General features: G+C 37.9%; 3 protein-coding genes and 3 pseudogenes across 11 annotated transcripts; 3 read left to right on the top strand and 3 right to left on the bottom strand.

Annotated features, from left to right (window-relative positions):
* Positions 1-17387: 17387 nt before the first annotated feature.
* Positions 17388-19280, bottom strand: LOC137242290 (uncharacterized). Its single transcript, XM_067769631.1, has 5 exons — positions 18877-19280; positions 18559-18814; positions 18367-18490; positions 17741-18305; positions 17388-17670 (listed from the first exon to the last, which is right to left on the bottom strand). The coding sequence occupies exons 4-5, from the start codon at positions 17914-17916 to the stop codon at positions 17526-17528; spliced, it is 321 nt and encodes a 106-aa protein (XP_067625732.1). The 5' UTR covers positions 17917-18305; positions 18367-18490; positions 18559-18814; positions 18877-19280; the 3' UTR covers positions 17388-17525.
* Positions 19281-148721: 129441 nt separating this feature from the next.
* TM9SF4 (transmembrane 9 superfamily protein member 4) lies at positions 148722-1032756 on the top strand. 9 transcript variants are annotated; one of them, XR_010949598.1, is made up of 12 exons: positions 148722-148886; positions 185281-186559; positions 330643-331031; positions 331091-331249; positions 433541-433652; positions 433709-433874; positions 433939-434142; positions 607370-607559; positions 607629-607856; positions 620850-621033; positions 624919-625086; positions 625150-628017. XR_010949598.1 is itself a non-coding variant. In XM_067766005.1 (12 exons), exons 2-11 carry the CDS (start codon positions 185813-185815, stop codon positions 752103-752105), a joined length of 2442 nt encoding a protein of 813 aa, XP_067622106.1. In that variant the 5' UTR covers positions 148722-148886; positions 185281-185812; the 3' UTR covers positions 752106-752134; positions 752221-753307. The 9 variants fall into 9 exon arrangements, 8 of the variants coding, with proteins under 8 accessions (XP_067622106.1, XP_067622110.1, XP_067622107.1 ...); XM_067766005.1 differs by lacking the exons at positions 624919-625086; positions 625150-628017 and adding exons at positions 752043-752134; positions 752221-753307; XM_067766009.1 differs by lacking the exons at positions 624919-625086; positions 625150-628017 and adding an exon at positions 1032710-1032756.
* On the bottom strand, positions 470599-483243 carry LOC137239133 (DNA-directed RNA polymerase II subunit RPB1-like; annotated as a pseudogene).
* Positions 544859-566719, bottom strand: LOC137239110 (receptor-type tyrosine-protein phosphatase T-like; annotated as a pseudogene).
* Positions 636814-637622, top strand: LOC137242289 (small ribosomal subunit protein eS4-like). Its single transcript, XM_067769630.1, has one exon. It carries the CDS (start codon positions 636843-636845, stop codon positions 637572-637574), a length of 732 nt encoding a protein of 243 aa, XP_067625731.1. The 5' UTR covers positions 636814-636842; the 3' UTR covers positions 637575-637622.
* LOC137239109 (dihydrolipoyl dehydrogenase, mitochondrial pseudogene) lies at positions 637658-638982 on the top strand (annotated as a pseudogene).
* Positions 1032757-1084170: the final 51414 nt, after the last annotated feature.

Below are 1084170 nucleotides of genomic sequence, written 5' to 3'. Positions count from 1 at the left end.
TGCAGCGGTCAAGATCAAGCATAAAGCGGCATATGCCGTATTCCTGAGATGCATGTCGAACATGGCTGAAATTCAAACTAAATTGAAGGAGGAAGAAGATAGGGCAGTCAAACCTGAGGGAGAACGCACGCGCGAACATAGTATCCGCCTGCCAGCTTGTGATACTGAGGTGTTCAAGGGCGACTACCTATCTTGGCCAACGTTTCGTGACCTGTTCACGGCCATATACAAAAACAACAGTCGCCTAAGCCCGGTAGAAAAGTTGTTCCACCTCAATCAGAAAACTCAAGGTGAGGCAAAGGACATCGTCAAGAAATGTCCCTTGACAAATGAAGGCTTCGAAACAGCCTGGAAAAACCTATGTGAGAGATACGAGAATAAGCGGATTCTCGTAAACTCACAACTACAAATTTTGTTTAATCTAAAAAAGATAGATAGCGAGTGCGGCAGCTCTATCAAAACCTTACAGCGCGACATAAATAATTGCTAGGCAATTCTAAAAACACATCAGATCGATGTTTCAAATTGGGATGCGATTATTACCTATTTATGTTCGACAAAATTACCTGAAAATACGTTGGCTCTATGGGAGCAGAGCATTGACCACAAGACGGACATATCCAAGTGGGAGGATATGGACAAATTCTTGTCAAATCGTTTCCAGACACTTGAAACCGTGTCTGGTTTTACAGGGAATGCCACTTCTAAAGTGCAAAAATCAAACACGTCGCGCCACTCGACGGAAAACCCTACAAAAAGACTTGGTGCTTTTCAAACCAAAGTAACCAAGCAAACAACAAAATCAATGTGTAAAATGTGCAAATCTACGGAGCACAGATTACGCAACTGTTCACGTTTTTGCGATTTAAATCCGGCTCGAAGGACCAAATGTTCGGCCGGTGTGCGTCTAATCCTGGAGAGGTGGGCGCACCGGGTCGATCTCAGTGGGAATAGGTGTGTGGAATAGAAAATAAGCAAATAGACGAGATTTCTCGTTATAATATGTATGATTTATTGGGTAAATGTGAAAATAGCAATAGTTACAATATTACCTGAATAAACGCAAAAATACGGCAGAGATCGTTGGCGGCAGATGCGTGCTGTACGGCTGTTGAAATCCAAGAGGCCGGTTGTATAGAAAGCTGCAACCGTTGACCCGCAAAATCCTCCGTTTTGGAGGGGAAAGGCACCCACACATCAACCCCGACATGCATATGCATGAGTGCTGACAAAAAGCACACATACACGTGCATGTACATGCATGCACATGCATGTGGCGGTGATGGTGTGGGTGGTTATAAATTAAGTCGAGTATCGAGTATCGATTTGCAGAGTTGCATTGGGGGGGATCGCAATCAGATGCGGAAAAGTTAGGCATCCTGCCTAAACAATTATTGTAATAGAATTAAAAAGAATAATGATTATGCGACTTTAATCGAAAAATTAAAAGAAAGAGATCCTGATGCCACAAAGGATACAGTTATAAAAAAAATAAGTAGTTTGCGGGCGCAATACCGGCGTGAATCAAAAAAAAAAGAGAGGTAGTTTGAAGTCTGGTGCTGGTGCTGAGGATGAATATGTTCCTACTCTTTGGTGCTATGATTTGCTATGCTTTTTGAAAGTTCAAGAAGAACCTTTGGCAGGCGTTACCACAATGCAGGATGAAAATACAAACACATTTGAGGTAAGAAAAAAAGTTAAAATTTTATTGTTTCTTATTTTTTGTGAACACAAACATTCATTCTGTTTTTATTCCGTAAATGATTCACTTTCTTGAATTTAGTATATTGTTCTGCCAGGGAACTGCTCCCACTGTATTAAAATAATTACAATATTTTTCTCGAGTAGTTTTTGCTAAATTGGATGCATTGTTTGCACTTGAAGCTTGGAGAGCTGTAAGTCCATGGTCATTATGCCAATCGGCGTATTCTATCGCTCCGGGATCTGTTTCTTCAACATCGAATCCACCTTCAAAATACGTCTCCTCATTTTGCCTCCGTAAAAAGTTATGTAAGTAGCAACAGGTTAACACAATTTTCGTGACTTTTTCTGGTGATAAATTAATAGTTTGTAGGAGAATTCTAAATCTTGATGCTAAAATGCCAAAACAGTTTTCAACAATTCTTCTCGCCCGAGAAAGCCTGTAGTTAAAAATTATTTCTTCCTCCTTGAGTGTGCTGTGGCTAAATGGCTTCATGATATTTTCTAACAGGGGAAAAGCATCGTAAGCTACGAATACAAATGGTAGTTTTTCTTCGCAGTTTGGAAGCGGCTGAGGGTCAGGAATTTTGAAAATTTTTTGCAAAATTTTTTGTAAAAGTTGGTCAAATGTTGCCTTGCTCTTACGAATGTAAGTTTTAAAATCATTTTGTGACGTGAATTCCAGTTCTTTAATAAGCTCACTTTGTCCAAGAACTGCTCGTTTTTTAAACCATTCTTTGCACCAAATTCTTTTTTTGCGATCTTCTCTCTTTTTTTACGCTTAATTGCCACAGCGAGCAATATTGCTGCAGCGCAATTGTTGTCCGTATTCATCGCTGTCTGAAAGAGAACTAATATTCCATTGTGAATGATGACAAAGTGTGATCTCTTCTGCATAAACGTCAAAATTCCAAAGTGATTGGATCACCTGATTCGTATTTGACTATCGCTGTCTCATTCTGTATCTCTTTCTATCACCCGCTGAAGATAGGCGCCGCCTTATTGAAGAGCCTGTCAAAACGCTGAAAAGTAGCCATATTGAACAGCCTGTCAGGCAGTTGACAGATAAGATATCACACTTTGTCATGATTCACAATGTAATGTTCGGCCAAAAGTTCGTATGGTGTATGGCCAAAGCTGCGAACAAGATTGCGGAATGTTCGCGGAAATGTTCGTGTCTTGTATTTGGCGCTTTAGCTGTCAAGTAATCGGAATTTAGCTATTTCTTAAACGCGTGTTATCGTTTTTTTTTTAACCAATGTGAAATGGCATGTTTTAGCGTGAATATTTTAAGCTTTAAGAAAATTGAATTGAGTAATTGTGATGGATTCTGATATTTCAAGTAAATATTAGCATTATGGCGGCCACCGTGGTGTGATGGTAGCGTGCTCCGCCTATCACACCGTATGCCCTGGGTTTGCACCCCGGGCAAAGCAACATCAAAATTTTAGAAATAAGGTTTTTAATTAGAAGAAAATTTTTCTAAGCTGGGTCGCCCCTCGGCAGGGTTTGGCAAGCGCTCCGGGTGTATTTCTGCCATGAAAAGCTCTCAGTGAAAACCATCTGACTTGCAGATGCCGTTCGGAGTCGGCATATGACATGTAGGTCCCGTCCGGCCAATTTGTAGGGAAAAACAAGATAACGACGCAAATTGGAAGAGAAGCTCGGCCTTAGATCTCTTCGGAGGTTATCGCGCCTTACATTTATTTTATTTTTTATTAACATTATTAATGGTGTTTGTGATTTTTTAAAGTTATAAATGGACAAAGAACCAATTTTATTTAGGATGAAATGTTTATTTTTTTTATATTTTTGGTGTTCAAAACCAGTTTTGTTATTTTTCCAAGTCCGTCCAAGTGAAAATTAGTTTTGAACATTGTACTTGGTACAATTACTTTGCCAAGTCTATTAAATTTTGCTGCAGATATTGCAGATAAGGGGTTAGATAGAGGGTTTGATACACCCTTGTTTCTGTACAAAAAAAAAATTACCTCACTGCGCAGGAATTTTTTAGTGTTACACAGTGTAATATCTATTTTAATATAGACAATTAGTTACACAAATTATTATAATTTTTCATAAAACCAATTAAAAATTTACCCTTGATAAAGACAGAACAAAGTTATTACAATTCTTGCTGTACAACAACAAAAATAGCCTCACTGCGCACGTATATTTTACTGTTACACAGTGTAATATCTATTTCTCAATATAACCGATTAGCTACACAAATTATTATAATTTTTCTTTTGTTGAACAATTTTAAAAAGATATAGGCAATAACATTTTTTTGGCCGCCTAAAACTTGAAAATCTACCTATGTGCGCTGTGAATATGTAGTTAGTTCCTTGTCTGTTAGTCTTAGTTTTTGTTCGCAGAATTTATTAAGCGTCATTAAGTCGGGTTTTAGTGCAAAAATATCAGAATATTTCAAACATAAATACAGTAATTTCTTTTTAGCATAAGAAGGTATTTGTTTTGCTAAAATTGATTTTAGGTCTTCCTTGCGTTTTGAATCGATAGATGTATAATTTATGCGATAGTCATTGAAGTTTTTTATGTCTTCAGTTTGAATATTGAAATCTTTTACGTACTTGACCTCGTCGGTGGTGTTGATAACTTTTATAATTGGATTTTTTGTACCAATTGTACATTTTGCTCTGAAAACACCGTTGCAAATTTCATGCGAATCTACAAAAACCCAGTTGCCCATTCATGTTTCAAACGAACTTTTCTTTTAAATGAGTCTACAGAAACTGAGACTAAAAATTAATATTGATTTTTAAAATCAAGTTAATAGGGAAAATATGAGCAGCCAATGTTTGAAAAACACTATTGAGCAAAAGATTTAACTAATCGAACAGCGACTGAACGGGTGATCGAGGCTGTTTACTATTGTGAACGTTTTTATCAAACATTAGCACTTGTATGAATTCACAATGGTAATTGTGTTAGCATATTTGATTATGCATTTGTTCGTTTTTAGAAAGTCTTTCCCTATTATACCGTCCGAAGGAATATTGAAGTGTGAAGAATCAGAGGAAAAGTGTATTTGATGCTATTATACTTATACTAACTGTGCCTAGTGTTGTTACCGTGTCTGGTGTTACGCCTGTTATATTTATTACGTTACTATTGTCTACAATTACATCGCTTGCCAAAATATAAATTTTTATTAATGAAATGTCTGCCTGTGAGTCTACTAGAAAAGAACATATTTTATGAGAATTGCTACAAGCGACATCGACGAAGTCGGAAAAATTAAAATTTAGACAATATATGGACTGAGAAGTATTTAGTCGAATTGCTTCTGCTCCTCAGTGTTCGCGCCTGAGGGGCTTCGACACTTAAAGAACAAAATTGGCTGAATTTCTAGAATTTGAACCCTGGTTATTGGAGTTTCTGTTATTTATGGAACGATTCTTATTGTAATTGTTGGAACTGTTATTGCCTCTATTATAGTTGCGATTATTGTCTCTGTTAAAATTGTTATTTCGAAAATGTGTATTACTGTGTTGCCTGTTTGCGTTACCGTTAAATCGAAAATTACTATTGTTGCTATATCTGAAATTACTGTTGCCTCTAGAATTTCCACGGATATTACTATATCTTATCGGAGGTGACCGAAACGCTAACACTTGCCGCTCCTCAACTTCCTGTTCTCGCTCTATAACCATTTTCGCTACAACGTCCTTTGCATCTTTGAAGGTTGGTGATGCAAGGATTGATTTCACCATATCTAACCTACTATTTAAGGGCTAATTAAACTTCCTTAACCCATATCCATAACCATCTCCAATGTGATCGATTGATTGATTGATTGATTTTTATTACAGTTCCGTATACAGAAGTTACAAATGCTTTAATATAACCCGCGAAGCTAGAGTGCTTGTCTGCAGGTTTTGATTACATATATAATTACTAACATAGATACATAAGTGTCCACAAGTGACATTAGAAATTTGATTTTTGTTTTTGTTAAAATCAGTCCCCCTAAACTTTCAAAGTAATCAACATTAATTTTGGGTAATATAAGCATAAATATTATAAAAATATAATAAACTTTTAATATGATTTTTAATAAGATTTTCCTTTTAAATGTGTTTTGCAGATAAGTTAATTCTAATGGTAGTTCATTGAGAAATGTTGGAAGCAGTACTGACAGAATATTTTTGGTATAGTTGTTTGAAAACTTGGGTACTATGAGCCGAATTTCTAAACGTCTTCGAGTACCATGGCCGTGAGCAATTGTTACTTTAAATGTATTTTCATCATAAAACTCGTTTAGAACTGTTATTTTAAAAATTTACTTAGGTTAGGTTGAACGGGCCGGTCCATGAGGACCTCACATAAACTTATTGAGTTCGTAGTGTTACCAGAAGCTTGTTTTAACGACGAAACTGAAAAACCCCTATCAAAAACCAGGACCTATGTTATAAAATAACTCCGTTATCTTGGCAAATACTAGAAGCTTCCTAGGACTTAAGCCACTTGCTGCTTCTAGATATGACAGCTGTATCACTCCTAATAGCTGTAGTATTAGCCTGGCAAGTGCAGGGCACGCGCACAGAACGTGCTCGATCGTTTCCTCCTCCAACCCGCGCTTCCTACATCTGCTATCACTAACCCATCCTAATTTAAAGGCATGTGACGCCAGAAGGCAGGTCTTCCAGTAACGTGCCATGGTTGACTGTATCAAAAGCTTTTGATAGGTCTAGCGCAACGAGTTCTGTGCTATGGTGGGGTTTTTGATTTAAACCGCAATTTATCTGGGTGCTGATGGCATTTATCGCGGTGGTGGTGCTAAGGAGTTTTCTGAAGCCATGCTCATGACAGGCTAGCTGCAAATTTGCTTTGAAGTAGGGGAGCAAAATGGCTTCAAGCATCTTGGCTACTGGCGATAATAGAGATATCGGGTGATATGACTCTCCTATGTTAGCTGGTTTCCCAGGCTTTAGTAGCGGGACCACCCTGGCCATTTTCCATTTTTCGGGTAGTACAAAGGTGGAAAGAGGTTGAAGATATGTAGTATATATTTGAAACCCTCTTTCCCTAGGCTTTTAAGTTCGGCATGGCTATGCCGTCTGGGCCCACCGCTTTGGATGGTTTAGCATGACCGATGGCATCCTCAACCTCTTTGGCGGTGACGGCATTTGGTGACGCGCTGAATTTATGTTTATGGGCGTGTCTGTTGGCCCTCCATCCATCTTTGTCGACCGTAGATTGCATTATATATTGTCGGCAGAAAGCGCTCGCGCATTTTTTCGCATCCGACAGCACTTTGTCGCCAAAGGCGATAGAAACTTTGTCATTGTGCCTAGACGGATTCGATAGGGACTTTACGGTGGATCTACACCGGCAGAGAGATTACAACCGCTTAGGTGCTTCTCCCATTTCGCCCGCTTGTATTCATCCACAAGAAATCTGATGAGTTGGTTTATATCCCTTATTTGGGGGTCTCCTGGATCGAGCTGTCTTATAAGGTCACGTTCTCTCGCTAAACTTGCGGCCTCCGCCGGGAAGTGGGCCGAATTTCGTGAATTCTACGGGCGGGAATGAAACGAGCCGAGGCGGATTCAATGACCTTGCGGAAAGCACGCTCCCCTTGGCGGGCATCAGTCGGGATAGAGAAGGCAGCAAAGCCGTTGTCTGTAAAGGATTTGTATTCGCCCTATTTTCCTTTTTTTAAGTTAATGAAAGCGCGTTTTTCTGTGACGATGAAGTCTGCGGTACGCTCGATCGAAATAAGTATAGGCAGGTGGTCAGATGCCAATGTTACCATCGGCTGCCAGTTGACGCAGTTTACGAGTTCTGCGCTCACGATTGAAATATCCGGCGAACTGTGACAGCTTCCTACCATACGTACGGGGGCGTCTCCGTTTATTGTGCAGAACATCGTTTCTTCTATTTGATCCGCCAACATCTCACCCCTACTGTCCGCCTGCAAATTTGAATGCCATAGATCGTGATGGGCATTGAAATTGGCTAAGATAATGTGATTATTGCCAGCGAGTAAGGCATTGATATTAGGGTGGTATCCACTGGGGCAACAGATGGCAGGAGGGATGTAGATGTTGATGATTTCTAGGTTTGCATCGCCTGACCGGACAGATAAGCCTTGACGTTCTAAGACACTGTCCCTGCGGTCGATGTCGGGATCAAATATATGATATTGCACAGAGTGGTGTACGCGAGGCCGCCTCCATTTCCGCTCTCGCGATCTTTTCTGTGGACATTATACCCAGAACAGGTCTGCAGTGCAGATCTTGCTGTGAGTTTAGTTGAGTTTAGTCCGCTTCATGAAATCGACTATCTCCGTGATCTTCCCAGTTAATGCATTACAGTTTAACTGCAGAATTCTGAAGTGCATAGGGGGAGACGTCGTCACTCTGGGAGTAAGTGACGGGTGACTATGCCTGGGTTGTAGAAGGCTAGGACGCGACTGCTGTTGTGGCCCTGGGACTGGACGTTCTTGGGCAAGCATTGGGGTACCCGGTGTATTTGGGCATGCGGCCTGGCAACATGGCGCAATGAAACCCGTCAGGGGGTTGCCGTCGCGGATACCAGAACATCTAGGAAAGTGGCACCGTCCATGGCAGGAGCTGCATTGGGCGATGTCGCAAACATATATATTCTGTTCTGGCAAACGGTGCAAAGGGAGGTAGGGACGAAGAGTCTGTTTCCCTGACCTGCATAATTGCTGCCGGAAAAGAGGGGGGAGAAGACGGGGGAAGGGGCTGATGCTCGGCATTGCTCCCGACTCTACTACGGAGATTGTAGGTATGAGTGGGAGCAGCCGTGTGCGTTGGTGGCACCGTGGGGCGCGAGCGGCAGCGGGTACTTGTTGTGGCTTGCTGAGCAGCGGGGCTGCTGAAAGGTATCGGGGGCGCTAAGGCGGAGACTACGAGACGTCCTAGGGCGTGAACAGCAGGGAGCCACAAAAGATTTATAGAAGTTACGTGGACGTCTGGTTTTGGAATCTAGCCCAGAACAACCTGCCCGATGCAACCATCCCGTACACGAGACACACTGAACAGAGTATGACCGTCCTAAAAAGATTCTTTCCCGGCAGAAGCAGCAAAACCATTTCTCAGGACAGGGGTCAGGAGACGGACCCGGATTGGATTCGATGGCTTCCCGGAGTAAGAGAGTATGGAGCAGTCTTGCTGCAAGGAGCTGCTGCGAGGATGACAATTTGTGGAAGGACGCAACAAATTAATCGTCCGCTTTTACATTCCCATCTATTCCCATATGCCCTGGGACCCAATATAGATGTACGCTGCTCCCTGTCCCGATTCTCTCCAGAGACCGCTTACACTCTAACACGCATTTAGATGCTGTGCTATGCGAGATTATTGCCTTAATTGCTGCTTGACTGTCAGTATAAAAGTTAACACGGTTGCAGCTTAAGCTATTCTCTTCCAGGATTTCTACTGCTTTGGTTACGGCTAATATTTCCGCTTGGAAAACGCTACAGTAATCCGGCAGACTGTAGGATCTGCTTCTTTCCGGATCAGCACAGTATACCGCAGACCCTACTCCTTGCACTACTTTGGAACAATCTGTGTACACATTTATCGCCTCGTCCGCCATTTGCGCACCCTTGCGCCAACCGTCCACTTCTATTGTGGCCTTAAGATCTCCCTCAAAGCGCAGATAGGGAATCAGGTAGTCTGTTTGTCTTGTGATTGATGACGCTATACTACTATGGCCATATGATCGGCGCTCATGCTGCCCCACGGCACAGAGCCTTGTCGCAGTTGCTAATGCTATGTTCTTTGCTACAGGTGGAATGTGCGGAATGGCATACAGTGCAGACGCCTGGGTTGTTTTCAGGGCTCCCGTGATGCTAAGCATCGATAGTCTGCATACCCCTTCTAATTTTTTGAGGTATGTTGTTTTTGGTGTGGCTTTCCACCAAACAAGAACTCCATAGTATAGAATAGGGCTTACAATCGCCGTAAAAACCCAATGAGAAAGAGAGGGCGTTAAGCCTCACGTACACCCCAGCATTCTTTTACATGCATTGAATGCCGTTGAGGCCTTCTTCACCACCTCCTCCACGTTGAGCTTCCCTGACACCTTACTGTCTAGGATGATTGCTAGATACTTTGTGCAAGGTTTCTCCTGTAAGGTCACCCCACCTAACTTAAGCCTGGTCCAATTTGGGACCTTGTTCCTCTTTGTAAACAAGACCAAATCCGCCTTCTCCGCATTGACTTTCAACCCGACATTAGATGCCCAGGTATGAATATCCCGAAGCGCCCGATCCATCAAAGAATTAGTCGTTGGAAGGCACCTTCCACTTATGACAATTGCAACGTCATCTGCGTAAGCCGTAAGTTTTACGGGTCCCTCATCGAATCGTCTGAGCAGTTGGTTGATGACCAGCGTCCACAGCAGATGTGATAGCACCCCTCCCTGTGGCGTGCCCCTGTCCACTGATTTCGTGACCTCGTACAATCCCCATTGTGATGTAATCTTCCTGCAATTTAACATGCAGCCGATTACCTGATTACCACCTGATTAAGGCGGGATGTACTTTAATGTAATTAAGACCATCCATAATCGCCCATTTAGAAACATTATTGAAAGCACCGGCAATGTCCAAGAAGACTCCTAGAGCATACTACTTATATTCCAGGGATTTCTCTATGCTTATTACCACCCTAAGCAATGCGGTGTCTACCGACTTGCCTTTGATGTACGCATGCTGTGTTGTGGGGAGCAGCTTTTCATCCACGTTGGAGTTTATGTGCACATCTATCAGCCTCTCAAAGGTTTTGAGCAGAAATGATGTTAAGCAAATGGGTCTATAGTTTTTGGGATACACGTCACCGATCTTCCCCGCCTTCGGTAGGAAATCTACACGAGCAGTTATCCAAGAGTGCGGTACATGATTCAGCCTTATGCACCCATCGAATATTATTTTAAGTCATTCCACGACCGCCCTACTTGAAACTTGTAACATGGCCGGGAATATATCGTCTGGGCCCGGCGGTTTAACTTAGACAACGTTTTCACTGCCCATTCGATCTTGGTATCGGTCACCAATCCCGGCACTACCCGCTCCATGATCGAAGTGTGAGTGATGTCTGCTGGCTCTTCTATACCGTCTCCCGATGGGAAATAAGTGCCGAGAAGCACCTCAAGGGATTCCTCACTATTACGTGACCATTCCCCGTTCTCTTTCTTTATTAGTCCCTGGACTATGTTTCCCCTTGCTCGGACTTTTTTCAACCGTGCTGTTTCGTTGGAGCACTCTATGTCCGTACAGATATTTTCCATGATATTCTCTTCGCCCTGGAAGTTTCACGCTTGTAGATCCTCAGTAGATCCCTGTACTCGTCCTGACACGCTTCGCTTTCCGCGGTCTTTGCCAGAATAAACATTTCTTTTACCTGTCTTCTTAGAAGACTCAGCTCATTGCTCCACCATGGCAGCTTTGCTTTTCCTCTGAATCTTCTTATAGGGCAAGCTTTGTTATACGCATTCATAAATGTCCTTGTTAGGAATTCATTCGACTCCTCCAGTTCCTCCACATTGGGCTCCTCTTTGGGTTGACCCAGTTTTCTTTCCACCTGTTTCTGGAATTTAGTCCAGTTCATTGACCTAGGGTTTCTAAAGTGTGAAGGGATTAACACTACCTTCTTTAGGGGGATGCTGAAGCTGATATACCCATGGTCGGAGAAGCATGGTCTATCAAGAACCATCCAATCATACCTTGATTTATCACGCTCGGAACTCAATATAATATCCAGAACATTGGTGGATGTTGGACCAATGTATGTAGGGACATTTCCCCTGTTGGCTATCTGCAAATTGGTTTGCGGGATGTAACAAAATAGAGATTCGCCTCTCTCGTTCGTATAAGCTCCTCCCCACGTAATCTTGGTGCGCATTTGCATCTGCGCCTATGACCAACCGCCCTTTGCGCCCCTGCTCCTGTACTAGCTTTTTGCACTCCATCGGTGGAACCTCCGCAGCATGGGACATGTAGCAGGACGCCAGGATAAATGTCTGCTTATTCTTTTGTTCAACGGCCACCACTACGAGGTCCTCAGTAGTGTAATTAGGCACTACGGTTAACGCCCGTCTTTCCTTTTGCGCGTAGTAAACGCCAAACCCGCGCGCGCTAAGTCCAGAAACCTTTCCTCGCGATGAGAACCACGGCTCAGCACCACGTCAAACGAACCCTCCTTACCGTTATTAGGAGTTCGCTCGACGCCACTTTACTGTTTTGGAGGTTTATCTGTAAGACCCGCACCACCATTGGGCTGTTTGTCCCCTCCATCACCTTCGTCGTGACGTCGTCGTCCTGCCCTTGCCCTTTTGGTTTAGGGTAATCGAGGCCCCCTTCAGCTTCTAGTAACTGTTATGCCGGGTGTTCCTCTGTGCGAGTCACTATACTATTAGGCGGTTCGTCCTCTTCTAACGTCTTCGTGCCGACGTCGGGGACCTCCAACTGTCTTCTTTCCCTTAGGATTTTGAAGTCCTTTTCGACTTCGCCCACCTCTAGCGTGTTAGGATTTTTATCCTCGGGACTTCTTTTCCTGAGTCGCATGTAAATTTTGCCAGTGCCAAAGGACATTTTGCCAAGCTGCGTGTACAAAATATCCTCCGCTTGCTTGTTTATTTGGAAGATGTAGAACCGACCTTCCTCGGTAGGCCGAGATACAGTAAATACCTACCAATCCTTTGTCGGTATGTTCGTATTCTGATTCTGCAGAAGTCGCAGTGTATCCTCCGACTTCATCACGCATGGTATCCATACCTTAACTTTTGGTACCGTGGGGACTTGCGCTGTATCCACCACCCCAAACCGCGTGTTCGTGATTTGCCTTTGGAGGTTTGGAACCACTTCCTCTAGCGACCGCAAGCTCGCGATGTTGTCGCACGCTATCATCTTCACACCATTATACCATCCCCCCGAATCAAAGGTTGGAAGGTGCTTAGTTGGTTGTTCCCGCATCATCTTAAGCATTAAGCTCCTTTCCACAGTCTCCACCTTTCAGTAGTCATTTGTCCGAAAGGACTGCTACGATCAAACAGCCCTACAGTCAGTGACTGTTTTGCCACATCACACATCTTCTCGGGAAAAGCCGGAGTCTTAGCGTTAAATCCCTTTAGCACCTCCGAGAAAGTCGGAGTCTTAGCGTTATCTCCCTTTGGCTTATCTCCTACTTGCGTAGTTGGAACTTCCCTCTGACTCGCAGCTTTCGAGGTAGTTGCTACCTCGCTATTGGGGCCCATCTGTCTTACATTTGTGCCTACTTGTTTTGTTTATGCGACTGCCCTGCCTCGCGGCTCTAGGCCATTCGACGCTTCCTCCTCCGCGTACCGGTTGCAGAACCGAGGGTTTCTCGCAGCAAACCTTTTGAACTGCCTTCGAGCTACTCCTACCGCCTCATGGGCCCGTTCCAAGCGCTCGATCTCCACTTCTGTTGGGTCGACCACTGCTCCCAAGCGTTGTATTCTAAGTGCTGCACGGTACTGCGAGATAGTTCTTTTTCCTCCTCTGCCCGTACCAACTCCGTTTTCATTTGTGTGCTTCTCCAGCACGGAGATCATTGAATCAGCACTACTCTCGTTCCCCGAGTCCGACGCATCGCTTAATGCGTATTTGTCGTCCTTGGCTTACAACTCAGTCCTCTTATCATCGTCCTTATTACAATCAGGTAATTAGTCGTTCATCTTGACCGTACGACCACCTGCCCGACAAGGCGGGCTCAGCGGTCCAGTGTTATATACCGGAAAAGAACCGTCCGCCACAGCAGCGCCCCGTTACTGTGGTAAGGCCATCAATAGTTCCCGAGGTGGCTCGGTATCGAGAAGGCTCCGTTCGAATACAGCCGAATTTATCCCCTGGCTGCAAATCGTCCAATAGGCACGGTCCGCATAACACCCTGGATTAGGGGGTTGGCAGTTCTTGGTCACCGACATCCTGCTGCCCTCCTATGAGGCGAAAACGGCGTAGATGTCAGTCCTAAACAACTCAGCCTCATAGTCGGGCGCTATGGAGTTCGGCTAGGCCCTCACACCAACGACAAGGTGCCTATCCTAGTGAGAGAAAAAATTTACTTAACGTCTAGTAACTTTATTTGGAGTATATATATTCTTTTTCTTTGCAAGTATTTTTAAATTATAATTTTGACTTTGTTGAAGCTTCCTACAGTATATTAAGGAACCCCATGCAGTGATACCGTGTCTTAAATAGGACTCTGATATGGCTATATATGCTTGGAACAAAACGTTATAATTTGTACAGAAACTTAGGTGTGTTAAAAAGTAAGACGACGATCTAAGGGAGTCTGGATTAATGATGCCTTAACCTAAAAATCGTGAAAGTTTCATAAATATGAAGAAAACGCAAAAAATTACAAACATATTCCACAAAAAATAAGTCTCTTAGTCATAACTTATACAAAACAATGAATAAAATCTACAAAAAGTTATTAAATTCACCAACTCAAATATTTTTAGGTAATGGATATGGCGAGAAACCAAAAACCAATTGGTTGGCTGTGGTATGATTATGGCGTTTGCGTTATGGTATGACACCATTAATCGATTACATTGATTTCAATAAGGTAGGTTCGATAAACTGTTTTATCTGGTTATGGTTATAAGGTTATAAGTCACCATTAATTGGCCCTTTACAAACGCTAAGAGTACGATTTTGATCGCCCGATGCCGGTCGTAATTGTCCGATAAAAATAAAGATATATATTTCGATGAGCGTGTGTTCATTTCAACCGATCACCGAATTGTTGCCGGCCGTTCTCGTTTTTCACTGCCGATAAATTCGCCCGCGTTCAATTTTATCGTCCGAAGCTGTTTATCAACTTGCATGCATTTACTGGAAAAATTTTTTAATTGTGCGATGGGCTGTGAAAAATTAATTAATTGTGTGCAAAACAGACGCCTTTTATGGGACAAGCACACAAAAACATACAACAACCGTGATTTAATAAAACGTTTATGGTCAGAAGTGGCAGCAGAGCTGGATGTAGATCCTGAAGAAGCGAAGAAAAAATGGGGCAATTTGAGGGACCAATTTAGGAAAGAAATCTGTAGGGTCAAACAATCAGGAAGATCAGGTGACGGTGCCGACGCAATTTTTACTCCGAAGTGGATATATTATTGTTATATACTTTTTCTTGCTAACCAAATTTCTCCAAAGAAGTGTCATGGCAATTTGCCTGCAGTTGTCAACGACACATATTCTTATGAAGTAAGAATAAATTTATACCAGATTAAAATAATTTATAATCTTTGCATATATCTAAATTAATGATAAATTCCCCGGAGTCGCCATTGGAGTCACAGCCGCTACAAACGCTACTGATGGACAGTCCATATATCAAAGCCCCCAACCAACACCTGTTTCCAAATACCGCCAACTCGTTTCAAGGAAAAAAAGAAATGACATGGATCAAGAATATCTCGACATCGAAATAAAAAAATTTAAGCTGTTCGAGTCTAGATCTGAGGATGCAAGTCATAGCGACCCTGACAAAAATTGTTTGGTGAGCTTGATTCCATACATGAAGGCCATGCGCGGTGGCAGTAAAATTTTAGTACATTAATGAATACTCCCCTCCCTTCCATTGTTGGGCATGCTGTACGTAACGATTTGGCCGTGTTACACATCAAACTTCCATACAAAAATATACGCGATATTGCACGTTATAAACCATTGTGCCGTCTAGTCTCTAACGGACACACACCAAGCCTTAAACTACTTAGTCAAGCGATTTTGGGTATAGAAATACAAGTCGGTGAACACAATTCTATAGACGCACGCGCAGCCAGGAAAATTTATAATCGTTTAAGTAGCGATTGGGAAAAACATTAACAAAAGCATGAAGGGCTCCACAAATAGTTGCCGCTAATGGATAAACAAGCCAAACTCTAAAAAGTAGAAGAGTTTGGTCTCATTTATTAATACAAAAAAAATATTTTTTTTTTCTTACTTGTACACATTGTGCCGATTAAATGAATATAGGCTTAAGTTGCTCGTATGCGCATCTCACCTCACGTCATTGACGGAATCAACAATAAAAAATTACTTAACATACAACAAGAACAAATTTAAACGAAAAACTGTAATAAACAATGAAAAATTTAATACTAAACATTTAAGGCCAATAATAATTTTTTAAAAAATTAAACATTTAAAAAATCTCGCTTGGCTTAAAAGAAATTTAAATCGAAAAAATATAAATATCATTTGTTTTGGGATTCAAGCCTTTTGTACAATATTCGTTTTTGCACACCAACCGCAAACCTGCACACACTCAAGTCTATAGCAACAAAACATTTTCACATTTTACGAAAGCACAACGTCTTACGCTGATCTTAAAACTAGCACAATTAGGGCCAGTAGTTATTTTGTAGTACGTTTTATGTTATTAATTATAATTATTATTTGTAAATGTATAATTGCAAGCAAAAGAAGACGACTATTATCGATTGTTAAAGATAATAAACAATGAAATATGTTAAGAATTATTCAATATACAAAAATTCATATTAAAAAATATTTTGTTTTCAAACATGTGTTTTATTATAGACACCCGAGGAAGCTTCGTACATATATCCGTCTAAGAAATATTCCCCACAAGACGCGTATGAAGTCCCGAACACAGCACCGAAATGGATACGAAAACACACTGATATGATCGGAAGGTAGTTGCGAAATTATCTCCACCAGCGGGCTATGGGGCCTAGAATATATCCGCGGCAGGTATGCTTGTCGTAAAAGGCTACTAAAACACCAAATTGATTCAAGGGGTTGTGTAGCGCAACCCTTTCAGGGTTTACCAGCGCAATTTATAGCTTCTCCAATCCAATTCTCAACCTCACCCACACGTGGCGAATCCTGTGTCTTTAACAACCGAGGCTCTGGCGGGATGGCTTAGAAGGTTCATGTGGTATACTAAATCGTTCCGGAGATGGTCGGGCTAGTATCTTAATGGCGCCAGTTAACGGAACGTACCGCATCAACATCGAAAACACTCCCCAAAACCTTCGGTGAGTGTCCTTATCGCTACAACAACAATCTCGAGATGATCCGGAGATAGTCCTGATAGTATGAACTCCAAATAGTTACGAAATAGCACGATGATGCCGAAGTGATCCGAAAATATCCGCAAAACAATTACGAACACTCCGAGTGTACTTCTGCCATGAAGATCATTACAGACTAATTAATATCTGTTGTCTGTCAAATTGCATCCAAATCCGTTCACCGGTTTTGAAATGATTGAATTCAAACAGACAGTCAATGAATGAATCTACACCCTGGACTCAACAATTTGCAATCCGATTTTACAAATCGACAAATTTTCAATGCTTTCGATTAAGTATGTATATACAGATTTGCTTTATTTAAAACATACATATTTTACAGCGCTTTTCTTTATCAGAATAAAATTTAGTACTAACCACAATATTTGCATGTTTTAAATTCTTATTTTCAAATGTACCAAACGCAACAATTTATGCCTCGAATCAAATTTTAACTCATAAATCTAATTCATATTTTTAATGCAGTATATTTAAATGTTCGTCGTTTTAAAGCAAGCGCCTGGAAATTTGAATCATTTGAGCTAGTTTGTGTTAAATTATTTTATGAAAACTGAGCTCAATGATTATTTTTTCTAATTAAAAGTACAGTTTCATTACACTAAACTACTAATTTATCGATGTAGCTAGTACGTCATTGCTGAGTTTGGATAAAATCTCTAATTTTGTTTGGCAAACATTACCAACTACATGAACTATTGCATACATTTATCAAGATTCGCAGAATTTTTTCATTAAGGACTAGTTGCTTCATTATTTTCTGCTGGGACAGCACACTTCTCGGTTTCTTCATCATTATTGCCATCACTGCCTACGTTACCGCTGGACACCGCATCGTCTTCATCAATTTCTATCGCGAATGTATTTAAATTAATCTCGCTACGTTTTATCCATTAAAGCAAAAGTAAGAAGTTAATAAAGTATGTTAATAAGTTAATCAATTACTTACATTATGTCGCTGCCTATAACCGCCATCGCCACCACCACCACGCCTCTGCCATTCATTCCCACCGCTGCTACGTGGTGTGTATTGCTGCCACTGTCCTCCTGCAAAACCTCCAGTACTGTTGCGAATATTTTGTCAGTTGCCTGAAAATCGATTTTGTTGTTTTTGATGGCTCCCATGTCCCCGTTGCTATCTATTTTGATAATAACTGGTACCTCCTCCTGTGGTATTAAGGCTGTTGATGTAATGGGGCGCGCTGGCGTTGAACATTTGCCTGGGCCATTCTGTATGACTTTTTGATCCGTCAACTTGCATTTGTATTAAGCTAAAATCAATATCTATAACACGCGCATAAATCCATTTGCCATTTGATTCTGTGGTCATGCTTTGGCCTTTCTGTGTTTGTACCATTGAACGGTTTATAGAATATTGTGTCAAATATTTTTGAATAAATTCGCGTAATGCAGGATGTACGTCCTCCCAAACATGTTCGGAAACATTACTCACCAATCGTACGTCTTTATGGGAAACATATTGAGTATAACCATCATAGTAGAAAATTAGGTACCTATTGTATATACAAAATTAAATATGTACCTTATATAAGATACTGATGAATAGATAATTACCTGTATTTATTGTTAGGCTTCAATGGTTCAGCAATAATTCCAGGATAAAAAGCGCTTTGAGTTAACATTTTCTCTTTGCCACGCGACAATGAAGTGGCATCAAAGTAAGCAATTACACGTGAACCTTAAAGAACAATTTATAACATATAATTCAAGGGATATTGTTTTCACACAAGTATGGAGTAAATGTACCTATTGGAAATCGTACTTTTGGTGGATCATAATATGCTAAATGCTTTGCTTATACAGTTTTCACCATTTGATATTCAAGCTTTAAGAATTTAACATTATAATGTGGCACTTTTGGAAGTGTACCAGGAAAGCCAGGTTATACCGGTTCAACTACCTTACAAGGTACGTAGCGGGCAATTGCTTTATTCTTCACTGCATAATATATGTGATTGATTTCAATTGGTGGACGTGTTATTTCGCCTACAGTTGGACAAGTCTAAAAGATTGGAAATTTTGTAATTGTAGAAAACTGTTTTATTAAATGCATTTATATCCCACTTTTAGTTTTTAAAGATACTAAGTCAAACTGCGGAAGTGATCAAGCATGCCACATCGCTATGGCAGGTGGCACAGTATCAAAATATTTTAGCTTGATCTCAGACACTACATCATCATCAGTTTCAAGTGTGACCTTAAATATATCACCCTGCTTAGTTTGTACCAAAAAGAAATACATGCTCTTGGTGCAATGTGTCGCTGAGCATATAAAGATCATGCCACGATCAGGATCATCTAAATCATTACGCCGACGTGGTATAGGACAACGTATATCTTGCTGATCACCCAAATTTTTATGTTTTGAATAATTTTTTGACCGTCATTTCCCCCGGGTACAGAAATTAAAAAGTTTGCATGCGTACCACATGAGTGAGACCAAGATCCAATTCATAGAAAGTCAGTGTTTGCTGTGTACGTTGAGCAGCATCGCCTGAAAGGCAAAGTGTATTTAAGAATTTGCAGAAAATGTACTTAAAGCAAGTGCGATTTATATTTAAACACAAAATAAGCTAAATGTCAGCTACATATCAGTGAAGTATTTGCAAAAGATTTTCATAAAAATACCAATGGTTCAGGAGCTGTTTTTTATTGCACTTTGCCAGGCCAAATGACATGTATTTATTCCTCGCATCTGGCATGTCTAATAAAAGTGCATAAGTATTCTATATCAAAACATTAACGTTAAAGTTTTACTTATTACAACTACTGGCCACATATCAGTGAAGTATTTGCATAAGTCTGTCATATAAATACCAATGATGCAGAAGCCATTTATTTTGTTATAGCTCTTTGCTAATTCAAAAAGGATATATTTAATCCACACATCTGCCAAGTTTCTAAAGCGTTCAATAACTTAAATTAGTTTAAAAAAAAACAAAAACTTGCCTGCGTATTTTTGCAAAAAAGTAAAATGTGAGAAAAATAGCTGCCGGCCGATTTCAATTTTTCGGTTTATGAGTGGCTGTGTAAGCGTACCCTAATGGTTTGCTCAACCGCCATCAAATGGGCTATTGCCTGCGTCATACCTTCAATGATTAGAGAGCGCTCTAGCGAGTCAAAAAACTCTTCTACCAGCATGTAAAATTCTGAAAAATTCTTATTCGTTACTCGTAGGCTGCAATTTTACCCGCGACAACTTTCGAGTTGTCTGGCCTGATTTTATTATATAACGCTTCTTTAATTTGGTTGACTGACTCAATATTGCGTTGGTATGGCTTCGCGAGCTTTGCCTTCGAGCTTTGATTTTATAAATGCGATAAAAGTAGTGGTCAAAGTTGCATCGGATAGTTCTTCTATTAGGTAAATTTTATCGATAAATGAGGCTAGTGATAACGGGTCGCCGTTGAATTCTCTCGCATAATCGAGGCACAAGTACTAACAAATGATTTCTTTTGCTCAGCTGTCGCATTTTTTGATTGATAATATTCAAGTTGGAACTAGCCTTTAAATTAAAATTTGACTCAGAGTCTAAATTACAATGAGAATTTGGAATTTGCGATGAATTGGTTGGGGTGTCAAATCCTAAAAGTCTTCAAGCAAGGAACATCTTGCCTTAGGAGATTCTATTACGGCATCTGAAGAATTAGAAGAACTATTGGAATCTGACATGTACAGGCGAATAATTTTACTAACGCTGTATTTTAGGGCAAAATATGTGAAATCTAATTTGAATGAAAGGGTATTAGATTAAACCATTACCTGTTGAAAAAAAATTATTGTACTTGGCTGTATGTATTTCTGAAAGCTTTTAGATTTTATAATTATGCAATTGGTTAACGAATACTTTTTGAAAAAACTTTGGTTAGTGAATTTTATTTAAATGGCAAAGGTTAGTGATTAGTTAATGAAAAGAAATATTCAAAGTTATTTACTTTACGCTCTTGTTGTCCGCAAATCCAAACTCAACGATTGGAATGAGCTGAAAATGTTCCATGCAAAACCGGAAGTGGGAATTGAGATTCACATGCAATTTAAAGGATATTGAATATTGTTTATGAATATATTTATTGAAATGTAAGAAGTGAAGTGTTTAGGTTAGGTTGAACTGGCCGGACCACGAAGTTTGTTTTAACGACCAAACTGAAAAACCCTATCAAAAACCAGGACCTATGTTATAAAATAACTCCGTCCTCTTGGCAAATACTAGAAGCTTCCTAGGACTTAAGCCACTTCCTGCTTCTAGATATGACAGCTGTATCACTCCTAATAGCGGGAGTCTTAGCCTGGCAAGTGCAGGGCACGAGCACAGAACGTGCTCGATCGTTTCCTCCTCCAACCCGCACTTCCTACATCTGCTATCACTGACCAAGACTAATTTAAAGGCATGTGACGGCAGAATTGAGTGTCCAGTCAGAATAACGTCATGAGTCTACAGTCCTCTCTTTTTAATGATAGAAGCAAATTTGTTAGCCTGAGGTTGTAAGACTTGCACATAGTCTTCGACACTTTACAGCCCCGCGCTTGAACCCTCGCATTTCCTGCTTCGTCGATCATGTCCACCTCCCGCCTTCGCTTAATCTCGCCCAGTCTTATTGGGACGTCTACGGAGCAAGCTTCAAGGGATGCGCCCTTTTTAGCTAGTTCATCCGCTATTTCATTCCCATCTATTCCCAAATACTCTGGGACCCAATATAGATGTATGCTTTTCCCTGTCCCGATTCTCTCCAGGGACTGCTTACACTCTAACACGCATCTAGATGCTGAGGTATGCGAGATTATTGCCTTAATTGCTGCTTCACTGTCAATATAAAAGTTAACACGATTGCAGCTTGAGCTATTTTCTTCCAGGGTTTCCACTGCTTTGGTTACGGCTACTATTTCCGCTTGAAAAACGCTACAGTAATCCGGCAGCCTGTAGGATCTGTTTATTTCCGGATGAGCACAGTATACCGCAGACCCTATTCTTTCCACGACTTTGGAACCATCTGTGTACACATACATCGCCTCGTCCGCCATTTGATCACTCTTGCGCCAACCGTCCACCTCTATTGTGGCCTTAAGATCGCCCTCGAAGCGCAGATAGGGAATCAGGTATTATGTTCGTCTTGTGATTGATGACGCTACACTACTACGGCCGTATGGTCGGCGCTCAAGCTGCCCCGAGGCACCGAGCCTGGTTGCAGTTGTTAACGCTTTGCTACCAGGTCTACAGGTGTAATGTGCAGAATGACTTACGGTGCTGATGTCAGCGTTGTTTTCAGGGCTCCCGTAAGGCTAAGCAACAATAGTCTGCATACCTCCTATAATTTTTTGTGGTAGGTTGCTTTTTGTGTGGCTTTCCACCAAACAAGAAATCCATAGTATAGGATAGGGCTTACAATCGCTGTAAAAACCCAATGAGAAAGAGAGGGCGATAAGCCCTGCGTACATCTCAGCATTCTTTTACATGCATAAAGTGCCGTTGAATCCTTCTTCAGCCTCTCCTCCACGTTGAGCTTCCATGACAGCTTACTGTCTAGGATAATTCCTACATACTTTGTGCAAGGTTTCTCCTTTAAGGTCACCCTCCTAACTTAGGCCTGATCCAATTTGGGACCTTGCACCTTTTTGTAAACAACACCATATCCGTCTTATCCGCGTTGACTTTCAACCCGACATTTGATGCCCAGGTATGAATATCCCGAAGCGCCCGATCCATCAAACAGCTAATCGTTGGAAGGCACTTCCCACTTATGACAATTGCAACGTCATCCACGTAAGCCGTAAGTTTTACGGGTCCCCCACCAAATCGCCTGAGCAGTTGGTTGATGACAAGCGTCCACAGCTGAGGTGATAGCACCCCTCCCTGCGCCGTTCCCGTGTCCACTGATTTCGTGGCCTCGTACAATCCCCATTGTGATGTAATCTTCCTGCAATTTAACATGCACCCGATCTATCTGGTTAAGGCTGGATGTACTTTAATGTAATTAAGACCATCCATAATCGCCCATTTAGAGACATTATTGAAAGCCCCGGCAATGTCTAAGAAGACTCATAGAGTGTATCCCTTATATTCCAGGGCTTTCTCTACGCTTATTACCACCCTATGCATTGCGGTGTCTACCGACTTGCCTTTGGTGTACGCATGTTGTGTTGTAGAGAGCAGCTTTTCATCCACGTTGGACTTTATGTTCACATCTATTAGCCTCTCAAAGGATTTGAGCAGAAATGGTGTTAAGTTATGGGTCTATAATCTTTGGGATACACGTGACCGATCTTCCCCGCCTTTGGTAGGAAAGCTACACGAGCAGTTCTCCAAGAGTGTGGTACACGATTCAGTATTATGCACCCATCGAATATTATTTTAAGCCATTCCAAGATCGCCCTATTTGAAACTTGTAGCATGGCCGGGGGAATATACCATCTGGGCCCGGCAATTTAAACTTTGAAAACGTCTTCACCGCCCACTCGATCTTGGTATCGGTCACCAAGCCCGGCACTACCCGCTCCGTGATCGAAGTGTGAGTGCTGTATGCTGCCTCTTTTAAACCATCTCCTGATGAGAAATGTGTATCGAGAAGCACATCAAAGGATTCTCCACTATCACCTGACCATTCCCCGTTCTCTTTCTTTATTATTCCGTGGACTATATTTCCCCTTGATAGAACTTTTCTCAATCGTGCTGTTTCGCTGGAGCACTCTATGTCCGTACAGAAACTTTTCCCTGAGATTCTCTTCGCCCTGGAAATTTCACGCTTGTAGATCCTCAGTAGATCTCTGTACTCGTCCCGACACGCTTCGCTTTCCGCGGTCTTTGCTAGCTTAAACATTTCGCTTACCTGTCTTCTTAGAAGACTCAGCTCATTGCTCCACCATGGCGACTTTGCTTTTCCTCTGAATCTTCTTAGAGGGCAAGCTTTGTTATACGCAGTCATAAGCGTCCTTGTTAGGAATTCATTAGACTCCTCCAGTTCTTCCACATTGGCAACCTCTTTGGGTTGTCCCAGTTTCGTTTCTACCTGTTTCTGGAATTTAGTCCAGTTTGTTGACCTAGGGTTTCTAAAGGTTCCTTGTTCTCTATTATCTTTAGGGCGATGCTGAAGCTGATATACGCATGGTCGGAGAAGGATGGTCTATCAAGAACCATCCAATCATACCTTGATATATCACGTTCGGAGCTCAGTGTAATATCCAAAATATTGCTGGATGTTGGACCAATGTATGTAGGGACATTTCCCCTGTTGGCTATCTGCAAATTGGTTTACAGGATGTAACAAAATAGAGATTCACCTCTCTCGTTCGTATCTGCTCCTCCCCACGCATTGTGGTGCGCATTTGCATCCGCGCCTATGACCAACCGCCCTTTGTGCCCTTCGTCCTGTACTAACCTCTTGCACTCCAATGGCCACCACTACGAGCTCCTCAGTAGTGCAATTGGGCAGCATATATGAATGCAGCTGTTTCCTTACCATTACTACAGCTCGCACCCTTCCCTCCCTTTGCGCATAGTAAACGCCAAATCCGCGCGCGCTAAGTCCAGAAACCTTTCCTCCCGATGGGAGCCACGGCTCTGGGATCAGCGCCACGTCAACGACCCCTCCTAAAGGGTTAGGAGGAGTTCGCTCGACCCCACTATACTGTGTTGGAGGTTTATCTGTCGGACTCGCAGCACCATTGGGCTGTTCGTCCCCTCCAGCACTTTAGTCGTGACATAGTCGTCCTCCCCTTGCCCATTTGGTTTAGAGTATTCGAAGCCCCCTTCAGCCCCTTGTAACTATGTGCCGGTGTTCCTCTGTGCGACTCATAGCACCTTCTGGCTGTTGGTCCTCTTCTAACACCTTCGTGGTGACGTCGGCTACCTCTACCTGTCTTTGTTCCCTTAGGCTTTTGAGGTCCTTTTCGACTTCGGCCACTTCCAGCGTGTTAGGATTTTTATCCTCGAGACTTCTCTTCCTGAGTCGCATATAAATTTTTCCTGTACCAAAGGACATTTTTCCAAGCTGCGTGTAGAATATATCCTCCGCCTGCTTGTTTATTTGTAAGATGTATAACTGACCTTCCTCCGTAGACCGAGATACAGTAAGTACCTTCCAATCCTGTGTCGGTATGTTCGGATTCTGATTCTGCAGAAGTCGCAGTGTATCCAACGACTTCACCACGCATGGTCTCCATGCCTTAACTTTTGGTACCGTGGGGATTTGCGCTTTATCCACCACTTTAAACTGCGCGTTCGTGCCTTGTCTTTGGAGGTTTGGAACCACTTCCTCCAGTCACCGCAATCTCGCGATGTTGACGCACGCTATCATCTTCACACCATTCTACCATCCCCCCGCATCCAATTTGGAGGGGGATTTATTGGTTGTTCCCGCATCATCTTAAGCATAAAGCTAATAAGTTCCCTTTCTACAGATCTCCACATTTCAGTAGTCAGCTGTCCGAAAGGACTGCTACGATCAACCAGCGCCACAGTCAGTGACTGCTTTTCCACATCACTCATATTCTCGGGAAAAGCCGTAGTCTTGGTGTTAACTCCCTTTGGCACCTCCGAGAGAGCCGGAGTCTTTGCTTTAACTCCCTTTAGCACCTCCGAGAAAGCCGGAGTCTTAGCGTTATCTCCCTTTCGCTTATCTCCTACTTCCGTAGTTGGAACTTCCCTCTGACTCACAGCTTTCGAGGTAGTTGCTACCTCGCTATTGGGGCACATCTGTCTTACAGCTTTGGGCCTACTTGTCTTGTCTATGCGACTGCCCTGCCTCACAGCTCTGGGACTGGATCCTTTCTGCCTCTTGAAAGCAGGCTTGTCGCCTTCCGCCGAACGTTGCCTCTTCATTCTGCCATTCGACGCTTCTTCCTCCTGGTACCGGTTGCAGAACCGGGGGTTTCTATCAGCAAACCTTTTGAACTGCCTTCGTCCTACTTCTACCGCCTCATGGGCCCATTCCAAGCGCTCGATCTCCACTTATGTTGGGTCGACCACTGCTCCCAGGCGTTGGACAATTCTTAGTGCTGCACGGTACTGCGAGAGAGCTCTGTTACTTCCTCTGCTCCGTACCCTTCTCCACTCTTCTACTCCGTTTTCATTTGTGTGCTTTTCGAACACGGAGTTCATTGAATAAGCACTACTCTCGCTCCCCGAGTCCGGCGCATCGCTTAATGTGTATTTGTCGTCCTTGGCTTGCGGCTCAGTCCTCCTCTTATCATCCTCCTTATTACAATTTGGTAATGAGTCGTTCATCTTGGTCGTACGACCATCTGCCCGACAATGCGGGCTCAGCGGTCCAGTATTATATGCGGGGAAAGAACCGTCAGCCGCAGCAGCGCTCCTTACTGTAAGGCCATCAATACTTCCCGAGGTGGCCCGGTATCGGGAAGGCTCCGTTCGAATACAGCCGAATTTATCCCCTGGCAGCAAATCGTCCAATGGCACGGTCCGCATAACACCCTGGATTAGGGGATTGGCAGTTCTTGGTCACCGACATCCCGCCGCCCTCCTATGAGGCGAAACGGCATAAATGCTAGTCGTAAACAGCTCCGCCTCATAGTCGGGCGATATGGAGATCGGCTAAGCCCTCACACCAACGACAAGGTGCCTACCCTAGTGAGGGGTTGTACTTATGTATATTTTTTAAATTGTTAAGTTAGTCGACCAGGTGCATTCCATGGTGTAAGTGTGTGCTTTGGAAATATTATATGTTTATTGTTTTTAATATTATCAATATTTTCAGTCCTGAATATGACTTCAGAATGAAGTCGAATATCGACATAAATAAAAATTGACAAATATATGTTTGCACATAATAATTTTGTGGTTTAAATTCTATATATCTGATTTGGCCTAGAGCTTGACTATTGTTTAAATATTAATCCTGAATGCCGATAAAACAAGAACAACATTTCGAGTTTTAGCAAAAGTAGTACTAAAACATTTACTTATATTCAAACGCAGACGATTCTTTCTACACCAATCTATTGCTTTATTAAGATCCGCTTGGAGCATAGTGGACTCAGATTGAGTCGTGATTGATGCAAAAATCTTCAAATCATCAGCATACATTAAGAACTCAGCATACCTGAAACAATTACGTATGTCATTAATAAAGATAACAAATAATAGGGGTCCCAGCACATTCCCTTGGGCACACCAGAGGTGGTAGTAAACGACCGTGAACAGATACTATCCACCACAACAACCCAGCTACGATCTACCAAGTAAGACCTCACCCAAGATAGCATACTAGAATGGAAGCCCAATCCAGCAAGTTTGGATATTAGTAATGAATGGTTGCCTTCGAAAAATCGGTATAGATAGTATCTACTTCTGCTCTCCTATTAAATGCAGAAATGCAGAATTCAGAAAATGCAAGATTAGTTACAGTCGATCTGTCAGGCATAAAACCATGCTGATTAGGTAAAATCAAGGCCTTTACTGCGAAGAATATTTTATCCTTCACTAAAATTTCAAACAATTTCGAGACAGTGTAATGTTTGGAAATGGGACGGTATTCAGCCACATTGCTTTTATTACCACTCTTAAATATCGGGGTAAAAGAAGGTACTTTCCAAGCGTTTATGAATTCCCCATGCCTGAGAGACTTATTAAAAATTAACAAAATTGGATACACAACTGCTGCAATATTTTTAAATAAAAAAGAACAGAACCCACCTACATCCATTTGCCCCAATGAATTGATCAAATGCCACGAATGACGTCTTCAAGAGCCAGAGACAATTGACCAAAATTAATAGGGGTGTCGTTTTGCCTATCCAGTTCTTCGGTGAGAATCGCCTCAGTCTCAAAATTCCAACTAAAAAAATCAGCAAAGAGGTTGACAGCTTTGCTGAGGGAATGCGCAGAGTTTTCAATATAAGAAAATTGAGACGGGATGCTAGCACACGACTTTTTTATCCCTAACGTAACGCCAAAAAATTTTAAAAAAAAATAGATCTAAATCTTTAAACAGTTTATTTAAAATCCCATTAATTTGGCTAAGATTAACGCTTAATAAATTGTCATCTACATAAGTTACGGAAAAGTTTATTACATTGTTCGGGTACAAAGTTAAACCCTCGCCCACTTTCGCCCAGCTCACATATCTTATATTGATTGAAATCACCTAAATATATGTATACAAGGGTAAATTTGACAGCGGTGAATTTCACGCTGGAAAAATATGTAGCTCGGGGAATATTACCGAACTAAGTGGGTATATACATATTGTGGCGAATATTAGCATCACTATGCTCTTAGTAAATAATCACGACAACAAATACAGTAAGTAGCTCAACTTAAGTACATGCACACACATAACCAGCAGCTCGAAGGGAGGAGATATCTCACACACACACATGTAGTCATCAGCCGAAGTTGTTACTCACACATACACACGCATATAGCTCAATTACCAAGCATGAGATACAACAGTTCTAGAAGGCGAAACCTAGAACATAGTAAAAATATGCGGACGAGGCAACAGAGAGTATAAGAGCAGCGCAAGCTGAGGAATGACTATTCAGTTTGATTTAAACACGCTATTAGTTGTGAAGTGAAGTATAATTGTGAAGTACACCAAAGTAACCGAAATAAAGACCAGCTTGCAATACTAAATATTGGAGTTATTTATACGACAGCTTAGCGATTCGTAGTTTGCAATACTGAATATTGGAGTTATTTATTCGACAGTTTGGCGATTAGAATGTTAGGAACGTTAGTGGAAGGTGGAAAATAAACGGAATCCCGCAACATTCGTTACAATATATTACATATATACGTATATATTAAACGGTTTTATTTAGCTTGACTTGACAGGCTGGTTGGTTGGATGGCTGCTTGGCACCAATTTTGTAATTGAAATTTAAGTAACTTCCCGATAAGCTAGAAGGTTGACACTTGGAATATAGTTCAGAATCCGATGACATTGCAATAATAAAAAAAATCGCCGCTAGGTGGCGCAATGATCGAGATATTCAAAAAAAATCGTATGTGTGGTCTGATTTGGCTCATATTTGGAACACATAATACATACAAGAATCGAAAGCGACCTATGAAAAAAAAATCGTCGCTAGGTGGTGGCGCGTGAAATTTCTAAAAATGTGAGGCGTAGCATAACCTAATTAGGGTTCAGTTGGTCTTATTTATATAGGACGAACAATAGAAATTTGATGCGTCCAACGCTTTTATTTATTTGTCTGATCAACGCCCTAGATTGATGAGGAGTGTGATGACTAGTACCTAGGACCTACCTAATTATTTTCTAGCTTTTAGTATTATTATTATTTCATGTAAGTATAGTTTTCAATAAAACCTTTAACTTAAAAAATTTTTTTTATATTATTTTATTTTCAAGTTTTTAGTCTTTATTATTTGCCTATTATTTCTTATTTTATTTAGTTCATTTAGTGACTCATTATTACAAGGACTCTTTCCCGACAATTTGTTATAATATAAGTCCTCAATACATAATCCTTCCAAAGACTTTACCCGACTCTGCGCCACGTACACTTGTCCCTCCTCCAACTCCAAAATATTTTAATGTCACTTATACCGGACTGTGTGTAATATTTATTCCAAATATGAGCCAAATTGGACATCATGGGTCGCTTGCTATTCATGTATGTATTATGTGTTCCACATATGGACCAAATCGGACCACAAATACGATTTTTTTGATTATCTCGATCTTTGCGCCACCTAGCGGCGATTTTTTTCATAGGTCGCTTTCTATTCTTGGATGTATTAAATAAAAATAAATGTAAGGTGCGCCGTGCTCCTCTTGATTTTCCTTACAAATTGGCCGGACGGGACCTACATGTTTTATGCCGACTCCGAACGGCATCTGCGCGGCAGATGAGTTTTCACTGAGAGCTTTTCATGGTAGAAATACACCCGGAGCGCTTGCCAAACACTGCCGAGGGGCGACCCCTCTTAGAAAATTTTTCTTGTAATTGAAAAACCTTATTTCTAAAATTTTGATGTTGCTTTGCCCGGGGTGCGAACCCAGGGCATACGATGTGATAGGCGGAGCACGCTACCATCACACAACGGTGGCCGCGTGGATTTATTATGTGTTTCAAATATGAGCCAAATCGGACCACAAATACGATTTTTGTGAATATCTCGATCTTTGCGCCACCTAGCGGCGATTTTTTTTCATACGTCCCTCTCATTCTTGTATGTATTATGTGTTCCAAATATGGGCCAAATCAGACCATAAATACGATTTTTTTTAATATCTCGATCTTTGCACCACCTAGCGTCGGTTTTTTCATATGTCGCTTTCTATTCATGTATGTATTATGTATTCCACATATGAGCCAAATCGGACCACAAATACAAGTTTTGTGAATATCTCGATTGCGCCACCTAGCGGCGATTTTTTTCATAAGTCGCTTTCTATTCTTGTATGTATTATGTGTTCCAAATATGAGCCAAATCGGATCACTAATATGATTTTTGTGAATACCTAGATCCTTGCGCCACCTAGCGGCGATTTTTTTCATATGTCGCTTTCTATTCATCGAATGTTGCGGGATTCCCTTTATTTTCCACCCTCCACTAACGTTCCTAACATTCGAATCGCTAAACGGTCGAATAAATTACTCCAATATTCAGTATTGCAAACTACGAATCGCTAAACTGTCGAATAAATAACTCCAATATTCAGTATTGCAAACTGGTCTTTATTTCGGTTACTTTGGCGTACTTCACAATTATACTTCACTTCACAACTAATAGCGTGTTTAAATCAAACTGAATAGTCATTCCTCAGCTTGCGCTGCTCTTATACTCTTTGTTGCCTCGTCCGCATATTTTTACTAAGGTCTAGGTTTCGCCTTCCAGAACTGTTGTATCTCCTGCTTGGTAATTGAGCTATATGCGTGTGTATGTGTGAGTAACCACTTCGGCTGATGACTACATGTGTGTGTGTGAGATATCTCTTCCCTTCGAGCTGCTGGTTATGTGTGTGCATGTACATAGGTTTAGCTGCTTACTGTATTTGTTGTCGTGATTATTTACTAAGAGAATAGTGATGCTAATATTCGCCACAATATGTACATATATACCAACTTAGTTCGGCAATATTCCCCGATCTACATATTTTTCCAACGTGAAATTCACCGCTGCCCAATTAACCCTTGTATACATATATTTAGGTGATTTCAATATAGGAGATGTGAGCTGGGCGACAGTGGGCGAGAGTTTAACTTTGTACCCGAACAACGTAACTAGCTTTTTCGAAACTTATGTAGTTGACAGTTTATTAAGCGTTAATCTTAACCAAATTAATGGGGTTTTAAATAAACTGTTTAAAACTTTAGATCTATTTTTTTTAAGTGCAAATATGAGTTTTTCTCTGGAAGAATGTCTCGAACCTCTGTCATGCCCCGGATTGCATCATGTTCCTCTTGTCCTGCAACTGGAGTTTTACGAATTTAGAAATGTGGACTTAGATTTAAATAAAAATAAATGTAAGGCGCGATAACCTCCGAAGAGATCTAAGGCCGAGCTTCTCTTCCAATTTGCGTCGTGCTCCTCTTGATTTTTCCCTACAAATTGGCCGGACGGGACCTACATGTTTTATGCCGACTCCGAACGGCATCTGCAAGGCAGATGAGTTTTCACTGAGAGCTTTTCATGGCAGAAATACAATCGGAGCGCTTGCCAGACACTGCCGAGGGGCGACCCCGCTTAGAAAAATTTTCTTCTAATTGAAAAATCTTATTTCTAAAATTTTGATGTTGCTTTGCCCGGGAGTTGAACCCAGGGCATACGGTGTGATAGGCGGAGCACGCTACCATCACACCACGGTGGCCGCCTTTTGAATAAAGTCAAGCCAAAAAACAAAGAAAATTTGGTGCTTACACCAACACCCTGCAAACCTTTCGATGTCCTAGTTATAGATACAATAGGACCATTCCTGAGTCGAATAATGGGAATAGGTTCGCGGTTACCATTATGTGCGACTTAAGCAAATACCTAGTTACAATATCGATCCCTGATAAGACAGCAAAAACAATCCCAACAGCCATTTTTGAAGGCTTCATCCTCATTTATGGCACATAATGAAATCAATTAAAACCGATTTAGGGACCGAGTATAAAAATGAAATTTTCTCTGAATTAACTAAACTCCTAAAAATCGAACATAATTTTTCTACAGCTTACCATCATGAAACCCTAGGTACAATTGAAAGAAATCATCGGGTGTTTAATGAATATTTACGAGCTTTTCTAAATGATAACTTCCCCGAATAGGACGTTTATTTGAAATAATATTATTGAAGTAATACAACTCCTAGTACAGTTTTTGATAATGGATTTACTCCATACGAATTAGTATTCGGTAAAAATGTTACCTTACCAAATGAAGTTCAAAAGGAACAAATCGATCCAATTTACAATGTTGAAAATTGGGCAAAAGAAGTAAAATATAGACTACAAAAAACACATAAAATAGCAAAACATTTAATTAATAAACATAAAATTAAAAATAAGGATATATATGATAAGAGGGCGCGTCCGTTAGCAATTAATATAAACGATAAGGTAGTAGTACAAAAAGAACCTAGAAATAAACACGAAAGCATTTACCAAGGACCATATATAGTCACTAAAATTGATGGAGTTAATGTCACGGTTTTAGATGAAATGAATAAAAAGGAAAAAACCGTTCACAAAAACCGAGTCAATAAGGTAAACTAAACTTTTCTTCATACAAATTTACAAACTAGCTTGTACCTAATTTTAAATTTTCATTACTCTGTTATTGAAGCATGAAATCTCAAATTAAAATTTATATTAATATACGAAAACAAACATTTCAATTTGCATGTAAATAAAACCAAATATTAATATGCAAGTACTATTCGTAATAAATATATATAATACATTAATTTAGTGCAATAGAAATTAGAAAACAAATTACATGTAAGTAATTGAATTAATATTAAAAAAATTTCATATGTAAAAGGGAAACAATTGTTCTGATTGAACGAATCAGAAAAAAGGGGAGGAACACCCTAATATCATACATTCATTGAACCAAAACAATTTAAAAGTCATAGGAACAAGAAGAATATGACAAATCTGATCAACTTGTCAGATTCTTCTTTTTCTAAGGAAGGGTGGTATAAACGCACTGCGTTACCCGCCTTTACGCACTAAACACACCCCTGAGTGCAAGTGGCATCGCTGTCAGCTGTTGCTGAACAGCAATGCCAATTGCACTCAGCAGGGCCAAAAAATGATGGCCGCTGAGGTGGGTTGAGAAAAACGAATTAGATTAGAGTCGTGTGAATGAACAAGAGTGGCGGTCGTGCCAATGAAAATGAAAAGTAGCTAAGAAAAGAGAAATTACTTATGACCTAAATTTAAAAGAAGTAAATGTTTAAAATAAAAGAAACACTCTATTGTAAAACATAGAAAAACAAATTTTTTATTTATTTAAACAAAAAAACAGAACAAGTAAGTGTGTGTGCGCATTGGGCTGCATACACGAATTAACGTGAGTATTTAAGTACAAAGACAAATGGTTGGTGTTGAAAGGCCAACCTTAAAAAATAAACATACCAAAAAGCCTCGTGCAAACATATCTTCCAACACGTTCACGTAAGCATACTTCTTTTTCCTGCTATGCTTAAACTCGTCCTTTTGGGCACTATAGTACTGCAACAAAAGAAGCGTATCCTCCCTCGTCCAACGTTTCCTTGATTCTTTTCTGAAAAAATTTGGTAAATATGAATTATTTAGAATTTTTTATAATATTGTAACGAATTTACTTGCAAATCCTCTTATTTGCAATCCTCTGCTAAGTTCGAATCACTAAACTGTTGAATAAATAACTCCAATTTGTAGTAATGCAAAATGGCCTTTATTAAAGTACTTCACAATAACACTCCAACTGTACAACGAATAGCTTAATAACCAAACTGATAGCTTAAAGGAAACTGACTTTCAAAATAATAGTGCTATTGCTCGCTAGATATCGTCTTACTCGTACCTGCTTGACAATTCAAATCAAACTGAATTACTTCTTACTCGCCTGCATCGCTTTTATAGTTTACGCTGCATACTTCTAGGCTCTTCGATTTCCAGAAGTTACTAGTTGTTTCGGCTACAAAATCGCCAGCCACAACTACGTGCACAAATTATTGCTCTCTCTTGTGACAACTCAGATAAGGTATATGCATGTGTTTGTAGTTTACAGTCTCCCACACACACATAAGCGTATAAGTAAATTCATCGGTGTGTGACATCTCATCTCTCGCTGCCTTGTATGTAAATGTTGCTCGTCGGAATGTGTACATATGTGTAGACGCAATTATTGATTCGTTTATGTAGATACATAATGATTGAATTATTGATGTGCATTCACGTCACTGCTTAGATCGGCTTAGAGCTGGCAGCACTCCTTAGTTTTGCTAATATTCGTAACAATGCCCTCCACCTAAGTCTGATCGTCCCGATCAGACAAATCTCTCGATCTAAACGCTGCTAATCTCTCCAAATGAACCACTTTCATTTTGGTTCGTTGATCCGTTTTACAACTTTGTATGGGCCTTCCCAGTTACACTGCAATTTCGGGGACAAACCTTTTTTTCGTTGTGGGTTGTATAGCAGCACCAAATCTCCTTCCTGAAACCCTTCCGAATTAATTGCTTTATCGTACCTCGCTTTCGTCTTGTCACTCATAATCTTTGCTCGTTGCCTTACCAGATCGTGTATCTCTCTCAGCTCTTCTTCTAAGACATCAGTGGATTTCTTGACATTCCTCTCCGCATCGGCATCTATCCCATACTTCAAATCAGCTGGCAGTCGAAGGTCATTGCCAAAAATTACCTTTGCGGGAGTTTGGCCCGTTGTGTCATGTACTGCCGATCGGTAGGCCATCAAGAATAATGATATGTGTGTATCCCAGTCCTTATGGTACTTGTCGACTACTTTCCTTAAATGCTCCTCCAATGTTCTATTGAAACGTTCCACCATACCATCGGACTGAGGATGCAATGCAGTTGTCCGTGTTTTTCGAATGCCCAACTTCTTGCACAGTTCTTGGAACACAGCTGATTCAAAATTCCTGCCTTGGTCAGAATGTAACTCCATTGGTACACCATACCTTGCAACCCATTCGTTTTTAACCACTTCTGCTACTGTTTCTGCTTCTTGGTTTGGGATTGGGTATACCTCTGGCCATTTACTGAAATAATCCATAACCACCAGTACGTATTTGTTTCCGCGGTTGCTAGTAGGAAATGGACCTGCGACATCCATGGCGATCCTTTCAAATGGTGCACCTGAAATATACTGCTTCATCTGGCCACGACTTCGGGTTTTGGGCCCTTTCGCTCTGTTGCATACCTCGCAATTGGCAATCCACTCGGTGACCGACTGACGGCAACCAACCCAATAGAATCTCTGCTTAATTTTCTCGAGTGTCTTCGTGATTCCAAGATGGCCTCCACTTGGACCATTGTGCAACTCGCTGAGCACGTCAGGAATCCTCTTCCTGGGAACAACTATAAGTTTCTTCTTGCACTGACCATCCTCACTCTCCCATACTCGATGCAAGCAACCGGATATCAATTCCAAACTGTTCCACTGTGCCCAATATGACTTCGCAATGGGACTCTCTGCTGACATATCCTCTCTGCTTGGTCTTTCGTTTCGTTCGAGCCCTTGCATAACATGTGACAGATCTGTATCTTCTAGCTGACACTTTCTTAGTTGTTCCTTGCCCCATTCATCCGTACACGTTATAGTCATTAGCCGGACATCTATAATGTCTTCTTTAGCCTCGGCCTTTGAACAGTGCTTGCATTCCAAACTACATGGCCTTCGTGACATTGCATCGGCATTTCCATGGGTACTACCTTTTCGATGCTCAATGGAAAAGTCATAGCTTTGAAGTCGCTCGATCCACCGTGCCAATTGTCCTTCCGGATTACGGAACTGCAGTAGCCATTTTAAAGCTGCGTGATCTGTCCTGACACGGAATCGCTGGCCGTAGAGGTATTTGTGAAAATGTTTAACGCACTCTACCAATGCCAACAGCTCTCTCCGCGTAACGCAGTAGTTCCTCTCTGGTTTTCCAATCGAACGGCTGTAATATGCAACTACCTTCTCCTGTCCATCGACCAGTTGTGATAAAACGCCTCCTATAGCATATCCACTCGCATCTGTATCTAGAATAAATGTTGCTCCTGGAATCGGATATGCTAACATTGGGGCAGTGCACAAACGCTCCTTCAATGTTTGGAAAGCCACTTCTTGCTCCTTCTTCCATTCAAAAGCTTTATTTTTTCTTGTAAGCTCATGGAGGCTATGGGCTACGCTGGAAAAATTTGGTACAAATCGGCGGTAATATGTGCACAGCCCAAGAAAACTTCTCAATTCATGTAGGTTCTGTGGTCTTGGCCAATCCTTTACAGCCTCTATTTTTTCGTTCGCAGTGCAGATGCCCTCTGTCGTTACCTTGTGACCCAAATAATTGACTTCCTTTTTAAACAGCGCACACTTTTTGGGACTTAACTTCAGACCAGCGCCAGCTATTCTCTGGAAAACTTCCTCCAAATTCTTAAGATGTCCATCAAAGTTCTTGCCCAATACGATGATGTCGTCCAGGTACACCAAGCATGTTTTCCAATGTAGTCCTTTCAGTACCTGGTCCATGAGTCTCTCAAAAGTAGCTGGTGCATTACAAAGTCCAAAAGGCATCACTGTAAATTGCCAAAGACCATCACCGACACTGAAGGCTGTTTTCTCTTTATCTTCCTCCTTCACCTCCACTTGCCAGTAGCCGCTTTTCAAGTCCAGCGTGGAAAACCATTTCGTACCAGATAGCGAGTCCAGAGTGTCGTCAATTCTTGGCAATGGGTAGCTATCCTTTTTCGTTACGTCATTCAACTTCCGGTAGTCCACGCAAAACCTCATTTTTCCATCCTTCTTTTTTACAAGTACTACCGGTGAGCTCCATGGACTAGCTGATGGTTCGATGACGCCGCTGTCGCTCATTTCTTGAATAATTTGACTCACAACTTCCCCCTTCGCCAGTGGAACACTACGTGGAGCTTGACGGATCGGCCTCGCATCGCCAGTGTCAATTTGATGTTTCACAACGTTGGTGCGGCCTGGTTTAGAATCATCCTGGTCAAATATGTTCGCGTACTTTAGGAGCAGTTGTTTTGCCTTACTCTGATATGCTTTCTCTAGCCCCTGCATCCATGCCGTGATGTCATTTGAAAGATCAGTATTACTAGCTGAAACGTGTTCCTGGAGTTGTTCACAGTTAATAACTACTTCAGCCTCTTGGCATCTTCCCAAAATAGCTCCTTTAGTCAGTTTGAGTGGTGACTTTAACTCATTGAGTACTCTTACCGAAATACGTCCATCTTGTTTTGTCATAGCCAGGGTTTTTCCTACAAGTATGTTCAGTGTTGATTTGTCTGCTGTTTCGACAACCCACAATATATTTGTCCCACAATCTCCATTACCTTTGCCCGGATGACTGCTTCGTATTTTGGTGGTCAGCAAGACTCTCTTCCACCAGCACTCGTTTACTGCTGTAGCCTCTCTCGTAGCCGAAATTCAGTGGCCCATCTATGTTCTTATATCGCATCGTCTTGCTTTGCATATCGATCTTGATGCCTTGGTCGATTAAGAAGTCCACTCCAATTATGATTTCATCAACAATCTCTGCCACTATAAAATTGTGTAGCACCGTGACGTTCCCAATTGCTACTTCACATGCTACTTCTCCAATTACCTGGGTGTCCTCTCCCGTGGCTATACGTAATCTTGCTCCAAGCAATGGTCTTAACTTCTTGCTGACTTAATCTGATCGAATGATTGAATGGGATGCACCCGTATCTACAGTCAATAAACGTTCCTTTCCATCCACATGTCCTCCGACTATAAGATTGTTTTACCTTCTTCCAATTTGTGAAATGGAGATTATGGGCATTCAATTGAGGGAGCCAGCTGTCGCCCCTTGCGGCTGACTCGCTTTAGTTTAACGATGATTGGTCTTGGAGATCTGATCATCTCCTTCAGCTCTGCGTTTACGACCACCCACATTGTTGGAACTGTTAGGGTTGGTGATGCAATAACGCGCAATGTTCCCTGGCTTTCCACACTTAAAGCATTTGACTGCATCATTATTCTTCTGCTGTGTACCCTTCAATGCTTCCAAAATTGTGCCTACCCACTCTGGTCTTTCTACTTCCACACGATCAGCCTTATATGCTGGTTTACTCAATAGGGAGATAGTTTCCTGAGTCAATGCATGTGATACCGTTTCAGCAAATGTCAGCTTTGGGTTTGCGTATGTAGGTTGCTTTGTTTCCACGTCCCGTATGCCATTTATAAAAGTCTGGATTTTAACCCTATCGGTGTATTTCACGGGTGCGTCTGCATTTGCGAGATGAGCCAATCTTTCAACATCCGAGGCAAACTCCTGCAAAGTCTCATTCGCTCTTTGGTGACGATTTTGCAACTCAATTGGGTATATCTGTTTTCTGTGCTCGCTTCCATAACGTCTCTCGACGTCGGCCATCAATGCTTCATAGTTGTTCCGCTATCCTTCGGGAATCGTCTGTAGGATTTCGGCTGCTGGCCCTTTCAATGCCACGAACAGAGCTGCAACTTTATCTTCAGCATTTCAGTTTTTCACTGCTGCGGCCTTCTCAAACTGTAGCTTAAAGACCTGAAAAGGAACAGAACCGTCAAAGGATGTGTCTTTACCTTTGGATTGCTTGCTGAAACAGCTGGGCCATTTAGTTGTAATTGCTCCATACGACCTTTTAAATCATCGACTTCTGCCTGAAATTGTGCAATTTTTTTCATGCTGCGATTCAAGTTTTGATGGTACCCTTGCTTCCTGTGCCTCTAGCTGCGAGAATATGCGAGTTTCTTGTGCTTTCAACTGCTCAGCCATATATGTCTTCTGTTCTTCTAACTGTGTTTCCATCTTGGTTGTTATCTGTGTCGACATTTCTGAAATACGCGTTTCTTGTGTTTCAATCTTTAATGTTATGCGGTTCTCCTGCGATTCTAGTTGTTTTTCCATCTTGGATGTTATGCGTGTTTCTTGCGATGCCAGTTCCCAGCAAACACAGTTTCTAACTTTACAGAAATATTGTAGTTTTACATTAGAGTTCTTATGTACTTCTCCAATGCATTTCGAATCGAAAAATAGGTTAGAGAACTATGTTAGAATTCGACTGTGAAACGATTCGAATAACATTAGAAATACTATGTTATGATTATTGTCACGGTTATCGATAATTTGCACGACATAATCAGTCATCCTTAGTGTTATACAAACATAATAAAAATAGTGAAAAGTTGTGTGGAAATATTATAAGCTGTGAAAGAAGTTTATTTTATTTATAATAATAAATACTAGTAAATGAAATGGAAAAGTTAAAAAGGGAAAGTGAGTAGATTATTGAGGTGCTATTGAATGACAGGAAGAAAACGCTTCCTCATCCGTACCTCGAACCAATGGTGAGCTCAATCCTGGGGAAATAAGTGGAAGCGAAAATTTTAACACAATAACTAGTACAGAAAACTGTGAAACATACGATAGGATTTGAATTATTTTTATTTTATTATAACTTATAAGCTTATAACCATATAAAAGTATTTGAAACAATGAAAATTTCGCTGATTTTAAATAAGTGAACTTAAATGCGCATCACTTCAAAATTCTTATAAGAAACCCATTAGCAATTGACGTTAGAATTCGATTAGAATTCCAACTCTTTTCTCGATATCGAGAACGAAGTCCCCTTTTTGTCGAGAATGGTATAATTCGTGACAGTTTCGCAAATAATCCTCTAACCTTTTACCTTAGAGAAATACATTAGAATTCGATTCGCCTTCTAATCGTTTTCTAACCTAAATGTTTGTTTGGTTGAGATGACATTTGTGACGACATTTCTGAAATGCGTGCCTCATGTGCTTCCATCTTGGATGTTAAAGGTGTTGAGATGCCACTGTCGATGTTTGAGCAGTTATTGCAGCCAATATCGTATTCAAGTCTGTGCTCGTAACTGTCTGCGATGTTTCGTTTTTCTCTTCAATTTTTGTTGTTGTCTCGTCGACATCAAGATGCTTCCATTGCCTCTCGTAGTCGTGGCTGAAGTTCGAGTATAATGCCGGCCGCATTCAATCCACGGCTCTCCAACTCCTTCTTCAGTTGCTGGATCTTCAATTCACTGAACTTTGCCATGTCCTTGTTGTCCTCTGGAATTTATTCAACAATTCCTCTTCTGACACCAATTGTAACGAATTTACTGCAAATCCTCTTATTCGCAACCTTCTACTAACGTTCGTATCGCTAAACTATTGAATAAATAACTCCAATATTTAATAATGCAAAATGGCCTTTATTAAAGTACGTCACAATAACACTGATAGCTTGCTTAATTGAAACTGATTTTCAAAATAATACTGCTATTGCTCGCTAGATAGCGTCTTAAATCAAACTGATTCTCGCGCCTCTACTGTTGCTGCCTTTTTATAATGTTTAGTTTCCTCGTTGACATTTCTAGGCGGTTCTGTTCTAGAATCTACTAGTTGGTTATCTGCTATAAGTTTCTCAGCTATAACTACAGATGCACAATTTTTATACCTTCTCCCACATGCGCGTGTATTTGTGAGCGACACTTCCACAATTATAATTGCATTGCGTTGCTTCTCCGCTGCGTGTACGGACATATGTGAAGACATAATGATTGAATTATTGATGTGCATACAGTCACTGCTTAGCATCGGCTTATAGAGTACCCCTTAGTGTTGCTAATATTCGTAACAATAATATAATTGACCAAGTAACCAGTATGAAATACTTAGGTGTAATAATAGACAATGACCTCAAATTTAACAATTACGTGGACTATTTGTGTAAAAAAGCTGCAAAAAATGTATTAAAGCTGATATATTATAAGCTGTATGTACCACTGGCCCAGGCAGAGGACCGCTGAGGGGACGAAGAGCGGACTGCGAACGTGGAAAAATAGGCGAAGGCGAAAAAGAAAATAAATCTAATGCAGCATTTAAATTTTCAATTTTATTATTGTTGTTGTCGTCCGAAATTAATGCATATGAACTAACAGCTGTTTTGAGCACACTTATTTCGGCATCGAGTACACCAATATTATTATTGTTTTAAGTATTGCCTCTATCAGACTTTGCCTTTTCTTTAGCCTTGTTTTGTTACGACTGATCACTTTTCCATTACTCGTTGATAATTCGTTATTCGCAATTAGATTCTTCAAATTATACACCTGTATGCACAAATCCTTGAATTTAACTTCAAATGCGGCCATGGTGGCTTCTAGCACAAGTTTTAGCGAAGTAAGAACAGATTCAAATGCCTTATATATTTTATCAGGCACGTTCACACACTCAGGACACAAATATCTAATTTGGAAGTTAGCTTTAATTATTTTCACGTCGTATTCGGTGACTCGGTCGTCACAACAGGCGCGGTGAAAACGCCTCTTACAGAAGCGACTGCACGGTGCACCTTTTCGGCCAAAACCCTTAATGCATTTACCACAAAAGTCATCAACTTTAAAAGAGCAACAAAACTCGAAATAAAATAAAAATCAAAAGCGAAACAGAGCGAGCAGTCAAAACGCGTGCAAACACAACAGCAGTATGCTTATTGCTAAATGTTAGTATATATACAAATGCTGGAGATTAATTATACCAATCCACACGTTCCAATGAATAGTAATCACATTGTTGTTGCCTTTGCGTGTTAAATTTTTATCCGTATCTTGATCACGCTTCATTGGAACTCAGCATATAACAACTTCTATGTCTGCAGGGTTGCATTTATTTGAGTTTTCCGCGCTTACACGATGAAATGTGTGTGTGTTTATAAAAATTGTGTAAATGATTTTTCTTATAAAATTTGACAGTTCATTTCCTCGGTAAAAGTCTAGAACAGGGGTCGACTGCTAATACGAGTCAAAAATATCGAGAGGTGTCAAAAGACGCGTATTAACATCGACAACAATAATACGAAGGCGAAAAGAAAAATTGTATCTCTCTCCGGATATATTTCAGGTGAATTTGACAATTTTCATATGGTTGTTGTATGGATTCCACCCCGGTTTCGGAGGGACCCGGGTCATTTTTCGTTAATATCTTTTGAACAAGTTAGAATTTTTACATTCCGCTTTTAAATTGTTGTCGCGGTCAATACGCGTCTTTTGACACCTCTCTCAATTTTTTGGACACTTATTAGCAGTCGACCCCTGTTCTATCCTATTACCACTTCCGCACTATATATATTTAAGGAACGCACACATTACGATGCGCTACATGTAGCGGCAGCGGCGCTTCATATTGCGGCAAAAGTTCGTGTTTATTTTTGTTTGCAAAATGGACGACATAGTTTTTGAAGCTGTAATAATTTCATTTTTGTGCGAAGAAGAGAAAAGGAGAATAAAAGGTCGAGGCAGTGGCTCGATATAATGGCAATAGATGATGGCATTCCGCCCTGTAATTATACCTATCCACACACACATTTAGCAGCAGGGAAGTAAACACCCCAACTGAACTGGAAGAAAGCGGTGAGCGAAGATTGATCTTCCTTGGTTTTCTAAATTTGCGCCAGAAAACTCAACCCAAATTAATTTACTACAATTGTATGTAGTTAGTAAAATAGGATTGTTTAGGCCACAAGCCTAAATATGGCGGTGCACCCTCGTATTACTTAACTTTTTCTTTTCGTTCTTTTACCCCACATCTTTCATTTATACATATCGGTTTATACCGATAACCGTTTACCCCGCCGGATAATAGTTAAAGCCTAGGATTCGGCGGTGACCGCGAACAAAATGTTTTTTACCTCTTTCACTTCTTTTGCGAACGTTTAAGAAACCGCCAGCAGCCAAGCCACCGAAGGTAAGTCTTTCCTCAATACCAAAAATTATAAAGGTCATTTTTACACTTCCGTCATCGGAAATATTTGAATTGTGATTAAGTGAAGTAACTTTGAATTTGCATTTGCTTTTATTTTAATAAACATTATTGTGCATCCTTTATAACGTAATCGTTGTGTTTTTTTTTCCTTTCTTTTCTCCACACCATTATTGCGAGCGCGCTCTATCTGTGGTCTTGCCGCCGCAACATTTGGTCCATCTCCCCGAAATAAAACCGAAGCGACCTAATTACGGAAATTTGCCAAATTGAAGGAAGAAAATCGAAGCACAAGTTAATTTAATTTCTTGGAAATAAAACATTTAATTCCCGAAAAAATTACAAAGTGTTAGAAGCAATACAGCAAGTACATATCAAGTAACAACACCAACCCAGCGAGTAAAGAAAGAGACAAGCAGCCGTAGCAACCAACACATCATATCACAACATCAAACAGCCCACTCAACGACATCACATACAATCTCATCATCATCACAATAACATCACATCTACAGTCCACATAACATCACATCAACAGTCCATATAACATCATATCAGATCACACACGTTACCAAAACTTTGGTTTTCAGACTACAAAATTTGTGTAAGGTAAGTGGTTGATTTTGGTGCACACATTTTTTTTTATATACGGACTAACGTATCGAGTGAATTTGTGATATCCATTTGCGAGTCAAAGCAAATGGAAGTTCATTGTGTTACAACGCACACCTAGCGCCTTTTGATTATCGGCTAAGTCCCCCACCAGTGGGAAGACTTTTCCGACACAACTCAAGGCAGGCAGTCAGTGGATTTTTGTTTTTTCTCCTTTTGCAACAAAATGATCACTGCACTGTGCAACCACACTCTGTTTCTATAGACAGTCTCTTTGGTTGTGTTGATTTTCGGCAACAATCTACATACACTCTCACTTGGTTATGAACTTGCAAAGAAATACCAAAATATTCACGCAGTCATAATATTCTGCAACCACAGAAAAATTTTTTCAAAAACATTTCACCTTCGTTGGGTGGCTTGTAGTCATTTTTGCTTAATTGCGACAATCAATCACAGAATTGTTGCAAATCGCTCATTTGTGAATACACTTAATTCATATTAATTCGAAGGCATTTAATATAGAATATTTTTTCACCGAATTATACACATATAATCAATTGCGTTATCTTTGAACGGAAATCAGTTTGTTAATCAGTTGCGAACTGAAATAATACCATAAAGCCAAAAATTAGCACTGCGTTGGGTGGCTAGTGGCTCATCACAATTGGTCACAAACAATTTTATACTGATCGTTTAATATTACATAGCTGTATGTTTTCAGCGTTTTTTATAATAAATAATTAAAAGTGTAATTTTCAACATTAAGTTGGATAAACAAATTTATTGTCTTATTTATATTGGGAAAGATACCCTGGTTGGCTACTCGGCGATACTCATCAACGTTCACATAACACCTTTTGTATACACATTAAATCCTCGTCAGGATTTCTATCTGTGTTTCACTTTCACTAGTATACACATTAAATCCTCGTCGGGATTTCTATCTGTGGGTCAATTTTCACCCTTTAAACACATTAAATCCATATAAGGATTTCTATTTGTGTTTCAAATCTCGAGGATTTCACATCATATCCACATCGGGATTACATCTGCGTTTTTTAAACTTTTTTTAGACACACTAAGTTTTCAGAAAATATTTCTATCTGTGTCCAACACACCCTTTAGACACATTAATATTTGCAGAAGAATTCTCTTCTCTGCATTGCACATCACTGTAGACACATTAAATCCTCGTCAGGATTTCTATCTGTGTTTGATATCACTTTGTACACACTAGAACCTTTCAGGATTTCTATCTGTGCTGCATATCACTATATACACATTAAGTCCTCGTCAGGATTTCTATCTATAACACTGTATACACATTAAATCCTCGTTAGGATTTCTATCTGTGGCTTACATAATCCTCGTGAGGATCTCTATAAGTGGTTCATATCACTGGCCACACATTACACCACGTCAAGATTTACATCTGATTCAAATTTTTTCTTATCACTAAATTCACATAAGATTGCTTTCTGTGTTAACACATACAATCCGATCGGAGTTCAAATCCGTGTATTTTTTAGATTTTACTCACACAGCACAATCACAGCAGGATTGATAGCTGGGCTACCTACAAAAACAACAAAACACTCTTATAATTTTTGCTGCGGTTGAATATACACCAACGCCACTAAGTCTTTTGCCTTCAAGCTCGACACCTTCAAAGAAACAAAATATTCAAATTAATAAAATCAATGGAGACTTATATTAGATTGGCTGATTCCATAGTGGAGTTTGAGAAAGATTTCAACTCTGCCCCGGCCGAATCCCGGAACAAGCACACCCTTGCACTACTGCAAGAGGAGCTAAAGGCACTATGGAAGAAGACCAAGTCCACATATGAAAGTCTTCTCAGCAATTCTGAATTGTCCAAAGACGAGCTCAGCTCATTAAGAAAGAAGAATAAAAGTTGGTTTGCATGCTACCTGCAATGCATGTCTGCTGTGGCGGCTGAAGCCGAAGCTATCACCCCCACAGCCGGCCAAGAATGAAGCAAAAGATGAAGACTCTTCGCGCAGTGGACATAAAATGCGGCTGCCGCCTTGTGACACCGATGTATTTAAAGGCGACTACCTTTCCTGGCCAGCCTTTAGAGATATGTTCACGGCGATATACATCCACAATACTGATCTAAAAGATGTCGAGAAATTATATTATTTAAAACAAAAAACGCAAGGGGAGGCAAAAGAAATAGTGGGAAGGTGCTCATTAACAAACGAGGGTTTTTCAACCGCCTGGAAAAATCTAAGCGACAGGTACGAAAATAAACGTATCCTCGTCAACACACAACTAAAACTTTTATTTAATCTGACGGCAGTCGAGCAGGAGTGTGGAACATCAATTAAAAAATTGCAACGTGAGATCAACAATTGCATTTCTGCGCTACAATGTCATAATATTGACATCACAAATTGGGATGCAATTATAACCTACTTATGCTCCACAAAACTCCCTGAATCTACACTGGCTCTTTGGGAACAGACCGTAGAACGAAAAACAGATATTCCGAAATGGGAGGATATGGACAAATTCCTGTCCAATCGCTTCCAGACATTAGAGACGGTTTCCGATCTTAGGGGTAATAAAATAAAAAAACACCCAAAAGTCAGAGTTCGCATTCTAGGGAAAATTCTACGAAACTTGGGGTTTACCAAGCAAGCGTACCAAAATCGGCATGTAAGATGTGCAACAGTACGGAGCACAAATTACGAAATTGCCAAAAATTCCGTAGGTTGTCTACGTCAGGGAAAATCGAATTTGTAAAAAACAATAGTTACTGTCTGAATTGTCTGTCGGGTGGGCACACCGTGACACGATGCACTAGCCAATTTAATTGCAGCACGTGCCATGCAAGGCACAACACCTTGCTCCATCTTCCGACAGCACAACCAAAGACAACTCCTCAAAGGTGGACTCAAACCGCCACCGACAATACACCTTCAACCTCACAGCAGGCTAGGGCAAGGATGGAGTCTGAAAAAAGACAAGATAATGCTAATAACGTGTCTTCGTGTCATGCCAACACCACTAAAGGGGTGTTATTAGGAACAGCACGTGTTAATATACACTATAATGGAGTAAAATTTTCCGCCAGAGCGCTGATAGACTCTGGGTCCGAATGCTCTTTCATAACAGAAAGACTAAAAAAGCGAATAAACCTTCCATCCAAACGCCTGCATGTGCAAGTGTCAGGAATAAGTAATACACCATCTGCACAGGTAAAGGAATCGTGTGTGATCACGTTAGGGTCGCTGATAGACCCCTTAGTGAGCATCGATACTGTTGGATACAAATACAACCCTGCAAGTTATCATACTATCATATACACACATGAACACTGAACGTTTTTGACAGTTGAAAGAATGTTGGTCGAGAACGCGTTTTGCACATCTTTTATATCATAACCTTTATACTTTTCATTTTTTATAATTATTGTAATTAGTTAACTTAATAAAGTGTGAATTGAATTCTAAATGGTAGAAACACAACATCTGACGACGAGGTAAAGTTACGTAAGTAATATTCGTTTGCAAAGACAACTAATCAAGCTTTGCAATAATACGAGTACAAAAGCAATGGAGGAACAAATGAAAGCATTTTTCAAGCTAATGCAGTAGCAGCGCGAGCAAGAGAGCAGATCCATGCAAAACCTGATCAAGCAACTCCTTGGAGGTAACCAATCAGCGGGAAGCGTAAAGCCTCTAGAAAACTCTATAGAATTTCGTATCGAGGCAGTGTCCACAAGTATTTCTGAATTTTCTTTCAACCCCGAAGATAACCTCACATTCGACATGTGGTATGCACGATATGAAGATTTATTCGAAGTTGACGCAACAAATCTCGATGACGCAGCAAAAGTCCGCCTACTTTTGCGCAAACTTAGCACGTCAGAACATACCAAATACGTTAATTTTATTTTGCCGAAACACCCACGAAATCTAACCTTCAAAGAAACCGTGGGAACACTTACCAAATTGTTTAGTCTACAGAAATCTTTGTTCAACATTCGATACCAATGCTTACAGCTAACGAAAGACATGAACATAGATTTTACGACGTATGCAGGTAAAGTAAATAAAGAATGCGAGAAATTTCAGCTCAACAAATTAACATTGGATCAGTTTAAATGCTTAATTTTCATTATGGGTTTAAAGTCCCATGACGATTTCGAAATAAGAACCAAATTGTTGACACGCCTAGATAGTGACGATACTCTTACATTCGAAAAGTTATCAGCGGAATGCAAGCGGCTGTTGAACCTAAAAGCAGATACAGCATTAGTTGAAACAAAAGGAGAAGTAACGTCAGTCAACAAAGTGCAAGCGTCCAAGACAAACAACAAGAGGGTTCCAAAATCACCGTGTTGGTTTTGTGGGGGCATGCATTACCCATCTGAATGCTCATTCAGCAAACACAAATGCAAACAGTGCAATCACAAGGGGCACAAGGAAGGCTATTGTGAGTCGGCTAAACCGCTCAAACATCAAAAGCACAAATCGTCAAACTACAAGTACGAGGGAAAGCCTAAGAAAAAAGTCAAGGCGAAGAGAAAAAAATCACCAGCATATTCGCTACGAAGAAAATCAATGTGAACAATAGAAAATACATTCGCGTACACATAAACGAGTTCCCAATTGATCTGCAATTTGACACAGCGTCAGACATAACAATAATATCGGAAAATATTTTCAAACAGCTTCACGTGAGCAATACAACAAAGCCCAGTAACACAGCTCGTAGCGCAACTGGCAAATTACCATTATCAGCACAATTTACATGTTCAGCAAAATTCAAAAGGAAGAAAACAACTGCAACATGCTATGTCACGCCCGTAAAAAACTTAAACGTTCTAGGTCTAGACTGGATCGCAGCTTTGGAGCTCGACAAGGAGCCAATAAATTCACTTTGCAATAAAGTCATCGATGAAAGTGTTAAAACCGATAACAATATAAAACATCTCAAATTTATTTCCATATGTTTTCGACGAGAGTCTTGGGTTGTGTACGAAGGCAAAAGCACATCTGGCTATCAAGCCAAACCAGCAACCGATTTTTCGACCTAAACGACCAGTCGCTTACGCCATACAAGGACTAGTTGAAGCGGAACTCCAACGGCTTCAAGACATAAATGTCATCACACCAGTCAATAGTTCAGACTGGGCTGCGCCCATCGTGGTAACCAGGAAAGCAAATGGAAGCGTACGATTATGCGGCGATTTTTCAACAGGGCTTAACAACGCGTTAGAAATGCATCAGTATCCACTACCATTACCGGATGATCTATTCGCACGGTTAGCTAAAGCGAAGGTTTTCAGCCACATCGATCTTTCAGACGCATTTCTACAAGTTGAAGTCGACGATGATTCTAAACATCTACTCACTATAAATACGCATTTAGGACTTTTTCGATACAATCGAATGGTATTCGGTGTTAAATCGTTTCCGACAATATTCCAGCAAATTATGGACAAAATGTTAGCGGGACTGAATGGAGTAGCGGCATACATCGACGACATTTTCGTAGCAGGTGTAAGTCAAGACGATCACGATAGAAAATTACACAATGTATTGAAACGCATACAAGAGTTCGGATTCAAACTTAAGTTCGATAAATGCAAATTTTATGCAAATCAAATAAAATACCTTGGGTTTATTATAAATGAAGAGGGCATACAGCCAGATCCAGCACGCATATCAGCTATAACACAGATGCCCGAACCAAACAATTTATCGGAATTACGATCATTTTTAGGTGCAATCAATTTTTATGGTAAATTTATAAAGCACTTACGTACCTATCGAGGACCTTTAGATAGTCTCCTGAAGGCAAACGTTAAATGGGTATGGACACAAAAACACCGCGACTGTTTTAACCAGCTCAAAAGTATTTTATCTTCGAATCTTTTGTTGACACATTTTGACCCAAAACTGGACATAATTGTGGCGGCAGACGCATCAAACTACGGCCTCGGAGCATGTATCTTACACGAGTATCCCGATGGTTCAGTAAAGGCAATATGCCATGCGTCACGATCGCTAACTGAAGCAGAGAGAGCGTACAGCCAAATCGAAAAAGAGGGTCTCGCTATAGTTTTTGCGCTCACCAAATTCCATAAAATGATTTTTGGACGCAAATTCAAACTACAGACGGATCACAAACCTTTACTGGCTATCTTCGGTAACAAAAAAGGTATCGCTGTACATCAAGCGAACAGATTGCAGCGATGGGCAATAAAACTATTAGCTTATGACTTCGACATAAGCTACGTATCCACAAACAACTTTGGTCACGCAGACGTTTTATCCCGGCTAATGAATAAAAATATTACACCGTCAGAAGATTATGTCATAGCTTCAATCCGCCTGGAAAATGAAGTTCGCCAAATACTTTCATATTCTATGGCAAAGTTACCCATTACTCATAAAATGATTTCGTATGAGTCGCTCATAGACTCAACACTACAAACAGTCATGGATTTTGTAAACGACGGTTGGCCAAATACTATAGAAGGCACGGATGAATTAAAAAAATTTTTTTATCGTAAAGACAATCTCAGCGTGGTTGAAGGATGCCTCATGTTTGGAAACCGTATAGTCGTACCAGCAAAACTGCGAAGGAGAGTGTTGAAACAAATGCATAAAGACACCCAGGCATCGAACGCACAAAATCGGTAGCGAGAAGTTTCGTGTACTGGCCCAATATCGATGATGATATTGTCTCCCTGGTACGAAACTGCAGCAGGTGTGCATCAGCAGCAAAACGACCGACTAAGACACTTCTAAAGGCATGGCCTACTCCTTCAGAAGCTTGGGAACGACTACATGTTGACTACGCAGGTCCATTAGATAATAACTACTTTCTCATCATTGTAGACGCGTACTCAAAGTGGCCTGAGATAATTCAAACAACAAGCACTTCTAGCACCAAAACAATCGAAATGCTGAATGAAGTTTTCTGCAGACTGGGCATACCAAAATGCATCGTTTCGGACAACGGATCGCAATTTGTAAGCACGCAATTTGAAAGATTCCTGGAAAAAAATGGAATCGAACATCTTCGATCCAGCCCGTATTATCATATGTCCAACGGACAAGCGGAGCGATTCGTGGACACCTTTAAAAGAGCGTTAAAGAAATTAAAAGGAAAGGGAAATACAGTCCAAAATTTTCAATCATTTCTCCAGGTTTACCGATCGACCCCGAACAAAAACACACCAAACCAGACATCACCAGCTGAGGCTTTATTCGGTCGCAACATACGAATTCCGTTAAACCTGATATTGCCCAGCAATTCCAAACAAGCTGGACCGCAAACAAGCATACAAAAACAAAATATGCAAAAGCAATTTAATAAGAAACATGGTGCTAAACATTCTGATTTTGTACCACAGCAACCGGTTTACGTCACAATACATCATCATAACAAGTTTGAGTGGGAGCCCGCCCAAATCATAGAAAGAGTTGGTGCGGTCATGTACAACTTGAGATTGAGGAACGGAAGAGTTATCCGTGCACATGCAAACCAAATCCGCAAACGGGGAAATGAAGATATACCTTCAGAAGAGCCGACGAATAAGTGCTCACTAGCGGAAGCATTTGGGTTATACGAGGACGAACCACATAAAGATGGTGGTGCAACGGATTCTAACGAAAATGCAGTGAATGCAACAGAAAGGCAAAGGCAACCACTACCTACATCCTCTACTGAGGTCGATTCACTCTCAAGCGCAACACCTAGAAGGACCGGCCGTCTACGTAAACCTGTGCAGAGATACTCACCGAACTGAGAAGCCTCTTAGAAGGAAATCATCACTCAACAGGGGAGGTGTTGGATACAAATACAACCCTGCAAGTTATCATACTATCATATACACACATGAACACTGAACGTTTTTGACAGTTGAAAGAATGTTGGTCGAGAACGCGTTTTGCACATCTTTTATATCATAACCTTTATACTTTTCATTTTTTATAATTATTGTAATTAGTTAACTTAATAAAGTGTGAATTGAATTCTAAATGGTAGAAACACAACAGATACAGTGGTCCTAGTCCTGCCTCAATTAACAGGGAACCTTCCGACTTGCCAAGTTAGCGCAACGACTCGACAAGCGTTTCCTGATCTGATTCTGGCGGATAAGAGGTTCTTCATTAATGAACCAGTCGACCTCATACTTGGAGGCGACATTTATCCCCAGATAATACTGAACGGTATAAGGAAGAACGTTCTAAATACGCTTCTCGCCCAAGAAACAGTCTTTGGTTGGATTCTAACTGGTCGTGCAGAAGTACCTCACCCAACTAATACACGGGTATCCTTTTTTAATGAAATCAGCCTAGACAAGGAACTAACCGCTTTCTGGGAACTTGAAAACGTACCTAAGAAAAGGGCACTTAACGAAGATAATGCCTATTGCCAGGAACTTTTCAAAGCTACAACAGAAAGAAACTCCGATGGTAAATATGCTGTCGCCCTTCCTTTTAAACAGGATTTTCCTAACAACGGGTCCTTAGGTCTTCCCTAAACGGCGTATGCTCCCAATTCTACCGGAATGAGACGCGCCTAGCCAAGACGCCGGCTCTACAGACAGAGTACAATAGGGTACTAGCGGAATATGAGACATTGGGACATATGTCAAAAGTTCCAAAAATCATACCACCCCACGTGACCGATTGCTATTTCTTACCCCATCATGCGGTTATAAAAGAAGAAAGCCCCACGACAAAAGTTCGTGTGGTGTTCAACGCTTCGTGTCCCACAGCCAATGGCACAAGCCTAAACGACGTACTTTATACAGGCCCAGTGCTTCAGGCCGACTTAACGATTCTACTCCTTCGATGGAGATTCTTTAAATATGTTTTTAATAGCGACATCGAAAAGATGTACCGGCAGATATGGGTAAAGCCAAACCAAACACAATTCCAGAGAATAGTTTTTTGCAACAATCCTAGTGACCCTATCAGCGTCTACGAATTAAAGACAGTCACCTTTGGAGTCAATTGTGCTCCTTATCTGGCGATAAGGACACTGCACCAACTAGCAGACGACGTTGAAACTTCATCACCAATTGCCGCAGATATCTTACGGACAGGTATGTACGTCGATGACGTTCTAGCCGGGGGACATAGCGTGGAATCCACACTCAAAGCTCGCGATGAAATCACAGATGCTTTACAGTGCGCAGGTTTTTTCCTTCGCAAATGGACGTCAAATTGCTCAAGAATACTGAAAGGGATACCCAAACCTCATCTGCTCAACGAAGACTTTTTGGAATTCGAGGACACGAGTACGGTCAAGACCCTTGGCATTCGATGGAACGCGCATGCGGATTATTTTTACTTCACCGCAAAACCAATTGAAAATCGGGATATGTTAACGAAAAGGGCAATACTTTCTGCAATCGCTAAACTTTTTGATCATCTAGGTTGGCTCGCCCCAGTCGTCATTGTTGCCAAAATCATTATGCAAAGCATTTGGCTAGGAGGGACTGACTGGGACGAACCAGTGTCGGCAGGAACCCTAGACCGATGGCATAATTTTATGCAGGAATACCCCTCCATTAACGGAATGGGATACGAACGTTGGGTGTATTTTACGCCAACCAACGACGTTGAAATACACGGCTTTTGCGACGCCTCGGAAAAAGCTTACGCCGCGACAGTCTTTTTACGAGCAAAGATAAAGGATGAGGTCTACGTTAACTTATTATTAGCAAAAACAAGAGTAGCACCCGTTAAAACAATTTCCTTACCCCGATTGGAGCTATGCGGTGCAGTGTTGCTGGACGAAACCATCGAATCAGTGCGTGAAAATCTGCATTTAGAAAATTTCAATCTACATCTATGGACAGACTCCACGATTGTTTTGGCATGGATAAGAAAACCCCCTTGTTCTTGGACAACCTTTGTCGCTCATCGAGTAACGAAAATAGTAGAAAAGGTAGGAAACAAATCCTGGCACCACGTTGAATCCGCATCCAATCCTGCAGACCTGGCTAGCCGAGGACTATCAGCGAAGGAGTTAGTCAATAACTCTTTGTGGTGGCAGGGACCTTCTTGGTTACAAGAAGATAAGACAGAATGGCCAATACAAGAAAAGGACTATCGGACTAACATAGAGGAGAAACGGGTGCAGGTTCATACAACTTCAAAAATAAAAGAGAAAGACGACATCCTCGAACGGTTTTCCAATTTATCCAGGGCCTTGAGGGTCATACCGTATGTTCGAAGATTTATCCAAAGAACCAATCCTAAGACAAAATCTTCCTTTAAAGCGGCATCGCACTTCATTTCACCCGATGAAATCCAGGCCACGACAAGTCAGTTAATAGCTTTCTACCAACGGAGGCACTATTCGGAGGAACTTTCGAGTTTAAATGCCGGGAAGCTCATCGGCTCAAAGAGTGAAGTCCTCCCTCTTACCCCCCCTTGTCGATGAAAAGGGCATATTGAGGGTGGGCGGTCGTCTTTCAGGGGTCAAGGATCTTCCCTACAGTGAACGGCACCCGATCATTCTGCCGTATGACTGCCGGCTCACACGACTTCTTGTCCAGTTCATCCATAAAGACACCCTGCATGGGGAGAACCAACTTATGTTTCGTCGCCTACGCACACAATATTGGATCCCTAGGGTCAAAAATATGATCAGATCGGTCATACATAATTGCAAAACGTGCACAATATTCCGCAAACGGACCCAAACCCAACTTATGGGAGATCTACCCCCAGAACGAACCACCTTTTCCCGGGCTTTCACCAATGGGGGGTAGACTTTGCCGGACCATTTGACATCAAATCTTATAGCGGAAGAGGATGCCGCATGTCAAAGGGTTACTTCTGCCTCTTTGTTTGCTTTGCAACCAAAGCGATCCACTTGGAAGCCACTAGTGACCTCAGTACTGCCGCATTCCTGGCAGCTTTCGATAGGTTTGTCGCTCGGCGAGGATGTCCAAAGAACATCTACTCCGACAACGGAACCAACTTTGTCGGAGCTTCCAGAGCTCTCCGCTCAGAACTCAAAGCTTTCCTGGCGGACGCTCGCAACCAAACTTTATCCAAGTACAGTCACCAAAACCTGAAATGGCATTTCATACCACCAGGAGCTCCTCACATGGGCGGACTATGGGAGGCAGGGGTCAAAAGCTTCAAGAACCACTTCAAGAAAATCGCTTTGGGTCACAAATTTACCCTTGAAGAGTTCAGCACACTACTTTGTCGAATCGAGTCCTGTCTCAATTCTCGACCGTTAAGCCCCTCCTCCAACGAGCCGTCTAATTTGGAGCCCCTTACTCCAGGCCATTTCCTCGTTGGAGGGCACCTGTTAGCTCCACCGGAGATCGACGTCAGCGAGAATCGCGCATCACTCGTCAATCGATGGGAAAAACTTAAGGCCCTGCATCAAACCTTCTGCAAACGGTGGAAAACGGAGTATCTCACCGAATTGCAGAAGCGCGTTAAGTGGAAGCATCCACAATCAAACCTTAAACAGGGAGACCTAGTCGTCATTAAGGAGGATAATCTGCCTCCTAACGAATGGAGACTAGGTCGGATAGCCAATCTTCACTATGGCCCCGATAACCGAGTTCGAGTCGTCGAACTGGATACGGCAAGGGGACAAACCACCAGACCAATCACGAAATTGGTCCTGCTACCACCCTCCAGTGAGGGTGACTTGTAACTCCCAACCGTTATAACCCCGTAACCCAGCTCTCGTTCCCCCCGAACGAGGCCAACCAACCCCCTAGCCCAGCACTCGTTCACCCCGAACGAGGCCAACAACTCGCTCAACCCAGCTCTCGTTCACCCCGAACGAGGCCAACACAATCCTAACGCAGATCCATTATCTGCCACAGAATACCATTTAATCAATAAGCACGATTTTGTCTTAAAACATCTAATATTTTATTACCGTAAGGTAATATAGTTAACATCATACCTTTTAAATCTGTTTGCAACAATTACACCCAGAAAAAATATGAACCGGGGAAAACACTCAACTCACTTCATCTCGTATTGTATCCTTCCGCCCCTAAACTGAATGAATCAAAACCATCCGTCAGTCCAGGCGCCTATAACCACTCGGTTACATAAACGGACATGCATATATATCATATGTATATATGCAAGGGTATGCGTAGCACAAACCCCCTATTCCAATGACTCTTCTTCCTAGAGATCCGCGTGCTTAAAACGCGCCGCGGGATGTTGCCCTCCGGCCGAAATTGGCCACAGGTATTTTAATCAAACTCGGACCTCCCTGGCAAAAAAATGTATTCCCAAATGAACTGCCAGCGCGAGAACCAATTCACCCTGAAACAGAAGAAGATAGCATTGGGAAAAGTATTGCACGATTCAATAGGTAAGGGTACGCTTAGCTTACTTAGTTTGGATCACCTGTTCATAAAATATTTGCTCAGAAAATTTAAATATTGCATTTAAAGCTACGTTAGTAAATACTAGCGCACACTTCGCAACGACTAAATTGTGCAGGCCCACCTTATTCGGTCCAATATTTGGAAAAATTAAAAGCCTGCAGAACAGTCTGATAAGCCAAATCTCTTCCTGGCATGTTTCGGCGTATATACAAGGAAGAACAATCGATAAAAGGCTCTGTGTCAATACCAACATTTTCAAACATTTTGGCCAGTTATGAACGAAGTGCGCGCGACGGCATGCAATGCAAAAGAAAACTACTTTCGCGCTGCCCGCTGGAAGCCAATAAGAGGTGATAGGCATTTAACGCTGACCATTGAGAAGCGTACATACTATAAAGATACCTTCTAATTGGTGATAGAAACCTTCTTTCAAAAGCATCGGCCACCGATCTGAACCGGAAGGATCTTCCATTACCCGGTAAACCCAACCAAATTGGGTATTATTTAGCGAAGAATTGTCACGTAATCGGCCCGGCTTTATGTTTGATAAGATTTTCAATCATTTCCATTATCTATCGAGCGTCAGTCGATATAGCCATTTCCAGCTAGTTACGAATGAGTTCAAAACGTACGTTTACATAGTACCAGTCTGGCGCTGGTTATAATCCGATAAGCCGATTGTGCTACTACGTCAGACAGAACAAAGTAAAACCCTGAACTAGCGTGTATTTCAACATTATAGGTAGATATAGATATATACATACATAGATGTAACTTTTATTAATGGTTGGAAAGATTTCGGAATACCACATTTCCTTCGCAAAAACGCTGAACTAGCGTGTATTTCAACATTATAGGTAGATATACATATATACATACATAGATGTAACTTTTATTAATGGTTGGAAAGATTTCGGAATACCACATTTCCTTCGCAAAAACACAAAAAAATTGTAACGTGTCTATGGTCACCCTCTTTCCAGCAACACAAATGTACTAGAACAACGGTTTTAGGAAATCAAGCATTCAAGTTTACTGTTTCAAAAACCCCCTACATTTCGTCCCACCCATTTTTTTTATAATGTAAGAAGTGGAGTCTCCCTTTATGCTTGCTATTCGGGGTTTTAGTATAGCTTACATCATACAATTGTGGACGAAAAACCACATTCCTGCGAATATATGGAGGTACTCGAGCTGCAGTTATTGCAGCAGCGTTACTTTAAGACAGACTCACGTTCGTCGGCCACGTCTGAGTTTTGGAAAAGTTACCCACCCGTTTATCATAGTTGGCGAGTCAAACGAAACATAACTTGCAAACTATCAGCTTAAGTATCAGCAACATTCCACCCCCTGTCTACACTATATAAGCTTTTCGAGGCCCCACCTCAATGTATCATGCAAAATGTGGATTTTAGGTCACCGCAGCATTTTGACAATTGGGGAGTCGCGTGCAAAGAAAGTTGCACATTGAGAATCGATAAAACGTTTGAAGTACATAGATATTTTTTTTGAAAGCACAGAATTGCATGCCATCAAGAGGCTTACTTCACCAATTTTGAACTCTTTCTGCTGCTCCCCTTCAATTTGCGAACTATATGTGGAACTATTCAAACTCCGCAATTCCTTATGGTGTTCAAAGATTATCCTCTTTAACTACCCTAAAGGCGGAGGAATCAGCATTGCAGAAACAAGGGAAGGGACAACCCATTGGTTCTAATATAAATCTATTAAAACCAAAACCGGAACCAACCCAAAATAACAAGTAACAATTGCTGCACTTACCTCAGGATTGCTGGTGTGATAATTCTCACCTCCGGGCAAGATTCGGTGATTTGAATTTCATACTCAAATGAGGTAATGTGGTCCTGAAGTGTAACGGTTGGTACGAATGTACGGCGACAATCCACCTATTCACATATCAAATCATTCTTTGGGAGTTTGCCTATCGCCTTTAGGTCGCGCACTACATTTAGGCATACTGGGATTTTGTTCGCACTCACAGTATAGTATCGATGACAATACACATGATTTCCACAAGATCACTTGTTGTCAAAGAGCACTCACTTCATGGGCATTTATGCATTTGATTGTGCTTTAATTTAATAAGGTCTAGAAGCCATTTTAACCTTTTTAATTTTTCTTTACTGACTCCTGCGCTGTTTTCTCAACCTTTTTACGATATATTATAAAACATAGCAGCTGACTCCGGACCTTGATTATATGAAATTGTCAAATTGGGAGTTCAATCATTGTAGGTCCGTTCGTTAGCAATTCAGATAAAGTAAAGCGCTTATTGTGTCGTCACAGCGGTGGTGTGTCGCTCTTCTGGCTACTTTCAAAGATACGAGTGACGCTGCCTCTATACACCACACCACCTCTGGGAATGCACGCGTAAGGTAACAGTCGCCCTGGACATCCATCCAAATGAGATTGAGTTTACTGCTTTGAGCAGCGAAACCCAATCGTACTCGAGCTCATGTTCGTTGTCCACATAGCGTTGAAGAAAACCCTTCACGGCGCTACGGTCGAACCACAAGCTGCAGTCGGTAAACACAACCCGGGCAATAGTTTGGTGTACCCCAATTCGTAGACAATATGATAGCCGCCCTTTTTCCCTTTTGCATACCCATCAAGCAAAGTCTGTCGCCTCTCGCCACCTTTAACGGCTTGATGTGTAAACGATCTGGAAAGGCGGCAAGGGATTATTTAGCTGAAGGAATTAGTTCGTCGAAAGTTACCTGCTTAAGCTTGAACCTGCTTTTACGGAGCTGTCAAGATCGAAAGCAGGAAATTATTTATTGTTTCCGATTGGGTGATATTGTCGTGCAGCAGTGAATTACGACGACTAAGGTGTTGTGCAAGAGTTCGCACTTGGTAGAATGGTCGTGAAGCGCAAAGCAATATTGACGAAATCCCGTTCAATGAAGACAGAACTCCCAGCCACTATCGCAGGTGCCATAGCAACTTGCCGTTCAAAGTCTATTGGGTAGCACACCCACACCCCGGACTATACATAGCTAACGACGGTGGATCAGCTCAAGCAGATGCATGCGCAATTGCCGAAAAACTACCAGCTACGTATATCGTATGAACTGATGACTGAACTGGCAATTTGATCATTAAGGGTCTCATGGAAATAAAATGTATGATCCTGAGGAGCTAAATCATATTGAGCCATTCGTACAAATGATACTTTCAAAAAAATGCGAGCCACCGACATGACATTGTTTGCGTTGTTGGATCAAACGGTTAAAGATCAGCAAAGAGAACTTATCCATGTTACCTGCAGCGAAAACAAGGGAAAAAGGAAAGAAATTTTTCGAGCTGGAAAAAAGTACCTGACAGGTATACGTACCTTCACCACGTTTTTGTCCATTTATAAATTCATTCACTATATGTGTGTATCCATATTTCCATGAATGAATGTCAGTTTGAATGAATAGTGTAAGGTTGCCACTTTTATGACATTTCTCTTTTTGGTCTCTTAAGCGGTGAACACATTGTAGGCGATACCGCGGGACCACAAGTCGGATCCGTGTGATCCGAAAAGCACGATCAGTCATACGCGAGCTAGGTAGGTGCCCGACGCACCCTACCAACAGATATAGTTCGGAACACACACTTTCCATTATTATTTTCATTTGGAAAAGTTAAGTCTTCTTCTCAACTCCAACTTAGTTTAAACTGTTTCGTGAACTATAAAGAAATAACTTCGAATTATATAAGACCGCAAAATTTCCAAGCCTTTCAACGTTGTTTAGTAGCGTACACTTAACGGTGGAAGAGCTAATGGGAGATTTCAATACAATCTTTAAGATTGATAAAATAATTAAAGGAAGGGTCAGAATGGTTTTACGAAATAGTAATTCAACAAAATCAACGTTATGGGAAAACCCAAAACAAAAAAATGAAAATGTCCAGAAATAATTATCAGCGTTGATTTCGCGTCAGGACTCAGACGCGAGCTGTCCCTAAATGATTGCATGACATGACCATTATGTCTCATTACGTTGCCAAATTGGCAGCACCGCACAGCTGTCTCATTCCAACGATTGGAAGAGTGAGCAGCTGACAGCTCTACAAATGATGTGTTGAAATCAACAAACACACCACAATTTGTGATTCTCACACAACATGGCCCAAATCAACACAAAGAGTGTTCCCAGAGAGCGAATAAAGGCCACTTTACATCTGTCGCACACCCTACAAGAAACGCTGATAGTTTTACTAATACACTCACACTTGAAATTGACAATGCTGATCCTGCGATGACGTAAACATTGATACTCAAATTTATGTATGTTCCTTTGATCGCTCACGCATGTCTGCATGTTCCCAACGACAGCCTATAATCATGAAAAAGGACTCAAACTGGGAAAGCTTCGGACACCTGGTACAGAACAAAAGAACATACAGCAGATACCATTATGCATGTGAGACAGATACATAATTCTCAACGGAATTTTATGTATGCGAGAAAAGTTTATCCGATTTAATCATGTTGTCACTACTGACTGTCATATGACAATCAAATGATTATCACGGTTGTTTTGTTATTTTTTAAATTCCGCCATTAGCAACCGACGAAAACCATATAAAAAATAAGTTTAAAAAATGAAAAAAGAGAGCATTTCAAAGCTTCATGCTAAAAGAAAATAATATTAAAAAATACCACAAGCTGTCTGAATGTATGGGGCGCACTAAAAAAATTGATACGCGAAAAATAATAGTGGTTAGTGGTGATTCATTTTTAAATGTGTTTCCACATGAGGAAAGCGCTCTTCTGTTGTTTTGTTATTTTCTGAATTTAGATTGAACATTCTGAACTCGAATTCGTATAAAACTATTTATTTTACACAAATAAGAAACACGTATGCTTTTATCATGTACGAAATTAAAAACGTAATGAAATAAAGTAAATAAAAAGCAAAAAGCATTGTTTCATTTTTGGCGGAATATAACAAAGGTCATTTATGATAGTATAACAGTCAAACCTGATATCTACATTAAACTATCATTTATGACACTTTTTGATAGTTAGAGTGTCAGCACTGATCCAGGAAAAGGAATGAGAGTGAGCAGTACGGCTATATACTTAATCAGTAGGCGATGTTGGTGTATAAGAAGGAGACAAAAACTCACACGTACACAGTTGTTTACATCACATTTGCGCAAGTCCCCTTAAGTTTGTGATATAAAGTTTGTATGAGGCGCTGATCGTTAGGTTGACATTGCTGACAATCAGATGATAGTCATATGATGGTCAGTATTCTTGTAGGGCATTTATCTGCACGACGTCATTTGACTAGTCATTTTACAGTCATTCAAAGGTTATATTCATAGTCACATTTGCATGGGCGTGGGTAAGCTTTGTGACGAAATTTTTTAGGGCAATTACAAGGAGCCGTGAAAATACACGGGTAACTCGTGATACCATCTGCTACACAAATGTAGCGTATATTACCGCATATTGCTGTATTAGGCAAACACAAAAAATATAGTTTGTCCTAAGTCTATATTTAATAATTCTTAATTTCACTCCTTGATTGTTTCAACATCAGAACTTTCATTCTGATGAAAATATTTTCAACATTAAAGATACCTTTACGCGTATCTCAATGCAATTTTACCAAACCTAACAGTGGTTTCAATCAGTCATTATGTCGGCAGACTGGCTTAATCAGATTATTCATCCCGAGTACGCCAACCACAAGCTCAGCCTATTAAGCTCCTTGTCTCCGCTCATAAGCCACCCAACCCAAGGGCATCTACGAATGTTCTATTAATAATTTGATATTCCAGTATGACTGGATTGTCCCATAAACGCGCCAAGACGGAGGCACGCGGCAGTACATTCGGCGTCCCATGCCGGCTATGTGAAAAATGGCACAGCATAAGGCTCTGCCCAATTTACCGGGGCATGACGAACATGGATCGACTCAAGACGATTATAGATCTGAGATACTGCACCAATTGCTTATCGCCATTCCACCAACGGAAGACATGTCCCAGCGAAGATCGCTGTCATCGGTGCAACGAGCACGACACGTCAACACACCTCGACGACGTTCCACCACCGTCCCATGAGAGTGATGGCGAAGAGAGCTCCGACGGAGCCCTATCCATCCACGCCACTGAACAAACCCTGTGGTGGGAAGCGGACGTCGCCGACGAAGAGATCGAACGACGGGAAGATCCTACTGCGACACTAGCAACCACACCACCGGGCGGTTCAGGACCACAACGTTTCCGACCGCTATTACGTCATGAAAAGCCTTCAAATTTACAACGCGGGGATGGTGGGGAGACACGTCCTTTCCCCCGATCGCACCGCTCTGCCGGGGGCAGCCGTGGCGGGCTGCTGACTCAAGCCACCATATTCGGGTTGGTAGTGTCTGGAGCCCACCAGCAATAATCGGGTATCTGTCCATTCAATAAGTAAAGTGCACTAAAATCAACCCATGTCTATTTCGACTAACATCTCTTTATTCACAGGAATCCCACGGAGAAGCGTCTGGCGTCGGTCGAATTATGTATCCTGGTCACACTATTTTTCTTCCATACGCATTTACAGCGGGGCTAAATTTAAGTCGAGATTCGTTAATTTTAAGTTGAGATTTGTTCTCGCGAGCCCTTTGGGACTTGGTTGTTGGGGCGTTACGATCGTTTCGAAGTTGCTCGCCGCAAGGGGGCCGGCATGTTTAGGCCACAAGCCTAAATATGGCGGTGCACCCTCGTATTACTTAACTTTTTCTTTTCGTTGTCCTTTTACCCCACATCTTTCATTTATACATATCGGTTTATACCGATAACCGTTTACCCCGCCGGATAATAGTTAAGCCTGGGATTCGGCGGTGACCGCGAACAAAAGGTTTTTTACCTCTTTCACTTCTTTTGCGAACGTTTAAGAAACCGCCAGCAGCCAAGCCACCGAAGGTAAGTCTTTCCTCAATACCAAAAATTATAAATTTCATTTTTACACTTCCGTCATCGGAAATATTTGAATTGTGATTAAGTGAAGTAGCTTTGAATTTGCTTTTGCTTTTATTTTAATAAACATTATTGTGCATCCTTTATAACGTAATCGATGTGTTTTTTTTTTCCTTTCTTTTCTCCCCACCATTATTGCGAGCGCGCTCTATCTGTGGTCTTGCCGCCGCAACAAGGATATTCAAATTTTTTTAAATTTATATATGTACATATATTCATTGTATATTCTTTTACTTCAATATATGTGCATCTTGTATATATCGCTCTAAATCATAAGGCGCATAATCATAGTCAAAATAAAATAGATTTTAAATTTAGTTGCAGCTTTTTGACGATTTGATTTTTATTTATTTTTTATCTGTCAAAAAAGCTCTTAAATAAATTTAAAACCTATTTTATTTTGACAACGATTATGTGCCTAAGTCTTTCAATTTCATGTTTTATGGATTGAATTTCCTATGTTAATTTTGATACAACATTTTCGCACAAAAGTGGCGATTGTACTAGAATCGATGGGTTCTGTATCATCAGACATAACAACAATATCGAAGAGACCACGATTGAGCCTTTAGTGCCTTCATTAACTCCTTGCCCAATTGATTATAATTTAATACCTGTTGCAACAAATTGCTCGAAAATCTTTGGATTGGCACCAGCCGTGTCGTGATGGTAGCGTGCTCCGCCTACCACACCGACGATCCTGAGTTCACCCCCGTGCAAAGCAACATCAAAATATAGAAACAAGTTATTTCAATTAAAAAAACATGTTTCTAATCGGGTTCGTCCCTCGACAGAATCTGGCAAGCATTCTAAGTGTATTTGTGCCATGGAAAGCTCTCAGTGAAAACTCATCACAATAGATCCCGTCCGGCCAATTTTTAGGAAAATTAAAGGGAGCACGAAAACTGGAAGTGAAGCTCGACCTAAAATCTCTTCAGAGGTTATCGCGTCTTACATTTATTTTTTTATTTTTTAATTCGTTCCAAATATTTTTTCCCATAAGCTCAAATATATTTTGTCGTGCGGCTAATTCACACCTAGCGGCGTTTTTGCTTAGGTCGTCAAATTTGAAGCGCTGTGCCCATGCGCGCATTGCTGCTGACGCTAGATGTAAATTGATCCAAAAGCATACGTGCAAAGAATATTTTACAGTGAAGTGCAGCCTAATGTGGCCTTACCTTAACACGTTTACACCCCTTATAATCCCTGCAAAACCGCACTTAGGGATCACAATTGATAAATGAATTTCAGATGCAATTCATTAAACTTGTCGATAAAAAACTAGCATGGCCGTGAATGTTAGAGAGGGAACACTTCTAATTCTCCTTAATATACTAGTGGCTTTTCCTTCTAACATGTACAATATAAGTACATGCACGGCATGTGCATATAAATGTCAAAAAGTGAAAATTCATAGTAACAAGAAGACGCGAGGAAAGGTAAGCGCCAAAAAAACAAGGAAGAAAATATTAAAAAGGCAAGTAAAGATAATTTAAAATATGTATAATAAAAGTGTACGGAATGCCTTAAGTGCTGAAATGATGCGCTTTGTGAAACCTGTTGAGAAATGCAGAAATATGGATAGTTTTTCGCGCGATTCAAGATGACGGTGATGATGTTAATTGTAATAACTTTATAAATAACATTGATTTCGATGAAGTAGTTCAAGTGGACCCAATTAGTGATAAAGTGTGCGAAATTAAAGCATTGGCCATCCGTAATAATATGCCCATAACGATGGTTACTGATATGCTGTGCACTTTAAAGAGAATTGGTGTTCATGATGTGCCTCTTTCAGCTAAAAGTCTTCTTGGAACCCAGAAGGAAAAGGTTCAGTTTCAGTCCATTCCAAATGCAGAATTTTTATATTTGGAGTTCAAAATCATTTTTTAACAAAACCTTTGAGTTCCTAGAAGACAGCACCTAAGTCCAAATCGATCTTGGAATTAATACTATAATATACTATAATTGAACAAGTAACCAGTATGAAATACTTAGGTGTAATAATTGACAATGACCTCAAATTTAACAATCACATGGACTGTTTGTGTAAAAAAGCTGCAAAAACAATTTATTAAAGCCGATGTATTATAATCTGTATGTACCACTGGCCCAGGCAGAGGACCGTTGAGGGGACGAAGAGCAGACTGCGAACGTGGAAAAATAGGCGAAGGCGAAATAGAAAATAAATCTAATACAGCATTGAAATTGTCAATTTTATTATTGTTGTTGTCGTCCGAAATTAATGCATATTAACTAACAGCTGTTTTGAGCACACTTATTTCGGCATCGAGTACACCAATATTATTATTGTTTTAAGTATTGCCTCTATTAGGGTTTGCCTTTTCTTTACCCTTGTTTTTGTTACGACTAATCACTTTTCCATTACTCGTTGATAATTCGTTATTCGCAATTAGATTCTTCAAATCATACACCTGTATGCACAAATCCTCGCATTTAACTTCAAATGCGGTCATGGTGGCTTCTAGCCCAAGGTTTTGCGAAGTAAGAACATATTCAAATGCCTTAGATATTTTATGACACTCGGGACACAAATATCGAATTTGGTAGTTCGCTTTAATTATTTTCACGTCGTATTCGGTGCTTCGGTCGTCACAACAGGCGCGGTGAAAACGCCTCTTACAGAGGCGACTGCACCCGCCAAAACCCTTAACGCATTTAAATAAATAAAAATCAAAAACGAAAAGGAAACCGAACTGGCAGTCTAAACACGTGCAAATACAACATCAGTATGCTTATTGATAAATTTTAGCATGATGGAATTATAGAAGGTGGCACATTGTGCATGTAAACATTAGTTCAGCTGTTTTTACGTTATTTTCATTCATCTCTTGTCTTTTTCTCTCTTTCTTTCATTCGCTGAAGCAGTCACGAGTGACGTAGTTGCGCAGAACGAAGCAATTTTGAACTCGTGAATGCACAAACTTCTGTGTGTGATTTGTGAAATGTTAGAATATATACAAATGCTATATGATATAAGTGATGCCATTATTTCTATCCGTATCTCTATCACGCTTTATTGGAACCCAGCAAATGACAACTTCTATGTCTGCAAGGTTGCATTTATTTAAGTTTTCCGCGCTTACACGATGAAATGTGTGCGGTAAATTTATAAATCTTATATAAATGATTTTTCTTATAAAATTTGACAGTTCATTTCCTCGGTAAAAGTCTTGAACAGGGGTCCACTGCTAATACGCGTCCAAAAATATCGAGAGGTATCAAAAGATGCGTATTGACCTCGATAACAATAATACGGAGGCGAAAAGAAAAAGTGTATCTCTGTCCGGAGATATTTCAGGTTAATGAACAATTTTCATATGGTTGTTGTATGGATTCCACCCCGGTTTCGGAGGGGTCTGGGTCATTTTTCGTTAATATCTTTTGAACAAGTTAAAATTTTTACATTCCGCTTTCAAATTGTTGTCGAGGTCAATACGCGTCTTTTGACACCTCTCTCAATTTTTTTGGACACGTATTAGCAGTCGACCCCTGTTGTAGCCTCTTACCACTTCCGCACTATATATATTTAAGGAACGCACACATTACGTTGCGCGGCATGTGCCGGCAACAGCGCTTCACATTGCGGCAAAAGTTCGTGTTTATTTTTGTTTGCAAAATGGACGACATAGTTTTTGAAGCTTTAATAATTTCATTTTTGTGCGAAGAAGAGGAAAGGAGAATAAAAGGGTCGAGACTATGGCTCGATATAATGACAATAGATCATGACATTCCGCCGTGTAATTATACCTACCGACACACACATTTAGCAGCAGGGAGGTAAACACCCCCACTGAACTGGAAGAAAGCGGTGAGCGAAGATTGGTCTCCCTTGGTTCTCTCAGTTTGCGCCAGAAAGCTCAACCCAAACTAATTTATTACATTTGTATATAGTTAGTAAAATAGGATATTCAAATTTTTTTAAATTTATATGTACATATATTCATTGTACATTGTTTTATTTCAAAATATGTACATCTTGTATATATCGCTCTAAACTATACATTTTTCAATTTTACCTTTTATGGATTGAATTTACGATGTTAATTTTGATCCATCATTTTCGCACAAAAGTGGCGATTGTACTAGAATCGATGGGTTCTGTACCAGCAGACATAACAATAATATCGAAGAGACCACGATTGAGCCTTTGGTGTCTGCATTAACTCCTTGCCCAATTGATTATAATTTAACACCTGTTGCAACAAATTGCTCGAAATTCTTTGGATTGGCACGGGCCGTGGTGTGATAGTAGCGTGTTCCGCCTACCACACATACGATCCTGCGTTCACCCCCGGGCAAAGCAACATCAAAATCTTAAACACAAGTTATTTCAATTAAAAGAACATTTTTCTAATCGGGATCGCCCATGAACTTTCCTTCGAGACTCCCTACAAGGGATATTTATTGCTTTCATCATATCCTTGTCGCTTCAATGTACTGGTAGGGGATACACGTATTGAATTATAACTATTGTTACGGGGCTAAGTATTTTTCGATTAGATCTTTTTTCAGGATTTCATCAAATCCCCTTGCATCCTGACTCACGTGTCATTACGTCTTTCAGCACTGGTGCACCGAGGTGCATTTAGATGGAAAGTTTTATATATGAGTGTTTATTTAATTAATGAAATAAGTTAATTGTTACATTTTAAAGTTAATGCGTAAAAGTATATCAATTGAAAGATAAAAAAGTAATAAAGAAGAAGATAAAGAATGTTCTGGCAACACAGTTGCCAGGTGTATATATAAATAATTTATTGTCGTGGCGCTGCCATCTCTTTTCATACATAACATTTTCCCTTCTCTGCAAGGGCTAAGGTGAGTATCCGACAGGTGCCCTTCTCTGTCTGGTTGATCTCCGTGGAATTTGAGGTATCCTACTTGTTTCGGGTGTTGTATGCGGTGTCGATGTAGGATTTTGCCCTATTGTACTATTGGCGGAAGCAAAGCCTTCAAAATCTTCCGATCCCCACGATTCGTTTTGCGCCGTTTCAGTAACCACCGGTTGCGTTATTGCTTCAGTGCTATCTTCTTCAGCTGATGCCTCGGTTTCATTAGTGTTGTCTTCGGTTGACAGCTTCGCCTTGTAATAATCAACTTCCCGAGCTGTTTTATCAGGTCCAACCGGGGCTTTGCGTATTTGGTCCACATGTCGTTTTACACTTTGCCCATTGAAGAGTATTTTATAGTGCAGATCACCTAGACGTGCGTTTATGGTTCCCCTGAGCCACTTACAAATTCGTGGATTCCCAGACAAAAAGTAAACATTTTGATTTGGTTCAAACTCTCTAATAGTTTTCTTGGACTTTACTTATTGCTTCTCTTCTACCTTCTTTGAAATTTCCTCTGGTCGAATCAGATTCAACCTTCTGCGCAACTGTCGCCCCATAAATAGTAGTGCTGGTGATGACCCTGTGGTTGCATGCGGTGCGTTTTTGTATTGCCTCAAAAATTCATTCAAATTTGTCTTTAATGAACTACTCGTAGTACCCATCGCTTTCAATGCTTTCTTGACTATTTGTACGCTTCGCTCTGCTTGTCCGTTAGTTGCTGGGTGATACGGCGCTGAATATTTGTGATATTTAACACCAACTGCTGTCAGAAAGTTGTTGAATTCTGCAGAAGTGAAATTTGTTCCATTATCAGAAACGACAGTTAGCGACACGCCGTAAGCCGAAAACACTTCGTCCAACAACGCAATTGTCGCCGTTGCTGTTATAGATTTAGTAACTCTCACTTCTAACCACTTACTGTATGCGTCCGAGATTACCAGCAACATCGCTCCCTCGAAAGGTCCCGCATAGTCGATATGAATACGTTCCCATGGTCCCTTGGGGTATTCCCAATGATGATCCTCACTTTTTTCCGGTTTGTTTGCTTGTCTTGCACATGCATCACATTGGTTCGCAATATTCTCGATATCATTGTCTATGCCCGGCCAGTATATGAATGAGCGAGCAATCGCTTTCATCTTAACAATTTCTAAATGCCCCGTGTGTAAATGTAAATTGTCAAGCAGTTTGTTTCGATATTTTGGTGGAATAACAACACGATGTTCGAACGTCAAACATCCGGAGGACAACTTATAATTGAATTCTGGGGATTTTTACCATGCCTTTTCAAGCACTGGTTACTTTCCAGTAGTTTAATTATTTTACCCATTCGTTCATCTTTTCTGGAATCTCTTGCTATGTGTTCTGAACTTAGTGGTAATTGGTTGATTTGACGAATCATGAAGTGGTCGAACTCATCATATTCGTCTAGATTCGTCATGACTGTCTATTACAACTGCTTAATTTGTAATGATTTCGGTGGCTGAAAGTGGGCGCATGAAAGATAGTCGGCATTCGCGTTCGCCTTTGAGCTCTTGTACACTACCTCGAAATCAAATCTTCTTAAAGTCGCGTTTGTTGGTTTATTGATAGTTTTGGTGCTGCTGAATTTATAGTATTGATTCGGTTAGACGATGAAAATAGTTCAGTGAAGTTTATTTCTCGTGCGAATTGCGATATCCATTCTCCGTAAGCCAGTTCTCAAAGCACGCCGTGTGGAAGTAGAAAGGCCAGACTGGGTGAACACAATATTGGAGGCGCTGAAAGTATCGCAAAATCGGAGTAATAGAGTAATCAAATGCTTCAAATGCGGGAAGCCTGGTCACATTGCACGTCATTGCAGCTCCGGTCCTGGTAGTTTCAACTCGGCTGGTCGGAAACGCAAAGCTGGAGGAGATAAGCAAGAGCGAGTCAGATGTAAAGATCGAGAACTTGCTACAGCTATTGAATGTCCTGTGATATTTATCTCGCAAATTGTAAGAAAATCGAGCAGTCTTACCGTCAAAGGAAATGTGGATGACAAAGAACGTGTACTGACTGTAGATACGGGCGCATCTCATTCCTTAATCCGATCTGATATGGTCAACAGGAGAGTAAAGCCATTACCTGGAGCAAGGTTGCGTACAGTCGCTGGCGAGTATAACCGAGCCCAGGGAGAAGAGATATGTGAAGTCTTAATTGGAAAGGTCACGGTTCTACACAAATTCGTTGTGGCAGAGATTGTTGATGAAGTTATATTGGGAGTGGACTTCTTAGTTGACCATGACAGTAGGATCGATATGCAGAGAAGGAAGGAATATGCGCTATAAGAACGAGGATGTACCAGTTAACTTCAGTTTGGAAAAAGGGTTCAGCAGTAAGCGAGTCCTGGTGAAGGAGACTCAACAAAGGCCACAAAAGTCAAAGAAAATAGATCGGGCAAAGGTTGATGGAACGAATGGGCCAAACAAAGCAAAATCAAACATACCTGCGAGAGAAACACTGGCATCGACAAAACCAAATAGACGCACTAAAATGAAGGAAAGAATTTCCCAGAAAGAATGCAAGGGTAGTTTCAAGCCAGGGCGCACTACTCTTGTGAACTGTCAAGACGATACTGATGATGCAAAGTTAATCCGTCAAGATCAAGCTCTGCGAAGTAGTTCATATCTGGTGGATGAATGAGTGCGGATAATATTATACCACTCCCCAAATGGATTTGTAAACGTTAGATTATTGGGAGACTTTGCTATAGAATTTACCGTAACGTTGGTTGACTGAAGCCCCGTTGTTGTGCTAAGCTTGAAGATTGCATGCCATATACAAGTGTTGGGCGCGTTTCCGTTGCATTATTATCATCATAACATTCACCAGAGATAGCTTTTGTCTAACTAAGTTTTCACATTTTGTTGAATTATTATTACTGTTATTATTGTTGCTTTTGGTTTCTTTATTCCTATCATTTACCATTTGATATTATCTATATTTAATTTTTCCTTTTTATCTTTTGGTTTTTCCTCTTTTTTTCTTTGGTGTGATTTTGATCTGCGACATTTGCGTTTGTTATACCATTTGTTGTTGCCGATTATTTTTTTTTTCCGTTGCATTCGTGTTTTGTTTATTGATTTTTTCTGTTGCCAATATTGGTGGTGGTGCCACCTTTGCTTTGCGATTCCCCAATTCACGCAGTGTATTCTCTGACTGATTTTGTTCCTTTATCCAATTCTGGGAAAATTCATGGTGGTGGTTTGCTTTTGCCGGCGCTCCAACACCCAATGAAGGAAAATCTTGCGCTGTTAATTTTGGCGCATTTGCTTGATCTGCAGCTTTTCTATTTTTAGCTCCAAATTCTTCTTTTGTGCGTGTTTAGCAGCTATATTTGTCAAGGGAATATGTGCACCAGATGGCAGCATATCTTCATCTACTGGGGTACGTGGTGTTGCACCCTTTTTTGCTTTTCTCGTTGCTAGTAAAGCTGGGAAATCCATAGCATTGGATTTCTTTGCTACCGCTCCACTATTTTGATGTGCATTACGTGATGTCGGTCGATTAAATACCATACAGGATGAGGCAGCGTTGGGCTCTGTGCTATTCTCAGCATTGCGCGTTGTGCGAATGATAGCGCCTGTTGAAACAGCTGGCGCTTTACGCAACACCGCGGTGATAAGCGGTGCTGGCTGTTCGTTTTGTGTGCTATTATTACCAACTTCCAAATGAAAAGGAAAATAATTTACTTTGCAAGCTTTTGATTCAACAATTATTTACCTCCATCATTGCCGCCTAGTGCGGGAAAGTTTTCTTGTTTCCGTGTAAAAAGAAATTCTTTTGTATTAATTAGTAAAAGGTTTCAAAAAAACTGCGAAATATTAAATTTTCACAACAAATGAAAATAAGCAAAAAACGTAAACATAAAGAAATTTTGACAATCTATCACCAGCCTCGAATGAAAAAACATGTAAAATGCAACTCCGATGCTTTTACCTAGTAATTATACCATGATTAAATCTTATAATTGCCTTCCCAGCTAGAACAGTATGTCTTATATAAACCCTCATATTTGCCATATCAGTAAGAAAAGTATCCCTTATAAATTTGAAAACATTCCATTATACAGGCCAAATGGAGGAACTTGAGGGATAAAATGCGTGTGAGTTTTTGTCTCTCTTTTTCATATTAGCTTTTCGTATTTATGTATGATATAGCGCTCTCACTTTAGCGCTTAATACGTGAGGGATATATAAAGAATAGCCTATGCCATTAAATATGGATGGTATAAGTGATTATTAGAAGAATTGTGTGGGATATTTATATGGGAATATAAAGCAATTAAAAGGATTATGTATGCTATTAAATAAGGAACTATTAATAAAGTATTATTAAATGATTAAATAAGAATTATACATTACCCTGGAATACTTCCCATTCCTCGTCATCAAGAAAACAATGGGGTATTATATATAAAATTATAAAAGTCTATTAAGTTTATATTCCATATAAGGCTCACAAAATTATATGAAAGATTTTATTATTCATGAGGTTTATATGGATATGGGGCTTCTATAATTTTATACAAACACCCTAAACATTTTATAAACTTGATTTTTTAAGTATATTGATTAAATTTATTTTAATTTGACTATAACTACTAACTTTAAACGGCATAACATATAAAAATTAATGTTTTCAACTTTTTTTACATCTATCGCTTATGTAAAGTAACAAAAAACAAAAAGAACGGGGGTGTTTTATAAATGATATTATTGCATAACTTTTAATATTTCATTAAATATTTTTATCGTGGTTTTTACATTTTCTTTAAGTATAGTATATATGTACAGTTGAAAAGAAATTTATTACTTTGACAGGAATGTTCGCATCTTAATTATGAATCAAAATAATTATAGCTATAGTTTACAAAAATACACAACATTCTATTCACAAGTTGTTTGATCTGTTTGTTTCAATTCCACTTTTGCTGTAACGTAGTATTACACTTCATAATATATGCCTATAGAAGTAAGTACAAATGTATATACATACTATTAAAATATTATATAATAATATACATAGAAATATTAGTATATGTATGTGCTTTTGATATACCTCGAGGCACTTTATGGGTATTTTATAACAGTTGAAACAAGTTTTGAAGGGTGGAATTATTTTTGATTAATTTTAACGCAATACGATTCGCAACAAAATCAATGCAGCAACAAAACCAACAGTAGCAGCAACAAAATAAACAGCAGCAGTAATAATGTAATATTTTTAGGTATATACCAAAATTTTACTTTTTCGAAAGTAAAAACTCCTTTTGATGATACCTATTATGACTTAATTCGATGCTTTTTCTCAACACCTTTTCGAACTTATTTCGACCTTCAGTCGCGAAAACCTCTAAAAGGAGGAGAAACAAGTTAATAAAAGTGGTTACAATAAATAAAGCTAAACATCTATTACCGTATAAAACTTGGCTGAATAGTTTCAATTGCGTCAAAGCTCTCTTCTCATTCCTTCCAACCAAGTTAAACAAAAAAGGTAGGTCGTCGGTAATGTCCCTGCGGAAAACCCCATCAACTGTTCCGGTGCTGCTTTTAATTTGGACAAAGTAAACTTTCTGCAAAAATAAATTGATTCGAAGTATTCTTGCCTTTCAAGCTTTTCTTCAACGTCTATAGCTGCATCAATACTGACCAAAGGCAATGTTGCAGCGATCTCTATTTGCAGTTCGTCTTGAAGCATAGCACTTTGCCTATCAATACCTTACATTCGCAGATGGATTGGTTCTGTGCCATTAGCGTTGCCTGTTCGCAAGCTTTCTCGATATTTTGTAGGCGATCGTAAATTTTTTATGGTTAGCAATTAAAGTTTTTTGATTTTCCAAAATCTCAGCAAAAATCGCATGACAGTCTATTTAATAAGTAGAAAAATAATGATAGTTAAATAGAGTAGTATATATATGTATATAAAATAATAAAATAAATAAAATACCATATGAATTCAAGTACCTGGACTTCGTAAAACTGTTGGCGTGGGTGGGTTGGAGGTGAGTTGTGTAACCGCTACTTCGTTCGAATTTTTATCGGATTTGAATAACTTTTTTGCAACCTTTCGAGCTAATAGTTTGGTAGTGATTTGCGCGGAAGTTACCTCATTAAATATTGCATCGGTCGCAAACCGGTTTTTTATAACAATTTTAGCTTTGAAATACCAAAATGTATTATTATAAACATGCACATACATATGTATGCAAAATGTTTTCCCCTTATTCATTTGTGATGTGATGGGCGTATACGTATTACCTTGATTCATTTGTGATGTGGTGGGAGCATCGCTCAACAAAAATTCGAGGCTTTGCTCCATCTAATAAAATAAAAATAGTGTGACGAATATTACCATCTCTAAGGTTATTAAATAAAGGCACAACAACATTTAAGCAAGCTACATAAACACATTAATCATCATGTACACACATACATACAAGCAGCAGAGATTTCTCACAAACGCATGCCATCATCAGCTACTACTTCGCTCACATATCCACACGCATATGGTTACACACTACAAATGCACGCGCGTATGGCTGGTGACCAGGTAGAGTATTCCAGAAGAAGAAACGTCTAGACATTTGGGAGGAGAGTATAAAAGCAACAGAAGCTGAGTAGTCCATCATCAGTTTGATTTAAGCACGCTATCAGTTGCGAAGTGAAGTTTAACTGCGAAGTACTTTCGAAGTAGCCTAATAAAGACCATTTTGTAATGCAGAATATTGGAGTGTTTTGTTCAAGAGTTTAGCGATACGAACGTACGCAGAACGTTGCAAATAAGCGGAATTTCACTAAATTCGTTACAGTTCGTGTCAGAAGAGGAATTTTTGAATAAATTCTGAAGATTTCGAATACAACTTGGACGTGGCAAAGTTAAGTGAATTAATGATCCAGCATCTGAAAAAGGAGTTGGAGAACCGTGGATTGAACACAACTGGCAATAGGATGTCTCGTACACGTTGCTTTGGTTCCCGATGGTGTCCCTAGCTAGCTCAGTACATTTGGCGGGCCGTGGTTCTCAATCCGCCATCTTGGAACCGGACGCACACATATATTCACAAATCATGTAATATGAAAAAAAAAAATAAAACATGTATTAATAAAAAAAAATATTTATATATATAAAAAAAAACTATAAAATAGGATATCTGTATATGTGTATGTTCAATCCTATAGGTACTGAATCTTATAAAAAAATATATATATTGGTATAAAAATATTGATGTAAAACAAAATATCAAATAGCCACGTAGCCTCGAAATAATCTCAAAAGGCGAATATACGACAAAACAAAAGATATGTATGGTAAATGCTATAAACCTTGAGTGTCTACGAACACGCACCCACGTATAAGCGCTTCATACAGAATCAACCAAAAAAATATATATATTGATTAAAAAAAAAATGTGTTTATCGATGAAAATGTATGAATATATTATATCTGTATGTTAAAATCCTATGCTAAATGAATGTTGATAAACGTATAATGACATATTAACGTAAGACGTACACCAAAAAAATTAAACCTTTGTAAATACAAGCTCCACTAAACAATACCAAAATTAAGATAAAAACTCTCCAACATAAAAAAATTTATAAAAAAAATTAAATAATTAAGAATATTATGAGTTGGGTTATTGTATCAGATCTGGTGGGTTTGCTCCTAACTACTGGTGCAATTAAACTTTGTAAGAAATACACAAGCAAGTCACCTAACTAGCTTAGGTACCCGCTTGCACCATAACCTTTTTTCAAATGAACGTTTTTTTTGAAAGCTTAAATACATTTGTAAGTGCAAGATTAATTTAATAAAAAAAAAGATAATTTATCTATGTATTTCTACTAGATGTTACTGAAGAATATTTTATTTCCTGCGAGGGCACCAATTCAAGCTTCATTTCATGCGCTCTGTTGAATTATAAAAAACAAATTATTTCTCGTGCGCTATAAGAAATATAGCGACCCCGTCAAGTGTTTTAAATTGGGCGCCATTATAAATATATGTCACGTACACGTTGCTTTGGTTCCCGATGGTGTACCTAGCTAGCTCAGTACATTTGGCGGGCCGTGGTTCTCAACCCGCCATCTTGGAACCGGACGCACACATATATTCATTTCCTTACGTTCAACCTCTTCGGATGCACTTACCCACCGCACCACAGGAATCCCACCCAACCTTGGACCGGTCGCATCATGTAACCTACAAACTTTTTTATATATGTATATATCGAGTTTAACATGTAGGTGTTCATTCCTCACAAAAACTTACATTTACACAACCATATAAAAGAAAAAATAAACGTATTAAAAACAGTATTTATGAACATAAAACCAGCCCTATATATATATAAAAAACTCAAAAAAATCAAAATGTGCACATAAATAAAAAAATTTCATATAAAAACGATCTATGACCAAGATTCTTTTTGACTATATTCCTGGGTCTTTCTGTCGCCAAAATCACCAAACTCTTTATCTATTCAATTGGAGTTATATAAAAAAAAAGTTTTAAAACACACCCTAATGCCTGCCTAAAAGAGCTCTTTTATGTGCAGATTGGGGGACTTATTGGGCGCAGGGTGTATATCCTTTCTGCAAAAGAAAAGGTAAAGCAGAAAAAAAGACAGCCTAATTGTTTTGGTATATTTTGTGACTGATAGACGCTTTACAATTTTATAAAATTTTGATCTAATATGAACATTACATTTAAGTGTAAAACGGATAAAATTTATAGTGACTCGAATATACGTCTATGCACATCAATGCGAAATTCAATTTTGTACAAATTTTAAATTTGGTATAAAAAAAAAAAAACAATTTTTAAACTTCCCTGACTAGTTTGTTAATTATGCTTACCGTTTAGACGGTTAAGCGCCAATTAAGTAAGTAAGTAAGCTATAACGAGGTGGGCCACTCCAACGGTAGGGCAAATGGCTAGGTGAATAAAAAAAATTCAATTTTATACAGGTTTCCGAGATGCAATAAAAGGATTGAAAGGATGATGAAATTGCAATACCGAAAATGTGATGAGATGCAATAACAATTTGATTGGTGAAAATGATGTATGAATGTAATAATTGGAAGATTGAATGTGTAGAAACTGAGATTGAATTTGTAGAAAATGATATTCCCTGGCGCTTGAAAAAGGCTTCACTGGCCACCTTCGGTTCCCACTACGAGAACAAAATCTCAATTAGCGCCAATTACATTTTTTATTACGGCTCCCAACGCCGGTTTAGCGTTCCCGCCCCTTATGTCACACATACATTAATAATAATTTTTGTTGTTATATCGGCCTACTGATTTTAAGATCGCGGGTTCGAATCGAGCTCAAGGCCTAACAATAATTTTTTTATCATTATTATTGTTATGATAAATTTTTTCTTAATTGAAAAAATTTTTAAATTAGAATAGAAGAAAGAAAAAATTTTAGACAACTGCCAAAGCTCGTTGTATAGATCCATTTCGGGAACTGCTAAATTCCTTCATCGGCAACGTTTAGGCGCCGCTGCTATAACCATTCAGCCACCACAGCGGTTTTTTGTTTGTCTTCATTAATCCTACTTCTATTCTGGTTCGTGCCAATTGATATTCACAACACTGCGACATCTGTTGCAGAATAGCTGTGAAAATTGGACTTGTTTGTTGGCAATGCTGCCATAGTGTCATATTTTATTGACACTTTTTTCCCCGTGCTCTGGGATGTATTAACAATTTTTGTTGTTATATCGGCCTACTGATTTTAAGATCGCGGGTTCGAATCGAGCTCAAGGCCTAACAATAATTTTTTTATCATTATTATTGTTATGATAAATTTTTTCTTAATTGAAAAAATTTTTAAATTAGAATAGAAGAAAGAAAAAATTTTAGACAACTGCCAAAGCTCGTTGTATAGATCCATTTCGGGAACTGCAAAATTCCTTCATCGGCAACGTTTAGGCGCCGCTGCTATAACCATTCAGCCACCACAGCGGTTTTTTGTTTGTCTTCATTAATCCTACTTCTATTCTGGTTCGTGCCAATTGATATTCACAACACTGCGACATCTGTTGCAGAATAGCTGTGAAAATTGGACTTGTTTGTTGGCAATGCTGCCATAGTGTCATATTTTATTGACACTTTTTTCCCCGTGCTCTGGGATGTATTAACAATTTTTGTTGTTATATCGGCCTACTGATTTTAAGATCGCGGGTTCGAATCGAGCTCAAGGCCTAACAATAATTTTTTTATCATTATTATTGTTATGATAAATTTTTTCTTAATTGAAAAAATTTTTAAATTAGAATAGAAGAAAGAAAAAATTTTAGACAACTGCCAAAGCTCGTTGTATAGATCCATTTCGGGAACTGCTAAATTCCTTCATCGGCAACGTTTAGGCGCCGCTGCTATAACCATTCAGCCACCACAGCGGTTTTTTGTTTGTCTTCATTAATCCTACTTCTATTCTGGTTCGTGCCAATTGATATTCACAACACTGCGACATCTGTTGCAGAATAGCTGTGAAAATTGGACTTGTTTGTTGGCAATGCTGCCATAGTGTCATATTTTATTGACACTTTTTTCCCCGTGCTCTGGGATGTATTAACAATTTTTGTTGTTATATCGGCCTACTGATTTTAAGATCGCGGGTTCGAATCGAGCTCAAGGCCTAACAATAATTTTTTTATCATTATTATTGTTATGATAAATTTTTTCTTAATTGAAAAAATTTTTAAATTAGAATAGAAGAAAGAAAAAATTTTAGACAACTGCCAAAGCTCGTTGTATAGATCCATTTCGGGAACTGCTAAATTCCTTCATCGGCAACGTTTAGGCGCCGCTGCTATAACCATTCAGCCACCACAGCGGTTTTTTGTTTGTCTTCATTAATCCTACTTCTATTCTGGTTCGTGCCAATTGATATTCACAACACTGCGACATCTGTTGCAGAATAGCTGTGAAAATTGGACTGTTAGGCCTTGAGCTCGATTCGAACCCGCGATCTTAAAATCAGTAGGCCGATATAACAACAAAAATTGTTAATACATCCCAGAGCACGGGGAAAAAAGTGTCAATAAAATATGACACTATGGCAGCATTGCCAACAAACAAGTCCAATTTTCACAGCTATTCTGCAACAGATGTCGCAGTGTTGTGAATATCAATTGGCACGAACCAGAATAGAAGTAGGATTAATGAAGACAAACAAAAAACCGCTGTGGTGGCTGAATGGTTATAGCAGCGGCGCCTAAACGTTGCCGATGAAGGAATTTAGCAGTTCCCGAAATGGATCTATACAACGAGCTTTGGCAGTTGTCTAAAATTTTTTCTTTCTTCTATTCTAATTTAAAAATTTTTTCAATTAAGAAAAAATTTATCATAACAATAATAATGATAAAAAAATTATTGTTAGGCCTTGAGCTCGATTCGAACCCGCGATACATTAATAATATAAAATATAAAAATGAATGTATCCAAAAAAAAAATTTTTAAGTCAGAAAAAAATAATCAAAAAGGTAATAATTTAGAATTAATGCAAGAAAACCATAATCGAGTGGGAATCTTCGTCAGGAAAATCCGTTCCTGCGGATTTATCGAGGAGGTTGTTGACCGAAGTCGAAATTGAGGTCGCGTGAACCCCAAACGGCGCGAAAGTCTCTATGATTAAAAAAAAATCCTTTATCATTTAAAGACTCACCAGGTAAATAACTATTCCACATCTTTATGCAGCAAGGAAATCCTGTCCTGGTGGTTAATTTTTGGGTTGCTCTACTCTTTTTAAAATTTTCGATCGAAGCCGCACTTTTAATTGAAGGCAGTTAGCCTTATATCAAAAATTACAAAATTATTGATTTCGGCACTACACTGATCCTTTCTGGATCTTCGCGCAAAGGGAATTTTTTAAAAAACTTAATCACAAACAAAAATCAAATATATTTTCCTTTTTTTTTTGTAAAGCGAAGCGCGCACTTCAACCCGATTTGCTGCTGTATCTTACTTTATTTTTGTTCTCCTCCAGTTACCACTTTTATACTGTCTAAATTGCTGAAAAGAACCGTTTCCATATGCCGTTTCCCACGGTCTTTCTTTCATCTATCGCAATCATGACCACCCTATATCTATTTCCTGGTCCTTATTCTCACCATATCATGCACGCCCATCTGGCAATCTTCCAAATAAAGATTTTTTCGTCATTGTGAATCTATGTGAATTCACAATGGTGTTTTGGGCAAATTTTCATTTGACATATCTCGTGTTTACGTATTTGGTAAACCCGCTTCTACATTTTTTTTATTATGGTTTAAAGTCGAGTTGAGGGATCGACTGCTACAAAAAAAATGTCGAGAGAGGTGTGACAAGACGCATATTAATCTGGAGAATAATACTCCGAAGGCGAAAAATAGAAATTCTATCTCTGTCCGGAGATATTTTAAGTTGAAGTTGGTGATTTTCATGAGATTGTTGTTATGTTTTGTACCCAACAAAAAAAAAAAACAAGTGTGAACATAAGTGTTTTGCGTGGATATAGTTTTGGTCTCCAAACCGGTGTGGGCTCCACCCAGGGTCATTTTTTTATAAGCGCGGCAGAAGGCCGCCAACGTAGATAAGTGTTCTGCACAAACATACTATGGATACCACCCCCCCCCCCCCCCCGAACTTCAAGCACGGCTACGAGAGGTATTGGAGTTGGAAGGAATTAATGTGGACGAGTATGTATTTTATGCTGATGTGCAGGAGCCAGCGACTAAAATGGCGGAGAAGATAGAGACTCCGAATCCATTGGCAAGTTTTGCCACAAGCAGTGTTGAAGCAAATGTCGTTACAAATATCAAGCGAAATGTCATCTCAACTGGAATCGCAAGAGAACCGTATAACATCCAAGATGGAAAAACAAAAGATATATATGGCATCACAACTGGAATCCCAGGAGGACCGTATAACATCGAAGATTGAAGCACAGGAAACACAAATTTCATCACAGCTGGAAGAACAAACGACATATATGGCAACTCAACTGAAATAACAAGAGACACGCATAACAGTACAACTAGAAGCACAAGAGGCGCGTATATCATCAAAACTCGAAGTGCACATGGACGCAAAAGTAATGCAGTTTGAAGAAGAATTCGAGGCAGAAGTGGATATTTTGAGAGGTCGTATACAGGAATTGCAACTTAATCGCCCGGCTGCTTCAGCGAGTAATACGAAGGTAAACACTTCATCTTTTGACGGTTCTGTTCCTTTCCAGGTCTTTCAGCTACAGTTTGAGAAGACCGCAGCAGTGAACAACGGGAATGCGGAAGATAAAGTTGCTCCATTGTTCGTGGCATTGAAAGGGCCTGCACCTGAAATATTACAGACTATACCAGAGTACGAGCGGAAAAGTTATGAAGCATTGATGGCCGCTGTCGAGAGACGATACGGAAGCGAGCATAGGAAACAGATAAACCAAATTGAGTTGCAAAACCGTTACCAAAAGTCGAATGAGACTTTGTAGGAGTTTGCGTCGAAGGTTGAAAGATTGGCTCATCTCGCAAATGCAGACGCACTCGTGGAATACACTGCAAGGGTAAAGATTCAGAGTTTTATAAATGGCATACGGGACGTCGAAACGAAGCGAGCTACATACGCAAACACAAAGCAAATATTTGCTGAAACAGTATCCCATGCACTGACTCAGGAAACTGCCTCACTTTTGAGTATACCAGCATACAAAGCCCATCATGTGGAAGTGGGAAGACCAGAGTGGGTAGACGCAATTTTGGAAGCATTGAAGGGAAAATAGCAGAAAAATAATGATGCAGTCAAATGCTTTAAGTGTGGAAAGCCAGGATACATTGCACGTTATTGCAGCCCCAACCCTAATAGTTCCAACAATGTGGCTAGTCGTCAACGTAGAGCTGAAGGAGATGAGCCAGTCTCCAAGTCCACTCAATGGTTAAACTAAAGCGAGCCAAGCGCAAGGGGCGACAGCTGGCTCCCGCAATTGAATGCCCCATAATCTATATCTCGCAAATTGGAACAAGGTTGAGCAATATTACTATCAGAGGACATGTGTATGGAAAGGAACGTTTACTGACTGTAGATACGGGTGCATCTCATTCCATCATTCGATCGGATTTAATCGACAAGAAGATAATACCATTGCTTGGAGCAAGATTACGTACAGCCACGGGAGAGGACACTTAGGTAATTGGAGAAGTAGCATGTGAAGTAGCAGTTGGGAATGTCACGGTACTACACAATTTTATAGTGGCAGAGAATGTTGATGAAATCATAATTGGAGTGGACTTCTTAATCGACCAAGGCATCAAGATCGATATGCAAAGCAAGACGATGCGATATAAGAACATGGATGTGCCACTTAATTTCGGTTACGAGAGACGCTACAGCAGTTAACGAGTGCTGGTGGAAGATAGTGGGACTTGCGTGGACTACCGCAAGTTGAACGACGTTACGAAAAAGGATAGTTACTGGCAAGTGGAGGTGAAGGAGGAAGACAAAGAGAAAACAGCCTTTAGTGTCGGTGATGGTCTTTGGCAATTTACGGTGATGCTTTTTGGACTTTGCAATGCACCAGCTACTTTTGAAAGACTCATGGACTAGGTACTGAAAAACATGCTTGGTGTACCTGGACGACATCATCGTATTGGGCAAGATTTTTGATAAACATCTTAAAAACTTGGAGGAAGTTTTCCAGAGAATAGCCGGCGCTGGTCTGAAACTAAGTCCCAAAAAGTGTTCACTGTTTAAAGAGGAAGTAAAGTATTTGGGTCACAAGGTAACGACAGAGGGCATCTGCACTCCGAATGAAAAGATAGAAGCTATAAAGGATTGGCCAAGACCACAGAACTTGCATGAATTATGAAGTTTCCTTGGGCTGTGCACATATTACCGCCGGTGTGTACCAAACTTTGCCAGCGTAGCACATAGGCTCCACGAGCTTACAAGAAAAAATAAAGCTTTTGAATGGAAGAAGGAGCAAGAACTGGCTTTCCAAACATTGAAATAGCGTTTGTGCACTGCCCCAATGTTGGCATATCCGATTCCAGGGGCAACGTATACTCTAGATACAGATGCGATCGGATATGCTATAGGAGGCGTTTTATCACAACTGGTCGATGGGCAGGAGAAAGTAGTTGCCTATTACAGCCGATCAATTGCAAAACAAGCGATGAACTATTGCGTTATACGCAGAGAACTGTTGGCATTGGTAGAGTGCATTAGACATTTTCACAAGTACCTCTACGGGCAGCGATTCCGCGTCAGGACAGATCACACAGCGTTAAAATGGCTCTTGCAGTTCCGTAATCCAGCAGGACAATTGGCACGGTGGATCGAGCTACTACAAAGCTATGACTTTTCCATTGAGCATCGGAAAGGTAGTACCCATGGAAATGCTGATGCAATGTCACGAAGAGGCTAAAGAAGACATTATAGATGTCCGGCTAATGACTAACATGTACGGATGAATGGGACAAGGAACAACTAAGGAAGTGTCAGCTAGAAGATAGAGATCTGTGACATGTTATGCAAGGGTTCGAACGAAACGACAGACCAAATAGAGAGGAGATGTCAGCAGAGGGTCCCATTGCGAAGTCATATTGGGCACAGTGGAACAGTTTGGAGTTGATATCCGCTTGCCTGCATCGAGTATGGAAGAGTGAGGATGGTCAATGTAAGGCGAACCTGATAGTTGTTCCCAAGAAAAGGGTTCCTGACGTTCTCAAAGAGCTACATAATGATCCAAGTGGAGGTCATCTGGGAATCACGAAGACGCTCGAGAAGATTAAGCAGAGATTCTATTGGGTTGGTTGCCCGTCAGTCGGTCCCTGAGTGGATTGCGAACTGCGAGGTTTGCAGCAGAGCGAAAGGGACCCAAACCCGAAGTCATGGCCAGATGAAGCAATATAACTCAGGTGCGCCATTTGAAAGGATCGCTATGGATGTCGCAGGTCCATTTCCTACTAGCAACTGCGGAAACAAATATGTACTGTTGGTTATGGATTATTTCAGCAAATGGCCAGAGGTATACCCAATCCCAAATCAAGAAGTACAGTAGCAGAAGTGTTCATAAACAATTGGGTTGCAAGGTATTATGTACCAATGGAGTTACATTCTGACCAAGGGAGAAATTTTGAACCAGCTGTGTTCCAAGAAATGTTTAAAACATTGGGCTTTCGAAAAACACGGATAACTGCATTGCATCCTCAGTCCGATGGTATGTATGGTGGAACGATTCAATAGAACATTGTAGGAGCATTTAAGGAAAGTAGTGGACAAGCTCCATAAAGAGTGGGATATACGCATACCATTATTCTTGATGGCTTACCGATCGGCAGTGCATGAGACAACGGGCAAAACTCCCGCAAAAGCAATTTTTGGCAATGAACTTCGACTGCCGGCTGATTTGGAGTTTGGAACAAATGCCGATGCGGAGAGAAAAGCCAAGAAATCCACTAGTGTCTTGGAGCAAGAGCTGAGGGAAATACATGATATTGTAAGACAACGAACCAAGATTATGAGTGACAAGATAAAAGCCAGATATGATAAAGCAATTAATTCGAAAGGTTTTCGAGAAGGAGATTTGGTGCTGCTATACAACCCACAACGAAAAAAGGTTTGTCACCGAAATTTCAGTGTAATTGGGAAGGCCCACACAAAGTTATAAAACGAATTAACGATTTAGTTAACCGTATAAAAACCATTGGCAAACCACGCAACAAAATAAAAGTGGTTCATTTGGAAAGGCTGGCAGCATGTAGACCGGAAATTTGTCTGATCGGGACGATCAGGCTTAGGTGGAGGGCGGTGTGACGAATATTACCATATCTGAGGTTATTAAATAAAGGCACAACAACATTTAAGCAAGCTACATAAACACATTAATCATCATGTACACACACAAGCAGCAGAGAGATAATCACAAACGCATGTCATCATCAGCTACTACTTCGCTCGCATATACATACGTATATGGTTACACACTACAAATACACGCGCGTATGGCTGGTGACCAGGTAGAGGATTCTAGAAGAAGAAACGTCTAGACATTTGGGCAGAGAGTATGAAAGCAGCAGAAGCTGAGTAGTCCGTAATCAGTTGGATTTAAGGACGCTGTCAGTTGCGAAGTGAAGTTTAATTGCGAAGTACTTTCAAAGTAGTCTAATAAAGACCATTTTGTAATACAGAATATTAGAGTATTTTATTCAACAGTTTAGCGATACGAACGTAAGCAGAAGGTTGCAAATAAAGGGAATTTCACTAAATTCGTTACAATAGTTCAACATTGGTTGTGTTACTTTATATAAATAATAAATAAATGGAATAAATCAGCGGAAATGCTTTAATGTGAAAAGTCGTGGAAAACATTGTGAAGCAATGGAATTACAATAAATTTATTTTCGTATGGTATGCAAAAGTATTTAAATTTTATATCCTGACGATTTACTTCAATTGTTTGTTCATTTAACTGGCTAGGTATAAGAATACCCAAGCTAGAAAAAGATTGTAAAAGTTCCTTAAAATAGGTTTCAGTGTTTTTGAAAGTATATCCAATCACCGCCTGTTCAGATTGATTTTTAGTGGAAATTATTTTAAAGAGCCTACCATTGAACTGAAACAAAATGAATCTTTATCTTTTTTAATGTCAATATTAAAAGCACCAATTTTTGAAAAAGTACTGTTTACTAAATCTGAATCTAATCTTTCTTGAATGCGCAATGTAATTGTTGTAAAATTTTATTTGAAATTTTATTTGGTTTTTTTAATTTTTTTTAAATAAAAAAATAAATGTAAGGCGCGATAACCTCCAAAGAGATCTAAGGCCGAACTTCTCTTCCAATTTGCGTCGTGCTCTTGATTTTCCCTACAAATTTGCCGGATGGGACCTACATGATTTTATGCCGACTCCGAACGGCATCTGCAAGGCAGATGAGTTTTCACTGAGAGCTTTTCATGGTAGAAATACACCCGGAGCGCTTGCCAAACACTGTCGAGGGGCGACCCCGCTTAGAAAAATTTTCTTCTAATTGAAAATCCTTATTTCTAAAAATGTATAAGTAGAAAAGTTATCTAATGAATCCAATCGCCGTGAAATACTAGGCAAATAAAGACCATGTATATTAAAGCTAACTTTATGATCCCCGTAAATATCTGCAAAAAAATTTACAAATTCTTCTAAAAGTGCTTGAGCAGGAAAAGATAATATAAATTATCATCAATACAAGAGTATAACAAAAACTGTCTAAATTCTGTCGACTTCCAAGTTTTAATTGAATTAAAATTTCGACAGACGCGACCAAATTCAGATGAAACTAAGCTTGATAGATAATCTAGTTTCTTATTCATTTCAATTAAGTTTCCTTTTTTTGTTATCAAATTAAGTAACTTTTTAGTAACGCCCAAATCAACCAGGTGCATAGGGTCCAATGGGAATTGGGACACCATTCTAAATTTATGAACCTCTAAAATATTTTTTTGCCGTAGAAATATAACATTGTGATGAAGTGCATCAACTCTAGTTTTGAATGACACATCAGATCGTGGCTGTTGTACCCGTTTGGAAAAACACACACAGTTTTTCAACCATTTTCCAACTTGATTACACTTGGGACAACTTTTTTTCCCCGTATGTGAATTAACACTGGTCACAAACTCCCGAGCTGGTGTGTAACAAATAAACAACCGGACATCAAATTTTTTATTAAATTCAAAATTCTCTACTTTTAGTCCGATTTTTTTAGTTTTGAAACTTACTCACAAAATTCTTTCATAAAAAGATTAATGTTACACGGTTTTTGAGTTCTCGAAAAACAACCAATAACAAAAAGACTCTTTTGGTTGTTCCCAACAATAGCGCCTAATATTGGCCATAAAACTTTGTACGAGCTTTTAAAAACCTTTAGCCTATCAATTCCAACATCGATTTGGACTTCGGTGCTGCCTTCTAGGAACTCAAACGGTTTTGTTAAATAATGATTTTGAATTCCAAAATATAAAAATTCTCCATTTGGAATGGACTTTTCCTTTTGAGTTCCCAGAAGACTTTTAGCTGAAAGAGGCACACCATGAACACCAATTCTCTTTAAAGTGCGCAGCATATCAGTAACCATCGTTGTGGGCATATTATTACGGATGGCCAATGCTTTAATTTCGCACACTTTATCATTAATTGGGTCCCCTTGCGCTACTTCATCCAAATCAATGTTATTTATAAAGTTATTACAATTAACATCATCACCGTCATTTTGAATCGCTCACCTAACACTTCACTTTCATTGCGCGTAAAACTATCTATAATTCTGCATGTTTCAACAGATTTCCAACGCTGGCAATGCTGTTCGTGATAAGGCCGTAAAAATATATAGTCCGTAAAAATATTAAATTTGTTGTGTTTAATAACAAGAGGCAAACAAATAGCAATACATTTGGTCATTGTGCACAGTGTTAATTACTTGGTTTATTGTTTGACAGTGCCATTACTGTGCGAAAATATAAAGCAATTTGAAAACTTCACATACAAGCATACATACATACATTTTCAATACATTATTATTGCGCCAATCTCTTTTGAGTGAAAGACGGCCCAAGTAAGCGTCAAAACATTATTGAACAGGGTTGCCAGTCAACTAACAAATATTAAGGTGACCAGGCGTTCGCATCATTCCGAAATTTTTGTAATCCTTAATTTATCATCATCGTATGAAATTATGTCTACCACTGCTCCTCAAGCTCCAAAACGTCGCTTGAGCATGAAAGGCTCCCCCTCGGCGAAAACCGCTAAAGTTGATGAGACTGCAGTGGTCACTCTCACAGTGGTTTATCGGAAACTGGTACAGGTAGAGTCAAGTGTGAAAGACCAGACTGCGCAGTTGCGGCTTTTAATTGAAAGTGTCGCTCAGAAAGTTGTTGAGGTGGAGGAAAATCTAACGAAGAGGATCGAGGACGAGGTTGCGTCGCTCAAAGTTGCGTTAACTGACTCAGTTGAACGTGTTTCTTTACTGGAAGAAAATTTTAAGAAATCAGAGTGTGAGGTGAGTGATTGAGGACGGAATTAGTACAAGGGCTGCAACAGAGGTTATCTCCTGACATTGCTGCTGTCCCATATAAGGAAGGAGAAAATCTGAAAGATACTTTTCATCTCGTTCGTATGTCCATTGGCATGCAGTCTCCTCAAATTAGAGATATTTTTCGCACGACGCCATCTCGTGTAGGTGTCAACGGTGCGATTGTGGTCAGATTTCATTCTCCTTTTGATCGGAATAGAACTCTCCGAGCGTTTGGCGAGTATCGCAAGCGTACGAAAACCGTCATATCCCTGGAGGCACTGGGCATACATGGAAATTTTGAGTATGAGCCTGTCTAAGCAAAATCGGATGCTTCTCCAAGCAGCAACACAGATTAGATTAGATTAGATTAGATTATTATTTATTTCAGCTTCGGCGAGAGGGGAAGTTGCAGTTGGTCTTTACTCTTCGAGGCTGCGTCCATGTCAGGAAGGATAGTGATAACGCCAAGCAGCCAGCAAAGATCCTGCGAGATGAAGATTTTTTTTTATTTATTTTTATTTATTTATTTATTGTTATTATTACAGCTTTTATGCCTAGATTTACAACATATAAACTTATCACATGTAATATGAAATCTCTATCGTATCACAGTTGTGCGACAATATAAGTATAATTTATTTTTAAACATATTTAAGTCTTCACAGTTTCTAATTTCTACAGGAAGCTCATTAAATCTTTTTAGACCTTTATAAAACAAGTTAAGCTGTCCTCTTTCCGTTGTAAAGAGCGGAAGTCTGAAGCTATTTTTATTTCTCGTATTAATATTGTGAACGTCTCTTTGATATACAATATTGTTGCTCAAATACTCTGGCAGATTACCTTTTTTAATATTAAAAATAAAAATCATCACAAAGAAAAGGATCCGCTGTTTTACACTAAGCCATTGCAATTCGTTTAGCATTTCTCTTGTCGGAGTATCGTATTTTTTCTTTAGAATAAACCTCATCGATTTATTTTGCATTTTTTGTAAACTGTCTATCACACTATCTGCCACTAAAAACAATATGGTAGGGCAGTAATTAAAATGAGGTTCCACGATTGTTCTATATACAAGAATTTTATGCTTTTTTGAAACAAATTTACATGATCTGTATAAAAAGCCTATCTTTTTTGCAATCTTTTGCTTCAAGTCGTTTACATGATCCTCGAATTTCACTTTATTATCAATAACTATACCTAGGTATTTTATTTTATCTACTTCCATTATTTTGCAGTTCCCGATTTTTAGTTCATTTGTATTACTAAGAAGTGTTCTACTTAAGATCATATATTTGGTCTTATCAGCATTTATCTTTAATTTATTTTGGCACATCCAGAGATATACACTATCTAAATCTGATTGCATTTTTTCATATGCTACATTGAGATTTTTATCGCTTATCATAATAAGGGTATCATCTGCAAACAATTTGATATCACAATGGTTTACTGCTTTGACTATGTCATTTATATATATTTTAAAAAGTATTGGTGCAAGTATCGATCCTTGTGGAAGGCCGATATTAACAGCTTCTTCACTAGATATAGAAGTACCATTAATTAATGTTTGTTGACGTCGGTTGGAGAAATAACTTATAAACCAGTCCAGCGCTTTGTCTCTTATGCCGATACTATACAGTTTATCCATCATAATTTGGTGAGATACAGTTTCGAAAGCTCGTTTTAGGTCAAAAAATACCGCAATTACGTAGTTTCTTTCATTTAGTTGATTTTTCCACTCAAAAACAATTGAATTTAAAACCGTCTCACATGAGTGTTTTTTCGAAAACCTGATTGCTTCGAACTTATAATTTTATTTAATTCAATGTATTCTTGCAGCTGCTCTTTTACAATTAATTCGATGATTTTCTCATCTGCTGGCAATGTATTTATTGGTCGCATTTCATTCGATTTTATGGTATTTTTGACTTTATAAACTGGCGTTACCGTAGTAAGTTTCCAACAATCTGGCATGGTAGCAGTTCTAAAGCTCTCATTAATTATATCAGCATAAAAGTACCTTGTGTATTCAACTGAGTCTTTTACAACACCATCCGTCAAAAGTTTCTTGCCACCTATCTTGTGTTTAAACTGTTTAACAACTTTTGCTACAGTATCAGCTGTCACTTCCGTGAACTCGAAGTATGTGTGTACAGTATAATCATGGTTAAAGTTATTTCCCACTATTTCAATCTCATTATTAATATTTTGTATACTGTTCAGGAAAAATTGATTTAGTTTATTTGCTATGTCTCTTTCATCGCTGTATATTATGTTATTTATTTCCATTTTTGTTATCGGAGTTTTCTCTTTTTTTAAATTAACTGTGTCTTTTAAATATTTCCACATAAGCTTATTGTTTTTTCTATTAGCCAAGATTTTACTTTCCAGGTACCTGTTTTTCTTAATCTTAATTAGTTTTTTGTAGTGTCTGTTAAGGCTTTTGTACTGCCTCCAGTCACCACTCATTTGACTACTTTTATAGAGACTATTTTTGCGTCTGTTTAGATCAGTTAACTCGCGATCATACCATTTATTCATTAATTTCACTTCAATTTGTTTTTCAAACGTTAGAACTTTCACTGCTTGAACCATAACATAATTTAAAGCTTTGATTTTATCTTCAAGTGATAAGTTGTTTAATATACTAAAGTTATACTATCTAAAGATATGAAGAAGGTTTTCAGCATTGTAGCACTCCCATGAAGTTATAGTTTTTGTTACACGCATTTGGTACTCTTTCTCTGATTCTAAAATAAACCCAATTGTTTCATTGTCAGAGATTTTATTTTCTTCAAGCCTCATACAGTTAATTTTATCACTATTTGAGTAAAGTAAATCAATTCTTGTTTGAGAATTTTCTGTTATACGGGTATTGAAATCGATTACCTGAGTCATACATACATTTGCCATAATGTCATTTAACTGATTTCGGATGGAAGTGTTCCTGTTCATGTCTATATTGAAATCCCCCATAAGTAAGTTATTAGCGCTTGGTTCAATCTTATGTAGAACATTTTCACACAAGTAATTTATAAAATCACTGTCATTACTATTAGGTGAATGATATAAAAGCCCCATACACCATTTTGTACCATTTGTTTTAATTTTAATAATTATACACCACATATTTTGGTCAAAGCTACTGTTGTAAATCACTTTATACTCAATTGTTTCGTGAACATATATTAACACACCGCCTGTGTGACGGCTATGTGAATCACATCTTACGATCGTGTAGTTAATTAATTTCAATTCGGAATCTTCTATATCACTTGTTGTTCTTGATTCTGAGCACATCACAATAAATGGGGTTTTTTTATATATGAGAATTTCAACCTCATTTTTGTTAGCTATGATGCTACTTACATTTAGGTATAAACCAAGTAGTTGCTATTTACGGTTAGGACCTTTGTTCATAAGCAGGACATTTAGTACTAAATGCAAAATGATTTGCATCGACGTCTGCTACCTTTTTTTGCACAAGTTCGTAACAATTTACACATCTCACTATTTCGGACTTACAATCTTTTACTTCATGCGAGCCACCACACTTGGCACACGCGATTTTATTTATACATTCGCTGGCTTTGTGTTGAAAGCCTAAACATTTAAAACACCTTAAAATATTCATATATTCAAAAACTCTGCAACTGTCGTATTCAATTTTGATTCTTTTTTTACCAATAAGCATTTCGCATGTATTGGCATCACTATTAGCACATTATAGCTTTCAACTCTTTTGTTTTTATCTTCATAGACTTTTATTATTTTCATTTCCGTATTATTTTCCATTTGATTTTGCTTTACCAAACATTCCATAATTCGCTCTTCGCTCAGTTTATATGTCAAGCCCGTCAGCTTAACCATTCTCTTATTTGTTTTTTCTTTTACTTTCTCTATTTCATAATTGTTACCGATTTGTTCACTTATTTTCTTTTGCACCGTCTCTAGTACATCGCCGTCGGCGCACTCTACAATTATACCGCCACTGTTTATTGCTCTCACTTCACTTATTAAACCTTCTGTCGGCTCTATCACTGATTTAAGAGCATTTTTTGTTTCTCTATTATTTTTGTTTACATTCGCTTTTGGTTTAATCACTACTTTGTTCACATTTTTTTTTGCTGCTTGTGCATATGTTGGCTTTTTATTTGTATTATTAGCACTGTTATGGTCATGCGATACACTAATTTTTGCAATATTATTGCTTAGTTCTTTTGTTACTTCTTCAACTATTTGCTTTTTCATTTCCTCATACTTCGTTTGTAATTGTTGGTCTAAAAAAAACACTTAGTTCATCTACAATGTCTTTCTTAAATTTTTGATACTTCTTTGTAAAGATATCGTCCACAACCTCTCTAACCTCACTCTTCTTCAATTTATTCTGTTCTGCATTTTGAATTATGTGTTTAATTTCCAAAAACTTCATATTTGTACTTGATAAGGTACATTCATTACAAAACCAATTAATGTTTATATTTGCATTTATAACTTTCAAATCGGCTCTTCCAATTTTACTGCATTTAAGGCAGTAGCTTTTACCACATCCCCCCTTACACTCCACCGTCTCTTCTATAAGCGTCAATTTCGCTGTGCATTCGCAGCACTCAGAGGGCATTTTAAACCGCAATGCTGGTGACTTTTATTTTTTAACTTTATATATAAATTTCCACTGATTTTATAAGGTAACCACTTTAAATTCGAGTCACTGTCTCATTATACACTTTGTTTTTATCTTTATATATTTTTTTTTTATATTTTTATTCTATATTATAACCACTTTAATCAGGAGCAACTAAAACGCGACCATCTTGATAACAATTCAGTAGCCGATGGAGATTTGGAGGTGTTTCGCTACCCTTAAGCGTGTATGTGTGTTTGTTGTTTTTTTTTTTTTTTTTTTGTTTACGTAGTTATTTTCCCTACTGATCTTGTTAAGATGGTCTGCCTGATGTATTTTTGCTATATCTCCTGGTATGTGTGCTTTTGCTTGTTTGCCCTTGTTAACGTACTCTTTTTAAGTCAATTAAAGATAATGGTTTCAATGTTGGCGAGAACAGCTTAGCGTTGCTAAATCTATTGTTTCAGTATTGCTCATTTTAATGCGCGGAGTTTAAATATGTTGAAAATTGATGATGTCCGATACACATTTGATCCTAAGCTCTTGTTTCTAAGCGACTTAAGTGATTTTCACTCCGACATTCCTAATTATAACCTCATTCGAAATGATAGGGTCGGAAAAAAGGGAAGAGGGGTAGCCATCTATTACAGGAGTAATCTTAGTGCGAAATTAATATTTCAGTCAGACGGCCAAGGAACTGAATACCTTATGGTTGAAATGCGTAGTGGCTCCTCCAAAACCTTGTATCTCGTGTGTGTATAACCTCCACAAGCATATATGTCTGAAGCCTTTTTTGATGTACTGTCTTTGTATGTTGTGGAGTATACCAATATTGTAGTGTGTGGGGATTTCAATGTGAATCTCCTTTCTCGAGAATCGTTAAATTTCCTAGATTACGTTGCTTGTGCTGCCGTTTCTGTTGTTAACAAGTATGTACCGACAAGATATGACCTAATTTTTTGCGCACTTGATATTTTGGTTGACTCTACCCGCTTGGGTACAAGTACGTTTAGAGATTATAGAGCCCTTAACGTTGACTCGCTATTTGTACATCTCTCATGTATAAATTGGTCCGATTGTTGGTGTTTTTCGTCCGTTGATGACAAACTGAACTTTCTCAGCACCAACTTACTAAATGTGTTTAATTTTCATGTTCCTATTCGTGTGTGTAAACCCAAGTCTCCGTCCTGTCCGTGATTCAACAGAAGATTTCTGGTAGCACTTAAAACAATGAAAAAGTTGCGATCTCAATAGAAGAGGAATCCAACGCCGCAAACCTGGGAAATATTTCGATGCGCTAGAAATAATGCTACAGCAGTCATTAAAAGAGAGAAGTGCTCGTTCAAAGAGTAATGACCAGTACTGATATCTCTGGACTAGAAGTACTAACTTCTGGTGTTCCACAAGGCTCAATACTTGGTCCTCTTCTCTTTAGCCTGTTTATTAACGACGTATTTTCGTCTTGCAACTATGTAAGTCTTCATGCCTATGCTGATGATATTCAGCTGTATTTATCAGATTCCTTTGGTAATATTGATACCCTTGCTCAAAAGTTTAACACTGATCTGCTGTCGATTGCAAACTGGGCTGGAAGCAATAGTCTGCGCCTGAATACCAATAAGTCTTTTGTCCTGCCTATTGCGAAAAAGAGGTTGCAAGGTGTTACCTTGCCCCGGCTGTACTTGAACATGATGCCTTTGCAGGTTGTTAGTAAAATTACTAACCTTGGCTTCGTGATTAATTCTAACTTATCCTGTGCTGATCACACAAAATCAGTTGTATGTAAAGTGTATGCCTCCTTAAGAAGTCTTAGGCTGACTGGTGCTTTTACGCCTTTAGTCATTAGGCGGAGACTCGCTATTCAACAACTGCTACCTATAATTTCATACTCCGAATTAGTCTATAATAAGTTGGATTCACAATCTGCCCACAAAATTGATGTGTTATTCACTCATATTACTCGGTATGTTTATGTTGTTAAGAGATATGATCACATATCCAGCTGGAGAAATAAACTGCGAGGTTGTTCTTTGCCAACACTATAAGAAAGTGGAATTCCATACCTGCCTCCGTTAGGGGTAAGCTAAACAAAAGTAATTTCAAGCAAATCTTATTTTCTTATTTCGCAGATTCGGACTTAAATTCTGACCGATTAATGATGCCTAATAAGTATTATTAATTTTTTATTACTAATGTTACTTTCATTGTTATTATTATTACTATTAGTGTTAATATTATTTATACATTTTTATTAATATATTTACACCTCTGTCTATTGTTTACTTGATATAGTTCATTACAATTTTGTTTTTCCTTGTACTATAAAAGATGTTAAATCTCATTGTACTAATTTTTTATTTAAATAAATGAATGAATGAATGAATTTCACAAAGTGCAACCTTTCAGCACTTAAAGCATTCCGTACACTTTTATTATAAAAATTTTAAATTAATTTTACTTCCCTTTTTAATATTTTCTTCTTTGTTTTTTTACGCTTACCTTTCCTCGCGTCTTCTTGGTACAATGAATTTTCGCTTTTTGACATTTATATGCACATGCCGTGTATGTACTTATATTGTACATGTTAGAAGGAAACGCCACTAGGAAATTAAGGGGAATTAGAAGTTTTCCTTATCTAACATTCACGGCCATGCTAGTTTTCTATCGATAAATTTAGTAAATGCATCTGTAAATACATTTATCGATTGTGATCCCTAAGTGAGGTTTTGAAGGGATTATAAGGGGTGTAAACGTGTTAAGGTAAGGCCACATAAGGCAGCATTAGGCAGCACTGCACTTCACTGCAAAATATTCTTTGCATGTATGCTTATGGAGCAATTCACATCTAGCGTCAGCACCACTGCGCGCAGCGGCACAGCGCGTCAAATTTGACCAACTAAGCAAATGCGCCGCAGAGAGAAGTGGCGCGCAGTGCTGCTGTCGCTAGGTGTGAATTATTCGCGCGGCAAAATGTATTTGAGCGAATGGGAAAAATATTTGGGCCGAAATAAAAAATAAAGAAATAAATGTAAGGCGCGATAACCTCCGAAGAGATTTTAGGCCGAGCTTCTCTTCCAGTTTTCGTCATGCTCCTTTTAATTTTCTTGCAAATTGCCGACTCCGAACGGCGTCTGCAAGGCAGATGAGTTTTTACTGAGAGCTTTTCATGGCAGAAATACACTCAGAATGCTTGCCATATTCTGCTGAGGGGCGGCCCCGATTAGAAAAATTTTCTTTTAATTGAAAAAACTTGTTTCTAAGATTTTGATGTTGCTTTGCACGGGGTGTGAACTCATGATTGTCGGTGTGGTAGGCGAAGCATGCAGCCCTCACACCACGGCTGCTGCCAATCCAAAGAATTTCGAGCTATTTGTTGCAACAGGTGTTAAATTATAATCAATTTGGCAAGGAGTTAATGAAGACACCAAAGGCTCAATCGTAGTCTCTTCGATATTATTGTTATGTCTGCTGGCACAGAACCCATCGATTCTAGTACAATCGCCACTTTTATGCTAAAATGATGGATCAAAATTAACATCGTAAATTCAATCCATAAAACACGAAATTGAAAGATTTATAGTTAGAGCGATATATACAAGATGTAAATATTTTGAAATAAAACAATGTACAATGAATATATGTACATATAAATTTAAAAAAATTGTAATATCCTATTTTACTAACTACATACAAATGTAATAAATTAATTTGGGTTGAGCTTTCTGGCGCAAACTGAGAGAACCAAGGGAGATCAATCTTCGCTCACCGCTTTCTTCCAGTTCAGTGGGGGTGTTTACTTCCCTGCTGCTAAATGTGTGTGTCGGTAGGTATAATTACAGGGCGGAATGTCATCATCTATTGCCATTATATCGTGCCATAGCCTCGACACTTTTATTCTCCTTTCCTCTTTTTCGCACAAAAATGAAATTATTAAAGCTTCAAAAGCTATGTCGTCCATTTTGCAAACAAAAATAAACACGAACTTTTGCCGCAATGTGAAGCGCCGCTGCCGGCACATGTCGCGCAACGTATTGTGCGCGTTCCTTAAATATATATAGTGCGGAAGTGGTAATAGGCTACAACAGGGGTCGACTGATAATCCGTGTCCAAAAAAATTGAGAGAGGTGTCAAAAGACGCGTAGTAACCTCGACAACAATTTGAAAGCGGAATGTAAAAATTTTAACTTGTTCAAAAGATATTAACGAAAAATTACCCAGACCCCTCCGAAACCGGGGTGGAATCCATACAACAACCATATGAAAATTGTCCAATTAACCTGAAATATCTCCGGACAGAGATACAATTTTTCTTTTCCGCCTTCGTATTATTGTTGTCGAGGTCAATACGCATCTTTTGATACCTCTCGATATTTTTGAACGCGTATTAGCAGTGGACCCCTGTTCTAAACTTTTACCGAGGAAATGAACTCTCAAATTTTATAAGAAAAATCATTTATACAAGTTTTATAAATTTACCGCACACATTTCATCGTGTAAGCGCGGAAAACTCAAATAAATGCAACCTTGCAGACATAGAAGTTGTAATTTTCTGGGTTACAATGAAGCGTGATCGAGATACGGATAGAAATAATGGCATCACTAATCTCCAGCATTGGTATATATACTAACATTTCGCGAATCACACACAGAAGCTTGTGCATTTGAAAAGTTATAAAAACAAAAGATGTGTTGACTTTGGAGGTCAGATCAATATTCACTTTATTACAAAAATTCTTTCCCTTTTTATAGCTAATTACTTAACCTACACATTTACAAATCTCCTAATACTAACAACTAAAAATAAGTACATTTGTATTACAGAGTATATATGTGAATTTGTATTGTTATGCATATATGTATATTTGTATTAATATGCGTATATGTAGATTTGTATTATTGTGCATATGTGCATATTTGTACTACCATGCATATATGTATATTTGTATTAATATGCATATATGTAGATTTGTATTATTGTGCATATGTGCATATTTGTACTACCATGCATGCATGTAAATTTGTATGCAGAGTCAGCAGATCGATATTCATGTGCAATGGGAATATTTGGTTAATTCATATTCTTGGTTGTATTTAAGTACTAAGCAGAATTTATTAGCTGTGAACGGACAAAAGTTTCATATTCGGCATTCCATTGATGTTAGCTAACCGTCTGGGTTAGTTCAATAATTTATGTTGGAAAATATTGTAATATGATTGTTACTAAAATATATTTGGAGTTCATGATGCGTAATGCCGCAAGTGTGTTACAGTGGGTGTGACGTATAATGCTACAATGCAGTGGGTATGACGTATAATGCTACACCATTGTGAACAATTGTATAAGACTCTTTGTTTGCATTTAAGCGATTTTGGTATTTTACCTTAACTTGAAATTGTATTGAGAGAGGTTGTGTATTTAGTTCTAATTTGCTGACTTTGATGCTTTTATTATGTTTACATTTTATATATGTTTTGTTTTTTTTTTCAATATTTTGTACATATACATTTTAAATTTAACGATTATTTTACTTATTTTACTTGTTTATATATTTTATTTATTTTATTTTATAGGCGAATTTTAAATGTGTGCACCCACCTAAAATCCGCGTGTTCGAAGATATTCTTTAAAAATAATTTGTGTAAATATAGGACTGAGAAAAAAAAATTTTCGTTTTTTAATTTCTTAGGTATTTGATATGCGATAATTAAAGTGGAATGCTTATTTTAAGATTATTATCAAATGGTATTTCAGATGTGTTTAAGCCTATTCTTATGGATTATTAATTCCTTATTTTTATTGTTATTATTGCTAGTTTCTTCTCTATGTGGTATTAAAGTAAAATTGTTATTTTTGTCAATTTTCTTTATACCGTCCTTTATATCTATTATCTAGCTTATGGCTAGCCTCTTCTCTTACTAATACTAAATCTCCTAATTTTATTTCCTTACTGGTGCTACTTTTAGTATAATTAATTTTTTGTTTTTCCTTAGCTTCTTTTACTAATTTTCTAGCTCTTTGTTGTGCTATTTGAAGTCTGTATTTAACTTCTTAATCATATGCCTCGTGATTATACCATAATCAGAATGAAGTGCTCAAATACAGCTTTAGCAACTGTTATTGCGTGTTTGCTCGGGACTGGAATTGCTACCAAATATTTGGTGAAGTCGCATATGATGGTAACTGCGTATTCGTTTCAATTTACTGATCTCGGTAATGGTGCAACCGTATCGATCTGTACTATATCAAAAGCCTTCGGAGGTGTCTCCGTTATTGTCATTGGCTCTTTTATATGCTTGTTTATTTTATTTTTCTGACAGTGGATGCAGCTTTTTACGTATTTTCTTACGTCATTTTTCATGTTTTTCCAGCTATATTTCTGCTTGATTTTATTTGTCATGCGATTTATTCCTGGGTGGCCACCACTAATAGGATCGTCATGATATTTTTGCAAAATTTCCTTAATTTTCCCGGGATTAGTCACCTGTATAACCTCTGGGGTTAGTGCAATTGTTAGTTTTTTGAGAACCTTGTTTCCATTTTCAATAAATTTTCCTACTGCAGTATAATTTCTTTTAAACAATTTGTCCCCTAAGGACAACTGTATTCGTACAAGGCCTAAATTGCCGGCTTCTCTTTCGAGCCTGGTAAAGAATTGTCCTAAGTCAATCTTATCCTCAACAATTAGGTTGCTTGTATCAAAATTGCTACAAATTTTCTTTCCTTTTTTGAAATAGAATTTCGAAGAGTTGAAAACGAGCTCGACTAGTCTTTTTACTTCAAATTTATTTAGCGCTTCGTATATTTTGGGGTTCTCTGTATGACTTTCTTCAATTTTAATGTTATTTTTTATATTTTTAGCTGCTGATCTAGTTGAAACTTTCATTATTTTGGATGCTTCCACTGACATTTCTTTAAAATTTTTTATGTTAATGCGAGACAATGCGCCCGCGATGTGATTTTCTTTTCCAGCAATGTACTCCACTTCGAAATCATACTCTTCTAATCGAGTCTTGTTCGTGTTAACTTAGATGAAGGACTCTTCATCGAGAAAAGGTATGTTAAAGGGCGATGGTCGGTTTTGATTTTGAATTTTCTGCCATAAACGTATGGTCTGAAGAATGTTATGCCCCAATGGATAGCTGCTAGTTCTTTTTCTATTGTAGCTTTGTTTGTTTAGCCTTTTGTAAAGGATATAGATGCGTAAGCAATTGGTAACTGTTTGCCATCATGTTCTTGTCTAAGGACTGCTCCGCAAGCATACCCACTAGCGTCTGTTGGTATGCAGAATTCTTTACTGAAGTCGGGGTATTGCAAAAGTTTTGGGCTGATTAATGCTTCCTTTAAATAGACAAAAGCTTTTTGACATTCTTCTGTCCAGTCGAAGGAAACATTATTTTTGCAAAGCCTAATCAATTTTCTTGAGTATTCTGCGAAATTCGGTACGAATCTTCTGTAATAATTGCAGAACGCTACGAATCTTTTAACTTCATCTGCTGTTTTTGGTGTTGGGTAATTTTGAACTGTTTCAAATTTGCTTGGGTCGGGAAGTATTCCCTCGCTTGTGCATTTATGTCCTAAATAAGTTACCTCTTCGCTGAAGAATAGGCATTTATCTGGATGTAATTTTAAGTTGTATTTCCTACAAGTAGCAAAAACATCTCTTAAGTTTTTCAGCATATGTTTTTCTGAACATCCTAGTACATCCTAGGGATGGTTTGAGGCCTGCAAATGCCAGTGTCATCATTCTTTGGAATGAGTTTGGTGCTACTTTTAATCCATAGGGTAGTCTTTTAAATCTATATGTACCATTTTCTGCTGTGAATGAAGTTATATCTCTAGAATCTTGGTGTAATTCTATTTGGTGAAAACCTGACATAAGGTTAAGGCATGAAAAATATTTTGCTCTTCCAAGTTGGTCTAATTTATCATCAATTCTTGGAAGTGGGAATTTATCCGCAGCTAGTTTTTTGTTTACTTTTCTGTAGTCAACTACCAGTCTCCATATTTTTTCAGTATTACCTGGTAGTAATTTTTTAGGTACCAGTAAAATTGGGCTGTTGTATTCTGATATTGAGGGTTCTATAATGTCATCTTCGATCAATTTATTAACCTGTTTGCTTATTTCCCCTTTTTGAGTTTCGGGCAATCTATAATTTTTTATGTATACTGGGGTGTCATCTTTCATGTGTAATTTTTGCTTATAAAAATTATTAGAGGATATTGGTTCTGTTTCTAGTGCAAATATGTCTATGAATTCTGTGCATAATGAGGTTAGTTGTGAATTGACAAATTTTGGGAAAGTTTTTGTTAATCTTTTTAATTTTTCTGTGTCATTGCTCTGTTTATTGTGTGTGTTTGTTTTAATTAAATTGTAGTAATCAAAATTTTCAGTATGTATTTTGTAATTTTGAATAGTTGTGTTTTTATGTGTGGTGTTAATAATTTTGACAAAAGTTTGTTCTTTATTTGTGATTGTGTTCGCTATGAAAATTCCTTCAGATAATTGTTGATGGGGTATGAAGATGTTTTTATTATCAGAGTTTACTGTTACTTGTCTAATGACTTCAGATCTAGCAGGGATCGTAATTGTGTTAGCAGGCAGACAATTTGTTAGGTACATCGTGATTGTTTGGGGAAAATCATATGGTCTTAGGATTAGTTTATCCTATTTTTTGCCATAGTCTAGAATACAATTATATTTCTTTATAAAGTCCAAACCTATTATTCCGTCGCACGGTATTGGAAAGTTGTCTTCTACGACGTGAAATTTATGATAAATTAGAAGGTCATCGCCTTTTAAATCAACTTTAATTGTGCCTAATGTACTGGTTATACCCTGACCAATGCCCTTTAAGTCTGTTATTTGTGCTGTATTTATTTTTGTACGATTAAGTACTTGATTCTTTTTAATTATAGATATATCTGCTCCTGTGTCTACTAAAAAGTTTGAAATCGAGTTATTTAGTGATGTTTTTGTAGATATGTAGCTATTTAAGTGTAAGTTTAGTACACATATTTTTCTATCTACTGATTTTGAAGTGGAGTTTCTTGGTTTTCCTGCTGGGTACAATTTCGCACGTTGCGCGTCTGATTGTACTGTCTATTGTTATTTTGTATTTGTGATCTTCTTTGGGAATTATTATTATTGTTATTTCCTCTAAAGTTGTTATTAAATCTTGTCGGGTATCTAAATCTCCTACATCGGTAACCTCCATAGCTGTTACTTTGGTAACCTCCACGGAAATTACTCCGGTATTGGTTTTGTTGACGAATATTTAAAACTGTATTCGAGCTGCCTGTGATTTCTGTGCAGCTGTTTGTGAATTTTGATATTGCGTCGTTCATTGTTGTGAACGTTCCCGCTTGCATAATCATCTTCACTTTATCATTGGAGCAGTTCTTACACATGGCATTTACTGCTGCTTGTGTCGAATATCTCGTTGCTAAGTCTGGGTTAAGTCCATCCGAGATATATGGTGATTTTTTCTATTTCAGCAGTATACTGGTTTACAGTTTTGCTGCGTTGTTGGATATTCAGGAGTTTAGCTGTTAAAACTTCTACTGATTCTCCCTTTTTGCATTTTTTAGTTTTTGTTTTATTTGTGCAATTGTATTTTCGTCACTTATGAAGTTTCTTGCCGTGCCTTTTAGCTTTGTCTTTATCATGGTTATAGCTAAAGCTTCATGAGCATCCTTGATTTGGTTTAAAATATCAAGAGCATCTAAGAAACTGTGTAAATTTTCAGGCTTGCCATCAAACTCTGGCAGCACTGATGAGGCAGTTTTGATAAACTCTACTACTGTTTGTGCCATTGTGACGTTTATGGGTCGGTTAAGCAGTGGTTTGTGTTCTTCCACTGATGAGGTTAAACTAAATGATGGTGAAGGGGTACGGTTTCTTGAAGTTTCAGTTAGAACGGAGTTGAAATCAATTTGGAAACTTTCTTCTATAGTAGTTGGTATGGGGATTTTGATGTTATATCTTGCTAACGAAGATACTAATTTATCCCTTGCTGTTGAAAAAATTTGTTGAGCCTCTTTTTGGTGGTCGTTAGTAAGTATGTGGTTTACTTTACTAATCAATTCTTTTACAGCATTTAGGGCTTCTGAAATTATGTTCAGATGTTTTGCTATCGTTTCTGTTTTTATGGTAATACTTTTGTTTATGCACTTATATGATTTATCAGCTTTTAGTTTTTCCTCTGTTAATTTATTATAGATTTCTTCCCATGTACTCATTTCTTTTTGGAATTTCCTTTAAACTCTTTGTGCATTATTTAATTGTCTCAGTTTGTTTTTTATATAGTTTTTTATTAGAATTGTAATTGCGACAATCAAAAATGCAATTACACAAACAAAAATAGTTAGCCATTTATCGTAGATTTCTTCATTATTTTCTATAATTTCTTTTGGTTCGTACTTGACCAATTTATTTTCAACATTGTTTTCTGTATTTTCCTTACCAACTTCGTATCCTGCAATACCTATTAGTATACATTTAATATGGTTTTCCACCATGCCATTTTTAGCAATTAATGAAGAAAATTTGTATTAAGTTTTTATTTATTTATTTATTTATTTATTCGTTAGCAAATATACGACTTAGTATTAGATTTTAATTCTAAAATTTGTAATTACGTTTAAAAATTTATTTTTTATTTGGGAATACCATTCGTAACATCCTAACTGTTTCTTCTTCCCTTGTTGTAGGGTTTGTTACGTCTTCTATTGTCGGTTCCCTAGTCATACCTATTTTCTTCCAAAATGATTTTAACCATTGCAGTTTTCTTTCATTAGCTATTATTACACTATCTTCCCATGCAATGGGTTGCTCCCCGTAATTAGCTGGCATTCCAATTTACTAAAAAAAAAAATTTTTTTAAATATTTATTTTTTGTTTCTCAGTTCTTTAATTTTTCTTTTTAATTTTAACCTATCTTCAGTATTTGTGGTTAAGTTTAATTGTTTGAAGGTTTCAGCTATCTCTCTTTTTATTTTCTATAGTAATTGGTGTCGGACCCTGTTTGGTGGTGTTACTGCTTTTAATGACTTTCTCAGAAATTTTTATGAATTTCTTTATAGTGTCTTCGTACTTTTTAAAAATTTTATGAAATTCTTCTTCTGTTTCTATTTCTTGCATAATAATGGAGATAGCTGAATTGTTCAAAAAGTAGTTTTCTTCTTTTTTTGTTTTTTTTTTTACAATGTAGATTTCTACGTATTATTTTAAATTTTTCAAGCAAGAAAAAAATTCTTTAAAATTTAGTACATTGTTATTTTCTTGCAGAGGAAAAAAAAATTTTGCGAAAAGTAGTGTTTTACATTTTTTTTTTTAATTCCAATTTTTTTTTTTTTTTAATCCCTAAGCAAAAACTTTCGTTTTTGCTAATGGTTTAGCGTCCATAAAGGCCGCCCAATTCGTTTCTAAATTTTATACTTATACTTTATATTGCTGCCAGTTTTGCTGTCGCCTCAGATGTTGCGCCGCCAATTGATAAGATACCTTTTCAGACCCGTTTTGCCATTAAATTGTCCAATTTATTCCACTTCTTCTATGCGTTGTAGAGGATACCATGAAATACGTAGCCATATATGTATGAAGGATGTAAATATGTAAATATGTCAGCGTTGGTTGTTTGAAAATAGTTCCTTGGTTTGTGTTTGTGCTTGCTTTTGCGGTTTTTTCCTTTCAAAATATAAGTTTTTCCAATTTGGCAGGATTTTTTTTTTTATTTATATATTGTCCTGCTTTTCAAACTGGCAGAATTTCCTCCAATCAGATCGTCTTAGCAATATTTGCTTATTCAGCAAATTTTTATGCTTATTAAGGATCGGACTGGCAGGATCGCCATGAAAAGTTATAAAAACAAAAGATGTGTTGACTTTGGAGGTCAGATCAATATTCACTTTATTACAAAAATTCTTTCCCTTTTTATAGCTAATTACTTAACCTACACATTTACAAATATCCTAATACTAACAACTAAAAATAAGTACATTTGTATTACAGAGTATATATGTGAATTTGTATTGTTATGCATATATGTATATTTGTATTAATATGCATATATGTAGATTTGTATTATTGTGCATATGTGCATATTTGTACTACCATGCATGCATGTAGATTTGTATGCAGAGTCAGCAGATCGATATTCATGTGCAATGGGAATATTTGGTTAATTCATATTCTTGGTTGTATTTAAGTACTAAGCAGAATTTATTAGCTGTGAACGGACAAAAGTGTTAGTTCAATAATTTATGTAGGAAAATATTGTAATATGATTATTACTAAAATATATTTTGAGTTCATGATGCGTAATGCCGCAAGTGTGTTACGGTGGGTGTGACGTATAATGCTACAATACAGTGGGTATGACGTATAATGCTACACATTCACGAGTTCAAAATTGCTTCGTTCTGCGCAACTACGTCACTCTTGACTACTTTAGCGAATGAAAGAAAGAGAGAAAAAGACAAGAGCTGAATGGAAATAATGTAAAAATTGTCCATCAAAACAGCTGAACTAATGTTTACATGCGCAATGCGCCACCTTCTATAATTCCATCATGCTAACATTTATCAATAAGCATACTGATTTTGTGTTTGCACGTGTTTTGACTGCTCGTTCTGTTTCGTTTTCGTTTTTGATTTTTATTTCGAGTTTTGTTGCTCTTTTAAAATTGATGACATTTGTGGTAAATGCGTTAAGGATTTTGGCAGGTGCAGTCGCTTCTGTAAGAGGCGTTTTCACCGCGCCTGTTGTGACAACCGAAGCACCGAATACGACGTGAAAATAATTAAAGCGAACTACCAAATTCGATCTATGTGTCCTGAGTGTGATAAAATATCTAAGGCATTTCAATCTGTTCTTACTCCGCAAAACCTTGGACTAGAAGCCACCATGACCGCATTTGAAGCTAAATTCGAGGATTTGTGCATACAGGTGTATGATTTGAAGAATCTAATTGCGAACAACGAATTATCAACGAGTAATGGAAAAGTGATTAGTCGTAACAAAAACAAGGCTAAAGAAAAGGCAAACCCTAATAGAGGCAATACTTAAAGCAATAATAATATTGGTGTACTCGATGCCGAAATAAGTGTGCGCAAAAAAGCTGTTAGTTAATATGCATTAATTTCGGACAACAACAACAATAATAAAATTGGCAATTTCAATGCTGCATTAGATTTATTTTCTTTTTCGCCTATTTTTCCACGTTCGCAGTCCGCTCTTCGTCCCCTCAACGGTCCTCTGCCTGGGCCAGTGGTACATACAGCTTATAATAAATCGGCTTTAATTAATTATTTTTGCAGCTTTTTTACACAAATTGTCCATGTGATTGTTAAATTTGAGGTCATTGTCAATTATTACACCTAAGTATTTCATACTGGTTACTTGTTCAATTATAGTATAAAAAAAAAAAAAATAAATAAATAAATAAATATTATTATAGTATTAATTCCAAGATCGATTTGGACTTAGGTGCTGTCTTCTAGAAACTCAAAGGTTTTGTTAAAAAATGATTTTGAATTCCAAATATAAAAATTCTGCATTTGGAATGGACTGAAACTGAACCTTTTCCTTTTGGGTTCCAAGAAGACTTTTAGCTGAAAGAGGCACATCATGAACACCAATTCTCTTTATAGTGCGCAGCATATCAGTAACCATCGTTATGGGCATATTATTACGGATGGTCAATGCTTTAATTTCGCGCACTTTATCTATAATTGGGTCCACTTGCACCACTTCATCGAAACCAATGTTATTTAAAAAGTTATTACAATTAACATCATCACCGTCATCTTGAATCGCTTCACTCAACACTTCACTTTCATTGCGCGAAAAACTATCTATATTTCAGCATTTCTCAACAGATTTCGCAAAGCGCATCATTTCAGCACTTAAAGCATTCCGTACACTTTTATTATACATATTTTAAATTAATTTCACTTGCCTTTTTAATATTTTCTTCCTTGTTTTTTTGGCGCTTACCTTTCCTCGCTTCTTCTTGTTACGATGAATTTTCACTTTTTGACATTTATATGCACATGCCGTGCATGCACTTATATTGTACATGTTAGAAGGAAACGCCACTAGTATATTAAGGAGAATTAGAAGTGTTCCCTCTCTAACATTCACGGCCATGCTAGTTTTCTATCAACAAATTTAATGAATTGCATCTGAAATTAATTTATCAATTGTGATCCCTAAGTGCGGTTTTGCTGGGATTATAACGGGTGTAAACGTGTTAAGGTAAGGCCACATTAGGCTGCACTTCACTGTAAAATATTCTTTGCATGTATGCTTATGGAGCAATTCACATCTAGCGTCAGCAGCACTGCGCGCACGAGCACAGCGCTTCAAATTTGGCCACATAAGCAAATACGCTGCTAGGTGTGAATTAGCCGCGCGACAAAATATATTTGAGCTAATGGGAAAAAATATTTGTAACGAATTAAAAAATAAAATAATAAATGTAAGACGCGATAACCTCCGAAGGGATTTTAGGTCGAGCTTTTCTTCCAGTTTTCGTCGCGCTCCCTTTAATTTTCCTACAAATTGGCCGGACGGGATCTACTTGTTTTTTGCCGACACCCAACGGCATCTGCAAGGCAGACGATTTTTCACTGAGAGCTTTCCATGGCACAAATACACTTAGAATGCTTGCCAGATTCTGTCGAGGGACGACCCCGATTAGAAACATGTTCTTTTAATTGAAATAACTTGTTTCTAAGATTTTGATGTTGCTTTGCCCGGGGGTGAACTCAAGATCGTCGGTGTGTTAAGCCGAGCACGCTACCATCACACCACGGCTGGTGCCATTCCAAAGAATTTCGAGCAATTTGTTGCAACAGGTGTCAAATTATAATCAATTGGGCAAGGAGTTAAGGAAGACACTAAAGGCTCAATCGTGGTCTCTTCGATATTATTGTTATGTCTGCTGATACAGAACCCATCGATTCTAGTACAATCGCCACTTTTGTGCGAAAATGTTGGATCAAAATTAACATCGCCAATTCAATCCATAAAACATGAAATTGAAAGACTTAGGCGCATAATCATTGGCACATGCCGTGCATCTACTTATATTGTACATGTTAGAAGTAAACGCCACTAGTATATTAAGGAGAATTAGAAGTGATCCCTCTCTAACATTCACGACCATGCTAGTTTTCTATCGACAAATTTAGTGAATTGCATCTGCAAATTCATTTATCGGTTGTGAGCCCTAAGTGCGGTTTTGCAGGGATTATAAGGGATGTAAACGTACTAAAGTAAGGCCACATTAGGCTGCACTGCACTTCACTGTAAAATATTTTTTGCACGTATGCTTATGGAGCAATTCACATCTAGCGTCAGCACCACTGCGCGCAACGGCACAGCGCGTCAAATTTGAGCAACTAAGCAAAAACGCCGCTAGGTGTGAATTACCCGCGCGGCAAAATGTATTTGAGCGAATAGAAAAAAATATTTGGAACGAAATAGAAAAATGAATGTGAGACGCGATAACCTCGGAAGAGATTTTAGGCCGAGCTTCTCTTCCAGTTTTTGCCGAGGGGTGACCCCGATTAGAAAAATGTTCTTTTAATTAAAATAACTTGTTTCTAAGATGTTGATGTTGCTTTGCCCGCGGGGTCAACTCAAGATGGTCGGTGTGGTAGGTGAAGCACGCTACCATCACACCACGGCTGCTGCCAATCCAAAGAATTTCGAACAATTTGTTGCAACAGTTGTTAAATTATAATCAATTGGGCAAGGTGATAATGAAAACACCAAAGGCTCAATCGTGGTCTCTTCGATATTATTATTATGTCTGATGATACAGAACCCATCGATTGTAGTACAATCGCCACTTTTGTGCGAAAATGTTGGATCAAAATTAACATCGCAAATTTAATCCGTAAAACATGAAATTGAAAGACTTATAGTTTAGGGCGATATATACAAGATGTATATATGTTGAAGTAAAGCATTATACAATGAATATATGTACATATATAAATTTAAAAAAAATTTGAGTATCCTATTTTACTAACTACATACAAATGTAGTAAATTAATTTGGGTTGAGTTTTCTGACGCAAATTGAGAGAACCAAGGGAGATCAATCTTCGCTCACCGCTTTCTTCCAGTTCAGTGGGGGTGTTTACTTACGCGCTGCTAAATGTGTGTGTCGATAAGTATAATTACAGGGCGGACTGTCATCATCTATTGCCATTATATCGAGCCATCGCCTCGACCTTTTATTCTCCTTTCCTCTTCTTCGCACAAAAATGCAATTATTACAGCTTTAAAAACTATGTCGTCCATTTTGCAGACAAAAATAAACACGAACTTTTGCCACAATGTGAAGCGCCGCTGCCGCTACATACTGCGGATCGTAATGTGCGCGTTCCTTAAATATATATAGTGCGGAAGTGGTAATTGGCTAGAACAGGCGTCAACTGCTAATAAGTGGCCAAAAAATTGAGAGAGTTGTCAAAAGACGCGTATTGACCTCGACAACAATTTGAAAGCGGAATGTAAAAATTCTAACTTGTTCAAAAGATATTAACGAAAAATGACCCAGACCGCTCCGAAACCGGGGTGGAATCCATACAACAACCATATGAAAATTGTCCAATTCACTGAAATATCTCCGGACAGAGATACATTTTTTCTTTTCCGCTTATATTGTTGTCGAGGTCAATGCGCGTCTGTTAACACATCTCGATTTTTTGGACGCGTATTAGCAGCCGACCCCTGTTCTAGACTTTTACCGAGAAATGAACTGTCAAATTTTATAAGAAAAATAATTTACACAATTTTTATAAATTTACGGCACACATTTCATCGTGTAAGCGCGGAAAACTCAAATAAATGCAACCTTGCAGACATAGAAGTTGTCATTTGCTGCATTCAAATGAAGCGTGATCAAGATACGTATAAAAATTTAACACGCAAAGGCAACAACAATGTGATCACTATTCATTGGAACGTGTGGATTGGCATCATTAATCTCCAGCATTTGTATACATACTAACATTTAGCGTGAACTACTGCACGTGTTGTGACTGCTCGCTCTGTTTCGTTCTTGATTTTTGTTTTATTTCGAGTTTTGTTGCTCTTTTAAAATTGATGAATTTTGTGGTAAATGCGTTAAGGGTTTTGGCCGGAAAGGTGTACCGTGCAGTCGCTTCTGTAAGAGGCGTTTTCACCGCGCCTGTTGTGACGACCGAATCACCGAATACGACGTGAAAATAGTTAAAGCGAACTACCAAATTCGATATTTGTGTCCTGAGTGTGTGAACGTGCCTGATAAAATATCTAAGGCATTTGAATCTGTTCTTACTTCGCAAAAACTTGGGCTAGAAATCACCATGACGGCATTTGAAGTTAAATTCAAGGATTTGTGCATACAGGTGTATGATTTGAAGAATCTAATTGCGAATAACGAATTATCAACAAGTAATGGAAAAGTGATTAGTCGTAACAAAAACAAGGCTAAATAAAAGGCAAAGTCTAATAGAGGCAATACTTAAAACAATAATAATATTGGTGTACTCGATGTCGAAATAAGTGTGCTTAAAACAGCTGTTAGTTAAAATGCATTAATTTCGGACGACAACAACAATAATAAAATTGACAATTTCAATGCTGTATTAGATTTATTTTCTTTTTCGCCTTCGCCTATTTTTCCACGTTCGCAGCCCGCTCTTCGTCCCCCCAACGGTCCTCTGCCTGGGCCAGTGTTACATACAGCTTATAATGCATCGGCTTTAATTAATTGTTTTTGCAGCTTTTTTACACAAATAGTCCATGTGATTGTTAAATTTGAGGTCATTGTCAATTATTACACCTAAGTATTTCATACTGGTTACTTGTTCAATTATAGTATATTATAGTATTAATTCCAACATCGATTTGGACTTAGGTGCTGTCTTCTAGGGACTCAAAGGTTTTGTTAAGAAATGATTTTGAATTCCAAAATATAAAAATTCTGCATTTGGAATGGACTGAAACTGAACCTTTTCCTTTCGGGTTCCAAGAAGACTTTTAGTTGAAAGAGGCACACCATGAACACCAATTCTCTTTAAAATGTGCAGCATATCAGTAACCATCGTTATGGGCATATTATTACGGATGGTCAATGCTTAATTTCGCACACTTTAACATTTATTGGATCCACTTGACACTACTTCATCGAAATCAATGTTATTTATAAAGTTATTACAATTAACATCATCACCGTCATCTTGAATCGCTTAACCCAACACTTCACTTTCGTTGCGCGAAAAGCTATCTATATTTCTGTATTTCTCAACAGATTTCACAAAGCGCAACATTTCAGCATTTAAAGCATTCCGTACACTTTTATTATACATATTTTAAATCAATTTTACTTGCCTTTTTAATATTTTCTTCCTTGTTTTTTTGGCGCTTGCCTTTAATCGCGTCTTCTTGTTACGATGAATTTTCACTTTTTGACATTTATATGCACATGCCGTGCATGTACTTATATTGTACATGTTAGAAGGAAACACCACTAGTATATTGAGGAGAATTAGAAGTGTTCCCTCTCTAACATTCACTGCCATGCTAGTTTTCTATCGACAAATTTAATGAATTGCATCTGAAATTCATTTATCAATTGTGATCCTAAGTGCCGTTTTGTAGGGATTATATGGGGTGTAAACGTATTAAGTTAAGACCGCATTAGGCTGCACTGTAAAAATTCTTTGCACGATGCTTATGGAGCAATTCAGATCTAGCCTCAGCAGCACTACGCGCACGGGCACAGCGCTTCAAATTTGACCACCTAAGCAAATACGCCGCTAGGTGTGGATTACTCGCGCGGCAAAATGTATTTGAGCGAATGGGAAAAAATATCTGGAACGAATTAAAAAATGAAAAAATTTATGTAAGGCGCGATAAACTCCGAAGGGATTTTAGGCCGAGCTTTTCTTCAGTTTTTCGTCGTGCTCCTTTTAATTTTCCTACAAATTGGCCGGACGTGATCTATTTGTTTTTTGCCGACTCCGAACGGCATCTGCAAGGCAGACGAGTTTTCACTGAGAGCTTTTCATGGCAGAAATACACTCAGAATGCTTGCCAGATTCTGGCGAGGGTTTATATACCCTTGTTCTGCTCTGGAGATAGAAAGCTATATATAAACCAGAGGTTCCACCAAGGATTTTTGTTTTGTTTTAACGATATGGGTTTCAAACGAAAGATATGAACAAATGATGGTTTTTATTTCAATATCTTATTCTGCTCCGGAGGTATTGGCCTAAACTGGGGTCGAGATTAAAGGTAGACGTAGATGGTAAGGGCAACAGTAGAAACAGAGGCAAACGTAGAAAAGAAAAGGGTAAGAAGAAATTAGTGTGATGAAGGGAGACAGAAAATATTAACGTCAGGGTAGGATATTCCCTATTACGGATTCAAAAGCAGGCCTGGCGAATTTCCGATGTGGTCGCCATCTAGAAACAAAAGCTGTAATATTGAACAAACACATCTACCCTATCCACAATTGTCTTTAATTTCATTCGAAAATACCATTGCTAATGTAGTAATTTTTAGCTGATGGATCTTGGTATTAAGGCCCAAAGACGACCTATCGCAAAATATAATGGTTTCCCAATGGCCCCGGTAACATTGACACAACGCTGAATACTATAACAGAAATAAAATTAAACTTGTATACTTTATTAAATTAACTGTTTTGTATGCTGTCTTAAAACAGGTACTGTGTTACACGATTGACAAAAATTAAAATTAATTCATATAATTCATTTAAATTTGCTGACTTCATGTATATACATTTATTTATTAGTATATCGACTGCTGAGTGGAATACATCGGCTGCCAGTTCGAAACCGCCCTATTTCAGAAGCATGGCATCTTCCAAACAAATTCTGAAACAGGTCGTTTTCGAACTAGCAGTCGAGGTATTCTATATATAGTCTTGTTTTTTGTAACAAAAGTAAATTATCAAATTCAAAATATATTTGTCTAAGTACCACAAAATTAAATTCCTCAATTCAATTATTTTAAATTTACATCCATCTTTACACACATTCATCACATAATTCAGTTTATAAATTCCAAATAAATAGACTACCACTAAGTTTTTAAATTCATTGCTTATCACATTTTAAATTCATTGTGGTTTTTTTTTAACTTTTTTAATTTTAAAATTCTAAAATACTAACGATTATTTTTTTTTTTAAATACTTAATTTACCCTTAGCCCTGAATTTGGAAATAAATAGACTATCACTAAGTTTTTAAATTCATTGCTTATCACATTTTAAATTCATTGTTTTTTTTTTAATTTTAAAATTCATTTCCATCTTAATAAAAATTGATCAATTGCTTCAGCTTAAGACTTCCGACCTTCTACTTGAATTTTTTTTTAGGAAGTTTATGTGAAGTTTCAGAAATCTTACGAAGAAGCAATTATTTTTTCGATCGTTGTATTTACGCTTTTGTGTACTCAGTGCATCTGTTGTATAAACTTGGGAGAGCGTGAGCCTAACGTGTTCAGAAGCACCTGAAAAATGCTGAAATACATTGAATCAAATTTATTTGCTTAAATATATTAGTAAACAACTTGTACGTATGTCACACTTACACTTCAATACTTGTGATAAATATCACAGTCATACAACACCTGAAGGTGATTTTAGAAGTATTGAAGTGTAAGTGTAACATACGTACAAGTTGTTTAATAATACATTTAAGCAAATGAATTTGATTCAATGTATTTCAGCATTTTTCAGGTGCTTCACAACACGTTAGGCTCACGCTCTCCCAAGTTTATACAACAGATGCACCGAGTACACAAAAGCGTGAGAGCCTTGGCTTAATGAGCATTTAATTTCTCCGAAATCATACTTTTTATATCTTCGTAAAATTGTATTTTCAACTCCAACTTTTTTTCATAATAATTCTCCTTTGCACTCTTTCTTTTTCGGGGATTGCTTGTTCCAATAGTCAAAGGTACTCGGTTGGAGGCTACATAGCACAATGACTCTGGGCTGGAAAATGAGTTTCCACTGGATCATGGTACATCTTCTAAAGGATCGCGATTGTAATTCGACAAACCCCTTGACGTGGAAGCCATATTGCACAGAGACTCTGTGTTCGATGATGAGTTTTGACTTAACAACAGGGTATCAGGAAGTAAACATGACTCTATCAATAAATATAAACAAATATTGTATTTAAGAGAAACTAATAGGTGACCAATTAGTGAAATATTTACCAACAGCAGCCAACGAACACCTCTCAGATAATGGCCTTTGCAATCTTGAGCCTAAATTGAGGGTGTGAGAATTTGAGATTATTGGCTTACGGCCAAAAATCTCATCCATTTCTTCCATAAATGGAGCTTGGCAATATGTTGCACCGGTCTGCCTGTTGTTGTATAAGCGATCAAAAGCGTGCGCATCTTCGCCTCCAACGCCTTTATTGTTACAGTGGCATCCTGCAAAATCAATATAAAACATAATCAACCTTTTGAATACAAAATTTAGTAAAATTATAACTGCACTGCGTTACCCGCCTTTACGCACTAAACACACCCCTGAGTGCAAGTGGCATCGCTGTCAGCTGTTGCTGAACAGCAATGCCAATTGCATTCAGCAGGGCCAAAAATGATGGCCGCTGAGGTGGGTTGAGAAAAACGAATTGGATTAGAGTCGTGTGAATGAACAAGAGTGGCGGTCGTGCCAATGAAAAGGAAAAGTAGCTAAGAAAAGTGAAATTACTTATGACCTAAATTTAAAAGAAGTAAATGTTTAAAATAAAAGAAACACTCTATTGTAAAACATAGAAAAACAACATTTTTATTTATTTAAACAAAAAAAACAGAACAAGTAAGTGTATGTGCGCATTGGGCTGCATCAGGCATGCTTAACGAACGAAACGATATCATTTCGTTACGATAATCAACGTTAATAAACGAAACGAAGTCATTTCGTTTCGTTTATTAACGTTAAGAACGACAAATTAACGTTAATTTGACGATCTTAACGTTAATAAACGAAACGAAGTGACTTCGTTTCGTTTATTAGCGTTGATTATCGTAACGAAATGATATCGTTTCGTTCGTTAAGCATGCCTGGGCTGCATACACGAATTAACGTGAGTATTTAAGTACAAAGACAAATGGTTGGTGTTGAAAGACCAACCTTAAATGGCGACCGTGGGCCGAAGGCCTGCATTTATGGCGAGTGGCCAAAAGGAGGCAAACCTCCCAACAGACGTGGGTGTACCACCGATTAAGTGGAAAAAAAAACCACAAAAGGTTACACAAAATTGAAATGAAATACTAAAAAAATACACATATGCAAAAAGAAAAAAGTTACAAAAAAAAAGTTTAAAAGTAAAAAATCTACAAAAAAAACATAAAATCAAATAAAAATCCAAAAAATATATAAACATGTAAAAATTTTACAAAAAAATTTAAAAATTCAAAAAACTATACAAAAAAAATTTTCTTTAAAAAACTATAAAAATTACAAAAAAAAAAATACAAAATTTAGGCAAACCCTACAAAAAAAAAATTTAAAAACATTCAAAAACCCATACAAAAAAATTTTAAAAACATGAAAAACTTTACAAAAAAATATACGAATATTCAAAAATTTCACAAAACAAAATTGCGGAAAGGCAACTGAATTAAATAAAAATAATTTTTCTCTGCAAAAACTTTTAAATGGTTACATAGGGTGGTATTTGGAGTGCAAATAATAATATGTAAAACTAATTTATTCGGAGATAATAAAAACAAGCGAAATAACTACATAACTTTTTTGTAAAGAAAAACGCAGATGATCTACAAATACAACATAATCTAGAAAAGTAACAACAACAGAGGTAAACTACAAATTATTAAAAATGGAAAAATCGACAAATTTAATACATAACGGAGATAATTTATACATACATACGGTAATAATTTTCGAAATTGATAAATTCTAAAATAATATAAATCCTAAAACTACAAAAGGGGTACTGTACCTCAAATACCACATAACGGTCATAATGAGAATACGCCACAAATAATTACGGCTATATGTACAACTATACTTATACATAACGCCGAAAACTACAGCAAACATCAGCAGCAGCAGAACGCTAGCAGAGGAGATTATTATATAACAGAAGAGGGTATAATATGGCAGACTAGCAGCGGCAGAGATGATTATATTATTCGATCAACGCAACGAATAGCGGCTTCAGAAAAATTTGCAGTACGGGTATGGCGCACAATGTGCACAAAACAAAAGTAGACTATTAAAATTTTCTTTCAACTTGTTTCTTTAAAAAAGATTGTAGTTTTGAATTTTCATAATTTCCTATCATTTTACTATATTATAATTAATTGTTCCTATAAATACCAAACATCAACATCACCTCTGTAATCACTATTACTATTTTCAAACAAAATTTATTATTAGTAAAACATTACAAAAAATACAAAAAAAAAGAGAAATGCACAACACAAATACATTTATAAAAATTTTCTATGAACTTTTTTTAAATAATATGGGTCACAGTTGGACAAAACCAAACCTAAAATTTTCCAATTAATGCATCTAATCAAATAAGATTCTTTTTTCGACTATTTCACATTCAGTATATTTCAACTGTCTTAATCACAACTTCATAAATATGTAAAAATTTAATCTCGTTGATTATAATCCAATTTATGAATATTCTAATCATTGTAAACTTTCACAAAAACATAACTTTGTAACATTCTCTTTATAAAAACTTTTTTTGGTTTTTGCCCAACTACCCCATATACGTACTTACGTTTCAAGTGTAACAATTTATTTCACCAACCTTTCATGGCAACACAAATATGAGATTTTGATTTTTTTTTTGGAAATACGGTGCGTCCGTAAACAAACATACATAATTTTTTTGCGTAAACGGTGGTTCCGTACAAAACCAATGCATTTTTTTTTTAATCCCGGTGCGTCCGAGGATATTCGTATTACAAATTTGAAAAGATGCGGTGCGCCCGTATCTATAAAAACAAAACCATACAATTTTAATAAAAACAGTGCGTCCGTAATAGCACAAACACATTGAGATCTTTTTAATAAAGCGGTGCGTCCGTTATCAACAGCCAAGTCCTTATACCAAAATAAAATACTTTCCTTTGAAATCAAATTAAATTAAATTACTTCAATATACATTCAATTTATCATTAAATATTCAGTCTTTCATTAAATTGCAGGATAATTCTTTCAATTTCACATCAAAATTCAATTCAATTTCTATTTCTGTTAAATTTTCGTAAGCAATTTCTACAAATTCGACCTTAATCAGATTAAATATTTCTTCTTCGCTTCCTACTACATATGTTTCTTAGAAACCAAAAAGTAGTTCCCAGAATTTCAGAACAAGACTCAGATTCCGAAAATTCCAAAAATTCAGATTCCAATTCCGAAAGTTCCGATTCCGAAAATCTTGATTTTAAAAGCCCAGTTTCCGAAGGCTCAACCACATATTCGCCCAGTACAATCAAAAACCTTGTTGTTAGACTTTCTTTGTCCGGAGAATTTCACGGATTTGAGGAATTGCCCGAAACAAATATTTCAAATCCTCCTAATTCCGATACAAATATGGCGACTCCTGAAAAAAACGAGGACGTTTATCAGCATGTGTGCTGGTATTATGCGTGAAAATTATAACGGCGAGCCCCTAGGTCTTGAATCTTTTATTAATAAAATTGAGTTAATCGAAGAATTTGTCGACGAAAATTTAACTGGCATTTGTATTTTATATATTAAATGATTAAATGAATTAATGATATAAAAATAGCACAACGTAACCGTATAAAACCCGACAACTCCAAAGTTGTAGCCGGAAAGTTGCGGCTTTGCAAGTTAATAACAATAATTACACCGATTTTGCAAAACGCGTCGAGGAATTGTCTGATGCTTTAGAGCGTTCGCTCATTATCGAAGGGATTACTCAGGCCAAAGCCCATGAAATGGCCATCGAGCAAACAGTTAACGTTTGCCGATTGAACGCAAAAACCAGTTTAGTCAAATCAATCCTCGCTTCAACCAATTTTTCTGATTCCAAGGACGTAGTAGCTAAACTGATTGTAGAACGATCAAATGAAATAAAAGAACGCCAAGTTTTAGCATTTAGGGCGCGGAACAATAACAATTTTAGAAATTTTCAAAGTAATAACCGAGGTCGAAACTTCCAACATCAAAGTCGTAACTTTAACAATTATAGACAAAATAGACAATCTTTTAGTAACAGTAACTATGGCAGCAACTTCAATCGCGGCAATCAAAGGCAAAATTTCCGTTCCGGCGGCGGAAATCGGCATCAGTCTAACAATAATAATAATAGCAACAATAGTCGTACTAGCAATAATAACGGTTCTAACACTTCCTATAATAGAGGTAGAAATGCAAGCGTCCGGGCTTTAAACAGGGAAGCCCCTCAGGAGCGAACACTGAGGGAGGACGAGACAAATTACTAACTGATTCAGCTCACAGTTTTTCTTCTAAAAACGTTTATTGTCTTAACTTAAATTATTCCGATTTTATGCAAATATATTTAACGGGCTCTAACAAATTTTGTACATTTCTAGTCGATACACAAGCCGACATTTCGTTAATTAAAATTTATTCTCTTAATAAAAATTTGTCTATTAATAACAATGATACAATTAATATTACTGGAGTAACTACAGATACAGGCCCCTATTATGAGACAAATTCGATCTTCGACTGTGGTCGAAAGAGCTGATCGAACGAATTTTCATTCGGTATTACGACGCGCGTTCGATGAAGGCAAGCGTTATTGTGAATTTCGATAAATTCAAAAGTTCACAATAGCACATTTCCAATAATCTGTCAAATAAAATAAAATAAATAAACAAAAGCAGAACTAGTTATTAAATGCAAATATTAAAAATAAAAGTATGACTACAGTGGAATTGTGGTTTGATGATTCGTCAGATGAAGAGGAAAGCTTACTGGAGCTAGCCAGAAGTAGAAGACGGGTGAGATGCTTCAAACCCTTTGGAAATGAATTCCACCACTTAAGTGTAGCTTTCTAAATAAGTTGTTAAATTGTTGAATTATAAGTTTTGTTTATAGATTTATTCAAAATTTCAGACTGTCCAAAGAAGCGTTCATGGACTTGTTGTCCAGTACAGATGAACTGCTGCAGCAATGCACAAGAGCCGAGTCTATTCCTAATATTTTTTAATTTTGGCAACAGTTCTCCGATTTTGTGCTCAGGGATCCTACCAACTGAGCGTTGGAAACAAAAATGCACTCGGACTTGCCCAGCCGACTGTGTCTGTGGTACTATCAGACGTGTTGAATGTCTTGCAAAATTTTATTTGTGAAAGATGAATAAAATTGAATTACGAGGAGGCTGAGCTTCATCAAGCAAAGTTGCATTTCTAAAATGTGCAAGTACCTTTGCTATATTGGGATTTTGTTCCATAATTGAAACCAGTCTTTCAAGCTGTTGTTTTGTACTCACGACCTTGGACCTATATAAAATTAAACCAAATAGTTTAAAATTACTAGTAGGTAGTAAAAAAAGTAGAACATAAATACAAAAAACTTACATTTTAAACAATTCTTTTTCTATTCGATACAGCATCGACAACAAATTTCTATTCGCTTGAAAATTAGATACACAACGAAAATTTCGACAGAAATGAGTTGTCATAATATCAATTTCAAATTCGATTTTCGATGTTCGATAGCCAGCCACGCGATAAAGACGCTGTCCGAAGATTCATGGCATTTGCAAAATATTATAGGAGATTTATTCCGAATTTCGCTTCTTTAGCAGCTCCATTGAATCGTATGAGTAGAAAAAAGGTTGAATTTAATTGGGATACGGCATGTGAGTTAGCTTTCGAAAAACTAAGAAAAAGTCTGATTTCTCCAAAACTATTACAATATCCAGATTTCACCAAAGAATTTTTAGTTACGGTTGATGCTTCAAAGTTAGGTTGTGGTGCGATATTGAGTCAAAATCATAATGGTAACGATTTGCCAATTTGTTTTGCTTCAAAATCCTTTAGCAAATCGGAACAAAATAAAGAAATAATAGAATTAGAACTTTTGGCAATATATTTTGCAATAAAGCAATTTCGTGCATATATTTATGGCACTCACTTCAAAGTTAAATCAGATCATCGTCCACTAGTTTATCTATTTAATATGAAAGATCCGTCGTCGAAACTTTCCAGAATCCGTTTGGAATTGTCCGAATATAATTTTACCATAGAATATATTAAAGGAAAATCTAACGTAGGTGCAGACGCATTATCGCGAATTTCAATTCAAGAACTTAAAAATTCCAATAACCAAATTTTAGCAGTACTGACGAGGTCTATGACGAAACGTCACGAACAATTACAACAATCGGCTGAAGACATACACGAAGAACAGGTATTCGACAAATTTTCATATAATTTTTTCAAGAAAATCCATAGGATAAAAAGCCAAATTTGTCGTGACAACGATAATGATAAAATCAATTTAAAAATATATGCGCATTTAAAACATAAAGAACTCGAGTTACTTAATATTGTGTGTACTAACAAAATAATGCAATTAGATGAATTACTTTTGAAGCTTGAAAAAGAAGCTGGTAAACACAGTATTAAGCAAGCAGAATGGCAAGAAGATGATCAGTTATTTAAATATTTTTCTATTTCAAATTTTAAAAGTACAGGGAATTCAATTTTAAAAAATTTACAAATACTATTAATAGAACTTGTCGAAACAGTTACGGACAACGACAAAAAACTTAAATTAATGGAAATTTACCACAATGACCCGATATCAGGAGGTCACTGCGGAAATAAAACGCTTTATGCAAAAATACGTACAAAATATTATTGGAAAGGTATGACCCGTGATATTGCCACATACGTCAAAAATTGCAAAAAATGCCTTTTGAATAAAAAAAAAAAAAAAATAAATGTAAGGCGCGATAACCTCCGAAGAGATCTAAGGCCGAGCTTCTCTTCCAATTTGCGTCGTGCTCCTCTTGATTTTTCCCTACAAATTGGCCGGACGGGACCTACATGTTTTATGCCGACTCCGAACGGCATCTGCAAGGCAGATGAGTTTTCACTGAGAGCTTTTCATGGCAGAAATACAATCGGAGCGCTTGCCAGACACTGCCGAGGGGCGACCCCGCTTAGAAAAATTTTCTTCTAATTGAAAAATCTTATTTCTAAAATTTTGATGTTGCTTTGCCCGGGAGTTGAACCCAGGGCATACGGTGTGATAGGCGGAGCACGCTACCATCACACCACGGTGGCCGCCTTTTGAATAAAGTCAAGCCAAAAAACAAAGAAAATTTGGTGCTTACACCAACACCCTGCAAACCTTTCGATGTCCTAGTTATAGATACAATAGGACCATGCCTGAGTCGAATAATGGGAATAGGTTCGCGGTTACCATTATGTGCGACTTAAGCAAATACCTAGTTACAATATCGATCCCTGATAAGACAGCAAAAACAATCGCAACAGCCATTTTTGAAGGCTTCATCCTCATTTATGGCACATAATGAAATCAATTAAAACCGATTTAGGGACCGAGTATAAAAATGAAATTTTCTCTGAATTAACTAAACTCCTAAAAATCGAACATAATTTTTTTACAGCTTACCATCATGAAACCCTAGGTACAATTGAAAGAAATCATCGGGTGTTTAATGAATATTTACGAGCTTTTCTAAATGATAACTTCCCCGAATAGGACGTTTATTTGAAATAATATTATTGAAGTAATACAACTCCTAGTACAGTTTTTGATAATGGATTTACTCCATACGAATTAGTATTCGGTAGAAATGTTACCTTACCAAATGAAGTTCAAAAGGAACAAATCGATCCAATTTACAATGTTGAAAATTGGGCAAAAGAAGTAAAATATAGACTACAAAAAACACATAAAATAGCAAAACATTTAATTAATAAACATAAAATTAAAAATAAGGATATATATGATAAGAGGGCGCGTCCGTTAGCAATTAGTATAAACGATAAGGTAGTAGTACAAAAAGAACCTAGAAATAAACACGAAAGCATTTACCAAGGACCATATATAGTCACTAAAATTGATGGAGTTAATGTCACGGTTTTAGATTAAATGAATAAAAAGGAAAAAACCGTTCACAAAAACCGAGTCAATAAGGTAAACTAAACTTTTCTTCATACAAATTTACAAACTAGCTTGTACCTAATTTTAAATTTTCATTACTCTGTTATTGAAGCATGAAATCTCAAATTAAAATTTATATTAATATACGAAAACAAAAATTTCAATTTGCATGTAAATAAAACCAAATATTAATATGCAAGTACTATTCGTAATAAATATATATAATACATCAATTTAGTGCAATAGAAATTAGAAAACAAATTAATATTAAAAAAATTAATATTAAAAAAATTTCATATGTAAAAGGGAAACAATTGTTCTGATTGAACGAATCAGAAAAAAGGGGAGGAACACCCTAATATCATACATTCATTGAACCAAAACAATTTAAAAGTCATAGGAACAAGAAGAATATGACAAATCTGATCAACTTGTCAGATTCTTCTTTTTCTAAGGAAGGGTGGTATAAACGCACTGCGTTACCCGCCTTTACGCACTAAACACACCCCTGAGTGCAAGTGGCATCGCTGTCAGCTGTTGCTGAACAGCAATGCCAATTGCACTCAGCAGGGCCAAAAAATGATGGCCGCTGAGGTGGGTTGAGAAAAACGAATTAGATTAGAGTCGTGTGAATGAACAAGAGTGGCGGTCGTGCCAATGAAAATGAAAAGTAGCTAAGAAAAGAGAAATTACTTATGACCTAAATTTAAAAGAAGTAAATGTTTAAAATAAAAGAAACACTCTATTGTAAAACATAGAAAAACAAATTTTTTATTTATTTAAACAAAAAAACAGAACAAGTAAGTGTGTGTGCGCATTGGGCTGCATACACGAATTAACGTGAGTATTTAAGTACAAAGACAAATGGTTGGTGTTGAAAGGCCAACCTTAAAAAATAAACATACCAAAAAGCCTCGTGCAAACATATCTTCCAACACGTTCACGTAAGCATACTTCTTTTTCCTGCTATGCTTAAACTCGTCCTTTTGGGCACTATAGTACTGCAACAAAAGAAGCGTATCCTCCCTCGTCCAACGTTTCCTTGATTCTTTTCTGAAAAAATTTAGTAAATATGAATTATTTAGAATTTTTTATAATATTGTAACGAATTTACTTGCAAATCCTCTTATTTGCAATCCTCTGCTAAGTTCGAATCACTAAATTGTTGAATAAATAACTCCAATTTGTAGTAATGCAAAATGGCCTTTATTAAAGTACTTCACAATAACACTCCAACTGTACAACGAATAGCTTAATAACCAAACTGATAGCTTAAAGGAAACTGACTTTCAAAATAATAGTGCTATTGCTCGCTAGATATCGTCTTACTCGTACCTGCTTGACAATTCAAATCAAACTGAATTACTTCTTACTCGCCTGCATCGCTTTTATAGTTTACGCTGCATACTTCTAGGCTCTTCGATTTCCAGAAGTTACTAGTTGTTTCGGCTACAAAATCGCCAGCCACAACTACGTGCACAAATTATTGCTCTCTCTTGTGACAACTCAGATAAGGTATATGCATGTGTTTGTAGTTTACAGTCTCCCACACACACATAAGCGTATAAGTAAATTCATCGGTGTGTGACATCTCATCTCTCGCTGCCTTGTATGTAAATGTTGCTCGTCGGAATGTGTACATATGTGTAGACGCAATTATTGATTCGTTTATGTAGATACATAATGATTGAATTATTGATGTGCATTCACGTCACTGCTTAGATCGGCTTAGAGCTGGCAGCACTCCTTAGTTTTGCTAATATTCGTAACACTGCCCTCCACCTAAGTCTGATCGTCCCGATCAGACAAATCTCTCGATCTAAACGCTGCTAATCTCTCCAAATGAACCACTTTCATTTTGGTTCGTGGTTTGGTAGTGGTTTGTATGCGGTACACTACATCGTTGATCCGTTTTACAACTTTGTATGGGCCTTCCCAGTTACACTGCAATTTCGGGGACAAACCTTTTTTTCGTTGTGGGTTGTATAGCAGCACCAAATCTCCTTCCTGAAACCCTTCCGAATTAATTGCTTTATCGTACCTCGCTTTCATCTTGTCACTCATAATCTTTGCTCGTTGCCTTACCAGATCGTGTATCTCTCTCAGCTCTTCTTCTAAGACATCAGTGGATTTCTTGACATTCCTCTCCGCATCGGCATCTATCCCATACTTCAAATCAGCTGGCAGTCGAAGGTCATTGCCAAAAATTACCTTTGCGGGAGTTTGGCCCGTTGTGTCATGTACTGCCGATCGGTAGGCCATCAAGAATAATGATATGTGTGTATCCCAGTCCTTATGGTACTTGTCGACTACTTTCCTTAAATGCTCCTCCAATGTTCTATTGAAACGTTCCACCATACCATCGGACTGAGGATGCAATGCAGTTGTCCGTGTTTTTCGAATGCCCAACTTCTTGCACAGTTCTTGGAACATAGCTGATTCAAAATTCCTGCCTTGGTCAGAATGTAACTCCATTGGTACACCATACCTTGCAACCCATTCGTTTTTAACCACTTCTGCTACTGTTTCTGCTTCTTGGTTTGGGATTGGGTATACCTCTGGCCATTTACTGAAATAATCCATAACCACCAGTACGTATTTGTTTCCGCGGTTGCTAGTAGGAAATGGACCTGCGACTTCCATGGCGATCCTTTCAAATGGTGCACCTGAAATATACTGCTTCATCTGGCCACGACTTCGGGTTTTGGGCCCTTTCGCTCTGTTGCATACCTCGCAATTGGCAATCCACTCGGTGACCGACTGACGGCAACCAACCCAATAGAATCTCTGCTTAATTTTCTCGAGTGTCTTCGTGATTCCAAGATGGCCTCCACTTGGACCATTGTGCAACTCGCTGAGCACGTCAGGAATCCTCTTCCTGGGAACAACTATAAGTTTCTTCTTGCACTGACCATCCTCACTCTCCCATACTCGATGCAAGCAACCGGATATCAATTCCAAACTGTTCCACTGTGCCCAATATGACTTCGCAATGGGACTCTCTGCTGACATATCCTCTCTGCTTGGTCTTTCGTTTCGTTCGAGCCCTTGCATAACATGTGACAGATCTGTATCTTCTAGCTGACACTTTCTTAGTTGTTCCTTGTCCCATTCATCCGTACACGTTATAGTCATTAGCCGGACATCTATAATGTCTTCTTTAGCCTCGGCCTTTGAACAGTGCTTGCATTCCAAACTACATGGCCTTCGTGACATTGCATCGGCATTTCCATGGGTACTACCTTTTCGATGCTCAATGGAAAAGTCATAGCTTTGAAGTCGCTCGATCCACCGTGCCAATTGTCCTTCCGGATTACGGAACTGCAGTAGCCATTTTAAAGCTGCGTGATCTGTCCTGACACGGAATCGCTGGCCGTAGAGGTATTTGTGAAAATGTTTAACGCACTCTACCAATGCCAACAGCTCTCTCCGCGTAACGCAGTAGTTCCTCTCTGGTTTTCCAATCGAACGGCTGTAATATGCAACTACCTTCTCCTGTCCATCGACCAGTTGTGATAAAACGCCTCCTATAGCATATCCACTCGCATCTGTATCTAGAATAAATGTTGCTCCTGGAATCGGATATGCTAACATTGGGGCAGTGCACAAACGCTCCTTCAATGTTTGGAAAGCCACTTCTTGCTCCTTCTTCCATTCAAAAGCTTTATTTTTTCTTGTAAGCTCATGGAGGCTATGGGCTACGCTGGAAAAATTTGGTACAAATCGGCGGTAATATGTGCACAGCCCAAGAAAACTTCTCAATTCATGTAGGTTCTGTGGTCTTGGCCAATCCTTTACAGCCTCTATTTTTTCGTTCGCAGTGCAGATGCCCTCTGTCGTTACCTTGTGACCCAAATAATTGACTTCCTTTTTAAACAGCGCACACTTTTTGGGACTTAACTTCAGACCAGCGCCAGCTATTCTCTGGAAAACTTCCTCCAAATTCTTAAGATGTTCATCAAAGTTCTTGCCCAATACGATGATGTCGTCCAGGTACACCAAGCATGTTTTCCAATGTAGTCCTTTCAGTACCTGGTCCATGAGTCTCTCAAAAGTAGCTGGTGCATTACAAAGTCCAAAAGGCATCACTGTAAATTGCCAAAGACCATCACCGACACTGAAGGCTGTTTTCTCTTTATCTTCCTCCTTCACCTCCACTTGCCAGTAGCCGCTTTTCAAGTCCAGCGTGGAAAACCATTTCGTACCAGATAGCGAGTCCAGAGTGTCGTCAATTCTTGGCAATGGGTAGCTATCCTTTTTCGTTACGTCATTCAACTTCCGGTAGTCCACGCAAAACCTCATTTTTCCATCCTTCTTTTTTACAAGTACTACCGGTGAGCTCCATGGACTAGCTGATGGTTCGATGACGCCGCTGTCGCTCATTTCTTGAATGATTTGACTCACAACTTCCCGCTTCGCCAGTGGAACACTACGTGGAGCTTGACGGATCGGCCTCGCATCGCCAGTGTCAATTTGATGTTTCACAACGTTGGTGCGGCCTGGTTTAGAATCATCCTGGTCAAATATGTTCGCGTACTTTAGGAGCAGTTGTTTTGCCTTACTCTGATATGCTTTCTCTAGCCCCTGCATCCATGCCGTGATGTTATTTGAAAGATCAGTATTACTAGCTGAAACGTGTTCCTGGAGTTGTTCACAGTTAATAACTACTTCAGCCTCTTGGCATCTTCCCAAAATAGCTCCTTTAGTCAGTTTGAGTGGTGACTTGAACTCATTGAGTACTCTTACCGGAATACGACCATCTTGTTGTGTCATAGCCAGGGTTTTTCCTACAAGTATGTTTAGAGCTGATTTGTTTGCTGCTTCGACAACCCACAATTTGTTTGTCCCACAATCTCCATCAACCTTTGCCCAGATGACTGCTTCGGATTTTGGTGGTATTTGCTGACTCTCTTCCACCAGCACTCGTTTACTGCTGTAGCCTCTCTCGTAGACGAAATTAAGTGGTACATCCATGTTTTTATATCGCATCGTCTTGCTTTGCATGTCGATCTTGATGCCCTGGTCGATTAAGAAGTCGACTCCAATTATGATTTCATCAACAATTTCTGCCACTATAAAATTGTGTACTACCGTGACGTTCCCAATTGCGACTTCACATTCTACTTCTCCAATTACCTGGGTGTCCTCTCCCGTGGCTGTACGTAATCTTGCTCCAAGCAATGGTCTTATCTTTTTGTTGACTAAATCCGCTCGAATGATGGAATGAGATGCACCCGTATCTACAGTCAGTAACCGTTCCTTTCCGTCCACATGTCCTCCAACAGTAAGATTGCTCGATCTTCTTCCAATCTGCGAGATAGAGATTATGGGGCATTCAATTGCGGGAGCCAGCTGTCGCCCCTTGCGGCTGACTCGATTTAGTTTAACGATTGAGTGGTCTTGGATATTTGCTCATCACCTTCTGCTCTGCGTTTACGACCACCCACATTGTTGGAGCTATTGGGACCGCTGCTGCAATGTCGTGCCATATGACCTGGGTTGCCACACTTGAAACATTTAATACATCCGGCATTTTTCTGTTGTGATCCCTTCAGTGCTTCCAAAATAGTGTCTACCCAATCTGGTCTTTCCACTTCTACACGATGAGCTTTGTATGCTGGTTTACTCAATAGTGAGGCCGTTTCCTGAGTCAATGCATGTGATACCGTTTCAGCAAATGTCAGCTTTGGGTTTGCGTATGTAGCTCGCTTCGTTTCCACGTCCCGTATGCCATTTATGAGACTCTGGATTTTTACCCTTTCAGTGTATTCCACGGGTGCGTCCGCATTTGCAAGATGAGCCAATCTTTCAATATCTGAAGCAAACTCCTGCAATGTCTCATTTGCTTTTTGGTAGCGGTTTTGCAACTCAATTTGGAATATCTGTTTCCTATGCTCGCTTCCGTAACGTCTCTCTAAAGCGCTCATCAATGTTTCGTAATGGTTCCGCTCGTACTCTGGGATGGTCTGTAAGATTTCCGCGGCAGGCCCTTTCAGTGCCACGAACAGAGCTGCAACTTTATCTTCAGCATTCCATTGGTTCACTGCTGCGGTCTTCTCAAACTGTAGCTTAAAGACCTGAAAAGGAACAGAACCGTCAAAGGATGGTGTCTTTACCTTTGGATTACTCGCTGAAACAGCTGGGCGATTTAGTTGTAACTGCTCCATACGACCTTTTAAATCATCTACTTCTGCCTGAAATTGAGCCATTTTTGCATCCTGCGCTTCCAGTTTTGATGATACCTGTTCCAAAATTTCTGCCGAAATTTCAGACATACGTGCCTCTTGCGCTTCCAATTGAGATGCCATATATGTCTTTTGGTCTTCCAGTTGAGATGACACTTGCGACGTCATTTTGAAATACGTGCCTCCTGTGATTCCAGTTGGGATGCCATATATGTCTTCTGCTCTGCCAGTTGAGTTTCCATCTTGGATGTAATACGTGTCTCCTGTGACTCCAGTTGGGATGTTATATTTGTCTTTTGTTCTTCCAGTTGTGATGACATGTTGGTGGATATTTGTGATGACATTTCGGACATTTGTGCCGATATTGCAGCCAATATCATGTTCAAGTCTGTGTTTGTAACTGTCTGCGATGTTTCGTTTTTCTCTTCAATTTTTGTTGTTGTTTCGTCCCCATCAGGATAAAAGACAAACTCGTCCACATCAATTCCTTGCGACTCCATTACCTCTCGTAGCCGTGCTTGAAGTTCGATCTTATTTCCGGTTGTATTTAATCCACGGTTCTCCAACTCCTTTTTCAGTTGCTGGATCTTCAATTCACTGAACTTTGCCATGTCCAAGTCGTATTCCCAATCTTCGGAATTTATTCAACAATTCCTCTTCTGACACCAATTGTAACGAATTTACTTGCAAATCCTCTTATTTGCAATCCTCTGCTAAGTTCGAATCACTAAACTGTTGAATAAATAACTCCAATTTGTAGTAATGCAAAATGGCCTTTATTAAAGTACTTCACAATAACACTCCAACTGTACAACGAATAGCTTAATAACCAAACTGATAGCTTAAAGGAAACTGACTTTCAAAATAATAGTGCTATTGCTCGCTAGATATCGTCTTACTCGTACCTGCTTGACAATTCAAATCAAACTGAATTACTTCTTACTCGCCTGCATCGCTTTTAAAGTTTACGCTGCATACTTCTAGGCTCTTCGATTTCCAGAAGTTACTAGTTGTTTCGGCTACAAAATCGCCAGCCACAACTACGTGCACAAATTATTGCTCTCTCTTGTGACAACTCAGATAAGGTATATGCATGTGTTTGTAGTTTACAGTCTCCCACACACACATAAGCGTATAAGTAAATTCATCGGTGTGTGACATCTCATCTCTCGCTGCCTTGTATGTAAATGTTGCTCGTCGGAATGTGTACATATGTGTAGACGCAATTATTGATTCGTTTATGTAGATACATAATGATTGAATTATTGATGTGCATTCACGTCACTGCTTAGATCGGCTTAGAGCTGGCAGCACTCCTTAGTTTTGCTAATATTCGTAACAATATTTACACAAAAATACTTACATTTCTCCTGATGACATTTTGTTTTTTAATAAGGGATGGTAATACAGACTAAAAAAGTCGATAAAAACTACTTATTGAAACTTGGAAGTACTGATTTTATATTCTACTATTTCATAAGCGACAAAAAACCTTGTCTCTTAGCAGTCTTAAGCGTAAACGGATATACGCGTGTTAAAAAACACGGCTATTACTGTCTAAACATGATATCTTTATTAAAGAAATGTCTGCTTGAGTGTCTACTAGGAAAGAACAAAATTTTTGTGACTCGTTAAGTTGTAATTCTATGAAATCTGAATAATTTAAGTTTAAACAATAGATGGCTATTGGTGAGGGAAGTTCGCTTACTCGCTTAGTTCGTCCTCCCTCAGTGTTCGTTCCCGAGGGGCACTCGCGTTTAAAGCGCGTACGTTTGCATTTCTACCTCTATCGTTGGATGATCTTGAATTGTTACCTCTATTGTTACTATTGTTTGAATTAGGATTTGTATTTGAACGCGTATTATTATTGTTATTAATCTGGTATCTGTTTCCGTTATAATTCCTATATTTTTGATTATTGTTGCCGTTATAGTTATTATTGTATGAAAATGAACTATTATTATTTCTATAACCAGTATAGCCGCGGTTTTGGTAAAAACCTTGATAACTACCGCGTGACTTTCTGAATGTGTTGTTACCACGTGATCGACAAGCTAGAACCTGACGTTCATTTACTTCGTTGTTTTGTTCTACCATTAATTTTGCTACTACGTCTTTCGGATCAGTAAATGCCGTTGAGGCTAAAATGGTTTTTACTAAATTTGATTTTGCATTTAAACGACACACGTTAACAGTTTGTTCGACTGCCGTTTCATGAGCTTTCGCTTGAGTGATCCCTTCAATAATAAGAGACCGCTCAAGTGAGTCAGCTAAATCTTCAACTTTTTTGGCAAAATCTGTATAATTGTTATTGTTAACGTGCAACGCTGCAATTCTCCCTGCTACAACTTTCGAGTTGTCCGGTTTGATCCTACTACGTAGAGCTATTTTAATTTCATTAACTGAATTTACTTGTCTTGGTATTGCTTCACGGGCTTTACCCTCTAGTTTTGATTTTAAGAACGCTATAAAACTATCAGTTAAATCTGCCGTAGCGAATTGTTCAAGTAATGCCATTTTGTCTATAAAAGAATCAAGCAAGAAGATCACCACTTTAGTTTTCTCTAATAGAATTAGCACATGTGTTAATGAAAATTCTCTTTTCCTCAGGTGTTGCCATGATTTGATCGTTAAGATCTGGAGCTGAATTAGCAGAAGGTGAGGCCACGTTTGTACTATTTGGAACGTTAAGATCTGATTTTAAAGTAAAAGAAGTTAAAGGTAGTTTTGCACTATTTGAATCGTTAAGATTTGAATCTAAATTAGAAGTTGAATTTTTAATGGAAGAATTTTCGAAGTCTGGAAAATCTGTTGACAAAGAAAATCTATTTTCCTGGTTTGTGACCTCTTCGGTCGAGGATGAAGCTAAACTTTCGTAGCTTGAGGCTGAATTATCGGAATCGGATTCTGAGTCTGAATTTTTTTTGCACGTGCTTACCACTTCTAAGGCACATATGTAGTTATCAGAATAGCACAGATAATTCAGTTCAAACTATGAAATTAATGAAGTACTTGTTTGAATGTCTGAATTTATATTTAAGCTGAAATATTGAGGAAAAATAAAATATTTGTAAAAGTGAACTGATTTACAGGCGAATAGTCGCTAAAAAAATATTTAACAATTTATTTGAAGAATTAATGAAAACTGCATTATACTTGTATAGAAAAATCTTTAAGAAGTAATTGAATTTAAACATTGCACAAAAGTATATAGGTATTAATTGGTAAAAATTTCAAAATTGTTGTAACTTGTTCAAAAAAATCCAATTATATTCACAGACGCACCGTTTTGTAAAAAAAAATCGTATATTTTCACGGACGCACCGCTTTATATAAAAAAATCTCACTTGGCTTTTCACGGAACCACCGATTATATAAAAAATTTTAATTGGTTTTTAACGGAACCACCGCATATATCAAACAATTTTAATTGTTTTTTTTTTTCTTTTGTTTCAAACACTGTTTATATCAAAATTCCAAAATTTACACGTTACAAACTGCTTATCAAGTTCAACGGTCTTCGAAAATTTAAAATTACATATATTCCTGTTGTATTCTATACATAGATATATGTTATATAAAAAACCGTAGGCAAAAATTTGTTAAATACATATATATATTATACTTATGACTGCTACTGCTCCAACCGTAAATGCTGCCGCTGCCGTAAACGCTGCCGCTGTCGTCGCCAATGCTGCTGATGCCGGAGTTGTTTCTGGCGGTCTTCGTCGGCGCTGCCGCTGCTGGTCTCGATGTTAATGCTGGTGGTGGTGGTTGTTAAAAGAAAATGGCGATGATATGCCGTTGGCTAGTGGCGTGGGTTTATATCCCGTTATTAATGGCATATTATACGACAATTTTATTTTGCTATTTAAAGTTTTTTTTTTTTTTTGCATTATTTCTGTATAATTTAGTTGTAGTTTTTAGACAATTTTTATTTTTTAGCGCTTTTTTTACTTAGGTTTATTTATCCTCCATTTAACGTAGGATTAGTTCTGTTGCATTAAAATTTTTCTTTTATTTCAATTTAAAATTGTTTATTTTCACTGCCACTGCCACTTAGAAATGCCTTTGCAAAAAATTAACACCACCACCTACCTTCTTCAAAAAAATCCGGTTGCCTGCCGAGGCTCCAGCCTCACGGTCGCTATGTGAGGTTCCCTTTTGGAACCTCTGCCAAATTCATGTGCGTTTTGCACGTCGCAACGCACTCCACATAAAAACAAACACGTCTTTCTTGTCTTAGCTTTTAAGCTTTATTTATGTTGTTTTTAATTTGTAGCACTATAAATGTTTGTACGTTTTTATGTTTTTTTATTTATTAAATAGCTTAGTTTTGTCTGCGATTTAATTTAATATTTTACGCCACACTTGAAGCCGGTCCCAATTATAGTTATATGATAATGGCCGGTCTTTTTTCTGCCGAGCCGAATTGGTCTGTTTCCAACCCTACAAGACACGTACCCGTTACCTAATCGATTACTTAATCGTCACCAATAACTTGTTCACCAATTATCGTCTTACGCCCCGATTCTAGTGTGGTAACAACATTCTTCACCACGGTAACGAAATCATGTGGAAACTTTTATACCCTTTTGATATTCTATCCGCGAAAGTAGCCGGATATTTTTTTACCCACAAAAGTAGGTGGTTACATCGAAATAACCAAACAACAGCTGTTGTTTAGAAAAAGGCAAAACTGAAAAATAAAGAATTGTAAGCGCAAATAAGTAAAGATAATAGTAAAAAAGTGTTGCCTCTTGCTATATATTATATATTTGTTTACATTATGTACTTTCACAGAATAAATTACAATATAACTATGTAAAATCTTATACATGCATGTACATATATACACATCGTCTCGTTTATTTGTTAACCTCGTATCTACGAGTGACACATTTTCGGTAAAGCCATGGCGGAACCATACAAGGTGGCAGCATGGTGACATACCTACAAACATAAATAAAAATTCCATGTACTTTGTTTTTGTAAATTCGATGGACGAATGTCAAAATAGAACTGCGCCGGAAGTTGATGTATCAAATCAAATAAAAAAGTTTATATTCAGCTGTCGCATGCTGCCACTTTGTATCGTTCCGCCATGGATAAAGCGAAGACAACCAACTTTTAAATTTCACCACAGACACTGGTGAGTTTTTCGATGATGACAGCGTTTCCACTTTGGACAGAATCGCGAATAAAAGAACTGGTAACGATTTTCGGTTACATAATGTTCTGGGGACTATTTTACCGGTAACGCTCAGAATCGGCCCGTTAATGACTTTTACATTGCTGTCATGAAAAAGTAACGCATGCGCTCTCTCAAAATAGTGTACGTGTGACTCGCTTTCTCGCTCTTACCTATTGTGTTTTCGACATTCCTTCTCGCTCGATGTTATTTACATTTTTAAGTTACTTCATCAGTTATGTTTTCGTTATCGCTAACCAAAACATATGCAACAACAACAACACGGGTAACTGGCCTATCGGTTACCCGTATCGGTTACCTTCTGTTAAGTCGCTTTTTCCATGAATGAAACGCGTCCTTTATGTTCAGATAATATTTAATTATAAATAATTCATATATACAATGTTTTTTTACAATTTAAATTATTCCCTTATTACTCTAGTGAACTTTAGATATGTGTATATTGATATGTAAAGCTAATTAAGTACAATAACGTCTATTTATAGCTGTGCTCTTTCTGAAACTTTCGAAGCTCAGTGATGATGCCCAATTTTTCCTGCGCTGGTGGTGTTGTTCAACATCAGTTTGCAGAGCCATGTGAGTTTTGTAGGGATAATACCGGAAGCCCCAATTCGTGCTATCAAAGTCGATTTACAGGTGATATTGATCCTTTGGTCTTGACCCTTTCCCATGGTATGCTTGTTGGCGCTTTATCTGTGGTACTAAAAAGGCGGGGGGATAGTTGTCGCAGTTTTCTTATAATTTGAGCAAATTTATGTTCTTCCTTCAGCCACAGCTGGAATATTTGGAATATTGCTATGCGCACATCGTCAAAATCAAATTACCTAGAATGAGAAAGAAACTAATATCAGTAAGGATAGATTAAAGTTTTTAATATATTTAACCCGAAAAGTGTTCTATTAATAGGGCTCCACAATTAGCTCTTTTCTGAGAGGCCAAAGGCACAAGGGACTCAAGGAGATTTCAGATAACTAGAATCAGGGGTACCCGAAGATACTTCGCTGTTGCATCATAGAGAACACAACATTATAACAAGGGATAATTGATTGATGTTAGGAAGGAAATTAGACGTGCTACAAAAACAAACAAATGCAGATGACCCAGCGGGTTTGGGGATCAGAATATACCCGCGGTAGGTATGCCTGTCGTAAGAGGCGACTAAAATACCAGATTCAAGGGGCTGGATAGCGCAACCCTTCAGGTTGCCAGCGCAATATATAGCTTCTCCAAACTCAATTGTCAACCTCACCTATCCGCGGCGAATCCTGTTTCACTAACAGAAGAGGCTCTGGCGACCCCAAGCTCCTCATGGAACTTGGGGGTGGAGAGGGAGAGAGGTGGGTGGGGGTACCTACCGGGAGGCCATCAGTGCCACTAACGCCCCTCCCTTGAGCCCCACCAGCAAACCCTCCATCTAGCGACAAGCGTCTGGTGGGTCAACTGCTCGGGGTCTCAGGGAGGGGGGGTCGGCTATACGGCCAAGGGCCAATCTAGGCAGGAAAGGGCTGAGGGAAAATCCAGCCAGGGTATTCCAATGGCCGGTACCTCTCGGGGAGGGGCCACCGACTGGGAGGCCCTTGGGGCAGCTGCCGCCCATCTCGTAGCCACCAGCACGGCTGCCACTCAGCGTCAAGCGTCTGGCGGTTTGGCTGTTGGGGGCTCCAGGGGTGTGGGGGCCGGCTCTAGGGTCAAGGGAGTTGTTGTTGTTGTTGTTGTAGCAATGCTCGCCCCACCTAATAGCCGCGACCGATCACAAATTGTCATCAATATCCTCTAACGGGAGTCCAAGGAAACTTGCCGTTTCAACAGGGGTGGACCATAAGGAAAGGGGTGTTAGCGGCGTTGGTTCCACATTACAATTAAAGAGATGGTTGGTGTCATGTGGGGACACATTGCAAGCGGGGCATACGTTTTGTATGTCGGGGTTGATTCTGGATAGGTAAGAGTTTAACCTGTTACAGTATCCAGAACGAAATTGAGCAAGAGTGACACGCGTTTCCCTGGGGAGTATGCGTTCCTCTTCCGCGAGTTCTGGATATATTTCCTCAAGTACTGGATTCACCGGGCAATTCCCGACATAAAGGTCCGACGCCTGTCTATGGAGTTCACCAAGGACCTGCTTGTGTTTTTTCGCTTCATACGGCTGGGTTCTCAGGTGCCGTATTTCCTCAAAATGCTTACGGAGATGACTGAACAGAAACTGTTTGGTCAGCATCTCATTTCTCTCCCTGATGGGGAGTATTCTCGCCTCATTATGCAGATGGTGTTCTGGGGACATAAGAAGACAGCCCGTGGCGATTCTGAGAGCAGTATTTTGGCAGACCTGTAGTTCCTTCCAGTGGGTAGTTTTTAGGCTTGGCGACCATATGGGTGACGCGTAGCACGTAATCGGTTGGCTAATTGCTTTGTATGTGGTCATGAGCGTTTCTTTATCTTTTCCCCAGGTACTGCCAGCAAGGGATTTGAGGATTTTATTACGGCTCTGAATTCTCGGAACAATTGCGGTTGCGTGCGCACCAAAATGTAGATCCTGATCAAACGTCACACCCAAGATTTTGGGGTGTAGGACAGTCGGTAGCGTAGTGCCATCGACGTGGATGTTCAATATGGTCGACATTTGGGGCGTCCATGTTGTAAATAAGGTCGCGGAAGATTTAGTCGGTGACAATGCCAGGTTTCGCGAATCGAAAAAACTGGAGAGATCTTGGAGATAGCCGTTTATTTTATTGCATAGCTCATCGATCTCTGGGCCTGGGCCTGTGGCCATTATTGTGCAGTCATCGGCGTAGGAAACGATTGTGACTCCTTCTGGTGGTGAAGGTAGCTTAGATCTGTAGAAATTAAACAAAAGTGGGAATAGGACACCACCCTGTGGCACCCCTTGTTTAATTCTCCTTGGTTTTGATGTTTCGTTTCTGAATTGCACCGATGCCTGCCGACCACCCAGATAATTTGCGGTCCACCTTTTAAGACATGGTGGAAGGGTAGACCCTTCCAGGTCTTGCAGTAACAAGCCATGGTTGACCGTATCAAAGGCTTTTGTTAGGTCTAGCGCTACGAGTACTGTTCTATGGTGGGGGTATTGATTAAAACCGCAATTTATCTGGGTGCTAATGACATTTAGCGCGGAGGTAGTGCTATGGAGTTTTCTGAAGCCATGCTGATGAGGGGCTAGCTGCAAATGTGCTTGGAAATAAGGGAGCAAAATGGCTTCAAGCGTCTTTGCCACTGGCGATAGGAGAGATATCGGACGATATGACTCACCTATGTTAGCTGGTTTCCCAGGCTTTAGTAGCGGGACCACCTTGGCCATTTTCCATTTCTCGGGTATGACAAAGGTGGTAAGAGACAGGTTGAAGACATGCGCTAAATGTTTGAAACCCTTTTTCCCTAGGTTTTTAAGCATCGGCATGGCTATGCCGTATGGGCCCACTGCTTTGGATGGTTTAGCGCGACCAATGGCGTCCTCAACCTCTCTAGCGGCGATGGCGACTGGTGACGCGCTGAATTTGTGTTTATGTGCGTGTCTATTGGCTCTCCGTCTATCTTTGTCAACCGTAGGATGCATTATATATTGTCGCCAGAAAGCGCTCGCGCATTTTTTCGCATCCGACAGCACCTTATCGCCAAAGGCGATGGAAACTTTGTCTTTGTGCTTAGTCGGATTCGATAGCTACTTTACGGTGGACCAAAGTTTACCTACACCGGTAGAGAGGTTACAACCTATTAGGTGTTCGCCCGCTTGTGTTCGTCCACAAGCAATCTGATGCGTTGGTTTATATCCCTTATTTGGGGGTCGCCTGGATCAAGCTGTCTTATAAGGTCGCGTTTCCTCGCTAAGCTCGCGGCCTCCGCCGGGAAGTGGGGCCGGATTTCGGGAATTCTCCCGGCGGGAATGAAATGTGCCGAGGCGGATTCAATGACCTTACGGAAGGCACGCTCCCCTTGGCGGGCATCAGTCGGGATAGGGAGGGCAGCAAAGCTGCTGTCTGTTGCAGATTTATATTCTTCCCACTTTCCTTTTTTGAAGTTTATGAAAGTGCGTTTTTCGGTGACGATGAAGTCGGCGGTACGCTCGAACGAAATAAGTATGGGCAGGTGGTCGGATGCCAATGTTACCATCGGCTGCCAGTTGACGCAGTTTACGAGTTCTGCGCTCACGATTGAGATATCTGGCGAGCTATGACAGCTTCCTACCATACGTGTGGGGGCGTCTCCGTTTATTGTGCAGAACGTCTTTTCTTCTATTTGATCCGCCAACATCTCACCCCTACTGTCCGCCCGCAAGTTTGAATGCCATAGGTCGTGATGGGCATTGAAATCGCCTAAGATAATGCGATTGTTGCCAGTGAGTAAGGCCTCGATATTAGGGTGGTATCCACTGGGGCAACAGGTGACAGGAGGGATGTAGATGTTGATGATTTCTAGATTTGCATCGCCTGACCGAACATATAGGCCTTGACGTTCTAAGACATTGTCCCTGCGGTCGATGCCAGGATCAAATATATAATATTGCACAGAGTGGTGTATAATAAACGCGGGGGCCGTCTCCATTTCCGCTCTCGCGGTCTTTCCTGTGGACATTATATCCAGAGCAGGTCTGCAATGCAGATCTTGCTGTGAGTTTAGTCTCTTGAATCGCAGCAATGCGGATGTTGTGCCGCTTCATGAAATCGACTATCTCCGTAATCTTCCCAGTTAGTCCATTACAGTTTAATTGCAGAATTCTGAAGTGCATGAGGGGTGACGCCGCCACTCTAGGGGTAAGTGACGGGTGACTACGCCTAGGTTGTGGAAGGCCAGGACGAAATTGCTGTTGTGGCATTGGGACTGGGCGCCCTTGGGCAAGCATTGGGGTACCCGGATTATTTGGGTTTGCGACCTGGCAACATGGCGCGATGAAACCCATCGAGGGGTTGCCGTCGCGGAGACCAGAACATCTAGGAAAGTGGCACCACCCAAGGCAGGAGCTGCATTGAGCGGATGTCGCAAACCTATATATTCTGTGCTGGCAGACGGTGCAAACGGAGGTAGGGATTAAGAGTCTGTTTCCCTGAGCTGCATGATTGCTGCCAGAAAAGAGGGGGGAGAAGAAGACGGGGCAGGGGCTGATGCTCAGCATTGCTACCAGCTCTACTACGAAGGTAGTAGTTATGAGTGGTATCAGCTGTTTGAGTTGTTGGCGCCGTGGGGCGCGAGCAGCAGCGGGTACTTGTTGTGGCTTGCTGAACAGCGAGGCTGCTGGAAGGTAGTGGGGGGGGGGGGGGGGGGGGGGGGGGGGGGGCGCTTAGGCGTAGACTACGGGACGCCCTTGGGCGTGAGCAGCAAGGAGCCACAAAAGATTTATAAAAGTTACGTGGACGTCGGGTTTTGGGATCAATCCCAGAACAACCTGTCCGATGCAACCATCCCTTGCACGAGATACACTGAACAGAGTATGACCGTCCTAAAAAGATTCTTTTATAAGCTTTATAGTGCTCAGGAGAAGGGTAATACTTTTTTCACACAGAAACTTAATGATCTCATTTCACCTGCTAATGAAATCGTAAATTTTTTGCTTTCACACAGCAGTAACTGCTCGATTAGTATGAAGGATGAGACAGACAATCATGGCGGAACGATACAAGGTGGGAGCATGGTGACATACCAACAAACAAAAAAAATTCCATGTACTTGTAAATTCGATGGACAAATGTCAAAATCGTACTGCGCCGGTAGTTGATGTATCAAATCAAATAAAAAAGGTTATAATCAGCTGTTCGATGCGGCCACCTTGTATCGTTCCGCCATGCAGATAATGACATTTGCTTTGACAAATAACATTTTTAAGCACTGAACACACCAAAAACTAAGAAGCGGAACGCGGCCAACAGAGTTGCATTGTGCTTTTGACTTCATTAGGCATTCGATTTTGTAGGGAAGATTGAGCTCAATAAGCGTCTTAATATAGAAAACTGCCTTTATTATTCAATAAGCCGTCTGTGTGAAAACAGTATAAGCGTCGCACATGTATATTGGCTAGGTCTACTCTTAATGTTTTTCTTCTACCCAATTATAGCGATGGGGATTTGACAGCGGTGAGCGTCGAGGTGCTAGGAGGAGCTTTAAACTTGCCTCCTTCTACCTAGCGCACGATCACCAAGGCTCATTACCACCGGATAATTTCAAGGAGTTCGTGAGAGCGGCAAATCCACGAAACGATTTTATCCTACTCGGAGGCGACGCCAATGCTCATCACGCCCAGTGGAGCAGCAGAGATACAAATGACCGAGGTGAGTCTCTACTCAACTATCTGTTAGGCACTAATCTGAGTATATGTAATAGGGGAAATGATCCCACTTTCATTACGAGGAACCGCGAAGAGGTCCTTGACATAACACTGGTCACAGACTCTTTCAGTGACCTGATCGTTTCATGGAGGGTTCTCAAGGAGCACTCCTTTTCTGACCATAGATATATAAGTTTTTCTATATCGCAGGCGCACGTCCTAAGTATATACAAAATATTAGAAGAAATAACTGGGGCTACTATAAGAAGATTATAGGTAAAAAGCTATCTGAGGAGGTACGAGTCCCAGAAAGCGAGGAGGAGCTGGACGTGTTTGTAAATAATTTCAGTCAAAATTGCAGGAATGCTTTAGATAGGGCTTGCCAGGCTAAAAAGGTTTTGGAAACTTACAAACCACTATGGTGGTCGTCTGATCTTGATAAACTTAGGAAGTCATGTAGGGCGGCCTTCAATAAAGCAAAGCATGATGGACATGAATCCTCATGGGCTGCTTATAAAGCGAAGATAAATATATATAAAAAAGCAATTCGGAATGGAAAGCGATCCTCCTGGAGGGATTTCTGCGGCAGGATTGAATCCGCATCCGCGGTCTCCTGGTTAAGGAAGGTGCTACCGAAATCTCCAACTCAGCTAATTTACGTCCAAAAGCCGGATGGGCACTGGACGGACTCCAGCGCTGAAACCATAAACTTGCTAATGGATACGCACTTCCCAGCAAGTACGGGCGTGTCTTCAAGTATTGTCAGCGGAGGGTCACCTAATGATCAGCAGATAATCGAAATCACAGATGATAAAAGGATAGATTGGGCTTTACAGACCATCAAGCCCTATAAATCGCCGGGGCCGGATAGAATTTTTCCGGCTCAGCTCCAGTATACTGCCGAACTTATAAGGCCCTGGAATAAAGGGATGTTTATAGGTTGTCTTAGTTTCAATTACGTACCAGTATCGTGGAGGGAAGTCAGCGTGGTCTTTATCCCCAACGCAGAGAAACCCTCCCATTCTAAACCAAATGATTATAGGCCTATAAGCTTATCTTCTTTTCTGCTTAAAGCGCTCGAAAGACTTCTAGAGGACCACATCAGGAGGAGGATTGAGCCGTCGCTTCTTTAGCAAGCACAGCATGCCTATACTAAGGGCAGGTCAACTGACACGGCCTTGCACTCACTGGTATCCGCTATCGAAAGGTCACTAGACCTCAAGGAATACACAGCCTTCAACAACGTTCTCCCTGGGGTCATCACCTCGGCGCTGACCGATCTGGGGGTGGACGCGTGCCTGATGGAGTTTATATACAATCTGCTTACGCGTAGGCAGATTAAAACTGAGCTAGGTGGATGCGTGATCCGCAGACCGGTCGGCAGAGGCACTCCGCAGGGAGGTGTTCTCTCTCCGCTACTTTGGGTGGTTACCGTCAACCATCTACTCCGCATCATGGAATCAGAAGGTCACCAAGTGATCGCGTATGCAGATGACATCTGCGTCACCATGCGGGGGAAATTTCCGCAAACTCTTTGCAACCTAATGAAAGGGGCACTATCCAAAATTTCGCACTGGGCCACAGCCACAGGCTTGGAAGTCAACCCGGATAAAACCGAGCTTGTTCTCTTCACGAGGAGGTATAAGGTACCAAATCTAACACCACCAAGATTTGGGGGTACGTTTTTAGCATTTAGCGATCGAGTCAAGTATTTGGGAATAATTCTGGATAGGAAGCTATTATGGAGTGACCATATAGTGGAGCGATGCAAGAAGGCAGCAGCAGCGCTGTTCACCTGCAAGAGGGCAATTGGCACCTCCTGGGGATTCTCCCCCAAAGGTGACATACTGGATTTATACAGCCATTGTGCGCCCGATTCTTCTTTATGGTGCCTTGGTCTGGTGGCCTGCACTAGCTAAAACTACCTATCTTAAGACGCTTCAAAAAGTGCAACGGAGTTCGGAGCTCTGCATCACCTGGGCTCTCGGCTCCACTCCATTTGAAGCACTCAACACAATGCTATACCTTCCACCTCTTGACCTGGTGGCGAAGGAAATAGCGGTCATCGCCGCTCTACGCATAAGGGAAACAGTTCTCTGGTCAAATGGATCTAGTGGACACGCAAGAATCCTGGGCACGAGCGCCCCAGTCCCAATACCGGTGCGCACTGACTACTGCACGCCAAATAACGTCTTCGTTAAAAGCTATAGTATATATATACCATCGCGACAGGACTGTAATACCAGACAACATACGGTACCGGGTACCATCAACATATTCATGGATGGTTCTAAGCTTGACGGGAAGGTGGGAGCAGGCCTCTTTTCGCCGGATCTGGGTCTAGAGGTCTCTTTTCGCCTACCAGATTACTGTAGTGTTTACCAAGCGGAAATGCTGGCGATACACAGGGCTGTGAACCATCTAGGGTCTATGCCTAAGGATGGTAAATGGGTGTTTACTTTCTCAGACAGCCAGGCCGCCTTAAAGGCCCTGGACTCATTCGTCGACAACGCAAAGTCGGTCACTGAATGCCACAGATCTCTTAACGAGATGGCTCAGCACTTCAGTATCAGCCTTATATGGGTACCTGGGCACAGGGATATCGAAGGCAATTGCAGAGCAGACGAGCTGGCCAGGAGAGGCACCACCGACGATATCCTTCCGGGAAATGATTCGGTAGGCAATCCCATGGCCACTTTCAGGCTTCGTGTGAACACAAGCACTATAAGAATCGCAAATGGACTATGGTCAGCCATATCATCGTGTGAGACTTCGAGGCAAACCTGGCCCTCATATGACAAGGGGCGCACAGAAGCGCTTCTGATTTTAAACAAATCAGCTCTATCGTCCCTGATAAGGGTTCTAACAGGGCATTGCTTAATAGGCACGCACGGTGCTAGAATGGGGGTAACGACCTTCGACTATTGTCGCAGCTGCAGATGTACAGAAGAGGAAGAGAGCGTTGCTACAACAACAGAGCGTCCAACACCTTTTCCTTGGTAAACCTTTTCTACATGACCTCGCTGAGGTCTCTTGCTATGAAGTAAAGGCTCTGGCAAAATTTATAATTTCCCCGAGGTGGTTTGACCCGCTTTAGGCAGGGTAGGGGTCCTCCTTTGAGACCGTATAGGGTATTACAATGGGCCCTTTGGTGGCCTAAGTAGTGAGCTGTTACCATAGTGTTCAGCTCAGCCCTTGCAACCTAACCTATCTCCAAGTTGATCATATACAATTACAGAATATACTCGTTTGCTGCATCCGACCAGTACAGATTTTCTGGGCTCAGCAAGGGTATCCTCCTGAATGGTGCATTTGTTGCACGCTGCTGCCTGGCCGCTCACCCGACAAAACCAGACCCGAAGGAACTTTCCTTGGGACACCCAAGGTCACTAACGCTTCTCATGGCTCCAGCGGGTTAGGGGGCTTAGAGTATACCCGCGGTAGGCATGCCTGCGTAAGAGGCGATTAAAATACCAAATTGGTTCAGGGGGTTGTGTAGCGCAACCGGTTCAATGTGTTGCCAGCGCAATATATAGCTTCTCCAACCCAATTGTGAACCTCACCTACCCGTGGCGGATCCTGTTATATAGGTTAGGTTGAACTGGCGGGTTCATGACGACCTCACATAGACTGAATGAGTCCTTAGTGTTACCAGAAGTTTGTTTTAACGGCCAAGCTAAAAACCCTATCAACAACCAGGACATGTTTTAAAATAACTCCGTCCTCTTGACAAATACCTGAAGCTTCCTAGAACTTAAGCCACTTGCTGCTTCTAGATCTGACAGCTGTCAGCTGGAGTCTTAGCCTGGCAAGGGCAGGGCACGAGCACAGAACGTAATCGATCGTTTCCTCCTCCAACCCGCACTTCCCACATCTGCTATCACTGACCAAGCCTAATTTAAAGGCATGTGACGCCAGAAAGCAGTGTCCAGTAAGAATACCCGCCATGAGTCTACAGTCTACAGTTTAATGATAATGAAAATATAAGAATCAGTGTTTATTTTAATTAATCTCTTACAACAACGTGATCAGTGGCTACATCGCCATGTAGATAGTGTGGTGTTCCACCTTGTATAAACGTAGGTACTGTATTTTTAATCTTATTTTTTACATGATATATCTGATACTGGAGCGGGAAAAGGGAATGGTAATATTGGAAGCAGCAAAATACAATGCATCCGGCCCTAAGGAAAAGAAAATCGGTCGCCACCTGCAACTCCACACAGTTCCAACAACTAATTTCGCTGGAATTGGGTATTTCCAGCCGATATTTACTGTTGCTGATCGGAATCACTCGCATTCCGACAGCATTAATATAACAATAAAATTATATAATGTGTAACCAAAATAACGAAAATAAGGCCAAACAAAAGTTGGAGCGGGGGGATTGGAAACACGTCCTTTTCAACCTCCCATTATATGTTGAGCTGTGCTAATCGGAATCTTCATGCATTCCGACAGCGTCTTTACTAAACAAAGTTTAGGGTGATTGGATACACGTTATTTTCAATTTCCAACATCCAAAGACATGCTTAGCTGTGTTGATCGGAGACTAATACATTCCGACAGCTTAAAATACAAATATAATTGAAAAATATAAGTTCCATATTTTGTTGCCTTAAGCTGGGAGCACTGGAGGATTTGAAACGCGTCCATTCCAACCTTCCTTAAATGAGTGGCTCCCAGACTCGTCCCTTTGTCACGCTAGTAAATATGCTGATCGGAATCACATGGCATTCCAACAGCATATTCAATAGAAATAAGTGATTATAACAATGAATTGTACTTAGTAGTTTAAGTTTTAGGCCTAAACAGCCGTAATAATAAATAAATTAAATTAAAAAAATGAATACTCTTGTCAGTGTTTCACGTGCAAGGGATGGTTGCATCGGACAGGTTGCTCTGGGCTAGATTCCAAAATCCAGCGTCCTCGTAACTTTTATAAATCTTTTGTGGCTCTTGTTGTTCACGGCCTCATTACATTATGAGGAAATACGGCACCTGAGAACACAGCCGTATGAAGTTAAAAAAAACACAAGCATGTCTTCAGTGAAATCCACAAACAGGCGTCGGACCTCTATGCCGGTGACTCCTGTACTCAAAGAACAAAACTAGCAGAGGAGGAACGCACTCTCCCTAGGGAAACGAGAGTAGTCACTCTAGCTCAACTTCGAGCTGGAAAACTTAACAGGTTAAACTCTTACCTATCCAGAATCAACCCCGACATACAAAACATTGTCCTGCTTGTAATGTGTCCCCACATGACACCAACCATCTCTTTAATTGTAATGTGGAACCAACGCCTTTAACACCCCTTTCCCTATGGTCCACCCCTGTTGAAACAGCAAGTTTCCTTGGACCCCCGTTAGAGGATATTGATGACAGTTTGTGATCGGTCGCGTCTGTTAGGTGGGGCAAAGCACTGCTATAACAACAACAGCAGGCGGACAACCCGGAAAGAGAGGCAGCAACTGCATGACCCATCGATCCCGAGCCGTTCCTGGCAGTTGGCTCACTCAATAAATGCCCCTAATAGTAGAAGGGAGGGAAAAGAGAGAAGACTGGCGCAATATGCCAGGCCTGAGTCAATCTAAGTTACTGTTAGGGGGTTACAGCACAACTCGATATAGGGCATTAATAGGCCTCTCGAAAGATAACCTAAGAATCCTAACGGCTATTCTTACAGGACACTGTAGACTGAACAGTCACATGCAAAAGCTGGGTATAATATCGAACAACACATGCCGATTTTGTGATGGATCAGCAGACGGCGGACCATATCCTTCTAGAATGCGACGCAATTTCAAGACGTAGGGCTAAGTTTGTGGGCTCACCATGGCCAGAGCATTCCCACATTTAATCCCTCAAGCCAAGAACACTGCTAGGGTTCATCAAGGAAGTCGGCTAGGATGAGGTGCTGTGAAAGAGATGTGCAAGTCACTGTGCAATCCTCAACAAATTATCTATCTATCTACGTTCCGGTAACAAGCACCATTGAGGTACTAGCCCCACCATCTCGGGAACTATTGATATGACTACATTAAGCCTTCTAGGGATTGAATATTAATAATGACCGCAATGCGGAAGTCTGCTAAAATATATCATTCTCCATGGAATGCTCGATATATAACTTACCACGTTTTGAAACAGTGATGAAAAGAGCAAAATTTACTAAAATTGTAACTGACTGTGGGTAATAAGGTGTTGATGTCCTCTCCTAACGCAATGTAATGACACGCAGGGAAAATGACAAAAATCTACTGATAATAATTTATTAATTCCTCCCCTTCTATGCAGTTCTATGCATACATACATATGTATTTTGCTCTCCAAACGCTAATTAAAAAAACCAATTGGTATTTACATGAACTTCGAACTCTGTCATATTTGCATTCTTTAGTTGATTATCAACAAAAGCATGACAAATTATCACTAACAAATTCATACATGTTGTTTATATACTTAATATGGTAGACAATTTACTTACCCTTTCTGGTGCGATGATTCCTGGACAATCGGGCCTGACTAGACGCGATTTTTTGCCTTAAGAGAGCGTGCTTAACGCGAACCATATCATGTTATGACACACCTTTGGTGATGCAAACAATCAAAGAAATTTCTGCTTCTAATGCTTCTAGGATAGCAGCAGCAGCTCCCGTTGGCGCCACAGAAATAACAGTTGCATGCGGGTCAGTTGCCTGTTTTGTTACGGCTACCTATTCAATTTTAATTCACATTACATTATTTGCTACTGCAATTTTTGGTAATAGTCTAGTTGAGGGGTCGACTGCTAATACGCTACCAAAAATATCGAGAGAGGTGTCAAAAGACGCGTATTAATCTCGAGAACACTAATCCGATGGCGGAAAAAAAAAATTTTATCTCTGTCCGGAGATATTTGCAGTTGAAGTTGGCGATTTCCATGTGGTTGTTGTTGTGTTGGTACCCCCAAAAAAAATTGTGCATCACCGTGGCACACCCGGACTTGGCATGGCGTAGCCCAGGGTTATTTTTTATAAGCGCGGCCGAAGGCCGCCAACGCAGAAATGTGTTCTGCGGAAAAATACTATGGATCCGACCCCCGGTTTCGGAGGTACCCGCGGGTCTTTTTTCGGGTTTTCGTTAATATCTTTTGAACGCGTTAAAATTTTTATTTTCCGCCTTCGGATTATTAATACTGATGTCAAGGCGCGTCGTTTGACACCTCTCTCGATATTTTTGGTAGCGTATTAGCAGTCGACCCCTCAACTAGACTATTACCCAAAATTTTTAATTTCCGTCACATGTCACAACTAAAAGCACAAGATATTTTTCGTTGTAAACAAAGATATTTTTTGTGCGTTTCAATGTTTTCCGGAATAATTAATGAACTGTCATTTCGATGACAGCATGAAACGTCGATGTGTTAGTGGAGAGCGAAAAAAGCTTTGAATGTGTGGGTGAACTGGTTACTTCCGTCTTGTAGGGAAATTGTTCCAACACCTATTGTCCGTTCACAGTAGACAACGGGTGTTGCAGAAATTTGGAAACAGGGTGACATTTTTATTATTTATTAAGGCTCTGTTACAACTATAAGTGACAGTTCTCAAGTCAAGTCGGTAATTGTGCAGTTTAGGGGCCCCACCCTAAAATTGGGCCTTTTTTTTTAGTGAGGTATCACGTCGTATTCACGTCTAGATCAAAAATCCGAAAGCGGAAGTTAACTTTTTTTACCCGTTTAAAAGTTATGTACGAAAAACTGGTTCGACTTGTACATATTGTTCCCGCACATTTACTATCTTTTAAGAGCACAAATCACACCCTGTTTTGTTTTTCGATAGATTAATACAATTTTTTTATTTACGAATTAGAGAAAAAAATTTGTCTAATTAATGTACAATTAGGTAATAAAAATACAGAAAATACACTCTAATTACTTGATTCGTTGTTGAACAAAAACACCTGATTGTGAAGAGTGCTGCCAGATGAGCAATAATAGAAATTAACTGAACAAGAAATTTCTCTTGCTTTTCTCAAGTCATCTGCGTAGAACACCCTTATCTGATCCAACACCGGCTGCATCATGCACAGTAGGGGGACTCATGAAAGCATATAAACTTATAAGTTGTAAAATTATATCCATTTACACACGCTGTTATATGAACCCACCTAGTAACACTCTTGATAAACTTGATTGTTTATCAGATGTATTATTGCGAAACAAAAATTTTTAGATTGTTATACAAATTAAAAAATGCCAAGATTAAGTGAAAAATCAAAACTAAAACATCTTTATTAAGATATTCTTGTAAATGACTTGCTAATGTTGGAGATTTCTGATGAAAATGCCTGCTGTAATGTCTGCAAGGTTGCATTCCTTTGAGTTTACCGCGCTTAGACAATGAAATGTGCGCGTAAATTTATACAAATAGTGTAAATGATTTTTCATACAAAATTTGACAGTTAGTTTACGCACTAGATAAATTTATACGTTCACACACTTTATAAGGCATTTATACGGTTACATGAGTCCCCCTAGTAATTTTGCGTAGAATAACTTTCTGCATAGGCGGCCTTCGGCCGCGCTTATAAAAAGTAGCCCTGGGCTACGCCATTCCAAGTCCGGGTGTGTGTTATAACCGTGGCTACCGCCACAGTGATGTCCTTCTACGCAGAAGGGTGTACTACGCAAAATTACTGTGCATGTTTAGTTAAGCCTTTTGAAAAAAAAAAAAAATTAAATTAAAGTATTTTGTCAATAACACATTTATTCGACTTATTATTCGATTTATGATAAGTAATCAATCATTTTCCCATAAAAACATAATTTTATTATAGAAATTTCTTCTAAATATAAGTGTTTTATATATCCAACAAAATCTTCTTTTATAACCTGCTGAGCTGGCAACACTGTTCACTTTCATATGTTTTCATTTGGACAAATTTTTTGCATTATTTGTGTTGATATTTTATAAGTAAATTAAAGAAATTTAACATAACTTTTTCGTTAATTCGTGCAAGTTAGATTATGTTAATTTACCAAGTATAAAAATTAAAGTGATGTGAGCGCTTAAAAGATCGCACACATGCGGGAACAACCTGAAACCTGAGTTAACTTGCGGATTTTTAATCTAGACGTAAATGCGCGTCTTTTGATACCTCACTCGAAAATCTCGGCCCAACTTTAGAGTGGGCCCCTAAACTGCACTACTACCGTCAAGTCAAGTCTATCCTAAGTATCAGTAATGGGCCCTTAATTCTCTTTCCAAAATCACATTTGCTTAAGGCTGGAGACATTGGTGCTTTATCGGTAACGGTATCGGTAACCTTATAACAGCTGATTCGACCAACCTTATGAGAAACAATGCAATCGATTATTGGTGCCGCTAAGGTCGTAACCGTATCGTAGCCAAACAATTGGGTTTTGGTTTACCGTCGTAACGATAAACAGCTGATTACGTTAGGGATACGGATACAGCGATACGACATACGGCACCAATGACTCCGGCTTAAGGTGCCTACACGGCATGGATATATGCAAAACAAATGAAAATTTCCTCTAGGAAAACATTAGGCATCAAATTTACGTTCAGGCCTTAATGCTTTCAATTTCACTAATTTCTTTGTGTCGGACCGATTTATCGATACCTACTTGTGTTCACTAGAACCGTTTCATCCCATTTAGTATCCCATCACCTATACCTTTTAGCAAGAAAAGATATTTAATTCTCATTTTACCGAAATACAAAATTAATTCATATTTGTTTACATGTTGTTTCAACCGTTTGGAACCGAGTTAATAAGATTATACAAAAAATGAAGGTAATAATCAGTAAGTAAAATGAAGCCATGCATTCTAATCTATTAAATATATACCGGGCCCGGGCATAGAATAGAATAGATTTGCGACTTTGTATCGAGAGAGCGCTGTCAAAATGCACATTTTTGTCAATGATGCCCACACCAAACAGAAATGAATAGATCTGTTATGGTTTTTTTGACATACATTTCGGTTGTTTTATACTTTCAATCATTTAGTAAATTAGTTGAAAAATATTCATTTCTATAAACTTGTTTTGGTTATTGCTGTTGTTGTTGTTAGTGATGTTGTTGTTGTTGGTGTTGGTGTTGTAGCAGTGCTTCGCCCCACCTAACAGGGGTGGACCATAATGAAAGGGGTCTTAGAGGCGTTGGTGCCACATTACAATTAAAGAGATGGTTGGTGTCATGTTGGGACACATTGCATGCGGGGCATACATTGTGTATGTCGTGGTTGATTCTGGATAGGTAAGTGTTTAACCTGTTACAGTATCCAGAACGAAGTTGAGCAAGAGTGACACGCGCTTCCCTGGGGAGTATGAGTTCCTCTTCCACAAGTTTTGGGTACTGTTCGTTGAGTACTGGATTAACCGGGCAATTCCCGGCATAAAGGTCCGACACCTGTTTGTGGAGTTCACCAAGGACCTGCTTGTGTTTTTTTGCTTCATACGGCTGGGTTCTTAGGTGCCGTATTTCCTCAAAATTCTTACGGTGATAACTCCTTAAGCCCCTGGGTGATGTTGGCTCATCAATCAGATGTCGGTTGCCCAGGTTTCTGGGTATTGAACAGGAACTGTTTGGTTAGCATCGCATTTCTCTCCCTGATGGGGTGTATTCTGTTGTTGTTGTTGTAGCAGTGCTTCGCGCCACCTAACAGCCGTGACCGATCACAAATGGTCATCAATATCCTCTAACGGGAGTCCAAGGTAACTTGCTGTTTCAACATGGGTGGACCATAATGAAAGAAGTGTTAGAGGCGTTAGTTCCACATTACAATTAAAGAGATGGTTTGTCCACGTCGATGGCACTACGCTACCGACTGTCCTACACCCCAAAATCTTGGGTGTGACGTTTGATCAGGATCTACATTTTGGTGCGCACGCAACCGCAATTGTTCCAAGAATTCAGAGCCGTAATAAAATCCTCAAATCCCTTGCCGGCAGTACCTGGGGAAAAGATAAAGAAACGCTCTTGACCACATACAAAGCAATTAGCCAGCCGATTACGTGCTACGCGTCACCCATATGGTCGCCAAGCCTAAAAACCACCCACTGGAAGAAACTACAGGCCTGCCAAAATACTGCTCTCAGAATCGCCACGGGCTGTCTTCTTATGTCCCCAGAACACCATCTGCATAATGAGGCGAGAATACTCCCCATCAGGGAGAGAAATGAGATGCTGACCAAACAGTTTCTGTTGAATACCCAGAAACCTGGGCATCCCAACAGACATCTGATTGACGAACCAGCACCGCCTAGGGGCCTAAGGAGTCATCTCCGTAAGCATTTTGAGGAAATACGGCACCTGAGAACCCAGCCGTATGAAGCGGAAAAACACAAGCAGGTCCTTGGTGAACTCCATAGACAGGCGTCGGACCTTTATGTCGGGAATTGCCCGGTGAATCCAGTACTTGAAGAAAAATATCCAGAAATCGCAGAAGAGGAACGCATACTCCCCAGGGAAACGCGTGTCACTCTTGCTCAACTTCGTTCTGGATACTGTAACAGGTTAAACTCTTACCTATCCAGAATCAACCCCGACATACAAAATGTATGCCCTGCTTGCAATGTGTCCCCACATGACACCAACCATCTCTTTAATTGTAATGTGGAACCAACGCCTCTAACACCCCTTTCCTTATGGTCCACCCCTGTTGAAGCGGCAAGTTTCCTTGGACTCCCGTTAGAGGATATTGATGACAATTTGTGATCGGTCGCGGCTATTAGGTGGGGCGAGCATTGCTACAACAACAACAACAGATGGTTGGTGTCATGTGGGGACACATTGCAAGCGGGGCATACATTGTGTATGTCGTGGTTGATTCTGGATAGGTAAGAGTTCAACCTGTTACAGTATCCAGAATGAAATTGAGCAAGAGAGACACGCGTTTCCCTGGGGAGTATGCGTTCCTCCTGCACACAAGTTTTGGGTACTTTTCTTTGAGTACTGGATTCACCGGGCAATTCCTGACATAAATGTCCGACGCCTGTCTGTGGAGTTCACCAAGGACCTGCTTGTGTTTTTTTTGCTTCATTTGGCTGGGGAGTATTCTTGCCTCATTATGTAGATGGTGTTCTGGGGACATAAGAAGACAGCCCGTGCCGATTCTGAGAGCAGTATTTTGGCAGGCCTGTAGCTTCTTCCAGTGGGTAATTTTTAGGCTTGGCGACCATATGGGTGACGCGTAGCACGTATCGGCTGGCCAATTGCTTTGTATGTAGTAATGAGCGTTTCTTTATCTTTTCCCAGGTACTGCCAGCAAGGGATTTGGGGATTTTATTACGGCTCTGGATTTTCGGAACAATTGCGGATGCGTGCTCACCAAAATGTATATCCTGATCAAACGTCACACCCAATATTTTGGGGTGTAGGACAGTCGGTAGCGTAGTGCCATCGACGTGGATGTTCAAAATGGTCGACATTTGGGACGTACATACATGTTCTAAATAAGGTCGCGGAAGATTTAGTCGGTGATATGTAGAATTTAAATAAAAGTGGGGATAGGACACCATCCTGTGGCACCCCTTGTTTAATTCTTCTTGGTTTTGATGTTTCGTTTCTAAATTGCACCGATGCCTGCCGACCACTCAGATAATTTGCGGTCCACCTTTTAAGACATGGGGGAAGGGTAGACCCTTGTAGTAACGTGCCATGGTTGACCTTATCAAAAGCTTTTGATAGGTGTAGCGCTACGAGTACTGTTCTATGGGGGTTTTGATTTAAACCGCAATTTATCTGGGTGCTGATGGCATTTAGCGCGGTGGTGGTGCTATGGAGTTTTCTGAAGCCATGCTGATGACAGGCTAAATGCCAATTTGCTTGGAATTAGGGGAGCAAAATGGCTTCAAGCGTCTTTGCTACTGGCGATAGGAGAGATTTCGGACGATACGACCCTATGTTAGCTGGTTTCCCAGGCTCTAGTAGCGGGACCACCTTGGCCATTTTCCATTTTTCGGGCATGACAAAGGTGGAACGAGACAGGTTGAAGACATGTGCTAAGTATTTGAAACCCTCTTTCCCTAGGCTTTTAAGCATCGGCATGGCTATGTCGCCTAGGCACACTGCTTTGGATGGTTTAGCGTGATCAATGGCACCTTCAGCCTCTCTGGCGGTGATGGTAATTGGTGACGCTCTGAATTTATGTTTATGTGCGTGTCTGTTGGCCCTCCGTCTATCTTTGTCGACCGTAGAATGCATTACATATTGACGGTAGAAAGCGCTGGCGCATTTTTTCGAATCCAACAGCACTTTATCGCCGAAGGCGATGGAAACTTTGTCACTGTGCTTAGACGGATTCAATAGGGACTTTACGGTGGACCAAGAGGCTACACTGGATTGCAAAACGGTATGGTTGTGTTTATTTCTGCTCCTTGAATTTTACATTTTAAAATGGTAAAACTATATTCAAATACTTTTTAAGAATAAATAATGTGTGAGACAGAGACTCAAAAATCGGAATCAGAAGTTTGATTTTTTAAATTTAATATATTTGCGAGAAAGTGACTCTAAATAAAGAAAGCAAAACGCATACACTTACAAAGTTTGATACATACATATACATATATTCATTCTATATAAAAAATGGTGAGTAAATGGGACAAGTGCAAAAGTACAATACGTGGAGAAGTGTCAAAAATTCGTTGCGAAGGGGTGTGTGGGAAATATTATCATTTAGCACCAAAATGCTCTGGCATAGATCAATACAGTGTTAATAAATTAGACGAATGTGAAATGCTTAGATTTATGTGTACTGATTGTATGCAGTATGTGCATAACGTAGATGACATTCTAAAAGATATGCAGATGGTAGTGAGCAAAAATGGCAAACAACTATCTGAGTACAGGAATGAATTTGATAATGCTCTCAAGAAACATGAAAGAGAAATAAAGCAAGTTTTAAAAGCAGTGGAAGTTGCATTTAGCGACAGTATTAAGGCAATGCAAAAAGCGCAAGAATCATGCGAAAAGAGTGTTGTAGAAGTGAAAAAAATACGGGAAATTGCTGAAGGCTTCAAGCGAAGCAGCGAGCAGGTCTGTGATGAGTTGAAAACAAACAAGGATGACAATAAGAAAATGATTGAAGAAATAAGTAAAGAGAATAAAAAAATGTGCAATGAAATAAAGAAAAATGTTAATAGTGTTGAAGCCAAAGTGTCATACGCAAAAAATGATGGACAAAAAAAAGAAGGGTTGCCAGACATTAGAAAGAATCATCCCTTAATTGTCAAGCCGAATAACAGGCAAAATATAGAAATAACCAAGACTGACCTAAACTCGAAAGTTGATCCTAAAGGGCTGCAAATAACTAATATAGTAGCAAGGCAAAGCGGAGTTGTTATTATTGAAAGCGAAAATGACCATGAGCGTGACAAAATAAAAAATGCCATTGAGAACAATCTGGGAAATAACTATGAGGTTAAGATTCCCAAAAAAGTGAAACCAGCAGTCATGGTGACTGGTATAAATTTTAAATATAGCGACGAGGAACTGGTGCAGAGAATTAAACGACAAAACATTTGTTTAAGTGAAACGGACATCAAAATTGTTAAGCAATATGAAGTGAAAAAGAACGCGAAAAACTATTATAATGCTGTGATAGAAATGAATGTTGAAGCGTTCGCAAATGTACTAGCTGGAGAGAGGCTTAATGTAGGTTGGGAACGTTGCCGAGTATATGATGCAGTGCAGAGGGCCTACTCTGTATTGCGATGCGAAAGAAAAAATACGCGAAATCGCAAAATCGGTACTCTGTATCTTGACATTCGCATGTATATTTTGAGTTTCGCATTCACATTTTGCCCATTCGCAATTTTTCTCCCTTTTCGCATTACCGGCACTCTGTAAAGCGAAAGCGAATGTCAAACAGCATTCATTTTCGCATTTTTCTTGCTACAAGTAATAGGCATTCGCATTGTTCAAATATGTAAGTATTAATTGATGATTTTATAAATTGATATCTTTATATTCATTTAAAAATATAAAGGACAACTCAAAAAACAAAACAAACACAAAAGCAACAATTTGTAATCCTAGTGGACTTAAAATACATAAATAAATAACAATTAAATCGAAACCACTTTTTTATAAAGCATTTCTATTTGAAATCATGTCATTTTTTATTTGTTATCTGATACAACTAGCAATATTTCCCATTCTATGATTTTCCACGTTTTCTGTATTTATCACGTTCACTTCTTCCAGTTCAATTTCTGAACTGGGAGTATTTCTTCATTTAAATCAATCCTTTCTTCATTTAAATCGTTCCATAATGCTACAGTATCCTTTTTTTAATTTGTTCAACAAAAATTAATCGTTTGCCGAAATTGTAATCGCCTTGTTTCTTTTGTTCTCTTTCTTTGAGTTTGGTCAGTGATGCATACTCAAGCAAAAAATTAGCGATAAATAAAAAAGCGACAATGTTAGCGATGCGATAGCGCTACAGAGTTCCAATTACCTTTCGCATCGCAATTTATTTTCGCATAGCACTGCCTTTCGCATCGCAATACAGAGTAGGCCCCCAGGTATTGTGTTGTTTTAAATGCAAAGGCTTCAATCACAAAGCGGCTGACTGCAAGGAAAAGGAAGTATGCACAAAATGCTTGGGTGAGCATAAACATACACAATGCATAAAGGATGCAGTAAACAAGTGCATTAACTGCATACGAGCAAACAAGGAGCTGAATCTAGGACTTGACGAAAACCATGATACTCTGGATAGAACTTGTCCCGTATACCAACAAAAGCTAGATGCAAGGAAAAGGAAAGTTGTTTATTAGCAACCAAAGAAAATCCTTACTGCAGCGCAAAAGTCAAAATATTATTTAAATCGAGATAGCAATATATACAACTTGGAATGCATTTATCTTAATATTAGTAGTATCATAGCAAATAAAATCGAGCTGGAACGTCTTATTGAAATAAGAAGACCAAGTATTGTGTTATGTACGGAAACGTGCCCAACAGAACATATCTTGGATTCTGAACTTAGTATTCCGACATACAAATGCCGCTTCCCAAGGCAGTCGGTTCTATGTACCGGAGCGACTCGGGATTTTTCCCGACCAAGGACTGTCATTTCAGTGTGACTCCATCTAATTTGTTTCGTCCCTCCCACAAATTATCATCATCCTAGCAGCTCCCTGCAATCCGGGTCCGTCTCCTGACCCCGGTCCTGAGAAATGGTTTTGCTGCATCTGCCGGAAAAGAAGGGTCGGACGGTTAGGACGGTCATACTCTGTTCAGTGTGTCTCATGCAAGGGATGGTTGCATCGGACAGGTTGTTCTGGGCTTGATCCCAAAACCCGGCGTCCACGTAACTTTTATAAATCTTTTGTGGCTCCTTGCTGCTCACGCCCAAGGGCGTCCCGTAGTCTACGCCTAAGCGCCCCCCCCCCCCCCCCCACCTTATATATTTAATAAATAGTAAATAAATAAAATAAACGAATGATAGAGTACATTTGTTAGAAGAAATCAGTATTTTAATTGTCTAGGTTATTATAGAAACTTGTTAATTCTTTATTGAAGAGCTGAGCATTGCTTATAAGCCTAAGTCTAGAAGGGAGCGAGTTCCAAAGACGTATGGAAGCAATGAAGAACTGGCGATCAGATATTAGCATACGATGTCTGAAGTGGGTAAGGAGAACAGATCTAAACGACTGGAGAAAATTTAGCCTCCGATACAGATATTCAGGTTCCTTCATATATATTAATTTAAGTAGCGTAGTGAGCGTTTTAAGTTTAATAAGGTTATCGAAAGAAATGTTTAGCAACCTGTAAGCGGAGGCCGCGAGCTTAGCGAGGGAACGCGACCTTTTGAGGAAATACGGCACCTGAGAACCCAGCCGTATGAAGCGAAAAAACACAAGCAGGTCCTTGGTGAACTCCATAGACAGGCGTCGGACCTTTATGTCGGGAATTGCCCGGTGAATCCAGTACTTGAAGAAAAATATCCAGAACTCGTGGAAGAGGAACGCATACTCCCCAGGGAAACGCGTGTCACTCTTGCTCAACTTCGTTCTGGATACTGTAACAGGTTAAACTCTTACCTATCCAGAATCAACCCCGACATACAAAATGTATGCCCCGCTTGCAATGTGTCCCCACATGACACCAACCATCTCTTTAATTGTAATGTGGAACCAACGCCTCTAACACCCCTTTCCTTATGGTCCACCCCTGTTGAAACGGCAAGTGATCGGCAATTTGTGATCGGTCGCGGCTATTAGGTGGGCGAGCATTGCTAAAACAACAGCAACAACATGAGAGACGTGGTCAAGTCTTTTCAACCCATAGACGTATCTAGCAATGTTGTTATAAACAACATTAAGTTTCCTATTACATACATAGTCACAATTAGAGTAAACCTCACAACCATAAAGCAGCGTAGGTATTAAGTACGCGTTTGCTATTAGTAGACGAGTATGTAACGGAGTAAAATATTGTGTAAGCCAGAGTGTACGAAGCATCCCATACACTTTTCCCACTGTGCGGAAGATGTGATCTTTCCATGTCAAGGTTTTGTTAAAAACTACACCTAGATTTTTTGCCGTGTCAACGTATTCTATAATAGTGTTGTCTAAAAATAAATTTTCCATTACACTTTTATCTAGTGACCTTCTATGAATGACTATACATTTCGACTTCTTAGGGTTAAGACATAAGCCGTTCATAGAAGCCCACGTACCAATTTGACATAAATCGTAATTTAAGTTATTAATACACGAACTGGTACGATCACTAGGACAGCACATATACAATTGTACGTCGTCAGCATAAATGTGAATATTACAATACTTGAGAACACCAGGCAAATCGTTTATATACAAAACAAATAACAGGGGACCAAGGATTGAGCCTTGAGGGACGCCTCTTAAAACACTGACGAAGTCAGACTTTCTGCTACCAACACTTACTGCCTGAGTTCGGTCGGCCAAATACGATCTGATGAGGGCTGTTGCACAGTTGGAGAAATTAAATAGGTTGTCCAGCTTCTTGCAGAGAACGGTGTGGTCGACCGAGTCAAACGCTTTTGAATGGTCGAAAAGAGTTAGGAAAGCAGTAAAATTTTTGTCAACTTGTTCTCATATATCCTCTATCACCGATAGGAGCGCCGTTTTACAGCTACGATTTGACCTGAATCCAGATTGGGAATCTGTGAGAAGGTTATTATCCTGCACATAAGTATTTATCTGGCAGTGCAAAATTCGTTCGACGACCTTGGAAAGGAAAAGCAGAATAGCTATAGGTCTATGCTCCTTGTTTTGTTTTGGGATTGGGATTACCTTAGCAAGTTTCCAACATTTGGGAAATACACAGGACGTCAGCACAGAGTTAACCAAGTAGGTTAAGTGAGGAAGGATTTTAGGAAGAATTATTTTTAAAAATTTCGGACATATACCATCGAACCCAATAGCATTAGACTTTACTGAAAGAATGGCATGAACGACATCACAATCATCGACACTAGCAAACTCAAGAGGACCAAAATCAACATTAGCGCGAATACAATAATTGTCAGCACATATATTGTCAGTTGAGATTGGCAGATTTAAAAATATATATTTATCTCGTTAATGTCTACATCAGGGAGGACAGAAATATCGCATTTGGATTTTCCGATACCAATATGTTCAATCGACTTCCAGGTTTCCTTCGAACTCAAAGCAGCACTAAACTTGTTATTATAAAATTTCTGCTTAACTGACCTAATGGCTTTGTTTGCAGCGATCCTAGCTGCTTTGAAGCAGTTGTGTGACTCCAGGGTTTTGTATCTTTTCAATCTTGAGTAAGCAAGGTTACGCTGGTGAATTAAGGGTTTTAGATTGGCACTAAACCAAGGGGTATTATTGTGTATAGCAGCTTTGAGTTTCACTGCCACATGGTTGTCGAAAAGCCTAATAATATGGTTCTGTAGGAATGATGCCTGATCATCGACCGATGTCAGCGTACGAATCAAGCTCCATTTGACCGACTCCACCGCTGCATTAAGGGAACTGTAATCTATGCTTCTAAAATCACGATACGTAAAGGAACATTGGATGTGTGACGTTTGAAAGTTGTAACTAAGAAATATCAGATCGTGTTTTGAAAAGCAAGATGCAGACAATTGATCGTAGTGGAGCAATTTCAGGGGATCATTCACAAAAAATAAATCCAGCAAAGAAGAATTTGAGTCAGTAGAGTGTGTAGGTGAAGTTAAATTGGTGGGAAAAAGTCCAAGAGACTCCATACTTGGCTTTAGAGTTGAGTCGACGAGAAGGTTGGAGTTGAAATCCCCAGCGCTGATTATATTATCATAGCTTATAAGTAGAGGCTCGAGAAATTCAATAAAGCCAGAGAAGTCAACTCCACGATTAGGTCTGTATGCACAGCCGATAAGAAGTCTTTCATTATTTACAGAGAACACGTCTACGAACACATATTCGACAGAATAACTTGGACTAGCAATGCAGCAAAGTTTACAGGATAAACTACTTTTGACATATATAGCAACACCACCACCATGACCACGTCTATCAGCCCTGAAAAGTTGATATCCATTTAGTTGCACCAAATCATTTTTGTGACATGAAGAAAACCAAGTTTCGGAAATACATATAACATCTATATCAGAACCCTCAGATATGAATCTCAATTCATCCAGCTTTTTATATAGGCTTTGCGCATTGAGATGGATGACTTTGAGCCCTTTAGTACGTTTGCTGAATACGCGCAACAGTGTATGTAAGCAGTCTTTGGAACTAGACAACCTATAGTCTAGGACCATCACTATCTATGGGATATAAAGAATGCTCTGCGATGCGTAACAATAAAGACAACATAAACGATTGTTTACAAGTATTATAGGGAGAGATAAAGACGGAAACGAAGAGACTCAAGAACTTAAGTAATATACCAGAAAATCCAAGCTATGTATTGCTTCAGGGCTGGCGTTGGCTGTTCGTCTGATATGTACCAGACCCTTCTTAGAAAAAACCGCTACTACCTTCCTTTTCTTCTTTAGACGGATCGCTGCCTTGAAGATCGCATAGTTTTGCCTGGACAGCGAAGCATTTACATAAATCGGAGCATTTGAATTTATGCCCACATGAACTAATTGCAGACCCTTGATGTTTGGATTGTTTTGGCGCCTAAAGGTGCCTATACTTTTTAGCAATTTGTTTCTGTCTGTCGGCGACTGAAATTTGATTATTACGGCCGGATCTGTCACGCTGTTGTCTAGTTTCCGTAGCCGAAAAATGCTCATTATAGTAATTGGTTGCAATCTTAGAGTAGAACAGAGGTGATGAAAGACACTTGTTAAGTTTTCTCCTTCCCTAAAGGGAATTCCGTGTACACGGACTTCACTTGCGGCAATATGGCTCTCTTGCTTTGACGCATTGTCTTTGAGTGTTTTTACTTCCTCTTCGAGATAACCAACGCGCTCGAACACGCTCTCCAGCTGAGTAACTCTTGCATTAAGCTCACTGACCTCTTTCTTCAGCACCACAAATTTGTCTTCTAGTTTTTTGCATACGAATTCAATGAGCCTTTTTTCCGAGTCCAAAATTTGCTTAGCAATCAGATCGTTGAACTTAGCAAATCGCTGATCCATGCTTTGCATTAAACTAGGAGAGAAGCCGCTGATCCGTTGCACCTTTTTGGCGCTATCAACCTCGTTATTAAAGTCGTCACCACGACGCTTACCATTGACTTGATCCATGGTGTTCGAAAAAAACGGGCCAAAAATAATGCTCGAAGAAACTGGGTGGCAGCTCTAACGCAGCCACAAAATAAAGCTTGAAGCAAAAACAAACTTCAGTGACTATAAAACTTTTGGCGGGAAGATACACAGTTGATGATGGTGTCAAAAAATAACAAGTTGACTGACAACAACAAAGCAGGAGCACCAATCGCAATATACTGCCAAGTTAGTAAAGTTGAATTGGAGATCACCTGGACAGAGGATCTTATTTTACACAGATAACTGTCACGTTTGTTAATGTTTAGACACAGGTTGTTAGAATTAAGACTCACAATAAACAATGAATTTGAAAATTTAAAGAGGAGCACAAATTACTTTAGCTTTCACACACCAGGGTTGCCAACTTTTTATCAAATACTGCAAAATAAGATTATTCGCTGATGATGCACTTTTGACTATAAGCGGTAACACAATTGATGAGGCAGCCTCAAAAATACAATCGGACCTACAGGCAATATATAAGTGGTTGTCCCAAAATATGCTTAAAATAAACATAGAAAAGACAAAATGGATGATAATGGGGTCTAGAGTGACTCAAGATGATGTGTCGCTAAAAATAGCAAATACCCCTATAGAAAGAGTAACCCGAATAAAATACCTGGGAATAATTATAGATGACAAAATAAAATTTGATGAACATCTAAAATACATCGAAGGGAAAATTTCCAAAAAATAGGGTTCATGTTTCGATCATGCAGGCATATTAGTATACAATACAAAATACTGGTCTATAAATCCATTATCGACCGGCATTTTATTTACTGTCCTACAATCCTATTCGCATTAGCTGATTCGCAAAAATCCAGGCTACAAATTAAGCAAAACAAAATTATGCGTTTCATATTAAGGAAACGGTATGATACCCCAATTAAAGATTTACTAGACAGCTTAAACTGGCTTAGTGTAAAACAGAACATCACTTACTACACATTGAAGTTTATACACAACATAAAGTTGGGAAACCTGCCGAATTACCTAAGTAAACGTGTCAGACTAAACAGAGAGGTCCAAGCTATCAAACAAGACACAATAACAACTTTTACTTACCGGTAGTGAGATCCGAATTCGATAAAAAAAGTATATACTACGAAGGAATTAGAGAATATAATGATCTGCCAATTGATATTAAAAACTGTAATAATACCAAAAAATTCAGAAAGTTATACAGCTACTGTAAAGCGCTACCTGTAAAGTAGTTAAATTTTTTTAGTAAATAATTTTATAGATTATTATATAGTTGAAGTCAAAGAAATTCAATGAATTGAAACAAATATGTAAACATTAAAAATACTTTGTACCTTATTAAATTATATAGATCTTCAAGATCGTAAATAAATAAATAAATAAATAAATAAATAGATTAAACTGGCTTAGTATTAAACAGTCAGTTAGTTATTTCACATTGAAATTTATACACCAACTTAGGTTAGGAATGTTACCGAATTACCTGAGTAGTAAAATACATTATAATCATGAAATCCACAATTATGGAACTAGAAATTGCAATAATATAAGACTGCCTAGAATAAGAACTGAGTTCGCCAAACGGTCTCTTGAATATTTAGGGTATAAAATGTATAATGAGTTACCTTCTGATTTGAAAGACTGAGAAAATATTAGTAAGTTCAAAGAAAAATTGTTTTTATATTGTACGTCACTAAATGTGACATGAGTATTTATGTTTAATCTCTTATTTTAACTTAAACTAGGTCTTAAAGACCGTAATAATAAATAAATAAATAAAATAAAAAATAAAAAAAAAGTTTACCCACACCGGCAGAGAGGTTACAACCTCTTAGGTGCTCCGCCCATTTCGCCCGCTTGTGTTCATCCACAAGCAATCTGATGCGTTGCTTTATATCCCTTATTTGGGGGTCGCCTGGGTCGAACTGTCTTATAAGGTCACGTTCTTTCGCTAAATTTGCGGCCTCCGCCGTGAAGTGGGGCCGAATTTCGGGAATTCTCCCGGCGGGAATGAAACGTGCCGCGGCGGATTCAATGACCTTGCGGAAAGCACGCTCCCCTTGGCAGGCATCAATCGGGATAGGGAGGGCAGCAAAGAGGTTGTCTGTAAAAGAGTTGTATTCGTCCCAATTTCTTTTTTTAATATTATGAAAGTGCGTTTTTCTGCAACGATGAAGTCGGCGGTACGCTCGAACGAAATAAGTATAGGCAGGTGGTCGGATCCCAATGTTACCATCGGCTTCCAGTTGACGCAGTTTACGAGTTCTGCGCTCACAATTGAGATATCCGGCGAACTGTGACAGCTTCCTACCATACGTGTGGGGGCGATTCCGTTTATTGTGCAGAACGTCGTTTCTTCTATTTGATCCGCCAACATCTCACCCCTACTGTCTGACTCCAAGTTTGAATGCCATAGATCGTGATGGGCATTCAAATCGCCTAAGATAATGCGATTATTGCCAGTGAGTAAAGCGCTGATATTAGGGTGGTATCCACTGGGGCAGCAGGTGGTAGGAGGGATGTAGATGTTGATGAGTTCTAGGTTTACATCGCCTGACTGGAGAGATAAGCCTTGGCGTTCTAAGACACTGTCCCTGCGGCCGATGTCGGGATCAAATGTATGATATTGCACAGAGTGGTGTATGATAAACGCGAGGCCGCCTCCATTTCCGCTCTCCCGATCTTTTCTGTGGACATTATACCCAGAACAGGTCTGCAGTGCATGCTTCATGAAATCGACTATCTCCGTGATCTTCCCAGTTAATCCATTACAGTTTAACTGCAGAATTCTGAAGTGCATAGACTACGCCTGGGTTGAGGAAGGCCAGGACGCAACTGCTGTTGTGGCCCTGGGACTGGGCGTCCTTGGGCAAGCATTGGTAGATTGGGGTTTGCGACCTGGCAACATGGCGCAGTGAAACCCGTCGGGGGGTTGCCGTCGCGGAGACCAACCTGTCTGATGCAACCATCCCTTACACGAGACACACTGAACAGAGTATGACCGTCCTAAAAAGATTCTTTTCGGCCAGATGCAGCAAAACCATTTCTCAGGACCGGGGTCAGGAGACGGACCCGGATTGGATTCGATACCTTCCCGGAGCAAGAAAATATGGAGCAGTCCCGCTGCAAGGAGCTGCTGGGAGGATGACAATTTGTGGGAGGGACGCAACAAATTAAATGGGGTTACACTGAAATGACAGTCCTTGGTCGGGAAAAATCCCGAGTCGCTCCGGTACATAGAACCGACTGCCTTGGGAAGCGAACTTATTTTGGTAATTCTATACGACAGCATGACCTTGCTAATACGCGTCCAAAAATATCGAGAGAGGTGTCAAAACACGCGTATTAACATCAGTATTAATAATCCGAAACCGGAAAATAAAAAAAAGAAAGAAAGATATTAACGAAAAACCGAAAAATTACCCGCGGGTCCCTCCGAAACCTGGGGTGAAAGCCATTTATTTTTGCGCAAAACACCTTTCTGCATTAGCGGCCTTCGGCCGCGCTTATACAGAATTACCCTGAGTGGGTCCAACACCGGTTTGGTGACCAAAACACTTATGTTCACAGTTTTTTTTTTTGTGGGTACACCAACATTACAACAACCACATGAAAATCGCAACTACAGCTGCAAATATCTCCGGACATAGATTTGTATTTTTGTATTTATTAGGCAATTCATCCTAGCACAACAATTTGGCAAAAATTATTTTATAGTGCTGGTCGGTAAAAGGCATAAAATAGGAACAATTTAAACTTGAAAACTTAAAGCTAATGACTATGGCTAAGAAAAGGTTACATTAAAAAATATATTTAATAAATACTAAATAAATAAATAAACGAATGATAGAGTACATTTGCTTAGAAGAAATCAGTATTTTAATTGTCTAGGTTATTATAGAAACTTGTTAATTCTTTATTGAAGAGCAGAGCATTGCTTATAAGCCTAAGTCTAGAAGGGAGCGAGTTCCAAAGACGGATGGAAGTAATAAAGAACTGGCAATCAGATATTAGCATACGATGTCTGAAGTGGGTAAGGAGAACAGATCTAGACGAGCCTCCGATACAGATAGTCAGGTTCGTTCATATATATTAATTTATGTAGCGTAGTGAGCGTTTTCAGTTTAATAAGGTTATCGAAAGAAATGTTTAGCAACCTGTAAGCATGATGAGAGACGTGGTCAAGTCTTTTCAACCCATAGACGTATCTAGCAATGTTATAAACAACATTAAGTTTCCTATTACATACATAGTTACAATTAGAGTAAATCTCACAAATGTGATCTTTCCATGTCAAGGTTTTGTTAAAAACTACACCTAGATTTTTTGCCGTGTCAACGTATTCTATAATAGTAATGTCTAAAATTAAATGTTCCACTCCACTTTTATCTAGTGACCTTCTATGAATGACTATACATTTCGACTTCTTAGGGTTCAGACATAAGCCGTTCATAGAAGCCCACGTACCAATTTGACACAAATCGTAATTTAAGTTATTAGGGGGACTCATGTAACCGTATAAATGCCTTATAAAGTGTGTAAACGTATAAATTTATCTAGTGCGTAAATGAACTGTAAAATTTTGTATGAAAAATCCTTTACACAATTTGTATAAATTTACGCGCACATTTCATTGTGTAAACGCGGTAAACTCAAAGGAATGCAACCTTGCAGACATTACAGCAGGCATTTTCATCAGAAATCTCCAGCATCAGCAAGTCATTTACAAGAATATCTTAGTAAAGACGTTTTAGTTTTGATTTTTCACTCAATCTTTGCATTTTTTAATTTGTATAACAATCAAAAAATTTTTGTTTGGCAATAATACAGCTGATAAACAATCAAGTTTATCAAGAGTATTTCTAGGTGCGTTCATATAACAGCGTGTGTAAATGGATATAATTTTACACCTTATAAGTTTATATGCTTTCATGAGTCCCCCTATTAATACACGAACTGGTACGATCACTAGGACAGCACATATACAATTGTACGTCGTCAGCATAAATGTGAATATTACAATACTTGAGAACACCAGGCAAATCGTTTATATACAAAACAAATAACAGGGGACCAAGGATTGAGCCTTGAGGGACGCCTCTTAAAACACTGACGAAGTCAGACTTTCTGCTACCAACACTTACTGCCTGAGTTCGGTCGGCCAAATACGATCTGATGAGGGCTGTTGCACAGTTGGAGAAATTAAATAGGTTGTCCAGCTTCTTGCAGAGAACGGTGTGGTCGACCGAGTCAAACGCTTTTGAATGGTCGAAAAGAGTTAGGAAAGCAGTAAAATTTTTGTCAACTTGTTCTCATATATCCTCTATCACCGATAGGAGCGCCGTTTTACAGCTACGATTTGACCTGAATCCAGACTGGGAATCTGTGAGAAGGTTATTATCATGCACATAAGTATTTATCTGGCAGTGTAAAATTCGTTCGACGACCTTGGAAAGGAAAGCAGAATAGCTGTAGGTCTATGCTCCTTGTTTTGTTTTGGGATTGGGATTACCTTAGCAAGTTTCCAACATTTGGGAAATACACAGGACGTCAGCACAGAGTTAACCAAGTAGGTTAAGTGAGGAAGGATTTTAGGAAGAATTATTTTTAAAAATTTCGGACATATACCATCGAACCCCATAGCATTAGACTTTACTGAAAGAATGGCTTGAACGACATCACAATCATCGACACTAGCAAACTCAAGAGGACCAAAATCAACATTAGCGCGAATACAATAATTGTCAGCACATATATTGTCAGTTGAGATTGGCAGATTTAAAAATATATATTTATCTCGTTAATGTCTACATCAGGGAGGACAGAAATATCGCATTTGGATTTTCCGATACCAATATGTTCAATCGACTTCCAGGTTTCCTTCGAACTCAAAGCAGCACTAAACTTGTTATTATTAAATTTCTGCTTAGCTGACCTAATGGCTTTGTTTGCAGCGATCCTAGCTGCTTTGAAGCAGTTGTGTGACTCCAGGGTTTTGTATCTTTTCCATCTTGAGTAAGCAAGGTTACGCTGGAGCAATTTCAGGGGATCATTCACAAAAAATAAATCCAGCAAAGAAGAATTTGAGTCAGTAGAGTGTGTAGGTGAAGTTAAATTGGTGGGAAAAAGTCCAAGAGACTCCATACTTGGCTTTAGAGTTGAGTCGACGAGAAGGTTGGAGTTGAAATCCCCAGCGCTGATTATATTATCATAGCTTATAAGTAGAGGCTCGAGAAATTCAATAAAGCCAGAGAAGTCAACTCTACGATTAGGTCTGTATGCACAGCTGATAAGAAGCCTTTCATTATTTACAGAGAACACGTCTACGAACACATATTCGACAGAATAACTTGGACTAGCAATGCAGCAAAGTTTGCAGGATAAACTACTTTTAACATATATAGCAACACCACCACCATGACCACGTCTTATCAGCCGTGAAAAGTTGATATCCATTTAGTTGCACCAAATTATTTTTGTTTCATGAAGAAAACCAGGTTTCGGAAATACATATAACATCTATATCAGCACCTTTAGATATGAATCTCAATTCATCCAGCTTTTTATATAGGCTTTGCGCATTGAGATGGATGACTTTGAGCCCTTTAGTACGTTTGCTGAATACGCGCAACAGTGTATGTAAGCAGTCTTTGGAACTAGACAACCTATAGTCTAGGACCATCACTGTCTATGGTATATAAAGAATGCTCTGCGATGCGTAACAATAAAAACAACATAAATGGATGTCTACAAGTATGATAGGGAGAGATAAAGACGGAAACGAAGAGACGCAAGAACTTAAGTAATATACCATACATAGAAATTAATTTATTGAGCATTATTCGTTGGCGCATCATCATCTCGAAAGGAACTAGCGCTTTCTTCGCCGGTATTCTCAAGACGCTCTAGAAAATCCAAGCTATGTATTCCTTCAGGGCTGGCGTTGGCTGTTCGTCTGATATGTACCAGACCCTTCTTAGAAAAAACCGCTACTACCCTCCTTTTCTTCTTTAGATGCATCACTGCCTTGAAGATAAAATTTTTATTTTCCGGCTTCGGATTATTGTTGTCGAGATTAATACGCGTCTTTTGACACCTTTCGATATTTTTGGACGCGTGTTAGCAGTGTCATGCTGTCGTGTAGAATTACCCTTATTTTACAATAATACGACTAGTTAGAGTTAAATATGGTAATTCTTTACTTTAGCTCACAACTGCTAAAACTCGTCCAAAAATATCTGGAGAAGTGTCAAAAGACGCGTCTTGATCCGAGGACTACGAATCCTAAAGCGGAAATTAAAAATTTTGTTTCTGTGACGATATTTCCAAAAAATCAAAAAATGGCCCCGGAGCGCTCCGAAACCGGGGGTGCTATCCATAGTATTTTTGCGCAGAACACCTTTCTGCATTGGCGGCCTTCGGCTGCGCTTATAAAAGATTACTCTGGGTGGGTCCAACACCGCTTTGGAGACCAAAAATATATCCGCGCAAAACACTTACCCACAGTTTTTCTTGTGGGTACACCAAATTCATCAAAATTACAACAACCACATTGTTGTGAACAGAGCCTTAGCGATCATATGTACAATACTTCTTACTTAAACCAGCTGTCGAAATGTACGCCATCTTTCTTTTGGTTTTTACTTCTTTTGGGATAGAATAAAAACTTACTTCCGTTTACTTCTCTGAAGATCTTGCACGCGTTTTTATTTCAACAGGTTATGGGCCCAGACCCAACCTAGTTACATAATTTTGTTCAACCTTATTAAGTCACCTATAAAACTGACTGCGTTTGTCGTATTAATTGTATGAAATAATTTTCATAATGTGTAATTCAACGAAAGGTGACTTTCTGGTAGAAAAATTAAAGGGTGCCAACAATTTTCACAATTGGACGTTTGCAATGGAAAATTTCTTGGAGCTAAAGAAGTTAGGTGACTGCATCCTGCCACCAGAGGAAAATCCTATCGTGTGCAAGGAAAAGTCGGGTGACAAATTAAGTTCAGCAAAAACGTTGTTGGCTTTAAGTGTAGAGCCAGAATTATTTGTGCATATTAGAACATGCAAAACGGGATTGGAGATATGGACAAAGTTCCAAAACCTATACGTTAGGGTCCACTTGGGAGAGTCACCCTTGGAACGTACCAGTTGGCTGGTGATGGGGAAAAAGGTAGGATTCACCCTCACTCATGTCTGCCTGGGGTGGTTAAAGCAAATTTTTGTTAATTTCGCGCAGGTGACATCGCGAAAGAATCCAATGGTCTGGGAAAATTCCCAATAACGGCAACCACCATGGCGTAACTATGCAAAGTGACAGCTGACTTGTAGTTTTTATACGATTTGACACTTCATCTTTCAGCGCAGTACGATTTTGACATTAGTGCATCGGTCCACCAAAAACAAAGTATATGGAACTTTTAATGATGGCCGCAGGAATGTCACCGTGACTACCACCTTCTAACGGAGACGCCCCCACACGTATGGTAGGAAGCTGTCATAGCTCGCCAGATATCTCAATCGTGAGCGCAGAACTCGTAAACTGCGTCAACTGGCAGCCGATGGTAACATTGGAATCCGACCACCTGCCCATACTTATTTCGTTCGAGCGTACCGCCGACTTCATCGTCACCGAAAAACGCACTTTCATAAACTTCAAAAAAGGAAAGTGGGAAGAATATAAATCTGCAACAGACAGCAGCTTTGCTGCCCTCCCTATCCCGACTGATGCCCGCCAAGGGGAGCGTGCCTTCCGTAAGGTCATTGAATCCGCCTCGGCACATTTCATTCCCGCCGGGAGAATTCCCGAAATCCGGCCCCACTTCCCGGTGGAGGCCGCGAGCTTAGCGAGGGAACGCGACCTTATAAGACAGCTTGATCCAGGCGACCCCCAAATAAGGGATATAAACCAACGCATCAGATTGCTTGTGGACGAACACAAGCGGGCGAAATGGGAAGAGCACCTAAGAGGTTGTAACCTCTCTACCGGTGTAGGTAAACTTTGGTCCACCGTAAAGTCCCTATCGAATCCGACTAAGCACAAAGACAAAGTTTCCATCGCCTTTGGCGATAAGGTGCTGTCGGATGCGAAAAAATGCGCGAGCGCTTTCTGCCGACAATATATAATGCATCCTACGGTCGACAAAGATAGACGGAGAGCCAATAGACGTGCACATAAACACAAACTCAGCGCGTCACCAATTACCATCACGGCTAGAGAGGTTGAGGACGCCATTGGTCGCGCTAAACCATCCAAAGCAGTGGGCCCAGACGGCATAGCCATGCCGATGCTTAAAAACCTAGGGAAAGAGGGTTTCAAATATTTAGCGCATGTCTTCAACCTGTCTCTTTCCACCTTTGTCATACCCGAGAAATGGAAAATGGCCAAGGTGGTCCCGCTACTAAAGCCTGGGAAACCAGCTAACGTAGGTGAGTCATATCGTCCGATATCTCTCCTATCGCCAGTGGCAAAGACGCTTGAAGCCATTTTGCTCCCTCATTTCCAAGCACATTTGCAGCTAGCCCCTCATCAGCATGGCTTCAGAAAACTCCATAGCACTACCTCCGCGCTAAATGTCATTAGCACCCAGGTAAATTGCGGTTTGAATCAATATCCCCACCATAGAACAGTACTCGTAGCGTTAGACCTATCAAAAGCTTTTGATACGGTCAACCATGGCTCGTTACTGGAAGACCTGGAAGGGTCTACCCTTCCCCCATGTCTTAAAAGGTGGACCGCAAATTATCTGGGTGGTCGGCAGGCATCGGTGCAATTCAGAAACGAAACATCAAAACAAAGGAGAATTAAACAAGGGGTGCCACAGGGTGGTGTCCTATCCCCGCTTTTGTTTAATTTCTACATATCTAAGCTACCTTCACCACCGGAAGGAGTCACAATCGTTTCCTACGCCGATGACTGCACAATAATGGCCACAGGCCCAGGCCCAAAGATCGATGAGCTATGCAATAAAATAAACGGCTATCTCCCTGATCTCTCCAGTTTTTTCGCCTCGCGAAACCTGTCATTGTCACCGACTAAATCTTCCGCGACAACAACAACAACATGGCAACCACAGTTAAATCATACGATTTAACGGAGCCGTTCGACTGCGCAGTCGCAAGATTGGAAAGGAATTTTTTTTATGTTAACGCGATGGCAGCACGGGAGCCATCTTGCAAAAAAAGAAGAAACGGGTACTCTATTCATTGCAGTGTCCAGGTATTCGCGCGTGGACGTACCGCGGAAAATAAAATTTTGAAGAATATTATTTTAAACAAGTATATATTTTGAGAGAAGACATACTGACAAAAAAATAAAGTAAAAAACCAATTTTGTTCTCTGAAGAAGAAAGTTTTTCCGTTAGCGCGGACGTAAATAAGAAACGTGTGCAAACGCGCGTGTGTGAAAACTTGAAGCGGTTTAAGAAGTTTCGAAATTTTGTAAAGTTCAAAACTTAAGTAAAAAAGAAATTATTAGCTATTTTGAAAGAGCTGTGCAAAATAAATGCAATATTAACTTTGTGTTTTGTTAAAAAATAAAAAAAAAATTTGCACGGCAAAGAAATTGGTCTTTCTATGAACGCGCTAGCATAGCGGTACTCTGTGAATAAGTCGTGTTACTCGAAATAGCGGCGCGCACGGCAAATGGTGAAAATTCCAAAGCGTTGTGAACTGGTAGCTAAATAAGTACTTAACGAGGCTGCACGGAATACTAATGGTGGTACATGCATCCGCAGCGAATTCCACCACCTCGTTAGCCTCGACCACCTCAGCCACTATTAATAGACAACCGCCACCACCGATACCTAACCACCATCATCAGCGCCAACATTACACGCTAAATCCGCGCAAGGCCACTATTAACAGCGCCAACACCACGCGCTAACCACCAGACGCCACCACAACCACTTCGTCGCACCAACCACCAGCGCAACCACCACCAAATGCGCCAACCACCATCGTCAGTGGTCACTACAACCACTTCGACCGCGCAACCACAACCGCAACCCCATCGGCAGCGGCAACCAAACTCGCCGCATCCACTAGGCTGCAACAATACCAGCTACAACAACAACAGCAGGGCCGCCGAACATAGGCCTGCTGCAACAGCACCAGCTACAACAACGACAGCAGGGCCGCCGAATATAGGCCTGCTGCAACAGCACCAGCTACAACAACAACAGCAGGGCCGCCGAATATAGGCCTGCTGCAACAGTACCAGCTACAACAACAACAGCAGGGCCGCCGAACATAGGCCTGCTGCAACAGTACCAGCTACAACATCAACAGCAGGGCCGGTTCGGCCGGATGTAGTTTTCTTGTGAATTTTAAAGCGTTTTAAATAAGTTCTGCGCCTTTTGACGGTTTTTTTTTCAAAGGCATGATAGGAATTTTTCTGCGTATGGCGCAGGACAGTAAGGTTAGCAAGAACCCCGCCCAGCCGACATGAATAGCCACAGAGCACCACTAGATCATGCCGACTACCTTCCTTACTGCTCCATTAAAGATGCGAGTCCATAACATGTATGAGGATCGTGGACTAATAAAGAAAATCGGCTTGTTGCGCACTTTGATTTCAATTCGTTTGGAAGACAGTGAAAACATGCAGATTTATATTGATCAAATCATGACAACGGCGAGCAAATTAAATTGCATTCGTTTTGCCATTGACGATGAGTGGTTAGCTGCAATCATGCTTGCAGGGCTAACAGAAGAATATAAACCACTTATTTTGAGTTTTGAAGCATGTGCCAAAATAAATTCTGATGAAATTAAAATGAAGTTGTTAGACACGCAGTATTCCCGTGAAGGCAAGAACAACAGTGCGTTTCTTGGAAAATCTGCGGTTAAGCAAAACAACAAAAATCAAATATGCGGCGATCAGTAAACTGTTACTCTTGCGGTGGTAGGGGCCACATTAGCTCCGAATGTAAGAAGGAGCGAAAAGAACAAAACAAATTGAAGAAGAACCACACTGAAATGGCGAAGAGAGCATTTACAGCAAAATTTTTAACAAACAACGACACGTGTGATTGGTATTTAGATAGTGGGGCGTCGAGTCATATGACACAGAATAAAAATTTATTGTATTGTTACGAATATTAGCAACACTAAGGGGTACTGTCATCTCTAAGCCGATGCTAACCAGTGACTGTATGCACATCAATAATTCAATCATTATGTCTACACATATATACGTACACGCAGCGGAGAAGCAACGCACAAACACATGCAGATATCTGAGATATGCAATTATAATTGTGGAAGTATCGCTCACAAACACACGCGCATGAGCTGTGAGAGAAGCTATACAAATTGTGCATCTGTAGTTATAGCTGAGAAAGCAGATAACCAACTAGTAGATTCTAGAACAGAACCGCCTAGAAATGTCAACGAGGAAACCAAACACTAACAGGCAGCAACAGTAGAGGCGCGGCAATCAGTTGGATTTAAGACGCTATCTAGCGAGCAATAGCAGTACTGTTTTGAAAATCTGTTTCATTTAAGCAAGCTATTGGTTTTGAAGTATCAGTGTTATTGTGACGTACTTTAATAAAGGCCATTTTGCATTATTAAATATTGGAGTTATTTATTCAACAGTTTAGCGATACGAACGTTAGTAGAAGGTTGCGAATAAGAGGATTTGCAGTAAATTCGTTACAATTGGTGTCAGAAGAGGTATTGTTGAATAAAGAGGTATTGTTTCTAACTGATTTTGTGATAATAATAATATCGTCCACTACAATGTCAGTAAATTTCATCCCCATTTACAATTTCTTTGATGCTATCATTAATTTCAACAATACTTTGTATAAAAAAGTTATTTAGGGCATTAGCCATATCATATTCATCTTCCAGGCATTCACCGTTAATTACAATTTTAGTGATATGTTTTTTAACATCATTAAGCTCGACGAGGTCTTTTAGACACTTCCACATACGTTTCATATCGGCGTTGTTATTATTTACTCTATCTCCCATGTATTTCTTTTTTTTTAAATTATGGTTCTTTTATATATTTTCTTAATGACGTTATATTCGTCCCAAAATCTAGTATTTCGAGCAGTTTTATAAGATTCTATTTTTCTTTTATGCAGGTTTGTTAATTCTCGGTCGTACCACTTATTTCTTATCTGTATTTGGGTCCTCTTTATATAAGTCAGTGCTTGCATAGCTTCAGTTAAAACTTCGTTCAGGGCTTTAGTTTTAGTTTCTACTCCGGAAATTGACATAAAGCTGAAATCGCATGTTTGTAGCAAAGTTAAAAGATTGTCGGTACTATAGTATTCCCAACATGTAACAGTAGCATACCTTCTCATTTTACAAAGCTTTGTTGTTGGCACTTCGAAGTGGATTGTCTCATGGTCAGAAATGCGATGTTCATATATTCACTGGTTTAACTTTATCATTGTTACTGAATAGCAAATCAATTCTTGTAGACGAGTACTCTGTTATCCTCGTGTCGAACTTTATCCTTTGTATTAGTGCCATTTGTGCAAATAAACTTGTTCGCTGGTTTGAGTATGTTGACGATACATTTACATTGATATTAAAATCACCAATTATTAAATTATTATCCGCCTCCTTGACATGTTCAGTGATCATTTCATTTAGATAAGTAATAAAGGTGGAGTCACTGCTACTTGGTGAGTGATATAGTACACCGATTTTCCGTTTTAACGCGCATTTGTTTATTTTTACAATAATGCACCACATTCATGTTGATAGCTTTTTACAAACTATGCTAAATTGTATATTTTCATACACATACATCACAACACCGCCAGTATGCCTACTTTGAGAGTCACAACGAATGCATTTGTAGGTCGGAATACTAAGTTCAGAATCCAAGATATGTTCTGTTGTACACGTTTCCGTACATAACACAATACTTGGTCTTCTTATTTCAATAAGACGTTCCAGCTCGATTTTATTTGCTATAATACTACTAATATTAAGATAAATGCATTCCAAGTTGTATATATTGCTATCTCGATTTAAATAATATTTTGACTTTTGCGCTGCAGTAAGGATTTTCTTTGGTTGCTAATAAACAACTTTCCTTACCCTGCATCTAGCTTTTGTTGGTATACGGGACAAGTTCTATCCACAGTATCATGGCTTTCGTCAAGTCCTACATTCAGCTCCTTGTTTGCTCGTATGCAGTTAATGCACTTGTTTACTGCATCCTTTATGCATTGTGTATGTTTATGCTGTGTATGTTATGCAATCAGCCGATTTGTGATTGAAGCCTTTGCATTTAAAACAACACAATACCTGCACTGCATCATATACTCGGCAACGTTCCCAACCTACATTAAGCCTCTCTCCAGCTAGTACATTTGCGAACGCTTCAACATTCATTTCTATCACAGCATTATAGTAGTTTTTCGCGTTCTTTTTCACTTCATATTGCCTAACAATTTTGATGTCCGTTTCACTTAAACAAATGTTCTGTCGTTTAATTCTTTGCACCAGTTCCTCGTCGCTATATTTAAAATTTATACCAGTCACCATGCTGCTGGTTTCACTTTTTTGGGAATCTTAACCTCATAGTTATTTCCCAGATTGCTCTTAATGGCATTTTTTATTTTGTCACGCTCATGATCATTTTCGCTTTCAACAATAACAACTCCGATTTGCCTTGCTACTATATTAGTTATTTGCAGCCCTTTAGGATCAATTTTCGAGTTTAGGTCAGTTTTGGTTATTTCAATATTTTGCATTTTATTCGGCTTGACAATTAAGGGATAATTATTTCTAATGTCTGGCAACACTTCTTTTTTTGTTATCGCTGTGTATGACACTTTGGCTTCAACACTATTAACATTTTTCTTTATTTCATTGCACATTTTTTTATTCTCTTTACTTATGTCTTCAATCATTTTCTTATTGTCATCCTTGTTTGTTTTCAACTCATCACAGACCTGCTCGCTGCTTCGCTTGAAGCCCTCAGCAATTTCCCGTATTTTGTTCACTTCTACAACACTCTTTTCGAATGATTCTTGCGCTTTTTGCATTGCCTTAATTCTGTCGCTACATTAAGCCTCTCTCCAGCTAGTACATTTGCGCACGCTTCAACATTCATTTCTATCACAGCATTATAGTAGTTTTTCGCGTTCTTTTTCACTTCATATTGCTTAACAATTTTTATGTCCGTTTCACTTAAACAAATGTTCTGTCATTTAATTCTTTGCACCAGTTCCTCGTCGCTATATTTAAAATTTATACCAGTCACCATGACTGCTGGTTTCCCATTTTTGGGAATCTTAACCTCATAGTTATTTCCCAGATTGCTCTCAATGGCATTTTTTATTTTGTCACGCTCATGATCATTTTCGCTTTCAACAATAACAACTCCGCTTTGCCTTGCTACTATATTAGTTATTTGCAGCCCTTTAGGATCAATTTTCGAGTTTAGGTCAGTTTTGGTTATTTCAATATTTTGCCTTTTATTCGGCTTGACAACTAAGGGATACTTATTTCTAATGTCTGGCAACATTTCTTTTTTTTGTTATCGCTGTGTATGACACTTTAACATTTTTCTTTATTTCATTGCACATTTTTTTATTCTCTTTACTTATTTCTTCAATCATTTTCTTATTGTCATCCTTGTTTGTTTTCAACTCATCACAGACCTGCTCGCTGCTTCGCTTGAAGCCTTCAGCAATTTCCCGTATTTTGTTCACTTCTAAAACACTCTTTTCGCATGATTCTTGCGCTTTTTGCATTGCCTTAATTCTGTCGCTAAATGCAACTTCCAGGGCTTTTAAAACTTGCTTTACTTCTCTTTCATGTTTCTTGGGAGCATTATAAAATTCATTCCCGTACTCAGATAGTTGTTTGCCATTTTTGCTCACTACCACATGCATATCTTTTAGAATGTTACGTTATGCACATACTGCACACAATCAATACACATAAATCTAAGCAGTTTACACTCGTCTAATTTATTAACACTGTATTGGTCTATGCCAGAGCATTTTTGTGCTAAATGATAATATTTCCCACACACCCCTTCACAACGAATTTTTGACACTTCTCCACGTATTGTACTTTTGCACTTGTCGCAATTGCACAATAGCAGATAACATACCAGAAAAGATATGCCTAAGTTCTCTGGGAAAAAACTGAAGAGAGGTGAAACGGAGTTCAAATGCACATCAACTGAACTGTTGTGCGCATAATGGCAAGACACTAAAGAAGTATTGGTACTGAGCAATTGTCACGTAGCTACTGTAGCGACTGTGACAAGAACCCTGAAAACAGGCGAAAAAATTCAAGTACCATGTCCAACTCGTTTAAAAGTTATCTGCGAAAAACCGATTGGTACTATTGTTGCAATTAACGACACATACGATCTGGCAACCTTGGTGCGTGTAGGGAAAAGTTTCTGATCGATCTGCTATATTGTCAAATTTGTTCAGTTTGACGCTATATTAATATTTTCAAGCTAACAACGTTAAATATAGTGCAATACACCTGGGACACAAAAAACACCATCAGATCAAGTGAAGCGATTCTTGTATAGAAAGATTTTGTTCTCTAGCTGTAAGCTGGGTTTTTTTTTTGCTGCCGGCAATTTGCTTTTATTTAAAAGCCACAACAGGGTGTACTGCCCATACACACTGACTGTGGTTCGTTTATTTGCTAAACCCATACATATTCCCGTGCTGACAGCTGGTAATAAATTATTTGAATATGGATGATTTCTGCGGTAAGTGCGATAAAGGTTGTGGCCGTAATGACACGACTACTGTGCCTTGCAATGGCTTCTGTAAGAAGCGTTTTCACCGTGCCTGTTGTGAAGGTCAAATAACCGAGTACGATGTCAAAATTATAAAAGCTAATTACCACATTCGCTATCTGTGTCCTGAGTGTGTGAACGCACTTGACAGATTATCTAAGGCGTTCGATTCTGTCCTTGTCTGGCAAAAACTGGGGCTAGAAGCCATCATGACAGCTTTTGAAGTTAAATTTAAAGATTTGTCTATGCAGTTGAATGATCTGAATAGCACACGGGAAAGATAAATCCAACTATAATGAAGGCAAAGCTAATAGTGTTAACAACAATGATATTAATATTGGTGAACTAGCTGCTGAAATTAGTGCCTTAAAAACAGCTGTTAGTTCTCGCGCTACCATTTCGGACAACAATAATAAAGTGGATATTCCTCATGCGACAATAGATTTATTTACTTTTTCGCCTTTGCCTATTTATCACCGTTCGCAGTCTGCTGCTCCTCTGCTTACCACTCCTATGCCTGGATCAGTGTTACTGACATCTAATAATGCAACATCGAAAGCTCGTGCTGCGCCCATATCTCCTTCGTATGCGGATGTTGTTCTGTCCCCGTATGATACTACCATCGTGTATGCTCGTACACAATCTACTGCTACTAGTAATGCAGTTGCTGCTCACGGCAATGCTTTTGCTGACAATTCTGCTCTCGCCAACACCAATAACGCTGCCACTAACCCCACTAACGCAATGCATGTATCACAAACGAATGCTAATCATTCAAAAAAACATATAAATAACATAGCACGTAGCGTCGTTGTAGGCACAAATACAAGTTGTGAGCTCGATGGTGCTGTTCAACTCAAATGGTTTCATGTGAGCTCATTCAAGCCTTCTGTTCAAACAACAGACAAATCTACTTATATAGCCAAGCAAACTAATATTCAGTCAAAATATATTTCATGCCATAAATTAATCAAAAAGGACGTGGCGATAGAATCGATAAGTAGAGTCAACTTTAAAATCGAAGTTCCGGCGGCTGATGCGGACAAAATGTTGGACTCACAGCTTTGGCCGAGAAATGTAAAAATTAGTCTAATTTAAATTTAAATTATACGTCTAATTTAACTGACTCTTTTTATCACAAGGTTTAGGGGTTGAACACTCTTTTCAAGAGTAATTATACTTATTATGACGGTCTTGTATTACTGAGACATGGTTGAAGCCAGCTGTTTTTAACTCCGAAATATACGAATCGTTTCAGATTTTTAGAAAAGACCGACTGGACAGAATTGGTGGTGGCGTGCTGATTGCCGTTCACACCAGTTTTTCTGCAGAGTAAGTGCATTTTGCTGACTCGAGTTTCTTTGCGTGCGCGTAAAATTGTCCACAACGTTTAAATATTTTGTTGTCACCTATATACCATCCTAATCGGGTATTTCCATTTATTTGACACATTCCTCTTTAGTGAAATCAATTGTTTCTATGGCTAGTTCCTCTGAATCTATCATATTGCTTGACGAATTTAATCTACCTTGCGTGGCTTGGAGTCTAGTAGATGGGTTAATGGTCCCTGCTTCTGCCCGGGATATACTCGTTCAGTTCTTAGATGAACTTGCGGATTCAGGACTTTATCAATTAAACAATATTCGTAACAAATACGGGAAATGTCTAGATTTGATATTCAGACGATACCTTGAATTGCTCCGTTCCATTTGTATTGCCTGAAGATGGTTATCATCCAGCTCTTGCTCTTGCTTTTATTTTGAGTCTTATAGTCTTATTTGCCAAGGTCAGAAGGTCGTGGGAGAGACATCTCGCCGGTTTCTGTTCAAGAAAGCTAATTGGTCTGCGCTAATCAGTGAATTGTCAAAAATAACCTGGCCCGAATACACCGGTGATATTGATGAGAGTACATTTCACTTTAACAATGTACTCTACACCTTAACTCATAACTACATACCGCTAGCGAATAGCTCTACAGCTACTTCGTCAATTGCATGGATCACCAAAGAGCTCAAACGTTTCAAAAATCGCAAGACGCGCGCTTTTAAGCGATACAAACTTTCAGGATCCAGTACTGCCTATGCTACTTATGTTGTTTTACGTCATAAGTACAACTCGTTAAACGGCAATTGTTATAAAGTGTATATTGATAGGATTAAAAATCAAATTTTTTGCAAACCTAAGTCATTTTACAGCTTCGTTAACTCCAAAAGAAAAATTAAAAGATTTCCTTCTACAAGAAGTTTAACGATCTTCTAATCGAACTAATCTAATACATCTGATTCGGTGCCTTCGGATTACCCATTTAGACTGTGTTCGCTGAATTCAGTGCCAGTCCCTAGTATTCGCGCGGAGGATGTTTTTTATGCATCTAGAAAAACTAAAGGTTTCCTATTCTGCCGGACCTGACCAGATTCCATCAATTGTCCTTAAAACATGTGCTCCATACCTTTATCAACCTTTAGCTTTTCTGTTCAACGCTTCCCTGAAACAAGGGATGTTTCCCAGGCAGTGGAAAGGAGTCCTTTATAATTCCTCTTTATAAAAGTGGTAGCAGATCCTGTGTCACAAATTATAAGGGAATTGCCAATTTGAGTGTTGTTCCAAAGCTTTTCGAGTCCATAATCACTAAGCAACTAGCGCATAGTGTATTGTCGGTGATTGACTTATCACAACACGGCTTTTATAAGGGGAGATGTACTGTGTCTGTTGTTGTTGTTGTTGTTGTTGTAGCAATGCTCGCCCCACCTAATAGCCGCGACCGATCACAAATTGTCATCAATATCCTCTAACGGGAGTCCAAGGAAACTTGCCGTTTCAACAGGGGTGGACCATAAGGAAAGGGGTGTTAGAGGCGTTGGTTCCACATTACAATTAAAGAGATGGTTGGTGTCATGTGGGGACACATTGCAAGCAGGGCATACATTTTGTATGTCAGGGTTGATTCTGGATAGGTAAGAGTTTAACCTGTTACAGTATCCAGAACGAAGTTGAGCAAGAGTGACACGCGTTTCCCTGGGGAGTATGCGTTCCTCTTCTGCGAGTTCTGGATATTTTTCTTCAAGTACTGGATTCACCGGGCAATTCCCGACATAAAGGTCCGACGCCTGTCTATGGAGTTCACCAAGGACCTGCTTGTGTTTTTCCGCTTCATACGGCTGGGTTCTCAGGTGCCGTATTTCCTCAAAATGCTTACGGAGATGACTCCTTAGGCGCCTAGGCGGTGCTGGTTCGTCAATCAGATGTCTGTTGGGATGCCCAGGTTTCTGGGTATTCAACAGAAACTGTTTGGTCAGCATCTCATTTCTCTCCCTGATGGGGAGTATTCTCGCCTCATTATGTAGATGGTGTTCTGGGGACATAAGAAGACAGCCCGTGGCGATTCTGAGAGCAGTATTTTGGCAGGCCTGTAGTTTCTTCCAGTGGGTGGTTTTTAGGCTTGGCGACCATATGGGTGACGCGTAGCACGTAATCGGCTGGCTAATTGCTTTGTATGTGGTCAAGAGCGTTTCTTTATCTTTTCCCCAGGTACTGCCAGCATGGGATTTGAGGATTTTATTACGGCTCTAAATTCTTGGAACAATTGCGGTTGCGTGCGCACCAAAATGTAGATCCTGATCAAACGTCACACCCAAGATTTTGGGGTGTAGGACAGTCGGTAGCGTAGTGCCATCGACGTGGATGTTCAATATGGTCGACATTTGGGGCGTCCATGTTGTAAATAAGGTCGCGGAAGATTTAGTCGGTGACAATGCCAGCTTTCGCGAGGCGAAAAATCTGGAGAGATCAGGGAGATAGCCGTTTATTTTATTGCATAGCTCATCGATCTTAGGGCCTGGGCCTGTGGCCATTATTGTGCAGTCATCGGCGTAGGAAACGATTGTGACTCCTTCCGGTGGTGAAGGTAGCTTAGATATGTAGAAATTAAACAAAAGCGGGGATAGGACACCACCCTGTGGCACCCCTTGTTTAATTCTCCTTTGTTTTGATGTTTCGTTTCTGAATTGCACCGATGCCTGCCGACCACCCAGATAATTTGCGGTCCACCTTTTAAGACATGGGGGAAGGGTAGACCCTTCCAGGTCTTGCAGTAACGAGCCATGGTTGACCGTATCAAACGCTTTTGACAGGTCTAACGCTACGAGTACTGTTCTATGGTGGGGATATTGATTCAAACCGCAATTTATCTGGGTGCTAATGACATTTAGCGCGGAGGTAGTGCTATGGAGTTTTCTGAAGCCATGCTGATGAGGGGCTAGCTGCAAATGTGCTTGGAAATAAGGGAGCAAAATGGCTTCAAGCGTCTTTGCCACTGGCGATAGGAGAGATATCGGACGATATGACTCACCTACGTTAGCTGGTTTCCCAGGCTTTAGTAGCGGGACCACCTTGGCCATTTTCCACTTCTCGGGTATGACAAAGGTGGAAAGAGACAGGTTGAAGACATGCGCTAAATATTTGAAACCCTCTATCCCTAGGTTTTTAAGCATCGGCATGGCTATGCCGTCTGGGCCCACTGCTTTGGATGGTTTAGCGCGACCAATGGCGTCCTCAACCTCTCTAGCGGTGATGGTAATTGGTGACGCGCTGAGTTTGTGTTTATGTGCGTGTCTATTGGCTCTCCGTCTATCTTTGTCGACCGTAGGATGCATTATATATTGTCGGCAGAAAGCGCTCGCGCATTTTTTCGCATCCGACAGCACCTTATCGCCAAAGGCGATGGAAACTTTGTCTTTGTGCTTAGTCGGATTCGATAGGGACTTTACGGTGGACCAAAGTTTACCTACACCGGTAGAGAGGTTACAACCTCTTAGGTGCTCTTCCCATTTCGCCCGCTTGTGTTCGTCCACAAGCAATCTGATGCGTTGGTTTATATCCCTTATTTGGGGTCGCCTGGATCAAGCTGTCTTATAAGGTCGCGTTCCCTCGCTAAGCTCGCGGCCTCCGCCGGGAGGTGGGGCCGGATTTCCGGAATTCTCCCGGGGACGGGAATGAAATGTGCCGAGGCGGATTCAATGACCTTGCGGAAGGCACGCTCCCCTTGGCGGGCATCAGTCGGGATAGGGAGGGCAGCAAAGCTGCTGTCTGTTGCAGATTTATATTCTTCCCACTTTCCTTTTTTAAAGTTTATGAAAGTGCGTTTTTCGGTGACGATGAAGTCGGCGGTACGTTCGAACGAAATAAGTATGGGCAGGTGGACGGCGGCCACCGTGGTGTGATGGTAGCGTGCTCCGCCTATCACACCGTATGCCCTGGGTTCAACTCCCGGGCCAAGCAACATCAAAATTTTAGAAATAAAATTTTTCAATTAGAAGAAAATTTTTCTAAGCGGGGTCGCCCCTCGGCAGTGTCTGGCAAGCGCTCCGATTGTATTTCTGCCATGAAAAGCTCTCAGTGAAATCTCATCTGCCTCGCAGATGCCGTTCGGAGTCGGCATAAAACATGTAGGTCCCGTCCGGCCAATTTGTAGGGAAAAATCAAGAGGAGCACGACGCAAATTGGAAGAGAAGCTCGGCCTTAGATCTCTTCGGAGGTTATCGCGCCTTACATTTATTTATTTATTTAGGTGGGCGGATGCCAATGCTACCATCGGCTGCCAGTTGACGCAGTTTACGAGTTCTGCGCTCACGATTGAGATATCTGGCGAGCTATGACAGCTACCTACCATACGTGTGGGGGCGTCTTCGTTTACTGTGCAGAACGTCGTTTCGTCTATTTGATCCGCCAACATCTCACCCCTACTGTCCGCCCGCAAGTTTGAATGCCATAGGTCGTGATGGGCATTGAAATCGCCTAAGATAATGCGATTGTTGCCAGTGAGTAAGGCCTCGATATTCGGGCGGTATCCACTGGGGCAACAGGTGACAGGAGGGATGTAGATGTTGATGATTTCTAGATTTGCATCGTCTGACCGGACAGATCGGCCTTGACGTTCTAAGACATTGTCACTGCGGTCGATGCCAGGATCAAATATATGATATTGCACAGAGTGGTGTATAATAAACGCGAGGCCGCCTCCATTTCCGCTCTCGTGGTCTTTCCTGTGGACATTATAACCAGAGCAGGTCTGCAATGCAGATCTTGCTGTGAGTTTAGTCTCTTGAATCGCAGCAATGCGGATGTTGTGCCGCTTCATGAAATCGACTATCTCCGTAATCTTCCCAGTTAGTCCATTACATTTGAGCTGCAGAATTCTGAAGTGCATGAGGGGTGACGCCGCCACTCTAGGGGTAAGTGAGGGGTGACTACGCCTAGGTTGTGGAAGGCCAGGACGCAATTGCTGTTGTGGCCTTGGGACTGGGCGCCCTTGGGCAAGCATTGGGGTACCCGGTTGATTTGGGTTTGCGACCTGGCAACATGGCGCGATGAAACCCGTCGAGGGGTTGCCGTCGCGGAGACCAGAACATCTAGGAAAGTGGCACCACCCAAGGCAGGAGCTGCATTGAGCGGATGTCGCAAACCTATATATTCTGTGCTGGCAGACGGTGCAAACGGAGGCAGGGACTAAGAGTCTGTTTCCCTGACCTGCACGATTGCTGCCAGAAAAGAGGGGGGGGGGGGGGGGGGAGAAGAAGACGGGGGCAGGGGCTGATGCTCAGCATTGCTACCAGCTCTACTACGAAGGTAGTAGTTATGAGTGGTATCAGCTGTTTGGGTTGTTGGCGCCGTGGGGCGCGAGCAGCAGCGGGTACTTGTTGTGGCTTGCTGAGCAGCGAAGCTGCTGGAAGGTAGTGGGGATACGCTTAGGCGTAGACTACGGGACGCCCTTGGGCGTGAGCAGCAAGGAGCCACAAAAGATTTATAAAAGTTACGTGGACGTCGGGTTTTGGGATCAAGCCCAGAACAACCTGTCCGATGCAACCATCCCTTGCACGAGACACACTGAACAGAGTATGACCGTCCTAAAAAGATTCTTTTCTGGCAAATGCAGCAAAACCATTTCTCAGGACCGGGGTCAGGAGACGGACCCGGATTGGGTTCGATACCTTCCCGGAGTAAGAGAATATGTAGCAGTCCTGCTGCAAGGAGCTGCTGGGAGGATGACAATTTGTGGGAGGGACGAAACAAATTAAATGGGGTCACACTGAAATGACAGTACTTGGTCGGGAAAAATCCCGAGTCGCTCCGGTACATAGAACCGACTGCCTTGGGAAGCGATCTACTGTGTCTAATTTGCCCGAATTCACAACCCTTGTATCTCACAGCTTCAAGTTTAATTGTGAATCTGATGTTATTTACACTGATTTTAGCAAAGCTTTTGATAAAGTATCTCATTGCGTACTCTTGTACAAACTACTTTATCAACTGGGCTTTCCACCGTTGTTTCTTTCTTGGATCTCTTCTTATTTATATGGATGAAAGCAAACCGTTATATTTAAAAATAGTTGGTCTCATTTTTAAATGTCACTTCTGGTGTTCCGCAAGGTAGCCACCTTGTTCCATTGTTATTCCTACTTTTCATTAACGACCTACCAAGTCTTTTGAAGCACTGCAAGCCGTTGATGTACGCGGATGACGTCAAACTTATTATGCCTATCAGCTCACTAGATTGTAGAGCATTTCTTTAGTCGGATCTTAACAACCTAGTAGAATGGTGTAATGTGAACATCATGTCATTAAACATATCCAAGTGCAACTTCATGTGTTTTACACGTAAACCCTTTCATCCCCATGCTTACGTGCTTGGTGATTACATTATTAAGCAAGTCACTAGCTTCTCTGATCTAGGCGTATTAATGGACACCAGGCTTGGTTCAAAATCACACGTTGAATCTTGTGTAAATAGGGCTAAAGGTACCTTGGCGTTTGTTAAGCGATGGTCCAAGGAGTTTAACGATCCATATGTTACTAAAATTCTTTTTACATCATTGGTGAGGCCCATATTGGAGTATGCTTCGTTAATCTCGACCCCACGTTATCAGGTTCATTGTGATAAACTGGCATCGGTCCAAAAACAATTTTTGATTTTCGCTTTGAAACATTTACCTTGGGATACGTCACCGAATCTTCCGCCCTACAGCAGACGATTGAAACTTTTACAGTTGCCTACGTTACAGAGCCGTAGAGAGATGCTTGGTGTCGTGTTTATAGTAAAACTTTTAAGAGGGATGATATCTAGCCCATTCTTGCTCGGCGAAATTCAGTTCAATGTTCTAGTCAGACCATCTAGACATTTTCAACTACTGGACATAATTATTTGTAGATCAGACTTTGAAATGCATGAACCGCTTGTAGCCTATTATAGGATTTCAATAAACACTGTAAAAACTTAGACTCTTGCGACTCGATATTCGGAATTAAAAAATATCTGCTTACCACCTTAACCACGTAGGTCAAATCGAATGTGTTCCGACCCCCTCTAACTCTGTATTAAATTTCTTTTCAACTTCTGTATACTTCAGGAATTTGAGAAAGCTGCTACTAAATTTTAAACTTATTTTATTTTGACTGTGACTATGCGCCTATATCCTTTAGTTAAGTGTTTGCTTTTTGGTCAGTATAATTGTTCAATTGTTTAATTCATTGACCGATTAATATATAAATGTATGTATATAATGCGCTGCATCTGTTATATTGAATTCTATGTATTGTGATCTTGTAATTATATAATTTTATTGTAATTGCTTTGTTATCTTTGTTATTTTAAATTTTTACTGTTATTATTATTATCATCATTATTATTATTATGTCAATGGTTACCTATCTGTGAGGACTATGTCCTGTAGATAAAAAATAAATAAATAAACAAACGAAAACATACGAAAGTGGTGAATAGTGTTGCCAGCTCCGCAACAATAAAAGTTACTTGTGTTTTTCTGTGGGTAGAATATTATAAGGTGGTGACAGATCGACATAAATGCAAACAAACATACATTATTGTAAAATGGTAACTCTGAACAAATAGCGAATTGTATTAAATTAGGTGCTAGATTCAGAAATGTAAGATATTGAGGATTAAGGCGACTCTGTAAAAGGAGAATACTAAAGAAGAAGAATAATAAGATGGTCGACTTCCGGTTGTGAAATATAGATTGATTTTGGACGACTAAAAGTGTGTGTTTATTAACTCAATTGCATCTCCGCTGAAATAAGTAAATATATTGGTCTAGTTTAACATCTCAGGTGTATTAGAACCCAACGAATAAACCACTATTATTATCTTGCAATGGCCGATGCCATAGAAGATATAGTCAAAATTTTAATGGAAAAAATGCGGAGTTCCCTACTACTGCCATAACAGCACAAGTACGCCGCCTAATGATGAATATATTGAGCATGAAAGACGACAATAATTCGAATATAGGAGGTGCAGGCAATTCTATTGACAGTTTTTCTGCTCAATCCAACAAGGTAACCTCCACTGGTGCCACTGCCGTTCCTGTTGCTCGTGCTACCGCCGTCACTGCCATTCATGTTGCCTTTACTGCATTTCATGTTGCCTCTACTGCCGACGCGGCTACATTTGTTTACACCGCTGCCGATTATTTCACAGAATTAAATGTTTCGGTTGCCACTCATACAAGTTCCGCCGCCGTTTTTAATGCTGCTGCTTCGGCCGTAAATAAACGTAAACGGAAATGGGACAAACAGAGGGAATTCCTGCACTGCTATGTCCTTTCGATGCCGCCGATGGCCAGACAGCTATTGCGATTACAAAAGCAACAACAAGCAAACAATGTTAATGGTGAAAACGACAACGATGGTGATAGTGAGGAAGATAGTGATGACAGTGATGATGATAACGAAGATGACGACGAGGATGATGACGATGATGATAATGATAATGATGGTGATAATGATGACGATGATGATAGCGACGATGATGGCGATGATGATAATGATAATGATGGTGATAATGATGATGATGATAGCGACGATGATGGCGATGATGATAATGATAATGATGGTGATAATTATGACGATGATGATGAGAATAACGACGATGACAACAAAGATGACGATGATAACCACTCATGTAGCGATGCAATAAAGGCATTCAATTTAGTAAGTATCACCTTCAGGATAGATAATAAGTTTATGTCCGACAATTTTTTTTCTATGGCTGATACCGGTAGTCCGGTTAGTTTTATTCGGGAAACATATGTTCCAAAACAACTGCTGGAAAATCAAGTTGCAAGATATCCCAAAAAATTTAAAGGCATCGGAGGGAAAAACATTTGTTGTGAAAAATTTGATAAAGAAAGAAGTAAAATTGAATTGAATATCTGTTATGGTACCGCATTTTCTTTGGGAGCAGAAAGGAAGGCATTCGGCATGATCTAGTGGTGCACTGTGGCTAGTCATGTCGGGTGGGCGGGGTTCTTGCCAACCTTGCCGTCCTGCGCCATAAACAGAAAAAAGGTCATATCATGCCTTAAAAAAAAAAAACCGTCAGAAACGCAGATCCGACTCAAAACGCTTATACTTCAAAATAAAACGACATACGGTCGAACCGGATGCCACGGACAGACCGTTAAACATTCAAACTTGAGAAAAAAAAAAAATAAAAAAAAATTCAAAGGGCAAACGCAAAAGAAGTTTAACGAACCGGAAATGGCCGGTTACTTTTGCTGAAACAAAAACATTAAATAAAAAAAGGCTGAAAAGGGGAGAAAATAAAAGGGCCGAATATACATAGGGGGCGCCGCGGGTGTTGTTGCGACGCCCGGTGCATAACCCCACCCTCAAAATCCATGGCCACCGACGCACATAATTTTTCGGTGGCGCCTTACCTGTGTTACCTAGTGCCTTCTAAATAGAGACGTCAGCATTCCCATATATAATACAAAAATTTATTTATAGCTCATTTCAGAGAAAACTTAGACAAAATATTTATTTAATCAATACTAGGTAAACCTCTGGAGATTAGAACTAACTAATGGTCCATCTTACGAAACCAAGATAAAAAAAACTGGTTCATCATTTATCGCTAATTGTATGTCTTATTCGCAATACCTGTTAATAAAAAAAACTTAAGTCTGTTTTGAGATTGATTTTGTAAGACAGCGTTCTTTACAACTGTTCTGATCTAATACTTGATTGATTACCACTATACGTGTGTACATGACAATAAATACAATGCACTTAAAGTTATACTATGAACTGATGAAAGTTATGCAAAAAAAACCTTAAGGCAAAAGAAATCCTAATTGTATGGTTTAGGAAACGCGCTAGGATCTGACCGGATTACATCTTCAGTTTATCGTATTAATACAGCACCGAAAGTGGGTAGAGACAAAAAACCGACTGACATATTTAATCTATTTCTTTTTCTTTTCGAGTTGTAATATAATTTAAAAAAAAGGGGGGGGGGGGTATATTGAATTTACTTTATTTGTAATTGGTTTTAATTTCATTTTAGTTAAATTTATTTTATTTTAGTCTATTTTATTTTAATTTAGTTTATTTTATAGTCTATTTTGTAACGGCCTTATTCGTAAGTATGTTATTGTAATTATGTTAATTTATGTGTGTGAATAAATGAGGTTAGGTAAAGGGGATGGGGTATATATCGACGATAATAGAACGAGAAATAGATGTAAGTATAGAATTACCTCTTTAAAAAAAATGTAGATATATAAAGAAAGGAAGCTGAATATACAACCACACTTAACAATTTATGGTTATGGGCATATGTATGTAACTGTTACGCCTGATGTTATGTAAATCAATTAATAAATGTTCAGTAAGGCTGGTAAGTACATACTAGAAAATGGAGATATCAAAAAAAAAAAACTGTAACGATCTCAACAGGCTGATCTTATCCCTACTATGTGCTTATTTCGCTTACTTGTGTCGTAATGTTTAGCAAAAAGAACTAGGTATTTATATACCTATACATACATACATATATATATGCTACATCACCTATGTAAATACATCTGTTATTGCATGGAATTTGTGTATGTATGAACTAGTAATAGCTAATGGCATACACTCTACTTACTTCTAATTAACCCTTCCTTTTCTTATTATATGTGTAATTCATTCTCTTTCAATTCAAGATGTAATTCTTTTATAAATTTTCTCTCCTATTTCAAGTTGTCCTTATCTATCTTTTTTTTTGAGTTGTGTTAGAAAAGAGAAACTTGCTATTTACTAAAACTTGGAGAAGTACAATTGAACAAGGAATGAATGTAAAAACGTTTATGGACGTCTATTAATTAAAGTTAACTTATTCTAAAGTGTATACTTATTGCTTTTAAATTTCAGCTAATACAGTTTTAGTTGCTGGCTCTTATTAACGAACATTGTAGTTATAAATATATACGTACATAATATTAGAACTCTAACATTTTAATGTATGCAAACCTGCGTTTATACTAATAGTAGAGAAAAGGAACAAAAATGCAAAAGCAAGATTTTTATCTTTATTCTACAAGATAGGTATATAATTCAAATGAAAGACAATTGCAATGAATCAAAAAAAAAAAAAATAAATTATCCCCAAGACGGAGCTTGGGACTAGGTAAAAAAACATTTTCAAACGCTTTTAATCTCAAATTTTGGTTAAATTGGAACAGACTCACCCAAGTTTGTTGTTAATATTGGTGTCTGTTGTTCATGGTGTTGTCGCTGGTGTAAGAGCCGGTTTTGCGTTGCGGCCTGTTGCTCTTGTTGTGCCGGCAATTGTTGTTGCCCGGTGGGTTGTTGTTGCCGGTAGGTTGTTGTAGCCAGGTGGTTGTTGTAGCCAGTGCACGGACTTTACCACTTTATTGGTAGATCTACCAACTTTTTAGCCCATTACCACCAAAGCCCAAAAATCTACCAAGATTTGCCTTTTTAAGAAAATTAAGAAGAAGCGATTCAGTTTCGAAGACGAAAAATTACACCTTTTTTTTTATGCAAAAAATATTCAATCTAGTCAAATGACAACGATTGTTCCCTTACTTAAAGCTTTTCCATTTCACAAGACTTCCATGGAAATTCTTAACAACGAATGGCGATCATTAATGTTATATGATAAGGAAAAACTAGAAAAGATATTTTCCGACGATATTCTTAAAGGGTGGATAAAATTTGGAACTGAAAAGTGTCTTCTAGAAGACATTTTTTTTTGAAAATTTGAGTGAATAAATGTGCTCCTTAGCAATATTACCTCACAGTAGTACAGCCGCAGAAAAGTCGTTCTCTATAATTAACGACATAAAAACCGTCAAGCGTAACGGATTAAAAATTTCAAGCATTTCCAATCAAATATTAATAAAAGAGTATTGTATCGGACGGACTTTATTTCAGCCTCCAATTGAATTCATAAGATTTTATAAAAAATTTTAATTTGTAGAAGGTGATTTGTTTCTTGTATTTAATAACACCCATATGGCACTAGATTGTTCTTTTGTTTTTTCTGAACATTTTTTTTTTTTGTGTTTATACAATATGGATATCAAATGAAAGCTGTTGATGAGTGCTTTAGTACATGATCATTTTTCGTACCCCTGGGTGACTAGGGTCTCGAGATATAGGCCAAAACGTGAACCCAGATACCCCTAGAATGTGTTTATACAATATGGATATCAAATGAAAGCTGTTGATGAGTTATTTAGCAGAGGGTAATTTTCATACATCTGGGTGACTAGGGTCTCGAGATAATGCCCAAAACGTGGATCCGAATAACCTTAGGATGTGTTTTTACATTATGGGTATCAAATGGAAGCTGTTAATGAGTACTTCAATATGGGTATCAAAAGGAAGCTGTGCGGATGAGTGGTAATTTTTCTCGGGGTGGCGAGCGTCTCGAAATCATTTCATGTGTACAACATTTTTTGAATAAATATACGAATTTTTCGATTTGTGTCGTGCTGCTAAGTTGCACATTTTTTTCGAAGGAGAGTAAACATAGACACCGAGGTTTGTACACTGTTTATGAGCGATGCTTCAGCACACATACACAAACGTATGTCACATTTCGTTGCTGGCTGAACATTTCTACTGCTTTGCATTTGTTATACAAACGACGCTTATGTTCCGTTAATTTGTATGCAGTTCAACTGTGTTCGGACTTCTACCACTAAAGTGGTAGATCTACCACCTATTTTTAAGTTATCGATATTGAAGTCGTTATCGCTATCGATATCGAAATCTATATCAAAATCGTTGTCGATATTTTTACCCATACCCATCCATACCCTACAATTTACATCTTACATTTTATATCTTACATCGTACATCTTACATCTTACATCTTACATCTTACATCATACATCTTACATCCTACATCTTAAATCCCCCGTATCCATACCATCATCCTCCATATACATACCCATACACACCCATACCTTACATCGTACATCTTACATCTTACGTCTTACATCTTACATCTTACATCTCACATTCCAAATTCCCCCATACCGTGAGCAAAGATGTTTACACATCAACAAAAGAAACGAATAAAAAGGTTAGCGCTATGCATTATTATTCATATTGATTAATGATTCGTGAAGATGAAGAATCTCACATTCTGAAATGCAGAAGATTGTTCCACTACTTTGTCGTGGATATGTATGCAAAAATTGAGACCGAGCGCCTAAACTATATCAAATTCAACCAGACTAAGTTAAGGTCCGAGGAATACATTCACTTCGGGATGCAGTGAATAACGATGGAAATGTGAATGACATCGGTAGAATGATCATATTACCAGCAACATATACTGGTATGAATGTGCGCAGGATGCCATGGCGTATGTTCGCGCTTATGGATGGCCGGATCTGTTTATTACTTTTACATGCAATCCACAATGGAGTGAAATCAAAGACCATTTGTTTCAAATGATTGATCCAGATTTGTCCGAAGTCGTCACAAAAGATATGATACATGGACCTTTGCGGTGCATTGAATGTGCATGCTTTATGCATGATTGATGGAAAATGTTCGAAGCGATACCCCCGAGGATTAATTTCGGATACGGTCACAGGTGATGATGGATATCCGGCATATCGTCGTCGATCCACTGATAACAATGGTAAATCAACGATAATTAAGATGGGAAATCAAAATGCTGAAGTTGACAATCGTTGGATTGTTCCATATTGTCCATTGTTGTCCAAAACATTCAAAGCGTATATTAACGTGGACTACTGTAATTCCGTTAAATCAATTAAATACATTTGCAAATATGTAAATAAAGGAAGCGATATGGCTGTATTCGGTGCAGTCCAAAATGACAACGACGAGATTAAAAAATGTCAAAAGGGGCGTTATATAAGCAGTAACGAAGCGATATGGCGAATTTTTTCATTCCCAATACACGAAATACATCCAACAGTCGTTCATTTAGCGGTTTACCTTGAAAATGGCCAACTCGTTTATTTTACTACTGAAAATGCAGCGCTTAGAGCAGCAAGTGCACCGTCTACAACTTTGACTGTCTTTTTTCATTTATGTCAATCGAACGATTTTGCAAGAACATTGCTATATGCAGAAGTGCCACAATATTTCACATGGGATAAATCCAGGAAAACATTTCAAAGGCGAAAACAAGGAAAACCAGTTCAAGGTTATCCTAATGTGTTCTCAACAGATGCATTAGGACGCATTTATGCAGTTCATCCAAATAATGCAGAGTGTTTTTACTTGCGTTTGTTGTTAATTAATGTTCGTGGCCCAACATCATTCCAAGCTTTAAGAACAATTAATGGTGAATTGTGCGCTAACTATCGTGAAGCATGTCAACAATTAAATTTGTTGGAGGATGATAAGCATTGGGAAGATACGCTTGCCATTTCAGCTGTAATAGCCAGTCCACATCAAATACGAACATTATTTTAGATAATAATTGCAATGTGCTCCCCATCTAATCCATTGGAATTATGGAATAATTTCAAAGATTATATGGAAGATGATATTTTAAACCAAATGCGTCGAAATACTGAAAATTAGGAGTTGGAATTCACATTAAAAATTTACAATGAAGCATTGATAAGGATTGACGACATTTGTTTGTCGATGTCAAACAAATCGTTAGTAGAATTGAGCAAGCCAGCAGCAAATCGTCCAATGCATGATATGTTTGCAACAGAGCCCTAATAAATAATAAAATGTCACCCTGTGTTCAAGTTGCTGCAACACCCGCTGTCTACTCACGGGTGTGGAACAACTTGAACACAGAGCAATTCGCCTCTGGATGATTATTAAAATTTGGACAGAGACAGCGAGTGGACATCTTAAATTGAATATAAAACATTTTAAAAATTTTCAAGTTACTTTTACTTGTAGTGAACTTTAATAAATCTGTAAAAAACTTATAACAAATAATAAACATTTATATAAATGAAATGAACGAAGTGACGTTTGCAACATTAATTACAATTCGAGGTAGGAAATCTAATCGAATCGTTTCATCGGAGTGCACCATTACGTACATGCCCGTGGGCACGTTTTTGGATGCATTATATGGCGACCGTGAGGCTGGAGCCTCGCCCTTTTTCATTTTGGCATCGTGCTGGATCGGATGTTTTTGCTTGGTGTATGAGTGCGTGGTGTTCTACTTAAAATTTAATAAAATCAATAAAATAAATAAATTTAATAAATATTTCTAAATCTACGATTCCTACAACAAATTTAATAATTTTCTAAATAAAATTCAATAAAAGTATAATTTTCTAAATAAATTTCTACTAAACTACGATATAATTTCCTACATTAAAATTTAACAATAAAAGTACAATACATAATTTTCTAAATAAATTTCTACTAAACTACGATATAATTTCCTACATTAAAATTTAACAATAAAAGTACAATACATAATTTTCTAAATAAATTTCTACTAAACTACGATATAATTTCCTACATTAAAATTTAACAAACTTACAACACAACTTTCTAATTAATATTTAACAAATTACGACATTTTTCTTCCTAATTAAAATTTAACAAATTACGACATTTTCTTAAATAAAAACTCAACAAAATTACTCAAAATTTAACAAATCTGAAAAACCAACGGGCCTGTACATAACGGCACTCGCACCACGCCACGCATAACGGCACCCAAAAACATACATACACAATTCAACGTAATTTTCCACCACCACCAACTTTAACACGTAAAGCAACAACATCGGCGGCAGGAACAACTCCGGCAGCAGTAATATTGATGACATCAGCGGCAACCATCTTATAGCAGCAGCGACAATTAAAAATATATATATGTATGTATTTAAAATTCTTTTGCTTACAGTTTTTTTTCTTTAGACATATATGTACGTATATAAAACATTTAATTCCCATTAAATGCAATGCATTCGCTTTTCATATAATATACTTGTTGCATTAGCATATAATATAAATTTTGGATTTTGATATTACGGTGGTTTTCGAAAAAACCAATTAACTTTTTATTACATGCGGTGGTGCCCTGAAAAACCAATTCAATTTTTAATACATGCGGTGGTTCCGTGAAAAATCAAATTGAGATTTTTTTTTGAATAAAGCGGTGCGTCCGTGAATACATTTGAGAATTTTACCAATTAATACACATACTTTTGAGCCATTTTAAAATCAATCGCTTTTGATAGATTTTTTCATACAAGTTTACTGCAGTTTAAATTAATTCTTCCAATAAATAGTTAAATACTCCTTAGTGACTATTCACGTGCAAATCAGTTCTCTTATACAAAATTTCCTTTTTCTTTTTCTCAACATTTCAAGTGCAAAAAAATTTTCAGACATTCAAATAAGTACTTCATTAATTTCATAGTTTGAACTGAATTATTGGTGCTATTCTGACAACTACATATGTACCTTAGAAGTGGTAAGCAAGTGCAAAAAAATTCAGACTCAGAATCCGATTCCGATAATTCAGCATCAAGCTACGAAAGTTTAGCTTCATCCTCGACAGAAGCAGTCACAAACCAGGAAAATAGATTTTCTTTATCAACAGATTTTCCAGGATTCGAAAATTCTTCCATTAAAAATTCAACTTCTAATTTAGATTCAAATCTTAACGATTCAAATAGCGCAAAACTAATTTCAACTTCTTGTTGTTATATCGGCCTACTGATTTTAAGATCGCGAGGTAGGCCGATATAACAACAAAAATTGTTAATACATCCCAGAGCACGGGGAAAAAAGTGTCAATAAAATATGACACTATGGCAGCCAACAAACAAGTCCAATTTTCACAGCCATTCTGCAACAGATGTCGCAGTGTTGTGAATATCAATTGGCACGAACCAGAATAGAAGTAGGATTAATGAAGACAAACAAAAAACCGCTGTGGTGGCTGAATGGTTATAGCAGCGGAGCCTAAACGTTGCCGATGAAGGAATTTAGTAGTTCCCGAAATGGATCTATACAACGAGCTTTGGCAATTGTCTAAACATTTTTTCTTTCTTCTATTCTAATTTAAAAATTTTTTCAATTAAGAAAAAATTTATCATAACAATAATAATGATAAAAAATTATTGTTAGGCATTAAGCTCGATTTGAACTCGCGATCTTAATTTCAACTTCTTTTACTTCAAAATCAGATCTTAACGATCCAAATAGTACAAGCGTGGGCTCACCTTCTGCTAATTCAGCTCCAGATTTTAACGATCAAATCATGGCAACACTTGAGGAAAAGAAAATTTTCATTAACACATGTGCTAATTCTATTAAAAACTACAGTGGTGATCATCTAGCACTTGATTCTTTTATAGACAAAATTGCATTATTGGAAAATTCGCTACTGCGGATTTAAATGATACTTTTATAGCGTTCTTAAAATCAAAATTAGAGGGTAAAGCCCGTGAAGCAATACCAAGACAAATAAATTCAGTTAACGAAATTAAAACAGCTCTACGTAATAGGATCAAACCAGACAACTCGAAAGTTGTAGCAGGGAGAATCGCAGCGTTGCACGTTAACGGTAACAATTATACAGATTTTGCCAAAAAAGTTGAAGATTTAGCTGACTCACTTGATGAGCGGTCTCTTATTATTGAAGGGATCACTCAAGGAAAGCTTACGAAATGGCAGTCGAACAAACTTTTAACGTGTGTCGATTAAATGCAAAATCAAATTTAGTAAAAACCATTTTAGATTCAACAGCATTTACTGATCCGAAAGACGTAGTAGCCAAATTAATTGTAGAACAAAACAACGAAGTAACTGAACGTCAGGTTTTAGCTTTTCCATCACGTGGTAACAACACATTCAGAAATTCACGTGGTAGTTATCGAGGTTTTTACCCAAGCCGCAACTATACTGGTTATGGAAATAATAGTTCATTTTCATATAATAGTAACTATAACGGTAACAATAATCAGAGATATCGCTATGATAACAGAAATAGATACCAAAATAACAACAATAATAATATACGTCCAAATTCCAATTCAAATACAAACAGCGGTAACAATAGAGGTAACAATTCTAGATCATCCAACGGTAGAGGTAGAAACGCAAACGTTCGCGCTTTAAACGCCAGTGCCCCCCAGGAGCGAACACTGAGGGAGGACGAATTAAGCGAGTAAGCGAACTTCCCTCACCAATAGCCATCTATTGTTTAAATTTAAATTACTCAGATTTCATAGAATTACAACTTAACGAGACACAAAAATTTTGTTCTTTCCTAGTAGACACTCAAGCGGACATTTCTTTAATAAAGATATCTTGTTTAGACAGCAATATTTCATTAAATACAAACGACATTATTAACATTACCGCTGTCACTTCTAATTCAGTTTCGACTTTAGGTAAAATTACCGTAAATTTAAATTTTTCTAACTTTTCTATTAAACATACTTTACACGTAGTAAATGAAGACTAATATTCCATCCGATGGCATACTGGGTAAAGATTTTCTGAAAATTAACAAAAGCATTATTAATTATGAAAGAAATAGTATTTCCTTTTGGGTAGGTAATGAAAAAGTTGCGATACCAATCCTACACGGAACAGAAAGCGACAGTTTTATCATTCCACCAAGATGTGAAATATTCAGACTTTTTGATTTAGGAGATTCACCCGAACCACTTTTCGTGGACTCGCAGGAAATTGAAAAAGGTGTTTTCACAGCTAGGTGCATTGTTAATTCCAGTAACCCTATAATTAAAGTTATAAATACCACGGATGATATAAAGTATGTGAAGAGAAAAAGTATTAGGACAGAAAAACTTTCAAACTACAATGTTTATACAATTAACAAGACAGAAACAGAAAACGAACGAACGAAAAAACTAACTTCGATTTTAAAAAATCAAATACCTCAACATGCTCATAGTAAATTAATTGACCTTTGCATAGATTATGCCGACATTTTAGCTCTTGACACGGACAAAATGAGCAAAAACTAAGACTGACAGACAACGAACCGGTATATGTTAAAAACTATAGATTGCCATACTCTCAACGCCAAGAAATAAATCGCCAAGTAAATAAATTATTACACAATGATTTGATTGAACCCAGTTAGTCGAATTACAATAGTCCTTTGATTGTAGTCCCAAAGAAAGATACTAATGGTCAAAAAGCATATCGGATGTGCGTAGATTTTCGCGCAGTAAACAAAAAACTCATTGCTGATAAATTCCCACTAGCTAGAGTTGACGATATTTTAGACAATCTCGGTAGAGCAAAGTATTTTTCCACATTAGATCTTTTTTCAGGATTTCATCAAATCCCCTTGCATCCTGACTCTCGTGACATTACGTCTTTCAGCACTGACCGTGGCGCATTTAGATGGAAAGTGCTTCCATTCGGCTTAAATATAGCACCAAATTCATTCTCGCGAATGATGACCATAGCTTTTTCGGGTATACCACCCAATGTCGCATTTTTGTACGTCGACGATATTATCGTCATAGGGTGTAGCGAAGCACACCACATTAAAAATCTTTCAAAAGTCTTCGGTACTTGTAGATATTTTAATCTCAAACTTAGCCCAAATAAATGCAACTTTTTACGACCAGAAGTTACATTTTTAGGTCATAAATGTTCAGCCAAAGGTTATGTTGCCAGACGACTCTAAGATAAACGCAATTAAAAAGTATACAAAACCGACTGATAAAGACGCGGTACGACGATTTGTCGCGTTTGCAAACTATTACAGACGGTTTATACCTATTTTTGCGTCTCTGGCAGCGCCTCTAAACCGATTAAGCAGAAAAAGAGTTGAATTTGTATGGGATGTTGAGTGCGAAAAAGCATTTTTGTCTTTGAAAGCAGCGTTAATTTCACCAAAATTACTTCAATATCCGGATTTTACTAAACAATTCATTATTACAGTTGATGCTTCCACAACTGGATGTGGAGCTATTTTGAGTCAAGAACAACAAGGTAGTGATTTGCCAATTTGTTTCGCTTCTAAAGCATTTAATAAAGCCGAACAGAAAAAACCCATTATAGAATTAGAACTTTTAGCTATTTACTTTGCAATTTCGACCATACGCTTATGGCACCCATTTCATTGTAAAATCAGACTATAGACCTCTAGAATACTTATTCAACATGAAAGACCCATCTTCAAAACTTTCAAGAATAAGACCGGAACTATCTGAATATAACTTTACTATTGTATATATAAAAGGTAAATCAAACGTTTGTGCTGATGCACTATCGCGTATAACAATCGATGAGATTAAAGAAGCTAACAAACAAATTTTGGCAGTACCGACAAGAGCCATGACAAAAAAGGCAAACGATAAAAATTTACATAGGAAAACAGACAAAAACAACGAAAAACAAATTACTTTACATGTCTACGACAAATTTTCATTTAATTTTTCGAAAAAAGTTCCACGAATAAGATCCGCAATTACGTACGATAAAAATAATAAAACAACAAATTTAAGAATTTTTGCGCATATTAAACATAAGAAGCTCGAGTTACTTAGTTTTGAGCTTGTTAACGAAATAATGACTTTAGAGAAATTACTTTCGAGGCTTGAATCAGAAGCCGGCAAACACAAGATTAAGAAAATTGAATGGCCTAAAAACGATATTATGTTCGAACATTATACTATTACAAATTTCAAAAATATTGGAAATAAAATTTTAAAATCATTAGAAATTATACTAACAGATCCAGTGGAGACAGTAACAGACGAAGAAAGAAAATTAAAACTTATGAAAATTTACCATAATGATCCCATTTCTGGTGGACATTGCGGAATGAAAAGACTTTACGCAAAATTGCGAACAAAATTTTATTGGAAGAACATGACTCGTGATATATCGAAATATATCAAAAATTGTAAAGATTGTCTTTTAAACAAGGTTAAACCTAAATCAAAAGAAAAACTTGTTTTAACGCCAACTCCTTGTAAACCATTTGATATACTAGTAATTGACACAATAGGACCCCTACCTGAGTCCAAATATGGTAACAAGTTCGCACTTACCATGATTTGCGACATGACTAAATACCTGCTAACAGTCGCTGTACCAGAAAAATCGGAAAAAACAATCGCTTCAGCTATTTTTGAAGGGTTCATTTTAAGTTACGGCACAATGAATGCCATAAAATCAGATTTAGGTACTGAATTTAAAAATAAATTATTCGAAGAATTAACAAAGCTTTTAAATATTCAACATAATTTTTCAACTCATACCATCATGAAACTGTTGGCACGATTGAACGTAATCATAGAGTTTTTAATGAGTACTTACGTGCATATCTAAAAGACACTTTTTCTGATTGGGATGTTTATTTAAAATACTTTACTTTCCTACACAATACTACGAGTAGCACAGTTTTCGACAATCAATTTTCACCTTACGAGTTAGTCTTTGGGAAAAAGGCAACTTTGCCTAATGAATTAACAAAAGAAAAAATTGACCCAATTTATAACGTCGAAAACTATGCCAAAGAAGTTAAGTTTAGGATGCAGAAAACGCACAAAATGGCACAAAATCTAATTAATAACAAGTAAGGAAGGCTAAGTTCGGGTGTAACCGAACATTACATACTCAGTTGAGAGCTATGGAGACAAAATAAGGGAAAATCACCATGTAGGAAAATGAACCTAGGGTAACCCTGGAATGTGTTGTTTGTACGATATGGGTATCAAATGAAAGGTGTTAATGAATATTTTAAAAGGGCGTGGGCCTTAGTTCTCTAGGTGGACGCCTTTTCGAGATATCGCCATAAAGGTGGACCAGGGGTGACTCTAGAATTTGTTTGTACGATATGGGTATGAAAAGAAAGGTCTTAATGAGTTTTTAAATGGGCGTTGGCCTCAGTTCTATAGGTGGACGCCTTTTCGAGATATCGCCATAAAGGTGGACTAGGGGTGACTCTACAATTTGTTTGTACGATATGGGTATCAAATGAAAGGTGTTAATGAGTATTTTAAAAGGGAGTGGGCCTTAATTCTATAGGCGGACGGCTTTTCGAGATATCGCCATAAAGATAGACCAGGGGTGACTCTAGAATTTGTTTGTACGATATGGGCATCAAATGAAAGGTGCTAATGAGTATTTTAAAAGGGAGTGGGCCTTAGTTCTATAGGTGGACGCCTTTTAGAGATATCGCCATAAAGGTGGACCAGGGGTCACACTAGAATTTGTTTGTACGATATGGGTATCAAATGAAAGGTGTTAATGAGTATTTTAAAAGGGAGTGGGCCTTAGCTCTATAGGTGGACGCCTTTTCGGGATATCGTTATAAAGGTGGACCAGGGGTGACTATAGAATTTGTTTGTACGATATGGGTATCAAATGAAAGGTGCTAATGAGTATTTTAAAAGGGAGTGGGGGTTAGTTCTATAGGTGGACGCATTTTCGAGATATCATCATAAAGGTGCGCCAGGGGTGACTCTAGAATTTGTTTGTATGACATGGGTATCAAATGAATGGTGTTAATGAGTATTTTAAAGGGGAGTGGGCGTTAATTCTATAGGCGGACGGCTTTTCGAGATATCGCCATAAAGGTGGACCAGGGGTGACTCAAGAATTTGTTTGTACGATATGGGTATCAAATGAAAGGTATAATGAGTATTTTAAAAGGGGGTGGGCCTTAGTTCTATAGGTGGACGCCTTTTCGATATATCGCCATAAAGGTGGACCAGGGGTGACTCTAGAATTTGTTTGTACGATATGGGTATCAAATGAAAGGTGTTAATGAGTATTTTAAAAAGGAGTGGGCCTTAATTCTATAGTCGGACGGCTTTTCTAGATATCGCCATAAAGGTGGACCAGGGGTGACTCTAGAATTTGTTTGTACGATATGGGTATCAAATGAAAGGTGCTAATGAGTATTTTAAAAAGGAGTGGGCCTTAGTTCTATAGGTGGACGCATTTTCGAGATATCGCCATAAAGGTGGACCAGGGGTGACTCTAGAATTTGTTTGTACGACATGGGTATCAAAAAAGGTGTTAATGAGTATTTTAAAAAGGAGTGGGCCTTAGCTCTATAGGTGGACGCCTTTTCGGGATATCGTTATAAAGGTGGACCAGGGGTCACTGTAGAATGCGTTTGTACAATATGGGTGTCAAACGAAAGTTGTTAATGAGTGTTTTAAAAGGGAGTGGGCCTTAGTTCTATGGGTGGACGCCTTTTCGATATATTGCCATAAAGGTGGACCAGGGGTGATTCTAGAATTTGTTTTTACGATATGGGTATCAAATGAAAGGTGTTAATGAGTATTTTAAAAGGGAGTGGGCCTTAGTTCTATGGGTGGACGCCTTTTCGAGATATCGCGATAAAGGTGGACCAGGGGTGACTCCAGAATTTGTTTGTACGATATGGGTATCAAATAAAAGGTGTTAATGAGTATTTTAAAAGGGAGTGGGCTTTAGTTTTATATGTGGGCGCCTTTTCGAGATATCGCCATAAAGGTGGACCAGGGGTGACTTTAGAATTTGTTTACGATATGGGTATCAAATGAAAGGTGTTAATGAGTATTTTAAAAGGAATTGGGCCTTAGTTCTATAGGTGGACGCCTTTTCGGGATATCGTTAAAGGTGGACCAGGGTTGACTCTAGAATGTGTTTGTACATTATGAGTATCAAACGAAAGGTGATAATGAGTATTTTAAAAGGGAGTGGACCTTAGTTCTATATTTCGATATATCGACATAAAGGGGGACCAGGGGTGACTCTATAATGTGTTTGTACAATATGGGTATCAAATTAAAGGTATTAATAAGAATTTTAAAAGGGAGTTGTGATAGTTGTATATGTGAAGGCGTTTTCGAGATTTCGACCAAAATGTGGACCAGGGTGACCCAGAACATAATCTGTCGGGTACCGCTAATTTATTTATATATGTAATACCACGAACAGTATTCCTGCCATGATTCTAAGGGCTTTCGATTTCGCCCTGCAGAACTTTTTCATTTTCTTCTACTTAATATGGTAGGTGTCACCCATTTTACAATGTTTTTTTCTAAAGTTATATTTTGCGTCAATAAACCAATGCAATTACCATGTTTCATCCCTTTTTTCGTATTTGGTCTAGAATTATGGCATTTTTTTAATTTTTCGTATTTTTCGAAATCGAAAAAGTGGGCGTGGTCATAGTCGGATTTCGGCCATTTTTTATACGAATACAAAGTGTGTTCAGATAATTATGTGAACTGAGTTTAGTAAAGATATATCGATTTTTGCTCAAGTTATCGTGTTAACGGCCGAGCGGAAGGACAGACGATCTACTGTGTATAAAAACTGGGCGTGGCTTCAACCGATTTCGCCCTTTTTCACAGAAAACAGTTATCGTCCTAGATTCTAAGCGCCTACCAAATTTCACAAGGATTGGTAAATATTTGTTCGACTTATGGCATTAAATGTATCCTAGACAAATCAAATGAAAAAGGGCGGAGTCACGCCCATTTTGAAATTTTCTTTTGTTTTTGTATTTTGTTGCACGATATCATTACTGGAGTTGAATGTTGACATAATTTACTTATATACTGTAAAGATATTAAATTTTTTGTAAAAATTTCACTTTAAAAATTTTTTTTTAAAGTGGGCGCGGTCGTTCTCCGATTTTGCTAATTTTTATTAAGCATACATATAGTAATACAAGTAACGTTCCTGCCAAATTTCATCATGATATCTTCAACGACTGCCAAATTACAGCTTGCAAAACTTCTAAATTACCTTCTTTTAAAAGTGGGCGATGCCACGCCCATTGTCCAAAATTTTACTTATTTTATATTCTGCGTCATAAGTTCAACCCACATACCAAGTTGCATCGCTTTATCCGCCTTTGGTAATGAATTATCGCACTTTTTCGATTTTTCGAAATTTTCGATATCGAAAAAGTGGGCGTGGTTATAGTCCGATATCGTTCATTTTAAATAGCGATCTGAGATGAGTGCCCAGGAACCTACATACCAAATTTCGTCAAGATACCTCAAAATTTACTCATGTTATCGTGTCAACGGACGGACGGACATGGCTCAATCAAATTTTTTTTCGATACTGATGATTTTGGTATATGGAAGTCTATATCTATCTCGATTCCTTTATACCTGTACAACCAACCGTTATCCAATCAAAGTTAATATACTCTGTGAGCTCTGCTCAACTGAGTATAAAAATAAGTTACAAAGTAAAAATCTGTACGATAAAACGGCACGACCTTTAATTGTAAAAATCGGGGATAAAGTACTTTTACAAAAAGAACCACATCATAAGTACGAAAATATTTATCAAGGTCCTTTTATTATAACTAAAATTAACGAACCTAACGTAACTATTTTCGATGAAGTTAAAAACAAAGAAAACGTAGTACAAAAAAGAAGAAAAAGGTCAGAAATGCTGACATCCCATCATTAGAAGGCACTGGTATATAGGAAAAACTTTGTTACAAAAAAAAAAGTCACTCATACTTGTCCCTAGTGCTCCCAACCGCAGCGCATAAGGGGGTCTTAGGGACCCGCCTCTGGGACTGGTTGGGGCCACTAGGGACAGTTCCACACACACACAGTTTGGTCCCAGCACACCCAGCCGCAACGCAAGGGCGATCTCCAGATGGAGCGGTTTCAAAAGCCGCTCCCCAGACTGGTGGGACACGAAAGGGTGCCGCTTTGAAAAAAAATTTATCAAATTTAAAAAGGAAAAAAAAAATTATAACCCAATTAGCGGACTTAAATATTACCAAGCCGACTAACGGATGACATCCGTGAAAACTAAAACCCCAAATCTACAAAAAAAACTATGTGCGTGCAGCCTCACCGGATGAAATGCAAAATCCGGAGGACTTGACGTGCAGTCTCGTGGAACCCTCCGCTACTGCCCCCGATGACCACTCCGGACAACCAGATCCGTCCAACCATCCCACCGCAATGCAGGGGCGGAATGACCCTCTCGACCAGCGCTTCAGGTGCCACGTTGGACGCCATCTGTTATGGCGCCCTCAGCAACTGTCACCGATGATCACTCCGGACAACTTGATCCATCCAACCATCACATATGGAATGGTCAGACTTCACAAGCTGACCAGGAATGACCAGCGCGACAGCGCCTGGGACACCAAATCGTTGGGAGCCATCACTGTGGCTACTCATGTCGGCTGGGCTGGGTTCCTGCCAACCTTGCTGTCCTGCGCCATAAAGAGAAACATCCTATCATGCCTTTCAAAACTGACAGAAGCGCAGAGACGACTCAAAACGCTTAAAGTTCAAAAGAAAACGACATCCGGTCGAACCGGATGGCATGAACCATTCAAAATTTAAAATTCAAAAGGGAAATTCAAAAAAAAAAATCTAACGCAAAAAAATTAAGCGAACCGGAAACGACCGGTTACCAAACGCACAAAAGAAAACTAAAAACGGCTGAAAATGAAAACGAAAAAATATAAAGGCCGAATATATTTGGGGGCGCCGCGGGTGTTGTTGTGACGGCCGGTGCTTGATCCCACCCTCAAATCCATGGCCACCGACGCACCTGATTTTCAGTGGCCCCTTACCTGAAATACCTAAGTGCCTTCTAAATGAGGAGAAACATCAGCATTCCCATTTATAGTACAATATTTATTTAAAATTCATTATGCAAGTAACGTATAATTAAGCGCAATAGTTATATAGTATGCCCAACATATAAGCAAAAAAAAAAAAAATGTTTATTGACAAAAATAATTTGATAAAGTTTGAAGTTTTGTATAAATTTAGGCAATATACCGTTTAATGTTCTTATTTTCTAAGTGAAGTAAATTGTTTATGGAGAACTGCAGTTATTTTCAAATTTCCCAGCCTACAAAGTAACACTTCATAAAAAAAATTATGCGAGAAATTCATCTTTTGACAATTTCCTTTCATAAGCTCCCAAAATAACATAAGCTATAAGGGCGGTCTCAGTTAAAGTTTTACGCCGTACTTCCAACGCACTGATAACAAACGCAGTAGAAATTTTAATGATTGTTTTGTCATTTAAAATTGTGTCAAAGCAAAAGTAGGACGTAACGTTTTATCCACTTCCGGAATGAATTTTATAAGTTATTTGTTGTGTTTGTTGTAGCTACGCATTTTATTTCTATACCATCAAGAATTTAGTTTATTTGTTTATTTATTTCTTTTATTGGGTTTATTGGTCTTGTTCATTTATTCGTTAGAATTATTTATTTTAAGGTATTTTTATCTTAATTTACTTTTAATTTTATTCTAATTTAACTTTTATTTCATTTAGTTTATTTGTAATGTTATTTAGTTTAATAGTAATTTTAATTATCTATATCTTCCCTTTCCATTTTTCCTACCTCCAATTTAGGTAAATGTTTATTTCTCCCTTTTTCCTCTTTTTTTTTGAATAGGTTTTACAACATTACAATAATTAGACCTATAACCTATTCATTACGAATTAAAATATTACAAAATGTGAAATTCTTTTCTTATAAATCAAATTTTAAGTGGCACCTGCATTATTCTAAATTTAAGTTTATTTTAGTATGCTAATATTGTCGCGTTATAGGAACGCAACGGGCGTCTTGTACATAGGACATAGTTATACTTTATTATACTCATTATAATCATGTATTAGTTTGGATACGATCTCTCAACGCCAGTTTTCAGCCGCGAATTTTGATTTGTTGTGTAAATTATAAATCAGGTTACAAAATAGAGTTAATTTCGTTTTAAAGCAAGCAGTTTACTGCATAACATTAAAAAACAGCTAGGAATCCTTTGATGATTGTTATGAATAAGTTAAACAGACATATGTAACAGAGTATATGTATATATTTCGAGCATACCTTTTTTATAATAATTTAAACGACGTACCAAGATAAGTCATATTCTGTAGCCAAACTACTTATAAAGCTCGGGTGCTTAACATGAACATTCTGAGTTATTGAGCAGCATAATTACACAGTGAACCCGCATTGGTAAAAATATCCGAAGTTTGGAATCCGAACTAGTTTTAAAGTAGCTTTGCAGGAAATCGAAGATAATAGCAAAATAGGCTTATTACATATGTATGTCTTCAAACTGTAGGTGAAAATAAGCAATCATCACATCATCCACGGCCGAATCTAAAAAAAACGATTCTGCCTTTTCGCTCAATTCATTGCGAAAATGCACCCACAAAAGAGCACTCTAAACTGCTTCCAGAAAATTTAACCTTCCGATAAGATATAACTTAATCCTGGAAAAATTTTCGGGAAATAGCTATGCAGTAATCACCAGGTGAATACTTTTGAAATTAACTGAATGTCGAAAAGTCGATGATGAAAACTAATATATTCAAACGACAATTTTATATTGTATACATATATTATAGAAATATGATGAAAGTATTGCTCTGGTTCTTCGTATACTCTGGTAACTAATATCTGTGAAATCAAATGTTACTTAAATAAATTAAGATTTATTTATCTGAGTGAGCGGTAGATTTGTTATGAAAGGATTCCTGCGTTATTTAAATATAAACACATGGCAACCAATGAAAACTAAACTAAAATAATTCGAAGTGTGTTTTTTTCTTGAAAGGTTCTGAAATTAAATGGTCTGGTCTGCCATGTAAGATTCTAAAATGTTAAATGTATCCCACGCGTATACTGAAATCTGATTGTCTTCCCTTTTACATACAATAAAATGCTGAAGTCAGCCTAAAAAACTGGCACTGAATATCTAAAATTAAACGCTAGACACTATTCACTGCGCGGGCAAAGGTTTACAATTTAGATTATGCTATTTGTTATCTCGAACTTTATGTAGACACAGTTTTCAGAATTTCTAGGTTTAGGCTAATGTAGCTACAGGAGAGCTCAGAATTTATGTATCTATAAAAAAAAATTGCCTTTCCGTTTCACGGAACGAACTCAGCCCATTTTAAATGTAGTTATTGTCGTAGTTGGTGACTGTATCAGCAGGCCTATGTTCGCCGGCTTTGCTGTTGTTGTTGTATCTGGTAATTGTTCCTGTGGTGCCGCCTGTTGTTGCTGTTGGTGGTAGTAGCAGCAGGCCTATGTTCGACGGCCCTGCTGTTACTGTTGTAGCTGGTGGTGGTGGTAAGTCTGTTGGTTGTTGCGCGTTTGGTTGGCGCGGTCGAAGTGGTTGTTGTGGGCCCTGGCGATAGTGTTTGGCGCATTTGGTTGGCGCTGTCGGTGGTGATTGTGGTAAGTATGTGCGTTATCATCAATGATTGTATCGCATTTATTTTGATAGCTAACGGGAGGATTGGTTCCACGCCCCAGATCCCAATTGACTCCTACTGTTTTCAGGCGATGGTGTAGATTTAGAGCGTCTGGATTTCAGGCATGGCTTCCATGGACGAATTCTTTTTATAATCGGTTCGCATGTCCAGGTTGCCGATTAAAGTTATTTAAATGATCCTCGAAAATATCTTCTGCATACGGGTACCCTTGCCCAGGTTTTGCAAAATGCTTTTTTTACAACTTGTAGCCAAATAAGTGAATCACACAAGAATTGGAAAATTGTAGTGCATGCGTTGTTTCATCAGCTTGTAGCAAAATGAGTGAATCACATATGAAATTGAAAAATTGTAGTGCACGCGTTGTTTTATCAGCTTGTAGCAAAATGAGTGAATCACATATGAAATTGAAAAATTGTAGTGCACGTCGCTTGTTCGTGCAGATCACCGTAACCATGGAAGCGCACCATCCATGACTTGGTAAAAGCCACCACTTATTTGTGAAATTGTTTTAGCATTCTCAGCATAACCTTTCGATGTGTTTGATTGCTGTTTCAAATGCCAATTACACGCAAAAATGTAATAAGCTTGACCACTTAATTGCACGTTACTTGAAACTTTTGCATCAGCATCTGCAGTACCCGAAAAAAACCAACCACTCTCGTGTCCAATCCAGCAGAAAAAGAAAGAAAAAAAGGAACCCAACTTCCGTATATGCTTCCGCTATCTGGATCCCCCGATTAATCGATACACCGATGTTTTACCGCTATATCGTTTCGTTCAACCCCATGGTTGGCTCATATCCCTGCCACACAAAATATGTTCAGATTTCAAAGTCGTCGTGTTGGTGATAGGCGCATGGGATTTAGAGGAAGAAACTTTTGTGTCGTAAGAGAATTATGCGCTAAGGTAAATCGACTTGCCAATAGAACTAGCTTAAAGCGCTGTAAAAAAAATATTCTCCATCACGGCAGTAATTAATTACCAATGTGTTGATTATGTTTTGCTTTTGCCGTCTTTTTTGACAATCTCTATACCAGTGAAATGGAAGAAACAAAGCCTTGAAAATTAATGAAAACCGAATCGAATCTCTTTTAAAATAAAAAAATCCTGACTCCAAGGTGGGTCTACAGAAAATATTGGGAATGATAAATTATTTACGGGACTTTTTGCCAAACTTGGTAAACATAACTGAACCCCTTCGAGAGCTGCTACGGAAGAATGTGCACTTTAGTTGGTTGCAAAAACACACGGATTGCATGAACCAAATAAAAAAATCTGTTGGTAAATGCTACGTCCTTACAAATTTTTGATCAATTGAAAAGAGTTGTGATCCAAATTGATGCTAGCTCGTATGGTATAGGTGCTTGCCTATTGCAAGATAAAAAACCAATTTCGTGGGCGTCACGTGCACTAAGTGACACAGAAAAAAATTAGGGCCAAATTGAAAAAGAGCTTCTGGCAATTTTGTTTGCTTGTAAAAAATTCCATTACTATATATATGGGCGTGAAGTTTTGGTTGAAACAGACCATAAACCTTTAGTTTCCCTTTTTGAAAATAGTATTGATAAAAGTCCGTCAATGAGACTCCAACGTATGAGACTCAAGTTGGATAGGTATAGGCTCAGTCTTTGTTACGTACCTGGAAAGTATTAGCATCTTGCAGACATAATGTCACGTTACACTGATGAAGAGTTCAATAAAAAAGATGAAATAAATTTAGAGGGTTGCATTCATCACATAAGTATGTCGGATGAAAAGCGAAAACTATTTGAAAATGAGACTCAAAAGGATTCCGACCTAAAAGAAGTAATGAAATATTTTAAAATAGGTTGGCCTAAGACAAAAAATAGTTTACCATGTCTAAAATACTTAAGTAGACTTAAAAATGATATTATTTGTGAAGGAGGCTTAGTTTTATTGGGTGAAAAAATAGTGGTACCCAAAAGCCTGCAAAATGTTGTCCTGAATTGGTTACATGTGTTCCATTCAGGCAGTGAAAAAATAAAAAAAAGGGCTCGAATGCTTTTTTTACTGGGTGTGCATAAATAAGGACATCGACTCATACGTATCCCATTGCAAAATATGTCAGAAATACTCTTACGCGGCACAGAAAGAACCTCTGATAAGTCACGAAACTCCGTCTGTCCCATTTGAAAGGGTTTACGCAGATATAGCAATGTTTTTAGGGAAAACTTATCTCGTACCCGTTGATTCGTATTCGAAATGGATAGGAATTCAAAGTCATCTTCTGTTAACCAAATTATCCACAAAGCAGAGCTTTTGCAGAAAAGGGAGTACAAATAGCTAAAAAATTACTTAAAAAATGCTCGGATTCCAAGAGTGACTTAAATTTGGAGCTTTTAGAGTATATAAATAGCCCTGTGAAAGGCATGAATGCCTCGCCTGAACAACTTTTGATGTCGCGCATAACTCGAACCCCAATCCCAATTTCAGAGGAATATTTAAAGCCGAAAATATTTACAGAGGTGCCTAACATAATTGGAAAACAAAATGCACAAAATAAAAAGTATTTTGATATACAGACAAAACAAAAAGAAATGTTTAAGGAGGGGCAAAAGGTGTGGGTGTGGGCTAAAAATGAATGGGTAGAAGGTGTAATTATTGAAAAACTAAATACGCCGATATTTACTTGGTCAAGTTAAGCACAGGAGAAGTGTATCAGCGAAACACACGGCACATAAAAGGATCAAATATTTCATCATATGGTACAATGCCAGTTTTGCCAAACACACAAAACAAAACTAATGATAAAAAATAATAGTTTAAAAAAACTAAAAAAAACACGCTTTTATAGCTAACCGAATTAAAAAACAGAAAATAATTTTCAATTAAAAAGAGTTTATATAACAGTAGTAGAAGGTCAAACAATCATTTATAGTTAATCACCTTAAAATAAAATTATAATAAAATTAAAGTTATTAACGGAATAATTTAATTCAGATTAAAAAGCGTGGGGTGCATTTGACTACATTTCATATCTTTCCTCTCAGATAGTTGCCAAAAGAATGATTGTAACATTCAATATCAAGCACCCCACACTTTTTACTGTGAAAATTATTCTGTTAATAACTTAAATTTTATTATAATTTTATTTTGAGGTGACTAACTATAAATGATTGTTTGACCTTCTACTACTGTTATATAAACTCTTTTTAATTGAAAATTATTTTCTGTTTTTTCGTTCGGTTAGCTATAAAAGCGTGTTTTTTTAGTTTTTTTAAACTATTTATTTTAAATTTTTTAGTTCAAGTAATTTTAAAAGTTTTAGTCGAGAGTGATGAAACCTCGAAACGCCAGCGGTCCATGGATGAATCCAACCCCACGGAACCGAAAAGCGCCAAGACGCAGGGGGGATGGACGCGGTCTTTCGCCGAAATTACCAAGGGTCGGCAGATCATTGGCATTATAGACGAGAGCAGCGAAGATGGCAGGATCCCGAAACAACAGTGCGCTCGCTACGAGGCGGCGCTCGCTACGGTGGCCGTTAAGATTAAGAAGGACAACCCTGGTCCACCGCCATCTTACACCGATGCAGGGTGGTTCCAGGGCAACGCCAAGCTAATTGCCTGTGACGACGCCAGGTCGGTAAACCTCTATAGGGCCGCCGTCACGCTGATAGGGGTGGTATATCCCGGCGCGCGCCTCAAGGTAGTGGAGGCGCGTGATATCCCCTCACGACCAAGGGCTAGAGCCCGGGTTCCAGTGACGCCAACGGACCCAGCTGACATACTGGAGCTGCTCCAGGATTACAACCCGCCACAGGTTTGGAAGTCAACCCGGATAAAACCGAGCTTGTCCTCTTCACGAGGAGGCACAAAGTACCAAATCTTACACCGCCAAGAATTGGGGGTAAATTCTTAGCGTTTAGCGATCAAGTCAAGTATTTGGGAGTCATTCTGGATAGGAAGCTATTATGGAGTGACCAGAAGGCAGCAGCATAGCTGTTCACCTGCAGGAGGGCAATTGGCACCTCCAGGGACTCTCCTCTAAGGTGACCTACTGCATTTACACAGCCATTGTGCGCCCGATTCTTCTTTATGTTGCCTTGGTCTGGTGGCCTGCACCAGCTAAAAGTAACTATCTTAAAATGCTCCAAAAGGTGCAACGGAGTTCGGAGCTCTGCATTACCGGGGCTCTCGGCTCCACTCCAGATTCCGTTACATACATACATGGATACATAGATAGATACAGGCCAAGCTAATAAAAGCGTGTTAAAAAGGGCTCCAGTATGCTCATGTGCCATGCATCGACTTCTATCATTAATAAAGGAAAGCGTTTTTCGCATTATGTGCAAGGTTTCAAATCTGTGGCCATTTGGGGTGGTCATAAGTTCAATTGACCTTATGTCACCCCACCATCACATTATTGCATTATCATCGAGCCTTGATACGTGTGCAAAGTTTCAATCAAACGTATGGCCATTCAAAGTGGTAATAAGGCCAATTGACCTTATGGCCGTTGACCTTATGTCACCGCACCATCACATTAATGCATTGTCATCGAGCCTTGATACGTGTGCAAAGTTTTAGTCAAACTTATGGCCATTCAAAGTGCTAATAACGCCAATTGTCCTTATGGCCGTTGACCTTATGTCACCACACCATCACATTAATGCATTGTCATCGAGCCTTGATACTTGTGCATTATGGCCATTCAAAGTTGTAATAAAGCCAATTGACCTTATTACCGTTGACCTTATGTCACCGCACCATCACATTAATGCATTGTCATCGAGCCTTGATACGTGTGCAAAGTTTAAATCAAACTTATGGCCATTCAAAGTGGTAATAAGGCCAACTGACCTTATGGCCGTTGACCTTATGTCACCACACCACCACATTAATGCATTGTCATCGGCCCTTGATACGTATGCAAAGTTTCAAATTAATCAGACTTCTAGAAACCGCTGAAAATTAAGCTCAAAGATTCCGTTACATACATAGATACAAAGAGGCAACGACAGAACGTTCTTCTTATCTTTTACGGCCAAGATCACGGTTTCAGTCGACCACTTATTTTATTAAATTTTAACTAAGTTCATAAATTTCCTAAAGTAAAAATATTACTGTACGTTAATATATTCATTTATATTTCATATTCCATTTTCTTTAACCTACAGTGATGCCTGTGTATAAATTTAAAATTGAAATTAAAGCTAAAAATTTGAATTTGATAATATGATATTTAATTTGCACATATGAATTATTACTCTTAAAGTTTACATCACTTCTTGGGAGAAAGATATAAGACGTATAAGTATGAATTTAAGAATGTTATTTTATTTTATATATGTATATATAAAACACAGAATTGTACGTAATATCTTGGAGGGAAGATGTAAGAATATACATAGAGGTGGCAACCCGTAAATGCTCCTATACATATATATGTAAACATTACAGCATAAGCTTAACTGTAAAACTCAAATGAAGTCATTCAATAAAGTACAAGTAAAGATCTTACAGTCTGTACTATCAGGGAACGTTACTATGACCTTCAGAGGTTCCTTCGCAGAAGTGCTACTAACATTTGGGAACCCGTTATTCGCGAAGGCTCTATTAACTGGTTCAGCGCACGAGACGACTCGAGCACTGGCTGATATGGGGACTATTGCCCCGAACGAGTTACCCCCTCTGTCTTCTCGCTTGGATTGTGGTTTCCCTGCCGACGATGGTCCCTAGGACATTTCGGAGTGTGGACTCCCTTTAATCCACAGTTGAAACAATACGGGTTTTTAATAGGCTCTTCGCAATAGATGTACGATTTCCCCATGCTTTGGCAATTCCAACACTGGTTGCCTGAATAATCCGCTCTCCTCGTCCTTCTAAAATTCAATGCCTCAATCTGGGGGTCTACTTTGCCGTCTTCATATTCTGTTCTTACGTCTGGCGTTATTGCGCGAGCCTCGTTAACGTGACGACCATGATACCGCGTTGTAATGCTCCTGCTTTCCTTTAGCACTTGCTCACCTCTTCGTGCTACATCGCGGAGGTCATGTAAATTTCTGACGTCGGCATTAAAGAGCATACATTTCAGACTACTGTTGACGTTCCGCTTTATTATGTCAATCAGTAAGGGCTCTGCCATAGGCTCCCGCAGCCGCACATTTAGACCTATAATGTCGGTGTGGAAAACGTCATATGATTCATTCGTTTTGTGTTTGCGCATTGAGATCTCCATCGTGATCTCATCATCGCTTTTTAGGCTCCCAAATTCTCTTTTTAGTGAATAACACAAGAAGTCGCGTTTGGGTTTTGTTTTGGCCCGCCCAGAAAGGAATATCAAACGATATTTTCCACTCCTGGGGTTTTGCCACTATGCTGCTCGAAGCAGGGTTCGCCGGGTTTACGACCGCCTGGGTTGCATTACGTTCTGTTCGATTCGCGTTTCTGTTATAATTCACGTTTATTCTGTTATAAAACACTTATAAAAAACGTGCATGTATTTGCAAAACTACTTTTGTATTTGAATGCTAATGGGAATGCTGACATCCCATCATTAGAAGGCACTGGTATATAAAAAAAATATAAAAATTTGTTTAAACAAAAATCCACTTACACTCGTCCCTAGTGCTCCCAACTGCAATGCAGAGGGGGTCTTTAGAACCCACCTCTGAGACTGGTTGGGGTCACTAGGGTCGGTTCAAACACACACAGTTTATTCCCAGCACACCCAGCTGCAACGCAGGGGCGGTCTCCAGGGGCCCACCTCTGAGACTTTCTGGAGGTGCTGGGGCCACTCCGTCCACTCCAACTGGACACCCCTCCAGCCTGCGCCGCAATGAAAGGAGCGGTTTCAAGGTCCACTCCCCAGATGGCTTGGATCCCAGCTCAAACCATCTGCTCTTGCGGCTGCCATCTGGGACGTGGGATGAGCTGTGGTCCTGCACACATTCACACACACATTCCTACCAGACAAACACAATATTCGGCTAAAAAACAAAATGTAAAATTTAAATATAAAAAAAAATGTTTAAACCCACTTAGCGGACATACACGGACAACAAACCGGAAAACAAAAACCCCAATATGCAAAAAAAAACTAAATGCGTTCAGCACTGCCTCACCGCGTGAAATGCAAAGTCTGGAGGACACGACGTTCAGTCTCGTGGATCCCTCAGCTACCGCCGACGATGATCATTCCGGACACCCTGATCCGTCCAACTATCCTATCGCAACGCAGATGGCTGCTCCTACGGCTGCTCACTGGGATGGTCAACTTCACAAGCTGGCCAAGAACAACCATCGCGACAGCGCTTTAGGAACCACGTTGGGCGCCATCTGTTATGGCGCCCTCAGCTACTGTCAACGATGATCACTCCGGACAACTTGATCCATCCAACCATCCCATCGCAACGCAGGTGGCTGCTCCTGCGCCTGCCTACCTGGGACATATGGGATGGTCAAACTTTACAAGCTGACCAGGAATGACAAGCACGAAAGCGCCTCAAGCACCACAGCGTTGGGCGCCATCTGTTATGGTATCCCATTTTCTTTGGGAGCAGCAAGGAAGGCAGCCGGCATGATCTAGTGGTGCACTGTGGCTAGTCATGTCGGCTGGGCGGGGTTCTTGCCAACCTTGCCGTCCAGCGCCATAAACAGAAAAAAGTTCATATCATGCCTTAAAAAAACAAACCGTCAGAAACGCAGATCCGACTCAAAACGCTTATACTAAAAGAAAACGACACCCGGTCGAACCGGATGCCACGGACAGACCGTTAAACATTCAAAATTCAAAAAAAATCCAAATGGCAAACCCAAAAGAAGTTTAACGAAACGGAAATGACCGGTTACTTCGGCTGAAACAAACACATTAAATAAAAAAAGGCTGAAAAGGGGATAAAAGAAAAGGGCAGAATATACATAGGGGGCGCCGCGGGTGTTGTTGCGACGCCCGGTGCATAACCCCACCCTCAAAATCCATGGCCACCGACGCACCTAATTTTTCGGTGGCCCCTTACCTGTGTTACCTAGTACCTTCTAAATAGAGACGTCAGCATTCCCATATATAATACAAAAATTTTTATAGCTCATTTCAGTGAAAACTTAGACAAAATATTTATTTAATCAATACTAGATAAACCTCTGGAAATTAGAACTAACTAATGGTCCATCTTACGAAACCAAGATAAAAAAGAACTGATTCATCATTTATAGCTAATTGGGTTTATGTATGGCTTATTCGCAATTCCTGTTAATAAAAAAAACTTAAGTCTGTTTTGAGATTGATTTTGTAAGACCGCGTTCTTTACAAATGTTCTGATCTAATACTTGATTGATTACCACTATACGTGTGTACATGACAATAAATACAATGCAATTAAACTTATACTATGAGCTGATGAAAGTTATTCAAAAAAAAACCTTAAGGCAAAAGAAATCCTAATTGTATGTATTAGGAAACGCGCTAGGATCTGACCGGATTACATCTTCAGTTTATCGTCTTAATACAGCAACGAAAGTGGGTAGAAAAAAAAAACCGACTGACATATTTAATATATTTCTGTTTCTTTTCGGGTTGTAATATAATTAAAAAAAGGGGGATATATTTAGTTTACTTTATTGGTAATTGGTTTTAATTTCATTGTAATTTAATTTATTTTATTTTACTTTAGTTTATTTTATATTAGTCTATTTTGTAACGGCCTTATTGGTAAGTATGTTATTGTAATTATGTTAATTCATGTGTGTGAATAAATGGGGTTAGGTAAAGGGGATGGGGTATATATCGACGATAATAGAACGAGAAATAGATGTAAGTAAAGAATTACCTCTTTAAAAAAATGTAGATATATAAAGAAAGGAAGCTTAATATACAACCACACTTAACAATTTATGGTTATGGGCGTATGTATGTAACTGTCACGCCTGATATTATGTAAATCAATTAATAAATGTTCAGTAAGGCTGGTAAGTACATACTAGAAAATGGAGATTTCAAAAAAAAAAAAAAGCCGTAACGATCTCAACAGGCTGAGCTTATCCCTACTATGTGCTTATTTCACTTACTTGTGTCGTAATGTTTATCAAAAAGAACTAGATATTTATATACCTATACATAAAAAAAAAAAAATAAATAAATGTAAGGCACGATAACCTCCGAAGAGATCTAAGGCCGAGCTTCTCTTCCAATTTGCGTCGTGCTCCTCTTGATTTTTCCCTACAAATTGGCCGGACGGGACCTACATGTTTTATGCCGACTCCGAACGGCATCTGCAAGGCAGATGAGTTTTCATGGCAGAAATACAATCGGAGCGCTTGCCAGACACTGCCGAGGGGCGACCCCGCTTAGAAAAATTTTCTTCTAATTGAAAAATCTTATTTCTAAAATTTTGATGTTGCTTTGCCCAGGAGTTGAACCCAGGGCATACGGTGTGATAGGCGGAGCACGCTACCATCACACCACGGTGGCCGCAATACATACATATATATAGGCTACATCACCTACATATGTAAATACATCTGTTATTGCATGGAATTTGTGTATGTATGAACTAGTAATAACTAATGGCATACACTCTACTTACTTCTAATTAACCCTTCCTTTTCCTATAATGTGTGTAATTCATTCTCTTTCAATTGAAGATGTAATTCTTTTGTAAATTTTCTCTCCTATTTCAAGTTGTCCTTATCTATCTTTTTTTTGAGTTGTGTTAGAAAAGAAAAACTTGCTATTTACTAAAACTTGGAGAAGTACAATTGAACAAGGAATGAATGTATAAACGTTTATGGACGTCTATTAATTAAAGTTAACGTATTCTAAAGTGTATACTTATTGCTTTTAAATTTCAGCTAATACAGTTTTAGTTGCTGGTTCTTATTAACGAACATTGTAATTATAAATATATACGTACATAATATTAGAACTAATATTTTAATGTATGCAAACCTGCGTTTATACTAATAGTAGAGAAAGGGAACAAAAATGCAAACGCGAGATTTTTGTCTTTCTTCTACAAGATAGGTATGTATATAATTCAAATGAAAGACAATTGCAATGAGTCAAAAAAAAAAAAAAAAAACAAATTATCCTCAAGACGGAGTTTTGGACGAAGTAAAAAAAATTTCAAATCCTTTTAATCTCAAATTTTGGTTTAATTGGAACAGACTCACCCAAGTTTGTTGTTATTATTGGTGTCTGTTGTTCATGATGTTGTCGCTGGTGTAAGAGCCGGTTTTGCGTTGCGGCCTGTTGTTGTTGTTGTGCCGGGTGGGTTGTGTTGCCGGTAGGTGGTTGTTGTAGCCCGTGCACGGACTTTACCACTTATTGGTAGATCTACCAACCTTTTAGCCCATTTTCATTTTCTACCACTTCTACCACCAAAGCCCAAAAATCTACCAACATTTGCCTTTTTAAGGAAATTAAGAAACGATTCAATTTCGAAGACGAAAAATTACACCTTTTGTTTTGATGCAAAAAATATTCAATCTAGTCAAATGACAACAATTGTTCCCTTACTTAAAGCTTTTCCATTTCACAAGACTTCCATGGAAATTCTTAACATCAAATGGCGACCATTAATGTTATATGATAAGAGAAGAAAAATAGAAAAGATATTTTCCGACGATATTCTTAAAGGGTGGATAAAATTGGGAACTGAAAAGAGTCTTCTAGAAGAAATTTTTTTTGAAAATTTGAGTGAATAAATGTGCTCCTTAGCAATATTACCTCACAGTAGTGCAGCCGCAGAAAAGTCGTTCTCTATAATGAACGACATAAAAACCGTCAAGCGTAACGGATTAAAAATTTCAAGTATTTCCAATCAAATATTAATAAAAGAGTATTGTATCGGACGGACTTTATTTCAGCCTCCAATTGAATTCATAAGATTTTATAAAAAAATTTTAATTTGTAGAAGGTGATTTTGTTTCTTGTATTTAATAACACCCATATGGCACTAGATTGTTCTTTTGTTTTTTCTGACAATTTTCTTTATTGAAAATTTGGTTTTTATTTTGAAAAATGTATGCACAAATTCAATACAAGAAATAAATTTGTTTATGAAAGAAATATAGTAGTGTATGGCGCTATTTTCATCAGTTTTTCATGAATAATTTTGAACGAAAATAAAAAAGTTTTAAGTAAACGATAACATGTCATTGTGGCAGAAAAATACTGGTACATTGGAAAATTGTTGTTGTAATTAGACATATCGGTTAAGTTTCCTCAGTATTTCAAGCTCAAAATACAGAAAAAAGCAAGTATCATATAGGCATAAGCTATGTATGTATATACAAATTTACATGCATTTTTTTTGTTTTGTTTACATGTTTTTTTTCTTGTAAGTCTTATTTGTGTGAAATGTGCTTTACTTGTTTTACAATAAAATATGAATTGTTTTGTATAAATATAAAGTGTAGCTATTGTTTTCTTGAAAAAAAAAATCTACCAACTTCTACCACTATTTTAATTTTTCGTCTATCAACATTCTCTTTTTAAAGGTCCGTGCACTGGTTGCAGCCGATAGGATGTAGCCGGGTGGTTGTTGTTGCTGGGTGGTTATTGTAGGAGGGCCTATGTATACGGCCTGCCGTTTTTGTGCCGGCAATTGTTGGCGTTGGCCGGCGTTGTAGCAGATGTTGTAGGCGGGCATATGTATGCGACCTGCCGTTGTTGTGCCGGCAATTGTTGGCGTTGGCCGGCGTCGTAGCAGATTTTGTAGGCGGGCCTATGTACGGCGGCCTGTCGATGTTGGGCCGGCAATTGTTGGCGTTGGCCGACGTCGTAGCAGATTTGTAGGTGGGCCTATGTATGCGGCCTGCCGATGTTGTGCCGGCAATTGTTGGCGTTGCAGATGTTGTAGGCGGGCCTATGTATGCGACCTGCCGATGTTATGCGGGCAATTGTTGGCTTTGGCCGGCGTCGTAGCAGATGTTGTAGGCGAGCCTATGTATGCGGCCTGCCGATGTTGTGCCGGCAATTGCTGGCGTTGGCCGGCGTCGTAGCAGATGTTGTAGGCGGGCCTATGTATGCGGCCTGCCGATGTGCTGGCAATTGTTGGCGTTGGCCGGCGTCGTAGCAGAGGTTGTAGGCGGGCCTATGTATGCGGCCTGCCGTTGTTGTGCCGGCAATTGTTGGAGTTGGCGGGCGCCGTAGCAGATGTTGTAGGCGGGTTTATGTATGCGGCATGCTGATGTTGTGCTGGCAATTGTTGGCGTTGGCCGGCGTCGTAGCAGAAGTTGTAGGCGGGCCAATGTATGCGGCCTGCCGATGTTTTGCCGGCAATTATTGGCGTTGGCCGGCGTCGTAGCAGATGTTGTAGGCGGGCCTATATATGCGGGTTGACGTTGTTGTGCCGGCAATTATTGGTGTTGGCCGGCGTCGTAGCAGATGTTGGCGCGGTTGATGGTGGTAGTTGGGTGCTCGTTTTCCCTTCTCTGAAGTTGAGCGAACCACGGCAACGCGGTACGTAGTACACAATGCAGATCGATCCGCTCATGAAATGCGGCTAAAGTCCAATACGACGCACAAAAAAAAAAACGCTATAAAACATTGGCAAAGGCACTCACAGATTCTCGGTATACTAATATGCGCTTCGACCTGAAAAGGATTCGAGCAGGTGTTGTATAAATGATTAAGCACTTGACTTTGCTTGGTTTCACACTTGCTTAGTTAAAAAAACAGTACAAAGGTCCATTGGACATCACAAATAAATTCCGGCCACTCTTGGTGAAACTATATCAGCGTATTCGTTTTAGCTATGGTATGTCCGCGCACAACCGGATGCCTCCACGCACTTTGCTTTTTTGATTGTTGCCAATGGCGCACCACGCCGTCATGGCGTTATTAGAAAAATTTTCCATTCCATCATAGTGATGGAAAAACGCAGTTATCTAACTTTGGCGGGTATTATCGAATGGTTCCGCTTTATGGTTAGCTCATCTCTACAGCGTTACACATGCCGTGTTCCGACTGTCAGAACCTTTGTGCTGATGTTAGGCGAATGTAGAGGAAGCATACCATTTGCAACTCTTGTGTCGTGGGATCATTATGCGCTAAGTTAGATGGATTTTTTAATAGAAGTAATTTTAAATGCGATGGGGCAATTTTTCTACTAAAAGAAAATTTACCACCACGCCGTATTTAATCGTCAATGTGTTGGTTACATTTTGCGCTTGCCATCTCCGTTTGACAATCCTCGTGCCAGTGAAATGAAAGTAACCAAAATCAGCTGATGAGATGAGCCAGCCATACAATTGGCCATGTGTTATTGAAAAAAGCGTCAATGTCATTGGAATTTTTGGCGATGCCACTCGTACGAAGGGAAAAAAATCGTTTTAGCCACCCAAGGCAGACATGAGTGAGGTGAATCCTAACCTTTCCACCTATCACTAGCCAACTAAAAAAAAAAAAAAAAAAAGCCAACTAGTGCGTTCGAAATGTGAATCCTCACAAGTGGACCATAACATATCATACCAGATAATGATATGGTTGTTCCAGTTATTTTTGGACGTGATTTTTGTAGTACGTTTAATATTAAATTGACGAGGGTTAAGACAAAAATGTATGGAATTTCTGGATTTAAGACATACAAACTAATTAAATATTTCTAAAGTTCACCAAATTGTGGCTGATTCCAAAGCACACTCTATCATGGTGCACTCAAACACCTGACAGAGATGTGGAGGAACCAGAATAATATTTGTTAGAAATTAAGTTATACTGTATCGAGTTCGATTACAGTGTCAAATTGTAACTCTGAACACAAATACCGAATTGTATTAGATTAGGTATTAGATTAAGAAATGTACGATAGTGAAGATAGAAATTAAGTTATAATGTATCGAGGTCGATACAGTGCGAGCTGTAATTCTGAACACAATACACATAGCGAATTCTATTAGATTAGGTATTAGATTAAGAAATGTACGATATTGAAAATAGAAATTAAGTTATAATGTATCGAGGTCGGTTGGCCGAGCTCTAAGATGGTAACTCTGCACAAATAGCGAATTGTATTAAATTAGGTACTAGATTAAGAAATGTACGATATTGAATATTAAGGCAAATCTGTAAAAGGAGAATACTAAAGAAGAAGTATAATAAGATGGTCGACTTTCGGTTGTGAAATATATATTGATTTTGGACGACTAAAAGTGTGTGTTTATTAACTCAATTGCATCTCCGCTGAAATAAGTAAATATATTGGTCTAGTTTTACACTATCGATGTATTTTGTTTTTGTAATTCTCTGATTAGTTTGTGAACTATATATATTATTTGGGGTGTACACATTGCTCGGGTTTATAATCAGATTCAGTTGCATGCGTAAAATTGCTTGCAAATAATTGATTCACTCACTGTTTTGACCAATAAAATGTCACTAAGAATTAACTTTTCTTCTCTTATCTACTGTGTTGTCGTTTCTTCTCTTCTCTTGTCCTCCCTTCCCTTCTCTTCTCTTCTCTTCTCTTCTCTCCTCTTATTTTCTTTTCTCTTTATTTCACTTCGGCGCTTTTAATAAAAAATCGCCCTTTTGTCAAATAAATGAAAAATCATTATATATTTTTTTAATTTTCGTATCATAAAACATGAAAATTTTCAATAAAAAATCGCTGGATTTTTTGTTGTTTAATTTTCGCCTACGGCGCTTTTATTCAACAAATACATAAATTCTTTTTTTTTTATTTGCTATTGTAAAACATTATTTATATTCTTCGATTATATTTCGTATCATGTTTGCTTGCATTTTTGTCGACCTGCCACCACCTTACAATTTTCTACCCACAGAAAAACACCTATTGTTGCGGAGCTGGCAACACTAGTCACCACCTTCATCTGTGTTCGTTTGTTTAATTGCAACAACGAAAAAAGCGACAATAGTACCGACCGGTTTTTCGCGAATAACCTTTCACGAGCTAAAGAATATAATATCTGCTTTTGGATTCTTCATCTTGACGAAAATACGCGTCTTTGGGTACCACTTTCGACAAGTTCGAAGCGAATTTCAGGTGCAAACCTTAAGTTGTAATATTACCAAATTTCGGAATTTAAAAGCTTTTTTCTCATAAACTAAGAGCTTTCTAGAGTTCCGGATGATAATTTTGTGATTGTGATGCGGGAGTCCAAGGAAACTTGCAGTTTCATCAGGGGTGGATCATCGTGAGGGGGTTGTTAAGAGGCATTGCTTCCACATTACATTTGAAGAGATGGTTGGTGTCGGACATACATTTAGTATGTCTGGGTTGATTCTGGGTAGGTAAGAGTTTAACCTCTTACAGTACCCAGATCGAAGTTGAGCTAGAGTGACTCGCGTTTCCCTAGGGAGAGTGCGTTCCTTTTATGCGAGATCGGTATTTTTCTTTAAGAACTGGATTGACGGCGCAATTCCTGGCATAGAGGTCCGACGCCTGTTTGTGGATAGCACTGAGGACCTGTAAAATAATTTAATTTATTTATTTGGGTGGAGCCGCCATTAAGTTCCGAATACCCCTAAATGATTTAAACAAGATTATTTAAGGAGGTGGCGAATACCGAATCTTCTTTATTAATAAAAACTTCAGCATATTTATACATAATTCTTATGCGCTACTTAGTTACGACATAAACATATACACATTTACTCTAATTCTTACATTCTTACTAAGCCTAACAAAATAAGAAGTCATGTATCCAAGCGTATGCATACATATTCGTACACACATTCATAAGTTGCTTCAATGCACTTGCTGAAAGCGTGTGAAAATGTTGGTGTAGAGGAATACGCGGTGTCAGCAAATTCTTAGTTACAGACTAAACAACTTAGACACCGCGCGTGTTATGTGTGTAGATATGTTTGGATACATTACACCCCCCCCCCCCCCCCCTTTTTTTTTTCAAAAAGACCCGATGGCGATTCTATTTCATTTAGTGGCTTTTGGTAATTTTTATTTATTTCAGATTTTTACTTATTTATATATTTATTCATGCGGTACATTTTTCTTACTTTCTTGTTATTACTTTGTATGTTTGCTTGTTTTTTTTTTTTTGCTTAAGTATACGGTTATGTTTATGATAGTAAAAAATTAAATGATTTTATTTTTAATGATTTGTGCCTATAGAAATTTATGAGGGAATAAAGGGAACATTCAAGTTGAGATAAGATGTTTTTATTTAAGTAATTTAAGTCTATTTTTGTGTATTATAATTTTCTTATTTTCTTAAAGCGTAATTATTATTATTTCTATCTATGCTTTCTACCACCGTGGTGTGATGGTAGCGTGCTCCGCCTATCACACCGTATGCCCTGGGTTCAACTCCCGGGCAAAGCAACATCAAAATTTTAGAAATAAGATTTTTCAATCAGAAAAAAATTTTTCTAAGCGGGGTCGCCCCTCGGCAGTGTCTGGCAAGCGCTCCGATTGTATTTCTGCCATGAAAAGCTCTCAGTGAAAACTCATCTGCCTTGCACATGCCGTTCGGAGTCGGCATAAAACATGTAGGTCCCGTCCGGCCAATTTGTAGGGAAAAATCAAGAGGAGCACGACGCAAATTGGAAGAGAAGCTCGGCCTTAGATCTCTTCGGAGGTTATCGCGCCTTACATTTATTTTTATTTATTTATGCTTTCTACCTTATAGGGTATTAGAGTAAAATTATTATTTTTATCTATATTTTCTACCTTATAGGGCCCTTTATATCTACTACCTAACTTATGGCCTGTTTCATTTTTAACTAACACTGAATCTGCTATATTTATTTCCTTATAGTGAATATTTTTGTCATAAATAATCTTTTGTTTTTCTTTAGCTTCTTTTACTAATTTAAAGGCTCTATCCTGTGCTATTTGTAACCTATATTTAATTTTTTTATCGTAAGCCTCATAATTGTATAATTGGCTTACCGTATTTTCTTGTAAAAATTCGTAAGCCTGGAGTTTTTTTACCAAAAACTAGGTCGAACGTGCAATAACAATGAACTGTAGATGTGGTTTTATTGTAACAATATGCAAAATGTTTAAGATACTCATCTCTATCATCTTTGTTAATGGATATGTAAGAACGCACAAATACACTGAAAATTCTATGGCTACGTTCAACAATGCCTAAAGTTTGGTGGTGATACGGCGTAGATGTTTTGTGCTCAATATTGAGAAGCTTACATAGTTCCTCAAACAAGCTATTTTTATATTCAGATCCCATATCCGTTATTTTTGTTTTCATACTCCCATAAATTAAGATGAAATTTTCGAACATGGCTCTGGCTAATGTTTTTGCATGTTTGCTCTGTATAGGAATTGCAACTAAGTAGTTAGGTAGTCAAATCACATATCAGAGTAACAGCGTATTCATTTCCATTTAATGTTCTCGGTAATGGTCCAATTGTATCTATTTGTACTATTTCGAACACCTTCGGGGGTTTTTCTTTCAAAATCATTGGTTCTTTTAAATTTTTATTAAATTAATTTTTATTACAATGCACGCATTTCTTTATATATTTTCTTATATCATTCTTCATATTTTTCCAGTAATATTTTTGTCTAATTTTATTAGTTGAACGATTGATTCCTGGGTGGCCACCAGTAACAGGATCATAGTGATATTTTTGAAGAATCTTTTTAATTTTATCATTTTCCGTCACATGCACTACCTCCGGGGTTAATGCAATAGTTAAATTTCTGAGAACTTTGGTGCCAATCTCTTTAAATGTGTTTACTCGAGCTTAAACAATTTGTCTCCTCAGGACAACTGCATTTTATTTATTTTTAAATTGCCGGCTTCTTTCATAAGCCTGGCAAAGAACTGATCTAGGTCAATCTTCGCCTCAACAATTTGATTATCTATATTTATTTCACTACAAATTTTCTTTCCTTTTTTGAAATATAATATCGGAGGATCGAAAACGAGCTGGACTAGTCTTTTTGCTTCACATTTATTAAGCGCTTCATATACTATAGAGTTCTCTTTGTGACTTTTCTTCTCTTCATTTTTATTACTGTTATTACTGGAATTCTTTTAGTTTCCGATCTTGTCGTAACTTTCATTATTTTACATGCCTGTACTGACATTTCTTTCAAATCATTTATATCTATTCGTGACAGAGCGTCCACCCCAAAGTCATACTCTTCCAAATCTAACCTGATTCTAGTTAATTTTGATGAAGGGGTTTTCATTGAAAATAAATATGTTAAGGGCCGATTATCTGTTTTCACTGTGAATCTTTTGCCATAAACATATGGTTGTAACGACAGCCTTGCATCATAAGCACTGGTTCGAATGAATGGCACCATGTATCTGTGACTACGTGTGATGTGTCTAGGTTCGTGTGTTGGCCGCAATGTTGCAATGACTCTCGCAGCAGCATAAAGGCAACATTGTGTCTGCAGTAGATACGATGTTGCTGATGGCGTAGCAACATTGCAGCCAAGCCACGAACTAAACGTTTCTGTGTAGGTGTTAGTTTGTGTAAGCGTTTAAGTGTATGAATGTATGAGTGTGAGAATGCAGGGGCGGTCTCCAGGGGATCACCCCTGGGACTGATGGGATAGTCAACGTCACAAGTCGACCCGGAATGACCCTCTCGACCAGCGCTTCAGGTGCCACGTTGGGCGCCATCTGTTATGGCGCCCTCAGCAACTGTCACCGATGATCACTCCGGACAACTTGATCCATCCAACCATCACATATGGAATGGTCAGACTTCACAAGCTGACCAGGAATGACCAGCGCGACAGCGCCTGGGACACAAAATCGTTGGGAGCCATCACTGTGGCTACTCATGTCGGCTGGGCTGGGTTCTAGCCAACCTTGCTGTCCTGCGCCATAAAGAGAAACATCCTATCATGCCTTTTAAAACTGACAGAAGCGCAGAGACGACTCAAACCGCTTAAAGTTCAAAAGAAAACGACATCCGGTCGAACCGGATGGCATGAACCATTCAAAATTTAAAATTCAAAAGGGAAATTCAAAAAAAAAATCTAACGCAAAAAAATTAAGCGAACCGGAAACGACCGGTTACCAAACGCACAAAAGAAAACTAAAAACGGCTGAAAATGAAAATAAAAAATATAAAGGCCGAATATATTTGGGGGCGCCGCGGGTGTTGTTGTGACGGCCGGTGCTTGATCCCACCCTCAAATCCATGGCCACCGACGCACCTGATTTTCAGTGGCCCCTTACCTGAAATACCTAAGTGCCTTCTAAATGAGGAGAAACATCAGCATTCCCATTTATAGTACAATATTTATTTAAAATTCATTATGCAAGTAACTTATAATTAAGCGCAATAGTTATATAGTATGCCCAACATATAAGCAAAAAAAAAAAAATGTTTATTGACAAAAATAATTTGATAAAGTTTGAAGTTTTGTATAAATTTAGGCAATATACCTTTTAATGTTCTTATTTTCTAAGTGAAGTAAATTGTTTATGGAAAACTGCAGTTATTTTCAAATTTCCCAGCCTACAAAGTAACACTTCATAAAAAAAATTATGCGAGAAATTCATCTTTTGACAATTTCCTTTCATAAGCTCCCAAAATAACATAAGCTATAAGGGCGGTCTCAGTTAAAATTTTACGCCGTACTTCCAACGCACTGATAACAAACGCAGTAGAAATTTTAATGATTGTTTTGTCATTTAAAATTGTGTCAAAGCAAAAGTAGGACGTAACGTTTTATCCACTTCCGGAATGAATTTTATAAGTTATTTGTTGTGTTTGTTGTAGCTACGCATTTTATTTCTATACCATCAAGAATTTAGTTTATTTGTTTATTTATTTCTTTTATTGGGTTTATTGGTCTTGTTCATTTATTCGTTAGAATTATTTATTTTAAGGTATTTGTATCTTAATTTACTTTTAATTTTATTCTAATTTAACTTTTATTTCATTTAGTTTATTTGTAATGTTATTTAGTTTAATAGTAATTTTAATTATCTATATCTTCCCTTTCCATTTTTCCTACCTCCAATTTAGGTAAATGTTTATTTCTCCCTTTTTTCCTTTTTTTTTTTGAATAGGTTTTACAACATTACAATAATTAGACCTATAACTTATTCATTACGAATTAAAATATTACAAAATGTGAAATTCTTTTCTTATAAATCAAATTTTAAGTGGCACCTGCATTATTCTAAATTTAAGTTTATTTTAGTATGCTAATATTGTCGCGTTATAGGAACGCAACGAGCGTCTTGTACATAGGACATAGTTATACTTTATTATACTCATTATAATCATGTATTAGTTTGGATACGATCTCTCAACGCCAGTTTTCAGCCGCGAATTTTGATTTGTTGTGTAAATTATAAATCAGGTTACAAAATAGAGTTAATTTCGTTTTAAAGCAAGCAGTTTACTGCATAACATTAAAAAACAGCTAGGAATCCTTTGATGATTGTTATGAATAAGTTAAACAGACATATGTAACAGAGTATATGTATATATTTGGAGCATACCTTTTTTATAATAATTTAAACGACGTACCAAGATAAGTCATATTCTGTAACCAAACTACTTATAAAGCTCGGGTGCTTAACATGAACATTCTGAGTTATTGAGCAGCATAATTACACAGTGAACCCGCATTGGTAAAAAATCCGAAGTTTGGAATCCGAAGTAGTTTTAAAGTAGCTTTGCAGGAAATCGAAGATAATAGCAAAATAGGCTTATTACATATGTATGTCTTCAAACTGTAGGTGAAAATAAGCAATCATCACATCATCCACGGCCGAATCTAAAAAAAAACGATTCTGCCTTTTCGCTCAATTCATTGCGAAAATGCACCCACAAAAGAGAGCTCTAAACTGCTTCCAGAAAATTTAACCTTCCGATAAGATATAACTTAATCCTGGAAAAATTTTCGGGAAATAGCTATGCAGTAATCACCAGGTGAATACTTTTGAAATTAACTGAATGTCGAAAAGTCGATGATGAAAACTAATATATTCAAACGACAATTTTATATTGTATACATATATTATAGAAATATGATGAAAGTATTGCTCTGGTTGTTCGTATACTCTGGTAACTAATATCTGTGAAATCAAATGTTACTTAAATAAATTAAGATTTATTTATCTGAGTGAGCGGTAGATTTGTTATGAAAGGACTCCTGCGTTATTTAAATATAAACACATGGCAACCAATTAAAACTAAACTAAAATAATTCGAAGTGTGTTTTTTTCTTGAAAGGTTCTGAAATTAAATGGTCTGGTCTGCCATGTAAGATTCTAAAATGTTAAATGTATCCCACGCGTATACTGAAATCTGATTGTCTTCCCTTTTACATACAATAAAATGCTGAAGTCAGCCTAAAAAACTGGCACTGAATATCTAAAATTAAACGCTAGACACTTAGACACTATTCACTGCGCGCGCAAAGGTTTACAATTTAGATTATGCTATTTGTTATCTCGAACTTTATGTAGACACAGTTTTCAGAATTTCTAGGTTTAGGCTAATGTAGCTACAGGAGAGCTCAGAATTTATGTATCTATAAAAAAAAATTGCCTTTCCGTTTCACGGAACGAACTCACCCCATTTTAAATGTAGTTATTGTCGTAGTTGGTGACTGTATCAGCAGGCCTATGTTCGCCGGCTTTGCTGTTGTTGTTGTATCTGGTAATTGTTCCTGTGGTGCCGCCTGTTGTTGCTGTTGGTGGTAGTAGCAGCAGGCCTATGTTCGACGGCCCTGCTGTTACTGTTGTAGCTGGTGGTGGTGGTAAGTCTGTTGGTTGTTGCGCGTTTGGTTGGCGCGGTCGAAGTGGTTGTTGTGGGCCCTGGTGATAGTGTTTGGCGCATTTGGTTGGCGCTGTCGGTGGTGATTGTGGTAAGTATGTGCGTTATCATCAATGATTGTATCGCATTTATTTTGATAGCTAACGGGAGGATTGGTTCCACGCCCCAGATCCCAATTGACTCCTACTGTTTTCATGCGATGGTGTAGATTTAGAGCGTCTGGATTTCAGGCATGGCTTCCATGGACGAATTCTTTTTATAATCGGTTCGCATGTCCAGGTTGCCGATTAAAGTTATTTAAATGATCCTCGAAAATATCTTCTGCATACGGGTACCCTTGCCCAGGTTTTGCAAAATGCTTTTTTTACAACTTGTAGCCAAATAAGTGAATCACACAAGAATTGGAAAATTGTAGTGCATGCGTTGTTTCATCAGCTTGTAGCAAAATGAGTGAATCACATATGAAATTGAAAAATTGTAGTGCACGCGTTGTTTTATCAGCTTGTAGCAAAATGAGTGAATCACATATGAAATTGAAAAATTGTAGTGCACGTCGCTTGTTCGTGCAGATCACCGTAACCATGGAAGCGCACCATCCATGACTTGGTAAAAGCCACCACTTATTTGTGAAATTGTTTTAGCATTCTCAGCATAACCTTTCGATGTGTTTGATTGCTGTTTCAAATGCCAATTACACGCAAAAATGTAATAAGCTTGACCACTTAATTGCACGTTACTTGAAACTTTTGCATCAGCATCTGCAGTACCCGAAAAAAACCAACCACTCTCGTGTCCAATCCAGCAGAAAAAGAAAGAAAAAAAGGAACCCAACTTCCGTATATGCTTCCGCTATCTGGATCCCCCGATTAATCGATACACCGATGTTTTACCGCTATATCGTTTCGTTAAACCCCATGGTTGGCTCATATCCCTGCCACACAAAATATGTTCAGATTTCAAAGTCGTCGTGTTGGTGATAGGCGCATGGGATTTAGAGGAAGAAACTTTTGTGTCGTAAGAGAATTATGCGCTAAGGTAAATCGACTTGCCAATAGAACTAGCTTAAAGCGCTGTAAAAAAAATATTCTCCATCACGGCAGTAATTAATTACCAATGTGTTGATTATGTTTTGCTTTTGCCGTCTCTTTTTGACAATCTCTATACCAGTGAAATGGAAGAAACAAAGACTTGAAAATTAATGAAAACCGAATCGAATCTCTTTTAAAATAAAAAAAATCCTGACTCCAAGGTGGGTCTACAGAAAATATTGGGAATGATAAATTATTTACGGGACTTTTTGCCAAACTTGGCAAACATAACTGAACCCCTTCGAGAGCTGCTACGGAAGAATGTGCACTTTAGTTGGTTGCAAAAACACACGGATTGCATGAACCAAATAAAAAAATCTGTTGGTAAATGCTACGTCCTTACAAATTTTTGATCAATTGAAAAGAGTTGTGATCCAAATTGATGCTAGCTCGTATGGTATAGGTGCTTGCCTATTGCAAGATAAAAAACCAATTTCGTGGGCGTCACGTGCACTAAGTGACACAGAAAAAAATTAGGGCCAAATTGAAAAAGAGCTTCTGGCAATTTTGTTTGCTTGTAAAAAATTCCATTACTATATATATGGGCGTGAAGTTTTGGTTGAAACAGACCATAAACCTTTAGTTTCCCTTTTTGAAAATAGTATTGATAAAAGTCCGTCAATGAGACTCTATGAGACTCAAGTTGGATAGGTATAGGCTCAATCTTTGTTACGTACCTGGAAAGTATTTGCATCTTGCAGACATAATGTCACGTTACACTGATGAAGAGTTCAATAAAAAAGATGAAATAAATTTAGAGGGTTGCATTCATCACATAAGTATGTCGGATGAAAAGCGAAAACTATTTGAAAATGAGACTCAAAAGGATTCCGACCTAAAAGAAGTAATGAAATATTTTAAAATAGGTTGGCCTAAGACAAAAAATAGTTTATCGCCATGTCTAAAATACTTAAGTAGACTTAAAAATGATATTACTTGTGAAGGAGGCTTAGTTTTATTGGGTGAAAAAATAGTGGTACCCAAAAGCCTGCAAAATGGTGTCCTGAATTGGTTACATGTGTCCCATTCAGGCAGTGAAAAAATAAAAAAAAGGGCTCGAATGCTTTTTTTACTGGGTGTGCATAAATAAGGACATCGACTCATACGTATCCCATTGCAAAATATGTCAGAAATACTCTTACGCGGCACAGAAAGAACCTCTGATAAGTCACGAAATTCCGTCTGTCCCATTTGAAAGGGTTTACGCAGATATAGCAATGTTTTTAGGGAAAACTTATCTCGTACCCGTTGATTCGTATTCGAAATGGATAGGAATTCAAAGTCATCTTCTGTTAACCAAATTATCCACAAAGCAGAGCTTTTGCAGAAAAGGGAGTACAAATAGCTAAAAAATTACTTAAAAAATGCTCGGATTCCAAGAGTGACTTAAATTTGGAGCTTTTAGAGTATATAAATAGCCCTGTGAAAGGCATGAATGCCTCGCCTGAACAACTTTTGATGTCGCGCATAACTCGAACCCCAATCCCAATTTCAGAGGAATATTTAAAGCCGAAAATATTTACAGAGGTGCCTAACATAATTGGAAAACAAAATGCACAAAATAAAAAGTATTTTGATATACAGACAAAACAAAAAGAAATGTTTAAGGAGGGGCAAAAGGTGTGGGTGTGGGCTAAAAATGAATGGGTAGAAGGTGTAATTATTGAAAAACTAAATACGCCGATATTTACTTGGTCAAGTTAAGCACAGGAGAAGCGTATCAGCGAAACACACGGCACATAAAAGGATCAAATATTTCATCATATGGTACAATGCCAGTTTTGCCAAACACACAAAACAAAACTAATGATAAAAAATAATAGTTTAAAAAAACTAAAAAAAACACGCTTTTATAGCTAACCGAATTAAAAAACAGAAAATAATTTTCAATTAAAAAGAGTTTATATAACAGTAGTAGAAGGTCAAACAATCATTTATAGTTAATCACCTTAAAATAAAATTATAATAAAATTAAAGTTATTAACGGAAGTCAACCCGGATAAAACCGAGCTTGTCCTCTTCACGAGGAGGCACAAAGTACCAAATCTTACACCGCCAAGAATTGGGGGTAAATTCTTAGCGTTTAGCGATCAAGTCAAGTATTTGGGAGTCATTCTGGATAGGAAGCTATTATGGAGTGACCAGAAGGCAGCAGCATAGCTGTTCACCTGCAAGAGGGCAATTGGCACCTCCAGGGACTCTCCTCTAAGGTGACCTACTGGATTTACACAGCCATTGTGCGCCCGATTCTTCTTTATGTTGCCTTGGTCTGGTGGCCTGCACCAGCTAAAAGTAACTATCTTAAAATGCTCCAAAAGGTGCAACGGAGTTCGGAGCTCTGCATTACCGGGGCTCTCGGCTCCACTCCAGATTCCGTTACATACATACATGGATACATAGATAGATACAGGCCAAGCTAATAAAAAGGGCTCCAGTATGCTCATGTGCCATGCATCGACTTCTATCATTAATAAAGGAAAGCGTTTTTCGCATTATGTGCAAGGTTTCAAATCTATGGCCATTTGGGGTGGTCATAAGTTCAATTGACCTTATGTCACCCCACCATCACATTATTGCATTATCATCGAGCCTTGATACGTGTGCAAAGTTTCAATCAAACGTATGGCCATTCAAAGTGGTAATAAGGCCAATTGACCTTATGGCCGTTGACCTTATGTCACCGCACCATCACATTAATGCATTGTCATCGAGCCTTGATACGTGTGCAAAGTTTCAGTCAAACTTATGGCCATTCAAAGTGCTAATAACGCCAATTGTCCTTATGGCCGTTGACCTTATGTCACCACACCATCACATTAATGCATTGTCATCGAGCCTTGATACTTGTGCATTATGGCCATTCAAAGTGGTAATAAAGCCAATTGACCTTATTACCGTTGACCTTATGTCACCGCACCATCACATTAATGCATTGTCATCGAGCCTTGATACGTGTGCAAAGTTTAAATCAAATTTATGGCCATTCAAAGTGGTAATAAGGCCAACTGACCTTATGGCCGTTGACCTTATGTCACCACACCACCACATTAATGCATTGTCATCGGCCCTTGATACGTATGCAAAGTTTCAAATTAATCAGACTTCTAGAAACCGCTGAAAATTAAGCTCAAAGATTCCGTTACATACATAGATACAAAGAGGCAACGACAGAACGTTCTTCTTATCTTTTACGGCCAAGATCACGGTTTCAGTCGACCACTTATTTTATTAAATTTTAACTAAGTTCATAAATTTCCTAAAGTAAAAATATTACTGTACGTTAATATATTCATTTATATTTCATATTCCATTTTCTTTAACCTACAGTGATGCCTGTGTATAAATTTAAAATTGAAATTAAAGCTAAAAATTTGAATTTGATAATATGATATTTAATTTGCACATATGAATTATTACTCTTAAAGTTTACATCACTTCTTGGGAGAAAGATATAAGACGTATAAGTATGAATTTAAGAATGTTATTTTATTTTATATATGTATATATAAAACACAGAATTGTACGTAATATCTTGGAGGGAAGATGTAAGAATATACATAGAGGTGGCAACCCGTAAATGCTCTTATACATATATATGTAAACATTATAGCATAAGCTAAACTGTAAAACTCAAATGAAGTCATTCAATAAAGTACAAGTAAAGATCTTACAGTCTGTACTATCAGGGAACGTTACTATGACCTTCGGAGGTTCCTTCGCAGAAGTGCTACTAACATTTGGGAACCCGTCATTCGCGAAGGCTCTATTAACTGGTTCAGCGCACGAGACGACTCGAGCACTGGCTGATATGGGGACTATTGCCCCGAACGAGTTACCCCCTCTGTCTTCTCGCTTGGATTCTGGTTTCCCTGCCGACGATGGTCCCTAGGACATTTCGGAGTGTGGACTCCCTTTAATCCACAGTTGAAACAATACGGGTTTTTAATAGGCTCTTCGCAATAGATGTACGATTTCCCCATGCTTTGGCAATTCCAACACTGGTTGCCTGAATAATCCGCTCTCCTCGTCCTTCTAAAATTCAATGCCTCAATCTGGGGGTCTACTTTGCCGTCTTCATATTCTGTTCTTACGTCTGGCGTTATTGCGCGAGCCTCGTTAACGTGACGACCATGATACCGCGTTGTAATGCTCCTGCTTTCCTTTAGCACTTGCTCACCTCTTCGTGCTACATCGCGGAGGTCATGTAAATTTCTGACGTCGGCATTAAAGAGCATACATTTCAGACTACTGTTGACGTTCCGCTTTGTTATGTCAATCAGTAAGGGCTCTGCCATAGGCTCCCGCAGCCGCGCATTTAGACCTATAATGTCGGTGTGGAAAACGTCATATGATTCATTCGTTTTGTGTTTGCGCATTGAGATCTCCATCGTGATCTCATCATCGCTTTTCAGGCTCCCAAATTCTCTTTTTAGTGAATAACACAAGAAGTCGCGTTTGGGTTTTGTTTTGGCCCGCCCAGAAAGGAATATCAAACGATATTTTCCACTCCTGGGGTTTTGCCACTATGCTGCTCGAAGCAGGGTTCGCCGGGTTTACGACCGCCTGGGTTGCATTACGTTCTGTTCGATTCGCGTTTCTGTTATAATTCACGTTTATTCTGTTATAAAACACTTATAAAAAACGTGCATGTATTTGCAAAACTACTTTTGTATTTGAATGCTAATGGGAATGCTGACATCCCACCATTAGAAGGCACTGGTATATAAAAAAAATATAAAAATTTGTTTAAACAAAAATCCACTTACACTCGTCCCTAGTGCTCCCAACTGCAATGCAGAGGGGGTCTTTAGGACCCACCTCTGAGACTGGTTGGGGTCACTAGGGTCGGTTCAAACACACAGTTTATTCCCAGCACACCCAGCTGCAACGCAGGGGCGGTCTCCAGGGGCCCACCTCTGAGACTTTCTGGAGGTGCTGCGGCCACTCCGTCCACTCCAACTGGACACCCCTCCAGCCTGCGCCGCAATGAAAGGAGCGGTTTCAAGGTCCACTCCCCAGATGGCTTGGATCCCAGCTCAAACCATCTGCTCTTGCGGCTGCCACCTGGGACGTGGGATGAGCTGTGGTCCTGCACACATTCACACACACATTACTACCAGACAAACACAATATTCGGCTAAAAAACAAAATGTAAAATTTAAATATAAAAAAAATGTTTAAACCCACTTAGCGGACATACACGGACAACAAACCGGAAAACAAAAACCCCAATATGCAAAAAAAAACTAAATGCGTTCAGCACTGCCTCACCGCGTGAAATGCAAAGTCTGGAGGACACGACGTTCAGTCTCGTGGATCCCTCAGCTACCGCCGACGATGATCATTCCGGACACCCTGATCCGTCCAACTATCCTATCGCAACGCAGATGGCTGCTCCTACGGCTGCTCACTGGGATGGTCAACTTCACAAGCTGGCCAAGAACAACCATCGCGACAGCGCTTTAGGAACCACTTTGGGCGCCATCTGTTATGGCGCCCTCAGCTACTGTCAACGATGATCACTCCGGACAACTTGATCCATCCAACCATCCCATCGCAACGCAGGTGGCTGCTCCTGCGCCTGCCTACCTGGGACATATGGGATGGTCAAACTTTACAAGCTGACCAGGAATGACAAGCACGAAAGCGCCTCAAGCACCACAGCGTTGGGCGCCATCTGTTATGGTATCCCATTTTCTTTGGGAGCAGCAAGGAAGGCAGCCGGCATGATCTAGTGGTGCACTGTGGCTAGTCATGTCGGCTGGGCGGGGTTCTTGCCAACCTTCCCGTCCAGCGCCATAAACAGAAAAAAGGTCATATCATGCCTTAAAAAAAAAAACCGTCAGAAACGCAGATCCGACTCAAAACGCTTATACTAAAAGAAAACGACATCCGGTCGAACCGGATGCCACGGACAGACCGTTAAACATTCAAAATTCAAAAAAAATCCAAATGGCAAACCCAAAAGAAGTTTAACGAAACGGAAATGACCGGTTACTTCGGCTGAAACAAACACATTAAATAAAAAAAGGCTGAAAAGGGGATAAAAGAAAAGGGCAGAATATACATAGGGGGCGCCGCGGATGTTGTTGCGACGCCCGGTGCATAACCCCACCCTCAAAATCCATGGCCACCGACGCACCTAATTTTTCGGTGGCCCCTTACCTGTGTTACCTAGTACCTTCTAAATAGAGACGTCAGCATTCCCATATATAATACAAAAATTTTTATAGCTCATTTCAGTGAAAACTTAGACAAAATATTTATTTAATCAATACTAGATAAACCTCTGGAAATTAGAACTAACTAATGGTCCATCTTACGAAACCAAGATAAAAAAGAACTGATTCATCATTTATAGCTAATTGGGTTTATGTATGGCTTATTCGCAATTCCTGTTAATAAAAAAAACTTAAGTCTGTTTTGAGATTGATTTTGTAAGACCGCGTTCTCTACAAATGTTCTGATCTAATACTTGATTGATTACCACTATACGTGTGTACATGACAATAAATACAATGCAATTAAACTTATACTATGAGCTGATGAAAGTTATTCAAAAAAAAACCTTAAGGCAAAAGAAATCCTAATTGTATGTATTAGGAAACGCGCTAGGATCTGACCGGATTACATCTTCAGTTTATCGTCTTAATACAGCAACGAAAGTGGGTAGAAAAAAAAAACCGACTGACATATTTAATATATTTCTGTTTCTTTTCGGGTTGTAATATAATTAAAAAAAGGGGGATATATTTAGTTTACTTTATTGGTAATTGGTTTTAATTTCATTGTAATTTAATTTATTTTATTTTACTTTAGTTTATTTTATATTAGTCTATTTTGTAACGGCCTTATTGGTAAGTATGTTATTGTAATTATGTTAATTCATGTGTATGAATAAATGGGGTTAGGTAAAGGGGATGGGGTATATATCGACGATAATAGAACGAGAAATAGATGTAAGTAAAGAATTACCTCTTTAAAAAAATGTAGATATATAAAGAAAGGAAGCTTAATATACAACCACACTTAACAATTTATGGTTATGGGCGTATGTATGTAACTGTCACGCCTGATATTATGTAAATCAATTAATAAATGTTCAGTAAGGCTGGTAAGTACATACTAGAAAATGGAGATTTCAAAAAAAAAAAAAGCCGTAACGATCTCAACAGGCTGAGCTTATCCCTACTATGTGCTTATTTCACTTACTTGTGTCGTAATGTTTATCAAAAAGAACTAGATATTTATATACCTATACATAAAAAAAAAAAATAAATAAATGTAAGGCGCGATAACCTCCGAAGAGATCTAAGGCCGAGCTTCTCTTCCAATTTGCGTCGTGCTCCTCTTGATTTTTCCCTACAAATTGGCCGGACGGGACCTACATGTTTTATGCCGACTCCGCACGGCATCTGCAAGGCAGATGAGTTTTCATGGCAGAAATACAATCGGAGCGCTTGCCAGACACTGCCGAGGGGCGACCCCGCTTAGAAAAATTTTCTTCTAATTGAAAAATCTTATTTCTAAAATGTTGATGTTGCTTTGCCCAGGAGTTGAACCCAGGGCATACGGTGTGATAGGCGGAGCACGCTACCATCACACCACGGTGGCCGCAATACATACATATATATAGGCTACATCACCTACATATGTAAATACATCTGTTATTGCATGGAATTTGTGTATGTATGAACTAGTAATAACTAATGGCATACACTCTACTTACTTCTAATTAACCCTTCCTTTTCCTATAATGTGTGTAATTCATTCTCTTTCAATTGAAGATGTAATTCTTTTGTAAATTTTCTCTCCTATTTCAAGTTGTCCTTATCTATCTTTTTTTTGAGTTGTGTTAGAAAAGAAAAACTTGCTATTTACTAAAACTTGGAGAAGTACAATTGAACAAGGAATGAATGTATAAACGTTTATGGACGTCTATTAATTAAAGTTAACGTATTCTAAAGTGTATACTTATTGCTTTTAAATTTCAGCTAATACAGTTTTAGTTGCTGGTTCTTATTAACGAACATTGTAATTATAAATATATACGTACATAATATTAGAACTAATATTTTAATGTATGCAAACCTGCGTTTATCCTAATAGTAGAGAAAGGGAACAAAAATGCAAACGCGAGATTTTTATCTTTCTTCTACAAGATAGGTATGTATATAATTCAAATGAAAGACATTTGCAATGAGTCAAAAAAAAAAAAAACAAATTATCCTCAAGACGGAGTTTTGGACGAAGTAAAAAAAATTTCAAATCCTTTTAATCTCAAGTTTTGGTTTAATTGGAACAGACTCACCCAAGTTTGTTGTTATTATTGGTGTATGTTGTTCATGATGTTGTCGCTGGTGTAAGAGCCGGTTTTGCGTTGCGGCCTGTTGTTGTTGTTGTGCCGGGTGGGTTGTGTTGCCGGTAGGTGGTTGTTGTAGCCAGTGCACGGACTTTACCACTTATTGGTAGATCTACCAACCTTTTAGCCCATTTTCATTTTCTACCACTTCTACCACCAAAGCCCAAAAATCTACCAACATTTGCCTTTTTAAGGAAATTAAGAAACGATTCAATTTCGAAGACAAAAAATTACACCTTTTGTTTTGATGCAAAAAATATTCAATCTAGTCAAATGACAACAATTGTTCCCTTACTTAAAGCTTTTCCATTTCACAAGACTTCCATGGAAATTCTTAACATCAAATGGCGACCATTAATGTTATATGATAAGAGAAGAAAAATAGAAAAGATATTTTCCGACGATATTCTTAAAGGGTGGATAAAATTGGGAACTGAAAAGAGTCTTCTAGAAGAAATTTTTTTTGAAAATTTGAGTGAATAAATGTGCTCCTTAGCAATATTACCTCACAGTAGTGCAGCCGCAGAAAAGTCGTTCTCTATAATGAACGACATAAAAACCGTCAAGCGTAACGGATTAAAAATTTCAAGTATTTCCAATCAAATATTAATAAAAGAGTATTGTATCGGACGGACTTTATTTCAGCCTCCAATTGAATTCATAAGATTTTATAAAAAAATTTTAATTTGTAGAAGGTGATTTTGTTTCTTGTATTTAATAACACCCATATGGCACTAGATTGTTCTTTTGTTTTTTCTGACAATTTTCTTTATTGAAAATTTGGTTTTTATTTTGAAAAATGTATGCACAAATTCAATACAAGAAATAAATTTGTTTATGAAAGAAATATAGTGTATAGCGCTATTTTCATCAGTTTTTCATGAATAATTTTGAACGAAAATAAAAAAGTTTTAAGTAAACGATAACATGTCATTGTGGCAGAAAAATACTGGTACATTGGAAAATTGTTGTTGTAATTAGACATATCGGTAAAGTTTCCTCAGTATTTCAAGCTCAAAATACAGAAAAAAGCAAGTATCATATAGGCATAAGCTATGTATGTATATACAAATTTACATGCATTTTTTTTGTTTTGTTTACATGTTTTTTTTCTTGTAAGTCTTATTTGTGTGAAATGTGCTTTACTTGTTTTACAATAAAATATGAATTGTTTTGTATAAATATAAAGTGTAGCTATTGTTTTCTTGAAAAAAAAAATCTACCAACTTCTACCACTATTTTAATTTTTCGTCTATCAACATTCTCTTTTTAAAGGTCCGTGCACTGGTTGCAGCCGATAGGATGTAGCCGGGTGGTTGTTGTTGCTGGGTGGTTATTGTAGGGGGGCCTATGTATACGACCTGCCGTTTTTGTGCCGGCAATTGTTGGCGTTGGCCGGCGTTGTAGCAGATGTTGTAGGCGGGCATATGTATGCGACCTGCCGTTGTTGTGCCGGCAATTGTTGGCGTTGGCCGGCGTCGTAGCAGATTTTGTAGGCGGGCCTATGTACGGCGGCCTGTCGATGTTGGGCCGGCAATTGTTGGCGTTGGCCGACGTCGTAGCAGATGTTGTAGGTGGGCCTATGTATGCGGCCTGCCGATGTTGTGCCGGCAATTGTTGGCGTTGCAGATGTTGTAGGCGGGCCTATGTATGCAACCTGCCGATGTTATGCGGGCAATTGTTGGCTTTGGCCGGCGTCGTAGCAGATGTTGTAGGCGAGCCTATGTATGCGGCCTGCCGATGTTGTGCCGGCAATTGCTGGCGTTGGCCGGCGTCGTAGCAGATGTTGTAGGCGGGCCTATGTATGCGACCTGCCGATGTGCTGGCAATTGTTGGCGTTGGCCGGCGTCGTAGCAGAGGTTGTAGGCGGGCCTATGTATGCGGCCTGCCGTTGTTCTGCCGGCAATTGTTGGAGTTGGCGGGCGCCGTAGCAGATGTTGTAGGCGGGTTTATGTATGCGGCATGCTGATGTTGTGCTGGCAATTGTTGGCGTTGGCCGGCGTCGTAGCAGAAGTTGTAGGCGGGCCTATGTATGCGGCCTGCCGATGTTTTGCCGGCAATTATTGGCGTTGGCCGGCGTCGTAGCAGATGTTGTAGGCGGGCCTATATATGCGGGTTGACGTTGTTGTGCCGGCAATTATTGGCGTTGGCCGGCGTCGTAGCAGATGTTGGCGCGGTTGATGGTGGTAGTTGGGTGCTCGTTTTCCCTTCTCTGAAGTTGAGCCAACCACGGCAACGCGGTACGTAGTACACAATGCAGATCGATCCGCTCATGAAATGCGGCTAAAGTCCAATACAACGCACAAAAAAAAAACGCTATAAAACATTGGCAAAGGCACTCACAGATTCTCGGTATACTAATATGCGCTTCGACCTGAAAAGGATTCGAGCAGGTTGTTGCGGAGCTGGCAACACTATTCACCACCTTCATCTGTGTTCGTTTGTTTAATTGCAACAACGAAAAAAGCGACAATAGTACCGACCGGTTTTTCGCGAATAACCTTTCACGAGCTAAAGAATATAATATCTGCTTTTGGATTCTTCATCTTGACGAAAATACGCGTCTTTGGGTACCACTTTCGACAAGTTCGAAGCGAATTTCAGGTGCAAACCTTAAGTTGTAATATTACCAAATTTCGGAATTTAAAAGCTTTTTTCTCATAAACTAAGAGCTTTCTAGAGTTCCGGATGATAATTTTGTGATTGTGATGCGGGAGTCCAAGGAAACTTGCAGTTTCAACAGGGGTGGATCATCGTGAGGGGGTTGTTAAGAGGCATTGCTTCCACATTACATTTGAAGAGATGGTTGGTGTCGGACATACATTTAGTATGTCTGGGTTGATTCTGGGTAGGTAAGAGTTTAACCTCTTACAGTACCCAGATCGAAGTTGAGCTAGAGTGACTCGCGTTTCCCTAGGGAGAGTGCGTTCCTTTTATGCGAGATCGGTATTTTTCTTTAAGAACTGGATTGACGGGGCAATTCCTGGCATAGAGGTACGACGCCTGTTTGTAGATAGCACTGAGGACCTGTTAAATAATTTAATTTATTTATTTGGGTGGAGGCGCCATTAAGTTCCGAATACCCCTAAATGATTTAAACAAGATTATTTAAGGAGGTGGCGAATACCGAATCTTCTTTATTAATAAAAACTTCAGCATATTTATACATAATTCTTATGCGCTACTTAGTTACGACATAAACATATACACATTTACTCTAATTCTTACATTCTTACTAAGACTAACAAAATAAGAAGTCATGTATCCAAGCGTATGCATACAAATTCGTACACACATTCATAAGTTGCTTCAATGCACTTGCTGAAAGCGTGTGAAAATGTTGGTGTAGAGGAATACGCGGTGTCAGCAAATTCTTAGTTACAGACTAAACAACTTAGACACCGCGCGTGTTATGTGTGTAGATATGTTTGGATACATTACACCCCCCCCCCCCCCCTTTTTTTTTTCAAAAAGACCCGATGGCGATTCTATTTCATTTAGTGGCTTTTGGTAATTTTTATTTATTTCAGATTTTTACTTATTTATATATTTATTCATGCGGTGCATTTTTCTTACTTTCTTGTTATTACTTTGTATTTTTGCTTGTTTTTTTTTTTGAACATTTTGCTTAAGTATACGGTTATGTTTATGATAGTAAAAAATTAAATGATTTTATTTTTAATGATTTGTGCCTATAGAAATTTATGAGGGAGTAAAGGGAACATTCAAGTCGAGATAAGATGTTTTTATTTAAGTAATTTAAGTCTATTTTTGTGTATTATAATTTTCTTATTTTCTTAAAGCGTAATTATTATTATTTCTATCTACGCTTTCTACCACCGTGGTGTGATGGTAGCGTGCTCCGCCTATCACACCGTATGCCCTGTGTTCAACTCCCGGGCAAAGCAACATCAAAATTTTAGAAATAAGATTTTTCAATCAGAAAAAAATTTTTCTAAGCGGGGTCGCCCCTCGGCAGTGTCTGGCAAGCGCTCCGATTGTATTTCTGCCATGAAAAGCTCTCAGTGAAAACTCATCTGCCTTGCACATGCCGTTCGGAGTCGGCATAAAACATGTAGGTCCCGTCCGGCCAATTTGTAGGGAAAAATCAAGAGGAGCACGACGCAAATTGGAAGAGAAGCTCGGCCTTAGATCTCTTCGGAGGTTATCGCGCCTTACATTTATTTTTATTTATTTATGCTTTCTACCTTATAGGGTATTAGAGTAAAATTATTATTTTTATCTATATTTTCTACCTTATAGGGCCCTTTATATCTACTACCTAACTTATGGCCTGTTTCATTTTTAACTAACACTGAATCTGCTATATTTATTTCCTTATAGTGAATATTTTTGTCATAAATAATCTTTTGTTTTTCTTTAGCTTCTTTTACTAATTTAAAGGCTCTATCCTGTGCTATTTGTAACCTATATTTAATTTTTTTATCGTAAGCCTCATAATTGTATAATTGGCTTACCGTATTTTCTTGTAAAAATTCGTAAGTCTGGAGTTTTTTACCAAAAACTAGTTCGAACGTGCAATAACAATGAACTGTAGATGTGGTTTTATTGTAACAATATGCAAAATGTTTAAGATACTCATCTCTATCATCTTTGTTAATGGATATGTAAGAACGCACAAATACACTGAAAATTCTATGGCTACGTTCAACAATGCCTAAAGTTTGGTGGTGATACGGCGTAGATGTTTTGTGCTCAATATTGAGAAGCTTACATAGTTCCTCAAACAAGCTATTTTTATATTCAGATCCCATATCCGTTATTTTTGTTTTCATACTCCCATAAATTAAGATGAAATTTTCGAACATGGCTCTGGCTAATGTTTTTGCATGTTTGCTCTGTATAGGAATTGCAACTAAGTAGTTAGTCAAATCACATATCAGAGTAACAGCGTATTCATTTCCATTTAATGTTCTCGGTAATGGTCCAATTGTATCTATTTATACTATTTCGAACACCTTCGGGGGTTTTTCTTTCAAAATCATTGGTTCTTTTAAATTTTTATTAAATAAATTTTTATTACAATGTACGCATTTCTTTATATATTTTCTTATATCATTCTTCATATTTTTCCAGTAATATTTTTGTCTAATTTTATTAGTTGAACGATTGATTCCTGGGTGGCCACCATTAACAGGATCATAGTGATATTTTTGAAGAATCTTTTTAATTTTATCATTTTCCGTCACATGCACAACCTCCGGGGTTAATGCAATAGTTAAATTTCTGAGAACTTTGGTGCCAATCTCTTTAAATGTGTTTACTTGAGCTTAAACAATTTGTCTCCTCAGGACAACTGCATTTTATTTATTTTTAAATTGCCGGCTTCTTTCATAAGCCTGGTAAAGAACTGATCTAGGTCAATCTTCGCCTCAACAATTTGATTATCTATATTTATTTCACTACAAATTTTCTTTCCTTTTTTGAAATATAATATCGGAGGATCGAAAACGAGCTGGACTAGTCTTTTTGCTTCACATTTATTAAGCGCTTCATATACTATAGAGTTCTCTTTGTGACTTTTCTTCTCTTCATTTTTATTACTGTTATTAATGGAATTCTTTTAGTTTCCGATCTTGTCGTAACTTTCATTATTTTACATGCCTGTACTGACATTTCTTTCAAATCATTTATATCTATTCGTGACAGAGCGTCCACCCCAAAGTCATACTCTTCCAAATCTAATCTGATTCTAGTTAATTTTGATGAAGGGGTTTTCATTGAAAATAAATATGTTAAGGGCCGATTATCTGTTTTCACTGTGAATCTTTTGCCATAAACATATGGTTGTAACGACAGCCTTGCATCATAAGCACTGGTTCGAATGAATGGCACCATGTATCTGTGACTACGTGTGATGTGTCTAGGTTCGTGTGTTGGCCGCAATGTTGCAATGACTCTCGCAGCAGCATAAAGGCAACATTGTGTCTGCAGTAGATACGATGTTGCTGATGGCGTAGCAACATTGCAGCCAAGCCACGAACTAAACGTTTCTGTGTAGGTGTTAGTTTGTGTAAGCGTTTAAGTGTATGAATGTATGAGTGTGTGGATGCATAAATGAAAATACGGGAAAGCCGAAAGATAGCTTTGCACGTATAGGTAAACATTTTCCGTTCTAAGTAACGTTCTCTGCCACGGCGGTAGCTATAAAAGGGCACAACGCACAGTGTTTCGACTATAAGGCGGCAGGTGGAAAAAAGTCATAGTGACAGATAAAAGTGAAAATGTGATTATGTTAGAGGGCAATTACCAAAAGTCGTGTACGCAAAATTTCGGGTAATTAGCTGCCACCAATCTTCGATAAATGGTGCATTTGTGTGGAAATTTGTGAAATCCGGGTGATATTGATTAATCGGTTTAAGTGCGTTTATTGGTAATAAATTTAATATAAACCGTAATTTTTTAAACGATATCTATTCAGTACGAGCCATGGATAATCCAGGTAAAATATTTATCATTAATTTTGGACTTTGGTGTTTTTTTCTTTAAAAAACAACAAGGAATTGTACATTTTTTAGTAGCAAAAAAAAAAGTGAATACCCCTTAGTAACTCAATAAAAGTAGATTCATATTGTAGAGAATTTTATCTTGTTTCTGCTCATATAAGCCGATTGTAGCGCACGGATTTGCAAAAATGTGTAATTTTTGATTTTTTAAATTTTTCGATTTCATCTTATATAATTTCACGAAAAGAATTTTTCCAATTGTGGCAAAGCCACCCTAAAAATGAAAGACTTGAAAAAATATATAGTAACATACTTACGAAGATTAACCTTTTGATATCCGATAATCCGAAAGATCAACTAAAAAGAAACATAAAATTGCTGATGTTGAAAATTGATAAGAAGTGGAATTTCGCTGGTAAACGGATAGAGCGGTAACTTAGGCAGTGATAAATATAACAAAAATGCGCAGGTAAATGCTTCAAAATAAAGGTGTCTCTCTGGTGATGAAGCGCTAGGCCTCTACCTCGACGCTAAATTAACTACAAATAGCTATAAATTATTGAGAAATGCAGCTCTGGGTAGATCACGATGTATTTGCATCGTTCTATAGTTTAACGAAATCTAAGAAAATATGCATTCCACCTGATGAATGCAGTCATGTGGATGAGATTTCTGCTAGTTTAACATTGCAGTCTTTGCTAGACATAACCACAAAGCGCGTCTTAGATACTTTGCCTCTTTCTGGAGCTGACAAAGTCCAATCAGCAACATTTATTTTCAAATGGGGCTTAGATGGGTGTTCAGGGCATAGCGTGTGCAAGCGAAAGTTTGAAAATGCTGCTGCAACTGACGAGTACTTATTTTTAATTTGTTTCGTACCTTTAAAGCTTGTGTTAAATGATGACCACGATACTCCAATTTGGATAAATTCCAAACCCTCATCAACAGGATATTGTCGTCCAATCAAATTTATTTTTCAAAAAGGAAGAAGAAAATAGTTGAAAATTTTGATGAAATTTTTTTTAAGGTGGATTAAGTTTCTAGAACTTTAAAAGTTTTTATTATGTGGTTTCTATTTGCGATTCCACTATATTTCGAACAAAAATTCTTAAAAAAAAAAATAAAATAAAAAATTTTTTAAAAATTAAATTTTTTTGAACACAACTGTATGCGTTAAATATTAAAGGAGTTATCTGTGTAAAAAAGTCAGAGACGATTGCTAGTTTTGAAATATTTATTTACAGTAAATACGTAAGTGAATGATTACCTTATATAGAACTATGTTGTAGTTGTATTTTTATTAAATAAACGACTGTTGATCAAATCTGAGACAGAGTAGAAGTAAGGATTTAAAAGGATAAGAATTGGGAAATTTTTTTTTTTGAAGCACCCTAATGTATATGTTGACACACACACACTCAAATTTTTAGTATTAGAAGCATAGGGCTTCTGTATAATCCAAATTCAGTGGTTAAGTTAATATAGGAGCACAACTATAATGGCTTTGACTTTTTTCCACCTAACTCCATACAGTCGAAACACTGTGCAACGTTAGGCAACGGACAAATTATTATTTTATCAGTGCCCAGTGTGAGTGAGTGCAGTTTGCTTAAAAGTTTGTGCCCCCAAAATAATTTGAAGTCATAAGTTTGGAGTGCGCGGCTTAAAGCGAAAAAGAAGAAAAATAAAAAGAATTTTTGGGAAGAAAAAGACGCAGAAAGGAATAAAGACCAGGGATATCAAGCCAACCACCAAGCGGTTTCCGAGGCCAGGCAGCAGCAGAAGTTGCAGGGCACTCCTTGCTGGAAAGGACCACTGGGCACAGAAAATTGAAAATTTCGGTTAGCGGCCTAAAGGCCAAATTAGCGGCATCTCGCCCAACAACAAACATATCATCTTTTTGGGATTAGCGACATCCGGCGCCGTATTGGCGGCGCAACGCCAACAACTATCATTACACCACTTTAATACCGACGGCACACCACGTCTAAAACAACTATACACAGTTGCTTTCCGATGGCAGCGCAACACCAACAACAACAATAACATTTTTTTTATTTGCCGGCGCACTCCACAACAACGAACACCACTATTTGCTTCCCCCAACAACTGCACCAGTTTCAACAACAACTACATCACCTTTTTGTATTGGCGGCCCAACACCTACCACAACAACCACATATATTTTTTTATCAGCGGCGCAACGCCAGTTACAAGTACGATCCCTTTTTTTCTATTGGCAATTACAATTCCCACCTGCGGCCACACTTAATTGGTATTGCAGCAAATAAAAGGTATCAAACAAAGCGCCAACAACAACCACATATTTTTATACCGGCAATATATTGCCACCACAACAACAATTATAACAACACTATCTTCATCCACCAACCAACTCAACAAATTAATTTTCATCAGCATCACACAGATAAGAAGCTAACGTATAAAGAAGCATAAAAGCGGTATTGGCGGGGATCACTTCCAACAACAAAAACAAATCACCACGGCAGCAGCAGAAAAAAATCCTCGAAATTGAATTTAAAATTTTTATTTGTTTCCAACACGTCAAATTAACGTTAGTTTGATGTTCTTAACGTTAATAAACGAAACGAAATGACTTTGTTTCGTTTATTAACGTTGATTATCGTAACGAAATGATATCGGTTCGTTGGTTAAGCATGCCTGGTTTGATGTATTGGCAATTTATTAGTGGTGGAGGAAAAGAACTTCCGTGGGCCTTTTATCAATTTTAAAATGTCGAAGATAAATTGTTGCCGAGGTGTTATTTTCATGTAGTGGAATGTAAAAGTTCTCTCGAGCCCACTCATACCATTTGGGTGAAAATTTTGATTTGGTTTCTAAGCGAGCGGTAACTTATGGTCTTAAATGTAAGATATTAAAATCAATTTCCTAATACTACTGAATTATTTCAAAAACTATAATTTAAGCAATTATTTAGATTAAGTATTTAGTTTAAACTTAAATAACTACCTGTGAAATGCTCAGTAAAAAGTTCCAAAATTACGATGTAGTAGTTCAAACTGAATATTGACCTTCCATTAAATGCAAGTAGCGCATGCGAACTCCATGTTAAAGGTATAATAAATACTTCCTCAAAAGGTTGCTTATTTTAGATTGTCCTTATGGACCACCCTCCCCTTAATAAGAACTGTAGTTCCTAAGTCCTTTTCTACAATTTGTTCTTCGTAAAGGGGGGTTAATTTATTTCCTAGCCTTCTGTTTCTTTTTACCATGACCTTATCACCTGCATTAAATGTACGTTGTATCCGATTTTTGTTGTGACTTTTTAATTCGGATAGCTACGCTTGCCTTATACGTGCCGATACTTCATTATCTGTATTTTCTGTAGCAGGCCGAAATATGTCGATTGGCCTTTTATAGGTTACAGAATGTATTGTTTTATTGTACTCTATAGTCGAAAGCAATATCAAATCTTTTGTGTCATCAATGCCTTTCTCTAGCTTCATGCATCTAGCTATTTCTACCAATGTACTGTGAAATCTTTCTACTTGGCCATTAGAAGTGCTGTGGAGAGGTGGAGCATTTACGATTTCAATACCAAAACTGTTGGCAAGAAGATATCTGACGGTATTTGAGTTCAATTCTTTCTCATTATCGCAGGAAATGACTCTGGCCTTAGGAAATACATTCAAAAGTTGTAGGATTTTCGGCTTTACATCTACGATCGTCCTAGATCGTATTGTTTGAACAACAGCGAATTTGGAAAACTTATCCAAACATGTTAAAAGATAATTCGAGTCTGTAGAAAAAATATCAATATGCAGGGTTTCGCCTACATATGATGGGATTGGTGTTTCGGATATTCTATGTTTCTGGTGATGTCTACTATACTTCGCCCTTGAACAAATTTTGCAGTTACCAACTGCTTCTTTTGTCTTTTTCTCTAGTTTTGGAAAAAAAATAATCCTTTAAAATTTGTTTAACGTTTTCTTGTGCAGCGCGGTGCGCGCGATTATGTTCTGAAACTATAATCTATAGCTGGTTGTTTGTCAATAGCTTCGCTGTTTATATTTAGAAGTGGTAACTCATTGTTTTGAAAATTCCTTCTTGATATAACCATAAATTTTGGTTTGCTTATATTGAGTCTCAATCTATTCGAGCATAACCAATCATATACCCTATTTAAGTCCTCTTGTAATTTTATATATATTTCAGTGATATTATCTCCACTAAGCATCAAAAATTTATCGTCAGCAAAAAGCTTAATATCACAGTACTTTAGGGAATTGGTTATATCATTAATATAGATATTAAACAATATAGGTGCCAGGACAGACCCTTGCGGAAGTCCAACAGGCACCTCTCTTTTTTCTAACAGGGATGATCCAATTACAGTTCTTTGACTTCTCTTCATGATAAAGTCTTGGAACCATTTTAGCTCCGTTTCAGTAACACCTATGCTATAAAGTTTTTTAGCAATAAATTTTGATCAATAGTCTCAAAAGCACGTTTTAAGTCTAGGAATACAGCTATTATATGTTTATTTCTGCTCAGATCTTCTTTCCAGTTAGCTAAAACAAGGTTCAAGGCACTTTCACAAGAATATTTTTTCCGAAAGCCTGATTGCTGCGGTATAATAACTTTATTATCATCTAGGTACTTCACTAGCTGGTTTTTAACTACAGTTTCCAGTATCTTTTCATCACACGCTAACGTGTTAATTGGTCTCATCTCATTAGCTCTTATAGTATTCTTGACTTTCTCTATTTTTACCACAATTGAAGTTTGCCATAGGTTAGGAACTACCCCTTTGTCTATACTTTCATTTACAATTTGAGTATAAAAGTATCCCGTGTATGTTATAGAGTCCTTTATGACTCCTTCAGTTATAAGTTTTTTCCATCCTATTTTATTTTTGAATTTACTTACTATTTCTAGTATCTGCAATTTGAAAGTAAGAGTGCTACTTTCAACAGCCGAAAATGCTACGTTATTGTTATTAACTGGAATATTTCAGCTGATTTCGACTATACTGTCATTGAAATAGTTATTGAGGCACTGGTTCTTCTTATTTTTATTTAACTTTGTATTTTAGTTAGAAAACGCAATCGCAAACACAAAGCAAGGAATTATTTCCAAGCAACCAACAAAAATCAATATTGAAACTTAAAATATTGATAATACATTTAAAAATTACAAAGTTCAAAGTAACTAAAATACAAAGTTTAATAAAAATAAATTACAAATAGTTGTAGGTTATAATTAAAAGTTCTTTTTCTAAAACGTATTTTGAATTATATTTTATTTTGATCTTTTAATTTTTTTTATTTTACAAACTTCCAACAATGAAAATGTTTGATAACTGAAAACTCAATATTGAAACTTAAAATATTGATAATACATTTAAAAATTACAAAGTTCAAAGTAACTAAAATACAAAGTTAAATAAAAATAATATGAACCCTACATAACTCTCCCTTCAAGAAAATTTATCATTAAACAAATTGAATGTAACTCTCTTTTTATGTAAATTCTTAGTGTTGTTTGTGTCTGTTGTTTCAATTATTGCAGGTTTTAATCTATCAATAGGAATAGTTTTAATATTATTATCTATTTCAAGTTTAAAACATTTTTGGTCTTTTTCCACAATTTTGTAAGGTCCTTCATATGGTTGTTGTAATGAATGTTTATTAATGACTCGAACAAATGCAAATTTACAAGTTTGAATATCTTTTGGAACATAAATTCCAGTATCAGCATCTTCATGATGACTTAAATTTGATCTAACATTCACGTAAATTACTTAAAAGTTCAGTTGATGAGAAATTTTTAGCTGATGGCACAACAAGTTCCCCTGGCAAACGTAAATTCTGACCGAAAACCATTTCCGCTGGTGTAGCCGAAATATCTTCTTTGTAAATAGATCGCAAACCAAGTAATATGACAGGTAACTCGTCATACCAATTATTTGTGTCCTCTCTAGCTATTTTAGTAGTCTTTAATTGTCTATGAAACCTTTCAACCATACCATTTCCTTGAGGGTGATATGCGGATGTTGTAATTTGGTGACTACCAAGTAATTTAGTTAACTCTGAAAACAATTTCGATGTAAACTGGCTACCTTGATCAGTTGTTATCTTTAACGGAACTCCAAACCGAGAAATATATTCTCTAAAAAACTTATTTGCAATTGTAGTTGCTGAAATATCTTTTAATGCATATGCCTCAGGCCAACGGGTAAATCTTTCAATAATCGTTAAAATATAGCGATGTCCTTTTGAAATAGGTAATGGTCAAACTATATCTAAATGGATGTGTTCAAATCTATTCTTGGGAATTTGAATTTTGACAACAGGGGATTTTGTATGACGATAAACTTTACAATTAAGACACTCTTTTGACCAAATATTAATATTCTTATTCATATTAGGCCAATAATATTTTTTAACTATGAGCCGTCGTGTAGCTCTTGTACCCGGATGTGCTATTCCATGTAAAATATCAAATACTGTCTTTCGCAAATTACTAGGTACAAATTGCCTAGGAGTTTCTCCTGAAATTTCACACAAATATTAAAATTTAAAATGGGAATACTAATTAGTTTTAAATTTAGATATTGAGAATCAGATACAAGTTGATTTAAGTCATCATCTTTTTGTTGTTCAGTTTGTAAAATTTTAAAATTCAGTTCTGTATTATATTTTGCATTAACCTCAAAAGCTCTAGATAGTGTATCTGCTACAACATTGGATTCTCCTTTAATGTATTGTATGTCATTAGTAAATTGTGCTATAAATTCCAAGTGTCTCGTTTGTCTAGGACTTCGTTCTGTTTTTGAATTTAAAGCAGTAGTCAAAGGTTTATGGTCCGTATAAACTGTAAATTGTCGTCCTTCCAAAAGATATCTGAAATGTTTTATATTTAAGTAAATCGCCAATAACTCCCTATCAAAAGCACTATATTTAATTTCAGTTGGAGAAAGTTTTTTAGAAAAGAATGCAATGGGTTCAATTTTATTATTGTAATTTTGTTGTATAACGCCCCCAATTGCTGTGTTAGATGCATCTACTGTTAAAGATAATTTAGCATCTTTGTTAAAATGATTTAACAGTATCGTAGATGCAAATTTATCTTTAATGCATTCAAAAGCTTCATTCGAATTCTCGTCCCATACCAAAGTTTTGTCACGTTTCTTACTTACTTTGTTAATTAGATCATAAATTTTGTTTGTAAATTCTGCTAGTTTTGGAATGAATCTATCATAATAATTTACCATACCAATAAATTTCTGTGGCTGCTAAACTGATTTTGGACGTTCGAAATTGCGAATAGCTGATACCTTTTCATCAGAAGGTCGAAATGTTATGTCCTAAAAACTCAATACTTGGTACACCAAAAATACATTTACTTGGTTTAATGTTTGTGTGCTGGTTAATATGTTGAAAATGGATACGTAAATCTTTTACATGTTGTTCTTCGTCTTTACTTGCAATAAGTAAGTCGTCGATTTAAGCATATACAAATAATTTGGGCAATGGAATATCACAAAAGTAAGATACTGTATTAACTGAGAGATTGGTTAATGGATCTACTAAACGTTTATGTTTAATATTTATAAGAAGACCATATTTACAAAGAAAATCAGCACCAATTATTGGCTTGGCTATATCCGCAATCAAAAATGTAAAGGGAAATTCACGTCTTAAATCCAAATTTACGTTTAAAAGCCTTTTCCCGTAAGTGGCAATTGTTGAGCCATTAGCTGCAGTGAGAATAATGTCTGAACGTTTCGTATGAGAAAATTTAGACTCGGGTAAACCGAAATTTCTGCTCCACTATCAATTCAAAAATTTTGTTTGTTTTCTCTATCAAAAATAAATAAGCGACGCGTCGAAAATTCTAAATTTCCGTTGTTCGTCGCTGCAACAACGGAAGAATTTAGTTTGTTGAATCTTTGTTTTTGTTATAAGAACAAGGTTGTTCACAACTTCTAGCATTACTTCCAAATTTGTAGTGAAATCTACACAACCAATTTGGATTATTACGCGAGTTAGAGCGATGCCTAAAAGAATTTCTAAAATTGTTCCTAGAATTAGAACGCGACCTAGATTTATTCCGATACACTTCTGTTTTAATTTCTGCTAACTCCAAAGAAAGTTTCTGAAAACTTTCACACATTAAAGAAGTGGTTTTAACTAAATTTTCAAAAACCAAATTTTGAACTTTTGTATCTGAATTTGTATTTACTGAGAAAACTTCGTTTTTATTCATAACTTCAAAAATGTTATCTGCTAATTTTGTTAACTCATTAATATTGTCACAACTTGAGCTAGCCAAAATGGCATTTAAATTTTTGGGAAGTTTTCTCAACCAAATTCTCTTTAAAATATTTTCACTAAAATTTGAACCGGCTAATAAAATTAATGACCTATAAAACTCAGAGGGCTTTCGATCACCCATTTCTGAATCACTTAAAATTTTTTCTAGCTTTAAATTTTCACTAAGCGAATGTCTTCCTATCAAAACTTTTTTAAGTTCACTAAACTTGTTAGTAAGGGGAGGATTTTGGATAAAATCTAAAATTGTTACTATTACTTCTTGTGGAAGTGCTGTTATAATGTGTTCGTATTTGGTATTCTCTTGTGTTATATTTTTGGTACTAAATTGTGTTTCAGCATGTATAAACCACGCTTCTGGACCACTAGTCCAAAATTGTGGAAGTTTTACTGAAGTGGAAAAAATTTCGTTATTGTTAGGATTCGCATATGGATTTATTAGGTCATTTTGCGAAGAAGCCCCTTCTAAATCAATAAGCGAATCGTTAATCCGATGTGTTGGTGTAGACATGTTTCTATCGTTTGGTCGCGTGCGAAGCATAATTAAAACGGACTGTCAGAAAATTTTTTTTAAAATAACATTTAAAACTCAACGTTATTAAATGCCAAATATTATTTTAAATCTCCTGAGGAGAGAGTTTACAACTATTTAAAATGTATTAAATTTTAATTTAAGATAGATTTTTATTAATATAGCTATGTACATATATAGATTTAAAATATATGAAAATTTATATAAATAGTTTTGAATAATATGATACAGCTCACCATTTCTTTCTTATTTTGATTTGTTGTTGCATGTTATATCTGTCTTTGTTGTTATTGTTGTGACTTACGTTTCTTCTTGTTTTTGTTTATGTTTGTTATTTTTCTTGCTACTATTCGCTGTTAATTCTTCTTATACCTTTTAGTTATTGTTCTTTAATTTTCTCGAGTTGTCCTAGTTGATGTTACTTGTTGTTGTTATTCGTATCAATTGGTTTACTTTCCACACTGTTGCTGCAGACACAAATGTTACGTTGTCTTTAACTTTATAATTTTCGCATAAAAGAAATATGATTTTGATCTGTAGTTTTTTTTGTTTTTTTGTTGTAATTAACGTAGCTTAACGTTGTAGCTACAATTCGTTTAAGCCTTTACAAAAAAAAAAGGGCGGCGGTTGACGTTGTCAGTGTTATTAATGTTGGTTGGGCTCTTGTATATTAATCGCTGAATGTTGATTCATTTATGTTAAAGTAAATGCGATTAGTGCTGTTGCATATAAAGTTTGATATTTTGTCGATCTTTATATTTGAAACCGTTTGTTTAATTCACTCATACATATATGTATTAATGTTTATGATTATTTAGTTAAGTGCACTGGTTTAAAGTTTAATGTTTATTCAACACCGCACAATTTTGCTTTAATACATGAGTTGATATGCACTTAATTCAAAAGTTGATCTATCGACAATACTCATTTTGTTTATTCTTGATATTTAACACTTAGTGATGTTCTTTTATCATACAGGCGTTAGAAGTAGAAGCGACTCTTAATAAATACAAGAAATTGTGTACAGACAACGGGAACTTATAAATTGATGGCTTATTTGGTAATATTTCAAAAAGCGTCTACACTGTCGTTGTAAACACGCGTTGTTGTTGTTGGCTGGTAGGATCGCCAGTTGAGGTTATAATTAAAAGTTCTTTTTTTAAAACGTATTTTGAATTATATTTCATTTTGATCTTTAAATTTTTTTTATTTTACAAACTTCCAACAAGGAAAATTTTTGATAACTGAAAACTCAATATTGAAACTTAAAAAGTGATAATACATTTAAAAATTACAAAGTTCAAAGTAACTAAAAAATAAGAATATTAATATTTGGTCAAAAGAGTGTCTTAATTGTCAAAAGTCTAAATTGGTGGCTTAACTTTGTATTTTAGTTACTTTGAACTTTGTAATTTTTAAATGTATTATCAATATTTTAAGTTTCAATATTGAGTTTTCAGTTATCAAAAATTTTCATTGTTGGAAGTTTGTAAAATAAAAACCTGTTTCAATTACTACATTGGCGATCAGCCAGTCTGTGAAACATAAAAAGTAAAAAGTTCAAACGCATTCGCTGCAATTCAGTTTTCGCGATATTCAACGATATAAAGCAAATTTGTTTACAAAATAGCAAAATCTGATCGGAAGAAAATTAGCAAAACAGACGACAAAAAGCAGACAAAAGGTGGCAGCAACAATAAAGCAGCACCAGCCGTAAATCAAAAGCGGGCATAAAGCAAAAACCATTATACCAACGCGACCTTAGAAGTTCGACGGAGACAAGTGAAAAATATCAAAGTGTAGTAAACTGACAAAAGAAAAACTTGAACCAGTGCAGTGTGCTGTTGGAAAAACTCAATATTGAAACTTAAAATATTGATAATGCATTTAAAAATTACAAAATTCAAAGTAACTAAAATACAAAGTTAAATAAAAATAATAAGAACCCTACACTGAGTATATAGTTGGTCGTTTATCAATATTTTATTTGTTCGGCCTGAATGCGTCGTAAACAGGCAGTGGGTAGGCGCACAAGGGTCGGTCTCGGGTGGCAGTTCACTCCAATGAAAACACAAGAGGATTTTCCTCGTTATAATGGGTGAACTTTATTAGATAAAAAGTAAAATAACGTGTGTACAATATTACCTGTGTTTATTGTGATCAAAACGGCAGAGATCGCTGGCGGCAGATGTGTACGCGTTGGCTGTTAGAATCCAAGAGGCCGGTTGTATGGAAAGCTACAACCGTTGACCCGCAAAATCCTCCGTTTTGGAGGGGAAAGGCACCCACACATCAACCCCGCCATGCATATGAATGAGTGCTGACAAAAAACACACATACACGTGCATGTACATGCACGCACATGCATGTGGCGGTGATGGTGTGGGTGGTTAAAAGTTAAGTCGAGTATCGATTCGCAGAGTTGCATTGGGGGGATCGCAAACAGATGCGGAAAAGTTAGGCATCCTGCCTAAACATGCCGGCCCCCATTGCGATACGCAACATTGTTTTCCGCCAATGACCTCCGCTGAAACGAGAAAAAAATGAATATAAGACTTACACACTAAACTTAATCTAGATGAGGAGTTGCTCAGCATCCCACCTAAGCTAGGATGAAAAGTTAATGGTTATGAACAGATATAAGTGAATATTTCTTGCCATTCGATTATACATAATTCTTAAATATAGAAATTCATAACGTAATATATGTATAGTCGATGGCCAGTAAGGCTGGACGAAGAGGCCGAGGTCTCCGTGCTAGAATGGTACCATTTTTTTTCTGTTATCCTTTGTTTTTTTTGTTCCGGATGGCCGAGGTCTCCGTTCCAGATTTGAAGTTTTTTGGTTGGACGAAGAGGTAGAGGTCTCCGTTTCAGACTCGAGGGTTTTTAAGGTTTTTCTGGGCTGGACGAAGAGGCCGAGGTCTCCGTTCCAGCGTCTAACGTGTCGTATCGCTCTCAAGGCGTGGCCTTTTATGGATATACCGGGGAGAGCGGTCGTAAAGTTGGTTAGGTGAAGCGGAGGTGTTTTATTACAAAACGTATGTTAGAATAGATAAATTAAGTGCATATGCGAAGCATATTATTAAATACTATTTTTACCAAGCAGACATGCGTTATTTACGTTCACCTGACATAAATTTCTCCGCGACGCGTTCTATCTGCACGTACCATTATGCTAAATGTAACATGTCATGTAAATGTAACCCTGTCGTGTATTTATTGGTCAGCTGATGGCTGGTATGGTGAGTTTGTGGCGTGCGAATATATATACATATATGTATTTGCTAGCCCTTGAAAAAAAAATTAGGTCACTGGGGTAGTAGCACACTAAGCCAGTAGAAACAGTTGACTTTTTCCAATTTCGGGATTTTGTCGTGTCGGGATTCTTTAGTTTCGGGACTCGGATTGTTTTTGTACCGAGCCCTTATAATGACTGTTTGTGATGTTTGTTGTTGAAAACAACAAGTTCTACCACCCCCCCCCCCCCCCAGGAAAAAAAAAAAAAAAGCAGTACCGACGGCTAAAAAAATCAAGAAATCAAAAAAAAAATTTTTTTGTTTTTTTGAATGAGGGTATAATTAATTTTGAATGAGGTTTCTGCCTTTATTTTTGTGCGTAAGTATGTTTTCGGACTGCCCGAGGTGTCAGTATGGATCAAAAAGGCCGATACCGCTTTGTTTCTTTTGCGGGTTTTCGGTACCAGCATGCATCATTTGGCGCAGCACTAAAAAAAATAAGCAAATATATGTATCTACGTTGGTATAACCAAACGAACAGCCAGTGCACGGACTTTTCCACTTAATTGATAGATGGACCAAATTTTTGACCCGTTTTCATTTTTTACTACTTCTATCACCAAGGGCCAAAATCTACCAATATTTGAGTATTTTCGCATTGAAAAACAAAGACTGCGATCATTTGGTAAACGTATTTAATTGCTGAGCACAACCAACTAACATTAGGCGGTTACATTAACCAACCCAACGAAATTTGAACAAAGTTGTGCACAAATTCAAGAAAGAAATAAATTTGTTTATGAAATAAGTGTAGTAAATGAGCACGCAAATAATTTTTGGCGCTATTGTCATCTACTTTTGTTGTGCGAATAATTTTTCGAATAACATGCGGAAATCGGTTATTTTGTGGCAGTATTTTTGGTACATTGGTAAAATCTACCACTACCAACATTTTCATTATTTAACGTCCGCGCACTGGTATAAGCATACCAGCTGCAAAGCAAAAACGAAGAAAAAATGCTCGCGAACATTTATACATACTTATGTATATAATGTAAATTCCACAGAATTGAGGCAAACGGTAAATGGCTCTTTCGATTCACTGCGCTTTTGCTTTATTCCTTTCAATTTTACGCGTGGTTGGAGTAAGGTGGTGTTTTGCTTTGGTGATCATGAATGGTAAAAAATGGTAAGTAAGTGGAAATATTTTCAATTAATGTTATTACTATCAAATATCTGTCTTTTCTCTTCAGGTTCAAACAATTTCCATAGATATAACGACGGTGAGGAACGATGTGTAGTAAAATTTTCAGATTTTGGAGCCTATATGAATCCACTCCCAGAAACTGCGACAATTAAGCTTCAATAGGCAAGCTTACATATTCTACAAAAATGTTTATATGGTGCGTACGCAGCACGAGATGCACCTTTGTTGCCCGGAATCGAAATTAGTGCTGTGTGTAGTACCAGTCAATGATATTTGGTATACAAATTCAAATTGTTGAACCGGATAGTGAGGGATGGTGCAAGACCATGTGAGCACCATGTACAACAGATGTGACAACTATGCTATTATTAATGCCTGCGATGAGTTTGAGGCTGTAGATGAAGTATTATTTCGGTAGGTAGAGGACCAACAGTTTGAGGGCTTATCCTTGCCTTGTGAGGTTAGGATAACGTTTCCTTGGTGGGCATTGTCTGATCCTTGCCAAAGCAGCTTTAATTTCACTATCAGAACCTTTGCTGGCGCATGTGCATACCAATTGCCAGCATTGTTTGATTTGCGTATAACTACATTTGCTGCGGTTTTTACTTTAATATGATTTATACATGGGGATTTTCTACCATATAACTGACCAACAAGACTATTTGGAAAGAGGGGTCCATATGTAGTTTAGACGCGCTTTTCAGTTTCATCGATTTCTTCACTTACTAACTTGATTGATGCCTCTTTGTTACAATCTTCCTCAACCTTCACTGGTATATTTACTTTCATGGAAAGAGTTCTCAGGCGAGATGCCTGGGGGTACGGGGGGCCCTGCATGTTTTGCGCTTAGGAACTAATTCGGTTTGCAACAGACTGCTGTGTTGACGAAATTGTTGAAAGCAGAAATACAGAATCGTGTCTACCTATTGTCGCGGGCATAGTTTTGCTAAAGAAATTTCACCATAAACCTTTCCACACGGACGAGAGTTAATTAGCGTGGAGTGTGAGATGGGTATGGGTAGTCACCTCATATAGGTATTTGTTGAAGAGGATGACGATGTGGATGATATGTTTCGAGAGCAATGAGGTATGGCAGTGGGTACGCTTGGCCAAATGGAGCGTTTGGAACGATTTACTCCCTTGGAAAATACAACAGTGCAAATGCCTGTGATACGACATAATCCAGATTGGCGAACCTTTCGCCATACCATGTTGTACAAAGAAATTACGACCTTATGTGCATTCCCAGCAAATAGCAATCGCCCCAGTGCTCGTTGGTCCTTGACATGTGGTCTACTCAGAACGTGAGCATGGCGTCGCAGCACATACAGCTGACTCATTTACCAAATCAACAACGTCGCCAAGCAAATCTATTTGTACCTAACATTAAGGAAGAACGTCTTATGTCATTAAAAGCTAGATTTTTGCTTGGCAGTATGACTACAGCTTGCTTGCTGTAAATTTTTGATCCTGTTTCCAGGCCAGAAGTCCGACCCACCATAAAATTTAGGTAGCAGCTTTGGTTGAAACGGACCACGGTGGTCGCACCAACTCCATAACACCAAAAAAAAATTCCTGCCTCAAAACAGCTGGTGGCTGAAAATTAATTAAATTTTTTTTTTGCCGTAACGTGTATTATAATTTTGACCAAAAATACTCTTTCAGGTTTTGGTACGGAACTTTTAGGCCTTTGGCTCATCTTATTGTATCGGAACGCTGTGCACAAGATGTCGCAAACTTTTAATGCGCACCTGTACCGCCAAAATTGCTGTTCGGAATGGAAAATCTTCATAATTGATTTTATTTAATTGATGTCCGGGAAAGTTATTGTGGGTAGCTGGATTTAATGCAAATTTTTCTCCTACTCTACAATGCCGGCTCCTATGCTGGAAACTTATACGATGTGCGTCAAGCCCCCTCCATTGAATAAATTACATAGTTTTCGGGATGACGGCAAGGATCTTAAAGGACACATATAGAGTTATGCATGACAAAGGAGAAAAGCTCATTTTTTTTCAATTGCTTCAGTAGCGGCTACCAGCAGATTGATCCAGCCACTCAAAACAATAAGTTTTTGCGAAATAGGGTACTTAACCACAATAAATGCAAACTTACGCTATCTACAATGCTTCCTCGCCTGTTGCAGTTTGGCAGTGGCATACTCAGTGCGGGTAAATTTTTCTGTATCTACGGTCGCGCTGACAACTAAAACTGCAGCCCTTGCCTTGATGTAAGTACAATATTCATGTGGGATGCATAGCTCTGCATGAAGAAACATATTATAATAAGATTAAGTGCTGATTATTACAACCAAATTAGTATATACATACGTATGTTGTTGTTGGCACATATTGCTCAAATTAGCACTTAACCATACATTTTTTTGTCTTCGGTATTGCACCTCATATGCGTCATCGCATCAAGGTACGACTCGAGTTGAGTATTCTATCGAAAGTGGCGCTGTCAGATTCATAATTTTGTTATGTGAAGAAATATACCCAAAGAAAAGACCAATTCTTCCGAGGTTTACTAACGATTTATGTATTTAGGTACATCATGTTTATGTTTACCTATGAACTACTTGAATCGCGACTCTATAATCGCTGCTTGACAAAGCGAATTTTCTTTTGCACAAGTGGGCATTAGGGTGCTTTATCGAGGTCTCCGGAAAGGAGTAGAGCCTAGTATGCCACTATTGTCACTGTTGCATTTACTATGGCAATAGTAAAACGGGTGGATGACATAATTAAAAATTATTGCGAAAGCAAATACAAATTATAAATAGGGTAATACTGTCATCAAAACAATTGTTTATTGCATTGCACTTTGAGTTGCGCTATGTTTTAAAATAAAATTTGTTTGATCAAAAGCAAAACTTGAGTAGACAACGGCTGATCTTATACGGTCAACTTGAACATATCAAAATATTTCCGAGGTGGTCGGTCGGTTCCTTCTTAACTCTTTTGGGGTTTGTCCTTTTCGTTAAAACAACATCAGAGAGATAAAGAAATAACATGACCTCCTCTAAGCATGCATTGAACCTATCTGATAAAGCCTGGGAAAAATTTTTGTGAAAACTGGACAACCATCGTTTTACGTGATCCCGGTATTATTGAGGTTAGCAGGTTTCTACATCATTCTTGTGAAGAACATTTTTACGATAGAACGATTTTGAGCAGGCATGGGTTGATACTCTACTCAGCAGCTGTAATAAATTGACAAAAAAAAAATAAAGAAAAATGGCTTATTGTCTTCCAGCTTTATATTCCGTCCTTGAATTTGACAGAAGAGTCAAACTTTTGTGCGATCCTGCTAAACAGGGAGTATTCCCCTTTTTATTCAGAAATTTCGGAAAGCTCTTTTAAGTCTTCATGGAAGTGTTCCAGGTGAACCGTTAATTTCCAAATATAACCTATTCCCCAAATTCTTAAATGGAGACGAAGGTTCCGAACAATCATTTAACATGCTCAATGAGTGCATTTCGTTATGGTATCTCCACTAGTTACCAATGATATATATTTTTTTTGCTTTACGTGAATCATTTACTAGTCGAGTTTTTTGACGTTGAACGATGAATTTTGATTTGGCTTAGGTTTCGTATGTTCATAGGTTTACGAAAGTAAGCAAAGTTCTGTAAACTGAGGTTAATATGGTTAACCCATATTTAGAATATGGCTGTCCCTACTCATTAGGTAAAAAATTCTGTTGGCCTCGTGCTTTTGGCCGAGTGCATTTATGTTCTCTGGCAGACAATGGATCTGCGTTAGGGTTCTGGTGTCCTCGCTCGGGGCGATTGAATGTGGGTTGACTTTTGGAAATTTAAATTATACAAAGGGCCGAAAGCCCTTAGATTCTGTGGCAGATCGGTTCTCGTTTCTGCGGTAGGCTTTTCTGGTGGCCTCGTTATGGGATAACGAGTGAGTGGTTTGGATTGCCTTCTGTAAAAAATTAAAATTAAGTGTTTTGTGGCAAATGGGGGATCTGCATTAGGGTTGTTGGTTGGCCTCGTTTCGGGTGAACGAGAGCTGGGTTTGATTTTTTTTTGAAGGTAGGGATGTGGAGGAACGGACGGATTGTTAGGTGGAGCTATTAGCCTTCTCGCAATCCGTATCATACGTTGGAAGAAGGATCAGTTTGACCAAAGGTCGTCTAACTTGACCCTTCTCGGTTTTGAGGTCGACTACGCGTACTCGGTCATCTTCGCCGGAGTGTACGTTGACAACTCGACATACCCTCCATTCGTTGGGAGATAAGTTGTCCTCTTTGAGGACAGCGAAATCTCCCACTTTTATATTCTGTCTGGGATGCTTCCGCTTCACTCGTTTTTGAAGTTCGGATAGATATTCGGTTTTCCATTGCTTGCAGAAAGTGTGATGGAGGGCTTTGAGTTTCTGCCACCGATTGATCATCGAGGCAGGGCTCTTACTAGCATCCGGCTCTGGCGGAGCCAGTAGATGGCTGCCAGTGAGGAAATTGCCTGGGGTAAGTGGCTCTAGGTCCGTTGGGTCATTGGATGCCGGGCTGAGTGGCCGCGAGTTCAGGCATGCCTCGATGCGGCACAAGAGTGTATGGAATTCCTCGAAGGTGAATTTGTGTGGTGAGGCTATCTTTTTGAAGTGGCTTTTGAAGCTTTTCACTCCAACCTCCCACAGCCCTCCCATATGGGGAGCGCCCGCAGGGATGAAATGCCAAGTGAGTGATTGGTGGCTGTACTTCGAGACAGCATTGTCTGGGGTTTGTGTAATGAAAGTTTTGAATTCCGATCGAAGGGATCGTGAAGCTCCGACAAAGTTTGTCCCGTTGTCGGAGTAGACGTTTTTGGGACATCCGCGTCTAGATATAAAAGGGGCAAAAGCCGCAAGAAATGATGGGGTGCTGAGGTCAGTAGTGGCCTCCAGATGAATCGTTCGTGTGGAAAAACACACGAAAAGGCAGACGTAGCCTTTGGATAGTCGACACCCTCTACCGCGGTAACTTTTGTTGTCCAAGGGTCCGGCGAAGTCGACTCCAGTATTCGTGAATGCACGGCTGAATGTCGTGCGTTCGCGAGGGAGAATACCCATAAGTTGGGTATGAGCACGCTTTCGGTGTATAGTGCAAACTTTGCAATTATGAATGGTTGCCCTAATCATGGTTTTGATGTTAGGTGTCCAGTATTGGGTGCGTATCAAACGTAACATGAGTTAGTTTTCCCCATGCAGACTTTGTTGATGACACATTAGAACTGTCAGACGGGATAACCTGCAGTTGTATGGGAGGAGGATTGGGTGGCATTCATTAAAAGCTAAGTCTTTTGACGCCCCGAGTCGCCCTCCCACCCGAATGATGCCATCTTGGTATATGTAGGGATTAAGTGAGAGTATTGCACTTTTCCCTTCAATTGGTTTTCCGGCCTTCAGATCTTTATATTCTGAACTGTAGTGGTGTTTCTGATAGATTTTAATTAAAAGTCGTGTAGTGGCCTTAACTTCATCAGGGGAGATTAAGTACGACATGACATCGAATGAATTTTTTGTTTCGGGATGAGTTCTTCGGTAGAACCTCATAACGTATGATAGCACCCGTAAAGCCCTAGGTAGGTCAGAAAAGCGTTGGAGAACATCGGTAGAATGTACGGTTGTTGTTGCGCAGGGGCAACTCTTTTCCTCTACGGAGGTGATGTAGTCACTTTCTTGTGCTGGCCATTGGGAAGTGTCTTCTTGCAGCCAGGAAGGTCCCTGCAACCACAACGAATTGTTGACCAATTCAGACGCAGGTAATCCTCTGCTACCTAAATCTGCTGGGTTGGACTCTGAGTTCACGTGCAACCAGTCCTTATTTCCGACCATGTCGATGATCTTGGTGATCCGATGTGCGACGAAGGTGGACCAAGAACAGGGCGGTATCCTTATCCATGCAAGGACGATGGTTGAATCCGTCCAAAAGTGGACTTTCACTGGTCCCAATTTGAGATTTCTGAAAATTGATTCGGCGATTTCCGCTAACAACACGGCTCCGCAAAGTTCCAAACGTGGAAGAGAAAGAGTTTTCACTGGGGCTACTCGGGTTTGGCTAGAAGTAGGTTTGTGCAGACATTATCATCCGTTTTGACGCGCATGTAAACGGCTGCTGCATAAGCCTTCTCGGATGTGTCACAAAATCCATGGATCTCGATATCGGTTCCTGGTGAAAAGTTGACCCATCTAGGTATCCTCATTTTATCGATTTCATGGTATTGGTCGGTGAAGGTTTTCCATCGTTCTAGCGTACTGGTAGATACTGGTTCGTCCCAAGCGGTGCCTTCTAACCAGATACGCTGCATGAGTATTTTTGCCGCAATGACCATTGGTGCCAGCCATCCTAAGGGATCGAAAAGTTTGGCGATTGCTGATAGTATCGCTCTCTTCGTAATGTTTTCCGGGTTGTCCAGCGTCCCTGCTTTAAAATAAAATAAATCTGAGTGGGCATTCAGTTTTTCATTGAGCAGGTCTGCTTTGGGGATGTCCTTTGGAATGTCCTCTGAATTGAATGTCCATTTGCGAAGTGGAAAGCCCGCTGAATTTAGGACTTGACGAATTTCATCTCTGGCTTTAATGGTCGATGTGATCGTATGGCCACCCGCTAACACGTCATCTACATACATGTATTCTCGCTGTCGGGTGTGAATTTGATACATCGTCTGCTAGTTGTAGGAGCGTTCTTATCGCGAGATATGGAGCGCAGTTCACTCGGGAGGTAACCGTCTTTAATTCGTAGAGACTAATAGGGTCATTCGGGGAAGTGCGATATACAATGCGTTGAAATTTGGTGGGATTTTCGTTCACCCAAATTTGACGATACATCTTTTCGATGTCGCTATTGAAGACGAAAGATTAATATGGGTAAATCGGCTTGTAGAACTGTGCCTGGGAGGAGAATGTCGTTTAGGCTATTACCGTTGGCCGTAGGGCTCGAGGCATTAAATACTACCCGTACCTTTGTAGTGGTACTTTCTGCTTTAATAACGGCGTGGTGGGGCAGGAAGTAATGATCCGAATCGTCGGATGTGATATTCTTTTTTAATTTTCCATATGTCCGAGCGTTTCATATTCTGACAACACTCGAACATATTCTTTGCCTAAATCTGGGTTTTTTATTAGCCGCCCCTCATTCCGGAAGAATTGAGAGCATGCGCGTTTCAGGGACGGTCCTAAATTAATGTTATTAGGGTAATCCTGCCTGAATGGTAGTGATACGGTGTATCTTCCATCTTCATCACGTTTCGTTGTTTCTTTAAATAATTTTTCGCAGTACCTTTCCTCTTCATTTAATATTTTGTTTTTGGGTACATTTTCTACCTCCCAGAAAGCTTTCAGTTGGTTGTCTAACGCAACTTCGTTGTAGAAAGACATAATGCTCTTCGTTGGATTCGCTGATTCGATACGACCGGTTAGTATCCAACCAAACACTGTCTCTTGGGCTAAGAGTGTGTTTAGCACATTCTTTTTTATACCGCTCATTATAATTTGGGGATATATGTCTCCGCCAAGTATGAGGTCTACGTCTTCGTTGACGTAGAACCTCTTGCCTGCCAAAACTAGGTCTGGGAGTGCCTGTATAGCCATTGCATTGATATGGCAGGATGGCAGATTCCCAGTGAGTTTAGCTAGAACGAGAACGGGTGTAGTCAGGCTGAAGCAGGGATTCACTGGTGAACGTTATTCGATGTTGGATGCTTCTTTCACCTGCGCTGACACCGCATTTGTGATGCCTGAAACCTGGGCATGCATTTTTCTCGCTGGCAAATTGATTATGCGTTTCAGTATTTCAGTTATAAAGGAACATTCAGACCCAGAATCAATTAATGCCCGCGCGGAGAAGTCGGTACCATTATGGTGAATGTGTACGCGAGCAGTTCCTAATAGCACACCTGTGCTGGAATAGGCATGGCAGGATTTGACATTCTGGTTCGTAGAGGAAGGTGGTTGTCCCGACTCCTGTCTTTTCCGTGCCTGTGCCGAAGTTGATGGGGTATTATCCGCCTCTTTGAAAGGGCTGCGCGCCGTCGGTTGCTGAAGTGTGTCCGCATGCAGTAGCGTGTGGTGACGAGAGTGGCATTTGGAACAGTTGTACGAACTGGTGCACCTCGTCACTGTGTGTCCTGGGGATAAACAGTTCAGGCAGCCACTTGTGGATTTAACGAATTTAATTCTTTCGGCCGGGGCTAAATCGCAAAAACGTAAACAGTTTCGTAATCTGTGCTCCGTAAATTTGCACATTTTACACATTGATTTTGTTGGTTTCTTGGATACTTTTGTTTGAAAAGCACCAAGTCTTTTTGTAGAGGTTTCTGTCGATTGGCGCGACGCGTCTGACTTTTGCACTTTAGAAGTGGCATTCCCTGTAAAACCAGACACGGTTTCAAGTGTCTGAAAACGATTTGACAAGACTTTGTCCATATCCTCCCACTTGGATATGTCCGTTTTGTGGTCAATGCTCTGCTCCCATAGAGCCAACGTATTTTCGGGTAATTTTGTCGAGCATAAATATGTGATGATCGCATCACAATTTGAAACATCAATCTGATGGGTTTTTAAGGATGCCAAACAATTATTTATTTCACGCTGTAAGCTTTTGATTGAGCTGCCGCACTCGCTATCTATCTTTTTTAGATTAAATAAAATTTGTAGTTGTGAGTACACGAGAATCCGCTTATTCTCGTATCTCTCACATAGGGTTTTCCAGGCTGTTTCGAAGCCATCATTTGTCAAGGGACATTTCTTTACGATATCCTTTGCCTCAACTTGTGTTTTTTGGTTAAGGTGGAACAACTTTTCTACCGGGCTTAGGCGACTGTTGTTTTTATAGATGTCCGTGAACAGGTCACGAAACGTTGACCAAGACAGGTAGTCGCCCTTGAATACCTCAGTATCGCAAGCTGGCAGGCGGATACTATGTTCGCGCGCGCGTTCTCCCTCAGGTCGAACTGCCCTATCTTTTTCCTCCTTCAATTTAGTTTGAATTTCAGCCATGTTCGACATGCATTTCGGCAATACGGCATATGCCGCTTTGTGATTGATCTTGACCGCTGCAATTTCCAGTCAAATCAACAGGTTTCAGTCAGAATTAATAAAAAACATTAACAAAGATAAAATGGCCATCCAATTTCAAATGTTAGTAACCCAAGTCACCATTTTATTGAGCGAATGTGAGAATATTCAAAAGTCTATAATTGAATTATTGATAGACTTGAACCATGGACGAATTAATCCAACTCTTATCACTCCAACACAGTTGAACAAGGAATTGGTACTGATTAAAGAAAAACTTCCATCAAAACTTCAAATACCTGGACAGCAAGATAACAACCAACTACGCGATGTATACAATCTTATGAGAGCAAATGGACTCATAATCGACAACAAGTTGGTAATTAAAGCAGAAATACCACTTATGCACAGCGAATCGTCAGAAATATACAAACTGATAGCGATCCCATTTGAGTACAAAGGAAAAATCATAAAGATAAAACAAAAAAATAATTTCTTAGTATACAACTTCGGGCTGCACTTGTATTTTTTGATTTCTCAAGCAGAACTGAATAAGTGTACTAGAGGTTTAAATAGCCATCTCATATGCAAAGGAAAACCACCGTGGAAATCTGTCTTGGATCAAACCTGTGAACTGTCACCACTTTTAAAAGGCAGCCAAGCAGATTGCCAGTATGAGGAAACAAAGAAAACTCCATTATAGGCAGAACTATACCAAGACAATAAGTAGATTTACAAAGTATTTAAAAATTCCACGTTACATTTAGACTGCGGTAACAGCAAAACCGAAATAATGGAAATTCCAGCCCAAGGAATTCTTTCCATCAAATCCGGTTGCACTGCCAGGCACGAAGGTATAACCATATCAGGTTTACAAATATTTAAAATGCAGAGCACAATCCATACAGAACAGGATCCAATAGCCACAAAAGATAAAATCACTATAAATCTTTCACGTCCACAAACATAAAAATATAAAAACATGTACACACACAGTAAAATAGCAAAATACATACAGTCCACACACATCCATTTCAATAAAAACATACCTAGACCTAAACGATAATTTTCCCCTCGGCAATATGTTCAAATAAAAATTGAACATGCATATACACATGTGAACAAATATTAGTAATATAATCCGTAGATATATTTGAGAAGTAATATTGACATGTAAACTGATATTTCCAACAAACACATGTACATACATATATTTAGCAAAACGATCACTTCGTTCACAACACATAAAAGCTACAAATGTTTGCATACATATACAAATATACCTAAATCATTTTACTGTCTGACATTTATAGCCAAACACAAGATAGTTCCTTATCTTAGTTTTAAAATGTTTGCCTACTTGTAAATGCTACAAATGCCCACATCACGATTATAAAAATCAAGAGGCTAGCATTAATCAAATAATAAATGAATCTCTATCATCATACATATAAACAATCACACATACACATATAATTAGTTTTAGGAACATATTTTTAAGATTTTCTTTATAAGCTATTGTAAATAACTTTACAAGTCAGAATTAAAAAATATTCTCAAACGACAACATTGCTTTTATTTACCCCTCAACATTTGGTCCATACGAGCCGCCAAATTGAGCTCCAACGAATGTGGAAATAAGCTGTATAATATAAAAAATTATACGAAATTAAAGTGATTTGTAATCAATCCAAGGAATTCATCAGCTGTGAGTCGAGGCACAGCAAGGTCAACCGGGCGACCAAACCAATTTCCTCCAACGATTCCTTTGGAGAAAAACAAGTCAAAATAAAAAGTGAAGTGTTTTAAATAGTGCTCAGTGTTTATTTTTGAATAGTGAAAAAAAAAGCAATATGGGAATAAACAGAGGAAAATTCCTTGAATCCCAGATGGACATAAGTGAAAAAGTACTGCAGATGTACAATAATAAAAATAAAAAAAAAAATGTAAGGCGCGATAACCTCCGAAGAGATCTAAGGCCGAGCTTCTCTTCCAATTTGCGTCGTGCTCCTCTTGATTTTTCCCTACAAATTGGCCGGACGGGACCTACATGTTTTATGCCGACTCCGAACGGCATCTGCAAGGCAGATGAGTTTTCACTGAGAGCTTTTCATGGCAGAAATACAATCGGAGCGCTTGCCAGACACTGCCGAGGGGCGACCCCGCTTAGAAAAATTTTCTTCTAATTGAAAAATCTTATTTCTAAAATTTTGATGTTGCTTTGCCCGGGAGTTGAACCCAGGGCATACGGTGTGATAGGCGGAGCACGCTACCATCACACCACGGTGGCCGCCATGTACAATAATGTTGCAGGAAAAAAAGTAACTAGGTCGAAGGCCGAGGAGGTGATAAAAGCAATAGAAAAGCTCCAAAAAGAATTGGACGCCAACAACGAGAAACTTTTGGCGGATGGCGTTGGCAATGAGGATTATTTCACGAAAGATAAATACAGTGCCATAAGAATGCAAATTGACGAAGTAGTTCAAGGGTTCAAACAATCCATTAGTGATGAAGTGTCATTTCAACCAAGAAGATTGCATACTTCTTTAGCAGATAACCGCATGCCACAAACACCAACAACAGCAGCACAAACTACAAGCATGGGTAAAAATGACCCAAAAATTGAATTTTTGATGAAGAAAATTCAAACAATAACAAACAAAATGACTGATATGCCCTTCGAGAGCACGATCGGTAATAATCAAATAAAATATTTAGAAAGTTTATATATCGACATCAAAAATGCTACCACAAATGATTTTTCAAAATACTACAATGCTGAAAAAGAAGATGCCTATGCCAAGGTAGTTGCAGAATATTTTGAAAATCTGTGGCATTTGGAAAGATGTCTAGTGAAAGAAGAGCCAAAAATAAATTATCGCCCTAATTTGGAATTAGAAAAATTAAAAATTCCAATATTTTATGGCGAGATAAAAGAATGGGCCAATTTCTACAATGTGTTCCAAGATATGGTCCATAAAAATGAGCAATTATCAAGCTCAGAAAAAATGCTACGCCTTCGCCTTTGTTTGAAGGGTGAAGCTGCAAGGTTAATACAACACCTGCAAATATCAACCGAAAATTATGAAGCAGCGTGGAATCTGCTTAAACAAAGATACGATAATAAACGTATTTTATTTACAACACAGTGGGATAGGATAATGGATCAGCCGCCCATAAATAGTGACAATGCTGAAAGCGTAAGGCAATTGCTCGATACTACAAATGAGTGCCTTAACGCAATACAGTCACTAGGAATACAAATTGAAAACGCAGATCCATTTATTGCTCGAGTCATAGTTCGCAAATTGGACAAAGATGGACTCAAATTATATGAACAAACGGTTAAAAAGACAAGAGAGGTGCAGACATTATCTGATATTAGAGATTTTCTGGATCAACACTTCCAGACATTGAAACCTGTAGCTGAAAAGGAGCAAGGTTACAAAATCCGAAAGCAGCAAATAATTAAAGCAAATCACACGTCAACCAACGCGAGGAAACCATTTAGGCAGTGTACTTACTGCAAAATACCAAATCATATCATAACCGTATGCAGAAGTTTCAAGAGCATATCAACGGATGAAAGGCATAAATATGCCAAAGACAATAAAATCTGCTACAGATGTCTGCTTCACAAATTAGGAGAAACTTGTGCTAATAATATGAAGTGTAAAATATGCAACTTCAGCAGTCTTCATGAGCTCCTTCATTTCGATAACGTTCAAAAGAAGGCAGCAATGTCCACAAAAGCAGGTCTAACAACGGTAATTCTGGCCACAGCCCAAGTGAGAGCAAAAGCTGCGAATGGTGAGCACATATTATTAAGGGCTCTTATTGATCAAGGGCCACAAATAACATCAATTTCCGAAGAGGTGATTGATGACAAAGCTTCATGGTCTAGGAGATGTTGTGGTTGGTGAATCGAAGTTTAAAATTAAAGTGCAAGTTACACCACGTTTTCTGAGCCAGCACGTCGAAAAAGTAGATGCCATAGTTTTATCAACCCTTACAACTGCGCAACCTGATCAATCCTTCAGGTTCAACTTTAAAAAATGGGAAAACTACACTCTTGCTGACCCATTATTTAACAAAGCTGATAGAATTGACATGGTGATTGGTGGTGATATATTTGGCAGAATAATAGAAAAAGGCATAAAAAACACAATGGAGTTCTTGCACAAGCTACGAAGTTTGGCTGGATTTTGTCTGGAATAATTAAGCAAAAGAAACCAAGCAAAGTCACATCGGCAGTAACCAACCTTGAGAGATTTTGGGAGCTAGAGGAAGAACAGGATGAAGAAGCTAAAGTGGAAGACGAAATGTGTTTGAAAAAGTTTGAGGAAACCACTACACAAGATGCAGATGGGCGATTCATTGTGGAAATTCCATTTAAAGATGACATGGAGCTGGGTGACTCTCGTAAACAGGCAGTTGCTCAGTTGCTATCCATGGAAGCTAAATTCAAAAAGAGTGAAAATCTTTGCAATGATTACAAGGAGTTCATTCACGAATACCAAAACCTTGGGCACATGATAAAAGCAAACGAGAAGGTAAATGGGAAGTATTATTTGCCACACCATGCTGTTATACGCGAGGATAAATTAACTACAAAACTTCGTGTTGTTTTCGATGCGTCAGCCAAAACTTCAAATGGAAAATGCCTAAACGATATCATGTTAACAGGACCGAAACTTCAAAGGGATGTGTTTGATATCATCCTCAAGTGGAGACTATGGAAAGTGGTAATCACAGCAGATGTTGAAAAAATGTTCCGGCAAATAAAAATTTCGGAGAAAGATCAAGTGTATCATCGAATTTTGCGGCGGGAACATCCTTCAAATAATATAGAGGAACACGAGTTGACAACAGTGACATATGGTACCGCTTCAGCACCATATTTAGCAGTGCGTACATTATTTGAAATTGCCAACAAATGCTCAAGTGAAAACAATTGGCTACAAAAAATCATAAGGGAAGATTTTTATATGGATGATCTAATGACTGGTGGAGATACGGTTAATCGATGTATTATGATCCAGAAAGAAATCAGCAAGCATCTTCAGTCATTTGGTTTTCATTTGAGGAAATGGCTATCGAATTGCGACAGTATTACCAAAAATATCACCACTATGGGAGAAAATGAAATAAAAAAAAAAAAAAAATAAATGTAAGGCGCGATAACCTCCGAAGAGATCTAAGGCCGAGCTTCTCTTCCAATTTGTGTCGTGCTCCTCTTGATTTTTCCCTACAAATTGGCCGGACGGGACCTACATGTTTTATGCCGACTCCGAACGGCATCTGCAAGGCAGATGAGTTTTCACTGAGAGCTTTTCATGGCAGAAATACAATCGGAGCGCTTGCCAGACACTGCCGGCGGCCACCGTGGTGTGATGGTAACGTGCTCCGCCTATCACACCGTATGCCCTGGGTTCAACTCCCGGGCAAAGCAACATCAAAATTTTAGAAATAAGATTTTTCAATTAGAAGAAAATTTTTCTAAGCGGGGTCGCCCCTCGGCAGAGAAAATGAAATAATTCAAATAAAAGAAAATGAAGCAGTGAAAACACTTGGGCTATACTGGGATCCAAAGAAAGATGAGTTCCAGTTTAAAATTAATTTGGGAATGCCGAAGAAAATAACAAAAAGAAGTATTTTATCACAAATCGCCCAAATATTTGATCCGTTGGGCTGGTTATCGCCAATCACTGTGGTTGCAAAACTATATATGCAAAAACTTTGGATTGAAAATGCTGGATGGGACGAACAGCTTTCTGATGACCTACAAAACGAATGGAAGCTTTTCATTGACACTGTTAGCATATTGGAAGAAGTGCGAATTCCACGCTGGATTGAAACTAGCATGGAATGTGAAGTAGAAATTCACGGATTCGGCGATGCTTCCGAAAAGGCGTACGCTGCAGTAATTTATGCAAAAGTTGGCGATTCCGTAAAGCTTTTAACTGCCAAAACGAAAGTTAATCCACTTAAAAATCGGAAAACTTTACCAAAACTGGAACTCTGTGCTGCTCATTTATTGGCAAAATTGTTGAATAAAGTGTGCGCGATCATTGCAAGGGATCATAAAGCTTATGCATGGAGTGATTCAACAATAACCCTGGGCTGGATTGCAAATCCGAAGAACAAAGATAAATTTATCAGAAATCGGGTAGAAAACATTCAAAAACTTATACCCCAAGTAACCTGGGGACACGTGAACACGAAAGACAATCCAGCAGATGTGGCGTCAAGAGGTATTCCATCTCCAAAATTATTAAATATGGATATTTGGTGGAATGGACCCAAGTGGCTATCGTCAACAGAAGATCAAGAGCCAACAACGATAAATGCATGCAACAAAGTAACGGTTTTATTGACGTCCAGAGACCAAGATTCTTTTATGGACAATTTAATAAACAAATATTCAAGTTGGCTAAAATTACAAAGAGTGGTAACATACATTTTACGCTTTCGTAAAAAGAAAGAAACGCGCAAATTTTCACATTTATCGGCAGAGGAGCTTCAGACAGCTACATTAACGGTCATCCGACAAACACAGAAGAACTTTTATAAAGAAGAATTAAGTAAACTTCTTGATGGAAAAGCAGTCAAGAGTTCAAGCAAATTAGCAAGCCTCAACCCCTTCTTGGATAAAAATGGCATAATAAGGGTTGGAGGCAGGCTTACAAATTCAGAGCTACCTTATAATGAAAAGCACCCAATAGTCGTACCAAAATCAAACTTGGCCGGATTAATTATTAAAGATGCTCATCATGCAACAATACATGGTGGAAATCGGTTAACAGAAGCAGTCGTCAGGCGACAATACTGGATAATCGGATTAAAAAATGCAGTGAAACATTGCATACGTATCTGTTGTAAATGCATACGATTCAAGCAAGCTGCTGCAACGCAGCTCATGGGTGATCTTCCATTAGCCAGAGTGTCGATATCTAGTCCCTTTACATATACTGGAGTAGACTATGCCGGACCTTTTCAAATGAGGTGTTCTAAAGGGCGAGGACAAAAATCGTTCAAAGGATATGTCGCAGTATTTGTCTGCCTTTCAACCAAAGCTATACATTTGGAAGCCGTCAGTGACTTGTCAACAGAAGCATTTTTGGTAGCACTAAGAAGAATTTTTGGCAGACGAAGAAAATCTCTACACATTTACTCCGACAATGGAACTAATTTCGTGGGTGCAAGCAGATGGCTCGACAAAGACTTTAAAAAAGCAGTAAAACAAAATTGTGAAGTTGCACCAATCTTAGCCAATGAGCAAATTACTTGGCATCTTATTCCCCCGGCAGGACCACATTTTGGTGGAATATGGGAGGCTGGTGTAAAAGGAATGAAATATCATTTGAAACGAGCAATCGGCGACACAAAACTAACATTTGAGGAGATGTCTACTGTTCTAGCACAGATCGAGGCATCATTAAACTCACGCCCACTATATGCCATTAATGATGAAAACAGAATGGATGCTTTGACCCCAGGCCATTTTCTAATCGGGAGACCATTGGTATCGATACCATCTTCAGAAGATGACAACAATATATCATCTTTGAATAAATGGAAGCTGATACAAAAAATTCAGCGAGATTTTTTGAAACGTTGGAAGGATGAATATCTACACACCCTTCAACAGAGAAATAAGTGGAAAACACCAGCAGAAGATATGAAAATAGGTGACATAGTCATAGTAAAGGATGAGAATACCCAACCAGCTAAATGGCCTCTTGGTAGAATAATAGAGTGCCATCCAGGACTTGATGGTAGAGTTCGAGTCGCCACATTGAAGCTACAGAATAGTACGCTGAAGCGACCGATTCAGAAGTTATATCCGCTAGTTATATCACCAGACAGTAATCAAGAAGAGCGAGCGGATGAATCACTAGCACAGGTACTAACTACATTTAAATCAAGTAAACTGGCAAAGCACAGACCAAGTACAAACATATGTGCACTTCTACTTATGGTTCTGTTTTGTATTACACCAATAAATGGATTCAAAGCAGTCAGCAGTCAAACAGGAAGCAATGGAGTAGTTGCTCAACTTCCAGATAACACAGCTATCTATTTGGATTCACTGGGAAAGATGGACGTCATAACTTCAAATTGGAATTTGGTAATCTATTATGATCTCCATTCATATTTTGAACAAATGAATATGATGCCAGGCTGTCTGCATCGAATAAAAAATCACTGCAATCTGTTGTCAGATTTCGAGGAAGCATGCACGGTTATATCGCTGTCACTAGGAAGGCGGTATGAAGCGATAAAAAGTAGTCACGATTTAATCGTGCCCAATAAAAGACAACGAAGGGCTCCCTTTGAATGGATTGGCTCTATTTATAATATGCTATTTGGTCTAATGGATGCTGACAGCGAAGAGCAAATAGAATCCAACTTCAGATTACTACTGAATAACCAGCATAACATCAAAGAGAGACTAAAGGCTCAATTTTCAATAATAAATTCCACGGCTAACATTATAAGTAAAAATGTAAATGATCAATATGCAATTTACAAACATAGCCATTAAAATCAACAGGTTTCAGTCAGAATTTATAAAAAACATTAACAAAGATAAAATGGCCATCCAATTTCAAATGTTAGTAACCCAAGTCACCATTTTATTGAGCGAATGTGAGACTATTCAAAAGTCTATAATTGAATTATTGATAGACTTGAACCATGGACGAATTAATCCAACTCTTATCACTCCAACACAGTTGAACAAGGAATTGGTACTGATTAAAGAAAAACTTCCATCAAAACTTCAAATACCTGGACAGCAAGATAACAACCAACTGCGCGATGTATACAATCTTATGAGAGCAAATGGACTCATAATCGATAACAAGCTGGTAATTAAAGCAGAAATACCACTTATGCACAGCGAATCGTCAGAAATATACAAACTGTTAGCGATCCCATTTGAGTACAAAGGAAAAATCATAAAGATAAAACAAAAAAATAATTTCTTAGTATACAACTTCGGGCTGCACTTGTATTTTTTGATTTCTCCAGCAGAACTGAATAAGTGTACTAGAGGTTTAAATAGCCATCTCATATGCAAAGGAAAAACACCGTGGAAATCTGCCTTGGATCAAACCTGTGAACTGTCACCACTTTTAAAAGGCAGCCAAGCAGATTGGCAGTATGAGGAAACAAAGAAAACTCCATTATGGGCAGAACTATACCAAGACAATAAGTGCATTTACAAAGTATTTAAAAATTCCACGTTACATATAGACTGCGGTAACAGCAAAACCGAAATAATGGAAATTCCAGCCCAAGGAATTCTTTCCAACAAATCCGGTTGCACTGCCAGGCACGAAGGTATAACCATATCAGGTTTACAAATATTTAAAATGCAGAGCACAATCAATACAGAACAGGATCCAATAGCCACAGCCATACACAACATTTCTGAGGACAACATAACTCCACTGCAAATCAACAATATAAGCAGTAACAAGGAGTTAGACAAACTCAAAAGGGATATTGAAAAATTGGCCAAAAATGAACTAAAGATAAGCAACCTAAACTTAAAAAATCATAGCGGACATTTGTCTCTAATACTAATAATTTTACTTATCATTTGCCTTTTAATATTTTATGTCATATACAAATGCAAGTCAAAAGATAAAATCACTATAAATCTTTCACGTCCACAAACATAAAAATATAAAAACATGTACACACACAGTAAAATAGCAAAATACATACAGTCCACACACACATCCATTTCAATAAAAACATACCTAGACCTAAACGATAATTTTCCCCTCAGCAATATGTTCAAATAAAAATTGAACATGCATATACACATGTGAACAAATATTAGTAATATAATCCGTAGATATTTTTGAGAAGTAATATTGACACGAAAACTGATATTTCCAACAAACACATGTACATACATATATTTAGCAAAACGATCACTTCGTTCACAACACATAAAAATTACAAATGTTTAAATACATATACAAATATACCTAAATCATTTTACTGTCTGACATTTATAGCCAAACACAAGATTCGTTTCTTATCTTAGTTTTAAAATGTTTGCCTACTTGTAAATGCTACAAATGCCCACATCACGATTATAAAAATCAAGAGGCTAGCATTAATCAAATAATAAATGAATCTCTATCATCATACATATAAACAATCACACATACACATATAATTAGTTTTAGGAACATATTTTTAAGATTTTCTTTATAAGCTATTGTAAATAACTACAAGGCAGAATTAAAAAATATTCTCAAACGACAACATTGCTTTTATTTACCCCTCAACAATAGTCATGCGCTTAACTGCTTCGTTTGCGAACGGCACACACGCGGCAGCACGGGAGGGGGCCTCGGCCGAGGCCGACATACAAACAACCGTACCGCCAACCCCAACTAACATCCTGGCAAGGGTACGGGTAGTCCAGGCCACCGCGATTGGTAAGGCCAATATCAACCAGCCACATAGCCCAATAAATCAACCCGATACAATCATCAGACGATGAGTGAGTGACGCAGGAGACGGAAGGGCCGGAGATAATTTTCCCACCGGGACCACGCAGTATCGAACTCTACGCGACCGATCTTCGTTCCCTCGAGGGAAGCCGCTAGTTCACCGACACGGTCATCGACGCGTGGGCGAAGGACCTAGAAATCGAGCACGGGCAACAAGGCACCACATTAAGCCCATTTGTAATCAGGCAGCTCACCCAAAAGGGAAATGAGAGGAAAACATCGGCGCCTACACCGATGGCTTAGAAATACGGACCTGTTTGGTACGTGCATAATACTGGCACCCCACAACGTAGCGAAATGCTGGTATTTACTGGCGTTGGGGAATCGGGAAGTGACCCACCACGTGGCCGACGTGGAGTGCTGGCAAGAGCGCTAAATATGGGTAGCAGATTCCAAGGTCGGGGGCAAAGTCCCATACGCGACTGAGGTGTGGCTGAAGCTCCTGAGGTGGGAGTATCAACAGAGATACGGAAGTTCAGACTTCATGGCCCAGGAAAAGCAACTAGCAGTGCCCTAGCAAAGTAACGACAATGAGTGTGGCATATACGTGCTAGAAAGCATAGACAGAGTCCTACGCTTGACGGGACGGCGAGGAGGGCAGGGCTCATATAACAACCAGTTACGGAGGAGATGGCAACCCGGAAGCGCGCAGATATTCTAGCCACGACTCGCCGCAGTAATATCACGAACAGAAAACGGCCACATACCACCACCACCGTCGACCAGCCATACTCAACACCACAACCACTCGCTAAAACAGTACGCACCCAGCTCAGCAGTAAGTCGCTGTAAGCAGAACCTGAGTCGGATCCAGCAAAGGGATGCAGAGGGCCCAGCGCTAGACCAGTACCCAGAGAGAGCAACCAAAGTATGGAAAGTGTTTATCGCCATGGCCGAAGGGAAGCGCAACCCCCGGGTAAATTTCCGGACGGACAGGTACAAGGCCACGATGACCAGCAGGAAAGCAACAATAGAAGTAGCAGATACGGAGGGTTAAATCGACGAAGTGCGGGGGGGGGGGGGGGGGGAGTGTGAGGAAAACCAAAAGCAAAACCAACGCCACACAGCACAGGATCAGTATCAGTAACGCAGACAACGCAACACAAATAAAAACTCTACATAAGAATACGATCAGCAACATAGCCAACACAACACGAAACACAAACAAGTCTCTGAAACATGCTAGCGCAACAAGTTGCCGCAACACTCCATAACAACACCGTAACCATGGCACCGCAACGAACTATGCGAGCAACATCAAGATCATTGGCTATGAAAAGGGCAACACAACAAGGCAGCAGTCAGTCAGCACGCGTTTGTGGTTGCGACCTGAGCTACTACTGAAGCGTTCTGGAAGTCATATCGGTTTTAACCATTGTAAGCCAGTGCATTTCGTAGAAGAAAGTCGTGGGCTGAGAATTGTGGGTAAGTCGGTTTTAACGCTCTACAACACTTTAGACCACGCTCGCTCCCTCGTAAGCAAACGTCCTAACCATCGCCAGACAGTGCGTTTCAACGCAGAGGGCCGTGGGCTGAGGATTGTGGGTAAGCTGGTTTTAACCGCTCTACAACGCTACAGACCACGCTCGCTCCCTGCTAAGCGAAGGCCCACAGCGTCACGAATCCGCGCACCACCGCCGTAAGCCTTGGCAGAAATTGCCTACGCAAAAATACGTGTTGGCCACAGTCACGCAAGCATACGACGTTGGCCGTATAAATGAACATAAGCATTAGACAAAATTATAAGGTATTCTATGTGGTTGGGCCTTAAGTTGTATTTGACAGGCGCGTGCAGTTGGCAACGCGCATGTCAAATACAACTGCGGCCCACGTCACTGATACAAAAATGACATAATAAATTTGCAATTAAACCGGACGGATGTGTCCGAAGTTAAAAAAAGATTTTTAATCTTAATTGCTTCTATTGTTCATCCATAAGCTCATTATTGGAGAAATTGATTCCGCGGACCTCCTCAGCCGCTTGTTTTTTTTTGCGGTTCCCCCTAGAGTATCCAGACACTACGTTCCTTTCTATTTACCCCTTTCTATTTACCCCTTTGTCGACGAAACTTTGCTAAAAATAATCCTCTACTTATCTGGTGCGCGCACTACAATGACTTGTATAGCTGCATCAGTCTTGAATGTACTTTTGCCACTATACGTAATGCAATACTTGCCTATCTAATTTAAGAGATACAAGCTAATTTAATTTGCCGGCATTTTATTCCTTCGATAAAAAACAGGAACTATCTCGCTTAAGGATGGAGGAACATCTATCAACATGTATCATTAAGAAGGAACAAGACAGTACTGTGTTGATTGGAATCTGGTGCATTCCAACAACGTAAAAAACATGCTTTTTCATGAGTCACTGACCGGAATCGTATGCATTCCGGCAGTATAATCTTATGGGTCAGGCATCGAGCTGATTGGAATCCGGTGCATTCCAACAACACAGGTCATGTTACTTTTTTATGCCTTGTGATGGCGTATCCTCATTACACTACTCTTAGCACTGCCGGATTCCCATGACATGCTGATTGGAATCTTGTTGCATTCCAACAGGGAGATTGGAATCCACTGCATTCCGAAATCATGCTGAGCGGAATCTGATGCATTCCGCCAGTATAAGATTTCGGCATAAGATCTTATTTCTGCTCATATTTCTTATTATTATTATATTCTGAAATTAAATACTAATGTTCATTAATATTTCTTTGTTTGTAATATAACATTGTTGAAAGCTCGATATATCTTAAATTTTATCTTTTGAGTTGTATATTTATATATCTTTTATATTATGCAGTCGACCATAGTTTGTCATCGACTTTAAATAATAAATAAATAAATAAATAAATAATAAATTCTAAAGTGTGGCGAAACCAACCGCCACGACAATAAAAGTTGGCTCAGGCGGTTAAAACAGCGACGGTTTGGAGGCGGCGCCCTTCAAGACGGATATAGCGAGCAGGTAACACCGAAAAGGGCGAGTTTTCTGACTTGCGAGTGAAAAGGAACTACGTGCCAGCTGAGTAAGTGCAACATAACCTTATATGGTAAACTTACATGGCGACCATGACGGTCTTTGGTTGTGGTACAGGTGATTTGAGTGCGTGTGATCCGAACAAAGAAAAGATTAACGTAATAAAATTAACCTAACAAAATGCGGAAATAATAAAACTACAATATACAATTTTATAATATAATGCGGAAATAGCACAAATCTACAAATACTATTTGCTAATAAGAAGCGGAGATAATAGATTTTGCTAAAAGTTAATATAACAATACAACGAATTGTCTAAAAACTAAATGCTACAGAGATAATATAAATCATTTAATTAATTTACATAATAACGGCATGCAAAAACCCACGCTATTCAGATAACGGATCCAAAAACTGTACCACCGCCAGCAGCAGCGAACACCAGCAGCGGCGAACACCAGCAACAGCGAAGCCCAGCAGCAGCAAACACCGTCGGCAGCGAAAGCCAGCAGCAGCGGTGAAGCAGCATCATAAGTATACCTTATAGTTTCGAACCATTCTATAAATTTCAACATCTTCAGATCTTCATTTTTTTCTCAATTTTGAATTCAATTTACCTACATTTACAATTTATTCAAAATTTTAAAATTTCTAATTTAAAAATTTCTCAATTCATTTTACAAATTCGCATATTTTCAAGCTTCCCTTTTTCAAATTTTCAATTCGTTTCACAAATCTTCTATCTAAAATTTCACATTTTTAAAATTTTCATTTTACTTCAGTTACAATTTCTTAATACGTCCATTTTCCAACAAAATATTAATTTTCATTCTTATAGGGTGAACCAGATAAGCAGGTTGCATGTAACCTGTAAATTTTGAATTTTTTTGATAGAAAACGGTGGTCCCGTGAAAAATGAATTAAGATTTTTTTTGAATAAACCTTCCGTCCGTGATTACCACATACTTATATACTTTTGAACCAATTTTAAATTCAATTACTTCTTACAGATTTTGCATATCCATATTTCAGTTTCAATTAAATTTTCCAGTAAACTTTTAAATATTTCGTTAGCGGCAATTCACTGTAAATCAGTTCCATTTTCCAATTTTTTTCCCCTCAACATTTCAGCTTCAATTATAAATCCCACATTCAAATAAGTGCTTCATTAATTTCATAGTAGTTTAAACTAAATTCTTTTGCTCTACTACATATGTACAACTTTAGAACTAAGAGGGAAGTTCACAAAAGTTCAGATTCAGAACCAGATCCCAATAAATTAGCTTCAAGCTCCGAAAGTTTAACTTCATCTTCGACCGAAACAGTCAAACAACCAGGAAAAATTATCTTTGTCGACAGATTTCGCAGGCTTTGAAGATTCTTCTAGCAAAAATTTAACTTCTTCCAACCCAGATCGAAATCTTAACGATTCAAATAGTGCAAAATTAACTTCAACTTCTTCTAATTAAAAGTCAAATCGTAACTATTCAAATAGTGCAAACTTAGTTTCACCTTCTTCTAACTTAAACCCAGATCTTAACGGTCCAAATAGTGCAAACGTTGCCTCACCTTCTTCTAATTCAGCTTCAGATCTTAACGATCAAATCTTGGCAACACTTGAGCAAAAGAAATCTTTCATCACCATGCTACTACTATTAGAGAAAACTACAGCGGTGACCCTCTAGCACTTGAGACCTTTAGAGACAAAATTGAATTACTTGAACAGCTCGCCTATGAAAATTTAACTGGTATTTTTATAGCATTTTGGAATCAAAACTTGAGAGTAAAGCCCGTGAAGCAATACCAACGCAAGTAACTTCAGTCAATGAAATTAAAGTAGCTCTACTAGTAGGATCAAACCAGACAACTCGAAAGTTGTTGCAGGGAAAATAGCAGCGTTGCACCTTAACAATAACAATTATACAGATTTTGCCAAAAAGTTTAAGATGTAGCTGACTCACTTGAGCGGTCTCTTTATTATTGAAGGGATCACTCAAGCGACAGCTCATGAAATGGCAGTCGAACAAACGGTTAACATGTGTGGCTTAAACGCTAGATCCGATTTAGTTAAAACTATTTTAGACTCAACGGCATTCACTGATCCGAAAAACGTAGTAGCGAAATTAATTGTAGAACAAAATAACGAAGTAAAAGAGCGTCAGGTTTTAGCTCTTCGATCGCGTGGTAACAATACATTAAGAAATTCACGTGGTAGTTATCGTAGCTTTTACCCAAATCGCAGCTATACTGGTTATAGAAGTAATAGTTCATTTTCATACAATAGCAACCTTAACGCTAACAAGAGTCAGCGATATCGATATGATAACAGAAATAGATACCAAAATAGTAACAATAGCAGTACACGTTCAAATTGAAATTCAAATGCAAATTCAAATAATAGTAACAATAGAAGTAAAAATTCAAGATCGTCAAACGGTAGAGGCAGAAACGCAAACGTCCGCGCTTCAAACGCGACTGCCCCTCAGGAGCGAACACTGTGGGAGGACGTACTAAGCGAGTAAGCGATTTCCCTCACCAATAGGCATCTATTGTTTAAATTTAAATTACTCAGATTTCATAGAATTACAACTTAACGAGTCACAAAAATTTTGATCTTTCTTAGTAGACACTCAAGCAGAAATTTTCTTTGTAAAAATTGTGACGGACTTATTCCTGCTGAGGTATGCCCAGTCCGTCCAGGGTTCCTATATTTGGTGGGGAACCTATTCCGCTTGAAATAAATAAGCAAAGGGGTTTCGGAAACGTTATAATATTTATTCAAAGAGATCGATGTCCTTAATGTCTACTCCTACTCTCTGTCTCTGTCTAAATAAGAGTAGCGGAGGTATAACCCCTCTGCTAAGCTCTCCGTCAGTTGGAGTAGAAACCTCCTACTGAATATAAAATAATCACGAAATGAAGTAGAAACCTTCAGGTCGTGCTGATCAGTGGTAGAAGCCCACTTACTCGTATGCCTATCTCCTAGCTTCTGATCTTACAAGCTAATTTGCCGCCCGGCGGACGGTTATTTCCTAAAAACAATTCATTGGTAATAATTCCTCCGTTATAAAATTATGTGGGACTGCGCGCAGGCAGTCAGTAATTTTACAATAACAATTTTAACAATTATAAAAGGTGGGAATGCAAAAATCGAATTCTAGTTTAACGCTACTTTCGCTGTATTCTATTAGTGCATACAAGTTACTGCCGTGCGCCGTCGATATCAAAGTTAAACTTCAAGAGTTACACTTATCGACCGAACTGCTGAACAACTGAACCTGACTTTATTATTGGCAATTTCTTTTTATACAATTTTTCTTATGCTACTTACTTAGCTAAGTTGCTACATACTTATAAATTTACTTATGTAGTACAGGTGAATTCGCTTATAGCGCAATAATTTATTAACAATGTTGTTGTTGTTTCTCTTTACAAAAGTTGCTTGATAATCAAATGGATTTTAAATCGAATTGTTTTATTGCTTTTATTATATTCTTATAATTTTGCATATGCAAGTAAAAGTAACTTAATTGGGCAACCAACGGGTTCACATTACGTCTGCACGGCTTCCGCTTAAATTTAGTGCAACGGAATGTGAAGCAGTTATTGTTGTTGTTTTATTAAAATATTGTTTAATGAATTTGGGTTGCGGTAACTGCTGTGTAGGCAATATGTGACGATTGTGCTAACTGTGCTAACTCCCCCCTTCTTAAGTATCAGCGTCCCGCTGATGAAATATTATTGTTTTAGTTGGAAGTCTACTTTTGGTGGAATGAAAACAGATTTCCTATTTCTGGGTCGTAATGTGATATACAAAGCTATTGACAATATCATTGCTAGGATAATGGCTGCGAAGCTTGAGCTAATAGATATTACACTCTTTGAGGATATGTGTTCTAATTTCCTTACATTGGTTAAATGGAGTTGATGCAAATAGTTGAGGTCGAGTTTGATTTCATTTTTAGGTTGTTTTGAAGTACTGGAGGTAATATTTGGTATGAGCTAGTTTGCCAACTTGTATAACTAACATTATTTAATGTTATGGTTTCATTAAGGAAGTTTATGATAAATGTGCCATTCAATTTGAGTGACTTGTTATCGTAACTGAGCTTTCCAATAAAATTTGACACAAAAATTGTTCCTTCTGTGATTAATTCAACTATGGCTTTATATTCATATTAGTAATCGCACATTGCTTTGTCTCCCCCGAGGATTTGAGTTATACAGTGATTTTCTTCTAGTTTTTGGAGCTGATTTCTTCTGCAGATTGTAGTTTCGTCTATTGAAAATATTGGACGTCGACGTGAAAATATTGGAAAATTCCAGATAAACTCGTTTGCTGTTTTTTACGGTTGAACGAATAATGACATTGTTGAAAAGAGTGTCTTCTGTTTTTGGAAGGGAAATTACGTATAGAAGAAGTGAGTCTTTGACAACCATTGACGGTTTAGCATATTCAAGCGCCTGTATTTCATTTTTAAAAGGTAGTGTGCCAGTTTGGGATAAAATATTTTCGATATCCCCTTTATTTAAGAGTTATGAGTGAACAATTCCTTGTTTTGCTAACTGGGCTGCCATTAAGATTTTCGAAATTTCATCTTTTATTATTCCTAGCTTATTAAATAGTGTTTGTTCAAAAAGCTGCGTATTGTCTTCGTTTATTTCGTCCGCGATTCTGTTATGTCCATCTAAAATTGTATTACCGGTCCTTATAAGATATTCGTTTATTTCGTGCTGCGAGTTTGATTTCATTTTTAGGTTGTTTTGAAGTACTGGAGGTAATATTTGGTATGAGCTAGTTTGCCAACTTGTATAACTAACATTATTTAATGTTATGGTTTCATTAAGGAAGTTTATGATAAATGTGCCATTCAATTTGAGTGACTTGTTATCGTAACTGAGCTTTCCAATAAAATTTGACACAAAAAGTGTTCCTTCTGTGATTAATTCAACTATGGCTTTATATTCATATTAGTAATCGCACATTGCTTTGTCTCCCCCGAGGATTTGAGTTATACAGTGATTTTCTTCTAGTTTTTGGAGCTGATTTCTTCTGCAGATTGTAGTTTCGTCTATTTCCAGGCAGTTTCCGATGATGCCATATTTTTCCTCTTGTGACGTGAAAATATTGGAAAATTCCAGATAAACTCGTTTGGTGTTTTTTACGGTTGAACGAATAATGACATTGTTGAAAAGAGTGTCTTCTGTTTTTGGAAGGGAAATTACGTATAGAAGAAGTGAGTCTTTGACAACCATTGACGGTTTAGCATATTCAAGCGCCTGTATTTCATTTTTAAAAGGTAGTGTGCCAGTTTGGGATAAAATATTTTCGATATCCCCTTTATTTAAGAGTTGTGAGTGAACAATTCCTTGTTTTGCTAACTGGGCTGCCATTAAGATTTTCGAAATTTCACCTTTTATTATTCCTAGCTTATTAAATAGTGTTTGTTCAAAAAGCTGCGTATTGTCTTCGTTTATTTCGTCCGCGATTCTGTTATGTCCATCTAAAATTGTATTACCGGTCCTTATAAGATATTCGTTTATTTCGTGCTGCGAGTTTGATTACATTTTTAGGTTGTTTTGAAGTACTGGAGGTAATATTTGGTATGAGCTAGTTTGCCAACTTGTATAACTAACATTATTTAATGTTATGGTTTCATTAAGGAAGTTTATGATAAATGTGCCATTCAATTTGAGTGACTTGTTATCGTAACTGAGCTTTCCAATAAAATTTGACACAAAAAGTGTTCCTTCTGTGATTAATTCAACTATGGCTTTATATTCGTATTAGTAATCGCACATTGCTTTGTCTCCCCCGAGGATTTGAGTTATACAGTGATTTTCTTCTAGTTTTTGGAGCTGATTTCTTCTGCAGATTGTAGTTTCGTCTATTTCCAGGCAGTTTCCGATGATGCCATATTTTTCCTCTTGTGACGTGAAAATATTGGAAAATTCCAGATAAACTCGTTTGCTGTTTTTTACGGTTGAACGAATAATGACATTGTTGAAAAGAGTGTCTTCTGTTTTTGGAAGGGAAATTACGTATAGAAGAAGTGAGTCTTTGACAACCATTGACGGTTTAGCATATTCAAGCGCCTGTATTTCATTTTTAAAAGGTAGTGTGCCAGCTGTTTGTTGTTGTTTTCTGTCAGAGTGTGTGTTTGTGGCATGATTTGGTCCCAGTCAGTAGCGTCGGGATTTCCTGCTAACCACTTCCAAGCAGACCCTATCCAGTTAATTGATCGTTTTTGTTTAGTAGTGTTTTTGGTTCGTAACTGGTCCAGTATATTGTCTATCTCTGTAAGTTCATGTTCTAGTTGCGGAAATAAAATGCTTGTCTTACTAACTTCGTGTTGTACTATTGGTCTTATATTGTTAACTACTCTGTCGTATTCATCCAAATCTATAGTGTGTATAATTTTGTATGTTCCTTTGGTGATTTTTCCTAGTCCTTGTTTAATTGTCAGTACTGGGCTATCGTATTTGTATGTCTCTACTGTTGCGGTCGTCCAACAAGGTAAAAGTCTAAACTAGATAACGTTCGTTAGTTTTTCAGGTGTGACTTATATATTTTCCTATTATTAGTTGTAGTTATTGTTACGTTATTATACTTACCAACGGTTCATTCCTAAATATGGGTTTTGTTTTACCCTTGATTTGTTTATCCTTCTTTAGGACAACTTCACCAGGTTCGTAGCTTTTTGGCTTCGACCTTTTCCTGTTGTGGTTTTTTAGCATATTTTTTTGTTTCCTAGCGATTTCATTACGAAGGTCTACATTCACTATGTCCCTAAAACTCGTGAGATCTTGCTAATTAATTCTTTGGGTTCTTCCAAAAAATATATCGGCGGGTTTTTTCTTCGTAACTGAGTGTATGGTGTTATTATACCTATCAACGGCAATGTTGACAATTTCTTTTAGTGAGCTATCAGGATATTCAGATTGTAGACATCTAACAATTTCTATGATTGTAGAGTGCACACGTTCGATTGTGCCGTTAACTTCACTCTTTTGTGGTGGTGCTAAATAAATTTCAATACCCAAACTTTCCAAGTAATTGAGTGTTATTGGACTTATGAAGCTACCCTCGTTGTCCATTACTAAGGTCTTTGGCACAGTAAAATAATGTAAGAGTTTAATTAATTTGTCTCTAATATGTAACACAGATTTATTTTTGATTTTAAAGAATTTTACAAATTTAGAAAACTTGTCAACGCATGTAATAAATTTTTCGCCAGACATTTCGATTATGTCAATGTGCAATATTTCTGTTGGGTATGAAGGTATTGGCGTTGCCTGTAGTTCAGGCTTTTGAGGGTGGCGATCGTACTTGTTGCACCCACAAGTTTTGCATGATTTTGTGTATTTTTTTATAAGTTTACTCATCTGAGGAAAATAGTATTTTTCTAATATTTGTTCCTTATTTTCCCTATCGTTACGGTGGGCCCTCCTATGCTCCCGTTCGATTATTTTAAACTTTACTTCTTCATCAGGAATGTCAGTAACAAGTCTTTGCGTGATTCTGGCGCGGAACTTAGAAAAACTTTCCTGATAAACCTGTTGTAACAATGCAATATATTTTTCGGGAATTTTGATTCCATTAATTATATTCGGATTAAGATAATTTTTTAAGATTTTAATTAATTTTCCTTTATCGTAGATTTCACTTTTAATACGATGCCTGAGGTACCTTGGGTGAGGTTCTTCATGGATAATTTCATCTTTGCCTTCTTCAAATATAATTTGGTTTTTAAATACATTTAATGGTGCCTCGCAATGAGGAATAAGCTGTGAGCTATCCTCTGCTGCACTATGTTGAGAATTAGATGTTGACGATGTCAACGAGTTAATTTCCATGGGAAGCCTGGAGAGCGCATCTGCGACAACATTGGTCTTCCCTCTGGTTTATAGAGAAGTTTATAATTATACTCTTCTATGCGTGCCTTCCACCGTTTAAGCTTGGCATTATTATTGCTATTACTTAATGCGAATGTTAATGGTTGGTGGTTAGTTAGGATTTTAATATCTTTTGCTCCGTATAGGTAGGTTCTTAGTTTGTCAAGAGACCATACAATAGCTAGCATTTCTTTCTCAATAGTCGAGTAATTTTCCTCGGTTTTATTGAGTGACCTAGATATATAAGTTATGGGCTTATCCTTCCCGATTTCTCCTTGAGAAAGGACTGCCCCAATCGCAGTATTAGAAGCGTCTGTTGTTAGAATAAACGGTTTATTGAAATCTGGAAATGCCAAAATCTCAGAAGACATAAGTAATGTTTTTAGGTCATTAAATGATTTCAGTCTTTCATCGGTTAAAAAGACTTTTATTTTTTTGGATTGGTTCGCCTTTATTTGCGCATTTTCACCCCTAGTCAGATTCGTGAGTGGTTTGGCAATTTTTGCGAAGTCTTGTATAAATCGTCTGTAGTATGACGCTAAACCTAGACAACTTTTCAGTTCTTTAAGGTTTACGGGTACAGCAATTTTTTTAATCGCTGAAATTTTTTCAGGGTCAGGTAAAATACCGTTTCCTGTGACAATATGCCCTAGGAATTCCACTCGGGTTCTGAAAAACTTAGATTTTTTCAGATTTACTTTTAAATTTGCTTTATATAGAAGAGTGAATACATCTTCAATATTTTTAAGATGTTCTTCTTTGGTTCTTCCTATTATTATTATATCGTCGATATAGACGTAGCAGGATATTCCTATGAGGGGTTTAAGGACGTCATTTATCATCCTTTGAAATATAGAAGGCGCATTCTTAAGCCCAAATGGCAACCTAGTAAATTCGTATTTACCATTTGCGGTCGAAAACGCTGTTTTTTCTATATCCCTTTCCTTCATCCTGATTTGGTGAAAACCGGATGTAAGGTCAAGTGTAGTGAAATACTTACATTCCCCTAAGCTAGCTAAAGTGCTATTTATATCGGGTATTGGGTAAGCGTCAGGTATTGTAACTGAATTTAGTCTTTTAAAATCAACGGCAACCCTGTATTTCTTTTCCCCTGAAGGACCTGGCTTTTTTGGGACAATCCACAAAGGAGAATTGTAGGGGCTTTTTGACGGCCTAATTATACCGTTATTTATAAGTTCCGTTATCTGTTTTTCAACCTCGCCACGAAGGTTGGTTGGATAAGGGTAGGATTTTGTATAAATTGGTTCCTCTGTCGTTGTCCTTATTTCTGCTAACACGGTTGTGTCTATTGTTCCACTGTCGGATACTGGTCCGAAAATGTCCGCGTATTTATTAATAATTTCTTCAATTTCATGTTTATAGAGTGTTTCCTCAAGATTATTAACTTGTTTTGAAATTTTATGTTTTAATGGCAATACTACATCTCCTATGATTAGTGTGTCGTCCTTTCTATTAATAATCGCTCCTAGTTCCTTGAGAGTATCATCACCTATGATACCATCAAAGGATTTTAAATTTCGCAGAATAAAAAAATCAAAATAATTTTTTATGCCTATGCTTTTGAAGAATGGTCCCGAAAGTTTATGTGTTATTTCCACTTGGCCGGCAGCGGATTGAACCTTGAAAGGGTTCTTTAATTTCAATGAATTTTTGGCAATTTTTTCACAAGCGAAGTTTTTGTTGGCCCCTGTATCTATAAGAAATTTCAGGATATGGCCATGCAAGGTAAGTTCTAAATAGGGTAGGCTAGATAGGCGTCCGTCATAAAATTTACCTCTTCGCCTCCTTCGAATGTTTCGGGTTCCTGATCCTCTGTTTGAACATTAAACAATTTTTGGCTTTTTCTAGGAATATTTGATGAATTATTTGACTGCCTTACCACTGGCGTGCTTTCTATTCGGTTCATATAATTTACTCTCTTCGAATGAATCGAAGGATCTACCTCCATTGGAACCGGAGGCTTAGGTTGTGTTAGCCTTGGTGGTGGTTGAGTTTGAGTCTCTAAATTTCTGTTGTAAATCTGATTTTTTTCTGCAGGACCTAATTCCCTCGGTGCAAATGATTGCTTCTGCCTAATTTGGGTTTTAGGCGCTTGAATAGGCATGGTTGAATTCTTAGGATAAATCGAATAGTTTCTTAAAGTTAAGGTTCTGTATTTCGAGGCAAAATGAGTAAGCCTCTGGTAGACTCTTGGGTCGTTGGATGACTAGCATCCTGGACAGTTCGCCGCTTAATCCCCTAATAAAACATCAAGGGCTCTGTTTCTGTAGGTTTCCAGAAGCGCGTTGCTTGTTTCCATAGAGTAGTCTTGCCCTTTTATTTTGTTTACTATGAGAGATAATTGATGATTTATTCTTGCGTAGAATTGATCTACGCTAAGGTGCTTTTGTGACAATGACCCTAGCTCATGTTCAAGGGTCCTTAAGTCACGTTTGTCTGCATAGTCAAGTGATTTTTCCCCAATCCTCATCGAAAATATTATAGGAGATAAGATCAGTATCTGCTGGGCCTTTTATTTTTTGTCTTATTTGTCGTAGGATGGCCCGATATATCGGCTTCGTTTTGACTACCTCGTAGTCCTTTAGTGTTGACTCTACATTATGGACCCATGATATGAACTGAACGGGGTTACCCTCGAAGGTTGGTAGGGTTTTTATACTATCAGGCAGCCTATTTATTTCCTGCAGGTCTGCCTCAGTCAGGCTGATGGGGATATTAGAATTTACTGTTTCAGGGAGACTAATTCTAGCTTCTAACTAATTTATCCTAGCGCTCATGGTACGCATTTGCTCTATTTGCGCGTTAACCGCACCCGTTAGTTGCGTTATCGCTTCTTCAATTTGCTCCATTTTTTATTTTTTATTTTTTGTGATTTTCGATTAAGCAAATAATTCAACTAAACTTTTTTCAACTTAATGGCTTTTTTCAAATAAAAATTTAAGCAAATAATTAATCCAAAATTTTATCACTTAATGGCTTTTTTAATTTTCAAATAAAAATTTAAGCAAATAATTTAACTAAAATTTTATCATTTAATGGCTTTTAACTTAAGTTAATTCTGACAATCTTTTTTAAATTATTTTCTAGTTGACAAAATTCACTTACAATAAAATGAGGAACAGCATTGCAGTAATATTTGGTTGTCGTCCTGATGATGTTGGAGATTTATCCTCTTCACAGTTTTTGAGGGTTTATTCACTAGTTGTACAAGGATATTTGTATTCCTTATGTTATAACTTTTTGAGGGTATATTTTATAGTGTCGCCACAAGGATATTTGTATCCTTTTAAGTTATACAGTTTTCGAGATTTTATTTACATAGTGCACAAGGATATTTGTATCCTTTCCGTTATAACTTTTTTTTGAGGGTCTATTTTATAGTTTCACTCAATCGACAAGGATATTTGTATCCCTTTTAAGTTACACAGTTTTTACTAGTTTCACTCAGTGAACAAGGATAATTGTATCCACAGTTTTTATAGATTTATTTATAGTTTCACTTAATTTTACGAGGATACTTGTATCCCTTTTTTTAAGTTACTTTATTGCACTATTTTTTCGCCACAAGGATATTTGTATCCTTTTAAGTTATACAGTTTTCGAGATTTTATTTACACAGTGCACAAGGATATTTGTATCCTTTCCGTTATAACTTTTTTTTGAGGGTCTATTTTATAGTTTCACCCAATCGACAAGGATATTTGTATCCCTTTTAAGTTACACAGTTTTTACTAGTTTCACTCAGTGAACAAGGATAATTGTATCCACAGTTTTTATAGATTTATTTATAGTTTCACTTAATTTTACGAGGATACTTGTATCCCTTTTTTTAAGTTACTTTATTGCACTATTTTTTCGTTGGGCGCCAGTTACTGCCGTGCGCCGTCGATATTAAAGTTAAACTTCAAGAGTTACACTTATCGACCGAACTGCTGAACAACTGAACCTGACTTTATTATTGGCAATTTCTTTTCATACAATTTTTCTTATGCTACTTACTTAGCTAAGTTGCTACATACTTATTAATTTACTTATGTAGTGCAGGTGAATTCGCTTATAGCGCAATAATTTATTAACAATGTTGTTGTTGTTTCTCTTTACAAAAGTTGCTTGATAATCAAATGGATTCTAAATCGAATTGTTTTATTGCTTTTATTATATTCTTATAATTTTGCATATGCAAGTAAAAGTAATTTAATTGGGCAACCAACGGGTTCACATTACGTCTGCACGGCTTCCGCTTAAATTTAGTGCAACTGAATGTGAAGCAGTTATTGTTGTTGTTTTATTAAAATATTGTTTAATGAATTTGGGTTGCGGTAACTGCTGTGTAGGCAATATGTGACGATTGTGCTAACTGTGCTAACTTACATACGCTTACATGCTAACATGCGTTTTCCCTCTTTCCATTATCATACATATGGTTGTAACTCTGTATATATACATATATGCATATTTTCGATCATGTATGACAATCCGCTATCCCGGCATTTCATTTCCCAATTTTCGGGAGCCCTAATATACATAGCGAACAATGTACCAAATCTCATACGTACGCTTGTTGTATGTCTGCCGTGTTTTCCAGTCTTTGCTTTACCTATCGAATTCGATCATTTGTGTTTACTTGGTTTTGTGGTCACTTGGTTTTGATGGTGCGTTGGCCTCGTTTGATGCTTTCGGCTTCTGCTTAGGGCGTGCGTTGGTGTGTCATATGCTTGTACGTAAGTATGTAGAGAAAAGTCCCAACTAGTAGCGGCGCTTAGTTTGGCGACTTTTACTGTTGGTCTTCGTTTATCCAAATTATTATGTATGTTGTATTTGTAGCTGAGTGCATTGGATGCGCAAAGGGTTGGTTGACCGGCACAATTATATGTTTTGTGCATTTCCACTTTCCTTCCAAATGTTTGAGTGTATGTTAGGGTGACCTATATTTGAAATTTATGTGGGCGAAAAATGTAAATATTTTGCTTGCGTGCAAAAGTGCGCAAGTCTGGTTTGTCCTTCAATTTAGTAAATAATAATTCAATATACAACCGCATGTATTTGTTTTGACGTGTAATTCATAAAGATATAATTCATGTCATAAAAATATATAAATGTTAAATTCAGAGTTAGATTCAATTCTTGTATAACATGTATGTAAGAAAAATGGAAAAATAGGTATATGTTGTGAGGGTACAAAACCCTCGGTTTTGGGGTCCTCACAAAATATCACGTATAGACAGTAATATTTCCTTAAATACAAACGATATTATTAACATTACCGGTGTCACTTCCAATTCATTTTCCACTTTAGGTAAAATTACCGTAAATTTAAAATTTTCAAACTTTTCTCTTAAACATACTTTACATGTAGTAATTGAAGACTTTAATATTCCATCCGATGGCATATTGGGTAAAGATTTTCCGAAAATTAACAAATGCATTATTAATTATGAAAGAAATAGAATTTCCTTTTGGGTAGGTAATGAAAAAGTCGCGGTACCAAATCTACACGGAACAGAAAGCGACAGTTGTTTCATTCCTCCCAGATGTGAAATTTTTGATTTAGGAGATTCACCCGAGGCACTTTTCGTGGACTCGCAGGAAATTGAAAATGGTGTTTTCACAGCTAGGTGCATTGTTAATTTCTGTAAACCAATAATTAAAGTCATAAACCCCACGGATGATGTAAAGTATGTGAAAAGAAACAGTATTCGGACAGAAAGACTTTCAAATTACAATGTTTATACAATTAACAAGACAGAAACAGAAGAAAAACGTACGAAAAAACTTATTTCAATTTTAAAAAATCAAATACCTCAACATGCTCAAAGTAAATTAATTGACCTTTGCATAGATTATGCCGACATTTTCGCTCTTGACACGGACAAAATGACTTTAAACAACTTCTACGAGCAAAAATTAAATTGGCAGACAACGAGCCGGTATATCTTAAAAGCTATCGATTGCCATACTCTCAACGCGAAGAAATAAACCGCCAAGTAAATAAACTGTTAGACAACGATTTGATTGAACCTAGTTACTCTAATTACAATATTCCTTTGATTGTAGTGCCAAAGAAGGATACTAATGGTCAAAAAGTTTATCGTATGTGCGTAGATTTTCGCGCAGTAAACAGAAAACTCGTCGCTGATAAATTTCCACTAGCTAAAGTTGGCGATTTTTTAGATAATCTCGGTAGTGCAAAGTATTTTTCGACATTGGATCTTTTTTCGGGATTTCATCAAATCCCCTTGCATCCTGACTCACGTGACATTACTTCTTTCAGCACTAACCGAGGTACATTTAGATGGAAAGTACTTCCATTCGGCTTAAATATAGCACCAAATTCATTCTCGCGAATGAGGACAATCACTTTTTCGGGTATACCACCCAATGTCGCATTTTTATACGCCGACGATATTATCGTCGTAGGTTGTAGTGAAGCACACCATATTAAAAATCTTTCAAAAGCTTTCAATACTTGTAGGTCTTTCAATCTCAAACTTAACCCAAATAAATGTAACTTTTTACGACCAGAAGTTACATTTTTAGGTCACAAATGTTCATCCAAAGGTGTGTTGCCAGACGACTACAAAATAAACGCAATTAAAAAGTATACAAAACCGACTGATAAATACCTGGTACGTCTATTCGTCGCGTTTGCAAACTATTACAGAAGGTTTATACCAAATTTTGCGTTTCTGGCAGCGCCTTTGAATCGATTAAGCAGAAAAAGAGTGGAATTTGTTTGGATGTTGAGTGCGAAAGGGCATTTTTATCTTTGAAAGCAGCATTACTTTCACCGAGGTACTAAAATATCCAGACGTTACAAAACAATTCATTATTATCATCGATGCTATGTGGCGCTATTTTGAGTCAAGAACAGCAAGGCAGGGATTTACCAATTTGTTTCGCTTCTAAAGCATTTAATAAAGCAGAGCAGAAAAAACCAATTATAGAATTGGAACTCTTAGCTATTTACTTCGCAATAAAGCAATTTCGACCATATGTTTATGGCACACATTTTATTGTAAAGTCAGATCATAGACCTCTAGTATACCTTTTCAATATGAAAGACCCATCTTCAAAACTTTCAAGAATAAGGCTAGAACTAGCTGCATATAATTTCACTATCATATACATTAAGGTTAAATCAAACGTTGGTGCTGATGCATTACAGTCGATGAGATTAAGGAAACTAAAAAACAAATCTTGGCAGTAAAGACAAGGGCAATGACAAAACAGAAAAAGGAAAAAAATTTACTTAGGAAAAATGACATAAATACAGAAAAACAACATACTTTAAAGGTTTACGACAAATTTTCATTTAATTTTTTATTGCGCTTATAAAACATAAAAAACTCAAGTTACTTAGTTTTGAGTTTGTTAACGAAATAATGAATTTAGAGAAATTACTTTCGAGGTTGTTGTAGTTCTCACTTGTTCCACACAATGACAATCTTTATTTCAATTCATATTGCCAGATATAATAAATGTTATAGTTATGACAAATCATGTTTGCTTAAGGTAGCCAGATTATACTTATAAGTAATATAGTACTATTAGAAGTTCATTACTTAATATGTATACAACACATCCCCCTTTTAGATATTTTATTTACATATTTATTTCATCTCTCCCCCTTTTTGTGTTGTTGCTATTTTAATTATTTGTTGTTTTTTTTTTGTCTTAAATGCTACGTACTGGTTTAATAATTCATATACATAACAAAGTTATTATATTATATTCTTATGCAAATTAAGCTACGCTATTTTCTGATGTGTCGCCCTGATCTCAATTTCATGGGAGCGGTGAAGCTGTTCCTTTTTAATGCTCCGGTGTTCTAACTGCTTTCGGCGGTGTCGGGTCTAACGTGGATCTCGTTTCTCCTAAATCTTTTGCCATTACTATCACTGATCTCGGCTCTTTCAATACCTCAACAACTTGTCCCTTCTCCCATCTTTTATCGTTCGTAGATTTTTTAAAAAATATGGGCATGTTATTTTCAAACTCTTTGCGACTAGTGGCAGTTTTGTTATAATATGCTTTCATTTTCATTGTATAGTATTGTAACGAATTTACTTGCAATTTCCCTTATTTGCAATCTTCTACTAAGTTCGTATCGCTATACTGTTGAATAAATAACTCCAATATTGAATAATGGAAAAAATGGCCTTAATTAAAGTACTTCACAATAACACATATTCTTTGCAACTAGCTGGCTTAATAACCAAACTGACTGATAGCTTAAATGAAACTGATCTATTGCCCGACAGATAGCGTGCTTAACTGAAACTGCCCCTAGCGCCTCTACCGCTGATGCTTTTATACTCTGTGATTTCCTCGTGGCATCTTCTAGGCGCTTCCAGAATTTAACTTAGTTAGTTATAAATTTCTCAGCTACAACTACAGATGTATAATTTTTATAGCTTCTCTCATACCCCATGCGCTTGTATGTGTGAGCGACACTTCCGCAATCACAATTGCATACCTTTAGGAGCATTTCAGATAAGATGTCTGCATGTGCTTAGGCGTTGCTCTCAGCTGCGTGTACCTATATACATATGTGTATACATTATGATTGATTCGTTTATGTAGATACATAATGATTGATCTATGGATGTGCATGCAAGACGCTGCTTAGCATCGGCTTAGAGATGGCAGCACCCCTTAGTTTTGCTAATATTCGTAACAGTATTTATGGTGGTCACGATACGCATTCTTATCCACAACTTTAGGATAAAGCTTAAGTACTGAGCTTGGAATCCTTGTACGTAAGTTCCTTGACATTAAAAGTTGTGCAGGGGAATATTTTAAGAATGTTTTTGTCCTAAGGCTTAGCAGGCCTAAATATGGATCTGTTCCTGACTCATGACATTCAGTTAACATCTCTTTTATGGTGTTTATTGACCTTTCCGCTAATCCATTGGACTGAGGATAGTTCGGACTGCTTTTAATGTGTTCTATTTGCCACTGTGACATAAAAAGTAAAAAAAAGTTTGCTGAATTGAAAGGAGGTCCCCGTCTGATACTAAGGTTTTACGAATGCCATGTCGAGCCAAAATCTGTTTTAGCTGGGGGATTACATTATCTGCACTAGTAGATGAAATTTTGGAGATTTCGACAAATTTGGAACAATAATAATGAACGACAGATTCTTCCGCCATTCAAAAATGTCAGTTCCGAGTTTTTCGAAAGCGAGGTTTATGATCGCTTTAAACAACGACATCTTGACCATAAACGAATTTATGAAATTTGGACACTCCAATTATATTTCCATATAACTCTTCTTTTATCTGCGCGTAGTTTTGTAGGGTCTCAGTTAGTTTTTTATAAGCGAATACAGTTAGGGATAAAAATCGAAATAATTTACTAGTCCTAAAAGGCGTTGGACATCTTTCACGCATTTTGGTGTTGGCATATTCATAATTGCCTCTAATTTAGTTGGGTCAGGTTTTATACCTTCTGCACTAAAAATATACTTAACCTAAACCGATGTGACATTTATTTTCGTTTAATTTTATGTTTGCTAACTTACACCTCTCTAAAACCATTTGTAACTTTTTGTTATGCTCCTTCACTGTATTACCATACACAAGTATGTCGTCTATATATGTTATGACGTCACAGTCAGAAAAAATTTCTGACATTTCCCGGTGGAAAATTTCAGGTGCCACATTAACATCATACGGTATTCTTTTAAACCGATATCTTCCGAATGGCGTTTGAAATGTACACAGGTAAGAGCTTGATTCGTCTAGTTTTAACACCCAAAAGCCGTTACTGGCATCTAGGATAGAAAAGTACTTAGCACCCATTAGTTTGGATTTAATAAACTCCATATCAGGTAGTGGATAGTGCTCCGTTTTAATGCTTTATTGAGATTTCTTGGGTCAATACGTGCAATGATTTGTTTGGTTTTTCCACAATAACTATTGAATTTACCCAATCTGTTGGTTCTGTGACCTTCTCAATGACTTCAGCAGTCTCCATTTTTAATAACTCTTTTCTTAATCTGTCTTGTAACATATACGGAATTTTACGAGGTGCATCTATAACTGGCGTAATGTTTTCATTTATTTTATTTTTACGTCAGAATATATAGAAGCAGCAACAAATTATTACTTAACTGGTACTCAAAACCAACAACTTCTGGGCGCCTAATCAATTATCTTTCCTTGCAGCCATTTAAATATAAAGTAAATACGGCTAAGAATGTTATACACAAAGTATTAATTTAAGCCATCCAAAATTTCATGACACAAATATTGAAATGGTTAAAAGAACCCTAAAGAAAAATAATTACCCTGATCACTTAACTTAAAATATATTAAAACAAAGAATAACAGAAATAAATAGTATCCCGAACCAATCTCAACCCAAAATAGATGCAATGAAGCCAAGAAATATTTTAGTGTCACACACATTCCCAGGCTCTCAGAAAATTTCGCGCATGACATTATCAAAAATCCTAATATAAGCCTGTCATACAAATCTAATTGCACGCTAGCAACGTGCTTTACTAAAACAAAAAGTGCGATTGACCAACAACAACAAAGTAACGTCGTATATGAAATAGCATGCAAGGGTAATAACAAAGAAGAATGTAACAAAATATAATCGGAACTACCAAACGAGCTTTATACACTCGACTAGCAGAACACGAAGCTGATATAAGAAAACAAAGACAAGGTACAGCATTATCACAACATGCAATAACAAATAACCATGTAGCTGACTTTAAAAATGCGAAAATAATAGAGAGAAAGGAAAAAACCAGATACACGTTAGAAAGCCGACGTATTATGCAAAAAAGGGATAAAACAATCAACAAAAAAGAAGATACAGACGAAATAGCCGCGACATACCTTTTATGTTTATAGTTTTAATTGATGATGACAAGTGTACCACTAATGATGGTATCGACAGTGTTTGCTTTTAAGTAGTTTTTGGTTAAAATTGTTTTTTATTTATTAATGTAATAATCCACCATCTTCAGTGTAAGTGCATGTAAATATTTTCCTATTGTGGTGATTGATCATTAATGTTGTTTTTGTAATTTTGTCCTCAAATAAATTTCACAGTCCCGCCCCAGAAGATGCTAAGGAAATCTTAGCGAAACTTTGGGCTGCAAGGTGGAAAAAACTTTGTTTTATTCGCACCCCACATAAACTAGATCAGACCAGCTTCTTATGAATAAACGAAAAAATTTTCTGTTTCTGAACTATCAAACTCGTCTAAACTGTTCTTTGTTTTTCCTAGCGGAATGGAATTAATCTTTTTCTTTTTACACAACTTTGAGAAGTGATTTGAACCCTGACAATTAAAGCATGTTTTACCTAGTGCTGGGCATTTGGATCTATGCTGGTGACCACATCTTTGACATGTACTTTGGCTTTCACTTTTCCCGCTAGTTTTCTGGTTTGACGTTGCCGTTGTGGGCCTTGGTGTACGTCGACTTTCAGTTTGCTGCTTCGATTTTCCAGTATTTTTTCTTACCATATTCACTGCATCTTCATGGACTACTTCGTTTTGGCTGGACATCTCCTTGGCTTGACTTTGATTGAGAATGTACGACTTGGCAGTAATTTCTGCTTTCGCTAGAGTTGAATTTTCAATGTCCAAAAGCTTCATGCGTAATTTGTCATCACATAATCCGATTATGAAAGCATCACGGACCATCTCAGACTCGTCCGTATTGTATTCGCATGCTTTGACATTCTCCTTTAAGTTAGTTAGAAAGCAGTCAACTGTTTCAGCTGCTTTTTGGCGGGACCAAAGGAATTTTTAGCGTTGATAAATTAAATTCTTTTTTCGCTTGAAATGCAGGTTGAACTTTTCAAGCACTTGATCATAACTTAAATTTGACGTAAATGTGCTGAAAATTTTGATGGCCTCATCACCCAGTAGATGTAATAAAATTGCTATTTTTCGCGAATCTTCTTCCGCATCTAAACTACACGCAGTTATGTAATTCTTAAATTTTTGAGACCATGCTTTCCAGGCCTGACTTAGGTTAGGGACAGCAAATTTCATTTGCTCTGGTGGACGAAAAAAATTTTCCATGCCGCCGGTTTGTGGTTTTGTTATTGGTGGTGGTGAAATATTTTTAACTGCTTCTTGCGGACTAGTTTCGCTTGACTCGGGTTCACTTTTTTTCGACATTAATCTATTTTAAATTAATTACACCTGACACCACGTTGTAGTTCTCACTTGTTCCACAAAATGACAATTTTTATTGCAATTCATATTAAGGTTGCGAGATATAATAAATGTTATAGTTATGACAATTCATGTTTGCTTAAGGTAGCCAGATTATACTTATAAGTAATATAGTATTATTAGAAGTTCATTATTTAATATGTATACAACAGAGGCTAGAATTAGAAGCCAGCAAACACAAAATTAAACAAATTGAATGGCCTAAAAACGATACTTTATTCAAACATTATACTATTACAAATTTTAAAAATATCGGAAATAAAATTTTAAAATCATTAGAAATTATTGTAACAGATCCAGTGGAGACAGTAACAGACGAAAACTAAAACTAATGAAAATTTACCATAACGACCTCATTTCGGTGGACATTGCGGAATGAAAAAACTTGACGCAAAACTTCGAACAAGATTTTATTGGAAGAACATGACTCGTGATATAGCGAAATATATCAAAAGTTGAAATGATTATACTCGTTTTAACACCAACTCCTTGCAGACCATTTGATCTACTAGTTATAGATACAATAGGACCTCTTCCTGAGTCCAAACACGGTAACAAGTTCGCATTTACCATGATTTGCGACATGACCAAATATCTGGTAACAGTTGCTATACCAGACAAATTAGCAAAAACAAATGCTTCAGCAGAAGGTACAGAATTTAAAAATGAATTATTTGAAGAATTAACTAAAATTTTAAATATTAAACATAATTTTTCAACTGCATACCATCACGACACTCTTGGTACAATTGAACGTAATCATAGAGTTTTTAATCAATACTTACATACGTGCATATTTAAACAATACTTTTTATGATTGAGATATTTACTTAAAATACTTTACTTTCCTACACAATACAAAAACTAGCACAGTTTTCTACAATAAATTTTCTCCCTTCGAGTTAGTATTTGGTAAAAAGGCAACTTTTCCTCATGAATTACGAAAGGAAAAAAAAGACTGTACATAAAATAGAATAAACAAAATAATATGTTCAATAATATTATATTGGTATGTACATATAATTTTTTTACAAACAGCCAAGAAGACAGAACAAAAAAAAAAATACAAATCTAAATTTCGATATTAGCATCAATGTAAAATGCTAAAAAAATGTATACATTATCTAAAATATCTACACAAATATTTTCTAATATAAATTAATTAAAGGAAATTAATTTTCAAAATTGAACTACAATTCTGGCAAATATACCAAAGTCTCAGTACCACCTACGCAACTCATATGATTTTAAGACATTCATCACAGCACAGACACACCAACCAGGCCAGATACAGGTGTCGTTTTATGTAAAGAGCTTGTTCACCAATGCGTCGGTAGATTCTATTCTAAGAGTACTTATCGAACGCTGGAATGACATACAAACATGTACTAATATGTCGCAAAACGAGTTTATAGAAAGATATCCATTTGCACAAAGAACACCTACTTCCAATTCGACGGGAAATTCTATTCTCAAAAGCATGGTTGTCCTATGGGCTCACCCATAAGTTGTATCCTAGTAGAAATCGTAATGGATAACGTGTTACAACGGGCCATTAAAAAAGTAAATGAACAACTAGGTTTTAACATAACCATTATAAAAAAATGCGTAGACGATTTATACTTGGTAATACCAGAAGACATCCTCCCGTCGGTATTTGGAATTTTCAACGATATAGAAAATAGAATCGAGTTCACATATGAACAGGAACATAATAATATACTGCCGTTCCTGGATATGATCATCTATAGGAACACTGAAGACGGAAGATTTAATACTGATTGGTATCGCAAGCCAGTATCTTCAGGTCGCATATTAAATTATATGTCTATCCACCCACTGTCACAAAAAATCAGCACCGCCCAAGGGTTAATAAGCAGAATATATAACCTCAGTGATCCAAATTATCACTGCAACAACCGAAAGATAATTGTGGAAATTCTAAAAGCTAATGATTATCCAAAGAAATTGATATACAGGCTACTAAATAGATATCAAGCCCCAAACAACAACACTAATACGTCAAATATCCAAATCAATAACAACAATCAACAACAACAGACAGACAAAAAAACCTTTTCGATATCATATTACCCAAACATAACACAGAAGATAACGCGAAAATTCAAAGGGTACACAAACTACATAAGATTTGCCTACAAGAACAGGAACAATGTTGGGAAACTATACAAAACAATGAAAGATAACATCCCAATAAAAAAACAAAAGAACATTGTATACAAAATTGACTGCGTTGACTGCCAGCGCCAAAGATGCTATATAGGCTCAACAACTATATAACCGACTGGGTGAACATAGCAAAGATGTTGAGAATAAGCGCATAGAAAAAAGCGCTCTTGCTCACCATGCCATTACTTTTGGGCACAAATATGATTCTGATAATGCCAAAGTAATAGCAAGAGAAACAAACTGGCAAAGGAGAATGCTTCTGGAAGAAATACATATAAAAGCAGACAAACAATGTGTAAACAAAAGAAGCACAGAAGCAAGAAATATTAGCTACATCTACGCGTGTATACTCAAATGAGACTGCACTAATCCGTCAAGCATAAATTCGCCGATGATCAACAAATGTCAAATATGTATACATATGTACTTACATACAAAGTTTGAAATATAAATTGTTTGTTTTGATTTGTCTATTGAAAATAGTAATTTTAAATTATAAAACAATTTCCGTATTTTTATACTCAGTTGAGCAGAGCTCACAGAGTATATTAACTTTGATTGGATAACGGTTGGTTGTACAGGTATAAAGGAATCGAGATAGATATAGACTTCCATATATCAAAATCATCAGTATCGAAAAAAAATTTGATTAAGCCATGTCCGTCCGTCCGTCCGTCTGTCCGTTAACACGATAACTTGAGTAAATTTTGAGATATCTTGACGAAATTTGGTATGTAGATTCCGCTCATCTCAGATCGCTATTTAAAATGAACGATATCGGACTATAACCACGCCCACTTTTTCGATATCGAAAATTTCGAAAAATCGAAAAATTGAGATAATTCATTACCAAAGAGGGATAAAGCGATGGAACTTGGTAGGTGCGTTGAACTTATGACGCAGAATAGAAAATAAGTAAAATTTTGGACAATGGGCGTGGCACCGCCCACTTTTAAAAGAAGGTAATTTAGAAGTTTTGCAAGCTGTAATTTGGCAGTCGTTGAAGATATCATGATGAAATTTGGCAGGAACGTTACTCCTATTACTATGTGTATGCTTAATAAAAATTAGCAAAATCGGAGAACGACCACGCCCACTTTAAAAAAAAATTTTTTTTTTAAAGTGAAATTTTTACAAAAAATTTAATATCTTTACAGTATATAAGTAAATTATGTCAACATTCAACTCCAGTAATGATATGGTGCAACAAAATACAAAAATAAAACAAAATTTCAAAATGGGCGTGGCTCCGCCCTTTTTCATTTGATTTGTCTAGGATACATTTAATGCCATAAGTCGAACAAAAATTTACCAATCCTTGTGAAATTTGGTAGCGGCTTAGATTCTAGGACGATAACTGTTTTCTGTGAAAAAGGGCGAAATCGGTTGAAGCCACGCCCAGTTTTTATACACAGTCGACCGTCTGTCCTTCCGCTCGGCCATTAACACGATAACTTGAGCAAAAATCGATATATCTTTACTAAACTCAGTTCACATAATTATCCGAACTCACTTTCTATTGGTATAAAAAATGGCCGAAATCTGACTATGACCACGCCCACTTTTTCGATATCGAAAATTACGAAAAACGAAAAAAGTGCCATAATTCTATACCAAATACGAAAAAAGGGTTGAAACATGGTAATTGGATTGGTTTATTGACGCAAAATATAACTTTAGAAAAAAACTTTGTAAAATAGGTGTGACACCTACCATATTAAGTAAAAGAAAATGAAAAAGTTCTGCAGGGCGAAATCAAAAGCCCTTGGAATCATGGCAGGAATACTGTTCGTGGTATTACATATATAAATAAATTAGCGGTACCCGACAGATGATGTTCTGGGTCACCCTGTTCCACATTTTGGTCGATATCTCGAAAACGCCTTCACATATACAACTACCACCACTCCCTTTTAAAATTCTTATTAATACCTTTAATTTGACACCCATATTGTACCAAAACATTATAGAGTCACCCCTGGTCCACCTTTATGGCGATATATCGAAAAGGCGTCCACCTATAGAACTAAGGCCCACTCCCTTTTAAAATACTCATTATCACCTTTTGTTTGATACCCATAATGTACAAACGCATTCTAGAGTCAACCCTGGTCCACCTTTATAACGATAGCCCGAAAAGGCGTCCGCCTATAGAATTAAGGCCCACTCCCTTTTAAAATACTCGTTAACACCTTTCATTTGATACCCATATCGTAAAAAAATTCTAAAGTCACCCCTGGTCCACCTTTATGGCGATATCTCGAAAAGGCGTCCACCTATAGAACTAAGGCCCACTCACTTTTAAAATACTCATTAACACCTTTCATTTGATACTCATATCGTACAAATTAATTCTAGCGTCACCCCTGGTTCACCTTTATGGCGATATTTTGAAAAGGAGTCCACCTATAGAACTAAGGCCCACTCCCTTTTAAAATACTCATTAACACCTTTCGTTTGATACCCATATTGTACAAACGCATTCTAGAGTCATCCCTGGTCCACCTTTATGGCGATATCTCGGAAAGGCGTCCACCCATAGAACTAAGGCCCACTCACTTTTAAAATACTCATTAACACCTTTCATTGATACCCATATCGTCCAAATTAATTCTAGAGTCACCCCTGGTCCACCTTTATGGCAATATCTCGAAAAGGCGTCCACCCATAGAACTAAGGCCCACTCCCTTTTAAAATACTCATTAACACCATTTATTTGGTACCCATATCGTACAAACTAATTCTAGAGTCACCCCTGGTCCACCTTTATAACGATATCCCGAAAAGGCGTCCACCTATAGAACTAAGGCCCACTCACTTTTAAAATACTCATTAACACCTTTCATTTGATACCCATATCGTACAAACAAATTCTAGAGTCACCCCTGGTCCACCTTTATAACGATATCCCGAAAAGGCGTCCATCTATAGAACTAAGGCCCACTTCCTTTTAAAATACTCATTAACACCTTTCATTTGATACCCATATCGTACAAATAAATTCCAGAGTCACCCCTGGTCCACCTTTATGGCGATATCTCGAAAAGGCGCCACCTATAGAACTAAGCCCCACTCCGTTTTAAAATACTCATTACCACCTTTCATTTGACGCCCATATCGTACAAACAAATTCTAGAGTCAGCCCTGGTCCACCTTTATGGCGATATCTCGAAAAGGTGTGCACCTATATACCTATGGCCCACTCCCTCTTAAAATACTCTTTAATACCTGCCATTTGATACGCATGTCATACAAACACATTCCAGGGTTACCCGAGGTTCATTTTCCTACATGGTGATTTTCCCTTATTTTGTCTCCATAGCTCTCAACTGAGTATGTAATGTTCGGTTACACCCGAACTTAGCCTTCCTTACTTGTTAATTAAGTGATAGAGTGACTATGTTTTATTCAAAAACACGTATATACAAAGCAAAACTTGACGAAAAAGAACGCAGAGATTTATAAGTAAGAAATGTTGGTCAATTGGATGTCTATATATGTATATATATGTGTAATTTTAATAAGTCTTTATAGAACTGCGAAACTAAATTAAGTTATTTTAATTTCTTTATAAATTGTACTAGGCCCTGAAGAAGACCACAATAAACGGTCGAAACGTCGGCAATTAAATAATATAGACGTGTTTCTAATTATTTCGACTGAAAACCCGAATATAGAAATTTATAATTGAAACCAAACAGTCGGTAGTATCAACATGAATAAAATGTAAAATTGCTCCGGATGAATGAATTTCAAAAGTAATGTACCCCTAATATAGCATCTTCGTTCATCCGAACCAATTAATGCAAAAGAAGAATATGGCACACGTGTTCAATTTGCCAAACTCTTCTTTTCAAAGGAAGGGTGATATAAATGAACATAAGCATTAGACAAAGTTATTATAAGGTATTCTGTTTGGTTAGGACCTAAGAATTTTTTTGACAGGCGCGTGTAGTTGGCAACGCGCATGTCAAATACAACTGTGGCCCACGTCACTGATACAAAAAGCCGGACGGACGTATCCGAAGTTAAAAAAAGAGTTTTAATCTTAATTGCTTCTAATAAATTCTAAAGTGTGGCGAAACCAACCGCCACGACAATAAAAGTTGGCTCAGGCGGTTAAAACAGCGACGGTTTGGAGGCGGCGCCCTCCAAAACGGATATTGCGAGCAGGTAACACGGAAAAGGGAGAGTTTTCTGACTTGCGTGTGAAAAGGGACTACGTGCCACGTGAGGAAGTGCAACATAGCCTTATATGGTAAACTTGCAGCGGCAGCAGAGCTACGAAAACATAAGGCGTTGGCCACAGCAGTCACGCAAGCATACGACGTTGGCCGCAGGAGAATAACGCAAACATACGACGTTGACCGCAGCAGAGTTACGCAAACATACGACGTCAACGCAGTCGCCAACCGTAGTAGAAACACGCCTACCTAGGCAGGGGCCAATAAGGCGCCCTAACGGAACGCTCCTAACGGGACACGAGAGGGACCGTTAGCCCACCACTAATCCTATAACAAGCATCAAATTAAGTGAAGAATACGTATACATTTTTCCTACATTTTATATTATAGTTTAAGGAGTTAATAAAGTGAATTATTACATGAAAACGATTTGCAAGGTGCCCCGAAATACAAATTTATTGTAAACGAACCTTGGAAACGGCGGTTAACCCCAGCAATTATTGAAGAAGCACCGGGGCAAGGAAAAGCTTCGTTACAATACTATCTCATGTAATACCAAAAAATGACCCCGGGTCCCTCCGAAACAGGGGGCTCAATCCATAGTAATTCTGCGCGGAACACCGTGAATTTACTGTCAAATATTTCCTTTCATAACAATGAAGTGAGACAACTACTTTTTTAACAGAAATAACTTCTGTTTTAGTTTTGACCAGCTAGATTGATCAAATACCCCACCGTGCGTTCCTCATAACAATACTGTAGGAGAAACTAATTTTATTTTTTTTAAGAGATCTAAACACGAAACTAACTGAACTGTACTTGAAATCATTTAACTGTAATTACAATATCATCGCTTTTACTGAATATATTTAATTCGGGGGTTCTTTGCAAATATAGACCGCTTGAACAGAGTTGGAGGTGGAGTTTTGCTCGCGGTACATTCTTCTATCCCTTCCGCTAAGGTTAATTTACCTGCTTAAATCTACTTACCTATATGGCCATCTGCTATATGTCATCATCTTCTGATCCCTCGGTGTGTATGAATCATATTTCGTTACTGAAAGCTATCAATTCAATGTTGAAGCCTATTGATTCGATAATTGTCTTGGGTGACTTTAATCTTCCGCATGTATCATGGACCACATCTGACCATGATATTGTTTTCCAAATTGTCCAGCAACGACTTTTTAGCCGAAATAACTGAACTTTGCCTTAGACAGATAAATATATCGCTAAACATGTTCGGAAGGTTACTTGATTTGTTATTTGTTGATGATACATCAAAATCCATTTTTAGGAGGGGTGAACCTCTTACTCTACCTGAAGACCCTTACCATCATTCGGAGTCTCGGAGTTGCATTACCACAGAATACGACTCTAGTTTTAGATTTGAATTCGCGAAGGCTAATTTTAATAAACTTAACCAAATTTTATATACAGTAGTTTGGCCCAAATACGGTGCAGATATTGAAAAAAACATTTCTAACTTCAATGTCGTCATTCAAGCTATTCTGGAAAGACAGGTACCTAAGCGTAAACGTGTTTCTACTGAACTAGTACAAATATGGTACACCAAAGAACTGAAATCTTTAAAAACCAAAAAAATCGTGTTCCTTCAATCTGTACAAGAAGACGGGTTCATACTCCGACTACTTTTAGTACTCTACACTGCGTTATAATTATTTTTAATTGAATAAAAAGTGTTAAAATAGCTACATATCTCCGTACGATGAAAAAGAAAATAACTTGCAATCCCAAAGCTTTCTATGATTTCGTAAACTCTAAACGTAGGGTTCAAGGGTAGTATGTAAATGGGGATTCCAGCCCAAATGGTGCAAGGAAAAGTATATACACACCGACACACATATATATACAGCAAAACAATTCCGCTAGGTGACGCATACGTTTTTTCGGTTTGTGTTCTGGCTGGTCTTCCGGTTCCGGTTTGTTTTCTGACTAATCTTCCGCTAGGTGGCACATAAGAAAAAGCTTAGTGGTGTATAAGAAAAACCTTAAAGCTTTTTACCTTTAGCAGAGCTTTGCCGTTCAGGAGAGGATCGTTAAATGGGGGGCCCTACATTTTTAAAGGGCCGCAAATTTTTAAATGTCTCATATTTCTAATGAGTCCTAGACCACCCGAGTCGTTTTAAAGAGTCCCATAGATTTCTAATCGAGCGACTGCTCCCCAATCCCCCCCCCCCCCCTCTTTTTTCTCGTCTACAAAAAGTAGCAGTTGGACACCTGTAGTACCGCCCAACCCCAACCCCCTTTTTTCTCGATGGGCACTTGTAGTACCGCCCCCTTTTTTTCTCGTCTGCAAAACGGGCCTGTCGGGCACCCGATCAGGGGCAGATTAAACATTTTGTGTGTGTGTACATGCTGATGCTGGTCCTTATACATATATATATGCATGTGAGAATTTCATAATTAACTAAAGGTTATCTTAATATTGAACTTATGATTTTCCATTATTGAACATTTTATTTGTCTTTTTCTTAGGGTATACGTTTGTATGTACATACTTACACATATGTTTGTACATGAGAATTTCATCAAACGGTAAATAGATATGAAGGCTGAACATTTTCTTTGTCTTTTTATTAGATTATAAGTTTATATGTAAATAGTAAAATATATGTATGTACAAGAGAAAAAATCAAAACATGCTGATAAGAAACCTCAACTGTTCAACATTGAAACATATTTACATATATATATATATTATATATATATATAAGTAAATAAAACCACATGTCGTATTTCATTAGACTGTAAGTTTATATGCTTACATTTAGGCGCATACGTTCTGGCTGATCTATAAGAAAAAGCTTAGAGCTTTTTGTTTTGTATTCTGCCTGCAAGAAAAAAGAGCCTAGACGTTTATCAATATAGGAGAGTATCGGGCTCAGATTTTAAATGAGGGGCCCAAATTTTTAAAGGGTCCCAAATTTTTAAATGCCCCCATTAGTACTTTACTGTAAAACATTTAAGATCGCGGGTTGGAATCGAGCTCAAGGCCTAACAATAATTTTTTGTCATTATTATTGTTATGGTAAGTTTTTTCTTAATTGAAAAAACTTTTAAATTAGAATAGAAGAAAGAAAAAATTTAGACAACTGCCAAAGCTCGTTGTATAGATCCATTTCGGGAACTGCTAAACTCCTTCATCGGCAACGTTTAGGCGCCGCTGCTATAACCATTCAGCCATCACAGCGGTTTTTTGTTTGTCTTCATTAATCCCACTTCTATTCTGCCCTCGTCTGAGACCGACGTTGATGGCCTATCGGCGATTTTGCTAAAGAAATGCCCAGCTCTCCTCGAACGTCTTAAAATAATTTTTAATTTATCTCTTTCATCAGGTACTTTCATTAATGATTGGAAAGTATCACGCATAGTTCCGATTTTGAAATCTGGTAAAAAGAATGATGTTCGCAACCATAGACCCATCTCGAAGCTCTCTTCCGTTTCAAAACTTTTTGAGTGCATCGTAAAATACAAATTCTTCTTTACAACCAAGTCGCTTATTTGCCATAATCAACATGTCTTTGTACCAGGGCGGTCCACAGCCTCGAACTTAGCTGTGTTCACCGACTACGGCAATACTGCCTTTTTGGCTGGATTCCAGGTTGACTGTGGATATAGAGACTTTTCAAAAGCCTTTGATAAAGTTTCTCATATAGTACTACTTAAAAGCTAGCATTTATGGGCTTCCATTCCTGTGATTTGGAGTGGATAAAATCGTATCTTACTGATAGACGTTGTGTTGTTACCATTGATGGTGTGTTCTCACAACCTTTCATTGCCTCTTCTGGGGTACCGCAAGGGAGCGTCTTAGGCCATCTACTATTTGCTCTGTTCATCAATGACATTAGTAGCTGCTTTTCCTTCGCAAATTTTTTACTTTATGCCGATGACCCCAAAATATACGCCAAAGTCCAAGATGCCTCTGATGAAGCAAAGCTTCAATGCGATATCAACGCTCTTCATTCATGGTGTCTTCGTTCTCGCCTCCCTTTAAACATAAAGAAATGTTTTAAAATGACATTTGCTAAAATTTTGCATTTTCGAAGTACGTCCTACCACATTTCTAATGCTGTCCTTCGGAATGTTGTCGAAGTAAAGGACCTAGGAGTTTTTTTTGACCCGAAACTGTCTTTTAACAAACATGTTGATTTCATCATTGCGAAGGCCTACTATGTTCTAGGCTTTATTCGTCGGAACTGCTTCAAGTTCTCAGACCCTTATACTCTTAAAATGTTGTATGTAACTTTTGTTCGCTCACACCTTGAATATGCAGTTTTTGTCTGGAGGCCGTTTAACCAGGTATCAATAAAAAATAGAACGTATTCAAAAGGTGTTCATTAATTTCGCTTTACGGTCCCTCAAATTTGATATTCCCATTCCACCCTATGCATCCCATATTATGCTACTTGACCTACAATCTCTCGAAACCCGTAGGTCAATCTTATCTTTGACTTTCATGTTTAATGTTATTCATGGTGCCATAGATTGTCCTTATCATCGGCCTAATGATTTATTTATTATTGTTAGGCCTTGAGCTTGATTCGAACCCGCGATCTTACAAATCATTAGGCCGATATAACAACAAAAATTGTTAATACATCCCAGAGCACGGGGAAAAAGTGTCAATAAAATATGACACTATGGCAGCATTGCCATCAAACAAGTCCAATTTGCACATCCATTCTGCAACAGATGTCGCAGTGTTGTGAATATCAATTGGCACGAACCAGAATAGAAGTAGGATTAATGAAGACAAACAAAAAACCGCTGTGATGGATGAATGGTTATAGCAGCGGCGCTTAAACGTTGCCGATGAAGGAATTTAGCAGTATAGAAATGGATCTATACAACGAGCTTTGGCAGTTGTCTAAATTTTTTCTTTCTTCTATTATAATTTAAAAATTTTTTCACTTAAGAAAAAATTTATCATAACAATAATAATGATAAAAAATTATTGTTAGGTCTTGATCTCGATTCGAACCCGCGATCTTACAAATCATTAGGCCGATATAACAACAAAAATTGTAATACATTTAAGAAAAAGCAAAATTTATATTTTATATAATTTATTTTTATTAAATAAAAATTTTAAACATAATTGCACACATGTTACTGTGTTGTATTTTGTTTTTCTGATCATAATTATAATGTATTGGTGGCTTTAGATAATTAATCAGTTCAATCGGTGGCTGCAAATTTCCAAAACTATCAAAATATTCTTTATAATTTTTGTTTTTATAGTATGCTACCCAATGAGTGCCAGGACCATCAGCATCGTCTAAATTAAGAATTCCACATTATTGAGCATTCGGTTTATTCGGTAGGAAATTTCGCATACAAATTCCTCTGAAATGTTTAAGATGTTTGCAATATTTCATTAAATCTATGTCTGTTAACGGTCTTTTATTTATTTTATTTTATTTATTTATTTATTATTTAAAGTCGACGACAAACTATGGTCGACTGCATAATATAAAAGATATATAAATATACAACTCAAAAGATAAAATTTAAGATATATCGAGCTTTCAACAATGTTATATTACAAACAAAGAAATATTAATGAACATTACTATTTAATTTCAGAATATAATAATAATAAGAAATATGAGCAGAAATAAGATCTTATGCCGAAATCTTATACTGGCGGAATGCATCAGATTCCGCTCAGCATGACTTCGGAATGCAGTGGATTCCAATCTCCCTGTTGGAATGCAACAAGATTCCAATCAGCATGTCATGGGAATCCGGCAGTGCTAAGAGTAGTGTAATGAGGATACGCCATCACAAGGAATAAAAAAGTAACATGACCTGTGTTGTTGGAATGCACCGGATTCCAATCAGCTCGATGCCTGATCCATAAGATTATACTGCCGGAATGCATACGATTCCGGTCAGTGACTCTTGAAAAAGCATGTTTTTTACGTTGTTGGAATGCACCAGATTCCAAACAACACAGTACTGTCTTGTTCCTTCTTAATGAGACATGTTGATAAATGTTCCTCCATCCTTAAGCGAGATAGTTCCTGTTTTTTATCGAAGGAATAAAATGCCGGCAAATTAAATTAGCTTGTATCTCTTAAATTAGATAGGCAAGTATTGCATTACGTATAGTGGCAAAAGTACATTCAAGACTGATGCAGCTATACAAGTCATTGTAGTGCGCGCACCAGATAAGAAGAGGATTATTTTTAGCAAAGTTTCGTCGACAAAGGGGTAAATAGAAAGGAACGTAGTGTCTGGATACTCTAGGGGGAACCGCAAAAAACAAGCGGCTGAGGAGGTCCGCGGAATCAATTTCTCCAATAATGAGCTTATGGATGAACAATACCCCCAGTAATATTCTCCGATTTTCCAGAGTGGGTAAGTTAATAAGAAGAAGTCTACTTCTGTATGGAGGAAGGTGGAGACTTGAGTCCCAATTAAGGCCGCGCAATGCAATGGGTAGGCTTTTTATTCGTTTTTTGGATAGGGTCGTAAAAATAAACCATATCCCCTTCTATACGGTTTGAGGAATAGTCCCTTCCCCATAGCGATTGATTCCATATATCTATTATGACGGCTAGCCTCAGCCAATTGCTCCTTTCCATTCCGGATGTTATTCAAAACTTTTGCTATAGCTGATCCACCAGATGCTATACCACCAAGTGCACCCAACGCTGTTAAAATTGGAAGTAGAGGTAAAATTCCACCAATTTTTGGGACTGGAATTATTCTCGGTATATTAATTTCTTTATTTTTAATGCTAGACTCTATAGCATTCTTAGAAATGTTATAGGCCTCATTAACTGACTGCGGCTTCTTTTTGTTAAGTATGTTGATACCTTTTTTAACTGCCATCAAACATTTTTTATTAGATGATACTTTACGAGTTTTCATCTTTTTCCGTTTTTTACATTTAGATGTATTTCTTTTCTTATTTTTTAAACCCATTCCCAATTTGAGTTTTGCTTTCATTGCATTTATAACGAACCAAGCGTTTGCCCGTTCTTTGAAATCACTATCCTTAGATCTTACACGTTGCCAGGCTTTCTCAGATAAAACTTTATCAGCTTGGTGTCTGTTATTTATATCTTTCGATTGGGCATATGCAATATCATGTTCTCTACAGGCTTCATCTAAAGGATTTATACCCTTATCTCCTCTTTCTATCCGTTGTCGGAGTTTCGTTCCAGGGCCACAAAATTGATATCCAGGTAAATGAAGCTCAATACGTAAAGATTTAATCAAACTATTTACAAAACCCTGGCCAGCCTTTTTACGTATTCGTCCCATTAAGTGTTTGTTTTCTTTTTCTTCTTCTTAATAATAATGAGAGTGAGTGTGGGTGAGTTATAATTAAATGGTGATTTTATTATAAAAGCGATTGTTTATATTGCTATAAATCTAGTAAATGAAAGTTGTTAAACAACGTCTCCAACTTAAGGTTAATAATGCCCACAATTTTATTAATGTTAAAAATGTTACCAGACATAGTCCCCCTTTACCAAATTCCAGACGAGCGCTGATTGTGGGACCGTCAAATTGTGGAAAAACTAATGTTATGCTCAGTTTAATTGAAAGCCCAAACGGGCTTAATTTCCGAAATATATACATTTATTCAAAATCATTATATCAACAAAAATATATCTATCTAAAAAGGCTTATTGAGCCGATAAAAGGAATAAATCTTTATACATTTAGTGAAAATGTTGATGTTATCAAACCCGCTGAAGCTAAACCAGACTCAATTTTTATATTCGATGATGTAATATGTGGAAAACAAAGTACAATACGAGATTATTTTTGTATGGGTCGTCATAAGAACATTGATTCTTTCTATTTATGTCAAACTTATAAAAAAATTCCTAAACACTTATTTCGTGATAATGCAAACATAATTATTGTGTTCAAACAAGATGAAATGAATCTTAAGCATATCTATAATGATCATAGATATGTCATACAAAACGTTTTTAAAAATTTGTATAGAGTCGTGGAGAAATGAATACGGTTTTGTGGTTTTAAGTAAAGATGATCCTATAAATAAAAGTCGATATCGAAAGGGGTTCGATAATTTTATACAACTATAAAAGATCTATAAAAGACATATACCACATCAGATTCTTATCAGATGCACAACTGATAGGTAACAGATTTACCAGATTCTTATTAGATACACAGCTGATAGGTAACAGATTTAACAAAATCATGTCAAGTAATCATATGACTGTATTAGCAAATCTTGTTAAGATCAGGAAAGTATTAAAAGAAAAACTTAAAAGAATGAAATTGGGAGAATTGGATAGAATCAACTTGTTGGAGGATACATTTATGCCCATTTCGAAACCATTAAATGAATTAGTTGATAATTTGAAAAACTCTAGTAATAAAAACAATGTTACTAATTATAATGGTGATGATGATGATGAAATTTTGCAGGCGGACAGTGCAAAAGAAAGTAAAGACATGGAAGTTGATGCATTGTCAACCGTTGAAAATTATGTGAATGATAATGATCTTGATAGTAAAACAAACATTTATTCGAACGATGCAGATTTAGAATATTCTACAGATAGTTCTCGGAAAGAAAATGTTGAGAGGCAAGCGGTGAAGAAACCTACAAAAAAGAAGCGAAAGCGTATTGATATTATTAATGAGCAATATTTTAATAACAAATAAAAACCAGATAATTTTGTTAGCGTTAGACGAAAAGTAAATTTTATGAATGACTGTGAAAGACCAGCTTCGTATATTCCAAGTAAACCTCATGAAGATGAATTAATAAAAAGAGCTGTACAAAGCAATGTAATGAGAACTGAATCAGATATCGATAAAAAACCTAAAAAGCGAAAATCTGGTGATATCATTAATGAGCAATGCTTTAATAAAACCCAAAAATTAGATAGTGTTATCGGCGTTAAAGAAAAAATAAATTATATGAATAATTGTGAACGACCAGTCGCGCATATTCCCAGCAAACTAAATGATGAACAATTACTAAACAAGGCTGTAGAAAGTCAAAATCAAGCTGAAACTTTAAATGATAATACTACTCTAACTGAACATGACATTTTGAGAAGAATCGAAGAAGATCCTGATATGCGGGAAAGAGATAAATCTGTAAAACGTCAGAGCAAAAATCAACTAAATGATGATTATAAACGGGTTAAGCTTACTTACCCCCCTAATTTAATATTACACAATATAAAATTGCTTAAAGATATTAAAATTCTTGATGCATTGTATGGTCTGAATAGAGATTCAAATGGACAATGGCGATTTGGACTCAAACCATTAACATTTAGTTCTATATATGTAAATGGAAAATGACACCAGGTCTGTTCGAGTTAATATTTCATAGAAAACCACAACATTATAAAAAGGGTGATTTGCACACCTATCGACAGATTTTATTAGATACAAATGCTCACAAGCGTAACTATAACCCAGATAGTCAAATTAAGGAGACAAAATCGTATAAATATCTACATATTATCAGGAAATTATTCAATTATGATCCGCACTCGTTCATAAGGGGTAGAGGTTTATTGAAATCAATTGATTGCCGTGAAAATATTTATCAATATTGGGATAATCCTAATGAGTTGGTGGACATATTGAGGTTGCTTATATCTTCAACAAGTGCTGGTCATAACAACCATCAAAATGAGATTATATCAATTATTGAAGAGTTGCGAGAAGCAAAGATTATTAAGTAATATGCGCATAAATAAATTTGGGCATTCCTCATTTGGCAATAGTCGGTCGAAAACGAAAATGCTAGACCGAAATAAAAACCTTAATTTAAACAAGAAAAGAATAATTAACCTAGCTGCTCTTATAGAAGACGATGGTGCCATTTCGAAAGTATTCTTTTTCGAAGAGTTAAATAAGATAAAAACTAAATTAGAACATCAAATCAGAGAAATGAATACAATCCTGAATAATAGTATTGAAAATGATGTATCGATTCTTGAGGAATTAATAGATGGGCGAATAAAAAGTGAATGTGGGGAAGAATTAAGTAATATAAACAACTATTTATCTATTATTGAGAATTATTTGATGCGTTTCGTTGTGTTGAAACAACATCATACGGAAAAAGATGTAGAAGTGCTAAAAATAAAGTTCCCTACTATAAAAGCATTAACAAAATGAATAACAAAAGAGCTATTGTAGAAGAATTACATAAACAAGATAGAAAAAATTTTAAACCAAGACGTGTCATTATTAAAGGAATCGATGATTTATGGCAAGCTGACCTGGTGGTAATGACTCAGTATTCAAATAGTAATAATCATTATCAGTATCTATTAACTTTAATCGATACATTTTCCAAAAAAGCATGGGCTGAAGCAGTTAAAGATAAAACTAAAGAAAATGTCACAAATGCAATGGCTAAGATTTTAAATTCAAGTAACCGAATACCGAAAAACCTGCAAACAGATGATGGAAAGGAATTTTATAATACTAACTTTAAGAGATTATTACAAAAAAAAAAAAAAAAAATCATAATTCAACATTTTCATCATTAAAAGCATTTATAATAGAGCCATTCAATAGAACATTAAAAGGAATGATGTGGAAAGAATTTAGTTTTCGGGGAACTTATAAATGTATTGATATCTATAACAATTTAGTCAATGATTATAATAATACTATTCACAGAACCATCAAAATGACTCCAAATGAGGTAAATTCCTCGAATGAACAACATTTATTGGACACTGCATACAACAATTTAAAAGTTTTTCATAGACAAAAATTTTAAATTAATGACGAGGTTAGAATAAGGAAATATAAACATGTATTTGAAAAAGGGTATACACCAAATTGGACAACAGAAGCTTTTAAAATAAAGTAAATTAAAAAAACAAACCCTACAACATATATACTTGAAGACTATCAATTGAAAAAGTTTTGAGACGTCGAAACAATAGAGTTTATGTTAAATGGTTAGGATTCTCTTCTGAACACAATTCCTGGGTGGATGTCAATGATTTAAATTAATAAAGTAAATAAATAGAAAAGTGTTTTAATAATTATTTCAGTTAAGTATTTAATGATAGCCTATCAACATGTCGATTACATTAACAATAAGTGGTAATTCATCTATACTGATTGCAAATTATTTCCCTCCCATAGAACTCAAACAAGATTATGTCTGTGATTGATATTGTTTTTATTTTTATTTTCGGCCTTTCAAAAGTTATATCAAAAAGAAGAATTTCCGAGCTCTAGGCCACACATATATATTAATAATAAAAATGCTATTAATTATACCATATATGTTGTATTTATTTATATTGTCGATATTTCGATTTCAATTAGAAATCATCTTCAGGGCTGTAAAAAATAAATTTTTCTATTTATAAAAACCACAAATGCACAAACATAATCTAACACTTACACTTTTGAATGCACCTTGTCGACTAATTTAAAATTTCAGTGCAGAACACAGAATATCATAAACAGAAAACAAAGATGTATACAAATAATAAACAGTAATAATAAACAAAATATCTGCTAACAACAACGTATATATTAACTTGTTGGACACCCTCAGCATTATTGTTGCTAACTTCTCTTCATTACCAAATGTCTGTATGCGTGAGCGATGTTGTCGGTGTCGCTCTTAAAATTCATGCGTATGTCATTAGGTGTATTGATTATATGTAGCATTTCGAGAGTGTACCGCTTGGAATATTGTTTTTCTTCTTGCAATATTGTAACATTCTCTAAGTCCGGAGAGTGTCCCGTGGTCTTGCAATGTTGCGATAAAGCCGTTCTGTTGTCGTTAGAGTGGTCGCGATTTTGATGTTCGATTTGTGAGCGGAAATCCTTGTCTTTAGTTTTGATTTAGTAGTACCCACGTACCCACCGCGACCACTCTAACGACAACAGAACGGCTTTATCGCAACATTGCAAGACCACGGGACACTCTCCGGACTTAGAGAATGTTACAATATTGCAAGAAGAAAAACAATATTCCAAGCGGTACACTCTCGAAATGCTACATATAATCAATACAGCTAATGACATACGCATGAATTTTAAGAGCGACACCGACAACATCGCTCACGCATACAGACATTTGGTAATGAAGAGAAGTTAGCAACAATAATGCTGAGGGTGTCCAACAAGTTAATATATACGTTGTTGTTAGCAGATATTTTGTTTATTATTACTGTTTATTATTTGTATACATCTTTGTTTTCTGTTTATGATATTCTGTGTTCTGCACTGAAATTTTAAATTAGTCGACAAGGTGCATTCACAAGTGTAAGTGTTAGATTATGTTTGTGCATTTGTGGTTTTTATAAATAGAAAAATTTATTTTTTACAGCCCTGAAGATGATTTCTAATTGAAATCGAAATATCGACAATATAAATAAATACAACATATATTATAATTAAGTGCATTTTTATTATTAATATATATGTGTGACCTAGAGCTCGGAAATTCTTCTTTTTTTTTGATTATGTCTGTGGGTTAATCAGTTTTGACTCATATCATACAATTCCAAACGTGGACAAAGAAAACAATTTGTTTCACATTGGATCGAATGTTATTGAGATACCTGTTGGAACATATGAAATGGATGATATAGTTGAGACAATTACTAAAATATATGACCCTTCAAATCAAGGGTATATTGATATAAGCGCTAACCCTAATACATTTCTAACTGAATTTATGAACTTTAAGGAAGAAGTAAATTTTGATAAAGAATACTCAATTGGTCCATTACTAGATTTCAGTAGAAGAGTACTGAAGCCGGGGATTGTTCATTACTCCGACAAACCAGTGGATATAACAAAAATAAACACGATATCTGTTGAATGTAATATCATCAACGGATCATATATAATTGAAATATCTGTGCATACAATTCATCAGTATTCGCTTAGAGTTAGTCCAGGATATAAAATCTCAGAAACACCTGCTAATGTTATATATTTACCGGTTAATACATGTCGAATAAGCACTCTAGTTCTTAGAGTTGTTGATCAAACTGGTAGCTTGGTTAATTTTCGTGGAGAGAACATATCAATAAGACTGCATTTAAAACCTATCCAGAAAATGATAATTTTTAATAAAAAGCCACCACATACAGATTTTTTGAATAGTTTTCAATCAGCCTCAAAAGTATGGGCTACAAAAACAAAAAAATCTACACTCTAAAGAAGTAAAATCTCCTGTTCAACATAAAATTGATTTAACCCCCGCGAATAAGGAGTTCCTAATAGGTCTAGGATTTAGTTTAAAAAATGAGTGAGTGATATAATAAACGTTTTGTCCAAACCCATATTTGATAATAGTATAATAAAAAAGGATTACCATAGCTACATACCATATCTGAAATCGTTTCAAAACAATGATGAAATTCGGATGCCTATACAAAATCAAGACCTATATGTGTTACCTAGTGAGAGTATTTTATACATTGAGGGATTCATATCAAATAGTAATTCGCAAGTTTCAAAAACTGTGCAGCTGCTTAATAATTGTATGGCGTATTTATTCGAGGAGATTCAATATGAAATTAATGGAATAGAAATTGATCGCACTAGAAAGTTGGGTATTGCAACAGCAATGGAAAATTATGTATCACTTAACGAATTTGAGAGTAAAAATCTAAAAAATGCAGGGTGGCGTCCATTTGAAAATATTAGCCTAAAGACTGGACATTTTAATTTTTGTATACCGTTGAAAAAACTGCTTGGATTTGCTGAAGATTTTGATAAAATTATTGTTAATTGTAAACATGAATTAAGCTTTATACGAACCAAAGAAGATGATGCTGTTATGACGTCAACTGCACCATCAGAAAAGCTTTTATTAAAACTTTTAAATGTTGAACTTTCAGACTCGTATCGGTTAACTATGTTGAGAACAATTAATAGCAAACAACCACTAAACACTTCGTTTAGAAGTTGGGATGTTTATCATAACCCGTCTCTACAGGAAAGCACTAATATCTTAGTGGTTGGTGAAAATGCAAGACCTCGCTATATTATTTTAGGATTTCAAAATGAAAATAAATTGCACATTGTGACTTATTGGATGTTAAAGTTCACCTCAACTCCACTACATATCCATATGATGATCTTAATATTAAATTTGATCGAAATCGGTATGCTCTATTATATGACATGTATTTGAAATTTCAACAAAGTTACTATGGACGCACTCCCCAACCACTTTTATCACCTGATCAAATTGTTCAACATGCTCCAATAATTGTTTTAGATGTTACACATCAGAATGAATCTATAAAAAGCGGTCCCATCGATATTCGGATTGAGCCGTATCTGCCAACACCGCTGCTTATTGTATACTCATCCATGATGAAATGTATGAATATATTCCATTTACATATGTTGTCAAAATGATTATTTAGAAAAATAGTAGTACTTTTACGAAACTACACAAACACACGCACACACACAAGTATATTACGCCACGTATGGAGAAAAATATAAATAAAAAATTTTTAAATTTTAAATAAAAAATGTTTTTATTTATTTGAAAAAGGTTTATTTGACAAAAAAAGTAAGTATTTACATTGGAACAAGTTTCCCATGGATGGATGTGGCCATCGGCATGTATTTTGTAGTTTGTTGATATTCTCATGTACAGAAATATGTGTAAGTATGTAGATACAAACTTATACCCTAAGAAAAAGACAAATAAAATGTTCAATAATGGAAAATCATGAGTTCAATATTAAGATAACCTTTAGTTAATTATGAAATTCTCACATGCATATATATATATGGACCAGCATCAGCATGTACACACACACACACACACACAAACTTACAATCAAATAAAATGCTGAACAAAATGTTTAATCTGCCCCTTATCGGGTGCCCGACAGGCCCGTTTTGCTGACGAGAAAAAAAAGGGGGGGGGGGGTACCACAAGTGCCCATCGAGAAAAAAGGGGGTTGGGGGTTTGGGGGTTGGGGTTGGGCGGTACTACAGGTGTCCAACTGCTACTTTTTGTAGACGAGAAAAAAGGGGGTGGGGGGATTGGGGAGCAGTCGCTCGATTAGAAATCTATGGGACTATTTAAAACGACTCGGGTGAAGTCTAGGACTCATTAGAAATATGAGGAGACATTTAAAAATTTGCGGCCCTTTAAAAATGTAGGGCCCCCGATTCTCTCCTGAACGGCAAAGCTCTGCTAAAGGTAAAAAGCTCTAAGCTTTTCCTTATGCGCCACCTAGTGGAAGATTAGCCAGAACACAAACCGAAAAAACCTATGCGCCACCTAGCGGAATTGTTTTGCTGTATATATATGTGTGTGGGTGTGTATATACTTTTCCTTGCACCATTTGGGCTGGAATCCCCATGAATCTCCTGGAATCCCCATTTACATACTACTAAGGGTTTCCTTCTGGTATGAAATACCGTGATGATTTCTCTAGCGACGATGTTGTTTGTACAATTTTACAAATCTAACTATTCCGCAGAATTAATTTCACTGTCTAATGAATACCCGTTTGAACTTAACGCACTTAACGCAATTAATATTCGAGCAAAATCTCCACAGGAGGTTTTTACATATTTAACGTATTTGAAGGAATCTTACAAATACGGTCCTGACCTAATTCCTACATGTTTTCTTAAAAAATGCGCTGAACACATTTATCAGCCCCTAACTGATTTATTCAACATGTCCCTAAAACAGGGTGTTTTTCCTGCTGCTTGGAAGGAATCTTTTCCCATACCCCTTCCCAAAGCGGCAGTAGGTCATGTGTAGAAAATTATCGAGGAATTGCAAAATTGTCTGCCACCCCAAAGGTATTTGAAGCCATTGTTACCAATCAGCTAACATTTTCCATTTCTACGTTGATTGCAGATTCCTAACACGGATTCTGTAAAAGCAAATCTACCATTACCAACCTACTTGAATTCAAAACTCATGTTTCTAATGGATTTAGAGAAAATCCTCACACCGATGTTTTTTACACTGATTTCAGTAAAGCATTTGATAAAGTTTCCCGCTCCTTGCTTATCCATAAGCTGGATCGGCTTGGCTTCCAACCTGGTCTCGCCCAATAGATATCTTGGTGTCTCTGCGGTAGAACGCAACAAGTAATTTAAAAAATACTCTTTCAAATGTGATTAATGTTCGCTCTGGCGTCCCACAGGGCAGTCATCTCCGTCCAATGCTGTTCTTGCTATTTATTAATGATATCTGTACCACAATAAAATATTCCCAAATTTTAATGTATGCTGGTGATGTAAAACTATTTAGGACCTATGAGTCTATTGAAGAACATCCCTTGCTTCAAGCGGATTTAACCTGTTTAGTGCAACGCGAATTCAATGCCGCTGAATCTCAATAAATGTAAATTCATGTGCCTCTCTTGGAGATCTTTGCCAGCAGCCTCTTACATAGTTAATGATTTTTGTCTTTTATCAATAAATTATTTTGTTGACTTGGGAGTCACGATGGATGCTAAACTTAGTTTCAACCTTCACATTATGACTACTGCCAATAAGGCTAAAGGTGTTCTATCATTCGTTAAACGATGGCCTAAAGAATTTAGTGACCCTTATGTATCTAAAGCTCTTTTTACCACATTAGTTAGACCGATACTAGAATACGGATCAATAGTCTGGAATCCGCCATATCAAGCTTATGCAGATAGACTAGAGTTAATACAGAAGCAATTTTTACTTTTCTCTTTTAGGAATTTTCATTGGGTCTCCGCTTTAATTTTCCACCTTATATTAGACGGATAAAACTTATCAATCTTTCAACTCTCGCAAGTAGTAGATAAATGCTAGGCGTATTATTTGTTGTTAAACTACTGAATGAACTGGTTTCTAGCTCCTTTCTTTTGAACGAAGTAAATTCAATGTCCCATGACTAGCATCAAGACATTACAAACGTCTTCTTTTGAGGCGATGCAGATCTCATTTCGAACTAAAAGGACCTTTTCGGTGGTTGTGTCATAATTTTAACTCTCATTCTAATTCATTTGATATAACATATTCACTTTTTACTATAAAGAAAACTGTCCTATTCTATCTTAACTTACCATTAATATTCCTTTATTTGTTTTCCCTACAACATTTTCATGCAGCATAATTCTTAGCAAATGTTATGTCATCATCTTCATTAAATGGCGCTTAACCGCCTAAGCGATTTTCCTCGTTTCGGGATGAGGCACGCCAGCTATCCCTGTTTCGCGATAACTGACGCTAATTGGGAGCACCAAGGGATATCAAGTCTTCCTTCACCTGCCTCTCCCAACTCAATGGAGGTCTCCCTTCCTCTGCTTCCAAACTGCAGTGTCGACTGAAATACTTTTTTGGCCGGAGAGTCTTCGTCCAGCTCTCAGACGAAATCTTTCACAGTCTCGAATTAATATTCATCAACAGTGACGTGGATGACATCAAGTACTATTTCTTATCCTCGTTTACCGCAAGACTCAATTTTTGTGTTTCTTTATGTAATCCCGAGAAGGCAGAACCCACAGCGCATTTTTTCAGGCCAATAATATCAATTTTATCAGCATACGGCAGTAATTGTGCGCTCTTATAATATATTGATTATTTTCGTTAAACGCCTTTTATTGATTACTTGCCATTATTTTCTATTTTTAATGATTACTTTTCAATTGATCAAAAAAATAATCACAAAAATCATGATTTTTCACGATTATTGAAAAAATCAAAAGAAATCAAGAGTAATCAAAAATGAAGAAAAAATCAAAAATAATCAAAAGTAGTTGATTATTTTTGATGTTTTTTTTTTTGATTATTTTTGATTTATTTTCCGCTTTGTTGAAAGAAAAATTCCCGTTTGTTGCATGCACGGGATAATTTCTACATACAAGTACATTTTAGGATGCAATAGTAAATCGTAAGCGCTTATCGAGGCGAATATATACATGCAACGTATAGGGCGAATAGTATATGAACGTTGATTCAAACATTTTCTCAGGGGGAGTGGGCCATAGTTCTATAGGTGGACACCTTTTCGAGATATCGCCATAAAGGTGGACCAGGGCTGACTCTAGAATTTGTTTGTACGATATGGGTATCAAATGAAAGGTGGTAATGAGTATTTTAAAACGGAGTGGGGCTTAGTTCTATAGGTGGACGCGTTTTCGAGATATCGCCATAAAGGTGGACCAGGGGTGACTCTGGAATTAGTTTGTACGATATGGGTACCAAATAAATGGTGTTAATGAGTATTTTAAAAGGGAGTGGGCCTTAGTTCTATGGGTGGACGCCTTTTCGAGATATTGCCATAAAGGTGGACCAGGGGTGACTCTAGAATTAATTTGGACGATATGGGTATCAAATGAAAGGTGTTAATGAGTATTTTAAAAGTGGGTGGGCCTTAGTTCTATGGGTGGACGCCTTTTCGAGATATCGCCATAAAGGTGGACCAGGGATGACTCTAGAATGCGTTTGTACAATATGGGTATCAAACGAAAGGTGTTAATAAGTATTTTAAAAGGGAGTGGGCCTTAGTTCTATAGGTGGACGCCTTTTCGAAATATCGCCATAAAGGTGGACCAGGGGTGACTCTAGAATTAATTTGTACGATATGAGTATTAAATGAAAGGTGTTAAAGAGTATTTTAAAAGTGAGTGGGCCTTAGTTCTATGGGTGGACGCCTTTTCGAGATATCGCCATAAAGGTGGACCAGGGGTGACTTTAGAATTTTTGTACGGGTATCAAATGAAAGGTGTTAACGAGTATTTTAAAAGGGCCTTTTCCGGCTATAGTTATAAAGGTGGACCAGGGTTGACTCTAGAATGCGTTTGTACATTATGGGTATCAAACAAAAGGTGATAATGAGTATTTTAAAAGGGAGTGGGCATTAGTTCTATAGGTGGACGCCTTTTCGATATATCGCCATAAAGGTGGACCAGGGGTGACTCTATAATGTTTTGGTACAATATGGGTGTCAAATTAAAGGTATTAATAAGAATTTTAAAAGGGAGTGGTGGTAGTTGTATATGTGAAGGCGTTTTCGAGATATCGACCAAAATGTGGAACAGGGTGAGCCAGAACATCATCTGTCGGGTACCGCTAATTTATTTATATATGTAATACCACGAACAGTATTCCTGCCATGATTCCAAGGGCTTTTGATTTCGCCCTGCAGAACTGTTTCATTTTCTTTTACTTAATATGGTAGGTGTCACACCTATTTTACAGTTTTTTTCTAAAGTTATATTTTGCGTCAATAAACCAATCCAATTACCATGTTTCAACCCTTTTTTCGTATTTGGTATAGAATTATGACACTTTTTTCATTTTTCGTAATTTTCGATATCGAAAAAGTGGCCGTGGTCATAGTCAAATTTCGGCCATTTTTTATACCAATAGAAAGTGAGTTCGGATAATTATGTGAACTGAGTTTAGTAAAGATATATCGATTTTTGCTCAAGTTATCGTGTTAATGGCCGAGCGCAAGGACAGACGGTCGACTGTGTATAAAAACTGGGCGCGGCTTCAACCGATTTCGCCCTTTTTCACAGAAAACAGTTATCGTCCTAGAATCTAAGCCGCTACCAAATTTCACAAGGATTGGTAAATTTTTGTTCGACTTATGGCATTAAATGTATCCTAGACAAATCAAATGAAAAAGGGCGGAGCCACGCCCATTTTGAAATTTTGTTTTATTTTTGTATTTTGTTGCACCATATCATTACTGGAGTTGAATGTTGACATAATTTACTTATATACTGTAAAGATATTAAATTTTTTGTAAAAATTTCACTTTAAAAAAAAATTTTTTTAAAAGTGGGCGTGGTCGTTCTCCGATTTTGCTAATTTTTATTAAGCATACATATAGTAATAGGAGTAACGTTCCTGCCAAATTTCATCATGATATCTTCAACGACTGCCAAATTACAGCTTGCAAAACTTCTAAATTACCTTCTTTTAAAAGTGGGCGGTGCCACGCCCATTGTCCAAAATTTTACTTATTTTCTATTCTGCGTCATAAGTTCAACGCACCTACCAAGTTCCATCGCTTTATCCCTCTTTGGTAATGAATTATCTCAATTTTTCGATTTTTCGAAATTTTCGATATCGAAAAAGTGGGCGTGGTTATAGTCCGATATCGTTCATTTTAAATAGCGATCTGAGATGAGCGCCCAGGAATCTACATACCAAATTTCGTCAAGATATCTCAAAATTTACTCAAGTTATCGTGTTAACGGACAGACGGACGGACGGACATGGCTTAATCAAATTTTTTTTCGATACTGATGATTTTGATATATGGAAGTCTATATCTATCTCGATTCCTTTATTCCTGTACAACCAACCGTTATCCAATCAAAGTTAATATACTCTGTGAGCTCTGCTAAACTGAGTATAAACAAGTAAGGAAGGGTAAGTTCGGGTGTAACCGAACATTACATACTCAGTTGAGAGCTGTGGAGACAATGTAAGGGAAATCACCATGTTGTAAAAGGAACCTAGGGTAACTCTGGAATGTGTTTGTATGACATGTGTATCAAATGGAAGGTATTAAAGAGTATTTTAAGAGGATGGACGCCATTTAGGGATATCGCCATAAAGATGGACCAGGTCTGACTCGAGAATTTGTTTGTACGATATGGGTATCAAATGAAAGGTGTTAATGAGTATTTTAAAAGGGAGTGGGCCTAAGTTTTATAGGTGGACGCCTTTTCGAGATATCTCCATAAAGGTAGACCAGGGTGACTTTAGAATTTGTTTTTACGATATGGGTATCAAATGAAAGGTGTTAATGAGTATTTTAAAAAGGCGTGGGTCTTAGTTCTATAGGTGGACGCCTTTTCGAGATATCGACATGAAGGTGGAACAGGGGTGACTCTAGAATTTGTTTGTACGATATGGGTATCAAATGAAAGGTGTTAATGAGTATTTTAAAAAGGAGTGGGCCTTAGTTCTATATGTGGATGCCTTTTCGAGATATCGCCATAAACGTGGACCAGGGGTGACTCTAGAATGTGTTTGTACGATATGGGTATCAAATTAAAGGTATTAATGAGGGTTTTAAAAGGGAGTGGCCCTTAGTTGTATATGTGAAGGCGTTTTCGAGATATCTACCAAAATGTGGACCAGGGTGATCCAGAACATCATCTGTCGGGTACCGCTAATTTATTTATATATGTAATACCACGTACAGTATTCCTTCCAAGATTCCAAGGGCTTTTGATTTCGCCCTGCAAAACTTTTTCATTTTCTTCTACTTAATATGGTAGGTGTCACACCCATTTTACCAAGTTTTTTTCTAAAGTTATATTTTGCTTCAATAGACCAATAAAATTACCATGTTTCATTCCTTTTTTTGTATTTGGTATATAATTATGGCATTTTTTTCATTTTTCGTAATTTTCGATATCGAAAAAGTGTGCGTGGTCATAGTCGGATTTCGGCCATTTTTTACACCAATACAAAGTGAGTTCAGATAAGTACGTGAACTGAGTTTAGTAAAGATATATCGATTTTTGCTCAAGTTATTGTGTTAACGGCCGAGCGGAAGGACAGACGATCGACTGTGTATAAAAACTGGGCGTGGCTTCAACCGATTTCGCCCTTTTTCACAGGAAACAGTTATCGTCCTCGGAGCTAAGCCTCTACCAAATTTCACAAGGATTGGTTAATTTTTGTTCGACTTATGGAATTAAAAGCATCCTAGACAAATTAAATGAAAAAGGGCGCAGCCACGCCCATTTTAAAATTTTCTTTTATTTTTGTATTTTGTTGCACTGGAGTTGAATGTTGGCATAATTTACTTATATGCTGTAAAGATATTGTAACGAATTTCCTGCAAATCTTCTTATTTGCCCTTTTGCTAGGTTCGTATCGCTAAACTGTTGAATAACTCCAATATTGGATAATGGAAAAAGATGGCCTTTATTAAAATACTTCACAATAACACTCAAACTGTGCAACGAATAGCTTAATAACCAAACTGATAGCTTAAATGAAACTGACTTTCAAAATAATACTGCTATTGCTCGCTAGATATCGTCTTAGTCGTAACTGCTTGACAACTCAAATCAAACTGAATTCCATTTTACTCGCTTGTGCCGCTTTTATAGTTTACGCTGCATACATCTAGGCTCTTCTATTTCCAGAACTTACCAACTATTTCGAGTGTTTATAGTTCTCATATAGTTTCTACTTGTTTACAATTTTCTACTTTTCAGCGTCTCTCAGATGTATGTGAGTTTGTAGTTTACAGTCTCTCGCACACACATAGGCGTATAAGTAAATGCATCTGTGTGTGACATCTCTCGGCTGCCTTATATATGTGTATACATGATTTGATTATTGACGTGAACATCGCTTAGCATCGCCTTAGTGATGGTATAGCTTAGGGATGCTAATATCCGTGACAATATTAACTTTTCTTTTAAAATTTGAATTTAAAAAAAATTTTTTTTAAAAAGTGGGCGTGGTTGTTCTACGATTTTGCTAATTTTTATTAAGCAGACATAAAATAATAAGAGTAACGTTCCTGCCAAATTTCATCATGATATCTTCAACGACTGCCAAATTACAGCTTGCAAAACTTCTAAATTACCTTCATTTAAAAGTGGGCGGTGCCACGCCCATTGTCAAAAATTTTACTAGTTTTCTATTCTGCGTCATAAGCTCAACTCACCTACCAAGTTTCATCGCTTAATGCGTATTTGGTAATGAATTATCGCACTTTTTCGATTTTTCGAAATTTTCGATATCGAAAAAGTGGGCGTGGTTATAGTCCGATATCGTTCATTTTAAATAGCGATTTGAGATGAGTGCCCAGGAACCTACATAGCAAATTTCATCAAGATACCTCAAAATTTACTCAAGTTATCGTGTTAACGGACAGACGGACGGACGGACCTGTACAACCAACCGTTATGCAATCAAAGTTAATATACTCTGTGAGCTCTGCTCAACTGAGTATAAAAATATCTCACCATAGTGGCGCACGAATGTTGTAAAATCTTGCAAAATGAAGAAGCGATTGGCGCACCTTGATGGAGGCGCTAATTATGTAAGTATTAATTTAAGATCTTATTGTTTACCATAGCATAAAAGTGCAGTAAATTTTATTACGAGCATAATAAATATTTAACTTTTTATGTACCACCTATCGTTCCCGAGTTTTTTATTAAAATCTATAACAATGCAAAACTGCAAATATAATCCAATCAAATCAAAATTATGATTTAAGCTTTCCTTATCAGCCGCTTTCAGATTATCTGAAAAACTAAATCTCTGAATGTAAATAAAAAAATAAATGTAAGGCGCGATAACCTCCGAATAGATATAAGGCCGAGCGTCTTGCTCCTCTTGATTTTCCCTACAAATTGGCCGGATGGGACCTACAGGATTTTATGCCAACTCCGAACGGCATCCGCAAGGCAGATGAGTTTTCACTGAGAGCTTTTCATGGCAGAAATACACCCGGAGCGCTTGCCAAACACTGCCGAGGGGCGACCCCGCTTAGAAAAATTTTCTTCTAATTGAAAAACCTTATTTCTAAAAATTTTGATGTTGCTTTGCTTTGAATGTAAACGCAAATTTAAACTGCCTTTTTACTGGCCTGAATTGGGTAGTTTGTTACGAATGTAAATATTTATATATATATTTTGTCTGTTTCAGTTAATGGCGACGCGGATAATATTCATTCTTACACTTTCTTTTGTGGCAAAGTCCTTTTATGTTCCGGGAGTTGCACCGGTTGAATTTTTAGTGGGACAAAAAATTGATGTCAAAGCTGTAAAAATGACTAGCAGCCGTACGCAGTTGCCTTATCAATATTATTCACTTCAATTCTGTCTGCCGAAAAATGGCACATTAATTTATAAGTCTGAGAATTTGGGTGAAGTTCTGCGAGGAGATCGGATTGTAAATACACCCTATGAGGTGCGTATGGCTGAAAATATAAACTGCAAGTTGCTATGCAACAAGAAGGATCAGCCAATGAATTGGGACAAGTATCAGTCAGCCATTGTTTCTGAAAGAATTCAGCATGAATATTTCGTTCACCTGTAAGTTCATGTATAATTTTGATTATGTTTACAAATGTATATTGTGAAATAAATTTCAGACTCGTTGATAACTTGCCAGTAGCAACAAGAATCGTGAGTAGTGATAACCCCAATGAAATAACATACGAGCATGGCTACCGCTTGGGTTATGCTGACGGTGAAAATATTTACATTAATAATCACCTGCAATTTATACTTTCCTACCATATGCATGTAAAGTAAGTTTATCCTAGTTTTCATAAAACATATTTGCGGTCGTGAGTTCCGTGATGTAATAGGCAATCGTATCGGAAAGATTTACGTTACTGATCATATAATAGACAATGTTGATATTGCGATATACGTTCACTATCGTATCGTAATTTTTGACGAATTTTAATAGATTCGATGAGTTTTTACAGAAAAATTACAATTTATTTATATAAAAACATTAAAAATATTCAAAAGGCTTTGCTAAGCAATAACACGGCCGACATTGTAATATAGCCTTCGTAGGAACAATAACTTTGTGGTGGAGCAAGGATTTTGTAACTAAATTGAAGTCTTTGAGGGAAAGTTTCGATTTAAGATATACTAAAAAGACTGTTGGCCAAACAAGGTTGTCACTCATCTTACTATTTTAACACCTACAATTCTCCAGGGACTGGTGGCATAATTCTTGTGCAGGTGCAGAATCTCTGGGGATTACTTACAGCTGGCTTCCATAAACGTCACCTGCATGAAGTCAGACTATGTCCCCAAGGCTTATAATATGATACAAGTCACCTTCATTCCGAAAGTGGGGAAGAGGTCTTAAAGTTCCTCTAGATCGATTATAGAGGGGTCACTCGAGTGCACAGTTGGTGCTGGATGCCTTTCTTGACATCGATATCATCGATAACAATAATGTCCTGCCGACTGGTATCAAGAGAGCTTTAAAAGGTTTGGAAGTCAAATCGTCTGTGAACCTATTTGCAAGCAGGGACTATCTTGACAGGAGTATCAGTATCCTGCCATAGATGATTCCGAGGTGGATCCATATAATCACTTTATGGTTAACTATCCAGCTTTTGGCTACCAATCCGCGGAGAACATTTCGAGGAGCACAACGGACTGTGATTGTGTAAACCATAACGTAAGCTTACCATAAATCGTCTGTACCGTAAGACAGGCAGTGTTTTGTCATCGCGTTCTAGGGATGCCCATGGATATTACAATCTGCTTGGTTGTTTGTGTCCTGAAACAAAAAAATAAATTGACTTAGTACGCCAGTTACTGACATTGTTCACGTTTATTACTTTTTTGCTTATTATATACATATATTTTATATATTGTAGCGAATTTACTTGCAAATCCTCTTATTTGCCCTTTTGCTAAGTTCGTATCACTAAACTGTTCAATAAATAACTCCAATATTGAATAATGGAAAAATGGCCTTTATTAAAGTACTTCACAATAACACTTATACTTTGCAACTAGCTGGCTTAATAACCAAACTGGTAGCTTAAATGAAACTGACTTTCAAAATAATACTGCTATGGCTCGCTAGATAGCGTCTTAATCGAAACTGCTTGATAGATTAAATCAAACTGAGTTCCAGCGCCTCTACATTTGCTGCCTTTTATACTCTCTGATTTCAACGTTCGCATCTTCTAGGCGCTTCCAGAATCTACTAGTTGCCATCAGCTCTCAAACTTCTCAGCTGTAACTACAATTGCACGATTTTATAGCTTCTCTCATTGCATACTTTCAGGAGTATCTCTGATATATGCATGAGTTTGTGCATTGTTTCTCCGCTGCTCGTATACGTACGGTACATATGTGTAGACGCAATTATTGTTTCGTTTATGTAGATACATAATGATTGAATTATTGATGTGAATTCACGTCACTGCTTAGCATCGGCTTAGAGATAGCAGCACCCCATAGTTTTGCTAATATTCGTAACACTGCCCTCCACCTAAGTCTGATCGTCCCGATCAGACAAATCTTTCGATCTAAACGCTGCTAGCATCTCCAAATGTACCACTCTTCTAATCCGTGGTTTCCCAGTGGTTTGTATGCGATAGATGGTATCACTGATCTTTTTCACAACTATACGGGCCTTCCCAACTGCACCGAAATTTGGCTGGAACACCTTTCCGCCGGTGAGGGTTGTTTAACAGTACCAAATCTCCCTCCAAGAAACCTTCCGAATTTTTGTTCTCATTGTACCTGCGTTTCATCTTACTACTCATTATTCTTGTTCGTTCTCTCGCACTCTGTTGTTTGGCCAATGAACTTCTTCGCAGAGCTTGCACTTGACGGATTGACTTTGCATCATCATTATCGTCTGGACGTTTCACAACAGTAGTGCGCGCTGGCTTGAAACCACCCTTGCATTCTTTCTGAAAAATTCTTTCAGTCGTTTTAGTGCGTCCATTAGGGTTTGTCGATGCCGGTCTTTTTCTCGCAGGTACTTTTAATTTCGCTTTATTTGGCCCATTCGATCCATCAACCTTTTCTTTTGACTTTCGTGGCCTTTGTCGAGTCTTCTCCACCATTACTCGATTACTACTGAACCCTTTCTCCAACTTGAAGTTAAGTGGTATATCCTGGTTCTCATAACGCATCACCCTTCTCTGCATATCGATCTTGATGTCATGGTCAACCAAGAAGTCCACTCCCAATATGACTTCCTCAACGATCTTCGCCACAACGAATTTGTGTAGAACCGTGATCTTTCCAATCAAGACTTCACATATCACTTCTCCCTGGACTTGGTTATACTCGCCAGCGACCGTACGCAACCTTGCTCCAGGTAACGGTTTCACTCTCCTGTTGACCAAGTCAGATCGGATCAAGGAAAGAGATGCGCCCGTATCTACAGTCATTACACGTTCTTTGCCATCTGCATTCCCTCTGACGGTAAGACTGCTCGATTTTCTAGCAATTTGCGACACAGATATCACAGGACATTCAATAGCCGGGGCAAGTTTTCGTTCTTTACATCCGACACGCTCTTGCTCATTTCCGCCAGCTTTGCGTTTACGGCCACCCACATTGTTGGAACAATTAGGACCAAGAACGCAATGACGTGCAATGTGACCGGACTTCCCGCATTTGAAGCATTTGATAAATTTTTCACTCCGCTTTTGTGATCCTTTCAGCGCCTCCAATATTGGGTATACCCACTCTGGCCTTTCTACTTCCACACGGCGTGCTTTGAAAACTGGCTTACACAGAAGCGACGCTGTTTCCTGAATCAGAGCTTGTGACGCCGTTTCTGCGAATGTTGGCTTTGAGTTTGCGTATGTAGCTCGCTTTGTTTCGGCGTCCCGTATGCCATTTATAAAGCTCTGAATCTTTACCCTTTCAGTGTATTCCACGGGTGCGTCCGCATTCGCTAAATGTGCTAGCCTTTCAATATCCGACGCAAACTCTTGCAATGTTTCACCAGGCCTCTGGAAACGGTTCAGCAACTCCATTTGGTATATTTGTCTCCTATGCTCAGTTCCGTATCTTCTCCCTAGAGCGCCCATCAATGCTTCATAACGGTTCCGTTCGCCCTCTGGAATGGTTTGTAAAATCTCAGCTGCAGGCCCTTTCAACGCCATGAACAGTACAGGAACTTTATCTTCAGCATTCCAGTTGTTCACTGCTGCGGTCTTCTCAAACTGTAGGTTAAAGACCTGAAAAGGAACAGAACCGTCAAAGGATGGTGTTTTCACCTTTGGATTGCTTGCTGCAACAGCTGCGCAATTTAGTTGTAACTGCTCCATGCGACCTTTTAAATCATCTACTTCTGCCTGAAATTGAGCCATTTTTGCATCCTGTGCTTCCAGTTTTGATGATACCTGTTCCAAAATTTCTGCCGACATTTCAGATATACGTGCCTCTTGCGCTTCCAATTGAGATGCCATATATGTCTTTTGGTCTTCCAGTTGAGATGACACTTGCGACGTCATTTCTGAAATACGTGCCTCCTGTGATTCCAATTGGGACGCCATATATGTCTTCTACTCTTCCAGTTGGGATGCCATATATGTCTTCTGGTCTTCGAGCTGTATTTCCATCTTGGATGTTATCTGTGTCGACATTTCTGACATACGCGTTTCTTGTGCTTCAATCTTCGATGTTATTCGTGTCTCTTGGGATTCTATCTGTGATGTCATATACGTTTTCTGTTCTTCTAGTTGCCATCAGGATAAAAGACATACTCGTCCACATCAATTCCTTCTGCTTCCATTGCCTCTCGTAGCCGTGCCTGAAGTTCGAGTTTAACGCCGCTTGTATTCAATCCACGGTTCTCCAATTCCTTCTTTAATTGCTGGAAAGTTCACTGAACTTTGCCATGTCCTTGTTGTCCTCTGGAATTTATTCAACAATTCCTCTTCTGACACCAATTGTAACGAATTTACTTGCGAATCCTCTTATTTGCCCTTTTGCTAAGTTCGTATCACTAAACTGTTGAATAAATAACTCCAATATTGAATAATGGAAAAATGGCCTTTATTAAAGTACTTCACAATAACACTTATACTTTGCAACTAGCTGGCTTAATATCCTAACTGATAGCTTAAATGAAACTGACTTTCAAAATAATACTGCTATGGCTCGCTAGATAGCGTCTTAATCGAAACTGCTTGATAGCTCAAAACAAACTGAATTCCAGCGCCTCTACATTTGCTGCCTTTTATACTCTCTGATTTCAACGTTCGCATCTTCTAGGCGCTTCCAGAATCTACTAGTTGCCATCAGCTCTCAAACTTCTCGGCTGTAACTACAATTGCACGATTTTATAGCTTCTCTCATTGCATACTTTCAGGAGTATCTCTGATATATGCATGAGTTTGTGCATTGTTTCTCCGCTGATCGTATACGTACATGGTACATATGTTTACACGCAATTATTGTTTCGTTTATGTAGATACATAATGATTGAATTATTGATGTGAATTCACGTCACTGCTTAGCATCGGCTTAGAGATAGCAGCACCCCTTTGTTTTGCTAATATTCGTAACAATATACATTTAGAAAGAATTGATGCAATTAAATAAATTTGAATATTCGAAAGCCTATTTGCTTTCGAATGAAATTTTGTGACGTTTACAATTTATGGAGTACGTTTACTGAACGCGAAATACTAATGGCGTTTTCTTTTCAGAAATGAGAGGTTTCAAGATTGTGCACTTTAACTTCATTAGATATGTATGTATTTGAGTCATCCGGGGTTGATGTTATATGCGTTACAGAAACCTGGTTTCTTAAGAGTTTGGAGGATTCTCACTTTAACATTGCCAATTATAAGCTGCTCAGAAATGACAACAAAAAAAGGATGAGGAGTCGCTATCTATTCAAGAGAAAACATACACATTAGGCCTATTACCATGTCTGATAGCTTGGGTAGTAATGTGGAATACCTGTTGGCGGAGGTGTACGATAATTCCACAAAATGTCTTATTTCCTGTTTGTACAACCCTCATAAAAGTATAAGTCTTGATCCATTTTTTGATACTTTGTCCTCCTACCTGGTGAACCATGATAACCTCTTTGTTTGTGGTGATTTTAACGTGAATCTTCTTGTAAGGGATATGCGTGCTCCTACGAGATATGGTAAAAACAGGTCTCCGAGTTTACTTTACTATTTTATCACATCTGACCCCTCGGGTGTTTTGAAATTTGGCCAAATTTCCTTTATATCCGACCATGACTTATGGTTCTGTACCCTTGACCTGCCTTTTGGCCAATGTCATACAAGTAATTCATATACATTTAGAAATTACCGTTTCTTGGATCATTACGCATTATTTTATGATCTGTCTATTGTAAATTGGTGTCAATGTTGGAATCTTATTACAGCTAATGAAAAGCTTAGTTTCCTGAATAGCGAAACAGAAGAAGCTTTTAATAATCATGTTCCTGAACGTGTGGTAAAGTCCAAGTCAAAGTCCTCATCCTGTGCGTGGTATAACAGTGCAATTATTGTGGCAATAATGAAACGCAACAAGGCATACCGGGAATGGAAAAAACATCGGACTGAACCTTGTTGGAACTTATTTAAAGTTGCCAGAAATGCGGCGACAAAAATTATTCGAGCTCAAAAGCGTGAATATTTTAGGTCTAAGCTTGATCCATCACTTCCATGTAATACATTGTGGCGTAAGTGGAAGAATTTACGTGTATATGGTAAGGACAGTGTCGATTGCAAACTAAGTGCTGATGACCTTAATGATGCTTTCGTCAGAAGTCCACAAGTCAGTGTACCCATTGATAATTTTCCAGCTTGTTCTAAGGCGTATTACTCGCGCACGTCCTTTGAATTTTCAGCTGTGTCTGAAAATGATGTCGCGAAATGCGTTTTTAAAATAAAATCCAACGCAGTTGGCGGAGATGGGATTTCGCTAAAATTCGTGAAAATTATAATACCATATATATTGAGTTGCCTTACCCATGTTATTAATCATTGTATCACAACATCATGCTTCCCTGATCTGTGGAATGATGCCATAGTTAAGCCTGTGCCCAAAAATAGACTTGCAAGCTCACCAAAGGATTTTCGCCCTATTAGTATTTTACCTGCGTTGTCGAAAGTTTTTGAAAGACTTCTAGCGGAGCAAATTACCCTTCATATCCAAAATAATAAACTACTTTCACCCTTTAAATCGGGATTTAGAGCCAAACACAGCTGCTCAACTGCGTTGTTGAAAATATTGGACGATATAAGGGTCCTTTTTGATAAAAATTAGCTCACGTTGCTCTGTCTATTCGATTTTTCGAAAGCTTTTGACTCTGTCTGATTTCTATGAACAGTATAATATTATACACTCCTAACTGGATGCTTAGTTTTGATATAATTTTTAAATTTAAATTAAATTAATTTTGTTAACATAAATATTATTGAGTAAGAGTTATGTGATTAAAGTTGTACTAAAAAAGACTGCAGTCAGGTCTTATTGTACTAATATTTCCTAAATACAATAATATAATAATAATAATATCACCCTGCTGGCTGTTCTCTGCTCTCTCGTGAGTTCCTGTGTTCTTGCTTAGGATGGAAGAAGGGATATAAATTAGTAGTATAACACGAAGGTATAATTTTTTCATAAAAAGAAAACACCATAAATTACGATGCCAGTCATACGTACACGTATAACACGATACCATAAGCAATATTACTATACGAGTATATCGACCACGGAAGACACGATGCGAACCCAGGTAGATTCGTAAAGTTAGTTAAAACACAATTTTTCATTATCCCAGTAAAGCACGCAACACTTATAATATTGAGCCGTGTACTCTTTTTTAAGATTCTTTATAAAATGAATTAATTGTAACAATATAACTTAACTCTAACCTAACTACTTGCTGCTGAAATTAGCTGATGTTGTTGTTGTCGTTGCCACTGTAGTGATAGTTTGGTGCTTGGGAATTCCAATTGTTGCGAGTTTAAGTGAACGGAAGTGAGTTTCGGGTTGAGATAATATTGTTGTTGCTGAGGTTAAAGCTTATAGCAAGCTTTGCGGAGTATGTGGTCACACGCCCAATGGTAGACATATTGTCAGCAGTTTGGGCGACAGTTTAATGGGGTTGGGTTGTAAAGTCAGTTCTGTTGTTGTTGTTGTAGCAGTGCCTCGCCCTCCTCTAACGGGAGTCCGAGGAAACTTGCTGTTTCAACAGGGGTGGACCATAAAGAGAGAGGTGTTAGAGGCGTTGGTTCCACATTGATTGAAGAGATGGTTGGTGTCATGTGGGGACACGTTGCAAACAGGGCATACATTTTGTATGTCGGGGTTGATTCTGTATAGGTAAGAGTTTAACCTGTTACAGTATCCAGATCGAAGTTGGGACAGAGTGACACGCGTTTACCTAGGGAGTGTGCGTTCCTCTTCCGCAAGTTTAGGGTATTGTTCTTTGAGTCCTGGATTCACCGGGCAATTCCTGACATAGAGGTTCGACGCCTGTTGTTGTTGTTGTTGTTGTAGCGATACGGTTGCTCCCCGAAGGTTTAGGGAGTGATCGATGTGATGGTCCTTTGCCGTTTACAGATCCGGTACGCTCCGGTAACACAGCATCATTAAGGTGCTGGCCCGACCATCTCGGGAACGATTTATATGGCCACATTAAACCTTCAGGCCAATCCGGTATTTTAGTCGCCTCTTACGACAGGCATACCTACCGCGGGTATATTCTAACCCCTGACCCGCTGGGTTACCGTGGTTCGACGCCTGTTTATGGAGTTCACTGAGGACCTGCTTATGTTTTTTGGCTTCATACGGCTGTGTTCCCGGGTGCCATATTTCCTCATAGTGCTTACGGAGGTGACTCCTTAAGCCCCTGGGCGGTGTTGGCTCATCAATCAGATGTCTGTTGGGATGCCCAGGTTTATGGGTATTCAACAGAAACGGTTTGGTTAGCATTTCATTTCTTTCCCTTATTGGGAGTATTCTCGCCTTATTATGTAAATGGTGTTCTGAGGACATACGGAGACAACCCGTGGCGGTTCTGAGGGCAGTATTTTGGCAGGCCTGTAGCTTCATCCAGTGGGTAATCTTTAGGCTTGGCGACCATATCGGCGACGCGTGGCATGCAATCGGCTTGCCAATTGCTTTGAAAGTGGTAATGAGCGTTTCTTTGTCTGCCAGCAAGAGATTTGAAGATTTATTACGGCTCTGGATTTTCGGTACAATTGCGGCTCCACGCTCACCAAAATGTATATCCTGATCGAACGTCACACCCAAGATTTTGAGGTGCAAGACAGTCAGTAGCGTAGTGCCATTGACGTGGATGTTCAAAATGGTCGACATTTGGGACGTCCATGTTGTAAATAAGGTCACCGATGAATTAGGCGGTGATAATGTCAGGTTTCGCGAAGAAACTGGAGAGATCACGGAGGTAGCCGTTTATTTTGTTACATAGCTCATCAATCTGTGGGCCTGGGGCTGTGGCCATTATTGTGCAGTCATCGGCGTAGGAAACAATAGTAACTCCTTCTGGTGGCGAAGGTAGCTTTGATATGTAGAAGTTAAACAAAAGTGGGGATAGGACACTACCCTGTGGAAACGCTTGTTTAACTCTCCTTGGTTTAGATGTTTCGTTTCGAAATTGCACCGAAGCATGCCGTCCGCCCAGATAAATTGCGGTCCACCTTTTAAGAAAGGAAGGGTAGACCCTTCCAGGTCTTACAGTAACGCGCCATGGTTGACCCTATCAAAAGCGTTTGAAAGATCTAGCGCAACGAGTACTGTTCTATGGTGGGGTTTTGATTTAAATCGCAATTTATCTGGGTGCTAATGGCATTTAGCGCGGTGGTAGTGCTGTGTAGTTTTCTAAAGCCATGCTGATGAGAGGCTAGTGGCAAATTTGCCTTGAAATTAATTTATGTTTGTGCGCGTGTCTGTTGTCCCTCCGTCTAGCTTTGTCAGCCGTAGAATGCATTATATATTGTCGGCAAAAGGCGCTCGCGCATTTTTTTTCGCATTCGACAACACTTTATAGCCAAAGGCGATGGAAATTTTGCCGTTGTGCTTGGACGGATTCGATTGGAGCTTTACGGTGGAACAAAGCTTACCCACACCGGCAGAGAGGTTACAGCTTCTTAGATGCTACTCCCATTTCGCCCGATTGTGTTCATCCACAAGCAATCTGATGTGTTGGTTTATGTCCCTTAATTGGTGGTCGCCGGGATCGAGCTGTCTTATAAGGTCACGTTCTCTTGCTAAATTTGCGGCCTCCGCCGGAAAGTGAGGCCGAATTTCGGGATTCTTCCGGCGGGAATAAAGCGAGCCGCGGCGGATTCAATGACCATGCGTAAAGCACGTTCCCCTTGGCGAGCATCAGTCGGGATAGGGAGGGCGGCAAAGCGGCTGTCTGTAAGGGATTTACATTCTTCCCACTTTCATTTTTCAATGTTTATGAAAGTGCGTTTTTCAGAGACGATGAAGTCGGCGGTACGCTCGAGCGAGATGAGTATTGGCAGGTGGTCGGATGCCAATGTTACCATCGGCTGCCAGTTGACGCAGTTTACTAGTCCTGAGCTCACGATTGATATATCTGGCGAACTGTGACAGCTTCCTACTATACGAGTGGGGGCGTCTCCGTTTATTGTGCAGAACGTCGTTTCTTCTATTTGATCCGCCAATATTTCAGGCTGTCTCAGGTTGTCCGCCTGCAAGTTTGAATGGCATAGGTCGTGATGGGCATTGAAATCGCCTAAGATAATGCGATTGTCGCCAGTGAGTAACACACTAATATTAGGGCGGTATCCACTGGGCAGCAGGTGGCAGTAGGGATGTAGATGTGGATGATTTCTAGGTTTACATCGCTTGACCGGACAGATAAGCCATGACGTTCCAGGACATTGTCCCTGCGGCCGATGTCGGGATCAAATATATCATATTGCACTGAGTGGTGTATGATAAACGCGAGACCGCCTCCATTCCCGCTCTCGCGATCTTTTCTTTGGACATTGTACTCAGAACAGGTCTGCAGAGCAGATCTTGCTTTGAGTTAATGTCTTGAATCGCGGCAATGCGGATGTTGTGCCGCTTCAGGAAATCGACTATCCGTGATCTTACCAGTTAATCCATTACAGTTTAACTGCAGAATTCTGAAGTGCAACGGGGGAGACGTCGTCACTCTAGGAGTAAGTGACGGGTGACTATGCCTGGGTTGTGAGAGGCTAGGGCGCAATTGCTGTTGTGGCCCTGGAATTGGTCGTCCCTGGGTAAGCATTGGGGTGCCCGGTGTATTTTGTTTTGCGGCCAGTGCTGATATCCAGCGGTAGGAAATTTCGGATCACACGTCCAATTGTAGACGTATCATCGTCAATTTTAGGCGTGAGAAGAAAAGCGTTGTCAACTTCTCCCCCTCTTAAACTGAGACGCCCCTGTTTCGGTTGACTTCTTTTATAGCGTTAATTGTAGCTATTTCCATGTCCTCTACACTAATGGGCCGCCCTCCTCCGTAGGTTTCATTGTTAACAGTTATTTTAGGGTTTTGTTTTAGTTTAATCAGGAGAAATGTAATGAAACATATTGTAATAAATGTAAGCCATAGCCAGGTTACTGCATTTGTTTGCTCAGCTTCGACTGCGATATGATTGAGCCTTTTAGTGTTTATTATATGAATGTTGTTCAAATACTTAGTAGTTAGGTGCTTTTTATGGTCAGTGATGTTTATCGACATCGTTTTAGGAGGCTCAAGGATATGTGTTGGACTTTGTCTGGTTTCAAACTTTGAGTCATTCAGCAGTAAAGTGTTTTTAAAGTTAATCACGTAGGTTCCTTTCAATAGTGTCGTTGTAGTTTTACCATCTTCTCGCACACCAGCCGAGGCTTCGTTGTCATCATCAACATGCTGTGTTTTGGGTACTCCGACTGCTGTTTTTGTCTGACATGTTGCTGTGTTATTGTTCAGTAATGCGGTTACACATGGCGAGTCTGCGGATTCGATGCACACTAACATGTCTGCGGCTGATTGGCATGCGGTAAGCGCTTTCACAGTTTCAATACATCTACCCCCATAATATTAGTTTCTATATATAAAATTGAACCACTATGAATAACGGGATATATCCTAACTACGTTACAAGATTCACTTTGCTTAGGAAATTTCTCAAAGTATTTGATTTCGTGTTCAGATTCATAAATTTTAACTTTTTGTGACAGCATTAGATCCGCTATTGAAATTATAAAGTCTAATTTTATTAACTCAATTATTTCATACAGGTCAAATATCATAGTATTTATGGTGTTTAGTTTGGAAAGTGCTATACTGTTTACAATATTACTCAAGTCGGATATTATAATTCTATTTCTTATCATGCTTAATTCTACGAGCTTACTGTTTTCACTATCATGCTTAGTTATTGCGTTTGTTCTTTCTATCAATTGATTGATTTTGTTTGTTCCTCTGAATCTGCAAATTTTGATTAATGTTAATTTGCGTATTTCCGTTTCATATGAGAGCCTCTTCTGTGGCATGCCACCGCACCAAATGATCGTGGTCTGGGGAGCCAGATATAAGCTTCTAAACAGATCCGATAAGATTAATAGATCTTTTCGATCTTCAATTTGTAAATAAAGAAAGTAGCTTTTTCAATTGGTTTATATCATGTTTCAAAATAGTTTTTTCGTCCTTTTTTCTGCCGAAAACTTCGTAGAGATCTTCATTTTCCCTCAAAATATCTTCATATTCCTTTAAATCAACGGTATGGATGATAAAGAAATGTCTCTTCGCAATAGCTATCGTCCCATGATTTACAACTAATATCGGAGTACTCGTATATTTTCGAATGCACTACGTGTCTGTAAGGATATGATTTACTTTGATGTTTTCCTTATGCATTATACGTCCGTTTTTTGGCTTAACGGTCGTTCCTAAATCTTCTCTAAATTCATCCTCTTTGAAAATGTTTTTAATTTTACACCTTATTCTATGATTATTTTTAAAAGCACTTTTTCTTCTTGTTATTGTTCTTGTAGCAGTGCTTCGCCCCACCTAACAGCCGCGACCGATCACAAATTGTCATCAATATCCTCTAACGGGAGTCCAAGGAAACTTGCAGTTTCAACAGGGGTGGACCATAAGGAAAGGGGTGTTAGAGGCGTTGATTCCACATTACAATTAAAGAGATGGTTGGTGTCATGTGGGGACACATTGCAAGCGGGGCATACATTTTGTATGTCGGGGTTGATTCTGGATAGGTAAGAGTTTAACCTGTTACAGTATCCAGAACGACGTTGAGCAAGAGTGACACGTGTTTCCCTGGGGAGTATGCGTTCATCTTCCACAAGCTTTGGGTACTTTTCTTTGAGTACTGGATTCACCGGGCAATTCCTGACATAAAGGTCCGACGCCTGTTTGTGGAGTTCACCATGGACCTGCTTGTGTTTTTTTGCTTCATACGGCTGGGTTCTCAGGTGCCGTATTTCCTCAAAATGCTTACGGAGATGACTCCTTATGCCCGTAGGCGGTGTTGGATCATCAATCAGATGACTGTTTGGATGCCCAGGTCTCTGCGTATTCAACAGGAACTGGTTGGTTAGCATCTCATTTCTCTCCCTGATGGGGAGTATTCTCGCCTCATTATGTAGATGGTGTTCTGGGGACATAAGAAGGCAGCCCGTGGCGATTCTGAGAGCAGTATTTTGGCAGGCCTGTAGCTTCTTCCAGTGGGTAGTTTTTAGGCTTGGCGACCATATGGGTGACGCGTAGCACGTAAACTGCTGGCCAATTGCTTTGTATGTAGTAATGAGCGTTTCTTTATCTTTTCTCTAGGTACTGCCAGCAAGGGATTTGAGGATTTTATTACGGCTCTGGATTTTCGGAACAATTGCGCCTGCGTGCTCACCAAAATGTAGATCCTGATCAAGATTTTGAGGTGGAGGACAGTCGGTAGCGTAGTGCCATCGACGTGGATGTTCAAAATGGTCGACATTTGGGACGTCCATGTTGTAAATAAGGTCGCGGAAGATTTAGTCGGTGATAATGCAAGGTTTCGCGAGGCGAAAAAACTGGAGAGATCAGGGAGGTAGCCGTTTATTTTGTTGCAGAGCTCATCGATCTGTGGGCCTGGGCCTGTGGCCATTATTGTGCAGTCATCGGCGTATGAAACGATAGTGACTCCTTCTGGTGGTGAAGGTAGCTTAGATATGTAGAAATTAAACAAAACTGGGGATAGGACACCACCAAGGGGTGCCACAGCCTTGTTTAATTCTTCTTGATTTTGATGTTTCGTTTCTAAATTGCACCGATGCCTGCCGACCACCGAGATAATTTGCGGTCCACCTTTTAAGACATGGGCGAAGAGTAGACCCTTCCAGGTTTTGCAGTAACGTGCCATGGTTGACCGTATCAAAAGCTTTTAATTGGTCTAGCGCTACGAGTACTGTTCTATGGTGGTGGTTTTGATTTAAACCGTAATTTATCTGGGTTCTGATGGCATTTAGCGCGGTGGTGGTGCTATGGAGTTTTCTGAAGCCATGCTGATGAGAGGCTAGCTGCAAATTTGCTTGGAGGTAGGGGAGCAAAATGGATTCAAGCGTCTTTGCTACTGGCGATAGGAGAGATATCGGACGATACGACTCTCCTATGTTAACTGGATTCCCAGGCATTAGTAGCGGGACCACCTTGGCCATTTTCCATTTTTCGGGTATCACAAAGGTGGAAAGAGACAGATTGAAGACATGCGCTAAGTATTTGAAGCTCTCTTTCCCTAGGCTTTTAAGCATCGGCATGGCTATGCCGTCTGGGTCCACTGCTTTGGATGGTTTAGCGTGACCAATGGCATCTTCAACCTCTCTGGCGGTGATGGTAATTGGTGACGCGCTGAATTTATGTTTATGTGCGTGTCTATCTTTGTCGACCGTAGAATGCATTACATATTGACGGCAGAAAGAGCTCGCGCATTTTTTCGAATCCGACAGCACTTTATCGCCGAAGGCGATGGAAACTTTGTCATTGTGCTTGGACCGATTCGATAGGGACTTTACGGTGCACCAAAGTTTACCCACACCGGCAGAGAGGTTACAACCTCTTAGGTGCTCCTCCCATTTCACCCGCTTGTGTTCATCCACAAGCAATCTGATGCGTTGGTTTATGTCCCTTATTTGGAGGTCGCCTGGGTGGAGCTGTCTTATAAGGTCACGTTCTCTCGCTAAATTTGCGGCCTCCGCCGGGAAGTGGGGCCGAATTTCGGGAATTCTCCCGGCGGGAACGAAACGTGCCGAGGCGGATTCAATGACCTTGCGGAAAGCACGCTCCCCTTGGCGGCTATCAGTCGGGATAGGGAGGGCAGCAAAGAGGTTGTCTGTAAAAGATTTGTATTCCTCCCACTTTCCTTTTTTAAAGTTTATGAAAGTGCGTTTTTCTGTAACGATGAAGTCGGCGGTACGCTCGAACGAAATAAGTACAGGCAGGTGGTCGGATGCCAATGTTACCATCGGCTGCCAGTTGACGCAGTTTACGAGTTCTGCGCTCACGATTGATATATCCGGCGAACTGTGACAGCTTCCTACCATACGTGTGGGGCGTCTCCGTTTATTGTGCAGAACGTCGTTTCTTCTATTTGATCCGCCAACATCTCACCCCTACTGTCCGCCCGCAAGTTTGAGTGCCATAGATCGTGATGGGCATTGAAATCGCCTAAGATAATGCGATTGTTGCCAGTGAGTAAGGCTCTGATATTAGGGCGGTATCGACTGGGGCACACGTGGCAGGAGGGATGTAGATGTTGATGATTTCTAGGTTTGCATCGCCTGACCGGACAGATAAGCCTTGACGTTCTAAGAGATTGACCCTGCGGTCGATGCCAGGATCAAATATATGATATTGCACAGAGTGGTGTATGATAAACGCGAGGCCGCCTCCATTTCCGCTCATGCGATTTTTTCTGTGGACATTATACCCAGAGCAGGTTTGCAGTGCAGATCTTGCTGTGAGTTTAGTCTCTTGAATCGCAGCAATGTGGATGTTGTGCCGCTGCATGACATCGACTATCTCCGTGATCTTCCCAGTTGATCCATTACAGTTTAAATGCAGAATTCTGAAGTGCATAGGGAGAGACGTCGCCACTCTGGGAGTAAGTGACGGGTGACTACGCCTGGGTTGAGGAAGGCCAGGACGCAACTGCTGTTGTGGCCCTGGGACTGGGCGTCCTTGGACAAGCATTGGGGTACCCGGTAGATTGGGGTTTGCGACCTGGCAACATGGCGCAATGAAACCCGTCGGGGGGTTGCCGTCGCGGAGACCAGAACATCTAGGAAAGTGGCATCGCCCAAGGCAGGAGCTGCATTGGGCGGATGTCGCAAACATATATATTCTGTGCTGGCAAACGGTGCAAACGGGGTTAGGGACTAAGAGTCTGTTTCCCTGACCTACACGATTGCTGGTGGAAAAGAGGGGGGAGAAGACGGGTGCAGGGGCTGATGCTCAGCATTGCTACCGACTCTACTACGAAGATAGTAGTTATGAGCGGTAGCAGCTGTTTGAGTTGTTGGCGCCGCGGGGCGCGAGCAGCAGCGGGTACTAGTTGTGGCTTGCTGAGCAGCTGGGCTGCTGGAAGGTAGGGGGGGGGGCGCTAAGGCGTAGATTACCGGACGCCCTTGGACGTGTACAGCAAGGAGCCACAAAAGATTTATAAAAGTTACGTGGACGTCGGGTTTTGGGATCAAGCCCAGAACAACCTGTCCGATGCAACCATCCCTTACACGAGACACACTGAACAGAGTATGACCGTCCTAAAAAGATTCTTTTCCGGCAGATGCAGCAAAACCATTTCTCAGGACCGGGGTCAGGAGACGGAGCCGGATTGGATTCGATACCTTCCCGGAGCAAGAGAATATGGAGCAGTGCCGCTGCAAGGAGCTGCTGAGAGGATGACAACTTGTGGGAGGGACTCAACAAATTAAATGGGGTTGCATTGAAATGACAGTCCTTGGTCGGGAAAAATCCCGAGTCGCTCCGGTACATAGAACCAACTGCCTTGGGAAGGGACTGCCTTCTTTAACTGCTTTGTTATCCTTTTCTTTTTATGCATTTTATTGAGAGACAGTCGATCTGTCCGGAGGAGGGACACAATAACTTTGTGGTAGCACAAGGATTTTGTAACTAAATTAAAGTATCGTCTTTTTATTTGCTGGCTCGAGGTCATATAAATAAAAGCACGGTGTTTATATTTTATGCCAATATATTTCGAATACACATCGGTAATCGTCTTCAGGGCCAATTAACAACAATCATAAAAACATATAATGTAAAAACAATAATTCTATAAATTAATCAAAACACTTGATACATACATTTATTTTACATCCGTACTGTCTAACGAGGAGTATTAAACTGTTTATTTTTTGTTAAGAAGTGTCTGTATGCTTGAGCTGTATTATCAATATCTTTTTTGTAATTCATACATATGTCTGTAGGTGTATTCACTATATGTATAATTTGCATGTATATCTCTTTTTCCATTGTTTCTCTATTTGGATAACTGAAGCGTCTTCGAAGTTCGGAGTATGTGCCTCCCTTGCACAGTGGGCCATCAGTGCTGGTTTGTGGTTATTTGTTAGATTACATAGTTTAAAATCAGATTTGTGTTGTGCGAAACGTGTTTTCAATTTTGATTTCGTACGATTGAAAATATATTTTAAGGTATTCATTGGCTTGTGGGCTATTATTATTTCCTCACTATTACAGCAATCAGATTTTGCAAGGCGCTCTGATAGTTTAGGTACATAAACTACAGATTTAAATATTTTCGCTTTTTCTGGTCTAGTTTCCACATTTTCTGATAGAGCTCTTCTTTTTAAAGTTTTTATAATGTTATCCGGGAAAGCCCGTCACTAGGGTAGGCACCTTGTCGTTGGTGTCGGCTTAGCCGAACTCCATGGCGTCCGACTATGAGGTGGAGCTGTTTAGGACTGACATCTACGCCGTTTCGCCTCATAGGAGGGCGGCGGGATGTCGGTGACCAAGAACTGCCGACCCCCTAATCCAGGGTGTTATGAGAGAATGGGGACGGGGAGAAACATACATCTATATTGGGTCCCAGGGCATATGGGAATAGATGGGAATGAAAAAGCGGATGAACTAGCTAAAAAGGGCGCATCCCTTGAAGCTTGCTCCGTAGACGTCCCAATTAGACTGGGAGAGATTAAGCGCAGGCGAGAGGTGCACATGATCGACCAAGCTGGAAAGGCGTGGGTTCAAGCGCGGGGCTGTAGTGTCGAAGATTATGTGTAGGTCTTACAACCTTAGACTAAAAAAGTTGCTTCTATCATTAAAAAGAGAGTACTGTAGACTCATGACGGGTATTCTGACTGGACACTGCCTTCTGGCGTCACATGCTTTAAATTAGGCTTGGTCAGTGATAGCAGATGTAGGAAGTGCGGGTTGGAGGAGGAAACGATCGAGCACGTTCTGTGGTCATGCCCTGCGCTTTCCAGGCTAAGACTCCAGCTATTTGGAGTGATAAAGCTGTCAGATCTAGAAGCAGCAAGTGGCTTAAGTCTTAGAAAGCTTCTAGTATTTGCCAAGAGGACGGAGTTATTTTATAACATAGGTCCTGGTTTTTGATAGGGTTTTTCAGTTTGGTCGTTAAAACAAACTTCTGATAACACTACGGACTCATTCAGTCCACATGAGGTCCTCATGGACCGGCCAGCTCAACCTAACATATCCGAGAAAGCGTTGTCTTTTAATAATAGTGTTATTTCTTTCTTAACGTCATTGTGGTAAGTGTCGTCCGATATTTTCAACATTCGTTTTATACAGCCCATTGCTGTATTAATTATCATTGTCTTCGGATGCTTAGAAAGAAAATTAATGATGCGTCCTGATGATGTTGGTTTCTCATACTACACTAACTTAGTTGACTGCCTTGTCGTATTATAATTAAGTCGATATAGAGTAACATTCCGTCGCCTACGAGTTCCGTAGTGCACTTAATCAGCCCAATTTTAAATATTCCATCGGAATTTTGTTCTCGCGGGAGAACAATAATTGGGGAATAGGAATTTCGAATTTTCGAAGTCAGCTGCTTTGTCAATTGAAATTTTGGTTAGTACGCCTTGGCGCCTTGATGACGTCATAATCGGGCAATTCTAAATATTCCCTCGGAATTTTTTTCTTGCGGGAGAACAATAATTGGGGAATAGGAATTTCGAATTTTCGAAGTCAGCTGCTTTGTCAATTGAAATTTTGGTTAGTACGCCTTGGCGCCTTTAAGGCGTCATAATCGGGCTGGACACGCTAGGGGCATGGGAGCTACAGTATCCTGCGGAGGAAGCCACATCGTTTTGGCCCACCCGTTTAGGCAAAACGCATGCACACCATGCGTTACCGCACCAAAAGCGGCGAGCAATAAAAGAGAACATTTTACTACGAAGGGTGCCCCACCCAAGAAGACCAAAGGAGACGCTCAAGGCGAATCAAAACCGGAGTTGAGAAGACCGGCAGGACAAATGAAAGTGCGCTTTTCGGTGACGATGAAGTCGGCGCTACGCTCGAGCGAAATAAGTATTGGTAGGTGGTCGGATGCCAACGTTACTATCGGATGTCAGTTGCCGCAGTTTACGAGTCCTGCGCGCACGATTGATATAATTGGCGAACTGTGACAGCTTCCTACCACACGCAGGGGGGCGTCTCCGTTTATTGTGCGGAACGTCGTCTCTTCTGTCTGATCCACCAACATCTCACCCCTGCTGTCCACCTGTTTGAATGCTATAGATTGTGATGGGCATTGAAATCGCCTAAGATAATGCGATTATCGCCAGTGAGTAAGGCGCTGATATTAGGTTGGTATCCACTGGGGCAACAGATGGCAGGAGGGGTGTAGATGTTGATGATTTATAGGTTTACATCGCCTGAACGGACAGACAAGCCATGACGTTCTAAGAGTACGCTTACACAGCCACCGATTTTGATCGCCCGATGCCGGTCGTAGTCGTCTGATACAAATAAACACATGTATTTAGATAAGCGTGTGTACATTTCAACCGATCACCGAATCATTGTCGGCCGTTGTCGTTTTTCACTCCCGATAAATCCGCGCGTGCGATAAATTGCGTGCATTTACTGTGAAAAATTAATTATTTGTGCGGTGGACTGAAAATTGATTCAACAGCAACATCAAACAGAAAGATACCCAAGTCATACGACAACAACAACTAAAGCTTCTACCGACACACGACCGATTGTAACAACACGGTCGCAACATGTCGTCGAGCAAACCAAAAATCATCAACACACCGTGAATAACAGGAGCAACGCAGCAGGAAAGCAGTCAGTCAAACAATTTAGCCCGGAGCTGTGGTTAATAGTCGGATCTACGAGCGGACGGTGATAGCCGGAAATAGGTTTTAACCAGTGCGGGACATCACCACCCGACGTAGACGCGGGTACTTGAGTGTTGCGGTCTTCGCCGCTCATTATACGCTTAAGGCTGCGCTCCGCCGACCTGCCACTGCCGACCGCGAGGTGACCCGTAGTTACATCAAAGCCATCGCCGCCCAGAAAACGATACCGCCTGGCGCTGTGGTTAATAATCGGATCTACGAGCGGATAGTGATAGCCGGTAAATAGGTTTTAACCAATGCGGGACATCACCACCCACGTATACGCAGACTGAGCCGTACTTGAGTGTTGCGGTTTTCCCGCTCATTATACGCTTAAGTCTGCGCTCCGCCGACCCCCACAGTCGACCGCGAGATGACCCACGACAGCGGCGGCTATCACGCCGTCATAGCACCAACGGGAACAGCGTCATCAGCGATAGAATATCCGTTACAACCAAGCATCCTCAGCGACAGAATACTAACCGCGGCAGTCAGCACAACGACAGCGCTAATGGCAAGAGTGCGTCCTCAGCGACAGAACACCCATCATAACCGAGCGTCCTCAGCGACGGAATATTAACCACGACAGCCAGCGCAGCAACAGCGCCAACGGCAACAGAGCGTCCTCAATATCCATCACTACCGAGCGCCCTCAATGACAATACTAACCGCGATAGCTAGCGCCAACGGCAGCAGAACACCCACAGCGACAGAATACCGATCACAACCTAGCGTCCACAGCGACAGAATACTTACCGCGATAGCCAGCGCATCAATGGCGCCAACGGCAACAGAGCGTCCTCAATACCCATCACTACCGATCGTGTTGTTGTTGTTGTTGTAGCAATGCTCGTCCCACCTAATAGCCGCGACCGATCACAAATTGTCATCAATATCCTCTAACGGGAGTCCAAGGAAACTTGCCGTTTCAACAGGGGTGGACCATAAGGAAAGGGGTGTTAGAGGCGTTGGTTCCACATTACAATTGAAGAGATGGCTGGTGTCATGTGGGGACACATTGCAAGCGGGGCATACATTTTGTATGTCAGGGTTGATTCTGGATAGGTAAGAGTTTAACGTGTTACAGTATCCAGAACGAAGTTGAGCAAGAGTGACACGCGTTTCCCTGGGGAGGTCCGACGCCTGTTTATGGAGTTCACCAAGGACCTACTTGTGTTTTTCACTTCATACGGCTGGGTTCTCAGGTGCCGTATTTCCTCAAAATGGTTACGGAGATGACTCCTTAAGCCCCTAGGCGGTGCTGGTTCATCAATCAGATGTCTGTTGGGATGCCTAGGTTTCTGGGTATTCAACAGGAACTGTTTGGTCAGCATCTCATTTCTCTCCCTAATGGGGAGTATTCTCGCCTCATTATGCAGATGGTGTTCTGGGGACATAAGAAGACAGCCCGTGGCGATTCTGAGAGCAGTATTTTGGCAGGCCTGTAGTTTCTTCCAGTGGGTGATTTTTAGGCTTGGCGACCATATGGGTGACGCGTAGCACGTAATCGGCTGGCTAATTGCTTTGTATGTAGTCATTAGCGTTTCTTTATCTTTTCCCCAAGTACTGCCAGCGAGGGATTTGAGGATTTTGTTACGGCTCTGAATTCTCGGAACAATTGCGGCTGCGTGCTCACCAAAATGTAGATCCTGATCAAACGTCACACCCAAGATTTTGGGGTGTCGGACAGTCGGTAGCGTAGTGCCATCGACGTGAATGTTCAAAATGGTCGACATTTGGGGCGTCCATGTTGTAAATAAGGTCGCTGAAGATTTAGTCGGTGATAATGCCAGGTTTCGCGAGGCGAAAAAACTGGAGAGATCAGGGAGGTAGCCGTTTATTTTATTGCATAGCGCATCGATCTTTGGGCCTGGGCCTGTGGCCATTATTGTGCAGTCATCGGCGTAGGAAACGATTGTGACTCCTTCCGGTGGTGAAGGTAGCTTAGATATGTAGAAATTAAACAAAAGTGGGGATAGGACACCACCCTGTGACAGCCCCTGTTTAATTCTCCTTGGTTTTGATGTTTCGTTTCTAAATTGCACCGATGCCTGCCGACCACCCAGATAATTTGCGGTCCACCTTTTAAGACATGGGGGAAGGGTAGACCCTTCCAGGTCCTGCAGTAAAGAGCCATGGTTGACCGTATCAAAAGCTTTTGATAGGTCTAGCGCTACGAGTACTGTTCTATGGTGGGGGTATTGATTTAAACCGCAATTTATCTGGGTGCTAATGGCATTTAGCGCGGTGGTAGTGCTATGGAGTTTTCTGAAGCCATGCTGCAAACTTGCTTGGAAATAAGGGAGCAGAATGGCTTCAAGCGTCTTTGCCACTGGCGATAGGAGAGATATCGGACGATACGACTCACCTATGTTAGCTGGTTTCCCAGGCTTTAGTAGCGGGACCACCTTGGCCATTTTCCATTTCTCAAGTATGACAAAGGTGGAAAGAGACAGATTGAAGACATGTGCTAAATATTTGAACCCCTCTTTCCCTAGGTTTTTAAGCATCGGCATGGCTATGCCGTCTGGGCCCACTGCTTTGGATGGTTTAGCACGACTGAAGTGCATAAGGGGAGACGTCGCCACTCTGGGGGTAAGTGACGGGTGACTACGCCTGGGTTGGGGAAGGCCAGGACGCAATTGCTGTTGTGGCCCTAGGACTGGGCGTCCTTGGGCAAGCATTGGGGTACCCGGATGATTTGGGTTTGCGGCCTGGCAACATGGCGCGATGAAACCCGTCGGGGGGTTGCCGTCGCGGAGACCAGAACATCTAGGGAAGTGTCACCACCCAAGGCAGGAGCTGCATTGGGCGGATGTCGCAAACATATATACTCTGTGCTGGCAAACGGTGCAAACGGAGATAGGGACTAAGAGTATGTTTCCCTGACCTACACGATTGCTGCCGGAAAAGAGGGGGAGAAGGCGGGGGCAGGGGCTGCTGCTCAGCATTGCTTCCGACTCTACAACGAAGATTGTAGTTATGAGTGGTAGCAGCTGTTTGAGTTGTTGGCGCCGTGGGGCGCGAGCAGCAGCGGGTACTTGTTGTGGCTTGCTGAGCAGCGGGGCTGCTGGAAGGTAGTGGGGGGGGGGGGGGGGGGGCGCTTAGACGTATACTACGGGACGCCCTTGGGCGTGAACAGCAAGGAGCCACAAAAGATTTATAAAAGTTACGTGGACGTCGGGTTTTGGGATCAAGCCCAGAACAACCTGTCCGATGCAACCATCCCTTGCACGAGGCACACTGAACAGAGTATGACCGTCCTAAAAAGATTCTTTTCCGGCAGATGCAGCAAAACCATTTCTCAGGACCGGGGTCAGGAGACGGAACCGGATTGGATTCGATGCCTTCCCGGAGTAAGAGAATATGGAGCAGTCCTGCTGCAAGGAGCTGCTGGGAGGATGACAATTTGTGGGAGGGACGAAACAAAATTAGATGGGGTCACACTGAAATGACAGTCCTTGGTCGGGAAAATCCCGAGTCGCTCCGGTACATAGAACCGACTGCCTTGGGAAGCGAAAAAAAAACTACCGATCGTCCTCAGCGTCAGAATACCAACAACGACAGCCAGCGCAATGACAGCGCCAACAGCAATAGAGCGTCCTCAGTGCCAGAATACCAACCTCGACAGATAGCGCAGCGACGAACGCCGGCGTAGGCATGCCCCCAACGCATCCCATAACCACCCGCTAACGGGGCCGGGTGGACCGCTAGCCAACATAAGTAATCTAGGAAAAGAAACCAACGCAAGCGAACACGCGAACAAGCACATCAACGGGACTCGGGTGGATCGTTACCAAACAGGCCCTGCCGCTGCCAAGTACAAATACAAGGGAATAAATGAAATATATGACATAAATATTAATTATAATACATTTAGGGAATAGTGTAAAGCAAACGTAGGTTAGGTTAGGTTGAGCTGGCCGGTCCATGAGGACCTCACATAGACTGATTGAGTCCGTAGTGTTACCAGAAGCTTGTTTTAACGACCAAACTGAAAAACCCTAGCAAAAACCAGGACCTATGTTATAAAATAACTCCGTCCTCTTGGCAAATACTAGAAGCTTCCTAGGACTTAAGCCACTTGCTGCTTCTAGATCTGACAGCTGTATGATTCCAAATAGCTGGAGTCTTAGCCTGGAAAGTGCAGGGCAGGAGCACAGAACGTGCTCGATCGTTTCCTCCTCCAACCCGACCTTCCTACATCTGCTATCCCTGTGACGCCAGAAGGCAGTGTCCAGTCAGAATACCCGTCATGAGTCTACAGTCCTCTCCTTTTAATGATAGAAGCAACTTTGTTAGTCTAAGGTTGTAAGATCTACACATAATCTTCGACACTTTACAGCCCTGCGCTTGAACTCACGCCTTTCCAGCTTGGTCGATCATGTACACCTATCGCCTTCGCTTAATCTCGCCCAGTCTAATTGGAACGTCTACGGAGCAAGCTTCGAGAGATGCTCCCTTTTTAGCTAGTTCGTCCGCTTTTTCATTCCCATCTATTCCCATATGCCCTGGGACCCAATATAGATGTATGCTTCTCCCTCTCCCGATTCTATCCAGAGACTGCTTACACTCTAAAACGCGTTTAGATGCTGTGAAATGCGAGATTATTGCCTTAATTAATCAATATAAAAGTTAACACGGTTGCTGCTTAAGCTAGTCACTTCCAGGGTTTCTACTGCTTTGGTTTCGGCTAATATCTCCGCAGTAATCCGGTAGCCTGTAGGATCTGCTTATTTCCGGATTAGCACAGTATACCGCAGACCCTACTCCTTCCACTACTTTGGAACCATCTGTGTACACATGTATCGCCTCGTCCGCCATTTGCGCACCCTTGCGCCAACCGTCCACCTCTATTGTGGCCTTAAGATCTCCCTCGAAGCGTAGATAGGGAATCAGGTAGTCTGTTCGTCTTGTGATTGATGACGCTATACTACTATGGCCACATGCACTATACTATACTTACATGCATAGAGTGCCGTTGAGGTCTGGCAATTGCAACGTCATCTGCGTAAGCCGTAAGTTTTACGGGTCCCTCATCGAATCGCCTGAGCAGTTGGTTGATGACCAGCGTCAACAGCAGAGATGAGAGCACCCCTCCCTGCCCCTGTCCATTGATTTCGTGGCCTCGCACAATCCCCATTGTGATGTCATCTTCCTGCAATTTAACATGCAGCCGATCCATCTGGTTAAGGCGGGATGTACTTTAATGTAATTAAGACCATCCATAATCGCCCATTTAGAAAAAAGCAAACTTAAATAAAGTGAATTGTACGACTTGGAAAAGGTCACAAAGTATAAATTTATTGTACGGAACCCTGGGCAGTATACCCCAGCAATAATTTAAGAAGCATCGAGGCACAGGGAAAGCTTCGCTACACAGTTTTGTTATCTTTGTCAGAAGTTAGAATTCGAATATTGTCATTTTGTCTAAGAAATTTGCGTGTTCGTTCCACTGTGTCCACTATTGCACTGGGTTTGTTTGTTTTCGTATGATCTTTTATCAAAAGAGAAAATTTTATGCGCGACTCCTCTTGCTCTTCTTTGCTTTTGTGTGTTTGTATTAGCTCTTCACCGTCCGCGATATATTTAAATAAAGGGAAATTCTTGTTCTCAATTTGCAGTGCGAACTTTGGACCCTTGGTTAAGAGCGATTTTATATCCGGTGGAAAATCCACTTTGGTATGATTTATGCTCTTTATGGTTATAGACGAATATTTTGTTTCGTTGGTTCCGTAATTCCTCATACTTTTATTTTTCAATGTTAACGTGAGTTTATATGAATCCTATATATACGCTTAATAAACGCTCTAAAATCATCTCCGCTCAGGCGTTCCTTCAGATTTATTGTAATCCCCTCTATCCGTTGCTGTTGTTTTCTTAATAGTGTATGTTTATGTTTAATAAGTAAATTAAGTAATTTTGTGTAATAGTTATAGGTATGTCTTTTTAAAGTTCTGTCCGTATTTTTGCGTATGTCTCGGTCGAAAACAAATAATTTATTACATTGGGTTGAATTTTTGATAAACTTTGGGATTAACCTAGACTTTCTACATTTTAATAAGAATTTTAAACTCGATTTTAATTTTACCAATTTCTTGGATATAAGTTGAAACTTGTTGCTTGTTGCTTTTGTGTTGTTGTTGTTGTTCTTTATCTCCGCATACATTTAGTTTACTTCCGTACTGTCTAACGAGGAGTATTAAACCGTTTATTTTTTGTTAACAAGTGTATGTATGCTTGAGCTGTATTATCAATATCTGTTGTGTAATTTATACGTAATTTCTGTCGGTGTATTCACTATATTGTAACGAATTCTACGAAATTCTTGATAATTATACACCTTCTGCTAACGTTCGAATCGTTGAACTATCGAATAAATAACTCCAATATTCAGTATCGCAAAATGGTCTTTATTCGGCTACAATTATTTATTTATTTATTTTATTTATTTATTTATTTATTTATTACAGCGTAAGCCTAGTTTGAACAATATTTATTAAATCACATTGTAGAACTTATCTTATAGGTAAGGTTTTACAATGTTCATATAGTCTGCTTTTAAATACATAAATTTCTTCACAATTTTTTATTTCATTAGGCAATTCATTAAAGTTTTTAAATCCTTTATGGAAAAGGTTTTGTTTGTCCACTTCAGTTCTATAGAGTGGCAGTTTAAAATCATTTTTTCTACGGGTATTAAAATTATGGGTTTCGTTTATATATACAACATTATTTGTTAAGTATTCAGGTACATTTCCCTTTCGTATATTGAAGATCATTTTCATAGTATAATAAAAAATAATTTGTTTGACACTTAGCCATTTTAGTTTTATTAGCATGTCGCTTATCGACGCATCTGACTTTTCATTTATACTTCACTTCACAACTAATAGCGTGTTTTAACAAACTGATTGGTTATTCCTCAGCTTGCGCTGCTTTTATACTCTCTGTTGCCTTGTCCGCATATTTCTCCTAAAGTCTAAATTTTTCACGAACATGGAACAGTTGTATCGCATACTTGGCTATTTGGCTATCTGCTGATGACTGCATATTGTGACGAATATTACCATCTCTAAGGTTATTAAATAAAGGCACAACAACATTTAAGAAAGCTACATAAAGACATTAGTCATCATTTACACACATACATACAAGCAGCAGAGAGAAACTCACAAACGCATGCCATCATCAGCTACTACTTCGCTCACATATACACACGCATATGGTTGCACACTACAAATACACGCGCGAATGGCTGGTGACCAGGTAGAGGATTCTAGAAGAAGAAGCGTCTAGACATTTAGGCAGAGAGTATAAAAGCAGCAGAAGCTGAGTAGTCCGTAATCAGTTTGATTTAAGTACGCTATCAGTTGCGAAGTGAAGTTTAATTGCGAAGTACTTTCAAAGTAGTGTAATAAAGACCATTTTGTAACACAGAATATTGGAGTGTTTTATTCAACAGTTTAGCGATACGAACGTAAGCAGAAGGTTGCAAATAAGAGGAATGTCCCCAAATTCGTTACAATATGTTTAGGTGAGGTAATCGATTTGCCTTTAGCTGCTGGTTATGTGTGTGAAATATTCTTCGTCGCCTTCTATGTAAGTGTGGCTGCTTGCTGTTTTTGTTGTTGTGATTATTTACTAACAGCATAAAAAAAAATTAAATAGTGATGCTAATGTTCTCCACACAGTCCTCCACTTAAGTCTGATCGTCCCGATCAGACAAATTTTCCGATCTAAACACTGGCAGGTTTTTCCAAATGAACCACTTTCATTTTGTTTCGTGGTTTGCCAATGGTATGCGGTAAACTACATCGTTGATCCGTTTTACAACATTGTATGGGCCTCCCAGTTACACTGAAACTTCGGGGACAAACCTTTCTTTCGTTGTGGCTTGTACAATAGCACCAAATCTCCTTCTCGAAACTTACTTCCGAAAACCTTCCGGTCACTCATATTCTTGGTTCGTTGTCTTACAAGATCGTGTATTTCCCTCATCTCTTCCTCCAAGCACCAGTGGATTTGGTGGTATCGGCATTTATCCCAAACTTCAAATCAGCTGGCAGTCGAAGGTCATTGCCAAATTTACCTTTGCGGGAGTTTGTCTCATGCAATGCCGATCGGTAAGCCGTAAGGATATGTGTGTATCCCACTCTTTATGGAACTTCTCTACTACTTTCCTTAAATGCTCCTCCAATTTTCTATTGAATTGTTCCATCATACCATCGGACTGAGGATGCAATGCAGTTGTCCGTGTCTTTCGAATGCCCAATGGCTTAAACATTTCTTGGAACACAGCTGATTCAAAATGCCTGCCTTGGTCAGAATGTAACTCCATTGGTACACCATACCTTACATTGTTTGTAAGCACTTCTGCTACTGTTTCCGGTTCTTGATTTGGGATTGGGTGTACCTCTGGCCATTTGCTGAAGTAATCCATAATCACCAGTACATATTTGTTTCCGCGGTTGCTAGTAGGAAATGGACCTGCGACACCCATAGCGATCCTTTCAAATGGTGCACCTGGGTAATATTGCTTCATCTATCCATGACTTTGGTTTTTGGGCCCTTTCTCTCTGCTGCAAACCTCGCAATTGGCAACCCACTCAGTGACCGACTGACACCAACCAACCCAATAGAATCTCTGCTTAATTTTGTCGATCGTCTTCGTGATTCCAAGATGATTTCCACTTGGATCGTTATGTAGCTCACTGAGGAATCCTTTTCCTTTGAACAACTATCAGTTTCCTCTTACATTGACCATCCTCACTCTCCCATACTCGATGCAGACAACCGGATATCAATTCTAAACTGTTGCACTGTGCCCAATATGACTTCGCAATAGGACTCTCTGCTGGCATCTCCTCTCTATTTGGTCTTTCGTTTGATCCCTTGCATAACATGTGACAGATCTGTATCTTCTAGCTGGCACTTCATTAGTTGTTCCTTGTCCCATTCATCCGTACACGTTATAGTCAATAGCCGGACATCGATAATGTCTTCTTTAGCCTCAGCTTTTGAACAGCTTTTGCATTCCAAACAACATGGTCTTCGTGACATTGCATCAGCATTCCCATGGGTACTACCTTTTCGATGTTCAATGGAAAAGTCATAGCTTTGGCGTCGATCGGTCCACCGTGCAAATTGACCTGGATTACGGAACTGCAGGAGCCATTTCAACGCTGCATGATCTGTCCTGACGCGGAAGCCCTCCCCGTAGAAGTACTTGCGAAAATGTTTAATGCACTCTACCAATGCCAACAGCTCTCTCCGTGTAACGCAATAGTTCCTCTCTGGTTTTCCAATTGATCGGCTATAATATGCAACTACCTTCTCCTGTCCATCGACCAGTTGTGATAAACCGCCTTCTATAGCATATCCACTCGCATCTGTATCTAGAGTAAATGTTGCTCTTGGAATCGGATTTTCCAACTTTGGGGCAGTGCACAAACGCTCTTTCAATGTTTGCAAAGCCACTGCTTGCTCCTTCTTCCATTCAGAAGCTTTATTTTTTCTTGAAAGCTCGTGGAGGCTATGGGCTACGATGGCAAAGTTTGGTACACATCGTCGGTAATATGTGCATAGCCCAATGAAACTTCTTAATTCATGCAGCTTCTGTGGTCTTGGCCAATCCTTTACAGATTCTATCTTTTCATTCGCAGTGCAGATGCCCTCTGTCGTTACCTTGTGACCCAAATAACTTACTTCCTTTTTAAATAGCGAACAGACCAGCGCCAGCTATTCTCTGGAAAACTTCCTCCAAGTTCTTAAGATATTCATCAAAGTTCATTCATCCATGAGTCTCTCAAAAGTAGATGGTGTATTACATATTCCAAAGGGCATTACTCTAAACTGCCAAAGACCATCCCCATTCTCCTTGTCTTCCTCCTTCACATCCACTTGCCAGTAGCCACTTTTTAACTCCAGTGTGGAAAACCATTTTGTACCAGATAGCGAGTCCAGAGTGTCGTCAGTTCTTCGCCATGCGTAGCTATCCTTTTTCATAACGTCGTTCAATTTGCTGTAGTCCACGCAAAACCTCATTTTTCCATCCTTCTTCTTCACAAGTACCACAGGTGAGCTCCATGGACTAGCTGATGGTTCTATGACGCCGCCGTCGCTCATTTCTTCAATGATTCGACTCACAACTTTCCGTTTCGCCAGTGGAACACTACGAGGAGCTTGACGGATCGGCCTCGCATCTTTAGTGTCAATTTGATCTTTCACAACGTTGGTGCGGCCTGGTTTGGAACCATCTTGGTCAAATATTTTGCGTACTTTAGGAGCAGTTGTTTTGCCTTGCTCTGATAGCACTACTCGACAAAAAAAATCTCCAAAAATAAAATAGGCCTTTCCTAAAGTAAAATTTTCTCCTGATTCCGAATATGACTTCCATTTTACTGTGACAGCTCTAGTTTCCGAGATATCGGAAAAATTCCCATTTTAGCAGAACACTGCTTCATATAGTTAGGGTAAAAATTTGTAGTTTTCATTTTGTCGTTTTAAACTGTTGAATTATACATTATACTAATTCCCATAAACATTTCTTGCCTTCACCTCCTTTCAGTATCTTCAGTAGTTTAGCCACTATGCCACTATTCAGATTTAACCACTTTAAAATTGGAAAAATTCTATGGACGAAAAAAGTTAGGCCCCCTATGTTGTAGATAATTTAACTACGAACATTTTCAGCATACCAGTACAACAATCGGACGTGCCGTTGAGACTATAGCCCCGTTAACTTGCAAGCGTCTATGCTAAAATTTTTTGTATTACTTTGATAAAATTGGCGAGACATTTCAGTTGATCACTCTACCTTAGGGTCTAATAAATTTAAAAAGACATTAAGTATTTAATTGTCACTACTGTTTGTTGTAAATTTTGTTTTGCAAATTGTAGTGCAAATTTATACATACTATATCGGTAGATGTGTTTACGAAATGGCTTGTTGCAAAAGAGATTTTAAATGTAAAAATAATCCGGATGATTTTTGCTTTATTTGCGACCATTATATTTTTGGAAACTCAGCTCGGAAAATAACTAATTCTGTCAAAGATGCATACTTTCATTATTTCGGCTTCCGTGTAAAAAATCTCGATAAATCTGGGACACCTCATTTTATTTTCGCCTCCTATAGATTAACTTTAATGAGATGGGTATCGGGTAAAGGTGATAACATGAAGTTTGGTGTTCCAATGCTGTGGACTGAACCCTTTATCCACGACCAGTGCTATTTTTGCGTGATAGACCTTAAAGGTAAAACGAGAAAAAAGAGGAAATTAATAAGTTATCCAAATGTGGCATCAGCTAAAAAACCAAAACTACATGACCATACCTTACCCATACCTAGGCCGCCTATAAGTTTTCGTTTGCAGCAATGGGGCAGCCTGGGCCCTTCGACAAGTACTTCCAAATTTCGAAATAGACACAAGACTTTCTCTTCTTTTTTTTTACTAAAAGTGAAAACATTTGTTACTGCAATGATGTTCAAGGTTTAATTGAAGCACTAAAATTAGAAAATAAAGTGGATGATTGGCGCTTGTTTATAGACAGTTCAGGGCATAGTTTAAAAGCAGAATTACTCCATAAAGGAAATTCGTTACCGCCAATACCAGTTGGACAAATGCGTGGTGGCAACGGCGCGCACCCACGTATTTGTTAAAGATTAGGTTAAGGCGAAAAAAGGAAGGAAATAAAAACACCAAAAAGGTTTCGCATTAATAAAAAGGAATTCACAGTGTTGTTTTATTCAATGTATGTAAATACAACAAGTGTTAAGGAAGATTTTAACAGATGTTGTGAAAATGAAAATAGTAAATATATTTTCGGAAATTATTAAATATACTTTATGAAATTGACAACTTACGTGAACGTGTGATTACGTGTTCCTTTGCTGGCTGCTGGATTAAAAGAGGACTAGCCTCTTTGCGACATGAGCCGATGAACCCGAGATACAGCTCCTTCGTTGGGTTTCCCGGCAACAAAGTTGCTATATCGCGGGCTCACAGCGGTAAAAATCTAAGATACATGCGTACTACCACTCACACATGCCTGTGTGTATTAGTGATCACAAGCATATGTGGGTGGTAGTAAACGAAGGAAAGAAGAACATTATGTTACGAGGGAGGGGAGATATATTTAGGCCTGTGGCCTAAACATACCGGCCCCCTTGCCGTAAGCAACAAAGAAAACATTAAAAAAAGGGAATGCCACGTGATCGCACGTCCGTCCAGTAAGGCGGTGTAATGAAAGAAGGCAGTGCAGATGCCGACTGCAAGCACTGCACGCCAGATGGTTGACCTCACGTTTAGCTCTCCTGTGGAAAAGAAAAGAAGTTATTAGATATACGTACGTGGTTTTAAATTCCGTGCATATTTACTTAAATATATATATAATATGGCGCATGTGTGAGGCGTGAAAGTCGGATATTTATTTTTGGCAGGCTCCCGAGACCACCAACCCGAACACCGTCGGTTGGGTTAGGAGACCGCCAACTGTCGATGCCGGTGTACCGCTCACCATCATTTCGGCGTAAATGTCAGCGCCGAGTGTAATCCGTATCGGTGATGAGCGGTAGAATTGCGGAACCGCCAGCCGCATGAACTCAAAGGGCGCGGCAATCTTGGGGTCCACATTGGACGGTGGACTCAAACGGAATTGGCTTTCGACGACGGCTGCTTGTGTTGTTATGCGCGTCGACGCTCCGAATTTGCCGCGCAGGATGAGGGTGCATTGTCCATGCCCTTGGCGCTCCAATTGTAAGTCGCGTACCAGCTCCGCATCGACGATCGTGCTGGTGGCGCAGGGATCAATAATGGCCCGAACCAGGTGTAAATGCCCACGCGATTCGATTCGTACGATGGCCGTCGGCGCAATGGGCACGAAAGGCCGCATGATGGGCGATGGTGTAGCCTGGAGCAGCCGCCCTGTCCGGAAGCCTTCCGGCGTGACGCGCGTTAGCTTCATTGTATTTTGGGCTTCAAGAGAGTATGGCGTCGATTTCTTTCGCCGTTGCTGCCTTGCGAGTTTGGACGATTTAGCTGAGTTTCGATGGGGTCCGACCTCACGGTGCCGCCAATTATTTTGTTGGTTTCGAGGTTTGTTTGCTTTCGCCGCGCTTCTTTCGTGCTGTAACAGCGGCCGGAAACTGCGCATCCCATGATTTACCGTTGACGGTCTTGTCTCCGTTTTTGCTCGCTCTTCCTCCATTTTCGCTCTCTCTTCCTCCATTTCCTCTTCCTCTACCTGCTGAGCCCAGGATTTACACGGCCCCGAGAGGTTGATCGACAACGCATCGTCGGACGTGTTGTCTTGCCGTTTGTGGTCGTCTCGTCGCTTACCGGTCGACGCTCATCTAAATGAAGCGTGGTGTGGTGCTTCTCTTGGCACCTCTTGCAGCTATACTTGCTGTTACATTTGTCCACGCGGTGAAAGGGCGACAGACACTTTGGACAGTACTTATGTACTGGGGATTTTTTACGGTATTCGGCACAGATCCTAAGGCTATGATCCCTGCCGCAGAGCTGGCAAGCAACGTCGAAACGCTTTGCGCCTCCCTCTGACTTGGCCAGTAACGTTTGGTAGCGGGTCATGATCTGAAAGGATATTGGTATCATTGATCATGCCCAAATTGAGGTTAGCGGAATGCTGTTTGGGTGGCGTAAGCCAAAAAAAAAATGATCTCTCATATACTCTCGCAAGAGGAAAAAGAAACATTTTATTGAAACAAAATTTAATTGAAATAAAAATTAAAGGCCATAGGTGAATACTTATGCGCGCAAAGAAACGAAGAAAAAACGGCTTTAGCACGCATCCATGCGATGTGGCTGGTGCTTTAGTCATTCCACGTCATTTGACTAGTCATTTTACGGTCATAGGTTTTATTCCTAGTCACATTTGCATGGGCGTGATTAGGTTTTGTGACCAAATTTCTTGTAGGGATTTTATAATTTATTTTACGTGGGTAGATGTCGCCGAAGTGGTCCTAAAGATTTATTTTTGATTTGTGGTGAACTTTGTTTTCACAACAAGTGGCCTGCCACCACACGGAACGGTTCGAAACCTGGCTGAAAAGGTATTACAGAGTTGCACTTCCACCATTCAACATTATTTTTGACGTGTATTGTCGATAATGTTGAGATCCGTGGAATTAAGTATTTTAAATCTCGACCAAATGAATGATTGGTCGAGATATGTAATACGCGACACGTGTGGGGTGTTTTGCTCGATATGTCGTGCGGCATGCAATGCCGGACGTGTAGTGCGTGACGTGGAGTGCGGCGTGTAGTGCATGACGTGTAGTGAATGACGTGTAGTGCGGCGTGTAGTGCATGACGTGTAGTGCATGACGTGTAGTGCGCGAGATGCTTGCGCATGAGGGCTAACGTTTGTATTGCAATAATCATTGACAGTCTGAAATTAAGTGTAGAGATTTTGACGTTTTCTACAATTTCTCACTTCCTGAATGAAAAAAAATGTCATTCATATAAAACACGCGGTGAGAACAGCTTCCGTAGTGTGTTGGTAGCGTACTCCGGCTAACATATCGAAGACCCTAGGTTCAAGTCGTGGGCAAGCTACACCAAAAATTTAATTCGTTACATCAAATTTAGAATAGAAGGGCACCAAATAATTGGAGCAAATCGCAAAATTTCTGCTAATCGAATTTCGCGAGCAAACGCGCTGTTCTTTTCCCGCATATAACCATTCTGAGTGCAAGTATTCGTGTTTTTATAGAAAACCAAAAAAAATGTTTGTTGAGTTGTCTTAACCTATAGATTCTTATTATCGTTTATTTGCAACTAATAAGAGTATCACCTCAACGCAGACAAAATGGATATCATGGACATACAAGCGGTGGAGTCCAAACTGAGTGACGTCACGGTGACCCCAATACCACGTTCACAAGTACAAAACTTTTACAATTATCAACAACCACGCGAGCAACGTGAACAACAACCACAACTACAAATTTCCGCTATACATCATCCAACGCGTGATCGTAGCGGTGGTGCTTCGAGCTCCAATTCCTCAAGTGCCACGACGATATGCTAACAATATGCTCTTGAGCTAGCTCGGCGTTTGTACGCATATGATTGTTTTGACAAAGTAAGTGTAGATACATTCCCAACATAATCTTATAGTCACCTTCACTTTGTAAATAGTTTTCGTAGCCAGCTATGAGATCGCACAGCATTGATGCCTCTTTAAATAATTTCTTATCAGCAATGATGTGATGCAAATAACGCAAATGTTCTAGGTACATCGTCCAATATTTGGCGCCTATGGTTGGTTTCATGTACTTCGCTATAATGCGCACTGTATCACAATAAACACCATAGTGTTTTCCCTCAGGTGTTGCAGCAACAAAACAAATAGAACGCAATGCCAATATAGCTAATCGTTGCTGACGTCTGTTTGCATATTTGGTGGTGCTCTCTTCCAGCGCTTCAAAGTGATGTTGTAATTTATGCATGGCAGCAGTTGTGTTGAGCGCTGGTAAAGTGTACGAAATCTGAATAGTTGAACAATTTGTGGTGGGGTGTGTTACGTACGAATTTTTTCTAATTAATAATGTGAATTAAGTTGTGAATAAATCTACTTCAGTTGAATGCAAATACAATAAAACCGAAACTTGTGTATGATGCCATGAAATCAAATAGGACAAAGTGAAGAAATGGTTTGATTTTGCTGAGTGAAAATAATAACTTCCTTCATCCCTTGTACTTGATTGGTTTTGGATAGTCGGTTGGTGGCTACGTTGCGTATGTGTGGGTTGTGCTTTGTTGCGCAATAAATATATTCTTAGCTTATACATTGGATGGAATTGATGGCAAACAAGCGCGCCGTATAGGCCTAGCTGGTCCATTAGGCGAACTCTTCGATCATGGCTTGCACTCATATACAGCCGTATTAATACCAACATGCTTGTATAGCATATTTGGTCGTAGTCCTGTATACTCAGTGGCACCCATGCGCATGTATTATGTGTGCTGGGTGGTGTTTTTTAATTTTTATGTTTCACATTGGGAAAAATATAATACCGGTGTATTGTATTTACCATGGGGTTACGATTTGAGCAGGTGGGGTTCAACTGGAATGTACTTACTGACATGGTATTATGGTTCAAATGTTGAGAATGAAATGTGTGAACATTTTAATCGCATCTGCTTTAGTGTAAATATGCGACAACCCTCCGCTGCAGAAGCAAAGCAAAATGAACAAGCACGCTTGCTCTACATGGAAAAGACGGATTAAGTAGGGAAAATGTAAACAAATTAGGAAAGATACATGTAAGTGAAATATAAGCTGTATGCTTATAACGTCTACTTACTTGGACATCGTCACAAATCAAAACCAATAAAGTTTCAGCTTTCCTTTTGTATAAACTTTACAACTGTGATCAGTTGCAGAGCATCGCTTAAATAAAGCGCGACTACATTTTGACTTCTACCAGATTATTTGGGTTGATATCCTTAAAGCTGTTGTTATTTATCGTTGGCTTTTGATTACGCTGCCCAAGTAAGCAATCGATGTGTATGTGTAACAGCAATCTGGCAAGTACCCAATTTAAGGAGGCTGGTAATGTTATTGTAGTTTAATTTATGTTTTTTAATACTGATAGGGGTTCTCAGAATTGGTATAGATAGTGCAACTTGCGGAAATATCTTTTAGTAAATTATGAAACAACGTGCTGTTTGTGTTAAAGTATAGGAATAAATATGTAGTTACTGGAAGTTAAAGGCTGTGCCCAATCTCCTGTTTCCTATCCTTCCCACTCTTCAATAACTTTGAGTAATGTTTGCAAAATTTTTCTTGGTTGATCCAAAAGTAAAAAGGAATAAATAGTTTTTGCAAGTCTTCATGAAAATTTCAAAACTTTTATTTAGAATTTTTGGAGTACAAAAAATGGAAGTTTGTAATGATTTTTGAAAAAAACTTGTTTCCTGAAGGCTGTTTCAGATTTTTTTCCATCTAAAAAATTTAATTTTAAACACTTTGTACGGAACAAACAACTGGCAACACTATGGACATATTCGTTTATGTGTGGTTCTTAGATGCTCTCTTAACTATTTTATGTATATGTGTTTTTCTCACATGTACGCATGGATGTGACATCCATGAATTTGTAAAATGTCGTTTCCACTTGGTCCTCCTTGAGGGCGTGGGTGATAACTATGTAATCGGATGAAGCAACACGCGAGCTAAGAAGAAAATACGCGGATTCCTTCTTTAAAGCAAACCGTAAGACGAATTTTCGTTTCCTCAAGTTCTTTTTAACTCTCGGCGCGGGTAGTACATTGGACCACACGCGCTTACGGCCGCAAGAGGCCAAATATAATAGTGATCAAAGAAGGGGTGGATTTCGCAATAGGCAAGGGGATTTTCCTTCCGTTTGTTTTCATCTCAATACAATTTGGTGACTTTCTGACCAAATAATGGGTTACCATACACGTGAACAACGGAAATAACCAAATACGAATATTTTGCAGACCAATAACGGAATATAGTTTTTCGATCATCTGTTGGAATCCTATTCGAACCAAATGTGGTTACTTTAGGTGATCAACAATTTTTAACCATTTTTCATTCAGCCTTCTGAATCTGTCCTGATAATCTTTGTTGAGTGAGTTATGAATATGATACTTGTTAAGATTTAACTTTCCATTGAAGATCTTATTTTGTATGAGATGTGAAGAATAAACATATGGTGATCGTATCCGAACAATTTGAACAGTTACGTGGTGGCACCAGCGCACCCACGCAATCGTTGGGAAAGGTATTATGTGGCAGACAGTGTATCTGCGTTAGGGTTCTGTTGGCCTCGTTCTGGGGAACGAGAGCTGGGTTATTGGTTTGTTGGCCTCGTTCCGGGTGAACGAGAGCTGGGTTATTTGGGTGAAGGAGTGTGGGCTATTAAAGTTCATTTTCGTTGTCGTTGGGCGGAAGTAGCACCAGTTTCGCGATTGGTCTGCTAATTTGTCCCTTAATTGTATTGACGTCAACAACACGTACACGGTTATCGGAACCTGGATGTGTGTTGACGATTCTCCCCATTCTCCACTCGTTTGGTTGCAGGTTATCCTCTTTTATGACGACTAGGTCCCCGGTTTTAGGTTGGATTGTGGATGTTTCCATTTATACCTTTTCTGGATTTCGGTGAGATATTCCGATTTCCATCTTTTGCAAAAGGTTTGATGAAGGGCTTTCATCTTTTGCCATCGGTTTACAATGGCGGCAGGGTTTTCACCGCAATCGAGTTCAGGTGGAGCTAAAAGATGCTCACCTACGATAAAATGGCCGGGAGTAAGCGGCTCCAGGTCGGAAGGGTCGTTGGATGAGGGACTGAGGGGCCTAGAGTTGAGGCAGGCCTCAATTCGACATAAGAGGGTAGTAAACTCCTCAAAGGTATATTTATGATCGGACGCGATCTTTTTAAAATGGGTCTTAAAACTTTTTACCCCCGCTTCCCACAAACCTCCCATGTGAGGGGCGCTTGGCGGTATAAAATGCCATTCTAAAATGTGATGGCTATATTTATTCACTGTTCCGTCCCTTGCTTCACGCAGAAATGCTTTAAACTCGGATCGTAAAGATCGAGAAGCTCCGACAAAGTTAGTACCATTGTCGGAGTAAACGTTCTTCGGACAGCCTCCTTTGGATACAAATCTGGCGAAGGCAGCTAAGAAGGACCCGGTACTAAGGTCGTTTGTCGCTTCGAGATGGATGGCTTTCGTCGAAAAGCAGACAAACAGGCAAACATATCCTTTTGAAATTCGACATCCCCTCCCTCGGTAGGATTTTATATCGAATCGTCCCGCGAAATCTACCCCAGTGTTTGTGAAGGCCCTAGTAAAGGTGATGCGCTCTTTCGGAAGGATCCCCATAAGTTGCGTTTGTGTCCGCTTCCTGTAAATAGTGCAGACTTTACAGTTGTGGATAACCGACCTTATCATGACTTTAACGCGTGGGATCCAGTACTGAGTGCGGATATGACGTAGCATCAGCTGGTTCCCTCCATGCAGGGTGGTCTCATGAGAGGATTGAACTATAAGTCTGGATAACCTGCAAGTGGAAGGAAGGATAATGGGATGACTTTCGTTATGAGACATGTCTTTGTATGCCCCAGTCCGCCCCCCAGTTCGAATGATGCCTTCTTCGTCTATATATGGATTCAGGGGTAAAATCTCACTCTTGCCATTTATTAGTTTTCCTGACTTCAAATTTGCGTACTCTTCTTGATAATGTTGCCTTTGGCATACTTTTATCAATCTTCGTGTTGTTTTTTCTATTTCGTCAGAGGCTATTGAATGAGAATCCCTTTTAAAGGAGGCTTTAGTTGTTGGGTGCGTATTCTGGAAAAACCGAAGAATATAGGATATAACCCGCAATGCCCTTGGTAAATCGGAAAGCCTATCCAGAATATCAAAGTTATTTTTGACCAAAGTTGTATGAACTTTCACCCTCTTTTCCTCCATATTCGTATTGTAATCTTCTTCTTGTGTTGGCCAATTTTCGTTGTCTTGTAACCAAGAAGGTCCCTGCCACCACAAAGAATTGTTGATTAGGTCCTAAGCGTAGAGGCCTCTGCTCGCCAAATCTGCAGGACTTGACGCGGAGTCTACGTGCCGCCATACTTTGTCTCCTACTTTATCGATGATTTTAGTTATTCGATGTGCCACGAACGTTGACCACGAACATGGTAGTTTTCGGATCCATGCCAGTACTATAGTCGAATCTGTCCAAAGGGTTACTTTAATGTTTGAAAGTTGCATATTTTCTATGGCCGACTCTATAATTTCTGCAAGTAGGACTGCGCCGCAGAGTTCCAGTCGTGGCAATGATATGGTTTTGACCGGGGCTACTCTCGTTTTGGCCATCAACAGGTTGGTGAAGATTTGATCCTTTGTTTGTACCCTCAGGAAAACAGTGGCGGCATATGCTTTTTCCGAGGCATCGCTGAATCCATGTATTTCGACATTGTCCTTCAATGTGTAGTGAACCCATCGCGGTATGCGTATATCGTTGATCTTTTCGTAGTCCGTCATGAATGATTGCCACCGATGTAGAGTAGTTTCAGACACATCTTCATCCCAGCCCGTCCCTTCCAACCAAATATTTTGCATTATTATTTTGGCTACAATTACGACTGGTGCCAGCCAGCCAAGAGGGTCGAAAAGTTTTGCGATCGCAGAAAGTATTGACCTTTTTGTTACGGCGTGGTTATTGTCAAAGGGTTTCGCTGTGAAGTAAAAGTAGTCGAAATGGGCGTTCCACCTGATACCGAGTGCTTTTACCATGCTGGTGTCTTCAAACTCAAGAAAATCCTCGCTTAATAGGTGTTGCTTCGGTATACCCTGTAGGATCTTCTTGCAGTTGGACGTCCATTTTCGCAATGGGAAACCTGCCGATTGCAATGCCAATGATATTTCGTCCCTTGCCTTGATTGCAATTTCGATGCTGTGTCCACCGGCGAGTACGTCATCAACGTACATGCCATTTCGCAGTATATCTGCTGCCATTGGATGCGATGTCTCCACGTCATCAGCTAGTTGGTGCAGCGTTCGAATCGCAAGATACGGAGCACAATTAACCCCAAAGGCTACCGTTTTCAATTCATAAATGTTAATTGGGTTTTTGGGGCATTTGCGAAATATGATTCGCTGATATTTTGTTTGGTCTTCATTGACCCATATTTGGCGATACATTTTCTCTATGTCGCTGTTAAATACGTATTTGAACAGCCGCCAACGTAGTATAAGAATTGTCAGGTCGGATTGAAGAATCGGACCTGGATATAAGGCATCATTTAGACTTTTGCCATTAGTGGTAGGACAAGATGCATTAAATACGACTCTGACTTTTGTCGTTGTACTTCCCTCCTTTATAACAGCATGGTGAGGTAGGAAGTAACAGTCATTTGAGTCTGGCGAAATATTGCCTATTTGTTTCATGTGCCCTAAAGTTTCATATTCGGATACAACTCTATTGTATTCCGTTTGAAGGACTGGGTTTTTCGCAAGTCGTGTCTCGTTGCGATAGAATTGAGAGCACGCACTTCTTAATGAGGGGCCTAAGTTAAACTCTTTCCTAAAGGGTAAGGAGACTACGTATTTGCCATCGTTGTTCCGAATTGTTGTGGATTTGTATAGCTCCTCGCAGTAAGTGTCATCGTTATTGATGCTCCTTTTCTTTGGAATTTCCTCTATCTCCCAAAAAGCCGCCAATTGTTTATCTAAAGTGACCTCATTGAAATATGAAACTAGGGTCTTATTTGTATCAACCGCATCTGTCCGGCCTGTCAAAATCCAGCCGAACACCGTTTCTTGTGCTATTAATGTGTTTAGCACGTCCTTCCTGATACCGCCTAGCATAATTTGGGGGTATATGTCTCCGCCCAGAATTGAGTCGACTGGCTCATTGACAAAGAATCTTTTGTCAGCCAGTACTAAGTCAGGGAATGCTTGCCTAGTCATTGCGTTTATTTGGCAAGTTGGAAGATTCCCTGTTAATTGTGGTAAAACCAGCATGATCGTATTGATCTCGATTAATGGGTCTGTTGGTGACCGCAATTGTATGTTGCACGCTTCTTTTACTTGTGCAGACATTGTATTACTGATGCCCGAAACTTGGGCATGCAGGCGTTTGGATGGCAGATTAATTCTGCGCTTTAGTTTCTCGGTAATGAATGAACATTCAGATCCCGAGTCTATTAGGGCTCTCGCCGAATAGTCAACACCATTGAAACGAATATTGACCTGAGCTGTCCCTAGTAATACCCCTTTATTTGTGTTTGCGAAACATGAGTTCACATTATTAATCGGAGCGTTTTCTCTTTCAGAATTGCGTCGTATTTGAGCTTCCCGTGAGGTAGATGCTCCGATAGTGTCAGAAGTATTTGTTGGTTTTGGCTGATTCGAAATATGAAGCAGCGTATGATGTCTTAAATGACATGTGGCACAGTTCATTTGACTGGTGCACTTTGTCACCGAATGGCCAGCAGAAAGGCAGTTTATACACCCACGGCTGCTCTTAATTTGTTCAAACCGTTTATTGGGTGTTAAACGTAAGAACTTTTCACACTTTGAAATTCGATGTGCAGGACTTTTGCACATCTTACACATAGGTTTGGCTACTGTTGCACTTGCCTGGTAGGACCCTAATCGTTTCGACGATGTATCTGCCGAGGAACGAGAAGCATATGGCTTAGAGGGTTTTGAAACCGTATCCCCTCTTATATCTACGACAGCTTCCAACGTTTGGAATCTGCTGGATAAGAATTTATCCATATCTGCCCATTTTGAAATTTCTGTTTTATTTTCTATGGTTTGTTCCCATAGAGCCTGTGTGGTTTCTGGCAGTTTTGTGGAGCACAAATACGTTAGAATTGCATCCCAGTTTGATATGTCAATCTTGTGACATTGAAGCGCTGAGATACAATTGTTTATTTCACGTTGCAGTTTTTTAATGGAGCTACCGCATTCGCTCTCAACTGCTTTTAAACTAAAAAGAATTTTTAATTGGGCATTGACCAAGATACGTTTGTTTTCGTATCGGTCACATAAATTTTTCCACGCTGTATCGAAACCGTCTGTTGTTAAGGAACACCGTTCCACTATCTCTTTGGCCTCCCCTTGAGTTTTTTGCCTTAAATAGTATAGTTTTTGCACTGCATGGATATTATTAATATATATGGCAGTGAACATGTCCCTAAAAGACGGCCATGAAATATAGTCACCTTTGAAAATATCCGTATCACATGCTGGCAGGCGCACATGATATTCCATATTATCTGAGACATCTACTTTCTTATCTTTATTTTCAAAATTTTCCAAAAGCTCAGCTATTGCCGCCTGACACTTTAGGAAGCTGAAATAGTACATTTTATGCTTCTTCTTGATAGCCGATAAGTCCTTTGACTCAAGCTCTGATGAACCTAAGAGCTTTTCGTATGTCACCTTCGTAGCTTCCCACAGAGTTTTTAACTCATCCCTTTGGTATATTAGGGAGTGTTTACTGTGTTGTGAAGGTGACATGTCGTTGAAGTCATTTTCATACTCCGTCACTGCATCTGCTTGGCGTGTATAGGTCTCCATTGTGGATAAAAATAAAAACCCAAAAGTTTATACAGAAATTGCCTTTGCAGAGAGTAGTGAGTGAAAATGTCGCCAAAGGACAGAACTTGGAAGTGATAATGTGACAAGCGAAAAGATTTGGTGTATGCGTATGTATGCACAAATTTACCAATTGATTGTGTAAGCCGATAAGTTATGGCTAACGTGAAAAGGACTGTACAGAGGCTTATGTGCCAAGTGGGATAAGTACAATTTCGTGGTGGCAACGGCGCGCACCCACGTAAATGTTAAGGAATGTGCTAATGCAGATTTGCTACTGAATTGTCTAAGCCAATAAGTAATGGCTAGTGCAAAAATGGTGTTAGTGGAAAAAGAAAAAATATATGTACGCTTGTTATAGACTTTTTGGTAATTTAACCCAGGAATGTGAACTTTTATATAACCAAATTAGATCAGTCAAAACTGATTTGTATATTGCCGCAAGTGAGAATAATAATTCTTCAGTTTTTTTTTTTTTTAAATAATTGTGCCAGGAATAAGGCTATTGGCCACCCAAACAACAACAACAATATGTGTGTATTACACTAAGTGCACTTTGTGCTATAGCAACAAACCAAATTGCGATCGTATTGCCGCGCAAGTGATTTTTATGTGGAAAATGTGTTTAATTGACTGTGCGCGCAAATTAAATTAAATTTTTTGGTTAAATAACCTTATCAAATCAAAATTTAATTATTTGAATATATATATATATATATATATATATATATATATATATATATTTTTTATGAAAATTATGCAAAGCCGAAAGTAAAACAATTACGCTAAGCGGTGTTTACGTTATGTTAACCTTTTGGAGCAGTGTTGTGCTACCTTGAGCTGTGTCCGGAAAATCTTACCGCTGGTGGGGGATTATTCCGGATAGTCACAAGGCGTGATGCACAAACTTTAAGTAACTGCGTTAAGCGCTTTTTTTTTTTTTTTTGTTTTTTGCACGAAATATAAATTTTTCACTTAACACTCACTTGCACTTTTTTGATGGGAAAGAACCAATTTATAATTTATTTTGAAATATTTGTTAACAACAAAAAAAAACACTACCTCGCACGGAATAAACCACGTACCTTTTAATTAATTTGTCGATCCGGAGTAATGGAATCTGGTTTCTTTTGTCGTTGTTGTTGATGTTGGTGTTGCCAAAAAAGTTGTTGTGTGCTGACGATTATATTATCACGATCGTAAAGGATATTATCTTCCGTGTACAAATGTGTGTTTGGTGGATCTGCTTCCTTGATTATCACGAATGGTGCTTCTAATTAATGGCCTAGGGAGTGGATTGGACTGTAATTATGTGACTGGTTCTCTTTACCGGCGTTGTAAGGACCATGGACAAATGCGTGGTGGCAACGGCGCGCACCCACGTATTTGTTAAAGATTAGGTTAAGGCGAAAAAAGGAAGGAAATAAAAACACCAAAAAGGGTTCGCATTAATAAAAAGGAATTCACAGTGTTGTTTTATTCAATGTATGTAAATACAACAATAGTTAAGGAAGATTTTAACAGATGTTGTGAAAATGAAAATAGTAAATATATTTTCGGAAATTATTAAATATACTTTATGAAATTGACAACTTACGTGAACGTGTGATTACGTGTTCCTTTGCTGGCTGCTGGATTAAAAGAGGACGAGCCTCTTTGCGACATTAGCCGATGAACCCGAGATACAGCTCCTTCGTTGGGTTTCCCGGCAACAAAGTTGCTATACCGCGGGCTCACAGCAGTAAAAATCTAAGATACATGCGTACTACAACTCACACATGCCTGTGTGTATTAGTGATCACAAGCATATGTGGGTGGTAGTAAACGAAGGAAAGAAGAACATTATGTTACGAGGGAGGGGAGATATATTTAGGCCTGTGGCCTAAACACCAGTGGCACGTTCTGAGAATACTAAAGAGACTTATTTAAGCGTATCCAATTTACTTGACCTCATTCAATATAAACAATTTAATTGGAAATTTTGTGCGGACTTAAAGGTAAGCAATTTCGGTGGTACAATTTAAAATAAATAGTATATGAAATACATCCCAGGTTGTAGCTATAATTCTCGGACTTCAAGAGGTTTCACTAAATATTGCTGTTTTCTCTGTCTTTGGGACAGCCGTGCTAGGGAAACCCATTATATTCAGGAAAACTGGTCACCAAGAGCTGAGTACGAACCAGGTGCCTTCAACCAGCACTTCACATCAAACTAGGATTAATGAAACATTTTGTAAAGGCTTTAAATAAGGACGCGCCATCCTTCCAGTACCTCACCAAATTATTCCCTAAAATAACTCAAGCCAAATTAAAAGAAGGTATATTTGTTGGTCCGCTAATTAGAAAGTTGCTGAAAGACGAAAATTTTGCGAATCATTTATCATCAGTAGAAGCAGCGGCTTGGGACAGATTTATGCAAGTCGTTAGTGGATTTCTTGGCAACAACAAAGATCCCAACTGTAGAGAGATGGTCAAAGCCTTATTGAAAAACTACAGTGCTATGAAATGCAACATGTCCCTCAAAATGCATTTTTTGCATTCAAATTTGGATAATTTTCCCGCAAACCTAGGTGCTGAAAGTGATGAACAGGGTGAAAGGTTTCACCAAGCCCTCGTGATTTTTGAAAAGCGTTACCAAGGTTTTTGGAATGAGGAAATTATGGGAGATTGTTGTTGGACAATAATACGGGAGACAAACCCAGAAAATTATAAGCGGATAGTTAAAAGTACCCATGTCCCTGTCTATTTACCACCACGGTAAAATCGCTCAATTTGACTTTTTTAAGATGTAGATATGTATGTATTTAATGATGTTGTCGTTTTTTACTGAATTGCTGATTTATGCTCATATTGCTCAATTGAATACATTTTAACATGCGAACATATGTCTATAATAAAACGTTATAAAAAAATAAAAACGTAGTTTGAATAAAAATTGTCTCTATAAAAAATTGTTGGATAGACGCTTGCAAGTTAACGGGGCTATATTCTCAGCGGCACGTCTGATTGTTGTACTGGTATGCTTAAAATTTTCGTAATTAAATTACCTACAACATAGGAGGGCTAACTTTTTTTCGTCAATAGAATTTTTCCGATTTTAAAGTGGTTAAATCTGAAATTTTGTAAAAAATTTCGTTTTTTTTCAACATTTTTTGAACGTTTTTTGGCCTAGTGGCCAAACTACTGAAGATACTTAAGGGAGGTGAAGGCAAGAAATTTTTATGGGAATTAGTATAATGCATAATTCAACAGTTTAAAACGAAAAAATGAAAAATACAAATTTTTGCCCTACCTATATTAAATAGTGTTCTGCTAAAATTGGAATTTTCATATTTTCGGCGATAACTCGGAAACTAGATCTGCCACAGGAAAATAGAAGTCATATTCGGAGACTAAAGTTGATCAAAATTTGTTGAGTGGTGTAGTCTTCCTCTAGCCCCTCCGTCCATGCCGTGATGGCATTTGAAAGATCAATCTTGCTACGTTGCTGAAACGTTTTCCTGGAGCTGCTCACAATTAATAATTACTTCAGCCTCTTGGCATCTTCCCAATATAGCTCCTTTGGTCAGTTTGAGTGGTGACTTTAACTCATTGAGTACTCTTACCGGAATACGTCCATCTTGTTTTGTCATAGCGTTGATAGTGTTGATTTGATTGCTGCCTCGACAACCCACAATCTCCATCAATCTTTGCCCAGATGACCGCCTCCGATTTTGGTAGTATTTTTTACTCCACACGATGGGCTTTGCACGCTGGCTTACTCAAAAGCGAGGCTGTTTCCTGAGTCAGTGCATGTGATACCGTTTCCGCAAATGTTGGTTTTGGATTCGCATATGTAGCTCGTTTCGTTTCGACATTCCGTATTCCATTTATAAAGCTCTGAATTTTAACCCTCGGTGTATTCCACGGGTGCGTCCGCATTTGCGAGATTTCGCGGATTTTTTCCAAGATTTGGCGCATTGTGAAAATCAGGTCGATGGTAGATTTACCATGTCTGAAGCCGGACTGATAAGGTCCAATCAGCCGATTTACGGTGGGCTTCAATCTTCGCACAATACACTAGACAGGACCTTACATGCGATATTAAGAAAGCTGATCCCGTGATAGTTGGCGTAGTTTGCAGTACCCCTTTTCTTGTGGACTAGGCCAAGAACACTTAGATTAAAATCGTCGGGCATGCACTCGTCCGACTATATTTTGCGAAGAAGCTGATGCATGCGCCTTACCAACTCCTCGCCAACGTATTTGAATAGCTCCGCAGGCAATACATCAGGACCCGCGGCCTTGTTGTTTTTCAATCTGCTTACTGCTAGCGTATATTCGTCATAATCGGGTGGGGGACATTTTTTCCATCATCATCGACTGCGAGATCGGGCTCGTCATCCCTGTGCGGTAAATCGCAGTCTCCATTTAAGAGAGCAGAGAAGCGTTCACCCCATAATCTAAGTACTCTCTGGACATCAGTTACAAGGTAGCCGTTTTCGTTCTTACAAGAGTTTGCCCCGGTCTTATTCCTGGTGGTTAGCAGCTCAAGCTCCTCGCACTCACGCCTTTCTGCCTCTCCTTTTTTCTCCTTGAAAAGGTGTCTCGCTTCCCCTTTCAACGCGCGATAGCGTTCACACACTCCTCTTGTTGCGCTCGCATTTCAGGTAGCACTGTAGGCAGCGTCTTTTCTTTCGGTTGGAACGCGGCATTCTTCATCGCACCAGTTATTTTTCCGTGGTCGCTAGTAACCAATTTTTTCCTCGGCGGCAGTACGAAGTGCTTTGGAGATATGCTTCCACTGCTCCTGCATTCCGTCGGGTTGAGTTGTGCTCTCAGAGAGCAGGTGTGAGAGTCGAGTTGTGAAATCAGTGGCAGTCTGTTGCGATTGCAGCCTTTCGACGTCTAGCTTTCCTTGTGTTAATTGTTCCTTGGTTTTAGCTGCGCAGAGGCGGGTGCGTATTTTGCCTGTAACGAGGTAATGGTTCCAGTCGAGGTTATTTCCTCGGATCGTCTGATTGCGAGTGTTTCGATCGGGGGACAGCCATGTAGCCGATGCATCTTTTTATGCATAAACATCGTGCTGGATATGACCATGTTTCGAGCACCGGCAAAGTCAATCAGCCTCAGTCCGTTAGGAGAAGTTTCATTGTGTAGGCTGAACTTTCCGACTGTAGGGCCAAAAACACTTTCTTTGCCCACCCTGACGTTAAAACCGACAAGCACGACTTTTATATCATGACGGGGGGCAGCGCTCGTATGTGCGTTCTAATTGTTCATAAAAAGTGTCTTTCACCTCATCGTCTTTCTCCTCTGTCGGCGCATGGGCGCAGATGAATGATATATTAAAAATTTTTGCTTTTATTCGGATAGCGGCGAGACGCTCGTCCATAGGCGTGAACTCCAGCACTTGGCGACAAAGTCTCTCTCCCACCACGAACCCGACGCCGAAACTGCGCTTATTCGTATGGCCACTCCATAGATGTCACAATTTTTGATCTTCTTTCTTCCTTGCTTCGTCCAACGCATTTCTTGGATGGCGGTGATGTCAGATTTTGCTTTGACGAGGACATCAACCAGCCGGGCATCTGCACCAATCCCATTCAGAGAGCGGACGTTCCAGGTGCATGCCCTCAATTCATTGTCCTTCAAACGTTTGCATTGGTCGTCATCAATAGAGAGTGTATTTATCCGAGGCTTGTTGTTATATTTCATTGGAGTATGGTTTTACGTGGCGGGTCCCAAGCCCAGCGCACACCCGCACAGCGAGGGTGAAATATTACTTGCACGTTTATATAGCGAGCCGCTTGCTCCAAGACAGACGCCCGCTTGCAGCCGCACCTAGAGGTGTACAGACGCTGCCGATGAGATCTCCCCCAGCTAGCCCTTAAACCGATTATGTCAGAGTGGCCTAGCCAGGTTGTCGCCTTCTCACATTAGCTCACCGCTAAACGGATGTTTAGTGGCTACCCAGAGGATACTTGGCCGCAAGCGACCGGCAGTAGTGAGCTTCTTGAACCGCATGCAATAGAATTGCTCTGGCCATTCCCAGGTGAATGGCGGTCAGAAGCTTTCCCCACTTTCTTGGACTTCTACACACGGCTCCACTCTCCAACATCTATTTATTTAGTGATGTGAATATTTGTCACACTGCCCTCCACCTAAGGCAGATCCTCCCGATCAGACAAATTTCCTGATCTAAACGCTGCCGGCCTTTCCAAATGAACCACTTTCATTTTGGTTCGTGGTTTCCCAATTGTTTGTATGCGGTAAACTACATCATTAATCCGTTTCACAACTTTGTATGGGCCTTCCCAATTACACTGCAATTATGGTGACAAACCTTTTTTTCGTTGTGGGTTGTATAGCAGCACCAAATCTCCTTCCCGAAAACCTCCGAGTTCATTGCTTTATCATATCTGTCTTTCATCTTGTCACTCATAATCTTTGTTCATTGGCTTATAACATCGTGTATTTCTCTCATATCTTCTTCCAAGACACCAGTGCATTTCTTAGCATGTCTCTCCGCATCGGCATCTATCCCAAACTTCAAATCACCTGGCAGTCGAAGGTCATTGCCAAAAATTACCTTTGCGGGAGTTTGGCTCGTTGTCTCATGTACTGCTGATCGGTAAGCCAACAAGAATAATGATATGTGTGTATCCTACTCCTTATGGTACTTGTATACTACTTTCCTTAAATGCTCCTCCAATGTTCTATTGAAACGTTCCACCATACCATCGGACTGAGGATGCAATGCAGTTGTCCATGTTCTTCGAATGCCCAACTTCTTACACAGTTCCTGGAATACAGCTGATTCGAAATTCCTGCCTTGGTCAGAATGTAACTCCATTGGTACACCATACCTTGCAACCCAATTGTTTATAAACACTTCTGCTACTGTTTCCGCTTCTTGATTTGGGATTGGGTATACCTCTGGCCATTTGCTGAAATAATTCATAACCACCAGTACATATTTGTTTCCGCAGTTGCTAGTAGGAAATGGACCTGCGACATCCATAGCGATTCTTTCAAATGGCGCACCTGAGTTATATTGCTTCATCTGGCCATGACTTCGGGTTTTGGGCCCTTTCGCTCTGCTGCAAACCTCGCAGTTCGCAATCCACTCAGTGACCGACTGACGGCAACCAACCTAATAGAATCTCTGTTTAACCTTTTCGAGCGTCTTCGTGATTCCAAGATGACCTCCGCTTGGAGCGCTATGCAGCTCGCTGAGCACGTCAGGAATCCTCTTAGCTTTTGTCGCGCTATGCTGCCTAGCAACACCAGAGAAACACCTTGAAATGTTAGGGAGTGACTATTCGGCCAAAGATGCCGCCTTCGAAATCATAAGAAGTCTAAGTGCGTCTCATTGCGTAATGGGTGAAAATCCTCGGCGAATCTACATAATTAAAATTTTACAAGGCCCTGTATAAAATTTTTAAAATGTAGACTAGAGTTGGTAAATATCCGTGTACCTGTGATTTTGTCACAGCTACTTAAATATCACAGTACACTTCAGCGACAGCTTACAAGGAATATTCGTGACTGATAGCCTGTGACAGCATTTATTTCCCGTTACTAATCACAGACTCAAACATAGCTTTCATCACAGGAACAAATCGCTTCTATGCTATGAACCAATACAATGTGCAAGTTACTTAAGCTGCGACTGAATAACAGTAGATGTCCCAAAAAATTACGCAGAGTTTATTATTCGTAAAACTATCCGCAGGGAAAAAAATTAAAACTGAGCTAATTCTATATGACAGCATGACACTGCTAATATCGAGAGAGGTGTCGAAAGACGCGTATTGACCTCGACAACAATAATCCAAAGGCGGAAAATAAAAATTTTAGCTCGGTCAAAAAATATTTACGAAAATCCGGAAAATGACCCCAGAGTGCTCTGAAACCGGTTTGGAGACCAAAACTGGTAATGCTTTACTTTAGGGTACAACTGCTAAAACTCGTCCAAAAATATCGGGAGAGGTGTCAAAAGACGCCTTTTGATCCCAGGACCACGAATCCGACAATTGGACGAGTTTTAGCAGTTGTACCCTAAAGTAAAGAATTACCCCAAAACTATATCGTCGCAAAACACTTATGTTCAAAATTTTTTTTTGTGGGTATCGCAAAACACTTATGTTCCCAATTTTTTGTGGGTATGACAAAATCTTCAAAATTACAACAACCACATGAAAATTTTCAACTTCTTTCGCAAATATCTCTTGACAAACCGAGGTCAATACGCGTCTTTTGACACCTCTCGATATTTTTGGACGCGTATTAGCAGAGTCATGCTGTCGTATAGAATCACCAAAACTCGCTCCTGTTGGCATGGTATTTGTTTTTTTTTTTCAGTCACAGTCACGGTTAAAAGGCGCTGTGACTGAGAGGTCACAATTACAGATAACATTGTTTCTCAAAAATCGCGGGATCGGCCAACATTAATGTAGACGTTTGTGTTCACAACATTGATTTCAGTAGTCTTCGTTAAATCAAAACGATATTTTAGAATGAAAGTCGACCGATTTTAAGTTGAAAGATGGTAACTGCTGTTTTCTGGCCTTATGATATCAGAGCTCATTATGGATGACCGCGTAGCTTCAGTTTGCAGACTGTCCACTACGTTAGGGTAGTAGCACACACGGTCATTAAACTGTCTTGGGAAAGCTTTAGCTTCACCCCTTTGAGTGTTCTTGCGAAGGACAAAGCCTCACCTGGTAAATATATATGCTTACGTATTCACATTTGAAAAAGGAGCCGTAACGTGTAGGTGATATTTAAACTTGGTTGATAGACTATAATCAATGTGATTCACTCCAAGGGCTAGTTTTGGATAGGGCCGCCAACTTTAGGAAATGTTAAACCGTGAAACTTGGGTGTTGAAGGATGAAGTGTGAAGTGTGAAAATCAAAATTTACATTTCAGATGTTATTCGCAAATAAACAACAGATGTTTGAATGTAAGCCCAAGTGATTTTTCAAACCTCTCATACGTACATATATCTTCAACTTAAGTATGAGGTAAGAATCATTTCAAAGGAGTGTTTATGCCCCTAGAACCTACTAACGGATTTTGCATCACTGATTTCTCTTATTCTATGTTGGCCTTAGGTCATTTTATTTGAATTCATTGTTCGTTATTAATTTTTTGAAAGAATATGCAAAGTGAGCGTATAAATATATTATATAACTTTTATTTTAGTGTTTTGCTTAATTAACTTGGTGAATTGGGTGATGCACCGTGTTAAGCTGACATCGAAAGCGCCTGTTTTTTTAAATAACGTTTGAACAGAAATAGTTAAATTTCGCAATTAATTTCTTATAACTGATAGTGATGCGCATCCGTTGATGCCACTTTCGACCAATTTTCGACATGAACAATAAATGGCCTAAACAGTCTTAAACGAGTAGAAAATATAGTAACGCGCCGGACGCCGCCGCCGCGCCGATATTTTTGACATTCGGCGGCGGCGTGCGAATAACGACCAAAATCGGCGGCGGCGTTTATCGGAATCACAGGAGACACGACAAGAAGCACGTTTTACAGAAATGCCGTCACAAATAGCATCCAGGATTGAAGCACAGGAGGCACGTATATCCGAAATGTCGGCAAAAATCTCAGCGCAGATATCATCTCAGATCTCTTGAAGAGCAGGAAGTCCGTATATCATCTAAGTTGCAAGCGCGCATGGAAGAGAAACTAAACCAGTTTCATTAAGGTTTCAGTGGCCGCCAGTAAAAAATCGAGGCCGAGGTAGATGCTTTAAGAGGGCGTATACAGGAGCTGCAACTAAATCGCCCAGCTGTTTCAGCAAGCAATCCGAAGGTAAAAACTCTATCTTTTCTCGGCTTTGTTCCTTTCCGGGTATTTAAGCTTCAATTTGAGCAGACGTCAGCTGTGAACAGCTGGAATGCTGAAGATAATGTTCCTGCACTCTTCGTGGCATTGAAAGGGCTCCAGCTGAAATCTTACAGACTATTCCAGAGTACGAGCGGAACAATTATGAAGCATTGATGGCCGCTGTCGAGAGGCGTTACGGAGCGAGAATAGGAAACAGATATATCAAATTGAGTTGCTAAACCGTTACCAAAAAGCGAATGAGACTTTGCAGGAGTTTTCGTCAGATGTCGAAAGGCTGGCCCATCTAGCAAATGCGGACGCACCCGTGGAAACGAAACGAGCTACATACGCAAACCAAAAGCCAACATTTGTTGAAGGGGTATCCCATGCACTGATCCAGGAAACATCATCACGCCAGCTTTCAAAGCACACCATGTGGAAATAGAAAGGCCAGACTGGGTGAACACAATATTGGAGCCACTGAAAGGATCGCAAAAGCGGAGTAAAAGAGTTATGAAATGCTTCAAATCTAGGAAGCCAGGTCACATTGCACGTCATTGTGATCTTGACCCTAGTGTTTCCAACAGCATGGATGGTCTTAAGTACAAAGCTGGAGGAGATGAGCAAGAGTGAGCCAGATGTAAAGATTGAGAACTTGCTCCAGCTATTGAATGTCGTGTGATATCTGTATCACAAATCGGAAGAAAATCGAGCAGTCTTGCTATCAGAGGAAATGTGGACGGCAAGGAGCGTGTACTGACTGTAGATACGGGCGCATCTCATTCCTTGATCCGATCTGATTTGGTCAACAGTAGAGTAAAGCCACTACCTGGAGCAATGTTGCGCACGGTCACTGGCGAGTATAACCAAGTCAGGGAGAAGTGGTATGTTGGAAAGGTCACGGTTCTATACAAATTTGTTGTGGCAGAGATTGTCGATGAAGTCATATTGGGAGTACCACTTAACTTCAGTTTGGAGAAAGTGGTCAGCAGTAAGCGAGTGCTGGTGTAGGAGATTCGACAAAGACCACAAAAGTCAAAGGCAGTAGACAGGGCAAAGATTAGTGGAACGAATGTAACACACAAATCAAAACCCAATGTACCTGCGGGAAGAACACTGGCATTGACAAACCCAAATGGCCGCACTAAAACGAAGGAAAGAATTTCCCAGAAAGAATGCAAGGGTGGTTTCAAGCCAGTGCGCACTACTGTTGTGAAACGTCAAAATGATGCTGATTACACAAAGCCAATCCGTCAAGATCAAGCCCTACGAAGTAGTCCATTGGCCAAACAACAGAGTGTGAGAGAACGAACCAGGTTAATGAGTAGTAAGATGAAACAGAGGTACGACAAGAACAACAATTCGGAAGGTTTCCTGGAGGGAGATTTGGTAGTGTTATACAGCCCTCACCGGCGGAAAGGTGTTCATTCAAAATTTCAATGTACCTGGGAAGGCCCGTGCAAAGTTGAGAAGCATATAAGTGATGTCATCTACCGCATACAAACAATTGGGAAACCACAAAATAGAATGGTGGTTCACAGGCCTGACGAGAGGGAGGGAGGAATGGGGGGATTCCCCCCGGGCTCGGAGTTTCTGAGGGCGCCCGCGATTTAGAGGTACTAAGACATATTTTTTAAATCAGGAGAGTCTTTAGTTGTTCCATGTGCAATTTTTAAGCCGAATTTCAAAAGCAACGAATATCTGCATTTCGTTTTAATATATTAGTGAAGTGTCAAAAACATTTTGAAAAGTCCTTTTCTTTAAAATTTAAGAATAAATATTTCATCTGGCAGCTGACTCAAAACGCTTTATAAAACACCTGATGGAAACTGTTTTTGATCAACGAAAGAAAGCCAAGTATTTGATGCTACGCCTGATGCTTGTCACGTTGAACAGACTACGTTCATTTTGTGCTACCTCTATTTCAATTCGAGAGCAACAAATTTTACAATTCAAGAACGGTTTTTGGCTTTCGTGGATTTTAACTAGATCTTACGATTTCTTCTCGAACACAAGCAAGATTTTCGAGACCCGAAAAATAGAGAACTCGACTTCTCGCGAGAATCTCGTGTCTCGAAGTACTCGTAAATCTCGCGAGTTTCTAGACATAAACTTAATCGCTGTATTTATGTATTTATTTATTTTTTTGTTAAAGTCAACACAGAGACAAAGCGGTCGACTACTGGATATAAGATACAATACATATAACAAGGAAAGAAAACATAAGCTTAAAAAACAAAATTTAAAATAAAACTTCAATAATAAACAATCAAATTAATTAAGTTAAATTTTAATTAATACATAAATCAAATCAAAAATAAAAATTAGTTAAAATTAATATTGAAATAAAATTGACTTCCTATTTAAAAATCTTTAAAAATATCATGCCAGACGTGAGAGTATTTCCTTACGGATAGCAGCAATCGAATACTCAAAACTAATACAGTTGTACAGTTCGTTATAGCGCGAGCGCCAATTGCGAAGAGGGCTGTATTTGGCAAAATTACGCCGCAGAATGGCTAAATGAAAGAGTACATAGTGTCTTGTAGTTCTCGCAGGAACAGAAAAGTTCAGTCTGCTTATAAGGTCAGTCGAATCTATCTCACCGATAATCAGTTTATGAAGGAAGATTACCCCGAGTAATGTTCTTCTATTCTCTAAAGTTGGCAAACTAATGACAAGAAGTATATTTCTATAAAGTGGAAGATGTTGATTCGATTCCCAGTTAAGACCGCATAAATCGAAGATTAGAAACGTGGACCGATTCAATCCGATATATATGATTTTTATACCCCGGGGACCAAATACAGAAACAATACTCCAGTATTGGGCGAACCAAAGATGTGTAAAGGGTCTTGGTTAAATAAGGATCATCAAATTATTTAGCCCATCTTTTAATAAATTCGAGTACACCCGATGCCTTGTTTACAATAGATGAAATATGCATGCTCAATTTCGCATCAAAAAGAACACCTAGGTCACATACTACAGATATACGCTCCAAGGGAGCACCATCTAGCATATAGGATTTTAAAACTGGGTTGACTCTGTAAAATGTCATTAGTTTACATTTGCAGTAGTTCAAAACTAGTAGAGATTTACGGCACACCATAATTGAAATGAGTCCAAATCGGCCTGAAGTAAAACCAAACGGGAAGAGTCAGAAGGCAAGTATGTATAGCATAGTTTAACATCATCTGCATACATTAGAACACGGGAATACGAGATAACCATTGGTAAGTCATTTATAAAGAGGGTAAAAAGTAATGGCCCCAGATGGCTACCCTGAGGCACACCAGAAGTTACTTCTATCGACTCTGAGAGACTGATTTTGAACATAACTCGCTGAGTTCTATTTAAGAGATAGCTGCGAAGCCAAAGTAATAAATTCTTCGAAAAACCCAGTAAGTCAAGTTTATGAGTTAAAAGCTCATGATTAACAGAATCAAATGCTTTGCTGAAGTCGGTATAAATAACATCGGGTTGCTTATTGGATAAAAATCCATCCATGAATAGGGAGGTGAACTGAAAGAAGTTGGTTGTGGTTGATCTTCTACACACAAGACCATGTTGGCTGGGTGATAATAAAGAAGTACATACATATTGAATTTGGCAGGTGATGATCTTTCAAAACATTTTAGGAATAGCCAAAAGAGTAGCTATGCCTCTGTAGTTCTCGATATTGGAGCTACTACCTTTCTTATGTAAGGGATTAATAAATGATTGCTTCCGAATTGAAGGGAATACAGAAGATTCAAGAGATAGTATAAATAATTTAAGGATCGGCTTAGATAAGTTGACAGCGCAAAACTTTAGAACACAACTAGGAACACCATCTGGACCCCGAGAGGTAATTGGTTTCAACTCCAGAAGACTCTTCAGAACAGTATCTATATCTATGACAGGATCTATAATACAATTAGAACTTTCTAAGGTGTAAAGATAGAGATCCGATTGAAAAAGTTGAGATGAATAGGTCGACTTAAAGTATTCAGCAAATAAGTTGGCAACATCATCATCCGAGCTTGCGTTCTTACATCCAAAAGCAAAAGCAGACGGAAATCCTGAGGTTTTTCTTTTGGAATTGACCAAACTAAAGAATTGTTTCGGGTTGTTAAAAAAATTTAAGCTTACACCGATTTAAGTAACATTTATAGCACTGCTGATTAAGACGATGAAAGTTTTATATGCGTATGCGTTCGATTCTTTGCTTTCAAAGTATAAGTTTCGCTTCCCAAGGCAGTCGGTTCTATGTACCGGAGCGACTCGGTATTTTTCCCGACCAAGGACTGTCATTTCAGTGTAACCCCATTTAATTTGTTGCGTCCCTCCCACAAATTGTCATCTTCCCAGCAGCTCCTTGCAGCAGGACTGCTCCATATTCTCTTGCTCCGGGAAGGTATCGAATCCAATGCGCGAGCGCTTTCTGCCGACAATATATAATGCATTCTACGGTCGACAAAGATAGACGGAGGGCCAACAGACACGCACATAAACACAAATTCAGCGGGTCACCAATCACCATCACCGCTAAAGAGGTTGAGGACGCCATTGGTCGCGCTAAACCATCCAAAGCAGTGGGCCCAGACGGCATATCCATGCCTATGCTTAAAAGCCTAGGGAAAGATGGTTTCAAATATTTAGCGCAGGTCTTCAACCTGTCTCTTTCCACCTTTGTCATACCCGAGAAATGGAAAATGGCCAAGGTGGTCCCGCTACTAAAGCCTGGTAAACCAGCTAACATAGGAGAGTCGTGTCGTCCGATATCTCTCCTATCGCCAGTAGCAAAGACGCTCGAAGCCATTTTGCTCCCTTATTTCCAAGCAAATTTGAAGCTAGCCTCCCATCAGCATGGCTTCAGAAAACTCCATAGCACTACCTCCGCGCTAAATGCCATTAGCACCCAGATTAATTGCGGTTTAAATCAAAACCCCCACCATAGAACAGTACTCGTAGCGCTAGACCTATCAAAAGCTTTTAATACGGTCAACCATGGCTCGTTACTGCAAGACCTGGAAGGGTCTACCCTTCCCCCATGTCTTAAAAGGTGGATCGCAAATTATCTGGGTGGTCGGCAGGCATCGGTGCAATTTAGAAACGAAACATCAAAGCCAAGGAGAATTAAACCAGGGGTCCCACAGGGTGGTGTCCTATCCCCACTTTTGTTTAATTTCTACATATCCAAGCTACCTTCACCACCGGAAGGAGTCACAATCGTTTCCTACGCCGATGACTGCACAGTAATGGCCACAGGCCCAGCCCACAGATCGATGAGCTATGCAATAAAATAAACGGCTACCTCCCTGATCTCTCCAGTTTTTTCGCCTCGCGAAACCTGGCATTATCACCGACTAAATCTTCCGCGACCTTATTTACAACATGGACGTCCCAAATGTCGACCATATTGAACATCCACGTCGATGGCACTACGCTACCGACTGTCCTACACCCCAAAATCTTGGGTGTGACGTTTGATCAGGATCTACATTTTGGTGAGCACGCAGCCGCAATTGTTCCGAGAATTCAGAGCCGTAACAAAATCCTCAAATCCCTTGCTGACAGTACCTGGGGAAAAGATAAAGAAACGCTCATGACTACATACAAAGCAATTAGCCAGCCGATTACGTGCTACGCGTCACCCATATGGTCGCCAAGCCTAAAAATTACCCACTGGAAGAAGCTACAGGCCTGCCAAAATACTGCTCTCAGAATTGACACGGGCTGTCTTCTTATGTCCCCAGAACACGCATCTGCATAATAAGGCGAGAATACTCCCCATCAGGGAAAGAAACGAGATGCTGACCAAACAATTCCTGTTGAATACCCAGAAACCTGGGCATCCCAACAGACATCTGATTGACGAGCCAGCACCGCCTAGGGGCTTAAGGAGTCATATCCGTAAGCATTTTGAGGAAATACGGCAACTGAGAACCCAGCCGTATGAAGCGAAAAAACACAAGCAGGTCCTTGGTGAACCCCACAAACAGGCGTCGGACCTTTATGCCGGGAGTGGCCCGGTGAATCCAGTACTCAAAGTAAAGTATCCAAAACTTCCGGAAGAGGAACGCATACTCCCCAGGGAAACGCGTGTCACTCTGGCTCAACTTCGTTCTGGATACTGTAACAGGTAAAACTCTTACCTATCCAGAATCAACCCCGACATACAAAATGTATGCCCCGCTTGCAATATGTCCCCACATGACACCAAGCATCTCTTTAATTGTAATGTGGAACCAACGCCTTTAACACCCCTTTCCCTATGGTCCACCCCTGTTGAAACAGCAAGTTTCCTTGGACTCCCGTTAGAGGATATTGATGACAGTTTGTGATCGGTCGCGTCTGTTAGGTGGGGCGAAGCACTGCTACAACAACAACAACAACAACAACGATGAAAGTTTGATCAACTAAATATTTAGAAAAATCGGAGAATGATCCTGATATTTTGAATCGTTTGTATAGCCTAGATTTAATATTATATAGTCTTACAATATGTCTTGAGAACCACGGGGGTTTGCCCGTTCCAACATTGCCATGACGAAGAGGCCCACAGCAAGCAAAAAAACCATCGAGAGAACTGTAAAAAATAGAAGTTGCTGACTCGACATCTTTACAAGCATATAGATCCGACCAGTCATGGGTGGAAATAAGATAATTCAGCTTATTAAAATCTGCCTTACAAAAACATCTTGATCGAAAGCTAGATTTTAAGTAAGCATTACCTCAAGTGTAGGATGAAGTGGATCCTCTGGAAGTGATAATGGGGGAATTCGCTTGAGGGCAATACCCACAGGGTCATCCGCAAATACCAAATCCAGCATTTTATTTTTGCAATTTAATATATTGTTTAATTGTAGTAAATGTATATCAAGCAGACTCTTACAAAAATCATGCTGAGTTGTGGACGTCAACAAGTTTCATTCATTGTTGCCAATCCAACTTACTGTAAGCAAATTGAAGTCACCAAGCTCCACCAGGCGGTCCCTATCTCGCAACTGAGAGTAAAAACTACGTATAGATAAGCTATGTTTGGTATAAGCATGCATATCCAAACGTGGCGGAATATAGCAGCAGCAAATAAATAGACTAGCACTACGTAATGAGATCTTTACTGCTATAAACTCAATGTCAGAGTCATAGTCCAACGACAGTAATTCGGACGGTAGGCTAGAGTCTACGGCTATAAGGACACCACCCGCTCTAGATACACGATCGCGCCTATACACGACATAGTTACACGAGAAGATCTCTGAGTTATAATTATCTTCCTTAAGCCAGGTCACTTGCGCTGTGGACGATAAACTGTTTAGAAATAACGAACTCAATTTGGATCGTAAGCCACGAACATTCTGAAAATGAATAGATATATAAGACAAACCGATATTTACGTCTGTGGTATTCTTGCCGAGTCCGGTAAGTTTTTTAAAATTCGTGCATTTGCCTTTTTTGTGAAAAAATGTACCACCGAATGTTTCGGCCAAAAAGACTGTTCAAGAATTTTGTGAAAATATGCATCAGGCACTGATATTTTAAAAGACGAGATGTCCCTTTCATATTCAATATTAAATTTGTAAACACTTAATTTAATAGGTTTAGAATCAAGCTTGGATACAATATAGTTAGTTATGTCATCTTCCGTCAACGATGCCTGAAGCCGTGATACAAATATCGACCTACGAGGCGGCACAGCAGTCACCTCTCTGTGGGCCTCAGGTTGCACTCCAGTATTAACATCATTAATAATATTATCAGCGTTATCAGCAGACCCAATATTAGCGGAATGAGGCTTATCATTGGTATTTACAGCATAAGAGGTATTTGAGGTGTCGACGGCATCATTATTATTATGTGGGGCGACAGTATGTACATTATCGGCGGCGGTGAAATTGTTTGAATTAGCGGCGCCAAAATTTTCAACAGTATACAGCCTGGCGTCACTGCAGACAGCGGACGGTGACAAAACAATTCACGAAAAAGAAGGTGGAATAGGCCAGAGAGGGGTGTAGGTGTGAGCATAGCCGATGCATTATCAGCTATATGTAGCTGTGAACCTTTCAGAGGAGTGTTGAGAGGGGGCCCGTACACTGCGAATGCGAGCCAGAAGGCAACGGCGAGAAAGTGCATAGATCCATTGCATATGTAAGCATAGCATCGTTGTTGTGGTTTGGATGCAAAGTACACGAACTCACTGCAGCTTTGAGCGCACCGATTTCGGCAGCCAACACACCAATGCTATCACGATTGTTCTTATTATTTTTGTTTTTATTTTTAGCACTGCACTTATTTGAACTTGCTTTTTCCTTCGCTTTGTCTTTGTTGCTACTTTTTTCTTCCTCTATGTTAACAGTTTGGTTACAACAAATTAAGTTTTTTATGCCATCTATTTGGGTAGACAAATCCCTGAATTTTACTTCAAAGGCAGTCATTATGGCTTCCAGCCCCAGTTTTTGAGAGGCTAGGACGGAGTCAAATGCCTTCGAAATTTTAATAGACATACACCGCACACATGTAGCGTATATGATAATTTGATTTTATTAGTTTAACGTCATATTCAGTGATGGCGCCCTCACAACACGCACGCAAAAGCCATTACACGGCACACTTGTATTGTCAGTACGACCAAAACCCTTATCACATTTTCCGCAAAAGTCATCCATAATTGAGTTGAGATCAAAAACTCGAGAACAAAATACCAAATCAAAAACGAAAAACAAAGCGAGCAAGTAGATCCAATAACGAACGTCTGGTAACCTTTATATAAACTGATGGACAGATGTCTTCATACACAGGTGGCGCAGTTGACCGCTTGGCAAGTGTCAAATTAGTTAGTAATGGCGCAAAGTGTATTTACTTGTTCTTGCACTAGTTGTTGTTGCATGCAATTAAATTTTTAAATGCATTAGTTATTGTTATTGCACTGCAATTTAATTTTAGATTCTCAATTATCCACTTTTACAAGAAATACGGCAGAGAGCGAAATACGTCCATTAACTTCCGATATGGACACTTGGTTTTTTTTTCTTGTGACTTCTTACTTGATTTTATTGATTTCCAATGACACTTATCTCAAAAAATATTTATGATACATATAATTTTGTTCACAATATTTTATCGAGAACACGTCTTCTCGCGAGATTCTCGATCTCGAAATACTCGTAATACTCGCGAACTTCTCGACTTTCAATTAAGTCGCTGCATTGGCAGTATTCTATATATTTCAGTGTTTTTTACTTGTGGTGTTGTGGACGTCTTCGCTTGTGCTCCAGAAGAAGGCGAGACTCGCGAAAAATCTCTTTTCGAACAAGTTCGACAAATCGTAAGCTCTAATTGTAACCAAAAAAATGGTCAGGAAATCTCCGATTTAATTTGCCATACTCTAGGTAAACATGAAATCCCATTAACAGATTGTCGTGCACAGGGGTGCGAAACGGCGTCAATATGAAAGGAGCTTAAAACGGAGCACAACGTCACATTCTCGACAAAAACTCGAATGCTGATTACTCGCCTTGTGCAACCCACAGTCTCATATTGTGGTGTTGATGCTGCAGAATGTTGTACGCCTGCAATTCCTTTTTTCGGAGTTGTACAAAAATGTTTTACTATTTTCAGCAGCAGTCCACAATGATGAGACATCCTCAAAAAAAAAAATGTACCGAGCTCTCTTCACAGCCTTTCAGACACTAGGTGGTCGGCTAGAATTGGGCAATCACACCATTCGCAAAGCATGTTCCAGGATTAACACAAGCACTAAACGCATTACTTACGCTAAATTTGACTGCACAAGCATACCGAGATGTTACCGGCATTCTCAAGTACATAAACAAGTTTGAATGTATGTATCTTGCTGTCCTCAATTTGGTTCAAAATACTGACTGTCATTAATGAAATAAACGTCGTACTCCAAGCTAGAGACGCCACCATAGATATTGAGGTCCGACATCTAGATGCCTTATTAGCTGATTTGAACTTGATCAGGAACCAATGGGAAACAATTTTAAACGAAACGAATGCAAAACAGTTGCTGTTCAATTAAACATCTCGCCAAAGTTTCCGGACATTCGAAAGATAAAACCCAAAAGACGTTTTGAAGATAATGGAAATGAGATGATTGCGGATGATCCACAGTCTGATTTCAAAAACAATACATTCTTGGTGATCGTTGATTCGGTAATCACTGGCACTGAATGATTTGCAGCTTTGAGAAATTTGAACGAGACGTTTTCGTTTTTGTGGCAATTTGATTGAAGACATGGATGAAACTACGGTTCGGGAGAGCGGCGCAATTTTTGCCGAAAAATACAAGTCCGACCTTTATCATTGGGATTGCTAATGCCATCTATGTTGCTAAATGCCATCTATGTTCAAAATATCTATACAATTTTCCCCAACATTTGTGTTGCTTTACGTATCTTTCGCACTTTGCCTGTCACTGTAGCTAGTGTAGAACGTTTTTTCAGCGCCCTTGCAAGAATCAAAAACTTTCATAGATCGCGTTCATCTCCAGAGCGAGTTTCAGGACCTGCCATGCTTTGTGTTGAATCCGTTTTGGCAAGACAGTTAAATTTTGATATTATTATAAAAAAGTTTGCAGCAAAAAAAAGGAAGAAAAGCCACTAATTTATATCCGAACCTTCTAATTCAAATTTCTAATCACCATTATCAGAAAAGTTCTAAAATGTTACCAAATACATAACTAGAAAAGATTATTTGAAACAATACGTGGCTGTTAAAAGAGAATTTTATTTCTACGTTACAACAAAAAAGTGTAAATAGTAAATATTCTGTGTTAATTTTATTTTCAGCTCTTAGTCCAAACATCATTTAGTTGATGTGGCAAAAAATTTTTTTGATGTAATCCATCAATAATGATTCATGAATGAGACGTCATTAATTCAAATTAATCAAATGTATTAGTGGATTTTTTTTAGGGGGCCCGTAAATTGTTTAGTCCCGGGCCCAGATTTTCTCTCTACGGCCCTGGTGGTTCATTTAGAGAACCTAGCAGCGGTTAGATCGAGAGATTTGTCTGATCGGGACGATCAGAATTAGGTGGAGGGCAGTGTGGCCAATGTTGACATCACTAGGCTGTTAGTAAATAATCACGCAAAAACAAAAACATGAATGTACATTAGGGTTGCCCTTCGTTGTATGGAGGGGGAAAAAAGTGTTTCGATTCTTGATCTCATCCCCTAAAAATATGCGAATAGCTCAAAAACGAATATGTACAAGGTTTTAGGCCAATAAAAAAAGATTTAGAGGTGGCGCAAAGGGCTTGAAATCCTGAAAAATTACGAATTTTTACAATTTCGTGTTTCAGGCTTCCATATTTCTAAACCCTTTACTAATTTACCATGCCGTAATAAGATCTGTATTTTCTAAAATGGCCACAATCTTCAAAATCGGTCGATCAATAACAGAGTTACAAGGCAAAATATATATATTGCATTCATATGAAAAGTAAATTAAGTTTGTACAAATGTGTTTATCAGTGAATCGTGGTATTCGGGTAAAAAACGCTCAAATAAACCTTTTTATACACAAATACATATATCCCTTGAAGTCAAACTTAAAGTTTGTTTATTTAAAAACTATACACATATATTTTTTTTATAAATTGTCTTCCGAAATGCGTGATGCCGCAACAAATTTAAGCCTGCATTACAAGTTGTTCATGCAACAAGCATGTCGAAAGAGATTTAAAAAAAAGTATAAAGAAATGAAAATATATATTTTAAAATTGCAAACAACTACAAAAAATTTCTTTGACGTTTTCTTATTAAAACTGTACTGCTCTTGAATGAACAAATTTTGAATAGTAGGTTTTTTTTTAAATAGATAAATTGCGGCACTTTGCATTGGGATGGAAAACCAATTCCAGAAATAACAGGTTGTGAAAAGGTGGAACGACTTCCAGTTATTGTTACTTACAGGAATGTCGAACAGTTAATACGAGCTCCAAAATTATATGCTGCAACAGGCTCGGAAATAGATGATACGTTGTATGAACTGTTATTTGAATGGGATCTGATATTGTGGCCTGTTGTTTTTACACCGGTTAACACAGGCGTTATAGAAGGAGCTGCAACGTTATTTGAAAAAAAAAACTTGAGCGAAAACTTTTGTATCTACCTTCTCGTCATCATATTTATGAAGTTTTGCTGAGAGTTATTTTCCAGTAAATACCAGTAAGGACGTTCAGTTATTTCAGCGATTTCAAGAAAATTGGAAAAACATCGACAAAAATAGTTTTAGAGATTTGCTACAAAATAACGAATTGAAATTACTTTAAAGCGATTGCAAAGACGTTTTCTTATTAAAACTATACTGCTCTTGAATGAACAAATTTTGAATAGTAGGTTTTTTTTAAATAGATAAATTGCGGCACTTTGCATTGGGATGGAAAACCAATTCCAGAAATAACAGGTCGTGAAAAGGTGGAACGACTTCCAGTTATTGTTACTTACAGGAATGTCGAACAGTTAATAGGAGCTCCAAAATTATATGCTGCAACAGGCTCGGAAATAGATGATACGTTGTATGAACTGTTATTTGAATGGGATCTGATATTGTGGCCTGTTGTTTTTACACCCGTTAACACAGGCGTTATAGAAGGAGCTGCAACGTTATTTGAAAAAAAAAACTTGAGTGAAAACTTTTGTATCTACCTTGTCGTCATCATATTTATGAAGTTTTGCTGTGAGTTATTTTCCAGTAAATACTAGTAAGGACGTTCAGTTATTTCGGCGATTTCAAGAAAATTGGAAAAACATCGACAAAAATAGTTTTAGAGATTTGCTACAAAGTAACGAATTGCAATTACTTTAAAGCGATTGCAAAGATACTATTCTAAATTTCTGTAAGGAAAAGTTGAAAAAGAAAATAGTAAGAGATGACTATAGGGAATTATTGGAATTAACGTCTATATGTCTAGGAGCAAGTGATGGCATAAAGTTCCGTGTACCAAGGCCCACTTATCATGTTCGGTGGATGTCTAAAGCATTGCTTAAAAATCTATTTATTTCGTGAAGAGTTCAAACTAACGGAGAATGAAGCGAATTCGATAGCAAGTATATGCGCGTTTAGTATACAATTCTATGTTAAGCTTTGGTTTAACTGTACCAATCCTCATAGAGCACCTCTTCAAGACTTATCTTTTATTAAAGAAATTTATAAATACAGAAATTATAATAAAAAAATATGAAATTGCAATAAAAAAGTTTTGTAACCACCTATGGTACCTGTCTGAAGAATGTATTGCATTGGCATTGTTCGATGATGACGTCTCTTGTACCATGAAGAAAAAGATTGTGGAAAAAATCAAAAGCATAGACAACTGCGACAAGAAAAAAGAAAATCTAAAGAGGATACACTTAAATTCCAGTGAAATCAATAAATTCATAGAAAAAGAACTACACGATTTTGCTACAGGAAATACAATTGATTTTTTGGTCGTTTTGGGATATCATCTCAATTTCTGGAGGTAGGTCCACTATACTAGGGGGATACAGAAACCTATAAAAAAGCTAAGGATACTGTTATAAATATAAAAGTAGTTAACGACACAGCAGAACGGGGAGTAAAGCTTATGGAAGAATATACAGAATACTTACAAATATTTATTACAAGTTGTAACTGATTACAAAAAACAATTTGAATCCCATACTAGATCATCATTAATTAGATCCTAGGAAATAATATCATATTATATACCGTGTCAGCTAAAGTTTCACAAGATATATTTATATGTTTTAAAAATGCATTTTCATAAAAGTTATAATAAAAAAAATTTTAAACAAACTCATTTACGTATACTCATTATATACACATTCTTTAAGTAATGACACCGTGTTTAAGGCATAATTTATTTTATAACTTTATTATTATTTGACCAATTTTTGTTGTTTTAGATTTATTTGAAAGTCAAATATCTCTAGAACTTACTAATACCACAATAAATTACGTTTCGCCCATAACAAATGACCAAATTTAAGAAATTTTAGAAATTGGTAATTTTTGAGGACTTCAAGCTCTTTGCGCCACCTCTAACCCTTTTTCGATTGACCTAAAACTTTGTACACTCCTGTTTTTAGGCTATTCGCATATTTCTAGGGGGTGAGATCGAGAATCGGAATACTTTGGAAAATAAGGGCCACCCTAATGTACATACATGTACACTAGAGCGAGTAAAAATTTTGTTCCATGAGGAGTATAGCAAAAACGTAATCTACAGATGATTATAAGAAAAATTGTTGAAGACACCATAGCTCTAAGTCCGAATTCGAGTCCCCCACTTTGCAAAATAGAGATTTTGCCATATGAATGTAGGGTTTGGCCAAAAAATCTTCACAGCTTCTGATAGAATTATAGGAAAAATATCATATTGGGCTTTCTTTAAAGGTATTTTACGTACTTTTCGGAATCTGTATTAATGTCTATAGTGTTTTTGAATTTTAGTAGAGATATCAGGCTGAAATTATAAGAAATTAGCCTAAAATAAACTATTAACTACTATATTATCATTCTTAACAAATAGAGCAAGAGCCCGTGACTGCCACACCTTCGCCATTTTATAAAAGTTGAAATTTCGTCAGTGCATACTTCCAACTGAAACAGGATCGTTGGTCTATTATAAAACTTGAGTCATAGTGGCTTTAATAGATATCGTGCAAAAATTTTGCAGAAAAATAAACCTTTCTTTCGTCATCTTATAAAGACTGATTTTCATATATGGTCTTCGCCACGATATAAGAAGCCACTAGCCTCATTGCGAGACACTTTCCATAGTGGCTCTGATTAGCCAAACACTTTTCATCCTTCTAAACTTCAAAGAACATTGAAGCAATTTTATACTGAAATTCGAATACAAAATCTTTAAAAAAAACTTTTGAAATTTTGTTTGCCGTAAAAAACTTTCAGGTTATGAAAAAGTATTTAGCTTTATAAAAAAGTACGGTTTTGCATTATAAAAAGTGTCTGGCTGGATAAAGCCACTATGGAAAGTGTCTGGCAATGAGCCCAGTTGCTTCTTATATCGTGACGAAGACCACATATAAAAATCAGTCTTTATAAAATGACGAAAGAAAGGGCTGAGCGGCTGACCGTTGTGAACGAATTTTGTAATTAAAATTTAAGTAACTTTCCGATAAGCTACAAGCTTGAAACTTGGAATATAGTTCAGAACCCGATGACAATGCAATAATAAGAAAAAAATCGCCGCTAGGTGGCGCAAGGATCGAGATATTCACAAAAATCGTATTTGTGGTCCGATTTGGCTCATATTTGGAACACATAATACATACTAGAATAGAAAGCGACCTATGAAAAAAATCGCCGCTAGGTGGCGCAAGGATCGAGATATTCACAAAAATCGTATTTTAGGTCCGATTTGGCTCATATTTGGAACACATAATACATACAAGAATAGAAAGCGACCTATAAAAACAAATCGCAAATAGAAAGCGACCTTTGATGTCCGATTTGGCTCATATTTGGAACAAATATTACATACAGTCCGGTAGAAGTGACATCAAAATATTTTGAAGTTGGAGGAGGGACAAGCATACGTGGCGCAGAGTCGAGTAAAGTCTTTGGAAGGATTATGTATTGAGGACTTAGATTGTAACAAATTGTCAGGAAAGAGTCCTTGTAATAATAAGTCAATAAATGAACTAAATAGAATGGGAAATAATAGGCAATTAAATAAAGACTAAAAACTTGAAAATAAAATAATTAAAAAAATTTTTAAGTTAAACGGTTTATTAAAAACAATACTTACATGAAGTAATAATAATACTAAAAGCTAGAAAATAATTAGGTAGGTCCTAGGTACTAGTTATCACACTCCTCATCAATCTACACTAAAAAAAAAATTTCCTAAAACTGAGGAAAATAGCTATCAAACTGAGAAAAAACAGGTATGATTTTGCGCCATTGAAAAGTTCTCATCAATCAAGGTAAGTAATTTTCTTAAAAATGAAGATGTTTTTTTTCCACGGTTTTAGGAAAATTATCTAAGAAATGAAAAAATGTGTTAATAAAATAAGGAAATAACTGTATAGAATTTATGAAAGTATTTTCCTTAAAATTAATAATAAATTGGTTGAAAATAGGAAAAAAGTATTTGTTTTATTGAAAAGCATTTCTCCAAAAGGAATAGGGATTATCGTAAGAAAGAGAAGAGGCTTTCTTATAATATGAAAATATTTGTATTGAATTTTTAGACGATTTTTCTTTAAAATGACTAATATTTTACTCAAGAATACTAAAAATTGCTCAGTTTCGAGAAAAAAATCCTAAGGATGAGTTCTATTTCTCCGGTATTTGGAGAAAATATTTTTCAAAATGAGTAATACTCTACTTGAAAGTAGTAAAAATTTCTTACTTTCGAGAAAAAAAATCCTAAAAATTGGTTAAATTTTTCCAGCCTTTGGAGAAAATATATCTTTAAATCTGGGGTACATTAAAAAAAAAATATTTCCTCGGGTTTTTTTTAATTAGTTTTATTATTTTTATTTCAGGAATTAAACAAGACAGTAAAAAATTACATAACTATGACACATGGTATATTTCAATTTTATTCATGTACTAATCATATGTGTGTATATAAGCATGTCCGTTATATGAATACCAAGTTCATTTTTTCTTTAACGCCTTTTTACATTTAAACCGGAACTGTTTAATATCTTTTGCACTTAATGCTTTTTTAATATAATACTAGGGTGCAATTTACAAAAAACCGGTTTCCAGATGAAATCATTATTTAAATTGCCTTGGATATAACGGACAGCCCAAACAATCCATTTACATCCATAATTAATATTATACATAATAATATACATAGTAATAATAACAGAAGTAAAAATTAATTTGTCAATATATGTATATCGATATTAAAAGAACTGCTTTGGCCTCAAAAATATTCGATTTTGAACTGTGTAAAGATGAATTGGTGGATTTTTTAAGTTATCTGCGTTAAAAAGCTTAAATTCTGACGATTTCCCACCAACCTCGTACGATAAAAAATGTGCATTATATGTTAGAATACTAATTTTTTCACAAAACATGAAAGTTTTATTATCCTTTGTGAAAATCTCAAGTATTTGATAAGCGGAAAAATTGGGATCATAAAAAAATATAAAAAAATTCCGTTTATACAATGTATTATACCTTTTGAAACTTAAATAACATACACACCCTTCCAGTGTTTCATTATTAAACATACTCTGTAAATGCGTCCAATACAAAGAACATTGTAGCAAACCTATTTGTTTACCAAGTAAAATTTCAATATTTTCGAAATTAGTTACATTTTCCGAAAATACTATTGCAAACTTAATGGCTAAAGACAATGTTAAATTTTTTCTTGATGTAATATTTTTAGCATATTCTTTCAACTGTCTATGCTTTGATTCAAAAGGTAGTGTCCAAAGCAATTTCAAGGGACCCGAATGTTCAAGCACTCTACAGTAGTGGATGAGAAGATGATGCTTTGGTTTCAAAGTATCATAAAAAATGATTGGGTAATCCCTGTTATGAGTTTGTATATGAGATTTTAAATTTATCGTATCTAAGCTCGTGTACTCAGACAATAACAACAAGTCTCAATAGCTCTATAAGATTCAAAACAAATTTCCATACGATATCATCTCTTTCTACTACGTCTCCAATAATCAAAGTAAAAAAATGAGCAAATGTTAGCATTTCTCGACCAGAAAGCTTCAAGTTAAATGATTTTATATGATGCACCTGCAGAGAAGATGATTTGTTCCCATTTTCAGTTTCGCCATAGTCAAAATTTTGTTTCCGAAGATTAAGAAATTCCAAATCAAAAGTTTTCTGATTGATATAATGTAGGATAATATTACAAAAACAATATTTCAATACGCTCTCTAGGATATCATGTAATATATCAACATAATAGTTTTCAGTAACATGAAAGTTATGTATTTTATTAAAAATAGAATTTTCAGTAATCCCTGTGTTTCCAAAATCATTTTGTACAATATCCTGCTCATAATTAAGTTTATTTCGCAACTTGTCAAATTCTTCTAGCTTTACAAAATCTGCAAAAATAGTTTGAGGAAAATGATCTAGAAAAACCGAGAATATTATTTAATGCTAAGTTGTCTCCTGCTACTAAATCCAAGCAAGGAAAAATTGTCTTAGTCCCATTTGAAGTTTTTATATCTATACCATTTTCTTCCAAGTCATTAAGGACTTCTATTAATTTAAAAAATGTTTTGGCATTACGAAAACTTTTAACATCTTGCGATTTGAATAGAGCTGCAATAAATATAGAGGGAAGTTTATGCCTAATAATTATTGGGGCTGTGGGGAATGAGTAATAAGTTGCCAAAAGTGATGAGCTATGAGAGCCCAACGGGTTGTTAACTTCAAAATCGTCGAAATAGAGCAAATAGGGAATAAGAAATTTTTCTGGATACCTATTTATCTTATTTCGCCATGTTTTTCCGTTAATAAAGTTGTTTAAAGAAATGTTATCTATTGCTAGGCTTTTCATATTTTCCTCAAAACTTTCATATACACCTGGTATTTCAAAGACTTTGTTAATTTGGAATTTTATTGGGAACATACACCTTTTGCTACAGTAGCGTCAAGCTTGGCGACATGCTTAATTTGCAAAGATCTTACTGAATTATCAATCTGAATAATTTTGGGAGCAGCATAAAGATCCAGCTCTTTTAGAGTTTTAATAAGTTTATATTCAGAATTTACGTCTTTGAAAGGATCGTTACAACAGGAAGCCAAATCATGTAGACTAGCTTTTAAATCTGGTAGATTTTTTGAGTCAAACTGATTTAAAATATTTATTATTTTAGCTCTTATTGGATTTATAATTAAGCTTGTGACTTCTCTTTGCAATTGTATTGTTTTTCTTCTTGGAATTTTCTTTTTGCAAAAATGGTGTAATGAAAACTTTAAATAACCTTCCTCAATACTGATATCTGGCACAGAAAAAGTATTATTGTAATCACTTCTGAAGATTTCACAATTTTGTTGAGGAGGAACAATAGCTGTACAAGTATTCGACGATGTTTCGTTTGAGTTGCTTATACTAACTGAGTTGTTTGTGGTACAATATCTCTTACTCTCATTTCGCATGTGTTTTTTAAAAGCTTTGGAAGTTGGGAAAATTTGATTACAATTTGAAAATCCGCATTGAAATAAGTCATTTGTTGCTAAAGTATGCACATTTTTTACGTGATAAAACAAGATTGTACATTGTGTAAATATTCTTGAACAAACATAACATTTTAAATTCATTTTGTCTTTTTTTACAAACAGTACTTAGTTTTATAAAAAAGTATACAGACTTGTATTGAAATTAGTAATAAAAATGAGGGTTTCTTCATATATGTAATACTTCTACATTGCTTCTTACCTATATTTTCAATATAAAAAATTCCGAAAACATATCCAAGCAATTTCGATACTAGAGTATGCATGTATTGTATACGTGTAAAATTGATTCAAATTTTTCATGTAAAAAAATATATATGTATATGTGATTACTGTGTGTACTGTTTTCGTACGGTACTAGGCTTTACTGCCTATATAGAAGTATTACATATATGGTTTTCTTATTTAAACAGGAGTTTCCACTGAAATATTTTCTAAGTCGTTTAAAATTCCGCAAAGTGAAGCACACTTATCATTACATTTTAAGTTAATACTATAAAAATATTTCTGTATAAGCAGCCACACTAAATTACACTCAAATGGATACTTTAAATTTAAGACATGAAATATTTTGAAACAACCATCAACACATTTTACAAAGTTCTGGAACTTGTAATATATATCTGCGAAATAAATATAATATTCTCTAAGTTCAAAAACGTCGAGTCCCACAGCACATATAATCGGCTGTACAGTATTTTTGTCTTTGAATTTCTCATCCACCATTAATTTTACTTTTGCTTGCAACTCACTTTGTGTACACGCAAAAAGTAAGAAGCTGTTTCGGGAATCGCTGATTGTTGGTTTTATTATAACCTTTTTCCGGTTTTGCGGGCAAATTTTATACTGTTTGCCAGTTGGCACCAAAACGGAATGAAGGAGATATAATACCACGCAATCTTTTACATCTGGGGATTGGAAATTTGTTAACATTTTAAATTATATTGCAAATAAAAGTAAGTCCGCTTTTATATTATAAAATCCATGAATTCAAGACTGCTGCGTCAGATGCAAAGGAAGTGTATGTACTGGGGAGGTGTAAGACTGCGTCCGTACAGTCAAGATATTTTAATTTTGTCTTGCTATCTCTTCCTCTCTCAATCTCTTTCCTTACAAGAATGTATGACGGTTTTTATTTTCTTTTGGTTTTGTTATTTTCCGACAGGGTGGATAATTGATGTATATTGGAATGATTTTCCGCCATCCCTTGTCAAATTTCGTTTGGAGACAAACCGGTTTTGACGTTGTGCCCAGTGTCGAACGAAAATCGATACCGATGATGGCACAACGCCGGAACCGGTTTGTCTCCAAACCAAATTTGACAAAGGATGACGGAAAATTGTTCCAATATACATCAGTTTTTATTTTACATTTGTTGTAACAAACATTTACAAAAGTAAACACTTACAGAAAAGCCAAAAGGCAACATACGCAGAATTTAACTCAAGAATTATATAATGTAAAAGTGGACTAAATCACACCAACCGCTTGTGAAAAATTCCTTCTTTGAGTCGCTTCCATATATGTAAACTGTTTGCATCCTTGATATGAGTGTCAAACAAAAATGGTATTGATTGATGAAAACGGCTCCATTTATCAAACAACAAATTAGTCCGTTCTGGATAGAGCTTTTGAAAATCAAGTTCAATCTTTACATAAAAACGTTGTGAGTGTTAATACGTGGTGATATAACTAGATACAGTAATAATATACCAGTGAATATCCAAAGCTTTGTTTATAGAGTGGCCACTATTCTAGAATTGAATTTAAGTTGTCAGCGTTCTTCATAAAGCTGTGTCTGACTGCGAATCTTGTCTCCCATTTTTGTACCACTTCGTCGTAAGGTTCAATATTATACGTCAGCCAAACTTGATCGTTACTTTCCTTACTATCTAAAGAATTCAATACATTGTCATTAGAAAAACAGAGTCGGGGTAGTGAATTAATGCGCAGCTTGTACTAATAGTTGAGTGGTGAGTAAAAAAATAGCAGCTTCATTCAGTAATAGCTGTAGTGAAGTTAAACAATTTGTCACCCAAATTTAAAAGCTGGCGTGTAAATATTTGCAGCTTCAGTTTGGTGCACACACATTTTTCTTCACCAAAAATAAAAATCTCTTTCCTTTCTCTATCATTCTTCATTTTCTTTCTTTTTCCAATTTCTTCTCTACGCAATCCTTCCCATTCTCTCTATTTCTTTATTTTCCTTTCTCTATATCTCTCCTTATTGACCCTGACAACCCACCCCCTCCCCGCCCCTTTCATTTGTCCTTCCTTTTCTCGGTACCATTTCCTTTCTCTGCATATTTCACTACATTTTTTCCTTGCCTTTCCCCATTTATTTACACTCCTCTTTCTCTTTGTATCCTCTTTCTTTGTCTTTTACCTTCCCCTTTATTTTTAATTTTTCCATAACTTACCCGGCAAAGCATAATTTGGTTCATTCGTTTCAAGGGATTCCTCTAATGCTCTCTTCTTTAAGATGATCCCGTCTGCTCTCAATTTTGATAAGCTACTGTGATATTTTGCATACAAACAGCCACCTGGTTTCTTTCCTTTAACAGCAAGATAATAAGTTTCCTGTACCAAATCGTAATCCATTATAAGAGTAAATACATTTAGAGTAGTTAGTAGCATTATTATACCTGAGTTTCCTTTTTAAAATATTTAACGATTTTACATGATAATAGATCAAAAGTATATGGACGAGCACAAATTTTAGCATCAATCAGATAACTGGTCACAGTTGCAGATAATAATTTAAGGTATTTCGGTGTAAGATTTTGTTTGTTTTCGTAAAACTTTAGGATTTGTTTTCCACTAGCTGTTTTATTGAGAATATCTTCTATAGATTTCTGTAACAAGTTTTGAAAATGCTATACAAAACAGTTGTAAATACTGTATAAAAATTAAGTGCGCTGTTTAGGTGATCACTACAGGTGCAGTGAAATAACGCCCGGAGGTTTTATTTTTTTTATACAATAAAATTAATAAAAAGAAAATGCATTTTGTGATTTCATTTAATTAAAATAATAAATTAATACTGATACTCCCAGCCCTACCACCCACTTCCATTTCTAGTCCTACTCCCAATCCTAGTCCTACTCCAATTCCATTCCCATTCATACTAACACTCCCATCTTTTTCTTACTCTCACTTCCACTTCCATTCCTGCGCCTGCACCTGCTCCCATCCCTTTCTTACTACTACTACTCCAATCCCATTCCTACTCCCACTTCCACTCCCATTCCTTCCCACACTTCCACTCCCATTCCGCCTCACACTCTCCCTCCCGCAAAGTCAAGACGAACTTGGCACCGATTTTCATTTCTTAGGAGCCAGTACACTTACATCGTAGAAACTTCTGACACCACTGTTGAAACTTGAGGCTGGTGGCGTGGGTTCCGATAAGCAATGTGTCTCTGTAGTACCTCCTTCATCATGTGAACAAAAATTATTTTAAATATGTTATGATCAAAAATGTTATGTTTTATTACTATTTCCGCTTGCCATTTTAAAAGATTTCTCTCAAATATTACGCGCTGTCCAAACAGAGATTTGTCAATTAGGGTATCCAAATGATTTGGTTTCAAATAACGTAAGCTTTCAATGGTAAATCCATTATCTTTATTTTTAAAGGCTTAAATAAGCATAACAACTATAAAATATAAAGCAATAATTTACCTTTAAGAAGTTCAAAAAATATGAAGATTGACGCCAATAATTACCCCTACAAGTTTGCAGCAGATGCCACATTGTTATCAATTTAAATTAAGATATATTTTTTTATTATTTTTGGTTATTTACCTACGACCGGAAAATGGCTCATTCGTACTGCATGCGTTGCTCCAGCTCTACTACGTCGCAGTATGCACGTGACAACAAGCAATAACATTGCGTTCCTGGTACTTGCACCTGCTATCATACAAGTTTTCATGACTTTTGCTCAAAACAGCTAAAGTTGTTCATTTGCAACAAAATAATTTTTTGGTTTTGTTACCTATAATGACCTATCTGAATCAAACATTTTGGAAAAAATAGCCAAACTGGAAAGCGCTTCAAAAATGCATTTGGCTCTTATTGCTTGTTGCATCAGATGTACTGCTAAATGGCTTGTTAATGGTGACTTAACCTTAATCATATAAAACAGCTGATCGAACGAACTTTATGAAACACAAATCACATACCCAGATTGAGCATTCACGAGTTCAAAATTGCTTCGTTCTGCGCATCTACGTCACAGTTGACTGTTTGAGCGAATAAAAGAAAGAGAGAAAAAAACAAGAGCTAAGAGAAAATGACGTAAGAATTGCCCATAAAAATTAGCTGATCCAATGTTTACGTGCGCAATGCGCAATCTTCTTGTGTGATTTGTGCATGGTTCAATTATGTACAGGATGGCTAATCTTATCAGCTGATTTTATTTATGTCATTGCATGGTCGAAGGGATTGTCAAAAGGAGATGGCAAACTCAAAATGAAACCAACACATTGGCAACATTTTACTTACACATACAAAAACTGCTAAGTTTTATGTTTCCATTCCATACCATTCGCACCAACACCAATACACAGATTTTGACAATTTGAACAGACATATTTTGTTGCTTTACAGATGCGCCAACCTGTATATAGTTGAACCATGGATTTGTGTTTATGAAAATCAATGAAATCGATTAATGGTGACATAACATAACGCTAACGCCTAAACCATACCCTAGCCAACGAATTGGTTTTTGGCTGATTGCCATTTTTGTGTTATTGAAATTTTTTGTGTTATTGAAAATTTTTGTGTTTGCTTGTATTTAGTTTTTCGAAATTAAAATTATATTTTTCGTGAAAAAGCGGAAAATAAAATATTTATGTTTCTCAAGAGATATTTGCAAAAAACGCGAAATGGGGCGTCGTTTAAGGCGATGTCTAATAAAACTTTTGTGGCGCGTTGCGTGACATTTAATTTAGGCAGCTAAGATAAATGCTGGTAATTAAACGCAACATAAGTGGGCGAAATGCGGTCGTGCTTTTATTACGCGCATATGCGTTTGCGCCTAAATTTTGTATGAAGAGATAAGCGCTCAAATCTCTCCATGCGAAATTTAAGCGCAAACGCATATGCGTAAAAAACACGACCAAAGCAGCGATGCACCTTAACGTTAAGCTAATCGTTTATCAAAAAATGTCCACCGTTCCGTTGAAACACTTCGAAATATTATCGATAAAGAAATTATCAAGATAAATTGTATCTCGTTTTTAACCGAAACGGAAAGGCAATGCTATAGCCATGGTGAAGCCGTAAGGTGGTAACAGCGAGCGGAGATACAAACAAACTCCATGTAATTTGTTTGTGCAATTCGTTGGTGGTAATGTCAAAAATACTCTGAGAAATATTCGTACTGTCAAAATTCATGGGAAAAGTTGCAATCAGCTTGGCTAATGCTTTCACCTTTAATGACTCCGCCATCAATCAGCTTTGCCAGCATAGTTTGAAATTAATAATCAACATAAACGATTTGATTTCGTTTTAATATGGCAGAAAACGAAACAAAATCATTTCGTTAATTTGACGTTATTAACGTTAATAAACGAAACGAAATGACTTTGTTTCGTTTATTAACGTTAATTATCGTAACGAAATGTTATCGGTTCGTTGGTTAAGCATGCCTGGACCAAAGTTCATTAACATATTTAGAAAGGGTGGCAGCATTATATTCCGGTTTTCAGAAACAAAGATAAATCTCACCTCAAATTAATGGCACTTTTTATACAGAAATAGAAAAATTTTACTCAATTCATAAAATATTTCTTCAATCTATGGACATTTTTTTTAGGAAGTGATTTCCTCATTTTAGGTAAGTGCTTTTTTCTGAGTGTAGGGCGTTGATCAGACAATTAAATAAAAGCGTTGGACGCGTAAAATTTCTATTGATAATCATAGGTAAGACCAACTGAACCTTAACAAGGTTATGATACGCCTCACATTTTTAGAAATTTCACTCGTCCAACGCTTTTATTTGTCTGATCAGCGCCCTAGATCGATGAGGAGTGTGATGACTAATACCTAGGACCTACCTGACTATTTTCTAGCTTTTAGTATTATTATTACTTCATGTAAATATTGTTTTCAATAAAACCGTTTAACTTACAAATTTTTTTAAAATTATTTTATATCAAAAAAATCTCACATGTATTGATTTATTAAGTATGGTTTAATAAGGGTTTTATAAGGCTTTCATAAGGCTGGTTATACGCCTTATTAGTAGGGAATTAATAAGGGATTCATAAGGAGTTTCGCAGCGGATACTAATCTGGAAAAATGAAATCTATTAATTACAGAGAATATGAAGGCGAATTTTTCAAATTCGATTAATTTATGGTCTAATGAATTCCAGGGGGGATACCGATTGCAAAAACTTAGAAACTTTGAATATTTAAAATTTTTTAACGTACCCATGTAAAAAAGTGAAAGGTGGAATGAGAAGCTAAATTGAATAATGGAGCTGTATTGTAAATTCAGAAAATTACTACTGGATTTGTAAGGAACCTGTCACCATATATTATATGTAAGGAATTTATAAAGAATTAATAAGAAATTTGTAAGGAACTGATAAGAAAATTGTAAGTAACTGATAAGGAAATTGTAAGGAACTGATAATGAAATTGTAAGGAACACGTGTTTGAAAAGAAAAAACTGCTAAAACTCGTCCAAAAATGGACCCAGGATCACGAATCCGAAAGCGGAAATTGGAAATTTTATTTCATTTCGGAGATATTTGCAAGCAAATTTGAAAATTTGCATGTGGTTGTTGTAATTTTGATGATTTTATTGTACCCACAAGGAAAACTGTGGGTAAAAGTGTTTTGCGCGGATATTGTTTTGGTCTCAAAACCGGTGTTGGACCCACCCAGGGTAATTTCTTATAAGCGCAATGCAGAAAGGTGTTCTACGCAAAAATACTAGGGATCCCACCCCCGGTTTCGGAGCCCTCCGGGGCCATTTTTCGGTTTTTGAAAATATCTTTTGACAGAAATAAAATATTCAATTTCTGCCTTCGGATTCGTGGTCCTGGGATCAAAACGCGTCTTTTGACACCTCTCCCTATATTTTTGGACGAGTTTTAGCAGTTGTGAGCTAAAGTAAAGAATTACCAGAAAAATCTCAAAGGAATAAGCAAAATTGCAATGAGAGTTAATTATATGATATATGTTAAAACGCACTAGATCGAAACACTCTACCATGCCAATTAGAATTATATGAAAAAACCGAAATATTTAAAATATTTTATATATTGTATTTACCAAATTCCGCAAAGTACCGTTTGCAAAATCACCGAAAAAAAAAATGTATGGGGTAACACGCAAGAGGATGTCCACATGCAATTTAAACAACTGAATGCGTTGAAATGTGTATTATATAATATATTATATGTATGTATTATATGTATAAAAATGTATAGTACATAATTTTTGAAAATTTAGGAAAATTTGAAAAGCGATTTAGAAATTTCATATTGTTTGAAAACAGAAATGTGTTTAATATAATGTTTAAAATATGTGTATATACTTATATGCCTATATTATCACATACATACCGATATACATACTTATACATATGGCCGACGGAAAACTGTATCGATCCATTGTACAGATGCCAAGTCACACAAGTATATTGGGAAAAAACGGTTGGAAGGTTTTGCCAGCAAACATTTTGTGATTTAATAGATGTTGCCATGTAATAGACGTTGCGATGACTGGAAAATGTCGTTAGAACATGCCATGTCTAACGGTTATGGCCGTCCAACAAGGCGCGCGAGTCGCTCCTTCGCTCCGCCAACCGGCGCCAATTGGTCACACCAAGGGAGTTTAAATCTTTTTCCACCTGGTCCTTCCAACGGAGTTGGGGCCGCCCTCTACCTCTGCTTCCATAGGCGGGTTCCGATAGAAACACTTTCTTGGCCGGAGCATCATCTTTCATTCGCATAACATGGCCTAGCCAGCGCAGCCGCTGCGTTTTAATTCGCTGGACTATGTTGATGTCTGCGTATAGCTCGTACAGCTCATCATTAAATCTTCTTCGGTACTCGCCATCGCCAACGCGTAGAGGTCCATAAATCTTTCGAAGAACTTTTCTCTCGAACACTCCCAAAGCCGCTTCATCTGCTGTTGTCATGGTCCATGCTTCTGCCCCATATAGCAGGACGGGTACGATAAGTGACTTGTAGAGTATGATTTTCGTTCGCCGAGAGAGGACTTTACTTTTCAATTGCCTTTATATTGTGCTAGTGAAAATATTTTCAGCTTCGGCTTAGTGCACAAAAATTTTTCTTCACTCATTTGAAGGCATAAAAAATTTCCAATAATGATATTTTTTGTTTTTCACTCAGCTGAGTGGTAGTGAAAAAATAAAACTACTGCAATACATTTTTTTAGACGTAGTGGAGAAAAGCAGCACTATCACTATAGTGATAAAAAAATAGTGCGCACTCAAATTTTTCCAGTATAGTGTTATGCTAATAAAAGTGTAAGTGCAATCAAAATTTAGTGCACTGACCCCAACCATGGGATCCCGTTATAGGATATTGATGACAATTTGTGAGTAGTGACACCTTTTTTATGGGGCGAAGCACTGCTACAACAACAACATCAACAGCACACTGTTGGGCATGAAATGTTCGCTTTTGCCCGTACTTAAACTTCCTTACATGTTTTCTAATAAATTTAAAGATAAGATCTCTTTTTAAAAACAAAAAACAAAGTTTTTCACTTTTGGTAAAAGTTCCAAAATACTCAATTGATCGAGTATCGTCAATACCAAATACTAACTATGATCACCAGTATCGATACTTTAATCTGAGTATTTTAAATGAGTACCATCATCGATACTTTTTCAAAAATCACTAGTTATTATATGTATAAGTATTCATATTTGATGTATTAAAAATAATTTATATAAAGTTTAATTCTAACTGAAATGGGTATCTCTTAAAAATATATGGGATAATGGATAAAAATGTGGGCAGCGGTTTTGAGCCGTCAGTATATATCTGCAGCCTATCGCTCAGGTTTTTTTTTTATCGCTCAGGTCTGGCGCACAGTGACATATTTGCATGATTTAGACGCAAAAAATTAATAACTCACTGAAAAATTAATATATTTCATTCAAACAAAGTGTATTTGTTTGTATGCCTTACCACCGTTCAGTGAGGATGGGCGAAAGGGGAGGGGGTTTGACCGCCCCTCCAAAATTTTTGAATTGCCCCAAACAAAAACTTTCTTATAGCCTTATCTTGTTCTTTTGTTCAGAATTGAATATACCTATATTTAAATTTCTTATCTTCTTCAAACCATGAAGCAAACCTTCCAAGAAAATTAACTTTGGTGTAATTCACTTGAATCCATCTCATAGTTTGATAAAATAATTCGAACTTTACTGTAGAATTCATCATCGTCTCTATTTGCTCCCTCCCTAAAACAGTACACACGTGGTCTAAAACGGCTTTATCCTTTTGCATTTGGTCACGTTCTTCAACCCACACCTCATACAACTCCCTCTTTGTGATCGTCATTATATCAAAACGGGTACCTACGGGGATGAAGAATCATTTGAGTTATATGCAATAATATTGAATTATTATAGAAATTCAAAATTTATTGTGGCACAGCGTGGTTCAAACTTTTGGGAGGCTTTTCTTTTCATGGTTTTATATATTTTCAGCACAAAAATAATATACATTAAAAACTCATAATTTCGTATAAAATACTCAACCAAAAAACTTTTGAACGCTTGCAAAATAATGTAATTACGTGTAGATTTTAAATAACCAAAAAATATCTTACCTTTTGTTTCACCACAACGTTTTATTTAATTTTAAACCACGCGTTATTTCACTTCTGTAAATTTTACTACTTAGCGCGTCATCAACAACTCACAGTTTGACAGAAGATTATTCAATGAAGAACAATAATTATAAGAAGTGATAATCAACTTTATATACTGTGGACATTTTAAAAACAAACTGTAATGAAATTTAAAAAAAAATGACTTGAAAATTTTTACTTTTTCGCGTCTAAACCAAGCAAAAATGCCACTGTGCGGCGGTTCCTTCTCTCCAGCCGGATAACTCTCGCAGCCGTAGAGCACAAAAGGCCGCACATTGCTTGGCAACATATTAAAAAGAGTATCCAGCACCTCTGCAGGTGTGGTGCGCAGAGCACCATCCACGCAGGTTAGAGCATTTCTTTATATCTTCTGGGATACCCGTAGGTTTGATTTTGCGTCTAAGCTCGTCCACCAGACCAATGCCCCGTATAAAAGGATTGGTCTAACCACCCCAGTGTAGAGCCACAGGATAGTATCCGGTGATAGTCCCGAGCTTGGCGCAACAGCTCCCCTACAGTTGTACAGTGCCACCGTTGCTTTTCTCACACGCTCCTTCCAGGACAGTTTCCTATCCAAAATTACTCCAGGGTATTTGTCAGAGTCCCTCAGCGTCATGGTCATAACCGCTAGCACCGGCAGTTGCAACGCAGGTATCTTATATTTCCTAGTGAACAGAAGCAGTTCAGTATTGGCTGAATTGACCGATACACTCTTTACTGCTGGTCCAGTTATCCACCAGTCTCAGCTTACTTTGCTTTAGATCGCATAGTGTCTGCGAAACTTCCTGCTAACTAACAGCGCGAGGTCATCTGCATATGCGATTATTTTTCTGCATCCGTCCTTCTCAAGAAAAACTAAGTGCTCATTAAGTGTGGCAACCCATAGAAGTGGAGAAAGTACCCCAGCCTGCGGGGTGCCTCTCCGTATGTATTTGACCACCGTTGAACCTGCTAGGTCGGCATGAACCTTTCTTCGCAACTGTAACTGCTGAACAACTTTCACTAGCCCCGAATCGACCCCAAGCCGATTAGTGCATGAGTTATTGCAGAGGGCGGCCACCGTGGTGAGATGGTAGCGTGCTCCGCCTATCACACCGAATGCCCTGGGTTCACACCCCGAGCAAAGCAACATCAAAATTTTAGAAATAAGGTTTTTCAATTAGAAGAAAATTTTTCTAAGCGGGACGCCCCTCGGCAGTGTTTGGCAAGCATTCTGAGTGTATTTCTGCCATGAAAAGCTCTCAGTGAAAACTCATCTGCCTCGCAAAAATTAAAAAGGAGCACTACGCAAATTGGTAGAGAAGTTCGGCCTAAAATCACTTCGGAGGTTATCGCGCCTTACATTTATATATTTATTTTTTTATTGCAGAGGGCGCAACGTTGTTGAAAGCTCCCTCAATGTCGAGAAAAGCTATGAGTGTGAAGTCCTTGTACGCCAAGGATTTCTCGATCTGGGAAACAACTGCATGTAAGGCCGTCTCCGTGGACTTCCCTTTCATATACGCATGCTGGGATGTGTAGAGCCCCTTAACCTCTTCAGTGTCTTCAGCTGGAAGGATGTCAGACAAATCGGTCTAAAGTCTTTAGGGGTCACGTGACAATGCCTTCCAGCTTTTAGTATAAAGGTGACCCTTGAATCGTTCCAACTCCCGTGGAATATGGTTGAGAGCACAACCTCCTTTGAAGATGTTATACAACCACAAAGAACTCAGCTCGATTGTTTGCTGGAGTTGCACCGGAGCCAACCCATCCGGCCCTGGTGCTTTGAAGGGCTTGAACCACATTATAACCCATTTAACTTTACCCATAGAAATGAACTTACTCTCAAAAGGTTAGCCAGAATGAGTCCCCCTCCAGTTCATTACTTCATCACTAGCGCCCGGAAAGTTCGTTCTCAGGAGCAGGCAAAGGGTGCTCTCTGCCGAATCCGTCCATGTCCCATCAGATCTTTGCAGGCATCCCGGGACACTTTTTGGAGCACCAGAGAGCACCTTTCTGAGCCTAGAACCCTCAGACACCATCTCCATTTCGCTACAAAACTTCCGACAGGAGGTCCTCTTCGAAGACCTTAGCAATTTCTTATAATCCCCGAGAATCATTTTGTACACATCCCATTTTCAGCTTCCCTGGAGGCTTTAGCAAGATTGAACGCTTGCCGACAAGTCTTGCGTAGATTATCTATGTAGGTCCGCGTTCCACCATGGTGGTTTGGTCTTACCCCTAGATTTCATCCTAGGGCAGGCCATATCAAGAGCCTCCCCGCATGCCTTCGTATACAAGTGAACCATATTATCCAGCTCTGCTGAGTTCTGGGGAATATGAACACTAGATCCTGAGAGCCTCTTTTGAAGCTCCTCACTATAGATACGCAAATTAGCGTTTTTAAGGTTCCTATGTCAGACAGTTTTGAGCGTCACTCCGCCAAGGTCGAAGCGGACAAATCTATGATCCGAAAAAGAGTGGTAGCCAAGCACCATCCAATTGTTTATCATGGATTCCCTGCTCCCCGAGATCGGGGTGACGTCCAGAACCTCCTGTCTGCCCTTAGTATCAAACGTGGGTACCGAACCCCTATTGCATATCTTAAAGATATGATAAATAAAATAATTTTAAAAAAATGTTTAAGTTGAACGGTTTTATTGATAACAATACTTACATCAAGTAATAATAATACTAAAAGCTAGAAAATAGTTAGGTAGCTCCTAGGTACTAGTTATCACACTCCTCATCAGGGCGTTGATCAGACAATTAAATAAAAGCGTTGGACGACTAAAATTTCTATTAATAGTCATAAGTAGGACCAACTGAACCTTAATCAGGTTGTACTACGCCTCACATTTTTAGAAATTTCCCGCGCTCAGCGCTTTTATATAATTGTCTGATCAACGCCCTAGATTGATGAGGAGTGTGATGAGGTACCAGCCTAATTATTTACTTTTAGTATTATTATTACTTAATGTAAGTATTGTTTTCAATAGAACCGTTTAACTTAAAAATTTTTTTTTATTATTTTATTTTCAAGTTTTTAGTCATTATTTATTCTCCTTCTATTTAGTTCATTTAGTGACTCATTATTACAAGGACTCTTTCCTGACAATTTGTTACAATCTAAGTCCTCAATACATAATCCTTCCAAAGACTTTACTCGACTCTGCGCCACGTATGCTTGTCCCTCCTCCAACTTCAAAATATTTTGATGTCACTTCTACCGGACTGTATGTAATATTTGTTCCAAATATGAGCCAAATTGGACCACAAATACTATTTTTTCCATCCATGCACCACCTATCGGAGTTTTTTTCTTATTATTGCATTGTCATAGGGTTCTGAACTATATTCCAAGCTTTTAGCTTATCGGGAAGTCACTTAAATTTTAATTACATAATTTGTAAACAACGGCCGGCCGCCACACAGATTCAAGCTAAATTTTTGCTTATAATGTGTCAAATATTCAATTCAATATACCAGGAGCTCAGAATTCATATGTAAGCAACTATAAACTCAATGAAATTACATTTGTACAGTCTGCTGCAAAATTTTAAGACCCCATACAGAAATTTATAAAATTTCATTAATTTGAACAGAGTATGGTTATTATAAAACATTTACAAATCATTTTGTTTTTTACTGTAGTAAATTAGTCACACAAACGTGTAAAGTATTGAGAAAACCGTATTACTTGATATGGTTTTCTTTAACTTGTATGCGTTTAAATTAGAATCATGTACGTATGGCATATTCTACATTGGGAGTAAACATATCTATTCAATTTAAAAAAATTCCTAAAACAAGAGCCGCTTTTTTTTGCAGGCTAGTGGAAACAAAACGCTAGGTAGATTAGCGAATTGCATAGAAAGCACCAACACAAAGTGAGCCAGTTCAGATGGCAAAGAGGTTTGAGATGAAATCGCTTAAGTTGAGCAAAAAAAGTGTACTATTGCGAACGAGCGAATGAAATGCACATACGAATTCCACACGCATTCCATGTATTTTGTTTTGGTAATTCTCTGGTTGGGTGTCAAAAACGTACTGCACCAGAAGTAGAAATGTCAAAGCAGCTAAAATAAAGAACCAGTTAGCTTATCAACTTCCACTACTTGTATGGCTCCGTGATGAAACTGTTTAGCTAGTTGAAGCGTTTTTCAAGCTCCTTTGCAAGAAAAAGCCACTAATATAACAATTCAAGGCAAGCTAGTACCGTTTTATGCGTGTATTGTGAACGTATAATTAATTAAATTCCCATTGAACAAAAAAAATATATAGGTATATTTCTTTTAAATCTGTTCGTCGGCACTAGGCTCTTGCCGGCAATATAGAAAGAGGAACGAACATACATATAACTTATCGTCGACGGCACGACAAAAAATGCTGACTACACCTTTCATTCAAAACGACTTTTTGTTGCTGATGGAATGGAAGACGATTTCTGCACTCGATGGTAATGTCCAGAAAAGCTTAAAATTACTAAAAATAAAACTCGCTCCAAAAATATGGTGAGCATGTTTCCCGAAGAAACATCATTACAATATCGTTATATTTTTAAGTATAATAAAAAGTAAAAATAAATAAATATAGAGGGCGTTTTGGTGGTTAACCAAATATTTAAATATTTATTTTTTAGAAATATTATTTTATTTAATTTTGATTTTAAATATTTTTCAACTAATTAGAATTTTCTATTTTTGAAGTTATTCAAAAATGTTTAGTTAATATGAAAACTCAATTAAAAATTATTTTAAAAATTAAAGTAAAGAATACAAAGTAGTTAACACTATATTTACTCCCCCTCCAAGAAAATTTGAAACAAACAAATTATTAATTAATATTAAATGTAACCTTTTTTTGTTTTTTGTTGTTTAATGTATTTGTATTTAAATTAGTGTTAATAGGTATGTTTGTTGGTTTAAGTTAATCAATTAAAATATTTTTAATAGTATTTTTGTATTGAATTGTAAATGTTTTTTGTTTCTTAGAGATAACTTTAAAAGGTCCTTCATAAGGTGATTCTAAATTAGATTTACGAAGAACTTTAACAAAAACATACTCACAATTTTCTAATTTATTAGGAACGAAAAAGTTTTCTTTGTTATGATGAAAAACTTTAGAACGAACAAGCGAAAAATATTCTCTTATTTTGTGAAGAGCGTCATTAGAAAAATCATGTTCTTTATTACTATTTGAAATAATTAACTCACCAGGTATTCTAAGTGTTTGGCCATAAACAAGTTCAGCATATGAACATTTTAAATCTTCTTTAATAGAAGTGCATAAACCAAGAAGAATGAATGGTAAACTGTCAGACCAATGAACCGAGTCGTTTGATGCTATAATTGCTGCTTTTAAAGTTCAATGAAATCTCTCTATCATGGCATTTGCTTGGGGATGGTAAGAAGATGTATGAATTTTATGAGAACCTAAAAGTTTAGTTAATTCCGCAAAAAATGTTGATGTGAATTGTGAACCTTGATCTACTGTAATATTCAACGGTATACCAAATCGTGGTATATAATTTTGAATAAAAGTTTTCACTATAGTATTTGTTGAAATATCTTTAAGTGGATAAGCTTCAGGCCAACGTGAAAATCTGTCAATAATTGTTAAAATATAATAATTTTCTCTTAGAAAAAACATAATAATTGAAAATTCAATTATTATAAGCCGGTGTTAAGCTCATGAATTCTTAAATATAAGTATAAACTGAACACACCATTAAACAAACATACATATATATGTACAACTGAGCCCGAGTTTACAAAGCTTCTCATTCGCAACGAAGAAGAACTTTACAAAAACAAATCTACATGGCACACAAATCAATATAGAGACAAAATGTCTCAATTGTGTTGTTAGTGTAGAAATGAGAAAAACTGAATTAAGCATGAAAACAAATACCAGCAGGATGGCCTAGTGGTTAAAGGCTACTGCAGTTTCACCATGTGATTCACGGTTCGAATCCCAGTGAAACCTTTGATAACATTACAAAATTGCCTGATGATGATTACGTTGGCGGTTTTCGAAATGGTCCATCGCAATATGCCAGTAAATGTTTCTTTCTTTTCAGTTTCTCTTAGAAAAAACATAATAATTGAAAATTCAATTATTGTAAGCCGGTGTTAAGCTCATGAATTCTTAAATATAAGTATAAACTGAACACACCATTAACCCATTAAACGCGAAAGCTAAATAGCAAAGTTAGAACAACCAAATTTTTTGTGGTTACTACAAGGACTGATATGTACCCAAAACTGCAACTAAAAGTTTCAACCTCTATCCTGATGAGTCTGAACGACCCGTGACATATATGTAACACTCGCGTGTTTCTATTATGTAATAAAATTTTTCATGCTAACATGAAAATTAACATTTTTGAGATTCCGGACGTCTAAATCCCCATGGACCTCGGACTTCTCCGTAAGTGCGACAAAAGTGATTAGCAATACTTCTTCTAAACTGTAGTTGGGTTAACCCTTATCCGCCTCTTCTCTGTAGGAGCCAAGCATTTTGAATGGATACATCAACCAACCATGTAAAAATTGAAAACCACCACTTTTTTCCTCTAGCTCCGATCCGGTAAGCGTTGACGTTTTGGTCCATGCGGTCCGTGCCACCCATATTCTTATTGTACATTACAACAGCATTTGGAATTTGAACCTGAACCTTTGAATGTTCAGCTCTAGAGTACCTTATAGCTTTCCCGACTGGCTCCTTTCCAAATAAAGTTGATGCGATGGAAACTGCTGCATTGTCTACCCATTTTGTGACTATAATACCACACTCAGAAATCCGAGAACTAGCAATATAACCGCGTTCCATTTTCTTCAACTTATCCTTCAGTGGCAAAGGACAAGAGTTTGGTATATAATTTTGACGAATGGTTCCAGTTCCTTCATATCCATATTTTTTTAGTCCAAGTAAAACAGGTATTGAAGTGAAGAGATTATCAAAAAAGAATCGAAAGGGAAGTGGCTTCCACGTTTCATCAAATTCATCAATCATTGAAAATAAAGGAGCAGCGTTCTTTCCATAGCCTGCCGCGTATTCCTCGTTTGTTCTAGGGTTTTTCCCCTGATACATCTCAAAGTTTAGCAGATAACCGGAAGGCGTATTTAGGCACCACATTTTATATCCAAATCTCAATGGTTTGCCTCTAATAAATTGTTTACAACCATGCCTGCCGTAGTATTCCACTATTGATTCATCGTAGGACAAATTCTGTTCTGGATGAAAGTTTTTTGCGAACTTCACCTTCAGAGCATCCGTTATGGGTCTCAATTTCCATATTTTGTCTGATAAATCTATCTTTTCTGGGTCAATAAAGTGCAAGTTTATGAAAATCACTCGAAAACGATCACGTCTCATCGAGTCAATAATAACACCATTTTGAATATCTTTGTCAACGCTCCAATATGCTTCTTTGTTTGGAGAATAGGTATATCCACTTATTATCATAATTCCCAAAAAGACCTTCATTTCTCTCACTGTAATATTTGGGTTCCCATTATTATTTAGGACTGAATACCTGTTTGACTCGTCACATAGCATTTGCAATAAATCGTCATCAAAAAACTTTTGGAACTGCTCGCATGGCTCTAAGTTGGTGCAGTCACTGTAATTACCGTTAGGAAAAATTGGAACTCTATGTTGGGTGTTATCGTCGACCCATGAAAAGGATGGCTTCGTTCTCTTCGCCTTACTATGTGGTTGCGTTGAAGCTGCCTTGCGACGACGATTATTGGCTTTTGAGCTGACAGCGATGTACTCGGCTTTTCGGGTGCTTTCTCAGAAGAAAATGATTCTTCCAAAAGGTTTACTTCTAAATCCGACAGGGAATGATTCAAGTAGTCTAAAATTTCAGTATCTATATTGAAATCGGGGTTCTCTTCGACGTCGGTCTTTTTTCTTATTACTACTTCCCTCTCCTCTACAAGCTGTGTATGCGGCAAGTTTTCTAAACTTCCCCCGTCTTCATCACTTGAATCTTCACCTGAAAGAGCGCCCGCATCAGGTGCCTCGATATAAATAGCTTTCACTTCATCTTCTTCATTGTTATTGAATTCCTCCAAAACGGCGCAAATATCTTCGACAGATAGTTTTTCCCTGGTAACCAACAAATATTATACTTTTACATTGACCGCACAAATCTTTATATAAATGTTTATACATAAAGCGAACCCGCGAGCGTGTCATATATGTCACGCTTACAAGAAACGAAAAAAAAACTTATAAGTACAGTTATTTTCATATCTTTTTTTATACGAACACATGCATTCATAAAATCATTAAAATATGTAGAACAAAGCTTTCACATAATGTCTTGCACTTTGCTAAAATTACTACTTACCGATAGCGTGTTCCCATTTGGATATTTTTTTTACGTATGTGAAATTTGCATCGTCTTCAACGCTCTATTGCTTTTGTTATACTAAACAGAAGAGCTAAACTGTAGTGCACTCTCACTCTTTGCTATGTTTACTGCGATTCTTATTTAAAAGTTTGAAACATTTAAAATTGCAATTTTGAAAAATCGTATATAAATATAGTGCTTTAAACGTTACATATATGTAACACTAGCGTTTAATGAGTTAAACAAACATACATATATATGTACAACTGAGCCCGATTTTACAAAGCTTCTCATTCGCAACGAAGAAGAACTTTACAAAAACAAATCTACATGGCACACAAATCAATATAGAGACAAAATGTCTCAATTGTGTTGTTAGTGTAGAAATGAGAAAAACTGAATTAAGCATGAAAACAAATACCAGCAGGATGGCCTAGTGGTTAAAGGCTACTGCAGTTTCATCATGTGATTCACGGTTCGAATCCCGGTGAAACCTTTGATAACATTACAAAATTGCCTGATGATGATTACGTTGGCGGGTTTCGAAATGGTCCATCGCAATATGCCAGTAAATGTTTCTTTCTTTTCAGTTTCTCTCAGAAAAAACATAATAATTGAAAATTCAATTATTATAAGCCGGTGTTAAGCTCATGAATTCTTAAATATAAGTATAAACTGAACACACCATTAAACAAACATACATATATATGTACAACTGAGCCCGAGTTTACAAAGCTTCTCATTCGCAACGAAGAAGAACTTTACAAAAACAAATCTACATGGCACACAAATCAATATAGAGACAAAATGTCTCAATTGTGTTGTTAGTGTAGAAATGAGAAAAACTGAATTAAGCATGAAAACAAATACCAGCAGGATGGCCTAGTTGTTAAAGGCTACTGCAGTGTCACCATGTGATTCACGGTTCGAATCCCGGTGAAACCTTTGATAACATTACAAAATTGCCTGATGATGATTACGTTGGCGGTTTTCGAAATGGTCCATCGCAATATGCCAGTAAATGTTTCTTTCTTTTCAGTTTCTCTTAGAAAAAACATAATAATTGAAAATTCAATTATTATAAGCCGGTGTTAAGCTCATGAATTCTTAAATATAAGTATAAACTGAACACACTATTAAACAAACATACATATATATCTACAACTGAGCCCGAGTTTACAAAGCTTCTCATTCGCAACGAAGAAGAACTTTACAAAAACAAATCTACATGGCACACAAATCAATATAGAGACAAATTGTCTCAATTGTGTTGTTAGTGTAGAAATGAGAAAAACTGAATTAAGCATGAAAACAAATACCAGCAGGATGGCATAGTGGTTAAAGGCTACTACAGCTTCACCATGTGATTCACGGTTCGAATCTCGGTGAAACCTTTGATAACATTACAAAATTGCCTGATGATGATTACGTTGGCGGTTTTCGAAATGGTCCATCGCAATATGGCAGTAAATGTTTCTTTCTTTTCAGTTTCTCTTAGAAAAAACATAATAATTGAAAATTCAATTATTATAAGCCCGTGTTAAGCTCATGAATTCTTAAATATAAGTATAAACTGAACACACCATTAAACAAACATACATATATATGTACAACTGAGCCCGAGTTTACAAAGCTTCTCATTCGCAACGAAGAAGAACTTTACAAAAACAAATCTACATGGCACACAAATCAATATAGAGACAAAATGTCTGAATTGTGTTGTTAGTGTAGAAATGAGAAAAACTGAATTAAGCATGAAAACAAATATCAGCAGGATGGCCTAGTGGTTAAAGGCTACTGCAGTTTCACCATGTGATTCACGGTTCGAATCCCGGTGAAACCTTTGATAACATTACAAAATTGCCTGATGATGATTACGTTGGCGGTTTTCGAAATGGTCCATCGCAATATGCCAGTAAATGTTTCTTTCTTTTCAGTTTCTCTTAGAAAAAACATAATAATTGAAAATTCAATTATTATAAGCCGGTGTTAAGCTCATGAATTCTTAAATATAAGTATAAACTGAACACACCATTAAACAAACATACATATATATGTACAACTGAGCCCGGGTTTACAAAGCTTCTCATTCGCAACGAAGAAGAACTTTACAAAAACAAATCTACATGGCACACAAATCAATATAGAGACAAAATGTCTCAATTGTGTTGTTAGTGTAGAAATGAGAAAAACTGAATTAAGCATGAAAACAAATACCAGCAGGATGGCCTAGTGGTTAAAGGCTACTGCAGTTTCACCATGTGATTCACGGTTCGAATCCCGGTGAAACCTTTGATAACATTACAAAATTGCCTGATGATGATTACGTTGGCGGTTTTCGAAATGGTCCATCGCAATATGCCAGTAAATGTTTCTTTCTTTTCAGTTTCTCTTAGAAAAAACATAATAATTGAAAATTCAATTATTATAAGCGGGTGTTAAGCTCATGAATTCTTAAATATAAGTATAAACTGAACACACCATTAAACAAACATACATATACATATATGTACAACTGAGCCCGAGTTTACAAAGCTTCTCATTCGCAACGAAGAAGAACCTTACAAACACAAATCTACATGGCACACAAATCAATGTAGAGACAAAATGTCTCAATTGTGTTGTTAGTGTAGAAATGAGAAAAACTGAATTAAGCATGAAAACAAATACCAGCAGGATGGCCTAGTTGTTAAAGGCTACTGCAGTTTCACCATGTGATTCACGGTTCGAATCCCGGTGAAACCTTTGATAACATTACAAAATTGCCTGATCATGATTACGTTGGCGGTTTTCGAAATGGTCCATCGCAATATGCCAGTAAATGTTTCTTTCTTTTCAGTTTCTCTTAGAAAAAACATAATAATTGAAAATTCAATTATTATAAGCCGGTGTTAAGCTCATGAATTCTTAAATATAAGTATAAACTGAACACACCATTAAACAAATATACATATATATGTACAACTGAGCCCGAGTTTACAAAGCTTCTCATTCGCAACGAAGAAGAACTTTACAAAAATAAATCTACATGGCACACAAATCAATATAGAGACAAAATGTCTCAATTGTGTTGTTAGTGTAGAAATGAGAAAAACTGAATTAAGCATGAAAACAAGTACCTGCAGGATGGCCTAGTGGTTAAAGGCTACTGCAGTTTCACCATGTGATTTACGGTTCGAATCCCGGTGAAACATTTGATAACATTACAAAATTGCCTAATGATGATTACGTTGGCGGTTTTCGAAATGGTCCATCGCAATATGCCAGTAAATGTTTCTTTCTTTTCAGTTTCTCTTAGAAAAAACATAATAATTGAAAATTCAATTATTATAAGCCGGTGTTAAGCTCATGAATTCTTAAATATAAGTATAAACTGAACACACCATTAAACAAACATACATATATATGTACAACTGAGCCCGAGTTTACAAAGCTTCTCATTCGCAACGAAGAAGAACTTTACAAAAACAAATCTACATGGCACACAAATCAATATAGAGACAAAATGTCTCAATTGTGTTGTTAGTGTAGAAATGAGAAAAACTGAATTAAGCATGAAAACAAGTACCTGCAGGATGGCCTAGTGGTTAAAGGCTACTGCAGTTTCACCATGTGATTTACGGTTCGAATCCCGGTGAAACCTTTGATAACATTACAAATTTGCCTGATGATGATTACGTTGGCGGTTTTCGAAATGGTCCATCGCAATATGCCAGTAAATGTTTCTTTCTTTTCAGTTTCTCTTAGAAAAAACATAATAATTAAAAATTCAATTATTATAAGCCGGGGTTAAGCTCATGAATTCTTAAACATAAGTATAATAATTTTCATTTGAAACTGGAAGAGGTCCAACAATATCCATATGAATATGTTCAAAACGACCTGATGGTATTTGAATTTTTTGAATAGGAGATTTAGTATGCCTTGAAATTTTGGATTTTTGACAATTGATGCAAGATGAAGTCCAATCGTTAATTTCTTTACGCATGTTAGGCCAATAATATTTATTTTGAATTAATTTTCTAGTTGTTCTTATACTTGGATGAGATAATGAGTGAATTTTGTCAAATATAATTTTTCTCATAGAATGTGGAACATAAGGTCGAAAAGGTTGTAGAGAAACATCACACCATATGTTTAAATTAATAACTGGAATATGAATTTCTTTTAAATTATTTTTAGAATTTTGATCAGAAATGGTTTTTTGTAAAAATGTATCAGTTTGTTGTTCTTTATATAAGGTTTCTAAATTTATATCTTGAGTTGAAATTGCATTTATTTCTGGAATACGGGAAAGTGTGTCGGCAACTATGTTGTCTTTTCCACGTATATGTTGAATATCATTTGTAAATTGAGCAATATATTCAAGATGACGTAGTTGACGAGGAGATCTATCTACTTTAGAATTTAGAACATGAATTAAAGGTTTATGATCAGTATAAATTGTAAAATTTCTACCTTCAATAAAATGTTTAAAATGTTTAATTGAATTATAAATTGCCAAAAGTTCACGATCAAATGTTGAATATTTAGTTTCTGTTGTAGTTAATTTTCTTGAAAAATAAGCTAAGGGTTCTAGTATATTATTGCTAGTTTGTTGAAGAACTGGCGGCCACCGTGGTGTGATGGTAGCGTGCTCCGCCTACCACACCGGATGCCTTGGGGTCAAACCCCGGGCAAAGCAACATCAAAATTTTTAGAAATAAGGTTTTTCAATTAGAAGAAAATTTTTCTAAGCGGGGTGGCCCTTGGCAGTGTTTGGCAAGCGCTCCGGGTGTATTTCTGCCATGAAAAGCTCTCAGTGAAAACTCATCTGACTTGCAGATGCCGTTCGGAGTCGGCATAAAATCATGTAGGTTCCATCCGGCCAATTTGTAGGGAAAATCAAGAGGAGCACGACGCAAATTGGAAGAGAAGCTCGGCCTTAGATCTCTTCGGAGGTTATCGCGCCTTACATTTATTTTTTTTTTATTTGTTGAAGAACTGCTCCAATAGCAACATTTGATGCATCTACTGCTAATGATAAAGTACCATTTTTGTCGAAATGTGTAAGCAAAGTATTTTTAGCAAAAAGTTTTTTTAACATTTTCGAAAGCTGTTGTGGTTTCATTTGTCCAATTTAATTGTTTGAGTTTGTTTTTAATTGCATGCGTTAACATTTCATGCAGAGGACTAAGTTCTGTTGCTAACATTTTAATATATCTGTGATAGTAATTTATCATACCTAAAAATTTTTGTAATTTATTTGTAGAAATTGGTTTTTCAAAATTTGTTATGATTTCAATTCTGTCTAAAGATGGTTTAATACCTTCGCCTGAAATTTCGTAACTTAAAAAATTTTATTTATTTACACCGAGGGTACATTTTGAAGGTTTGATATTTAAATTATATTCTTCAAGTCTTTTGAAAACAGATTTTAAATGATTTATATGTTGATCCTCATTATCACTGGCAATAAGAATGTCATCAATGTATGTAAATACAAAATCGAAATCAGAAAATACTTCATAATAAAGCGTTGGAAAGTTTGAGCACTGTTTCGTAAACCGAATTCAAACATTCCAAAAGGGGTAGTTATTGCAGTTTTATGAATGTCTTCTTCTGCCATTGCAATTTGGTGGTAAGCACGCACAAGATCAATTTTGGAAAAAAATGTTTGTTTTTTAAATCAGTTGTTAAATCGTGGATATGTGGTAAAGGATACCGAACTGGTGAAGTAATACAATTAAGTCTTCGGTAGTCTCCGCAAGGTCTCCAATCATTTGGTTCTTTTTTAGGAACGAAATGAAGTGGAGATGCAATAGGAGAATTTGAGGGTCTGCATATACCTGTTTTAACTAAAAAATCAAATTCACCTTTAGCAATTTTAAGTTTGATTGGATCAAGACATCTGGGTTTCGAAAATGGTAAAATACCTTTTGTTTCTATCCTGTGAACCGTATGGTGTTTAACTTTTTTAGTATAATCTGGTTCACAGGTAATAGATGGAAATTCATTAAGTAATTTTGAAAACAAGAAAATCCAGAAGATCCAGCAACTTTAATTTTTGTAGTAGAATCCATTATTTCTTTGTTTTTAATATTGACAATAATTCCGAATTTTTCTAAAATGTGTGCTCCTAAAATTGGTGTATCAATATTCGCAATAATGAATGGAAATTCAATATCTCTTCTTAAACCTAAATCAATTTTAAGTAGTTTTAAGCCAAAAGTTTCAATTGAAGAACCGTTTGCTGCAGTCAAAGTAAGATCCGAATTTCTTTTATAAATTTTAAATTTAGAAAAAGGAATAACTGATACGACTGCGCCGGTATCAATAAGAAAATTAAGTTTATTGAATTTATCAAATATGAATAGGCGACGAGTAGGTTTAATAATAGTTCCATTATCCGTCACCGTCATAATGGATTTTTTTAGTTTAAATTTTGTTCGGAATATGAATTATGATTTTGATTAAAATTGCATGGGGGTATACATTTAAGAGCGTTATTCTAAATTTTTTCTGATACCAACAAATATTTGTTTGTGAAGTAAAATTACGATTGTTTGAAAAATTTCTTGAGCTTGAAAAATTTCGAGATTTAGATCTATTTCTATCTTTAGATCTTGAACAGATTTGTAATTGATTAATATCATTAGAAATTTTATTTAAATTTTGATAAATAGCCGTATTTAATTCAGTTAAATTTTTAACGCATTGTTCTAAAATATTATTATTTATACTCGAAACTATAGGAGATTCAGAAGAATGAGGTTTGTTATTAAATCAAAAAGTTTGTTAGCTAAAATAATTTCTTCTTCTTTATTTTGATTGTTACTAGAAGTTAAATGGATTTGTATTTCTTGTGGCAATTTACGAATCCATAATTTGAAAAGTAATTCTTCACTTACAATGGAGTCAGTACCTATAAGTGATTTCATAAATCTGAATAATTCAGATGGTGAACGATCACCAAGTTCAGTTTTTGAAAATAATTCTTCTAATCTTGTTTCTTCACTAAGTGAAAATCTTTCGCATAAAATCTTTTTAATTGTATTATATTTATTGAAAAAAGGAGGAGGGTTAATAATGTCAAAATTTTAGAAATAGTATCTCGTTGAAGGGTAACTAGAACATTTTGAAATTTTAAATTATCATCAGTGATATTATTAATTTGAAATTGTCCTTCAACAAGTAAAAACCAGGCATCAGGACGATCTTGCCAAAATTGTGGTAATTTAATAGATTTAGTAGAAGGAAAATTTGTAAAGTTATCTTGTGTTGAAGTATCTTGTGTTATATTAGAGATGTTGTTTTGTGTTGTATTAATGTTAGAATTTTGAGTTGTTTTGTGAGCCATGATGTTATTTTTATGGTTGTTATTTTGATTTCCACAATTTGTAAAATTACGAGCTCGCATTGGTGAACGCAGAACCATAGAAAAAAAATGTAAATGAAAAATTTGAAAATTAGAAAATATTTAAGAATTTGTTTGGAAAGGGAGTTAACAATTTAAATAAAATATTTCTTTTTATAAAAAAAAAAAAAAATTTAAATAATTTATATAAAATTGCTAAAATATAAAAATAACCTTAAAATAAATTTGAAAATTTAAAGGGCTTAACATTTTAATTTGAATTATAAAAAAAAAAATTTAAAATTTAATATTAAAATAAAAATTATACTTACATAAAATTAAATTTAATAAAAAAAAATATTAAAATTAATAAGTAGTTGATTGATGATTGTAAAGATTTTAAGCGAATCAATTGCGTTTTTTTGACGTGATGACAATTAAATACATCGTTGTTGCTATCTATGCAATGGCTTTGTTATGCAATGGCTTTGTAATTAGTGAAGAGGACGTTAAGTGTAAGGACGAGTGATTCCAACAAATGGTATACAAAATGACGATGTTTCGTTGAGTATTAAAATACTTCGATATATGAATGAATTGTAGGGAGGAATTAGCGGTATTATCTTAATGAATTTTAAGTTTAATATATACGACAGCAAATGATGTGCGTTAGTCTAATTCAAACATTTTCGCATATTCTTTCAGTTCTTCAATGTTGATTAAATATAAGATAGGACGTGAAAATATAATGTCAATGGGTCAGTGGTTCTTTAAAATTATTTTAAGCTTCTTAGTTTTGTTATTAATAAACACGATTTTCGTTTAGGTACACAATTTCTTGGTTTCTTTTATTAAAATTAAGTGGCAGTTTAATTTAAATTCATTACGTTTTGCATTGAATAATTCTTATAGATATTAAATCTGCTTTATTTTATTTTTTAGTATATTAATTTACAAATCACATATTTGTTTGCTAGAGCTTTGTTAGTGGTGAGGGTTTTTGTCATAGCACTGATGTATTGTGATGATGGTGTTTTTACTTGACCCATCAGACGTAATATATATGTACATCCAATTAAACTATATCTTCTGAAGTTGGTTCAGGTAACTAAAACAAATTTTCGTTGATAGCACCTCACTTAGTTGCACTTTTATTTGCGGTATTTTATTGGTCAATAGCTTTGCGATACGTAAAGCGTCACATTCAGTAATTGTATCACATATAGACTTATATAAAAATTTAGGTCCGTTGGTAGAATCGCCAATATATTTGGTGGTTAACCAAATATTTAAATATTTATTTTTTAGAAATATTATTTTATTTACTTTTGAGTTTAAATATTTTTCAACTAGTTAGAATTTTCTTTTTTTGAAGTTATTCAAAAAATTTTAGTTAACATGAAAACTCAATTAAAAATTATTTTAAAAATTAAAGTAAAGAATACAAAGTAGTTAAAACCCCGAATTTATTTAAGGCCGCGCCTCTTTTCCAATTTGCGTCATGCTCCTTTTAATTTTTTCGTACAAATTGACGGGACGGGGCCTACGTGTTTTTATGCCGAATTCAAACGGCATCTGCAAGGCAGATGAGTTTTCACTGAGAAGCTTTTCATGGCAGAAATACACTCACAGCGCTTCCCAAAGCACTGCCGAGGAGCGACTCCGCTTAAAAAACTTCTAATTGAAAAACGTGTTTTTAAAGTTTTGATGTTGCTTTGCCCAGGCCGTGAACCCAGGATCTTCAGTGTAATAGGCGGAGCACGCTACCGCCACATCACGGCAGCGGCCGAATATTAGAAATATAATTCTTTTAACCTCTCGTATGTTTGAATCGTTTCCCGTATAAGGGCAAACGTGTCCTGATGTTCCCATTTAAAAATTCCATAATCCTGCCTTCGAGAAAGGTTGTATCAAAGCTAGATGTTTATTTGGCAGGATTATTAGTTTTAATATTTTACAATTCTCCTTCGTAACGTTATGTGTAGCAGAGAGATAATGCGTTTTTATAAAAAGGAAAAAAAGTCTTACTTAATGCAGTTAAATAATGAGTATTCAAAAAAATAAACAAAACGGACCAAATAAAAATTTCTGTTTCTGTTCTCACTATTGAACACATCACTGTAGCATTCAAACCTTGACATGAAATATTTACAAAATGTCGAAAATGTATTATGCGCACAAACTTTCCATGTAGGTAATTATTTTAAAATCAAATTCAAATTTCTGACACAATTTCTGTAATTTTGCATTGGCTTGGACTGAAAAGGGTAGGAAGTGGGACAATCGCCTTTCATTGCATTAATTAATGGCATCTACCAAATCAGTTCGATTTCTTTGAACATATTTAGTTGTTTGCTATTATTGGCTCTGTCGAGAGCGTTAGCCATATTTGCGAAGCATTGCAGGAAATGGTGCTGATTCGGCAATGCACTGAGTTTAGTTTTGGAATCCATTCGAAATGCAGGTAAGCACGCAGGCCCATTCGAAAGAAAATTAAGAGTAGCACACCGCAAATTGGACGAGAAGCTATATATGTTCAAACTTCCTTTACAGGATTTATCACGTTCAGCCAATACTAAAAGAAAACGGATGGTTGAACGTCAAAAGCCTACGATTGTTTAGCGCTGCAAAAAGTCATTCTCCCAAAAAGGGTATTCTTTTCTTATGATTAATACAAAAGGCTCATAAAAACTCAAACCTCCTTCTTAAAAAAATTCATTAAATTCACAATATCTTCACACATGTCCCATCCCTAGAAACGATATTATTGTAGTGCAATAATAAAGGTTAAGTCATTTATATAATCTCACTTTTTCAGCTCTATTTTCCGGTATTAACATGGATTACACAAGTAATAGATTTTGATTGCCTCATTTTTTGTACTAAGTTGGGGAATACAAAGTTAAATTTATCTCTTTTATCTAAAACATTCTGCTAGTGGCTAATAAAGTGTATTTTATTTTTAAAAGTATGGTAAAATCTACTCCCATCGTAGTACAAAGGTAGTTAAGTATGATAAACAAGCCTCTGAAATATGCATGCTGACCTTGTCAGAATAAAGGAAAACAGGTGATATCACCTGAATATTCGTTTCATTACGAAACGTGCGTTTACGTTTGCTTACGTGTTTTTTACGTTTCTTTCATGTTGCTCTTCCAACTAGGGTGGAATCTCATGGCCAAAGTCTAGTAAAAAGTATCGTAATTACGCATTATCGAAGGGATAAATTCATACAAGAAAGCTAGCCATTTAATTACCGATTAGGAATTAAGAACGAAAATGAAGATAATCTAGGAATATTTTAACTTGGTCTTAATCCTTGTTCGAAGAGTATGCATACATTTTGAAAAGTTGTCATAGAATTTAACGACTGGAAATACACAATCCCGATTTAAGCAGTTATTGCATGAACTCACAGTTACATTATCACGTTTTTTGGCTGACTACGCCCATGCTTTTGCTATTAAAGCTATGGAATTTTCATGCTGCCATATTTTAAATAGTTACAAATGATTTATAGGATTTCAGGATGATCATTGTTTTCACCATTCATGCGTATAATCTTCGTTTTGAGACCAAGAAATGGGTACAAAGTTTTTGTAATCAATAATTTTAAACCTCAAAAAAATATTTTTAGTTAATTTATATTAAGTACTAGTTTCATATCCTTTCAACTTCATACTTGATTGTAAGACTTTATGAGGTTATACACTGGTCAACTATAACAGTTATTCAACTATTATTTTTTGTTATTGGATAAACATTGGAAAGCAACCAATATTTACAGGCTATTCCATAGTCCTATTTCTAGAAAGTGATTATGAAAAATTTCAAATGAAATTTTCGAATAATGGTAACCGAACAGACTTTTGACGTCAATGAGATGATTGACGACCTGGAAAAATGTCATGAAATCGCGGATGAATATCTGGGATGCTTGTAATACGAAAATCGGCGGTACACGGTCCCGATACCCAATATTAACTATGTAAACGAAGCGTTAAGAGTTAGGTTCATTGAGCAGAAAATGGTGGCTGGCGTAAAAATATAAAGCGGAATAGGTTTTACAGCAACGATGCTTCGAAAAATCAGAGCTCGTAGAAATTCATTGACGCCAAAAAAGAAATATCTACCTTATCAAAACTTTATTTGAAACAGCTCTGGCTGACTCTAAAAACGTTTAGGCAAACATGAAATAGCCGTATGATGAAACCAGATAGACATGGTTCCGCCTTTCTCTATCATTATTCACTATTATTCACCTGCCTATACTCTGGCTAACCCTTTTCATCCCTCTTGGTTTCTTTACTTTTCCCACTTCCCTCCAACTTCTTTCTGTTGCCTCTGTTTTCTCATCATTTTTCTGTCATGTTCCCGTTTCCAATGTGTAAGATATATCGATTTTGACTCTTTTCGCACATTACATTGGTAAAGTACAAAAGTGTACAAAAAGTTTCCTTTCCTACTACTTTAAAATTCATGACCGGATTATGAGGGCCGTCAAATTTTTGTGGTTGTACTACTGTGATCACCTGCCTGGTTTTATTGCATCATGAGGTATTGTATATTATATGATAGTTGAATATACGACACTTAATCGTTCGTTGCAGGTTGCTTGCAAAGAATTCTACTATCATATATGTAATAATCCTATATTGGTAATGGAAATGCTCGCAATGAGTTTTGAATTCGAATTTAAAAAAAGACAGCCTACAAAATTTTTCTGATTGTAGTAGCATAAGTGTGACAAGAAAAATTTTAAATTAAGTACATTCGCTTATTGAATACAAAAGCAAAAACATTTAAGCAGCAATATATGGGCACTCTGATGTTTGTGAGTGTACCTAGCCTGTAGCAACAATTATTACATATATGGATTTTATAGTTCTTTTCACAAACTAAAAACAAAACAATCTATATCCACAAAATAAATTTTAGTCTGGAAATCATTTAACAAAAGAATGAAGTATGTACGGCAGTACTGACATTAACATATATTTTTATTTACAATAGAAACAAATACCGCGTTGTTGGCTTTGAAGTAGAAACAGCTTCAGTTAACTATAAGGAAATAAAATTTGAAGGGGACTCCTGTAATTTTCCAGACAATGCGAGACCGCAACTGGTAATTCCACATATTTTTACAATTTGAAATTTATATTAAAATTAAGTTTGTATTAGGTGAACTCGAAGTCAAATACGCAACTATATTTCACATATTCCGTCGAATGGAAGGAATCTAAAGTAAGTTGGGCGTCCCGATGGGATATATATCTGGACATGAACGACGTGCAAATTCATTGGTTTAGTATTATCAATTCACTTGTCGTCGTATTTTTTCTCTCTGGTAAATTTAAGTTAATAAAACGTTTTCAAATATCTCAACAGTATACAATAGAAAACATTTTCAGGTATACTGACTATGATCATGATCCGTACTCTTCGTAGAGATATTGCGCGTTATAATACAGATGACAACATTGAAGACACGCTCGAAGAAACTGGCTGGAAACTACTGCATGGTGATGTGTTTCGCCCTCCGAAAAATACTCGTCTTTTTTCCGCCGTTATTGGTAGCGGAATTCAAATATTTTTCATGGCGCTCATAACGATAAGTAAGTTAAACATAAAAGTAAGATTTCTAATAACTTTGCATTCGATTATACATTACCACAACAAGAAAAAAATTCCTAAATCTGAGGAAAATAGACAATGAATAAAATACCTTACCAGATTTGGCGAAAAACTGTACCATCATCGCTGTCGTTGTCGTTGCTTGCATTTAGCTAATTTCTTCGCTTTATGCTCAACCCACTGTCCATCTACCGTCGTCATCACCTTCGTCGCTGCAGCATTCATACATTTGGCAAAGAGTATATATTTGTTAAGAGGCGTCACTCGATACTTTGTTGTTGCCAAAGCAACCCTGTCATGTCGAATGTGATTCTCAAAGAAGTTTTGTTTAGTTTTTTTTAATTGAATCCTATATAGTTATGCGGTAAAGTGACTTTGCATAATTACGATTTTTGGAAAGAGAATTAATTATATAATTTAATACAATCAATAAAATAAACACAAATACCCCACGAAAATATATAGAAGGCGTTTTTATAAATACATCTGATAAAAAAAACCAACGACTACCTTGAGAAAACATCGAGTAATTTGCTTTGGCAACAACAAAAGTATCGAGTGACGCCTCTTGACAAATATATACTCTTTGCATTTGGGTTGTTGGATATACATATAATTTTATATATGCACACATAATAACACGCATAGTTTTTGGTCTCTTCGCACTTATTGTTTGGTTTACCTATTTCAAGAAATCATACGAGATTCTCTACGGTAATTGTCAATGTAATATAACAGAGCTTTTTCGTGAAATATTCCTACATATTTTTACTGCTAGCATTGAATTCGTTTTTAGCTTTTAAGATTATTAACTTTGTAACCATCGAAGAGTGAACTCCAATAAAGCAGATTATTAAATTGAAATTGTTCGGTTAACCATTCTTTAATCAAAGAACCTTTCGCAAGTCTTGTTGAAGGTCAAAAGTTGGAGAAAACGCTCTACAACTCATCCATAGGTCCTTCGAGCCGGATTAATCCGGCTCGCATCATTAACAAGAGTCATCAGTCAAAATGTCACAGACCAACGAAGATCGATCATTTGATGCTAATGCCCAATTGACACCAATAGCATCAAATTCCAACAACATACACGTAAAGGAGCTGCAACGAGAACAACTATGTCGGCGAAACTCCGAACTGCGTGAAAACGCGCAGCAATTAAACACTTTGACGTATTCACAGCTGGAATCTAAACTTGCGCTTTTGGAGCATCATTTCACCACATTTGAAAGACTGCAATCGGAGTTGGAGCATCTTGATGAGTCTCATTTTGAGCTAGATCACCGATTAACTTTCGAAGTGTCGTTTTGTGAAGTAAAAAGCATTATAATCGATCGTATAGCTGTACTTCGTCGGAGTGATGGGTTTAGTAGCACTATAGTCCCAACACCGAATTCTTCGTCTTCGTCATCGCAACCAGCATCGCACAGATTACCTAATCTGCAGCTAACGAAATTTAGTGGGAAACGCACGGAATGGCTTGACTTTTATAATCAGCCTTATTGTAAACTTCGCGTGAATGCAATTCCCAATGGAAAAATTCCCACATTTGTTCTGTTCTCATTGTGAACTTCACATGTGAAAAATTTCCCATTTTCGAAAAATTACCCTAACCCTCAACAAATTTTTTTCCATGTGAATGTATAGAATTTGTTCGCAAAACTGAAAGTGGGGAACAACACTAGATAAAATGTAAGGATTGTTTATTGCTTATGAAACTTAGTTAAGAAATATTTTATATCACATTAGGTCTATAAACAAAACTCAGTTGGTAAGCACTATGGCCGAAAATCCTGAAAGGGCTCCAGCGTGTGTAGCATCGACGTATCTTATTGCCATATTGTTATCCCATACCTGCCGATAAAATTATAAACATGCGTAAAAGCATACACAAATTTTACCAATCTACCAGCAAAACATTCATACTATAGTAACCCTTTCTGTTATAATATAAGTGTTTATTATTCCTAGGGCCTATAATTCTAACGTGTGTGCCATCTATGCAGCCAATAATGCCTGGGATATTAAATTGTTGATGAAAATCCAAAGCAATTTCACGCATTTCGTCTTTAGTAGGCCATTTTATCCCCTGATTACAAAGGGACTCCTCAAAAACATTCAATACTTCAGACAAGACGTGGCTAAAACTTGACTGCGACAAGCCAACATCCACTTGCCTCCCTACTCCTTTTTGGTATGCTCCTTCACCAAAAAATCTCAGAGCAGCTGAAAGCTTTACGACTGTGTCTATTGCAAAACGTTTACGTGCCACTGGCAGACCACTGTGCAATACATCCAACAAATATTTGAACGCCGGCTTATTTATTCTATACAATTGGTGAAAGCTATGTATAAATAGTTAAAAGGCGATTATTTATTTGGTTTACGAGTATAATTATTTGCATGTTTACCTTGCATTGGGTAATTCAAGGGGATTACACTTGTCGCGTAATATCTTCCTGGACACTCGTTTAGCCAATTGCTGACTGGTATTAGTTTCTTCTTCAATTAAACAAAGGCGCAAGTAAGCACTAATAATTACAATTTTAATATTTAACGCAAAAACAAAAATGTTTGACTACACAACAGCAATTTTTTCTGCGAAAAATTTGTAAACAAAACATGAGTGATGTTCACAATAGCATATTCGAAATTCGAATATAAAGATTGATTCACATGAAATTAACGATACAAATTTTTTGTTCATGGGAAATAAAAAATTCATGGGATTGATTTATTCACATGAAGTTTACAATAAGGCTGAATATGTTTAAGGTTATAGTACACAACAACACAGGACTTGATGACGTGGAGAAGTTCCAATACCTACGCTCTTGCTTAAGTGACAGTGGATTTTGCTTAATACAGTCGCTGGAAGTTACACACGAAAATTATCAACGGGCTGTAGAGCTACTTGTTAACCGCTACGATAATAAGCGGTATATTTTTCAATCGCACTTGCAAGCCATCTTCGACAACGGAGCTATCAGTCACCCGACAGTTGCCTCTTTACGAGAATTCATCGACTCCATAAATGCTCATCTTCGTGCTATGCAGTCATTGGCAACACGCACCCAAATCGCCGATGGTATTTTACTGCACCTCATCGTTGCCAAATTGGACCATGAAACACAGTTGAAATGGGAGGAGGAAATGTCAGTCAAATGGGATAGTGCTACAACCAATGTTCAACTTCCGTCATGGGATGATCCGGTCTCGTTCATCGAGCGCTGTTGCCAAACAATAAACATGGTAAAGGCCAGCAACAACGTATCAAGTAAAAACAGCTCATCTAAATTCCCAGCGCGTCCATCAAAGGCTGGCTCTGTATTGGTCACCACATCGAATAACAATAAATGTCCACTGTGCGATGAAGTGCCCACACAGAGTGCTTTTAAATGTAGTAAATTTGCCGCTATGGACCCATTGCAGAGGTATGACGTCGCTAAGAAAAGGAATCTTTGTTTGAATTGCCTGGGTAAAAATCATCTATCTAGCAAGTGTCCATCAACCAATCGATGCCAACATTGCAAGGTGAGTCATCATACCCTGCTTCACCGTAATTCGCCATCGACACTTAACATCACCAGACCCCATCCAAGCACTAGCAACGTCACTGCATTCACATATGAAGAGCAATGATGTAATCCTTGCTGCAGCTGTAGTACAACTTCACAACAATAAAGGTAATTCAATTCAATTGGAATCAAATCCATGCACACTGGATTTACGTCACTAATGACGGCCGTCATCATGCCGTCGATTTCTTCGTCTCAACCACGATGCCCTATAGAGATTGCTGAATGGGGGATACCTCAAAACATCAACTTGGCCGACAAAACATTTCATATCCCTGGTGTCATTGATTTGCTTCTTGGTGCCGGCATTTTCTTCGACATCCTGTCTGAGGGGCAAATAAAACTGCAGAAACACTTACCCACTCTACGAAAGACGCAACTGGGTTGGGTAGTGGCTGGAGCCCTCACTACGTCTTCTTCGCTCTCATTATCCTCGGTGTTTACTTCATCCTCAACAACGTACACCGAGGCATCGCCACTAACGAATTCATCGCTTGAGTCTCTTCTGGAAAGGTTCTGGAATGTAGAAGACGTTTGCTACAAACCATTTGTCGATAACGCAACAACTGAGCATGAGTTTGAAAAATTTTCGAGAAAATACGATACGTTGCTTGGTTACGAAGAAGTTCATCGTACGTTTACAAAGAAAATCCTGCTGGGTTAGGTAACTCCTTGGAAACGGCACGTCGAAGATTTTTCGCCATGGAAAAGAGAATTCAGAGTAACCGCATTCTTCAGCAAGAGTACAAGACATTCATGAAAGAATACATTGAGCTACAACATATGGTACCAGTCGATACGGGCGCGTTAGCTTCGAAGGTAGGTACCTACATTCCCCACCACTGCGTTGTAAAGGAGGAGAGTTCGACAACCAAATTGCGTGTAGTATTCGACGCTTCATGTCGCACTTCAAATGGGCGGTCCTTAAACGAAATTCTACACGCAGGGTCCACACTACAAGACGATATTGTAAAAATTCTGCTTCGGTTTCGAACTCACCGGTTCGTTCTTATGGCTGACATCACTAAAGTGTATCGGCAAATCATCGTTGATCCACGCGATGCAAAGTGGCAGTGTATATTGTGGCGTGACTCTCCTTCAGAGCCTCTAACAACACATCAACTTCAAACGGTAACGTACGGCACCAGCTGCGCCCCATTCCTAGCAGTTCGCTGCTTACAACAACTTGCACGTGAAAACCTCGAAAGCTACCCTATTGGATCGCGAGTCACTCTTCGCGACTTCTACGTCGACAACCTCATGACAGGGGGGAAAACAATAGGGGAAGTGCTAGAAATCAAGACTGAAGTTACCGCACTACTAGCATCAGGTGGGTTTCCACTTCGTAAATTCGCGTCCAATTGCAACGAAATTATTGAAGACATACCAAGCGCTGACGTTGAAGAAATTATCACAGCAGATGAAATGAGTTACATAAAAGCTCTGGGACTGAAATGGTCACCAACAAACGACAAATTAATTTCCTCGTACCACTCATCGCGACATAATTCATCGAAGCTAACCAAACGCACTATATTGGCACAAGTGGCAAGCTTCTTCGACCCGCTAGGAATACTTAATCCTATCATCGTTGAGTGCAAAATCTTTTTGCAACGCCTCTGGAAACTACGTTTGGCATGGGATGAGAGTGTACCGCTTTCTATTCACACAGAATGGAAGAGTATCTGCCATCAACTGACCCTCGTCAATCGGATCAAAGTGCCACGGTACGTATACTTTAACAATAACATTAATTTACATGCCTTTGCAGATGCAAGCGGTAAGGATTATGGGGCATGTATCTATGCCGTTTCTTGTGATGAAAATGCTATCCATTCAACTCTTAAAGTCACGAGTTGCACCAACGAAAGAGATAACCCTACCTAAATTGGAGCTTTGTGCTGCTCTGTTGCTCTCAGAGCTGCTTCATTCGATTTTAGAAACATTCAGCGCACAGAAGAGCAATGTACACTGTTGGTCTGACTCAACTATCACCTTGTCATGGTTTCAACGTGAACCACATTGCTGGACAACATTCGTAGCCAATCGGGTTGCAAAAATACAACACATTACTGTAGACTTCACATGGCATCATGTCCCATCCGAAGAGAATCCAGCAGATTTAGTATCGCGTGGAACGCTAGTAGAGGCCCTCATCGATAATAAATTGTGGTTCAGTGGGCCAGATTTTTTGACAAAGGAAAGCGGGTTCTGGCCACGCAACCCAGTTGCCGCTTCGCAAGAACTTCCAGAACAGCGCACACTTTGTGTGTCATTAACATCGTCGCCACAAGAAGATATCATAGCTGAACACAAATATTTGAATAGGTACGGAAAACTGTTTCGGATATTTGCTTACGCTAAACGTTTTATTTCATCCCTTCGTCATCGCTTCGTGGAATCGGGGCCAATCACGGCCAAAGAACTAGATGAGTCTCTAATGACTGTGTGCCGATATATCCAGAGTGTAGAATTTGCCGAAGAGTACAAAACACTACATACATCTGAGGTCAATCGTAATTCCACACTCAATCAATTATCGCCATTTCTGCACGATGAAATAATCAGAGTGGGTGGAAGAATTTCTAATTCATCACTGCCGTGGTCTACGAAACACCCAATTCTCCTTCCCAAGGCACACCCATTCGTGCGAACCCTCGTGGAAGCTACGCATCGTCAACACCTCCATGCTGGATGCCAAACTCTCTCGAGCATCCTTCGTGACAAGTACTGGATTATCAACGCTCGAAATATAGTTAAACAGGTAGTTCACAAGTGTATTTTATGCTATCGCAACAAACCCAAGCTAGAACAGCAACTCATGGGATCAGCCTGCTTATCCCTTTGAAATAGCTGGGGTTGACTATTGCGGTCCTTTGTCAATAACTCAAAGAATTAGAAGCAAAGGCCCTATCAAAGTATACATAGCTTGTTCATTTGCTTCACAACAAAGGCCGTGCATATGGAGTTGGTACCAGACCTGAGTACTGCCGCATTCATTTCTTCTCTCAAGAGATTTTTTGCACGCAGAGGCAAATGCCGCACAATTTTCTCAGACAATGCAACAAATTTCGTCGGAGCAAATCGACAGTTGAAGGAGATGTTATCGGAATTTACATCACGAAAACATATTAATAGAGTCCAATCAGCTTGTGCAGACGAAGGCATAGAATGGAGATTCATACCGCCACGGTCACCGCATTTCGGCGGACTTTGGGAAAGCGCAGTAAAATGTGCCAATATTATCTCCGACGTGTTATCGGCGCAACATTGCTTACATTCGATGAGCTAAATACAATGTCAAGCTGAGGCAATGATCAACAGCCGCCCGCTTACACCCTTGTCTGCTAGCCTTGGCGATCTTCGTGCGCTTACTCCTGCTCAATTTTTGATTGGCAGAAGTCTCACCACGGTCGTTGAACCATCGGTCCAACAAATTCCTACTGGGTTGTTATCAAGATACCAAATGGTGCAATCAATGCAACAAAACTTTTGGGATCGCTGGTGGCAAGAATACTTAAAAGAATTAATGGTTCGTACCAAGTGGAGGACAACATATCAAAATTTAAAAATCAACGACATGGTTCTTATTAAGGACGATTCCACACCAACCCTGAAGTGGCCACTAGGTAGAGTTGTTGATACTTTCATTGGAATTGATGGCATAGTACGAGTGGTTCTTATCAAAACTGCTGAAGGAACATACAAAAGAGCAGTTACTCGAGTATGTAAGCTACCAATAGAAACATCATCATCTCAACAGTAACAATTGAAAGCAAGCTTTCAAGGGGGGTGGATGTTTACGCCCCTCCTTATTGTTCAACCTACGTCGCACATGCATTTCCAACCAGTCTTCGAATTTGCATTACTCTCTACTTCGCACATACATACATAGGTACATACCTACGATTCTAACGTCACATCATCGCTGTCGTTGTCGTTGCTTGCATTTAGCTAATTTCTTCGCTTTATGCTCAACCCACTGTCCATCTACCGTCGTCATCGCCTTCGTCGCTGCAGCATTCATACATTTGGGTTGTTGGATATACATATAATTTTATATATGCACACATAATAACACGCATAGTTTTTGGTCTCTTCGCACCAAAACATACCTATTTCAAGAAATCATACGAGATTCTCTACGGTAATTGTCAATGTAATATAACAGAGCTTTTCCATGGAATATTCCTACATATTTTTACTGCTAGCATTGAATTCGTTTTTAGCTTTTAAGATTATTAACTTTGTAACCATCGAAGAGTGAACTCCAATAAAGCAGATTATTAAATTGAAATTATTCGGTTAACCATTCTTTAATCGAAAAACCTTTCGCAAGTTTTGTTGAAGGTCAAAAGTTGTAGAAAACGCTCTACAACTCATCCACTATTATAAATAGCATTGAGATTGCTAATAATCTCAATGAATACTTTGTCAGAGTTGTTGAAATGCCAGATACAATCAACTTCATAGGTAATCCAGCAAATAATATAAGATATCCATTCATTTTCGCAGAGTGTAATAGAAGTTACAAAAGCTATAGATAGTTTGAGTGTAAAGTCCGCCAATGGCCCAGATGAAATCTCTGCGAAATTTATTAAAAAATATAAAGATGATCTTACTGATCCGATCAGAAAATTCATTGACGATTGTTTTCGATCAGGTCAGTATCCGGATGAGCTTAAGATTGGCTCAGTGGTTCCTGTACATAAAGGAGGAACTAAGGAATTGTGCTGAAACTACCAAGCTTAGCGCCATCGATAAAATATTTGAAAACCATCTCAAACAATTTCTGACTCAAAATGGGATAATTGATAAAAACCAGTTCCGCTTTGTGGAAAGCTCAAATATAATGGCAGCATGCCTACCGTGCACAGAATTCACATATAAAAACCTCGATAAAAAGAATTATGTTTCTCTATTAGCAATAGATTTATCGATGGCTTTCGATCCAATCAATTTAGAAAAAATGATTCGGAATTGGCTGAGAAAGGCAAAAGACTAAAAATATTTGAAACGTTTTTAACAAAAAGAAAACAGTTCGTAGAAATCAGTAATATTAGAAGCACTACTATGGAAATTAAAACGGGTGTTCCGCAAGGATAAAAACTAGCGGCAACATAATTCATAATCTACATAAATAACGTACTAAAGCTAAAACTTCAACTTAAACTTCTATGCTGATGACGGCACGTTTATGTACTCTGCTAGTACATTACAGAAATTGAGAGCCAACATTAAGATGGACTTGGATGAGATAAAAAAGTGGTTCGATTGTAAAAACCAATCTCACTATTTTTAACAATTATAGGTAATCCGATTCCAACCATTAGTGATCTTCCTAGTTTGGACTTTGAAAACACTTCCATTAAAAGAGTTGATAAGTTGAAATATCTAGGAGTATGGTTCGACTCTAACTTGAATTGGAACGAATATATTTAACAAACTGAAACTTAAGTTGATACCATTAAACTTCGCCATATATCGAAATAGAAATAATATACACCGTAAGCAACTATGGTTACTTTACGATGCATATTTCATGTCTCAAATAGCATACTTCAACCCAATTTGGAGCCGGTGCGCAGATAACAAAATAAGCGAGTTACAAATATTACAAAATAAAATAATTAAAAATATTCTATTCTTGCCAGCAATTACTCCTACAATTATTATATATGAAGATAGGCTATATATAAAAAAGCATAGCATTTAGCCTTTGATACTGGTTTTCAAAATCAAAAATAGCAAAGCAATTAATATAAGACAAAATTGGTTAATTAAAAACTGTTTATGAATTGGACCACAGCAAAACTTCGATTTCGTTATGCGAAATGCCCAAAAGAAAAGATTACACGTTTTTCATGAATTTTTATAAATTTCGTAAGGCACGAATTTCGGCAGGTAGTGCATTAAAAAGTTTTCTAGATACTATCGTATAAAACTTGGTAGAGTGTGTGGTTCGCGAGGAAGGTACAACTACTGCAGGATGTGAGTTTGTCCTTAGATTATAGGTTTCCGATCTCATGCTATGTAGGTATACACACCTTATGAAAAAATGTTTAAAACTTTAAAATAATAAAGATCTCTTACTGGAAGGTTCGCTAGATTTCTAAAAAGCTCTCTTGAGGGATGCAACCGATTAGCATTAGATAATTTTCTAATAACACATTTTTGCAAAACAAGTATAGGTTGAATTTTGTTCAGGATAGCGCCTCCCCAGCAGCTGATTCCATACATTAATTTGTGATGGACTTTTCCTTTGGCCGGGGTTTGCTCAGTCCGTCTAGGATCCCTGTGGAAAGAGAAAATGATCCCTATCGTCTCCTTTTAAAGAGAAAGACCCTGATTCAATTTCAAACGTTATAACTTGTTTTATTCAATTTAATTTCTACACTACTCTTAGGGCTAAAGGCCGCGGAGGTGGAAAAGCACCACTTCCTCCCAGTCGGTAGAGTTGGAAAACCCCCACCCTGTTATTCCTGAAGGCTGCGGAGGTGGAAATCCACCCCTTCCTCCCTGTCGGGGGAGTTGGAAAACCCCCACCCTGTTATTCCTGAAGGCTGCGGAGGTGGAAAAACCACCACAATCCCTCTAACGATGGCGTTGGGAAAACCACCAAAGCCTCTAAACTAAAAGACTCGTGAGCTGGAAAATTCCAGGAGTCCCATTCACCGCTAAACAAGGCGTTAGCAGGCTACTATACCTAGCTAGCTACTACTCAACTTCTTACAAAATTCTCGCCCTTTTATACTAGTTTGCGCGCAGGCAAACCGTTCCTTTACACTAACAAATCCTAATTATATCTTAGTACATAATTTACTGACATTTTCTAACAGTATTTTATCTACTTATGTGAATATAATATTTTCAATATATATATATAATAATTTCCCCTTCGGCCTGGAATGCCCCCTCATATGCAAACATCTGTTGGCTAGCATTGCATCGATCAGCAGGTATTCAGCTGGCATTCGTTGGGTGATTTTTCTGTGCTCCCATTGTCATCTGTCTACGCACTTACAATGTTCTTCTCCTTTTTGCTTTATGCTATGCCCGCGCGCATCATATTCTCCATGGGCTAAATGTATTTTGTTAGTGTAACATTTGGTTCACTGGTTTGGTGAACTTTTTCTGCTTATTGTCTTGCTGTATTTCCATTGTTGTTTTCCTTTCTTTAGAATTCCAGCTGGCTATGGGATATCTATGAAAAATATAATGTCCAACCAAAATATTCACCGTATGCGGGCAGAGACAATTATTTAAGCGACATAATTTGATGTTTTCATCAATGTTTATATGTATATTAGGGTGATTTAAAATGCAATATTTTATATGTATGGAAATTCAATTTTGTTAATTCAAATATATCGGGGTATTTATGTTTTACATGATATATATGTGTACGGATAGAAATTCAATATTATATATGGGGTATTCCATCCCATTTCGACCAATTTTGAACCCGACCCCTTTAGAATTGGCTGAAAGTTTTTCTTCTTTTTCTAGCTTACGAAAGACGTTTTCAGAAGTTTTTCAAATTTTTTCATCCAACTCAAAAAAAGTTATGAATTTTTAAAAAAACACCGTTTTTGTTTTCAAAATGCTATAACTTTTTCAAAAATTTACCGTTTGGGATCTTTTTTTTTTAAATTTGTTTTTAAATTTACTTTTCGGAAAAAATTCAAAAAAATGTTTAAAGTTTTTTTTTTTGTAATTTTTAAGTTTTTCGAGATTTTTCGAATTTCGCCCTTTTTTTTCTCATAAAAAACTTCAATCAATTCTGCAATCATCCCCACTAATCCCGGAGTGGGCCGAGAATTTTTTTTTTATTTAATTGAAAAAAAAACTTTAAATTTTTTTTTGTATTTTTTCCGAAAAGTACATTTAAAAACGTATTTAAAAAAAAAAGATGATCCCAAACGGTCAATTTTTGAAAACGTTATAGCATTTTGAAAAAAAAAACACCGTTTTCCAACTCAAAATAAGCTTTAAATATCTTGAAAACGATTCATATAAGATGGGCAAATATATAGGATCGAATGTGTGGGCCCCAAAGCCGGTGGATTTGGGTCCTCACACTCTCCCCTCACCTGCCGCAAGCAGAGTTACTGTCACGAAGCCTGTCCTAGTCATCCTCACCCGATAAGTACGACTGTAATTAGATGTTTTCATCAATGTTTATATGTATATTAGGGTGATTTAAAATGCAATATTTTATATGTATGGAAATTCAATTCTGTAAATTCAAATATATCGGGGTATTTATGTTTTACATAATATGTATGTGTACGGATAGAAATTCAATATTATATATATATATATATATATATGTGTATGTGTACGGATAGAAATTCATTATTATATTGTAAGGATAATAATATAAGCTAGTCTATGGGACGTGAGCTTAAGTGCATTTGACAGGCGCAGGTAGTTGGCAACGCGCATGTCAAGTGCACTGAAGCCCACATTAAAAATACAATAGATAGACACAGAAGAATTTTACACTTAACCCGAGCAGACGTGTTTCGGTAAACTGTTGTTTTAAATAAAGTTTTGCTGTGAAATATATACTTAAATAAGTGCATTTTTAATTGTGCAAGGAACGGCGGAGATTCCCGCCAAGTTACTCGTTTTCGCGTAAGTTAACCAAGATAGCATCAGTTTGGAGGCGGCGCCCCCCACGGCGAAGGCAGGAAGGCCCAATTATTGCAGCTTCCGCTTTACTTATTGCGGCGGGTAATAGCTGACACCACATGGCGACCGTGAAGGTAAGTGGTGGTGTGTGTGAATTTTTGAACACCATGTTATAAGTGGTAGTGGGTGAGAAGAATTGAAAATTATAATAAAATAAACCTCATAACTACGACTAATTTAAACGGAAATAATGTAAAATCTTTTAAATACTAAAAACATTCTAAAACCTACAATTAAAGAAATCGGAAATAATGCAAAACTGAGTATTGGGAGAAAAGAAAATTTTTAATACAAGAAACTAATTCTACGAATAATTTAAACAGAGGTAATACAAAAACTATGAAATAATAAAATCAACTAAAACATACAAATAAAAAGAAACAGAGGTAATATTAAGTCGAAATAAAGCCTATAAAATAGAAAATTTTTGCGTAAATCCATAACGGCATATGAACCCACGCCACTAGTTAACGGCATAATATTCGCCATTTTCCACCACCACCATCACTAATGAACATCAGCAGCATCAACGTTCAGGCTACGAACATCGGCGGCAGCATTAACATCAGCAGCAGCGACAAATACCTACCATCAACGGCAGCAGATGTAGCGGCAAAATAAGTATATATGTATGTATATATTCAATAAATTATTTGCATATGGGTTTTAATACGTACTGTATGTATACTCAAATTAAAATTTTTTTTCGATAAAACGCGTTACGTGCGCATAATATATTAGAAACTATATAAAACATTTACATATCCTTTCAAATTTGAGTAGAATTTTGAAGGTTTTTCTTTTTGAGTTAAACATATATTACTAAAATCTACAAAAAAAAAATCACAAAAAAATTCTTTTCCGTTGACACAAACTGGGCAAAATGAAATTGGTGCCACACATAACCCCGAAATTATTTGCAGTAATGCACAATAAACTACATGTGCAAAGCCTATATTTGGAAAAATGGAAATTTTTATAAAGTGTATAGGTACACGCATATATATGTACATACATTCCTGCTAAAAGCAAAGAAGTGAATATATAGCATTTTTGAAAAAACGTATGCATATACATAAATACATTTTATAAAAATTTAATACATTTAAAAATTACCCAATTCTTACAAAATTTTATACGTTTGAAATACGTTAAAATACCAAAAAAAAAAAACACCAAAAAGAATAATACAAAATTTTGCTGTGAAACGGTGCGGCCGACACATCAAATAATGAACATTTAATACATTTTCATAATTACTTAACATTTTGCTGTGAAACGGTGCGGCCGGCACGTAAAATTTAAGATTTTTTTTGTGCAACGGTGCGGCCGTCACGTTAAATAATATTGTAATAAATACTAAATTACAATAAACATATCACGTTTAGAATTAATATTGTCTTGGAAAATTGGAAAAATAGATCAGTCTTCTCTCTTGTATACCGTATAAGGTAGCACACCCGGTACAAAAAAAATTGTTTCAAACCCACAACTTAATTGACTGGACTTAATTCATCTGCAATTCAATTCAATCCACTTTCAAGCAAGTCTAACTTCAAATAACCCTAACAAATGTATGCCAAAATTCAATACACAGTTCAAGTAAAGCGGTTTCAAATTAGATTATAAAATCATTTGAAATTTCTTTTCAATTAAAATTTTTTCACATTCATATCACAAACTTGCCACTTTCTCTCATTCAACTTAGGTGATAAAACCATTTCAAATTCCCTTTCAATTCAAATTTGTTCAAATTCATGTCTCAAATCTGCAGCAACAATTCAATTTAGTTTAATATAATTTAGGTTACAAAACCATTTGAAATCTCTCTTCCATTCAAATTTGTTCATATTCATAACTCAAACAATTTAGGTTATAAAATCATTCCAAATTTCTTTTTCATTCAAATTCGTTCATATTCATACCTCAAACTGGCAACTTTTTCACAATTCGATTTAGATTATAAAATCATTTCAACCTTCTTTTTCATTCAAATTTTTGATATCCAAGCATACAAAGCTGCAAGTGTAAGAGCTTTTCTTCTGCTAATGTCAAATTTCGAAACAAAGTTCAAAGAATTGAGAGAAAATTTCTTTAAAATTAAAAAACGCGTATTACATACAGGTCGTTCTTTACCGACAAGGCAAGAGAAGTTAGATGAATATAAAAATTCTTTAATTGAGGCATATAATAACATTTTAGTAGAGGTAAATGGTCATTTCGAAAACCGACCTAGGCCAATTGCTGTGGATAAAAGTTTATCACGTTGTAGGGAAGAATTAATTAAATGTTTTACAAAACTCAACTGCACAGTACCAACGAACTACAGCGACTTAGTCCAAGATAACATTTTTATATCAGATACTGATCGGGAAGAAAAAGAATCCTTCGACGCATACAAAATCGATTCTGAGGAAGAAGAAGAATTCTCTGACTCAGCAAAGCCGGAAACACTCAACAGTCGTATCGGCGAACAAAGTTGTTCTTTACCGCATACTGAAAATATTTCATTGCAAGAAAACTTCTGTGGTTTCGATAACCCAGTCGTTACATCAAACAATTCTTTAGGGCTTTTAACAACTTTCTCAAATTCCAACCAATCTCGTACTAATTTCCTAGAACCAACAATAATGGCTATACCAGAACAAAAGAGACAGTTTATTGGGTCGTGGGCGCCCTTATTCAGGGATCTAGATCTTATGCCAACTTTCATTTCACTTGTTAAATCGAAGCTCGAAGGGAAAGCGAGAGAAGCAATTCCGACAAATATAACATCTATCCAAGAAATTAAAGATGCGCTTAAAAGTAGAATAAAGCCAGACAATTCAAAAGTCGTTGCAGGGAAAATAGCTTCACTAAAAGTTACAAACAATAATTTAACCGAGTTTGCTAAACGCGTAGAGGAATTAGCTGATGCTTTAGAGAGGTAGTCGAACAGTCAGTAAACGTTTGTAGGCTAAATACGCGCTCAGACTTAGTCAAAGCAATTCCGGCATCAACCTCTTTTAGTGACGCAAAAGACGTCGTAGCAAAAATGATAGTCGAACAAAACAATCAGGCTACAGAAAGACAGGTATTAGCTTTTCGATCAAGGTTTAACAATCAAACCAACTTTCGCAATAACAATAGAGGCAATAACTACTACAACAACAATAATAGATACAACAACAATAGTAATTTCAACAGGTTCAATAACAATAATAATTTCAATAGGTACAACAACAATAATAACGGTAGATACAATAATAACAATCAAAATAGGCAAAACAACAACTATAGGCAAAACAGCGACAATCGAAACAATGGTAATTCCCGTAACACTAGCAACAGTCAAAATAGGTTAGAAAACCGAACCAATACTAGCGCCGGAAGTTCAAATACGCGAAATAATGCAAACGTTCGGTCTTTAAACTTGGACGCCCCTCAGCAACGAACACTGAGGATGAGGAGATAAGCGAATAAATACTAAAAATGTTTTCTGTCTGAATTTAAATTACTCGGATTTTGTCGAAATTTATATAACCGGATCTAACAAATTATGTACATTTTTACTAGATACACAAGCTGATATTTCTCTGATTAAAATTTCAAGCTACAATAAGCAAATTGCAATTAATTCTGACGATATAGTTAATATCACTGGTGTAACATCAAACTCAGTGCCTACCTTAGGTAAAATAAACATTGACCTAAACTTCTCTGGCAGCACCATTGAATAGACTGAACAGAAAAAGAGTAGAATTTAATTGGGACGGTGCATGTGATAAAGCATTTGATGCATTAAGAGCATCCCTAATGTCACCAAAGCTATTACAATACCCAGATTTTTCCAAACAGTTTATCATTACAGTAGATGCATCTGCAACGGGGTGTGGAGCAATACTCAGCCAAGAACACCAAGGCAGCGATTTACCCATATGTTAGGCGTCAAAATCCTTTAATGAGGCAGAACAAAAGAAAGCCACCATTGAGTTGGAATTATTAGCGATTTATTTTGCCATTAAACAATTCAGACCATACGTTTATGGAAATCACTTTATTGTAAAATCAGATCACAGGCCTTAAAACTTAATATTAAGGAAATAGAATGGCCAAAAAATGATTTAATTTTCAAATACATTACAATTACACATTTTAAAGACAGAGGAAATACGATTTTACAATTTTTAAAAATTATTTTAATGGATCCAATTGAAACAATCACTGATCAGGAACAAAAATCAAAATTATTAGCAATTTTTCACAATGATCCCATCACTGGAGGTCACTGTGGAACGAAAAAACTAAATGCCAAATTACGAAACAAATTTTACTGAAAAAGAATGACAAAAGACATAGCTAGTTATGTTAGGAAATGCGAAAAATGTTTTTTGAACAAATTCAAAATAGGAAATAAAGAAGAACTCGTTCTAACTCCTACGCCTAATAAACCTTTCGATATTGTTGTAATTGACACAATAGGCCCATTGCCAGAATCGAGATATGGTAATAAGTTCGCACTTACCATAATTTGCGATCTGACAAAATACTTAGTTACAATATCAATGCCGGATAAAAGTGCAAAAACAATCGCGTCAGCACTATTCGAAAGCTTTATTTTAACATATGGTGCTATGAAATCCACTAAATCTGATTTAGGCACTGAATTTAAAAATGAAATCTTTGCAAATTTAACCAGCTTATTAAATATTAATCACAACTTTTCTACACCATATCATCATGAAACTGTAGGAACGGTCGAACGAAACCATAGAGTTTTTAATGAGTACCTATGTGCGTACTTAAATGATTCTTTTGATGATTGGGATACATATTTGAAATATTTTACGTTTTGGCATAACACAACGCCAAATACGGTATTCGACAATAAACTTACTCCTTTTGAACTAGTTTTCGGTAAAAAGGCCATCTTGGCATCGGAATTGAAGAACGAAACAATCGAACCAATTTACAATATCGAAGATTATTCAAAAGAAGTAAAGTATAGAATGCAAAAATTTCACGCCTTGGCAAAAGAATTAGTAGATAAACACAAAATAAGAAATAACGATGCATACGGCAAAAATGCACAACCCATAATAATAAACATAAACGATATGGTTTTAGTTCAAAAAGAACCGCGTGAAAAACATAAAAACATATATCAGGGCCCCTATTTAGTAACAAATATAGACGGTGTAAATGTAACCATTTTTTATAATGAAAGCAAAAAATACAAAACGGTGCATAAAAACCGCGTAAGAGGAGTACCTAGATAGATATAATCAATTGTACCCAATTTCATTTTGAGACAGCCAAAAATTAAAATTTTAGCAAATTTAAACAAAAACACATCATACTGTAAAACCATACTTAATTTAAGTAAATGAAACAAACAAATTGTATGTATAAGCTAGTATACAAAATCTATAAAAATGAAATTTTTAATTACCAAAAACTGTAAAAAAAATAAGAAACTTTGCCCAAGGAACCACACCTCTAAAACGAATTCTGTTGTCCCCCAATTTGGGTCGAACTTTTGGGTAGGGGTAAATTTTGAAAAGTCCCACTTTAACCCATTTAGAGTGCTCCAATCGAGTCCAAATGTATGACCGACCCCCACTAACTTTGGAGGCCCGACCCACCGATGCCAGTGGAACACCCGCTGGAACCCCGTTGGGTTTCATTTCAAAAAATCGCCGGTTTTGCACTTTACATGAAAAAATCAGCGAAATGCCTATGTTTTTTTCTTTTTGGAGTTTATTTTTCTCTTTAGAAATTTATTTAGTCAGAACATATGTAAATAAAAAAATTAATTTAACTTAGTAATAGAAAAGAAATTTAAAAAAAATTATTAGAAATTAGCGTTTTTACAACCCTTTTAAAACCAAGGCATCACTGTGATGCATTTGCATGTCGTAAACATAGTTATGTGGTTTTTTTTATTCAACCGTTTTAAAAATGAAGGTATCACTGTGACACAATTGCAGATCGTAAAATTGCTTGTGTTGTTTTTTTTAAGCCACCACAAGACACAGCAGGTAGAATTGAAATTACCATTTCATTCTTATTACCTCGTCTCGTAGACCATATATAACGCAACAGTTTTTGTGAATGCATTAAGTCGTTGTGAAGAACTCAAAGTGTGAAGTGCTAATTTCAGATAAAAAATATTTCAAAAAAAATAATAAGTGAAGTGACCATTCCAAATCAAAAAGTTTACAATGAATCCACCATCCTCTACACTGCAAGATGAAGCAACTACATCAACAACTATCGAAAACCCAATGAGTCATATACCCAAGCATGATGTTACTGTTTTTGGTGTGTCTACTGATTTAACTGATCTTAATTTATCAACCCATCTGGATATCTTGAGATATTGTTTTTACTTAAGCGAACGTGCTAAAACAGAACAAAAACGTTTTCCCATAAATCATTCACTATTCAAGTACAAGATAAGTTGATTGGAATTTGGGAAAAACTTGGTATGGAAATAATGCTGAAAAAAAGTGTATTAATAAATTGAATAAAGTGCTTGACAAGTATCAAGAGCAAATCAAGAGAAGATACAACACCCAACAATTTACAGAGTATGTAAAATCTCTGGAAACAATTTTTTACTTGTGAAACTCTTCCGGTGAGTTATTGCTATCACTCATTTATTATAATTGTCAACCATTTTTAATTATTTTATTATTATATATTTTCAGGTGGTGGACGGCTTCCAGAAAATTGAGTTGCAAAATATGCCCCCTGCTCCAGAAAAAATTTATTCGAAGTACTTATACGACATGGCCCATGCAATTTCTAGCGGCGTGGTTTCGGTGGATCTGGCTAACATCAAACCAGGGAAAATTGTACATTCTCGGTGGCCCACCAAGGCCGCTAGATTATTGCGATTATATGTGACAACGGAAAATCCAGATGCAAATTTAAGAATTCTGGTTGAATTTATAATTAAATGTTATGTGCCAATGTACTTCAATATCAAGTATTACAGCTCTGTCGTGTACGGCAGTGCATTATTTTTCAAGTTCATTGGTTGGTCACGATTTCTAGAACCTCGTTTTTTAAGCGACTTAAACTATGACTTTGTTTTCTTTAGTTTGTTTCATTAGCCATAGAGTGTGCTTGTAATTCTCAACTTGTTAGTGAAATATTCTAAAGACATAGTTTAAATTTTTTATGCCAAAGCGGGGTTTTTCAAACCAAAACAAGGTGGCTCATCCCGCAGCCAATACCTTGGAGCCCCCAGTGCTCGCCCCCAATGAATAAATACAAGGTGTAATGGGGGTTTTTCAAAGCAAAACAAGGTGGCTCATCCCGCAGCCAATACCTTGGAGCCCCCAGTGCTCGCCCCCAATGAATAAATACAAGGTGTAATAGGAGTTTTTCAAAGCAAAACAAGGTGGCTCATCCCGCATCCGATACCTTGGAGCCCCCAGTGCTCGCCCCAATGAATAAATACAAGGTGTAATGGGGGTTTTTCAAAGCAAAACAAGGTGGCTCATCCCGCAGCCAATACCTTGGAGCCCCCAGTGCTCGCCCCCAATGAATAAATACAAGGTGTAATAGGGGTTTTTCAAAGCAAAACAAGGTGGCTATCCCGCAGCCAATACCTTGGAGCCACCAGTGCTAGCCCCCAATGAATAAATACAAGGTGTAACAGGTACATAGTGACCTCTCTCTAAGTAAAATACCATACAGTCCATTAAAATAATAATTTATAAAATAAAAAAAAATAATAAATTTAAAAAATGCTTGCTTTCAGTGGGCTTTGAACCCGCAACCCCAAACGTGTGAGTCGGGTACGTCCACCTCTGTGCCACGACTCATACGCCTACAAGCGCATCAAATTACTCCCTTATAACTCATATTAAACTGCTCGCCCTCAACTGCCCCACGCTTAGCTATGGTCCTTCGAGCCGGATGACCGGCTCCTATGGAATTACAACTAGAAGACTAAGCCGTCTAGGGGGGGAGCATGTTTAAGCAACTTAAACTATTACTTTGTTTTCTTTCGTTTGTTTCATTACCATTGAGTGTCCTTGTAATTCTCAGCTTGTTAGTGAAATATTCTAAAAACATATTTTAAACTTTTTGTCCCAAAGCGGGGTTTTTCAAAGCAAACAAGGTGGCTCATCCCGCAGCCAATACCTTGGAGCCCCCAGTGCTCGCACCCAATGAATAAATACAAGGTGTAATGGGGATTTTTCAAAGCAAAACAAGGTGGCTCATCCCGTAGCCAATACCTTTGAGCCCCCAGTGCTCGCCCCCAATGAATAAATACAAGGTGTAATAGGGGTTTTTCAAAGCAAAACAAGGTGGCTCATCCCGCAGCCAATACTTTGGAGCCCCCAGTGCTCGCCCCCAATGAATAAATACAAGGTGTAATAGGGGTTTTTCAAAGCAAAACAAGGTGGCTCATCCCGCAGCCAATACCTTGGAGCCCCCAGTGCTCGCCCCCAATGAATAAATACAAGGTGTAACAGGTACATAGTGACCTCTCTCTAAGTAAAATAACATACAGTCCATTAAAATAATAATTTATAAAATAAAAAAAGATAATAAATTTAACAATTTTTGTTGTTATATCGGCCTACTGATTTTAAGATCGCGGGTTCGAATCGAGCTCAAGGCCTAACAATAATTTTTTATCATTATTATTGGTATGATAAATTTTTTCTTAATTGAAAAAATTTTTAAATTAGAATAGAAGAAAGAAAAAATTTTAGACAACTGCCAAAGCTCGTTGTATAGATCCATTTCGGGAACTGCTAAATTCCTTCATCGGCAACGTTTAGGCGCCGCTGCTATAACCATTCAGCCACCACAGCGGTTTTTTGTTTGTCTTCATTAATCCTACTTCCATTCTGGTTCGTGCCAATTGATATTCACAACACTGCGACATCTGTTGCAGAATAGCTGTGAAAATTGGACTTGTTTGTTGGCAATGCTGCCATAGTGTCATATTTTATTGACACTTTTTCCCCCGTGCTCTGGGATGTATTAACAATTTTTGTTGTTATATCGGCCTAATGATTTTAAGATCGCGGGTTCGAATCGAGCTCAAGGCCTAACAATAATTTTTTATCATTATTATTGGTATGATAAATTTTTTCTTAATTGAAAAAATTTTTAAATTAGAATAGAAGAAAGAAAAAATTTTAGACAACTGCCAAAGCTCGTTGTATAGATCCATTTCGGGAACTGCTAAATTCCTTCATCGGCAACGTTTAGGCGCCGCTGCTATAACCATTCAGCCACCACAGCGGTTTTTTGTTTGTCTTCATTAATCCTACTTCCATTCTGGTTCGTGCCAATTGATATTCACAACACTGCGACATCTGTTGCAGAATAGCTGTGAAAATTGGACTTGTTTGTTGGCAATGCTGCCATAGTGTCATATTTTATTGACACTTTTTTCCCCGTGCTCTGGGATGTATTAACAATTTTTGTTGTTATATCGGCCTACTGATTTTAAGATCGCGGGTTCGAATCGAGCTCAAGGCCTAACAATAATTTTTTATCATTATTATTGGTATGATAAATTTTTTCTTAATTGAAAAAATTTTTAAATTAGAATAGAAGAAAGAAAAAATTTTAGACAACTGCCAAAGCTCGTTGTATAGATCCATTTCGGGAACTGCTAAATTCCTTCATCGGCAACGTTTAGGCGCCGCTGCTATAACCATTCAGCCACCACAGCGGTTTTTTGTTTGTCTTCATTAATCCTACTTCCATTCTGGTTCGTGCCAATTGATATTCACAACACTGCGACATCTGTTGCAGAATAGCTGTGAAAATTGGACTTGTTTGTTGGCAATGCTGCCATAGTGTCATATTTTATTGACACTTTTTTCCCCGTGCTCTGGGATGTATTAACAATTTTTGTTGTTATATCGGCCTACTGATTTTAAGATCGCGGGTTCGAATCGAGCTCAAGGCCTAACAATAATTTTTTATCATTATTATTGGTATGATAAATTTTTTCTTAATTGAAAAAATTTTTAAATTAGAATAGAAGAAAGAAAAAATTTTAGACAACTCCAATTTTCACAGCTATTCTGCAACAGATGTCGCAGTGTTGTGAATATCAATTGGCACGAACCAGAATGGAAGTAGGATTAATGAAGACAAACAAAAAACCGCTGTGGTGGCTGAATGGTTATAGCAGCGGCGCCTAAACGTTGCCGATGAAGGAATTTAGCAGTTCCCGAAATGGATCTATACAACGAGCTTTGGCAGTTGTCTAAAATTTTTTCTTTCTTCTATTCTAATTTAAAAATTTTTTCAATTAAGAAAAAATTTATCATACCAATAATAATGATAAAAAATTATTGTTAGGCCTTGAGCTCGATTCGAACCCGCGATCTTAAAATCAGTAGGCCGATATAACAACAAAAATTGTTAATACATCCCAGAGCACGGGGAAAAAGTGTCAATAAAATATGACACTATGGCAGCATTGCCAACAAACAAGTCCAATTTTCACAGCTATTCTGCAACAGATGTCGCAGTGTTGTGAATATCAATTGGCACGAACCAGAATGGAAGTAGGATTAATGAAGACAAACAAAAAACCGCTGTGGTGGCTGAATGGTTATAGCAGCGGCGCCTAAACGTTGCCGATGAAGGAATTTAGCAGTTCCCGAAATGGATCTATACAACGAGCTTTGGCAGTTGTCTAAAATTTTTTCTTTCTTCTATTCTAATTTAAAAATTTTTTCAATTAAGAAAAAATTTATCATACCAATAATAATGATAAAAAATTATTGTTAGGCCTTGAGCTCGATTCGAACCCGCGATCTTAAAATCAGTAGGCCGATATAACAACAAAAATTGTTAATACATCCCAGAGCACGGGGAAAAAAGTGTCAATAAAATATGACACTATGGCAGCATTGCCAACAAACAAGTCCAATTTTCACAGCTATTCTGCAACAGATGTCGCAGTGTTGTGAATATCAATTGGCACGAACCAGAATGGAAGTAGGATTAATGAAGACAAACAAAAAACCGCTGTGGTGGCTGAATGGTTATAGCAGCGGCGCCTAAACGTTGCCGATGAAGGAATTTAGCAGTTCCCGAAATGGATCTATACAACGAGCTTTGGCAGTTGTCTAAAATTTTTTCTTTCTTCTATTCTAATTTAAAAATTTTTTCAATTAAGAAAAAATTTATCATACCAATAATAATGATAAAAAATTATTGTTAGGCCTTGAGCTCGATTCGAACCCGCGATCTTAAAATCAGTAGGCCGATATAACAACAAAAATTGTTAATACATCCCAGAGCACGGGGAAAAAAGTGTCAATAAAATATGACACTATGGCAGCATTGCCAACAAACAAGTCCAATTTTCACAGCTATTCTGCAACAGATGTCGCAGTGTTGTGAATATCAATTGGCACGAACCAGAATGGAAGTAGGATTAATGAAGACAAACAAAAAACCGCTGTGGTGGCTGAATGGTTATAGCAGCGGCGCCTAAACGTTGCCGATGAAGGAATTTAGCAGTTCCCGAAATGGATCTATACAACGAGCTTTGGCAGTTGTCTAAAATTTTTTCTTTCTTGTATTCTAATTTAAAAATTTTTTCAATTAAGAAAAAATTTATCATACCAATAATAATGATAAAAAATTATTGTTAGGCCTTGAGCTCGATTCGAACCCGCGATCTGATAATAAATTTAAAAAATGCTTGCTTGCAGTGGGCTTTGAACCCGCAACCCCAAACGTGTGAGTCGGGTACGTCATCCACTGTGCCACGACCCATATGCCTACAAGCGCATCAAATTACTCCCTTATAACTCATATTAAACTGTTCGCCCTCAACTGCCCCACGATTACCTACTCGTTTACGCAAAATTGTCAATCAAGTAATTAAAGATAATTCATATTATGCGCATTCGGAAAATATCTTGTTATCAATGTTGTTTGATGATAGCAAAGAAAAGCGCGACTGTGACATCAAGAAAATTCTACGCTATCGAACCGATGTTGACGAGCCAATGGAACTTAGAGTTTATAAAAAACCAGATATAAACTTTAATTGCACAAGTTATACAGAAATGATCAATTTGAATGATATAAATATCGTATTTGAACCACCATTCACGCGAAGCATTCCGTACGATACATTGAAAGAATATTTAAATCAAGATGATCCACCGTTTAATGATCCAAAAATTCCATCACACATACAAGGAACGGAACGACATGTTCAAATGCTAGCTAGCGTTTTCAAACGGGTTATACCGGAAGATGTAGATGCTATTATGGCGACGACATTAGAGAGCCGTGCGAAATTGCCCAGACTTGAAAGTAAAAAAGACTTCAAACAATAATTTTTTTAGTTTCTTTTCTATAACTCACTTAAATTAATTTTTTCATTTACATATGTTCTGACTAAATAAATTTCTTAAGAGAAAAAATAGATATTATTATAAATAAATAATAAATATTATTATAAATAAATAAATAAAAATAAAGAAAAAGCATAGCCATTTAGCTGATTTTTTCATGTAAAGTGCAAAACCGGCGATTTTTTGAAATGTTTGTATGGTGAACCCACAGGGGGGTTCCAGGGGTGTGCCACTGGCATCGGTGGGCCGGGCCTCCAAAGTTAGTGGGGGTCGGTCATACATTTGGACTCGATTGGAGCACTCTAAATGGGTCAAAGTGGGATTTTTCAAAATTTGCCCCTACCCAAAATTTCGACCCAAATTGGGGTCAGAATTCGTTTTAGAGGTATGGTTCCTTCGGCAAAGTTTCTTATTTCGATCCCTAGAATACGACTTTCACAGAGCAATGAGCGATTTTTAAATCGACCCGCCCTAATATATGTATATGTATACATTAGAGTGTTTTAAAAAATGACATTTTATATGAATTCGAAAACGATTCATATAAGATGGGCAAATATAGAGGTTCGAATGTGTGGGCCCCAAAGCCGGTATATTTGGGTCCTCACACTCTCCCCTCACCTGCCGCAAGCAGAGTTACTGTCACCAGGCCTGTCCTGGTGATCCGCACCCGATAAGTACGACCATCTACATTCCGGTGGAACGTCCTCTTTCGCCGCTTCATTGGGGTACCGTGTGCCAATTTATCCTGCTTATATGTATCAACGTGTCTATGTTTTGTGGCACCTGATAATTGTTCGCTGAAGGGGTCTTGCGCCTGTCTGTTCGACTCGATGTTTCTTTACTCTTTACTTCTTTACTCTCGCGATCTGGGCCTTGTTCTGAAATGAAATGTTATACAAAATTCGGTCATTAGGTTATAGCATTGGCTGGCTATGTTGTGGGCGTAGTTCATTGCCGTCTGGATCCCGTTATCCAGGGTTGGGGCTTGCAATTGTGCTGTGTGCCACCCACTCCGGTCGCCGTCTACCACCTGTTGATTGTTGCATATGTCTGCCCGTTCGATTCTGGAACCATATGCACCTGATTTGACGAGTGCTAGCGAACCACATATCGGTACCGTGCTGCAATCTACCTGATCTTCTTCCGTGATCTGGGCTGCTTGCGATGTTGACACGCGTAGCGTTGCTCTTACTACGGCCAATTGCTCTGCGTATTCCTCGGTGAAATGTTGGTTCGGGGTTCTACTACACGATGCTGATGAGGGCGCGTGTTGTCTTGTTGATATCGTCGTCGGCCGTCTCGTTTGTTCCCCGATGGGAACTTCGGTGAGGCCCTGATTCGGGGCTTGGTGAGTCGCCTTCGACTTACCTTCCTTGAATTGCGCTATCATCCTCTTGATGTTACGATTCGCTCTCTCCGTCGGATTCTCTTGCGGTATGTACGGTGCCGTTAGCTAGTGCTTTGTGCCAGCCTCTTGTAAAAATTTCTTAAAATGCCTGCTCCTGTACTGTGTTCCATTGTCTGCGATTAGGATTTTTGGCGCGCCAAATTGGGCCAAAATCCTCTCCCTCATACGTCTGATCACATTCTCCGTCGTCGCCGTCGCCTCCTTCGAGAATTTATCCACGAAAACTAGTGCCATCGTATTTCCATGCTTCGAGCGCGGAAGTGGTCCAACGAAATCTGCGCAAACAGTAGCAAAAGGTTCGTCGGAAATCTGCGTGAGCATCTTACCTGCAGCTTATTGTTGGCTGGGCTTGTAGACTTGGCATGTATGGCATTGTTGCACGTACTTCCGTACGTCTCTAAAAATTCCAGGCCAATAGTACCTCATCATTGCACGCGCGATGGATTTCCGTATACCCATGTGTCCTGCGCTCGGTGAGTCGTGTATTTCGTTGAGCACTCTTCTCTCTGGTGTTGGTACGCATAGTTTCCACGGTACCGCACCCTCGCCATCCATTTGACTCCCTATTCTGCGATACAGCCGCCCTTCCTCCATTACGTAATCGGGGAATTTCTCCGGCTCCTTCGTTACTTCGCCCATCTTCGTCGTGTACCATTTGCATGTAATAGCATCCTCCTGTATGCTTCCCAAAACTTCTTCCAGTGGCTGCCTTGAGAGTACGTCTGCGACCACATTCATTTTGCCTTTTCTGTATTGTATGACGAACGAGTACTGCTGTAATTCATGTTTGTGAAACGTACCGCATCATCCATGCTGTTCTCCGCTAGTAGGACTTCTTGCTCACCCCCCTCGATCTCCTTGAAGCCTTTGTAATTTCCTTGGTCTACCATCGTCGTACATGTTGCCGCCGGCTGCATCTGATCATTCATTCATTTATTAAAACTGCATTAGTACAATAAGAAAAGTAATTCTTTTTTAGTACAACAATAGTGATTTAAATATTTTAACACATATCAAGGAACATTATTAGAGAAAAAGTTAATTAAAATAGAGATATAAATAAAACTGTAAGTAGAACAATATAACAAGAAAATACATAAGGTTTTAGAAAGCACATCTTAGGGTAAAAAGAACAAAGAATCAATCAAACAAAAATCAGCTAAGTTGCAAGATTACTGAAATATGAGGTTAAAATAGTCTTAATGTTGCTCTTATTCAGACTACTGTGTATAGTAGAAGGAATTGAGTTCCATAAACGCGTAGCATTGATGAAAAATAGTCTAGCCGATGAGAGAAAGTTATATTGCGGCACAATCAAATCATAAGAACGAGCAGACATAGGAAATATTAGCTTTTCATAGAGATAACTAGGCGAATTCTCCTTTATAAGGTGAAAGAGGAACATGCAATTTCTAACTTTTACGCACTCAGAGAGTTCACACTTCAAAAGGCTTGTCCTCCAGGCAGAAATATGCACAAATCTCGTAAGCCCGAAGACATAGCGCGTAACATGGTTGAAAGCCACATCCAATTTGTGTGCAGACTGCGAGTCTAGCTTGCTATACACGAGATCAGGGTAAGAAATTATAGGCATTATAAGTTGAGTGGCAAGTTTTCGCCTTATGCTAGCCGGTGTAAATACGGCGGACATCCGAAGACTCCTTAGGGTATATTATATCTTGCCAACAGTAGAGTTTATATGATCCGTGCAGGTAAGGTCAGTGTTAATGACATAACCTAGGTTAGTTACTTTCGAGACAGTTTTAATAGCTCAATCCCCAATGTATAGAGGAGGGACAGTTACGAGACGTTTTTTACTTATAGGTAACACACAACACTTATCAACATTGAGACGAAGGCCATTTCGTGATGCCCAGGACTTGAGAGAAGAGAGGTCATCATTAAAATTAACGCACATATTAGTTGTCTGGTCAAGAGGACAGGACATATATAATTGGATGTCATCTGCATATGCGTGGATACTTGCATGCCGACATTCAGAGAAAACATCATTCATCAACTTGTAATACTAATTTTTCTCCGCCACACTTCAGCTCCAACTTAGCCTTTGCCAGATAGGTAAAACTAATAGCTCACTCGTATGCCTTTGTTCGCCCAATTGTATCTCTGCCTCCACCGCTTGGGTTACCCTCTGTGCTCTACCATCACCCATCATCACTCTCGTCTCTACGTCTTTGAATTTGCACGTGTCCAACTTTGCAGCTACCTTTTCATTAACAAAGCTCATCGGCGCTCCCGTATCGATCGATGCAATCATTTCTTGTCCCCCCAGTGTAATTGCAGCCAAGATTCGTCCTTGGGTCTGCCTAAGTGTTTTTACTGTGCGTGAGGATTCGTTATTGGGGACCCCACCCCTCGCTATCAATGGGGTCTCGGACCATTTCCCGGCTGCCTTCGACAGACGTCACGGGTCAACACGCCTGGTCGGCCACACTACCAACAGAAGTCGCGTCGCTGGTTGCGACACCCATAGGCGAAGTGTCCGCTCTCCCCGCATCGTCTGCACGCGCTTCTTGGGTCTATGGTCCCTTGCTGTGGTCTAGTTGCACTGCCTTGTGCTCCTACGGCCTCCTGTATCGGGTATTCCTTTTCTCTCACCCGTTTGCATGTAGTGGTACCTCTCCTCCGGTCTTCGTAGTACGAATGATCTTGCTGTTGAGTTTAGTGTTTCCTTCTCTCGCGTAATGTTTTCGTAGTCCTCGTCTAGGCTGACCAATCCCTCCAGGCTACTAAACTCGCTTCTTTTAACGTACAGCTGGTACTCTCGCCGCGAATTTCTATATATTCTATCCAGCTTTTTGTTTTCGGTGTAGTCGGCGTGTCGCATTAGCCCCTGTAACGATAGCACATAGTCTTTAAAGGCCTCACCTGGTCGCTGGACTCGCTGCCGGATCGCATCATCCAAATGCTCAAAGTACCTGGAACTTAGGAAAAACCTTAGGAAGTCTTTCTGAAAGGCTTCCCACTCTTGCCAGTGTCGGTTGTTGTTGCGGTATAATACTAACGCCTTATCTTTCAAGAGTTCTGGTAGCGCTCGTGGGATGGAGTTGCCACCAACTTCATAGCTGTCGGCCAGCTCCTCAACCCGTTCAATAAAACATAGCGGGTCCTTCTCGCTATCATATTTCAAACCCCACTTACTTATTCCATCCATTATATTTGTATGTGATGCTGGTTGCTACATCGCGTATATCTGCTGCTCCTCGTTTCTGGGTGTATCAACCGTATTCTTCTGCTGCTCCAACGTTTGATTCGCGGCTGAAACGCCGCTGCTGCCTGGTAACGCTAGGTGGTCGCCAGTCCTTCGAGTTGTTGGTCTTGGATGCTGGGTCTCTAATTCGATGAAACGAGCCTCGAGGCTTGACTCGCTACCTTGCGCTTGAATGAAGCTCGCCAAGCGCTTTCGTAGTTCATCCACTGCTCGCTAGTTGAAATTCTAGCTTTTCATAGAGATAACTAGGCGAATTCTCCTTTATAAGGTGAAAGAGGAACATGCAATTCCTGACTTTTACGTACTCAGAGAGTTCACACTCCAAAAGGCTTGTCCTCCAGGCAGAAATATGCACAATCTCGTAAGCCCGAAGACATAGCGCGTAACATGGTTGAAAGCCATATTTCACCAGCTCCTCGTTGTTGAGATAATATACCCACGTAACTCTTGCCATTGTGTCTATGGGTCTCTCGTTGGTTTCTGTATGCTTATATCCTCTATATCATCTGTGGTTATCCTCGTGTTTTTAATTATCTTTGTCTCCTCTTGTGATTATCCTCGTTTTTTTTTGTTGTTTACCATGTGACTCTATATTCAGTGACCTTTCCTTTGGCCGGGGTATGCTCAGTCCGTCCAGGATCCCTGTGGAAAGAGAAAATGATTCCTATCGTCTCCTTTTAAAGAGAAAGACCCTGATTCAATTTCAAACGTTATAACTTGTTTTATTCAATTTAATTTCTACACTACTCTTAGGGCTAAAGGCCGCGGAGGTGGAAAATCACCACTTCCTCCCAGTCGGTGGAGTTGGAAAACCCCACCCTGTTATTCCTGAAGGCTGCGGAGGTGGAAAACCACCACTTCCTCCCAGTCGGTGGAGTTGGAAAACCCCCACCCTATTATTCCTGAAGGCTGCGGAGGTTTAAAAACCACCACAATCCCTCTAATGATGGCGTTGGGAAAACCCCCAAAGTATCTAAACTAAAAGGCTCGTGAGCTGGAAAATCCCAGGAGTCCCATTCGCCGCTAAACAAGGCGTTAGCAGGCTACTATACCTAGCTAGCTACTACTCAACTTCTTACAAAATTCTCGCCCTTTTATACTAGTTTGCGCGCATGCAAACCGTTCCTTTACACTAACAAATCCTCATTATATCTTAGTACATAATTTACTGACATTTCCTAACAGTATTTCATCTACTTATGTGAATATAATATTTTCAATATATATATATAATAATTTCCCCTTCGGCCTGGAATGCCCTCTCATATGCAAACATCTGTTGGCTAGCATTGCATCGATCAACAGGTATTCAGCTGGGCATTCGTTGGGTGGTTTTTCTGTGCTCCCATTGTCATCTGTCTACGCACTCACAATGTTCTCCTTTTTGCTTTATGCTATGTCCTCGCGCATCATATTGTCCATGGGCTAAATGTATTTTGTTAGTGTAACATTTGGTTCACTGGGTTGGTGAACTTTTGCCGCTTATTGTCTTGCTGTATTTCCATTGTTGTTTTCATTTCTTTAGAATTCCAGCTGGCTATGGGATATCTATGAAATATATAATGTCCAACCAAAATATTCACCGTATGCGGGTAGAGACAATTATTTAAGCGACATAATTAGATGTTTCCTTCAATGTTTATATGTATATTAGTGTGATTTAAAATGCAATATTTTATATGTATGAAATTCAATTCTGCAAATTCAAATATATCGGGGTATTTATGTTTTACATGATATGTATGTGTACGGATAGAAATTCAATATTATATATATATATGGGGTATTCCATCCCATTTCGACCAATTTTGAACCCGACCCCTTTAGAATTGGCTGAAAGTTTTTCTTCTTTTTCTAGCTTACGAAAGACGTTTTTCAGTATTTTTTCAAATTTTTTCATCCAACTCAAAAAAAGTTATGAATTTTTAAAAAAACACCGTTTTTGTTTTCAAAATGCTATAACTTTTTCAAAATTTGACCGTTTGGGACCTTTTTTTTAATTTGTTTTTAAATGTACTTTTCGGAAAAAATACAAAAAATTTTTAAAGTTTTTTTTTTATTAATTTTTCAGTTTTTCGAGATTTTTAAAATTTCGACATTTTTTTTTCTCATAAAAAACTTCAATCAATTCTGCAATCATCCCCACTAATCCCGGATTGGGCCGATTTTTTTTTTATATTTTTTTTATTTAATTGAAAAAAATTTTTCAAAAATAATTTTTTTTTTTTTATCAATTTTATTTAAATTAAAAAAATGTAAGGCGCGATAACCTCCGAAGAGATCTAAGGCCGAGCTTCTCTTCCAATTTGCGTCGTGCTCCTCTTGATTTTCCCTACAAATTGGCCCGACGGGACCTATGTACATGTTTTATGCCGACTCCGAACGGCATCTCCAAGGCAGATGAGTTTTCACTGAGAGCTTTTCATGGCAGAAATACACCCGGAGCGTTTGCCAAACACTGCCGAGGGGCGACCCCGCTTAGAAAAATTTTCTTCTAATTTAAAAACCTTATTTCTAAAATTTTTGATGTTGCTTTGCCCGGGGTGCGAACCCAGGGCATACGGTGTGGTAGGTGAAGCACGCTGCCATCATTTTTAACTATTCTTTTCTTTATATATTATGGTAATCTACTGTTTATTTTAATCGTAGATTACCATAATATATAAAGAAAAGAATACTTAAAAATCATTTTCTTACATTTTTTTGTTATATAAATAAAATTGATAAAAAAAAATTTTTATTTTTGAAAATTTATTTTCAATTAAATAAAAAAAAATATAAAAAAAAATCGGCCCACTCAGGGATTAGTGGGGATGATTGCAGAATTGATTGAAGTTTTTTATGAGAAAAATCTCGAAAACTGAAAAATTAAAAAAAAAACTTTAAAAATTTTTTTGTATTTTTTCCGAAAAGTACATTTAAAAACATTAAAAAAAAAGATCCCAAACGGTCAATTTTTGAAAAAGTTATAGCATTTTGAAAACAAAAACGTTGTTTTTTTTAAATTCATAACTTTTTTTAGTTGGATGAAAAAATTTGAAAAAATTCTGAAAAACGTCTTTCGTAAGCTAGAAAAAGAAGAAAAACTTTCAGCCAATTCTAAAGGGGTCGGGTTCAAAATTGGTCGAAATGGGATGGAATACCCCCCATATATATGTATATATATATTTATATACATTAGAGTGTTTAAAAAAATTACATTTTATATGAATTCGAAAACGATTCATAAAAGATGAGCAAATATATAGGTTCGAATGTGTGGGCCCCAAATCCGGTGGATTTGGGTCCTCACAGTCTCCCCTCACCTGCCGCACGCAGAGTTACTGTCACCAGGCCTGTTCTGGTGATCCTCACCCGATAAGTACGACCATCTACATTCCGGTGGAACGTCCTTTTTCGCCGCTTCATTGGGGTAGCATGTGCCAATTTCTACTGCTTATGTGTGTCAACGTGTCTATGTTTTGTGGCGCCTGATAATTGTTCGCTGAAGGGGTCTTGCGCCTGATGTTCGACTCGATGTTTCTTTACTCTTTACTTCTTTACTCTCGCGATCTGGGCCTTGTTCTGAAATGAAATGTTATACAAAATTCGGTCATTAGGTCATAGCATTGGCTGGCTATGTTGTGGGCGTAGTTCATCGTCGTCTGGTTCCCGTTATCCAGGGTTGGGGCTTGCACTTGTGCTGTGTGCCACCCACTCCGGTCGCCGTCTACCACCTGTTGATTGTTGCATATGTCTGCCCGTTCGATTCTGGAACCATTTGCACCTGATTTGACTAGTGCTAGCGAACCACATATCGCTACCGTGCTGCAATCTGCCTGATCTTCTTCCGTGATCTGGGCTGCTTGCGCATGGCGTTGCTCTTACTACGGCCAATTGCTCTGCGTATTCCTCGGTTAAATGTTGGTTTGGGGTTCTACTACACGATGCTGATGAGGGCGCGTGTTGTTTTGTTGATATCGTCGTCAGCGGTCTCGTTTGTTCCCCGATGGGAACTTCGGTGAGGCTCCCATTCGGGGCTTGGTGAGTCGCCTTCGAGTTACCACACGCACGGGGTGAACCTATTCCTCTTTCTGCTGCGGGACTTGCTTCTTCTTCGACTTTCGCCTGATGTTACGCTTTTAGCTCGCTTATATGTGCCGTTCTTCTTTATGCACCTTGTCTAGTTCGACGATCACCTGGGATACGAAGTTCGTTACACGATGAGGCCCACTGTATCTGGGTGCTAACTTTGCTGCGAAGTTGTCCACTGCCTTGGACAGCTGATGCTCTTTTACTAATACCAAGTCGCCCACCGTCGGTTACCACTGTCTCCTACGTATGTTATAACGCCTTGCCTGCTCCGCTGATGCTTGCTGTTGTCTACGACGTGCCATCTGATACACCTTCTTCATCTTCGCCATCTTCTCACTGAGAGCCACCTTCTCCTCGCCTGTGTTTACTCATCGTAGAGGGCGTTGGGGATCCTCGGTTCCCTACCCTGTAGTACGAATGCTGAACTGTAGCCTGTTGACTCGTATATGCTTGTATTCAGTGCTAGTGTCATCTCTGGCAACACCTCATCCCATGTCTTAAGCTCCTTCCCAGTGAATTGCGCTATCATCCTCTTGATGTTACGATTCGCTCTCTCCGTTGGATTCTCTTGCGGTGTGTACGGTGCCGTTAGCTGGTGCTTTGTGCCAGCCTCTTGTAAAAATTTCTTAAAATGCCTGCTCGTGAACTGTGCTCCATTGTCTTTGATTAGGATTTTTGGTGCGCCAAATTGGGCCAAAATCCTCTCCCTCATACCTTCCGTATTGCTATGATCTGTACCCATTTCGAGAATTTATCCACGAAAACTAGTGACATCGTATTTCCATGCTTTAAGCGCGGAAGTGGTCCAACGAAATCTGCGCAAACAGTAGCAAAAGGTTCGTCGGAAATCTGCGTGAGCATCTTACCCAGCTTATTGTTGGCTGGGCTTGTAGACTTGGCATATATGGCATTTTTGCACGTACTTCCGTACGTCTCTAAACATTCCAGCCCAATAGTACCTCATGATTGCACGCGCGATGGATTTCCGTATACCCATGCGTCCTGCGCTCGGTGAGTCACGTATTTCGTTGAGCACTCTTCTCCTCTCTGGTGTTGGTACGTATAGTTTCCACGGTACCGCATCCTCGCCATCCATTTGGCTCCCTATTCTGCGATACAACCGCCCTTCCTCCATCACGTAATCGGGGAATTTCTCCGGCTCCTTCGTTACTTCGCCCATCTTCGTCGTGTACCATTTGGATGTAATAGCATCCTCCTGTATGCTTCCCAAAACTTCTTCCAGTGGCTGCCTTGAGAGTACGTCTGCGACCACATTCATTTTGCCTTTTCTGTATTGTATGACGAACGAATACTGCTGTAATTCATGTTTGAGAAACGTACCGCATCATCCATGCTGTTCTCCGCTAGTAGGACTTCTTGCTCACCCCCTCGATCTCCTTGAAACCTTTGTAATTTCCTTGGTCTACCATCGTCGTACATTTTGCCGCCGGCTGCTTCTGATCATTCATTTATTTATTAATAACTGCATTAGTACAATAAGAAAAGTAATTCTTTTTTAGTACAACAATAGTGATTTAAATATTTTAACACATATGAAGGAACATTATTAGAGAAAAAGTTAATTAAAATAGAGATATAAATAAAACTGTAAGTAGAACAATATAACAAGAAAATACATAGGGCCGATTTCACCAACTCGACTAAGGCTAAAACTTAGTTGTGACTTAAGTTAGTCCAGATTTGCGGCTTAGTTTTTTTTCGGTTTCACCAACTTAGTTGCTTAACGAAATTGAAATACAACAACCCTATCAGCTGTTTTATACATAGTAGTATTTTTGGCTGCTCTTTAATTTCACGCCACCCAGTGAATTTGAAGTATTGTCAGTTACGGTGTCAGTTGGTTTTTGTAATTTTTTAATTTCTTTAAAAATAAAATTGCAATATGTCGCGGAAATGCACTTTTAATGCATCTGAAACCAACAAATTATTAGAAATGTGTGGCAAATATGCGGGAATAATCGAAGGAAAAAAACCGATTGCATCAGCGTGAAAGATAAAGACGATGCTTGGGAGAAAATTGCGCAGGAGTTCAACGCAAGTAATGATATTTATCGTGAAAGCAAAGAACTAAAAAAGAAGTATAAAAATATTAAATTTGCTGCAAAAAACAAGGCAGCTGAAGAGCGTAGGGAGGTTTATGGCACTGGCGGCGGTCCTGCTACACCGCAGACTTTGTCAGGTGTGGAGGAGAGGATGTTGTCCATGTTAAATGGCAAAGAAATGGAGGGTATTCCGAATACTGCCGATTCAGATGCCCTTGATGAAGATATTTATGGTAAATTGCCTAAAACTTGTATGTAGTTGTTTGAGTACTGATTTAGACTTTTCCAGCGGATAAAAACGAGGAACTTCCACAGCCGAATGTAGAAACGCCTGTACCCGGTCCTGCCACACTGCGGAAGAAGACGAGCACACCACTATGGACACCTCAAAAACAGTGTGACAAAAATGCTAAAGTCACGTCCTGGGAGCATTTGGCTTCAATTAAAAGTAAATGGACAGAAGCCAAATTGCAGGCAGAGGTTTCTTTGGCGAAGAAGGAAGAAGAGAGGGTGGAGCTTCAAATGAAGTTTATGCGTGAGAAGGATGAGATAGCTATTCTCCAATGCAGGGAGCGGCAACCGGTTGAGATGGAGATATTAAATTTTAAATTACAAAAAGTTAAATTGGAACTTAAAAAATTAAATAACGCGTGAAAGTCGCGCCATCATGTTAATTATACTTGCTTTTTTATTTTAAATTGGTGAATTGAGTTTAGTTAGGTTGCAGATGCTCAGTGTAGGAAAAGCTCACTTGGAAATCATGAAAGGTTCGTTGTGATATCACTAAAGCGCACAGTTGAAACTTAAAGTTCGAAACTTTAAAGCATAAAATGAGATAGAAGTAGTTTAACTATTTTACCTTTATATGAAAAGTCCAACGACATGGACGACTATTGGAGACGACCCGTCAAAATAATTAACTTCAAATATCAAATCACTTTAAGAAATCAAAAAAAATGCCTTTTAGATAATTTAATGATGTAAAAACAAAAATCAGTTAGCAATAATATAAAGAGATCTCATAGATGTAATTTAAGAAACTAAGTCTACAAGACTGTAAATAAATAAATAAATAATACGTATGCGAAGTACTAATTTATCTGCATTATCGTCATTGGAAATACAATTCAATCACCAAAAACCGCATTAATCCTTTCAGCAATTTGTTCCTTCGTTAATATCTTATATGTTATATGTACGGTTACGATCCAATTCAATACGTAATAGCCATGGTGAAATGCGTGTTGGGTCAAAATTAGGCATTTCATAGTAAACATTCACGAATTCTTGATCCTCTGAAATCGCAGTTCGCTGTGGATCGGGATCATAGTAAATGGCCGTGTTAGCTGTTACTTTACGCAATGTGGTGTGTTCTAAACGGCACAGCACATTCTTTGCTTTCTCAGCATATCGTGCAGCACCGTCTCTGTGGAAACAGTTAGTGAGGAAGCCTTTGGTTTTTTTTAAATGTTACGTTCTTCGATGATACACCAGCAAAATGGAAAGTGTTGAGTGTCATCTACAATGCAAATAAAAAATAAGTAAGACAAATATTTATCAACACACCATAATTACGCACTTGTGTAGCAGGTTCACCCAAACTATGTGCAGCTAAAGCGCCCACCATTTTCACCAGTATTCGCTTGTGCTTGCTGAAAACGTGTTTCAATCTCTCCAATCAACCATTCAAACGCTTCAGTCGATACACGAAACTCTTCTGCTACATATTTCGTGCAGAGCGTCGAACGTACCAAACATTGAAACAGTAGCGTAGCATTCTCATTAGCCTGTTTTGCCAAACGATCATTACCGACCACAATAACACAACGTTGTAATAAATCATGCACGCCATTAATAACGCGCAAAGGCGACAGATCGGTTGGCATGCGTTTGTTAATATGAAAGATTTTCTGTACATTCCAAATCATGCGTTGCAAATTACACGGTAATACGACCTACTCAATTAAAATAAGTTATAACATAAGTTTTTGCTTAATTACAAAGTAAACAATGTGCTTTACCTTCGAATCACTTTTGGGGAAAATTTCACGCAGCGCTTCACGATCGCGACACAATTTCCAATTCGGGCAATGCATTACCGCTTTCGCTCAACTCTTTTATAATATCATCTGTAAAAACTTTACGCATATAACGTTCATTTGACCAATCAAATTTGAATCTTTTTTCTAATGCTTTATTCGATAGCTTAACGGTAGGTAGATTTTGAAATTCTACTGTTTCACCAGCCAAACCATCTTCGCCATAACGCAACTGAATCAGTTGACCTACAGAGTTACGTACTGTGCCATCATGGTTAACCATAACAGACTCCATAGCCTTAATTAAACGACGTTGGATATAACCAGTTTCAGCAGTTTTTACAGCAGTATCGATAAGACCTTCACGACCACCCATAGCGTGAAAATAGAATTCTGATGGCGTCAAACCGGCAAGGTATGAATTTTCTACGAAACCATGTGACTCAGGACCGTAATCGTAATTAAATGTGGCAAAGTACGTTTGCGAAACCCATATTGTATACGTTTACCCTCAACGTTATATTGACCCACACAAGCAATAACCTGTGAGATATTAATATTGGAACCTTTAGAACCCGACACCACCATAGCCTTTCAATTATTATGCTCGGTAGGCTATTTCTTTAGAGAGCCACCAGTTTTGTCACGAGCATATTTTAGTATACGATTGACTTGATTTTCGAAAGTTTGACGCAAAGTATTACCTGTAAGTGAAAAATAAATTTAAGATATAAAAAGAAAATGTATTGCACGTGAGATAACGCACCAGGTGTTGGTCCAACTCCATGTTGTGCGCTTTTTGAATAACGTTAATGACATCATCTTTGGCTTTCTTAATTGACATCTGTATTATAAGTTTGAGGATCACCAATTGTATCACCAATGTCAATACTGTGACCTTCCAATAACAACCAATTGTTAATAACAGCCTGAATATTACCATAGAAACGGCCAGCAATTTTAATTTGCCTGGTGTTATATGTATATTCATCACCATCAAAATCAGCATTAGATGGTGATGTGCATGACAAATTCATACGGAATGTTGACCAAGGCAGCACTTTGACACGATGTCCCATCATACTCATTTTATATAGTGTAGGTTGACGATTGAAAATAACTAAATCATCATCGCGTAAATGTCTTTCGACTTTATAGCCACATTGTAAATGCAAATCTGAAGGTTAAGGATGGAAACGCAAATCTATACGTTTACCAAAATCACGAACAATATATTTAGCGGCAGGATATTGACTAACTCTTGCATGCGATCGATATTGAATGGTGTAACCAATTCTTAAAATGTTAAATTTTGTGCAATTGAACGTGGCACACCGACTTGATCGATACGCAAATTTGGATCTGGTTTTATGACAGGACGTGCTGAGAAATCGTTTACCCATCAAATTACCACGTATACGCCCTTCCTTACCCTTCAAACGTGCTTTCATCGCTTTTAGTAGCTTTTAGTAGACATATCTGCCATGAAAGAATTGAGTTTACGTGGTAGCGTTGGTGTTTTCCCAGTTAGCTTTAATAGAATGGATCTGTGAAGAAATAATACAATTTATTTTAAAAAGAAAATACAGAAATGTATTTCTACTTACGTTCTCCTTTAGGAATATCAAAGGCTTTGGTTGACTTTAAGAGTATTTTCATTATCGAGCTGCTGCTGTTTGTGATTGGCCGCAATGCCATCGAATATAGTGTTGTTATCAATCGGTTGCTGGAAGTTTTTCAGTTTTTGAAATGTTGGCGCGTTGTACTAAATTTGGTTCGGTAACCATTATGCTGAAAATATCGATATCACCCTGACGGGTTACATTTGGATGCAGAATTTTCTCTTCCACTAAATATGTTCGCTCATGGCCAGAAGTTATAGCCGAGCAAAATATGTATCAATTATTGTTCTTCTGGTATGGTCATTTCGAAATCGCCCTTCATTTGAGCGATTTGGCGGGACTGTTAAAACATTAATTACAGCATCGTTAACTTCAGGTGAAAGTTGTGGTGCGGATTTATCATTAAAGCGAATGCAAACATTATGCTATACTGCTGTTCCTACAATAATGTAAAGAACTCTAGTGACTTTCATTCGAATGCCCATTGATAGCACAGGAAATCTATGTTTCCACACACCATATTAGCGCTCGATGCAATTAAGTGTTCTGATATGCGACTCATTATATAAATTTTCTGCTCTATTTGTACAATTTGAAAGAGGTGTCAACACGACGCTCGAGTTTTCATAGCCACTATCAGCAACAATTAGGCCATTCTGGAACTCCCTATTTTCAAGCCGATATGAAATGCGCGAATTCAGAAAAATTCTTGAATCATGCACAGATCCTGGCCATCGAGATACAATATCCAATATTTTCATTTTGCTGTCGCATATTGTCTGCACAGTGAAAGAAAAAAACCCTTTTCTATTTCGAAAGACTTCACCATCATCACCACCTGTATATAAATTAATGTTGTTGTTGTTGTTGTAGCAGTGCTTCGCCCCATCCAATAGGTGCGACCGATCACAAATTGTCATCAACGTCCTCTAACGGGAGTCCAAGGAAACTTGCTGTTTCAACAGGGGTGGACCCTAATGAGAGGGTTGTTAAAGGCGTTGGTTCCAAGAGGGGAGAAGAAGACGGGGGCGGGTGCTGATGCTCGGCATTCCATGAGTGGAAGCGGCCGTATGAGCTGGTGGCGCCGTGGGGCGTGGCTTGTTGAGCAGCAGAGTTGCTGGAAGGTAGTGAGGGGCGCTGAGGCGTAGACTACGGGGCGCCCTTAGGGTTCGATACCTTCCCGGAGCAGGAGAGTATGGCGCAGTCCCGCTGCAGGTAACAACCTATATGAGGGGTCGACTGCTAATGCGCGTCCAAAAACCATCAGTATTAATAATCCGAAGGCGGAAATTAAAAATTTTAACTCGTTCAAAAGATATTAACGAAAAACCGAAAAATGACCCGCTCTTCCCTCCGAAACCGGGGGTGAGATCCATCGTATTTTTGCGCAGAACACCTCTCTACATTGGCGGCCTTCGGCCGCGCTTATAAAAAATTACCCTGGGTGGGTCCAACACCGGTTTTGAGACCAAAACTATATCCGCGAAAAACACTTATGTTCACAATTTTTTTTGTGGGTACGACAACATTACAACAACCACATGAAAATCCGAGTGTATTTGATTTACGGCTTCTTAAACTTCCAAATTTTCTTCTTCTAAATGTGGGTTTTGCCATGCCCATATACCAATATTTTTGGGAATTTATTTTTGCGTCATAAAACAAATCCACCTAGCAAATTTCACTACCTTGTTATTGAATTATCTAATTTTTTCCATTTTTATAAATTTTCAATTTTGAAAAAGTGGGCGTGGTTATTGTTCGTGGTTATCGTCCGCGCAAAACACTTATGTTCACAATTTTTTTTGTGGGGACAACAACATTACAGCAACCATATGAAAATCGCCAACTTCAACTGCAAATATCTGCGAACTGAGATAACATTTTTATTTTCCGCCTTCGGATTATTATTTTCGAGATTAATACGCGTCTTTTGATACTTCTCTCGATATTTTTGGTAGCTTATTAGCAGTCGACCCCTCAACTAGATTTTTACTCCGCTGCAAGGATCTGCTGGGAGGATGACACTGAAATGACAGCCGGACAGCACCGGCTGCCTTCGGAAGCGTTTATAAATTAATATAGAGATATTGTTTTCCAATTACTATTCACGCATATTCACCTGGGGAATTGATTTTAACATGGGAGCAGTCCATTGCCCCAATTACACGCGGAAAATTTGCCTTTTCTTTAAATGCAGCCTGTGTTTCCAAGCGCTCCTGTTCCGTTTGAGGAAGTTTCACAAACTCTGGTCACAAGGATGCTAGATGGTAGGAAACTAGCGTAATTGCACGTGAGGCACTTGCTTTTGAAACTCCGGAAAGGTCTGCCACAATTTGCTGAAAAGATCCTGAAGCATAGAACCGGAGTGCGATGAAAAACATTTGATGTGGCTGCATTGCGTTGTTGCTGTAAACGAAGAAGTAATTTAGGGCAACATTTATAAAATATGGTGTAAACTTACCGTGCTCCAAGATAAATGTTGTCTTTTATTAAAGAAAAAACAAACCAAGCAGCATCTTTGCACATACGAAATCGTTCGCGAAAGTCAACATCGTCATAATAAAGAAAAAAGTCAAGACGCTCTTTAATTTTTCTTTTTCGTCGAAGCACGATAACCTGCAGAGCTTCAAAGTCGCAAATATATATATAAATACAAATAAAATAAGCCACTTCAGAGAAATTGCAAGAAATGTCAACCATAGCGGGGTTGCTATATTTGCATAATGAAATAAGTATAAATAGTGACATTTAATTCGACTCAAAATTTGTACTACAGCAACACTGTTGAAAGTCGAGAATAAGCCAGCTAACAGGTAGGCTAATTTGCGACTTAGCTAAGTATTGGTGGTGAAACAGAAAAATTAAAAAATATGACTTAACTAAGTTAAGTCGAGTTGGTGACACCGGGCCATAAGGTTTTAGAAAGCACATCTTAGGGTAAAAAGAACAAAGAATCAATCAAACAAAAATCGGCTAAATTACAAGATTACTGAAATATGAGGTTAAAATAGTCTTAATGTTGCTCTTATTCAGACTACTGCGTATATTAGAAGGAATTGAGTTCCATAAACGCGTAGCATTGATGAAAAATAGTCTAGCCGATGAGAGAAAGTTATATTGCGGCACAATCAAATCATAAGAACGAGCAGACATAGGAAATATTAGCTTTTCATAGAGATAACTAGGCGAATTCTCCTTTATAAGGTGAAAGAGGAACATGCAATTTCTAACTTTTACGTACTCAGAGAGTTCACAATTCAAAAGGCTTGTCCTCCAGGCAGAAATATGCACAAATCTCGTAAGCCCGAAGACATAGCGCGTAACATGGTTGAAAGCCACATCAAATTTGTGTGCAGACTGCGAGTCTAGCTTGCTATACACGAGATCAGGGTAAGAAATTATAGGCATTATAAGTTGAGTGGCAAGTGTTCGCCTTATGCTAGCCGGTGTAAATGCGGCGGACATCCGAAGACTCCTTAGGGTATATTATATCTTGTCAACAGTAGAGTTTATATGATCCGTGCAGGTAAGGTCAGTGTTAATGACATAACCTAGGTTAGTTACTTTCGAGACAGTTTTAATAGCTCAATCCCCAATGTATAGAGGAGGGACAGTTGCGAGACGTTTTTTACTTATAGGTAACACACAACACTTATCAACATTGAGACGAAGGCCATTTCGTGATGCCCAGGACTTGAGAGAAGATAGGTCATCATTAAAATTAACGCACATATTAGTTGTCTGGTCAAGAGGACAGGACATATATAATTGTATGTCATCTGCATATGCGTGGATACTTGCATGCCGACATTCAGAGAAAACATCATTCATCAACTTGTAATACTAATTTTTCTTCAGCTCCAACTTAGCCTTTGCCAGATAGGTAAAACTAATAGCTCACTCGCATGCCTTTGTTCGCCCAATTGTATCTCTGCCTCCACCGCTTGGGTTACCCTATGTGCTCTACTATCGCCCATCATCACTCTCGTCTCTACGTCTTTGAATTTGCGCGTGTCCAACTTTGCAGCTACCTTTTCATTAACAAAGCTCATCGTCGCTCCCGTATCGATCGATGCAATCATTTCTTGTCCCTCCAGTGTAATTGCAGCCTTTGGTCTGCCTAAGTGTTTTTACTGTGCGCGAGGATTCGTTATTGGAGACCCCACCCCTCGCTATCAATGTGGTCTCGGACCATTTCCCGGGTGCCTTCGACAGCCGTCACGGGTCAACACGCCTGGTCGGCCACACTACCAACAGAAGTCGCGTCGCTCGTTGCGACACCCATAGACGAAGTGTCCGCTCTCCCCGCATCGTCTGCACGCGCTTCGTGGGTCTATGGTCCCTTGCTGTGGTCTAGTTGCACTGCCTTGTGCTCCTACGGCCTCCTGTATCGGGTATTCCTTTTCTCTCACCGTTTTCTCGTAGTGGTACCTCTCCTCCGGTCTTCGTGGTACGAATGATCTTGCTGTTGAGTTTAGTGTTTCCTTCTCTCGCGTAATGTTTTCGTAGTCCTCGGCTAGGCTGACAAATCCCTCCGGGTTACTAAACTCGCTTCTTTTAACGTACAGCTGGTACTCTCGCCGCGAATTTCTATATATCCTATCCAGCTTTTTGTTTTCGGTGTAGTCGGCGTGTCGCATTAGCCCCTGTAACGATAGCACATAGTCTTTAAAGGCCTCACCTGGTCGCTGGACTCGCTGCCGGATCTCGTCATCCAAATGCTCAAAGTACCTGGAACTTAGGAAAAACCTTAGGAAGTCTTTCTGAAAGGCTTCCCACTCTTGCCAGTGCCGGTTGTTGTTTCGGTACCATACTAACGCCTTATCTTTTAAGAGTTCTGGTAGCGCTCGTGGGATGGAGTTGCGACCAACTTCGTAGCTGTCGGCCAGCTCCTCAACCCTTCAATAAAACATAGCGGGTCCTTCTCGCTATCATATTTCAGACTCCACTTACTTATTCAATCCATTATATTTGTATGTGATGCTGGTTGCTACATCGCGTATATCGTAGTTCATCCACAGCTCTCTAGTTGAAATTCTACCGCGTATTTCACCAGCTCCTCGTTGTTGAAATAATATACCCACGTGACTCTTGCCATTGTGTCTATGGGTCTCTCGTTGGTTTCTGTATGCTTATATCCTCTGTGGTTATCCTCGAGTTTTTAATTATCTTTGTCTCCTCTTGTGATTATCCTCGTTTTTTTTGTTGTTTACCATGTGACTCTATATTCAGTGTCCCCGCTCGGGCGTCATTTGTGACGGACCTTTCCTTTGGCCGGGGTATGCTCAGTCCGTCCAGGATCCCTGTGGAAAGAGAAAATGATCCCTATCGTCTCCTTTTAAAGAGAAAGACCCTGATTCAATTTCAAACGTTATAACTTGTTCTATTCAATTTAATTTCTACACTACTCTTAGGGCTAAAGGCCGCGGAGGTGGAAAATCACCACTTCCTCCCAGTCGGTGGAGTTGGAAAACCCCCACCCTGTTATTCCTGAAGGCTGCGGAGGTTTAAAAACCACCACAATCCCTCTAACGATGGCGTTGGGAAAACCCCCAAAGTCTCTAAACTAAAAGACTCGTGAGCTGGAAAATACCAGGGGTCCCATTCACCGCTAAACAAGGCGTTAGCAGGCTACTACACCTAGCTAGCTACTACGCAACTTCTTACAAAATTCTCGCCCTTTTATACTAGTTTGCGCGCAGGCAAACCGTTCCTTTACACTAACAAATCCCCATTATATCTTAGTACATAATTTACTGACATTTTCTAACAGTATTTTATCTACTTATGTGAATATGTTTTCAATATATATATATAATAATTTCCTCTTCGGTCTGGAATGCCCCCTCATATGCAAACATCTGTTGGCTAGCATTGCATCGATCAACAGGTATTCAGCTGGGCATTCGTTGGGTGGTTTTTCTGTGCTCCCATTGTCATCTGTCTACGCACTCACAATGTTCTCCTTTTTGCTTTATGCTATGTCCGCGCGCATCATATTGTCCATGGGCTAAATGTATTTTGTTAGTTTAACATTTGGTTCACTGGGTTGGTGAACTTTTGCCGCTTATTGTCTTGCTGTATTTCCATTGTTGTTTTCATTTCTTTAGGATTCCAGCTGGCTATTGGATATCTATGAAAAATATAATGTCCCACCAAAATATTCACCGTATGCGGGCAGAGACAATTATTTAAGCGACATAATTAGATGTTTTCTTCAATGTTTATATGTATATTAGGGTGATTTAAAATGCAATATTTTATATGTATGGAATTCAATTCTGTAAATTCAAATATATCGGGGTATTTATGTTTTACATGATATGTATGTGTACGGATAGAAATTCAATATTATATATATATGTATATGGGGTATTCCATCCCATTTCGACCAATTTTGAACCGGACCCCTTTAGAATTGGCTGAAAGTTTTTCTTCTTTTTCTAGCTTACGAAAGACTTTTTTCAGTATTTTTTCAAATTTTTTCATCCAAACAAAAAAAATTATGAATTTAAAAAAAACACCGTTTTTGTTTTCAAAATGCTATAACTTTTTCAAAATTTGACCGTTTGGGACCTTTTTTTAAATTTGTTTTTAAATGTACTTTTCGGAAAAAATAAAAAAAAAATTAAAGTTTTTTTTAGTAATTTTTCAGTTTTTCGAGATTTTTCGAATTTCGACATTTTTTTTTTCTCATAAAAAACTTCAATCAATTCTGCAATCATCCCCACTAATCCCGGAGAGGGCCGATTTTTTTAAATATTTTTTTTATTTAATTGAAAAAAATTTTCAAAAAGAAAATTTTTTTTATCAATTTTATTTAAATAAAAAAAATGTAAGGCGCGATAACCTCCGAAGAGATCTAAGGCCGAGCTTCTCTTCCAATTTGCGTCGTGCTCCTCTTGATTTTCCCTACAAATTGGCCGGACGGGACCTACATGTTTTATGCCGACTCCGAACGGCATCTCCAAGGCAGATGAGTTTTCACTGAGAGCTTTTCATGGCAGAAATACACCCGGAGCGCTTGCCAAACACTGCCGAGGGGCGACCCCGCTTAGAAAAATTTTCTTCTAATTTAAAAACCTTATTTCTAAAATTTTTCATGTTGCTTTGCCCGGGGTGCGAACCCAGGGCATACGGTGTGGTAGGCGAAGCACGCTACCATCACACCTATTTTATTTATATAACAAAAAAATGTAAGAAAATTAGTTTTAAATACTCTTTTCTTTATATATTATGGTAATCTACTGTTTTTTACTGTGTCAGTCATTAATCCTGTTTATTTTAATCGTAGATTACATTTTTTTGTTATATAAATAAAATTGATAAAAAAAAATTTTTATTTTTGAAAATTTTTTTTCAATTAAAAAAAAAAAAATATAAAAAAAAATCGGCCCACTCCGGGATTAGTGGGGATGATTGCATAATTGATTAAAGTTTTTTATGAGAAAAATCTCGAAAACTGAAAAAATTACAAAAAAAACTTTAAAAATTTGTTTGTATTCTTTCCGAAAAGTACATTTAAAAACAAATTTAAAAAAAAAAGATCCCAAACGGTCAACTTTTGAAAAAGTTATAGCATTTTGAAAACAAAAACAGTGTTGTTTTTTATATTCATAACTTTTTTTAGTTGGATGAAAAAATTCTGAAAAACGTCTTTCGTAAGCTAGAAAAAGAAGAAAAACTTTCAGCCAATTCTAAAGGGGTCGGGATCAAAATTGGTCGAAATGGGATGGAATACCCCCCATATATATATATATATATATATACATATATATATATATATATATATATACATTAGAGTGTTTTAAAAAATTACATTTTATATGAATTCGAAAACGATTCATATAAGATGGTCAAATATATAGGTTCGAATGTGTGGGCCCCAAAGCCGGTGGATTTGGGTCCTCACAGTCTCCCCTCACCTGCCGCAAGCAGAGTTACTGTCACCAGGCCTGTTCTGGTGATCCTCACCCGATAAGTACGACCATCTACATTCCGGTGGAACGTCCTTTTTCGCCGCTTCACTGGGGTAGCGTGTGCCAATTTCTACTGCTTATGTGTGTCAACGTGTCTATGTTTTGTGGCGCCTGATAATTGTTCGCTGAAGGAGTCTTGCGCCTGATGTTCGACTCGATGTTTCTTTACTCTATGGGATAATCTCTCGCGATCTGGGCCTTGTTCTGAAATGAAATGTTATACAAAATTCGGTCATTATGTTATAGCATTGGCTGGCTATGTTGTGGGCGTAGTTCATCGCCGTCTGGTTCCCGTTATCCAGGGTTGGGGCTTGCACTTGTGCTGTGTGCCACCCACTCCGGTCGCCGTCTACCACCTGTTGATTGTTGCATATGTCTGTCCGTTCGATTCTGGAACCACTTGCACCTGATTTGACGAGTGCTAGCGAACCACATATCGCTACCGTGCTGCAAGCTGCCTGATCTTTTTCCGTGATCTGGGCTGCTTGTGATGTTGACACGCATGGCGTTGCTCTTACTACGGCCAATTGCTCTGCGTATTCCTCGGTTAAATGTTGGTTCGGGGTTCTACCACCCGATGCTGATGAGGGCGCGTGTTGTCTTGTTGATATCGTCGTCAGCCGTCTCGTTTGTTCCCCGATGCGAACTTCGGAGGGGCTTGGTGAGTCGCCTTCCACTTACCACGCTCACGGGGTGAACCTATTCCTCTTTCTGCTGCGGGACTTGCTTCTTCTTCGACTTTCGCCTGATGGTACGTTTTTAGCTCGCTTATATGTGCCGTTCTTCTTTATGCACCTTGTCTAGTTCGACGATCACCTGGGATACGAAGTTCGTTACACGATGAGGCCTACTGTATCTGGGTGCTAACTTTGCTGCGAAGTTGTCCACTGCCTTGGACAGCTGATGCTCTTTTACTAATACCAAGTCGCCCACCGCCGGATGCCACTGTCTTATACGTAAGTTATAACGCCTTGCCTGCTCCGCTGATGCATGCTGTTGTCTACGACGTGCCATCTGATACACCTTCTTCATCTTCGCCATCTTCTCACTGAGAGCCACCTTCTCCTCGCCTGTGTCAAATGTTTACTCCTCGTAGAGGGCGTTGGGGATCCTCGGTTCCCTACCCTGTACTACGAATGCTGAACTGTAGCCTGTTGACCCGCATATGCTCGTATTCAGTGCTAGTGTCATCTCTAACAACAACTCATCCCATGTCTTATGCTCCTTCCCAGTGAATTGCGCTATCATCCTCTTGATGTTACAATTCGCTCTCTCCGTCGGATTCTCTTGCGGTGTGTACGGTGCCGTTAGGTGGTGCTTTGTGCCAGCCTCTTTTTAAAATTTCTAAAAATGTCTGCTCGTGAACTGTGCTCCATTGTCTGTGATTAGGATTTTTGGCGCGCCAAATTGGGCCAAAATCCTCTCCCTCATACGTCTGATCACATTCTCCGTAGTCGCCTTCCGTATTGCTATGATATCTACCCATTTCGAAAATTTATCCACGAAAACTAGTGCCATCGTATTTCCATGCTTCGAGCGCGGAAGTGGTCCAACGAAATCTGCGCAAACAGTAGCAAAAGGTTCGTCGGAAATCTGCGTGAGCATCTTGCTTGCAGCTTATTGTTCGCTGGGCTTGTAGACTTGGCACGTATGGCATTGTTGCACGTACTACCGTACGTCTCTAAACATTCCAGGTCAATAGTACCTCATAATTGCACGCGCGATGGATTTCCGTATACCCATGTGTCCTGGCCTCGGTGAGTCGTCTTTTTCGTCGAGCACTCTTCTCCTCTCTGGTGTTGGTACGCATAGTTTCCACGGTACCGCATCCTCGCCATCCATTTGACTCCCTATTCTGCGATACAACCGCCCTTCCTCCATCACGTAATCGGGGAATTTCTCCGGCTCCTTCGCTTCCAGTGGCTGCCTTGAGAGTGCGTCTGCGACCACATTCATTTTGCCTTTTCTGTATTGTTTGTCGAACGAATACTGCTGTAATTCATGTTTGAGAAACGTACTCACCGCATCATCCATGCTGTTCTCCGCTAGTAGGACTTCTTGCTCACCCCCCCTCGCTGTTCTTAACACCTTTGTAATTTCCTTGGTCTACCATCGTCGTACATGTTGCCACCGCTGCCGGCTGCTTCTGATCATTCATTCATTCATTCATTCATTTATTAATAAATACATTAGTACAATAAGAAAAGTAATTCTTTTTTAGTACAACAATAGTAATTAAAATATTTTAACACATATCAAGGAACATTATTAGAGAAAAAGTTAATTAAAATAGAGATATAAATAAAACTGTAAGTAGAACAATATAACAAGAAAATACATAAGGTTTTAGAAAGCACATCTTAGGGTAAAAGGAAGAAAGAATCAATCAAACAAAAATCGGTTAAGTTACAAGATTACTGAAATATGAGGTTAAAATAGTCTTAATGTTGCTCTTATTCAGACTACTGCGTATAGTAGAAGGAATTGAGTTCCATAAACGTGTAGCATTGATGAAAAATTGTCTAGCCGATGAGAGATATTGCGGCACAATCAAATCATAAGAACGAGCAGACCTAGGAAAGATTAGCTTTTCATAGAGATAACTAGGCGGCTTCTCCTTTATAAGGTGAAAGAGGAACAAGCAATTTCTAACTTTTACGTACTCAGAGGGTTCACACTCCAAAACGCTTGTCCTCCAGGCAAAGATATGCACAAATCTCGTAAGCCCGAAGACATAGCGCGTAACATGGTTGAAAGCCACATCCAATTTGTGTGCAGACTGAGAGTCCAGCTTGCTATACACGACATCAAGGTAAGAAATTATAGGCATTATAAGTTGAGTGGCAAGTTTTCGCCTTATACTAGCCGGTGTAAATGCGGCGGACATCCGCAGACTCCTTAGGGTATATTATATCTTGCCAACAGAAGAGTTTATATGATCCGTGCAGGTAAGGTCAGGGTTAATGACATAACCTAGGTTAGTTACTTTCGAGACAGTTTTAATAGCTCAATCCCCAATGTATAGAGGAGGGACAGTTGCGAGATGTTTTTTGCTTATAGGTAACACACAACACTTATCAACATTGAGACGAAGACCATTTCTCGATGCCCAGGACTTGAGAGAAGATAGGTCATCATTAAAATTAACGCACATGTTAGTTGTCTGGTCAAGAGGACAGCACATATATAATTGGATGTCATCCGCATATGCGTGGATACTTGCATGGCGACTTTCAGAGAAAACATCATTCATCAACTTGTAATACTACTTTTTGTCCGCCACACTTCAGCTCCAACCTTTGCCAGATAGTCTGTGCCAATCACTACGCTGTCGACTAACCCAGGCAAAAGTAATAGCTCACTCGCATGCCTTTGTTCGCCCAATTGTATCTCTGCCTCCACCGCTTGGTTTACCCTCTGTGCTCTACCATCGCCCATCACCACTCTCGTCTGTACGTCTTTGAATTTGCGCCTGTCCAACTTTGCAGCTACCTTTTCATTAACAAAGCTCGTCGTCGCTCCCGTATCGATCGATGCCATCATTTATTGTAATTTCAGCCAAGATTCGTCCTTGGGTCTGCCTAAGTGTTTTTGCTGGATTCGTTATTGGAGACCCCACCCCTCGCTATCAATGGGGTCTCGGACCATTTCCCGGCTGCCTTCGACAGCCGTCACGCGTCAACACGCCTGGTCGGCCACACTACCAACAGAAGTCCCGTCGCTCTTTGCGGCACCCATAGGCGAAGTGTCCGCTCTCCCCGCATCGTCTGCACGCGCTTCGTGGGTCTATGGTCCCTTGCTGTGGTCTAGTTGCACTGCCTTGTGCTCCTACGGCCTCCTGTATCGGGTATTCCTTTTCTCTCACCGTTTTCTCGTAGTGGTACCTCTCCTCCGGTCTTCGTGGTACGAATGATCGTGCTGTTGAGTTTAGTGTTTCCTTCTCTCGCGTAATGTTTTCGTAGTCCTCGGCTAGGCTGACCAATCCCTCCAGGCTACTAAACTCGCTTCTTTTAACGTACAGCTGGTACTCTCGCCGCAAATTTCTATATATTCTATCCTGCTTTTTGTCATCGGTGTAGTCGGCGTGTCGCATTAGCCTCTGTAGCGATAGCACATAGGCTTTAAAGGCCTCACCTGGTCGCTTGACTCGATGCCGGATCTCGTCATCCAAATGCTCAAAGTACCTGGAACTTAGGAAAAACCTTAGGAAGTCTTTCTGAAAGGCTTCCCATTCTTGCCAGTGCCGGTTGTTGTTGCGGTACCATACTAACGCCTTATCTTTCAAGAGTTCTGGTAGCGCTCATGGGATGGAGTTGCGATCAACATCGTAGCTGTCGGCCAACTCCTCAGCCCGTTCAATAAAACATAGCGGGTCCTTCTCGCTATCATATTTCAGACCTCACTTACGTATTCGATCCATTATATTTGTATGTGATGCTGGTTGGTACATCGCGTATATCTGTTGCTCCTCGTTTCTGGGTGTATCGACCGGATTCTTCTTCTGCTCCGTCGTCTGATTCGCGGCTGAAACGCCACTGCTGCCTGGTAACGCTAGCTGGTCGCCAGGCCTTGGAGTTGTTGGCCTTGGATGCTGGGTCTCTAATTCGATGAAATGAGCCTCGAGGCTTGACTCGCTACCTTGCGCCTGAATGAAGCTCGCCAAGCGCTTTCGTAGTTCATCCGCTGCTCTCTAGTTGAAATTCTTCCGCGTATTTCACCAGCTCCTCGCTGTTGAGATAATATACCCACGTGACTCTTGCCATTGTGTCTATGGGTCTCTCGTTGGTTTCTGTATGCTTATTATAGTGTTAACTACTTTGTACTCTTTACTTTAATTTTTAAAATAATTTTAATTGAGTTTTCGTGTTAACATAAGATTTTGAATAACTTCAAAAAAAGAAAATTCCAATTAGTTGGAAAATATTTAAACTCAAAAATAAACAAAAATAAATTTTATATTGCAAACCAAAATAAAAGATTTTTTAAAATATCAACTTGAATGTTGATATACTTATATCCTCTGTGGTTATCCTCGTGTTTTTAATTATCTTTGTCTCCTCTTGTGATAATCCTCGTTTTTTTAGTTGTTTACCATGTGTCCCTGCTCGGGCGCCATTTGTGACGGACCTTTCCTTTGGCCGGGGTATGCTCAGTCCGTCCAGGATCCCTGTGGAAAGAGAAAACTATCCCTATCGGCTCCTTTTAAAGAGAAAGAACCTGATTCAATTTCAAACGTTATAACTTGTTTTATTCAATTTAATTTCTACACTACTCTTAGGGCTAAAGGCCGCGGAGGTGGAAAATCACCACTTCCTCGCAGTCTGTGGAGTTGGAAAACCCCTACCCTGTTATTCATGAATGCTGCGGAGGTGGAAAACCACCACTTCCTCCCAGGCGGTGGAGTTGGAAAACCCCCACCCTGTTATTCCTGAAGGCTGCGGAGGTTTAAAAACCATCACAATCCCTCTAACGATGGCGTTGGGAAAACCCCCAAAGTCTCTAAACTAAAAGAATCGTGAGCTGGAAAATCCCAGGAGTCCATTCACCGCTAAACAAGGCGTTAGCAGGCTACTATACCTAGCTAGCTACTACTCAACTTCTTACAAAATTCTCGCCCTTTTATACTAGTTTGCGCGCAGGCAAACCGTTCCTTTACACTAATAAATCCTCACTATATCTTAGTACATAATTTACTGACATTTTCTAACAGTATTTTATCTACTTATGTGAATATAATATTTTCAATATATATATATATAATAATTTCCCCTTCGGCCTGGAATGCCCCCTCATATGCAAATATCTGTTGGCTAGCATTGCATCGATCAACAGGTATTCAGCTGGGCATTCGTTGGGTGGTTTTTCTGTGCTCCCATTGTCATCTGTCTACGCACTAACAATGGTCTCCTTTTTGCTTTATGCTATGTCCGCGCGCATCATATTGTCCATGGGCTAAATGTATTTTGTTAGTGTAACATTTGGTTCACTGGGTTGGTGAACTTTTGCTGCTTATTGTCTTGCTATATTTCCATTGTTGTTTTCATTTCTTTAGAATTCCAGCTGGCTATTGGATATCTATGAAAAATATAATGTCCAACCAAAATATTCACCGTATGCGGGCAGAGACAATTATTTAAGCGACATAATTAGATGTTTTCATCAATGTTTATATGTATATTAGGGTGATTTAGGTGTGCCAGTCATTAATCCTGTTTATTTTATTCGTAGATTACATTTTTTTGTTATATAAATAAAATTGATAAAAAAAACATTTTTATTTTTGAAAATTTCTTTCAATTAAATAAAAAAAATATAAAAAAAAAATCGGCTCACTCCGGGATTAGTGGGGATGATTGCAGAATTGATTGAAGTTTTTTATAAGAAAAATCTCGAAAACTGAAAAAATTAAAAAAAAACTTTAAAAATTTTTTTCTATTCTTTCCGAAAAGTACATTTAAAAACAAATTTAAAAAAAAAAGATCCCAAACGGTCAATTTTTGAAAAAGTTATAGCATTTTGAAAACAAAAAGAGTGTTTTTTTTTAAATTAAAAACTTTTTTTAGTTGGATGAAAAAATTCTGAAAAACGTCTTTCGTAAGCTAGAAAAAGAAGAAAAACTTTCAGCCAATTCTAAAGGGGTCGGGATCAAAATTGGTCGAAATGGGATGGAATACCCCCCCCCCCCCCCCCCCCCATATATATATATATATATATATATATATATACATACATTAGAGTGTTTTAAAAAATTACATTTTATATGAATTCGAAAACGATTCATATAAGATGGGCAAATATATAGGTTCGAATGTGTGGGCCCCAAATCCGGTGGATTTGGGTCCTCTCAGTCTCCCCTCACCTGCCGCAAGCAGAGTTACTGTCACCAGGCCTGTTCTGGTGATCCTCACCCGATAAGTACGACCATCTACATTCCGGTGGAACGTCTTTTTCGCCGCTTCATTGGGGTAGCGTGTGCCAATTTCTACTGCTTATGTGCGTCAACGTGTCTATGTTTTGTGGCGCCTGATAATTGTTCGCTGAAGGGGTCTTGCGCATGATCTTAGACTCGATGTTTCTTTACTCTATGGGATAATCTCTCGCGATCTGGGCCTTGTTCTGAAATGAAATGTTATACAAAATTCGGTCTTTAGGTTATAGCATTGGCTGGCTATGTTGTGGGCGCAGTTCATCGCCGTCTGGTTCCCGTTATCCAGGGTTGGGGCTTGCACTTGTGCTGTGTGCTACCCACTCCGGTCGCCGTCTACCACCTGTTGATTGTTGCATATGTCTGCCCGTTCGATTCTGGAACCATTTGCACCTGATTTGACGAGTGCTAGCGAACCACATATCGCTACCGTGCTGCAATCTGCCTGATCTTCTTCCGTGATCTGGGCTGCTTGCGATGTTGACACGCATGGCGTTGCTCTTACTACGGCCAATTGCTCTGCTTATTCCTCGGTTAAATGTTGGTTCGGGGTTCTACTACACGATGCTGATGAGGGCGCGTGTGGTCTTGTTGATATCGTCGTCAGCCGTCTCGTTTGATCCCCGATGGGAACTTCGGTGAGGCCCCCATTCGGGGCTTGGTGAGTCGCCTTCGACTTACCACGCTCACGGGGTGAACCTATTCCTCTTTCTGCTGCGGGACTTGCTTCTTCTTCGACTATCGCCTGATGTTACGCTTTTACGAAGTTCGTTACACGATGAGGCCCACTGTATCTGGGTACTAACTTTGCTGCGAATTTGTCCACTGCCTTGGACAGCTGATGCTCTGTTACTAATACCAAGTCGCCCACCGCCGGTTGCCACTGTCTCCTACGTAAGTTATAACGCCTTGCCTGCTCCGCTGATGCTTGCTGTTGTCTACGACGTGCCATCTGATACACCTTCTTCATCTTCGCCATCTTCTCACTGAGAGCCACCTTCTCCTCGCCTGTGTCAAATGTTTACTCATCGTAGAGGGCGTTGGGGATCCTCGGTTCCCTACCCTGTAGTACGAATGCTGAACTGTAGCCTGTTGACTCGTATATGCTCGTATTCAGTGCTAGTGTCATCTCTGGCAACAACTCATCCCATGTCTTATGCTCCTTCCCAGTGAATTGCGCTATCATCCTCTTGATGTTACGATTCGCTCTCTCCGTCGGATTCTCTTGCGGTGTGTACGGTGCCGTTGGCTGGTGCTTTGTGCCAGCCTCTTGTAAACATTTCTTAAAATTCCTGCTCGTGAACTGTGCTCCATTGTCTGTGATTAGGATTTTTGGCACGCCAAATTGGGCCAAAATCCTCTCCCTCATACCTTCCGTATTGCTATGATCTCTACCCATTTCGAGAATTTATCCACGAAAACTAGTGACATCGTATTTCCATGCTTTAAGCGCGGAAGTGGTCCAACGAAATCTGCGCAAACAGTAGCAAAAGGTTCGTCGGAAATCTGCGTGAGCATCTTACCTGCAGCTTATTGTTGGCTGGGATTGTAGACTTGCCATGTATGGCATTGTTGCATGTACTTCCGTACGTCTCTAAAGTTTCCACGGTACCGCATCCTCGCCATCCATTTGACTCCCTATTCTGCGATACAACCGCCCTTCCTCCATCACGTAATCGGGGAATTTCTCCGGCTCCTTCGTTACTTCGCCCATCTTCGTCGTGTACCATTTGCATGTAATAGCATCCTCCTGTATGCTTCCCAAAACTTCTTCCAGTGGCTGCCTTGAGAGTGCGTCTGCGACCACATTCATTTTGCCTTTTCTGTATTGTATGTCGAACGAATACTGCTGTAATTCATGTTTGAGAAACGTACTCACCGCATCATCCATGCTGTTCTCCGCTAGTAGGACTTCTTGGTCACCCCCCTCGATCTCCTTGACACCTTTGTAATTTCCTTGGTCTACCATCGTCGTACATGTTGCCGCCGGCTGCATCTGATCATTCATTCATTCATTTATTAATAAATGCATTAGTACAATAGGAAAAGTAATTCTTTTTTAGTACAACAACAGTAATTTAAATATTTTAACACATATCAAGGAACATTATTAGAGAAAAAGTTAATTAAAGTAGAGATATAAATAAAACTGTAAGTAGAACAATATAACAAGAAAATACATAAGGTTTTAGAAAGCACATCTTAGGGTAAAAGGAAGAAAGAATCAATCAAACAAAAATCGGTTAAGTTACAAGATTACTGAAATATGAGGTTAAAATAGTCTTAATGTTGCTCTTATTCAGACTACTGCGTATAGTAGAAGGAATTGAGTCCCATAAACGCGTAGCATTGATGAAAAATAGTCTAGCCGATGAGAGATATTGCGGCACAATCAAATCATAAGAACGAGCAGACCTAGGAAATATTAGCTTTGCATAGAGATAAATAGGCGGCTTCTCCTTTATAAGGTGAAAGAGGAACAAGCAATTTCTAACTTTTACGTACTCAGAGAGTTCACACTCCAAAAGGCTTGTCCTCCAGGCAGAGATATGTACAAATCTCGTAAGCCCGAAGACATAGCGCGTAACATGGTTGAAAGCCACATCCAATTTGTGTGCAGACTGAGAGTCCAGCTTGCTATACACGTCATCAGGGTAAGAAATTATAGGCATTATAACTTGAGTGGCAAGTTTTCGCCTTATACTAGCCGGTGTAAATGCGGCGGACATCCAAAGACTCCTTAGGGTATATTATATCTTGCCAACAGAAGAGTTTATATGATCCGTGCAGGTAAGGTCAGTGTTAATGACATAACCTAGGTTAGTTACTTTCGAGACAGTTTTAATAGCTCAATCCCCAATGTATAGAGGAGGGACAGTTGCGAGATGTTTTTTGCTTATAGGTAACACACAACACTTATCAACATTGAGACGAAGACCATTTCTCGATGCCCAGGACTTGAGAGAAGATAGGTCATCATTAAAATTAACGCACATGTTAGTTGTGTGGACAAGAGGACAGAACATATATAATTGGATGTCATCCGCATATGCGTGGATACTTGCTCCAACCTTTGCCAGATAGTCTGTGCCAATCACTACGCTGTCGACTGAACCAGGCAAAAGTAATAGCGCATGCCTTTGTTCGCCCAATTGTATATCTTCCTCCACCGCTTGGTTTACCCTCTGTGCTCTACCATCGCCCATCACCACTCTCGTCTGTACGTCTTTGAATTTGCGCGTGTCCAACTTTGCAGCTACCTTTTCATTAACAAAGCTCATCGTCGCTCCCGTATCGATCGATGCCATCATTTCTTGTAATTGCAGCCACGATTCGTCCTTGGGTCTGCCTAAGTGTTTTTGCTGGATTCGTTATTGGAGACCCCACCCCTCGGTATTAATGGGGTCTCGGACCATTTCCCGGCTACCTTCGACAGCCGTCACGCGTCAACACGCTTGGTCGGCCACACTACCAACAGAAGTCCCGTCGCTCTTTGCGGCACCCATACGCGAAGTGTCCGCTCTCCCCGCATCGTCTGCACGCGCTTCGTGGGTCTATGGTCCCTTACTGTGGTCTAGTTGCACTGCCTTGTGCTCCTACGGCCTCCTGTATCGGGTATTCCTTTTCTCTCACCCGTTTTCTCGTAGTGGTACCTCTCCTCCGGTCTTCGTGGTACGAATGATCTTGCTGTTGAGTTTAGTGTTTCCTTCTCTCGCGTAATGTTTTCGTAGTCCTCGGCTAGGCTGACCAATCCCTCCAGGCTACTACAGTCGCTTCTTTTAACGTACAGCTGGTACTCTAGCCGCGAATTTCTATATATTCTATCCTGCTTTTTGTCATCGGTGTAGTCGGCGTGTCGCATTAGCCCCTGTAGCGATAGCACATAGTCTTTAAAGGCGTCACCTGGTCGCTGGACTCGCTGCCGAATCTCGTCATCCAAATGCTCAAAGTACCTGGAACTTAGGAAAAACCTTAGGAAGTCTTTCTGAAAGGCTTCCCATTCTTGCCAGTGCCGGTTGTTGTTGCGGTACCATACTAACGCCTTATCTTTCAAAAGTTCTGGTAGCGCTCATGGGATGGAGTTGCGACCAACATCGTAGCTGTCGGCCAACCCTCAACCCGTTCAATAAAACATAGCGGGCCCTTCTCGCTATCATATTTCAGACCTCACTTACGTATTCGATCCATTATATTTGTATGTGATGCTGGTTGGTACATCGCGTATATCTGCTGCTCCTCGTTTCTGGGTGTATCGACCGGATTCTTCTTCTGCTCCATCGTTTGATTCGCGGCTGAAACGCCGCTGCTGCCTGGTAACGCTAGCTGGTCGCCAGGCCTTGAAGTTGTTGGTCTTGGATGCTGGGTCTCTAATTCGATGAAACGAGCCTCGAGGCTTGACTCGCTACCTTGCGCCTGAATGAAGCTTGCCAAGCGCTTTCGTACTTCATCCACTGTTGTCTAGTTGAAATTCTTCCGCGTATTTCACCAGCTCCTCGCTGTTGAGATAATATACCCACGTGACTCTTGCCATTGTGTCTATGGGTCTCTCGTTGTTTTCTGTATGCTTATATCCTCTGTATCCTCTGTGGTTATCCTCGTGTTTTTAATTTTCTTTGTCTCCTCTTGTGATTATCCTCGGTTTTTTAGTTGTTTACCATGTGACTCTATATTCAGTGTCCCTGCTCGGGCGCCATTTGTGACGGACCTTTCCTTTGGTCGGGGTATGCTCAGTCCGTCCAGGATCCCTGTGGAAAGAGAAACTTATTCCTATCGTCTCCTTTTAAAGAGAAAGACCCTGATTCAATTTCAAACGTTATAACTTGTTTTATTCAATTTAATTTCTACACTACTCTTAGGGCTAAAGGCCGCGGAGGTGGAAAATCACCACTTCCTCTCAGTCTGTGGAGTTGGAAAACCCCCACCCTGTTATTCCTGAAGGCTGCGGAGGTGGAAAACCACCACTTCCTCCCAGGCGGTGGAGTTGGAAAACCCCCACCCTGTTATTCTTGAAGGCTGCGGAGGTTTAAAAACAACCACAATCCCTCTAACGATGGCGTTGGGAAAACCCCCAAAGTCTCTAAACTAAAATAATCGTGAGCTGGAAAATCCCAGGAGTCCCATTCACCGCTAAACAAGGCGTTAGCAGGCTACTATACCTAGCTAGCTACTACTCAACTTCTTACAAAATTCTCGCCCTTTTATACTAGTTTGCGCGCAGGCAAACCGTTCCTTTACACTAACAAATCCTCATTATATCTTAGTACATAATTTACTGACATTTTCTAACAGTATTTTATCTACTTACGTGAATATAATATTTTCAATATATATATATAATAATTTCCCCTTCGGCCTGGAATGCCCCCTCATATGTAAACATCTGTTGGCTAGCATTGCATCGATCAACAGGTATTCAGCTGGGCATTCGTTGGGTGGTTTTCTGTGCTCCCATTGTCATCTGTCTACGCACTAACAATGTTCTCCTTTTTGCTTTATGCTATGTCCGCGCGCATCATATTGTCCATGGGCTAAATGTATTTTGTTAGTGTAACATTTGGTTCACTGGGTTGGTGAACTTTTGCTGCTTATTGCCTTGCTATATTTCCATTGTTGTTTTCATTTCTTTAGAATTCCAGCTGGCTATGGGATATCTATGAAAAATATAATGTCCAACCAAAATATTCACCGTATGCGGGCAGAGACAATTATTTAAGCGACATAATTAGATGTTTTCATCAATGTTTATATGTATATTAGGGTGATTTAGGTGTGCCAGTCATTAATCCTGTTTATTTTAATCGTAGATTACATTTTTTTTGTTATATAAATAAAATTGATAAAAAAAACATTTTTATTTTTGAAAATTTCTTTCAATTAAATAAAAAAAATATAAAAAAAAAATCGGCCCACTCCGGGATTAGTGGGGATGATTGCAGAATTGATTGAAGTTTTTTATGAGAAAAATCTCGAAAACTGAAAAAATTAAAAAAAAAACTTTAAAATTTTTTTCTATTCTTTCCGAAAAGTACATTTAAAAACAAATAAAAAAAAAGATCCCAAACGGTCAATTTTTGAAAAAGTTATAGCATTTTGAAAACAAAAAGAGTGTTTTTTTTTAAATTAATAACTTTTTTTAGTTGGATGAAAAAATTCTGAAAAACGTCTTTCGTAAGCTAGAAAAAGAAGAAAAACTTTCAGCCAATTCTAAAGGGGTCGGGATCAAAATTGGTCGAAATGGGATGGAATACCCCCCATATATATATATATATATATATATATATATATACATTAGAGTGTTTTAAAAAATTACATTTTATATGAATTCGAAAACGATTCATATAAGATGGGCAAATATATAGGTTCGAATGTGTGGGCCCCAAAGCCGGTGGATTTGGGTCCTCACAGTCTCCCCTCACCTGCCGCAAGCAGAGTTACTGTCACCAGGCCTGTTCTGGTGATCCTCACCCGATAAGTACGACCATCTACATTCCGGTGGAACGTCTTTTTCGCCGCTTCATTGGGGTAGCGTGTGCCAATTTCTACTGCTTATGTGCGTCAACGTGTCTATGTTTTGTGGCGCCTGATAATTGTTCGCTGAAGGGGTCTTGCGCACGATGTTCGACTCGATGTTTCTTTACTCTATGGGATAATCTCTCGCGATCTGGGCCTTGTTCTGAAATGAAATGTTATACAAAATTCGGTCTTTAGGTTATAGCATTGGCTAGCTATGTTGTGGGCGCAGTTCATCGCCGTCTGGTTCCCGTTATCCAGGGTTGGGGCTTGCACTTGTGCTGTGTGCTACCCACTCCGGTCGCCGTCTACCACCTGTTGATTGTTGCATATGTCTGCCCGTTCGATTCTGGAACCATTTGCACCTGATTTGACGAGTGCTAGCGAACCACATATCGCTACCGTGCTGCAATCTGCCTGATCTTCTTCCGTGATCTGGGCTGCTTGCGATGTTGACACGCATGGCGTTGCTCTTACTATGGCCAATTGCTCTGCTTATTCCTCGGTTAAATGTTGGTTCGGGGTTCTACTACACGATGCTGATGAGGGCGCGTGTGGTCTTGTTGATATCGTCGTCAGCCGTCTCGTTTGTTCCCCGATTGGAACTTCGGTGAGGCCCCCATTCGGGGCTTGGTGAGTCGCCTTCGACTTACCACGCTCACGGGGTGAACCTATTCCTCTTTCTGCTGCGGGACTTGCTTCTTCTTCGACTTTCGCCTGATGTTACGCTTTTAGCTCGCTTATATGTGCCGTTCTTCTTTATGCACCTTGTCTAGTTCGACGATCACCTGGGATACGAAGTTCGTTACACGATGAGGCCCACTGTATCTGGGTGCTAACTTTGTTGCGAATTTGTCCACTGCCTTGGACAGCTGATGCTCTGTTACTAATACCAAGTCGCCCACCGCCGGTTGCCACTGTCTCCTGCGTAAGTTATAACGCCTTGCCTGCTCAGCTGATGCTTGCTGTTGTCTACGACGTGCCATCTGATACACCTTCTTCATCTTCGCCATCTTCTCACTGAGAGCCACCTTCTCCTCGCCTGTGTCAAATGTTTACTCCTCGTAGAGGGCGTTGGGGATCCTCGGTTCCCTACCCTGTAGTACGAATGCTGAACTGTAGCCTGTTGACTCGTATATGCTCGTATTCAGTGCTAGTGTCATCTCTGGCAACAACTCATCCCATGTCTTATGCTCCTTCCCAGTGAATTGCGCTATCATCCTCTTGATGTTACGATTCGCTCTCTCCGTCGGATTCTCTTGCGGTATGTACGGTGCCGTTGGCTGGTGCTTTGTGCCAGCCTCTTGTAAACATTTCTTAAAATGCCTGCTCGTGAACTGTGCTCCATTGTCTGTGATTAGGATTTTTGGCACGCCAAAATCCTCTCCCTCATACCATCCGTATTGCTATGATCTCTACCCATTTCGAGAATTTATCCACGAAAACTAGTGACATCGTATTTCCATGCTTTAAGCGCGGAAGTGGTCCAACGAAATCTGCGCAAACAGTAGCAAAAGGTTCGTCGGAAATCTGCGTGAGCATCTTACCTGCAGCTTATTGTTGGCTGGGATTGTAGACTTGACATGTATGGCATTGTTGCATGTACTTCCGTACGTCTCTATAGTTTCCACGGTACCGCATCCTCGCCATCCATTTGACTCCCTATTCTGCGATACAACCGCCCTTCCTCCATCACGTAATCGGGGAATTTCTCCGGCTCCTTCGTTACTTCGCCCATCTTCGTCGTGTACCATTTGCATGTAATAGCATCCTCCTGCATGCTTCCCAAAACTTCTTCCAGTGGCTGCCTTGAGAGTGCGTCTGCGACCACATTCATTTTGCCTTTTCTGTATTGTATGTCGAAGGAATACTGCTGTAATTCATGTTTGAGAAACGTACTCACCGCATCATCCATGCTGTTCTCCGCTAGTAGAACTTCTTGGTCACCCCCCTCGATCTCCTTGACACCTTTGTAATTTCCTTGGTTTACCATCGTCATACATCTTGCCGCCGGCTGCATCTGATCATTCATTCATTCATTTATTAATAAATGCATTAGTACAATAGGAAAAGTAATTCTTTTTTAGTACAACAACAGTAATTTAAATATTTATAGTAGAGATATAAATAAAACTGTAAGTAGAACAATATAACAAGAAAATACATAAGGTTTTAGAAAGCACATCTTAGGGTAAAAGGAAGAAAGAATCAATCAAACAAAAATCGGTTAAGTTACAAGATTACTGAAATATGAGGTTAAAATAGTCTTAATGTTGCTCTTATTCAGACTACTGCGTATAGTAGAAGGAATTGAGTTCCATAAACGCGTAGCATTGATGAAAAATAGTCTAGCCGATGAGAGATATTGCGGCACAATCAAATCATAAGAACGAGCAGACCTAGGAAATATTAGCTTTGCATAGAGATAACTAGGCGGCTTCTCCTTTATAAGGTGAAAGAGGAACAAGCAATTTCTAACTTTTACGTACTCAGAGAGTTCACACTCCAAAAGGCTTGTCCTCCAGGCAGAGATATGTACAAATCTCGTAAGCCCGAAGACATAGCGCGTAACATGGTTGAAAGCCACATCCAATTTGTGTGCAGACTGAGAGTCCAGCTTGCTATACACGACATCAGGGTAAGAAATTATAGGCATTATAACTTGAGTGGCAAGTTTTCGCCTTATACTAGCCGGTGTAAATGCGGCGGACATCCAAAGACTCCTTAGGGTATATTATATCTTGCCAACAGAAGAGTTTATATGATCCGTGCAGGTAAGGTCAGTGTTAATGACATAACCTAGGTTAGTTACTTTCGAGACAGTTTTAATAGCTCAATCCCCAATGTATAGAGGAGGGACAGTTGCGAGATGTTTTTTGCTTATAGGTAACACACAACACTTATCAACATTGAGACGAAGACCATTTCTCGATGCCCAGGACTTGAGAGAAGATAGGTCATCATTAAAATTAACGCACATGTTAGTTGTGTGGACAAGAGGACAGAACATATATAATTGGATGTCATCCGCATATGCGTGGATACTTGCTCCAACCTTTGCCAGATAGTCTGTGCCAATCACTACGCTGTCGACTGACCCAGGCAAAAGTAATAGCGCATGCCTTTGTTCGCCCAATTGTATATCTGCCTCCACCGCTTGGTTTACCCTCTGTGCTCTACCATCGCCCATCACCACTCTCGTCTGTACGTCTTTGAATTTGCGCGTGTCCAACTTTGCAGCTACCTTTTCATTAACAAAGCTCATCGTCGCTCCCGTATCGATCGATGCCATCATTTCTTGTAATTGCAGCCACGATTCGTCCTTGGGTCTGCCTAAGTGTTTTTGCTGGATTCGTTATTGGAGACCCCACCCCTCGGTATTAATGGGGTCTCGGACCATTTCCCGGCTACCTTCGACAGCCGTCACGCGTCAACACGCTTGGTCGGCCACACTACCAACAGAAGTCCCGTCGCTCTTTGCGGCACCCATACGCGAAGTGTCCGCTCTCCCCGCATCGTCTGCACGCGCTTCGTGGGTCTATGGTCCCTTACTGTGGTCTAGTTGCACTGCCTTGTGCTCCTACGGCCTCCTGTATCGGGTATTCCTTTTCTCTCACCCGTTTTCTCGTAGTGGTACCTCTCCTCCGGTCTTCGTGGTACGAATGATCTTGCTGTTGAGTTTAGTGTTTCCTTCTCTCGCGTAATGTTTTCGTAGTCCTCGGCTAGGCTGACCAATCCCTCCAGGCTACTACAGTCGCTTCTTTTAACGTACAGCTGGTACTCTAGCCGCGAATTTCTATATATTCTATCCTGCTTTTTGTCATCGGTGTAGTCGGCGTGTCGCATTAGCCCCTGTAGCGATAGCACATAGTCTTTAAAGGCGTCACCTGGTCGCTGGACTCGCTGCCGGATCTCGTCATCCAAATGCTCAAAGTACCTGGAACTTAGGAAAAACCTTAGGAAGTCTTTCTGAAAGGCTTCCCATTCTTGCCAGTGCCGGTTGTTGTTGCGGTACCATACTAACGCCTTATCTTTCAAAAGTTCTGGTAGCGCTCATGGGATGGAGTTGCGACCAACATCGTAGCTGTCGGCCAACCCTCAACCCGTTCAATAAAACATAGCGGGCCCTTCTCGCTATCATATTTCAGACCTCACTTACGTATTCGATCCATTATATTTGTATGTGATGCTGGTTGGTACATCGCGTATATCTGCTGCTCCTCGTTTCTGGGTGTATCGACCGGATTCTTCTTCTGCTCCATCGTTTGATTCGCGGCTGAAACGCCGCTGCTGCCTGGTAACGCTAGCTGGTCGCCAGGCCTTGAAGTTGTTGGTCTTGGATGCTGGGTCTCTAATTCGATGAAACGAGCCTCGAGGCTTGACTCGCTACCTTGCGCCTGAATGAAGCTCGCCAAGCGCTTTCGTACTTCATCCACTGCTGTCTAGTTGAAATTCTTCCGCGTATTTCACCAGCTCCTCGCTGTTGAGATAATATACCCACGTGACTCTTGCCATTGTGTCTATGGGTCTCTCGTTGTTTTCTCTATGCTTATATCCTCTGTATCCTCTGTGGTTATCCTCGTGTTTTTAATTTTCTTTGTCTCCTCTTGTGATTATCCTCGGTTTTTTAGTTGTTTACCATGTGACTCTATATTCAGTGTCCCTGCTCGGGCTCCATTTGTGACGGACCTTTCCTTTGGTCGGGGTATGCTCAGTCCGTCCAGGATCCCTGTGGAAAGAGAAAATTATCCCTATCGTCTTCTTTTAAAGAGAAAGACCCTGATTCAATTTCAAACGTTATAACTTCTTTTATTCAATTTAATTTCTACACTACTCTTAGGGCTAAAGGCCGCGGAGGTGGAAAATCACCACTTCCTCCCAGTCTGTGGAGTTGGAAAACCCCCACCCTGTTATTCCTGAAGGCTGCGGAGGTGGAAAACCACCACTTCCTCCCAGGCGGTGGAGTTGGAAAACCCCCACCCTGTTATTCTTGAAGGCTGCGGAGGTTTAAAAACAACCACAATCCCTCTAACGATGGCGTTGGGAAACCCCCAAAGTCTCTAAACTAAAAGAATCGTGAGCTGGAAAATCCCAGGAGTCCCATTCACCGCTAAACAAGGCGTTAGCAGGCTACTATACCTAGCTAGCTACTACTCAACTTCTTACAAAATTCTCGGCCTTTTATACTAATTTGCGCGCAGGCAAACCGTTCCTTTACACTAACAAATCCTCATTATATCTTAGTACATAATTTACTGACATTTTCTAACAGTATTTTATCTACTTATGTGAATATAATATTTTCAATATATATATATAATAATTTCCCCTTCGGCCTGGAATGCGCCCTCATATGCAAACATCTGTTGGCTAGCATTGCATCGATCAACAGGTATTCAGCTGGGCATTCGTTAGGTGGTTTTCTGTGCTCCCATTGTCATCTGTCTACGCACTAACAATGTTCTCCTTTTTGCTTTATGCTATGTCCGCGCGCATCATATTGTCCATGGGCTAAATGTATTTTGTTAGTGTAACATTTGGTTCACTGGGTTGGTGAACTTTTGCTGCTTATTGCATTGCTATATTTCCATTGTTGTTTTCATTTCTTTAGAATTCCAGCTGGCTATGGGATATCTATGAAAAATATAATGTCCAACCAAAATATTCACCGTATGCGGGCAGAGACAATTATTTAAGCGACATAATTAGATGTTTTCATCAATGTTTATATGTATATTATGTATATTCAATTCTGTAAATTCAAATATATCGGGGTATTTATGTTTTACATGATATGTATATGCACGGATAGAAATTCAATATTATATATATATATATACACTAGAGTGTTTTAAAAAATGACATTTTATATGAATTCGAAAACGATTCATAAATATTCATATAAGATGGGCAAATATATAGGCTCGAATGTGTGGGCCCCAAAGCCGGTGGATTTGTGTCCTCACAAATTTAGAATTAAATAAAGCATAATAGACCGTTTTAAGAGTAGAGTTAGAACAGCAACTTTTTGGATGATAAAAACAGCGTAAGGAAGATTGAAGATATTGTTTAAGACGTGATATGTGACAGCCCCAAGTCATATTCTGGTCGACAGTTACTCCTAGGTATTGGAAGTTCTCAACAGTATCAATCATGAAACAATTGCTGCTACAAGTAATAAGCCGATCAAACGTAACAGGCAGGAACTTCTTGCACAAGTGCTCGTGAAGGGCAAAGCGTTCACAAATCGCTGAATGAAACACAATAGTTACATCTGCAGATTTTCTTGCATACGGACTAAAAAACATAAGCTTGGTTTTATTGCTGACCACGAGCTTGTGTTTAGCAAACCAGGATCTTAAAAGATGTACATCGTGGTTTATGTTGGCTACCAGATCAAAAGTATTCGACGAGCCATAGGCTATAACAAGATCATCTGCAAATGCAGTGACTTTTCCCACGAAAGGCAAATCGAAAATTGAATTAACATATATTAGAAATAAAATTGGGCCCAGCACAGAACCCTGTGAACGCCAAATTTTATTGGATTAGAATAGCTTAGCATACCGCTGATTCTAACGCGTTGTTTCCTACCAGTAAGATACGATACAAACCACTTATGTATGAATCCTCGAAACCCGGCATAATATAATTTATTACGTAGAATGGAATGATCCACTCTGTCAAATGCTTTGGTGATGTCCACAAATAGACTCGCGCAATTCTTTTCTTTGACCAACTCTTGATAGATGAAGTAACAGTATTCTAATAAAGCATCCTCGGTTGAGCGGCCAGTTCTAAACCCAAACTAGGTAGGACTAAAAAAAGACTTGCTTTCCAAGAATAGCAAAAGACGGCTTTTAACAGCCCTCTCAAAAACCTTAGAAATAGGATGAAGTAGAGAAATCGGTCTGTAGTTATTTTTGTCTTTCTTATTATCCTTTTTAAACAAAGGAATAATAATTGCGCATTTCAAATCTTCGGAGAAGGTTCCTGAATAAATATTAGTATTAAATAGATGCTGCAAAACGTCCAATAGGTTAAGGGCTACATTTTTAAGGAACTTATTAGAAATACCGTCGCGACCACAAGAACCGGAGTTGCTTATTATTATTTTTTTATTATACGCAGGAACTCAGAGCCTGAGAAAGGATCAAATAAAAAACTACTGCTCGAGCTAATTGTGCCGCCACCAGACAAGACGCATTCGCACGAAGAAGCATTAGATTGCCCAACGGCTACAAAGAAATCGCTAAAAATACGAGAAACAGCAGAGGGGTTGTCGTCAGTAACATTACCGTATTCACTCAAAGAAATATTTCGCTCATCTTTACGATTCCTATTTATAACAACTTCCTATTCTCTTTTGCAATGTCCGCTACAATTTAATTACTTATTTTGGAAATGAGTATCGCGTTGCAGTTTTATGCCCCTATTTAATTGCTTACAAAACTTTTTGTAACGGGAACGAACCTTCCTATTGTTTGAATGCTTCCTACATTTAACACCTAGTCTGTTTTTTAGCTTTATTTTATTGATAAGGTCAGAACTTATCCATGGTTTAAGTTTGATTTTAAACTTACGCGGGACGTAGGTGTGACTGGAAAGCTGTATGTAACTCTGCAGTATGTTTAAAAATAAGGAGTATGCTTTTGAAACGTCTGCCACCGAGTAAACATCAGTCCAATCCTCTTGACGCAACTTTTCATTAAGTATTGAATAATTTATTCTCGTAACATTTGATTTGTGTTTTGTTTTCGTATGTAGAAAATAGCCTAGTTGGACACCAGTCATATTATGGTCTGTAATATTAAGATCCAAGTACAGGAACATAAACTACTGAGTCGACAGAAAACATGATCCAGGCAAGTCCCAGAAGAATTCCTAGTCGGTTCATTCAAATAAGAAGAGAATCCGTGACCAGCCATTAAAACTAGATAATTTTCAGATGTAACATTCAATTGCACTAAATCTAGATTTAAATCACCTAATATAATGACATTCAAGAAGTCTGCAAACTCCTCCAGAAAGAGCTGACCAGATTCTGAGGGCCGTTTATAAATACAGATTAAGGCTAGAAACTTGTTACTATTTTTAAGCAAGACATCTGCACTTATATAGCTATATCTAAAAATTTCACAATCAAACATATTCCGCACAAAAACGCCCACACCTGCAGAATACTCATCATTATTGTTTGCAAAAAAGTTATAATCATTAATATCATAAAAAACCGTTTCGTGTGAATAAATCCATATTTCCGACACAAATAGGACATCTGGGTAAACTGGAAATATTTCTAAATTACACAGTAGTGAATCGAAGTTTGACCTTAGACTACGTATGTTTTGGTGCATTTTTCAGGGGAATAAGCTGATTTATACTGTTAAAAGGGCTGTTAGTAACAGAGTATTCGATGTTGAGACCATTAATTACCATTAATTAATACTTAAGCTTAAAACAAAAAAAAAATAATATTAATAACAAAAAGCTAGTTTGGAATTCCAGAAAAATCATCAAATGATCGTGCAACAACAACATCGTCATTATAAGCCTTTTTTAACATTAATTTAGTATTTCTAAACCGTATATACTTGTATCGCTACTCTTTTTTGATTTTATAACAGCAGCACACAGAGCTCTGTTGTAGTGCGTTAAAATGCTATTAATATATATCTTTTTCTTATAACTGGCGCTTGAAAAAAGCTCAGTAGTGAGCTGCTTCTTTGCCAGATATTTTGCACTCATGATTTTTTGTTTTACTTCGCACGAAGAGAAACGCTCACATAGAATTTTTTGAGGTGATGAGCCTTTGCGTTGTTTAAAGTAGCGTCTCTCAATTTGATTAGGCGACACGGAAACTCCCAACGCGCCTACGAGTATTTTCTCTAGGCACTCGTCTATATTTTCGTTGGCTGTGTTAGGTATACCAACAATTTCTATGCCCCTTTCCAGCTGTTTCTGCTCATTGCAATTCACCTTACATTCAAGTTTCGCGATTTTGTCTTTTAGTGTTTTGTTTTCCCCTTTCAAACTATTTATTGTTTCCAAAAAATCTATATTCATTTGCTTTATGTGCATTATCTCTTTGTATAACATCTGTAGAGTTATGTTATCACTCTCTTCTGAATTTACCGCACTTTCGTTAACCGTTCCAGCAATACGCACTTGAGCATTAGTAATATTTTTGGTGTTATTATTGCTTGTGTCTTTTTGCTATAGTTCAGCTGAAGAACCGTTTATGGCTAATGGCTTTGGCTTCGGTTTACACTGTAGTTGCACTGCTATTTATTTGTTTTGTGGTTGCATTAATTGGGCTGGTATAAAAGTATCTCGTTGAATTGTGTTTAGCCGTGCCGTGTTTCAGCGGTCGTCATTTTTACACACACGCCGTGGAAAATGCAATTGCACTCAATGCATACAATTTTGTTTTGATCAGAGCGGTTGATTTTGCCTTTGCACAATACGCAATTCATGTGTATATTAGTTATTTATAGATTTAGCAGAAAAACTTTATGTTATAGCAATGTTTAATAGAAATTAGCGTTCTTATAAATTGTTTATTTTATACTTTTAACACTATTGGTTGTGTATACTAAGCGCGCACCCCACAGAACAAAGCAAACACCACCGTACTCGACGACGATCGACGAAAGAGAATATAAGGAGTTGGTATTTCCGAACGCAAAGAAGCACAAATTCTATACGTAGTTATAGTGTAAGATTGTTTAATAAACTGCCTGATAATGTTAAGATATGTGTTAATATGATCGTCTTCAAGAGGCAAGTTAAAATCCTCCTATTACATAATTATAATTTTGATTTGTAAACCATAGAATAACACATTAACAGCAAAAGTTACCACAATTATCACTTTAATAGGTAAGAACTCAATACATACTTACTGAAATCAATCTTTGATTTTATGGGTTAATTATAAAAACCTATATGAAAAGCGGTCTGAAAAACATGATGGTATAATGCAGTTTGAAGAAAACATCACAAAAATTGTTGCTTCGTTTCAAGAAATTTCTACTTGGCAAGCTTCAACAACAAGTTCTGAGGCCCGTTCTATGTTGAAATCTATTTGCGAGAGAGAGTTCGTGATTTCAATGATTTGTTTGAGCGATGTACTTTCTGTAGTCGCTTTAGCAGATGAGTTGAAGTTTTATATTGTCCTCCCACGAATTGCGAGCGAATTACACTTAATCAGTAAGTCAGTATTATCGAAAAGCCATTTATATACCTCTTCTTGATCATATCATTCTTGATTTACAAGGTAGATTACCTGAATATACATTGCAAGTTTTTAATCTTAATTTGCTACTCCCATCGCGAATCATCAAAGATAATACACTGCAAAAAAAGAATTTGTCTAAAGAGCTTGTCCAAGATCTTAGTAAAGGATACGCATCTCTTATTGGAGGAAGTAAAATTAATCTAGATGGAGAGTACGAAGTGTGGTCAGAACGCTGGTCTGATAAGCAACACAAAAAATCAATTCCACTATCAGCTGAAAAAGTTTTAAATGATTGCAATGAATATGCGTTTCCATCAATAAATGCTTTTATCAAAATTCTGGCCACGCTTCCAGCTAGCAATGCTTGTGCTGAAAGAAGTTTTTCGACACTTCGCCGGTTGAAAACGTGGTTACGGTCCACAATGTCCGAGAACAAACTCACTGGTCTTGCACTTTTAAATACCTATTTCGATATTGACATTGATATTGAACACATAATTGAAAGGTATGTAAAAAAAAGGGAAGCATAGAATTAAATTTACTGTGTGAATATGAAATATGCAGAAGATAAAAATGATGTCAAAAAATTAGGAGGTACTATTGTTAGTTTGAATAACTAAATGAAACCAAATATGTGTATGAAATTATTAAACAATGTAAAAAAATACTAATAAATTTACCCTTAAAAAATAAGGGTCAGCTATACGTTTCCCTTGTCGTTTTGTCTTGCATTTTCACGTATAAAGTATCTTGATGTGAACTTTGTTCAAAACACGTCAGCTATTGGGAGAAACAATTACTGACTGAAATCGAGAATTTGATCTGATATTCCGCCGAAATGATAGCGAATGCCAAAAAATGGACACCAAATCCCGAAACAAGAAGTCGAAAGGAATCTCTTTCGCGGGCAAATTTGAGATAAGTTGTCTCTTGAGTTCGAGATCGGCCTTTTCATACAAACATGGATGAGTTAAGTCTTAATGTTAACTTGCACCTAAATTTGTTAGCAGAAGCCCAAGAAGGGTGCCTCTACTTTAACCCCGGCATGTGCAAGTCAGAATTGAGTTTGCCGATGAGCACCTGCACTGACCAGTCGAAATATGGCGTATCATGTTATGGTTCGATGAAACCAAATCATTTTATTTGGTTCTAGGAGGCGCAGACTAACAAAATTGATTATATCATTAAAAATAGAGGACTGTATACTCATGACGGGTATTCTGACTGGACACTGCCTTCTGGCGTCACATGCCATTAAATTCGGCTTGGTCAGTGATAGCAGATGTAGGAAGTGTGGGTTGGAGGAGAAAACGATCCACAGTGGCGCCTTTTGAGTTTTTTCTTTGCAAAAATCATAACTTTTGAACCAATGAAGATATTTAAAATGCAAATGAAAGCTATTTTTTTGAAGGTTTATTGTGTGAAAGCTCAGAATGTCACAGATACAGGGTGCTTCAAAAAAATTCGTCAAATTCGAAAATTTTTAGAAAAATGCAAAAACAAAATATTTTTAGTAAAAACTAAAAAAAAATAAAATGGGATTTGTCTTATAATGACGTATTTAAGCATTAAATAAGATAAACTAATGTTTTTGATAAGATAGCGTGGCAGTGCCCACTTATGATAAAAAGTTGTATCTAAGTAGTCACGTAATCAATAACTACCAAAATCGATAGATGTATTGTTTCTTTTAAATGACAATAATCTTATAAAACTCAAATGTTGTATTTTTTTTTTAATTTACAAGCTAAATATGTATTTTATTAATAACTAAAAGTTATTGAAAGTGGTTCAATGAAATTTTATTTGAGCTAAAGATTAAACAGCCAACGAATTTTGGAAAAGGGGAGTGGCACTGCCCATTTATGCTAAAAAGTTTGATCTTAGTAACCGCTTTACCAATTTGTACCAAACTCGATGACGTATTGATTTCTATAAAAAATTAATACTCGTTTGAAGGCGAAATGCCTAAGCTCTAAAATAAATTTGATAAACTTTAGAGAAGTGCAATAACGAAAAGTATATATTTATAAATTACTAAATTAATTAATTCTTTTATTTGAAATAAAAGATTTACTTGTACATAGATATCTTATTTTTCAATAAAGTAACAAAATTGATTAGTAAATCTCTTTTTCATTGTTGTGATAAGAAGTGGGGAACTTAGTTTATCTTAACATAGTCATCGTCACTGGAACATATATCTAACAAAGCCACCATTTCTGAGCTATATGCATCTGTAAGATCTTTTTGTGTTCTTACATACCTCATAGATGATATGACTGGGTCAGAAGAGATAGCTAACATGTTGAAAAGGTCTTCGTTTTGTCTTCATTTTCCTTGTGTAGGTAGAAGACTCTTCTATGGGTTTTGTTGGTCTCCCTCTAGTTGGATTGGTTGACGTGCTAGGCGTTTCTTCGTCCAAAAAAGTTTTGTCAGCTAGCCACTTTCCATGCTTACTTAGAAATTTTGAATTGTTACGATAGACGTCCCTCCATTTTCTTTCTATCATAATGTATTGTAAACCATTTTTTTCTTCCAGGCCTTCCTTTTCTTTAATGCTTGTTTCACTCGCTAATTCTCTCATAATAGCCTCAACGAAGTCCCGTCTTGACTTTGTAGATTTAAACACCGCAAATAGCTTCGAGTTTTCTAGATACATATTAGAATTGGCTCCGAGTGAACCTGACTAAATATTAAACTGTGAACTATATTTAAAAATACTATTCACTTTATTTAAGTAGGTAAACAGAATACTTAGTTCCTTAATCTCCAAAAGACGATTGATAATGTGCATTGTATGCTTTATATACCTACTCAAATTATTAAAATGAATTTCAGGTAAACAATTCGTAACTAAAAAAATGTATGTTGTTAACAAGTTACAATAACAAAAACGACCTTACGACCGTACTGAATTATATATACCTGCTCAGGCGCGTATGTATGCCCAAGGTTGTTTAACTTTATTTGATGTAAAAAGTGAAGTTGCAGCTAGACGCAGGTAGACTTTATGAATTTAGGTAACTGAATATTTCACAAATAACTACTGTTAATTTGACGGAGCACATATTTTAACATTTTTTTTATTTTTCTATCAAAGTTTTAAAAAGGGCCTAAAATAAGCATTTCGAAAAACAGGTATATCCGCCAACTTTTAACAAAAAAAACAATTTTTTTGTTTTGTTTCAATCCTAAATTAAATTATCTTTAATTGCTATACAAGAAAACGACAACCGGCCGCCTTATTTACTCATAAAACCATTTTAAATACAACGAAAAAGAAGAAAAATTTCAAATTTTTCCTAATGTTGAAAATTGGTAAACTTTGAGCGGCTCTACCTGGTAAACTATAATTGCAAATAATTTGCAAAACAGTTGTATATTCTTAATCCCTGGAAAATTCTCTATTAGAAACATGTATTAGATTTAGCGAACGCTTTCATAATTTTTTTGATTTTTGCCATGCTTTAACGGTAGAGGCGCCACTGTGCGATCGAGCACGTTCTGTGCTCGTGCCCTACGCTTGCCAGGCTAAGACTCCAGCTATTAGGAGTGATAAAGCTGTCAGATCTAGAAGCAGAAAGTGGCTTAAGTCCTAGGAAGCTTCTAGTATTTGCCAGGAGGACGAAGTTATTTTATAGCATAGGTCCTGGTTTTTGATAGGTTTTTTCAGTTTGGTCGTTAAAACAAACTTCTGGTAACACTACGGACTCATTCAATCTATGTGAGGTCGTCATGGACCGCCCAGTTCAACCTAACCTAACCGAGGAGGCGCCGAGAGCATGCAAGTAGGCACGAAAATGCTTGTTTTTAGCGCAGATATGTTTGCCGCTCGATGAAACATGGACATGGCAAAATCAAGGTGTGGAGTTGCTTCTCTTGCTATGGCGAAGGTCCGCTATATTGGACTAAAGAGAATATGGATGCCAAATTGTACGTAGAAATAATGAAGTCGACTATGCTACAGCACGAAGAATGGAAGATGCCGCTGAAATGGGTTTATCAACTAGAAAACGACCCTAAGAATACCAGAAAACAAAAAATTTGTTTGTTTCAAATGAATTTGACGTCCTGGACTGGCCGGCTCAGTTCCCTGAGCTTAACCCCATTGTCAAAGGTCAAGGAAGCAGTAGGGAGCGCCATTCCTCTCGAGAAGTGCAAGCGTTTGGTATATGCCACGCCGAGGAGAAGCGCAGCTGTATTGTCCAACAGTGGTCATTGTAAATACTAAATACTTCTATTAAAAACCACATTTACAAACTTACCATACTCCTTACAAATGGGCAAATTACACTAAATAATTGCCTATTATTTCTCATTCTATTATTACAAGGATTTTTTCTAACAATTTGTTACAATCTAAGGCCTCGAACTCCAAAGTATTTTAATGTCACTTCTACTGGACTGTATTTAATATTTGTTCCAAATAATGAGCCAAATCGGACCACAGATACGAGTATTTTTAATATCTCAATCCTTGCCGCACCTAGCGGGGTTTTTTTTCATAAAGCGATTTCTATTTCTATATGTAATATGTGTTCCAAATATGAGCCAGAACGGACCACAAATACGATTTTTTTGAATATCTCTATCCTTACGCCACATAGCGGTGATTTTTTCATAGGTCGCTTTCTATTCATGTATGTATTATGTGTTCCAAATATGAGCCAAATCGGACCACAAATACCATTTTTTTTAAATATTAAGATCCATGCGCCACCTATCGGAGTTTTTTCTTATTATTGCATTGCCATCGTGTTCTGGACTATATTCCAAGTTTCAGGCTTGTAGCTTATCGGGAAGTTACTTAAATTTCAATTACAAAATTCGTGCCAGCCAGCCAACCAGCCAAGTCAAGCTAAATAAAAGTTGTAACACCAGCCTGGCCCTATTTGTTCTGAATCCGGCCCCTGTATCATTACCTAGGTGTGTGTGTGTGTGTGTGTGTGGGCAAGTACTTTTGTGAATACAATATTGTATGTTAGAAAAGCAATAGTAGTTTAAACTGCACTAACTATGCGGGACTATAAGGCAGTTCACTATGCGTATGTGTGCGTATCGGTTGCTAAGCAAAAGTAGGAGAAATTCAGCGATTAGATACAATGAGATACATATACACATGAAACTAGTCAGTTAGGCCAAGAACAGGAACCGTAGGATATAAAAGGGTCATAACGGCGGTAAACTCCGCATTACGGGGCGTTTCTTTTGCAAAGTGCGATCGGCAGCCAACAAAATTGGCATTAGAAAAAAAAATAATAAATAAAATTTTGCAATTTTTGGTGAAGTGTGCTGAAGTATATTTTCAAGCGAAAGTATAAGTCGCGAGTGGGTGAATAGTGGAGTGAGTGCAAAAACTAATAAATCACTGAAAACTTTGAGTGGACGAAGTAGGTGCGGGCAAACCTAGAACCCAATGCAGGAGCGAAACCCCTGGTTGGATCGAGTAAGGACACCTGAAGGTAAGTCAAGAACGTGCTTTAAGAAAACGCGTATCATCGCTCAAAGCGTTTCGGTTGGCTGTGTGCTGCCCTTTTCACCGACGGCAGAAAGAAATGCACTTTCACCACCAGTTTCACAAGAGAAATTGAGAAAAGAAAAAAAAATGTTTTCTTTGAGAGTCATGTGAAGGTGATATGAAAAAAAATATCATTTTTCTTTTTGCTTCGGGAAACCGGCTGCCACTTAGCACTGACGATTCGTAGTTGAAGACAGCCTACTAACTTTAGTTTCCTCCACCACAGGCTACCAACAGTAAGGCAAACCGCCACCAAGCACCCTGATCTTCGTGCATACACACAATCACCAACGCATACACACAATCACACACGCACACTAATATTTTATATGCCCGCAATCACCCGCCAATCACACGCCAACATCAACAGCAAGAAAAGTATCTGCGAGATTGTAAGCGGTGACAGGTGAAGGATATCAACAACCACCACAGGTTATTATATGCTAACACAGCTGATCAAGTAAGTGGAAAGCTAAAGAAAGTCATTGACCGCTGCAAGATCTCCAGCGGCCACCTAACAATACCCCATGGAAAACCAGAGAGCGTGAGAGCCGTGTAACCAGGAGACGAAGAGCGAGTGCGCCCGCTCCATGCGGAGAAAATACCAACGAGAAGGTCCCAGCGCAGCAGCCAGCAAGAAGATCAGATTCGAGTTCTCTCTATATGTATATATTTTTGATTTGCTTTGTTTGTAAGGTTCTTGTAGGACACGTAACTAGTTAGGTATGCTTTGTTTTGTTTCTTGTTCCCTTTGCGTTTCATTTCCTTAGATATCATTTCATTAGGCCAGCACGACATTATAAACTCAAATTTTGGTATTATTGAAAGCAAGAAAACTTCAAGAAGAAAATTTATTTCCAGGAGATCAAAATTCGAAATTAAAGGATGTTGAATAGATATTTCGAAGTTTGATTTCGTTTGAGCAATTTTCTAGGTGAGAAAGAAAAAAAAAAGGGAAAAGGCTCAGACCCGAGAACGAAATTCTTCTTGATGTTGTATTGTATGTCAAGCGTAATAAATAACGGTCAAGGTAGCGAAAGGCAAAGGAAAACAAAAAAAGAAAGAAAAAAATAGAAATATAGATCTGCCGGTTTTTCTTTTTTTTTTTTTGCACGTAACATCGGAAGGCAGCCCAGGTGACACTAGTTATCCATTATCGGAATAACCCAAGGAGTAGAAGAAAAAAAAAACTCATATTCGGCCGTTTCCCGCTCGCTTCCGAAATTAACAAATTTGCTGATGTGATTTAATGTAATTTTATTTTGATCCCGCCATGGATTTGCTAGTATCTATTATGTATGCGAAATTTTACTTTTGAACGCAGCAAATCTTGCAAGTTCTTTTTATGTTTTTTTATATTAATTTTGATCTGCGAACATGGCCGGGTTGCTCAATTCAACGCAATAAATAAATAACTAACGCATGGTTGACCCGCTCGCTGCTCCCAAACACGAGCGAGTGACCAGCCACTAGAAAAAGAAAATCTAAGAGACCACTGAGCAACCATCTACAAACATATGTATGTATGTAACCACGTATGTTTATCTCTCCCACTCTTTAGCAGAATCCGCGCTCTGGTACCATAACGCTGGAAAACTGAGGTGAGTGAGATCATATATACATATACACATATATATTCCAATTGTTTACTATGAAGTTTTGCTTCTTTTATATCATATGTATGTGCTTATATTTATGTGGACATAAATATGTACATGGATAACATATAAGCAAATACATACCCCAAACCTATCTTTTGTTTTAAATTCTAGCTTTGAATTTTTCGGTAGCAACCTGAAGCTGCGTTGGATTAACTTTCTATAAACCTAAGGTTTCTCGTGTATTTCCATTTTGAGTTTTTTACACGGATACGCGTGACATTAGTTCGTAGAAAGCTAGGCTGTTAGGTTACAAAAAAAAAAAAACTAATTATGATTTATATTTTTTTAGAATAAACTTGATATTTCTTGAATTTCCATATATATATATATATCTCATAGTGTTAGTTATACCCAAAACTTCTTATTTGCCTTGTTTTGGTAACATTTTCCTTTTTATTTATTGAATTACATAATCCTTAGGATATTGAACTATAATGTAGTTATGATAGGGTAGATAGTAGAGGAGTACAATAAAATTTAATGTTGGTACCTTGAAATATACTTCAGTCTTTTGCCCTTGAAGATTGGGTGATGGAGTGCTAAGCATATATCTTTGGTGTGGGTGTTACGCTAGGGTAGGAAAGGGGACGTGGGAGTAAGGAAGACATGACTAGACCACACTTGCATTAGAGACGGACTATTTAGTATTCGGATAAGGGGGCGTTGCACACTGGAGTCAAGGCGACGCCCAAGGCTGCGCAAGAAACGCCGCAGGAGGGGAGGGCCGACTTCAACGGACAGGACAGGACTTTTATTTCTTCATCTTCCCAGCACCCAATTCCTATTTTCTCTCCATTTTACTTTCTCTCCCGGTATCCGTCACCTTTTTACCTCGCCCCATCCTTACCCAATCCTATTTGATTTCCTCCCTGACGAAACAAATATAACCAGGCATGATAAATAAAAATTGTGTTAATGTTGGTGCTATCAAGGAGGGTGGAAAGGGCGCCCCACCGACGAGCTAGCCCGGGCTCGCCAGCATGCCTGTTCACCATCACACCTTGATAGAAACACGCACCCACATAACAATGGCGCCCAACGGATGTGCCTGGAGGTAATGAGTCCAAGTTTTTGTTATTCCCCGACTCCGTTTCCCCTCCACATCTTATTTGTCTTTTTCTACTTATCTTTTCGGACTGGTTAGGATCATGAAGGCAGCATCCGTCCAGCTTTCTGAAAGGGATTAGTGCTTGATTGAAATATAGATAAATCACTTTATTTAAGGGGGGTGTGATTAACACAATGTCGACAGGCCTTGGTGTGGTGGTCAAAGTGGTGTTTGATATTGAGTGAATCGCAATAAAATTTCGTGTAAAACTCAGCCATTTAAGCTGCCTCTTATGCAGTCCAGTACAGCGTATGAGTGAGGTTTTGGCGGCTTACCAGGGGTAGATAGGGGTTTCGCGGAGAGGTGTAGCATCCACGCTGCGTGTTACAGCACTCGCTACTGTTGTGCTGCACCCTACCAGAAACATAACAGATTTAGATGACCTAGACACCGGACGGAAGACGCACGGACGTGAGATTCCCACCATGACCTTGCCTAGCAGTAACACCAAGTAAGCACCAAAGTAATTACAACAGGAGCTTTATAATTTTCAGATATAACGATAAATTTTTTTTTGCTAGATAACAGTTTTATCTTCCTTCAGCAGAATTTGTTTAAGTTTTGGAGGTAGTGCACATTTTTAATACTCACTGAGTTTTTCTCTTCTTGGGTTTTCCTTTTTATTCGTGCCTATTAAAGATCTTGCAGTGAGGCCAAGTCATTGAAATCTCGATAGTGCATTCTAAAACGAATTACGCAATTGATACACACACGAATATAAATATTCGAATTCATAACATTAGTGAATATTTTAATTAATATTTTGTTATAATAGGTATCCTTTAACACATTTTTGAATGATTTTTATTGAATTGCATACACGTTTTTGAATTTTTGGGTGTACAACAATTTAATTGAAATTAACTTTAAAACTGTGGTTTATTTCCAAAGTTTATTGGTTGAGTTATCCATTGAAAATTTGAATTTTTCCAGTTTTTATTTCTAAGGTGGGGAGTCTGCTTCCATGTTTCTTGCGTATCAAAAAAAAAAAACAAAAGTCGGAAGCGCACATATAAATTGAATATTTTTATAATTTTTTTTTTGTCCTGTTTTGTCTTTTAACGAAGTATCTCGGTCATTTCGAATTCGCACTTCGGCGTGAATGGAAGATAAGGGAAGTGGTGTAGAATCAAATTTGCCACCGACCACTGTCGAACAGCTGAGTAGATTGATGGCGATGGTTGCCCAGCAGAATGACTTGGTCGCCCAGGCGATGAACGAGGTCCGACTGATGAAAGAAAATGTCAGGAACCTGAGCAATAGAGTGGCGGAAGTGGAAACGTCAGCGGGAACACCAAGAAACACCCCAGCTAGGTATTCAACTCCTGAAACGAGACGGGGGAAGTCTGGACCCGACCAGAGCATTGGAGGAGGTACTACAAGCAGCCAACCTCAGTCGAAAGGGGAGGGCAGGACCAGGAAGAAAGTAGATCTCGATAAATGGCATGTTAAATTCGATGGTTCTAGCAAAGGAATGACAGTAGAGAGTTTTATTTTTCGAATAGAAAAGATGAGGGAACAATATGACATTTCATATCACCAGTTATTCACAGATTTTCATTGCTTAGTAACCGGTAGTGCCTTGAAATGGTACTGGCAAGTCTTGGAGGACCATGCCGACGAGCTCGACTTCGGGTACTTCAGGCTGAAGACCGAACTACTCACCCATTTCAAGACGGCAAAGACGGACTATGAGGTCATAAGGGAGATAATGGAGCGGAAGGCGGAAGCAGCACGCACAGGAGACCTTCGAGGAGTTTTATGGTGATGTTCATAATCTTACCTTCCGACTGAGAAAGCGGATCCCGGAGCAAGAATTAGTAGGGATAATTAGGGGTAATCTGAAGCCATACCTGGCTAATCTAACATTCGCGGCCAAAATACAAACCCTCGCGGAACTTAAGGCAGAGTGTAAACGAGCGGAAAAGGTGATGAAAGAGAACAAAAATAGGCCAAAGTTACTTAACGAGTTGGAGTATGTGGAAACTGAGGGGCAGGAAGAAAAAAGGATAGAAGCCCTGGGGAGAGCCCCTTTTAGTAAGTCACAACAACCGACCACATCCCACAATATGGCGTCTCCGTCCATGGGTCCTGATGCGTTGAAGTCCACGATAAAGTCTTTTTGTCCGTCCCCGTTCCACTTAATGTTATGTTTTTCATGTGGGATGCCAGTAGACTTTTTTGTAAAGAATCCTCTGGAAGCTAAAAAGGAAAATAGGTGTAAGTCGTCTTTTCATAACATGGTTTGTTTTTCTTGTGGCGGTGACTCTTCGTTCTGTGTCTTCAAGCCAAGTCAGGGAAATCCGAGGCTGGCAGAGATGTCCGGGAGCTCCTGCCAGGAAAAGAAGTACCCGGAAGCCTCGAGCCAGTAAGGTTGTTAAGGAAGGAAAGTAAAGAAGAAATTAAAGGGAACAAAAGAGAAAGTATGAGTAGGGAGAGTAAAAGCTTACATCAGCGGAAAGTAGAATATGAGGAAGCGAGGAAGCGAATATTTTGTGAGGAAATTATAAAGAGGAAAACAAGTAGGAATTATAGGAAAATAGGGAAGTTAAGAGCAAAGAGGAAGGAGTTCAAGAGGATAGCGAAGAAGATAGTGTCCACCATAGTGACAGTTAGAGGCGACAACAGGTTCTTCGCCCAGACAAAAATAGGAGGTGTGGAGGTGCTAGCGCTGCTGGATTCAGGAGCAGGCGCATGCTGTATAGGGAAAAATGCAGAGCTTTTATTAAGAGGCAAGAAAGCGTTGGTGAAACCCATCAAAGGGCAAAACATTCGCACAGCCAATGGAGAAGAAACAGCGGTAGTGGGAATAGTCACCTTGCCAGTGTTGTGGGATAATGTCACGAAAGATATAGAGTTTTTAATAGTGCCAGCTCTACAGCAGGAGGTTTACTTGGGGGTTGATTTTTGGCAGGCGTTTGATATGAGTGTCGTGAGTAAAGGTGTCCGTGCCAGTGTGAATGAGGTTTCAGTAGCAGAGCTCGCGCCCGCCGAAGGAGACCTTCCTTTGACGCCGTTCCTCACGATCTGTCCCCCGAACAAAGCGTAATATTAGAGCAAGTTAAAGCCAGATTTCTTTCATTTGCCGTATTAGGTTTAGGAAAAACAAATCTCGAAGAACACGTGATCGAGGTAACAAACGAGAACCTACCTGTCAAACAAAGACACTACCCCATATCCCCAGCTATCCAAAAGCTCATATATGGCGAGCTGGTCCGAATACTGGCCATGGGGGTAATAGAAGAGAGTGGTAGTAGTTGGAATTCGCCAGTGTCCCTGGTTGTAAAGGGCACCAAAAATAGACTTTGTTTAGATGCACGAAAGGTTAACGAGAGAACTATTAAAGATGCATACCCACTCCCGCACATTGACGGCATACTAAGTCGTCTACAAAATACGCGTTTCATATCAGCCATAGATTTGAAAGATGCCTTCTGGCAAATACCCTTAGAAAAGAGATCTCGAGAAAAAACGGCATTCACAGTACCCGGCAGGCCCCTGTACCAGTTCACCGTCATGCCTTTCGGGTTGTGTAATGCCGCGCAACGCATGTGCAGATTGATGGACAAGGTTATACCCGCTTCATTACGAGATTCTGTGTTTGTGTATCTGGACGATTTGCTAGTTTGTTCAGAGGATTTTGTGTCTCATATGTGTCTTCTTGGAAAAGTTGCTAAATGTCTGTGGGATGCCAATCTAACAATAAACGTTGAAAAGAGTAAATTTTGTTTTAGAGAGGTTAGGTACCTTGGCTACGTGGTAGGAGACGGATGTATACGCACAGATGCCAACAAGATGGCAGCCGTGAGAGACTTCCCAGAACCCCGTACCCCGAAACAGCTCAGGCGGTTTCTAGGTATGTCAGGCTGGTACCGCAGATTCATACAGGACTATGCGACCATCGCAGCACCGCTGCACGACTGCCTGACAAAAGACAAGATTAAGAAATTTACGATGACTGACGAAGCTAGACTAGCCTTTGAACGCTTGAAACAGAGTCTAATCTCTGCCCCCGTACTGATATACCCAGACTTCAATAGACACTTTTATATACAATGCGACGGCTCAACGGACGGAGTGGGAGGGGTATTATTTCAGCTAGACGATGAAAATAATGAGCGCCCAATTGCATACGTTTCGGCGAAGTTAAACAAAGCGCAACGCAACTACAGCATCACGGAGCTAGAATGTTACGCAGCAGTTTTAAGTGTTAAGAGGTTTAGGCCCTATGTAGAGGGACTTCCCTTCACGGTGATTACGGATTATGCGAGTTTGAAGTGGCTAATGAACCAGAAAGACCTGTCTGGTAGACTTGCAAGATGGAGTCTAAAACTGCAGGCCTATGACTTCGACATCCAACAACGGAAGGGAGCCCAAAATATTGTACCCGATGCCTTGTCACGCATGAATATGGATGAGATAAAAATTGACGACCGGACCTTAGACATATGTTTGGACTCACCATTTTTCAAAAGCGAAGAGTATGAAACTTTGAAAAAGACCGTGACAGATAACCAGGACAAACTACCAGAACTGTGTATATCTGACGGGTACGTGTACAAGCGAACGCAATTTAATAGGGGGGACGAACATCAGCAGACCTACGCCTGGAAACTCTGGGTACCGTCAGGGCTTCGTCCGGGGTTGGTGGAATCCTCTCACGACTCGCCATCGGCAGGACATGGCGGTATGCACAAAACCCTAACTAGGCTCCGCGAAAGATATTATTGGCCCGGCATGGTGACAGACGTACAGAGGTACGTAAATGAGTGCCAAGTCTGCAAAGGCAACAAAACACAAAATTCATATCATAAGCCTTTAATGGGAAAACAGCGCATAACTGAAAGACCCTTTCAGCGTTTATTTATAGACTTTATGGGTCCATACCCACGTACATGAAGTGGCAATGTTTATATATTCGTGTGTTTGGATCACTTCTCCAAATTCGTGTTCTTGAGGCCAATGCGTAAAGCTACCGCGGCGGAAATTGTTAAGTATCTAGAAAACGAAATATTCCATATATTCGGTGTACCAGAGTATGTACACTCCGACAATGGAAGGCAATTCATCTCCGAAGTTTTCAGTTCATTTTTAAAGAAATATGGTACCCAGCATGTGAGATCAGCGTTTTACTCTCCACAAGCTAACGCCGCGGAAAGAGTGAATCGGTCGGTGCTTCAAATGGTGAGGTCGTATATCGATGGCAACCAGAAGAACTGGGATAAGCACGTCAGCGACGCAGCGTTCGTACTCAGGAGTGTGGAGCACACTGCAATAGACTGTTCGCCATATTACACAATCTTCGGTATGCCGATCATATAGCATGCTGCATCATACGAGATATATCGAAGACTTGGCGCCTTAAAGGATATGGATTGTGAGGTAGATGCGATAGGAGACAAAGTCCAGCTCATTAGGGACAAAATCCTAAAAGAACTTAAGTTGGCACATGAGCGGAGCAAAAAGGTTTACAATACACGAAGCAGAGAAGTGATCTTCAAAGTTGGACAATTGGTATACCGCCGCAACTTCAAGCAAAGTTCCCAAGTGGAAAACTACAATCCGAAATTAGCCCCAAAACAAGTTAAATGTATTGTATTAAAAGTAATCGAGAACTCTATGTATGAACTTTGGGACATGAGTGGGAAGAAGGCGGGGGTATACCATGCTAAAGATATCTTTGTGGCGTAATATGTGGGCCGTGTGTAGTATTGCACCTGTGAAGTAAGTTCCCATAGCTGTGATATAGCCATAGAAGTTCATGTATGTATGTACCTATGTTTTTTTTTTGTAATTGTAATCTGCACATGCGTTCAATACCCGGCTACAGGTCGTGGGTCGAAGCCACACGTTGGGCTAATCCTAGACGTCAGGCGGCGTTAGGAATCCTTTTACGCACACGCTCCATGCTGCAGGCAACATCGGCGGATGCGAGCCTGTAACGCCAGCCTGGCTATTTGTTCTGAATCAGGCCCCTGTATCATTACCTAAGTGTGTGTGAGTGTGTGGGCAAGTACTTTAGTGAATACAATATTGTATGTTAGAAATGCAATAGTAGTTTAAACTGCACTAACTATGCGGGACTATAAGGCAGTTCACTATGCGTATGTGTGCGTATCGGTTGCTAAGCAAAAGTAGGAGAAATTCAGCGATTAGATACAATGAGATACATATACACATGAAACTAGTCAGTTAGGCCAAGAACAGGAACCGTAGGATATAAAAGGGCCATAATGGCGGTAAACTCCGCATTACGGGGCGTTTCTTTTGCAAAGTGCGATCGGCAGCCAACAAAATTGGCATTAGAAAAAAAAATAAAATAAAATTTTGCTATTTTTGGTGAAGTGTGCTGAAGTATATTTTCAAGCGAAAGTATAAGTCGCGAGTGGGTGAATAGTTGAGTGAGTGCAAAAACTAATAAATCACTGAAAACTTTGAGTGGACGAAGTAGGTGCGGACAAACCTAGAACCCGATGCAGGAGCGAAACCCCTGGTTCGATCGAGTAAGGACACCTGAAGGTAAGTCAAGAACGTGCTTTAAGAAAACGCGTATCATCGCTCAAAGCGTTTCGGTCGGCTGTGTGCTGCCCATTTCACCGACGGCAGAAAGAAATGCACTTTCACCACCAGTCTCACAAGAGAAATTGAGAAAAGAAAAAAAACATGTTTTCTTTGAGTCATGTGAAGGTGATATGAAAAAAATATCATTTTTCTTTTTGCTTCGGGAAACCGGCTGCCACTTAGCACTGACGATTCGTAGTTGAAGACAGCCTACTAACTTTAGTTTCCTCCACCACAGGCTACCAACAGTAAGGCAAACCGCCACCAAGCACCCTGATCTTCGTGCATACACACAATCACCCACGCATACACACAATCACACACGCACACTAATATTTTATATGCCCGCAATCACCCGCCAATCACACGCCAACATCAACAGCAAGAAAAGTATCTGCGAGATTGTAAGCGGTGACAGGTGAAGGATATCAGCAACCACCACAGGTTATTATATGCTAACACAGCTGATCAAATAAGTGGAAAGCTAAAGAAAGTCATTGACCGCTGCAAGATCTCCAGCGGCCACCTAACAATACCCCATGGAAAACCAGAGAGCGTGAGAGCCGTGTAACCAGGAGACGAAGAGCGAGTGCGCCCGCTCCATGCGGAGAAAATACCAACGAGAAGGTCCCAGCGCAGCAGCCAGCAAGAAGATCAGATTCGAGTTCTCTCTATATGTATATATTTTTGATTTGCTTTGTTGGTAAGGTTCTTGTAAATGTATGCTCTCACGCTTTGTAGGACACGTAACTAGTTAGGTATGCTTTGCTTTGTTTCTTGTTCCCTTTGCGTTTCGTTTCTTTATATTAGGCCAGCACGACATTATAAACTATAATTTTGGTATTATTGAAAGCAAGAAAACTTCACGAAGAAAGTTTGATTTCGTTTGAGCAATTTTCTAGGTGAGAAAGAAAAAAAGGGAAAAGGCTCAGACCCGAGAACGAAATTCTTCTTGATGTTGTATTGTATGTCAAGCGTAATAAATAACGGTCAAGATAGCGAAAGGCAAAGGAAAACAAAAAAGAAAGAAAAAATAGAAATATAGATCTGCCGGTTTTTGGTTTTTTTTTTTTTTTTTTGCACGTAACATCCGAAGGCAGCCCAGGTGACATTAGTTATCTATTATCGGAATAACCCAAGGAGTAGAAAAAAAAAACTCATATTCGGCCTCAGTTTTTTTTTCTAGTTCAATTCACTATCAATTACACTTTTCTTGCTCTTCCTTTTTTTTTTTGTTTTTTTTTTTGTCCTTTTTTTTCAGTGATTCCTACCGTTTCCCGCTCGCTTCCGAAATTAACAAATTTGCTGATGTGATTTAATGTAATTTTATTTTGATCCCGCCATGGATTTGCTAGTATCTATTATGTATGCGAAATTTCACTTTTGAACGCAGCATATCTTGCAAGTTCTTTTTATGTTTTTTTATATTAATTTTGATCTGCGAACATGGCCAGGTTGTTCAATTCAACGCAATAAATAAATAACTAACGCATGGTTGACCCGCTCGCTGCTCTCAAACACGAGCGAGTGACCAGGCACTAGAAAAAGAAAATCTAAGAGACCACTGAGCAACTATCTACAAACATATGTATGTATGTAACCACGTATGTTTATCTCTCCCACTCTTTAGCAGAATCCGCTCTCTGGTACCATAACGCTGGAAAACTGAGGTGAGTGAGATCATATATACATATACACATATATATTCCAATTGTTTACTATGAAGTTTTGCTTCTTTTATATCATATGTATGTGCTTATATTTATGTGGACATAAATATGTACATGGATAACATATAAGCAAATACATACCCCAAACCTATCTTTTGTTTTAAATTCTAGCTTTGAATTTTTCGGTAGCAACCTGAAGTTGCGTTGGATTAACTTTCTATAAACCTAAGGTTTCTCGTGTATTTCCTTTTTGAGTTTTTTACACGGATACGCGTGACATTAGTTCGTAGACAGCTAGGCTGTTAGGTTACAAAAAAAAAAAAAAACTAATTATGATTTATATTTTTTTAGAATAAACTTGATATTTCTTGAATTTCCATATATATATATCTAATAGTGTTAGTTATACCCAAAACTTCTTATTTGCCTTGTTTTGGTAACATTTTTCTTTTTATTTAATGAATTACATAATCCTTAGGATATTGAACTATAATGTAGTTATGATAGGGTAGATAGTAGAGGAGTACAATAAAATTTAATGTTGGTACCTTGAAATATACTTCAGTCTTTTTCCCTTGAAGATTGGGTGATGGAGTGCTAAGCATATATCTTTGGTGTGGGTGTTACGCTAGGGGAGGAAAGGGGACGTGGGAGTAAGGAAAACATGACTAGACCACACTTGCATTAGAGACGGACTATTTAGTGTTCGGATAAGGGGGCGTTGCACACTGGAGTCAAGGCGACGCCCAAGGCTGCGCAAGAAACGCCGCAGGAGGGGAGGGCCGACTCCAACGGACAGGACAGGACTTTTCTTTCTTCATCTTCCCTGCACCCAATTCCTATTTTCTCTCCCTTTTACTTTCTGTCCCGGTATCCGTCACCTTTTTACCTCGCCCCATCCTTACCCAATCCTATTTGATTTCCTCCCTGACGAAACAAATATAACCAGGCATGATAAATAAAAATTGTGTTAATGTTGGTGCTATCAGGGAGGGTGGAAAGTCCAGGAATTAAAACGCAGCGGCTGCGCTGGCTAGGCTATGTTATGCGATTGAAAGATGACGCTCCGGCCAAGAATGTATTTCTATCGGAACCCGCCTATGGAAGCAGAGGCAGAGGGCGGCCCCACTCCGTTGGAAGGACCAGGTGGAAAACGATTTAAACTCCCTTGGTGTGACCAATTGGCGCCGGTAGGCAGATAGAAGGAGCGACTGGCGCGCCTTGTTGGACGGCCATAACCGTTTAAACGGTTAGGCGCCAATTAAGTAAGTAAGTAACACATCGTTCAAAAAATGGAACAATTTAGGGCGAAAACTAAGAATTCACACTAACTCAGAGGATCCCTTTAGTGGCCACGGCGTATACAAGCTTACCTTCGGATGCCAACAGAGTTAGGACATAGGACACACAGGACGGCAAATAAGAACGAGGTTCAGGGATCACTTTAGAAATTACAACAAAAACACGAAATCCAAAAATCATAGCAGTTTCCGATTATCGCGAGTCACATGGTCGAAAATGAATGTTCCCCTGCAAACATGAATGAAACAGTCAGGGTCCTTAAAATACAAGCCTAAAGCCGACGTCTGAATGTCCTCGACAAGATGGAAATCTACAAACAGAAAACATTCGACGGTAGAATAATAAACGAACACAATTTCTGACACAATATTTGAACCTTTAAAACTTTTTACAAAACAAAGTCATCACACAAATACAACAGACCATGGTATAAAAAAGGTAGTTCAACTTTTTTTTGAAGTTTCATAAAGTTTGTTGTCTTGCTAGCAATCTTGCCATACCGTTACTGTTTAAAGCAAAATTGTGGTGTTTCGGGATGGAAATTTCTTTCAATAATATGCTTTGGCACGATTTATATACTCAATATTTTTTTTAAAATAGAGGAAAACGCGTTACTTGGAAAAAATAATGGTACCTCCACACCACGGCGGCCGCTTTTTTACAGGCTTATATTAGCTTCACTTGTATGTATACTTGTTTGTAACTCTCTAGGCTAGGCACACAAAGGAGAGTTAGACCCATCTAGCGGAAATTATTGAAGTGGTTAAATAACTCGCTACAAAACGAGCTGTGCTTAATAGCGGACCCACGAACATCTGTGCTATGTTGCTATCAACATCAAATATTTAAGGGAATTGTAGATACTAAAGGGCACTACATTTGCGTGTTTTTTAGTTTTTTTAAACTATACTTATATTATTATACATAGAAGTCTGTACCATTTATGCTATTTATGGTTTATTCATTCCGTTACGACCTTCCGTTAAGCAATAAAATTAATATATGAACCCGCTTAAAAGCAGACATCGAAAATATCTATTAACAATTTAAAACGTTTTGAAAATATCATGAAAGTTAAGCCAAATATTCGGATATTCGTTGAAAACTAAAATTCAAAGACAAAAAATAATTTGTTTGTGTCTCAGAAAAAAGCGTATAGTTTGAAATTTTCGTTCTTTCTCTGATTATTGTTTTGAAAAACTTGAACGACTCAAACAAAAACTGGGTAAATATCATATCGCATAAATACACGCATCCAAAGGCCAGGTGCCTAAAAGTATGCAACATTTTGATGATATTATAAATTAACATAAATTAGAGTTGCCGCGTGTCTGTGAGTAAAGGCCATAAAATAAACTGTAAAATACCATATATTGTTGAGCGGTGCGGAAGTGTAATTACGCTGATCTGGCCTTTCCGCTTTTGTTACTATTTTCTCGTTATGTCAGCCCCCCCCCCTGCACCTCTTAAGCGTCGGGCAAGTAAAGTTTCTCCGCTGGCGAAAGCAGCCAAACTTGATGAAAGTGCCATTATCTCATCTGTCTTGGCTGCACTAAAGGATTTGGAAGAAAAACTTAAACTCCAATCTGATAAGCTTGAGTCGCGGTTTGAGAGTCTTTCCAACAAAATTGTAGACCTAGAGAATTGTATTGCAAAGAGATTCGACGAAGAGATTGCTTTGCTCAACGCTAAAGTTGATGAATTTACAGCACGTATCATCGCACTTGAAGAAAACTCCATTAAACTCCAGCAGCATATTAACAAACTGCAAGAGCAAACCAATAACGTGCACGCAAGCAGAACCGCCAACGATTTCTCTTCCGAGTCGGTCGTATTTGCAGTGCCATTTGCTGAGGCGGAAAACCTAAAAACCGTGTTTAACAGAATTTGCCTTCATATAGATTTTCTGACGACACAAGTGTAGGGTTCTTATTATTTTTATTTTACTTTGTATTTTAGTTACTTTGAACTTTTTAATTTTTAAATGTATTATCAATATTTTAAGTTTCAAAATTGATTTTCAATTTTCAAAAATTTTCATTATTGTGAAAAATAAAAAAATAAAATAGACGCATACTTTTAGGCGTGTTTAAAAAAAATATAATTTAAAGTTTTGTTAAAAAAATAATACGTGGTTTAAATTACTACATTGGCGATCTCTGCCTATTTTAAAAATTTAACTTGGTGTGGTGGAATTATCAAAAACGTTTTTATTTTAAGGTCATATTTGACCAAGATAATTCAGACGGCTGTTCAATTCGATAAAAATCGCAATATAGTGGACAACGCCACAAATTATACAATTTGTATTTTAAAAAAAAAACTAAATAAACAATATAACTCAATGAAAAATATATATGTACGCAATTTAAGTCGTATCATAATCGACATTTGCTTCTAACACCTGCTATGCATTTTTGATTTGGAACCAACCTATGAGTTCTTTGAACAAAAGTCATTTATGCGTTTGTGCGAATGAAACGTTCTATTAAAATATTTAACTTAATTAAATCACATACAATTAACGAAAGTTATTAAAAAGGAGGTCCACATTTGTCAAATGCAAATGCTTCAAAACAGTGAAACCAGCATCAATCAATCTGTCAGAGGCTCAATCCTTTCTAAAGCCATTGCATAATTTCATCAATCAATTTCAAAGCCATTGCATAAACACAACTGTTATTTTTGAGTTCCCTGATTGAGCAGCTAAAACATCAAAAGCCATTGCATTAACAGCAACAAACTGCACATTCACAGCAAGTATTTTGGTGAACAGTTATATTTATATTATATGTGTTTATGCATGCATACTAATATATAGATATATTATTATTATTATTGTAAACTCTCTCTTTATAGAATTACTAGTTTATTTTACTTTTTTTGTTAGTTAACTCTTTTTTCATTTAATTCAATATGATTCGTTCACCACAACATACAACGCAAACATCTACATTTACTAACAATTTAAACGACACTTTGATAGATTTACCACATGACACTTCTCAACAACAAATTACAAATCCATATGCAAATGTTACTCAAAATGAAATTTTGTCAGTTTCAGTAAAACTTCCACAATTTTGGACTAATTGTCCTGAAGCATGGTTTATTCATGTCGAAACACAATTTAGTACTAAAAACATTACACAAGAAAACACTAAATACGAACACATCATTACAGCACTTCCGCAGGAAGTGATAATAACTATTTTGGATTTTATCCAAAATCCCCCCATTAATAACAGATTTACTGAACTTAAAAAAGTGTTGATAGAAAGACACTCACTTAGCGAAAATTCGAAACTTGATAAAATTTTAAACGATTCTGAGATGGGTGATCGTAAGCCATCAGAATTTTATCGTTCATTAATTATATTAGCCGGATCAAATTTTAGTGAAAATATTTTAAAGAAAATTTGGATGCGTAAACTTCCTAAAAATTTGAGTATGATTTTGGCTAGTTCGAGTTCTAATAATATTACCGAATTAACAAAATTAGCAGATAATATTTGGGAAGTGATAAACAAAAATGAAGTGTTTTCGGTTAATAATTTTTCGGATACAAAAGCACAAAATTCTGTTGTTGAAAACTTGGTTAAAACCACCTCTTTGGTGAGTGAAAATTTTCAGAAACTTTCTTTGGAGTTAGGTGAAATTAAAACAGAAATGTATCGGAATCAATCTAGGTCGCGTTCTAATCCTAGAAACAATTTTAGAAATTTTTTTAGGCGTCGATCTAACTCGAGTAATAATCCAAATTGGTTGTGTAGATTTCACTACAAATTTGGAAGTAATGCTAGAAGTTGTGAACAACCTTGTTCTTATAACAAAAACAAAGATTCAACAAACTAAATTCTTCCGTTGTTGCAGCGACGAACAACGGAAATTTAGAATTTTCGACGCGTCGCTTATTTATTTTTGATAGAGAAAACAAACAAAATTTTTGAATTGATAGTGGAGCAGAAATTTCGGTTTACCCGAGTCTAAATTTTCTCATACGAAACGTTCAGACATTATTCTCACTGCAGCTAATGGCTCAACAATTGCCACTTACGGGAAAAGGCTTTTAAACGTAAATTTGGATTTAAGACGTGAATTTCCCTTTACATTTTTGATTGCGGATATAGCCAAGCTAATAATTGGTGCTGATTTTCTTTGTAAATATGGTCTTCTTATAAATATTAAACATAAACGTTTAGTAGATCCATTAACCAATCTCTCAGTTAATACAGTATCTTACTTTTGTGATATTCCATTACCCAAATTATTTGTGATTGAAAATAAATTTACAAAATTATTAAAAGAGTTTCCGTCACTTATTTCAGAGCCAGATTATACTAAACCTGTTAAACATACAACAGTGCATCGACTTGTAACAGAAGGTAGTCTTCCATTTTCTAAGCCCAGGCGCTTAGATCCGGTAAAATACAAAGTCGCGAAAACGGAGTTTGATTTCTTAGTTAAAACAGGCATTTGTCGGCCTTCAAATTCTTCAGTAGCATCACCACTTCACCTTGTACCTAAAAAAGAGTTGAATGATTGGCGTCCATGTGGTGATTTTAGAAGATTGAATATTGTCACTGTTCCCGATCGTTATCCCTTATCTCACATTCAATATTTTAATATGAACCTTCATAATAAAAATATATTTTCAAAATTAGATTTAGTTAGGGCATATCACCAAATTCCTATGGCTGAAGAAGATATTTACAAAACTGCTATTACAACTCCTTTCGGTATGTTTGAATTCATGAGAATGCCTTTCGGACTTAGAAATTCTGCACAAACCTTTCAACGATTCATAAATGAGGTAGTAGGTGACTTAGATTTTGTATATGCTTACATCGACGACTTACTTATTGCAAGTACAGACGAATAACAACATTTAAAAGATTTACGTATCCTTTTTCAACGCCTTACAGAGTACGGTTTAAACATTAAACCAAGTAAATGTACTTTTGGTGTACCTAGTATCGATTTTTTAGGACATAACATTTCTGGAACAGGTATTCGACCTTCCGATGAAAAGGTATCACCTATTCGCAATTTCGAACGTCCAAAATCAGTTAAGCAGGCACAGAAATTTATTGGTATGGTAAATTATTATCATAGATACATTCCAAAACTAGCAGAATTTACAAACAAAATTTATGATCTAATTAACAAAGTAAATAAGAAACGTGACAAAACTTTGGTATGGGATGAGAATTCGAATGAAGCTTTTGAATGCATTAAAGATAAATTTGCATCTACGATATTGTTAAATCATTTTAACAAAGGTGCTAAATTATCTTTAACAGTAGATGCATCTAACACAGCGATTGGGGGCGTTATACAACAAAATTACAATAATAAAATTGAGCCCATTGCATTCTTTTCTAAAAAACTTTCTCCAACTGAAATTAAGTATAGTGCTTTTGATAGAGAATTATTGGCGATTTATTTAAATATAAAACATTTTAGATATCTTTTGGAAGGACGACAATTTACAGTTTATATGGACCATAAACCTTTGACTACTGCTTTAAATTCAAAAACAGAACGAAGTCCTAGACAAACGAGACACTTGGAATTTATAGCACAATTTACTGATGACATACAATACATTAAAGGAGAATCCAATGTTGTAGCAGATACGCTATCTAGAGCTTTTGAGGTTAATGCAATATATAAAACAACTGAATTTTAAAATTTTACAAACTGAACAACAAAAAGATGATGACTTAAATCAATTTTTATCTGATTCTCAATATCTAAATTTAAAGTTAATTAATATTCCCATTTTAAATTTTGATATTTGGTGTGAAATTTCAGGAGAAACTCCTAGGCCATTTGTACCGAATAATTTGCGAAAGACAGTATTTGATATTTTACATGGAATAGCACATCCGGGTACAAGAGCTACACGACGGCTCATAGTTAAAAAATATTATTGGCTTAATATGAATAAGGATATTAATATTTGGTCAAAAGAGTGTCTTAATTGTCAAAAGTCTAAAGTTTATCGTCATACAAAATCCCCTGTTGTCAAAATTCAAATTCCCAAGAATAGATTTGAACACATCCATTTAGATATAGTTGGACCATTACCTATTTCAAAAGGACATCGCTATATTTTAACGATTATTGAAAGATTTACCCGTTGGCCTGAGGCATATGCATTAAAAGATATTTCAGCAACTACAATTGCAAATAAGTTTTTTAGAGAATATATTTCTCGGTTTGGAGTTCCGTTAAAGATAACAACTGATCAAGGTAGCCAATTTACATCGAAATTGTTTTCAGAGTTAACTAAATTACTTGGTAGTCACCAAATTACAACATCCGCATATCACCCTCAAGGAAATGGTATGGTTGAAAGGTTTCATAGACAATTAAAGACTACTATAATAGCTAGAGAGGACACAAATAATTGGTATGACGAGTTACCTGTCATATTACTTGGTTTGAGAAGATATTTCGGCTACACCAGCGGAAATGGTTTTCGGTCAGAATTTACGTTTGCCAGGGGAACTTGTTGTGCCATCAGCTAAAAATGTCTCATCAACTGAAGTTTTAAGTAATTTACGTGAACATTTTCGAAATGTTAGATCAAATTTAAGTCATCATAAAGATGCTGATACTGGAATTTATGTTCCAAAAGATCTTCAAACTTGTAAATTTGCATTCGTTCGAGTCATTAATAAACATTCATTACAACAACCATATGAAGGACCTTACAAAATTGTGGAAAAAGACCAAAAATGTTTTAAACTTGAAATAGATAATAATATTAAAACTATTCCTATTGATAGATTAAAGCCTGCAATAATTGAGACAACAGACACAAACAACACCAAGAATTTACATAAAAAGAGAGTTACATTCAATTTGTTTAATGATAAATTTTCTTGAAGGGGGAGTAATGTAGGTTTCTTATTATTTTTATTTTACTTTGTATTTTAGTTACTTTGAACTTTTTAATTTTTAAATGTATTATCAATATTTTAAGTTTCAAAATTGATTTTCAATTTTCAAAAATTTTCATTATTGTGAAAAATAAAAAAATAAAATAGACGCATACTTTTAGGCGTGTTTAAAAAAAATATAATTTAAAGTTTTGTTAAAAAAATAATACGTGGTTTAAATTACTACAACAAGTAAGAGATATTTTTCGCACCTCTCGGTCAGAAAAAAGTGCCATAATTATAAAGTTTCACTCTCCTCTCGACCGTAATCGTACGCTCAAAGCCTTCCGTGATTACCGCAAGCGGACAAAGTCCCCGTTAACCTTGGATGTTATTGGGCTTGAGGGAGAGCTCTCGATATATGAACGCCTATCTCCTGATAGTAGAAAGCTGTTGCAACAGGCGATCAAGCTGAGACGAGCAGGCAAGATAGCATATGTAATCTCTTTGAGAGGAGCTGTATTTACCAGAGTTACGAGGGATTCTGAGGCAGTTAAGATCACTGAGCTGAGCGAGTTGCAAAGTCTGGAGTGATATGCGCCGATTTTTACCATATACCATTTTATTTATTTAAATTTTAAGTATATTTCAATTGTATTTTTAATAGTTCGCTTATTTGTTCCCTTGTGCCTTATTCAGATAACTGTAAACACGGTCCTTCTATTCTCTTTTTTCCTTCAGTTTTGAATTGTGCATTGATATGTCTGTTAACAACGACGGATATGGTGTTCGGGAGAATAGCTTAGCCATGATAAACATTCTTTGAAATCGTCATAAAGGCTTCAATATTGTGCACTTTAATGCTAGGAGTCTTAATCCAGAAAAAATTGATATTGTTAGATATGCATTTGAGTGTTCTGCGGTCGACGTAATCTGTGTAACTGAAACTTGGTTCTCAAGTTGCATTAATGACATGCACTTTTCCCTTGAAAATTATACAATGGTTCGTCATGTCAGATGTAGTAAAAAAGGAGGCGGAATAGCTATTTACTGTAAAAATAATATTAATATGAAAGTATTATCCCGATCTGAGCCCTGTGCCGTAGAATATTTGTTTGTTGAGCTGTCTGACAGATTCTCCAAAGCCCTCCTGTCTTGCGTATACAACCCAAAAAGGGATATAAGTCTTGAGCCGTTCTTTGCTCCCCTATCTCCGCTTGTTGTTGATTACCAAAGTATAATATTATGCGGTGATTTTAACGTTAATCTTCTTGTTCGTGACTCCAATACTTCTAGCTTGTTGAACAATTCGTCTGGTTTGGTCTCTCTGTAGTAAATTCATCCATTCCCACAAGGTATTCCAACATAAATAACCCAAGCTTATTGGACTATTTAGTTGTCTCTGAACTTTCCTCTGTCTCTGCGTTTGGCCAATTTGCATTTATATCGGATCATGACTTAATATTCTGTACACTTGACATAAATCTTGGACAACGTGAGTCTGAAGTCACGTTCTCATTTAAAGACTTTCGAAACATTGACATGAACTTATTGGCTATGGATGTTAGCTCTGTGAACTGGTCCAATTGTTGGTATTTTAGTAGTGTTAATGATAAGCTTGAGTTCCTAAATGAGAATCTGCTAAGTATTTTTAACAAGCATGTCCCCGAGTGATTTGGTAAGAAAAAATCATCGGTATCACCCTGGTTCACGCCTAGAGTGTTGGCAGCAATCAAGGCGCGTAACAACGCTTTATCTAAATGGAAAGCAAACCCTTACCAGTCTAACTGGAATTCGTTCAAAGCCGCCAGGAACAGAGCAACTTCTGTTATCAGATGTGAAAAGCATAATTTTTATGTTGCCAAGCTTGACCCCACCCTGCCTCCTAATGTTTTATGGCGTAACCTTAAACGCATGCGTGTATGTGGTAGGGACAATGATGAAGCTTACACACTAGATCCTGACCTGCTTAACGAAGCCTTTGTTATCTGCCCTACACCCGGCGCTCACCGTGCGTTTATTTATTTGAGGCATTAATAGCCGAACAAATCTCAAACCACGTGCAGATATATCAACTTCCTTCACCTTTGCAGTCTGCATTTAGGGCCAATCATGGATGCGCAACAGCTATGCTTAAGATCCCCGACGATATTCGTAGTCACTTCGATGAAAACTTACTAACGTTGCTGTGTCTGCTTGACTTTTCCAAGGCATTTGACTCAGTTGACCACGATTTGCTCTGCGCTAAGCTGAAATCCTGCTTTGGTTTTAGTTACAATTCATTAGCGTTAATTAAAAGTTATTTAGCCAACCGATACCAACGGGTAATTATGGGGTCCCAAATGTCACGACTTAGTGCAGTAGTCTGCGGTGTGCCTCAGGGGTCAATTCTTGGGCCGTTGTTGTTAAGCTTATTTATCAACGACATTTTTACAGTCTGTAAATTTGTTACTATGCACGCTTATGCAGACGATGTTCAGCTTTACCTTTCTAGTCGTATTGATGACGTCGATGATCTCTGTTCTAAACTTAACGCTGACATCTCAGAAATTTTCCATTGGGCTAATCACAACGGGCTTCGTCTTAACGCAAATAAAACTTACGTCTTACCTATATCAAAGAAAAAGTTGGCTGAGACGGGTATCCCACCGATTTGTATTGGTACCGACCAAATTAAACTGGTGAGTAAAATTACAAACCTTGGCTTTGTAGTCAACGCCAGTTTGACTTGTGTTGACCACATTAACCAGGCTATAGGAAGGGTGTATGGCGCACTGCGAAATCTGAGGCTATCGGCGATGTTTACTCCTCGTAACATCCGCCATAAATTGGCTATCCAATAAATTTTACCTTATTTGACATCTTCCGAGTTGATATACGATAAGCTAGACTCGCACTCGGCTCATCGGTTAGACGTGGCCTTTAACCATATAATACGATATGTGTATGGGCTTTCGAAGTTCGACCACATATCCCGTTGGAAATCTAGCCTTCTGGGATGTCAAATATCCGACTATCTCAAAGCCAGGAGCTGCATTTTCCTTTTCCGACTCATGCTCACTAAGACGCCCCTATATCTTTATAATAAGCTTTCTTTCACAAGATCCGCTCGTTCAAACGACCTTACAGTACCCACATTTAAATATGTTGCGTAGACTAGACTATTCTTCGTGAACACTATACGTACCTGGAATTCTATTCCCAATGCTATAAGAAATAGTATAAGTAGGAGCAACTATAATAATGTTATCTATAACTATTTTTCTGATAATAGTATGTAGACTGGCCGTGTATTTGATCACGATACTAGAATAAATTACAAATTACAAATTAGGTTTTATGGATAGGCTTACAATATATATATATATATATATATAGGTATATATCGGTTTATATCAGTATCATGTAACTGTTTATTTTCTTTTTGTACTAGTACTTATAACTATCTTTCCTTTCATGTTGTACTATAAAAAACTTCAAATCTTATTGCACTAATAATTTTGATCATTAAATAAATACATACATACATACATACATATATACACTATGGGCAGGAATAGGGTTGCAGCAAGCAATGCCATTAGAGACGTTTTCCAATATAACGAGGAAGAAAAAAAGTCACAACGTAAAATGTGCAGAAGTAAATTGGCGGGCGAACATTTGACAAATTTAAAACGCCACATAATAACGAAGCACGGACGATTTCTAGACGGTTACAGGGCTAATTTCCAAAAAAACAGCGAATTACCGAAAAAGAAAATTAAAATTTGTACTCTATTCAACCAGAGTCCTTTAAGAATTCTTTAATAAAAATTGTAACAAAAGATGGGCGGCCGTTGTCGCAATTGTACAGTGAAGGGTTCAGGGAGGTAGTGGTTCCCATCTTCAAAGCCCTTAATATGAATCCAATCAACTCCCATAATGTTATGAGTTAATAAGTAATCGTGCTATAGAAATAAAAAACGAAATAAAAAATGTGGTTGGAAAGAAATTGGTGTCAATTAAAATTGATGCCGCTACTCGGCTTAACCGCTCAATATTAGGCATACACTATATTGAAATTCAAAATTCAAAATTAATAGTAATTGTAAAAACTTTCGGAATGAGACCATTGTCACACCCACACACTGGAGACAAAATAAAAGGGGCGGTATTGGAAACTCTTGAGGAATATGATATTAGGCTGGAGCAAATTTATGGGTATTGTATATGTCGGTGCAGTTGATACAGTAGTCAATTATATAAAGGCTCTACTGTATTTCCTTTTTCTACTTGCTACTGAGTATGTGTCTCTAGAACATAGTAGATTTTGAATAAAATAGGTTTTACTCATTACCTTGTTTTTATGTTCTATGCTACTGGAGTTACTCTTATTAAACTTGTCAGAATGTACTTGTCATTTGATCATAATAGTCTTTGCTTTACGAATTACTTGTTTTAATTTCATTTTTGTTTCGTAATTATTGAGAGCGAGGTGAGAATCACAAGCCCTACCGAGTATGGCCGTTGTATGATGTGTGTTGCTATGTGTGTAGGTGTATTCGAAACTATATCGATGGAATATTCGTTTTTGAATATTGAAATATGAGTTTGAGGGGCAATTGAACTTCGAGTGCAAAGCTGAACACATCATCGCAAAAGGACTTACTGCGCAATTAAATAAATTACAATGGAGGAAGCTGAACCAAATACAGCGAGATGCAATAATGAGGACGATAATCCTCAGAATTTGGATGCTGATCCTACATATACATCAGGGCGCTAAAAAAAATTGCTAAAATATGCCTCTCTGTTTACCAGGAGCTCATAAACGCTCACCAAAACTCGAAACTCAGTACATTTTTGGATGAGATGGCTCAAAATTTAGTAGCTGTAGTTCCTCATCATGAAGTTTCCGAACTTACTATTATATTTGCTGAAATTGACAATTTTGAAAGCCTTCATACACGCTTGGCGGTATATGAAGACATTTTTACCAATTATTACAAATATTCGCTTTACATCTCCTGAGCTGTTTGAATTAGCCTTAGTCATTCTTGGTGTCCCTGCTACGCAAGTATCAGTAGAAAAATCATTTTCTTCTTTGAATTGCATTTTGGATGAAAGGAGGTACAACTTATGCGACGCTTGAAAAACTATTACTTTTGAAGCTTAACTCATAAGCTCTTGTTCACTTTATTATGTTCAAAAATAAAATTTTTGTGTTGCTGAAAGACAAAAATAAAGTTTAAAAATCACATTTTTTCTTGATTGAGGGTTTTTTGTTTTACATTTTATAGTTTTTTTCATTGAAACACAAAAAAAAAAAAAAAATAATATTTGTTAACAATTATTTGCAATCTCTGCTTAAAAGAAATTTAGAGGCAAACCTTTTGCAGTATAATGTACACATACATATATCCATCGTTATCGAGTTAAATATATTTTCCAAAAACTTTCAATTATTAACAATAATCGTGTTTTGGCATGTTACGACATTTATGCTGCCAAAAACTTGCAGTTTAGGTTATATACACGGCTAGAAATTCAAACCAAATTTTTAAACCTGCATCGGTTTAATAACCTTTTCCAACATTTTTGTGGCTAATTTATATTTCAATTATACTTGCATTCAATTTTAGACTTAACTGGAAAAATGTGAAATAAAAATATTTCAGTCCTAAGCGGTTTCAATTTGAAATCAAAAGTATTCAAGGAAACTTTGAAATCTGAATGAAACTTTAGGGCTGAAATATCTGCCAAACAAAAAACCAAAACTGTCCAAATTAATTCAGAAAAATATTTTATTTTATTTTGAAATTTGGAGATGCGCCAAAACGAAAATGTCAGTATAATTATTAATTTCATTAATATTTGTATACTTTTCCCAACAGTGAACGTAAATGTAATGTAAGTTTTTAATAAGCTTCCTCAAAAAAACATGAATCTTGCGAACCCTTGGTTTTTTGTTTATAAATCGTTTAGAAATAAGCGTCAAATAAGTGAAACGGCCCCTTGCTTTAAAGCTTATAAAAAATTGCTAAAATAAAACTTTTTATATTTTTCTAATGCTTTTTAAACGATAGTTTTTATTTCAATAATTTATATGTATAATACATGTGCACACATATATATGTAATTTCCAATTTTCATACATAAGTACATTAAATCAAGTTTAGCTGCAATTCTAACGCATTCTTGAAGAATTGAAGCAACGGTTTAAATGCAGCCATTCTTTCACAGTTAAAATATTTATAAACATTTACCCTCAACTCTTAGAAAATGTTTTCTGAAAAACATTAAAATACATTTAATATTGAAAACGCTTACCTATATGTTTAGGCAGGATGCCTAACTTTTTCCGCATCTGTCTGCGATCCCCCCAATGCAACACTGCGAATCGATGCTCGATACTCGAATTAATTTGTAACCACCCACACCATCACCGCCACATGCATGTGCATGCATATACATGTACGTGTATGTGTGTTTTTTGTCAGCACTCATGCATATGCATGTCGGGGTTGATGTGTGGGTGCCTTTCCCCTCCAAAACGGAGGATTTTGCGGGTCAACGGTTGTAGCTTGCTATACAACCGGTCTCTTTGATTTCAACAGCCAACCAGCTAACATCTGCCGCCAAGGATCTCCGCCGCTTCCTACAACTGTACAGTCAGGTAATATTGCATTCAATTTATTTTAGCTCTACCCAATAAAGTGCATTATTATAACGAGGAAATCCTCCTGTGTTTCTTATTTGTCTCGTTTGAGTGAATCTTCTATTCCCACTGAGATCGACCCGGTGCGCTCACCTCTCCAGGATTAGACGCACACCGGCCGAACATTTGGTCCATCTTCACCAGGAATTGGAAACAGCACCTAAATTACAGTCCACAACAAAGCATCATAGCTGACCGCACACACTTTAAGAATTCCTCACAAAAATTCATCAGGAAAAGTATTTTGCCCACCAACAAAAAGTCTATTATTTAATACCAGCGTCAAAACACTGAGCAAGCGACAGCCAGCGGAAGCCACTGCAGCACACAAGCTACTTGCCACATAATCACCAGAACAGCCACAAAGTAAGTGCAATATTTCTTGCCACAATTTTTTTTGGTTATAAAAAAAAATAAATAAAACCGTCTAAAAAATAAATATTCTCAGTGCCACACGCGTAGTGATTTGGTATTAAGTACGAAAAGTGTAAAAAAAAATTTGTGACGAAAAGAAGGAGAAGTCCAAACGCGTAACATTAACGTTTTTAATTCCTTGTGACTATCTGGCCTGTCCCCCCACCAGCGGTAAGGCTCTCCGGACACAGCACAAGGAAGAGGTACACACAACCTCACTTTCACAGAAAATTTCACGCCATTCGATTTAAATTTTCTTTTTGCATCACTTTAATTTCACTAGTTTCTTAATAAATTTTCGCACAAGATTTATTACACGTTTTTACACTTTTCGTCGAGTTCATACCAGCGCGCGCACTTATTATACAATACAATTTAACTTGGAAGTGGCGAGTGGCCCCCTTTATTTACACAAAAGACATTGGTGTCGCTTCCCCCCTGCTCCCTGTTTTACAGCACAAATAATCTGCAAACTCAGACAAAAATAAACAAATTAAAAGTAATAATCAATTCTGCGTAATTTAATAGTTGTTGGTTGGGTGATTCGCTCAGGTTTTCAAGTTTTATATCCCTTGATTAATTCGCTTTCCACTTTTCAACCATGAACATGGACTCTTACATTAGATTGGCCGATCGAATAATCGAATTCGAGGCCGATTTCAATGATATCAGTGCGGCTCTGCACACAGTACACACGCTGGCAATACAGCAAAAAGAGTTGCAAGCCAAGTGGGAAAAAGCAGAGGAGTTGCTTGGCTCAGACACGCTCGACGCAAAGAAAATTGCAGCGCTCAAGATCAAGCATAAAGCGGCATATGCCGTATTCCTGAGATGCATGTCGAACATGGCTGAAATTCAAACTAAATTGAAGGAGGAAAAAGATAGGGCAGTCAAACCTGAGGGAGAATGCGCGCGCGAACACAGTATCCGTCTGCCAGCTTGCGATACTGAGGTATTCAAGGGCGACTACCTATCTTGGCCAAAGTTTCGTGACCTGTTCACGGCCATCTATAAAAATAACAGTCGCTTAAGCCCGGTAGAAAAGTTGTTCCACCTTAACCAAAAAACCCAAGGTGAGGCAAAAGACATCGTCAAGAAATGTCCCTTGACAAATGAAGGCTTCGAAACAGCCTGGAAAAACCTATGTGAGAGATACGAGAATAAGCGGATTCTCGTAAACTCACAACTACAAATTTTGTTTAATCTAAAAAAGATAGATAGCGAGTGCGGCAGCTCTATCAAAACCTTACAGCGCGACATAAATAATTGCTTGGCATCTTTAAAAACACATCAGATCGATGTTTCAAATTGGGATGCGATTATTACCTATTTATGTTCGACAAAATTACCTGAAAATACGTTGGCTCTATGGGAGCAGAGCATTGACCACAAGACGGTCTTGGATATGGGAGGATATGGACAAATTCTTGTCAAATCGTTTCCAGACACTTGAAACCGTGTCTGGTTTTACAGGGAATGCCACTTCTAAAGTGCAAAAGTCAAACACGTCGCGCTAGTCGACGGAAAACCCTACAAAAAGACTTGGTGCTTTTCAAACCAAAGTAACCAAGCAAACAACAAAATCAATATGTAAAATGTACAAATCTACGGAGCACAGATTACGCAACTGTTCACGTTTTTGCGATTTAAACCCGGTAGAAAGGATTAAATTCGTCAAATCCACAAATGGCTGCCTGAATTGTTTATCCCCAGGACACACAGTGACGAGGTGCACCAGTTCGTACAACTGTTCCAAATGCCACTCTCGTCACCACACGCTCCTGCATGCGGACACACTTCAGCAACCGGCGGTGCAAAATCCCTTCAAAGATGCGGATAATGCCCCATCAACTTCGGCACAGGCAAGGAAAATACAGGAATCGGGACAACCACCTTCCTCTGCGAATCAGAATGTCAAATCCTGCCATGCCAGTTCCAGCACAGGCGTGCTATTAGGAACTGCTCGCGTACACATTGACCATAACGGTACCGACTTCTCCGCGCGGGCATTAATTGATTCTGGGTCTGAATGTTCCTTTATAACTGAAAGACTGAAACGCAGAATCAATTTGCCAGCGAGGAAAATGCATGCCCATATTTCAGGCATCACAAATGCGGTGTCAGCTCAGGTGAAAGAAGCATCCAACATCGAATTACGTTCACCAGTGGATCCCTGCTTCAGCCTGACTACACCCGTACTAGTTCTAGCGAAACTCACTGGGAATCTTCCATCCTGCCATATCAACGCAATGACTATGCAGGCATTCCCAGACTTGATTTTGGCAGACAAGAGGTTCTACGTCAACGAAGACGTAGACCTCATACTTGGCGGAGACATATATCCCCACATTATAATGAGCGGTATAAAAAAGAATGTGCTAAACACACTCTTAGCCCAAGAGACAGTGTTCGGTTGGATACTAACCGGTATTATCGAATCACCGAATCCAACGAAGAGCATTATGTCGTTCTACAACCAGGTTGCGTTAGACAACCAACTCAAAGCTTTCTGGGAGGTAGAAAATGTACCCAAAAATAAAATATTAAATGAAGATGAAAGGTACTGCGAACAACTATTTAAAGAAACAACGCAGCGAAGTGAGAATGGAAGGTACACCGTGTCACTACCATTCCGGCAGGATTACCCTAACAATATTAACTTAGGACCATCCCTGAAGCGTGCATGCTCTCAATTCTTCCGGAATGAGGGGCGGCTAATAAAAAACCCAGATTTAGGTAAGGAATATGTTCGAGTGTTGTCAGAATATGAAACGCTCGGACATATGGCAAAATTGAAAAGAAATATCCCATCCGACGATTCGGATCATTACTTCCTGCCCCACCACGCCGTTATTAAAGCAGAAAGTACCACTACAAAGGTACGCGTAGTATTTAATGCCTCGAGCCCTACGGCAAACGGTAATAGCTTAAATGATATTCTACTCCCAGGCCCAGTTCTACAAGCCGATCTACCCATCCTTATCTTACGTTGGAGACTATAACGTTTCGTCTTCAATAGCGACATCGAAAAGATGTATCGACAAATTTGGGTGAACGAAAATCACACCAAATTTCAACGCATTGTATATCGCACTTCCCCGAATGACCCTATTAGTCTCTACGAATTAAAGACGGTTACCTTCGGAGTGAATTGCGCGCCATATCTGGCTATAAGAACGCTCCTACAACTAGCAGACGACGTCTCAAGTTCACACCCTACAGCGGCTAGCATATTGCGAGAATACATGTATGTAGATGACGTGTTAGCAGGTGGACATACGATCACATCGACCATTAAAGCCAGAGATGAAATTCGTCAAGTCCTGCACTCCGCGGGCTTTCCACTTCGCAAATAGACATCCAATTCAGAGGACATTCTAAGGGACATCCCCACAGCAGACCTGCTCAGTGAAAACTTCCTGGCCTTCGAAGATACCAGTTCAGTTAAAGCATTGGGAATCCGATGGAATGCCCTCTCCGATTTATTTTATTTTAAAGCAGGGAAGCTGGACAACCCGGAAAACATTACCAAGAGAGCGATACTATCAGCAATCGCCAAACTTTTCGAACCATTGGGATGGCTGGCACCAATGGTCATTGTGGCAAAAATACTGATGCAGAGTATTTGGTTGGAAGGCACCGCTTGGGACGAACCAGTATCTACCAGTACGCTGGAACGATGGAAAACCTTCACCGACCAATACCATGAAATCGATAAAATCCGGATACCTAGATGGGTCAACTTTTCACCAGGAACCGACATCGAGATCCATGGATTTTGTGACGTATCCGAGAAGGCTTATGCAGCAGCAATTTACATGCGCGTCAAAACGGATGATAATGTCTGCACAAACCTGCTTCTAGCCAAAACCCGAGTAGCCCCAGTGAAAACTCTTTCTCTTCCACGATTGGAACTTTGCGGAGCCGTGCTGTTAGCGGAAATCACCGAATCAATTTTCAGGAACCTCAAGTTGGGACCAGTGAAAGTGCACCTTTGGACGGATTCAACAATCGTCCTCGCATGGATAAGGAAACCGCCGAGTTCCTGGTCCACTTTCGTCGCACATCGGATCACCAAGATCATCGACATGGTCGGAAATAAGGACTGGTTGCATGTAAACTCAGAATCTAACCCAGCAGATTTAGGTAGCAGAGGATTACCTGCGTCTGAATTGGTCAACAATTCGTTGTGGTGGCAGGGACCTTCTTGGCTGTAAGAAGACACTTCCCAATGGCCAGCACAAGAAAGTGACTACATCACCTCCGTACAGGAAAAGAGGGCGAAGACCTGCGCAACAGCAACAGTAAATACTACCGATGTTCTTCAACGCTTTTCAGACCTACCTAGGGCTTTACGGGTGCTCTCATACGTTATGAGGTTCTACCGAAAACTCACCCCAAAACAAAAAAATCTTTTCAGGTCGAGTCATCTTTAATCTCTCCTGATGAGATCAAATCAGTAACCCAACTCTTAATTAAAATATATCAGAAACAACATTATAGTTCTGAATATAATGATCTAAAGGCCGGAAAACCAATTGCAGGGAAAAGTGCAATACTCTCACTTAATCCCTACCTAGACCAACATGGCATCATTCGGGTAGGAGGGCGACTCGGGGCGTCAAAGGACTTAGCTTTTACTGAACGCCACCCAATCCTCCTCCCATACAACTGCCGTTTGTCCCGTCTGACAGCCCTAATGTTTCATCAACAAAGTCTGCATGTGGAAAACCAACTCATGTTACGTCTGATACGCACCCAATATTGGATACCTAACATCAAAACCATGATTAGGGCAACCATTCATAATTGCAAAACCTGCACTATTCACCGAAAACAGGCGCAGTCCCAACTTATGGGTACCCTTCCCTGCGAACGGACTACTTTTATCCGCGCGTTCACCAATACCGGGGTCGACTTTGCGGGGCTTTCGACATCAAAAGCTACCGCGGTAGGGGATGTCGACTGTCAAAAGGCTACGTATGCCTTTTTGTCTGTTTCTCCACTAAGGCCATCCACTTAGAAGCCACTAGTGACCTTAGTACTCCGTGCTTTCTCGCAGCCTTTGCGCGTTTTATCGCGAGAAGAGGATGTCCGAAAAACATCTACTCCGACAATGGTACAAACTTTGTCGGAGCGTGAAGATCTTTACGATCCGAGTTTAAAGCCTTCCTGGCAGAAAGCCGAGACAAAACAGTCTCAAAGTACAATCATCAAGCATTAAGCTGGCATTTTATTCCCGCCGCTGCTCCACATATGGGCGGCTTGTGGGAGGCGGGAGTGAAGAGCTTCAAAAGCCACTTCAAAAAGATCGCGTCTCCCCATAAGTACACCATGGAGGAGTTCCAAACCCTTTTGTGCAGGATTGAGGCGTGCCTCAACTCGCGCCCACTCAGTCCAGGGTCGAATGACCCAACGGATCTGGAACCACTAACCCCAGGACATTTCCTAACGGGCAGCCATCTACTGGCTCCACCAGAACCAGATGCTAGTGAAAGCTCTGCCTCGATGATAAATCGGTGGCAGAAACTCAAAGCCCTCCATCATACTTTCTGCAAGCGATGGAAGGTGGAATATCTATCCGAACTTCAAAAACGAGTGAAGTGGAAGCATCCCAAAGAAAACATACAAGTGGGAGATCTCGCCGTCCTCAAAGAGGACAACTTATCTCCCAACGAATGGAGGTTAGGTAGAGTCGTCAACGTACACCCCGGCGAAGATGACCGAGTACGCGTAGTCGACCTCAAAACCGAGAAGGGTCAAGTCAGACGACCTTTGGTCAAACTGATCCTTCTTCCACCGGAAGATACGGATTGCGAGAAGGCGACGCGCTCCTAACAATCCCTCCGTTCCTCCATATCCCTCCCTTCAAAAGAAAATCAAACCCGGCTCTCGTTCACCCGAAACGAGACCAAACAACAACCCTAATGCAGTTCCCCCATCTGCCACAAAAACACTTATTTTCTCCTTTTTTCAAGAAAATCCCCAAATTCACTCGCTCGCCCCGAGCGAGGACACCAGAAACCACCCCATTCACTCGTTATCCCATAACGAGGACATCATAAAAGCCTACCGTAGAAGGGCGAACCGATCTGCCACAGAATCTAAGGGCTTTCGCCCTTTTGTATATCTTAAATTTCCCACAGTCACTTGCTTCCCCCAGCGAGGATACCAGAACCCTAATACAGACCCACGGTCTGCTCCAGAAAGCAGATGCACTCAGCCAAAGGCATGAGGCCAACAAAAGTTTTTGTCCAAGGAATAGGGACAGCCATATTTAAATATGTATTCATATCCCTTTACAAAATATGATAATAATAATAAACTTATAAATGCCAACAGGTTTAGGAAGAGAGTCTTAATTTTCTGGTCAATGTTTTGTGAATCGATAAAGAGTCATGTGGGTTTGCACATTCTCGAGCCGGAACACTAACCTCTCGAACGCTTCCATGAATACTTGACGGACAAGAACTTTCCGAAATTTCAGATTAAAAGGGTGAATACTCCCTGTGTAGCAGGACAGCACAAAAGCTTGACTCTTCTGTTAAAGTCAAGGTAGGAATCTAAAGTTCTAAGACGAATTGGCAACATAGTGCATTTTTTGAATAAAAGTCCAACGTGCGGCATTTTCTAAACAATTTCTGAAAGAGTGACCAACCAACATGACCTTATCAATCACGAAATGTTCAGTAGAAACCGAATCATTTCCCCCACAACATATTGGCACTTGCAAAACCATTATCCCTACTACTAGACTACTAGATTCTTCCCGCTTACTGGACTACGAATGGGAATTTCAAAAACCCCAATCAAAAAAGGAATCGTTTCGTAATTTCACATAAGTCAAAAAAAAAAATTTGGAAGTGGGAAAAGGTTCCTTAACCTTGAGCACCGGCACCCCTTACCACTGATGGGGGGAAGTGCCAGACTTACAAAAGGTCGTTGAAAGCGGGAGGGCATCCCACCGGGTGGATACTACCCTTACCTCGAACAGTATCTGATACCCCTTACCACTGGGGGGAAGTGTCAGACTCGAGCGAGGCCTTAACTAACAAAACCAAATACATCACGCAGTATCTGCCACCCCTTACCACTGGTGGGGGGAAGTAGCAGACTGACGCAACGTTTTCCCTACCTAACGCAATCCCAACGTCAGAAAATAGTATTCAGTATTCTTCTAAATCAGCCCATGTATTCCTTTCAATAAAACCTTTAACAACACCCCATATTGACTTTTTACATTTGACTTGAGCGTGCACTGACAGCATTGTATGATCATCAACAGTTCTTACAAGGCAATAGTGCATTAAGACATTGAAACTATCGGCATGTGGAATGCCAGCATTAACACTAGTTACATCTATGGAATACAATTCACCCGTTTCACGCATCTCTTGGTTTTCAGTAACCTTAGACACTTTGGGTCCCACGGAAGCCAATAATTGCACAGTTAAATTAATAGCACGTGTCTTCTTGCCTTCATTATTGGTTAACCAATCGTTGAAAGACATATTTTCAGTTTTACGCGCTGCATGAAATTCCAAAAAGAATCTCGATTTTAAAAAAGCATGCGAAATAGCGTATCGACATTAATTGGAAGTATTGTGTGTACTAATTGACGGCCTTCATGTGTTGATGAGCATTCAGCTGTCACAATAAATGTAACAATGTATCGCAAGTGAAAGCACTACGAACATTCGCGCGTACTAAAGCTCGCACAGAACAAAATACCAATTTTTTCTGTTCATGCGTTGTTGTTGTACTATTTAATAAAAATATCGAACGCGCCACACATTTTAATATGCGATCAAAGTTTTCTTGTTGTTTCTTAAAGACCGGACGCACTTGCAACAGCTCTTGTGCTTCAACAATTGTATCAGTCATTAAACTAAACACACCAAATACATCTTCGAATATAGGCAAGACACGGCCTTTACAGACTTACCTTTTCCTTTATTCTTCATTAACCAGATTTTCACTACGCCTAATTCGAACTTTGATCTTCATCCCTTGCACCGCTGTCTCTATCGCCTCACTCGCTTTATTAAACTGTTTGTTGAATCTATGAATTTGTCTCGTTTTGAATGTTATTTCGTAAGCAAATTATATGCACCTCCAACAGGTTGTACTACTTGCCCTGTCGACGGCGATGTACCAGAATTGGTTGTATTGGTAAAATGCACAGGTGTAAACGGCGGCGGCACTGTATTTGGTGGAATACTCAATTGGAATCCATTATGATACATCGGATAGTAGGTGGCTTGGGCGGGAGTGCCTGATGGTGAAGTCACTAAAGTTGATCCCGAGTTGGCGGTACCTGCTGGAAAGATAGTTTTTAATTTCTGATTCTCACTGTTGGACGTAGATGCTACGATCACCTTTGTATCGTTCTGCAAATTGGCCCCACCAACAGACCCGCTGTTGTTATTTGTTCACCTTTGTAACGTCGTTACGACGAGCCTTGGCTTTGAGTCTGTCTGAAAGTTCAGATACGGGAAACCAAGTTTTTCCACATAACACATGTTCTTCAAGTGTATCACATATATAAATTTGCATCGGTCAACGTTTTCTACAAGGCCTTTTCCAGATTGCCGCAACCTTTTCAAATATCCGAACACATTAAAACATTCCTCCTCTTCGGCCAATTCGAGATTGGCATCAATGACAAATAAACCGCGGATCTACCTCCTCCGTCACTGCAATGCACCAGCATTGGCCCTTTAATATCATCACCTTTTATTATGTTACCAACAACTAGACGCACTCGCCGACGAAACTCCAGAAGTGAACCTGAAAAAGGGCAGGAGTGTGAATACCATTCTGTGTAATGAAATTGTAAGATCATACGCTCATCAAAAACTATACCATCTTTATTAACTTTATATAAATGAAATGTTCTGATGTGGAAATTAGCCAATTGTTCTTCCCGTACTATATTTATGTGAATATCTCCATACGTTTCGTGTCTTTCCATGTTTGGGGGCCAGTAGTGTACACACATTACTTTAGCGAAGTCAAACGTTTTAGAGAGCATTATTATAGCACTAATATTTTCTTGCCATACCATTTGCCAAAATGAATTTACAGTTTCTTCTACCGGACCTTGTGAAACTACATAAGCGTTTGGCTTGAGAAGACTAGCCACATACGATGCATTGATATAATCTGAATCTGGAACGCCAGCCGCCTTTTTGAGAACGACGCGGTTATAGTCATAGGGAATGCATTTAGAATTTTGGTTTTTTTTTTCTAGATTGGTTCTTTCTTAGAGCGTGTCTGCACAAATTCGTCTCAACTCCAGCAGCGGTTTGGAACTCTAGCTTATAGAGGAAAGGGAATTTTCGGCGTAAATCACACCACTTTAAAAAAAATGTGCTGTGCATATAGGAACATGCGGTATGATTTTAGATAATGAGTTACTTTCATTTCTGGCCTCAAGTCTTATTTTTTCAAAAGAAAGCAAACCACTGTTCAACATACATAGCTTAATGGTATTCGGTATTGAAATGAAGCTAGTTTTCGGACCATGTACACCTGCATAAAGCGAGGATGAATTAACTTTTGGATCGCTTGCATTTTGCCAGCGAACCACCCAATTTGTAGCTGTGAACCTGAAATGAAATAAAAGAATACAAAATTAGGAAAATTTATAAAAATACAAAAAGGGAACGACACATCAAACCCATCAGCTCTCCTGGATCTCCATCACCAGTCACCTGAAAATAAAAGAAAATGCATTAAAAATCTGAAATAACATAAAAAATAACAATAAAAATTACTGAAATAAAATAATTGCAAAATGTTTCACTACTTACCCTTTTGTTCAGCCACGCGTAAATTTCACATGAATTGAAGCGAAACGGTAAAATAAATCTTTCAATTCATTTTTTTTTCTGCTTCATTCACTATATTGGAATGCTCAACCAACGTAGGTATGTATGTATGATACATACAAGAAAACGAGAAACGGCAGAGTTGCCATGTTACCTAAGGCGACCACCAAATGGGCCATTTCACAACGCCTCTGTCATGGTTCAGATACTCACTTTTCCTTTACCCAGGAAGACCACGTTTCAAATAAAACGATCGACCTTATTTGTGTACCATTAAAATTTATTCTGCAAATAGCGCAACTTAACCATCCCATTCATGGATATAAAACAAAACCTTAAAATTTCAACAAATCAAAATACACGTCACCCCGCTAATGCATCCGCTTTCGGTGCAGGACAACGCAGCCGACGACGTATACCTCTTCCCACAGTCCCCGCACCGATACGGGGAGAAGCCCAGATGGCGATTTAAATGGGCAACGAGAACCGCAAAGCAACTTAGTGACCGCCGGCACACGCGGCACCTAAACGGCCTTTGAAACGGCGGAACCTGGGGCGTCCGACGAACCCACAGCTGACCCTCACACCCACGATAGAAGCGCGCGTACCAAGCTGTGGCCCTCCCACGTGCCCACACAACAATGGGCTTCCGCTGGGCCCGCAGTACTTCCGGATCCATGGCCAGCAGCACCCTTTTTATCCCCTGCGCCAAAGCCTCATCCGGCACATGGCATTCGTAGGAACCCTTCCGTCGCTCCATATAGCGGATATCCGCAATCAGTCGAATTGGCTGCGCATCCCCACACTCCAAATTGATCATAATTTGTTGCATTATGAAACTAAAAAAGGAATGAGAAAACCAATTAAAAAAAAAAAAAAATTAAAATTATTAAAAATCCGTTAGGACTTTGTCATACTTACGTTTACCAGCCTGAAAATCCTTTTGCAAATAATGAAGTGGTGGGGATAAATTATCCACCACAATCCTACATTAATGTATCCTGGAAAATTCCTGTTACGGGAAAACAACTGGATGACAACCCGCAACATAACAACGGCAGCCTCATTAGTGCTGTCAGACTAAGGGCGGATACCGAACACTACATAGACAAAATCAGTACCGAAAACCGCAAAACATCGCAATCGGGACTGACGCGTTTTGCTATTGTTACTCATGTGGCCGTCTCATGCAGTACCAACCAGTCATGCATAACAAAGGAACTCAAAAAAAAAGGGAAACAAAAAAAAAAAAACAAACCTTGCACAAAAATTTAACATTTTTTTTACAAAGAAATTTTTTTTGTTGTTTTCTTTAACCCTTCCGGTTTTTTGGGCACTGTTTTCTGGCTGGGGGGCAGGACTTGTTGTTTTTCAACAACAAACATCACAAACAGTCATTATAAGGGCTCGGTACAAAAACAATCCGGGTCCCGAAATTAAAGAATCCCGACAAGACCAAGTCCCGAAATTAGAAAAAGTCAACTGTTTCTACCGGCCTAGTGTGCTACTGCCCCAGTGACCTAGTTTTTTTTCAAGGGCAAGCAAATACATATATGTATATATACCCGCACACCACAAATTCACCATACCAGCCGTCAGCTAACCAAGAAATACACGACAGAGTTGCATGGTACATTTAGCATAATGGTACGGGCAGATAGAACGCGTCGTTGAGAACGCATCGCCAATCTGCATGCAAGCACCGGCAGTTGGTACACTTTCCAATTTAATTACGATTTGCGCTGTTCGTCATGAGCTTTCGCACAAAATTGAATACATACCTTCGTCAGCCTCCACGCTTCGTCTTAAACTCGGTTTATTCATATATTTTAACGTACGTTTGTTAATAAAACACCACGCGTAACACGAAAACAAGTAATTTTGCGCGGGTGGCTTGGAATCACGTCCGTTCCAACCTCCCACACCGCAATCTTGCTGGTTTTGTTGAAATGCATAAGCTGCTCGAAATCACAGCACTAACTACTTTGCAAAAACGCTCTCGTCACTCCACGTCATTTGACTAGTCATTTTACGGTGATAGATTATATTCGTAGTCACATTTGCCTGGGCGTGGGTAGGTTTTGTGACCAGGTGTTTTGTATGGTAATAATATAATACACAACTGACGAAATACATGCGCTGCAGCGAAAACGCGCATCACCCAACCAACCTCACGGCCACTCCCCCTGGCACATCCATAAAATGCCACAGTCGACCTGAGAGCGACACGACACGTTATACGCTGGAACGGAGACCTCTGCCTCTTCGTCCAACCAACAAAAAAAAAAAAACCGCAAATCTGGAATGGAGACCTCGGCCTCTCCATCCGGAACGACAAAAAACCAAAGAATAACAAAAAATGGTGCCACTCTGGAACGGAGACCTCGGCCTCTTCGTCCAGCCTTACTGGCCATCGACTATACACATATTACATTCTGAATTTCTATATTTATGTATAATTCAATGGCAAGAAATATTCACTGTTAACTGTTCATAACCGCTAATTTTTTCATCTTAGCTCAGGTGGCATGCGAAGCAAGTCGGAAGGGATTCCCGGCCATTTTGCGTCGTCAGACGAACTCCTCATTTAGATTAAGTTTAGTGTGTAAGTCTTATATTCATTTTTCTCGTTTCAGTGGAGGTTATTGGCGGAAAACGATGTTGCGTATCGCAAGGGGGGCCGGCATGTTTAGGCAGGATGCCTAACTTTTTCCGCATCTGTCTGCGATCCCCCCAATGCAACCCTGCGAATCGATACTCGATTACTCGATGTAAAAAATAGCGAAAAAGCTGTACAAAAAAAGGTTAAAAAGTGTTGTGTAAGATCATCGGCATTACCTACTAGTGAAAGTTCTTAAGAGTGCCTGGACGCACTGCACGTAATTCTGATAAAATACGAATGATTCATCTGATCACGTGATTATAAAAACGAAGGTAAAAGATAATAAAAATATTCTCCAAAAATATGGAAGATATAAGAACCCAAATGACGAATTTGACTGAGGCCGTCAATGCCCTTGAGAAAAGAATGGCAAGTGGCTCGCTTCGATTCAGCTCCTTAGCTATAGCGGCCACTGGTCGAGTGGTTGAACAAGTGGTGGCTCAGGCACCCACTTCTGAGGCTGATATCAAGGATATTAGTAGGCGGCCTGACTGTGTCAAGGAGCTGTTTGACGGTAACTCCGTCTAATATGTTTCATGGGTTCAATCGGTGGAAACAATCCTTTCTGACCTCGAGGTCATGAAAGGAAGGCCCTTTTACCGTGCCATACTGTAAAATGTAAGGCAAAAAGGCCGAGGTGCAGCAGATACTGATCTTATATCATACAATTTATTTGATAGCAATTGGTCTCAGATCTGCACTATGCAGATAAAAGGGACGCTCGCACGCTAGATTACCAATTGCACCTGTTGCAATAAAAAGGGAGGCGGACAGATGAGTTATACGCCAAGGGAACCATCAATTCTCCTTAATAATAATAATACCCAACTGATTAATACCCTCCAAAGCCCGCCCGCATGACGCACGGATTTGTTTTTGCCGAGTTGTTGATAGGCGGAGGTTTGTTAAGCGTTGAGATCTAAAACCGCTCAGCTACAGAATAAAAATCATGAGCTGAGTATTATACATAACAGTTAGAAATTATACATATATGTATATATGGGCGATTCTCCGCGAGCTCTCAGTTTTACTAACCCAAAATGATTTTCAAATATTTTTCAATCATTTTTTGAGTTTTTACAGCTAAAAAACATTCCCAAAGTGGACGAGCTACAGCTATTAATTTATGTTTTTGATACTGAAACCTGCCACGGTTGTGACATTACACGCGTGCCACGGTTGAAACATTTTGACAATAAATTGCTCATTAAAAAAAGCTAGTATGACTCGCAATATTTTCCGAAAGATACAAGTGCCACGTTGTGGACCGATTTTTCGATACGTACCGTTTTTCCAGTTCTTCAGTGTTTAGAAATGGATATTAGTTATTTTAAGACTGCAAACATTAACATGAGAATATGCGGGGACACTTGCTGATCAAAATTCACACTCACATGTCACAAAGCAGCGTGCAATAAAGCAGTACCAACCTAACGATTTGAGTAACATTTTTTACTCAAAAACTCATGGACACTTTTCAAAATCAAATTACAAAGCGAAAACCGAAATGTTATCATTAAAACGAGATTTAATATTGCAGACTAAGTCAAGTATTTAATATAATGACAGTTTATTACTCGTGTAATTAAAGATTAAAAAAGTTACCACCTAAAATTTTATGAAAAATGTAGTTGTGGGCATGCCACGGTTGTGACATTTGTAGGGTATTATGAACTATAACTTCATAAAACTGATGACCAGTCAATATAATTCAACATGAAACTTTAAAATAAACATAATTTTAACTCAATTACATAATTTAATTCATAGAAAATGTTTTAATACATTTCAAATTTCGAAAAGACACGAAACTGTAAGCTCGCGGAGAATCACCCATATACTACATTGTTAAGTAAGTGAACTTTTTAGTACGTAAAATTTTTATTTTTATTTGTTTTTGTTACGAGTTAAGATAGGATAGAACAGTTTTCTTTATGGTAAAAAGTGAATCCGTGCAAATGAACTAGAATGAGTGTTAAAATCATGACACAAACATGGAAAAGGTTCATTTAATTCGAAAATAAGTTCTACACTGCCTGAAAAGAAGAGGTTTGTAATGTCTTAGCACTCGTGATGGTACGTTGAAGTTTACTGCATTCAAGAGAATTGGGCTATAAATCAAACCATTCAGTAGTTTAACCACAAATACTACGCCTAGCAGTTCTCTACGGCTTGCAAGAGTTGGAAGATTGATAAGCTTTAACCGACTAGTATAAGGGGGAAGATTATACGCAGAGTCCCACTGAAAATTTCTTAAAGAGAAATGTGGAAATAGCTTTTGTACTGATTCAAGTCCATCTGCATGAACTCGATATTTGGATTCCAGACTATTGATCCGTATTTTAGTATCGGTCTAACTAAAGTGGTGAATAGTGCTTTAGTTACGTAAGGGTCACTAAATTCTCTGGACCACCGCTTCACGAATGAAAGAACACCTTTAGCCTTATAGACAGTACCATTAATATGACGGTTGAAACTAGGTTTAGTATCTATCGTGACTCCCAAGTCCACAAAATAGTTTACTTATAGAAGATAAAAATGATTAGTTACGTAAGAGGCGACTGGCAAAGATCTTCGATAGAGGCACATGCATTTGCATTTATTGAGGTTCAGCGGCATTGAATTTACGATGCACCAATTAACTAGGCAGTTTAAATCCGCTTGAAGCAAGGGACGTTCTTCGATAGACGCATAGGACCTAAAAAGTTTTACATCATCGGCATATTTTAAGATTTTGGAATATTTTATAGTGGTACAGATATCATTAATAAATAGCAAGAACAGAATTAGACCAAGATGACTGCCCTCTGGGATACCAGAGGGAACATCGATTACATTTGAAAGAGTATTTTTAAAAATAACTTTTTGCGTTCGACCGCAGAGATACGAAGAGATCCACTGGGTGAGACCAGGTTGGAAGCCAATCCGATCCAGCTTGTAGATAAGTAAGGAGTGGGATACTTTGTCAAATGATTTACTGAAATCAGTATAAATAACATCGGTGTGAAGATTTTCTCTAAATCCATTAGAAACATGAGATATTTTCTTGGACAGCGCGGCTATCTCTCTACCTATTTCAGAGAACCCATCGTGAGCCTGTTTGAAAACTTTGAAAAGATCAATCTCAGTTGGTCTACATTTCAAACAGACCCAACGAACTCCCTTACCACTATCGTTGACTGTGTCAACCATTCTTGCAGACAAACCGGCACACTTCATATGGGCGAGCCCATCGCATAGCACCGCGGGTTATAAGAAAAATTAAAAAACAGTTTGAAAATAGCTGTTAGATTGGGATTCGCTTTGAACAGTTTGAGATACACTGTGATAACACTGAGCAAACTGCGCAAACACCTGTGACAATTTGTTTTTCTTTTTCGAGATTTGATTGCGTGGAGGAGGACCTTCTTATATGTGAAAGTCCCAGTTCCAGGATATTGTACAATGCAAAAATGATTACTTTCTGGATTAACTTTGCAAAGTATATATGTACTTTTGGCACCACTAGTACACAATGGTAAAACCATAGAGGCCAGGACCATGTATAACAGCTTGCGATTTGATACTAATTATTTGTAATTGTTCCGTATTTTCAATAAAAAATGGTTTTTAGATGGCGCCACGCCAGGTTATTTCCAAATTGACTTGAGTTATTAATATTCATTTCAATTTTTTGTGTTTTTAATTCTTTAATTAAAATTTGTTGATATTTTTCAAGATCACAATATGTTCAATTTTTGGTTGTTTGATTTTTCTCGTATTCAGTGTTGTATGTATGTCGGAGTGATTAATTTGTGTTGCAAATTTTTTTCGTATTTCTTTTATTAAAATTTGTTGATATTTTTCCCAATTAATATTTGTATCATGGTATCCCAAATTAACATTCAGCAATGGCCAGTCACAAAAACGGTAATGTTCTTCCTTTTTTCCAATAGCATCTTCAATTTAAATTGATATTGTAACGAATTTACTGCAAATCCTCTTATTTGCAATCTTCTGCTAAGTTCGAATCACTAAACTGTTGAATAAATAACTCCAGTATTGAATAATGGAAAAATGGCCTTTATTAAAGTACTTCACAATAACACTTATACTTTGCAACTAGCTTGCCTAATAACCAAACTGACTGATAACTTAAATGAAACTGATCTATTGCCCGACAGATAGCGTGCTTAACTGAAAACTGCTTGTAGTGCCTCTACCGCTGGTGCTTTTATACTCTGTGATTTCCTCGTGGCATCTTCTAGGCGCTTCCAGAATTTACTTAGTCACCGCCATATAATTATAACTACAGATGCACGTATATAGCTTCTCATATGCTTGTATTTGTGAGCGACACTCCCACGATTACAATTGCATACTTTTGGGAGCATCTCAGATATCTGCATGTGTTTGTGCATCTCTTCTCTGCTGCGTGTACGTACATATGTGTAGCCATAATGATTTATTCGTTTATGTAGATACAAGTGACTGTCTGCTTTATTGTTGTTGTGACTTCATTTACTTAGCATCAGACTAGGGATGTGAGTATCACTTAGTGTTGCTAACATTCGTAACACTGCCCTCCACCTAAGTCTGATCGTCCCGATCAGACAAAGCTCTCGATCTAAACGCTGCCAGCATCTCCAAATGTACCACTCTTCTACTTGGTGGTTTCCAAATGTTTTGTCTGCGATAGATGGTGTCACTGATCTTCTTCACAACTTTGTACGGACCTTCCCAACTGCACCGAAATTTGGATGGAACACCTTTCCGCCGGTGGGGGTTGTATAACAATATCTCCCGCCAAGAAACCTTTCGAATTATTGTTCTCATCGTACCTGTGTTTCATCGTACTACTCAATACTCTGGTTCGTTCCTTCACACTCTGTTGTTTGGCCAATGAACTACTCCGTAGAGCTTGCGCTGGACGGATTTGCTTTGCATAATCAGTATCGTTCCGACGCTTCACAACAGTAGTGTGCTCTGGCTTGATACTACCCTTGCATTCTTTCTGCGAAATCCTTTCCTTTGTTTTAGTACGTCCGTTAGGGCTTTTCAATGCCAGTGTTTCTCTCACAGGTACATTCGGTTTTGATTTGTTTGGCCCATTGGTTCCATCAACCCTTGCCCGATCTGCTGCCTTTGACTTTTGCGGTTTTTGTCGAATCTCTTTCACCAGCACTCGATTACTGCTGAACCCTTCTTCCAAACTGAAGTTAAGTGGCACATCCTGGTTTTCATAGCTCATAATCTTTCTTGGCATATCGATCCTGATGTCATGGTCAACTAAGAAGTCCACTCCCAATATGGCTTCATCAATGATCTCCGCCACAACGAATTTGTGTAGAACCATGACCTTCCCAATTAGGACTTCACATATCACTTCTCCCTGGACTTGATTATACTCGCCTGTGACCGTACGCAACCTTGCTCCAGGTAACGGTTTTACTCTCCTGCTGATTAAATCAGATCGAATCAAGGAATGAGATGCGCCCGTACACGCTCCTTGCCATCCAGCTTTCCTTCGACGGCAAGACTGCTCGATTTTCTTCCAATTTGCGACACAGATATCACAGGACATTCAATAGCTGGGACAAGTTTCCGTTCTTTACATTGCGTTTACGGCCACCCACATTGTTGGAACTATTAGGACCAAGATCGGAATGATGTGCAATGTGATCGGGCTTCCCGCATTTGAAGCATTTGATAACTCTTTCACGCCGCTTTTGCGATCCTTTCAGCGCCTCCAATATTGCGTCTACCCACTCTGGCCTTTCTACTTCCACACGGCGTGCTTTGAAAACTGGCTTACACAGAAGCGACGCTGTTTCCTGAATCAGAGCTTGTGACACCGTTTCTGCGAATGTTGGCTTTGGGTTTGCGTATGTAGCTCGCTTTGTTTCGACGTCCCGTATGCCATTTATAAAGCTCTGAATCTTTACCCTTTCAGTGTATTCCACGGGTGCGTCCCCATTTGCAAGATGTGCCAGCCTTTCAACATCCGACGCAAACTCTTGCAATGTCTCACCAGGCTTCTGGAAGCGGTTCAGTAACTCCATTTGGTATATCTGTTTCCTATGCTCGGTTCCATAACGTCTCTCGACAGCGGTCATCAATGCTTCATAGCTGTTCCGTTCGTACTCTGGAATAGTCTGTAAGATTTCGGCAGCCGGTCCTTTCAATGCTACGAAGAGTGCAGCAACTTTATCTTCAGCATTCCAGTTGTCCACTGCTGCGGTCTTCTCAAACTGTAGTTTAAAGACCTGGAAAGGAACAGAACCGTCAAAGGATGGTGTTTTTACCTTAGGATAACTCGCTGAAACTGTTGGGCGATTTATTTGCAACTCCTGTATACGACCTCTCAAAGCTTCTATCTCGGCATCCATTTTGTCCTCGAGCTGTACAATTTTTGTGTTCTGTGCTTCTAACTGCGAAGACATTTGTGCCACCTGCAATGATAAGCGATCCTCTTGTGCTTCCATCTTGGATGTAATCTTTGTCGACATTTCTGAAATACGCGTTTCTTGTGCTTTCAACTGCTCAGCCAACTGAGATTTCATATATGTCTTCTGTTCTTCAAGTTGAGTTTCCATCTTAGATGTTATACGGTTCTCCTGGGATGCCATATACGTCTTCTGTTCTTTCAGTTGAGATGACAATTGCGACGACATTGATGCTACCATCGATGTTTGTGCAGATATTGCAGCTAAAATGATGTTCAAGTATGTGCTTGTAACTTTCTGCGATGTTTCGTTTTTCTTTTCAATTTTTGTTGTTGTCTCGTCCCCATCAGGATAAAAGACATACTCGTCCACATCAATTCCTAGCGACTCCATTACCTCTCGTAGCCGTGCTTGAAGTTCGATCTTATTGCCGGTTGTATTCAATCCACGGTTCTCTAATTGCTTTTTCAGTTGCTGGATCCTCAATTCACCTAACTTCACCATGTCCTTGTTGTGCTCTGCAACTCTGGAATTTATTCAACAATTCCTCTTCTGACACCAATTGTAATGAACTTACTGCAAATCCTCTTATTTGCAATCTTCTGCTAAGTTCGAATCACTAAACTGTTGAATAAATAACTCCAATATTGAATAATGGAAAATGGCTTTTATTAAAGTACTTCACAATAACACTTATACTTTGCAACTAGCTTGCTTAGTAAGCAAACTGACTGATAGCTTAAATGAAACTGATCTATTGCCCGACAGATAGCGTGCTTAACTGAAAACTGCTTGTAGCGCCTCTACCGCTGGTGCTTTTATACTCTGTGATTTCCTCGTGGCATCTTCTAGGCGCTTCCAGAATTTACTTAGTCACCGCCATATAATTATAACTACAGATGCACGTACATAGCTTCTCATATGCTTGTATTTGTGAGCGACACTTCCACAATTACAATTGCATACTTTTGGGAACATCTCAGATCTCTGCATGTGTTTGTGCATCTCTTCTCTGCTGCGTGTACGTACATATGTGTAGACATAATGATTTATTCGTTTATGTAGATACAAGTGACTGTCTGCTTTATTGTTGTTGTGACTTCATTTACTTAGCATCAGACTAGGGATGTGAGTATCACTTAGTGTTGCTAAAATTCGTAACAATATTTACAGCGCCACACCAGTCACAAAATTAATATTATTTGATTTTAGGTAAAAGTCGATTTTATTTGAGTTATTTATTTTCCATTAAACCATGTTGGTATTTTTTTGTCAAGTTTCCAATTTAAAATTGGATTTTTAAAGGCACCATGCCAGACACACATTCAGTAATGCTTTTTATTTTTTATTTCAATTTTTGCAATAAAATTGGCGTTTGATGTATGCAGTGAGTATTAAACGGTATCGAGCTGCTTTTTCAGCAGCAAGTATAGATGATTTTATTTTTTTTAACGCTCCGTTAAATTGTTTCGTTACTAATTCTCGAGAATTTTTTATTTTAGTATGTATTGTGTGGCCTGTTGCCAAGTGTTTTTCATGACCCGTTACGATCCGTTATATGTATATGTATTAAAAGCGAATTGGTTATAGCACCACGCCAGTTTTTATTTTGCACTTATTCTTGATTCCTATTAGGAATGCAAGAACACCACCCTAACTTCAGTTCAGGGAGGCATCTCATCTCCTAAATCCGCCTAAGCGCCCGAGGGAAGCACAGAAGCCAACCTTGAGGCCTATTTAATTTTCCACTCAACGCAAAAATGCCCGAAAATTTACGTTGAGCCGAGGATAACACCTTACGACCGCTCACGCGAAAAGACAAGACCGGAATGCAGCGGTGATAATGAAGAAAGAGAAATGAAGTGTGCACGCAAAATCAAAACAATTACACTATTAAAATTGATGCCTATCAACAGCAACAACACAATGTAAAAACACTCGGCAATTCAACTGTATGTAAATATGTATAAAGTTGTGTGTATATGCAAAATTGATGAAAATATTCAGGTTTGATATTAATTAAATTTCTTGATAGAGCACACTCAATGATTTCCACTACTCATGTCAACAGTAAAACGAATATTAAGCAATTAATTTATTAAAAAGACAAGAGCACAGATATAAATCAACTTTACAGCTTGACGTTTGCTTGATAATAAATAAGATAAAAACTGAGTCGGACACGGACGAAACGGTTAAAGTTTTGATAGAAACCTATCGAAACCGCAGCCTTGACGTGTTCATACGTGGGCTTAATGATGAATTGTCTAGGATGCTCATCATAGAGCGTCCTAAAACATTGCCAGAGACATATTCGGCCTGCTTGGAAATCAGAACTTCTCTCTATACTCAACCAATTATAACAATCGGGTGGCGATTCCTACTAATAATTTGCCTAGTGCATCCTTTTCAAACAGGAGCAAACCTCCCCAGTTGCTTCCCTGGCGCACCCAGGATCAACGCCATCAATATGTCAGGAACGATCGTCCTCAAAATGTGAAACCCGCTTCACCGGTTGAAAAAATGTAAGTTGATCCCTCAATTGAAACGCAGAAAACCAGTTATATGAACCGACCCAAACCCTTTAAGCGAAGAGGAGGGTCGGATAATCTCCCAGAAAAGACTATTCGGAAGAAAAAAAGGTACGGGTGTCGAAAATGACACCGACACACCCAATGAACAGAGCGTAAAGGATTTTCTACCTCCCGGTCAGCTAGCGTACCATACTTAAATTATACGCTACCACTTCTTGGTTGATAATGGTGTCTTGGTAACCCCAAGGAATTTGATTTCTTTGTATTGCCCACTCTTAATGAATTTTGCGGAATCATAGGAGATGGCACACTGAGGCAATTAGGTGCAGTAATAGACAGCAAGAATAACCTCCTTAATATTGATGGCCATAAAATTCCACTCAAGGCTCGAACATATCGCGATGTAAATTTCACTTTGGGAAAGGACTTGCCTCCTGAAATCCACACAAAAGTTAACAAATTATTTGAAAAGTACTCAGTATATTCTTGCAGATGCCGTTCGAAGTTGGCGTAAAATATTTAGGTCCTTTCCCGCCAAAATCTCTTTGAAGGCTGTAGCGTAATTTTTTTTTTATAAAATCAGATATGCAAGGGAAAAGAAACATTTGTTCTGATTTTTTTTTAATTTTTGAGAAATTTTAATTCTAAAAATTGATAGGAAAAAGAAAGTGGAAAACGTGAGAAGACTAAATTTTCTTATAGTCGCGGTTTACACGCAAAACGTCTTTTTTTTTCAGATTATCGGCAACTTATCTTTTGGAGTTGCCTATCATATTTACAAACAGCGACTCTTTCTAATACCTATATGACACTACTTTATTTTGTCTTGGATTCCAAGCTTGAAAAACTGACGAAACTTTATCGGAACATGAAAACACAAAAACAATTTCTACCATGCAAGTAACACGGGAAATTATTTCGATCTCTAATGATTCACTTTATTCACAAGAAAGTTGATTTTAGTTGTGTTTTTATGCACCAAACTTTCAAACTAAAAACTAAATTTTCATTTGCCAGAAAAAATAAAGAAAAAACTGCCGAATGTCAAAAAAAAAAAAAATCTATCGGAATACAAACTGGCTCATTTGTACACCGTAAATTAATCCCCTGTTCGTTTATTTATTTTATTTATTACGACTCTTAGAGCCTAGATCAACACTCAAAATATTATTGCATTACCCTGCAAAAATCGTTGGATAATGTGGTCCACTTGTGTCATACTGGAGTACTCCATGAATTACCCTGATGTAATGCTGAGCGGGAGTATATGGTCCAGTCCTAGGACATCGCCATGTTAATTGGACCATTTTTTTGTATGAATTGTGGTTAATTTTGGAGCACTCGCTTGGTCCATAGCGAGTACTCCATACATGCATGCATGGAGTACTCGCGATTTTTGCAGGGTAATTAACAATATGTACTAAGTATGAAATTGAACTTGAATTTGGATTTATTCGAAACATGTAACACAAATCCATTCGAATCTTAATATTTATTTTATATTCATTGATTTCGCGCGAGCATATTATCTTTTCTTAAATAAGTTATTATCACAATTCTTAATACTTGGAGGTAATTCGTTGAAGCATATTAATCCTTTGTAAAAAAGACTATTTTTTCAGAATCCGTTTTGTAATTAGGTACTTTAAAATCATTTCTCTGCCTCGTATTTCTGCCATGAACCTCGTAGTTAAATTTAATACTTGTTTTTAGATAATCAGGAAATTTTCCGGCTTTTATGTTGTATATAAACTTCATACTTCGGAAAAATATTTGCCGTTTTGCGCTCATCCAATTCAAACTTTGTAGCATATATTTAAGGGGGGTATCACAACGTTTACCTAATATAAAGCGCATAGCTTTATTCTGCATTTTTTGTAGTTTATCGATTTGCGAATCTTTCAAGATAAAGAAAATAGTAGAACAATATATTAAGTATGGCTCAATTATGGACCTATATACTTTTGCTTTATAATAACTACTCAAGTTTTTACAGGTTCTTTGAATGAAATATATTTTTTTAGCTATTTTACCTGTTATATAATGAACATGGCCATCAAATTTTACTTTGCAATTTATTTGAATGCTGAGATATTTAATCGTCTGCACCTTTTCAATTTTAGTGTTATTTATTTTAATAGTAGCAATATTCTTCCTTGTTATCTTCTATAAATCTTATAAAAAAATTCGCTAAATGCCATGTACGCCCATAACTTCACACAGAATGCTCCGTTTTTAAAACGGTTTTTGCGTTTGAAAGCTTAGCTACGTGAAATGGTACAGTTAATATAATTTGAAGGTATATATTATAGGCGCGTGGCAAATTGCCAAAATGTAGTAAAAAATCATAAAATTTTGGTTTACACAGCTATAACTCATATGGATGAATTTAAAAATTCTACTTTTCAGTAAAACTTTGAAATATTTACCTTCGTTCTGCATCAAAAAAGTACTTGATTCCTTTCTTATATCAGCCAAATTGTTAAATCAAAAGTAACATTTTTACCAAAAAATGCGTATGTGTGGTTGTTCGGTGTCAACTGAGCGCGCAAATTTCTTTTGAGTGAGGCAGGTGACACATATGTAGCATTCGCTGCGTTACTTAACTTCGGGAGTACATTTATATGTATGTATGTATGTATGTATTTTGACGTATGTATGTACATACATATTTATGCGTTGTTGCCAAGCTAATGCAACATAAATTGTTAAGAATGCAAACATCTCTTGAAAAATACTCTTTCGTTAAAAATATTGAAATTTCCTTAAAATTCTTAAACAAAAGTTTTATTTTTTGGTATTTTTCATATATATGCTAATATTTGTACACTAAGGAAATTTAATTCTTCAATATATTTTTTATGCTAAGGTAATCCTGAGATGCGCTTGTACAATATGGCTATCAAATGGAAGCTGTTTATGAGTACTTTGATAAGGGGAATTTTTCGTACCCCTGGGTGACCAGGGTCTCGAGATATACCCCAAAACGTGGACCCGGGTCCCCTAGACAGTGTTTACACAATATGGATATCAAATGAAAGCTGTTGATGAGTGCTTTAGTAAAGGATAGTTTTCATACCTATTGGTGACTAGTATCTCGAGATATAGGCCAAAACGTGGACCCGGGTACCCCTAGAATGTGTTTATACAATATGGATAACAAATGAAAGCTGTTGATGAGTTGCTTTAGTAGAGGGTAATTTGCATACCTATTTGTGACTAGGGTCTCGAGATATAGGCCAAAACGTGGACCCCTAGAATGTGTTTATTCAATATGGATAACAAATGAAAGCTCTTGATGAGTTGCTTTAGTAGAGGGTAATTTGCATATCCCTGGGTGACTATGGTGTCGAGATATAGGCCAAAACGTGGACCCTGTACCCCTAGACAGATTTTATATTTTATGGATATCAAATGAAAGCTGTTGATGAGTGCTTTCGTAAAGGGTAGTTTTCATACCTATTTGTGACTAGGGTCTCGAGATATAGGCCAAAACGTGGATCAGGGTAACACTGGGATGTGTTTTTACATTATGAGCATCAAATTGAAGCTGTTGATGAGTGCTTTAGTACAGGGTAGTTTTCATACCTATTGGTGACTAGGGTCTCGAGATATTGGCCAAAACGTGGATCAGGGTAACACTAGATGTGTTTTTACATTATGGGTATCAAATTGAAGCTGTTGATGTGTGCTTTAGAACAGGGTAGTTTTCATACCTATTGGTGACTATGGTCTCGAGATATAGGCCAAAATGTGGACCCGGATACCCCTATAATGTGTGTGTAATATGGATATGAAATGAAAGCTATTGCTAGTCGCATCAACCTGGCAATACTGATAAACATGCATGCGAAGCCGAAATAAAGACATGAATTAATAACTAGTATCGCCTGTGGTCGAAATTCGACCAACTCTTATTTTTTTCAACTCAGTCTATGCATCCAGTGTTGGGGGTAGTGAAATAATGCGTTAATAGTTAAGCAGTGAGCGGAAATATAGCAAACTGGTCTAACTTACTTAAATTTTTCATTAAGACATTGTAATTTTTAGTGTATTTTCTTAAATTTTCTACAAAATTTTCAAATGTAATTATAACCTTTTGGTATGGAGCTCCTTAAACAAAAATATAAAAAATATATAAAATCAAAAGAAATTGACATAGAATTAAGGTGAAATTACTTGACATTAAATTGAAAAATAGGTTTTTCCACACCACCCGGGAGGTCCCCGTTGGGGCGCTACCGAAGTTAGTTTTGTGTGCTCGGTTCCCCAGTAGGCATATATCTCCCATATACATATATCGCCCATTTACTTCAATAGTGTCATAATTCAAAAACACGAACTTTTAGTTAAAAACGAAGAAATGTGCTTAAGGAATTTAGCCTATTTCACGCCACCCGTTAGGTATGCAATTGGCGCTTTACCGAGTTTAATGTTGTATAAATACATATGTAGTATGTACATAAGTGTGACACAAAACGAAAATTTCGAATAGAATAGAGGATACCTTCATACAAAATAAAAATATAAAAAAAATTATGTAATGAGAAAGAAGGCAGAGTTTACTAGAAAAATTTAAATGAAAGAAAAAAAATAAAGTACTTAAAGTGCGAAATAAATTAAGTGATGTGAATAAACAGTTCCATATAAATACTCAATAAGTGCATATGGACCTTTTTCCGGGTTTTAATGTTATCATTGTGGAAATATGAAGATTCTAATATTCGGATATTTAATGTTGGGATTCCCATTGAGATCTATGTACGTAATTAATTTGTATTAAATTTGTAAACATTCATATTCATGAAATGGAGATGAATATATATGACCATATCTACCATAAAATATCGTCTGTGAACGATATAATACTAAGATATAGCAAAGCAGAATAAATTATAAAAAAAAGAAAAAGAAACAAAAACATTGAAATTATTCACGCAAACATATTTACTAAAATAAAATTGAATTCATAATTTTAAGCGACATAAACAAATTAGGATTATGGGATCTAAGCATCCGATTAAAAAATGTAAGGCGCGATAACCTCCGAAGAGATCTAAGGCCGAGCTTCTCTTCCAATTTGCGTCGTGCTCCTCTTGATTTTCCCTACAAATTGGCCGGACGGGCCCTACATAATTTTATGCCGACTCCGAACGGCATCTGCAAGGCAGATGAGTTTTCACTGAGAGCTTTTCATGGCAGAAATACACCCGGAGCGCTTTCCAAACACTGCCGAGGGGCGACCCCGCTTAGAAAAATTTTCTTCTAATTGAAAAACCTTATTTCTAAAATTTTTGATGTTGCTTTGCCCGGGGTTTGAACCCAGGGCATCCGGTGTGGTAGGCGGAGCACGCTACCATCACACCACGGTTGCCGCCATCCGAGTTCCGAGCATTCGATTAATGGGCATATAATCAAACAAAGTTAGCGTAATAATAAATATAGTGGGTAATATACTGCTTATGCAATATTTCGACCTAAAATCGAAAACGTTTTTGGGTCGTTTTTTTTTTTGTTTAATATACAACGTGAAATTTTCCGATTCAATCAAGTTGCATTTAAATAATAATAAACTAAGTTGAAATAAAAGATAATATAATAAAATAAAATAAGAAATATCAAAATAAATTAGCATAAAAGACAATATACAAATTTTAATGTAATATCTTTGTAGCAAATTTATTTATTTTTTGTTCACTATAAGACGTGCTATATCTAAAATGAGCATAAAATCTGGAAATGCAAAAAAAATTTGGGTCAAATTTGCAATTAATTGTTATAAATAAATAAATTTAGTGAGTTTGAACAAAAGTTGACTCATTATTTCTGATTTCATTTTTTAAAGCACCTAAAATTAAAAACAAAGAATCTGTTAAAAAAAGACCTATGCTTTTACGTGTAAGTAAAATTTGTCCAAAAAAATAGGTCGGTTAAGTTATTACTTCTCTTTAAAGTTTTTTTGTGCGCTAACAATTATTTTAGAACAATTTTTTAAGGATTTTGGTACAAACCAATTTAGGTAATTGGAAACAATGGGAAACAATATTTTATTTCAACAGAAAATGAGCGAAGCAGTAGTTCTCTCACCGTTTGGCGTGTACAAATATATACATATGTAGAGTTGAAACATTTGAGCAACGCAACAATTGAGAATTTGGAGCTATTTACTCCGGGGGGTTTGTGAACATAATGCGTCCTACAGATGGCAATTTCGATAGTTGCACAGATTTTCAAATTTACAAAAAACTTTTTATATTAATTGTAAACAAATAGAGTAATATTTGTTATCAAAAATAGGCCTATGCACTGCGGCTGATGAATACGAATCGATTCATATCACTTTTATATGATTTTACGTATTATGCTAAGTATGCGAAACAGCCTGTCAATTGATTGTATGAAAATTTTGTTAGCGTATTAATACATAGCGTATTAATATAGCGTATTAATATATACTACCTATGCAATATTTCGACCTAAAATCGAAAACGTTTTTGGGTCGGTTTTTTCGTTTAATATACAACGTGAAATTTTCCGATTCAATCAAGTTGCATTTAAATAAAATAAACTAAGTTGAAATAAAAGGTAATATAATAAAATAAAATAAGAAATATCAAAATAAATTAGCATAAAAGACAATATACAAATTTTAATGTAATATCTTTGTAGCAAATTTAATATACAACGTTATAAAAGATAATATAATAAAATAAAATAAGAATCTGTTAAATAAAGACCTAAGCTTTTACGTGTAAGAAAAATTTGTCCAAAAAATAGGCCGGTTAAGTTATTTCTTCTCTTTAAAGTTTTTTTGTGCGCTAACAATTATTTTAGAACAATTTTTTAAGGATTTTGGTACAAACCAATATAGGTAATTGGAAACAATGGGAAACAATATTTTATTTCAACAGAAAATGAGCGAAGCAGTAGTTCTCTCACCGTTTGGCGTGTACAAATATATACATATGTAGAGATAAAACATTTGAGCAACGCAACAATTGAGAATTTGGAGCTATGTACTCAGGGGGGTTTGTGAACATAATGCGTCCTACAGATGGCAATTTCGATAGTTGCACAGATTTACGAATTTACAAAATACTTTTTCTATTAATTATAAACAAATAGATTAATATTTGTTAACAAAAATAGGCCTATGCACTGCGGCTGATCAATACAAATCGATTCATATAACTTTTATATGATTTTACGTATGCTAAGTATGCGAAACAGCCTGTCAATTGATTGTATGGAAATTTTGTTAGCGTATTAATATATAGATACCCACATACCTCTTTACATACGTTCTATTCGGTTTGCCTGAAATTTGGTATATAAATTTGCCTATATTAGTATTTACGATCCTTTTTTCCTGGAAGTAGACCAGAGACGAACTGGGACTGGGATTAGGATTAGGACTGGGACTCGGAATGGGACTGGAAAAAAATAGATACCACCCTCTGGGACTGGCAATAGGGGATGAAGAAGAATGAGAAGAACTTGAGGGAAGAGAAAAGAGGGAAGGAGACTGAGAAAGAGATAGGGTGAGACGAAGATAGAGATAGATGAAGCGAAAAAGACAGAGGGAGGAGTGAATAAAAGGATAAAGAAAGGGTGAAGGCGGGCAGAGTTAGACGGAAAAAGCTTACTAAAATGTATGCAGACAGACCAAGTTTAGGGCAGAACAATGTCTGCCGGGTCTGGTAGTATTAAATAAAATTGGAGCTAGCACAGAGCCATGGGGTAAACCAATCTTAACGTCAACTTCGTCCGATAATGCTGAACCAATTATTGTTCTTTGCTCACGATTTGTTAAGAAAAATCAATGTCTTTAATACCAATGCTTGATAATTTTTCTAATATTTTCTGATCAATAGTTTCAAAGGCTCTTTTGAGATCAATGAAGACTGCAATGATCGACTTTTTGTTATTAAGTTCTTCTTTCCATTCAGCTACAACCATGTTTAAAACTGTTTCATAAGAATGATTCTGTTGAAATCCTGACTGTTGAGGTATAAGTATCTTATTGTTTTCTGAATATTGAACTAATTGATTTTTAACCACCAGCTCTAAAATTTTCTCATCACTGGCCAAAGTATTTATTGGTCCAGCTCCTCTGCTTTTATAGTATTTGCAACTTTTTCTATTGGGCCTATAGTCGAGGTTTTCCAAATGGTTGGAAATATGCCACTGCTTAAACTTTCATTTATAATTTGAGCAAAGAAAACCCTAAATATGGTTTTACGTCTTTCACAACACCATCTGATAACACTTTTTTTCCACCTCTTTTGGCTTTAAACTTACTGATAATTTTTACGACGTCATCCGTGCTAACTTGGTCAAATTTAAAAACACGATTAGTTGGACTAGGTATATTGGCATCTCTATCAAATACTTCTATATTACTACAAATCTCTTGAATGCTATCACCAAAATATTTATTTAAATTGTTGGTAATTTCCGATCCATTATCATATATTATACCATTTATTACTATCTTTTTGATTGATGAAGTTTCCTTTCCCATACTTATTGCCTGTTTCAAATGTTTCCACATCATTTTACTATCATGGCAATTACGATTTCTTTTATGTTCCATATGTTTGATTTTTTTTAATTTTCGCAAGCTTTTTGTATGTTTCTGTACTCATCCCATTCTCCTGAAGTTTGCGCGAGTTTATATAGTTCAAATTTATATTTATTCATATTGGCTAACTCATTCTCATACCATTTATTCATTGATTTGAATTGAACTACTTTTTCATAAGTTAGATTTTGCATAACACTCAAAATATTGGTATTAATGTAGTATTTAGAAATAAGTCTTCATTTTGAAAAAAGTTTTTCTAAGCGGGGTTGTCCCTCGGCAGTGATTTGGCAAGTACTCCGATTGTATTTCTGCAGATACCGTTCGGAGTCGGCGTAAAACATGTAGGTCCTGTCCCGCCAATTTGTAGGAACAACTAAAAAAGAGCGGAAAGTAATTGGAAGAGAAGCTCGGCCTAAAATCTCTTCGGAAGTTATTGCGCCTCGCATTTATGCTTATAAACGCGCATCCCCTTCACTGAATAGCATGATAATGTCCACTTTTAATTTAATAATCTTGTATGTCTTCTTATGGAAAAAACATTAGGTCCAAGATTTATACAATCAATGTGTCCCTGTTTTTAGGGAAAAAATCATTAGTACAGCTTTTACTCACTCCTAAAATAAATACACTTTTTATCGTTTTATCGACGCTTGACAAACAACTTCCCCTCAGTGTTTTGGCCAAAAAAAAAAAAGAAAACAAAATTGTAAATAATAAAATTAATAAATAAAAAAACTAAAGGACAGGATTAGCCTAGTGTCTTTGGACCACTTGAGGGCAGTGGGCTACCACAACGTCTAATTATTATTATTAAAATATTATGGAAGACTACTTGACTTATTGCGTTGTCAGCGCAAATACAACAAATTTATTCACAGCCCGATGTTTCGCTGGTCATCTAAGCATTTCCAAGGGCGGAATCTATTTTCAACAACAAACAATTTTTTACATTTGTTAGATATATGTATATGTATAAATATAATAAAAAATACATACGACGAACATTTTATGCACACAGAAAGCTACATATTACGCAAACATGCATTTACCTAAAAACAAAAACCTCACCTTCTATAATAATATTTTAAAAATTTAAAACTATGTTACTGTCATCGGTACCACTCACATTGGGTATCATTGTCATCTATATATATAAAACTGAAATTACTATCCGGACCCGTGCGCATCTTGCGCAACAAAATACAAAAGTCTCATTATAAATATCAACAGAAATCAGCTATTCTATCAATCAATCATCTATCAATAAAAACTTACATGCGCTTGCGCTGCCATCTGGCGAATGTTAGCAACTGCCGGTAATACAGTGTTAGCGCTAATCAGATATTCACAATAGTGCCATAGTACGAAGAGATTTCTTTGTGTGCTCACAATCGTTTGTTTTTAAGAAATTATTTTAATAAAATATAGGTAAACAAAGGCACTACAACCAATAATGCTCAAAGCTCGCTAACAGCACGTATCTCCATCTTTACAACCAAAACTTTATTTATAGATTTGGATTCCAAATAAGAGCGGAAAACGGACCTGCACATAAAAACAGCAATTACAAATAATATATAAGATGTATTTATGTCGGTATGGTATAGGCTGCATCCTAAACGGATCGACCGATCATAACCAAATTTGCACCACACACTAGAAACCTTCCAAGGATGGTCGTAGGCTAAAAATAGTTTCGATATGTAAAAGGGGCGTGGCACCTGCTAGAACATTGAAATCCAGTAAAGAGTTATATGAGGTCAATCCCTAATACCACGAAGAAAATGTGGGGTGTGGGAGAAGGGGCCGTGGCACCTCCCATACAAATGGAAAATATTATACTGCATATCTCTGGATGTTGTAATGGTAGGATAATGAAAATTGGTAAGGAGCTATATGCCGTTAAGTCCTAACACCTCCGGTAAAATGTGGAATTGGGGAAAAGCGGGCGTGGCACCTTCCGTACAAATGGGATTTTTCAGAAATATGGCTGCCGTACAAACTTAGGTTATTTTAACAGCTAAAGTTTGGCTGCATAGTTGAGTTTGGCTGTTATTCCTTTTGAACGTTTTGTAATCTGCCGCCGTTAAAATGTTCTTTATTTACATCATCAAGCTCGGCCTAAAATCTCTTCGGAGGTTATCGCGTCTTACATTTATTTTTTTTATGTCTGCCGTAAAAACTTTGGTTATTTCACCACGTAAAGTTTGATTGCAGAGCTGGGTTTGGCTGCTATTCCCTTAGTATTTTGTGGTTTGTTATCTTTAGGGTTGGTATTTTTGGATGCACCTAGAAGGCCGGAAAAAACATTTCTGCTAAATTTTATATTAATTGATGTATGAGCAAAAAGAGAAATCACTACGGCAGTTGATTCCTCAGGTACCGCGAATACCCTTTGTGTGGTGGACATACAGCTCACTCCGCATTTATATTATCACTGTCTGTAAACATCTGATACACCGATGTGCAACATAAGCAAACGGGCAGGCCAACGTAAGTGTGTGGGATGAGTGCACCATGACTCATAAACAGTGGCTGCAAGTTTTAGACCGAAACCTTAAGGATTTGAGGTGTAATAATAATCCCAAGGGTTGTGCTTTGCTCTTACTTTCTGGAACAGCCGCAGATGAAATAAATGCGTGCTTTTTCGTCTATCGACGGCTTTACGTACAAAAATTTACCCTCCTTAGGAATAGGAGAGCGCATTTTGCCGGAAACACTTCAGCAGCAGCTTTTTCTAAACAGCTTCTTGAAATTAATTATGGCAAAATTCCTATTTCTTTAATATCAGATTTGATTTCTTTTCCTTCAAGTTTTTGCGAAATCTTAACATCACCGCTAATATTATTTTCAAATATTAAATCTATCTTTACAAACTATAAATGGCTTCAAGAAAGGGAATTTTTGGTACCTTAAGATGAGGATGTTAATATCATTAGGACCGAGATAGCTTATCACTCTATTAACATAGTCCTGGAAGAACTCCAAGCTGTGCATATCCGGTTGAGTTTCTTAACTCTTTTGAGCCATCAGGAATTCCTCCTCATCGATTGATCCTTAAACAAGGGCTCATAATATTTATGCTTCGGGATTTTCCGCGCTTATGTAGTGGGACAAAGGTTTTCATCACAAAACTTTTACGAATGTTATTGAAGCAATCCATTTTATCGGAACATTTCGAAAACAAAAAAGTTTAAAACCAAGGATTTCATTGATACCGATAGATATGCCTTTTCAGGTTTAAATGCCTCCAATTTCCTATCCGTATCAATGAAGCTCAAAAACGGTCATTAGCTGGGATCAAGTTTCAGTGTTTCCGCAACCCAATTGTCAGCCTCACCTACGCGAGGGGAATCCAGTTACAAATATGAATGTATCATACAACAACACTCATTAGCTGTAGCAGAAGTCGATCTTACCAACTCATGTTTCACCCATGGGCATCAGCTAGTACTCAATACACACAAAAGGTAAGTTGAGTCGATGTCTGCTGTGTCTCCTTTTTTAAACGGTTTTATTTAGCTTGACTTGACTGGCTGGCTGACTGGCTGGTCGGATTCAATTTTGTAATTGAAATTTAAGTAACGTCCCGATAAGCTACAAGCTTGAAACTTGGACTATAGTTCAGAACCCGATGGCAATGCAATAATAAGAAAAAAATCGCCACTAGGTGGCGCAAGGATCGAGATATTCAAAAAATCGTATTTGTGGTCCGATTTGGTCCATATTTGGAACACATAATACATACATGAATAGAAAGAGACCTATAAAAAAAATCGCCGCTAGGTGGCGCAAGGATCGAGATATTCAAAAAAATCCTATTTGTGGTCCGATTTGGCTCATATTTGGAACACATAATACATGCATAAATAGAAAGCGGACTGTGAAAAAATCGCCGCTAAGTGACGCAAGGATCGAGATATTCAAAAAATCGTATCTGTGGTCCATATTTGGAACACATAATACATACATGAATAGAAAGAGACCTATGAAAAAAATCGCCGCTAGGTGGCGCAAGGATCGAGATATTCAAAAAAATCCTATTTGTGGTCCGATTTGGCTCATATTTGGAACACATAATACATGCATGAATAGAAAGCGGCCTGTGAAAAAATCGGCGCTAGGTGACGCAAGGATCGAGATATTAAAAAAAGCCGTATTTGTGGTTCGATTTGGTCCATATTTGGAACACATAATACATACATAAATAGAAAGAGACCTATGATGTCCGATTTGGCTCATATTTGGAACAAATATTACATACAGTCCGGTAGAAGTAACATCAAAATATTACCTACAGTCCGGTAGAAGAGACATCAAAATATTTTGGAGTTCGAGGAGGGACAAGCATACGTGGCGCAGAGTCGAGTAAAGTTTTTGGAAGTGTACAATTACTTATTCTTGCCCCTTACCACTGGTGGGGGGAAGCAAGAAAAATATTGAAGAAGTGGATGATCTTTCCTCTTGATAATTCGTTTAATTCTAATTTTATTTAAAAATAAAAAGGGTTTATATACAATGTCTTACAACTGTGTTCCTATTCTAATTATGTATGTATGTGTGTTTGTACAATGTGTAAATATTCCTATTTCTATTGTAGAAGTTATCGGCTGAAAAATTTAATAGCCGAAAAAAATGTTTTTTATTGGTCAAAAGACCTTTATTGTGAATCTAGATGTTAATGACTAACTTTAAAATTTTTAAATCTTCCTTATTTATAACTTAAATTTACTTATGCTAGCATTATTTCTGTTTACCACTTTGGTAACTCATGCCGGATGTTTGTTTGGCCTATTTAGCTATTGCTGACTTATGTTTGTATTTAGTCAGCGCATGGCGGATGTTGTTGCACTATTTGCAATATCTGTAGTCAGCATTATTCCGCTGACTTTAGTTAACATTATTCTTGAACTTTTATTGCACTATTTGCAATATTGATAGTCAGCATTATTCCGCTGACTTTAGTTAACATTATTGTTGCTAACTTATACATTAGATAGCAATGCATTTTTAGGCACTTGATCTATCGTTGAATCCTAATCAGGGAGAGAAGACCAGCCGTATTGAGCTTTAATGTTTATATTTATATTCATGCATGAGTGTGTGTATATATTTGTGATAATTAAATGCACATTATCTTTAAATATTTGCTGTGTCTTCACAGTCTAATAATAGGTACATATGTGCGTACAAATGTATGTACATATGTACATATGTATGCATATGTGGGCTGTATATTTGTAATTTAATGTTTAGGCTAGATAACGAACCATCAACATAAATATTTGAGAGTAATTTTATTTACTTATGTTCCTGCATGAACATTTTGCGGGCGGCCAGAAAGTTGTATAGTAATTTTATCTTTGGATTTACATTTGTGTTTGACATAGAAAATTAAAGTGCATATTGCTAGTAAAATGATTAATATTAAGGACAAGTGCCCGCTATGATTTTTTAAATTTAAATTACTTATCTCTAACTCGTTATTTGTTATTTTTTCAACATCCCTTCTAAGTTTCTCCAATTCCTTGATGTTACTTATATTGCTGGTTTGTAGGGGAATGATCTTGTCCTCAGAAATTTCGTGAATGGCTGTGGCTACTGGATATTGTGCTGAGCTAATTGTATGTTGCACCTTGAATATTTGAAAACCTGATAACATGATACCTTCATGCCTGGCTGTGCAGGATTTGATGGAAAGAATGCCTTGAGCTGGAATATCCATTTTTTTGTAGGGGAATGATCTTTTCCTCAAATATTTCATGAATGGTTGTGGCTACTGGATCTTGTGCTGAGCTAATTGTATGTTGCATCTTGAATATTTGAAGACCTGATAACGTGATACCTTCATGCCTGGCTGTGCAACCGGATTTGATAAAAATTATACCTTGAGCTGGAATATCCATTATTATGGAATATTTCGTAAATCAATTTATTTTTTTGGAATAGTTCTGCCCATAATGGAACTTTCTTTGTTTCTTCATAATTGCAATCCGCTTGACTATTTTTTAAGAGTGGTGTCAGTTCGCATGTTTGATCAAGAGCTGGTTGCCATGGTGTTTTTTCTTTGCATATTAGAAGATTGTTTAAACTTCTGGAGCATTTATTTAGTTGAGATTGTGATATTAAAAAGTATGAGTGCAACAGAAAATTGTAGACCAAAAAATTACTTTTAATTTTAATTTTTATGACTTTTTCTTTATGATCAAATGGAATGGGCATCAGCTTGTATATATCTGATTCTTCACTTTGCATAAGTGGTACTTCTGCTTTAATTACCAAATTTTTGTCGATTACAAGTCCATGTGCTGTCACTAAGTTGTACACATCACGCAGTTGAGTGTTGTATTGTTGGCCAGGTATTTGTAGTTTTGATGGTAGCTTCTCCCTTATGAGTATTAACTCCTTGTTTAATTGTGTAGGAGTTATAAGTGCTGGGTTAATTCGTCCATGATACAGATCTATTAACAGCTCAATTATGGATTTTTGAATATTCTCGCATTCGTTTAATAACATGGTGACGTGAGTCACCAACATTTGAAACTGGATGGCCATTTTATCCCTGTTGATATTTTTTACTATTTCTGACCGAAATCTATTAATTTGGGTGTTTATTTTCGTGAACTGAAAATTCACTTCATTCACATTTTTATTAATATTTGCAGTAGAATTTATTAATGAAACTTGCACTTTCAGTCTTTCTTTGATGATACCCTGGTTTTCAGCAATATTTTAAAATTAGACTCCATTTCTTCTTCACTGTAAGCATCCATTAACCAAAATAGCATGTTATAAATAGAGCCAATCCATTCGAAAGGTGCTCTTCGCTGTCTTTTACTATGCACAATCAAGTCATGATTATTTTTTATCTTTTCATAACGCCTTCCTAGTGTCATAGATATAACTGCACACGCTTCTTCGAACTCCGATAATAAGTTGCAATGGTTTTTTATTCGATGTAGACAGCTTGGCATCATGTTCATCTGCTAAAAGTAAGAATGAAGATCATAGTATATCACTAGATTCCAATTAGAAGTTATGACGTCCATTTTGCCCAGTGAATCTAAATATATTGCTGTATTCACTGGAAGTTGTCTAACTGCTCCATTATTTAATTTTTGATCATCGGCTGCTATGACTATATTTTTTGATGAAATGAATATCAGAGGCATGAATATAAGCGCGGACATGTTTGTGTTTGATCTAAATTTTGGAGGTTTAGTTGTCCGAAATGTAGTCACTTCTCGTGATTTTGCTTCATATGTTTGTTTCTCTTCATTATTGCTCGTTGAAATATGCAGTGGACATAATTTATTGATCGGTCGTTTAAGTACACTATTTTGTAGTTTGAGCGTGACTACACGAACTCTGCCATCAACTCCTGAATGACACTCCATTATTCTTGCAAGTGGCCATTTAGCTGGTTGAGTATTTTCGTCTTTTAAAATTACTAAGTCTCCTTGTTTTAAATTTTCTTGAGGTACTTTCCACTTGTTTCTCTGTTGAAGAGTATGAAGATATTCATTTTTCCACCGATTCCAAAAATCCCGTTGAATTTTCTGAACGATTTTCCATTTGTTTAGCGTTGTTATACTGATATCTGATTCTGTAGTTGGTATTGATATCAGTGGTCTACCGATAAGAAAATGGCCTGGAGTTAAAGCGTTCACTCCGTTTTCGTCATTTATGGCTTATAATGGACGAGAGATTAGTGATGCTTCAATTTGTGCCAGAACTGTTGACATTTCCTCAAACGTTAACTTCGTATCACCGATTGCCCTCTTTAAATGAAATTTCACGCCTTTCACACCAGCCTCCCACATTCCGTCAAAATATGGCCCTGCCGGGGGGATAAAGTGCCAAGTAATTTGTTCATTGGCTAAAATTGGTGCAATTTCCGAATTTTGTTTTATCGCCTTTTTGAAGTCACTGTCGAGCCATCTGCTTGCATCCACAAAATTAGTTCCATTGTCGGAATAAATGTTTTGTGATTTTCCTCTTCTACCGAAAAATCTTCTTAGTGCTGCCATAAATGCGTCTGTTGATAAGAAACTGACTGCTTCTAGGTTAATGGCTTTGGTTAAAAGACAAACAAACACAGCGACATATCCTTTGAAGGATTTTTGTCCTCGACCTTTAGATCACTTCATTGAAAAAGGTCCAGCATAGTCCACTCCAGTGAAAGTAAATGGACTTTATGTTGATACCCTGGCTAACGGAAGATCACCCATTACTTGTGTCGCAATAATTTGTTTATATCGTATGCATTTGCCACAGTTACGTATAAAATATTTCAGTTCATTTTTTAGTCCAATTATCCAGTATTGTCGCCTGATAACTGCTTCTGTCCATCGATTACCACCGTGTATTGTCGCATGGTGAGCATCTTTAATAATTAATGCCGTCAAATTAGATTTTGCTAAAATTACCGGGTGCTTGGCATTATACGGTAGCTCCGAATCGGTAATCCTTCCTTCCACTCTAATTATACAATTTTTATCTAAGAATGGATTGGGGTTTGATATTTTGCTGAAGTTATTAGGAAAAAAAATTATTGTTCTGGCCTTGAGCTCGAATCGAAACTTGAATCATTTATCAATAGGCCGATAAAACAAAAACAATTGTTAATAAACCATGAGCACTTGGGAATGTCAAACAAAGTAATTGACAATAAACAAAAATCCAGCATTATCAGTGATTTGCACCAGATGGCGCAACACTGAATAAATATAGTTGGTAAAAGGAATAGAAGTAGCAAATTTGCCAGTCAAACAAACCACCGATGTATAGCTAAATGGTTAGCGCAGCGTGCCTAAAGCGTACTGATGATGAAGGCTTAGCACCCTTCGAAATGGATCTATCTGCGCAGGTATGGCAGGTTGTCTAAAAAATTTTCTACATACTATTCCAAAAAAACAAAATATAATTTTTCAAATTTAGAAAAATTAAAAAATAACAATAATTATCATTAGGAAAAAAAATTATTGTTCTGGCCTTGAGCTCGAGTCGAACCTTGAATCATTTATCAATAGGCCGATAAAACAAAAACAATTGTTAATAAACCATGAGCACTTGGGAATGTCAAACAAAGTAATTGACAATAAACAAAAATCCAGCATTATCAGTGATTTGCACCAGATGGCGCAACACTGAATAAATATAGTTGGTAAAAGGAATAGAAGTAGCAAATTTGCTAGTCAAACAAACCACCGATGTATAGCTAAATGGTTAGCGCAGCGTGCCTAAAGCGTACTGATGATGAAGGCTTAGCACCCTTCGAAATGGATCTATCTGCGCAGCTATGGCAGGTTGTCTGAAAAATTTTCTACTTACTATTCCAAAAAAACAAAATATAATTTTTCAAATTTAGAAAAATTAAAAAATAACAATAATTATCATTAGGAAATAAAATTATTGTTCTGGCCTTGAGCTCGAATCGAACCTTGAATGATTTATCTATAGGCCTATAAAAACAAAAACAATTGTTAATAAACCATGAGCACTTGGGAATGTCAAACAAAGTAATTGACAATAAACAAAAATCCAGCATTATCAGTGATTTGCACCAGATGGCGCAACACTGAATAAATATAGTTGGTAAAAGGAATAGAAGTAGCAAATTTGCCAGTCAAACAAACCACCGCTGTCTAGCTAAATGGTTAGCGCAGCGTGCCTAAAGCGTACTGATGATGAAGGCTTAGCACCCTTCGAAATGGATCTATCTGCGCAGCTATGGCAGGTTGTCTGAAAAATTTTCTACTTACTATTCCAAAAAAACAAAATATAATTTTTCAAATTTAGAAAAATTAAAAAATAACAATAATTATCATTAGGAAAAAAAATTATTGTTCTGGCCTTGAGCTCGAATCGAACCTTGAATCATTTATCAATAGGCCGATAAAACAAAAACAATTGTTAATAAACCATGAGCACTTGGGAATGTCAAACAAAGTAATTGACAATAAACAAAAATCCAGCATTATCAGTGATTTGCACCAGATGGCGCAACACTGAATAAATATAGTTGGTAAAAGGAATAGAAGTAGCAAATTTGCCAGTCAAACAAACCACCGCTGTATAGGTAAATGGTTAGCGCAGCGTGCCTAAAGCGTACTGATGATGAAGGCTTAGCACCCTTCGAAATGGATCTATCTGCGCAGCTATGGCAGGTTGTCTGAAAAATTTTATACTTACTATTCCAAAAAAACAAAATATAATTTTTCAAATTTAGAAAAATTAAAAAATAACAATAATTATCATTAGGAAATAAAATTATTGTTCTGGCCTTGAACTCGAATCGAACCTTGAATCATTTATCAATAGGCCGATAAAAACAAAAATAATTGTTAATAAACCATGAGCACTTGGGAATGTCAAACAAAGTAATTGACAATAAACAAAAATCCAGCATTATCAGTGATTTGCACCAGATGGCGCAACACTGAATAAATATAGTTGGTAAAAGGAATAGAAGTAGCAAATTTGCCAGTCAAACAAACCACCGCTGTATAGGTAAATGGTTAGCGCAGCGTGCCTAAAGCGTACTGATGATGAAGGCATAGCACCCTTCGAAACGGATCTATCTGCGCAGCTATGGCAGGTTGTCTGAAAAATTTTCTACTTACTATTCCAAAAAACAAAATATAATTTTTCAAATTTAGAAACATTAAAAAATAACAATAATTATCATTAGGAAAAAAAATTATTGTTCTGGCCTTGAGCTCGAATTGAACCTTGAATCATTTATCAATAGGCCGATAAAAACAAAAACAATTGTTAATAAACCATGAGCACTTGGGAATGTCAAACAAAGTAATTGACAATAAACAAAAATCCAGCATTATCAGTGATTTGCACCAGATGGCGCAACACTGAATAAATATAGTTGGTAAAAGGAATAGAAGTAAAAAAAATTGCCAGTCAAACAAACCACCGATGTATAGCTAAATGGTTAGCGCAGCGTGCCTAAAGCCTACTGATGATGAAGGCTTAGCACCCTTCGAAATGGATCTATCTGCGCAGCTATGGCAGGTTGTCTGAAAAATTTTCTACTTACTATTCCAAAAAAACAAAATATTATTTTTCAAATTTAGAAAAATTAAAAAATAACAATAATTATCATTAGGAAAAAAATTATTGTTCTGGCCTTGAGCTCGAATCGAACCTTTCATCATTTATCAATAGGCGGATAAAAACAAAAAAAATTGTTAATAAACCATGAGCACTTGGGAATGTCAAACAAAGTAATTGACAATAAACAAAAATCCAGCATTATCAGTGATTTGCACCAGATGGCGCAACACTGAATAAATATAGTTGGTAAAAGGAATAGAAGTAGCAAATTTGCCAGTCAAACAAACCACCGCTGTATAGCTAAATTGTTAGCGCAGCGTGCCTAAAGCGTACTGATGATGAAGGCTTAGCACCCTTCGAAATGGATCTATCTGCGCAGCTATGGCAGGTTGTCTGTAAAATTTTCTACTTACTATTCCAAAAAAAAAACAAAATATAATTTTTCAAATTTAGAAAAATTAAAAAATAACAATAATTATCATTAGGAAAAAAAATTATTGTTCTGGCCTTGAGCTCGAATCGAACCTTGAATCATTTATCAATAGGCCGATAAAAACAAAAACAATTGTTAATAAACCATGAGCACTTGGGAATGTCAAACAAAGTAATTGACAATAAACAAAAATCCAGCATTATCAGTGATTTGTACCAGATGGCGCAACACTGAATAAATATAGTTGGTAAAAGGAATAGAAGTAGCAAATTTGCAAGTCAAACAAACCACCGATGTATAGCTAGATGGTTAGCGCAGCGTGCCTAAAGCGTACTGATGATGAAGGCTTAGCACCCTTCGAAATGGATCTATCTGCGCAGCTATGGCAGGTTGTCTGAAAAATTTTCTACTTACTATTCCAAAAAAAAACAAAATATAATTTTTCAAATTTAGAAAAATTAAAAAATAACAATAATTATCATTAGGAAAAAAAATTATTGTTCTGGCCTTGAGCTCGAATCGAACCTTGAATCATTTATCAATAGGCCGATAAAAACAAAAACAATTGTTAATAAACCATGAGCACTTGGGAATGTCAAACAAAGTAATTGACAATAAAAAAAAATCCAGCATTATCAGTGATTTGCACCAGATGGCGCAACACTGAATAAATATAGTTGGTAAAAGGAATAGAAGTAGCAAATTTGCCGGTCAAACAAACCACCGCTGTATAGCTAAATGGTTAGCGCAGCGTGCCTAAAGCGTACTGATGATGAAGGCTTATACTAGGTTCAAACACACACCAAATTGGCAATTTATACTATTTGGGCAATTTATTACGCAATTTGTCATATAATAAATTGTAATAATAAATTGCCAATTTAAAAAAAATTGCGTAATAAATTGTTTCAAACTGCAAATGCAACATTGTAAAGTGTGTTTATTGAGTATATTTAAACGTCAGTTACGCATGGCTGAACTATATGGTTGGCTCATCTAATCAGCTGATTTTATGTCTTTCATTTCACTGGAGTACGGATTTCAAAAGAAGATGGCAAAATCAAAATGAAACCAAAACATTGAACACATTTTCTTTCAACACACAAAAATTTCAAAGTTTTATGTTTTCATTCCATTTCATTCGCCTAATAATGTGCGTGTTCATTTTGACAGTCAGAACAAAGGTATGTTCTTGCTGTAGAGATGAGCCAACCAGCTATCAAATTACTATTGTGTAAGCTAAATCGAGTTGTATGAACAGCACTCAATTCAAATCGAAATTTCCTCAATTTATTTTTCTGTTTGAACATAGTATTAGCACCCTTCGAAATGGATTTATCTGCGCAGCTATGGCAGGTTGTCTGAAAAATTTTCTACTTACTATTCCAAAAAAACAAAATATAATTTTTCAAATTTAGAAAAATTAAAAAATAACAATAATTATCAAGAGGAAAAAAAATTATTGTTCTGGCCTTGAGCTCGAATCGAACCTTGAATCATTTTAATTTGTCGGAACATTTTCTCAACGTCAGCTGTTATCACTACCTTCCAAAGCCTCCTTTTGAGAATAATATAAACACGTCCTTTTGAAGCTTGTGTACATGATGTCGTTTAGACATTTGCCATTTGATGTTTTGGCCGATGCATCGAAAACGACCCGAAGTTTGGTAGTTATCTTATTTTCACGTATAACAGCCTGATGTGGTAAATAGATAAAATCCAACCACACTTAGTAGCTTGTGCAAGAATTCCATTACACTTTTTAATGCCTTTGTCGATGATTCTGCCGAATATGTCACCACCAATCACCATGTCAATCCTATCTGCTTTATTAAAAAGTGGATCGGCAAGAGTGTGATTTTCCCATTTTTTAAAATTGAATTTAAAAGATTGACCAGGTTGGGCAGTTGTAAGAGTTGGTAGAACTGTGGCATCTACTTTTTCAACGTGCTGGCTTAAGAAACGCGGTCGGATTTGTATTTGAATCTTAGATTTCGATTCACCAACTACAACATCCCCTAGTCCATGTAGTTTTGTCTTGACTTTTGTTCTTGGCACGCCTAGAAATTGAAGTTATTTGTGACCCTTGATCAATTAGAGTTAGTAGTACATCACCACCATTTGCAGCTTGTGATCTTACTTAAGCTGTGGCCAGAATCACTGTAGTTGATCCTGCGTTTGTGGACATTGCCGATTTTTTTGTTGTATTGCAAAAGCTCATGATGATTAGTTTTGATGCATATTTTACATCTTGCATTGCTGTTACAGGCTTCGCTGAATTTGTGACTTAGGCACCTGTAGCAGATTTTAGTGTCTTTGTCATATTTATATCTTTCATCAATTGATATGCTTTTGAAGTTTCTGCAGTCATTAATTGAGCCGTTTATTTTGAAAGTGGCATAAGTCATTTCATGTCGTTTAGGTTCAGTGGTAATTTGTTTGTATCTCTCCTCGCCTCCAGTTTTTTAAAGTCCAACATCCAAAAGATGCAATTCTTATAATTATTTTATAATTGTAGAACCATCTATATATGCATTCGTTCAAAAATAACAATGCATTTAAGACCATGAGTTGGAAATGACTTATGCCACTTTCAAAATAAACGGCTCAATTATATGTACTGGTATTTTGCAGTAAGTGCACCGCTTAAAATGCTGCCGCGAGTTGGTCAACGTGTGATTTGACTTGAACACTTGCTGCTTTCGGTTTTTATAACCTTGCTCCTTTTCGGCTACGGCTTTTAACGTCTGGAAGTGCGAGAAAATTTCTGATGTCAGATAATTTCTAAAATTCTCTGGTCTTCTTAACAGTTTGCTCATACAATTTGCGTCCTTTCTTATCCAATTTGCGAACTATGACTCGAGCAATGAATGGATTAGCATCTGCGTTGTTATTCCTAATGACACTATTGCATTAAGACACTCATTTGTGGTATCAAGTAATTGCCTTACGCTTTCAGCATTGTCACTATTTATAATCGGTTGATCCATTATTCTATCCCACTGTGTAGTGAATATAATACGTTTATTGTCGTATCTTTGTTTAAGCAACCCCATGCCGCCTGATAGTTTTCAGTTGATATTTGCAGATGTTGTATCAGCCGTACAGCCTCGCCTTTTAAACAAAGGCGAAGGCGTAACATTTTTTCTGAGCTTGATAATTGCTCATTTTTGTGACCCATATCTTGGAACACATTATAAAAATTAGCCCATTATTTTATTTCGCCATAAAATGATGGAATTTTTAATTTTTCCAATTCCTAAGCTATTTTGGGTTCATCTTTCACTGAACATCTTTCTAAATGCTCAATGGTTTCGTAGTATTCAGCAGATACATTTTCATATCTTCAATGACATTATTATAATACTGCGCGAACCCATTTGTATATGCATTACGGATGTATAAATTTTCCAAATATTTCATTTGGCTTTTACTGATCGAGCTTTCGAAGCTTAATCAGTAAATTTTATTTGGATTTTCCTCATGAAAATCACTATCTTGGGGTCACTGTTGTCTCCAGTTTTGGCTTCTTCCACGGAATTCTGTTGAGATCCTCTATGCTTTTCCTTTTTTTAAAGGTAACTTCATCGGAAAGAGCATTTTTGTAGCCTTGTATTACTTCTTCAATTTTACCCTTAGTGTCGCTGTATGTATCCTTTTTAAAGTAATCTTCTTCACCAACGCCATAATTTTTTCGTGGTTGGCGTCGAATTCTTGTTGCTGCTTTCCAAGTGCTTTTACGATCTCTTCTGCCTTTGATCGTGTAACAGTATAGCAGTATTATATATTTGCAGCACTTTTTCACTGATGTCCAACTGACACTCAATGAGTTTCCCTCTTGGATTTTTCTATTTGCTGAATTTGTTATTTCCAAAGGAATCGTTGGAGGTAATTGATTTGGTCGCCTGGTTAACCTTGTGCCTCGACTCATAGCGGATGTTATTCATTTGAATTACAAATTACAACAACTAATTTTTGCGTATAGTTTTCCTACTAATACGGCTTACTTTATTTAATAATGCGAGTAGACTTACTCTCTCGACTTGCATAAATAACTTTGGTGGTAATGATCTTTTTCTTTAGAGACTTAGTTTACCTTTGCTGAGCTCTTTTTAAGGCTCGTATGGAGCAAATGTGCAATTATTTATTCTTGCCCCTTACCACTGGTGGGGGAAGCAAGAAAAATATTGAAGAAGAAGTGGATGATATTTCCTCTTGAGAATTCGTTTAATTCTAATTTTATTTAAAAATAAAAAGGGTTTATATACAATGCCTTACAACTATGTTCCTATTTTAATTATGTATGTATGTGTGTTTGTACACATGTGTAAATATTCCTATTTCTATTGTATACATTATTTTTTTTTCAGTTTTGGGAATTGAATGTTCCAATTCCAATAAATGGGAAGAGGACCCTTAAATTGCCTCTTAAATCGCCAGGTTAACAAACGTAAAAGGGTGCTATACTTGCAACATTTAGATGTGCCTAAGCAGCTAACACATGCCGCAATTTAAATACCCGTCGCACAAAGTTTCCTTTAATATTTTCCTTTTTGTAAGTCCAGTTTTGAGCAAAAGTTGACAATTTATATAATGCGTCTTGAACTTCTTCACATGAGCTCAAAATATTTAAAATGTAGAAAACTGAAGTGATTATTGTATACATTAGACAGATATTTTTATCGAGCGACACTGGCTCCATCTGATATTGAAAAGTAGCCAACTTCCCAGCTTTGTTCCAAGCAAATCATAAGAAGTAGAATTTGGCATTTGCTTCGGCTAAGGGTGTTGGCACACTTTGCAAGTGAAATTATGTTTCCCACTGGTTGGTAAATTTTGTAACATTTTGCACAATTAAAAACTGCAATATAACAATCGAATACGACACAAAATATGTTAGCAAGTATTTTATAGGGAGAATGTTTGTAACAGTGCTTTGCGAAATTTTGTATGTGAATGGGCAAGGCGTAATAAACTTCAATTGCCAAGTCTGAAGTTCCTTCATATTTACAAACGCAACATCTTGGTTGATTGTGGCGATGTTATTGGAATGCATAATCTTGTGTTAAACGCATATATATGAAAAAAGTCATTGTACCGCGGCCTTTAGGCACTTGATCTATCGTTGAATCCTAATCAGGGAGAGAAGACCAGCCGTATTGATCTTTATCGTTTATATTTATATTCATGCATCAGTGTGTGTATATATTTGTATAATTAAATGCGCTTTATCTTTAAATGTTTGCTGTGTCTTCACAGTCTAATAATAGGTACATATGTGCGTACAAATGCATGTACATATTTACATATGTATGCATATGTGGACTGTATATTTGTAATTTAATGTTTAGGCGGCTAGATAACGAACCTTTAACATAAATATTTGAGTGCAATTTTATTTACTTATGTTCATGCATGAACAGGAAGGATTATGTATTGAGGACTTCGATTGTAACAAATTGTCAGGAAAGAGTCCGTGCTAAATGAACTAAATAGAATGAGAAATAATAGGCAGTTAAATAAAGACTAAAAACTTGAAAAGAAAATAATAAAAAAAAATTTTAAGGTAAACGGTTTTATTGAAAACAATACTTACATGAAGTAATAATAATATGATGTATATTGGAACGATTTTCGAACGAAAATCGACACTGATGATGGCACAACGCCGAGACCGGTTTGTCTCGAAACCAAATTTGACAGAGGATGACGGAAAATATACATCATTTATCCACCCTGTCGGAAAATCAACAAAACAAAATAAGTAATAATAATACTAAAAGCTAGAAAATAATTAGGTAGGTCCTAGGTACTAGTCATCATACTCCTCATCAGTCTAGGGCGTTGATCAGACAATTAAATAAAAGCGTTGGATGCGTAAAATGTCTATTGATAGTCATATAAAAGACCAACTGAACCTTAATAAGGTTATGCTACGCCTCACATTTTTGAAATTTCACGCGCCCAACGCTTTTACTTAATTGTCTGATCAACGCCCTAGATTGATGAGGAGTGTGAAGATTAGTACCTAGGACCTACCTAATTATTTTCTAGCTTTTAATATTATTATTCACCTCTATTCTGCATTTCGATTACGTTCCCGTTCTACGCTCCGCTTTAATCGAAGTTGGGTATTCTGCATTACGAAGGAAACGTAACGAGAAGAGGAAGAGCAAATGATTTTTCGAAATCAGCTGTTTGTACGGAATGTGTGAACATTGGAACAAAATAACCTAAATAAAATTAGTAAAAAACACTGAGAAACGTTTATATTTTATTATCCACGCCATTTTGTACAAAAAAAGCAATAGAATATATTTTCTTATTTAAGTTTAAAAAAAAGTTTCGACTTAATAAGGATGCTTTCAAGTTGTGTTATATACTTTTGCGGGGAAAATACGTCGACATCGACATGTTGTTTTTGCCTTGGAAACATATAAAAAACAATCATCATCAAGCCTTCTACGTTTCTTAACAAGTTTTACTTACATTTTTGTAAAAATTCTGTTGTAAATTGATAAAAAAATAAAAATAAAATATTTTTCCGCCAACTAATTTGCAACTTAGAAAAACGGAACTACGATCGAAATGCAGAATACGTAAAATCGAACGATTCGAAGTTGGATCGAAAGAGATTGGAACACAGAATACCAAAATTGCCAAATCGAAAAAATTCCAATCCAAGTCGAAATGCAGAATAGGGCTGATTACTTCATGTAAGTATTGTTTTCAATAAAACCGTTTAACTTAAAAATTTTTTTTTAAATTATTTTATTGTTGATTATGTTTTCATTGCTGCATTTTTCCCAAGCATTCTAATGTGTATGAAGCTCTCCTAGGTTTATTTGTCTAAAATTTTCGTATTCGCCAGATCAGCTTTATGTCCACTAGCTGTGATATACTGTTATAAGGCAGTATTGTTTCTGTGATTCTTTGTGTCCTCTTCGTGTTATAATAGTCGAACACATATTGGTCGTTTCGTAGTTCCAATGTACAATTTGTTGCAGTCCGCGTTCACTTTTCCTTTATATATGATCTCATACACCACGTTGTTTTATCGCCGGCCTCTCATATATTGCCAGGACCATATATCCGCCAAATTGCAAAATGAAATCAACGGTTTTGGATTACAAAATGAAAAATAGGCTGGGTGCGAGTTCGCCTAAATTTTAGGTACCTAAACTAATATTCCACTGGAACTTTGCAGCACTGCAATAATTTAGGTAAAAAGCTCTGTGTAAAGAACTGTGCGAGTTAAATTGACAACCTAAATTATTATTTATGCTAGGAAAATGATAAGAAAATTTTACATTTTTCCCGTTTGCAATATTTATGCATGCATAGAGTAGGGAGCACTACAATCCGTGACAGGTAAATAACCTCTAGATAGAAAACAAGAAGGTTCAGCGGTTCCGGGAAAGTTTCTGTTCGGACATAGTCCAGGGACTAATAAAGAAAGAGAACGGGGAATGGTCACGTAATGGTGAGGAATCCCTTGAGATGCTTCTCGATACACATTTCCCATCGGGAGATGGTTTAGAAGAGCCAGCGGCCATGCTACAAGTTTCAAGTAGGGCGGCCGTGGAATGGCTTAAAATAATATTCGATGGGTGCATAAGACTGAATCATGTACCGCACTCTTGGAGAACTGCTCGTGTAGCTTACCTACCAAAGGCGGGGAAGATCGGTCACGTGTATCCCAAATATTATAGACCCATTGGCTTAACATCATTTCGGCTCAAAACCTTTGAGAGGCTGATAGATGTGTACATAAAGCCCAACGTGGATGAAAAGCTGCTCTCCACAACACAACATGCGTACACCAAAGGCAAGTCGGTAGACACTGCATTGCATAGGGTGGTAATAAGCGTAGAGAAAGCCCTGGAATATAAGGAATATGCTCTAGGAGTCTTCTTAGACATTGCCGGGGCTTTCAATAATGTTTCTAAATGTTCGATTATGAATGGTCTTAATTACATTAAAGTAAATCCAGCCTTAACCAGATGGATCGGCTGCACGTTAGGGACGCGTAAAACTTACGGCTTACGCGGATGACGTTGCAATTGTCATAAGTGGAAAGTACCTTCCAACGATTAGTTCTTTGATTGATCGGGCGCTTCGGGATATTCATACCTGGGCATCAAATGTCGGGTTGAAAGTCAACGCGGATAAGACGGATATGGTCTTGTTTACAAAGAGGTACAAGGTCCCAAATATGATCAGGCCTACAGGTGACCCTACAGGAGAAACTTTGCACAAAGTATCTAGGAATCATCCTAGACAGTAACCTGTCATGGAAGCTCAACGTGGAGGAGAGGGTGAAGAAGGCTTCAAGGCACTTTATGCATGTAAAAGAATGCTGTTGTGTACGTGGGGCTTATCGCCCTCTCTTTCTCATTGGGATTTTACAGCGATTGTAAGCCCTATCCTATACTATGGAGTTCTTGTTTGGTGGAAAGCCACACAAAAAGCAACCTACCTCAAAAAATTAGAGGGGGTATGCAGACTATCAATGCTTAGCATTACGGGAGCCCTGAAAACAACTCCGACAGATGCACTGTATGTCATTCTGCACATTGCACCTGTAGACCTGGTAGCAAAGAACATAGCGTTAATAATGCAACCAGGCTCGGTGCCTCGGGGCAGCTTGAGCGTCGACCATACGGCCATAGTAGTATAGCGTCATCAATCACAAGACGAACAGACTACCTGATTCCCTATCTGCGCTTCGAGGGCGATCTTAAAGCCACAATAGAGGTGGACGGTTGCCGCAAGGGTGCTCAAATGGCGGACGAGGCGATACATGTGTACATAGATGGTTCCAAAGTAGTGGAAGGAGTGGGGTCTGCGTTATACTGTGCTGATCCGGAAATAAACAGATCCTACAGGCTGCCGGATTACAAGCGGTAGAAACCCTGGAAATAAATAGCCCAAGCTGCAATCGTGTTAACTTTTATATTGACAGTCAAGCAGCGATTAAGGCAATAATCTCGCATAGCACAGCATCTAAATGCGTGTTAGAGTGTAAGCAGTCCCTGGAGAGAATCGGGACAGGGAGAAGCATACATCTATATTGGGTCCCAGGGCATATGGGAATAAAGGGGGAATGAAAAAGCGGATGAACTAGCTAAAAAGGGCGCATCCCTTGAAGCTTGCTCCGTAGACGTCTCAATTAGACTGGACGAAATTAAGCGAACGCGGGAGGTGCACATGATCGACCAAGCGTGGGTTCAAGCGCGGGGCTATAAAGTGTCGAAGATTATGTGCAGGTCTTACAACCTTAGACCAACAAAGTTGCTTCTATCATTAAAAAGAGAGGACTGTAGACTCATGACGGGCATTCTGACTGGACACTGCCTTCTGGCGTCACATGCCTTTAAATTAGGCTTGGTCAGTGAAAGCAGATGTAGGAAGTGCGGGTTGGAGGAGGAAACGATCGAGTACGTTCTGCGCTCTTGCCCTGCGCTTGCCAGGCTAAGACTCCAGCTATTAGGAGTGATACAGCTGTCAGATCTAGAAGCAGCAAATGGCTTAAATCCTAGGAAGATTCTAGTATTTGCCAAGAGGACGGAGTTATTTTATAACATAGGTCCTGGTTTTTGATAGGGTTTTTCAGTTTGGTCGTTAAAACAAACTTCTGGAACTAGGAAGTTGGTTGTAGTCCCTCCTAAAAAATCGATATTCGTGTCAAGTTTCGAGAGGGATACTACTGAGGAAGAACTGATATCTTCTCAAAAAGGAAAACAATTCGGAAATTTAATTTAGTTATGAAAGAAACGTATCTTCCTTTAGATTAGATGTACCTATTGAACATTTTGACACTATCTTGAGTAACGATTTCTGGCCCTCTGGATCACTTGTGCGGGAATTTGAATATAGGCGGAATAAGAGTGTTCCAAACTTAGCAAAGATCCCTCTTAATAACACTGAGTCAAAAAACTGAACGTAAAATCTGCTTTAGATATACTTTACCAAAATGTTAGAGGCCTAAACACCAAGTTAACGGAACTGTTTTTAAAATCATTTAACTCAAGTTACGATATAATTGCTTTAACCGAAACCTGGCTGAAATCTCATGTTTTTAACTCAGAGATCCTTTGTAATGACTACCAAATATATTGAAATGACCGCCTGAACCGAGTTGGAGGTGGAGTTCTGCTTCCTGTACACTCTTCAATACCATCTGAAGAGATTTGCGTACCCGCCACCGATACAACTGAGTTCTTGTGCATACGCACACAATTAGCAAATATCCACATTTATTTGGCCATCTGTTATATCCCGCCATCTTCTGAACTGTCCGTTTATATGCATCACATTTCCTTGCTAAAAACTGTTAATTCGATGCTAAAACCTTCCAAATCCATTATTGTCTTGGGTGACTTCAATATGCCGCACATATCATGGTGCATCTCTGACTTTAATATCGTACCAGTTTCGTCAAAGCCTTCCAACAATGAATTTCTAGATGGAATTTCTGAGCTGTGCCTTCAACAAATCAACATCTAATCGAATAAATTCGGAACATTGTTAGATTTAGCCTTTGTGGATGATGACTCTTAATATTCCATTAGTCGATGCGAACCCATTATTGAACCTGAAGATGCTTACCACCCTTCCCTCAAAATAGTTTACGAAGTTATAAGTAATGCTTGTAACAGCGGAAATAAAAGATACAACTCCAGTTATCGCTTCGACTTTGCGAAGGCCAATTTCAAAAAATTAAATCGTGATCTATCTCGAATAGTGTGGCCAATATTTAATTCTGATGTGGAGCAAAGCGTTTCTCACTTTTACAATACCATTTACTGCCTTTTTGAAAAATACGTACCTAAGCGGATTTGTGTACATTCCGATACAAGCCAAGTATGGTTCACTAAAGAGCTGAAAATTTTAAAGAATAAAAAGTCTCGATCTTTCAAGTTGTTCAAAAAGACGGGTTTACATAACCATTACTTACTGTACTCGATTCTACGCTGCAAGTATTTTCAATTGAACAAAAAATGTTACACAGCTTATCTTTGTAAAATGAATAGAAATATAACTTCCAACCCGAAAGCATTTTACGGATTCGTAAACTCTAAACGCAGGGTGAAAGGGTTTCCATCATCCATGAAATTCCAAGATAATATTTCCAGCGATGATCAAGAGATCGCCGACTTCTTTGCGGAATTTTTCAAATCAAATTACTCTATTGAGACCAACGTTTCACCTTATGAACACCCATACCATTTTGATTCATGTTATTCAATCAGAGCTCCATTTATATCTTCAGGAGATGTATTATCTTATTTAAAAACTTTAAAAGTATCATATACATACGGCCCAGACAGGATCCCGACACACTTTCTTAAAAAATGTGCTGCAAACATCTATCAGCCGCTAACATATTTATTTATCTTTAATTTATGGTGTTTTCCCAACAATGTGGAAGGAATCTTTTCTTATCGCGCTTCATAAAAATGGAAGCAGGTCTTTAATAGAAAACTACCGGGGCATAGCAAAGTTATCCGCTATCCCAAAGTTATTTGAGGCTATTTTTACCCACCACCTAACATTCTCTATTTCCCTCATAATTGCAAGCTCGCAACATAGGTTCTGTAAGGGCAAATCACCTATCACTAGAATTTACCACCCACGTTTCTAATGGATTTAGAAAAGGCCTTCACACTGATGTAATTTACACCGATTTCAGTAAAGCTTTCGACCAGGCATGCTTAACGAACGAAACGATATCATTTCGTTACGATAATCAACGTTAATAAACGAAACGAAGTCACTTCGTTTCGTTTATTAACGTTAAGATCGTCAAATTAACGTTAATTTGACGTTCTTAACGTTAATAAACGAAACGAAATGACTTCGTTTCGTTTATTAGCGTTGATTATCGTAACGAAATGATATCGTTTCGTTCGTTAAGCATGCCTGCTTTCGACAAAGTATCACATCCATTACTTATTCATAAGCTCGGTCAACTCGGTTGGATTTCTTCGTATCTTGGTTATCGTACGCAAAAAGTAATCTTTAAAAATACACTTTCTGCGGTCATCAATGTTTCTTCTGGTGTTCCTCAGGGCAGCCATCTGTTCTTGTTGTTCATAAAAGACATATCTAGTACAATTAAATACTCAAAAATCTTGATGTACGCAGACGATGTAAAACTGTTCAAATCATGTGCCTCGGTTGAGGAACATACCTTACTTCAAATGGATTTAAATCACTTGGTTACCTGATGCAATGTAAATTATATGCCGCTTAGTCTCAAAAACTGTAAATTCATGTGTTTTTCTCGGAGAGTTTCGCCACCAGCTTCATATACAATTAACAACTATAGTCTAGAAACTGTAAATAATTTTATTGACTTGGGAGTCATGATGGATTCCAAACATAGTTTCAATCTTCATATTAATGCTACAGTGAATAAAGGCAAAGGTGTCTTTGCATTTGTTAAACGGTGGTCAAAAGAATTTAACGACCCTTACATAACTAAAGCACTTTTTACAACATTAGTTAGGCCAATATTAGAATACGGCTCAATAATTTGGCATCCGCGTTATCAAGTCCATGCAGACAGTCTCGAATCAATACAAAAACAATTTTTACTATTTGCCTTAAGAAATTTTCAATGGGACTCTTTAACTAATCTTCCACCTTATACTAATCGATTAAAGCTTATCAATCTTCCAACTCTTGCTAGTCGAAGAGAAATGCTTGGTGTAATATTTATGACAAAACTTTTAAATGGATCAATTTCAAGCCCATTCCTTCTGAATGAAGTGAACTTTTGCGTTCCCTCTCGGACATGGAGCCACTTCAAACCTCTTCTGCTGAAACAATGTAGAACGAATTTCGAACAAAATGAACCTTTTCGGCGTTTATGCCAAGATTATAACTCTCACTCAAACATATTTGATAGCTCGGACTCCCTTTTTTCAATAAAAGAGATTGTTCTCACCTCTCTTAATTAATGTATCGCGACGCTTGACAAACCGCTGCCCATCAAAGACTTGACAAAATAAAAAAAAATAAAAAACAAGTAAGGAAGGCAAAGTTCGGGTGTAACCGAACATTACATACTCAGTTGAGAGCTATGGAGACAAAATAAGGGAAAATCACCATGTAGGAAAATGAACCTCGGGTAACCCTGGAATGTGTTTGTATGACATGCGTATCAAATGGCAGGTATTAAAGAGTATTTTAAGAGGGAGTGGGCCATAGTTCTATAGGTGGACACCTTTTCGAGATATCGCCATAAAGGTGGACCAGGGCTGACTCTGGAATTTGTTTGTACGATATGGGTATCAAATGAAAGGTGGTAATGAGTATTTTAAAACGGAGTGGGGCTTAGTTCTATAGGTGGACGCCTTCTCGAGATATCGCCATAAAGGTGGACCAGGGGTGACTCTGGAATTTATTTGTACGATATGGGTATCAAATGAAAGGTGTTAATGAGTATTTTAAAAGGAAGTGGGCCTTAGTTCTATAGATGGACGCCTTTTCGGGATAACGTTATAAAGGTGGACCAGGGGTGACTCTAGAATTTGTTTGTACGATATGGGTATCAAATGAAAGGTGTTAATGAGTATTTTAAAAATGAGTGGGCCTTAGTTCTATATGTGGACGCCTTTTTGGGATATCGTTATAAAGGTGGACCAGGGGTGACTCTAGAATTAGTTTGTACGATATGGGTACCAAATAAATGGTGTTGATGAGTATTTTAAAAGGGAGTGGGCCTTAGTTCTATGGGTGGACGCCTTTTCGAGATATTGCCATAAAGGTGGACCAGGGGTGACTCTAGAATTAATTTGGACGATATGGGTATCAAATGAAAGGTGTATGAGGTGAGTTTTGTCTAAGGCTGGGGTAACGCTCAGTCAATCCAGAGTCGAGTAGAGGTCCCACAAACCGCTACTGATAAATACACAATATTTATGTGTTACGAACACACGCACACACGGCTGGCGATATTAGGCGGACAGCAGCTTTCCGACGCAAGATGGCGAGGGGGCGGAGCGGCGGCTAACGGTCGTTGGAGTAGAGGAGGTTCGGTAGGGCGGTTGAACGGTCGGGTAACGGACGGACTCGTACGGCGGTACGGAAGCAGCGGCGGGATAGAAGCAGCGGCTTAACGGCGGTAGGATGGCAATCGACCAACGGTCGTTGTGGCTGCGGCGTGACGGATGCAGCAGCTTAACGGCGGTAGGACGGCGGACGGCCAACGGTCGTCGTAGCAGCGTCGTGACGGATGCAGCGGCTGAACGGCGGTAGGATGGCAGACGGCCAACGGTCGGCGTAGCACCGGCGGGATGGAAGCAGCGGCGGCAACAGAGGGGCGACGATGTGATGGCAGCGGCGGTGGGCTACGGAGCGCGTACCAGGGCGGGGTCGGTTGACGGTATCGGCGGGATCGGATTGGTCGGCAGTCTTCGGCAGAATCGATAGTAGGCCGGTCGGTCACCTGGGGAAGAGACTGCGAGGACTCGTTAGTGCTGGCTTCACCGCTGGACACCCCCGCCTCCCTACTTGCACACTAGTAGAAGGTGCGTAAGGGGGGCGGGGTTGTACCAGCCGATACACCGTGGATCGACCCGTGGGCGGAGGGGAAGTGCACCTTAACGGCACAGCGGTAGCCCCTGTGCGCACGCATCGGCTCACGGCCGGAACCAGTGCTGAGAGGAAGGGGTGGAATGGTCATTAAGGCATCGGGCCGCACAACACCTAGGAAGGAGCGGGGGGGGGGGGGGCAAAGTAGCACAGGGCATCCTCCCCGTCGTCCTTACCCAAGTGAAGGGTGACCCGCGCCATGACACCGCCCCTTCCACTCAGCCAGCCTAAGCTAGAACTGAGGGGAAGGGGTTAAATGGCCATGAAGGCGTCGGGCCACTCAACACCTAGAAGGGCGCGGGGGGCAAAGTAGCATAAGGCATCCTCCCCGTCGTCCTTACCTAAGTGAAGGGTGACCCGTGCCATGACGGCGCCCCTTCCACTCAGCCGGCTAACAGGAGGGAAAAGTATGTCTTAAAAAAGACATCCACTCCCGCTGGCTCACCTGCGAGGACTGAATTGCAAAAATGCAAATTCGATGTTTATATGGGTGGTGCCGCAAACTGGTTGAGAAGTCAACACACCATTATTGTGATTTTCATTGGTTTGCTATTTAGTGGTTGTTGACTATGCTATAAAAGAATAAGTACAAGCGGTTGTTGGTTATGCTATAGAAAAATAAGTACAGGGAAGTTCAGGTAGCTATGCTATAGAAAAATAAGTACAGGGAGGTTCAGGTTTAAGTGAATAAGGAATTACAGGGAGGATTTACGTTTTTGTAACGCTACGTTACAGTCCCCTCCCACTTCGGTTGACGGAAAGCTGCGGTGGGGAAAGATGGATCTCCAGGCATGGCCTAGGTCTTATGCCGGTGTGCATGTGGGCGAAGCACTTTATTAATTATTTTTTTCTTTGTTTTTCTTCCCAAAAACACAGAGTCATTCCACTTATATCTAACAGAGTTTATGTTTTTAATTCATTTGTATAACGTAAGAATAATTACATTTCATTGTTCTTAAAACTAACAGAGTATATTTCATACAATTCATTATAATACATACTATTCTTCTTCTTCGTTTCCATCTTCCTCGGGTTGTGATTTCATCATGGCTATCAGGTATTCGGTAAAATGTGGCCCGAAAAAATTGTTTTTGCTCGGTTGGTTGGCCACTGTACTGCTCCCTCCGTGTGCACCCGCTCTGAAGTCTTTTTATTTCGCCGCAGTTTATGCCTGCTGCAGATGCTTTTGTACCCTCTTTTCTGACCATGTTTATTGCAAGTGCCATTTGTGGAATCTCCTAATCCCATGTCCGGTGGTCGCTCAGGAACGGTACTAACGCTTTTCCGCCGAACTTTCGGACAACCAAGTAAGTATATGACCTTTTCTTGTAGCGCTTTGAGCACGCTTGCCGTTTTTGCTTGGCGCGCTGGGATTAACTCCACCCACTTGTAGAATTTGTAGATCATGGCGAGGAGGTAATTGCTTCTTTGCTTGGAACGTGGTAGTGGTGGCACGATGTCGATGGTTACTATTTCCCATGGCTGCGGCTATTGCATGGTTGCCAATAATCTCACCGGGCTCTTCTCTGTCGCTTTTTATTGTGTAAAATATGTCAGGTTTTTGTGTCGGTGTGTCGGTGTTTTGTAACGGGCGGCGGGAGAGCGTATTGAATATCGCGTTCGGCGCTCTTTTCCGGTACTCTTTATTGAGGTTGTATTTTTGTATAGCCGGGTAACGGGGGTAGAAGCGTTGCTTCAGCGGTCGGTTATGTTTACGGATGGTCGAATGTTCGGCTGCGGTAATTGGGCTAACGGTTTTACTCAATCGCTTCTGGTGGTGCGCTGAAAAAGTTTCCTGCTCCGAATTTTGGCCATTGCTCACGTGTTCCCGGCTGGTCATTGCACATAGTGTGTCTAACTCGGCTGATCTTCTGGTCAAAGCGGCTTCTAACGGCTGGCCATCTAGCGTGAGGGTGATTCCCCTTTCCCGTAAAAAGTCCATTCCTAAGATCATCCGTTCTGCCAGGTTCGGGATGACGGACATCATTGTGTTGGTCGTTCGTCCTTGGTACGTAATCCTTGCTGTGTAGGAATTCGAACTATAGACACACGTCTGGTCTGCCAATTGGACGCTCCGCCTGTTAAGACGTGGTTTGATGTTGCTTCTCCCCAGGTGATTTCGTATTGACTCATCGACGTATGAAAGGGTGGCGCCGGTGTCCACTAGCGTGCGCACGCTCATGCCCTCGATGGTTATCGGTATATAAAAACGGTCATCTACTTTCATTTCGGCAGCGGGATCGCAGGCTGGTGGTTCAATAGGCTTTTGTGGCCGCACAAATAATGCTTGGCGGCTTCCTCTCACATAACTTGACGGCATTGTGGATGTGTTGTTGTCGGTGGATTGGTTGGTCGAAGGGCATAGACAGTCCCTGGAGAGGATGTTGTCTTGTCCATACCTGGAGCAGAACATTCTCCAGCGGCCACTGCATTAGACGCGGCGGTGTCCGCGTTCCTTGCAGCGCCAGCAGCACTCCTTGCTATCGTACTCCTTTTGAAGATGATACAGGCTGTGGATCGCCTCTTTGTCCTGTTTCGCTTCCTCGCTTTTTAGCAGCTCATATTCCTCCGTTATTTCCAGGAGCTCATCGATCGTCTTAAACTCGCTGCGCTTGACGAAGAGGCGGTATTCTACGCGTAGGCCATCGTATATTCGCTCGAGGTGATTCTCCTTGCACATTGTCGGATGCTGGCGGATCAGCGTTTCCAATGCGAGGACGTAGTCCTTGGCTTTTTCTCGGCCTTGTTGCCTGCGTTTTCGGATGGCCTCTTCTAAATGTTGAAGATGACGCTTAGACAGAAAAAAAATTTTCACCTTCCTTCGAAAATCGCTCCAGTGGTTGATGTGTTGCTTACGAATGCGGTACCATTGGAGTGCTTTGCCATGCAGCAGTTCCGGCAGCGTTAGGATGAGCCGGTCGACGGGGATGCGGTAACATTCGGCGAACTCTTCTATTCTCTCCAGAAATTCGTGCAGCGACTCCTCTCCCGAAAAATGCAGATCCCAGTGGCGGACGGTATTCATTAGCTCACTGGTGCTCATTTCGTCTCGTTTCGGTCGCGCGCGTTCTTTCTCATGCGCATGCGAGAGGGAATTTTGTACCTGGATGGCGGTTATTGACTTGATCGGTTGTGTTAGGGTGATGTTTAGTGTCGGTGTTGGTAGTTTAACTGGTTTCCCTTCGCCCTCTTCTACTTCCTTCTCCAACTCCTTCAGTAGGTCTTCGCTTGATTTTCTCGTGCGTTTTGCTTGCACGTACGTGCTCAGTGCGCAGAGTAGATCGGCTACGGTTTGGCCTTCCACGGGAATGCTATGCTTCTTGCACTCCTCTATCAGCCTCTCCCTTTTCAGTAAGTAGATCCAATTGAGTGAGCCGGTATTCAGCATCGTAACTTCGGGGGCCGGTGTGTTTGTTGTTTCTGATGGTGTGTTCGTTGAACCCGCCCCGGCAGTGTTGGGGGTTGCTGTATTTGTTTTTCCACGGTCATCTGCGGAGGAGGGTCCCTGCTCGGGCGCCATTTATGAGGTGGGTTTTGTCTAAGGCTGGGGTAACGCTCAGTCAATCCAGAGTCGAGTAGAGGTCCCACAAACCCCTACTGATAAATACACAATATTTATGTGTTACGAACACACGCACACACGGCTGGCGATATTAGGCGGACAGCAGCTTTCCGTCGCAAGATGGCGAGGGGGCGGAGCGGCGGCTAACGGTCGTTGGAGTAGAGGAGGTTCGGTAGGGCGGTTGAACGGTCGGGTAACGGACGGACTCGTACGACGGTTCGGAAGCAGCGGCGGGATAGAAGCAGCGGCTTAACGGCGGTAGGATGGCAAGCGGCCAACGGTCGTCGTGGCTGCGGCGTGGCGGATGCAGCAGCTTAGCGGCGGTAGGACGGCGGACGGCCAACGGTCGTCGTAGCAGCGTCGTGACGGATGCAGCGGCTGAACGGCGGTAGGATGGCAGACGGCAACGGTCGGCGTAGCACCGGCGGGATGGAAGCAGCGGCGGCACCAGAGGGGCGACGATGCGATGGCAGCGGCGGTGGGCTACGGAGCGCGTACCAGGGCCGGGGAGCGATGGTGTTTGCCTGGGCAGCGGCGGCTCGTTCCGGGCGGGGTCGGTTGACGGTATCGGCGGGATCGGATTGGTCGGCAGAATCGATAGTAGGCCGGTCGGGCACCTGTGAGGGGGGGGGGGGGGGGGGGGCAAAGTAGCACAAGGCATCCTCCCCGTCGTCCTTACCTAAGTGAAGGGTGACCCGTGCCATGACGGCGCCCCTTCCACTCAGCCAGCTAGCAGGAGGGAAAAGTATGTCTTAAAAAAGACATCCACTCCCGCTGGCTCACCTGCGAGGACTGAATTGCAAAAATGCAAATTCGATGTTTATATGGGTGGTGCCGCAAACTGGTTGAGAAGTCAACACACCATTATTGTGATTTTCATTGGTTTGCTATTTAGTGGTTGCTGACTATGCTATAAAAGAATAAGTACAAGCGGTTGTTGGTTATGCTATAGAAAAATAAGTACAGGGAGGTTCAGGTTTAAGTGAATAAGGAAATACAGGGAGGATTTACGTTATTGTAACGCTACGTCACAGGTGTTAATGAGTATTTTAAAAGTGGGTGGGCCTTAGTTCTATGGGTGGACGCCTTTTCGAGATATCGCCATAAAGGTGGACCAGGGATGACTCTAGAATGCGTTTGTACAATATGGGTATCAAACGAAAGGTGTTAATGAGTATTTTAAAAGGGAGTGGGCCTTAGTTCTATAGGTGGACGCCTTTTCGAAATATCGCCATAAAGGTGGACCAGGGGTGACTCTAGAATTAATTTGTATGATATGAGTATCAAATGAAAGGTGTTAGTGAGTATTTTAAAAGTGAGTGGGCCTTAGTTCTATGGGTGGACGCCTTTTCGAGATATCGCCATGAAGGTGGACCAGGGATGACTCTAGAATTTGTTTGTACAATATGGGTATCAAATGAAAGGTGTTAATGAGTATTTTAAAAGGGAGTGGGCCTTAGTTCTATAGGTGGACGCCTTTTCGAGTTATCGCCATAAAGGTGGACCAGGGGTGACTTTAGAATTTTTTTACGATATGGGTATCAAATGAAAGGTGTTAACGAGTATTTTAAAAGGGAGTGGGCCTTAATTCTATAGGCGGACGCCTTTTCGGGATATCGTTATAAAGGTGGACCAGGGTTGACTCTAGAATGCGTTTGTACATTATGGGTATCAAACAAAAGGTGATAATGAGTATTTTAAAAGGTGGGAGGATTTACGTTATTGTAACGCTACGTCACAGGTGTTAATGAGTATTTTAAAAGTGGGTGGGCCTTAGTTCTATGGGTGGACGCCTTTTCGAGATATCGCCATAAAGGTGGACCAGGGATGACTCTAGAATGCGTTTGTACAATATGGGTATCAAACGAAAGGTGTTAATGAGTATTTTAAAAGAGAGTGGGCCTTAGTTCTATAGGTGGACGCCTTTTCGAGATATCGCCATAAAGGTGGACCAGGGGTGACTTTAGAATTTTTTTACGATATGGGTATCAAATGAAAGGTGTTAACGAGTATTTTAAAAGGGAGTGGGCCTTAATTCTATAGGCGGACGCCTTTTCGATATATCGCCATAAAGGTGGACCAGGGGTGACTCTATAATGTTTTGGTACAATATGGGTGTCAAATTAAAGGTATTAATAAGAATTTTAAAAGGGAGTGGTGGTAGTTGTATATGGGAAGGCGTTTTCGAGATATCGACCAAAATGTGGAACAGGGTGACCCAGAACATCATCTGTCGGGTACCGCTAATTTATTTATATATGTAATACCACGAACAGTATTCCTGCCATGATTCCAAGGGCTTTTGATTTCGCCCTGCAGAACTTTTTCATTTTCTTTTACTTAATATGGTAGGTGTCACACCTATCTTACAAAGTTTTTTTCTAAAGTTATATTTTGCGTCAATAAATCAATCCAATTACCATGTTTCAACCCTTTTTTCGAATTTGGTATAGAATTATGGCACTTTTTTCATTTTTCGTAATTTTCGATATCGAAATAGTGGGCGTGGTCATAGTCAGATTTCGGCCGTTTTTTATACCAATAGAAAGTGAGTTCGGATAATTATGTGAACTGAGTTTAGTAAAGATATATCGATTTTTGCTCAAGTTATCGTGTTAATGGCCGAGCGGAAGAACAGACGGTCGACTGTGTATAAAAACTGGGCGTGGCTTCAACCGATTTCGCCCTTTTTCACAGAAAACAGTTATCGTCCTAGAATCTAAGCCGCTACCAAATTTCCCAAAGATTGGTAAATTTTTGTTCGACTTATGGCATTAAATGTATCCTAGACAAATCAAATGAAAAAGGGCGGGGCCACGCCCATTTCGAAATTTTATTTTATTTTTGTATTTTGTTGCACCATATCATTACTGGAGTTGAATGTTGGCATAATTTACTTATATACTGTAAAGATATTAAATTTTTTGTAAAAATTTCACTTTAAAAAAAATTTTTTTTTAAAAGTGGGCGTGGTCGTTCTCCGATTTTGCTAATTTTTATTAAGCATACATATAGTAATAGGAGTAACGTTCCTGCCAAATTTCATCATGATATCTTCAACGACTGCCAAATTACAGCTTGCAAAACTTCTAAATTACCTTCTTTTAAAAGTGGGCGGTGCCACGCCCATTGTCCAAAATTTTACTTATTTTCTATTCTGCGTCATAAGTTCAACGCACCTACCAAGTTCCATCGCTTTATCCCTCTTTGGTAATGAATTATCTCAATTTTTCGAAATTTTCGATATCGAAAAAGTGGGCGTGGTTATAGTCCGATATCGTTCATTTTAAATAGCGATCTGAGATGAGCGCCCAGGAATCTACATACCAAATTTCGTCAAGAAATCTCAAAATTTACTCAAGTTATCGTGTTAACGGACAGACGGACGGACGGACGGACATGGCTTAATCAAATTTTTTTTCGATACTGATGATTTTGATATACGGAAGTCTATATCGATCTCGATTCCTTTATACCTGTACAACCAACCGTTATCCAATCAAAGTTAATATACTCTGTGAGCTCTGTTCAACTGAGTATAAAAATACGCAACGGATTTTTATGCGCTTTTTTTAATAGATAAGAGTGTTTGAAGAGGAAGGAACGGATGAACATATTTGGCTGAAAATTGGTGGAGGGGTAGCATAGAACCAGGAGACAGACATATGATAATTTGTATCCCGTTCTGGCTAGGGTCTTGAGATCAAAACGTGGACCTGGGTAATCCTGGGATATGTTTGTACAATATGGGTATCAAATGGAAACTGTTTATGAGTACTTTGATACGGGGTATGAAGAAAAAAATATAGCCAATTTCTATATAAGATTTAAGATTTATTTATTTAAATATTTTCCTAGCACAACAATTTGTTAAATTTTTTTACAGTGCTAGTCAGGAATTGTAAATAATTAAATTTAAAATGAATTGATATGACAATAGAATTAACAAGTAAATAAACAATACAACAATAATATTAGTGAAAATAAAAGTAATACTTATACAAGTATGATTATTAGATTAAGCAAGTAGAAATCAGCATTAAGACAATAGGGGGAAAGAAAAAAGGAAACAAGATGACGAGATAATACAATTTCATTAACAAGAATACAAAAATAGTTTCGGCTTACAAATAATTGTAAGAAGTGGTTAGCTCATTTTTGTGTCGAGCATTTCCTATTTGTCTAAGTCTTGCGGGAAGAGCGTTCCAAAGGCGTATGGATGTAACGAAGAACTGCCGTCCAGAGATTAGCAAACGGTATCTTATGTGCGTGAGAAGAAGCACTAGATCAGCGATGGGCAAAACGGCTGCGGATGGGCACGCTTTGCACATTTAAGTGCTTTGTGAGGGACGACCAAGTGCAGGTATGTGGGGCGAAGAAGACAGGAAGAGAATAATATTCAAACACACATAAGATTGATAAAAAGAGAGTATTTGGCCTTATTCCCTTTATTCGTAAGCATCATCAACAACACTGCTCATCTTGCTTAATACATATTTAACATAACAGTTACCAAGCTATGTGGAAAATAGAGCTGCCACCTGCTGCTCTTATTATGTTCAAATTATTAAGCGCTCTAGGATAAACTAGCCTTTACTGGCGGCTTCGCTCGCACTAAAGGCCACAAATATGTAATGTCGCTTTTGTGATTCACAACTCGAACTGAATTTTCAGTTGTAATTTTAATAGTTCCTTTGTGATTCAAATCACAAACAAAACAAGTTTTAAAATTAGATAAATGTTCGCCGGAAATTAAACACGCATGCAACACATGCTCCAACAATTTTTGCAGTGTGGATTTAACGATATATGTATGTGAGCTGAAGACATTTGAAAATTCCTCCATAATTTAATTTATAAATGAAAGCAGTTATGTTTATAATAAAACTGGTAAAATTAGTCATTGTTTATGCGATTGGTACCTTTTTTATTTGTAGACTGATACATTTCTTTCTAGGGTCACTGCCAAAAAGTCTGAGAAGGGGTTCGTTTTCCCACGATTGTATACGAAGCGTGCATTAGTACGTTTTTCTACTAGTACTTCCTCTAATGCTACTACTTTAAAAATAATTTTTAAAATACTTTTATGTATATATTGCAAAATGAATCGGCTTGCATATAATTAAATGTATGTGAAAGCGAAATGAATGTCAATAATGCGCTGCTTAACATAAAGTCGACTTCAGTCTATGGTTATTCCCTTTCCGTATTTCTTGCCAAAAAATGTATGTTTTTGCTTTCGTACTGTTGCAACACAGTTTGGGAATTGGTTTTCGAAGTTGAGAGAGAATATTTTCATTTCAGTTTTTTAGTGTTGCCGCAACCTTTTTGCGAAGAAAATCGTTTGAGACGAAGCGTACGATATTTCCAATGTGTTTTTTTACTCCCCTAACATACCAAAACACACAAACGTCTCATCTATCACTCGCTGGCACTGAAACTGATTTAGGAGCCGAAAATAGACCCATCCCTGCACTAGATGAATGATGAAACGTAAGCCTCCGATATAAATAATCAGGTCCCTTTGTATATATAATTTTGTGAAGGATAGTCAGTGTTTTAACTTTTTAAAGATTGTGAAAAGAAATATTTAGCAACCTTTCAGCGCGATTTGAAACGTGGTCAAGTCTTTTCAACCCAAATACATATCTAGAAATGTTATTGTAAGCAACATTGAGTTTATTAATACACACATAGTCACAATTTGAGTAAATCTCACATCCATAAAGGAGTATACGCTTTCGCTAGAAGTAGTCTAATATGTAGGGGAGTGAAGAATTGAGTTAGCCACAGTCTACGAAGCATTCCATACACTTTTCCTACCGTGATAAAAATGTGGTCTTTCCATCTTAAGGTCTTATTGAAAACTACTCTCAGGTTTTTTGCAGCGTCAACGTATTCGATGACAGAATTGTCAATAACTATGTTGTCTAAAGCATGAGTAGAGAACGACTTTCTATTAATAACGATGCATTTCGAATTTTTGGGGTTAAGACATAGGCCGTTCTTAGAAGCCCACACACCAATTTGATTTAAATCATAATTCAAATTATTTACACACAAAGCGGTACCATCACGGGGACAATATGTGTACAATTGCACATCATCAGCATAAATATGGACGTTACAAAATCTAAGCACATTTAGCAAGTCATTGATGTACAGAACAAATAGCAGAGGGCCCAAAATAGAGCCTTGGGGGACGCCTCTGAAAACATGTAGGAAGTCAGACTTTCTAATGTCTAAACAAATCGTCTGAGTCCTGTCACCAAGATACGATCTAATAAGTGAAGTTGCATGACTCGAGAAATAAAATACACTTTTCAGCTTCTTGCAGAGTAGGGCGTGGTCAACAGAGTCAAAAGCTTTAGAGTGGTCAAGAAGGGTCAAAAAATAATATGATTGTCATCAACTCGCTCTCGAATGTCTTCTGTCACATATAGCAGTGCCGTTGTACAGCTTCTCTTTGACCGGAAACCGGACTGACAGTCAGGAATGAGCTTATTGTCGTGAACATACGTCGTAATCTGCCCATGCAAAATTCGTTCAACGGCTATAGGCCGATACTCGTTATTTTGCTTACGAATTAGGACAACCTTAGCAGCTTTCCCGCATTTAGGAAAATACCAGCGGTCAGGATAGAGTTGACCAAATAAGTTAAATGGGGAAGGATTATGGGAAGAATGATCTTTAAGAATTGGCATTTATACCATCAAACCCCATGGCATTCGACTTCACAGAAAGTAAGGCTTGCAGTACATCACAGTCATCGACACACATAAACGCAAAAGGACTGGAATCTATGTTAGCACACTCAGGGTAGCTATCTGTACAGATATTAGCGGCTGAAGTTGGTAGTCTTGCGAAGGTAGCATTTAGTTCGTTAATGTTACATCAGCAAGATCACACAGATCTCCTTTGGACTTAACGATTCCGATTTTCTTGATGCTGCTCCATGTTTCTCTGGTACTCAAGGCAGCACTGAACTTAAATACTTATAATAATTTGCCTTGGCCGACCTTATAGCTTTGTTGAGAGTAAGGCGAGCTGTTCTGAAGAAGGTAAGCGTTTTTGCAGTTCTGTACCTTTTCCAGCGAGAGGTGGCATGGTTCCGTTGGTTTATTAGATGTTTTAGGGTGGAATTAAACCAGGATCTACTTTTATGTTTGCATACTATTTTACTGGAACATGATCATCAAATAGCCTATTTATGTTGTCTTGGATGAACTCTGTCTGATCATCAATCGATGTCAATGTACGAATCGTGTTCCACTCGACCGACTGAAGTGATTCGACAAGGGAACAATAATCAATGTTTCTAAAATCCCTGCTCAAAACCTTTGAGAGGCTGTTAGATGTGTACATAAAATCCAACGTGGATGAGAAGCTGCTCTCCACAACACAGCATGTGTACACCAAAGGCAAGTCGGTAGACACCGCATTGCATAGGGTGGTAATAAGCATAGAGAAATCCCTGGAATATAAGGAGTATGCTGTAGGAGTCTTCTTGGACATTGCCGGGGCTTTCAATAATGTTGCAAAATGGGCGATTATGGATGGTCTTAATTACATTAAAGTACATCCTGCCTTAATCAGATGGATCGGCTGCATGTTAAATTGCAGAAAGATTACATCACAATGGGGATTGTACGAGGCCATGAAATCAGTGGACAGGGGCACGCCGCAGGGAGGGGTGCTATCATCTCTGCTGTGGACGCTGGTCATCAACCAACTGCTCAGGCAATTCGATGAGGGACCCGTAAAACTTACGGCTTACGCAGATGACGTTGCAATTGTCATAAGTGGAAAGTGCCTTCCAATGATTAGTTATTTGATGGATCGGGCGTTTCGGGATATTCATACCTGGGCATCTAATGTAGGGTTGAAAGTCCATGCGGAGAAGACGGATATGGTCTTGTTTACAAAGAGGTACAAGGTCTCAAATTGGACCAGGCCTAAGTTAAGAGGGGTGACCTTACAGAAGAAACCTTGCACAAAATATCTAGGAATCATCCTAGACAGTAAGCTGTCATGGAAGCTCAACGTGGAGGAGAAGGTCAAGAAGGCCTCAACGGCACTCTATGCATGTAAAAGAATGCTAGGTGTACGTGGGGCCTATCCCCTCTCTTTCTCATTGGGTTTTTACAGCGATTGTAAGCCCTATTTTATACGATGGAGTTCTTGTTTGGTGGAAAGCCACACAAAAACAACATACCTCAAAAAATTAGAGGGGGTATGCAGACTATCGATGCTTAGCATTACTGGAGCCCTGAAAACAACCCCGACGGCTGCACTGTATGCCATTCTGCACATTCCACCTGTAGACCTGGTAGCAAAGAACAAAGCGTTAACGACCGCAACCAGGCTCGGTGTTTCGGGGCAGCTTGAGCGCCGACCATATGGCCATAGTAGTATAGCGTCATCAATCACAAGACGAACAGACTACAGGATTCCCTATATGCGCTTCGAGGGAGATCTTAAGGCCACAATAGAGGTGGACGGTTGGCGCAAGGGTGCGCAAATGGCGGACGAGGCGATACATGTGTACACCGATGGTTCCAAAGTAGTGGAAGGAGTAGGGTCTGCGGTATACTGCGCTGATCCGGAAATAAGCAGACCCTACAGGCTGCCGAAAATATTAGCCGTAACCAAAGCAGTAGAAACCCTGGAAGCGAATAACTTAAGCTGCAACCGTGTTAACTTTTATATTGACAGTCAAGCAGCAATTAAGGCAATAATCTCGCATAGCACAGCATCTAAATGCGTGTTAGAGTGTAAGCAGTCTCTGGAGAGAATCGGGACAGGGAGAAGCATACATCTATATTGGGTCGCAGGGCATATGGGAATAGATGGGAATGAAAAAGCGGACGAACTAGCTAAAAAGGGCGCATCCCTTGAAGCTTGCTCCGTAGACGTCCCAATTAGATTGTGCGAGATTAAGCGAAGGCGAGAGGTGCACATGATCGACTAAGCAGGAAAGGCGTGGGTTCAAGCGCGGGGCTGTAAAGTGTCGAAGATTATGTGTAGGTCTTACAACCTCAGACTAACACAGTTGCTTTTATCATTAAAAAGAGAGGACTGTAGACTCATGACGGGTATTCTGACTGGACACTGCCTTCTGGCTTCACATGCCTTTAAATTTGGCTTGGTCAGTGATAGCAGATGTAGGAAGTGTGGGTTGGAGGAGGAAACGATCGAGCACGTTCTGTGCTCGTGCCCTGCTTGGCAGGCTAATACTCCAGCTATTAGGAGTGATACAGCTGTCAGAGCTAGAAGCAGCAAGTGGCTTAAGTCCTAGGAAGCTTCTAGTATTTGCCAAGAGGACGGAGTTATTTTATAACATAGGTCCTGGTTTTGATAGGGTTTTTCAGTTTGGTCGTTAAAACAAACTTCTGGTAACACTACGGACTCAATCAGTCTATGTGAGGTCCTCATGGACCGGCCAGTTCAGCCTAACCTAACCCGGTAAGTAAACGAACATGGTTTGCTTGACGTTTGAAAATCGTATATTAAGAATACTAAGTCATGTTTACAGAAGCTAGGGGCGGAAAGTTGAGTGTAGTGAAGCACTCTCTGAAGATCATTCACGAAGAATAAATCTAAGAGCGAGGTACTAGAGCTTGTGAAATGCGTTGGTAGAGTAAAGTTGGGAAAAAGTCCCAGAGATTCCGTACTCAGTTTAAAATTGGCATCCACTAGCAAATTACTATTAAAATCATAATTCATTAGTAACAGTTGAAGAAAATCAAAGAAAGCAGAAAAGTTTACTTGGTGATTTGGTCTGTATACACAGCCGATAAGAACCTTGTTTTTATTCTCGGAAAACACATCAACGAACACATATCCAACAGAATCACCAGGACTAGAACTGCAACACAATTTACAGGACAATGTACTTTTAACATATATCGCAACACCACCACCATGACCACCTCAATCAGCTCTGAAAAGTTGGTACCCGTTTAATTTCACTAGGTCATTATTATGACACGAAGAAAACCATGTTTCAGAAATACATATGATATCAATATCGGAACCTTCAGACATACATCTCAACTCATCGAACTTTCTGAAGAGACTTTGCGCATTAATGTGTATAACCTTGAGACCCTTAGCTTGTCTACTGACTATGTACGACAGAGTACTTAAGCAGTTCTTCGAGCTCAACAACTCACAACCGGAACCCAACATTATAAAGGCAATAGGATAAATGATTTTCACTGCAATTCACTAATGACAACATTGAACATGTTAAGACATTGAAAGCCACGAAAAAGACAAGAGATGAAATAAATCGTTCCGATTTCGATGGTCGAGCTAACACCTTAATGGTGCTGTGTTACCGGAGCGTCCCGGATCTGTATCCGACAAATGACCATCACATCGATAACGCTCCCCAAAGCCTTCGGGGAGTAACCTTATCGCTACAACAACAACAGCAAGAGATGAAAAGATAAAAAAGAAATAGAGTGGTATACCGAATACGATACATAGATAGAGAGGGTCAATTTGGTCCTTGGTGATATTCCTGAACGGTGTTTGGAGCCAGCGCGCCATCTTCTCGAAAGGAGTTTTCATTTTCGGTTGTATTTTCTCCAAGGCCATCAAGAAAATTAAGGTCTGGTACAGCTTCCGGTGGGTCGTTGGTTTTACGCTTGATATGCACCAAACCCCTTTTTGTGAAAACCGAGGAAACTTTTTCCTGTTTTTAAGATGGATAGCAGCCTTAAAGATTTCATAATTTTGCTTTGACAGCGATGCATTTACAAAGATCGGTGGATCGGAATTTATGCCCACGTGAACTAGTCGTAGCCCTTTGATATTTGTATCATTTTTGTTTTGGCGCCTGAACGTAGAAATTGTTCGCAGCAATTTATTTCTATTAGCCGGCGATTGAAATCGTGTTAATATTATATTTTTAATTTTCCATAACAATTTTTATTTACAGTCTTTGCTATGCTTGGTATGTTGTCACCTTCATCACGAGGAGCTTTAATGACTTCCGGTATATTTATGTATGTGTTCATGGGAACTATTGCCGGATACTTTGCTGCCCGCCTTTACAAAACTATGAAAGGAAGAGAATGGAAACGTTCTGCCTTTCTAACAGCTACACTCTATCCCGGTATTGTTTTTGGGTATGTTTTTACAAAAATTGCGAAATATAATTTTTAATTGTTAACTAATATCTTATTTAATTTTCTTAGAACTGGTTTTATATTAAATTTTTTTATATGGGATAAACATTCAAGTGGTGCTGTTCCGTTCACGACAATGATTTCCTTGCTGCTTTTGTGGTTTGGTATATCGGGTCCGCTTGTGTATTTAGGGTCTTACTTTGGTTATCGGAAGCAACCATATCAACATCCAGTTCGCACAAACATGATACCTAGACAAGTGCCGACACAACATTGGTATATGAATGTTCTCCTCAGGTAAAATACATGTGATAATTATTGATGTAATATATGTACATACATACATATTTATCAAATACGCTCATTAGCAACACCGCCAATCGATCTATGAAAACCCTACCTACCTCTTGGAGGAAGTGCACATCGTATTTGTTGAATATCTTATTCTTATTTACTCTGGCTTGCATAAAAAATAAAATAAGGCATATTCTGTGTGCAAGCTCGTTTAAATTTTATGGGCAAACAAAAATGTTCCAGCACTGCTTTAATAACACGCAACTACTTTTAATCAGTACTGTAAAATTGCGGGTTTGGGGGGATTATACAGAGCTTAGATCTGAGAAATATGTAAAAGGTTTGTTTCCATAGGTCGCTGGTTCATATCCGGCTCGAAGGACCAAATGCTGCGGGGGGAATGTGGCACCCGGGTCGTGGGGCGCGATCGCACGTAAATAGAAGAAAATAAAAAGGAAGTATTAGTACCGAGTCGTTACAATTTATTTATAAAAGATAAATATTTTACAATAATTGTTTATACAAATGAAACACTCACAAACTCCCTGTTCGTCAGGAAAGCTAATTAAAATACAAAATGCACCTGACACATTCAACGTTATGCAAGTAATTAATTGCAAAGAGAAAATTAAAATTAAAAATTAAGTGACAATGGCGAGGAGTTAATTGTTAGCAAATATTAACTCACTGACACTCGCAAATTATTGATATGTAACACTGTATAAAATGGTTGTTTTGTCTTACTCACCTGGGGCTAGCTGCTGGCTCGGGAACGTTCCAAAATAGAAAAGAAAGCCAGGACCGCGAACAAGTTCGCGGCACCTGCCGATAGCTAACTTTCGTTGAGTTTTTCCCCTTCAAAGTTAGCTCTCGGCTGGTGTTAGCCGTTACCGGTAATAATAATAAAATAACTAATGTGCGTGTTAGGGTGGTCCGAAATATTTAGGCTGGTGGCCTAAACAAGGGGGTAGGGGATGATTTACCTTTCGTAGGTCATTACAATGTTGAAAGTATCAGTTGACAGCTCTGCGAAAGGATAGATTTAGAACTAGCACCGTCACAATGGCCTAAATAGTTGTTTATGGTATTAATTCTGAAAACATGGTTATAGTTCTTAGAATCGGCATTTGTAATGAAAATGTCATTGGAAATCAAAATCCAACACTTATGCCTATCGGCCCACCTAAGGCTATTTGCACCCCCGCCGCATTGGTCCATATAAAATCTTATGGTGCATGTGCTCCTTTTATATCGATCTTACTGAAATTTTCACAACATCTGCATTTGGTCACTAGCTGAAACATTGATTACATATAAATTCGGTAAAATGAGCGGAGCCTCTACTGTATAACTCGAACTTCGCTTAAAATGTAAAATTTGGCAGACATTAGCAGAGTAAAATATTGATATCTGTAAGTAGGGCTGTGAACTGCATTCGGATTTTTCAACTATCCGGATAAACCGGATATTCGAATAACCGGATGGCTTGGCAAAAAATCCGGCTATCCGGATTCACAAATAGGAAATCCGGATATCCGCTGTTCGGCTATACGGATAGTAAACGCAAAATCGGGATATCCGTATGTCCGGATACTGGAATATAAAAGTTGAATATCTGCATATCAGAATTGAACGAAGCAAACATCGAAAAATTATTCACAAAATATGTTTGTAGATTATTAAATTAACGTCAAAAATTAAAAGGATACAATTTTACAAACAAGTGAAAATAAGAACAGTACCATTTGTTTATATTGTGAAAAAACGCTGTTAATTGATCTACATGCCCACGAATTTATTGTTATCAATGTTAAATAAACATATATGGTACATCAATTTGTTGCTTTCACTTTCAAATACGGTTATTAACCGGATCTTCATAAATTCGGATATCCGGATAGTTTCACAAACGAATATTAATCGGATATCCATGTCGTCCGGATTTTATCCGTGTCAACGGATATCCGTATGGATATCCGGATATTAGAATATGCGGATAGTCCCAGCCCTGTTTGTAAGCAATTTGATATTATAAGTGTGCCTCAACTCGCGTCAACTTGTTAGTTCTGCTCTATAAACGAAAAATGTAGATACAAGTTAACACGCTGGGGACCCCAACATGTTGGATTCCCACAAGCTGAAGTTTACACGTGCAGCTGTGTCAGCATAATCATTCTTCCCACAGTCCCATGGGCCACCACCATAATTATTATTCCCACGTTTGATGGGCCACCTGCAGCTGCGCTAGCATAATTATTGTAAGCAGCATAATTGCAACCCAACACCCGCTTCAAGGCCAAGTGCATTTGATCATATCGCGCAATGACAATATTGCGCAACGTTATCAAACCTATGGGAACCAAGTCAGTTCCTATGCACATTGCAGCGGAATCAGCATATGGCACATGCCAGCCAAGTAAGACACCTGCGGGAAGTCAAGGCCACACCCACACCCAGACGTCGCATATGTCTAGCTACAGAATGTAGCTGCACGAAATGTTATAAAAGGAAGCAGCAGTCCACGCAGAGAGCAGTTGCGTCGGGGCTTTCATACTAACCGTTATCATACTTAATTACAGAATACTGAATAAAGTGTTAAATCTTAAATCTAATAAAGCTTCTTTTCTTATTTAATATCCAGGGCAAGTTGGCCCTTTAATTTTTTTTTAGTGTAAGGATCACAGATCCTTTAAGTGGCGGCCGAGCAGGGACCGTGAAGCTAGTGTATAAAGTAAAAAGGATATCCCAAAAAATTATAAAAAAGAAATAAACCGTTCGTTATAAGAAGTTAAAAGAGGCTGATAGCCCAAGAAATTGCAAAGAGGGGAAAAACCCTGCACAATAAAGTGAAAAGAGGCTGATAGCCCAAGAAATTGCAAAAAAGGGAAAACCCCTGCAATATAAAGTGAAAAGAGGCTAATAGCGCAAGAAATTTCAAAGAGGGGAAAACCCCTGCACAATAAAGTGAAAAGAGGCTGATAGCCCAAGAAATTGCAAAAAAGGGGAAATCCCTGCAGTATAAAGTGAAAGGAGGCTGTAGCCCAAAAAATTATAAAAACAAAAAAAAAAACAGTGTGCTAATGCTAGATCTATACGTGATAGGGGCGTAAGTTGAATATCTAAAAACAAATCTTAATATTTTAATGCAGGATAATGGAAGCGCTGCAGACCACCGTTACAAATTTAACAGGTGCGGTTAACGCACTCTTGGAAAAGGTGAATAGCGTAGATAGGTGGGTATCTGCCTTGGACAATCTGCGATCCCGGCTCGACGTTTAAGAAGGAACTAGCCAATCATCCGTACCAGAAGCAGAACCGCGAGCTCCTGCAACGGAGGCGGATCTTAAGGACATATCCAGGTTACCCGACTGTGTGAAAGAATTGCAAACCTTTGACGGCAATCCCGTCCAATACATTTCATGGGTGAACTCTGTTGAGAGCATCCTGTCTGACTTCAAGGTGGTAATAAACAAACCGATATACCGTGCTTTTTCACAGCACATTCACCAAAAGGGACGGGGAGCAGCTGACACTGCCCTAATATCGTACAATATATTCGACACCAACTGGAGTGCCATTAAGGAGTGCCTATCACTCCGTTACGCGGATAAACACGACATCCGCACTTTGGAGTATCAACACCATCAATTGTCCCAAAGAGATTCACGGCTTGATGAATTATACGCTGCCGCGAATCACCAATTCTCCTTAATTATAAACAAGATCAAGACAGAGACGTACTCTGAGGTGACGACAAAAGTCCTCATAGACACTTACAGGAATCGCACCTTGGATGTTTTCATCCGCGGCCTGAACGGCGATCTGGCTAAAATGCTCCTCATACAACGTCCCGAAACCCTACCTGAGGCATATTCCGCATGCCTCGAAATCCAAAACACTAATTTCCGAAACTATACGATTCACAGCGCACGCCACGACAATCGCGTTGTTGCGCCAATGAACGCGATACTAGATCACATGAATGGTTTAGGTGCCACCAGGGCATCACCACTACCTCCAAGGACAACTTGGCGTCCCCAGGAGCGAAGATTCCCTTTCGAAAAGCGAAATTCAAATCAACAGGAATCTCCAAAGCTAGGCTAATCAACTTCTTCGCAACCACCTGTTGAAAAGATGGACGTGGACCAGTCCATTCAGTGTAACCGCGTAAACTACATGAACCGGCCAAACCCCTTCAAACGTGATGCTAGGTCGTAAAACACAAAGCAACAGCGACTTTATCATGTGACCACAGACGACGCGGAGAAAGAAGCTGAACCGGTCCAAGGAGAGGATTTTTCACCGAATGGCCATCTAGCGTACCATATATAGAATACAAACTTTCGGCCGGCCGCACGCTGGACTTTCTGGTCGATACGGCTGCGAATAAGAATTTTATTAACCCAACTGTGACCAAACAGGGTTGTCCTGTGCGGAAATTATTTATCGTTCGATCAGCGGGGGATGCGCAGATATAACCGAACAAATAAATTAGACATTTTTTACAGACTTAGGCATTAATTCCGAGATAACTTTCTTTATCCTTCCCGGCCTTAAAACATTCGATGGGATTATTTGCGACGATACCCTTAAGGATATCGGAGCAGTGGTAGATAGGAAGAACAATGTTTTAAAAATTAAGAAATATAAAATACCCCTTAAGGCACGAAGTCCAGTGAAGTAAATTATACAATGTCCAAGGACCTTCCTTTAGAAGCGAGAAGAAGGATAAGCGAAATAATTGAAAAATAGGGCGAATTATTTCAACCGATTAATGTATACGAATTGGACGACACTAGGCTATCCCTGCGAGATTCTGCATATAGACATCTTCGAGATTGAAAAACAAAAATACCTTAGCGCAATAGATAAATCTTCAAAACTCGCTAAGAACAAGTCTTCAATACACATTCGACTGATCTCCTGCACTACTCCTCAGTACCAAAAATATTGGTCTTGGACAACGAAAGAGGTTTTCTAACTCCTCTTGTTTTAAACTATGTCCGCTCACTAGGTATAGAAGTCTGCCAAGCCCCCATAAAACGGAGTGAAAGCAACGGTCAGGTTGATTGAAATATACCGCTGCATTTCTCTTGAATTTAATAGATTAACTCCAAAGGAACGTGTCTCGATAACAGTGGACCGGTACAACAATACCGTTAATTCCGTTATTAAGCGAAAGCCAGCAGACGTATTCCTTAACAGGACTTCTAGAGTCAATTACCAGGGATTGGTGGACTTCAGAGAGAAAACGTATGAAGACGTTAAAGCATTATTGGAAGGTTAGTAGGAGGTCAGGAACGCTAGGTTGAACAATAATCGTTCTACCCCACGCACCTTCAGTGCAGAAGACAAATTATTTATTGCAAATAAACAGATAAAAGCTAAACAAAAGCCACTGTACAAAGAAGAAAGTGTTGCTGAAAACAGAAACGTAACTATTGTTACTGAAAGTGGAAAAAAATTCCACAAGACTTTGGGTGCAAATTATTTTGTAGTCGATCCAGTCAGAGGTTGGTTCAATTCCTAATAACTCGTTGGTTCGAATGATGTCGATCGGTGTGGTTCAACTCCACCATAAGGTCTTTGCTTTAATCGGCGTGAAGCTACTCGTGCCCAGAGTAGGCCATTTGCAATCATCAACGCTTATGGTTAAAAAGGATCAGGTGTATTAACAACAAATGTGAATGTATCTCTCTCAATTAACAATCTAAGTCCAAGAACTGACGCTTTTTCGCTTTCCATACGCATCATTGATTCATTCGCGTCAGAACTCATTGCTTCTCTTAATTCTCTGTGGTTGGACTTCCATTTTCGCAATTCAAAGCCTCCGCTTCTCAGGACAACATCGATTTCTTTCGCTAATTTGACAGCTTCCCCTCATCATCCCCTGTCACAGGATCGTCCATATAAAAATCATTTTCTATCACTCGCTGCTTCTGGAAGAGAATCCCTGGCATATCTAGCACGCTGAATAATTGCTCTTACCGCGTTATGAGCCGACGATGTCATGCCATATGTAACAACGGTTAGCCAGTATTCCTGCAACCTATCTCTTGGGCTTTCACGCCAAAATATCCTTTGCAGATTCCACTGCTCTCTCGCTACTTTCACCTGCCGAAACATCATCTTGATGTCGGCACTAATTGCTACTCTGTGTCTTCTAAATCTAATTACAATCTCCGACAAATCTCTCTGTAGCTTTTCACCGAGCATTTGAATATCATCAAGTGATATTCCTCTCTCTGTTTTACAGCTTGCGTCAAATACAACGCGAAATTTCTTGGTCACACAATGGTGTGGTATGTAGTACACCATTTCATCTGGCTTAGCTGTTTCCGTAACCTTTCGCATGTGTCCGAGACTTTCATACTCTCTCATAAATTTACTTTCTTTCTCTAACTTTCTCTCCAGGTACATAAATCGCCGCAATGCTATATTCCTGGAACTACCCAGCTCTGTTTCTCTAATTGGAATTGTGACCACAAACCGGCCCTCCAAATCCCTCTTATATGTTTTCAGAAAATTTTGCTCAACTTTTTTCTTCTTCCGCTGTACGTCTGTGACAGCCTCTATCTCCCAGAATCGCTGATTCAATTCCTCACAGCCTTGACACTCTATCATTCCAATCACAGCACCTGTCTCTTCGTTGTATCGTTGTGAGTGTGGGCCAAACACTATAATTCCCAGGAGTGTTTCTATAAAGATGGTTGAATCTACTTCTCTAGTCACAACTTTCACTATCACTTTAGCAAGAAACTTGACACCCAACAACATACTTACTGAGCCATTCACCCAATATTCAGGGTCAGCAAAGGGATATTTGTTGGATTTTCTTCCGGTGAAAGATCTATCCCTACCACGGGCAATTCCATTTGCCAGTTACTTTCTCTTGGTATAACACAGAACTCATTTTCTATACACGCATCTGAGTCGAACCATGGTACGACTTTTATGAATGTTTTTCTTCTCACATCAACTTCATTCCCATTGATACCAATCATTTTGCTCGATGCTGCAAGCACCATCGGCTGACATGATCGAACTATGTCATGCTGAACATAATTGGGTTGTGCACCTGTATCTAACACGGCACGAAGTGGACCATACCTAAAACCTTTCACTTTTGATCTTACCTTTGCTGTCGGAAGAAGAGCAATGCTGGGATCCTCCCTCGAGTTAAAACAAGTCGAATATGATAAAGACTGGTTTTCATCTTTATTTGCAATGGGGTTATTTTCTTTTTCAATAGATAATGCCTTAAGCCTATTCTCTAATGCTTTATTTCTCTGCTCTATTGAGGTTATTCTATCATCAACGCTGTTCTCTATCACCTTCTTTCTCTTCGGTGCTAGTCAGAGTGGCGCTGACCCGTCAACTCTCTTATATTTGACAGTTCGGCCTCCTTGGGTTGTGGTCTTCTTATTTTCTCCCTTTCTCTCATCCCGCTCCTGTAGCGATGGGACAGGCTTCGCCATCTCTCCCGAGGGACGTAATGTGCTGTTGTGGAGCGGCTTACCAGGGCAGCGCATACACCCACCTTGGTAATATCGATTTACCTTATGCCCTCTCTTGAGGCAATTCTCACACAAATTGCGTCATTGTACGAGATCTTTTCTAGCACGAAGGCTTAATAGCCTAAAGTCCGAACATTCGAACAATTGGTGCCTGTCACTTCCGCGAGCCTCACATGGGAACGTCTTTCCCGGCTTCATGGCTCTATCACTTGTGGATGGCTGCATGCCAATCGCTTGTCTACCCGTACCTATCTCCAACCCACGGAATCTCCTCTCACTTGGCCCAGCCGATGCAGCTGCCTGCCTGTAAATATTCCAACATCTCTTGAGTAGTTGGCGTATCATTCTTTCGCTGCAATTCCCACTGCTTCCCTGTCTCTGGGTCTAATCTCTCATGAAGCATGTGGACTATAAACATGTCCCAGTGCTCCACCGGCAGTCCCTGAGCACGAAGCTGCCGTAATGTTTCGTGTCTCACATTTGACATTTTTTGTAGCTCATCCGGCCTGGGATTCCCTTGCAAAACCGGCAATCTTATGAACTACCTGAGGTGCTTTCTACATATTGGGTATTTTTTGTTATACAACTAGTTTAGCCTTTCCCATGCCTCATAATAATTTCTATCAGTGAGCTGCCACTCTCCAAGGGTCCTTGCCGCCTTTACCGTCATAGATTTCTTCAAGTACGCGAACTTGTACGCTGGGGCGATCTGCTCATTATTGTGGATCGCTGCCACAAATCTATCACTGAACCCCTACCACTTCAGGATGTTCCCATCGAATTCTCCCCAGGTATTTTTTAAGTCATGTTGGTGATAGGGCACATTCACCTGCACATTAATGGGCTGCTGCTCCCCTGTCCCTATTGAAGCTGCTCTCTCTTAAGGGCAAAGCTCCTCAATCTTTGGCTTTAGATCTGATTTGGTACTAAAATACACCTCCTCAGCTAGCTCCATCGGGTGCTCTATCTCTATCTCTGCAAATATTACTTGCAGCGATGCTGCCTATGACTTCCTCGTGGATGGCATTGAAGCGCACCCACTGCTCTTCTAACCTCTCAAGCCTCGCATTCACCAGTATCAAGTCGGCACGATCGAAGGTTGGCCCTCTCACAAATTCCCCGACACGGCGTATTGCTTGTAATGCAGACGTGTGCTTGTTTAAGTCAGCCATTTTCTGTTAAAAGAAAAATGAGAAAACACAAATCAAAATAATATTTAGTAAGACTCTCACTTTGCAAGCCTTTCACAATTAACAATCACTCTGAATGCCTTTATTCTGTTGCGCATTTTTCTCTTAAATAAACAATATTGCTATATTTCTATCTCTAGATATTATTTATCAAAATCTTTCACACGCATGCAAGTTCTAATAGTAATCGAATGTCATCATGAGTTAATCGATCAATCACTCTATCACTTCTCAAAAACATACATGTTATCGAATTGTGTATCGATGACATTCACAAGTGAACATCACTAATAGGATTCGGAGAATTTCTATCACTCTATGCTGTATTGTGAGTGTGGTACTTAATATTAATTATCTTGCACACGCGTCTTCTCACCTATCACTCTATGCGTGTGCTACTCAATAAGAGCTTATCTTGCACAGGCCCTTTCGCGCTATCACTCTATTCGTGCGCTACTCAATAGGAGCTTGTCATGCACAGGCACTTTCGCACCTATCACTCTATGCGTGCGCTACTCCATAGGAGCTTATCTTGCACAGACATCTTTTCACAACTTTCACACAGTGGATACCAAGCATTTTTATCCCCATACTAGAAGGGTGTTTCTTGTATTTTGCTCAACCGGCACCAATTCTGTCACTATCACACTCATCACAATGTGTATATATTTCTTACACTCTGTCACTATTAGTGTAGCAAATAAACAGCGTAATTGCTTTCTTCCAATTATCGCAACAACAGAATAAAGGCACTTTCACACATTTTAATTTCTTTCGCATTTAGTGGACTGTAGAACCTTTCTCTTACCAATAAAGATTAAGTTTTTTTTCCTTTTTTTCACATTGAACGATTTGGTATAACGAAAGAATACTTTGTTTTCTACGTCTTTTCACTGCGAAAATACTTTTGCGAATGAAAATCTTTTTCCTTTCTCAATATCAGTGAGCCTTTTGTGCTCAACCAGCCGCATGCCTCTTTCTCAATATGTTAAAAAAACACTATATTGCTACCCATATTCAGAAGCTTGTGTCTCTCTCGCTCAACCTTAAATGTAGATATGCAGCGCTCAATATGTTGCATTTCTATCCCTGTATGTGCGCAAGGCGCTCTATCACGTAACATCTATAACGCATAACATTTAATGCGTATATGCGCACTCTACTACTTATACATGCGCTGCCATGCGCAATGTATCTTCTTGCTACCTATCTCATCTGTATATATGTATCAAACGCCACACCATTTTGTGGAATTTTCTGTCGCTTCTTTCAGGCGGCTTCTATCGCTTTGTCCTACGTGCATATGTATGTGTGCATCACACACATGCATGTGGATGCTTATAAAATTTCCAACAAGTAACTGCCGCCACTCAGGCGGCTTCTATCGCTATTCTACGTAAACATATGTATGTATCGTACATATGCATATGGATTCCGGTAAATTTCAACACAAACAACTGCCGCCACTCAGGCGGCTTCTCTCGCTATCCTACATAGACATAATATGTATCGTACATATGCATGTGGATTCTTGCAAATTTTTCAACAAGTAACTGCCGCCACTCAGGCGGGTTCTACCGCTGCATCCGCGTATGTATGTACAATACATGTATATATAGATTCTTTGACGCACTTACTCGCATCTATTCTCTGTTAGCTCCTACATTTCGCTTGTCCATCCGGCTCTACGTGGACCAGTGTATAATTTGGAACTTACACTTTCTCACAATAAATAATTTAAATGCCAACGTTTATAGCTGAGAAAAAATGGTTATAAAAAAACCCAACTCTTTATTCACTTTAATCAGAAACTGTCACAATCAATTCTTTCTCTATCACTCAAATCACAACTGAATTCTTTCACATCTAAAGTCAATCTGAACATTTCAATTTCTAGTCTGGCAAGCGCAGTATTGCCAGACTAGTTTAATTAAGAAATATAATACATATAAGGTTTCCAACCATCATGAACTCGTATTCCGATACGATACAGACTCAGTGCGGATTAGGATTAGGGCCGCCTTCCTCCTTATGTTTATCTGCCGTATCTTATCTTAATGCTTGCGGAGATGATTCCTTATCTCTCTGTGAGGCGGGGCTAGTTCAAGCAGTTGTTTGCTGTGATGCCCCGCTTTGTGACAAATCAGCAAAAACTGTCTGTTCGAAATTTCATTATGGTCCTTTAAGTTGAGCTCTTTTTCCTCACTATGTAAGTGGTGTTCAGGGGCCATAAGAAGACATCCGTGGTAGATCTGAGTGCAGTGCACGCCTGCAGCCTTTTTCATTGTTGTTCTTTAGTCGGGCAACCAAACTGACAACGCGTACTAACTACATGAGCGGCTGACCAACTGCTTTGTAAGTTGTGCTGCCGGCAAGCAGCTTGGAGCTTTTCTTGCGGCTTTGTACTTTAGATACAATTTCGGAGGCATGTGCCTTGAAGCTAAAAGTGCTGTCGAACGTTACATCTAAGATCCTTGGGTGACTAATAGTAGAAAGTTTAATGCCATCGATGTGATTGTCCAATATTTACGTTATCTCTTCCTTGCACACTTGGTAGGATCGCCCGAGGTGAAAAAAATACTGGTTAGAGAACTACTTTTTTTTGGAAGCTTTTTTGTCTATTGAGGGGCCAATGCGTGTTGTTGTTGTGGTATTAACGATAAAGACACTCCCCAAAGGCGATGGTCCTTTGCCGGATATAGATCCGGTACCTTCCGGTAACAAAGCACCATTAAGGTACTAGCCCGACCATCTCGGGAACGATTTATATGACCATATTAAACCTTCTAGGCCATCCCGCCCTCGCAACCCCTAGTTCTATGAGGAACTTGGGTCGCCAGAGCCTCGGCTGTTAAAGAAACCTACCACGGGTAGGTGATGGTAACAATTGGTGTTTAATACTTACTACCGACATGTGTGAGTGTGTGCAACAACACTCATATGAAAAGGAAACGCATAGCTAAAGGGAAAAGCGCCAAAATCCAGAAAACCCCCTTTTTATTGCACGCAATTATTTCTATTACATTCTATTACATACATATGTATGTAATAATGCACTCGCGCACAATACCAATCTTTTATATAGCTGTTCGGTCAGCTCGCTGGCACCGCGTTCAATTCCAAACTAAACTTTTTTAAAAACATCCCGAAGCAATTAAACTTTTCCCACTTCCAAAAACTTCACTTTTAAAATATTTAATTAATAATTTTTTTTTTTTCAAATTTTTAGCTTTGAATACGTGTAAACTTCTTAATCGCTTGAACACTCAAACACTTTTGACCGGAAGCCGTTTGAATTACGTACTTCAAGCATTTTTCACTCAACTGACCTTCATCCTGCTCGACACGGACCAAAATGTTTCATTCTTACTACCGACATGTGTAAGTGTGTGCAACCATACTCATCTTATATGAAAAGGAAACGCCAAGGGCCAAGGGAAAAAAGCCAAGGGCCAGAAAAAATGCTTTTTATTGCACACAGCTATTTTTAATTCCATTCTATTACATACATATGTAATAATGCACTCGCGCACAATATCAATATTTTATATAGCTGTTCGGTCAGCTCGCTGGCACCGCGTTAAATTCAAACTAAACTTTTTTAAAAACATCCCGAAGCATTAAAACAAACTCAATTACCCTACTGCGTAATAATTGAAACATAGAGTGCTATATCTAATTATACTCAAAACGAACTTCATTTATTATACGGCGCAATAACTGAATCAAAATTGCCATGCCCAATTGTACTCAAAATTAACTCAATTTATTTTACAGCGCAAAAGATGAATCAAAGATTGCTATGTTCAATTGTACTGAATACCAATTTTGGTTAAAGTACTTTTCTATTTGCGCATTAGGCAATTGCCCCTGTGTAACATCTGGACAAGTGCCCTTGCGCGAAATAATTGGGTTGGAGAAGCTATATATTGAGCTGGCAACCCCTTGACAGGAAAAGTTGGTGGTGCATTCTGGCGGTATTGGTATGGTAAAACTGTATTAGCTGAGCGTGAAATAGCTGCCAACTCGAAATGACATTAAAAGCAAATATCGAACTTTCCAAGACCAAGATAATGATGTAGCAATTCTAAAAATTGGATGTCATAAACAAGTTACAATAAAAATACTTTATGTTCGAATACTGATTTTCATATGTTACCATTTATGAAGCTTGGCGTATGGACATTTTCAAAGGTCGATTGGCGATTTTGCAAAAACGCTGACGATATGCGTTCTTGTAAATAAATATTTATGTATTTAATTCATATTCCATTTCATATTTATTATAGTACATTAATGGCTGGCATACTACCATTTGGAGCGGTGTTTATTGAACTATTTTTCGTATTCTCAGCTATATGGCAGAATCAGTTCTATTATCTGTTCGGCTTCTTATTTCTTGTGTTTTGTATCTTGATAGTCAGTTGCGGGCAGATATCAATTGTCATGACTTATTTCCAGCTCTGTGGAGAGGTATGAAATTTAAACACTTATCTTATTTTATGTATATTAGGGTGATTAAAAAAATTTTTTTGGGAGATTAGAAAATGTTACGCCCCAATATTTTTTCTTGTAGAAAAAGAAGATACACGTATATTTTATTTTGTAAAGAAGTGATTTTAGAGGTCGGGCTAGTGGTTTGTTTTTTAAATTGAGATGCTCTCAATTTTATTTTGTCAATGTACAGTAGGGTGGGTCGATTTGTATGGACGAAAGTTAACCGATATCGCGCCATCGATTTTTCGATAGGATTTGGGCTCAGGAAAAAGTTCCACTACGCATACCCAAAAAAATAATTTTCGAGCCTGCGAAATTTCATTTTTTGACTTTTTTTCTACTTTGATCTTTAAAGTATTTTTCATGACTAAAAAAAATTTCATATGTATACCCTGTCCGACCCAAAAGTGTCCGTTAAAAATGTTGGCGATAACAATTTTTAGCGGACATTTTTGGGTCGGACAGGGTATATATGAAAATTTTACAATCAAGTGCAAATTTTTTAGTAGGTCATGAAAAAAACTTTAAAAATCAAAGTCGAAAAAAAGTAAAGAAAATTAGATTTCGCAGGCTCGAAAATTATTTTTTTGGGTATACGTAGTGGAACTTTCTTTTCCTGAGCCCAAATCCTTTCGAAAAATCAATGGCGCGATATGGTCTTGAAACGTTGTATAAGGTAGCTCAGTTTGAATCCGATGTAATTTTTTCAAAATTCAAAATGGTGGACCCAATATGGCGATCAATATTTTTAAATGTGATTGGATTCTCTTGAAACTCTGTATTCGGGGATTTATGAGGTTCTTGATTTTGAATTCGACATCAGTTTTTTTAAAATTCAATATTTCGGATCCAATAAGGCGGTGAATATTTTTCGCTAATGGTTGGAAAAAAATCCAATAGTATAACTAGAAATCTCATAATAAAATAAGGTTTTCAAGTCATGGCATTTAGAAAAATGAGGTATGTTGTATTAGCCAATTATTATTAGAAAGGATTAAAGAAAAAATTAAGGAAAAACATTTTTTATTATGAAAAATGTATACTGATCTATGCTCTAACTGTAGAAATATAGCTGCCACAAAATATGAGTACTTAGTTCAAACAAATTTGTGTTTATAGGACAGTAAAATTTTAAGGTTCACATGAGAAAACGGCTGTTACTTTATTAAAATCAAAGAACATAGACCCTGCCAGCAATTTTCGTCCGTGCACAAGAAGTAACTAGTTCAATACGTTTCGCAGTTACTAAGGCCATACAAATTCGTTTCCTAAATAAAAAAATACTTTAACGGAATTTTTTCCTCCAACTACATATTTAGGCGATTGTTAACTTTAAGGGTTTTTCACTTTATTTTAATTTTTGAACTGTTTTTTTCAAATTAATGATTTTCATTTCCTAACTTGAATAAAAACCTTATTGTGGTGAATGGTCCAAATGGAGATTTTTTGCGAATATTAAAAAAAGTTAGCAAAACTCAAAATTTTTGTCTAAACTATTTATTCGTGGGGCACAAATTGCTTCACATTTTTTGATCATTTCACTTCTCAGAGGGGCTTCCTGTTAACCCAGCTTTGCTCACGAATGGCTTTCTAGGCTTCTACCCCTGCTGCGGAAGGCTTTCTCACATCAGTATGAATTTTTTAGCCAATTTAAAGTTCCCAAAATAACCTATCGAATTAGTCACATTCATGATACTCAAATACTATATTCCTCGACACTTTCCGTCTTATCGTTTTAGTAATTTCTATTCCCATCGATATAGTATCGAATAAGTGACTTGCACGCTAGAAAATGCTGACAGGAGAACCTCAAAATACTGACTTTCTTAAAAATGCGACTAGTTTTTTTTTAATTGACCGCCATATAGCATCCTCCATCTTGACTTTTAAGTAGGATTCGAAATCAGCAATCACACAAACCCCTGAATGCAAATTTTCAAGATTAAGAAAACACTTCGAAAAAAATTGACCGCCATATTGGGTCCGCCATTTTCAATTTTAAAAAACTGACATCGTATTCGTCATCAGCGATATTATGGACCCCCAAATGGTGAATGTATGGAGTACTCGCTATGGACCAACCGAGTGCTCCAAAATTAACCACAACTCATACAAAAAATATGGTCCAATTAACATTGCGATGTCCTAGGACTGAACCATATACTCCAGCTCCGCATTACATCAGAGTAATCCATGGAGTACACACAGTCCAATAAACATTCTGTAGTGATTGCAATCGTTAAACACGAGTGATGATCGGCTTATAATATGTTCGTGTAGAAACATGAGTTGGTCCATTGCTGCATTACAGTGGAGTATAATGGTGAGTACTCTAGTGGACCACATGATCCAACGATTTTTGCAGGGTCAACTTTGAATGTACCCTGCAAAAATCGTTGGATCATGTGGTCCACTGGAGTACTCACCATTATACTCAACTGTAATGCAGCAATGGACCAACTCATGTTTCTAGACGACCATATTATAAGCCGATCAACTGTGAATGTACCCTGCAAAAATCGTTGGATCATGTGGTTCACTGGAGTACTTACCATTATACTCCACTGTAATGCAGCAATGGATCAACTCATGTTTCTCCACGAACATATTGTAAGCCGATCATTGCTCGTTTTTAACGATTGTAATCACTACACGATGTTTATTGGACTGTGGGTACTCCACGGATTACTCTGATGTAATGCGGAGCTGGAGTATATGGTCCAGTCCTAGGACATCGCAATGTTAATGGGACCATTTTTTTTTTGTATGAATTGTGGTTAATTTTGGAGCACTCGCTTCGTAGCGAGTACTCCATACATAGCGAGTACTCCATACATGCATGCATCCCTGCAAAAATCGCGAGTACTCCATGCATGCATGTATGGAGTACTCGCTATGGACCAACCGAGTGCTCCAAAATTAACCACAATTCATACAAAAAATATGGTCCAATTAACATTGCGATGTCCTAGGACGGGACCATATACTCCAGCTCCGCATTACATCAGAGTAATCCATGGAGTACCCACAGTCCAATAAACATCGTGTAGTAATTACAATCGTTAAAAACGAGCAATGATCGGCTTACAATATGTTCGTGTAGAAATATGAGTTGGTCCATTGCTGCATTACAGTGGAGTACAATGGTAAGTACTCCAGTGGACCACATGATCCAACGATTTTTGCAGGGATGGAATACTTGCGATTTTTACAGGGGACTTGATCGCTCATACGATCCTGCAAAAATCGCGAGTACTCCATGCAAACATGTATGGAGTACTCGCTATGGACCAACCGAGTGCTCCAAAATTAACCACAATTCATACAAAAAATATGGTCCAATTAACATTGCGATGTCCTAGGACTGGACCATATACTCCAGCTCCGCATTACATCAGAGTAATCCATGGAGTACCCACAGTCCAATAAACATCGTGTACTGATTTCAATCGTTAAAAACTAGCAATGATCGGCTTACAATATGTTTGTGTAGAAACATGAGTTGGTACATGGCTGCATTACAGTGGAGAATACTGGTAAGTACTCCAGTGACCACATGATCCAACGATTTTTGCAGGGTTTGGGTCCAAACAATGCGTGATGTGGTCAGAATTACTGATATAGTTTCACCGGTTTCAATTTCGCAGCATATTTTTAGGCGCTACGCTCGTTCTAAGCTTCCAAGACTGCTGCGATCCTAGGCAAATGTTTCCCAGTTAAACACGAATTTTAACATACAAACAAATTTTTTTACCTGTACGTTGGCAATTAAAGAATATATGAATATTGAGAGCAACTGAATTTTTTTATAAAAAGGCGAGAGCGACCTTTAAAATATCTTTTTTTTACAAAATATGATAGGTTTACATCGCCTTACCGGACAGATAAGCCGTGACGTTATAAGACCCTACCCCTGCGGCCGACGTCGGGATCAAATATATGATACTAGCTTATGCCCGTGGGTTTTACCCCACGTTTCTATAAAAATATGCAGACTACGCGTACCTGGCCATAGGTAAACATGAGTTGGTAAGATTGACTTCTGCTACAGCTAATGACTGTTGTTGTATGATATATTTATATTTGAAACAGGATTCCCCTCGCATATGTGAGGTTGACAATTGAGTTGCAGAAGCTCTGTAGCTATAAAGGTTTGTATTGCGCTCATCAATCCCTTGAATCGCAGCTAATGATCGACCTTGAGTTTGATTGATAGGGATAGGAAATTTGAGGAATTTAAAATTTAAAAGACAAATCTATCGATATCAATGAAATTCTTGGTTTTAAACTTTTTTGTTTTCGAAATTTTCCGATAAAATGAATTGCTTCAATGACATTCGTAAAAGTTTTGTGATGAAAAGCCTTGTCCGACTACATAAGCGTGGAGAATCGGAAGCATAAATATTATGATATTATGTGCCCTTTTTTAAGGATCAATCGATGAGGAGAAATTTCTGACGGCTTAAAAGAGCCAATAAACTCAATCGAATATGCATAGCTTGGGACTCTTCCATGACTGTGTTAATAGAGTGATAAGTTGTCTTGGTTCTAGTGATATTAACATCCGCTTTTTAAGGTGCCTAAAATGCCTTTTCTCAAAGCCATTTATAATTTGTAAAGATAGATCTAATATTTGGAAGAAACATTAGCTATTAAAGCTTCAGGTGATGTCATAATTTCTCAAAAACTTGCAGGAAAAGAAATAAAATCTGTTAGTAAAGAAATAGGAATTTTGCCATAATTAATTTCAAGCAGTTATTTAGCAAAAGCTGCTGCTGAAGTGCTTCCGCCAAATTGCCCTCTCATATTTCTAAAGAGCATAAGCTTTTGTACGTAAAGCCGTCTACAGACGAAAAAGTACGCATTTACTTCAACTGCGGCTGTTCCAGCAAGTAACAGGGAAGCACCACCTTTGGGATGGTCATTACACCTTAAATTCTTAAGGGTTAGGTCTAAATCTTGCAGCGACTGTTTATGAGTCATGGTGCACACATCAAACACCCTCACTTTGGCCTGACCGTTTGCTTGTGTTGTACATCGGTGTATCAGATGTTTGCAGAGAGTGGTCATTTAAATGCGGAGGTGTACGTCCACCACACAAAGGGTATCCGCGGTATCTGAGAAAGCAACTGCCATAGTTATTTCTCTTTTTGCTCTTACATCAATTAATATCAAATTAAACAGAAATATTTTTTCCGGTTCCTCCAGGCGTATCCAAAAATACCAACCCTAAAGTTAACATAACAAAATAATACTAAAGGAATAACAGCCAAACCCAACTCTGCAATCAAACTTTACGTGTTGAAATAACCTAAGTTTTTTGGGGGCCACGCCTCTTCCTACTCACCCCTTATTTTCTTAGTGGTGTTAGGGATTGATCCAATTTAACTCTTTACTGGATTTCAATGTTATTGCATTAATACTTCCAGAATTATGCTGTATGAAACATTCCATTTGTATGGTAGGTGGGTGCCACCCCTTGTTATATTGAAGTTATATTCAGCCTATGACCATCTTTGGAAGGTTTCTGGTGGGTGATTCAAACTTAGTTGTGATCGGCCGATCCGTTTAGGGTGCAACGCGATTTATACCTACATACAAACCTTCATAATTTTAACTTTATACCTATATATATAGATAGAATATGCGAATAGACTGAAGTTAACAAAAAATTTCAACGGCGAAAGATTACTAAACATCCAAAAGGAATAACAGCCAAATAACTCTGTAGTAAAACTTTAGCTGTTATAATAACCTTAGTTTGTACGGCAACCATAGTTCTGAAAAATCCCATTTTAAGAAAGTGACGCGCCCCTTTTCCCCAATTCCACATTTTACTGGCGGTGTTAGGACTTAACGTCATATAGCTACTTACCAATTTTCAATATCCTACCATTACTACATCCAGAGGTATGCAGTATGATATATTCCATTTGTATGGGAGGTGCCACGCCCCTTCCCCCTCACCCCGCATTTTCTTGGTGGTGTTAGGGATTGACCTCATATAACTCCTTACTGAATTTCAATCTTTTAGCATGAATACCTTCAGAGTAATGCATTATCAAAAATTAATTTTGTATGGCAGCTGCCACGCCCCTTTTATATATCGAAATTATTTTTGGCCTATGACCATCTCTGGAAGGTTTCTAGTAGGTTGTGAAAATTTGGTTGTGATCGGTCGATCCGTTTAGGACGCAACTCGATCTATACCTACATACATACATACAAAATTTGAATTTTATATATATAGATAGATAGATAGAATATGCGGATAGACTGAAGTTAACAAAAAATTTTAACGGCGGAAGATTACTAAACATCCAAAAAGAATAACAGCCAAACAATTCTGTAGTCAAACTATAGCTGTTATAATAACCTAAGTTTGTACGGCAACCATAGTTCTGAAAAATCGCATTTTAAGAAAGTGACACGCCCCCTTTTCCCCAATTCCACATCTTACTGGCGGTGTTAGGACTTAACGTCATATAGCTCCTTACCAATTTTCACTATCCTACCATTACTACATCCAGAGGTATGCAGTATGATATATTCCATTTGTATGGAAGGTGCCACGCCCCTTCTCCCTCACCCCACATTTTCTTGGTAGTGTTTGGGATTGACCTCATATAACTCCTTACTTAATTTCAATATTTTAGCATGAATACCTTCATAGTAATGCATTATCAAAAATTCCATTTGTATGGCAGGTGCCACGCCCCTTTTATATATCGAAATTATTTTAAGCCTATGACCATCTCTGGAAGGTTTCTAGTACGTTGTGGTAATTTGGTTGTGATCGGTCCATCCGTTTAGGACGTGTAGCATTATGCATTACCCCTTTTTATGCCAATGCATGGCCTCCTATGCGAACGCATTTTTATACATATTTAAATACCGACCCTACACAGTCATATTGCACTCATATTACAATGTTGACCCACATAAATTTCGTTCACTCCAATACAGCGGGAGTTCAACGTCATGTGAATGCCGACAACAACAAGCATATCCATTTGCATTTGTTTGTAAACCCTTGCTCAATGAGTCACACTAACAATCACACGTGACTGTTAGAATGCCCGATTGCCAGAGTCTGTTTGTCAATGGGACGTCATAAGAAACATCTGCTGACTTGGCACATATGAAATAGAATGTAGTTATTTCTAGTGTGTAAGAATGTAAATGTTGTAATAGTATTGTAAGTAATTTTACTATAAAATAGAAAGCATTCATGAATAAAAATCAATCTGATGTCTGCGCTGACGATAAGCGCTATTCAACTTATATTTTTCTTTAATTTTACAAACAACTCACAAAATGGCGATCCTGCCAGTTTAGATTAATATCGGCAAAACTGCCAAAATAATCTAACTGACTAGAAATTCCGCCAAGCCTAAAAGTGAAAAAGTAAAATTCAGAATTCCTTACCAGTAAGGCAAAAAGGAAAAATCCTATTGACATAAACGCTCAAATTTAAGCCAGTATTCATACTGGTGGGCAAAGTCAGCCTTCGTAACAATCCAGGACATTTAAACAATATAAATGGTACAAATATTTGGCAACAGCAGAAATTGGAATTTCAACAAATGGAGCCTTTTCGTGCGATTTTTTAACAAATCTCAAGGTGAAAAAGATCAGCATTACTCACTGGCAACGAGCGGGCATAATTCAAGTGGAATAAAAAGGAGATACGTTAGCAAATAAAGATCATCAGTAGAGGAACAAAAAATAAAGAAAACTTTTATATGGCACAAGGACCAGCAGCAAGCGGAAACAACTAATCTTTTATCAGTATATTTTTAAATTTCTAGAATAAATTGAGCGATTTTTTTTTAAATAGAAGAGATTTTAGAATGAACAGAATTAATTAAATGTAAAATAAAAATAAATTAAAATCCAAAATTTAAATTATAGAGTGATTGTTAAATTAAATTAGTAAATTGGAATGTGTAGGTAGTCCACATTCAACTCTTTAAATTTGAATTTTTTTTTTTGATACGTTAACTGATGCTCGTCCAAAATAGGAATTTTGTTTAAGCCCAAAATGGCAAAGAAAAAAACGGAAATACCATAGGAATTAAACTTTAATTACTTTGTAAAATTAATTAAACAAAAGAAAATAAAGTGTACTTAACTTGACAAAATAAAATTAGAAAATTTTGTACAGAAAAATTTTAAATTAGAAATGAAAAAATAATAAAGTAACACAACATTACAATTCTAGAAATAAATTGTTAAAATATTAAAAAAGGTAAATTTATTAAAAATTAAATAAGGTAAAGAGTAAAATGGAATGTTTGATTAAAAATTAAAATTAAAGCTTAAATTAGCAATTTTTTTCCCAAGGAATCAGCAATAAATTTTTATTTTCTCTTGAATTTTCTCTTTCAATCAAAATGTCTTGGTGGGCAAAAATAGCCCAAGGCATTATGATAGCCATAGCTGGCTACGAAGTAGGAGAAGAAACCCTGAAACATCAGAGAATAGGATAGTCAAGTATGAACCACCATAGAATCAGATACGAAAAACCAGGAATGCTTAACCAACGAACCGATATCATTTCGTTATGATAATCAACGTTAATAAACGAAACAAAGTCATTTCGTTTCGTTTATTAACGTTGATTATCGTAACGAAATGATATCGTTTCGTTGGTTAAGCGTGCCTGCGAAAAACGTTCCAAACATTCCAGATGTTTGGTTAGCAGTTATAAGTTGCGTATTCATACTATTGATCATCACAATAGCTATGATGATCAAAACTTACATGAAGCATAAGTACAGACAACTAAACGTCCAAGATCGTATCTAAGATATTTCACTTTTAGCACTCTATTATGAAAAAAAACCCTATTATTTGAAAACTTTTTATTAAAATTTCACCTTCAACTCGGTTTTAGGGAAGAGCAACAAACTTTTGAAAAAAAAATTTTAAATAAAAGCCCTAAAAATGTCTTAGATGACAGTAAAAATAGCTTCACTAACACTGCCTAAGTCCAATAGCAATCAAGAATTGGCACAAATTCTTTGAAAGCTCCTGATATCATTGAATACAAATAGTAGTCCCTATGAAAATTATCAAGGCCGTCAAAGTAGAAAATTTAGACCACAGCCCTGACGAAACAATAATTTTTCACAAGCATTTCTTGATCAAAAAGCTTTATAAGTAGAAGTATGCAAAACACTACAATACAAAAAAACCAGCCCATAACAAAAAGGATGAAAACATATAGATATATTAAAGCTCTATATAAATTTGCAACAAAAGACTAGTCGCGCTCATTTTCATCTTAGGATAGAAAAATGGTAGCGTAGAAAAATTTCAAGCAACCTGATTGTTGAGAAAGTAATTGACTTAGGACAATATTCGACCAGGCTGAAATAAGCCGGCAATCTAGGACTTGAAATTTATAAGGAAAAACACAGTTGTCCTGAGGGACAAATTGGTGATTAAAAATAAAATATTTACTGCAGTAGGCCAATTTATAAAATAAAATTGGTACCGCCGTTCTCTAAGATCAAGTAATTGCAGTAACCCAAGAGGTTGTGCATGTGACAATCCCGGAAAAATAAAAATAATTCTTCATAAAAGTCATGACGATTCTGTCTTGGTGGCCGCCGCAGAAATCGCATGACAAATAAGATCAAAGAAATTGCTGGAAAATAGGGAAATTATCGAAAATATAAAAAGAACATTTAAAGATACGAAAAAATTTTTGCACCCACTGTACCTTCCACTTATCCATTAATAGAACTACTACCAATACATAGCTACCCCGCTCTTCCGTCAGCAACCCCTCTGTTGTATATGCAATTTATTACAGATTTAACTTATTATGAATGAAAAAATGTCAATTGAAAAAAATGTTTTTTTGAATAATAATTGCGGAATTAGTTTAAAAATAAATAATAAAATAAAATAATACAAACATTCATTGCCTGGGTCTCAATAAAGAAAACTTCACAATCCAAGAGGTCGTAATTTTACATATTAGGAAAAATACTTTACTTTAACCACCAATAGATTTAAGTATGGACTGCTTCAGTTAAGAAACCTCGTTTTTAGAGAAGTCATAATTTTAGGAAAAATATTTTTTACTTCAACTCCGGTAGAATAGAATAGGAAACATTTTTACTTTAACCTACACATATAATTCATAAGAATAGGTTTAAAACAGTATAGAACATTTGCTAATAACAAAATGGATTTGAAAAAAAAAAAAATCAATGCTATCACTATAAATATTCCAATTTACTCGTCATCAATAATGTAAACAAACAAAGAAAAAAAAACATATATAAATATAAAGTCACTCTGGCATCAAGTTACGGTTACTCCAAAATTATTTGTAAACACATGCCGATTTTTAAGTGAGCCGACGCTCTTAAAGACCGGCTGTGCAAAATACACTTAAAATTCTGATATGTAAAACCAAACGTCGATAACACTTGATGCAAAACGTTATTCATAATCACAAGCACATAACCATACAAATATACATATATACATTATTCTTCAAAACATATAAACAAATGTACAAACAAAAGAACAAAAAAAATGTGTCAGCACAAAAAATCACACAGGTCAAGCAACCCTTTTATTGAAAAAAAAAAAACATGTCAAGCAAATGTAAACGGATACAAAAATAAATAAACAAACTCCCCACGCTCAATATCAAGTTACCGCAATGCAATAAATTGCAATAGAAAACTAAAAGTAATTAAAATTTTGTAAACTCTAAATGGGTCATTAAGTCACTTTAAGGATCACATACAATTGTTCTCAAGTGTATGCGACCCTTCTTAAGGGTGGATGGTGTAGCATTATGCATTACCCCTTTTTATGCCAATGCATTTCAGCATGTGAACCATGACCTCCTATGCGAATGCATTCTTATACATATTTAAATACCGACCATACACAGTCATATTGCTCTCATATTACATTGTTGACCCACATAAATTACGTTCACTCCAACACAGCGGGAGTTCAACGTCATGTGAATGCCGACAACAACAAGCATATCCATTTGCATTTGTTTTTAAACCCTTGCTCAATGAGTCACACTAACAAGCACACGTGCCTGTTAGAATGCCCGATCGCCAGTGTCTGTTTGTCAATGGGACGTCATAAGATATATTTGCTGACTTGGCACATATGAAATAGAATGTAGTTATTTCTATTGCATTGGCGGCCACCGTGGTGTGATGGTAGCGTGCTCAGCCTATCACACCGTATGCCCTGGGTTCGCATCCCGGGCAAAGCAACATCAAAATTTTAGAAAGAAAGTTTTTCAATTAGAAGAACATTTTTCTAAGCGGGGTTGCCCCTCGGCAGTGTTTGGCAAGCGCTCCGGGTGTATTTCTGCCAAGAAAAGCTCTCAGTGAAAACTCATCTGCTTTGCAGATGCCGTTCGGAGTCGGCATAAAACATGTAGATCCCGTCCGGCCAATTTGTAGGGAAAATGAAGAGGAGCACGACGCAAATTGGAAGAGAAGCTCGGCCTTAGATCTCTTCGGAGGTTATCACGCCTTTAATTTTTTTTTTTATTTCTAGTATGTAAGTATGTAAATGTTGTAATAGTATTGTAAGTAATTTTACTATAAAATATAAAGTATTTATGAATAGAAATCAATCTGATGTCTGCGCTGACGATTAGCGCTATTCAACTTATATTTTTGTTTAATTTTACAAACAACTCACAACAGACGCAACTCGATCTGTACCTATGTACATACATACATACTGAACAATTGCGTGGTGGAAACGGCGCGCACCCACGTAATTGCAAAAGGATATTTGTTTAGGCAAAAAGGGGAGAAAATAAAAACACCAAAAAAGTTTCGTGTTAATAAAACGGAATTACAAATGGTTTTTTTATTAACCGTATAGAAATACAACAAGTGTTAAGAAATGGTTGAACGAATGTTGTGGAAAATGGTATATAATAATAATTTTGAAAATTTACACTTACGTGAACGTGAGATTACGTGTTCCTTTGCTGGCTGCTGGATTCTAAGAGGACGAGCCTATTTTCAACATAAGCCAATGAACCCACGATACAGCTCTTTCGTTGGGTTTCCCGGCAACAAAGTTGCTATACCGCGGACTCACAGCGGTAAAATCTAGTATGCATACGTACCACCACTCACAGATGCCTGTGTGTATTAGTGACCACAAGCATATGTGGGTGGTAGTAAACTAAAGAAAAGAAATAAAAGGATATTTACTTAAGTATAAGGTTGCGCATGGGTGAGGGGTGAAAATCGGAAATTTATTTTTGGCAGGCTCCCGAGACCGCCAACCCCAACACGGTCGGTTGGGTTAGGAGACCGCCAACTATTGATGCCGGTGTACCACTCACCATCATTTCGGCGTATATGTCATTGATTGATTGTTTGATTTATTTCAAATTCTTTTACAATTTTACAAATACTATGATATAACCCGCGAAGCTATTATGCTTGTCTGCATAAATAATACATATTTAACGAACATATTTTCTTATACTGACATTATTTCATACATAAGTAAGGCGGTATTGTGATCTTAAATATTATGGGCGTACAAATTTATTTTAAAAGCGAAGAGACATAAATTTAGAATTTTTAAATATAAATATTACTAGTTGGGGAACTTGTTACAGTAAACTTTTAATATGAGTTTTTATGAGATTTTTTTATTTTGACCGAGTTGGGTAGACTAGTAAGTTCAATTGACAGTTAATTAAGAAGGAATGGAAGCAATACTGGTAGTGAGTTCTTAGTATAGTTATTTGAAGACTTTGGTACTACTAGCCGATTCTGTAAACGTCTCCTACTGCCATGATTGTGAGCAATTGGAACTTTAAGCTTGTCTTCGTCATAGAATTCCGTCAAAAGTGTTATTTTAAAGATAGACTTGACGTCGAGTAATTTTAGTTCTCTATTGTAGTTAATATTTTGTGAGTATATATTCTTTTTTCTTGCCAATATCTTAACGTTGTAATTTTGGCTTTGCTGAAGTTTCCTACAGTGCACTGATGTACCCTAGGCTGTTATCCCGTATCTTAAATATGACTCCGATGGGGATAAATATGCTTGGGGTAAAACTTCGTAACTAGTACAGAAGCTCAGGTGTTTCAAGAAATAAGATGAAGATCCGAGTTTTTTTGCAAATACGATATGTGAAAATCCCACTTAAGATTTTCGTCTAGGATAACACCGAGATATTTGTATGTATTAACATTATCTATTTTTAAGTTTGTATTGCAATCACAGGGAGTATGATTTAAATGTAAGCAGTCGTAATCATGGAATACGAGATTAATTTGTGTTCTAGAAATATGTGGAGGCCTAATGTGCATTACTCTAGTTTTGGATACGTTTATTACTAGGCCATAGTCATGAGACCAGTTATAATATCTAGCTTTCGCTGCATTATCGCTATTGCAGTATTAACATCCCTGTGTGGTACTGATATGGCTGTATCGTCTGCGTATGCAAATACTTCACAGTTTTTTAATGCTCTAAGCATGCTATCAGCATATATTATATATAAAAGCGGTCCTAGTTTAGATCCCTGTGGTACTCCATATGACAATAATCTTTCATTGCTTTGTTCATTTTTAATTTTTACACTATACTTCCTTACGTCTAGATAACTGGCGAACCATTTCAAACAGTCCCCTCTAACTCCTGAATTATTTAAAGCTTCGAGCAATTTCCCATGCGATAAAGTATCAAATGCTTTACTAAAGTCTATAAAATGGGCAATAACATGATAACTTTTCCCCAAGTTTTCATATATTTTGCTCGAAAAGTTACCCAGTAGTTGGTTTATGTTTTTATCTTTTTGAAACCCATATTGTCTGGGGTCAATCAGTTTGAACTTCACTATGAACTCATTTAGTCAGCGCCGAGTGTAAGCCGTATTGGTGACGAGCGGTAGAATTGCGGATCCGCTAGCCGCATGGATTGAAAGGCGCGGCAATCTTCGGGTCCACATTGGACGGTAAACTCAAGCGGTAATGGCTTTCGACGACGGATGCTTGAGTTGTTATGTGCGTCGATGACCCGAATTTTCCACGCAGTACGAGTGTGCATTGCCCTTGTCCTTGAGGCTCCAATTGTAAGTCACGTACCAACTCTGCATCGCCGATGGTGCTGATGGAGCAGGGATCGATAATGGCACGAACCAAATGTAAGTGTCCGCGCGATTCGATGCATACGATGGCCGCCGGCGGAATGGGCACGAAAGGCCGCATGATGGGCGCTGGAGTAGCCTGGAGGAGTCGACCTGTACGAAAACCTGGTGCGTCGCGCGATAGTGCTCTTATATTTTGGGCGTCCGTACGATATGGCGTTGATTTGTTACGTCGTTGTTGCCTTTCATGATGGGTGTATGATTTCGTCGGGCCGAGTTGGAGTCCGACGTCACGGTGCCGACGATTGTTTGGTTGATTTCGCATTTGCTTTACCTTCTCCGCGTTTCGCTCATGCTGCAACAGCGGCCAGAGCTGCGCATCCCATACTTGCTTGTCGACGGTCTCGTCTCCGCTTCCGCCTGCTCTTGTTCCGCTCTCGCTCTCTCTTCCTCCATCTCTTCTTCCTCCATCTCTTCTTCCTCCACCTGCTGAGCCCAGGATTTTGTCGGTCCTGTTAGATTGATGGACAACGTGGCGTCGGACGCGTTGTCGTCGCTAATTATGGGTGTGTCGTCGTGTTTCGACTGCCGCTCATCCAAATGGAGCGTGGTGTGATGCTTCTCTTGGCACCTCTTGCAGCGATACTTGCTGTTACATTTGTCCACGCAGTGAAATGGCAACAGACAGTTTGGACAGTACTTATGTAGAAGTACTGCCCGCAACCTCTCTTCTGGGGATTTTTCGGTATTCTGCACAGATCCTAAGGCTATGGTCCCTGCCGCAGAGCTGGCAAGCAACGTCGAAACGCTTTGCGCCTCCTTCTGACTTGGCCAATAATGTTTGGTAACGGGTCATGATCTGAAAGAATATTGGTATCATTGATCATGCCCAAATTGAGGTTGTCGTAATGTGGTTTGGGTTGCGTAAACAAAAAATCATATCAAATATATTTTCGCAAAAGAAAAAAATTTTTTATTGAAATATAATTTAATTGAAATAAAAGATTAAAGGCCATAAGTAGATACTTATGTGCGCAAAGAGATGCAGAAAAAACGGATTTAGCACTCCATGTGATGTGGCTGGTGCTTTAGCGCATTTAATACATTTTATAATTCGATTTATGTCGGTAGATGTCGCCAAAGTAGTCTTAAAGTTTATTTTAGATTTGTGGTGAACTTTATTTTCACAACAAATGGCCTGCCACCACACGAAACAGTTCGAAACCTGGCTGAACAGGTATTGCAGAGTTGCACTTCCATCATTCAACCTTATTTTCGACGTCTATTGTCGATAATGTTGAGATTCGTGGAATTAAGTATTTTAAATCTCGACCAAATGAATGATTGATCGAAATATGTAATACGCGACATGTGTGGCGTGTAGCAGCGCATAAGGCATAATGATGGTAACGCAGTGCATTGACAGTCAGAAGATAAGTGTAGAGATTTTGACTAGCAGATGTCCCTTTTCCATTTCCTGAATGAAAAAAATGCCATTCATTTAAAACACGCGGTGAGTATAGATACTGAAATGCGTAATCTGACTTTTTATCAATTAATTTTGTATTTTTATTTTCAGGTTTTCTTTTCATGCGTCCTTTTAATTACAAACGCGAGGTCCCAAGAAGCATTTGCGGCGTTTAGCAGCCGCAAAGGCATGGATGTTAGACAAATTGGGAGGAGTATTTGCTTCTCGACCATCAAGTGGCCCACATAAATTACGCGAATCATTGCCCTTAATTATTTTCTTGAGAAATCGTCTTAAGTATGCCCTCAATGGAGCTGAGGTGACCAAAATTCTGATGCAGCGCCTTATTAAAGTTGATGGCAAAGTACGTACTGATCCAACATATCCAGCGGGTTTTATGGATGTGATCACCATTGAAAAAACCGGGGAATTCATCCGTTTGGTTTACGATGTTAAAGGCCGTTACACAATTCACCGTATTTCTGCAGAGGAAGCCGAGTACAAATTGTGCAAGGTGCGGAAAACACAACTCGGCGCCAAAGGTGTACCATTCATTGTTACACACGACGGTCGCACCGTACGCTATCCTGATCCTCTCATCAAAGCCAACGATACTGTTCAGGTCAATATTGCTACGGGCAAAATCACCGATTATATCAAATTCGATTCTGGCAATATATGCATGTTTACAGGTGGTAGAAATTTGGGTCGTATCGGTTCTGTTGTCAACCGTGAAAGACATCCTGGATCTTTTGATATTGTACACGTAAAGGATACACAAGGTCATGTATTCGCAACACGTTTAACAAATATTTTCATTATTGATAAGGGTAACAAACCCTACATTTCATTGCCGAAGGATAAGGGTGTCAAATTGAGTATCGCCGAGGAACGTGACAAGCGCTTAGCCGCAAAATCCCATTAAATAGTTTTTATTTAAGAACGATTTCTAATTTATTGCGAGATAATGGAATTTTACAATGAACGAAAACCATATAACCTGGGAAAAATCCCACATTGGGTGGTACCTGCCTCAATGTTGGTTGCATTCCATCCAAATCTTTGCTGAACAATTCTCACTATTACCACATGGCGCATTCGGGTGATTTGACAAATCGTGTCATTAATTGTGGCAGCGTATCTTTGGATTTGGAGAAACTCCTGCGACAAAAAGCCAACTCTGTCAAAGCACTTACTGGTGGTATTGCTCAGTTATTTGAAAAGAACGAAGCTACACAACTGACGGGATATGGAACCATTGTTAGTCCCAATGAAGTGCAAGTAAAAAATGATGATGACAGCACTGAGACTGTAAAAACCAAAACTATTATGATCGCCACAGGCAGTGAAGTAACGCCATTCCCTGGTATTGAGATTGACGAAGAAGTCATCGTTTCGAGTACTGGTGCTCTCTCACTCAAGCAAGTACCAGAGAAGATGGTTGTTATTGGCTTGGAATTGGGCTCGGTATGGTCATGCTTAGGTGGTGAAGTTACTGCTGTTGAATTCATGGACACCATAGGCGGTGCTGGTATAGATATTGAGGTATCAAAGACTTTCCAGAAAGTACTGTTCAAACAAGGTTTGAAATTCTTGCTGGGCACTAAAGTGATGGCAGCACAGCGCAGTGGTAGCAACGTTACCGTAACTGTGGAGAATGCTAAATCTGGTGAAAAGCAAAATATTTCATGCGATGCCTTGTTAGTGTGTGTTGGTCGTCGTCCATTCGCCGAAGGTCTTGGCCTTGAAACTGTTGGCATCGTTAAAGATGAAAGGGTCGCAGTACCCAGTATTTATGCTATTGGTGACTGCATACATGGTCCTATGTTGGCACACAAAGCCGAAGATGAGGGCATAATTTGCGTAGAAGGCATATTTGGATGACCTGTATATATCGATTATAATTACGTGCCAAGTGTTGTATATACACATCCCGAGGTAGCGTGGGTAGGCAAATCAGAAGAACAATTGAAGCAAGAAGGCGTTGAATATAAAGTTGGTAAATTCCCATTCTTGGCTAATTCACGCGCTAAGACCAATAAACAGACAGATGGTTTCGTTAAAGTAATAGCCGATAAAGAGACCGATCGTGTGTTGGGTACACATATTATTGGACCAAATGCCGGCGAACTGATTAACGAGGCTGTGCTGGCGATGGAATATGGTGCTGCCGCTGAGGATATTGCCCGTGTCTGTAATGCCCATCCTACTTGCGCTGAAGCTCTACGTGAAGCGAATGTTGCGGCCGCCTTTGGCAAACCAATTAACTTCTAATCACTAGTACATAGTTAGCGCCCTGTTAGCCAAGCAATAATCAACTCTTAAATTACTTTTAAAACCTCTTTAATTTCATGTAAATTTATTTATGGCTTGCTATGTATACATAAAAAAGACACAACAAGTTGTGTTTTCTGCGCTTTGGTAGTGTTTTGTCTCTCAAAGAGCCTATCATAATTATCTTAAAGGTACATGACTATTTTGCACTTGCGAATTTCGACTGCATGGACGTTAAGTTGTTGGTCAGGAGGAGTTTAATTAAATTTAACTGACTACAACAGTGATCCATGTGATGAGTGTACATTAGTGTAATTTTTAACGATAATGCGAAATTACGAATCTTGATGGTTATTGTTTAGAGAAAAAAAATGATAAAATAAATAATGAAGTAAATCGAGCAAATGTAAAAAATATATATTGTAGTGTTCCAATGAAAGCCGATTTTGTGCATAAATTCTTGCATAATGAAAATACCAAATTTGATTTGTTTACTATACCACGGAAATATGTGCCATATGTGCCGCCTGTGGACAAAATGCTTTTAGAATTGGATTTCGTGCCTACTGCAGTTTTACATTTCGAATAAGAAGATAAAGAGAAAGAAAAATGCCAAGGTTGGCACGTCGATGAAGTCAACGCTATATTTAAAATTAAACCTAAAGGAAAAATTAACCTCTATGGAGGGCGGGTTTTATGCCGTAAGCATCTCAACTGATTCAGTACAAAATTCTTTAAAGCTTTTGGAAAAATGGTTTGTGCTGGAAATTTGTAATTGCCACGGTTTACGTTTGCCATCGCTCGGCACACTCTGCGAGACATCGAAAGAATCTGTAAAAACGATTGTTGCTAGAATAGCCAAATTGGTACCATTGAAAACAGGACCTCTTCCTTTTTAAGATGGAAACGAAATTTTCGCGCCTTTCCAATTCATTCGGGTAATGCGGCAGCTGGCAGAGATTTACAACATCGTAACTCAATGGCGAGTTCAGAACAATTAGTGTAGGCAGAATTTAAATTTTCCAGGTGAGAAGTCATCCATTAACCATATTTGCTGTAATGCTGTTAAAATTTTAATTGCGGCTGTATGTTGATTGGATTCACCTTAATCCATTGCAAGTCAGCAAAATGGAATGGTCTACAGAAGGTTATCATCTCTTTATGACTTGCAAGAAAAATATATCAGGTACGGCTTTTGAAGGAAGTGAAGATATTTGTGATGTTTTACAATTAAATTCTGTTAAAGGTACTTTGTCAATGAACCCCTGTATGGCATCAAATTTCCATGTCCTATTACAAGGGGACGAGACATTATATATGAACCAAGGAGAAAAACCTAGCAGAAATATATTTTGGCTCCAAGTTCACATTTCCCAACAATAACATAAAACCAACCTATATCCATGGTAACGAGGATGATCGTATGGAAGGAAAGAAGTCTGTCGATATATGGAGCATTCTATCAGAAGGTAAATTATGGAATATAATACGGCTTCCTCAAACATATGTAGCTGGTAATTGGCCTATTCGATATTCAGCAATTAATCTGCTGGTTCGCATTTAGCAGTTGCTGGTCGAGCTGAGTCAGCACATTACTCCGTGGTGACAAAAGGGTGGAAATTGTCATGGACCATTAGACTCGCTGGGGAGCTCGGAGCGGGCGTGCATGCTAGCATTATCCAGGCTATGCCAGTCGGAAATGTCGTGGTTCTTGCTCCTTGCACCCTAGTTATGGTACATCTACATAAAAAAAATTCATGCACTGTATCAACAAATGAAAATAAATTGCACTAGACCGAAACCGAAACCGGATCTCATATTCAAAAGAATAAATTCGTGGCTGCACCAATTGCTATTCTTATACCTGCTCGGACGGACATACGAATATGGGTATTCCGCAGTATGAAGCGGACGGACTTCATTGACAAACAAAACGCGTAAAATAAGAACATAATCTCTTCAAAGATCTATTAATGATCATCGTAATCTCTTTATACCGCGTGACAACCTACAAGCATATGATAACTAATGAACGTTACTATAAGTGGAGAATATTGCTGGTGCTATATCTCCATGTCGCTCTCGTTCTCGTCCCTACCATTAGTATTCGAGAGTCTAACTTAAGCTCTCCCATATCCAACCAAAATGAACCCATCACTTCATATAGCTAACAAGATTTTATTAATTACTTTAAACTCTATTCATTGTTATAAGTACAACAATTCCATTTCAAATAAAGGAGAGCATAGTATGCTCTTATTCGCTTTCTTTTTTTATGAATGAATAATTGAGCGTGTTTAGCTTTTTACATAATGCTCATATTTGTGAAAGCAAATTTAACAACAACAAAAAATAATAGCAAAAATGTTCTGCGTGTGCGTATACATTCTTATATATGATATAATTTAATAAAATACTATAATAAAGAAAAGTGCAGGGAAGTTACTCACATTTCAATAGGGTGTCCAACGATGTTTGCGCAAACAGCGGAGAACGCAGATGATTTCGATTGACAATTTTCCATTTCTTATGGTTGTGCATACATATTAGTTTGTTTAATATTTAGGGAAATTTAGTTTTCACCTCTTCATACAAATAAATTTAACTTATATAACGCCTCAAAGGTCTTTTTTTCTCTTACGTTACGCGAATTAAAAAAAAAACATTCACATGGTTCTCTTTACTTCAAGCGAGAACATTTTACCAATACTATGTTTGATTTAAATTATAAACATTAATTCATTATTTGTTTTAATTTTATATTCCTTTTTTTCTGGTTATTTAACTTTACTTTACTAGGTCTTCTGCCGGATGCATAAGTATATATATTTATATATACATATGTAAATTAATGCATATGCATTTATATGTATGTATACTTATATATATAAGTCTGGCCTTTTTCGCGCGCTTAAGCATAGGAATGCTATCCAAAAACAATGATCAATGTAATTTTGGAAAAAAAAAGAATTATATTCCCTGATGCAATGGTCGAAATCTTGTGACGCGTTGAGATTCTCGACTTAATTTGGGAACTCTGCCGGACGTTCTACTTTGGGCAGGTAACCTCCGCTTCGCTGGGAACTTTTGTAGATTTCTTGCAAACGCTGGTTTCGACATGCTATGTTAAGCGGGTGTGAGGCCTATGGTAGGCTACGAAGGTCAGCTAATCCTTGGGCTGGTGGTTCAACCATGTGGAATCGTAAGATGATTTAAGTTAAAATTGTTTCTGCTCAAATATGTCGCGTTCAGAGATAACCATTAAATTCGTCACGAAATTGCTTTTAAGCTAGAACCGCGTACATTTTTAATAAAAACTTTTACGGATTTCAATTATATTTTCCGATTTAAGATCTTCCACGAGGATGTAATTACGGGCACCTTTTTAAGGGTTTTTTTTTTCTTTTCAAAGTTACACTTGTAGCTCACTCTCGATCCCAAAACGAAATGGCAGAGCAAATCTAAAAGTCAGACGGCGAGCAGCCAGTTCCGGTTTTTCTCTCCCTTACTACAGTGTTAGGAATCTCAAAAGAAGAAGAAAATTGAAAACTTGTATCAGCTGTATGTAATCCGTGGTGAATTTGACTTACGTAGTATAGTGCTCCCTCTGAGATGCATTAATACTACGGACTTTTTGATCGCCGTCACACCACAGGTTTTGCGTGTCTACGCACTTTTTTTTTAAAATCTGAGAAAAACTAAATAACCGAATTATCGTAAAAGACTATTATTTAATTGCTTGTATATCCTTTGCATGGAATTTTCCTATCACCTTTCCTGACATATCCTCGAGAACATAACATGAGTTTCCCACCTTTTCACGAACTCTTGCTTTGGCGAAAGTTTTAGCTAATTTACCACTGAACTTCTTGGAAGCATCGCTCTGAGTGAAGTTTCTTCTAGAGACTTCTTCACCGATGTTGAAAGAAATGGGTCTAGAACGCAGGCTGTATCGTCGAGAATTTACTTCATAAGCCTTTTTAATGTTTTCACGTACTGAATTTCTTATCCTGGTCAATTTGTCGTATCTATCTGTCTGGGTTTCAACAACACCTTGCTCAATCATTCCTATACTACGCAACAACTCATACTGGTGTCCATGTGTTACCATGTGTTGCACAAACACCACATAGTACGGGGTTTGGCTTAAGGTTTGATGTAAGGAGTTCCTTAGCGTTCCTTAGGTGTAAATCCCAATCTCTCTGATCGCTTTTTATATATGCTCGAATCGCAGCATTGACTGAGTGATTTATTCGTTCAGAACTGTTGCTTTGTGGCGAATATATCGCTGTAAAAATATGTTTTACGCTGAGCTGTTTAAGGAATGTTTCAAACTCTTTCGACCGAAATTGACTACCGTTGTCGCTAACCATGAATTCTGGAACACCGAATACATCAAAAACCTGTTGCTTTAGAAAGGCAATTATAGGAGAAGTGGTAAACTTTTTCAGAAGCCATAAGAAAGTAAATTTTGACATATTGTCAAGAACAATTAATATGCCGATATTGCCTGATTTGGATCGCGGAAACGGTCCAATAAGGTCGATGTATAGCCTTTGGAAAACCCTTTCCGTTGGCGTGAACTTCCCCATAGGAGGCCTTAGTACTTTGGTGGGATGTTTTGTTGTTTTACACGTTTCACACCTAGATACATAATCTCTTACGTCCTGATAAAGACCTGGCCAATAAAGATATCTTCTTATTCTTTCTACCGTTTTTGTAACTCCGCCATGAGCAGCAGTGTCAACATTATGTGCATTCGCGAGAGCCTGAGATCGTAACGCCTTTGGTACTACGAGTTTCCATGCCGAATCCTGCTGGTCCGCCTCACCAGAGTAGAATTCGCTGCGGTGATAAATTTATCTATAACCTTAAAGTCAGGAAAAAGCCCGTCTCCGTTGTTGAGTTTTTCTCGCAACTCGTTGTACTCCGTACTGTCGAACTCTGGTGACTGTAAGTCAATGTCTGGAACGTTTTCGCACGGCAAGGTTATTTCATCGTTTGCGTCGCATGAAGCACGTGATAGAGCATCTGGCACAACATTAGCTGTTCCTTTCCGATGTTCTATGGTAAAAAGGAATGCTTGTAACTTGAGTGCCCATCGCGCCAATCGACCACTAAGATCTTTTTGCTTCATCAGCCACCGTAGGCTGGCGTGATCTGTAACGATTGTAAACGTTTGCCCTTCGATGTACGGCCTGAATTTTTTGACAGCAAGGACAGCTGCGAGACACTCTTGTTCAGTTACAGAGTAGTTTCGTTGGGCTTTGTTAAGCTTTTGGCTCATGTAAGAAACAGGAATTTCTACGCCATTTTCATCAGTTTGCGCGAGCACAGCCCCTACTCCACTCTGACTTGCATCACACTATTATAAACGGTCTGCTGAAATCGGGATTTTTCAATATAGGTGCTGATGTTAGGAGATGCTTAAGCAGTTCAAAAGCTTCTTGAGCTTCATCATTCCATTCAAATTTGCAACCCTTCTTCAGAAGTTCTGTTAAAGGATGGGTAATGCTAGCAAAGTTTGCAATGAAACGCTTATACCATCCAGCCATTCCCAAGAAGCGTCTTAATTGCCTTACTGACTTGGGTGGAGGAAAGTCGTTAATTGCAGAAACTTTTTCAGGATCGGTCTTTAGGTTACCGTATCCTACGACATACCCCAAGTATCGTACTTGTTTCAGACAGAATTTACTTTTGGAAATATTAATAGTGAGGCCACCCTTCTTAATATGTAAAGCCACTTCTTGTAACAATTGAATGTGCGAGTCGAAGTTTTCTGACACTAAAAGGAGATCGTCAAGGTATACAAAAACACGTTCTTTTAGATAGTAAGGAATGACCTTATCCATCAACCTGCACATAGTCTGCGGTGCATTGCACAGTCCGAAAGGCATTACTTTGAACTGATAAAGTGGCCTATTCGGTATCGTAAATGCTGTCTTCTCACGCGAGGTTACTCCTAGAGGGATTTGCCAAAAGGCATCCTTCAAGTCCAGGCTCGAAATAAACTCTGCGCGAGGCAATCTACTCAATATGCCTTCAATGTGGGGTAATGGATATGCGTCTTTCACTGTTAAGGAATTCACCTTACGACTGTCCAGACAAAGACGTATTTTCCCTGGTTTCCTTACCAATACGACTGGGGAAGACCAGGGGCTATTCGACTCTTCAATTATACCTAAAGATATCATTCTATCGATTTCTTGTCCCACTAACTGTTCTATTGCCGGAGATACCGGATAATGGCGTTGTTTAATAGGCTTCGCTTCACCAACGTCAATAACGTGTTCAACTAGCGTTGTCTTGCCAAGTCCTCTTTCCTCAAAAGACGGGAAACAGCGAACCGCAGCAGCAAGCTTCTCTTTCTGGATTTCCGATAATACATGAACATTTTCATCAGTTTCTGAAATATTTATCTCGCTCACTATATTTGGAGCAATTTTAAAGGCCTTCCAAAAATTTACACCCAAATATATATCTTGCCGTAGAGTTGGAACAATAAAAAATTCGATTGGAGACGTTTTCTTTTGATGCACGACATCCAATGTAACAACCCCCAGAACGGATTGTTTTGATCCGTCCGCGGTGGATAGATTTGTATTAAGTTTCTTAATTTTTAGGTTTCGTTTAAGAATATCTGCAGCCCATTTGGCTCCTAAACAACTAATCGAGGCACCTGAGTCTAATAATCCTAACATCTTCTCTCCTAAGATTTCTATAGCAGCATAAGGTCGTATATCGCCTGGCCTACAAAGCTCAGTTGCCGATAAATGTTCGCGTTTTGACTTAATGTTTTTCCAATACGTTTTAGCTCTCATAGCCGATCGGGATCCACCGAAAATTTTCTCGCGTTTTGCATTATATTCTTGCAAACGTACATGTAGAGGACGGATAGGGTGAACTTGTAAAGTAGGTGCATTTTGTGTGTTAGTCGTTGAAGGTGCAATTGGCCGTTGTTTCAGTTGGAAGTTGGCTTTGGGTGTCTGCTGGTGGTGTTGTAGGCACCCCTCTGCCTGTTTTCCTGAATATTGCAACTGGGACAATTTGGTAAGAAGTACGCCAATAGTCCACAACCGTAGCAGAAAAATCTTCGTGGTTTAACGCACAACTTATAACTATGACCCGGAGTGTCACAGTTCCAGCATTTCTTCTCCGAGGCTTCCACAGTTGAAGCTTCCACCTCATGAGGAACACCAGAAAATGAATTGTGATCTGTTTGAGCGACTTCGGCTACATTTCGCTTTTGTGGCAACTGAGGTCGCCCAGGGCTTGTTTTAACTGTTTCAAAAAAATTTTCACGTCGCCTACAGGCACGTCGTAGAGCGGAAATGGACGTGATATCCAAATGAAGAAGCTCCAAGCGGATTTCCGGAAGTATATTACGCACTAGGATTTCAACTAATTCTTCTTCAGACATGGGTGTCCTCAAACTGTCGCTCATTGTCCTAACTGATTCTAAAAATTGTTCGAATGATTCGCCGAGTTTCTGCTTTCTATTTCTTATTCTTTCTTTTATATCATAGTCAGTACGAACATCTTTAAAATTACTTTTTAATGCATCGCACAAGTCGAACCAATCAATGGCATGTACTGTATGGTGATATCTCCAGTACCAGTTTTTGGCCTTTCCTTCGAAAAGGACATGAGCGTTTCGAGAGAGTGCATTAAAATTACCTCGCAAGGATGTCATTGTCAATGCGTTAATTCTATATATAAATTCGTCCACGGAGACGCTATCTAATGAGCCATCGAATGTTAATTTCCAATTAGTTATTATTTTCGACCTGGCCTCTGCTGATAGATTTTGTGCATCTCGATTACTATTTTGATTGTTGCTAACGTTTGTTACAATTGGGTTTCTACTATCGTTCAAATTGGGTACTTGCTGATCGCCAGCACGTCTCCTATCGATTGGATTTGGAAAATCTAGTGTATTGTGTTGGCCTGTCAAATCTTGCCTATTCCTTTCATGAATGTTGAGTCTTTGGAAATAAGTTTCTATCGATTGGGGTACTAATTGGCTTATAACATCTGATATCTCGCGTGTCATAGTTACTTGGTGGTGTAACGTGGTTTCGTCCATCATTTGTTGAACCCGTTGAATATCAGTGTTAGTTTGGCGATTATCAACTCTATTTTGTCGATGATTTCGACCGCGACGGGTGTTAGCTGGAGACCTCGTCTCATCAGTGTTGAACCTATCATGGACATTATTAAAAGCAGCTCGAGATCGAGTTGTGGGACCTGTAGAACTATTGTTGTTAGTTCTTGGGACAGCGCCATGTGAAGGAGCGTTTCCAATAGTTGGTTGAAGGTCTTGTTCCGAAAAGCTTCTTAAAGACTGAGAGTCGATCGTTCTTCTGCATAAAGGACACGACTCATTTTCTGTCAACCAAATTGTAAGACAAGACCTGTGAAAGCCATGCATACACGGTGTAGCAACAAAATTAAAATTGGTTGTTTCCTCACTACAGATAGAACAAATGTTTCCAGGAGCAGCAAGGTTAGCCAAATTTTCTTCGCTGTGTCGAACAGACATTTTTAGTTTTATAAATTTTCACAAAAAAAAATTCGAAAAAGTATAATAATGTATGTTTTTAAAATCTTGTAACTGCATATAAGTGATGGGTTTATATAATAAAGTAACATTCTTTCGTTATTCACGCTTTCTGAACGGACGATATGTAGCTGGTGCAAACAATTATTGTATGTCTCACTATTTCATTTCAATGCATTCTACCAAACGCCTGAAGATAATGAAAAGGGTGAAACATATTGCTTATAAATTCTTCAAGTCAAGATACTGGTAGAGTATACTACAAGCTTAGTAACATCTATTCCAAATAACTGTATACATGAAGGCATATATAATAAAAGGGTGTGTATGCACAATTTATGTAAGCTGGTTAGCTGGACGACTTCCCGCATCCAAACTAATTCCGTCACTTATAAATTGGCATGTGAATACAACAAAAATAATAAGAGGCTCACAACAAATATCTGAATTGTCGTGGCCCCACGTTTTGGGCGCCATTTTTATGTCATGGACCATTAGACTCGCTGGGGAGCTCGGAGCGGGCGTGCATGCTAGCATTATCCAGGCTATGCCAGTCGGAAATGTCGTGGTTCTTGCTCCTTGCACCCTAGTTATGGTACATCTACATAAAACAAAATTCATGCACTGTATCAACAAATGAAAATAAATTGCACTAGACCGAAACCGAAACCGGCTCTAATATTCAAAAGAATAAATTCGTGGCTGCACCAATTGCTATTCTTATACCTGCTCGGACGGACATACGAATATGGGTATTCCGCAGTATGAGGCGGACGGACTTCATTGACAAACAAAGCGCGTAAAATAAGAACATAATCTCTTCAAAGATCTATTAATGATCATCGTAATCTCTTTATACCACGTGACAACCTACAAGCATATGATAACAACTAATGAACGTTACTATAAGTGGAGAATATTGCTGGTGTTATAAATCCAAGTCGCTCTCGTTCCCGTCCCTACCATTAGTATTCGAGAGTCTAACTTAAGCTCTCCCATACCCAACCAAAATGAACCCATCACTTCATATAGCTAACAAGATTTTATTAATTACTTTAAACTCTATTCATTGTTATAAGTACAACAATTCCATTTCAAATATAAGAGAGCATAGTATGCTCTTATTCGCTTTCTTTTTTTATGAATGAATAATTGAGCGTGTTTAGCTTTTTACATAATGCTCATATTTATGAAAGCAAATTAACAACAACAGAAAATAATAGCAAAAATGTTCTGCGTGTACGTATACATTCTTATATATGATATAATTTAATAAAATACTATAATAAAGAAAAGTGCAGGGAAGTTACTCACATTTCAATAGGGTGTCCAACGATGTTTGCGCAAACAGCGGAGAACGCAGATGATTTCGATTGACAATTTTCCATTTCTTATGGTTGTGCATACATATTAGTTTGTTCAATATTTAGGGAAATTTAGTTTTCACCTCTTCATACAAATAAATTTAACTTATATAATGCCTTAAAGGTCTTTTTTTCTCTTACGTTACGCGAATTAAAAAAAAACATTCACATGGTTCTCTTTACTTCAAGCGAGAACATTTTACCAATACTATGTTTGATTTAAATTATAAACATTAATTCATTATTTGTTTTAATTTGGTTATTTAACTTTACTTTACTAGGTCTTCTGCCGGATGCATAAGTATATATATTTATATATACATATGTAAATTAATGCATATGCATTTATATGTATGTATATTTATATATATAAGTCTGGCCTTTATTCGCGCGCTTAAGCATAGGAATGCTATCCAAAAACAATGATCAATGTAATTTTGGAAAAAAAAGAATTATATTCCCTGATGCAATGGTCGAAATCTTGTGACGCGTTGAGATTCTCGACTTAATTTGGGAACTCTGCCGGACGTTCTACTTTGGCCAGGTAACCTCCGCTTCGCTGGGAACTTTTGTAGATTTCTTGCAAACGCTGGTTTCGACATGCTATGTTAAGCGGGTGTGAGGCCTATGGTAGGCTACGAAGGTCAGCTAATCCTTGGGCTGGTGGTTCAACCATGTGAAATCGTAAGATGATTTAAGTTAAAATTGTTTCTGCTCAAATATGTCGCGTTCAGAGATAACCATTAAATTCGTCACGAAATTGCTTTTAAGCTAGAACCGCGTACATTTTTAATAAAAACGTTTACGGATTTCAATTATATTTTCTGATTTAAGATCTTCCACGAGGATGTAATTACGGACACCTTTTTAAGGGTTTTTTTTTTCTTTTCAAAGTTACACTTGTAGCTCACTCTCGATCCCAAAATGAAATGGCAGAGCAACTCTAAAAGTCAGACGGCGAGCAGTCAGTTCCGGTTTTTCTCTCCCATACTACAGTGTTAGGAATCTCAAAAGAAGAAGAAAATTGAAAACTTGTATCAGCTGTATGTAATCCGTGGTGAATTTGACTTACGTAGCAGAGTGCTCCCTCTGAGATGCATTAATACTACGGACTTTTTGATCGCCGTCACAAAATTAGTTGGGAAAGAGTCACGAGAAAAAGATTTCGTGGTATCTGGGGGTTTACTTTGGTGGAAAGGATTCATTGTTTTGGGGTGCTAATCGCTGTTGGATCGCACCGATGAAATACGCTGCTATCATTAAACATGTTTCGAAATCAGCTGATGTCACTTTTTTCTGATGGCGCTGTTAGCCCTGTTTGCTTTAAATGGATGAAAACAACCATTTAAAGCAATTTTTAATTTATAATTTATTTAATAATGTGGAAAAAGTTTAAACAACGTGACATCAGCTGTGTGATGAATACCCACGGTGTGATGGGAGAGGTACGGGGATATTCTGGTGACGATATGACTAAAATTCTGGGGTCAATTCCTACATTCACTTATCTTCTGAATAATTGCGTGGTGGCAACGGCGCACTAACGCAATTGTTGGAAGAAGCATTCTATGGCAGATAGTGAATCTGCGTTAGGGTTTTGTTGGCCTCGTTCGGGGGAACGAGAGCTGGGTTATGGTTTGTTGGCCTCGATCGGGATGAACGAGAGCTGGGTTATTTGGGATCGAGGAATGTGGGTTATTGCAGTTCATTTTCCTCGTCCCTGGGCGGAAGTAGCACCAGTTTTGTGATTGGTCTGGTAATTTGTCCTTTAGTTGTATTGACGTCATCAACAACACGTACCCGGTTATCGGAACCTGGGTGTGTGTTGACGATTCTCCCCATTCTCCACTCGTTGGGTTGTAGGTTGTCCTCCTTTATGACTACTAGGTCCCCGGGTTTTAAGTTGGATTGTAGATGTTTCCACTTATACCGTTTCCGGATTTCAGTGAGATATTCCGATTTCCATTCCTTGCAAAATGTTTGATGAAGGGCTTTCTTCTTTTGCCATCGGTTTACGATTGAGGCAGGATTTTCACTACAATCGAGTTCAGGTGGGGCTAAAAGATGTACACCCACGAGAAAGTGGCCTGGAGTAAGCGGCTCCAGGTCGGAGGGGTCATTGGATGAGGGACTGAGAGGCCTAGAGTTGAGGCAGGCCTCAATTCGACATAAGGGGGTCGTAAACTCGTCAGGAGTATATTTATGATCGGTCGCGATCTTTTTAAAATGGGTCTTTAAACTTTTTACCCCCGCTTCCCACAAACCTCACATGTGTCATTCTAAAGTCTGATGGCTATATTTATTCAATGTTCCATCCCTTGTTCACGCATAAAGGCTTTAAACTCGGATCGTAAAGATCGAGACGCTCCAACAAAGTTAGTACCATTGTCGGAGTAAACGTTTTTCGGACAGCCTCGTCTGGATACAAATCTGGCGAAGGCAGTTAGGAAGGACCCGGTACTAAGGTCGTTTGTCGCTTCTAGGTGGATGGGTTTCGTCGAAAAGCAGACGAACAGACAAATATATCCTTTTGAAATTCGGCATCCCCTCCCTCGGTAGGATTTTATATCGAATGGTCCCGCGAAATATACCCCAGTGTTGGTGAAGGCCCTAGTAAAGGTGGTGCGCTCTTTCGGAAGGATCCCCATAAGTTGCGTTTGTGCCCGCTTCCTGTAAATGGTACAGACCTTACAGTTGTGGATAACAGACCTTATCATGATTTTAACGCGTGGGATCCAGTACTGAGTGCGGATATGACGTAGCGTCAGCTGGTTCCCTCCATGCAGGGTGGTCTTATGGGAGGATTGAACTATAAGTCTGGATAACCTGCAAGTGTAAGGAAGGATAATGGGATGGCTCTCGTTATGGGGCATGTCTCACGAACGTTGACCACGAACATGGTGGTTTTCGGATCCATGCCGGCACTATAGTTGAATCTATCCAAAGGGTTACATTAATTTTCGAAAGTTTCATATTTTCGACCACAGATTCGTTTATTTCTGCTAGTAGAACTGCACCGCAGAGTTCGAGTCGAGCCAAGGATATGGTTTTGACCGGGGCTACTCTCGTCTTGGCCATCAGCAGGTTGGTGAAGACTTGATCCTTTGTTTGTACCCTCAGGAAAACAGTGGCAGCGTATGCTTTTTCCGAAGCATCGCTGAATCCATGTATTTCGATATTGTCCTTCAATGTGTAGTGAACCCATCGCGGTATGGGTATATCGTTGATCTTTTCGTAGTCAGTCATGAATGATTGTCACCGATGTAAAGCAGTTTCAGACACATCTTGATCCCAGCCTGTCCCTTCCAACCAAATATTTTGTACTATTATCTTGGCTAATATTAGGACTGGTGCCAGCCAGCCAAGAGGGTCGAAAAGTTTTACAATCGCAGAAAGTATTGACCTTTTTGGTTACGGCATGGTTGTTGTCAAAAGGTTTCGCTGTGAAGCAGAAGTAGTCGAAATGGGCCTTCCACCTGATACCGAGTGATTTCACCATGCTGGTGTCTTCAAACTCAAGAAAATCCTCACTTGATAAGTGTCGCTTCAGTATACCCTGTAGAATTTTCTTGCAGTTGGACGTTCATTTTCGCAATGGGAAAGCTCTCGATTGCAATGCCGCTGATATCTGATCCCTTGCCCTTATCGCAATTTCGATGCTGTGTCCACCAGTGAGTACGTCATCCACGTACATACAATTTCGCAAGCTATCTGCTGCCATTGGATGCGAGGTCTCCACGTCATCAGCCAGTTGGTGTAGTGTTCGAATCGCAAGGTAGGGAGCGCAATTCACTCCAAATGTTACTGTTTTCAGTTCATAAAGGTTGATTGGATCCTTGGGGGAGTTGCAAAATACGATTCGCTGGAATTTTATTTGATTTTCATTGACCCATATTTGGCGGTATATTTTTTCCATGTCGCTGTTAAATACGCATTTGAACAGCCGCCAACGTAGTATACGGATTGTTAGGTCGGATTGGAGTATTGGACCTGGGTATAGGGCATCATTTAAACTTTTTCCGTTTATGGTAGGACATGATGCATTAAATACGACTCTGACTTTTGTCGTTATACTTCCCTCCTTTATAACAGCATGGTGAGGTGGGAAGTAACAGTCGGTTGAGTCTGGCGGGATATTGCCTATTTGTTTCATGTGTCCTAAGGTTTCATATTCGGATACAACTCTATTGTATTACGTTTGAAGGACTGGGTTTTTCGCAAGTCGTGTCTCGTTGCGACAGAATTGAGAACATGCACTTCTTACTGAGGCGCCTAGATTAAACTCTTTCCTAAAGGGTAAGGAGACTACGTATTTGCCATCGTTGTTCCGAACTATTGTGGATTTGTATAGCTCCTCGCAGTGAGTGTCATCGTTATTGATGCTGCTCTTCTTTGGAATTTCCTCTATCTCCCAGTTAGCCGCCAGTTGTTTGTCTAAAGTGACCTCGTTGAAATATGAAACTAGGGTTTTCTTTGTATCAACCGCATCTCTCCGGCTGTGCCATTAATGTGTTTAGCACATCTTTCCTAATGCCGGTTAACATAATTTGGGGGTATATGTCTCCGCCCAGAATTAGATCTACTGGCTCATTGACAAAGAATCTTTTATCAGCCTGTACTAAGTCAGGGAATACTTGCCTAGTCAATGCGTTTATTTGGCAAGTTGGAAGATTCCCTGTTAACTGTGGTAAAACCAGCATGATCGTATTGATCTCGATTAATGGGTCTGTTGGTGACCGCAGTTGTATGTTGCACGCTTATTTTACTTGTGCAGACATTGTATTATTGATGTCCGAAACTTGGGCATGCAGGTGTTTGGATGGTAGATTAATTCTGCGCTTGAGTTTCTCGGTAATGAATGAACATTCAGATACCGAGTCTATTAGGGCTCTCGCCGAATAGTCAACACCACCAAAAGGAACTTGAGGACCTGGGCTGTCCCTTGTGGTACCCCTTTACTTATTAGCAAAACATGAGTTCACATTATTAATCGGAGCATTTTCTCTTTCAGAATTGCGTTGTATTTGAGCTTCTCGTGACGTAGATGCTCCGATAGTGTCAGGAGTATTTGTTGGTTTTGGCTGATTTGAAATATGAAGCAGCGTATAATGTCTTAAATGACATGTGGCAGTTCATTTGACTGGTGCACTTTGTTACCGAATGGCCAGCAGAAAGGCAGTTTCTACACCCCCGGCTGCTCTTAGTTTGTAAAAACCGTTTAGTAGGCGTTAAACGTAAGAATTTTTCGCACTTTGAAATTCGATGTGCCGGACTTTTGCACATCTTACACGTAGGTTTGGCTACACTTGCACTTGCCTGATAGGACCCTAATTTTTTAGCAGGTGTATCTGTTGCTGAACGAGATACTTGTGGCTTTGAGGGTTTGGAAACTGTATCCCCTCTCAGATCAGTCACGGTTTCTAGGGTTTGGAAACGATTGGATAAGAATCTATCCATATCAGCCCATTTTCAAATTTCCGTTTTGTTTTCAATTGATTGTTCCCAGAGTGCCAGTGTGGTTTCTGGCAGTTTTGTGGAACATAGATATGTTATAATTGCATCCCAGTTTTATATGTCTATATAATGCCATTGGAGCGCCGAGATGCAATTATTTATTTCACGTTGCAGTTTCTTTATAGAGCTACCGCATTCACTCTCAACTGCTTTCAAACAAAAAATAATTTTTAATTGAGCGTTTACTAAGATACGTTTATCTGCGTATCTGTCACAAAGATTTTTCCACGCTGTTTCGAAACCGTCTTCCGTTAAAGGACATCGCCCAACTATCTCCTTGGCCTCACCTTGAGTCTTTTGGTTTAAGTAATATAATTTTTCTACTGCTTCGAGGTTTTTGTTACGTATATATATAGCAGTGAACATGTCTCTAAACGAAGGCCAAGAAAGGTATTCTCCTTTGTAAACGTCGGTATCACACGGTGGCAGGCGCACGCGGTGTTCCCTATCTCATGAGCTTTCTTTTTTCTTTTCAGCTTTCTGAAGTTTTTTCGAAAGTTCAGCCATTGCTGCCTGGCACTTGAGAAAACTGCAGTATGTAATATAGCAGTGTATGCTGTATAGCAGTGCCCACTGTACGGCAAGGTCTTGCTTTACTGGCGTGTACTGTATTCGTAACGCGCAGCACTCTTTATATATATATGGTAGCGTCATACATATATGCAACAGCCAATTTAGCTCGTGCCATATTTGTTCGCGCATATTCATAATCATTTTGTAAGTACTGTACTCGGTATACATATGTATATGTAGGTGTCTCAGATTATTGCATCAGTCAAGTTGGTTCATGCTATCTCTATTGGCGTACATTCTTATTCCCGTTAGTATATAGTGTCATATACTGCATTCGTAATTCACAATGTTCGTTATATATGTACGTTGGCGTCAGATTTTTGCATCGTCCTATTCGGCTCGCGTCTAGTCTGTTTGCGCATAACCTCGTCGCCTTAGTACGTAAATATCATTTTAAACAACCCTTATTTATGTATTTGCACATATGCATCTTGGTCCCGCGTACATATACTTACATAAATCGCAGTAGGCTTTGTCCATTTCTATGCGACGACGCTAATGACGCGCCACAATATACAACACACACACATACATACAAACGATCTCATATCGCTTAGGTTTGTAAAAACATGCATGAATGTTCTATTTTTCTCTACTGCGTAAAATATAGATCACACATGTACATGTATATATGTATACGTACGAATAATCAAGAATGTAAACAAGTGTTCGTATTTCCAAACTTGAGTTCGTTATAAATATGGAAATCGTGAGTTGTCATACACATATAAGCATTTATACATGTAAAAACATACACACACCATAAAATTTAGAAGATAAGACAAAATATGTATCACCGCTTCAGCGGAACAAGAAAACTTTTGAAAAAGACATAATAAATGTAACCGTCGAGCACACAACAACGTTTTAGTTTTACTCGGCATTCGATACTATAGTAACTTTATGCTTCTTTTTAATGGCCGACTGCTCGTTTGCCTCGAGTTCTGAGGAGCTCAAGAGTTCTTCATATGTCTGCTTCGCCTTCTCCCATAGCGATTTCAACTCCTCCTAAGAACTAAGAGGGTGTGTTTTGTATGGTCTGAAGGGGACATATCATAATCATTTTCAAACTCTGTCACTGCTTCTGCTTGGCGTATATATCTATCCATTATATCAGAAAATTTATTGAAATATTAATTAATTAATTGCCTTTGCAGAGAGTATTAAGTGAAAATGAACTGAAATGAAGGACTGTGTTCGAGAGAGTTTTCTCGGGAAAGTGGCCTCGAAGCTTGCGAGAAAGCTAGGAATTAATTTGAAGAATGTGCAATTTCGTGGTGGCAACGGCGCGCACCCACTTAATTGTTAAAAGAATGCTCTAATGCAGATGTGCCAATGACTTGTGTAAATCAATAAGTACTGGCTAGTGAAAAGTGGTGTTAGTGAAACAATAAAAAAATATATATGAACGCTCGTTATAGACTTTTAGAGAGCCTAACCAAGGACTGTATTAAGACTTTAAAGTGATTAGTGTCTTTATATCACCAAAATTAGATCAGTCAAACTGATTTGAGTATTGCCGCAAGTGAAAACAAAAATAAAAATATTGCCATTTTTTTTTTAATTGTACATGAAATGAGTAATGCATTTATTGAGGTTATCACTTTTAGCAATTAAATTGTATCTTACAATGTGGCAACTACATTTCGTTTTCTGTATGTCACAATTAAAAATATGGCGGATTCTGTAATTCTTCTTCCGTTTTTGTTATCTCTCTCTAAAAGATCTCGCTAAGGTGAACACGTTTCCTTTTTGATACGTCTTGTATATTTCATAAATTGTAATCAATATTCATCTATTAATTACTTGAATTAAATCATTTATCACATAGCATAAACCTTTGTCGTTATTACTTGGTCTGTTCTACGTTTTTATGTTGGGTGATCCTGGAAAAATCTTCATTATCTTAACAGGTTATGGGCTCAGGATCCTAACTGCACAAAACGCATAACATTTTCATATGGAAAGTAAAGAATCATCTTCCCATATAGATTCTGCGATTGGAACGGAGCTTACGGAGAGTTTAACCGACGGTGATAGGTCTATTCACTCCGAGGGTGAAGACATTACTGAGACAAAGATGAGTGAATCGAAGGTGTATCACATACATCGTTTTAATGGGCAGAACTACCAACTATGGCGTAGACAAATGGAAATATACATGGCTGAAAATAAGCTAAAGAGATACATCCTGGGAGCGGAAAAGCGAACGGACTCAAATGCCACAAAATGGGACGAAAAGGATGCAGAAGCGCAAGCCTTCATCATGAGAGGTATCGAGCTTGAAAAATTAAGGTATCTTACAGAATGCTCTACAGCATCCGAAATGTGGTCTAAATTAAAAGCTGTCCATGCCGAAAAAAGCGAAAAATCAGCGCAGGTTCTCTTAGAAAAATTTATGAGTGCTAAAATGAGCGATGAGCAGACAATTGTCGATTACGTCGCAGATATTACATCCGTAGCACAACGGCTTAAAGATATGGAGTTAGAGCAGAAGGAGCCTATGATAATTGCAAAAATCTTAAGCAGTTTGCCAGCCAGATTTGATCATGTACGCACAACCTGGTATGCAGTTCCACGTGAAAGCCAAAATATTGAGCGGTTAACAGAGCATCTAGTAAACGAAGGAAGTCTCATGAATTCCCGATCAAATGTAGACACCAACAATGTGAGAAATTCGGTCCACTCAGCAAGTAAATTTAGAGGCAACAACAACAACTATTCAGCAAACAAAGGTAAGAACAACAATAATGCAAAGCGAAAAGGCAATTGCAACTATTGTCATAAGCTTGGCCATTGGGCTCGCGAATGTCGAAAACGCCAAAAACATCAACAAAACGTAATAGAGAAGAAAAATGAGTCTCAAAATATATTACTTGAAAGTAAAGCAAATGACAGGAAAGGGCAAACAAAAGAAACAGCTGATCGTCAAAGCTCATATTTATTTATTTTGAACGCATCAAAAAATGCAAATAAAGTTGAGAATGTTTTCTATGCAGATTCTGGTGCAACAGATCACATGTTATTTCAGAAAGAACTCTTAACGAATTTTAATAACAAAGTGAGCAACGTATATGTAAAAGTTGGCGACGGCAGGCATCTCAAAGTTGAAGGTAAAGGCTATATCGAGGTACGTGGCTACATGAACTGCTTGCACATAATCAAGGCCGTTTTACTAGTTCCAGATTTAGACAAAAATTTCATTTCAATATCTAAAGCAACCAGAGGTGGTGCAAGTGCAGTATTCGAATCTGGTGGTAAACACGTTTACTTTATGAATGAAAAAAATGTAATTAGCAAAGGTCAAATTGAGAGCGGCTTGTATCATATGGACTTGAAACCAGAGGTGGCATCAGCTGCAAATGTTCTAACATCTGAGACTGCAATGTTATGGCATGAGAGATTGGGTCACGTGAACTTTAATACACTTCAAAAAATATGTGAGGGGAATAGATGGGCTGAATCTAAACGATATACAAACAACCAATGTATTTTGTGAAGGCTGCGCATACGGAAAACAGCACAGACAATATTTTCCAAAAAGCGGTGCGAAACGTGCCCAAGTACCCGGAGAAGTTTTTCACATGGACCTATGTGGAAAAATGAGTATTCCATCGGTTGGTGGGTCCAATTATTTTCTTCTTTTGAAAGATGACTACTCGCGTTATTGTTTTGTTTATTTTTTGAAAAATAAAACAGATGTTTATAAAAAACTATCGCAGTTCTTGGTAGACGTTCGAGCAGACGGACATTCTGTACACCGCATACGTTCAGATGGTGATTTAGAGTTTTGTAATAAACACATTAATCAATTGCTCCTGAAAAACAGCATAAAACACGAAGTTACTACGGCAAGAGCGCCCGAACAAAATTCGCGAATGCCAATGTCAAACGCATGACTATATGTTTGCAAAATGCCTCACCCGGGGCACCAAAATGTTTGTGCGCAACTCGCAAAGATAAAACAAGAACAAGTATGAAGTCCAATGGTTGGTTTATTAAATTTATTAATTTTGTACAGAGTAAACTCATTTATTTGCCTACTGTGGAATGACGACTGACTTTTACTGTTTTTCAATCATCTCCGCTAGCTGTGCAAAATGAGCTTATGATTATCCAAAGTATTTGTACATAAGCACACACATATAGCATGTTATTAAGAGAAGTGCATTTATCTGCGATGAGAATTTTATCCCCCGCTCCGTTTTACGTGTTGTTACTGCATGGCGCTCAATCCTATTTTGGTTAATTTGGCAAGTTAGGGTACGCTCACACATACCTAATATGAAATTAATGGCTATGTTATGGTAAAAAATTTCGATTCCACTGCGGGTGTTAATAAAAAACTCATTCCTAAATTCAAAGGACCATATAGAATTGCTAAACGTTTACGCAACGATCGGTACGTGCTAGTTGATGTTGAAGGCTTTCAACAAACTTGCATACCTTACAAAGGTGTTTGGGCTGTAGGTAATTTGAAACCATGGTTTGATGGTCGTCGGGAGTCAAATAGAACTCAAAATGTAGCATGTGATCAGGTGTTCACATATGTCAGGATGGCCGAATTATAGCAGTGAATGCTGTATAGCAGTGCCCACTGTACGGCAAGGTCTTGCTTTACTGGCGTGTACTGTATTCGTAACGCACAGCACTCTTTATATATATATGGTAGCGTCATAAATATATGCAACAGCCAATTTGGCTCGTGCCATGTTTGTGCGCGCATATTCATAATCGTTTTAGTATGTACTTGTAAGTTCTGTATTCGGTATACATATGTAAATGTAGGCGTCTCAGATTGTTGCATTGTTGGCGTACATCCTTATTCCCGTTAGTATATAGTGTCATATACTGCATTCGTAATTCACAATGTTCGTTATATATGTACGTTGGCGTCAGATTTTTGCATCGTCCAATTCTGCTCGCGTCTAGTCTGTTTGCGCATAACCTCGTCGCCTTAGTACGTAAATTCATTTTAAACAACCCTTATTTATGTATTTGCACATATGCAACTCGGTCCCACGTACATATACTTACATAAATCGCAGTAGGCTTTGTCAATTTCTATGCGACGACGCTAATGACGCGCCATAATATACAACGCACATACGTACAAATGATCTCATATCGCTTAGCTTATAAACTGACTAGCAACCGTTTGTAAAAACATGCATGAATGTTCTATTTTTCTCTACTGCGTAAAATATAGATCACACATGTACATATATATATGCATGCGTACGAATAAACAAGAATGTAAACACGTGTTCGTATTTCTAAACTTGAATTCGTTATAAATATGTAAATCGTGAGTTTTCATACACATATAAGCATTTATACATATAAAAACATACTTACTTACTTACTTAATTGGCGCTTAACCGTCTAAACGGTTATGGCCGTCCAACAAGGCGCGCCAGTCGCTCCATCGCTCCGCTAACCGGCGCCAATTGGTCACACCAAGGGAGTTTAAATCGTTTTCCACCTGGTCCTTCCAACGGAGTGGGGGCCGCCCTCTACCTCTGCTTCCATAGGCGGGTTCCGATAGAAACACTTTCTTGGCCGGAGCATCATCTTTCATTCGCATAACATGGCCTAGCCAGCGCAGCCGCTGCGTTTTAATTCGCTGGACTATGTTGATGTCTGCGTATAGCTCGTACAGCTCATCATTAAATCTTCTTCGGTACTCGCCATCGCCAACGCGTAGAGGTCCATAAATCTTTCGAAGAACTTTTCTCTCGAACACTCCCAAAGCCGCTTCATCTGCTGTTGTCATGGTCCATGCTTCTGCTCCATATAGCAGGACGGGTACGATAAGTGACTTGTAGAGTATGATTTTCGTTCGCCGAGAGAGGACTTTACTTTTCAATTGCCTACCTAGTCCAAAGTAGCATTTATTGGCAAGATTGATTCTTCGCTGGATTTCAGTGCAGATGTTGTTGCTAATATTGATGCTGGTTCCCAAATAAATGAAGTCTTTTACTATTTCGAAATTATGGCTGCCAACAGTAGCGTGGTTGCCAAGGCGCATATGCGCTGACTCTTTGCTCGATGACAGCAGGTACTTCGTTTTGTCCTCATTCACCATCAAACCCATCTTTACCGCTTCTTTTTCCAGCTTGGAGTAAGCAGAACTAACAGCGCGGGTGTTTAGGCCGATGATATCAATGTCATCAGCATATGCCAGTAATTGCACGCTTTTATAGTATATTGTTCCAGTGCGGTTAAGTTCTGCAGCTAGTATAATTTTCTCCAGCATCAAATTAAAGAAATCGCACGATAGGGGGTCACCCTGTCTGAAGCCTCGTTTAGTTTCGAACGGCTCGGAGAGGTCCTTCCCAATTCTGACTGAGCTGATGGTGTTGCTCAACGTCATTTTGCACAGCCGTATAAGTTTTGCGGGGAAACCAAATTCAGACATAGCGGCATATAGGCAGCTCCTTTTCGTGCTGTCGAAGGCGGCTTTAAAGTCGACGAAGAGGTGATGTGTGTCGATTCTCTTTTCACGGGTTTTTTCCAAGATTTGGCGCATTGTGAAAATGTGGTCGATGGTAGATTTACCAGGTCTGAAGCCGCACTGATAAGGTCCAATCAGCCGGTTCACGGTGGGCTTCAATCTTTCGCACAATACACTTGAAAGGACCTTATATGCGATATTAAGAAGGCTGATTCCACGATAGTTGGTGCATTTTGCAGTATCCCCCTTCTTGTGGACTGGGCAAAGAACACTTAGATTCCAACCTTCGGGCATGCTTTCGTCCGCCCATATTTTGCTAAGAAGCTGCTGCATGCGCCTTACCAACTCCTCGCCGCCGAACTTGAATAGCTCCGCAGGCAATCCATCAGCGCCCACGGCCTTGTTGTTTTTCAATCTGGTTATTGCTATTCTAACTTCGTCATAATCGGGCGGGGGGACATATATTCCATCATCATCGATTGCGGGATCGGGTTCTTCATCTCTGCGCGGTGAATTGCTGCCTCCATTTAGGAGAGCAGAGAAGTGTTCCCTCCATAATCTAAGCACTCTCTGGACATCAGTTACAAGGTCGCCGTTTTCATTCCTACAGGAGTTTGCCCCGGTCTTAAAACCTTCCGTCTGTCGCCGTATTTTTTGGTAGAATTTTCGGGCGTTATTCCTGGTGGCTAGCAGCTCAAGCTCCTCGCACTCACGCCTTTCTGCTTCTGCTTTTTTCTTCCTGAAAAGGCGTCTCGCTTCCCTTTTCAACTCACGATAGCGCTCACATACCAGTTGTTTTTTCGTGGCCGCCGGTAACCAATTTTTTCCTCGGCGGCAGTATGAAGTGCTTTGGAGATATGCTCCCACTGCTCCTGTATTCCTTCAGGATGAGTTGTGCCCTCAGAGAGCAGGTGTGAGAGTCGAGTTGCGAAATCATTGGCAGTCTGTTGTGATTGAAGCTTTTCGACGTCTAGCTTTCCTTGTGTTTTTTGTTCCTTGTTTTTAGCCGCGTTGAGGCGGGTGCGTATTTTGGCTCCAACGAGATAATGGTCCGAATCGATGTTAGGTCCTCGGATCGTTCGCACATCTAAAACACTGGAGGCATGCCGTCCGTCTATCACAACGTGATCGATCTGATTGCGAGTATTTCGATCAGGAGACAGCCATGTAGCTTGATGTATCTTTTTATGCATGAACCTCGTGCTTGATATGACCATGTTTCGAGCACCGGCAAAGTCAATCAGCCTCAAACATACACACACCATAAAATTTAGAAGATAAGACAAAATATGTATCACCGCTTCAGCGGAACAAGAAAACTTTTGAAAAAGACATAATAAATGTAACCGTCGAGCACTCAACAACGTTTTAGTTTTACTCGGCATTCGATACTATAATCCTCAGAAGTGGGGTCGCGCTTCGCTATTCTAAAAAGTTTAATATAAGAAAAATTCGAATTTTTTTTGAACGCAACAAAAACGGGAAAATAAAATATATTTTTTGAAAAATAAAAGTAAGAAAAAAGTGTGCGAAAAACAGAAAAGTGTGAAAACTAAAAAATAAAAGGAAAAACAAAGTGTGTACGAAAAAAAACACGAAAGTGCGAAAACCAGTGAAAAAGTAAGTAATACTGAAACTGTAAGCATTTAAAAGCAAACAATTTTAGTTTATTAAAATAAATATGCAGTGCAAAAGTTTGTCGGTAGAAGAGTACACAATTGTACAATTAAGGCAACTTGGCCTGTCCACAAGCGGAACAAATGCAGCTTAGATCTGTCGGCTGAACGCCATACCATCAAATGTACGTGGCGAATGTCCAGGATTAATGCAGGAGAACGATAAAACGTATGTCTACGAGGAAGAAGAACCAGAACAAGCAGATGAAATCAGTTTTTTGCGACGCGAAGTAGCATTGCTCCAACGGGAAAGGGACGTAGTACAAAGAGAAAATGAACTCCTAAAGAAGATGGCGCAGCTGGAGCTTAACGGCAATGACACACAAATTACGACACCCAGTACCAGTGCGTCTCGTTCAATACACGCTCCAGTTGAAATGATCAAAACTATGTTGACCGCGAGTTGTGGGTAAGTCAGTTCAAAGCTATAACTGAAACTTATAATATGGAGGAGAAAGTTAAATTGGTCCTGTTCGCCAATAAATTAAAAGACAGCAGCGTCGTGGCTGCATTCCAAAGCTAATTTCGCTGAAATAGGCATAAACAGCCTAATTGAAGAGTTGCCACATTCAAAACAAGCGAAAATAAGTTGGTGTTACGCAAAAAGTTTGAAAACCGAAAGTGGGGGTATTATTTAAACGGCTTTGGGAATTATTTAAACGGCAAAAAATACTTTCCATGCAATTAAGACTTAATGAATCTGAACTGGTAGAATATGTTATTGACGGGATACCGGATGAGCAGTTAAAAATACAGGCAAATCTTCAATGCTTCAACAAAACAACACAGATGCTGAAGGCGTACAAAAAATTCAACTCAAATCATCGACAACCATAAAAACGCAGGACAAGTGCTATAACTGCAACTCTAAAGGGCACTACGCCAACCAATGCATAAGACCCAAACGCGAGCTAGGCGCACGTTACGCTTGTGGGGGCACTTTACATCGGGTGTTGCAATGTCCAGAACGGAAAGTGGAGCCGAAAAATGAATATGTAAGGTATTTTGAATTTAATTTCAACACAAGTAGTGACAGGGTATCTCTCTTTTTAGAATGCATTATAGACACGGGAAGTCCCGTCAACTTGATTCGGAGGTCATGCCTACCTCAACACATAACATTTGAACGTTTGAATGAAAATATCTTTTATTTTGGTGTGAATAACTCACCAATTACCAACTTTTGGTAAAATTTTATGTAGTATTAAAATGAATAATAAAATTTTTGAGTTTTACTTCATTGTCGTTGACAACAAAGCCATGTCGTATAATGCAATTCTTGGAAGAAACTTTAGAAGTATGTAAGTATGAACTAATAATAGAGAACATAGATAAATCCAATACTGTTTGCAACCATAATGAAAGAAAAAAGGAAAATCAAATTAGGTGTGAGAAGTTTTATAAAATTAAAGAAAAAAATATGAAAATTTTAGAGATACGTCCAAACTTGAAAAACAAAGTAAGATTAGGGAAATAAATGATTATGATAATGCGCACACAGGCGAAGGCGACATAATTGATAGTTTCTTGTGTGAACAAAATGACAAAGGAAAATTCGCTTTTGATTTACTTTTCTGTACAAATGAAAACAATGATAGTTTTGATTTAAAAATTGGAGATAATGTTAGGCAGTCAGACAAACAATATCGTACTGAGTTATTTAAAAAGTTCTATTTGGCTCCCGACGGCACACCTAAACCAAAAATACAATACGATATGAAGTTGGTGTTAGAAAATGTTAAGCCATTTAACTGTGCACCCAGGCGTTTGTCGTACGCTGAAAAAAATAGTTTGCAGGTGCTATTAGATGAATTTTTAAAGAAAAATTATATTAGGCCTAGTAATTCCGAATTCGCTTCACCGATCGTGCTGGTAAAGAAAAAAACTGGTGATTTAAGAATGTGTGTTGACTATCGCACACTTAATAAATACACGGCAAAAGATAACTATCCAATCCCTTTAATAGATGATATACTCGATAGATTAGCAAACAAGAACATTTTCACAAAACTCGATGTTAAAGACGGATTTTCCACGTCTTTATGCATCCAGAATCAATAAAATACACATCGTTCGTTACTCCATTAGGGCAACTTGAATTTTTGAGAATGCCCTTTGGGCTAAGAAATGCACCGTCTGCATTCCAAAGATTTGTTAATCAAATATTTTCAGATATGGTTAGGGAACAAAAATTCATAATATATCTCGATGATATTATGATTGCTACAAAGAGTTTAAACGAAAATTTCGACATTTTGCAAGAAGTTTTTAAGAAGCTAGCATAAAACAAACTAGAACTAAGAATAGATAAGTGTGAATTTTTACGGTCAACGGTTAAATATTTAGGCTACACTATTACAAAAGAAGGAATTTCTGCAGATGAAAAATGCCTTATGGCAATAAAAAACTTTCCTGTACCTACAAAGATTCATTCAGTTCAAAGTTTTATTGGACTATGTTCGTATTTTCGACGTTTCATTAAAAAAGTTTCGATTATAGCTAAACCACTTTATTATAAGAAAGATGTAAAATTTAAATTTGGTTCTGATGAATTGAAATGTTCTGAAAATTTAAAAGAAAAATTGCTGGAAGCACCCATTTTAGCTATTTACGATTTCAGTGATGAAACGGAGCTGCATTGCGATGCGAGCATTTTAGGTTTCGGGGCAATATTAATGCAGAAAAAGGCAGAGAGAAGATGGCATCCAATTTTTTATTTCTCAAAAAGAACAACTGAAGCCGAAGCAAAATATCATAGTATTGAACTAGAGACACTAGCTATTATTTATGCGATTAAAAGATTTAGGATTTATTTACAAGGTATACAATTTAAAATAGTTACAGATTGTAATTCCCTTACCTTGACTTTAAATAAAAAAGATATAAACCCTAGGATAGCTCGGTGGGCTTTAGAGCTACAAAATTATGATTATACTTTAGAACATAGGTCAGGCACGCGGATGCAGCATGTGGATGCTTTAAGCAGAAATAACGTAATGATAATTGCATCTAATACGTTCGAAGGAAATCTCGTGATATGTCAAGGTAAAGATGAACAAATAATTAAATTAAGAGAAATGTTAAAAGATAGCGAGCATAGTTTTTATGAAATGCGTAACGGTATAATTTACAGAAAAGGTAAAACCGATAATATTTTATTTTATGTGCCCAAGGATATGGAGACATGTGATGTATAAATATCACGACGAAATGGGTCATGTAGAAACTGATAAAACAATGGACCTAAAATCAAAAAATTATTGGTTTCCAAAAATTACAGAAAAAATTACAGATCATATAAAAAATTGCTTGAAATGTATAGTTTATTCTGCGAAACATGGTAAGGAAGAGGGGTTTTTACACAACATTCCTAAAGATGTCAGTCCATTCCACACAATAAACATAGTAACACATAGTAAACACATTTTTGTTATTGTAGATGCATGTACAAAATTCGTCAGGTTATATGCGACAAAAACTACAAGCACAAAAGAAGTAATAATTGCCTTGAAAGATTATTTTAGAAGTAATATATTATAAAGTATATTATTTCGGACAGGGGTAGTTGTTTCACGTCAAACGAATTTGAACAGTTTACAGAAGAAAACCATATTAAGCATATAACGATTGCAACAGGGTCACCCCAAGCAAATGGCCAAGTAGAGAGGGTTAATAGGACGTTAGGGCTCATGTTAGCAAAATTAACCAGTCAGGAAAACATAACTCATTGGGCTAATGTGCTAGGAAAATTAGAATACGTAATAAATAACACAATCCACAGAACCATAAAACAATATCCAAGGGTGATGATTTTTGGTGTTAAACAGAATGGAGAAGAAAATATACTTAAGGACCTACTAGTAAGCGATGTACAGCATTCACCCCAACATACACATGAAGAAATACGGGCACAAGCATCCGAAAAAGAAAAACAACTACAAGCTTACAATGAAAAATATGTGAATAATAGAAGATGTAAGCCTACCGTGTTTGTGCGCAACTCGCAAAGATAAAACAACAACATGTTTGAAGTCCAATGGTTGGTTTATTAAATTTATTAATTTTGTACAGAGTAAACTTATTTATTTGCCTACTGTAGAATGACGACTGACTTTTACTGTTTTTCAATCATCTCCGCTAGCTGTGCAAAATGAGCTTATGATTATCGAAAGTATTTGTACATAAGCACACACATATAGCATGTTATTAAGAGAGGTGCGATGAGAACTCTATCCCCCGCTCCGTTTTACGTGGGTTGATAGGTCTTCAAACGTGAGTGGAGTACCATTGCAAATACGTTTAAGATGATGTTTTAGGGACTTTATATTCGCCTCCCACAATCCGCCAAAGTTTGGCGAGTGTGGTGGATTAAAATACCATTGTATGCCCTTGTCAGCCAAAAATGGTACGATATCACTTTGCAGGGATTCGCGAAATTTTTGTGCTTGTAATTTGAGTAGCCGTTCGGCACCCATGAAATTTGTTCCACAGTCACTATACAAATTGTGACAAAGACCACGGCGACCAATAAATCGTTGCAGAGCGCACAGAAAATCATAAGTTGACATACCTGAAACTGCTTTGGACAGCCTTAGTTGTTAAGCAAATAAAATGGCAATGTAGCCTTTATATGTAGGTTGTCCGCAATAGCGTGATGCTTTAAGGTCGATGGCTCCCGTGTAATCGACGCCTGTGGCTAAAAATGGACGAACGTTGATAGCAACTCTTGCTTGTGGCAAATCACCCATTAACTGTGTCGAAGGTTGCGGCCTCTGACGAAAACAGACGATGCATTTTTTGATGAAAGCAGCTATAGTTCTGCGTGAATGAATGATCCAAAAACGTTTGCGGATACATGCTGACGTTAGTTGGATACCCCCATGGAGTGTTGATTTATGAGCAAAATCAATGAGAAGATGTGTAAATCGATGATTTTTTGGAAGGATAATTGGATGTCTTTCCTGGTAAGGCAATTGAGATTGCCTTAAACGGCCTCTCACATGATTAATTTTGTTATCGTCCAGGAATGGTGTTAGGCTGAAAAGGTCACTTTTATTTTGCACCATTTCATGCTTGGCTAGCGCCTTAATTTCGCCATAATAGCATTGGGTTTGAACAATTTGTACCAGCCGAATGAGACTATTTTGCAACTTCGCGGCTGTTAGTGGACCTCGTAATCGAATTTCCGAAGGATTTGTGAGATTGTATTTAACTCGTAATAGCATGGCTGTGATCCTTAACAAACGAGTATAAGATGAGTACCGCTCAAACAAGGGCAGTTTCTCATTGGCTACAATGGCCACATTGACCATGTATTCGACGTCTTCTTCATCCTCCAAAAAGGTCCAATCCGAGGCAGGCCAGGTTTCTTTCGGATTGCACAACCAAGTGGGGCCGTGCCAATATAGATCACAATTTATAAGCTGTGTTGCTTTCAAGCTTCTTGATGAATGGTCGGCGGGGTTTTCATGAGTCGAAACATGATGCCATTGTTTGAAATGCGATTCGGTATGAACGAGCCCTACGCGATTTGATACGAATACAGGCCAGCGGTTTATGTCCCCCCTTATCCAGGACAAAACGATGGTGGCATCAGTCCAATAGTATACTTTAATTCGGTTCGCATTTATGGAAATGTGTTTAAGTACCCATTTGACAAGTTTTATGCTTAAAACTGCTGCACAGAGTTCGATACGAGGACTACATATAGGTGGTTTTGGGGTTACCTTAGTTTTGCCTGTGATAATATTAGTATGGTAGTTACCTTGAGAATCTTGCACGCGTAAATATACATTGGAAGCATACGCTTGTGTGGAACCATCACTGAATGCGTGAAGTTCTATAAGTTTGGTTGTGGAAGGTGAATAATTTAGCCATCGTGGAATTTGAATTTCGTTTATCGCTTGCAGATCGTAGACCATCTGTTCCCACTCAAAGATCAAACTCTTTGGGAGTTGTTCGTCCCACTCTAAATTGAATGACCACAGATGCTTCAAAAATATCTTGGATGTGACAATGATCGGATTAATCAAACCCTAGGGATCAAAAAGTCTCGATATCTGAGAAAGCACAGAACGTTTTGTAACACATGTGTGATGAACATTGGAATCGAACTTGAGGTTATAACGGAAACAGTCCTCTTTTGATTGCCAACGCATGCCTAAGGTTTTCAGTGTTTCCTCGCTGTTTAGCTCGAGAGAAGATGTACTATATTGCTGCTCTGACGGTATTGATTTGTGTAGCTCTGCTGAGTTGCTAGCCCACTTGTGAAGTTTCATACCGGCGGAGCCTAGGGCGGCTTGCGTTTCATTACGAATCTCAATTGCCTTTTCTATAGTTTCACTCCCAGTGTAAACATCATCCACGTATATCTCCTTCATAAGTACCGATTCAGCCAAGGGGTAGTGCTCTCGTTCGTCTCGTGCTATTTGATGTAGCGTTTCGTTTGCCAAGTATGGTGCTGAAGCGGTACCGAAAGTTACTGTTGTTAACTTATATTCAGTAACTTCACCATCTGCGTTGCGCCAAAATATTCGTTGGTATTCAGAATCTTCTTCCTGCATATCTATACAACGAAACATTTTTTCAATATCGGCCGTAATTACATAAACATGCAGACGCCAGTTCAGTAAAACAGCTGGTAGGTCGTTCAAAAGGGTTGTTTAATGATTTCCCACTAGAAGACCTGGCTGACGCATCAAAAACAACCCGACACTTTGTTGTCAAACTATCTTCCTTCATCACGGCGTGATGGGGCAATGTACAACACGAGTAAGATGGTTGATTGTTGTAAAGTTGCAAATGTTGTTCTTCGTTAGTCTGAACAGGCTTTATTTGATTGAGGTCGAAATATTCTTTAATTGTTGCAGTGTATTGGTCTTGGACCTTGATGTTATTGTCAAACTTACGCTCGAGTAAATGAAAACGATTAAGTGCATTTACCGAGTCTTGCCTAACGTCAACTTCGAGTCAAAATGCGTTTTCAATGGTAAGCGTACTAAGTATTTTCCGTTTGCCTGACGAACTGTAGTCCTGCAATAGTATTCTTGACACCATATCTCTTCTGGAGTATGTTGTTCTTCAGTTGGAATACTTTCAAGTGCGTAGAACTTCTTCACGAGCGCAAACAAATCTTCCAAGCAAATGTGCGAACAGTTTGTTGTACTGCTAAATTTATAAGGGGTTGAAATTGATATCGCCTTACCCGATATAATCTAACCAAATGCTGTTTGTTGGGCGATGGGCTCGTCGCTGCGGCCCTTTCGTAGTCCTTCCATTATCAAATCCGAAAAAAGGTCTGAACCAATAAGTAAATGAATAGGTAGTGATCGATAAAATTCCGGGTCTGCCAATTCGAGATCACGTAAGTGAGGCCAATCATGATATGATATGGTTGTAACTGGTAAATTCTCCGTAACGTTTTTTAACGATTGAAGCTGTGACGTCTAGCTGGAAGTTTGCAGCAATTCGTGATTTTATTGTAAATTGTGTGATATATCTTCCAGATGTTTGCTGACCATTTGTTAGTTTTATGCTAGTTTTGGTGGGCCAGCGTTCCAATTTAAGGGTGTCTGCAGCTCGCTAACTGACTAGAGCTCCGGTGGAGCTTTGATCGATTAACGTGAGCAATAAAACTGTTGAGACGTCGTCACGGGTAACCTTAACCACTGCTGTGGGTAAAAGTACATTTGTTTTAGAAGTGAACTTGATTGAGTTGGACAGTAGTGGACCGATTTCGGAGCTAATATTATTGGTACTAATAGTACGCCTATGTGATGGCGTGGTAGACGAAGTTGCTGCAGTATGTGAAAAAGATGATGGAATGTTTATGGTTTGAGGAAAATGCAATAATGTGTGGTGTCGTTTGACACATTGTTGGCAGTTCCGATTGCTTGGACATGTGGAAACCAAGTGTGTGGAACTAAGACAATTGACGCAAAGCCTGTTGGTGTCAACGATAGTTTTGCGTGCAAAACAATCCATGGCTAGAAATTTGGGACAAAGTCGAGTTATATGACTCTCTTTACACAAGATGCAACTAATGCCTTTGCTATCAATAGACGAAAGAACGTGTATTACGGGAGTCCCTGTCGTGAAGACTTACCTCCGGTGTAAAACACAGATCAATGTCCGTTGATCTTCGGCCCAACAAGTTGGTACCAAATCGGTGAGCTGGGGTGTTCAAGTCAACCAGCCTTGGTTTGGCCGAGGAGGACTATCCATCCTCCTCTTCCATTTTCGGGTAATGGCACCCGGTTGCACGGCAACTCCACCGCGAGTTCCGTGCTTGCCTCAGAGTCCCTCTTTCATTGATTTTGATATCTCGATATCTGATTAACAAGTTAACCAGATTGAGATATTGTGTTTTTGTCGCAATTTAGGAATGTGACCAACCTTTTCTGTTCTGCAGTGTTACAACAATGTATAAATACATTGTTAACGACGGAGCTTGGTTTTGCTTAGATATTGCTTAAAGAGCCGCACTACGTTGACAAACAAAGTGAGCTTGGCATCCAATTATGCTCCGTCTTAAAACTCCATCACAATTAAAATCAAGGGATGTGACCAACCTTTTCCGCACACAGACCTGTGAGTGCCGAGTGCCCGCCTCAACAATGCCCCTCGACATCGCTTGAGGCCACACTACGTTGACAAACATTGTGTGCCATATTGTCTACTATTGGCTTCCATTTTTGCTACTAATTTCGCTCCAATTTCCACTCAATTACGCAACAATTATGCTCCGGTATGCCTCCAAATAAACTCCTACCACAATTAAGGGATGTGTCCAACCTTTTCCGCTCACATACCTGTAAGTACCGAGTACCTGCCCCAGCAACATCCTTGCACTGCAGTCCGCCACACTGCAGTGATTTGACAACGTCAAATCTACCACATATAGGATGTGGTCATCCACACAGCGAACGCCTCCTATTCGCTTACGCAGTCTAAAGCAGCCTCAAACATCTCAAAAGACGAGATGAGCACCGGCCCACTCGTACAATTATCGATTGTTTTTCGGCTGACGATAGACATGCGTTCCTTCACCATCTTTCGTCAACTTATTTGCAGCATTTTGTCACAAATTAAGGGATGTGACCAACCTATCATCTGCCCCTCAGGGTCAATTTCTCAATGAAATTGGGACTGCCGTGGCAAGCATGAGACCGAATTCCCTTGGGTTTGCACGCCCCAAGGGAAAACAAGTATACTCAGAGCGTGTGTCATAAGTGAACTCTATTTGAAACCACAGCCACCGCGATGCTCCCACAAGGGGGCCATCCCAGGACAGGAGGTGAGACCTGAGTACAAAGCATCGTTTGATGCAGTGCACCAGATCACACTGGCTTCTCCTGCTCCCGCGGTAGCAGTTTTTATAAAGACCTTGCCTAGGGTCCCGCAGGGTGATACACCGCGTCCACCCTGCTACCTTTCGAGTAAAACACCTTACTCATGGATTGGGTACCCATGGTATTATGGTCGCCTTTTACGACCGGTATACCTACCGTGGGCATATTCTAACCCCTAACCCACAGGGGGTTGCTATCAATAGAGCTAGAAATGTGGTTAACCCTTGAATCACGACGAAATTGTAATCCTTGAGTTGGTTGTGAAGGTGAACTCAACCTTTGCTGTGCCGCCGATTTTGAATCACTATTATTTGATTTTAGCTCAAGGGATTCGAGCGTCCGATAGCGAACCTCAATGAAATCGAAAAACCTTTTGAATGTTGGAATCTCTTTGGAATTCCCCAATTCTGTTCCCAAAATTAATGGGTTTCCCTAGGTAGTTTACTAATAAGAAAGTGTACAAAGACTTGATCGCAGGCATCGACATCGACCTTTAAATTGTGTAGTGTACTAAAACACGATCGAGGCGTGTCGATTAAATGCTTTAACTTAGTCGAATCTTCCTTGGCCACGATGGGTTGGGAATAAAACAGTTGCATACAATGTGTAAACAAAACCCGGGGATTGTTGTAACGACCCAGCAGAGTTTCCCATGTAAGGTTGTAGTTATCATTTGTCAACGGCAACTTCATAATGTCGTCATCAAAACCAATAGGCCAAGCAAGTCGGAGATAATTGAACTTATCTATGCTAGCGGTTTGAATGTTATTATGAATCAAGCGGAGGTATGCATCGTGGAATGCAGGCCAGTCCGTGTAGGAACCACTAAAGCTTGGGACTGTTAACTTTGGTAATCGAACGGCCGGTGATATTGTCTCGTTGCGTGCAATCTGTTGTTCGATTTGGTTTTTTCCGCAGTAGGCATCAATTTAGTGGGGTATTTGGGTTTGAATGCTTCAACTATGTCACTTCGAGCCGATACATAGAGCTCCTCAAAATTAGTGGCGAATTCATTGGCATAATAATCATGCTCAGTATCGAGGTCCGATCGAAGAAGTTTTACCTGATTTTTCTCGAATTTGTGGTAGCACTCAGTCAAAGTGGCAATTCTAATTTCAAAGTACGTAATGGTTTTTCTCGATTCGGGATCCTTTTTAAAGTTTTTGAGGGCACTTTCGACTTGGCGTTGCAGGTCCAGCTGCATAGTATAAACTTCTTCTAGTGACATCTCGTTCCCCATTTTTATAAAAAACAGAAACCCTCAAGCACTCAAGCAACAATAAGCACACACTTACCTCACAGCGGTCACTTGAAAGTCAACGAGTTCAGCACGTAAAAGACGCCGATTTCTTCTCGATGTATCACTATTGTTGTTTCCAGGTAAAACACCCAACCTTGTTGTTATGGAATGGATTATGGCTTCAATGCCCTTCGCGAATGCCAATGTCAAACGCATGACGATATGTTTGCAAAATGCCTCACCCGGGGCACCAAAATGTTTGTGCGCAACTCGCAAAGATAAAACAGGAACAAGTATGAAGTCCAATGGTTGGTTTATTAAATTTATTAATTTTGTACAGAGTAAACTCATTTATTTGCCTACTGTGGAATGACGACAGACTTTTACTGTTTTTCAATCATCTCCGCTAGCTGTGCAAAATGAGCTTATGATTATCCAAGTATTTGTACATAAGCACACACATATAGCATGTTATTAAGAGAGGTGCATTTATCTGCGATGAGAACTCTATCCCCCGCTCTGTTTTACGTGTTGTTGCTGCATGGCGCTCAATCCTATTTTGGTTAATTTGGCAAGTTAGGGTACGCTCACACATACCTAATATGAAATTAATGACTATGTTATGGTAAAAAATTTCGATTCCACTGCGGGTGTTAATAAAAAACTCATTCCTAAATTCAAAGGACCATATAGAATTGCTAAACGTTTACGCAACGATCGGTACGTGCTAGTTGATATTGAAGGCTTTCAACAAACTCGCATACCTTACAAAGGTGTTTGGGCTGTAGGTAATTTGAAACCATGGTTTGATGGTCGTCGGGAGTCAAATAGAACTCAAAATGTAGCATGTGATCAGGTGATCACATATGTCAGGATGGCCGAATTATAGCAGTGTATGCTGTATAGCAGTGCCCACAGTACGGCAAGGTCTTGCTTTACTGGCGTGTGCTGTATTCGTTACGCACAGCACTCTTTATATATATATGGTAGCGTCATAAATATATGCAACAGCCAATTTGGCTCGTGCCATGTTTGTTCCCGCATATTCATAATCGTTTTAGTATGTACTTGTAAGTTCTGTATTCGGTATACATATGTATATGTAGGCGTCTCAGATTGTTGCATTGTTGGCGTACATCCTTATTCCCGTTAGTATATAGTGCCATATACTGCATTCGTAATTCACAATGTTCGTTATATATGTACGTTGGCGTCAGATTTTTGCATCGTCCAATTCGGCTCGCGTCTAGTCTGTTTGCGCATAACCTCGTCGCCTTAGTACGTAAATTCATTTTAAACAACCCTTATTTATGTATTTACACATATGCATCTCGGTCCCACGTACATATACTTACATAAATCGCAGTAGGCTTTATCAATTTCTATGCGACGACGCTAATGACGCGCCATAATATACAACGCACATACCTACAAATGATCTCATATCGCTTAGCTTATAAACTGACTAGCAACCGTTTGTAAAAACATGCATGAATGTTCTATTTTTCTCTACTGCGTAAAATATAGATCACACATGTACATATATATATGCATGCGTACGAATAAACAAGAATGTAAACACGTGTTCGTATTTCCAAACTTGAATTCGTTATAAATATGTAAATCGTGAGTTTTCATACACATATAAGCATTTATACATATAAAAACATACACACACCATAAAATTTAGAAGATAAGACAAAATATGTATCACCGCTTCAGCGGAACAAGAAAACTGTTGAAAAAGACATAATAAATGTAACCGTCGAGCACACAACAACGTTTTAGTTTTACTCGGCATTCGATACTATAGTAACTTTATGCTTCTTTTTAATGGCCGATTGCTCGTTTGCCTCGAGTTCTGAGGAGCTCAAGAGTTCTTCATATGTCTGCTTCGCCTTCTCCCATAGCGATTTCAACTCCTCCTAAGAACTAAGAGGGTGTGTTTTGTATGGTCTGAAGGGGACATATCATAATCATTTTCAAACTCTTCACTGCTTCTGCTTGGCGTATATATGTATCCATTATATTAGAAAATTTATTGAAATATTAATTAATTAATTGCCTTTGCAGAGAGTATTAAGTGAAAATGAACTGAAATGAAGGACTGTGTTCGAGAGAGTTTTCTCGGGAAAGTGGCCTCGAAGCTTGCGAGAAAGCTAGGAATTAATTTGAAGAATGTGCAATTTCGTGGTGGCAACGGCGCGCACCCACTTAATTGTTAAAAGAATGCTCTAATGCAGATGTGCCAATGACTTGTGTAAATCAATAAGTACTGGCTAGCGAAAAGTGGTGTTAGTGAAACAATAAAAAAATATATATGAACGCTCGTTATGGACTTTTAGAGAGCCTAACCAAGGACTGTATTAAGACTTTAAAGTGATTAGTGTCTTTATATCACCAAAATTAGATCAGTCAAACTGATTTGAGTATTGCCGCAAGTGAAAACAAAAATAAAAATATTGCCATTTTTTTTTTAATTGTACATGAAATGAGTAATGCATTTATTGAGGTTATCACTTTTAGCAATTAAATTGTATCTTACAATGTGGCAACTACATTTCGTTTTCTGTATGTCATAATTAAAAATATGGCGGATTCTGTAATTCTTCTTCCGTTTTTGTTATCTCTCTCTAAAAGATCTCGCTAAGGTGAACACGTTTCCTTTTTGATACGTCTTGTATATTTCATAAATTGTAATCAATACTCATCTATTAATTACTTGAATTAAATCATTTATCACATAGCATAAACCTTTGTCGTTATTACTTGGTCTGTTCTACGTTTTTAAGTTGGGTGATCCTGGAAAAATCTTCATTATCTTAACAGGTTATGGGCTCAGGATCCTAACTGCACAAAACGCATAACATTTTCGTATGGAAAGTAAAGAACCATCTTCCCATATAGATTCTGCGATTGGAACGGAGCTTACAGAGAGTTTAACCGACGGTGATAGGTCTATTCACTCCGAGGGTGAAGACATTACTGAGACAAAGATGAGTGAATCGAAGGTGTATCACATACATCGTTTTAATGGGCAGAACTACCAACTATGGCGTAGACAAATGGAAATATACATGGCTGAAAATAAGCTAAAGAGATACATCCTGGGAGCGGAAAAGCGAACGGACTCAAATGCCACAAAATGGGACGAAAAGGATGCAGAAGCGCAAGCCTTCATCATGAGAGGTATCGAGCTTGAAAAATTAAGGTATCTTACAGAATGCTCTACAGCATCCGAAATGTGGTCTAAATTAAAAGCTGTCCATGCCGAAAAAAGCGAAAAATCAGCGCAGGTTCTCTTAGAAAAATTTATGAGTGCTAAAATGAGCGATGAGCAGACAATTGTCGATTACGTCGCAGATATTACATCCGTAGCACAACGGCTTAAAGATATGGAGTTAGAGCAGAAGGAGCCTATGATAATTGCAAAAATCTTAAGCAGTTTGCCAGCCAGATTTGATCATGTACGCACAACCTGGTATGCAGTTCCACGTGAAAGCCAAAATATTGAGCGGTTAACAGAGCATCTAGTAAACGAAGGAAGTCTCATGAATTCCCGATCAAATGTAGACACCAACAATGTGAGAAATTCGGTCCACTCAGCAAGTAAATTTAGAGGCAACAATAACAACTATTCAGCAAACAAAGGTAAGAACAACAATAATGCAAAGCGAAAAGGCAATTGCAACTATTGTCATAAGCTTGGCCATTGGGCTCGCGAATGTCGAAAACGCCAAAAACATCAACAAAACGTAATAGAGAAGAAAAATGAGTCTCAAAATATATTACTTGAAAGTAAAGCAAATGACAGGAAAGGGCAAACAAAAGAAACAGCTGATCGTCAAAGCTCATATTTATTTATTTTGAACGCATCAAAAAATGCAAATAAAGTTGAGAATGTTTTCTATGCAGATTCTGGTGCAACAGATCACATGTTATTTCAGAAAGAACTCTTAACGAATTTTAATAACAAAGTGAGCAACGTATATGTAAAAGTTGGCGACGGCAGGCATCTCAAAGTTGAAGGTAAAGGCGATATCGAGGTACGTGGCTACATGAACTGCTTGCACATAATCAAGGACGTTTTACTAGTTCCAGATTTAGACAAAAATTTCATTTCAATATCTAAAGCAACCAGAGGTGGTGCAAGTGCAGTATTCGAATCTGGTGGTAAACACGTTTACTTTATGAATGAAAAAAATGTAATTAGCAAAGGTCAAATTGAGAGCGGCTTGTATCATATGGACTTGAAACCAGAGGTGGCATCAACTGCAAATGTTCTAACATCTGAGACTGCAATGTTATGGCATGAGAGATTGGGTCACGTGAACTTTAATACACTTCAAAAAATATGTGAGGGGAGTGTGGTAGATGGGCTGAATCTAAACGATATACAAACAACCAATGTATTTTGTGAAGGCTGCGCATACGGAAAACAGCACAGACAATCTTTTCCAAAAAGCGGTGCGAAACGTGCCCAAGTACCCGAAGAAGTTTTTCACATGGACCTATGTGGAAAAATGAGTATTCCATCGGTTGGTGGGTCCAATTATTTTATTCTTTTGAAAGATGACTACTCGCGTTATTGTTTTGTTTATTTTTTGAAAAATAAAACAGATGTTTATAAAAAACTTTCGCAGTTCTTGGTAGACGTTCGAGCAGACGGACATTCTGTACACCGCATACGTTCAGATGGTGATTTAGAGTTTTGTAATGAACACATTAATCAATTGCTCCTGAAAAACAGCATAAAACACGAAGTTACTACGGCAAGAGCGCCCGAACAAAATGGTTTTATTGAAAGGCAAAACAGAACCATAGTTGAAAGTGCAAAATCAATGCTTCACAGTAGGCAGCTACTTTTGCATTTATGGGCTGATGCTACACATACAGCAGTTTATTTAAAAAATAGAACAGCTTCGAGCGTTATTGGTTGGCGTACCCCATATGAATTGTGGTTTGGTGAGAAACCGTCAGTGACACATCTTCGGGTTTTTGGTGGTGACGTGTATGTTCACATACCGAAAGAACAGCGTACAAAATGGGAGAGAAATGCTTTTAAGGGTTTTTTAGTTGGCTACAATGAAGAGAGCAAAGCATATAGAGTATATGATCCTGAGGCCAGAAGGGTCCTAATCCGGCGCGATGTTATTTTTAATGAAATACCTACAACAATCAACGAGGTATGTGAAAAGAGAATGGATGATAGTACAGTGTCAGAGGGAGTGGGCACAAAACCCACAGTATCATCCACATCACCTGAACGAAGAAACTCGCTAGAAAACGAAAAACAACAAACGTTAATGAGAAGTCCATATAATACGAGAAGTGTAAAAAAGACCAAAAAGCAAACTGCTAACACAGTGATTGCATAGCATCTATAGAACCTTCATCATTAGAAGAGGCTTTGTCAAGTGAAGACTGCGACAAATGGACTGAAGCGATCCAAAGTGAAATTCAATCTTTGAGAGCAAATAATATATGGATTTTGGTACCACATACGAGTGATATGCACGTTATCACAAATCGTTGAGTTTTTAAGAAAAAGTTTAAAAGCAATGGAGAGATAGACAAGTTTAAGGCCCGATTAGTGGTAAGAGGATGCTTTCAAAAATATGGCGTCGACTATGAAGAGGTTTTTGCTCCCGTTGTCAGACATGATTCAGTAAGAATGGTTATAGCCGTTGCAGCAGCTCGTGGTTTGGATATGGTTCAATTCGACGTCAAAACTGCTTTTCTACATGGGAATTTAGACGAAGTCATATACATGGAACAACTGTATGGTTTTGTCACAGAGATCGAGTTTGCTTATTAAAAAAGAGCTTGTATGGCCTCAAGCAAGCTTCAAGGCAATGGAACAAGTGCATTGCAAAGTTTTTACTGAAGTTTGGGTTTAATCAGTCACGGGTTGATCCATGTGTATTCATCTACCAAACCGAAAAGGACATCGTGTTCCTATTACTCTACGTTGACGACGGGCTAATATGTGGCAGCGATAAAGAAATAATGCAGAAGTTGTTTAATTAACCTACATCTTGGGATCGGGATAACATACAACGAGGCAAAGTTTTTTGTTGGCTTTCAAATTGAAGTGAATAAACACAATCACATGTTGAAGTTGCATCAAAAGGTGTATGCAGAAAAGGTACTGGAACGTTTTAATCATATGCAATGTTGTCCTGTGTCAACACCAGCTGAAGTTGGAAGATATTTTTCAAAGGATGATGCAACTGAACAGATCCCTAAAATACCATACCGTGAAGCCATCGGGTCACTAATGTACCAGACCAGACATTGCTTACAGCGTGGGTGTGTTAACGCATTGGCAAGGCGTAAAAAGAATTTTAAAATGTTTGAAAGGTACAGTATACCATGGCATATGTTTTAATTTGTATTCTGAGCATTTGCAGTTGACGATGTATTCTGACGCTGATTGGGGGGTGACTCAGACACAAGGCGATCTATTTCTGGATGGGCTGCTTTCTTAAATGGTGGTCCAATTGCATGGAGCTCACGAAAACAAACAATCACTGCTACGTCAACTACAGAGGCCGAGTTCGTTTCGTTATGTGCAGCAGCAAAAGCGTTGAAGTGGCTTAGGGAGCTTATGTATGAGTGTGGGCATGAACAGCAATCACCTACAATATTGTATTCAGACAATCAACGTGCTATAACTTTGGTTAAAAGTCCCTCGTCGGCAAGGCGAACAAAGCACATTGACATCCAATATTTTTATACATGCGACATGCAAGCTCAGAACGAAATCGATTTTCAGTTTATGGAAACAAAGGAACAACTAGCCGACATATTCACCAAGCCACTAAGCAAATAAAAGTTTCTTCATCTTGTCAATAAGTTTGTTCTATCCTAACATACGTTTAATTGTAAAAGCGAGAGGGAGTGTTGAGGTTATCACTTTTAGCAATTAAATTGTATCTTACAATGTGGCAACTACATTTCGTTTTCTGTATGTCATAATTAAAAATATGGCGGATTCTGTAATTCTTCTTCCGTTTTTATTATCTCTCTCTCTAAAAGAACTCGCTAAGGTGAACACGTTTCCTTTTTGATACGTCTTGTATATTTCATAAATTGTAATCAATACTCATCTATTAATTACTTGAATTAAATCATTTATCACATAGCATAAACCTTTGTCGTTATTACTTGATCTGTTCTACGTTTTTATTTTGGGTGATCCTGGAAAAATCTTCATTATCTTAACAGCATTATCAAAAATTCCATTAGTATGGTAGGTGCCACGCCCCTTTTATATATCGAAATTATTTTTAGCCTATGATCATCTCTGGAATGTTTCTAGTAGGTTGTGGAAATTTGGTTGTGATCGGTCGATCCGTTTAGGACGCAACTCGATCTATACCTACATACATACATACAAAATTTGAATTTTATATATATAGATAGATAGATAAAATATGCGAATAGACTGAAGTTAACAAAAAATTTTAACGGCGGAAGATTACTAAACATCCAAAAGGAATAACAGCCAAACAATTTTGTAGCCAAACTTTAGCTGTTATAATAACCTAAGTTTGTACGGCAACCATAGTTCTGAAAAATCCCATTTTAGGAAAGTGACACGCCCCTTTTCCGCAATTTCAAATTTTACTGGCGGTGTTAGGACTTAACGTCATATAGCTCCTTACCAATTTTTACTATCCTACCATTACTACATCCAAAGGGATGCAGTATGATATATTCCATTTGTATGGGAGGTGCCACGCTCCCTTCTCTCTCACCCCACATTTTCTTGGTGGTGTTAGGGATTGACCTCACATAACTCCTTACTGAATTTCAATCTTCTAGTATAAATACCTTCAGAGTAATGCGTTATCAAAAATTCGATTTGTATGGCAGGTGCCACGCCCCTTTTATATATCGAAATTATTTTTAGCCTATGCCCATCTCTCGTAGGTTGTGCAAATTTGGTTGTGATCGGTCGATCCGTTTAGGACGCAACTCGATCTATACCTACATACAGTTCTAAAATCGGTTGCTGTATTTTGTAAGTCTAAAAAGAGATCACTGACGCCATCTGACATTGATTTGCCTGGCTATGGGTCAGTGAATATTCATGAAAATCTGCCTAGGAGACGCGTGCATCTGAGCTTAGGCGGCAAAAAAAGCTAGCGTCGTCGTTTTTCAATCGAGGCAGAGTATTTTTTTTGCTTAAGAGTGGCGAAGAGCCCAAATTGGTTGGCAGCATCGCCGAGGTGGATGCTGTTGTTGGTACTTGAGCGCACTTACAATATGAAACAAATAATTTTTAGAATGTTTATGTATATGGATATGTTACACTTAAGCTCTGCCTTTCAATCTGATCTATGCTGTGTACTTTTCTCTTTATTAACTCGTCTATTTTTTCGTTCTTATTTTATTTCTAGCTGTAATTTCAGTCATACTAGTTTTTTTTCTGCTCTTTTTCTCTTTGTGCTTTTTAGTTTTTGCAGTCACATATATTTGCATCACTGCTGTGGTTTTTATGTGTATCGTACTTTTTGTAGTCGTTCCTTCACCTTCTAATGGACTTACACCCTTGTAGGAAATCTGCCTTCAGCATTAGTGATAGCAACAAGGCATTAATGGATATCTTGTGTAAGCAATCGGATGGACTTAATGTAGTACACTTCAATGCCCGTAGTTTAAATAATGATAAGCTGGACTATGTTAGGGGTGTATTTTCTGATTCTAATGTTGATCTGACCTGGTTCACTAGTGATATTCCTGACGTTTGTTACAGCATCCCTAACTATAGTCTGACACGTGTCGACAGAAAAGGAAAGAGGGGGGGGGGGGGGGGGGGGGGAGGATTTGCTATCTACTGTAAGTCCTACTTCAAAATTAGTGTCTTGGCAGAATCAAAGAATAGTGACACGGAGTTTATCATTGCCGAAATATCGGACAACGCGAAAAAAGTTTTGGTATCTTGCGTGTACAACTCCCATAGGTGTAATTTGTTACATTCATATTTTGAGGAGTAATCCCAGTTTTTACTTGATTTTGAGCGTTTTGTAATTTGTGGGGACTTTAACATAAATCTTTTGTGTAATGGTGCTTAAACTATGAAACTACTTGATCATGTCGCGGGCGCTGGTCTTACCGTTGTTAACAATATTGTACCAATAAGATATTCACATAACTCAACTTCGAGCCTGCTGGACATTATTATAACGTCAAGCCCTGATTACATTTTAAAATTTCAACGTATTAGCTTCATCTCCGATCATGATCTTATTTTTTGCACACTAGATGTTACGTTTAATTGTTCAGCTGACACCGTTACTTCTGTTTATCTTGATTTTAATTCTCTAAATGTAGATGAGTTGTTTGTTGATCGTTCCTATGTCGTTTGGGCCTCATGTTGTTTTCTTGCTACCGTGGATGAGAAGCTTGATTTTTTAAATAACACCCTCTGCAATCTATTTGACGTCCACGTACCGTTACGTGAAGTCCGAATTATAAAAAACTCTTGTCTTTGGTACAATTACAAAGTCAGATCTGCTATTAAACTACGCAATAAGCTGTACACGAAGTGGGAAAAGACCAACACTGAAATTGCGTGGTCGCAGTATAAAATCGCTCGCAACCAGGCCACTTACATCACTAGGCAAGCAAAGCAAATATACTGTCACCGAAAGTTAAATCCGGCACTACCATCTAAAAATTTATAGCGCAACTTAAAGAATCTCAACATCCATGGTAAACAGACGATTGAGTGTCAGATTAATCCTAATACTCTTAACGATCATTTTAGTAGTTCGGGTATTGTTCAGGACAGAGCTGAGTACCTAGAACGCACATTTTCACCGGATAGAGAATTTCAATTGAGCGCAGTAAGTGAAAAATATGTTCTTGAATTCCTTATGAAGTCCGATGCCATTGGGGAGGACGGAATATCCTTGAAGTTTGTAAAAATTGTACTGCCTTTCGTGCTGGGAACCCTTACACACATAATCAACCATTGCTTTACAACTTCGTGCTTCCCAGTGGAATGGAAAAAGGCTGTGATTGTTCCTGTCGACAAAAAATGCAGCCACAACACCTTCTGATTATAGGCCAATCAGCATTATTCCAGTATTCGCTAAAGTGTGTGAGTCCTTGATGGCAGCTCAAATTTCATCATACGTTCAAGAACATAATCTGCTCAATCCACTGCAATCTGGTTTTCGTCCTGAACACAGTTGTTCTACAGCTATGTTGAAAATACTGGACGACATAAGAATTAATTTTAATAAAGGTGACCTAACTCTTCCTTGCCTCCTGGATTTTTCCAAGGCATTTGACTTAGTTAGTCATAGACTTCTTTGTGAAAAGCTCAAATGTTTTTTTTGGGTTTTCAGTTACATCAGTTAACCTTATGGTCAGAAAGTTGTATGCAAAGGCTCTGCATCTAGATCATGTATTGTATTTTCTGGTGTACCGCAAGGCTCTGTCCTCTTCTGTTTACTCTTTTTATCAATGATGTGTTCGCTAGGTGTCAGTATGTTAATGCACATGCTTATGCTGATGACATTCAATTGTATTTATCTAGTCGTGTTGTTGTTGATGATTTGTGTTACAAAATAAATAGCGACTTGTCTGCTATTGCGAAACGTGCTTGGAAATCGGTCTGTGCTTGAATGCCAAAAAGTCAAATGTTCTGCCTATTAGCAATAGTGTTGTGCATACTAAAGATATTCCAAAACTGTTCGTTGGTGAAAACGTGCTTTCGTTTACTAGCAAAATAAAAAATTCGGGCTTTGTGATTAACTCGAAACTAAACTGTGTCGACAATGTAAATAAAGTTGTGAGTAATGTTTATTCTGTTTTACGTACATTAAGAATGTCTGCTTCGTTTACTCCCCTAGAGACTAGGGAAAAACTAGCTATGCAGCTGATCCTTCCACACTTAACGTACTCAGAGCTCGTTTACAGTCAACTTGACTCTGCTTCGTCCCATAAAATTGATGTTACTTTGAACAACGTCACGCGTTATGTTTACGGTCTACAAAAATATGATCATATATCTCCATGGAAGCGCAAACTTCTCGGATGCAGCATTTTTGAGTTAAAGCAGCGCGAAATTGTATATATAATTGTATATATACGAACTCATTGAATTTCAAACACCAAAGTATCTTTTTGATAAACTTAAATTTTCCAAGTCTGGTAGACACCGCAAACTGATCATTTCCAAATATTTCTATTTGTGCTCTTCGAGGCAATTCTTTATACATGCTGTAAGGCTCTAGAATTCTATCCCAAATTCTCTTAAGGGTGTATTGTGTAGGAACAACTACAAAAAAATGATTCATGACTTCTTCAGTTCAGTGAGCTTAATGTGATTGTGATTGAATAAACTTGGTCTTTCTTCGCTACACTTTGCACTCGAAAATCAAAAGGTTTATATTTTTTCGTTTTTTCAAAAACTTTATAAACTTAATTTTATATTATTTAATAATTCACTTCATGAATTCACTTCAAAGTATTACAACTATGCAAGTATATTTTATAAATGTATATTTATATATGCTTATGGCACGTTAAAATAGGAGCGCGTCCGCGGTTGCCGATTGTTAGTACTTGCCTAGTTCGTTGCAATTATTGTTGATGACGATGGTAGTGAATGCGTGTTAGCGCCTTTCCACTCGCCGCGCACGGCTGCGCATAGGATTTTCGCCGCCGTCTGAATATTGTTGGAGGGGGCTTAAACATCCTGCCCGCCCTGCAGGGAGGTGCTTGTAAGGACCTTCTGCAGTTCCTGCAAGGCGCGGTTGCTGGTATTTGAGGCGCGACTGGCTATATTACGTCGTTGGCAGGCCTTGTAGGGTGCGTGATCGTGCGCTTGATCATATGCTCCGGTTTGGGGGTTGCCACTGGCTTCTTCGATCGGTCCGCTGCGCTGCTGTGGTAGTGGAGGCAGAGCCGATACTGAAGGCAGTTGTCGGTCTCTGCCATGGGAGCCAGATGGGTGTTGTCCTAGAAGTATAAGAGCAGACAGAGAAACGAGAAGTAGTTGGATACAGCGGATGATAAACGGAAATTTAATTATACAGGGGAAACGTATATAAGTTAGAGCGATGTGCTCGAAGAGTGCGCCATTGGAAGGTAGCACATTTCAACTAAGGGGCGCATGACAAGCCCATTTGGGTGCGAACCTCTACAACCCGAACATGGTTGTCTGGGCCGAGGCGAACGTTCTCGATTCGTCCCAGACGCCACTCGGTGGGTGAGAGCGAATCTTCTTTAATTACGACGAGGTCGCCTGGTTGAGGATTTCGCTGTGGCGTTTGCCATTTATAGCGTTTCTGAAGGTCCTTCAGATACTCCTCTTTCCAGCGTCGACTGAATTGGTGATGAAGCGATTTGAGCTTTTCCCAACGATTTATCCAGGAGAGGGTTTTGGCTCCGGAATGGCTAATAGCGGCGCACCTCGAAGGAAGTGACCCGGAGTGAGCGCTGTGAAGTCAGCTGGGTCCTGGGATAGTGAGGTTAGAGGCCTCGAATTGAGAACTGCTTCAATACGCACCAACAGCGTCGTGAATTCTTCGAATGTAAACTTGTGGGATGCAGCAGTTTTTTTGAAGTGGGTTTTAAAACTTTTTACTGCGGATTCCCACAAGCCGCCCGTATGAGGGATAACCTCGTCTGCCAACAAATCGGGCGAATGCTGCTCGAAAGGCTTCGGTGGTAAGGTCCGAGCATAGCTCGAGGTGTACTGCCTTTTGGAAAAACAAACGATAGTGGTCGACCTCAGAACCGATGCTTTTGTTTGGAATGGACCTGCAAAGTCTACTCCTGTTGTGGAAAAGGGGAGTGAGAAATTGCAGCGCGCAGGTGGTAGCGCTGCCATTATTTGCGTGCGCGTTTTCTGTTTGAAAAGTGTGCACGATTTGCATTGGAAAATGCACTTTTTAATAAGAGGCTTTAGTTTTGGTACGTAGTACTCTTGCCTCACCATTTGGAGCATCAACCGTATTTCTGCATGAAGAAGTAGGCGGTGTAAAAACTCCAGATACAACTTGCATAACCTTGAATCCGGAGGAAGGATTACTGGATGCTTCTCGTTGTATTGCATAGTAGAATGTTCCAATCTTCTACGAGAAATGCGTCAAGAGCTAGAAGGGAACTATTTTTGCTTATTGGCATTTTGTTTTGTAAGGCGCTCTTTTCCGCCCCGAAATGGCGAGATTGTGCCATTGCCACAAGCCGCGTTTTCACATGTTGCAACTCTTTGTACGTCTGATGGGGATTATGTGTTGTTGCCACCGATTTGAATTTGTTGCAGGCATTGTTCGCAAAGCGGAACACGTATGCAATCACACGGAGAGCTCGAGAGTATGACGAGAAACGTTGAAGAATATCGTCCTCTTCCTCGAGTGCATGATATGCTTCGAACCTGCGTTTCTCGGGTTCTCGGAGAAACGCTACCTGCTTTCGGCTTTGGCCATGCCGAAATGTGGCAAGAAAGCCATTGTGGTCCGTGCCACCAAAGTGAAGAGCATATCAAATCATGCGGCTTGCAACCACGTGTGCCAAGATCAGCAGGGTTGTCTTGGCTAGATACATGGCGCCAGGTGCCGCTTGGAAGATATTCTCGAATTTGAGAGGTACGGTTGGCCACATAAGTCTTCCAGGTCGATGGAGATTTCTCTAGCCAGGCTAGTACAATCTCAGAATCTGACCATAAAAATGTGTTGCATGCTTGTAAGTCGAGCTGTTTTCGAACTGTTGAACCCAGTTTTGCGAGTAGGACTGCACTACATAGCTCTAAGCGGGGTAGGCTTGCCGTTTTTATGGGGGCAGCTTTGCCTTTCGCAACCAAAAGAGAAGATTTTATTTGGTTGCCCACATGTGTGCGGATGTAAATCGCTGCGCAATATGCTTTTTCCGAAGCATCACAGAACCCGTGGATTTGGGTGTCTTGCCCTGGAACGACATTAACCCATCGAGGGATTTCGATGTGGCAAATGGCTGGCAGATTTTATGCGAAATGTTGCCATTTTGATAATGTTGCGGGCTTGGCGCTTTCATCCCAATCGCTGCCATCCAGCCGGATTTCTTGGAGAAGCATCTTGGCCTGGATCGTAACTGGCGACAGCCATCCTGCCGGGTCAAAAAGTTTTGCAACAGAAGATAAAATTCGTCGCTTTGTGACCGCAGTCTGGGTGTGTTCCGGCAGAATGGTGTATAAAAATTTATCCGTGAGTGCGTTCCATCGAATGCCAAGAGTTTTGGTATTGCAAGTCCTCTCAAATTTTAAGAAGTTGGAGTCTAGAAGATCCTCCGTTCGGAAACTGTTCTAATATGGCCGGGTGATTAGCCGTTAGTTTCTTTAGTATGAAACCAGCTGATTTTAGGGCTTTAATCACTTGAACGAGTGATTCAGTGGCGTTATCGAGGGTGTGAATTCCTGACAGGATGTCGTCGACATACGTCTGCGTCTTGAGAATTGTTGCAGCCAACGGGAATGTCGCTTTCGTGTCATCGGATAGTTGAATAGAGAGATATGGTGCACAATTGACGCAGAATGTAACTGTTTTTAGATTGAAATCGCTAACATTAGAGTTGGCCGATTTGCGAAATAGGATTCACTAAAAATCTTTGTCGTCCTCGTGTATAAGGATCTGATGGTACATTTTTTCAATGTCTCCATTGAACACATACTTATGCGTACGCCACTTTAGAATTAGTAGCATGAGATCTGATTGGAAAGTTGGACCAGTGTATAGCACGTCATTCAGGGATTTTCCAGACCCAGATTTTTTAGAGGCGTTGAAAACCACTCGAACTTTGGTGGTGACCTTATCTGATTTGACTACCGCATGATGTGGCAAGTAAAATGAGAAGACCTTGCCATTCGAAGTTATTTCGCATGGGTCGGCAGATTCCATGTGATCAAGGTCGAGATATTTTTGCAACACATTTTTGTACATTGTACCTAACTCCCCCTTTTTCTGAAGCGAGCGCTCCATGCTGAAAAACTGCTCCAGAGCAGCCGGGCGGGATTTGCCGAGGGAGAGTTTTTCAGGAAACTCTTCCTTGAATGGAAGTCGTACAATGTATCGACCGTTTGGTGCACGTGTCGTGGTTGTTGCATATATCTGCTCACAAGCTTGATCCTCGGTGGATATCTGTGGAGGTTGTAGAATTTCCTCCTCTTCCCAAAATTTTCTCAGTTGAGAACTGAGTGTCTCGTTTGACGCTTGGACTTGTGTCGAGAATGACACAACATTTTCAGTTATTGGACCACTGAGAATCCAACCAAAAATGGTTTTTTGCGCAAGTATGCTACCGCACACCTTTTTTATACCTTCCAGCAGAATTTGTGGAAGTATGTCGCACCCAATGACCATGTCAGTCTGACCTGGTATGTGGCAACCGGGATCAGCGAGCTCAAGGAGTTTGAACTGCTGCCAGATTTTGCGACTAATGGTGGATGTTGGAAGATTTTTTGTCAGTTTCGGCAACACAATGGCATGAGCCTTTATCCTTTTCATGGCCTTGGATGCAACCAATGTCAAAGGACAAAGCTTGGAGGACTTTTTTACGACTTGTCCACCCATGCCAGAGATTTCGAACTTTGAATGTTCGAATGGAAGTTTCAACTGTTTTTGAACTTTCGAGGAAATGAAAGTTCTTTCCAAGTCCTGATCGATAAGGGAGCTTAGCTGAAATAATTCCCCTTCGCGTTCGACTGCGACCATAGCAGTAGGAAGGAGAATTTGGTTATCATTGGCTGCATGCAATGATTGAACCGGTGCGTGTTTTGAACAACACAGTAGCTCGCTAGAATCGGAGCTATTCGGCGTTTGTCGAACGGGAGGTGTTGACTCAGCAGTTGTGTGCTGCACTTTTGGTGCATTCGTTCGCGGGATGGAACGTGGAGCTTGTGGGCTCGCATGCAACAGCGTGTGATGCCGTTGATGACATGTCGAACATGGCCACTTGCTCGTGCACTCATCGATGATATGAGTGCTGCTAAGGCAGCTTGTACACAGCTTAGCTTGTTCTACGAATTGTGTTCGTTTGAATCGTGGACAGAATCTAATAAGGTGCGGGGAGTTGCAACATTGGCAAGTTTCCTTTTTAGATTTTGCCACAAGGGTTGAAGGACCTGTTTTGCGCAGAATTGTGATGAGCGACTGGTTTTTGTTTGCTTGGTTGAAGCCTATTGGCTCTTTCAACGACTTCATATCTCGATGTGAGAAAGTCGTTCATTTGTGACCATGAGGGTAAATCTCTTCAAGAAGAGAGAGATTGTTCCAAAAGTGATAGTGTTGTTTCGGGAAGCTTTGATGAACAAATGTATACCAGAATCGGATCCCAACTGTCTGTTGTAACTCCTTGGGAGTGAAGGACGGATAGACAGTTGTTGATTGTATTTTGCAATCTCTGAAGTTGCTCACTGTTTTCGGATTGAATAGTGGCAAGAGTCAGTAAGGATTTTATCTGGTTGTCAACCAAGATACGCTTGTTTCGTATCGTGACCGTAAAGCTTACCAGGCAGGTCAAAGTTATCATCGCCCAACGCATATTGTTTGACGATGGAGCCGGCTTTGGCTTGCGTTTTGTACCGGAGATGGTACAATTTCTGAGCACGGGAGATTAATGGGTGGTTAATGTACACCGTTGTGAACTTGTCACGAAAAGCGGGCCATTCTTCATAGCCACCATTAAAGGTCTCCGCATCGCATGATGGGACTTTGAGGTAAATATTTGCCTCAGCCGGGGGTTGTTCCACGCGGGGTGGTGAACTCGGCGTTGCCATCATTTTGATCAACGAAAGTTGATCGGCAATCTTTGCTTTTGTCACTTCATACGTATCAAGGCAGGCGCATTGTTTGCCTTGTACTGAACTCTTGAAGTCTTCAGGGAAACTTTCGTCTGGTTTCGAAAATACCAGATCGTAAACCGATTGAAGCCGTGCCCAATAATCATCTAGTGATTTGTCGCTTATCATGAGATATGAATCAGTGTGATCTTGAATCGGTGCTTCGTTAAATTTTGCACAGTATCTCATCAGATTGTCACTTTCCGCGATGAACTTTTGCGCGGATGGGTCAACTGATTTGGATTTCCGGCGGGGGATGTTGACCTTTCCTTGGTCGTTTCTTCCTTTGGGTCGCCTTTTGGTTTTGTCCCGGTTTCGGACGTTTTTGGGGGACTGAGAGGAATTTTATGCAAACTTTTGGGTTTTCACCAAAAAAAACCGAATGAAATATTTGTACGCTCAAACGTTCGCAAAATTCGAAGATGGAAAACTCTTCGTGCCGCAGAAATTTAAAAAAGGGAATTTAAGTTGGTGGCGGTGTTTGTGTTTTTTTTTTTTTAAATAGAGTCAAGAACGGACAACGGGACGTTCCTTAAATGATTTAAATCCGCTAAATTCGGAATTTAATAGCATGTATAATGTTTTGTAAAAACAAAAATATAAAACTAAAAAATCACAAATACTTTTCAATTATATATACGTGTAGTGTTGGAAGTGCGATGAGCGCACAATAAATTTTATACTCGTGAATTAAATTGATATCAGTGTTTTATTTCTACCGGTGAACGAGTTGGTTCACCGCAACTTTCATTTTTTGACCGTTCCCAAAAGAGGAAATGTAAGTGGCGCCCGAGCAGTCGGTGCGAAGTGACTTGTGAAAAGAAAAAGAAAACTTCATTCTCAAACTTGAATACGTGGGAAAAAAATCTTTGGAAACATTTGGTTCTGGTGTCGTCGTTTTTTTCAGGAAGCCAATGAAATATTGGATTGTGAAAGTCTGTCAATTTCTTAATCAAAATCTTCTATTTTCAGAAAAATGAACTCCGACGAGATTTCGAGGTCCCTCACGGAGATGAATGGCGCTTTGAATGCCATTCTTGCTAAGGTAAAGAAGTTTGAGGAACGTCTCAATAGGGTGGATGCGACGAACAGAGATGATTCTTTGCAAGGACATGGAAAGAATAGAGAGAGAAGTACAGGAGGTACGGAGACAGTCCACGGACACCGGGCCAGAACCAGTTGAGCCGCTAGTTACGTCTCGAACGGAAAACGAACTAGCTCAAGTGGCCAAGCTTCCGGACTGTGTCAAGGAGCTGCAGGTGTTCGACGGTTCACGGGAACACTACGGTTCCTGGGTGCATAGTGTAGAGTTAGTGATAAAGGACTATGAAATAGTGCGGCACAAGCCGATATATACTGCCATTATAAGACATATTAGGGGGGCCGCGGATTCTTCGCTACTTGCGCCCAACATCCACGATTCGGACTGGGCAAAGATTAAAGAAACCCTTACGCTGCACTATGCAGACATTAGAGACATCCAAACGTTGGAACAGTAACTGACGTTGATGTCGCAAGGGCGACAGAGATTATCCGACTTCTATTCACAAATTCAGAAGCAACTATCCCTGATGATAAACACAATCAAACCAAAAAAATACGCAAGGAAACGAGAGAAGCGCTGACAGAAGCGCACCGGCGAAGAGAATTAGACGTGTTTATTAGGGGGCTTAACGGAGACCTGCCGGCCCTGCTCCTCGTTCAAAATATTAAAACCTTGCCAGAGGCATACTCTGCTTGCCTGAAGATGCTGAATGCGGACCGCAGAAATGCGTTCCATCGTCCATCCCTAGAAAATAGAGGAGACGGGAACACTATTGATACCCCATCCTTACTACACTGGCTCAGGCCAAGGCTATTCAGACCAGTATCGTCCACGCCAGCCGAACAACAACCGAACGTGGCAAGACCGCAACCGAGAAGTACCAAGACCGTCTTACTCAGGTTCGGGGCAAACAAGAACGCCAAATTGGTGGAGCACTCCGTCGGCGTTGGTAAAAACGAATTACGAGCCATCTTCCCAGTCGCGAAACACTAGATTTTCCGCATATGACGGCGCAAAGAGGGGTGCAGGTTCCACGGGACATATGAACCAACCCCATAGTAAACAACAAAAGTTATTCCACCTGGTATCGGTAGATAAAGAAGAAACCCAGGATACAGCAGACAAAGAACAACTCACGGGCGACCAGGTAAATTTTACCATGGGAGCCTCATGTCTGGCGTACCATATTTAGAATATGTTATGCATGATCAGGATACGTTAGAGTTTCTAGTAGACACGGGGGAAAATAAAAATTACATAAGTGAACGCGTAGCACGCAACACCATGCCAGTGGAAAAGCCATTCAAAGTAACCTCTGCGGGTGGCGACATAAAAGTAGACAGGAAAATATGTGGATATTTTTTTAAATTTGTGGGCAAGGACACTCCCACCACATTTTTCGTCCTCCCAGGACTCAAATCGTTCGACCGGATCATAGGCGATGACACGTTGACTGAAGTTAAAGCGGTAATAGATAGGGAACTCAACGTCCTTATTCTAAAACCAAATGTAGTACTGCCCCTTAAGCGAAAAATACCACACCAAGTTAATAAAATAGAAACAAACATACCGCTGGATCCCAATATTACTAACCTTACTAAAAATAGGCTCTACCAAATATTAGATAAATACGAAACTTTGTTTGGCCCGGTTGACCGCAGTATGAAAATTCAAACCAATGTCCAAGCCGAAATAAGAACTAATACCGGATACCCTATCTACACAAAAAGTTAGCCCTACCCTGTAAACATGCGCGAAGAAGTTGAGAAGCAAATCCAGAATCTACTTTCAGAAGGAATAATTCGTCCTTCAAAAAGCCCATACAATTCACCCATATGGATTGTGCCGAAAATTTCTCAGTCTGATGGGGAAAAGAAATATCGAATGGTCATAGATTTCAAGCGGTTAAACGCTGTAACTGTCCCTGACACGCATCCTATACCTGACATTAATGGCACTATCGCGAGTCTTGGTAACGCTAAATATTTCACGACACTTGTCCTCACTTCGGGATTTCACCAAATTTCAATGAAGGACAGCGACATCGCAAAGATGGCATTTTCCACAATGAACGGAAAATACGAATTTTTGCGACTTCCCTTTGGTCTAAAAAATGCACCCTCTATCTTCCAGCGAATGATAGACGACGTGCTCACAGAATTCAGGGGTCGTATATGTTTCGTATACGTCGACGATATCATAATCTTCAGCAAAGACCAAGATACTCATTTAAGGGACATCGAGACCATTCTCCACAGGCTTCTGAACGCGGGTCTCAGAGTTAATCTAGAAAAAACGCAATTCCTTAAAACAAGCGCAGAATTTCTAGGTTATATTGTGACCTCCGAGGGAATACTTCCAGACCCAAAAAAGGCAGATTCTATAAGGAAAATGCTACCTCCCTCCAGCTTAAAGGAGCTTAAATGTTTCCTAGGCTTAACATCATATTATAGAAAATTCATCCGAGACTACGCTAAAATCGCAAAACCGCTAACTAACCTCACACGAGGAGAGCACGCGCAGGTAAGAGCAACACAATCCAAAAAGGTACCGATAAGCTTGGACACAGAAGCACTAAAGGCATTTGTTGATCTCAAGGAGATACTGACGACATCGGAAGTCCTAACCTTCCCCAACTTCGACAAACCCTTCAATCTGACAACTGACGCCTCCGACTTAGCCATTGGTGCCATGTTGTCACAAGATTACGATGTGAGAAAGTCGTTCACTTGTGACCATGAGGGTAAATCTCTTCAAGAAGAGAGAGATTGTTCCCAAAGTGATAGTGTTGTTTCGGCAAGCTTTGATGAACAAATGCACACCAGAATCGGATCCCAACTGTCTGTAGTAACTCCTTGGGAGTGAAGGACGGATAGACAGTTGTTGATTATATTTTGCAATCTCTGAAGTTGGTCACTGTTTTCGGATTGAATAGTGGCAAGAGTCAGTAAGGATTTTATCTGGTTGTCAACCAAGATACGATGGAGCCGGCTTTGCCTTGCGTTTTGTACCGGAGATGGTACAATTTCTGAGCACGGGAGATTAATGTGTGGTTAATGTACACCGCTGTGAACATGTCACGAAAAGCGGGCCATTCTTCATAGCCACCATTAAAGGTCTCCGCATCGCATGATGGGACTTTGAGGTAAATATTTGCCTCAGCCGGCGGTTGTTCCATGCGGGGTGGTGAACTCGGCGTTGCCATCATTTTGATCAACGAAAGTTGATCGGCAATCTTTGCTTTTGTCACTTCATACGTATCAAGGCAGGCGCATTGTTTTCCTTGTACTGAACTCTTGAAGTCTTCAGGAAAACTTTCGTCTGGTTTCGAAAATACCAGATCGTAAACCGATTGAAGCCGTGCCCAATAATCATCTAGTGATTTGTCCTTTATCATGAGATATGATTCAGTGTGATCTTGAATCGGTGCTTCGTTAAATTTTGCACAGTATCTCATCAGATTGTCACTTTCCGCGATGAACTTTTGCGCGGATGGGTCAACTGATTTGGATTTCCAGCGGTGGGATGTTGACCTTTCCTTGGCCGTTTCTTCCTTTGGGCCGCCTTTTGGTTTTGTCCCGGTTTCGGACGTTTTTGGGGGACTGAGAGGAATTTTATGCAAACTTTTGGGTTTTCACCAAAAAAAAACCGAATAAAATATTTGTACGCTCAAAGAACGTTCGCAAAATTCGAAGATGGAAAACTCTTCGTGCCGCATATATTTAAAAAAAGGGAATTTAAGTTGGTGGCGGCGTTTGTGTTTTTTTTTTTTTTTTTAAATAGAGTCAAGAACGGATAACGGGACGTTCCTTAAATGATTTAAATCCGCGAAATTCGGAATTTAATAGCATGCATAATGTTTTGTAAAAACAAAAAATATAAAACTAAAAAAAATCACAAATACTTTTCAATTATATATACGTGTAAATATACGTGTGGAAATAAACGTGTATTTGTAAATTACTGGTATATATAGGTATGTATATATTAGAAAATAATAATACTTTGAGGTTTGTAGCGATATTTTTTTTAAAAGTTCCTATAGGGACGAAAATATCTCAAACTTAGTTTTGTACGACAGAATAAGTACAAATGTACGTGCGCAATATACATACGTATGTATGTATATATGTTTGTTTGTGCGACGTATGCACGTGAATCAAATGAGCTTCTCTGTTTATGTTTACAAACAGAAGAGCTTGTTTTGATTCGCTTCTTCGTCGCTTTAATGTCGCGTTTATTTTGTGAAGCTGAGTGCGCTTGATTGCACTGTTGGGAGAGTGCAGCAAAGAAAGATGAAAAACTTGCAAATATGAGAGAGGTTGAGAAATTTGATCAGCAGTACACAACTCTCGTTGCTAATATAGCTATACGTGCTGGGAGAATGTCGCTGGAAGAGCGACTTGAACGTGCGAGTAAACACGTATGCTGTTTTCAGAGTGGAGAAATAGGAATGTTGGAAAAGCAACTTGAAATTATTTGTACATGTAAGTTAGGTTGCCTTATACCACTATACTTCCCAATGACGCACCCTGTGATCACATTGCAGTACACGTGACTCCATTGCTTCAATTAAAGTTCACAGAAGAACTTTCGCTGATACGACACACGCGCAAGCGATCAATAACAATATCCAATGCTTGGGAATTGCAATGCAATCATATTGATCAACACGCGCAACCCAACGATTGCGAAATACCGGCAAGTGGTGGGAATTGCAACGTTAGCAAATTAGCTTGCGTTAAAAAGTTAGGTGGTAAGAAGAAATGATTATTAAAATCAGTTAGTGTTGGAAGTGCGATGAGCGCACAATAAATTTTATACTCGTGAATTAAATTGATATCCGTGTTTTGTTTGTACCGGTGAACGAGTTGGTTCACCGCAACTTTAATTTTTTGACCGTTCCCAAAAGAGGAAATGTAAGTGGCGCCCGAGCAGTCCGTGCGAAGTGACTTGTGAAAAGAAAAAGAAAACTTCATTCTCAAACTTGAATACGTGGGAAAAAAATCTTTGGAAACATTTGGTTCTGGTGACGTCGTTTTTTCAGGAAGCCAATGAAATATTGGATTGTGAAAGTCTGTCAATTTCTTAATCAAAATCTTCTATTTTCAGAAAAATGAACTCCGACGAGATTTCGAGGTCCCTCACGGAGATGAATGGCGCTTTGAATGCCATTCTTGCTAAGGTAAAGAAGTTTGAGGAACGTCTCAATAGGGTGGATGCGACGAACAGAGATGATTCTTTGCAAGGACCTGGAAAGAATAGAGAGAGAAGTACAGGAGGTACGGAGACAGTCCACGGACACCAGGCCAGAACCACTTGAGCCGCTAGTTACGTCTCGAACGGAAAACGAACTAGCTCAAGTGGCCAAGCTTCCGGACTGTGTCAAGGAGCTGCAGGTGTTCGACGGTTCACGCGAACACTACGGTTCCTGGGTGCATAGTGTAGAGTTAGTGATAAAGGACTATGAAATAGTGCGGCACAAGCCGATATATACTGCCATTCTAAGACATATTAGGGGGGCCGCGGATTCTTCGCTACTTGCGCCCAACATCCACGATTCGGACTGGGCAAAGATTAAAGAAACCCTTACGCTGCACTATGCAGACATTAGAGACATCCAAACGTTGGAACAGTAACTAACGTTGATGTCGCAAGGGCGACAGAGATTATCCGACTTCTATTCACAAATTCAGAAGCAACTATCCCTGATGATAAACACAATCAAACCAGAAAAATACGCAAGAAAACGAGAGAAGCGCTGACGGAAGCGCACCGGCGAAGAGCATTAGACGTGTTTATTAGGGGGCTTAACGGAGACCTACCGGCCCTGCTCCTCGTTCAAAATATTAAAACCTTGCCAGAGGCATACTCTGCTTGCCTGAAGATGCTGAATGCGGACCGCAGAAATGCGTTCCATCGTCCATCCCTAGCAAATAGAGGAGACGGGAATACTATTGATACCCCATCCTTCTCCCGTAACAGAAGGGACTACACTGGCTCAGTCCAAGGCTATTCAGACCAGTATCGTCCACGCCAGCCGAACAACAACCGAACGTGGCAAGACCGCAACGAAAAGTACCAAGACCGTCTTACTCAGGTTCGAGGCAAACAAGAACGCCAAATTGGCGGAGCACTCCGTCGGCGTTGGTAAAAACGAATTACGAGCCATCTTCCCAGTCGCGAAACACTAGATTTTCCGCATATGATGGCGCAAAGAGCGGTGCAGGTTCCACGGGACATATGAACCTAGTAAACAACAAAAGTTATTCCACCTGGTATCGGTAGATAAAGAAGAAACCCAGGATACAGCAGACAAAGAACAACTCATGGGCGACCAGGTAAATTTTACCATGGGAGCCTCATGTCTGGCGTACCATATTTGGAATATGTTATGCATGATCAGGATACGTTAGAGTTTCTAGTAGACACGGGGGAAAATAAAAATTACATAAGTGAACGCGTAGCACGCAACACCATGCCAGTGGAAAAGCCATTCAAAGTAACCTCTGCGGGTGGCGACATAAAAGTATACAGGAAAATATGTGGATATTTTTTTAAATTTGTGGGCAAGGACACTCCCACCACATTTTTCGTCCTCCAAGGACTCAAATCGTTCGACGGGATCATAGGCGACGACACGTTGACTGAAGTTAAAGCGGTAATAGATAGGGAACTCAACGTCCTTATGCTAAAACCAAATGTAGTACTGCCCCTTAAGCGAAAAATACCACAACAAGTTAATAAAATAGAAACAAACATTCCGCTGGATCCCAATATTACTAACCTTACTAAAAATAGGCTCTACCAAATATTAGATAAATACGAAACTTTGTTTGGCCCGGTTGACCGCAGTATGAAAATTCAAACCAATGTCCAAGCCGAAATAAGAACTAATACCGGAAACCCTATCTACACCTACCCTGTAAACATGCGCGAAGAAGTTGAGAAGCAAATCCAGAATCTACTTTCAGAAGGAATAATTCGTCCTTCAAAAAGCCCATACAATTCACCCATATGGATTGTGCCGAAAAAATCTCAGTCTGATGGGGAAAAGAAATATCGAATGGTCATAGATTTCAAGCGGTTAAACGCCGTAACTGTCCCTGACACGCATCCTATACCTGACATTAGTGGCACCATCGCGAGTCTTGGTAACGCTAAATATTTCACGACACTTGTCCTCACTTCGGGATTTCACCAAATTCCAATGAAGGACAGCGACATCGCAAAATTGGCATTTTCCACAATGAACGGAAAATACGAATTTTTGCGACTTCCCTTTGGTCTAAAAAATGCACCCTCTATCTTCCAGCGAATGATAGACGACGTGCTCAAAGAATTCAGGGGTCGTATATGTTTCGTATACGTCGACGATATCATAATCTTCAGCAAAGACCAAGATACTCATTTAAGGGACATCGAGACCATTCTCCACAGGCTTCTGAACGCGGGTCTCAGAGTTAATCTAGAAAAAACGCAATTCCTTAAAACAAGCGCAGAATTTCTAGGTTATATTGTGACCTCCGAGGGAATACTTCCAGACCCAAAAAAGGCAGATTCTATAAGGAAAATGCTACCTCCCTCCAGCTTAAAGGAGCTTAAATGTTTCCTAGGCTTAACATCATATTATAGAAAATTCATCCGAGACTACGCTAAAATCGCAAAACAGCTAACCAACCTCACACGAGGAGAGCACGCGCAGGTAAGAGCAACACAATCCAAAAAGGTACCGATAAGCTTGGACACAGAAGCACTAAAGGCATTTGTTGATCTCAAGGAGATACTGACGACATCGGAAGTCCTAACCTTCCCCAACTTCGACAAACCCTTCAATATGACAACTGACGCCTCCGACTTCGCCATTGGTGCCGTGTTGTCACAAGATTACGATGTGAGAAAGTCGTTCATTTGTGACCATGAGGGTAAATCTCTTCAAGAAGAGAGAGATTGTTCCCAAAGTGATAGTGTTGTTTCGGGAAGCTTTGATGAACAAATGTACACCAGAATCGGATCCCAACTGTCTGTAGTAACTCCTTGGGAGTGAAGGACGGATAGACAGTTGTTGATTGTATTTTGCAATCTCTGAAGTTGCTCACTGTTTTCGGATTGAATAGTGGCAAGAGTCAATAAGGATTTTATCTGGTTGTCAACCAAGATACGCTTGTTTCGTATCGTGAGCGTAAAGCTTCCCAGGCAAGGTCAAAGTTATCATCCCTCAACGCATATTGTTTGACGATGGAGCCGGCTTTGCCTTGCGTTTTGTACCGGAGATGGTACAAAATCTGAGCACGGGAGATTAATGTGTGGTTAATGTACACCGCTGTGAACATGTCACGAAAAGCGGGCCATCTTCATAGCCACCATTAAAGGTCTCCGCATCGCATGATGGGACTTTGAGGTAAATATTTGCCTCATCCGGCGGTTGTTCCACGCGGGGTGGTGAACTCGGCGTTGCCATCATTTTGATCAACGAAAGTTGATCGGCAATCTTTGCTTTTGTCATTTCATACGTATCAAGGCAGGCGCATTGTTTGCCTTGTACTGAACTCTTGAAGTCTTCAGGAAAACTTTCGTCTGGTTCGAAAATACCAGATCGTATACCGATTGAAGCCGTGCCCAATAATCATCTAGTGATTTGTCCTTTATCATGAGATATGATTCAGTGTGATCTTGAATCGGTGCTTCGTTAAATTTTGCACAGTATCTCATCAGATTGTCACTTTCCGCGATGAACTTTTGCGCGGATGGGTCAACTGATTTGGATTTCCAGCGGGCGGATGTTGACCTTTCCTTGGCCGTTTCTTCCTTTGGGCCGCCTTTTGGTTTTGTCCCGCTTTCGGACGTTTTTGGGGGACTGAGAGGAATTTTATGCAAACTTTTGGGTTTTTCACCAAAAAAAAACCGAATAAAATATTTGTACGCTCAGAGAACGTTCGCAAAATTCGAAGATGGAAAACTCTTCGTGCCGCATATATTTAAAAAAAGGGAATTTAAGTTGGTGGCGGTGTTTGTGTTTTTTTTTTTTTTTTAAATAGAGTCAAGAACGGATAACGGGACGTTCCTTAAATGATTTAAATCCGCGAAGTTCGGAATTTAATAGCATGCATAATGTTTTGTAAAAACAAAAAATATAAAACTAAAAAAAATCACAAATACTTTTCAATTATATATACGTGTAAATATACGTGTGGAAATAAACGTGTATTTGTAAATTACTGGTATATATAGGTATGTATATATTAGAAAATAATAATACTTTGAGGTTTGTAGCGATATTTTTTTTAAAAGTTCCTATAGGGACGAAAATATCTCAAACTTAGTTTTGTACGACAGAATAAGTACAAATGTACGTGCGCAATATACACACGTATGTATGTATATATGTTTGTTTGTGCGACGTATGCACGTGAATCAAATGAGCTTCTCTGTTTATGTTTACAAACAGAAGAGCTTGTTTTGATTCGCTTCTTCGTCGCTTTAATGTCGCGTTTATTTTGTGAAGCTGAGTGCGCTTGATTGCAGTGTTGGGAGAGTGCAGCAAAGAAAGATGAAAAACTTGCAAATATGAGAGAGGTTGCGAAATTTGATCAGCAGTACACAACTCTCGTTGCTAATATAGCTATACGAGCTGGGAGAATGTCGCTGGAAGAGCGACTTGAACGTGTGAGTAAACACGTATGATGTTATCAGAGTGGAGAAATAGGAATGTTGGAAAAGCAACTTGAAATAATTTGTACATGTAACTTAGGTTGTCTTATACCACTATACTTCCCAATGACGCACCCTGTGATCACATTGCAGTACACGTGACTCCATTGCTTCAATTAAAGTTCACAGAAGAACTTTCGCTGATACGACACACGCCCTAGCGATCAATAACAATATCCAAAGCATGGGAATTGCAATGCAATCATATTGATCAACACGCGCAACCCAACGGTTGCGAAATACCGGCAAGTGTTGGGAATTGCAACGTTAGCAAATTAACTTACGTTAAAAAGTTAGGTGGTAAGAAGAAATGATTATTAAAATCAGTTAGTGTTGGAAGTGCGATGAGCGCACAATAAATTTTATACTCGTGAATTAAATTGATATCAGTGTTTTATTTCTACCGGTGAACGAGTTGGTTCACCGCAACTTTAATTTTTTGACCGTTCCCAAAAGAGGAACTGTAAGTGGCTCCCGAGCAGTCGGTGCGAAGTGACTTGTGAAAAGAAAAAGAAAACTTCATTCTCAAACTTAAATACGTGAGAAAAAAATCTTTGGAAACATTTGGTTCTGGTGACGTCGTTTTTTCAGGAAGCCAATGAAATATTGGATTGTGTAAGTCTTTCAATTTCTTAATCAAAATCTTCTATTTTCAGAAAAATGAACTCCGACGAGATTTCGAGGTCCCTCACGGAGATGAATGGCGCTTTCAATGCCATTCTTGCTAAGGTAAAGAAGTTTGAGGAGCGTCTCAATAGGGTGGATGCGACGAACAGAGATGATTCTTTGCAAGTATCTGGAACGAATAGAGAGAGAAGTACAGGAGGTACGGAGACAGTCCACGGACACCAGGCCAGAACCAGTTGAGCCGCTAGTTACGTCTGGAACGGAAAACGAACTAGCTCAAGTGGCCAAGCTTCCGGACTGTGTCAAGGAGCTGCAGGTGTTCGACGGTTCACGGGAACACTACGGTTCCTGGGTGCATAGTGTAGAGTTAGTGATAAAGGACTATGAAATAGTGCGGCACAAGCCGATATATACTGCCATTCTAAGACATATTAGGGGAAAAATTAGGGGGGCCGCGGATTCTTCGCTACTTGCGCCCAGCATCCACGATTCGGACTGGGCAAAGATTAAAGAAACCCTTACGCTGCACTATGCAGACATTAGAGACATCTAAACGTTGGAACAGCAACTGACGTTGATGTCGCAAGGGCGACAGAGATTATCCGACTTCTATTCACAAATTCAGAAGCAACTATCCCTGATGGTAAACACAATCAAACCAGAAAAATACGCACATAAGGAAACGAGAGCAGCGCTGACAGAAGCGCACCGGCGAAGAGCATAAGATGTGTTTATTAGGGGGCTTAACGGAGACCTACCGGCCCTGCTCCTCGTTCAAAACATTAAAACCTTGCCAGAGGCATACTCTGCTTGCCTGAAGATGCTGAATGCGGACCGCAGAAATGCGTTCCACCGTCCATCCCTAGCAAATAGAGGAGACGGGAATACTATTGATACCCCATCCTTCTCCCGTAACAGAAGGGACTACACTGGCTCAGGCCAAGGCTATTCAGACCAGTATCGTCCACGCCAGAAGAACAACAACCGAACGTGGAAAGACCGCAACCGAGAAGTACCAAGACCGTCTTACTCAGGTTCGGGGCAAACAAGAACGCCAAATTGGCGGAGCACTCCGTCGGCGTTGGTAAAAACGAATTACGAGCCATCTTCGCAGTCGCGAAACACTAGATTTTCCGCATATGACGGCGCAAAGAGGAGTGCAGGTTCCACGGGACATATGAACCAACCCCCTAGTAAACAACAAAAGTTATTCCACCTGGTATCGGTAGATAAAGAAGAAACCCAGGATACAGCAGACAAAGAACAACTCACGGGCGACCAGGTAAATTTTACCATGGGAGCCTCATGTCTGGCGTACCATATTTAGAATATGTTATGCATGATCAGGATACGTTAGATTTTCTAGTAGACACGGGGGGAAATAAAAATTACATAAGTGAACGCGTAGCACGCAACACCATGCCAGTGGAAAAGCCATTCAAAGTAACCTCTGCGGGTGGCGACATAAAAGTATACAGGAAAATATGTGGATATTTTTTTAAATTTGTGGGCAAGGACACTCCCACCACATTTTTCGTCCTCCAAGGACTCAAATCGTTCGACGGGATCATAGGCGACGACACGTTGACTGAAGTTAAAGCGGTAATAGATAGGGAACTCAACGTCCTTATGCTAAAACCAAATGTAGTACTGCCCCTTAAGCGAAAAATACCACAACAAGTTAATAAAATAGAAACAAACATTCCGCTGGATCCCAATATTACTAACCTTACTAAAAATAGGCTCTACCAAATATTAGATAAATACGAAACTTTGTTTGGCCCGGTTGACCGCAGTATGAAAATTCAAACCAATGTCCAAGCCGAAATAAGAACTAATACCGGAAACCCTATCTACACAAAAAGTTAGCCCTACCCTGTAAACATGCGCGAAGAAGTTGAGAAGCAAATCCAGAATCTACTTTCAGAAGGAATAATTCGTCCTTCAAAAAGCCCATACAATTCACCCATATGGATTGTGCCGAAAAAATCTCAGTCTGATGGGGAAAAGAAATATCGAATGGTCATAGATTTCATGCGGTTAAACGCCGTAACTGTCCCTGACACGCATCCTATACCTGACATTAGTGGCACCATCGCAAGTCTTGGTAACGCTAAATATTTCACGACACTTGTCCTCACTTCGGGATTTCACCAAATTCCAATGAAGGACAGCGACATCGCAAAATTGGCATTTTCCACAATGAACGGAAAATACGAATTTTTGCGACTTCCCTTTGGTCTAAAAAATGCACTTCTATCTTCCAGCGAATGATAGACGACGTGCTCAAAGAATTCATAGGTCGTATATGTTTCGTATACGTCGACGATATCATAATCTTCAGCAAAGACCAAGATACTCATTTAAGGGACATCGAGACCATTCTCCACAGGCTTCTGAACGCGGGTCTCAGAGTTAATCTAGAAAAAACGCAATTCCTTAAAACAAGCGTAGAATTTCTAGGTTATATTGTGACCTCCGAGGGAATACTTCCAGACCCAAAGAAGGCAGATTCTATAAGGAAAATGCTACCTCCCTCCAGCTTAAAGGAGCTTAAAAGTTGCCTAGGCTTAACATCATATTATAGAAAATTCATCCGAGACTACGCTAAAATCGCAAAACCGCTAACCAACCTCACACGAGGAGAGCACGCGCAGGTAAGAGCAACACAATCTAAAAAGGTACCGATAAGCTTGGACACAGAAGCACTAAAGGCATTTGTTGATCTCAAGGAGATACTGACGACATCGGAAGTCCTAACCTTCCCCAACTTCGGCAAACCCTTCAATCTGACAACTGACGCCTCCGACTTCGCCATTGGTGCCGTGTTGTCACAAGATTACGATGTGAGAAAGTCGTTCATTTGTGACCATGAGGGTAAATCTCTTCAAGAAGAGAGATTGTTCCCAAACTGATAGTGTTGTTTCGGTAAGCTTTGATGAACAAATGTACACCAGAATCGGGTCCCAACTGTCTGTTGTAACTCCTTGGGAGTGAAGGACGGATAGACAGTTGTTGATTGTATTTTGCAATCTCTGAAGTTGCTCATTGTTTTCGGATTGAATAGTGGCAAAAGTCAGTAAGGATTTTATCTGGTTGTCAACCAAGATACGCTTGTTTCGTATCGTGACCGTAAAGCTTCCCAGGCAAGGTCAAAGTTATCATCGCTCAACGCATATTGTTTGACGATGGAGCCGGCTTTGCCTTGCGTTTTGTACCGGAGATGGTACAATTTCTGAGCACGGGAGATTAATGGGTGGTTAATGTACACCGCTGTGAACATGTCACGAAAAGCGGGCCATTCTTCATAGCCACCATTAAAGGTCTCCGCATCGCATGATGGGTCTTTGAGGTAAATATTTGCCTCAGCCGGGGGTTTTTCCACGCGTGGTGGTGAACTCGGCGTTGCCATCATTTTGATCAACGAAAGTTGATCGGCAATCTTTGCTTTTTTCACTTCATGCGTATCAAGGCAGGCGCATTGTTTGCCTTGTACTGAACTCTTGAAGTCTTCAGGGAAACTTTCGTCTGGTATCGAAAATACCAGATCGTAAACCGATTGAAGACGTGCCCAATAATCATCTAGTGATTTGTCCTTTATCATGAGATATGATTCGGTGTGATCTTGAATCGGTGCTTCGTTAAATTTTGCACAGTATCTCATCAGATTGTCACTTTCCACAATGAACTTTTGCGCGGATGGGTCAACTGATTTGTATTTCCGGCGGGGGGATGTTGACCTTTCCTTGGCCGTTTCTTTCTTTGGGTCGCCTTTTGGTTTTGTCCCGGTTTCGGACGTTTTTGGGGGACTGAGAGGAATTTTATGCAAACTTTTGGGTTTTCACCAAAAAAAAACCGAATAAAATATTTGTACGCTCAGAGAACGTTCGCAAAATTTGAAGATGGAAAACTCTTCGTGCCGCAGAAATTAAAAAAAAGGGAATTTAAGTTGGTGGCGGTGTTTGTTTTTTTTTTTTTTTTTTAATAGAGTCAAGAACGGACAACGGGACGTTCCTTAAATGATTTAAATCCGCTAAATTCGGAATTTAATAGCATGTATAATGTTTTCTAAAAACAAAAAATATAAAACTAAAAAAAATCACAAATACTTTTCAATTATATATACGTCTAAATATACGTGTGGAAATAAACGTGTATTTGTAAATTACTGGTATATATAGGTATGTATATATTAGAAAATAATAATACTTTGAGGTTTGTAGCGATATTTTTTTTAAAAGTTCCTATAGGGACGAAAATATCTCAAACTTAGTTTTGTACGACAGAATAAGTACAAATGTACGTGCGCAATATACAAACGTATGTAGGTATATATGTTTGTTTGTGCGAACGTATGCACGTGAATCAAATGAGCTTCTCTGTTTATGTTTACAAACAGAAGAGTTTATTTTGATTCGCTTCTTCGTCGCTTTAATGTCGCGTTTCTTTTGTGAAGTTGAGTGCGCTTGATTGCACTGTTGGGAGAGTGCAGCAAAGAAAGATGAAAAACTTGCAAATATGAAAGAGGTTGAGAAATTTGATCAGCAGTACACAACTCTCGTTGCTAATGTAGCTATACGTGCTGGGAGAATGTCGCTGGAAGAGCGACTGGAACGTGTGAGTAAACACGTATGATGTTCTGAGAGTGGAGAAATAGGAATGTTGGAAAAGCGACTTGAAATTATTTGTACATGAGTGTTACGTTGCCTTATACCACTATACTTCCCAATGACGCACCCTGTGATCACATTGCAGTACACGTGACTCCATTGCTCCAATTTAAGTTCACAGAAGAACTTTCGCTGATACGACACACGCGCAAGCGATCAATAACAATATCCAATGCTTGGGAATTGCAATGCAAGCATATTGATCAACACGCGCAACCCAACGATTGCGAAATACCGGCAAGTGGTGGGAATTGCAACGTTAGCAAATTAGCTTATCTTTGGAAAAATTTGGTTCTGGTGACGTCGTTTTTTCAGGAAGCCAATGAAATATTGGATTGTGTAAGTCTGTCAATTTCTTAATCAAAATCTTCTATTTTCAGAAAAATGAACTCCGACGAGATTTCGAGGTCCCTCACGCAGATGAATGGCGCTTTGAATGCCATTCTTGCTAAGGTAAAGAAGTTTGAGCAGCGTCTCAATATGATATAGTTCCATTTCTGAATCACCAACGAAATAGATCTGAAGGAACTTATGATCTTCGTTCGGTAGTGGTAACAAAGCGCCCGCTCGATGGTGAATTTGCCCTTAAATCTAAATGTTTGGAAGCAATTTTGAAAAAATATAACAATAATTGTTCATTTTGATAATAATAGGACATCATTACCTTAAAAGTGGGATTGTAGCCGGGTACATCAACAACTTGGGCTCCAAATGATGTCATTTGGAAGCATCCGTTATATTTTTGTGTATTTTCTAGAAAATGTTTTGATTGGATTGTATTTCCATAGAGTAACGAATACAATGGCTCTGGCGGGTGGGTTAAAATGGGTAATTTCACTTTGCCACCAGCGCAGCATAAGCCGGGGGTTTCTGATTGAAACTTCAAAGCATTGCAATGCTGGCATACGACAGAAAATGAGCCGATATCAACGCAGCGAAGATCTTTGTAGGCTATTGCGGAATCGTATTCGAAAGCAGCGCGATGCAAGCCTACATTTATGACTGGTGTTCTAACAACATTTTGTTGAATTTGTTGTGGTGATTGTGCAGCGCGAACTTGTGCAACATGGGCACGTCTCCATTCATTTTCTTCTGCACGTTCCTCTTGCGTTTGATTATCACGGACATTCTGACTAATTATTGCACGGCGTGTACGTCGTCCAAGGTTTGATCGTCTAATAGGAGGCATTAGTCAAGCAAATAACTCTAGCTAAAATGCAATAAAGTAATTTTTGACTAATCCTATTAAAAAGAAAATTCTTAAAAAAAAATACTTACGGAATGAATGTATCGCAATATAGGCCCGCAGTTCTAGAAGATTACCTCACTTTTTACACGCAAACTTATTTTCTTAAAAAATAATCGAATTGATAAATATCGCAATGGAATTTCAATTGATCGTAATGCTTGTACTGTTTGTGGATGTGATACGCGATATATGACTATCCGAAATCAGAAAAATAAATCTTTGTTTAATAAAAAATGACAATGAGAAAAGTGCACCTGTCAAATTACGCTCAACCTAAGCACAGCGCCATCTGTTATTTATCTCGTTAATATCTCCACTCAAAATGCAATTTTATCACAACGAATTTGACAATTATCCGAAACTTACAGAAACACAGCACCATCTGTTATTTATCTGTTTAAACTCTGTTATTTGAGCCAAATCGGTCCTCCCGTTCTCAATTTTCGATTTCTCCAATTTTCCGACTTTTCCGCAGAGTTTTCCCAAAATTTACTTTCGTTAAAACCTTCTAGCAATTACGAAGAACTGAAAAAAAATTTCAGCCAAGTCGGTACTGCCGTTCTCAATTTTCGATTTCTCCAATTTTCCGACTTTTCCGCAAGGTTTTCCCAAAATTTTCTTTCGTAAAAACCTTCTCCAATTGATGAATTACTATACATTTTTCACACCATTTTTATATATATAGATTTATCTTAAAAATCATATAGATATGTTCAAATTTCACCAAATGTTTACGTGTATAGCATATATTGTTGTCTGAAAAAATCATACAGACCGGTGGTATACATAATCTCATAATCCCATTTTAACAGCTAGAAGCTTCAAATTTCACCAAATGCTTACGTATATAGCATATATTGTTGTCTGAAAAATCATAGAGATCGGTGGTACATATAGTATATACCCCATATAAACTGTATTTTTTTGCCCCTTTTTTACGGCTAGAAGCTTCAAAATTCATAAAATAGTTACGGTTACGTCATATATTGTTGAAATACGTGATTCGTAGTAATATTTTTTATACGCAGACCACAAAAAACCTGAAACTTTGCATCCTCACACAAAGTACCTACCTATTTTTATACCTTTCTGAAAATGAAATGGTATATTAATTTCGTCACGAAACCCAAAATTGTAAGTCCTTAAAGGGAAATAGATAGACCCACCATTAAGTATACCGAAATAATCAGGTTGAAGAGCTGAGTTGATTTAGCCATGTCCGGCTGTCCGTCTGTCCGTCTGTCTGTTTGTATGCAAACTAGTCCCTCAATTTTTGAGATATCGATAAAATATGGTGAGCGGGTGTATTTGGGTGTCCGATTAGACATTTGTCGGAACCGGCCGGATCGGACTACTATGGCATATATCCTCCATACAACCGATTTTTCAGAAAAAGAGGATTTTTGTAATATCTTACTCAATTTAACAGATTGAAGCTTCATACTTCACCATATATTTATTTATTTATTTGTTTAAGTCTATGAATTTTAATCCTTACAGACTATGATACAATGAAAATTTAAAAAATACTTATGCCTAAAAGTAATCGGTTTACTTAGAAAGCAGTCTTCAAATATTCATAAATTCAGCCCTTTGTATAGAAAAATCAAGAGCAGCGGAATTACTTATTGAGTTAAGCTCCCGAATAGCACGCGTAATGGGAGCATTACCAGCGTAATTCGTTCTGAAATAATCGTAATAAAATGGAAAGGAATTTCTGAGAGATCTTTGGGGAACATTAAATCGAATCCTTTCCAGTAAATAAGGGTAATCAATGTAGCCATTAATAACATTATACATGAATGACAAGCACAGTATAGATCTACGATTTTCCAAAGACTTGAGGCTTAAAAGTAAAAGACGTGCAGAGTAGGAAGGAATCGGCTCCGAAAAGTTTAACGGCCGAAGGGCATATTTAAGGAAAATTTTTTGAATTCTCTCAATTCTACAAATGGCCGTTTGGTTGCTTGGTCTCCAAATGAAGACAGCATATTCAATATGAGATCTTACGTATGACGTGTAGAGCAGCTTAAAGGTATAGGGGTCTGAGAATTTTGAAGCATTGCGCCGTACAAATCCGAGCATAGAATATGCTTTCGATGTTACGTAGTTAATGTGCTTAATGAAGGAAAACCTTTTGTCAAAAACGACACCCAGGTCTTTAATCTCATATTTAGATATACTGTATTTTGTAGACAAATTGTTAGTTGATTTTGAATAAACAACGTGGAAGGATTTTTGCGTATTTAAAGAGAGACAGGAATTCAGGCACCATTGGTGAAGCTTATTTATATCATCCTGCAGCTTTATGGCATCTTCTTGCGATTTAATAGCTGAGAATATTTTAAGTCATCTGCATAAAGTAAACACTTTGCAAACGAAAAACAACTACTGATTTCATTATTAAATAATATAAATAAAAGTGGGCCTAGTATACTTCCCTGGGGAACGCCAGAAGTCGCAACGAACGGACTAGACATTTTCCCATCAATGTTAACAACGCAGTGTCTATTACTTAAATAAGAACGAATCCACAAAAGAAACGTTGAATGAAAACCAATACAGCTTAATTTTTTTATCAGAACTGTGTGAGGAACGCTATCAAAAGCTTTGGAAAAGTCAGTGTAAATGCAATCAACCTGTAGTCCAGCAGAGAAAGAATCTACACAGTATTCGCTGAAAACAGCAAGATTTGAAACCGTGGACCTATCAGCAACAAACCCGTGCTGGTGGGGTGATATAAGGGATTTAACAGCAAAACTCAACTTGGCATTCACAGCATGCTAAAAATTTTTAGAGATTGTGGACAGCTTGGATACTGGTCTGTAGTTACGCACGTTGTTCTTATTTCCACATTTGAAAACGGGCGTAATCGAGGTGAGCTTCCAATCATCGATGAACGTCCCAGATGATAATGATTTATTGAAAATCAGAGTCAACGGATAGACCAAGGCTGGAAATTTTTTAACAAGACAGAAGAAAACACATCAACGTCAGTTTGAGATGAGGATTTAAGTATAATAATAGCCGTACTAACATCCTCACAGGAGAGAGTAATCGTGCCGAAGTTCAGGATACTAACGGCATCCAATGAAAAATCAACCGCTTTATTATTATCATCCTGAGAAAAATTTGACTTAAAAAACTCAGCAAATAAGTTCGCTGCCTCACTTAGAGATCGCGCATGCTGATCATCAAGGAAAACTCCAGAGGGTACACTGGATCCACCTTTTTTTGACTTTGTATAGTTCCAAAAAGTTTTAGGATTCGATTTGATATTCGACTCAATATTATGAATATAGTTATTGTACAGAAACTTATCTAAATGATTAAATATCTTTAAATAGTGCTTGTTCTTAGTAAAGAATATATGATTCTTTGAGCGTTTGAAGTTACGCAAATATTTATTTTTTATGTTCTTCAGGTTTTTTAATTCTTTCGAATACCACGGAAGTTTATACGGCCTCTTTCGCTTTACTGTAATTTTATCCAAACAGTGACTAAATAGAATGGACTTGAACGTGGAGAAGCAGTTAGAGGTATCAAGTCCCTCCAGTAATTCGTCCCAGTTTATTTCCATTAAAAAATCGTTAAATCTAGGAAAATCACACGAATTGAAATTGAACGTTGATCTGCTATCTGAAGTATCCGACGCATAATAATAAAAACTACAAGTAATGACCAGGGGTAGGTGATGCCTATCCTTGGGAATAACTGCATTAGAGCATTCGCTGACTTCACAATTAATGTTGTCACTTATAAATACTAGATCCAATAATCTATTTAGGGCATTAACACAATTACTAATTTGCTTTAAATTGAGACTCAATAAATTATCAATGAAATACAGTTCGTGATTCAAAGAAAGATTATTAGGTGTGAGACCATAACTGGAAACATTTGTTGACCCGTGAATATTACAAAGGTTGAAGTCTCCAAGCACGCAGAGGTGGTCATCATTAAGGTTTCGTAAAACAAGAGAGATTATGTTATCAGCATGTGCTTTGTATACATCAAATGCGCTGCCTGGTGGAACATACGAGGCAAGCAGATATAGGGAGCCTTGTGCACCAGAACCAGAACCATTTATACACACGCAGATTTGGTCAAGTAGCGAGTCGTCATTGTTGAGCGGAAATAAAATTGAACGCAGCTGGCGCTTGACAGCAATTAAAACACCACCACCGCGAATGCAACCAGTTTTCCCAGCATTCCGATCTTTGCGATAGACACTGAAAAGATTTGAGTCAAAGAACTCACTGTCAAAAAATTTTTCATTGAGCCATGTCTCGATGAAGACAAAGACATCATAATCCATTTGCGCAGTAAAATTATACACAAGATCAGACTTGGTTCTCATGCCAGATACATTGTGAAAATATATCCTTAAGTCGTTATTGTTGTTATTAGATGTTATTAGATTTCTCCCTACTGTGTGCGAGGAGGCTTTTTGTGAGCCTTCCGAAAAAACTGAAAAGGCTTCATCGTAACATTAGTCGGCCAAATTTCGGAGCTGAGCAATTTGTCAAATGATGACTCAGGAACTCCCAACTTGAAGCTAACTCTATTCAGATTTGCTAACGCAACATCTTTTTTTACTAGCTTCGTACAACTTAACGCGGTTTTATTTAAATTAGCTTGCCTAGCCACATATTCAATTATATTATCTTCAGTTACAGATGGCGAAAAAGACGATATATGTAGCCATTTGTAACGATCAGCAACCACCAGATCGCTCGATGCGTTAGATCCTCTAATAAGAATTCGAGAATTAGTATTTTTCATTTTAGTTCTAGTTTTTGACACATTTGCCCCCTGTCCATCTTTCTTAATAGACGCAAGAGTAGATGAAGAAGAAGCCGAAATATCCGTCATTGGCACGGCCGTAATTATGGATGCATACGTATTGCGAGAATTGTTTGAAGTTGAAATAACACTCTGAGGCGTCGACGTCACAGCATTGGACACCGTTGTATTAGTAGTGCAAGCAGCAGCAGTACTAATATTTGAGATAGCACTAATTGATACCACAGATGATAGAGGATTCATAGGCACTGACGTCACAACACTAGGCGTTGACGTTTTAGTAGTGCAAGCAGCAGCACTAGCCGATAGTACGGATGGTTGGGCACTCACTGGCACTGACGTCACAACATTATGATTTATTGCATCCGCATGCACTGACGTCACAACACTAGGCGACGTGATTGTAATGGCACAAGCAGCAGCATCAACAGCAACAGCGAACAAGCATTCTCATGCACTGACGTCACAACGTTCGTTGTATTAGAAGTATGTGATATGTTAGCACACTCATTAGTTGTGGGCGGCAGATGAGAGGGATTACCATTCCACACATCGGCATTACTCATGACTTGTTTAACTGCGACTTCAAAAGTGACGCGTAAGCAATTTATTTCCGCGGTGAGGGAAGCAATTGTATTGACTTTTTCTACCATATCGCGCTGAAACGCCAGGGGAGCTGAGTGCAAGCTATCAAATTTTAACGAGAGTTTTTTGTTATCATCTTTTAGAGCACTGACCACATTAAAAACGCGAGCATTCTCTGCTCTAAGAGTAGATATTATATTAAATAAAGATACCAATGTTGGTTGTTGTTTGTTGACGTTGTTAATAGTGTTATCACTTTTTATCGCATTGTCAGGCTTAGATTTCGTATATTCTGAAGAATTACTTTCTGACAAATTCGAATTTATGAAAATAGCCTTTTCATCCGTCACCAGAGTTGGGGGAGGAGAGCGAAGGGAATTCCGACGCTGAGTAGCACAATTTTTACAAAAAAAAACTCTGCTGGGAGTTCAATAAAACATCAACGTCTGACTGTCGGATATCAACACAATGTAAGTGAAAGAGATTGTTGCACTTAGCGCACTGCACTTTCGGTTGATTTCTATCAACTTTTTGACCGCACACACAAGGCATTTTAATTAAAAGTTTAAATAATTGGAATTAATAATGATAATTTTCAAAAGTCAGCGATTTGTCAAATGTGTTACCATTGCAAAGGCACTTTTACTTTCACAAAACGGTGGATTTATAGATTTATGAAAGATTTATGAAATAGCGTTTTAAAACACGTCCGAACTGCACGAGAGCGCAGATAATATATACTTTCGTATATTGCACATATTGTTGCCTGAAAAAATTGATGAGATCGGTCGTATATATAGCATATATCCCCCACAACCGATTGTTCAGATAAGAAACTTTTCGTAATTACTGCCCTATTTTAAGAGCTAGAGGCTTCAAATTTCAACGAATGCTTACGTATGTAGCATATATTGTTGTCTGAAAAAATCATACAGATCGGTGGTATATATAGTATATATATGGTGGTATATATAGTATATATATGGTGGTATATATAGTATATATATATATTTTCGCAATTTTAGCCCCATTTTAACAGATAGAAGCTTCAAATTTCACCGAACGCTTACGTCTATGGCATATATTGTTGTCTGAAAATCATAGAGATCGGTTGTATATATAGTATATATCTCATACAACCGATTGTTCAGATAAGAAACTTTTCGCAATTTCTACCCCATTTTAACAGCTATAAGCTTAAAATTTCACCGATTGCTTACGTATATAGTATATATTGTTGTGTCAAAAAATCATAGAGATCGGTGATATATATAACATATATATGATGGTATATATAGTATATATATATAGTATATATATATTTTTTTTTGCGATTTCGGCCCCATTTTAACAGCTAGAAGCTTCAAATTTCACCAAATGCTTACGTGTATAGCATATATTGATGTCTGAAAAAATCATTGAGGTCGGTGGTATACATAGTATATATCTCATACAACCAATTGTTCAGATAAGAAACTTTGCGCAATTTCTGCCCCGTTTTAACAGCTAGAAGCTTCAAATTTCACCAAATGCTTACGTATATAGCAAGTATTGTTGTCTGAAAAAATCATAGAGATCGGTGGTATATATATTATATACTTCATATAAACTGTAATTTTTGCCCCTTTTTTACGGCTAGAAGCTTCAAACTTCATAACATTTCATCAAATAGTTACGTTTACTTCATATATTTTTGAAATACGTGATTCGTAGTCATAGTTTTTACATGCAGACCACAAAAAACGTGAAGCTTTGCATCCTCACACAAAGTACCTACCTATTTTTATACCCAGTTGAGCAGAGCTCACAGAGTATATTAACTTTGATTGGATAACGGTTGGTTGTACAGGTATAAAGGAACCGAGATAGATATAGACTTCCATATATCAAAATCATCAGTATCGAAAAAAAATTTGATTAAGTCATGTCCGTCCGTCCGTCCGTCCGTCTGTCCGTCTGTCCGTTAACACGATAACCTGAGTAAATTTTGAGATTTCTTGACGAAATTTGGTATGTAGATTCCTGGGTGCTCATCTCAGATCGCTATTTAAAATGAACGATATCGGACTATAACCACGCCCACTTTTTCGATAACGAAAATTTCGAAAAATCGAAAAATGGAGATAATCCATTACCAAAGAGGGATAAAGCGATGGAACTTGGTAGGTGCGTTGAACTTATGACGCAGAATAGAAAATAAGTAAAATTTTGGACAATGGGCGTGGCACCGCCCACTTTTAAAACAAGGTAATTTAGAAGTTTTGCAAGCTGTAATTTGGCAGTCGTTGAAGATATCATGATGAAATTTGGCAGGCACGTTACTCCTGTTACTATATGTATGCTTAATAAAAATTAGAAAAATCGGAGAACGACCACGCCCACTTTTAAAATTGTTTTTTTTTTTAAAGTGAAATTTTTACAAAAAATTTAATATCTTTACAGTATATAAGTAAATTATGTCAACATTCAACTCCAGTAATGATTTGGTGCAACAAAATACAAAAATAAAACAAAATTTCAAAATGGGCGTGGCTCCACCCTTTTTCATTTGATTTGTCTAGGATACATTTGATGCCATAAGTCGAACAAAAATTTACCAATCCTTGTGAAATTTGGTAGCGGCTTAGATTCTAGGACGGTAACTGTTTTCTGTGAAAAAGGGCGAAATCGGTTGAAGCCACGCCCAGTTTTTATACACAGTCGACCATCTGTCCTTCCGCTCGGCCATTAACACGATAACTTGAGCAAAAATCGATATATCTTTACTAAACTCAGTTCACATAATTATCCGAACTCACTTTCTATTGGTATAAAAAATGGCCGAAATCTGACTATGACCACGCCCACTTTTTCGATATCGAAAATTACGAAAAATGAAAAAAGTGCCATAATTCTATACCAAATACGAAAAAAGGGTTGAAACATGGTAATTGGATTGGTTTATTGACGCAAAATATAACTTTAGAAAAAAACTTTGTAAAATAGGTGTGACACCTACCATATTAAGTAAAAGAAGTTGAAAAAGTTCTGCAGGGCGAAATCAAAAGCCCTTGGAATCATGGCAGGAATACTGTTCGTGGTATTACATATATAAATAAATTAGCGGTACCCGACAGATGATGTTCTGGGTCACCATGTTCCACATTTTGGTCGATATCTCGAAAACGCCTTCACATATACAACTACCACCACTCCCTTTTAAAATTCTTATTAATACTTTAATTTGACACCCATATTGTACCAAAATATTATAGAGTCACCCCTGGTCCACCTTTATGGCGATATATCGAAAAAGCGTCCACCTATAGAACTAAGGCCCACTCCCTTTTAAAATACTCATTATCACCTTTTGTTTGATACCCATAATGTACAAACGCATTCTAGAGTCATCCTTGGTCCACCTTTATGGCGATATCTCGAAAAGGCGTCCACCCATAGAACTAAGGCCCACTCACTTTTAAAATACTCATTAACACCTTTCATTTGATACTCATATCGTACAAATTAATTCTAGAGTCACCCCTGGTCCACCTTTATGGCGATATTTCGAAAAGGCGTCCACCTATAGAACTAAGGCCCACTCCCTTTTAAAATACTCATTAACACCTTTCGTTTGATACCCATATTGTACAAACGCATTCTAGAGTCATCCCTGGTCCACCTTTATGGAGATATCTCGAAAAGGCGTCCACCCATAGAACTAAGGCCCACCCACTTTTAAAATACTCATTAACACCTTTCATTTGATACCCATATCGTCCAAATTAATTCTAGAGTCACCCCTGGTCCACCTTTATGACAATATCTCGAAAAGGCGTCCACCCATAAAACTAAGGCCCACTCCCTTTTAAAATACTCATTAACACCATTTATTTGGTACCCATATCGTACAAACTAATTCTAGAGTCGCCCCTGGTCCACCTTTATAACGATATCCCGAAAAGGCGTCCATCTATAGAACTAAGGCCCACTTCCTTTTAAAATACTCATTAACACCTTTCATTTGTAACCCATATCGTACAAATAAATTCCAGAGTCACCCCTGGTCCATCTTTATGGCGATATCTCGAAAAGGCGTCCACCTATAGAACTAAGCCCCATTCCGTTTTAAAATACTCATTACCACCTTTCATTTGATACCCATATCGTCCAAACAAATTCTAGAGTCAGCCCTGGTCCACCTTTATGGCGATATCTCGAAAAGGTGTCCACCTATAGAACTATGGCCCACTCCCTCTTAAAATACTCTTTAATACCTGCCATTTGATACGCATGTCATACAAACACATTCCAGGGTTACCCGAGGTTCATTTTCCTACATGGTGATTTTCCCTTATTTTGTCTCCATAGCTCTCAACTGAGTATGTAATGTTCGGTTACACCCGAACTTAGCCTTCCTTACTTGTTTATTTTATATTTATCTTAAAAATCGTATAGATATGTTCAAACTTCACCAAATGTTTACGTGTATAGCATATATTGTTGTCTGAAAAAATCATACAGACCGGTGGTATACATAATCTCATAAAACCGATTGTTCAGATAAGAAACTTTGCGCAATTTCTTCCCCATTTTAACAGCTAGAAGCTTCAAATTTCTCCAAATGCTTGCGCGTGTAGTTTATATTGTTGTCTGAAAAAATCATTGAGATCGGTGGTATATATAGTATATATCTCATACAACCGATTGTTCAGATAAGAAACTTTGCGCAATTTCTGCCCCGTTTTAACAGCTAGAAGCTTCAAATTTCACCAAATGCTTACGTATATAGCATATATTGTTGTCTGAAAAAATCATAGAGATCGGTGGTACATATATTATATACCCCATATAAACTGTATTTTTTTGCCGCTTTTTTACGGATAGAAGCTTCAAAATTCACAAAATTTCATCAAATAGTTACGTTTACGTCATATATTGTTGAAATACGTGATTCGTAGTCATAGTTTTTACACGCAGACCACAAAAAACCTGAAACTTTGCATCCTCACACAAAGTACCTACCTATTTTTATACTCAGTTGAGCAGAGCTCACAGAGTATATTAACTTTGATTGGATAACGGTTGGTTGTACAGGTATAAAGGAATCGAGATAGATATAGACTTCCATATATCAAAATTATCAGTATCGAAAAAAAATTTGATTAAGCCATGTCCGTCCGTCCGTCCGTCTGTCCGTTAACACGATAACCTGAGTAAATTTTGAGATTTCTTGACGAAATTTGGTATGTAGATTCCTGGGCGCTCATCTCAGATCGCTATTTAAAATGAACGATATCGGACTATAACCACGCCCACTTTTTCGATATCGAAAATTTCGAAAAATCGAAAAATTGAGATAATTCATTACCAAAGAGGGATAAAGCGATGGAACTTGGTAGGTGCGTTGAACCTATGACGCAGAATAGAAAATAAGTAAAATTTTGGACAATGGGCGTGGCACCGCCCACTTTTAAAAGAAGGTAATTTAGAAGTTTTGCAAGCTGTAATTTGGCAGTCGTTGAAGATATCATGATGAAATTTGGCAGGAACGTTACTCCTATTACTATATGTATGCTCAATAAAAATTAGCAAAATCGGAGAACGACCACGCCCACTTTTAAAAAATTTTTTTTTGTAAAGTGAAATTTTTACAAAAAATTTAATATCTTTACAGTATATAAGTAAATTATGTCAACATTCAATTCCAGTAATGATATGGTGCAAAAAAATACAAAAATAAAACAAAATTTCAAAATGGGCGTGGCTCCGCCCTTTTTCATTTGATTTGTCTAGGATACATTTAATGCCATAAGTCGAACAAAAATTTACCAATCCTTGTGAAATTTGGTAGCGGCTTAGATTCTAGGACGATAACTGTTTTCTGTGAAAAAGGGCGAAATCGGTTGAAGCCACGCCCAGTTTTTATACACAGTCGACTGTCTGTCCTTCCGCTCGGCCATTAACACGATAACTTGAGCAAAAATCGATATATCTTTACTAAACTTAGTTCACATAATTATCCGAACTCACTTTCTATTGGTATAAAAAATGGCCGAAATCTGACTATGACCACGCCCACTTTTTCGATATCGAAAATTACGAAAAATCAAAAAAGTGCCATAATTCTATACCAAATACGAAACAAGGGTTGAAACATGGTAATTGGATTGGTTTATTGACGCAAAATATAACTTTAGAAAAAAACTTTGTAAAATAGGTGTGACACCTACCATATTAAGTAAAAGAAGTTGAAAAAGTTCTGCAGGGCGAAATCAAAAGCCCTTGGAATCATGGCAGGAATACTGTTCGTGGTATTACATATATAAATAAATTAGCGGTACCCGACAGATGATGTTCTGGGTCACCCTGTTCCACATTTTGGTCGATATCTCGAAAACGCCTTCACATATACAACTACCACCACTCCCTTTTAAAATTCTTATTAATACCTTTAATTTGACACCCATATTGTACCAAAACATTATAGAGTCACCCCTGGCCACTTTATGGCGATATATCGAAAAGGCGTCCACCTATAGAACTAAGGCCCGCTCCCTTTTAAAATACTCATTATCGCCTTTTGTTTGATACCCATAATGTACAAATGCATTCTAGAGTCAACCCTGGTCCACCTTTATAACGATATCCCGAAAAGGCGTCCGCCTATAGAATTAAGGCCCACTCCCTTTTAAAATACTCGTTAACACCTTTCATTTGATACCCATATCGTAAAAAAAATCTAAAGTCACCCCTGGTCCACCTTTATGGCGATATCTCGAAAAGGCGTCAACCCATAGAACTAAGGCCCATTCACTTTTAAAATACTCATTAACACCTTTCATTTGATACTCATATCGTACAAATTAATTCTAGAGTCACCCCTGGTCCACCTTTATGGCGATATTTCGAAAAGGCGTCCACCTATAGAACTAAGGCCCACTCCCTTTTAAAATACTCATTAACACCTTTCGTTTGATACCCATATTGTACAAACGCATTCTAGAGTCATCCCTGGTCCACCTTTATGGCGATATCTCGAAAAGGCGTCAACCCATAGAACTAAGGCCCATTCACTTTTAAAATACTCATTAACACCATTTATTTGGTACCCATATCGTACAAACTAATTCTAGAGTCACCCCTGGTCCACCTTTATAACGATATCCCGAAAAGGCGTCCACCTATAGAACTAAGGCCCACTCATATCGTCCAAATTAATTCTAGAGTGACCCCTGGTCCACCTTTATGGCAATATCTCGAAAAGGCGTCCACCCATAAAACTAAGGCCCACTCCCTTTTAAAATACTCATTAACACCATTTATTTGGTACCCATATCGTACAAACTAATTCTAGAGTCACCCCTGGTCCACCTTTATAACGATATCCCGAAAAGGCGTCCACCTATAGAACTAAGGCCCACTCCCTTTTAAAATACTCATTAACACCTTTCATTTGATACCCATATCGTACAAACAAATTCTAGAGTCGCCCCTGGTCCACCTTTATAACGATATCCCGAAAAGGCGTCCATCTATAGAACTAAGGCCCACTTCCTTTTAAAATACTCATTAACACCTTTCATTTGATACCCATATCGTACAAATAAATTCCAGAGTCACCCCTGGTCCATCTTTATGGCGATATCTCGAAAAGGCGTCCACCTATAGAACTAAGCCCCATTCCGTTTTAAAATACTCATTACCACCTTTCATTTGATACCCATATCGTACAAACAAATTCTAGAGTCAGCCCTGGTCCACCTTTATGGCGATATCTCGAAAAGGTGTCCACCTATAGAACTATGGCCCACTCCCTCTTAAAATACTCTTTAATACCTGCCATTTGATACGCATGTCATACAAACACATTCCAGGTTTACCCGAGGTTCATTTTCCTACATGGTGATTTTCCCTTATTTTGTCTCCATAGCTCTCAACTGAGTATGTAATGTTCGGTTACACCCGAACTTAGCCTTCCTTACTTGTTTATTTTATATTTATCTTAAAAATCGTATAGATATGTTCAAACTTCACCAAATGTTTACGTGTATAGCATATATTGTTGTCTGAAAAAATCATACAGACCGGTGGTATACATAATCTCATAAAACCGATTGTTCAGATAAGAAACTTTGCGCAATTGCTTCCCCATTTTAACAGCTAGAAGCTTCAAATTTCTCCAAATGCTTACGCGTGTAGTTTATATTGTTGTCTGAAAAAATCATTGAGATCGGTGGTATATATAGTATATATCTCATACAACCGATTGTTCAGATAAGAAACTTTGCGCAATTTCTGCCCCGTTTTAACTAGAAGCTTCAAATTTCACCAAATGCTTACGTATATAGCATATATTGTTGTCTGAAAAAATCATAGAGATCGGTGGTACATATATTATATACGCCATATAAACTGTATTTTTTTTGCCCCCTTTTTACGGCTAGAAGCTTCAAAATTCATCAAATTTCATCAAAAAGTTACGTTTACGTCATATAATGTTGAAATACGTGATTCGTAGTAGTTTTTACACGCAGACCACAAAAAACCTGAAACTTTGCATCCTCACACAAAGTACCTACCTATTTTTATACTCAGTTGAGCAGAGCTCACAGAGTATATTAACTTTGATTGGATAACGGTTGGTTGTACAGGTATAAAGGAATCGAGATAGATATAGACTTCCATATATCAAAATCATCAGTATCGAAAAAAAATTTGATTAAGCCATGTCCGTCCGTCCGTCCGTCTGTCCGTCTGTCCGCTAACACGATAACCTGAGTAAATTTTGAGATTTCTTGACGAAATTTGGTATGTAGATTCCTGGGCGCTCATCTCAGATCGCTATTTAAAATGAACGATATCGGACTATAACCACGCCCACTTTTTCGATATCGAAAATTTCGAAAAATCGAAAAATTGAGATAATCCATTACCAAAGAGGGATAAAGCGATGGAACTTGGTAAGTGCGTTGAACTTATGACGCAGAATAGAAAATAAGTAAAATTTTGGACAATTTTTCAATTAGAAGAAAATTTGTCTAAGCGGAGTCGCCCCTCGGCAGTGTCTGGCAAGCGCTCCGATTGTATTTCTGCCATGAAAAGCTCTCAGTGAAAACTCATCTGTCTTGCAGATGCTGTTCGGAGTCGGCATAAAACATGTAGGTCCCGTCCGGCCAATTTGTAGGGAAAAATCAAGAGGAGCACGACGCAAATTGGAAGAGAAGCTCGGCCTTAGATCTCTTCGGAGGTTATCGCGCCTTACATTTATTTTTAATTTTTTTTTTTTTATACATCCGATTATTCGGAGATTACGAACGGGATAAGATTATTGTTCAGCCCCATTAATGAAAGGTATGAAGTCTTCGGCATAGCCGAAGACAGTCCGTCCTTACTTGTTCTGTTTGTGACAGGGATTTTTTAAAATAAATACTCCCCTGAAGATGCTAATAAAGATTAGCGAAACTTTGGGAAGATAGTGAAATAATCTAGGTTTATTTACAAACACAACTTAGATCAGTAAAGCCTTTTATCATAAAATTTTACTTATATATTATTTCTAATGTCTGTTTTTATGCACAGGTCCCTTTTTCTCTCTTATTTGGAATCCAAATCTATAAATAAAGTTTTGGCTGTAAAGATGGGGATTCGTGCTAGTAGCGAGCTTTGGGCATTATTAGTCGTAGTGCTTTTGTTTAGCTACATTTTATTAATTTTTTAAAAATTATTATTGTATATATTTTATATTTGTATTCGATATTTCGACTTCAGTCTGAAGTCATCATCAGGAAGAATTGAGTCGAAATATCGAATACAAATATAAAATATATACACTGTGTTTTATTTGGATAAGGCCCCGAACTCATAAAATAGTTTAATATATTTTATTAAAACAATTTGTAAAAATAAACGATTGTGAGCACACAAAGAAATATTGTGAATATTTGATTAGAACTAACACTGCATTACCGGCAGTTGCTAACATTCGCCAGATGGCAGCGCAAGCGTATGAGGTGGATTTGGTCGAAGGCTGAGGTATGCTCACGTGACTCCAGAGTCGGGTGGAGGTCTCACTTCCCCCACCTAAATAAATACACTGCAAATTAGTGTTTTGATTTCGAACACACACACACGGCTCGCAGGCTAGAATATGCACAACCTTGAATCCAGTAGAGAGAGAGTGTGGTAGGTAGTGTCGCTGGGAATATTACGATCCAAGGACGGCGGTTCTCCCCAGAGAGAGATGGAGTACTAGCTACACGTGGCTCAGATAGTGGTGACGGCGGTGAATGACGGTGGCGCTTTTCAAGGGATGATAACGGCGGTAGTGATGACGGCGGTAGTGATGATCACACCCGAAGAGAGAGTATTAAAGGACGGTGGCTCTCGCCAAGGGGTGCTAACGGCGGTGTTGATGATCACGCCCGAAGAGAGAGCGTTGAATGACGGTGGTTCTCACCAAAAAGCTATGACGACAGTGGTGGCTAGACTCTGGGATGGGATGTCCAAGGATGGGGATGGCGATGATGGTTGTACCTAAGGCGAAGTGTGTATTTATTAGTGAGAGTCTACTTGCTAATTTGACTAACTACAATATATTTGATCGGGTATTCAGTTGGGGTTGTAGGGGAATTTGTCCCGCCGCAGGCGCTAGGACGTGTTCCCCTCTTTCCTGAGCGGGATATCCGTGTATTATCCTTCCTCTGAGTAATAGGGGGGGGGGGGGGGGGGGGGGGGGTGAGTCCCCTCTTACTCAGAAGAGAGGGAGGGAAGTACTATCGGAAGAACCGATCTTGTAACTTTACCCCCCGTCGACCCAAAGGGAGTCCCTAGAATGTATGTATTTATATTGGCTCGGGCAGTCTGCCAGGGTAGCGGGGGAATCCGCCCCGCCATAGGCGTTGGGACGGGTTTCCTCATACCCGAGAAGACTGCTCGTGCATTACCTTTCCTCTGAGTAATAAGGGGTGTAAATCCCGTCTTACTCACAGGAAATGGAGGTAAACCGGCCGGGCGTCCGATAGACAGGGGGGGAGGGAGGGCGTACCATCGGTGGCACCGACCTTGTAATGCTCCCCCCTGACCCAAAGGGTACCTCTTGACGACTGCCAATGGCACGCACTACCCTCACCTAAGGCGAAGTGCCTGGTGTGATTTGATTCATAAGTGTCTATGAACACACTGGGAATTATACTCGCATTGCCGCGCTCAGTGTGACATGAATGAAATTCTCAAGCATGGTGCGTTCACCATCGCTTACTTGCCTTGTGCTTTCGCGATGGTTGTATGTATATGCATGTCGGTATGTGTGCATGGTTACCATCATGCATTGTGTTTGCCCGGTAGACCAGTAATATGCAGTAAGTACACATAATGTTAGGGTGGGCGTTAAATGGGGAATAGCTATTGTGGCGTAGTATTTGTTACTTTACAAGCGCATGTCATTTTATAGATGTTTGATTGATAGAACAGCTGATTCCAGTTGATATTTGATATGAGACTTTTATATTTGTTGCGAAAGATGTGCACGGGTCCGGCTCGTATTAAATAATTTTGAAAAATGGTTGTGGCGACACCTACTTGTGTCATGCATACCTTTTTAAAACGCTTTGCATCGACTTTTGGTAGTGATTTCTTGATAACTGTTGAAGATGAAGTAATGAAGTTTGATTTGCTTCTCGATATTAAAATAAGAACACCTTTTGCCAAAAATTATAATATAGCTGTTTAGGTCAGGACCTAAATATTTTTATACTGCAAACACGGCCACTCTAGTACATAATTTATTTAGTGCAAATACATTCATACATACTTTCATGTACTGCACACCCACATGCATACACATTCATGTATGTTCACATATATGCAACACTTACACGGGTAACTGAGTTTTCCATCGGATAACAAATATCCCTTGGAAAACCCCCGCACGATCTCCGGTTCGACAACACGGAGACCACTTTCCATTTTGCTGTTCAATTTCAACCAGGAAGGAAGAAGGTCAACTGCTGCGGTCCCGCCACATCACAATTTATACCAAGGTAAATTAATTGTACCCACTTAACAAATAATAAATCAATTATTATACAATACTAATATTGAAATTATTTGTGTTTTCTTCCCTTCAATTATATTGGACCTCCGCGCACCGAGCGTTCTGCGAGGCCAACATTTGCTCCTTCAGCCTTAGCATTTGGTCCATCTCACCAAGTTACAAGCGACCTAATAATATACAGTCACTCACCATAAATTTGGCACATTATACAATTTCGTAAATTCAACAGTAAGACCTTCGAGATTGAGCAGCATTTGAAATAAAATCAAAATCATCTTTGCAAACCAACTACCAAGCACAGATAGCCGCAACAACAAACAAGGTACGTGGTTATAATATACAGCACACAATTTTTTTTAGGTGAACATTTTTTTAAAGTGAATTAGGTGTTAATAAAATAATTTAAAAAAAAACATTTTTTAAGTTAAACGGTTTTATTGAAAACAATATTTACATGAAGTAATAATTATACGAAAAGCTAGAAAATAATTACGTAGGTCCCAGGTACTAGTCATCACACTCCTTATCAATCTAGGGCTTTGATCAGACAATTGTATAAAAGCGTTGGGCGCGTGAAATTTCTAAAAATGTGAGGCGTAGCATAACCTGATTAAGGTTTAGTTGGTTTTACTTATGACTATTAATAGAAATATGATACGTGCATCGCTTTTATTTAATTGTCTGATCAACGCCCTAGATTGATAAGGAGTGTGATGACTAGTACCTAGGACCTACCTAATTATTTTCTAGCTTTTCGTATTATTATTACTTCATGTAAGTATTCTTTTCAATAAAACCGTCTAACTTAAACTTTTTTTTTTTTAATTATTTTATTTTCAAGTTTTTAGTCTTTATTTAATTGCCTATTATTTCTCATTCTATTTAGTTCATTTAGTGACTCATTATTACAAAGACTCTTTCCTGACAATTAGTTACAACCTAAGTCCTCAATACATAATCCTTCCAAAGACTTTACTCGACTCTGCGCCACGTATGCTTGTCTCTCCTCCAACTCCAAACTAATTTGATGTCACTTCTACCGGACTGTATACAATATTTGTTCCAAATATGAGCCAAATCGGGCATCATAGGTCGCTTTCTACTCATGTATGTATTATGTGCTCCAAATATGGACCAAATCGGACCACAAATACGATTTTTGTGAATATCTCGATCCTTGCGCCACCTAGCGGCGATTTTTTCATAGGTCGCTTTTTATTCTTGCATGTATTATGTGTTGCAAATATGAGCCAAATCGGACCACAAATACGATTTTTGTGATTATCTCGACCCTTGCGCCACCTAGCGGCGATTTTTTTTATAGGTCGCTTTCTATTCTTGTATGTATTATGTGTTCCAAATATGAGCAAATCGGGCCACAAATACGATTTTTGTGAATATCTCGATCCATGCGCCACCTAGCGGCGATTTTTTTCATAGGTCGATTTCTATTCTTGTATGTATTATGTGTTCCAAATATGAGCCAAATCGGACCACAAATACGATTTTTGCGAATATCTCGATCCTTGTGCCACCTAACGGCGATTTTTTTTCTTATTATTGGATTGTCATCGGGTTCTGAACTATATTCCAAGCTTCAAGCTTGTAGCTTATCGGGAATTTACTTAAATTTCAATTACAAAATTCGTTCACAACGGCCGTGCATGTGGCCGTGCATGCGGCCATGCGGCCGTGCGGCCTCCCTGTCAAATCAAGTTAAATAAAACCGTTCAAAAAGGCCTTTTGTCTATCAGCATTATCCCCCCACCAGCGGTAAGGTTCTGCTGACACAGCTTAAGGTAACATAGTGCAGAATTTTTAGTAGAAATAATTTAAATTTTAAATCAAACTGCACTATTTTCGGTTTCACATTACCATACATTCTTTTTAGATTCGTTGTTTGTTAATTTTCAACAATAACAATAGCACTTCACTTTGGTCCAAATAACCAACAAAAAATTCACTAGTAATTTTAACTGCTTATTTGTTGCTTATTATTTTTTACACTTTGCCTTACATATTGTAACGAATTTACTGCAATTCCCCTTATTTGCAACCTTATGCTAAGTTCGAATCACTAAACTGTTGAATAAATAACTCCACTCTTCAATAACGCAAAACGGCCTTCATTAAAGTACTTCACAATAACACCTATACTTCGCTTACTGATAGCTTGCTTAACTCAAACTAATTATCGCGCCTCTACTGTTGCTGCTTTTATACTGTGTGATTTCCTCGTTGCATCTTCTAGGCGCTTCCAGAATGTACTTAGTTACTGGTATATAATTATAACTACAGATGCACGTGTGTAGCTCTCATATGCGCGCGTATTCGTGAGCGACACTTCCACAATTACAATTGCATACTTTTAGGAGCATCTCAGATAAGATATCTGCATGTGTTTGTGCGTTGCTTCTCCACTACGTGTACGTACATATGTGTAGACATAATGATTGATTCGTTTATGTAGATACATAATGATTGATTTATGGATGTGCATACAAGTCACTCTTAGCATCGCTTAGAGATGACAGTACCTCTTAGTGTTGCTAATATTCATAACACTGCCCTCCACCTAAGTCTGATTGTCCCGATCAGACAAATTTCCTGATCTAAACGCCGCTAGCATCTCAAAATGTACCACTCTTCTACTTCGTGTTGATACTACCGACTGTTTTGTTTTTATGTATAATTTTCTATAATCGGGTTTCCAGTCAAAATAATTGGAAAAACGCCTTTATTATTTTATTGCCGACGTTTCGACCGTTTATTGTTGTGTTCTTCAGGGCCTAGTTACAATTTTAAAGAAATTAAAATAACTCAATTTAGTTTCGCAGTTCTATATAATTAAAGTTACATATATATATATATATATATATATATCGGACTGGCAGGATCGCCATGAAATATAACTATTTAATAAAAGAATGTTTTGACCTTGGAAGTCTTGTTAAGTATTTGAAGTCTCACGGCAACCCTATCAGCCCTTGGCATTCTTGCTTGTTTTCCTTTGTGCTACTATTTGCTACTTCTCAAACTGCACTTATGTTCTTATTTATAAAACAATAACCTTAGCTGTATCCTATATGAACCTATGTATATACGCACATACATATATATATATGTGGACAACTATGTACTGGAGATTTTGCAAATAAAATTATTATACGGAGAGGCGTGAATCAGAGAAGACGTTCGTTTTTTCTTTACTAGATAACATTTGGCATCCCTTGCGGGGAAAAAAGCCCGCGACCTTTGAAAAGTCATAGGAAAAAATCACGGCCGTATAATTAACTTAAAAAATAAAGGCCTTTCGAACGATTCTTGTGTATATTATACGCAGATTATTCGCAGGTATCTACGTTTTGCTCTACGCAAGCTACGTACATTCCAACAATGCGATAATTGCTGCTCTACACATAACGGATACATACTGTGGAAATATCACGTGATTCTAACTGGATATTTTTATACTTCAACTTGAAGCAATATTTCAGCTCTACGCCGGTATTTTGGTAATTTTTTGCACGTCCACAAAGCGGTACATAGCACCATGAAGACTTTAATAAAGCAACAAACATGTGTTGCAAATTTAATCATGAATTTCATGGCAAATTTACGCAAAACAGCCAAAACCAAGCAAACCAAAGGCTTCTTAATCGGTCGTCGTTCGCTGCTTTGCCAATACTGGGAAAAATATGTAAAGGGGTACGATGACGTATCAAGTGCTGCTGAAGACGCCACAACCAGTGAGCTGGCTCAACCGATTTTGGATGCTTACACTGAAATCGAGCGTATTTACACGGAAACATTAGGAGAGTTGAACGACATGATTGAGGCAGCTACTAATTCTTCTACCATTTCAGAGTCACAGAATGCGACAACAACCTCGCCACTTGACGTGCAGTTAAGTCAAAGACTACCACCAATCAAAATCCCACCGTTTGACGGCTCGTTTCTACGTTGGTATCCTTTCAATTGTTATCCAAAGTCGAAACCTATCCAACACGCAGCGCTTACAGTACCTAAAGGACAGTCTCACCGGTGAAGCTAAAACCTCATTGGATAATATCGCAACAACAGACGCTAACTTTGCTGTAGCTTGGGAGCTCCTAGAACGCAAGTTTGACAACAAGCGGATCATTATCAATGCACATCTCACCGAAATAATGACACTGACACCAATTCGAAAGGAATCAGCTGCGAGTTTGCGATCATTAATTGACAAAGTCACTGCATCGTTGCGTGCATTGGAACAACTTGGGCGTCCAATTGCACATTGGGACGATTGGTTGATCTACACGGTTGTACACAAATTGGACAGTGCCTCGGCGCGTGCTTGGGAGCTATCTATTTCTGCCAAGAAAACACTCCCAACTTTTGAGGAGTTTTGCCAATTCATCGAAAACCAAACCAAATCATTAGAAGTTATGCAAAGTTTTTCGGACTCTAAGCCAAACAGTCTAACATCTAAGGACGATCCGAAATCGAAACAGCCGGGTGTGAAGACGTATCACACCACCACATCAAACTGTCCTTGCTGTGCGGGCAAGCATTACATCCTTTTCTGTACAAGTTTTCGAAACCAAACGCCACAACAGCGCTACAAGGTAGTACAACAGTCGAAACTATGCTCAAACTGCTTACGACCGAATCATAAGTGCCAACAATGCCCTTCAACCGGCCGTTGCCAAAAGTGTAATTTGACTCATCACACAATGCTACATGAGTATTACACGAATACCTCTTCAAATCAGTTCAGCTCTATGCCAGCTGACTCAAACCAACGGCCGATATCTACACACAACGCATCAATCGCCAAGGCGACTGCATATGATATTCCTTCAGTGCTACTCGGCACAGCATTAATTGAAGTAAGTTCTGACAGCGGTCACACAATGGTGCTCCGTGCCTTGCTAGATAGCGGAGCCGAAGCAACGTTTATCAGCGAGTACGCTGTAACCCAATTGAGGTTACTAAAGTCGCCGCTGCGCATACCATTAAATGGTGCAAATGGCGAAAGATTGACCACAACGACTGGCTCGGTTGAGTTCACGCTACACTCGACTACATCTACATTTGAAAAGCGTTGCCATGCGCTTGTATTACCACGCGTGGGAAACCCATGTCCATCCGTCAGCAGACCTCCCGAGCAATTCACAACCTTTTGCCAACTTGAGCTTGCTGATCCTAACTTCCATAAGTCTGGAGCTATAGACGTAATTCTAAGTGCAGGTGACTATGCTGCTATCATACTTAACGATATAAAGCATTGTCGCAACTCAAACATAATCGCGCAAAAAACACAATTAGGATGGGTCATCTTTGGTAGATTGCCAACACAAGACAGTCCTTTCCTCAAACCCGCTTATGATTGTTACTCCACTAGTTTAGAGCTTGACGAGCTTATTCGTCGGTTCTGGGAGCAAGAAGAGGTAACGGTTCAACAAACCCTCACCAAAGATGAAACACTTTGCATTGCCATCTTTGAGTCAACCACCCAACGCACTGCAACAGGTCGGTATGTGGTACGACTTCCTGTCAAAAATGAGTCGCATCTCACTGAACTCGCATCAACTCAAGGAGCTGCACTATCCCTTTTGAACACGATGGAACGTCGTTTGCATCGTGATGCTACAGTGCGAAAGTTGTATCATGATTTTATGTCCGAATATTATTCACTTGGTCATATGGAACTCGCTAAGGATGCTACGACAACCGGGCGCGTCAATTATCTCCCCCATCATAGTGTGCTAAAAGACTCCAGCACAACAACTAAGCTACGCGTAGTGTTTAACGCATCCAAGCGCAGTGAGTCAGGACTGTCATTGAACGATTGTCTGTACACCGGTCCAAAATTACAAGGTGATCTCGCCTCTATTGTTTTGAACTGGCGAAGGTACCGTATCGCATTCACAGCGGATATTGAAAAAATGTACAGGCAAATACAGGTTCATGCCGACGACGTTGACCTGCAACGCATTTTATGGAGATTTGACGACCGGGAGCCAGCTTCAACCTTTCGCTTGTTAACGGTTACTTATGGCACCAATTGTGCGCCATTCCTTGCGATGAAAGTGCTGCAGACGCTCGCCAAAGACGAAGAACATAGGTTCCCTCTCGCTTGCAACACTCTACGACAAGAATTCTATGTCGACGACGTTCTGTCTGGTGGTGAAACCATAGCTGGCGTCAATCAACTCAGGAGCGAATTACAACAACTTTTGCTACCTGGAGGATTCAAGCTTCGTAAGTTTAACTCAAAATGTCCTGGCGTTCTTTATGAAATTGACCCTACCGATCGGGAGGAGAAGGGCTCCCATGAGCTTGGTACGGAAACTGAATCCAAGGCACTAGGAATTGTTTGGATGACACACGCTGATAGCTTCACTTACAGCATAAAACTCAACCCTGTCGATCGGCGGGTCACCAAACGAGAATTCCTCTCGGATATCGCTAAGTTATTTGATCCGCTGGGGTTTCTGTCTCCAGTGCTTATCAAAGGGAAAATATTATTTCAACATCTTTGGACCCTTGGAATCGAATGGGATGAGGAATTGCCTATTTCAATCCAAAGCGAATGGGAGTCGCTTCGCAAAGAACTAACAAACTTACGCACGCTAAGAATTCCACGCTGGATACACACATCTGGCAATGCCACTGCGCTGGAATACCATGCATTTGCAGATGCATCGACACAAGCCTTTGCCGCGGTGGTGTACTTAAAGGTGGTTTCGGAACTTGGCATACACATAACACTGCTTATAGCTAAAACTAAAGTAGCACCACTTAAAAGGATGACCATACCAAGGCTTGAACTCTGCGCTGCCCTTCTGGCATCCAAGCTTATCGCGAAGGTTCAGGAAGTACTTAAACTTCAAAAATTCGCCACATATCTTTGGTCCGACTCAACCACGGCACTTGGCTGGATCAGATCCGATCCCGGCAACATGAAAGAGTTTGTGTGCAACAGGGTAACTCAAATCCATGAAATCACGTCTAATAAACAGTGGAGATATGTGTGCACAGATGACAATCCAGCTGACTGCGCATCGAGGGGAATATCGCCGAATCAGCTAATAAACCATACACTCTGGTGGACTGGTCCACCATGGCTACGCTTACCTGAAGACGGATGGCCACAACTGCATCCAGGAACTCCTAATACACTACCAGAAACTAAATCTGTTAAAGTGCTAAACACGCAACCGGCTGATGTGTCCATTCTCGAAAGGTATTCGGATCTTGATAAGGTGCTTGTTATAACGGCCTGGTGTCAGCGTTTCATTGCTATTACTCTTGGGTGGCCACACTCCACAACACCATACTGCCTATGGACTGAACGCTATGCCGCGCTGAAGTCATGGATCAAACGAGTACAGCAAGAAGAGTATACCATTGAAGTGCGACAGCTACGTGCAAGCAAGAGCATAGAGAAAAAGAGCAAACTGGTTAGCCTAGATTCCTTTCTGGACTCAGAAGGTATATTACGTGTTGGTGGGCGGCTCAAAAACGCTGATTTATCATTAAACGAGCGACACCCAATGATATTACCAAAAAACAGCAGCTTAACTGTTTTACTCATTAAACATGCACACAAGCAATTACTCCACGCTGGAACGCAAGCGACACTGAGTCACATCAGACGACGATTCTGGTTGATAAACGGCCGCGATGCAGTCAAAGGTATAATCAGGAATTGCTTGCCTTGTTTCCGACAGTCCTGTAAACCACAGACGCAGCTGATGGGCCAATTGCCCGCTCCTAGATGCAATATTTCCGTACCATTTGGGCACACCGGTGTGGATTACGCAGGTCCATTTCATATCCGTACTACCAAGGGGAGAGGGCATCGTGCATACAAACGATATGTAGTCGTACTGGTCTGTCTAGCAACAAAGGCCTGCCATCTAGAGCTTGTCAGCGAAATGACAACCGAAGCATTTATCGCTGCGCTGAACCGATTCATTGCTACGAGGGGACTCTGCACCGACATGTACAGCGATAATGGTACCACGGCAGAGCCTTAACCAGCAACCCAGAGGCGTGTTCGCTCAACGCCAAGATGACTCACGTAAGCAGGTGGAAACAATTAACACAAATGTACCACGATTTCTGGGCACGGTGGTCGAGCGAATATTTACAAGGGCTTCAAGCGAGAAACAAATGGCAGCACCAACAAAGTGAAATAGCCATCGGACAACTCGTGTTGATACTAGATGAACGGTTGCCACCTACGCAATGGCCGTTGGGTAGAATAGTGGATATCCATCCGGGGTCAGACGGCATCGCTCGAGTCGCTACTGTCAAAACAAAATCAACCACCCTTAAACGACCAATCACCAAACTCTCGATCTTACCTATTGCAAATAGTATAGCAGACGGTGGGCGGTCTGTGTTAACATGATTTCGTCCCAGTTTCGGACGAGGTGGGCGGAATGTTAAGTATTTGAAGTCTCACGGCAACCCTATCAGCCCTTGGCATTCTTGCTTGTTTTCCTTTGTGCTACTATTTGCTACTTCTCAAACTGGACTTATGTTCTTATTTATAAAACAATAACCTTAGCTGTATCCTATATGAACCTATGTATATACGCACATACATATATATATATGTGGACAACTATGTACTGGAGATTTTGCAAATAAAATTATTATACGGAGAGGCGTGAATCAGAGAAGACGTTCGTTTTTTCTTTACTAGATAACAAGTCTGATCATGATTGATTTTATTAAAGAAATTCTTTCTCTTTTATACATCATTTCTTAACCTATACATTCATAATTATTCTAACACTAACAAACTAAAAATATGTACATTTGTAATAATGGTATGCAAAGTCAGCAGATTGCTATTTATGTAAACAATGTACATTAGTTGTGTGTGAATATTTTGGTGATTCACATTAACAAACTAACAGTGACAATTAGACATTCCGATCGGTACGTGTATTGACCGGGGTTAGTAACTGAGCAAAAATGTGAAGGTGTGAAATGACAAGGGTTTCGTATTCGGCATTCAATTGATGTTGGCTTCCCGCTGTGTCGGGTCAATGTAATTTATGTCGCACAATATTGTAATATGATTGCGCTATGGCTGCGTGTGGCCGGTTCATAAAAAATGCATTGGCATAGAAGTTCCTGATGCATAATGCCGCAAATGTATTGCACAGGTGGGCATGACGCATAATGTGACAGTAGAAACCCGCAGTTGCGTTCGATCGGGGGTAGAAACGCACCGACTCATATACCTAGCTAAGTGCTACCGCAAGTAAGGTGAAAACCCTCAGTTGCGTATTGATCGGTGGTAGAAAATCACCGACTCGTACACCTAGCAACGTGTTAACGCAATTAAGGTGAAAACCCTCAATTGCGTAATAATAGGTGTTAAAAATCCACCGATTCGTATAACTAGCTAAGCTACTGAAAAGAGTGCTAGAGAAAGGAGGGCAACAAAAGCTAAAGCAGACTAAAATGCAATGCACTTTTTAAATTTTCACTATCAATTTCTCTTAGCGTAATTTTGTATGCGCGGATGTATATAAAAACGCCGATTCGCCACCCACACAGATATAATGGTTATTTTTACAACCAAAAACCTGGACTTCGTTGTGTTAATCCAATATATTGTTACGAATATTAGCAACACTAAGGGGTACTGTCATCTCTAAGCGATGCTACGAGTGACTTGTATGCGCATCCATAAATCAATCATTATGTATCTACATAAACGAATCAATCAATATGTCTACACATATGTACGTAGACGTAGCGGAGAAGCAACGCACAAACACATGCAGATATCTTGTGAGATGCTCCCAAAAGTGTGCAATTGTAATTGTGGAAGTGTCGCTCACAAATACACGCCCATATGAGGGCTACACACGTGCATCTGTAGCTATAATTATATACCAGTAACTAAGTACATACTGGAAGCGCCTAGAAGATGGAACGAGGAATTCACACAGTATAAAAGCAGCAACAGTAGAGGCGCGATAACTAGTTTGAGTTAAGCAAGTTATCAGTAAACTAAGTATAAGTGTTATTGTGAAGTACTTTAATAAAGGTTATTTTGCATAAAAGAGTGGAATAAATTGTGCAATTTAACAGCAAAACGGGACCGGAAGATGTCTTATCAATTGGCGGCGTACCGTTTCAGGCGACAGCAAAACTGGCTTAGGAATCTTTTTTAAATATGGTAGGATAAAAAAATTTTTCTTTCCAAAAGTTTGATGTCAGCCTTGAAAATGGCACAAACTAAACCTAAAAATAGAGAAAAAATTGAAGCTCAATGTGGCGTAGAAAAAAAAAAATAATAATACAATGAAATTTAATTCTAAACAATACTTTGTAAAATAAATTCAAAGAACAATTTTTTTAAGAAAATCAAAAATTTTAGAAACAAATTTTATACAATAGCTTCTATAATGTTAATTAAATAAAGGAAAATAAATCAGCAAAATGGCATAAAAATAAATTTTTAAAATATTTTGTAAATGGAAAAAAAAATAATAAAAATGCTAAACAATTTTTTTAAAACAAATTTTTCCGTTAAGAACAAAATTTTTCTTAGACTTTAATAATGTTAACTAAACAAACAAGTAAAATTAGAAAAAAAAATACAATTAATTTGAAAAAATAAAATTAGAAAGTTTTTTTTAAGAAAAAATTTGAAATATCTAAATCAGAAATGAAAAAATTCTAAAGTAACACAAAAACTACTATTTTAGAAATAAATTGTTAAAATAGCTATTAATCAAATAAGGTAAATTTATTAAAAATCAGTGAAGGTCAAGAGTAAAATGGAATGCATAGGATAAAAGAATAAAATCGAAAAATTGTATTAGCAGGGAGATAATTATATTTCAAAATATCTTGGTGGACAAAAATAGCCCGAGGAATTGTGATAGCCATAGCTGGCTACGAAGTAGGTAAAGGAAACTCTGAAACACCAGAGAAAAGAATTGTAAAATATTAGCCACCAGACCAAGTGGACGAAAAAACCACTCAAAACATCACAGATATTTGGCCAGGTGCTTTAATATGCACGATAGGGCTACTAATTATAGCGATAACCGCTATACTTAAATACTATATGAAATTTAAGTATAGGCAATTAAACGTGCAACAGCGCGTCTAACATTTTTTTTTTTCACCCAAATTACTAAACCAAAAGCTGAGGAAGAGCAATAAACAATCCAAGTATATCTCAAATAGTAAGTCTCAAAATGTCACAATTGACAGTAAAGGCAGCCCTGCCTAAAGCAAACAGCAAATAAAAAATTTGCATAAATTCCTTTGAATGCTCCTGACAAAGATGGTCATGAAGCAATAGGAAATTCTAGGACAGTGGAGGTAAGCAAAACCTAATGAAAAAAAAAAAAAATACAAAAATTTTGCAACCAGCCAACACAAAAAAAAAATGAAGAAAAGTCACAAAGAGAACATATAAGAATAAATGTGAAGCGCTATATAAATTTGCAATAAAAGACTAGTCGCGCTCATTTTCATCTTAGGATAGAAAAATGGTAGCGTAGAAAAATGTTCAAGCAACCTGAGGAAGTTATTAACTTAGGACAATATTCGACCAGGCTGAAATAAGCCTGCATTCCAGGACTTGAAATTTATAAGGAGAAACACAGTTGTCCTGAGGGACAAATTGGTGATTAAGAATAAAATATTTACTGCAGTAGGCGAATTTATAAAATAAAATTGGTACCCAAGTTCTCTAAGATCAAACAATTGCACAAACCCAAAAAGGTTGTGAAAGTGCCAAATCCCGGCATAAAAATAAAAATAATTCTTCATAGAAGTCATGACGATTCTGTCTTGGTGGCCGTCGCAGAAATCGCATGACATATAAGATCAAAGATATTGCTGGAAAATAGGAAAAAAAATTAAGGATAGAAAATTTTTTTTTTCGCATCCACTGTACCTTCCGCTTACCCATTAATCGAACTAACCAATACATAGCTACCTTGCTCTTCCGTCAACAACTACAAACCCTCAATTGTATATGCAATTAGTTACAGATTTAACTAAATAAAATGAAAAAAAGTCATGTTGAAAACAAATTTTTTTTTTGTTTAATAGGAATAATATGCGGAATTAAAATAAAATAAATAAATAAAAAAAAAATACAAACATTTATTGGCCCCTGGTTCATCCAGGAAACCCTCGCTTTTTAAAGAGGTTATAATTTTATATAAGAGGAAAAACATTTTTACTTTAAGCCCCGGTGGAATAGAAAATATTAATTGGAAAATATTTTTACTCTAAGCCTAGGAAAAATAGGATACTTAGTGTTAATTAGAGAAGAAGCAGCTCATAAGTTTACCAAATAGAAAAAATATTTTTACTTTAGCTATCGGTAGAATAGGAGACTTAACTAATTAAGGAAAAGGCCTCTCGTAAGATAAACAATAAGAATTTCTGCGTTAGCTTATATACATAGAAAAATTTCGATAGGAAAAATAGTGTTGCTAAATAATGATAGGAGCAATAAAGATAAGGAATTAATAATCCATAAGAATAGGCTTAAACACATTTAGATAGGAAAAATAGTGTTGCTAAATAATGATAGGAGCAATGAAGATAAGGAATTAATAATCCATAAGAATAGGCTTAAACACATTTGAAACACCTTTTGATAATAATCTTAAAATAAGCATTCCACTGTACACATCACACATTATATATTTAAGCAATTGAAAACGAATTTATTTTTTCTCTCAGTTTCATATTTGTATAAATTATTATAAATGCATAAATATTAGAGAATAATTTCTAAAGACAAGCAGATTTTAAGTGGGTGCACACATTTAAAATCCGGCTGTAAAATAAGTAAAACAATTGTTAAATTTAAAATTTTGATGCGTAAAATATTTGTTAAATTTAAAATTTTGATGCGAAAAATAATTGTTAAAAAAAACTAATACAAAACATTATTAAAAAACAAAATGTAAAAATAATAAAAGTATCAAGGTCAGCAGATTAGAAACAAAGTACACAAACTCTTTCACTTTCATATCAAGTTACCGTAAAATACCAAAAGCATTTAAAATTCAAACAAATAGTCTTATACAATTGCCCACAATTATATAAGCCTCTTTTTCTAAGGCGGATGGTGTAACATTATGCGTCATGCCCACCTATGCAATACATTTGCGGCATTATGCATCATCTACCTTACTTGCGGTACTGAATTACATAACAATAGCTGAACAGAGAGGGCAACAAAAGGTTTTTACCGCAAAAGGATACATTAAATCTTCCGGATTTCTATCTACATACATATCCCAAGTCAAAATGGATGCATACATACTTTTTGCTGAGGCAATTGTAGAATTCGAATCAGATATCGGTAACGTGACTGATCTCGATAAACACACTCTTTCCTTTCAACAAGAAGAGTTAAAAAATATGTGGGTAAAAACCAAAAACGCTTATGACGCGTTAATTAAAGAAGAAATTAAAGCCATAAAAAAGAAGCATAAGCTTTCACTGGCTAGTTACTTTAAATGTATGTTTGCTATGTCGGGTCAGACGGAGACCCTTAATAAAGCAGGAACAGAGAAAAAAATTGACCAGCTTGCCCAAAAACAGACTGATCGCAAACACGATCTTCGCCTCCCTCCATGTGATTCCGAAGTCTTCAAGGGTGACAATTTGTCTTGGCCAACATTCCGATATATGTTTACGGTCATTTACATTTCGAACGACATTTACCCGATTGAGAAACTATATGACCTCAGTCAGAAAACAAAGGGGGAGGCCAACGAAATTGTTAGGAACGCACCTGTCACAAATGAAGGGTTTGAAATAGCGTGGAAGAACCTCACTGAAAGGTATGAAAACAAGCGTAGTTTAGTTAAGGCTCAGCTCGACACTGTCTTCGGAATAAAACCTATTGAAACGGATTGCGGTAAATCTATTAAAGATTGACAATTAAAATTATGTAATTGCATGAATGCATTAAAAGGGCATAAGATAGATTTATAGGATGCACTTTTTGTATACATGTGCGCAGAAAGACTGCCCGAAACCAGCCTATCACTTTGGGAAAGACGGATATAGCAAAATGGGAGGACATGAATAAATTCATATCCGATAGATTTCTTGCGTTAGAAAACGTGTCAGGTCATAGAGCTAATAAAACTTCGAAAATTTTTAAGCCCCAATATGCCAAAACCCCTGAACCTCATAATAAAAAGGTTGGCAGCTTCCAAACAAGCATAAAGAATTTTAATTGCAAAATGTGTCACACGAATGACCATAAACTACGAACCTGCGCTAAATTCCTCAAACTTACACCTACTCCTAGAATTGAATTTATTAAAAAATATAATAGCTGCCTGAATTGCTTGTCTTCTGGAGATACTGTGTCGAAATGTACTAGTTCTTATAACTGTAGTACATGCCATTCTCGACACAACACGCTCCTACATATACAAAAAATTCAGCAAAAAGCAGCAGTTTGTGCAAGTAAGGAAGATGATACCCCTTCAACATCGCGACAAGCACGAGAGAGGCAAAATTCGAAGTCCAATGACAAGCAAACTACCAATGTGTAATCTTGCCATGCGCATAATACCACTGGTGTACTGTTAGGTTGTGTCAACATACAATATAACAATACCAATTTTTCAGCCAGAGCCCTAATTGATTCTGGTTCTGAATGTTCATTTATTACCGAACGTCTCGAACGTCGAATTAACCTGCCATCCAAGAAAATTCGCTCTCAAGTTTCCGGTATAACAAACTCATTCTCTGTACAGTTCAAAGAGTCTTGTTCAATAGAGTTGCGGTCACTAATTGACCCATTATTTTCTTTGAACACAACAGTTCTTGTCCTGCCAAAGCTTACAGGGGATCTTCCAACATGCCAGATCAGTGCGATGACCAGACAATCATTCCCAGATATCGAGTTGGCAGATAAAATATTATTTGTCAACGAACCAGTGGATCTAGTTCTTGGAGGGGACATTTACCCTCAAATCATCTTGAACGGATTGCAGAAGAATGTAGTTGGTAAGCTCTTAGCACAAGAAATTGTTTTCGGCTGGATACTTACAGGCCGTACAGATGTTCAAGAGCAACCAAAAGAAATCGCCTCCTATTACAGTGACGTATCATTGGATAAGCAATTATACGCCTTTTAGGAACTCGAAGAAATCCCTAAAAACAAACGCTTTAATGCGGACGAACAATACTGCGAGGAATTGTACAGAAGTACCACCACTAGGGATAATACCGGGAAGTACACAGTCTCATTACCTTTTAAACGAGAATTTCCTTCCAATATATCCCTAGGGCCTTCTATCAAAATAGCATGCTATCACTTCTTTCGGAACGAGACACACCTCGCGAAAAATCCTACTTTACAAACGGTGTACAATCGAGTTGTGACCGAATACGAGGAATTAGGACATATGTCAAGGATCAAGAGCTGTGTGCCACCAGACTCCTCCGACCATTATTTCCTACCTCATCACGCCGTCAACAAGGAAAAAAGTACCTCCACGAAAGTTTGCGTTGTTTTTAACTCATCTAGTCCGACCGCAAACGGAATAAGTCTGAACGACGTTTTGTATACAGGTCCTACGCTCGAAGCTAACCTAACTATTCGTATACTTCGCTGGATACTTTACAAATATGTCTTCAACAGCGATATCGAGAAAATGTACCGACAAATTATGGTACAACCTAACCAAACTTAATATCAGAGCATAGTATTCCGTACTAGCTCTGAAATCTCTGTCAGCCTTTACGAACTAAAGACTGTGACATTCGGGGTTAACAGTGCTTCTTATCTAGCAATAGGGACACTTTTACAATTGGCAAATGACGTCGAACACATCTTTACAATTGCATCCACAATACTAAAAGAATACATGTATGTGGATGATATTCTTGCTGGTGGACACTGCATCCAATCAGCAATTACTGCCAGAGATCAAATATCTCAAGCAGTGCAATCATCCAGCTTTCCACTAAGAAAATGGACAGCCAATTCCGACCAAATACTAAAGGATATCCCTAAACAAAATCTCCTAAACAAAGATTTCCTGGAATTGGAAGACGCAAGTTCAGTGAAAGCACTAGGAATCAGGTGGAATGCACATTAGTATGAATTTTACTTCATCGCAAAGCCCATGGAAAATTATAAGGTTTTTACCAAAAGAACGATTTTATCAGCAATTGCAAAACTTTTTGACCCGTTAGGATAGCTTGCTCCAATAGTCGTCGTTTGCAAGACATTTGGCTTGAAGGCACAAAGTGGGATGAAGAAGTATCACCAACTACTACCGAACGTTGGAAAATTTTTATGGAAAATTGTTCCGAAATTGATAACATTCGGATACCGCGCTGGACATACTTTTCTCCAACCAACAATGTGGAAATACACGGTTTCTGCGACCCATCGGAGAAAGCGTATGCTGCGGCAATATACCTCCGCGTCGAATCAAACGACCAAGTTCAAATCAATTTGCTATTGGCGAAAACTAAAGTAGCTCTTGTAAAAACTATCTCCCTTCTCCGACTGGAATTATGTTGAGCAGTGCTACTCGCCGAAATGATGGAAACATTAGCAGCAAATCTCAATTTAGGGAACCCAAAAACCTATTTATGGACCGACTCGACCATTGTACTGGCTTTGATACGAAAGCAACCTTGTTCGTGGTCAATTTTCGCAGTACACCATATCGTAGAAAAGGCCGGAAAGTATAATTGGCGTCTTGTGGATTCGGGATCAAATCCAGCCGATATGGCTAGCAGAGGACTCCCAGCACATGAACTGGTCAACAATTCCTTGTGGTGGCAGGGACCTTCTTGGTGGTTACAAGAAGACATCTCAAAATGGCCTACACAAGGTATAACTTACAACACAACAATCGAGGAGAAACGAGTTCAAGCACATGCAGTAACGACCAAAACGGATTTTGATATTCTGGATAGATTTTCGAGAGCCTTAAGGGTGATATCTTATGTCTTGAGATTTCTCGAAAGAACTCATCCAAAGACAAAAGATTATTTTAATAAAACGTCGTATATGGTTTCATCAGATGAAATCGAAATCGCTACGCAACGCTTAGTTAAGATGTCGCAACAACAGTTTTATCCCACAGAATACAAAAATCTGAAGTCAGACAAGCTAGTAGATTGTAAAAGCTAGGTGCTTCCTCTTGACCCTTTCTTAGACAGGTATGGCATTTTAATGACTGATGGTCGCATCCGCGCGGCTCTAGACCTACCATACCATGAACGCCATCCAATAATCCTACCTTACATCTGCAAATTTGCTCTCCTTTTAGTTCAGTTTATCCATGAAATCTCTTTACATGGAGAAAATCAACTAATGTTTAGGCTTATTAGGACCCAATAATGGATTCCTAGGGTTAAAAATATGATGAAATCAATAATTCACAATTGTAAGGTCTGCACAATCTATAAAAAACGTGTACAAACCCAACTTATGGATAACCTTCACAAGGAACGTACCATATTTTTCCGACCATTTACTAATTCAGGGGTAGATTTTGCAGGACCATTCGACATAAAAAGTTATAGAAGTAGAGGGTGTCGAATTTCGAAAGGTTATGTCTGCCTGTTTGTCTGCTTTACTACGAAAGCCATACATTTGGAAGCCACAACCGACCTTAGCACCCAATCCTTTCTCGCTGCATTTTCCAGATGTATCCCCAAGCGATGATGTCCGAAAAATATCTCTTCCGACAATGGGACTAACTTTGTCGGAGCCTCACGATCACTTAGATCTGAGTTTAGGGCATTTATAGCTGATTCCCATGAAAAAACATTGTCTAAATATGCTCATCAACTTCTGCAATGTCATTTCATCCCTACTGCCTCTCCTCATATGGGAGGTGTGTGGGAAGCAGGAGTAAAAAGTTTCAAAAGCCACTTTCGAAAAGTGGCAGGTAGGGATAAATATACTCACAACCCTACTTTGTCGTATAGAGGCTTGCCTCAACTCGCGACCATTAAGTCCAGCGTCGAACGAATCGGCCAACTTAGAACCCTTAACCCCTGGTCATTTCCTGGTAGATTCCAATGAGAATCCTGCCTCCATAGTCAATAGGTGGCATAAATTAAAAGCTTTGCATCAAACCTTTTGCAAAAGATGGAAAAGAGAATATCTCTTAGAAATGTAAAAGTGGGTTAAGTGGAAACACCCGAAAGCAAACATCAAAATAGGGGATTTCGTCGTCGTGAAAGACGACAATGTAGCTCCAAACCGAATGGAGACTTGGAAGAGTGGTCAAACTCCACCCGGGGACCAGACGACCTTGTACGAGTTGTCGACGTCACGACTGTAAAAGGTCAAATTTCGAGGCCCTTGGTCATTTCGAATTATCGGCATAAAATAAAAATTTTATCGAAAGTTATAAACTTCAAAAGAAATTAATCTAAAATCAGAATTTAGAAAATGAAAATAAATTCCAATCGAAACCCTCGCAGATAGCCAAGCTTATCCGCCACAGAAATGAGAAAAAAAAAATAATTAAAAAACATTAACTAATTACAAGCCAAACTACAGAACAATCTACAAACAGTTTACCACGTTTACGTCCATAAGCTGCAGGAAAATAAATTTAATTCACCATTGTCATTTCAAAAATCGACCATCTTTATTTTCTTCATCAAAATGTGCCTAAATACAAAACGGCTTAATAATGTTTCAATTACAAGGTACAACTACAACAACTTGACAAAATTCCACGTCAAGTTGGTGTAATTGGACAACTAAAATACATAAGCATTTTCTTCTTATTAAATTCCATTATTTTTCATTAAAAACCAAATTCGAAAGTAGGTATAAACCTCACATTCAATCACCACTCCTTCAGAGTATTAATAATGCGTAGCATTGAAATTGAAAACAAATTTACGTATTTCTTTTAAACCGGAATCGAAAATAATATTTTTTTATTTCTCATAACAACTTACAACATTTTTGTAGGGTATTGTGAGACACAGCAAATGAATCAAAAACAATACAAATAACGTGCTTATTTTTCACTCAAAATAACACAATTGTGCACAAAGAATTTAATTCCGGATTTCCTAATCAATTAAAATATGAAAACCTGATGGACGCACTCCATTAATTAGTCCATAAAATTTTTTTCTTGCCTACCGGTAATAATGCAACATAAATCCCTTCTTGGGTGTTACTTTCAGCATAGTGTATATACATATGTACACACAGGGACATCATTTAATTGGCATAATCTGAAAAGGAAAGTAAATACAAGTCAAATCATACAATTAATGTAAATTTCAAAATTCCTCTATGTTTACTTACCGGCATATTTATTATGTAATTACATTTCGCTTTTGTCATTTACATGACATTTCATCTACGCGGTATGGTATTGCCATAGCGAACATTTTTTTCACACCAATGTGGGTGTTTTAGTGGAACATGATCCGTTCCAATTTTTTTTTTTTTTTCAATGTTTGTAATTACTGATTTCACGAACACTTTATTGATAAATATTGCAAAATAAGTACGAATTGCAAGAAAATGGTTCAAAACTCGAAAGGTTTGAATTTTTTCGCAACAAAAAATTGTTAAACTACAATATTTTTACAGAAATCCACAAATTTAATTGGAAAATGCGAAACTTTCTTGGGTGGCAGGAGACTTTGTGACAAATTAAATTACAAAAATAAAAACCAAATATAAATTTTCGATCAGATGCGAATATACAAATTTTTATTTATTGTATTCAGTAGAAATTATGAATTGATCACTCGCAAATGTTATTCATTTTCTACGTATGATTCCAATGCAGAAACACGACATTTAATATAAAGAGAAGATAGGATGTACTCAGGGAGCATTTAGAAAGTGATCAATAACCCGTTGATAAACAGTTGTGCGCTCACGCCGTCTTTCTTTTTCGCTATTGCAAATGCATCACTGCACGAACTTTGGACAACCCATATGCAGGTCCCTGCACATGGTCAATCTGCTATAAGCGTCTGTAAGAGGGCCAATACGAATATAAAAAATTTCATATGCATATGCCATTCAGCGTTCGCCACCCAACCAAAATTCATTTTTTTAAATAAAACTAAAAATTAAAATTCAAATATAATATAACAAAATAAATCCAATCTGGCACGGAGACACGTCCTCTTCGTCTGGATATCACATTTAACCTCATAAAGTTAAAATCTGGAACAGAGACTTGGCCTCTTTGTCCAGATGGAAAATTAATTTACATTCGTCGAAATCTGGAACGGAGACGTCCAGACTACGAAAAATCTCGGAACACAAAAGAGATTAATACAAATAAATACAGTCCAAATATGTATACTGTATAACGTGCTTTGAATTATAACCCGTTCTTGTTTTCAGCTTTAATATGTTGCTTCTTTTTCCTACAGCGGCTACTATATGCAAACAAGTCCCGACGTAATCAGCCAACAAATTTTCAATCAATAGTACAAACATATTGTATCTAGTTTTAAGTAATACGTGCGCGTGACCGCTTCAGCATGACCTTCCTTCATTTTAAGATGTAAAGGGGCCGGCATGTTTAAGTCAGGACCTAAATATTTTTATACTGCAAGCACGCCTAATCTAATACATAATTTATTTAGTGCAAATACATTCATACATACTTTCATATACTGCACACCCACATGCATACACATTCATGTATGTTCACATATACATATGCAACACTAAGACGGGTAACTGAGTTTTACATCGGATAACAAATATCCCTTGGAAAACCCCCGCACGATCTCCGGTTCAACAACACGGAGATAACTTTCCATTTTGCTGTTCAATTTCAACTACGAAGGAAGAAGGTCAACTGCTGCGGTCCCGCCACTTCACAATTTATACCAAGGTAAATTAATTGTACCCACTTAACAAATAATAAATCAATTATTATACAATAATAATATTGAAATTATTTGTGTTTTCTTCCCTTCAATTATATTGGACCTCCGCGCACCGGGCGTTCTGCGAAGCCAACAATAGCGGTTGATAACGACACCCAGTTTCTTATATATATGTGTCCCATAAGAATAAGAATAATTCTTGAACAATAGAAAACGAAACAATGAAAGAAAATATTGTAAACGGCTACACCGGTTTTGAGTTTTAGCGAAGCTGGCGCACAACAATTAATTTTTTACCCTAATAGATAACTCATTCATAAATTTATTATCGCAGGATTATCGATGGTGGTGGCGCAGCTTTATAGTTTCAGGAGGTTCGGCTGTTTATGTGCTCTTATATAGCATATTCTTTTTTTTCACAAAGCTAGAAATAGCCGAGTTCATTCCAACGCTTCTATACCTAAGTTACACAGGTATATTTTATTGTAGTATATTTTATTGTAGCCACATTATACTATTTACTCCCCTTACTTTTGCAACATTTCAGGCATCATGGTATTAACATTTTGGCTACTGACGGGAACAATCGGATTTTCGCCGCTTACAACTTTATACAAAAAATATATGGAGCAGTGAAAATCGATTGAGTTTTGCAGTTTGTTTGTTAGTTTTATCTCATATCTTTATTCAACAAAAGTTATATGGTCTACATAGATGAGTCTGAGTCAAGAGTCATTTTCGATGTGTTGGTGAAAATATTTTAGTATTAGTCACACCAACGTGAAACTGCCCAGCCAGCATTTTTTGAAAATTTTGAACAAAAAATATTTAAATATCATGCCCCAAGATGATTAAAAACGTTCAAATTTAAAAGCATTTTCTGTTCGAAAATTAATGTATCGTCGGGAGAAAAATGTACCCTAAATGTGATTATTCTAGAATAATCATTTATGATTCCTATTTCGAAATGCTTTTTATTCATATTTCATATCATTGTAAAATTGAGCTCAAATAGTTTTAGAGTAATATTTTACTGCTTTTTACAGTCATTTTTTTTATCATATTCGTGAACCTATTTCAGTCGTTTTGGTTGAGATTTTTGAATCATTTTTGAATGCGATTATCATACATTTATTCTTCATATCTCAATCAAAATAAGATACTACGCTTCCCAAGGCAGTCAGTTCTATGTACCGGAGCGACTCGGGATTTTTCCGAACCAAGGACTGTCATTTCAGTGTAACCCATTTAATTTGTTGCGTCCCTCCCACAAATTGTCATCCTCCCAGCAGCGCCTTGCAGCGGGACTGCTCCATATTCTCTTGCTCCGGGAAGGTACCGAATCCAATCCGGGTCCGTCTCCTGACCTCGGTCTTGAGAAATGGTTTTGCTGTATCTGCCGGAAAAGAATCTTTTTAGGACGGTCATACTCTTTTCAGTGTGTCTTGTGTAAGGGATGGTTACATCGGACAGGTTGTTCTGGGCTTGATCCCAAAACCCGACGTCCGCGTAACTTTTATAAATCTTTTATGGCTCCTTGCTGTTCACGTCCAAGGGCGTCCCGTAGTCTACGCCTTAGCGCCCCCCACTACCTTTCAGCAGCCCAGCTGCTCAGCACGCCACAACTTGTACCCGCTGCTGCTTCGCGCCCCGCGGCGCCAACAACTCAAACAGCTGCTACCACTCATAACTACTATCTCCGTAGTATAGTCGGTAGCAATGCTGAGCATCAGCCCCTGCCCCCGTCTCTCCCCCCCCCCCCCCCCCCCCCCCTCTTTTCCGACAGCAATCGCGTAGGTCAGGGAAACAGACTCCTAGTCCCTAACCCCGTTTGCACCGTTTGCCAGCACAGAATATATATGTTTGCGACATCCGCCCAATGCAGCTCCTGCCTTGGCGGTGCCACTTTCCTAGATGTTCTGGTCTCCGCGACGGCAACCCCCCGACGGGTTTCATTGCGCCATGTTGCCAGGTCGCAAACCACAATCTACCGGGTACCCCAATGCTTGCCTAAGGACGCCCAGTCCCAGGGCCACAACAGCAGTTGCGTCCTGGTCTTCCTCAACCCAGGCGTAGTCACCCGTCACTTACTCCCCCTATGCACTTCAGAATTCTGCAGTTAAACTGTAATTGACTAACTGGGAAGATCACGGAGATAGTCGATTTCATGAAGCGGCACAACATCCGCATTGCTGTGATTCAAGAGACTAAACTCACAGCAAGATCTGCACTGCAAACCTGTTCCGGGTATAATGTCCACAGAAAAGATCGCATGAGCGGAAATGGAGGCGGCCTCGCGTTTATCATACACCACTCTGTGCAATATCGTATATTTGATCCTGGCATCGACCACAGGGACAATGTCTTAGAACGTCAAGGCCTATCCGTCCGGTCAGGCGATGCTAACCTAGAAATCATCTACATCTACATCCCTCCTGCCACCTGTTGCCTCAGTGAATACCGCCCTAATATTAGCGCCTTACTTACTGGCAACAATCGCATTATCTTAGGCGACTTTAATGCCCATCACGATCTATGGCATTCAAATTTGCGGGCGGACAGTAGGGGTGAGATGTTGGCGGATCAAATAGAAGAAACGACGTTCTGCACAATAAACGGAGACGCCCCCGCACGTATGGTAGGAAGCTGTCATAGTTCGCCGGATATCTCAATCGTGAGCGCAGAACTCGTAAACTGCGTCAACTGGCAGCCGATGGCAACATTGGCATCCGACCAATAAATAAATGTAAGGCGCGATAACCTCCGAAGAGATCTAAGGCCGAGCTTCTCTTCGAATTTGCGTCATGCTCCTCTTGCTTTTCCCTACAAATTGGCCGGACGGGACCTACATGTTTTATGCCGACTCCGAACGGCATCTGCTAGGCAGATGAGTTTTCACTGAGAGCTTTTCATGGCAGAAATACACCCGGAGCGCTTGCCAAACACTGCCAAGGGGCGACCCCGATTGGAAAAATTTTCTTCTAATTGAAAAACCTTATTTCTAAAATTTTTTGATGTTACTTTGCCCGGGGTATGAACCAAGGGCATACGGTGTGGTAGGCGGAGCACGCTACCATCACACCACGGTGGCCACCGCCGACCACCTGCCTATACTTATTTCGTTCGAGCGTACCGCCGACTTCATCGTTACAGAAAAACGCACTTTCATAAACTTTAAAAAAGGAAAGTGGGACGAATACAAATCTTTTACAGACAACCTCTTTGCTGCCCCCCTATCCCGACTGATGCTCGCCAAGGGAGCGTGCTTTCTGCAAGGTCATTGAATCCGCCTCGGCACGTTTCATTCCCGTCGGGAGAGATCCCAAAATTCGGCCCCACTTCCCGGCGGAGGCCGTAAATGTAGCGAGAGAACGTGACCTTATAAGACAGCTCGACCCAGGCGACCCCCAAATAAGGGATATAAACCAACACATCAGATTGCTTGTGGATGAACACAAGCGGGCGAAATGGGAGGAGCACCTAAGAGCTTGTAACCTCTCTGCTGGTGTGGATAAACTTTGGTCCACCGTAAAGTCCCTATCGAATCCGTCTAAGCACTATGACAAAGTTTCCATCGCCTTCGGCGATAAAGTGCTGTCAGATTCGAAAAAATGCGCGAGCGCTTTCTGCCGTCAATATGTAATGCATTCTACGGTCGACAAAGATAGACGGAGGGCCACCAGACACGCATATAAACATAAATTCAGCGCGTCACCAATTACCGTCACCGCCAGGGAGGTTGAAGATGCCATTGGTCACGCTAAACCATCCAAAGCAGTGGGCCCAGATGACATAGCCATGCCGATGCTTAAAAGCCTAGGGAAAGAGGGTTTCAAATACTTAGCACATGTCTTCAACCTGTCTCTTTCCACCTTTGTTATACCCGAAAAATGGAAAATGGCCAAGGTGGTCCCGCTACTAAAGCCTGGGAAACCAGCTAACATAGGAGAGTCATATCGACCCATATCTCTCCTATCGCCAGTTACAAAGAAGCTTGAAGCCATTTTACTCCCCTACTTCCAAGCAAATTTGCAGCTAGCCTGTCATCAGCATGGCTTCAGAAAACTCCATAGCACCACCACCGCGCTAAATGCCATCAGCACCCAGATAAATTGCGGTTTAAATCAAAACCCCCACCATAGAACAGAACTCGTAGCGCTAGACCCTTCAAAAGCTTTTAATACGGTCAACCATGGCACGTTACTGCAAGACATGGAAGGGTCTACACTTCCCCCATGTCTTAAAAGGTGGACCGCAAATTATCTGGGTAGTCGGCAGGCATCGGTGCAATTTAGAAACGAAACATCAAAACCAAGAAGAATTAAACAAGGGGTGCCACAGGGTAGTGTCCTATCCCCACTTTTGTTTAATTTCTACATATCTAAGCTACCTTCACCACCAGAAGGAGTCACTATCGTTTCATACGCCGATGACTGCACAATAATGGCCACAGGCCCAGGCCCACAGATCGATGAGCTCTGCAACAGAATAAACGGCTACCTCCCTGATCTCCAGTTTTTTCGCCTCGCGAAACCTGGCATTATCACCGACTAAATCTTCCATTTTGAACATCCACGTCGATTGCACTACGCTACCGATTGTCCTACTCCCCAAAATCTTGGGTGTGACGTTTGATCATTTTTGGTGAGCACGCAGCCCAATTGTTCCGAAAATCCAGAGCCGTTATAAAACCCTCAAATCCCTTGCTGGCAGTACCTGGGGAAAAGATAAAGAAACGCTCATTACTACATACAAAGAAATTAGCCAGCTGTTTACGTTCTACGCGTCACCCATATGGTCGGCAAGCCTAAAAATTACCCACTGGAAGAAGCTTCAGGCCTGCCAAAATACCACTCTCAGAATCGCCACGGGCTGTCTTCTTATGTCCCCAGAACACCATCTACATAATGAGGCGAGAATACTCCCCATCAGGGGAGAAATGAGATGCTAACCAAACAATTCCTGTTGAATACCCAGAAACCTGGGCATCCAAACAGACATCTGATTGATGAGCCAACACCGCCTAGGGGCTTAAGGAGTCATCTCCGTAAGCATTTTGAGTAAATACGGCACCTGAGAACCCAGCCGTATGAAGCAAAAAACACAAGCAGGTCCTTGGTGAACTCCACAAACAGGCGTCGGACCTTTATGTCAGGAATTGCCCGGTGAATCCAGTACTCGAAGAAAAGTACCCAAAACTTGTGGAAGAGGATCGCATACTTCCCAGGGAAACGCGTGTCACTCTTTCTCAACTTCGTTCTGGATACTGTAACAGGTTAAACTCTTACCTGTCTAGAATCAACCCCGACATACAAAATAAATGCCCTGCTTGCAATGTGTCCCCACATAACACCAACCATCTCCTTAATTGTAATGTGGAACCAACGCCTCTAACACCCTTTCATTATGGTCCACCCCTGTTGAAACAGCAAGTTTCCTTGGACTCCCGTTAGAGGATATTGATTACAATTTGTGATCGGTCGCGGCTGTTAGGTGGGGCGAAGTACTGCTACAACAACAACAACTACATAATAATCTTAGATATTTCATCAGGGGAAGAAAGTATGCGGAAGTGAGCTATTTGAACCACAGATAACTCGCAAACAAACTTGACCGATATACAACCTGCGACTGCAACATCAACATCAGCTATTATCATCTACATCTTAACCCTCTAATGCACAAGAGTGCCTCAGGGCACTCGCTTTCAAAGTTCGTTAATTTAAAAGTATACATTTTTTTCTCACTACCTTTTGTTGTGTTTGTGCTCCAACAGCAAGAGATCAATACGAACGAGCTTTTGTGTACAATTGCTTAGGTATTGTCAGTCAAGTGTTAGATGTCATCAAATGCACAAGCAAAATTGTAAAGTGAATTGCTTCGTTTTCTTAAGCTCATAAAATCGAATTTATAACACTAAACTTAATTTTTGTTGCAGGTTTTCGTAAGTATAAAGATTGGTATTTTGATATTAGGAAGTGGAACCTGTAACGTATTGTGACGATTTTGGCCATTTTGCTGATCGTGCCTGTGAGTAGCCTTATGCAGCCAGACATAAAAAAATTTCTAATTTTTTAGTGGAAGTCAGTTTTTCATATTCTTTCCCTGTGTTATAGAATCATTGCAGATAATCTTGAAAATATATCTGATCGACGCAAGCGACTCCTAAATGCAGGAAAAAGGCGGAATATAGGGGATTGGCCTCTGGAACAGAGACAAACAAAATTTAGCTTGAGCTCCATAAGTGATGAAGAGATAAATAAGTTGATGGAATCAGTGATTGGACCGAATGACAGCGATTTTGACGATGATGACTCTGTAAATGAGCTAGATTACATATTAGACGAAATAACTCCAGAAAATGAGGAACGTATTGATGAGTGCTTGAATACTATGAACTCAGCAGAGACAAGTAGTACATTCATCCAAGATGTTGGCATTTCTCTGGATAAAAAATTTAAGTTAAACGGTTTTATTGAAAACAATACTTACATTGAGTAATAAAAGTACTAAAAGCTATAAAATAATTAGGTAGGTCCTATGTACTAGTTATCACACTCCTCATCAATCTAGGGCGTTGATCACACAAAATAAAAGCGTTGGACGCGCCAAATTTCTATTGATAGTCATAAGTAAGGCCAACTGAGCCTTAATCAGATTATGCTACGCCTCATGTTTTTAGAAATTCCACGCGCCCAACGCTTGTATTTAATTTTCTGATCAACGCCCTAGATTGATGAAGGGTGTGATGACTAGTACCTAGGAACTACCTAATTATTTTCTAGCCGTTAGTATTCTTATTACTCCATATAAGTACTGTTTTCAATAAAACCGTTTAACCTAAAAATTTTTGTTGAATTATTTTATTTTTACTGTAAGGTGACCTAACTATTTATGAAAAATTCAAAGCAAACATTAAGAAAATTCTTTAAAGCAATGGACACACAACACTTTTATGCATAATATAACTTTTAACTCAGAGTTAACCTCACACGAGGGGTTTTTTTAAGTAACCCTGAGCTAAAAACAAAGCCTTGCCGTTCTGCAAATGGATCTTGAATTAAAACGGCGGACCTAGGTTTTTTACAAGCTATCTTTATTTTGTTCAGTTTCTTTATTTAGCAAATAATTAGGTAGGTCCTAGGTACTAGTCATCACAATCCTCATCAATCTAGGGCGTTGATCAGACAAATAAAAGCGTTGGACGCGTCAAATTTCTATTGATAGTCATAAGTAAGACCAACTGAACCTTAATCAGCTTATGCTACGCCTCACATTTTTAGAAATTTCACGCGCCCAACGCTTTTATTTAATTGTCTGATCAACGCCCTAGATTGATAAGGAGTGTGATGACTAGTACCTAGGACCTACCTAATTATTTTCTATCTTTTAGTATTATTACTACTTAATGTAAGTATTGCTTTCAATAAAACCGTTTAACTTAAAATTTTTTTTAAATTTATTTTATTTACTAAAGCGGTTTCTATTTCTGTATGTCAAATATGATTTCCAAATACGAGCAAAATCGGACCACAAATACGATTTTTGTGAATATGTCGATCCTTGCGCCACCTAGCGGCGATTTTTTTCATAGGTCGCTTTCTATTCATGTATGTATTATGTGTTCCAAATATGAGCCAAATCGGACCACAAATACGATTTTTGTAAATATCTCGATCCATGCGCCAACTAGCGGCGTTTTTTTTCATAGGTCGCTTTCTATTCACGTATGTATTATGTGTTCCAAATATGAGCGAAATCGGACGACAAATACGATGTTTGTGAATATTCGGATCCTTGCGCCACCTAGCGGCGATTTTTTTCATAGGTCGCTTTTTATTCTTGTATGTATTATGTGTTCCAAATATGAGCGAAATCGGACCACAAATACGATTTTTGTGAATACCCGGATGCTTGCGCCACCTAACGGCGATTTTTTTTCATAGGTCGCTTTATATTCTTGTATGTATTATGTGTTCCAAATATTAGCCAAGTCGGACCACAAATAGAATTTTTGTGAATATCTCGATCCTTGCGCCACCTAGCGGCAATTTTGTTCATACGTCGCTTTCTATTCATATATGTATTATGTGTCCCAAATATGAGCCAAATCGAACCACAAATACGATGTTTGTGAATATCTCGATCCAAGCGCCACCTAGCGATTTTTTTCATAGGTCGCTTTCTATTCTTGGATGTATTATGTGTTCCAAATATGAGCTAAATCGGACCACAAATACGATTTTTGTGAATATCCGGATCCTTGCGCCACCTAGCGGCGATTTTTTTCATAGGTTGCTGTGTATTCTTGCATGTATTATGTTTTCCAAATATGAGCCAAATCAGACCACAAATAGAATTTTTGTGAATATCTCGTTCCTTGCACCACCTAGCGGCAATTTTTTTCATACGTCGCTTTCTATTCATGTATGTATTATGGTTTCCAAATATGAGCCAATTCGGACCACAAATACGATTTTTGTGAATATCTCGATCCAAGCGCCACCTAGCGGCGATTTTTTTCATAGGTCGCTTTCTATTCTTGTATGTCTTATGTTTTCCAAATATGAGCCAAATCGGACCACAAATAGAATTTTTGTGAATATCTCGATCCTTGCGCCACCTAGCGGCAATTTTTTTCATACGTCGCTTTCTATTCATGTATGTATTATGTTTTCCAAATATGAGCCAATTCGGACCACAAATACGATTTTTGTGAATATCTCGATCCAAGCGCCACCTAGCGGCGATTATTTTCATAGGTCGCTTTCTATTCTTGTATGTATTATGTGTTCCAAATATGAGCGAAATCAGACCACAAATACGATTTTTGTGAATACCTCGATCCTTGCGCCACCTATCGGCGATTTTTTCTTATTATTGCATTGTTGTCGGGTTTCACAACTATATTCCAAGTTTCAAGCTTGTACTTAAATTTTAATTACATAATTCGCGCTGGCCGTGCAGTCTGTCAAGTCAACCTAAATAAAATCGTTTAAAAATGTACATTTCAAACCTCACACTCAGCGCAACATTCTCTATTACGAAGCGAAAGTTCGTTTCGCCACAGAGACTAATCGCTACTGTGTTTGCACTGTGTTAAACAATGACATCATACCATTGGACAACTGCTTTCACTTTCCTGTTTAAAAACGGATTGTTGGAACCACGATAGAAAAAACTCCATATATTTTAAGTGATATATAGCTGGGAAGGAAAAACTTAAGCATTATCTGGTGGGCATACGTTGAAATAAGATGCGATTTGTTGGTTATTTTATATTTTAGGGTTCGTCTTATTTTAGAGCCTTCTGAGGACGATTTTCCACTTTATACATTATTACAAGTGAGTCCACAATTGCACAGTTAGTAATTATTTATCGTTATTAAATTATATTTTGCAGCAAATCCAATATTTCTTGTTTTGCTTTGCTTTGCTTTGATAGTTAAAAGCAGTGTTGTGAAGCTTATGAAAATTATAAGAATATAAGACACTTGAAAGACATTTACAAGCTAGCTGGCAAAAGATCACAGCTATTGTTAGTTATAGAACAATAATTGACCAAACTTTAAATTTTTTTCTCAAAGAACTAAAATTTGCCATACAGTCGAATAAAACAAGATATATAAGCTTGTATACATACTTGCGTTTATTATAGGAAACTTTGCAATTTGCAAATCTCATCTGCTTGTTAGTGCGGGTCAATGTTTGGGTTCCAAACTATTTACATTCCCTGGGTAATAATAAATTATAATGCAAGTGGCCGCGTCTCCACGCGTCCTAAGATTTAAAAGCATAAACATCCGGACACTGACATTTCTATATTAGATCATACCGAAACGTTAATTTCGATTTTTCTTCTATCTTTTTTAACTTTACTCTTCGCTTTTACTGTTTTCGCCTCATGTTATTACGGTGATTAAGCTTTAAACACAATACTGAACAGAAATTTAAAAAATTAAGGCCCCACTTGCAGGACGGCAAGTTATCTTTTTAACACAGTTAATTAAAAAGAAGGGTCAAAAATGTAAGAGATTTACCCTTAAGCTGCAGATTAATGTTATCAAATATTTAAAAGAAATGAACAAACACCTTTTCGAAATCGTTCGCCATTTTAATCAACGTTTTCAACTAACTGAGCGAACTTACAACTCTTGCAATCGTATGGAAGCGTGAATAATGAGCCGATGGAAGTGAAGTAAGCCAAATATATTAGAATAAGGGCTCGAATTACGTATTTCGCCATTGAAACGGCAAACTTATCAAAAAAGATTACGTGACTATTCGTTCGTATGACAATGTTGGTACAATGATGTACGTTTAGTATCGTATTTTAATTTAGGACAGTAATACATTAATGTCTGATTGTAATACAAAATTTGGCAATTAATTTAGACTTTTTACATTTGTTAAACAGAAAACCATTTATCTTCCGAAAAAGGCCACATGAATAAAATAAATGTGCAATTCCCAATAGTGTCGTATTCATGTAAAATTTTTAGATTTTAGTTGTTTTCATGATTTCCAATATACAATTCGGTTAAAGCATACCACATACTGCTAATAGGAGACCTTGTGCAAGGCCTTAATTTTGTAACAAGAATAATTTTTAACTTGTGGCAATCTCGAAAAAATTCAATTAAAAGCAGTTTGTTTTGAATATTGAGTCAGGTGCGAGTAAGCAATGACTTTTCTTACAACAACGAAATACATATCCCGAACCCAATTTTTTATTTGTTTAAAAAACAAAATATGACTTTCGAATCAAAAAATGGTCTTATCCATGATACAAAAAAGAAGGTAGTTCCACTCAAAATTTTTTGACGTATTTGGGGATTTTTGAAGTTTCATAATGTTTGTTGTTGCGTCAGAAGCGTTGCCAACGAAAGAACCGTAACTGTTTAAGGCGAAATTGTAGTTTTTCGAGATGGAAATTTCCTTTAGGATGAAAACGCAATGGTCATCTCTGACAATAATAATATGCTTTAGCACGATTTATGTGCATATATATCAAATACAGTAAAACATGCAATTTTATTGGAATATAGTTGATAATGACTCATACGTTGGTTAACGACTCATATCTTTATGGCAGCTTGATCCCTAGACAGAAAAAATACACGAAAAATCCTATTGTTCTAGCATGGCCCTATTATCGGTGGATATTTCTCAAGGCATGTTGAGAAAAAGTGTAACTCCAAAGTCCGTACATCTATGTCAATGCTAAAAAGGCACAGAATGTGTATAGGTGGGGCTTCCCCAAGGTGACCCCTAGTACAATGCGCAAAAACACTCTCATAACTAGTGGCTAACCTGCAGAGCTACAGGGTAATGTTCTCCCTAAAAGATGGTTTAACGATTCCCTCCTAAAGCGCAACGCTTGAATTATACAATAAATAAAAAAATAAAAATTTTGGACTTGCAGCCAATTTATGAAGAAATTGCGGTGTCGGTTTACTCTTTTGAGCAAGCCATTGACAAACGTGTATGTTTTGTCAAAATGTTCTGAGCAAACGTACGGTCACTTAAGAAGGCAAAAATTCCCTTGCTTTGCATACTTGGATCCATGTTTCTCCCACCAAAACAATTTTCGGGAGCTCGAAAAACTTATTAAAAAGCTTCTTTTCTAGGCTGATATTTCGTATTAAAATATTTCCAAGGCATGGGGCTAATTTTTTTTCTTTTTTGTTTAAAATAACTATGAAAGTAATTTAATCGTATTCGTTAATATGAAATCCATCAAAATTAGAAAGATTCTTAACATTTTTCAATCTGGTAGCTTGTTTTTTGGTGAAATTGTCATTGTCCCTGCAAAAGTTAAGTGGCTAACGTCACACTATATGGAACTGCCTCCATTTTTTGTATCATGATCTTATCTGTGTTTATACAGCACTTTGTATAAACAGACACAGTCCCAACAGTAGGTGTTTTTGAAAATTGAAGATGCAGAATTATTGATTATATATTCCTTTAATATAAGAAATTAAAAGTATTTCTCTTTATATATTAATGTAAAGGTTATCAACATAAATCTCTGAAAATCCTGTGATTTTCATTCACTAAAGTCTTCTTTCGATGACGATGTAAATAATAAATAAACAGACAAGCGTTAGTGGCGTATGCTCACGACATTGACATCATCTACCTGTACACCCGCGCCGTAGGTTAGGTTACGTTAGGAGGGCGTGCGTGAGTGTTACCCACACTTCCACTCGGAGACATTTTTGTCCATTGTGAGTGCCCTCAGTAAGTACAGGGAGCGGGAAATTCGTTTAGCCCCATTACCTCCTAGTGGTCCTCAACGAACAACTTGCTTTCCCTGATGAACCCAAGAAGAAGCGAGACGTCCACCTTTCCAACCTTTGCCAGGCTGTCGAAGAAGCGTGAGCCCAGAAATCTGAGCCTTCTTATTTGAAGCGCCGGACATCGGCAGAGAAAGTGGTAGATCGACTCCTCTTCCTCCTCATCCTGACAGTTTCTGCAGAGGGAGCTTGTTGGTATTCGCCACCATCGAAGCATTGGTGCGATAGCACATTGACCTGTGATGACGCCCGTAGTTTGAGAAGGAAGCTGGTGCCTTTCCGATCCAAGCAAGGTCTAAGTCGGAACCTTTCCTAGCCATATCATCCGCGAGTTCATTCCCTTCAATCCCGCTGTGCGCAGGCACCCAGCAAAGGGAGGCATTGAGATGACTTATAGAAGCCAGAGAGGCTCCTAAGGCGGCTTGGCTGACAAAAAAGAATGTTACGTCGGCGTTGGAGACCGCACTATCTTGGAGCAGCTTTGCGCTCTGTCTATATCATAGAACTCGGTTTGGAATACACCGCATGCGTCAGGAAATCGGAATTATTGGCTTAACTGTAGATTTGTTGAGTGCATCCCAGCTCCAGTTCCCTTTTCCATTTTCGAGCCGTCGGTGTATATTGTGATGCCCCTGCCGTGGTCTATACCTACTTCCCATTCCTCCCTTGAAGGATATCGTATGTTCTGAACCTGGAAGTCCAAAACCCCTGTGGTGTGGTCTGTTTTGGATGTTAGGTCGATTATTATTCCGTTGAATTGCCCCTTCGTCATATCGTCCAGAATCGTCGCGTGTCTGTGCTTAGCTGTTTTCCACATGTTGGATTCTCTTAGTCGTAGAGCACCTCTAGCGGCTAATCCCTGCACGAAGACTTGTAGAGGCGTCAAGTGAAAGATTACATTTAGCGCTCCCTGAGGTGCGCTTCTCATGGCGCCTGACATTCCCAGGCATGCCAACCTTTGTATCTTCCCGATCCTGTTGTTTACTCTTTTTGTCTAGCGCCTTCCACCAGACCAGAACTCCAAATGTTAGTATCGGTCGAATGACTGTGCTGTACATACCATGAATGATATGTGGTGCCAGTCCCCGGTTCCGCCCAAAAGCCCTCTTGCAGGCGTAGTATGCTGTTATAGCTGTCTTTGATCTCATCTCAACGTTCCTTCTCCAGCTTAATTTGGAACGAGTATAACTCCAAGATATTTCGCTTCCGAAGATGGGTTTAACGTTGTGCCGTTTAGCCTCGGTAAGTTAAAGGAGAGTATCTTTGTCTTTGTCGTGAACACGACAAGTTCGGGTTTTTTTGGGTTTACCCCAGCCCATTTGGCCTTGCTCATTGCGAAATGTCGCAAATTGCCGTTTCCATGAGTTCGCTGATAGCTGGCAAGAATTTGCCTTTGATAAGAATCACTAAGTCATCGGCGTACGCAACTACCTTTCTTCCTTTTCTCCAACAGATTTCTAGAATTTCGTTGACCACCAGTATCCAGAGAAGAGGCGATAGCACCCCGCCTTGGGGGTGCCTCTGGTGGTCATTTTGCCAATAGAACCAGTCCCTAAAGTCGCGTTGACAACTCTACACCTAAGCATAGAATCGATCCATGCAACTATAGAGCTTTGGGTTCCATATCGTTTAAGAGCCTTGCAGATGGCCTCCTTCTGCACGTTGTTGAAAGCGCCCTCAATGTCGAGGAAAGCTGCTAGCGTGTACTCCTTGCAGTTCAGTGAGTTCTCGATGGCACTGACTGTCTCATGGAGGGCACTTTCAACTGACTTGCCTTTTTGGTGTGCTTGCTGAGCTGCATCCATCTGCCAGAGATTGGCACTGCTTCTAATATGTACATCGATAAGTCTCTCCAGTGTTTTAAGGATAAAGGAGGAGAGGCTTATTGGTCTATAGTCTTTGGCTTCCGGGTGGTTAAGTTTTCCTGCTTAGGAATGAAAACCACCCGTACATTTCTCCAGGCTTCGGGTACATACCCATCTTGTAGGCATCTTGAGAAGATGCCATGTAGATGTGGTATCAGTTCGTCACAAGCGGCTTGTAACATAGCCGGTATCACACCATCCGGTCCCGCCGATTTATAGGGTTAGAATGATTTTATAGCCCATGATATTTTATCCCGGTCAACGATGACCATGACGTCGCACAGTGGACCGAAATTGAAAAGTTTGGACTTTAAATGTACATTTTCGTATTCTGTGATCTTTTTCCATAATTTATTGTTATATAACAATTTTTCGTAAAACCTAATTTAAAAAAGTTATGACACTTTTAGTAGCCGGGTTTCATATCGACATACCCTAACGAGCATATGTGTACATTAGACTGGGTTGGTCCCCATACAAAAAAAAAAACAATTGCTAATGTCCGCCCCTAAATTTAAAGATTATGTTGAAAGGGTTTCGGAAATTTTTTTTTTATTTTTTTTGTATCCTTCGAAATACAGACGAAAAGGTTTTTTCGTTATAACTTGGTTATTTGACGTTCGATTTTTAAAATTGATATGTCATTATTTTGGCCTTGAGAAGCTTCACATTTCCGTTTAATGTCCTTTTAAGCTATAAAGTCGTATTCACATGATTAGGTCAGCTAACAAAATTTTACTCACCTGCTTTTTTCCTTACCAAACGAAAGTACTTAAAAATTCAAGAAAATGTTGCTTTGAAACCATATTACTAAAATAATAAACAAAGAAGTTATAGCACTTTTAATATTTATTGCAACTGTTATTTTACCTGATTCTTATTATAAGCCGTGTTTTTTTATACACGCGTATACGTTTACGTTTGCGCGTGAAAAAACGCCTATCCTGGCTTAGATAATGCTTAGGAGACCCATCTAGCGGCAGTGGTTAAATAACTAGCTACAGCCACAGGGTGTACCGAAAAGCGGAGAAATAACCCTCTGAAGGCCATAGGGTATAACATATAGCTAAATCAGTTGCGATGAATTGTGGGCACACATAGAATACATAGGATTAGTGTAGAGGGTGAAACAAAAACACATATTTCAGTTACATCAGAGTATAATGTGTATTGAAATTTAGTAGTACACATTTTATGCGCAGCAATTTCAGAGGTGTATTTAAAGTTTGACGCTTAGCAGTCCATATAAAGTTTAAGCGTATATACGTTTACGTGTAAAAAAAACACAGCTATACCTAGACCTGAAACTCATGATATTTTTGGAGGAAAAATGGCTGGGTTTGTATTGAAAAGTTAATAAAGATATGCCAAATATCATGAATAGGGGAAGTCGAAGTAAATAAGTGAACCTGTTGTTTCGTATTTATAATAATAACTCTATGCGACAAAATCTACTTTTTTTCTAGGTATTAGACAAAACTCACTTTTTTGTAGAGATTGAGGCTTAAGTAAACAAAGTACTATCTCCGTTTTTCGAACTTAGCCTCCAAAAAATAGATATCGGCTTACGAAGTTCGAAATTCTAAATTTCGAAATTTTATTTTTTTGTTAACGCGTTCAGCAAATTGAAAAAGTAAAAATGTGGGCGTGGTCCGCTTTTTTCCCTTATTTGAAGGGCTGAATTCTTTTTTTGATAAGTTTAGTATAACAGCTGTTTACATTTTTACTTCTTCAATTTGCTGAACGCTTTAACAAAAAAATAAAATTTCGAAATGTAGAATTTCGAACTTCGAACTTTGTAAGCCGATATCTATTTTTTGGAGGCTAAGTTCGAAAAACGGAGATAGTACTTTGTTTACTTAAGCTTCAATCTCTACAAAAAAGTGGGTTTTGTCCAATACCCAGAAAAAAAGTTGATTTTGTCGCATAGCGTTATTATTATAAATACGAAACAACAGGTTTGACTCACTTATTTACTTTGACTTCCCCTATTCATGATATTTGGCATATCTTTATTAACTTTTCAATGCAAACCCTGCAATTTTTCCTCCAAAAATATCATGAGTTTCAGGTCTAGGTATAATAAGAATCAGATAAAATAACAGTTGCAACAAATATTGAAAGTGCTATAACTTCTTTGTTTACTATTTTAGTAATATGGTTTCAAATCAACATTTTCTTGAATTTTTAAGTACTTTCGTTTGGTAAGGAAACAAGCATACATTAGGGGGGTAAAATCTGGCCTAATAATGTGAAAACGACTTCATAGCTTAAAAGGACATTAAACGGAAATGTGAAGCTTCTCAAGGCCAAAATAATGGCATATCAATTTTAAAAATCGGACGTCAAATAACCAAGTTACAACGAAAGAACCTTTTCGGCTGTATTTCGAAGGATCTAAAAAAAAAAAAAAAAACCGGAACCCTCTCAACATAATCTTCAAATTTAGGGGCGGACATTAGCAACTTTTTTTTCGATCCAGTCTAGTGTACATCTAGGTATTTTTTCCAATTTCCAGCAATTTTTCTTTTCAATTCTATTTCTCAATAAAAATATGTATCAAGGTCTAACCCAGAAGCTTTCAATTTTATTTTAAAAATGTGTGCAAAATTCGCGAAAACTCTGAGGTTAGAGGTTATAATTTTAATTGGGCACGAATATACATACTACATATGAAACGCAACATTTACTTAAAATAATAAAAATTGTTTTTTTGGTTTTTTTTTTTGGTCATATACCTATACGTATATTTGGAGAGTTCACGGACTATTGACCGATCGAATAATTTTTGCTTTTAATTACTCTTTTGGTACTAACGAACAAGCTGGAATAGTAAGCATCAGATAAACAAACAAAAAAAAAACACAAAATTAACGAACAAGCTGGAATATCTAAATTTTTGGATTGTTAAATGTAAATTCAATATAAAAAAATGAAATGTATAATATCCAGCATTTTTTGAAAATTTTGAACAAAAAATATATAAATATCATGCCCCAAGACGATTAAAAACGTTCAAATTTAAAAGCATTTTCTGTTCGAAAATTAATGTATCGTCGGGAGAAAAATGTATTCTAAATGTGATTATTCTAGAATAATCATTTATGTCTCCTATTTCGAAACGCTTTTTATTCATATTTGATATCATTGTAAAATTGAGCTTTAATAGTTTTAGAGTAATATTTGACTGCTTTTCACAGTCATATTCGTGAACATATTTCAATCGTTTTGGTTGAGATTTTTGAATAATTTTTGAATGCGATTATCATGCATGTATTCTTCATATCTCAATCAAAATAAGATACTACATAATAATCTTATATATTTCATCAGGGGAAGAAAGCATGCGGAAGTGAACTATTCGAACCACAGGTAACTCGCAAACAAACTTGACCAATATACAACCTGCGACTGCAACATCCAACATCAGCTATTATCGTCTTTCATCTTAAAATACGGATAGGTACGATACGGGATGTTGAAGCCGTATCCAGATATGTCAAGATAGTTTCACTTACCTGGGGTTCAAATAGCTCACAACCTTTGTATTGTCCAACCATTATGTATTTTATGGGAAGCCGAGGGTGGAGAGATGGTTGGGGAAATCTTCGGTCACGAGCAGTATTTACATTATTTTTTATCTTGAAGAATATCTTTTGTATAAATAATAAAATTTTTATATATTTTTTCTTAGCTTCATGATTGAAAAAAAATATTTGTATGTGAAACAAATAAGATTTTTAATAAAAAGTAAAATTTTAACAAGTATAAAATTCATTATTCAGTCAAGAAATATATTCATAAAAGATTCAGAAGGCTGAATGAAAAATGATTATAAATTTTGATTCAAATATGATTCCAAAATGTGATTGAAAAACTATATTCAATTTTTGTTCATCGAAAGGTAGGTAAGCATATTTGACTATTCTTTTTGTTGATTTTTATGAAATATTAAAATTTAATCATCAAAGGACTTCAAAAATGATTCCAAAAATTTATCGAAAAATGATTTTCAGTTGTTGATCATCAAAAGTATTCTTATTCGATTACTCCTTTAGTTCAATGGTATGATAACTCATTATTTAGCCAGAAAGAGTAATTAAATTGTATTGATATGTAGGGAAATTCAAAATTTAATCACCTAAATGCTGAGTGGGTGGCCGACTCGTGGAATTCAAAATGAGTTTGATTTCGACGGCTAGTCAATGCGTGTACTGGCGATTCGCACCATGTGTAGACCCTATTACCTTGCTAACATTATGTTATCGAAAGCTATGTGTATACGAAAAGCTACTAAAGTCCGATTACCTGCTTTTTTTTACTCAAATAAATTTTATTTATTTAAAAAATATATATATATATATATTTGTCACTAGGTTTTATTGGTGTTGTGGTTCGGTATATATTGAACATTTTATTGTAAAAAAATGTAACTGATGTTGTATTTGGTTTTACTTGTCTATAAATAATTAATTACTATATTAATTTATTGTCGTTTGTTTGTTTAATGGTGTGTTCAATTTATATTTATTATTAAGAATTCATGAGCTTAACACCGGTTTATAATAATTGAATATTCAACTGCAGTTTCACCGTGTGATTCGCGGTTCGAATCTGAGTGAAACCTTTGATAACATTACGAAATTGCCTGATGATGATTACGTTGGCGGTTTTCGAAATGGTACCATCGCAATATGCCAGTTAATATTAATTTATTGTCTTCAAGACCGAGTTTGTTATTTTTTTTTTTTTGTAAAATACAAAAATAACAAACTAGATCTTGAAGACAACAAATGAATATAATAATTAAAAAAAGGTTACGTAAAATTTTAATTTTCTGAGATGTTATTATTTAATTTAAAGCAGGCTGATTATAGTGTTGATTCTCATGTAATACTCAACAAGATAAGGTTGGCGGAAATACAAAGCTGTCTTTTTATCTTTATTTTATAAATTTTGCTTAATGAAAATGCTTTAATTTTTTAATGTACTTTACTATACTTGGCGGCCACCGTGGTGTGATTGTAGCGTGCTCCGCCTACCACACCGTATGGGTTCGTACCCCGGGCAAAGCAACATCAAAAATTTTAGAAATAAGGTTTTTAAATTAGAAGAAAATTTTTCTAAGCGGGGTCGCCCCTCGGCAGTGTTTGGCAAGCGCTCCGGGTGTATTTCTGTCATGAAAAGCTCTCAGTGAAAACTCATCTGCCTTGCAGATGCCGTTCGGAGTCGGCATAAAACATGTACATAGGTCCCGTCCGGCCAATTTGTAGGGAAAATCAAGAGGAGCACGGCGCAAATTGGAAGAGAAGCTGGGCCTTAGATCTCTTCGGAGGTTATCGCGCCTTACATTTTTATTTATTTATTACTATAAAAACTTTAATTCTTATTTTTTTACTCCACTGGTTATTCACTTATACTTTGTATGAATTTACTATGGAAGTTGAAAAATTTGTAAATGGTTTTATTTAGCTTGACTTGACAGGCCGTTGTGAAAGAATTTTGTAATTAAAATTTAAGTAACTTCCCGATAAGCTACAAGCTTGAAACTTGGAATTTAGTTCGGAACCCGATAAAAATGCAATAATATGAAAAAAAAAACTCCGATAGGTGGCGCATGGATCGAAATATTTAAAAAAATCGTATTTGTGGTCCGATTTGGCTCATATTTGGCACACATAATACATACATACATGTATAGAAAGCGACACATGAAAAAAATCGCCGTCAGGTGACGAATGGATCGAGATATTCAAAAAAATCGTATTTGTGGTCCAATTAGTCTCATATTTGGAACACATAATACATACATGAATAGAAAGCGACACGTGAAAAAAATTGCCGCCAGGTGACGCAAGGATCGAGATATTAAAAAAAAATTGTATTTTTGGTCCTATTTGGCTCATATTTGGAACACTTCATGAAAAAAAATCCCGGAAAAGTCCTTGTAACAATGATTCACTAAATGAACTAAATAGAATGAGAAATAATAAAAATATAATAAATAATAAATTAATTGCCTATTAAATAAAGACTAAAAACTTAAAAAAAAATTTTTTTAAAAATTTTAAGTTAAACGGTTTTATTGAAAACAATACTTACATTGAGTAATAATAACACTAAAAGCTAGAAAATAATTAGGTAGGTCCTAGGTACTAGTCATCACACTCCTCTCAATCTAGGGAGTTGATCAGACAATAAAATAAAGGTTCAGTTGAAATTTGACGCGTCTAACGCTTTTATTTAATTGTCTGATCAACGCCCTAGATTGATGAGGAGTGTGATGACTAGTGCCTAGGACCTACCTAATTATTTTCTAGCCGTTAGTATTATTATTACTCAATATAAGTACTGTTTTCAATAAAACCGTTTAACCTAAAAATTGTTTTTGAATTATTTTATTTTTACTGTAAAGTGACTTAACTATTTGTGAAAAATTCAAAGCAAACATTAAGAAAATTCTTTAAAGAAATGGACACACAACACTTTTATGCATATAGCCCAATATCAAAATATTTTTTAAAAATACATGAAGGACCAATTAAAAAACGACAAGTTAACTTTTAACTCAGAGTTAACTTCACACGAGGGGTTTTTTAAAGTAACCCTGAGCTAAAAACACGGCCTTGCCGTTCTGCAAGTGGATCTTAAATTGAAACGGCGGACCTGGGTTTTTTACAAGCGATCTTTATTTTGTCCGGTTAATTTATTTAGCAAATAATTAGGTAGGTCCTAGGTACTAGTCATCACACTGCTCATCAATCTAGGGCGTTGATCAGAAAATTAAATAAAAGCGTTAGACGCGTCAAATTTCAACTGAACCTTAATCAGGTTATGCTACGCCTCACATTTTTAGAAATTGCACGCGCCCAACGCATTTATTTAATTGTCTGATCAACGCCCTAGATTGATGAGGAGTGTGATGAATAGTACCTAGGACCTACCTAATTATTTTCTATCTTTTAGTATTATTACTACTTAATGTAAGTATTGTTTTCAATAAAACCGTTTAACTTCAAATTTTTTTAAAATTTATTTTATTTACTAAATCGGTTTGTATTTCTGTATGTCAAATATGATTTCCAAATATGAGCCAAATCGGACCACAAATACGATTTTTGTGAATATGTCGATCCTTGTGCCACCTAGCGGCGATTTTTTCATAGGTCGCTTTCTATTCATGTATGTATTATGTGTTCCAAATATGAGCCAAATCGGACCACAAATACGATTTTTGTGAATATCTCGATCCATGCGCCACCTAGCTGCGACTTTTTTCATAGGTCGCTTTCTAATCTTGTATGTATTATGTGTTCCAAATATGAGCGAAATCGCATCACAAATACGATTTTTGTGAATATCTCGATCCTTGCGCCACCTAGCGGCGATTTTTTCATAGGTCGCTTTCTATTCATGTATGTATTATGTGTTCCAAATATGAGCCAAATCGGACCACAAATACGATTTTTGTGAATATGTCGATCCTTGTGCCACCTAGCGGCGATTTTTTTCATAGGTCGCTTTCTATTCATGTATGTATTATGTATTCCAAATATGAGCCAAATCGGAGCACAAATACGATTTTTGTGAATATCTCGATCCTTGCGCCACCTAGCGGCGATTTTTTCACAGGTAGCTTTATATTCTTGTATGTACTATGTGTTCCAATTAATAGCCAAATCGGACCACAAATCGGATTTTTGCGAATATCTCGATCCATGCGCTACCTAGCGGTGATTTCTTTCATAGGTCGATTTCTATTCATGTATGTATTATGTGTTACAAATATGAGCCAAATCGGACCACAAATACGATTTTTGTGAATATCTCGATCCATGCGCCACCTAGTGGTGATTTTTTCATAGGTCGCTTTCTATTCTTGTATGTATTATGTGTTCCAAATATGAGTCAAAACCAACTTATGGGTAACCTTCCCAAGGAACGTACCACATTTTCCCGACCATTTACTAATTCAGGGGTAGATTTTGCAGGACCATTCGACATAAAAAGTTATAGAGGTAGAGGGTGTCGAATTTCGAAAGGTTATGTCTGCCTGTTTGTCTGCTTTACTACGAAAGCCGTACATTTGGAAGCCACAACCGACCTTCACACCCAATCCTTTCTCGCGGCATTTTCCAGATTTATCGCCAGGCGAGGATGCCCGGAAAATATCTATTCCGACAATGGGACTAACTTTGTCGGAGCCTCACGATCACTTAGATCTGAGTTTAGGGCATTTATAGCTGATTCGCATGAAAAAGCATTGTCTAAATATGCTCATCAACTTCTGCAATGTCATTTCATCCCTACTGCCTCTCCTCATATGGGAGGTGTGTGGGAAGCAGGAGTAAAAAGTTTCAAAAGCCACTTTCGAAAAGTGACAGGTAGGGATAATAATACTTTTGCGGAATTCACATCCCTACTTTGTCGTATAGAGGCTTGCCTCAAGTCGCGACCATTAAGGCCAGCGTTGAACGAATCGACCAACTTAGAACCCTTAACCCCTCGTCGTTTCCTGGTAGGCGGACATCTCGCTCCTCTAGAAATATATTCCAATGAGAATCCTGCTTCCCTAGTCAATAGGTGGCATAAATTAAAAGCTTTTTATCAAACCTTTTGCAAAAGATGGGAAAGAGAATATCTCTAAGAAATGCAAAAGTGGGTTAAATGGAAACATCCGAAAGCAAACATCAAAATAGGGGATTTCGTCATCGTGAAAGACGACAATGTAGCTCCAAACGAATGGAGACTTGGAAGAGTGGTCAAACTCCACCCGGGACCAGACGACCTTGTACGAGTTGTCGACATCACGACTGAAAAAGGTCAAATTTCAAGGCCCTTGGCCAAACTGGTTCTACTTCCACCAGCCAAAGAAACAAGTGGAGAGGTATTCACCGATGACCAAACCGATCCTTAAATTAGGACATTCCACTTCTTTAAAATATGTAATGCCATTTCGAATTATCGGCATAAAATAAAAATTTTATCGAAAATTAAAAACTTCAAAAGAAATTAATAGAAAATCAGACCTTCGCAGATAGCCAAACTTATCCGCCACAGAAATGAGAAAAAAATAATAATTAAAAAACATTAACTAATTACAAGCCAAACTACACAACTGTTGTAATAGAGATTTGTACACGCAGTTTCAGAGTAAGATGGCGACTAACTTTATTCAGTATAATACGAACAAGAGGTATAAAGAAATAGTATGAAAAGAAAACTGATAATTAGAGTTGTCAGATTTATATTATTTAACAATATTTCCTTTTAATAGAACATCTGGCAACTTTGTAAATATATATAAGTACAAATTTACGACTATTAATTCAAATGTAAAATGATTACATTGCAAAAACTATATTAAGTAATACATATGTAAATTTACTGTAAACCTATTCCTACATTAATAAATTCATTCTTAACAGCTGGTATAGCCTTCGTTAAACCATCTGCCAACATCTCGCTTGTAGAAATGTACTCTAGTTTCAACGATTTATCTTCCAGCCTCTCTTGTATGAATTTCACCTTTATGTCGACATGTTTAGTACGTGGAGAAAAATTGTTGTTACGAACAATATGTATTGCGATTTTTTTATCGCAATACAGTGTTGTTGTTTTTGCATCGCGTGGAACAAGCTCAGTTTCCAATCGGTTCAACCCAATCGTTTCTTGCATTGCACCCACTATTGACATAAGTTCTGCTTCTGTTGATGACAATGCAACGGTTCGCTGTCTATGCGTTGACCAAGATGTAGCACCACCCTGCATAACGAAGATGTAACCAGAAGTTGATCGACGCTGATCAAGATCTCCTGCCCAGTCAGCATCGCAAAATCCAACTAGACCTTCAGCAGATTGTGTGTACACGATGCCTTTGTTTATAGTTCCCTTCAAATATCGCATTACACGCTTCACTGTAAGCCAATGAGCTTTACCAGGATTTTGTGTAAACCGACTCAGTAAATTGACCGCGAAGGTGACATCAGGTCGAGTGTTCTGTGCTGCGTAAAATAGACAACCAATAGCCTCCATATATGGAACATTTTCCATCTCTTTCTTCGCTTCTTCAGTTTGTGGACACATTTTAATAGTTAGCTTCTGTAACAAGTCAAGTGGCGTAGCAACGGCATTACAGTCATCCATTCCAAAAAGTTTGACTGCACTGCAAATATATTCAGATTGATGAAGTTTTATTAGTTTTTTTTACCTCATCTCTTTGAAATCGCATGCCCAATACGGATGACGCTGAACCCATGTCTTTCATTTTAAATCTGGAAGACAACTCGTTTTTAATACGCTGTGTAGCCTTTTTGTCATTGGAGAACACCAACACGTCGTCTACATAAATCGCTATGTAAACCATGCTTTGATCTTTTACACAATAGTAGATACATTGATCGACTTCGCTCCGAACTAGTCCCAGACTAATGAGTACTGTATTTAATTTATCGTTCCAAACTTTGCTTGCTTGTTTCAAGCCGTATAGTGACTTTACCAAACGACATACTCTGCCTGAACCATCATCATAGCCTTCCGGTTGCTTCATGTATACTTCTTCATGAAGCTCACCATTTAAAAATGCTGTCACCGCATCTAATTGATGCACCGCCAAGTCATATTTCGCTGCCATAGCGAACAAGAATCGCAATGAGTTATACCTGACTACCGGTGAATATGTTTCCATATAATCGACGCCTTGTTTCTGCGAGAAACCTTTCACGACGAGCCTTGCTTTATAACGAAAAAGCTCACCAGCTGCATCACGTTTCACTATGAACACCCATTTTGAGCTTATTGCCTTTTTACCAGCAGGCAATTTCGTAAGCACCCAAGTGTTGTTTGACTTAAGAGAATCCATCTCCTCTTCCATAGCACGCTTCCAAGCACTTGATTCTGCACTATGCAATGCCTCTTCAACACTAACAGGAGGGTCATCAGCATCGACGCCACTGTCAACAACAAATTTATTTTCGTTTTGTTTGCAATACGCTCTGAACGACGAACTGGATACAATATGCATATTAACTGCTTCACTTTCATCAGGAGAATCGTAGTCACTGCCCGAAGATTTGTTGACATCTAACAATTCGCTCACATTATCCTCCTCTGAATTGTTAATGTTACAATCTTCCTTTATATCAATAATCAAATTTGGCTCTGTGTATTTCGTTACGTCACATGAATTTTCTATAAATGTAACATCACGGCTTCGGCGGCTAATTCGAGCGGCGACCTTCTTCCCACCCCCCCTCAACCCTAACTTCCTTTCTTCTTCCTCTTTCTTTTCTCTCCCCTTCTCCTTAATGGGCTGGATCAAGGTGTTATACGACCCGTGCCGAGGATCAGCCTGGCTGGGGGCCCATAAATAGCCTAGTCGTTAACGGAGTGCATCGAATACCGGGCGACCTTCGATGCTATTAAGCCTTACCCGGACATCGCGGATCTCTGTCCGGGTGGACCTTTCCCCTTCTCCGCTACTCGTGGGATGTTTAGTATGGAGGAAAAATTTTCAAAAAATAGTAAGGAGGGCGGCTCTCCAAAAAAGAAGTCGTTAGGAGCTTGCTCCGCAAAGGCTACGGCTCAGCCGAGCCTCAAATTAGCTGAGAGAACTCCTCAGAAGTTCGCTGCTGCAGCGGCAGATAGACGGAAAAGGGCCGAGAGATTGTCCGCTTCGAGCAGTCCGAGGGCCAGTGTAGCATTATACGTCACACACTGTATTGTATCATTATATGCCACACCTACTGTAACATACTTGCGGCTTTACGCATAACAAATTCAAATATATTTTAGTAATAATCATATTACAATTATTGAACTAACCCAGACGGCACGGAATGCCGAATATGAGAAACATATCACAGTTAATAAATTATACATATAAACACACAACCCATTGTAATATACATACAAACATTCAACTAATTGTGGGAAAATACCAAAATATTCAAACTGATCGGCTGACGCTGCAAATTGTACAAAACTACATGTATGGAGTTATGCATACAAAACTACATGTATACAAAGACTGTATACAAACGTACATGTATGCATAACCCATTTCCTATGTACTTATTTTTAGTTATTAGTATTAAGATATTTATGAATGTATAGGTTAAGTAAATTAGTATAAAAGACAATAATTTATTCAATAAAGCGAAGACTTAATGTCGCACAATCAAACGTGCAACGTCTTTCAATTACGAATATTTCATGGCGATCCTGCCAGCTCAGAACAAAAATCAGCACAACTGCTAAAACGTTCTGACTGGAGAAGATCCTGCCAGCTTGATCTTAACTTAGCTGAAAATTTGCTCATAAGCAAAATTCGCTAGATCTTGCCTGGACAGAGATCCTGCCATCTCACAAACAGCTCACTAACTGCCAACAATTTGAAAAGAAAGGACTAAAGATCCTGCCAAACTAAAGTAGTCCTGAACGTAACAAGATACAAAGAAAGAAGATATTTTACGCTACAAAGAGGATTCAAAAAATTTTTTGCTAACATCATCAGGAGCTGAACAAATTAAAACCAAAATCATCAGTTATGAAAATTGGAGCAAATCAGAATCGAAGGATGACTGATCAAGTAAACGCATAAGCGAAGTGGAATAAAAAGGCAATAAGGAGAACGGATCAAATAAAAACGTAAGCAAGCTGGAATAAAAATGACGGATCAAATATAAGCAAAAGAGGTGGAATAAATGTTGGAAATCTTCAGCAACAGCAAATTAACGGCAAACTACATCCAGACCGACAAGGAGTTATAAATATTTAAGTATACATTTTTAGAATCAATTGAGCGGCCTCAGGGACGCTAAACCATTAGCAAAAACGAAAGTTTTTGCTTAGGATTTTTTTTTCTCTCTTTAAGTAGGAAATAAAATTAATTGAAAATTCTTTTTTTAAACATTGAACAAATATCTTTTAAATAGAAAATCTGTACTATTCAATTTGAAAAACAAAGGCTCAGCTATCTCCTTTAGTTATGCAAGAAATAAAAACTGAGGAAGATTTTCACAAAGTCTTTAAGAAGTGCGAAGACACCATTAGGGAATTTATAAAATTAGCAGAAGAAATTAAAATAAATAAAACAACTAAACAAGGTCCAACTCCGATTACAATAGAGGAATATCGGAGACGGAACAATCTTTATAAGAAGGAAACAATTCCTATAATACCTTCCCCGACAATAATAAGAAAAAGAAAACGGGGAGGTAAACAATTAAAAAAAAAGAAGGAAATAGCTGAAACCTTTAAACTACTAAATATCACTACCAATAAGGAGGATAGAATAAAATTGAAAGAAAAAATTAAAGAATTGATAAATAAAAAATAAAAAATGAGCATAAATATTTTCTTAGTAAATTGGAACGATTAGTTCACCCTTATCAAAACCCTTCAAATTTAGAATTTCCATTTCCCGCCAAGATAGAAATGAACAAATGGGAACAAATCTTAGAAGCGCTATCAGAAGAACAATTAAAAGCAGATAAATCATACAAGTGCATAAACAAAAGTACTACCATAAAAACAGAAACGATAGCAAAACATTTAAACATAATTTTAGAAGCCTTAAATGTTATAAAAGAATTGATTAGTAAAGTAAATCACATACTTACTGCCGACCACCAAAAAGAGGCTCAACAAATTTTCTCAACAGTACGGGATAAATTATTATCTTTATTAGCAAGATATAACATCGAAATCCCTATACCAACTACTATAGAAGAAAGTTTCCAAATTGATTTTAATACCGTTCTAACTGAACCTTCAAGAAACCGTACCCCTTCACCATCATTTAGCCAAACCCCATCAGTGGAAAATCATAAACCACTGAATAACCCACTCATAAACGTCACAATGGCACAAACGGTAGTAGAGTTTATCAAAACTGCCTCATCAGTGCTGCCAGAGTTTGATGGCAAGCCTGAAAATTTACACAGTTTCTTAGATGCTCTTGATATTTTAGACCAATTCAAGGATACCCATGAAGCTTTAGCTATAACCATGATAAAGACAAAGTTAAAAGGCACGGCAAGGAACTTCATAAGTAACGAGAATACAATCGCACAAATAAAACTAATACTAAAAACCGCAATCAAAGGCGAATCAGTAGAAGTTTTGACAGCAAAACTCCTGAATATCCAACAGCGTAGCAAAACTGCAAATCAATACACTTAAGAGATAGAGAAGATAACTAGGTCATTGGAGGGAGCCTATATCTCGGACGGATTAAACCCAGAGCTAGCAACGAGATATGCTACCCAAGCAGCAGTAAAAGCTATGTGTAAGAACTGCTCCAATGACAAAGTGAAAATGATAATGCAAGCAGGAACGTTCACAACAATGAACGACGCAATCTCAAAATTCACAAACAGCTGCACAGAAATCACAGGCAGCTCGAATACAATTTTAAACATTCGTCTACAAAATCAATATCGAAGTAATTTCCGTGGAGGTTACCGAAGTAACAACTATGGGAACTACCGAGGTAGAAGATTTAGACCACAACCGAGATACAATAATAACACAGTAACAAATAATAATGCTCAAAGAGGAGCACAAACTCAAAGCGTCAATAGACAATACAACCAGACTCGTAATGTTCGAAATTGTACCCAGCAGGAAAACCAAGAAACTCCACTTCAAAATCAAACAAACACACTGTTATTATCGGTTCGAACATAAACAATGAGTTGGATGTTGCTGTTCGATTTAAATGGATTCACTTGTCGTCTTTCAAACCAACTGTTACCGCTGACAGCATACTGGATTATGTTTGTAAACAAACAAATCTGGATAAGAATTCTTTGCGGTGCTTTAAATTAGTAAAAAAAATCGCCGATAGTGATAGTAGCAATAATACCGAAAAGGCTTCTCCCAACAGAATAAGCTTTAAACTGGGTATGTATGAATCTCAGTATGAATCATTGTTTAATGCTAAGTTGTGGCCTAACAATGTAAGGGTCCAACCATTTCGGGTTTTTCGACCCGCCAAACCAAGTGTCCAAGAACAATGACAACCACAATGCGTCTACTTCTTCAACTAACATGACATCAAAGTATACAATGTATTATCACAACGTCAGCGGCATGCGAACAAAATCAACGCAATTTCGGCGTAACGTATGTGCTCATGATTATGATATTGTTGTGATATGTGAAACGTGGTTAAATCAACATATTTCATCCTGTGAATTTTTTGATGATTACTACCATGTTTATCGCTTGGATCGTTGTCCTGAAAGTTCAGGGCTTGAGCGTGGCGGTGGAGTGCTGATTGCTATTAGAAATGACTTGTGCAGTAGTGCTGTGGATCTTAACTTATATGGGAATAAGATTGAACAGATCTGTGTTAAAGTTAAATTTTCTAAATCAAAATGTATTTTCATTGTATTGTCTTATATTCCTCCCAATAGTACTATTGATGTTTATGAAAAGCATTTATCCAACCTAATCTTGGTATACAATAATTTAACTCAATTCGATGAACTTATTTACCTTGGTGACTTTAATTTAGGTAATATTGAATGGATATCCACTGATAATTTAACCTCACCATCCAATTTGAGATCAGATATCGATATACTGTTTGTGAGCAATATATTATCTTATAACTTAAATCAAATTAATTCTATTGTTAATTATTTAAATCGCTTTTTAGACCTAGTTTTTATTTCTGCTGATTTGAATTCTTCTTGTGGGGAATGCATTGCACCATTATTAAATAATAGTATTCATCACAAAGCACTAATCTTAGAATTTCAATTCTACGAATTCGATAAGAACGTCGTTGATGATACCAAGTCATATAACTATAATAAAGCAGATGTTACTGGAATTAGTAATTATCTTAATAATGTTGACTGGTCATTTCTAGACTCCCTAGATGATCCACAATTATTATACAGCAAGATAACCCAGATATTTTTTCTTATGATTTCAAATTTTGTTCCTAAACATAAATTAAGGTCCAACAATAAGCCTCCTTGGTTCAATCACAGATTGTGTCACCTCAAAAATTTAAAAAATAAAGCCTTCATCCGTCTAAGAAAGGACTTTGATTGTTTGAATAATTTTCTCTACAAGCAACATATGTTTAGAATTGAATCCAACTTGAGACAAAATCCTAAAAGTTTTTGGCAATACATCAACACGAAACGAAAAAGTTGTGGGTTTCCAACTACCCTGTCCTACGATGGTACTGTATCCGACAACATAGTTGATTCTTGTAATCTCTTCGCAAATTTTTTTCAAAAAGTGTATGAAGTTCATGCACCTAGTGACTATGCAACGCCAAATGCCTTGACATTGGATCAAGTTGATGGCTTTAGCGTCTCGCCACAGGATGTTGCGAACGCAATATCTATTCTAAAAAACAGCTCAAAAGCTGATCACGAGGGGTTTCCTCCAATATTTTTCAGGCTACTTAACTCAATCATATCTACTCCCATCGCTAAATTATTCAATAAGTGCTTAAGTAAAGGTATCTTTTTAGACTCTTGGAAGCTTTGCACAATATTGCCAGTCTACAAATCGGGTAACCGAAATGACGTATCTAACTATAGACCCATTGTGAAACAAAGTAATTTTGCAAAAATCTTCGATCACGTGGTCAAAGCTAAACTGTACGATCACGTTCAATCATATATCTCTATACATCAACACGGGTTTGTCCCCTCGAGATCAACTTGCTCAAATCTGGTCTTAATTACAAACAAAATAGTTAACGCCTTCGAGAGCCAAGCACAGTTAGATGTAGTTTACACTGACTTTTCTAAGGCATTCGACAAGGTAGACCACTCCATTCTCTTGGAAAAACTCAAAGCATTCGGCATTAACGGAAATCTTCTAGATTTTTTCTCAAGTTTTCTTATGGGACGAAAACTTTTCGTCCAAATGGAATCCGCTAGATCTCAAACTTACATACATGCTTGGTCAGGTATCCCCCAAGGTACACATCTTGGGCCTCTCCTCTTTTTACTATTTATTAATGACCTTCCTGATCAATTTTCAACTGCGGATTGTCTTATGTTTGCGGATGATGTTAAATTATTCCTAAAAATTCAAAATACAATTGACTGTTCTAGTCTTCAGTCTGATCTAAATAATCTTTCTAATTGGTGTATATTAAATCATCTCCATCTAAATGTTAGTAAATGTTGCGTCATCACGTTTGCTAAAAAGTCTAAGACAGTGACTTGCGACTATGTACTAAATGGACAAAAATTGTGCCGTAAAGATACTATTAAGGATCTAGGGGTTATTTTCGACTCTAGGTTGACCTTTTCCAACCATGTAGACCATGTGGTGTCGAAGTCTTTTTCTATGATTGGTTTTATACGCAGAAACACTGTGGATTTTGTTGACCCACTTACTCTCAAAGCGCTGTACATATCTTTAGTGCGTAGTCAATTAGACTATTGCTGTATAATTTGGAACCCTTACTATCAAAATCTTACTTCTATAATTGAAAAGGTGCAAAGGGTGTTCACTAGAATGGCTTTGCGTCCTCTGTCGTGGCCTGATGGGCTTCCAAACTATATTGGCAGACGCAAGTTGCTAGGTCTACAAAGTTTGGAAGAGAGAAGGTCTTATTTTTTTATTATTTTTGTGTATAATGTGATGAATTCTAGAATCAACTGTGAACTCATTTCTAATTTAATACATGTTCACTCATCAAGTCTTAATTTAAGGACAACTCGTTTATTCGATGTAACTTTTCACGCAACCAACTATGGTTTCAATGAGCCACTCACAAGATGCGTTCGAATATGCAATTCGTATGCTAAAAATTTGAATTTCAGTTTAGAGATAAGTAGATTTAAGACTAGTCTCTTTATACTTTTTAATTAATGAGTCTGTTAGAACTATTCGGTAGACAATAATAAATAAATAAATAAATAAATAAATAAATAAAAATCAGTAGATAGAAAAATATATGTACTAAATCTACACTTAAATAGTTACATATCTACAAGAACTTCATTAAATAACTCATTTTCAAATTTTTTAGTAGACACAGGAGCAGATACCTCCATAATTAAAAAGAATCAAGTACTTAATCATACAAAAATTAATACAGAACAAATAACAGACTTAAAGGGCATCGGTCAGGGTACAACCAGTACATTAGGCACAATTAAAGCCGATTTAAAAGGCGATGACCTTCTAATTTATCATAAATTTCACGTCGTAGAAGACGATTTTCCAATACCGTGTGATGGTATAATAGGTTTGGACTTTATAAAGAAATATAATTGTATTCTAGATTATGGCAAAAATGAGGATAAACTAATCCTAAGACCATATGATTTTCCTCAAACAATCACAATGTACCTAATAAATTATCTGTCTGCCAACACAATTACGATCCCTGCTAGATCTGAAGTCATTAGACAAGTAACAGTAAACTCTGATAATAAAACCATCTTCATACCCCATCTACAATTATCTGAAGGAATTTTCATAGCAAACACAATCACAAATAAAGAACAAACTTTTGTCAGAATTATAAACACCACACACAAAAACACAACTATTCAAAATTACAAAATACATACTGAAAATTTAGATGACTACAATTTAATTAAAACAAACACACGCAATAAACAAAGTAATGACACAGAAAAATTAAAAAGATTAACTAAAAATTTCCCAAAATTTGTCAATTCAGAATTAACCTCATTATGCACAGAATTTATAGACATATTTGCACTAGAAACAGAACCAATCTCGTCTAATAATTTTTATAAGCAAAAATTACACATGAAAGATGACACACCAGTATACATAAAAAACTATAGATTGCCCGAAACTCAAAAAGGAGAAATAAGCAAACAGGTTAATAAACTGATCGAAGATGACATTATAGAACCCTCAATATTAGAGTATAACAGCCCCATTTTACTGGTACCTAAAAAATCACTACCGGGTAATACTGAAAAAAGATGGAGACTGGTAGTTGACTACAGACAAGTAAACAAAAAACTAGCAGCGGATAAATTTCCACTTCCAATAATTGATGATATTTTAGACCAACTTGGTAGAGCAAAATATTTTTCATGCCTTGACCTTAGGTCAGGTTTTCACCAAATAGAATTACACCAAGATTCTAGAGATATAACCTCGTTCACAGCAGACAATGGTACATATAGATTTAAAAGACTACCCTATGGATTAAAAGTAGCACCAAACTCATCCCAAAGAATGATGACACTGGCATTTGCAGGCCTCAGACCATCCCAAGCCTTTCTATATATGGATGATTTAGTTGTACTAGGGTGTTCAGAAAAACACATGCTGAAAAACTTAAGAGATGTTTTTGATACTTGTAGGAAATACAACTTAAAATTACATCCAGACAAATGTCTATTTTTCAGCGAAGAGGTAACTTATCTAGGACATAAATGCACAAGCGAGGGAATACTACCCGACCCAAGCAAATTTGAGATAGTTCAAAATTACCCAACACCAAAAACAGCAGATGAAGTTAAAAGATTCGTAGCGTTCTGCAATTATTACAGAAGATTTGTACCGAATTTCGCAGAATACTCAAGAAAATTAACTAGGCTTTGCAAAAAGAATGTTTCCTTCGACTGGACAGAAGAATGTCAAAAAGCTTTTGTCTATTTAAAGGAAGTATTAATCAGCCCAAAACTTTTGCAATACCCCGACTTCAATAAAGAATTCTGCATAACAACAGATACTAGTGGGTATGCTTGCAGAGCAGTCCTTAGCCAGGAACATGATGGCAAACAGTTACCAATCGCTTACGCCTCTAGATCCTTTACAAAAGGTGAAACAAACAAAGCTACAATAGAAAAAGAGCTAGCAGCAATCCATTGGGCCATAACATTCTTCAGACCATACGTCTATGGTAGAAAATTCAGAATCAAAACCGACCACCGCCCTTTAACTTACCTTTTTTCGATGAAGAACCCTTCATCTAAGTTAACACGAGTAAGACTCGATTTAGAAGAATACGATTTCGAAGTGGAGTACATTGCTGGAAAAGAAAATCACATCGCGGACGCATTGTCTCGCATTAACATAACGAATTTAAAAGAAATGTCAGTGGAAGCATGCAAAATAATGAAAGTCACAACTAGATCAACAGCTAAAAATATACCAAATAATGCTAAAATTCAAGAAAGTCACACTGAGAACCCCAAAATATATGAAGCGCTAAATAAATTTGAAGTAAAAAGACATGTCAGGCTCGTTTTCAATCCCCCGAAATTATATTTCAAAAAGGGAAAGAAAATTTGTAGCACCATAAATACAAGCAACCTAATTGTAGATGATAAAATTGACTTAGGACAATTCTTTATCAGGCTCGAAAAAGAAGCCGGCAATTTAGGACTTGAAAAGATACAGTTGTCCTTAGGGGACACATTGTTTAAGGATAATTATACTCGAGTAGGCAAATTTATTGAATTAGGAAATAGGGTTCTCAAGAAATTAACAATTGCACTAACCCCAGAGGTTGTGTACGTGACTAGTCCCAGGAAAATTAGAGAAATTCTGCAGAAATATCATGACGATCCTATTAGTGGTGGCCACCCAGGAATAAATCGCATGATAAAGAAAATCAAACAAAACTATAGCTGGAAAAATATGCGAGGTGAAATAAAGAAATACGTAAATAACTGCATCCACTGCAATAAGAATAAAATAAATAAGCATATAAAAGAGCCAATGACAATAACGGAGACACCTCCGAGAGCCTTCGATATAATACAGATCGATACGGTCGGACCATTGCCAAGGTCAATAAACGGAAACGAATACGCAGTTACCATTATATGCGATCTCACAAAATACTTGGTAGCAATCCCAGTCCCCAGCAAACATGCGCTAATAGTTGCCAAAGCTATATTCGAGCATTTCATTTTGATTTATGGTCCCATGAAAACAATCCTAACAGATATGGGATCCGAATACAAAAATAAATTATTCGAAGAACTGTGCAAATTGCTAAAAGTTGAACACAAAAACTCAACACCATACCATCATCAAACTTTGGGCACTGTAGAACGTAGTCATAGAACGTTTAATGAATATGTACGTTCATATATATCCAGTGACAAAGATGATTGGGATGAATACCTAAAATATTTCGCGTACTGCTACAGCACGACCCCATCGACCGTACATAACTACTGCCCTTATGAGCTTATATTTGCGAAAAACCCCACCGTGTACGACTTCTTAAATGAGAATAAAATAAGCCCAGTATATAATCACGAGGCATACGATAAGTAAATTAAATATAGACTTCAAATAGCACAACAAAGAGCTAGAAAATTGGTAAAAGAAGCCAAGGAAAAACAAAAAATTAATTATGATAAAAGTAGCACCAGTAAGGAAATAAAATTAGGAGATTTAGTATTAGTAAAAGAAGAAGATACCCATAAGCTAGACCATAGATATAAAGGACGGTATAAAGTAAAGAAAATCGACGAAAATAACAATTTTACTTTAATACCATATAGACAGGAGTCTGATAATAAGAACAATAGGGATAAGGAACTAATAATCCATAAGAATAGACTTAAACCCATTTAAAATATTTTTTTTAGCAAATAATCATTCCAATTTACCCGATTCATTAATAAAAATAATTTCTAAAAACAATCGGATTATAGATGGGTCGACACATTTAAAATCCGGCAATAAAACAATTGTATAAAATTTTAATAAAATAAATAAAATAAACAATATAAATAAAATAAGCAAAATTAAAAGATTTTTTCTTTCTCTACAATTTTGAAAAAATAAATGGACTTATACAAATATATATATGTAAAAAGTAACAATAATTATAACAATAAAAATAGCAAGGTCAACAGATCAAAAGCAAAGCAAACAACCTCTTTCACTACAATATCAAATAACAATAAAATATCAAAACAATTGAAAATATGACAAAAAGTCTTATACAATTGTTCACAAAACAATTATATAACACTTTTTTTTCTAAGGTGGATGGTGTAGCATTATACGTCACACACTGTATTGTATCATTATATGCCACACCTACTGTAACATACTTGCGGCTTTACGCATAACAAATTCAAATATATTTTAGTAATAATCATATTACAATTATTGAACTAACCCAGACGGCACGGAATGCCGAATATGAGACACATATCACAGTTAATAAATTATACATATAAACACACAACCCATTGTAATATACATACAAACATTCAACTAATTGTGGGAAAATACCAAAATATTCAAACTGATCTGCTGACGCTGCAAATTGTACAAAACTACATGTATGGAGTTATGCATACAAAACTACATGTATACAAAGACTGTATACAAACGTACATGTATGCATAACCCATTTCCTATGTACTTATTTTTAGTTATTAGTATTAAGATATTTATGAATGTATAGGTTAAGTAAATTAGTATAAAAGACAATAATTTATTCAATAAAGCGAAGACTTAATGTCGCACAATCAAACGTGCAACGTCTTTCAATTACGAATATTTCACCAGTACCTCTCATGTAGGGGGTACTGACCGGGAAGTTGAAGATGCCATTGGTCACGCAAAACCATCCAAAGCAGTGGGCCCAGATGGCATAGCCATGCCGATGCTTAAAAGCCTAGGGAAAGAGGGTTTCAAATACTTAGCACATGTCTTCAACCTGTCTCTTTCCACCTTTGTCATACCCGAAAAATGGAAAATGGCCAAGGTGGTCCCCCTACTAAAGCCTGGGAAACCAGCTAACAAAGGAGATTCGTGTCGTCCGATATCTCTCCTATCGCCAGTAGCAAGGACGCTTGAAGCCATTTTGCTCCCTTATTTCCAAGCAAATTTGCAGCTAGCCTCTCATCAGCATGGCTTCAGAAACTCCATAGCACTACCACCGCGCTAAATGCCATTAGCACCAAGATAAATTGCGGTTTAAATCAATACCCCCACCATGGAACAGTACTCGTAGCGCTAGACCCTTCAAAAGCTTTTGCTACGGTCAACCATGGCACGTTACTGCAAGACCTGGAAGGGTCTACCCTTCCCCCATGTCTTAAAAGGTGGACCGCAAATTATCTGGGTGGTCGGCAGGCATCGGTGCAATTTAGAAACGAAACATCAAAACCAAGAAGAATTAAACAAGGGGTGCCTCGGGTTAGTGTCCTCTCCCCACTTTTGTTTAACTTTTACATATCAAAGCTACCTTCACCACCGGAAGGAGTCACAATCGCTTCCTACGCCGATGACTGCACAATAATGGCCACAGGTCCAGGCCCAAAGATCGATGCGCTATGCAATAAAATGAACGGCTACCTCTCTGATCTCTCCAGTCCTTTGGCGCGCGAAACCTGGCATTATCACCGACTAAATCTTCCGCGACCTTATTTACAACATGGACGTCCCAAATGTCGACCACTTTGAACATCCACGTCGATGGAACTACGCTACCGACTGTCCTACACCCCAAAATCTTGGGTGTGACGTTTGATCAGGATCTACATTTTTAAGAGCATGCAGCCGCAATTGTTCCGAGAATTCAGAGCCGTAACAAAATCCTCAAATCCCTCGCTGGCCGTATCTGGGGAAAAGATAAAGAAACGCTCATGACTACATACAAAGAAATTAGCCAGCCGATTTCGTGCTACGCGTGACCCATATGGTCGCCATGCCTAAAAATTACCCACTGGAAGAAATTACAGACCTGCCAAAAGACTGCTCTCAGAATCGCCACGGGCTGTCTTCTTATGTCACCAGAACACCACCTGCATGATGAGGCGAGAATACTCCCCATCAGGGAGAGAAATGAGATGCTGACCACACAGTCAAAGCGTCAATAGACAATACAACCAGACTCGTAATGTTCGAAATTGTACCCAGCAGGAAAACCAAGAAACTCCACTTCAAAATCAGTAGATAGAAAAATATATGTACTAAATCTACACTTAAATAGTTACATATCTACAAGAACTTCATTAAATAACTCATTTTCAAATTTTTTAGTAGACACAGGAGCAGATACCTCCATAATTAAAAAGAATCAAGTACTTAATCATACAAAAATTAATACAGAACAAATAACAGACTTAAAGGGCATCGGTCAGGGTACAACCAGTACATTAGGCACAATTAAAGCCGATTTAAAAGGCGATGACCTTCTAATTTATCATAAATTTCACGTCGTAGAAGACGATTTTCCAATACCGTGTGATGGTATAATAGGTTTGGACTTTATAAAGAAATATAATTGTATTCTAGATTATGGCAAAAATAAGGATAAACTAATCCTAAGACCATATGATTTTCCTCAAACAATCACAATGTACCTAACAAATTATCTGTCTGCCAACACAATTACGATCCCTGCTAGATCTGAAGTCATTAGACAAGTAACAGTAAACTCTGATAATAAAACCATCTTCATACCCCATCTACAATTATCTGAAGGAATTTTCATAGCAAACACAATCACAAATAAAGAACAAACTTTTGTCAGAATTATAAACACCACACACAAAAACACAACTATTCAAAATTACAAAATACATACTGAAAATTTAGATGACTACAATTTAATTAAAATAAACACACGCAATAAACAAAGTAATGACACAGAAAAATTAAAAAGATTAACTAAAAATTTCCCAAAATTTTTCAATTCAGAATTAACCTCATTATGCACAGAATTTATAGACATATTTGCACTAGAAACAGAACCAATCTCGTCTAATAATTTTTATAAGCAAAAATTACACATGAAAGATGACACACCAGTATACATAAAAAACTATAGATTGCCCGAAACTCAAAAAGGAGAAATAAGCAAACAGGTTAATAAACTGATCGAAGATGACATTATAGAACCCTCAATATCAGAGTATAACAGCCCCATTTTACTGGTACCTAAAAAATCACTACCAGGTAATACTGAAAAAAGATGGAGACTGGTAGTTGACTACAGACAAGTAAACAAAAAACTAGCAGCGGATAAATTTCCACTTCCAAGAATTGATGATATTTTAGACCAACTTGGAAGAGCAAAATATTTTTCATGCCTTGACCTTAGGTCAGGTTTTCACCAAATAGAATTACACCAAGATTCTAGAGATATAACCTCGTTCACAGCAGACAATGGTACATATAGATTTAAAAGACTACCCTATGGATTAAAAGTAGCACCAAACTCATCCCAAAGAATGATGACACTGGCATTTGCAGGCCTCAGACCATCCCAAGCCTTTCTATATATGGATGATTTAGTTGTACTAGGGTGTTCAGAAAAACACATGCTGAAAAACTTAAGAGATGTTTTTGATACTTGTAGGAAATACAACTTAAAATTACATCCAGACAAATGTCTATTTTTCAGCGAAGAGGTAACTTATCTAGAACATAAATGCACAAGCGAGGGAATACTACCCGACCCAAGCAAATTTGAGATAGTTCAAAATTACCCAACACCAAAAACAGCAGATGAAGTTAAAAGATTCGTAGCGTTCTGCAATTATTACAGAAGATTTGTACCGAATTTCGCAGAATACTCAAGAAAATTAACTAGGCTTTGCAAAAAGAATGTTTCCTTCGACTGGACAGAAGAATGTCAAAAAGCTTTTGTCTATTTAAAGGAAGTATTAATCAGCCCAAAACTTTTGCAATACCCCGACTTCAATAAAGAATTCTGCATAACAACAGACACTAGTGGGTATGCTTGCGGAGCAGTCCTTAGCCAGGAACATGATGGCAAACAGTTACCAATAGCTTACGCCTCTAGATCCTTTACAAAAGGTGAAACAAACAAAGCTACAATAGAAAAAGAGCTAGCAGCAATCCATTGGGCCATAACATTCTTCAGACCATACGTCTATGTTAGAAAATTCAGAATCAAAACCGACCACCGCCCTTTAACTTACCTTTTTTCGATGAAGAACCCTTCATCTAAGTTAACACGAGTAAGGCTCGATTTAGAAGAATACGATTTCGAAGTGGAGTACATTGCTGGAAAAGAAAATCACATCGCGGACGCATTGTCTCGCATTAACATAACGAATTTAAAAGAAATGTCAGTGGAAGCATGCAAAATAATGAAAGTCACAACTAGATCAACAGCTAAAAATATACCAAATAATGCTAAAATTCAAGAAAGTCACACTGAGAACCCCAAAATATATGAAGCGCTAAATAAATTTGAAGTAAAAAGACATGTCAGGCTCGTTTTCAATCCCCCGAAATTATATTTCAAAAAGGGAAAGAAAATTTGTAGCACCATAAATACAAGCAACCTAATTGTAGATGATAAAATTGACTTAGGACAATTCTTTATCAGGCTCGAAAAAGAAGCCGCCAATTTAGGACTTGAAAAGATACAGTTGTCCTTAGGGGACACATTGTTTAAGGATAATTATACTCGAGTAGGCAAATTTATTGAATTAGGAAATAGGGTTCTCAAGAAATTAACAATTGCACTAACCCCAGAGGTTGTGTACGTGACTAGTCCCAGGAAAATTAGAGAAATTCTGCAGAAATATCATGACGATCCTATTAGTGGTGGCCACCCAGGAATAAATCGCATGATAAAGAAAATCAAACAAAACTATAGCTGGAAAAATATGCGAGGTGGAATAAAGAAATACGTAAATAACTGCATCCACTGCAATAAGAATAAAATAAATAAGCATATAAAAGAGCCAATGACAATAACGGAGACACCTCCGAGAGCCTTCGATATAATACAGATCGATACGGTCGGACCATTGCCAAGGTCAATAAACGGAAACGAATACGCAGTTACCATTATATGCGATCTCACAAAATACTTGGTAGCAATCCCAGTCCCCAGCAAACATGCGCTAATAGTTGCCAAAGCTATATTCGAGCATTTCATTTTGATTTATGGTCCCATGAAAACAATCCTAACAGATATGGGATCCGAATACAAAAATAAATTATTCGAAGAACTGTGCAAATTGCTAAAAGTTGAACACAAAAACTCAACACCATACCATCATCAAACTTTGGGCACTGTAGAACGTAGTCATAGAACGTTTAATGAATATGTACGTTCATATATATCCAGTGACAAAGATGATTGGGATGAATACCTAAAATATTTCGCGTACTGCTACAGCACGACCCCATCGACCGTACATAACTATTGCCCTTATGAGCTTATATTTGCGAAAAACCCCACCGTGTACGACTTCTTAAATGAGAATAAAATAAGCCCAGTATATAATCACGAGGCATACGATAAGTAAATTAAATATAGACTTCAAATAGCACAACAAAGAGCTAGAAAATTGGTAAAAGAAGCCAAGGAAAAACAAAAAATTAATTATGATAAAAGTAGCACCAGTAAGGAAATAAAATTAAGAGATTTAGTATTAGTAAAAGAAGAAGATACCCATAAGCTAGACCATAGATATAAAGGACGGTATAAAGTAAAGAAAATCGACGAAAATAACAATTTTACTTTAATACCATATAGACAGGAGTCTGATAATAAGAACAATAGGGATAAGGAACTAATAATCCATAAGAATAGACTTAAACCCATTTAAAATATTTTTTTTAGCAAATAATCATTCCAATTTACCCGATTCATTAATAAAAATAATTTCTAAAAACAATCGGATTTTAGATGGGTCGACACATTTAAAATCCGGCAATAAAACAATTGTATAAAATTTTAATAAAATAAATAAAATAAACAATATAAATAAAATAAGCAAAATTAAAAGATTTTTTCTTTCTCTACAATTTTGAAAAAATAAATGGACTTATACAAATATATATATGTAAAAAGTAACAATAATTATAACAATAAAAATAGCAAGGCCAACAGATCAAAAGCAAAGCAAACAACCTCTTTCACTACAATATCAAATAACAATAAAATATCAAAACAATTGAAAATATGACAAAAAGTCTTATACAATTGTTCACAAAACAATTATATAACACTTTTTTTTCTAAGGTGGATGGTGTAGCATTATACGTCACACACTGTATTGTATCATTATATGCCACACCTACTGTAACATACTTGCGGCTTTACGCATAACAAATTCAAATATATTTTAGTAATAATCATATTACAATTATTGAACTAACCCAGACGGCACGGAATGCCGAATATGAGACACATATCACAGTTAATAAATTATACATATAAACACACAACCCATTGTAATATACATACAAACATTCAACTAATTGTGGGAAAATACCAAAATATTCAAACTGATCTGCTGACGCTGCAAATTGTACAAAACTACATGTATGGAGTTATGCATACAAAACTACATGTATACAAAGACTGTATACAAACGTACATGTATGCATAACCCATTTCCTATGTACTTATTTTTAGTTATTAGTATTAAGATATTTATGAATGTATAGGTTAAGTAAATTAGTATAAAAGACAATAATTTATTCAATAAAGCGAAGACTTAATGTCGCACAATCAAACGTGCAACGTCTTTCAATTACGAATATTTCACCAGTACCTCTCATGTAGGGGGTACTGACCGGGAAGTTGAAGATGCCATTGGTCACGCAAAACCATCCAAAGCAGTGGGCCCAGATGGCATAGCCATGCCGATGCTTAAAAGCCTAGGGAAAGAGGGTTTCAAATACTTAGCACATGTCTTCAACCTGTCTCTTTCCACCTTTGTCATACCCGAAAAATGGAAAATGGCCAAGGTGGTCCCCCTACTAAAGCCTGGGAAACCAGCTAACAAAGGAGATTCGTGTCGTCCGATATCTCTCCTATCGCCAGTAGCAAGGACGCTTGAAGCCATTTTGCTCCCTTATTTCCAAGCAAATTTGCAGCTAGCCTCTCACCAGCATGGCTTCAGAAACTCCATAGCACTACCACCGCGCTAAATGCCATTAGCACCCAGATAAATTGCGGTTTAAATCAATACCCCCACCATGGAACAGTACTCGTAGCGCTAGACCCTTCAAAAGCTTTTGCTACGGTCAACCATGACACGTTACTGCAAGACCTGGAAGGGTCTACCCTTCCCCCATGTCTTAAAAGGTGGACCGCAAATTATCTGGGTGGTCGGCAGGCATCGGTGCAATTTAGAAACGAAACATCAAAACCAAGAAGAATTAAACAAGGGGTGCCACGGGTTAGTGTCCTCTCCCCACTTTTGTTTAACTTTTACATATCAAAGCTACCTTCACCACCGGAAGGAGTCACAATCGCTTCCTACGCCGATGACTGCACAATAATGGCCACAGGCCCAGGCCCAAAGATCGATGCGCTATGCAATAAAATAAACGGCTACCTCTCTGATCTCTCCAGTTCTTTCGCCTCGCGAAACCTGGCATTATCACCGACTAAATCTTCCGCGACCTTATTTACAACATGGACGTCCCAAATGTCGACCACTTTGAACATCCACGTCGATGGAACTACGCTACCGACTGTCCTACACCCCAAAATCTTGGGTGTGACGTTTGATCAGGATCTACATTTTTAAGAGCACGCAGCCGCAATTGTTCCGAGAATTCAGAGCCGTAACAAAATCCTCAAATCCCTCGCTGGCCGTATCTGGGGAAAAGATAAAGAAACGCTCATGACTACATACAAAGAAATTAGCCAGCCGATTTCGTGCTACGCGTGACCCATATGGTCGCCATGCCTAAAAATTACCCACTGGAAGAAATTACAGACGTGCCAAAAGACTGCTCTCAGAATCGCCACGGGCTGTCTTCTTATGTCACCAGAACACCACCTGCATGATGAGGCGAGAATACTCCCCATCAGGGAGAGAAATGAGATGCTGACCAAACAGTTCCTGTTGAATACCCAGAAACCTGGGCATCCCAACAGACATCTGATTGATGAACCAGCACCGCCTAGGGGCTTAAGGAGTCATCTCCGTAAGCATTTTGAGGAAGTACGGCACCTGAGAACCCAGCCGTATGAAGCGAAAAAATACAAGCAGGTCCTTGGTAAACTCCATAAACAGGCGTCGGACCTTTATGCCGGGAATTGCCCGGTGAATCCAGTACTTAAAGAAAAGTATCCAAAACTCGAGGAAGACGAACGCATACTCCGCAGGGAAACGCGTGTCACTCTTCCTCAACTTCGTTCTGGATACTGTAACAGGTTAAACTCTTACCTATCCAGAATCAACCCCGACATACAAAATGTATGCCCCGCTTGCAATGTGTCCCCACATGACACCAACCATCTCTTTAATTGTAATGTGGAACCAACGCCTCTAACACCCCTTTCCTTATGGTCCACCCCTGTTGAAACTGCAAGTTTCCTTCGACTCCCGTTAGAGGATATTGATGACAATTTGTGATCGGTCGCGGCTATTAGGTGGGGCGAGCATTGCTACAACAACAACAACAACAATCAAAAACAATACAAATAACGTGCTTATTTTTCACTCAAAACAAAGCATTTAATTACGGATTTCCTAATCAATTAAAATATGAAAACCTGATGGACGGACTCCATTAATTAGTCCCTAAAATTTTTTTCTTGCCTACCGGTAATACTGCAACATAAATCCCTTCTTGGGTGTTACTTTCAGCATAGTGTATATACATATGTACACACAGGGACATCATTTAATTGGCATAATCTGAAAAGAAAAGTAAATACAAGTTAATCAAATCATACAATTAATGTAAATTACAAAATTCCTCTATGTTTACTTACCGGCACATTTATTATGTAATTACATTTCGCTTTTGTCATTTACTTGACATTTCATCTACGCGGTATGGTATTGCCATAGCGAACATTTTTTTCACACCAATATGCGTGTTTTAGTGGAACATTATCCGTTCCATTTTTTTTTTCAATGTTTGTAATTAATTATTTCACGAATACTTTATTAAAAAATATTGCAAAATAAGTACGAATTGCAAGAAAATTGTTCAAAACTCGAAAGGTTTGAATTTTTTCGCAACAAAAAATTTTTATGCCCCTATTACCGTTTACAACTCAACTCTGGTTGAGTTGAAATTTCGCAATTTGGTATTACAGATTACAACTCAACCTGTCAAAAAAAATGTCGGTTGAGTTGTCTAGTCTAACAACTTTTTGTGGCATTACCGTTTACAACCTTGTGTTGGTGTAGTTGTCAAAGACGTCAAAATCTTACAACTGATTATTAGCAGTTGTCTCATACAATTTTTGTTTTGAAAAAAGGTAACGTTTTACAAGACGGTTCACCACCTCATTTTTAACAAAAATTTTCAAAGTTGGTATCAAAAGACACCTTTCGACCTCCAATTTTAGAATCAGAAAACAAAAATTTAAAATTTAATTTCTATCATATCATTTCGGTTCAAATTTTCATGTGGTTGTTGTATTTTGCCAGATTTGTTGTACATTGTACATACTTATGCAGAAAGGCGTTGGACCCACCCAGGGTTATTTTTACAAATCGCGACCGAAGGCCGCCAACGCAGAAAGATGTTCTGTGCAAAAAAAAACTATGAATCGGGCCTCATATTTTGGGCCCTCTCGGGGCCATTTTGTGGGTTTTTGTGAATCTTTTTCGACAGAAATAAAATTTTTAATTTTCGCTTTCTAATCCTAAAAACGGAGATCGAAACGCGTCTTTTGATACCACCTTTGATAAGAGTTAGATGGTGCACGGTCTCATAAAACGTTACCGAAAAAAAACTAAAAATTTAAAGCCGGTAGTTAAACCTTTTTTAATCAAACAAAAATATATAATTTTGTACACATTTATAGAAAAAACAACGATAAAACGAAGGAATAACTTTTTGACTTTATGGAGCGACATTCCGAAGTTGGACGAGGTTGGCCGCAGTTCGGATGCAACCAAAAAAGGTGAAATTATGCGAACGTGAGTCCCGTTGATACTAATCACTACTCCTGGGAATCCTGTTTTAGAGTAAAATACAATTTTTGCTGTTTGGGTTTTAATCCACTTCGCACTAATATGCTCCTCAATAATATCTAAGACCTCTTTGACAACTATAGATGTTGTAGGTTGTGCCAGTCCAACACTAAAATCATTTTCACAGCATTTTTGATAGCAGCCGTCAGCAAGGAATCGGAGTGTAGCGCATAATTTTAAGATATGAGGTACAGTCGTCCCTCGAACGCGTTTGCGGAAATGGCCCTTCATTTCGTTTAGTAAGGAGCAAAATGCTTCCTTACTTAACCGAAAATAGCTTACAAATCTGCAAAATAACTACATTAGAATCTTATCAATTGTCTCTTTTTAAACGTGTTCCTACTTGGTGCTTGGTAATTCCAAGGGATTGGAGTGATCGCGTAAATGTTTTCTTATTCGCAACATTACGCATTTGACGTATTTGTCACTAACATTTTCGTCGTTATAAAAAAATTCTATGCTAATATCCATTTTGTTGTTAATAAAGAATCACTTGCAAATGTTTAGATTTTACCCACAAATTGCTCAGCTGTTCATTTATCTGTCAAATCATCACTTTCTTAGCTTGGCAGCAGCAATTCAACTTCAACTGAAATAAGTTGTAATTCGTAATACCAAACAGGAGTTGAGTTGTCTGAAAGTTGAGTTGTCTTAATTACAACCCAACTAAGTTGAGTTGTATACCGTAATAGGGGCATTAAACTACAATATTTTTACCGAAATCCACAAATTTAATTGGAAAATTCGAAACTTTCTTGGGTGGCAGGAAACTTTGTGTAAATCACAAAAATAAAAACCAAATTATAAATTTTCGATCAGATTCGAATATACAAATTTTTATTTATTGTATTCAGTAGAAATTATGAATTGATCACTCGCAAGTGTTATTCATTTTGTACGTATGATTCCAATGCAGAAACACGAAATCTATAAATCTTATAAAATAAAGTCGCTAAATGCCATGTATGCACATAACTTCACACAGAATGCTCCGATTTTAAAACGGGTTTTTGCATTTGAAAGCTTAGCTGCGTGAGATGGTACAGTTAATATAACTTGAATATATATATTATAGGGGCGTGGAAAATTGCCAAAATTTAGTAAAAAATCATAAAATTTTTGTTTACACAACTATAACTCATAAACGGATGGGTGAATTTCAAAAACTCTACTTTTCAGTAAAACTTTGAAATACTTACCTTCGATCTGCATCAAAAAAAAATACTTGATTCCTTTCTTATATCGGCCAAGTTGTTTAAACAAAAGTAACATTTTTACCAAAAAATGTGTTTGTGTGGTTGTTCGCTGTGAACTGTGCGCGTTAATTGCTTTTGAGTGAGGATGATGCGACACATACATACGTACATATATAGCATTCGCTGCGTTATTTAACTTCGGGTGTAGGTTTGTAGGTATGTTTGGATGTACATCACTACATAGTATAAAACAAAGTGGCCTTTTCTGTACCTATGTCCCTTTGAATGCTTAAACGTTTAAAAATACGCAACGGATTTTGATGCGCTTTTTTTAATTTATAATGAGTTATTTAAGAGGAAGGAACGGATGAACATATTTGGCTGAAATTTGGTGGAGGGTAGCTTAGAACTAGGAGACAGACATAGGATAATTTGTATCCCGTTCTGGCTATGGTCTTGTGATCAAAACGTGGACCTGGGTAATCGTGGGATAAGTTTGTACAATATGGGTACCAAATGGAAGCTGTTTATGAGTACTTTGATACAGGGTATTTTCGTACCCGCGAGTGACTATGGTCTCGAGATATAGGCGAAAACGTGGACGCGGGTACCCCTAGAATGTGTTTATACAATATGGATAACAAATCAAAGCTGTTGATGAGTGCTTTAGTATAGGATAATTTGCATACCCCTAGGTGACTAGGGTCTCGAGATATAGGCCAAACCGTGGGCCCGTGTACTCCTAGACAGAGTTTATACAATATGGATATCAAATGAAAGCTGTTGATGAGTGCTTTAGTAAAGGGTAGTTTTCATACCTATTGGTGACTAGGGTCTCGAGATATAGGCCAAAACGTGAACCCGGTATCCCTAGAATGTGTTTATACAATATGAATAACAAATGAAAGCTGTTGATGAGTGCTTTAGTGCAGGGTAAATTTCATACCTATTTGTTACTAGGGTCTCGAGATATAGGCCAAAACGTCGGCCCGTGTACCCCTAGACAGAGTTTATACAATATGGATAACAAATGAAAGCTGTTGATGGGTGCTTTAGTACAGGGTAAGTTCCATACCTATTTGTGACTAGCGTCTCGAGATATATGCCAAAACATGGATCAGGGTAACACTAGGATGTGTTTTTACATTATGGGTATCAAATTGAAGCTGTTGATGTGTGCTTTAGTACAGGGCAGTTTTCATACCTACTATAGTCACCGTCTCCATATGTGTGCCAAAACGTGGATCCGGATACCCCTAGAATGTGTGTGTGATATGGATATCAAATGAAGGCTGTTGTTGAGGGCTTTAAAATAATTTGCATTGTGATATTCGATTAGTCGCATCAACCTGGCAAAACTGATAAACATGCATGCGAAGCCCAAATAAAGACATGAATTAATAATACCCACATACCTATTAACATACGTACTATTCGATTTGCCTGAAATTTGGTATATAAATTTGCCGATATTAGTATTTACGATCCTTTTTTCCGGGAAGTAGACCAGAGACGGACTGGGACTGGGACTCGGAGTGGGACTGGGACTCGGAATGGGACTGGAACAAAATAGATACCACCCTCTTGGACTGGCAATAAATGATGAAGAAGAATGAGAAGAATTTGAGATAAGAGAAAAGAGCGAAGGAGAAGGAGACCGAGAAAGAGATAGAGTGAGACGAAGATAAAGATAGATGAAGATAAAAAGACGGAGGGAGGAGTGAATAAAAGGATTAAGAAAAAGTGAAGAGGGGAGGACAGAGTTAGATGGAAAAAGCTTATTAAAATGTATGCAGATAGGCCAAATTTATGGCAGAACAATGTCTACCGGGTCTGCTAGTTTAATATAAAGAGGAGATAGGATGTACTCAGGGAACATTTAGAAAGTGATCAATAACCCGTTGATAAACAGTTGTGCGCTCACGCGGTAATTCTTTTTCGCTATTGCAAATGCATCACTGCACGAACTTTGGACAAGCCATATGCAGGTCCCTGCACATGGTCAATCTGCTATAAGCGCCTGTAAGAGAGCCAATACTAATATAAAAAATTTCATATACATATGCCATTCAGCGTTCGCCACCCAACCAAAATTCATTTTTTTAAATAAAACCAAAAATAAAAATTCAAATATAATATAACAAAATAAATCCAATCTGGCACGGAGACACGTCCTCTTCGTCTGGATATCTCATTTAACCTCATAAAATTAAAATCTGGAACAGAGACTTGGCCTCTTTGTCCAGATGGAAAATTAATTTACATTCGTCGAAATCTGGAACGGAGACGTCCAGACTACGAAAAATCTCGGAACACAAAAGAGATAAATACAAATAAATACAGTCCAAATATGTATACTGTATAACGAGCTTTGAATTATAACCCGTTCTTGTTTTCAGCTTTAATATGTTACTTCTTTTTCCTACAGCGGCTACCTTATGCAAACAAGTCCGGACGTGATCAGCCAACAAATTTTCATTCAATAATACAATCATATTGTATCTAGTTTTAAGTAATACGTGCGCGTGATCGCTTCAGCATGGCCTTTCTTCATTTTAAGATGTTGCTTACCGCAAGGGGGCCGGCATGCATAAGTCAGGACCTAAATATTTGTATACTGCAAGCACGGCCAATCTAATACATAATTTATTTAGTGCAAATACATTCATACATACTTTCATGTACTGCACACCCACATGCATACACATTCATGTATGTTCACATATGCAACACTAACACGGGTAACTGAGTTTTCCATCGGATAACAAATATCCCTTGGAAAACCCCCGCACGATCTCCGGTTCGACAACACTGAGATCACTTTCCATTTTGCTGTTCAATTTCAACTACGAAGGAAGAAGGTCAACTGGCCACATTATACTATTTACTAGCCTTACTTTTGCAACATTTCAGGCATCATGGTATTAACATTTTGGCTACTGACGGGAACAATCGGATTTTTCGCCGCTTGCGCTTATACAAAAAATATATGGAGCAGTGAAAATCGATTGAGTTTTGCATGTTAGTTTTATCTCATATCTTTTTCAACAAAAGTTACATGGTCTACATAGATTAGTCTGAGTCAAGAGTCATTTTCGATGTGTTGGTGAAAATATTTTAGTATTAGTCACACCAACGTGATACTGCCCAGCCAGTGTTTTTGAAAATTTTGAACAAAAAATATTTAAATATCATGCCCCAAGATGATTAAAAACGTTAAAATATAAAAGCATTTTCTGTTCGAAAATTAATGTATCGTCGGGAGCAAAATGTACCCTAAACGTGATTATTCTAGAATAATCATTTATGATTCCTATTTCGAAACGCTTTTTATTCATATTTGATATCATTGTAAAATTGAGCTTAAATAGTTTTAGAGTAATATTTGACTGCTTTTCACAGTCATTTTTTGATCATATTCGTGAACATATTTCAATCGTTTTGGTTGAGATTTTTGAATCATTTTTGAATGCGTTTATCATGCATTTATTCTTCATATCTCAATCAAAACAAGTAAGGACGGGACTGTCTTCGGCTGTGCCGAAGACTTCATACCTTTCATGAATGGGGTTTAACAATAATCTTATCCCATTCGTAATCTCCGAATAATCGGATGTATAAGATAAGAAATATATAGTGAACAGATCTACATACCTAAGCGATTTTTAAGATAAATATAAAATAAACAAGTAAGGAAGGCTAAGTTCTGGTGTAACCGAACATTACATACTCAGTTGAGAGCTATGGAGACAAAATAAGGGAAAATCACCATGTAGGAAGGCCTTTTCGAGATATCGCCATAAAGGTGGACCAGGGGTGACTCTGGAATTTATTTGTACGATATGGGTATCAAACGAAAGGTGTTAATGAGTATTTTAAAAGGAAGTGGGCCTTAGTTCTATAGATGGACGCCTTTTCGGGATATCGTTAGAAAGGTGGACCAGGGGTGACTCTAGAATTTGTTTGTACGATATGGGTATCAAATGAAAGGTGTTAATGAGTATTTTAAAAGGGAGTGGGCCTTAGTTCTATAGGTGGACGCCTTTTCGAGATATTGCCATAAAGGTGGACCAGGGGTGACTCTAGAATTAATTTGGACGATATGGGTATCAAATGAAAGGTGTTAATGAGTATGAGTGGACGCCTTTTCGAGATATCGCCATAAAGGTGGACCAGGGATGACTCTAGAATGCGTTTGTACAATATGGGTATCAAACGAAAGGTGTTAATGAGTATTTTAAAAGGGAGTGGGCCTTAGTTCTATAGGTGGACGCCTTTTTGAAATATCGCTATAAAGGTGGACTAGGGGTGACTAGAAATAATTTGTACGATATGAGTATCACATGAAAGGTGTTAATGAGTATTTTAAAAGTGAGTGGGCCTTAGTTCTATGGGTGGACGCCTTTTCGAGATATCGCCATAAAGGTGGACCAGGGATGACTCTAGAATTTGTTTGTACAATATGGGTATCAAATGAAAGGTGTTAATGAGTATTTTAAAAGGGAGTGGGCCTTAGTTCTATAGGTGGACGCCTTTTCGAGATATCGCCATAAAGGTGGACCAGGGGTGACTTTAGAATTTTTTTACGATATGGGTATCAAATGAAAGGTGTTAACGAGTATTTAAAAAGGGAGTGGGCCTGAATTCTATAGGCGGACGCCTTTTATGGATATCGTTATAAAGGTGGACCAGGGTTGACTCTAGAATGCGTTTGTACAATATGGGTATCAAACGAAAGGTGTTAATGAGTATTTTAAAAGGGAGTGGGCCTTAGTTCTATAGGTGGACGCCTTTTCGAAATATCGCCATAAAGGTGGACTAGGGGTGACTCTAGAATTAATTTGTACGATATGAGTATCACATGAAAGGTGTTAATGAGTATTTTAAAAGTGAGTGGGCCTTAGTTCTATGGGTGGACGCCTTTTCGAGATATCGCCATAAAGGTGGACCAGGGATGACTCTAGAATTTGTTTGTACAATATGGGTATCAAATGAAAGGTGTTAATGAGTATTTTAAAAGGGAGTGGGCCTTAGTTCTATAGGTGGACGCCTTTTCGAGATATCGCCATAAAGGTGGACCAGGGGTGACTTTAGAATTTTTTTACGATATGGGTATCAAATGAAAGGTGTTAATGAGTATTTTAAAAGGGAGTGGGCCTTAGTTCTATAGGTGGACGCCTTTTCGAGATATCGCCATAAAGGTGGACCAGGGATGACTCTAGAATGCGTTTGTACAATATGGGTATCAAACGAAAGGTGTTAATGAGTATTTTAAAAGGGAGTGGGCCTTAGTTCTATATGTGGGCGCCTTTTCGAAATATCGCCATAAAGGTGGACTAGGGGTGACTCTAGAATTAATTTGTACGATATGAGTATCACATGAAAGGTGTTAATGAGTATTTTAAAAGTGAGTGGGCCTTAGTTCTATGGCTGGACGCCTTTTCGAGATATCGCCATAAAGGTGGACCAGGGATGACTCTAGAATTTGTTTGTACAATATGGGTATCAAACAAAAGGTGATAATGAGTATTTTAAAAGGGAGTGGGCCTTAGTTCTATAGGTGGACGCCTTTTCGATATATCGCCATAAAGGTGGACCAGGGGTGATTCTATAATGTTTTGGTACAATATGGGTGTCAAATTAAAGGTATTAATAAGAATTTTAAAAGTGAGTGGTGGCAGTTGTATATGTGAAGGCGTTTTCGAGATATCGACCAAAATGTGGAACATGGTGACCCAGAACATCATCTGTCGGGTACCGCTAATTTATTTATATATGTAATACCACGAACAGTATTCCTGCCATGATTCCAAGGGCTTTTGTTTTCGCCCTGCAGAACTTTTTCATTTTCTTTTACTTAATATGGTAGGTGTCACACCTATTTTACAAAGTTTTTTTCTAAAGTTATATTTTGCGTCAATAAACCAATCCAATTACCATGTTTCAACCCTTTTTTCATATTTGGTATAGAATTATGGCACTTTTTTCATTTTTCGTAATTTTCGATATCGAAGAAGTGGGCGTGGTCATAGTCAGATTTCGGCCATTTTTTATACCAATAGAAAGTGAGTTCGGATAATTATGTGAACTGAGTTTAGTAAAGATATATCGATTTTTGCTCAAGTTATCGTGTTAATGGCCGAGCGGAAGGACAGATGGTCGACTGTGTATAAAAACTGGGCGTGGCTTCAACCGATTTCGCCCTTTTTCACAGAAAACAGTTACCGTCCTAGAATCTAAGCCGCTACCAAATTTCACAAGGATTGGTAAATTTTTGTTCGACTTATGGCATCAAATGTATCCTAGACAAATCAAATGAAAAAGGGTGGAGCCACGCCCATTTTGAAATTTTGTTTTATTTTTGTATTTTGTTGCACCAAATCATTACTGGAGTTGAATGTTGACATAATTTACTTATATACTGTAAAGATATTAAATTTTTTGTAAAAATTTCACTTTAAAAAAATTTTTTTTTTTAAAGTGGGCGTGGTCGTTCTCCGATTTTGCTAATTTTTATTAAGCATACATATAGTAATAGGAGAAACTTTCCTGCCAAATCATCATCATGATATCTTCAACGACTGTCAAATTACAGCTTGCAAAACTTCTAAATTACCTTCTTTTAAAAGTGGGCGGTGCCACGCCCATTGTCCAAAATTTTACTTATTTTCTATTCTTCGTCATAAGTTCAACGCACCTACCAAGTTCCATCGCTTTATCCCTCTTTGGTAATGAATTATCTCAATTTTTCGATTTTTCGAAATTTTCGATATCGAAAAAGTGGGCGTGGTTATAGTCCGATATCGTTCATTTTAAATAGCGATCTGAGATGAGCGCCCTGGAATCTACATACCAAATTTCGTCAAGATATCTTAAAATTTACTCAACTTATCGTGTTAACGGACAGACGGACGGACGGACGGACATGGCTTAATCAAATTTTTTTTCGATACTGATGATTTTGATATATGGAAGTCTATATCTATCTGGATTCCTTTATACCTGTACAACCAACCGTTATCCAATCAAAGTGAATATACTCTGTGAGCTCTGCTCAACTGAGTATAAAAATAGGTACGTACTTTGTGTGAGGGTGCAAAGTTTCAGGTTTTTTGTGGTCTGCGTGTAAAAACTATGACTACGAATCACGTATTTCAACAATATATGACGTAAACGTAACTATTTGATGAAATTTTATGAATTTTGAAGCTTCTATCCGTAAAAAAGGGGCAAAAAAATACAGTTTATATGGGGTATATAATATATGTACCACCGATCTCTATGATTTTTTCAGACAACAATATATGCTATACACGTAAACATTTGGTGAAATTTTAACATATCTAAACGATTTTTAAGATAAATATAAAATAAAAAATAGGTAGGTACTTTGTGTGAGGATGCAAAGCTTCACGTTTTTTGTGGTCTGAATGTAAAAAATATGACTACGAATCACGTATTTCAAAAATATATGACGTAAACGTAACTATTTGATGAAATTTGATGAATTTTGAAGCTTCTGTCCGTAAAAAAGGGGCAAAAATGAGAGTTTATATGAAGTATATAATATATATACCACCGATCTCTACGATTTTTCAGACAAAAATATATGCTATATACGTAAGCATTTGGTGAAATTTGAAGCTTGTAGCTGTTAAAATGGGGCAGAAATTGCGCAAAGTTTCTTATCTGAACAATCGGTTGTATGAGATATATACTATATATACCACCGATCTCAATGATTTTTTCAGACAACAATATATGCTATACACGTAAGCCTTTGGTGAAATTTGAAGCTTCTAGCTGTTAAAATGTGGAAGAAATTGCGCAAAGTTTCTTATCTGAACAATCGGTTGTATGAGATATATACTATGTATACCACCGATCTCAATGATTTTTTCAGACATCAATATATGCTATACACGTAAGCTTACTTACTTACTTACTTAATTGGCGCTTAACCGTCTAAACGGTTATGGCCGTCCAACAAGGCGCGCCAGTCGCTCCTTCGCTCCGCCAACCGGCGCCAATTGGTCACACCAAGGGAGTTTAAATCGTTTTCCACCTGGTCCTTCCAACGGCGTGGGGGCCGCCCTCTACCTCTGCTTCCATAGGCGGGTTCCGATAGAAACACTTTCTTGGCCGGAGCATCATCTTTCATTCGCATAACATGGCCTAGCCAGCGCAGCCGCTGCGTTTTAATTCGCTGGACTATGTTGATGTCTGCGTATAGCTCGTACAGCTCATCATTAAATCTTCTTCGGTATTCGCCATCGCCAACGCGTAGAGGTCCATAAATCTTTCGAAGAACTTTTCTCTCGAACACTCCCAAAGCCGCTTCATCTGCTGTTGTCATGGTCCATGCTTCTGCCCCATATAGCAGGACGGGTACGATAAGTGACTTGTAGAGTATGATTTTCGTTCGCCGAGAGAGGACTTTACTTTTCAATTGCCTACCTAGTCCAAAGTAGCATTTATTGGCAAGATTGATTCTTCGCTGGATTTCAGTGCTGATGTTGTTGCTAATGTTGATGCTGGTTCCCAAATAAACGAAGTCTTTTACTATTTCGAAATTATGGCTGCCAACAGTAGCGTGGTTGCCAAGGCGCATATGCGCTGACTCTTTGCTCGATGACAGCAGGTACTTCGTTTTGTCCTCATTCACCATCAAACCCATCTTTACCGCTTCTTTTTCCAGCTTGGAGTAAGCAGAACTAACAGCGCGGGTGTTTAGGCCGATGATATCAATGTCATCAGCATATGCCAGTAATTGCACGCTTTTATAGTATATTGTTCCAGTGCGGTTAAGTTCTGCAGCTAGTATAATTTTCTCCAGCATTAAATTAAAGAAATCGCACGATAGGGGGTCACCCTGTCTGAAACCTCGTTTAGTTTCGAACGGCTCGGAGAGGTCCTTCCCAATTCTGACTGAGCTGATGGTGTTGCTCAACGTCATTTTGCACAGCCGTATAAGTTTTGCGGGGAAACCAAATTCAGACATAGCGGCATATAGGCAGCTCCTTTTCGTGCTGTCGAAGGCGGCTTTAAAGTCGACGAAGAGGTGATGTGTGTCGATTCTCTTTTCACGGATTTTTTCCAAGATTTGGCGCATTGTGAAAATGTGGTCGATGGTAGATTTACCAGGTCTGAAGCCGCACTGATAAGGTCTAATCAGCCGGTTCACGGTGGGCTTCAATCTTTCGCACAATACACTTGAAAGGACCTTATATGCGATATTAAGAAGGCTGATTCCACGATAGTTGGTGCATTTTGCAGTATCCCCCTTCTTGTGGACTGGGCAAAGAACACTTAGATTCCAACCGTCGGGCATGCTTTCGTCCGCCCATATTTTGCTAAGAAGCTGCTGCATGCGCCTTACCAACTCCTCGCCGCCGAACTTGAATAGCTCCGCAGGCAATCCATCAGCGCCCACGGCCTTGTTGTTTTTCAATCTGGTTATTGCTATTCTAACTTCGTCATAATCGGGCGGGGGGACATATATTCCATCATCATCGATTGTGGGATCGGGTTCTTCATCTCTGCGCGGTGAATTGCTGCCTCCATTTAGGAGAGCAGAGAAGTGTTCCCTCCATAATCTAAGCACTCTCTGGACATCAGTTACAAGGTCGCCGTTTTCATTTCTACAGGAGTTTGCCCCGGTCTTAAAACCTTCCGTCTGTCGCCGTATTTTTTGGTAGAATTTTCGGGCGTTATTCCTGGTGGCTAGCAGCTCAAGCTCCTCGCACTCACGCCTTTCTGCTTCTGCTTTTTTCTTCCTGAAAAGGCGTCTCGCTTCCCTTTTCAACTCACGATAGCGTTCACACACTCCTCTTGTCGCGCTCGCTTTTAACGTAGCCCTGTAGGCAGCGTCTTTTCTTTCGGTTGCAACGCGGCATTCTTCATCATACCAGTTGTTTTTTCGTGGCCGCCGGTAACCAATTTTTTCCTCGGCGGCAGTATGAAGTGCTTTGGAGATATGCTCCCACTGCTCCTGTATTCCTTCAGGATGAGTTGTGCCCTCAGAGAGCAGGTGTGAGAGTCGAGTTGCGAAATCATTGGCAGTCTGTTGTGATTGAAGCTTTTCGACGTCTAGCTTTCCTTGTGTTTTTTGTTCCTTGTTTTTAGCCGCGTTGAGGCGGGTGCGTATTTTGGCTGCAACGAGATAATGGTCCGAATCGATGTTAGGTCCTCGGATCGTTCGCACATCTAAAACACTGGAGGCATGCCGTCCGTCTATCACAACGTGATCGATCTGATTGCGAGTATTTCGATCAGGAGACAGCCATGTAGCTTGATGTATCTTTTTATGCATGAACCTCGTGCTTGATATGACCATGTTTCGAGCACCGGCAAAGTCAATCAGCCTCAGTCCGTTAGGAGAAGTTTCATTGTGTAGGCTGAACTTTCCGACTGTAGGGCCAAAAACACCTTCTTTGCCCACCCTGGCGTTAAAGTCGCCAAGCACGACTTTTATATCATGACGGGGGCAGCGCTCGTATGTGCGTTCTAATTGTTCATAAAAAGTGTCTTTCACCTCATCGTCTTTCTCCTCTGTCGGCGCATGGGCGCAGATGAATGATATATTAAAAAATGTTGCTTTTATTCGAATAGCGGCGAGACGCTCGTCCACAGGCGTGAACGCCAGCACTTGGCGACAAAGTCTCTCTCCCACCACGAATCCGACGCCGAAACTGCGCTTATTCGCATGGCCACTCCAATATATGTCACAATTTTTGATCTTCTTTCTTCCTTGCTTCGTCCAACGCATTTCTTGGATGGCGGTGATGTCAGATTTTGCTTTGACGAGGACATCAACCAGCCGGGCATCTGCACCAATCCCATTCAGGGAGCGGACGTTCCAGGTGCATGCCCTCAATTCATTGTCCTTCAAACGTTTGCCATGGTCGTCATCAATAGAGAGTGTATTTATCCGAGGCTTGTTATATTTCATTGGAGTATGGTTTTACGTGGCGGGTCCCAAGCCCAGCGCACAACCCGCTCAGCGGGGGTGAAAATATTACTTGGCACGTTTATATAGCGAGCCGCTTGCTCCAAGACAGACGCCCGCTTGCAGCCGCACCTAGAGGTGTACAGACGCTGCCGATGAAATCTCCACCGGCTAGCCCTTAAACCGATTATGTCAGAGTGGCCTAGCCAGGTTGTCGCCTTCTCACATTAGCTCACCGCTAAACGGGTGTTTAGCGGCTACCCAGAGGATACTTGGCCGCAAGCGACCGGCAGTAGTGAGCTGCTTGAACCGCATGCAAAAGAATCGCTCTGGCCATTCCCAGGTGAATGGCGGTCAGAAGCTTTCCCCACTTTCGTGGACTTCTACACACGGCCCCACCCTTCTACACACGGCCCCACCCTCCAAATGGGGCCGAAATCGCAAAAATATATATATATATACTATATATATATACTATATATACCGTCATGTATATATTATATATATCACCGATCTCTATGATTTTTTGACACAACAATATATACTATATACGTAGCAATCGGTGAAATTTGAAGCTTATAGCTGTTAAAATGGGGTAGAAATTGCGCAAAGTTTCTTATCTGAACAATCGGTTGTATGAGATATATACTATATATACAACCGATCTCTATGATTTTTTCAGACAACAATATATGCCATATACGTAAGCATTCGGTGAAATTTGAAGCTTCTAGCTGTTAAAATGGGGCTAAAATTGCGAAAATATATATATATACTATATATACCACCATATATATACTACATATACCACCGATTTGTATGATTTTTTCAGACAACAATATATGCTATATACGTAAGCATTCGTTGAAATTTAAAGCCTCTAGCTCTTAAAATAGGGCAGCAATTACGAAAAGTTTCTTATCTGAATAATCGGTTGTGGGGGATATATACTATATATACGACCGATCTCATCAAATTTTTCAGGCAACAATATGTGCAATATACGAAATTATATGGTGAAGTTGGAAGCTTAAATTTGTTAAATTGAGTAAGATATTACAAAAATCTTCTTTTTCTGAAAAATCGGTTGTATGGAGGATATATGCTATAGTGGTCCGATCCCGTCGGTTCCGACAAATGACTAATCGGACACCCAAGTACACCCGCTCACCAAATTTTATCAAGATATCTCAAAAATTGAGGGACTAGTTTGCATACAAACAGACAGACGAACATGGCTAAATCAACTCAGATCTTCAACCTGATTATTTCGGTATACTTAATGGTGGGTCTATCTATTTTCCTTTAAGGACTTACAATTTTGGGTTTCGTGACGAATTTAATATACTATTTCATTTTCATGAAAGGTATAAAAATAGGTAGGTACTTTTTGTGAGGATGCAAAGTTTCAGGTTTTTTGTGGTCTGCGTGTAAAAACTATGACTACGAATCACGTATTTCAACAATATATGACGTAAACGTAACTATTTGATGAAATTTTATGAATTTTGAAGCTTCTAGCCGTAAAAAAGGGGCAAAAAAATACAGTTTATATGGGGTATATAATATATGTACCACCGATCTCTATGATTTTTTCAGACAACAATATATGCTATATACGTAAGCATTCGGTGAAATTTGAAGGTTCTAGCTGTTAAAATGGGGCAGAAATTGCGCAAAGTTTCTTATCTGAACAATCGGTTGTATGAGATATATACTATATATACCACCGATCTCAATGATTTTTTCAGACAACAATATATACTATACACGTAAGCATTTGGTGAAATTTGAAGCTTCTAGCTGTTAAAATGGGGAAGAAATTGCGCAAAATTTCTTATCTGAACAATCGGTTGTATGAGATTATATACACCACCGGTCTCTATGATTTTTTCAGACAACAATATATGCTATACACGTAAACATTTGGTGAAATTTTAACATATCTAAACGATTTTTAAGATAAATATAAAATAAAAAATAGGTAGGTACTTTGTGTGAGGATGCAAAGCTTCACGTTTTTTGTGGTCTGAATGTAAAAACTATGACTGCGAATCACGTATTTCAAAAATATATGACGTAAACGTAACTATTTGATGAAATTGGATGAATTTTAAAGCTTCTATCCGTAAAAAAGAGGCAAAAATGAGAGTTTATATGAAGTATATAATATATATACCACCGATCTCTATGATTTTTTCAGACAAAAATATATGCTATATACGTAAGCATTTGGTGAAATTTGAAGCCTATAGCTGTTAAAATGGGGTAGAAATTGCGCAAAGTTTCTTATCTGAACAATCGGTTGTATGAGATATATACTATGTATACCACCGATCTCAATAATTTTTTGACAAAACAACATATACTATATACATAAGCAATCGGTGAAATTTGAAGCTTATAGCTGTTAAAATGGTTTAGAAATTGCGCAAAGTTTCTTATCTGAATAATCGGTTGTATTAGATATATACTATATATACAACCGATTTCTATGATTTTTTCAGACAACAATATATGCCATATACGTAAGCATTCGGTGAAATTTGAAGCTTCTAGCTGTTAAAATGGGGCTACAATTGCGAAAATATATATGTATATACTATATATATATACTATATATACCACCATATATATACTATATATACCACCGATCTGTATGATTTTTTCAGACAACAATATATGCTATATACGTAAGCATTCGTTGAAATTTGAAGCCTCTAGCTCTTAAAATAGGGCAGCAATTACGAAAAGTTTCTTATCTGAACAATCGGTTGTGGGGGATATATACTATATATACGACCGATCTCATCAATTTTTTCAGGCAAAAATATGTGCAATATACGAAATTATATGGTGAAGTTTGAAGCTTCAATCTGTTAAATTGAGTAAGATATTACAAAAATCCTCTTTTTCTGAAAAATCGGTTGTATGGAGGATATATGCTATAGTGGTCCGATCCGACCGGTTCCGACAAGTGTCTAATCGGACACCCAAATACATCCGCTCACCAAATCTTATCAAGATATCTCAAAAATTGAGGGACTAGTTTGCATACAAACAGACAGACGGACAGACGGACATGGCTAAATCAACTCAGCTCTTCAACCTGATTATTTCGGTATACTTAATGGTGGGTCTATCTATTTTCCTTTAAGGACTTACAATTTTGGGTTTCGTGACGAAATTAATATACCATTTCATTTTCATGAAAGGTATAAAAATAAGTAGGTACTTTGTGTGAGGATGCAAAGCTTCACGTTTTTTGTGGTCTGAATGTAAAAACTATGACTACGAATCACGTATTTCAAAAATATATGACGTAAACGTAACTATTTTGGAAATTTCGACCTCGGTTATTACTTTGAAAATTTTTGAAATTGTTATTGTTCCGAGCTCTAAATGCTAAAACTCAGCGTTCTTTTATTTCATTTGATTGCTCTAAAATCAGTTTAGCTACTACGTCCTTGGAATCAGAAAAATTGGTTGAAGCGAGGATTGATTTGACTAAACTGGTTTTTGCTTTCAATCGGCAAACGTTAACTGTTTGCTCGATGGCCATTTCATAGGCTTTGGCCTGAGTAATCCCTTCGATAATGAGCGAACGCTCTAAAGAATCAGACAATTCCTCGACGCGTTTTGCAAAATCGGTGTAATTATTATTATTAACTTGCAAAGCCGCAATTTTTCCGGCCACAACTTTGGAGTTGTCGGGTTTTATACGGTTACGTAGTGCTATTTTTATATCATTAACTGAAAGTATTTGAGTTGGTATCGCTTCTTGAGCTTTACCATCGAGTTTGGATTTAATATATGAAATATAAGTGCCAGTTAAATTTTCGTCGACAAATTCTTCGATTAACTCAATTTTATGAATGAAAGATTCAAGACCCAGGGGCTCGCCGCTATAATTTTTACGCATAATACCAGCACACATGCTGATAAACGATCTTTTTTCCTCAGGAGTTGCCATATTTGTATCGGAATTGGGAGGATTTGAAATATGTGTTTCGGGCAATTCCTCAAATCCGTGAAATTCTCCGGACAAAGAAAGTCTAACAACAAGGTTTTTGATTGTACTGTATCCGCCCAGTACTGGTTGAGCCTTCGGAAACTGGGCTTTTAAAATCAAGATTTTCGGAATCGAAACTTTCGGAATTAAAATTTTTACAATTGGAATCTGAATTTTTGGAATTGGAATCTGAATTTTCGGAATCTGAGTCTTGCTCTGAAATTTTGGGAGCTACCTTCTTGTTTCTAAGAAACATATGTAGTAGGAAGCAAAGAAGAAATATTTAAACTGATTAAAGTCGAATTTGTAGAAATTGCTTACGAAAATTTAACAGAAATTGAAATTGAATTGAATGTTGATGTGAAATTGAAAGAATTATCCGGCAATTTAATGAAAGACTGAATATTTAATGATAAATTGAATGTATATTGAAGTAATTTAGTTTAAATTGATTTCAAAGGAAAATATTTTATTTTGGTAAAAGGACTTGACTGTTGATAACGGACGCACCGCTTTATTAAAAAGATCTCAATGTGTTTGTGTTATTACGGACGCACCGTTTTTATTAAAATTGTATGGTTTTATTTTTATAGATACGGGCGCACCGCATCTTTTCAAACTTGTAATATGAATGTCCTCGGACGCACCGGTATTAAAAAAAATTTCGTTGGTTTTTCACGGAACCACCGTTTACGCAAACAAAATCTCTTGGTCATTTACGGAACCGGAACCACCGCTTTAAATAAAAATTGTAATCATGTTATCTTTTTTTTTTTTTTTTAACGTGTAACGCTTATGAAAAATAAAAAAAAAATTTAAATTTTTTTTTTTTTATTGTTTTTGTTGGAGTCCACTGTAGGGCAGAGTGGGACCAAAACTAAAATTGTGTTCAAATGGTTAATTATTAATTTTGCCACCTTTCTTTTATGACCAATAACTCAAACTTATAAAATTTTTCCGTTTTTGTCCGACCCTGACCCACAGTGCCTACCTGTATATTTATGCATATATCTATATGTTTGTGGAAAATTATAATTTTTTTTTAGTGATTAATGTAATTGTATGATGTATGATGTTTTTGAAATTTGAAGTATTTATGAAAAATAAGTTTTTCGAAAGCTAACTCACATGCCGTATCCCAATTAAATTCAACCTGTTTTCTACTCAAATGATTCAATGGAGCTGCTAAAGAAGCGAAATTTTGAATGAATCTCCTATAATAATTTGCAAATGGCACGAATCTTCGGACAGCGTCTTTATCGCGTGGCTTAGGATACCTTTTAATTGCTTCAATTTTTGAATCGTCTGGTAGCAACCCATTTGCTCAGCATTTATGCCCTAAGAAAGTTACCTCATGTCGAAGAAAATTACATTTTTTTGGGTTAAGTCGCAAGTTGAACTTCCTACAGGTCTCGAAAACTTTTTTTAGATTATTGATATGATGTGCTTCGCTACATCCAATTACTATTATATCATCTACATAAAGGCTTGGTTGGGTGAAATACCAGAAAATGCAATTGACATCATTCTTGAAAATGAATTTGGAGCCACGTTTAAACCAAATGGTAACACCTTCCATCGAAGAGCTCCGCGGTCAGTACTAAAAGATGTTATGTCTCTAGAATCTTTGTGAAGTGGAATTTGGTGAAAACCCGAAAAAAGATCTAAAGTAGAAAAGAATTTCGCACGGCCAAGGTTATCCAAAATATCGTCTACACGTGCCAAAGGAAATCTATCGGCAATTAACTTTTTATTTACAGCCTTAAAGTCAACACACATTCTGTACGATTTTTGGCCATTTAGGTCTTTTTTCGGTACCAAAATCAAGGAACTGTTGTAATTTGAACAACAATTTTCGATCAGATCGTTTTCCAATAATTTATTAACCTGTTTATTTATTTCTTCGCGTTGAGAATACGGTAGGCGGTAATTTTTAATGTATACTGGCGTCGTATCGCTTAGTCTTAGTTTTTGTTCATAAAAATTGTTTTTTGTTATTTTATCATTGTCTAGCGCAAAAATATCGGAATATTGTAAACATAAGTTAATACGCTTATTTTCAGCATAATTAGGCATTTGTTTTTCTAAAATGCTTTTAAGTTCTTTGATACGAATATCTTGTTTTACTGGGTTACTGATTTTATAAACGTGATAATTAGAAAGTTTTTCTGTTTGGGTGTTGCAGTTATTTACGTATTTTACGCTATTTGTGGTGTTTATTACTTTAATGATCGGATTACTAGTATCAACTATACATTTCGCTGTGAAAACACCGTCAGAAATCTCTTGAGACTCCACGAAAAGTGGTTCTGAGTCTTTTCCCAAGGCGAAAATTCGCATCGAGGTGGTATAACAAATGTATCGCTTTCCATTCCGTGAAGGATGGGAAGTGCGATCTTTTCATTGCTTATCCAGAAGGAAATGCAATTTGTTGCATAGCTGATATCGCATTTATTTGTTTTTAGGAAATCCTTACCAAGTATTCCATCTGATGGAATGTTGAAATCATTGTCTACCACGTGCAACGTATGTTTTATATAAACATTTGAAATTTGTATCTGTAGTTACTCCAGTAATATTAATTGTATCATTGTTATTAATTGACAAATTTTTATTAAGAGAAGAAATTTTAATTAACGAAATGTCGGCTTGTGTATCGACTAGAAATGTACAAAACTTTACAACAACTAGGCATGACGTAGCTGAATGCGTTTATAACCATTTCAACTATCGTAGGAGTGCGGGTTCGACTCCCACTCCCGGGAAAAAAGGCTTTGAAGAGATTTACAAGGTATAATTGAAACAGCTGTCACCTTGTCCGTCCTGATGTCACGTTGTTTAAATTTTCCCCAAATTAATAAATAAATTATAAAATTAAAAATTGCTTGAAATAAATGTTTTCATACATTTAAAGCGATACGGAAAATCACCGGTTAACTCATATAAGTAGACAACATTTGGTTAATTCGTTGTAGTTCTATAAATAGAACAAAAAACAGCAACAAATACCAAGTTTCTCTGAAAACCGCCTTACAAGCAGGCATAACTTCAACACATAACTACATACAAATTATGTAATGCGTGGAAGATAATATATGCGATGAAGGCATTTGGGAAAAAAATTTACAACAACTGAGGCATGACGTAGCTGAATGCGTTTATAACCATTTCAACTATCGTAGGAGTGCGGGTTCGACTCCCACTCCCGGGGGAAAAGGCTTTGAAGAGATTTACAAGGTATAATCGAAACAGCTGTCGGCTTGTCCGTCCTGATGTCACGTTGTTTAAATTTTCCCCAAATTAATAAATAAATTATAAAATTAAAAATTGCTTGAAACAAATGTTTTCATACATTTAAAGCGATACGGAAAATCACCGGTTAACTCATATAAGTAGACATCATTTGGTTAATTCGTTGTAGTTCTATAAATAGAACAAAAAACAGCAACAAATACCAAGTTTCTCTGAAAACCGCCTTACAAACAGGCATAACTTCAACACATAACTACATACAAATTATGTAATGCGTGGAAGATAATATATGCGATGAAGGCATTTGGGAAAAAAATTTACAACAACTGAGGCATGACGTAGCTGAATGCGTTTATAACCATTTCAACTATCGTAGGAGTGCGGGTTCGACTCCCACTCCCGGGAAAAAAGGCTTTGAAGAGATTTACAAGGTATAATTGAAACAGCTGTCACCTTGTCCGTCCTGATGTCAAGTTGTTTAAATTTTCCCCAAATTAATAAATAAATTATAAAATTAAAAATTGCTTGAAATAAATGTTTTCATACATTTAAAGCGATACGGAAAATCACCGGTTAACTCATATAAGTAGACAACATTTGGTTAATTCGTTGTAGTTCTATAAATAGAACAAAAAACAACAACAAATACCAAGTTTCTCTGAAAACCGCCTTACAAACAGGCACAACTTCAACACATAACTACATACGAATTATGTGATGCGTGGAAGATAATATATGCGAAAAGAAGGTAATTGGGAACAAACTTTACAACAGCTAAGGCATGACGTAGCTGAATGAGTTCATAACCATTTTAACTACCGTAGGAGTGCGGGTTCGACTCCCACTCCCGGGAGAAAAGGCTTTGAAGAGATTTACAAGGTATAATCGAAACAGCTGTCGCCTTGTCCGTCCTGATGTCACGTTGTTTAAATTTTTCCCAAATTATTAAATATTTTCTTTTACTATTTTCTATTCTATTTTAGATTTAGAATAAAAGATATTTCCCTATGAGTATTTCGTATTCTACCGGTGGCTAAAGTAAAAATATTTTTCCTATTATGTAAAATTATGACCTCGTTAATTGTGAGGTTTTCTTAAAATTGACCCAGGCAATAAATGTTTGTATTTATTTTATTTTCTTAAACTAATTCCGCATATTATTCAAGAATTTTTTTTTTTCACTTGACTTTTTTTTCATTCATAATAAGTTAAATCTGTAATTAATTGCATAAACAATTGAGGGGTTGCTGACGGAAGAGCGGGGTAGCTATGTATTGGTAGTAGTTCTATTAATGGGTAAGTGGAAGGTACAGCAAACATTTTTCGTTTCTCTAAATGTTCTTTTTATATTTTCGACATTTTTCAGCATTATTTTTTTGATCTTATGCGTGTCATGCGATTTCTACGGCGGCCACCAAGACAGAATCGTCATGATTTTTATGAACAATTATTTTTATTTTTACCGGGTTTGTCACATGCACAACCTCTTGGGTTAGTGCAATTATTTGATATTTGAGAACTTGGGTACCTACTATTATTATTTTAAATATGCCTACTGCAGTAAATATTCAATCCTTAATCATCAATTTGTCCCTCAGGACAACTGTGTTTTTATTCTTTACAAGTCCTAGATTGCAGGCACTGCCTGATAAGTAATTGTCCTAAGTCAATTTTATCATTAACAATCAGGTTGCTTATTTTTCTTTACGCTACCATTTTTCTATGAAAAGGAGCGCGACATGTCTCTTTGTTGCAAATTTATATAGCGCTTTATACATTTTTATATGTTCTCTTTGTAACTTTTTCTTCATTTCTTGTTGTCCTTATTGGCCGGTTTTTTAGTATTTTAGTAGTTTTTTTTGCTTAATTTTTGCCTATTTCCACTGTCCTAGATTGCAGGCACTGCCTGATAAGTAATTGTCCTAAGTCAATTTTATCATTAACAATCATGTTGCTTGTTTTTCTTTACGCTACCATTTTTCTATGAACAGGAGCGCGACATGTCTCTTTGTTGCAAATTTATATAGTGATTTATATATTTTTATATGTTCTCTTTGTAACTTTTTCTTCATTTCCTCAGGAGTTGCCATATTTGTATCGGAATTGGGAGGATTTGAAATATGTGTTTCGGGCAATTCCTCAAATCCGTGAAATTCTCCGGACAAAGAAAGTCTAACAACAAGGTTTTTGATTGTACTGTATCCGCCCAGTACTGGTTGAGCCTTCGGAAACTGGGCTTTTAAAATCAAGATTTTCGGAATCGAAACTTTCGGAATTAAAATTTTTACAATTGGAATCTGAATTTTTGGAATTGGAATCTGAATTTTCGGAATCTGAGTCTTGCTCTGAAATTTTGGGAGCTACCTTCTTGTTTCTAAGAAACATATGTAGTAGGAAGCAAAGAAGAAATATTTAAACTGATTAAAGTCGAATTTGTAGAAATTGCTTACGAAAATTTAACAGAAATTGAAATTGAATTGAATGTTGATGTGAAATTGAAAGAATTATCCGGCAATTTAATGAAAGACTGAATATTTAATGATAAATTGAATGTATATTGAAGTAATTTAGTTTAAATTGATTTCAAAGGAAAATATTTTATTTTGGTAAAAGGACTTGACTGTTGATAACGGACGCACCGCTTTATTAAAAAGATCTCAATGTGTTTGTGTTATTACGGACGCACCGTTTTTATTAAAATTGTATGGTTTTATTTTTATAGATACGGGCGCACCGCATCTTTTCAAACTTGTAATATGAATGTCCTCGGACGCACCGGTATTAAAAAAAATTTCGTTGGTTTTTCACGGAACCACCGTTTACGCAAACAAAATCTCTTGGTCATTTACGGAACCGGAACCACCGCTTTAAATAAAAATTGTAATCATGTTATCTTTTTTTTTTTTTTTTAACGTGTAACGCTTATGAAAAATAAAAAAAAAATTTTAATTTTTTTTTTTTTATTGTTTTTGTTGGAGTCCACTGTAGGGCAGAGTGGGACCAAAACTAAAATTGTGTTCAAATGGTTAATTATTAATTTTGCCACCTTTCTTTGATGACCAATAACTAAAACTTATAAAATTTTTCCGTTTTTGTCCGACCCTGACCCACAGTGCCTACCTGTATATTTATGCATATATCTATATGTTTGTGGAAAATTATAATTTTTTTTTAGTGATTAATGTAATTGTATGATGTATGATGTTTTTGAAATTTGAAGTATTTATGAAAAATAAGTTTTTCGAAAGCTAACTCACATGCCGTATCCCAATTAAATTCAACCTGTTTTCTACTCAAATGATTCAATGGAGCTGCTAAAGAAGCGAAATTTTGAATGAATCTCCTATAATAATTTGCAAATGGCACGAATCTTCGGACAGCGTCTTTATCGCGTGGCTTAGGATACCTTTTAATTGCTTCAATTTTTGAATCGTCTGGTAGCAACCCATTTGCTCAGCATTTATGCCCTAAGAAAGTTACCTCATGTCGAAGAAAATTACATTTTTTTGGGTTAAGTCGCAAGTTGAACTTCCTACAGGTCTCGAAAACTTTTTTTAGATTATTGATATGATGTGCTTCGCTACATCCAATTACTATTATATCATCTACATAAAGGCTTGGTTGGGTGAAATACCAGAAAATGCAATTGACATCATTCTTGAAAATGAATTTGGAGCCACGTTTAAACCAAATGGTAACACCTTCCATCGAAGAGCTCCGCGGTCAGTACTAAAAGATGTTATGTCTCTAGAATCTTTGTGAAGTGGAATTTGGTGAAAACCCGAAAAAAGATCTAAAGTAGAAAAGAATTTCGCACGGCCAAGGTTATCCAAAATATCGTCTACACGTGCCAAAGGAAATCTATCGGCAATTAACTTTTTATTTACAGCCTTAAAGTCAACACACATTCTGTACGATTTTTGGCCATTTAGGTCTTTTTTCGGTACCAAAATCAAGGAACTGTTGTAATTTGAACAACAATTTTCGATCAGATCGTTTTCCAATAATTTATTAACCTGTTTATTTATTTCTTCGCGTTGAGAATACGGTAGGCGGTAATTTTTAATGTATACTGGCGTCGTATCGCTTAGTCTTAGTTTTTGTTCATAAAAATTGTTTTTTGTTATTTTATCATTGTCTAGCGCAAAAATATCGGAATATTGTAAACATAAGTTAATACGCTTATTTTCAGCATAATTAGGCATTTGTTTTTCTAAAATGCTTTTAAGTTCTTTGATACGAATATCTTGTTTTACTGGGTTACTGATTTTATAAACGTGATAATTAGAAAGTTTTTCTGTTTGGGTGTTGCAGTTATTTACGTATTTTACGCTATTTGTGGTGTTTATTACTTTAATGATCGGATTACTAGTATCAACTATACATTTCGCTGTGAAAACACCGTCAGAAATCTCTTGAGACTCCACGAAAAGTGGTTCTGAGTCTTTTCCCAATGCGAAAATTCGCATCGAGGTGGTATAACAAATGTATCGCTTTCCATTCCGTGAAGGATGGGAAGTGCGATCTTTTCATTGCTTATCCAGAAGGAAATGCAATTTGTTGCATAGCTGATATCGCATTTATTTGTTTTTAGGAAATCCTTACCAAGTATTCCATCTGATGGAATGTTGAAATCATTGTCTACCACGTGCAACGTATGTTTTATATAAACATTTGAAATTTGTATCTGTAGTTACTCCAGTAATATTAATTGTATCATTGTTATTAATTGACAAATTTTTATTAAGAGAAGAAATTTTAATTAACGAAATGTCGGCTTGTGTATCGACTAGAAATGTACAAAACTTTACAACAACTAGGCATGACGTAGCTGAATGCGTTTATAACCATTTCAACTATCGTAGGAGTGCGGGTTCGACTCCCACTCCCGGGAAAAAAGGCTTTGAAGAGATTTACAAGGTATAATTGAAACAGCTGTCACCTTGTCCGTCCTGATGTCACGTTGTTTAAATTTTCCCCAAATTAATAAATAAATTATAAAATTAAAAATTGCTTGAAATAAATGTTTTCATACATTTAAAGCGATACGGAAAATCACCGGTTAACTCATATAAGTAGACAACATTTGGTTAATTCGTTGTAGTTCTATAAATAGAACAAAAAACAGCAACAAATACCAAGTTTCTCTGAAAACCGCCTTACAAGCAGGCATAACTTCAACACATAACTACATACAAATTATGTAATGCGTGGAAGATAATATATGCGATGAAGGCATTTGGGAAAAAAATTTACAACAACTGAGGCATGACGTAGCTGAATGCGTTTATAACCATTTCAACTATCGTAGGAGTGCGGGTTCGACTCCCACTCCCGGGGGAAAAGGCTTTGAAGAGATTTACAAGGTATAATCGAAACAGCTGTCGCCTTGTCCGTCCTGATGTCACGTTGTTTAAATTTTCCCCAAATTAATAAATAAATTATAAAATTAAAAATTGCTTGAAATAAATGTTTTCATACATTTAAAGCGATACGGAAAATCACCGGTTAACTCATATAAGTAGACATCATTTGGTTAATTCGTTGTAGTTCTATAAATAGAACAAAAAACAGCAACAAATACCAAGTTTCTCTGAAAACCGCCTTACAAACAGGCATAACTTCAACACATAACTACATACAAATTATGTAATGCGTGGAAGATAATATATGCGATGAAGGCATTTGGGAAAAAAATTTACAACAACTGAGGCATGACGTAGCTGAATGCGTTTATAACCATTTCAACTATCGTAGGAGTGCGGGTTCGACTCCCACTCCCGGGAAAAAAGGCTTTGAAGAGATTTACAAGGTATAATTGAAACAGCTGTCACCTTGTCCGTCCTGATGTCAAGTTGTTTAAATTTTCCCCAAATTAATAAATAAATTATAAAATTAAAAATTGCTTGAAATAAATGTTTTCATACATTTAAAGCGATACGGAAAATCACCGGTTAACTCATATAAGTAGACAACATTTGGTTAATTCGTTGTAGTTCTATAAATAGAACAAAAAACAACAACAAATACCAAGTTTCTCTGAAAACCGCCTTACAAACAGGCACAACTTCAACACATAACTACATACGAATTATGTGATGCGTGGAAGATAATATATGCGAAAAGAAGGTAATTGGGAACAAACTTTACAACAGCTAAGGCATGACGTAGCTGAATGAGTTCATAACCATTTTAACTACCGTAGGAGTGCGGGTTCGACTCCCACTCCCGGGAGAAAAGGCTTTGAAGAGATTTACAAGGTATAATCGAAACAGCTGTCGCCTTGTTCGTCCTGATGTCACGTTGTTTAAATTTTTCCCAAATTATTAAATATTTTCTTTTACTATTTTCTATTCTATTTTAGATTTAGAATAAAAGATATTTCCCTATGAGTATTTCGTATTCTACCGGTGGCTAAAGTAAAAATATTTTTCCTATTATGTAAAATTATGACCTCGTTAATTGTGAGGTTTTCTTAAAATTGACCCAGGCAATAAATGTTTGTATTTATTTTATTTTCTTAAACTAATTCCGCATATTATTCAAGAATTTTTTTTTTTCACTTGACTTTTTTTTCATTCATAATAAGTTAAATCTGTAATTAATTGCATAAACAATTGAGGGGTTGCTGACGGAAGAGCGGGGTAGCTATGTATTGGTAGTAGTTCTATTAATGGGTAAGTGGAAGGTACAGCAAACATTTTTCGTTTCTCTAAATGTTCTTTTTATATTTTCGACATTTTTCAGCATTATTTTTTTGATCTTATGCGTGTCATGCGATTTCTACGGCGGCCACCAAGACAGAATCGTCATGATTTTTATGAACAATTATTTTTATTTTTACCGGGTTTGTCACATGCACAACCTCTTGGGTTAGTGCAATTATTTGATATTTGAGAACTTGGGTACCTACTATTATTATTTTAAATATGCCTACTGCAGTAAATATTCAATCCTTAATCATCAATTTGTCCCTCAGGACAACTGTGTTTTTATTCTTTACAAGTCCTAGATTGCAGGCACTGCCTGATAAGTAATTGTCCTAAGTCAATTTTATCATTAACAATCAGGTTGCTTATTTTTCTTTACGCTACCATTTTTCTATGAAAAGGAGCGCGACATGTCTCTTTGTTGCAAATTTATATAGCGCTTTATACATTTTTATATGTTCTCTTTGTAACTTTTTCTTCATTTCTTGTTGTCCTTATTGGCCGGTTTTTTAGTATTTTAGTAGTTTTTTTTGCTTAATTTTTGCCTATTTCCACTGTCCTAGATTGCAGGCACTGCCTGATAAGTAATTGTCCTAAGTCAATTTTATCATTAACAATCATGTTGCTTGTTTTTCTTTACGCTACCATTTTTCTATGAACAGGAGCGCGACATGTCTCTTTGTTGCAAATTTATATAGTGATTTATATATTTTTATATGTTCTCTTTGTAACTTTTTCTTCATTTCTTGTTGTTCTTATTGGCTGGTTTTTTAGTAATTTAGTGTTTTTTTTTTTTGGTTAATTTTTGCCTATTTCCACTCTCCTAGAATTTCATATTGCTTCATGACCATCTTTGTCAGGAGCATTCAGAGGAATTATGCAAATTTTGATTTGCTTTGCGGGGCTAATGAAGCTGACTTTACTGTCAATTGAGACATTTTGAAGGGTACTTTTGGAGTTTACTATGTGATGAAGGTTTATTTTTAATTGTCTACTGCTCTTCCTCAAATTGGGTAAAAGAATTTAGATACGGTCTTGTACGGGTTTCAACTGCCTATATTTGTGCTTCATATAATTTTTGAGCATCATAGCTATTGTGATGATCAATAGCATGAATGCGCAAAATGCGACTGCTAACCAAACATCTGGAATGTTTGGCCAATTTTTCGTATCTACCTCGGCTGGTGGTTCGTATTTAGTTATTCTGTTTTCTGTTTCTAAATTTCCTGAATTTTCCTTTCCTAATTCATATCCGGCTAATGCTATCATTATGCCGTGTGCTATCTTTGTCCACCAAGCCATGTTGAAATTCTATAATATTATTTTTCTGCTTTTGTGAGAAAGGGACTAAATTTAATTTTTAATAAAATTTTTTTATTTTATTCTTTATATTATGCATTCCATTTTACTTGTTTATTTAGTTAACATTATTGAAGTTTAAAAAAAGTTTTGTTCTTAATGGCAAAATTTTTTTCATTTACAAAATTTTTTTGCATTTTAGTATAATTTATTTTTCTTTCAACTTACAGAATATTTAAAAAATTAATTTTTATGCCATTTTCATTGATAGCGTTAATATATTTTTTTTCTTAAAAAAAATTCCTTAAAAAAGAAAGTTAAAAATGATTGAGAGACGAACGCTGATGAGTAGCGTTGGATAGCAATTGTACTTTATTGATGAAACTCATTTCTATTTATACAAAAGTTCTTAACCTACACATACATACTTACATTAATGTTTACATACTAGAAGTGCATGACTTAATAATAAAAATTGGTTTGTCAGCAAATTATTGTATTGATCTACATATTGTCAATATGATCCGCGCTTGAGCATTTTGGTATGACGCATCAACATATTGGGAGATTTGGCAAATGCGAATGAACTCATGGTGGTTATCTGGGTCAATTAAATATGAACGTTTGTTTGTAGGTATATTTGTAACGTTAAGCGTGTTCGAAGTAGATCCCTGTACTCGTCCCGACACGCTTCGCTTTCCCCGGTCTTTGCTAGCTTAAACATTTCTTTTACCTGTCTTCTTAGAAGACTCAGCTCATTGCTGCACCATAGCGGCTTTGCTTTACCTCTGAATCTTCTTAGAGGGCAAGCTTTGTTATACGCAGTCATAAGCGTCCTTGTTAGGAATGCATTAGACTCCTCCAGTTCCTCCACATTGGCAACCTCTTTGGGTTGTCCCAGTTCTGTTTCTACCTGTTTAGTCCAGTTCTTTGACCTTGGGTTTCTAAAGGTTCCTCCCTTCTCTACCCTCTTTAGGGGGATGCTGAAGCTGATACACGCATGCTCGGAGAAGGATGGTCTATCAAGAACCATCCAATCATACCTTGATATATCACGTTCGGAGCTCAATGTAATATCCAGAACTTTTCTGGATGTTAGACCAATGTATGTAGGGAAATTTCACCTATTGGCTATCTGCAAATTAGTTTGCAGGATGTAAAAAAATAGAGATTCGCTTCTCTCGTTCGTGTCTGCTCCTCCCCACGCATTATGGTGCGCATTTGCATCCGCGCCTATGACCAACCGCCCTTTGGGCACTTCGTCCTGTACTAGCCTCTTGCACTCCATCGGTGGAACCTCCGCAGCATGGGCCATATAGCAGGATGCCAGGATAAATGCCTGCTTATTCTTTCGCTCAACGGCCACCACTACAAAGCCCTGAGTAGTGTAGTTAGGCAGCATATATGAATGCTGCTGTTTCCTTACCATTACTACAGCTCGCACCCGTCCTTCCGTTTACGCGTAGTAATCGCCAAACCCGCGCGCGCTAAGTCCAGAAGCCTTTCCTCCCGATGAGAGCCACGGCTCCTGGATCAACGCCACGTCAAACGAACCCTCCTCAAGGGTTAGGATGAGTTCGCTCGACGCCACTTTACTGTGTTGGGGGTTTATCTGTAGGAGTCGGAGCACCATTGGGCTGTTTGTCCCCCTCCAGAACCTTCGTCGTGACATCGTCGTCCTCCCCTTGCCCTTTTGGTTTGGAGTGCTCGAGGCTCCCTTCAGCTTCTCGTAACTTCTGTGCCGGGTGTCCCTCTGTGCGACTAGCAGCACCATTTGGCTGTTGGTCCTCTTCTAACACCTTCGTGGGGACGTCGGCTACCTCCACCTGTCCTTTTTCTCTTAAGCTTTTGAGGTCCTTTTCGACTTCGCCCACTTCTAGCGTGTTAGGATTTTTATCCTCGAGACTTCTTTTCCTGAGTAGCATATAAATTTTGCCTATACCAAAGGATATTTTGCCAAGCTGTGTGTACAATACATCCTCCGCCTGCTTGTTTATTTGGAAGATGTAGAACTGAGATTCCTCCGTAGGCCGAGATACCGTAAGTACCTTCCAATCCTTTGTCGGTATGTTCGAATTCTGATTCTGCAGAAGTCGCAGTGTATCCTCTGACTTAATCACGCATGGTATCCATACCTTAACTTTTGGTACCGTGGGGATTTGCGCTTTATCCACCACCTCAATCCGCGCATTCGTGCCTTGGAGGTTTGGAACCACTTCCTCCAGCCACCCCAAGCTCGCGATGTAGCGGCGCGCTATTATCTTCACACCATAACACCATTGGGGTCCATCTGTCTTACATCTTTGGGCCTACTTGTCTTGTCTATGCGACTGCCCTCCCTCGCGGCTCTGGGACTGGGTCCCTTCTGCCTCTTGAAAGCAGGCTTGTCGCCTTCCGCCGAACGTTGCCTCTTCATTTTGACATTCGACGCTTCTTCCTCATAGCGGTTGCTAAACCGAGGGTTTCTCGCAGCAAACCTTTTGAACTGTCTTCGACCTATTTCTACCGCCTCATGAGCTCATTTCAATTGCTCGGTCTCCACTTATGTTGGGTCGACCACTGATCCCAGGCGTTGGACAATTCTTAGTGCTGCACGGTACTGCGACAGAGCACTCTAATATCCCCTGCTCCGTCCCGTTCTCCACTCTTCTACACCGTTTTCATTTGTTTGCTTTTCCAACACGAAGTTCATTGAATCAGCACTAGTCTCACTCTCCGAGTCCGACCCATCGCTTAATTCGTATTTGTCGTCCTTGGCTTGCGACTCAGTCCTCCTCTTATCATCGTCCTTATTACAATTAGGTAATGAGTCGTTCATCTTGATCGATGTGTGCGTGCTCAGTTTTTAGCAAGTATACACGACTTTGGTATATTGCTTTATTTTTCTCTGTGAGAAAAACAAAATATGGGAACGTTCAAAGCACTTTGCTTGATTGAGCATTCTGTTAATTACCACGGATTGAGGCAATACGATGGTCGGCGAAAAAATGAATTGAAAACTAAATGCTATACTTAGTGCACTTGCAACTCACAGAATTTGTGTTGAAGCTACCGAAGATATTGAGAGTTTGTTTAGAAATACTTTCAAAACTTATTACATACAAGCATTTTGTAAAAAATTTTGAGTCTTACACGATATGTTATACGTCATTATAGTCCTTTATGTTTTGTATGCATATTACTGTTAATGACATTTTATCCATACCAAAAATAAATAAAATATGGTCCTTTTTTTGTTGAATTTTGAACCAAAATGAAAACACTGTGTGGCAGCCGTGATATGCATTGCCATTAACCCAGATACGCCCATAAAAAGTTCGAAACTATTTTAAAAGTGCTTCGCATTTATATTTAGTAAAAACAAGAGTCAAAAGATATTGTTATTATGGATTTATAAAAATGCTTTGGAAAAAAATGGATTTCATACAGGCCCCCACTGACAGTGGGCTATATACTTATAAGAAGTACCCCTATGGAACAGTAGATACAATAAAAACAACAAAATTATGAGATTTTGAACAAAAGAACGATTTTATCAGCAATTGCAAAACTGTTTGACCCGTTAGGATGGCTTGCTCCAATAGTCATCGTAGCCAAAATCATCATGCAAAATATTTGGATTGAAGGCACAAAGTGGGATGAAGAAGTACCACCAACTACTACCGAACGTTGGAAAATTTTTATGGAAAATTACCCCGAAATTGATAACATTCGGATACCGCGCTGGACACACTTTTCTCCAACCAACAATGTGGAAATACACTTTTTCTGCGACGCATAGGAGAGCGTATGCTGCGGCAATATACCTCCGCGTTGAATCAAACGACCAAGTTCAAATCAATTTGCTATTTGCGAAAACTAAAGTAGCTCCTGTAAAAACTATCTCCCTTCCCCGATTGGAATTATGTGGAGCAGTGCTACTCGCCGAAATGATGGAAACATTAGCAGCAAATCTCAATTTAGGGAACCCAAAAACCTATTTATGGACCGTTTCCACGATTGTACTGGCTTGGATACGGAAGCAACCTTGTTCGTGGTCAACTTTCGTAGCACACCGTATCAAGAAAATCGTCGAAAAGGCTAGAAAGGATAATTGGCGTCATGTGGATTCGGGATCAAATCCAGCCGATATGGCTAGCAGAGGACTCCCAGCACATGAACTGGTCAGGGACCTTCTTGGTTACAAGAAGACATCTCAAAATGGCCTACACAAGATATAACTTACAACACTACAATCGAGGAGTGCAAGCACTTGCAGTAACGACCAAAACGGATTTTGATATTCTGGATAGATTTTCGAACCTACCCATAGACTTAAGGGTGATATCTTATGTCTTGAGATTTCTCGAAAGAACTCATCCAAAGACAAAAGATTATTTTAATAAAACGTCGTATCTGGTTTCATCAGATGAAATCGAAATCGCTACGAAACGCTTAGTTAAGATGTCGCAACAACAGTTTTATCCCACAGAATACAAAAATCTGAAGTCAGGCAAGCTAGTAGTTTGTAAAAGCTGCTGCTTCCTCTTGACCCTTTCTTAGACAGGTATGGCATTTTAATGACTGGTGGTCGCGTCCGCGTGGCTCTAGACCTACCATACAATGAACGCCATCCAATAATCCTACCTTACACATGCAAATTTTCTCGCCTTTTAGTTCAGTTTATCCATGAAATCTCTTTACATGGAGAAAATCAACTAATGTTTAGGCTTATTAGAACCCAAGTAGAACCCTAGGGTTAAAAATATGATAATATCCATCATTCACAATTGTAAGGTCTGCACAATCTATAAAAAACGTGTACAAACCCAACTTATGGGTAACCTTCCCGAGAAACATACCACATTTTCCCGACCATTTCTTAATTCAGGGGTAGATTTTGCAGGACCATTCGACATAAAAAGTTATAGAGATAGAGGGTTTCGAATTTCGAAAAGTTATGTCTGCCTGTCTGATTTACTACGAAAGCCATACATTTGGAAACCACAACCGACCTTAGCACCCAATCCTTTCTCGCTGCATTTTCCATATTTATCGCCAGGCGAGGATGTCCGAAAAATATCTATTCCGACAATGGGACTAACTTTGTCGGAGCCTCACGATCACTTAGATCTTAGTTTAGAGCATTAATAGCTGATTCGCATGAAAAAGCATTGTCTAAATATGCTCATCAACTTCTGCAATGGCATTTCATCCCTACTGCCTCTCCTCAAAAGCCACTTTCGAAAAGTGGCAGGCAGGGATAAATATACCTTTGAGGAATTCACATCCCTACTTTGTCGTATAGAGGCTTGCCTCAACTCACGACCATTAAGTCCAGCGTCGAACGAATCGACCGACTTAGAACCCTTAACCCCTGGTCATTTCCTGGTAGGTGCACATCTTCTCGCTCTTCAAGAAATAGATTCCAATGAGAATCCTGCCTCCATAGTCCATAGGTGGCATAAATTATAAGCTTTGCATCAAACCTTTTGCAAAAGATGGAAAAGAGAATATCTCTTAGAAGTGCAAAAGTGGGTTAAATGGAAACACTCAAAAGCAAATATCAAAATAGGGGATTTCGTCATCGTGAAAGACGACAATGTAGCTCCAAACGAATGGAGACTTGGAAGAGTGGTCAAACTCCACCCGGGACCAGACGACCTTGTACGAGTTGTCGGCATCACGGCTGAAAAAGTTCAAATTTCAAGGCCCTCGGCCAAACTGGTCCTACTTCCACCAGCCAATGAAACAAGTGGAGAGGTATCCACCGATGACCGAACCGATCCATAAATTAGGACATTCCAGTTCTTTAAAATATGTAATGCCACTTCGAATTATCGGCTTAAAATAAAAATTTTATTGAAAATTAAAAACTTCAAAAGAAATTAATCGAAAATCAGAATTTAGAAAATGAAAATAAATTCCAATCGAAACCCTCGCAGATAGCAAAGCTTATCCGCCACAGAAATGAGAAGAAAAAATTAACTAACTAGCCAAACTACACAACAGTTTACCACGTTTAAGTCCATAAGCTGCAGGAAAATAAATTCAATTCACCATTTTCATTTCAAAAATCGACCATCTTTACTTTCTTCATCAAAATGTACCTAAATACAAAACGGTTTAATAATGTTTCAATTACAAGGTACAACTACAACAACTTGACAAAATTTCACATCAATTTGGTTTAATTGGACAACTAAAATACATAAGCATTTTTTTCTTATTAAATTCCATTATTTTTCATTAAAAACCAAATTCGAAAGTAGGTATAAATCTCACATAAAATAAATAAATGTAAGGCGCGATAACCTCCTCTTGATTTTCCCTACAAATTGGCCGGACGGGACCTACATGTTTTATGCCGACTTCGAACGGCATCTGCAAGGCAGATGAGTTTTGAGAGCTTTTCATGGCAGAAATACACTCGGAGCGCTTGCCAAACACTGCCGAGGGGCGACCCCGCTTAGAAAAATGTGCTTCTAATTGAAAAACCTTATTTCTAAAATTTTGATGTTGCTTTGCCCGGGGTGCGAACCCAGGGCATACGGTGTGGTAGGCGGAGCACGCTACCATCACACCACGGTGGGCGCCGTCTCACATGCAATCGGGTATAAACCCACCACTCCTTCAGAGTATTAATAATGCGTAGCATTGAAATTGCGTATTTACGTATTTCTTTTAAACCGGAATCGAAAATAATATTTTCAGATTTTAATTGCTGTCTCTTATTTCTCATAACAACTAACAACATTTTTTGTAGGGTATTGTGAGGCACAGCAAATGAACAAAAAACAAAACAAATAACGTGCTTATTTTTCACTCAAAATAACACAATTGTGAACAAAGCATTTAATTCCGGATTTCCTAATCAATTAAAATATGAAAACCTGATGGACGCACTCCATTAATTAGTCCTTAAGGTTTTTTCTTGCCTACTCTTTGTTGTTGCTGCCTGTGCAGCGACCAGTAATACTGCAACGTATGCCGTCTTTCAGTGAGTTTTACAGCTCCGGCTCACGCTCACTTCTCACGGGAATGCTCTGGATCATTGAGAGACTTGAAAAGCAGATGCCGTGAAATTTTCGCACGCGTAAAATGTGATTGGCAGATGTCACCGCTGTTTTTCATTTAACTCGTACGCCGAAAGGCTAAGTAGCGACATCTATTTTTGAAAAAGTAGGTTTATTAAAGGCCGCGTTGCCAACCTAAAAAGAAGTAATTAACAAATTATCTGGCTCAGAAATTTAACCAAATCGTTGTTGTTGCATTTACATGCAAAATTATTTATCTGGCTCAGGATTTCGCCACCGGATGACGGCAATAAATCCCTTCTTGGGTGTTACTTTCAGCATAGTGTATATACATATGTACACAGGGACATCATTTAATTGGCATAATCTGAAAAGAAAAGTTAATACAAGTTAGTCAAATCGTACAATTAATGTAAATTACAAAATTCCTCTATGTTTACTTACCGGCATATTTATTATTTAGCTACATTTCGCTTTTGTCATTTACATGACATTTCATCTACGCGGTATGGTATTGCCATAGTGAATATTTTTTCACACCAATATGGGTGTTTTAGTGGAACATGATCCGTTCCAATTTTTTTTCAATGTTTGTAATTACTGATTTTACGAATACTTTATTGAAAAAATTGCAAAATAAGTACGAATTGCAAGAAAATGGTTCAAAACTCGAAAGGTTTGAATTTTTTCGCAACAAAGATTTTTTAAACTACAATATTTTTACCGAAATCCACAAATTTAATTGGAAAATGCGAAACTTTCTTGGGTGGCAGGAGACTTTGTGACAAATTAAATCACAAAAATAAAAACCAAATTATAAATTTTCGATCAGATTCGAATATACAAATTTTATTTATTGTATTCAGTAGAAATTATGAATTGATCACTCGCAAGTGTAATTTATTCATTTTCTACGTATGATTCCAATGCAGAAACAGGACATTTAATATAAAGAGGAGATAGGGTGTACTCAGGGAGCATTTAGAAAGTGATCAATAGCCCGTTGATAAACATTTGTGCACTCACGCGGTCATTTTTCGCTATTGCAAATGCATCACTGCACCAACTTTTGGACAACCCTGCAAAAATTGTTGGATTACGTGTTCCATTTTCTTCATGTTGGAGTACTCTAACAATACTCCTTTGCAATGCGTTTGCGGACCACCATCAGCCGATCATGATCGTTTTTTAACGACCGTGACCACAACACGAAGACGATCGAACAGAGTTGCCAAAAGTAAAATATTGCATACAAATAACTGATAGAAAAATTTTACTATGGCAACTCTGATAAAATGCAACCACGCACTGGTTTTATGTATACATACTATAGTATAGAGAAATATTAGTTTCTTTATTCACGCAAATGCTAAATAACATAAGAATATTCGTAGTATCTAATATATCAAATTCTTCTGTCACGGTGTTAGAGGCTTAACTCCTCCGAAACGGCTGAACCGATTCTCATGAAGTTTTGTGAGCATATTGGGTAGGTCTGAGAATCGGCCAACGTCTACCTTTTTTTCGCTACGTGCCTAGGGTCTTGAGATCAAAACGTGAACCCTGGTATGATGAATGATAGAATGTGTTTATATAATATGGATACCAAATGAAAGCCGTTGACGGGTGCTTTAGTACAGGAAAACTTTCATACGCCTGGGTGACTAGGGTCTCGAGATATAGCCCAAAACGTGGACCCGGGTACCCCTAGAATGTGTTTATACAATATGGATAACAAATGAAAGCCGTTGATGAGTGATTTAGTACAGGATAATTTTCATACAACTGGGAGGCTAGGGTCTCGATATGTAGCCCAAAACGTGGACCCGGGTACCCCTAGAATGTGTTTATACAATATGGATATCAAATTGTGAGTCTAGATGTTTGCTTATCGGTCTTAAGACACTAAATTGTAGGAGAACCTTCTTATCTTTAACTCTCATTTTTAATTTGATATTTGGGGTGGTGGACTGCCCCTTTTTGCTTGAACGTAATTTCTTTCTTATTCCTAATATTTGTTTAAGGAATCATGCGTAATTTAAGTGGGGCTGGCGAGGACCAATTATGCTGCCAATGCTCCTATTGTCAAAACTCTTAAAGAGTTTAATTTGCTTCCGAAATCTTCAGTTTTGGATTTCTCTTTTTGTGAAAATAGGTTTAAAATGCTACTTAATGACCAGTTAAGTTAGTTGGTATTTGCCTTGATTTGTAACTAGTCTGTAAGAAATGTAACAATTTCAAGATTAAATAAATAAATATAAAATATAAAAAAAAAAAATGGAAGCTGTTGATGAGTTATTTAGTAGAGGATAATTTTCATACCCCTGGGTGACTAGGGTCTGGAGATATAGGCCAAATGTGGGCCATTGAATGCCTAGACAGTGTTTTTACGTTGTGGGCATCAAATTGAAGCTGTTGATGAGTGCTTTAGTACAGGGTAGTTTTAATATCTATTGGTGACTAGGGTCTCGAGATATAGGCCAAAACGTGGACCTGGGTACCCCTAGAATGTGTTTATACAATATGGATATCAAATGAAAACTGTTGATGAGTGCTATAGTACAGGATAATTTTCATACAACTGGGAGGCTAGGGTCTCGAGATATAGCCCAAACGTGGACCTGGGTACCCCTAGAATGTGTTTATACAATATGGATATCAAATGAAAACTGTTGATGAGTGCTATAGTACAGGGTGATTTTCATACAACTGTGAGGCTAGGGTCTCGAGATATAGCCCAATACGTGGGCCCGGGTACCCCTAGAATGTGTTTATACAATATGGATATGAAATGAAAGCTGTTGATGAGTGCTATAGTACAGGATCATTTTCATACAACTTGGAGGCTAGAGTCTCGAGATATAGCCCAAAACGTGGACCCGGGTACCCCTAGAATGTGTTTATACAATATGGATATCAAATGAAAGCTGTTGATGAGTGCTATAGTACAGGATAATTTTCATACCACTGGGAGGCTAGGGTCTCGAGATATAGCCCAAAACGTGGACCTGGGTACCCCTAGAATGTATTTATACAATATGGATATCAAATGAAAACTGTTGATGAGTGCTATAGTACAGGATAATTTTCATACAACTGGGAGGCTAGGGTCTCGAGATATAGCCCAAAACGTGGACCCGGGTACCCCTAGAATGTGTTTATACAATATGGATATCAAATTGTGAGCCTAGATGTTTGCTTATCGGTCTTAAGACACTAAATTGTAGGAGAACCTTCTTATCATGCAATATTTTATGTGGGGCTGGCGAGGACCAATTATGCTGCCAATGCTCCTGTTGTCAAAACTCTTAAAGAGTTTAATTTGCTTCCGAAATCTTCAGTTTTGGATTTCTCCTTTTGTGAAAATAGGTTTAAAATGCTACTTAATGACCAGTTAAGTTAGTTGGTATTTGCCTTCATTTGTAACTAGTCTGTAAGAAATGTAACAATTTCAGTTTCTCTTAAAAAAAACATAATAATTGAAATTCAATTATTATAAGCCGGTGTTAAGCTCATGAATTCTTAAATATAAGTATAAACTGAATCACCAATAAACAAACATACATAAATATGTACAACTGAGCCCGAGTTGACAAAGCTTCTCATTCGCAACGAAGAAGAACTTTACAAAAACAAATCTACATGGCACACAAATCAATATAGAGACAGAATGTCTCAATTGTGTTGTTAGTGTAGAAATGAGAAAACCTGAATTAATCATGAAAACAAATACCAGCAGGATGGCCTAGTGGTTAAAAGGCTACTGCAGTTTCACCATGTGATTCACGGTTCGAATCCCGGTGAAACCTTTGATAACATTACAAAATTGCCTGATGATGATTACGTTGGCGGGTTTCGAAATGGTCCATCGCAATATGCCAGTAAATGTTTCTTTCTTTTCAGTTTCTCTGAGAAAAAACATAATAATTGAAATTCAATTATTATAAGCCGGTGTTAAGCTCATGAATTCTTAAATATAAGTATAAACTGAACACACCAATAAACAAACATACATAAATATGTACAACTAAGCCCGAGTTGACAAAACTTCTCATTCGCAACGAAGAAGAACTTTACAAAAACAAATCTACATGGCACACAAATCAATATAGAGACAGAATGTCGCAATTGTGTTGTTAGTGTAGAAATGAGAAAACCTGAATTAAGCATGAAAACAAATACCAGCAGGATGGCCTAGTGGTTAAAAGGCTACTGCAGTTTCACCATGTGATTCACGGTTCGAATCCCGGTGAAACCTTTGATAACATTACAAAATTGCCTGATGATGATTACGTTGGCGGTTTTCGAAATGTTCCATCGCAATATGCCAGTAAATGTTTCTTTCTTTTCAGTTTCTCTTAGAAAAAACATAATAATTGAAATTCAATTATAATAAGCCGGTTTTAAGCTCATGAATTCTTAAATATAAGTATAAACTGAACACACCAATAAACAAACATACATAAATATGTACAACTGAGCCCGAGTTGACAAAGCTTCTCATTCGCAACGAAGAAGAACTTTACAAAAACAAATCTACATGGCACACAAATCAATATAGATACAGAATGTCTCAATTGTGTTGTTAGTGTAGAAATGAGAAAACCTGAATTAAGCATGAAAACAAATACCAGCAGGATGGCCTAGTGGTTAAAAGGCTACTGCAGTTTCACCATGTGATTCACGGTTCGAATCCCGGTGAATCCTTTGATAACATTACAAAATTGCCTGATGATGATTGCGTTGGCGGTTTTCGAAATGGTCCATCGCAATATGCCAGTAGATGTTTCTTTCTTTTAAGTTTCTCTTAGAAGAAACATAATAATTGAAATTCAATTATTATAAGCCGGTGTTAAGCTCATGAATTCTTAAATATAAATAAATATAAAATATAAAAAAAATGGAAGCTGTTGATGAGTTATTTAGTAGAGAATAATTTTCATACCCCTGGGTGACTAGGGTCTGGAGATATAGGCCAAAACGTGGATCGGGGTAACACTAGGATGTGTTTTTACATTATGGGTATCAAATTGAAGCTGTTGATGTGTACTTTAGTACAGAGTAAGTTTTATGCCGCTGGGTGACTAGGGTCTCGTGATGTAGGCCAAAACGTGGACCCGGATACACCTAGAATGTGTTTTTACATTATGGGTATCAAATTGAAACTGTTGGTGTATGCTTTATCACAGAGTCAGTTTTACACCGCTGGGTGCCTACGGTCTCGAGATATAGGCTAAAACATGGACCCGGATACACCTAGAATGTGTGTGTATTATGGATATCAAATGAAAGCTGTTGCTGGGAGCTATTAAGTTCATTGTAATATTCGATATAGTCGCATCAACCTGGCAAAACTGATAAATATGCATGCGAAGCCGAAATAAAGACAAGAATTAATAATACACACATACCTATTTACATACATCCTATTCGATTTGCCTGAAATTTCGTATATAAATTTGCCTATATTAGTATTTGCGATACTTTTTTTCGGGAAAAGAGAGAAGGAGATTGAGAAAGAGATAGAATGGGACGAAGATGGAAATGAAGCGAAGGAGACGGATGGAGGAGTGAATAAAAATATTAGGAAAAAGTGTAGAGGGGTAGGGCAGAGTTAGACGGAAAAAGCTTATTAAACTGTATGCAGATAGGCCTAATTTAGGGCAGAACAACGTCTGTCGGGTCTGCTAGTAAAATATAAAAGTTGTATCCCTCTTCATTTACTTTCATTTTAAATTCTTTCCGACACAATTCCTCTTTAGTACTTCGGCATATGATCCTCTGTGGGTGCTCTATGGAGTACTACAGTGAAAGTACTCTATGGAATACTCACAAACAAAGCGAGAGTGGGATCACCTACTCCTCTCCTAGGACATCGCAATGTTAATTGGAGCACATTTTTTGTATGAATACAGATTAGTTTTGGAACACTCCTATTCTCCTAAAGGAGTATTCCTTACACTATTTATGGAGTACTCGCGTTTTTTGAAGGGAACCCATATGCAGGTCCCTGCACATGGTCAATCTGCTATAAGCGCCTGTCAGAGGGCCAATACGAATATAAAAAATTCCATATACATATGCCATTCAGCGTTCACCACCCAACCAAAATTCATTTTTTTAAATAAAACCAAAAATTTAACTTCAAATATAATATAACAAAATAAATCCAATCTGGCACGGAGACACGTCCTCTTCGTCTGAATATAACATTTAACCTCATATAGTTAAAATCTGGAACAGAGATTTGGCCTCTTTGCCCAGATGGAAAATTAATTTACTTTCGTCGAAATCTGGAACGGAGACGTTCCGACTACGAAAAATCTCGGAACACAAAAGAGATAAATACAAATAAATACAGTCCAAATATGTATACTGTATAACGTGCGTTGAATTATAACCCGCTCTTGTTTTCAGCTTTAATGTGTTGCTTCTTTTTCCTACAGCGGCCACTATATGCAAACAAGTCCGGACGTGATCAGCCAACAAATTTTCATTCAATAATACAAACATATTGTATTTAGTTTTAAGTAATAGGTGTGCGTGACCGCTTCAACATGACCTTCCTTCATTTTAAGATGTTGCTTACTGGAAGGGGCCGGCATGTTTAGGTCAGGACCTAAATATTTTTATATTGCAAGCACGGCCAATTTAATACATAATTTATTTAGTGCAAATACATTCATACATACTTTCATGTACTGCACACCCACATGCATACACATTCATGTATGTTCACATATATGCAACACTAACACGGGTAACTGAGTTTTCCATCGGATAACAAATATCCCTTGGAAAACCCCCGCACGATCACCGGTTCGACAACACTGAGATCACTTTCCATTTTGCTGTTCAATTTCAACTACGAAAGAAGAAGGTCAACTGCTGCGGTCCCGCCACATCACAATTTATACCAACGTAAATTAATTGTAACCACTTAACAAATAATAAATCAATTATTATACAATAATAATATTGAAATTATTTGTGTTTTCATCCCTTCAATTATATTGGATCTCCGCGCACCGGGCGTTCTTCCAACAATAGCGGTTGATAACGACACCCAATTTCCTATATATATATGTGTCCCATAAGAATAAGAATAATTCTTGAACAATAGAAAACGAAACAATGAAAGAAAATATTGTAAACGGCTACACCGGTTTTGAGTTTTAGCGAGACTGGCGTACAACAATTAATTTTATACACTAATAGATAACTCATTGATACAATTTATTTATAAATTTATTATCGCAGGATTATCGATGGTGGTGGCGCAGCTTTATAGTTTCAGGAGGTTCGGCTGTTTATGTGCTCTTATATAGCATATTCTATTTTTTGACAAAGCTAGAAATAACCGAGTTCATTCCAACGCTTCTATACCTAAGTTACACAGGTATATTTTATTGTAGTATATTTTATTGTAGCCACATTATACTATTTACTCCCCTTACGTTTGCAACATTTCAGGTATCATGGTATTAACATTTTGGCTACTGACGGGAACAATCGGATTTTTCGCCGCTTACAACTTTATACAAAAAATATATGGAGCAGTGAAAATCGACTGAGTTTTTCAGTTTGTTTGTTAGTTTTATCTCATATCTTTGTTCAACAAAAGTTATATGGTCTACATAGATAAGTCTGAGTCAAGAGTCATTTTCGATGTGTTGGTGAAAATATTTTAGTATTAGACACACCAACGTGAAACTGCCCAGCCAGCATTTTTTGAAAATTTTGAACAAAAAATATTTAAATATCATGCCCTAAGATGATTAAAAACGTTCAAATTTAAAAGCATTTTCTGTTCAAAAATTAATGTATCTTCGGGAGAAAAATGTACCCTAAATGTGATTATTCTAGAATAATCATTTATGATTCCTATTTCGAAATGCTTTTTATTCATATTTGATATCATTGTAAAATTGAGCTTAAATAGTTTTAGAGAAATTTTTTACTGCTTTTCACAGTCATTTTTTGATCATATTAGTGAACCTATTTCAATCGTTTTGGTTGAGATTTTTGAATCATTTTTGAATGCGATTATCATGCATTTATTCTTCATATCTCAATCAAAATAAGATACTACATAATAATCTTAGATATTTCATCAGGGGAAGAAAGCATACGGAAGTGAGCTATTCGAACCACAGGTAACTCGCAAACAAACTTGACCGATATACAACCTGCGACTGCAACATCCAACATCAGCTATTATCGTCTACATTTTAAAATACGAATAGGTACGATACGGGATGTTGAAGCCGTATCCAGATATGTCAAGATAGTTTCACTTACCTGGGGTTCAAATAGCTCACAACCTTTGTATTGTCCAACCATTATGTATTTTCTGGGAAGCCGAAGGTGTAGAAATGGTTGGGGAAATCTTCGGTCACGAGCAGTATTTACATTATTTTTTATATTGAGGAATATCTTTTGTATAAATAATAAAATTTTTATATATTTTTTCTTAGCTTCATGATTGACAAAATATGTGTATGTGAAAAAAATACGATTTATAATAAAAAGTAAAATTTTAACAAGTATGGAATTCATTATTCAGTCAAGAAATATATTCATAAAAGATTCAGAAAGCTGAATGGAAAATGATTATTAATTTTTGATCACCTAAAGTAAAGGCATTTGATTCAAATATGATTCCAAAATGTGATTGAAAAACTGTATTAAATTTTTGTTCATCGAAAGGTAGCTAAGCATATTTGACCATATATGTCATACTCCTATATTGCTAATAGAAAATGCTCGCAATGTGTTTTGAATTCGAAATCAAAACAAGACAGCCTTTAAAATTTTTGTGATTGTAGCAGCATAAGTGTGACAAGAAAAATTTCAAATTTAGGTACATTCGATTATTGAATACAAAAACAAAAACGTGTAAACAGCAATATATCGGCACTCTGATGTTTGGGAATGTACCTAGCCTTTTGTAGCAATATAGGAGTATAACATATATGTATTTGACTATTCCTTTTGTTGATTTTTATGAAATATTAAAATTTAATCATCAAAGGACTTCAAAAATGATTCCAAAAAGTTATCGAAAAATGATTTTCAGTTGTTGATCATCAAAAGTATTCTTATTCGATTATTTCTTTCGTTCAATGGTATGATAACTTATTATATAGTCAGAAAGAGTAATTAAATTGTATTGATGTGTAGGGAAATTCAAAATTTAATCACCTAAATGCTGAGTGGGTGGCTGGCTCGTGGAATTCAAAATGAGTTTGATTTCGACGGCGAGTTAATGCGTGTACTGGCGATTCGCACCATGTGTAGACCCTATTACTCTGCTAACATTATGTTATCGAGCTATGTATATACGAAAAGCTACTAAAGCCCGATTACCTGCTTTTTTTTACTCAAATAAATTTTATTTGTTTAAAAAAAATATATATATTTTTGTCGCTGGATTTTATTGGTGTTGTGGTTCGGTATATTGCACATTTTATTGTATAAAAATGTAACTAATATTGTATTTGGTTTTACTGGTCTATAAATAATTAATTACTATATTTATTTATTGTCGTTTGTTTGTTTAATGGTATGTTCAATTTATACTTATTATTAAGACTTCATGAGCTTAACACCGGTTTATAATAATTGAATATTCAACTGCAGTTTCATCGTGTGATTCGCGGTTCGAATCTGGGTGAAACCTTTGATAACATTACGAAATTGCCTGATGATGATTACGTTGGCGGTTTTCGAAATGGTACCATCGCAATATGCCAGTAAATGTTTCTTTCTTTCTTTTCAGTTTCTCTTAGAAAACCATAATAGTTGAATATTCAATTATTATAAGCCGGTGTTAAGCTCATGAATTCTTAATAATAAGTATAAATTGAACACACCATTAAACAAACAAACATAAATATGTAAAACTGAGCACAAGTTTACAAAGCTTGTCATTCTCAACGAAAAAGAAACTTCACAAAAACAAATCTACACAACACGCAAATTAATAGAGCCAGAACGTCTCAGTTGTGTTGTTAGTGTAGAAATGAAATAAGCATGAAAACAAATACCACCAGGATAGTCTAGTGATTAAGGCAACTGCAGTTTCACCGTGTAATTCGCGGTTCGAAGCTTGGTGAAACCTTTGATAACATTACGAAATTGCGTGATGATGATTACGTTGTCGGTTTTCAAAATGGTACATCGCAATATGCCAGTTAATATTAATTTATTGTCTTCAAGACCGAGTTTGTTATTTTTTTTTTGTCAAATACAAAAATAACAAACTAGATTTTGAAGACAAACAAATTAATATAATAAATAAAAAAAATATAACGCAAAATTTAAATTTTCTGAGGTGTTATTATTTAATTTAAAGCAGGCTGATTATAGTGTTGATTCTCATGTAATACTCAACAAGATAAGGTTGGCGAAAATACATAGCTGTCTTTTTATCTTTATTTTATAAATTTTGCTTAATGAAAATGCTTTAATTTTTTAATGTACTTTACTATAAAAACTTTAATTCTTATTTTTTTACTCTACTGGTTATTCACTAATACTTTGCGTGATTTTACTATGGAAGTTGAAATATGTTTAAATGGTTTTATTTAGCTTGACTTGACAGGCCGTTGTGAAGGAATTTTGTAATTAAAATTTAAGTAACTTCCCGATAAGCTACAAGCTTGAAACTTGGAATATAGTTAAGCACCCGATGACAATGCCATAATATGAAAAAATACTCCGATAGGTGGCGCATGGATCGAAATATTTAAAAAAATCGTATTTGTTGTCCGATTTGGCTAATATTTGGCACACATAATACATACATGTATAGAAAGCGACACGTGAAAAAAATCGCCGCCAGGTGACGCAAGAATCGAAATATTAAAAAAAATTGTATTTTTGGTCCTATTTGGCTCATATTTGGAACACTTCATGGAAAAAAGTCCTGCTAGGTGTGGCAAGCATCGAGGTATTAAAAATACTCGTATTTGTGGTCCGATCTGGCTCACATTTGGAACAAATATTCAATACAGTCCGGTAGAAGTGACATCAAAATATTTTGGAGTTCGATGAGGGACAAGCATACGTGGCGCCGAGTAGAGTAGAGTCTTTGGAAGGATTATGTCACCTAGATTGTAACAATTTGTCAGGAAAGACTCCTTGTGTAGTGCCAAAGTAAAATACATTAAAATAAATTGTAGATGGCAACCCTCTTTGGAAATGTCCAAGATGCAACCATACATCAGATGCACTTGGCATCACTAAAATTGTTAGAGTCGAGCAATTTGGAGAGTTTCTGATTGGTTGAAACTGCCGTTGTTCGACGCCATGATTTTATTTTGACGCCATCATTAATTTCGTTGCTAAGCAACGCAAAGAAAAAACTGCCGAGCTACAGGTTGGCGTTAGCGGCAGTTTTTCAGTTTGAAGAAGACCGGCACCTGACTATCACGCGCGATTCTAAGAAACGCAAAAAAAAAACAAGAAATCAAAAGTAGTGGACAGTTGTGAAAATTAAAAAAATATACTGTACAAGAAAGTAAATATAAAGTTTGTGAACAAAGTTTAAAAAAGGAGTGAACTAGAAATAAAGTTTTGTATATACAGTATAACGAAAAATATAAAAGTTGTACGAACTTAGAGTGAGAAAAAAACAAAGCTTAAATTAAAGAAACCAACATAATTTGGAAACTGAAGCAAATCTATTTTTTATTTAAAAATTAAAAAAAGGAAAGTATAAGTAAGTGCGTTTGTGGGGCGGGAGCGCATTAGAGCGCTAGTTTCCCCAAGATCCAAGATGGATCCTCGATATGGCGACCGTGGGCCGAAGCCCTGTCAATGCGGCGAGTGGCCGGAAGGAGGCAAGCCTCCCAACAGGCGGGGCATTAAAAAAATACCCACTTAAAATTTAAAATTAAAAAAAAAAAAAAAATTTAAATTATAATACACATGCATACAAAGTTATAAAATCAAAAAGTTTACCAAAAAAAGTTTAAAACAAACAAAAAAAATTTACAAAAAAAGTATAAAACACTAAAAAATAAAAATATAAAAATTTGAAAAATTACAAAAAAATAGAAAATATACAAAAACCCTACAAAAAAATTTAAAAACATCAAAAATCTACTAAAAAAACACAAAAACATTTATATTTAAAATCTACAAAAAAATTTAAAAACATTTAAAAATCTACAAAGAAACAGAAATTTAAAAAACATTTACAAAAAATTTTTAAAAAAAAAAGATACACAAAAAAAATACAAAATTTAAAACCATTACAAAAATCTATAAAACTGAGAAAAATCTACAAATAATTTAAAATCAGAAAATCAACAAAAATTAACACATTTAAAACTTCGCAACAAGGAAAAATTTTTATGAAATAAACAAAAATATGGCAGTGGTGTGGAGTTTTTGGCCGTGGCTAGTGGATGGAAAAGTGAACATTTTTGAGAATACATATAATACAATACTTAACTAAAGACAGAGATAATAAGAAAATGTAAATGGTAATAATATAAAAATTTAAACGGCAGCAGAAATAATACAAAAAAAAAAAAAAAAAAAATGAGAAAAACAGTAAAAGCTTAAATTTTGAACTTTGAATAAAAAGCTAAACTGTACCAAAATTTTTGCGAAACGGTACTAGCCACGCCACTTATAACGGCACTAGCCACGCCACCACCATAACGGAGCAACTTTGCGAAAAAAGGGTAAAGCCATCAAGCAGCAGCACAGCAGCGAGCGCATCAGCAGAACTTCCAGCGCAGCAGCACAGCGACAAGCAGCGGTACAGTAAGCGGTACTTGGTATGGCGCACAGTGTGTGAAATTAACGTATCATTTATATTTTCATAAAACATAATTTTCATACTAACTTTATAATTTTCGACATCCAATACATTTCATATCATTATTCAAGTTTTCAAAATTACTTATCTATATATATATAAAACAAAAAACAAAAAAATTTTTTTTGCATTATATTCAAGCATTTTCTTACACATAGGTATATGCGTAAAACAGGTTAAAAACCAATAATTACAATTTTTCTTTAACGCGGTGCGTCCGTGTATAAACATGACATAATTTTTTTTTAATCCCGGTGCGTCCGAGGACATTTATATTACAATTTTGAAAAGATGCGGTGCGCCCGTATCTATAAAAATAAAAACAAATCAAATTTGATAAAAGCGGTGCGTCCGTTTCAACCTTTATATAAAATTATTTGCCATTCTCCAATTTTTGCATTTAGATAATAAAAATTCATTTCAAAAGTTATAATTTTTGCCATACATTTAAAATTCAATTTTTTTTCTCACATTCTGTACAATTAAAAATGTTTACATTTCAATAAATATATTCATACACAACATTCAACTTCTTTTAAATTGCAATTGAATATCGGGAAGTAGGAACAGTTTTGCACGAAAAATTTTCAGCTAATTTCAAACATTGGGTTTGGATTTACGGACAACAAAAGCGTAAAGTAAATATTTTCTTGAATCCTTTTATTAACTAATCACTAACTTTAGTATTTCAATAAAATTCACTAACTAAAGTTGTTTGCTATAAGTATTCGCTAACAAATTGTATAATTATAACTAAAATCTAAAAGCTTTCAAAAACACATACTTTCACAAATTTCTTTTAAAATATTTTCATAAATTCCTTTTAAGAATACATTCATAACTTTCTTTTGAGCTCAACTCAACTAGTCCCAATTTAATTTCCTTTAAATTTCTATTCAATCTTCATAAACAAATACCACATATCTTGCAACAAAAAAAAAAAAAAAATTTTTAATATTTTGTCCATTCGTTTCAACACGTATGGACATAAGAAGCGGAAAGGTTATTTCTAAAAATTCCAATCCAGATTCAAGTCCCGAAAATTCAGAGCAAAATTTAGATTCCAAAATCTTAGAGCAAGATTTAGATTCCAATAACTCAGATTCTGATTCATCTTCGAGTGCATCGTCAACTAATACCTTAACAAGTGAACATAACTATAAATTATCCCTGAGTGCAGACTTTTTAGGATTCGCTGATCAACCTGTAATTCCAAATTCTAGTTTTTCTATTCTAACTCTTATTCCTAACGTTACAACCATGGCCACAATCGAGGAGAAAAAATCGTTCATTAGTACTTGTGCCTCGATTATACGAGACAACTATAGTGGAGACCCGTTAGCACTTGGCTCATTTATAAATAAAGTTGAATTAATGGAAGTATTCTCTAACGAAAATTTAACTCCTAATTTTATTGCATTTTTAAAATCCAAGCTCGAAGGTAAAGCTCGCGAAGCACTACCAACGCATATAGAATCAGTCAGCCAAATTAAAGAAGCGCTATGTAGTGAAATTAGGCCAGACAACTCGAAAGTTGTCGCGGGAAAAATTGCAGCCTTAAGAGTAACCAATAACAATTTTTCAGAATTTGCAAAGCAGGTAGAGGAGCTTTCTGACTCGTTAGAGCGCTGTCTAATCATTGAAGGTATGACGAAGGCAAAAGCCCATGAGATGGCGGTTGAACAAACCATTAGCGTTTGTAGATTAAATAGTAGGTCAGATATGGTGAAATCAATCCTTGCGTCAACAACCTTCAAAGATTCAAAGGACGTAGTAGCGAAAATGATTATAGAGCGAGAACAGGAAGTTAGAGAGCGGCAAGTGTTAGCGTTTCGGACACAATAATAGAGTACCAGTGCTTACCATTAGGAGAATTGTCTGAAGAAGCTCAAGAGTCTAACAACAAGGACTACAAAAGATATAGATGTATGAACACCTGCAAAGTATCACGAGTTAGACAAAACGAAGACCTTTTCAACATGTTAGCTATCTCTTCTGATCCAGTCATATCATCTATGAGGTATGTAAGAACACAAAAAGATCTTACAGATGCGTATAACTCAGAAATGGTTGCTTTGTTAGATATATGTTCCAGTGACGATGACTATGTTAAGATAAAATAAGTTTCTCACTTCTTATCACAACAATGAAAAAGAGATTTACTAATCAATTTTGTTACTTTATTGAAAAATAAGATATCTATATACAAGTTAATTTTTTATTTCAAATAAAAGAATTAATTAATTTAGTAATTTATAAATATATACTTTTCGTTATTGCATTTCTCTAAAGTTTATCAAATTTATTTTAAAGCTTAGGCATTTCGCCTTCAAACGGGTATTAAATTTTTATAGAAATCAATACGTCTATCGAGTTTGGTACAAATTGGTAAAGCGGTTACTAAGATCAAATTTTTAGCATAAATGGGCAGTACCACTCCCCTTTTCCAAAATTCGTTGGCTGTTTAATCTTTAGCTCAAATAAAATTTCATTGAACCACTTTCAATAACTTTTAGTTATTAATAAAATACATATTTGGCTTGTAAATAAAAAAAAAACATGTAACATTTTACGATGAATTTTGAAGCACTTTGTTATTGTGGCACCAAAAACGGACATTTGAGTTTTATAAGAGTATTGCCATTTAAAAGAAACAATACGTCTATCGATTTTGGTAGTTATTGATTACGTGACTACTTAGATACAACTTTTTATCATAAGTGGGCAGTGACATGCTATCTTATCAAAATCATTAGTTTATCTTATTTAATGCTTAAATACATCATTATAAGACAAATCTCATTTTATTTTTTTTTATTTTTTACTAAAAACACTGTTTTTGCATTTTTCTAAAAATTTTCGACATTTTCGATGAATTTTTTTGAAGCACACTGTACATGTAAGATTCTGAGCTTTCACACAATAAAACTTCAAATAATTGGCTTTCATTTGCATTTAAAATTTTTAAAATATCTTCATTGGTTCAAAAGTTATGATTTTTGCAAATAAAAAACTCAAAAGGCGCCACTGTGCCACGCATGGAAAATATCAACAGTAGTGCCAATAAAGAAGGTAAAAAATTCATTAAAGGCAGAAGATCCGAGACCGATCAACACGTTGCCGAATATCGAAAAAATTCTAGAAACAGTAGTAAAAAATCAGCTCATAAGTTACTTGGAAATAAATAAAATACTAATTAAAGAACAATCCGGTTTCAGAGAAGGCCACTCTTGTGAAACGGCTTTAAATTATGAAATATTGAGTTGGAAAGACGAACTAAATCCAAAGAAAAGTATACTTGCGATTTTTATCGACTTAAAGAGAGCATTTGAAACTATAGACAGAAATATAATGATTAAAAAATTAGAAAAAATTGGAATTAGGGGCAACGAGCTGCAATGGTTGCAGAGCTTTTTAGGTAACCGAAGACAAAAACAGCCATTGAGTCGGTTGTCTCGGATGAGGTATTGACAGGAATTGGATTGCCACAGGGATCGGTTTTGGCACCGGCCCTATTTAACATATAAGTTAACACAAGCTAATGCTTCTCAATAATTCTGTCCGCGCATGGCCTGTGTCAGCGAATATCCATTCTCACGCTGACGGATAAGCCACAACGATTGCATAACATGAGCAGTGCTATGAAACAGCAATTTGGCCTGTGTCAGCAAATATCCATTCTCACGCTAGCAGGTGCAGCTCAACGCTGGCAGCGATTAAGAACGCAAGCGTCTGTGTCGCTTTGGTTGCCTTCAAGACTAAGGTGCAGGGTTTTTAAGTAGGCACTTTAAAATGTAAGTTCAGTTAGTTTTTGGCATGACAATGAATAAAACGTATTATTGTAATAAACTCTAAACTGCAAATGACTTTTAATGGATTACCATGAAACAGTAAAACTGGCGCTCAGCAACGGGAGAAAAAACGGATAACAACAAGCAGCAGTGACAACAAACATTTTCAGCATTTTTAAAGTTAAGTGGAGCAGAAAACAAAACCAAGCATAAGATGAAGAGAGTATTATCAATAGTTGTAAAACAGATGTAAGTAGAGTGTTGCCAAACAAAGAAATCTGTGTCAATTAAGTGTTATCAATGTTTATAAACAAAAAACTTGTGTTTATTAAAATTTTTTTTATACGACCCTCTAAAAAAAAAAAAAAAAATGACGAAATTTTCTTTTAAAGCATCAAATTATCTGTAAATCTTTGCACGGGTTGAGTAGAATTAGATGTGTTGTGGACCAAATTTATTGGAATAAAATCAGGTAACCTGTTTCAGTTGTGCTCTAAGCCTATGAGTGACCAAGAATTAGATCGGCTATTTGAGAACATAGTGGTAAACAGAAGACAGCGTAACAGTGGTCAGGAAAATTGGTGGACAAATAATAGGGTAACGACTGAGGAACGAAAATGGCTATAGAAGCAGATCAATTGAAAGCTCTTGTCGACACCTCAGTGGCTCATGCACTTTCAGTGCAAAGAGAAAGTTTCGAACAGAGACTGGCGACCATAAACCAGCGTCTAAACGACGTTAGCATTAGTGCACCCACAATAGAAACATATTCTGAAGCACAAATTGTCCCAGGTATCAAATGTGAGGAACCGCTTGACATCGTTAAATCTCTACCAGATTTCGATGGTAAACAAGAAAACTACGTATCATGGAGACAGACAGCACACACCGCCTATGAAGTTTTTCAGGAATACGAAGGCAGCAGCAAACATTTCCAAGCTGTCGCCATCATTAGAAATAAAGTAAAGGGTCCAGCCGACATGGTTTTGGCCTCATTTAACACCGTTTTGAACTTCAAAGCGATAATTAACCGCCTTGACTTTAGCTATTCCGACAAACGACCAATTTCTTGATCGAGCAAGAAATGTCAACCCTCCGCCAGGGAAATTTATCGAGAGTAGAGAAGAAATTGACGCTTCTGACCAACAAAACCATAATGACTTACGAAAAGTCAATAGCTGCTTCACTTAATGAGAAATACAGATTAGACGCATTGCGCGTATTTATATCAGGGACCCAGAAACCGCTTAGCGATGTACTATTCTCAGCCCGGCCTAAAGATCTGCCTTCGGCCTTAGCACTGGCACAGGAGGTTGAATCGAGCCATGAGAGATACCGATTCGCAAGCACCTATGCCAGGAGCCTAGAAGATAAGACACAAAGGCTAGACTCAAAACCACACTCTGGGGAGAAAGTTACAGGGGGAAGATACCAAACAAACGATATGTATCACTCAAAAAACCCATACTTTAACAGAACTCGGGACTTCAACAACAAGAGTCCCCAGAAACTGGATAAGGTAGAACCAATGGACGTCGACACGTCACAACGCTTCCGTCAACCTACTGCAAGGCAGGAAAACACTGGCTCTTATCAATACCAAAGTAATCCAAATCAAAAATATCCGCAGGCAGTGAAAAGGCCAAACAATGACTCTGGAAAATTTACAGGACCAAAGCAACAACGAATAAACTGCCTTTCAAGCGGAAATTCCACTTCGAATCAAGAAGATTCCACCTATAGTGATGTGGCAAACGCGGAAACATCAGCAATCGAGGGCGACCTTAACGATCCCGACCAGATAAATTTTTTAGACAGAACTCCCCGCTACCGTTCATTGAAAGAATAGTTGCAGTGAAGAAAATAAAATTACTAATAGATACGGGTGCATCTAAAAATTATATAAAACCCTTAAAATTCCTTAGGCACATTACACCGGTCGAAAAGTCTATCTTGGTAAAGTCAATTCATGGTTTTACTAACATTAAAGAAAAATGCGCGATCAACCTTTTTAACATAAATAGTACCTTCTTTATTCTTCCTTCTCTTTCAACGTTCGACGGAATAATTGGTCTGGATTTGCTTACGCAGGCAGACACGACTATAGATTTAAAGTCAAAAAAATAATAACCAATGTTGGTTCAGAGGGTATAAAATTTTTAAAGTGTGCTAATGTAAATTTCACACGAGTAGAGGACATAGAGGTTCCTGAAATTATGAGGGTGAAATTTCAAAGAATGGTAAAAAATCTATTGAAAGTTTTCTCTGACCCCAACGAGGCACTCCCATTTAACACAAACATAGTCGCCACTATTCGCACCGAGAGTGACGATCCGGTTTATTCCAAGCTATACCCCTATCCTATGGGCGTAGCAGAATTAGTGAATACTGAAATTCGCGATTTACTGAAGAACGTATCACCAGACCGTCTCGGTCACCATATAACAACCCAATCTGGGTTGTTGATAAAAAAGGAACGGACGCACAAGGAAATGTAAAAAAACGACTTGTCATAGACTTCAGAAAACTGAACAAAAAAACTATCGACGACAAATATCCCATCCCGAATGTAACGGTTATACTATCAAATCTAGGAAAGGCCAGGTATTTTACAACGCTTGACCTTAAATCAGGATTTCATCAAATAACGTTGGTGGAATCCGATAGGGAAAATACCGCTTTCTCAGTAAGTAATGGGAAATATGAGTTCTGCAGGCTTCCCTTCGGTTTGAAGAATGCACCCAGCATTTTTCAAAGGGCGATCGACGACGTACTAAGGGAACAAATTGGGAAATACTGTTACGTTTACGTCGATGACGTTATTATATTTTCAGAAACCGAAGAGGAGCATGTCGAACATATTGAGTGGGTCTTAAAAAGGTTACATGAGGCTAATATGAGGGTTTCTCGCGAAAAATCGCAATTTTTTGAAGAGGACGTTGAATACTTGGGCTTCGTAATATCTAGAGGAGGCATTAAAACAAGCCCTAGCAAGATAGATGCTATTCACAACTATGAGAAACCCTCCACTCTTTTCAACGTTAGATCATTTCTGGGTTTGGCAAGCTATTACCGTTGCTTTATAAAGGATTTTGCTTCAATAGCGAAACCACTAACGGATATGCTGAAAGGAGACAATGGCAAGGTTAGTGCCACCCAATCAAAAAAAATAAAAGTGGAATTAGACGAAAAACAATCACAAGCTTTTAATAAATTAAAAGAGGTCCTTACATCAGAGGACGTCATGTTACTCTACCCAGATTTCAGGAGGTCATTTGATCTAACGACGGATGCCTCGTCTTTGGGTTTGGGGCAGTGCTCTCACAGGACGGTAAGCCAATTACCTTTATTTCACGAACTCTGAAAGATCGTGAACAAAACTTCGCAACTAACGAGCGCGAGCTACTCGCGAAAGTCTGGGCCTTAAAAAGTCTTAGAAATTATCTCTATGGCGTAAAGAATTTAAATATTTTTACAGATCATCAGCCACTGACATTTGCGGTTTCAGACCGAAACCCAAATGCGAAAATTAAACGATGGAAAGCGTTTATCGACGAGCACAACGCTCAAATCTTTTACAAACCCGGTAGAGAAAACCATGTTGCCGAGGCTCTGTCACGACAGAACATCCACACTCTAGACGAGGAAGGTCAATCAGATTTAGCTACAGTTCATAGCGAAATATCGCTATCTGATACGGGTGAAGCATCCGAAAAACCGCTAAATTGTTTCCAAAACCAAATTGTTTTGGAGGAAGCCAACTTGAACCTAAAACGGAATTTTATATATTTCGGCGAGAAAACTCGTCATGTTATTCAATTCATAAATAAAGATAATCTCATTGTAGAAATTAAAATAGCTGTGAACCCAAATGTGGTAAACGCCATACATTGCGCTTTGCCAATACTGGCCAGCATACAACATGAACTTATAAGGTGCTTTCCGGCAACAAAGTTCTGGCACTGTAAAAATATGGTGACCGACATTGTAAATAAAGACGAACAGATGGAGATTGTTGTTGCCGAACATAATCGAGCTCACAGAGCTGCCCAGGAGAATGTCAAGCAAATCCTTCGTGATTATTACTTCCCAAAAATGACCAAACTGGCAAACGAAGTGGTCGCGAATTGTAAGATCTGCAGTAAGGCCAAATACGATAGGCACCCACGAAAGCAGGAGTATGGTGTAACACCGGTCCCATCCTATACCGGAGAAATTTTGCACATTGACATATTCTCAACAGATAAAAAATACTTTTTGACCTGTCTCGACAAGTTTTCGAAATTTGCTGTGGTACAGCCTATACCATCTCGAGCAATCTCAGATATAAAATACCCAATTATTCAACTAATGAATATATTCCCAAGGACAAAGACTGTTTATTGTGATAACGACGCCTCTTTAAATTCTGAAACGATAACCTCGTTACTAAAAAATAGCTTTAATGTTGACATCGTCAACGCGCCAACTCTTCATAGCACCTCGAATGGGCAGGTTGAACGCCTCCATAGTACACTTTTGGAGATAGCCAGATGTCTGAAATTGGACAGAAAAATCTGTGAGACGACATACCTTATATTACTGGCAACAATTGAATACATCCGAACGATTCATTGGGTGACCAATGAAAAACCGATTGATATAGTTCACGCTACACCAACCGACATGAGAAATGAGATAACCATGAAAATAACTAAAGCACAATAGGCACAATTGGAAAGAAATAACCCTTCCAGACAGAATAGGGTGTTCGACGTAGGGGAACGCTTATTAGTAAAGACGAATAGACGACTGGGAAATAAACTGTCCCCTTTATATGTCGAAGAAAGGGTTGAGGCAGATCTAGGAACCACAGTTCTCATAAAAGGGAGGGTGGTCCATAAGGACAACCTGAGATATCTTTCAATATTATAAGGTAAATTAAAAGAAGGTTATTTTCCCCCATCTTTCAGGATCCCCATTATGATGCTCTCCATCCAAACGGCAATAGCAAAATTGACGGACTACTCGACTTCCGATTATATACCGATCCAGGATGGTGACGTAACAGTTTGGACACACTTCGGCTATCTTAAGCATAGCACCAATCTTACGGTATATAAAGAAATAGCAGAAGAAACGAAAGGACTAACAACGCATTTCCCTTTATCCCATATGAGAATGCTATTCGACTCAGACATTTCACACATAAAAGTGCTTTTAACAATACTGGACATTCACCATAGATAGGCTAGGAGTATTAACATTTTAGGTACTGCTCTAAAGGTGATCGCAGGAACACCCGACTTCGAAGACTTTGAAAACTTAAAATTTCGGCAGCAAGACTTAATAGAATCAGAGGGACATCAGATAGAAATAAACACAAGGATACAGGAAAAATTAAACCAGCTAACGGAAACAGTTAACAAAATTATTAAAAACGCAAAGGCTGTACAGATCGGTACTCATCATTTGTACGAAACGCTGCTTGCGCGAAATAGAATCCTTATAACCGAAATCGAGACTTTAATTTCAACCATAACCCTTGCAAAGATAGGAATCATAAATCCCCTGATGCTAAACTTGGAAGATGTAAAAAATATTTTTGAGGCACGCTCTACAAATACAACAATTACTGACCTAATGGAGGTATCATATATCAAAGCCCTTTTAGATGGGAGCCTTCTGCATTTCATAATAAAGTATCCTAAACCTACATTAGTTTGTAAGAAAATTATTATTTTCCCTGTTCAACACAATGGAACTATCCTGCACCTTGGGAACAACAACAACGTTGCCGACTGTGGGAATCAAAATTTGGCGATTGGGAACTGCAACACTACACTCACAACAACTTTTTGCAAAAGATTGCAGCATCCCACATGCGCACAACAGCTGTATTCGAATAATGTTGCTCACTTCAGTACTTGCCCTAGCAACCTTGAACCTATTACTGTGGTTGACGATGGCATTATCATTATAAACGATAACACCGCTTTGATCAAAACTGGCGAAGACTCCGAAAAAACAATAAGGGGAACTTATTTACTTTCCTTCGACGATGAAGTTTACGTTAACGGATCTAACTTTGTAAACCGAAACGGCATGTTAAAGAAATTACCAGGGCCAGCGGCGACCGTTCTCCTTAATATCACCAACCATCAAGAAGTATTGAGTCTTCCATACCTTCACAGGATAAGTATGGAAAATCTGCGCTTTATCGCAAAAATTGAATCAAGAACTATGACGGGGCCAACAATATCAGGCTTTGCTAGCATTATATTGATTATCGTTTGTTACACTCTAGTTAAAATATGGCAGAGGAGAAGGAAAAGACGCCAATGCCAAGACCTTCAGCATGTCATTGATAACTTTAAGAAGTCCGTGGACGGCCCTCACTAAGAAGGGGAGGAGTTAACACAAGCTAATGCTTCTCAATAATTCTGTCCGCGCATGGCCTGTGTCAGCGAATATCCATTCTCACGCTGACGGATAAGCCACAACGATTGCGTAACATGAGCAGTGCTATGAAACAACAATTTGCGCGCATGGCCTGTGTCAGCGAATATCAGTTAACACAAGCTAATGCTTCTCAATAATTCTGTCCGCGCATGGCCTGTGTCAGCGAATATCCATTCTCACGCTGACGGATAAGCCACAACGATTGCATAACATGAGCAGTGCTATGAAACAGCAATTTGGCCTGTGTCAGCGAATATCCATTCTCACGCTGGCAGCGATTAAGAACGCAAGCGTCTGTGTCGCTTTGGCTGCCTTCAAGACTAAGGTGCAGGGTTTTTAAGTAGGCACTTTAGAATGTAAGTTCAGTTAGTTTTTGGCATGACAATGAATAAAACGTATTATTGTAATAAACTCTAAACTGCAAATGACTTTTAATGGATTACCATGAAACAGTAAAACTTATATATAAATGATATATCTTCGGCGCTAAAACATAGTAAAATAAGGCTGTTTTCGGATGACGCATTGCTCGAAGTAAGTGAAATTGATATCATGTTAGCTAGGAACAAAATGCAGGAAGACCTGAACACCCTATACACGTGGCTTTGTAACAATAAGCTTAAACTTAATGTTAATAAAACCCATTTTATGGTCATATCTAGAGCGAAGAATAAGGAATCTTTTAATATCGAGCTAAAAATAATGAACTCAAACTATCAAAACTTTCTATTCATGTATGTAATACGTGTTCCAAATATGAACGAAATCGGACCACAAATACGATTTTTGTGAATATCTCGATCCTTGCGCCACCTAAGGGCGACTTTTTCATAGGTCGCTTTCTATTCTTGTGCCTTAAATATGAGCGAAATCGGACCATAAATACGATTTTTGTGAATATCTCGATCCTTGCGCCACCTAGCGGCGATTTTTTTCATAGGTCACTTTCTATTCTTGCATGTATTATGTGTTCAAAATATGAGCCAAATCGGACCACAAATACGATGTTTGTGAATATCTCGATCCATGCGACACCTAGCGGCGATTTTTTTCCATAGGTCGCTTTCTGTTCTTGTATGTATCATGTCTTCCAAATATGAGCGAAATCGGATCACAAATACGATTTTTGTGAATATATCAATCCTTGCGCCACCTAGCGGCGATTTTTTTCATGGGGCGCTTTCTATTCTTGTAAGTATCATGTGTTCCAAATATGAGCGAAATGGGACCACAAATACGATTTTTGTAAATATCTCGATTCTTGTTCCACCTAGCGGCGATTTTTTTCATAGGTCGCTTTATATTCATATATGTATTATGTGTTCCAAGTATGAGCGAAATCGGACCACAAGTACGATTTTTGTGAATATCTTGATCCTTGCGCCACCTAGAAGCGATTTTTTTCCATAGGTCTCTTTCTATTCTTGTACGTATTACGTGTTCCAAATATGAGCCAAATCGGACCACAAATACGATTTTTATGAATATCTCGTTCCATGCGTCACCCATCGGCGATTTTTTTCATAGTTCGCTTTCTATTCTTGTATGTATCATGTGTTCCAAATATGAGCGAAAGCGGTTCACAAATACGATTTTTGTGAATATCTCGATGCTTGCGCCACATAGAGGCGATTTTTTTCCATAGGTGGCTTTCTATTCTTGTATGTATTATGTGTTCCAAATATGAGCAAAATCGGAACACAAATACGATTTTTGTGAATATATCGATCCTTGCGCCACCTAGCGGCGATTTTTTTTCATAGGACGCTTTCTATTCTTGTAAGTATCATGTGTTCCAAATATGAGCGAAATGGGACCACAAATAGGATTTTTGTAAATATCTCGATTCTTGCTCCACCTAGCGGCGATTTTTTTCATAGGTCGCTTTATATTCATATATGTATTATGTGTTCCAAGTATGAGCGAAATCGGACCACAAGTACGATTTTTGTGAATATCTTGATCCTTGCGCCACCTAGAGGCGATTTTTTCATAGGTCACTTTCTATTCATGTATGTATTATGTGTTCCAAATATGAGCCAAATTGGACCACAAATACGATTTTTGTGAATATCTCGATCCATGTGCCACCTAGCGGCGATTTTTTTCAGAGGTCGCTTTCTATTCTTGCATGTATTATGTGCTCCAAATATGAGCGAAATCGGATCACAAATACGATTTTTGGGAATATCTCGATCCTTGCGCCACCTAGCGGTGATTTTTTTCTTACTATTGCATTGTCATCGGGTTCTGAACTATATTCCAAGTTTCGAGCTTGTAGCTTATCGGGAAGTTACTTAAATTTTAATTACAAAATTCGCGCTGGCCGTACAGCCTGTCAAGTCAACCTAAATAAAATCGTTTAATCTATACTAGTATCGCCCGTGGTCGAAATTCGACCAACTTGTATTTTTTTCAACTGTGTTGGGGAAGTGCAATAATGCGGTAATAGTTGAGCAGTGAGTGGAAATATAGCAAACTGATCTATCTTACTTAAAGTTCTCATTAAATTTTGAATTTGACCTAAGACGTTATAATCTTTGATTGTATTTTCTTAAATTTTCTACAAACTTTTCAAATGTAATTATAAGTTTTGGTATGGAGCTCCTTAAAAAAATATAACAAATATGTAAAATCAAATGAAATTTACATAGAATTGTGGTGAAATAACTTGAAATTGAATTGAAAATTTGCTTTTTCCACACCACCCGGGAGATACGCCGTTGGCGCCCTACCGAAGTTAGTTTTGGGTGCTCGGTTCCCCAGTAGGTCTATATCACCAATATAAACTACATATACATATATCGCCCATTTCCTTAAAAAAACACGATTTTTTAGTTAAGAACGAAGAAATGTGCTAAAGGAATTTTACCTATTTCACACCACCGGTTAGGTATGCAATCGGCGCTTTACTTTTACATATGTATTTATAATTAATTAAATAAAATTATAATTAATTAAATTAATTATAAATACATATTTAATATGTAAACGAAAACGAAAATTTCGAATAGAATAGAGGATACCTTCATAAAAAATAAAATAAAAATATAAAAAAAGTATGTAATGGAAAACAAAAGCAGAGTTTTCTAAACAAATTTAAAATAAAAGCAAAAAAATAAAGTACTTAAAGTGCAAAAAAATTAAATGAAGGGAATAAGCAGTTCCATATCAAAACGCAATAAATGCACTTAAATTTTTTCCGCGATTTAATGTTATCATTGTGGGAATATGAAGATTCTAATGCTCGGATATTTAATGTGTGAATTCCAATGTGGGGATGTCTAATTTGCAGATAGTAATATTGAGATGTTTTCTGACATTTTATTTTATTTTATTTTTAAAACCAACTGGTCTAACCTACTTAAAGTTTCCATTAAAAATTTTGTTTTGACCTAAGACGTTATACTTTTTGATTGTATTTCCTTAAATTACATTTCAAATGTAATAATTACGTTTTGGTATGGAACTCCTTAAACAATAAAAAAATATGTAAAATCAAATGAAATTGACATTGAATTATGGTGAAATGCCTTGAAATTAAATTGAAAATTTGCTTTTTCCACACCACCCGGGAGGTACGCAGTTGGCGCGTTACCGAAGTTAGTTTTGGGTGCTCGGTTCCCCAGTAGGCCTATATCACCCATATAAACTACATATAAATATAATATACATATATATATATATATATATGACAAAAATTTTAAATAAAATATTCCAGGTAAAATAAAGTGTAACAGGTAACTCACAAATAATAAAATAAGTAAATATAAATAAATTAAAAACTTAACACAACAACAAATATATACATATTTAACATTTCTGGTCTCTTTTCGTCAGCATGATTATCAATTTATTTGGTTAAAAATTATTTGCGAAAAATATAACCACATAAGCAAATAACCTGATAAGCACGCTTTCGTGAATAGACCAAATGTAATTAAATAAAATTTTTAAGTGCATATATACACTTATCACCATATATAACTGCAATATGAAAAATTTAAAATATAATTTTACACAGTATTGAAGAATATCTTGATTTTAACTAACCTCGAGTACTGCCCATTTCGCAAGAATAAAAGGGAAAAAGAGTAAAGGAGAGACGCCATAAATCTATACTTAGATACATTACTTCGTCTACATGCAAATGTTTTAAAAACTTTTCTCAGTTAAAGCGAATTTAAATTCATGGATTTGCATTGCTTACATTTAGCAGTTTGGATTTATAACTTCGGGGAAAACAATATTTTTCGTGAATACCCTTTCATCGCCAGCTAAGTGACCTTGATTGTTATGTTCGCTTACATAAAACTTTAGACTGTCAAAGGACCTGACTGTACTTGCAGCTACGTATAATTGCCCATGTGTAAATACAGGCCGCCTCAACAAAATTCCAACTTTTTCAAACGTTTGACCTTGCGACTTATTTATGGTCATTGCGAAAGATGGTATTACTGGAAACTGGGTCCGTTGGAAATTAAAGGGTAATATGGTTTCTGAATAAGTTAATTTGATGCGCGGAATAAGAATTCGTTTGCCTTTTGAATATCCGGTTAAAACTTAACAATCAATGGCGTTGTTGTGAAGGCACTTAACCCTCATTCGTGTCCCGTTCACTAAGGTATCCTTTGTATTAAGGTTTCGAATGAGCAGCATGACGCAATTAAGCTTCAGTGAAAGCTTATGCGGTGGAAGTCCGCTCACATTGAGGGAATTCAGAAACTCAGTGGGATAATTATTGACTTCTCTTTCATCGTCGCAAATAATTTTATCAAAACTATTATATGTTTTGAATGAACCAGGTATGCGATTAAGTATGTCATTATTAACCAGGGAGCAGTCCTCATTGGTTGCTGCTAAAATTACAGAACTCACAACTTGATCTGACAATAAATTTTCTTCAATATTTCCAAATACGTCAGCAATTAGGTTATCTTAATTTCCCACTAATTGCTGTGGTATTTCAATGACATTATCTCCAAACTGTGGATATAAAGGTGTTTGACCATCACCAATTTGCTTTAAAAATTCTACAAACTGCAGCTCGTGTGGTAATGCTCTAATGTTTTGGTTTAATGTTTCATGATGAAAAGAAGCAAATTCATTCCAACTAATAATACAGTTTTCAACCAAAAAAGCACGTGATCCATGAGGAACAACGGGTAGAATTTGTCTAAAATCGCCACAAAAAGTATTGTTTTCCCAGCAAACAGCTTGCATTTATCATTTTCATCGGAACACAAATCACGCAGTAGTCTATCTATAACTTTCAAAATTAAAAGTGGGCACATGGAAATTTCGTCAATTATTATCAGCGCAGCTGAATTTATATATCTTCCTTGAGCACTGTTTGGGGTGATATTCGGTACAGAATTTTCGACAACACGAATGGGTAATTTAAACACATTGTGCACTGTTCTTCCACCAATCAAAAGAGTTGATGCTATGCCACTAAAAGCAGTCGCAATGCATGGAAGATTAAGTGAATTCAACCTGTGAATTAAAGCAGTTTGCATAAAAGTTTTACCGCAACCTGCATGAGCAGTAACGCAGAACACATTAGAACCAGTATCATGAGACTGTATTTCCTGGATAACGCGGTCTATTATTGTACGTTGCTCGTTGTTTGCTCGTGAGTAATAGTCTTCAAATAAAATTAGCTCATTTTCAGGTTGAGGAACATCTGCACTTGTTACAGCCGGATTTGCTGTGGGCACTGGTAATCCAAGGCTGTGACATGTCACGTTATGACTAAGTAGCACATCTTCGATTTCTAATAGTGCACGATTAAATGAAAATGTTTCATCGCTTTCTCTCAAGAAATCTTCAGAAAGTGAATTTTTAAACTCATTCCACAGCGCCAAAGCATTTGCTGGAACATTTAGCGCACATATCACAGCAAATAAGTGACGCATTTGTTTAGGAGAATGAAATTGTCGCGCTTCTTCTAAGCACTCGCGCCATTCGTTATCATTTGAGGCGATTCCCCTAGCACGACACGCTTCCAAAAATGTATTATATATAACCCCATTATATGTTCGAACGTCCATAAATGATTTTGGTCCAGTTACATGTAAAAGGAGCAAACGTAAATGGAAGAGTTCAATATCCTTCGGCGACACTACATACATGCGAGCAATAGTTTTATCACCGCCTCGCTGTCTTTTTTTCCATTTCTTGGTTTTATTTTCCCAAGTATAATGCAATGGAATTTCTAAATATTTATATGAATTTGCCGAAGGATCTTCAATATTCAAATGAAAAAATGCCAACAACCTGGTTTTTCTCAAATTCTGAACAGCTCGTTGTGCCTGACCATTAGTAAAAACAACGTTTTGTCTTTGCGGTAAGTGAACGTCAAGTCGCGTTATTGAATGGGACTGACAGTGCATAGGGAATTGGAAAATTCGCCAAGCCGCATTAGTGGAACCAACGTAACGTCCATTCAAAAAGTTTTGAATCTCGTCACAATTGTCTACTTCACCAGCATTAATGTGTTCAGTAGCTAACCTGACAGTTGCACTGTCATATCCTTTATATACATATTTATAAATGTATTTCACACTTTTAACCGTTGAGCAAACCTCAACATTAATGTGGCAATTAAATTTGGCAAGCAAATATGGATTATATGGTACAACATAACGGTTATCAAGAGACGCACCACGAATATCAACACTAACACCATTACCACGTCTTCTATACATTGGAAACCCATTCACCTCTGCTCGTGTGGACTCGCAAAAATTTTTGGGAAAACTCTTGGAACAATTACCATTTCTCATGCAAACTGCGTTAACATTCAAAGCACCACATGGCCCATGCATCATATGTTTCGAAACGTATTCATGCAATTTTGGGTTTATTTCAATGTCAGGAATTTCCGCACATACGGCTTTGTCTATATCACTAACACCTTCAAGTTTATCCCTTTCATCTAATGTTAGCAATATGTGCGCATGAGGCAAACCTCTCTTTTGAAATTCTATTGTATAAATATAAGCAGCAACAGTACCGAAAACTTTTTTTGTAGTTATTGTGCTTATTAAATCATTTAGTTTCGCACTGAACACGCGCACTATAATTTCTGGGCGATAATTTGGTGTTTCATTGAAATCAATATTCCTGGTAATTTCTGGCCAATTTGGATTGCATGTCATTGTAATAAACAGAGATGGTTTACCAAAATGGCGGACTATATTCATAGCGTCCAAATAGTTTTGGTACATGTTTCTGGGAGAGCCGGTGAATGAAGATGGCAGAATAATTCTTCTTCCAATATTTCCATGTCCATTACTATGAGGATTTGTGATCAGATAATCTGTTATGTTATACAAAACATCACACCTCAGGTTTTCTTGATTAAGTCTTAAAAAGTTAAGTCTTGTTCCCTCAACTCGAACATACATATCTACAATCCACTAAAGATAAAGCTTTTTAGAATGATGTAGAAGACTGAATTCGTCTCTGATCGCAAGTCGAAATGACGCGAACTCAAGCATAGTAGTTTTAATTCTAGCTCGACTTGAAATAGACGTACTTCGTCTGCTATGCAATATATCAGGATGCCATCCCGTGTTTCCATTGGGAAGTAGTAGTGGATAGGCCAGCGGATCCAAAGATGAATCTAAAACGGAAATATTCTTTACCGTACCACTCCTTTTATAAAATGATACCATCCTTCTATCAAATGGAGGTTCACCATCTGTTGTACTAAATATCACGGCAACATCTGTTGCAAGAGCATCATTAAATCTACCCATCTCTATATTCGGCATCTCACGATTAACCGTAATGAGTAAACACATTTCCTTATATATATTTTCGTGTCTACTACAGTATTCTTTCATGGAAATAAAAGACCGAACAAAAGGGTTAACTTGATTCAATTGGGCAGATATTTCTGTCATCAAGCCTCTATCGCATAATGCATTTGATGGTTCTTTCAGTCTAAAAGTATTTGCGGTATCAACATCATAGAAATATAACTGAGCATAGCAGGGATTCGACCTAGCATTTTGCTCCTGCGTTAAAGGGCCAGCTCTATGATAAAAGATATTGTGAATTTTAAAATAATAAGCACCTTGCGCAACATTCTCTGCTATTTCTGTTTCAGAACTAACCATCGCAAAAGATGAATTGAAACTACGTATATTTTCAAAGTAATTTGTTGATCTCCGCTTTAAAACCAGGTTATTGGAGCGTAAACCCCCATATAAATTATTGAAAAACTGATTTTGTGTTAACGGTGCCAAAGTTACTTTTCCCTTTTGACAACACAACGAAAAGGAGTTTCTGCTTCTTGCAGTAATTTCTTTCTCGAAATGCATTGCATTACAATGCTCACAACGTAAATCCATATTTCCAATATCAAAGCTAATAAAATTAGGAGGTGCATCGTTCAAAGCACCCTTAAAACTATCAACCAATGCGGGAGATGTGTTAACATTAGGACGTCTCTCCCTATTACTATCCCTGTCTCTTCTTCTTGTAAGTCGTGGCATTATATATGACTGAAAATAAATTAAGAAACAAAATTAATTTCAAAATGCCCATGAAAATATTTCAGAAATGATCATGAAAATAATTTCAAATAATCCGGTAATAATTGTCGAAAAACACAGTTCTATAATGGAGCCTAATCTGCAAAGGTAGTGAAAATTTTTACATGCTTCAGTTTTTAGTAATGCATTTATGAAAAATTCCTTTCTTGGTAATGCATTCAAGTTATTTGAAAACATAATAATAAACACTTTCTAAAGCCTTTTTACTTGCCCTAGGATACGAACCTGGGATGTTGTTCCTGTAACAACAAAAATTATTCCCCGAAGGTAGGCCTTTACCGAATACGAATCTGGTACGATCCGATACTTGCACCTTCTGGAATTATGCAGGCGGGAACGAATTTTGGCCCCTTGAACCTACGGGTCTGTGGATTTTAGTAGTCTCTTACGACAGGCATGCCTGCCGCGGAAATTTTCTGAGCCCTTTAGCCCTCAGGGGGACGAACCTGGTATCTTCGGCCAGGGTTATTGTTGTAACAACAAAACTTACTCCCGACATTTTACGGGAGTTTTACGTATACGGTACTTGCTCCTTCTGGTATTAGCCAGGCGGGAACGAATTTTCACCCCTTGATCCTCCGCGAAGGTTTAGGAGAGTTTTACGGATATGGGCAGGTCTTCTCTGGTATTAGCCCACTGGGAGTGGGAGCAGATATGGGCAGGTCTTTTTCGAATACGAATACGGTACACTCTAGTACTTGCACCCTCTGGTATTAGCCCACTGGGAGTGGGAGTGGGGGTGATAGTGAGTGGGAATAATTGTAGAAGTGGGGGTGGGAGTTAGCAGTATAAGAAGGAATAGTAGTCATAAAGGAGGGGTGGGGCAGTAGTGGGAGCGCCCACATATGTACAAATATTTTAAATAAAAACAAATTTAAAAAATGCATGTGTATATAGATATATTGAAAATTCAACTTATATATGTAGGTATAAACCGGGTTGCATCCTAACGGTTTTACCGGTAGTTAGAGTAGAAGTACGAATGGAAGTGGGGATAAAGAAAGGGGTGGCGGCAGTAGTTGGAGCGCCCATATAAACGTTTTAACCGATTATAAAGTGGGAGTGTGAAAAGGAGTAAAAGTGGGGGTGGCAGTGGCTAGGGGGGTGATAGAGTGGGGTAGGATTGGAATTGGGAGTGGGAGTAGCAGGAGTAGGAGTTGGAATAGTAGTAGGAGTGGGAGTGGGGGTTGGTGTGGGGATGGGGGTAGTAGTAGTAGCAGTAGCAGGAGTGGGAGTGGGATTGGGAGTAGGAGTAGCAGGTATGGAAGGGAAATAGGAGTGGGGGTAAAAATAGGAATAGGAGTTGAAGTAGCAGGATTGGTAGTAGGAATGTTAGTAGGAGTCGGAGTTGGATTGCGAGTAGGAGTAGCAGGGGGTGGGCATGGTAGTGAGAGTAGCAGGAGTTGCAGTTGGACTGACGGTGGGAGTTCGAGTAGGAGTATAAGTGGTGATAAAGGAGGGGTGGGGCAGTAGTGGGAGCGCCCGTATATGTACAAATATTAAAAAAAAAACACACAAATTTAAAAAATGCATGTGCATATAGATATAATTGGTAGTGCTATTGGGAATGGGAGTAGAAGTGGTAGTAAGAGTGGGAATAGGAGTATCAGGAGTGGGAGTGGGGGTAGGAATAGGAGTGGGATTGGGAGAGGAACAGGAGTAGGAGTGGAGTGGGAGTAGGAGTAGCAGGAGTGGTAGTAGGAGTGGGATTGTAAGTGGGAGTAGGAGTACACGAAGTGGTAGGGGAATTGGAGTGGGGATAGGAGTGGGAGCAGAATAGGTGTAGTAAGAGTGGGAGTGGTGGTGAGGGTGAGATTGGGGGTGGAAAAGAGTGGGAGTGGGAATAGGATTAGGAGTAGTGTGGGCAGGAGTGGGTGTTGTCAGGGGCAAAGTAGGAGTATCATGGGATTAGCAGTAGGGGTAGGAGAGGATGTAGCAATAGAAGTAGTAGTAGTTGTAGGAGTAGAAGTAGGAGGGGGTGGAATTGGGAGTTGGAGTAGCAGAAGTGGGAGGAGAATAGGAGTGGGGGTAGGAGTGGGAGTGGGGATAGGAGTAGCAATAGTGGTAGAAGAAGTGGGGGAGTGGGAATAAGAGTGGGAGTGGGATTGGGAGTAGGAGTAGCGTGGGGTGGGCATGGTAGTGAGAGCAGCAGGAGTTGCACTGGGAGTGGCGGTGGGAGTGGGAGTTAGAGTAGGAGTATAAGTGGGGCAGTAGTGTTAGCGCCCATATATGTACAAATTAAAAAAATGCATGTGCATATAAATATAATTAAAATTCAACTTATGTGTGTAGGTATAAATCGGGTTGCATCCTAAACAGTTTGACCGATCATAAATTGGGAGTGGACAGCGAGTGGGTGTGAGAGTGGAAAAAGGAGTTGGAGTGGGGGGGGGGGGGGGGGGGGGGGTATTGGGATTGGGAGTAGGAGTAGCAGGAGTTGGAGTGGGAAAAAGAGTGGGAGTGGGGTGGGATTGGGAGTCGAAATAGAAGTAGCAGAAGTTGGAGTTGGACTGGGAGTGTGATTGAGGAGGTAGGAGTAGGGGTAGTAGTATCAGGAGTGTGGGTAGGAGTGGGAGTAGGAATATGAATAGGAGTAGCAGGAGTGGTAGTAGGGATGGGAGTGGGATTGGGAGTAGGAGTAGCAGGAGATGGGCATGGTAGCGAGAGTAGCAGGAGTTGCAGTGGGAGTGGCGGTGGGAGTAGGAGTTTGAGTAGGAGTATAAGTTGCGATAAAAAAGGGGTGGGGCAGTAGTGTGGGCGCCCGTATATATACAAATATTTTAAATAAAAACAAATTTAAAAAATGCAATTTTGAACCTGACCCCTTTAGAATTGACTGAAAGTTTTTCTTCTTTTTCTAGCTTATGAAAGACGTTTTTCAGAAGTTTTTAAAATTTTTTCATCCAACTCAAAAAAAGTTATGAATTTAAAAAAAAAACACCGTTTTTGTTTTCAAAATGCTGTAACTTTTTCAAAAATTGACCGTTTGGGATCTTTTTTTTTTAATTTGTTTTTAAATGTACTTTTCGGAAAAAAATTAAAAAAATTTTTTTTTTGTAATTTTTCAGTTTTTCGAGATTTTTCGAATTTCGCCCTTTTTTTCTCATTAAAAACTTAAATCAATTCTGCAATCATCCCCACTAATCCCGGAGTGGGCCGAAAAAATTTTTTTTTTTATTTAGTTGAAAAAAAATACTTTAAAATTTTTTTTTGAATTTTTTCCGAAAAGTACATTTAAAAACACATTTAAAAAAAATAAAAAATGATCCCAAATGGTAAATTTTTGAAAAAGCTATAGAATTTTGAAAAAAACACCGTTTTCCAACTCAAAATAAGTTTTAAATATTTTGAAAAAAACGGTATTTTTTCCAAATTCCTATAACTTTTTCAAAAATTGACCGTTTGGGATAATTTTTTTTTAAATATGTTTTTAAATGTACTTTTCGGAAAAAATACAAAAAAAATTTTAAAGTTTTTTTTTCAATTAAATAAAAAAAAAAAATTCTCGGCCCACTCTGGGGTTAGTGGGGATGATTCCAGAATTTATTGAAGTTTTTTATGAGAAAAAAAGGGCGAAATTCGAAAAATCTCGAAAAACTGAAAAATTACAAAAAAACTTTTAAAATTTTTTGGAATTTTTTCCGAAAAGTACATTTAAAAACAAATTAAAAAAAAAAGATCCCAAACGGTCAAATTTTGAAAAAGTTATAGCATTTTGAAAACAAAAACGGTGTTTTTTTAAAAATTCATAACTTTTTTTGAGTTGGATGAAAAATATTTAAAAACTTCTGAAAAACGTCTTTCATAAGCTAGAAAAAGAAGAAAAACTTTCAGTCAATTCTAAAGAGACCGGGTTCAAAATTGGTCGAAATGGGATGGAACACCCCATATATATAATTTGTAGTGGTATTGGGAGTGGGAGTAGAAGTGGTAGTAAGAGTGGGAGTGGGGGTAGGAATGGGAGTGGGATTGGGAGAGGAACAGGAGTGGGGTGGCATTGAGAGTAGGAGTATCAAGGGAAAGGAGTGGGAGTAGGAGTAACAGGAGTGGGAGTAGGAATCGGAGTGGGAGGGGTGGGAGTAGGAGAGCTAAAAGGAGTGGTAGTGGGAATAGGAGTATGGAGTGATGATAAGAGTGGGAGTTGGGGTGGTTTCCAATGTAAGTTGTTTGAACGGGTGGGATAAAATATAAACTTACCTGATGTTGATGATAATATAAATGATATAGAATAATGTATGCGTGTGTGATGTGCTTTTTTTTGCTTATCCTGAAAATATAAAAATTTTAAATTTTAAATTTCATTTAAAATTTTTCAATATTTTACTTTCTTTTTACTCCTTCTCCTGGCACGAACTTTTTCGAAGTGAGGCAGCGGATGACCAAGGCCATAATTTAGCCGTTTATTTCATATTTTGAGTGTAACTCTCTCTTTATCACTTAAAACTCAGTAACGAAATAGTTGAGTACTTTTAAATAAGTAAAAACCCAACATTCATGTTGCCACCCCTTAAGATTTCGTAGAATATTTGATACTTTTGGGGGTCATAAAAGAACGCGGAATTTTTAGGTCTAATAGCACATCTCCACCTAGAGCTTTAACTGAGAAGATCAAATAAATCTCCTATTTAAACCTCCAATGTCTCCACTGTAGTTTTAAATTCCGTTTTTTTTTTCGAATTAAAAATTTATAAAGTGGGGCCACGTATACAGTTTCAACTTTTGTGAATTTTTTCAGCCAAAAATTTTACATTTTCGAATCAATGTAATGGGCATATTATAATCGAACAAAGTTAACCTAATAATAAATATAGTAGAGTAATATACGGCCTATGCAATATTTCGACCTAAAATCGAAAACGTTTTTGGGTCGTTTTTTTTCGTTTAATATGCAACGTGAAATTTTCCGATTCAATGAAGTTGCATTTAAATAATAATAAACTAAGTTGAAATAAAAGATAATATAATAAAATAAAATAAAAAATATTAAAATAAATTAGCATAAAAGACAATATACAAATTTTAATCTAATATCTTTGTAGCAAATTGAATATACAACGTGATAAAAGATAATACAATAAAATAAAATAAGAAATATCAAAATAAATTAGCATAAAAGACAATATACAAATTTTAATGCAATATCTTTGTAGCAAATTTATTTATTTTTTGTTCACTATAAGACGTGCTATATCTAAAAAGAGCATAAAATCTGGAAATGCAAAAAACATTTGGGTCAAATTTGCAATTAATTGTTATAAATAAATAAATTTAGTGAGTTTGAAGAAAAGTTGACTCATTATTTCTGATTTATTTTTTTTAAAGCACCTAAAATGAAAAACAAAGAATCTGTTAAATAAAGACCTATGCTTTTACGTGTAAGTAAAATTTGTCCAAAAAAATAGGCCGGAAAATGAAAGAATCTGTTAAATAAAGACCTATGCTTTTACGTGTAAGTAAAATTTGTCCAAAAAAATAGGCCGGTTAAGTTATTACTTCTCTTTAAAGTTTTTTTGTGCGCTAACAATTATTTTAGAACAATTTTTTAAAGATTTTGGTACAAACCAATATAGGTAATTGGAAACAATGGGAAACAATATTTTATTTCAACAGAAAATGAGCGAAGCAATAGTTCTCTCACTGTTTGGCGTGTAAAAATATATACATATGTAGAGATGAAACATTTGAGCAACGGAACAATTGAGAATTTGTAGCTTGTACTCAGGGGGGTTTGTGAACATAATGCGTCCTACAGATGGCAATTTCGATAGTTGCACAGATTTTCGAATTTACAAAAAAATTTTTCTATTAATTATAAACAAATAGAGTAATATTTGTTAACAAAAATAGGCCTAAGCACTGCGGCTGATCAATACGAATCGATTCATATAACTTTTATATGATTTTACGTATGCTAGGTATGCGAAACAGCCTGTCAATTGATTGTATGGAAATTTTGTTAGCGTATTAATATATAGATAGTAGAGTAATATACGGCCTATGCAATATTTCGACCTAAAATCGAAAACGTTTTTGGGTCGTTTTTTTTCGTTTAATATACAACGTGAAATTTTCCGATTCAATCAAGTTGCATTTAAATAATAATAAACTAAGTTGAAATAAAAGATAATATAATAAAAAAAAAATAAGAAATATTAAAATAAATTAGCATAAAAGACAATATACAACTTTTAATGTAATATCTTTGTAGCAAATTTAATATACAACGTGATAAAAGATAATACAATAAAATAAAATAAGAAATATCAAAATAAATTAGCATAAAAGACAATATACAAATTTGAATGTAATATCTTTGTAGCAAATTTATTTATTTTTTGTTCACTATAAGACGTGCTATATCTAAAAAGAGCATAAAATCTGGAAATGCAAAAAACATTTGGGTCAAATTTGCAATTAATTGTTATAAATAAATAAATTTAGTGAGTTTGAAGAAAAGTTGACACATTATTTCTGATTTATTTTTTTTTAAAGCACCTAAAATGAAAAACAAAGAATCTGTTAAATAAAGACCTATGCTTTTACGTGTAAGTAAAATTTGTCCAAAAAAATAGGCCGGTTAAGTTATTACTTCTCTTTAAAGTTTTTTTGTGCGCTAACAATTATTTTAGAACAATTTTTTAAAGATTTTGGTACAAACCAATATAGGTAATTGGAAACAATGGGAAACAATATTTTATTTCAACAGAAAATGAGCGAAGCAATAGTTCTCTCACTGTGTGGCGTGTAAAAATATATACATATGTAGAGATGAAGCATTTGAGCAACGGAAAAATTGAGAATTTGGAGCTTGTACTAAGGGGGGTTTGTGAACATAATGCGTCCTACAGATGGCAATTTCGATAGTTGCACAGATTTTCGAATTTACAAAAAACTTTTTCTATTAATTATAAACAAATAGAGTAATATTTGTTAACAAAAATAGGCCTAAGCACTGCGGCTGATCAATACGAATCGATTCATATAATTTTTATATGATTTTACGTATGCTAGGTATGCGAAACAGCCTGTCAATTGATTGTATGGAAATTTTGTTAGCGTATTAATATATAGATAGTAGAGTAATATACGGCCTATGCAATATTTCGACCTAAAATCGAAAACGTTTTTGGGTCGTTTTTTTCGTTTAATATACAACGTGAAATTTTCCGATTCAATCAAGTTGCATTTAAATAATAATAAACTAAGTTGAAATAAAAGATAATATAATAAAATAAAATAAGAAATATTAAAATAAATTAGCATAAAAGACAATATACAAATTTTAATGTAATATCTTTGTAGCAAATTTAATATACAACGTGATAAAAGATAATACAATAAAATAAAATAAGAAATATCAAAATAAATTAGCATAAAAGACAATATACAAATTTTAATGTAATATCTTTGTAGCAAATTTATTTATTTTTTGTTCACTATAAGACATGCTATATCTAAAAAGAGCATAAAATCTGGAAATGCAAAAAACATTTGGGTCAAATTTGCAATTAATTGTTATAAATAAATAAATATAGTGAGTTTGAAGAAAAGTTGACTCATTATTTCTGATTTATTTTTTTTTAAAGCACCTAAAATGAAAAACAAAGAATCTGTTAAATAAAGACCTATGCTTTTACGTGTAAGTAAAATTTGTCCAAAAAAATAGGCCGGTTAAGTTATTACTTCTCTTTAAAGTTTTCTTGTGCGCTAACAATTATTTTAGAACAATTTTTTTAAAGATTTTGGTACAAACCAATATAGGTAATTGGAAAAAATGGGAAACAATATTTTATTTCAACAGAAAATGAGCAAAGCAATAGTTCTCTCACTGTTTGGCGTGTACAAATATATACATATGTAGAGATGAAACATTTGAGCAACGGAACAATTGAGAATTTGGAGCTTGTACTCAGGGGAGTTTGTGAACATAATGCGTCCTACAGATGGCAATTTCGATAGTTGCACAGATTTTCGAATTTACAAAAAACTTTTTCTATTAATTATAAACAAATAGAGTAATATTTGTTAACAAAAATAGGCCTAAGCACTGCGGCTGATCAATACGAATCGATTCATATAACTTTTATATGATTTTACGTATGCTAAGTATGCGAAACAGCCTGTCAATTGATTGTATGGAAATTTTGTTAGCGTATTAATATATAGATAGTAGAATAATATACGGCCTATGCAATATTTCGACCTAAAATCGAAAACGTTTTTGGGTCGTTTTTTTTCGTTTAATATACAACGTGAAATTTTCCGATTCAATCAAGTTGCATATAAATAATAATAAACTAAGTTGAAATAAAAGATAATATAATAAAATAAAATAAGGAATATTAAAATAAATTAGCATAAAAGACAATATACAAATTTTAATGTAATATCTTTGTAGCAAATTTAATATACAACGTGATAAAAGATAATACAATAAAATAAAATAATAAGTATCAAAATAAATTAGCATAAAAGACAATATACAAATTTTAATGTAATATCTTTGTAGCAAATTTATTTATTTTTTGTTCACTATAAGACGTGCTATATCTAAAAAGAGCATAAAATCTGGAAATGCAAAAAACATTTGGGTCAAATTTGCAATTAATTGTTATAAATAAATAAATTTAGTGAGTTTGAAGAAAAGTTGACTCATTATTTCTGATTTATTTTTTTTAAAGCACCTAAAATGAAAAACAAAGAATCTGTTAAATAAAGACCTATGCTTTTTCGTGTAAGTAAAATTTGTCCAAAAAAATAGGCCGGTTAAGTTATTACTTCTCTTTAAAGTTTTTTTGTGCGCTAACAATTATTTTAGAACAATTTTTTAAAGATTTTGGTACAAACCAATATAGGTAATTGGAAACAATATTTTATTTCAACAGAAAATGAGCGAAGCAATAGTTCTCTCACTGTTTGGCGTGTACAAATATATACATATGTAGAGATGAAACATTTGAGCAACGGAACAATTGAGAATTTGGAGCTTGTACTCAGGGGGGTTTGTGAACATAATGCGTCCTACAGATGGCAATTTTGATAGTTGCACAGATTTTCGAATTTACAAAAAACTTTTTCTATTAATTATAAACAAATAGAGTAATATTTGTTAACAAAAATAGGCCTAAGCACTGCGGCTGATCAATACGAATCGATTCATATAATTTTTATATGATTTTACGTATGCTAAGTATGCGAAACAGCCTGTCAATTGATTGTATGGAAATTTTGTTAGCGTATTAATATATAGATACATACATAAAATAGGATGTATGTACATATGTATGTTTGTATGTTTGTAAGAGGCTTATGGACTCCGAAACTACCACGCCGATTTTATTCAAATTTTCAGGATAACTTAGTAGGAACCCGGAGAGTGTTTGTGAAAAGTTTTTTTTCCGGGAAGTGGACCAGGGACCGATTTATTCTAAACTATCGTATATATGGCTCGATTTGCCTGAAATTTGGTATGTAGGTAGCGTTATATCTAGAATAAAATTTCGGATAATTTTTCTTCCGGGAAGTGAACCAGGATAAATATTGGTGACTAGGGTCTCGAAATATAGGACAAAAAGTGGACCCGGGCACCCCTAGAATGTGTTTATACAGTATGGATATCAAATGAAAGCTGCTGATGAGTGCTTTAGTACAGGGTAGTTTCCATACCTATTGGTGACTAAGGTCTCGAGATATAGGCCAAAACGTGGACCCGGGCGCCCCTGGAACGTGTTTATACAATACGGTTATCAAATGAAAGCTGTTGATGAGTGCTTTAGTACAGGGTAGTTTTCATACCTATCTGTGACTAGGGTCTCGAGATATTGGCCAAAACGTGGACCCGGGCACCCCTAGAATGTGTTTATACAATATGGATATCAAATGAAAGCTGTTGATGAGTGCTTTAGTACATGGTAGTTTTCATACCCATTGGTGACTAGGGTCTCGAGATATAGGCCAAAACGTGGACCCGGGCACCCCTAGAATGTGTTTATACAATATGGATATCAAATGAAAGCTGTTGATGAGTGCTTTAGTACAGGGTAGTTTTCATACCTATTGGTGACTAGGGTCTCAAGATATAGGCCAAAACTTGGACCCGGTCACCCCTAGAATTTGTTTGTACAATATGGATATCAGATGAAAGCTGTTGATGAGTGCTTTAGTACAGGTTAGTCTTCATACCTATTGGTGACTAGGGTCTCGAGATATAGGCCAAAACGTGGACCCGGGTACCCCTAGAATGTGTTTATACAATATGGATATCAGATGAAAGCTGTTGATGAGTGCTTTAGTACAGGCTAGTTTTCATACCTATTGGTTATTAGGGTCTCGAGATATAGGCCAAAACGTGGACCCGTGCACCCCTAGAATGTGTTTATACAATATGGATATCAAATGAAAGCTGTTGATGAGTGCTTTAGTACAGGGTAGATTTCATACCTATTGGTTATTAGGATCTCGAGATATAGGCCAAAACGTGGACCCGGGCACCCGTAGAATGTATTTATACAATATGGATATCAAATGAAAGCTGTTGATGAGTGCTTTAATACAGGGTAGCTTTCGTACCTATTGGTGACTAGGGTATCGAGATATAGGCCAAAACATGGACCCGGTTACCCCTAGAATGTGTGTGTATTTTGGATATCAAATGGAAGCTGTTGCTGAGAGCTTTTAAGTAATTTTCATTCTGATATTCGATTTAGTCGCATCAACCTGTCAAAACTGATAAATATGCATGCGAATCCAAAATAAAGACATGAATTAATAATACCCACATACCTATTTACATACGTTGTATTCGATTTGCCTGAAATTTGGTATATAAATATGCCTATATTAGTATTTACGATGCTTTCTTCCGGGAAGTAGACCAGAGACGGACTGGGACTGAGACTGAGACTCGGAGTGGGACTGGGACTGAGACTCGGAATGGAAAATACATACCACCCTTTGGGACTGGCAATAACATATGAAGAAAAATGAGAAAAACTTGAGAGAAGAGAAAAGAGAGAAGGAGACTGAGAAAGAGATAATATGAGACGAAGATGGAGATAGATGAAGCGAAAAATACGGAGGGAGGAGTGAATACAAAGATTAGGAAAAAGTGTAGAGGGGCGAGGGCAAAGTTAGACGGAAAAAGGTTATTAAAATGTGGCAGATATACCAAATTTAGGGCAGAACAACGCCGGCAGACGTCTGCTAGTAATAATAAAAAATAGGAATACATTAAATGACCTATATCGGCTAATATTGCCTTGCCTGTGTTGTTAATGTACATATACCTACATATCTATGCAGCTATGTATATGGAAATTCAATGGTACAAAATACATACTAATTAGGGTAGTATAAGAGAATGTTATACATTACTTGAATCCGAAGGTACATTGTTAGTTACAGAACATCCTCCGGGCCGGTAGAGGATATATGTCCTACAGAAAAACGGGAGTTTGGTTACCGGTCGTACGTACTCTCCCTTTGCGGTCTTTATTTTAACTACGCTAACCTTGCCATCAGGGCTTTGAAAGATCTTCACAACCTCTTCTGCCGTTGTTGCAGACTAGTGAGATACTCGCTGCCATCCGTCCCAGAAAAATTGCGCGATATGTTTTACCTTTTCCCATTGCTTTAATGGCTGCATATTTGCAAGCTTACCTACGGTAAGCTCTGCCCGTGAAGTAAATGGCTGTCCTATCAAAAGGCAGGAGTGAGCGCATAAATTTCTCCATCAGTGATAGGGCACAGTGGTCGGGAATCCAGCAGCGCTTTATTCGAGTCAAAAGCATGTAAAATTGTTCGCACTTTAAAGTTGTTTCGCCAATTACTCGTTTTAAATGCGTTTTTACAGGTTTTACACTGCTTTCCCAAAGCCCACCGAAATGCGATGATGAGGGTTTTACGGTGAGGGGAGTTTACGTTTGGCCCCAACAAAATTTGTTGCATTATAACGGGACCTGACCTTCCAATATATGAATTATTTTCTAAAATAAACAGCTTTCTCTCAAGTCTCTCTAGTTTCTTCACCTCGCTCAACCTGGCGTTATCACCGACAAAATCCACAGCCACTGTTTACGACGTGCAAGGAACAGATGATGGAAAGATTAGACGTTCACGTTGATGGTGTTATGCTACCGACTGTTAGTCACGCAAAGATCGTAGGAGTAACGTTCGATAATACTCTCGACTTTAAGGCGCGTGCCACAGAAATTGTATCTAAAGTAGAAAACCGCAACAAAATCCTTAATTCGCTTGCCTGCAGCACATGGAGAAAAGATGAAGAAACGTTTTTAGTCACGTAAAAAACAATTGGCTGGCCGCTTATGTGCTACGCGTCACCAGTTTCATCGTCTGGTCTTAAAAACACATACTGGAAAAGGTTGCACGCCTGTCGAAATGGTGCAATCGAAACTGTCACGGTATGTCTCCTTGGAGCGCAACATTAAAGAGCACAACGAAATGTTGAGCAGGCAGTTTTTGCTAAACTGTCACAATCAGGACACCCTAGCAAACGACTGCTTGATCTAGCTATAGTGTTAACTATTTTGTTATATACTTTGTACTTTAATTTTTAAATTATTTTTAATTGAGTTATCTTTTGAAGATGGCAATTTTTGAATTACTTCAAAAAGAAAATTTTTGTTTATAGATATGTATTTAAAACTTCAAATGAATAAAAATACAAGTTGTTCTTGAGATTGTACAAAATAAACTTTAACGTTTTTTTAAACAAAGTATTTCAAAAATTTTAATCTTCAAAATATAACTCAATTAAAATATTATTTAAAAATCAAAGTACAAAGTATATAACAAAATAGTTAACACTATAATATATATAAAAGATAACTCAATTAAAAATGATTTAAAAATTAAAGTACAAAGTATATAACAAAATAGTTAACACTATAATATAGTGCAATCCACGAATCTAACTTACGTAAGAAAGAAACCGATTACTCACAGCTGGCAAATTAAGAAACTTCGAAACTTGCGTATGAGCTATAACACCCACTTTTTATAGCGGCAAATAGTTTACGCCAAGCCTCTGGGCAGTTATCGTTAGTCGCACGTTAATGTCCAATTAAATCATATGTTGCTTCCGTCAGGTAATTCTTTAGTAACCGAAACTTTTGACACGATGAGTACACAGAGTTATTGTGAATCGGAGCGACGCATGAATCATGAAAAGATTTCCACTCAGAGAACGATTTGATTTTCAATTTCGGTACGAACCTTAAGTTTAACCCAGGCACTTGCTTGGCCAAATTAAAACTTCGGTTTGCGATCAGAAAATATCGGCAACCGAACAGTCTCCACGAGAAGACTCAGGGCATGGTGGAACTCCAGGTGAAGTAAATAAAAAAAGACAGAAGGTGTACGCTAACTGAAACGGTAGTGATGTATTTTCAACTGTCAGAAGAGGGTAAAATTTTTAGCCGATTTGAAAATATAGGAGTAGAAAAATAAATACCTTACTACGAAAACCAATACAGAAATTGGTTTTTTCAGTATATCAGTGCCACCTAACGCCAATGCAAAAGGGATACACAGGACCAGTGCGAGTTTACATGACTCTTGCCATCGAAAAAAAAAATATAAAAAACTTAAACTGTGATGTGCAGCAAAATTCAATGAATGCGTCTAAAGTCAACTGACTTCAACTTCAACTGCAGTTGAAACTTTCATCGAAAAACCGGACAAAAAATGGAGAGGTGTTATCCATTATTTAATTGAACTGTAGTAATTCTGCGCATTTCAATGGGCTTCGGGTTTGATGAAAAGTTTTACAGTCCCACTTGGAAGTGATCATAATACTTTTAAATGTGTTTCTATCCCTAAAAATGCATTGATATTTCCATCTGCTCTGTTGATTTGTCGTTGAGAGTCGGAAGTAAAACATATGTCCTTCTAATATATTATACAAACTTAATCAGAAAATCCCCCAAAAACTCCTGACAGTTGAATTTATGATGTACAACTAATGTTACCAAGTTATTATTTACTAAAATATGTCAAGGGATATACTAACCCCGCGGCAGTCGGCCTACAACCAGAAGATGCTGAACTGATCGAGCCGGATTCATATATTCTAAATTACAATCCATAACTGTAACCTTCCTTTTATCATAGTGGTATGATTTTTAGGGCAAAACAACAACGGTGAGTTAGAATTTTTTGTAATTATATTTAGAATTCCATTGTTTAAGCGAAGTTTTTACATGAGTTAGGTGTAATACGACTGTTTTGGTTTTCTTGTTGTAGGAATGAAAACAACATTTATCGAAAGTCTTCACTAGCGCTACACAGGTGATCCTTAGTTGGATATGACATGAATACAAATAGCTTGTTTTAACAAAGACCTGTTTAAATTTTTTTTGGAACAAATTAAACATATGTACATACATATATGGACGCAATAGTTTAGCACGGCCTTACTTATGGAAGGCAACACCAAAAATACCCAAATGATGAATCTCTCTAATTGAATCCAGTAAAGGTCCATCGATATTCACCTACTAGTTTATGCGAAAAAAAGTACTAAAACTCATATGTATTTCACTCCTTAAATATGCAAAAACCATTTTTTCGGGGACAACATTGATGAAAATTTTCAGATAGCCGAATGACAGAACAAAGAAGAATTTAGAGCGAGGAAATTGACGGCTTACTGCACCTGGTTATTCCACCATGATCCAGGGGGTAGATTCAGTAACTATGAGTTCTAAAATGTACACTTTTTCTTCGTATATTTTGTATGAAAGAATAAAATAATTAAAAAAAAAATTTTAAGTTAAACGGTTTTATTGAGAACAATACTTACATTAAGTAGTAATAATACTAAAATAATTAGGTAGGTCCTAAACTAGTCATCGCCAGGGCCGTAGAGAGAAAATCCGTGCCCGAGACTAAAAAATTTACGGGCCCCCTATAAAAAATCCACTAATACATTTGACTAACTTGAATTAATGACGTCTCATTCATGAATCATTATTGATGGATTACATCAAAAAAATTTTTTGCCACATCAACTAAATGATTTTTAGACTAAGAGCTGACAATAAAATTAACACAGAATATTTACTATTTATACTATTTTATTGTAACGTAGAAATAAAATTCCCTTTTAACAGCCACATATTGTTTCAAATAATCTTTTCTAGTTATTTGGTAACATTTTAATACATTTCTCATAAATTTATGTTTATAGTAACGTAGAAATAAAATTCCCTTTTAACAGCCATATATTGTTTCAAATAATCTTTTCTAGTTATTTGGTAACATTTAACACATTTGTGATAAATTTAATAATGATTATAAATTTTAATTATTCCTTATAGCAAGTTCGGATTTCAAAGAGTGGCTTTACTTGCTTTTTTCGCTGCAAAATTTTTATAATAATATCAAAATTTAACTGTCTTGCCAAAACGGATTCAACACAAAGCGTGTCAAGTCCTGAAACTCGCTCTTGAGATGAACACGATCTATGAAAGTTTTCGATTATTGAAAGGACGCTGAAGAAACGTTCTGCACTAGCTACAGCGACAGAAATAGTGCAAAAGAAACACAAATGTTGGGGAAAATCGTATACAGATTTTGAACATATGTAGATGGCATTTAACAATTCCAATGGTGGCACACCTTTATCAAAATTTGCTTCGTAAATGTGTTTCAAGTGAATTATTTCGCATTCTAAGCTTTGAGAAATGTCCTACTTGTATTTTTCAGCAAATTTTGCTGCGCTCGCCCGAACCGTAGTTTCATTTTTATCTTCAAATTGCCACAAAAAGGAAAACCTATCGCTCAAATTTCTCATAGCTTCAGTAATCCCAGTGATTACCGAATCAACGATCAAATCAGACTCTGAATCATCCGTAATTATCTCACTTAAATTATCTTCAGAACGTATTTTGGGTTTTCTCTTTCGAATGTCCGGAAACTTTGGCGAGATGTTCAATTGAATATCAACTGTTTTGCATTCGTTTAGAATTGTTTCCCATTGGTTCCTGATAAACTTCAAATCAGCTAATAAGGTATCTAGATGTCGGACCTCAACATCTATGGTGGCGTCTCTAGCTTGGAGGACCACGTTTCTTTCATTAATGGTGGTCAGTATTTTCAACCAAACTGAGGATAGCAAGATACATTCGAACTTGTTGATGTAATTGAGAATGCCGGTAACATCGCCATATGCTTGCGCAGTCAAATTTGTCTTTTGGCTGAAAGACTATGAAGAGAGCTCGGTACATTTTTTTTTGAGGAAGTCCTATCATTGTGGAGTGCTGCTGAAAATAGTAAAACATTTTTGTACAACTCCGAAGAAAGTAATTGCAGCCGTACAACATTCTGCACCATCAACACCACATAAATTGAGACTGTGGGTTTTACAAGGCGAATAATCAGCATTCGACTTTTTGTCGAGAATGTGACGTAGTGCTCCGTTGTAAGCTCCTTTCATATTGGCGCCGTTATCGTACCCTTGTGCACGAAAATCTTCAATCAAGTATGGCAAATTAGATCAGCGATTTTCTGACCAGTTTTTGGGTTACAATTTACGAAAGCCAAACACCGTTCTTGAATTGTAAAATTTGTTGCTTTCGAATTTAAATGGAGTTAGCCCAAAATGATCGTAGTCAACGTGACTAGCATCAGGCGTAGCATCAACGATAATGGCAAAATACTTGGCTTTCTTGCCTTGATCTAATATAGTTTCCCTCACGTGCTTTGCAAAATTTCTATAAACTCGTTCTGAATGTCTGGGGAAGGTAGTGAACTTGTAAACGTTTGTGCTGCTGTTGTGAAATCCTAACTTTCTCCAAATGATCTCTAAGTATCGGATCATATTGGCTTATAAGATCGTAGATGCCCAAAAAATTTCCATCGTCTCGTTCACGAAGATATATACTTTCGCCTTTGAAAGCTAGGCCTGTTTCACCCAAAAATAAAATAGTGCCCAAAATTCTATATAAAACTTATTTCCACTTTTGAGTTTCAGTGATTAGCTGGTCATTGATAAGTGTATCAATTGTAGCCTCCTTTTGAATTAGATTTTGCAAAGATCGCCATTGAATATAACATTTAATGTGATCTTGAGTATTTTCGTATGATGGCAGTTTACCGTATAGCTTCTTCCATACCTGGAATTTCGAATATCCGCATAACAAATTTTAGGTCGATTTAAAGTATTGGTGCTTAACAGACGACATGGTAGGCAATAAAAAGCATTGCTTCTTGCACTCCACACCAACCAGTCAGGCTCCAATTTCTCTCCATTTGGCAAGATTCTGATTAACAACGAGGTAGGAAATGCCTCGTCATGACAATCACGTGGAAAAATAAGAGGCCACTTTTGATGACCTCGACGAATTATTTCGTTGACTTCTTCAGATCGCAAAAACTCATTATTGGCGGTACGGATATCGAAGTCTTTTAAATAATCTGGACTTTGATATAGAGTTGGTGGTATTTTTGGAAGACTTTTTTAAGATGAACCTTCATCAGTGTCACCACGAAAACTTCACGATTTCGGATTCATGTAAACATACATTTTTGTTTGATGTTTTTATTGTCTCCTCACACCCAGGCAAAAAATTATTATCAATATTCGTTGCTTTTGAAATTCGACTTAAAATTTGCACTTGGAACAAATAAAGACTCTCCTGAATTAAAAAAAATGTCTTAGTATCTCTAAATCGCGGGCCCCTTGAGAAACACATTTTTGTTTGATGTTTTTATTGTCTCCTCAGGCCAAGGCAAAAAATCATTATCAATATTCGCTGCTTTTGAAATTCGGCTTAAAATTTGCACATGGAACAACTAAAGACTCTCCTGAATTTAAAAAAATTTCTTAGTACCTCTAAATTGCGGGCCCCCTGAGAAACATATTTTTGTTTGATGTTTTTATTTTCTCCTCAGGCCCAGACAAAAAGTCATTATCAATATTCGTTGCTTTTGAAATTCGGCTTAAAATTTGCTCATGGAACAACTAAAGACTTTCCTGAATTAAAAAAATGTCTTTGTACATCTAAATCGCGGGCCCCCTGAGAAACATATTTTTGTTTGATGTGTTTATTGTCTCCTCAGGCCCAGGCAAAAAATCATTATCAATATTCGTTACTTTTGAAATTCGGCTTAAAAGTTGCACATGGAACAACTAAAGACTCTCCTGAATTAAAAAAATGTCTTAGTACCTCTAAATCGCGGGCCCCTTAAAAACACATTTTTGTTTGATGTTTTTACTGTCTCCTAAGGACAAGGCAAAAAATCATTATCAATATTCGTTGCTTTTGAAATTCGGCTTAAAATTTCTTAGTACTTCTAAATCGTGGGCCCCTTGAGAAACATATTTTTGTTTGATGTTTTTATTGTCTCCTCAGGCCAAGGCAAAAAATCTTTATCAATATTCGTTGCTTTTGAAATTCGGCTTAAAATTTGCACATGGAACAAGTAAAGACTCTCCTGAGTTAAAAAAAAAATGTCTTAGTGCCTCTAAATCGCGGCCCCCCTGAGAAACATATTTTTGTTTGATATTTTTATTGTCTCCTCAGGCCCAGGCAAAAAATCATTATCAATATTCGTTACTTTTGAAATTCGGCTTAAAATTTGCACATGGAACAACTAAAGACTCTCCTGAATTAAAAAAAATGTCTTAGTACCTCTAAATTGCGGGCCCCCTGAGAAAAATATTTTTGTTTGATGTTTTTATTGTCTCCTCAGGCCCAGGCAAAAAATCATTATCAATATTCGTTACTTTTGAAATTCGGCTTAAAATTTGTACATGGAATAACTAAAGACCCTCCTGAATTAAAAAAATGTCTTAGTACCTCTAAATCGCGGGCCCCTTGAGAAACACATTTTTGTTTGATGTTTTTATTGTCTCCTCAGGCCAAATCAAAAAATCATTATCAACATTCGATGCTTTTGAAATTCGGCTTAAAATTTCTTAGTACTTCTAAATCGCGGACCCTTGAGAAACATATTTTTGTTTGATGTTTTTATTGTCTCCTCAGGCCAAGGCAAAAAATCATTATCAATATTCGTTGCTTTTGAAATTCGGCTTAAAATTTTCACATGGAACAACTAAAGACTCTCCTGAATTTAAAAAAATTTCTAAGTACGTCTAAATCGCGGGCCCCTTGAGAAACATTTTTTTGTTTGATGTGCACATGGATCAACTAAGAAGACTCTCCTGAATTGAAAAAATGTCTTAGTACCTCTAAATCGCGGGCCCCCTGAGAAACATATTTTTGTTTGATGTTTTTATTGTCTTCTCAGGCCCAGACAAAAAATCATTATCAATATTCGTTGCTTTTGAAATTCGGCTTAAAATTTGCACATGGAACAACTAAAAAGACTCTCCTGAATTAACAAAATGTCTTACTACCTCTAAATCGCGGGCCACCTGAGAAACATATTTTTGTTTGATTTTTTATTGTCTCCTCAGGCCCAGACAAAAAATCATTATCAATAATCGTTGCTTTTGAAATTCTGCTTAAAGTTTGCACATGGAACAACTAAAGACTCTCCTGAATTAAAGAAAAATGTCCTAGTACCTCTAAATCGCGGGCCACCTGAGAAAAATATTTTTGTTTGATGTTTTTATTGTCTCCTCAGGCCCAGACAAAAAATCATTATCAATATTCGTTGCTTTTGAAATTCGGCTTAAAATTTGCACATGGAACAACTAAAGACTGTCCAGAATAAAAAAAAAAAATGTCCTAGTAACTCTAAATCGCGGGCGCCCTGAGAAATATATTTTTGTTTGATGTTTTTATTGTCTCCTCAGGCCCAGACAAAAAATCATTATCAATAATCGTTGCTTTTGAAATTCGGCTTACAATTTTCACATGGAACAACTAAAGACTCTCCTGGATTAAAAAAATGTCTAGTACCTCTAAATCGTGGGCCCCCTGAGAAACACATTTTTGTTTAAAATTTTTATTGTCTCCGCAGTCCCAGACAAAAAATCATAATCAATATTCGTTGCTTTTGAAATTCTGCTTAAAGTTTGCACATGGAACAACTAAAGACTCTCCTGAATTAAAAAAAAATGTCCTAGTACCTCTAAATCGCGGGCCACCTGAGAAAAATATTTTTGTTTGATGTTTTTATTGTCTCCTCAGGCCCAGACAAAAAATCATTATCAATATTCGTTGCTTTTGAAATTCGGCTTAAAATTTGCACATGGAACAACTAAAGACTGTCCAGAATAAAAAAAAAAAATGTCCTAGTAACTCTAAATCGCGGGCGCCCTGAGAAATATATTTTTGTTTGATGTTTTTATTGTCTCCTCAGGCCCAGACAAAAAATCATTATCAATATTCGTTGCTTTTGAAATTCGGCTTAAAATTTGCACATGGAACAACTAAAGACTCTCCTGAATTAAAAAAATGTGTTAGTACCCCTAAATCGCTGGCCCCTGAGAAACACCGGGCCCGGGGGGAATCCCCCCATTATTACTACTTAATGTAAATATTGTTTTCAATAAAACCGTTTAAATAAAAATTTTTTTTTTAATTATTTTGTTTTCTACCTTTTAGTATTATTATGTATACCGCATGCGCAACCTAGCAGCGCTTTTTTTCATAGGTCGCTTTCTATTCTTGGATGTATTATGTGTTCCAAATATGAGCGAAATCGGACCACAAATACGATTTTTGTGAATATTCGGATTCCTGCGCCACCTAGCGGCGATTTTTTTTCATAGGTTGCTTTCTATTCTTGCATGTATTATGTTTTCCAAATATGAGCCAAATCGGACCACAAATAGAATTTTTGTGAATATCTCGATCCTTGAGCCACCTAGCGGCAATTTTTTTCATACGTCGCTTTTTATTCATGTATGTATTATGTTTTCCAAATATGAGTCAATTCGGACGACAAAAACGATTTTTGTGAATATCTCGATCCAAGCGCCACCTAGCGGCGATTTTTTTTTATAGGTCGCTTTCTATTCTTGTATGTATTATGTGTTTCAAATATGAGCGAAATCGGACCACAAATACGATTTTTGTGAATACCTCGGTCCTTGCGCCACCTATCGGCGATTTTTTCTTATTATTGCATTGTCGTCGGGTTGGGAACTATATTCCAAGTTTCAAGCTTGTACTTAAATTTTAATTACAAAATTCGCGCTGGCCGTGCAGTCTGTCAAGTCAACCTAAATAAAATCGTTTAAAAATGTACATTTCAAATCTCACACTCAGCGCAACATTTTCTATTACGAAGCGAAAGTTCGTTTCGCCACAGAGACTAATCGCTACTGTGTTTGCACTGTGTTAAACAATGACATCATACCATTGGACAACTGCTTTCGCTTTCCTGTTTAAAAACGGATTGTTGGAACCACGAGAGAAAAACTCCATATATTTCAAGTGATATATAGCTTGGAAGAAAAAACTTAAGCATTATCTGGTGGGCATACGTTGAAATAAGAGGCGATTTGTTGGTTATTTTATATTTAGGGTTCGTCTTATTTTAGAGCCTTCGGAGAACGATTTTCCACTTTATACATTATTACAAGTGAGTCCACAATTGCACAGTTAGTAATTATTTATCGTTATTAAATTATATTTTGCAGCAAATCCAATATTTCTTGTTTTGCTTTGCTTTGATAGTTAAAAGCAGTGTTGTGAAGCTTATGAAAATTAATATAAGACACTTGAAAGATATTTACAAGCTAGCTTGCAAAAGATCACAGCTATTGTTAGTTATAGGACAATAATTGACCTAACTTTAAATTTTTTTTCTCAAAGAACTAAAATTTGTCATACAGTCGAATAAAACAAGATATATAAGCTTGTATACATACTTGCGTTTATTATAGGAAACTTTGCAATTTGCAAATCTCATCTGCTTGTTATCCCGGGTAAATGTTTTGGGTTCCAAACTATTTACATTCCCTGGGTAATAATAAATAATAATACAAGTGGCCGCGTCTCCACGCGTCCTAAGATTTAAAAGCATAAACATCCGGACACCGGCATTTCTATATTAGATGATACCGAAACGTTAATTTCGATTTTTCTTCTATCTTTTTTAACTTTACTCTTCGCTTTTATTGTTTTCGCCCTCATGTTATTACGGTGATTAAGATTTAAACACAATACTGAACAGAAATTTAAAAAATTAAGGCCCCACTTGCAGGACGGCAAGTTATCTTTTTAACATAGTTAATTTAAAAAAAGGGTCAAAAATATAAGAGATTTACCCTTAAACTGCAGATTAATGTTATCAAATATTTAAAAGAAATGAACAAACAACTTTTCGAAATCGTTTGCCATTTTAGTCAACGTTTTCAACTAACTATTCGTTCGTATGTCAATGTTGGTACAAAGATGTACGTTTAGGATCGTATTTTAAATTAGGGCAGTAATACATTAATGTCTGATTGTAATACAAAATTTGGCAATTAATTTAGACTTTTTACATTTGTTAAACAGAAAACCATTTAAAATTCAATTAAAAGCAGTTTGTTTTGAATATTGAGTCAGGTGCGAGTCAGCAATGACTTTTCTTACAACAACGAAATACATATCCCGAACCCAATTTTTTATTTGTTTAAAAAACAAAATATGGCTTTCGAATCAAAAAATGGTCTTATCCATGATACAAAAAAGAAGGTAGTTCCACTCAAAATTTTTGACGTATTTGGGGATTTTTGAAGTTTCATAATGTTTGTTGTTTCGTCAGAAGCGTTGCCATACCGTAACTGTTTAAGGCGAAATTGTAGTTTTTCGAGATAGAAATTTCCTTTAGGATGAAAACGCAATGGTCATCTCTGACAATAATAATATGCTTTAGCACGATTTATGTGCATATATATCAAATACAGTAAAACATGCAATTTTATTGGAATATAGTGGATAATGACTCATACATTGGTTAACGACTCATATCTTTATGGAAGCTTGATCCCTAGACAGAAAAAATACAGGAAAAATCCTATTGTTCTAGCATGGCCCTATTATCGGTGGACATTTCTCAAGGCATGTTGAGAAAAAGTGTAACTCCAAAGTCCATACATCTATGTCAATGCTAAAAGGGCACAGAATGTGTATAGGTGGGGCTTCCCCAAAGTGACCCCTAGTACAATGCGCAAAAACACTCTCATAACTAGTGGCTAACCTGCACAGCTACAGGGTAATGTTCTCCCTAAAAGATGGTTTAACGATTCCCTCCTAAAGCGCAACGCTTGAATTATACAATAAATAAAAAAATAAAAATTTTGGACTTGCAGCCAATTTATGAAGAAATTGCGGTGTCGGTTTGCTCTTTTGAGCAAGCAATTGACAAACGTGTATGTTTTGCAAAAATGTTCTGAGCAAACGTACGGTCACTTTAAAAGGCAAAAAATCCCTTGCTTTGCATACTTGGATCCATGTTTCTCCCACCAAAACAATTTTCGGGAGCTCGAAAAACTTATTAAAAACATTCTTTTCTAGGCTGATATTTCGTAGTAAAATATTTCCAAGGCATGGGGCTAATTTTTTTCTTTTTTGTTTAAAATAACTATGAAAGTAATTTAATCGTATTCGTTAATATGAAATCCATCAAAATTAGAAAAATTCTTAACATTTTTCAATCTGGTAGCTTGTTTTTTTGTGATATTGTCATTGTCCCCGCAAAAGTTAAGTGGCTAACGTCACACTAAATGGAACTACCTCCATTTTTTGTATCATGATCTTATCTGTGTTCATACAGCACTTTGTATAAACAGACACAGTCCCAACAGTAGGTTTTTTGAAAATTGAAGATGCAGAATTATTGATTATATATTCCTTTAATATAAGAAATTAAAAGTATTTCGCTTTATATATTAATGTAAAGGTTATCAACATAAATCTCTGAAAAGCCTGTGATTTTCATTCACTAAAGTCTTCTTTCGACGACGATGTAAATAATAAATAAACAGACAAGCGTTAGTGGCGTATGCTCACGACATTGACATCATCTACCTGTACACCCGCGCCGTAGGTTAGGTTACGTTAGGAGGGCGTGCGTGAGTGTTACCCACACTTCCACTCGGAGACATTTTTGTCCATTGTGAGTGCCCTCAGTAAGTACAGGGAGCGGGAAATTCGATTAGCCCCATTACCTCCTAGTGGTCCTCAACGAACCACTTGCTTTCCCTGATGAACCCAAGAAGAAGCGAGACGTCCACCTTCCCAAACTCTGCCAGGCTGTCGAAAAAGCGTGAGCCCAGAAATCTGAGCCTTCTTCTTTGAAGCGCCGGACATCGGCAGAGAAAGTGGTAGATCGACTCCTCTTCCTCCTCATCCTGACTGTTTCTGCAGAGGGAGCTTGTTGGTATTCGCCACCGTCGGAGCATTGGTGCGATAGCACATTGACCTGTGATGACGCCCGTAAGTACCTTCACCGTAGACTTGTGCAGTTTGAGAAGAAATTGGTGCCTTGCCTATCCAAGCAAGATCTAAGTCGGAACCTTTCCTAGCCATCTCATCCGCGAGTTCATTCCCTTCAATGCCGCTGAGCGCAGGGACCCAGCAAAGAGAGACATTGAGATGACTTATAGAAGCCAGATAGGCTGTACAGTTCCGCACGATGTCCGATGTTATCATTTTGGACTCTAATGCCCTTATGGCGGCTTCGTTGTCAACAAAGAATATTACGTCGGTGTTGGAGACCGCACAATCTTGGACCAGCTTTGCCGCTCTGTCTATAGCATAGAACTCGGCTTGGAATACACCGCATGCGTCAGGAAGTTGGAATGATTGGCTTAACTGTAGATATGTTGAGTGCATCCCAACTCCCATTTTTGAGCCGTCGGTGTATATTGTGATGCCCCTGCCGTGGTCTAGACCTACTTCTCATTCCTCCCTTGAAGGATATCGTATGTTCTGAACTTGGAAGTCCAAAACCCCTGTGATGTGGTCTGTTTTGGATGTTGGGTGGTTATTAATCCGTTTAGTTGGCCTTCGTCATATCGTCCAGAACCGTTGCGTGTCAGTGCTTAGCTGTTTTCCATATGTTGGATTCTCTTAGTCGTAGAGCTCCTCTAGCGGCTAATCCCTGCACGAAGATTTGTAGAGGAGTCAAGTGAAAGAGTACATTAAGCGCTCCCTGAGGTGCGCTGCTCACGGCGCCTGACATTCCCCGGCATGTCAGCTTTGTATCTTCCCGATCCAATTGATTACTCTTTTTGTCTAGCGCCTTCCACCAGACCCGAACTCCATATGTTAGTATCGGTTGAATGACTGTGCTGTACATACCATGAATGACATGTGGTGCCAGTCTCCGGTTCCGCCCAAAAGCCCTCTTGCAGGCGTAGTATGCTGCTAGAGCTTTCTTTGATCTCATCTCAACTTTCCTTCTCCAGCTTAATTTGGAACCTAGTATAATTCAAAGATATTTCGCTTCCGAAGTTAGGTTTAACGTTGTGCCGTTTAGCCTCGGTAAGTTAAAGGAGGGTATCTTTATCTTTGTCGTGAACAGGACAAGTTCGGGTTTTGTTGGGTTAACCCCAGCCCATTTTGGCTTGCCCATTGCGAAATGTTGCAAAGTGCCGATTCCGTGAGTTCGCTGATAGTTGGCAAGAATTTACCTTTGATCAGAATCACTAAGTCATCGGCGTACGCAACTACCTTTCTTCCTTTTCTCTAACAGATTTCAAGCATTTCGTTGACCACCAGTATCCAGAGAAGAGGCGATAGCACCCCGCCTTGGGAGGTTCCTCTGGTGGTCATTTTGCCAATAGAACCAGTCCCTAAAGTCGCGTTGACAAATATACACCTAAGCATAGAATCGATCCATGCAACTATAGAGCTTTGGGTTCGATATCGTTTAAGAGCCTTGCAGATGGCCTCCTTCTGCACGTTGTTGAAAGCGCCCTCACCGCGAAATCCACGAGTTTTCGGACAGGTGTCGGTGGTGGCGTGTCCCCCTCGTACGGGAAGTATGCGGACGATAGCAGCAGCTTGCGTCCCTGCTTCTGTTCGCACACTACAGGGACGAGGTCTCCGTTGCAGTGCTGTGTAGAGATAAATAGATTAATATTTTTCTCAGCTGCAATGCATGCTCTAATTTATCCTCTTTTTGTGCATTTAGACGGTAGCCGTCCAGCCCTAATCCGCAAACCCTGTCCCTAACCAGCCAGGTTTCTTGCATTAGAGCTATGTCTACTCCGTTTTCTGCAATGAACTTCGTTATGTCGAGCGAGGCAGAATCTGAGTGGTGCAAATTAATCTGCACCAGCGCGAGCTTCTCCTTTTGCGGAATCTGGCCCGTTAACCAGCACAAAAACTTTAAGGGAGCCCAGCCCAACCTAAAGACCCCATTAAGCTTCTTTATGACCCGCAGCGACGTTTGATCAATTGCGATCAGTAGGTCGCTGTCCGCCCTTGTCTTGGAGGGGGTCATAGAGACCACCTGCCACTGGTCTGCCCTTAGCTCCTTGTTCTGCTTGCCCAGTAGTTTCAGTATGGACTCCGTTGCCATTACTGGAGTTGGAATCCACACTGAGACCACCGGGCGAAGCGGTAAACTGGAGCAAGGATTCACCTCCAACTGTGCTTCCGGCCAAAGAGCGCCCAAGCCGTGGACTGCCTTCGTTAAGAAATCCCGAGATTTCTTGTTGCAGCAGCCGACGACCTTGACGCTTTTCTGCCAGCCCGCCCCTTCGAAGGATATCTCTACCCTGTCAGCTTCGAGCATTCTTTCCATTAGTTTGCCCTCTACAAGCAACCACTTTTCCGTCAGGGTTGATTGTGGCGATGATGACCACTTGTAGATCTGAGGGGCAGTCGAAGGTTGCGTGAGGTCTACGCTATTTCGACTCCTTCTCTGGTCCCTCATCGGATCTGATTCTTTTTCGGCCTTGTGCGCCCATCGATTCGGACGAAGACGCTTGGTAAGTTCTGCTTGCTTCAAACTAGAAAAAGAAGCGGAAAAGATGGGTTTTGATGGTGAACGAAGACAACACAAAGTACCTTCTGTCATCAGACAAAGAGTCGGCGCACTTGCGTCTTGGCAACCACACCACTGTTGACAGCCATAATTTGGAAATAGTAGAAGACTTCATTTATTTGGGAACCAGCATCAGTACAAACAACAACGTCACACTTGAAATCCAGCCAAGAATTAGTCTTGCTAATAAATGCTACTTTGGACTAAGTAGGCAACTGAAAAGTAAAGTCCTCTCTCGGCAAGCGAAAATCATGAGGCGGCTCTGGGAGTGTTTGAGAGAAAAGTTCTTCGAAAGATTTATGAACCTTTACGCGTTGGCGACGGCGAATAAAAAACCGAGGCCATGTTATGCGAATGAAAGATGATGATCTGGCCAAGAAGGTAAATTCCTTTCAAGTTTCCAGCCGCACCGGAAGTGACTGACCCATATAGTATGGCTTCCATAAAATTAACTGTTGGGCGTTATTTCCTATTTGCCCCATACTTTAAGTATTCGGGTGTACCCAAAATAGACACCATTTTGTCTCCAAAAATTACAATATTGCCAAAGCTCACGAGCGTTGCACTCTTCTTAAACATGCGTTAGGTTGTTCCTTATTATAGGGGGACTCATTAAAAATCATATAAATCTATAAGGTAGGATGGCAGCATGCTCCGCCTACCACACCCTATGCCTTGGGTTCACACCCGAGGAAAGCAACATCAAAATTTTAGAAATAAGGTTCTTCAATTAGAAGAAAATTTTTCTAAGCGAGGTCGCCCGTCGGCAGTGTTTAGGAAGCGCTCCGATGTATTTCTGCCATGAAAAGCTCTCAGTGAAAACTCATCTGCCTTGCAGATGCCGTTCGGAGTCGGCATAAAACATGTAGGTCTCGTCCGGCCAATTTGTAGGGAAAATCAAGAGGAGTACGACGCAAATTGGAAGAGAAGCTCGGCCTTAGATCTCTTCGGAGGTTATCGCGCCTTACATTTTTATTTTTTTTATTTAAAATTATATCCGTTAACACACACTGTTACATGAACGCACATAATAACCACTGTAGCGAGGGTTATTGATGAATGTTTTTCGAAAACCATTTCTGCGAAGAGTGGGCTAATTTTGTAGGAGTGAAGTAGAAGCACGTGCAGAAAAAGCACAGTTTTATAACAAATTCAGCATACCTAGAGATGATGGCTGTGTAGTAGAGATATACGCCGCCGAATGTCAAAAGTATCGGCGCGGCGGTCTCCGGCTCCGACTCGTTTAAGACTGTTTGGGCCATTTATTTTACATGTCGAAAATCGGTCAGATATAGTTGAAAGTGGTATCAACGGATGCGCATCACTGCCAGTTATAAGAAAGTAAGTGCGAAATTTAACTCTTTCTGACTGTTCGAATGTTATTTAAAAAAAACAGGCGTTTTCGATGTCAGCTTAACACGGACTTTGCATCACCCACTTCACCAAGTTCTTAAAACAAAACACTAAAAGACAAGTTATATAATAAATTTATATGCTCACTTTGCATATTTTTTTCAAAAAATTAATAATGATCAATGAATTCAAATAGAATGACCCAAGCCGAACATATTTTCAAATTATTCTCAAGTTGTTAAAAAAAAACGCAAAATACCCAAAAAAGGTGCCGATTTTTTAAAAAATTTTATATTGCGATTGGCTGAAAGAATAAGCGAAATCAGTGATGCAAAATCCTTTAATAGGTTCTAGGGGCATAAACACTCTCCGAAGTCATGACTTCTGTTATGACGTTTTGGTTTTTACTGAGGCATGGTTGAAACCAACGGTGTTTAACTCTGAGATATTAGCAGACTCATATGAGATCTTTAGAAAATACCGACAAAACAGAGTTGGTGGAGGCGTGTTAATCGCCATACATACCAGGTTCTCTGCTGAGGAAGTATATTTCGATGATTCTGCTGATGTTGAAATCCTCTGCGTGCGAGTTAAACTTTTATCTACTTATAAGTACTTTGTAGCGTCTTATATTCCGCCTCAGTCAGATATTTCTATATACCTAAAACACTATTCCCTATTAAAGTTTATATTTGCTATGTCTAGGTCTGTTGATTCTGTCTTAGTGGCTGGCGACTTCAATCTGCCCTTTGTGTCGTGGAATTTTATTGACGGAATGCTAGTTCCCACTGCTTCTAATGTTGTATTCTACGAGTTTTTAAATGAGCTTGCAGACGTTGGTCTTTATCAACTTAACAGAATTCATAATAAATTTGGAAAATATCTTGATTTAATATTTTGAGACGACACATCGAATTGTTCTGTAACTCGATGTGATCCAGTGGTGTTGCCTGAGGATGTTTATCATCCAGCACTTTCAATATAACTGGATTGTCTCAGTTTACCGGTGCGGAATACTACTGATCCGAATGCGTCTTCTCGCCGGTTTCTGTTTAGGAAGTCCAATTGGTCTTTACTAATCAATGAAGTCTCTAAAATAACGTGACCTGAGTACGACGGAGATATTGAAGCGAGCTCCATTCATTTCACCAACGTTTTACATTCAATATTTCTAAAATGCGTGCCTTTTTCCAAAACCTCTTCAGAACCCCCAGCTACTGCTTGGAGCTCTAGAGAACTTAGCTATCTAAAAAACAAAAAAACACGCTTCTTCAAGCGTTTCAAATTATCTGGTTCTAATAGTGCATATGCTGCATATTCTATCTTGCGCCTTAAGTACAACAGGCTACAGATAAGATCCTATAAGAATTATCTGATGAAGATTAAGCATATGATCTCTTCCAATCCAAAATCATTTTATTCCTTAGTCAACTCCAAAAGAAAAATTAAAGGGTTTTCTTCTGTAATGAAGTATAACGATCAGATCTCTAGTAATGACTCCGAGATTTCAAATATGTTTGCTGACTTTTTTAAATCTAATTATTCGACTATCCCTGACTCCCCTCTGGTGGATTATCAATATACGCTACCTTCGCTTAACTCAGTAGGTATCCCATATATTCATACAGATGAGGTACTAAGGCAACTGGAAAGTCTGAAAATTTCCTACTCCAGTGGATCTGATGAAATACCATCTGTTGTGCTAAGAACTTGCGCTCAATTTGCCTATTTGAGGCAAGGGATATTCCCTTAGAAGTGGAAGGAGTCATTTATAATACCACTTTATAAAAGTGGGAGTAGATCTTGTGTCACAAACTATAGGGGATTAGCCAAACTTTGTGCTATTCCAAAACTATTTGAATCAATTGTCACAAAGCAACTGGCTTTTACAGTATCTTCAGCAATGGACCTGTCACAACATGGCTTTTGCAAGGGTAAGTCCACTGTGTCTAACTTGCTGGAGTTCACAACCTTTGTATCCAATAACTTTAGGATGAACTGCGAAGCTGATGTCATTTACACTGATTTCAGTAAGGAGTTTGATAAAGTTTCCCATTCCTTACTCCTACTAAAACTCTATCGATTGGGTTTCCCATCACGGCTTCTCTCTTGGGTTTCTTCGTACTTGGAAGGAAGAAAGCAAGCCGTTGTGTTTAACAATTGTTTGTCTGAATTCATCAAGGTATCTTCTGGAGTTCCCCAGGGCAGTCACCTTGGTCCAGTGTTGTTCCTGCTCTTCATTAATGACCTCCCAAATGTTTTGAAGCACTGCATGCCGCTGATGTACGCTGATGATGTTAAACTGGTTATGCCCATTCGCTCACCTGAAGATAGGGCACTTCTTCAATCGGATTTGAATAACTTAGTTGAGTGGTGTGATGTGAACGTCATGTCACTAAACTTACCGAAGTGCAAGTTTATGTGTTTTACGAGGAAATCTTTTAAATCTCATCAGTACTTGATGGGCGATTATATCATTAAGCAAGTAACAAACTTTACTGATCTTGGCGTTATGATGGAACCTAAACTGGACTTCAAATGACATATCGAACCGTGTCCGAATAGGGCTAGAGGGACTTTGGCTTTCGTAAAAAGATGGTCCAAGTAATTCAATGAACCCTATGCCACTAAAACTCTTTTTTTTATCGTTAGTAAGACCTTTATTGGAATATGCTTCCATTATCTGGAACCCGCGTTATCACATTCATAGCGAAAAATTGGAATCGGTCCAAAAGCAATGTTTGCTTTTTGCTTTAAATCATTTGCCCTGGGATCCATCAAGGAATCTACCGCCCTACTGCAGCCGGTTAAAACTTTTACGGCTGTCGTCACTACAGAGCCGTAGGGAGATGCTTGGCGTTTTATTCATGGTAAAACTTTTAAAAGGGATGATAAACAGACCATTTCTGCTTGGCGAAGTGATGCTTAATGTTCCTTTTAGGCCCTCTCGGTATTTCCAACCGCTATATTTAATTACCTGTAGGTCGAATTTTCAAATGCATGAACCTCTTCGTTGTCGTTGTCAAGATTTCAATAATCACTGCAATAATATTGATATTTGTGACACACTCTACAGTATAAAAAATATATAATCACTGTTTTGAACTCATAACTTATTCAAAATTAAAATGTTAAACTAAATCTGTTACCAGCTCCAGTTACTATGGACGGGTGGCTTGGAATCACGCCCGTTCCAACCTCCAACACATCGCAGCCCTACTCATTGGGTGTTAAATATACATCAGCTGCTCGAAATCACGTCCATTCGGACAGCACTAATAATCAATAGTTACGTTGGGCGGGTGGCTTGGAATCACGTCGTTTCCAACCACCCACACATCGCAGCCCTACTCATTGTGTGTTAAATATACATCAGCTGCTCGAAATCACGTCCATTCCGACAGCACTAATAATAAATAGTTACGTTAGGCGGGTGGCTTGGAATCACGTCCTTTCCAACCTCCCACGCACCGCAGCCCTACTCATCGCGTGTTAAATATACATCAGCTTCTCGAAATCACGTCCATTCCGACAGCACTAATAATCAATTCCGTTGCTAGGCATCACAGTCAATCCCGACAACTGATTTAATAATATATATACCTATTTTATAATATAATTGTGCTCACTATATATGCTTCCGTAATTTATTCTGTAATCCGTAATTATACTTAGTCTGATTAATTGTTAAATTTGTAGCCTAATAAATAAATAAATAAATAAAAATGATATATGTACGTATGAGAAGGGTTTGAAAAATCACTTGGGCTTACATTCAAACATCTGTTGTTTAATTGCGAAACTATACAATAGCGTCTGAAATGTGAATTTTGATTTGCACACTTCGTCCTTCAACACACAAGTCTCCCGGTTTGACATTTCCTAAAGTTGGCGTCCCTATCCAAAACTAGTCCCTTGGAGTGAATCACATTGAATATAGCCTATCAACCAAGTTTAAATATCACCTACACGTTACGGCTCCTTTTACAAATGTGAATACGTAGGCACATATATTTACCAGGTGAGGCTTTGTCCTTCGCAAGAACACTCAAAGTGGTGAAGCAAAAGCTTTCCCAAGACAGTCGAACTAATGACTTGTGTGCTACTACCCTAACGTAATGGACAGTCGAACTAGTCTGAAAACTAAAGCTACGGTCATCCATAACGAGCTCTTATATCATAAGGCCGGAAAACAGCAGTTAACATATTTCATCTTAAAATCGGTCGACTTTCATTCTAACATATCGATTTAATTTAACGAAGACTATTGAAATCATAGTTGTGAACAAAAACGTCTGCAAACTTTGGTCTACATATTAAAAATTTTATCCAGGGTCCTTGTTGCCGAGGATTATACGAATTTCACCCGTTACTCCGTAACGTTTCAAGGTGTTTCCCTGATGTACCTCGGCAGCATAGCGCGACAAAAGCATCCGTTGGAAAGCCTTCGGGGCTACACCTACAGCTTCTAGGAAAGTGACGTCGACGAAGGTATGAGTTCGAAGTCGCAGTCCTATAGCTTCTGTGCTGGCATATGGTGTGAGGGTCAGGAGGCGTGGTAGCGACTGGTGGTCGGGATTGCTACTGTTCGCACATCGGGAATTGTAGCTTTTAAAAACAGCCGAAAAACTGGAGGCGCCCTGTGCCACGAGAGTCATGAGTATTATGAGACCATTAATAGCAACCGTAAGTCGCCTTTGTGCGTGACGGCCAAGGAGACGCAAATGATTAAAGAAGTTGTGTTCGCGACAATTATTAGGAGTTATCCCTAGATGAAACTACGCTTTGCACGAGATATACAGACAAAAGTGTGACTATTTTATGTATCTCTATTTCTTTTCAGCAGACGCAGTAATACCAATTCCAAAGACCGGGGTTAGCTTCAAAGCCTCTCTGGAATAAGCGAACGAGGGACAATCCCTCCGCAAGGAGCTACTCCTGAAAAATTTTGAAAGGTCTGCGAGATCTTGAGGCAAAAACCCCGGATCTTTCCAAAATGGCCAACACGTTGTTTTCCTTAAATACATACAAACAAAACCTTTCTTAAATATTATTTTTTTATATAGAAAAATCAAGCTCTTTAAAGTAAGGACACATGTGTACGCCGGCGCGCCGCCCACGCCGATAAAGTGATCCGCGTAAATCTATACTGTGTACTCACGTGCGCATTAAGTAACCCCCGGCAGGTTATAAGCACCAATACCATAACCGAAAAGGTTTTTATAGCTTAAATGTGCTGGTTGTAAGTATGCTGAGTGGCTACGTTGAACTTTGTGATAGATTTCTTCAGACTCAACATTGACTCGGAAAGAGGGGTAAACTTAAATATGTTGACGGCAATTGTTTTTAAATGGTGGACATTATTACGAATATAATAGAATTTATAACACCAATGAACATCATGGCTGGTTCAACCCTGTTGAAGCTGGTCCTTATACTTCTGTCGGACGATTTTGAAACCAACCTTTGAGAGTTCAATACAAATGTATCTTTAAGAGTTTGGTTCCTCCTATAGGTATGTGATCATAATATGGCTATAACGTTTGTCGATTCAAGGCATACAAGGTCAAACCACAATTTCCACAAAATGGAAAAACAAACTTTTGGCTACTAGGTAATTGATGTTCTTTTTTTGTTCCTATCCTTGAATAATAAAATAAAAATTTATTGAAAGGCAACTCCGGATATCCTCTGCAGCCATATCCATAGCTTGCCAAACCAGTTATAATGAGGCATATTATAAAGCTCGGAACCTTGTCGAACGCTGCTTTGAAGTTATTAAAAACCGATTCCGCTGTATCATAGGCTAGAGTGGACTTTATTATTTGTCTGAAAAGGCAATAACAAATTATACATTTTTGCTGCGTAATCCACAATATATGCATTTCTTATAAGCATGAGCTGCCTCTGAGTTTGAACACCAGCAATCTCTCTGAAGCATATCCCATCCATCTAGCCGATGACGAAATCTCTTTTGCGGTTTTAAATATGAGAATGCACATCGCAGAAAGCTTCGTCTAAATGTGTATCGGAAATACCCCACCAGTACTTTAGCAACAGGCAAATTGATGCAGTATTAGAATTTTACGGACACCGTACACACACACATTGGAAGGCTTTCAGAAATATTGTGAAAATTCGACGAACCGTTTCCGCGATTTTCACTTTCTCAGTCGAAAATTTAAGAAATTGTTTGGGTATGCATTTACAGTTTCTTATTTAGTGAATAATGCTACAACTTGGGGAAAGGGATATGGAAAAAAGCTATTCGATTTTATATTTTTTTTTAAACAATTGCCTCAAATATTATAGGATTTGTTCCTAAGAGTAAGGTAACGCAATATAATATAATAGTGAATATATATAATAGCGAATTCCTTGATATGCTATCGAAACGGTCTTCAACTATCCACTCTTAAATCCAATATTTATACCATTGTGTAAGTTTTTAATTATTCTTTCTGGTTTTTTTATAATTTTTTGGGATATGGTATTTTTTTATGTCAACCAAAATTTTAAAAAATAAAACCAACCAAAAATACATTTTATTTTTGGATTCGTGATTCATTCAAATAAAAATCACGCAACCCTGTTTTATACTAATGATATACTTGAAGCTTAGCTATCCTACTGCATTTAAATTCAAGTTTTCATAAAAAGTGGACTTAGTACTTTCGCTCATATGTTTGATAGCAAATTCTATTTTTAGTTTTTATTATTTGGATACCTTAAAAAAATTATAGTTGTATCATCAAGAAAGTTTTTCCCAATGAATCGAAAATCAAATGCGAATCCTTTTTCTCAAATATTATCGACATGGATTACTATAAAGTATAAAATTACAGTTTTAACACCAAGTATCTATAACATCCTCCCCTGTTAAAATTTCACAGACTCTTGCCAGTCACCGGTCTAACATTGCTAATTTTGCTACAGGCCGATTAAATATTCCATACTTTGTTTGTACGGTAGCGCATCTTATATTTCCATATAGTCGACCATCGAAAAATGTTGATAAACCTCAGAAAATTTCACCCAGAAATTTATAATACCTACATTTCGTTGGCTTTGCAAGCAAACGTGGTAAGTCGATTTTTTCTAACATTTCAGGAAGGACAAAAACATCCTTACTGCACTTTCTAAATCTTCATCCATGCAACCAATATTTGAGGTGAGCGACCTTTGATACATAACCCATCTGATTGTAAAGTTCAACTTCCTGTTTTCGCACTCTTATGCCAGGATTGCGTGATTCTAAATCCTTTTTGATTTAAAATCCAACTTCAAATCAAAGATACTTTTTATTTTTTATTTGGGTTTTCAGCCAAATCAAAGATAATTTTTACACCATCATGCAAATGGAATGATAAATCTGAGTCTCGAACTTGTAAGGCCTTAAAGGAGAACAGATAGACCCACAGATAAAAATACGGACATGATCAGGATGATGATCTGAATTGATTTGGCAATGTCCGTCTGTCTGTTCGAACGCAAACAAGTCTATCAATTTTGAGATATCTTGATGAAATTCGGTGAGTAGGTATGGATTGGTTTCAGATTACAACTATATCGGAAACGACCGGATAGTACCACTAGAGCATATGTTTCTTAGCAAGCTCCCTGGCCTCGCCTTAGCTGATCCCCCTAGCTATAAACAGCTTACGAGCCGGTTATGCTAGAAAGCTTGGCTAGGCCGATCAGGCGTAAGTAAAAATAAGAAAAATTCTATTGGGCCTGAGATTTTGCAAAGTTATAGACTTTTGAAAAAACAAGAACACACCATTTTCGTACTACGCAAAAAATCACCTGTTTTTATATTCAACTGCGAAAACGGGTTTCCACCCATTAAATATATTCTGTCGCCCTTACATCCGGCCTTATAGCGTTTTTCAATCAGACAAATATCTTAGGAGTTATTCGTGAATTTATTCAACAAGTAGAGCTTAATTAAGATTCGTATAGTACTAAAATTGATATTTGCAAAAAAAAAGTGTATACAACGAAAGGCTTAATGAGCACGGTTTAGATAACACTCGCAATTACGAGTTTTATGGAGTAGCTTTCTAGATCTCACAAATTCGATAAAATAAAGCATGAGGCACGTATTTTAGGTATTGGGCTTCAAAATAGCTCCTGTTCCATGATATACTTGGCCCTGAATGAAAGAGAAAATGGATACCGATGGAAGTTGTGACCAGAAGGGCGATTATGTTGCAGGAGGGAGGAAAAGTTTGCAGCTCGAAATCGCTTCAGAAACGTCAACAGGTGTTACCGAGCATGGAGGTAGGGTGCAAGCATCTACAACAACAACAGTCGACGTTTTGGAATAAAGCAGACGTGTAAGGCTAGACATCTCAACCAAACACACCCAAAATAATAAGAAGTATCTTTGATTTGGATGTCGAATGAAATGAAAAATAAAAAGTATTTTTGATTTGGCTGAAGAATCAAATAACAAATAAAAAATATTTTTTATTTGGATGCCGAATCAAATGTAAAATAGAAAGTATCTTTTATTCGGCTGAAGAATCAAATAAATAAAAAGTATATTTTATTTGTATGCCGAATCAAATAACAATTATCATTGATTCGGCTGAAGAATCAAATAACAAATATGTAAAATTTATTTTTTATTTGGATACCGAATAAAATAAAAAATGATTTGAATACATTTTCAAATAAAAATACATTTTATTTTTGGATTCGTGATTCATTAAAATAAAAATCACGCAACTCTGTTTTATACTAATAATATATTTTAAGCTTAGTTATCCTACTGCATTAAAATTTAAGTTTTCGTAAAAAGTGGACTTAGTACTTTCGCTCATTTTATTATTATTTCTGATAGCTCAAAACATCTATTATAAGCAGCAAGCGGATGACCCATTTTTTTTAGAAAGATGAATATTGTTGAGGAAAAAATAAAAAGCTATATGTTTGATAGCAAATTTTAATTTTTATTTTTATTATTTGTATAGCTTAAAAAAGTATAGTTGTATCATCAAGAAAGTTTTTCCCAATGAAACGAAAATCACAGGCGAATCTTTTTCCTTAAATATTATCGACATGGATTACTATAAAGTATAAAATTACAGTTTTAACACCAAGTATCTATTACATCCTCCCCTGTTAAAATTTCACAGACTCTTGCCAGTCACCAGTCTAACATTGCTAATTTTGCTACAGGCCGATTAAATATTCCATACTTTGTTTGTACGGTAGCGCATCTTACATTTCCATCTGCTGCTTGGATTACAGATTGAACAATTCCCTTTGGCCACTTATTTCGAGATAAATTCGGATTTACTATAACGACAACGGTGGGGTGTCATAAAGCCATAATTTCAATATGGTATTAAGTCTCATATCAATTTTAGTCGAATGGGATATAAAGCCATTATGTTTTTATGTCCCATTTGATGGTTTGCGATACAAATGCTTTTTTTCACTTAATATGCCTATTTACCTATGTTAGGCTCCAGGAATTAAAGCTGCGAACATTTTGTAAAAGGAAAAATTAATAGTTTTTCACTATAATTTTCCCTTTTGCAGAATTTTTATTTCTGTAAAATTAAATATAGAGATTAATATACATAAGCTTTAAGATTATATAACTTTTTTTCATTATTGTTTTTGGAACGTAAGCATAATTCTTAAAAATGAAATTAACAACAAAAAATAAAATAAAATCTTTCCTTTAACAGAATGTTGACAAAAGCAAAGTAGTAATGTAGTTAATCAATTGAATTATATATAACTTTAAAGAGAAATTTAACAGAACCTCATTTATTATTGTCCGACAAATTGGGCATAACGTTTTATTTCGTTTTGATTTACTTGCTTCATTTATTTGCTGATAGCAAGGCTGGCAAACCTTAAAATGTTTACATGGATTAAACACTAATTGCCTTTCCTTTTCGCAGCAAATTACGCACAATAGAGTTTCTTTATGTCTATTATTGTTTCTCGTACAATTCTCTTCTAGATTTTCTTCATTTTCATTTTCAAACTCATCATCGGATGTATGGATGTCATTAATGTTGTTCATATAGTTTTCAATTTTTGAAAACTGTGTGAGAGTTTCCATCAAAGACAATTTAGTTTGATTTAGTAAGCGAATACGTTTGTGTGCGTGTGTCGCGTTGTTCATAACTACATTTTCTCGCTTTACATAACGCAGCATTACCAGACATTGCTTTTAAATAATCTATAGATTTATTTGAATCGATATCTAGTAAAACGTTCAAAACCTTAAAACAAATCTCCACGCTTAGAAATCTGCATACTTAATTTACTGTGAAAACCTTCAGCAGAATTACTTGTTCGTACGGGTTGTTTATAAACTGTAAAGTTGACAGGTTGCTCCTAAAAATTGTTAAATGATAAAATATACAAGTTCATTTTATAAGTTTCAATAAAAACATATAAATATTCATATGTAGGGTTTAGAGAAACTTTCTCGCGATTGTCCACTAATAAATTTTCCATCCATCTTCTTTTCTTAAAAGATGGTAAGCTTCAGTTACATGCGAAGAATTCAGCAATGGTAGGTATAGAAATTTTAAATATAAGCCTTTGGCTTGTTTATTTCTGTTCAAATGTGGTATGAATCCCGTTATTTTAGGTGCTTTCTTGCGAAGAGCGTTGGTGTAATGGAACCAACAGCCGATTGTTATGGTAAAGCATTTTCTATGGGAGCAGCAAGGAAGGCAGTCGGCATGATCTAGTGGTACTCTATAGCTAGTCATGTCGGCTGGGCGGGGTTCTTGCCAACCATGCTATCCTGCGCCATAAACAGAAAAATCCTATCATGCCTTTCAAAACTGACAGAAGCGCAGAGACGACTCAAAACGCTTAAAATTCAAAAGAAAACGACATACGGTCGAACCGGATGCCACGGACAGACCGTTAAACATTCAAATTAAAATTCACAAAAAAAAAAACTTAAAAGGGCAAACGCAAAGGAAAAATAACCGAACCGGAAATGACCGGTTACCATTCATGAAATCGAAGTAAAAAAAAATTTTAATTACCAAAAAAAGAAACAGGAATGGGCCGAATATACATAGGGGGCGCCGAGTTTGTTGTTGTGACGCCCGGTGCTTATCCCACCCTCAAATACCATGGCCACCGACGCACCTAAATTTGCAATATACATTACTAAGACAGAGGTATAATAGAAATACAAAAATATTGAAATATTTTTTTTTATTTATAAGTTACCCTAACTAATAATTTTACATTTTGGTGCTTTACGCAATTTTATTAAACGAAAAAAAAAATCTCAAAATAATTCAATAAAATTTAAAAATTTCCTCAAAATTGCTGTTATGTATAAATATGCCAAAGGCTTAAAAGAAATAAAAAGCCATATCAGATATTTAGGTTGACTACCGAATGCAAAACTAATAAAACCAAGAAAATTTAATTTAAGCCTATTGTTTTTGCCGGCTGTTAACGCCGGTTGACGTTGTTACTGCCAATCGTTGTTGCCCTGGCCGGTAGTGGTTATGGCCTTATTGTTGCTGTTTTTGTTGCAGCTGTTGTTTATGCCTGCTGTTTTTGCGGGCTATTAACGCCGGTTGTTGTTAATGTTCCAAGGCCAGTTATTATTGTGGCCTACTGTTTTTGCCGGCTGTTAACGCCGGTTGTTGTTAATGTTCCAAGGCCAGTTGTTATTGTGGCCTATTATTATTGCCGGCTGGTACTGCCCGATGATGTTGTTACTGCCAATCGTTGTTGTCGTTTGCTATCACTGGTGGCAGGCAGGTGATGGTGATGGTTGCGGTGGTGGTGCTGGTGTAACATTACTGGTGGTGGCTCCTGTGAAGGTTTAAAAGATTAGCACTTGTGCATATATTGGTAAACACTATAATGTGTGCCCTGCCTGCAATTTCCCGACAATTTTGTCGTCTATTGCCAAGAGGTAACTAATTCGATACATTTTGCAGTTAATAAGGCGATAGAAATTCACTTGACAAAAAATAGTCTGCAATATATATGAATCATATTTTAAAATTTCGCGCGATCATTTCTATAGACATGTATCGAATAAGTGACTTGCGCGATAGAAAATGCTGACAGGGGTTGCACTAAAAATGTAACTTACTTTGAATTGCCTGTAGCAACACAAAGTTTTGGATTAATTTTAGAGCTCGCGCGGCTCGTGTAAATTTTAACTACACCAATGTTTACCTTTTTGACAGCCGATAGGTATGTTCCTAAGTGTTTAAAACGGATCACGAAATGGCCACGTTCCCAGGGTCAATCAGTTCGGACCCAAAAAGGTGTTCTGCCCACATTGTTTTAACACTGACTGATTGAAAGTTGCTAACAAATCAAAAAAAAAGAAAAAAAAAAATGAAATCAAAGTGAAGTAAATGAAAGCGCATTGCTTTTATGTTTATGACGAAATTTATAAATTTGTAACGATAATTAATAAAAAAAAATCATATCTATACGAAATACCCCTAACCTTTTCATAGTCGTAACTTTAGTGCCCGCAAAATTGGTTGTTGGCAAGAAATTGGAAGTATTGGGTGCACTAATCCAAACAAAGGCAATTGAATGCCCCTACTTCCATGAGGATAAGAATCACCAGATTTAGGCCATCTTTACCTGTAGACGAGCCCCGAATACCTCACGAGCACACATTCCTGATCCAACTACCCCAAATATATCCTGCCAGCACCTTCCCCCTATATTAAAAAACTTTTGTACTTACTCATTCGAATGAATCGCATGGGCATTGGACCCAATAGGGGTGACACGCGAGCCGATAGTACCGCCAATGTTTTCGTCCTCTTGCTCCGAAGTCAATCCTGCGAATTGCAAGGTATCAAAATGATTGGCGCGTTGCCAAATATCGAAAATAGGTTAACGTCCGCATAAAAACGACGTCAATTTCCTAAGTTGCTTGCGCGCAACAAATCGGTACGCCCTCGAGTACCTAAAGTTACAAATTTATTCTACTTCGAAATTCAACCTTGTGGCTTTATGTCAAGTAAATCGCCTACACGAGTTCAACTGACGTTAAGGCATTGCATTGGAGCCTTAGCCTTTTCCCTTTCTTTTCGTTGGCGGGGTTGAACAAGGAGGACAAGCAGCACAAGTATTTTAGCGACCACGCTTAATATAAGTTAACCATTTTCTTTGTACAGAATTACACCTGAATTAAATGAATTTTACAAGGTAATACAGCTTAAAATACCTGTTATTTTCCCACCCGCCAACATTCTAAAATACTTGTGGAAAACGACAATCGAAAGCACGTTGTGGAAAATATATAATTGAGAATTTCTACGCATCCGACATTTGCTAACACGCCATGAATGACTTGCAAAATTCCGAAATTGCCCTTGTTAGTGATGCACCTCCGCTTATTGGTGCAAGCAGCAGTAATTCGCAATCGCATGTTACGGGGGGCAATTTATCAATTGGAACACCTGCTACCACAATACCGGCGAGTGTTCCGGGAGTATTTTCCACGAATATTGCTTACCAAATCTCACCATACACCTCGCTACATGCCGGGCTCGGAAGCTTGGATGTACCCACAAATCAACAGCCATGTTATACTAGCACACATATGATGCATAACCAAGTTTCTCTTTATAATGATGTACCGTCTTATGCTGGTCAACCTCAGCTAAACTCAACGTTTGCTCACCCTTTTGGGTGCGTGTACGGTCAGAAACTAATGATGCCCTCCACCATTCACCTTGCCACTGCTACATTGCGCATGCTTTTCGGGCTACCCGATGTAATCCACGATACACTCCAGCACAAGTTGAGACAAATGCAAACAGTAATTCTGATCGGTTGCACACTTTAATCGATCTCGCTCTGGCCGTTCAAAATTATAGGGCAACGATGCAGGCGTTGGGTCTTACCGACTATCTCAATGATCCAATGTTGATAAATGAGTTGCTGGCCAAACTTCCAGGGGATATGAAACTAGATTGGGGTCGCCGTCGAATGACTACAGCTCGCGTCGACATTATAGCATTTGATGATTAGCTTTTCGGCCTAGCATCGTGCGCCAGCCAAGTGACACCACTTAGTTCTCCCACTTATACAACTGGGAATAAAAAGCGGGACGAAGGGGCAACAAAGGAAGAGGTCTCATTCACGACAGTAATTCTAAAGGCCATGATAGAACAAAACCTCCCTGCCATTTGTGCGGCACCGACAATAATCTCTCCGATTGTCAAGACTTCAAAGCAAAGAGCAGAAATGAACGTTGGCAGGTGGTGAAAAACAAAAAACTATGCATCCGTTGCTTCGAAACGCATTTGCTTCGGCGCTATGCATCCAAGAAGGAGTGCGGAATTGACGGTTGTAGAATGGCCCACAACCAATTATTACATATTCGATCATCTGCAGCTGACAACAGCAAGGTGAACAATAATGACGAGCCCACAGTCCTATTCCATCAGCGTAAATTCAAGGAAGCAATCTTTCGCTACATTCCGTTGACTCTTTATGGACCGAAATCAACTTTAGAGACGTTTGCCCTCATTGATGAAGGAGCATCATGCACACTGATGGACAATAGCTTGGTCGAGCACTTGGGGCTCGACGGTCCCAGCGAAGAACTTTGTTTGAGATGGACAGGCGATATCACTCAACAAGAGGCCAACTCGAAGTTTGTAGGTTGCGAAATATCTTGCAGAGGAGAAAACTCAACACGATACTGTATGCGTAACGTGCGCACCATCACTAACCTAGAGCTACCGCAACAATCTCTAAACGCCGAAGAGTTGGCAGAGCACCATCACGTGAGACCACGTTTGTTGATAGGTTTGGATAACACATCTCTCTATTCCGATAGAAGTACACGAAGTCGAGGATGATAATCTAGTAGCTGCGCGTTGCAAGTTAGGCTGATCGGTATAAGGCCATAAAAATTCCGATCATCCATTAGAGGAGAGTTAGTTGCACGTATGCCCATGTACGCGTGATAATCAAGTGGACAGCTTGATGAGAATATATTTTTCCATAGAATCGATAGGTACCAGTCCCACCGTCAAACCGCTCAGGTCAAAGGCAGACGAACGCGCATATACCATAATGCAGAATACAGTCAAATATAAACCATACGAAAAGAAGTGAGAAACTGGCCTCTTATGGAGATACGACAAAAGTGATTTACACGACTCCTTCCAAATGGCTTATCATCGACTTCAATGTCTTGAAAGAAAGATGGAAAAGTGCGCTGTGTTGAAAGAATTCGTCATTGAGAAAATGAATAACTACATCGACAAAGGGTACGTACAAAAGCTGTCCGCCGACGAAGTCAATAAAGGAGGTAAGTCCTGGTTCATACCGATGTTCACCGTCATGAATGTTAACAAAAAATAAGAGACGAATCGTATGGGATGCGGCGGCCAAGGTGCAAAATACAAGCCTGAACGACGTACTTCTTACAGGCCCTGACCTCTTACGATCGATAGTGGGTGTTTTAATGCGGTTTCGCGAACGACCGGGGGCTATATGCGGGGACATCCGTCAAATGTTCCACCAAATACATGTGAGGAAAGAGGACCAGGTGGCGCAACAGTTTCTTTGGAGGGATGGCGATACCAGCCGGCTACCTGATGTATTCACTATGACCGTGATGACGTTTGGAGCGTCCTGCTCCCCATCTTTAACCAACTATATAAAAGACAAAAATGCGCAACTTTTCGAGAAAGAGCTTCCTCAAGCAGTGGCAGCAATCGTTCAAAATACATTTGTAGACGATTGGCTGCATAGCGTAGACGACGAAGATGAGATGATTCGCTTAGCTAATGATGTCCGCCACGTCCACGGTTAAGTTGCGGAGTTGGCTGTCAAATTCTGCGCGAGTTGTGCAGGCACTCATGGGAGGATCAGAGTCCATAAACAAGTGCTTCGACGAGCCAGGTTCGAAATTCCAAAAGGTTCTCGGCATGTGGTGGCTGCCGAACAGTGACGAGTTAACCTTCAAACATAATTTCAAGCCGGATGTTTTTGATGAATCAAGCATACCAACGAAGAGGCAAATGCTCCGAGTGGTGATGACGATATTCAATCCCTTGGGTCTGTTAGGCTTTTTTGTGATCGAGGCCAAGGTAGTTCTGCAAGATGTTTGGCGGTCAGGGATGAGCCCGTGCATAACAAAGAACGATTGGCGTGGTGGCAGTGGGTGCGTAAGCTGAAATACATTAACGACATTCGAATTCCACGCTGCTATATCTTGGCGAGCCGTAGTGACGATAATCAGCTGCACGTTTTTGTAGACGCCGGTATATCAGCATATGCGGCTGTAGCATTCCTGCGTTCCAACGTAATCGGCGAAGTTCAGTGCAGCGTAGTAGCATCAAAAACCAGAGTCGCCCCATTGAAGCCGCTGTCTGTTAGGGGGCTTGAGCTGGGTGGCTGCAGTTCTTGGGCTTCCACTCGCTAAATTTATACAACAAGAGATCTCTCTTCATATTGGCCGCCGGATAAGATCTGTCACCAAAAAGTTCCACCAATTTGTGGCCGTACGCGTCGGCGAAATCTTAGAAGAATCACAAGTCAACGAATGGCGGTGGGGCCATCAAAGCACAACGTCGTGGACGACACCACTAAGTGGAATCCCAAACGCGACGTTAACAGAGCCGACAGATGGTTTACGGGACCGTAGTCTCTGAGACTACGGGACACCTCCTAGCACACATCCGAAATACAACAATCGCAATCCACCCTTGAAACGATACAGCGCATAGCAGCAGGCATCTCGGTTGAAGAGGGTGCATCACCAGATCCCAAAGGATTCAGAAAATGGGAGAAACTACGTTCAGCACAGATGTGCGTTCTCTGTTTTCTTCGATCGACTATAAGAGCTCCAATTAAAAGCCCTATAACTCAGGTGCTGCTGTACGATACGACTTGCACAAGTGCCGAGCTTCTGATATTTCGCATGTGCCAGAGCGAATGTTACAGCGAAGAACTCAATCAACTGAGAACCGGCGGGGTTAGTCGTAAGAGCTCAATTTACAAACTTTCTCCATTCACAGACAAGTACGGTCTGCTGCGCATAAAGGGACGAATCGACAAAGCAAGGGGAGTGCCATCAGCTCTAAAACAGCCGATAATTCTCCCGCGGCATCACAGCGTTACCACCGCAAATTCCATCACCATCAAAACGAGATAGTGGTAAATGAGATGAGGCAGCGGTTCTGCATTCCGGGATTACGTGCATTAGTGAGAGCGGTTGCAAAGGTCTGTCAACAATGTCGCAACCAACGGGCCACGCCAAATCAATCTGAAATGGGCAAACTTCCCGTAGATCGCCTTGCAGCATTTACTCACCCTTTCGCATACACAGGGGTCGACTATTTTCGACCCTTTGGCGTGCTGGCAGGAAGAAGGCATGAGAAACGGTGTGGCGTTGTATTTACGTGTATGACGACTCGAGCCGTTCACATTGAGCTTGCGCCATCACTCTCGACTGACTCATTTCTCCTCATTTTGAAATTGTTCATTGCCAGAAGAGGCGTTCTCAGGCGAATTCTGTCCTACAACGGGACCAATTTTTGAGGCGTCAGTCGAATACTGGCGGAAAGGATGGAGAAAATATCGTCTGGCGCTACTATGCAAAAATATCCTGAAATCGAGTGGTCCTTTATACCACCAGCAGCGCCACACATGGGTGGGGCATGGGAGCACATGGTTCGCTCGGTGAAATCAGTTTTGATGGACATATTACCAAAAGGTGGTTTGCGCGAAGAAGTACTGAGAGCTGCCCTAGCCAACGTTGAGAGCATCATCAACATGCGACCACTAACATATATTCCGCTCGTCTCACACAAGCGGCATAAGAGAAGAGGATGACATCGACGTCGGTCTTCCTACACAGCTGAACGAAAGCTTTCGCAATGCCGGCGACTTAGCGGACCGATTTTGGAGAAGATGGCTCCGCGAATACTTACCGGCTCTCACCAGATGCGCAAAATGGTTCGATAACCCCGAAGTACCAATCGCTGTAGATGACATCGTCATAATCGTAGATGAGAACACAAAACGGAACTCACGGGTAAGAGGAAGGGTACTAGATGTCATACGCAGCGCAGACGGACAAGTCAGGAGTGCAGTGGTCAAAACCTCCAGCAGCTTGGTCACCCGCCCAGTGATGAAACTTGCGCGCCTCGATCTGATATCGGTGAACCCCACACCAGAGCATTAAGTTCACCGAAGGGGTAATGTTAGCACGCAACAAATCGGTACGCCCTTGAGTACCTAAAGTTACAAATTTATTCTACTTCAAAATGCAACTTTGTGGCTGTATTTCAAGTAAATCGCCTTCACGAGTACAACTGGCGTTAAGGCATTGCATTGGAGCCTTTGCCTTTTCCCTTTCTTTTCGTTGGCGGTGTTGAACAAGGAGGACAAGCAGCACAAGTATTTTAGCGACCACGATTACAATCAAACAGAATTATAATCGTATAATTGTAATATAAGTTAATCATTTCCTTTGTACAAAATTTCACCTGAATTAAATGAATTTTACAAGGTAATACAGCTTAAAATACGTGTTATTTTCCCACCCGCCAAAACTAAGTATTATACCGCACGCACTATAAAGTTTTGCGCACCACAATTATTCTGTTTATTTAAATTTGTTTTTATTATTATTTTTTTTTTTGTTGTCTTCACTTTACTATTTAGTTTTCACTACGCATTTGCTGGTCCGACAACGAGGCGATTTAGATTACTTCTGAATTGCGGTTTGCGTTTAACGCCGATATGGCGTTAAAAAAAATCACGCCATTAGAGCGACTGCGCACTGGAAAACCGCAGTTATGTGGCCTGTTTTTACTGTGGCTGTTACCAAGGATGGTACTTTCCCACCATAGTACCTTTTTCCATTTACTACTATAGTAGTATATAGTCGGATTATACCCAATATCCTTCCTTAGCAAAACAAAATTTTTCCCGGAGGCTCAAAGGAAAACAGTTTCGAGAGCTATATTTTAGGTTGCCAATTACATGAAGCAACCCAGTGGGTTACGAAAAATCCCCTTTACGTTTCCATATCCGTTTTTGCCTTGAAATCAGTTTTAAACTCAGTTTAATTTTTTTTTTAGAAGAGAGATTGAGCTTTTTGGTACTCGAATGAAAACTATTTTTATAGAAATGTTGCCGATAGACGGTTTTGCTCAAAAAAAAATTAAAAACGGGAATTAATAATGTTGGAGCTAAGTTTTAAGTTAATGTCACTATCAAAAGAAACTTATATTTTATTAAAATTGCTGATGGAAGAATAAAAGGCTGCTATATGAAGTTTTTTTGTTTACTTTAGAAAAAAAAATGTTAGATCGAATTAAATGACCAGCGTTGCATTTATTAATAAAAATGGACATCTTTTATAAAAAAAAATTGTTTTTGCCCGTCAAATTTTTACTGGAATTTTACTATGACAAGCTAAGAAATACAAAAGGTACTATTTTTAATGAGTTCCATACTATTTTGAAGTATCGCGCGCTACCCTACTTTTGGTGACAAGTTCCATCACGGCGCCCACGCTTCACATTCACGATCCGTTATTCAGCGAATATTCTAGTGCGGTGTGTTCGCGTGCAGCTCGAACTACCCAAGTACAGTCAGCCTTTAAATTAATAGCTATGTATATCCACTATGTCGTCTCTACCGAAATGTGTTTATCGCTCCGCTATTTTCTCCCTGATATGCTATATAGAGTCTAGTCAATTAAAACTATGCATAACATCAATTCCCATCACGATTACTTTAGGGGAATTAAATTTATTAATTTTTTCCACATGCATGACAGATTGAGGTACAACTTTTTGTTTCGTAATTGCGTTTACGGACATTGTATCCAATGAACTAAATCTCCCTTTACGCAGCATATTCTTTATAAAGCAAGGTGATACTATATGAACGGATCATTCTGACAAAATTAAGCATTAGGGATATAATTTTTCTTTGTTTTCCCGCTTTTACTACTATTCGGGGAATTACGGGCTACTTGGGTATTATTCGGGCTACAAGCGAAACACCGCTTGTTTGTCTGGAACATAAAAGTGCCATCGTTGGGAATTTTCCATATCAAATGGAATTCTGGTGCTGTCATCCGCTCGAAATTGTGTTAACCACCCCAGGCAGGCATGAGTTAAGTGTGAATCTCCCAAGTGGACCATAACAAACCTGCTTCGCTTTGAAGACCTGGCGATGAAGCGAACAGGAAACCAGTTCCCCTGTGGGAGGCCACTTCCAAGAACCTCCAAGATCAGTTAACGTGGGGCACGACTCACCCCTAAGATAAGAATCTCAAAGTTCCAGCACGAAGCTAGCCGGGCAACAAAGTTCCATCAAAAAAAATCAAGTCAAATAGTGAATTAATTTTGTTTCTTAGTTTAAAAGGCTTTGCGGCAATTAGACATTTGTTATGTAGAACTCGTCAAAACTCCGCATGGTTCTAGTGGTTATCGCCCCCACAGAAAGGCCAAAACAAAAAACTATATGTGTGTAGACATTTTAATAAACGAGAACTCGTCCAAACTCCGTAAGGCTAGTCCAACCCAAGTTTGGATTGCCAGGTTGTTCACAGCTCTCGGTGAGAACGCTTGTGAACGCCCTATGAAATCGTTGCTCGGGGAGAATACTGAGCGAGATGTCCCCGACCACCAAAACGCCCACACAGGGTAAAAAAAAATCAAATTTGTAGTTTTAACAAAAATCAGTTTGTAAATTTAGCAAAAAAAAACGTCCTTATTGGTTTATTGTGGACGAATATCAGAAGCATGGAAGCGACCTATCAATTTCCCGTTTAGGTCCTCGAGATCATACAATGCATTGCCTACTTCTCGGAGCACTCGACACTTAAGGTATTTGGGCAGGAATTTGGCGCTAATGTCCTGTTCAAAGCAAAGTTCTTTCGGAAAACTTCCTGACCTTCCTTGTAGTTGACTTGCCTAGAGCGCTTGTTATATGTGTTTATTCCCCTATCCTTTGCCTGGTCTAAATTTCTACGGATTTGCTCACGAAAAATTTTTCCCGGCTCTATTTGCTATGGTAACCTGGTCTTCCCTAAAGCTGTCGAGTTTCTCTAAAATATTGTACGCTGAGGCATGTTGAACCATGTTTTGACCATATAATGCAAAGTATGGAGAGCACTGAATCGCCGTATGAAAGTCGCTCCTCAAAAATGTTAAGATATCTGGTATATGCTTATCCGAATCGGTATGGTCTGGTTTATCCTTCAGGAAAATTCTTATTTTAGAAACAATTTCTATATTAACTCGCTCTGAGGCGTTCGCTTAAGGAGAATATAACCCCGTCTTCACGTGTGTCATCCCATAATTTTTTAAAAATTGTTTCATTTCCTTCGCGATAACTGCTTACCATTGTCAATATGTATAACTCAGGGACCCCTACAGCTGGAAAAATTTCTGAAGCGAAGTAATTTATGCCGTTAACAGTTGTGGCTCTCTGTATTAGCTTTAGCCAAACATACTTTGCAAAATGGTCCAGAACTATGAAAAGGAATTGATTTCGCCGTTTGGATCGCCGATAAGGCCCTAGAAAATCGGAATATAATCGCTGAAATGGCCTATCGGATGCAAAGGTACTCCCTATAGGTGGTCTCGACTGTTGATTAGTGTGTTATACAGATTTGCAGGTGTCACAACGCTGGACGTAGTCCTGACGTCCTTAGCCTGCTGTGGCCAGAAGTATTTTTGCCTAACGCGTTCCAGGATTTTCTGCCACCCACCATGGTAACTCTGGTTGGCGTCATGTACCAATCTCACGGCTTCCTCCGTCAGCCCCTTCGGCAACCACAAACGCCATAGCGAGTCTTCTTCACCTTCCACCCCCTTCTCAAATTTAACCGTCTTGAAAATGACACCATCCACCACTCGTAAGTCCGGGAGTGACTCCTCGTTTTCAGTGACGGTCCTAATCAAATCTAGGTATTTGTTACTGTTAAATTCAGGGGAGACTAAATCTATTTCCCCGGGTGTGGTAGTGAAAGTCAACTCGTCGGCATCAAACTGTGAAAGCGCATCGGGTACTACATTCAGGGTGCCTTTGCGATGTTCCATTCTAAAGTCGTATCTTTGCAGCAGAAGCGACCACCTCCCCAACCGCCCCAACCTCCCGCTCGGGTCCTTTTGCGTCATCAACCTCTTGAGACTGTAGTGGCCCGTGATAATCCGAAACGGTAATCCTCCAATATAGAGTCGGAAACGCTTCACGCTGACTATGGCGGCGAGACATTCCACCTCGGTTACTGTATAATTGCGTTGAGCATTATTCAGCTTTTTCGAAAAGAACGCGATTGGATGCTCAGCGCCCTCATCATCGACCTGGAACAACACCCCGCCAACACATATTTTGGAAGCGTCGCATTGGATTACAAACTCTTTGGAAAAATCGGTTTGGGCCAAGACAGGAGCGGAACTCAAGGCTACTTTAAGTTTTTCGAAGGCCTCCATTGTTTCAGCAGTAAGTTTGAAAGGGCCTGATGACTTACGAAGGCAGTCGGTCAATGGACCGCCAAGTCAGCAAAATTGGTAATAAATGCCCTGTACCAATTTGCCATGCCCACAAACCTACGCACCTGCCGAGGGGATTTAGGGATCGGAAAGTTTAGCATAGCTTCTATTTTCCCTGGATCCACTTTCAAGCACCCGCTGCCTATCAATTACCTTAAATATCAAATTTCCTTCTGACAAAATTTTCTTTTCTTTACGTTCATTGTTAGACCTGCGTCTGTCAAACACTTTGCCACTTCCGCCAGCAACTTCAGGTGGTCCTAAAAGTTCGTACTGCATACCATCAGGTCGCCCAGGTAGACGAACACATTCTCCCGCAGACGCGAAGGGATTGCCTTGTCCATCAGTCTACTCATAGTCTGCGGTCCATTGCACAGAACAAAGTGCATTACCTTGAAGTGGTACAGAGGCCTCCCCGGAACCGCGAATGCTCTTTTTTCCTTGGAGGACTCTGTCAATTTGATCTGAAAGAACGCGTCCTACAGATCAATGCCATTAATAAATTGCGTATCTTTCAGTCTGCTCAATAGGCCGTTAATGTGAGGCAGCGGGTATGAGTCTTTCTTAGATACCGGGTTGACCTTTCTGGAATCTATGCACGTCCTAACTTTACCTGGTTTCCGGACCAGTACCACAGGGCTACACCACGGAGAGTTCGATTCCTCGATAACTCCCATTTCGAGTAGCCTCTCTATCTCGCTGAAAGCTTCGGCTTGCCCCGTAGGCGAAAGAGGGAAATGTTTTCTTTTTATAGGAGCCGCATCACCAGTGTCAATGTGATGCTCCACTAACTTCCTTTTCCCCAGACCTAACTTTTCAAATGAAGGAAACGCCTCTATGACCTTCTGTAAATCTCTCCTCTGGGTTGGTGACAGATCATGTAGATTAAGTTCTTCCTCTTTTTTCATTTCTAGCCTCTAGGCACTCTACACTTGGGAATATTTCGGGAGATAACGCAAATGCTCTCCAAAAATCAACCCCGAAGTAAGCTTCTTGGAGAAGCGAGGGAACAAAGTAAAAACGAATAACCTTAGTGGTATGTTTGAAGGTGATCGGCAAAGATATCGCGCCTAAGAATTTCTGCTTGTTGTCACCCGCGGTGTATATGAACGCATGTAGGGGATGATAATCGAAGCCGTTATCTTTTAGGAATTCTTCACAATTCTTCCCCAAGATGGAGACGTTGGCCCCCGTGTCCAGCAACCCCACAATTAAAATGTCTCTGATTTTTAGCTTAACGAGAGGCCTTTCGTCCTCCGTAAGCATTAACGTGGTGGTTTGCAGCAATCTACGCTCCTGTATTCTCCGGTGCTATCTTTTCCTGGACCTCAAAATATTCTCTGATACCGGTTGATTTTCAAAAATCGCATGTCTTACTTGCTCGTACCTATTTCCCTTTTCTTCTAGATTAAGTGGAAAATGCGTCTGGCAAGCAGCATCCCTATGCTGTCGTTGCAGAATCCTGGTCGGTTCGCCCATCGCGGATGAGGACGTTGGACTATCGGATTCGGAACAATTGGAATTATCTGTACTGTCAAGGAAAGTTACTATTACCTTTGGGTACTCCTTCGCCAGGGTACCACTAATCCTCGGAAGCTCATCACCTCCATGCAACCCTGTACCTGCGAGAGACCCACCCTCTGGTTCAGCGTACGGGAAGACGCCTCGAGCACTGGATGGTATGGGGGCTATGACACCGACCGAGGATCCCCCGTCTTCTCGCTCGGGTACTAGTATCCCTGCCTACGATGGTCCCTAGGGCATTTTGGAGTAAATACTCCTCTATGCCCACATTTAAAACAAAACGGATTCCTAATGGTTTCCTCACAGTAAATATAAGAATTCCCCATAGCCTGACAATTCCAACACTGGTTTCGTGAATAGTCCGGTTTCCTGTTGCGTCAATACTCCAACGCCTCTATCTGTGGGTCAGCTTCGCAGTCCTCGCCTTCCATCCTCATGTCTGGGGTTATCGTGCGGGCCTCGTTCACGTGACGTCCCGGGTAAGTGGTTCCCAATAACTTACTTTTTTCAGCACTTACTGTCCTCTGCGTGCTATGTCGCGTAGATCATGAAGGGCTCTCACTTTCGCGTTGAAAAGCAGCAGCGTCAGCTGATATTGGTTCTCTTAGGCGCGCATTTAAGGAGACTATGTCCGTGTGGAACACGTCATAGGACTCACTTAGCTTCTGCTTACGCATGGAGATCTCCATCATAATCTCGTGGTCACTTTTCAGGGTACCGAATTCTCTCTTTAATGAATAGCACAAAAATGCATAAGTCGCGTTTGGGTTTTGTTTCGTAAACCACTCTTCGGCCCGCCCAGAAAGGAATAGGTGGAAACTAGCCATTATTTGGTCGTCAGAGCATTGTGTACGCTCACACAGGGTGTTTAGCTTAAACAGAAAATCCGCAACGCTCCCAGTGCCATCGAACGATATTTTCCACTCCTGGGGATTTTACTACTATGCTGTTCGGAGCAGGGTTCATTGGGGTTACAACCGCTGGGAGTGGGTTACGTTCCGTTCTAATCGCGTTCCTGTTAAAATTCATCGATTGTTGTGCATACTGAAGAGCTGCGTTGAACTGGTCCATGTTGTTTCGGATCGTCCCCATCTCTCTCATTTCTTCCTGCGAGGTCCGGAAAAGTTGGTGTAACATTTCCACTCACGAGGAGATTCGGCGCGGATCCCCGAGTTATGCGCCCTATCGTTTGCAGCTTCTCCAAACTTCCCATGATTTAACGGCAAAGCACTAGCTCCATCCAGTGCGTATGTCGACACATTGGTCATTAACCCCGAGGTATTATGTGCATTTTCCAGGGGAGCGTTAAGATTGCTGGTGCTTCCCGGGCTATCCATTTTTTCATGCTGGTCATTTTGGTCCGAGCTTGCATTCGTCCCCGCTGTATCTCCATCTCGGCTACCTACTTGTGTGTGCATCAACAGGGGACTCTTAGTCTTCGAAAAACCCCCCTATTATTGCTACCCTGGTGCTGTTTCCGTCTAAAATTGTCCCCACTCCCGAACGGAGTATTCCTGGCCATTCGCCCAAACGATTGGTCATGCGACTTTATAATCAAAAAAAATTTTAACTGCTAAACTTGAGTATTGGTGTAAAAAAAACTTCTATCTAAAGCAAAACTTAAGGCAGTTAGGGGTAAAAAAAAAAGGTCAGAATTCACCCTCCTTTGCCCTATATTACCGACGATTTTCTTGAAAAAAGAAAAACAATTTTTTGCGCGAGGGAAAAAAAATTCGCGAGAATAAATACAATCATTGTTTATTCGATAATCGTATCGAATAAAAAAAAAATTCAAAAAGCTGGAAACAAAGTGGTTATTGAAATATACGTGTTATAAAAGCAAAAAAACAAACAGTATAGGTTTCGCAAAGCTACTCGTGTATTTAGTTGTTAATGGGAATGCTGACATGCCATCATTAGAAGGCACTGGCATATAGGAAAAAATTTTGTTACAAAAAAATTTCACTCATAGTTGTCCCTAGTGCACCCAACCGCAGCGCAAGAGGAGGTCTTAGGGACCCGCCTCTGGGACTGGTTGGGGCCACTAGGGTCAGTTCCAGACACACACAGTTTAGTCCCAGCACACCCAGCTGCAACGCGAGGGCGATCTCCAGGGGCTCACCTCTGGGACAGGCTGGGGGTGTTGGTGCCTCCCGTCCACTCAAACTGGACAGCCCTCCTGACTCCGCCGCAATGGACGGAGCGGTTTCAAAAGCCGCTCCCCAGACTGGTGGGACAGGAAAAGGTGCCGCTTTGCATCCCAGCTCAATCCGTCGCGATCCAGGTGGTATTCAAGGCTACCACCTGAGACGTGGGATGAGCTGGGGTCCTTGTAACACACACTCACATACTCATACCAGACAACACCAATTCGGTAAAAGAGAATTGAAAAAAATTATAAAATTTAACTATAAAAAAATCAAACACAATTAGCGGACATAAATATTACCAAAGCCGATTAATGGACAACATCCGCAAACTCAAAACCCCAAATCTACAAAAAAAACTAAGTGCGTGCAGCACTGCCTCACCGGGGAAATACAAAATCCGGAGGACACGACGTTCAGTCTCGTGGAACCCTCAGCTACTGCCCCCGATGACCACTCCGGAAACCTGATCCGTCCAACGATCCCACCGCAACGCAGGTGGTTGCTCCCGCAGCTGCTTACCTAGGACTGGTGGGATGGTCAACTTCACAAGTAAATTATTTTCTATGGGAGCAGCAAGGAAGGCAGTCGGCATGATCTAGTGGTGCTCTGTGGCTAGTCATGTTGGCTGGGCGGGGTTCTTGCCAACCCTGCTGTCCTGCGCCATAATCAGAAAAAAACCTATCATGCCTTTAAAAAAAATCGTCAAAAAGCACAGAACTCATTCAAAACGCTTAAAGTTCAAAAGAAAACGACATCCGACCGAACCGGATGCCACGGATAGGCCGTTACAACATTCAAATTCAAAACTTCAAAAAAAAAAAAACTAAACGCAAAAAAAATTACCGAACCGGAAATGACCGGCTACCAAACGCAGAAAGTCAGAATGAAAAAAAGCTGAAAAGTAGAAAGGGGGAAAACAACAAAAGCCGAATATATATAGGGGGCGCCGCGGGTGTTGTTGCGACGCCCGGCGCTTGACCCACCCTCATCCATGGCCATCGACGCACCTAATTCTCGATGGCCCCTTACCTAAATTCCATATGTGCCTTCTAAATCAAAAAAATAACCAGCATTCCCATTTTATATAAAATTTATTCAATATACATTACTAAGACAGAGGTATAATAGAAATAGAAAAATATTGAAATATTTTCTTTTATTTATAAGTTATCCTAACTAATGATTTTATATTTTGGTGCTTTACGCACTTTTATTAAATGAAAAAAAAGTCTCAAAATAATTCAATAAAATTGAAAAATATCCTCAAAATTGCTGGTAAGTATAAATATGCAGAAGGCTCAAAAGAAATATAAAGCCATATCAGATGTTTAGGTTAACTACCGAATGCAAAACTAATAAAACCAAAAAAATGTAATTTATTTTACTGTGGCTGCCACCAGTGATCGGAATTTGCCACCATAGTGCCTTTTCCCATTTACTACTATAGTAGTATATAGTCGGATTATACCCAATATCCTCCCTTAGCAAAACAAAAGTTTTCCCGGAGACCCAAAAGAAAACAGTTTCGAGAGCTATATTTTAGGTTGCCAATTACATGAAGTAACGAAAAATCCCCTTTACGTTTCCATATCCGTTTTTGCCTTGAAATCAGTTTTAAACTCAGTTAAATTTTTTTTTTAGAAGGGAGATTGAGCTTTTTGTCACTCGAATGAAAATTATTTTTATAGAAATGTTGCCGATAGAGGGTTTTGCTCAAAAAAAAATTAAAAACGGGAATTAGGTAATAATGTTGGAGCTAAGTTTTAGAGCTGAAGTTAATGTCACTATCAAAAGAAACTTATTTTTTATTCAAATTGCTGATGGAAGAATAAAAGGCTGCTATATGAAGTTTTATTGTTTACTTTAGAAAAAAAAATGTTAGATCGAATTAAATGACCAGCGTTGCATTTATTAATAAAAATGGACATCTTTTATAAAAAAAAATTGTTGTTGCCCGTCAAATTTTTACTGGAATTTTACTATGACAAGCTAAGAAATACAAATGGTACTATTTTTAATGAGTTCCATACTATTTTGAAGTATCGCGCGCTACCCTACTTTTGGTGACAAGTTCCATCACGGCGCCCACGCTTCACATTTTGCGATCCGTTATTCAGCGAATATTCTAGTGCAGTGTGTTCGCGTGCAGCTCGAACTATCCAAGTACAGTCAGCCTTAAATTAATAGCTATGTATATCCACTATGGCGTCTCTACCGAAATGTGTCTATCGCTCCGCTATTTTCTCCCTGATATGCTATATAGAGTCTAGTCAATTAAAACTATGCATAACATCAATTCCCATCACGATTACTTTAGGGGAATTAAATTTATTAATTTTTTTCACATGCATGACAGATTGAGGTACAACTTTTTGTTTCGTAATTGCGTTTACGGACATTGTATCCAATGAACTAAATCTCCCTTTACGCAGCATATTCTTTATAAAGCAAGGTGATACTATATGAACGGATCATTCTGACAAAATTAAGCATTAGGGATATAATTTTTCTTTGTTTTCCCGCTTTTACTACTATTCGGGGAATTACGGGCTACTTGGGTATTATTCGGGCTACAAGCGAAACACCGCTTGTTTGTCTGGAACATAAAAGTGCCGTCGTTGGGAATTTTCCATATCAAATGGAAAGTCAACTCGTCGGTATCAAACTGTGAAAGCGCATCGGGTGCTACATTCAGGGTGCCTTTGCGATGTTCCATTCTAAAGTCGTATCTTTACAGCAGAAGCGACCACCTCCCCAACCTTCCGCTCAGGTCATTTTGCGTCATCAGCCACTTGAGACTGGAGTGGCCCGTGATAATCCGAAACGGTAATCCTTCAATATAGGGTCGGAAACGCTTCACGCTGACTATGGCGGCGAGACATTCCACCTCGGTTACTGTATAATTGCGTTGAGCATTATTCAGCTTTTTCGAAAGAACGCGATTGGATGCTCAGTGCCCTCATCATCGACCTGGAACAACACCCCGCCAACACATATTTTGGAAGCGTCGCATTGGATTACAAACTCTTTGGAAAAATCGGGTTGGGCCAAGACAGGAGCGGAACTCAAGGCTACTTTAAGTTTTTCCAAGGCCTCCATTGTTTCAGCAGTAAGTTTGAAAGGGCCTGATGACTTACGAAGGCAGTCGGCCAATGGTCCTGCCAAGTTAGCAAAATTGTTAATAAATATCCTGTACCAATTTACCATGCCCACAAACCTACGCACCTGCCGAGGGGATTTAGGGATCGGAAAGTTTCGCATACCTTCTATTTTCCCTGGATCAACTTTCAAGCACCCGCTGCCTATCAATTACCCTAAATATCAAATTTCCTTCTGACAAAATTTTCTTTTCTTTACGTTCATTGTCAGACCTGCGTCTGTCAAACACTTTGCCACTTCCGCCAGCAACTTCAGGTGGTCCTAAAAGTTCGTACTGCATACCATCAGGTCGCCCATGTAGACGAACACATTCTCCCGCAGACGCGAAGGGATTGCCTTGTCCATCAGTCTACTCCATTGCACAGAACAAAGTCCATTACCTTGAAGTGGTACAGAGGCCTCCCCGGAACCGCGAATGCTCTTTTTCCTTGGAGGACTCCGTCAATTTGATCTGAAAGATCGCGTCCTACAGATCAATGCCATTAATAAAGTACGTATCCTTCAGTCTGCTCAATAGGCCGTTAGTGTGGGGCAGCGGGTATGAGTCTTTCTTAGCTACCGGGTTGACCTTTCTGGAATCTATGCACATCCTAACTTTACCTGGTTTCCGGACCAGTACCACAGGGCTACACCACGGAGAGTTCGATTCCTCGATACCTCCCATTTCGAGTAGCCTCTCTATCTCGCTGAAAGCTTCGGCTTGCCTCGTAGGTGAAAAAGGGGAATGTTTTCTTTTAATTGGAGCCGCATCACCAGTGTCAATGTGATGCTCCACTAACTTCCTTTGCCCCAGACCTAACTTTTCAAATGAAGGAAACGCCTCTATGACCTTCTGTAAATCTCTTCTCCGGGTTGGTGATAGATCATGGAGATTAAGTTCTTCGTTTTTCCATTTCTAGCCTCTAGGCACTCTACACTTGGGAATATTTCGGGAGATTACGCAAATGCTCTCCAAAAATCAACCCCGAAGGAAGCTTCTTGGAGAAGCGAGGGAACAAAGTAAAAACGAATAACCTTAGTGTTATGTTTGAAGGTGATCGGTAAAGATATGGTGCCTAAGAATTTCTGCTTGTTGTCACCCGCGGTGTATATGAACGCATGTAGGGGATGATAAAAGAAGCCGTTATCTTTTAGGAATTCTTCACAATTCTTCCCCAAGATGGAGACGTTGGCCCCCGTTTTAGCTTAACGAGAGGCCTTTCGTCCTCCGTAAGCATTAACGTGGTGGTTTGCAGCAATCTACGCTCCTGTATTCTCCGGTGCTATCTTTTCCTGGACTTCAAAATATTTTCTGATACCGGTTGATTTTCAAAAATCGCATGTCTTACTTGCTCGTACCTATGTCCCTTTTCTTCTAGATTAAGTGGAAAATGCATCTGGCAAGCAGTATCCCTATGCTGGCGTTGCAGAATCCTGGTCGGTTCGCCCATCGCGGATGGGGACGTTGGACTATCGGATTCGGAACTATTGGAATTATCTGTACTGTCAAGGAAAGTTACTATTACCTCTGGGTACTCCTTCGCCATGGTACCACTAATCCTCGGAAGCTCATCACCTCCATGCAACCCTGTACCTGCGAGAGACCCACCCTCTGGTTCAGCGTACGGGACGACGCCTCGAGCACTGGATGGTATGGGGGCTATGACACCGAACGAGGATCCCCCGTCTTCTCGCTCGGGTACTAGTATCCCTGCCTACGATGGTCCCTAGGGCATTTTGGAGTAAATACTCCTCTATGCCCACATTTAAAACAAAATGGATTCCTAATGGGTTCCTCACAGTAAATATAAGAATGCCCCATAGCCTGACAATTCCAACACTGGTTTCGTGAATAGTCCGGTTTCCTGTTGCGTCAATACTCCAACGCCTCTATCTGTGGGTCAGCTTCGCAGTCCTCTCCTTCCATCCGCGTGTCCCTGTTGTCCAATAACTTACTTTCTTTCAGCACTTACTCTCCTCTGCATGCTATGTCGCGTAGATCATGAAGGGCTCTTACTTCCGCGTTGAAAATATCAGCGTCAGCTGACATTGGTTCTCTTAGGCGCGCGTTTAAGGAGACTATGTCCATGTGGAACACGTCATAGGACTCACTTAGCTTCTGATTACGCATGGAGATCTCCACCATAATCTCGTGGTCACTTTTCAGGGTACCGAATTCTCTCTTTAATGAATAGCACAAAAATGCATAAGTCGCGTTTGGGTTTTGTTTCGTAAACAACCAGTTCCACTCTTCGGCCCGCCCAGAAAGGAATAGGTGGAAACTAGCCATTATTTGGTCGTCAGAGCATTGTGCACGCTCACACAGGGTATTTAGCTTAAACAGAAGATCCGCAACGCTCCCAGTGCCATCGAACGATATTTTCCACTCCTGGGGGTTTTACTACTATGCTGTTCGGAGCAGGGTTCATTGGGGTTACAACCGCTGGGAGTGGTTACGTTCCGCTCTAATCGCGTTCCTGTTAAAATTCATCGATTGTTGTGCATACTCAAGAGCTGCGTTGAACTGGTCTATGTTGTTTCGGATCGTCCCCATCTCTCTCCGCATTTCTTCCTGCGAGGTCCGGAAAAGTTGGTGTAACATTTCCACTCACGAGTATCCACGAGGAGCTTCGGCGCGGATCCCCGGGTTATGCGCCCTATCGCTTGCAGCTTCTCCAAACTTCCCATGATATAATGGCAAAGCACTAGCTCCATCCAGTGCGTATGTGACACATTGGTCATTAGCCCCGAGGTATTATGTGCATTTTCCAGGGGAGCGTTAAGATTGCTGGTGCTTCCCGGGCTATCCATTTTTTCGTGCTGGTCATTTTGGTCCGAGCTTGCATTCGTCCCGCTGTATCTCCATCTCGGCTACCTACTTGTGTGTGCATCAACAGGGGACTCTTAGTCTTCGAAAAAGCCCCCCTATTATTGCTACCCCGGTGATGGTTCCGTCTAAAATTGTCCCCACTCCCGAACGGAGTACTCCTGGCCATTCGCCCGAACGATTGGTCATGCGACTTTATAATTAAAAAAAATTTTAACTGCTAAACTTGAGTATTAGTGTAAAAAAAAACTTCTATCTAAAGCAAAACTTAAGGCCGTTTGGGGTAAGAAAAAAGGTCAGAATTCACCCCCCTTCGCCCTATATCACCGACGATTTTCTTGAAAAAAGAAAATCAATTTTTTGCGCGAGGGAAAAAAAATTCGCGAGAATAAATACAATCATTGTTTATTCGATAATCGTATCGAATAAAAAAAAAATTCAAAAAGCTGGAAACAAAGTGGTTATTGAAATATACGTGTTATAAAAGCAAAAAAAAACAGTATAGGTTTCGCAAAGCTACTCGTGTATTTAGTTGTTAATGGGAATGCTGACATGCCATCATTAGAAGGCACTGGCATATAGGAAAAAATTTTGTTACAAAAAAATTTCACTCATAGTTGTCCCTAGTGCACCCAACCGCAGCGCAAAAGGAGGTCTTAGGGACCCGCATCTGGGACTGGTTGGGGCCACTAGGGTCAGTTCCAGACACACACAGTTTAGTCCCAGCACACCCAGCTGCAACGCGAGGGCGATATCCAGGGGCTCACCTCTGGGACAGGCTGGGGGTCTTGGTGCCTCCCGTCCACTCAAACTGGACAGCCCTCCTGACTCCGCCGCAATGGACGGAGCGGTTTCAAAAGCCGCTCCCCAGACTGGTGGGACAGGAAAATGTGCCGCTTTGCATCCCAGCTCAATCCGTCGCGATCCAGGTTGTATTCTAGGCTACCACCTGAGACGTGGGATGCGCTAGGGTCCTTGTAACACACACACTCACATACTCATACCAGACAACACAAATTTCATAAAAGAGAATTGAAAAACATAAAATTTAACGATAAAAAAATCAAACACAATTAGCGGACATAAATATTACCAAAGCCGATTAATGGACAACATCCGGAAACTCAAAACCCCAAATCTACAAAAAAAACTAAGTGCGTGCAGCACTGCCTCACCGGGTAAATACAAAATCCGGAGGACACGACGTTCAGTCTCGTGGAACCCTCAGCTACTGCCCCCGATGACCACTCCGGACAACCTGATCCGTCCAACGATCCCACCGCAACGCAGGTGGTTGCTCCTGCAGCTGCTTACCTAGGACTGGTGGGATGGTCAACTTCACAAGTAAATTATTTTCTATGGGAGCAGCAAGGAAGGCAGTCGGCATGATCTAGTGGTGCTCTGTGGCTAGTCATGTTGGCTGGGCGGGGTTCTTGCCAACCCTGCTGTCCTGCGCCATAATCAGAAAAAAACCTATCATGCCTTTAAAAAAAATCGTCAAAAAGCACAGAACTCATTCAAAACGCTTAAAATTCAAAAGAAAACGACATCCGGCCGAACCGGATGCCACGGATAGGCCGTTACAACATTCAAATTCAAAACTTCAAAAAAAAACTAAACGCAAAAAAAATTACCGAACCGGAAATGACCGGTTACCAAACGCAGAAAGTCAGAATGAAAAAAAGCTGAAAAGTAGAAAGGGGGAAAACAACAAAAGCCGAATATATATAGGGGGCCCGCGGGTGTTTTTGCGACGCCCGGCGCTTGACCTACCCTCACCCATGGCCATCGACGCACCTAATTCTCGATGGCACCTTACCTAAATTCCATATGTGCCTTCTAAATCAAAAAAAATAACCAGCATTCCCATTTTATATAAAATTTATTCAATATACATTACTAAGACAGAGGTATAATAGAAATAGAAAAATATTGAAATATTTTCTTTTATTTATAAGTTATCCTAACTAATGACTTTACATTTTGATGCTTTACGCACTTTTATTAAACGAAAAAAAGTCTCAAAATAATTCAATAAAATTGAAAAATATCCTCAAAATTGCTGGTAAGTATAAATATGCAAAAGGCTCAAAAGAAATAAAAAGCCATATCAGATGTTTAGGTTAACTACCGAATGCAAAACTAATAAAACCAAAAAAAATGTAATTTATTTTACTGTGGCTGCCACCAGTGATGGGAATTTGCCATCATAGTGCCTTTTCCCATTTACTACTATAGTAGTATATAGTCGGATTATACCCAATATCCTCCCTTAGCAAAACAAAAGTTTTCCCGGAGACCCAAAAGAAAACAGTTTCGAGAGCTATATTTTAGGTTGCCAATTACATGAAGTAACGAAAAATCCCCTTTACGTTTCCATATCCGTTTTTGCCTTGAAATCAGTTTTAAACTCAGTTTAATTTTGTTTAGAAGCGAGATTGAGCTTGTTGTCACTCGAATGAAAATTATTTTATAGAAATGTTGCTGATAGAGGGTTTTGCTAAAAAAAAAAAGAGCTAAGTTTTAGAGCTGAAGTTAATGTCACTATCAAAAGAAACTCATTTTTTATTCAAATTGCTAATGGAGGACATGTTTTGTTGTTGTTGTTGTGAGTGTTTTCGATGTAATGGTGCTTTGCCGGATACAGATCCGGTACGCTCCGTTACCACAGAACGTTTAAGGTGCTAGCCCGACCATCTCGGGAACGATCTATGTGGCCACATTAAACCTTCAGGCCATCTCCTCTCTCGTCTGTTAGTGAAACGGGATTCGCCGCGGATAGGTGAGGTTGGCAATTGGGTTTGGAGAAGCTATATATTGCGCTGGCAAGCTGAAGGGTTGCGCTACACAGTCCCTTGAATCTGGTATTTTAGTCGCCTCTTACGACAGGCATACCTACCGAGGGAATATTCTGACCCCCTAACCCGCTGGGGTTTGATGGAGGACATCGAATAAAAGGCTGCGATATGAAGTTTTTTGTTTACTTTAGAAAAAATGTTAGATCGAACTAAATGACCAGCGTTGCATTTTTTAATACAAATGAACATATTTAAAAAAAAATTTTTTTTTTGCCCGTCAAATTATTACTGGAATTTTACAATGACAAACTAAGAAATACACAAGGTACTATTTTTACTGAGTTCCATACTATTTTGAAGTAACGCGACAAGTTCCATCACGGCTCCCACGCTTCACATTTTGCGATCCGTTATTCAGCGAATATTCTAGTACGGTGTCTTCGCGTGCAGTTCGAACTACCCAAGTTCAGGCAGCCTTTAAATTAGTAGCTTTGTATGTATATCCACTATGGCGTCTCTACCGAAATGTGTTTATCGCTCCGCTATTTTCTCCCTGATATGCTATATAGCGTCTAGTCAATTAAAACTATGCATAACATCAATTCCCATCACGATTACTAGGGAATGAAATTTATTAATTTTTTCACATGCATGACAGATTGAAGTACAACTTTTTGTTTCGTAATTGCGTTTACGGACATTGTATCCAATGAAATAAATATGAACGGATCAAAATTAAGAATTATGGATATCATTTTTGTTTGTTTTCCCGCTTTTACTACTATTCGGGAAATTACGGGCTACTTCGGTATTATTCCGGTTACAAGCGAAACACCACTTGTTTGTCTGGAACGCAAAAGTGCCGTCGTTGGGCATTTTCCAAACCAAATGGAATTCTGGTGCTGCCACCCGCTCGAAATTGTGTTAACTTCTCCAGGCAGACATGAGTTGAGGGTGAATCTCCCAAGTGGACCATAACACGATCATTTTTACTTCTGGATATACGTATTAAAAGGCATTGCGTATGCCGCATTCGAAATCACCGATCACGTTTTTCGGATTCATATCTATTACATTTGACTTTATATATTGTAAAATGCGTATGCATGCTTCCTCTGTTTTATGTGACATCAGTACATATATAAATGGATAAGCCTGGAAGATGAAATAGACATGTTTAAGCTATATTATGTTGGTTTATATAAAAAACATATAAATTTAAAGCTACTTACGTGATCCCTTTGCATTATGTGGATTAAAAGTAATTGTTTAAATTTATTTGAAACGGGTATAATATTGAACGTACCATCAACAATATAATTACATCTTTCTAAATTACTCTTTACTCGTATAGTTTTAGAAATTGTGGGCGAAATAAATAATGTGTACGCAAAATTTCATTCAATTATTTTGTCTATATAAAATTGTTTTCCAGCATCATATCTAGATAATCCATATTCTTTATTAATTTCTTGATTTTTGAAAAGTTCAATAATTTCTTCAAAATTCGTAGGTGCTTAGGTAATTTTTCTTGTTTGATTCGCAGAAAATTCCTACGCATTTTACCATATTCAATTAACCTCCCCCTGCTTTATGCTTTTTACAGTTATCGTCAAACAATTCGCGTACACTCTATCTGTACAAACTTGCAGTTTTAACATCGTTTTTAATTGAATTTATTACTTTTAATTTTTCGAAAAGAGTATTTTGCGGCCCTTGAGTATGTACCTTGTCTTGTTTACCAATTTTGCGACAATATAATGCACTGTTGAACTCACTTGCAACTGCCATATTACAGTTCTTTTGATAACAATAATAATAATTAGCATTATTATATTTTTTAAATGTTTTAGAAGTCCTTTTGACCGAACCAATTAAGTGAATAAAAAAGATATACGCACAAAAGAAAACACGTTTAATTAACAGTTGAACAATTCGTTTTATGGAAAGAACATTTTATTGAAGTGCTTCTTCTATAAACGTCACATTTCATTTGTAGTTAACGAAGGTAAAAATAGTAAAATAGAATACAGAAAAAAGGGTTGCCATCTTTGTTTCGACAATGGATAATTCCAATACTCCCACTCATTGTTGTAAACAAAATCGGCGACGTTCTCTTATGATGTCATCTCCATCAAATTGCACAAGTATTTGTGAAGATTCCTATTCAATGCTTTCGTAAATATATCCGCGATCTGCTCATCAGTATTTATATATTCTAAGTTGAATTGACCATCGTGACATTTTTTCCTTACTGGGCATACGACACCGGACCTAATATGAAAAACATACCCACTCGTCGATCGTCTTGTTTCGCTATCGCCAGCATAATCGGCATCACTGTAGCCGACCAAATCAAGAACACAATCATTTTTATAAACAATACCCATATCGATCGTGCCTTTAATGTACTTGAATATGCGTTTCACCGCAGTTACGTGTGCTGAGCTAGGCTGTTCCAAATATCGACTTACCACACCAATTGCGTAAATTAAGCTACCGACCGCTTCACGATATGGATATACAGCATCATGCTCATCTCTTGCGAAATCACCAAGGTTCTGATTGTTATCCATTGAAGTTGATACAGTTTTGCTTTCAATCATACCAAACCGATTCAATATCTTTTTAGCAAAAGCCTGCTGATGTATGCGTATTTAACCATCCTGACGTTGATCAATTTCGAGAACAAAAAATCGCTTTGCCTCGATAACTTTTACTTCAAAATTGTCTTGCAGGTGTGAAACTATTGAATCAATTTCAGTAATTTTATTTGTTACCATCAACCCATCATCTGCATAAATCGCGATGATCTTTATTATCTAATCCTTTCGCCGAATGAAAACGCATGAGTCTGAATCACTTTGTGTGAAATCAAATTTGCAAAGAAATGACGTAAATTTTTCATTCCAACATCGTGATGCCTGTTTCAGACCATATACACTTTTGATCAGCATACGCGTCCACTGTTGTCATTATAGCCGACTGGCTGCTTCATAAAAACGTTTTCTTTCAGCTCACCGTACAAAAATGCAGTTTTAATGTCGAAATGCTTTAGCCGCATTTTATTCATTGCCGCTAGAGACAGAATTGCACGAATCGATGTATATTTGACGACAGGACTAAAAGCCTCTTCCTAATCGACACCGTATTGCTGAGTGAACCCACGAATCACAAGACCCGCTTTATGTCTCTCAATTGAGCCATCAGTATTTTATTTGATTTTAAACACACAACGATTATCCAAAATTATTTTAATAAATAATTTTCTGATCATCTAGTGGCTCTACCAAATCCCATGTGTGATTCTTGATCAACGAATTCATTGTTGTGCATCGGGTGAGTTCATTGCCTCTTCAAATGTTTTTCGTGCAACAATTGTTGCTGAAAATCTACTTTCAATTAATCGATCTGGACTCTTTACACTTTCTCGCAGATCGTATCGTTGATTACTTCTCTGGGGTGGAACCCGTTCGTGAGTTTCCGCAGTTGATTCTCCTTCAGCGTGTAGAAAAACATCATTATTATCAGCTGATTCAACGACGATTTCACCTGAAGCATTTTCAGGTACTTCTTCATCATCAGTATCAATGTCATCCCAAAGTATACATTTTTTTGATACTTGCTCATAAAACGGACGTTTCTTGATACTTGCTCATTAAAACGGACATTACAGCTGAGAAATATCTTTCTGTTGTTCGGATCAAATAGTCGAAAGTTTTTGGTTGTGGGCTCAAATCCAATCAAAAATACTTTCTTCGATTTTGGATCCCACTTTTGTCGACCCGCTTGTTTTGGAACTTGAACAAAACATTCTGTTCCAAATATTTTGATGTGATCCAAACATGGGTTCCGACCAAACCATTTTTCATAAGGTGTACTCCCTGGACACTTGCTATTTGTTGTGCGGTTCAATAAATACGTTGCTGTACGAACAGCTTCAGACCATAGATATTTTGGTAAACCACTAGCAATAAGCATAGTTCTTGCACATTCTTGAATTGTTCGATTATCACGTTCAATTCTCCCATTCTGCTCTGGAGTATACGGTGCAATATATTCGATTTGAATACCTTCATTTCTTAACAATTTCTTGACTTCTTCGTTGACAAATTCAGTACCGTTGTCGGAACGAAAAAATTTAATTTGAAAACCAAAAGACTTCTGCACCATTGGAATGAAAGAGCTCAAGCATCCATGTACTTCATTTTTCGACTTTATAAGATATGTGAAACGAAACGTTGTTGCTTCGTCTTTAATCAATAGAAGTAGCGTGCGCCACCAATTCCAATTTCTTCCATGGGACCACATAAATCTGCATGCATGTATTCTCCAGCAACTGATGGTCGCTTGATCCATTCCTTATGTGTTGATCTCGTAATTTTTCCATATTGACAATCCTCACAAAAAAATCTTTCACTGTTGGACAAGTCGACACCTGCAATGAGACCATCTTTAACCATTTTTCTTATTGAATTGATGTTGACGTGGCCGAATTGACAATGCCACTGATCAAGAGAAACATTTTCAACTTCATTTGTACGCACACGAAATTCCATGCGTATTTGTTTCATTTTATCACGCTTACCTAGCGCACCGATGATCAAGTATTTTGCAACCACCACTTTCAAATAAAACTTGAAAACCTTTATCTGTCATAACTATTGTCGAAAACGAATTTTCACAAAGTTCTGGAACATACATCACGTTTTCAAAACGACGCTGCTCCCACTGATTGATTACCTTCGCATCTATAAGAATGGTACCAATTCCATGAATCTGGACACGATGACGATCGGCCAATTTTACTTGACCACTATCTATGTTCTCTTGGCTCTGAGAACCACTCACGACGAAAAGTCATGTGACTTGTTGCACCTGAAACAGCACACCAGTAATCTGGATTTAATTCGTTTGATTTGTCCGAATATATTACTGTAAACCCTGCCAGTTTGTTTTTATTTGCAGTTTTATTGCTATTCGACGAATTTGTTTTCTTTTGACATTTTTTATCTTTTTCCCAATGGCCCATTTGACCACAAGCATTGCATTTCGTTCTCTTCTTAAATTCAGCAACATTTGACTTTGGCTTGAAATCCTTTTTGGAGTCTTTGGTTTTTATTGTGTTTAAATGCCGCATCTGATGAATCATTCTGTTCATTGTTCATTCGATTCAAATTATCCTCCTCTAATTGCAAAGATGCCATAAGCGTATCAATTGTACGAGTTTCTTTTGTATTATACCAAACAGTTTTATAGTTGTTGAACTTTACAGGCAAACTACTAATAATACGCACCATCTTCAATTTGTCAGACAGGTTTTCACCCTGTTGCTCAATCTCTGATGCTAATTGATTTGCTTTGGCTACGTACGAAGCGACAGTTTCATCATCCCTCATCTTGAGTGAAAAATATTCTTCATACAAAGTCATGGCACGAATTTCCGAATTTTTTTCGTACACACTTTCCAATTTGTCCATCATTTCCTTAGCGGTTTTGCATGTTAGAACAAGATTTGCGTGCTCTATATCCTTACTTACTTACTTACTTAATTGGCGCTTAACCGTCTAAACGGTTATGGTCACCCAAAAGCCGCGCCAGTCGCTCCTTCGCTCCGCCAACCGACGCCAATTGGTCACACCAAGGGAGTTTAAATCGTTTTCCACCTGGGCCGCCCTCTACCTCTGCTTCCATAGGCGGGTTCCGATAGAAACACTTTCTTGGCCGGAGCATCATCTTTCATTATGCTGCTTCATCTGCTGTTGTCATGGTCCATGCTTCTGCCCCATATAGCAGGACCGGTACGATAAGTGACTTGTAGAGTATGATTTTCGTTCGCCGAGAGAGGACTTTACTTTTCAATTGGCTACCTAGTCCAAAGTAGCATTTATTGGCAAGATTAGATTGATTCTTCGCAGGATTTCAGTGCTGTTGTTGTTGCTAGTGTTGATGCTGGTTTCCAAATAAACGAACTCTTTTACTATTTCGAAATTATGGCTGCCAACAGTAGCGTGGTTGCCAAGGCGCATTGCGCTGACTCTTTGCTCGATGACAGCAGGTACTTCGTTTTGTCCTCATTCACCATCAAACCCGTTCTATATCCAGCGATTGAAATATAGCATTCATGGCTTTACCTTCATTTCTTTCAAAAATATTCATTTCATCCTCTGGTGCATTTTCTGCCGGTACTATCCCTTCTATATTCTTGGTCAAATTACGTTCTTTTAAGAAAGCCATTATCTGGAATTTCCATAGGCGATAGTTTGAACCATTTAATACGTGGCCACCAAAATTGTTTTCCTTATTTTTTTCAAGAATGTACAAGAACTATGCTTATTGCTAGTAAAAAAAAAAAAGTGGTTTACCAAAATAACTATGGTCTGAAGCTGTTCGTACAGCAACGTATTTATTGAACCGCACAACAAATAGCAAGTGTCCAGGGAGTACACCTTATGAAAAATGGTTTGGTCGAAAACCATGTTTGGATCACATCAAAATATTTGAAACAGAACGTTTTGTTCAAGTTCCAAAACAAGCGGGTCGACAAAAGTGGGATCCAAAAGCGAAAAAAGTATTTTTGATTGGATTTGAGCCCACAACCAAAAATTTTCAACTATTTGATCCGAACAACAGAAAGATATTTCTCAGCTGTAATGTCCTTTTTAATGAGCAAGTATCAAAAAATGTCCGTTTTAATGAGCAAGTATCAAAAAAAATTGTACTTGGGGATGACATTGATACTGATGATGAAGAAGTATCTGAAAATGCTTCAGGTGAAATCGTCGTTGAATCAGCTGATAATAATGATGTTTTTTTTGACGCTGAAGGAGAATCAACTGCGGAGACTCATGAACGGGTTCGACCCCAGAGAAGTAATCAACGCTACGATCTGCGAGAAAGTGTAAAGAGTCCAGATCGGTTAATTGAAAGTGGATTTTCAGCAACAATTGTTGAACCAAAAACATTTGAAGAGGCAATGAACTCACCCGATGTACAACAATGGAAGAGTGCAACGGATGAGAAGTTTAATTCATTGATCAAGAATCACACATGGGATTTGGTAGAGCCACTAGATGATCAGAAAGTTATTGATAATCGTTGGGTGTTTAAAATCAAAGAAAATACTGATGGCTCAATTGAGAGATATAAAGCGCGTCTTGTGATTCGTGGGTTCACTCAGCAATACGGTTTCGATTACGAAGAGACAAGAAAACGTTTTTATGAAGCAGCCAGTCGGCTATAATGACAACAGTGGACGCGTATGCAAGCTGATCAAAAGTTTATATGGTCTGAAACAGGCATCACGATGTTGGAATGAAAAATGTACGTAATTTCTTTGCAAATTTGATTTCACACAAAGTGATTCAGACTCATGCGTTTTCATTCGGCGAAAGGATAAGACAATAACGATCATCGCGATTTATGTAGATGATGGGTTGATGGTAACAAATAACATTACTGAAATTGATTCAATAGTTTCACACCTGCAAGACAATTTTGAAGTAAAAGTTATCGAGGCAAAGCGATTTTTGGGTCTCGAAATTGATCAACGTCAGGATGGTTCAATACGCATACATCAGCAGGCTTATGCTAAAAAGATATTGAATCGGTTTGGTATGATTGAAACAAAACTTTATCAACTGCAATGGATAACAATCAGAACCTTGGTGATTTCGCAAGAGATGAGCGTGATGCTGTATATCCATATCGTGAAGCAGTCGGTAGCTTAATTTACCTGGCTATTGTGAACGACCAGACATAAGCTACGCACTTGGTGTGGTAAGTCGATATTTGGAACAGCCTAGCTCAGCACACGTAACTGCGGTGAAACGCATATTCAAGTACCTACATTAAGGGCACGATCGATATGGGTATTGTTTATAAAAATGATTGTTTTCTTGATTTGGTCGGCTACAGTGATGCCGATTATGCTGGCGATAGCGAAACAAGACGATCGACGAGTGGGTATGTTCTTCATATTGGGTCCGGTGTCGTCAGCTGGGCATCAGTAAGGAAAAAATGTCAAGATGGTCAATTCAACTTAGAATATATAAATACTGATGAGCAGATCGCGGATATATTTACGAAAGCATTGAATAGGTATCGTCATAAATACTTGTGCAATTTGATGGAGATTACATCATAAGAGAACGTCGCCGATTTTGTTTACAACAATGAGTGGGAGTATTGGAATTACCCATTGTCGAAACAAAGATGGCAACCCTTTTTTCTGTATTCTATTTTACTATTTTTACTTCTATCCATTTTAACCGAACTTTAGTTGTTGTGCGACGACAAAGCAACTTTACATAAAACTTGTTGTTGTGCCTACTAGTCTGTGAACGAATATATGTACAATATTGTATGCGCAAACGTGATAACTGGAATCCTATAAATGTTGATGCAATTTTTTTTAAGGTAGTGAAATTAGATTTTACCTCATGCGACGATGTAACACAGCAATTATTTCCACATGCTCTATTTTATTAACGCTACGACGAGACGACTTTTTTTCTTTTTTATAAATGTGCGCGCATACAGTACTACGACTTGACTCAGTTGTTTTAATTTCTTTTAATGTATTCACTGAAGCTCTCTGGGCACATAACCTTTTAAATGTTTTAGAAGTCCCTTTGACCGAACCAATTAAGTGAATAAAAAAGATAAACGCACAAAAGAAAACACGTTTAATTAACAGTTGAACAAATCGCTTTTATGGAAAGAAAATTTTATTGAAGTGCCTCTTCTATAAACGTCACATTTCAACTGTAGTTAACGAAGGTAAAAATAGTAAAATAGAATACAGAAAAAAGGGTTGCCATTTTTGTTTCGACAATGGATAATTCCAATAATATTTGTATTTATATTTATAAATTTTCTGTTCTTTTTCTACGTATACCAACTTGCTATTCTTCCTAAATTCGTACATTATCTTATATTCAAAAATACATTCCGAATTTTCCATATCAGTTAAATCTGTAAACACGTGACCACCTGCAATGTCGGAATTTGATTGACTGTCAACATTTTGACAGACAAATGTATTTTTGACATGAAACGGCGACATGAAACAACAATGCATTTTGGGTGATATGCAATCATTAACAAAAATATGGCTTTATGTTCCGAGAAAAACACTTATGGCGTTAAGCCCCATTACATTGAGACTTTATAGCATATGCGCTTACGTCTCAATGGGATGGGACTTGACGCCATATGACTTTATGTCCTATGGCTTTATGACACCCCACCAACGACAACTACATCAATTTTAATTGAATCAACTTTTTGAAACCATTTACTTGGACGAGTTGGTAAATATTCTCTTGTTCGGATCAAATCCAACACTTCCAGAAAATAACAGCAAGCCTTTGTATAATTCGCCAGTTCTTTTGTAAGTTGTATTCGTCCACAGAAAACTTGCCCAAGGACTTACTATCACTGGAAGATCCAAGCAGGAAATGATTTGGTTTAGGTTAAGGTTTTGGTTAAGACTTCATCTTCTGTGTTTTCCAAATCTACGTCAACCAGTGGTCTAGAATTTACATTACGCTCACATTCCAAAAGAAAGTATCGTCTTTAAAAGTATGATTTCTTATAATGTTGTAAAGCACTTTACTGACGGATTGTTTTAAACGCTCCAAACCTCCACCCAGATGTGGTGCTACTGGGGGGTTAAAACGCCATGTTGTTCATGAAGTAACGAACTTTTCTGCTAGTGCTTCAATCCAATTCACGAACCGCTTTCTTTAATTCAGTTCAGCGCCATAAAAGTTTGTACCATTGTCGCAGTAAATCTCGGTCGGTATACCTCTTCCCGCAATGAAATTCTGAATTACCATTATTCAGGTGCTTGTTGTCATATCTCTTGCGATCCCGATGTGAATTGCCCTCACAGTGAGAAAAGTGAATAAGATACCCCATAGTTTTTCTTGAAGGCGAGCTACTTGGACTTGCATGGGTCCAAAGTAGTCAACAGCAACATAAGAGAATGGACGTGCGAATGTAGATAGTCGGGCCCGTGGTAGTATAGCCTTTTCTGAAACCGCTGTCATTGCAGCTGTATTTCTCCAAAACTGATAAACATTTGAGGTCTACTCGTAAACAAGGTATGTATAATTTTTGCTGGATTTCATTTATCCAGGTATCATGGTGCATATGATGCACGTCTTCATGAAAATGACAAATTATTAGAGTCGTTCCATAGTTTTTTGACAAAATTATAGGTCGTTTCGAAATGCATTATTTTCATCTTAATATGGCGATCACTTGAAAATAGTACTAGTTTTTTGAATATTGCGTTTTTGCATCAGAGTAGCAATTTTATCCCTAAAAGACCTAAATTGTATTTTTCGATATATGTTATTTTCTGCCGCTGCCAAAGTTAAACTTTTATTTGGCATGTCGCAATCCTTGTGCATCTTTACAGCTAGGTAAAAGGCAATTCAGATTTGAAAATTTGTTCAAGTCCATAACGTGAAAAAATGCTATATTTGGTATTAATTCCTCATTGGTTTCCATGCTGCTCGTTATTCTTTTATGCCAGGAAAATTCCAGTTGTCATAAAAAATGTCCTACAAACCACCTACTTTACAGATCAAACTGGAAAGGTTTCTACCATTTTGTACGGTACATTACACATTTGTATTTCAAAATCCATACTTGAGCCATCAAGTAATATTATTTCCTCATTGGTTTTATAGTTTTCTATAATGCTTTCAAACAATGACAAATTTGTTAAATGGTATATTGACCCATAACCTTCAAAAATTACTGCATCTTCCTCTTCTACAATTGTATAATTTTCTCTTGTATAATCAATTATGTCTGATGTGATTATGGTGATATATAACATTATTAATGAAATTTGTATAAGTTTTCCCATAGTTCCTATAATACAACGAAATTAAAGTTTAATATTGTCCTTATGAATTATTCTGTTTCTGCTTTGTATTTTAACCTTATTCCCTAAATCTTCTACTACTGTTTGTTTATTATATTTGGGCTTTAATATATTCCTTTCCCCATATAACTTTTCCTATATAATCTCACCTTTATGACAATTTTTTTGAACCCGCTTTTTGCTGTGATGCTTCAACATCTATTTCTGAGTAATTTTTAATATATCCCTCATATTTCCATGTGCTTCCTTATTAAATAAAATATTACAAGGCTGTTTACCTGTTACCGATTGTATTGTCCTATTATACTGCTGAATCGCCCTCATAATTGACTCGTAATCACTTATCAAACTATTTTCCTGCTTTAAACATCGAGATATTTCTATTGGTGTGGAATGAACCCTCTCTATTTGTCCGTTGCTAGTACTATGACGTGGTGCACAGTAGTAAATCTGTATGTTGAAACTTTCCATTAAAGACTTAAACTGTATCGTAATAAAACCTGGTTCGTTGTCTATAACTATACTTTTGACATCTGGAATTGTTTGTAAAAGTTCTAAAACTTTATCTTCTAAATTCAGTTCATCCTCAATACATTTGATAACCACATACTTCGAATAAGAATCCAAACATGTTATAAACTTAAATTTCTGAGCGAAAAAGATGTCTATATGGAGTTGTTCTCCTTCTTTTTCTGGTGTAGGTGCTTCACCTATAGGAATCAATTTCGGATGGCTTTCGTATTTATTATTATTGCATATCGTAATCACTTATCAAACTATTTTCCTGCTTTAAACATCGAGATATTTCTATTGGTGTGGAATGAACCCTCTCTATTTGTCCGTTGCTAGTACTATGACGTGGTGCACAGTAGTAAATCTGTATGTTGAAACTTTCCATTAAAGACTTAAACTGTATCGTAATAAAACCTGGTTCGTTGTCTATAACTATACTTTTGACATCTGGAATTGTTTGTAAAAGTTCTAAAACTTTATCTTCTAAATTCAGTTCATCCTCAATACATTTGATAACCACATACTTCGAATAAGAATCCAAACATGTTATAAACTTAAATTTCTGAGCGAAAAAGATGTCTATATGGAGTTGTTCTCCTTCTTTTTCTGGTGTAGGTGCTTCACCTATAGGAATCAATTTCGGATGGCTTTCGTATTTATTATTATTGCATATGTTGCAATTTTTTGTATATTGCTTAAATTGTCTAACCATTAATGGCCAATAATATTCCTGTCTGATCTGAGCTAAGTTCTCCCTATAATTTCGGTGTGCTCTATTATGTGTTTGTTCAATAATCGCTCCCTGATCTTCCCTATTAAGGCCCGATTCTGAGCGTTACCGGAAGAATAGTGCCCAGAACATTAAGTAACCGAAAATCGTTACCAGTTCTTTGATTCGCGCTTCTGGCCAAAGTGGTAACGCTGTCATCACCGAAAAACTCACCAGTGTCTGTGGTGAAATTTAAAAGTTGGTCTTCGCTTTACCCATGGCGGAACGATATAAAGTGGCAGCATGGGACAGCTGAATATAGATTTTTTTTATTTGATTTAATACATCAACTTCCGCGCAGTACGATTTTGACATCTGTTAATCGAATTTACAAAAACAAAGTACATGGAATTTTTATTTATGTTTGTAGGTATGTCACCATGCGGCTACCTTGTATGGTTCCGCCATGGCTTTACCGAAAATGTGTTATTCGTAGATACGAGGTTAACGAATAAATGGGACGATGTGTATATATATACATACATGCATAAGTTTTTACATAGCTATATTGTAATATATACTGTGAAAGAACATAATGTAAACAAATGTGTATAGCAAGAGGCAACACTTTTTATACTCAGTTGAGCAGAGCTCACAGAGTATATTAACTTTGATTGCATAACGGTTGGTTGTACAGGTATAAAGGAATCGAGATAGAGAGATAGACTTCCATATATCAAAATCATCAGTATCGAATAAAAATTCGATTGAGCCATGTCCGTCCGTCCGTCTGTCCGTTAACACGACAACTTGAGTAAATTTTGAGGTATCTTGATGAAATTTGGTATGTAGGTTCCTGGGCACTCATCTCAGATCGCTATTTAAAATGAACGATATCGGACAATAACCACGCCCACTTTTTCGATATCGAAAATTTCGAAAAATCGAAAGAGTGCGATAATTCATTACCAAATATGCATTAAGCGATGAAACTTGGTAGGTGAGTTGAGCTTATGACGCAGAATAGAACGACCACGCCCACTTTTTAAAAAATTTTTTTTTTAAATTCAAATTTTAAAAGAAAAGTTAATATCTTTACAGCATATAAGTAAATTATGCCAACATTCAACTCCAGTAATGATATGGTGCAACAAAATACAAAAATAAAACAAAATTTCAAAATGGGCGTGGCTCCGCCCTTTTTCATTTAATTTGTCTAGGATGCTTTTAATGCCATAAGCCGAACAAAAATTAACCAATCCTTGTGAAATTTTTTAGAGGCTTAGCTCCTAGGACGGTAACTGTTTTATGTGAAAAAGGGCGAAATAGGTTGAAGCCACGCCCAGTTTTTATAAACAGTCGACCGTCTGTCCTTCCGCTCGGCCGTTAACACGATAACTTGAGCAAAAATCGATATATCTTTACTAAACTCAGTTCACGTACTTATCTGAACTCACTTTGTATTGGTGTATAAAATGGCCGAAATCCGACTATGACCACGCCCACTTTTTCCATATCGAAAATTACGAAAAATGAAAAAAATGCCATAATTATATACCAAATACGAAAAAAGGAATGAAACATGGTAATTGTATTGGTCTATTGACGCAAAATATAACTTTAGAAAAAAACTTGGTAAAATGGGTGTGACACCTACCATATTAAGTAGAAGAAAATGAAAAAGTTTTGCAGGGCGAAATCAAAAACCCTTGGAATCTTGGACGGAATACTGTACGTGGTATTACATATATAAATAAATTAGCGGTACCCGACAGATGATGTTCTGGATCACCCTGGTCCACATTTTGGTAGATATCTCGAAAACGCCTTCACATATACAACTAAGGGCCACTCCCTTTTAAAACCCTCATTAATACCTTTAATTTGATACCCATATCGTACAAACACATTCTAGAGTCACCCCTGGTCTACCTTTATGGAGATATCTCGAAAAGGCGTCCACCTATAGAACTAAGGCCCACGCCCTTTTAAAATACTCACTAACACCTTTCATTTGATACCCATATCGTACAAACAAATTCTAGAGTCACCCCTGGTCCACCTTTATGTCGATATCTCGAAAAGGCGTCCACCTATAGAACTAAGGCCCACGCCCTTTTAAAATACTCACTAACACCTTTCATTTGATACCCATATCGTACAAACAAATTCTAGAGTCACCCCTGGTCCACCTTTATGTCGATATCTCGAAAAGGCGTCCACCTATAGAACTAAGGCCCACGCCCTTTTAAAATACTCACTAACACCTTTCATTTGATACCCATATCGTACAAACAAATTCTAGAGTCACCCCTAGTCCACGTTTATGGCGATATCTCGAAAAGGCGTCCACATATAGAACTAAGGCCCACTCCCTTTTAAAATACTCATTAACACCTTTCATTTGATACCCATATCGTACAAAAAAATTCTAGAGTCACCCCTGGTCCACCTTTATGGCGATATCTCGAAAAGGCATGCACCTATAGAACTAAGGCCCACTCCCTTTTAAAATACTCATTAACACCTTTCATTTGATACCCATATCGTATAAACAAATTCTAGAGTCACCCCTGGTCCACCTTTATGTCGATATCTCGAAAAGGCGTCCACCTATAGAACTAAGGCCCACGCCCTTTTAAAATACTCACTAACACCTTTCATTTGATACCCATATCGTACAAACAAATTCTAGAGTCACCCCTGGTCAACCTTTATGGCGATATCTCGAAAAGGCGTCCACCTATAGAACTAAGGCCCACACCCTTTTAAAATACTCATTAACACCTTTCATTTGATACCCATATAGTACACAAAAATTCTAGAGTCACCCCTGGCCCACCTTTATGGCGATATCTCGAAAGGGCATCCACCTATAAAACTAAGGCCCACTCCCTTTTAAAATACTCATTAACACCTTTCATTTGATACTCATATCGTACAAACAAATTCTAGAGTCACCCCTGGTCTACCTTTATGGAGATATCTCGAAAAGGCGTCCACCTATAGAACTAAGACCCACACCCTTTTAAAATACTCATTAACACCTTTCATTTGATACCCATATCGTACAAACAAATTCTAGTGCCACCCCTGGTCCACCTTTATGGCGATATCTCGAAAAGGCGTCCAACTATAGAACTAAGGCCCACACCCTTTTAAAATACTCATTAGCACCTTTCATTGGATACCCATATTGTACAAACGCATTCTAGAGTCACCCCTGGTCCACGTTTATGGCGATATCCCGAAAAGGCGTCCACCCATAGAACAAAGGCCCACTCCCTTTTAAAACACTTATTACACTTTTCGTTTGACACCCATATTGTACAAACGCATTCTAGAGTCAACCCAGGTCCACTTTTATAACGATATTCCGAAATGCGTCCACCTATAGAACTTAGGCCCACTCCCTTTTAAAATACTCATTAACACCTTTCATTTGATACCCATATAGTACAAACAAATTCTAGAGTCACCCCTGGTCCACGTTTATGGCGAAATCTCGAAAAGGTGTCCACATATAGAACTAAGGCCCACGCCCTCTTAAAATACTCATTAACACCTTTCATTTGATACTCATATCGTACAAACAAATTCTAGAGTCACCCCTGGTCCATCTTTATGGCGATATCTCGAAAAAGCGTACATCTATAGAACCTAGGCCCACGCTCTTTTAAAATACTCATTAATACCTTTTATTTGATACCCATTTCGTACAAAATAAATTCTAGAGACACCCCTGGTCCACCTTTATGGCGATATCTCGAAAAGACGTCCACCTATAGAACTTAGGCCCACTCCCTTTTAAAATTATCATTAACACATTTCATTTGATACCCATATCGTACAAACAAATTCTCGAGTCAGGCCTGGTCCACCTTTATGGCGATATCCCTAAATGGCGTCCATCTATAGATCTATGGCCCACTTCCTCTTAAAATACTCTTTAATACCTTCCATTTGATACACATGTCATACAAACACATTCCAGGGTTACCCTAGGTTCCTTTTACAAGATGGTGATTTCCCTTACTTTGTCTCCACAGCTCTCAACTGAGTATGTAATGTTCGGTTACACCCGAACTTAGCCTTCCTTACATGTTTATACTCAGTTGAGCAGAGCTCACAAAGTATATTAACTTTGATTGGATAACGGTTGGTTGTACAGGTATAAAGGAATCGAGATAGATATAGACTTCGATATATCAAAATCATCAGTATCGAAAAAAAATTTGATTAAGCCATGTCCGTCCGTCCGTCTGTCCGTTAACACGATAACTTGAGTAAATTTTGAGATATCTTGACGAAATTTGGTATGTAAATTCCTGGGCGCTCATCTCAGATCGCTATTTAAAATGAACGATATCGGACTATAACCACGCCCTCTTTTTCGATATAGAAAATTTCGAAAAATCGAAAAATTGAGATAATTCATTACCAAAGAGGGTAAAGCGATGGAACTTGGTAGGTGCGTTGAACTTATAACGCAGAATAGAAAATAAGTAAAATTTTGGACAATGGGCGAGGCACCGCCCACTTCTAAAAGAAGGTAATTTAGAAGTTTTGCGAGCTGTAATTTGGCAGTCGTTGAAGATATCATGATGAAATTTGGTAGGAACGTTACTCCTATTACTATATGTATGCTTAATAAAAATTAGCAAAATCGGAGAACGACCACGCCCACTTTAAAAAAAAAATTTTTTTAAAGTGAAATTTTTACAAAAAATTTAATATCTTTACAGTATATAAGTAAATTATGTCAACATTCAACTCCAGTAATGATATGGTGCAACAAAATACAAAAATAAAACAAAATTTCAAAATGGGCGTGGCTCCGCCCTTTTTCATTTGATTTGTCTAGGATACATTTAATGCCATAAGTCGAACAAAAATTTACCAATCCTTGTGAAATTTGGTAGCGGCTTAGATTCTAGGACGATAACTGTTTTCTATGAAAAAGGGCGAAATCGGTTGAAGCCACGCCCAGTTTTTATACACAGTCGACCATCTGTCCTTCCGCTCGGCCATTAACACGATAAATTGAGCAAAAATCGATATATCTTTACTAAACTCAGTTCACATAATTATCCGAACTCACTTTCTATTGGTATAAAAAATGACCGAAATCTGACTATGACCACGCCCACTTTTTCGATATCGAAAATTACGAAAAATGAAAAAAGTGCCATAATTCTATACCAAATACGAAAAAAGGGTTGAAACATGGTAATTGGATTGGTTTATTGACGCAAAATATAACTTTAGAAAAACACTTTGTAAAATAGGTGTGACACCTACCATATTAAGTAAAAGAAAATGAAAAAGTTCTGCAGGGCGAAATCAAAAGCCCTTGGAATCATGGCAGGAATACTGTTCGTGGTATTACATATATAAATAAATTAGCGGTACCCGACAGATGATGTTCTGGGTCACCCTGTTCCACATTTTGGTCGATATCTCGAAAACGCCTTCACATATACAACTACCACCACTCCCTTTTAAAATTCTTATTAATACCTTTAATTTGACACCCATATTGTACCAAAACATTATAGAGTCACCCCTGGTCCACCTTTATGGCGATATATCGAAAAGGCGTCCACCTATAGAACTAAGGCCCACTCCCTTTTAAAATACTCATTATCACCTTTTGTTTGATACCCATAATGTACAAACACATTCTAGAGTCAACCCTGGTCCACCGTTATAACGATATCCAGAAAAGGCGTCCGCCTATAGAATTCAGGCCCACTCCCTTTTAAAATACTCGTTAAAACCTTTCATTTGATACCCATATCGTAAAAAAATTCTAAAGTCACCCCTGGTCCACCTTTATGGCGATATCTCGAAAAGGCGTTCACCTATAGAACTAAGGCCCACTCCCTTTTAAAATACTCATTAACACCTTTCATTTGATACCCATATTGTACAAACAAATTCTAGAGTCATCCCTGGTCCACCTTTATGGCGATATCTCGAAAAGGCGTCCACCCATAGAACTAAGGCCCACTCACTTTTAAAATACTCATTAACACCTTTCATTTGATACTCATATCGTACAAATTAATTCTAGAGTCGCCCTGGTCCACCTTTATGGCGATATTTCGAAGAGGCTTCCACCTATAGAACTAAGGCCCACTCCCTTTTAAAATACTCATTAACACCTTTCATTTGATACCCATATTGTACAAACAAATTCTAGAGTCATCCCTGGTCCACCTTTATGGCGATATCTCGAAAAGGCGTCCACCCATAGAACTAAGGCCCACTCACTTTTAAAATACTCATTAATACCTTTCATTTGATACTCATATCGTACAAATTAATTCTAGAGTCGCCCTGGTCCACCTTTATGGCGATATCTCGAAAAGGCGTTCACCTATAGAACTAAGGCCCACTCCCTTTTAAAATACTCATTAACACCTTTCATTTGATACCCATATTGTACAAACAAATTCTAGAGTCATCCCTGGTCCACCTTTATGGCGATATCTCGAAAAGGCGTCCACCCATAGAACTAAGGCCCACTCACTTTTAAAATACTCATTAACACCTTTCATTTGATACTCATATCGTACAAATTAATTCTAGAGTCACCCCTGGTCCACCTTTATGGCGATATATCGAAAAGGCGTCCACCTATAGAACTAAGGCCCACTCCCTTTTAAAATACTCATTATCACCTTTTGTTTGATACCCATAATGTACAAACACATTCTAGAGTCAACCCTGGTCCACCGTTATAACGATATCCAGAAAAGGCGTCCGCCTATAGAATTCAGGCCCACTCCCTTTTAAAATACTCGTTAAAACCTTTCATTTGATACCCATATCGTAAAAAAATTCTAAAGTCACCCCTGGTCCACCTTTATGGCGATATCTCGAAAAGGCGTTCACCTATAGAACTAAGGCCCACTCCCTTTTAAAATACTCATTAACACCTTTCATTTGATACCCATATTGTACAAACAAATTCTAGAGTCATCCCTGGTCCACCTTTATGGCGATATCTCGAAAAGGCGTCCACCCATAGAACTAAGGCCCACTCACTTTTAAAATACTCATTAACACCTTTCGTTTGATACCCATATCGTACAAATAAATTCCAGAGTCACCCCTGGTCCACCTTTATGGCGATATCTCGAAAAGGCGTTCCTACGTGGTGATTTTCCCTTATTTTGTCTCCATAGCTCTCAACTGAGTATGTAATGTTCGGTTACACCCGAACTTAGCCTTCCTTACTTGTTACTATTATCTTTCCTTATTTGCGCTTACAATTCTTTATTTTTCAGTTTTGCCTTTTTCTAAAAAACAGCTGTTGTGTGGTTATTCGGTGTAACCACCTAATTTTGTGGGTAAAAAATTATCCGGCTATTTTCCCGGGTAGAATACCAAAAGGGTGTATAAGTTGCCACATGATTTCGTTACCGTGGTGATGAATGTTGTTAACACACCAGAATGGGGGCGTTAGTGACATCATTAGCAAATAATTTAGTATATAAAAATTTCACTGTTGGAAATGCTTCTCTTAACACATTCTTTATCTCATAAAGCACTTCAGGTGTGCAGTATATTCCAGTAACTACCTTTGGATTCATATATTCCTTCAAAACACCCACTATATTTTGTGGTATGTCATACTCAAACATAAACCATTTGCTATTAAAATAAGAAATCGTCTCCAAGACGGTTATTCTTGCTCCACTATTTATCAATATTTGCTGTTTAAAGTGGTTTAGTGGCTTTTTTGCTTCATAAATCTGATATTCATTACTGCTTTCCGCAGAATGTTGAGTGTTTGTTACCGAATCACCCGAAACATCCGATTCTTCAGAACTTGTTAAATTATTCAGTATTTGTCTTGGCAATGCGTCAGCAACGACATTTGTTGCCCCTGGTTTATAAATTATTTTTGGTGAAAACTCCTCAATAAAAGATCTCCATCTTTTAATTTTAATGTTTGGGTTTCTTTCAGAAATCGAAAATGATAAAGGTTGATGGTCAGTGTGAATTTCTAAATCACTCACACCGTAAAGATAATTCCTCAGAGTTTTCAATGCCCAGACTATGGCATATAATTCCTTTTCATTGGTTGCATAATTCATCTCCGTGGAATTCAATGTTTTTGAAATAAATATAATGGGTTTTCCTTCCTGCGATAACACAGCACCCAAAGCTACATTTGACGGGTCTGTAGTCAAAACAAACTTTTTATTATAATCAGGTTGCGTTAATTGCACCTGTTGAGACAATAAATTCTTCAATCTTTCACAAGCAGCTATTCCCTCCTGATCCAGAATAATCACCTTCTTTTTTGATAAATTTTGAGATATCTTTCCATTCTCCCCTTGGAAAAACTTAGTCAATGGTTTCGATACAACCGCATAGTTTTCTATAAATTTCCTATTATAGCCCGAAAATCCCAAAAATCCTCGCAATTGACGTAACGTCCCTGGTATTGGGTAATTCTGTATGGTTTCAACCATTTTTGGGTCTGCTTTAATAATATTCTTTGCCACCACATATCCCAAAAATTCTACTTCTTTTTCGGACGATATTTTCATATTTACATCCTTTAAAATTTCAATCACCAAACTCAAATGTCTTTAATGTTTCTCCAAACTTTTTGAAAAAATTATAACATCGTCAACATAAACATAACAAAACTTCCCTATATATTCCCTTAACACATTGTCCATGGCTCGTTGAAAAATACTCGGCGCATTCTTCAATCCAAACGGCATTCGTAAAAACTCGTACTTCCCATTATTCACTGAAAATGCCGTCTTCTCTATATCGCTTTCTTTCATTAAGATCTGGTAAAATCCAGACTCCAAATCAATTGTGGAGAAGTATTTTGACTTTCCTAATTTTGTAAGTATAATTTCTGGGTTTGGCATTGGGTACCTATCCGATATTGTTTTTTCATAAATTTTTTTGAAATCGATTACCAATCGTAACTTCGGACTTCCATCGTCATTTGTCCCATTCTTTGGAACTACCCATACTGAAGAGTTGTATGGGCTTTTAATTTCCCTAATTATTCCCTTTCGTAACAAATTTTGAATTTCGGAATTAACAAAATTATCTACCGACATGGGATAAGGACCAATTGGTCTATCCTCAGTTGTTCGTATCTCTACTTTAACATCAGTACGAAAAGGCAAATCCAAGTTAACATCCCCATGTACTGCTAAAATTTCATTACTTGCTTCATTTTGCAAATCTTTTATCATTTTTTTCCCCTCACTAGATCTTGTTCCTGTGACCCCTGAAAACTGATAAGAGCCTTCAGTTAATATATTATTTATAACATTTTCATCTTCAGAAGTGTTTTTATTTTCATTCTGCTCTAATTTCTCGGTATTTACCTTGGATAATTTTTCAGGAGTTACTTTTACCGATTTAGTTTTAAATTTTCTATTTATTTTTTCCTTTTCTTTTTTTGTTTTTATTTTATTGTTTTCCGGTATTTTATTTCCCGAAACAGCTTTCAATAAGCATTCACTATCTTCGTTGCCGGTATTCCCATCGGCGGGCGCTTTTTTATCTTTTTGTCCCAAGGGGTTTAAATTATCTTTAAATTCTTTCCAAATATTTTTGTTTTTAATATTTTCTCTTGATAGGCCGGTATTATCACCGGCTGGCGCCTTAGGATCTTTTTGTCCCAAGGGGTTTGAATTATTTAAATCATTTAGAAAATGTATTCTTTTTTTTGATCATCTCCATAAATCAACATTCGACCCGGGATATCAATCTTGGCTCCGATTCTATTTAAGAAACTGACTACAATTAAGAGATCACTCTCTAAATTATCAATCTCATAAAACCGTTCCTGAATCCCAAATAAGTTGACACTATGGAAATACTCTATGATGGTCGAACTATTAATGGTCCTTAAAAAAAATAAATAAATATAAGGCGCGATAACCTCCGAAGAGATCTAAGGCCGAGCTTCTCTTCCAATTTGCGTCGTGCTCCTCTTGATTTTCCCTACAAATTGGCCGGACGGGACCTACATGTTTCATGCCGACTCCGAACGGCATCTGCAAGGCAGATGAGTTTTCACTGAGAGCTTTTCATGGCAGAAATACACCCGGAGCGCTTGCCAAACACTGCCGAGGGGCGACCCCGCTTAGAAAAATTTCTTCTAATTGAAAAACCTTATTTCTAAAATTTTGATGTTGCTTTGCCCGCGGTGCGAACCCAGGGCATACGGTGTGGTAGGCGGAGCACGCTACCATCACACCACGGTGGCCGCCATTTCCCCCGTATGTAAGAACTTGTTGCCCCCATATCTATTTATTCTAAATTTTTGCCCCGTTTTTATACTCAGTTGAGCAGAGCTCACAGAGTATATTAACTTTGATTGGATAACGGTTGGTTGTACAGGTATAAAGGAATCGAGATAGATATAGACTTCCATATATCAAAATCATCAGTATCGAAAAAAAATTTGATTAAGCCATGTCCGTCCGTCCGTCCGTCCGTCTGTCCGTTAACACGATAACTTGAGTAAATTTTGAGATATCTTGACGAAATTTGGTATGTAGATTCCTGGGCACTCATCTCAGATCGCTATTTAAAATGAACGATATCGGACTATAACCACGCCCACTTATTCGATATCGAAAACTTCGAAAAATCGAAAAATTGAGATAATTCATTACCAAAGAGGGATAAAGCGATGGAACTTGGTAGGTGCGTTGAACTTATTACGCAGAATAGAAAATAAGTAAAATTTTGGGCAATGGGCGTGGCACCGCCCACTATTAAAAGAAGGTAATTTAGAAGTTTTGCAAGCTGTAATTTGGCAGTCGTTGAAGATATCATGATGAAATTTGGCAGGAACGTTACTCCTATTACTATATGTATGCTTAATAAAAATTAGCAAAATCGGAGAACGACCACGCCACTTTTAAAAAAAATTTTTTTTTAAAGTGAAATTTTTACAAAAAATTTAATATCTTTACAGTATATAAGTAAATTATGTCAACATTCAACTCCAGTAATGATATGGTGCTACAAAAAACAAAAATAAAACAAAATTTCAAAATGGGCGTGGCTCCGCCCTTTTTCATTTGATTTGTCTAGGATACATTTAATGCCATAAGCCGATCAAAAATTTACCAATCCTTGTGAAATTTGGTAGCGGCTTAGATTCTAGGACGATAACTGTTTTCTGTGAAAAAGGGCGAAATCGGTTGAAGCCACGCCCAGTTTTTATACACAGTAGACCGTCGTTGCGTTGAACTTATAACGCAGAATAGAAAATAAGTAAAATTTTGGACAATGGGCGTGGCACCGCCCACTTCTAAAAGAAGGTAATTTAGAAGTTTTGCGAGCTGTAATTTGGCAGTCGTTGAAGATATCATGATGAAATTTGGTAGGAACGTTACTCCTATTACTATATGTATGCTTAATAAAAATTAGCAAAATCGGAGAACGACCACGCTCACTTTAAAAAAAATTTTTTTTAAAGTGAAATTTTTACAAAAAATTTAATATCTTTACAGTATATAAGTAAATTATATCAACATTCAACTCCAGTAATGATATGGTGCAACAAAATACAAAAATAAAACAAAATTTCAAAATGGGCGTGGCTCCGCCCTTTTTCATTTGATTTGTCTAGGATACATTTAATGCCATAAGTCGAACAAAAATTTACCAATCCTTGTGAAATTTGGTAGCGGCTTAGATTCTAGGACGATAACTGTTTTCTATGAAAAAGGGCGAAATCGGTTGAAGCCACGCCCAGTTTTTATACACAGTCGACCATCTGTCCTTCCGCTCGGCCATTAACACGATAACTTGAGCAAAAATCGATATATCTTTACTAAACTCAGTTCACATAATTATCCGAACTCACTTTCTATTGGTATAAAAAATGGCCGAAATCTGACTATGACCACGCCCACTTTTTCGATATCGAAAATTACGAAAAATGAAAAAAGTGCCATAATTCTATACCAAATACGAAAAAAGGGTTGAAACATGGTAATTGGATTGGTTTATTGACGCAAAATATAACTTTAGAAAAAAACTTTGTAAAATAGGTGGGATACCTACCATATTAAGTAAAAGAAAATGAAAAAGTTCTGCAGGGCGAAATCAAAAGCCCTTGGAATCATGGCAGGAATACTGTTCGTGGTATTACATATATAAATAAATTAGCGGTACCCGACAGATGATGTTCTGGGTCACCCTGTTCCACATTTTGGTCGATATCTCGAAAACGCCTTCACATATACAACTACCACCACTCCCTTTTAAAATTCTTATTAATACCTTTAATTTGACACCCATATTGTACCAAAACATTATAGAGTCACCCCTGGTCCACCTTTATGGCGATATATCGAAAAGGTGTCCACCTATAGAACTAAGGCCCACTCCCTTTTAAAATACTCATTAACACCTTTCATTTGATACTCATATCGTACAAATTAATTCTAGAGTCACCCCTGGTCCACCTTTATGGCGATATCTCGAAAAGGCGTCCACCCATAGAACTAAAGCCCAATCACTTTTAAAATACTCATTAACACCTTTCATTTGATACTCATATCGTACAAATTAATTCTAGATTCACCCCTGGTCCACCTTTATGGCGATATTTCGAAAAGGCGTCCACCTATAGAACTAAGGCCCACTCCCTTTTAAAATACTCATTATCACCTTTTGTTTGATACCCATAATGTACAAACGCATTCTAGAGTCAACCCTGGTCCACCTTTATGGCGATATCTCGAAAAGGCGTCCACCCATAGAACTAAGGCCCACCCACTTTTAAAATACTCATTAACACCTTTCATTTGATACCCACAATGTACAAACAAATTCCAGAGTCATCCCTGGTCCACCTTTATGGCGATATCTCGAAAAGGCGTCCACCCATAGAACTAAAGCCCACTCACTTTTAAAATACTCATTAACACCTTTCATTTGATACTCATATCGTACAAATTAATTCTAGAGTCACCCCTGGTCCACCTTTATGGCGATATCTCGAAAAGGCGTCCACCCATAGAACTAAAGCCCAATCACTTTTAAAATACTCATTAACACCTTTCATTTGATACTCATATCGTACAAATTAATTCTAGAGTCACCCCTGGTCCACCTTTATGGCGATATTTCGAAAAGGCGTCCACCTATAGAACTAAGGCCCACTCCCTTTTAAAATACTCATTATCACCTTTTGTTTGATACCCATAATGTACAAACGCATTCTAGAGTCAACCCTGGTCCACCTTTATAACGATATCCCGAAAAGGTGTCCGCCTATAGAATTAAGGCCCACTCCCTTTTAAAATACTTATATCGTATTTGATAAATACGATAAAGCGTTCTTTATTTTTTAATAATTCTTTTTATTTAGAGTGAAAATATTTTTTTCATTTTGATGTTTTACAAAAAGTTATATAAAAAATTGTTTGATAAAATTAAAATAAACAAGTTGTTTTTTAACAAGTGAATGTCCTAAAAAAAATTTTTTTTAAAGTGAAATTTTTACAAAAAATTTAATATCTTTACAGTATATAAGTAAATTATGTCAACATTCAACTCCAGTAATGATATGGTGCAACAAAATACAAAAATAAAACAAAATTTCAAAATGGGCGTGGCTCCGCCCTTTTTCATTTGATTTGTCTAGGATACATTTAATGCCATAAGTCGAACAAAAATTTACCAATCCTTGTGAAATTTGGTAGCGGCTTAGATTCTAGGACGATAACTGTTTTCTATGAAAAAGGGCGAAATCGGTTGAAGCCACGCCCAGTTTTTATACACAGTCGACCATCTGTCCTTCCGCTCGGCCATTAACACGATAACTTGAGCAAAAATCGATATATCTTTACTAAACTCAGTTCACATAATTATCCGAACTCACTTTCTATTGGTATAAAAAATGGCCGAAATCTGACTATGACCACGCCCAATTTTTCGATATCGAAAATTACGAAAAATGAAAAAAGTGCCATAATTCTATACCAAATACGAAAAAAGGGTTGAAACATGGTAATTGGATTGGTTTATTGACGCAAAATATAACTTTAGAAAAAAACTTTGTAAAATAGGTGGGATACCTACCATATTAAGTAAAAGAAAATGAAAAAGTTCTGCAGGGCGAAATCAAAAGCCCTTGGAATCATGGCAGGAATACTGTTCGTGGTATTACATATATAAATAAATTAGCGGTACCCGACAGATGATGTTCTGGGTCACCCTGTTCCACATTTTGGTCGATATCTCGAAAACGCCTTCACATATACAACTACCACCACTCCCTTTTAAAATTCTTATTAATACCTTTAATTTGACACCCATATTGTACCAAAACATTATAGAGTCACCCCTGGTCCACCTTTATGGCGATATATCGAACCACCTATAGAACTAAGGCCCACTCCCTTTTAAAATACTCATTAACACCTTTCATTTGATACTCATATCGTACAAATTAATTCTAGAGTCACCCCTGGTCCACCTTTATGGCGATATCTCGAAAAGGCGTCCACCCATAGAACTAAAGCCCAATCACTTTTAAAATACTCATTAACACCTTTCATTTGATACTCATATCGTACAAATTAATTCTAGATTCACCCCTGGTCCACCTTTATGGCGATATTTCGAAAAGGCGTCCACCTATAGAACTAAGGCCCACTCCCTTTTAAAATACTCATTATCACCTTTTGTTTGATACCCATAATGTACAAACGCATTCTAGAGTCAACCCTGGTCCACCTTTATGGCGATATCTCGAAAAGGCGTCCACCCATAGAACTAAGGCCCACCCACTTTTAAAATACTCATTAACACCTTTCATTTGATACCCACAATGTACAAACAAATTCCAGAGTCATCCCTGGTCCACCTTTATGGCGATATCTCGAAAAGGCGTCCACCCATAGAACTAAAGCCCACTCACTTTTAAAATACTCATTAACACCTTTCATTTGATACTCATATCGTACAAATTAATTCTAGAGTCACCCCTGGTCCACCTTTATGGCGATATCTCGAAAAGGCGTCCACCCATAGAACTAAAGCCCAATCACTTTTAAAATACTCATTAACACCTTTCATTTGATACTCATATCGTACAAATTAATTCTAGAGTCACCCCTGGTCCACCTTTATGGCGATATTTCGAAAAGGCGTCCACCTATAGAACTAAGGCCCACTCCCTTTTAAAATACTCATTATCACCTTTTGTTTGATACCCATAATGTACAAACGCATTCTAGAGTCAACCCTGGTCCACCTTTATAACGATATCCCGAAAAGGTGTCCGCCTATAGAATTAAGGCCCACTCCCTTTTAAAATACTTATATCGTATTTGATAAATACGATAAAGCGTTCTTTATTTTTTAATAATTCTTTTTATTTAGAGTGAAAATATTTTTTTCATTTTGATGTTTTACAAAAAGTTATATAAAAAATTGTTTGATAAAATTAAAATAAACAAGTTGTTTTTTAACAAGTGAATGTCCTACATATTTCCCCCTCCAGAGACTTTGTTTAACGATGTAGTCTCGATCTAAAGCGTACATGACGTGGAATACGACTTCTTACATGAGGGTGTATTGGAACACAAATCGTTCGAGGATCTTCACAAATATCAGTATTAAATACGAATGCTGGCTTGAGTCGATCAATTGATATTGATTTGGTACAATTATTAATATTGACGTTAAAAACTTTATCATTTCTGCTCACCACTAGATATGGACCATCATACGGTGACTGAAGAGACTTTTTAACAGCGTCACGACGAACATATACATGAGTGCAAGTAGCAAGACCTTTGTGTACGAAAACAGAACGATTTGATTTATACGAAACTTCAATTGCACGCAGCGAGTTCATTGAAGATTTCAGTTGCTTGACAAATTCATCGGAAGGAGACAAATCATTCTTAGCGTCGAAAAAATCACAAGGAATCTTTAAGGAAGTTCCATAAACCAGCTCAGCAGCATTTACATCTGGCATTTACATCTTCGCGTAAACTTGATCGCAGTCCTAACAGCACAATTGGTAAAATTTCCATCCAGTTTTTAGTGTTGTGACACATGAAAGCAGTCTTCAGCGAACGATGCCACCGCTCAATCATACCGTTGGCACAAGGATGATACGACGTAGTGCGTATTCGTTGAGAACCAAGAAGTTGTGCAAGTTCCTTAAAAAGATTGGATTCAAATTGACGACCTTGATCCGTTGTAATTTTTGAAGGAACTCCAAACCGAGATATCCACCCATGAAATAAAGCTTCCGCCACAGAACGGGCACTTATGTCAACTAAGGGAATTGCTTCCGGCCAACGAGTGAACCGATCAATGCAAGTTAAAATATACGAATATCCATGTGAGGAAGGCAATGGTCCAACAAGGTCAATGTTAATATGCGAGAAACGTGAACTTGGGTTTTCATAACTACCTATCACACTATGATTATGACGATGAATTTTTGATCGCTGACAATTAGCACAAGCTTTTGACCATGTCCTAATATCTTTTTTCAAATTCGGCCATATGAAACGCTGTAGAATTATTCTAGCTGTCGCATTAGCTCCTGGATGAGACATATTGTGAATAGTATTAAAAATGTCTCTCCTAAAACCAAGTGGAATGTATGGTCTTGCATTGGATGTGGATATATCACAAAATATAGGCTTCGACGACGATGGAATTGTTATAGATTTAAAAATTAAAGATGAAGAGCTTGGATTCTCAATTAACTCTTTTAGTTCTGTATCTTCTTCTTGAGCTTTTGCTAACTCTTCATAGTTGATTAGATTCGGAGAATCAATAGTCGAAATTCGTGAGAGAGTATCTGCTATAATATTTTCATTTCCTTTGATATGACGTATGTCGGTGGAAAGTTGCGAGAGAAAATCCAGTTGACGAAACTGCCGAGGCGAAGCTTTTTCAGGTTTCTGTTTAAACGCAAAAGTAAGGGGTTTATGATCCGTATAGATTATAAAATTACGACCCTCTTGCATATAGCGAAAATACTTTACCGTAAGGTATGCCGCAAGAAGTTCTCTATCATAAGTACTGTAACGTTTCTGGGTGTCATTTAGCTTCAATGAATAGAATCCCAGAGGTTTCCAAACCTCATCAACTTTTTGTTGTAGAACACCACCAATTGCTTCGTCAGATGCATCAACCATAACAGATAAAGGTGCAGAATCTATAGGATGAGTCAATAGAGTACCTCGAGACAATTGATTTTTACATTTTTCAAACGAGGATTGAGCTTCAGGTGTCCATTCGATTTGAGATTTGTCATTCTTCCTATTACCTTTCTGATAAATAAGGAGTGGAATTTGCATCTCCGCCGCATGTGGCAAAAATCTTCGGTAAAAATTCAACATCGCAGTAAAACGTCGCACTTCCTTGACAGTTTTCGGTTGCGGAAAGTTTATAATTGCATCAACTTTCTCAGGAATTGGCTGAATGCCTTGAGCAGACACTAAATGGCCGAGAAATGTTACTTTATCTTGTCCAAAATGGCATTTCGCAACATTTACTGTTAGACCATATGACTGAAGGCGATTAAACAATTGCTCAAGATGAAATAAGTGTTGTTCAGGGGATTCAGAAGCGATTAAAACATCGTCGAGATAAGGGAAACAAAAGTCTAACCCTCGAAGAACCTCATGCATGAACCGCTGAAACGTTTGAGCGGCGTTACATAAGCCAAAAGTCATAAATCGGAACTCAAATAATCCGAACGGGGTAATTATAGCCGTTTTTGAAACATCGGTAGGAGGAACCGGAATTTGATTGTAGGCTCGAACTAAATCAATGGTAGAAAAAACTGTCTTTCCTGAGAGCCCTTAAGCGAAATCATGGATGTGCGGAATGGGATAACGATCAGGAAGAGTTTGAGCGTTAAGACGACGATAGTCTCCGCACGGACGCCACTGGCCATTTTTCTTTAATACCATATGTAACGGACTTGACCAAGAACTTTTAGATGGGCAACAAAGTCCTTGATCAACCATAAATTGAAACTCTCGTTTTGCAATTTCGAGCTTGTCCGGTGCTAAACGACGAGGCCTTGAAAATATCGAAGGACCTTTTGTCTCGATGACATGTTCAACACAATGAGGAACTTTTTTCTGATGCAACGAAGGATTCGTTAAATCCGGATATTTAGATAAAAGTTGATGATATATGGTTGAGCTTACAAGAGTCTTTATCGCTGGTAACTCTCTTAATTCACATAACTTACCGGAAGAGCTCAGACCAGTTTCACAATCTACCAAACAGCCTTCTTTTAAATCCACCAACAATCCAAAATGTTTCAAAAAATCTGCGCCAATTATAGGACTGCTAACATCAGCAATAATGAATTCCCAAGCAAAGGAACGACGTAAACCAAAAGTTGGGGTTAAAAGTTGAGTACCAAATGTGTTGATAACTGTACCATTAGCAGCAAAAAGTTTGTATTTGTCTTGCTTTTTGTTAGATATACCTGCTGATGGGAGAACCGACACATCCGTTCCAGTGTCTATCAAAAACTTTTTGTTGGTGGACTTATCAAAGATATGTAAACGATTAATTGTAGAGTATCGGCCACTAGCTTCATCTAGTGACCGACCGGCGAGTTTCCCTGATGGTGTTGCTTGAATGAACACGGCTGTCGACAATTCCGGGCTTGAGACCTAAATCTACGATGATAATAGCACCACTCGGTTGTATTAGCTGACTTAGTTGTGTAACGCCTATGCAAATTTGAGCGACTTCTGCGTCGAAAGTGTTGTTTTTGAATATTGCCAATAGCTGTGCTCAAAGTTGTTATTTGTTGTTGAAGATCCGATAGATTAGGAAACGATTGTATTGCTGCAATAGTTGATTGTTGTTGTGCTGAAACTGCTTGAATTTTATCTGCCATTACTGCAAGTTTATCCAACGTTTCAGAAGATGTTGCCAAAACAGCTTGCGTTTGTGAAGGTAGACGTTGTAGCCACAATGTTCGCAGGAAGTCATCGGTAACTCCACCATGCGAGAGACCACGCATTTCCCGCAGAAGACAACTAGGTTTTTTGTCCCCTATGTCCAAATCGTTCAACAACTTTTGGATTCTCTTCTCCTCGGAAATTGAAAAATGATCGATGAGACGTTGTTTAAGCTGCGTATATATATTCTGAGGTTGTGCCAGAATAATATCGCTTACCTGACTTAATATATCAGATTCTAATTCAGGAAGAATCGTGAAATATTTTGTTTTCTCTGACACAATTCCGTGATGTTCGAACTGTGCCTCGATTTGTGCAAACCATATCAATGGGTTTTCCTTCCAGAATTTCGGAATTCGTAGATGAATTCCTCCCTGTGAATTGCTTGAAGATGGCACAATCGTGTTGCTGATTGTGGATAGCGGATTCGTGTTTATTGTGGTTGATTGCTGTGATGAAACGGCATTGTCTCCGGAGCGTGTATTCGGCATGATGCGTATGAATATGTTCACTGGTTCGGGGTCACCAATATATCGTATTTGATAAATACGATAAAGCGTTCTTTATTTTTTAATAATTCTTTAGCAACTAAAATTTATTTAGAGTGAAAATATTTTTTTCATTTTGATGTTTTACAAAAAGTTATATAAAAAATTGTTTGATAAAATTAAAATAAATAAAAAAAAAAATAAATGTAAGGCGCGATATCCTCCGAAGAGATCTAAGGCCGAGCTTCTCTTCCAATTTGCGTCGTGCTCCTCTTGATTTTTCCCTACAAATTGGCCGGACGGGACCTACATGTTTTATGCCGACTCCGAACGGCATCTGCAAGGCAGATGAGTTTTCACTGAGAGCTTTTCATGGCAGAAATACAATCGGAGCGCTTGCCAGACACTGCCGAGGGGCGACCCCGCTTAGAAAAATTTTCTTCTAATTGAAAAATCTTATTTCTAAAATTTTTTGATGTTGCTTTGCCCGGGAGTTGAACCCAGGGCATACGGAGTGATAGGCGGAGCACGCTACCATCACACCAAGTTGTTTTTTAACAAGTGAATGTCCTACATACTCATTAACACCTTTAATTTTATACCCATATCGTACAAACAAATTCTAGAGTCACCCCTGGTCCACCTTTATAACGATATCCCGAAAAGGCGTCCATCTATAGAACGAAGGTCCACTTCCTTTTAAAATACTCATTAACACCTTTCATTTGATACCCATATCGTACAAATAAATTCCAGAGTCACCCCTGGTCCACCTTTATGGCGATATCTCGAAAAGGCGTCCACCTATAGAACTAAGCGCCACTCCGTTTTAAAATACTCATTACCACCTTTCATTTGATACCCATATCGTACAAACAAATTCTAGAGTCAGCCCTGGTCCACCTTTATGGCGATATCTCGAAAAGGAACTATGGCCCACTCCCTCTTAAAATACTCTTTAATACCTGCCATTTGATACGCATGTCATACAAACACATTCCAGGGTTACCCGAGGTTCATTTTCCTACATGGTGATTTTCTCTTATTTTGTCTCCATAGCTCTCAACTGAGTATGTAATGTTCGGTTACACCCGAACTTAGCCTTCCTTACTTGTTTTTATCTGATTTAACAATATAGGGCAAATCAGAATTTATTCTAAAAAATGGTTTTCATTTATATTATTTATCCTTTGTTCCTTTTGCTGGGGCTGAGTGCTGACTTGATCACTTTCATTGGCGCTTTTGGGTACATTATTTTGTTGGTAATTAGTTTGGAAATTACCCCTATTTCTTACCCGCGGTTGGCTTGATAGCCCAACCATAGGTCTATTTAATATCTGTACCGACTCATCCACGCCCATTGGTTCTGGACGATTTTGGTTAGTTGCGTTTGTTGAGGTTATCCTTCCTGGATACCTCAAATTGTTTTGATAATTCTGAGTCCTTCGACTTGCCTGTGGAGGACTTCGTGAACCAACTACTTGATTATTTCTTGAAAATTGAAGCGCAAATTGTACTCGCATTTGGTTCGAATAAAGCTCTTGTGCTTTTGCAAGAGCGTTTGGCAGATCCTTTGGTGCCAATGTGAATAATATCTGATCCAACGGGTGGTTGAGTCCCGTTATAAATGTTCTTAATGCTGTTTCCCTATTTTTTATATTTAATTCCTTGGTTATAGCAGAACATGTGCCATGGGTCATTATTGTTTTGTTAATAAGAAATGTTAACTTCTTATTAACTTCATTATAAAACTCAACTAAAGTTCTAGAACCTTGTCTTAGGATACTCATCTCCTGTTCTATAATATGGCAGGGTCTCTTGTCTGCATATGCAAAGTCCAATCGACTCAAAATGGCATCGAAATTAAGGGCAGTACCATGGTTTGTCAAGATATCGTTTGCATCCTGCGTTATTTTATTTCGCAAGATTGTTAAGGCCGCAAAATACTTCTTCCTACCTCTAGTGTATAAAGACATAGAATTATTAGCGGCTTCGCGCCAACTAACATAGTTATTAATTTTCCCTTTAAATTCGGGAAGGGATTTAATCACGTCTAAATGTTCTTCACACTGTATTGTTGAGTCAATACTCTCACCCGAATATTCCGTTACATCGTTAGCAGAATTTAAATTTTGAAGCTGGCGGTTAACTTGCTCCAACTCACTTCGCAATGAAGCGGTATTGGCTGCTATCAGCCTGGACACTACATCCATATTTACTGAATTGTTATTATTTGACAAAAAGATTTCAGAAAACCTTTTTATTAACCAGTGTATTTCCAGTTTGTTTATTATTTATATTCTTCTTTGGACACTTTTTCACTATGATTATCCCTACACTTTTCACTGTAGTATAATCTCTTATAGCCTAAGCTAGAGGGACTATTTCCCATTAATATTAACTTGTAAAATTAAATTTTATTACCGCTTGTCTCCCTTGTCAAAACTCACTGTAGTTGTCTTCTACTACGCTATCAGTTTGATCCTTTGTTGCTGCTGCTGGTGTTCTTGTTGCTGCTACTGATGTCCTCTTTTATGTACGTAATTTCGTGGCTTTTGTTTGATATTTGTTTCATTACTCTCTTATTTTATTTTGTTGGTGCCGATTAGATGTTCGTTTTCTCTTCGTCTCATATTAACAAGTCTCTTAGTTTTATTTCACTTTGTTTCGTATTCGAAACTTATAGACTTAACAAGTCTCTTGATTTTATTTAACTTTTCTCGCATTTTATACGATACTTGTTTGTATTTTGTTTTCCTAACTAGAGATTTTTGTCTCTTTTAATTGTTACCTTAGGAAGTTTAAAACAGCTCCTGGTTTTGTTTTACTTTTCTCCTATTTTATACGATACTTGTTTTTATTTCGTTTTGGTAACTAGAGATTTTTGTCTCTTTTTATTGTTACCTTGGGAGATTTTTTAAAAAAATACTCCTTGTGGATCGCCACTTAAGTTTTGGACCGGCCGCGATAAGTTTTTAAAAAACTTATTAAGCCCTTGGCTTCAAATAATAATGAGAACTATTCGGATTGCGTTACCGCACAGAACTGAACTTAATGCCATTTCTTTATTTCATCATTTTATATACAAAAATTCCCTTAAGGCTAGTTATTATATCCAAGCTTACATTCTGAGAATTCAAGGTTAGCTTAATTTACTCTAAATTCTTCATTCTATGGAAAGTGGATGTTTTTGTTTATATTATGGCGTTGGCACATTTGCTTGATATCATCTTGATACCGTTTTTGTTTATGTTATGGATTGGTGGCTTTGGCACATTTGCTTGATATCGTTTTGATACAGTTTTTATATATATTATGCCTAAGCGCCCTGTGTGAGTGGTGGCGTTAACTTGCATGTTGATATTATAATCGAAAATAGCATTCGTATTTGCTGTGCATCATGAAGTGTTGCGTCCCAATGAGTGTCATCTTCTAACAAATGCAAGAGCTGACATGCTTCGCGATATGTCTGACAAAAATGACCGTGAACTGTTCTTAAATCCTGAAATGATTTTGGTCCTCGAACATTTACCAACAACGTTCGCAAATAGAAACATTCAGCATTGTTGTGATGTACCATATACATCCTGCCCAAGGCTTGGAAAACACCTGGATGACCATCAACTGGTGTTCCTTGTTTACGCCGTTGAAATTTTTCGATTATGAATTCCAGGTGTAATATTGCGGTATATCAACATATATCAAATTTCTGGCAAATGTATCGATTGTACACAATTGAAAAAAAAAAAAAACAGTTAAAGTAGTTGCTGGTGATTGTGCTGCTCTCTGCTGTACATTCTCAGTAGTGAAATAAACTCGTTTACCATTCTCCAGATGAGCTGCCAAATGGACAACAACAGGATGTCTTTCGTGCAAAGGAAACGAAAAGATACGCCAAACTGCTTCATTACTGCTTATGTATCGCCCCATTTGATATTGAGTGATTTCATTATTTCTATTTTCACCATCTACTCTAAAAACAGCTATATCACTTCCTTTATTCACATATTTACAAATGTATTTGATAGACTGTACTGAGTTACAGTATTCAACATTTATGTGAGCCTGAAAAACTTTTGACAGTATCGGTGAATATGGCACAGCCCAACGATTGTCAACTTCCATGTCTTGATTGCGCACTCTTATTATCGCTTATGATCGACGTCGATGGCGGATATATTGCCTGTTATGTTATCGGAAGTAAATGCTCTCGGATACCGCTTTGAACATTTCCCATCGATCATACATGGTGAATTCATATTTATTTCATCGCATGGACCGTGAATCGTGTTTTTTGTTACCACTTCAAATAATTCTGGATCGATGGTTTTATCTGGTATTTCGGCTGATATGACGCTATCAATCTCGTCCGGTGTTATTTTACGTACCAGCCATATCAATATGTGTGCGTGTGGCAAACCTCTTTTTTGCCATTCAATCGAGTACATCCAACATTGTACCTTTCCAAAAACGCTTAATTTCACAATTAAATCCATCACTGCCTTCAATTTTTGCAGGAATACACGTGCTCTAACATCTTGTCGATCTGTTGGTGACTGACCGTCGAACAAATTATTTTTTATATCGTTCCACATCGGATTACACGTAAAAGTGCTGAAAAAATCTGGTCGGCCGTATTTTCGAACATATGACATAGCATCTTGTGCATATTCGTGCATGTGGCGTGGACTACCAATATAACCCTTTCGCTTTTTTATTTCTGTTCCTAGGATATTTTTTTGCTTTTTATTTTCAAAATACTTAAAAAATCGTTATTGTCTTTCGCTATCCTGGGACATATTATCCCAATAAGGTTTTATGTTGGGACATATTATCCTAATAAGGTGTTATATATAATATTTGCAAATAAAAAATACATCAAGTTGAGAATATTAATTAATTTTGAAATATTGTATATTTAGTTGAAAAATATTGTAGCTTTATATTTTATTTATGATAGGGAGTAAAGCAATTAAAACATAGTGCATTATTACATCCGGAGCAAATGTAATTTGTTCTTGTTTCCTTTTGTAGCGAAGTGCACCGTACGCAGCGACGTCGAGAAGGACCCTTGATTGGTAAATGATCGCCTATATTCAATAACTCAGTGCGTCTACGTTTAGCTGGTCTTCCGCCAGTTCGACGTGTTTTTATTTTTTTGTGTTTTGTTCCTTCCGAAATCAATGACTCAGCTAACGGTACCATGAACTGTATCAACGATGTTTTTTTTCGATTTAGGTCGTTGTGAACAATCCAAACATTTACAGTGGAAAGCATCAGAACTTTGAAAAATACTTTCTTCCACCACCTCTGAGATTTTCGATTTAGATCGTATACAGCTGATTTTTGATCGGCCAGGTCTATGCCGCCCATTATACGGTTATAGTCCACAATAGCTAAGGGACAATCAACTTCTTTCTTTTTACCATCCTTTTTTTTCCTGTTTACGGTGGATATTATTGGTTTGTGGCAGTTCGAAACTACTAGTACTTCCTTGGAATCCATCCAACGTGTAGCCAATATTCCATCACAGCTTATTTGGAACTGACTTTGACCACGTACAAGTCGCGACTCGAACTCCGGGGTGTCTTTTCGATTGCGCATATATGTTCCAACGGTCGCAAAAGGAATAGATTTCATTAATGAAATTGATGTGAAAAATCGGTCGAATGCAATAGCTACTTCCTTATCACGGATAGTTCTAGCTAATTTTGTAACCACCCTTTCCCCAAGTGAGTCAGCAAGATTTGGAGTGCTCTCTTTACCGGTGTATACATTCAAATCGTACGTATATCCGGTCTTTGCTTTAGACTAAACCGACCTTTGAATTTGGCCATACATTCGTCGATGGATTGAAATGAACTGTCACTTCTGTTACGCATGAAGCTGTTTTTCATGCATGCAATGACTTCAGCAATGTAGTAATATTTTCCAGCATTGTTTGGTTTGTCGCAATCACTCAAATATAGTTTCTAAGAAATAAATGTGAAGCGATCACGAGAAATACTATTTCTTATCATTTCATTTACCATGGAGGCATGTTTGCTCCAATAATCATGTAAAGACGGCACATGATTTCGTGCATATCGTTCACGTCGTATTTCATTTTATTGTGACAGGTCATCAATACTTTGAGCTCTTCTTTGAAGTAACATTCTGTTAGCACTACGCGTACGTCGAACGATATTTTGACGTCTGGCTCGAGGCATTTTCTTCAAGAGAAAGGAAAAAAATTCCATAAAACTCCATGTTCAACGCAAAAAAATTAATTTAAGAAAAGCATATGTGCAAACAACAAATGCGTGGTCGAAATACACACACACGTATATGTCCAAAAGACAAAACGAAAATACAAACCGTGCAAAAAATTTGATGAAAAACACAATAAAACACGTGCGCACGATTACAAATAATTGAAATCACTAAATGTATTCTGTAAAATGAACGCAGAAAGAACATTTGAAAAAATAAATTTGAAGAGACAAACATGATACATCATTGCCACAATTTTCTACTATGTTTTTGTTCAATGATACGACATACTTACAGAAGGAATTGCCAATGTATTATAAGTATTGATATGAATTCAATTGAAAATGAAGTAATACTCAATTATGAATCGAAAACTACATAAATATTGAACACACGTATTGATTCTCCATAATTCATGTGGAACAACAATTTTCGAGACGCTGGTGAATATATTCGTTGAACTCGAGGGATCCATGTGTTAGGTTACCAAATAGTTGTAGCGATATTGACTCGAAAACAGGTGGGCGAATGTTTCTAATTTTGACTTGATCCGTATTTCGAAGAAACATTGTATATGTAAATCTTATGGCTATCAGATTTGGTAGTCGTAATTTTGCAAGTGGAATGGCAACAGTCAACGATTCTGTATATTCGTTTTCCCAATAAGTGATTTCTCGTCGTGAAAGAAGATTGAACACGTTGCGCCGAACCGTTGTTTGTTGGGACAGTTGTGTAATGAAGAGATATTGTAAATTTTCAGTAAGGAAGCGACCATTTGAAAAGAACCAGTTGAAATTTGTGGAATGTCGGGTTTTGATTTCGAGAAATCTAGAATATTGACCGAAATAATGCATCAGCGCTTCGTCGTAAAAAATGCGATGAACTCGATACTGTTGAATTCTTGTGGCCAAAATCTCAGCCAAAAATGAATTTGCTGATGCGAAATGTATGACATCTTCATCAGAATGTAGTCGGTCAGCAATTTCCAAGATTATTTCAACTGTATTCATTTTTCTTTCTGAAGAAAAGCAACGCAATTCTATTACAATGTTGTTTCTTTGACACAACAAAATTAAACTTAATAAATTTCGTGGGACATTACTCACCAAATTGAAGCACAGCATATACCGAATTTACTTAAATCCAGTTCATTTATTTTTTTTTTCAGTTTTTATGAAAAAAAAAACAAAACAAATGACTTCTTGAATTTGGTAGAGTCGGTCTCAAGTTATAAAGTAACACCAAAAATGTGCACTTATTTTTATATATATAGATAAAATGACCCCAAGGGAGTCACCTATCCCCGAATGACACCCAAATGATCCCGAGGGAGTCCCCAAAAAGATCCCGGAACGACCCCAAAAGACCACGGGAAGACCCGAGGGAATCCCCAAAATCATCCAGGAATAATCCCCAGGTGACCCCGGGGGACTCTCCAAAACCATCACGATATGAACCCGAGGGAGCCCCCAAAAACATCTCGGAACGGAGCCCAAATGATTCCGAAGGAGTCCCCAAAAAGATCCCAGAACGAACCCCAAATGACCCCGGGAGAACCCCGACGGTGTCCCCAAAACCATCCCGGAATGACCCCAAATGTCCCCTAGAGTTCCCAAAAAGATTACGGAACGGCCCCCAAATGACCCCTGGAGGACCACCAGGGAGTGCCCAAAACATTCTCGGAATGACCCCCAAAAAACCCCGAGGTAGTCCCCAAAACCATCCCGGAATAACCCCCAAATGCCCCTGAAGGAGGCCCCAAAACCATCCCGGAAGGACCACCAAATGACCCCGAGGGAGCCCCCAAAAAGATTCCGGAACGACCCCCAAAAGACCCCGAGGTAGTCCCCTAAAGCATCCCGGAAGGACCATCACATGACCCCGAGGAAGTCCCCAAACAGCTCCCGGAACGACCTCCAAATTACTCCGAGGTAGTTCACAAAATCATCCCGGAATGACCCCCAAATGACCCCGAGGGAGTCCCCAAAAAGATTCCGGAGCGACCCCCAAATGAGTCCTGGAGAACCCCGACGGAGTTCCCAAACAGATCCCGGAACTACACCAAATTGACCCCGAGGGAGTCCCCAAAACCATCCCGGAAGGATTACCAAATGACCCCTAGGGAGTTCCCAAAAATCTTCCGGAACGACCCCCAAATAACCCCGAGGGAGTCCCCAAAACCATGCCGAAATTACCCCCAAATGGCCCCGAAACTATATCCCAAAGATCCCGGGAGGACCACAAGGGAGTCTCAAAAGCCATCCCGAAATGGCCTAGAAGGTTTCATATTCACCCTTATCGCGAAGTTCACGCGGAAAAGTGTTCGCCTTCACTTCGTTTGTTCGGGTGAACTTTTTCCGCATATCGGCAATTTCGGGCGAACATAAGTTCACTTCGAAACAGCTGATGCTCTATTGTGAATTGGCAGTGAACAAATAATTTACTTACAATTATGTAAATTTTGTAACCAAGCATATATTTCCTTAAAATACAACAAAAATAGAAATAAAGAGTTAATAAAATAATGTTTAGTATTGCACTTAGGTTGGTATTGATTGAGCGCGAGGAGAATATAAATGTGAAAGCGATTCGGAGGCAATAAAGGTACAGTTCTAACCCTTTGGAGCTAGGTGACTCACTGTAAGCTAAAAATTACTATTTTCAGCACTTTTTAATAACAAGTTAATTTTCTTTCAATTAGCTTTCGCCAATATTGCAGGCTAAACAAGCCACCATTCTAATATTTGCTAGATATTCTTACCAACTCCTTGCCACTATTGAAGCAAAAATTTGGAGTTCCACCAATTGTAAAGTTGAGTACATGTCTTCGTTTTTTCGCATAGGGAAAAGGCGTTGTAAAGGACCATGAATTGGGTCTTAGCCAATCTTGTTTCAGTGGGGTGCTCAACATTTTGGAACCGTTGCTTTGTCCACAATGGATAACTTGGCAGACTGATACGTTGTCATAAAAATAGAATTTACATACTTAGCAGTACAGGAATTTCACCTTTTTCCACTCAGTTCCGATTGTAATAATAAAAGTACATATAATTATAAGAGTATCAAATTTCAAAACAAAAAATTACTTACATTTTGTTTTCCTCTCGTTCGCCTGTAAAATATAAATGTATAAATTTGGGTTTCCCCGCTGTTTATTTCGCCGAACAAACAGTTGCCGATAAGGTGAAATCTTTTTCGAACACGAAAAATTGTTTCGCCACCCTCTGCGATAGGATGAACAAAAACTGTGAATATTTTCGGGTGTTGTATTTTATCGAATGAGTGAGTAAGACGTGTTTGTGTGGTGCTCTTAAAGTTTTTTCGCTTTTCCACTAAAAAACATACAAATAATTTCCAAAAATTGGTGCTACACCTGTATACAGTTGCCAGTATCTGATTCACCCATTTCTTTCGGGCGATTCCAGTATATAAGTGAAATTAAAAGTAAACAAGTTTCATCATGTCCAACTCACGCAAAAATGCAGTTCGTAAGCTAACATCTCCGGTAAAAACACTAAAAACGCCACTCGCGGATGGCAGATTTGAGCGCATAATGGATGAGCAAAGAGTCGCAATAATTGAAGAGCTGACGGTAATAATGAAAAAAACAATAAACGATTTCGAAGAGAGGGTAATGCAGAAAATAGGTGAGTTGACTGCGGAGACTGCTAACTTTAAGCGGAGCATAACAACAATTCAAGGTAGGGTGACTGCACTAGAAAATATGAATAGTGAGGTTATGACATCGCGCGGTGAAATTGTGGCTGCACGTAGTCAACTTAACGAGCTTGAGAGCAATGCAGTCGCCACTGATATGATAATTATTGGTATTCCGTATGCTGGTGAAGATAGTTTTCCTGATTTATTTGCCAAGATATGCAAAGCAATAAATCTAAACCCACCACCATTACGCGATGCCTTTAGGTTACGGAAAAAGCAAAACAGAATGCAAAATAAAATAAACAGCAACATTCCTATTGTTGTAAAACTACACTCCGCGCGTGAGCGAAACCAATTTTTTTACCTCTATTGCTGCATTTCGCAAACAAAAGAAGAGCTCGCTTGCGCTGTTTGATATTGATGTACCTGGCTACGGATCTATATATTTACATGAAAGTTTACCAAAGAGATTAAGAGAAGTAAAGTCGTATGCGACGGAAATGAAGAGAAAGAAGCACTTGGCATCAGTGTTTTCAATACGTGGAAAAGTGCTTGTACGACTGAAGCCCAATGAAGAGCCTAAACTGGTGACCACCATAGTGGAAGTGGATTCACTATTAAGCACCTGAAACTAAGAAGTTGATAATGAAAATGAAATATATATATTGTTTTATTGGTTTAGAATTTAACGTTAGTCTAAGATGTGTAACCATTTACTATTATGTTCTTAGGTTTTTTAATGTATACTTTTCATTTTTTCTTTTTCTTTCGCTGCCATACTTATTTTTTAATGCTCTTGCTCTAACATGTATTATATTATGTTGGCAAGTTGAAGTGCATAGATATGTTTATGAACTCAAATAGTTCATTTGCCGGCTCTAACGAACTCAACACTAAAATAGTACTGAAGCTTTTGAGTGATTGTCACCCTGGATTTTAGCTTTGCCATTTCAACTCTAGAAGTCTGAATCAATGTAAGCTTGATTATTTGAACCACATATTTAGCTCTGTGAGTGTTGATGTTCTGTGTGTCACTGAAACTTGGTTTCAAAATGACATGAATGATAATGATTACCAGTTTCTTGACTATTGTGTGATTAGAAATGACAGACAGCAAGGTAAAACTCGGGCTAAGGGTGCTTGTTACCGGAACGTAACAAAGGACCATCAACATTGATAACATTGCTCAAGGCCTTCGGGGAGTGTCCTTATCGCTACAACCACAACTAAATATCTTTGTAATAAATTATTTTATATACACATACATATGTAGTTAAACATAAGTGTAAGTTGCATTTTAATATTATTTAAATCTGTGATTTCAATTGTGAAATAAATTGCAGATTTTAGCGCTATACACATAAACTTGTTGCTGTAAATATTGTTTAATTAGCATTGGCGCTAACATTGCCTTCTCTGGATTAGATAAGGAGGCAATAAAAGTAGGTCTTGCAGTAAATAAGGACATGTGAGGTTAGGTTAGGTTGAACTGACCAGTCCATGAGGACCTCACATAGACTGAATGAGTCCATAGTGTTACCAGATGTTTCTTTTAATGACCAAACTGAAAATCCCTATTAAGAACCAGGACCCATGTTATATAATAACTCCGTCCTCTTGGCAAATAGTAGAAGCTTTCTAGGACGTAAGCCACTCCTAATTTCTGGAGTCTTAGCCTGGCAAGCGCAGGACACGGGCACAAATCGTTCTCGATCGTTTCCTCCAACCCGCACTTCCTACATCTGCTATCATTGACCAAGCCTAATTTAAAGGCATGTGAAGCCAGAAGGCAGTGTCCACTCAGAATGCCCGTCATGACTCTGCAGTCCTCTCTTTTTAATGATAGAAGCAACTTTGTTGGTGGTGTAATTATTGTATTGGCATCTGTAATATCATCAGTTGTTGTATTCAGATATATTAGTGTGCCAGCTACACTTCTAATTGCTGGTGTGGATAACATTTTTATATTGGTACAAGCCTATTAACGTGATACGCGTGTCGCTGATAGTAGTATGTTTATGAGGCTTCTGGACCACATTTTGTATGGAAAACTGGGAGCATGTCTTACCCTAAAAACTCTATACTCTTGGCCAGTCTGTCTCCAGTCTGGCCATAGGAATGAGACCAGTTCATTATTTTCGGACAAGTCTGGGATGAGTTTGACCGAAGGAATGAGTTCAGTTCTATATTTATCTTGACCTGAAATGTTTACCACCTCTCAAGGTCATTCAACAATTTCGTTGCCTATGTTTAGGCGCACACGTTTTTAAGCTTAGAGCTTTTTCATTTGTATGGTATGTGTTCTGGTTGATCTTTAAGAAAAAGCAGAGCTTTTTGTTTGTGTTCTGGCCGATCTATAAGAAAACGCTTAGAGCTTCTTTCATTTAGCAGAGCTTAGCCGTTCAGGAGAGGATCGAGCTCAGATTTTAAAAGGGGCCCTACATTTTTAAAGGGCCGCGAATTTTTAAATGTCCCCTCACATTTCTAATGAGTTAGGACTTCACCGAGCGTTTTTAAAGAGTCCCATAGATTTCTAAAGAGCCGCTTGCCTTTGTCTTGTATACCGATGGACACATCCATCCGTGGGAAACTTGTTCCAATATATATATATATATATATTGTAGTAGAATAATTCATATAATAAGCACATACGTAAACGTATATGTCTGGCAACATGACTGCTATGAAATGTAATTGAGAAAGCATGTATGTGATGGCGACAGGTTAGTCGTACTCGCAGGCCACGAACAGCGATTATTGTGTGATTGAAAGTTAATAAAGCAGCAAGTACTTCAGCTCAGGTGCGGAAAAATACTCACAACCCTCTTAAAGTAAAATATTGTCAAATTAAATTAATTAAAAGTTTGCGAAATGTCTGAAAAATCTCAAAGAGATAAAATCGCGACGGCCCTTAGCAAAATGGGCGTGGATTTTCCAGCAACAGCCACATTATGCCAATTACGTGGGCTTTTAGCAGCAACAGTCGGCGCACAAAGACAACAGCGTGGCGAGACCAATGATCAGGAAACGGTAGAAACGCCAATAGCTGGAGGAATAATTGCTGATGAACATAACAGCAGCCCAAAGACACCATCAATTACCGGACACTTTCAGTTCCCCGCAGACAAAGGGCACGGCGCAGAGGCAATACCAATGCAAAGGAGCAGCATAACGGCATGACACAGCGTAACGGCATGACAAAAGCATCGCATGGAACAGCAACCGCGACGGCGACTGCGAGCGCCGACGCAGACCACGCGGTGAACAACAGCAACTTAAGCGACATAGAGGTACAGTTGGAGAAAAGATTGCGCATCCTTCAATTACAAGCAGAAATTCAGAGACTTGAGGCGCAACCTTCCGCAATTAACCGCAACCTTCCGACTAATCTAAGTGATGTGCAAATATCCTTCCGAAGCCTCAGTGGTGACGATGAGCACGATGTTATAAATGGATAAAGGAGTTCGAAGACGGGGCGATGGCATGCGGATATGACGACGAGGTGAAATTAATAATAACAGGAAGCGCAAATATATTGTGCCGTATAAGCAATATTAACAATTGGCACAGCTTAAAGCAGATAATAATCAACGAATTTCAGCGACCCTTGAGTGTAAAAGAAATATTCCGACAGCTAGAGAATCGCGTATGGGAAAAATCTGAAACCATCACCCACTACGTCCTGTCAATGCAATAAATCGCACAGTCCGCACCTTTCGAAGAACATGAGTTGGTAGAGATGATTATTGATGGGTTGCGGGACAAACCAGCACGATTAATGGTATTTGGGAGCGTAACCACAATCGAAAAATTGAAGAAGCTAATTCCGCAGTATGAGACATACCAAGCAGCAAATGTACCAAAATCCAACATGCCGCTAAGGTGGTATAATTGCTCCGGGTTTGGACATTTCTCCAAAAATTTCAAAGAGAAAAGGTGGGCTCCAGGATCATGTTTCAAGTGCAGCTCAAAAAATTATCAGCACAAAGACTGTCCGGCCAAAACAGTAGCAGCAATACACGAGGAATACGACGCAGTGCATTTTAGAGAGGTGGTAAATGCCGCTTTTTGTAGAAACCGTTATCGTCCTCCTGATTTTGTACATTTTTTTTTTTTTTCTTTACTCGATACCGGTAGCCCATGTAGTTTCATTCAGCGGTCATCCATTCCAGCCACAGTTGACTATAAAGATAGCAATCGGGCGTTTAGAGGCATCGGAAGAATTTCATTTAAGCCAGAAGGAAGCATTATAATTTTCATTCAATTTAAAAATGTCATTAAAACTTTGAAAGTGTATATACTTAACGACAAAGAACTGCCCTTCCCACTTTTGCTTGGACGGGATTTTCTTAAAACTTTTTATTAATTTATGTGTATCAAAAAGTGAAGTACTTGAAGCTAACAAAAATCATTCAGATGCGTTAGTAAACGACTCTTGTATTATCTCTGTGGATGACAGTGAAAGCAGAGACAAGCAAACTTCTGAGGCTGTGCCAGATTTCGACGCAGATACAGAGGTTAAGAAAATTTTAAATATCGAAAGTAGTAACGAAGATATTGACGTTAGCCCTCGGCTACCTTCAGTTTGGGCAAAAAGCTTCCGACCTATGATTAAAAATACTTACGTCCGAAAACAAATTGATGAACTTCCGAATATTGGGTACGAACCAAAAAACATCCCCACCTTCTGTTCACCAAGACGCCTATCGTTCGCCGAAAAAATAGAAGTTAACCGCATAATAGAAGATTTACTTAAGAAAGGTATTATTCGACTCAGTGATTCCTCTTACGCATCACCAATTGTACTTACGAAAAAGAAGTCCGGTGAAACCAGAATGTGTATAGACTATAGGAACCTAAATAAATTAATCGTAAGAGATAACTACCCACTCCCATTGATAGAAGATTGCCTAGAATACCTAGGGGAAAATAAAATATTCACAGTTTTAGATCTAAAGTCGGCCTTTTACCAAATAAATTTAGCGCAAGTATCTGTTAAGTACACTTCATTTGTGGTACCAAACGGACAATATGAATTTTGAAGACTTCCGTTTGGCCTCAAAAATTGTCCTGCAATCTTACTTAAATTTTTCATTAAGACATTGTAATTTTTATTGTATTTTCTTAAATTTTCTACAAAATTTTCAAATGTAATTATAACCTTTTGGTATGGAGCCCCTTAAACAAAAATATAAAAAATATGTAAAATTAAAAGAAATTGACATAGAATTAAGGTGATATTACTTGACATTAAATTGAAAAATAGGTTTTTCCACACCACCCGGGAGGTCCCCGTTGGGGCGCTACCGAAGTTAGTTTTGTGTGCTCGGTTCCCCAGTAGGCCTATATCTCCCATATACATATATCGCCCATTTACTTCAATAGTGTCATAATTGAAAAACACGAACTTTTAGTTAAAAACGAAGAAATGTGCTTAAGGAATTTAGCTTATTTCACGCCACCCGTTAGGTATGCAATTGGCGCTTTACCGAGTTTAATTTTGTATAAATACATATGTAGTATGTACATAAGTGTGACACAAAACGAAAATTTCGAATAGAATAGAGGATACCTTCATAAAAAATAAAAATATAAAAAAATATGTAATGAGAAAGGCAGAGTTTACTAAAAAAATTTAAATGAAAGAAAAAAAATAAAGTACTTAAAGTGCGAAAAAATTAAGTGATGTGAATAAACAGTTCCATATAAAAACGCAATAAGTGCACTTGGACCTTTTTCCGGGTTTTAATGTTATCATTGTGGAAATATGAAGATTCTAATATTCGGATATTTAATGTTGGGATTCCCATTGAGATCTATGTACGTAATTAATTTGTATTAAATTTGTAAACATTCATATTTATGAAATGGAGATGAATATATATGACCATATCTACCATAAAATATCGTCTGTGAACGATATAATACTAAGATATAGCAAAGCATAATAAATTAGAAAAAAAAGAAAAAGAAACAAAAACATTGAAATTATTCACGCAAACATATTTACTAAATAAAATTGATTTCATAATTTTAAGCGACATAAACAAATTAGGATTATGGGATCTAAGCATCCGATTAATGGGTATATAATCAAACAAAGTTAGCCTAATAATAAATATAGTGGGTAATATACTGCCTATGCAATATTTCGACCTAAAATCGAAAACGTTTTTGGGTCGTTTTTTTTTCGTTTAATATACAACGTGAAATTTTCCGATTCAATCAAGTTGCATTTAAATAATAATAAACTAAGTTGAAATAAAAGATAATATAATAAAATAAAATAAGAAATATCAAAATAAATTAGCTTAAAAGACAATATACAAATTTTAATGTAATATCATTGTAGCAAATTTATTTATTTTTTGTTCACTATAAGACGTGTTATATCTAAAATGAGCATAAAATCTGGAAATGCAAAAAACATTTGGGTAAAATTTGCAATTAATTGTTATAAATAAATAAATTTAGTGAGTTTGAACAAAAGTTGACTCATTATTTCTGATTTCATTTTTTTTTTAAAGCACCTAAAATGAAAAACAAAGAATCTGTTAAATAAAGACCTATGCTTTTACGTGTAAGTAAAATTTGTCCAAAAAAATAGGTCGGTTAAGTTATTACTTCTCTTTAAAGTTTTTTGTGCGCTAACAATTATTTTAGAACAATTTTTTAAGGATTTTGGGACAAACCAATATAGGTAATTGAAAACAATGGGAAACAATATTTTATTTCAACAGAAAATGAGCGACGCAGTAGTTCTCTCACCGTTTGGCGTGTACAAATATATACATATGTAGAGATGAAACATTTGAGCCACGCAACAATTGAGAATTTGGAGCTATTTACTCAGGGGGGTTTGTGAACATAATGCGTCCTACAGATGGCAATTTCGATATTTGCACAGATTTTCGAATTTACAAAAAACTTTTTCTATTAATTATAAACAAATAGGGTAATATTTGTTAACAAAAATAGGCATATGCACTGCGGCTGATCAATACAAATCGATTAATATAACTTTTATATGATTTTACGTATGCTAAGTATGCGAAACAGCCTGTCAATTGATTGTATGGAAATTTTGTTAGCGTATTAATATATAGATAGTGGGTAATATACTGCCTATGCAATATTTCGGCCTAAAATCGAAAACGTTTTTGGGTCGTTTTTCTTCGTTTAATATACAACGTGAAATTTTCCGATTCAATCAAGTTGCATTTAAATAATAATAAACTAAGTTGAAATAAAAGATAATATAATAAAATAAAATGAGAAATATCAAAATAAATTAGCATAAAAGACAATATACAAATTTTAATGTAATATCTTTGTAGCAAATTTATTTATTTTTTGTTCACTATATCTAAAATGAGCATAAAATCTGGAAATGCAAAAAACATTTGGGTCAAATTTGCAATTAATTGTTATAAATAAATAAAAATAGTGAGTTTGAACAAAAGTTGACTCATTATTTTTGATTTCTTTTTTTTTAAGTCACCTAAAATGAAAAATAAAGAATCTGTTAAATAAAGACCTATGCTTTTACGTGTAAGTAAAATTTGTCCAAAAAATAGGCCGGTTAAGTTATTACTTCTCTTTAAAGTTTTTTTGTGTGCTAACAATTATTTTAGAACAATTTTTTTAAGGATTTTGGTACAAAACAATATAGGTAATTGGAAACAATGGGAAACAATATTTTATTTCAACAGAAAATGAGCGAAGCAGTAGTTCTCTCACCGTTTGGCATGTACAAATATATACATATGTAGAGATGAAACATTTGAGCCACGCAACAATTGAGAATTTGGAGCTATTTACTCAGGGGGGTTTGTGAACATAATGCGTCCCACAGATGGCAATTTCCATAGTTGCACAGATTTTCGAATTTACAAAAAACTTTTTCTATTAATTATAAACAAATAGAGTAATATTTGTTAACAAAAATAGGCCTATGCACTGCGGCTGATCAATACGAATCGATTCATATAACTTTTATATGATTTTACGTATGCTAAGTATGCGAAACAGCCTGTCAATTGATTGTATGGAAATTTTGTTAGCGTATTAATATATAGATAGTGGGTAATATACTGCCTATGCAATATTTCGACCTAAAATCGAAAACGTTTTTGGGTCGTTTTTTTCGTTTAATATACAACGTGAAATTTTCCGATTCAATCAAGTTGCATTTAAATAATAATAAATTAAGTGGAAGTAAAAGATAATATAATAAAATAAAATAAGAAATATCAAAATAAATTAGCATAAAAGACAATATACAAATTTTAATGTAATATCTTTGTAGCAAATTTATTTATTTTTTGTTCACTATAAGACGTGCTATATCTAAAATGAGCATAAAATCTGGAAATGCAAAAAACATTTGGGTCAAATTTGCAATTAATTATTATAAATAAATAAATTTAGTGAGTTTGAACAAAAGTTGACTCATTACTTCTGATTTATTTTTTTAAAGCACCTAAAATGAAAAACAAAGAATCTGTTAAATAAAGACCTATGCTTTTACGTGTAAGTTAAATTTGTCCAAAAAAATAGGCTGGTTAAGTTATTACTTCTCTTTAAAGTTTTTTTGTGCGCTAACAATTATTTTAGAACAATTTTTTAAAGATTTTGGTACAAACCAATATAGGTAATTGGAAACAATGGGAAACAATATTTTATTTCAACAGAAAATGAGCGAAGCAGTAGTTCTCTCACCATTTGGCGTATACAAATATATACATACGTAGAGATGAAACATTTGAGCAACGGAACAATTGAGAATTTGGAGCTATGTACTCAGGGGAGTTTGTGAACATAATGCGTCCTACAGATGGCAATTTCGATAGTTGCACAGATTTTCGAATTTACAAAAAACTTTTTCTAATAATTATAAACATTTGGGTCAAATTTGCAATTAATTGTTATAAATAAATAAATTTAGTCAGTTTGAACAAAAGTTGACTCATTATTTCTGATTTCATTTTTTTTAAAGCACCTAAAATGAAAAACAAAGAATCTGTTAAATAAAGACCTATGCTTTTACGTGTAAGTAAAATTTGTCCAAAAAAATTGGTCGGTTAAGATACTACTTCTCTTTAAAGTTTTTTGTGCGCTAAACATTATTTTAGAACAATTTTTTAAGGATTTTGGTACAAACCAATATAGGTAATTGGATAAAATGGGAAACAATATTTTATTTCAACAGAAAATGAAGCATTAGTTCTCTCACCGTTTGGCGTGTACAAATATATACATATGTAGAGATGAAACATTTGAGCCACGCAACAATTGAGAATTTGGAGCTATTTACTCAGGGGGGTTTGTGAACATAATGCGTCCTACAGATGGCAATTTCGATATTTGCACTGATTTTCGAATTTACAAAAAACTTTTTCTATTGATTATAAACAAATAGAGTAATATTTGTTAACAAAAATAGGCCTATGCACTGCGGCTGATCAATACGAATCGATTAATATAACTTTTATATGATTTTACGTATGCTAAGTATGCGAAAAAGCCTGTCAATTGATTGTATGGAAATTTTGTTAGCGTATTAATATATAGATAGTGGGTAATATACTACCTATGCAATATTTCGGCCTAAAACCGAAAACGTTTTTGGGTCGTTTTTCTTCGTTTAATATACAACGTGAAATTTTCAGATTCAATCAAGTTGCATTTAAATAATAATAAACTAAGTTGAAATAAAAGATAATATAATAAAATAAAATAAGAAATATCAAAATAAATTAGCATAAAAGACAATATACAAATTTTAATGTAATATCTTTGTAGCAAATTTATTTATTTTTTGTTCACTATAAGACGTGCTATATCTAAACCGAGCATAAAATCTGGAAATGCAAAAAAATTTGGGTCAAATTTGCAATTAGTTGCTATAAATAAATAAATTTACTGAGTTTGAACAAAAGTTGACTCATTATTTCTGATTTCATTTTTTTAAAGCACCTAAAATGAAAAACAAATAATCTGTTAAATAAAGACCTATGCTTTTACGTGTAAGTAAAATTTGTCCAAAAAAATAGGCCGGCTAAGTTATTACTTTTCTTTAAAGTTTTTTGTGCGCTAACAATTATTTTAGAACAATTTTTTAAGGATTTTGGTACAAACCAATATAGGTAATTGGAAACAATGAGAAACAATATTTTATTTCAACAGAAAATGAGCGAAGCAGTAGTTCTCTCACCGTTTGGCGTGTACAAATATATACATATGTAGAGATGAAACATTTGAGCCACGCAACAATTGAAAATTTGGAGCTATTTACTCAGGGGGGTTTGTGAACATAATGCGTCCTACAGATGGCAATTTCGATAGTTGCACAGATTTTCGAATTTACAAAAAACTTTTTCTATTAATTATAAACAAATAAACAAATAGAGTAATATTTGTTAACAAAAATAGGCCTATGCAATGCGGCTGATCAATACGAATCGATTAATATAACTTTTATATGATTTTACGTATGCTAAGTATGCGAAACAGCCTGCCAATTGATTGTATAGAAATTTTGTTAGCGTATTAATATATAGATAGTGGGTAATATACTGCCTATGCAATATTTCGACCTAAAACCGAAAACGTTTTTGGGGCGTTTTTCTTCGTTTAATATACAACGTGAAATCTTCCGATTCAATCAAGTTGCATTTAAATAATAATAAACTAAGTTGAAATAAAAGATAATATAATAAAATAAAATAAGAAATATCAAAATAAATTAGCATAAAAGACAATATACAAATTTTAATGCAATATCTTTGTAGCAAATTTATTTATTTTTTGTTCACTATAAGACGTGCTATATCTAAAATGAGCATAAAATCTGGAAATGCAAAAAACATTTGGGTCAAATTTGCAATTAATTGTTATAAATAAATAAATTTAGTGAGTTTGAACAAAAAGTTGACTCATTATTTCTGATTTAATTTTTTTTAAAGCACCTAAAGTGAAAAACAAAGAATCTGTTAAATAAAGACGTTTGCTTTTACGTGTAAGTAAAATTTGTCCAAAAAAATAGGCCGGTTAAGTTATTACTTCTCTTTAAAGTTTTTTTGTACGCTAACAATTATTTTAGAACAATTTTTTAAAGATTTTGGTACAAACCAATATAGGTAATTGGAAACAATGGGAAACAATATTTTTTTTCAACAGAAAATGAGCGAAGCAGTAGTTCTCTCACCGTTTGGCGTGTACAAATATATACATACGTAGAGATGAAAATTTGAGCAACAGAACAATTGAGAATTTGGAGCTATGTACTCAGGGGAGTTTGTGAACATAATGCGTCCTACAGATGGCAATGTCGATAGTTGCACAGATTTTCGAATTTACAAAAATCTTTTTCTATTAATTATAAACAAATAGAGTGATATTTGTTAACAAAAATAGGCCTATGCACTGCGGCTGATCAATACGAATCGATTCATATAACCTTTATATGATTTTACGTATGATAAGTATGCGAAACAGTCTGTCAATTGATTGTATGGAAATTTTGTTAGCGTATTAATATATAGATAGTGGGTAATATACTGCCTATGCAATATTTCGACCTAAAATCGAAAATGTTTTTGGGTCGTTTTTTTCGTTTAGTATACAACGTGAAATTTTCCGATTCAATCAAGTTGCATTTAGATAATAATAAACTAAGTTGAAAGAAAAGATGATATAATAAAATAAAATAAGGAATACCAAAATAAATTAGTATAAAAGACAATATACAAATTTTAATGTAATATCTTTGTAGCAAATTTAATATACAACGTGATAAAAGATAATATAATAAAATAAAATAAGAAATATCAAAATAAATTAGCATAAAATACAATATACAAATTTTAATGTAATATCTTTGTAGCAAATTTATTTATTTTTTGTTCTCTATAAGACGTGCTATATCTAAAATGAGCATAAAATCTGGAAATGCAAAAAACATTTGGGTCAAATTTGCAATTAATTGTTATAAATAAATAAATTTAGTGAGTTTGAACAGAAGTTGACTCATTACTTCTGATTTATTTTTTTTAAAGCACCTAAAATGAAAAACAAAGAATCTGTTAAATAAAGACCTATGCTTTTACGTGTAAGTAAAATTTGTCCAGAAAAATAGGCCGGTTAAGTTATTACTTCTCTTTAAAGTTTTTTTGTGCGCTAACAATTATTTTAGAACAATTTTTTAAGGATTTTGGTACAAACCAATATAGGTAATTGGAAACAATGGGAAACAATATTTTATTTCAACAGAAAATGAGCGAAGCAGTAGTTCTTTCACCGTTTGGCGTGTACAAATATATACATATGTAGAGACGAAACATTTGAGCCACGCAACAATTGAGAATTCGGAGCTATTTACTCAGGGGGTTTGTGAACATAATGCGTCCTACAGATGGCAATTTCGATAGTTGCACAGATTTAATTTACAAAAAACTTTTTCTATTAATTATAAACAAATAGAGTAATATTTGTTAACGAAAATAGGCCTATGCACTGCGGCTGATCAATACGAATCGCTTCATATAACTTTTATATGATTTTACGTATGCTAAGTATGCGAAACAGCCTGTCAATTGATTGTATGGAAATTTTGTTAGCGTATTAATATATAGATAGTGGGTAATATACTGCCTATGCAATATTTCGACCTAAAATCGAAAACGTTTTTGGGTCGTTTTTTTTTTCGTTTAATATACAACGTGAAATTTTCCGATTCAATCAAGTTGCATTTAAATAATAATAAACTAAGTTGAAATAAAAGATGATATAATAAAATAAAATAAGGAATACCAAAATAGATTAGCATAAAAGACAATATACAAATTTTAATGTAATATCTTTGTAGCAAATATAATATACAACGTGATAAAAGATAATATAATAAAATAAAATAAGAAAAATCAAAATAAATTAGCATAAAATACAATATACAAATTTTAATGCAATATCTTTGTAGCAAATTTATTTATTTCTTGTTCACTATAAGACGTGCTATATCTAAAATGAGCATAAAATCTGGAAATGCAAAAAACATTTGGGTCAAATTTGCAATTAATTGTTATAAATAAATAAATTTAGTGAGTTTGAACAGAAGTTGACTCATTATTTCTGGTTTTTTTTTTTTAAGTCACCTAAAATGAAAAACAAAGAATCTGTTAAATAAAGAACTATGCCTTTACGTGTAAGTAAAATTTGTCCAAAAAAATAGGCCGGTTAAGTTATTACTTCTCTTTAAAGTTTTTTTGTACGCTAACAATTATTTTAGACCAATTTTTTAAAGATTTTGGTACAAACCAATATAGGTAATTGGAAACAATGGGAAACAATATTTTATTTCAACAGAAAATGAGCGAAGCAGTAGTTCTCTCACCGTTTGGCGTGTACAAATGTATACATACGTAGAGATGAAACATTTGAGCAACGGAACAATTGAGAATTTGGAGCTATGTACTCAGGGGAGTTTGTGAACATAATGCGTCCTACAGATAGCAATTTCGATAGTTGCACAGATTTTCGAATTTACAAAAAACTTTTTCTATTAATTATAAACAAATAGAGTAATATTTTTTAACAAAGATAGGCCTATGCACTGCGGCTGATCAATACGAATCGATTAATATAACTTTTATATGATTTTACGTATGATAAGTATGCGAAACAGCCTGTGAATTGATTGTATGGAAATTTTGTTAGCGTATTAATATATAGATAGTGGGTAATATACTGCCTATGCAATATTTCGACCTAAAATCGAAAACGCTTTTGGGTCGTTTTTTTTTCGTTTAATATACAACGTGAAATTTTCCGATTCAATCAAGTTGCATTTAAATAATAATAAACTAAGTTGAAATAAAAGATAATATAATAAAATAAAATAAGAAATATCAAAATAAATTAGCATAAAAGACAATATACAAATTTTAATGTAATATCTTTAGAGCAAATTTATTTATTTTTTGTTCACTATAAGACGTGCTATATCTAAAATGAGCATAAAATCTGGAAATGCAAAAAACATTTGGGTCTAATTTGCAATTAATTGTTATAAATAAATAAATTTTGTGAGTTTGAACAAAAGTTGACTCATTATTTCTGATTTCATTTTTTTTAAAGCACCTAAAATGAAAAACAAAGAATCTGTTAAATAAAGACCTATGCTTTTACGTGTAAGTAAAATTTGTCCATAATATAATAAAATAAAATAAGAAATATCAAAATAAATTAGCATAAAAGACAATATACAAATTTTAATGTAATATCTTTGTAGCAAATTTATTTATTTTTTTGTTCACTATAAGACGTGCTATATCTAAAATGAGCATAAAATCTGGAAATGCAAAAAACATTTGGGTAAAATTTGCACTTAATTGTTATAAATAAATAAATTTAGTGAGTTTGAACAGAAGTTGACTCATTATTTCTGATTTATTTTTTTTTAAAGCAACTAAAATGAAAAACAAAGAATCTGTTAAATAAAGACCTATGCTTTTACTTGTAAGTAAAATTTGTCCAAAAAAATAGGCCGGTTATGTTATTACTTCTCTTTAAAGTTTTTTTGTGCGCTAACAATTATTTTAGAACAATTTTTTCAGGATTTTGGTACAAACCAATATAGGTATTTGGAAACAATGGGAAACAATATTTTATTTCAACTGTAAATGAGCGAAGCAGTAGTTCTCTCACTGTTTGGCGTGTACAAATATATACATATGTAGAGATGAAACATTTGAGCCACGCAACAATTGAGAATTTGGAGCTATTTACTCAGGGGGGTTTGTAAACATAATGCGTCCCACAGATGGCAATTTCGATAGATGCACAGATTTTCGAATTTACAAAAAACTTTTTCTATTAATTATAAACAAATAGAGTAATATTTGTTAACAAAAATAGGCCTATGAACTGCGGTTGATCAATACGAATCGATGCATATAACTTTTATATGATTTTACGTATGCTAAGTATGCGAAACAGCCTGTCAATTGATTGTATTCAAATTTTGTTAGCGTATTAATATATAGATAGTGGGTAATATACTGCCTATGCAATATTTCGACCTAAAATCGAAAACTTTTTGGGTCGTTTTTCGTTTAATATACAACGTGAAATTTTCCCATTCAATCAAGTTGCATTTAAATAATAATAAACTAAGTTGAAATAAAAGATAATATAATAATAAAATAAAATAAGGAATATCAAAATAAATTAGCATAAAAGACAATATACAAATTTTAATGTAATATCTTTGTAGCAAATTTAATATACAACGTGATAAAAGATAATATAATAAAATAAAATAAGAAATATCAAAATAAATTAGCATAAAAGACAATATACAAATTTTAATGTAATATCTTTGTAGCAAATTTATTTATTTTTTGTTCACTATAAGACGTGCTATTTCTAAAATGAGCATAAAATCTGGAAATGCAAAAAACATTTGGGTCTAATTTGTAATTAATTGTTATAAATAAATAAATTTAGTGAGTTTGAACAGAAGTAGACTCATTATTTCTGGTTTATTTTTTTTAAAGCAACTAAAATGAAAAACAAAGAATCTGTTAAATAAAGACCTATGCTTTTACTTGTAAGTAAAATTTGTCCAAAAAAATAGGCCGGTTAAGTTATTACTTCTCTTTAAAGTTTTTTTGTGCGCTAACAATTATTTTAGAACAATTTTTTCAGGATTTTGGTACAAACCAATATAGGTATTTGGAAACAATGGGAAACAATATTTTATTTCAACTGTAAATGAGCGAAGCAGTAGTTCTCTCACTGTTTGGCGTGTACAAATATATACATATGTAGAGATGAAACAATTGAGCCACGCAACAATTGAGAATTTGGAGCTATTTACTCAGGGGGATTTGTGAATATAATGCGTCCTACAGATGGCAATTTCGATAGTTGCACAGTTTTCGAATTTACAAAAAATTTTTTCTATTAATTATAAACAAATAGAGTAATATTTGTTAACAAAAATAGGCCTATGCACTGCGGCTGATCAATACGAATCGATTCATATAACCTTTATATGATTTTACGTATGCTAAGTATGCAAAACAGCCTGTTAATTGATTGTATGGAAATTTTGTTAGCGTGTTAATATATATGCAATATTTCGACCTAAAATCGAAAACTTTTTTGGGTCGTTTTTTTCGTTTAATATACAACGTGAAATTTCCCGATTCAATCAAGTTGCAATTAAATAATAATAAACGAAGTTGAAATAAAAGATAATATAATAAAATAAAATAAGGAATATCAAAATAAATTAGCATAAAAGATAATATACAAATTTTAATGTAATATCTTTGTAGCAAATTTAATATACAACGTGATAAAAGATAATATAATAAAATAAAATAAGAAATATCAAAATAAATTAGCATAAAAGACAATATACAAATTTTAATGTAATATCTTTGTAGCAAATTTATTTATTTTTTGTTCACTATAAGACGTGCTATTTCTAAAATGAGCATAAAATCTGGAAATGCAAAAAACATTTGGGTCTAATTTGTAATTAATTGTTATAAATAAATAAATTTAGTGAGTTTGAACAGAAGTTGACTCATTATTTCTGATTTATTTTTTTTTAAAGCACCTGAAATGAAAAACAAAGAATCTGTTAAATAAAGACCTATGGTTTACCTGTAAGTAAAATTTGTCCAAAAAAATAGGCCGGTTAAGTTATTACTTCTCTTTAAAGTTTTTTTGTGCGCTAACAATTATTTTAGAACAATTTTTTAAAGATTTTGGTACAAACCAATATAGGTAATTGGAAACAATGGGAAACAATATTTTATTTCAAGAGAATATGAGCGAAGCAGTAGTTCTCTCACCGTTTGGCGTGTACAAATATATACATATGTAGAGATGAAACATTTGAGCCACGCAACAATTGAGAATTTGGAGCTATTTACTCAGGGGGGTTTGTGAACATAATGCGTCCTACAGATGGCAATTTCGATAGTTGCAAAGATTTTCGAATTTACAAGAAACTTTTTCTATTAATTATAAACAAATAGAGTAATATTTGTTAACAAAAATAGGCCTATGCACTGCGGCTGATCAATACGAATCGATTCATATATCTTTTATATGATTTTACGTATGCTAAGTATGCGAAACAGCCTGTCAATTGATGGTATGGAAATTTTGTTAGCGTATTAATATATAGATAGTGGGTAATATACTGCCTATGCAATATTTCCACCTAAAATCGAAAACGTTTTTGGGTCGTTTTTTTTCGTTTAATATACAACGTGAAATTTTCCGATTCAATCAAGTTGCATTTAAATAATAATAAACTAAGTTGAAATAAAAGATAATATAATAAAATAAAATAAGGAATATCAAAATAAATTAGCATAAAAGACAATATACAAATTTTAATGTAATATCTTTGTAGCAAATTTAATATACAACGTGATAAAAGATAATATAATAAAATAAAATAAGAAATATCAAAATAAATTAGCATAAAAGACAATATACAAATTTTAATGTAATATCTTTGTAGCAAATTTATTTATTTTTTGTTCACTATAAGACGCACTATATCTAAAATGAGCATAAAATCTGGAAATGCAAAAAACATTTGGGTCAAATTTGCAATTAATTGTTATAAATAAATAAATTTAGTGAGTTTGAACAGAAGTTGACTCATTATTTCAGATTTTTTTTTTTTTAAAGCACCTAAAATGAAAAACAAAGAATCTGTTAAATAAAGACCTATGCTTTTACGTGCAAGTAAAATTTGTCCAAAAAAATAGGCCGGTTAAGTTATTACTTCTCTTTGAAGTTTTTTTGTGCGCTAACAATTATTTTAGAACAATTTTTTAAGGATTTTGGTACAAACCAATATAGGTAATTGGAAACAATGGGAAACAATATTTTATTTCAACAGAAAATGAGCGAAGCAGTAGTTCTCTCACCGTTTGGTGTGTACAAATATATACATACGTAGAGATGAAACATTTGAGCAACGGAACAATTGAGAATTTGGAGCTATGTACTCAGGGGAGTTTGTGAACATAATGCGTCCTACAGATGGAAATTTCGATAGTTGCACAGATTTTCGAATTTACAAAAAACTTTTTATATTAATTATAAACAAATAGAGTAATATTTGTTAACAAAAATAGGCCTATCACTGCGGCTGATCAATACGAATCGATTAATATAACTTTTATATGATTTCACGTATGCTAAGTATGCAAAACAGCCTGTCAATTGATTGTATGGAAATTTTGTTAGCGTATTAATATATAGATAGTGGGTAGTATACTGCCTATGTAATATTTCGACCTAAAACCGAAAACGTTTTTGGGTCGTTTTTCTTCGTTTAAAATACAACGTAAAATTTTCCGATTCAATCAAGTTGCATTTAAATAATAATAAACTTAGTTGAAATAAAAGATAATATAATAAAATAAAATAAGAAATATCAAAATAAATTAGCATACAAGACAATATACAAATTTTAATGTAATATCTTTGTAGCAAATTTATTTATTTTTTGTTCACTATAAGACGTGCTATATCTAAAATGAGCATAAAATCTGGAAATGCAAAAAACATTTGGGTCAAATTTGCAATTAATTGTTATAAATAAATAAATTTAGTGAGTTTGAACAGAAGTTGACTCATTATTTCTGATTTATTTTTTTTTTAAAGCACCTGAAATGAAAAACAAAGAATCTGTTAAATAAAGACCTATGGTTTACCTGTAAGTAAAATTTGTCCAAAAAAATAGGTCGGTTAAGTTATTACTTCTCTTTAAAGTTTTTTTGTGCGCTAACAATTATTTTAGAACAATTTTTTAAGGATTTTGGTACAAACCAATATAGGTAATTGGAAACAATGGGAAACAATATTTTATTTCAAGAGAATATGAGCGAAGCAGTAGTTCTCTCACCGTTAGGCGTGTACAAATATATACATATGTAGAGATGAAACATTTGAGCTACGCAACAATTGAGAATTTGGAGCTATTTACTCAGGGGGGTTTGTGAACATAATGCGTCGTACAGATGGCAATTTCGATAGTTGCAAAGATTTTCGAATTTACAAGAAACTTTTTCTATTAATTATAAACAAATAGAGTAATATTTGTTAACAAAAATAGGCCTATGCACTGCGGCTGATCAATACGAATCGATTCATATATCTTTTATATGATTTTACGTATGCTAAGTATGCGAAACAGCCTGTCAATTGATGGTATGGAAATTTTGTTAGCGTATTAATATATAGATAGTGGGTAATATACTGCCTATGCAATATTTCCACCTAAAATCGAAAACGTTTTTGGGTCGTTTTTTTCGTTTAATATACAACGTGAAATTTTCCGATTCAATCAAGTTGCATTTAAATAATAATAAACTAAGTTGAAATAAAAGATAATATACTAAAATAAAATAATGAATATCAAAATAAATTAGCATAAAAGACAATATACAAATTTTAATGTAATATCTTTGTAGCAAATTTAATATACAACGTGATAAAAGATAATATAATAAAATAAAATAAGAAATATCACAATAAATTAGCATAAAAGACAATATACAAATTTTAATGTAATATCTTTGTAGCAAATTTATTTATTTTTTGTTCACTATAAGACGCACTATATCTAAAATGAGCATAAAATCTGGAAATGCAAAAAACATTTGGGTCAAATTTGCAATTAATTGTTATAAATAAATAAATTTAGTGAGTTTGAACAGAAGTTGACTCATTATTTCTGATTTTTTTTTTTAAAGCACCTAAAATGAAAAACAAAGAATCTGTTAAATAAAGACCTATGCTTTTACGTGCAAGTAAAATTTGTCCAAAAAAATAGGCCGGTTAAGTTATTACTTCTCTTTAAAGTTTTTTTGTGCGCTAACAATTATTTTAGAAGAATTTTTTAAGGATTTTGGTACAAACCAATATAGGTAATTGGAAACAATGGGAAACAATATTTTATTTCAACAGAAAATGAGCGAAGCAGTAGTTCTCTCACCGTTTGGCGTGTACAAATATATACATACGTAGAGATGAAACATTTGAGCAACGGAACAATTGAGAATTTGGAGCTATGTACTCAGGGGAGTTTGTGAACATAATGCGTCCTACAGATGGCAATTTCGATAGTTGCACAGATTTTCGAATTTACAAAAAACTTTTTATATTAATTATAAACAAATAGAGTAATATTTGTTAACAAAAATAGGCCTATGCACTGCGGCTGATCAATACGAATCGATTAATATAACTTTTATATGATTTCACGTATGCTAAGTATGCAAAACAGCCTGTCAATTGATTGTATGGAAATTTTGTTAGCGTATTAATATATAGATAGTGGGTAGTATACTGCCTATGTAATATTTCGACCTAAAACCGAAAACGTTTTTGGGTCGTTTTTCTTCGTTTAAAATACAACGTAAAATTTTCCGATTCAATCAAGTTGCATTTAAATAATAATAAACTTAGTTGAAATAAAAGATAATATAATAAAATAAAATAAGAAATATCAAAATAAATTAGCATACAAGACAATATACAAATTTTAATGTAATATCTTTGTAGCAAATTTATTTATTTTTTGTTCACTATAAGACGTGCTATATCTAAAATAAGCATAAAATCTGCAAATGCAAAAAACATTTGGGTCAAATTTGCAATTAATTGTTATAAATAAATAAATTTAGTGAGTTTGAACAAAAGCTGACTCATTATTTCGGATTTAATTTTTTTTAAAGCACCTAAAATGAAAAACAAAGAATCTGTTAAATAAAGACCTATGCTTTTACGTGTAAGTAAAATTTGTCCAAAAAATAGGCCGGTTAAGTTATTACTTCTCTTAAAATTTTTTTGTGCGCTAACAATTATTTTAGAACAATTTTTTAAGGATTTTGGTACAAACCAATATAGGTAATTGGAAACAATGGGAAACAATATTTTATTTCAACAGAAAATGAGCGAAGCAGTAGTTCTCTCACCGTTTGGCGTGTACAAATAAATACATATGTAGAGATGAAACATTTGAGCCACGCAACAATTGAGAATTTGGAGCTATTTACTCAGGGGGTTTGTGAACATAATGCGTCCTACAGATGGCAATTTCGATAGTTGCACAGATTTTCGAATTTACAAAAAACTTTTTCTAATAATTATAAACAAATAGAGTAATATTAGTTAACAAAAATAGGCCTATGCACTGCGGCTGATCAATACGAATCGATTCATATAACTTTTATATGATTTTACGTATGCTAAGTATGCGAAACAGCCTGTCAATTGATTGTATGGAAATTTTGTTAACGTATTAATATACAGATAGTGGGTAATATACTGCCTATGCAATATTTCGACCTAAAATCGAAAACGTTTTTGGGTCGTTATTTTTCGTTTAATATACAACGTGAAATTTTCCGATTCAATCAAGTTGCATTGAAATAATAATAAACTAAGTTGAAATAAAAGATAACACAATAGAATAAAATAAGGAATATCAAAATAAATTAGCATAAAAGACAATATACAAATTTTAATGTAATATCTTTGTAGCAAATTTAATATACAACGTGATAAAAGATAATATAATAAAATAAAATAAGAAATATCAAAATAAATTAGCATAAAAGACAATATACAAATTTTAATGTAATATCTTTGTAGCAAATTTAATATACAACGTGATAAAAGATAATATAATAAAATAAAATAAGAAATATCAAAATAAATTAGCATAAAAGACAATATACAAATTTTAATGTAATATCTTTGTAGCAAATTTATTTATTTTTTGTTCACTATAAGACGTGCTATATCTAAAATGAGCATAAAATCTGGAAATGCAAAAACATTTGGGTCAAATTTGCAATTAATTGTTATAAATAAATAAATTTAATGAGTTTGAACAGAAGTTGACTCATTATTTCTGATTTATTTCTTTTTGAAGCACCTAAAATGAAAAACAAAGAATCTGTTAAATAAAGACCTATGCTTTTACGTGTAAGTAAAATTTGTCCCAAAAAAATAGGCCGGTTAAGTTATTACTTCTCTTTAAAGTTTTTTTGTGCGCTAACAATCATTTTAGAACAATTTTTTAAAGATTTTGGTACAATCCAATATAGGTAATTGGAAGCAATACTTTATTTCAACAGAAAATGAGCGAAGCAGTAGTTCTCTCACCGTTTGGCGTGTACAAATATATACATACGTAGAGATGAAACATTTGAGCAACGGAACAATTGAGAATTTGGAGCTATGTACTCAGGGGAGTTTGTGAACATAATGCGTCCTACAGATGGCAATTTCGATAGTTGCACAGATTTTCGAATTTACAAAAAACTTTTTCTATTAATTATAAACAAATAGAGTAATATTTGTTAACAAAGATAGGCCTATGCACTGCGGCTGATCAATACGAATCGATTCATATAACTTTTATATGATTTTACGTATGCTAAGCATGCGAAACGGCCTGTCAATTTATTGTATGGAAATTTTGTTAGCGTATTAATATATAGATAGTTGGTAATATACTGCCTATGCAATATTTCCACCTAAAATCGAAAACGTTTTTGGGTCGTTTTTTTCGTTTAATATACAACGTGAAATTTTCCGATTCAATCAAGTTGCATTTAAATAATAATAAACTAAGTTGAAATAAAAGATAATATAATAAAATAAAATAAGGAATATCAAAATAAATTAGCATAAAAGGCAATATACAAATTTTAATGTAATATCTTTGTAGCAAATTTAATATACAACGTGATAAAAGATATTATAATAAAATAAAATAAGCAATATCAAAATAAATTAGCATAAAAGACAACATACAAATTTTAATGTAATATCTGTGTAGCAAATTTATTTATTTTTTGTTCACTATAAGACGTGCTATATCTAAAATGAGCATAAAATCTGGAAATGCAAAAAAACATTTGCGTCAAATTTGCAAATTGGAGGGTGGGGCCGTGTGTAGAAGTCCACGAAAGTGGGGAAAGCTTCTGACCGCCATTCACCTGGGAATGGCCAGAGCGATTCTTTTGCATGCGGTTCAAGCAGCTCACTACTGCCGGTCGCTTGCGGCCAAGTATCCTCTGGGTAGCCGCTAAACACCCGTTTAGCGGTGAGCTAATGTGAGAAGGCGACAACCTGGCTAGGCCACTCTGACATAATCGGTTTAAGGGCTAGCCGGGGGAGATTTCATCGGCAGCGTCTGTACACCTCTAGGTGCGGCTGCAAGCGGGCGTCTGTCTTGGAGCAAGCGGCTCGCTATATAAACGTGCCAAGTAATATTTTCACCCCCGCTGAGCGGGTTGTGCGCTGGGCTTGGGACCCGCCACGTAAAACCATACTCCAATGAAATATAACAACAAGCCTCGGATAAATACACTCTCTATTGATGACGACCATGGCAAACGTTTGAAGGACAATGAATTGAGGGCATGCACCTGGAACGTCCGCTCCCTGAATGGGATTGGTGCAGATGCCCGGCTGGTTGATGTCCTCGTCAAAGCAAAATCTGACATCACCGCCATCCAAGAAATGCGTTGGACGAAGCAAAGAAGAAAGAAGATCAAAAATTGTGACATATATTGGAGTGGCCATGCGAATAAGCGCAGTTTCGGCGTCGGATTCGTGGTGGGAGAGAGACTTTGTCGCCAAGTGCTGGCGTTCACGCCTGTGGACGAGCGTCTCGCCGCTATTCGAATAAAAGCAAAATTTTTTAATATATCATTCATCTGCGCCCATGAGCCGACAGAGGAGAAAGACGATGAGGTGAAAGACACTTTTTATGAACAATTAGAACGCACATACGAGCGCTGCCCCCGTCATGATATAAAAGTCGTGCTTGGCGACTTTAACGCCAGGGTGGGCAAAGAAGGTGTTTTTGGCCCTACAGTCGGAAAGTTCAGCGTACACAATGAAACTTCTCCTAACGGACTGAGGCTGATTGACTTTGCCGGTGCTCGAAACATGGTCATATCAAGCACGAGGTTCATGCATAAAAAGATACATCAAGCTACATGGCTGTCTCCTGATCGAAATACTCGCAATCAGATCGATCACGTTGTGATAGACGGACGGCATGCCTCCAGTGTTTTAGATGTGCGAACGATCCGAGGACCTAACATCGATTCGGACCATTATCTCGTTGCAGCCAAAATACGCACCCGCCTCAACGCGGCTAAAAACAAGGAACAAAAAACACAAGGAAAGCTAGACGTCGAAAAGCTTCAATCACAACAGACTGCCAATGATTTCGCAACTCGACTCTCACACCTGCTCTCTGAGGGCACAACTCATCCTGAAGGAATACAGGAGCAGTGGGAGCATATCTCCAAAGCACTTCATACTGCCGCCGAGGAAAAAATTGGTTACCGGCGGCCACGAAAAAACAGCTGGTATGATGAAGAATGCCGCGTTGTAACCGAAAGAAAAGACGCTGCCTACAGGGCTACGTTAAAAGCGAGCGCGACAAGAGGAGTGTGTGAACGCTATCGTGAGTTGAAAAGGGAAGCGAGACGCCTTTTCAGGAAGAAAAAAGCAGAAGCAGAAAGGCGTGAGTGCGAGGAGCTTGAGCTGCTAGCCACCAGGAATAACGCCCGAAAATTCTACCAAAAAATACGGCGACAGACGGAAGGTTTTAAGACCGGGGCAAACTCCTGTAGGAATGAAAACGGCGACCTCGTAACTGATGTCCAGAGAGTGCTTAGATTATGGAGGGAACACTTCTCTGCTCTCCTAAATGGAGGCAGCAATTCACCGCGTAGAGATGAAGAACCCGATCCCGCAATCGATGATGATGGAATATATGTCCCCCCGCCCGATTATGACGAAGTTAGAATAGCAATAACCAGATTGAAAAACAACAAGGCCGTGGGCGCTGATGGATTGCCTGCGGAGCTATTCAAGTTCGGCGGCGAGGAGTTGGTAAGGCGCATGCAGCAGCTTCTTAGCAAAATATGGGCGGACGAAAGCATGCCCGACGGTTGGAATCTAAGTGTTCTTTGCCCAGTCCACAAGAAGGGGGATACTGCAAAATGCACCAACTATTGTGGAATCAGCCTTCTTAATATCGCATATAAGGTCCTTTCAAGTGTATTGTGCGAAAGATTGAAGCCCACCGTGAACCGGCTGATTGGACCTTATCAGTGCGGCTTCAGACCTGGTAAATCTACCATCGACCAGATTTTCACAATGCGCCAAGTCTTGGAAAAAACCCGTGAAAAGAGAATCGACACACATCACCTCTTCGTCGACTTTAAAGCCGCCTTCGACAGCACGAAAAGGAGCTGCCTATATGCCGCTATGTCTGAATTTGGTTTCCCCGCAAAACTTATACGGCTGTGCAAAATGACGTTGAGCAACACCATTAGCTCAGTCAGAATTGGGAAGGACCTCTCCGAGCCGTTCGAAACTAAACGAGGTTTCAGACAGGGTGACCCCCTATCGTGCGATTTCTTTAATTTGATGCTGGAGAAAATTATACTAGCTGCAGAACTTAACCGGACTGGAACAATATACTATAAAAGCGTGCAATTACAGGCATATGCTGATGACATTGATATCATCGGCCTAAACACCCGCGCTGTTAGTTCTGCTTACTCCCAGCTGGAAAAAGAAGCGGTAAAGATGGGTTTGATGGTGAATGAGGACAAAACGAAGTACCTGCTGTCATCGAGCAAAGAGTCAGCGCATATGCGCCTTGGCAACCACGCTACTGTTGGCAGCCATAATTTCGAAATAGTAAAAGACTTCGTTTATTTGGGAACCAGCATCAACATTAGCAACAACATCAGCACTGAAATCCAGCGAAGAATCAATCTTGCCAATAAATGCTACTTTGGACTAGGTAGGCAATTGAAAAGTAAAGTCCTCTCTCGGCGAACGAAAATCATACTCTACAAGTCACTTATCGTACCCGTCCTCCTATATGGGGCAGAAGCATGGACCATGACAACAGCAGATGAAGCGGCTTTGGGAGTGTTCGAGAGAAAAGTTCTTCGAAAGATTTATGGACCTCTACGCGTTGGCGATGGCGAGTACCGAAGAAGATTTAATGATGAGCTGTACGAGCTATACGCAGACATCAACATAGTCCAGCGAATTAAAACGCAGCGGCTGCGCTGGCTAGGCCATGTTATGCGAATGAAAGATGATGCTCCGGCCAAGAAAGTGTTTCTATCGGAACCCGCCTATGGAAGCAGAGGTAGAGGGCGGCCCCCACTCCGTTGGAAGGACCAGGTGGAAAACGATTTAAACTCCCTTGGTGTGACCAATTGGCGCCGGTTGGCGGAGCGAAGGAGCGACTGGCGCGCCTTGTTGGACGGCCATAACCGTTTAGACGGTTAAGCGCCAATTAAGTAAGTAAGTAAGTAAAAGACAATATACAAATTTTAATATAACATCTTTGTAGCAAATTTAATATACAACGTGATAAAAGATAATATAATAAAATAAGAAATATCAAAATAAATTAGCATAAAAGATAATATACAAATTTTAATGTAATATCTTTGTAGCAAATTTATTAATTTTTTGTTCACTATAAGACGTGCTATATCTAAAATGAGCATAAAATCTGGAAATGCAAAAACATTTGGGTCAAATTTCCAATTAATTGTTATAAATAAATAAATTTAATGAGTTTGAACAGAAGTTGACTCATTATTTCTGATTTACTTTTTTTTAACGCACCTAAAATGAAAAACAAAGAATCTGTTAAATAAAGACCTATGCTTTTACGTGTAAGTAAAATTTGTCCAAAAAAATAGGCCGTTTAAGTTACTACTTCTCTTTAAAGTTTTTTTGTGCGCTCACAATTATTTTAGAGCAATTTTTTAAAGATTTTGGTACAAACTAATATAGGTAATTGGAAACAATGGGAAACAATATTTTATTTCAACAGGAAATGAGCGAAGCAGTAGTTCTCTCACCGTTTGGCGTGTACAAATATATACATACATAGAGATGAAATATTTGAGCAACGGAACAATTGAGAATTTGGAGCTATGTACTCAGGGGATTTTGTGAACATAATGCGTCCTACAGATGGCAATTTCGATAGTTGCACAGATTTTCGAATTTACAAAAAACTTTTTCTATTAATTATAAACAAATAGAGTTATATTTGTTAATAAAGATAGGCCTATGCACTGCGGCTGATCAATACGAATCGATTCATATAACTTTTATATGATTTTACGTATGCTAGGTATGCGAAACAGCCTGTCAATTGATTGTATGGACATTTTGTTAGCGTATTAATATATAGATAGTGGGTAATATACTGCCTATGCAATATTTCGACCTAAAATCGAAAACGTTTTTGTGTCATTTTTTTCGTTTAATATACAACGTGGCGGCCACCGTGGTGTGATGGTAGCGTGCTCCGCCTACCACACCGTATGCCCTGGGTTCGCACCGCGGGCAAAGCCATATCAAAATTTTAGAAATAAGGTTTTTAAATTAGAAGAAAATTTTTCTAAGCGGGGTCGCCCCTCGGCAGTGTTTGGCAAGCGCTCCGGGTGTATTTCTGCCATGAAAAGCTCTCAGTGAAAACTCATCTGCCTTGCAGATGCGCCGTTCGGAGTCGGCATAAAACATGTAGGTCCGGTCCGGCCAATTTGTAGGGAAAATTCAAGAGGAGCACGACGCAAATTGGAAGAGAAGCTCGGCCTTAGATCTCTTCGGAGGTTATCGCGCCTTACATTTATTTTTTTTTATACAACGTGAAATTTTCCGATTCAATCAAGTTGCATTTAAATAATAATAAACTAAGTTGAAATAAAAGATAATATAATAAAATAAAATAAGGAATATCAAAATAAATTAGCATAAAAGACAATATACAAATTTTAATGTAATATCTTTTTAGCAAATTTATTTATTTTTTGTTCACTATAAGACGTGCTATATCTATAATGAGCATAAAATCTGGAAATGCAAAAAACATTTGGGTCAAATTTGCAATTAATTGTTATAAATAAATAAATTTCGTGAGTTTGAACAGAAGTTGACTCATTATTTCTGATTCATTTTTTTTTTAAAGCACCTAAAATGAAAAACAAAGAATCTGTTAAATAAAGACCTATGCTTTTACGTGTAAGTAAAATTTGTCCAAAAAACGTAGGACGATTCATATAACTTTTATATGATTTTACGTATGCTAAGTGTGCGAAACAGCCTGTCAATTGATTGTATGGAAATTTTTTTAGCGTATTAATATATAGATAGTGGGTAATATACTGCCTATGCAATATTTCGACCTAAAATCGAAAACGTTTTTGGGTTGTTTTTTTTTTCGTTTAATATACAACGTGAAATTTTCCGATTCAATCAAGTTGCATTTAAATAATAATAAACTAAGTTGAAATAAAAGATAATATAATAAAATAAAATAAGAAATATCAAAATAAATTAGCATAAAAGACAATATACAAATTTTAATGTAACATCTTTGTAGCAAATTTATTTATTTTTTGTTCTATAAGACGTGCTATATCTAAAATGGGCATAAAATCTGGAAATGCAAAAAACATTTGGGTCAAATTTGCAATTAATTGTTATAAATAAATAAATTTAGTGAGTTTGAACAGAAGTTGACTCATTATTTCTGATTTATTTTTTTTAAAGCACCTAAAATGAAAAACAAAGAATCTGTTAAATAAAGACCTATGCTTTTACGCGTAAGTAAAATTTGTCCAAAAAAATAGGCCGGTTAAGTTATTACTTCGCTTTAAAGTTTTTTTGTGCGCAAGCAATTATTTTAGAACAATTTTTTAAAGATTTTGGTCCAAACCAATATAGGTAATTGGAAACAATGGGTAACAATATTTTATTTCAACAGAAAATGAGCGAAGCAGTAGTTCTCTCACCGTTTGGCGTGTACAAATATATACATACGTAGAGATGAAACATTTGAGCAACGGAACAATTGAGAATTTGGAGTTATGTACTCAGGGGAGGTTGTGAACATGCATTTAAGTGAAGTTGCATTTAAATAATAATAAACTAAGTTGAAATAAAAGATAATATAATAAAATAAAATAAGAAATATCAAAATAAATTAGCATTAAAGACAATATACAAATTTTAATGTAATATCTTGGTAGCAAATTTAGTTATTTTTTGTTCACTATAAGACGTGCTATATCTAAATTTTGATTTATTTTTTTTTTAAGCACCTAAAATGAACAACAAAGAATCTGTTAAATAAAGACCTATGCTTTTACGTGTAAGTAAAATTTGTCCAAAAAAATATGTCGGTTAAGTTATTACTTCTCTTTAAAGTTTTTTTGTGCGCTAACAATTATTTTAGAACAATTTTTTAAGGATTTTGGTACAAACCAATATAGGTAAATGGAAACAATGGGAAACAATATTTTATTTCAACAGAAAATGAGCGAAGCAGTAGTTCTCTCACCGTTTGGCGTGTACAAATATATACATACGTAGAGATGAAACATTTGAGCAACGGAACAATTGAGAATTTGGAGCTATGTACTCAGGGGAGTTTGTGAACATAATGCGTCCTACAGATGGCAATTTCGATAGTTGCACAGATTTTCGAATTTACAAAAAACTTTTTCTATTAATTATAAACAAATAGAGTAATATTTGTTAACAAAGATAGGCCTATGCACGGCGGCTGATCAATACGAATCGATTCATATAACTTTTATATGATTTTACGTATGCTAAGTATGCGAAACAGCCTGTCAATTGATTGTATGGAAATTTTGTTAAAAAAAAAAAAAAATAAATGTAAGGCGCGATAACCTCCGAAGAGATCTAAGGCCGAGCTTCTCTTCCAATTTGCGTCGTGCTCCTCTTGATTTTCCCCTACAAATTGGCCGGACGGGACCTACATGTTTTATGCCGACTCCGAACGGCATCTGCAAGGCAGATGAGTTTTCACTGAGAGCTTTTCATGGCAGAAATACAATCGGAGCGCTTGCCAGACACTGCCGAGGGGCGACCCCGCTTAGAAAAATTTCTTCTAATTGAAAAATCTTATTTCTAAAATTTTGATGTTGCTTTGCCCGGGAGTTGAACCCAGGGCATACGGTGTGATAGGCGGAGCACGCTACCATCACACCACGGTGGTCGCCAAAATTTTGTTAGCGTATTAATTTATAGATAGTGGGTAATATACTGCCTATGCAATATTTCGACCTAAAACCGAAAACGTTTTTGGGTCGTTTTTTCGTTTAATATACAACGTGAAATTTTCCGATTCAATCAAGTTGCATTTAAATAATAATAAACTAAGTGGAAATAAAAGGTAATATAATAAAATAAAATAAGAAATATCAAAATAAATTAGCATAAAAGGCAATATACAAATTTTAATGTAATATCTTTGTAGCAAATTTATTTATTTTTTATTCACTATAAGACGTGCTATATCTAAAATGAGCATAAAATCTGGAAATGCAAAAAACATTTGGGTCAAATTTGCAATTAATTGTTATAAATAAATAAATTTGGTGATTTTGAACAGAAGTTGACTCATTATTTCTGATTTATTTTTTTTAAAGCACCTAAAATGAAAAACAAAGAATCTGTTAAATAAAGACCTATGCTTTTACGTGTAAGTAAAATTTGTTCAAAAAAATAGGCCGGTTAAGTTATTACTTCTCTTTAAAGTTTTTTTGTGCGCTAACAATTATTTTTGAACAATTTTTTAAAGATTTTGGTACAAACCAATGTAGGTAATTGGAAACAATGGGAAACAATATTTTATTTCAACAGAAAATGAGCGAAGCAGTAGTTCTCTCACCGTTTGGCGTGTACAAATATATACATACGTAGAGATGAAACATTTGAGCAACGGAACAATTGAGAATTTGGAGCTATGTACTCAGGGGAGTTTGTGAACATGCATTTAAGTGAAGTTGCATTTAAATAATAATAAACTAAGTTGAAATAAAAGATAATATAATAAAATAAAATAAGAAATATCAAAATAAATTAGCATAAAAGACAATATACAAATTTTAATGTAATATCTTTGTAGCAAATTTATTTATTTTTTGTTCACTATAAGACGTGCTATATCTAAAATGAGCATAAAATCTGGAAATGCAAAAAACATTTGGGTCAAATTTGCAATTAATTGTTATAAATAAAAAATTTAGTGAGTTTGAACAGAAGTTGAATCATTATTTCTGATTTATTTTTTTTTAAAGCACCTAAAATGAAAAACAAAGAATCTGTTAAATAAAGACCTATGCTTTTACGCGTAAGTAAAATTTGTTCAAAAAAATAGGCCGGTTAAGTTATTACTTCGCTTTAAAGTTTTTTTGTGCGCAAGCAATTATTTTAGAACAATTTTTTAAAGATTTTGGTACAAACCAATATAGGTAATTGGAAACAATATTTTATTTCAACAGAAAATGAGCGAAGCAGTAGTTCTCTCACCGTTTGGCGTGTACAAATATATACATACGTAGAGATGAAACATTTGAGCAACGGAACAATTGAGAATTTGGAGCTATGTACTCAGGGGAGTTTGTGAACATGCATTTAAGTGAAGTTGCATTTAAATAATAATAAACTAAGTTGAAATAAAAGATAATATAATAAAATAAAATAAGAAATATCAAAATAAATTAGCATAAAAGACAATATACAAATTTTAATGTAATATCTTTGTAGCAAATTTATTTATTTTTTGTTCACTATAAGACGTGCTATATCTAAAATGAGCATAAAATCTGGAAATGCAAAAAACATTTGGGTCAAATTTGCAATTAATTGTTATAAATAAATAAATTTAGTGAGTTTGAACAAAAGTTGACTCATTATTTCTGATTTATTTTTTTTAAAGCACCTAAAATGAAAAACAAAGAATCTGTTAAATAAAGACCTATGCTTATACGTGTAAGTAAAATTTGTCCAAAAAAATATGTCGGTTAAGTTATTACTTCTCTTTAAAGTTTTTTTGTGCGCTAACAATTATTTTAGAACAATTTTTTAAGGATTTTGGTACAAACTAATATAGGTAAATGGAAACAATGGGAAACAATATTTTATTTCAACAGAAAATGAGCGAAGCAGTAGTTCTCTCACCGTTTGGCGTGTACAAATATAAACATACGTAGAGATGAAACATTTGAGCAACGGAACAATTGATAATTTGGAGCTATGTACTCAGGAGAGTTTGTGAACATAATGCGTCCTACAGATGGCAATTTCGATAGTTGCACAGATTTTCGAATTTACAAAAAACTTTTTCTATTAATTATAAACAAATAGAGTAATATTTGTTAACAAAGATAGGCCTATGCACGGCGGCTGATCAATACGAATCGATTCATATAACTTTTATATGATTTTACGTATGCTAAGTATGCGAAACAGCCTGTCAATTGATTGTATGGAAATTTTGTTAGCGTATTAATATATAGATAGTGGGTAATATACTGCCTATGCAATATTTCGACCTAAAATCGAAAACGTTTTTGGGTCGTTTTTTTCGTTTAATATACAACGTGAAATTTTCCGATTCAATCAAGTTGCATTTAAATAATAATAAACTAAGTGGAAATAAAAGATAATATAATAAAATAAAATAAGAAATATCAAAATAAATTAGCATAAAAGGCAGTATACAAATTTTAATGTAATATCTTTGTAGCAAATTTATTTATTTTTTGTTCACTATAAGACGTGCTATATCTAAAATGAGCATAAAATCTGGAAATGCAAAAAGCATTTGGGTCAAATTTGCAATTAATTGTTATAAATAAATAAATTTAGTGATTTTGAACAGAAGTTGACTCATTATTTCTGATTTATTTTTTTTTAAAGCACCTAAAATGAAAAACAAAGAATCTGTTAAATAAAGACCTATGCTTTTACGTGTAAGTAAAATTTGTTCAAAAAAATAGGCCGGTTAAGTTATTACTTCTCTTTAAAGTTTTTTTGTGCGCTAACAATTATTTTTGAACAATTTTTTAAAGATTTTGGTACAAACCAATGTAGGTAATTGGAAACAATGGGAAACAATATTTTATTTCAACAGGAAATGAGCGAAGCAGTAGTTCTCTCACCGTTTGGCGTGTACAAATATATACATACGTAGAGATGAAACATTTGAGCAACGGAATAATTGAGAATTTGGAGCTATGTACTCAGGGGAGTTTGTGAACATGCATTTAAGTGAAGTTGCATTTAAATAATAATAAACTAAGTTGAAATAAAAGATAATATAATAAAATAAAATAAGAAATATCAAAATAAATTAGCATAAAAGACAATATACAAATTTTAATGTAATATCTTTGTAGAAAATTTAGTTATTTTTTGTTCACTATAAGACGTGCTATATCTAAAATTTGCATAAAATCTGGAAATGCAAAAAGCATTTGGGTCAAATTTGCAATTAATTGTTATAAAAAAATAAAATTAGTGAGTTTGAACAAAAGTTGACTCATTATTTCTGATTTCTTTTTTTTTAAAGCACCTAAAATGAAAAACAAAGAATCTGTTAAATAAAGACCTATGCTTTTACGTGTAAGTTAAATTTGTCAAAAAAAATAGGCCGGTTAAGTTATTACTTCTCTTTAAAGTTTTTTTGTGCGCTAACAATTATTTTAGAACAATTTTTTAAGGATTTTGGTAAAAACCAATATAGGTAATTGGAAACAATGGGAAACAATATTTTATTTCAACAGAAAATTTGCGAAGCAGTAGTTCTCTCACCGTTTGGCGTGTACAAATATATACATATGTAGAGATGAAACATTTGAGCCACGCAACAATTGAGAATTTGGAGCTATTTACTCGGGGGGTTTGTGAACATAATGCGTCCTACAGATGGCAATTTCGATAGTTGCACAGATTTTCGAATTTACAAAAAACTTTTTCTATTAATTATAAACAAATAGAGTAATATTTGTGAACAAAGATAGGCCTATGCACTGTGGCTGATCAATACGAATCGATTCATATAACTTTTATATGATTTTACGTATGCTAAGTATGCGAAACAGCCAGTCAGTTGATTATATGGAAATTTTGTTAGCGTATTAATATATAGATAGTGAGTAATATACTGCCTATGCAATATTTCGACCTAAAATCGAAAACGTTTTTGGGTCGTTCTTTTTCGTTTAATATACAACGTGAAATTTTCCGATTCAATCAAGTTGCATTTAAATAATAATAAACTAAGTGGAAATAAAAGATAATATAATAAAATAAAATAAGAAATATCAAAATAAATTAGCATAAAAGGCAATATACAAATTTTAATGTAATATCTTTGTAGCAAATTTATTTATTTTTTGTTCACTATAAGACGTGCTATATCTAAAATGAGCATAAAATCTGGAAATGCAAAAAGCATTTGGGTCAAATTTGCAATTAATTGTTATAAATAAATAAATTTAGTGATTTTGAATTGAAGTTGACTCATTATTTCTGATTTATTTTTTTTTAAAGCACCTAAAATGAAAAACAAAGAATCTGTTAAATAAAGACCTATGCTTTTACGTGTAAGTAAAATTTGTTCAAAAAAATAGGCCGGTTAAGTTATTACTTCTCTTTAAAGTTTTTTTGTGCGCTAACAATTATTTTTGAACAATTTTTTAAAGATTTTGGTACAAACCAATGTAGGTAATTGGAAACAATGGAAAACAATATTTTATTTCAACAGAAAATGAGCGAAGCAGTAGTTCTCTCACCGTTTGGCGTGTACAAATATATACATACGTAGAGATGAAACATTTGAGCAACGGAATAATTGAGAATTTGGAGCTATGTACTCAGGGGAGTTTGTGAACATGCATTTAAGTGAAGTTGCATTTAAATAATAATAAACTAAGTTGAAATAAAAGATAATATAATAAAATAAAATAAGAAATATCAAAATAAATTAGCATAAAAGGCAGTATACAAATTTTAATGTAATATCTTTGTAGCAAATTTATTTATTTTTTGTTCACTATAAGACGTGCTATATCTAAAATGAGCATAAAATCTGGAAATGCAAAAAACATTTGGGTCAAATTTGCAATTAATTGTTATAAATAAATAAATTTAGTGAGTTTGAACAGAAGTTGACTCATTATTTCTGATTTATTTTTTTAAAGCACCTAAAATGAAAAACAAAGAATCTGTTAAATAAAGACCTATGCTTTTACGCGTAAGTAAAATTTGTCCAAAAAAATAGGCCGGTTAAGTTATTACTTCGCTTTAAAGTTTTTTTGTGCGCAAGCAATTATTTTAGAACAATTTTTTAAAGATTTTGGTACAAACCAATATAGGTAATTGGAAACAATGGGAAACAATATTTTATTTCAACAGAAAATGAGCGAAGCAGTAGTTCTCTCACCGTTTGGCGTGTACAAATATATACATACGTAGAGATGAAACATTTGAGCAACGGAACAATTGAGAATTTGGAGCTATGTACTCAGGGGAGTTTGTGAACATGCATTTAAGTGAAGTTGCATTTAAATAATAATAAACTAAGTTGAAATAAAAGATAATATAATAAAATAAAATAAGAAATATCAAAATAAATTAGCATAAAAGACAATATACAAATTTTAATGTAATATCTTTGTAGAAAATTTAGTTATTTTTTGTTCACTATAAGACGTGCTATATCTAAAATTTGCATAAAATCTGGAAATGCAAAAAGCATTTGGGTCAAATTTGCAATTAATTGTTATAAAAAAATAAAATTAGTGAGTTTGAACAAAAGTTGACTCATTATTTCTGATTTCTTTTTTTTTAAAGCACCTAAAATGAAAAACAAAGAATCTGTTAAATAAAGACCTATGCTTTTACGTGTAAGTTAAATTTGTCAAAAAAAATAGGCCGGTTAAGTTATTACTTCTCTTTAAAGTTTTTTTGTGCGCTAACAATTATTTTAGAACAATTTTTTAAGGATTTTGGTAAAAACCAATATAGGTAATTGGAAACAATGGGAAACAATATTTTATTTCAACAGAAAATTTGCGAAGCAGTAGTTCTCTCACCGTTTGGCGTGTACAAATATATACATATGTAGAGATGAAACATTTGAGCCACGCAACAATTGAGAATTTGGAGCTATTTACTCGGGGGGTTTGTGAACATAATGCGTCCTACAGATGGCAATTTCGATAGTTGCACAGATTTTCGAATTTACAAAAAACTTTTTCTATTAATTATAAACAAATAGAGTAATATTTGTGAACAAAGATAGGCCTATGCACTGTGGCTGATCAATACGAATCGATTCATATAACTTTTATATGATTTTACGTATGCTAAGTATGCGAAACAGCCAGTCAGTTGATTATATGGAAATTTTGTTAGCGTATTAATATATAGATAGTGAGTAATATACTGCCTATGCAATATTTCGACCTAAAATCGAAAACGTTTTTGGGTCGTTCTTTTTCGTTTAATATACAACGTGAAATTTTCCGATTCAATCAAGTTGCATTTAAATAATAATAAACTAAGGTGAAATAAAAGATGATATAATAAAATAAAATAAGGAATATCAAAATAAATTAGCATAAAAGACAATATACAAATTTTAATGTAATATCTTTGTAGCAAATTTAATATACAACGTGATAAAAGATAATATAATAAAATAAAATAAGAAATATCAAAATAAATTAGCATAAAAGACAATATACAAATTTTAATGTAATATCTTTGTAGCAAATTTATTTATTTTTTGTTCACTATAAGATGTGCTATATCTAAAATGAGCATAAAATCTGGAAATGCAAAAAACATTTGGGTCAAATTTGCAATTAATTGTTATAAATAAATAAATTTAGTGATTTTGAACAGAAGTTGACTCATTATTTCTGATTTATTTTTTTTTAAAGCACCTAAAATGAAAAACAAAGAATCTGTTAAATAAAGACCTATGCTTTTACGTGTAAGTAAAATTTGTTCAAAAAAATAGGCCGGTTAAGTTATTACTTCTCTTTAAAGTTTTTTTGTGCGCTAACAATTATTTTTGAACAATTTTTTAAAGATTTTGGTACAAACCAATGTAGGTAATTGGAAACAATGGGAAACAATATTTTATTTCAACAGAAAATGAGTGAAGCAGTAGTTCTCTCACCGTTTGGCGTGTACAAATATATACATACGTAGAGATGAAACATTTGAGCAACGGAACAATTGAGAATTTGGAGCTATGTACTCAGGGGAGTTTGTGGACATGCATTTAAGTGAAGTTGTATTTAAATAATAATAAACTAAGTTGAAATAAAAGATAATATAATAAAATAAAATAAGAAATATCAAAATAAATTAGCATAAAAGACAATATACAAATTTTAATGTAATATCTTTGTACCAAATTTATTTATTTTTTATTCACTATAAGACGTGCTATATCTAAAATGAGCATAAAATCTGGAAATGCAAAAAACATTTGAGTCAAATTTGCAATTAATTGTTATAAATAAATAAATTTAGTGAGTTTGAACAGAAGTTGACTCATTATTTCTGATTTATTTTTTTTAAAGCACCTAAAATGAAAAACAAAGAATCTGTTAAATAAAGACCTATACTTTTACGTGTAAGTAAAATTTGTCCAAAAAAATATGTCGGTTAAGTTATTACTTCTCTTTAAAGTTTTTTTGTGCGCTAACAATTATTTTAGAACAATTTTTTAAGGATTTTGGTACAAACCAATATAGGTAAATGGAAACAATGGGAAACAATATTTTATTTCAACAGAAAATGAGCGAAGCAGTAGTTCTCTCACCGTTTGGCGTGTACAAATATATACATACGTAGAGATGAAACATTTGAGCAACGGAACAATTGAGAATTTGGAGCTATGTACTCAGGGGAGTTTGTGAACATAATGCGTCCTACAGATGGCAATTTCGATAGTTGCACAGATTTTCGAATTTACAAAAAACTTTTTCTATTAATTATAAACAAATAGAGTAAAATTTGTTAACAAAGATAGGCCTATGCTCGGCGGCTGATCAATACGAATCGATTCATATAACTTTTATATGATTTTACGTATGCTAATTATGCGAAACAGCCTGTCAATTGATTGTATGGAAATTTTGTTAGCGTATTAATATATAGATAGTGGGTAATATACTGCCTATGCAATATTTCGACCTAAAATCGAAAACGTTTTTGGGTCGTTTTTTTCGTTTAATATACAACGTGAAATTTTCCGATTCAATCAAGTTGCATTTAAATAATAATAAACTAAGTGGAAATAAAAGATAATATAATAAAATAAAATAAGAAATATCAAAATAAATTAGCATAAAAGGCAATATACAAATTTTAATGTAATATCTTTGTAGCAAATTTATTTATTTTTTGTTCACTATAAGACGTGCTATATCTAAAATGAGCATAAAATCTGGAAATGCAAAAAGCATTTGGGTCAAATTTGCAATTAATTGTTATAAATAAATAAATTTAGTGATTTTGAATTGAAGTTGACTCATTATTTCTGATTTATTTTTTTTTAAAGCACCTAAAATGAAAAACAAAGAATCTGTTAAATAAAGACCTATGCTTTTACGTGTAAGTAAAATTTGTTCAAAAAAATAGGCCGGTTAAGTTATTACTTCTCTTTAAAGTTTTTTTGTGCGCTAACAATTATTTTTGAACAATTTTTTAAAGATTTTGGTACAAACCAATGTAGGTAATTGGAAACAATGGAAAACAATATTTTATTTCAACAGAAAATGAGCGAAGCAGTAGTTCTCTCACCGTTTGGCGTGTACAAATATATACATACGTAGAGATGAAACATTTGAGAAACGGAACAATTGAGAATTTGGAGCTATGTACTCAGGGGAGTTTGTGAACATGCATTTAAGTGAAGTTGCATTTAAGTAATAATAAACTAAGTTGAAATAAAAGATAATATAATAAAATAAAATAAGAAATATCAAAATAAATTAGCATAAAAGACAATATACAAATTTTAATGTAATATCTTTGTAGCAAATTTATTTATTTTTTGTTCACTATAAGACGTGCTATATCTAAAATGAGCATAAAATCTGGAAATGCAAAAAACATTTGGGTCAAATTTGCAATTAATTGTTATAAATAAATAAATTTAGTGAGTTTGAACAGAAGTTGACTCATTATTTCTGATTTATTTTTTTTAAAGCACCTAAAATGAAAAACAAAGAATCTGTTAAATAAAGACCTATGCTTTTACGCGTAAGTAAAATTTGTCCAAAAAAATAGGCCGGTTAAGTTATTACTTCGCTTTAAAGTTTTTTTGTGCGCAAGCAATTATTTTAGAACAATTTTTTAAAGATTTTGGTACAAACCAATATAGGTAATTGGAAACAATGGGAAACAATATTTTATTTCAACAGAAGATGAGCGAAGCAGTAGTTCTCTCACCGTTTGGCGTGTACAAATATATACATACGTAGAGATGAAACATTTGAGCAACGGAACAATTGAGAATTTGGAGCTATGTACTCAGGGGAGTTTGTGAACATGCATTTAAGTGAAGTTGCATTTAAATAATAATAAACTAAGTTGAAATAAAAGATAATATAATAAAATAAAATAAGAAATATCAAAATAAATTAGCATAAAAGACAATATACAAATTTTAATGTAATATCTTTGTAGAAAATTTAGTTATTTTTTGTTCACTATAAGACGTGCTATATCTAAAATTTGCATAAAATCTGGAAATGCAAAAAACATTTGGGTCAAATTTGCAATTAATTGTTATAAAAAAATAAAATTAGCGAGTTTGAACAAAAGTTGACTCATTATTTCTGATTTCTTTTTTTTAAAGCACCTAAAATGAAAAACAAAGAATCTGTTAAATAAAGACCTATGCTTTTACGTGTAAGTTAAATTTGTCAAAAAAATAGGCCGGTTAAGTTATTACTTCTCTTTAAAGTTTTTTTGTGCGCTAACAATTATTTTAGAACAATTTTTTAAGGATTTTGGTAAAAACCAATATAGGTAATTGGAAACAATGGGAAACAATATTTTATTTCAACAGAAAATTAGCGAAGCAGTAGTTCTCTCACCGTTTGGCGTGTACAAATATATACATATGTAGAGATGAAACATTTGAGCCCGCAATAATTGAGAATTTGGAGCTATTTACTCGGGGGGTTTGTGAACATAATGCGTCCTACAGATGGCAATTTCGATAGTTGCACAGATTTTCGAATTTACAAAAAACTTTTTCTATTAATTATAAACAAATAGAGTAATATTTGTTAACAAAGATAGGCCTATGCACTGTGGCTGATCAATTCGAATCGATTCATATAACTTGTATATGATTTTACGTATGCTAAGTATGCGAAACAGCCAGTCAGTTGATTATATGGAAATTTTGTTAGCGTATTAATATATAGATAGTGGGTAATATACTGCCTATGCAATATTTCGACCTAAAATCGAAAACGTTTTTGGGTCGTTCTTTTTCGTTTAATATACAACGTGAAATTTTCCGATTCAATCAAGTTGCATTTAAATAATAATAAACTAAGTTGAAATAAAAGATGATATAATAAAATAAAATAAGGAATATCAAAATAAATTAGCATAAAAGACAATATACAAATTTTAATGTAATATCTTTGTAGCAAATTTATTTATTTTTTGTTCACTATAAGATGTGCTATATCTAAAATGAGCATAAAATCTGGAAATGCAAAAAACATTTGGGTCAAATTTGCAATTAATTGTTATAAATAAATAAATTTAGTGATTTTGAACAGAAGTTGACTCATTATTTCTGATTTATTTTTTTTTAAAGCACCTAAAATGAAAAACAAAGAATCTGTTAAATAAAGACCTATGCTTTTACGTGTAAATAAAATTTGTTCAAAAAAATAGGCCGGTTAAGTTATTACTTCTCTTTAAAGTTTTTTTGTGCGCTAACAATTATTTTTGAACAATTTTTTAAAGATTTTGGTACAAACCAATGTAGGTAATTGGAAACAATGGGAAACAATATTTTATTTCAACAGAAAATGAGTGAAGCAGTAGTTCTCTCACCGTTTGGCGTGTACAAATATATACATACGTAGAGATGAAACATTTGAGCAACGGAACAATTGAGAATTTGGAGCTATGTACTCAGGGGAGTTTGTGGACATGCATTTAAGTGAAGTTGTATTTAAATAATAATAAACTAAGTTGAAATAAAAGATAATATAATAGAATAAAATAAGAAATATCAAAATAAATTAGCATAAAAGACAATATACAAATTTTAATGTAATATCTTTGTAGCAAATTTATTTATTTTTTGTTCACTATAAGACGTGCTATATCTAAAATGAGCATAAAATCTGGAAATGCAAAAAAAATATGGGTCAAATTTGCAATTAATTGTTATAATCAAATAAATTTAGTGAGTTTGAACAGAAGTTGACTCATTATTTCTGATTTATTTTTTTTAAAGCACCTAAAATGAAAAACAAAGAATCTGTTAAATAAAGACCTATGCTTTTACGCGTAAGTAAAATTTGTCCAAAAAATAGGCCGGTTAAGTTATTACTTCGCTTTAAAGTTTTTTTGTGCGCAAGCAATTATTTTAGAACAATTTTTTAAAGATTTTGGTACAAACCAATATAGGTAATTGGAAACAATGGGAAACAATATTTTATTTCAACAGAAAATGAGCGAAGCAGTAGTTCTCTCACTGTTTGGCGTGTACAAATATATACATACGTAGAGATGAAACATTTGAGCAACGGAACAATTGAGAATTTGGAGCTATGTACTCAGGGGAGTTTGTAAACATGCATTTAAGTGAAGTTTCATTTAAATAATAATAAACTAAGTTGAAATAAAAGATAATATAATAAAATAAAATAAGAAATATCAAAATAAATTAGCATAAAAGACAATATACAAATTTTAATGTAATATCTTTGTAGCAAATTTATTTATTTTTTGTTCACTATAAGACGTGCTATATCTAAAATGAGCATAAAATCTGGAAATGCAAAAAGCATTTGGGTCAAATTTGCAATTAATTGTTATAAATAAATAAATTTAGTGATTTTGAACAGAAGTTGGAACATTATTTCTGATTTATTTTTTTTTAAAGCACCTAAAATGAAAAACAATGAATCTGTTAAATAAAGACCTATGCTTTTACGTGTAAGTAAAATTTGTTCAAAAAAATAGGCCGGTTAAGTTATTACTTCTCTTTAAAGTTTTTTTGTGCGCTAACAATTATTTTTGAACAATTTTTTAAAGATTTTGGTACAAACCAATGTAGGTAATTGGAAACAATAGGAAACAATATTTTATTTCAACAGAAAATGAGCGAAGCAGTAGTTCTCTCACCGTTTGGCGTGTACAAATATATACATACGTAGAGATGAAACATTTGAGCAACGGAGCAATTGAGAATTTGGAGCTATGTACTCAGGTGAGTTTGTGAACATGCATTTAAGTGAAGTTGCATTTAAATAATAATAAACTAAGTTGAAATAAAAGATAATATAATAAAATAAAATAAGAAATATCTAAATAAATTAGCATGAAAGACAACATACAAATTTTAATGTAATATCTTTGTAGCAAATTTATTTATTTTTTGTTCACTATAAGACGTACTATATCTAAAATTAGCATAAAATCTGGAAATACAAAAAATATCTGGGTCAAATTTGCAATTAATTGTTATAAATAAATAAATTTAGTGAGTTTGAACAAAAGTTGACTCATTATTTCTGATTTAATTTTTTTTAAAGCACCTAAAATGAAAAACAAAGAATCTGTTAAATAAAGACCTATGCTTTTACGTGTTAGTAAAATTTGTCCAAAAAAATAGGCCGGTTAAGTTATTACTTCTCTTTAAAGTTTTTTTGTGCGCTAACAATTATTTTAGAACAATTTTTTAAGGATTTTGGTACAAACCAATATAGGTAATTGGAAACAATGGGAAACAATATTTTATTTCAACAGAAAATGAGCGAAGCAGTAGTTCTCTCACCGTTTGGCGTGTACAAATATATACATACGTAGAAATGAAACCTTTGAGCAACGGAACAATTGAGAATTTGGAGCTATGTACTCAGGGGAGTTTGTGAACATAATGCGTCCTACAGATGGCACTTTCGATAGTAGCACTGATTTTCGAATTTACAAAAAATTTGTCTATTAATTATAAAAAAATAGAGTAATATTTGTTAACAAAGATGGGCCTAGGCACTGCGTCTGATCAATATGAATAGATTCATATAAATTTTATATGATTTTACGTATGCTAAGTATGCGAAACAGCCTGTCAATTGATTGTATGGAAATTTTGTTAGCGTATTAATATATAGATAAACTAAGTTGAAATAAAAGATAATATAATAAAATAAAATAAGAAATATCAAAATAAATTAGCATAAAAGACAATATATAAATTTTAATGTAATATCTTTGTAGCAAATTTATTATACAACGTGATAAAAGATAATATAATAAAATAAAATAAGAAATATCAAAATAAATTAGCATAAAAGACAATATACAAATTTTAATGTAATATCTTTGTAGCAAATTTATTTATTTTTTGTTCACTATAAGACGTGCTATATCTAAAATGAGCATAAAATCTGGAAATGCAAAAAACATTTGGGTCAAATTTGCAATTAATTGTTATAAATAAATAAATTTAGTGAGTTTGAACAAAAGTTGACTCATTATTTCTGATTTAATTTTTTTTAAAGCGCCAAAAATGAAAAACAAAGAATCTGTTAAATAAAGACCAATGCTTTTACGTGTAAGTAAAATTTGTCCAAAAAAATAGGCCGGTTAAGTTATTACTTCTCTTTAAAGTTTTTTTGTGCGCTAACAATTATTTTAGAACAATTTTTTAAGGATTTTGGTAAAAACCAATATAGGTAATTGGAAACAATGGGAAACAATATTTTATTTCAACAGAAAATTAGCGAAGCAGTAGTTCTCTCACCGTTTGGCGTGTACAAATATATACATATGTAGAGATGAAACATTTGAGCCACGCAACAATTGAGAATTTGGAGCTATTTACTCGGGGGGTTTGTGAACATAATGCGTCCTACAGATGGCAATTTCGATAGTTGCACAGATTTTCGAATTTACAAAAAACTTTTTCTATTAATTATAAACAAATAGAGTAATATTTGTTAACAAAAATAGGCCTCTGTACTGCGGCTGATCAATACGAATCGATTCATATAACTTTTATATGATTTTACGTGTGCTAAGTATGCGAAACCGCCTGTCAATTGATTGTATGGAAATTTTGTTAGCGTATTAATATATAGATAGTGGGTAATATACTGCCTATGCAATATTTCGACCTAAAATCGAAAACGTTTTTGGGTCGTTCTTTTTCGTTTAATATACAACGTGAAATTTTCCGATTCAATCAAGTTGCATTTAAATAATAATAAACTAAGTTGAAATAAAAGATAATATAATAAAATAAAATAAGAAATATCAAAATAAATTAGCATAAAAGACAATATACAAATTTTAATGTAATATCTTTGTAGCAAATTTAATATACAACGTGATAAAAGATAATATAATAAAATAAAATAAGAAATATCAAAATAAATTAGCATAAAAGACAATATACAAATTTTAATGTAATATCTTTGTAGCAAATTTATTTATTTTTTGTTCACTATAAGACGTGCTATATCTAAAATGAGCATAACATCTGGAAATGCAAAAAAATTTGGGTCAAATTTGCAATTAATTGTTATAAATAAATAAATTTAGTGAGTTTGAACAAAAGTTGACTCAATATTTCTGATTTATTTTTTTTTTAAAGCACCTAAAATGAAAAACAAAGAATCTGTTAAATAAAGAGCTATGCTTTTACGTGTAAGTAAAATTTGTCCAAAAAAATAGGCCGGTTAAGTTGTTACTTCTCTTTAAAGTTTTTTTGTGCGCTAACAATTATTTTAGAACAATTTTTTAAAGATTTTGGTACAAACCAGTATAGGTAATTGGAAACAATGGGAAACAATATTTTATTTCAACAGAAAATGAGCGAAGCAGTAGTTCTCTCACCGTTTGGCGTGTACAAATATATACATACGTAGAGATGAAACATTTGAGCAACGGAACAATTGAGAATTTGGAGCTATGTACTCAGGGGAGTTTGTGAACATGCATTTAAGTGAAGTTGCATTTAAATAATAATAAACTAAGTTGAAATAAAAGATAATATAATAAAATAAAATAATAAATATCAAAATAAATTAGCATGAAAGACAACATACAAATTTTAATGTAATATCTTTGTAGCAAATTTATTTATTTTTTGTTCACTATAAGACGTGCTATATCTAAAAATAAATGTTATAAATAAATAAATTTAGTGAGTTTGAACAAAAGTTGACTCATTATTTCTGATTTAATTTTTTTTAAAGCACCTAAAATGAAAAACAAAGAATCTGTTAAATAAAGACCTATTCTTTTACGTGTAAGTAAAATTTGTCCAAAAAAATAGGCCGGTTAAGTTATTACTTCTCTTTAAAGTTTTTTTGTGCGCTAACAATTATTTTAGAACAATTTTTTAAAGATTTTGGTACAAACCAATATAGGTAATTGGAAACAATGGGAAACCATATTTTATTTCAACAGAAAATGAGCGAAGCAGTAGTTCTCTCACCGTTTGGCGTGTATAAATATATACATATGTAGAGATGAAACATTTGAGCCGCGCAACAATTGAGAATTTGGAGCTATTTACTCAGGGGGGTTTGTGAACATAATGCGTCCTACAGATGGCAATTTCGATAGTTGCACAGATTTTCGAATTTACAAAAAACTTTTTCTATTAATTATAAACAAATAGAGTAATATTTGTTAACAAAAATAGGCCTATGCACTGCGGCTGATCAATACGAATCGATTCATATAACTTTTATATGATTTTACGTATGCTAAGTATGCGAAACAGCCTGTCAATTGATTGTATGGAAATTTTGTTAGCGTATTAATATATAGATAGTGGGTATTATACTGCCTATGCAATATTTCGACCTAAAATCGAAAACGTTTTTGGGTCGTTTTTTTCGTTTAATATACAACGTGAAATTTTCCGATTCAATCAAGTTGCATTTAAATAATAATAAACTAAGTTGAAATAAAAGATAATATAATAAAATAAAATAAGAAATTACAAAATAAATTAGCATAAAAGACAATATACAAATTTTAATGTAATATCTTTGTAGCAAATTTATTTATTTTTTGTTCACTATAAGACGTGCTATATCTAAAATGAGCATAAAATCTGGAAATGCAAAAAACATTTGGGTCAAATTTGCAATTAATTATTATAAATAAATAAATTTAGTGAGTTTGAACAAAAGTTGACTCATTATTTCTGATTTCTTTTTTTTAAAGCACCTAAAATGAAAAACAAAGAATCTGTTAAATAAACACCTATGCTTTTACGTGTAAGTAAAATTTGTCCAAAAAAATAGGCCGGTTAAGTTATTATTTCTCTTTAGAGTTTTTTTGTGCGCTAACAATTATTTTAGAACAATTTTTTAAAGATTTTGGTACAAACCAATATATGTATTTCAACAGAAAATGAGCGAAGCAGTAGTTCTCTCACCGTTTGGCGTATACAAATATATACATATGTAGAGATGAAACATTTGAGCAACGGAACAATTGAGAATTTGGAACTATGTACTCAGGGGAGTTTATGAACATAATGCGTCCTACAGATGGCAACTTCGATAGTTGCACAGATTTTCGAATTTACAAAAAACTTTTTCTATTAATTATAAACAAATAGAGTAATATTTGTTAACAAAGATAGGCCTATGCACTGCGGCTGATCAATACGAACCGATTCATATAACTTTTATATGATTTTACGTATGCTAAGTATGCGAAACAGTCTGTCAATTGATTGTATGGAAATTTTGTTAGCGTATTAATATATAATTAGTGGGTAATATACTGCCTATGCAATATTTCGACCTAAAATCGAAAACCTTTTTGGGTCGTTTTTTTTCGTTTAATATACAACGTGAAATTTTCCGATTCAATCAAGTTGCATTTAAATAATAATAAACTAAGTTGAAATAAAAGATAATATAATAAAATAAAATAAGAAATATCAAAATAAATTAGCATAAAAGACAATATACAAATTTTAATGTAATATCTTTGTAGCAAATTTATTTATTTTTTGTTCACTATAAGACGTGCTATATCTAAAATGAGCATAAAATCTGGAAATGCAAAAAACATTTGGGTCAAATTTGCAATTAATTGTTATAAATAAATAAATTTAGTGAGTTTGAACAAAAGTTGACTCATTATTTCTGATTTCTTTTTTTTAAAGCACCTAAAATGAAAAACAAAGAATCTGTTAAATAAACACCTATGCTTTTACGTGTAAGTAAAATTTGTCCAAAAAAATAGGCCGGTTAAGTTATTATTTCTCTTTAGAGTTTTTTTGTGCGCTAACAATTATTTTAGAACAATTTTTTAAAGATTTTGGTACAAACCAATATATGTATTTCAACAGAAAATGAGCGAAGCAGTAGTTCTCTCACTGTTTGGCGTATACAAATATATACATATGTAGAGATGAAACATTACAATTGAGAATTTGGAGCTATGTACTCAGGGGAGTTTGTGAACATAATGCGTCCTACAGATGGCAACTTCGATAGTTGCACAGATTTTCGAATTTACAAAAAACTTTTTCTATTAATTATAAACAAATAGAGTAATATTTGTTAACAAAGATAGGCCTATGCACTGCGGCTGATCAATACGAACCGATTCATATAACTTTTATATGATTTTACGTATGCTAAGTATGCGAAACAGTCTGTCAATTGATTGTATGGAAATTTTGTTAGCGTATTAATATATAAATAGTGGGTAATATACTGCCTATGCAATATTGCGACCTAAAATCGAAAACCTTTTTGGGTCGTTTTGTTTCGTTTAATATACAACGTGAAATTTTCCGATTCAATCAAGTTGCATTTAAATAATAATAAACTAAGTTGAAATAAAAGATAATATAATAAAATAAAATAAGGAATATTAAAATAAATAAGCATAAAAGACAATATACAAATTTTAATGTAATATCTTTGTAGCAAATTTATTTATTTTTTTCACTATAAGACGTGCTATATCTAAAATGAGCATAAAATCTGGAAATGCAAAAAACATTTGGGTCAAATTTGCAATTAATTGTTATAAACAAATAAATTTAGTGAGTTTGAACAAAAGTTGACTCATTATTTCTGATTTAATTTTTTTTAAAGCACCTAAAATGAAAAACAAAGACTCTGTTAAATAAAGAACTATGCTTTTACGTGTAAGTAAAATTTGTCCAAAAAAATAGGCCGGTTAAGTTATTACTTCTCTTTAAAGTTTTTTTGTGCGCTAACAATTATTTTAGAACAATTTTTTAAGGATTTTGGTACAATCCAATATAGGTAATTGGAAATAATGGGAAACAATATTTTATTTCAACAGAAAATGAGCGAAGCAGTAGTTCTCTCACCGTTTGGCGTGTACAAATATATACATACGTAGAAATGAAACATTTGAGCAACGGAACAATTGAGAATTTGGAGCTATGTACTCAGGGGAGTTTGTGACCATAATGCGTCCTACAGATGGCAATTTCGATAGCAGCACTGATTTTCGAATTTACAAAAAATTTGTCTATTAATTATAAACAAATAGAGTAATATTTGTTAACAAAGATAGGCCTAGGCACTGCGGCTGATCAATACGAATCGATTCATATAACTTTTATATGATTTTACGTATGCTAAGTATGCGAACAGCCTGTCAATTGATTGTATGGAAATTTTGTTAGCGTATTAATATATAGATAAACTAAGTTGAAATAAAAGATAATATAATAAAATAAAATAAGAAATATCAAAATAAATTAGCATAAAAGACAATATATAAATTTTAATGTAATATCTTTGTAGCAAATTTAATATACAACGTGATAAAAGATAATATAATAAAATAAAATAAGAAATATCAAAATAAATTAGCATAAAAGACAATATACAAATTTTAATGTAATATCTTTGTAGCAAATTTATTTATTTTTTGTTCACTATAAGACGTGCTATATCTGAAATGAGCATAAAATCTGGAAATGCAAAAAACATTTGTGTCAAATTTGCAATTAATTGTTATAAATAAATAAATTTAGTGAGTTTGAACAAAAGTTTACTCATTATTTCTGATTTATTTTTTTTAAAGCACCTAAACTGAAAAACAAAGAATCTGTTAAATAAAGACCTATGCTTTTACGTGTAAGTAAAATTTGTCCAAAAAATAGGCCGTTAAGTTATTACTTCTCTTAAAAATTTTTTTTGTGCGCTAACAATTATTTTAGAACAATTTTTGAACGATTTTGGTACAAACCAATATAGGTAATTGGAAACAATGGGAAACAATATTTTATTTCAACAGAAAATGAGCGAAGCAGTAGTTCTCTCACCGTTTGGCGTGTACAAATATATACATACGTAGAGATGAAACATTTGAGCAACGGAACAATTGAGAATTTGGAGCTATGTACTCAGGGGAGTTTGTGAAAATAATGCGTCCTACAGATGGCAATTTCGATAGTTGCACAGATTTTCGAATTTACAAAAAGATTTTTCTATTAATTATAAACAAATAGAGTAATATTTGTTAACAAAGATAGGCCTATGCACTGCAGCTGATCAATACGAATCGATTCATATAACTTTTATATGATTTTACGTATGCTAAGTATGCGAAACAGCCTGTCAATTGATTGTATGCAAATTTTGTTAGCGTATTAATATATAGATAGTGGGTAATATACTGCCTATGCAATATTTCGACCTAAAATCGAAAACGTTTTTCGGTCTTTTTTTTCGTTTAATATACAACGTGAAATTTTCCGATTCAATCAAGTTGTATTTAAATAATAATAAACTAAGTTGAAATAAAAGATAATATAATAAAATAAAATAAGAAATATCAAAATAAATTAGCATAAAGGACAATATACAAATTTTAATGTAATATCTTTGTAGCAAATTTATTTTTTTTTTTTCACTATAAGACGTGCTATATCTAAAATGAGCATAAAATCTGGAAATACAAAAAACATTTCGGTCAAATTTGCATTTAATTGTTATAAATAAATAAATTTAGTGAGTTTGAACAAAAGTTGACTCATTATTTCTGATTTATTTTTTTTAAAGCACCTAAAATGAAAAACAAAGAATCTGTTAAATAAAGACCTATGCTTTTACGTGTAAGTAAAATTTGTCCAAAAAAATAGGCCGGTTACGTTATTACTCCTCTTTAAAGTTTTTTTGTGCGCTAACAATTATTTTAGAACAATTTTTTAAGGATTTTGGTACAAACCAATATAGGTAATTGGAAACAATGGGAAACAATATTTTATTTCAACAGAAAATGAGCGAAGCAGTAGTTCTCTCACCGTTTGGCGTGTACAAATATATACATATGTAGAGATGAAACATTTGAGCCACGCAACAATTGAGAATTTGGAGCTATTTACTCAGGGGGGTTTGTGAACATAATGCGTCCTACAGATGGCGATTTCGATAGTTGCACAGATTTTCGAATTTACAAAAAACTTTTTCTATTAATTATAAACAAATAGAGTAATATTTGTTAACAAAATAGGCCTATGCACTGCGGCTGATCAATACGAATCGATTCATATAACTTTTATATGATTTTACGTATGCTAAGCATTCGAAACAGCCTGTCTATTGATTGTATGGAAATTTTGTTAGCGTATTAATATATAGATAGTAGGTAATATACTGCCTATGCAATATTTCGACCTAAAATCGAAAACGTTTTTGGGTCGTTTTTTTCGTTTAATATACAACGTGAAATTTTCCGATTCAATCAAGTTGCATTTAAATAATAATAAACTAAGTTGAAATAAAAGATATAATAAAATAAAATAAGAAATATCAAAATAAATTAGCATAAAAGACAATATACAAATTTTAATGTAATATCTTTGTAGCAAATTTAATATACAACGTGATAAAAGATAATATAATAAAATAAAATAAGAAATATCAAAATAAATTAGCATAAAAGACAATATACAAATTTTAATGTAATATCTTTGTAGCAAATTTATTTATTTTTTGTTCACTATAAGACGTGCTATATCTAAAATGAGCATAAAATCTGGAAATGCAAAAAAATTTGGGTCAAATTTGCAATTAATTGTTATAAATAAATAAATTTAGTGAGTTTGAACAAAAGTTGACTCAATATTTCTGATTTATTTTTTTTTTAAACCACCTAAAATGAAAAACAAAGAATCTGTTAAATAAAGAGCTATGCTTTTACGTGTAAGTAAAATTTGTCCAAAAAAATAGGCCGGTTAAGTTATTACTTCTCTTTAAAGTTTTTTTGTGCGCTAGCAATTATATAAAACAATTTTTTAAAGATTTTGGTACAAATCAATATAGGTAATTGGAAACAATGGGAAACAATATTTTATTTCAACAGAAAATGAACGAAGCAGTAGTTCTCTCACCGTTTGGCGTGTACAAATATATACATACGTAGAGATGAAACATTTGAGCAACGGAACAATTGAGAATTTGGAGCTATGTACTCAGGGGATTATTTTGTTTTGAGTGCTAAGTGACTTTTTCACAAGAGAAATAAATAAAACGCAAACACCTAATTAGTCACTTATATTTTTTATATTTTATTATTCAAAATAATAAAAAATAATACAATTGTTTCGGCACTATCGTTGTGCCTTCCTCAGTCGATAGCGTTCAACTAGCCGCTGTCTGTCATAAAACAATACAACAAATAATAACACAATAATACAATAACAAAACCAATAAGAGAATTTGCAATAATAATAATTGGGATAACAAAATAATTTTTAAGTTGGTTGGAAAGCGGTAAAAAGGCTAGAGTACAGTGGACCAATATCCCTATTAACAGCAACATTTTTATTTACATAAATATGCAAGGATTCTAAAATATTTAGTTTATTAATGTTTGTTTCCGATTTAATTAATTTGAAATTGTCTTCACTTATGGCATGTTTCTTCTCAAGCGCATGTTCGGCTATTCCACTTTTTGGTTCGATGTTCTTAATATATTTCAGATGCTCGTTCATCATTGTTCGTATTGTGCGCGTTGACTGACCTATGTATTTTGCCCCACATATCTTTCCGTCGTCATCAAAGTTAGAGCACGTCACTGAATAAACCCCCGGTTTATCCAAACTGTGACACTTGTCTTTCGTAGATTTTAGCAAAGATTTAATTTTATTCTTACTTTTTGGGACAACTTTTATGTCTGATTTCTTGAAAAGTTTTTTAATATATTTAAAATATTGTTCATCGTACGTAATGCTACAAAAACGATATTCATCTTTTTTGTCCACTGTCTCGAAAAATGAGCTGCAATCTCTTTTTGCTTTTTTATTTTGGTGTTTGCTTATTAATTGTTGGATGCTGTTGCGGCAATATCCATTAATTTCAGCGATGTTCATTATTTTCTCTTTTTCTCTTTCAAATGCGATGCAACTGAGCGGAACGTTTACAAGACGAAGAGCCATAGAGTTAAACGCCGCTAGTTTGTGGAAGTAATGATGGTTGGATTCTATAGGGATGAACCGATCAGTTGTTGTTGGTTTTCGATAAATATCGAATTCGATAACTTGATCATCGTTATGTGCCAATTTAAGGTCCAGAAAAGGCAATTCCATATTTTCTTCACATTCATAAGTGAATTGGATAGCACCATCAATTGAATTAAATAAATTAAGCGTGTCTTTTACTTTATCTTTTTCAATAATGACCACGCAATCATCCACATATCGGCAATAAAATCGTGGGAACAAAGAACTTTTAATTAAATGCTATTCAATCGTATTCATATACAAATTGCATAAAAAAGGACTAATATTTAAACCCATCGGCAGTCCCTCGGTTTGCTCAAAAAATTCACCTCTGAACTGGAAATATGATTGGTTGACGCACAATAAAGTTAAATCAAATAATGCGTTAGTGATCGTCGGATTTAAATTCTGTTTTTCGAGCCATAATCGTAGCGCGTCCAAGGCTCCCATTTTTGGCACGCTGGAAAAATTCGAGCTGATGTCGAATGAATCAAAACATTCGTTCGGATTCAACCGAACATCCTTGATTCTTGAAATCAATTCTAATGAATTTTTAACAGAAAAGGTGTCAAAGCTCTTGAGCTCGTTAAAATATTTGCTCAACCATCTGGCAATATTAGATATCGGGGAAGTGTACCCAGCGATGATCGGTCTAAACTTGTTGCCCGGCTTATTCGCTTTATATAGACCATAAAGGCATGGGACCCGTACATACGACTTATGCATCTTAATGTCCCAACGGCGACCAAACAAATCAGCATACATTTTTCTTTGTATAACAACCTCTTTTTTCATTTTTGGGAGAGGATTTTTCACTTTTACATAATTACCTTCCTCGATAAGTGCGTTCATACCATTGTTGTAATCATCCTCATTCAAGACAACAACACAGTTTCCTTTGTCAGACTTTGTTATATAAACATTTTTTCGGTTAAGCGACTTTACGGCGCTATGTAAATCAAGTGACTTTTTCACAAGAGAAATAAATAAAACGCAAACACCTTATTAGTCACTTATATTTTTTATATTTTATTATTCAAAATAATAAAAAATAATACAATTGTTTCGGCACTATCGTTGTGCCTTCCTCAGTCGATAGCGTTCAACTAGCCGCTGTGTGTCATAAAACAATACAACAAATAATAACACAATAATACAATAACAAAACCAATAAGAGAATTTGCAATATGTCAATTGATTGTAAGGAAATTTTGTTAGCGTATTAATATATAGATAGTGGGTAATATGCTGCCTATGCAATATTTCGACCTAAAATCGAAAACGTTTTTGGGTCGTTTTTTTCGTTTAATATACAACATGAAATTTTCCGATTCAATCAAGTTGCATTCAGATAATAATAAACTAAGTTGAAATAAAAGATAATATAATAAAATAAAATAAGGAATATCAAAATAAATTAGCATAAAAGACAATATACAAATTTTAATGTAATATCTTTGTAGCAAATTTATTTATTTTTTGTTCACTATAAGACGTGCTATATCTAAAATGAGCATAAAATCTGGACATGCAAAAAACATTTGGGTCAAATTTGCAATTAATTGTTATAAATAAATAAATTTAGTGAGTTTGAACAAAAGTTGAGTCATTATTTCTGATTTAATTTTTTTAAAGCACCTAAAATGAAAAACAAAGAATATGTTAAATAAAGACCTATGCTTTTACGTGTAAGTAAAATTTGTCCAAAAAATAGGCCGGTTAAGTTATTACTTCTTTTTAAAGTTTTTTTGTGTGCTAACAATTATTTTAGAACAATTTATTAAGGATTTTGGTAAAAACCAATATAGGTAATTGGAAACAATGGGAAACAATATTTTATTTCAACAGAAAATGAGCGAAGCAGTAGTTCTCTCACCGTTTGGCGTGTACAAATATATACATACGTAGAAATGAAACATTTGAGCAACGGAACAATTGAGAATTTGGAGCTATGTACTCAGGGGAGTTTGTGAACATAATGCGTCCTACAGATGGCAACTTCGATAGTTGCAATTAATTGTTATAAATAAATAGATTTATTGAGTTTGAACAAAAGTTGACTCATTATTTCTGATTAAATTTTTTTTAAAGCACCTAAAATGAAAAACAAATAATCTGTTATATAAAGACCTATGCTTTTACGTGTAAGTAAAATTTGTCCAAAAAAATAGGCCGGTTAAGTTATTACTTCGCTTTAAAGTTTTTTGTGCGCTAACAATTATTTTAGAACAATTTTTTAAGGATTTTGGTACAAACCAATATAGGTAATTGGAAACAATGGGAAACAATATTTTATTTCAACAGAAAATGAGCGAAGCAGTAATTCTCTCACCGTTTGGCATGTACAAATATATACATATGTAGAGATGAAACATTTGAGCCACGCAACAGTTGAGAATCTGGAGCTATTTACTCAGGGGGGTTTGTGAACATAATGCATCCTACAGATGGCGATTTCGATAGTTGCACAGATTTTCGAATTTACAAAAAAATGTTTCTATTAATTATAAACAAATAGAGTATTATTTGTTAACAAAAATAGGCCTATGCACTGCGGCTGATCAATACGAATTGATTCATATAACTTTTATATGATTTTACGTATGCTAAGTATGCGAAACAGCCTGTCAATTGATTGTTTGGAAATTTTGTTAGCGTATTAATATATAGATAGTAGGTAATATACTGCCTATGCAATATTTCGACCTAAAATCGAAAACGTTTTTAGGTCGTTTTACAAACCAATATAGGTAATTGGAAACAATGGGAAACAATATTTTATTTCAACAGAAAATGAGCGAAGCAGTAATTCTCTCACCGTTTGGCGTGTACAAATATATACATATATAGAGATGAAACATTTGAGCCACGCAACAATTGAGAATTTGGAGCTATTTACTCAGGGGAGTTTGTGAACATAATGCGTCCTACAGATGGCAATTTCGATAGTTGCACAGATTTTCGAATTTACAAAAAACTTTTTCTATTAATTTTAAACAAATAGAGTAATATTTGTTAACAAAATAGGCCTATGCACTGCGGCTGATCAATACGAATCGATTCATATAACTTTTATATGATTTTACGTATGCTAAGTATGCGAAACAGCCTGTCAATTGATTGTATGGAAATTTTGTTAGCGTATTAATATATAGATAGTGGGTATTATACTGCCTATGTAATATTTCGACCTAAAATCGAAAACGTTTTTGGGTCGTTTTTTTTTCGTTTAATATACAACGTGAAATTTTCCGATTCAATCAAGTTGCATTTAAATAATAATAAACTAAGTTGAAATAAAAGATAATATAATAAAATAAAATAAGAAATATCAAAATAAATTAGCATAAGAGACAATATACAAATTTTAATGTAATATCTTTGTAGCAAATTTATTTATTTTTTGTTCACTATAAGGCGTGCTATATCTAAATTGAGCATAAAATCTGGAAATGCAAAAAACATTTGGGTCAAATTTGCAATTAATTGTTATAAATAAATAAATTTAGTGAGTTTGAACAAAAGTTGACTCATTATTTCTGATTTAATTTATTTAAAGCACCAAAAATGAAAAACAAAGAATCTGTTAAATAAAGACCTATGCTTTTACGTGTAAGTAAAATTTGTCCAAAAAAATAGGCCGGTTAAGTTATTATTTCTCTATAAAGTTTTTTGTGCGCTAACAATTATTTTAGAACAATTTTTTAAGGATTTTGGTACAAAGCAATATAGGTAATTGGAAACAATATTTTATTTCAACAGAAAATGAGCGAAGCAGTAGTTCTCTCACCGTTTGGCGTGTACAAATAAATACATATGTAGAGATGAAACATTTGAGCCACGCAACAATTGAGAATTTGGAGCTATTTACTCAGGGGGGTTTGTGAACATAATGCGTCCTGCAGATTGCAATTTCGATAGTTGCACAGATTTTCGAATTTACAAAAAACTTTTTCTATTAATTATAAACAAATAGAGTAATATTTGTTAACAAAAATAGGCCTATGCACTGCGGCTGATCAATACGAATCGATTCATATAACTTTTATATGATTTTACGTATGCTAAGTATGCAAAACAGCCTGTCAATTGATTGTATGGAAATTTTGTTAGCGTATTAATATATAGATAGTGGGTAATATACTGCCTATGCAATATTTCGACCTAAAATCGAAAACGTTTTTGGGTCGTTCTTTTTCGTTTAATATACAACGTAAAATTTTCCGATTCAATCAAGTTGCATCTAAATAATAATAAACTAAGTTGAAATAAAAGATAATATAATAAAATAAAATAAGAAATATCAAAATAAATTAGCATAAAAGACAATATACAAATTTTAATGTAATATCTTTGTAGCAAATTTAATATACAACGTGATAAAAAATAATATAATAAAATAAAATAAGAAATATCAAAATAAATTAGCATAAAAGACAATATACAAATTTTAATGCAATATCTTTGTAGCAAATTTATTTATTTTTTGTTCACTATAAGACGTGCTATATCTAAAATGAGCATAAAATCTGGAAATTCAAAAAACATTTGGGTCAAATTTGCAATTAATTGTTATAAATAAATAAATTTAGTGAGTTTGAACAGAAGTTGACTCATTATTTCTGATTTATGTTTTTTTAAAGCACCTTAAATGAAAAACAAAGAATCTGTTAAATAAAGACCTATGCTTTTACGTGTAAGTAAAATTTGTCCAAAAAAATAGGCCGGTTAAGTTATTACTTCTCTTTAAAGTTTTTTTGTACGCCAACAATAATTTTAGAACAATTTTTTAAAGATTTTGGTACAAACCAATATAGGTAATTGGAAACAATGGGAAACAATATTTTATTTCAACAGAAAATGAGCGAAGCAGTAGTTCTCTCACCGTTTGGCGTGTACAAATATATACATACGTAGAGATGAAACATTTGAGCAAAGGAACAATTAAGAATTTGGAGCTATGTACTCAGGGAAGTTTGTGAACATAATGCGTCCTACAGATGGCAATTTCGATAGTTGCACAGATTTTCGAATTTACAACAAATTTTTCTATTAATTATGAACAAACAGAGTAATATTTGGTAACAAAGATAGGCCTATGCACTGCGGCTGATAAATACGAATCGATTCATATAACTTTTACATGATTTTACGTATGCTAAGTATGCGAAACAGCCTGTCAATTGTTGATTGTATGGAAATTTTGTTAGCGTATTAATATATAGATTAATTATTTAATTCAATTAAATTAAATTATTTTTGAGTGCTAAACGACTTTCGACACTGTAAAGAAAGTGAAACAACACCTTTTAGTCGTTTAAGTTTTTTGTTTTTATTTTTGAAAACTAGCAACTGAAGAAGACACCACGCGAGTGTTGAAACATTTGTCTTGTTAAAATAAAAACAAAAAACTTAAACGACTAAAAGGTGTTGTTTCACTTTCTTTACAGTAATATATAGATAGTGGGTAATATATGCAATATTTCGACCTAAAATCGAAAACGTTTTTGGGTCGTTTTTTTTCGTTTAATATACAACGTGAAATTTTCCGATTCAATCAAGTTGCATTTAAATAATAATAAACTAAGTTGAAATAAAAGATAATATAATAAAATAAAATAAGAAATATCAAAATAAATTGGCATAAAAGACAAATTTTAATGTAATATCTTTGTGGCAAATTTATTTATTTTTTGTTCACTATAAGACGTGCTATATCTAAAATGAGCATAAAATCTGGAAATACAAAAAACATTTGGGTCAAATTTGCATTTAATTGTTATAAATAAATAAATTTGGTGAGTTTGAACAAAAGTTGACTCATTATTTCTGATTTAATTTTTTTAAAGCACCTAAAATGAAAAACAAAGAATCTGTTAAATAAAGACCTATGCTTTTACGTGTAAGTAAAATTTGTCCAAAAAAATAGGCCGGTTAAGTTATTACTTCTCTTTAAAGTTTTTTTGTGCGCTAATAATTATTTTAGAACAATATTTTAAGGATTTTGGTACAAACCAATATATGTAGGTAATTGGAAACAATGGGAAACAATATTTTATTTCAACAGAAAATGAGCGAAGCAGTAGTTCTCTAACCGTTTGGCGTGTACAAATATAGACATATGTAGAGATGAAACATTTGAGCCACGCAACAATTGGAAATTGGGGCTATTTACTCAGGGGGGTTTGTGAACATAATGCGTCCTACAGATGGGAATTTCGATAGTTGCACAGATTTTCGAATTTACAAAAAACTTTTTCTATTAATTATAAACAAATAGAGTAATATTTGTTAACAAAAATTGGCCTATGCACTGCGGCTGATCAATACGAATCGATTCATATAACTTTTATATGATTTTACATATGCTAAGTATGCGAAACAGCCTGTCAATTGATTGTATGGAAATTTTGTTAGCGTATTAATATATAGATAATAAGCACATACGCAAACGTATAAGTCTGGCAGCATGACTGCTATAAAATGTAATTGAGAGAGCATGTATGTGATGGCGACAGGTTAATCGTACTCACAGGCAACGAACAGCGATTATTGTGTGATTGAAAGTTAATAAAGCAGCAAGTACTTCAATATATATATATATACATTTAGAAAGATAAGGGCTACTTGTCTCATGGTATATAAATTGGACATCTTTTCGGTAAAAATATGTAGTAAATTGTTTAAAGCAGCCCAGCACTCATCTATATTTCACGGATAATCATTTTATAAGGATTTTCAACCGTGTTAAATCAGAAACACGCCTAATAAACAGTAATAAACTGTAATACTTATACATCGTTACTTCTCTACACCGCTGCTTATTGTAAACATATTCCATATTATGAATCAATCTCTTAAGGATTTAAAATCAATTTCAAAGTAAAAATTTCAAAAACCAATATTGAAGGCGATTGATGTACCAATTAATAAAAAATTTAAAATATTAAAAGCTATAAAAGTGATGACAAAGTTTGGGGAGAAGGTAATGATAGAACTGGATGATAATGTTCTTTTTCTTCCGGACTCCTACAACTCCTTAGAAGATTCAACTAATGAAACAATAAATAAGAACACATTTTATATAGAACTGATTAAACCTGGTGATAAATTTAATTCACCATTATTTGAATTTAATACAAAATAACAATATTTGAATTATTATATTTAATAGTACTTTACTGTAATACATTAAAAAAACAAAATTTATATTTTATATGATTTATTTTTATTAAATAAAAATTTTAAACATAATTGACCACATATTACTGTGTTGTATTTTTATTTCCGCTCATAATTGTAATGTACTGGTGGCTTCAGATAATTAACCAGTTCAATCGGTAGCTGTAAATTTCCAAAACTATCAATATATTCTTTATAATTTTTGTCATGGAAGCTCAACGTGGAGGAGAGGGTGAAGAAGACCCCAACGGCACTTTATGCATGTAAAAGAATGCTGGGGTGTACGTGAGGCTTGTGGCCCTCCCTTTCTCATTGGGTTTTTACAGGGCTTGTAAATCCTATTCTATACTATGGAGTTCTTGTTCGATGGAAAGCCACACAAAAAACAATCCATCTCAAAAAATTGGAGGGAGTATGCAGACTATAAATGCTTAGCATTATAGGAGCCCTGAAAACAACCCCGATGGCTGCAATCTATGCCATTCTGCACAATCCACCTATAGACCTGGTAGCAAAGAACATAGTGTTAACAACTGCAACGGTGCTTCGGGGCAGCTTGACCGCCGACCATACGGCCATAGTAGTATAATGTCATCAATCACAAGACGAACAGATTCCCTATCTGCGCTTCGAGGGAGATATTAAGGCCACAATAGAGATGGATGGTTGGCGCAAGGGTGCTCAAATGGCGGACGATGCGATACATGTGTACACAGATGGTTCCAAAGTAGTGGAAGGAGTAGGGTCTGCGGTATACTGTGCTGATGTGATCCGGAAATAAACAGACCCTACAGGCTGCCAGATTATTGTTTTCCAAGCGGAAATATTAGGCGTAACCAAAGCAGTTGAAACACTGGAGGAGAATAGCTTAAGCTGCAACCGCGTTAACTTTTATATTGACAGTCAAGCAGCAATTAAGGCAATAACTCGCATAGCACAGCATCTAAATGCGTGTTAGAGAATAAGCAGTCTCTGGAGAGAACCGGGACAGGGAGAAGCATACATCTATATTGGGTCCTAGGGCATATGGGAATAGATGGGAACGAAAAAGCAGATGAACTAGCTAGAAAGGGCGCATCCCTAGAAACTTGCCCCGTAGATGTAAACTGGACGAGATTAAGAGAAGGCGAGAGGTTCCCATGATCGACCAAGCCGGAAAGGCGTAGGTTTAAGCGCGGGGCTGTATAGTGTCGAAAATTATGTGTAGGTCTTTGTTTACGCGACATATTGCATTTATTTTATACGTAGATATGCTTGGCGTGTTTACGCCAACACAATTTTGTTCAGAAAAGGCAAAGGATGATGGTTTACGGGAAAAAAGCTGGTGATTTGCAAAAAGAAAAATTATGATGATGATGATGAATTTGATGCGGTGAATTTGAGGTTGATTGCGTTGACGTGCCAATCTCAAATGGCACTGGTCATTGCTAATTTTTCATTTTTGCGAATCACCAGCTTTTTTCCCGAAAACCATCATCCTTTGCCTTTTCTGAACAAAATTGTGCGAGAATCATCCAGTTTACATACAGTATCCAGTATTGTTATAACCGTGTCACTATCTCGCGTCAATATTGCTACATAAACATTGCGATAATCGTGCATACATATGTACTTGTATATCATATCGTATAATTCCATTATTGTATTCAACCGGATTGTTGAAAGTCACCCCTCGGGGAATAAAGAATAAACCAGAACATAATCCAAGAAAACCCTCTTATATATAAGCGGTCACCCACGGTACCAGGTAACTTATTTTACAGTATATGTGTTGGTGAGTCCCTCACATTGGGAAAAAGGAAAGGATAATCGTCTTGAAATAGGATTTTTATTTATTTGGGCACAGCACCCTCGAGTTTGAAGTCTCCATCCTAGTGCGCATCATCACGCAGTAACTGTCGGAAAGTTATCCTGCCACCATCAGCAACCCGCACAGTCACCAAGCCCAAAGCGTGGATTACTCAAAGGCTAGTGAGTTAGATAGTGGTAAATTTGTATCAACATACTATCATCATTGCAAAATTTGCCCGAACAAACAAGATTTGTTTTTTTTTTTTCTCGGACGTTGTGGCAGCGCACTGCCCTCTTTGATGGAATGTTTTGGAGAAATCCAAAATGGATTTTAAAACGAAATACATGGGCGGCCCAATACTTAAGTATTTATTTAAAGCTTGAAAATAATGCAATACAAAACTATCTTGGGCCATTGACAATGCCTGCTCCAAACCAATTTCAACAGTAACAGTAATTCTGCTGCATACCCAACCGAAAAAGGTAATCATAACAATAACGCGCATAGTTTTTTGTATTAAACGGTACATAAACACTCTTGAAGAATTTGTATAGGAAACCCTCGGTATTAGGTAAGATATCACTTTTTTTGCCGCGTATGAAACAGAAAATGTCTAAACGATTTTCAGCTTGACGTTTAGTGTCCAATGTCAAAAGACTAATAAAACAGGTAATTTCTAGTATAAAATCAAAAAGTAAAGCCATGCCAGCATATAAAGCAAGCGCTTTTACAGCCGGCATATCGGAGAGTCCACCAAGAAAGAAACAACAGCTTTCACTAACCGAAGTCAGTAACATTGATGGACCAACACGTCCCAGTATTCGTCCAATATGCTCTTCATGCGTTTCATCAGCATTAGTAAGTTTATGAGGCTTCTGGACCACATTTCGTATGGAAAACTGGGAGCATGTCTCACCCTAAAAACTCATACTTTTGGCCAGTCTGTCACCAGTCTGGCCTTGGAATGACATCAGTTCAATATTTACGGTACATTCTGGGGTGTGTCTGACCGAAGGAGTGAGCCCAGTTCTATATTTATCTTGACCTGAAATTTTTACCACCTCTCAAGATCATTCGACAATTTCGTTGCCTACATTTAGGCGCACACGTTCTTAAGCTTAGAGCTTTTTCATTTGTATGGTGTGTGTTCTGGTTGATCTTTAAGAAAAAGCAGAGCTTTTTGTTTGTGTTCTGGCCGATCTATAAGAAAAAGCTTAGAGCTTCTTGCATTTAGCAGAGCTTAGCCGTTCAGGAGAGGATCGAGCTCAGATTTTAAAAGGGTGCCCTACATTTTTAAAGGGCCGCAAGTTTTTAAATGTCCCCTCATACTTCTAATGAGTCCTAGACTTCACCGAGCGTTTTTAAAGAGTCCCATAGATTTCTAAAGAGCCGCTTGCCTTTGTCTTGTATACATACTGACGCATATGTATGTACATGAGAGAATTTTGTGAATCCAGCAAGAAATCGGACGACTGCTCCCCAATCCCCCCACCCCCCTCTTTTATCTCGTCTACAAAAAGTAGCAGTTGGACACCTGTAGTACCGCCCAATCCCAACCCCAACCCCCAATCCCCTTTTTTTCTCGTCTACAAAAAGGATCCGATGGGCACTTGTAGTACCGCCCCCTTTTTTTCTCGTCTACAAAAAGGAGCCGATTGGCACTTGTAGTACCGCCCCCTTTTTTCTCGTCTGCAAAACGGAGCTGTCGGACAACCGCAGGGGCAGATTGAACTTTTTGTTTGACATTTTATTAGATTGTAAGTTTGTGTGTACATGCTGTCCCATATATATGCATGTGAAAATTTCATAATTAACTAAAGGTCATCTTCATATTGAACTTATGGTTTCTTTATCACAAAGTTTTGAGTTTCTTTGTTTTGTTTTTTCAATAAAACATGATCTGACATTGATTACAACCACTTGAGCTCCTTAAACATGACAGCATATACATAAATTATAATTTTTTTAAATATGAAGATTGAACATTTTGTTTGGCATTTTATTAGATTGTAGGTTTGTGTGTACATACTGACACATATGTTTGTACATGGGAATTTTATTAAACCACACTGATAAGAAACCTTAACCGTACAACATTGAAACATATTTATATGTATATAAGTAAGTAAAACCACATGCTGTATTTCATTTAATTAACTTCGTTATCAGATTTTCCGTAATTATAAAACATAGAAACTCGATCACTTCCCATTTAGTTGAGCTTTACAACTATTCTAAAAACCAGCAACCCGTTCAGTTGAACTTTAACCTGCACTTCAAAAATCGGAGAAGGAAAAACAAAAAACAGATTTTTTATTAAGATTTAGATCGCGTGCCGACAAAAGCATCAAAAAAGGACCCAAACATAATAAAAACTCTAGAAAGAAGAAAATAATAAAAAAATGGTATGCCTTCATTTGTGCGCGAGTATTGTAACAAAGGATTTAAATATGATCGCAATTTAAGGCGACATATTAGAAACTATCATGTGAAAGAAGTGAGTTGCAATGTATGCGAACAAAAGTTTAATGACATTCAAATGTTGTTAACACATAAACGTTTACAACATATAAGTAACGCGGATGAAACTATATATTGTGATGTTTGTTCAATTTATATCGCAAAAAAGTGTGGTCATATCACATACGGACTAATACACACATACAAAATGCTAGACAGGACTTCACTTCTAATGTTAAAAGCATTAAATCAGTATTCAATAAGCGAATCAAAACATTTGTATTTGAAAATAATGTAAAAGAGGATTTGATTGCTCAACACTTTTTTGCAACAATAAAAAAAGAACTTTGTAAACTTTTAAGAGAAAAGCTAACTCATTATCAAAACATTAAGTTTAATTGCGAGCTGTTTTGTAAATATATTTTGATTAAAGAATAAGTAGAGTGTTTGATGGAATTGAAATCACATCAAACCAAGATGGTTTTACTTGACGCAACTTCTACGGAAAATGATATTGATCGGTTTTATGAGGACCAGTGCGGCATTTTATCTTCAAAAATCAGTGAATTTCAAGAAAGAGTCAGTGGTTGGTCACTAATTGAGATATCACATCTAGAAGCGAATATAAATAAATATGAGCCTTTTAAAGGCTCAAAATATATATCGTTACCACCAGCAATTCAGAAAAAAAATTCGTGTATAAATATTCAAAACACAGATGAATACTGTTTCAAGTGGGCAATTATATCAGCTCTATATCCTAGAAGTTGTCACACAAATAGATGTTAATCATATGAAGTTGATGATATAGAAGCAGATGTGATAAAACTGCGAAACAATATTACAATCAACTTCCAAAATCAAAATTTTCCAGTTGAGGTTAAAAAAATTAAAATATTTGAAGAGAAAAATCCTGGCATTGGTGTCAACGTTTTCGGTCTGCATAATAACACTGTAGTGGGCCCATATTATTTTACAAAAGAGGAACGAGAACTTCATATAAATTTGTTGTTGTTACAGGACATGAACAACTTCCATTACGTTTGGATAAAGAAATTTCGGAATAAGACACTAAGGAAAACTCTTAAATCAAACAAAATTCGTTAAAACAATTTTTATTTTTATATAATTTCAGACTAATATGTAGGCAATTAACAAAGTGTAAACCGAAAGTGTTCGCATGCAACACATGTCTAATCCACTTCCATACAAACGACGCTTTAGCATACCACAAGGATCATTGCAATAAAATAGTAAGAGAGATTCCTTCGGAAAATGATAAAGTATTAAACTTTAGTAATTTTAAAAACCAATTACATGTGCCATTTGTTATTTATGCAGACTTTGAGTGTATTCTAGAACCAATAGATATTCAAAATTCTAGCAAAGTTAAATCAGTTCAAAAACATATTCCTTACGCTTACAGTTACTACATCAAATATTCTTATAACAACAGTTTAGAAAGTTTTAAAATATATAGTGGTGAGGATTGCACAAGCCATTTTTTCAAAAATTTAATTGAAGATGTTTTGAAAATCTATGAAAAATTTCATTAAGAATATTCAAAATGTCATATTTGTAATGAAAATTTTAATGAAGATGGCAGAGTTGCAGATCATTGTCATTTAACTGGGGAATATAGAGGTCCTGCTCATAACAAATGCAATTTAGAATATCAAATTTCGCGCTTCGTACCAATATTATTTCATAATCTTTCGTCCTACGACTGTCATTTGTTTGCTAGAGAAATTTCGACAACACAAGGCGACATTAAAGTTATTCCCTTAAATAAAGAGTTATATATATCCATATCTAAGACAGTATATATAACTGAAAAAGATTCTATCGAACTTCGTTTTTGGGATTCATACAGATTTATACCATCTAGCTTACAAAGTTTAGCAAGTTACTTAACCGATGAAGATTTACATATTGTGAAATCTGTTTTATAAAAATAATGATGAATTTACATTAATGAAGCGTAAAGGTGTATTTCCTTATGATTACCTAAACTCGATAGCCCGTTTAAAAGAAACAGAACTACCTACTCGTTCATTTTTCTTTAACAAATTAAATAATGAATCGTGCAGTGCAGTTGATTACGAACATGCTCAAAAAGTGTGGAATATATTCAAATGCAAAAACTTGATGGATTATATATTGTTATATTTGAAAGTAGATGTTTTACTATTATGTGATATTTTCGAAAAGTTTAGAAAAGTATGCAAAGATATCTATAATTTAGATCCATATCAATATTATACCACCCCAGGTTTATCCTGGGATGCCATGTTGAAGACAACAAAAATAAATTTAGAACTAATAACCGATAATAATATGTATAGTTTTATAAAGCGGGTATTAGAGGAGGAATTGTTCAGTGCAGTCAAATTATCTCATTTATTTAGATGTAAACAATTTGTATGGTTTTGCTATGTCACAATATCTTCCATTTAGAAATTTTGAATGGGTTGAAAATATTGAAGGCTTTAATGTAAATTGCAGATGATTCGGAAATTGGCTATATATTAGAAGTGGATTTAGAATATCCATCTAGTTTACATGATTATCATAATGATTTTCCGTTCTGTTCAGAAAACAAAAAAAATAAAAATATGAAATATACTAAGCTTATAACAGACTTATCCAAAAAAGAAAAATATATAATATACTATAGAACTATTAAACAATGTATAAGACATGGATAAGTTTTAGTTAAAATACATAACATTCTAAAATTGTTTCAATCAGATTGGTTGAAAAAATATATTGATTTGAATAACTACCATCGAACATTAGCTAAAAATTCATTGAACAAAATTTTTTCAAGCTTTTAAACAATGCAGTCTATAGAAAATGTTGATAAACGAAAAGATATAAAAATAGTAACCGAAAGGGAGAGTAGAGGTAGGAGTTTTCTAATGAGTCCTAGACTTCACCCGAGCGTTTTTAAAGAGTCCCATAGATTTCTAAAGAGCCGCTTGCCTTTGTCTTGTATACATACTGCCGCATATGTATGTACGTGAGAGAATTTTGTGAATCCAGCAAGAAATCGAGCGACTGCTCCCCAATCCCCCCACCCTCCTCTTTTTTCTCGTCTACAAAAAGTAGCACTTGGACACCTGTAGTACCCCCCAATCCCAACCCCAACCCCCAATCCAATTTTTTTCTCGCCTACAAAAAGGAGCCGATGGGCACTTGTAGTACCACCCCCTTTTTTTCTCGTCTACAAAAAGGAGCCGATTGGCACTTGTAGTAACGCCCCCCTTTTTTTCTCGTCTGCAAAACGGACATGTCGGACACCCGCAGGGGCAGATTGAACATTCTGTGTGACATTTTATTAGATTGTAAGTTTGTGTGTACAAGCTGTCCCATATATATGCATGTGAAAATTTCATAATTAACTAAAGGTCATCTTAATATTGAACTTATGATTTTTTTATCGCAAAGTTTTGAGTTTCTTTGTATTGCTTTTCAATAAAACATGATCTCACATTGATTACAACCATTTGAGCTCCTTAAACATGACAGCATATACATAAATTATAATTTTTTAAATATGAAGATTGAAGATTTTGTTTGGCATTTTATTAGATTGTAAGTTTGTGTGTACATACTGACACATATGTTTGTACATGGGAATTTTATTAAACCACACTGATAAGAAACCTTAACCGTACAACATTGAAACATATTTATATGTATATAACTAAATAAATTTCATTTAATTAAATTCGTTATCAGATTTTCGGTAAGTATAAAACGTAGAAACCCGATCAGGGGCAGATTGAACATTTTGTTTGCCATTTTATTAGATTGTAAGTTTGCATGTACATGCTGTCCCATATATATGCATGTCAGAATTTCATAATTAACTAAAGGTCATCTTAATATTGAACTTATGATTTCTTTATTACACAGTTTTGTGGTTTTTGCTTTGTATTATAATAAAACGTGTTTTCACACTGATTACGATCATTTGACAGCATACAAATTATAAAAAATTGTTTAAATATGAAGGCTGAACATTTTGTTTGTCTTTTTATTAGGTTATAAGTTTGTATGTAAATAGTAACACATATGTATGTACAAGAGAAAAACTCAAAACATGCTGATAAGAAACCTTAACCGTACAACATTGAAACATATTTACATGTATATAAGTAAATAAAACCACGTGCTGTATTTCATTTAATTAAATTCGTTATCAGATTTGCCGTAAATATAAAACATAGAAACCCGATCACTTCCCATTTAGTTGAGCTTTACAACTATTCTAAAACTAGCTACCCGTTCAGTTGAACTTTAGCCTGCGCTTCAAAAATCGGAGAAGGAAAAACAAAAAACAGATTTTTTTTATTAAGATTTAGATCGCGAGCCGACAAAAGCGTAAAAAAAGGACCCAAACATAATAAAAACTCTAGAAAGAAGAAAATAATAAAAAAAATAGTATGCCTTCATTTGTGTGCCAGTATTGTAACAAATAATTTAAATATGATCGCAATTTTAGGCGACATATTAGAAACTATCATGTGAAAGAAGTGAGTTGCAATGTATGCAAACAAAAGTTTAATGACATTCAAATGTTGTTAACACATAAACGTTTACAACATATAACTAACGCGGATGAAACTATATATTGTGATGTTTGTGCAATTTATATCGCAAAAAAATTGTGGTCATATCACATACGGACTAATACACACAAACAAAATGCTAGACAGGACTTCACTTCTAATGTTAAAAGCATTAAATCAGTATCCAATAAGCGAATCGAAACATTTGTATTTGAAAATAATGTAAAAGAGGATTTGATTGTTCAACACCTTTTTGCAACAATAAAAAAAGAACTTTGTAAAATTTTAATTTAAATTTTGTAAATATATTTTGATTAAAGAATAAGTAGGGTGTTTGATGGAATTGAAATCACATCAAACCAAGATGGTTTTACTTGACTCAACTTCTATGGAAAATGATATTGATCTGTTTTATGAGGACCAGTGCGGCATCTTATCATTAAAAATGAGTGAATTTCAAGAAAGAGATAGTGGTTGGTCACTAATTGAGATATCACATCTAGAAGCGAATATAAATAAATATGAGCCTTTTGAAGGCTCAAAATATATATCTTTACCACCAACAATTCAGAAAAAACATTCGTGTATAAATATTCAAAACACAGATGAATACTGTTTCAAGTGGGCAATTATATCAGCTCTATATCCTAGAAGTTGTCACACAAATAGATGTTCATCATATGAAGTTGATGATATAGAAGCAGATGTGATAGAACTGCGAAACAATATTACATTCAACTTCCTAAATCTAAATTTTCCATTTGAGGTTAAACAAATCAAAATATTTGAAGAGAACAATCCTGGCATTAGTGTCAACGTTTTCGGTCTGCATAATAACACTGTAGTGGGCCCATATTATTTTACAAAAGAGGAACGAGAACTTCATATAAATTTGTTGTTGTTACAGGACATGAACAACTTCCATTACGTTTGGATAAAGAACATTTCGGGATAAGACCCTAAGGAAAACTCTTAAATCAAACAAAATTCGTTAAAACAATTTTTATTTTTATATAATTTCAGACTAATATGTAGGCAATTAACAAAGTGTAAGCCGAAAGTGTTCGCATGCAACACATGTCTAATCCACTTCCATACAAACGACGCTTTAGCATACCACAAGGATCATAGCAATAAAATAGTAAGAGAGATGCCTTCGGTAAATGATAAAGTATTAAACTTTAGTAATTTTAAAAACCAATTACGTGTACCATTTGTTATTTATGCAGACTTTGAGTGTATTCTAGAACCAATAGATATTCAAAATTCTATCAAAGTTAAATCAGTTCAAAAACATATTCCTTACGCTTACAGTTACTACATCAAATATTCTTATAACAACAGTTTAGAAAGTTTTAGAATATATAGTGGTGAGGATTGCACAAGCCATTTTTTCAAAAATTTAATTGAAGATGTTTTGAAAATCTATGATATTATAAGTAAAAAAAATGCCGATGATACCTTTAACTCCCTCTCAAGAACAATTTCATTAAGAATATTTAAAATGTCATATTTGTAATGAAAATTTAAATGAAGATGGCAGAGTTGCAGATCATTGTCATTTAACTGGGGAATATAGAGGTCCTGCTCATAACAAATGCAATTTAGAATATCAAATTTCGCGCTTCGTACCAATACTATTTCATAATATTTCGTCCTACGACTGTCATTTGTTTGCTAGAGAGCTTTCGACAACACAAGGCGACATTAAAGATATTCCCTTAAATAAAGAGTTATATATATCCATATCTAAGAGAGTATATATAACTGAAAAAGATTCTATCGAACTTCGTTTTTGGGATTCATACAGATTTATACCATCTAGCTTACAAAGTTTAGCAAGTTACTTAACCGATGAAGATTTACATATTGTGAAATCAGTTTTATAAAAATAATGATGAATTTACATTAATGAAGCGTAAAGGTTTATTTCCTTATGATTACCTAAACTCGATAGCCCGTTTAAAAGAAACAGAACTACCTACTCGTTCATTTTTCTTTAACAAATTAAATAATGAATCGTGCAGTGCAGTTGATTACGAACATGCTCAAAAAGTGTGGAATATATTCAAATGCAAAAACTTGATGGATTATATATTTTTATATTTGAAAGTAGATGTTTTACTATTATGGGATATTTTCGAGAAGTTTAGAAAAGTATGCAAAGATATCTATAATTTAGATCCATGTCAATATTATACCACCCCAGGTTTATCTTGGGATGCCATGTTGAAGACAACAAAAATAAATTTAGAACTAATAACCGATAATAATATGTATAGTTTTATAAAGCGGGGTATTAGAGGAGGAATTGTTCAGTGCAGTAAGCGATATTCAATAGCAAATAATAAATATATGAGTAATTATGACTGTAATAAAGAATCAAATTATCTCATTTATTTAGATGTAAACAATTTGTATTGTTTTGCTATGTCACAATATCTTCCATTTAGAAATTTTGAATGGGTTGAAAATATTGAAGGCTTTAATGTAAATTGCAGATGATTCGGAAATTGGCTATATATTAGAAGTGGATTTAGAATATCCATCTAGTTTACATGATTATCATAATGATTTTCTGTTCTGTTCAGAAAACAAAAAAAATAAAAATATGAAATATACTAAGCTTATAACAGACTTATATATATGCGATATTCAATATTCAATAGCAAATAATAAATATATGAGTAATTATGACTGTAATAAAGAATCAAATTATCTCATTTATTTAGATGTAAACAATTTGTATGGTTTTGCTATGTCACAATATCTTCCATTTAGAAATTTTGAATGGGTTGAAAATATTGAAGGCTTTAATGTAAATTGCAGATGATTCGGAAATTGGCTATATATTAGAAGTGGATTTAGAATATCCATCTAGTTTACATGATTATCATAATGATTTTCCGTTCTGTTCAGAAAACAAAAAAAAAATAAAAATATGAAATATACTAAGCTTATAACAGACTTATCCAAAAAAGAAAAATATATAATATACTATAGAACTATTAAACAATGTATAAGACATGGATAAGTTTTAGTTAAAATACATAAAATTCTAAAATTGTTTCACTCAGATTGGTTGAAAAAATATATTGATTTGAATAACTACCATCGAACATTAGCTAAAAATTCATTGAACAAAATTTTTTCAAGCTTTTAAACAATGCAGTCTATAGAAAATGTTGATAAACGAAAAGATATAAAAATAGTAACCGAATGGGAGAGTAGAGGTAGGAGTTTTCTAATGAGTCCTAGACTTCACCCGAGCGTTTTTAAGAAGTCCCATAGATTTCTAAAGAGCCGCTTGCCTTTGTCTTGTATACATACTGCCGCATATGTATGTACGTGAGAGAATTTTGTGAATCCAGCAAGAAATCGAGCGACTGCTCCCCAATCCCCCACCCTCCTCTTTTTTCTCGTCTACAAAAAGTAGCACTTGGACACCTGTAGTACCCCCCAATCCCAACCCCAACCCCCAATCCATTTTTTTTCTCGCCTTCAAAAAGGAGCCGATGGGCACTTGTAGTACCACCCCCTTTTTTTCTCGTCTACAAAAAGGAGCCGATTGGCACTTGTAGTAACGCCCCCTTTTTTTCTCGTCTGCAAAACGGACATGTCGGACACCCGCAGGGGCAGATTGAACATTCTGTGTGACATTTTATTAGATTGTAAGTTTGTGTGTACAAGCTGTCCCATATATATGCATGTGAAAATTTCATAATTAACTAAAGGTCATCTTAATATTGAACTTATGATTTTTTTATCGCAAAGTTTTGAGTTTCTTTGTATTGCTTTTCAATAAAACATGATCTCACATTGATTACAACCATTTGAGCTTCTTAAACATGACAGCATATACATAAATTATAATTTTTTAAATATGAAGATTGAACATTTTGTTTGGCATTTTATTAGATTGTAAGTTTGTGTGTACATACTGACACATATGTTTGTACATGGGAATTTTATTAAACCACACTGATAAGAAACCTTAACCGTACAACATTGAAACATATTTATATGTATATAACTAAATAAAATCACATGCTGTATTTCATTTAATTAAATTCGTTATCAGATTTTCGGTAAGTATAAAACATAGAAACCCGATCAGGGGCAGATTGAACATTTTGTTTGCCATTTTATTAGATTGTAAGTTTGCATGTACATGCTGTCCCATATATATGCATGTCAGAATTTCATAATTAACTAAAGGTCATCTTAATATTGAACTTATGATTTCTTTATTACACAGTTTTGTGGTTTTTGCTTTGTATTATAATAAAACGTGTTTTCACACTGATTACGATCATTTGACAGCATACAAATTATAAAAAATTGTTTAAATATGAAGGCTGAACATTTTGTTTGTCTTTTTATTAGGTTATAAGTTTGTATGTAAATAGTAACACATATGTATGTACAAGAGAAAAACTCAAAACATGCTGATAAGAAACCTTAACCGTACAACATTGAAACATATTTACATGTATATAAGTAAATAAAACCACGTGCTGTATTTCATTTAATTAAATTCGTTATCAGATTTGCCGTAAATATAAAACATAGAAACAGGATCACTTCCCATTTAGTTGAGCTTTACAACTATTCTAAAACTAGCTACCCGTTCAGTTGAACTTTAGCCTGCGCTTCAAAAATCGGAGAAGGAAAAACAAAAAACAGATTTTTTTATTAAGATTTAGATCGCGAGCCTATAAAAGCGTAAAAAAAGGACCCAAACATAATAAAAACTCTAGAAATAAGAAAATAATAAAAAAAATAGTATGCCCTCATTTGTGTGCGAGTATTGTAACAAATAATTTAAATATGATCGCAATTTTAGGCGACATATTAGAAACTATCATGTGAAAGAAGTGAGTTGCAATGTATGCAAACAAAAGTTTAATGACATTCAAATGTTGTTAACACATAAACGTTTACAACATATAACTAACGCGGATGAAACTATATATTGTGATGTTTGTGCAATTTATATCGCAAAAAAATTGTGGTCATATCACATACGGACTAATACACACAAACAAAATGCTAGACAGGACTTCACTTCTAATGTTAAAAGCATTAAATCAGTATCCAATAAGCGAATCGAAACATTTGTATTTGAAAATAACGTAAAAGAGGATTTGATTGTTCAACACCTTTTTGCAACAATAAAAAACGAACTTTGTAAAATTTTAATTTTAATTTTGTAAATATATTTTGATTAAAGAATAAGTAGGGTGTTTGATGGAATTGAAATCACATCAAACCAAGATGGTTTTACTTGACTCAACTTCTATGGAAAATGATATTGATCTGTTTTATGAGGACCAGTGCGGCATTTTATCATTAAAAATGAGTGAATTTCAAGAAAGAGATAGTGGTTGGTCACTAATTGGGATATCACATCTAGAAGCGAATATAAATAAATATGAGCCTTTTGAAGGCTCAAAATATATGTCTTTACCACCAACAATTCAGAAAAACTATTCGTGTATAAATATTCAAAACACAGATGAATACTGTTTCAAGTGGGCAATTATATCAGCTCTATATCCTAGAAGTTGTCACACAAATAGATGTTCATCATATGAAGTTGATGATATAGAAGCAGATGTGATAGAACTGCGAAACAATATTACATTCAACTTCCAAAATCTAAATTTTCCATTTGAGGTTAAACAAATCAAAATATTTGAAGAGAACAATCCTGGCATTAGTGTCAACGTTTTCGGTGTGCATAATAACACTGTAGTGGGCCCATATTATTTTACAAAAGAGGAACGAGAACTTCATATAAATTTGTTGTTGTTACAGGACATGAATAACTTCCATTACGTTTGGATAAAGACATTTCGGGGTAAGACACTAAGAAAAACTCTTAAATCAAACAAAATGCGTTAAAAAATTTTTATTTTTATATAATTGTAGACTAATATGTAGGCAATTAACAAAATGTAAGCGGAAAGTGTTCGCATGCAACACAATTCTAATCCACTTCCATACAAACGAAGCTTTAGCATACCACAAGGATCATTGCAATAAAATAGTAACATAGATAAAATAAAATAAATAAATGTAAGGCGCGATAACCTCCGAAGAGATCTAAGGCCGAGCTTGTCTTCCAATTTGCGTCGTGCTCCTCTTGATTTTCCCTACAAATTGGCCGGACGGGACCTACATGTTTTATGCCGACTCCGAACGGCATCTGCAAAGCAGATGAGTTTTCACTGAGAGCTTTTCATGGCAAAAATACACCCGGAGTGCTTGCCAAACACTGCCGAGGGGCGACCCCGCTTAGAAAAATTTTCTTCTAATTGAAAAATCTTATTTCTAAAATTTTGATGTTGCTTTGCCCGGGAGTTGAACCCAGGGCGTACGGTGTGATAGGCGGAGCACGCTACCATCACACCACGGTGGCCGCCATATAAACTTTAGTAATTTTGAAAAAACAAGTGCATGTGCCCTTTGTTATTTATGCAGACTTTGGGTGTATTCAAGAACCAATAGATATTCAAAATTCTAGCAAAGTTAAATCAGTTCAAAAACATATTCCTTACGCTTATAGTTACTACATCAAATATTCTTATAACAACAGTTTGACAGTTTTAGAATATATAGTGGTGAGGATTGCACAAGCCATTTTTTCAAAAATTTAATTGAAGATGTTTTGAAAATCGATGATATTATAACTAAAAAAATACCGATGATCCTTTTAACTCCCTCTCAAGAAAAATTTCATAAAGAATATTCAAAATGTCATATTTGTAATGAAAATTTAAATGAAGATGGCAGAGTTGCAGATCATTGTCCTTTAACTGGGGAATATAGAGGTCCTGCTCATAACAAATGCAATTTAAAATATCAAATGTCGCGCTTCGTACCAATATTATTTCATAATCTTTCATCCTACGACTGTCATTTGTTTGTTAGAGAACTTTCGACAACATAATGCGACATTAAAGTTATTCCCATAAATAAAGAGTTATATATATCCATAGAGAACATATATAACTGAAAAAGATTCTATCGAACTTCGTTTTTTGGATTCATACAGATTTATGCCATCTAACTTACAAAGTTTAGCAAGTTACTTAACCGATGAAGATTTACATATTGTAAAATCAGTTTATAAAAATAATGATTAATTTACATTAATGAAGGGTAAAAGTGTATTTCCTTATGATTATCTAAACTCGATAGCCCGTTTAAAAGAAACAGAACTACCTGCTCGTTCATTTTTCTTTAACAAATTAAATAATGAATCGTGCAGTGCAGTTGATTACGAACATGCTCTAAAAGTATATTCAAATGCAAAAACTTGATGGATTATTTATTGTTATATTTGAAAGTAGATGTCTTACTATTATGTGACATTTTCGAAAATTATAGAAAAGTATGCAAAGATATCTATAATTTAGATCCATATCAATATTATACCACCCCAGGTATATCTTGGGATGCTATGTTGAAGACAACAAAAATAAATTTAGAACTAATAACCGATAATAATATGCATAGTTTTATAAAGCGGGGTAGTAGAAGAGGAATTGTTCAGTGCAGTAAGCGATATTCAATAGCAAATAATAAATGTATGAGTGATTATGACTGTAATAAAGAATCAAATTATCTCATTTATTTAGATGTAAACAAATTGTATGGTTTTGCTATGTCACAATATCTTCCATTTAGAAATCTTGAATGGGTTGAAAATATTGAAAGGTTTAATGTAACCAATATTGCAAATGATTCGGAAATTGGCTATATATTAGAAGTGGATTTAGAATATCCATCTAGTTTACATGATTATCATAATGATTTTCCGTTCTGTTCAGAAAACAAAAAAATAAAAATATGAAATATACTAAGCTTATAACAGACTTATCCAAAAAAGAAAAATATATAATACACTATAGAACTCTTAAACAATGTATAAGACATGGATTAGTTTTAGTTAAAATACATAAAAATCTAAAATTGTTTCAATCAGATTGGTTGAAAAAATATATCAAAGAGATCTAAGGTCGAGCTTCTCTTCCAATTTGCGTCGTGCTCCTACTGATTTTCCCTACAAATCGGCCGGACGGAACCTACATGTTTTATGCTGACTCCGAACGGCATCTGCAAGGCAGATGAGTTTTCACTGAGAGCTTTTCATGGCAGAAATACAAACGGAGTGCTTGCCAAACACTGCCGAGGGGCGACCCCGCTTAGAAAAATTGTTGTCTAATTGAAAAACCTTATTTCTAAGATTTTGATGTTGCTTTGCCCGGGGTTTGAACCCAGGGCATACGGTGTGGTAGGCGGAGCATGCTATATCACACCACGGTGGCCGCCAACTAAAATATTGTGAAATTGTTAATCTCAACTATATGGATACTGACTCCATTTACGATATTAAGACAAATGACTTTTATGATGATATTCGTAAGGATATACGCATGCAATTTGATACATATGCATACCCAAATCCAAATGTTTTTGATTTTCCATTGTTAAACAAAAAGGTTTTGGGTTGAATGTAATGGAAAATTAATGAAGGAATTTATTGGTTGGAGAGCGAAAATGTATTCTATTCGCATCGATGAAGAAGAAAAAGAGATTAGAAAAATTAAGGGTGTGAAACAATGTGTTACTCCCAAATTTCTGCAAATGATTTTAAAAGATGCTTATTCGAAAAGAAATTGTACTTTGACTCAATGAATATTTTTAGATCAAAATGTCATGAATTGTATACACAAGAAATAAATAAATTAACATTATGTTTTTTAGATGATAAGAGATAAAAAACAATGGAATTAATATCTACGCTTGGAATCATTATAAAATAAAAGAATACAAAACTTCCATGTTTTTACGTTCTTTTACACTGTCTGCCCGCCAAATTTCATCATCATCATCATCACCATTATACTTAGTAACATTATTTTTATTACTAGAGTTTTTCAAATTATCAACTAATTCATTTAATAGTTTTGAAATGGGGCTTAAATGTATCCTCCAACAAATTGATTCCATCCAATTCTCCCAATTTCATTCTTTTAAGTTTTTCTTTTAATACAAGATATGCTAATATAGTCATATGATAATTTGACATTTTTTAATGTGCGATCGAAAAAAATCTATTACCTATCAGATGTGTATCTGATAAGAATCTGGCAAATCTGTAACCTGTCAGCTGTGTATCTGATAAGAACATGGTAAATCTGTTACCTATCAGATGTGCATCTGATAAGAATCTGGTGTGGTATATTTCTTTTATAGATCTTTTATAGTTGTATAAAATTATCGAACCCCTTTCGATATCGACCTTTATTTATAGGATCATCTTATAACAACAAAACTATTTATTTCTCCAAGACTCTATATATATTTTTAAAAATGTTTTGGATGACAGATATAAAGGTATCAACATACTTAAGAAAAAGAAGTCTCAGTCATTTAATGAGGCCTATAACATTTCTAACAATGCTATAGAGTCTAACTTTAAAAATAAAAAAATTAATATACCGAGAATAATTCCAGTCCCAAAAATTGGCGGAATTTTACCACTACTTCCAATTTTAACAGCGTTAGGTGCACTTGGTGGTATAGCATCTGGTGTATCAGCAATAACAAAAGTTTTTAATGATATCAAGAATGGAAAGGAGCAATTGGCTGAGGCTAGTTGTCATAATAGATATATGGAATCAATCGCTATGGGGAAGGGACTATGCCTCAAACCGTATAGAAAGGGATATGGTTTATTTTTACGACCCTATCCAAAAAACTAATAAAACACCTTCCCAAAAGACTGTTAACAGACGTAGATTTAATGAAATATTGCAAATATCTTAAACATTTCAGAGGAATTTTTATGCGAAATTCCCTACCGAATAAACCGAAATCTCAAGAATGTGGAATTCCAAATTTAGACGATGCACTCATTGCGTAGCATACTATAAAAACAAGAATTATAAAGAATATTTTGATAGTTTTGGAAATTTAAAGCCACCGATTGAACTGCTTAATTATCTGAAGCCACCAATACATTACAATTATGAGCAGAAACAAAAATACCTCACAGTAATATGTGGTCAATTATGTTTAAAATTTTTATTTAATTAAAATTATTTATATAAAATATAAATTTTGTTTTTTCTTAAATGTATTACAGTAAAGTAATATTATTATTGATTCCATATATCTGTTATGACGACTAGCCTCAGCCAATTGCTGCTTTCCATTCCTGATATCATTAGAAACGTTTGCTATAGCTGATCCACCAGATGCTATACCACCAAGTGCACCTAACGCTGTTAAAATTGGAAGTAGTGGTAAAATTCCGCCAACTTTTGGGACTGGAATTATTCTCGGTATATTAATTTCTTTATTTTTAAAGCTAGACTCTATAGCATTGTTAGAAATGTTATAGGCCTCATTAAATGACTGAGACTTCTTTTGTTAAGTATGTTGATACCTTTATATCTGCCATCCAAAACATTTTTAAAAATATATATAGAGTCTTGGAGAAATAAATACGGTTTTGTTGTTATACGTAAAGATGATCCTACAAATAAAGGTTGATATCGAAAGGGGTTCGATAATTTTATACATCCATAAAATATCTATAAAAGAAATATACCACACCAGATTTTTATCAAATACACATATCACAGGTAACAGGTTTACGAGATTCTAATCATGAATATTTTATTTTATTTTATTTAATCTTATTTTATTTATTTATTTAATTTTTTTTATCGGTGATTTTACTTTCTATTGGAAATGTGAGGTAATATCTGTGATATAGGTTTAAGTAGTAGCATTAGCCCAGTGATTTAGTTTGTAGATAATTAGTACAAACATTTAAAGGCGTGAAGAGAAATAGGCCCGGCATTGAGTCGTGGGTCGAGGCCACACGTTGGACGTGGGAAATGATACTCGCCAGGCCGCGTTGAAAACCTTTTATGCACACGCTCCATAGTGCAGGCACCATCGGCGGTTGCGAGCCTGTAACGACAACCTGTCTTCATGCGGGCTGGAATGAGTGGCAGCGTGTATATGTGACTATGTGTTTAGGTGTTTTGTGTCCAGGTCCGTGCCTTAGCCGCAATGTTGCCATTAACATGATATTAACATAATAACATTAACATTGACAACATTGTACCTATAGTGAACACAATGTTGCAACGGAAATAAGATCTTGCGCTTGGCATCATGTTGTTATAATAAGTAAAATTTCACCATGCTGCTAACAACTTAGCAACATTGATGAATGCCATGCACCTATGTGTTTGTTTTGGGCTGGACTATGTATGTGGATGTGTATGTGTGCAAGGCTATAGGCGTGTGAAGGCATCAGTGCGAGCGGTCAAGGCACGAACCAAATGTATCTGTGTAGGTGTTCGGTTTGTGGAGCGGTAAGCGTATGAATGTATGAGTGTATGATTGTATAGATGGAAAATACGGGAAAGCCGAAAAGAAAGCTTGGCATGTAATGGTAAAAATTTTCCGTTTCTGGGTAACGTTCCTTACCACGGCGGTGGCTATAAAAGGGCACAACGTTAGGCAACGGGCCAAAGTATTATTTTATCAGTGCCAGTGAGTGTAAGGGAAAGTGGTTAACAAAAAAGAAAAAAACTTGTTAAAATCTTTAAATAATCCAAGTTTTTAGTGCACGCCTCAAAACGAAGTAATAGCCTGTTTACTAAATTTTGTAACCAAGTAGCTTCTTTTTAATTGTGTAGAGCGCGGCGAAAAGTGTCTCGCGACCGCTAGAACCAGGCAAATCTGCTTTGCCAGCTAGCTGCCGATCCCGACCGTTGCAGCAAAAATAAATTAGACCACAAAGGCTATCGCCACTGCTAAAACCAGGTAAGTCTGATGGTTTTCACTGCCATTGGATTTTTTTTTGTCTTCCTCCAACTTTGCATGCCCACTGGGAAGCTGGCTTCTATATAGCCAACTTTCCAAGCAAGCCAAGAGCAAACTTGCATGCATGTATACACGCCCACATACAGACATATGTGTGTCAGTGTGTACAATGATAATGCAGACAAAGATATAGATTCAACATCACCAGTTTTCCACACTAGGAATTCGTGAAGAATAACGTTTTTTGTATATTACCAGGGCACTTTTGGAAAGCACCACTGGGCACGTCAATTTTAGCTACATACCGCTCGGCAACAACAACTACCATGCACTACACTACGTTTTAATTGCGTGGCGCACACCACAACAACTACCACTACAGCATCTTTTTTAGTGGCAATATACGGCCGCAACAACCACAATAGCATCTGTTTTATATTGGCGACGTAGCGCTCTACAACAACGTTTTTATATTGGCGGCATAACGCTCAACAACAACTACGCCATTTTTGTTATATCGGCGGCTCAACACCAACCACAACCGGTATTTATTTTTTTCTTGGCGACATACCGCCCAACACCATTACAACAACGTTTTTATATTGGCGGCATAACGCTCAACAACAACTACACCATATTGCATATTGGCGGAATTCCGGCCAACAACAATTATCACGCATCCAAAAGCACTACATTACATTTTTATTTTTACCGGCGTGCACCACACCAACAACAAAAACAACAAATTATTCATATTAGCGACATACCGCCCAACAACAGAATCACCTACAAGGACCTGGAACTTTACACATAACATCTTTCACTGGCGGAGTTGAGCCGCAACAACAACAGCAAAAACATGATAAAATTTTACATCGATAGCTGTTCGCATACTTTGGTAACAAAAGTAACGACAAACATCGGCGGAGGGAAGAGCTTTTCCAATAACACATTTAGTGATATTATGAATTTTACATATTTTGGATTTATTATTACGTTTATTTAAATATTGTTATAAGGATCATAATTTTGACAGGGAACGGGCAAAAGGCTTAGGTAATTTCCGGGGCCAAGCATTTATTTTGCGAACATAGAATTTTCGAGTTTACCTTAACTCCATATTTCAGGAGTTAATGGTGGCACTTTTGCCTCCATCACCTTTTTTCTCTTCGTTTTTTCATTTTCTTCTTTTTTTTTTGTTTTAATTTTTCTACGTCAGTTTGACATTTAATTTGTCTTTGTATTTTTATATCTCCACTTTCTACCATATACACATTTTTCTTTTGCATATGGTTTCTGCTACCTATGGTAGCACCAAATTAGGATTTTCAATCATTCGAATTTTTTGCCATTTTTTTCATTTGTTTGTACTTACTTCTATTATTATTATTGGCAAAATCAATTGCAATATCACACCCCGAGGGTGTATATGCACAGTGTGCTTTCAGCACCAAGAACATTTTTTTCTGATTACACATTTTTAATTTTTAATTTTCGCGTTTTACCATCACGCGGGCAGCTAGGATACTACCAAGGCACTCATTATCAAAGATCACTAGCGAGTGATCTTGTCTGAGTGTTTTAGGGTGGCTACCTTGAGTGTGGTCATAGGTACATATGTATGTTTGAGTTTTTTTGTTTCAGCTACTCAACTGCAGCGGCGCCGTTGGATAAGGAGAGTAACTCGGTGAGTGTTTTGAGTGAAACATTAAAATTTATCAAAATACACCTGTTTAGTTGTATGTACATGTGTTAGCACAGATTCCGGCTCTTGCAAAAATAGAACAGGAATTAGCAAATAAGAAAAATAAAAACAGTTTGCAACGAACATATGTACATGCATGAAAAACGTCACAAACGTACATTTGCACTTACATACATACCTTTTGTTTTCATATACACATAAATTCTTTTACTTGGATGACCTACTTTTGCTGTGTACATAATTGATCTTATGTTTACTTGAGCGGTTGCGGTAGATCAGGGATTAGGGTACTTGAATTTTTTTTTGCTCGCCCTCTTAGTTTATTTTGTTTGAATTGCATATCTTTAAGATTGATAGAATAGTATATTAGGGCGGATCATAAATAATTATTTGTACGGAAATAAGATACCCCAAACCTTGCTACTTTTAGTTATTTATATATTTTTTTTTCTTAGAAACCATTATATTAAATTGTTTTTGGTTTTGCTTCCTTTTTTTGTTGAAATTTACTTCTAAGCGGCTTCTTTTTGCATTCTATAGGATAGATAGCTGCAGGGTACAGTAATAAGCAAAAAATTAAATTGTTAATAAAATTTAAAATGTTTGGATGAAAACGTAGCTTTCAATAATGCAGGGCTAAGTCGAATTTTGGGTGTTGGTGCTGCGCCTGTGCGTGGCAAGGTAAGGTGAAGGTAAGTGTTTAGGGAAAATGACTGATTGACAGGGGACAGACTAGTGTCAGGCTTGGGGGCACTGTAAGTAGATAGGAGTCAGCACAGTACCCACGGTGCGGTGCAAGTTGCACTGCAGAGGGAGGGTAGACTCCACCTGACAGGACAGGCCTTCATTTTTTTTCTACCCCTTACGCTTTCCCCTCTATAACTTTGCCCCTCACGTTTATTTCTATCTTTTTCAGCTTTTTCTCTTTTCTATACATATGCAGGTATGAACCCCCTTTTTGTTCATGTGGCTGCGGGTGAGGTCGGTGGTGCAATACCCCGCCCAAAACGACGAGCTAGCCTGGGCCCGCAAGCATACCTGCTTGCCGCCGCTCCTCACCACCCAAACAAGCCAGCCACGTAACAATGGCGCCCAACGATAAATAGCCCGATCCTCTTTTATTTCCCACATTTTTCAAGTAACCTCAATTTTTCACTATTCTTTAATCTTCCCACTTTTCTTCTAGACTTCCTTCCTTTTTTTATCCCATGTTCCATCCAAACCCAATCCCTATTTCCGTCTTTTGACAGAACAGGGACCGTCATGATGGCAACGCCGATTGGGCTCGCCTGGTCGACAAGTGTCGTCATGACAAACGTATAGGGAGTGGCTGAGTATTCATGCCAGGGTTCCTTCTTTTGGTTTCTACAACTGGACTAAGTGGTACCTGATATGACACCTAGCCAGAAGACGGACGTTAGCAGAAGGTCGTGGCGAGCTGTTTAAGCTACCTTACCGGGAGTCCAGCACTGCCGGTAAGTGAGGTTTACAGTCGTCGCCACGATATTTAGGAGTAGGAGGTGTGGCATCCACGCTTAGGAACAAGTTCTTGAACGTGAAGTGCCACACTTCCACGGACAGAACGATTGACCAGACTTCAAATACATAGAGACGGACTAACCACTTTCGCTGAACCTTCACCAAGGCAGCACCACGGACACCAATACAATTACATTAAATTTCATTTGTAAACTTTTTATTTCGAAGTCAAAATTAAATATTTTTGAAGTTTCGAAGTTATAAACTATTTTTGTTTTTTATATTTTTACGGATTATTTTTGTATTAGGATTGTTTCAAAACATTTTTTTTGAAATTGTGTTTTAAAATTTTTGGGTTTGGAGTAATCAACTACAAATACAACCACTAACAAAGTGCCTGGATAATAACAAACTTTTTCTTATTTTTATTTAATTTTAAGATTTTAACTATTTTGGGTTCATAGAAGGGTTAGAGTAGTACCGTTGTTTTTTTTGTTCTTTGATTCGGAAGCATTTTCCCTATTTATATTTTTTTTTTATTTGTTCCCTTCATACCTTTGTATCGTAGTTTACCAACTTGAATTTGAATATTTTTTGGTTTCAACTACATATACCCCCAGTTATTTTTTTCGGCTTTGGGGTAATTTTTATAGGTCTGCCTACTGGACATATAAGGCATAAAATTTAATCCTTTTATACACATACACTAATTGAATTACATACACATACACACTAACATATTACTTTTATACATATAAACTGAATTTTTTTTGGTATCTTTATATTATTTATTTTTTTATTTTTTTTTGAATCACATTACCTGGTTGTTTTATATTTATTTAAGCCTATTTCGATCTGCAAATATACACAGATTGTTCTTATTAAAATTAATTCTTTGGGTCACATTTTAAAATTTTCCTTCTTTTTTCCATTTGAGTTGAACGTCGGTGGGTACTCGCAGTTTGGGATATCGTGCCGTGGATACATTAGGGCGTCCGGGGCAAAATTTTTAGTCCATTCGTTTTTATTTTTCCAATTTTACTTGGGTTTACTTTTGTTTTTGGGTTTCCTTCAGACAGTGAATGTCTGACAAGGACGAGGAGGCCGAGAGTCGTGTTGCAGGGGGATTAGGTATACTGAGCACTGCTAGACCAGTCACTAGGAGCGTTACGAGGGCCGCACTAGAAAACCAGATCGCTGGTTCGGTGTTCAATCAAATCGACACTGGTATTCCCAGGGCCGTCGACTTTGTGCCCACAGACTATTTCAATAGGTGCGCGTCGCGGATTTTCGGATCGTTTGGCCCTGAACGTCCGCTGAGGGTCTCTTTCGCGAACGGAGTGTCGTTTAACGAGACAGGGGACAGTTTGAACGTCTCGCAGAAAATCGATTTGGTGTGCCAAATTTCCGATAGCGAAAACGTGGGTGCACAGGGGGGCAATGTTCATTCGCGAAACGCACCAGCAATGGTTCACGGCGGCCTAAATGCTCCTCGCACCGACGCCAGTGAGCACGCAACCAATGTTGAACAGCTGAGCCGCATGATGGCGATGATGGCGCAACAACAAGATTTGGTGGTGCAAATGGCGGGTGAAGTGCGGAGCATCAAGACCAACGTCGATCATCTTGGTGGTCGCGTGGCAGAGATGGAGGCATCCAGCCACGAGGTGGGACATCGGTCCGCTGTGGCATCCACGCCCGAGCCTAAGAACCAGAGGGGGGGAAACTACTGCTCGCGACGGTACGCCGAATACTAATCGGGCTGCCGAGCGAGACGGTGGTAACCCTCCAAGGTGGAAAAAATTGGATTTGGACAAGTGGCACATCAATTTCGATGGGACAAACAAGGGAATGAGCGTCGAAAGCTTCGTACTCCGGGTAGGGAGAATGCGGGAACAACACAACATCTCCTACTACCAGTTATTCACGGACTTTCACTGTCTGGTTTCCGGCGGTGCCTTGAAGTGGTATTGGCAGGTGCTTAAAGACCATTCCGATCATCCTGATTTTGAGTATTTTGGTCTGAAAGCAGAACTGCTAAGTCACTTCAAGTCCGCCGAGTCAGACTACGAAATCATCCGTGAGATAATGGAAAGGAAACAGCACCCCGCAGAGGCTTTCGACGACTTTTATAGCGAAGACCACAACTTGACGTTCCATTTGCGGAAGAGGGTCCCTGAGAGGGAGTTGGTTGGTATCATCAGGGGCAACCCCAAACCGTACCTGGCCAACTTGACCTTCGCCATAAAAATGGACTCGTTGGCGGAGCTCAAGGCGGAATGCAAGAGAGCCGAAAAACTCATCAAAGAAAATAAGAGCAGGTATAAAGTGGTCAGCGAGGTAGGCTTCGAGCTTCCTGAGCAGTTAGGAGAATCAAAAATAGAAGCTTTTGATAGGAAGCCTCAACGTCCACCCCAACACCAATCTCAACCTCAACATCAACTCCCCACAAATCCCAATAGTGTTCGTCCTTCTGTTAGTCCCGCGTCCAAGCCCACTGTCAACTCCTTTTGTGCTTCCCCCTTCCACTTAATGTTGTGTTTTTCGTGTGGTATGCCGGTGGATCACTTTGTGAAAAACCCGGCAGAAGCACAAAACCCAAATAAATGTTCGTCCTCGTTCCACAACATGGTCTGTTTTGCTTGTGGTAGTGATTCGTCCTTTTGTGTTTTCAAACCGAAACAGGGAAACCCCAGGCTGGCGGAGTTGACCGGGGACTCCAGCCAGAAGACAGGCAACCCGGCAGCACAACTGCAAAGATTTTGAGAAGGGAAAAGGTAGATAGGAGAGTTGAAAAGATAGAGGGAAAGTTGAAAAAGCGCGAGGGAAAAAGTTTACATCAGAGGAAAATTGAATATGAAGAAGCTAGGAGAAGGATTTTTTGTGAAACTATAAATAGTAATAGGAAGAAAAGAAATTTTAAGAAAATAGAGAAAATGCGAGAGAAGGGGAAATATTTTAAGCGGCTGAAAAATAAAATAATTGCCACCATAGTCACCGTGAAAGGTGATAATAGATTTTTTGCAAAAACTACTATAGGAGGTCTTGAAGTATTGGCTCTCTTGGACTCAGGGGCGAGCGCCAGCTGCTTAGGCAAAGACTCAGCTGCACTCCTTCGGAGAAAGGAAGCCTTGATTGTGCCAATCAAGGGCCAAAATATTCGAACCGCGAACGGGGAGGAAACCGCCGTGGTAGGGGTAGTAAAGTTACCTGGGGTTTGGGATAATGCCACAAAAGATTTGGAATTTTTGATAGTACCAGGCTTGCAGCAACAGGTTTATCTCGGCATAGATTTTTGGCAGGAATTTGGTATGAGTGTGGTGAGCAAGGGTGTGAGTGTGAATGCGAATATTACCAGTGTGGCAGAGCTCGTGCCCGCCGAAGGTGACTTGTATTTTGACGCTGTGCAGCACGTTTTAACGCCGGAGCAAGATGACAGGTTGGAGCGTGTGAAGACCAAATTCCCGTCCTTCTCGGTATTGGGGTTAGGCCGGACTGACAAAGAGGAACACGTCATCGAGGTGGTGGACGAGAATCTGCCGGTCAAGCAACGCCATTATCCAATCCGGCCATACAAAAACTCATATACGCAGAGTTAGATCGAATGATGGACATGAGAGACATCGAGAAGTCCAACAGTAGTTGGAATTCCGCCGTATGACTGCTTATTAAAGGAACGAAGAATCGGCTTTGCCTAGATGCTCGCAAAGTGAATGAAAGAACTATTAAGGACGCATTCCCCGTACCACATATTGATGGAATTTTGAGCCGACTACAAAATACACGAAGTCAAGAGAAAAGACTGCTTTTACTGTCCCTGGCCGACCCCTATACCAATTCACGGTTATGCCTTTCGGGTTGTGCAATGCAGCACAACGAATGTGTCGTCTCATGGACAAGGTCATTCCGGCCGCTCTACGTGAATGTGTATTTGTTTACTTAGATGATTTATTAGTGTGTTCTGAAGATTTCTCGTCTCATATGTGTTTGTTGGAAAAGGTCACTCGGTGTCTTCGCGAGGCTAAGCTAACAATTAATGTAGAAAAAAGCAAGTTTTGTTTTAAAGAGGTTCGCTATTTAGGATACGTAGTCGGGGATGGATGTATTAGGACAGACGCCAACAAAGTGGTGGCTGTGAGGGACTTTCCAGTTCCGAAAACCCCGAAGCAACTACGACGGTTCCTGGGTATGTCGGGCTGGTACCGGCGTTTCATACAGGACTACGCGACTATTGCAGCTCCGCTGCACGACTGCCTCAAGAAAGACAAAATCAAAAAGTTTGCAATGACGGACGAAGCAACGAAATCATTTGAAATTTTAAAGCAAAGGTTGATTTCTGCACCGGTGCTCACAAATCCTGACTTTAATCGTCGCTTTTATATTCAATGTGATGCATCAACTGACGGATTGGGAGGGGTTTTGTTCCAACTAGACGATGACCAGAACGAAAGACCTATTGCCTACGTTTCAGCAAAACTAAATAAAGCGCAGAAAAACTACAACATAACAGAACTGGAATGCTATGCTGCGATCGTGAGTGTTAAAAGATTCCGACCTTACGTGGAGGGAACCCCGTTCACCATCATAACTGATCATGCCAGCCTCAAATGGCTCATGAATCAGAAAGATCTTTCTGGGACGATGGCAAGGTTGAGTTTGAAACTCCAGGGTTATGATTTCGATATCCAACATCGAAAAGGTGCCCGACACACTCTCACTAATGCACATGGACGAAATACTAACGAACGATAGAGCCATAGACGTGTGTCTCGAGTCACCGTGCTTCGAGTCGGAGGAGTATACGGAGTTGAAAACGACGGTGACCGAGAACAAAGAAAAGTTACCGGATCTGTGTTTATCGGACGGTTACGTTTACAAACGGACGCAATTCGACAGGGGCGACGATCTTCGAGCGGACCAGACCTTGAAACTCTGGGTACCGTCGGAATTGCGACCGGGGCTGGTAGAGGCGTCTCACAGCTCACCGTCTGCTAGGCATGGCGGTATACACAAAACGCTGTCCCGACTACGTCAGAAATATTACTGGCCAGGAATGATCACAGATGTATGCGCCCATATAAAAGATTGCGAAACTTGCAAAGCAAATAAGACACAAAACGTTTTTAAACAACCCATGATGGGAAAACAAAAGCGCACAGAGCGACCTTTCCAGCGTCTTTTTATTGATTTTATGGGTTCCTATCCTCGTTCTAGTGATGGTAACGTGTATGTCTTTGTATGTTTCGATCATTTTTCAAAGTTCGTGTTCTTAAAACCAATGAAAAGGGCAACTTCATCTGATGTAGTCAAGTTTTTGGAAAAGGATTTTTTCATGTTTTTGGCGTGCCCGAATACGTACATTTGGACAACGGAAAGCAGTTTGTTTCTGAGATGTTCGGTAACTTTTTAGAAAAATATGGCACAAAACATGTAAAAACAGCCTTTTATTCACCTCAGGGTAACGCTGCAGAGAGGGTAAACCGATCTGTCCTACAGATCATTAGATCATTTATAAAAGAGAATCAGAAAAATTGGGACAAATGCGTCAGTGATGCCGCTTTTGCACTCCGCAGCGTTACACATGCAGCAATCAACATGTCGCCGTACTACGCCACTTTCGGTATGCCTATGGTACAGCATGCTGCATCATACCATCTATACCGAAGGCTGTCAGCGGTGAAAGATGTTGATTGCGAGGTAGAGGCCCCAGGTGATAAACTGCAACTAATTCGGAACAAAATTATGAAAGAGCTGAAGTTGGCCCATGAAAGAAGCCAAAAAGTATATGACACTAGGAGCAGGGATGTTAGGTTTAAAATTGGACAAGTGGTATATCGCCGAAACTTTAAGAAAAGTTCCAAGGTCGATAACTACAACGCCAAGCTAGCTCCGAAACAAGTAAAATGTATCGTACTTAATTATATAGGGAATTCTATGTATGAGCTTGGCGATAGTAGTGGGAAAAAGGTCGGCGTATACCACGCTAAAGACATTTTTGCAAAATAGTTATGTTTCTTTTTAGTGCTAGTACTTTTGTTCTATGTTATTTATTTATTTATTGACGTATGCGATTATTTTTTGCGATAATTTTATTAAATTATTTTTATATATTTTTTTTTTACCTTTTTATTTGTTTGATTATTTTTGCATTTATTTATTTTTTTTTATTTGATTTATTTATTTATTTTACATTTTTTTTACCTACTTGACTATATGATCTGTGATTTTTTTAATCATTTTTCCGCCATCTGTGATATTTTATTTTATTAAATTTTCTTTTCATAATTTTTCGGCCAACTGTGATATTTTATTTTATTTTATTTTATTTACTTAAAATGATCTCCTTTGAGGGTTTACGTTAAATATCGGTTATAAACAACAAGATACTTAGTGCTATTTAATTCTATTAACTAATTACATTGGTTTGGTTATACAGCTATTGGTAAGATTTTCTATAAATAACTACATATGTATCAGGTTTTTAAATTTATATAATTCATCGTAGATTAGTGTATGCTTAAGAATTTCCTAACTATAGAGCTTGTCGATAAAATCACAGCCTTCTGTATCGCTCGTCGCTTTTCGGTGAGTTGAAGTTTCTCAAGACTACAGTTTAGTGATTTTGGGATAACTCCTGTTGAGGATATTATAATGGGAATTATGTCAACTCTGTGCAGTTTCCACATCTCCTTAATTTCGTGTGCCAGACTTTGATATTTTCTGAGCTTCTCCGCATAGCACTCCTGTAGGTTGTGTGTATTTGGAACACCTATGTCTATTACGTAAGCCTGATTCTCCTGCTTATTTACGATCGTTTTATCAGGTCGGTTATGTGGCATGGTTCGATCTGTTAGAATAGACCGGTCCCATTACATTTTGAAAGCGCTGTTTTCTATCGTTGCCTCTGGGGTATATGTGTAGTATGGGCATTCCGCTGTAATTAGATCATAACGCAGAGCTAGTGTTTGATGTACGATCTTTGCTACCTGGTTATGCCTTGTTAGATATTCGGTAGCCGCCAATGTAACACATGCACCGGTTATGTGGTGAATTTTTTCGGGATGTCTTTGGCATCGTCTACAATTATCATTTTCAATAGGCGCTCGCATTACATATTTGCAGTGGTTCCTTGTTGCAATAACCTGGTCTTGGATGGCCAGCATGAACCCCTCGGCTTCAGCGTAAATACCAGAGTGACTTAACCACTCATTGGATGCTGATTTGTCAACTTCTACATGTTCCAGAGCATATGCGTGTCTTCCGTGAATATTTTATTTTATTTTATTTTATCTTATTTTATTTATTTATTTAATTTTTTTTATCGGTGATTTTACTTTCTATTGGAAATGTGAGGTAATATCTGTGATATAGGTTTAAGTAGTAGCATTAGCCCAGTGATTTAGTTTGTAGATAATCAGTACAAACATTTAAAGGCGTGAAGAGAAATAGGCCCGGCATTGAGTCGTGGGTCGAGGCCACACGTTGGACGTGGGAAATGATACTCGCCAGGCCGCGTTGAAAACCTTTTATGCACACGCTCCATAGTGCAGGCACCATCGGCGGTTGCGAGCCTGTAACGACAACCTGTCTTCATGCGGGCTGGAATGAGTGGCAGCGTGTATATGTGACTATGTGTTTAGGTGTTTTGTGTCCAGGTCCGTGCCTTAGCCGCAATGTTGCCATTAACATGATATTAACATAATAACATTAACATTGACAACATTGTACCTATAGTGAACACAATGTTGCAACGGAAATAAGATCTTGCGCTTGGCATCATGTTGTTATAATAAGTAAAATTTCACCATGCTGCTAACAACTTAGCAACATTGATGAATGCCATGCACCTATGTGTTTGTTTTGGGCTGGACTATGTATGTGGATGTGTATGTGTGCAAGGCTATAGGCGTGTGAAGGCATCAGTGCGAGCGGTCAAGGCACGAACCAAATGTATCTGTGTAGGTGTTCGGTTTGTGGAGCGGTAAGCGTATGAATGTATGAGTGTATGATTGTATAGATGGAAAATACGGGAAAGCCGAAAAGAAAGCTTGGCATGTAATGGTAAAAATTTTCCGTTTCTGGGTAACGTTCCTTACCATGGCGGTGGCTATAAAAGGGCACAACTTTAGGCAACGGGCCAAAGTATTATTTTATCAGTGCCAGTGAGTGTAAGGGAAAGTGGTTAACAAAAAAAAAAAACTTGTTAAAATCTTTAAATAATCCAAGTTTTAAGTGCGCGCCTCAAAACGAAGTAATAGCCTGTTTACTAAATTTTGTAACCAAGTAGCTTCTTTTTAATTGTGTAGTGCGCGGCGAAAAGTGTCTCGCGACCGCTAGAACCAGGCAAATCTGCTTTGCCAGCTAGCTGCCGATCCCGACCGTTGCAGCAAAAATAAATTAGACCACAAAGGCTATCGCCACTGCTAAAACCAGGTAAGTCTGATGGTTTTCACTGCCATTGGATTTTTTTTGTCTTCCTCCAACTTTGCATGCCCACTGGGAAGCTGGCTTCTATATAGCCAACTTTCCAAGCAAGCCAAGAGCAAACTTGCATGCATGTATACACGCCCACATACAGACATATGTGTGTCAGTGTGTACATTAATAATGCAGACAAAGATATAGATTCAACATCACCAGTTTTCCACACTAGGAATTCGTGAAGAATAACGTTTTTTGTATATTACCTGGGCACTTTTGGAAAGCACCACTGGGCACGTCAATTTTAGCTACATACCGCTCGGCAACAACAACTACCAGGCACTACACTACGTTTTAATTTCGTGGCGCACACCACAACAACAACCACTACAGCATCTTTTTTTTTAGTCGCAATATACGGCCGCAACAACCACAATAGCATCTGTTTTATATTGGCGGCGTAGCGCTCTACAACAACGTTTTTATATTGGCGGCATAACGCTCAACAACAACTACGCCATTTTTGTTATATTGGCGGCTCAACACCAACCACAACTGGTATTTATTTTTTTCTTGGCGACATACCGCCCAACACCATTACAACAACGTTTTTATATTGGCGGCATAACGCTCAACAACAACTACACCATATTGCATATTGGCGGAATTCCGGCCAACAACAATTATCACGCATCCAAAAGCACTACATTACATTTTTATTTTTACCGGCGTGCACCACACCAACAACAAAAACAACAAATTATTCATATTAGCGACATACCGCCCAACAACAGAATCACCTACAAGGACCTGGAACTTTACACATAACATCTTTCACTGGCGGAGTTGAGCCGCAACAACAACAGCAAAAACATGATAAAATTTTACATCGATAGCTGTTCGCATACTTTGGTAACAAAAGCAACGACAAACATCGGCGGAGGGAAGAGCTTTTCCAATAAATAAATAAAATAAATAAAATACCGCCCAACACCATTACAACAACGTTTTTATATTGGCGGCATAACGCTCAACAACAACTACACCATATTGCATATTGGCGGAATTCCGGCCAACAACAATTATCACGCATCCAAAAGCACTACATTACATTTTTATTTTTACCGGCGTGCACCACACCACCAACAAAAACAACAAATTATTCATATTAGCGACATACCGCCCAACAACAGAATCACCTACAAGCTGTTCGCATACTTTGGTAACAAAAGCAACGACAAAAATCGGCGGAGGGAAGAGCTTTTCCAATAACACATTTAGTGATATTATGAATTTTACATATTTTCGATTTATTATTACGTTTATTTAAATATTGTTATAAGGTTCACAATTTTGACAGGGAACGGGCAAAAGGCTTAGTTAATTTCCGGGGCCAAGCATTTATTTTGCGAACAGAGAATTTTCGAGTTTACCTTAACTCCATATTTTAGGAGTTAATGGTGGCACTTTTGCCTCCATCACCTTTTTTCTCTTCGTTTTTTCATTTTCTTCTTTTTTTTGTTTTAATTTTTCTACGTCAGTTTGACATTTAATTTTTCTTTGTATTTTTATATCTCCACTTTCTACCATATACACATTTTTCTTTTGCATATGGTTTCTGCTACCTATGGTAGCACCAAATTAGGATTTTCAATCATTCGAATTTTTTGCCATTTTTTTCATTTGTTTGTACTTACTTCTATTATTATTGGCAAAATCAATTGCAATATCACACCCCGAGGGTGTATATGCACAGTGTGCTTTCAGCACCAAGAACATTTTTTTTGATTACACATTTTTAATTTTTAATTTTCGCCTTTTACCATCTCGCGGGCAGCTATGATACTACCAAGGCACTCATTATCAAAGATCACTAGCGAATGATCTTGTCTGAGTGTTTTAGGGTGGCTACCTTGAGTGTGGTCATAGGTACATATGTATGTTTAAGTTTTTTTGTTTCAGCTACTCAACTGCAGCGGCGCCGTTGGATAAGGAGAGTAACTCGGTGAGTGTTTTGAGTGAAACATTAAAATTTATCAAAATACACCTGTTTAGTTGCATGTACATGTGTTAACACAGATTCCGGCTCTTGCAAAAATAGAACAGGAATTAGCAAATCAGAAAAATAAAAACAGTTTGCAACGAACATATGTACATGCATGGAAAACGTCACAAACGTACATTTGCACTTACATACATACCTTTTGTTTTCATATACACATAAATTCTTTTACTTGGATGACCTACTTTTGCTGTGTACATAATTGATCTTATGTTTACTTGAGCGGTTGCGGTAGATCAGGGATTAGGGTACTTGAATTTTTTTTTGCTCGCCCTCTTAGTTTATTTTGTTTGAATTGCATATCTTTAAGATTGATAAAATAGTATATTAGGGCGGATCATAAATAATTATTTGTACGGAAATAAGACACCCCAAACCTTGCTACTTTTAGTTATTTATATATATTTTTTTCTTACAAACCATTATATTAAATTGTTTTTGGTTTTGCTTCCTTTTTTTGTTGAAATTTACTTCTAAGCGGTTTCTTTTTGCATTCTATAGGATAGATAGCTGCAGGGTACAGTAATAAGCAAAAAATTAAATTGTTAATAAAATTTAAAATGTTTGGATGAAAACGTAGCTTTCAATAATGCAGGGCTAAGTCGAATTTTGGGTGTTGGTGCTGCGCCTGTCCGTGGAAGGTAAGGTGAAGGTAAGTGTTTAGGGAAAATGACTGATTGACAGGGGACAGACTAGTGTCAGGCTTGGGGGCACTGTAAGTAGATAGGAGTCAGCACAGTACCCACGGTGCGGTGCAAGTTGCACTGCAGAGGGAGGGTAGACTCCACCTGACAGGACAGGCCCTCATTTTTTTTCTACCCCTTACGCTTTCCCCTCTATAACTTTGCCCCTCACGTTTATTTCTATCTTTTTCAGCTTTTTCTCTTTTCTATACATATGCAGGTATGAACCCCCTTTTTGTTCATGTGGCTGCGGGTGAGGTCGGTGGTGCAATACCCCGCCCAAAACGACGAGCTAGCCTGGGCCCGCAAGCATACCTGCTTGCCGCCGCTCCTCACCACCCAAACAAGCCAGCCACGTAACAATGGCGCCCAACGATAAATAGCCCGATCCTCTTTTATTTCCCACATTTTTCAAGTAACCTCAATTTTTCACTATTCTTTAATCTTCCCACTTTTCTTCTAGACTTCCTTCCTTTTTTTATCCCATGTTCCATCCAAACCCAATCCCTATTTCCGTCTTTTGACAGAACAGGGACCGTCATGATGGCAACGCCGATTGGGCTCGCCTGGTCGACAAGTGTCGTCATGACAAACGTATAGGGAGTGGCTGAGTATTCATGCCAGGGTTCCTTCTTTTGGTTTCTACAACTGGACTAAGTGGTACCTGATATGACACCTAGCCAGAAGACGGACGTTAGCAGAAGGTCGTGGCGAGCTGTTTAAGCTACCTTACCGGGAGTCCAGCACTGCCGGTAAGTGAGGTTTACAGTCGTCGCCACGATATTTAGGAGTAGGAGGTGTGGCATCCACGCTTAGGAACAAGTTCTTGAACGTGAAGTGCCACACTACCACGGACAGAACGATTGACCAGACTTCAAATACATAGAGACGGACTAACCACTTTCGCTGAACCTTCACCAAGGCAGCACCACGGACACCAATACAATTACATTAAATTTCATTTGTAAACTTTTTATTTCGAAGTCAAAATTAAATATTTTTGAAGTTTCGAAGTTATAAACTATTTTTGTTTTTTATATTTTTACGGATTTTTTTTGTATTAGGATTGTTTCAAAACATTTTTTTTGAAATTGTGTTTTAAAATTTTTGGGTTTGGAGTAATCCACTACAAATACAACCACTAACAAAGTGCCTGGATAATAACAAACTTTTTCTTATTTTTATTTAATTTTAAGATTTTAACTATTTTGGGTTCATAGAAGGGTTAGAGTAGTACCGTTGTTTTTTTTGTTCTTGGATTCGGAAGCATTTTCCCTATTTATATTTTTTTTTTATTTGTTCCCTTCATACCTTTGTATCGTAGTTTACCAACTTGAATTTGAATATTTTTTGGTTTCAACTACATATACCCCCAGTTATTTTTTTCGGCTTTGGGGTAATTTTTATTTTTTTTGAATCACATTACCTGGTTGTTTTATATTTATTTAAGCCTATTTCGATCTGCAAATATACACAGATTGTTCTTATTGAAATTAATTCTTTGGGTCACATTTTTAAATTTTCCTTCTTTTTTCCATTTGAGTTGAACGTCGGTGGGTACTCGCAGTTTGGGATATCGTGCCCGTGGATACATTAGGGCGTCCGGGGCAAAATTTTTAGTACATTCGTTTTTATTTTTCCAATTTTACTTGGGTTTACTTTTGTTTTTGGGTTTCCTTCAGACAGTGAATGTCTGACAAGGACGAGGAGGCCGAGAGTCGTGTTGCAGGGGGATTAGGTATACTGAGCACTGCTAGACCAGTCACTAGGAGCGTTACGAGGGCCGCACTAGAAAACCAGATCGCTGGTTCGGTGTTCAATCAAATCGACACTGGTATTCCCAGGGCCGTCGACTTTGTGCCCACAGACTATTTCAATAGGTGCGCGTTGCGGATTTTCGGATCGTTTGGCCCTGAACGTCCGCTGAGGGTCTCTTTCGCGAACGGAGTGTCGTTTAACGAGACACGGGACAGTTTGAACGTCTCGCAGAAAATCGATTTGGTGTGCCAAATTTCCGATAGCGAAAACGTGGGTGCACAGCGGGGCGATGTTCATTCGCGAAACGCACCAGCAATGGTTCACGGCGGCCTAAATGCTCCTCGCACCGACGCCAGTGAGCACGCAACCAATGTTGAACAGCTGAGCCGCATGATGACGATGATGGCGCAACAACAAGATTTGGTGGTGCAAATGGCGGGTGAAGTGCGGAACATCAAGACCAACGTCAATCATCTTGGTGGTCGCGTGGCAGAGATGGAGGCATCCAGCCACGCGGTGGGACATCGGTCCGCTGTGGCATCCACGCCCGAGCCTCAGAACCAGAGGGGGGGAAACTACTGCTCGCGACGGTACGCCGAATACTAATCGGGCTGCCGAGCGAGACGGTGGTAACCCTCCAAAGTGGAAAAAATTGGATTTGGACAAGTGGCACATCAAATTCGATGGGACAAACAAGAGAATGAGCGTCGAAAGCTTCGTATTCCGGGTAGAGAGAATTCGGGAACAACACAACATATCCTACTACCAGTTATTCACGGACTTTCACTGTCTGCTTTCCGGCGATGCCTTGAAGTGGTATTGGCAGGTGCTTGAAGACCATTCCGATGATTCCGATTTTGGGTATTTTGGTCTGAAAACAGAACTGCTAAGTCACTTCAAGTCCGCCGAGTCAGACTACGAAATCCTCCGTGAGATAATGGAAAGGAAACAGCAACCCGCAGAAGCTTTCGACGACTTTTATAGCGAAGACCGCAGCTTGACGTTCTGTTTGCGGAAGAGGATCCCTGAGAGGGAGTTGGTTGGCATAATCAGGGGCAACCTCAAACCGTATCTTGCCAACTTGACCTTCGCCATAAAAATGGACTCGTTGGCGGAGCTCAAGGCGGAATGCAAGAGAGCCGAAAAACTCATCAAAGAAAATAAGAGCAGGTCTAAAGTGGTCAGCGAGGTAGGCTTCGAGCTTCCTGAGCAGTTAGGAGAATCAAAAATAGAAGCTTTTTATAGGAAGCCTCAACGTCCACCCCAACACCAATCTCAACCTCAACATCAACTCCCCACAAATCCCAATAGTGTTCGTCCTTCTGTTAGTCCCGCGTCCAAGTCCACTGTCAACTCCTTTTGTGCTTCCCCTTCCACTTAATGTTGTGTTTTTCGTGTGGTATGCCGGTGGATCACTTTGTGAAAAACCCGGCAGAAGCACAAAACCCAAATAAATGTTCGTCCTCGTTCCACAACATGGTCTGTTTTGCTTGTGGTAGTGATTCGTCCTTTTGTGTTTTCAAACCGAAACAGGGAAACCCCAGGCTGACGGAGTTGACCGGGGACTCCAGCCAGAAGACAGGCAACCCGGCAGCACAACTGCAAAGATTTTGAGAAGGGAAAAGGTAGATAGGAGAGTTGAAAAGATAGAGGGAAAGTTGAAAAAGCGCGAGGGAAAAAGTTTACATCAGAGGAAAATTGAATATGAAGAAGCTAGTAGAAGGATTTTTTGTGAAACTATAAATAGTAATAGGAAGAAAAGAAATTTTAAGAAAATAGAGAAAATGCGAGAGAAGGGGAAATATTTTAAGCGGCTGAAAAATAAAATAATTGCCACCATAGTCACCGTGAAAGGTGATAATAGATTTTTTGCAAAAACTACTATAGGAGGTTTTGAAGTATTGGCTCTCTTGGACTCAGGGGCGAGCGCCAGCTGCTTAGGCAAAGACTCAGCTGCACTCCTTCGGAGAAAGGAAGCCTTGATTGTGCCAATCAAGGGCCAAAATATTCGAACGGCGAACGGGGAGGAACCGCCGTGGTAGGGGTAGTAAAGTTACCTGTGGTTTAGGATAATGCCACAAAAGATTTGGAATTTTTGATAGTACCAGGCTTGCAGCAACAGGTTTATCTCGGCATAGATTTTTGGCAGGAATTTGGTATGACTGTGGTGAGCAAGGGTGTGAGTGTGAATGCGAATGTTACCAGTGTGGCAGAGCTCGTGCCCGCCGAAGGTGACTTGTCTTTTGACGCTGTGCAGCACGTTTTAACGCCGGAGCAAGATGACAGGTTGGAGCGTGTGAAGACCAAATTCCCGTCCTTCTCGGTATTGGGGTTAGGCCGGACTGACAAAGAGGAACACGTCATCGAGGTGGTGGACGAGAATCTGCCGGTCAAGCAACGCCATTATCCAATTTCGCCGGCCATACAAAAACTCATATACGCAGAGTTAGATCGAATGATGGACATGAGAGTCATCGAGAAGTCCAACAGTAGTTGGAATTCCGCCGTATAACTGCTTATTAAAGGAACGAAGAATCGGCTTTGCCTAGATGTTCGCAAAGTGAATGAAAGAACTATTAAGGACGCATACCCCTTACCACATATTGATGGAATTTTAAGCCGACTACAAAATACACGATTTATTTCCGCGATAGATTTGAAGGACGCTTTCTGGCAGATTCCTCTGGAGAAGAAGTCAAGAGAAAAGACTGCTTTTACTGTCCCTGGCCGACCCCTATACCAATTCACGGTTATGCCTTTCGGGTTGTGCAATGCAGCACAACGAATGTGTCGTCTCATGGACAAGGTCATTCCGGCCGCTCTACGTGAATGTGTATTTGTTTACTTAGATGGTTTATTAGTGTGTTCTGAAGATTTCTCGTCTCATATGTGTTTGTTGGAAAAGGTCGCTCGGTGTCTTCGCGAGGCTAAGCTAACAATTAATGTAGAAAAAAGCAAGTTTTGTTTTAAAGAGGTTCGATATTTAGGATACGTAGTCGGGGATGGATGTATTAGGACAGACGCCAACAAAGTGATGGCTGTGAGGGACTTTCCAGTTCCGAAAACCCCGAAGCAACTACGACGGTTCCTGGGTATGTCGGGCTGGTACCGGCGTTTCATACAGGGCTACGCGACTATTACAGCTGCGCTGCACGACTGCCTCAAGAAAGACAAAATCAAAAAGTTTGCAATGACGGACGAAGCAACGAAATCATTTGAAATTTTAAAGCAAAGGTTGATTTCTGCACCGGTGCTCACACATCCTGACTTTAATCGTCGCTTTTATATTCAATGTGATGCATCAACTGACGGAGTGGGAAGGGTTTTGTTCCAACTAGACGATGACCAGAACGAAAGACCTATTGCCTACGTTTCAGCAAAACTAAATAAAGCGCAGAAAAACTACAGCATAACAGAACTGGAATGCTATGCTGCGATCGTGAGTGGTAAAACATTCCGACCTTACGTGGAGGGAACCCCGTTCACCATCATAACTGATCATGCCAGCCTCAAATGGCTCATGAATCAGAAAGATCTTTCTGGGAGGTTGGCAAGGTGGAGTTTGAAACTCCAGGGTTATGATTTCGATATCCAACATCGAAAAGGTGCGCAAAACGTGGTGCCCGACACACTCTCACGAATGCACATGGACGAAATACTAACGAACGATAGAGCCATAGACGTGTGTCTCGTGTCACCGTGCTTCGAGTCGGAGGAGTATACGGAGTTGAAGAAAACGGTGACCGAGAACAAAGACAAGTTACCGGATCTGTGTTTATCGGACGGTTAGGTTTACAAAAGGACGCAATTCGACAGGGGGGACGATCTTCGAGCGGACCAGACCTGGAAACTCTGGGTACCGTCGGAATTGCGACCGGGCTGGTAGAGGCGTCTCACAGCTCACCGTCTGCTCGGCATGGCGGTATACACAAAACGCTGTCCCGACTACGTCAGAAATATTACTGGCCAGGAATGGTCACAGATGTATGCGCCCATATAAAAGATTGCGAAACCTGCAAAGCAAATAAGACACAAAACGTTTTTAAACAACCCATGATGGGAAAGCAAAAGCTCACAGAGCGACCTTTCCAGCGTCATTTTATTGATTTTATGGGTCCCTATCCTCGTTCTAGTGATGGTAACGTGTATTTCTTTGTATTTTTAGATCATTTTTCAAAGTTCGTGTTCTTAAAACCAATGAAAAGGCAACTTCGTCTGAGGTAGTCAAGTTTTTGGAAAAGGATTTTTTCATGTTTTTGTCGTGCCCGAATACGTACATTCTGACAACGGAAAGCAGTTTGTTTCTGAGATGTTCGGTAACTTTTTAGAAAAATATGGCACAAAACATGTAAAAACAGCCTTTTATTCACCTCAGGGTAACGCTGCAGAGAGGGTAAACCGATCTGTCCTACAGATCATTAGATCGTTTATAAAAGAGAATCAGAAAAATTGGGACAAATGCGTCAGTGATGCCGCTTTTGCACTCCGCAGCGTTACACATGCAGCAATCAACATGGCGCCGTACGGTGATAGATGTTGATGTGAAAGATGTTGATTGCGAGGTAGAGGCCCCAGGTGATAAACTGCAACTAATTCGGAACAAAATTATGAAAGAGCTGAAGTTGGCCCATGAAAGAAGCCAGAAAGTATATGACACTAGGGGTAGGGATGTTAGGTTTCAAATTGGACAAGTGTATATCGCCGAAACTTTAAGCAAAGTTCCCAGGTCGATAACTACAACGCCAAGCTAGCTCCGAAACAAGTAAAATGTATCGTACTTAATTCTATAGGGAATTCTATGTATGAGCTTGGCGATAGTAGTGGGAAAAAGGTCGGCGTATACCACGCTAAAGATATTTTTGCAAAATAGTTATGTTTCTTTTTAGTGCTAGTACTTTTGTTCTATGTTATTTATTTATTTATTGACGTATTGTATTTATTAATTTACCGACGTATGCGATTATTTTATTAAATTATTTTTATATTTTTTTTTTTTGACCTTTTTATTTGTTTGATTATTTTTGCATTTATTTATTTTTTTTATTTGATTTATTTATTTATTTTACATTTTTTTTACCTACTTGACTATATGATCTGTGATATTTTTTTAATAATTTTCCGCCATCTGTGATATTTTATTTTATTAAATTTTCTTTTCATAATTTTTCGGCTAACTGTGATATTTTATTTTATTTTATCTTATTTTATTTATAAAATTTTTTTTGTATCGATGATTTTACTTTCTATTGGAAATGTAGGGTAATATCTGTGATATAGGTTTAAGTAGTAGCATTAGCCCAGTGATTTAGTTTGTAGATAATCAGTACAAACATTTAAAGGCGTGAAGAGAAATAGGCCCGGCATTGAGTCGTGGGTTGAGGCCACACGGTGGACGTGGCAAATGATACTCGCCAGGCCGCGTTGAAAACCTTTTACGCACACGCTCCATAGTGCAGGCACCATCGGCGGTTGCGAGCCTGTAACGACAGCCTGTCTTCATGCGGGCTGGAATGAGTGGCAGCGTGTATATGTGACTATGTGTTTAGGCGTTTTGTGTCCAGGTCCGTGCCTTAGCCGCAATGTTGCCATTAACATGATATTAATATAATAACATTAACATTGACAACATTGTACCTATAGTGAACACAATGTTGCAACGGAAATAAGATCTTGCGCTTGGCATCATGTTGTTATAATAAGTAAAATTTCACCATGCTGCTAACAACTTAGCAACATTGATGAATGCCATGCACCTATGAGTTTGTTTTGGTCTGGACTATGTATGTGGATGTGTATGTGTGCAAGGCTATAAGCGTGTGAAGGCATCAGTGCGAGCGGTCAAGGCACGAACCAAATGTATCTGTGTAGGTGTTCGGTTTTTTTTTTTTTTACGGGGAGGCTGAAAAATGCCTAATGCACCATAATTGCTGCCGTCGCTGCAACCGTGTGTCCGTAGACTAAAAAACAGCCCCGTTCTGGAACCGTCGCCCACCCCGGCACCACTTTCGCATTACTTCAGGGTGGCGTTCCATATTTCTCATTTTTTAAGAGCCTACTCTTGTCCCTGCGTCCAGGTTCCCGCTATTTGCTCTGAGTGTTCATTTAATCGCCACTGCTTCGCATGCGCATTTCTCTGCGCTCCCTCTCAGCATCCATCAGGCGTGTCATTACTATAAATGCCATTTTGCTCACTGCAGTCCAGCACTCTTTCCTGTTGCACATATGTGATACTAAATAACTCGTGGTAGGTTCCTCCCCAAAGACTCCATGCAAGGCGAGTCTTTCTTCGTGGAAACGGGGGCAGTGGGACATGACGTGTTCTGCGTTTTCTAACTCCGTGGTACACATTGGGCAATGAGGATCTTCATCTATCCTACGCTTCGATAAATACTCTTTGAAACCGCCATGTCCACTCATTATCTTCGTGAGATGGTAGTTCAGTTCGCCGTGCTTCCGCTCATTCCATTGAGCTACGTTTCAAACTAGTGTGAAAGTCCAACGCCCTTTACTCGAGGCCTCCCACCGTTCTTGCCACTTAGCTATTGTTTGTGTCCTTGCTATTTTCTTGTCTTCTTCAGATGGTCGCTCGATATTAGTGTTATACAGATCGGCCATTTCGCTTGCCAGTATGTCCACTGGGATTTTCCGGGTTAGAACCAGGATCGCGTCGTCGGACACCGTCCGATAAGCACTTGCTATTCTTAAAGAAGCAAGTCGGTACGCTGCTAATATATATTTTTGATGGGTCTGTTTAGATCCATACCACACTGGTGCTGCATATAGTATTATTGAGCTGGTTACTGTGGACAATAGCTGACGTGTAGCTTCGCTCGGACCACCAATGTTAGGCATTATTCGCATAAGTGATCCATTAACTTTGGTAATGTTCTCCCCCATCGCTCTGAAGTGCTCTTTGAAAGTTAACTTAGAGTCAATGTGCACTCCTAAGTATTTTAAGGAATCCTTTGAGGTGATTTGGTGATCCCCGACAGTTAAGACTAACTCGTTCGCCGACCGTTCCATTCCTTTATTCTTGCTACGGCGTCATTACATAATGCTTGAAGCAGGTCCAGTTTCTTGGCCACTACTACCACTGCAATATCATCAGCATATCCCACAATTTGCGTGTTTTCTGGTAAATCAATCTTTAGCACCCCGTCATACATTACATTCCAAAGCGCTGGACCGAGAACAGATCCCTGTGGGATGCCTCCTGTGATTTTGTACTCTTTTGCTCCTTGATCCGTGTCAAAAAGAAGTAATCTGTCTTTAAGATAGCTACCTATTATTCTGCGTAGGTAAGCTGGAGTGCCGAAGCTTTGCAGCGCTGCCATTATCTGCGTCCAGTTCGCAGTGTTAAAAGCATTCTTGATGTCCAACATAATCAGTGCACAGAACCTCCTTTTATTTTGGCCTCCAGAGATAGCTTCTCTAGCTATATTGACGACTGTTTGTATTGCATCTACGGTGGATCTTGATTTGCGAAATCCATATTGACTATTCGATAAGCCACCTGGTCTTTCTAGAGTCAGCTGTAGGCGCTCACTAATTATACGTTCGAAAATCTTCCCTAGGGAATCCAGCATACAAAGTGGCCTATATGAGGATGGTTGGTCCGGCTGTTTACCACGTTTCAGCAATAGGAAAAATCTTTGTCGTTTCCACGGGCGAGGGAACACGCCTTCTCGCATACAGGTATTAAAAAGATCAGTAAATAATGTAGCCCTAGTTGTAATCGCGGCTTTAAGAGCTATGTTTGGTACTTCGTCGGGTCCTGGGTATTTGTTATCAGCAACTCTTTTTGCAGCGTCCAGCAACTCTTTTTGCAGCGTCCAGCACCTCTTGCTCTGTAATTTGCGGAATTTCCGTACTTTCTATATCCTCGCTTGGATAAACCCACCGATCTTGCGCCGGGAAAAGTGTTTCAACAATAATATTCATCAGTATCGGGCACGTAGGTTGCTGTGATATCGGTCCTTTAACTTTGGCCATCACAGTTCTGTAGGCTGATCCCCAAGGATCTAGGCCGACATTATCCAGCAGTTCCCTAAAGCATAACTTCTTGCTCTTTTTTATGGCATTTTTAAGTGCTTTTCTTCGTGCGACATAGGTGCTGTGTAGCTCCGCATATCGTGGTGATGAGCGTGCCCTCTGCGCTATTCTTCGTGCTTTGTGACATTTTCTACGCTCTTCCGCAATTTCGTCATTCCACCAATATACCGGAGTGCGCTGTGCTTTTCCGCGACTTCTGGGCATGGCAGCATCACATGCCATACATAGCAACTTAGTGATTAGGTGTTCGGTTTGTGGAGCGGTAAGCGTATGAATGTATGAGTGTATGATTGTATAGATGGAAAATACGGGAAACCCGAAAAGAAAGCTTGGCATGTAATGGTAAAAATTTTCCGTTTCTGGGTAACGTTCCTTACCACGGCGGTGGCTATAAAAGGGCACAACGTTAGGCAACGGGCCAAAGTATTATTTTATCAGTGCCAGTGAGTGTAAGGGAAAGTGGTTAACAAAAAAAAAAAAATGTTAAAATCTTTAAATAATCCAAGTTTTTAGTGCGCGCCTCAAAACGAAGTAATAGCCTGTTTACTAAATTTTGTAACCAAGTAGCTTCTTTTTAATTGTGTAGTGCGCAGCGAAAAGTGTCTCGCGACCGCTAGAACCAGGCAAATCTGGTTTGCCAGCTAGCTCCCGATCCGGACCGTTGCAGCAAAAATAAATTAGACCACAAAGGCTATCGCCACTGCTAAAACCAGGTAAGTCTGATGGTTTTCACTGCCCTTGGATTTTTTTTTGTCTTCCTCCAACTTTGCATGCCCACTGGGAAGCTGGCTTCTATATACCCAATTTTCCAAGCAAGCCAAGAGCAAACTTGCATGCATGTATACACGCCCACATACAGACATATGTGTGTCAATGTGTACATTAATAATGCAGACAAAGATATAGATTCAACATCACCAGTTCTCCACACTAGGAATTCTTGAAGAATAACGTTTTTTGTATATTACCAGGGCACTTTTGGAAAGCACCACTGGGCACGTAAATTTTAGCTACATACCGCTCGGCAAACAACAACTACCACGCACTACACTACGTTTTAATTTCGTGGCGCACACCACAACAACAACCACTACAGCACCTTTTTTAGTGGCAATATACGGCCGCAACAACCACAATAGCATCTTTTTTATATTGGCGACGTAGCGCTCTACAACAACGTTTTTATAATGGCGGCATAACGCTCAACAACAACTACACCATTTTTGTTATATTGGCGGCTCAACACCAACCACAACCGGTATTTATTTTTTTCTTGGCGACATACCGCCCAACAACATTACAACAACGTTTTTATATTGGCGGCATAACGCTCAACAACAACTACACCATATTGCATATTGGCGGCATTCCGGCCAACAACAATTATCACGCATCCAAAAGCACTACATTACATTTTTATTTTGACCGGCGTGCACCACACAACAACAAAAACAACAAATTATTCATATTGGCGACATACCGCCCAACAACAGAATCACCTACAAGGACTTGGAACCTTACACATAACATCTTTCACTGGCGGAGTTGAGCCGCAACAACAACAGCAAAAAAACGATAAAATTTTACATCGATAGCTGGTCGCATACTTTGGTAACACAAGCAACGACAAACATCGGCGGAGGGAGGAGCTTTTCCAACAACACATTTAGTGATATTATGAATTTTACATATTTTGGATTTATTATTACGTTTATTTAAATATTGTTATAAGGGTCATAATTTTGACAGGGAACGGGTAAAAGGCTTAGTTAATTTCCGGGGCCAAGCATTTATTTTGCGAACATAGAATTTTCGAGTTTACCTTAACTCCATATTTCAGGAGTTAATGGTGGCACTTTTGCCTCCATCACCTTTTTCTCTTCGTTTCTTCATTTTTTTCCTTTTTTATTTTAATTTTTCTACGTCAGTTTGACATTTTATTTTTCTTTGTATTTTTATATCTCCACTTTCTACCATATACACATTTTTCTTTTGCATATGGTTTCTGCTACTTATGGTAGCACCAAATTAGGATTTTCAATCATTCGAATTTTTTGCCATTTTTTTCATTTGTTTGTACTTACTTCTATTATTATTGGCAAAATCAATTGCAATATCACACCCCGAGGGTGTATATGCACAGTGTGCTTTCAGCACCAAGAACATTTTTTTCTGATTACACATTTTTAATTTTTAATTTTCGCGTTTTACCATCACGCGGGCAGCTAGGATACTACCAAGGCACTCATTATCAAAGATCACTAGCGAGTGATCTTGTCTGAGTGTTTTAGGGTGGCTACCTTGAGTGTGGTCATAGGTACATATGTATGTTTGAGTTTTTTTGTTTCAGCTACTCAACTGCAGCGGCGCCGTTGGATAAGGAGAGTAACTCGGTGAGTGTTTTGAGTGAAACATTAAAATTTATCAAAATACACCTGTTTAGTTGTATGTACATGTGTTAGCACAGATTCCGGCTCTTGCAAAAATAGAACAGGAATTAGCAAATCAGAAAAATAAAAACAGATTGCAAAAAACATATGTACATGCATGAAAAACGTCACAAACGTACACTTGCACTTACATACATACCTTTTGTTTTCATATACACACAAATTATTTTACTTTGATGATTTACTTTTGCAGTGTACATAATTGATCTTATGTTTACTTGAGCGGTTGCGGTAGATCAGGGATTAGGGTACTTGAATTTTTTTTTGCTCGCCCTCTTAGTTTGAATTGCATATCTCTAAGATTGATATAATAGTATATTAGGATGGATCATAAATAATTATTTCTACGGAAATAAGATACCCCACACCTTGCTACTTTTAGTTATATATATTTTTGTTTTCTTACAAACCATTGTATTAAATTTAATTGAATTGAATTGAAATTCTATGTTTTTGGTTTTGCTTCCTTTTTTTGTTGAAATTTACTTCTAAGCGGTTTCTTTTTGCATTCTATAGGATAGATAGCTGCAGGGTATAGTCATAAGCAAAAAATTAAATTGTTAATAAAATTTAAAATGTTTGGATGAAAACGTAGCTTTCAATAATGCAGGGCTAAGTCGAATTTTGGGTGTTGGTGCTGCGCTTGTGCGTGGCAAGGTAAGGTGAAGGTGAGTGTTTAGGAAAATTACTGATTGACAGGGGACAGACTAGTGTGAGGCTTGGAGGCACTGTAAGTAGATAGGAGTCAGCACAGTGCCCACGGTGCGGTGCAAGTTGCACTGCAGAGGGAGGGTATACTCCACCTGACAGGACGGGCCTTCATCTTTTTCTACCCCTTACGCTTTCCCCTCTATAACTTTGCCCCTCACGTTTATTTCTATCTTTTTCAGCTTTTTCTCTTTTCTATACATATGCAGGTATAAACCCCCTTTTTGTTCATGTGGCTGTGGGTGAGGTCGGTGGTGCAATACCCTGCCAAAACGACGAGCTAGCCTGGGCCCGCAAGCATACCTGCTTGCCGCCGCTCCTCACCACCAAAAAAAGCCAGCCACGTAACAGTCTCTGTGGAGTCGGCACACATAGCTTCCATGGCACAGCATCTTCGCCATCCACCTGATTTCCTATGCGTCTGTAGAACTTTCCATCCTCGATAACGTACTCTGGGAATTTCTCCGGGGCCTTTCTTATATATTCCATATTTGCTTTAAGCCACTTACACTCGGCTTTTCCGTCATCCATCGTCAACGTAACCAACTGCTCGTCCATCGGTTGCCTTGATAATGCATCTTCCACAACGTTCAACTTTCCTTTTCGATACTGTACATCAAATGAGTATTGCTGTAGTTCCAGCGCCCATCTCGCAATCCGGCCAGTCGGACTCTCTATCGCATTCAACCATTTCAACGCTAGGTGATCTGTTATTACTGAAAACTTGTATCCTTCTACGTATGGCCTCATCTTTCGTATTGCCCAGACTATTGCCAAACACTCCTTTTCTGTCGGTGAGTAGTTCATCTCTGCCTTGTTTAACCTGCGGCTTGCGTATGTTATTACTAGCTCTTCGTCGCCTGAACCTTGCATAAGTACTGCACCAAGACCAAAATCACTTGCATCCGTCTGTAAACTAAACTTCCTCGAAAAATCTGGACAAGCGAGTACCGGTGCCTGCGTCAGTGCTGCCTTAAGTGCTTCGAATGCTGATTGCTGCTCTTCAGACCACCTCCACTTACTACCTTTCTTAAGCATCGATGTTAACGGGTGTGCGAATTCCGGCACGAATCTTCTATACCATGACACGACTCCTAGAAAACGTCGCAACTCTCGTATATTCTTCGGTGGTTCCAGTTCTTTGATGGCTGCTATCTTGTCTGGGTCAGTATGGATGCCTTCCTCGCTAACGACATGACTTAGATATTTTAACCTTTTCTTAAAAAACTCACATTTTTCCGGGTTTATCCTCAGGTTCGATCTATGCAGCCTTCGAAATACTTCTGTTCAATGTGCAATGTGCTATTCCAATGTTTTGCTTGTAATGATAATATCGTCAATATAGGCAAACGCGTATGGTTCCAATTCTGGTCCTATGACACGATCAAGTGCTCTTTGAAAAGTTGCTGGGGCTGAGTGTAAGCCAAATGGCATCATCCTCCATTGGTATAGTCCACGCCCAGGTACTGTGAATGCGGTGTATTGCTTGCTGCTTGCTTCCATAGGGATTTGTCCAAGATATGTTGTATATGTGGTAAAGGGTATGCGTCTGGTACTGATCTTGTGTTTAGTTGACGGTAGTCTACGCAGAGTCTTCATTTGCCATTCTTCTTCTTTGCCAAAACTATGGGTGCGCTGTGCGGGCTATTCGATGGTTCGATGCAACCTTTTTCGATCAGCTCGTCGACTTCCTTGTTGATAATTTCTTGCATTTTCGGATTCTTCGGATAGTACCTTTGCTTAATTGGACGGTCGTCCCTCATAACTATTTTATGTGTGGCCACGTTGGATACTCCTGACATCTTTGCAAATACCTGTAATTCTTGACTCAGAAATTTACTCACCGCATCTTCTGTCTTGCTAGTTGATATCGCCGCCATTGTGTTCCTTGAAATATTCGCTATTTGTTTCGACCATAGTTGTACATGTCACTACCTCTTGCTTCCGTTCGTCTACTCTCAACGTTATTTCTTGACCACCACATCTCATCTCAAAGTTTACCTTCGCCAGATAGTCCGTGCCAATTACCACCTCATCGCCCAGTCCCTGGATTAGCATCTCGTTCCTCTGTACTTTATCCATTCTTAATTCTGCATCTACCGCTTCTTTGACTATTATTGCTCTGCCGTCGCCCATTCTTACTCGCGTATTTACTTCCTTGAATTTACCAGCTTTTAATCTTTTCGCCATTGCTTCACTTATAAAGCTCCTCGTCGCTCCCGTGTCAATCGCTGCTACCGCTTCTTCTCCGTTCACATGCGTTGTTACCAATATGCGGCCCTTTGTGTATTTGAACATGTCTAATTTCTCCGAAGATCCCATCCCTCGATTCCAATGTGGTCTCTGGTCGTTTCCCTGTGGCTTCCTACAACAATCACGCGTGAGCACCCTATCTTACCACATGTCCAGCAAAATTCTCTTCTTATGCCCCGGCACCCGTATGAAAAGTGACCGCCTCTTCCACATCGTCTGCAGGACGTTCTTGTGTCTACATACTCTTGTTGTGGCTTTGACCTCTGCTGTTGTTGGACTTCTACTTGCTCCTCATGTCTTTGTTCTGCCTGGAGACACTGGTACTGACCTTCTTGACGCCGTGGTATGAATGGCCTTGTGGTTGGTCGCATTGGTCCTGAGCTAAACCTACAGCTCCTCAAGATTGCTGACCTCGCTTCGTTTTACATATAGTTGGTACTCTCTGCGCGAGTTTCTGTAGATGCGGGTTAGTTTCTGCTCCTCGGTGTAGCCCGCGTGACGCATTAGTCCTTGTAATACTAAGACATAATCTTTAAATAGCTCACCTTGTCGTTGTACGCGCATTCGAATTTCATCTTCCAATTGCTCTAAGTATCGGGAGCTTAGAAAGATCTTCAGGAAGTCCTTCTTGAAGGCGGCTTAATCCTGCCAATGCCGGTTGTTATTCCTGTACCATACCAACGCTTTGTCCTTCAATAACTCCGGCAGCGCTTTTGGAATTGTGTTGCGGTTGATTTCATACCCATCTGCTAGCTCCTCCACTCTTTCGATTAATCCTAGGGGATCTTTGCCTCCGTCGTACTTTAATCCCCACTTCCTGAATATAATTTGTCGGCTGCTGAATAAAATGTACCGGTGGTTGTCCGACCTCCATTTGATTGGGTGCACCATTTGCCTGCCTATCATTTCTTGGTGAATTTAGTTCGCTGCTTGTATTTGATGCTTGTGGATTTGTTAACCGCGCATGCCGAATCGCCAACACTGTGAATCGATCCCGTAAGTTCCCGTTATCCTTCTCCTCTTGGATGAATGTCGCCAATCGTTTTCTTAGTTCGTCAACCGTTCCGCCATCCTCTAGCCCAAATTCCGTGCTGTATGCTACCAGATCCTCTCGAGTGAGATAGTATATCCACGATACCTTTACCATTGTTATGCTTTATATCCTCGTCGTATTAACCCAGAAGTGTGTGAATCTTGTTTCCCTCTTCGTTTCTGATGCTCTGAAAGTATATCTTAAAATTTTATTTGTTTAACCTGCTCGGGCGCCAAAATGTGACGGACTTTTCCTTTGACTTTGCCGGGGTTGGCCTCAGTCCATCCACGGTTCCTGAAAGTAGAAATTCCTACCGGTCCTTCTAAAAGAATAACCCCGTTTATTTCGTATAAAAACGTTATAAAAGTATTTATTTAATAAATATTCTATTTCTACTCCTAGCTGATTCCCATGCTTTGTAAGATGTGACTGAGGTAATAGAGCCCTCGGCCAACCTCTGCGATCGAATGGAGTAATAAAGCCTCCAGACGAATATACTTTTAGTACAAATGAAGTCAAAAACCTTCAGGTGTACTCTTGGTCGGTAGTCATAAAACCTACCGACACGTATGCCTGTCTCCTAATCTCTGAATTTTAATGCGAACTCGTCGCTCTTATCTACTAATTTTTGCACGCAGGCAAACGGTTATTTTATAATAACAACTTCTAACTAATAGTATTAACAATATAAAACAACTGTTATTCCGGTGAATATTTCCTTCCCATGAATTTCCACGCACCATAATGCTCCTTATTGAATACAATGCCTTTGTACTTGCTCATACCGTGCTTTCCAGCCTTTGCTTTAACTATTGTGTGTTTGTACATTTGTTTGTGGTCACCTGATTCTAATGTTGTGTTTTGCTTTGCCGAATGCTGCTGCCGTCTGTTGTATGGCGTGCGTTGGTGTGTTGTATGCTAGTGCGTAAATATGTATAGCGAAATTTCATTTAGTAGCGGCACTTATTTTGACGAATTGCTGCTGATCTCCGTTCACTTAAGTTATTATGTATGTTGTATTTGTAGCTGCGTGTATTGGATTATGAGTGTGCAAAGGGTTGATTGACCGCTGCATTTTTATATTTTGTGCGTATCTACCTCCCTTCCAAATATTCAATGCATGTTAGGGTGATCCTATATTTAAAATTTATGTTTGCGAAAATGTAAATATTTGGCTTGCGTGCAAAAGTGCGCAAGTCTAATTTGTTCTTTAATTTAATAATTATCAGTTCAATGTACAACAGAATATATGTATTTAGGGTATAATTCATAAAGGTATACATATGTATATTTCTGGTGCTTCATATAAAATGTATAAGTGATAAATTCAAATATTATTATAAATTTCAAGTTATTTCAAAATGTATGTTCTTTAGAAAAATGTATGGATATGTGTATGTTGTGAGGATACAAAGTCATCGGCTTTGGGGTCCTCACAATATGACATTTCACCGAGTGAAGCCAGCATTGAAACCTTATGTAATAGATGGTACGCCTTTGGAGCGTATACCTATTGCAAATGACCTAGGTGTCCTTTTTGATCCGAAATTGAATTTTAACATGCATATTTAATCTATTTCCAACAAAGCGTTGGGTTTACTTGGATTTGTTAAAAGATGGGCTAAAGAGTTCGATGATCCGTACCTCACTAAGGTTCTTTACACATCGCTGGTTCGTCGAATACTCGAGTATTGCTCATGCGTTTGGTCCCCTGTTTCTCAAAAGCATATAAAGCGTCTTGAGTCAGTTCAAAAGCAATTTTTGATATTTGCATTGCGCGGCCCTAATTGGGACTCAAGTCTCCACCTTGCTCCATACAGAAGTAGACTTCTTCCTATTAACTTACCCACTCTGGAAAATCGGAGGATATTACTGGTGGTATTGTTCATCCATAAGCTCATTATTTGAGAAATTGATCCTGCGGACCTTCTCAGTCGCTTTTTTTTTGCGGTTCCCCCTAGAGTATCCAGACACTACGTTCCTTTCTATTTACCCCTTTGTCGACGAAACTTTGCTAAAAATAATCCTCTTCTTATCTGGTGCGCGCACTACAATGACTTGTATAGCTGTATCAGTCTTGAATGTAATTTTGCCACTATACGTAATGCAATACTTGCCTATCTAATTTAAGAGATACAAGCTAATTTAATTTGCGAACATTTTATTTCTTCCATAAAAAACAGCAACTATCTCGTTTAAGGATGGAGGAACATTTATCAACATGTATCATAAAGAAGGAATAAGACAGTACTGTGTTGATTGGAATCTAGTGCATTCCAACAACGTAAAAAACATGGTTTTTCATGAGTCACTGACCGGAATCGTATGCATTCCGGCAGTATAATCTTATGGGTCAGGCATCGAGCTGATTGGAATCCGGTGCATTCCAACAACAAAGGTCATGTTACTTTTTTATGCCTTGTGATGGCGTATCCTCATTACACTACTCTTAGCACTGCCGGATTCCCATGCCATGCTGATTGGAATCTTGTTGCATTCCAACAGGAAGATTGGAATCCACTGCATTCCGACATCACGCTGAGCGGAATCTGATGCATTCCGCCAGTATAAGATTTCGGTATAAAATCTTATTTCTGCTATATATCTTTGTTTGTAATATAACATTGTTGAAATCTCTATATATCTTAACTTTTATCTTTTGAGTTGTATATTTATATATCTTTTATATTATGCAGCCGACCATAGTTTGTCGTCGACTTTAAATAATAAATAAATAAATAAATAATACACTCCCCCTCGAATGACGCCGCCCGACCAGTCTAGGAATACCTCTTCGGAAAGCGAACTGTTCGTCCGCTTTTTGTTTTTACTGCTGGTTCAGATGCTGCTTGGTCTCGCTCGCTGGTTATCGTTTTGTGTTGCTGAACTTGGAACTGTGCTTTTTCTGTTTGTTTATGTTCGTCGTCTAAGATACATGTGGGCTTCAAACGATCTATGCTTATTTTGAGTACCTTGTTTCCCGCTTCGATATCGAAGAACTTTGCTTGTCGTTTGACTACCTTGAAAGGGCCGTCGAACGGTGCCTTTAATGGTGGCCGCACGCTATCGTCCCTCACAAATGACTAGAGCTATGTAGGTCTTTGTGAACAAACGCGGTATGAGATGAATGATTTGAAGTGGGAACGGCTTTGAGCTTGGCCATGATTTTGCGTAATACCCTTACGAGTTCGCTTTGGGTGTACTCCTCACTTGGTTGATCGAAAAATTCTCCGGGTAGTGACAATGTTGTCCCGTATAGCATTTCTGCAGGCGATGCACACAGGTCGTTCTTGAAGGTTGTGCGGAGTCCCAGTCAAACGAAAGGGAGACTGTTAATCCAGTTAGCTGATATATGGCACTTGATTGCGCTTTTCAGTGTACGATGCATACGTTCGACGAGTCCGTTGGCCTGCGGGTGGTATGCGGTAGTGCGTAGATGCTTTGGCCCTGTGAGATGTGATAGTTCTTTGAAGAGCTTTGACTCAAATTGCCTACCCTGATCCAGATAAGAAGGCGTGTGCGACTGTTTCTGCGGCGATGTCTTGAAGCGGTATCGCGACGAGCCATCGGGTAAATCGATCAACACAGGTCAATCAGTATTTAAAGCCACCGGACAGGGGCAGCGGGCCAATTAAATCGATGTTGACATGCTTATACTGTGTGTCAGGTATTTTAAAGGTATCGAAAGCGGCGCGGTTGTGCCTACCAACCTTCGACTTCTGACAGCTGATGCAGTGCTGAGCCATCCGTGTGACCTCTTTCTTCAGATTTTTCCATATAAAGCGTTCCGATACCATTTTCACGGTGGGCCATATACCTGGATGTGATAAATTGTGCAAGGAATTTAAAATTTGTCTTCTAAAATCACCTGTTACGAAGGGACGTGCACGACCGGTAGAGATGTCACACCATAGTGCGTTGCTTGTATTTGGTATGTCGATCAGTTTAAACTGAAGCTTGTCGCTTTTCTTTAGCTCCTCTAACTCGGTGCTGGTTTTTTGGCTTGCAGCAAGTTTTTCGAAGTCGATTTGTTCGCCGCTGAAAATCGAGTCGACACGCGAAAGCAGGTCAGCTACGACGTTGTCCTTACCTGCAACATGCTGCACGTCTGTGGTGAACTGACTAATGTAGTTTAGCTGTTGCGTTTGAACAGGAGCTGTTTTATCTGGGTTTTGGTCGAAGGCGAAGGTTGGTGGCTTGTGGTTGGTTAGGACTGTACATTTATTTCCCTCCCTCGATCACATAGCGAAAGTGTTTTACCGAAAGGTACATCGCTAATAGCTCTCGGTTGTAAGTGCTTTGCTTTTTTTGGGATTCGGTCATTCTTTTTGAAAAAAACCCTAGTGGCTTGAGTTTCCCGTCGACCATTTCATGCATAGCCCCACCTACACAGTAGTTTCTTGCATCGACGTTAAGTATCAGGTCCGCGGTTGGTGAAGGATGCGCCAACATCGGTGCTTCGGCCAAGTCATTTTTGCAAAAGCTTCATCGACTTCATTATCCCAAACGAGTAGTGAAGAATTTTTTTTCGTATTCGCTTTTATAAGTTTTTGTAGTTTGCCGTGAGTGTGCGCCGCGTTGGGCAGCATTCGCCTATAAAAATTAAGCATCGCCATAAATCTGCGTAATTCTTGTGCGACTGACGGCTTTTGAAAATTTAATATGGCATTTGCTTTTTCCCCAGTTGGTGAGACACCATCTTTCGTTATGCGATGGCCCAAGAACGTCACTTCCGTCTGTGCGAAGACGCATTTTGATGCGTTTATTTTTAGACCATGTTTACGTAAGCGCTGCAAGACGGCTTCTAAATGGTCCTTGTGCTCTTCAATTGTTGCTGATGCTATACAAATGCCGTCTACATAAACGATGACGAAATCTGTAGCGTTGGAAGGTCTGTCCAACGTTTCTCAAACCGAAGGTCATGACATTGAATTCATACAGACCGAACGGTGTGATGATTGCTGTCTTCTCGCGATCTTCCGAAGCGATTGGGATCTGGTGATAGGCCCTTTCTAAGTTAATTAGAGAAAATATACTTTTTCCACACATTCTCTGTGAGAAATCTTGGATATGCGGGATTGGGTAGCGATCTGGTTTCGATACAGCGTTCAAGCGACGATAATTCCCATATAGGCGCCAATCACCGGCTGATTTCTTTGGGGCCATGTGTAACGGATGAGCCCACTGGCTGCTTCTAGGACTGCAAATTCCCTGTTTCAGCATGTAGTCAAATTCCCTTTTTGCTATGGCGTATTTTCCTGCGTTTAGACGGCGAGCCTTTGCGTAGATCGCTGGACCTGATGTGATAATATGGTGCTGTACAGCGGTAGTTGTTACTTTAACCGGTTGTGTCAGGTCTTTGTATTTTTCGAGCAGCGACCTTGTAAATTCTGTTGTACCTGGTGAAAATGTAAAAATTTTTTGTACGTAGTCATTGCATTTCTTACCATTAACTTCAAACTTAGTTTTGTTATCAACAAGCTTTTGTTTGCGGACGTCGACTAACAGATCATAATCGAATAGGAAGTCCGCACCCAATATTGGCCTAGTCACAACCGCTACGACGAACTCCCAGACCATATGTCTTCGGCAACCGAGGTCGACTGGCAGTATTTTTGTTCCGTATACGTTGATGGGTGAGCCGTTTGCAGCATATAAGGTAGATGTCTGTGGTGGAGTGCGAATAGTCGGTGGAATGACTGAAAAATCGGCTCCCGTGTCTACAAGGTATTTTATATTGGTTCTACGATCAATCACGTATAAACGGCAACCTCTAAATGCACCGCTCTGGTCGTCAGGCACGTAAACAACGCTACCCATCTCTTTTCCTGACGGCGACCAATAGCGACTAGAAATGGACCACAATAATCCACACCCGTATAAGAGAAGGGTCGCACATATGGCGTCAGACGGTCAGGTGGCAACTGACCCATCAATGGCACGGCTGGCTTGGCATTGGCACGGATACAGAGTGGACACCTCTTCTTTACTGCAGCTAATAAGGAGTAAGCCCTGGGTGTCCAGAATCGTTGCCGCATTTCATTTATCGTAAGTCTACTATTCTGGTGGTGGTTCTTCCGGTGAAAGTGATCCATTACCAGTATGGCGAAGTGATGATTACGTGGAATAATTATTGGACGACGTGCTGAGTCGGGTAGGCAATATGCGGCATCGATGCGCTCATTGATACGTAAAACCGCATTCGTGTCTAGCATTGGTGTCAACTTAAACAATGAACTGGACTTCGGTAGACACTTCTTAGCTTGAAGTAAGTCGATCTCGGGTTTATAGAATTCGTACTGAACTTGTCGACATAAAGCAATTTCGGCGTTCCTCAACTCATCAGACGACAACTCACCTGAAAGTCGTAGCCTAGACCTGACGTTGGTTATAAAACGTAATATCCATGCAACTACTCGTAGGGATTTCCCAAGTGTAGAATATTTGCGAACATCTACGAGAGAAATAACATTAATGACATGCAATGACATTTTCTTACGCTCTTCCTCTTCGAGTAGATCATAGTGCAAGTGTGTAGGTTCGACTGGCCAAAATTCCTCATTTTCATACAGGAAAGCGGGACCTGTTATCCACCTTGAACTAGACGAAATTTGCGTTTTCATTTTTGTGGCTTCATCTGCTATGTTGATTACTGTCGGAAGCCATCGCCATTGATTAGGATCTATGCTTGACAAGATTTCTGAGATTCGACTGGCTACGAATTGTTTAAAATCTCTTTTTATTGATCGGATCCAAAGCAACACGGTTTTGGAGTCACTCCAGAACGTGACACTATGTATACCTCGGTCTAGGCATTTTTCCACTAACGTCCTGAGTCGGCTGCCCAGGACTGCAGCTTGTAGTTCCAAACGTGGTACTGTTGTCTCTCTTTTCGGTGCGCATCTTGATTTGGCGGCCAAAAATTTTATATGTATATCGTTAACATGTTTAAGTCGCAGATAGACCACTGCAGCGTAAGCGGCTTCACTGGCATCTACGAATATGTGTAGTTGCAATTCCTCAGTGGTGGAGTATGCGGGCGAATAGCATCTTTGAACTGAAAAATACTTGATCTCTTGGAACGATTTCCACCATGCAACCCATTGTATGTTGAGACTGGATGACAGTTTTTCATCCCAGTCTATTTGTTGTTTCCATGTATCTTGCAAAATTAGCTTGACCCCGACGGTAATGTTGGCCAGAAAACCGAACGGATCGTAAATGGCCATAGCTAATCCCAACAATTCACGTTTCGTTGGCGGCCTACTGCAATCGATAACCTCGCGCGGTATTTTGTGGAATCTGAAATGAAACTCCAAAACATCATCTCTGGAATTCCAATACATACCTAAGACTTTATCGGTTGTGGGCTGACGCTCAATGGCCACTACATCGGAAGTTGTGATGGCTCCCTGGTTTAGTTCACACTGAAGCTTCTTGCAATTTGAGATGAAGTTACGCAAATGGAATCCAGCGGCCGCATTTATTAAGACAGCTTCCTTGACTACCTCTTTGGCTTCTTGTGTATGATCAAAGCTGGCGACGAGATCATCCACATACGTACTTTCTACGATAGCCTCTGCACCTCGGGGCATCCTTTTCTTGAAACTATTGGCGTTGAGATTCTTTATGTATTCGGCACAACAAGGCGAACATGCAGCACCGAATATCATTGACGACATGACATACACTTGGATCGGTTGAGACTGGTCGCCATTTTGCCACAGAAAGCGTTGCGATTGTCTATCCTCAATACGGATCTTTACTTGTGAGAACATTTCTTGTATGTCGCCAGCTACTGCGACTTGACGTTGACGAAATTGGAACATGATGGCCATTAACGGCTGAGCCTGCTCTGGCCCCTTCAATAGTACTGAGTTCAATGACACATTCGATGTGGATGCTGCAGCATCAAATACTATTCGCAGCTTATGTGGCTTGTGAGGATTTACCACCCCAAAATGTGGTAAATACCAAGTTAACGGACCTTCAACTCTCAGTTCTTCTATCGTTAGAAGCTGAGCGTATCCCTTTCTTATGTATTTGTTCATATCAGCAATGTAGCTTTCGGCATATTTATTATCTTTAGCCATTTTGTTTTCCACCTTTATGAGTCTACGCTTGGCCATTTCGTAACTTTGTGGCAACTTAATGTTATCTTTACGCCATAATAAACCTACTTCGTAACTCTTATCAATGTATTTCGTCGTCTCCTGCAGAATTCTTCTTGCTCTTAGATCATCGTTGCTCTGAAGCGGCACAGCTGGACTCTTCACTACTAGGCTGTCCAAACTGAAATATTCTTCAACTAATTTATGCAACTGTTGAGTCGCGAATGGTTTACGAACATGAAGGAATTTAGTACTTGGAAGCTCCATGGGATGTGTTGGCCCATAAGCAACCCAGCCCAACTTAGTATTCACTGCTATTGGCCCATTAGGGTCCGAACTAATTATATCTTTAGCTACGCTTAAGTGACTGTTATCTAAACCGATTAACAAAGTTGGTTTGACGGTTGTGTAATTGGGCATGGGCAAATTACGAAGCTGGCTGTAACAGTTTCGATCAATCAGATCTAACTGTTTAATAGTGTGCACATTTTTTAACTGAAATGAATCGTCTCGTCCCTGTCCTTGTATTTGCAAGTTCACTACCCGTGACTGCTCTGACTGTTGGCGATATTTTCTTCGAGCAGCGTTATCGATGAACCCTCATCAAACATGGCATATACTGCTATACTTTCTTTGGGACCTGTAAGAATTACTGGCAATATTTTGAATAAACACACACCCTGTTGGTTATCGCGGCAATTCAAGAGATGTTTATCATTGTGGTTAACTGAAGTTGTCATTGACTCGACCTGCGTATCAGAAATAATCGGTTGATGCAGGCGAGGATGGTGCATACGCTTGCACTCCTCCAGTCCACACTCACGCCTGGATCGGCATTCACTCAAACCATGACCTCTTTGAAGGCAACCAAAGCACAAACGGTTGTCCTTTACTAACTTCCATTTGTTACTCAAAATAAGTGCCTTAAATTCTGGACATTCACTTAATTTGTGCGATTGTTTGCATTTTATGCAGTATTGTGGCCGCTGTTGTTGCTCATCAAGATCTGACTCATTACTGTATAACACCCTACGTGAAGAATTTGTCATGGGCGGCTGGACGATAATTGCATTCCTTGAGGGCTCTTCGTTGATGATTGTGGCTGAGCTGCACGTAGTGAAAACGTAAACATCGATGGCATGAGGCTTACAACTTTAGCGATATCCCTCAACCAATCGGCGAATGTCTGTAGACTTGGATGTGATAATGCACCGGCTACGCACCGAGACCACTCAAACTGTTTGGAAGCTGGCAGCTTGAGGACTAGTTCCTCCAGAAGCATTGGGTTATACAAATGTTGTTCACACTGAGATGATTTTAAAAAGGCGACAATGTTCTGAACTTGATTGGAGAAATCCAAGATTTGTTCAAGATGACTGTCAGTTATATTCGGAAATTGTTGAATTTTCCTCATTTGTACTCGAATCAATAATTCAGGTCTTCCAAAATTAAAATGTAATTCTTCAATGACCTGTGGTACGTTACTAGGGTAAATTAATAAAGATGATACAATACGTTTTACATTACCTTGTAATGCTCTTTGAAGCCTCATTAAATTTTGACGATTGTTGTACCCAAACTCCCTAGTTGTATCATGGTAACAAGCCCTGAATAGAGGCCAATCCTCTGAGTTACCATCAAAGTAAGGAAGCGGATACAGTTTAGCAACTATATTATCTCCATATGAAATCACACCATTGTGTGAGACGTTTGACGATTGTGGCAAATACTGTGGACGTTGTGTGCCCGGCGAAGGTATATTCATATTTACTATACCCGAATTTGTCTCCGGCGGAGATATATTCATATTTACTATACCCGAATTTGTATACGTTGATTGCAAGTGCAACTTGTTCTCCATTAGTAATTTATTTGACTGTTCTGCTGTTTTTTCTGTGGCTGCACGAACG

Source organism: Eurosta solidaginis, chromosome 2, assembly GCF_040869045.1.
Source record: "Eurosta solidaginis isolate ZX-2024a chromosome 2, ASM4086904v1, whole genome shotgun sequence".
Classification (NCBI taxonomy): domain Eukaryota; kingdom Metazoa; phylum Arthropoda; class Insecta; order Diptera; family Tephritidae; genus Eurosta; species Eurosta solidaginis.
Note: the sequence above shows the minus strand (reverse complement) of the source record. Positions and strands in the feature narration are given on the sequence as shown.

Excerpts from the sequence above, each read along its gene's own strand:
- LOC137242290 (XM_067769631.1), bottom strand. The coding sequence starts at position 17,916 with ATGGGAGCCATCAAAAACAACAAAATCGATTTTCAGGCAACTGACAAA. Across the intron at positions 17,671-17,740 it reads GTTATAGGCAGCGACATAAT|CGAGATTAATTTAAATACAT; the intron begins GTAAGTAATTGA and ends GATAAAACGTAG.
- TM9SF4 (XM_067766004.1), top strand. The coding sequence starts at position 185,813 with ATGATGAATATATTGAGCATGAAAGACGACAATAATTCGAATATAGGA. Across the intron at positions 331,032-331,090 it reads CATGAATATTTCGTTCACCT|ACTCGTTGATAACTTGCCAG; the intron begins GTAAGTTCATGT and ends AATAAATTTCAG. Across the intron at positions 607,857-620,849 it reads TATATGAATGTTCTCCTCAG|TACATTAATGGCTGGCATAC; the intron begins GTAAAATACATG and ends TATTTATTATAG.
- LOC137242289 (XM_067769630.1), top strand. The coding sequence starts at position 636,843 with ATGTTAGACAAATTGGGAGGAGTATTTGCTTCTCGACCATCAAGTGGC.